The 1,153,433-nt window shown below is 35.2% G+C and overlaps 2 protein-coding genes across 2 annotated transcripts; both read left to right on the top strand.

The window, feature by feature from the left end:
- The first annotated feature begins 209,701 nt into the window (after positions 1–209,701).
- On the top strand, positions 209,702–561,892 carry LOC138712640 (voltage-gated inwardly rectifying potassium channel KCNH6-like). The gene is made up of 10 exons (XM_069844606.1): positions 209,702–209,720; positions 209,847–210,077; positions 470,801–470,947; positions 482,616–482,763; positions 487,617–487,776; positions 495,011–495,185; positions 530,728–530,873; positions 537,077–537,157; positions 556,513–556,629; positions 561,824–561,892. The coding sequence occupies exons 1-10, from the start codon at positions 209,702–209,704 to the stop codon at positions 561,890–561,892; spliced, it is 1,293 nt and encodes a 430-aa protein (XP_069700707.1).
- Positions 561,893–592,923: 31,031 nt separating this feature from the next.
- Positions 592,924–748,844, top strand: LOC138712639 (uncharacterized). Its single transcript, XM_069844605.1, has 3 exons — positions 592,924–593,089; positions 708,835–709,407; positions 748,680–748,844. Exons 2-3 carry the CDS (start codon positions 709,063–709,065, stop codon positions 748,842–748,844), a joined length of 510 nt encoding a protein of 169 aa, XP_069700706.1. The 5' UTR covers positions 592,924–593,089; positions 708,835–709,062.
- Positions 748,845–1,153,433: the final 404,589 nt, after the last annotated feature.

Genomic DNA, 1,153,433 nt, shown 5'->3' with positions numbered 1-1,153,433 from the left:
ACTTTCAGTTAAAACAAAATGAAATAAAATTAGAAATTATAATCGAAGATGTAGAGAAATTGCAAGATTAGTACATTAACTTGTGATTTTATACATAATTTTAGGCAATAGTAATGAGATAATGCACAGAATTGGCTTAGTTACAAATAAATCACCTATTATCTAGTTGGTTTGCGATAGTAAAAAAGAAATAAAAACAAAATTACTTATGGTTACAAACTATATACCTGTCATCAAATACTGAACAATAGTAAAATCTGTAATACAAACATAGTTATTGTTGTTATTACTATTATTATGTCCCAAAGATAGACACCTTGTTTTACATAGTGCATTAGGTTTTTATATCATCATTAATTTACATACAATTAATAGCTACACTCTTGCGTGGATGTGGTGTATAAACTCTGTGAATTGCAAATCAAGATTTCAGGTATAACTCCCTGTAAAGTTGATTTGAATAATTTCGAGGGAAAAATTGTTCCGGAGCCGGGTATCGAACCCGGGACCTTTGGTTTAACGTACCAACGCTCTACCCGGCTCCGGAACAATTTTTCCCTCGAAATTATTCAAATCAACTTTACAGGGAGTTATACCTGAAATATTGATTTGCATAATACACGTCACTGTTCGTTAACAGAAAACCACAATTTAAGTCACACGGAGTTAGTGTGCACTCGAAGTTGGTTGCTTGACGGTTGTCAGCCCACTTTGAGGTCTGTAGATATAGAGGGAAAAAATGGATCGGTGTCGGTTATAGTTCCCGGTTAGCTCAGTGGTAGAGCGTTGGTACGTTAAACCAAAGGTCCCGGGTTCGATACCCGGCTCCGGAACAATTTTTCCCTCGAAATTATTCAACTCTGTGAATTGTTTGTAACAACATTTTTTTGTAAGAAAATGGTAAAGGGGTGCGCAGTAATTTAAATTGCAGTCCGAGATATATCTTAAAAAGTGTCTTTTCCTTTCGAACACTGGACAGTGAAAAATCAAATGTTCAACAGTCTGATTCTCTTTGCATATGCACAGAGATTCTCCTGCACTTTTGATCCTAAATCTTTCAAAGTAGGAACCGAATTTTCCATGGCCGGTAATAAATTGAGTGGGACTCAATTAAAAGAAAGACTAAATCGAGTAATTTTTTAGCATGATAATGCTTCTCCGCATACTGCTTAAATTACAAAACCGGTTATCCAAGATCTTGTTTGGGAGTTTACTCCATATCCACCCTGTTCTCCTGATCTTCCTCCAACAGATTTTCACCTTTTCCCCTATCCATCAATCCCCGGGGGATCTCCTTTACTAACGAAGCTGCTCTTCACAATTGGCTTGACAATTTCTTCAACTCTAAGCCACCTGGCTTCCTCAGGGGTGGAATCGATAAACTGCCAGATCTACCTTGCTAGTCAGGAACGATTAGGTTTGGCAGTTATCGATCCTCAACTTAGAAGCTGAGTGCTACATATACTGTTGATGAGGAGGAGATTTATAATCAAGACAATATAATAATAATAATAATAATAATAATATTTATTTATACTGGCAGAGTTAACGCCGTAGATTACAAATATTAACAGCGATAAATCTATACGGGGTGCCGTCCTTTTCACAGTCGCCATGGACGGTCTATAGCAGTGATGTCAAAGCAAGCGCATTTTTCTGACCTTGACGTCGTGCGCGGGCATTAAGTGCTAGGTATGCTAGGAGGAATAAGCAGTCTGTTCGATTAAGAAAACAGTGGTGCACAAACTTCAAACGGAAAGTGAAATTTTATGTCGTTATTTTATATGCCTTCTTTCTGTTTGATATTATCTACATTGTCTGTAAAACAAAAGTACTAACACCTATTTCTTAGCCTAATATTGCAGTTGTGTTTTAAACGTTAATAACATAATAAAGAGTAAAGAAGGAATATTCACACAAATTCCATAATAACTACAACTATACTGTACTAAGTGAATTAAACACATCATTCCTAAAGAAAGTGTTATCCCAAAGAAAGGCACTGAATATGACATGATAAGTTGAAATTGATATTTATGGTATCTTTAGCCTTATAAAAGTAATCAAAACAATATTATAGTACAAAGCAAAGTTGTCTAGGTATATGTTTTAACTGTAACTAATATTACACAATAAAACTCTTATCGCATTATGCTTTTAAGGTGATATTGGTGCCCAACTTTCTGTTATCAGAATATTAAATTATCTCGAAATCTGCTGAAGCTATAGAGCTGACGTTTTTACAACACATGGGCACATATCTTTGTTTATGATGTAACAAAAGTTCCTTTGTTAAATTCATTCTCTTACAAACATTTTCCATGCGAATAATTTCAAAACTTTCAATACACTATCTTCAGTAATACATATTTACGGTATATTAGATTTACGAAAACATTGGTTCAGTACCTGTAAGGTTACCAAATAATAATATCTGAAAATTTCATTTTTCTGTACTAAGTTGAGAAAATACTTCTTTTGAATAAAAAGGAAACTCGTGAAAAATTACAATAAAAGAGAAACTTAAATTCTTATAGTGCACTTATAAGTCTCAGACAAATCTAAAAATTACCATGGATACAGTTTTAATAAGTTCCCTTCCCTTTATCTATTGAATCAGTGCTGACCATCCCTGAATATAGCTCGACCAAGCGGCATATACTACCTCTTTCGTCTGTCTGTTTCCTTTCCGCTGTAAATCGCTCAGGCTCTCCTAAGCTCTAAAGCGCGCTCTTGCCCATATGGACATCAGTTGACATGAATGCTATAGAGGAATGAATTCTTACGAAACAACATGTAAAGTTGTGTAATATCACAGTCTAGTATATACAGTCACGAAGCTTGAGTTGTGAGGGTGCTAGGAACACTAGACTGTGCCAGCACTATTTCGTATTGTCTGTAATGAGGCGATATTAGCGATCCTAGTGGTCAGCAACTATCTGTGGATGCATATTTACTACATATTGAGCTTCGTGACTGCATATACTAGACTGTGGTGATATTCTGTGTGGTGGACGCCGAACTATTGACAGGTGAATTGAAAGATGTGTGAAAAGGACAGACAGCTAGGCCGAACAACAGATGTTATGAATGCTTTTTGCACATGATCAAAAGCGGCAAAGAAATATCCAACAAAGGCCCAATTTGCATAATGTCTAACAAATTTATGTTTAATTGTCTTCTCGTTGTGACGTGTTTTGCCGTCAATAAACTTCCGCATGGTCGCTCGTAAAGTTTTAACGGCTGCCAGTGCAGTTGATATGCATGTCTGAATAATTCAGTGCAGCAAACCTACGCACAGTAAATCAGCCGCACAGTTGGCAATGACGCCTCGTAAACAGGACGGGTTGTTCTTTCATCAAGTATGACGTATGCATTGCAGCTTTTACCTGCCGTTCTCTCTGTTTCTTTCCGTCTTCTATATTCTCTTTCTCATTTTGCTCTCTCTTTCTTTCTTCTATTGTACTTACAGCCTTCGAATTACTATTTAAGTCCGTACTTCGGATGTTTCGAGAAATAACACGGAGTCCAGTGACTTAGGATTAAAATGGTGTCGGATCTCCACCAAAAACAACACACAACAGCACATTGGCAACGATAATCCCCACACTACAGCTGGCATGTCAATTGATGCCCACAGGAGCAAGCGCGCGCTTTAGAGCCCAGGAGAGCCTGGGTGCTTTACAGCGGAAAGGAAAGAGACAGACGAAAGAGGTAGTATATGCCGCTTTGTTGAGCTATATTCAGGGATGGACGCACTGATTCAATAGATAAAGGGAAGAGAACTTATTAAAACTCTATCCATGTTAATTTTTAGATTTGCCTGAGAAGTATAAGTGCATTATAAGAATGTAAGTTTTAATTTTAACGCTCACTTTTCACAAGTTTTATTTTATTACTAGCCGTACCCGTGCGCTCCGCTGCACCTGTTAGAAATAAATATAAAGTAATTACATAATTAAAATAGGACGTTTGATCCAGGGAACAACTTTTACAACAGCGCAAGATAATCTGCTTCGCTCATTACCCAATTTTTTTTGCATTGCATTTATTGCATATATATTTTATGTATTTTAACACGATTCAATTGAGCATAGTTAAAGTTTGAATTATGAAATAATGGATTGCTAAGCTAACGTACTATTACTCAATACTAAATCAATACAATCTCGTTGTTCGTTAATTCTCTGAGATTAAAATGAGTGTACATAAATATTATTTTAAGAAATACAGAAAACGAATGTACAAAATAGCCTATCAAATTTTCTGTGCATAAGAAGCTATTTTAATCTTATCTGTGCTCGATTTACTCAGACGTTACTGTAATAACATTATAGCATTATGTCCATCTAGAGAAACTACACTTTCCAATGATGAAATAATAATTATTTATACAAATCGGTTAATTTAGCATCTGATATTACTTCATACAAACACAGAAACATTCTCTGTAGGCTATGTTCAATAGCTTTCGATTGTTAATGTCCAAGGCCCCTGTTTCGATTGTTGTTGTCCAAGGCCCCTTATAGACGAAGTCATTTGTTCTTAATTCATTGCACCGTCTTAGATGGCGTTATTTTAATTTTAAAACTCATTTATCTCATTAAATATCAGTCTTATCAAAATTTTGTAAATAATAAAACGTATCGGAAAACATTTTTAAAGAAACATTTGTTATGTAACATTTTTCACAAAAATCAATAATAAGCGAGATATTTCGATTTATTTAATTCAGGCCCCCTTATAACCTCCTTTTAAATAAAGTATTTTGAATGCCATATAGCCTAAAATATAAGTTACAACGAACTTAATTTATATTCCAATTTTCATATAAATCGGTTCAGCCATTATCGCGTGAAAAGGTAACAAACATACAGACAGACAGACAGACATACAAACAAAAATTTCAAAAAAGCGATTTTCGGTTTCAGGGTTGTTAATTATATATGTTAGGACCATTATTTTTGGAAAATCGAAAATTACCAAAAATTTCGGCTACAGATTTATTATTAGTATAGATTCAAAAGAAATATTTTCTCAACTTTTCGTAAATATGTTTTCGTAAATCTAATATACGTAAATCGTATTATTGAAGATATTGTATTGAAAATTTTGAAAATATTAGCATGGAAATTGTTTGTAAGGAAATAAATCAACAAAGCAACTACTGTTACATCATAAGCGAAAGATACGTGCCCATGTGTTGTAAAAATGTCAGCTCTATAGCTTCAGCACATTTCGAGAAAATAATTTAATACTCTGATGATAGGAACTTGCTCACAAATATCACCTTAAAAGTATAATGCGATAAGAGTTTTGTTATGTAATATTAGTTACACTTAAAACAGATACAGTACCTAGGTAACTTAGCTTTGTACAGTAATATTGTTTTGATTAGTTTATTGATTACTTTTGTAAGGCTAAAAATGCCATCAATGTAAATTCCAACTTATCATGTCATACTCACTTTCTTTCTTTGGAATATCACTTTCTTTATGAAGGATGTGTTTCATCCACTTAATACAGTATATTATTATACTACTATGGAATTTAAGTGAATATTCCTTCTTAACTCTCTATTATGTTATTAAGATTTAAAACACACGTGCAATATTAAGAAATCAGTGTTAGTACTTTTGTTTTACAGACAATATAGATGATATTAAACAGAAAGAAGCCATATAAAATAACGACATAAAATTTCACATTCCGTTTGAAGTTTGTGCACGACTGTTTTCTTAATCCAACAGGTTGCTTATTCATATACACAACCCTTCCTCTTTCCATACTTAGCGCTTGCTGCCCGCGCACGACGTCAAGGTCAGAAAAATGCGCTTGCTTTGACATCACTGCACTACAGTGTGGTCCAAATCTCTTGACGTTTGGGGCGTGTCTACATGTACGGCCATAGCCAGTACAGCAACAGAGCTGCGTTGCCGCGTACGGATATTCGTTGACGCCGGTTGTAAAAATCAATTAAGCGACATAAACATTATATAAAAGTAATTATGAAGCGAAAGCCAAAAATAACAGCTCAATTATTTGTTTGCGTTGTGTGCAGACATTCGAAGTGCTTCGTGTCTGCCGGTGAAATCAATAATTCGCTTGTAATAAACATTTTCTGTGTGTTCTTATCAGTTTATTACTTTATCGGTCTTACTAATAAAAACTCTATATACAGACATTTAACTGTCTCATACACAATGAGTAGCTCCTTTATAATTCGAGTGTAAATTCCTTACCAATAATCACTACATACGTCGTGTATAACAGTATAACTGTTACACAGCTACGTCATAGTTTCGTCATTACTTCGTTACGAAAGGGAATAGAATATCCGAGGTTCTCTATTGCATCCGGTAGAGCGCTCTAGCGTGTCGTGTTATGTATCGATAGTACAACTGACTCTGATCGATTACCACACTATATTTTGGTCAAAGAGTACGAGCTACAGCAATATTATTCTGATTATTCTGTGCTCTTTGGTTTGTTTTCTGTGGTTACAAGGCAACCACCATCATAAAATGACAATCGATACGAACAGATGTCAGACGGGCGGCCATTTTTTCTCTATATGCAACACTTAAACAAGGGGTTTCGTGTATATAACTACTGCAAAGCAATTCCCATGTATAGTTACAGACTGTTTATACATCCAGCGTTATACAGGGACATCACTTTATTTTTACCAACATTTTTAACATTAACCTGGCTATGCTCGGAAACACTGTTGCCCCCTTCCATTACAGGAGTTTGATGTTACTAGTGCAATATGTAAACAAATCATTTTACTAGGTATAGGAGGAGAGAAAAGTAGTGTATCCATTTATGTTGTAGGGAAATACGATATTACGATTTTCAGTTTGATCATCACTTTTACGGAATTTATCAAAATACAGTAGAATAGTAACATTTTTTTTTTCAAAAACTCAACTTTTCAGGCGGCTGTGTTCGTTATGTAATGTCTACTTTATTTAGCATATTAATTATTGATGTTATCATACAATATAGAGAGTGCATTTAAATTGAGGGGGTCATAAGTAAAGGGCTGTAAGTGCACTTAAGTTACTTTTGAGAAAATGGGGTTTAAATATTTAAGCTTTCGTAAAATCGGTGAAATTTTGTATTTAAATTTTAATGTGTGATGCGATTAAAATATCCCTTTGCCACTAAAATTTTAGATACTTTTGCTTACACTGGATGCACTTAGCTCACGTTATTACAAATGTCACTAGCATTCCTTTGCTTCTAGCCACCTCAATTCAAAAAAAGCTAATCTGAATTTTTAAACAAGTTGCTGAAAATGGTTGCCGTTCATTACAATGCAGGCTTCAATTCAGTACGCATATTATTAAAAACATTTTGAAGTATATTCTCTGAAATTGAATTTATCGTTTCTTGAATATAATTTTTTAGTACGATATTATTAATATAGGTTCTTTCTTCTATAGAAAACGCAACCATATTTATGAAACACACTATACACTGCAGTGTTTACTTCACTGCTTGAAGACTTGGAATGCAACAGCGGCCGTAAGTTTGTGTGTCTGGCAGGAGCAAGGACATTAGTGAAGGGGTGAGAGTGAAGTACATTCAGAAATGCAGGTACAATAAAAATGCAAGTAAAAATAAAATGATATCCCTGTACATGGTTTATTAGTAACGTTTTCTGTCTCAACTCTACATAAGTCTCGTATAAAAACTATACACGGTTTATTAGTAAGACTGTAATTCTTTATTAGTGATATGAAATTCCATTATGCCATTTAGCAAGGCTAGTACTAGTCAAAGTATTATGTCCAGTGAATACAGTAACAAAGTTCGGAAAATTATATTTAATATCTACAGTTTCTTCAAAAAATATTCGTCCGAAGAAAACAGTATAAATCTTAACTTTTCTAAATGTGAAGAACTGCCGACACGTGTTCAATAAATGTATCAACCGTGTAACGTGTATGCAGAGAAGTGCAAAATGCGGAAACAAAGAGTCTTAAGAAATTGTTCGTCTCGCCTAGGAAACATATTAATACACCGTACCTAAAAGATTGACGAATTTAAATGACTTCGAAAACACAACATTGGCTTTTCCCCTGCAAACATCAATATTTGAAAGTATGATTTCTTAATACGTTATTTATTATTGTGTGAATAAATTATTTTGTACTATTTTTGTTATTGAGAACGGATCCTCTTTCAACACCGGCCTCCCATCTCTCCCTCCAGACTTCGGTGGAGCATGCATCGCACGCTCTGTAGGTTTGACAACGTCGCGCTTGCACGTTATTGGCTCTCGCGAAACATTAGGAAATTTGTACTCAACTGTAGATGGGACTCCATTTCATCCAACACCAATAGTGTTCAAGTGGCGTTACTTCAACCACAGTCTAGTATATACAGTCATGAGTTGTGAGGGTGCTAGAAACAATAGACTGTGCCTGTACTATTTCGCATTGTCTGTAATGAGGCGATATTAGCGACCCTAGTGGTCAGCAACTATCTATGGATGCATATTTACCGACACACTTCACAGGGAGTTATACCTGAAAGCTTGATGTGCATAATACACGTTACTGTTCGTTAACAGAAAACCACAATTTAAGTCACACAGGGTTAGTGTGCACTCAATGCTGATTGCTTGACGGTTGTCAGCCCACTTTGAGGTCTGTGGATATAGAGGGAAGAATTGGATCGGTGTCGGGTAGAGTTCCCGGGTAGCTCAGTTGGGAGAGCGTTGGTACGTTAATCCAAAGGTCCCGAGTTCGATGCCCGGCCCCGGAACAATTTTTCCCTCGAAATGATTCAAATAAACTTTACAGGGAGTTATACCTGAGATCTTGATTTGCATAATACACGTCACTGTTCGTTAACAGAAAACCACAATTTAAGTCACACGGAGTTAGTGTGCACTCGAAGTTGGTTGCTTGACGGTTGTTAGCCCTCTTTGAGGTCTGTGGATATAGAGGGAAGAATTGGATCGGTGTCTGGTAGAGTTCCCGGGTAGCTCAGTTGGGAGAGCGTTGGTACGTTAAACCAAAGGTCCCGGGTTCGATGCCCGGCCCCGGAACAATTTTTCCCTCGAAATTATTCAAATCAACTTTACAGGGAGTTATACTTGAAAGCTTGATTTGCATAACAAACTACTGCCATCTAGCGTAATATTTGTAATTTAGAGATGGTGCAATAATACATTTGAAGACAGTTGTATTTTCGTAAGTCAATTAATATTCTATTGTATTGGAGTATTTTGTTACTTCTAATCTTTATATACTTTCTTCTAATCGTGTAATAGTCAATTAAATCCCACTCGAGTTTTGATTTTCTCTAGATAAATCAAAACCTCTAGTGAGATTACTGTTGATAAACTATTAGAAAAATTTACAAACTAAGGTTTTAATATTAATTTACAAAAAACAGAAAGTGTAAGTCTTAAATGTTTATGGTCAGTTATTACAAATACAGGAACATGTGAAAGAGATATACGAACTAAAATTACTTTGGCAAAGAATTCCACCAGCTGCCTCTATGGAATAATTTGGTATAAAAAGATTACAGAAGAAACCAGAATTAAAGCTTATCAGAGAATTATACAGCATATTATATTGTACGGAAGTGAAATTCGGTCTTTAACTGATCAACATAGAAGTAAAAATAGGACTGTCTAATTTGACTATTTGAGGAGAAGTTTACGAAAGACACGGCAAGATAAAAATTAGAAATTAAATAATTTGGAGAGAAATGAAAATTTATACATCCATTACAAAAAGAATAGAAACTCAAACTCTTGAAAGGTATGTTCATAGGCAAAGAATTGGGAATAGAAGATGACCCAAAAATATTGTCCAGTGGTCACCACCAGGAAAGAATAAACTTGGAAAACCAAGATTGAAATGTGAAATCCATGTCAGATCTATAATGGAAAACGGAGACTTAAAAGAAGGAGACTGAAACGATAGGAGCAGATGGGCACTGAAGACGGTAAATCTATAAAGGGGAAAAAGTCGAAGAAGAAGAAGAAGAAGAAGAAGAAGAAGGAGGAGGAGGAGGAGGAGGAGGAGGAGGAGGAGGAGGAGGAATTTTTAAAATAAAAATTGTACATACAAATTTCCGCCCACTATGTACTAAATAACGAAATGGCATAAAGCATGTAGGCCTACTGAGAGTTACAAAATTAAATGTGCTAATTTTATATTAATCTGACACTGAAAACAAATACCTACCAAAATAGCGCAACCTATAAAAACTGGATTGAATTTCAATTTCAGTAGAATATGTTTGATAGTGTCATAAAATCTTATGAAATAATTTCATTTGCTCAAAGTATATGAGATAAAATGATATAATTAATATAAATGTACAGAGTCACTATCTCTTGTCACTAGATAGTTATTGAAATTTATATTTTCCCCGCCATTCTTAAAATATATTGTTATGATATCTCTTGCACAAACTGAAACTCGATTAATATATTTCAGTATTATTTGTATTTATCCTGGTAATAATGAACAGTTTGACTCGTAGACATTTTGTTTTTGCAGCATTAACTTCCCATGATTGTACGAGAAGACTCGAAGGGAACGGCAGTTACGTAGACTTTCAGCTCCCCACTACTACCATTAATGCACAACACAATGTCAATACGGCGGTTGCTGTCGTCTGCGATACAACGAACTTTTTTTGTTGATTTTCGAGTTCGTCATTTTTTCCCAGTTATTATATGCTAATTTAAGTTGTATTAACTCTCGCTAGTGGTTTTATATTTTATTTTATCCGTCTTAGTATTTATTTTATTATTGTAAATATTTTTTCAATAATAACAATAATATTACTATTATTAATCAATTATTTTGTATTACTATCTTTGTATCATCTCCGTCACGATTATACTATTATTATTATTATTATTATTATTATTACTATTATTTTATATCATCAGCATTATTATTTGATCCCTGTAAAATTTATGTAGACTACTGGACTGTACCCGAGCACGAGCATATGCTCATTTCAGGTATCTATTCATATGTATTCATTTCAAATATAAATTGTAAATAAATTTGAATTTGAATATAAATAATTTTAATTTCTTTTTATTTTACGAGACCATTAATTTCTGTAAAAAAATATATATTTATTAATTAACAATCTGTCTGTCATAACAGATGACCATATAGGCCTAGGTACGGAAAACGTCTGATGTGAGTATTATGTTGTCAGCTCATGGTTTTATTACTTAATTTGATCAGCGACAAAGTCAAATAATATTTAATTCCCTTGAGATAAGTTTGAATTTGCTCCATGTAATATCAATATTTAGATATGATACGGCTGCTCGTTCGACGTTGGCATCCCTGTCTGTGGCTCACAGCTGTGTCGTGTGTTACAGACAGTCTACACAGAAGGGGAGGATACTCATAAAATGATTTCTTTGGAGGTATCAGTAACGTCTCAGAAACAGGCTGTTAACAAAAACTGTGCTCATACAATAATGTCCCTTATACTTTTTTCTTCTTATTATTATTATTATTATTATTCTAAATTAAATGCTTCTTTATACAGAATCTTTTCCATTGAAGTCAGGACTTCTCTTCCCTTCGGATAATACACTCCTCGCTATTATTATTATTATTATTATTATTATTATTATTATTATTATTATTATTATATCTATCCCTCATACGTACGAGTATATCGTTACAGCCTGTAGCATAATAACTGCGAAGGTTTAGGTATTTTTCCAGGGAGCAGGTCAAAGCATAGGTATTAGGCCTATTACTGCTTTTTATGCATTCTCGTGGATGAATATTTCACTATTTTATATTTGATGTTCTCTTCATAGATCAGTGATTTCGAAACTTTTTGAAGGCAGAGCCCACCTTTGGGCAAGATGTTTGCTTGCTTCCCCCCACTTCCGTACCGGTACTTAACCCCATTGGAAAAAAAAAAACAAATTCCTGTGAAATCAGAAATAACAAATAATTCTATTCAAAATCAATGGGTACCGTAGAAGTGAGTAAAGTCAATGAGTGGGTGTAAAATCGATCATTTGCAATTTTTATTGAAAATTACATATTTTCTCAGTTACTTGTTAAAATTTTGTTATGCTGACTTCATTGCCTGACATTGCAAATGTAAGCGAGAGGGACAACAAAAAGCCTACGAATGCCAACATTGGGAACACTGTGTAATTACCGTTGAAGTGAAAACTGTTATTTTCAACTTTTTCTCTTAAATGAAAACAAAGTCTTACAAACTCTAAGTTATAGTCAGCAGGGAAAGGAGACAGGAAGTATACGTAAGTACTTTTCGTTGAGATTGTATCCTGAAATAATAGTTTTGCAGTTCGTAAATGTTAGTATTGAAACTTATTATTTTAAGAAAACTTGTACCTTTGTAGGGTTAAGTCGATCATGCCATCGACCTACTCGAAACAGATAGGACCAGCAGGAAGAATAAATTGTTCACCGAAATACCTCCAACTAACACTTCTAAACAGAAAAGTGTCATAGTATAGCTTATATTGATGGGATAGTGGAGAAAGAGGAAGACGAAATTATGGTGAATTTCTTGCGTAAGAGAAGCACTGCCAAAGGAACGTATTTTGTATATCCCTCTGTACCTGACGATGGGAACAACGTAGTTTCTAAAGTGACATGAGGAGGGGAAGATTTCAAATAACATCTGATATAAACCTAAGCATTGTTGAATTGCATTTTAGATTATAATTGAAGGTGGTATTTCAATGTAAATTTTGAATTCTTAAATCTTTGTTTGTTGGTATGTGAGGTATTAAAATGTGTTTTTATGTTTTATAAGTTGGCAATCATAGTCACGTTGGAGACCTATAGGCCTAATTGTATCGAATAGTATGATCACAGTAACAAAAGATACACTATATAATGCTATAGGCATATATTGAAGATTATTATTGTTTTTACACCCCTTATAACAAATAAAATATATGTAATACACTTAATTTGCTTTTTAAAAAAGTAAACAGTGATCGACTTTACTCCGCAATATTTTAAAATCGATCTTAAACTAAAAATTCAATGGTGATCGACTTTACCCTATTTAAGCAGGTAACTTCGATCACAAGTCAAATAAAAAAAAACAGTTTTTTATAGATTGTAATTCAATTCTTGTAACGTGTCTTCATAAGTGAAGGATATGACGACAAAATGCTATTTTCTGAGGAACTTCACTCCATTGCATAACCTCAATATCATTAAAAAAATCGCAAAAGTTTGATCGACTTTACCCTCTTCTACGGTACCACCCAAAGAATGATAAGATTACAAGGTATATGGTATAACAATGATACGAAATATTAATTAAAACCATTTCTTTATCCAACGGATTTAAAAAGGAAATTTATGGTCGACATCACTTCACAAAAAACACATTTGATCCATTTCAGATTATTAAAGGACTCGTAAATAATTTAGCTATGTATTATAATCCTACGACGAGTATTCAATTCGTTTTTGTGGACACGCAATAAATGAAGTTTACACAATTTTAAACAAGAGCTTTTGAGTGTTTCCTGAAGAAACTCAAAGCAATTACCATTGTCACAGATGGATACTGAATCTGCTTTTATAGGCGGTTCCGTTCAATTGGCTGAAATATAAAAAATATGAGGAAGGAACTCTTTGGAATATGTAGGCCTACCTACTGATGGAATATTGGAGCTAAACGTTTTCTTCTCAAAGCATAGACCAAGTTTTGAATAAAAAAAATTGCAAGAATATCTCGAACTTGCAAATGAATCTCTTAAGATTAAATTTTGGTCCTACAGAATTATCTGTGATGGTTACGATTTGTTCTTAATGGAGAAAAATTCTCTCCGGTAGCGAGGATCGAACCCGGAACCCCCAGTTGTACGCACTGGATCCTCTAACCACTGAGCTACACTATGGAGAAGGATTCAATCCTTTGCGATGAGTTGAACGTCGGCGTAGCTCAGTGGTTACAGCACCCAGTGCATAGAACTGGGGGTCCCGGGTTCGATTCTCGGCACCGAATTTTTCTCCTTTAATGACAAATGGTAATCATCACAGATATTTCTGTAGGACCAAAAATTTAATCTTTATATAGATTATTCGCCTATCAGTGCATATACTGTAGGAGTCCCGACCGCCAAGTCACTGAAATGAGTGCGCTCTTAGTGTGATGACTGTTGACTTAACATAATATAGGATGTAAATATACAGGGTGTTTTTGAGGTGGTTTTACAAACTTTCAGGGATGATGGCGAAGGGCACATGTATCAATTTAAGATCAGGAACCCTGGTCCGGAAATGACGGAGTCGAAAGTTACAAGCAAAAATAGTTGTGTGGAAATAAAATAATTGTATTCCTCTGTACACCTTATTTATGTATATTTAGCTGTACATCTTACACATACTGCATTCATATGACGTTGTTTACGTTGTCTACTTACAGTATTCCATTCAGTGCGCTGTCTGAGGGATGGGGACAGGAAACTACACTAAAGCAATGCAGATAGCGTAATGTGTAACGGACATGGTCTGTCCTGATATGCACGTCTGTAGACAGCAGTGTATGTGTACAAGTTGCAGTATCCAGTCGATCAGTTCTAGTGAAATGGAGGAGTACACGAGAACGGAATAAGCAGACCTGATTTTCGAATATGGATGAGCCAATGGGAACAGTAGACAAGCTCACAGATTGTACGGGGCAAGTACCGACGTAGAAGACATCCGGCCCATACCATTTTTCCACGACTGTTCCAAAGGTTAAGGGAAGGAGGGCACGTGGTGCCAAATTACAATTCCATTTCCACACAACTATTTTTGCTTATAACTTTCGACTCAGTCATTTCCGGACCATGGTTCCTTATCTCAAATTTATACATGTGCCCTTCGCCATCATCCCTGAAAGTTTGTAACACCTCTTCGGAAACACCCTGTATAAGTAGAACATCCAGTAAGGTCACTAAGTAAAAAGACCCTAAGGAGAAAGATTCGACCCGGTGCGGTGGGCTGAACTTCGACGTAGCTCAGTTGTTAGAGTACCCAGTGCGTAGAACTAGGGATCCCGGGTTCGATCCTCGGAGCCGAAGATAATTTTTCTCCATTAATAACAAATCTTAAATGTTTTGTAATATGTCTAACCTTATATTTATACAAAATAAGTTTCTGGTCTATGATTATCATGAAAACAAAAGCGGGAAATCACCGTGAACTTAAAAATATCACTATGTGTGTATCGAATACAGACTCTAAATTTGAAAAACATACACGTTTATCGCATTAATAATTTTTGATAAACACTGAAACATTTTTTTTTATGTTCAGCGTTGTTTATGTGTATATTTCCCATTTCAAAACAAATGTATTTTAATAAGTGTTTTTTTTTAATTTAATAAACTATCCCACGACCCTCCTCATCTCTTTACTCGACGCCCCTGGGGGTCGCTGTCCTCACTTTCTCAACCACTGCCTTAGATAATGGTTCGATGTCGTGCTGATCCCCTCACACTGAAGTTTCACTAAATACTAACGCAACTGCAGGTAGTTTGAAACAGCCATTCTTTTGCAACGGATGCTACAATTAAATCGAGTTTCTACCTTTATATAATTCTTCAAACAAAACTACAATGTGTACAATTTTACATTTACTCGTACAACAGTGATAGTCTATGGAAGTGACGCTTCAGGATTTATTTGTTTCTCTGCCAGTTTTCATTATGAAACATTTTGGTCTATGTTCTCTCCGCTTTCATTTACAAGGGTGTATCGGATGCGAAAGGAATTTCATCTCCCTTTTTGCTTTGATTGACATTTTACGAAAAAAAAAAACATTTTATTTGAACTAAACAAGGTTTCCTTTTGTTTCTTTTTTTTACAAAAAAAAAACATTGAATGTAATAGACTTTATTTATTAGTTTAGTTTGGAATAAAATCAATTTTATGTATAGAAAATTCTCTCTTCTGCAAAGGTAAGTAACGGATGTAATAAGTAACAAATTTAATTTAATATGATTATCAACAGTAATCACACTAGACGTTTTGATTTATCTAGAGAAAATCGAAGCTCGAGTGGGATTTAATTGACTGTTAGGTACACGATTAGAAGAAAGTATATAAAGATTAGAAGAAATAAAGTACCGTAGTTTCCCCTAACTATGATCCACATTTGTCACATTTTTCTTTGTATATTCAATACTATTCATCCAGATTAAGTGAAATTTTGGCTTCGGACTCTTGAAAGTGTATATTAAATAAATATTGACATATGTGTTTGAAATTATTTAATTACAAGTGTTAAAAAAATAATAAGCATTGGTACTCATATATTCATGCTTGAAAGCATGAATGGACTATAGCTGGATCTGTAATTATTCGTAAATCAATATATTGAGTTTCTAATTTAAGGGTAGACACATAATCTAGCACAGAAATATTAAAAATAAATGAAAAGTGCATGGATTCTTTTTATTAATACACATTGCATAAACACACAATAAGCAAGTGAAATCTGAAAGTCATTTTCCTGCAATAATGAACAACTACTATCACCGGAAAAAATAGCGGGCCGCATAAAGTTTCTCAATTTTTTTATGAGGTGAGAATCAGATAACCAATTATGAAATGAAGAAAACATTGCTTCCTAGAAAAAAAAAACTCTTTTTCATTATTACTTGTGCTATTATTTTCAACGCCAAACAATGGATATAATTAAAAGGTGTAAAAACTTACAAATTGTTTCAATTTTCTTCCAAATGTTCAACTGATTTTGTGGCCACCCAGATGTTACTAATAGCGGATATTGCCTCCCCTTGACTGTATGTCTGTTACCATTCGCCGATTCAACCTTTCGATCAGATTCTGGATGTCAGTCTGGTCGATACTATTCCATTCTTTACTTAGAACATTTCGGAGCTGCTGTAAGTTGCTGTGAGGAGTTAATCGACTTCTAAATCGCTTTCCTAGAAGACCCCACACATGTTCAATTGTGTTTATATGAGGACTTCTTGCTGGCCATGCCATCCTATTCAATCCAACGTCGTGAAGGAACTTATCCACGATTCTTGTAGCATGAGGGCGAGCATTGTCATTCATTAACGGGAACTTTTCACCAATAAGTGGGGCATATGGTACCACATGTTAAATTAGACCCTCTTCGATGTATCTTGGAGCAGTCAAAGCACCTCCATTAATGAAAACAAGTTCTGTGTGAGCTTCATACGAAATGCCATCCCATACCATTACTGATCCACCTTGGAAACTCACACGTGAACTGAAGGTACATGAAGAAAAACGTTCTCCTTATCTTCTCCACACTCTTTCACGTCCATCTCTAAACTAAATCTCGATTCATATGTGAAGAACACTCGTCGCCACTCCCCCAGGTTCCAATTAGCATGATTGTGAGCAAAACGTAATCGTTCAACACGATGTTGCTGGAGCAATTCTGGGCCTTTAGCTGTTCTTCTGGAATCAGCCCACATTCATCCAGACGTCTGCTTACAGTTCTCTCACTCACGTTAACTTGTCTTATTGTCTGGAAGGCTCTTCTGGTCCCAAGAACTGCAGCCACATAACGCTGACAATTCCCATCTTCTATCAATGCAACCATTTTGCTGAATCGGTAGGACTTAGTGACATTTGTATACAATGAAGTACTCCAATACTGCCTCAAGAGAGCTTACCAGTCCGTAGACTTCTTCAGCATAGCTTGAAATGAGTCCGAGAAGTTTAGACACAATATTGCAAGAAGAACGAATCTCCTTTTCAGATCATTGTTGGCTGTTACGTATTCAGTATAACATTGTTACAAAATAAATGAATAACTAAATGAACCTCAGCACACCTACAATTATTTAACAAATCCTACAATTTTCAAAAATTTTAAATAAAATATAGTTGACCCAGTTATTTTTTCCGGTGAGTGTATATTAAAGAACAAAAGTACGGTATGAAAATAAACTAACACATTCTTAGCAAAATATTATGCAAAAAAAATTCACTGATAATGTTTATTTACCATACTGAGAACTATATTCAGTAGGCTTATTTCTATCCTTTGAATCTCCACTTCTCTTGTAATTCTGAAATTGAAAATAGATCTCTCTTTTTCGAGACGCATATGGGGTCCTCAATTTCTTTTATTATGTTTTCCTTTCTATAGAATAAAATGTCCTCCATTTCTCGCCAACTCAGTAATTGCCGCTTCTTATTATATATGAAACAACAGCTCCATTGTTCTTCACTTCCAAAACTTTCCCTGGCCACAATTCCTCCTCATAAGTAACTATCATGTAACTATGTGTCTTTAGCATTATTTTAACAGATTTCGTCGTCTTTTCCGCATCTGACTCACTGTCTGTAAATATGGAAAGTAGACCAGAAACATCATAATTTGTATTCAATTCAATTTCATCTCCCTCATAGTCACTTACAAGGACGGTTGTGATCCTTCTACCCTGAAGTTTTCGTTTTACCGGACCATTATTGGTGCTAGTACCATTGATGCTGGAACAGCCTGTTTCTTTATTTACTGGACTATAATGTTAAATGGTGTTTTAGAATATACTGAGATACCGTATTTGCAGAAATAACTAACAAAATTGTTCACATTTCATTAAAACAAATATTTCAAAATGAAATACAACTATGGTTCACGAAAAATTGTGGTACATAGTTGAGGACTGACTTCTAGCCTTGAGGTTAAACATTTTTCACGCAGAGTCCTTAACCTCTGTCAGTCTAATTATTACGTGAAAGTAAACACTATATAGCCAGGTTTAATTGTATAAAGAATCATATATCTATAACTTACCAGTTCTACAGAGGAGAGCTTAATAAAACAGACAATCACAAACTGAATGATTTCGTGTCTTCACACATTCAGTAGAACGATGCACACTGACCTTGTTAAGCATCCATATCATTGCCACGTGTAATGGTAGATAGAAGCATCTATGGGGAAGATAATTCCATCACAGTGGCGCCTTAAATGGCAAACACCGATCTCTTGGAGGACTAAGTACTACATAATGCGTTTTGGACTATAGTTGGGTGCCTGGACCATAGTTATGGGAAATTACGGTACTCTAAAACAATAAACATATTACTTGACTTACTGAAATTCTGTTTCACTAATGTTAGCTTCACCAAAATGTTTGAACGGATCCGCCATTTTCAGTTGCTGTCTATGCTGTAAACAAATGGCTATCGCAAAGCATGTTTCATAGTACCTACCGTAAAGAATTTACAGTTTCAAATGTTAGCAAACAAAGGAACAAATGGTACGGACGTGATAAAAACAGGAGAAAGTATATAAAAATTAGAGGAAATAAAGTAGGCTACTCTAATACAATAAAATAGATATTAATTTACTTACTAAAATTATATTTTACTAATGTTACCTTCACCAAAATGTTTGAACGGAGCCTCCATTTTCAGTCGACTATCTATGCCGGAAACAAATTACAATCGCAAAGCATGTTTTATAGTACTGTAAAAAAATTGCAGTTTGAAATGTTGGAAAACAAATAAATGCTAGGGAAGTTATAAAAAACAAACAAATGTTAAGGAAGCGATAACATTAAACAAATTCTAGGGAAGCGATAAAATTGTGCAGCCATGATTGGTTGTAAGAGGTCTCTTCGTACCGTTTTATTGGTCAAAAGTAATCAAACTGTAGGCCTAAAATCAGCAGTAATCATACTAGAGGTTTTGATTTATCTAGAGAAATTCAAAACTCGAGTGGAATTTAATTGACTATTACACAATTAGAAGAAAGGTTATGTGTATGTATTTATTAACACTACAATTGGGTATACACCCGGTGGCAGTGATATATAATATACAATAATTACAATTACATGAAGTAAAATAAAATAAACCTAAATGAAATGAAGTAAACTAAACCTAAATTTATAAATAGTAGATGCAATAAACCTAGGACTATAATTAAAAACTAGTCTATTCCATAATAACGCCTACGATTAGCAAAAGTAAATCTAACTTATAAGTACTTCTATTTCACCCAACTAATACCAATTTAAATAATTACATATCACCTTAATTAATTACATACCAAACTAATTACATATCTTCTTAATTAATTACATGTCATCTTAATTAATTACATATCAACTTAATTATTTTACATATCAACTTAATTATTACATATCAATTCAATTAAGTACATGACACAACTTAAATAATTACACTGCACCACAAATTACACTTTCAGTCTAATCTTCTCAACCTTTCCTTAAATGTATTGATTTTAAGAGGACCACCCTGAAAGATTGCCGCAGGTAAGCTGTTCCAGTCTACTATTGTGCGGTTAACAAAAGAAAATTTTGCCACGTCAGTTCCTTGTTTTCTACATTTAAACTTCCTAATATAATCAGCCCTTCCTAAGTATGATGGTGTTGCTAATCTAGCATTGATATCGGTCCATGCTTTGTGTCCCATTTGTCTTAAACAATGCGGCGAGTCTGGTTTTTCGTAGCCTTGATTTGAGAAGTTCCCACCCTAAGTCTTTTACTATCTCCTCACCATGTCCCTTCCCCATTTTGACATATTTTTCTGCCTTGCGTTGGACCTTTTCTATTGAATCGATTTGGTTTTGTCCGTACGGATCCCAACCTACTGCTCCATAAAGATTAGAAGAAATGAAATAATCTAATGTAATAAAATATTGACTTCATGAAATTCTATTTCACTAAGGTTATCTTCACCAAAACATTTGAATGGAGCCTCCATTTTCAGTTGACTATCTATGCGGGAAAATAAAGACGATTGCAAAGCATGTTTTATAGTACCGTAAAGAATTTGAGTTTGAAATGTTGGCAAACAAAGAAACAAATGCCAGGGAAGTGAAAAAACAAACAAAAGCTAGGAAAATAATAAAAAAAAACAACTGCTAGGGAAGTGATGAAATTTTAGCGATAAACAGCTATGATTGGTTTAAACACGTCCTTCCGTACCGTTTTATTGGTTGAAAGTAGTATGACAAAGTAAAAGTGTAATAGTCAAAATAAATTTTTGCTTAAATATTGACACAACAGAATAATAGATATGAATGATGAATAAAAACATTACATTTATAAAGAATTCTGAGATGATTATTTGTGATAATGAAGCTATAATTATAATTGTATATTTTGTAAGTTAGTTTTATACGTATATAGACCTATGGGTAAATTATTTTAGTCTGTGAGTTATGAAGTTTATATGACAAATTATTGTTTTCTTTATATTATTCATTTATTATTTTCTTGTTCTAAGGCCGTAGACGATTGGAGCACGTGTTTGGTTACCACACGGCTGTACATATTTGTCGTTCTGATTCACTGACATTGAGAGCTGTGCTACTACTTTTCCTTCGGTATAAATATAGTTCGAGCCAACGACCCAGACTTTAGATTTTACATTTATAATACAAGGAATAAACTTAATTAAAAAACCTTCCACTACGATATTAAATTAAAGTTTTGCTTTCGAAGTTTCTGGAATATTGTCAGCACTTTAAATTCCAAATGAAATAAAGAAAACAACGACCAGTGCAAACAATATTTTGCTAAATATTGTCTCATCTAAGCGGGTTCATTTCATGACGCTGATAGTAGCGTTCACGCACGACTATTGTCAAAGAAAGTTGGCCATAAGTTCCGTTTTTATTTTTGTTAATCGCTACGTCAGCAGAGCGCCAGGATCGCTCTCGAACTGTTTGTGTATTCGAGCAGGGTTGCGACACTCATAATGCGACGGTGTTATGTTTTTGTTTCTCCGACTGTTGCCATGGTAACAGTACAAAGCTGAAGACATAAAACCGAAGGTCTAGGTTAGGGCGGAGTGTTACTGCATGTTGCACACGTCCTGTCGGGCTAATACGTAGCGGTCATGTAGCCTGCATACAGCCAGGTTACTGCTGTGTTGGGCGTCGCTCTGAAAACTACCGCTGCTTATACTTGTATACGACAGTTATACTGCTGTATTCCGCTAGTACTTTGTTATCTACAGTCATTTAGTATTTCACACTCTGCATATAAGGTGTCCGTGTACATATCATTGAAGCGTATATGAAATAGGAAAGGAAATACAAAGAAACAAAAGGTAGATCAACATAATTATAAACAAAACGCACCCAAAGTTACACTACACATTATAAATCGAAAACAAGACATTCACAAACTTCCTAGACATCACAACACAAAAGCAGATAACAAACACACCTTCAAAAGCAACAGAAAACCTACAACAAAAAACCACACATACAGAGTGTCCCATTTATATTGTGCACCTATTGTAACTTTTTTGTTCTATTGTATTGTATTGTATTGTATTTATTAACATTCCATGGTATTCATACATTGCTTACAACTAGAATATGGAACAAGTCAAAAAACTTAATACTATTATAAAGTCTTAATTTATAGTCACAGTCTAGATGAAATATATACAGACGAGATTTACAATATAGTATACTAGTACAACACAAAGTTTTAGTATCAATTTCATGAAGTGTTATTGAATGTCATGAATTCACCTGCAGAATAGAAGGCGTGAGAAATTAGGTACTTCTTTAATTTGGCCCTAAATAATTTTATGTTTTGAGTTTCATTTTTTATATCGATAGGGAGGCTATTAAAAATTTTTACTGCCATATAACGCACTCCTTTTTGATAGCACGATAGACTTGCCGATGGAGTATGAAAGTCATTTTTTTGACGTGTATTTATGCTATGAACTGTTGAATTAGTTACAAAGTTTTTACGATTACATACGAGGAAGATTATTAATGAAAAGATATACTGACAAGCCATGGGCATTATTTGTAGTGTTTTGAAAAAAGTCCTGCACGATTCCCTAGATTTGGCACCTACTATTATTCGAATTACTCTTTTTTGTAATAGAAATATATTGTTATTATCTGTGGAATTTCTCCAGAATATTATTCCAAAACTCATTACCGAGTGGAAGTATGCAAAGTATATTGTTTTTAAGGTATTGATATTTACTATCTTTTGCATAAATCTAATAGCAAAACAAGCTGAATTTAGTTTGGGGGTAATTTCTTTAATATGATTTTTCCAATTTAACACATTATCGAATTTTAAGCCAAGAAATTTGGTTGTTGTTGTTTCTAATAGGGATCTATTATTAATTATTGCTCTAGAAATTTGCGACGTTGCATTTGGACAGGATTTAAATTGAATTATGTTAGTTTTGTTACAATTTAATACCAATCTATTGACTGAGAACCAGTCACATATTTTGAAGAGAATTTCCTCTGTTGAAGATTGGAATGTGTTGGAGTTATTGGCTGTAATTACTATACTTGTGTCATCTGCAAATAATATGGGATGACCTACATCTTTTATTAGGGGGACAAGATCATTTATAAACACTAGAAAAAGTAGGGGACCTAATATGAGTGAAACCATTGGTGTGCAACACCTTTAATTCCATAATAATCTAATTTATCTAGCAGCATTTTATGATTTGATAGCTATTGGAATTTTTGCTTGTGAGAGTTATGTTAGAACGAGAGACTAACATGAATGTAGAGTGTAGAGATTTGGTAGCCTACAAGATTCACGTGACGTCATTAATTTTTCAAATAGCACTACATACTTCAATCATGTTACATTGATTACACACATTAAGACGAGTTCAAAAATGTACAACAATGTCACCTTCCCAATCAACAACAACAACAAAATGCAAAATTATTGCCATCGGAATGTGTCGTTTGTTGTGGTGCCCCATTCATTTTGTGCATTAACTTACACAAAACGAAATACGACTGACGTCCGTACACGTCGTGTGTTGTGTGTTTGCAGTCTTAACATGTAAACAAACCACAACACTGTCCACGTCACAATCCACGCACAGTGGCCTGCACGTTCTCCGGACCTGTCGCCACTCGACTTCTTCCTGTGAGGAACTGTAATGGACAGTGTGTACCAGAACATTCTGACAACACCAGACGACATGCAGCAACGCATTCGACAGGCTTGTGTGTCCATTCAGCCGGGCAGTCATACGGTCTTCCGGGGAACGCCTTCGAATGTGCATTAATGTGAATGGTCACCATTTGGAACATCTTCTGTGACTCTCGAAGCATAACATTATCACATTGGATGTACATTTTTATTTTGTTTTGTTACTGTTATTGATTAGGATGGTGACATTGTGATACATTTTTGAACTCGTCTTAATACGTGTAATCAATGTAACGTGATTAAAGTACAGAGACATCATTTTATTTTTACTTACATTTTTAATATTAACCTGGCTATACCTTTGGATTAACGGTTGAGAACCGGAAAAACCGTTTGGTACCCCCTTCCACGACTGGAGTTCGACGATACTGGCGTAAACTACAAACAATTCACTTTACTAGGTATAGGAGGGAAGAAAAATAGTTCACCCATTTACGTTAAACTAGGAAATATCGAAATTTTTTACTTTGATGATTTTCATTAGGTTTTGTTGAATCAAAATACAGTACAGTGTTAACAGCAAGTGTTTTTACTCACGAACCGAGTTATCCAAGCGAACGTATTCATTATGCAGTGTGTATGATACTGTCTACAGCACATTACCGTACAATATAGAGAATGAAGTTAAAATGAAAAATATTCATAATAATATGGATATTTAAACACATTTTTTAAAATGGTTGCCGTTCATTTCCATACAGGCTTCAATTCTTTTGTGCAGGTTATCGCACTATAGACTATTGCAACTAATTCCAATTACCAGTTTCGTCCTTCATACTAGTAACTCATGTATGAAATAATTCTGTACCTACTCTATAAAAGAGTACCTTACGTACTGTAAATTCAGTCTTCACTTCTGCCCGACCCGTACAGATAAAATTACTCAGACATGCATCTACTGTCCATCCAAGTGGTTATGACGCAGGATCGTAGAAAGGGGGGAAATCACGTGACAGTTAATTACTTAACGAGGCCCTTTTATTTAAGTTATTTTAAACAGTTGTATAATATTACGTAGACGTCCAATTAATTTCTAAGTGAAATTAATGCTTTCAGAAAAGAGCTAAGAAAGCCCACCACTAGCCTTTACAGAGAGGCAAATAGAAGCAGGTGGGGGAAATCGGGATGCGACGTAGGCAAACGGACGACAGTACCTGTGCGAAAATATGATTGAATATTGGAAGTTTTCGTCACTGGAAAACGCAAACGTATTTCTGGAACGTACTATACTCACTAACTCAGTACTGTTTAGTATATGCGGCCTTGGTTCTGTGTGGAAGACAGTTGAAACTTCGTTAGTAGAAGCAGTGGGAGTGAAGTACATTAAAAAATTCAGGTACATTAAATATTGAATTAAAAATAAAATGGTGTCCCTGTATGTAGTGCTATTTGAAAAATTGATGACGTCACTTGTATCTTGTACCATAATGTGGTTAAATGCACCAAATCTCCACACTCATGTTTGCCCCTCGTTCTAACATAACGCTCAAAAACAAAAATTCTAATACCTATCCAAAAAAAAAGTTAAAATAGGTGCACAAGATAAATGGGACACTCCGTATACACAACACATCAAACCACCCAAAACACTGTGACCCATTTTCTACACAGGAAAATAAATATTCACATTCCAGCGGAGAATTCGATTGTGACTATGCTAACCACACCTTAAGCGACTAACAAAAACTGGGTAAGTATTAATGATCTGCTGCCAGGAAGTCATGACAAAGAAAGCTTATAATATGAAAGGGAGTATCTTCTGCAGATCTTTAGATTAATAACTAAGGAAGAGACTAGCGAAGTGTGGCATTGCACGTGACAGAAACGTGGACATTGCGACGTTGTGAAGAGAAACGACTAGAAACACTTGAAATATGAATGTATGTTTAGTCAGCAGTTCGATGACTGTTTGTAACCTCATATGTGACACCAATTAGGTATCACTTATGAGGCAACTAAGCCCGGCGATAATAGGGAAGGGAGACCAGTTCTTTTTCTCCTTCATTGGGTATACATCGCTGACTAGTCTCACGGTACACAAATCAGACTTGAGATGTATGCAACAATTGTTCTACCTCTGATATAATTATATTGTCAAGTGAGATGTGTTGCCTGATAATACAGATATATTTCTGATCTCTGATAACGAATTTGAATGACGTCATGTGCGTCAGGAATCACACCGACAGCTGAATTGCGGCGAGAGGTGACAGACCAGTAGTGAGTGATTTCATAATCAGAGTGCACGGGGTATCACAGTAGCAATGCCCAAGAAATTCGAGCATTTTTGGGAGGGGTACATAACAACTCTTTCCGATGCCAAGTACAGCTACGTGAAAATCATAGGAGCCTGCAAAAAACATGGTTTCGTTATTTTCAATAAAGGCTTCTTATGTGTACCTAATAATACTGGCAAAGCTCGGATGGGATTAATTCCAGAGAGGAAAAAGCAAGCAAATCCACCCCCGTTACAAGTCGCCGCACCCCACGAGATGATACAAATTAATTCGATTCGAGCTTTACCAATCTTATTAAGTACACAGAAGATGCCTTTCTTGGAAATAACGAAACCTCGTTTACTACAGGCTTCTTTTATTTTCACTTAACTGAATTTGGCATTGGAAAAGGTCGTAATGTACCCCTCTCAAAAAGGTTCGATTTTCTTGAGAATTTCTGCTGTGAGTCGCCGTGCACTCTATGTGATCACCCACTACTGGTCTGTCACCTCGCGCCACAGTTCAACTGTCGTGCGATTTCTGACGCATATGATGTCATTCAAATTCGTTATCAGAGATCGGAAACAACCCTGTAGATGGACATATGTCAGAAACTGAATCAGAGATGGAAAAAAAATACGATATGTAGAAGACAACCGTGTAAGATGCGCAGAAAAAATAATAAATTAAGCTATGCTAGAAAGACTGGATGAAGGAAGAATAATGATAAAACTGATCAGGGACAGAATACGAAATTGGATGTGTAACTGCCTAAGAACAAACTGCCTACTGAAAGATGCACCGGAAGGAATGGTAAACGGGAGAATAGTTTGGCACAGAAGGAGATATCAGATTATGCATCCTTTGGTTGAGATTCTGGTGATATGTTTTTGTATTGTATTGTATTTATTAACATTCCATGGTATTCATACATTGCTTCACAGCTAGAATATGGAACAAGTCAAAAAACTTAATACTATTATAAAGTCTTAATTTATAGTCACAGTCTAGGTGAAATATATACAGACGAGATTTACAATATAGTCTACTAGTACAACACAAAGTTTTAGTATCAATTTCATGAAGCGTTGTTGAATGTCATAAATTCACCTACAGAATAGAAGACGTGAGAAATTAGGTACTTCTTTAATTTAGCCCTAAATAATTTTGTTTTGAGTTTCATTTTTGATAGCACGATAGACTTGCCGATGGAGTATGAAAGTCGTGGAGTATGACGTGTATTTATGCTATGAACTGTTGAATTAGTTACAAAGTTTTCGCGATTACATACGAGGAAGATTATTATTAAAAAGATATACTGACAAGCCATGGGCATTATTTGTAGTTATTTTTAAATAGTCGTACACGATTGCTTAGATTTGGTACCTACTATTATTCTGATTACTCTTTTTTGTAATAGAAATATACTGTTACTATCTGTGGAATTTCCCCAGAATATTATTCCAAAACTCATTACTGAGTGGAAGTATGTATCTATTATCAGGCAGTACGTCTCACTTGACGATATGTGTCAGAGGAAGAACAATTGTTTGTATGCATCTGAAGTCTGACTAGTGTAATATGTAGCCAATCGGTGATGTATGCAATGGAGGGAAAAGGAACTGACTACCCTACCCCATTATTTCCTGGCCTAGTTGCCTCATAATTGGTGCCTTCTTGGTATCACTTGTGAGGTTCAAACCTGTCTTCGGACAGTTGACTGAACAACAGATAGCATTAAGATATATGAATCGTCTAGAGGGTGGCGGAGAATAGGAGAAATTGTAGAATGTTGGGTTTACAGTGAAAGTCCTGCCCTTGGGCAGAAAACTATGAATTAATGAATGATTATAACATAACATTACTTGATTACTTATTCTACAGGAACATCATTTTATTTTTACTTCAATTTTTATTGTACCTGAGTTTTTGAATTTAATTCACTCCCACCCCTTCTACTAATGAAGTTCCAACTCCACACAGAACCAAGACCGCAGATAGTAAGCAGTACTGAGTTACTGAGTATAGTACGTTCCAGACATATGTTCGCGTTTTTCAGTGACGAAAGAGCTTTCAATATTGAATCATATTTTCGCACATGTACTGTCCATTTGCCTACGTCGCATCCCGATTTCCCCCACCTGCTTCTGCTCGCCCCTCTGTAAAAGCTGGGCTGTCTTAGCTCTTTTCTGAAAACATTAATTTCTCTTAGGAATTGGAAGTTTACGTAATATTATACAGCTGTTTAATTTAACTTAAATAAAAGGACCTCGTTAAGTAATTAACTGTCACATGATTTCCTCCCTTTCTACAATCCTGCGGCATAACCACTTGGACGGACAGTAGATAGCATGTCTGAGTAATTTTATCTGTGCGGGTAGGGCAGAAGTGAAAATGGAATTTACAGTACGTAAGGTACTCTTTTATAGAGTAGGTACAGAATTATTTCAACATAAGTTCCTAGTACTAAGGACGAAACTGGTAATTGGAATTAGATGCAATAGTCTATAGTGCGATATTATGCACAAAAGAACTGAAGCCTGTATCGAAATGAACGGCTACCATTTTCAAAAATGTGTTTAAATATTCATATTATGATTATTTTTCAATTTAACTTCATTATTCTCTATATTGTACGCTAATGTGCTGTAGACAGTATAATATACACTGCATAATGAATACGTTCGAATGGATAACTCAGTTCGTGAGTAAAAACACTTATTCTTAATACAGTACTGTACTTTGATTAAAGAAAAACCTAATGAAAATTATCAAACTCAAAATCGCGATATTTCCTAGTTTACGTAAATGGATGAACTCCTTTTCTTCCTTCCTATACCTAGTAGAGTGATTTGTGTTTTACGTCAGTATCATCGAACTCCAGTCTTGGAGAGGGGAGCAAGCGGTGTTTCCGGTTCTCTAAAGGTATAGACAGGTTAATATTAAAAATGTTAGTAAAAATAAAATGATGTCCCTGTAGTTGGCATTTTGAGGACCGATTTGTCCAAGCTTATTTAAATTTAAATTGACACAAACTGACCTATATTGATAATAATAATAATAATAATAATAATAATAATAATTATAATAATAATAATAATTATCATTATTATAATTATTATTGAAAATACCCACGAATTGACTCCTGTGCATTACACTACCATTTCATTGTCGTTATTCTATTCTGTCATCTTCTTGTATTTGAATCTTTTGCCGTTGAAATGCATTTCAAAGCAGGGACATGCATACTGATATTCACCATATTTAAAGTATCGTAATTAATTTAGTAATAGGCAATGAATGTCATTGGAATGCACTTGAATTTCGTTCTGCTTTATGCTTTCGCAACTGTGTAAATTCCTTGTTGTAAATTCCTGTCTGAGAATTTGGAGACTTCAGATACTTTGAGAAGCACATGGAGGGCCCCTGTGAGAGGAACCACCATGACGTCAAACATTCACGTAACTACGGCAAAGGGACGTTGCATTTATAACGTGCCACGAACGTGACTTGCCGGAACATTAATTATTAACCTCCATCTTCGCGTGCATTACGACCAGTAAAATCATGTCGGTGGGTTGTGGGAGTGACTGTACGTAAGGACAGGCGGGCGACATGCTGGGAAATTAAGGTTAATCCACGTCTTGGATGATCCGGGATTGCACCAGATTTCCAATTATGTGTCCCGGAGTCTTGGAAAACTTTGTCAGGACTGAACTAGCCTCGGTTTTCGAATGAACAACTTTTACTTTAAAAGTGAATAATTTGATTTAGAAAGAGACCATAAAGTTGGTTAGCTTAATATAATATTTTTGCTTACATATTTTTTTGTATGTTAATAACCGTACGCTCTCCAATATTGATCAAGTACTTGCGATAGGAGTGCGTTGTAGATTTTCAGATTTTCACGCAGGAGGACCGCGTAAGAGTCTCGGGTAAGCCTAGGCATTTTCATTAAAATACATATTGACACTTGTGACCGACAGGGTCGCAGTTTTTCTCTGAGCTCTCACTTTTGCCAATGGTATGCATCATTACCATTCCGTCCTTGCTTCTTCCATTTTACAGTGATAGTTAGACTTCGTTGAATTGCCACACACAGCATGCAATCAGGTTGCCGATGTACGGTAGTACTGAGTGTTCATTTCAAAGTGTGTCATGACGTCACTGTTGTGAGTCAGCGATTTGAAGCGAGTTTCAGAGAAGTTGCCTATTAATCAAGGCATTCAATCTGAACTTAAGAACGTGTACGGTATAACTTGAACGTCGTAGCAACAGATGGCGATCTGTACGGTCTGTGTGCTACCATAACCTCTTTCGAACTGTGTTTTGCGCGGCAAAATCGTACGCAAGGTATTTGTTATCATCGGTTGCGTACGGCAACATTCCACAATACAAATCAAATGCTCCGTGTCCATGTTAACCGTCGAAATTAATGTCAACAAATACGTAAGAAATCGTCTTAACCTCTCCCCATATCCTGACAGTAAGAAAAAAAACCCACCTCAATACATGTTTCTACATGTTCCCAAACAGTTCACATTCCTGCCACTACCGGCTTTACCGTGCATATCAGTAAGTACTCTTCAGAATGAACGCCGTACTTGCTATGCAACTTCTCTAACACATAGGTAATACACCTCTGCGGAAGTGTAGGAAGATTGAATTCTCTAGGCTCATCGACTAGCCATATGACGGCATACAGCGAGCCATGACACATTTTGAACTGAACACCAAGTATAGAGGAGATGAGCGACCGCCCGGTCTCGTAGTATAAGCAGTTCATGTTAAGAGTTGTGACCGGTCCAAATAGATAGAGCAACTACAGCTAATGTATACCTATGTAAGCACTTGTTTTTGCATTGCTGTGGTTGGAATAGTCAAAGCTTAAAATTTGTTCAGTGCAGACAAGAATTCAATCAAACATACTAAAATGAGAGTGTTGCTGTTCCAAACAATTGCCCCTGGAATGCCCTTACCTCCGCAGCCAGTCTTGAAACGTTGGGGAACGTGGTTTGATGCTGTTAATTATTATGCAGAATATTACGGCAAAATAATGGAGGTAATTGATGCATTGGATAGCACAGACAGTTCCGCAGTTGTAGCTGTAAAATCATTGCCTTCTGAACAGCTATTGGAAGATATTCTGTTCATTGAATTTAATTTTAAAATCGTGTCCAAAAGCATCATTCTGTTAGAATCGTCTAACCTACAACTCTCAGAAGCCCTTAATATAGTCTATAAAGTATCATAAACAGTTATTCAAATAAAAATTCACTAATTTCAGAAAAAGTGAAATGTAAGTTGAGAAACATTATTGCTAAAATTCTGCCTATTCACAACTTCGTATTATAAATAATGTACCATCAGGTCACGACAAGACGTCTGAAGTTGGTGTACTAAAAAGTAGTGACTTTCCGTTCTTCAAATATGCACGTATTACGTCGTGTGATGTTGAACGTACATTTTCCCAAAATAAAAAATCTTTAAGTGACCATCGGAGGAGATTACTTTTGCAGTCGCTCAAAATTTACGTAACTCTTCACTGCAATGCACATATTCAAGGATGATGTATTTTACATTAAATTTTCAGAGTTAATATATCTCACTATAAAATAATTGTGTATTTACATGTTGAGACATTTTATACTTCAATGATAATTTATTATATTTCTTGAATGCAGGATACAGGTTTTATTGTAACCGGAGTATACTGCTCAGTGTTTATAACAGAGGCATACTCCATCCTCTGCACACTCCCTTCTCATACAATCTATACCCCGTGCGCAGTAAACCTTACGATTCTCGTGGCAATTCCACGAAGTCCAGTGATAGTACAAAATGTAACGGTAGAACGTAATGTCATCTTGTTTGTTACAAGGAAGAGTCACCAAGTGATAATGGATTTTCGCATTGATTTTTATATGATACGTTCCATTTGAAATGAGAAACGTCCCTATAAATTTCTACCTCTATTTTTCGAGATATGATTTTATTTTTCAAATTATTTAATCCACGGCTTTAACAGCTAATGCAAATAGTGCTATGTTCTAGATATATCAGGGATTAAATCTCATCTAGCTGCATACCGTACTGTCAAACTCTCCTTAAATAATGTAAGTTATGAAAATGACATGCCAGATATATGATCTCATGCTTAACTGGAGGAGGTGTGACTACATAAATTCTTGTAACAAAGACAGCAGAGCTGGTTTAGCGTGGCTAAGATTGGGGGCATGGAAGAGTAATAAAATTGTCAACGAAGAAGGAGAGTGCCTTTGTCCACTGTGCAGAGAAAATGACTCCTATAGGCATATTTTATTACTGTGTGTCGAATTCGAACATGTACGGAGAAAATATCTACCACCCTCGATGCTAAGTCAGAATAGGAGTTCGCTTGCATGTCTTGACCTCATGGGGAATAGAGAATACGAACGAAAGACTGGATTGTTCCTCTTGAAGGCGAGACTGATTAGAACTGCAGCTGTGGAAGTTTGTGATACGAACTGAGGAAGGAATAATGGTATCTACCCAATTATACACTTTTACGTCTGTGTTAGGTTAGGATATATAATATAATGTGTTTTGTTGTGCCATTTTAATTTTAATATGCTTGTTCTTTTAGAGAGTGGTTGGATATAATCATTGTGAGGGTGTTGAAACCTACAAAGTAGAACTTGTTTTAGGTACAAAGCACGTACGGTCAGAAGACCCGTGCACTGGATTTTAGAGACAATTACAATAATATAACATCTATATGTATGATATTACTCAATAAATCCATCTATCTTTCTGTCTACATAATATTCATGAAATTGACTATAGAATAGTCTATGAAGAAATGGTAAAGAAATGTAATCATACCTGAAATTACTCTCTGTACTGATCACAGTAGTGGAAATCGTTGTAAAAATGTTCAAAACACAGTGAAATTTTTCACCGCGAACATTTCAGAAAAATAAGTTTCTCACAGTCGGTTTTAACATCAACGTGAAAACAGAATTCTACAGGAGTGAAGAATTTATCAAATTTTTTGTCAAGGTACTCGGCTTCATGCCAGCCACATTTAAACATATTTATATATCGAGGAGATTAAAAATGATTGTGTGTTAAGGACTGGAATTTTATCACATCTCTATGATGTGATATATAGAGAGAGGAATTTAGACAAAAACCTATTTTTTTCCTTGATACATACAGGCTTGAGATTTAATATTTATATTTTTCATGGAAATATAGGTATATATATATATATATATATATATATATATATATATATATATATATATATATATATAGGCTTAAATCCAATAATTCCTTCATACATGCTACAAGGAAATTATCCGAAGAAATTGCATCCAGTCTCACAGCACTCAATATCACCGAATCAGCAAATATTTTGGACAAGTACGGCACTGTAGATACGCGAAAGGTACGGCAAGTATTAAGAGAAAAAGCGTTTGAGAACTGGAGCCAGAAAAAACATAAAGGCAAAGGCGTGCTCTTATACCAACAATATACCCTTTCCAATAAGTGGATCCGGAATCACAAGGGTCTTTCCTGTAGTGAGTGGAGGGAAGCAATCAAGATGAATGCGAACGTATCAGCTGTGCGTAGTGTACCTGACAGGTCTTCGGGCAGTAACCTCTGTCGACGTTGCGACAGGGAGGTTGAAACCCTTGCCCATGTCCTGGGGGCCTGTCCACACGGTGAACTTCTACGAAATACGCGGCATCATACAGTAAGATCTATAATAGCAACTGCCTTAAGGAACAAAGGTTATTCAGTATATGAAGAAGTACACGGCATAACCAGTGAGGGCAGTAATCGAAGAATCGACATAATTGCATTTAAACCTCCCTCTCTTGAAGGTTACATCATAGACCCTACTGTGAGATTCGAATCGCACGAACACCAGCCAGAAGAAGTACACGAGGAAAAAAGGAATATATATGAACCTTCCATCAGTTTTTATAAGGACAAATACCATCTGGAATCCATCGTCATTACGGGACTAATGATAGGAGCCCATGGGACCATACCCCGGTTCCTAGTCGACTTCTGTAAATCGTTTGGCCTTCATAAAAGTATTTTAAGAGGTCTGACAATTACAGCACTCAAAGGCTCAATAGCTATTTTCAGGCATCATACATATGGACCATGACTAATTCGCATCTCCTTGACGTTACTTCGTTTAATATCATGTGTTTCAATATAATTCAAATTGTTTATTTTTCACTCTAACAACAATTTATCACTAAGCCTCAAGGCTTTTACTCTATTGTATCATGGTACTCTTTGTCGATGGCAACCTGCACTGGTTACAGGAAGAAATTAAATTAAATTAAAATTAAAGACGTTTTATAGTGCCTAAAAATGCCTATTTTGACGTTACTGCTTATTTTTAAGTTTTTTTTCATCATTTTTTGTAGTTGTTTACTGTTTTCTTTAACATTCTGTACCGTTTATATTTCAAGACGGATAACAACAACTCTTTCCTAGCGGTGAACAACACAATAGAGAAGTACCTCCAGGCCACCCCTTCTCATTCTTACTATATTTCAATCCTAAAATTCCAACTTTCAGTCGGCCTGGGTACCGTAGTCGGTATAGCGCTGGCTTTCTATGCTCGAGGTTGCGGGTTCGATCCCGGTCCAGGTCAATGGCATGTAAGTGTGCTTAAATGCGACAGGCTCATGTCAGTAGATTTAATGGCATGTAAAAAACTCCTGCGGTACAAATTATTATTATTATTATTATTATTATTATTATTATTATTATTATTATTATTATTATTATTGTTATATCTTCCTCTGTCTGTCAGCAATTTAACACAAATTCGCTGGGTTGTACCCGAATAAACATTCTCTTACATTCCAAGACAGATAACAACGCCTTCCTTTTTTCTCACCATTTGTAAAGTAGCCACGTTCAATTAGTAGGCTAGCGATGTCAAAGAGGACGGAAGCTTTGTAGTTTCAATAATTTTAATTATGTCGCTGTCCATTGTCGTCAAGTCTTTTGAAGGCCGCTCCAATACTCCACGTGGAGTTGCAAATTTTAGCAGTGTGTCTTGTTCTAGTTCACAGTGAAAATTAATTATATTACAGTTCAGTGTATAATAAAAATGTGGAGGCCGTGGGAAGCGAGTGAAGTGTCGGAACCGATACCCATGAACGTCAATAACGACGATGGTAATAATAATAATAATAATAATAATAATAATATACCAGAGTTAAATAACAATTCAAATTCAAAAGCTAGATCAAAATTATGTAAGCAGTGTCAAACGTTTGTGTGCAATGCCCACACGTATGTTCTGAAAAACAATTTAGGTCAAGGAAAAATTTCGGAGACATCTAAAATTCTTAAATTAAATAGAAATACTGTAAGTAAAATTGTAAAAGAGGGACCTAAGACACCTAAAAAGCGTGGACACAAAGTCACAAAATTTAATAAAGTAGATGGTTTTACGTGTGATTACATTCGCCGTGGAATATATAGTTCTTACAATAAGGGCCAATCCTTAACAATAAAAGAATTATTACAAAAAGTCAAACTTTCCGGTTTTGCTTATGGAGAGACATTTAATTAGTTCAAATAATTAATTTAAAATAAATAATATAAATAATCTTCAAATTAACTCATGCTTTGAGCAATTAAGCCTAGCCCATATCCATGTTATATTAATATATGGCAGCAACAAACAAGACGTGACAACGTCGCATTTTCATTTTATTATCGGTGCATGCAATAAAGACCTACAAATCTTAAAAGGAATGCCGCTGCCTAATGATTACACGAGGCAACTTTAGGTACAGCAGTGAGCGACACGATAGCCACTGATCATATACTGTGACTCTAGCTATGGAAATGTGATTGGTGAATGAGAAATACTAACGTAAAGACAGAATGTCTTCATTTTGTGTATGCATGTATACCCTTGTAAAATATGGAATGTGTGGAAGTTTCTTTTAATCTTAGAATTTTGCATTAAATAAATATTGAATCTTGTATTAGTGACATTCTTTAACAAAAAAGTATTTTTTTATTTTATAGAGCCTAAATAAAGAACTTTAAGAGCCTGTTTTAGGCTCCTAAAATGCCACTTTTTAGGGCCTAAAATTCCGCTCTGTCTGATATAATATTCGTACCAAGTAACAAAACATTATCAGAGACCTCCCAATGAAATTTTTCCAAGGCCTAATGCCATAATCGTCAAGAGGCTGAATAATCGGGGTTACGTGGTTTGGAACTGTTAACACTTTCACCGTCTTATCTTCTGCAGATATTCTTTCTATAGCCTGTCCATCTCGGTAACTGGTCCACGAGTCTACCAAAAGAATGCTGTGATCAATGACAGATGGAAAGTATACTTCTTGAAACCACTTGAAGAGGTGAGTTTTCATAAACTTCCCTGACTTTGAGAGCAATGCATAAACATTTGGAGCCTTAAACTCTTTCTTCTTCATGATGAGAATAGAGATATGAGACTTATATAACTGTCAAGAGATTATTTTTAAAAATTATACCTCGAAGGCTAGGAGTGTTACAACTGGCCATAGTTGAAAGTAATAATAATAATAATAATAATAATAATAATAATAATAATAATAATAATAATAATAATAATAATAATAATAATAATATGTATTTATTCATCTATTTATTTATTTATATATGTATATTATTATTTATTCATTTATATATTTATTTATTTATTCATTTATATATTTATTTATATATATTTATTATTTATTTAGCTATTTATTTGGTTATTTATTTATTTATTTATTTAGTTATTTATTTACTTATTTATTTTTTTATTTACATATTTATGATTTATTTAGCTATTTATTTATTTATATTTATTATTTATTTAGCTATTTATTTAGTTATTTATATAGTTGTTTATTTATTTATATATATATATATTTAGTATTTATTTATTTATATTTATTATTTATTTAGCTATTTATTTACGTTTATTATTTATTTAGCTATTTATTTATTTATTTATTTATATTTATTATTTATTTAGCTATTTATTTAGTTATTTATATAGTTATTTATTTATTTATTTATATCTATTATTTATTTAGCTATTTATTTATTTATTTATTTATTTATTCATACCGGTATTTATTATTTATTTAGCTATTTATTTATTTATTTATTTATTTATATTTATTATTGATTTAGCTATTTATTTAGTTATTTACATAGTTATTTATTTATTTATTTATTTATTTATGTGTTTGTTTTTTGTGGCAAAGTTAAGACCATAGGGCCTTCTCTTACACTCTATTAGGTCACAAAGCATACTAGTAGTGGAAATTTAACAAAAAGTTAAAGAACAGAATACTAACATATTACAATAAAAATTATAATAACATCAAATAATCGACACTAAACAACATGAAAATAATACAATAGAAAAAAGTAAAATACAGATCTAAAAATTGGGATATAATAAAAGCAACTCAGTTACTACAAATAGTTAATAGAGAAAACGTAAAGAGTAATAGAACAAATAAAATGTAATAAAGTAATAATAAAAAAGAAGAACAAATGGGAAAGGAAGAAACATATATATTTTACAAAACTATCGCAGAGAAAAAGGGCTTATAATTGAAAGTAATCTGAATTGAAAAAGTGCAAGTATGCACGCAGCAACAGTTCTCATCACTGTTTAGGATTTCTTCTGCTTTTGTTTCGTCCGATTTCTCCGCCTTATCGGAAAGGGAGACCGACAAACAAGCGATTTCATTTAGTTGTTTGTTTTTTAGCAACATCTGCTACTGCAGTGCAGGGAATCCTAGACTGAACGCCTGGAGCTTCGAGAATGTTCAAAACAAGTTCTTGACGGGAACAAAGCGCGCCGGGTTCATCGCTGCTGCCTGTTTAAATGTTGGAGATGTTTCATCTCCTTGCAAATATTGAAACATTTTGCTATATTCCACTGTCTTAGGATAAAGAAATGAGACACGAGAAAACGTGTGCGGGAATTATAATTGTAGCATTTTACGAGTAATAGATTTTCGTTATGTTTACTACTACTACTGCTACTGTTACTAACTGTTTACATACTTATGGCTTTTAAGGAACCCGGAGGTTCATTGCCGCCCTCACATAAGCCCGCCATCTGTCCCTATCCTGAGCAAGATTAATCCAGTCTTTATCATCATATCCCAACTCCCTCAAATCCATTTTAATATTATCCTCCCATCTACGTCTCGGCCTCCCCAAATGTCTTTTTCCATCCGGCCTCCCAACTAACACTCTATATGCATTTCTGGATTCGCCCATACGTGCTACATGCCCTGCCCGTCCCAAACGTCTGGATGTAATGTTCCTAATTATGTCAGGTGAAGAACACAATGCGTGCAGTTCTGTGTTGTGTAACTTTCTCCATTCTCCTGTAACTTCATCCCTCTTAACCATAAATATTTTCCGAAGAACACTATTCTCAAACACCCTTAATCTCTGTTTCACTCTCAAAGTGAGAGTCGAAGTTTCACAACCATACAGAACAACCGTTAATATAACTGTTTTATAAATTCTAACTTTCAAATTTTTTGATAGCAGATTAGATAATAAAATTTTCTCAACCGAATAATAACACGCATTTCCCATATTTATTCTGCGTTTAATTTCTTTCCGAGTGTCATTTGCTGTTACTGCTACTACTACTACTACTACTACTACTACTACTACTACTACTACTACTACTACTACTACTACTACTACTACTACTACTACTAGTACTACTATTATTACTACTGTCCACACCTCTGGAGTAACGGCTAGCGCGTCTGGCCGCGAAACCAGGTGACCTGGGTTCGATTCCCGGTCGAGGCAAGTTACCTGGTTGAGGTTTTTTCCGGGGGTTTCCCTCAACCCAATAAGAGCAAATGCTGGGTAACTTTCGGTGCTGGACCCCGGACTCATTTCACCGGCATTATCACCTTCATCTCTTATTCAGACGCTAAATAACCTAAGCTGTTGATAAAGCGTCGGAAAATAACTTACTACAATACTACTAGTACTACTACTACTATTTTGTTAAAATTACTATAAACTACTACTCTTATTATTATTATTATTATTATTATTATTATTATTATTATATTTATATTACTACTACTAAAATCATTATTACTTTATTATCAACTGATTTGATATTTTATGCCAATTTGCCATTACCGCTGCTATGCAGGTGAAAGTGAAATAATCTTGAAGACTGAAAGGCATGATAGAGGAAACTTAAATTAATATAACATATATCATTTTTTGTGATTAATGACAAAATTGAGTTAGAAGTTTCAGCAATCTGGCAACACCGCCGCCATCACACTGCGCTTTCTTCTCGTAATACAGATGTAAGAGGCCAAAGAACTCGGGTCTGTCACCGTAGGTGAAATACCTCCCACCTCCCTTTCTGCCTACAATGTTGCAAGCTGGTCGCATCGTTCAGTGGCTTGAAATTAGTGGTTTTAAATTCAATTTTCACGAAAACCATCCACACCACTGAAATACGCCAAAGGGATAAATGATTCTTCATTAGATTTTCTGTCGATATGAACAAAATTCACATCCTACTATCAGTAATAACCGAATAAAACGATGTTAAACAATTGAGAAAAACGTTAATTTTGTAACAGTGTTTAGTAATAGTAACAGTGAGTTGTGTAGCTTTTAGTTATTTTATAAAATAATGGTGGTAGTAGCAAATTACCAAAACGTATTAAGGTGAAAGAAAATAAATCAGTAGTAGTTGTAGTAGCACATTCTCTAATCTTCTATCTTTTTCCGCGTTTCTCATAGTCTCTGCAAAAGATACATGTATCTCAATGTTGCCAGTGATATATCTTCTTCTGCCTGAACTTTTCTCCCGTTCACTATTCCTTCCGGTGTAACTTTTAGCATCAGTTTCTGTCAGATGCGTTTCCAATTCACTATGGGCTAAAGCAAGGAGATGCACTATCACCTTTACTTTTTAACTTTGCTCTAGAGTATGCCATTAGGAAAGTCCAGGATAACAGAGAGGGTTTGGAATTGAACCGGTTACATCAGCTGCTTGTCTATGCGGATGACATGAATATGTTAGGAGAAATCGACAAACGATTAGGGAAAACACGGGAATTTTACTGGAAGCAAGTCAAGAGATAGGTTTGGAAGTAAATTCCGAAAAGACAAAGTATATGATTATGTTTCGTGACGAGAATATTGTACGAAATGGAAATATAAAAACTGGAAATTTATCTTTTGAAGAGGTAGAGAAATTCAAATATCTTGGAGCAACAGTAACAAATATACCTAAATGATACTCGGGAGGAAATTAAACACAGAAAAAATATGGGAAATGCCTGTTATTATTCGGTTGAGGAGCTTTTATTATCCAGTCTGCTGTCAAAAACTCTGAAAGTTAGAATTTATAAAACCGTTATGTTACCGGTTGTTCTTTATGGTTGTGAAACTTGGACTCTCACTTTGAGAGAGGAACATAGGTTAAGGGTGTATGACTTGAGGCTTTCCCGGCGTTTGATGTAGAATAACTCTTCTCGGGTTCTCAGCCAGGTGAGTTGGAGATTAGCTTCCAAGCTTTCGACGGCTAGCTCTGCCATTTTCTTTGTCCCTGAAGAAGATGGCAGAGCTAGCCGTCGAAAGCTTGGAAGCTAATCTCCAACTCACCTGGCTGAGGACCCGAGAAGGGTTATTCTATAGGTTAAGGGTGTTTGAGAATAAGGTGCTTTGGGGCTAAGAGGGATGAAGTTACAGGAGAATGGAGAAAGTTACAGAACACAGAACTGCACGCATTGTATTCTTCACCTGACATAATTAGGAGCATTACATCCATACAGTTTAGATGGGCAGGACATGTAGCATGTATGGGCGATTCCAGAAATGCATATAGAGTGTTAGTTGGGAGGCCGGAGGGAAAAAGACCTTTAGGGAGGCCGAGACGTAGATGGGAAGATAATAATAAAATTGATTTGAGGGAGGTGGGATATGATGATAGAGAATGGATTAATCTTGCTCAGGATAGGGACCGATGGGGGGGCTTATGTGAGGGCGGCAATGAACCTCCGGGTTCCTTAAAAGCCAGTAAGTAAGTAAGTATTCTGAAGCTAAAAATTGCGTTGTGAATTTCACAGTTGCTTCGTACAGATTTTTTTTTTTTTTTTTTTTTTTTTTTTTTTTCCGATTTTGAACTACAAAATTAAGTTTTTCTAAGCATTTATCACAACAATTGTTACAAATCATGCCATTCTTGTAAATCCTTTAAGACTGTACATTAGGATGCATATTTAAATTGTAAAGAATCAATTTCCTGAAGTTGTATTGTTTGGAACAATTTTTGTTACAAGTGCGTAAGAATGATGTCATATTTAGTTAAAATTTGAAAAATATAATCTGTACAAAGCAGTTAACAACAAATTTTCAGCTTCAGAACACTAGCCAATTAAAGAAATGACTCTTGTGAATTGTTCGTTCTCTATTTGTAATATTCTTTTACCCTTAAAAATAAAGAACAAAGGTATTTTACTAACAACTTCAAATTTGTGTAACTTTGAAAATATTGCGATTAGCACAAATGTTCATATGACATTTTTTGCTCAGAAAGTCTTCGGAAATAAGCTCTGTAAGTGGCGGCAAATCCTCGTGAATCACCCTGTATATATATATATATATATATATATATATATATATATATATATATATATATGTGTGTGTGTTTATTGTGTGAAGTCCGACTAGTTCGGAGAAAAACCCTCTGCAGTGATCGTTCTGTCCACCATACATTCAATCACGACCTGGCCTACGATCGAAACCGGGCCTCCTCAATGTAAATACCAGCGCGTTCGCATTTGATTCACATACGCGGTTTATTCTCGCCTTTCCGTGCTCGGAAATAATTTCATAATCTGTTTTGTCATCCTGTCAGTAGTTTTACTTTAATTGTTTCTTTACAAAAATACTGAAGAGTATCTTTGAGAAGCGAATCTCTTCGTCTCGCAGCCCGTGTAGACGCGGCACGGCAGAGCACGGACACGCCCACAGCATGGTGCAGCGAGCACGTCTCACGCCACCCTGCCGATTCCTCTGCAGTTTTTATCCGATCAATGAGGTGCACCGCACGAGTGAGAGGGGTGGCCTATCCTCCCGGCGGCGCGCTTAAATTTCGCAACCGCTGACGAGAAGCTTATTTGCTCCGTCTCTCCGTTACCATGGCAACAGTTATTATGCGTGTTATTCACTCAGGACTTTCCCCCCTACGATATTGAAGGATTGGCGAGAGATAGATTCGAAAATTACATTATATTAATTATATCGGCTAATTAGATTTTTAAGTGCTGTATTCTGGTTTGCACTTTCTGGTATCCTGTGAAGATGTCAGATTTCTTAAGCACGAATTAGGTCTATCAATATAAGCAGAGATATGTGTCAGAATTATGAGAACTGATCTATAGCTCCCCAAGTGCTTTGTATTTTACGATTAGGTTGCCCTGAAAGAAACTAAATAGGAAAAAAAAAAAAATTCAAATATCCACTTTAAGGTTATACATTCAACAAATTTTGTTTTGCATAATTTTGCTCTGTAACATTTTTATACAACTGAGAATGGTACCAGAAAGAGAATAAAGTGAACAGATCCCTTAAAATTATGTCTAAATTGTTTTTAAAAATTATTTTGTTTATAATTTTCACATACAACTTGAAACATTATAGCTCATGCAGTTTTTAAGATAGAGCCACAGTTTCTTCACTGTTTTACAGCTAAAATTATTCTTTAATCCCTAACCTAGTGCTATTTTTTTTTTCATTTACATTAATTAAATATTACCATATATGTAACTTATACTAATATTTTATGTTGCATATATCATGTAAAAAATCCATAGATAATTATCAACTATATTAATGTTCTTTTACTCATTGTCAGGCACTAAGGGCACATTTCAAGCTTCAAAATGACACCAATATCTTCTTGGTATCACCATATTTGACTGAGATATCATGTTTAAATGAATTAAATATTCTAAAATTACTATTTACAGGAAATGAACCACAAACTTTCAGAGCCTAGAAGACTGCATCATCATATGTCACCCCTTAAGCAGCTTCATGTCGGTCCAGTTTCAGCTTCTTTCTGCCTCCCAAATACCTCCTCCTTGTTTTAACTTCAGGTGTTGAATGTTTTTTTGGCATTTTGTCCTATTTTCCATTAATGCAACAAATCCTGCGATGATGCTTGTCCCAGGGTTTATGCTCATCCTCCTCAGAATTTTAATTTCTACTTTTGGGCTCTTATTAAAATGACGTACAACATCACTGACACACAAATTTACAGTTTTATGACTAAAAGTAAAAGATTATAAATTACTTCATTATGTAAAAACGTGTTTTAAATCTAATAATTATGCCTTGATATCTATGCATCTATATTCGGACTAGAAAGAAGTTTATTTTACAAGCAATGCTGGACGAAGGGATTGACTGCTACGAGGATCACTCCAAAAGTAATCCACAATATTTATTTAAAGTTTACATTTTTAGCCTACAGCTTTGCTATTTTCATAGAATGTAGATACATCCTTCAGGAACAATACGTCACTTTTCCACATAATCCCCGCACCTTTCAGCTGCCTTACGCTACCTTGGAATGAGGGCCTGTATACCTGCTCGATAAAAGTCTGAACCAACACGTCTGAGCTACTCTCTGACGCAACTCCCGTGAACGACTTAAATTAAATTTGAATACAAGGGGAAAGGATGTATCTATGACCTCCATAAATTGCAAAGGTTTAGAATAAAAAATAAATTAAAACAAATGTTGTGCATTACTTTTGGAGTGACCGTGGCTGATGACACAGAATTTTGGAAAATGGGACTTATCTGAAAAACCATAAGGCATAAATCGAAAATTCTCTATTAAAATAGTTATATTTTGAAAATTTTAATTTTTCATCATTTTTACGTTTTGTGGGTGTACGTACATATACCTTAATCTACTGTATTATTATTATTATTATTATTATTATTATTATTATTATTATTCATAGTGTTTTGCCCAAGGGCAGGTCTTTCACTGCAAACCTAGCATTCTCCAATCTTTCCTATTTTCTGCCTTCCTCTTTGTCTCCTCATATGATCCAAACATCTTAATGTCGTCTACCATCTGATATCTTCTTCTACCCCGAACTCTTCTCCCGTTCACCATTCTTCCAGTGCATCCTTGATTAGGCAGTTTAGTCTCAACAAGTGACCCAGCCAATTCCTTTTCCTCTTTCTGATCAGTTTCAGCATCATTCTTCTTTCATCCACTGTTTCAAACACAGTTTCGTTTCTTACTCTTTCCATTTCACACGCTCCATCTTTCTCCATATCCACATTTCAAATGCTTCTCTTCACTTCGTCGTAATGTCCACGTTTCTGCCCCATACAATGCTACACTCAACATTAAGCACTTCACTAGGCTCTTCCTCAATTCTTTTTCCAGAGGTCCGCAGAAGATATTCCTTTTTCTAATAAAAGCTTCCTTTGCCATTGCTATTCTCCTTTTGACTTCCTGGCTGCAGCTCATGTTACTGCTTATAGTACACCCCAAGTATTTGAAGCTGTCCACTTGCTCTACTGCCTCATTTATAATTCGTAAGTTTACCTTCTTTACTTTTCTTCCTATGAACACGATCTTCGTCTTGTTGGTATTTATCTTCATTCCACATTTTTCACAGCTGTCATTTAGCTCCAGAAGCATATCTCCTCTTCTGCTAACAACGCTATATCATCACATCTTACACACTTTATTCTCCTTCCTCCTACTATCACTCCTCCCATGTTCTGAAAACAGTTGTTCACTAAATCCTCCAAATAGATGTTGAATAGGGCAGGTGATAAAGTGTTATTATTATCATTATTATTATTATTATTATTATTATTATTATTATTATTATTATCATTACAGAAGTTTGTTTCCGATTTCTGGAAACGAAATTTGAATGACGTCATATGCGTCAGGAGTCACACGACAGCTGAACTGTGGTTCGAGATGACAGACCAGTAGTGAGTGATTTCATAGTCAGAGTGCACGGTGTCTCACAGCAGCAATGTCCAAAAAAAAATCGAGACTTTTTGCGAGGGGTACATTACGATCCTTTCCCATGCCAAGAACAGTTATATGAAAATCATAGGAGCCTAAAAAAAACGTTGTTTCGTTATTTCCAAGAAACGCGTCTTCTGTGTACTTAATAAGACTGACAAAGCTCGGATGGGATTAAGTCCAGATGAGAAAAAGTAAGAAAATGCACCCCTTATCACAAGCCGCACCACCCGAAACGATATAAATTAGTCTCATTTGAGTTTTACCAGTCTTATTAAGTACACAGAAAATGTTTTTCTTAGAAATAACGAAACCACGTTTTTTGCAGGATTCTTTTATTTTCACTGAACTGTACTTGGCATTGGAAAGGGCCGTAATGTACCCCTCCCAAAAGGCTCGATTTTCTTGATCATTGCTGCTGTGAGACACCGTGCACTCTTGACTATGAAATGACTCAGAACTGGTCTGTCACCTCTCGTGTGACTTTTGACGCACATTACGTCATTCAAAAGTCGTTTCCAGAGATCGGAAAGAATTCTTTGTATTATTATTATTATTATTATTATTATTATTATTATTAATAATATTTTTGTATTCGACAGATAATGGAGAAAAAAATGGCAGTGTAAGGGCACAGTGCAACAGTTATTCATAGATTTTAAAAAGGCATATGACTTGGTTAAGAGAGAAGTTTTATATGATATTCTTATTGAATTTGGTATTCCCAAGAAACTAGTTCGATTAATTAAAATGTGCCTCAGTGAAACGTACAGCAGAGTCCGTATAGGTCAGTTTCTGTCAGATGAGTTTCGAATTCACTGTCGGCTAAAGCAAGGAGATGCACTATCACCTTTACTTTTTAACTTCGCTCTAGAATATGCCATTAGGAAAGTCCAGGATAACAGAGAGGGTTTGGAAATGAACGGGTTACATCAGCTGCTTGTCTATGCGGATGACGTGAATATGTTAGGAGAAAATCCACAAACGAATTGGGAAAATACGGGAATTTTACTGCAAGCAAGTAAAGAAATAGGTTTTGAAGCAAATCCCGAAAAGACAAAGTGTATGATTATGTCTCGTGACCAGAATATTGTACGAAATGGAAATATAAAAATTGGAAATTTATCCTTTGAAGAGGTGGAAACATTGAAATACCTGGGAGCAACAGTAACAAATATAAATGATATTCGGGAGGAAATTAAACACATGCCTGTTATTATTCGGTTGAGAAGCTTTTGTCATCCAGTCTGTTGTCAAAAAATTTGAAAGTTAGAATTTATAAAACAGTTATATTACCGGTTGTTATTTATAGTTGTGAAACTTGGACTCTCACTTTGAGAGAGGAACATAGGTTAAGGGTGTTTGAGAATAAGGTGCTTAGGAAAATATTCGGGGCTGAGAGGGATGAAGTTACAGGAGAATGGAGAAAGTTACACAACACAGAACTGCACGCATTGTATTCTTCATCTGACATAATTATTAGGAACATTAAATCCAGACGTTTTGCGATGGGCAGGACATGTAGCACGTATGGGCGAATCCAGAAATGCATATAGAGTGTTATTTGGGAGGCCGGAGGGAAAAAGACCTTTGGGGAGGCCGAGACGTAGATAGGAAGATAATATTAAAATGGATTTGAGGGAGGTGGGGTATGATGATAGAGACTGGATTAATCTTGCCCAGGATAGGGACCGATGGCGGGCTTATGTGAGGGCGGCAATGAACCTCCGGGTTTCTTAAAAGCCAGTAAGTAAGGGAAATGAATAGAATACTACAAATGTTCTCGTAATTGTGGAGTATTTTTTCGCTATTCCGTCAAGTGTTGTGTACAATGGCCTACTGCACTTCGCAGAATTACTTTTTCGCGGGTTTCCTAAACTTAGAGTTCCAGGAAATTTGAGCAATGAATTTAAAATTCCCTTTAACGTACGTACAATACGTCGTTTATGTTGTTAACTTAATAACTTTTATCTTCGCATTCTCCATGCATATGATAGCGTTTACTTTAGTTGCCATGGCAACATCTGCAATGAGGCTGGGTAAAATCCAGCTTCGACATTGGTTTGTTTTAAAATTTACCATTCAGTGACAAAATATGTTCTCTTCTTCGAGTTATCATTTTTCATTCAAAACTACTTCATTTCTTGTCTAGTTTCTCCTTTTCCCTCATTAACCGTGTAACCTTCATAATCCTCTTATTCATTGAATTTTATTTTCTAAGAAATAATAATCAGCCATCCCGGTTGTCATGTATGTTACATTTCTACTATTTTCAAACTATATTGAAAACTAGCCGTACCCGTGCGCTCCGCCGCACCCATTAGAAATAAATATAAAGTAATTACTAGGGAACGGAATTTGGAGTAGTAAAAGCTAGTATTGGCATCTACACAGTCATTTGTTTACAACCCTTTATACCAAGTCCTCCCCTTCATGACCAAAGCTCGGAAGTTGGGGACTTGTGTCTTTGAACGTGGCTAAGCGACCGGACTTCAATGTCAACAAACTCCCGCTTCCAGCACGGAGGTACTGTCAGGTCTGCTATAAAAGTGGTTCCTGGCAGGAACAACATAATGATAATATTATGATAGGTTGAAACATCTAATTTTATAGCATATATATAAATAAACATGCAAAATACATGAAATTTACAGTTCTGCTCTGTACATTTCATTACAGTGTATGACTAGATGCATTCGAAGATTTTCGAACCCATAAATTCTTCGTCTGTTAGTTAAACATGATTTGAAACGAAGGAAACTTATTTCCACGTCACATGAAGTGACGGGAGCAAACTTTAATTTTTTTATTTTATTTATTTTAACTAGCTACCTAGTGAGTACAAATTGCATTTATAAAATAAAAATGTTTCTAGCCACTACCGTAAGAGTCAGGCTCGTGTACGGTGTGGTCTTAGTCAATAATATAACATAAAATTTACAAGGACAGTTTACTAAATACAGTAATTGACTTAATTCAAACCAATAAGTACAACACAAGAGCAAGAATAAAGAAGAAAGGGAAAACGAGAGAAAAATACACATTTAATATAAATTGACAATCCGACAGAAGCCAGTGATATTCAATAAAAATATGAATATAGTCGATAGAGATAAAAGGTAAAAAAAGTACAATTGTTACTATTATATATCATGGATAATTTTACAAAATTCTTTTTTAAAAGTTTCAATTTTAAAAAATTTCAAATTTGGAAAATGGTTTGAAATTTTATTATAAAGTCTTGGGCCTAAATAAAATACTGAATATTTCACTGTCACTGTTTCCTGTTCGATTTTCAGCAGATCTCGTATCTGAGAAAGATAAGTATATCCTAAATGTTTCTCGCAAATAGTTTTCAATTAGTGTATCACTACTAGGGAAGGTCCCTCTACGACTTGATCCATGGCTATGGACAAATTCTCCATCAATTTAAAGGACTGCAATGTCTTTCAATGAATGCCCGTTTCCAGCTCTAGTTTATGTGTGGTACAACTTACAAGATATAAACTCTGCATTAGAAGAAAATAATGTATCTCCTCAGAATTCCTCCACGAAATTCTGTACCTAAAATTTAAGAAATGCATTTTCAAACTTCCATAACACCCATTCGAATAACACGTATTTTCTAATTCCTCGAACAGACCGTTTACCTGTAATTCTCTTAATGTCATTGGCTTCGACGTGACACAGTTTATTCGTTCGTCTTCTTGCCATTCGATGTGACCACTTTCTTAGTACAAACGACTGTCCCTGAGCACTTGCAGCGTGAGCTTTGTGTACGTTATGCCTGTAACCTTACTCAAGCACACGACACACAAGTCCCCAAGATCCGAGCTTTGATCATGACATACTCGCAGATCTCTGCACGTCAACAACAGGTGAACGGGACAGTTGTCGCATAAGAACTTCAACGTGCAGGTTTGCAGTTCAGAGTAGTGAAGTGCAGGTACAATGCCGAAAGTGAAACCAACTAACAATACAGTATTGAAAGACTATATTTGTAAAACCTCCAGATCAAGTATCAAAATTCAGGAAACAATTCCCTAAATTTTCGCTTCCCCCATGTCCAGTTCCTACGAGATGGGGGTCATGGTTAGAAGCTTGCCATTATTACGCACGTCACCTCCAATCTGTGAAGAAAGTGGTCCAGTCTTTCGATCCCGATGACGCGGCTGCGATTCAAATACGCCAGGAACTGCTAAATGATGAAACAATCGAGAAAGAAGTCACGGATATTAAGTCAAATTTTGGATATTTATCGGATGCCATTATTCAATTAGGAAAGTCAGGAGTAGAACTAGTTGAGCAAATAAATATTATGAGGACTATTGTAAATAAACTGAGTGCAGTAGAAGGTGAAATAGGAAAACGTGTTGGTGAAAAAATGAACAGGGTTTGATTAAAAATGATGGATACGATATTCTTAGTCGGATTTCAGATGTACTAACAAAGACGTGTCCCAATGACGTCATTCAACATGTGAATTTAATTGACGTATCTTGTTTCAAGAACTCTCTAATTGTCACTGCAGATGGAGAGCGGAGTTTTTCCATGTTACATAATTTCCTTCCTTGCAACAGAGCAAAGTTGTATTTTGAAAATTGGAAAATAATATTTACAATTTATTATAACAAGGCATAGCATTAATTGAAAATGCCATTTCGTTTAGACCTACATATTCAGAGGCGAGTTCCATACAGAAGACAACTGTCTATCAACATCAATATGTCCACTGACACGCGAAGATGCAAAGGTTCATATTTAATTATGTATATTTGTAATGTTGTTTATTCTTGTCTTGTGCGTTGCGAAGAAAAGCACATGTAGTTCAAAAAGAAATGCAGATTATGTATGTAGGTCACTATATGTCATTAACTATTCCATTTGTTTATTCTGAAATATATTTACAGACGTTGCGTGTAAGTTTGTATGAAGTGGACTGTACTCTTCCATGCGCCGTGACGCAGCTCGCTTGACAGTCACTGAGCTACGAATATCTATACTACGTTTCACCATTCTTTATAATACTCCAAATCCCTTTCCCTGGTAATTACATAATTAGGACATTTGATCCAGGGAACATTCGTGTTTGATAGAAGGATAAATCGTTTAATATGTTACTTAATTTAAATTGTATTTAAAATATTAAAATGCGATCATTTTGATCCAGAGACCACTCATTTGGTGCAATGACAATTCCTTTAATATGTTTCTTAATTGTTATTACCAATTATTTTTGGATAAGCGAAAATTAACAGAAAAATTTTGGCTACAGATTTACATTATATTATATTATATTATATTATATTATATTATATTATATTATATTATATTATATTATATTATATTATATTATATTATATTATATTATGTAAAAAGTGTGTTGATAATGGATGTACTCGAATTAGAAAGTTTTTAATTTGTTGTGGGAGCTCTTGAATCTCAGGAGGAATAGCTTTTACAACAGCGCAACATAATCTGCTTGGCTCATTACCCAATTTTTTGCATTGCATAAATTGCATATATATTTTATGTATTTTAACACGATTCAATTGAGCATAGTTACAATTTGAATTATAAAATAATGGATTGCTAAGCTGACGTACTATTACTGCATACTAAATCAATACACTCTCGTTCGTTAATTCTCTGAGATAAAAATGAATATGTTCATAAAAATTATTTTCAGAAATACAGGAAATGAATATACAGAATAACCTATCAAGTTTTCTGTCCATAAGAAGCTATTTAATCTTACCTGTCCTCAATTCACTCTCAAGTTACTGTAATAACATTACAGCATTATGTCCATCCAGAGAAACTACACTTTCCAATGATGAAATAATAATTAATTATACAAATCGGTTAATTTAGCTTCCGATATTAGTTCATAAAACACAGAAACATTGTCTGTAGGCTATTTTTCATAGCTTTCGATTGTTGTGTCCAAGGCCTCTTATAAACGAAGTCATTTGCTTTTTATTTCAATACACCGCCTTAGATGGCAGTTATTTTAATTTTAAAACTAATTTATCTCATTAAATATCAGTCCTATCAAACTTTTTCAAAGAATAAAACTTATCAGAAATCATTTTTAAAGAAACGTTTGTTATGTAACATTTTTCACAAAAATCAATAATAAGCGAAATATTTCGATTTATTTAATTCAGGCCCCCTTATAACCCCCCTTTTAAATAATGCATTTTTAATGCCATATAGCCTAAAATCTAAGTTACAACGAACTTAATTTATATTCTAATTTTCATCGAAATCCGTTCAGCCATTATCGCGTGAAAAGGTAACAAACATACAGACAGACAGACATACAAACAAAAATTTCAAAAAAGCGATTTTCGGTTTCAGGGTGGTTAATTATATATGTTAGGACCAATTATTTTTGGAAAATCGAAAATGACCAGAAAAATTTCGGCTACAGATTTATTATTAGTATAGATGAAATGGCTTTTGTAAACTTTTATTATTAGAATCAATTTAGAAAATCAGTATCATTTTACAGAAAAAAGTTCGTGAGTGAAATTTATTATAATTGCAGAAAATAAAGAAAAGGTTCAGTAACGGATGTTACAAGATTTGTGAATCCATTTCACACCTTATTAATAAATAGTGTAAAACTCAGGTCTCTGCCTCAAGCAAAAGAGATTCATTCTTGCAGTGTCCACGTCAAAGCTATGCAAATCTCATGGCATCCAATTAGTTCACAAAAACATAATCGGTAAATATCTTATAACTATTTCTTCCTTGTCACGGATGTTACACACATTTTGTCAAGAATGTTAGAGATGAGTTGATGCCTTTCATTTTCCAGTTGCAAAGCAACAGTGACATTGAATAACTCTTCTCGGGTTCTCAACCAGGTCAGTTGAATCATTCCCTGAAGAAGATGGCAGAGTTAGCCGTCGAAAGCTTGGAAGCGAATCTCCAACTCACCTGTCTGAGAACCCGAGAAGAGTTATTCTACATCAAATGCCGGGAAAGCCTCAAGTCATGCAACTGTGACATTTCTAAGTCAAAATATTCACTTGAACTGTAACATTAATTTGTTATTAACTCAAACTACTGAAAATAAATGGCAGGAAGAATATAGTACATGTAAACACAAAGTTTTAACAAATAAGGTTAAGTAATAAAAGTTCAACAGTGTGTTTTATCCACATCGAAACGGATCACTCTGTATATTAAAATCCACATATTTCTGGAAAATTATTCAAAACACAGAAAAGTGGTATTTAACTTTCTTGATGCTCTTTACTAAAGGAATCATCCACCAGAATTATTACCTACATTACTTACAGTTATCTTTGTATATTGCTTACTCTTCATGTGATGAAAAAATAAGTAAAATAGAGGCCTGTTGTAAGATTTGGATGTTTTTTTTTTTTAGTACAGCAGTACACTGAATGTAAAATTCAGTTCCCGACGTACCATATTCACTGCTTGCGCACGCGAAACTACCTATACGTGGTGATTTCAGGGCTCTCCTGCATTAAAGCCTTTTAGCTCCGATCTGGTGAGGCGTAAGAGCCAAGACCGGAGCTTCCTTTGTATGCGGTCTGTGCGTGACGTGGGGCAGAAGTCGGGTATAAACCCGCGAGTGGCTGCAACCGGATCGGAAGGCCTCGCGTGTCCAGACGGCGCCGATGCTTTCAATTCTGCTGCGATCTACTATGTTTGTGTACACTCCACGTGACCGCAGCTTGCGAGCGACGTTCTGAATATTCCGCGTTCCTTTTCAGGCAGAAGAAACAGTTCATTGTAATTTGTATTACGGTTCTGCGACGAATTAAATAAGTAGATAAATTTGTAAGTTTGGAGACCGGAGGGAAAAAGACCTTTGGAGAGGCCGAGACGTAGATGTGAGGATAATATTAAAATGGACTTGAGGGAGGTGGGATATGATGATAGAAAATGGATCAATCTTGCTCAGGATAGGGATCAATGGCGGGCTTATGTGAGGGCGGCAATGAACCTGCGGGTTCTTTAAGTAAGATATACAACAGTTAAGTATTTCTCTCTGATGAATAAGAGTCTATGACAGTGATCGCCAAAAGCTGTGTCGCGACACATGCCCCTGTCTCCACTCAAGCGTAACCATGACATCATATCCCCACCCTCTGTTTACAGCCATCACTTCGATATAAGTAAAGACATTTATCAGCATCGGACGTACGCATGTAATGTTACAAGTGTGTAGGATAATAGGGTAAACTAGGTAGTTATTGACCAGTATACGGTGATTGACCGGTTCCTTTTTTCAAGTATATTGTGAATAAACCACGATCGTGATTTCACTTTTTGCTGCATATACCTCTAGTAGCAACCCTTATTTGTGGTTAGTTGTCGCTGTTCATCCCACTGAGTTAGTGTCTGTTGTCTGAGAGGACTGAAATCGATTGGAAATGCAACTGAACGTAAACAAGTGTAAGTAACTAGAGAAATTGCTAAGAATAATGCACGCAATAATTTATTTATTCTGCAAAGGATACATCAATTCTGGTGCTCGTTTTTACACTCACAGTGTGAGAAAAGGTATAAGGTTTCCGTCCACAGAATATTATTTTGTTAAAGTTTTTATATGACATAAAAATACCCCGTGGTCAATCACTATAAAGTGTATGTCCGCAAACTACAGTGATTGGTCGTTCATAAATTATTTGTTAGAATAATGACCAATTTGCTCCAATTCTATATATGTTATCGGTTAAATGATGGGGATTTTTACAGGACTGATACTATATTATAATGCCTAAGCCAGGTAAAGTGCATTATACAGGGGAAGCTTTACGAAACGCTACAGAACCTGTCCGCAGTGGATTTGATTTAAATGAAGCTGCCAAGAAGTTTGGTGTCCTAAAAGCAACCTTAGCGTCCAGAAGCAAATATCCCGTTGAAGGAAAAGTGTTCTTTGGTCCTCGTCCAGTGCTGGGTGAAGCCATTTGTAATAACATCAGAGAAATGACACACACTTGCTTCTGATAAGGCACAAAAGAGAAAAATGGAAGAAGAGGCAAGAGAAGGAAGGAAGCGAATAAGAAATGAAAAAAAAAGGCAGCGAGAAGAGTTCTTTTCTTATTTTTTTAACTTGGTTATTTAACGACACTGTACCAACTATGAGGTTATTTAGCGTCGATGGGATTGATGGTAGCGAGATGGTATTTGGCGAGATGAGGCCGAGGATTCGTCATAGATTACCTGAAATTTGCCTTACGGTTGGGCAAAACCTCGGAAAAACCCAACCAGGTAATCAGCCCAAGCTGGAATTGAACCCGCGCCCGAACGAAACTTCGGATCGGCAGGCAAACACCTTTGCCGACAGAGCTACGCCGGTGGCGAATAGTTCTTAATGAGAAAGATCAGAAGAAGAGAAACGAAACAGACAAGAAAAAAGTGAAAATTGTGAAAATGTGTTGTTCAATCACTAATAAATGAGTATTCAATAACTGTGTAGTAGACGGTCAATCACTAATAAGCGTGTGGTCAATAACAGTGCAGTAGACGGTCAATAACTGTAAAAGTGGACTTGTTGTGTTTATTTAATTTATCTTTGCATTAAAATTTTATTTTTTCTTTTGTTTATTGATTTTGATTTGTTTCTGAATCTTCACTTGACCCAATGCCTTTAAAATTCTCTCAATAAGTTACCACTGTTTTCCGCTATTTCATTGTTTTATTATTCATTAGCTTAAGTGGTCAATCACTATACAGTTTACCCTATGTTTCGATGTCTCTTCGAAAACAGATAGTAAGTAAAAACTTAATTTTAAGGAGCATGGGAGGAAAAGTATTCATTTTGTGCAGATGGCAAAAATATGAGATACTTAATTTATTGTAAAATTTTAAATGAAGTATAAAAGAACAATGTACGTTGTCATTATTTTTCTTGTTGTGAAGACTACCACGCCCTTACCTGTAACTTGAATAATAAACGAACAATAAAAAGTAACGGCTTATATGTCTTAATCGGGGTAAAATACATCGACGTTTTTTTCGACGTATGTAGTGTAATTTGAATATTTCATTAATAAATAAACAATAAAAAAAATATTGGCTTATTTGTTTTAATCGGTATAAAATACTTTCCACGTTTTTTTCTACGTATGAGTGTAATTTGAATATTTAACTAATAAATAAACAATAAAAAATATCGGCTTCTATGTCTTAATCGGAGTAAAATACTTCAACTTTTTTTTAAGTATGTAGTGTAATTTACAACTTCGTGACCAGTCCGGTACGTTTTTCTAATTTCAAATATCTGCTGATGTAAAGTACACGCTCTTTCTATGGTAAATAATAAAATAAATTTATTTTATTTTATTAATAATACAAAAATAATTAATAGGAGAATAAAAAATTAACATGGAAAAAAGTGTGTTTATAGTTAATAAGTAGAAGAATATTATATTGCTTTCGTTTTTTGGTCACAGTCCGTCTCTGCAGTGTTATTCACTGCATTACCTGAGGAGATACCCACTCCACCCCTCTCCCTACGATAGTGGTGTGCGGGTTGCATTTCTATTACGTCACAATTTCGTGGTGTTTGGCAACCACTGGTCTATAATGTGCATCATAAAGAAAGCCTGTCTGTATTCGTATAGCCTTTTTTGAAGAATAATATCTTTTGATACAGCAAGGGTGTTCTCCCATATTCGAATATCGATATTACACTGTTGGAAAATACACAATATGCGTTTAAGAAAAATGTTTGATGTACAGTACCTGGCCACATTATTATCATCACTCACATTTTTGCTATACATTACACATTACTTCCTCATTTGAACTCTGGTTTCCTTTCTGAAGCAGAATTCACATTACATATTTAATTTTTAAACAATATTAAGTAAAATTACACTTATAACAATGTTAATTCAAGAAATATTGATAAATAACCAACCACACCTCATTTTTATAGAAATTTCAGTACTTCGTACGACCTCCTTTGGCTTTAATTACAGCTTCAATTCTCTTTGGCATGCTTACAATACACTTCTGTATTATTTCCTGGATTCTATCATTGTGATTCCAAACATGTATCAGCCTTTCAATAAGTCGAACTCTGATAGTAATAAATTCTTTTGCCATCTCTCTTTTTACGAGGTCCCAGACGTTCTCATTGGGATTCAAGTCCGGTGAGTTTCCTGGCCATGGCAAAAGTGGAATGGTTTTGGAAGCCAGAAATGTTTTGACTCTCCTAGCAGTGTGACAAGGTGCACCATCTTGCATAAAAATATATTTCTCCCCATTTGAAACCATTCGTTCAGCTGAGGGATAAGCCTGTTTTCCAATACCTGGATATATTGATCTTGTTTCATTGTTCCCTGAACAATGTAGAGTCGTCCTGAACCTTTGCCTGATATCACAGACCATAATCATGACTGATATTGGGTGTTTAACTGTGTTAACCAGGCATCCAGGAGCAAAATTTTCTTCCTTTCGTCGAAGAACAAACATTGCTTCGTCCATCAAACATTGAAAGGTTGATTCATCGGAGAAGCAAACCAGAAAATTGTCAAAGAAACTGATAAAAACTCTAAATTTTGTCTTTAAGTATTAAATAGTTCATTACTGGTTAATATTAAGAAATTGCATACCCTTTTCCAATCCTCCACGGTGAAATGTTTGTGCTGTTTTGCCCAGAGAAAGCTTTTCTTCTTCATAGCGTCGGTCAATAAGAGTTTCAAAGCAGGCCAATGGCACTTGTACCCCATTTCATACAATCTCCGACGCACTGTTCTTTCAGATACAGTATCTGTGATATCAGGCACAGGTTAGGACGACTCTACATTGTTCAAGGAACAATGAAACAAGATCAATATATTCAGGTATTGGAAAACAGGCTTATCCCTCAGCTTAACGAATGGTTTCAAATGGGGAGAAATATATTTTTATGCAAGATGGTACACCTTGTCACACTGCTAGGAGAGTCAAAACATTTCTGGCTTCCAAAAACATTCCACTTTTGCCATGGCCAGGAAACTCACCGGATTTGAATCCCATTGAGAACGTCTGGAACCTCGTAAAAAGAGAGATGGCAAAAGAATTTATTACTATCAGAGTTCGAGTTATTGAAAGGCTGATACATGTTTGGAATCACAATGACAGAAACCAGGAAATAATACAGAAGTGTATTGTAAGCATGCCAAAGAGAATTGAAGCTGTAATTAAAGCCAAAGGAGGTCGTACGAAATACTGAAATTTCTGTAAAAATGAGGTGTGGTTGGTCATTTATCAGTATTTCTTGAATTAACATTGTTATAATTGTAATTTTACTTAATATTGTTTAAAAATTAAATATGTAATGTGAATTCTGCTTCAGAAAGGAAACCAGAGTTCAAATGAGGAAGTAATATGTAAAGTATAGTAAAAATGTGAGTGATTATAATAATGTGGCCAGGTACTGTATAAGTGGTCTTAAATGTTTTTATAGTCAAACGACTCTTCAAAGTTTAACGCATGAATAATTTATATAGGATAGTGTTCCCATGTCAATTTTGTGTCCAATGCAATCCCATATAATTTTCCTTGTCTTTGAGTGTACTCAATTGACAAATATAAATAAGCTAAATATATTTATAACTTCCGAAGATACTATAAGCCTAATAGGTGCCAAAAATTAGGAAAAGAAAAGCGGAAATCTTAGTTTAATTTCCTCAGTGCATTTTAGTTATGTAAGTCCAGGCCTTGATCATCCGATTTTCCTGCAATCCACTCTCTCTCCCACCACGAACACACTAACTAGCTTGAGCTACAGTCACTGATTAGATCGCCCAAGACTGGAAGTTTCCATGGAATCGGAAATGTTTCAGTATAACTTCAGTTTTTTCATAGACGTTACTTCATTAAAGGGAGTTGGTCATTATCGCATGCAAAATAATGTTAAAAATAGCCTATCTTCAAGCAGTTCATAAATATAATACTATTTATCAGAGATCTTTCATTTTTGTTAGCTATGTGTGTATACATATTAAGCTATAAAATGAAAAAGAATGGTTACTCTAGAATAAATCTCTATCCTTAAATTATTTTTTTTTAATTAAGCACGTTTCTTTTTATAAATTCATTACATGTCTGTGATTAGGTACACTCTATTCACTTATTATAGGACATATTGAATTGCAAATTTGACCACTTACTGCTAATAGATATCAAAACATATCCTACTAAAATTATTCATGTGTCTATAATATTATGGGCATAGGGCTTATAGAAATCATCACCGTCGGTAAAATAAATAAAATGACGAAGATTAGTATAAGCCCTATGCCCATAATATTACAGATATTTTAATAATTTTAGTAGGATATGTTTTAGTATCTATTAGCAGTAAGTGGCAAAAAATTTTAATTCAATGTGTGCTATGATAAGTGAATAGAGTGTACCTAATCACAGGTATGTAGTGAGTTATATAAAAAATATGTTTAAATTAAAAAATTAATTTAAGGGTAAGATTTACACTAGATTAACCATCACTCTTTCATTTTAAAGCTTAATGTGTATACATATATCACTAAAAAAATGAAAGAGCTGTGATAAATAGTATTACATTTATGACTGCTTGAAGATAGGCTATTTTTACCATTACTTTGCATGCGATAACGTCCAATTCCCCTTAAATGTTTGATACCGTATATCGTGCTTACGCACTACAAATAAGAAAACTTACAAGTTCAGCAACTTTCTCCATCGTCATTAAAATATCTGTATTGAAATCTTGCGAAAGTACTAAATCAATTAACAATTCAACCCCACACACCACTATAAAGCACATCATTAAGCTCCATTTAACAGGTAAAGGAAATTAATTTAATTTTGAAAATAACCATTTAGCCAGGGTATATACAGTGTGTTTCAAAATGTAATGTGAACTAAGTAGTAGATGAAATAGAAGTTTGGATAGAATAAATAATGCATATTGCTTAGTAAGTACCGGGTCATTATTTTTTTACTAACATTTCTAATATTAACCTGGCTAAACCTGGAGAACCGCAAACAATATGTTACCCCCTTCCACGATCGGAGTTTGCTGATACTAGTGTAAATACAGGGACATAATTTTATTTTTACTAACATTTCTAATATTAACCTGGCTATACCTTTGGATCAACAATTAAGAACACCGTTTGCTATCCCCTTCCATGACTGGAGTTCGATGATACTGGCGTAAAATATAGACAAATCACTTTACTAGGTATAGGAGAGAAGAAAAGTAGTTAATCCATTTACGTAAACTAGGAAATATCGCGCTTCTCAGTTTCATAATTTTCATTATGTTTTTGTTTAATCAAAATACAGTACAGTATTAACAATGAACGTTTTTACTCACGAACTGAGCTGTCCATACGGACGTATTCATTATGCAGTGTATATTATACTGTCTACAGCACATTAGCGTGCAATATAGAGAATGAAGTTAAATTGAACAATAATCATAATATGGATATTTAAACACATTTTTCAAAATAGTGGCCGTTCATTTCGATACAGGCTTCAGTTCTAATGTGCATATTATCGCACTATAGACTATTGTACGTAATTCCAATTACCAGGTTCGTACTTCGTATCAGTAACTCATGTTGAAATAATTCTGTACCTAATCTATAAAAGAGACCTTACGTACTGTAAATTCAATCTTCACTTCTGCCCGATCCGAAAAGATAAAATTACTCAGACATGCTATCTACTGTCCGTCCAAGTGGTTACGTCGCAGCGTCGTAGAAAGGGAGGAAATCACGTGACAGTTAATTACTTAACGAGGCTCTTTTATTTAAGTTATTTTTAAACAGTTGCATAATATTACGTAGACGTCCAATTCCTAACAGAAATTAATGTTCTCAGAAAATAGCTAAGAGTGCCCGGCCACTAGCCTTTACAGAGAGGCGAATAGAAGCAGGTGGGGGAAACCGGGATGCGACGTAGGCAAATGGAAAATGATGCAATATCGAACGTTCTTTCGTCACTGGAAAACGCGATCATATTTTTTGAACGTACTGTTTACTATGACCGTAAGGCTAATATGACTATATGCGGTCTTGGATCTGTGTGGAGGACAGTTGAACTTCATTAATAGAAGGGGTGGGAGTGAAGTACCGTAAACTGGGGTAAAGAGGATCACATGTGGTAAAGTGGATCATATGTGTATTGTTAGATAAGTCAGCGCCACATGGATCACACATGAAAAGAAAACCTTTTTTCTATAAGTGCCACTAAAAATAGTTTTCTTTGCATGTGTCATCCATGTGGCGCTGACTTATCTAACAATACACATATGATCCACTTTACCACATGTGATCCTCTTTACCCCAGTTTACAGTACATTCAAAAACTCGGGTACAATAAAAATTGAAGTAAAAATAAAATGATGTCCCTGTAGAAACAAATCACTTTACTAGGTACAGGACAGAAGAAAAGTAGTGCATCCATTTACGTAAACTAGGAACTATTACGATTTTCAGTTTTATAATTTTCATTAGGTTTTTATTTACTCAAAATACAGTACAGTATTAATAATAAGTGTTTTTACTCGCTGACTGAACTGTCTACAGTACATTAGCATACAAATTGGAACGTGCATTTCAATTGAAAAATAATCAAAATCCGGATATTTAAACAAATTATTGCAACTGATGACCGTTCATTTTTATATGGGCTTCAGTTCTTTTGTGTGAATATTATCGAAAATGTTTTAAGTATTTTTAGTAGGTTATTTTACGACGCTTTATCAAGAGCTTAGGTTATTTAGCGTCTGAATGAGATGAAGGTGGTAATGCCGGTGAAATGAGTCCGGGGTCTAGTACCGAAAGTTACCCAGCATTTGCTCATATTGGGTTGAGGAAAAACCCCGTAAAAAACCTCAACCAGGTAATTTGTCCCAACCGGGAATCGAACCCTGGTCATCTGGTTTCGCCGGCAGACGCGGTAACCGTTACTCCACAGGTGTGGACTGTTTTAAGTATATCTTCTGAAATGGAATATATTGTTTCTGGAATGTAATTCTTTAATTATTTTATTGTTGTAGAATATTTAACAAACACAAAGACAACTGTTTTACAGTAAGTCCAAAAGAAATAATGCAAAGCATCAGTGGACATAATAATAATTCTGTACCTACTGTATAACAGAGTGCTTTACTTACGTATTGTAATTACTTCACTTTTGCCCGATTCGCACAGATAAATTTACTCAAATTTTTATTTATCTGTCCGTGCAAGTAGTTATGTCGCAGGGTCGTAGAAAGGGGAGAAATCACGTGACAGTTATTTAACGACGCCCTTTTATTTACTGTAAATTATTTTAAACAGTTATGTAATATTACTAGACGTCCAATTCCTGACAGCAAATGTTTTCAGAAAACAGCTGACAGCCCAGCCACTAGCCTTTACAGAGGGACCAGCAGAAACGGGTGGAAGAAACCGGGAAGCGATGTAACCAAGCGAACACCGTACGAACACTGAGCGGCAAAAAGAATGGGCCGGCCGACAATTTCTAAGTTCCAGAGACATAACATTGCGCATGCTCGTCACGTCAAAGCCATAGTTCACCAGATAACACATAATTAAACCATTTAAATTTGCTGTATTTGGTTTAAGAGTCTAAAATATGTAATAAAATCGAATGGTGAGTTGATTCTAGTTACATCAGGGCCCTTGAATATTGAAATAATAAAAAAAAATTATAAATACAAAATCAACCGGAGCGAATATGAACAGGAAAACCACGTATTATGCCGAACCGATATTAACAGTCACAGTAGCGTAAATCGTTACGGCATTGGTCTATTGAAGAAGTTGATAGTACAAGCTCAAGGTTCGAATCTCCCTCAATCTTCTTTTTTTATTACAAATTTGCCATCATATGTGTCACGCAAAGCTATAATTATGTGACGATATCTCTTAGAATATAACCAAACTCTAATAAATAATAAACCTCCCTCTCTCTTTCAAGCAATACTGCTATCTGTTAATACAACGTTGTCTCGTCATTACGCTTGAAGATGGCACAGAAACAATAACTCATTCCCCTAGTTCGCATAGGTTATTCTGCGTATGCTACTCTCCGACAGGACTTCGATTCAAGAAATGTCATTTTCTCCGACGAGGTAATTGTCTCCAATAGCAACGATAGTTCTGCCCTAGTTTATTGTATGAACGGCCACTGATACGATGAACGCTTCGTGAGACGAATTATTAACAAGTCGGGTTGCGTGAGGGTCTCGTGTTGGGGGTGGATGTCATACGATGGGGCAGGACTTCTGGAACGCATCCACGGTCTGTTTACGGCAGAAGTCTACGAACACATTTTGGCAAATGTAATGATCCCTTCCGCCCGAAAACGATATCCAGAAGGAACACTTTTCTTCCAGCAGGATAATCATCCGATACACACCGCCAACCGGATTCAAAGATGGTTTACGAGGAGGCGTGATGTCGACCCAGTCGACTGGCCTCCAAATTCACCAGATATGAATCCGTTTCAAAATGTGTGGGCTGCAGTCAAAAGGATCCTAGGCTCTAATTGGGCAGAACCACCACCCGTTCGGACACCTGAGGAATTGTGGGACAGAGTTCTAGATGTGTGGGGGAAGATGGCTAAGAATTTAGACCTGTTCCATAATCTTGTGGACTCCATGCCGCGCAGAATGAGGGCAATTGTTGACGCAGGCGTTTTGTGAACGAGGTACTAGTCCCCACCACAGGCCTTGTTTTGTTAATATATTACAAAATTGTTTTTCTTTTTTGTTAATTTAATTATTTATTTGTGTTCGATATGCGTCAGGTTTTTTAGGATGTGAAACAAGTATTTTTGTTTATATAGGCCAGGTCTCACCTATTAATAGCCCACAGGTGATGGGCAATAATATTTTACAAGGCAGGCATAACGAAGTTTGTTAACAAATGCCATTTCACATTTAAACTAATGAATTAAGTAAAAGTTAAATTAAAAAAATAAAATTTTACCGTACCGGGAACTCACAACCTCTGGTACGGATGTTAGACTTCTTACCACTGGGCCACACACTGCTCGTAAGGTTTACTACATTATAGACGGACGACTTTGAATGAAGAGACACCATAGCAATGCCTTGCAGTGGTTACGTTTACACGAGTGAACCGCGCGATAGAACTTAGCATTTCTATCGACCAAGAGTCGGCCCATTCTTTTTTGCCGCTAATTGTACGTGTGCTCTTAATTCACTGGAAAGTACGACTATATTTATCTGGAACGTACTATACTCACTCACTCAGTACTGTATACTGTGACCGTAAGATTACTTTGCATATGCTGCCTTGGGTGGAAGTTCACTAGTGGAAGGGGTGGGAGTGAAGTACATTCAAAAACTCAGGTACAATAAAAATTGAAGTAAAAATAAAATGATGTCCCTGTACAATCCTTAATAAGTAGCGTATTCATATTTATATACAGTTGACAAATAAGTGCGCAATATAGCTACATAATATTTTTCATGTACTGGAGCAAGTGTTCCAAATTGTCTTCTCTTGCACAATCATAATCATATGTTACAAGTTGTCACACAGCCTGCGATGTTGTGTACTGCTGCAGCTGTTAGAATCTTTTGCACAAGCTAGTCTCTATCCTTTATCATGGATATGCCATTCCTTCATTTTACCCCATAGAAAAAAATGAAATTACGTTAAGCCAGGATACAGTGGATACAGTGCTAGACTTGATATAGGATATCACCTTCTAATCTATCGAGCTGAGAAATGCTGTTACAACCTCTGACATAACCGGATCGGTCTGTAAATGCGTTGGAGCGCCATCTAATTTGTACCACATTCGTTGACGCGTATTATTGGTACGGCCTATAGTCTTGCACAACTACTGTTAATGTGAGAATCTTAATAATGATTATGCTATTTAAATATTTCTGTTTCAATTTTAATTTCCACACACTATAACTTTACTTCAGTCGTGTTCTTCCAGAGCGCTGGATTGAACGTGTTATAGATGCTGATAACCATGTATTGTATTGTATTGTATTGTATTGTATTGTATTGTATTTATTAACATTCTATGGTATTCATACATTGCTTACAGCTAGAATATGGAACAAGTCAAAAAACTTAATACTATTATAAAGTCTTAATTTATAGTCACAGTCTAGATGATGAGATTTACAATATAGTCTACTAGTACAACACAAAGTTTTAGTATCAATTTCATGAAGTGTTTTGAATGTCATGAAATCACCTACAGAATAGAAGGCGTGAGAAATTAGGTACTTCTTTAATTCGGCCCTAAATAATCTTATGTTTTGAGTTTCATTTTTTATATGGATAGGGAGGCCATTAAAAATTCTTACTGCCGTATAACACACTCCTTTTTGATACGACGATAGACTTGCCGATGGAGTATGAAACTCATTTTTTGACGTGTATTTATGCCATGAACTGTTGAATTAGTTACAAAGTTTTCACGATTACATACGAGGAAGATTATTAATGAAAAGATATACTGACAAGCCATGGGCATTGTTTGTAGTTTTTTGAAAATAGTCCTACACGATTCCCTAGATTTGGCACCTACTATTATTTTAATTACTCTTTTTTGTAATAGAAATATATTGTTACTATCTGTGGAATTTCCCCTTAATATTATTCCAAAACTCATTACCGAGTGGAAGTATGCAAAGTATATTGTTTTTAAGGTATTGATATTTACTAGTCTATCTTTTGCATAGATCTAATAGCAAAACAAACTGAATTTAGTGTGGGGGTAATTTCTTTAATATGATTTTTCCAATTTAACACATTATCGATTTTTAAGCCAAGAAATTTGGCTGTTGTTGTTTCTAATAGGGATCTATTGTTAATTATTGCGCTAGAAATTTGCGAGGTTGAATTTGCACAGGATTTAAATTGAATTATGTTAGTTTTGTTACAATTTAATACCAATTTATTGACTGAGAACCAGTCACATATTTTGAAGAGAATTTCCTCTGTTGAAGATTGGAATGTGTTGGAGTAATTACTATACTTGTGTGATCTGCAAGTAATATGGGATGACCTACATCTTTTATTATGGGGGGCAAGATCATTTATAAACACTAGAAAAAGTAGGGGACCTAATATTGATCCTTGAGGAATTCCATTATTATTAGTTCCCCATGTCGATGCAGATTTCGTAGTTGTATTGATTTCAACTTTCTGTTTCCTATCTATGAGATATGAGTGAAACCATTGGTGTGCAACACCTTTAATTCCATAATAATGTAATTTAATGTCTTACAGTGGCCGCCACGGTCCCCGTATCTATCACCGTGTGATTTCTTTTTGTGGGGGTAAGTGAAAGACAGAGTTGGCATACCCCAAATTTCGCGTTCCTTACGGTATCTCCAAGGACAGGTCACTCGTCCTGTGAAGACCATTACACCGGACATGCTCGATCGGGTATGGAAGGAATTTGGCTTCCGCTTAGATGTGTGCGCATATTTGAAGAACTTTCAGTGATGTACACTTGGATAGTTATTCTTCCATTTGAAGCCATTAATTAATTTATAAATTAGAAAATACAGAAAATGCAATGGTTTGAAACCCTAGCATTGTTTTGTGAACACGCTGTATAGTGAAAATATGTGAATGCAAATTATTCGAGAAAACAGAGAAACGGGTAGCGATATCTGTACTGGGTGGAACGCAACTGACGGCTGTGCGAATGAATGCCAAAGAAGTTTACACTGACTGTGCTTTTTCCAGATATAAAAGGGAGGAAATAAACAAACCGGCGTTTGAACACGACAACTAATTCCCAGGCGAGTCGAGTTCCCCACTGAAGGAAGAAAGCAGCGCCCCCATTCTGGAGTTGTTAACGGCTGACCTAATCTTCCCACACAGAGCACCACTCCTCGTAATAACTTCTGTCTTTCATTGCAGCTTCGTGAAGATTGGAACAGAAAAGTTGAACATTCTCCGTGATTATATGGATCACTGAAGAGAGCTGCAATCAAGCCACAAAGTCCAGGGTTGAGGTTTCCAAACAGGGAAGACGTGTGTGACAGATTTTGATGCAGTATACATTTACTATTTACAAATTCTTTCTCGCATATTACAGTCAGATCTTTTTGTTATTTATATGAAATTAATAAGACTATTTTGTTTATATGACGTCATTCCATTTTCGACCAATGAAGTGTAATGATATTTTGAATTCCAACCAATCACAGTCAGACTTTGCGATAATTTTTGCAGATAGATTTATCGCTATCAATTTATCGCATGGTCGTTCTTTTGTTTAGTTGTCGCCAACTGTTTCCCCATAAATTGATGATCATGAATACATCAAGATGCAACTACACTGTTAAACTTTTCTTTCAACTTTAAAGCAATTAATGCAAGATTGATATTTAATATTAATTAATACAAGGACATCATTTTATTTTTACTTCAATTTTTATTGTACCTGCGTTTCTAAATGTACCTACTTGACTCCCACCCCTTTCACTAATGTCCTTGCTAACGTCGCCACACAAACTCAGGCCGCTGTTGCTAGCAGTGAAATAAACAGTACAGAGTACAGTGTGTTTCACAAATATGTTGCATTTTCTATAGAAGAAAAAGCTTATATTATTGAAGTTTATTTTCACACAGGTATGGTGTGTAGCATAACTGAATTTATCTGTGTGGACTGAGCACAAGTGAAGATTAGAGTTACCGAAAGTACGGTACGCTATAATATGGTACGGTACTTAACAGCATTATTTAAACAAGAGTTTTGTTTTACTGTTTGTAGGTATGAAGGACGATGATGAAAACTTGAATATTACAATATAACCGAATGTGAACAACAGTTTTTTTTTCACTATTTCCTGATTATATCATTACGGAATATTTTCGTAGAAATGTCATTAATCTGGTAGATAAATTTAGAGCACCAAAGTGTACAGAAAGGAAGAAAAGTGTAAGATGGCCAACAAAGGTGACAGAAGATGCTAGAGAAAGGATGCAGGTCCTAATAAGTCGGTCAAGAAGTTAGCTGTAGAAATTGGGGTTTCTTACGGAAGTGCTCACAAAATTCTCAGGAATAAATTAGGTTAGTAATATGGTGAATAGAGCAGGCATTACGTAATGAATATAACCGCCTGAAGACTTGAGTTTGTGAAAAAAAATTGTTACTATTCTACTGTTTTTTGATAAAATACTGTAAAGTAATGACTAAACTGAAAATCGTAATACTATATTTCCCTGTAACATAAATGGATACACTACTTTTCTGTCCTCCTATAGCTAGTAAAATGATTTGTTTACATATTGCACTAGCAACTCCAAACTCCTGTAATGGACGGGGAGTAACAGTGTTTCCGAGTATAGCCAGGTTAATGTTAAAAATGTTGGTAAAAATAAAGTGATGTCCCTGTATATTTACGCAGTGAAGACGACGTTCAAAACGGCGCACCATGTAGAAACAAAATCTTCGTGCATCTTAATTGAACGTACCTTTTAAACTTTATTCTTTCAATATTCTTCCCAGATTGCACGCATACGCGATTGGAATATTGAACTGTGTAGATGCAGCTTTAGTTCCGTTACACGCTACAGCGAGAATGCGTTTGTCGAGCTATAAAAATATTTTCGTGTAGCACTGATTGTAACGGTCGAAATAAGACACAGCTGACATTGGTCCTGCTCCCACAGGTAACATAACCTATAAGTAGCCTATAAAAATGTGTATTTTGTGAATGAAATGAAACAATTAATAGAAAGTCAGACGTTCAAATTTATGTAACATATCAAACCCAATGACCTTGCATAGTAATAATAAGGTCTTTTCATCAAACTGCCTTCCGTATGACGTAATAAAATTAGTGTTTTAATTAGGCCTATCTATACAGAGATGGCTTCACTGTGTAGCAACATGTCTCGCTGTGAATACATAAGCATTGGTATATAGCTGTCCCCACTGTTACTGTTAAATTAAATTAGATTTCATCAGATAATGAAAATGTATTTATGTTATAATAATAAGAGAAAAGTGCAGTACATGTAATTAACATTGTTAAACCTGTATTTCGCTTTTCGCAATTGGCATTACTGAATAATAACATCGAATTTCTTTATTACAGTAATCGATATTCATCTACGAGTATTTCAACTTCACAATGTATGAATCGGTTAAGTATTCGTTAATAAAGAATTATTAACATTTTGTGATTGAATTTTAGAGATATATTATTTAAATTTTTATTTTATTCACGAAATAGTCCTATTAAATGTCACTCGAGGTCTGAGATTTATCGGCAAATCTCAGACCACTCGTGACATTACTACAGATAACACGTCTGTGAAATTGGAATATAGTGTAATTGCTTTGAAAAATTGAGAAATATTGATGGGCGTATAAAGTGTCTTTATATATTCCTTCTATCCAATTCAGTACTACTAAGACGCGGAAAAATGAAGTAATATGAACAAATTTAATTGAATCAGATCGTCAATAGTCGCCGAAGATAGAATTGTAGAACATATACTTACTTACTTACTTACTACTTATGGCTTTTAAGTAACCCAGAAGCTTATTGCCGCTCTCACATAAGCCCGCCATCGGTCCCTATCCTGAGCAAGATTAATCCAGTCCCTACCATCATATCCCAACTCCCTAAAATACATTTTAATATTATCCTCTCATCTACGTCTGGGCCTCCCCAAAGGTCTTATTCCTTCCGGTCTCCCAACTAACACTCTATATGCATTTCGCCCATATATGCTACATGCCCTCCCATCTCAAACGTCTGGATTTAATGTTCCTGATTATGTCAGGTGAAGAATACAATTCGTGCAGTTCTGTGTTGTGTAACTTTCTCCATTCTCCTGTAACTTCATCCCTCTTAGCTCCAAATATTTTCCTAAGAACCTTATTCTCAAACACATTTTTATCTCTGTTTCTCTCTCAAAGTCAGAGTCCAAGTTTCACAACCATAAAGAACAACCGGTAATATAACTGTTTTATAAATTCTAACTTTCAGATTTTTTGACAGCAGACTAGATAACAAAAGCTTCTCAACTGAATAATAACAGGCATTTTCCATATTTATTCTGCGTTTAATTTCCTCCCGAGTGTCATTGTGAGAAAAAAAAAACTTATTTTTAATACCGTGCTGTATTTTGAATATATAAAAACTTTACGAAAATTATCAAACTCAAAATCGTAATATTTACTAGTTTACGTAAACGGTTGCACTACGTTTCTTACCTTCTATACCTAGTGAAGAGATTTCTTTGTATTTTACTCTAGTATCATCAAACTCTGGTCGTAGAATGGGGTAACAAACAGTGTTTCCGATTCTCAACCGTTAATCCAAAGGTATACCTTGGTTAATATTAGGAATGTTAGTAAAAATAAAATGATCTCCCGGTATATGAAATATACTGCCAAAATAGGAATGACATACCATGAAAATCTCTTCCTGAAAATTTTTGAAGTTTCAACTCAAAATGGCGCGTTTCTCGTGCCATATCCTTTAATTCTCCAATACCTATATTTTGTGTTGCCCTTCTTGATTTCTCTCTTCCTTTATTTACTTTCTTTATCTTAACCACTTTAGTTTGGAACTCTATTTTTTAACCCTTTATATATTTTCTTCCCTATTAATGTAAACTTCAATATACAACAGATCTTTATGGTTCATATCGCTCTTAACGGATTACTCTGCCCTTCTTATTAGTAGCTCTCTTGTAGCTGAGTGTCCTCGACCATCAAGTGTTCTTTCCGACTCTCGACAAGGCGTGCCGGCGCGTCTCTACGTAGCAGAATAGGAGCTCTCAACTGTTTGGATGCGCCACTAGAAAACGAGCCAATAACGGTCTTCGTGCAGTACCTCATTCCCAGCATCTCCTTCATAACAGTTATCAACGTCGTTTCCACCATCACCAATTGAATCGATTTTTTTTAGAAAATTGAGTTTATTGCTAATTCCTGTTCTATAGGGATAGATGTACCATTTTGTAGAACAGACAAACGGCATTTATATTACGACATGTGCGCTTGAAAATGTATTAGGTTTCGTGGACAAGGCCCATAAGTAAATGACAAGGCTGACATAAGTCGTTAAATAAAACATAATTTAACGTACTTATCGTGTAGGCCTAAGGACCGTTACACACTGCAGCGAGAAATATGTAATATATATCGAGCTATGGAAAATGATTTCCTTTAGCACGGATGAGATTTTTTTGCATTGAAATCTATTTCTACTTATTTTCAACCTCTCTTCTTTTATTCTAAAGTGTACCCCTCCGTCTTTTTGTTTTCAATGGGCTTAATATGTTTTGAGGTTACCTCTGTTTATTTTATAGTAATTGTAATATAACAAATGAACCAACTAGGCCTATATAGGTCAATTCTTACATTAACAATAGATAGATAGATAGATAGATAGATAGATAGATAGATAGATAGATAGATAGATAGATAGATAGATGGATGGATGGATGGATGGATGGATGGATGGATGGATGGATGGATGGATGGATGGATGGATGGATGGATGGATGGATGGATGGATGGATGGGTGGCTGGGTGGGTGGGTGGGTAGGTAGATAGATAGATAGATAGATAGATAGATAGATAGATAGATAGATAGATAGATAGATAGATAGATAGATAGATAGATAGATAGATAGATAGATAGATAGATAGATAGATAGATAGATAGATAGATAGATAGATAGACAGACAGACAGACAGACAGACAGACAGACAGTTAGGTAGGTAGGCAGGCAGGCAGGCAGACAGACAGACAGACAGACAGATAGATTTATTCGTTCCATAATATTCTTACATTTGGTTTATAGCATAGAATAAGGAACATGTCCAATTCTAACGTTTAACAATAAAATGCAATACATATAAAATGCAAATATGAAATATGTACAGAATTAATACCTTAATAACAATAATATTTTATACAATGTAATATGTTTACCATTTAATAGTATTATAATATTTACACAGTACCGTGAAATGTCAAGAATTCATCTACAGAATAGAAAGTGTGAGATATTAAGTGATTTTTTAGTTTTACCTTAAATAATGCAGGGTGGCTAGGATTCTTAATGTCTTCAGGAAGACTATTGAATATTTTTATCGCCATGTGACGTACTCCCCTTTGAAAGCATGATAAATTTGATGATGGCGTATGAAAATTATTCCTTCTGCGGGTATTTATACTGTGTATGGCAGAGTTAGTTGGAAAATTTTCTTTATTACATAAGAGGAAATTTATTGTAGAGTATATGTATTGATTTGTTAAGGTTAGAATCTCTAATTTTTTTTTAAATAATCTACATGATTCTCTAGCCTTTGCTCCAACTATTATTCTAATGGCCCTTTTTTGTAATAAGAATACATTTTTACTATCTACAGAATTTCCCCAAAAATATTATTCCGTAGGACATAATGGAATGAAAATAGGCAAAATATATTGTCTTTAAGTTACTGCTGTTTAGAAATTGTTGTAACGACCTAATTGCGAAGCATGCTGAGCTAAGTTTGGGGATTATTTCTTTGATATGGTTTTTCCAATTTATTGTATTATTAATATGCAAACCAAGAAATTTGGTTGTTGATGTTTCTAGTAGAGGTATATTGTTGATAGTTGTGTCCAACGTTTCAGAGATTAAATTTGAAGTGGCTTTAAATTGAATTATGTTAGTTTTGTTAATGTTTAATGCTAGTTTATTGGTTGTAAACCAGTCATAAATTTTAAGGAGAATTATTTCTGGCCTTCGAAATTATGATTTTACCACAATCTAGTATAGCGATGGGGAAAAAGGGGTGGAACGGACATAATCTGCAACTTACTCACTCCACATCTAAAACAGCAAGGTCAGGCATATTTCGTTTGATTGTTTATGCTCGAACATGCCGAAATGTAGTAATTATACATCTGGTAGCAGACCTTTAATGCATGTCATTAAAGTACACCTACTCATTAAAGGTCAGGTCTTTCAGCCAATGACGACTCAGAGTACAACTGTTCAAGCCAATGACAGGTCAGCTTTCTACCGTTATAAAACCGCAAGTATCTATTATTCTCGGATATGCAATCGAAAGAGAATTAGCGAAAAGTCACGGAGGCTGGAAATCCAATACTGTCGCAGAAGGTTATGTTCTGTTACTATAATAATTAGCGTTAATTGTAAATAATATTCAAATAAATTCAATTTGTCATCTCGTTTTTCAATGTCTAATTTAATTTCAATGTTATCTCTGTAGGTTCTTATGGCCTAGCAAGGTCAATGTGGACGTCTGTTCCTCGAAAAAAATCAATACTTTCGCGTCTGCGCACATCTCAGAACATACGGGACATTGCTAAAAAATTAATAATATCAAGTTAGAAATATGGTCGAGCATAAAAAGTCGTATGAAACTCGCCTATAATGGTAATTAAGAAGCTCTTATGAAAATTATGAAACTCGCTTGCGCTCGTTTCATAAATATCCGTATTCACTTCTTAATTACCTTCATTATAGGCTCGTTGCATAATGTACTATTACAAGGCGAGTCCAAAGCTGTGCAGTGGCTTAACCCAGTCGAAACGCGATGTAATACTTGTGTTGTTATACTCCTGACCTAAACTAATAGGGTGCTGATAAATGTTAATAGGACGAAACAAGCGTTTACATTTTAGTAATTAAACCGTATTTACATAAATAGAACGAAAATAATAATTGTGTTACTTCATTCAGTAAACAGATCGAATTAGTAATGAACAAAGTAAATAGAATGCAAATACTTTTCTTGCAACAGATGAACTTTTTTTAAATTCCATGTAAAATGAAGACCAGATGAATAATTTCGAGGGAAAAATTGTTCCGGGGCCGGGTATCGAACCCGGGACCTTTGGTTAAACGTACCAACGCTCTCCCACTGAGCTATCCGGGAACTCTACCCGACACCGATCCAATTTTTCCCTCTATATCCACAAACCATGTCGGGTAGAGTTCCCGGGTAGCTCAGTGGGAGAGCGTTGGTACGTTTAACCAAAGGTCCCGGGTTCGATACCCGGCCCCGGAACAATTTTTTCCTCGAAATTATTCAAATTAACTCTACAGGGAGTTATTCCTGAAAGCTTAATTTGCATGAAGACGAGATATATATGTGTCAGTACCGGAAACAAAAATTCCAGTATACCTTTCGTTTGGTCTCTGTATTGAGCTGTGAGTAACAGTATGTCTTCCTTGAAATCAGCGGAACCGGGTTGAAATCCTGGTTGAGTTTTTTCTCGGGAGACTTTCGTCAGTCCATTAGGAGCAAATGCTGGATATCTTTCGGCCCTGGATCTGGAACTCATTTCGCTGACATTATCACTTTCATTTCACGCTAGGTAACCATAGAATATGATGAAGTGTCGTAAAATAAATTTTAACCGTCAGCAGATTTTCGGTCGCAATACCGTTATTTCCCATAACTATGGTCCAGGCACCCAAGTATGGTCCAAAAGGCATTATGTACTACTTAGTCCCCCAAGAATTTGGTGTTTGCCATTTGATTCGCCACTCTGATGGAATTATGTTCCCCATAGATGCTTCTATCTACCATTACACGTGGCAATGATATGGACGCTTAACAAGGTCAGTGTGCATCGTTCTATTGAATGTGTGAAGACACGAAATCATTCAGTTTGTGATTGTCTGTTTTATTAAGCTCTCCTATGCAGAACTGGTAAGTTATAGATATATGATTCTTTGTACAATTAAGCCTGGCTATATAGTGTTTACTTTCACGTAATAATTAGACTGGCAGAGATTAAGGACACTGCGTGAAAAATGTTTAACCTCAAGGCTAGAAGTCAGTCCTCAACTATGTACCACAATTTTTCGTGGACCATAGTTGTATTTCATTTTGAAATATTTGTTTTTATAAAATGTGATGAATGTGGTTATTTACTTCTGCAAATACGGTATCTCAGCATATTCTAAAACACAATTTAACATTATAGTCCAGTAAATAAAGAAACAGGCTGTTCCAGCATCAATGGTACTAGCACGAATGATGATCCGGTAAAACGAAAACTTCAGGGTAGAAGGAAAACAACCGTCCCTGTAAGTGACTATGAGAGCGATGAAATTGAATTGGATACAGATTATGATGTTTCCGGTGTTCTCTCCATATTTACAGACAGTGAGTCAGATGTGGAAAAGAAGACGAAATTTGTTAAATTAATGCTAAAGGCACATAGTTATATGGTAGTTACTTATGAGGAGGAATTGTGGCCAGAGAAAGTTTTGGAAGTTAAGAACAATGGAGCTGTTGTTTCATGTATGGTAAGAAGCGGCAATTACTGAGGTGGCGAGAAATGGAAGACATTTTATTATATAGAAAGGAAAACATAATAAAACAAATTGAAGACCCCAAATACGTCTCTAAAATAAGAGATCTATTTTTAATTTCAGAATTACAGGAGAAGTGGAGATTCAAAGGATCGAAATAAGCCTACTGAATGTAGTTCTCAGTATGGTAAATAAACATTATCAATGAAATTATTTGCATAATATTTTGCTAAGAATGAGTTAGTTTATTTTGATACCGTACTTTTGTTCTTTAATATACTGTAGTTGTTCATTATTGCAGGAAAATGACTTTCAGATTCCACTTGTTTATTGTGTGCTTATGCAATGTGTACTAATAAAAAGAATCCATGTACTTTTCATTCATTTTTAATATTTCTTTGCTAGATTATGTTTCTACCCATAAATTAGAAACTCAATGTATTGATTTACGAATAATTACAGCTCCAGCTATAGTCCATTCGTGCTTTCAAGCATGAATATATGAGTGGACCACAGTTGGGCAACTCAGAATACAACTATGTACCAAGGCTTATTATTTTTTTAACAGTTGTAATTAAATAATTTCAAACACACCTGTCAATATTTATTTAATATACACTTACAAGAGTCCGAAGCCAAAATTTAACTTAATCTGGATGAACAGTACTGAATCTACAGGGACATCACTTCATTTTTACCAACATTTTTAACATTAACATGGCTATACTCGGAAACACTGTTTCCCCCTTCCATTACAGGAGTTTTATGTTACTAGTGCAATATGTAAACAAATCATTTTACTAGGTATAGGAGGAGAGAAAAGTAGTGTTTCCATTTATGTTGTAGGGAAATACGATATTACGATTTTCAGTTTGATCATCACTTTTACGGAATTTATCAAAATACAGTAGAGTAGTAACATTTTTTTTTCAAAAACTCAACTTTTCAGGCGGCTATGTTCGTTATGTAATGTCTACTTTATTTAGCATATTAATTATTGGTGTTAACATACAATATAGAGAGTGCATTTAAATTGAGGGGGTCATAAATAAAGGGCTGTAAGTGCACTTAAGTTACTTTTGAGAAAATTGGGTTTAAATATTTAAGCTTTCGTAAAATCGGTGAAATTTTTTATTTAAATTTTAATGTGTGATGCGATTAAAATATCCCTTTGCCACTAAAATTTTAGATACTTTCGCTTACACTGGGTGCACTTAACTCATGTTATTACAAATGTCACTAGCATTCCTTTGCTTCTAGCCACCTCAATTAAAAAAAAAAGCTAATCTTAATTTTTAAACAATTTGCTGAAAATGGTTGCCGTTCATTACAATGCAGGCTTCAATTCAGTACGCATATTATTAAAACATTTTGAAGCATATTCTCTGAAATTGAATTTATCTTTTCTGGAATATAATTTTTAGTACGATATTATTAATATAGGTTCTTTCTTCTATAGAAAACGCAACCATATTTATGAAACACACTATACACTGCAGTGTTTACTTCACTCCTTGAAGACTTCGAATGCAACAGCTGCCGTAAATTTGTGTGTCTGACGGGAGCAAGGACATTAGTGAAGGGGTGAGAGTGAAGTACATTCAGAAATGCAGGTACAATAAAAATGCAAGTGAAAATAAAATGATGTCCCTGTACAAAGAAAAATGTAAAAAATGTGGACCATAGTTAGGGGAAACTACGGTACTGAACGCTGGGTGTATATCAGTTGCAGGTAAGTCATTGAACTCTTTGCTACGCTCTATCCGTAATCCAAGGGACGTGACGACAGTCACTATGTAGGGGCCGAAAATCAGCTGTCTGCTTATGACAAGCACTTGGACAGAAGGGGGACAGAATTCTCTGTCGTGTAAGAACCTCACATTACGCATAATCCAACAGAGCTCTGCTCTACCAGATCGGCAACAAGGCGCTTGGAGTGAGTGACTGTCCGTGACCGTTGCCAAGGTATTTCTGCATTGGTGCGCACAGCCAGGACAGAAATTAAGCGTAGCTTGGAGTCATCGTCCACTTGACGTTGACTGACGTGTAGAGGTCAGCTGAAATAGTTTCTTGAGCGAGAAAACTGTGAGATATTGAAATAACAACAGACAGCTAACCCATCATCTTTCCCGTTCCTCTGTTACAAAATTAGATAATAGACAAAACAAAATATCGGATTAAAGAAGTACTTATCATTAGGCGTAAGTTACGTACGGAATAGAGTCTCCAGTTTGGGATAATTATTTTCTTATTTTCTTTCTATATTTCTTTCTTTCTTTCTTAGTCCGCGTGGGTGGCGTAGTCGGTATAGCGCTGGCCTTCCCTGCTCGAGTTCCGGGTTCGATCCCAGCCCAGATCGATAGTATTTAAATGTGTTTAAATGCGACAGGCTCATGTCAGTAGATTTACTCCTGCGGGACAAATTTCCGATACACCGGCGACGCTGATGCAGGGACATCATTTTATTTTTACTAAGATTTTTAATATTAACCTCTCTATACATTTAGAGAACCGGAAACACCGTTCGCTATCCCTTTCCACGACTGTAGTTCGATGATACTGGCGTAATATACAAACACATTACTTTACTAGGTATAGGAGGAAAGAAAAGTAGTTCGTCCATTTACGTAAACTGGGAAATATTACAATTTTGAGTTCGATAATTTTCATTAGGTTTTTGTTTAATCAAAATGCAGTACTGTATTAAGAATAAGTGTTTTTACTCACGAACTGAGTTATCCATACGAACGCATACATTATGCAGTGTATATTATACTGTCTACAGCACATTAGCGTACATTATAGAGAATGAATTTCAATTGAAAAATAATCATAATATGGATATTCAAACACATTTTTAAAATGGTGGCCGTTCATTTCGATACAGGCTTCAGTTATTTTGTGTATATTATCGCACTATATACTATTGCATCTAATTCCAATTGCCAGTTTCGTCCTTCGTACTAGTAACTCATGTTGAAATAATTCTGTACCTACTCTATAAAAGAGTACCTTACGTACTGTAAATTCAATCTTCACTTCTGCCCGACCCGCACAGATAAAATTACTCAGACATGCTATCTACTGTCCGTCCAAGTGGTTATGCCGCAGGATCGTAGAAAGGGGGGAAATCACGTTCCAGTTAATTACTTAACGAGGCTCTTTTATTTAAATTATTTTAAACAGTTGTATAATATTGCGTAAACGTCCAGTTCCTAACAGAAATTAATATTTTCATAATAGAGCTAAGACAGCCCAGCTTTTACAGAGGGGCGTGCAGAAGCAGGTGGGGGAAATCGGGATGCGACGTAGGCAAACGGACAGTACCTGTGCGAAAATATGATTCAATATTGAAAGCTCTTTCGTCACTGGAAAACGCGAACATATTTCTGGAACGTACTATACTCACTAACTCAGTGTTGTTTACTATATGCAGCCTTGATTCGGTCTGGAGGACAGTTGGAACTTCATTAGTAGAAGGGGTGGGAGTGAAGTACATTCAAAAACTCAGGTACAATAAAAATTGAAGTAAAAATAAAATGATGTCCCTGTATAACCTCGGCAGTTGCGAGCGTTGTTAAATAAAACATAACATTTCTTAGAATATCTGTTACTTTTTTAAGTTCCGGGTAATTCTAAATTAAAAGAATTTAACAAAAAATTATGCAAAAGAACATTTTTGATTTTGTTTCAGGTACCCTTCTTATGCGAAAAAAATTCTCATTTTCACGTAGTCACGAAAAATGTTTCAACAGAACATGACGTCACGCTGGAGGAATGTGCGGTTCGCGAAGCCGATTTCAAGTCCTTTCTATAAAAGTTGTTTATGAAACTACTGCGAAGAAAACGAAGGCTTGCAAGCCAGAGTTATAAATAATATTGCAAATACTGCAAGCAGATATGTCCTAGGGAATATCGAACACCGATGTCGAATAAGATTGCATCACAAATTACCAAAAATCGCCCTCCCATCCCAGCCAGCGCCAATCCTACCTCGCATGTAATCTGCTTCTCCCGAGAGCCTTGTATTTTTCAATATGGAAAAGGCGCGCATCTCTAAAGTAAATACTGACGGGAGAAGCGGAGCGGAAAGCACGATCTGCTCCAAAACGCAGAGGAAAGGAATGCTTCTCCAAAATATGGACATCGACGTCACAGACTGTGGATAAGCCATGAAAGGGGGGATTTATTGAAATAGGAGATTCGAATTTCAACGATTGACTGTGTTGAGTTTAAAATGCCCTGTGGCTCTCTGGGCAAAGCTTTGGTCAAACAGAAGAGAAGACAGACAATATTACAGCTGTTGTCAAAATAACTGTTCAGGGTCTGGGTAGGACACGTTTAAGTCTATATATGAGGCTTTTTTAATCCCTTATCGTATCTATTAACAGCGAATAGAGATTATATAGAAAGGACACCGAGCGAATTTTGCTGTTCTATTTCTCTGTGTTCATGCGCTCCGTCGGCGTTTAGTTCCACTTTCAAGCGCTAGAGGTTAGCGTAATCGAGGACACGCTGAAGTTCCTCGATAATAATCTATATAATTTGAACTGGTAATGGAAATTCCGGGAAAACTGCTGAACGGATTTTAATAAATGACCCCTCATTTTGAAGCTTAGAACCCAAAGTTTTTCAGAAAAATAGTAGTTTTCAGGGAAATATCAGTTTTTCTAAATTTTTTTCTTATTTTCCAAAATCCATCTTTCTTCAGTTTTGAGAACTAATTGCATTTCAGCACGGCCGTGATTTCAGAATAAAACAAAACACGCACTACAATAAACAATAGCTATTACACGAAGGCCATGACCTGTAAGATTGCTGACATATTTAGAGTTCAAATTCAATTGTTTATTAAAAACTTGAAGACTCGCTAATTTACAGGTCTGATTCTGCGGTGTTTAATTTTCTGGGTACAGCTGTGTATTGGATATTAAAATCTACAAAACTTGAGGTGATTTGATGACATTATTACCATTAGCAATGAAATTTCATTATAGTTAATGCCATGATGTGATTATTTTTCATCAATTATACATATTAATGCTATACTGATGATATGAAAGTGAAACGTTTTGGGGTTACATAAGTAGAGAATGTGTTAAATTATAGTCCCGTCGCTCTAATTTCCGGCAGCCAATCGCGCTGCAGATCGCCTACATTTAAACGTGTGCGTCTTGTGATTCGCTGATTTATTTCTTAAGGCTCGATAAATACTTAATATAATCGCCCGCCATTTTAGCTCTTTTTTGGCGTTCGCAGAAAACACACGAAGACGTTATTTGCCGCCCAATTATTTGCTGAATTACATTGCGTTTGATTTATTGTCATAGGAGCTACGACATGATAATGTTTAACGGTGCGGCAAATAGATTTCTCGTATGGTAGCTCGGCAATGTGAGAACAAAAATGGCGAACGATACTACCTACCTAGACTTCATAGAGCCTTTACTTTCTAAGACGTAAGCAAAGGGGCGGAGTCACGCCGGAAATAACAGTGTCGAGATTTTAGATCTTCATTTCTATAATGTACTGAGTGGCGGCTATATAAAACTTACGTAAGATAATAATATTGTTATTAAATCAAATATTTTTATAGTTATTAATCAAGTGGGGTTGGGTCTCTTTCATATACCTAATGGCGGTATGGTGTATATATATGCATCATTCTTTTCAGTATTGGCTCGAGAGAACGCAAAAATTACAGTTCCTAAGGAAAGACAGTATTACTTACAGATAAAATAAGAGACCTACAAAATTTTGTAGTCTCTCGATCATTTCAGCAAGATATCTTAGCAGGATAAAATGACTTTACGTCTACATTTCAATCTCTACATGCAGGAGCTATACCAAAATGCTATGTCTGTTCTTCCTAAGCATAGCAAACCTGACTTTTACAATCCACAATGACCTGAAATAGTTATTGCTTCACTCCCACATGAAATACCCACTGATCGCCGAGACATTGTTACTTGCGTTTTCGCGTTGAAACTCAAGATACAACTCGACTCTCCATCCTTTAAATCTGCTCCAAAAAAGAATTATCAAAATTTGTCTATATAAACCTTTTGATTACCCAACAAAATTAATTTTTCAGGAATTTGGCGTATCAAATCTAGAACAAATTTAGAAACAAAAATTGCTGATTTACTTCCATAAAAACCACAATAAATTTAAATTTGATCCTCATGAATACCAGACGAGACAAAACTACAGTTTCTTTCTAAATACTCCCAAATGCCACACAACTGCTGGATTAAAACACAGCAGAAATTTTGGACCCAAAATATATAATACATTAATTAGAGCTTACCCTGAGCTAAGTACACTTTACACACATAGATTTAAGAAACAAATCAGATTAATTATTTAATTGTTTAAGCTAATTGAGTTAAAAATTGATACTCTAATATTCATGTACTTTTGTATTTTCTATTTGTATATAGACCCTATTATTACATGCTGTATGTATTTTACCATTTATTAATGTGATTGTGCTCAATGAACTCTCGTAATTTTGTGATATATTTTGTATAACTGATCTGAACTGCGCCCGAGCACGAGCTTCTGCTCTTTCGGGCTGCAATGCCTAATGTAGCTCAAGTGTTTAGTATTAATAAATATTATTATTATTATTATTATTATTATTATTATTATTATTATCATTATTATTATTATTATTATTATTATTATTATTATTATTATTATTATTATTATTATTATTATAGGATACATAAGGTCAAGAAAAAGTATTGGACATAAAAACCATTCAGAGGGAGTATGTTTCATTATTATGGAAGCAAATAACTTTCAAAATGTCTGGTATTTTTCATTGAAAATAAATCTGAAAAAAATTTATTTCAACGTCTAATGAACTTAGTTTGCAGCATTTTCTGCACAAGCCACTAGTTTTATATAATAGTTGAAACACAGGATCCAAACATCGCCTACATTGTTGCATAATCCAGGAACGGCTTTGCTTCAAATAAATTCAAGTTAACAGCTTTTCCTTAATTCTCAGTGATAAACTAGCTGTAATCATAATTTTTAAGTTTATATATAATTATGTCTCAAATTCGTTTAATTAAATTAAATTCGACAAGTAGATCGTTGTACGAAATTTTGTTATGGAAGACCGAATAATGTATAGGTCAGTTTCTGTCAGATGCGTTTCAATTCACAGTGGTCTAAAGCAGGGAGATGCACTATCACCTTTATTTTTTAACTTTGGTCTAGAACATGCATTAGGAAAGTCCAGGATAACAGAGAGGGTTTGGAATTGAACGGGTTACATCAGCTGCTTGTCTATGCGGATGACGTGAATATGTTAGGAGAAAATCCACAAACGATTAGGGAAAATACAGGAATTTTACTTGAAGCAAGTAAAGAGATAGGTTTGGAAGTAAATTCCGAAAAGACAAAGTATATGATTATGTCTCGTGACGAGAATATTGTACGAAATGGAAATATAAAAATTGGAAATTTATCTTTTGAAGAAGTGGAGAAGTTCAAATATCTTGGAGCAACAGTAACAAATATAAATGATACTCGGGAAGAAATTAAATACAGAATAAATATGGGAAATGCCTGTTATTATTCGGTTGAGAAGCTGTTATCTTCCAGTCTGCTGTCAAAAAATCTGAAAGTTAGAATTTATAAAAGAATTATATTACCGGTTGTTCTGTATGGTTGTGAAACTTGGACTCTCACTTTGAGAGAGGAACATAGGTTAAGGGTGTTTGAGAATAAGGTGCTTCGGAAAATATTTGGGGCTAAGGGGGATGAAGTTACAGGAGAATGGAGAAAGTTACACAACACAGAACTGCACGCATTGTATTCTTCACCTGACATAATCAGGAACATTAAATCCAGACGTTTGAGATGGGCAGGGCATGTAATCCTGTTGGTTCATTGGTATGTTGAGTAGTCTGTGTACCATTGTTCGGACAGACTACTCAACATACCAATGAACTATAGGATTACAACGAAGAACTAAACACAATCAAATACATAGCACAAGAAAACGGATACAACCCTAACATAATAGACAACATAATACGTAATACAATACAAAACCACAAAAAAACAGAAAAATACAACACAAATAGAAGAACACAAAAAATACATCACACTAACATACGAAAACAAAAACACACATAAAATTACAACCTCATTCAAGAAATTAAATTACAATATCGCATACAGAACAAATAACATTCTACAAAACATCTCAACACACAAACAAACAAATACAACCACACAGGCGTATACAAACTCAAATGTAACACCTGCAACAACTTCTACATAGTTCAGACAGACAGATCATTTCAAACACGTTACAAAATACACATAACAGCCATAACAAAATTACGAAACACTTCCACATATGCAGAACACATCACAAATGCCAACCACACCTACAGAAACATAAACACAGACATGGAAATATTGCACATCCAAGCAAAAAGCCAGAAACTCAACACACTAGAAAAATATGAAATATACAGACACACGAAAACACACCCCAACGATATTCTCAACACACAACTCAATTTCAAAACACATACACTCTTTGACTCTACACTACGAACGCACCCTCACTGGAATTAAGAGACGCCAAGACCAACAACGACCAGTTCAGAAGATGACCTAAAGTAGGTCGAAACATGTTAACAAGGTACGTTAAAATTTAACACAAGAAAGTTCTTATCATACATATTCCGAAGTGATACAGTGTTAAAAGTTGTGTAATCAAGATGTATATAAAATTATTATAATGAATGGATAGAAACACTTTGTTCCGGCTTATACAACAAATCTTGAATTGAAAAAAGCACTTTATTACTCACAAGATCACCAAATACCATTAAAAGAGCACCAGGTTCAGAACGCCTATGTTAAAAAATTGTTGGAAGAAAGACTACCTAAATTAATAATGGAATAGGTACCAGCGGAAATGAAAATAAAAAAAGGCGTCCAAAATACTTTCATGAAAAGAGTTAAAGCAGCAATGAAGTCCAGAAATACAAAAGGAGATCAGTGATTGGAAAGAGAGAATTGATATTTTGGCACCGGAAGACTGCGACAGCTGTTGTGAAACTGCATATAGGTATACATAAAAAGGAATGTTACGAAAAACTCATTTACTACATGTCTGTTATGTTGTATACAACACATCACTTATAATTAACGAAGTAATCAATATATTAATAAATTCAGACTGGCCATTATAGAAGGTACATTTTGGCACTGCTTGAAAGCCATGATTCTGAATTTGGATCCTGTCCAGAACGTGGATGTGTGTCTGTTGTCATTGCGATGTGTTGTGTTCTCTAAACCATCGAGAGCCTATTTTGTGCTGATCCAGAGCCACGGAAATGCGACCTATGCTTGTCACTAATTTTATTGTTTTAAGTTTGTGAGGGTTTAAGTGTCAGAAAAAATTAAACTCTGATATTTTTTAAATTAGAGGATTGGTCCCATTGTGAATTTCGTCGATTTCTTACACTTTGCCTTGATAAGAATGTATGTATGTATGTATGTATTTATTCACACTGCAGTGAGCATATCTCCTGTGGCAGTGGTAACTAATTACACTCAATAATGACAATAATAAAATTATTAATTAAAAATACAATTAATAATAATACTAATAATTAATAATAATAATAATAACAACAACAACAACAGGGAATATACTAAATTAAATGAAACGATCACTGAAAATAACATTTGAAATAAATCTAATTTGTATCTTAAAACTAAGATCGAACTAAAACCCACGAGTATGATATGTTCATATCTGCACAAGTACCTTTCAAATTACACTCATTTCGCAGTCAACTCACTCACTGCAATGGAACTACGACACATTTCACTGATTCTATCCTGATTTCACTAACACTTCAAAAACATTTCACTGTTCAAATACTATGCACTGCCACTATAAACTATAAAGCTTCACTGACAGGAACACGTTTCACTTACACAGCACACTTCACTGACACGACATACTTCTTCACTGATACAACACACTTCACTGACACAACATAATTCTTCACTGATACAACACTTCAATAACAACATATCATTTACACCCTTTAAATACTGTGTACAATTACCGTCTATTAGTAAGGTCCTTAAGCCTATTTTTAAATACATTTTTGGTTGTTGGTAAAGCCTTTAGTAAGTCTGCAGGTAAAGCATTCCAGTCCCTGATAGTACGATTGAGAAAAGAAAACTTTCCAGTGTCCGTCCTCTGCCTTCTTTCCCTCAATGGGGTTGAGGAATGTGCTTTACTGATCCTACTGTAGGTATGATTTTTTAAGACCGAGCAGTCGCGCTTTTCTGAAACTGTGTTGTGGCATGTGTCAATTCAGCCTGAATGCCTTAAGTTTCCGATGAGTCCAACTACAGTGTCATTTCACCCTTCAAAACTTACCGCGACTCCTCAGGCTCATGTTATCTGTATGACGGTCAAGATCATGAGTGAGAAATCACACTCTCGAACCGTGAATACAACCTCAGTCAGGTGTAACAAACTCTGTTCTAGCTGTAGTGTCTGTAGGCGGTTCTCGCAAGACTCAAGTTTGCTCGAGTCTGCAATCAGCGGCGGCTCGTTATGAATTAAACATAGTAAAATCCGATCAGATCGTTTCTCTTTTATTCACGGCTGGGAAAAGTGTACTTTTTTTGTTAAGAAAGAAGGTAAAGCTATGTATTTTATATTATGTTCTACTACACTTTTTAAGCATAAATTTTAATGTCAGAAGACATTTTACAAATAAACATGACGGAAGTTTTAGTAAGGTAATACTGTATGGATCTGCAAGAGACGAAGTTTTAGAAGAGCTAAAAAGAAAAATGGGATATCAACAAGGTGCGACCAATATCACATGTCGTCAGCACGCTATGTGTGAGAGTTACAGAATTTCGCGACATATGATCGACTAACTAAGAATATTTGTAGATATATTTAAAATGTGGCAGTATCAAGCGGAACATAAACAACTTTCCCACTTTCCTTCACTAGAAGCTGTGAAGAGTGATGAAGAAAATGTTATCAAATAGCTATAGTGCTCTTCTTCAAGACGTTACAACAAAATTCACTGGTAGGTTTGGAGAGATACTGACAATGAACAAGGGGTGGAGTATTTCTGCAGTCCTTTTGGCGTGCAGCCGATAGAAGGTCCTGAGGGTTTGGAGCTGGAATTGATAAATCTACAGAACAGCACGCCACTTAAGAGTTTCGGTGAATTCAGGAATTAACTGCTCGCTATGCTGCCTAAGTCAGAATTTCCAAACCTACGCTTATTTGCCTCCTGTTTAGTAACCATATTTGCTTCCACATAATGCTTCCAAATTTGAACCAGATTTTAATGCAAGTGTCAAAACTCTAAACGTACAGAAAGATCTCAGGAACAAGATTATTTTATTTTCCGTGACATGTGAATCCATTACTTCATTCAATTGATGATTGTTTAGGAATATAGGAAAATATCTTCTGAAAATAGAAGCATACATTTAATGTACAAACACTTGGAAGCTATCACATTCTGTCTTTCAAATAAGACAGATATTAAAAAATAGTGTAATAATAAATATTCGTTGTCGCTTGAAAAGATTGTGTTCAGTTTATGTTTTCAGTACTACATAATATCGCATTCTAATTAAGAAAACTTAGCAACAATAGAATTTTAGTATATGTGTTTAGCTAAAGTTTGTATAAAACTACTGTAATTATTGCACCGTGTACCATTCTGATATACAAATCATGGATTAGACCAGGGATGTGGAACAGCGCTCTCAAACTGTGAAACGATTAATACTGTTTTCTACCATAGCAGAGCTCAAACGACAGTCAGTACGGTCAACTTGAGTCGCTGTAGCAGTGTGTTTATCAACTCTGGCGGCTGGTATGGATATGGAACGAAGATTCAATAATAAGTGGATAGATAGATATTTCTTTATCTTAAAGGACGGAAAGATACATTACTTTATATATAGAAAGAAATTTGGATACATAAGCCATCATAATATTAAAAGGCATTTTAATTCAACACATGCTGAACCTTATGGACCAGAAAATTTACCCAGTTCCACTCGTGAAAAGCCTGTAGAGGAATTAAAATCAAGATGAATTCAGAAAACCTTCCATAATCATCATCATAATCATCATCATCATCATCATCATCGGGTGTTAGTAGAACAAGCTTGGTTCGTGCTAGCTATAAAATTTGTGAAATTATTGCAACGTCTTCAAAGGTATTCACTGACGGAGAATTTGTGAAAGACTGTCTCATAGCTGTTGTGAAAGAGATATGTCCGGAACGTGTTAATGATTTTAAACATAGGATAAGTTTGTGTCGTAATATTATTGCAGAGCGCATATCAGAAATGGGAGATAACTTGGAGTGACAACTGATACCAAGAATGAAAAACGAGAGTTAGTGCAGCTCTTGATGAAAGTACCCACCGCAAAGATACGGTGCAGCTATATTCATAAGGATTGTCGATTCAGATTTCAATGTTCATGGAGAACTTGTAGATGTCATTTCACTAAAGTATCGAACTCGAGGCGAAGATATTTTTGAATCTATAACAAAAACTATGAACAAATTTCAAGTCACGCTAAATGTAATTAATTTTATACGTCAAAACAGTTTACGTTTCTGAACTCGAAGTTGCACTGGTACAACACATACACACAAAGTTGATATTTTAAACATGATTTATTAATATTATTATTATTATTATTATTATTATTATTATTATTATTATTTATTTCCGTCACTAACGAACAACATTCATGGAATGACCCAGTAGATAAAACGCCATTATTATTATTATTATTATTATTATTATTATTATTATTATTATTATTATTATTCATCCTCATGTAGGCTACATTCTTTGTTCATCAGAGTTTATCAAGTTTAGTGCAAATCTAAAATGAGTTCCTAATCATTAGTAAAATGTATAAAAGTTATCAAAGTACCAGCCGCCGCAGTTTCGCTTTTGTTTACTCCCGGTCTGCCTGCTATCTGTGTTCAACCGTTGCACGGTAAGGGAGGAGTGAAGGCTCTTCATTTCACAGCTCGAGAGCGCTGTTCGACATCCCTGGATTAGACGTCACGACCACCTGCATGAGCCGTCACAGGACACCGTGTCAGTGAACTGCTTCTTCTTCAGGTTGGAGATAATATTATTGTAGATTCGTATTTTCTGGATTATATATGATTAATCTATTTCTATGTATTCGATGAATGTGTTGTCCAATAATAATTGCAAAGGTACAAGAAATAAGTTAAATAGATGAATGAACGAACAAAGGAACGAACAAACGAAACGAAGGAACGAACGAGAAGATGACTGACCAGAATTGTTAGGAAAATAACTAGAAATTCATTCATTCATTCGTTCATTCATTCATTCATTCATTCATTCATTCATTCATTCATTCATTCATTCATTCATTCTGTCCAATAGCAGATCTTTAACTGCAAACTGGCTTTCGCCAATCTTTCCTAACTTCTGCCTTCCTCTTTGCCTCCTAATATGATCCATATTATATCTTAATGTCGCCTAATCATCTGATATCTCCTTCTGCCCCAAACTCTTCTCCCGTTCACATTCCTTCCATAGCTAGAAAACTATACTTTCTCTTTGGAATGGTATCAGTGATTGACAACGATACAGGCGCTAGACATGGGATGCGGTCGTACATGGAACTGCACTTGCTTCATTGTGTGTTTCATAACCCTTCTCGTTATTTACGATCGTATGGGCCGTGATGTAACGGCAATCGAAGTGCTCGGGACACGCAACTAGCGCTCTTACGTAAGGTGGCGCACTCTCTCGCAATCAAAGACAAAATGTAATAGAGTTAAGTCTGTTCAACTTTATTGTTAATTCCATTATCACGATCACTACTTGATAAAGTATGAGACCTGGGGCCGTTTTGCAGTATTATGAAAATAGTCTAGAATTTGAGAATTTACGAATTACAAGTGAAAGATTACAAATGCTTCTAGACTCTTGTCACACAATACAATCTTATTACTTTGTAAAGCTGGACAAACTTTAAGCTTTACAAAATCAGTTAAAGCCATTACAAACGGGAATATTTATTACGCAATGTCGCCAACGAAAGTTTAAGAAAAATTGCTAAGGAGCTGAGATAAAGTTGTATTTCAACACCTGTCGTTGGATATGCGGCATGGATGGGCAACTCGTGCTCCCAAAGTGCTAAAAAACCTTGAAAGAGAGAAAGACAGACGGAGCCAGCCGCAGCAGTTACAAGTTGTTTGTAGTTTCGCTGCAAAAGCAGTTCACTGCCACGGTGCGCTCTGGCGGCTCATGCAGGTGGTCGTGATATCTACTCCATGATTTGAATTTCAAAATGACGCATGGTACAATAATTATAGTAATTTTAGACAGACTGTACCTGAACACATAATAAAATTACATTATTTTCTAGCTTTGTAAATTAGTTTAGTACTGGAAACACAAACTGAATACAACCTTTTCAAGATACAACAAACATAGCTGCAACACGTATTTATTATTACACTATTTGTTAATATTTCTTATTATATGTCTTATTTAAACATAGAACCCGAGAATTAACAAGTCTTTATACATGTTGGGATCCTTACAGATTAGAACATATTACGACACTGGAAAAGATTCAAAAACGGGCTCTTAAGTGTTGTCGGAAAAATTCACCATTAAAATGGGACACACTCACGGACAGGAGAACGCGAATTCGATTATGCGCACTGTTCAAAACATACAGAGGTGAGCCTGCCTGGAGAGAAATAAAAAATAGGTTGCAGCCGCCAAATTACTCTTCAAGGAACGACCACTCATATAAATTGAGGGAAAGAAGGCAGAGGACGGACACTGGAAAGTTTTCTTTTCTCAATCGTACTATCAGGGACTGGAATGCTTTACCTGCAGACTTACTAAAGGCTTTACCAACAACCAAAAATGTATTTAAAAATAGGCTTAAGGACCTTACTAATAGACGATAATTATACACAGTAATTAAAGGGTGTAAATGATATGTTGTTATTGAAGTGTTGTATCAGTGAAGAATTATGTTGTGTCAGTGAAGTGTGTTGTATCAGTGAAGAAGTATGTCGTGTCAGTGAAGTGTGCTGTGTAAGTGAAACGTGTTCCTGTCAGTGAAGCTTTATAGTTTATAGTGGCAGTGCAAATAATTTGAACAGTGAAATGTTTTTGAAGTGTTAGTGAAATCAGGATAGAATCTGTGAAATGTGTCGTAGTTCCAGTGCAGTGAGTGAGTTGACAGCTAAATGAGTGTAATGTTGAAAGGTACTTGTGCAGATATGAACATATACTCGTGGGTTTTAGTTCGATCTTAGTTTTAAGATACAAATTAGAATATTTCAAATGTTATTTTAAGTGATCGTTTCATTTAATTTAGTATATTCCCTGTTATTATTATTATTATTATTATTATTATTATTATTATTAATAATATTATTATTCGTATTAATTATTAGTATTATTATTAATTGTATTTTTAATTAATAAGTTTATTATTGTCATTATTGAGTGTAATTAGTTACCACTGCCACCGGGTATATACCCATTGCAGTGTGAATGAATACATACATTAAAGAGTATTCCTCTGTTCTCAGAAAGGTAATAATCTGTATTCGCAAATAATAACAAATTCAAGGAAGTATTTTTACATGTCATGGCAGATGAAATAAGCTTGCTTCTGAGCTCTCTCTTTACTTTGAGAGCTTTTACACTGCTTTCTTGTATTAAACTCTGTCTCAAGCACATACAGTATATATGAAAGCAAAGAGTATATTTGGAAATTCTACTTAGGCAATATCACGAACAGTTCGATTCCTGATTTCGCTGGAATCTGAGTGGCTTGATGTTCTGTACATTTATTAATTCAAGCTATAAATTTTCAGGATTTTCTATCGGCGTAAGCCTTTGAAGTATGGTCTTATATTTGATAAGAAGATTTTCTTATCATTCTTCAAGATAGTTTACAGTCAAAGAAAGTGACGTTGTCTATGTTCTACATGATACTAAGATACCACATTTCAAATTTATCCATAAATGTTCTCAGCTAGTCGATTATACTCGTATGTCGTGCAATTCTGTAACTCGTACGCACAATGTGCTAACGATATTTGATATCAGTCTCACCTTGTTGATATCTCAGTTTTACCTTTAGCTGTTCTAAAGCAGATGGTAACAGTATTTCATTACTAAAACCTGTCATGCGTAAGAAAGTGTAATAGAATACAAGCTTTACCTCTCTTCTTAATAAAAAAAATTCTCTTTTTACTCGTAAGTAAAGAGAAATTATCTGGGAATTATATTGTTTTTCACTTAAAACGAGCCGCCACTTACTGCAGACGCGATCGAACTTGTGTCTTGAAAGAACCGCAAACAGGCAGTACAGCTAGTACAAAGTCCGTTCTACCTGCACTGAGATTGTGTTGATACTTTGAGAGCACGAGTTGCCCACCCATGGATATGTGTTTAGTCCTGCGTTTTGGCTTTGAATACAAGTTAGGTGTACTTCGATCATACTAGCTTCACTCTGCGGTCTTCTCCCGCACGATCTAGTACTGTGTTTAATAATAATAATAATAATAATAATAATAATAATAAATAATAATAATAATTCCATTCTATTTACTGACCAAATAATAATAATAATCCGTGGCGCTACAGCCCGTGAAGGGCCTAGACCGACCAGCCGGCTGCTGGCCTCACGCCCACATGCCGAAGCAGAGGTGGGCGATCATCCAACCAGAATGGAGGTATCGTATGGTTAGCACGATGATCCCCTCAGCCGTTATAGCACTGACCAAATAAAGATTCCTACAAATTCTTGAATATGCGGCTGCTAAATATACAGGAACATTATTTTATTTTTACTTTAATTTTTATTGTACCTGAGTTTTTTAATGTACTTCACTCCCACCCCTTCTACTGATGAAGTTCAACCGTCCTCCACCAGATCCAAGACCGCATATACAGTCATAATAGCCCTACGGTCATAATAAACAGTACGTTCCAAAAATATGTTCTCTTTTTCCAGTGACGAAAGAGCTTTCAATATTGAATCACTTTCGCACAGGTACTGTAGTCCATTTGCCTACGTCGTATCCCTGTTTCCTCACCAGCTTTTATTAGCCAGTTAGTGGCTGGGCTGTCTTAGCTCTTTTGTGAGAACATTAATTTCTGTTAGGAATTGGACGTCTACGTAATATTATACAACTGTTTAAAATAACTTAAATAAAAGGGCCTCGTTAAGTAATTAACTGTCACGTGATTTCCTCCCTTTCTACGGCCCTACGACATAACCACTTGGACGGACAGTAGATAGCATGTCTGAGTAATTTTATGTTTTCGGATCGGGCAGAAGTGAAGATTGAATTTCCAGTACGTAAGGTACTCTTTTAAAGAGTAGGTACAGAATTATTTCAACATGAGTTACTAGTACGAAGAACGAAACTGGTAATTGGGATTAGGTACAATAATCTGTAATGCGATAATATGCACAAAATAACTGAAGCCTGTATCGAAGTGAACGGCCACCATTTAAAAAAAATGTGTTTAATTATCCATATTATGTTTATTTTTCAATTTAACTTCATTCTCTATATTGTACGCTAATGTGCTGTAGACAGTATAATATACACTGCATAATGAATACGTCCACATGGATAGCTCAGTTCGTGAGTAAAAACACTCATTGTTAATACTGTACTGTATTTTGATTAAACAAAAACCTAATGGAAATGATCAAACTAAAAAGCGCAATAATTTCTAGTTTACGTAAATGGATGAACTACTTTTCTTCCCTCCTGTACCTAGTAAAGTGATTTGTTTGTATATTACGCCAGTATCATCATTTCTTTCATTCATTCATTCATTCATTTATTTTATTCCATAGATCTTACATGAGCAGTGAAGCTTTAAGATGTGGAACATGTCAACATTTTACAATATTACAATTACAATTTTTACAAATTTTTATAGTTTTACAATTTAGTAATTTTCTACAATTTTTACAATTTTGTACAATTTTTTTACATTTTTTTACATTTTGGCGAGATGTAGTGAGATGAGATGAGGTCCGAGGATTCGCCAAAATATTACCCGGCATTTGCCTTTTCGGTGGGGGAAACCTCGGAAAAACCCAACCAGGTAATCAAATCAAAGGGGGTAATCAAATCAAAGGGGTTGATGCCAAGGACTCGCCATATACCATCCGGCTTCAGTCCCACGGCTGGGGAAAACCTCCGAAGAAACCAAAGTCCAAAGGGGGATCCAACCCAAGCCCGAACGCAGCTCCGGATCAGCAGCCCAGCGACTCTGTCGACTGACCAACATCGATGGCTCTACTAAAAGTATACAATACATAGCCAATCAGATTATTAAATTTACAAACGCAAACGATCATTCATAAGTTGAGCTATATTATAATACAAAACAATTTAATTAAATTTAAGGCATAAACAATTCAACCAGTTGTAATATACAGAAATTGATAATACATATCATGCAAACTACTTCAAATTACAAACACAAACAATTTATCAGTAGAGCTACATAGATTACTATTCAATTTAAGGCATATACAATTCATCGGCCAAATCTATACAAATATATACAATACAAAGTAGCATACTTTCATTAAGCTATACAAATTTGTGCAATTAATATCAATCGAACTCCAGTCCCGGAAAGGGGTAGCAAACGGCGTTGATCCAGAGGTATAGCCAAGTTAATATTGAAAATGTTAGTAAAAATAAAATGATGTCCTGTACAAGTCCAGGAAAATTTTCTCAGTAACCTTTAAAGTACGATATTTTAGAATTTTCAACAGATGAAAGAGTGTATTAAACGGGATGATGGGTGTATTAAGCGGTGAATTTTGCATGCTTTTATGTATGGGTTTTAATGGACCGGACGAAAGAGCATATAATGCGAGATAGCATAACAAACGGGCGTGTATTATCGGGGTTTGACTGTACGCATCCGGAAGTGAGGCAGGAATCCGCCATTTTTAAAACGCGCAAGAACCTATGTTGGCTCAACACATTTTGTGTTATAGGTTATGATAGACAGAGTGAAACATTCTCACAGAATTCCGATGCTTTCCGTTGTTTGGTAGACTTGAAATCTGTATGGATAAATACAGCATGCTTAGCTATGATTCAGTACATCAGCTTTCAGAAATAATAAGTAACTCTCGACATATGCATTACATTACAGATTTAATTTATGAACTTATCTTCAATAACTGTTCGAAAGTCAACAATTCTCTCTAACGTACATTATACATTTTTTAATACTCCTAGACCTCTTGTTATAGTTTCTATTGATAGAACTGAACCCTAGCCACATGGCTGAACTTAGAAAACAATCGTATGTAGAGTTGAGACGAGATGTTATGGCACCAACCTGCGCGAAGTTTTAAATTGCCGGTCAGCAGGGTAGAGGAGTGGGGGTTGTTTGGGTTACGGTTCTCAAGCTCAGAGCGGCAGGCATATCCGTTTCATCTCTTTCTAAAAACATTCGTCTTACCTCAGTATCACCACTTTCCTACTAAAGAGTCCGAAGGTACCTAATGGAATTACGCCCGCTATTCCATCTTTATATTCTTATTCTCCGTCCGAATCAGACGACTGATCTGTGCTGGAATCAGATGTCTCCAAATTTACGGATATGTTCTCCAAAATACTGTCCATCACGTGCCCACTTTCAATGTAATTGGTCTCTACTTTCTTCACATAATCATACACTGATATCCATTTTTGGAAGAAGCGATTACATAGTCGGCCTCGGCTTATACATAGCGTAGAAATTATAGATGAGTCTTCTTAGGACTTCCTCATCAAAACAGCTGCAACAATCTTCTTCTTCGTCTGTGATTTTTCCGGATTGGAGAAAGAATCTGTTGTTCCTGCCTCAATGTTTTTCCCTTCTTTCTTGATTATTGCCAAGGTTCGCTTTGAAATACCAGTGGCAGCCAGTACTCTTGCACACAGGCTTTTAAATGGAATTGGTACTTCATTTACAACCTCTTCTGACATGAATTTCCATACATTGTATGTTATTTCATGTCCTTGACTATGAACTACTCTATGATTTCACACCTTAGACAATGCCATAATGAGGGCGCTCAGAAGGACAATGTTTTCAGTATTAGCAATAGCGGTAGTAGCAGAACGATCTGCACACTCGGAATGCTAGTAACCAACTAACCCAACACCCCTCCAGTTGAGTGTGAGGGCGAGTCCAAGCAAACGAACTAAAATGCGTCCCTCGCGCTGGTGCCATAACTTCTCGTCTGGGCTATAGGACGCACTATGGGGCAATGTGTCCCTAGGTGCATGGATACGCGTGTTCAGCGGCGCATACGGAGGGAATGGAATGTGGATCCTCCTACACGCAAATCCATTTACGAATGGGATAGATCTCAACGAGATAATGGAAGCTGGATTTCAAAGACAGGGTAAAGTTCTAAAAAGATGTACCGGTAGCCGAAATGATTGTGGAACAGATGCGTGAATCATTTGCTAGAAGCGCACGTAAATTATGTACCTTCATATGCTGGAGATCTTTGCTATTACGCAATTTCCGCCAGGTTTAACATTTCAGCAGGATGGTACTCCACCACACTTCCATCGAAATGTTAAAACGTTTTTGGATGTAATCTTCCCAAGAAATTGGATTGGTAGGGGTGGGCCAACTTCCTGGCCGCATAGATCCCCGGATTTAACTCCTTCGGATTTTTTTTTGCGTGGCAATTTATTAAAAATGTTGTGTACAGCAGAAAAGTTTGTAAATTGATTGATTTGAGACAGCGTATCATTGAAGCAGTTGAGCTTATAACACCTGATATGTTGGTGAACACCTGGCGAGAGGTTGAGTATCGTTTTAGTACCTGTCGAGCTATAAATGGTGTTCATGTTGAAGTGTACTAGTGGAAATGAAAACTTTTTTAGTTTCATTATGGAGATGCCGATAAGCTTAATGTTTACCACCTTTGCTTATCTTAAGATAAGTAAAGGTGGAAAATAAAAATTGACATTGTAAAACTTTTTTAGTTACTCTATGCAATGCAGAAGAAATTTATTTAAGGGGAGGGAGAGGTGAAAGTTTCGAACAAAACTGAAGAAAAAATGAAAATTTGGCTTTTTCCATTTTTATTATCTTTATTTTCATATTCCGATGTTAGTTTTTGATTTTGTGCCCTTAAAAGTATGAAATTAAAACAAAGATAACTGTATTACTATATTATTGCCATAATAAACTAATACTTATCATCATTTATATACCTTCTCTGAACATATAAATAAAAAGAAATTTCTTACAATATGGTGCATGGAGCATTTTATATCAAACGATATAAAGTTTTATAAAGTTATTAATATTTACAGAACTATTGTACTTAGAAAGTTGAAACTTGGTATGTCCATTACTAATAACATACTTAGTATCCATGATTAATTTCAAATAAAACGGATACATTTTGTGGATTTTGAAATATTCACCTCTGCCTGCCCTTAATAAACCTTATGCAAGTTACGATATAAGCTGTTATTTATGTATACTTTTAATATGAACACAGTGTACCTGTTGTGGGCTATCTTCAGAATTGGGTAGTCTTGGTTCTCGCACCTTTTGTTTGCGCTTCCTGTGGGGGTGTGTTTCTGTAGTGTAATGTGAAGTGAAAAAGTGTGTGTGTTCTGAAATTGAGTTGTGTGTTGAGGATTTCATGTGTGTCTGTTTTTGAGTGCCTGTATATTTCGTATTGTTCAAGTGTGTTTAGTTTCTGGTTTTCCGGTTGAATATGTAAATAAATTCTACCCTAAATTCAGAGCCTCAGAACAAATTCCATGAACATTGTGCAGCCAACCAAAGGACATGGACAAATCATACATTTCGAATCAACCGAGAGGACTAAATACGAGAACCTATCAGAAAGCAGTACCACCCAGTTCTGAAGATAGCCTACAACAGGCTGGAACTAGTCAACAAGGTACCGTAATCTAGTATTTAACACGCGAAAGCAAGAAACTACATATTCCGAAGTAATATAGTGTTAAAAGTTGGGTAATCAAGATGTATTAATTTGTAGTTTTTTACCCACAAGTCTTTTATTTTGAACTCATATTCAATGCAAATATACAACAAAATTACAGTATCTCTCCTAACACACTACACCAGACGTCTCCAAAAGCGTACTCGCGAGTAAGCTCCTGAACGGAACCGAAGCCAGTACGTAATGAGCGCGCTCCGCCTCACCCATCCCCACCTGTACTGTACTCAGTGTTTATGCGCAAACGAAGAGCAGTGGCGGACTGCCATTATCATTGTGTTGGTCGGAGTGTTCCATCTTTTCACAATGTCTTCTAATCATGGACGTAGTACATTCAAGGATGAATAGGAAGAGACATTTTTGTTAGTGGGGAGAATGTGAAATGCTCAATTCGTTCGAAAATTCTTAAGGGTGTGTTAAAATTCAACATGCGACGACAATACTCGACTCTTCACAAAGAATATCATACAATTACAGGCATGTTGGACATGTGAAAATAATTTATTTTGGGGCTATCTGTATAACTGTTGGTTAAACATAATAATCAGTATATTACAATACGTTTACACTCAGTTCCACATGACAAACATAGAGTTTTTCGTTTAATTTTAGGTGAAATGCGTAAGCCTACAAATATTTTGATAAATATATAACAAGAAAATACAAACACAAATCACACACGTGTCCTCAGTCTTAAACAAACAAAGGTTCTTGCTAGCTATGTTCTAGCTTGAAAGATTGGAAAATCAATGATGCCCTTTACAGAAGCATCATTTGTAAAATCGTGCATACAGGACGTTACTAAAATACTGTTTCCAGAACAAAGTCAAAGTTTAAGAAAATTAAATTGTTTCCAATTACAGTTCAGAGAAGGAATTTCAAGACTGCAAATGTAATTGAATCTGAAGTCGAAACCACAATTAACCAGTTTGTAGCTTACTCGCAATGGACGAAAGCACAGATAGAAATGACAAAGCTCACCTAGCCATTTTCATCCGAGGAGTAAATGAACATTTTATTGTGTCTGAATGTCTTGTAGATGTAATTACAAAATACAACTGGAGAAGATCTTTTCCTGGCACTGAAAGGCACCATAGAACAGAAGAGGTTGAATTTGCAATGGCTTGTGTCAATAGCAACAGACGGGGCTCCAGCTTCATAGCATGTCAAAATAATATACAAACGTATGATATTTCTGATTCTTTTGATGATATTATTTGTAAACATAAGCAGACCGTTGCCGCGATCCCCCACTGATCGTTCCCATCTGTTGAGGTACGAATCTCTCCCCCTTCTGTAGCCTTACAGTACACTGTGTTCGGCGGGCAGCATCGAGAGCACGAATGACTATACGCTTTTTGGAGACCTCTGCACTACACCTAACAGACGTTAGAATATATGTATGTGTGCATAACCAGGAATTACTAAATTCAAGAGGAAGCGAAATTTATATAAATTTGTACTGCTCTTAACTGACCGAAGAAACCAGATGGCTGTGAGTTAGGACCACTAAGTGCAGGAGGGAGAAAATTAATATAACGGAATTTGTTTTCCCGTAAACTAGACTGGATTCCTACACAGCCTGATTGCTTTATCGTGCAATAAAATCGTCGGCTATGGAAGAGAATCTTTTCTTAGCACGCGAGAAATGTGTTACGAGACAGACTTAAAGCTGGAGGTAATAACATAATCTGGGTAAGAGAAGAAAGGAGACGAAATTTTATAGGTATAGATAACGTGTGATATCAGAATAAACATTTAAGGGAAGACTCCACTGAAAATCATGAAAATTTTTCCAAATTTTTTTTAGCTATTTCACTTATTGAGAATTTATATTTTCATATCCCAAATGGATTCAGCTCAATTCTGATTACAAATACTCGTATGTTTACACTTTTTAAATTAAGGCTGGAAGGGGGCGTGGAATTTAAACAGCTGTCAAAATTGTTTTTCATCGAAGAATTCTTTTTTAAACTTTCTGATTACAAATCTAGTAACTTTTTTGTTGGCTCTCTGAAGTTTCTAGATGAATGTAGCGGAGGAGAATATTAATTTACATAAATATTAATTTTATTTTTAAATCTATTTTTCTGTGTTTATTTTTATTGATTCAACACCAACTTTCTTGTGCCAAATATTAATCACTCTGGATGAAATTTTTACTGCAAGTATTTATGAGGTAGCTGCATGTTTCTATGCATTTATTTTGTGAGAAAAATATTAATAAAATAAACTAGCAGCATTAAGAAAAATATTAATAAAATAAACTAGTAGCATTAAGAAAAAATATTAATAAAATAAACTAGGAGCATTTCTCACAAAATAAATGCATAGAAACATGCAGCTACCTCATAAATACTTGCAGTAAAAATTTCATCCAGATTGATTAATATTGGCATAAGAAAGTTGGTGTTTAATCAACAAAAATGAACACAGAAAAATAGATTTGAAAATAAAATGAATATTTATGTAAATTAATATTCTCCTCCGCTACATTCATCTAGTAACTTCGGGGAGCCAACAAAAAATTACTAGATTTGTAATCAGAAATTTTAAAAAAGAATTCTTCGATGAAAAAGAATTTTGACAGGTCTTTAAATTCCACGCCCCCTTCCAGCCTTAATTTAAAAAGTGTAAACACACGAGTATTTGTAATCAGAATTGAGCTGAATCCATTTGGGGTATGATAAATAATATAAATTCTCAATAAGTGAAATAGCTAAAAAAATTTGGAAAAATTTTCATGATTTTCAGTGGAGTCTTCTCTTAATGGCAAATATCAGATAATCACGAGGTGATTCTTCAAGGTCATCTTCCTAAATAGTATCTCGTTATTACCAACAATATAGACATAATAGTTGATACAGCGTCGTTAGATGAGTTAAAATGTTCTTATCCTCTACGTTAAAATGTCAAGCAAAATTGGGTAAAACGTGGTAACGCTAATTTTTAGTGTATTTGTGGTGCATCTCGATAAATTATCCATTAATAACGCAGAAGAGGAGTAGCTACGTACGACGTACACTTCACTAGAATTCGGAGTATTTATTCAGTTTCTCATGAAATGGCTCGTAATATTCATTTTGCTTAGTTTTCTCTCATTGATTTTGCTCTCTGTACAACCTGGCTTGGATTTCATTTCGAGTTTGTAACTTTAATGAAAGTTGAGCAATATTGTGGACGTTACATGGGAAAGTAATTAACACAAAGGAAGGTAAATCTTATCAAAGGCAGCCGCATTGCTGTAGAGAGCTCAGCTTCCGTGAAGGAGCAGCAGGTATGAAGCTGGAGTTCTCCATTTAAAGAGAAAATCCAGATAGTGAGTATTACATGTTTAGAGAATTATCATTTTGAGTTTACATCTACCCCTTTATTTATAAACTTTTTTGTATTTATTGCAATTTCATTACAATCAGAAAACCCCAAAAAATACATATTAAACGTAAAAGAAACAATACCTACATTAAAAAAAAAATTGTGCGAGATCGTGCGTATTTGCTTGGTTTCCGCATAAAACCAATCCGCGGTAAGTCTAAAATTCCACATTCAGTATTCCCAACCTAACACGCATAACAATTCCCCTCTTCTTACCGCTTAAGTGACATATTGATTTTACTGCTTTAGGCTTTTCACATATTATTTTTAGAGACGTTCAATATACTGATAATTAGACTTCGTTGAATTGCCACACGCAGCATGCAATCAGGTTGCAGATGTACGGTAGTATAAAGGAGGTGAGCGACCGCCCGGTCTCGTAGTATAAGCAGTTCATGTTAAGAGTTGTGACCGGTCCAAATAGATAGAGCAACTACAGCTAATGTATACCTATGTAAGCACTTGTTTTTGCATTACTGTGGTTGAAATAGTCAAAGCTTAACATTTGTTCAGTGCAGACAAGAGTTCAATCAAATATACTGCAATGAGAGTGTTGCTGTTCCCAATAATTGCCCCTGGAATACCCTTACCCCCGCAGCCAGTCTTGACCCGTTGGGGAACGTGGTTGGAGGCTGTTAATTATTATGCAGAACAATACGGAAAAATAATGGAGGTAATTGATGCATTGGATAGCACAGACAGTTCCGCTGTTGCAGCTGTAAAATCATTCCCTTCTGAACAGCTGTTGGAAGATATTCTGTTCATTGACTCTAATTTTCAAGTCGTGTCCAAAAGCATCATTCTGTTAGAATAGTATAAACTACAACTCTCAGAAGCCCTTAATATAATGTATAAAGTATCACAAAACGTTATCCAAAATAACAATTCATTAATTTCAGAAAAAGTGAAATGTAAGTTGAGAAACGTTACTGCTAAAAATTCTGCCTATTCACAACTTCGTATTATAAATGATGTACTATCAGGTCACGACAAGACATCTGAAGTTGGTGTACTAAAAAGTAGTGACTTCCCGTTCTTCAAATATGTACGTATTACATCGTGTGATGTTGAACGTTTATGTGACCATCGGAGGAGGTTACTTTGCAGTCGCTCAAAATATACGTAAGTCTTCACTGCAATGCACATATTCAAGGATGATGTGAGTATCTTACATTACATTTTAAGACTTAATATATCTCAGTATAAAATAATTGTGTATTTACATGTTTAGACATTTGCTACTTCAATGAACATTCATTATATTTCTTGAATGCAGGATACAGGTTTTATTGTAACCGCAGTATACTGCTCAGTGTTTACATCAGAGGCATACTCCATCCTTTGCACGCCCCCTTCTCATACAGTCTATACCGCGTGCGCAGTAAACCTTACGATTCTCGTGGCAATTCCACGAAGTCTACTAATTATAAATTGGAAACTTACCACTGCAATTTCACCTAAATTGCACTGTTAATTATTGTTTTTAAATATTTGCAAAAATTAAGTAACCTCTACAACTCCACTAAAGTTACTGCATTCGTGATGTATGTAACATTAAGGAAGCCGTTTGTTTTAAGTTCGCATTTATAGACTGGGGGAAAAAAAGACAGACGTATATCACGGCCTGCTGGAGTATAGTAAACACAGAAAACATTTTAAAGCAACAATGTTGAAGATAGATATTTTTGTTTTGCAAATTTATCGTCATTGAACAGAAACCAAGATGGAGATTTCATTGCAACTAATTAGAAATTCCTCTTTCAGGTATGTAATAAACGATCTTCGCACAAAATAATGTACAATACATGAGCGGTATGTTTGTTTTCATGTTCTCGGAAATTAAAAAAACTCAACTACGTTTCGCTTTTTCAAACTTTTCCTTGAACATGAAAACTTCAACTTACCGCTCTTGTAACGCATATTACTATGATATACATGAAACAAGAATTAAGATGTCAAATATTTAAATAAAATAGAAATATAAATTAAAGAATGTGCCCCCCAGTATGTGCAAACGCTTGTGGTCGGGAGTTCAAAACCGTACTGTAGAAAAGCAAAAAGAAGAAGACAAAATAAACAGTTAATACGGAGTGTCCCAAATTGATGTACACACTCTTTGAAATACTATTTCAGAGCAAAGAAATGAGATAGAAATACGATATTTGCGGTTTAAGATTTGCTGTATCTGTTTCAGTAAATTTTTTCATGAAATTGTGTTTCCTTTCTGTAAACGGTCTCGGCGAAACGTACTTTTTGCACGGCCCTCGTAATTGCGTAATTTATACAGGGACATCATTTTATTTTTACTTCAATTATTATTGTACCTGAGTTTTTGAATGTACTTCACACCCACCCCTTCTACTAGTAAACTTCCAACACAAGCAAGGCCGCGTATATGCAGTCAAGCAGTATTGAGTTAGTGAGTATAGTACGTTCCAGAAATATGTTCGCGTTTTCTAGTGACAGAACAGCTTACAATATTGAATCATATTTTCGCACAGGTGCTGTCGTCCGTTTGCCTACGTCGCATCCCGATTTTCCCCACCTGCTTCTGCTCACGCCGCTGAAAAGGCTAGTGGCTGGATTTGTCTTAGTCTTTTCTGAAAACATTAATTTCTGTTAGGAATTGGACGTCTACGTAATATTATGCAACTATTTAAAATAACTTAAATAAAAGGGCCTCGTTAAATAATTAATTGTCACGTGATTTCCCCCCTTTCTACGATTCTCCGACATAACTACTTGGACGGAAGGTAGATAGCATGTCTGAGTAATTTTATTTTTTGGGATCGGACAGAAGTGAAGATTCAATTTACAGTATGTAAGGTACGTTTTTACAGAGTAGGCACAGAATTATTTCAACATGAGTTATTAGTACGAATGACGAAACTGGTAATTGGAATTAGGTACAATAGTCTATAGTGCGATAATATGCACATAAGGTCTGAAACCTGTATCGAAATGAACGGTCACCATTTTCAAAAATGTGTTTAAATATCCATATTACGATTATTTTACAATTTAACTTCATTCTCTATATAGTGTTCGCTAATGTGCTGTAGACAGTATAATATACACTGCATAATGAATAGGCTGCGTTCGCATGGATAACTCAGTTCGTGAGTAAAAACACTTATTGTTAATACTGTACTGTATTTTGATTACACAAAAACTTATTGAAAAGTATCTAACTCAAAATCGCGATATTTCCTACTTTACGTAAATGGATGAACTACTTTTCTTCCCTCCTATACCTAGTAAAGTGATTTGTTTTTATTTTACGCAGTATCATCGAAGTTAATTGTTATACACATACTGTGGATACACTAAAGATATTTAGAATAAATATGGGAAATGCCTGTTATTATTCGGTTGAGAAGCTTTTGTCATCTAATCTTCTGTCAAAAAGTCTGAAAGTTAGAATTTATAAAACAGTTATATTACCGGTTGTTCTGTGTGGTTGTGAAACTTGGATTCTCACTTTGAGAGAGGAACAGAGGTTAAGGGTGTTGGAGAATAAGGTTCTTAGGAAAATATTTGGGGCTAAGAGGGATGAAGTTACAGGAGAATGGAGAAAGTTACACAACGCAGAGCTGCACGCATTGTATACTTCACCTGACATAATTAGGAACATTAAATCCAGACGTTTGAGATGGGCAGGACATGTAGCACGTATGGGCGAATCCAGAAATGCATATAGAGTGTTAGTTGGGAGGCCGGAGGGAAAAAGACCTTTGGGGAGGCCGAGACGTAGATGGGAAGATAATATTAAAATGGATTTGAGGGAGGTAGGATATGATGGTAGAGACTGGATTGATCTTGCTCAGGATAGGGACCAATGGCGGGCTTATGTGAGAGCGGCAATGAACCTACGGGTTCCTTAAAAGCCAGTAAGTAAGTATCATCGAAGTCCAATTGTGGGAAGGGGTAGCAAAAGGTATAGCCAGGTTAATATTAAAAATGTTAGTAAAAATAAAATGATGTCCCTGTATAAGCACTTGTGTTGACTTTATTAACATAGTGGAAAAAAGAAACAACGTATTGCATCTGTTTTCATGAGATTGTTTGCTTGTTAGTTTTCTTGAGGTCGACCGCTATGTGGATAACGACTTCATCGTTGTGGATGGGAGTGAAGTTGTGGGTTGGAACCTGCTTCCGTAGTCAATGTTATGTTCTTAGTTGTTTTAGGTGGAGTCTTCAAAGGTGGGTACTTGACAAAATGAGACCATTGGCGTATAGAAATTAAAAGAAATATTCGTCTTGTTACAAAAGCTCACTTCTTGTGACTCATACCGGGTTATATTGACCCGCGAGCTTCACGAAACGTTGCAACCGCGATTTCATGGTTGAAACAAGTGTGAGAATGGAAACAAAGTTCTCCGTGAATATTAGACTATGCGTGATTTCATTCGTTAAAGTTGCGTATTATCTAAATGGCGGCAAGCTCCAGAAAAGGTTTGGTGTTACTTATTAAGGGCTATATCTTCAGAACAACTGATCGTACCTCCACGAGTCACTTAAAGTTAGAGGATTCAATCCGACATCGGGATTGAATCCGGTGTGGCTTAGTACAGGGATGTCGAACAGCGCTCTCAAACTGTGAAACGATTAATACTGTTTCCTACCGTAGCTGAGCTGAAACGACAGTCAGTCAGCTCGCTGTAGCAGTGTTCTGTACGCAGTGTGTTTACCAACTCTGGCGGCTGGTATGGATATGGAACGACGATTCAATAGTGAGTGGACAGATAAATATTTATTTATCTTAAAGGACGGAAAGGCAAATTGCTTAATATGTAGAAAGAAACTTGGATACATTGGTCATCATCAAAGCTCGGAAGTTGGGGACTTGTGTCTTTGAACGTGGCTAAGCGACCGGACTTCAATGTCAACAAACTCCCGCTTCCAGCACAGAGGTACTGTCAGGTCTGCTATAAAAGTGGTTCCTGGCTGGAACAACATAATGATAATATTATGATAGGTTGAAACATCAAATTCTATAGCATATATATAAATAAACATGCAAAATACATCAAATTTACAGTTCTGCTCTGTACATTTCATTACAGTGTATGACTACATGCATTCGAAGATTTTCGAACCCATAAATTCTTCGTCTGTTAGTTAAACATGATTTGAAACGAAGGAAACTTATTTCCACGTCACATGAAGTGACGGGAGCAAACTTTAATTTTTTAATTTTATTTATTTTAACTAGCTACCTAGTGAGTACAAATTGCATTTATAAAATAAAAATGTTTCTAGCCACTACCGTAAGAGTCAGGCTCGTGTACGGTGTGGTCTTAGTGAATAATATAACATAAAATTTACAAGGACAGTTTACTAAATACAGTAATTAACTTAATTCAAACCAATAAGTACAACACAAGAGCAAGAATAAAGAAGAAAGGGAAAACGAGAGAAAAATACACATTTAATATAAATTGACAATCCGACAGAAGCCAGTGATATTCAATAAAAACATGAATATAGTCGATAGAAATAAAAGGTAAAAAAAGTACATTTGTTACTATTATATATCATGGATAATTTTACAAAATTCTTTTTTAAAAGTTTCAATTTTAAAAAATTTCAAATTTGGAAAACGGTTTGAAATTTTATTATAAAGTCTTGGGCCTAAATAAAATACTGAATATTTCACTGTCACTGTTTCCTGTTCGATTTTCAGCAGATCTCGTATCTGAGAAAGATAAGTATATCCTAAATTTTTCTCGCAAATAGTTTTCAATTAGTGTATCACTACTAGGGAAGGTACCTCTACGACTTGATCCATGGCTATGGACAAATTCTCCATCAATTTAAAGGACTGCAATGTCTTTCAATGAATGCCCGTTTCCAGCTCTAGTTTATGTGTGGTACAACTTACAAGATATAAACTCTGCATTAGAAGAAAATAATGTATCTCCTCAGAATTCCTCCACGAAATTCTGTACCTAAAATTTAAGAAATGCTTTTTCAAACTTCCATAACACCCATTCGAATAACACGTATTTTCTAATTCCTCAAACAGACCGTTTACCTGTAATTCCCTTAATGTCATTGGCTTCGACGTGACACAGTTTATTCGTTCGTCTTCTTGCCATTCGATGTGACCACTTTCTTAGTACAAACGACTGTCCCTGAGCACTTGCAGCGTGAGCTTTGTGTACGTTATGCCTGTAACCTTACTCAAGCACACGACACACAAGTCCCAAGATCCGAGCTTTGGTCATCATAATATTAAAAGGCATTTTAATTCTACACATGCTGAAGCTTATGGACCACAAAAGTTATCCGGTTCCGCTCGTGAAAAGTCTGTAGAGGAATTAGAATCAAAATTGAATTCAGAAACCTTCCATAATAATAATAATAATAATAATAATAATAATAATAATAATAATAATAATAATAATAATCACCAAAGGACGGATTAGAGTGACTGTTCTTACAAGTTTACTAACCATTTACTGTAGTCTGTTTATTTTGAAGCAGAGACGGTGACTCCAGAAGTACACAACGGGCACGTACCTGCAATGTCCGTACAGTTGTATCAAAAGAATGCGTACACTGTGCTGTACATGACGGCTGTGAATTTGTACTCCGTTATAAAACACTACATTGTATTTACGTGTAAAGTGAACACTACGTAGTCTGTGTATTGCAGTGGACAATAATGTACATGCGGAGATTGTCGAAATTGAACTTTCTGCGTCTCTCACTTAAACAAAAAATATATCGTGAGAAACTCCTTTCGACATCGCAAGACGTAATAGGTGCATACGAGTAATACATACTAGGTTCAAAAAGTTCCCGGAATTTGCTAGTATCATAGAAACAACGTACCTTAAACACTATTCTACAGCATTCCCTTCAAAATAGTTGCCTTCCGCAACAACACACTTTTGCCAACGCGTGTAGAGTTCCTGGAAGCAGGCCTGGAAGCCATTTTGTGAAACCCGTCTTAGTGCTCTCGTCGCGTTTGCGATAACCTCTTCAGCATTGAATCTCCGTCCTTTCAGATGACTTTTCAGACGGGGAAACAGAAAGTAATCAGGTGGTGAGAGATCAGGAGAGTATGGTGGGTGATCCAAAGCAGTTATGTTGTGCCTGGCAAGAAAATTCTTCAAAATAATTGCGAGATGAGCAGGTGCATTGTCATGCATGAGGAACCAGTTGTTTTCTACCCACTTTTCTGGACGTTTCATTCTCACTGCGTCCCGGAGGCGACGGAGGATTTCTACGTACAATTCTTTCGTTACAGTACGACCTTCAGGAATGAACTCATGGTGGATGAGACCCTGAGAGTCGAAGAAAACTTCCAACATAACTTTGCATTTGGAAGTGTCCCTAGGAAATTTTTGCTTCCGAGGAGATGTTTTCGATTTCCACTCAGATGACTGTCATTTAGGGACTGGGACGTACAAGTAGCACCAAGTTTCATCACCAGCAATAATTTTGTTTAAGAAATCACCATCTTCATCAGCCATACTGATTATGTCCCCAGCAAGAGTCATTCTTGTTTCTTTCTGTTCTGCCGACAACATTTTCGGAACTAACTTCTGCGACACGTAATGTATGTTGAGATGCTTGTGAAGAACATTGTGTACGCTTCCGACTGATATTCCGACCTCTGCTGCTATCTCTTTTATGGTTTTACGTCGGTCGTCCCTCACAACATTACGCACACGCTTCATTTGTTGCAGTTGTTGGTCGGCCGCTGCGTACGTATCGCGGCCACCAGAAAAGCGTTTATGCCAGGCATACCCTTGAGTTTTTTTTCATTGCTGCTTCGCCATATGCTTCTTCCAACAATCTTAATGTCTCTGCAGGAGTTTTGTGTAACAAAACACAGAACTTGAAGTTCGTACGTTGCTCTGTGGACATAGTTACAAAATGCGACGAACAAACAAAACACTATGATAAACAATTGCCTACAACTCAAAACCAACAATCGCCATTATCAAAAAACTTTAAGGAAATGACATCATGAATGTTACCAACAAAACAAATTTATAATATACCTTGTTATATATTAATACGAAAAATGGTAATAAAATTCCGGAAACTTTTTGAACCCAGTAGTATACTGTATCAGGAATATCAATATCAATATCTGATATATTTCTTTCACTGTTTGATTTGGAGGATTCTGTTTGTTTTTGCAGCAACACATCTCGCACACCATACATGATTGAAAAACCATTATTTTTTGTTAACACATTTTGAAGAGTCTCGTTCACTTTTTTCGTAACTTCTTCGGATTCTCTTGTATGTATTCCCTGTGATGTCTGCTGTTGTAGTGCCTTTCTAATTGCCATTTTTTTCTTAGCTCTTAACATCACTTTACATCCATTACAAGTAATTATTTCTCCTTCATTGCTGAAGATATTACCTCCAAACTGGTGTACAAGCGTTCACTTTGTACACGTTTTTCCTTAGGCATTCAGACAGTTTATAAATACTGTAACAACACAAATAGCACACGCGTGTTCCTAACTGCTCTGTTTAACTGTAGGTCCACTACTATGCGTAGTTGATCGGTTACCTCGTATTCCCAAATAATAACTTGCATTTGTTTTCACTAGTAGTTGCATACGCCACCTGTTTGCGAAGCGGAACGTAATGTTCCTATTAAAAACTGTATAATTCTTTACCCTCTGTCTGTACCTAGGGAACACGTGCCAAGACATTCTGCTCTCTGCATCAGTAACATGAAGTCACGGAACCTGGTCACTCTGATCCGCCCTCTGATAATCACCATCACCATCGGGTGTTAGTAGAACAAGCTTGGTTCGTGCTAGCTATAAAATTTGTGAAATTATTGCAACGTCTTCAAAGCTATTCACTGACGGAGAATTTGTGAAAGGCTGTCTCATAGCTGTTGTGAAAGAGATATGTCCGGAACATGTTAATGATTTTAAATATGGGACAAGTTTGTCTCGTAATATTATTGCAGAGCGCATATCAGAAATGGGAGATAACTTGGAGTGACAACTGATAGCAAGAATGAAAAATGAGAGTTAGTGCAGCTCTTGATGAAAGTACCCACCGCAAAGATACGGAATAGCTAGCTATATTCATAAGGAGTGTCGATTCAGATTTCAATGTTCATGGAGAACTTGTAGATGTCATTTCACTAAAGTATCGAACTCGAGGCGAAGATATTTTTGAATCTATAACAAAAACTATGAACAAATTTCAAGTCACGCTAAAAGTAATTAATTTTATGCATCAAAACAGTTCACTTTCTGAACTTGAAGTTGCACTGCTACAACACATAGGCCTACACACTAAGTTGATATTTTAAACATGATTTATGATGATGATGATTATTATTATTATTATTATTATTATTATTATTATTATTATTATCATCATTTATTTCAGTCACTGACGAACAACATTCATGGAATGACCCAGTAGATAAAACGCCATTGTTATTATTATTATTATTATTATTATTATTATTATTATTATTATTATTAATATTATTATTATTCAACCTCCTGTAGGCCTACATTCTTTGTTCATCAGAGTTTATCAAGTGCAAATCTAAAATGAGCTCCTAATCAATTAGTAAGATGTATAAAAGTTATCCAAGTACCAGCTGCCGCTTTAGTAGTTTCGCTTTTGTTTACTCCCGGTCTGCCTGTTATCTGTGTTCAACCGTTGCACGGTAAGGGAGGAGTGAAGGCTCTTCATTTCACAGATCGAGAGCGCTGTTCGACATCCCTGACTTAGTAGATAGAGCGGCATGTAGAGCTGAAAACCCGGGTTCAAATCCCGGTGCCAGAGAGAATTTTTCTCTGTTCCACTCATCCTTCATCATAATGAATTTAGTTTTATTGATATATTTTGAATTTTAAGGTCATTTGAAAGGTCAGTTTAATAATATATGAGGTGTACAAACAACACTGTTATATACTGTACTGTATATATTTCAGTAAGTTTGTCTTCTCCGAACTTCCTCCTCTTTGAGCTTTGTGCCATCTCTTGATGGGGTTTTAAATTCCCTCTGTGTGTATTAACACCACAATTGAATTGTAGCAAACAGGATGGTGACCTCATTTGTACTTAGCGTGGCGACTTGACGGCGCCCGAGTCCATGCGACGCGTCTTAGATCCTAAGCTAGACATATCCGTACACACGTCTGACGTATATCATTGCTTGTTGGTACTAATAGTATATTATACAGTCACGAAGCTCAATACTTACTAAATATGCAAACATAGACAGTTGAAATATGCATCCATAGATAGTTGCTAACCACCAGAATCGCTACTATCGACTCTTCACAGACTTTTCCCCCAGCAGACGATAAAATGTATTGTACTTTCGATATCGTATTCATTTGAAAAAATTAATACCTTCCTTCCACTATTGAAATGTGAAATACATAAGGTTTATATATTATTTTCATAAAGTATATATTATATTTTATAAACTCACCTTCCTAGAATTTTCGGAAGAATGATAAATCTGACCTCTTTTTCTTACAATATTTACAGCACCACAAACGTCTCTTTGTCCCATATTATTATTATTCAAATTATTGTATTTTAGCCATTTACAGTTGTTACAACCGATAACGAACATTTCACAGTTTACACAACTTCTCATAACAAAGCGAAATACGGCACAGTCATTGCCTTTTCGATCTAGACCAGGCCGTAATGTATGTTCGGGTTTTCTATTTCAGTTTATGGAGCTCAGTGAAATATTGTATTATAACTTTATTGCGTATCATTGCTAAGTTTTATTTAGTGTAATGTGTCCATAAGTTCCGTTTACTTCTTGTTGCATAATATGTTGCAGAAATAATTACAAAACTGTGTTATTTTAATGCGAAGAGAATTACATAATCTGTTCGCATTCAACATTTTAAGTTTAGATGGAAGCTATTTTGAGGTTCAATAAATACGAATTTATATTGTGATTTTAATTTAGCACATCTACCTTCCTTAATTGTAGACAGAAAATTTACCATACCACTTCTATGAAATTAGTGTACGTACGATTGTGTTACTTCGTCTCTTAGGTAGTAGATAAATACAATAATTCAGTACTCAATTGTAGTATTAAAATACAGACAAATTGACTGTACGGGTATCATACAAGATATTATGCTTAATTATAATGTATAATTGCGAATATAGGAATATAAGTTAAATATAGTAAACATAACCTATACTTTCCAAATTACATAACATACATATGTAGTGGCAGGGCATTGGAGACCACTAAAATTAGACAGAAAGGGGCAACTGGGACAGTAAACATAACCTATAATTTCAACATATCTGAATATTCGTGCGGTGCAACTGAAAATTATTGAATCGTGCATAAATGAATGTACAAGAATTTCGCAATATTTAATCGAAATAAAGGCAGGTATTACACATACGAACAACGTAATTTTCACACCATAAATAATATTACATCTTAACTCGCAAGGAATTATGTTTGAAGTGTCTCATAATCATTGTTTTAAATGTTATTAATGCACCAATACTACATTTTAGAGAAATATATGTTACTGTTTATGCAATCCAATTAATTTATATGGTTGAAACGCCGCCCTTCGTGATCGGGTTGAGGGAGTCACATGGTCTGCCTTACGGCCTGTATTAGATCATGATGGCATTGACACACTCTATTGTTCCTAGTACTCTCAGCGCTCCAAGCGGCTAGCAAGTATCGTGAGAAATGCAAAAAATCACTCCAAGCTTCGTGACTGTATATAGAGGGATATCATTTTATTTTTACTAACATTTTTAATACTAACCTGTCTATACCTTCAGAGAACCGGAAACACCGCTTGCTCCTCCCTCCAAGACTGGAGTTCGATGATACTGGCGTAAAACACAAATCACTCTACTCGGTATAGGAAGGAAGAAAAGTAGTTCATCCATTTACGTAAACTAGGAAATATCGCGATTTTGAGTTTGATAATTTTCATTAGGTTTTTCTTTAATCAAAGTACAGTACTGTATTAAGAATAAGTGTTTTTACTCACGAAGTGAGTTATCCATGCGAACGTATTCATTATGCAGTGTATATTATACTGTCTACAGCACATTAGCGTACAATATAGAGAAAGAAGTTAAATTGAAAAATAATCATAATATGACTATTTAAACACAATTTTGAAAATGGTGGCCGTTCATTTCGATACAGGCTTCAGTTCTTTTGTGCATATTATCGCACTATAGACTATTGCATCTAATTCCAATTGCCAGTTTCGTCCTTCGTACTAGTAACTCATGTTGAAATAATTCTGTACCTACTCTACGTACTGTAAATTCAATCTTCACTTCTGCCCGACCCGAAAATATAAAATTACTCAGACATGCTATCTACTGTCCGTCCATGTGGTTATGCCGCAGGATTGTAGAAAGGGAGGAAATCACGTGACAGTTAATTACTTAACGAGGCCCTTTTATTTAAGTTAAATTAAACAGCTGTATAATATTACGTAAACTTCCAATTCCTAAGAGAAATTAATGTTTTCAGAAAAGAGCTAAGACAGCCCAGCTATTACAGAGGGGCGAGCAGAAGCAGGTGGGGGAAATCGGGATGCGACGTAGGCAAACGGACAGTACCTGTGCGAAAATATGATTCAATATTGAAAGCTCTTTCGTCACTGGAAAACGCGAACATATTTCTGGAATGTATATACTCAGTAACTCAGTACTGCTTACTATCTGCGGTCTTGGTTCTGTGTGGAGTTGGAACTTCCTTAGTAGAAGGGGTGGGAGTGAAGTACATTCAAAAACTCAGGTACAATAAAAATTGAAGTAAAAATAAAATGATGTCCCTGTAGTAGACTGAGGTACTAAGTTGTTGCTATGGTTACGGCGGTGATAAGCTGGTGTGCATTAATTTGTAATTTGTTCGCGTTTTACTGGGTAGTAATTAATAAAGTATGGAACTGCGTTTTTATGTTTTGCAGGCGTATGAATATTTTAGCATGCGGGTATTTTGCAAGCATTGAATAATGTATAAAGTACAGACACCCAGAGGCGTTATTTCCCGGGATGGCCTGTTATGTTCAAGTTGCAACAGATGGTAACGATTTTGAATGTGCTTTCAAGTTAATGTGAATGACGCTAATCTTTTAACTAGGGCTCTGTAAAGACTATAGGTATAATCGTTCGCCACACAGGAGTAAATCTCCAAATATACTGGAAGTTATTGCATTAAGGGGAGAGGATGGTATTTTTGATGAAAAATATGTAAATTAAAAAATATATATATTTAAAATACTCTTTGATATGTGTGGAATGCATTGCATAACATTTTGTGGGTATTTGTGCCCTTATCGGATGTTGAGACGCATTTTTAAACTTCCTGTGCTATGGATTTTTAAATCACACGTCCCCTTTTATTGTTGTTTGCGGTAAATTGAATTAAAAAAAATGTTCTTTAAAATACTCTTTGATACGTATGGAATGCATTGAATAACATTTAGTGGGTACTTGCGCCCTTATCGGATGTTGAGACGTGATTTTTAAACTTCCTCCGCTATGGATTTTTAAATCACACGCCTCTTATAGTTGTTTCATTTGCTTCCTTTTTTTGGTACATTGCCAGACAAAAATGGATATAATTTCTGAACTATAAAAGATACATGCATGAAATTTAGAACACACATTCTTTAGACTATTAGGAAACGTTTCTCTGTAACAGAATTTTGATAATTGATTTCATTTTAAAAATATGTCCGTTTGTTTGCAAAAAAGAAAATAAAAAAATGTTCTTAAATTTTAATTTTTTATTTTCCAAACGTAGGAACTAATATCAAAATTCTGTTACAGACAGATTTTACAGCATGCTTTTGTATGTATTTATTTACACTGCAAGTGGGCAAGCACCCGGTGGCAGTGGTATATACAATATTAACAATACACAGTTAAAATGATAAGCAATACACAATAAAATTTACAATACATAATAAAATTTACAACACATATACAATTTTATACACAATACAATAAGAATACACAATACAATTTAACACAATAATAATAAAACATAAAACAAAACACCTAATTTTACAACACAACCTACATAATTATGTATAGGTCCTACATAATTTTCAATAGTCTTTCACTTTACTCTCATCTCATTCCCTGTAGTGGCACTATGACGCATTTCACTGACACTTTAGCACACATTTCACTGACATTCTGTAACACATTTCACTGACACTATAGAACACATTTCATTGACGCTATAAATTATCACTGATCGGAACTGTTCACTGCACTGTAAAACCATAACTTCACTGACTCACCTCGCTTCACTGATACAACAGTTCAAATAAGTCAAATAATTGCATTCTTATGCATACTTATAAACAGAACTACATTTAAACTAAACATTTCTAGTCTAAGGCCCTCTTACACGCTATTTTTAAATAATTTACAATTCAAACCAAGGAAGTAAACTCGTCAGGCTAGATAAATACATGCCACCTTAAAAAATTAAATGTTGAATGTCACCTTAATTTTAATTTTCACTTTATACACAACTCTTTAAATTATTCTTGAATCTCCTTAAGGAAGGACAGCCCTCAAAGACCGCTGCAGGTAGGTCATTCCAATCATTTATAGTTCTATTTAAAAATGAGAATTTACCTACATCCGTTTTCTGTTTCCTACATTTGATTTTAAAATCATGATCGTTCCTACCATAGTACGTTGGCTTTTCTAACCGAGCCGTTATGTCTACCCATGCTTTCTGACCTAGATGTGCTCTATACAATGATGTTATTCTAGTTTTCCTACGTCTGTTTTCCAAAGTTTCCCATTTAAGTTCTTTTATCGTATCGTTCCCATCTTCTCTTTTACCTTTAACAAATTTAGCTGCCCTATACTGGATTCTTTCTAAGGAATTTATCTGATATATTCTATAGGGATCCCAACACGTAGTTCCGTATTCCATTAACGGTCGCACTAATGTTAGATATGCTATTTCCCTCGATTTGGGGCTAGCCTTTGTCAAGATTCTCATAATAAAGTGAAGTGCCCTCCATGCTTTGCCTGTAACATTATCAACATGCTCTCCCCAAGAAAGTTTGGAGTTTAAATACACTCCTAGGTATTTACAACATTGTTCTTGCGGAATTACAACACCACTGAATTCGTAATTAAGACTAGTTTCCTCTCGGGTTTTACAAAATGTTATAGATTTACTTTTAGAACCATTTATTTTCACCCTATGCTTTAACGCCCAGTTGTAAATGTTATTCAAGTCTGTTTGAATAGCATCTACATCTGAATTATTTCTAATCTTTCTATAGATAATGCAGTCGTCTGCAAATAGCCTCACATTTGATGTAATATCCTGGCATAGGTCATTTACGTATATTATAAAGAGTAATGGACCCAGAACGCTGCCCTGTGGCACCCCTGAACTTATATTTCCAATTTCCGATATTTCATGACCTACTCTAACTTTCTGGGTTCTACCTTTTAAGAATTCTTGGATCCATAGCACCACTCTTTTATCTATTCCTAGCCTACTTAACTTATCTATTAATATGTCATGTGGCACCAAATCAAATGCTTTCGAAAAGTCAATCACAACTGCATCGATTCTTCCGCCTCTATCTACCTCTTCAGCTAGATCCTGAACCAGCGACGTAATTTGACTATCACATGAGAAGCCTTCCCTAAAACCATGCTGGCGGTTGTAAAACCAGTCTTTCGCATTTAGAACATGACGAATATAATCCGATATCAAATGCTCCATGACTTTACATACGACAGATGTAAGGCTAATCGGTCTGTAGTTTCCGACATCTAATTTATTTCCACCTTTATGTATGGGTACCACTATAGCTGATTTCCAGTCACATGGAATAGCTGCATTGTTTATGGAAACATGAAATATACGCATTAAGTATGGAATTATGGCCTCGGAACCTAATTTAAGAATCTCTGTAGCAATACTATCTGGTCCTCGAGACTTCCGATTTTTTAATTTCGTTATTCTCTCTCTAACCCCTTTGGAAGTTATTTTGAAAGTCGAATTTGGTTCACATTCACGGTCTGTGACACAACCACTCCTATCAGCGGGATTATTATTATTATTATTATTATTATTATTATTGAAAACCGAAATGAAATAGGAATTTAATAAGTCGGCCTTTTCTTTGTCATCAGTTATACTTTCTCCGTTCTGATTTCGTAAAAGCACTACTCCTTCATTTTTCCCTTTTCTCCTGCGTACATAATTATAAAACTGTCTCCAATTGTTACTTTCATCTTCTTTTAAAATAGCTTTTAGAAAATTTTCCTGAGCTAACCTTTTTTCACACTCAAGTTTCTTAATTAATTCGACATATTTTTCCCAATGCTCATGGCTCCGTTTACGTTTGCTAAATGCGCGCCTTGTCTTTTTCTTTAAGTAGCGAATATAATTAGTGTAATATTCTGGGTCCGGATTTTTCTTAATTATTTTAGAAGGTACACATTTTACTAATGCCTCGAAAATTATACACTTAAATTTATGCCATACATTTTCCATATTTCCTTCAGTCCTTAGAAAGTCATCATGCTTTTGTCGTAGAAACGTTTGTAATTCATGGACATCGGTTTTGTTAAAATTCCAGACAGACACTGGACTTGACCTCGGATTTACTGTGTTTTCCCATAAGATTTCTAATAAGACGCTATTGTGATCACTTATTTTATGAAGACTTTCAGAGTTGACAAAGAGAGAGACAGGTCTTAGTAGGTAAACATCTAAGAGGGCATTGTCACGCGTCGGACCATTTACTACCTGCGTGAAATCTTTACGCCAGATCAATTCATTAACAAGGGTCTGTGCATCTGAATTTGTACCTGAAATCCCGTTCCAGTTAATTTTCGGGAGGTTTAGATCCCCAGCAATTACTACGTTTCGGTCTTCTGATATTGTATTAAGATATTCATTTAGTTTGTGCAAAGTTAAATTGTTTAATTCACTGGGTGGTCTGTAACATGCTATTACATCTAAGGTTTCCAGCCCATTTCTTATCTGAACATTCAATATTTCAACTTCCTCATGTATCCACAGAAGATTGCTACTTATTTCTATCTTAGTACAAACGAAAACTCCCCCTCCCTTTTCACTTCTATCCTTTCTGAAGACTCTATAATCCGATCTAAAAATTTCCGAGTCATTTATGTCTTCCCTAAGCCATGATTCCGTCCCAATTATTACATCTGGATTATAAACATCGACCAAGTTCCAAAACGGAATAAGTTTATTTCTAATACTTCGGCAATTAACCTGCAGTAGTCTTAGTAGGCCTGTCCTTACTTGAACATTCTGAATCCCCGTGGCACCTCGCCGTCACTGCAGGTCTACGCCGCCCGCGGATAGGTCTTCGACCGCACCCCCGCTGACCGCCGGTAGTCCCACGCCCCCGCCGTCGGCTGATGGTCCTTCGGTGCCGCTGCCAGCTGATGGATCCTCGATCCCGCCGCGCCATGTTGTAGTAACTACCCGCGCGAAGAGGGATCCCATGTCTGCAGCCCCCCTCCGATTTAGGTGGATTCCGTCTCTTCCGAAGCATCTGTCGTCTATCCAGGAATTTGGATCGACGAAACGCGCACCAAGACACTCCGCTACCCACTCGAAAGCTTTATTCACACGACCCACTTTTCTCCAGTTCACATCCCTCCGTCTGACGATTCCACTGATGACAATCCCAGCTGCCGGATATTTCTTCTTCGTTTCCATCACTAAGTCATATACATCTGCCATGATATAATCAACACCTCTTCGCAAATCGTTTGTTCCTACGTGAAGGACGATGTTTTTCGGGTCCCCTCGTTCCTGATTTTCGATCACGCTTTTCATTTCTTTCACTCTAATCCCAGGGTAACACTCTGTCGCCAGCTCCGGTTGTAGATTCCCTACGTGTCGAATGATGGAGTCTCCGATGATAACACTTGCCGCACCATGCTTCTTCTTCTCCTCCCTCTCTTCGCCATTTTCCTTTTCCCGTCGCAACAACTTATTTTCGTCCTCCAGAAACTTGATCCGTTGCTCCGCCGTCTCTAGCTTCTCGCGTAGCTTCTTCACCTCGTTCCGTAGACCGATGAGCTCCCTGTTGCCTGCCTCGTTCCCGCAGTCCTTGCACAGCCACGTTTCTTCTACTATCTGTTCCCTCTTGATCTTCTGGCAAGTCAGATGGAACCACTTCTCGCACTGGTTGCACAGCACGCCTACTCGTAGGTTCTTTCTACAGCTGCCACACTTGACACTGATCACTCCGTTGTCGCTTGCAGGTCCTTGCAAGTACATTGCAAAAAACTGTTTCAATCCATCTTTAAAAATGGTTTAGATATATATCGGTTTTAGTAAAATACTGCATTGGGTATATTTTTTTTAAATCTGGACCCCAAATAATTTTTTCAAAATATTTATATTTCCTTGAGTTGCTGCAGCTATGAGCTCTCTATATACAAAAAATTAATGTCGAACGATACTACGTACCTAGACTTTATAGAGCCTTCACTTCCTAAGACGTAAGCAAAGAGGCGGAGTCACGCCGGAAATAACAGCGTCGAGACTATAGTAATGTGTTTTCTAAGAAAATAAATTAACTCTCTTATTTTTAAGAGTTGGCATACTTACTTACTTACTTACAAACGGCTTTTAAGGAACCCGAAGGTTCATTGCCGCCCTCACATAAGCCCGCCAGCGGTCCCTATCTTGTGCAAGATTAATCCAGTCTCTATCATCATACCCCACCTCCCTCAAATCCATTTTAATATTATCCTCCCATCTACGTCTCGACCTCCGTAAAGGTCTTTTTCCCTCCGGTCTCCCAACTAACACTCTATATGGATTTCTGGATTCGCACATACGTGCTACATGCCCTGCCCATCTCAAACGTCTGGATTTAATGTTCCTAATTATGTCAGGTGAAGAATACAATGCGTGCAGTTCTGTGTTGTGTAACTTTCTCCATTCTCCTGTAACTTCATCCCTCTTAGCCCCAAATATTTTCCTATGAACCTTATTCTCAAACACCCTTAATCTCTGTTCCTCTCTCAAAGTGAGAGTCCAAGTTTCACAGCCATACAGAACAACCGGTAATATAATTGTTTTATAAATTCTAAATTTCAGATTTTTTGACAGAAGACTATATGACAAAAGCTTCTCAACCGAATAATAACATGCATTTCCCATATTTATTCTGTGTTTAATTTCCTCCCGAGTATCATTTATATTTGTTACTGTTGCTCCAAGATATTTGAATTTTTCCACCTCTTCGAAGGATAAATCTCCAATTTTTATATTTCCATTTCGTACAATATTCTGGTCACGAGACATAATCATATACTTTGTCTTTTCGGGATTTACTTCCAAACCGATCGCTCTAGTTGCTTCAAGTAAAATTTCCGTGTTTTCCCTAATCGTTTGTGTATTTTCTCCTAACATATTCACGTCATCTGCATAGACAAGAAGCTGATGTAACCCGTTCAATTCCAAACCCTGCCTGTTATCCTGAACTTTCCTAATGGCATATTCTAGCGCGAAGTTAAAAAGTAAAGGTGATAGTGCATCCCCCTGCAAATATCATTACATAAGGAGAGCTTTTAATGTGTTTTTAAATCAAAAAACTGTGACGGGTGTATTAAAACACCCCACCCTGACCTTTAAGGTTAATGTCTAGTAAGATGTAGGGCTTTCTTTTTGCAGTAGTGTTATTTAGATCTAATGGCAGTCCTATAAGCAATCCATTTGTTGTAGAATTTTATGGTTTCATCATTTGTCATTAGTTTCGTTTTACGACGCTGTATCTAGCTTCTGTGTGAGATGAAGGTGATGATTCTAGCGAAATGAAACCGGTAATGGGTTGAGAAAAAACTATGGAAAAACATCTACCAGGTAAATTGTGCCAATCAGGATTTGAACTCTGGCCCGCTCGTTTCACGGTCAGATATTCTAACCGTTACTCCACAGTGGTGGATTATATTTCTGTTTTGTCCAACTTAAGATTTTGTGTTGCGTACATCTACTCATATTTCGTCCACTTCCCGTTTGCACCGTATGGATCTGGAAGACATGAATTTCCAGCAAGACTGAGTAACCAGTCACACTACGCTGGAAACATGATTTGTTGCAAAAAAAATTCCTACCCTTGTAATCTCACGTTAGCGGCTACCAGATTAAAGCGCTACATATTCCTAAAGTTGTAAAATCCTGTTAAGAACACGCTGTATAATTGCTGAATCGTGAAATGAGTGTTATAGGAAGCAGCGGTTCTCGGAGATATTCTACTCGGCAGTTAAAGAAAACCCCATGGAATTTATTGACTACTAGCCGTACCCGTGCGCTCCGCTGCACCCGTTAGAAAAAAATATAAAGTAATTACATAATTAAAATAGGACGTTTGATCCAGGGAACATTCTTGTTTGATAGAAGGATAAATCGTTTAATATGTTACTTAATTTAAATAGCATCCAAATAATTAAAATGGGATCATTTTGGTCCAGAGACACTCATTTGGTGCAATTACAATTCCTTTAACATGTTTCTTAATTTTATTACATGCAACCATAGTTTAATGAAGATTGACATCATTTAGATTTAAAGTGTATACTTTATTTTACTTGTTATAGGTTTCCATTGAATTATGGTAATAACTTAATTTTAACCCTTGTTTTCTACGTATTCGGTAAATGGCGTTTGGCCCACTATGGTTCTGAACCCTTCAAGTAACTTAAATTATATTATATAATATTACATTACATATATATTATATTATATTGTATTATATTATATTAAATTGTATTATATTATATTATATTATATTATATTATATTATATTATATTATATTATATTATATTATATTATATTATATTATATTATATTATATTATATTATATTATATTATATTATATTATATCAGAAGTTACTGTAATAACATTATAGGATTATGTCCATCTATAGAGACTACACTTTCCAATGGTGAAATAATAATAATTATACAAATCGGTTAATTTAGCTTCCGATATTACTTCATACAAACACAGAGACATTCTCTGTAGGCTATCTTTCATAGCTTTCGATTGTTGCTGTCCAAGGCCCCTTATAGACGAAGTCATTTTTTTCTATTTCATTATACTGCCTTAGATGGCAGTTATTTTAATTTTAAAACTCATTTATTTCATTAAATATCAGTGCTATCAAAATTTTTCAAGGAATAAAACTTATCGCAAATTACTTTTAAAGAAACTTTTGTAATGTAACATTTTTCACAAAAATCAATAATAAGCGAGATATTTCGATTTATTTAATTTAGGCCCCCTTATAACCCACTTTTAAATACAGTATTTTGAATGCCATATAGCCTAAAATCTAAGTTACAACGAACATAATTTATATTCCAATTTTCATCGAAATCCGTTCATCCATTATCGCGTGAAAAGGTAACAAACATACAGATAGACAGACAGACAGACAGACAAACAAAAATGTCAAAAAAGCGATTTTCGGTTTCAGGGTGGTTAATTATATATGTTAGGACCAATTATTTTCGGAAAATAGAAAATTACCAGAAAAATTTCGGCTACAGATTTATTATTAATATAGACACCGTATTGACGTAGTGGGAATGTATAATATCAGAATCGAGTGTTTTAAACTTCCCGCATCTTGGATAAACTTCTTATGTACACTTGGCAACATCCGTTCACGTACAAGCCGTGCTCTTTTCAAGAAGGTTACAGGAATTTCACGCATGCGCGGGAGAAAATTGTCTTTCGCTGGCCGGTTATGACTCGCCAAGAGCACAAAGCGAACAGTGAATCTATCCTACAGATATCAGGTGCATCGATGCCTATCGTTCACGTGCCATATCTCGAGGAGGAAATTAATAGTCTCTATTTTAGCCTGTAATTGTCAGCATCTGACTGTCGGAACGTTTACTTTGTGTGGATGTGTGTACAGTGCTGCTACGAGAGTGTAGTTTGTGAATTACTATACTTCCGTATCAGCATATAGCAGATAGCAGAGCTTGGCTTTCAACACGTGCTGGCTGATTGTGATAGTGGTATGAATTTAAGTATCTATATGATGGTGTATCCTATTTAAGAATAATATTTACTGGCCTGTATTTATAGCAATCAATCTATGCGAATGGGGTTAGTGTATCAGTGTGTTATCACAGTCTAGTATATCTATATGATGGTGTATCCTATTTAAGAATAATATTTACTGGCCTGTATTTATAGCAATCAATCTATGCGAATGGGGTTAGTGTATCAGTGTGTTATCACAGTCTAGTATATACAGTCGCGAAGTTCAATACGTAGCAAATATGCGAACATTAGATAGTTGCTCACCACTAGGATCGCTAATATCGCCTCATTACAGGCAATGCAAAATAGTACCGTCACAGTCTACTGTTTCTAGCACCCTCAAAACACAAGCTTCGTGACTGTATATAGTAGACTGTGATGTTTGAACAAAAATATGTTACTGAACACACTTACTTACTTACTGGCTTTAAAGAAGCCGCAGGTTCATTGCCGCCCTCACATAAGCCCGCCATTGGTCCCTATGCTGAGCAAGCTTAATCCATTCTCTACCATCATATCCCACCTCCCTCAAATCCATTTTAAAATTATCTTCCCATCTACGTCTCGGCCTCCCTAAATGTCTTTTTCCCTCCGGTCCCCCAACTAACACTCTATATGCATTTCTGGTTTCACCCATTCGTGCTACACGCCCTGCCCATCTCAAACGTCTGGATTTAATGTTCCTAATTATGTCAGGTGAAGAACAGGTGTGTCAGGTGTGTTACTGAACACACGCTTTTGTAAATAAGAGCATTGTGATATATATATATATATATATATATATATATATATATATATTAAGAAACGTAAACAATGAACTCTGTTCAAGTAATTTTGAACAGTAAAGAACTGGGTAAACTGGCTTACCAGGAAAAATTGGAAATAAAAAGACTGTGTTTCATGATTATTATTATTATTATTATTATTATTATTATTATTATTATTATTATTATTGTTGTTATTATTACTATTATTATTACTATTATTATTATATGTTGTTTTGAATTTATATACGGTTTTTTTCGTTAGTGAAACATTGGAATCATGACATTTCATATTAGGCTAAACGTACGATTTCAAATTCTCTTCGATTTTGGAACAGAAAATTGTGAACACATAATAATTTATCACGAGCCGCCACTGCTTTGAAGTTAAAAAAAACTCCATAGAATTTATTGACTATTAAACCTCGTTTTTTGTTTTGAGTAAATCGTCAACTAAATGAGCTGGAGGTACAGTTGGGCCATGGATCGCTGCCCGAATCTCTCTTCAGATTCCAGAGGGAACTTTGCGTAAGAGGGAAAAAGTTTCAAAGTCTGATAGGATGGCTTTGAGGCCGCCCGACCGGTCTGTTTACAGATTACTCCGCGCACTCATTGCGTTGCCATAGCAACAGACACGCAAGCTGCGGAAGGTTTTGTTGTGAGCGTCGCTATCTTCTTTCCAGTGCAGATCCGATTCTCTTTGACTTTCTCAAAGCAAAGCAATGTAGCGTGTTACAAACATTCTTTCGTTTGAAAGTTTTTATTTTTTTCTTTCAAGTGCAAATTCCCAGTAAGTTTTGTTTTTGTTTCATCTACACAATTTTATGAAAAGAAAGTTGTACCACAGTTAATGTTACAGATGTGTTTCATATTTAAGAATCTGTACAATGGGAGAAGTATGCAGAATTTTGTGATGTGTCCCAGCGCATAGCTACCTTGTTACACTTTCTCTATTGGTCTTTCATCATCTTGCTGAAACCTTTTAGGAATATTGTCACGCGTTATAAATGTTTCAGAAACAGAATTCTTTATCTGAACGATATATGACGCATAACAAGAAAATAATTTTCAGTAGCGGTAGGCCTATTTCTTACGCTGTACTTACAATTGAAGGGTTCAGAACAGAGTGCAGTGTTGTAGTTAAATCGCTCGCTTGAACTCGATCGAATGTCGCACGCTCGAGTGAGATACGATCGATCGTGATACGGTCGTAATAAATAGACGCACAGTACAAGGTCATCTCACCGACATGTCTTATCTTGTATGGAAGGCGACAGATAAGATACACATATGTTTTGCTCACACGGTAAAAATAAGGCTTTATTTTCTGCGTTTATGACAAACGTTTAATGGAACAGTCAATGGAACGTACCAAAACAGGAACATGAAGTTATAAATAAAATACTATGAAAAACTTCGATATACAGTTATTATTGCTAAATAATAATTATTCTATATTTGATTTACCACATATATAATATGATAGATCCATACATAGTGTTCCGCTTATATACTGCGACAATGTAGAAACGTTTTACAAAATATTATTGATATAGTAGTAGATTAATAACAATATTAGTACATATATAACATTACAGAAAATATAATAAAATGAAAAATCATGCTGCACAACTGTTACAGACGCAAAGATTGATACACTAATTATTAGAGATTATTATTATTATTATTATTATTATTATTATTATTATTATTATTATTACTATTACTAGAAAACTGATACATCTCTTGCATTATCGTGATTGTGTTCTCCGTTTATAATAATTACATTTACATCTAATAACATCTATCAGATGTGGCAAAAACATAATCACTCCTGTGCGTGTGGGGGGGGGAGAAACATTTACCTACAACATTTATATTAGGGTACATTTTAAAGCAAGTTTTGTAGTTGTACTATGGAGAGGTTAGTTAAACACTGCAAAGTTTTGAAATTATAAACATCTATGATGTTACTACACAGTTCATCATTGTAACAAGAACGAATGTCTAACGCTCGGCTTATACCGTTCGAGGATTTATCGTTCGCGACAATTTTACCCTTCATGCGTGTGCGCTACCTATCGGATTATGCTATGAACTACTTGGCACTCGAGCGAAAACTTCCGAAGCAGAACTCTGGTTAAAATGAAGTTATTACCGTAATTCAATGGAAACATATAGCAAGTAATATAAATTATACACATTAAAACTAAATTATATATCAATCTTCATTAAAGTATGGTATTCACTTAGTTGTAAGCCTTGCTTTCTCCGTTTTTAATAAATGGCGCTTGGAACACTATAGCTCTGAACCCTTCAATTGTTAGGTAATACTGGCTACGTAAGAATGACGACACATGAATGCACATTTCATTCTTTAACAAGTGTATTTATTCACAAAAAATAAAATATATATATTTTTTTTACATAATGGTCGTATTCAGTAGATAACCATTGTAATTACTTATGGATGATGGAATGTGATTTTTTTTTCTTGTTAGGAGGGAGGGAGGGAACATCCCTCGCACAACGACCTGAGGTCTATTGTACACCCCCGATATGGGATGAGTTGCGTGCCCACCGATCCTCTGCGCGCACCCATCTAACCACTTGACCTTCTTAACGACCGGTCCCTACAGTCAACACAGTCCATGTACCACTCTTGCTTCGGCAACCCCACCCCCAAGGCTCCCTTAACAGTCTGAAGCGGAAGTCCTCCCCCGAGAAGGTCTGCCCCAGGTTCCGTTGCAGTATCTATCCATCACCACTTGAATACAATCCACGAAGGCCGGTCGAGAGAGCCAGTAGCTTCGGAGGACCGCCTGTAGAGCGATCTGAAAACCACAAGAAGATTATTTTGAACTTCTTTCCTGTGCGGACGTATTAAATTGACTGATTTCCATATTATTATCAAAAGATATACGAATGTGAAGAGTCCACTGCAAGAATGATGGATCTCACTTTCTTGTCGAAAATGAACCAAGACTGTCAATGCATAGCTTAAGACATATAGAATGTACATAGAGAGTTACATGGCATTAACACTGATAGTCATTGTCCAGTAATGATCGGAAAATCACAGTTAAGCTTTGAGCGCTAAGCATTGCAAACTTTCAATTTCTTCTCCTGCAAAATGTATTCCAAATGACATCCATCATTCTTGCAGCGGACTCTTCATGTGTTAATTGACATTCTGTGTTCGTTATGATGATGCTTTAGTTTTCGTAAGACATAAACGTTTTTAAAGGCATTTTTCCCGATTGATGATGAAATGAGGTCGATCAGATTACAAAAGCTCTTTGCTTGAAGAATCTCGGAGATGTTGGCTTTTGGGCTTATGGTTATTTGATTTTCGACTTTTTGTCCAATAACACCAGGCATGGATTACGAAAGGTATTTCAAGGAAGTTTGCAAAATAATCATGGGATCAGTATCTCAGATGTTTTTGGCCCCTGAAATTTTAAATGTTAACACTGCATTTACCAAGGGTGGCATTGATGGCAATCTCGAAATTTCAGAAGTTCGTCTTTGATACTGTAGTTTTTGTTACACCATAAGCGCCATCTTGACCATCAATAGTGTAAAAACAACACTGCAATCTACCAAGGACTGCTGTAATGCCAACATTGAAACTTGAGAAAGTCTTCTGTCATCTGCTTCAAACAGCATTTTTATACATATATTATGCACTGAGTTACAAACTTTTCTTGTTGGTTATTTTTACCCCGGACATGCGGTATTAGATGCCCCTATATCTGTGAGAATTACAAATGTCCAGAAACCTCACACTATGGAAAGAATGTTGTTAATCTCAAGGAAGACGAAGTTGTAATAATCGTAATAAAGGTTGCATCAAATTTGATCCCAGTTATGGATAGAATTCAAGTTTTTTCCATCTATTTTCTGCATGACATGCTTTATCACGACTTAAATCGAGAGCGGAGAAGAATAGAATGGAATTTTCAAGGATGGATGAACTAATGTCTTCTTTGAAAGTAGTGTTCCTAAAAACTCCATGAGCACAGGTTACGTGACAGAAACTTTCAGAAAAATTTCTTTCGGAAGAACTTCCGCTCACCCCTTTAGAAAAATGACTGAGGATTATTGACTATTAGAGTGAACGTTTCTTGAGAGTTAGAAAACTTCTGCCTACTGTAGCAAATGAGTTTTGTATAAAGTTCTAACAGGTGACTATCAATACCTTAGCTCAGACTTGCAGAACTGTAGCTCCTCAGAGCGATGCCTTCGTATCCCTTCTAACCCACCCACCTTTTCTACCAGTGCGGTCATAGCGTTCTAGTTAAGCTCGGCTGCATAAACATTCATTCTCGTGGCGACAGGTATAGGTCTCGCAAGTACGGATTGCCGACGGAAGGAATGCGAATCAAACAGTGCGATAAGGAAGAGCGGGCGAGAGGAAAGGTCACGAGATAACTTGAATGATATTCAAGAGTACAGTCCGAAGAGAGACGACATCGATAGAATCAGTCTTGCGTTGTGGTAGTTACATTACGACTTTAGTTTGTTCCATTGCATGTGAATACGTGTCTTGTATCGCACAATATTGTTATTTCATTCGTAAACATATGTTGCGCGTTTAATTCGCTTCGAATTTTTCTCTTGCTACGTTCTTTATTTTCACAGCGATGTCCTCATTTGTTCATCTTCTTGGAAGAGACAATACTTCCATCGGCTCGCACCTCTCCCCCCTCGGCGTGCCTACATACACACATCAAAACAGACAGAAACGCCACCATCGGTTTTTGGTAATCGTTTCTTGCGCGAGCTATACACAATACGCTATCAGGAATTACAAATAAACAGCTAATAAAATCCTTAGGAACATATCTTTAAAAAGTAAGAGAAAAACGAATGAGAGAAATAAATAAGTTAAGAGACATGTAAAATAATATTAAAACGTATGTGTACATATAATGTAAGAAGGTCTACCTATGTATATATCGTTCTATTACTAGTAAAGCCGGTTAAGTCCACTTTTTGTGTAAAATAAGTTAAGTACAGTCCCCGACTTGTCTTTCCGTGCTCTGTATTCTACTAAAATGAAATAAGTCCGAAATGCTGCTTGCAGGTAACAAACCAATTACTTTATTTGAAGAATTTATTATAATTTTTCCTGTATTAATAAAGTTTTAATTCCTGTTTTTACAAAACTTGCGTTATTGGGCTTACCTGTTTTTACTAGTAATAGGACGATATATAAATTGTACGTTGATAAGTGAGTGATAGCTAAATGATCGGAGGTCAATGCTGTCATTCAACATTGTAATGCATTACAACCAAATAAAGAAGTAGATGGATGAATGAATGAATGAATGAATGAATGAATGAATGAATGAATGAATGAATGAATGAATGAATGAATGAATGAATGAATGAATGAATGAATGAACGAACGAACGAACGAATGAATGAATGAATGAATGAATACGCGTACTTCAATTTGAAGAGAACTGGAACATGGCAAAATCCAAACCAGTGAAGAAAAAAAATTGCTTGTTTACTGTGTCCCATCCAATTTACTTCTACTCGTCATTTCAATATTAAACGACAGTTTAACAAAGCCTAAGTTAAGACTTATGGAATAGACGAACTTTCGGGCCAGTTCATTTTTACAAACTGTATATTGATTATGTACAGGGACATCATTTTATTTTTACTTCAATTTTTATTGTACCTGAGTTTTTGAATGTACTTCACTCCCACCCCTTCTACTAATGAAGTTCAACCGCCCTCCACACAGATCCAAGACCGTATATACAGTCATACTAGCCTTACGATCATAGTAAACAGTACGTTCCAAAAATATGTTCGCGTTTTCCAGTGACGAAAGAGCTTTCAGTATTGCATCATTTTCCATTTGCTTACGTCGCATCCCGGTTTCCCCCACCTGCTTCTATTCGCCTCTCTGTAAAGGCTAGTGGCTGATCTGTTTTAGCTCTTTTCTAGGAACATTAATTTCTGTTAGGAATTGGACATCTACGTAATATTATACCCATAATTTTTTTTTAATAACTTAAATAAAAGGGCCTCGTTAAGTAACCAACTGTGACGTGATTTCCTCCCTTTCTACGACGCTGCGACGTAACCACTTGGACGGACAGTAGATAGCATGTCTGAGTAATTTTATCTTTTCGGATCGGACAGAAGTGAAGATTGAATTTACAATACGTAAGATCTCTTTTATAGAGTAGGTACAGAATTATTTCGACATGAGTTAGGGATACGGAATACGAACCTGGTAATTGAAATTACGTACAATAGTCTATAGTGTGATAATATGCACATTAGAACTGAAGCCAGTATCGAAATGAACGGCCACCATTTTCAAAAATGTGTTTAAATATCCATATTATGATTATTTTTCAATTTAACTTCATTCTCTATAGTGTACGCTAATGTGTTGTAGACAGTATAATATACACTGCATAATGAATACATCCGCATGGAAAGCTCAGTTCATGAACAAAAACACTCATTGTTAATACTGTACTGTATTTTGATTAAACAAAAACGTAATGAAAATTATCAGACTCAAAATTGCGATATTTCCTAGTTTACGTAAATGGATGAACTACTTTTCTTCCATCCTATACCTAGTAATGTGATTTGTTTGTATATTACGCCAGTATCATCGAACTGCAGTCGTGGTAGGAGGTAGCAAACGGTGTTTCTGGTTCATAATCGTTGATGCAAAGATATAGCCAGGCTAATATTAGAAATGTTAGTAAAAATAAAATGATGTCCCTGTATTTATATACTGTTAAATTAAGGAAATCACTCGTTGTGTTCATTTTATATTGAAATATATAGTGACTTCCGAGGCTCATTACTTAAATGCTACAAACGTCGTCATGTCGCTGTACCCTAAGATCTAAAGTGATACACAAATCTTGTAACATCCGTGATAAAACCTTTTCTTTATTTTCTGAAATAATAATAAATGTTATTTCTGTGAAATGATACTGATCTTCTAAATTGATTTCAATAATAAAAGCTGACAAAAGCTATTTCATTTTCAATATATACCGTATAGATTGAAAATAGTAAAAATGTAACATCCATGACCATGGATGGGCAACTCGTGCTCCCAAAGTGCTAAAAAAACCTTGAAAGATAGAAAGACAGACGGAGCCAGCTGCAGCAGTTACAAGTTGTTTGTAGTTTCGCTGCAAAAGCAGTTCACTGCCACGGTGCGCTCTGGCGGCTCATGCAGGTGATCGTGATATCTACTCCATGATTTGAATTTCAGAATGACGCTGGTACAATAATTATAGTAATTTTAGACAGACTGTACCTGAACACATAACAAAATTATATTATTTTCTAGCTTTTTAAATTAGTTTAGTACTGGAAACACAAACTGAATACAACCTTTTCAAGATACAACAAATACAGCTGCAACACTTATTTATTATTACACTATTTGTTAATATTTTTTATTATATGTCTTATTTGAAACGTAGAACGCGAAAATTTACAAGTCTGTACACATTAAAGAGTATTCCTCTGTTCTCAGAAAGGTAATAGTCTGTATTCGCAAACAATAACAAATTCAAGGAAGTATTTTTTACATTTCACGGCAGATGAAATAAGCTTACTTCTGAGCTCTTTCTTTACTTTGAGAGCTTTTACACTTCTTTCTTGTATTAAACTCTGCCTCAAGCACATACAGTATAGATGGAAGCAAAGAGTATAATTGGAAATCCTGACTTAGGCAGAATTACGAACAGTTCGATTCCTGATTTTGCTGGAATCTGAGTGGCGTGCTGTTCTGTAGATTTATTAATTCAAACTATAAATTTTCAGGATTTTCTATCGATGTAAGACATTAAGATTTCAGAAAAATTTCGATTCCTTGCAATTGTCACTGTTTCTCCAAACTTAGCAGTGAATTCTGCAGTAGGTCTTGAAATAAGGTCTTATATTTGATAAGAAGATTTTCTTATCATTCTTCAAGATAGTATATAGTCAAAGAAAGTGAAGTTGTCTATGTTCTACATGATACTGTCACATTTCAAATTTATCCATAAATGTTCTTAGCTAGTCGATTATATGTCGTGCAATTCTGTAACTCACAGTCTCACCTTGTTGTTGATATCCCATTTTTACCTTTAACTGTTCTAAAGCAGATGAAGACAGTATTTCTTTACTAAAACCTTCACTGTTTATTTGTAACATAAAATCTCATGCGTAAGAAAATGCAATAGAATAAATGCTTAACCTCTTCTTAATTAAAAAATTCCCTTTTTACTCGTAACTAAAGGGAAATGATCTGGATGTTTTTCACTTAAAACGAGCCGCCACTTATTGCAGACGCGATCGAACTTGTGTCTTGAAAGAACCGCACACAGACAGTACAGCTAGTACAGAGTCCGTTCTACCTGCACTGAGATTGTGTTGACTCTTTGAGAGCACGAGTTGCTCACCCATGTCCACGACAAATTGAATAGCTGTTCAGGCTTTATAAGTCAGCTGACTAACATGACAGAAAGTGTTGTACATGTAATTTACATTACATTGTGTTTATTCCTTTACACATACAACATTTTAATGCCGTTGTTGGAGAGCGTATTTCCTGGTCCCGGTTTAATTGTGCCAGCATTGTGTAAACGTGCTGTCTGCATGGAATGCTCTGTGTTGGCAGATCAAAAGCGGGCGTCGCTGATTCAGAGTGAAAAATTATGAGTAGATGTTACAAATGCGTAATGGAATAACTGTTGTAAAATGGGCGGCAGGTAATGTGATACAGATATGCATTTGCGATCAATTACTAATAACTGACACAATATTGGGAAATGGCAGCTGTGAGTGAAGGGACGCAGGGTAGAAAATCAGAGAATAAATACCCACCCTTGTGGACATTGGCATTAATGGCTTATAGACGGTCTGAATATTTTCATCAGGTATATAGGCCTCGCACATTATCAAATGAGCCAGCCGGATGTAAGTGAAAGAAATTAAGGTTTTTCAACAAGGGACTACATTTTTATATATAATTTTTGGTCGATCATACTACTGGGTGTTCATTTAAAAGTGTGCCATTCGTCACTGTTGTGAGTCAGAGATTTGAAGCGAGTTTCAGCTTATATGTCAGAGAAATTGCCTATTAATCAAGGCGTTCAATCTGAACTTGAGGACGTGTACGGTATAACTTGAACGTCGTAGCAACAGATGGCGGTCTGTACGGTCTGTGTGCAGAGTCCGTGGATATACCAGAGTAGCGCAATCACCGAGTCGGCCGCCATAGTAATTCCTTTGCAACACGCTAGGGATAGGAATATTTAAAGTAAAACTCAGATATTTTTTAATTTGAAGGGCAAAAACTTCTAAAGGATCTGCTTACATTTTAGTACATTATTGTCAGTCAACATACTAATGTATAAAAACTTTATTTAATAATTATTACATCATAAATATACATTTAAGTGTGCAACACACTCCTTCATAAACGTCACAGTTACAGGTATTACAGCAGCATGAACTTAATAAATTACAAGTAACAAATGAAAACAACAATGTTGCAAATAAAATAACAATAAATGTAAACATTTGCAACTACATTCCTCGTGCAAACTCTCCGGCTTCCGCATATAAGGGGACACTATACTGAAATTTCTCGAAGTTCATTAGTTTTAAGAGTTCACAACAGTGAAATCAATAACTACCATACTTACGAAGTTAGATTCACCAAATTTTGATCACTGGTATATCTGCTTAATAGTGACAAGTGTGCAAAATTGCATTCGCCTATGATACGTAGTTTGCATTTTATTAATCATTTTATTGAAATATTGAACCGCTTTATATAAAAAGTCGCTTGCACTACAATTTACATTATTCTTAAGTGATTTTCTCTTATACGGCTCCTTACATACATGGAATCTAAGCTTACTATAAAGTTTTGCTGTAAAATTAATCAGTAAATTGCTACAATTTTTTGTTATAAGAAATAAAAAAAATAATAGTCATAAAAATTCCTAGTCATTTACCCACTCGCTGTACAGAAAAGTCCAATAGTAATATTTATTCCAATGTATATAAAGAATCATATAAGTGAATATCAATTAAAACTAATGTAAATTGTTACGCAAGGGACTTTTTGCATTAAGCAATACACTATATAATTAAGTTATTAATAAAATGCAAATCACTGATCATAGAGAGAGAAGAAATTTTGTACATGTGTTATTATCAACCAGATATACTAGTGACTATTACACTCTTACTACGTCATACTACTTTTGACCGATAAAACGGTACGAAAGGACGTATTTCAACCAATCATGGCTGCTTATCGCACAATTTTATCGCGTCCCTAGCATTTGTTTAATTTTATCGCGTCCCTAGCATTTGTTTCTTTGTTTGCCAACATTTGAAACTGCGCTGGTCTGGACGTCAAAAAAAAAAAAAAATATATATATATATATATATATATATATATATAATTACAAACCACTCCAGTCGATGCACAGCACTTTCAAATATGACTCGCATTGGCATTCAAGAACAAGAATTAATAAAAATCACTGATCATACCTATGCATCTTTTGAAATCCGATTTACAAATAAATGAAGAGCACCATTCGGAAATCCTGAATAAGTTGAATACACCATGTAGGCCTAAATCAACGAGTTCCACTTCTATTACGCACACGTCCAATATAACATCAATTGAACCACCAACCACATTCAAATTTGAAAATTGTACATTCAATAATTATTCCTTTTAATATTATTCATGTTTATTTTTTATGTCATCGTCGTTAATTAAAACTTTTCTAACACTTGTGTATATTAGTTAGGTTATGTTATAGCTTCTGCTATATGATATTATGGATAGTCACGTATCAGAGATTGTTTAATATTAAGATTTATTGAAAATCATCTGTCAAGTGACGTTGATTACAGGGATTCGGATAATTGAAGTGGAATGTTGCATTTTAATAAAAATGAAACTGAATCAACAAAGCCTTCTTGACTAGTAACATTGACATCGTGTATAATAGATCGAGAATTTCTCGACGAGAAGGTATTGCTCACTACTGCCATCTAGCATGCATCTAGCGTAATATTTGTAATGTTGAGATGGTACAATAATACATTTGAAGACAGTTGTATTTTCGTAAGCCAATTAATATTTTATTGTATTGGAGTACTTCGTTACTTCTAATCTTTATATACTTTCTTCTAATCGTGTAACAGTCAATTAAATCCCACTCAATTTTTTATTTTCTCTAGATAAATCTTCTCGTGTTCCACTCGCAGATTTATCGATAAAATCAAAACGTCTAGTGAGATTACTGTTGATAAACATTTTATGATTTTAGGTTTAAAAATATGGAAGTTAGTAATTTCAGTATAATGTGCCCAAGGATGGGCCTACACTGATGTGACATTTTGTCATTTTTGGTAAAAATATTCGTTTCTTTGTTTTTATCTTTAAAAATTCATTTATGATCTAAAGATGACCTCTGCCAATTTTCATGACCATACGACCGGTCTATCAGCTATTTAGGGTCACATTTTTAAAAGGCAGAGGGCTCTCACTTTTAATTTAAATTGTCCGTCCACGACCTCCACTCTGAATTCTGCGACCATTTTGGAAATTACGCTATATTTCATACATTATTTATTATATTAGATTTCAGATTGAGCCAGTGTAGCTTCTCGACTTCTCGAAATATTTCTTCATAGAATCCAACAGGTGTTAGACCTACTTCAATGGCTGCTTTCCTTTATAAGATATTCAGTTACAAAGGAGAGCACAACTCTTGTCCAAAGGAACATTCCACTTGTTGCTAGTAGCCATAACAAGGTGTTTTCCATGCTTGATTTTTGTTTGTGATACAAGAAATATTTGCAAGTTTCTAACAGTTTTATTGTTAGTGTTATAACAATGTCTACAGTCCATAGTGATTTGTAAATAATATTTATCTATTATAGTGTTTTCATAAGATTACATAATTTTTTTAGTCATCTTTATTTACTAGTGTAGGTTAGGTGTGCACAGCGTGGTAGTGTATATAATACGCTAGTTCTATATGTTTCAAAATGCATAGAAAATAAAAAAGGCAGAGACCTGGTTCATTATTATTAACCCAAATGTTCTCCTCCATGATTTTCTGTAAATTTTGCATAGCTAAAAATGCTACTTTTTCTACAGATTCTGTAATAAATGCATGATTTTTTGTAGAGGTTTTTGAATATGTTCTTAACAAAACTTATTATCAGTATTATAACTAACACTCATTTTTGTTGTTGTTGTTGTTGTTTAGTCAACTATCGAAGAAAGGTTTGAACCTTATAAGTACCACCAATAAGGCATCAATCATGAGACAACTAGGCCAAGAGATAATGGGGTAGGGTGGCCAGTTTCTTTCCCCCTCCAATGCATACTTCCCCGATTAGCTACATATTCCACTAATCAGACTTCAGATGCTTGTCCTTCCTCTAACACATATCGTCAAGTGAGATGTACTGCCTGATTATTATGCATATCAGTCAGAAGAGGTATTTTTTAATATTAATGTTTTTACGCTTGCGTTGAATTTTTTCTGTTTTTATAGCCATACTTTAGTGCATTAAATATTTTTAATTATTTTTTTTTAGTAAAATAAAGAGGAATATTGTATAGAATGTTTCGTTTCTGAGGGTCTGACACGTATGTAGACAAAACTTCTGGCCAAAATATTAGCAATTTTTGAAAACCTAAATTTACACAATTTAAAATTACAAATTAAAAGTACAAAATTTCATAGAACTGCCTAGAATAGTTTAGAACATTGAAATTTCACATCAGTCTAACCTTAATAGAGTTTCTAGTTTCTACAGTCTTTGTATTTTCCAATCGAGCCAAACAATACAATCTTGTCTCAAGAATGAATTCAGAACTTCACAAGTATATTATGTCATTCTTGCAAATACAAAATAGGATTAAATTCAGATATGCTTGATTTGAAAGGAGAAGATGGTAAAAATTTGACACTGATCCTAATTGGTACGTGATTTTCATTTGTTTCATGTAGAAATATCATTGCTGAAACAACTTAAATTCTAGATTAGGTTTATAAAAATATTTTGGGGCCCAAGTTTGAAAAAATAAATATCAAAATACAGTCATTCATTAATCTCACAATGTATGCTCGATTAGGTAGCGGATCGTTCCTTTTTACATTTATAGCCACTTCTTTCCTTTTTCCTTATTTCTTTCTCCTTGTCACAGAGAAAACAAATGTACTCTTTTTTTCAGTTCTCTGTGAACAGTTCTGAACACAGCAGCATTGCATTTTTTCGCATTTAAATTCCATTCTTTCCCTATACAACTGTATACTGCATAGCGCGCGCTGGACTAACAATGGCGGATTTGTCGGCATTTGCCGGCTCAAACGATTGCGGTACTCTGGATATCCACGGACTCTGTCTGTGTGCTACCATAACCTCTTTCGAACTATGTTTTGCGCGGGCAAGTCGTACGCAGGGTATTTGTTATCATCGGTAGCGTACGGCAACATTCCACATCACAAATCAAATGCCCCGTGTCCATGTTGACCGTCGAAGTTAATGTCAACAAATACGTAAGTAATCGTCTTAACCTTCTCCCTACATCCCGACAGTAAGAAAAAAACAAACCTCAGTACGTGTTTCCAAACAGTTCACATTGCTGCCACTACCGGCGTTACCGTACGTATCGGTACATACTCTTCAGAATGAACGCCGTACTTGCTAGGCAACTTCTCTGGCACATACATAATACGCGTTTGCGGAAGTGTAGGAAGATTGAATTGTCTAGGCGCATCGGCTAGCCATATGACGGCATACAGCGAGCCATGATACACTTTGAACTGAACACGCAGTATACTACGCTTATTACATGTGATGTAACTGTATCTGAATGATTTAATTAAAGTACCGCTATTTATTATGTTAGTGCAACTATCGATTTCCAACTAAGCATATAAGATATTGATTAATATCGTACGCACAAAATCTCACAACCCTTGAGAGCACTAATCCAAAATTACAGGCGAGAGTTTTGAAAGTGGCATTGATCGAAAAACTCAAATAAATATTAACCCAACTTCAAACATTCCACTGGGAACCATTCAACAGGAAAGAAATTACTTTATGCAATTAGAATGAGACTTACATTACAATGATATTTCTTTGTAAACAATGTTTTTTGTTTGTACTATATCACCATCTTGGCCTTCTTTATCCCTTGGTTTTATATAGATTTAATTGAGGTTTAATAGTAATATAGGTTACAAGAGCGGTATGTTGACGTTTTCGTGTTCGAGGAAAAGTTTGAAAAAGCGAAACGTAGTTGAGCTTTTTTAATTTCCGAGAATTGAAAGAAAACATACCGCTCGTGTATCGTACATTATTTTGTGCGAAGATCGTTTATTACATACCTGAAAGAGGGATTTCTAATTAGTTGCAATGAAATCTTCATCTTGGTTTCTGTTCAATGACGGCAAATTTGCAGAACAAAAATATCTATCTTCAACACTGTTGCTTTAAAATATTTTCTGTGTTTAATATACTCCAGCAGGCCGTGATATACGTCTGTCTTTTTTTCCCCCCAGTCTATAAATGCGAACTTAAAACAAATGGTAAGCTTATGTAATGATTTATTTTTCATTTTAATATTTTAACAATATTATTTATATAACATATTGCAGTAATAACATCGGCATCTGGAATCTTGTTGATTTTTTCACGGCTTCCTTAATGTTACTTGCATGACGAATGCAATAACTTTAGTGGAGTTGTAGAGTTTACTTAATTTTTGCAAATATTTAAAAACAATAATTAACAGTGCAATTTAGGTAAAATTGCAGTGGTAAGTTTCCAATTTATAATTATTACTATATTGAACGTCTCTAAAAATAATATGTTAAAAGCCTAAAGCAGTAAAATCAATATGTCACTTAAGCGGTAAGAAGAGGGAAATTGTTATCTGTGTTAGGTTGGGAATAATGAATGTGGAATTTCACACTTTCCGCGGATTGGTTTTGTGCGGAAACCAAGCAAATACACACGATCTCGCACAAAAGTACCTTTCAATAAAAAAACGCTTCAGATAAATGTTGTACCTAGTTATTTATATGAAAGTAAGAAACTCTTTTCATTTCACATTGTAATCTTGGTTGTCAACAACAGTTGCTGATTTAATAGCAATGGATGGAGACGTTTGGATCGTCCTGCATCTTACCTGCAAACTGACTATAATACAATTACTTTTACTCATGATACCTATCTTAATGGAAATAACGGAATCGTTTGATTAAAAATTGGTACGATTCCAACTTACTTTTCTGAAATCTACTAGTACCATTTCCGTTAAAATCTGATGGTATAAAATCTCCCGATTCGCTCTGGTAATTAAAAATTCGTACATCTAATTGTTCTTCTGTTAATTGTAGCTGTCCTATTCTAAATGAATCTCAAATTAAGTATCTCTGAATAATCGACCAACATTTACGTTGGGATAAACATGTTCATGTACATGTCCGATTATTAAAGAGTCCTCTGAAGTTAAGTATTTAGGCATTATTTTCGATAATCATTTAAAATGGAACGAACACATTAATTATCTTTGTAATAAATTACGTAAAATAGTATATTATTTTGTTTTATTGAGGAATTACTGGTCAATAAGTTTTTTACGCACTATATATTTAACTTCATTTAAATTGCTAATTATGTATGGAATTATAGGATGAGGTAGCTCATTTAAATCCAATTTTAATCCACTTTATTTATTACAGAAGAATATAATTAAAAATGTCTTCATAAACCTATTGATTTTCCATCTCAAAATTTGTTTTTAGACATTAATGTACTTAACGTAAGACAAATTTATTATATTGTATTAATAAAATTCATACATAAAAAATCGAAATAATTTTGAATTGTATTCTCATAGTTATGAAACAAAAGGTATGAATTCTTTAGATTGTCTGAACCAAAATGCAACACTGTTACAATATTTAATCATAGTAGTAATTTAGGCCCAAGAATATGTAACAAATTTATATTTAAATATCCTAATCTTGTCAATTCTAATAGTTCTAGTATTAAATTTAAAAAGTTATGTATGGATTTTATAAAAATTGAAAAATTGTAAATTTAAATTTATATACTATAATTGCATAGTAGACATAAGACAAATTGTATTGTATAATTTATTAATTTCAATTCAGGAATCCGCCCCTGAGCACGAGTTCTACTCTTTCAGGGGCGAGCTAAAGTTTTTCTGTGTATATTGTAAATTTTTATACAAAACAATAATGTAATTTTATTGTTTCAACAATAGTCACTTCCAATAATTTAGTTTAAACTCTTCCGTCAACAATGGGATTTCCACCCCACACAGTGACACAGTATTCGTTATTGCACTCCACAGACGACAATGACAATTTACTTGAATTATTTAGAAAAACAATGAACTGTTTATCTTAACTGATGTTCACAAAGCACTATTTTCAAAACAGAACTGTCAATTCTCAGTTCACAGTTCGTTGCCTTAGCTAGTTCTTCTAGTTCGGTCACTCAAGTTCACAGTATCTCTAACCCAAGACCTTCAGAGACAGTCCACTGAACTTCGAACTCGGGTCCCCCAACTGCGGTCCACTGCACTCAAACTCAGGACTTCGGACGCTCACACAGCTGCGGACACACTCAAGTCGAACTCCGGTCTCGAAGCTTGCTTCACTGTTACACAAGACTGGCTGGCTTGCTGTCCACCGGCTATAAGACACTGCCAAGTTGACTCGCGTGTCGTAATTTATAACCAAACCATAGCTACGAGAATGTACGATGCTAGAAATTTCCACGGATGTCCAGAGATGGCACTCTCGAATTCTCTGGATTTCTCCCCTCACTGCCGCGGTCGCCAACTCTCCTCTCCTCTCTACGCCACAGCACATGCCCCAGGAAGCAGATGCGCGCGCAAATCCCGCGCCGAACTACGGCCGACATTGCCCTTCTTCTGCCGGTCGTGACATCGAATCTCACGTGGGTGTCACAATATTATATTTTATGTTACAATTATTAGCAAAATAATAAATAAATAAATAAATTTACAATAGATTAAGAAAAATTATTCGCTATTTTGTTATCCAACGAAATTACTTGACTGTCCATACTTTACGATTGTTTTACCTCGAATTAGTACAAGCGTGTATTACAATATGGTATTACAGGATGGGGTGGTCCTTATAGTACCTTCCCCATGCCAATAACTCTGCTACAAAAAAGAATAATAAAAATATGCCTTAATACACCTCTTCATTATCCTCCTGAGCTGTTTTAATCAGAATTTAAAGTATTTAATATCCATCAAATTTATAATAATGTTATTGAATTTCGTACATAAAAACAGTAATATATTTAATTTATTTTCACATACTTATAACACAAAAAGATCAGGCAACATATACTTCACAGTTCCTAAATGTACTTCAACTGTAGCATATAATCAGAGTAGCAACTTCGGTCTAAAGCTCTATAATAAGATGGCAGTTAAATTACCAAACATACAATTTGCTAATGCTCATTATATTAAAATATCAATTGAAAATCATTGTTTAGGGAGGCAATATAAAGTTTCAATTACTATAATGTGTGTTTCTCTTTCTCTTTTTTTATTTTTTAGTTTTGTTAATGAATTAATTACTTGCCTTAAAATTTTATGGAATGCCCCCCGAGGCATAAGATAAGTAATTAGTCCCTACACTTTCTGGTATATATATATATATATATATATATATATATATATATATATAAACAATATGTATTTTTATTCGACCAATAAATTATTATTATTATTATTATTATTATTATTATTATTATTATTATTATTATTATTATTATCTCCCTTGACCAGAACATAGTACGAAGTGGAAATGTAAAAATTGGAAATTTATCCTTTGAAAATGTGGAAAGTTCAAATATCTCGGAGCAACAGTAACAAATATAAATGATACTCGGAAGGAAATTAAACTCAGAAGAAATTTTGGAAATGCCTGTTATTATTCGGTTGAGAAGCTTTTCATCCAGTCTGCTGTCAAAAAATCTGAAAGTTAGAATTTATAAAACAGTTATATTACCGGTTGTTCTGTATGGTTATGAAACTTGGACTATCACTTTGAGAGAGGAACAGAGGCTAAGGGTGTTTGAGAACAGGTTGCTCATGAAACTATTTGGAGCTAAGAGGGATGATGGAGAAAGTTACACAACGTAGAACTGCACGCATTGTATTCTTCACCTGACATAATTAGGAGCATTAAATCCAGACGTTTGAGATGGGCAGGACATGTAGCACGTATGGGGAAATCCTGAAACGCATATAGATTGTTAGTTGAAAGTCCGGAGGTAAAAAGACCTTTAGGGAGGCCGAGACGTAGATGGGAGGATAATATTAAAATTGATTTGAGGGAGGTGGGATATGATGGTGTAGACTGAATTAATCTTGCTCAGGATAGGGACCGATGGCGGGCTTATGTGAGGGCGGCAATGAACCTGCGAGTTCTTTAAAGCTATTTGTAAGCTATTATTATTATTATTATTATTATTATTATTATTATTATTATTATTATTATTATTTAGCTCGCAAGGTTTCAGAAGAGTGGCATGGCATCGAACCTAGGCCATTACGGATATTAGTATCCTACATTATTTCAATATCGCTGTGTGACCATATCACCTAATTATCATTTTAGGCTCTATTATTCAAAATGACCGTCAAATGAAGAATTTAGGTAGGCTACTTTTGCTTTAGAAGTACGCTATCCACCCCAACCACATTTAACGTGGTTTTGCCTGTGAAATATGACTCAATAGACCTTTGACTGCTGTGATGGAACAGGTGACTTCGATTGTTGTTAAATTGCCTATGGAAATAGCTGGCGGCTGAACTATTCAAGCGGAGACGTTGCTGGAATTCTCTGAAAAGCGGTCGGGACGCTGCATAAACAGGGCTTTCCCACACTCGCTGCTGACCGCTTCTCATGAAAGCTGTGTGTGATTCTGTAACAAAGCGTAATGGCAAAGAGGTTCCACATACACGTTGGAAGACTCACGAGACAGAGAATTTTCTCTCAGAGAATCCGTCCGCTATTAAACCATCAATATATTGCAGGCCATTCGCTTATTATAATTTTATGCTCGTGTTTTATAACAGGAGACAGTCATTTCTGTTAGTAGCTTCGTGACACATTATGTACATTGGCGGTTTATGATTACTGAAATGGATTTTTTTTAATTGTACCGTACACCTATCTATCAGTCTGTGTCTGATGTTTTTACCTTGTGTTTGTATTATGCTATCTTTATTTACCATTTTTCTCTGACTTGTTTATTTACTTATTTATTACTGTTCCTTTTTTTCTTTTTTCTTATTTATTTTGTTTATTTTATTGGGTTATTTTACGACGCTGTATCAACATCTAGGTTGTTTAGCGTCTGAATGATATGAAGGTGATAATGCCAGTGAAATGAGTCCGGGGTCCGGCACCGAAAGTTATCCAGGATTTGCTCGTATTGGGTTGAGGGAAAACTCCGGAAAAAACCTCAATCAGGTAACTTGCCCCAAAAGGGATTGGAACCCGGGCCACCTGGTTTCGCGGCCAGACGCGCTGACCGTCTTTTTTCTTTCCTCTTTCTTTCATTTTGTTCTTTCCTTTCTTCTTTCTTGCCTTATTTAATTATTTTCCTATTCCCAATTTTTTCCTTTTTTTCTTTCCTTCCTCGTTCCACGTCGATTCTGTAATTTTTTTCACATTCCTTCCTCCTTCCTTTCCCACTCCCTATCCTTTTTCCTTCTTTCCCTTCGATTCTTTAATTCTTTTCCTACCCCTTCCTCCTTTCTTTCATCCCTTGTTTGTTTCCTTCTTTCCTTTCGTCCCTATTTCCCATTTTGCTTTCTGTCTTCCTTTTCTTCGTTATTTTCTTCCTTATTTCATTTTTTCTCTTCTCGCCTCTCCTTTCCTTCCTTCACTATTTCCTCTTTCCTCCCTTTCATTCTTTAATTTCGTTTCTCTCTCTTTCCTTCCTTCCTTCCTTGTTTCCATTTTTTCTTTCCTTCTTTGTTTTCTTCTTTCCTTTCTCATATCCCTTTTCTTTTCTTTCTTTCCATCATACTTCCTTGTCTTCATTCCTTCGATACCTGTTTCCTATTTTCTTTCTTTTCTTTCTTCGTTCCTCATTTCCTATTTTGTTTCCTCCCTTCTTTCTTTTCTTCCTTCTTACTTCCTTTTTTAATTTTTCCATTCTTTCCTCCATTCTTTGTTTTCTTCCGTCCTTTCTTCCTTTTTTTTCTTTCTTTCCTCCTGTCTTTGTTTTCTTCCTTCCTTTCTTCCTTTTTTATTTTTTCATTCTTTCCTCCCTTCTTTGTTTTCTTCCTTTCTTTCCTTTTTATTTTTTCTTTCTTTCCTTCCTCATTTGTTTTCTTCCTTCCTTTCTTCCTTTTTTACTTTTTCCATTCTTTCCGCCATTCTTTGTTTTCTTCCGTCCTTTCTTCCTTTTTTATTTTTCATTCTTTCCTCCATTCTTTGTTTTCTTCCGTCCTTTCTTTCCTTTTTACTTTTTCTTTCTTTTCTCCCTAATGTGTTTTCTTCCTTCCTTTCTCCCTTTTTAATTTTTTTCTTTCTTTCCTCCCTTATTTGTTTTCTTCCTTCCTTTCTTCCTTTTTTAATTTTTCTTTCTTTCCTCCCTTCTTTATTTTCTTCCTTCCTTTCTTCCTATTTATTTTTTCTTTCTTTCCTCCTTTCTTTGTTTTCTTCCTTCCTTCCTTCCTTTCTTCCTTTTTTTTCTTTCCTCACTTCTTTGTTTTCTTTTCTCTTTCCTTCTTTCTTTTCTTCCTTTCTTACGAAAGGACGTGTTTTAACCAAACATGGCTGTTTATCACTACAATTTTATCACTTCCCTAGCATTTGGGTATTTTATGACTTCTCTAGCATTTGTTTGTTTTATGACTTCCCTAGCATTTGTTTCTTTGTTTGTTTTTCAACATTTCATACTGAAAATTCTTTACGGTACTATAAAACATGCTTTGCGATCGTCATTTGTTGACCCCATAGATAGCTGACTTAAAATGGCGGCTCCGATCAAACGTTTTGGTGAATGTAAGTTTAATGAAATGCAATGTTAGATAGTCAATAAAATTAATATCTATTTTTATTATAATCCTTGACTTTTTAATTCGCACTAGAATATGCCATTAGGAAGGTTCAGGATAACATAGAGGGTTTAGAGTTGAACGGGTTACATCAGCTTCTTGTCTATGCGGATGACGTGAATATGTTAGGAGAAAATCCACAAACGATTAGGGAAAACACGGAAATTCTAATTCAAGCAAGAAAAGCAATAGGTTTGGAATAAATCCCGAAAAGACTAAGTATATGATTATGTCTCCTGACAAGAGTATTGTACGAAATGGAAATATACAAATTGTAGATTTATCCTTCGAAGAGGTTGAAAAATTCAAATATCTTGGAGCAACAGTAACGAATATAAATGACACTCGGGAGGAAATTAAGCACAGAATAAATATGGGAAATGCCTGTTATTATTCGATTGAGAAGCTTTTATCATCCAGTCTGCTGTCAAAAAATCTGAAACTTAGAATTTATAAAACAGTTATATTACCGGTTGTTCTTTATTGATGTGAAACTTAGACTCTCACTTTGAGAGAGGAACAGAGATTAAGGGCGTTTGAGAATAAGGTTCTTAGGAAAATATTTGGGGCCAAGAGGGAAGAAATTATAGGAGAATGGAGAAAGTTACACAACGCAGAACTACACGCATTGTATTCTTCACCTGACATAATTAGGAACATTAAATCCAGACGTTTGAGATGGGCAGGGCATGTGGCACGTATGGGCGAATACAGAAATGCATATAGAGTGTTAGTTGGATGGCCGGAGGGAATAAGATCTTTGGGGAGGACGAGATGTAGATGGGAAGATAATATTAAAGTGGATTTGAGGGAGGTAGGGTATGATGGTAGAGACTGGGTTAATCTTGCTCAGGATAGGGACATATGGTGGGCTTATGTGAGGGCGGCAATGAACCTCCGGGTTTCTTAAAAGCCAGTAAGTAAGTAAGTAAGATACTTTATTATATTACAGTATTACATTTCTTCTAATCTTTACATTCTTTCTTCTGTTTTCATCACCTCTCTACCAATTCTTTCTTTGTTGGCTAACATCTCAAACTGCAAATTCTTCACAGTAGTATAAAACATGTTTCGCGACCGTCATTTGTTTACCGCATAGATAGTCAACTGGAAATGGCTGCTCAGTTCAAACGTATTTGTGAGGCTAACATTAGCGAAATAGAAGTTTAGTAACTCATTTATTATTTATTGTATTAGAGTACTTTATTTCTTCTAAAATTTATATATTTTCTTCTAATCGTGTAATAGTCACTCGATAAATGAAAACTTCTAGTGACATTACTGTTGACTATTACACTTCTACTACGTCACACTACTTTTGACCAATAAAACGGTACGAACGGACGTCTTTCACACAATCATGGCTGCTTATCGCACAATTTTATCGCGTCCCTAGCATTTGTTTATTTTTATCACTACCCTAGCATTTGTTCCTTTGTTTGCCAACATTTCAAACTGCACTGGTCTGGACGTCAAAAAAAAAAAAAAAATTACAAACCACTCCAGTCGATGCACAGCACTTTCAAATATGACTCGCATTGGTATTCAAGGACAAGAATTAATAAAGATCACTGGTCATAGCTATGCATCTTCCCTGAAATCCTATTTACAAATAAATGAAGAGCACCATTCGGAAATCCTGAATAAGTTGAGAGATACACCATGTACATCAACGAGTTCACTTCTTTTGCGCACACGTCCAATATAACATCAACTGAACCACCAACCACTAAAACATTCAAATTTGAAAATTGTACCTTCAATAATTGTTCCTTTTAAAATTATTAATTTTTTTTTTTCATTTCATCATCGTTAATTAAAACGTTAGTTTATTTCATCATCCCTAATTAAAACTTTTCTAGGTTATATTTGTTATAGCTTCTGCTATATGACATTATGGATAGTCACGTATCAGAGATTAATACTAAGATTTATTGAAAATCATCTGTCAAGTGACGTTGATTACTGGGATCCGGATGAATGAAGTGGAATGCAAATGTTTTAATAAAAATTAAACTGAATCAACAAAGCATTCTTGACTAGTAACCGCCCACAGAGTTCAATGAAGATTCCATAGTTGGCACAACTGATAACAAGATAACACACGACTGCCATCTAGCGTAATGTTGAGATGGTACAATAATACATTTGAAGGCAGTTGTCTTTTCGTAAGTCAATTAATATTGTATTGTATTGGAGTACTTCGTTACTTCTAATCTTTATATATTTTCTTCTAATCATGTAATAGTCAATTAAATCCTACTCGAGTTTTGATTTTCTCTAGATAAATCAAAACCTCTAGTGAGATTACTGTTGACTATTACACTCTTACTACGTCATACTACTTTTGACTAAGAAAACGGTACGAAAGGACGTATTTCAACCAATCATGGCTGCTTATCGCACAATTTTATCGCGTCCCTAGCATTTGTTTAATTTTATCGCGTCCTTAGCATTTGTTTAATTTTATCGCGTCCCTAGCATTTGTTTCTTTGTTTGCCAACATTTGAAACCGCTGGTCTGGACGTCAAAAAAAAAAAAATGTGTGTATATATATATATATATATATATATATATATATATATATAATTACAAACCACTCCAGTCGATGCACAGCAGTTTCAAATATGACTCGCATTGGCATTCAAGAACAAGAATTAATAAAAATCACTGATCATAGCTGTGCATCTTCTGAAATCCGATTTACAAATAAATGAAGAGCACCATTCGGATATCCAGAAATAATTTGAATACACCATGTAGGCCTAAATCAACGAGTTCCACTTCTATTATGCATACGTCCAATATAACATCAATTGAACCACCAACCACATTCAAATTTGAAAATTTTACATTGAGTAATTATTCCTTTTAAAATTATTCAAGTTTATTTTTTATGTCATCGTCGTTAATTAAAACTTTTCTAACACTTGTGTATATTAGTTAGGTTATGTTATAGCTTCTGCTATATGATATTATGGATAGTCACGTATCAGAGATTGTTTAATATTAAGATTTATTGAAAATCTTCTGTCAAGTGACGTTGATTACTGGGATTCGGATAATTGAAGTGGAATGTTGCATTTTAATAAAAATGAAACTGAATCAACAAAGCGTTCTTGACTAGTAACCATCCACAGAGTTCAATGAAGATTCCATAGTTGGCACAACTGATAACAAGATAACACACTACTGCCATCTAGCGTAATGTTGAGATGGTACAATAATACATTTGAAGGAAGTTGCATTTTCGTAAGTCAATTAATATTTTATTGCATTGGAGTACTTCGTTACTTCCAACCTTTATATACTTTCTTCTAATCGTGTAATAGTCAATTAAATCCCACTCGAGTTTTGATTTTCTCTAGATAAATCAAAACCTCTAGTGAGATTACTGTTGATAAAATTTAATTGAGTGTATTGTAAATCCTTAAGAAATAATGTGATTGTTAAATGATGATATCGTAATAAAATAATACAAATTTTGTTACACTAGAAGTAATATATTTAAATTAGTTTGGTGGGTAATGTTTGCCCACCTTTGGTAATCTACGCCACAAAAAAATCCTGATCTAAGGTTAATTACAGCGTATAATATACAGTGACATTATTTTATTTTTACTTCAATTTTTATTGTACCTGAGTATTTAATGTACTTCACTCCCACCTCTTGTACTATTCAAGTTCAACCGTCCTCCACACAGATCCAAGACCGCATATACAGTCATAGTAGCCTTACGGTCATAGCAAACAGTACGTTCCAAAAATATATTCGCGGTTTCCAGAGACGAAACAGCTTTCAATATCGAATCATTTTCGTAGAGGTACTGTCGTCCATTTGCCTACGTCGTATCCCGGTTTACCCCACCAACTTTTATTCGCCAGCTAGTGGCTGGGCTGTCTTAGCTCTTTTCTGAGAACATTAATTTCTGTTAGGAATTGGACGTCTACGTAATATTATACAACTGTTTAAAAAACTTAAATGAATGGGCCTCGTTAAGTAATTAACTGTCACGTGATTTCCCCCCTTTCTACGACCCTACGACATAACCACTTGGACGGACAGTAGATAGCATGTCTGAGTAATTTTATCTTTTCGGATCGGGCAGAAGTGAAGTTTGAATTTACAGTACGTAAGGTACTCTTTTGTAGAGTAGGTACAGAATTATTTCAACATGAGTTACTAGTACGAAGAACGAAACTGGTAATTGGGATTAGGTACAATAGTCTATAGTCTATAGTGCGATAATATGAACAAAAGAACTGAAGACTGTGTTTAAATATCCATGTTAAGATTATTTTTTAATTTAACTTCATTCTCTGTATTGTATGCTAATGTGCTGTAGACAGTATAATATACATTGCATAATAAATACGTGAGAATGGACAGCTCAGTTCATGAGTAAAAACACTCTTTGTTAATACTGTACTGTATTTTGATTAAACAAGAACCTAATGAAAATTATCAAACTCAAAATCGCGATATTTCCTAGTTTACGTAAATAAATGAACTACTTTTCTTCCCTCCTATACCTAGTAAAGTGATTAGTTTGTATTCTACGCCAGTATCATCGAACTCCAGTCGTGGAAGGGGGTAGTAAACGGCATTGATCCAGAGGTATAGGCAAGTTGATATTAAAAATGTTAGTAAAAATAAAATGATGTCCCTGTATAACGATAAAATGAGCCATATGCATTACAACATGTATTTAATTCGTTTCACTTTCTTTGTGACGTCATAGACGGGGAAGATGGAATGAAATGTAATTAAATAATTAAACGGCGTAATTCCAACCATGCTAATGCATATTTTCCATTCATTTCCCTTTGTTCTCGCTTTGAGTTGCTGGTACAGCCGGGTTTTAAATCTTAGCTGGTAGTGGAGATTACAGAAGCTGCTTAACATGGGGAACCACTCGAAAGGCGTCGCAGCGTGAACCCGTTTCCATGGCAACTGTGGTCGCAGATGATATTGCACTTACAGCCCAACAGTGTGGAAGCAATGTCAGGCAGCATCTATTCCACTCAGGTCAGAGCGGTTAAAGTGAGGTCCAATGCGCATGTTAGTACGCGGTGTATGTACCCATAGACATGCGCTGATTCGTTGAAGTTGTGACTGAGGATTTCGCATCGTTTTAGAATTCAGTACATTATTATTATTATTACTATTATTATTATTACTATTATTATTATTATTATTATTGTTATTGTTATTATTTTAGTAGGTTATTTTACGACGCTTTATCAACATCTTAGGTTATTTAGCATCTGAATGAGACGAAGATGATAATGCCGGTGAAATGAGCCCGGGGTCATATTGGGTTGACAGAAAACACCGGAAAATAGCTCAACAAGGTAATTTGTCCCATCCGAGAATCGAACCCGCGCCACCTGGTTTCGCAGCCAGACGCGCTAGCCGTTACTCCACAGATGTGGCCCTTATTATTATCACCTTTACTTTTTAACTTTGCTCTAGATATGCCATTAGGAAAGTCCAGGATAACAGAGAGGGTTTGGAATTGAACGGGTTACATCGGCTGCTTGTCTGTGCGGATGACGTGAAATTTTAGGAGAAAATCCACAAACGATTAGGGAAAACATGGGAATTTTACTGGAAGCAAGTAAAGAGATAGGTTTGGAAGTAAATCCCGAGAAGACAAAGTATATGATTATGTCTCGTGACGGGAATATTGTACGAAATGGAAATATAAAAATTGGAAATTTATCTTTTGAAGGGGTGGAGAAGTTCAGATATCTTGGAGCAACAGTAACAAATATAAATGACACTCGGGAGGAAATTAAACACAGAATAAATATGGGACATGCCTGTTATTATTGGGTTGAGAAGCTTTTATCATCCAGTTTTCTGTCAAAAAATCTGAAAGTTAGAATTTATAAAACAGTTATATTACCGTTTGTTCTTTATGATTGTGAAGCTTGGACTCTCACTTTGAGAGAGGAACATAGGGTAAGGGTGTTTGAGAATAAGGTGCTTAGGAAAATATTTGGGGCTACGAGGGATGAAGTTACAGGAGAATGGAGAAAGTTACACAACACAGAACTGCACGCATTGTATTCTTCACCTGACACAATTAGGAACATTAAATCCAGACGTTTGAGATGGGCAGGACATGTAGCACGTGTGGGCGAATCCAGAAATGCATATAGAGTGTTAGTTGGGAGGCCTGAGGAAAAAATACCTTTAAGGAGGCCGAGACGTAGATGGGAAGATAATATTAAGGTGGATTTTAGGGAGGTGGGATATGATGGTGGAGACTGGATTAATCTTTGCTGAGGATAGTTACCAATGGCGGGGTTATGTGAGGACGGCAATGAACCTTCGGGTTCCTTAAAAGCCAGTAAGTAAGTATTATTATTATTATTTTATTATTATTATTATTATTACTATTATTCAGTTTCAAGGATTTGGACCATGTTGGTTCGTTCCAACCCCATTCAAAAGCTGGTCATTCCATTGTCGTCTAGGACGTCCAATTTGTCTACGTTCTTTAGGGCTATAGATTCGTACTACTCTTGCATGCCTGTAGGTCTATTCTGGATTGGTTGTATCTCCACAACTGTGGATCTTCCTAACAGACCCAGCCACTCTAGCTGAATATACAGGGTTTTTCATAAATACTTTGACAATCCTTAGGAGCATGTTCCTCACATCAAAACAAGAAAAAAAAGTTCATATAAATATATGACCGAAAATCCTTAGTTTTTAAGTTATTAATGAAAGAGCATAATGAAACATCTATTAGATATTGTCAGTTTGGCAGCAAGTGTTGCAACTTTAATCAATTCAGAAACTCATATGTATTATGTAACACAGTCTCTCTTAGGAGGTTATTTTCCTTACCGCTTTCTCATTACACTACGCCATTTTTTCCTCTTTAAATTTCCTCTATGGTGTAACAACATTCACTGATGGAAGAAATATCAAATGCACGAAACGTAAAATATTTTCGGTGTATTCATAGCATCTCTGATATATTCTGCACGTCGTAGATAGCAGATAAACGCATGTTCAAATGTGAAAAGAAATTTTATATTATAATTGATATGAAAGAGGCAATTTATTGTGTTTAAAACAAAGGAAAACTATCGCAGAGAAACCTCGTCTTTTTCTTGGAAAATTCGACGAAGACCAGAAGGGACCAAAGCAGGAGTCAAGGAGAATGACATTTCTAGTCTCTGAAGTGAGTTAAAAGAGATAGACAAAGAAACAGCATCATCTTCAGAAACCAAACAAAGAAGATCTGCGCTTAAAGAAATGCCGAATGATAAGCCTAATGATTTTTGTGTGGATCTTGCTCAGGAAATTTCGAGGACGAGAAGCATGGTGAAAGATGGATTTCGTGCGTCAATTGTGATCAATGGTGTCATGATACATATCAATACCTTTCAAAATACAGAAAGAATTTTAATTCTTTAGGTTGTAGGTATAAATCTGACTGAGGAATTTAGAATTTGACTGAATATACCTAAATAATTTGAATTTAAGGACTATCACGAAAATGCCCTTGTAGTGTCACGAAATTATACCAACCCTTGTAGAGTTCTGAATTGTTTTGTTTACTACTGTTGCTTGTTTGTAATTATTATATAAATTTATTTGAGATAAAAGTGATGACATATAACTTCCTGAAACCTAATATCTACGTACATTAAACACACTATTTTTTTTCGATTTGAATTTTATTTTTGCACCAAAACCTTAGTATCACGAAATTAGCCGAGTCCGCTATAAGTAATGCAAACATAATATTTTTAGAAATATTAGTTACGAGTATAATAACCTGAATCTTACAGTGACGTGAACATAGTTTATTTTGCTTATTTGCCATATTAATGAAGCAGTACTCGTACTATGTTATATGACACTTGAAAGCAGTGGCGGCTCGTGGGTATTGAATTAAGGTGGGCTGCATACAAAAATAAACCAAGGAACTTACTTTTTTAAAGATTAGTTCCATGCGCCTTATCTTGTAAATTGTGTTTAAATGAGACAGGCTCATGTCAGTAGATTTACTGGCATTTAAAGGAATCCTGCTGACAAAATTCCGGCACACCGGCGACGCTGATATAACCCCTGCTGTTGCAAGTATCGTTAAATAAACCATAATTTAATTTTTTATACGCAGATTTGAACCTTAGAAATATCTAACTGGCGATGTTGTAGTTGGTTGTATAATATATCTACATGATACATCAATAAATGAAAAAAAAAAAAAAACTGAGCCAGAAATTGAATTCAGGATATTCAAGAATACGCACCGGGGCGCTTGCCTCATTTTTTGGGATGTTAGATGTTTCAGATTCCATTATGGTTTGAAAACATTCTAGCTATGGCTCCTTCTCATGAACAACATTTACTGTTCTTATTTTAAATCCATCTTGTTCCCCCAGCTGATGGAATTGTCTTTGAAACACATTAATCTAATACAGATCGAGAGAAGAAAGCAGGGATACTGGATAAATTAGCAAAAAATATGCGAGGCTTTGTATTTTGTCTAGCGGCTCTTTCCATTGTGAGATTCAACTGATGGGCACTTAATTTCACATTTCTCCTGAATTGTTAAGGTACTGAACTGAATAGACTGTAAATATTGTACAGAATTAAACATTGTTGCACTTGTTATACTCACAACATTAAAGAAAATGTATTTAAAACTGCGCGCTACTGACAAGCTGCTGCAAATTTTGCAGCGCCTGGAAACTCTGGATTCACGACGAGGGGCAGCAGGGGGAGGGGTAAAACTAACGCGCAAAGCATCCGAGACGAGACTGGCAGCTCAAGGGGAGGAAGTGGCTTCACCCTATAGTCCTTGTCTCTGGTTTCGCTCTGGCAGCACCAGGGGAGGAAGTGACTTCACTAACGATTGCGTGCATGTCATTGAGAGCGAAATTTAAAAAAAAATTCGAGCCGCTAAATAGAGACTGTATAATAAATGTTTTTCACAACATAAAACGAGACAAGAACCACAAATGTCTGGGGGTGCTGCAGCTCCGCAGCCCCTCTTCGAAAGCCGCCCCTGCTTGAAAGTATCACCAGTAGGCCTACCTATCCCGAGTTCTTACTTCGATCGGGCTGTCGCTTGGGAATGAAACAATAATTAGTTCTGTTGACATTAAAATTAAAAATATTGGAGAGATCTTATTTTAAAAAGTAACTTGTAGCTGGGTTCCTTATTATTACTACATTTTGGTGTTTAATTCGGCATAAAAGTTTTCTGACGTGTAAAGTTTAGGTAACGTTGCCAGTATGTTAATATACAACCAATTATTTCTCTCTGTGATAGCTGTCGGAAGATATATTTTACACAATGCATGTATCAAGGTATGAAATAAAGAACATTAACTTATTTATACCAAATGTTATAAATATCTACTGAAAAACTAAATATAAACTAACACACCAGCATGACGCGCACCAAAGGAGGGAGGGAGGAGATGGCGTCCACTTGTAGGGATAGCGAAAGACGTCACGAAGGTGACGTAATATCTATAGCATAAGAAAATCTGAGAAATCTCTGCTTACCAGGAAGATATGTTGTTTACATTGACAAAAATAAAATTCTTAACGCTGACAGTCTAATATCTGTAACATTATGTAACTTATAAACGAAATATAACCAATTAAATTAACTTACTTATGGCTTTTAAGAAACTCAGAGGTTCATTGCCGCCCTCACATAAGCCCGCCATCAGTCCCTATCCTGAGCAAGATTAATCCATTCTCTATCATCATAACCCACCTCCCTCAAATCCATTTTAACATTATCTTCCCATCTGGTCTCGGCCTCCTCAAAGTCTTTTTCACCTCCTGCCTCCCAACTGCATTTCTGGATTCGCCCATACGTGCTACATGCCCTGCCCATCTCTGGATTTAATGTTCCTAATTATGTCAGGTGAAGAATACAATGCGTGCAGTTCTGCGTTGTGTAACTTTCTCCATTCTCCTGTAACTTCATCTCTCTTAGCCCCAAATATTTTCCTAAGCACCTTATTCTCAAACACCCTTAACCTCTGTTCTTCCCTCAAAGTGAGTGTTCAAGTTTCACAACCATACAGAACAACCAGTAATATAACTCTTTTATAAGTTCTAACTTTCAAATTTTTTTGAGAGCTGACTGGATGACAATAGCTTCTCAACCGAATAATAACAGGCATTTCCCATATTTATTCTGCGTTTAATTTCCTCCCGAGTGTCATTTATATTTGTTACTGTTGCTCCAAGATATTTGATTTTTTCCACCTCTTCAAAGGATTAATTTGCAATGTTTATATTTCTATTTCGTACAATATTCTGGTCACGAGACATAATCATATACTTCGTATTTTCGGAATTTACTTCCAAATCTATCTCTTTACTTCCTTCCAGTAAAATTCCCGTGTTTTCCCTAATAGTTTGTGGTTTTTCTCCTAACATATTCACGTCATCCACATAGACAAGCAGTTGACGTAACCCGTTCAATTCCAAACCCTTAATTAACTAAAAAAACAATAATTGAATAATAACTCTTTCCACAGAATAGTAAATTATATACATTGCACATATACTTGTTTGCCAGGTTTGCGATTGGAGTTCAGTTGCTGCTGGTAGAAGAGGCCGTCGACGCTTTCATAGGCTCAGAAATCCTGATCGTATGTGATTGCCAGATTTTCAGTATATAGCTTGAAACTAGTATGCTTCCCAGTGCATATGTGCCATCTGAATAAAGACATCAACGTAATTTGGAGGAAGAAGAGAACATTATTGTTGTGTTCCAGCGTTGCCACACCACTAGCACGGGACGATTTTCTGCTAGTCTTTCACCAAAACGTATAAGGAGAACACTTATGACGAAAGACTACATCCATTTCATCTACAGCGTGTTCAAAACCTTTAAAGAGGATATAATGCCAAACGTGTACAATTTTATCACTGGTTGCGTACCAATAATTAATTAATTAATAGGCTTAAGGACTTTACTAATAGACGATAATTATACACAGTATTTAAGGGGTGTAATTGATATTTTGTTATTGAAGTGTTCTATCAGTGAAGAATTATGTTGTGTCAGTGAAGTGTGTTGTGTCAGTGAAGTGTGTTGAGTAAGTGAAACGTGTTCCTGTCAGTGAAGCTTTATAGTTTATAGTGGCAGTGCAAAGTATTTGAACAGCGAAATGTTTTTCAAGTGTTAGTGAAATCAGGATAGAATCAGTGAAATGTGTCGTAGTTCCAGTGCAGTGAGTGAGTTGACAGCGAAATGAGTGTAGTGTTGAAAGGTAGGTACTTGTGCAGATATGAACATATCATACTCGTGGGTTTTAGTTCGAACGTAGGTTTAAGGTACAAATTAGATTTACTTTAAATGTTATTTTAACCGATCGTGCTTTATTTAATTTAGGATGTTCCCTGTTATTATTATTATTATTATTATTACTATTAATTATTAGTATTATTAATTGAATTTTTTATTAATAGTGTTTATTATTGTGTAATTACTTACCACTGCCACCGGGTATATACCCATTGCAGTGTGAATAAATAAATAAATACATACATACATACATACAAGTACCCCTGGAATAAGGGTATATCTCGACAGGGAAACAATATACCTTATATCCTTATTCCAGGAGTAGAAGGAGTGAGACCGAGATAGTCCAATGATTGGTGCAGCAGTACCATTCTCTGTCCGCCAAGATCTCCAGACCTCTACACCTTGGATTTTTGTTTATGGGGTTGGGTGAAGGGTAATTTGTACAATAGAAATGTTAATACATGAGACGAACTACTTCCTCGCTTAATGACAATTATGCCATCGTCAAGAAACGTCACGATGATTTTTGAAGAGCAACACGCCATCTTCTCTCACGAAAAAAACATGTTGTGGTGAACGGGAAATTTTTGGGATATGTCGTAAAATATTTTTCATTTGAAGAAGAAATAATTTTAAATGAAACAAAAATAAAAGCAAGAGAGTCCTTAATTTTCTTAACTTTGATATTCAAAGAGTTAGGGGACAGTCGGGTAGTATCGGTCAGCGGGTAATATCGGACAGTGAGTTTCTTTCATCTACCACACAATGATAGTACCTAATTGACATGGTTACGTTTCTGTGATATCGCATAGAGAAACGTAACCATGTCATTCAGGTACTACCATATGGTGGTAGATGAAAGAAACGCACTGTCCGATATTACTCGATGTCCGATACTACCCGACTCTCCCCTATACCTCGACAACCTTTCGGTATAGACCAGCCGTGGCGAAAATGTAATCGTGCGCCGAGCCACTGTGTAACCTGCAACGTGCATAGCACCTATGGAGGGAGGCGGACACCCGAAGGGGAAGTGAAGCAACTGTCTGACTTATTAACGGATTTTCCTTTTCCTAACGTCAAGCACTTAAATATAATTTTATACAGTACAAGGCTACAAACTAATGTTTAGTACATGTAACGAAGAAAGAAATGAACAGTAAATGAACAATATCACAGCCTAAAATTAACTGTCTTCAGAATGTCTCTGCGACAAAGTTTAAAAATCAGGAATTATGTCACTTACTGCCAGTCGTAGTTGATCACGAAGGTATTTGTCTGTCAGTCGTGATCTAAATTTGGTTTCTGCTATTTTCATTGTTGAAAATAATTTTTCACAAACTTAAGTTGTAGCGAACATGGCTTAAACAGAGCAAGTAAAGAACGGACCTTCGGATATTTATTTTTTGGCAAAGATTTGAAAAGTTCAACATTTGTCAAGTCCTTACATCTAGCTTTCATTTAACATTACATTGTAAATCAGTGAGTTTAAATTGAAGATCCAACCGCATTATTCCTAGGTGTGCTGAAAAAGGATCGACGTACAAAGATAACAATAATAATAATAATAATAATAATAATAATAATAATAATAATAATAATAATACTTAACCTTGAAGGGCCATAATCTTAGACATTCTTAGCGCGGGCTTCCGGTGGATGATCATCGAACTATACGTGGTAAGGTTTATCTTGTCTCAGTAGCAATAAAACCAAGTCCCTTCAAATGAGGGTGGAGATTATAGGAGGGTTGTAAATTCTCAGCATTCCTTTCAAAACCTTGTTATTGTGCAGGCTACCGGAACTCAGTTTCTTGAAAGACAAGCTCAGTGACGGAACTACACAGTACGAAGAGAGATATTTTGTTATTTTATTTTGCGCTACAGAATGTATCAACTGGTCCCTTCCGCCACTGGATGGATGGACGGCAAATCTCCACTCCCCCATTGCCATAACAATATAGACGAAGTAAGACATACCTCCTTTCTCTCTCTTTACAGTGAGACAAGATACATCACACAGACTTTAATGTGAGTAAAATTTTCGCCACGGCTGGTATAGACCAAATATTCGTGTGAATTTTCTCTTCATAGTATCGGTCAATTTGATCAAAATATAGAAGTTTCCTTCTGGCACACTCTGTATACCGTTTCTACAAATTATTAAACTAAATATGATATGTAACACAAATTTTACTTGTAGTGATACTGAAAGGCTCTTTGCTACGATCAATTAAGAAATTCAAACATTTAAATTTAAATTTTACTGGAAAGCATTACATAATATATTCTTTTCCATGCAAATCATTTTCGACTCAGTTCACTAGTTGTTACTGAATATGAGTTAAATCCGGGACGTATTCTTGACAGTTTTGTTGTTGACTTGAATGTTCACATGAAGCATTTCAACATTGCAGGAAGTAAATTGGCTTCTCCACAAGTTAAAGCAATGTGTGTGTTATGACTGTGGGAAACCAAGTCCCTAGTGACTGTATAGAGACATTCATAGCGTCAGTTTCACAAAGACCCACCAACTGCACAGTCATTTAGACGACGGATGAAGCAATTTATAGATACAGGTAATATGTTACATCATATGACAGTAGGAAGACCTGGTGTTTCTGCATTAACTCCTGACAGTATCGACCAAATACTGGGTGTTCAGTTCAAAATGTGTCATTGCTCGCTGTATGCCGTCATGTGGCTAGCCGATGAGCCTAGAGAATTCAATCTTCCTACACTTCCGCAGAGGTGCATAACCTAAGAGGCAGAAAAGTTGCCTAGCAAGTACGGCGTTCATTCTGAAGAGTACATACCGATACGTACGGTAACGCCGGTCGTGGCAGGAATGTGAACTGTTTGGAAATACGTACTGTCGGGATATGGGGAGAGGGTTAAGACGATTACTTACGTATTTGTTGACATTAACTTCGACGGTCAACATGGACACGGAGCATTTGATTTGTGTTGTGGAATGTTACCGTACGCAACCGATGATAACAAATACCCTGCGTACGACTTGCCGGCGCAAAACACAGTTCGAAAGAGCTTATGGTAGCACACAGACCGTACAGACCGCCATCTGTTGCTACGACGTTCAAGTTATACCGTACACGTTCTCAAGTTCAGATTGAAGAACGCCTTAAATAATAGGCAACTTCTCTAACATATAAGCTGAAACTCGCTTCAAATCGGTGACCCAACAACAGTGACGTCATGACACACTTTGAAATGAACATCCAGTATTTGTCAGCAATCTAAAAATATCAATACGAAGCGCAAGGTGTGGAATTGAGTATACCGAGATCGAGAGTGTGGGAGGCAGTGTTGTCAAAGCAAGCGCATTTTTCTGACCTTGACGTCGTGCGCGGGCAGCAAGCGATAAGTATGGAAAGAGGAAGGGTTGTGTATATGAATAAGCAACCTGTTGGATTAAGAAAACAGTGGTGTACAAACTTCAAACGGAACGTGAAAATTTATGTCGTTATTTTTATGTGGCTTCTTTCTGGTTCATATTATCTATATTGTCTGTAAAACAAAAGTACTAACACTGATTACTTAATATTGCACTTGTATTTTAAATCTTAATAACATAATAGAGTGATAAGAAGGAATATTCACTTAAATTCCATAGTAGTATAATATTATACTGTATTAAGTGGATGAAACACATTCATAAAGAAAGTAATATTCCAAAGAAAGAGATTGAGTATGACATGATAAGTTGTAGGTATCTTTAGCCTTACAAAAGTAATCAATAAACTAATCAAAACAATATTACAGTACAAAACAAAGTTACCTAGGTACTGTATCTGTTTTAAGTGTAACTAATATTAAATAATAAAACTCTTATCTCATTATGCTTGTAAGGTGATATTGGTGCGCAACTTCCTATCATCAGAAATTTAAATTATTTTCTCGAAATGTGCTGAACCTATAGAGTTGACATTTTTACAACACATGGGCACGTATCTTTTGCTTATGATGTAACAGTAGTTGCTTTGTTAATTCATTTCCTTACAAACAATTTCCATGCGAATATTTTCAAAATTTTCAATACACTATCTTCAGTAATACGTATATACGGTATATTAGATTTACGAAAAAATTCTGTAAGGCTACTAAATAAATAGGCCTATACCTGTCTGTAGCCGAAATTTTTCTGGTAATTTTCAATTTTCCAAAAATAATTGATCCTAACATATATAATTAACCGCCCTGAAACCGATAATCGCTTTTTTGAAATTTTTGTTTGTATGTCTGTCTGTCTGACTGTCTGTCTGGATGGATGTTTGTTACCTTTTCACGTGATAATGGCTGAAACAATTTATATGAAAATTGGAATATAAATTAAGTTCGTTGTAACTTAGAATTTAAACTATATGGCATTCAAAATATTTTATTTAAAAGGGGGGTTATAAAGCGGCTTGAATTAAATAAATCGAAATATCTCCCTTATTATTAATTTTCAAGAAACATATTACATAGCAAAAGTTTCTTTAAAAATAATTTCCGATAAGTTTTATTCCATACAACATTTTGATAGGATTGATATCTAATGAGATAAATGAGTTTCAATATTACAATAACAATGCCATCTAAGGCGGTGTAATGAAAAAAAAAAAAACAAAACAAATGACTTCGTCTATAAGGGGCTTTGGACAACAAGAATCGAAAGCTATGAAACATAGCCTACAGAGAATGTTTCTGTGTTTGTATGAAGTAATATCGGAAGCTAAATTAACCGATTTGTATAATTAATTAATAATTCACCATTGGAAAGTGTAGTTTCTCTAGATGAACATAATGCTATAATGTTATTACAGTAACTTCTGAGCGAATCGAGGACAGGTAAGATTAAAATAGCTTCTTATGCACAGAAAACTTGATAGGCATTCGTTTCCTGTATTTCCTAAAATAATTTTTATGACTGGATCAAAATGATCGCATTTTAATTTCTTTAATACAATTTAAATTAAGTAACATAATAAACGATTTATCCTTCTATCAAACACGAATGTTCCCTGGATCAAATGTCCTATTTTAATTATGTAATTACTTTATATTTATTTCTAACGGGTGCAGCGGAGCGCACGGGTACGGCTAGTTATGAATAAAATTTTAGAGTGCTAGTAAATAATTCGTGTACCAAATCCAAACTAAAATCATGAATAACTTTTTTGTAAATGTGTGAAATATTTTAAATGTGTGCCTAACTATGATTGATTTTATTTTATTTTTTTGGGTTATTTTACGACGCTGTATCAACATCTAGGTTATTTAGCGTCTGAATGAAATGAAGGTGATAATGCCGGTGAAATGAGTCCGGGGTCCAGCACCGAAAGCTACCCAGCATTTGCTCGTATTGGGTTGAGGGAAAACCCCGGAAAAAACCTCAACCAGATAACTTGCCCCGACCGGGATTCGAACCCGGGTCACCTGGTTTCGCGGCAAGAAGCGCTGACCGTTACTCCACAGGTGTGGACACTACTGGGTGTTCATTTCAAAGTGTGTCATGACGTCACTGTTGTTGGGTCACCGATTTGAAGCGAGTTTCAGTTTATATGTTAGAGAAGTTGCCTATTATTTAAGGCGTTGCGTTCTTCAATCTGAACTTGAGAACGTGTACGGTATAACTTGAACGTCGTAGCAACAGATGGCGGTCTGTACGGTCTGTGTGCTACCATAACCTCTTTCGAACTGTGTTTTGCGCCGGCAAGTCGTACGCAGGGTATTTGTTATCATCGGTTGCGTATGGTAACATTCCACAACACAAATCAAATGCTCCGTGTCCATGTTGACCGTCGAAGTTAGTAATGTCAACAAATACGTAAGTAATCGTCTTAACCCTCTCCCCATATCCCGACAGTACGTATTTCCAAACAGTTCACATTCCTGCCACTACCGGCGTTACCGTACGTATCGGCACGTACTCTTCAGAATGAATGCCGTACTTGCTAGCCAACTTCTCTGCCTCTTAGATTATACACCTGAGCTGCGGAAGTGTAGGAAGATTGAATTCTCTAGGCTCATCAGCTAGCCACATGGCGGCATGCAGCGAGCCAAGACACATTTTGAACTGAACACCCAGTATGAGTGATGACACATAAAGAATGGTGATATGAAGCCATAACAATATATAATATTTTTAGAGCTATGGGCAGTTTTTTTTCATTTCCTGTAAAATTAGATCTGTTGGATTTGGTACCTTTTGGGAAAAAAGCTCCACAGATGTGTTGTACATTAATGTTGTGTAGAAATCTTAGTAATGGGTTTTGCTCTAGCTCAGGGACATCCATCTAAATATTTGTTGCAGTGCGATGTGTTAATTAAGATAGAAGAACGGAATTATGCTGACATTATATTATAGAGTTCCGACAAGCGTTTTCGTAATGTTTAAGTTTTGAATAAGAGTAGCCCTCAAAGAAATAAAATGCCGAAGAATGAAAATAAGTAGGAAATGAACAAAAACGAGGACATGAATGTGACTACCGGAAGCACTGCTCAAGCCTGCATGTTGAATTGTGCATGATTTGTTTCGCATGGAAAGTGGTAGCATTCCTTCTCTTGTGGGAGTGTATACGTAAACAATTAAGTCCCGCTGCAGATCTTCTGTTACTTTATTTAATTACCAGATTGCTCAACATTCATCCTGCGTTCGTCAATACCAAGAACCCACCTACCTCTCACCCACGCCCAGATCAAAGTGAGTTTCTAATTTCGTGTCCATACGAATCGCACTCATTAGAGAAACCTTCGCTAATTTCGTGATATTTTTTTTTTAATTTACTACGGAATTATACCAGCCTGCTGATCCGGGTTGCGCATGGGCATCGGTTCGATTCCCGCTTGGCCTGTTTACCTGGCTAAGATTGTAGCTATTTTAAAAAATAATAACTTAATAACTGTTAGTCCGATTAAATTCAAATTTATTATTATTATTATTATTATTATTATTATTATTATTATTATTACTATTACTGTTAATACTGTTAATTGACAGCAGAAACGGGACATGTAATGAAAACTAAATTTTTCAGTTGACACAAAAAACCGTATTACTGGTGGTAGACCACATCATTGTTTGTTGTACTGGCTTCTTCAGACAGAAGCCTAATAGATGTGTCGTTTTATATCAAATTTATTGAACTCTAATGAATTGTTAATGAAAAAAATCAATAGATATTAGCTTGAAATGTGCTGTTTCTGCAAGGAATCAAAATTGTAGTATAACAATTTGAGTTTAACTAAAGTATATTTGTCAAATTAAGGATATAATATATGCATAGGCTTACTATGTACTTAATATACAGGGACATCATTTTATTTTTACTTCAACTTTTATCGTACCTGAGTTTTTGAATGTACTTCACTCCCACCCCTTCTACTAACGAAGTTCCAACTGTCCACACAAAACCAAGGCCGCAGTACTGAGTTAGTGATTATAGTACGTTTCAGAAGTATGTTCGCGTTTTACAGTGACGAAAACTTCCAATATTGAATCATATTTTCGCACAGGTACTGTCGTCCGTTTGCCTACGTCGCATCCCGATTTCCCCCACCTGCTTCTGCTCGCTCCACTGTAAAGACTAGTGGCTGGGCTTTCTTGGCTCTTTTCTGAAAACATTAATTTCTGTTAGGAATTAATTAGACGTCTACGTAATATTATGCAACTGTTTAAAATAACTTAAATAAAAGGGCCTCGTTAAGTATTTAACTATCACGTGATCCCCCCCCTTTCTACGATCCTGCGACATAACCACTTGGACGGACAGTAGCTAGCATGTCTGAGTAGTTTTATCTGTGCGGGTTGGGCAGAAGTGAAGATTGAATTTACAGTACGTAAGGTACTCTTTTATAGAGTAGGTACAGAATTATTTCAACATGAGTTACTAAGTATGAAGGACGAAACCGGTAATTGGAATTAGATGCAATAATGTATAGTGCGATAATAGGCACAAAAGAACTCAAGCCTGTATCGAAATGAACGGCCACCATTTTAAAAAATGTGTTTAAATATCCATATTATGATTATTTTTCATTTTAACTTAATTCTCTATATTGAACGCTAATGTGCTGTAGACAGTATAATATACACTGCATAATGAATACGTTCGCATGGATAACTCAGTTCGTGAGTAAAAACACTTATTGTTAATACTGTAGGCCTACTGTATTTTGATTAAACAAAAACCTAATGAAAATTATCGAACTCAAAATCCCGATATTTCCTAGTTTACGTAAATGGATGCACTACTTTTCTTCCCTCCTATACCTAGTACAGTGAGGGAAATTATTCAAATCAACTTTACAGGGAGTTATACCTGAAAATCTTGATTTGCATAATACACGTTACTGTTCGTTAACAGAAAACCACAATTTAAGTCACACGGAGTTAGTGTGCACTGGAAGTTGGTTGCTTGACGGTTGTCAGCCCACTTTGAGGTCTGTGGATATAGAGGGAAAAATTGGATCGGTGTCGGTTAGAGTTCCCGAGTAGCTCAGTGGTAGAGCGTTGGTACGTTAAACCAAAGGTCCCGGGTTCGATACCCGGCTCCGGAACAAATATTTCCCTCGAAATTATTCAATGGAGCTGTTGTTTCATGTATAGTAAGAAGCGGCAATTACTGAGGGGAGGCAATATCCGCTATTAGTAACATCTGGGTGGCCACAAAATCAGTTGAACATTTGGAAGAAAATTGAAACAGTTTGTAAGTTTTTACAACTTTTAATTATATCCATTGTTTGGTGTTGAAAATAATAGCGCAAGTGATACTAAAATTTTTTTTTTTCTGGGAAGCAATGTTTTCTTCATTTCATAATGGGTTTTCTGATTCTCACCTCATAAAAAAAGTGAGAAACTTTAGGTGGCCCGGTATTTTTTCCGGTGAGTGTAGTTGTCCATTATTGCAGGAAAATGACTTTCAGATTTCACTTGTTTATTGTGTGTTTATGCAATGTGTACTAATAAAAAGAATCCATGTACTTTTCATTTATTTCTAATATTTCTGTGGTAGATTATGTTTCTACCCTTAAATTAGAAACTCAATTGATTTATTTACGAATAATTACAGCTCCAGCTATAGTCCATTCATACTTTCAAGCATGAATATATGATTGGACCATAGTTGGGCAACTCAGAATACAACTATGTACCAATGCTTATAATTTTTTCAACACTTGTAATTAAATAATTTCAAACACATATGTCAATATTTATTTAATATACACTTACAAGAGTCCGAAGCTAAAATTTCACTTAATCTGGATGAATAGTATTGAATATACAAAGAAAAATGTGACAAATGTGGACCATAGTTAGGGGAAATTATGGTACGTGATTGTAATTACATTGTAATGAAAATATTTTACACGTGTTTTTTTCTGATATTGTTATAATCTTTATGCTCGACCATGCCTAAATGTAGTAATTATACACCTGGTAGCAGACCTTTAATGCATGTCATTAAAGTACACCTACTCATTAAAGGTCAGGTCTTTCAGCCAATGACGACTCAGGTTACAACTGTTCAGCCAATGACAGGTCAGCTTTCTACCGTTATAAAACCGCAAGTATCGATTATTCTCGGATATGCAATCGAAAGAGAATTAGCGAAAAGTCACGGAAGCTGGAAATACAATACTGTCGCAGAAGGTTATGTTCTGTTACTATAATAATTAGCGTTAATTGTAAATAATATTCAAATAAATTCAATTTGTCATCTCGTTTTTCAATGTCTAATTTTATTTCAATGTTATCTCTGTCGGTTCTTATGGCCTAGCAAGGTCAATGTGAACATCTGTTCCTCGGAAAAAATCTGCGTCTGCCAACATCTCACAACATACGGGACATTGGTCAAGGTCAGATACAAAGAAAATTAATAATATCAAGTTAGAAATATGGTCGATCATAAAAAGTCGTATGAATCTCGCCTATAATGGTAATTAAGAAGCTCGTATGAAAATTATGAAACTCGCTTTCGCTCGTTTCATAAATATCCATACTCACTTCTTAATTACCTTCATTATAGGCTCGTTGCATAATGCACTATTATTTTGTGCGAGATCGTGCGTATTTGCTTGTTTTCCGCACAGAACCAATACGCGATAAGTGTGAAATACCACATTCAGTATTCCCAACGTAACACACATAACAATTTCCCTCTTCTTACCGCTTAAGCGAGACATTCATTTTACTGCTTTAGTCTTTTAACATATTATTTTTAGAGACGTTTAACATAGTAATAATTATAAATTGGAAACTTACCACTGCAATTTCACCTAAATTGCAATGTTAATTATTGTTTTTAAATATTTGCAAAAATTAAGTAAAGTCTACTACTCCACGAAACTTATTACATTCCTGATACAAGTAACATTAAGGAAGCCGTGAAAAAACAAACGAGATTCCAGATGCCGATGTTATTACTGCAATGTGTTATATAAATAATATTATTAAAATATTAAAATGAAAAATAAATCATTACATAACCTTACCGTTTGTTTTAAGTTCGCATTTATAGACTGGGGGGGGGGGGGGAAGACGTATATCACGGCCTGCTGGAGTATAGTAAACAGAAAACATTTTACAGCAACAATGTGGAAGAAAGATATTTAGGTGTTCCGAAGTTGGCGTCATTAAACAGAAACCAACATGGAGATTTCATTGCAACTAATTAGAAATTCGTCTTTCAGGTATGTAATAAACGATCTTCGCACAAAATAATGTACGATACACGAGCGGTATGTTTGTTTTCATGTTCGAGGAAAAGATTGAAAAAGCGAAACGTAGTTGAGCTTTTTCAATCTTTTCCTCGAACATGAAAACGTCAACATACTGCTCTTGTAACGTATATTACTATGACACTTTTATGTCGTACCATAACTATGAAATATATTGAAAGAACATCTAGCTCATAATTTTTGTCATATAGCACAGATTCTGTAAAAATCATTATTGAACAAATATACAGTCACTTCCAGTCATTTACACAGGTAATGATAGCGATGCCAATAAAATAATAAACATGTTTAATGGAAATTTACTTGATTCGTGCGTTTGTAGAAAATATTAGTGCAATAGAAAGTTGGACTGCAGTATTTTTCATTTAATGCAGGGTATAATTTCGTGTTTCCACACGGAGCGTTCGTCACATGTCTGCTATGATATAGAATTGGCTCCATGTAAAATACGACGGCTACACATCGATCCGGCACCAATGACATACCGTAGCTCCGTTGCGTGGTTTGTAGGTCAGAAGCATTTCACTAATGCAATTCTTGCCGCGTGCAGTGGAGTGCTTCTAAGAAGCTGGCGGGCGATTCCACTATCCATGCCTGCTACGCCGCAATCCAATGCTATGAGGGGACGAAAATAAACATTACATTGAATTTATTTAAAAAATACTATAGGCATTTCATTTGCATTTCTGTTTATTTTTATTTATTTATAGTTTATTTATTTACTGATTTGTTCATTCAAATCATTTCTTTATTTATTTATTTATTTATTTATTTATTTATTTATTTATTTATTTATTTATTTATTTATTTATTTATTTATTTATTTATTTATTTACCCATGCGCTCCGCTGCACCCGTTAGAAATACATATAAAGTAACTACATAATTAAAATAGGACGTTTGATCCAGGGAACATTCGTGTTTGTTAGAAGGATAATTCGTTTAATATCTTACTTAATTTAAATTGTATTTAAATAATTAAAATGTGATCATTTTGATTCAGAGAGCACTAATTTAGTGCAATGACAATTCCTTTAACTTGTTTCTTAATTGTTATTACATGCAACCATAGTTTAATGAAGATTGACATATCATTTAGTTTTAATGTGTATACTTTATATTACTTGCTATATGTTGCCATTGAATTACGGTAATAACTTAATTTTAACCCTTGTTTTCTACATCTTCAGTAAATGGCGCTTGGCCCACTATGGTTCTGAACCCATCAAATAACTTAAATTGTGATATAGCATATATTATAGTGATATGTAATTATATTTGTTTCTTTCGAAAATGTAAGAATTCACGATCTCTTATGTACCATTGCCATGGAATGAATAAATGTGTTATTTCTTCCTACTCAAAAATTTTATATTTTGCACATAGGAGTTACTGCAGCAACAACAACGCTATAATCTGAGGCGGCGGTGAAAATGTATTGTTATTTTAAAAGTCTTGTAAATCCTTAAATATCAGTCCTATCAAAAGTTTGCGTAGAATAACACTTATCGGAAGTCATTTTTAAAGAAACGTTTATTATATAACATTTTTTCACAAAAAATCAATAATAAGCGAGATATTTCGATTTATTTAATTCAGGCCACTTTATAACTCCCCTTTTAAATAAAGTATTTTGAATGTCATATAGCCTAAAATCTAAGTTACAACGAACTTAATTTATATTCCAATTTTCATCGAAATCCGTTCAGCCATTATCGCGTGAAAAGGTAACAAACGTCCAGACAGGCAGACAGACACACATACAAACAAACATTTCAAAAAAGCGATTTCCGGTTTCAGGATGATAAATTATACATGTTAACACCAATTATTTTTAGAAAAGCGAAAATTACCAGAAAAATTTCGCTTACAGATTTATTATTATTATTATTATTATTATTATTATTATTATTATTATTATTATAGATAATGTATTTGCTCATTTGTTCATTCAAATTAATTTATTTATTTGTTTGTTTATGTTTGTTTGTTTCCTTCTTTTTTCTTTCTTTATTTATTTATTTATTTATTTATTTATTTATTTATTTATTTATTTATTTCACATTTACCACCATTTTCATCACGTTATGAATATATGTTCAATAGAAAAATATTTTCCATCCCGAAAAAAAAATATTAAAAATTTGTATAGGCCTAATTTTTTCATACTTTTCTGGCTGTAAAATTTATAGTAATTTTTGATAACTATGTGAAAATGACAATTTTTTCTTCACTACAATATGAAAGAGGAGTATGCAAAAATTCAAACTCTCAGCCTCAGTAGTTTCTGAGACAAATGTTCCTAAATTACCCATGTTTTGAACTTATATAATTAATATTTTTCAGGTTTACAAATGTTTATAGAATCATATATAATGTAGAAATATAATCTGAAAACCAAAATATACCTGCAAATATTGTATGTATGCTGTAAAAATGGTAAATTCATAGATTCAAAAGTTGAAGAGCAATAGCAAAATCTATTCACTTATTTCACTTATACATAAGTCATACGTTCACAGTCTCCTGAACATTGGCAAGATTAACTAGAATAGGCTCTATCTGTTCCTTGCAGGCGTTGCATATTTTGGTGAATTGTTTTGACACAGGAAGACGTTTATCATTACATGCAATATTTAGCCGCACTCTCTCCTGCACTTCTTTCTTTGTCATGGCAGCCTTCACTGTACACAAATACCATCTCAACACTTCCTTTTTGGAGTGACTAATTTTATCTACAAGCAATCTGAAATTGGCTGTTGGGACTTAAATACTCTGTACAAGAAAATGCTTATGTAATAATAATAATAACAATAATAATAATAATAATAATAATAATAATAGTGATAATAATAATAGTAATAATAATGGCTTTATTTAACCTCGCAGAGTTAAGACCGTAGGGTTTTCTCTTACACTCAACCAGGACTAAAACTTGCTTACATAGTTGAACGAATAACTGAAACGTATTTATGTAATTAATACAACTGATACGATTTACATAATGATGTCAAAAGAGGCAATTAAATACAAATTTACCTAATAAAATAAAAATAAACACAGTGGAATATATATTAATGTTGTTAGAATCAAATGCATGAAAACAGAAGCCGATAATTCATTAAATGTAAAATATATGCAGTTGGAATACATATTGGTAGTAAGTGATAAATGAACACGATTTACATAATAAAGACATTAATAGGCATTTAAATAAAGAATACACAAAAATGAACCCTGCGTTAAACATATGAGCATTAAATTAGAAGAAAATACTATTTACATAATAACATTATTACGCTATCACACAAGAAAATACTAGTGGAAACACTGGTAATGCCCCACTTCGATTATTGTGATTCTCTACTGACTGACCTCAATGTCAACCAGTCGCAAAAATTACATCGTGTTCATAATTCTTGTGTTCGCTTCGTCTGCGATGTCCGTCGCGCTGACCACATTACCACATCCTTCCAAACTCTAAACTGGCTACGGCTTAACGAACGTAGAAATTTTCATTCTCTTGTTCTCCTTTTCCAAGTCCTTCACACCTCTACACCTACCTACCTTGCCTCCCGTTTGTTACCTGTCATCATATCATAATCTCTTCACACGCACGCAAAATAGCCGCATACTAGCCATACCAACACATAAGACATCATCGTATTCATCATCATACACAATCTCGCTCTCGCGCTTGTGGAATACCCTACCCAGTAACATCAGAGACTGTCGGAATTTAGTAGTGTTCAAAAGCAAGCTTATTAAGAATTTTCTTACTGCGTAGAGTAGGTTTAATTAATAAAAAATAATGTTTCTCTCTTCTTAACTTTTACAATAAAGTGTCTAGCATTTATTAATCAGGTAATCTTTTAGTACTTTGATTTTTATTGTATTTGTAAATTTAATATTAATTGTAATTATAATTGTAATTGTATTCTTAATATTGTAGTTGTAATCCCCTGATAGAGGGGAAGAGAAGGCCTGATGGTCTTATCTCTACCGGGTTAAATAAATATATAAAATAAAAAATAAAAATAAATAAATAAAAATAACATTATTGAATCAAGTCTACAAAATAAAATAAGAACCATAATGAAAATAAACACAGTGGAATACATTGCATTAAATATTTGCAACGCATTAGGTCTGGCGATTCATCATAACATATTTTTCTAATTTGTGTTTGAAAGAAATCAAAGTTCGGCAGCCCTTAACTTCAGGCGGCAGAGAATTCCAGTGACGAGAAATAGTAACAGTGAAAGATGAGGAATAAAAAGATGATGTGTGAAATGGAATTTCTAGCGTGTTATAATGTTGTGACAGAGTATTTAAGTTATGATAGCGAGATAGATTGTGGAGTAGAATAAATAAGTAATAGGGGGCAGAGGCGTGCAAAATTCGGTATAAGAGAGAAAGAGAATGTAACTTTATCTTATCGTATAACCTGAGCGACAATAATTATCGCAGGAAGGCGAAATGTTATCGTAGTAGCGGACATTACAAATGAAACGAACACACGCATTATGAACACGTTGCAGTTTATGGGATAAAGCCACTCTGAGATCACTGAATAAAGTGTCACAATAATCGAAATGAGGCATAATAAGAGTCTGTACAAGCGTCTGCTTTAATTTAGTTGGATAGTGGTGTAGTCTTTTTAATGAGTGAAGGGTGGAAAATACTTTCTTGCATGTGTGTTTGATATGCATGTCCGAGATAAGATTAGAATCAAAATAAACTCCCAGGTTTTTTTACAGTTGAACTGAAAGGAATTATGGCTTTATTCAGAGTCACAGGAGGAATGTTCAGCTTATTATTATAGGGAATTAATATTTTATTCGCAAGTAAGATAGTTTGTGATTTATCTGCATTTACGTTAAGTCCGAATTGTTGAGACCAAGATGAAATAGATTCGAGATCTTTATTGAGTCTATTAATACAGTCATTTAGTCTATCGGAGCTGGTAGAAATGTATAATTGAACGTCATCTGCATAGATATGATATCTGCAATGTTTAAATGACTTAGCAATATCGTTAATATAGAAACAGAAAAGCAATGGACCCAATACCGATCCCTGAGGAAATCCTGACTCTATTGTCCGCCAGGAGGAGAACCGATTATTAAAGACAACACGCTGCTGGCGCCCAGTAAGGTATGAGTGCATCCAGGTGATAAAGCTGTCAGAAAAAATTTAATACTCGAAGTGTAGTAGGTCGTGATGGAATTTGAGTGGACATATCAGAAGTTACAGAGATTTTCTTGAAGTACTCTTTTTCGTTGTACCATTGCACCAGTTATCTCCATTTCCAGCTCATTTCATCTATAACCAGCAGTAGTAAAAATGGGTCGGTGTGAAGTCTTGGGGTTGTTCGGGTATTCTGCGGACCTGTGTAATTTGTACCGAAGACCTTTATGCCAAACTCGATCAAATGATTGACTGAAGTCAAGAAATGCGACTGCAGTGTGTTCTTTCTTTTAAAAGCCCTGTGCAGCTTGTTCAGTGATACGAAGCACTTGATGGTAGTAGAATGATTTCGACGAAAGCCAAACTGATATGGAGATAGGATGGATGCTTGAAGTAGAACCTTACCCAAATATTTCAACAGAACCTTTTCAAAAACTTTGGATATAGTTGACGGAAGACTTACGGGACGGTAACTTGTTGGATTTGAAGCAGGTTTTCAATGTTTGTGAATTACAATAATAACTGCATATTACCAAGTATCAGGGAAATATTCCAGACAAAGTAGAGCATTGAATAGTGAAGCTACGTTTGCTAGAGCTCCACGAGTCATATACGTTAGTACAAAGTTTGGGATGAGATCGTATCAAAGAGATTTCTTTGTTGGAAGTTTCTGAATTATTGAGTGAATCTCATTTTGTGAGGTGAAATTTACGGACAATGGTGCTGAAGGATAATTACTTGGAAAATATTCTATATCAGTGGTCATCAGTACTCACTGAAATGGGTAGAATGTATGTATGTATGTATTTATTCACACTGTAATGGGTTATATATCCGGTGGCAGTGGTAACTAATTACACTCAATAAAGACAATAATAAACACATTTAATAAAAATACAATTAATAATAATAATACTAATAATTATACTAACAATAATTAATAATAATAATAATAATAATAATAATAATAATAATAATAACAGCAGGGAACATCCTAAATTAAATGAAGCACGATCGGTTAAAATAACATTTAAAGTAAATCTAATTTGTACCTTAAACCTATGTTCGAACTAAAACCCACGAGCATGATATGTTCATATCTGCACAAGTACCTTTCAACACTACACTCATTTCGCTGTCAACTCACTCACTGCACTGGAACTACGACACATTTCACTGATTCTATCCTGATTTCACTAACACTTCAAAAACATTTCACTGTTCAAATACTTTGCACTGCCACTATAAACTATAAAGCTTCAATGACAGGAACACGTTTCACTTACTCAACACACTTCTTGAGACAACACACTTCACTGACACAACATAATTCTTCACTATTAGAACACTTCAATAACAATATATCAATTACACCCTTTAAATACTGTGTATAATTATCGTCTATTAGTGCAACAAAATATGCTCCGTCGTGCACAAGGGATAGGGAGAGAGCATACCCGCCAGCAGGCACGGGTGGACGTTGGTGCTGTAAGAAACCTGCGGATAAGAGACGCTAGCCCGAGCGTGCAGTATGCTGATGACCGCTGTTCTATTTCTTCGTTGAATTCTTGATTCTTGATCGGGTTTGGTATGAAAGAGGCTCGAAAGGTATCTGCGAAAATTTCACACTTTTCATTGTCACTTGCATATTAACAATCGTCATGTTGTGAAGGTGGGATTATACATGGCTTTCATAAGACTCTCTTTAAGTTATAATTTAAAATCCCTCGACACATTCACATAATCTCAACCAGTGGTTTCCAAACAGGGAAAATTCCCTCATACGATTTTTTTAAGATATTAGAAAGTAATGAAGACCTGAAATACAAATAAATCAAATACATTTCTATGTATTAATAAATAAAAAAAATCATTTTAAACTTTATATTCATATAATATTTTGGTCAATATAGTGAGGAATGTTAGTATAATGAATGGTGAAAGCACGAATTGGACAAAAAAGGTTGAAAAGCACCATGCAAAATAAATATTATTCACAAATACAACTACCATAAATTTTTTCAATTATTTAGTTGAATTTAATGATAGAAATGTAAAATGCAATAACAGAAAATATTACAATTTAAAGTAAATGTGATAATTTTATGGCATTATAAAAGTTTTGTTAGTTTATAATTTAGGAAATATGAAAAAAGTATTGTATGTTTTGCGTTAATTGTAATGGCGTGTAAGACATATTACTTTTTTTTACTTACTTTTGGGTTTTAATTAACCAGGAGGTTCATTGCCGCCGTCACATAAGGCCGCCATCGGTCCCTATCCTGTGCAAGATTTATCCATTCTCTATCATCATATCCCACATTCCTCATATCAATATTTTAATATCCTCCCATCTACGTCTCGACCTCCCCAAAGCTCTTTTTCTCTCCGGCCTCCCAACTAACATTCTATATGCATTTCTGGATTCACCATACGTGCTACATGCCCTGCTCATCTCAAACGTCTGGATTTAATGTTCCTAATTATGTCAGGTGAAGAATACAATGCGTGCAGCTCTGCGTTGTGTAACTTTCTCCATTCTCCTGTAACTTCATCCATCTTACTCCCAAATATTTTCCTAAGAACCTTATTCTCAAAAACCCTCAATCTCTGTTCCTCTCTCAAAGTGAGAGTCCAAGTTTCACAACCACACAGAGCAAACGGTAATATAACTGTTTTATAAATTCTAACTTTCAGATTTTTTTACAGCAGACTAGACAAAAGCTTCTCAGCCGAATAATGACAGGCATTTCCCATATTTATTCTGCGTTTAATTTCCTCCCGAGTGTCATTTATATTTGTTACGTTTGCCCCAAGATATGTGAATTTTCCACGTCTTCAAAGGATAAATTTCAAATTTTTAAACTTCCATTTCGTACAATATCCTGGTCACGAGACGTAATAATATACTTTGTGCTTTCAGGATTTACTTCCAAACTTATTGCTTTACTTGCTTCAAGTAACATAATCGTGTTTTCCTAATCGTTTGTGGATTTTCTTCCAACATATTCCAGGCATCCGCATAGACAAGAAGCTGATGTAACCCGTGCAATTCCAAACCCTTTCTGTTATCCTGTACTTTCCTAATGGCATATTCTAGAGCGAAGTTGAAAAGTAAAAGTGATAGTGCATACCCTTGCTTTAGCCTGCAATGAATTGGAAAAGCATCCGACAAGAACTGGCCTATACGCATATAAGAAGCAAACTTTACTATTTCGATTTTCTTACGGGACACCTGTGGATCATTCACGGCACACCGGTTGAAAATGCCTGGTATAAAATATTGCATAGAATACGGAATTTCTTCCTAGATACAAGGAACTATTTTTTAATATTTAATTGCCACTTATTATTTTATTACTTTACAAAATAGTATGTTATACAGGGACATCATTTAATTTTTACTTCAATTTTTATTGTACCTGAGTTTTTGAATGTACTTCACTCCCACCCCTTCTACTAAGGAAGTTCCAACTCCACACAGAACCAAGACCGCAGATAGTAAGCAGTACTGAGTTACTGAGTATAGTACGTTCCAGAAATATGTTCGCGTTTTCCAGTGACGAAAGAGCTTTCAATATTGAATCATATTCTCACACAGGTACTGTCCGTTTGCCTACGTCGCATCCCGCTTTCCCCCACGTGCTTCTGCTCGCCCCTCTGTAATAGCTGGGCTGTCTTAGCTCTTTTCTGAAAACATTAATTTCTGTTAGGAATTGGACGTTTACGTAATATTATACAGCTGTTTAATTTAAGTTAAATAAAAGGGCCTCGTTAAGTAATTAATTGTCACGTGATTTCATCCCTTTCCACAATCCTGCGGCATAACCACTTGCACGGACGGACAGTAGATAGCATGTCTGAGTAATTTTATATTTTCGGGTCGGGCAGAAGTGAAGATTGAATGTACAGTACTTAGAGTAGCTACAGAATTATTTCAACATGAGTTACTAGTACGAAGGACGAAACTGGCAATTGGAATTAGATGCGATAATATGCACAAAAGAACTGAAGCCTGTATCGAAATGAACGGCCACCATTTTCAAAATTGTGTTTAAATATTCATATTATGATTATTTTTCAATTTAACTTCATTCTCTATAGTGTACGCTAATGTGCTGTAGACAGTATAATATACACTGCATAATGAATACGTTCGTATGGATAACTCACTTCGTGAGTAAAAACACTTATTCTTAATACAGTACTTTACTTTGATTAAAGAAAAACCTAATGAAAATGATCAAACTCAAAATCGCGATATTTCCTAGTTTACGTAAATGGATGAACTACTTTTCTTCCTTCCTATACCTAGTAGAGTGATTTGTGTTTTACGCCAGTATCATCGAACTCCAGTCTTGGAGGGGGGAGCAAGCGGTGTTTCCGGTTCTCTAAAGGTATAGACAGGTTAATATTAAAAATGTTAGTAAAAATAAAATGATGTCCCTGTATTTGCGGAATCTATCCGAAAGATTAGCATAAAACTGCGGGATTATAGTGGGATAGTTTCCAATTTAAATCTTGAACGGTCATGGGATTTTATACTGTTCCAGTTTCCTTCCATCATTCAAAAATATTTCTGTGTAGTTCATAACTGTAATTATTCGAGGATGCGTAAATAATTGAAAAATTATTGAACCGTATCATCTTTTCGCGAGATCAACTTCATGAAATTGCTACGGACTTTGTAGCAGTGGTAAGCGCTTTAGTAGGCTATATGTGTGTACTTACCATGCAAGCGAACAAGTAGAATTATTAAATTGGAAATGTAATAATTTTACAAAGTGACGGGCCTGCTTAATTAAGTCTATGGCACCGTAATGTAGGTTCTCAATCAGGAGCAGCTGCAGAGCAGTGAGTTGGAATAATATATTCTTCTCACCAACCGCTTGAAGCGTTTTCGGGACTAGGGAGAATGCTTCTGTGCGACAACACCCTGATTGTAAAGCTACGATCTCTGTAGAGAAATTTACGCGATAGAATGCAACACAAGTTTTCTTTAATTTGGTTTTGAGTTTAGTATACGGTGTCTATTGCCTTCAGTTTGTCCCTCACTCAAGAGGAGTCCTACATAAAGATGTGAGACGAATTTAGAAGAATATAGATGCACAGAACACTGGCGACATCATTAGACGTCTTCCTGAATCTCACGAAAGAAACTATGATGAGGGATTTTAAAAATGAGATATCCATATCTCCTCAAAAATCGCAATTTACGTTAGTTGCCAATAATTATTTTATGACCGTAGTATCCTGTCATTTAAAAGTAACTACAAATCTTGAAACATTATAAATATTATAATATTTGTAGTATAAGAAACAATGACTTCCCTGTGTTAGAAAAATAATGTTGTTCGGTTTTTCAAAATCCTGGCAACAGAGCATATGTTCGTTAGGAAAATAATGTTGTTCGGGTTTTACAAAACATTGGGAATAGCCTATGTTCGTTAGGAAATTAATGTTGTTAGATTTTTACAAAATATTGGGAGTAGCCTAGGTTCGTTAGGAAATTAATGTTGTTAGATTTTTACAAAATATTGGGAGTAGCCTAGGTTCGTTAGGAAATTAATGTTGTTAGATTTTTACAAAATATTGGGAGTAGCCTATGTTCGTTAGGAAAATAATGTTGCTCGGTTTTTACAAAACATTGGAAATAGCCTATTTTCGTTAGGAAAATAATGTTGTTCGTTTTTTACAAAACATTGGGAATAGCCTATGTCCGTTAGAAAAAAATACTTTTGTTCGGTTTTTACAAAATATTGGGAATAGCCTATGTTCGTTAGGAAATTAATGTTGTTCGGTTTCTACAAAATATTGGGAATAGCCTATGTTCGTTGGGAAAATAATGTTGTTCGTTTTTCACAAAACATTGAGAATAGCCTATGTTACTTAGGATAATCATGTTGTTTGGTTTTTACAAAACATTGGGAATAGTGTATGTTCGTTAGGAAAATAATGTTCTTCGGTTTAAAAATACATTTGAAGTAGCTTATGTTCGTTAGGAAAATCATGTTGTTCGGTTTTTAAAAACACATTTGGAATAGACTATGTTCATAAGGAAAATAATGTTGTTCGGTTTTTACAAAACGTTGAGAATAACTTATGTTCGATAGGAAAACATATTCGATTTTTACGAAACATTCGGAATAGCTTATGTTCGTTGGGAAAATAATGTTGTCTGGTTTTTACAAAACATTGGGAATAGCCTATGTTTCTTAGAAAAATCATGTTGTTCGGTTTTTAGAAAACATTGGGAATAGCCTATGTTCGTAAGGAAATTAATGTTGTTAGATTTTTACAAACCATTGGGAATAGCCTATGATTTTTAGGAAAACAGTGTTGTTAGGTTTTCACAAAACATTTGGAATAGCCTATGTTTATTAGGAAAATAATGTTGTTCGGTGTTTACAAAACATTGGTAATAGCCTAGGTTTATTAGGAAAATAAACACTGGAAATAGCCTATGTTCGTTAGGCAAATAATGTTGTTCGCTTTTTACAAAAAGTTTATTTCCTTCTTTGATTGTTACTTAGCAAATATTTCAATATATTTACGAAATGTATTATTTTATTATTAACCTATTTTTTTTGCATTATTTCAATAAATATTAGACCCCGTATTATATTTTATAGGTGCAAATGATGTAGGCTAAATACTGTATTATGTTAAGAGCAGCAGTCTACCAATGTCAATCTATATGTATGTAACAATTTGTATAGTTGTACATAAACGTAATTATGTAACTAGCTGTGCATTTACTAATGCTCCATAGGTCCTTCATTTCCGGAAACGGGAATATTGCCTTGACGAGTTTGTTTTCCTTTCCACTGTACCTTCCTATTTCTATGAGTAGCTGGTTTGATGAGTTGATGACGTTGCATCTCGGTGGTCGTACCCTGCGTAGGGCGATAGCGAGCGATAGGAGTTCGTAGCTCTGGTAATGGGTCTATTTCAGTATAGTTTTATGTTATGAAGAATGGTTTCCCTAGCAACATGTTTCTGTGTGAGAATTCCAACTTTCAAGGTTTGACAATAGCTGTAAATACTACAAAAAACACGATCGTGCAAAAAATATTTTGTCAAGTTTGAGATGTGCTATTAAGGGGTTAGGTACAGCTTACAGCAGTAAAATTTTTGGAAATGTTCTACATTTTTTCCTCCATAACTGTATCTTGTACATTAATGAAAATTGGTATGTGTGAAACACTGTACTTCTGCTATATGAAAAAATATTTTTACTATTGAAAAATTATTTTTATATATACAGTAGCGTGCAAATTAATCCGAACACGACATATTTTTACATTTTCTGTCATTGTTGGCCTCACAGCTGCTCATGCCGCTTTAATTGACATCTGTAGTACGTGTAATTCCATTGTTGAAGGTCTGTCGTTATTATTTTTTTTATAGTATGTGACATTTTGCCTGTCGTTTTGTACTTATAAGCATTTCAGTTGTGTTGAAGACTTAATACTGCAATCCTGTGTACATTCTGTCGTCTTCACAAATGGATACAACTCCACGAAAACGGTCTAAAATTATAACATTAGCAGAGCATTCTTCTATGACACAGAGGCAAATTGCTGCAGAATGTCACATTGGTTTGGCTACTGTTAATTCGATCATAAAACGATACAGGGAGACTGGATCCATCACACCCCAGAAAAAAAGGAAACTGTGGCCGGAAAAGGAAGACTTCACCTGCAGATGATCGTTTAATTGTCAGGAGAAGTAAATTAAATCCTAGACTAACTGCTGTCGACTTAACCCGCGAGTTAATGGCTACCACTGGGGCGAATATTCACGTCACAACAGTGCGGCGTAGGCTTTTGGAAGCTGGACGAAGGGCTCGTAAGCCTATTAAGAAGCAACTGCTAACACCTGTTATGTGCAAAAAACGCTTAATGTGGGCAAAATTACATCAACACTGGACAGTGAATGACTGGAAGAATGTACGTTTTTCCGATGAGTCTCATTTCGAGGTCCACGGCCACCGTGTTTCTTACATACGGAAAGGATGCGAAAAAGTAACAGCAGCTCATCTCCAACAAGCACCCAAATACCCCCTAAAGTAATGTTTTTGGGTTGTTTTACACATGAAGGGCCTGGAGCATTAATACCTATCAAGGGAGTGATGAATTCTGACAAATATATTCACTTATTGGAAACCAGAATCGTACCCCAGCTGCAAAAATCATTTCCGGATGGCAGAGATGTGTTCCAACAAGACCTGGTACCATGCCATACGTCTCGAAGAACTACAGAATTCTTCAACAAGAAGAATATTCAGGTACTCCCCTGGCCAGGCAAGTCACCCGACATCAACCCCATTGAGAACTTGTGGTCAATTTGCAAAAGAAGAATGCAAAAAAAATGGATTGTTCTACAAAGGAGAAGATGATTTCTGCCCTCATTGGTGTATGGTTTCGCGATGAAGAAATGAAGAATATTTGTGGGAAATTAGTGGAATCCATACCAAATCGTCTCAGAGCTGTTATTAAGAACAAGGGAGGCCACATAGATTACTGAGTTATGTCTTAGATCCTTTTTTTATCCCGTTTGAATGTTTTTGCATAAGTAATTACGCTGTTCGGATTAATTTGCACGCTACTGTATTTTTTTTTTCAAAATTAAAAATGGTGGCAGTTCACTGTGCAGTGATGAAGCGTTTCCCTCATAACTCATAAACTTGTTAACTTTTTCATATTCTCTCTCTTTTATTTTATTGTTGAAACTCATGTTTACAATATCATGCTCTTTCAACTACATTCCTTAATAAATAATAGTTTTTTGTTTAGTGTTAGAAGAAAAAAAATGATATTTGACCATTTTTAAATGAATTTATTTTTATCAGGGAATCTATCAATGGTAGAGAAGTTATCTTGCATCATATTGTAGATATGACATGCATAAATACACACAAAAAGTTTTGTCACAGAATGTTGGATAGTTTTTAGTTATGTCGGAAACGCTTCATCACTTCACAGTAAACTGAATTTTGGAAAAAAAAAAAAAAATGTAAATATATTTTCTAATCGTACAGATATTTTTTTTTCAGATAGCAGAAGGACAGTGTTTTACACGTACTAATTTTCATTATTGTAGAAGATATAGTAGTGGAGGACAAAAATGTTGAATATTTTCAAAATTTTACTGCTGTATTCATTTATTTATTTATTTGTTTGTTTGTTTGTTTACTTGTATACTTATTTACTTAATTATTCATTCATTCATTCATTCATTCATTCATTCATTCATTCATTCATTCATTCATTCATTCATTCATTCATTCATTCATTCATTCATTCAATCATTCATTTATATATATTTATTTATTTACTTTATTTAATTTATTTTATTTATTTATTTATTTATATTATTTATTTTATTTATTTATTTAATTATTTATTTATTTATTCATTCATTCATTCATTCATTCATTCATTTCTTTATTTATTCATTCATTCATTCATTTATATATATATATATATTTATTCATTCATTTATTCATTTATTTATTCATTTATTTATTTATTTGTTCATTTATTCATTTATTCATTCATTCATTCATTTATTTAATTAATTAATTTATTTTATTTTTTATTTTATTTATTTATTTAATTATTTATTTATTCATTCATTTATTTATTTATTCATTCATTTATTTATTCATCCATTCATTCATTCATTTATTTATTTATTTATTCATTCATTTATATATATATATTTATTTATTTATTCATTTATTTATTCATATATTTATTTATTCACTTATTTATTTATTTATTTATATATATATATATATATATATATATATATTTATTTATTTATTCTGGTGTAGTTAGGTGTAAGCTGTACCTAACCCCTTAACGATTCAATATAGGCTGGAAACAGGAGAACTATGTAAAATATGTTAAGTTATTATTCTAGATAACGCCTCAACTATGATTTAAACATGGACCTTCTCGTTAATTAAAAAAAAAACTATTGGCTTGTAGCAGCAAGTGTTGCTTGATAGAGATTGAAAACCACAATAAATTTCCTATACACAAAGTCCCACATTACTGATATTATTCATGACCTTCAAAAAACCTAACACAGCTGTATTAATAACTCAAATGAAGATGAAGTACATTACGTGAACCACGGCCCTCTGTTCAACGCTACGAAATGAACTGCAAGATCTCCTACGGTATACGTTTTTGCTGCGATAGACGCCCATTTTTTTTTTTTTTCAATTTTTACATCGTAATATGTAATACTGTCTTCATGCATAATTTCACTTCTTGAAACGTTGTTACAAACATCGTTTTCTACATAGTCGTTTATGAGTTCTTAATGCAATTACATTTCTTAAAGTTCTACCACATTTTCATGGTCGACCAGCTACACTCATATTAACGATCTAATAAAGAACTAAATTTAACCCAGATATGCCTGAAATATTTTTTTGCAATTTTTGTGTATTTTTCAAATCTCATTTAATGCAGTATATAACTGAAGTATTTGTATGGTGTCGAAACATTCTAGTTATAACTGGTTGAGATAGAAACAGGTGTCCTTTTAAAAGGACAGTAGGCATATGAGCATACATTTTGAGGAATAATTGTATACTATGCTTACATGAAAGGAAACAATGTAATTGTTGTAATTTACAACTATTATTATTATTATTATTAACAAATTATTACGTTATTTTATTATAGTTTCTTTATTATTACTACTAATATTATTCCGAAGAAAGATGCATTGTGGCTAAATTCGTTTTAACTCTGGAATGCTTTCGTCATTGAATAGTACCGTATTGCTATTGATACGTAAAAATAAGTAATAGGTGAAAAGAGTGTTGAAGTTTCGAGAAGGAGGATATATTGGGAGAGAAGTGACGATACATATAATGAAGCAATTGCTGTGGCAATGTCGAAAGACAGGTTTCAGTTCATTTTCTAAAATCTACATTGTTATGACAATGGCAATTTAGATAGAAATAAGACCTCTTCCAAAAATACTAAATGAAACACAATAGAAACTTATGTCCGTTCAATACCTCCCTCCAGAACATCACCAGTCCTCCACTTTTAAACAGTTCTTGCTGTGCAAATCTGGCTTTCAGGTATTCTTCCTGTGAAGCAGACTTGAATAATTGGTGATTTCCTAGAAGACGGGCAAAATCCAGCATGGCTGACGAAAACTACCAAAAACGTTCTGCCAACTATGAAGTCCAAATGTCACCAAACATTGCAAAATCAAAGAAGAAAAATCAAATATAAGTTATATTCATATTTTTAAAGAAGAACAAGCCCTCCAAAAAAAAATTAAAATATATTTAATTTTTCGCCTTTCATTTTTTTTTTTTGGCGTTTCGTGGCATTCGAACTTCATAATTGGTACTACTTTTCTGGCAGTTTTCGTCCGCACTTTACCCCCAAAAATCACTAAAACACAAAACAAAACATAATAATTTATCATCTTATCAAATAAAATTCAATTCTCATGGACGTCTTCAACGACAACCTCTTCACTTCCAGTATAAATGGCACAGGCTTTAAGGCAATCTAAACAAACCATGCAGGCAACAAAGAACTAAACCGACACTTTGTCGTACAGTCAACTTTGCATAAATAAACCACGTGTTTACACTAAATGAAATTCTCTTCGAACACTTATTATACCTTAACTTCTACAGAAAATTCAGTAAATAATTCCTTTAAACCACAGAAAAACAGTTTTCTTCTCAACATTCAACACAGTCCTTATTCACCTGCGAAAGAACTAAACTAAAATCGACACAAAATTTAATAGATAAATTTCAGAAAACGGTTTCCTTCCTTTCCCTCTTAATTCAAAATTCCAACCTTGTGCACACTAAATAAATTATTGGCACTGAAAAGTGCCTTTTCGTAAGCATGATGATGCGCATTCGACAAATGCAGACAAATCTACAATATACCACCACTCACGTCAAACAACCAAGAACAACTGACGTCATTATCCATTCAAAATTAATGAAAATTCTAGAATAAATGACAATTATAACCAATCAAATCGAAAGAAAATCACAAAAATCATAAAATGAGAAACTTTCAATAGCTTTAGCCATCAGACACAACATAACACCACTCACCTCAAATAACCAAGAACAACTGATAACGTCATTATCCATTCAAAATTAACGAAAATTCTAGAACAAATGACAACTATTACCAATAAAATTAAAAGAAAATCACGGCGACACCTAGTAAAAAACCTAGAACTAACATGTAAAAATCACTAAAAGATAACTAACATTTAACTCTGAAATAAAGAAGTTGGTAATACTTACTATATTCAACCAAGTGCCCGTCATCTATGAAATTACCGAATAATTTCAAAGGGAAAATTGTTCCGGACCCGGATATCGATCCCGGGACCTTTGGCTTAGCGCACTAACGCTCTGCCGACTAGCTAACCAGCAACTACACCCGACACTGTCTCAACTTTTCCCTTCATATCCACACACTTCACTGGGCTGACAAGACGCCAGAAACCCAATTTTGAGTGCACGCGAACCCTGTGTGGCATTTGTAGGCTGCATTACAGTGATATGTCTATATTTGTGATGAAATTTCGCCCGTAGCATAATTTTCAAACGTAGATAGCATTTCATGCAGGGAAAATCCACTAAAATTGAAAAAGCGAAACAATTTTAAAATATATGGGGATATGCCTACTGTCCTTTTAAAAGGACACATATGTTTTCGTCATTGTCATGTCGCAATGAATAGATATTTCTAACGCATTGTGGTTTCACGTTATATTTATGTTTATTAGGTGACATTTGATCTACAACAATTTGTAAAATAATTCCGAACTGTAAAAATATTTAATATTTTTATATGATTTGCGTCCCGGTTGGGTAATTTGAAACACTGACAACTGTCCTTTTAGTAGGACAGTAGGCATATCTGGATTAAGTAATGCCAGATAAAAACACACACGTACTATATTGATGCACGAAAAAAGTACGTGACAGTTTAAAGATGAACAAACCATTATTACGGTATCGAGGTCTGGAAAAGCATGATATTGTGACGTCAATATCTCGCATGTATTAATAAGTATTTAATGAATTTCAATCTTAAGGCATATAAACTTGCAAATGTTTATTTGCTATTTAATAACAATATATGAACGTTTTCGCCGTTTAGGGCATCTTCAGATATAACAAAACATATCATCTGGACCTATGATAACATATTATGCAAATAGCAAGGAAAATAGAGAACAATATATATGGTACATGAAATTCATGAGCTTTATGTAGATATAACATGAAACAGGATGAATATTGAGATAATCTTTGAATTTGAACTTCGACTGGACGAATGTTTTATTTTATACATATAGCTCATGTTACAATTAATATGCAATGTTTAAAATTTGTCAATGTTAAAATTTAAAATGATGATAATAAAATATTTAAAGTAATCATGGCTGAAAGTTGTCGTAAGTTACAAGATAGTATGCGTAGTTAATGTTCTTGTGTTTTGTAACTATTTCGCTTAGAGAGGCCGTTGGCATTTCAGTGGATGTTGTTTTACGTTGATGACTACTTTACAGTTGATATACAGTGATTAAATTACCCAAAGTTAAAATTTTATAATGAAGATAATAAAATATTTAGAGTAATCATGGCTGGGAATTGTCGTAAGTTCAAGATAGTTATCATAGGTCCAGATGATATGTTTTGTTATATCTGAAGATGCCCTAAACGGCGAAAACGTTCATATATTGTTATTAAATAGCAAATAAACATTTGCAAGTTTATATGCCTTAAGATTGAAATTCATTAAATACTTATTAATAATTTACCAGGCATATTGATATAGAAAAATGAATTGTAAATTATCTCGCATGTAGCCTACAGAAGATTTCGATAACTACATTTGTGAAAGTTTAAGGAAACACGATGTTTGAAATTTCATTATTTGAAACGTAGCCTTTCCTATACACAAAGCCCCACATTACTGACACTATTCATGACCTTCAAGAAGCTGTATTAATAACTCAAATGAAGATAAAGTACATTACGTGAACCACGGCCTTCTGCACAACACTACGAAACGAACTGCAAGATGTCCTACGATATACGCTTTACAGCGACGGTCAACCGTATTTTTTAAATGTAAAGCATTTTATGAACTTCGCTACAGACCATTTAGATTTTCCCGCAATATTAATATTATCAGCTTTCGATAGAGACGTCACACAACCTCACGGGATGTATATTTTTCATAAAAATTTCCACAGTTCAAATTAAATATATAGACGTTCTAAATTTTCTCAGACATTGAGAAAAACTCCTATTTCTTTCATAGTAACACCACAGTCTAGTATATACAGTCGCGAAGCTTGGGGTGATTTTTTGCATTTCTCGAGATAGTTGCTAGCCGCTTGGAGCGCTGTGTGTACTAGGAACAATAGACTGTGTCACTGCCATCGTGATCTAATACAGGCCGTAAGTCTGACCATCTGACTCGCTTAACCCGATCACGAAGGGCGGCGTTTCAACCATATAAATTAATTGGAATGCATAAAAAGTAACATATATTTCTCTAAAATGTAGTGGAATTGCATTAATAAAATTTAAAACAATGATTAGGAGACACTTCAGACATAATTTCGTGCGAGTTAAGGTGTAATATTATTTTTGGTGTGAAAATTACGTTGTTCGTATGTGTAATAGACCTATCTGCCTTTATTTCGATTAAATATTGCGAAATTATTGTACATTCATTTATGCACGATTCAATAATTTTCAGTTGCACCGCACGATATTTTGAAATTATAGGTTATGTTTACTGTCCCAGTTGCCCCTTTCTGTCTAATTTTAGTGGTCTCCAATGCCCTGCCATTCATATGGAAATATTATAGGTTATGTTTACTATATTTTATATTCCTAAATTCGCAATTATACATTATAATTAAGCATAATGTCATGTATGATACTCCGTACATTCAATTTGTTTGTATTTTAATACTACAATTGAGTACCGGTATTGAATTATTGTATTTATCTACTACCTAAGAGACGAAGTAACAATCGTACGTACACTAATTTCATAAGAGTGGTATGATAAATTTTCTGTCTTTATCAAGGAAGGTAGATGTGCTATATTAAAATCACAATATAAATTCTTTTTTATTAAACCTCAAAATAGCTTCCATTCTAAACTTAAAATGTTGATGCGAAAAGATTATGTTAACATGTAAAATTCTCTTCACATTAAAATAACACAGTTTTTAATTATTTCTGCAACATATTATGCAACAAGAAGTAAAGGGAACTTATGGATACATCGCACTAAATAAAACTTAGCTATGATACGCAATAAAGTTATAATATAATAATTCACTGAGCTCCATACACTGAAATAGAAAACCCGAACATACATTACGGCCTGGTCTAGATCAAAAAGGCATTGACTGTGCCGTATTTCGCATTGTTGTGAAAAGTTGTGTAAACTGTGAAATGTTCGTTATCGGTTGTAATAACTGTAAATGGCTAAAATACAATAATTTGAGTAATAATATGGGACAAGGAGACGTTTGTTGCACTATAAATTCTAAGAAAAAGAGGTGAGAGTTATCCTTCCGAAAGATCCAGGAAGGTGAGTTTATAAAATATAATATATATGTATGTATTTATTTACACTGCAAGTGGGCAAGCACCCGGTGGCAGTGGTATATACAATATTAACAATACACAATAAAATGATAAGCAATACACAATAAAATCTACAATACACAGTACAATTTACAACACATATACAATTTTATACACAATACAATAAGAATACACAAAACAATTTAACACAATAATAATAAAACATAAATAAAATACCTAATTTTACAACACAACCTACATAAGTATGTATAGGTCCTACATAAGTTTCAATAATCTTTCACTTATTCTCATCTCATTCCCTGTAGTGGCACTATGACGCATTTCACTGACACTTTAGCACACATTTCACTGACACTCTGTAACACATTTCACTGACACTATAGAACACATTTCATTGTCGCTATAAATTATCACTGATCGGAACTGTTCACTGCACTGTAAAACCATAACTTCACTGACTCACCTCGCTTCACTGATACAACAGTTCAAATAAGTCAATACAATATACTTTATGAAAATAATATATAAACCTTATGTATTTCGTATTTCAATAGTGGAAGGAAGGTGTTAATTTTTCAAAAGAACACGATATCAAAAGTACAATACATTTTATCGTGTGCTAGGGAAAGAGTCGTGATGATGCGATAGTAGCGATCCTGGTGGCTAGCAACTATCTATGGATGCATATTTCAACTGTCTATGTTTGCATATTTAGTAAGTATTGAGCTTCGCAACTGTATATACTAAACAGTGGTAACACTGTACCCTAATACTTTATGATAGAGCCATGACTTGAGACTTCAAAATTCTTGTAACAGTACTAATAAAATTATTGTTTCAGTCAACATAATGGTATTAACGGAAACGCAAAGTGCAATAAATGAAAAACCACATTACTTACCGAACAGAGTAACGCTTTTGTTTTCTTTTTACCCCAGATATTGAGATATTTATAGTGCTTTAAATTTTGAAGTGACTTCTGAAGGACAACGCATTATAAATGCCGTGCGCGATATTCAAACTCACGACCGTAGTTTCCATAAGGCATTAAAGCTGAGCGTCTTAGTCGTTGCATACACAGCACGCCCTCTGTGTCATTTCAGAAGACACTGCGTCTCAGACACGCCTTTCGGCCTCATTTGAAATGCTGAAATATCCCACATAAGTCATACATACATGAAAATTCTGCTGTGCGGGTGATCGCAAAGCAGGGGCTTGTCTGTACTCAACTGAATAATGTAAGGCGGCGGACGTGTGCCTACTAGCGGTGTCTGGTTGCAGGAGTGTGAAACAGGAGACCGGAGGAGAGATTTATGAAGCCGCCCATTAAATATACAACAACACAGGCGAGATCCCCTTGGGTGTCGTCTTTGCACCTACAGAAACCCTACCCTCGAAGACACCACACCATCGAGAAGGCTCACGGTTGTCGCTTCATGTTTTGCTTCCTTAAATGTTAAGAATGCATTTATTTGTAACTTCAGTACTTATATTTGTAACTAGCCGTACCCGTGCGCTCCGCTGTACCCATTAGAAATAAATATAAAGTAATTACATAATTAAAATAGGACATTTGATCCATAGAACATTCGTGTTTGATAGAAGGATAAATCGTTTAATATGTTACTTAATTTAAGTTGTATTTAAATAATTAAAATGCGATCATTTTGGTCCAGAGACCACTCATTTGGTACAATGACAATTCTTTTAACATGTTTCTTAATTGTTATTACATGCAACCATAGTTTAATGAAGATTGGCATCATTTACAGGACGCGGTAGCTCATTTAAATCCAATTTTAATCCACTTTATTTATTACAGAAGAAAATAATTAAAATATGTCTTCATAAACCTATTGATTTTCCATCTCAAAATTTGTTTCCAGACTTTAATGTACTTTATGCTCGACCATGTCGAAATGCAGTAATTATACACCTGGTAGCAGATCTTTAATGCATGTCATTAAAGTACACCTACTCATTAAAGGTAAGGTCTTTCAGCCAATGACGACTCAGGTTACAACTGTTCAGCCAATGACAGGCCAGCTTTCTACCGTTATAAAACCGCAAGTATCGATTATTCTCAGATATGCAATCGAAAGAGAATTAGCGAAAAGTCACGGAGGCTGGAAATCCAATACTGTCGCAGAAGGTTATGTTCTGTTACTATAATAATTAGCGTTAATTGTAAATAATATTCAAATAAATTCAATTTGTCATCTCGTTTTTTAATGCCTAATTTAATTTGAATGTTACTCTGTAGGCTCTTATGGCCTAGCAAGGTCAATGTGGTCATCTGTTCCTCGGAAAAAAATCAATACTTTCGCGTCTGCGCACATCTCACAACATACGGGACATTGGTCAAGGTCGGATACAAAGAAAATTAATAATATCAAGTTAGAAATATGGTCGAGCATAAAAAGTCGTATGAAACTCGATTATAATGGTAATTAAGAAGCTCGTATGAAAATTATGAAACTCTCTTGCGCTCGTTTCATAAATATCCATACTCGCTTCTTAATTACCTTCATTATAGGCTCGTTGCATAATGTACTATAACGTAAGACAAATTTATTATATTGTATTAATAAAATTCATACATAAAAATCGAAATGATTTTGAATTATATTCTCATAGTTATGAAACAAAAGGTATGAATTCTTTAAGATTGTTTGAACCAAAATGCAACACTGTTAGAGTATTTAATCATAGTAGTAATTTAGGCCCAAGAATGTATAACAAATTTATATTTAAATATCCTGATCTTGTCAATTCCAATAGTTATAGTATTAAATTAAAAAAGTTATGTATGAATTTTATAAAAATTGAAAAATTGTAAATTTAAATTTATATACTATAATTGCATAGTAGACATAAGACAAATTGTATTGTATAATTATTAATTTAAATTCAGGAATCCGCCCCTGAACACGAGTTCTACTCTTTCAGGGGCGAGCTTAAGTTTTTCTGTATATATTTTATTTTATGTTACAATTATTAGCAAATAATAAATAAATAAATAAATAAATTTAGTTTTAATATGTATACTTTATATTACTTGCTATATGTTTCCATTGAATTATGGTAACAGCTTAATTTTAACCATTGTTTTCTACGTCTTCAGTAAATGGCGCTTGGCCCACCATGGTTCTGAACCCTTCACATAACTTAAATAGTGATACAGCATATATAGTGATATGTAATTATATTTCTTTCTTTAGAAAATGTTGTTGTTGTTTTCTAATGCCAGGCGTTTGACAAAGTCATTTGACCTCTTGCGCTCCAATATTTTTCAAAGATATTATCATGGCCAGCCAATGAAGCACAGATTTTGAGGTGTTCCGAATCCTTTTCTTGGTTTGAGTTGCACAATGGGCAGTTAGGGGACTGATATATTCCAATTCTATGCAGGTGTTTGGCCAAACAATCATGACCTGTTGCCAATCTTTCGAAAATGTAAGAATTCACGATCTCCTATGCACCATTGCCTTGGAATGAATAAGTGTGTTTTTTTTTCCTACTCAAAAATTTTATATTTTGCACATAGGAGTTCCTGCAGAAACAACAACGCTATAATCTGAGACGGCGGTGAAAATGTATTGTATTGTTATTTTAAAAGTCTTGTATATCCTTAAATATCAGTCCTATCAAAATTTTGCATAGAATAAAACTTATCGGAAATCATTTCAATGAAACTTTTGTTATGTAACATTTTTCACAAAAATCAATAATAAGCGAGATATTTGGATTTATTTAATTCAGGGCCCTTTAAATAAAGTATTTAGAATGCCATATAGCCTAAAATCAAAGTTACAACGAACTAAATTTATATTTCAATTTTCATCGAAATCCGTTCAGCCTTGGAGATTTATCCTTCGAAGAGGTGGAAAAATTCAAATATCTTGGAGCAACAGTAACAAATATAAATGACACTCGGGAGGAAATTAAACGCAGAATAAATATGGGAAATGCCTGTTATTATTCGGTTGAGAAGCTTTTATCATCTAATCTTCTGTCAAAAAGTCTGAAAGTTAGAATTTATAAAACAGTTATATTACCGGTTGTTCTGTATGGTTGTGAAACTTGGACTCTCACTTTGAGAGAGGAACAGAGATTAAGGGTGTTTGAGAATAAGGTTCTTAGGAAAATATTTGGGGCTAAGAGGGATGAAGTTACAGGAGAATGGAGAAAGTTACACAACGCAGAGCTGCACGCATTGTATACTTCACCTGACATAATTAGGAACATAAAATCCAGACGTTTGAGATGGGCAGGACATGTAGCAGTTATGGGCGAATCAAGAAATGCATATAGAGTGTTAGTTGGGAGGCCGGAGGGAAGAAAACCTTTGGGGAGGCCGAGACGTAGATGGGAAGATAATTTTAAAATGGATTTGAGGGAGGTAGGATATTATGGTAGAGACTGGATTAATCTTGCTCAGGATAGGGACCAATTGCGGGCTTATGTGAGGGTGGCAATGAACCTCCGGGTTCCTTAAAACCAGTAAGTAAGTAAGTAAGTAAGTAAGTAAGTTTGTTTCCGTTCAGCCTATATCGCGTGAAAAGGTAACAAACATCCAGACAGACACACAGACAGACAGACATGCAAACAAAAATGCCAAAAAAGCGATTTTCCGTTCCAGAATGGTTAATTATACATGTTAACACAAATTATTTTTGGAAAATCGAAAATTACCAGAAAAATATTGGCTACAGATTTATTATTAGTATAGATTATATCCGGTTTCATCAACCTCTGTTAAATATGATGTAACAAGAGTTTTAGTGACAAAGATTTAATATTTTAAAAATTGTTTAAATATTGAGCGTTTCATCAACAGTCGTTAGTGTTTTGTTAACAAAACTATTGTTAAATCATATTTTTAGATTTGAGCGTAGTATCTAATAGGCTGTGGCAATATCATGCTGCTATGAACGCAGCCAATATTAAGATTTTAGTTAGTAATTTGTTTTATACGACGTTGATTTGTATTGTTTATATTGTGTAGTCTGCATTATTTGATGTTAAGGGGAGTCGTCAACAGTGTTGCCAATTCAGAGGTTTTCCCGCTAGATCTAGCGTTTTTCGGCGTTAGTTTAGCGGGTAAAATTAATGAAATTTTGTATTGCTTATATAGGGATTTAGCTGGTATTTTTAGCACTCACAGCGGCAAAATAATATAATTTTACATTGACAATATAACAATTTAGCGGTTTCTGCACAGCTTCACAGCGGATTTTTAAGAATGGAGTTGGCAACACTGGACTCGTCAAGCCCTAGCTCACTGTTAACACAGCTATATTAATGACCCATTATCTCAGAACATACTAGGTATAGAAATGTGATATTTTTACAAGATGTTTATGCATTTCTTCTGAGTGCACTGATTCGTTTTGATGTTAAAATATCTAACAGAGAAAAAAGATATGATTTTTGTAATAAATATTAAAATTGAAAAAATACATTAATTTTTACCAATAAACTTTTACAGCAAACTCAATCAAAGGAATTCCACATTATCACAGTGTTATCACATTCTAGTATATACAGTCACGAAGCTTGAGTTGTGAGGGTGCTAGTACTGTGCCGGTATTATTTCGCATTCCATGTAATTAGGCGATATTAGAGATCCTAGTGGTTTGCAACTATCTATGGATGCATATTTACTATGTATTAAGCTTCTTGACTGCATATACTAGACTACACTAGGTTTACAAAAGAATAGGTTGTTAATGGTAAAAAAAATATGATTTTGTACGTACTGGAACCAGGAGAATTCAAAAATGGAGAAATAAGTACATGGTGCTATTTAAAAAAAAAATCAGTCATTGGGACCCCTTTTATAAATGAAAAAGCATTGTTTTGAAAACATGTGCAAAATATTCTTTCTTTTATACCCTACAACTTTTGTGTAAATAGTTTCTTCATAAAATTAGAAATACGAAAGTACAAACATCGTTCCATACTTTTTACTCGACCTGTATATTTGTATTATATCTTTATCAAACTTTCACCAATACCAAGATTCCCAGCCATAAAAGGGGATATAAAAAATTGCATAACATTTCATCATTCAACACTTGTATATTTTATGCTCGACCATGTCGAAATGTAGTAATTATACACCTGGTAGCAGCCCTTTAATGGACCTCATTAAAGTACATCTATTCATTAAAGTTCAGGTGTTCCATCAATCAGAAAACACCATTGTAGCAATATGAAAGCGCAAGTATCGATTATTCTCGAAAGACAACTAGCGAAACGTCACGGAGGCTGGAAATCCAATACTGTCGCAGAAGGTTATGTTCTGTTACTATAATAATTAGCGTTAATTGTAAATAATATTCAAATAAATTCAATTTGTCATCTTGTTTTTCAATGTCTAAATCAATTTCAAGGTTATATCAAGATTAATGTTTATTTTACTCTCTAGATTATATCAAGGTCAATGGCATTTGTTTCTCGGAAAAAAAAAATACTTTCGCGTCTGCGCACATCTCACAATTTACGAGATATTGCACAAGGTCAGTTCCGCTCCCCAGTCAGATAAGAATAACATGAATACTTAATTTCAAGTTAGAAATGTGGTCGAGCATAAAAAGTCGTATGAAACTTGCCTATAATGGTAATTAAGACGCTCGTATGAAAATTATGAAATCGATCAGTAAAAAACTCGCATTTTTTTATACTCTAATTTTTTCTCTATTTATACAAAGTGCTGAGGGGAGTGCATTTGCAAAAATATAGTATCGAAAGTTAAACGGTTTTCGTATTGTTGAGCGACAAATTTAGCGTATTTTAGAAAAACAAGCCTCTTTCTGCGTTCAGAACTCTGGAACCATTTACTGCAGAACATTGAACGAGAGCTCATTTTGAAGCTGACATTTTGTAGGTTATGATAAGAAGTAATACTTATTTTATTGTATACAGAGAGACAGATAATCTGATTTTACTTACTTTTAGGCGTTTTGCCCATTTGTAAAAATGTGAAAAAATATTGAGAAGAAACCTTGCATTATTAAGAGGGATTCGGCATTGTTTGCTTAGTGTCACGGCAATAAGTTTCGGGGGTATTAAATAAATTATATTCACACGCCTAGACTTGAAAGGCGCAACACAGCAAGCACTGGCCGAGAGATGAAGATAAGCGAGCTTTGGGCGTCATTGTACCCCTGTGTTTATGAAAACCTGTGATAAAGCTAGCCCAGCTATGCGCTACTAGACGAAACATCACGTGTTTATGTCTCCTGGCCTTGCTTGCCTAGGCTAGCTCCCGCCTCACAGTCAGCTGGTTAGCTCACGCGCGTACTATTTATTTTCTTTATTTGATTTTTCAATACTTTCTTGTTAACGTTGCACGAGTAAAAAATATGTGTTTATTTGTACTTTCAATGCGGAATCTAACCATATAATTTAAAAATATTTTTTCTTGGGCAAAGGTGTCTTAATTAAGAAAAATGTAAATATCTCCATTTCCATAAAAAGTAAGAAAAACTGTTTACATGTCAATATAAAGTTTAACTTCTCAGCATCAAAATAAACCATGAGTTTGATCATTGGGTGAAAAGGTTTCGGAGCCACAACAGTTTAAAGTTGCTAATTTTATGAAAATACGATAAATTTAAATATTTTTAATTTAAACACTGTGAAGTTCTGATGTCTCAAACTTTGCACAAAGAATTGTATCATAGTTGTCTACTTCATTGTATTTAAAAATTGAAAGGTCAATTTTCTCTATATTTCGGTCGATTTGAGGTGGAATAGCCCATATACTCGCGTCTTAATTACTACCATTATAGGCTCGTTGCATAATGTATTATATTGCTCTCGTTGTTTCCGTATAAATAAGTTCAAATATGCTTGGCATTACGTTCACGTCAATGACAATTTATGCACGTTAAATTAACTGACGTTATGTGTTTTGTTGTTATTCTGTAAATTTGTGTAACGTTTAAATCCGTTCATTTATAAACTATCATCAACTTTATTTCGTTATATTTGCATTAAATTTCGTTTTGTTTTATTTGAACTCAGTTATATGACAACGCCATGAAGCAGAGACCCCTGTACCCACAACACTCGCATTCACGCGGTGGGCTGACATGGCGTCGGAGGACAGCTGTCCGTCTCCGACCGCAAATGGAGTCTGGATTGCATTACGATTTATGCAAAGCTCTTGTCTGTTCCGACTTTATAATGGACTGAAATGTTTTTAAATGTATGGGACAGATATTACTTTCGATTTTGTGTCGAAATGGAATGGAAATTGATGACCAGAACGCTGTATAAATGTGATAATAATTATACCAAGGGAATCTTTCACACAAATTGAACTTTGATGGTAACATTACACCTCAGCGAAATAAAACAAAAGATCCACAGGGGAAATTGTCTCCAGAAGGATGTTTGTACTAGAAAAACTGATATAGTTACGTTCCTGGTGAGTAAACGATTACATTATGCAGATTTGTGGCAAAGAATGATATTATTATGGTGGAAAAAGAAATAAGAAATAGACTATCAAGTGTTTTGTGTGGAGTGTATAGCATTGTATGGGGCAAAAACTTGCACATTACAACGAAGTGAAGAGAAACCACTAAAATAATTCAGATTCAATTCAGTATATATTATTAAATTAATTATTGCTCTGTTAGAATATGTCATTAGGAAAGTCCAGGATAACAGAGAGGGTTTGGAATTGAACGGGTTACATCAGCCGCTTGTCTATGCGGATGACGTGAATATTTTAGCAGAAAATCTACAAACAATTAGGGAAAACAGAGGAATTTTACTTGAAGCCAGTAAAGATATAGATTTAGAAGTAAATCCCGAAAAGACAAAGTATATGATTATGTCTCGTGATGAGAAGCTTTTATCATCCAGTCTGCTGTCAAAAAATCTGAAAGTTACAATTTATAAAACAGTTATATTACCGGTTGTTCTTTATGGTTATGAAACTTGGACTGTCAATTTGAGAGAGGAACATAGGTAAAGGTTGTTTGAGAATAAGGTGCTTAGGAAAATATTTGGGGCTAAGAGGGATGAAGTAACAGGAGAATGGAGAAAGTTACACAACACAACTGCACGCATTGTATTCTTCACCTGACATAACTAGGAACATTAAATCCAGACGTTTGAGATGGGCAGGGCATGTAGCACGTATGGGCGAATCCAGAAATGCATATAGAGTGTTAGTTGGGAGGCCGGATAGAAAAAGACCTTTGGGGAGGCCGAGACGTAGATGGGAGGATAATATTAAAATGGATTTGTGGGAGGTGGGATATGATGATAGAGGCTGATTGATCTTGCTCAGGATAGGGACCTATGGCGGGCTTATGTGAGGGCGGCAATGAACCTCCGGGTTCCTTAAAAGCCAGTAAGTATTATTGTTCTGTGCGTGTTTAATAATTAAATCAGAAATATATTCACTTTATAACCAATTAACAAACAAGTTTGTAATGACTATCGATAGGGCTGTCGATTTAGGTAGTACATTGACAACTATTGCAAGAGATTGTCGCCCATCTCTAATGCAACCATATTGGATTTACATGATGCTGGTTTCATAATGCTTTTTATGTATTCGTATCTTGTTGAAGAGGAATTTGGTTTTTATTTAAAAGTTTATGAGCATATCGCGATAATTAAATGAAACGGTATGTAGTGTATTTTAGTTTTATAGCTAAACAGCAATTCAATATTTACAAGACCAAGTTTAGGTTGCTTGGTATGAAAGATTATGTTTGCCTTGCATCGTAAGTGTTCTTGGTGGGTCAGGTACTTTAAAAATTTAAATTTTGAAGAACAGCACCATCAATTTCCTATATTATATTTATATTTTATATTCTGCATTTTACATTTAGCTCATGTGACATTTATTTTGATTTAATGGTTTTCTTTTTCTGTTTTTATCATCATGCTAATGAATTATGGTTACATTTTGTTTGGTTCATGATTTGAAGATAATGAAATTTCATTACTTTTTTGGTAATATAACTAAAATTTTTCACCTGAAGGTTTTGTAAAACTTAGAATGAAACAGACATAAAAGTAGCTTCTTCTGAATAGAGAAGGCCAATTGTTTTGTTTCCAAATACCCTCAAATCCGTAAATTCCTGTTCCAGGATCCAAATTATTCAGTGTAAAGTTCCAATCAACATATTCAAAATATGCCTTATTATGTTATCTGTAGTAGATATTTATTAGGACTATTTCGTGAATAAAATAAAAATGTAAATAATGATCCCTAAAATTCGATCACAAAATGTAAATAATTGTATATTTACGAATACTTAACCTATTCAGACATTGTAAAGTTGAAATAGATGAATATCGATTACTTCAATAAAGAAATTCGATGTTATTATTCAGAAATGCCAATTGCGAAAAGCGAAATATAGGTTTAACAATGTTAATTACATGTACTACACTTTTCTCTTATCATTATAACATAAATACATTTGCATTATCTGCTGAAATCATAATTTAATTTAAGATTTTATAACATAATTACAGTAACCTGAATAATATATTAATTAAATGAAGAATTGTTGAAAACGCAGTAATCAAATCTGAATGATTTTCAGATAGCCTACAATGGACATGGAATTAGAAGATGAAGATGTAGATGTGGAAGTATAATTTCGCACTTTATTTAGTACTTCATCGTTACATTACACACTACATCGAGAATTAAGAACGTGTGTGGGGACAGCTATATAGCAATGCTTATGTATTCAAAGCGAGACATGTTGCTAGTCAGCGAAGCCATCTCTGTATAGATAATTAAAACACGAATTTTATTACGCCATACGGAAGGCAGTTTGATTAAAGACTTTGTATATATTACTGTACAAGGTCTTTGGGTTTGATATGGGATGATGTTACATAAATTTTAACATCTGACTTTCTATTAATTGTTTAATTTCATTCACAAAATACAAATTTTATAGGCTGCTTATAGGTTATGTTACCTGTGGGAGTAGGATCAATTTCAGCTTTGTCTTATTTAGACCGTTACTCGTGCTACAGGAAAGCATTTTTATAGCTCGACAAACGCATTCTCGCTGTAGTGTGTAACGGAACTAAAGCTGCATCTACACAATTCAATATTCCAATCGCGTATGCGTGCAATCTGGGAAGAATATTGAAAGAATCAAGTTTAAAAGTACGTTCAATTAAGAAGCATGAAGATTTTGTGTCTACTTGGTGCGCCGTTTTGAACGTCGTCTTCACTGTGTAAATATATTAATTAATATTAAACATCAATCTTGCATTCATTGCTTTAAAGTTGAAACAAAAGTTTAACCGTGTAGTTGCATCTTAATGTATTCATTTTTTTGTAGGTTATTTTACTACGCTTTATCAACAGCTTAGGCTATTTAGCGTCTGAATGAGATGAAGGTGATAATGCCGGTGAAATGAGTCCGGGGTCCAACACCGAAAGTTACCCAGCATTTGCTCATGTTGGGTTGAGGGAAAACCCCGGAAAAAACCTCAATCAGGTAACTTTCCCCGACTGGGAATCGAACCCGGGCCACCTGGTTTCGCGGCTGGACGTGCTAACCGTTACTCCACAGGTGTGGATTTAATGTATTCATGATAATCAATATACGGGCAAACAGTTGGCGACAACGACTAAACAAAAGAACGACCATGCGATAAATTGATAGTGATAAATCTAGCTGCAAAAATTATCGCATAGTGTGACTGTGATTGGTTGTAATTTAAAATTTTATTAAACTTCATTGGTCGATAATGGAATGACGTCATATAAACAAAATATTCATACTTAATGTTAGAAATACGAAACCTTGCAGATAGATTTTCTCCTTTTATTGATTTTTAACACATAGGATTAAATAGATTATCAGAAAAGACCTTACGAAATGTTTTTTTCTGATTTATGGAAAACCATGCTGCGTATGGGAATAAGAAGGATTTTAGAACCTGCCGCCTCTCTTTTTGGCCACACTGAATTACATTAAAAACTGTTTTAGAATTTGTTACCGATTCGGTTAGATTTCTTCTCATTCTTACGTGATCGTCTTCAGGGCTTTTCTGTCCCGTCATCTGTAGAGCACTTCGTCTCACTGCAGGCGACTGGAGACAAGATACCAAACAGAGGTTAATTGACAATTGTCATAGCCTCCTCAGGAGCGGATTACAGCCCGGACATTCATTTGTTATTCTCGAGACTGCCTCCTATCGGGCTGTGCTCGCACTACTTCATCTCCGGCTGCAGGAAGTCTGAACGTAAGACAAAGATACGCCACTAGCGCCAATGTTGACTGTGGCTGAATCTGCTACTGAGCGACAATAAAATGTTAGCCGTTGCTACGGTTTATCGATTACAATAATTACATCGTTCAAATGTGGCACCGGTGTTGGGGAAACTACCCCAAATGCTTTTATTTACTGCAAGTACATATACAGTATACCTTTACAGAATCAGAAGAAAATTTTATACAGGGAGAACCGTAAGTAATGTCATTAATTTCAGGGTTTTACTCTTTGAGATCATTCAAACAAAAAAGTTTAATACAGTTTTGCTCGTTTGTGCTTTCTTTCAGAGATAAAAATTGTTTTATATGAAGTATTTCAGAGCTTGTTTTGGGATATCCTTTGATTTAATTCCCAATATGCTTAGTAAATTTAAGAAAGCAGTGTATTATAATAAGTACTTTATTGAAAGAATTTTTGTTTTGTCCTTGAAATGTGGAGATATTTCATCCTAACAAATGCAACTTTTCGTCCTAAAAAGTAATTCTACAATGCTACATTTCTAAGGATCAAATTTCTTCTTGCGATTTACCCTGTATAAGACAAATTGAAATTATAAGGTAGACCAGGGTAATTGTAAACACTTTTCACTGATTTCAAATATATTTCAATATTACACAAACCTCAGTAAGGCCCGTAACACACTTGCAGAATTTTCTCCAGCGAAAAATGTGTTGCGAGAAAGAGGCAAAGAGCCTTCCTCCACACACTTGGCGAGTTCTCGCTATCACAGATCACACCTCGCTATGATCATCTATGCACTGCCTTCATACAGAAAGCATTTTTCTGATTATAGTAATCACTCGTTGGGAGAAATATTATAGGTTATGTATTTACGTATATTGTCGTACTTAAATATATAACCTGTAAGTATATTGTCGTACTTTACAAATTACGTACGAACGCTATGTTGAATCTGAGTATTCAGGTGATGAGGAAATGGAGTTACTTGAACATATTTTGTTAATGAAAAGAAAAAAAGTAGGCCTAAAATTAAAGCCAGAAATATCTGAAAATCACATTGTATCTTACGAAAATAAGGGCGAGTTTTAGAAACTGGTTTCGATTTGAATGATGATACGTTTAGGCGTTATTTCAGGTTCAATGGACCACAGTTTTTTGCCATTCATGATATGATAAAGGATCCTTTGCTATGTTGTGATTAAAATTATGTAAACTGTTATGACCAGGGAAAGGGATTTGGAGTATTATAAAGAATGGTGAAACGTAGTATAGATATTCATAGCTCACTGACTGTCAAGCGAGCTGGGTCACAGAGCATGGACGAGTACAGTCCACTTCATACAAACTTACACGCAAAGTCTGTAAATATATTTCAGAATAAACAAATGGAATAGTTTAATGACATATAGTGACCTACATACATAATCTGCATTGCTTTTTTAACTATATGTGCTTTTCTTGGCAACGCACAAGACAGCAATAAACAACATTACAAATATCAACCTCTGCATCTTCGCCTGTCAGCGGACATATTGATGGCTGATAGACAGTTGTCTTCTGTATGGAACTCGCCTCTGAATATGTGTGTTTTTCTGTCAGGAGCGTGTTAAATTAAAACCTTTATTTACAATGTCATGAAATATAATATATATACACCGTATACTACAGTATTTACAATATTTGCAATATAGTCTAATACAGTATCATTAAATGTTGAACAAAATGTAGAACCAAACGAAATGGCATTTTCAATTAATGCTATGTTTTGTTAATGAAACAATTATTCCTGCAGTGCCTTATTATAATAAATTGTAAATATTATTTTCAAATTTTCAAAATACAACTTTGCTCTGTTGCAAGGAAGGAAATTTTTTAACATGGAAAAACTCCGTTCTACATATAGGAGAGACAATTGGAAAGTACTTGAAACAAGATACGTCAATTAAATTCACATGTTGAATGATGTCATTGGGACACATCCTTGTTAGTACATCTGAAATCCGACTAAGAATACCGTACCCATCAATTTTAATCAAACCTCTGTTCATTTTTTCACCAACACGTTTTCCTATTTCACCTTCTACTGCACTCAGTTTATTTGCAGTAGTCCTCATCATAATTATTTGCTCAACTATTTCCACTCCTGACCTTTCTAATTGAATAATGGCATCCGGTAAATATCCAAAATTTGTCTTAATATTCATGGCTTCTTTCTCGATTTTTCTATCATTTAGCAGTTCCTGGCGTATTTGAATCGCAGCGGCGTCATCGAGATCGAAAGACTGGACCACTTTCTTCACAGATTTGAGGTGATGTAATAATTGCAAGCTTCGTTAGCTCTTAAGAACTGGACATGGGAGAAGCGACAATTTAGGGAATTGTTTCCTGAATTTTGATACTCGATCTGGAGCTTTTACAAATATAGGGTAGTCTTTCAATTTTGTATTGTTAGTTGGTTTCACTTTCGGCATTGTACATGCACTTCACTACTCTGAACTGCAAACCTGCACGTTGAAGTTCTTATGCGACAACTGTCCCGTTCACCTGTTGTTGACGTGCAGAGAGGTGCGAGTATGTCATGGAGGGGAGGACTTGGTATAAAGGGTTGTAAACAAATGACTGTGTAGATGCCAATACTAGCTTTTACTACTCCAAATTCCGTTCCCTAGTTATGACATATAGATACATTATTTCAAATGTTTAATTAATACTATTAAATCTCATCAAAATAAAATATAGACCTATTTATTTTCATATAATCTCCAGATTTCTTCTTTAAGTTTCGTGTTTTTATAGTTTTCATCCCGTGTATCATATAAATAGGCTTACGGGTGACATCGTACAAGTTCGATAAGTTTCTGACTGCAATTATCAGCCATCTTTCCTCATTTCCAAATAAAAACAATACAATTCATCGCCACCTGTGATATCTTTTTCTACATTCAATCGTCTTAAAGAGTATAAATGTCAAACATCTTTGATAAATGTGTCAAGAAAATTCGCTGAGCTACCGATTCCAGCGAGAAACTCGCGCGAGGTTTTTGCCTCGAACGAGAATCTCTTCCAGTGTGTGGACGTCCACTTGAATCCATGTTATCAATTTTTTAATTTTCTCGCAACACATTTCTCGCTGGCGAAAACTCTGCAAGTGTAACGGTAAACATGACAAAGAAACATTGTGTTATTTTTTATTTTTCTTTTCCCTGAAAATGGGTTTAAAACAACGAGATAGAAAGAGACGGCTATAGAGTGGCCATGTTGCCCTGTACAGCACTCTTTGCGGTGCCACCGCGAAACACGGCAGATCTGAGCTAAGCGCCCACCTTTGTAAAAATTCGTCTGCTTACAATGTTGTTTAACGGAGGTAAGGAGTACAAAAAAAACGAAGAAAAAACATGCCTGTTGTGTGTGCTGCATATAACTGTAATGTCAAAAGGAAAAAGACAACTGATATATCATATTTCATTAAATTTTATGAAGTTAAGTCCATAGTTTTGTTAATTAACAGCATTTTTTTTCATGCATAAATGTGTAACAACGCCCGGCATAAACAAAATAAATGGTTCACTGGTAATGTACTTAAACTAAATACGGATAAAACCAATACAATTCCGTTTCAGACCCAGTGAAAAACAAATAGCAATACAATATTAAAACTGTATTTCGTCACCGGCGTCCTTTATTTCTGCTCCTTCTGTCCTTACTGCTTATACAAGAAGACGATGAGCTGTAGCTTATAAGAAGTAGACCTATTTCGAAGACAAACGATTAATCAAATAAATGGTTCACTAGTAATAAAGTTAAACTAAATACGGATAAAACCGCTACAATTCCGTTTCAAACCTAGTAATAGCAATCAAATATTAAAATTGTATTTCGACACTCGCATCCAAAATAACGCAAAACTCTGGGGTAGGTCGTATTGCTGTTAGTATTTTGACTGGAAGGACATGAAAGAACATAATTGAGCACCCACGTGCAATAATGGGGTAAGTATGAATATATTTCGTAACTACTTACCCCATTATTGTACGTGGGTGCTCAATTATACACTAATAATTGTCTGTGGTGCCACAGCCCTTGAAAGGCTCAGACAGACCAGCCGGCTGTTGGCCTCACGTTCACATTTCGATAATAATTATACTTTACTGTAACAAAATAACTGAAAGCGTGTTTTGTCATGTATCACCCACGTTACAAGCTTGGAGGTAAAGGTTGTTTACTACAGATAGGGCCTACTTTCATTCTATATCTTATGGTATAGTAAATAGTTTTGCAACGTGTAGAGACTGGGAAAACAATTTAATAAAATCATCCGAATCATACTCGTTCATTTTATAGGCAATCTTGCAGGTCGCATTTAAAAGAACCTAGGAATATTAACATTTTCTTCAATATATTTGCTAGGACTTCTTGTCATACTACATGACAATTTTGCTTAGGTTATTCTTTTAAGCATTCCTTCTAGGAATAGCTCAAGTGTTTTAAATTTAGCGTACATAAGTTTAGATTAAGTTCCTAGCACGTATTTGACGAAATACTAGGTTTTTCCACTTCAGTTTAACTGATTTATGCAAACGAAATTAAGACAGCTGACGATTCAAATGTCAGTTATCACCACGCCCACTTTGTTTTGGGCGCATAAGTTCATTACCGACAGTCGTTCAATTTTCTTCAAACATGGCGGCGCAATGACCAATCTATATCTTTCTCTTTCTAATTCGTTGGTTTAAAATAATAAGGTTGACTTTTTTCATCTTTTAATTTTCTAGTTTACATTTATCCCTTTGAGAGGGGGTAATTGTAAACACCAATTTTCGCACGGGCTATCAGACACTGAACATATTTTGTTGTTTCAGAAGAAAGAGCTGTACTCTTTCCAATTCCAATTATGTTCACTGGTACATTTCGTCCCTTTAACCTATGATATATGACGGATATAGGAACTCATGCTTCTTCAACACCGATCCTGTACTTAAAAAATGTATCGTGCCACTTCTTAATGCTTTTAGCAGTTGGAGCATCATCATTAAACACTCGCCGATACTCCCTTTGAACTCTAACAATTGATATATTTTAAAATCCGCATAGCACAACACAGTTTGCGCTTTCATGTGCGGTGTCGCCATTTTGACAATCGATACAATCTACGAAAAGAAATCATGTCTGCGCACCATCTACCGACAGGATTCGAAACTTGTTGAGTTTTCGTTTCATATAAACGCTACCGCAAGGTTCTATCTTCAACCGTTTACCATTCACATACAATTGAAATTAGGTACATTCGAGCGGTCCACTCTGTACATTTAAAATTTAGGAAATACGCTGGTACCAATCAAATTTATCGTGCAACAGGGTTTATCATTATGTCGGTTTTCACTGTACGAGGGTTCGACTGTATTAAAGACTTGTAGAAATCACATTTCTACTGTTTCTTTCGATTTTGTTGTTCTTTACTTTCACGTCAATATAGTGACGCTGATAAACGACTTCGTCCTCCTTAAAACCATGACACAATTTCGATTCTAACAATTAATACTGATTTATACTGGAGTTTTCAATCTTATTCTGGCAATCTCTCCTGCGCTGGAAGTATAAAAGGCTACATTATACAGAAGTGTCACTTGAAACAGATAGTCAAGCGATGCCTTCCATAGCGTCGGGATCACATATCGACACAGTTCGCAATATGTCCTAGCCAGGCACACATAAACGGAGGTAGTCGGAGAACCCCACGAGATCCAATCTGCACGAGAACGTATTTCGACATTTCTTTGTTATCTACTTGGACTCATGCCGACTTTCAGGCGTTCACACGATATCTGATTGAAGAATTTCGCTTTGTAGGTTATGTGAATTCACTATGCTAGTACTTCCATTAACTCTATCACGGCCAATTCTTAGATTAGTTGAGAGATGTATCAGTTCGCTACAGTATATTGTTACGTCGTCTTTCTTCCAAGCAATGTTACTCTCTTTGTTCATATTATTGTCACTTCTATTAACGTGTGAATGTTGTAAAGCTGCAGTCCTATCTGAAATTTGACAGTTTTCCTCAACTCTGTATAAATTGTTTTCGAAAATAACACTGAACAACAAGTTTTTACTTTTTGTCTTGCTTCGAAATAAAACAGATGAATATTACTAATATGTGTGCCCTAAATCTGAATTTAAAATCCAAATTGCCCCATCACGTACCATTTTCCGGGAAAAATGAATTGAATTTTTTTTACGACAAAACTTATTTGTTTTTAATTTTCCGCTGCTACTGATAAAATTACAACACACTAGGGATTCAAAATTCCTCATAATACTTGAAAAATGATGTTACATAGTTTAAAACACAACAAAAATAAAAATATTTCATCATATAATGACAAAAATCTCTGAATTTGAAGTTACATTTAATAGTACATTATGCAACGAGCCTATAATGGTAGTAATTAAGACGCGAGGATGTTTATGAAACGAGCGCAAGCGAGTTTCATAATTTTCATACGAGCGTCTTAATTACCATTATAGCCAAGTTTCATAAGACTTTCTATGCGCGACCATATTTCTAACTTGAAATTATTCATAAGTATTCATGTTATTGTTATGGGAGTGAGTGCAATAACCTACATCATAAATTGTGAGATGTGCGCAGACGCGAAAGTATTGATATTTTCCGGGAAGGGAATGTCGACGACCTTCATGTAATCTAGAGAGTGAGATAAAAATTAATCTTGATATAACCTTGAAATTGAATTCGACATTGAAAAACGAGATGACAAATTGAATTTATTTGAATATTATTTACATTTAACGCTAATTATTATAGTAACAGAACATAACCTTCTGCGACAGTATTGGATTTCCAGCTTCCGTGACGTTTCCCTCGTTGTCTTTCGATTGCATATCCGAGAATAACCGAAAACCTGAACTTTAATGAATAGGTGTACTTTAATGACTTGCATTAAAGGACTGCTACCAGGTGTATAATTACTACATTTCGACATGGTCGAGCATAAAATAATTTTCTGGATGACTTCTGTTTATAACTACAGTAGACCCGGGACTGTATTTTACAAGGAACCAACAATAGTCTGCAAGCATGCTGGATGATGATCTTCCTTTATATCGCTTTTCCATTTCAGATATTTCTTGTTGAAATCTTTACCGCTCCAAAGTTAGGAGGAAAAAAATTCAAATGAGAATGTAAAAAATGTATTTTGAGAAACATATTACATTCCATTTTGTCATATGCACTTAACATGATTTCCACAACAAATTCTATGTAGTTCTCTACCCTAGAATTTCCAAGGAAATTTGAGCAAACGTCTTTGAAAGCGCGCCATGCCACATTAAAACTAAAGTATACTTTATATTATTTGCTATATGTTTCCATTGAATTATGGTAATAACTTCATTTTAACCCCTGTTTTTTACGGTTTTAGTAAATGGCGCTTGGCCCACTATGGTTCTGAACCCTTCAATTATCTGTGATTGTGAGAATTCAATCATTCAAGGGCGGGCCTTTTACTGAAAACCTAACATTCTCCAATGTTTTAAATTTTCCGCCTTCCTCTTTATCACCGCATAGGATCAATGTATCTTAATGTTGTCTATCATCTGATATTTTCCGTTGCCCCAAACTGTTCTTTCATTTACTATTCCTTTCAGTGCGTAGGCGCCAAATTAGAGTTTTCCCTAGGGATTTCAAGGAATTCCGTCTCTACAGAAGGAGGTAAAGCATACTACAGTCTGATCCTTATGGGTATGGATAATATTAATTTATTATTATAAAGCTGTTATGATAGTAGGAAAAATTTCTTGCTGGTTATATTATGATTAAAAGATGGGAGTTTCCGTATATGACAATCAAGAACGCATAATCTGAAAGGACAAATAAAAGTCGTAGATGATTAAAATGGCTGTTACAAATCAACAGCGGGCACAATGTGTTTTTTTGTATGCTAAATTTGAGACTGTTAAAAGAGTTCAAAGGGAATTTCGACGTGAGTATGGTGTGCGTAATGTACCTAAATACGATTCCATAATGTTGTGGTATCGAACATTTGTAGAAAGAGGTTGTGTTAAAAAGACATACTGGAGGTCTCAGGCGAAACCCAGTACGAGAAGCAGCTATCTCTTGGCTTGGTCCTCGAACTCCCAAGATGTAGGGTAAACATTAGTAATTTCGTGATCATTTCATGAAAACTAATTTAAAATGCAAATGTGTAAATATATCTTTATTCCGATTTTCCATCTAAAAGACGATAACTTGCTGTACAAATCTGGAGACATAAAAGATTGGATACGTTCTTGAATATGTGCCAAAAACCACTTTTACAACTTAAGCTGAAAGGTTGGTTACTTCGTGATAACCTTGGTAATTTCGTGATATTGCATTGATAATTTCGTGACAGGTAGAAGAATTGTGGAAAAATTCATTAAAGTGAAATGAAATTCTCATTTATTGTTACAAGACTTTAAACATAGTAATTCCGTCTAATATTTACAGCAAGAAAACAAAAGAAATACGTATCAACACATAATAAGAATGAAATCAAAGTAAAAATTGAAATTGAAAAGGGACCTTCTTTGCCCTGAAAGGGTGAACACTTTTATTACGGACTTTACTATAGCCTATATTACTAGGGTAACTCCAAAAGTAATGCATAACGTTTGTTTAAAAATTATATTTTTATCCTACAGCTTTGCTATTTTCACAGAATGTAGATGCATCCTTAAGGAACAAAATGTCACTTTTCCACATAATCCCTGTCCCTTTCAACTGCCTTACGTAACCTAGGAACGAGGGCCTGTAGACCAGCACGGTAAAAGTCTGGACCAACACGTCTGAACCACTCTTTAGCAGCGTGCACAAGGGAGTCATCTTCTAACCTCGTTCCGTGAAGGGATCTTTCAGTTTACCAAAGAGATGGTAATCGCACTGTGCCAGTTCAGAACTGTAAGGCGGCGTTTCAGTGTTGTCTATCCGAATTTTCTATCTGGTCTGTGGTCTTGTGACTGACATATGGCTGTGCGTTGTCGTGCAATAGCAGAACATCCCGCTTCTCCCGATGTCGTCGAACACGACTCAGTCGAACTTGAAGTTTCTTGAGAGTTGCAACATACCCGTCAGAATTAATGGTGGTTCCGTGTGGCATGATGTCCACAAGCAAGAGTCATTCTGAATCGAAAAACACAGTAGCCATAACGTTTCCTGCCGAAGGTGTACTTTTGAATTTCTATTTCTTTGGTGAATTTGCATGATGCCACTCCATTGTCTGCCTCTGTCTCCGGTCCAAAATGGTGGAGCCATGTTCCATCTTCTGTCACAATTCTTGCAAGTCATCTAGCACTTATCATTGACACTTAGCATGATAAAAAATCAAACAGAAGCTACACTGAACGCATTGCGTCTCCGTTTTCTTTTTTGTTATCACATCTTGTCTTCAGATTTCTAAAATTCCTATTGTAATACATTTTATACTATTTTAAAAATTGTAACACTTAATGCTCAACAAAATTTTGCCTCAAACGGCTAAGATTTCTATCAGTAACGCTAAGCCTATATGTCGACTACAGCTGTATCTAAAATTCCAAAAACATTTCCTAAAATTTAATGAAGATACAATAAATCTTTGTACCAAATATCATATGCTTACCTTTAGTAATAAGCCTGTAATGTAATTACAAACATCCACAAAATTTGTATGCCTGAGAAGTCGACGCAAACTTGCTCTCTCCAAACATAAAAGCTCACTGAAGCAACTACAATAGTCACACAAAGCTTAGCTGTGTGTTTCTGGAAACTGGACAACATATGCAATCCCTTGGCGGAAATTTGGATCTCGTAACACCATTGGTTAGTTCACAAAAGAGCAAAGAAAAAGTATCACGAAATAACCACTGCCACGAAATTACCAATGTTTACCCTAACCCCTACTGACTTCTTCGTGTGGGGATTTGTTAAAGAAATTGTCTATTCACAGAAATCCAGGAACATTGATGCTCTGAGAGTAAAAATTACTCAAGCTTTTCAACAAATCACCCCTCTTATGTTACAACGGACATGGGCTGAATTGCATCACCGTTATGAGTTGTGCAGGGTGCGCAATGGGGGTCATGTTGAGCTCTGAGGAATCTCCCGTCTTTCAGTGTTGTATGCACGAAGTTTCAACAAATAAAGTTCAGTAGTAAATGTTTTACGATGTTTTTATTTTATCCATTCCCAAACGGAATTTCTAGTTTCTAGTTTCTACTGCGCTGTCTTTTGCCACCACTAACTTAACTGGAACTTCCCTGAATTCGAACGAGGATCTCCGACGTAACAACGCCAGGCTGTAGACCTTCTAGTAACGATTCTTGTAACAGCTGGTGACTAATATAAACAAAATTATGCATATTTCTGTTGTCGGTTAGTCAGTGTTTTGTTTCTATCTTCCCAGACTGCAATATTCTCAAGATTTATTAGACATGATGTAAGAGTAAACCGCCAGCTGAAGCTGAGCCGTTGCCCTGACTACGTTTGTTGTTGTTGCAGACCGCAGCTTCCTCGTGGCCAACGCGCAACATGGCCTGTGTCACATCATCTACTGCTCCGACGGCTTCTGCCGTCTATCGGGCTACAGCCGGGCCGAAGTCATGCAGCGCCCCGCCGTGTGCGATTTCCTCCACGGCCCCCTCACCTCGCAGCACGCCATCGCCGTCGTCAAGGAGGCGCTGGCCGTCGGCGCGGAGAAGCACTTCGAGATCCTCTACTACAGGAAAGACGGTAAGTCACGCCGCCATGTTTGATTGCTGTATGATGGACACGTGACAATGAAGTGAATACACCGCAGAGCAGATCATATTGTGGTCCAGTAATATACTTCTTATAACATAGGTTCTTAATATGACCTACATTTCTGATAGTGAAAAATCTTTATTTATTTAACAATAGCAAGCGAAGTTGAGAATTAGCCTATAACAACAGTCTATAGTAAAGGCAGAAGAAATAGGCGGTTTTTTGGTCTTGTGCGGAATCTACTCACTCCACACTTTCTCTAGCGGTTTATGACCTGAACAACGAGACCTTCATGTCGCTGCGTTCGAATCCTAGTTGTTGACAAGTGCTCGTCTGTGATACTACTGTGTTATAACTTGTTCGCTAATATATATGTAATAATAATCAGTATCTTATAATAGGCCTACTAATCATCCAAGTAATCGTAATCATGTATCAGTCAAGCCCTGATATCAGAATTCATACTAAAGGCGTTATTTATCAAGTTTTTTGTTTATTGAAAGAACTTAAAGTTTGTGACGACATTAAAAATGTCCTATCATCAACCAGACAGCCACTGCCAAGGCGTGTAGTGTTTTTCTACAATTGGTTATAGATAGATAGATAGATAGATAGATAGATAGATAGATAGATAGATAGATAGATAGATAGATAGATAGATAGATAGATAGATAGATAGATAGATAGATAGATAGATAGATAGATAGATAGATAGATAGATAGATAGATAGATAGATAGATAGATAGATAGATAGATAGATAGATAGATAGATAGATAGATAGATTAGATAGATAGATTAGATAGATAGATTAGATAGATAGATTAGATAGATAGATTAGATAGATAGATTAGATAGATAGATAGATAGATTAGATAGATAGATAGATAGATTAGATAGATAGATAGATAGATTAGATAGATAGATAGATTAGATAGATAGATTAGATAGATAGATAGATAGATAGATAGATAGATAGATAGATAGATAGATAGATAGATAGATAGATAGATAGATAGATAGATAGATAGATAGATAGATAGATAGATAGATAGATAGATAGATAGATAGATAGATAGATAGATAGATAGATAGATAGATAGATAGATAGATAGATAGATAGATAGATAGATAGATAGATAGATAGATAGATAGATAGATAGATAGATAGATAGATAGATAGATAGATAGATAGATAGATAGATAGATTAGATAGATAGATTAGATTAGATAGATAGATTAGATTGATAGATAGATAGATAGATAGATAGATAGATAGATAGATAGATAGATAGATAGATAGATAGATAGATAGATAGATAGATAGATAGATAGATAGATAGATAGATAGATAGATAGATAGATAGATAGATAGATAGATAGATAGATAGATAGATGGATGGATGGATGGATGGATGGATGGATGGATGGATGGATGGATGGATGGATGGATAAATAGATAGATAGATGGATAGATGGATGGATAGATGGATAGATAGATAGATAGATAGATAGATAGATAGATAGATAGATAGATAGATAGATAGATAGATAGATAGATAGATAGATAGATAGATAGATAGATAGATAGATAGATAGATAGATAGATAGATAGATAGATAGATAGATAGATAGATAGATAGATAGATAGATAGATAGATAGATAGATAGATAGATAGATAGATAGATAGATAGATAGATAGATAGATAGATAGATAGATAGATAGATAGATAGATAGATAGATAGATAGATAGATAGATAGATAGATAGATAGATAGATAGATAGATAGATAGATAGATAGATAGATAGATAGATAGATAGATAGATAGATAGATAGATAGATAGATAGATAGATAGATAGATAGATAGATAGATAGATAGATAGATAGATAGATAGATAGATAGATAGATAGATAGATAGATAGATAGATAGATAGATAGATAGATAGATAGATAGATAGATAGATAGATAGATAGATAGATAGATAGATAGATAGATAGATAGATAGATAGATAGATAGATAGATAGATAGATAGATAGATAGATAGATAGATAGATAGATAGATAGATAGATAGATAGATAGATAGATAGATAGATAGATAGATAGATAGATAGATAGATAGATAGATAGATAGATAGATAGATAGATAGATAGATAGATAGATAGATAGATAGATAGATAGATAGATAGATAGATAGATAGATAGATAGATAGATAGATAGATAGATAGATAGATAGATAGATAGATAGATAGATAGATAGATAGATAGATAGATAGATAGATAGATAGATAGATAGATAGATAGATAGATAGATAGATAGATAGATAGATAGATAGATAGATAGATAGATAGATAGATAGATAGATAGATAGATAGATAGATAGATAGATAGATAGATAGATAGATAGATAGATAGATAGATAGATAGATAGATAGATAGATAGATAGATAGATAGATAGATAGATAGATAGATAGATAGATAGATAGATAGATAGATAGATAGATAGATAGATAGATAGATAGATAGATAGATAGATAGATAGATAGATAGATAGATAGATAGATAGATAGATAGATAGATAGATAGATAGATAGATAGATAGATAGATAGATAGATAGATAGATAGATAGATAGATAGATAGATAGATAGATAGATAGATAGATAGATAGATAGATAGATAGATAGATAGATAGATAGATAGATAGATAGATAGATAGATAGATAGATAGATAGATAGATAGATAGATAGATAGATAGATAGATAGATAGATAGATAGATAGATAGATAGATAGATAGATAGATAGATAGATAGATAGATAGATAGATAGATAGATAGATAGATAGATAGATAGATAGATAGATAGATAGATAGATAGATAGATAGATAGATAGATAGATAGATAGATAGATAGATAGATAGATAGATAGATAGATAGATAGATAGATAGATAGATAGATAGATAGATAGATAGATAGATAGATAGATAGATAGATAGATAGATAGATAGATAGATAGATAGATAGATAGATAGATAGATAGATAGATAGATAGATAGATAGATAGATAGATAGATAGATAGATAGATAGATAGATAGATAGATAGATAGATAGATAGATAGATAGATAGATAGATAGATAGATAGATAGATAGATAGATAGATAGATAGATAGATAGATAGATAGATAGATAGATAGATAGATAGATAGATAGATAGATAGATAGATAGATAGATAGATAGATAGATAGATAGATAGATAGATAGATAGATAGATAGATAGATAGATAGATAGATAGATAGATAGATAGATAGATAGATAGATAGATAGATAGATAGATAGATAGATAGATAGATAGATAGATAGATAGATAGATAGATAGATAGATAGATAGATAGATAGATAGATAGATAGATAGATAGATAGATAGATAGATAGATAGATAGATAGATAGATAGATAGATAGATAGATAGATAGATAGATAGATAGATAGATAGATAGATAGATAGATAGATAGATAGATAGATAGAACTTTATTGTCGATGGCATAATGTATGCATAGACATGGTCAAATATATACAATTACAATTTAATGTAAAATAAGTCAAATATAAAAAAAAAAACATTATTCATTTCAACGGCCCATGCGTGCATCCTCAAGACTGTAGGGACACAATTTTATTAATTTCGTTTTTACATAATTCTTAAATTTCAGAGAATTTTTTGTATATTTGATGTCATCAGGCAAACTGTTGTATATTTTAATACCAAAGACCATATATGTTCTACTAGTGTTTGTAAGGTGGTGAACTGGAATAGTTAAACTATTTTTGTTACGAGTGTCAAAGGTATGGAAATCACAATTTTGATGAAAATCAGACAGATTTTTAACCTGTGCAGAATGAGTTACTTAGTCATGCTTATTCTGTCATTTGTTTTGTTACGCTAAGTCATTCTTAAGTGTGCTTTTAATACATAAGTATTTTTTTATTAGGAAACTCGTTCATGTTAAAATAATGTGTACATTTCCTACGCATAGTAAAAATATATTAATTTTTGCACTTTAATTTTTAATTCTCTATTGATTCACAAAGTTGGTAACCGTATAAATATTATTGAGTAGTTACTATTTCAATACAATATTCTGAAAACACATAAAAACAAAATACTAATTGTGTGTGATGCTAAATATTTGATTTCTCGTATTAGGGTTACATTAGGCCTACATGATAATAATTACTACATTTGTGAAATGGCTAACTTGCGAAATATTATAAATGATAATATCATCTAAAGTCTGATTAGTGTAATATGTTACAATTCAGCGATGTACGCAATGGAGGGGAAAAGAGAACTGGTCACCATAACCCAAAATCTCCTGGCTTAGTTACCTCATTGGTGATGCCTTATTTTTGTCACTTATGAGTTTCAGACCTGTGTTCGGACAGTTGACTAAACAAAACAACAATATTCAATAAATCAGGTATTTGTAATTACTAGAAATCACGTTATTATTTTATTTGTTCTTTTAAGTTTTCCTATAATACAAAACGTGTGAATGGAGGAGTAAGTTATTTGGGACAGGACCATACACCAAACAGGTTCTGAGGGGTGTAGGAATCGGGGTAGTGAATGGGGGGTTCGCCATACCTCCTATTTCTTCTGTCCCTAGTATAGTATATACAGTCACGAAGCTCAATACGTAGTAAATATGCATCCATAGATAGTTGCTAACCACTAGGATCGCTAATATCGCCTCATTACAGACAAGGCGAAATAGTACCGGCACAGTCTATTGTTCCTAGCACCCTCACAACTCAAGCTTCGTGACTGTTTATATTAGACTGTGCTATAACTTTGATGCTGGAAAACACTTCTTTATTTAACAAATGAACCGACTACAGATCCCATTAGTAAATTCATTATCACGTAAAACATTTCTTCCCTTACTTGGACATGTGCTTGGACAATGCCCTAAAGGCGAGCTGCTGATCAATGCTAGACATCATCGTGTACGACATGCTTCGGCGACATCGTTAAGATCTTTAAATTTGGAGATTCATGATGAAGTACATTGTGTATCATCAGATGGTTCTTTTAGACGGGCAGACATTATTGCTATTAACGGACGCTTAAAACGGGCTCTTGTTCTTGACCCTACTATCCGTTTCGAAAGAAACCTAAATCAGGCCACCGAAGTTGATATTGAGAAGAAGTCTATATATGAACCTTGTCTGCCGTATCTTTCTGAAAAGTACAACGTCCCTTTTAAGCAATGGTCTGTCATTGGTTTGCTGTTTGGCAGTAGAGGTTCTATTACAAAATTCACATGGAATTATCTTAAGGGGGGAGGATGGTATTTTTTTTTTTTTTAATTTTTCCTATTTGGTGTAAAATATTAGTTTTTTGTATGTAGAGAGCTCATAGCTGTGGCAACTCAACCAAATAAAAATACCTTGAAAAAAATTATTTGGGGGCCCAAATTTGAAAAAAATATACCCAATGCAGGATTGTACTAAAACCGATATATCTAAACCGTTTTTAAAGATAGATTCAAACCGTTTTTTGCAATGTATTTGCAAAAGCATGGTCTACAAACTGTCTGTAACAGAATTTTGATATTAGTCCCTACGTTTGTAAAATAAACAACTAAAATTTAATAACAGTTTTCTGATTTCCTTCCTTGCAAACAAACGGACGTGTTTTTAAAATGAAATCAATTAACAAAATTCTGTTACAGAGAAATGTTTTCTAATAGTCTAAAGAATGTGTTCTAAATTTCATGCATGTATCTTTAATAGTTCAGAGATTATATCCATTTTTGTCTGGCAATGTAGCAAAAAAGAATGAAGTTACTGGAAACCGATAAAAGGGGGCGTGTGATTTAAAAATCCATAGCACAGGAAGTTTAAAAATGACGTCTCAACATCCGATAAGGGCACAAATACCCACAAAAAGTTATGCAATCCATTCCACACATATCAAAGAGTATTTTAAAGAAAAAAAAATTTTTTTTATTTAATTTACCGGAAATAGCAATAAAAGTGGGCGAGTGATTTAAAAATCCATAACGCAGGAAGTTTAAAAATGGCGACTCAACATCCGATAAGGGCACAAATAGCCACAAAATATTATGCTATGCATTCCACACAAATCACAGAGTATTTTAAAGATTTTTTTTTAATTTTCTCATTTTTCTCCAAAAAATACCATCCTCTCCCCTTAATAAACGAGCCGATTACAGATCCCAGTATAAATTCATAATCACGTAAAATATTTTTTCGCTCACAATAGAAGTAAAACTACAAAATATTGTAGATACATTTCTTATAGACGTCTATTTAATCATACTCGTACTAAACGAATTAAATAAGCGATATAATTACACATTTCTGAACTTGAAAGATTCTCATTTGTTTCCTCTGTAATAAGCTAATTAGACGAAAGTCAGGTGAATTTCTTAGGCCCAATTCTATATAAAGCTCTCTGACTAAAGATCAACTTTGATCGAAGATCAGAAAGTGAACCGAGTTCAGACACTTGTTCTATTGTATAAAACTTTTCTGCGATCAAATTACCTAGGCTCAAATGCAGTCTAAGTTCACGTGAAAAGGATTTGGCAACAGCGCATAAACAGGTGAAGTATGTGATGCGCGGGCCATGCTCTACAGGTTTGTTCAGTGTTGCCAATTTAGCGACTTTAACTCTTTTTCAACAACAATTTCTTTTAACTTTTATATTGCTTAAATAGGGATTTAGCGACATTTTTAGCACCCCATAGTGACAAAATTTAATCTTTCTTTGTTGATAATGAGAAATCTAGCGACTTTACAACTACTTTTTGGCGACTTTCCGTACGGTCTGTTGGAGACACTGGTTTGTTTTGTGCAATTTAAATAATGGCGAACACTAAGAAGAAGGTTGACCGTTTTCCAAATTGTTATCATGTTATGGTGTTTGATACTGCTAAACATAATAAAGCTTTATAAAACGACAATTTTCGTTTAGTAATACAGTTCATTGAAAATTTATGAATGTACCTATCATATCCATTAATAATTAATGGTTGTTATAAACATAATATAATTATAGGTTATGTTATTTGATACTGCTGAACACGATAAAGCCTTATAAAATATAGGCCTTAGAATGTTTGTGTATTAAGGCAAGAAATTGAAAAAAAATATATAAATGAACCTGCCATATCTATTAATATTAATAATAATGGTTACTCTTTTTCCACAATCTGCCACTCGTATACTTCAAACAGAAAAGAAATAACTGAACTTGGATCATCTAACTTAATCGGAGAAATTTCTTCAGTCAAAGTTGACTTAAGGTTAAGACAAATTAATCTCAGATTAGACTTTACACAACACAAAATTCCAAGTTCAGCTAGAACGAGGATCAATTTAACCCCTGATCTAAGATTAAATGGTTTATACAATCGGTGCTTATTGTTTCAAATGTTTCACTGTTTGAAAATAAGAGGCATAGAGATCTGGTTAGTAAATTTGTAAAAACGTCAAACATAATAATTATTAACTTAGTAAAAAACAAGCGAATTACAGAACCGGTTACTAATTTTGTCGATGATTTTGTCTTACTTAACATTAAGCGAATTAGGGAAACCGAATAGTAAATTTGCGGAGATGTAAAATATTTATTAGGCCTACTTTTAAATATTCGAACTCCAGAAACGATTGGAAAATTTGTGATTATGCAAAACATTTATTATTTAACAACATCGAAAAATAAAACATTTCTCTATTAATAATAATCGATTCGGAATACTAACTCGAAAATTTGTGGTTATGTAAAACATTTCACATTTAAAAATATTCGAATTAGGGCACCGATTGCTTTTATTTGTGACTATGTAAAACGTTACCTTATTTCACAAAAGATTGAATTAGAGAACAGACTGGTAAAGTTGTGACGATAAAGTATATGTTTTATTGTGATTCAAATTAGAGAACAGACTAGAAAATTTGTGGCAGTGTATTACATTTCTTATTGAACAATAATCGAATCTGAAGAACGATCGGTAAATTTGTAAAGATGTAGAACAACTCTTATTCATCATATATCGAATTAAAGAATCGATTGGTAAATTTGTGACAATGAAAAACAGTTTTTACTTAAAATCGAATTAGAAGACCGATTGCGAAATTTGTGACGATGTAATATCTAATTAGGTAACAGACTGACAAATTTGTTACGTAATACATTTCTTATTTAACAATAATCGAATCAGAAAACCAATTATTGGTAAATTTGTGACGATGTGAAATATTTCTTTAATTATACAACCGATTGGTAGGCTACATTTGTGACAATGTAAAGCATTTCTTATTTAACAAAAATCGAATTAGAGAACCGACTGGTAAATTTGTGACGAAATAAAATTTTTCTCTAAAAAAAAATCGAATTAGAGAAGCGAAAGTTAAATATCCCAAGTGCTTGGAAAAAGTGGCATGAGTCAGTTTCCACAAACCTTTTTTGATAATTTATTGACAACTTACATTGGTTTATGTCGATTTGTTTTTTTTTTCTGTATGAATTATTGTAAAGGGAGAAATACTTATGTATTTTTTCCAAGCGAGCAGATGTTCCGTAAGTTGTCAATAAATTATCAAAAAAGGTTTGTGGAAACTGACTTGTGTCACTTTTCCCGAGCACTGCAGATATATGACGATGTAAACATTACCTTATTTTAAAAAATCGAATTAGAGAACCGATTGTTAATCTGTGATAAAGTAAAACATTTATTATTCAACAAATATCCAATTAGAGAAGCCATTCACAAATTTGTGAAGATATAGTGCATCTCTTATTTGAGGGGGGTTAGAAGCAAAGGGGTACAAATGTGATTTCTAAAAACATGTGTTAAGTGCGTCCAGGGCAAGCTAAAGCATGTATCATTTTAGTGGCAAAGGTATATATATATTTTAACAACATCACACACTAAAATTGAAATTAAAAATTTCACAGAATTTACTAAAGGTTAAGTACTTCCAACCTTATTTTCTCGAAAATATCGTAAGTGCACTAACACCCCTTTGCTTCTGACCCTCTCATTTGACAATAAACGAATAAAGAACCGATTTAATTATTGATGATGTGAAACATTTCTTATTCAACAATGAAGTTTACATCTGGAAGAAACTTCCACTTGTTAACATAACTGAAAACGATTTCGAGCTTAGACTGATGAATTCGTGTTTAGGATCGATTTCACCAAAACTCAGTTAAGTCACACTTAGCTAATTCTTTATTAAATATAAGTCCTCTTTTAAATAGCTCCGCGTTTCACTGTGTCAAATTAAAGAGTTATTTTGCTAATGACAATTTATTATTGCATTATAGCCAATAGAACACATTTTTGAAGAAGAATCAAACAGTCTTCACGTTTTTAAACCATAGATGAACATGCAGAACCGGTGTCGATTTCAGGAGACCACATAGTTATATCGACAATGAATACGTTTAAAATGATTCATAACATTTAACATTTTTTTCCCCCAATCATAAGAAAACTTTATTATACAATTATGTACAATAGAATTGTGCTTAAAATTATAAATCCTGTGCTATAAAAGCACACAAGAAACATGTATGGAGGTTGCAGTCCTATGACTGTCCTGTGGCAATGTGTGAAACAAAACAAAATGTTAATCTTCAAACAACAGATCTGAATATCTTTTTCTTTTTAATCTCCTTATTTGGCGAGGCGGTGGAAGTTGTTCTGGGATGGTATTAAGCAGTTCATTTTGACGGTTAACCTTTGAGTGATGAAGTCGTATGTAGGAGCTGCGCAGGGTGGATTCAACTGTAGACATGTTCAAGTCTTTGTGTAGGTTGCCATTGCGGATGACCAGGGTGCATCCACGATTAGACGAAGGACCCGGCTCTGTATTGTCTGAATTGGATGCAGATCCCCATATGCCACAGCCTTACATCCATATAGGTCTGATCAATGAGAAATATATGACTTTTCAAGTGTAGCGGTAGTGGTGATGAACCCTTCAACAGATGTTTAACTTGATGTAATTTATGTCGGAGTCTTTTCACTAATATTTAACATGATATTTATAATATTTATAATAAACTTTAAAGATCAATTTAATAGATATGAAGGCGTAAAAGGTAGATCCAACCGCATAGTTCTTTACTGCTGTACTATTGTGCTATGTATTACCCTAGTTTTCATTGAGTTCCCTTCTTCACTTTGTCTTTAAGTTTTTACATTTGTTTTCCCCACGCTCCTTGTTTTCCCCTTGTTCTCTTTGTATTCGCCTTGCCCTCCTTGTATTTAACTAATTCTCCCGTCTTCCCCTTGTTCTTCTTTTCTTTTCCGTGCCTAACGATTGTTCTTCTTGTCTTCCACTTGCTCACCTTGTCTTCACCTTTTCTTCTCCCTATTCTCATAGTCTTTTCCTTGTTCTCCTTGTCTTACAATATTCTGATCTTCTCATAGTTTTCCTTTTCTGTACCTTCTTCTCCTGGTCTTTCCTTTGTTCTCCTGATCGTCCTCTTGTTCTCCCTGTTTCCGTGTTGTTGTTCTTATTTTCCCCTTGTTCTCCTTGTCTTTCCCTTGTCCTCCTGTTAATCTCCTTGTCTTACGATCGTTCGCCTTGTCTTCACCTCATTGTTTTATCTTTCGCTTGTCCTTGCCTTCGCCGTGTTGTCCTATATTCCCCTTGTCTTTCTCTCCTCAATGTTCTCATAATATTCCTCTTGTTCTCATTGTTTCTTATTCTCTTTCTCATTCTTTTTCTTATTGTTTACCAAAGTTCTGCTCATTTCCCTTGTTATCCTTGTCTGACCCTTGTCCTTGCCTTATCATTGTTCTCATTCGATTCCCCTTGTTCTCCTTGTTTCCATTATTCTCCCTCTCTTATTCAAGTTCTTATTATCTTACCGAAGTTCTGCTTGTCTTTCCCATATACCCCTTCTTTCATTTTTTTCTTCTTCTATACACATTGTTCTTGTATTTTCTATTCTCTATATACATCCCCCTTTTTCTTCTCTGTTTTGTCTTTCCTCGTTCTCCTTATATTCCCCTTGTTCTCCTTGCATTACACCTGTCGTCTTTGTCTTCCCTTGTTCTCCTTCCATTCCCATTCGTATATTCCTCTTGTTCTCTCTGTATTCATCTTGTTCCTCATGTATTCCGATTCTTCTCCTTCCATTCGCCTTGTTCTCTTTGTTTTTCCCTTTCTCTTTGACTACTTCTTCTTGCATTCCCCTTGCTTCCCTTGTATTGCCTTTGTTTTCCTTGTCTTCCCCTTGTTCTTGTCTTCTCATTGTTCTCATTCTATGTCTCTTATTGTCTTCTCTTATCCTCGTTTTTATTCTCTTACCGAAGTTCTGCTTGTCTTCCTCATATAATCTTTTTCTCTCCTTTTTTCTTCTTACAGTAATCTTTCAGTTGTTACCCTTAACAACACGCTAATCCCTTATTCATCTGTCGTAAAAAATCTTGGCTTTTTTTATAATAATCTAAGTTGGAATTTTCAAGTTAAAGAAACGATAAAAAAAATCTGTTACTCCATTGACTGTGTGAGTCGCTTGAGAAACTTCTTGCCCCAGCAACTAAAACTTACCGTAGTACAAACCCTAGTAATGCCGCACTTCGATTATTGTGACGTTTTGTTAAGTAACCTACAGACGTGGACAAATTATTAACAAAATTGACGATTTTTATGAGTAATTCTATTTACAAAATTTGACTTTTCAATTTAGACTACAGTTGACAATTTTGCATATTTCTATCATTACAGTAGTTAAATTAAAAATATATATATATATATATATATATATATATATATATATAATAAAATCTTCAATTTTGCTAATAATTTGTCAATATTGTGCAAAAGTGTCAACTGCAGTCTAAAGTGAAGAGTAAAATTTTGTAAAAATATATAATAAAAATCTTCAGTTTTGCTAATAATTTGGAAATATCCAAAATGTCACCTGTAGTCCAAATTGAAGAGCCGAATTTTGTAAAGAATATATATATATATATAATCTTCACTTTTGCTAATAATTTGTAAATATGCGAAAATATCAATTATAGTCTAAATTGAAGAGTGAAATTTTGTAAAAATATAAAATAAAAATCTTCGATTTTTCTAATAATTTGGAAATACCCAAAGATGTCAACTGTAGTCTAAATTGAAGAATCATAGTTTGTAAAAATATATAATAAAAATCTCTAATTTTGCTAATAATTTGTCCACGTCTGTAAGTTCTGAACTGTCAGTCAAGTTACAGCGAGCTCAGAATATGTGCGTCAGATACGTGTGCAACATCCGACTTTATGATCACATATCATCGTCCTTTGCAAGTCTCTCGTGGCTCCGACTTAAAGAACGTAGAACTTTACACACTTTGTCTTTACTCTTTCGAATTCTGCACACTTCAACACCAAATTATCTTTCTTCTCGTTTCTCTTATCTATACTCTAACCACGACGTAAATACCATATCACTTATCTGTGGCACTCTGAGTATACCTCTTCATAGAACATCTTGTTATTCATCATCTTTTACAATATCCACCTCGCGTCAATGAACTTCTTGTCACAAATTATTAGGGGCTGCAAGACAACAAACACCTTTAAGAACAGCTTAAAAGATAACCTTATTAGCATTTCACTCCAATCATACTGATTTAAACTATCACTGACTACATTGTTACTTTTTTCTTTAGACATCATCCTGATTGTGCTGTATTTTAATTGTCTCATAATAATCTCTTTCTATTATCTAATATTATTTGAAATATATTAACATCCTATGTATTTTAGTTTAATTCTGCTACACAGTTTATTTCAGTGTTTAATTAATAGTTCATAGTATTTTGTTGTTTAATTCGTAAATAACTCTTGTATACATGTAACTCTCATCTAAATCAAATTGTTGAATTCTTTGTAAGTTCATGCATATGTATATACACTTTTTGCTGGTTGAGTGGAAGAGAAGGCCTTACGCCTTAACTCTGCCAGCTAAAATAAATCATTATTATTATTATTATTATTATTATTATTATTATTATTATTATTATTATTATTATAATTATATTGTTCTTCTTGTATTTTCAATTTTCTACATGCATTCCCATTTTTCTTTTCTTCTTGTCTTTTCTAGTTCTGCTTGTGTTTCCTTTGTTGTCGTAGTATTTATCTTTTTATGCTTGCATTCATCTTGTTCTCTTTGTATTCCCATCTTTCGTGTATTCCTCTTGTTCTCTGTATATTCTTCCTGTTCTTCATGTATTCTCTTCTTCTCCTTGCATTCCCCTTGTTCTCTTTGCATATTCCCCTTTTTCTTGACTTCTTCTTGTTCACACTTTATTTCATTTATTCTCCTTTTTGCCCTTGTTCTGTTATCTTCACTTATTCTCTTTATTTTTCATTGTTCTCGTTGTTCTTCCCTTGTTCTCTCGCGCTGTTTGTCATTAACCCCTTCCACGTCCAGATAAATACGTAGTTTATTTACAATTTATTTATTTATGTCTATAGCAGGGCAAAGCCCCAATTACAAAAGACAGTACAGATTTGTTAAAAAAAACACACACAGAATTGCATATAACATGAAAAAAAGAGATAAAAGACAAACAAATGCAAGATACAAGTATAATTACAAATTAAAAAAAAAATACTACCTAAATAAAAGCCACAGATATAGGCCTAGATATAAATGAAAAATACCAAATAAAAATAAATTAAAGAGAGTTAAGTATAGACATCATAGCCAAAAATGTAAAATGTAACTATAATTATTGGCAAATTACAGAGTAAATATAACACTACGTTAATAAATTCAGTATACAGTATTATATAGTAGGATTAATAGGCTTAATGTATTTATTTAAGAAATTCACCACTACAGAACACGTGTTCCAACCAGCATGATACCTGACTACAACTACAACCAACATGCAACTAGAATCCAACATATCATGAAACCATTGCTGTATATAATTTTTTCTTGTACATATTGTACGATAACGAGAAATCTAAATCCTGTTTATTTGATAGATGATTGTAAGTTCGAAGCATTAATAAAAGTGGAGACATTTTATGAGATTGTGTTTTTGATGTCTGTAAATAAAAGAGAGATCGCTTTCTCAAATTTGATTTACCAATATTGAAACTAATTAGCTGTAGAAGATCAGGGTTGTCTAATCACATCCAGAAGCAGTTCTTCAGTTCTACTTAAAGTAAAGTAAAGTTTTGCGCCTCTCTAATTTCTATAATTAGTTTTGTGTTGCTGTCTGTATTTAGGCCTGTACAAAGCCTTCTTTCCAAAGTTATGCAGCATATTTTCTTAATAATATGTTCTTTGATTAATTTACACGAGAAACATACAAATTATGTGTCATAATGTTTAAAATTATGTATTTATCTTAAAAGAATCTTCTAGAAATCATGTGCATGAAGAAAATGTAAGGTTAAAGGACGACCTTGTTAAGAAGACAGTACAGCACGCCGGCACACTCCTTATATTTACGTCACAAACTTGGAGACAACACTAAGAAATCATACGGGGAAGCCTGCAGACAGCTCCGGCAGTGGAATTCTGTCCCGACTCCCTTGTCATTAACATCAGGAAAGCAATAAACCTCCAAATGCGAGTGTCACGTGAATGTGTGTTAACGACTGCTGCGACATCTCTCGTTAATTGTGACGTCGCATTCTCCTCCAGTTTATGGACTTGGCCGCGAGGAGGCTCGCCTGCCAGTTGTCTCGTTAGCACAGGGAGTTATGAGTCGGCAGGAGGTGGTGATGATGGACTTGTAAACTGTGCTCGATGCCAGCAATTTTCTGCACCTTCCCGCGTGTCCGTTCCAATGATACGCTGTTGCTAGTTGCGAGACTGTGACAGCTAGTCAAGCAACTTTAAAATATAATATGGAGATTAATAAAATAATATTTGCGTACTGGAATTTTATTTCAAAACATCGACACTCTTTACTAGCTTGTGACATCAGTGTCGATCATACCAACTATTCAACTTAAAGTATGAATATACGATATTGGCCAATAACGTTTCAGAACCGCCTTAAAATCAACCAATAAAGTTAGGCGCTCACTTACCGAGAAAATTTCCTTCGGTGTGTACGGATTTCTATTATACAGGGACATCATTTTATTTTTACTTGCATTTTTATTATACCTGCATTTCTGAATGTACTTCACCCCCACCCTTTCACTAATGTCCTTGAGCCCGTCAGACACACAAACTTACGGCCGCTGATGCGTTCGAAGTCTTCAAGCAGTGAAGTAAACACTGCAGTGTATAGTGCGTTTCAGAAATATGGTTGCGTTTTCTATAGAAGAAAGAGCCTATATTAATAATATCGTACTAAAAATTATATTCAAGAAACGATAAATTCAATTTCAGAGGATATGATTAAAAATGTTTTTAATAATATGCGTAAAGAATTGAAGCCTGCATTGTAATGAACGGCAACCATTTTCAGCAACTTGTTTAAAAATTCATATTAGTTTATTTTGAATTGAGGTGGCTACAAGCAAAGGAATGCTAGTGACATTTGTAATAACATGAGTTAAGTGCATCCAGTGTAAGCTAAAGTATCTAAAATTTTAGTGGCAAAGGGATATTTTAATCGCATCACACATTAAAATTTAAATAAAAATTTCACCGATTTTACGAAAGCTTAAATATTTAAACCCCATTTTCTCAAAAGTAACTTAAGTGCACTTACAGCCCTTTACTTATGAGCCCCTCAATTTAAATGCACTCTCTGTATTGTATGTTAACACCAATAATTAATATGCTAAATAAAGTAGACATTATATAACGAACATAGCCGCCTGAAAAGTTGAGTTTTTAGAAAAAAATGTTACTACTTTACTGTATTTTGAAAATTCCGTAAAAGTGATAATGAAACTGAAAATCGTAATATCGTATTTCCCTACAACATAAATGGATATAGATACAGGGACATCACTTTATTTTTACCAACATTTTTAACATTAACCTGCCTATACTGGGAAACACTGTTACCCCCCTTCCATTACAGGAGTTTTGTGTTACTAGTGCAATATGTAAACAAATCATTTTACTAGCTGTAGGAGGAGAGAAAAGTAGTGTATCCACTTATGTTACAGGAAAATACGATATTACGATTTTCGGTTTGTTTATTACTTTTTCGGTATTTTATCAAAATACAGTAGAGTAGATCTAGTAACAGTTTTTTTTTTCACAAACTCAACTCTTAAGGCGGTTGTATTCATTATATAATAGCTACTTTATTCAGCATATTACCGTATTTTCGGTAACTCTAATCTTCACTTCTGCTCAGTCCACACAGATAAAGTTATTCAGTCATGCAGCACACCGTACATGTGCGAAATAAGCAGGGCCGGGTGTTTATGGAGATCGCGAAAATCACGACATAATAGATATACAATAGATTTTTACTGATCTTTACTAATTAAGTGATTCTGATTAATAATATACGGATAAAACAATCACAACAAATCGCGAAATAGAGTTCTAACAGCGAAATACAGTAGCGTGCAAATTAATCCGAACAACGTAATTACTTATGTAAAAACACTCAAACGGGATAAAAAAAAGGATCTAAGATATACTTCAGTAATCTATGTGTCTTCCCTTTGTTCCTAATAACAGCTCTGAGACGATTTGGCATGGATTCCACTAATTTCCCACAAATATTCTTCATTTCTTCATCGCGAAACCATACACGAATGAGGGCAGAAATAATCTTCTCCTTTGTAGAACAATCCATTTTTTTGCATTCTTCTTTTGCAAATTGACCATAAGTTCTCAATGGAGTTGTTGTCGGGTGAGTTGCCTGGCCAGGGGAGTACCTGAATATTCTTCTTGTTGAAGAATTCTGTAGTTTTTCGAGACGTATGGCATGGTGCCAGGTCTTGTTGGAACACACCTCTGCCATCCGGAAATTATTTTTGCAGCTGGGGTACAATTCTGGTTTCCAATAAGTGGATATATTTGTCAGAATTCATCATTCCCTTGATAGGTATTAATGCTCCAGGCCCTTCATGTTTAAAACAACTCCAAAACATTACTTTAGAGGGGTATTTGGGTGCTTGTTGGAGATGAGCTGCTGTTACTTTTTCGGATCCTTTCCGTATGTAAGAAACATGGTGGCCGTGGATCTCGAAATGAGACTCATCGGAAAAAGTACATTCTTCCAGTCATTCACTGTCCAGTGTTGATGTAATTTTGCCCACATTAAGCATTTTTTGCACATAACAGGGGTTAGCAGTTGCTTCTTAATAGGCTTACGAGCCCTTCGTCCAGCTTCCAAAAGCCTACGCCGCACTGTTGTGACGTGAATATTCGCCCCAGTGGTAGCCATTAACTCGCGGGTTAAGTCGACAGCAGTTAGTCTAGGATTTAATTTACTTTTCCTGACAATTAAACGATCATCTGCAGGTGAAGGCTTCCTTTTCGGGCCACAGTTTACTTTTTTCTGGGGTGTGATGGATCCAGTCTCCCTGTATCGTTTTATGATCGAATTAACAGTAGCCAAACCGATGTGACATTCTGCAGCAATTTGCCTCTGTGTCATAGAAGAATGCTCTGCTAATATTATAATTTTATATCGTTTTCGTGAAGTTGTATCCATTTGTGAAGTCGACAGAATGTACACAGGATTGCAGTATTAAGTCTTCAACACAACTGAAATGCTTGTAAGTACAAAACGACAGGCAAAATGTCACATATTATATAAAAAATAATGACAGACCTTCAACAATGGAATTACACGTAGTACAGATGTCAATTAAAGCGGTATGAGCAGCTGTGAGGCCAACAATGACAGAAAATGTAAAAATATGTCGTGTTCGGATTAATTTGCACGCTGCTGTATGAACACATTCGCGAATTATTACTATTGCGTCGTTTTATAGCGAATTTCATATTCTGAGTTCTTTTTTCGGACATTTTTTACATCTGAATTTTTTATACATTCAAGTCGTCTACATTACATGGTATTCCAGGTGTTCTGATTACATTAGTGAACTCAAATGAGGGAGAATTCAACATTTCACTAATAATTTGAAAGTGTTAATATCAGGGCTGCAGTTTTTTTAATAAATGTGTGTTAAATACATCTCAAGCCAACAAATATTGTCTATTGGCCATACCGGACCTTTATCAGAATCCAACGAACCTTTAATGTTAATTATTTGGAAAGTAATATGCATACTGAGTTAATACTCCAATTTCGAAATAATTGTATTTTTAAAAATTTCCATTAATACCCGCCAAGAGTACAAATCAATCTCCGCCGACACCAGTATTAAAAAACACAAATTATAAAATTAATCTCCATAAATGCCTGCCCCTGGAAATGAGCTTCAACGATATAGGCTCTTTCTTCTGTAGAAAACGCACTATTTCTGAAACACACTATATTCTTTACCCTGCTAGCGGACTTAGAATGCAACAGCGGCCGTAAGTTTTTGTGGCTGACGGGAGCAAGGACATTAGTGAAAGGGGTGAGAGTGAAGTACATTCAGAAATGCAGGTACAATAAAAATGCAAGCAAAAATAAAGAGATGTCCCGGTAGATAGGTAGGAATTTTACTTGAAGCAAGTAAAGAGATAGTATTGAAAGTAAATCCCCAAAATACAAAGTATATGATTATGTCTCGTGATGAGAATATTGTACGAAATGGAAATATAAAAATTGGAAATTTATCCTTTGAAGAATTGGAAAAATTCAAATACCTTAGAGCAACAGTATAGTACATTATACAACGAGCCTACAATGGTAGTAATTAAGACGCAAGTATGATTGTTTATGAAACGAGCGCAAGCGAGTTTCATAATTTTCATACGAGCGTCTTAATTACCATTATAGGCAAGTTTCATACGACTTTTTATGCTCGACCATATTTCTAACTTGAAAGTATTGACAATTAGGTCTTTTTATGGTTATGTGCGAACTGACCTGAATTGTGAGATGTGCGCAGACGCGAAAGTATTGATTTTTTCCGAGGCCGAATGTCATTGACCTTGGCACAGAATAAGAATGAACATTAGTCTGATATAACCTGGAAATTGATTTAGAATTGAAAAACGAGATGACAAATTGAATTTATTTGAATATTATTTACAATTAACGCTAATTATTATAGTAACAGAACATAACCTTCTGCGACAGTATTGGATTTCCAGCCTCCGTGACTTTTCGCTAATTGTCTGTCGATTGCATGTCCGAGAATAATCGATATAACGATACAAAGCTGACTTGTGATTGGCTGAAGACCTTTACTTTAATGAGTAGGTGTACTTTAATTACATGCAATAAAGGACTGCTACCAGGGGTGTTTGAGAATAAGGTGCTCAGGAAAATATTTGGGGCTAAGAGGGATGAAGTTACAGGAGAATGGAGAAAGTTACACAACACAGAACTGCACGCATTGTATTCTTCACCTGACATAATTAGGAACATTAAATCTAGATGTTTGAGATGGGCAGGGCATGTAGCACGTATGGGCGAATTCAGAAATGCATATAGAGTGTTAGTTGGGAGGCCGGAGGGAAACATGCCTTTGGAGAGGCCGAGACGTAGATGGGAGGATAATATTAAAATGGATTTGAGGGATGTGGGATATGATGATAGAGACTGGATTAATCTTGCTCAGTATAGGGACCAATGGCGGGCTTATGTGAGGGCGGCAATGAACCTCCGGGTTCCTTAAAAGCCAGTAAGTAAGTAAGTAAGTAAGTAAGTAAGTAAGTAAGTAAGTAAGTAAGTAAGTAAGTAAGATATGTAGGTAGGTAGGTAGATATATCGAGGTGAAAATATTCGTAAATGTTTAATATGTATGTTTTTGCAGATGCCGGCTTTAAATACTAATATGAAATATTAAAAGCTTGGAATTCCAAAAGGTCAACGGTGAGCTAAAAACTATACTACATAATTTGGGGAGTCAGTACAAGAGAGCTTTATATATATAATTTGAACTGGTAATGAAAATTACGGGAGAACGGCTGAACGGATTTTAATAAATGACCCCTCATTTTGAAGCTTGGAGCCCAAAGTTATTCAGAAAAATAGTAGTTTCCAGTGAAATATCAATTTTCCTTTATTATATTCCAATTTTCCAAAATCTATCTTTCTTCAGTTTTGAGAACTAATTGCATTTCAGCACGGCTGTGATTTCAAAATAAAACAAAACACACACTACAATAAACAATAGCTATTACACGAAGGCCATAACCTGCAGGATTGCTGACATATTTAGAGTTCAAATTCAATTGGTTATTAAAAACTTCAAGACTTACTAAAATAATTTACAGGTCTGATTCTGCGGTGTGCAATTTTCTGAGTACAGCTGTGTATTGGATATTAAATTCTACAAAACTTGAGGTGGTTTGATGACATTATTACCATTAGAAATTAAATATTATATTAGTTGATGCCATGATGTGACTATTTTTCATTAATTACACATATTAATGCTATACTGATGATATGAAAGTGAAACGTTTTGGGGTTAGGTAAATAGATGTAGAGAATGTGTTAAATTAAATCTTCATTTCTATAATTTACTGAGTGGCGGCTATTAAATATATAAAACTTTCGTAAGTTAATAATATTGTTATTAAAAATCAAATATTTTTATAGTTATTAATCAAGTGGGGTTGGGTTTTTTTCATATACTTAATGGCGGTGTGGTGTAGATATTTATATGCATCATTCTCTTCAGTATTGGCTTGAGAGAGCGCAAAAATTACAGTTCCTAAGGAAAGACGGTATAACTTACTAATAAAATAAGAGGCCTACAAAATTTTGTAGTCTCCCGATCATTTCAGCAAGATTTCTTAGCAGGATAAAATTATTTTACCCTCTACATTTCAAGCTCTACATGCAGCAGCTATACCAAGATGCTATGCCTATTGTTCGAAAGCATAGCAAACCTGACTTTTACAATCCACAATGATCTGAAATAGCTATTGCTTTACTCCCACATGAAAAACCCACTGATCGCCCAGACATTGTTACTTGCGTTTTCGCGTTGAAACTCAAGAGACATAGGATACATAGGTTCAAGAAAAAGTATTGTACATAAAAACCATTCAGAGAGAGTGTTTCATTATTATGGAAGCAAATAACTTTCAAAATATCAGGTATTTTTCATTGAAAATAAATCTGAAAAATTTTTATTTGAACGTCTAATGAACTTAGTTTGCAGCATTTGTTGCTCAAGCCAGTAGTATGATATACTTACAAACTAAACATATGCGAGCATACAAACTAAACACACTAATTATACGAATACGCAATTGTACACAGTTTATTTATAGATAGAAGCGTATGTTAAATTGTTGTTACATGCCACATTCTTTATAATTTGGCTGTAAATATCTAACAAGCAAATATTCTCATGGGGGCAGATAAAAATGTTATTTCTTTCTTCTACCATGTTAATAATGTCAAAACAAGTGCTTGCAAAAATTGTGACAAGCCCAACTACGAGTGACTACTGATGACACGATAGCCAAACATCTGCGTAATTAATTGTTTTGCAGGGATAAAGATGTGGGGTGGAGCGTCATCTTGCATGAAGATTACGTTTCCTATATCGTGATTCCTCAGTCTAGGGATGACGAAGTTCTGTAACATGCTGTAGTAGCGCTCCCCGTTTACTGTAACAGTCTGTCTTATGCATTATTGTCCACACCTGTGGAGTAACGGTTAGCGCGTCTGGCCGGGAAACCAGGTGGCCCGGGTTCGATTCCCGGTCGATGAAGTTATCTGGTTGAGGTTTTTTCCGGAGTTTTCCCTCAACCCAATATGAGCAAATGCTGGGTAACTTTCGGTGCTGGACCCCGGACTCATTTCACCGGCATTATCACCATCTCATTCAGACGCTAAATAACCTAAGATGTTGATAAAGCGTCGTAAAATAACCTACGAAAGATTAATGGTGGAGTTACCATGTGTAATTGCGTTTCGTTTTCCGACCAAAAGTCACCAGCAAGTCCAACAATGTGGTCTCCACGATCTCCAGATTTCAATCCGGCCGAATTTTGGTTGTGGGGTTACCTTAAAGAACGAGTTTTCCTGATACATCAAACAACCCTACTGCAACTGAAAGAACCCATTACATAAGAAATTGCCAATATTCCAAGATATTATCTGCAAAATGCTGTGCATGGTGTAGCAGACAGAATGCTGTATGTTGAACAAGAGAACAGCGGACATCTTCCCAATGTTTTGTAAACCCCGTTGTTTGCCCAACACTATGATGTTTTTGTTTTTTCCCTATCTCAAATATTATAATATTTATAGCGGTTTAATGTTTGAACTGACTTTTGAAATACCCTATACATTACAAAATCTCGGAATTGAAAAACTCTCTTTGTTCGTTTTTCAAACTATTCCTCCATTGTATAAAAAGCACTTCCCAACCCTGTATCGTAACAGTGAAATTGTAAATAAATTAACATTATAATTTAAAATACAAAAGATTCGGCTGACTTTCATGTTATAATATACATATATAATATATATCCGAGGTGGTGTTACAAACTTTCAGGGATGATGGCGATGGGCACATGCATCAATTTGAGATAAGGAACCCTGGTCCGAAAATGACCGAGTCGTAAGTTACTAGCAAAAATAGTTGTGTGGAAATGGAATTGTAATTTGGCACCACGTGCCCTCCTTCCCTTAACCTTCGGAACAGTCGTGGAAAGATGGTATGAGCCGGATGTCTCCTACGTGGGTACTCGGCCCGATACAATCTGTGAGCTTGTCTACTGTTCCCATTGGCTCATTCGAAAATCAGGTCTGCTTATTCCGCTCTCGTGTACTCCTCCATTTCACTAGGACTGATCGACTGGACACTGCAACTTGTGCTCATACACTGCTGTCTATAGACGTGCATATCAGGATCGACCATGTCCGTTACACATTACGCTATCTGCATTGCTTTAGTGTAGTTTCCTGTCCCCATCCCTCAGACAGCGCACTGAATGGAATACTGTAAGTAGACAACGTAAACAACGTCAGATGAATACAGTATGTGTAAGATGTACAGATAAATACGCCTAAATAAGATGTACAGAGGAATAAAATTATTTCATTTCCATACAACTATTTTTCTAGTAACTTTTGACTCGGTCATTTTTGGGCCAGGTTTCCTGATGTCAAATTGATACATGTGCCCTTCGCCATCATCCCTGAAAGTTTGTAACACCACCTCGGAAACACGCTGTATTTCTTACCTCTTAAGAGGTTAAATGGAATAAAGAGATTCCTGCCAAACTTTGTCATATGGCGGATTTGTATAGTATAATTTACGACGAAATGGATCAATATCCGAGGAATCTCATCGTTCAAATCCATTTAATAATACAGTGGAATCGAGAAATCGTGAAGTGAAGCAAAATAAACTGTCTGGAATGATGACGACACAATGAAGACAACACGCTCGACCTTGGAGAGCGGCCAACTAGAAGGTCTGCAGGCCGCGCAATCAATGATGCGATCAACTTGGCCGACATCAGCTTTCAATTGAATCCGGGTGCCGCGCCGTGGTGTTGCTAGGTTACTGAATTGTGTGCTTGTTTATCGCATCTAGAACAACAGATGAATGGAAGCACGGCTGCCAAGTTAAAATTCTGAAATAAGCTGGAAATCGTGTCCAAGAAAGCTGACAACATATGAAAAATAAGAAGTAAATACGTTGCCATACATAGCCTACAATAATAAATTATTCACCTTTGAAAGCGTGAAATACTCAACAAATACAGCCACATTACTATGAATTACTTTTATTATATTCTTCATAGGCACGTCTGCCTTCATTAACCATTGTAGATTACGTAAAACAATTTACCATTTAATATTTTACGTCTAACATATTTAGCTTTATTTCAATCCATTCTCCAGTATTGAATTTTAGGATAGGGAAATGCTTGTAATTATAATCTCACTCCATTAATATTTATTCTGAAAAGAATAATTAAAATATACCTTAATAAATCAATTGATTACTCATCCGAGCCTTTTTTTCAATGGTTTTAATATTTCGAAAATTAAATCAATTTACAATATTGCCTTATTACTCTTAATACATAAAAATCTCAATAAATTCAACTTGTGTCACCATAAATATGGGACTAAAACATCCGATTTTATACGACTAGAGCAGGAATGAGACGATATTAGCTCCCAATCACGGTAGAAGAGCTCAACCTTGATCACGAGCACATAGCGCATTCACTGTAACGTAGACACAGGGATGTACATGCACATGCAGCGAATAAAGGCAGCAACTATTACAATAACTTGCGTTACTAAATTTCTGGCTATGTAATAGGGCTAATTATTCAATTATTTAATATACATGTACATATATAAACAAATCGCAAAGGAAAGGGTTTTTAGGAACAAAAAGCGAAATAGGAAAAGTTAATTCTATGTAAACTATTTTATTGGTAAAATCAATTATTTATTATGTAAATACTTCACTTCATTGGTTAGGAGAAACTAATAGGGTCTACCTTCTCCACGTGTGTGATCTCCAAGTACTTTCGAGTATTTGTTGAAAAAATAATAATGACAATCGCCGGGTAGCTCAGTTGGTAGAGCAGCTGGCTACGGACTGGAAGGTCCGGGGTTCGATCCCAGGTGGTGACAGGATTTTTTCTCGTTGCCAAACTTTCAGAACGGCCCCGAGGTTCACTCAGCCTCCTATAAAATTGAGTACCGAGTCTTTCCCGGGGGTAAAAGGCGGTCAGAGCGTGGTGCCGACCACACCACCTCATTCTAGTGCCGAGGTCATGGAAAGCATGGGGCTCTACCTCCATGCCCCCCAAATGCCTTCATGGCATGTTACGGGGATACCTTTACCTTTTTTTTTTGATTGAAATAGAGTATATTGATTGTGTGGTTGTGAAAATGTAGTCCTTACTCTCCAGTCGTGATTATGTAATTAGTTTTCTTAGAGTGATTTGTGAGATGCACGTAACACGAAAAAACAAATTGATTAAATTAAGATATTGAGAGCCATCGTAATTTTTTGGGGTCAATCATTTGAGGGGATATGTATGATTTTTAAAACCTCCACAATTTTCGGCCAAAATTTGTGAAATTTAAACTATATAAACTGACCTATAATAATATCATCTATACAAAATTTGATGCAATTAGGTCTAATAGTTTTGAAATTATATTTTAAGTATATTTTAAATTGACGTTACTAAAAAAAGCTCCTTGCATCAAAGTTTTCAAAATGTTCAGTTCATATTTGCTCAAAATCTTGAAAGTAGTTATTGGAATAAAAGTGAATTAGCTGTTTGAGCTTAGTAATAGTATAAGTTAAAGTGCAATCAAAGATAAAATATTATTTCTAAATTAAAGAATCACGTAGTCTAATAAAAGTAAATATCCAGAAACAAGCAACAAATAAAACATCAACAATACATTTAAAATAAAGAAATAAAAGGAATCTAGATACAATCTACTGACCCAAATGTAAATTAATTTATCTTCGATGTCAATTCCGAAATCAATATATTTCTCTCTTCTCCTGAATAATGTCTATATTTTTTTCATGTTGCGTCTCATAATGCCGTTTTATGTTGCTTTTTTTACAAATGATATTTTTTTTTACACAACAAACACTGGACTTCATCACCATTTTCGAAGCATAAATATTGTATCTTCCACTCTTCCTTGAAAGCTTTAAGCTCTTCCGTTCCGTCATGATGCGCTGTGTTCTAAGATCTGTACATCCTTTAGCAATGTTTACAGGTAAAAGAGCTCCGCGCGCGCGCAGCGGGCATAAAATAGCTCTCGCTCGAAAGTACTAGTCACCATCGCAAGACTGGACTAGAGGAACCAAAGTGTTTTACAAGCACAGCTCTTAGCCATGGTATCTACTTTGGTCAAAGTTTATATAAAATAAAGGAATTGAAAAATACTCAAATTTTGGAAAACTGTAGTATCAGAAATTTAAAAAATACCGTTAGGAATTTAATTTTTAAGGAATATATATTTTTTTAATATGTATATGTATTTGTATGAGTTAAAATGTGAAAATAGAAATTGTATTTTTTAAAGTTAATTTATTCCTATAATTTTTTTGTTTCCTTGACCCACTTTGTGTGAAATAATTATCTTTGTTTGTGTTAAGTATATGCTTAGATAACTCCCTGAGCACGAGTTTTTACTCCTTCGGGGAAGAATTAAGAATGTATTTTTGTACATGTTATTTTACTAACAAAAAAAAAAAACAATACTGAATTAAAAAAAAAAAAACGTAAGAAACTGTATCCGACAAACAGCCGGTAAATTTTATGCGTGAATACTCAGCTAATAGAATTGCTGTTCAGATAAAAGTCAGCAGTGGCAATAAGCATTTCTTCTTTCCATTAATACCCTGAACAACACACAGATACCCTGAAAACGCGAAACTACATCGCTGTGCTGAAACTCCTGTAAGTAGCCTACATGTATGCACTGAAAAGAAACATGTCGGTTGCTATAGTAACTGTCACTCTCTATTATTTATTACCAGTTGCTTATAAAGAGTGATTTATATAGAAGTAACACAATTCTTTTTTCTCTCTTTCTTGCTTTATTTCAAAACGAATGATGCTAGCCACAATTTGTTATATCTCAAATGTAGAGTATCTTTTCGAGATTACTAACTTCTATAGCAAATGTTGAAAATTCTTTATTTATTCTTGCTGGAAATTCACTTAATGACCAGTTTTTAACGTCAAATTAAGCAGGAGTTTTGATTCCCTGTCACGAGATGCGCAGATGTTTATTCGTTATTCCTTATGTTTGCTTTTTCACTCACCAGAGCTCCAGTTGTTTGCAATTTGTTTACCAGTCCCAGTATTGTGTTTTTTTGGGGGGATTACGAACACCAAATTCTCTCTGGTATGCCCTTTGAGTAGCTGTAATTGAATTCGTAATCCAGTATTGCTTCACAAGGAAGAGCCGTTGATTTAATGTGTACTGCACTTTCAGTGACTAAAACAAAATGTCGAAAACAACTGCCAACAATAAGAAATGAAGAATAAACATCTGCGCATCTCGTGACAGGGAATCAAAACTCCTGCTTAATTTGACGTTAAAAACTGATCATTCAGTGAATTTACAGCTGGATAAATACAGAATTTTTAACATTTGCTATAGAGGTTAGTAATCTCCCAAAGATACTCTACATTTGAGGTATAACAAATTGTGGCTAGCATCATTTGTTTTGAAATAAAGAAAGAAATGCGTTAGTTCTATAGAAATCACTCTCTATATCTGCTTTCACATGCGCTGCAGTGTGGATTTTCTCTCTTCACTCAAATTCACATGCAATTTTTATCCTATTTTCACTTGGTTACTTAACGACGCTGTTTCAGCTACTGAGTTATTTAGAGTCGATGGAATTGGTGATAGCAGAATGACATTTTGCGAGATGAGGCCGAGAATCTTCCATAGATTACCTGACGTTCTCTTTACGGTTTGAGATATCTCAAGAGAATCCCAACCAGGTAATCAACCCAACCGGAAATCGAACCCATGTCCGAGCGCAGCTCCATATCGGCAGGAAAACGCTCTAACGTCTGATCTATGCAGGTGTTTTTTTTTTAATTTAACTTGTCGACTGCTGATTGAGATCGTAACCTTGTACGTTGCAAATAGTTTGACTCTACTGTGAACATTCTAACGCTTCGCGTAATCGAGTCACACTGCCTCTGCTGCTGCGCGACTCTAGAGTTCATGTCTCAAATTACCGACTCCCGTGTATCACTAGATGCCATCACTCACTGAAACTCAGTCACGCTGGATACATTGATCCTTCGTCTGTCGATAACCTTTTACTTCATTGGAATATTTATTTATTTACTTAATTATTTATTTTTTATTTATTTATGTACTTATTTACTTATTTATTTACTTACCTATTTATTTACATATTTATTTATTTACTTATTTATTTATTTACTTATATATTTACTTACTTATTTATTTATTTACTTATTTATTTACTTATTTATTTATTTACTTATTTATTTACTTACTTATTTATTTATTTACTTATTTATTTACATATTCATTTATTTACTTATTTATTTATTTGCTTATTTATTTACTTATTTATTTATTTATTGACTTATTTACTTATGTATTTATTTATTAGTTTACTTATATATTTATTTATATACTTATTTACTTGTTTATTTATTTACTTATTTATTTATTTACTTATTTATTTACTTACTTATTTATTTACTTATTTATTTATTTACTTATTTATTTATTTACTTATTTATTTATTTATTCACTTATTTATTTATTTACTTATTTATTTGTTTACTTATTTATTTATTTATTCACTTATTTATTTATTTATTTACTTATGTATTTATTTATTTACTTATTTATTTATTTACTTATTTATTTATTTACTTATTTATTTATTTACTTATTTATTTATTTACTTATTTATTTATTTACTTATTTATTTATTTCCTTATTTATTTATTTATTTACTTATTTATTTACTTATTTACTTATTTACTTATTTATTTATTTACTTTATTTATTTATTTACTTATTTACTTACTTATTTATTTATGTATTTATTTATATATGTATTTATTTATTTATTTACTTATTTATTTATTTACTTATTTATTTATTTACTTATTTAGTTATTTACTTATTTATTTATTTACTTATTTATTTATTTACTTATTTATTTACTTATTTATTTATTTATTTATTTATTTACTTACTTACTTATTTATTTATTTATTTATTTATATATGTATTTATTTATTTATTTGCTTATTTATTTATTTACTTATTTATTTGTTTATTTATTTATTTATTTATTTATTTATTTATTTATTTATTTATTTACTTATTTATTTATTTATGTATTTATTTATTTATTTATTTATTTTGCTAAAAATTGCAACATAAAATATAATATAAACTTAAAAAAACTATAGTTCACCCCTGAAAGAGTAGAAAGCGTGCTCAAGGGTGGACTCCTGAATTGAAATTAAGAAGTATGTAATACAATTTGTCTTATGTCTGCTACACAATAAGAATATATAAATTTCAATTTACCATTTTTCATTATTTATAAAATCCATACATAACTTTTTTAATTTAATACTAGAACTATTAGAATTGACAAGATTAGGATATTTAAATATAAACTTTTTATATATTCTTGGGCCTAAATTACTACTGTGATTAAATACTGTAGCATTGTTGAATTTTAGTTCAAACAATCCTAAAGAATTCATACCTTTTGTTTCATAACTATTGAATTAAAAATTATTTACATTTTTATGTATGAATTTTATTAATGCAATATAACAAATTTGTCTTATTTTAAAAACATTAAAGATTAAAAAGAATTTTTGAGGTGGAAAATCAATAGGTTTATGAAGACATATTTTAATTATTTTCATCTGTAGGCTAATATAGTGGATTGAAATTGGTTTTAAATGAGCTACCCCATCCTATAATTCCATACATAATTACCGATTGAAATAAAGTTAGGTATATTGTACGTAATAAACTTATTGACAAGTAATTCTTCAATAAAACAAAATAATATATTATTTTACATAATTTATTACAAAGGTAATTAATGTGTTGGTCCATTTTAAATGATTGTCGAAAATTATGCCCAAATATGTGACGTAGTTTAGAAATCATTGGCGTAATCATTGGAATTCCCCTAAATCCCTGTCAATTTTTTTATGTATCGTAGTCGAAGTTCGAGGGACAAACTTCGTTGATTCGGAAAAGAATCCATTTGGGTAGAAAATCCAGGATTAATAGTCTATCTATCGTACTATCTCATTGTCCACACCTGTGGAGTAACGGTTAGTGTGTCTGGGCGCGAAATCAGGTGGCCCGGGTTCGATTCCCAGTGGGGGCAAGGTACTTGGGTGAGGTTTTTTCCGAAGTCTTCCCTCAACCCAATATGAGTAAATGCTGGGTAACTTTCGGTGCTAGACCCCGGACTCATTTCACCGGCATTATCACCTTCATCTCATTCAGAAGCTAAATAACCTAGATGTTATTAAGCGTCGTAAAATGACCAGGGACGTTTTCTCATTTTATTTGTTTATACACTCCAATTTGACATCGGTAGTGTTCAATGGAGTAGAATATGCTAATTATTTTGTAAAACGTAGTATTGTTATCTTGAATAAGTACCTTTGAGAAACGTCTGCACAAAAATGTTAGAGTATAAATTCCGGGAGTCTATGTCTCTTGTAGAGATATTACTCAATGTTACAGAAGCAATTTCAGAACTCTAGAGTCAATATGAAAGAATATACAGAATCTCCGACACATCTTTATTGAAGGAAAAATTAATCATACCGCCTACACGTTGAAACGCTCACAAGAAATTCCTGTAGATGTCTGTATCGGGAAAAGCGAGTTGACAAATCAGTTCATACCGCTCTAAAGTTATTGAATTTTCTAGAATATTAAACAACTGTGAATTCCTGACATGTTGATGAACCTGTTATTAGAGTGCTATAGGCTATTGTGACGGTATTCAAGGAAATTTCATGGCATTAAGCAATATCCACGATAGATGAGATACGGTCTACTCTAAGTGGGTGTGTTAAGTCAGAATACACTCTCTGGAACGTAAATTGGTACATGGTTCCTTCTGGCTCAAACCGCACAGCCATAATGGTACTTATGCAACAAGTGGATAATCTTGGCATGACTGAATGTTCCAGTGCACATAATAAGATTATCCGCGAGTTGGATACAACACTTTATGGCATCTTAGCATTATGAAAGGAAATAAATTATGAAATAAATCGGCATCCATAGCTGACAGTCTTCATATGTTCGTATCCATTAGTTGCACCTGTCATTACAACTTACTTACTTACTGGCTTTTAAGGAACCCGGAGGTTCATTGCCGCCCTCACGTAAGCCCGCCATTGGTCCCTATACTGAGCAAGATTAATCCAGTCTCTACCATTATATCCCACCTCCCTCAAATCCAATTTAATATTATCCTCCCATCTACGTCTCGGCCTTCCCAAAGGTATTTTTCTCTCTGGTCTCCCAACTAATACTCTACACGCATTTCTGGATTCGCCCATACGTGCTACATGTCCTGCCCATGTCAAACGTCTGGATTTAATGTTCCTAATTATGTCAGGTGCAGAATACAATTCGTGCAGTTCTGCGTTGCGTAACTTTCTCCATTTTCCTGTAACTTCATCCCTCTTAGCCCCAAATATTTTTCTAAGCACCTTATTCTCAAACACCCTTAATCTCTGTTCCTCTCTCAAAGTGAGAGTCCAAGTTGCACAACCATATAAAACAACCGGTAATAGAACTTTTTTATGAATTCTAACTTTCAGACTTTTTTACAGCAGACTGGATGACAAACGCTTCTCAACCGAATAATAACAGGCATTTCCCATATTTATTCTGCGTTTAATTTCCTCCCGAGTGTCATTTATATTTGTTACTGCTGCTCAAAGATATTTGAATTTTTCCACCTCTTCGAAAGATAAATCTGGAATTTTTATGTTTCCATTTCGTACAATATTCTGGTCACGAGACATAATCATGTACTTTGTCTTTTCGGGATTTATTTCCAAACCTATCGCTTTATTTGCTTCAAGTAAAATTTCCGTGTTTTCCCTAATCGTTTGTGGATTTTCTCCTAATATATTCACGTCATCCACATAGACAAGAAGCTGATGTAACCCCTGTCTGTTATCCTAATGTTATATTCTAGAGCAAAGTTAAAAAGTAAAGGTGATAGTGCATCTCCCTGCTTTAGGCCGCAGTGAATTGGAAAAACATCAGATAAAACTGGTCGATACGGACTCTGCTGTACGTTTCATTGAGACACATTTTAATTAATCGAACTAGTTTCTTGGGAATACCAAATTCAATAAGAACGTTATATGAAACTTCTCCCTTAACCGAGTCATATGCCTTTTTTTAAATACGTGAATAACTGATGCACTGTACCCTTATACTCCCATTTTTTCTCCATTATCTGTCGAATACAAAATATGTGATCAATAGTCGATCTATTACGCTTAAAGCCACACTGATGATCCCCAATAATTTCATCTACATATGGAGTTAATCTTCTCAAAAGAATATTGGACAAAATTTTGTACGACGTCAACAAAAGTGATATTCCTGGAAAGTTACTACAGTTAGTCTTGTCCCCCTTCTTAAAAATAGGTACGATTATGGACTCCTTCCATTGTTCGGGTACAATTTCCTTTTCCCAAATAGCAAGTACAAGTTTATAAATTTCGGTACATAATGCGCTTCCACCCTCTTGTATTAATTCTGCTGGAATTTGATCGATACCTAGAGGCTTGTATTTTTTCAGATTTTCTGTCGCAACTTCGACTACAGACAGTGTAGTTTCGGGTACAAATGATTCAACAGTTTGTATTTGAATTTCGTCCCGATCATTTCTATTTGGCCTGTGTACATTTAGTAGTTGCCCAGAATAGTTTTTCCATTTGTGCTGTATTGAATGAGAGTCTGCAAGCAAGTCACCATTCTCATCCTTGATCACATTTACCATTGCGTGATATCCGTTCTAAAATTCCTTTATACCCTTATAAAGGGTGCGTCAGAAAGAACGGATGGATTTCAAACTATCGATACGCAACGAGGAGAGAGATATAGTGAGGGGGACCACGACTGTTGGTTCAGCCATAGAATGCAGTTTCAGTTGAGAACATGGTGTTGGTCTGGTGTACAACGTGCTTTCATCGTAGAGACATTTTTGAAAAATGAAGAGTCTGTGATCGCCACTCAGGACTCATTTCGACATCGGATGTCACGCTAGGATTCCAACTCGGAATACAATTTTGCGGTGGGTGGCTTCATTTCGTATCACAGGTTCAACATTAAAGAAGAAATCACCTGGACGAAATTCTATTGCACTGAGATTGTCCGAGGCTACGGTAAGATCTCGAGCCCTGCGACTTCTTTCTTTGGGACCATTTGAAGGCGTAAGTTTGTAAACATCGATCACATACACTGGACGAACTGAAGACAGCGATTCGTGAAGAAATCGTGGCAATTGCACCAGCTATGACTGTGAAAGTGATGGCGAACATCAGAAAACGCCTCGATGCCTGTATTGAAAGCCAAGGACATCATATGGATAATGTTGTTTTCCATAAATAAACTGCATGTGTTGGTGAATATGTTGATAACAATAAATTTTTGATTTGATGAATCTTTACAATTTTCTTGCCATGTGAAATCCATCCGTTCTTTCTGACGCACCCTGTATAAATCTAGAATGTTTTTATTCTTACTATTTGTTTGGATCTCATTCTGCGCTTGGCATTGGCATTGAATAAAGAACAATGGATAACCTGACAGGTATTAAAACTCTAATTATACCTTTGGTATCAAATTTTATGTTACAAATGTGCCTTTATTTTGTTAATATAGGCTAGTTTCTCTGAACCACAGAACTGTTTTATGTGATATTACAAAAGTGATACAAAATTGTTAAAGATTGGAAATAAATGATACGTTACCTCCTGTCCTGCATTTCATGTCTTGTTACGTGGCGCGTAGAAGCGAATGGCAAGACATTCAGACGAGTTGCATGCATAGGCCTACCCACCGAAGCGTTCCGGTATTACGTCATAGTGAATACTTTATTGCTATTATTGGCACGTACGATATTGGATGTAATAACCTGTTTATAATGCTACGATGGCATAAAATGGTATAATTATGACAGAGTATTTATTACATTCAAATGAGGGGGCGGAGGGAACCATTATATTTATAATACATAGCTATACGTTACCTGGTGTCTAAAGTTATATCTCCAATGTAAAACTGCGAAATGTATATGTTACAGCGAAACCTCACTGTTTGTATTAAGACTCAAACAAGTTACAAGCTGAATAATTTCGAGGGAAAAATTGTTCCGGAGCCGGGTATCGAACCCGGGACCTTTGGTTTAACGTACCAACGCTCTACCACTGAGCTACTCGGGAACTCTAACCGACACCGATCCAATTTTTCTCTCTATATCCACAGACCTCAAAGTGGGCTGACAACCGTCAAGCAGCCAACTTCGAGTGCACACTAACTCCGTGTGACTTAAATTGTGGTTTTCTGTTAACGAACAGTGACGTGTATTATGCAAATCAAGATTTCAGGTATAACTCCCTGTAAAGTTGATTTGAATAATTTCGAGGGAAAAATTGTTCCGGAGCCGGGTATCGAACCCGGGACCTTTGGTTTAACGTACCAACGCTCTACCACTGAGCTACTCGGGAACTCTAACCGACACCGATCCAATTAAACGTTAAACCAAAGGTCCCGGGTTCGATACCCGGCTCCGGAACCATTTTTCCCCTTGAAATTATTCAAATCAACTTTACAGGGAGTTATACCTGAAATCTTGATTTGCAAGTTACAAGCTGGTTAGCTGTATGATGTATGGATTTTTTACAAAGAAATAAAAAACTAATAGTAATTGGACCCGTGTTCATATGACTATTTTTTTGCTCACAATGACTTATAGAACTGATTTATTCCTACAGCATATGTTACACATCGGGAATCATCCTGTATGTGTGTTATAATGGAAGAGCTGGTATGAAATAAGAGGAAAGATAAAACGAAATGGAAAGTGTTACGGAAATGAACGGTTTAAAGTTGAGAGAGTTGGGAGAATCCTGACCTTTTTCACCACAAATATCGCTCAAGTCAACGCTGGGCTGGAACACGATTTCGCGGAATTAGCCAGCCTTCTGGCACTAACCCATCGGAAGGACAACTGCCATCCACTAGTGATGTCATCGGCTCCTGTGGAGGAAGTTTACTGTACTGAAATACCCTACGTACATTGTTCTGGTTAGGGTAATGGGATTGAATCCCTTATCTTAGCTTAGGAACGATTACTAGTCAAAAAGGCTTTGTTTCAATTTTATTAAAACAGTTGCATTCCATTTCAATTATCTGTAGTAATGTCACGAGAGGTCTGAGATTAGTCGTATCTGGGAAATCTCAGACCTCGAGTGACATTTATTAGGACTATTTCGTGAATAAAATAAAAATGTAAATAATATATCCCTAAAATTCGATCACAAAATGTTAATAATTGTATATTAACGAATACGTAACCTATTCAGACATTGTAAAGTTGAAATACTCGTAGATGAATATCGATTACTGCAATAAAGAAATTCGATGTTTTTATTCAGTAATGCCAATTGCGAAAAGCGAAATACAGGTTTAACAATGTTAATTACATGTACTGCACTTTTATCTTATTACTATAACATAAATACATTTTCATTATCTGCTGAAATCATAATTTAATTTAACAGTAACAGTGGGGACAGCTATATACCAATGCTTACGTATTCACAGCGAGACATGTTGCTACACAGTGAAGCCATCTCTGTATAGATAGGCCTAAATTAAAACACGAATTTTATTACACCATACGGAAGGCAGTTTGATCGAAGACATTATTACTATGCAAGGTCTTTGCGTTTGATATGCGATGATGTTACATCAATTTTAACATCTGACTTTCTATTAATTGATTAATTTCATTCACAAAATACAAATTTTTTAGGCTACTTATAGGTTATGTTACCCGTGGGAGCAGGACCAATGTTAGCTGTGTCTTATTTCGACCGTTACAATCAGTGCTACACGAAAACATTTTTTATAGCTCGACAAACGCATTCTCGCTGTAGTGTGTAACGGGACTAAAGCTGCATCTACACAGTTCAATATTCCAATCGCGTATGCGTGCAATCTGGGAAGAATATTGAAAGAATCAAGTTTAAAAGGTACGGTACGTTCAATTAAGATGCATGAAGATTTTGTGTCAACATGGTGCGCCGTTTTGAACGTCGTCTTAACTGCGTAAATATATTAATTAATATTAAATATCAATCTTGCAGTCAATGCTTTAAAGTTGAAAGAAAAGTTCAACCGTGTAGTTGAATCTTAATGTATTCATGATCATCAATTTACGGGGAAATAGTTGGCGACAACGACTGAACAAAAGAACGACCATGCGATAAATTGATAACGATAAATCTACCTGCAAAAATTATGGCAAAGTCTGAGTGTAATTGGTTGGAATTCAAAATTTCATTACACTTCATTGGTCGAAAATAGAATGACGTCATATAAACGAAATAGTCAATGTAATATATTACACAACCTCTGATACGTGACTATCCATAATCTCATACAGCAGAAGTTATAACTAGGCCGTGACATCGGTATATTTGTATTAGTCTTACATGAACATACGACGCCGGACAGAATGTAGTGGACGAGTTTGAAGTACAGGCGGCGGAAGCGAATTTGACACACGCCTAAGCAAGGACGTTCCGTGTTTTGTGTGCGATTATTGCGTGTTATAAAATCAAGACAATACAATCATTGTATATAAGGGTTAATATCGGAAAGATCTAAAATGCTGGTGAGGTTGAGAATAATTGTTGGAAATCATACTTAAATTGTCACAAATGTGGTAAAACATAAGTCTGAAAAGATTATTATTTTTTTTAAATATATTTAGGGTTTTGCATTACAGTTTTAGAATGCCGAAAAAATATATGGCGTACAATTTTGCTTTTCCTATATTTAACTGTTACATTAATTTATTTATCACATCTATTCCGTGCCTTACTTCTCTTGCATGTTGTTCGCCTGGTTTTTGTTCCTGCTGCAATGAACAACAACATTCACTTTCAAATGAAAATGACTCCGAGTGTCGGATAGTATCACCTTGTATGCGGGAAAACTGCTGAAACCAAGGGCGCATATATAAAATGTTTCACATCATCCATTTCTGCATCAAGTTGATAACAATCGCACTTGTCATCTGACAAAACTCTTGCAATTTTACATAATGAATTGAAACCACCGTTTTTTGTGTTACTGTGTTCATTTTCGCACACATCTTTTTGCTTATGTCATCTTGCTGATCATTCACTTTTGAGAAGAGATTATTTACTATAGAAATTTTCTCCAGCAATTTCACATCAGTCTTTTCGAGACATTCGATTGTAAATGGGATAAATCCAAAATTAGATGAAATATATTTACACTGTTTTTTTATATTTGGGTTACAGGAAGAGTTTAGGCTTTACTTATGGAAGCTGTATCGTTTCCGTCAAACATCTGTATGACTCCTTTAACCCTTATATACAATGATTGTATTGTCTTGATTTTATAATACGCAGTAAACGTATACAAAACACGGAAAATGCTTGCTGAGGCGTATGTCAAATTCGCTTCCGCTGCCTGTACTTGAAACACGTACAGCGTCTTGTGTTTACCTTCTATCGACCTGAAACTGATACAAATATACCGATGTCACGGCCCTAGATATAACATAACATAAATAATATAAAGAAGGTAAATGAGAGAAAAGTTTTAATTAAGGATGATGGAATGAATATGAATCATTTTAAAAGGTACAATTATTGAAAGTAGGGGAGTAGTGGTACAGTGAGACACAAAATATTAAGACATATGTATGCAAGTGATAATACAAGTATTTTAAAAATCAAGTGCAATAGAAATATACATTAAAACATGGAGTATAATAATACATAAACAAAAATGTTAATAGATAAAGGACATAATATACAATACGTGTTTGTCAAAGAAATGCAATTGTCTCACTGTTCCCATTCAGGAGGGTACAGTGAGACACCACAGTGTCTATTAACGGACATTGAAATGATTTACATTTATTTCAAAAGAAAACAAAAACTTGCTGTCTCTTTATCTTGGCATGTTCTGTAGGCTTATTTTGAATCATTTTGATGTCTGACTTCGAAACCATTGAAACATCTGGAAATTTGGAAAAGTGAATTTTCCATGACATATCAAACTTTTGCGAAAAAAGTTAAATGAATTTTTGGTGACAACAAAGCTTATAATTATAAGAATTTAATGTAATTCTTTATTATTTTTTAACGTTTTCTTAAATTTTGTGAATAATTTTTTATTTATGAAACCATTAAAACGTAATGTATCCATTATTTTAAGCTACAGTTCCTAAATTGGTTACTAGTATGTTCATTTTTAATGTTAGTTACTGGTAAATGTAATATAGTTACAGTTTGTTTTTGCACATCATTGGTACATGGGAACAGTGAGACGTCTCAGTGTACCCTTCAATGGCATGTCTCACTGTTCCCTTTACGCATAGTTCGTTTAAATATGACGCCATCACTTCAAAATTAAAACAAGAAAAACGAAACTTTGCCAAACACAATCTCAAATACCATAGTATTAGGTATCAAAACATTCATATTTATATCTCATTTGTATATCCAATATAACCTTCATTAAACAAAAGCCAAAATTTTACTTGTAGAGTGAAAAATTACGAATTATTTTTTCATCACTCACCTTTATAACTAGAATCAAATCGAGTATGAAAATACTGTTACTTTACTCATGCAACATATAACTCCACTGTTACCAACATCTCAACATCAAAATTTACCAACTAATAAAATATGTCTCACTGTTCTCCCTGTCTTACTGTAGCCACTTTTTCCCTACAATGTTGTCAAACAAAGAAACAGATGATAGTAAGGTGATAAAAACAAACAATGTTTAGAGAGACAATAAAAATTATGTGAGAAGCAGTTATGATTGGTTGATACACGTAGTTCCGTACAGTTTTATTGGTCAAAAGTAGTATGACGTAGGCTTCGTATTCCAGCTACCAAAAGACTGAAGTTCAAGACACATTATATAGGATCCCGAACACAGGTAATGCGATGAATAAGGATATAAACAAACAGGTCGTCGCTGCGTGTTCGTGGAGTACAGTCAACTGCCGACATCCTGAAGCTATACTAGTAAACACAACCTTCAGCCGTGATGTTCATTTTCGTCGTGATCTTTGCAGTGAATAATAACGTGCATTCGTAAGTTACGGAACTTGAACATATGCGGATGTCACTTGAAATGATTTTATATTGCAAGAAATTCTTTCAGTAGCACATGACGTTCAAAGATATTTGACCTATGATTTTCTGATCGTGTGAGCGAATTTTCCAACCACGGGATAAGTCGGAACCAAAGATAGAAAATATTGACAAACTTTGAAAGAGTTCCGCTAGTTCTCAATAGGTGGCACCATTATTGGGACCATTAAAACGGTGCCACCGAAAATTATTATGAAGATTTAAGCATAAATTATTCCCATAATTGACGATATCAGCAGTTTCTAACTGTTTTACAATGAGTAAAGTGGTATAAAAATTGAATTCTATAATGCTCGTATATTTATGTACGACTATTATCATCGCCATCTATTCATAAAAGTAATGACTAAAGAAGCTACACTTACATCAACAAATTATCGATCACTATCGATTAGTGGGTCAGATATATTTGAATGTCGTGTATATGACGTTATTGGTGCATGATGTAGTACAAGATATTCCAATGTTTGAAATTTTTTGTATTTCATTGGGATATTGCATATGTCTCTCCTCACTGAAAACTCACTAATTTTCTATGTACTATTCTAGAAATTCCCTAAAATGTAGATTATTTAATTTATTATAGGCCTACATCTTGATTACACAATTTAGTAACTGGGATGTTGGCATTGAAGATCGTGGTAGGCTACACAAATCCATGCTAAACGTCGAGTTAATATCTTCTTAATATTCAGATTGTGTTGGTATTGGTTCTTTTAGTTTACGTTTAACACATTTTCTGTGCCTCTTGGTATTGTAGAGTCTTTGAGTGCACTGTTTTTGTTACTTTTACGTTTATTTTCACTTTTATATGTAATGCTGTCTATATTTACATTGAATATTACACTTTTACTACGTCATACAACTTTTGACCACTAAAACGGTACGAAAGGACGTATTTCAACCAATCATGGCTGCTTATCGCACAATTTTATCGCGTCCCTAGCATTTGTTTAATTTTATCGCGTCCCTAGCATTTGTTTAATTTTATCGCGTCCCTAGCATTTGTTTAATTTTATCGCGTCCCTAGCATTTGTTTAATTTTATTGCGTCCCTAGCATTTGTTTAATTTTATCGCGTCCCTAGCATTTGTTTAATTTTATCGCGTCCCTAGCATTTGTTTAATTTTATCGCGTCCCTAGCATTTGTTTAATTTTATCGCGTCCCTAGCATTTGTTTAATTTTATCGCGTCCCTAGCATTTGTTTAATTTTATCGCGTCCCTAGCATTTGTTTAATTTTATCGCGTCCCTAGCATTTGTTTAATTTTATCGCGTCCCTAGCATTTGTTTAATTTTATCGCGTCCCTAGCATTTGTTTAATTTTATCGCGTCCCTAGCATTTGTTTAATTTTATCGCGTCCCTAGCATTTGTTTAATTTTATCGCGTCCCTAGCATTTGTTTAATTTTATCGCGTCCCTAGCATTTGTTTAATTTTATCGCGTCCCTAGCATTTGTTTAATTTTATCGCGTCCCTAGCATTTGTTTAATTTTATCGCGTCCCTAGCATTTGTTTAATTTTATCGCGTCCCTAGCATTTGTTTAATTTTATTGCGTCCCTAGCATTTGTTTAATTTTATCGCGTCCCTAGCATTTGTTTTTTTGTTTGCCAACATTTCAAACTGCGCTGCTCTGGACGTATAAAAAAAAAACAGAAACAGAAAATTACAAACCACTCTAGTCGATGCACAGCAGTTTCAAATATGACTCGCATTGGCATTCAAGAACAAGAATTAATAAAAATCACTGATCATACCTATGCATCTTCTGAAATCCGATTTACAAATAAATGAAGAGCACCATTCGGAAATCCTGAATAAGTTGAGGAATACACCATATACATCAACTAGTTGCACTTATTTTACGCACACGTCTAATATAAAACACTAACACCAACAAGTAAAACATTCAAATTTGAAAATTGTACTTTCAATAATTGTTTCTTTTAAAATTATTCATGTTTATTTTTATGTCATCAACGTTAATTAAAAGTTTTCTTGTTTATTTCATCATCCCTAATTAAAACTTTTAATAAAACACTTGTTTATATTAGTTAGGTTATGTTATAGCTTCTGCTATATGATATTATGGATAGTCACGTATCAGAGATTGTTTAATACTAAGATTTATTGAAAATCATCTGTAAAGTGACTTTGATTACTGGGATCCGGATAATTGAAGTGGAATGCAACTGTTTTAATAAAAATGGAATTGAATCAACAAAGTCTTCTTGATTAGTAACCGTCTACAGAGTTCAATGAAGATTCCATAGTTGGCACGCTTGATAACATCACATAATCATAACACACCACTACCATTTAGCATGCATCTATCGTAATATTTGAAATGTTTAGATGGTACAATAATACATTAATTGAAGACAGTTGTATTTTCGTAAGTCAATTAAAATTTAATTGTATTGGAGTATTTCGTTACTTCTAATCTTTTTATATACTTTCTTCTCATCGTGTAATAGTCAATTAAATCCCACTCGAGTTTTGATTTTCCCTAGATAAATCAAAACCTCTAGTGAGATTACTGTTGAAAATATTAGTTCAAATATCCTCAGCTATGCCCTGCAATATTACACGCTTGAGCGTCTTACCTAAGGCATTTTACCTCTGCAATGAACCTTCAATCAGCCACAAAGATGTAGTTACTTAAATAATACGACTAGTAAGAGCAGTGATCGACAAGACTACTCACTATGACTGCGTCCCGGTTTTGACTTTCTAGAGGAAGAGGGCAAAGGATGCGTAACTACTTTGTGTACGAAAGTACTTGTACCTGCGCTGTGACGTCACATATACTTCGAATCAGGCAACCTGATTCCAATTTACAGGTAGCTGAATTACGAAGCCTAGTAATAGTCATCACAACGCATTGTAGCACGTCTTGTTACTTGAGTTGTCTATGAAAGTTGTTATTAGCGTTGCAAAGTCCGTGTAACTGCGATGTCCTGCTCTTGTGTACAGCGTAATTTCCCTTGTGAATCTCAACACAGCAGACTCTTCGTCGAAGATGAATAACTTGTATGTGTTTCTCTCTCTCTCTTCCCCCCACTCTCTCTTTCTCTTTCTCAGTGTGTGTACTTTTTCTCTCCTTGGATACAATTCACGATAAACTTTCGTTTTATTGCGAACTGCGATCGCTACTGAATTACAACTTTTTCGCTCCGTCCTGACATCGATTCCAGACAAGCTAATGTAATCAAGCCCGTAGCTGGGGCAAGAGCCTGGCTAACAAGAGTTTACAGTAGATTAAAACATTAACGAACTCCAGTACTACTGTTGTCTGGACTACGCTCATTTGTCTTCCTGTCCTTTTTTATAAAGGAAGTACCATTGTGTTCTCGGAATTAACTGATGTGTATTGCGAGATTTTGACATATTGTATGCATATGCATTTGAAGAAACTTTGCGCAGAAAGGCAATTTATAATGTACACCCTATCCATCTGCTTTCAAACTTCAACCTCTTTCCTAAATTACTGGACAGATTTCGCCTTTAGTAAGTGCTTAATTAACAGATCGAGAGAATTCCTTCCTGCCCTCTCGCTATATCGAAAGACACATTAATGCTGGAGCACAATAAACCGAGAACGGAAACGACAACGAGATCGAGAACTGAAATATTGTTAAAATAAATGTATTTAAATGTCAATTCTTTTGTTCACATTTTCTTCTCTGTATATTTATTTGATTCAATATGCTGTATATTGTTAGAGAATTTGACGATGACCTTCGTTTTTCTAGAAAAGTTTTCTTATCATTTTACTGTGAATACTATTCGTAAAACGTCTCGTCACAGTATTTTATAACTAGAGTCCTAAGTTTGGTTACTTTGAGTACAAGTTAGGTGTACATGGATTATTATCGGAGACACCATGTTCCTATCCTTAGAATAGTCACCTAGATTCAACTTACCATCTGTAAAAGGAATTTGTATACTTTATTCTTAAGCCCTTAATACATAATAGTAATAATAATAATAATAATAATAATAATAATAATAATAATAATAATAATATGCTGAAGATAAGAGAGAGGGTTTGGAATTGAACGGGTTACATCAGCTGCTTGTCTATGCGGATGACGTGAATATGTTAGGAGAAAATCCACAAACGATTAGGGAAAACACGGACATTTTACTTCAAGCAAGTAAAGCGATAGGTTTGGAAGTATATCCCGAAAAGACTAAGTATATGATTATGTCTCGTGACCAGAATATTGTACGAAGTGGAAATATAAAAATCGGAAAGATTTATCCTTCGAAGAGGTCGAAAAATTTAAATATCTTGGAGCAACAGTAACAAATATAAATGATACTCTTTAGGAAATTAAACACAGAATAAATATGGGAAATGCCTGTTATTATTCTATTGAGAAGATTTTATCATCCAGTGTACTGTCAAAAAATCTGAAAGTCAAAATTTGTAAAACAGTTATATTACCGGTTGCTTTTTTATGGTTGTGAAACTTGGACTCTCACTTTGAGAGAGGAACATAGGTTAAGGGTCTTTGAGAATAAGTTGCTTAGGAAAATATTTGGGGCTAAGAGGGCTGAAGTTACAGGAGAATGGAGAAAGTTACACAACACAGAATTGCACGCATTGTATTATTCACCTGACATAATTAGGAACATTAAATCCAGACATTTAAGATGGGCAGGGCATGTAGCACTTGTGGGAGAACCTAGAAATGCATATAGATTGTTAGCTGGTAGGTCGGAGGGAAAAGGACCTTTGGGAAGGTCAAGATATAGGTGGGAGGATAATATTAAAATGAATTTGAGGGAGGTGGGGTATGATGATAGAGACTGGATTAATCTTGCTCAGGATAGGGACCAATGGCGGGTTTATGTGAGGGCGGCAATTAACCTCCGGGTTCCTTAAAAGCCAGTAAGTAAGTAAGTAAGTTCTGTCAAACAGCATAATTTACATTGCCATATTATGACCACAAACATGCAGATATTCAATAATATTACCATCATCATTGTCATCATCATATCGGTATGCAGTGTTCTGTAGCCTAACATTCAGGTTCTGGTACTTCATTTTTGTGGTTCTCTGATTCGACGGGACAGCTTTCATAGGTGAGATTTCGTATAAAATATTATTATTCGATCAAAATCGTCTTCATTATCATTGTCATGGTCATCAAAACTATAAAACATCAAAAACTATTCACCACTTGTTGTTATTCGGAATTCTTGCGGTAAAGCAAGAAGATCTGATAGTGACTTTAGGGTTTGAGAGAAATTTCCTGTGACGTCTTTTATTCATGTTCCTTTTTAGTGACTCACGCAAAGAAAGGAACGGGAACACTTCTGATGGTACACTCTCCAGCTCACATTGGATAATATACGCTGGACCCGCAACAGGCTCATTCTCTGCAGCTCTCTTTAGCCTAATACAACCGTTAGGGCTTCCACTTCTTCTAGCGATGGCGGATGGTCGTGATCAACAGCCTTCAAAACCTGCACAACGTTAGCATCCGACGCTGAAGTAATAGCCCGTTTCGTGCAATTGGGTTTACTTCTACAGGGACATCATTTTATTTTTACTTGCATTTTTATTGTACCTGCATTTCTGAATGTACTTCACTTCCACCCCTTCACTAATATCCTTGCTCCCGTCAGACACACAAAGTTACGGCCGCTGATGCATTCGAAGTCTTCAAGCAGTGAAGTAAACACTGCAGTGTATAGTGTGTTTCAGAAATATGGTTGCGTTGTCTATAGAAGAAAGAACCTATATTAATAATATCGTACTAAAAATTATATTCAAGAAACGATAAATTAAATTTCAGAGAATAGGCTTCAAAATGTTTTTTAATAATATGCGTAAAGAATTGAAGCCTGCATTGTAATGAACGGCTACCATTTTCAGCAACTTGTTTAAAAATTCAGATTAGCTTTTTTTGAATTGAGGTGCTAGAAGCAAAGGAATGCTACTGACATTTGTAATAACATGAGTTAAGTGAATCCAGTGTAAGCAAAAGTATCTAAAAATTTTAGTGGCAAAGGGATATTTTAATCGCATCACACATTAAAATTTAAATAAAATATTTCACCGATTTTACGAAAGCTTAAATGTTTAAACCGCATTTTCTCAAAAGTAACTTAAGTGCACTTACAGCCCTTTACTTATGACCCCCTCAATTTAAATGCACTCTCTATATTGCATGTTAACACCAATAATTAATTATGCTAAATAAAGTAGACATTACATAACGAACATATCCGCCTGAAAAGTTGAGTTTTTGAAAAAAAATGTTACTACTCTACTGTATTTTGATAAATTCCGTAAAAGTGATGATCAAACTGAAGATCGTAATATCGTATTTCCCTACAACATAGATGGATACACTACTTTTCTCTCCTCCTATACCTAGTAAAATGATTTGTTTACATATTGCACTAGTAACATGGAACTCCTGTAATGGAAGGGGTAACAGTGTTTCCGAGTATAGCCAGGTTAATGTTAAAAATGTTGGTAAAAATAAAGTGATGTCCCTGTACAAACCCAATACAATTTAGTTCTGTGAGAATTTTCTGAGTGCAAGTTGTATAGATATCCTATGTGGACCACAATCATCTGATTCATTTCACTTTGTATAATATCTCCCTGGTCGCCCATTAGATCATTTCTGAGCACCTGCAAATTTAAAACTGTATACAAAATAGACATATTACCATGGATATTGATATGGGAGTATTTAGTATTTATTTATTTAACCTGGTAGAGATAAAGCCGTCAGGCCTTCTCTGCCCCTCTACCAGGAGATTACAACTATAATATGAAGAATAAAATTACAATTAATATTAAATTTACAATTACAATAAAAATTAAAGTACGACAAGATTACCTGATTAATAAAAGCTGGACATTTTATCATAGAAGTTAAGAACAAAGAATATTTTTGTATTTACTGAATTACAAATTATACCTAGAATAACAAAATTCTACAGTGATGAAATTACCGGATATTGAAATATTTTGTGGTAGATGAAGAGAACTATTTACAAGAAACCATGTCTGAACGAGTCTCAATTACTGACCAAGTGCCTAGTAAGTTTGCGTTTGAATTCAATTTTATTTCGACAGTCCCTGATGTTAGCAGGTAGCGAAATCCAGAGTCTTGGCAGAGCTATTGTGAAAGAGGATGAGTACGAAGAGATGCGATGGGATGGTATTGTTAGTATTGTTTCATGACGAGAGCGTGTGTTCAGATTGTGGTGGGAAGAAAGATAAGTGAAGCGAGACGACAGGTATGAAGGAATAGAAGAGTATTGTTGCGTGAATATTCCTAGGGTGAGGGTAAGTATGGAAAATGTTGGGCGAATTATGTTTGGTTTAATATTCTTGGGTGAATTTTCTTGGGTGAAATATTTTGGGTGAATTATCACTTGTGTGAAATATTCATGTATTAAATGGCCGGACCCCAAAATGTTAGATAGACTCTCTTGACGCTAGTTAGATGTATACTAAGGCCCGATTGTATAAATCATTTAATCTTAGATCAGAGGTTAAATTGATCCTTGTTTCAGCTGAACTTGGAATTTTGTGTTGTATAAAGTCTAATCTGAGATTAATTTGTCTCAAACTAAAGTCAACTTTGACTGAAGAAATTTCTCCGATTAAGTCAGATGATCCAAGTTCAGTTATTTCTTTTCTGTTTGAAATATACGAGTGACAGATTGTGCAAATAAAATATCCATTATTATTAATATTAATAGATATGTTAGGTACATTTATTTATATTTCTTTCAATTTCTTGCCTTAATTCACACACATTCTTATATTTTATAAGCCTCTATCGTGTTCAGCAGTATTAAATAACATAACCTATAATTATATTATGTTTATAACAACCATTAATTATTAATGGATATGATATGTACATTCATAAATGTTCAATTAACTGTATTACTAAACGAAAATTGTCGTTTTATAAAGCTTTATTATGTTTAGCAGTATCAAACACCATAACCATGATAACAACTTGGAGAACAGTCAACCTTCTTCTTATTGTCCGCCATTATTTACATTTCATTAAAAAACCAGTGTCTCCAACAGAATGTAATACGGAAAGTCGCCAAAAAGTAGTTGTGAAGTCGCTAGATTTTTCATTATTAACAAAGAAAGATTAAATTTTGTCACTATGGGGTGCTAAAAAGGTCACTAAATCCCTATTTAAGCAATATAAAAGTAAAAAAAAATTGTTGTTGAAAAAGAATTAAAGTCGCTAGATTGGCAACACTGAACAAACCTGTGTAACATGGTCCGCGCATCACGTATTTCACCTGTTTATGCGATGTTGCCAAATCCTTTTCACGTGAACTTAGATTGCATTTGAAGCAAGGTAATTTGATCGCAGAAAAGTTTTATACAATGGAAGAAGTGTCTGAACTCGGTCAGTTTTCGATCTTCGATCAAAGTTGATCTTTAGTCAGGGAGTTTTATACAATGGGGCCTAAGTTAGTTTCGTAAAACAGCGGCAGTGTAGCGCTCTTCACCGTTGTACAGCACTTTAAATGCATTGCATGTAGGCCCATAACTAGCACACGAATATACTCTTCATTGACGACAGATGATTACTTCATTAGCGTGGTTCTCTAAATAACCACACAGATAGAAGTGAAATGCGCCTAAATTTAATGACCAAGTACATTGAGTTAGTAATTTAGTAGTGTGAAGTATTTGCCAATAGTTAATAATAATGGATAACCGCAATCCTCCGATAAGTGTATGCATTTCGCTAAATGTAGGATAGGAGGACGCTATAAAATGAAATCATGACGAACTTAGCAACATTCCACTTCAGCTAAAGCTTTTCATAAAATCTGCGTTCACAATAAGTGATTTACACATCTGTATATGTTATGGAATATATTGCCAGCAGCGCTCCACATATTATTGGCTGTAAAACATATACAGGGTGATTCGTGAGGCGTGAATTCTGAAGTTATTCTGAGTCAAAAAGTTCATATGAATATAGGTCCGTTTTCGAAAGGTTACGGAGATATGGCTCTTTGATTTCACAAAAACTTCTGAGATTCCATTGTACTAACTCGCATTTAGAGACAGATAACGGACAAATTTAAAGTTTATATTCACATACATACCTAATATTCTAGAAGTCGGGGTCGATGTTTTCGCACATTTTCAAAGGTACCTCCTTCTACTTCAATGCACTGTTGCGCTCGGGCGTGAATCGCGCTCATCGCTCGGGAGAGTTGCACGTGGCTGTCTTTATGCCGCGTCCAAAATACGACTAGCGCCTCTCTCGTTTCCCCGTTCCTTTGCTATACCAAGTCTTTCACCCAACCCCATAGACAGTAAGTACTCTTCGATTTGGTATCCTTCTGTTCGGAAAGCGTCGTTCATATTCAGCGACGGCACGCAAGGAACTTCCATCGCACAAACCATAAACATACACAATATCGGCGTATTTTGTAGTCGAAAATTTATAAGGCGTCTTGAAAAACACAACTTAACACTTGCGATAACTGTACCTGTATAACTACTGTACTGTAGGTAGCTGACTGAACCGCTGTGAACCGATAAGGGATAGTGTATTTGTTGTGACATTCGTAATGCCCCACCACCCGGTTTGTTTCTCTTCTCTTCATTACATCGCTCACAATGCAGATTCCAATGTTACGTCATTCATCGGGACCTTGTCTCACGTCAGCAGCATATGATAACGTCTGATTCACATTGGGGCGAGACATTTTACCAAAAAAAATGTATGTATGTATGTATGTATGTATGTATGTATGTATGTATGTATGTATGTATGTATGTATGTATGTATGTATTTATTCACACTGCAATGGGTATATCCCCGGTGGCAGTGGTAACTAATTACACTCAAATAAAGACAATAATAAACACAATTAATAAAAAATGCAATTAATAATAATACTAATAATTAATACTAACAATAATTAATAATAATAATAATAATAATAATAATAATAATAATAATAATAATAATAACAGGGAACATCCTAAATTAAATGAAGCACGATCGGTTAAAATAGCATTTAAAGTAAATCTAATTTGTACCTTAAACCTATGTTCGAACTAAACCCCACGAATATGATATGTTCATATCTGCACAAGTACCTTTCAACACTACACTCATTTCGCTGTTACTCACTCACTGCACTGGAACTACGACACATTTCACTGATTCTATCCTGATTTCACTAACACTTCAAAAACATTTCACTGTTCAAATACTATGCACTGCCACTATAAACTATAAAGCTTCACTGACAGGAACACGTTTCACTTACTCAACACACTTCACTGACACAAAATAATTCTTCACTGATACAACACTTCAATAACAAAATATCATTTACACCCTTTAAATACTGTGTATAATTATCGTCTGTCAGTAAAGTCCTTAAGCCTATTTTTAAATACATTTTTGGTTGTTGGTAAAGCTTTTAGTAAGTCTGCAGGTAAAGCATTCCAGTACCTGATAGTACGATTGAGAAAATGCATCTAGCTCCGCCATAGTTCGAAAACGGACCTATGTTCATATGAACTTTTTCACTCAAAATGGCCTAAGATATCGTATCCTAAATTTTTTACCTTTCCTCGTGAATCACTCTGTATAGACTGTTTCAGAAGTAAGTACAGAAATGTTAATGGCCCTAGTTTGGGTCTAAGCGATCATGGTGTCTCCGATGCAGTGTTACCATACTACGTGGGATTCCACAAAGTTTGTGGTATTTTGATTGCTGTGGGAATGTTTGGCTGTGTGGATTTCTCACAGCTAGGCATATAAAAATACCGTACGGTTCACTCTAGAGCAGCGGTCATCAGCACAGAGCACCCTGGGGCTAGCGTTGTTATATGTATTTCCTTTTAAATTAAGATTTTATAAATTTGTAATTTATTTTTAATTCTTAATTATTTTCGATGTCACGATTAAGGAGTAACACTTAGATGCAATATAATATCTCTTTGAATATGTCTAATGACATCCAGAACTTGCGTATGGCAAAAAAAAAAAAGCAATGAAATCGGGTAGGAGAAAAAATTGCAATGCGATTCTGCATGGTAGAAATTTAGCCCATGCGGCCAGCAAACTCTCGCTTTCTCCCTAGCGTGGGACGCACACATTATCTGTTTTACGGGACGATGATTTATGTAATGGATCCGAACCTATCTAACTCGATGATAGTCCCGCACTGGTTAACAAACAAAAGAAAACTGCCCCTTTTATAATAAACAACATGTACTATAATTATTGGCTTTCTCATTTACTATTTCTGCCTCAAATAGAGAGATTTTATAAGCCAAGAGTAAATATAATTATACAGTCGTTCCATCTATACCTTGGCCAAAACTACTTTCGACTTGACTGTTTACGGAGAAGGGGGAGCAGTGTTGCCATGTTGCCCATCTTTCGTGTAAGCGAGCGCGCTGCCGATAGAGTTCAGTAATGAACAGCTGACATGAACACATACATTTCTAACCAATTTGTTGAACACTAGGCATTAAAATTTGTGTACATTATTATTTTTATTAGCCTATTATAATTATAAATAATAATAATAATAATATTATTATTATTATTATTATTAGTAGTAGTAGTAGTAGTAGTAGTAGTAGTAGTAGTAGCAGTAGTAGTACCGGTATTCTTCAATGTAATACCGTTAAAAAAAGCGTCGAAAGGACTGTAAACTGTAAAAACAGGTTTAAATTTAATACGAAGACTCTGTAGGAATTATCCTTCGAAGAGGTGGAAAAATTCAAATATCTTGGAGCAACAGTAACAAATATAAATGAGACTCGGGAGGAAATTAAACGCAGAATAAATATGGGAAATGCCTGTTATTATTCGGTCGAGAAGCTCTTATCATCCAGTCTGCTGTCCAAAAATCTGAAAGTTAGAATTTATAAAACAGTTATATTACCGGTTCTTCTATATGGCTGTGAAACTTGGACTCTCACTCTGAGAGAGGAACATAGGTTAAGGGTGTTTGAGAATAAGGTGCTTAGGAAAATATTTGGGGCTAAGCGGGATGAAGTTACAGGAGAATGGAGAAAGTTACACAACACAGAACTGCACGCATTGTATTCTTCACCTGACATAATTAGGAACTTAAAATCCAGACGTTTGAGATGGGCAGGGCATGTAGCACGTATGGGCGGTTCTAGAAATGCATATAGAGTGTTAGTTGGGAGACCGGAGGGAAAAAGACCTTTAGGGAGGCCGAGACGTAGATGGGAGGATAATATTAAAATGGATTTGAGGGAGGTGGGATATGATGATAGAGACTGGCTTAATCTTGCACAGGATAGGGACCGATGGCGGGCTTATGTGAGGGCGACAATGAACCTTCGGGTTCCTTAAAAGCCATTTGTAAGTAAGTAAGTACGAAGACTCTACTTTTATGAGTGTCGGTATTCTTCAAGGTAATATTGTTAGAAAGACATTGAAAAAATTATAAACTATAAAAATATTTATGATTAAAAATCTGCGCGGCCTTTTTCTTTTCCAATATCAATAACAGTGCTCTTATTAATTTTAACACAAACAGAAGTTCTCATTACGACTTGCGCCATAGGTAAAAGAGGCCCGCCATTATCTTTTCCCCTCTCAAAATACTCTCTTACGTAACACACCATCTCTCGCGCTTGACTCTTTAACGGGGCACCTTGTCCAATATTCTTTGTTCTCCGCCTGCCTTTCCTTCCTTCCAACATTGCACAAGTCACCTGTTTAGAAACTCTCGCAGAAACTAGAAAACACACACTAACCACACACTCAACCAATGGCAACGATGATAACACGTGTAAATATAATTTAAACAGAATAATTTTTGATATACTAAAACAATAATACATCTAAATAAAAAAGCGAAACCTTGTACAGGGACATCATTTTATTTTTACTTGCATTTTTATTGTACCTGCATTTCTGAATGTACTTCACTCTCACCCCTTCACTAATGTCCTTGCTCCCGTCAGACACACAAACTTACGGCCGCTGTTGCGTTCGAAGTCTTCAAGCAGTGAAGTAAACACTGCAGTGTATAGTGTGTTTCAGAAATATGGTTGCGTTTTCTATAACCTATATTAATAATGAATGAATGAATGAATAATATCGTACTAAAAATTATACTGAAGAAACGATAAATTCAATTTCAGAGGATATGATTCAAAATGTTTTTAATAATATGCGTAAAGAATTGAAGCCTGCATTGTGATGAACGGCAACCATTTTCAGCAACTTGTTTTAAATTCAGATTAGCTTATTTTGAATTGAGGTGGCTAGAAGCAAAGGAATGCTAGTGACATTTGTAATAACATGAGTTAAGTGCATCCAGTGTAAGCTAAAGTATCTAAAATTTTAGTGGCAAAGGGATATTTTAATCGCATCACACATTAAAAATTTCACCGGTTTTACGAAAGCTTAAATATTTAAACCCCATTTTCTCAAAAGTAACCTAAGTGCACTTACAGCCCTTTACTTATGAGCCCTCAATTTAAATGCACTCTCTATATTGTATGTTAACATCAATAATTAATATGCTAAATAAAGTAGACATTACATAATGAACATAGCCGTCTGAAAAGTTGAGTTTTTAGAAAAAAATGTTACTACTCTACTGTATTTTGATAAATTCCGTAAAAGTGATAATCAAACTGAAAAACGTAATATCGTTTTTCCCTACAACATAAATAGATACACTACTTTTCTCTCCTCCTATACCTAGTAAAATGATTTGTTTATATATTGCACTAGTAACATCAAACTCCTGTAATGGAAGGGGGGCAACAGTGTTTCCGAGTATAGCCAGGTTAATGTTAAAAATGTTGGTAAAAATAAAGTGATATCCCTGTATATTTGCATCATGAAAGTTCAACTTTTCATATGAAGCTCATCTCCGATATTGTGGCTATTTTTGAAATCTGTTTATCTGTAGACATTATTATTTTTAGAATTCTTATTTCCGTTGCTAGAATAATTGTTTTCATTTCAAAGTCTAAAATCTGTGAGCAATGATATATCACTGAGAAGATTGCCATATGATTCTTATAATAACGCTGCCACAAGCGTGTAATTGAAAGATAAAGATAACAGCGTTGCTCGGAATGTTTACACATCCACGACTTTGATGAAAGATGAGAAGGCCCGAACTTCTTACGTAAATGGGAGCGTGTCTTAATAATCTAGCATTTAACGCAGCTGAAGATAGAAGCGTGTAATTACCAAAGCTCGGAACTTGGGGACTTGTGTGTCGTGCTCTTGAATAAGGTTACAGGTACAGCGTACACAAAGCTCAAGCTGCAAGTGCTCAGGGACAGTCGTGTGTACTAAGAAAGTGGTCACATCGAATGGCAAGAAGACGAACGAATAAACTGTGTCACGTCGAAGCCAATGACATTAAGAGAATTACAGGTAAATGGTCTGTCTGAGGAATGAGAAAATACGTGTTATTCGAATAGGTGTTATGGAAGTTTGAAAATGCATTTCTTAAATTTTAGGTACAGAATTTCATGGAGGAATTCTGAGGAGATACATTATGTTCTTCTAATGCAGAGTTTATATTTTGTAAGTTGTGCCACACATAAACTAGAGCTGGAAACGGGCATTCATTGAAAGACATTGCAGTCCTTTAAATTGATGGAAAATTTGTCCATAGCCATGGATCAAGTCGTAGAGGGACCTTCCCTAGTAGTGATACACTAATTGAAAACTATTTGCGAGAAAAATTTAGGATAGACTTATCTTTCTCAGATACGAGATCAGCTGAAAATCGAACAGGAAACAGTGACAGTGAAAATATTCAGTATTTTATTTAGGCCCAAGACTTTATAATAAAATTTCAAACCATTTTCCAAATTTGAAATTTTTTAAAATTGAAACTTTTAAAAAAGAAATTTGTAAACTTATCCATGATATATAATAGTAACAAATGTACTTTTTTTTACCTTTTATTTCTATCGACTATATTCATGTTTTTATTGAATATCACTGGCTTCTGTCGGATTGTCAATTTATATTAAACGTGTATTTTTCTCTCGTTTTCTCTTTCTTCTTTATTCTTGCTCTTGTGTTGTATTTATTGGTTTGAATTAAGTTACTTACTGTATTTAGTAAACTGTCCTTGTAAATTTTATGTTATATTATTCACTAAGACCACACCGTACACGAGCCTGACTCTTACGGTAGTGGCTAGAAACATTTTTATTTTATAAATGCAATTTGTAATCACTAGGTAGCTAGTTAAAATAAATAAAATTAAAGTTTGCTCCCGTCACTTCATGTGACGTGGAAATAAGTTTCCTTCGTTTCAAATCATGTTTAACTAACAGACGAAGAATTTATGGGTTCAAAAATCTTCGAATGCATGTAGTCATATACTGTAATGAAATGCACAGAGCAGAACTGTAAATTTGATGTATTTTGCATGTTTATTTATATATATGCTATAGAATTAGATGTTTCAACCTATCATAATATTATCATTATGTTGTTCCAGCCAGGAACCACTTTTATAGCAGACCTGACAGTACCTCTGTGCTGGAAGCGGGAGTTTGTTGACATTGAAGTCCGGTCGCTTAGCCGCGTGCAAAGACACAAGTCCCCAAGTTCCGAGCTTTGGTAATTACGAATCGCGGTTTCATTCCGTCGTTTTAGACGTTTTACGTTGCTATCCAAGGCTACAATTAGCTCAGCAACTAGTGCATAAATGTACCTTTGGCTTTCATTAAGAGCGCACAACTTCCGAAGTGAAGTCACTACTCCTGCCCTTCTTTAAGACGCTCTGGATGAGTGATTGAGTTTCGTGAACGAGTGAAACTTGATTGACCAAGAAACAACATATTTAATAAACAGAAAGGGGAAAGCTCGAAGCAGATTTTATTGCGTAAAAAAGACACCCCTAGTCCTCTAGATAGTGTTCCTTAATTTCAAAGCTATCAAGTGGGTCATTTTTACTTAAAAGGCCATCATTCTTATACAGGGACATCACTTTATTTTTACTAACATTTTTAACATTAACCTGGCTATATTCGGAAACACTGTTACCCCCCTTCCATTACAGGAGTTTGGAGTTGCTAGTGCAATATGTAAACAAATCATTTTACTAGCTATAGGAAGAGAGAAAAGTAGTGTATCCATTTATGTTACAGTGAAATATAGTATTACGATTTTCAGTTTGGTCATTACTTTACAGTATTTTATAAAAAAACAGTAGAATAGTAACAATTTTTTTTCACAAACTCAAGTCTTCAGGAGGTTATACTGTATATATTATGTGATGTCTACTTTATTCAGCATATTACTTACTAATCTAATTTATTCCTGAGAATTTTGTGAGCACTTCCGTAAGAAACCCCAATTTCTACAACTAACTTCTTGACTGACTTATTAGGACCTCGCGGCATCCTTTCTCTAGCAATAAATTGAGGGAAAGAAGGCAGAGGACGGACACTGGAAAGTTTTCTTTTCTTAATCGTACTATCAGGGACTGGAATGCTTTACCTGCAGACTTACTAAAGGCTTTACCAACAACCAAAAATGTATTTAAAAATAGGCTCAAGGACCTTACTAATAGACGGTAATTATACACAGTACTTAAAGGGTGTAAATGATATGTTGTTATTGAAGTGTTGTATCAGTGAAGAATTATGTTGTGTCAGTGAAGTGTGTTGTATCAGTGAAGAAGTATGTCGTGTCAGTGAAGTGTGCTGTGTAAGTGAAACGTGTTCCTGTCAGTGAAGCTTTATAGTTTATACTGGCAGTGCAAAGAACTGAACAGTGAAATGTTTTTGAAGTGTTAGTGAAATCAGGATAGAATCAGTGAAATGTGTCGTAGTTCCAGTGCAGTGAGTGAGTTGACAGCGAAATGAGTGTAATGTTGAAAGGTACTTGTGCAGATATGAACATATACTCGTGGGTTTTAGTTCGATCTTAGTTTTAAGATACAAATTAGAATATTTCAAATGTTATTTTAAGTGATCGTTTCATTTAATTTAGTATATTCCCTGTTGTTATTATTATTATTATTATTATTATTATTATTATTATTATTATTATTATTGTTATTAGTATTAATTATTAGTATTATCATTAATTGTATTTTTAATTAATAAGTTTATTATTGTCATTATTGAGTGTAATTAGTTACCACTGCCACCGGGTATATACCCATTGCAGTGTGAATAAATACATACATACATACATACATACACATACATCTTCTACAGCATCGTCTGTCACCTTTGTTGGCCATGTTACACTTTTCTTCTTTTCTGTTGCTCTAAATTTATCTACCAGATTAATGACATTTCTACGAAAATATTCCGTAATGATATAATCAGGAAATTGTGAAAAAAGAAACTGTTGTTCACATTCGGTTACATTGTAATTGCAGTTTCCATCATCGTCCTTCATACCTACAAAGAGTAAAACAAAGCTCTTGCTTAAATAATGCTGTTAAGTACCGTACCATATTATAGGGTGCCGTACTTTCGGTAACTCTAATCTTCACTTGTGCTCAGTCCACACAGATAAATTCAGTTATGCTACACACCATACTTGTGTGAAAATAAACTTCAATAATATAAGCTCTTTCTTCTATAGAAAATGCAAGATATTTCTGAAACACACTGTAGTCTGTACTGTTTATTTCACTGCTAGCAACAGCGGCCGTAAGTTTGTGTGACTGACGTTAGCAAGGACATTAGTGAAAGAGGTGGGAGTCAAGTACAGTTAGAAACGCAGGTACAATAAAAATTGAAGTAAAAATAAAATGATGTCCCTGTAGATTTAACTTATTCCATCAACTAAATTTAATTTTTTAATGCGTCATATAGTTATTAATAAATAAATATCATATAATCAATTAGGCTAGTTCATTGCTATACAAATACAGGGCTATTAAAAAAGAAGGAGCACATTTGAAACATTTTATTTCTTCCAAACTACAAAAGATAGAATCACAATTCCAACGTTCCTGGACAGAGAAAGATTCAATGTTGTATGCATTCAATATGAGTAGCATGTGTTACACGACAAATATCAAAACGGTGGCTCATTTCTTGCCACACACGAATCAGCTGGTCTCTACTCTATTTTCAACTAAAGATTGAAGTAGACGTAAACAAAACCGAAATGTATTACTCCGCAATCGCAAGCTAGCTACCAAAGCAACCACCAGGGCGCATTATTTTCAGCAAGTGAGCACTCAGGGCAGCCACCGTCTGATATATTGCAGACATTTCAACACATTCATTGAACTAATCCGTATAATGCTCACAGAGGGTTGATATTTATTATTTCTCTACTGGGAATAGTGGATTTTCATTTTATGTATATTCGTGATTAAATGTTATTCTTTGAAGAGTGGAGAATTTCTTTAATTCTACAGAAATGTATTTGAGGTTGGCAACACTGAATTTAGCACTGTGTTATACCAGCTGTGCTGATGTGCTCTGTGAAGCTGCAAGTCCCTTGGGAGGGATTTAATGCCTATTGCGCATGCGCGTTGCCATAATACACGTTACAATGATTTAACACGCAATGTCTGAAACTACTAATATAAACATGTTGTTTAAATCGTAAGAAAGTGTTCTTATAAGCATGTTTAATTCACTCGTATTCCATGTATATTATACATTTTATTATTTCAGAAGGAACTATTTTAATATGAGGAAGAAGATGACAAGCATGAGTTTGGAGGCGTTGTGCGTCCAATAGCCAATCAGTAACCATTATGCCACTTGCATTTATTTACATTTACTTCAATCTTTAGCAGGAATGAGAGTAGTTATCGAATTCACAGCTTCAACAATTCGATGTCGCAGACTTTCAAGAGTGTCAGGCATAGGGGGGATAAATACACGGTCAATTACGTAACCCCACAGATAAAAGTCACAAGAAGTGAGGTCTGGAGACCTGGGAGGCCACCGATGATGAAGTTGATCTCCACCTCCTCTTCCAATCCAACGTCCTGGAATGGTGTCATTCAGGTAACGTCAGACGTGGTTAGAGAAATGAGGCGGGGCATCATCTTGCATGAAGATGAAGTCATCTGAATCATCTTCAAGTTGAGGAAATAACCAGTTTTGAAGCATGTTTAGACAAATAATTTCGAGGGAAAAATTGTTCCGAGGCCGGGTAACGAACCCGGGACCTTTGGTTAAACGTACCAATGCTCTCCCACTGAGCTACCCGGGAACTCTACCCGACACCGATCCAATTTTTTCCTCTATATCCACAGACCTCAAAGTGGGCTGACAACCGTCAAGCAACCAACATTTGAGTGCACACTAACTCTGTGTGACTTTAAATTGTGGTTTTCTGTTACGTACAGTGACGTGTATTATGCAAATTAAGCTTTCAGGTATAACTCCCTGTAAAGTTAATTTGAATAATTTCGAGGGAAAAATTGTTCCGGGGCCGGGTCTAGATAGATTATTCCTGTCACAATTTTCTCCATGAAGAAGAAAGGTCCATAAACTTTGTTTACGGATATGGCACAGAAGACGTTAATCTTCGGTGAATCTCTTTCATGTCCAGTAACTGACATAGGATTTTCACTTGCCCAAATTCTAACGTTATGGCGATTAACTTTACCGGAAAGATGAAAAGTGGATTCATCGGAAAAGATTAATCGTTCAGCAAAATTGTCTTCTTCCATATCATTTGGCATGTTAATGCAAAATTTGTACCTTTTGTTGTGGTCGTCAGGCTACAATGCTTGCAATAACTGCCACTGGTAAATCTGCTTATGACGAAGCGATTGTTTATTAAACTGACGACGAAAAGCACGTTGAACTTCAATAATGGACTCTAGTTTTGCTAATTGCAGCACATAAATTGATTTTTCCTGGTGTCGCCATTTTACAATCAACAGCACCAATGCGGCCGTGATTGGAACTTCTACCCGGACTGTTCAAAATTTAAACTTTCGTCTGTCCAGGAACGTTGGAATTGTGTTTCTATGTTCTGTACTTTGGAAGAAATAAATATTTGAAATCTGCTCCTTCTTTTTGAATAGCCCTGTATGTAAGAAAAATATTTCAATATACAATTGTGGACAAATCAAATAAAATACTTAATGTATTCCTGCTTTAGCACTAGAAGTAATGAAAAATTTATTAAGGAACTAGCCGTACCCGTGCGCTCCGCTGCACCCGTTAGAAATAAATATAAAGTAATTAAATAATTAAAATAGGACGTTTGATCCAGGGAACATTCGTGTTTGATAGAAGGATAAATCGTTTAATATGTTACTTAATTTAAATTGCATCCAAATAATTAAAATGCGATCATTTTGGTCCAGAGACACTCATTTGGTGCAATGACAATTCCTTTAATGTTTCTCAACTTTTATTACATGCAACCATAGTTCAATGAAGATTGACATCATTTAGATTTAATGTGTATATTTTATTTTACTTGTTATAGGTTTCCATTGAATTATGGTAATAACTTAATTTTAACCCTTGTTTTCTACGTATTCAGTAAATGGCGCTTGGCCCACTATGGTTGTGAACCCTCCAAATAAATTATATTACATAATATTACATATTATATTATATTATATTATATTATATTATATTATATTATATTATATTATATTATATTATATTATATTATATTATATTATATTATGTTATGTTATATTATGTTATAATATATTATATTATATTATATTATATTATATTATATTATATTATATTATATTATATTATATTATATTATATCAGAAGTTACTGTAATAACATTATAGCATTATGAATAATTTCGAGGGAAAAATTGTTCTGGAGCCGGGTATCGAACCCGGGACCTTTGGTTTAACGTACCAGAGTTCCCGAGTAGCTCAGTGGTAGAGCCTTGATACGTTAAACCAAAGGTCCCGGGTTCGATACCCGGCTCCGGAACAATTTTTCCCTCGAAATTATTCAAATCAACTTTACAGGGAGTTATACCTGAAATCTTGATTTGCATTATAGCATTATGTCCATTTAGAGAAACTGCACTTTCCAATGGTGAAATAATAATTAAATATACAAATGGGTTAATTTAGCTTCCGATATTACTTCATACAAACACAGAAACATTCTCTGTAGGCTATCTTTCATAGCTTTCGATTGTTGCTGTCCAAGGCCCCTTATAGACGAAGCCATTTGTTTGTTAATTCATTACACGGCCTTAGATGGCAGTTATTTTAATTTTAAAACTCACTTATCTCATTAAATATCAGTCCTATCAGCATTTTGCAAGGAATAAATCTTATCGCAAATTAGTTTCAAAGAAACTTTTGTTATGTAACATGTTTCACAAAAATCAATAATAAGCGAGATATTTCGATTTATTTAATTCAGGCCCCCTTATAACCCCCCTTTTAAATAATGTATTTTGAATGCCATATAGCCTAAAATCTAAGTTACAACGAACTTAATTTATATTCTAATTTTCATCGAAATCCGTTCTGCCATTATCGCGTGAAAAGATAACAAACATACAGACAGACATACAATCAAAAAAATTTCAAAAAAGCGATTTTCGGTTTCAGGGTGGTTAATTAGATATGTTAGGACCAATTATTTTTGGAAAATCGAAAATTACCAAAAAAATTTCGGCTACAGATTTATTATTAGTATAGATATCCTTACCCAGTAAACTCCTACAGTTTTAAATATTTTAAAAACGTATGGAAGCACTTTGCTATTACTGAATATTATTTTAAGTTGTATTTATTGTAATTTATGTATGAAGATATATTATGTATTTTGTCTACATTTCTTAAGAAAAATAATCATTTTTAAAGGTGGGTCTCCAGTTGTTTTAACCGCTTTAACCGATCGGTTATGATTGCTATCTTTGCACAAATCAGTTGATCGAATGTATCAAAGTACATTTTCTCCACGTGTCACATGGATTGGTTTTAACAGAACGCTTCCTGACTACTGAAGCTTCCCGACGTAAATATTGAATTTCACAGCAAATTCTAAAAAAATATGAAGTGAACGGCGAGTTTGAAAAAAAGATCTCCATTGTAGCAGCGACGAAATGCGCTCTGAGAAAATAATTTTTTCTTAATTTTCTCGATATAAATGACAAGTATGTATGTATATATGTATGTATTTTTTCACACTGCAATGGGTATATACCCGATGGCAGTGGTAACTAATTACACTCAATAATGACAATAATAAACTTATTAATTAAAAATACAGTTAATAATAATACCAATAAGTAATACAAATAATTAATACTAACAATAATTTATAATAATAATAATAATAATAATAATAATAACAATAACAATAATAGGGAATATCCTAAATTAAATGAAGCATGATCATTTAAAATGACATTTAAAATAAATCTAATTTGTATCTTAAATCTAAGTTCGAACTAAAACCCACGAGTATGATATGTTCATATCTGCACAAGTACCTTTCCACATTACACTCATTTCGCTGTCAACTCACTGCACTGGAACTACGACACATTTCACTGATTCTATCCTGATTTCACTAACACTTCAAAAACATTTCACTGTTCAAATACTTTGCACTGCCACTATAAACTATAAAGCTTCCCTGACAGGAACACGTTTCACTGACACAACACACTTCACTGACACAACATAATTCTTCACTGATACAACACTTAAATAACAAAATATCATTTACATCCTTTACATACTGTGTATAATTACCGTCTATTAGTAAAGTCCTTAAGCCTATTTTTAAATACGTTTTTGGTTGTTGGTAAAGCCTTTAGTAAGTCTGCAGGTAAAGCATTCCAGTCCCTGATAGTACGATTGAGAAAAGAAAACTTTCCAGTGTCCGTCCTCTGCCTTCTTTCCCTCAATTTATATGAGTGGTCATTCCTTGAAGAGTAATTTGGCCGTTGCAACTTATTTTTTATTTCTCTCCAGGCAGGCTCACCTCTGTATGTTTTGAACAGTGCGCATAATCGAATTCGCGTTCTCCTGTCCGTGAGTGTGTCCCATTTTAAAGGTGAATTTTTCCGACAACACTTGAGAGCCCGTTTTTTGAATCTTTTCCAGTGTCTTAATATGTTGTAATCTGTAAGGATCCCAACATGCAGCACCATATTCCATTACTGGACGTAATAGTGATTTATATGCAAGTAGAATAAAAGAAATAGGGTTTGACATTAAAAGTCGATTAGAAATTAAAACTAAAACTAAAATTGCATTTGTGGTTCTCCTTTGTATTTGTTTAAACACTGATATTAGCAACACTTCACACTTAACCTATTTATTAGGGGAGTTAATTCTAATTTTTCATCCAATTTGACTTCTCTAGCTTTCACTGACATATTGTGAACCACGCAGATAAGTTGTTGAAAAACAGAAGATGCCATCCAATTTCGTGAGCATGAGTAACATTGACTAATGTTGAATTCATAAATAGGGATAAACAAGTAAGTAACAATGTCCAGTTTCCGTGATCTCGATTTGCTAACTGTAGTTTAAGAGAACAATTTTGTTATTTCTTTTCTTTAGTTTTTATTGAAATGGGTTAAAGTCCTCCATGTTAAAACAACTTAAAAAATAATTTATTTTGTAGTCATCTTTTCTTCCATGAAACTTGGACACAAATCGTGATTCATTAAAGTTATGAGTTCCGCCATTGGTTCAACTACAAGTATGTGGTATGATGTAATTAGTTTTGCTCGTAAGAGAATAAGGAAAAAGAAAATTTACCTCCCTTTCGGCTTATTAGTCCACAAGACTGTACGCCTATGAGTCCTGGCTTCGAGACTTGTCACCCGATGCAATAAGTTTATTGTGTATGTACCATAGGTTGTTGACTCGCTGCAGGTAGCGAAAGGTAGAGATGTGTTGATGTAACAACGTTGCTATTTAGAACTAGCCGTACCCGTGCGCTCCGCTGCACCTGTTAGAAATAAATATAAAGTAATTAGATAATTAAAATAGGACGTTTGATCCAGGGAACATTCGTGTTTGATAGAAGGATAAATCGTTTAATATGTTACTTAATTTAAATTGTATTTAAATAATTAAAATGCGATCATTTTGGTCCAGAAAGCACTCACTTGGTGCAATGACAATTCCTTTAACATGTTTCTTAATTGTTATTACATGCAACCATAGTTTAATGAAGATTGACATCATTTAGATTTAATGTGTATATTTTATTTTACTTGCTATATGTTTCCATTGAATTATGGTAATAACTTAATTTTAACCCTTGTTGTTTTCTACGTATTCAGTAAATGGTGCTTGGCCCACTATGGTTCTGAACCCTTCAAATAACTTAAATTATATTATATTATATAGTATTATATTGTATTATATTGTATTATATTATATTATATTATATTATATTATATTATATTATATTATATTATATTATATTACATTATATTATTATATCAGAAGTTACTGTAATAACATTATAGTATTATGTCCATCTAGAGAAACTACACTTTCCAATGGTGAAATAATAATTAATTATACAAATCGGTTAATTTAGCTTCCGATATTACTTCATACAAACATAGAAATATTCTCTGTCGGCTATCTTTCATAGCTTTCGAGTGTTGTTGTCCAAGGCCCCTTATAGACCAAGTCATTTGTTTTTTATTTCGTTACACTGCCTTAGATGGCAGTTATTTTAATTTTAAAACTCATTTATCTCATTAAATATCAGTCCTATCAAAATTTTTCAGAGAATAAAACTTATCGCAAATGATTTTTAAAGAAACAATTGTTATGCAACATTTTTCACAAAAATTCAATAATATGCGAGATATTTCGATTTATTTAATTCACGTCCCCTTATAACCCCCCTTTTAAATAATGTATTTTGAATGCCATATAGCCTAAAATCTAAGTTACAACGAACTTAATTTATATTCCACTTTTCATCGAAATCCGTTCAGCCATTATCGCGTGAAAAGGTAACAAACATACAGACAGACAGACAGACAGACAGACAGACATACAAACAAAAATTGCAAAAAAGCGATTTTCGGTTTCAGGGTGGTTAATTATATATGTTAGGACCAATTATTTTTGGAAAATCGAAAATGACCAGAAAAATTTCGGCTACAGATTTATTATTAGTATAGATAGAGTACGGTAGTATGGGGAAACACACATATATGGACATTCTGAAATTAAATATACATTACACAATGACAATGTCAAAAGAACGTGAAAAGCATTTATTCTCCTCTCTTTTATAAGCACTTGTGTTTAAATATACACAGTGTTAATGCTGGAAATAAATATGTAGCAATTTTAATTTCTTCATTTATCCTGTTGGTCGTCTTTAAGAAGTGCAGTTACAGTACCGAATTTCAATGTACTACAAGATACATTTTCAGTGTCTCAAACGTAAATCTTTTTCGGTTATCTGCCAAACACAGTTTGTACAGCGCTCTACGTCGCATGACGTGATAGGAGCAAAACGAAAAAACCTAACATCATTGCACTATCTAAGGGCCGTATTCGTAGACATTCTTAGCGCGGGCTTCCGGTGGATGATCAGCGAACTAACGTTTTTCGTATTCATAAACCAGTATTAGCGACATGATATGATATGAATCCTGAACAAGTAATCAATCGATAGCCGGGGCTAGTTTAGCACACCCGTAGCGCGGGCTAGCGAAATGTCTATGCATAGCACCCCTTGAGACAGTCCTTTATTCTCGTGATTCGTTATTTTGACATAAAATTGATTTCCACTTCCGTTTTACACGTTCAGTAACCGGTGTACTTGGTGTCTCATTAATTCTCTACATCATTTCCTCAACTAATTTGAGGGCTTCCGGCATCTCTTGCTCTGACTTTTCTAACGGTGTAATAGTTTCAGACACAGTTTGAAAAGAGGTTTGTATGAAAACCAAATTATTCGTCAGAACCTTCAAATCCAGAGCGTTTTCCTTTGCGTATTTGTTGGCATTCATTCTACAGTACCCCCACCCACTGTACGCTTTACCAATACACTCAGTTCGACGTTATGCGGATTTCCCACTGAACTGCTCTATTGGGTCCGAAGTCTCGACGCCTGCCTATGACAGTGGTGTATTTCGAAAATATAGGAAAGTTATTTTAAGCTAAGTGTATGTTATTACTAAAGGTCAGCGTTTGGTCACCGTGTAAAGAAAACATGTTAGCTGTGCTATAGGGTATAGATGATAGATTACGCACACGGCATGTTCAGTGTAGTCATTGCAGAAAAAAAAAAGAGTACCCGTGGTAACATGGTTAGGTGTAGATTATTAGTCTGATTGAAAATGTTTCATTCTTTTTTACCAAACCGTAAGGAAATTGAAACATAGAACCACATCATAAACACACAAACCACCCTATCTCATCTGGCTCGATTACATGTTAATAAAGGTTAGCATGTTTTGGTGGACGAAGATCATACATCGATGTATCACATAAATACAGTACAACTTCAATTCTGTATAAAATCCTTAAGAGAAAGAGCACACTTCTTTCGGTTCACCAGGCTCTCCTGAGCTCTAAAGCGCGCGCTTGCTCCTATGGGCATCAATTGACATGACTGAACTAGAGGTAAGTATTTTTGTGTGATATTTTATCATCTTATGCCCAGATGAATCTGGAAAACCTAATTTTATGCCATTTACATATTTGAAATGACTATTTCGTTTATATGACGTCATTCCATTTTCGACCAATGAAGTGTAATGAAATTTTGAATTACAACCAATCACACTCACACTTTGCGATAATTTCTGCAGCTAGATTTATCGCTATCAATTTATCGCATGGTCGTTCTTTTGTTTAGTCGTTGTCGCCAAGTGTTTCCCCGTAAATTGATGAACATGAATACATTAAGATGCAACTACACGGTTAAACTTTTCTTTCAACTTTAAAGCAATGAATGTAAGATTGATATTTAATATTAATTAATATATTTACGCAGTGAAGACCACGTTCAAAACGGCGCACCATGTAGACACAAAATCTTCATGCATCTTAATTGAACGTACCTTTTAAACTTGATTCTATTCTTTCCAGATTGCACGCATACGCGATTGGAATATTGAACTGTGTAGATGCAGCTTTAGTTTCGTTACACACTACAGCGAGAATGCGTTTGTCGAGCTATAAAAAATCCTTTCGTGTGGCACTGATTGTAAGTAACGGTCGAAACAAGGCACAGCTGACATTGGTCCTGCTTCCGCAGGTAGGCCTAACGTAACCTATAAAATTGTAGCCTATAACATTTGTATTGAAATTAAACAATTAATAGACGTTCAAATTTATGTAACATCATCGCATATCAAACTCAAATACCTTGCATAGTAATAATGTCTTCGATCAAACTGCCTTTCGTATGGCGTAATAAAATTCGTGTTTTAATTAGGCCTATCTATACAGAGATGGTTTCACAGTGTAGCAACATATCTCGCTGTGAATACATAAGCATTGGTATATAGCTGTCCCCACTGTTACTGTTAAATTAAATTATGATATCAGCAGATAATGAAAATGTATTTGTTATAATAATGAGAAAAAAGTTCAGTACATGTAATTAACAATGTTAAACCTGTATTTCGCTTTTAGCAATTGGCATTACTGAATAATAACATCGAATTTCTTTATTGCAATAATCGATATTCATCTACGAGTATTTCAACTTCACAATGTCTGAATAGGTTAAGTATTCGTTAATAAACAATTATTAACATTTTGTGATCGAATTTTAGGGATATGTTATTTAAATTTTTATTTTATTCACGAAATAGTCCTAATAAATGTCACTCGAGGTCTGAGATTTCCCAGATAAATCCACTCGCTTCGCTCGTGGATTTATCGGCAGATCTCAGACCTCTCGTGACATTACTACAGATAATTTGTTGACCAGTGATAATTGGTCAATTCATTGCGAAGTTATGTGACATTATTCTTCCCTCTTCACTTAAAATTTGCCATTTAGTGAAATATTTCGATATATCTGGGTTAAACCTAATTTAGAACATACACAGAAAGAACTTCTGTTTACAAACAAATACTCTCTGCTAAATCTAGTTCATATGGCGCAACCCTCTTGACTGTACCCTCAGTTACTGCACGTGTTAGATTTTCGCCTTATGAATAGGCTCTAATAGTCTGGGATGTATCCACAAGGATGCTGTCTAAGAAGAGTTGTGGGACAACGGTCCATAACATTAGCTACAACTCTGGTTTTCGTCGTGGAAATGTGATGCACAGATGTCTGGAAAGCCTCCGAGCACTTTATATTCCCGTTCATATCTGTGAATTGTGTTTGTGTAATGGACTGCCGACGCCTCCTTGACCTGAATGCAGAGAGAGAACTCGTGTCGCTCAAGCAGAAGTGCAGCAAATCGTGAAGTCGGCCATTCTTCTTGGATTTCTCAAATAAATATTGCCAACTGAAGAAACACGTTCTTTCCAAATATAAATTTTACTCCGATTCTATATTAAGGTAAAATTTCAAAGAACTTCTTTTTCTTGGCTGTTCTAATTTCAATTGCCTTTGCTTTTCAACTTTGCTCTAGAACAGCCGTGGCGAGAACGTGACTCGCAAGACATTGTGGTTCGTAGTGATAGCTGTGCATTTCGCTTGCTTCTAACCTCCGCCAACCCCCACCCTCTTACTCACTGTAGTCAAACTCCGTTCCATTTGTATTTGTCTCTGACCTGCGAGTGGCATATGTCTCTCTCGAAACCATGTACGAAGGTTCCAAGTAGGATGGGGGGAACGCATTTTTTTTTTTTTTTTTTGCTGTCAATATGATGAGAATATTAAATGTATGATTTGTTCACAAGTATTACGAGGAAAACGGTTGTGTAACATAAAACGGCATTATACTACATGTCACTCATGAAACATTAAAAGGTTAAGTGTTATTGTTGTTATCATCATTATTATCATCATCATCATCATCATCATCATCATCATCATCATCATCATCATCATGTACGAATAATGCGGTTAGCTCTTCAATGTGAACTCACTGATTTACTATGTGATGTCAAATGAAAGCTAGATGTAAGGACTTGACAAATGTTAAACTTTTCAAATCTTTGCCAAAAAATAAATATCCGAAGTTTCGTTCTTTCGCTTGCTCTGTTGAAGCCATGTTTGCTACAACTTACGTTTGTGAAAAATTATTTTCAACAATTAAAATACTAAAAACCAAATTTAGATCACGACTGACAGACAAATACCTTCGTGATCAACTACGAATGGCAGTAAGTGACATAATTCCTGATTTTGAAACTCTGTCGCAGAGACATTCTGAAGACAGTTAATAGGTTGTGATAATGTGTCCTATGTTTTCTTGTTCGTTTCTTTCTTCGTTACACGTACTAAACATTAGTTTGTAACCTTGTACTGTATAAAATTATTTTTAAGTGCTTGACGTAAGGAAAATGAAAATCCGTTAATAAGTCAGACAGTTGCTTAACTTCCCCTTCGGGTGTCCGCTTCCCTCCATAGATGCTACGCACGTTGCAGGTTACACAGTGGCTCGGCGCACGATTACATTTTTGCCACCGCTGCTCTAGTATATGCCATTAGGAATGTCCAGTGTAACAGATAGGATTTAGAATTGAACGAGTTGCATCAGCTTCTTGTGTATGAGGATGACGTGAATATGTTAGGAGAAAATTCACGAACTATATTAGGGAAACTATATTATTGAATCAAAGAAAGAGATAGGTAGAAGTACATCCCGAAAAGATAAAGTATATGATTATGTCTCGTGACCACAACATAGTACGAAGTGGAAATATAAAAATGGAAAATTTATCCTTTGAAAAATTCAACTATCTTGGAGCAACAGTAACAAATGTAAATGACATTCGGGTGGAAATCAAGCACAGAATAAAGATGGGAAATGCCTGTTATTATTCGGTTAAGCTTTTGTTATCCAGTCTACTCTCAAAAAAACTGAAAGTTATAATTTATGAAACAGTTATATTACCGGTTGTTCTGTATGGTTGTGAAACTTACTTTGGAAGAGGAACAGAGGCTAAGGGTGTTTGAGAATAGGGTGTTTAGGGAAATATTTAGGGCTAACAAGATGGGGAAAGATAAAAAAGTTAAATTTATTTTTTCCATCATGTTAATAATGTCAAAAGAAGTGCTTATACAAATGTTTTCCACTCGACAGCAATTACAAGGCCGTCCAGAAAGTAATTTTCCGCTTGGGCCGTTTACAGAAAATAAGCACAATTGCATGAAAATATTTTTATTGAAACATACAGCAATTGTTGCGCTATTTTTGAACATATCCCCCAATGGAATTGAGACATTTGTCACACCAGGGGATCGATTTTTGTATATTTTAGTAGAAGTCATCCGCCTGGGATCGAAACCAGCGTTTGACAGCCGTCTGCACCTCTCTGTCGATCATATGATATGACAAATGTCTTAATTCCGGTGGGGAATGTGTTGAAAGGTAGCTCAGCAATTGCTTTGTCTTTTCCAATAAATTTTTCCAATGAAATTGTGTTTTCTTTCTGTTAACGGCACCTGGCGAATTAATTTTGTTTACGGCCCTTGTAATTGCAGTTGAGTGGCCTAAATTTGTATCAGCACTTCTTTTTGACATTGTAACATGGGGAAAGAAAAAAAATAACTTTTTTATCTGCCCCCATCAGAAGGTTTCCTTGTAAGTGGCATGAACTTACAGTATGTAGAGTGGGGGAACTTGTACAACGCAGAGCTGCACGCATTTTATTCTTCACCTGACATAATTAGGAACATTAAATCCAGACGTTTGAGATGGGCAGGGCATGTAGCACGTATGGGCGAATCCAGAAATTCTTATAGAGTGTTAGGGCCCGAAGGGAAAAAAAAAAAACCTTCAGAGAGGCTAAGATGTAGATAGGAGGATAATATTAAAATGGAATTGAGGGACGGGGGATAAGATGGTAGGGACTGTATTAATCTTGGTCAGGATAGGAACCGATAGCAGGCTTATGTTAGGGTGGCAAAGAACCTCTGGGTTCTTTAAAGAGTCATTTGTTGTAATTAAGTAAATTCAATTAAATGTTATCAAGATCTTAGAATTAGGTAGCTTATTTGTCCAATAGAATAGAATAGAACATCATCAATTTTATACCTGTAAGACAGACCTGTTATATTTCGACAGATCTATCTTACTCTACAATTTTAGTTTCCTATGCAAATTCGTACTTCTTACGTACTACGTCCTGGTGCATCTTATATTGACCTGAATATCGCAGCACTGTAGATACCGTGATTCACCGTGGCGCCATCTGTTCGAGGGAGCTACACAGCTCTGGTAGTTCCCTGATCTGCCATAGGCCGCTATGAAAGTCCCTACGCCACTCGGATCTCTGCTGCCCCAGACAGATGACATATTTTGTAAGTGAATCACGATTCCACGTCTGCTGGATCTCCTGGTCGACCTGAAACTATTGAAGATGATAGATGAATTTAAATTTAATGAAGACGAAATAAGTCCGAGGTCCAATACCGAAAGTTACTCAGCCTTTCTGAGCCCGCTAGTTCCACGGTTGAATACGCTAACCGTTACTCCACAGCGGTGGATTATTTGATTCAGTTTCTATGCTCTTTCCTTCTAGTTCAAATGATATTACCCTATATCAGAAAATGTAACTCTGAAACAAGCTGAATATGCTTAGTTATTTTTTGAATTATTATTATTATGATTATGATGATTATTATTATTATTATTATTATTATTATTAATTTTAATTTAGTGTTTTGCCCAAGGGCAGACCGTTCATTGCAAACCCAGCTTTCTCCAGTCATTCCTATTTTCTGCCTTGCTCTTTGTTTCCTCATATGATCCATATATCTTAATGCCGTCCGTCATCTGATATCTTCTTCTACCCCGAACTCTTTTCCCGTTCACCATTCCTTTCAGTGCATCCTTCACTAGGCACTTTCTTCTCAGCCAGTGATCCAACCAATTCCTTTTCCTCTTTCTGATCAGTTTCAGCATCATTCTTTCTTCACCCATTCTTTCCAACACAGGTTCATTTGTTATTCTCTCTGTCCACTTAACACGTTTCATTCTTTTCCATACCCAAATTTGAAATGATTCTATTTGTTTCTCTTCACTTCGTCGTAATGTCCTTATTTCTTCCTCATACAATGCCACACTCCATACAGAACACTTCACTAGTCTCTCCCTTACTTCTTTTTCCATAGGTCCGCAGAAGATGCTCCTTTTCCTATTAAAAGCTTCATTTGCCATAGCTATCCTCCTTCCTGGCAGCAGCTCATGTTACTGCTTATAGTACACCCTAAGTATTTGAAGCTGTCCACTTGCTCTACTTCCGCATTTAGAATTCACAAGTTTCTCTTTTGTATTTTTCTTCCTCCGACCATGCTCTTCGTCTCATTTGCATTAATCTTCATGCCATACTGTTCACAGCTGTCATTTAGCTCCAGTAGCATAAACTTTAGTATGAGTTCCTCTTCTGCTAACAACAGCAACAAATCTTATGCACTTTATTCTTCTTCCTCCTACTATCATTCCTCCCATGTTCTGAAAACAGTTCTTCACTAAATCCTCCGGTAGATTTTGAACAGGGTAGGTGATAAAGGACATCTTTGACGTACTCCTGTCCCAATTTCACTTTCTTCTGACATTTCTTTTCCTATCCTTACTTTCACTCGTTGTTTCACAATATGAACAGCCTTCTCTTTTTCCAATCCACGCCAATTTTCTTTAGCATCTCCATCAATTTATTCCAATTCATTCTGTCAAATGCCTCTTCTAGGACCACAAATAGTCACTTACACTTACTTACAATAGGCACTACATACACTTATTTACTCTTCTCTAGGTATCTTAAAATTGCACTTTTTGAATTAGATTCCTTTCAGTTATAAGCCCTTTTCTCTGCCATAGTTTTGTAAAAATATAGGCTATATATTTCTTTTTCCTTCCTTTCTCCTTTTTGTTCTCTTCATCAGCCGATGAATTTATTATCATAGCCTTTTTATCGTGAATTTTATTTAATTTTCGTATTTCTTTTCTTTTTTTTATTATTATTTTATTACATTCCATTTTGATATATTCTTCCTTACGTTTCCCATATTAACCATTTGTACTAAATGAGTTGCTTTCACTATATTCCAATGTATTTTACTTTCTTTTTTTATTATGGTATTATTTTCATGTTGTTTAGGTCGATTTTATTATGCTATTAGTATTTTTTTTGTAATATGTTAGTATTCTGTTCTTTAACTTTTTGTTAAATTTTAACTGCTTGTATACTTTGTAACCTGGTAGAGTGTAAGAGAAGGCCCTACGGCCTTAACTCTGCCAGTATAAATAAAGAATTATTATTATTATTATTATTATTATTTATTATTATTATTATTATTATTATTATTATTATTATCTTTCGCCTATTGTTCGTAGCAGTCTCGCACCTTTTCCCTTCCTGAAGCCAAACTGCTCTTCTTCCAACTGCTCTTCCATCTTAGAATACAAATCGATTTAGTAGTCGTAAGAGAATCTTCGCCGAGTGCGATTTTAGACTGATAGTCCTGAACTCCTTACATTTCTTGACATTATTTTCCTTCGTTAAAAAGAAATAATGCCAAAAAAATGTAAGAAGTTCAGGGAATTATTATTATTAATATTATTATTTTTATTATAATCGAAAAATGTATTAATTAACAGAAAAGATTGTATTAGAGACCTCGGTGTATTAATTGACAATAAATTATATTTTCACAGCCACATTAATTATATTTATAACCATGCAATAAGAATGTTAGGAATAATTCGGTCAATTACTTATTCTTTTTCAACACCTGACTCTCTTTTAATACTATAATATATACTATACATTAGTGAGATCGAAACTCGAATATGCATCTGTAGTTTGGAACTCTATTACTAGTACTGATTCGGAAAAACTGGAAAATATTCAAAGGAAAATTATTTCAGTATGTTCGTGCAGATTTCTGCCTAATAACTCCGGGTATAACTATGATCAAAAATGCGAGCACTTTAAATGTCGAAGCCTGTATGCCAGACGTCATGATCTCGATTACTTATTCTTATGTAAGGTCCTTAAAGGTGACATTAATTGTCAATCTTTCTTAAACAGTGTCAGCCTTCGTATTCCTATGAAGGACATGAGACATCACAAATTCTTCTATATTAGAAATTCTAAATCTTCCTCGCCGGTCTCCAGATGTATTAAACATTATTATATTATATAATCCCATTGCCGCTGTAATTTACATTTTAGTCCCTATTTTATTTTACTTATATATTTTTATTATTATTTTATTTTCTATATTTCTCTTATATTAATATTGTATTATATAATTTCTGTAACTGTAATTTTAATTCTATTTCCTATTTCATTTTATTTTATATTCTCTTATAGGCCTATTAATATTATATCTGAACTGCGACCGAACACGAGCGCTGCTCATTCGGTCTCAAAGTTTGTTAATACTGTTGTATCTCCTGTTTTATATTGTTTGTATTATTTTATTTCTATTTGTCTTGTTTGTTTGTAATTATATTCTTTATTCTGTATATTTAAATTTAAATAAATAAAAATAAATAAAAATGCTAACTTACATGTAGGCGATTTCGATCCATTCAATGTATAGAAGTATTAGAAAATGGCAATGTCTTTGCTAATATTATTTGCATAATTATACACAAATTGGTAGTAAGAATCAACACCTTTCCCTAATATTTTGTAGTATTAATTCTTGTAAATTAATCATTGTAATCTATGTTCTTTATTTTGTTGTTAACTCAAGTATTTAATTTGTACCATAGTTGTTCATTTTAATGTATTAATTGTATCACTGTGCTGGACTTTTATTGGCCAATGGCTGTTGTCCAGCATATAAATATCAATAAATAAATAAATAAATAATTATTATTCTTATTATTATTATTATTATTATTATTATTATTATTATTATTATTATTATTAAGAATAAATTGCATCCATCCTTTAATGCATAAACGAAATTAATTTCGACAGTGCTTCTATCATCAAGTTTTATTACCAGTATAGTCTCATCCAGTTCTGCCCCTTCAATGCGAAGTAGCACCTTGAAAATATAGTTCAGTTCTGTAAGGTCTTTAGCAACAATATCTGTTGGTTACAGTAATTGAGACAGGGAAAACAAAAACTCCCTAACTGCACTAAACCAAATTTTACAAGAGAGAAAATACTTATTATTTATCTTACTAACTTTAAATATTATACATCTATCTATTAATATTGTGTAAAATTACATTCTTTATCAATTAAATACTTCAAAACCTAAATTTTAACATTATCTTACGCTATAATTTGAAATAAACACTGCTGGAGTTAGTGGTTTTCTGACTTCCACAGTGTATGAATTAAGAAAAGTCAATAAATATGAGCCATGTGAAGAAAAAAAAAGTATATCATAATTCCCTTATGAAACATTGGAATATACAAGGAAAGGGAAGATTATTATTAAGATTAACATTGCTACATTGTTTTTAAATTTCAAATATAATAAGACAGAAAATCACAAATTATCATAAAGCACATCAAAATACACAAATAAAACCACAAACAATATTAAAATACTAACACAGTCTCATTCATGTTACAGATTCTGTTTTTTTTCTCTCACTCTCATGTTCTTCTTGTGAATCTAGATTCTAGATTATTATTGTCCGCGCAACTTATCTAGGCACTTGGGTGCCCTAGTGCTCTCTCGCTGCCCCTCTCCTTCCCTCTCCTGCAACGCTACCGCTACAAGCAACCTCGCTACACCCCGCTACCCCGCTCTTTTAGCTGCCCAGATAAGTTGCGCGAACAGTACTGTCCGCAAACAGAGTTTGGTAATTCATCCTACTTTCCTCTGAAATAAACTGCATTAAATTTTGCAAGTCCTTTTGCTTTCTTCTTTCAATGGCAATGCTGAATTGTACTTTAGTTGACTGGGGAATGATGCATCTGTATTGGGTTTCTGGAAGTTAATCGACTCGATATTGTGCCATTAATAGTCTTACTTACTGTACATGGATTTCATAGACTTTTGTGACATTCTGAATACCGTATCGTATCACTTTACTCAGCTGGTTGAGCGATAGTGTTGCCATCTACCGGGAAATTAGGCTTGGAATGCAAGAACTCTCTTATTCCGTGAAGTAAGTGGAGTTCTGACTTCCACGAGTTTTAAAACAGCCCCCAGAATGCAGATGCATGTCGATGTTAGTGTATTCTTGCCTTCCACGCATGCGGGACAAACTAAAAAGCATCATCCGGTCCATAACTCAATTTTGTCAAGAATTGGAGTTAGTGGGTATTTGATCTTCCTGTCTCAATTAGTACCTATGTGGTACTCAAGACATTTGAGGTCACCAGAAACCACACCTCAACATAAGAAAACAAATGAAGTTCTGACCTAGACGGGATTAGAATTCATTATCGTGGCTCCAACACAGTTTTGACGCTGCAACTCAACTTCTCCGTGCACAATGTACAATAAAAGAAAGTCATTACTATGGCGTTTCCCGTAGGGAACTGAATATCCATGTTGGAATACGACTTTGGTTATTGTTGAAGTGAATCACTGTGACATTGATACGTGATGCCACTGGGGATGTACTCGGGACTGTGTATTACAGAGAAAGTGATGAGATTCACGTCCCTTGAGTGTAGGCTTCCTGTCGGAACGCTGTTGCGAGGCTAATGTCAAAATATTTGTGTGGAGAAAATGAACAGGCCATCATACGAAGTAGACAAAAAGTCATTATCATTCATTTAATTTGAACGTAATACCGTTTTGACAAGGGATACAGAACTAACAGAGAGAGAGGGGTGAAAGCATGAAGAGAGCGTTAGGGTACGTGCAAGACGGATACCCAGGTGCATCAACGTCGGTTAGTGTCGATTTTATTAACCCCCCTAGAGCTATACTGGAGAATTAGCACGGTCACTTTGAACCGTGCCGTTACGTTTACCACCATATTTAAGTAAATACACAATGTCACCAACATAAGAACATGACGTTGGTGTGTGGCGTAGTTGACGGGAGAAATTTTCTCTCTCTCTGTCTACCTCCTTCGTTCTGAACATTATTGAGAGATAGCACCACTGTTAGCGACAATGTGTATTTGCGTAAATATTGCGAGTAAATTATGACGAGTGCCTTAGATGAGAGGCTCGGGACAGAAACAGTTTTGCTGTAGCGCATGCGCGGACCTCTCATGCAGTGGGAGCGTGATCCTTACTTGAATTTATTTTTGCGTGTACTTGCAGATTAAATGATTGAGATCCCTTCTTGCTCCGGTTACAGGCCTTGTATTTACGAAGGTTATGTTATGTTAGATTAGCTTAGATTAGGTTAGGTTAGATTAGCTTTGGTTAGGTTAGATTAGCTTTGGTTAGGTTAGATTAGTTTTGGTTAGGTTAGCTTAGCTTTGGTTAGGTTAGGTTAGGTTAGCTTTGGTTAGGTTAGGTTAGCTTTGGTTAGGTTAGCTTGATTTGATTCGTCCATGTAGTAGTTAAAATTATATAATATGACAGTTTTTGATTCGTAATATTGTTAAAAAATAATAGGCCTGTAATGAAAGCGGTGAATAATTTCATGGTCCTTAATTTTTTTTTTTCGTAAAAGGCTAGGTATTTTTATATAGGCCAGAAATAAAACAGCAACGCCGTCATAATTACGTACTTTACGCTTTGGCGAACATTAACTGGAAATTTACTTTCCGTCATTTTAATTGTATTCCGTAAAACACACCTTTTTTCCTGTTAATTTCCTTGTGATAACCTAGTTTATTATCTTATTACATCTTCATTTTCTTTTAATGCATTCAAAAAACCGCCGTTGTACTACATAAAACCTTGAACTTGACTAATGAAGTGAATTATTTAAGAATATAGTCGCGAATTTGACTACCACCATTTCGATTATATTTTGTTTGATACGGCTCGGTACGGCCCGTTGACTAGTGGCCAGCGAGTAGAGTCGACTATCGATATTGGTCTGCCGTGCGTATTATCCAGTTGTTCCCTCTAACCGGCCATATTCGAGAGGTTAAAAGAGATAACCAGTGATTAGTAGAGCAAGTAAAGCAAAATGGCGGCCAGAGCCACAGATGTTTATTTCGATGACGATTATTATTGTACAGGACTTGAATTACTTGGATAGAGCGTGAGCGTGAAGTTTCTATAGTGGAAAGAGAGAAACTTTACGAGGAATTTAGGTGATAGAAAATTTCAGGAGGGATTTTGTTTATCAACATATACAAATGGATCACTTTAAGGGGAGATTAAAGACTGAAGGGGTGTAATTTTCACATTTACATTGAAACTTCAATAACTTGGGATACACTTGAGCCACTGTAACGAAATTTTGCAGAGATATTCTAGACATATGACTGTGTAAATATGAAGCAGATTGGATGTGTAGTTTCGGTGATATTGAAATTTTCATTTTGTAATTAAAAATAATTTGTCTTAAAAATATAGTAATTTTTGTGCACCATTTTCTCAGAAAATAACATAGAACACTGATTCAAACTTTGCACACTCCAAAAATGACTTATAAGAAGGCAATTAACGAAGAGGCAAGTATTATGGAACTGTCATACCAATAAAAAAAATTTTTGCAACTTATAAGAATTTAATATTCTTAAATTTCATACTTTTTTCAATGCATAATTAGTCACTGTTATGCAATCAATAGTCCCACATATGTAATTCTTTGTCAATTTCTGTAATATATTAAGGTAAATGTGTGTAAAATGCAAGTAAAAATAAAATGATGTCCCTGTACAAATGAATTACTTGAAATATCACAAGAACAATCATATTTCTCCTACGGATCGGCTGCTTATATTACGATTCTATGTAACTGTTATTTTCTGTATTTTAAGATGGAATACTTGAACATCTCTTTCTCTATGTCACTGGCTGAGCAAAGAGAGGTTATGGATGGATCTTAGGATAATGCACAGTTCCCTGGTGTAAATGGGGTCCTGGATCGTACACACATTCCTACTAATCTTCCGCATCCTTTTCCTTTATGGATATTCCATCTTTTTTATATAATATATTTACATCTAGTAAGTACGGTAAGTCTATAGATACTTTAACCTCACATTGGGATATAATCATTTTTGCATTCAATTTTCTATTTTGTACGATTTTAACCTAACAGTACTGAAAAACAAAGAAATGTAACTCGCGTCCAAAGGCAAACAAATGCAACGCGAAAATGTAGGGCACGTTCATTTTGATGTAGAGCGGAGTGAGAGCAGTCGGTTTTAGACGTTGATCATTATCTTTGCAGTGGTCTGGATGCTTTCCTTTAGTCAGTTTGTAGAAACAGTGTACCATCATAGACTTTACTCTAGTTAAATGATGTCAGCTAACCATGTTTAAGTAATCAGTGATTATGAATGGTGCACAGAAATTACATTTTAACCACGGTTACTGTTTAACAGTCGTTTCGTAATCTATGATTACTGCGTTTTTAACCGCTGTTGATGCACTTCGCCAGGAGCCTGGTTGGTAGCTGGTAGCCTGAATCGTTACCTTGTCTAAAGGAATGCCTGAACGCTACGGAATGGAAGCGTGCAAGACGGGGACTGTTCGGTCGAATGCTACCTAACCTGTTAGCCCGCTCGTAGCTAGTAGAATGAATCCCTTCATTTTTCCAGCTACCGGCGACCTAAATGTCTTTACTGCGCATGCATCCTGCGAGTCCATAGAACTTCCCCACTTGCTTAACGCCAACTCTTCATTTCGACGCCTAAAATAGATTGGGAATTATTAATTTCAAATAATAATAATAATAATAATAATAATAATAATAATAATAATAATGATAATGATGTTTATTGCCAGAAAAATACAAAGAAATTGTAAATTTACAACATCCTAGCTCTCCCCTAAATGAGAGTGTCCTCGTGCCAAGGGGAAGATTCAATACATAATTAATGTAGACGCATAAATTACAACATAATAACGTCTAAAAATTAATCATTACTCATAACAAATTGCTTACATGCATTTTTAAATTTTAAACTGTTGGAGGTAAAAGATGTGCGTATTACTTTATTACTTTGTTATAAATTCTAGGGCAGATATTAGTACTATGGTTGAAAGCAGTGCTCGTTAAACACTTGGGTTCCAACAAACGTATTGTATTCATGCTTTTGGTTTTGTTTCTGAGTATATGATCTGAAAAATGTGTGATTTTTATATATCAGATTTAATAAGGCATTGTTTTAAATTTGATGTATTTTTAATACTTTAAATTCTAAAAACAATTTTTCGGTAGGATAATCAATATTTACAAATTTTGAAATCAGGTTCAACTCGATATATCGATATATTTTCTGCGATATTTATCGTTTATCGAAATTAGGTTTGCAATATATTGCAATATCAATATATCGGTATTTAATTTATTTCCTCCATCACTTGTCTTGAGCATTAGATTAATAATAATATTCCACATGAAGTCGTCAAAGTTTAAACTTTTGTCTGTAGCTAGAATAGCTGACGTTAATAAAGCGCCATTTCTCGAAAGTTCATGATTATAAAATCTGCCATATTCTGTCAGCTGTGTGAGTTTCCGACGTAGGAATCAAGCACAGTATTAGCATCTTTTAATGTTCATACTTTCGTAAAGTGCGCTCTTGCAGTCCAGCGAGGCTGTGAACATTGCGAATAGTTTCCGAACTCCTAACGTTGCAATACATTCCCAAGTTGGCACATACTTACCCTTGCATAGCGCGCTCCCAGTTAAACTCGGGGCCATATCATTGATTTATTCGACTCCTCGAATTTTAAGGCTCACAAATCTATTTCCGAGGCCACCACTTCTGTTCCAATACCGAAAGTTAAATAGTGCGTATATTCAGATTGTAGAATATTACATACATTCTGACGTAAAAAGTTATGTTCCAGCTACAACAAAGAGAAATTTGTACGTTTCGATATAAAAGGTTTACTCTCACATTCACTCATGACACCATGGAATGAATGACATACTAAACGAATGAATGAATCAATGAATCAATCAATCAATGAGTGTGTGTGAATGAGCGTTTTGGGTGAGTGAGAGAATAAATTAATTAAATTATTAGTGAATGAGTAAATGAATTGATGAATCCATTGAATGAATGAATTATTTAATTAGTGAATTAATTAATTAATTGATGTGAGTAAATGAACGAATTAATTAATGAAAGAGGGGGAATGGGAAGAGAAAATTAAAAGGTACGCGTGAACGCGTTCTTACAAGGAATTTTGAGGTTAGAAAAACTCAATATGAAGGGTACACGTGAAAAACGATCAAGGTCCATCAAAAATCGAAACTGAGTTAATAATGCCATCTTATAGTGGAAAGTAACTACTGTCATGTGGTCTAGCTAGTAATAAGAAATCATCGTTCTTGACATTCCACTACGTCAATTTCTATTAAATACACACATAACAAAGTATTAAGTGCTTAAACTTTAAAATTCGTTTTTCTCGAAACTTTCTAAAGTGGACCTTGATCGTTATTCCCGTGTACCCTTCATATGTGAGCTCCAAACCTGTTGGCCACTTGTCTCACTATGAGTTTTGCTGTTTTATTGAACTGGTCGTGTAAACGATCTAAAACACTCGCTTTTGCTGTTCTGAAAATTCACATTGTATACAAGAATTCCCTCTTCATGACAGGAAAGTTGGAGTTATAATAATAATAATAATAATAATAATAATAATAATAATAATAATAATAATAATAATAATAATAATTTATTTTAGCTGGTAGAATTAAGGCCGTAAGGCCTTCTCTTTCTCTCAACCAGCAAAAAAGTATACATACATAGGTATGAACTTACAAGCTAAAAGTTACATGTATACAAGAATTACTTATGAATCAAACCGTAAAATACTGTGAACTATTAATTGAACAGGGAAACACAAACTGTGTAGCAGAATTAAACTAAAATACATAGAATGTTAATATATTTCAAATAATGTATGTAGGAGTAGTAGGGTTTAAGAAGGGCGCGTCAGCTACTATGGCTATTTGCGCCCTTTAATGTATGTATGTATGTATGTATGTATGTATGTATGTATGTATGTATTAACACTACAATTGGGTATACACCCGGTGGCAGTGATATATAACATACAATAATACCATTAAAATTATACATTAATTACAGCAATAAAATAAAAATAAAAAATAAAATAAAATAAACCTAAATTTATTTCTAACTATAAATAAATAGATGCAATAAACCTAGGACTATAAATAAAACTATTCTATAATAACGCCTACAATAAACAAAAGTAAACCTAACTTATAAGTACTTCTATTTCACCCAACTATTACCAATTTAAGTAATTAATTACAAATCATCTTAATTAATTACATATCATCTTAATTAATTACATATGACCTTAATTTATTTACATATCAACTAAATTACATATCATCTTAATTAATTACATATCAACTTAATTAATTACATATCAACTTAATTAATTACATATCAACTTAATTAATTACATGACACAACTTAAATAATTACACTGCACCTACAATTACATTGTCAGTCTAATCTTCTCAACCTTTCCTTAAATGTATTGATTTTGGGAGGACCACCCTGAAAGATTGCCGCAGGTAAGCTGTTCCAGTCTACTATTGTGCGGTTAACAAAGGAAAATTTTGCCACAAATGTTAGATAATAGGAAGAGATTATTGAGAGACAATTTTGAAAATACAACGCTATGAGGATGCATATCTAAAAAAAGAAGTTACAATATACATTTAAGCTATTTTTAAAAGTTTTTATTGTCTTGCAGCCCCTAATACTTTGTGACAAGGAATTCCATTGTCGCGAGGTGGATACTTTAAAAGATGATGAGTAACAAGATGTTCTATGAAGAGGTATAGTTAGCGTGCCACAGATAAGTGATCTGGCGTTTACGTCGTGGTTAGAGTATAGATAAGAGAAACGAGACGAAAGGTAATTTGGTGTTGAGGTGTGCAGAATTCGAAAGAGTAAAGACAAAGAGTGCAAAGTTCTACGTTCTTTAAGTCGGAGCCACGAAAGACTTGCGAAGGACGGTGATATTTGATCATATCGTTGGATGCTGCATACATATCTGGATGCAAGCATTTATGCTTACCATGTCCGGTAGACGCATGCCATAAGACTGGAAGTTCATAAAACAGGTGCTAGATGGTAAAATGTGTCGGATTATCGAAGAAAGTAAAAAAAAATCGATAGAAATGTGGCATGGGGCCTCTTTTCCACTTGGCCCCTCAATTATTGTCAGTTTATCCTTAATTTCGCAGATGGAGCAAACATTTCCTTTTTTGTTTAACTATTTATGTTATTATTTTGCTCCTATTTTTAGCTTATTTTTGTCTTTATTAATTTGGAATACCATTTTTGGCTGGTTTTTATTCAAAGGATTTAATTTTGGAGATAGTTTCTTTAAGATATGTAAATATTTTTGGATTTTTTTATTCTATTTTTCTACTGGTTTAACTGTTTGTTATTCTTTTCGTTTATTTTATTATACTTTATGTGGTGATTTTAATATGAAGAGTTCGCGGGAAAAACGATGAATGTCACAGTTTTTTTTAAGGTTGATGTCATTATCTAATTCAATGGATCACTGCGAAATTTAATGCTGTTCTTATGAAAAATGGTAAAAAGGAGAATTATCACCACGAATACAGTAATCCTGTCCTTTATTTTCGATAGAAACAGCACTACATCTTGCAGTTATAGACTCAATTAGATCATTATCTAAAACTTAACATAAATGTGACATTCATCGTTTTTCCAGCGAAATCTTCATATATTAAGTATACATAATATGGGTGAATATGTATTTAATATAATTAAAGGGATATCAGGCTTGTTAATTATATATTATTTCAATGTACCGAAGTACATATGATATTTCCATGCAGATATTCTGCGTCATCATACGATGAAAGAGTAATGGAACGGAGAAAAATTCTCTCCGGCGCCGGGATTTGAACCCGGGTTTTCAGCTCTACGTGCTGATGCTTTATCCACTAAGCCACACCGGATACAACCCCAGCGTCGGACAGAATTGTCTCTGATTGAGTTCCAACTCTTGGGTTCCCTCTGATTTAAGACGGCGCTTATTCCGTCGGATCCCGGCCAACTAGTCACTCATAACGAGTGCACCTCAGCACATGTGTGGACTTCGGTCCTATGTTCATAGACATCTATGACGTAGTGCAGAGGGCGGCCACTAGAGGGAACCCAAGAGTTGGAACTCAATCAGAGACAATTCTGTCCGACGCTGGGGTTGTATCCGGTGTGGCTTAGTGGATAAAGCATCAGCACGTAGAGCTGAAAACCCGGGTTCAAATCCCGGCGCCGGAGAGAATTTTTCTCCGTTCCATTACTCTTTCATCGTTTGTTAATTATAGCTGTTTCGTAATTCAATAAGATAATTTTGATTTAGAATTGATAGTAGAGATTGAAACATGTACCCTATATGAATCACTATGGATGGGCGACTCTTTCCCTCAATGAGAGATGACGTCACTACTTTCATTCACGCCACACTAGTCCTCTCGGTAGGGGCAGGTAGGACGGCCTTAACTACACCAGAATAAATAACTAAATAAATGAATGAATGAATGAATGAATGAATGAATGAATGAATGAATGAATGAATGAATATATATAAATTAATAAATTAATAAATTAAATAAATAAATAAATTCCTGCTTAACTGCAAATATAGGTTAAAAATATAAACAAAGATACAAAAATATATTGCAAAACTAATGATAGAATCTATTTTGGGGGATATAAGTGAAATATGGGCATTGAATGTCGATTAATAAGGAAATCCATTAGAATAAAATAAATTACGATGAAGTGCAAAAATTGGAACACGTCCCAAATTAAGAAGATCTAATTCGTGGTCGATGACCGGTAATTTTGCGTGTGAATTTGTGTTTGTAAATAAGTGTGTGGGGAAGCGTACAAATAGCCACATAAAGAGGGAGAGTGCAATAATTACATGAGCGACCAGCTGTAATTCGACTTGGGAGATAAATATTTGCATTAAAAAGCAAAGGGTAGCAAACGGATTGCTGGAATTTGAATAAATACTTGAAGCGTGCAACTGTGTGCTGTTAGAAAGATTTACTTAATTTTATGAACACAGAAGCGTGCCATTAACCTAACGACAGAGTAAACTCTGAGACCCATGTTCAAGCACCGGAAAGTTAAAATGGAATTTTTAATGAATAGACACTATGTTTGTTCAGGGTTTAACGATATAGGCTACTGTATTTTACTTTGCTATTATTTCATAACTTTTTTTAGTCACCCTTATCTGTGTAATAGTTGGCAATGTTCTGCTACCACTTTCATATGTCAATTGATCTGAAGAAGACGGAAAACGCAAGAACCACCTACCTGTGAGATATACACATGCTCGCGGGTGAATAGCCTGAATGATTAATAATAATAATAATAATAATAATAATAATAATAATAATAATAATTATTATTATTATTATTATTATTATTATTATTATTATTTATTTAATCTGGCAGAGCTAAGGCCAGTAGGCCTTCTCTTCCGCCCAGCCAGACTCTAATTCTAATTAAATACAATTGCTTACATAGTTATCACATTAATATCTAGATCATAAAACAACATGAAAGTAAATAATGAAAATTAGATAACTAATGTTAGTGTGACAATAATAAACATTGGTAAGAAATAGTTATAATAATAATAATAATAATAATAATAATAATAATAATAATAATAATAATAATGAGATAATTTAGATATTTATATGTGATATATATATATATATATATATATATATATATATATATATATATATATATATATAACAATTAAACATTGAGAAACTTGAAACAGCTATTATTGTTAACAAGAATTGTTAGAAAAATATCTCGTTAGCCTGTTCTTAAATTGGTTTGATGTCTGACAGTCCCTGACATTACTCGGTAGGGAATTCCAAAGTCGAGGAACAGCCACAGTGAAAGAAGATGAATATGAGGATGTTCGGTGGGAGGGAATGGATAATATTGAGGAGTGTTGTGATCGTGTGTCTAGGTTGTGATGGGTGGATAAATTTTGAAAACGAGACGCAAGATAGGGGTGGAGAAATGCAATATGTGAAAGAGAAGGGAAAGACAGTGGATTTTCCTACGATCTTCTAGACGGAGCCAGGACAACATTAAGACGGATGGTGTTACGTGATCAGCCCGGCGAATATTGCAGACGAAACGGACGCACGTATTATGAACACGTTGTAGTCCAGAACAATAAGAATATGAACATATTTTGGCCACTGACAGGTACACTAACAGACAGAATAGTAGATTAATGAAAAGATAATGAAGTTGATTACGTGGTTAAATGAGATACAGTCATTTGGGGTAATTTTGTGCCGGTCGTTATGGCGGTTTTATTTATGGCAATAGTTATTTCATAAAGGACATTCTTTTACTGTAGAACAAAGCTCTAATAGTATTAACAAATTTTTCTTGTAAAGCATCATGTAGACCTCTCTTTATTCTTCCTTTCTTCTTCTTCTCCTTCTCTTCAAGTATTGGGCCATATGGCCTGTTACGATCTCACAGTTGAATTTTCAATCCAGCGCTTCTTTTGACGACCGAGAGATCTCTTCCCATTTGGACGAGAGTGGAGCATGACTTTTGGGATTCTATCTCTACGCATGCAATGCAGTTATTGTTTTACGTGATTAATTACAGGTACAAATTGTAATTCTTCCATTACATCTTCAGTGCGTATGTGATCTCATTTCGTATATCCCGCTGTATGCCTCATAAATCTCATTTCATTAGCTGTTATTCTGCTTTCGTTATGACAATTTTTAACTTTTATACAGAATGACCCATTTATCTTGTGCACTATTAGGCCTACAGCTATTTTGATATGATATATGGTATGATATGATATGATATGATATGATATGATATGATATGATATGATATGATATGATATGATATGATATATGATATTGTGACAGCCACCTCGAGACTCGAACACGCTTCCCGCAAGAGAGCAGGTCGCGCGTGAGTCTACACGGGCTCCACGGTGCACTGGGGGACGGCGCGCGGCTTGGAGAGGCGAGGGGAGGTTGCGCGCGCAACTGCTATGTGCGAAGTGAAGGGGGGACGGACCCTCCCGAATCGTCCAGCAGTTCGTCGAAGTGGAAATCCAGATTATTCGAGAGCGGAATCTTTCGCGAACTCTCGAGAAACTATAGTTTGGCTACATATAAAAGAGAAGACGCAAGTGAACGTCAATGAGTCAGTCAGTAAGCCAGTGTTGTGTAGTAGTGAAGCCAGCTTCGAGACCAGAGCGCGACTTGAGTTGTGTCCGTAACTGTGGAGCCTGAAGCCCGGAGTTCGAGTGCAGTGGACCGCAGTTGGGGGACCTGAGTTCGAAGTTCAGCGGATCGTCTCTGAAGGTCTGGGGTTCGAGATTCTGTGAACGCGAGTGACTGAGCTAGAAGAACTAGCCAAGACAAACGAGCTGTGAACTGAGAACTGACCGTTCTGTGTTGTAAATAGTGCTTTGTGAACATTAGTTAAGATTAACAGTTCATTGTTGTTCGTAATAGTCCAAATAAATTATTGTCAATGTCGCCAGTGGAGTGCACTAACGAATACTGTGTTACTGTGTGGAGAGCAAATCCTATTGTTGAGATAATAAAATTACATTGTTGTTCAGTATAAAAACGTTAAATATGATATGATATGATATGATATGATATGATATGATATGATATGATATGATATGATATGATATGATATGATATGATATATGATATGAATATGATATGAATATATGATGTGATGTGATGTGATATATGATATGATATGAATATGTGATATGATATATATGATATGAATATGTGATATGATATGAATATATGATATGATATGAATATATGATGTGATGTGATGTGGTGTGGTGTGGTATGGTGTGGTGTGATATGTGATATGATATGAATATATGATATGATGTGATGTGATGTGATATATGATATGATATGAATATGTGATATGATATGATATGAATATAGGATATAATAAGATATATATATATATATATATATATATATATATATATATTTGTCGTTAAGCACTTTCGGTGAGATGATACATCACATGGTCTCTGTATAAAAATCAGGGATTTTGATATAAGTATGGGGACAAAAGTGAAACATCTCTTTCGAAGGGATATCCTTAAACATTTGGTAAATACTTTACATAATTATAAAACAAGGAATACCTTTACTTGTAATGTACCGTTGCATAGACGAACTACGACTCATAATAATTATGTATATATGGTTGAAATATTTCGAATATGCACCTGTATATATCAGAAATATGATAGTACCAGTATTCAAGCAAAAAATTAAACAATAGTTACTAGCCATACCCTTTCACTTTCTAAATGAATTTTTTAATTCTAGTTTGATTATTAAATTACTGCTATTTTAATTCACGATACGTATTGATTATTTAATATTTAAGGGTTACTAAATATTATTAACTTATTATTATTATTATTATTATTATTATTATTATTATTATTATTATTATTGTTGTTGTTGTTGTTGTCACAGAAATCCAATATGTGTAGGTGAGGTCATACCATTACAAGTATTACAGCTGGTTTTCAAAACCGGATTTCGCTACCTATAATACTCACCAGATTGATACCATGCTGGGTGGGCATCGGTACCATACATCTAAAATCTTCGACGCCACACATGTAGAAATAAGTCGAGGAAAAAATGTATAAAAATGACTGCACTAAAAATCTACAATGTCATTGTAAAGCCATGTGTTAAGAGAAATTTGAGTAGATGCAACAAACGTGGTTTAATGAAGTTAGAATTGAAGAGTCCACTGCAAGAATGATGGATGTCACTTTCTTGTCGAAAATGAACCAAGACTGTCAATGCATAGCTTAAGACATATAGAATGTACATACAGAGTTATATGGCATTAACACTGATAGTCATTGTCCAGTAATGATCGAAAATCACAGTTAAGCTTTGAGCGCTAAGCATTTCAAACTGTCAATTGCTTCTCCTGCAAAATGTATTCCAAATGACATCCATCATTCTTGCAGTGGACTCTTCAATTAGAAAGGATTAAACTAGTCCAAACCGTGGTTAATATAAGTTGAAGATGAAGATATTTTAACGGAATTTAGAAATGCATTGTCCAGGGTATCAATCATTATAGGGATTAAGCTGTTCTTGTTTAGAATGAAATAAACTTCTCTGTCTACCTTATGTACTTTATATCATTCTTGCAGGGAGTCTCGCAGCACTCGTCTGTGTTAGGAATTATTCACTCTTTTGTTCTTCTTGCTCTGTCAGGTCAGGTCAAGTGGCATTACGTCTACCTATCTACTTGCAACCACGCTCCCTAGAAGCACTTTTTTCAACAAACCACATTTATATTTTAATGTAAAAAGATATCATCTCTGTCACTTAAATTATGCAGTACAGGTTCGAGCCCCTGGAATAGCATTGTTCATGAACTTATTAAACTCTCTAATTAAAACATATGGTTAATATCTTAATGGTAAAATTACAGTGTATTCTTCAATACTTATAAATGCCTTTTAAGGAACCCGCAGGTTCATTGCCGCCCTCACATAAGCCCGCCATCCGTCCCTATCCTGTGCAAGATTAATCCATTAGCAATCATCATATCCTACCTCCCTCAAATCCATTTTAATATTATCCTCCCATCTACGTCTCAGCCTCCCCAAAGGTCTTTTTCCCTCCGGTCTCCCAACTAACACTCTATATGCATTTCTGGATTCGCCCATACGTGCTACATGCCCTGTCATCACAAACGTCTGAATTTAATGTTCCTAATTAAGATGTCAGGTGAAGAATACAAAGCGTGCAGTTCTGTGTTGTGTAGCTTTCTCCATTCTCCTGTAACTTCATCCCTCTTAGCCACAAATATTTTCCTAAGAACCTTATTCTCAAATACCCTTAATCTCTGTTCCTCTCTCAAATTGCGAATTCAAGTTTCACAACCATACAGAACAACTGTTTTATAAATTCTAACTTTAAGATTTTTTGACAGAAGACTAGATGACAAAAGCTTCTCAAACGAATAATATTTTTTTACTTGATTCAACACCAATTTTTTATGCCAAATATATTTGTCAATCTGGATGACATTTTTATTGCAAATATTTATTAAGTAGCTGCATGTTTCTATGCACTTTTTTTTGTAAGAAATGCTGCTACTTTATTTTATCATTTTTTCCATGAATTATAGGAGAAATAACGCTTTCAAAATTTCAAATAAAAAATTGAAAGTCAAGAAATGAGATATTTCATAAAATGAATGCTTTGAAATGCTTCACTATGTCTTGTGAATGTAAAAAAAAAAAAAAAAAAAGGAAGTTTAAAGAATAAGGTCTTCTACTAAAAGCTTGGGTTTAAAAATATTTCGGCCACGTCTTCGTGTAGGGGTCAACATGCTAGTCAGTCTCTTACCTAGAGAGCCCGGGTTCGATTCCCGGTAGGGTTGAATTTTCTGATTGTGGTTTCTCAGGGTTTTCCCTCAACCGTAAGGCAAATGCCAGGAAATTCGGGCCACAACATCCCTGAATATCACCGGCCTTATTCATCATCAAAATCATATTCATAACAAATCAGTAATACATATACAGTCGCCATCTAGTTCCCAACAATAGAACAAGTCTAAACAGTAGTACACGGTCGTTCGGATTTGAACCAAAAGATTAACTCACGATATGACCAAATAGCTGGGTGGTCCTCCAGCTTGGGGGTTGGGCGAAGGGCTAACAATCCCTCACCGTAAAAAACAGTTTGTTACGAACCCTTCAAATAAGAAGCGATAGGGTTGGAAGTAAATCCCGAAAAGATTAAGTATATGATTATGTCTCGTGACCAGAATATTGTACGAAATGGAAATATAAAAATTGGAGGTTTATCCTTCGAAGAGGTGGAAAAATTCAAATATCTTGGAGTAACAGTAACAAATATAAATGACACTCGGGAGGAAATGAAACGCAGAATAAATATGGGGCATGCCCGTTATTATTCGGTTGAGAAGCTTTTGTCATCTAGTCTGCTGTCAAAAAATCTGAAAGTTAGAATTTATAAAACAGTTATATTACCGGTTGTTCTATATGGTTATGAAGCTTGGACTCTCACTTTGAGAGAGGAGCAGAGATTAAGGGTGTTTGAGAATAAGGTTCTTAGGAAAATATTTGGGGCTAAGAGGGGTGAAGTTACAGGAGAAGGGAGAAAGTTACACAACGCAGAGCTGCACGCATTGTATCCTTTACCTGACATAATTAGGAACATAAAATCCAGACGTTTGAGATGGGCAGGGCATGTAGCACGTATAGGAGAATCTAGAAATGCATATAGAGTGTTAGTTGGGAGGCGGGCGGTAAAAAGACCTTTAGGGAGGCTGAGATGTAGATGGGAGGATAATATTAAAATGGATTTGAGGGAGGTGGGATATGATGGTAGAGACTGGATTAATCCTGCTCAGGATAGGGATTAATGGCGGGCTTATGTGAGGGCGGCAATGAACCTCCGGGTTCCTTAAAAGTCAATAGGTAAGTAAGTAAGTAAGTATGACCAAAGATGTTAAAGCTAGTACAGGGACATCATTTTATTTTTACTTCAATTTTTATTGTACCTGAGTTTTTGAATGTACTTCACTCCCACCCCTTCTACTAATGAAGTTCAACCGTCCTCCACACAGATCCAAGATCGCATAGTCATAGTATCCCTACGGTCATAGTAAACAGTACGTTCCAAAAATATGTTCGCGTTTTCCAGTGAAGAAAGAGCTTTCAATATTGCATCATTTTCCATTTGCCTACGTCGCATCCCGGTTTCCTTCACCTGCTTCTATTCGCCTCTTTGTAAATTCTAGTGGCTGGACTGTCTTAGCTCTTTTCTGAGAACATTAATTTCTGTTAGGAATTGGACCCATACAATTGTTTAAAATAACTTAAATAAAAGGGCCTCGTTAAGTAAATAACTGTCACGTGATTTCCTCCCTTTCTACGACGCTGCGACGTAATCACTTGGACGGACAGTAGATATCATGTCTGAGTAATTTTATCTTTTCGGATCGGGCAGAGGTGAAGATTGAATTTACTGTGCGTGAGGTACTCTTTTATAGAGTAGGTACAGAATTATTTCAACATGAGTTACTAGTACGAAGTACGAACCTGGTAATTAGAATTACGATAATATGCACATTAGAACTGAAGCCTGTATCGAAATGAACGGCTACCATTTTCAAAAATGTGTTTAAATATCCATATTATGATTATTTTTCTATTTAACTTCATTCTCTATATTGTACGCTAATGTGTTCTAGACAGTATCATAATGCAGTGCATAATGAATACGTCCACATAGAAAGCTCAGTTCGTGAGTAAAAACACTCATTGTTAATACTGTACTGTATTTTGATTAAACAAAAACCTAATGAAAATGATCAAACTCAAAATCGCGATATTTCCTAGTTTACGTAAATGGATGAACTACTTTTCTTCCCTCCTATACCTAGTAAAGTGATTTGTTTGTATATTACGCTAGTATCATCGAACTCCAGTTGTGGAATGGAGTAGCAAACGGTGCTTCCGGTTCTTAATCGTTGATCCAAAGGTATAGCCTAGCCAGGTTAATATTAGAAATGTTAGTAAAAATAAAATGATGTCTGTATAAACAACAGGGAGAGAAAAAAAAATATTTCTTAAAAATACAAAAAAAAAAATCAAAAGCCAAAAATATTTGGGAGTTCAAAATTTGGATTTTGTTAGTCCTTCACATAGTAAACGTGCTATCAAAATTTGGTTTAAAAAATAGGAAAAAAGTTGTCATTTTTACTGGATTGTACCCTTAATGTAGAATCTCACGATCGAATAAAATGTCGCTCTTTCAGCTCACTGAGATGTAATACAGCGTCATTAAACAACCAATTAAGTCATACATACGATGAGACTGAGGGCATCTCATTCATAACTATAAACATCCATGCCTTAAGCGAGCATCGAACTCGAGATCAAGACTTCCGCACAACCTTGAATTGAGAGTCTTAATAGTTACAACACTATTTACTTCATCTCACATAAAAGAGATGTTGATTAACAGCGATTTCACAAAACTTACAGTGAAGGAAAGTCTGAGGTTTACAGTTAACTGTTTACCTCTATTTCATCGTTACGCAGAACCACTTTGTTGAGGAAGAAGTTACATACTTTTGTAAACACCGTTACGAGTGTAGCAGGCAACTGTTTGAAGAGGAGCGCACTCTGGGATATTTTTACCTCGAGGTTTTGTAGACAATCGCCGTTCGCGTCGCGTCGGCTAAAAGCAGCGTGAGAAAAGGGTGCATTCGTCTTGTTAGCAGCGCAAACAAAACAATTGACAGTTGACTCGTGACAGACAGGTGGCGCTCACACGGCAGTCACTCGAATTAACACTTCTCTGTCAGTAACGGCTAACCATCACGTCGTTTGCACCGTATTTAAATAACCATGAAGAGCTCAACACTAATACAATTGAGTTGTCGTGTCATTTCTCATCTTGGCTTTCGTAAAAGAGTCAAGTCTTGTTGAGTAACAACCGCGTATGTGTTAGGAATGGAAGACAGTTGACTGCGGACGAATAGTAAAATTGTTCCGGGGCCGGGTATCGATCCCGGAACAATTTTTCCCTTGAAATTATTCAAATCTGCTTTACAGGGAGCTTCACCTGAAAGACTAGATTTGAATAATAATAATAATAATAATAATAATAATAATAATAATAATAATAATAATAATAATAATAATAATGATTTATTTAACCTGGCAGAGTTAAGACCATACGGGCTTCTCTAACACTCAACCAGGAGTAAAACTGCGTTAACACTACAAATTTACAAAGTACATTACAATTTTACACACAAAACTGAATAAGATAATAATAATAATAAAATGTAAACAAGTAAGAAGAAGACTGCCTCCGTGGTCTGTTGGTCAGCATGCTGGCTTCCAGATCAGGAGGTCCCGGGCCCGATTCCCGGGCTAGGCTCTCGGTGAATTTTTCTTGAAGAAGAGGAATTCCCTGGGTGTCTAGAGTCTGGAAATTTGTGTGATTGTGAGTGTGCCGGGTTAATATAAATTAACCAATCATCATAATATAAAAATACGTCAGGACTGTCGCTGGCCAGTCACCTGAACACACGTGTCAGCGTCACATTGTTGACAAGTAACTCCATCTGTTAGCACAACCATAAAGCATCTAACATATGAAGCAGTAATTAGGAGAGGGAGAGACCGATTTATTAGCGAAGTGATATCTCCATATTTTTATTACATGTATTCGCGGGGATGTTCTGGCGACTTCGTTAGAATTAGCTTCCTCACACAGGTGTTTCGTCACTTGTCAGCATCGGACAGATTTAGGGCCACCTTGAGCGGGGTTTCGTATAGACTCGATGAAGCATAAAAGCCGGAGTCGGACTAGACCCGTGGGAAAGATACTGCCAAGCTTGGGTTTTCCAAAGAACGGGTATTCTTGTGAGATATACAAACTAATTAGATGTTATGGGAAATCCAAAGTTTAAATTTAGAGATGACATATTTCGCGCCCAATAAGAAGAGATCTTGGTCCAGCTTATGAGGTCACTTTGGACCAATAGGGAATAGATTTTAGGCCAGTTAGTGACGTAGTTTTTAACCAATAGGATAGTTAGTTTTAGCGTAGGATAGGTTTTTATAAATAAGGGTGACGGGGAGCGGAGATGAGGACTACTATTCCGCTTCGGAGCGGAGATCATCAAAAAACTACTTTACATCGTGTCGGCAGCCCTACATACAGGGCAGAATAACTACTTCGTTTGGTGTCGACAGGACTACTATTTCGCTTCGTGTCATAGTGTACTGGACAGAGTATTGAATTTGTAGTATCGGATAGAGCTTATTCAGAGCCGCCATAGAGTCGATACAAAAGGCGACCAACGATTGAATTATATGTCAGCCGGAAATACATATTCTAGGGTTTACCAAGTGGATACTACAATAAACTTATAGTTTTGAAGTTTACGCTGCCTTTTATTTAAGTAGCCGGCTTGGTATTATTCCCGACATCACCCTATACCACAACAGTACCTCGGCTACCCTGAGTGAATCTCACGCCACATCGAGACGCACCCACCCTCAAATGGCGCCCAACGTGTGGTCCCAATAACCACTCACCCTCAAATGGCGTCCGACGGGGAGCGGCAATAACGACACCACCCTCAAATGGCGCTTTCCAACGTGGGGCTCGAAGGAAGACAGCTGTTCCAGTGACCGGCCCCGGGTGCGAACACAGCACCAAACAACGAGGAGGACCGGACGGAGCAGTTCAGCCCTGCATAGCCGAGGAACGACGCTGGAAGGCGGGAACAGAACCAAGCCATCGCGACATCACGACAACACTAGAGAAGACAACACGGGGACCACCAGAGAAGGCGACTCGGAGAGGCTGTGGCAAGTATGAATAGAAGACGTATAAATATGTATATATGTATATGATATTTTGGGGGAATAATTATAAAGCGTATATGTTTCAATTTCTGGTGTGATATTTCGAGTGTATATATATATATGTATTCTTTTTTGTGTGTGATATTTTGGGGGAAAGTGAAATAAGTGTATTGCGTAATTTGTTGGAAGTGAGTAGAGTGCAAATACAGGCCTAGTTAGATTATTATTGGGAAAGCAAGCGTCGGATAGATGACAGAGTAGCGTATAGATGATACTACGTAGCCATAGGAGTAAAGTAGTTAGGAAAATACGAGAAAGACGAGGAAATAGAAACAAGGGAACCATGGAGCAAAGGAAGGACGAGGAAATTATGGAAATTAGGGAGGAGGTCGAGAATAACGCAGGACAAGAAATAGAGGGAGAGCGAACGGTGGAAAAGCAACAGAGTAGAGACCGCGGCAAAGGGGAAATGACGCTAGAGCAGTTGTGGGAGCAGATGAGACACTTCATGGAAAATAATTCAAGGGAAAGTAGAGAACAAATGAAACAAATGGAAACTAAATTAGAGAATAACTCAAGGGAAAGTAGAGAGCAGATTCTGAGGGAAAGTAAAGAACAAATAAAACAAATGGAAACTAAATTAGAGAATAACTCAAGGGAAAGTAGAGAGCAGATTCTGAGGGAAAGTAAAGAACAAATAAAACAAATGGAAACTAAATTAGAAAATGACTCAAGGGAAAGTAGAGAGCAGATTCTGAGGGAAAGTAGAGAACAAATAAAACAAATGGAAAATAGATTGGGGGAAAGTTCGAGAGAGATTAGAGATCATATTGCAAAATTAGCGGAAAGAGGAAACAAGATGGAGGACAAAATAGAGAAGCTAGAGGGGAAATTAACCGAGAATGGGATCGGAATGGAGAACCAATTGAAGATAGCTATGGATAGAATGTCAGAAAGTATGAAGGATTTAGAAGTTAGAGTTAGAGATAGCGCTACCAGAGAGAATAGCGATCTAAAATCAGCTGTGGAGGAAACGATAGTGGAAAAGGTTCGGGAAATTCAGAATTCGGTGGAAGAGAAAATAGGTGAGATGGATCAGGAAGTGGACGGTCTCAAGCGAGCCATAAAGAATAAAGAAAGGGCGGATAACGAATGTTTGGAAGAATTAAGAAGTAAACTAAACTCAATAAACGACGTACTAAATGGGGGTAGTCCCGCAAATTTAAGCGGGCATAGCAGCTCGGACCGTGCAGTTTCTAGACAAGAGGGCACAAGTGAGAGCCCGGCATCAGGTAGCAACATAAATGTAAGACATGTTAACAATAGTGTTGGTGAGGAATGTCAGACCTCACGGGATGATGTGCGTAGTGAGTTGATAAATGTAAACGACAAGGCATATTTAGGCCGTCCCCAGTACCCCACTCACATTTTGAATGAGATTGGTTACCCTATTTTTGATGAGGTTGAATTTTCAAACCCACATAATTACATAAGTGAGCTAGAAACGTACTTTAGAGTAAGAGGGGTGCCGGATGACTTAAAAATGACTGTCGTACGAAAGAGCCTAAAGAGCCGACCACTCAACTGGGCGCTAGTGGCCCTAGGGGATAATGTCACTTATGAGGAATTCAGAGAAAAATTTTCGGAGAGATACTGGGGACAAAGACAACAACAAAGAATTAGGAAGGAAATTAATCAGAGCAGGTTTGACGCGGGAAGAGGCGTCTCTATGATAGATTATTTTCTTGAACTTGTTAAGAAAGGGAAAAGCCTCAATCCGCCAATACCGGATTCAGAGCTGATCCAAACTGTGATTTCGCAGTATCCCGAGAACATAAGATATAATCTGATCGTAGCAGGGCCCCGAGACTTCGGGGAAACAATAGATTTATTGACTGCGCTGGATGGTTCGGACGCCACGCACTATGAATGTAGTGGACAGGCAGATTATGAACATGGCAAAGGAAAGGGTTCAAGCCCCACCGACCAGAAAGCGGGGAAGGGGGCAAGTACGGCCTTTTCATCCCCAAGGACAGGAGCCCAAAATCAGAGTAACTGGGGTGGTGACAGGAGCCCCAACAATGCAAATAGTAGGTACCATAATGGCCATAACGGAGGGAAAAGTCCCAACAGGGAGAGAAGGATTGACCCGCCCTTTGGGGGTCCTTACAATAATAGTAGGAATAACCAGAGTAGTCATAACAGGATGAGGAACGATCGAGGAGGTGTTGGTCCCGTGCGTAGGGTTAACCACATACGATGGTACACGGGAAGACAAGAAAATGGAAATAATAGGCTTAGAACCCAACCACACTGGCTTAGGAACAGAAATTACAGACAGGGATTCTGGCAGCCTAATTTTAGCAGGGGACCGCAAAATCGAGGTGATTGGAGGAGACAGGAGCAGGAGAGAGATAGGCGAGACGTCCTACAAGAAATGGCCTCACAAGGGTGCAATAGGCCACCTACACAGTGTAACGTGGGACAAAGCAGGAATAGAGACATGAACGGACGTCAGCAAAGTCCGGTCAGAATGAATATGGGCCGGGAGCCTATAAATTGTAGAAATAGAGACGAGGTAGCAGTGGAACCGACTGCATCACACTCGGGAAACTGCTAGACAGAAGTCTCAAGGGTTCGGAGATTTCTGTAGCTAAGTGCAATAAGTCACTATCAAAAGAATCCACCAACGCGGTAAGCGTAAAGAGACAGAGCGAGATTACTAACCCAGAGTTAGAAAATAATGGGACTTATGTATTGCCTTATATAGATGCTAAAATATTTGGGATAAAGTGTTGTGTGTTGTTGGACTCGGGCTCCACAAATAATGTATGCAGCTTGGAATTTTTTCAAAAGGTTAGGGATTCAGGAATAAAACTGCAAACGTTACCCATATGTTCACTGTACTGTGCGGGCGCCCTAAGCAAGAGGAAGGAAAAGGTAAAATATCAAGTGTGGTTCGAGTTAGAGTGCGGAGACGTGAAATTAAATGCTATTTTTCTTGTGATACAAAGGTTGACTACCGACATCATTATTGGAGTAGAAAGCTTCTATGAATGGCACGCGCTATTAGATTTCAGGGAAAACAGACTAGGGGTTACGGCAGGTAACGGCAGTGTAGGCCAGGTCCCATTCAGTAGGGATAGCGCTAGACCGGAGTTAGATGAAAGAACCGCGGGAGAGATTGAATTACAGGAAGAGTTATTTTTTGTAGAGCACCTCAAAATTTGTAAGAATGTAATTATAGAGGTTAATCCGTGGGAAGGTAACGAGGTAACTAGGGGAGTGTGTCAAGTAGACTGCGGAGAATGCGAGTGGTGTATCGGCGAATTAGTCCAGGCGAGACAAATAGGACGTAATCTCATTAGCGGTAGGGCCAGATATTGTAATGAGATTTCGCCGGGCGATCTTAGGCAGGTAGTCGCGTCTAACAATAGGAAGACAGATACTTTCGAAATAGTAAGAGATAAAGTTAACCAGGCACACGGCCTGAGTGAGAGTGAAAGAAAACGCTTAATGGATGTTGTAGGTAGCCATTTAAATGTCTTTTCAGACGCGCCGGGTCTGTGTAGAGTGTATACACACAAAATTAAGGTGGTAGGAATGGAGGAATTTCGGCATAAATGTAGACCCATCCCCCTATCTTTAAGGGATCAGGCAGACGAAGTCATAAATGATATGTTAAAAGACGGAGTTATAGAAGTATCGGACTCGCCTTACGTAAATGCATTGTGCTGGGTTAGGAAGCCCAATGGAAGCTTAAGAGTGACGATCGATGCCCGACACGTTAACTCGTTTTCAGATAAAGATAATTTCAGGACGGAGTCAGTGGACACTTTGTTAGGCCGTATCAGTGACTGTTCTATATTCACTAGTTTAGACTTGACCAGTTCGTACTGGCAGATTCCGCTGGACGAGGACTCGAGAAAATTCACAGCGTTCCTACATAACGGGAAAGTTTATCAGTATACCGATGCCCATTCGGCATCGCGAGTTCTGGATCTGCGCTACTAAGGGCACTTGACATAATTTTTGGTGATTCGACGAAAGGTTTTCTGGCACAGTACATTGACGATTTTCTTATATATGGCAATAATGTGGATAGGCATATTAGGGATATTGATTTTGTACTTACTAAATTGAGAGAGGCTGGTATAACAGTCAAGCTGGGGAAAACAGCATTTTTTAAAGTTGAGACAGTTTTCCTGGGTTACGTAATTTCGTCTGACGGAATTAGACCGGACCAAGAGAGAATTCAAAGCATTGCGAGGATCCCGCCGCCGCGAAACCGGAAACAGGTTCGTAGATACCTAGGTATCCTACAATACCAGAATCGGTTTCTCGTCAATTATGCTAAGCATGTAGCCCCACTCAGAGCATTGTTGAAGAAGGATACACCCTTCAGGTGGGGGTCGGCAGAGCAGGAAGCATTCGATCGAACGAAACTGCTTTTTGCCGACTCAATTCTGTTGGAAAGGCCTAACGACAGCCTACCTTTTCAGATTCATACTGATGCGTCTTCATATGGATATGGAGCAATTCTATGTCAGACAGATGAAGATAACAAGCGACATGTGATTGCCACAGCTTCTAGGGGACTGTCGCGTACCGAAAGCAACGCATCAATCACGGAACTAGAGATTTCTGCTGTGTACTTCGCACTACAGAAGTTCCGTCAGTATATCTTTAATAGGCAGATCATCATATTTACTGACCATGTAAGCCTAGCGTTTCTGAGTAGATGCAAATTGACGAACTCTAGAATATCTAGATATGTGCACGAAATTTTGGCTCATGATGTGACGATTAGACATATTCCGGGGGCAGACAATATCTTTGGTGATTGTCTCTCTCGTTCGAATTCCAAATCGGGGCTACCGGAAACTATCACCGCCCCCGCGTATGAAATTGCCGTGATGAAAATTGATTCCACGAGGAATGGAGCTCTGACGGGAAAATTTCGGAAGATTGCAGATTTGCAGCAGGAGGATTCCACGATAAGGGCCTTAATGGACAAAGCTAGAGAAATCTCACAGGTGAAAGACGAAGTGTATGGATTGCGCTCTGGTATCTTGTATAAATTGCATGGTAGGGATATCCAGAAGTGGAAGATATACATACCTGCGAGTATGGAGAATGAACTTATAAACAACTTTCACCTATCTATGTGTCACTCTGGGAGTGATAGGATCATTTTAACTATGTCAGAATCATTTTATATTAAGCAACTGTCAAAGAAGGTTAGAAGGGTAATATCTCGTTGCGAGGTCTGCCAGAGGGCGAAACCTCTAAATGTAAGGTATGACAATGTACCACAAGTCATTATCAGGGGTAAAAAGAATGAACTTGTAGCAGTGGACGAACACGGTCCAATGCCCACATCGTCCTTCGGACACAGGTACATATTTGTTACGTACGATGTCTTCACAAAATTTGTAAAGATTTACCCTTTAAGAAATATCTCTAGTAAATTGTGTGCTGACAAGCTGGTTAGAGATTACATACCGACTTACGGCCCGGTAACAGCGGTGCTCAGTGACAATGTGTCGGTACATAAATCGAAAGTGTTTTGCGAAAGGCTGGAAGATGCGGGCGTGAAGCTGTACAATTGCTCCGCATACTTTCCCAGCGGTAATCCCTGCGAAAGAGCGCTTAGGGATATATCATTGTACCTCCGTATTCTGTGTCACCGAAACCATAAGGACTGGTTTAGGCAATGTGAGGTGATTGAGAGAGTCATGAACCACTCTATCAATCCAACGACCGGAATAGCTCCGATCAAACTTATGTTAGGGATCGATCCCGATCCCATGATAAAGAGTTTGCCGCAGGCAATACAGGAGGGTGAGCCTCCTAGTGATGAACTACTGTGTAAACTAGCTTTCGACCGAATCAGGAAAAAGGCTGAGTATAGACTCGGTAAAGTTAAAAGATATCGCCACAAATGGGAGCCCTCACCCGGCGATTTGGTATTGCTAAGGGACGTGAAGTTATCTTCCGCCCTTAGAGGACGTTACTCACGCATGGAGCTACTGTACAAGGGGCCCTACGAAATTAAGAGTAAATACGGAGACCATACTTTCGAATTGGTAGAAAGGGGAAAAAGTAAACCTGTTGGTAGGTACCACAAGCAACTCTTGCGGCCTTTCAAACAGGAGAGGCTAGGAGGCAGGAATGAGAAAGAGTAGGATGGTTAGTCTCACGCGTACAGCTAGGTGAACCTGTACAGGGCGGCTGGTACAACCAAGCACGCAGAGTGTGTAACTGATCAATGAATAAACAATTGTAAATATGTGAATGCATGGGATTGTACATATGTAAATGTGGATATAAATTGTACATGGTTGTGCTTATTGTGTGAGAGTTGTGTACATAGAAAGGCTTGTGAAGATATATGTAATATTTATTGTAATTGCTTGTAGTGATATTATAATCAGATTGTATTGTAAATAATGTGTTACCGGCTGATAGCGCAGGGGAACTATGAGGCTAGTTATAGGCAGAAAGCGGGGACATCTCATAACATTGGAAACTCTTTCGGGAATTTCCAATGGTTATGTAGATGGGCATTTGAAGCAGTAATTAGGAGAGGGAGAGACCGATTTATTAGCGAAGTGATATCTCCATATTTTTATTACATGTATTCGCGGGGATGTTCTGGCGACTTCGTTAGAATTAGCTTCCTCACACAGGTGTTTCGTCACTTGTCAGCATCGGACAGATTTAGGGCCACCTTGAGCGGGGTTTCGTATAGACTCGATGAAGCATAAAAGCCGGAGTCGGACTAGACCCGTGGGAAAGATACTGCCAAGCTTGGGTTTTCCAAAGAACGGGTATTCTTGTGAGATATACAAACTAATTAGATGTTATGGGAAATCCAAAGTTTAAATTTAGAGATGACATATTTCGCGCCCAATAAGAAGAGATCTTGGTCCAGCTTATGAGGTCACTTTGGACCAATAGGGAATAGATTTTAGGCCAGTTAGTGACGTAGTTTTTAACCAATAGGATAGTTAGTTTTAGCGTAGGATAGGTTTTTATAAATAAGGGTGACGGGGAGCGGAGATGAGGACTACTATTCCGCTTCGGAGCGGAGATCATCAAAAAACTACTTTACATCGTGTCGGCAGCCCTACATACAGGGCAGAATAACTACTTCGTTTGGTGTCGACAGGACTACTATTTCGCTTCGTGTCATAGTGTACTGGACAGAGTATTGAATTTGTAGTATCGGATAGAGCTTATTCAGAGCCGCCATAGAGTCGATACAAAAGGCGACCAACGATTGAATTATATGTCAGCCGGAAATACATATTCTAGGGTTTACCAAGTGGATACTACAATAAACTTATAGTTTTGAAGTTTACGCTGCCTTTTATTTAAGTAGCCGGCTTGGTATTATTCCCGACATCACCCTATACCACAACAGTACCTCGGCTACCCTGAGTGAATCTCACGCCACATCGAGACGCACCCACCCTCAAATGGCGCCCAACGTGTGGTCCCAATAACCACTCACCCTCAAATGGCGTCCGACGGGGAGCGGCAATAACGACACCACCCTCACATACCAACAACGAAAAAAAAAAGTAAGAAGAAATCAGACACAATATGTAACATACAGAATGAAAGAAAAAAGCATAATAAAATGTGAACAGCAGGTCAAAATAAATGATACATACAAAGTAAAAAAAAAATAAGACAATTATTGATCATAATAATAATAATAACAAATAGGAATAATAATAATAATAATATTAATAATAGTAATAATAAAATAGTGCAGTACAAAGCATACAATATTTTTAGACAGTAAGGAAAATTATGATTATATATAGCTCAACTTATCACATTATAGATATACCTTTATCGGAAAATATGAAAACAAAAATATAAAATAAGTTAAATATCACTAGAACATAAAAAATGTGAATACGTGGAAACATGCAATACAACACTTGTCATAATAGTAAGTTAGTTTGGCAACTCGTCGTAAGATAATTTTCTAACTTGGATTTGAAAGATTTCAATGTTCGGCAGCCCTTGACTTCAGGCGGCAGAGAGTTCCAGTGACGAGAGGTAGCAACAGTGACAGATGAGGAATGCAGAGATGATGTGTGAAGTGGAATTTCTAGCGTGTTATCGCGTTGTGATCGAGTATTAATATTATGATAGCGAGAGAGAGTATGAAAACGAGCGAGTAAATAATAGGGGGATGAAGTGTGCATAATTCGACATAAGAGAGAATGTGAGTGCAGATTTCTCCTCTCATGTAACCTAAACCATGACAACTTCTCGAAAGAAGGTGAGATATGATCATAATATCGAACATTACAAATGAAGTGGACGCACGCGTTATGAACACGCTGTAGTTTCTGAGCGGAATCAATCCTGAGATCACTGAACAAAACGTCGCAATAATCGAAGTGAGGTAGAATGAGTGTCTGTACCAGCGTCTGTTTTAATTTAGATGGATAATGATACAATCTTTTTAGTGAATGGAGAATAGAGAATGTCTTCTAACATTTACGGCCTATATTTAATATGCGTATTCAAAAAAAAAAAAAAAAAAATTCTGCAATAATCAATTTTGTCTGAAAGCAGAAGAAGGTAATTGAAGAGTTTTTTGAATAAGAGAAAAACAACCATAGTCCAAAAACATAACATTTCAGGAAAAGGAAAAAACGGGTGTATACTACTGTTGTCACGCCAGGAGAAGGCGGCTGAAGTACTTAGACGGGGCGGAGGGGAAACAGTCGCGCATGCGCACCGCGCTGTTCACTGTAATATTCCTGTTTCACAAACATCTACTACACGTGTCTATGAATCTTTGCGACTTTGTGAAAATAATAGTGGGGTTTTTATTGTAGCGTTTTATTAGGTTCAACAAGACAATTGTTTTCAGTATACCACAAATCTTGTATTGCTTTAGTTATCCTTTCCTTTTCGTGTTAATAGTGTTGATAATAATACGGTTAATAGAATTTATGTTATTGTATACTGTTATTTAGGTTTATAGCAGTTTTTTGTTTATTGTAAATATGTCGACAAAGAGGAAACAAGGATTTACAGTCTATAGCGAAGAAAGGAATATTATTAGAAGTGCAAAATAATTCTGTGATGAAAAAGAACAACAATACCTTTGCATTCCTCTTACGAAACCTACAGCAAAGGTAGAAAAGTACTCTAATCTATCCACAAGAACAATACAGCGTATAAGGAATGAAATGAAAGACTGCACAGAAGAAAGTGCGTTGTCGACACCTGAGGGAGGAAAAAAAACGGAAACGTCCAGACTAGCGAAACGCAAATGGAGATGACTTCGACGGGAGATTGACAAAAAAGATATAATTGAGAATTTTTATTTGAAAAAGAAAGAGGGCCACCGGCGTAGCTCAGGAGGTAGCGCGTATGCCTGCTGATCTGCAGTTGCGTTCGGGAGTGAGTTCGATTTCCGCTTGCGCTGACTACCTGGTTGGGTTTTTTTCGAGGTTTTCCCAAGCGAATGTCAGATAATCTATGGCGAATCCTTGGTTTCATTTCGCCAAATACCATCTCGCCATCATCAATTCAATCGACACTGAAGAAGCTAGTAGCTATTACAGTGTCGTTAAATAACAAGTAAAAAAAATAGTACCAAGCTGCAACAAACGTCTACTCTTTTACAAGAGAAAATTGATTTGAAATGAAAGACAACATTAAGATGAATATTGAAGAAAAAGGATTTCAGGTGGAAGAAGTGTGCAGCAAAAAAAAATAGGAAAACACTGTAAATTAGAATACGTGAAGATATCTACGGCAAATAAGAAAGCTTAGGAAAGTGAAAAAAACCGATTTTGTATCTGGACGAAATGCGGATAGATAGGTCTACCAATTTAACGTTTCCCAAGTGCTGGCACGATAAAAATATTACGGGAGTTTTGACTACCATAAATGTGTCCAGAACCCTCATTGTTGTCCATCAGGATGGGGGCGGTGGGGCTAATGGCTTTGTTGAGAGATTCGAATTAATATACACGGCTGGAACATAAACAGACGATTGTCATGGACAGATCATACTCCAGCAATTTTGAAAAATGTGATGATAGTCATAGCGACAACACCGAAGATACGGAATCTTTCATATCTGACTCCGTTCCCTTGTAGCCAAGTAAGCGGACCGAAGTTTTCAGGTCAGAGTGTAGCGTAAAGTTCCCCCGTCCCGCCTATCTACTCTCCGCGCCAACTCGTAGCGCGAAGACAGTAGTTGGATCCCATCAGATACACATCTCAAATATATAATACTAATTCGGTCCGGGGTTCAAAAAGGTATAGTACCTACAGTAATAATTCGGTCCGAACTATGAATTTTGTGCCTTCTTACTATACTTTTCTTTCTATTTTGACATAATAGTACTTACTGAAACTTGGCTTCGTTATGATATAGGCTTTGACATACCAAATTATAATAAGTTTATTAAACCTTGTGAATATAATAAATGTGTTGGCATTGTAGCATATTTTATAATTAATGATATTGAAGTGTCAGCTTCAGATATTGAAATGTTAAATTCAAATTGCATAGATTTTAAATTAAATTTCAACAATACTATTATTGAGTTAATGGCAATATACAGGGTGTTTCAAAAATACGGGGCATAATTTCAGGTATGTATTTCCCACATGTAGACAATCAAAATAGTTCATTACAACATGTGTCCGGAAATGCTTCATTTCCGAGTTATGGCCTTCACAACATTGAATTTCACCGGAACGTTTTTCTTTCCGCAGGTCGCTGTCATTACAGAAGATGTTCAAAATGTCCACCTCCTGCTTGAATACAGACCTCACATCGATGTCTCATTGACCTACGAACACGATCCCAAACTCCAGGAGTATTGCGTATGTCCTCAGAACATGCCACAATTCGATTCCGAAGGGATTCCAAATCAGGCACCGGAGACGAATAAACCAATGATTTTAAATGGCCCCACAAGTAGAAATCGAGAGGGTTCAGATCAGGTGAGCGTGGTTTATTCGTCTCCGGTGCCTGATTTGGAATCCCTTCGGAATCGAATTGTGGCATGTTCTGAGGACATACTCAATACTCCTGGAGTTTGGGATCGTGTTCGCAGGTCAATGAGACATCGATGTGAGGTCTGTATTCAAGCAGGAGGTGTACATTTTGAACATCTTCTGTAATGACAACGACCTGCGGAAAGAAAAACGTTCCGGTGAATTTCAATGTTGTGAAGGCCATAACTCAGAAATGAAGCATTTCCGGACACATGTTGTAATGAACTATTTTGATTGTCTACATGTGGGAAATACATACCTGAAATTATGCCCCGTATTTTTTAAACACCCTGTATAGATCCCCCAATTTAAACAAAGCTGAATTTATAAATGATGTGGAAAGCTTTCTAATAAACAAGAAAAAAGTTAATAACCACATTATAGCTGGAGATATTAACATTCAAATTCTAGATGACTCTATGGATGACTTAGGGCATAGATATATAAATACATGTATGAATTTGGTTTTTACCAGTTATTAAAATCCGTAACTAGACCACAGTCGAAAAATTGTCTTGATCATATTTTCTTTAAAACCAATAACAAACTACTTGAATTTATACCAACACCAAGTGTATATCATAGCAATATTACTGACCATTACACTACTACTGCTTTAATTACAGTTATTAATAAAGTAGATTTTGAAGACTCTGAGTCTTATAAATATAACAGTAATATCAATTATGATGACCTATTGTTAGATATAAGTAAAGAAACATGGGCTACTGTAATGAATTGTAATGATCCCGATAATGGTATCGAAATTTTTTACCAAATTTTAAATATGAATATTATAAAGCACACAAATAAACTACTCAAAACGTTTCTAGTAAGCTTAAGAAGATTAAAGCATGGATTACAAATGGTATAGTTAAATCAATCCGTACGAGATACAAACTCGCAAGCAAATTAAGAAAAGAACCATTTAATATTATTTTAAAAAACAAATTTAAAAAAATTTAGTAACACATTATCTAATGTAATAATGAGAGCGCAAGCTAATTATTCCTCTATCAAATTAGAAAAATATAGCTATAATACTAAAATGTTTTGGCAAACTGTGCGAGAAGCGGCAAATATTGAAATAAATAAAAAAAATAACATTTTAATGAGATTGTATCTCGGAATGGTTTAATTTTAAGCGATAAAAACATATTGTAACAGAATTTAACTCGTATTTTACAAACATTGGCTTGGATATTGTATCGTCTATAAAAAATAACGATTTTCTTAGCAATGTTTGTAACTTCAGTAAATGTTTGTTATATAATATATTATATTTTATGTTACAATTATTAGCAAAATAAATAAATAAATGACATTTCAGAATAGTTCATTCTCTATTTGTAATATTTTTTTTACCCTTAAAACTAAAGAAAAAAGATATTTTACAAACAACTTCAAATTAGTGTAACTATGAAAATATTGAGATTAGGACAAATGTTTATATGAAATTTTTTGCTCAGAATTTCCTTTCAGACAATTGTAAAAATATTTCCTAATAAGATCGTACATCATAGAAAAATAGAGAATGTGCTATATGATAGAAATAGCCAGGGACAGGACACATTTAAAATAAATCTAGCAGAGTCATATTGTATGATTTCAAAGATTAGAGATGTATTGGCTAATAAAGGTCCGATCTATCGACTTTTGTGGTAAATTTACATTCATCCATCAGGTTATCACTAGGGGAGAGTCGGGTAGTATCGGACATCGGGTAATATCGGACAGTGCGTTTCTTTCATCTACCACCATATGGTAGTACCTGAATGGCATGGTTACGTTTCTCTATGCGACATCACAGAAACGTAACCATGTCAATCAGGTACTGTCATCGTGTGGTAGATGAAAGAAACTAACTGTCCGATATTACTCGCTGTCCGATACTACCCGACTCTCCCCTATATTTCAGTGAGCAGATATAAGACGGGTAAAGGAGACGTTGCGGCCATCTGATGACACTTTGATGAACTACACTAGAAGAAGAATCTCTGTGAAATATCTGAGAACTATCAACAGCAATTGGTTTTTGATAATGCAGAGTTTTATTTCAATTGAAAACCTTCAATTTACAAATAACCTCTTTCTATAAGATCCACACTAAATGGTAAATACAGAAGTCTAACTACGAATTGAGATCTACCATCAGCTATTCGAAAACCCTTCAGATGACCATTTATTTAAACAAACTTCCCCTAAAATATGGGTTGTCCTGAAGGAGAAAGTATACCAAATATACAACCATTAGTAAATGCGTACAATTTTCGTGAGAAATATAATTATCATTGTTGTACTATTAATTTACTTTATATAATACTAGCCGTACCCGTGCGCTCCGCTGCACTTGTTAGAAATAAATATAAAGTAATTACATAATTAAAATAGGACATCTGGCCCAGGGAACATTTGTGTTTGATAGGAGGATAAATCGTTCAATATGTCACGTAATTTAAATTGTATTTAAATAATTAAAATGCGATCATTTTGGCCCAGGACCACCCATTTGGTCCAATGATAATTCCTTTAACATGTTTCTTAATTGTTATTACATGCAAATAATTAGAATATGATCATTTGGTTCAGAGAAAATCCGTTTTTGGTGCAAGGATAATTCGTTTAACATTTTTCTAAATTAATCTTGAATGGGTCCTTTAATAAATCACTCCAAATTAATAGAGTTGATTGTGTACGAAAATAATTTTTTATGTTAACCTTACTGTTCTTTTTGTTAAGTTTATTTTATTCACGCCTTAATATCTGTGGTCATGTCGCGTGTTTAGAAATTAATAAATGTTTTGGTAATTGTTCCTTTAGTAGACACTAATAATCCAATAATTTCAATAGATTGCAACTTACACATATTCAAATAATAATACAATACGACTGATATATTATAAACGTGCTATGAAAGGTGAAAAAAGTTCATTGAAAAATTACAAATGAGTACTCCATAGATAATAACCAGAACTTGAGTCTGAAAATGTCTTAGAAGACAAAATTATATTCTTTATTTGTTGAAATTTGGAAAATGTAGAACTTTACTCGAGACTTATTTCGAATGGTCGAGCCGAATATAACTATTAAGTTGACAATACATACAACGTTTTGCATAATCATATTATTTGTTCTTTACTAACATGACGACATCATTCCAGATCATTCATCACCTTTCGCATTAGCTAAGATTCAATACCAATTGTAAAGCAATTATGTTATCTCGTTTAATGTACAGGGACATCATTTTATGTTTACTAATTTTTTTAATATTAACCTGGCTATACCTTTGAATTAATGATTGAGACCCGGAAACACAGTTTACTACCTCCTTCCACGATTGGAGTTCGATGATACTGGCGTAAAATACAAACAAATCACTTTACTAGGTACAGGAGGGAAGAAAAGTCGTTCGCCCATTTACGTAAAATAGGAAATATCGCGATTTTGAGTGTGATAATTTTCATTAGCGTTTGTTTAATCAAAATACAGTACAGTATTAACAATAATTGTTTTTACTCACGAACTGAGTTATCCATGCGAACGTATTCATTATGCAGCGTATATTATACTGTCTACAGCAAATTAGCGTACAATCCTATAGAAAATGAAGTTAAATTGAAAAATGTTCATAATATGGATATTTAAACACATTTTTTAAATGGTGGCCGTTCATCTCGGCTTCAGATCTTTTGTGCCTATTATCGCACTGTAGACTATTACATCTCATTCCAATTACCAGTTTCGTCCTTCATACTTAGTAACTCATGTTGAAATAATTCTGTACCTACTCTATAAAAGAGTACCTTACGTACTGTAAATTCAGTCTTCATTTCTGCCCGACCGGCACAGATAAAATTACTCAGACATGCTATCTACTGTCTGTCCAAGTGGTTATGTCGCAGGATCATAGAAGGGGGGGATCACGTGATAGTTAATTACTTAACGAGGCCCATTTATTTAAGTTATTTTAAACAGTTGCATAATATTACGTAGACGTCCAATTAATTCCTAACAGAAATTAATGTTTTCAAAAAAGAGCTAAGAAAGCCCAGCCACTAGTCTTTACAGTGGAGCGAGCAGAAGCAGGAGTGGAAAATCGGGATGCGGCGTAGGCAAACGGACGACAGTACCTGTGCGAAAATATTATTTAAAATTGGAAGTTTTCGTCACTGGAAAACGCGAACATATTTCTGAAACGTACTATACTCACTAACTCAGTACTGCGGCCTTGGTTCTGTGTGGAGGACAGTTGGAACTTCGTTAGTAGAAGAGGTGGGGTGAAGTACATTCAAAAACTCAAGTACGATAAAAGTTGAATTAAAAATAAAATGATGTCCCTGTTCAACCTGACATTGCATCTTTCAATTATTGTTTTATACTGTACTCAATGTGGGCGAAACTTCAAAATTTTTGACTGGATTCACACGACATTAAAGGTGTTCTATTTTTTTAAGTCTAAGGAACGGTGTCTTTATATTAAATTTATTTGCTGGAGGAAATACGGATTCGAGAGTAAGGGGCTCTATTTAAAAAAAAAACTGTGTTTGTTGTTACACAATGTATAGTTAAATATTGAACTTTCATTTAAAATCTTTTGTAAATATACAGATGTGAATAGCACAAAATGAACTCTGGTCAAAGCACTCATAAATTATGAAGTACTTGAAATAAAATAACAAAAAGTGGATATAGTTTCCGCCTTTCATGCTAAACCAGGGCAGTTTGCATTAAAATAAGAACATGAGCACTAAAGTGAAGGAAAGGTACAGCTATAAGGAACAGAAAAAAGAAAACAAAATAAGATAAGACCATGCTTAATAAGTAAGCTTAAGACGGAAGAGGAACCAGACCAGTAAGTCCTGAAATATTAATGAGCTTCGAACTAGAATCCAATGTGGAGGAGGAGATAGAAGAGAGAAGTAATGACGTCGCAAACTGTGGAAGTTAAAAAAAAAAAAAAAAAAAAGGGAAATGCGTTTATGAAAATAATCAGGGTGCTGCTGCAGGAAATTGATAAATGTTTTCATTATGCACCCCGGGTTTCAATGTTGTAATGAAGTGAAATACTCTATTATTTCCATAATTACGGAATGTTAATTTTGTATAAAATAGAGAATAATGATTATTGTATAATGATATAAATACCTACTTACTTAAGATAATTATACTGGGTGTTCAGTTCAAAATGTGTCATGGCTCGCTGTATGCCGTCGTGTGGCTAGCCGATGAGCCTAGAGAATTCAATCTTCCTACACTTCCGCAGCTCAGGTGTATAATCGAAGAGGCAGAGAAGTTGCCTAGCAAGTACGGCGTTCATTCTGAAGAGTACGTGCCGATACGTACGGTAACGCCGGTAGTGGCAGGAATGTGAACTGTTTGGAAATACGTACTGTCGGGATATGGGGAGAGGGTTAAGACGATTACTTACGTATTTGTTGACATTAACTTCGACGGTCAACATGGACACGGAGCATTTGATTTGTGTTGTGGAATGTTACTGTACGCAACCGATGATAACAAATACCCTGCATACGACTTGCCGGCGCAAAACACAGTTCGAAAGAGGTTATGGTAGCACACAGACCGTACAGACCGCCATCTGTTGCTACGACGTTCAAGTTATGCCGTACACGTTCTCAAGTTCAGATTGAAGAACGCCTTAAATAATAGGCAACTTCTCTAACATATAAGCTGAAACTCGCTTCAAATCGGTGACCCAACAACAGTGACGTCATGACACAGTTTGAAATGAACACCCAGTATTGCTGAACGTAAAAATTAGAGATGACAAAGACATTTTCGTAGAAAATGTCCAAATTACCCCATATCTAGTAGGTTTATTATGATTTATAATTTAATGGCAACTTCAAGCAACTGCATCACTGCTGAATACTGGGTGTTCATTTCAAAGTGTGTCATGACGTCACTGTTGTTGGGTCACCGATTTGAAGCGAGTTTCAGCTTATATGTTAGAGAAGTTGCCTATTATTTAAGGCGTTCTTCAATCTGAACTTGAGAACGTGTACGGTATAACTTGAACAGATGGCGATGTGTACGGTCTGTGTGCTACCATAACCTCTTTCGAACTGTGTTTTGCGCCGGCAAGTCGTAGGCAGGGTATTTGTTATCATCGGTTGCGTACGGCAGCCGTGGCGAAAAGGCCATGGTGCGCCGAACCACTGTGTAAGCTGCAACGTGCATAGCACCTGTGGAGGGAGGCGGACAACCGAAGGGGAAGTTAATGTTTAGGACGTGTAACGAAGAAAGAAATGAACAAGAAAACATAGGATACATTATCACAACCTAAAATTAACTGTCTTCAGAATGTCTCTGCGACAAAGTTTCAAAATCAGGAATTATGTCACTTACTGCCAATCGTAGTTGATCACGAAGGTATTTGTCTGTCAGTCGTGATCTAAATTTGATTTTTACTATTTTCATTGTTGAAAATAATTTTTTACAAACGTAAGTGACAGCGAACATGGCTTCAACAGAGCAAACGAAAGAACGAAGCTTCAAATATTTATTTTTTTCCAAAGATTTGAAAAGTTCAATATCTGTCAAGTCCTTACATCTAGCTTTCATTTAACGTCACATTGTAAATCTGTGAGTTTAAATTGAAAATCTAACCGCATTATTCGTACATCTGCTGAAAAAGAATCGACGTACAGAGATGATAATGATGATAATAATAATAATAATAGTAATAATAATAATAATAATAATAATAATAATAATAATAATAATACTTAACCTTTTAATGTTTCATCAGTAACGTGTAGTAACTTATAATGCCGTTTTATGTTATACAACCGTTTTCCTAGTAATATTTGTGAACAAAATCATACATTTAATATTTTCATCATATTGTAAGCAAAAGAATGCATCCTCCCATCCTACTTGAAACTTTCGTTTTTTATAGAGGTACATGGTTTCGAGAGAGATATTGCGACGATACGCCACTGGCAGGTTCGAGAAAAATACAAATAGAACGGAGTTTGACTCCAGTGAGTAAGAGGGTGGGGGTTGTAGGTAGGAAGCGAGAGAAAAGCACTGCGAGCCACAATGTGCTCGTGAGTCGCATTTTCGCCGCGGCTGGCGTACGGCAACATTCCACAACACAAATCATATGCTCCGTGTCCATGTTCACCGTCGAAGTTAATTTCAACAAATACGTAAGTAATCGTCTTAACCCTCTCCACGTATCCCGACAGTATGTATTTCCAAACAGTTCACATTCCTGCCACTACCGGCGTTACCGTACGTATCGGTACGTACTCTTCAGAATGAACGCCGTACTTGCTAGGCAACTTCTCTACCTCATAGGTTATACACCTGAGCTGCGGAAGTGTAGGAAGATTGAATTCTCTAGGCTCATCGGCTAGCCACATGACGGCATACAGCGAGCCGTGACACACTTTGAACTGAACACCCAGTAGAATGAAAGCTAAACATAGGCTACTGAGTGTTCAGTTCAAAGTGTGTCATGACTCTCTGTATTCCGTAATATTGCTAGTCGATGAGCCTAGAGAATTCAATCTTCCTACACATCCGCAGAGGCCAGAGAAGTTGCCTAGCAAGTACGGCGTTCATTCTGAAGAGTACTTCCCGATACGTACGGTAACGCCGGTAGTGGCAGGAATGTGAACTGTTTGGAAACACGTACTGAGGTGAGTTTTTTCTTACTGTCGGGATACGGGGAGAGGGTTAAGACGATTACCTACGTATTTGTTGACATTAACTTCGACGGTCAACATGAACACGGAGCATTTGATTTGTGTTGTGGAATGTTGCCGTACGCAACCGATGATAACAAATACCCTGCGTACGACTTGCCCGGGCAAAACACAGTTCGTAAGAGGTTATGGTAGCACGCAAACCGTACAGACTGCCATCTGTTGCTACGACGTTCTCAAGTTCAGATTGAACACCTTGAATAATAGCCAACTTCTCTGACATAAAAGCTGAAACTCGCTTCATATCGCTGACTCACAGCAGTGACGTCATTATAAACTTTGAAATGAACAGCCAGTAGAATCCAGTGTGGAGGAGGAGATAGAAGCAAGAAGTAATGACGTCGCAAACTGTGGAAGTTTAAAGAAAAAAGGGAGATGTGTTTGTGATAATAATCAGGGAGCTGCTGAAGAAAATGCAAAAATGCTTTAATTATGCACCGGGGATTTTAATATTGTAATGAAGTACAATACTCTAATCTTTCCATAATTACGGAATGATAATTTAATATAAAATAGAGAATAGTGATTTTTAATGTATAAAGATATAAATACTTATACAGTTGTAAGGTACGTAACAAAGTTTGGACACCAAAACATTGCCTAGAGGCGTCTACAGGTTTAAGGAACACTGGCTATAGCTTGACGTTAGCTCTTCACTTTACTGATGTATCTTCAGGTGGGTACGGAAAATGAAAGACGTCTCGTGAAGTCATTCTAAATTAAATACCTGCGGGTTTTGTATTGTTTACTGCATTCTAATAGATTGTTTCGACACAACATGCCTGTTTTCTGTTTGAAAAGCAAACATTTCGTAATGAGTTAAGTTGTTATGATCTAGTGAAGGTAGTGTGAAGATGTATTAAAATGCCGCCAACAAAATCTGCAACTTTATCTTAGAAAGCATGATGATAGAGATATTCCGATAGTCAATATCTATATTAATAATAAATCTGTAGCCGAACTTTTTCTGGTAATTTTCGATTTTCAAAAAATAATTGGTCCTAACATATATAATTAACCACCCTGAAACCGAAAATCGCTTTATTGAAATTTTTGTTTGTCTGTCTGTCTGTCTGTCTGTCTGTATGTTTGTTACCTATTCACGCGATAATGGCTGAACCGATTTCGATGAAAATTGGAATATAAATTAAGTTCCTTGTAACTTAGATTTTGGGCTATATGGCATTCAAAATAAATTATTTAAAAGGGGGGTTATAAGGGGGTCTGAATTAAATAAATCGAAATATCTCGCTTATTATTGATTTTTATGAAAAATGTTGCATAACAAAGATTTCTTGAAAAATTATTTCCGATAAGTTTTATTTTTTGAAAAATTTTGATACGACTGATATTTAATGAGATAAATGAGTTTCAAAATTAATAACTGCCATCTAAGGCCGTGTAATGAAATAAACAAATGAATTCGTCTATAAGGGGCCTTGGTCAACAACAATCGAAAGCTATGAATCATAGCCTATAGAGAATGTTTCTGTGTTTGTATGAAGTAATATCGGAAGCTAAATTAACCGATTTGTGTAATTCATTATTATTTCACCATTGGAAAGTGTAGTTTCTCTAGATGGACATAATGCTATAATGTTATTACAGTAACTTTGGACAGGTAAGCTTCTTATGCACAAACAACTTGATAGGCTATTCTGTGTATTCGTTTCCTGTATTTCTTAAAATAACGTTTATCTCAGAGAATTAACGAACAACGAGAGTGTATTGATTTAGTATGCAGTAATAATATATTAGCTTAGCATTCCATTATTTTATAATCCAAATTTTAACTATGCTCAATTGAATCGTGTTAAAATACATAAAATACATATGCATTAAATGCAATGCAAAAAAATTGGGTGATGAGCCAAGCAGATTATGTTGCGCTGTTGTAAAATAAAATTTGTTCCTCCTGAGATTCAAGAGCCCCCATAACAAATTAAAAACTTACTTATCGGTGTACATCCCTTATCAACACATTTTTATATAATATAATATATAATAATATAATATAATATAATATAATATAATATAATATAATATAATATAATATAATATAATATAAGTTATTTAAGTTATTTGAAGGGTTCAGAACCATAGTGGCCCAAGCGCCATGTACTGAATACGTAGAAAACTAGGGTTAAAATTAAGTTATTACCATAATTCAATGGAAACATATAGCAAGTAAAATAAAGTATATACATTAAATCTAAATTATATGTCAGTCTTCATTAAAGTATGGATGCATGTAATAAAAATTAAGAAACATGTTAAAGGAATTGTCATTGCACCAAATGAGTGTCTCTGGACCAAAATGATCGCATTTTAATTATTTAAATACAATTTAAATTAAGTAACATATTAAAAGATTTATCCTTCTATCAAACACGAATCTTCCCTGGATCAAACGTCCTATTTTAATTATGTAATTACTTTATATTTATTTCTAACGGGTGCAGCGGAGCACACGGGTACGGCTAGTAATGTAATATAATCTAATTTTATTTAGAGTTCAGTCTAATTGACATATCATGGTTTAAAATCAATAACACAGATGTAAATGATCATTGTATATTATAACATTGAAATGCAAACATTTTCGCCCTTGGGCATCGTCAGGCATTTGACTCACAATATGGACAGGATGCCTGAAACCACGTTAGCCACAACACATAATAAACCCAGTTCTTCAAATTGTTTTTAATACAAATACAAAAAAGGTCTATACATATAACCTAATGCAGTATATATGAACTTAATTAATCGATTCCACTATTGGATGGATTGCCAAATAAGTGAGGTCAATACTTGCACTAGAAACATTCAGCTAACGGAAGTATATGGGCCTATTGTGAAGTTTAAGAGGGATCATATGATTTCATCATGTCGTTTTAATGATTACAGTTTATAATTAAGAAATATAAGATCAATGTTACATTTTAGTTACAATTTTATTACATACAATTTTAATATCTATATTCATTTAAATTTTCAGATTGTTTCTTACCATAGAGTGAACCATGCAAATAGTTATTTATTAATATACGCAGAATCGTAAACATAAATTACGTAAAAATTGTATCAGATATTGTGAATCAAATGTCTGATGATGCCCAAGTTCGAAAACGTTTGCATTTAAATGTTATAATATGCAATGATCACTTACTTTTGCAAGTGTTATTGATTTTAAACTGTGATATGTCATTTAGACTGACCTCTAAATAAAATTAGATTATATTATATCTGCGAATATTCCGTTTCATAAACTTGAGAATCTCCACTTCATTGAAAAGTACATGTCTAGAAAACTGCCGACTCCAATACTTACGCAATATTTACTCTCGTGTTACGAAATAACTTTAAATTCTATACGATCAGCTGTTGACAGTAATAAAAGGGTTAAACTGAAACTGAAGAATGTTTTAGAAAAGGAATACTACATATTCGAGCGCAACAACATTATGATTAGGACTCCGAAGTTTACGAAAAATATTCCATCTGGTGCCAAGTAGAAAAAGATGTCCTCGCTTAAACCCAAAAAGCGGTTACCAGACATAAAGTCCAGGATTATAATGTCCGTACGTCAAAATGTCCATGAAATAATGTCCACGTTGAAAGTGTCCATGTTAAATTGTCCAGAATTAAAATTTCCATAGTTCTATAATGTTCACTTCACTCTGATGTCCAGAGTCATAATGTCCATAGCTCTATAATGTACACTATATCCATTTTTCAAGGTAGTTATAGTAATCTATGTAAAAATTTTCAAGTACAGAACTAACCAGAACTGAAACTTTTGAAGATGGAACGAAATCCTCGGTTAGTGCCATCACAGAAGGGTAAGCCACTTCTTTCTCTTCGTGGATACCTGTACCAACATCATGACTTTAATAGAGATAGGACAGAAATATATTGGCGATGCAGGGAAAGAAAAATTTGTAATGCTGAAATGATAACTAACAGCAACCTGGATAACATTCGGGGATGGCACAGATAAGCATTTACATAGTGCTGATGAAGCAGATATAGAAGTAAAGTGAATCTTGAACCGTGTTGAGGCAAGAGGAAGAGCGTTGGCTGTACATCATCAATCCAATTGGCTATTTATACAGTGCCTAAAGCGAGAAGGAAATGAAATTTGGAGACAAATATTGCAAGAAAGAGGGAGGCATACACAAATTAAAGAGCCGGTGAATAAAAGGTATTTGACGAATAAAAGACAAATTCTTCAGATTGTGAGAAACTACAACAGGTACAAAGAAAATGGAGAAATTCTCATACAGCTTCCTTAAAAGTATTGGTTACCATCTTAAAAGTGAGGTCCGGTTCCCCTTGATTAATAACTTATTTGTACGAGTTATAGAATAACGAGCCTATAATGATAGTAATTAAGACGCAAGTATGTTTGTTTATGAGAAGAGCGCAAGCGAGTTTCATAATTTTCATACGAGCGCTTTAATTACCATTATAGGCAAGTTTCATACGACATTTTATTCTCGACCATATTTCTAACTTGAAATTATTCAAAATTACCGGTATTCATTTTATTTGCATCTGACAGAAGACCGGAAGTGACCTTGTTCATACCTCTTAAATTGTGAGATGTGCGCAGACGCGAAAGGATTAATTTTTTCCGAGGAACATTAATGTCATTGACCTTAATGTAACATGATCTAATTTTGATATAACCTGGAAATTGATTTAGAATTGAAAAACGAGATGACAAATTGAATTTATTTGAATAGTATTTACAATTAACGCTAATTATTATAGTAACAGAACGTAACCTTCTGCGACAGTATTGGATTTCCAGCCTCCGTGACGTTTCCCTCGTTGTCTTTCGATTGCATATCCGAGAACAATCGAAAACCTGAACTTTAATGAATAGGTGTTCTTTAATGACATGCATTAAAGGACTGCTACCATGTGTATAATTACTACAGGGACATCATTTTATTTTTACTTGCATTTTTATTGTACCTGCATTTCTGAATGTACTTCACTCTCTCCCCTTCACTAATGTCCTTGCTCCCGTCAGACACACAAACTTACGGCCGCTGTTGCATTCGAAGTCTTCAAGCAGTGAAGTAAACACTGCAGCGTATAGTGTGTTTCAGAAATATGATTGCGTTTTCTATAGAAGAAAGAACCTATATTAATAATATCGTACTAAAAAATTGTTTCAAGAAACGATAAATTCAATTTCAGAGAATACGCTTCAGAATGTTTTTAATAATATGCGTACTGAATTGAAGCCTGCATTGTAATGAACGGCAACCATTTTCAGCAACTTGTTTAAAAATTCAGATTAGCTTTTTTTGAATTGATGTGGCTAGAAGCAAAGGAATGCTAGTGACATTTGTAATAACATGGGTTAAGTGCATCCAGTGTAAGCAAAAGTACCTAAAATTTTAGTGGCATAGGGATATTTTAATCGCATCACACATTAAAATTTAAATAAAAAATTTCACCGATTTCACGAAAGCTTAAATATTTAAACCCTATTTTCTCAAAAGTAACTTAAGTGCACTTACAACCCTTTACTTATGACCCCCTCAATTTAAATGCACTCTCTATATTGTATGTTAACACCAATAATTAATATGCTAAATAAAGTAGACATTACATAACGAACATAGGCTCCTGAAAAGTTGAGTTTTTGAAAAAAAATGTTACTACTCTACAGTATTTTGATAAATTCCGTAAAAGTGATAATCAAACTGAAAATCGTAATATCGTATTTCCCTACAACATAAATGGATACACTACTTTTCTCTCCTCCTATACCTAGTAAAATGATTTGTTTACATATTGCACTAGTAACATCAAACTCCTGTAATGGAATGGGGAAACAGTGTTTCCGAGTATAGCCAGGTTAATGTTAAAAATGTTGGTAAAAATAAAGTGATGTCCCTGTACGTTTCGGCATGGTCGAGCATAAAATGTATTATGTTCTATTCAAGCAGAATTTTTCTTTGAACTTGGACATTATGGACATTTGACATCATGGACATTTCACCTTACGAATATTTTATCATATGGGCTTTCTGTCGTATGGACATTTAGTACATGGACATTTTCACCGTATGGACATTTTGACCTTACGGAGGTTTTATCATATGGACGTTCTGTAGTGTGGACTATATACGGTGGAAGCCCAAATAGTGGGTATTATGAAGTATAAATGATGTAGTTGTTGAAGTTACAACTGTTAGTGCGTGTCAAACTGGATGGATGGAACTATCACTCCACGGAGCGGGGCTGCTTTGGTTGCCTGGGGTAATGGGGCACTACTGAGAGGGGGGGCATTCTCGGTGCACTCTAAATCTCAGAATGTGGAGCATCAATCAAGCGCCTGCCTGGAGCGAGGGAGTCTGCAAGACTGCGGCACAGGGTGTCGGCTGTTATAATGCAGCGTTACAACCCCCGCAGACAGTCCGTGTGTCAGCACTTGCTGTACCCCTGCGGTGGCTAAGTGGGCAGACCTTCAGCCTAGCACGCAGACAGCCCGGGTTCGAGTCCCAGTCTGGCCTAGGACATTTTTATTTAAAACTCCATAGTGATACTTGTGGCGGACAAGATCGCAGTTGGGGTTTTTCTCGGGGTTCTCCCGTTTTCCCCCATATTAGGCATTTACATCATTCCGTCACGATTTCTCCGTTTCGTCATCATTCCATAACATTCCCCGATCGCCGGGTTGGGGGACAACTCGCCACAGAAAATTGGCCACAGAGGCAACTCGCCCCATAATGTAAATTCGTATCGAAGACAATTAGCCTCACATTAAAATTCAAGGAAATATTCAAATTCGCAATAATTTAGAATATATTTCTATGGTCACACAAGACAAATCCAGAAGCTGTAAACTAATTCGGAACTATGGCGGAAGAAATTCGCTTCACAAAATCAGAAAGAGGCTCTGACAAATTAATATATAAAGCGTATCCTTCCTTGTATCACGTGCTGGAGCAACTGCAGTTGGAAGTGGAAGATGTGGACAGATACATAGAGAGATTGGAAAATTGGTCATTGTCCCACCAAAAAGAAGCGGAAGTACATTGAGATGGTCGGACTAATATCACGTATAGTTGAAGAATACCCGCGGTACAAGGAGAAGGCACCGTCATCCGGTACTTGAGAGCTGTAGACCACTACCTAGAAGGACATTTTTTAAGCCAAATTTACATGTACATAGCAATACTTAGTGGAATTTACAACCAGTAGCGGCTGGTGGTCAAAATAATGAGTGTGCTACAATCTCTATATCGGCCTACCGTAGAGGCCTACACTTATGTATTTATCTTAATTTGGAGTCTCGTCTAGTGATGAAATATGAAGTCCATACGACGTTCTTTCGTACTGCAGAACTTATTTGGTATTAAACCCCTCCATCTTGGACATCACACTCTTTTCTATTGACAGTATTGCAAGAGCAGTGAGACGATCCTGGGACATAGTGTTCCTTAAAAACTTTTTTATGTGTTTCAAGGAAGAAAAACATATTTCTGGCTCAGCAGTGGTCATTGGTGTTGTAACCAAAATATTTAACAACTTCGATGCTTCACAGAATGGATCCTGTAAATTGTTGGATACTATGTATTGTGACAATTGAACAGCCATCTATATTTCGGAAGTCAGGTCTTCCGTATAGAAATCCAACTTGTATCTGGAACACTCTTTGTTCAGTATAGTATAGCTGTTGACAGCAACTTTAACTGGTAGATGGCAGCAGCAGTCGGACACTTGAATTACCAAATACATTGTACATAGTTCCGAATTCTTCCACAAACAAGCATTCTTTCGTTACGCTTTACTTTTGCAACCCCCAAGCTGTGTTGTGCTGAAGCTGACTACAGCACTTCCCCGCGTAAAAATAGCCAATCAGAGCAGTGATTTCAGCTTCGCACATGCGCATAACTGTCTATATTTTTCATGTGGAGCTTTGAGTAGCACAACGAACCCCCTGAGACACCAAAGAAGGCACGAAGACTAAACACCTTATAACGCGTCATGAACATAACCACGGGAAATTGTCAAATGGCAGATCAAATACTATGGTGGTATTACAAATACATTATTTGAGCCAAAATTATCATTGTGTTGTAGCACTGTAGCACATAAGGACGGGCCGCCCCTGCATGTACATAGCAATACTTAGTGGAATTTACAAATATTAATCTCTGTATCCATTCACACATTATAGAGTTTCTGGAAGTCATGGATTTATCTTCGTACCTCAGTGTGACAAATTGTCTATCTGTGGCAAATTTTCGGTTTGTGGAAAATTGTCTATCTGTGGCGAATTGTCCTTATTGCCAATTTTCTGTGGCCAATTGCCCCAGTTACCAATTTTCTGTGGTCAATTGTCCGGAACCGCCAATCGCCGACTGGAAGGGGCTGGGTTTGTCTCCTCGAAAACTGGGTACGCAGCGAACCTTAGTATAGTCAGCCGGTGTGGGTTTGGGAATGCGTCTACACTCTATACCAGATGACATTGGAGCAGATATAAACAATGGAACGAAATGCAAGAGAGCGCGGTTGACAAGATACTTATTTTAGGTGGTTATTTAACGACGCTGTATCAACTACTAGGTTATTTAGCGTCGATGAGATTGGTGATAGCGAGATGATATTTGGCGAGATGAGGCCGAGGATTCGCCATACGGTTGGGGAAAATCTCGGAAAAAACCCAACCTTGTAATCAGCCCAAGCGGGAATCGAACCCGCGCCCGAACGCAACTTCAAACCGGCAGGCAAGCGCCTTAAAAGACTGAGCCACGTCGGTGGCTCACAAGATACTAAATGTCTGTGTATGAATTAAGTGACCGACTACGTTCATATAACGAAATGTGAAAATGAAAGTAAGTGGCTTGTGCAGCAAATGCTGCAAACTAAGTTCATTAGACGTTCAAATAAACGTTTTTCAGATTTATTTTCAGTGAAGAATATCAGACATTCGGAAAGTTATTTGCTTCCATAATAATGAAAGATACTCTCTCTCGAGCCAATACTGAAGAGAACGACGCATATAAATATCTACAGCACACCGCCATTAAATATATGAAAAAGACCCAACCCCACTTGATTAATAACTATAAAAATATTTTATTTTTAATAATATTATTATCTTACGTAAGTTTTATAGCTTTCAGTAACATATACTATATATACTATATAGCCGCCACTCAGTAAAATATAGAAATCAACATCTAATTTAAAATGTTCTCTACATCTACTTATATAACCCCAAAACGTTTCACTTTCATATCATCAATATAGCATTAATATGTATAATTAATGGAAAATAGTCGCATCATGGCATTAACTACAATAATATTTCATTTCTAATGGTAATAATGTCATCAAACCACCTCAAGTTTTCTAGTTTTTAATATACAGAAAATTACACACCACTGAATCGAACCTGTAAATTATTTTTAGTAAGTTAAGTTTTTAATAATCAATTTAATTTGAGCTCTAAATATGTCAGCATTCTTGCAGATCATGGCCTTCGTGTAATATTGTTTACTGTAGTATGTGTTTTGTTTTATTCTGAAATGCAACACGGCCGACTTGATGCTCGCCTCGCTTCTCCTTTACAAAAAAGCGAAGGGTATATCAAGTCGGCCGTGAGTGCTATTCGCTAGTTGTCAAAACTGACGACAGATGGATTTTGGAAAATAGGAAAATTATGCCACAAAAGGAAACATTGAAGGAGGAGAATTCGATCCCGGGCTGTGGATTGAATTCGGCGTAGCTCAGTGGTCAGAGCGCTTGGTACGTAGAACCAAGGACCCTGGTTCGATCGCCGGCGCCGGAGCGAATTTTTCTCCTCAAATATTAATAGTATGACATAGCATAACATGACATGACTTATAACATAACATAACACGCAACACAACTTGATACGATACGACATAATTAGGTCTAACTGATTGGGTTTTATCCGACATTTTCTCCAACTGTAAGGTGAATGTCGGGTAGTCTGTGGCGAATCCATCTCGCTAAGTATCATCTTGCTATTACCAATTCCATCGATGCTAAAGAACATACTTGTTGATCGCTACCAGAATAAGTAATAGTACATTATGCAACGAGCCTATAATGAAGGTAATTAAGAAGCGAGTATGGATATTTATGAAACGAGCGCAAGCGAGTTTCATAATTTTCATACGAGCTTCTTAATTACCATTATAGGCGAGTTTCATACGAGTTTTTATGCTCGACCATATTTCTAACTTGATATTATTAATTTTATTGTATCTGACCTGGAGCAATGTCCCGTATGTTGTGAGATGTGCGCAGACGCGAAAGTATTGATTTTTTCCCTGGAACAGATGCCCACATTGACCTTGCTAGACCATAAGAACCTACAGAGATAACATTGAAATTAAATTACACATTGAAAAACGCAATGACAAATTGAATTTATTTGAATATTATTTACAATTAACGCTAATTATTATAGTAACAGAACATAACCTTCTGCGACAGTATTGGATTTCCAGCCTCCGTGACTTTTCGCTAATTCTCTTTCGATTGCGTATCCGAGAATAATCGATACTTGCGGTTTTATAACGGTAGAAAGCTGACCTGTCATTTGCTGAACAGTTGTACCCTGAGTCGTCATTGGCTGAAAGACCTGACCTTTAATGAGTAGGTGTACTTTAATGACATGCATTAAAGGTCTGCTGCCAGGTGTATAATTACTACATTTCGGCATGGTCGAGCATAAATAAATAAACAAATAAATAAATAAATGCATTAATAAGCAAAGAAATGAATAAGTAAATGATAAATTAGTGAATAATTAAATAAATAATTTTATTAATTATACACAGATACAAACAAATATAGAAATAAGTAAATAAAGAAGTAAGTAGATAAGTAAATATAAAAATTTATTTGCCTGATCTCTATGGTTCCTCTGATTAGGTTGTGGCTGATATGTACATTTAATATCAGGCAGTACATCTCACTTGAAGGAGGAATAACAATTGTTTGTATGCATCTGAAGTCTGATTAGTGTAATATGTTATGTAGCTACCCAGCGATGTATGCAATGGAGGGGGAAAGGAACTGGCCATCCTACCCCATTATCTCCTGGCCTACCTTCTTGCTAGCACTTGTGAGGCTCAGATCTGTGTTCGGACAGTTGACTGAACAACAACTATCTCTATGGCTGCTCGAACGTTTGTGAAAGATATATGATAAATTATAATAGCCTACCTTGAGTGCCAATTTAGCAGCAGTTAGAGGAGTTCCTGGTCGCTCTTTGGACGGATCCCGGTGCAGACATGGCTGCCCGAAGACTGAAACCCTTGCCCACGTCCAAGGTCAGTGTAACAGAGGTTTACTCCTCCGAAATGCCAGACATCATCGTGTTCGATCCTTAATTGCAGCTGCTTTAAGAAAGAAGTCTTGGATAGTAGAAGAGGAAGTTTTTTGCCTTGCTACTAATGGCTCCTCTAGACGTATTGACATCATAGCGTATTCCCAGACTACCAAGAAAGGATATATAATTGATCCTACCATAAGGATTGAAACGGGGAGTAGCCAGCCGGAGGATGTCAATCAAGAAAAGATCAACATTTATCTGCCAACAGTTGATTACTTCAAAGCAAAATACCAGCTTGAAGACATTGAGGTGATTGGTCTTCTTATTAGAGCTCGTGGTGTGATTCCCAAGTTCTTTGAACGCTTCAGGAAGACTTTTGAACTACCACAGACACTTACTGCTGACATCATAACTTCAGTTTTGAAACGCTCTTGCCAAATTCTGAGTCATCATATTCACTCTGTTTAATTTTTTATTCACTTTATATTCATATATGTTTATTTTAATTTTCTTTCTACAAAATTTATGTAAACATTTAATATTGTAAAATTCATGTAGGAGAGTATACTGAGTCCTTCAGGGCTACCTCCAATGGGAGGCAGTTATTATCTTATCTTATCTGAGGAATGGTGAATTGGATTTCACGAAGGCGATACTACGACTCAGCAATTCAGATTCGGTAGGTTGAGGGAAAACCTCGCAAAAATCCGAAACAGGTTTTGAACCCGAGCCCGCTCGTTTCACAGACATGCTAACGGTTATTCAAAAGCAGTGAACAGAGAAAAAGTGAATCTGTTGTTTATATAATGCCAACGAAAGGTAATGAAATTAAACCTGAAAAAAAACTATCCTCAACATTATATATTAGAATTTCATACGGTCACCGGGTCTTCTGCATATATGCGGACATTGTGATGGTAGTGCAGCGTGTACTGTGTGGATGTAAACAGCGGTATTGTGTTCCACGTGGGTAAACACGGTTACTATTTATAATTTCACCGGTTGGCCTCATGTCGCGACCCACATATCGACCCGGGCGATGCCTACTATCTTGACAAGCGTGAGAAACGCAAATATGTAAGGAAAGCCAAAAGTAAGATTCCAAATTGCGATATGTTTGTTAAAAGGTAGCCACTTTACTGACAGGCTCATTTGGATAATGGTCACGTCTGAGAATTGAACATGATCGTTTGATAACAATAACTACTAGTTTAAATGTGTACTTCCTTCTTTGTACGTAAGCAGCTTTACATTCATCAAATTATATTAAACAATACAGCAGAAGACTGTTTCTCTTTGCGTTTCCTATACTTTGTAAACTTAGATACAGTAAACTGTGGATTCTTTGTACGATATCATTTGATTTACGAGTTTTTGGTTCGTCTCTCCAACCTCTCCAATAAGAACAGTATGTCGTGTGTGAGATACTACAACACCGCCTCCATTCAGTTCATGACAATCCAATTACAGTTTATTTTGTAACTATAGACAAACGGCACAGTCTATAGTAGATCAGTACGAAGTATGGAAAATTGCTTGTAGTTTTATGAAGAAACTCTGCTATAGGAAGTGACAAAAGAATATTTTGAATACGGTTATAAGAATTTTTATTTATTTATTTATTTATTTATTATTATTGTGCTGGTCAACAGCCGTAGGCCAATGACAATAATAATAATAATAATAATAATAATAATAATAATAATAATAATAATAATAATAATCATCATCATCATCATAACGATAATAACAATAACAATAATAATAATAATAATAATAATAATAATAATAATCATCATCATAACGATAATAACAATAACAATAACACTAATAATAATAATAACAATAATAATAATAATAATAATAACAACAATAATAACAGTAACAATAATAACAATAATAATAATAATAACAACAATAATAACAATAATAATAACAATAACAGTAATAACAATAATAATAATAACAATAACAATAATAACAATAATAATAATAATAATAATAACAACAATAATAACAATAATAATAATAACAATAACAGTAATAACAATAATAATAACAATAACAATAACAATAATAATAACAATAATAATAACAATAATAACAATAATAATAACAATAATAATAACAACAATAATAACAGTAACAATATAACAATAATAATAATAATAACAACAATAATAACAATAATAATAATAACAATAACAGTAATAATAATAATAATAACAATAACAATAATAACAATAATAATAATAATAACAACAATAATAACAATAATAATAATAACAATAACAGTAATAACAATAATAATAATAACAATAACAATAATAACAATAATAATAATAACAATAACAGTAATAACAATAATAATAATAACAATAACAACAATAATAATAATAATAACAACAATAATAACAATAATAATAATAACAATAACAGTCATAACAATAATAATAACAATAACAATGACAATAATAATAACAATAATAATAACAATAATAACAATAATAATGACAATAATAACTGTAACAATAATAATAATAACTAACAATAATAATAATAACAATAACAATAATAATAACAATAATAATATTAATAACAATAACAATAATAACAATAATAATAGCAATAACAATAACAACGGTCGGGGCAAGTTACCTGGTTGAGGTTTTTCCCGGGGTTTTCCCTCAACCCAATACGAGCAAATGCTGGGTAACTTTCGGTGCTGGACCCCGGACTCATTTCACCGGCATTATCACCTTCATATCATTCAGACGCTAAATAACCTAGATGTTGATACAGCGTCGTAAAATAACCCAATAAAATAAAAAAATAACAATAACAATAATAATAACAATTACAAAAATAATAATAATAATAACAATAATAACAGTAAAATAATAATAATAACAATAATAATCATAATTATTATTTATTTATTTATTCATTCATTCATTCATTTATTCATTTATTTATTTATTTATTTACGTGAAAAACAACATCACAAGGCCAATTACAGTTTAGCACGATACAAAACTAAACAAAACAGAAGAAATGATGATGAGAATGAATGATAGAAATGGCAGTGAGGTGGAATACAATCAATGTAATAGTCATCAATAATCTTTGACCAAATGCAACAAATAAATAGCAATATCTGACAATAATAACAAGTAAGGATATATCATGACAAACTCAAAAGGTGTAGGCCTATACTACACATTAAATGGATCCAAACTTAATCCATGCAAATTAGCATATTTTATACATCTGCAGATCGGAGAGAGAGATTTTGATTTTCTATTATAAAAAATGTTATGAAATCGTAAACCCTTAGCAGGAATACGAAGACTGATATTGCTTATGAATGATTCACAATCAATATCACCCTTAATGACTTTACAAAAAAATAAATAATCAAGATCTTGACGTCTGCAAATAAACTACAGCAGTAAAAATACTTACAGTTAATCTCATATTTATAATCATAGGAATTAGGTAAAAATCTATAAGAACACAAGGTAATAGATTTTCTTTGAATATTCTCCAATTTAGCCGAGTCAGTGGAAGTAATGGAGTTCCATACAACAGATGCATATTCAAGCTTGGATCTAACCAATGTATAGTATAAATTTAATAGACACATCGGAGTAGAAAAGGAATAAGTTATAGATCTAATTAGACCAAGCATTCTTAATCAATCGGTATAAATATATTGCACATGATCATGGAAATATAATTTTGAATGAAGTATGACACCAAGATCTCTAATACAAGCTTTCTTATAATAATAATAATAATAATAATAATAATAATAATAATAATAATAATAATAATAATAATAATAATAATTTATTGCTAGAACAAAGATAAGTAACATCTTTTTACATATAAAAGTCACTCTAGCACCCCCAAAATTAGTACATATTCTGCTAAGGGGACATTTCATAAAATCATAAGACTTTTATTGTTTGATATAATAATAATATTTAGGTTCTGTCAAGCATATGTTTCTGATATTTGTTTTTTTATTTATGTGAATACAAATTAAATATATTTCGGTTTTTATAAACAGAATTCAATAAATCATTATTATAAATATGATGGAAGTCAAATTACTTTTCAGTTCAGAAAACAAGAGTTCTGAGGGATAATCAAGTGGCTTATTAAGACATATAATTCTTATTCTGCTCTGTAGCATTGTTATTGGCATAAGGGAGGAACTAAAAGCACAACCCCATATAGTTGTACTAATGCGAGTTAAATCAGTCGTAAAGTCTGAATAGTCAAATAATTTCGTAGGATAATAAAATAGTGAATAATTTTTTTTAATATATGCAATGAAAAAGAACATGTTTATCCCAACGTAAGTGTTGGTCGATTATTATTCCGAGATACTTAACTTGAGGAGCTACATTTAGAATAGGACAGTTACAACTATTAGAAGAACAATGCATGTATGAATTTTTAAACACAAGAGCGAATCAGGAGATTTCATATCAACAGATGTTAACGTAAATGGTACAACCGTATTTTGAGTACGATTTAAGACGGGTAGGTTGGAATAAAGCCAATTTTTAATTAATGTAATATCATTATTTGCATTAAGATAGGTATTATTCCAAGTTGTATCTGCATAAATAACAACAGTGTCGTCCGCATACGAAAATATCTCGCCATTGAATTTTTATAAATTAATTGCCAGTAAATTATTAATATAGACCTATATTATAAAAGGGAAGGTTTGCTGTTTGACTTTTATTATGTGAAGGTTGAAATTATAGTCGCGACGCTGTTATTCCCGGCGTGACTCCTCCTCTTTGCTTACGTCTTAGGAAGTGAAGGCTCTATAAAGTCTAGGTAGGTAGTATCGTTCGCCAGTTTTGTTCTTTCGTTGCCGAGCTACCATACGAGAAATCTATTTGCCACACCGTTAAACATTATCATGTCGTAGCTCCTATGATAGGCTTAATAAATCAAACCGACTGTAATTCAGCAAATAATTGAGCGGCAAATAACGTCTTCGTGTGCTTTCTGCGAACTCCAACGAAAGAGCCAAAATGGCAGGCGATTTTATTAAGTATTTATTGAGCCTTAAGAAATGAATAACGTCTTCCTCAGCGAATCACAAGACACACACGTTTAAATGTAGCCGACCTGCAACGCGATTGGCTGCCGGAAATTAGAATGACGGGACTATTGTAAGTTTTATAACGATCAGTATTGCTTTGTTACGAAGCCAGAAAGTAGAGAGTACATGGAATCTTATAGCAAGCTAGAAAGATAAGAATGAAAGTGAAAATGGTGAACCGGTGAAACCAAAACGTGTGTAAAAGTTGGAAAAGAACGTGTGAGTTAGTGTAGACAAAACAAAAAGAACGACAAACAGTTTTACAAGATGTAGTAGCTATAAATAAAGTAATAATACATCTACATAATATATTACAAATTTGTGATTTATAAGCGTGATTAAATTTAAAAATTAAGGTTATAGGCCTAAATAATACTTTAGTCCTTTCAATAAACGTCTTTCTTAATATTAAGTTTTGTTACTTTTGCAGTAGTTTGTGAGGTTTTGGTACAAACAAGACATAAAACCTCTTCCAGTAAAGTTAAACGACACAATAATCCCTTTTGCTTCCTGTGTTAAAAACCTTGGAGTTTACTTTGACACGCATTTAAACTGGAATTATCAAGTAACCCATCTTATCAAAAAAGTGCTTTCCATACTACATTCCTTAAACAGCATTCGAAAATTCCTCCCGCTATCACTCAAGAAAATACTAGTGGAAACACTAGTAATGCCCCACTTCGATTATTGTGATTCTCTACTGACTGACCTCAATGTCAACCAGTCGCAAAGACTACGACGTGTTCATAATTCTTGTGTTCGCTTCGTCTGCGATGTCCGTCGCGCAGACCACATAACCCCATCCTTCCAAACTCTAAACTGGCTACGGCTTAACGAACGTAGAAATTTTCATTCTCTTGTTCTCCTTTTCCAAGTCCTTCACACCTCTACACCTACATACCTTGCCTCCCGTTTCAGTTACCTGTCATCATATCATAATCTCTTCACACGCACGCAAAATAGCCGCATACTAGCCATACCAACACATAAGACATCATCGTATTCATCATCATACACAATGTCGCTCTCGCGCTTGTGGAATACCCTACCCAGTGACATCAGAGACTGTCGGAATTTAGTGGCGTTCAAAAGCAAACTTATTAAGCATTTTCTTACTGCGTAGAGTAGGTTTAATTTTTACTTACAGTGGCTCCCATAAATATTCGGTTCGTGATTGATTTTACAGTATTTTTCTATTGTTGTTTTGTTCTGTGTTCAAGCGAACCTGCATTTCCTTGCAAATACATTATTTAAACAACACTTTGTACATAACGTTAAATAATTTACATCGAAAGTTTAATATTCACGATGTAATAACAAATAATCGGCAAGTACCATCAAAGTTCACTCTCTTTAATATTCGGTTTTGATTTCTTTGCTTTCAATCTAATGCACGTTTTCCGTTGACATCATTGTAGGGTTCAGTAGCGAACGTGCAATCATTCTGTCTACACGTTGTGCACAACCCAGGCGAGGTTGGATTAGTCTACAGGTCGTCAAATCGGTCGCAAAGGAAACAACACAACTTTTGTGATCTATCATGACGAAGAGGGGCTAAAATGCACAAAAATAGCCAAAATATTAATGTGAGTAAGAATACAGTTCGGGATATAGTGGGAAGAGACAGAAACGAAGGCAGAATCGAGACCATACCACAGAAAGGGCAGCAAAAAAATTAACTGAACGAGAAGACCATTCCATCCTGAAGAAAATAAAAGAAAATCTTCGACTAAATGCAACGAAACTTGCAGCATGTGTTCTTGAGGAGTTTAGCAAGCAGGTAGGTGCCGAAATAATTCGAAGAGATTTGAGGAAAGAGTGGTATAATGGGAGATTATGTAGGACAAAACCTTACATAAATGAAATAAATAAAAGGATGCGGCTTCAGTTCGCAAGGGAACATGTCCACAAAGAGGAAAACTGGTGAGACGTTGTGATGTTTGCTGATGAAAGCAAATTTAACGTCTTCGGGTCGGATGGACAACAGTACGTGTGGTATAGAAAAATGAAGATCTCGGAAAAAAAGAATCTGTTGCGAACAATGAAACACGGTGTGGGCAACGTCATGGTATGGAATTGTATGACTGCAGGTGGAGTTGGTGAACTTGTTTTCGTAGAAAAAGAATGGATGAGCATGTGTATTTGGACATTATTAGAAATAATTTAAAATGAAATGGAGAGAGCTAGGGATTAAAGACAGTTTCAAGTACTATCAGGACAATGATCCTAAACACACAGCTGTAAAAGTGCATTTATGGCTTCTATACAACTGTCCGAACCCCAGCACAATCACCGGATTTAAATCCGATTGAGAATCTGTGGAAGAACCTTAATCGCAAGATCAGACAAACTCCTATCACTTCCAAGACAGAACTGAAACGGAGATTAACGGAAGAATGGAGGAAAATTAGTCCCCAATTTACTACGAAGTTATCCAGGAGCATGCCAAGGCGTTGGAGGACTGTTTTGAGGCAAAAGGGGTGTTCAACAAAATACTGAATTGAACAAACCGAATATTAATGAGGCACTATGTTCTATCACAAATAATGTAATAATTTTTATAATTTTTTATTATGCAACAGACAAGATGTTTTTCATTTTGTTGTAATTCTATGTAATTTTACGGAGAGTATAATTTTAAGTTTATTATAGTGCACATTTTTACTTTCACTAATTTTTTTGAAAATAACTAGTGTATTTATTTTAATCTTACATCCCAGTCAAACCGAATATTAATGGGAGCCACTGTAGTTAATAAAAAAGTATTCTCTCTCTTCTTAATTTTTACAATAAACTGTCTAGCTTTTATTAATCAGTTAATCTTTTAGTGCTTTGATTTTTATTGCATTTGTAAATTCAATATTAATTTTAATTATAATTGTAATTGTATTCCTAATATTGTAGTTGTAATCACCTGGTAGAGGGGAAGAGAAGGCCTGATGGCGTTATCTCTACCAGGTTAAATAAATAAATAAAATAAATAAATAAAACCTTGTGATACAAAAGAAAATGATGGATTTTCAAGCAATTCATCGTATTTCTTAAATTTCCTATCACTTTTATTCTGATTCGTAAGTCATAACGAAAGAAAACAGTACCACAAGACAGCATTAACACAGCCCTCAGCCCTCGAATGTTACCAACCCTTACAATATTACCTTTCATCTCAGCTACAGACATTTTTCTTATCGAAAGCGTACTTAGAATACTTTCGTCCGATCGAGACTTATATCGCTTTTTCCCGCAGTGACGTGTTTCTTCCTGTTCTATTTCTGGCCCCCAAAACGTGGCTGCGTCTAAAAATAGCCTGCACGCAGCACACAACTGGAATGACGTCATCACCGCGTTGGTAGTGACGTCATTAAACCCTCCGCAGCAGCCGGGCTTACACGGTCACGATAACGATTTCGTAACGGGGGAGGCGGGGCATGAATTCTTTACAAAGAGGTCATAAAGCGGCGCTTACACGACCGGCGCACGTGTCAGAGTACAGTCGGATCGGGAATCGGCGCCTGGCTTTCATTCATTAATCGTCCATTCGTCACTCATTCATTCTGTCATTCATTCAGCCATTCAATCATTCATTCATTTATTCATTCATATATTCATTACTAGCCGTACCCGTGCGCTCCGCTGCACCCGTTAGAAATAAATATAAAGTAATTACATAATTAAAATAGGACGTTTGATCCAGGGAACATTGCTGTTTGTTAGAAGGATAAATCGTTTAATATATTACTTAATTTAAATTGTATTTAACTAATTAAAATGCGGTCATTTTGGTCCAGAGACCAATCATTTGGTACAATGACAATTCCTTTAACATGTTTCTTAATTGTTATTAAATGCAACCATAGTTTAATGAAGATTGACATATCATTTAGTTTTAATGTGTATACTTTATATTACTTGCTATATGTTCCAGAAGTTACTGTAATAACATTGTAGAATTATGTCCATCTAGAGAAAGTACACTTTCCAATGGTGAAATAATATAATTAAACAATTAATTAGCTTCCGATATTACTTCTTACAAACACAGAAACATTCTCTTAGGCTATGTTTAATAGCTTTGGATTGTTGTTGTCCAAGGCCCCTTATAGACGAAGTTATTTGTTTTTATTTCAGTACAGCGCCTTAGATTGCATTCTTATTGTAATTTTGAAACTCATTTATCTCATTAAATATCAGTCCTATCAAAATTTTTTTATAGAATAAGCCTTATCGGTAATTATTTTTAAAGAAAGTTTTGTTATGTAATATTTTTCATGAAAATCAATAATTAGTGACATATTTCGATTTATTTAATTCAGGCCCCCTTATAAACCCCCTTTTAAATAAAGTGTTTTGAATGCCATATAGCCTAAAATCTAAGTTACAACGAACTTAATTTATATTCCAATTTTCATATATTATCGCGTGAAAAGGTAACAAACATCCAGACAGACAGATAGACATACAAACAAAAATTTCAAAAAGCTATTTTCGGTTTCAGGATGGTTAATTATACTCGTACATGTTAACACCAATTATTTTTGGAAAATCGAAAATTACCAGAAACATTTTGGCTACAGATTTATTATTAGTATAGATTATCAACATCATCATTTCCTCCTCCTCCTCCTCCTCCTCCTTCTTCTTCTTCTTTTTTTTCTTCTTCTTCTTCTTCTTCTTCTTCTTCTTCTTCCTTCACAGGTTAGGTCACCAGACTATTCAGCCCATCGCTTTCTAAGTCTGCCTACAAAACAACTTTCTGTTGGTTTCTTTTGTATTAGATCCTTAGGGTCGTATTCATAGACGAGACTTTGAACCAAAGTTGACTTTGGTAAGTACAAAGTCACCATTTTCTTATTCACAGTCGACACTTTGACGAAAGTAAACTTCAATCGTGACTTTACTTCGAAGTCGCCGAAAATATAGACTTTGACTTCGACTTTCGTTCGTGGACATAAGAAAAATGGCTGATATTTATTTATTTATTTATTTATTTATTTATTTATTTATTTATTTATTTATTTATTTATTTATTTATTTATTTATTTATTTATTTATTTATTATTTTATTTATATATATTTATTTATTATTTTATTTATATATTTATTTATTTATTCTGGTGTAGTTAAGGCCATCAGGCCTTCTCTTCCACAACACCAGGAATACAAATACAATAATAGAAATAAACAGAAAAAAATACACTATATACAAAATAAAGCTACACAAAAAATAAAGAGAGAGAGAAAAAACACTATAAACAAAGTAAAGCCACACAAAAATTTACACAGGTTGCAGACACACAAACTTTAAATGAGTGATTAAGTATCATAATTAACTGTATCCTAACTAATTAACATAAACAAGAAACTTGCAATTTTAATCTAGATTAAAAAAGAAAAAGAAGTAAAAAACACAAATCAATACTTCTAGCAATACCTAAAAACATTAACTAAGACAAAATTTTCCAATTTAATTTTGAATTGTGATAAAGTCCGGCAGTGCCTGACATCATTAGGTAACGAATTCCAGAGGCGAGGTATTTCTACAGTATAGGAAGATGAGTATAAAGACGTTCTATGATGAGGGATAGAAAGAAGTGCTTGATGCCGGTTTCGAAGAGTTGTAAGAAATTGAAAGCGCGATAACAGATAATTCGGAGTAGAAGTATGCATGATTCTAAACAGAAGAGACAGTGAATGTATTGTTCTTCATTCCTTCAGACGCACCCATGAAAGTAACTGGAGGGAAGGTGTTATATGGTCAAATTTACGAGTATTGCAGATGAATCGTATGCACACATTATGAACACGTTGTAGTCTCTCAGCTAAGAGTGAACTTACATTAGTTAGTAAGGAATCGCAATAATCAAAATGGGGCATTGCAAGCGTCTGAATAAGATTCTTTTTTAGACTAAGTGGTAGAAATTCTTTCATATGGAACAAGGAATGAAGTTGAGAAAATATTTTTTTGTAAATGTGTGTTACTTGAGTGTTCCAATTTAGATCGCTATCCATAAAAATGCCAAGATTTTTAACTGTTTCGCTGTGTTTAACAATAATCCCACTCAATATTATATGTGGTATAGTACTACTTTCAAGAGTGCTTCGTGCACGATTATGTCCCATTACGATTGCTTGCGATTTCTCTGGATTTAACCTTAATCCAAATTTGTGTGCCCACAGTGAAATCGAATACAAGTCTTCGCCACTAGTCTAGTCAGGGTGGAAATGCAAATAAATTTGCAAGTCGTCAGCGTAGATATGGTATCTGCAGTGTTTTATCATATTGGTCACGTCATTAATATAGATCATGAAGAGTAAAGGTCTGAGAACTGATCCTTGTTGAATTCCAGATTTCACGACACACCGTTTTGAAGAATAATCGCATGCAATGACACATTGTTGACGTTCGCGAAGGTAGGATCCAAACCAAGTAACAGAGCTTTCAGAAAGATTCAGAAGTCTTAATTTACATAATAGAAGGTCCGTGTCAACTGTATCAAATGCCTTACTGAAGTCAAGTAATGTCAGTAGTGTTAATTTTCGTTCATCCTTGTCTTCACGTATATCCTCATTCACTTTCAGTTGGGAAATTGTTGAATTTTCCGAGAATACTGAGGACATCCAGGAGATTATTAAAACTGTTCATGTTTCTCAGCGTATTATTAGGTACAGATAATAAATTCAAATCAAGGTACAGATTTGATAAACAGATAGTATTAGATATTCTCATTATGTTTCAACTTTCATTGACGAAAAATAATCAAAGAGGTTTACTATTCCACCTATATTTCAATTTCTTATTTAATCGCGATTTTACGCTACAGGTAATTTATTGATGGCTTAATATTGATTTGATTATTTAATTCTATAGAGGATAGATTATACAGTTGGATAAGCAGTTAATTTTTAAGTCTGCGGTCGTCCCAAACGCTCACAGTCTAAGAAAAAGTCTTTAAATTTCTCTAAAACGTAACTTTCGAGGCAATAAAAAACAAATGAAATATTTACAAAACGATTTGAGTTATAGTTTACTGTTTAGACAACTTGAGTTATGTTTTACTGTTTGGATTAAAATATTTCTGAATGAAACTAAAGAAACATGTGGTAATAATATAATTACAATAATTCTTAACTTGATATCCGCTTATATTTTTATTACAGAGTAAGAGTGGCGCGTTTTAGAAGAGGCAGTTCAAATACTGACACCCTTTAACACAATAATCACAATCCTGTCCGGTGAAGAATCTGAATAAATTATGTTGGACAGTAAACTTTATCCCATTGATAGCCCATGTTTCTTTTTCTTCATTCTGGAGCTCCCTTAATATATTTTACGTTAACAAAACCGATTATAATAATAATTGACAAACCCTGTTTGCGATTAAAAGAGAGTTTCTAGGAGAAATGTTTACATTAGCTACTGAAAAGCTTTACTTCTGCGTTAGTTTTGCAGTTAGATTGAATGTTATTAATTTGATCAATGATATAAAACTAATACGGCTTTCCATATATACTGTAAATTTCAAAACTAGAAAAAAAAATCTGCCGAATGCCGAATGAATGAAAGGGGACGAAGAAAGAAAGAATGATGTTTAAAATGGCAGGCAGGGTAAGCATCCCATGCCTCCATTGGTTCCCGACTTGCAATTCACTAACTTTAGCTCGAGGTTCCCAGCTAAAAGCCGTTTGCCCTCTCATCTACCAGTTGTGTATTTTTCCCTGTAAATGGTTATATGAAACATGTACACGCTAACAGTTGAATTGTGAATGAAATGAATGAAGTGAAGTTAGCACCATGCCCCGCAGATGTTAATGAGAGGTGGAGAGTCCGGTGCTCTGGTCAGTTCTGTTCTAGTCACGTTTTTGTAGTGGCGCTAGGGAGGCTCGTAACCTGTTACCAACAAAGTGGTGGGCTACTCGTTTCCGTAGAAGCCGTCTGGCTGCCTGGTTGGCTGTGGCAAGTGTCGTGTGTCGTTTCGTGGGGTTTGTGTCTGTAGTGAGTAAGGAGATAGTGAATGTCACTATTTCGTCCTGTAGTCTGTTTAGTTGCCGGTCAATGTAGGATTCTATTTTCTGCATAGCAGAACGTAGAACCCCCTCGACCAGCTGTTCCGTGGTTGTTTTGTCTGTCTGTGGATCGTCTGTAGTGGTTGTCTTGGTTGTCGTAGTCTTAGCTGCATCCGCATAAGACAATTCGGGTTTGGGAAGTGTTGGTTTGAAGACGGACTGTGATGGTTTGGGTATAGGTGACGGTACTGGTTTGTGAGTGTCTATGGGGACATGCGTGGGATCGGTGGAGGTTATGAGATTAGTCCTTGGATATTTTGGACAGCGAGCTTGGCCCGTATAATGGGTGTCGCTGTTGCACGTGGCGCAATACCTAATCTGGGATAGGCGGTTGTGGTTGCAAAGGTCGGGATTCTTGCCGCACTTAAAGCAAGTCTTGGGCTTGTCACAGTCTGTCTGTGTGTGGCCGTATTGTGCACATTTAAGGCACGGTCGGTGGAAGATTGTCTCGTGTGATGGCTCTACTCTGTAGTATCGTCCTGCGAGTTTTATTCCTGCTAGTAGCTTGTCTGCTGTAGTAATGTCTTTTGTGAATATTCGTACTAAGTTCGTGGGTTTGTCAGTCTGTGCGGAGATAATTCTCTTAATGCGTGTGATACCTGGATGCATTACAGCCAGGATCTGCATTAGTTCGTCCTCAGAGATCAGCGTGTCGACATTTTTCATGACGACACTGATCTCTTTATTTCTGGTCTGTTTCTGTCTTGTTTCACTGGGCGGCGTAATGTTGATTTCTGCGGACGGGCCGAAGTTGAACAGCGGAATTGCCCTAGCGAACTTCTCCGCGTCGTCAATCGTGGGGAATGTAAGTGTTGTTGTCTTGGCAGTGTGTGCCCAGAACTGTCAGCTAACGTAGCACTTTAAGCAGCACAAAAAAAAAAGCCGAAGAAAGAGAGAGAGATCAGCATAAAAGGGAGATTAAACAACAACAAATTAGAACTTATTTTAAAAGATACGCGGATGTCAGCGGACTCGAATCACTACCTGATCCGATTAAAGCAGGCATGCTCATTCTCTGACTCCCGATTACATTCTGTAATCACAACCTTCGAATGAAGAGCGTGCTGTACCTCGTTCGAAGCTCGACGGATGACTGCGGAAGGCAGTTCAAGTACTTAGTAACGTACGAACAGTGCGGGACAATGATACAGTCAAAACCTTCTGTAAGCAAACGATCATTCCGTACAGTGTGGGAGGAAGACTATTTTTGTTGTGAAAACGTAAAGTGTTTACTATATTGTAAGGTATTGTGAGGAATACTACTGAGCAACATAAAACAATATACACTCTGCCATCCAGAACATGACGAAGTGACAGGGAAGCTGTTTTCTGTAATATGTATTCATATATCAACATTATTATTATTATTATTATTATTATTATTATTATTATTATTATTATTATTATTGTTATTGTGGTGATTTTATACCAATAGAAATACATATTATGATAAAATAATTTTTCAGGGGTGCAACGTGCACTACAGTTTCAAGAATTGAAAGCACTTCATGATAGGCCAAACATCCTGCCTAAGGTTTTTCCGTGGTTTTCCTCAAGGCGCTAAGACAAATGTCGGGATGAGCCCTAAAAGAAATGGGCCACGGACCTGCACTCATATCCCCATGAATCTCCCTAATTAACCCTAAATTAATTAACAATTACATCTCTCCCCCCTCTTCGCAATTGAGCCATCATATAGCCAAATGGCTGGTCTCGGAACTGAGACAAATCAACAAGGCTCATGACAACAATCACCTCCTACATAATAGCCAAATTGGCTAGTCTCTTATATGAGACAACTCATCCTGCCTAAGGTATTCCGTGGTTTTCCTCAGGCGTAAGACAAATGTCGGGATGAGCCCTATAAGAAATGGGCCACGGACCTATATGCCCTTCCCCATATATATTCCCCTTATTATAAACGAAGTATGCCCTAGTTCAGAACTTATATAAATTGTCTATTAAATATAGGAGGTCACTCAATTATTCGCAATTGAAAGGACAGGGACCTCTCAAATTGCAGATTTAGATTTCACGGCGCTTCTTCCGACGGCCTTCACATGCTTTGTCATCGAACAACAGATGACAGCGTCTTGCCATCCTAACGGCAAACACCAGCCAGCTCTTCCTCTTCCCGTTCCGTGATCGGTTGATCAAATCTCAGTCCCCCTCGCGTATGTGGTACCTAAGAGGTTACGTCCAATTTCGGCTTCCCCTTCAAAATTTTCCAGAGTTCCTTCAGTGGAGCAGCGTAACCCGGAGTGAGACTAGTGGCCAACAGGCTTGGAGCTCACATATATAGCTTTGTACAGCCCCCAACCCCTTGTAAGGACGCGTTTTGCGTACCTTTTAAAATTTTTCCTCCCCAATTCTTTTTCGATTTTTCGAAAAGAGTCGAACAATTCAGAGTCTATGTTCAGGAGCAAGTAATGTAGTATGTTGGGAATTAGCTAAGGCACTAAAAACCTTCACGGATGGTGAACTTGTAAAGAAATCTATGGTGCCAGAACAAAATACTCGTATAGTTAATTACATCTCTGTACTGAAACAGCTCAAATGTGAATTCATAGAACATAGATTTAATGATTTTAGTCGAATGTAAAATGATATTAATCTTTTTGTTAATACTTTCATAGTAAATTTAGTACAATCTGTGAGAGTGCAGTTCTAGGACGAGTTAATTGATTTACAAAGTCACGTAGAATTGAAAATTAAATGCGGAGAATATGACTTGCCAAGCATAGAAGTATTCAAAAAAGAACAAAACGAAATATCCCAAGATGAGCTTATTCGCTGTCACTCGAAATATGTGTGCAAACAATTATTTTCGAGAATGAAGGTTGCTAAATCCAAAAATTCATACATAGATCCCGATTAACAGATGAGAATCTTTTGTGCATTGCAGTAAATTCGTTGGAAATATATTTCCGATTACTTGCAGAAAAGATGAATGTGGAATACGAAAATATCATTATTTATGATATAATAGTATCATAACTGTATAAAATATAATAAATAATGTAATAACTGAATATTACAGTGTATACTCTTTTCTTTTTCAAATTCAGTTTATTATCCGTATCTGTAAGACAGTGAGTGCGATGCCACGGGTGGTGCTGCAATGTAGTTGCGGAGCCCAGTTCGTACACTGTGTGTGTTATGCAGTGCAGCATCATCCGTGTAATCGGCGCTTTTATAATTTTGAGCATACCTGGATTAAAGGAATGCTCAGCGGAAAGTGTATTTCTGCACCACAGCACATATACAACCTGCGCTGCATCAATCGGAAGTAACCGGAGGTCTCCGATTGAAAGAGCTCAAACAACCGCTCCGGAGAAAACCTACATAAGATGTGATCCAGCAGGCAGTGGTTTGAATATTCACTGAAAATTGAAGTTCGTGCTAACTTCCCATTGTGGCGACACTAACGGCCCGAATATAACGAAATAAACATAAAAACTGTATGGATTTTCTTTATTAAAACACATCACACAACGCAAATAATACACTAATTCTAGGTTCGAATATTCACTGAAAATTGAACTTCGCGCAAACTTCCTATGTGGCAAAACTGACGGCCCACACTGTGGCAATCTGGCAGATTTTAACCTTTTTTTTTTTATTTTGGCCCAGCCAAAAGTGCCTTTGTTTTAGCATTGACGGTTATTTGTGTTCCGATTACGAGGGATTTTACTGTACACTGATCTCTTAAATTGGGAATTCAATCAATGGATTTTCCAAAACGCGTCATGATATCGCTACAAATCATGAAATTGGCCAAAATATGTACTTGAAATTTATTGTATCTCGTAAGAGCTTCGCTACTGTTATTTAGTTATTCGCAGTCATTCCATTGCTCTGAAAGGTCGGTTGCCTACAAACTTATTAATTCACCCATAACTTCTTCCATTCGTCAAATTTCCATCATTTTCTTGCTTGAATTCCTTCTATTTTTTATTCTTTCCTTATGTCATTCATTTATTTTTCATCCGTCCTTTTCGTTTATTTGCTTTTTCTTCCTTTGTTCATATTTCTCACGAACGATAGTAAGTAATATACTTAATAACAAGCTGTGTATCCTGCATATTATTCACACCACTATTATATAAATATATAATCAGCCAACAATCCTCTACGCCTCCCAACTTTACACGAAAATTCCCCCTTCCCTCATGTCAGCCCTCTGTTCCACCGAAAGAAGATTACTACGCAAAGCATTTAACCTTCCCCTCAATACCTCAAACCATACCGTCTACAATGTCACCCAAAATCGAACCAATCACCGATTATATTAGAAGAAAAAATTGCAACTATGTTCACAAAGGACTACAGAAACTATTTATCCAACAAACATTCCTCAACCCTCCTAATACTAATCCTCCCACAACTGTTGATTCATTACTCATTCAATACGCAAATCGCCCGCCGTAGGAGAGAAATCCCTCCGTTGTGTCTCATTGCTGTTAAACTATATATATAAAACAAAAAAAAAAAAAAAAAAACATTAACCTTAACACCTACAATCACATTCCTATAAAAAATTAAACCTAATACCGCGAAACGCAAAGAGCTAAGGATGCGCCAGTGCTGCGAATGTCCTACAGAACGGCCATTGCTTAACTTCGTCCTCGCTGGAACTTCAAACACCTACAAAAAAAGGGACACCCCAACCTGAAGAGGGCATTAAGTCCCTAAAGCAGGTGGCACCCCTGAATAGGGATACCGACACACATCATCATCATCATCATCATCATCATCACATTATTCATTATTTTATGTTATTTAAGCCAAGTTGGAATGATTGCAATTATAGATAGCTTACATAATATAGTTGATACATGTACCAAATACATAATAGTGAAGAAAAACAAAACAAGCAACACAACAAAATAAATAAAGATGCTAAAATATAATACTACAGTTGTTATTAGTGTCTAATGTTAATTGTAGGTAGAGATGGTGGAAATAATTTAAATACCGATATATTGATATTGCAATATACAGGGTGTTTCAATAATACGGGGCATAATTTCAGGTATGTATTTCCCACATGTAGGCAATCAAAATAGTTCATTACGACATGTGTCCGGAAATGCTTTATTTCCGAGTTATGGCCTTCACAACATTGAAATTCACCGGAACGTTTTTTCTTTCCGCAGGTCGTTGCCGCCAAAGGAGACATTAAGAGGGCACTCTGACAGTTCATTCCGAGGCAAAGGTTACATTCAGTACTTGGATCGAAGGTTTCCTGATCGATGGATAGGTAGAGGTGGCCCAATTGCTTGTCCTCCACGCTCACCTAATCTGAACACACTCGATTTCTACTTGTGGGGCCTTTTAAAATCATTGGTTTATTCGTCTCCGGTGCCTGATTTGGAATCCCTTCGGAATCGAATTGTGGCATGTTCTGAGGACATACGCAATACTCCTGGAGTTTGGGATCGTGTTCGCAGGTCAATGAGACATCGATGTGAGATCTGTATTCTAGCAGGAGGTGGACATTTTGAACATGTTCTGTAATGACAACGACCTGCGGAAAAAAAAAACGTTCCGGTGAATTTCAATGTTTTGAAAGCCATAACTGAGAAATGAAGCATTTCCGGACACATGTTGTAATGAATTATTTTGATTGTCTACATTTGGGAAATACATACCTGGGATTATGCCCCGTATTTTCGAAAAACCCTGTATTACAAACCTAATTTCGATAAACGATATATATTGCAGGAAATATATCGCTATATCGAAAGGAGTCGATTTATCGCTATTCCGTTAGCAAATTAATAGATGCTAATGCAATTACATTTGCAGGTGTACATTTATTACAATAAACTTACTTTCATTTTAATAGCCTATTCCTTATTAGCATTGAAATTAACATAACAGACAAAAATTAAATGTAAAATTGGAACGATAAACAATACATTTTGAATACTATAATTATTATGTAGTTCCTACCGTAAATCAAAATGATGTAGGAGGTAAGATGAACTTAAATGATACAATGGAAAAGTGTTAAGTGAACTCTATATGAGTCAGTATTTGATATTAAAACATTCATTCATTTATTCATTCATTCATTAATTCATTCATAGTATTCTGCTGAAGGGCAGATCGTTCACTGCAAATCCAGCATTCTCCAGTCTATCCTACTTTCTGCCTTCATCTTTGTCTCCGCATATGATCCATATATCTTAATGTAGTCTATCATCTGATATCTTCTTCTGCCTCAAACTCTTCTCCCGTTCACAATTCCTTCTAGTTCATCCTTTAGTAGGCAGCTTATTCTCAGCCAGTGACCCAGCCAATTCCTTTTTCGCTTTCTGATCAGTTTCAGCATTATTCTTCCTTCATCCACTCTTTCCAACACAGCTTCGTTTCTTACTCTGTTGTCCATTTCACACGCTCCATCCTTCTCCATATGCACATTCCAAATGCTTCTATTCGCTTCTCTTCACTTCGTAGTAATGTCCATGATTCTGCGCCATAAAATGCTACACTCCACACAAAGCACTTCACTAGTCTCTTCCTTAGATCCTTCTTCAAAGGTCTGCAGAAGAAGAAGAAGAAGAAGAAGAAGATGATGATGATGATAGGGATAGATTTTTTGTACTAAAATATATAAGTAGACTTCGTGGAATTGCCACGAGAATCGCAAGGTTTACTGCGCACGCGGTATAGACTGTATGAGAAGTGGGCGTGCAAAGGATGGAATATGCCTCTAATGTAAACACTGAACAGTATACTGCGGTTACAATAAAACTTGTATCCTGCATTCAAGAAATATAATGAATGATCATTGAAGTAGGAAATGTGTAAACATGTAAATACACAATTATTTTATAGTGAGATATATTAACTCTTAAAATTTAATGTAAGGTACATCATTCTTGAATATGTGCATTGCAGTGAAGAGTTACGTACATTTTGAGCGACTGCAAAGTAACCTCCTCCGATGGTCACTTAAACAGTTTTTATATTGGGAAAATGTACGTTCAACATCACACGATGTAATACATGCATATTTGAAGAACGGAAAGTCACTACTTTTTAGTACACCAACTTCAGACGTCTTGTCGTGACCTGATACCACATCATTTATAATACGAAAGTTGTGAATAGGCAGAATTTTTAGCAATAATGTTTCTCAACTTACATTTCACTTTTTCTGAAATTAGTCAATTGTTATTTTGGATAACGATTTGTGATACTTTATCCACTATATTAAGGGTTTCTGAGAGTTGTAGTTTAGACGATTCTAACAGGGTGATTCTTTTGTCCACGATTTTAAAATTAGAATCAATGAACAGAATATCTTCCAATATTCAGAAGGCAATGATTTTACAGGTGCAACAGCGGAACTGTCTGTGCTATCCAATGCATCAATTACCTCCATTATTTTACTGTAATGTTCTGCATAATTCTTGTCTGCACTGAAAAAATGTTAAGCTTTGACTATTCCAACCACAGTAATGCAAAAACAAGTGCTTACATAGGTATACATTAGCTGTAGCTGCTCTATCTATTTGGACCGGTCACAACTCTTAACATGAACTGCTTATACTACGAGACCGGGCGGTCGCTCACCTCCTCTATACTACCGTACATCGGCAACCTGATAGCATGCTGCGCTGTGGCAATTCAACGAAGTCTAATAACAAGAAAACAATGTCAGTACTAGGTTGTGCATAGAAATCCTAGTCGTAAACGAATCTCAAACCAGTATTATATCCTTGTTTCTCTTTCCATTTTAAAACATAGAAATAAAATTTTTGAAGTCAGACGGTTCCTTTTCAGAGTGGCAGTTGCTGTTGCCATGGAGAACATTAATTCTAAAACAGTAGATAAAGCTCCCGTCTCAATCTCATGTTCGCATACGTTGCATTTTGAATTTGGTAAAGTAAAGTAAAGTAAAGTAATTCCATGGCGCTACAGCCCATGAAGGCCCAAGACCGACCAGCCAGCTGCTGGCCTCACGTCCACATGCCGAAGCACAGGTGGACGATCATCCAAACAGAATGGAAGTATCGTGTGGTTAGCACGATGATCCCCCAGCCAATATAGCTGTTTTGTAAGTATCGTAGCTCCTCAAGTATATCATGATGCGGGTGGGCACCGGTCCCATACACTGGCTGAGAATTTCATGAGAAAATTTCTTCCCACATGAGAATTGGAACCAGCGAGCATTCCGTAACGCGAGTCCTAGGCAATGCCTTAGACCACGACGCCACGGCGCGGGACTTTTGAATTTAGTACTGCATATTAAACAGTTTGGATTCGCATTCCAGACCAGCCAATCAGAGAAAAGCGTTGATTGGATTGGATATTTCAAGGTTGCACAACTATGTAACTGCCCACTTTCATTAACGCCATCTCTCAGGGAATTATCGGAGTTAACTAGTGTGGATTTTGTTCTTCATAATAATAATTCCACAAAAACAAATACAAAAAAAAAAAAAAAAAAAAAAAAAGATAAATTTATGAGAAAACCGATATATTATACGATATATTGAATCAAAATTTCTATATCAATATATCGATATATCGAAACGAAAATATCGGTATTTCGTAAAAACCGATATATCGTTCCCATCTCTAATTGTAGGAGTTTCATTATTAAAAAAAATCAATGGTTCAATGAACTTGTAAAAATTTCTATGGTTAAGTACTCTTTGTCCCTTGTGGCAGCTCAGGAATGGTGAGAAGATTTATAAATTTATAATAAAGAATTATTTTAAAATTAAAGTAAAAACATTATAATACACTTGTCCATAATTTAAATACCTAAGGAAACACAGTTCTTTTTAATATTGCATGACATTTTTTAACTGATAAACCGAAATCTAATTGAGAATCACAGTTTAAAGACAGAGAGTTGTATTATACATAACAAACAATGGAGAGTTCTTGAAGAAAACAGTTCTACAAATTGGAATAACAAAAGGTAGCCTATTACGTAATTCTGTTCTTTTTACATTGAACTGAAGGAATTTAAGAAAATTACAGTTATTCAATATATCGTTAACAATCTGATTGAATAAAATTTGGCTATTTATTCATCGTCTAGATTTTAAAGTTTTATAATTAAATTTAAAAAGTAACTGATTATATGAAATTTGCTTTTCATAAGACGACACGTGATGTTTTTTTTTAATACAAGTAGCGTAAAAATCTTTTCTGCATCCTTTCTATTTGCATCTGATGGGACTGGAACTGAGGTGACCACATTATAAACGCATATTCTAGTTTACTCCTAATTAGAGTTTTATATAGAGTATCAATAGTATTCATATTTTAAAATTCTTTTGTATTTCTGATTATAAATCCTAATTTTCTATATGTATCAATTACCACGTGCTTGAAGTACATTTTAAAATATGTTATGTGCAAAATTAAATACTCAAATCCTTAAATGATTCCACTCTAAGTAATTTCACATCATTAATTTCATACGAATTAATCGAACTAGTTTCTTGGGAATACCAAATTCAATAAGAATAACATATAAAACTTCTCTCTCAACCGAGTCATATGCCTTTTGAAATTTATGAATAACTGATGTACTGTACCCTTGTACTCCCATTTTTTCTCCAATATTTGTCAAATATAAAAAAAATCTGGTCAATAGTCGATCTATTACGCCTAAAACCGCACTGATGATCCCCAATAATTTCGCCCACGTAAGGAATTAATCTTCTCAAAAGGATTTTAGCAAAATATGTTACGAGAAAATTCACAACGATTAGCGAAAAAAAAACGGGATAAAGTATATGATTATGTCTCGTGATCAGAATATTCTACGAAATGAAAACATACAAATTGGGGATTTATCCTTCGAAGAGGTGGAAAAATTCAAATATCTTGGAGCAACAGTAACAAATATAAATGACACTCGGGAGGAAATTAATCGCAGAAGAAATAATGGGAAATGTCTGTTATTATTCAGTTGAGAATCTTTCGTCATTTAGTCTGTCAAAAAATGCGAAAATTAGAATGTATAAAACAGTTATATTACCGGTTGTTCTGTATGGTTGTGAAACTTAGACTCTCACGTTGAGAGAGAAACAGAGATTAAGGGTGTTTGAGAATAAGATTCTTAGGGAAATTTTTGGGACTAACAGGGATGAAGTTACAGGAGAATGGAGAAAGTTACACAACGCAGAGCTGCACGCATTGTATCCTTCACCTGACATAATTAGGAACATTAAATCCAGACGTTTTAGATGGGCAGTGCATGTAGAACGTATGAGCGAATCCAGAGATGCATATAGAGTGTTAGTTGGGAGACCGAAGGGAAAAAGAGCTTTGGAGAGGCCGAGACGTAGATGGGAGGATAATATTAAAATGTATTTGAGACAGGTGGGATATGATGATAGAGAATGGATTAATCTTGCACAGGACAGGGACCGATGGCGGGCTTATGTGAGGGCGGCAATGAACCTGCGAGTTTCTTAAAAGCCATTTGTAAGTAAGTAATTTCATACGAATTTTGAGTAATTATCTTTTTTTTTTCTAAGAATAAGTCATAAAGCAACATTTATTAGGATTTAACAGAAGAAAACTGTCAGTACTTCATCTACATAGTCTGTCCAAGTCATGTTTTGGATCAAAAGTCTCTTGTTGTTTGTCAAGTCAATGACTTTATACAATTTTAACATCAGCATATAATAAACATAAATTGCAGATATAATTGTTTCTTTCTCAAGACTTGAGTGCAGTATTGGATCGTCGTCAAGTTGAACAGTTGAAGCCGTATTTTAACCGATGCCAGAACGGATCTGATGTACATGTTGAGAAGCAGGCATAACCTGGAGCTCCTCGTGTCATATTGCGACGTATTTCGGGCTGCTCCTCTGGTAGCAATCGCCCCGTTCTGACTGTTAGGTGCAGCGAGCGGTAAACGCTTGACTGTCACTAACAAACGTTTCATACATTTTTCACTTCTGTGAGATTCTCCGACATGGAGGCTTCAAGAATATAACCACAATCTGTTGTCCTGTTCAGTTCAAATGAACAGTATCAAATATCTACTAATGGCAGACTGGGTCGTCATGAACAATTGAAGGGTGTTTTTTTTAAAAGGAACCATAGTTCAAAAAATGAAAATTTGAGATATTAAGCATATGGTGAGCGTATACTATAGTAACTTTCGAGGAATATCACTTTTGCTAACGTCGTACAAAATTTTGTCCAATATTCTTTTAAGAAGATTAACTCCATAAGTAGATGTAATTAATGGGGATCATCAGTGTGGTTTTAGGCGTAATAGATCAACTATTGACCAGATATTTTGTATTCGACAGATAATGGAGAAAAAATGGGAGTATAAGGGTACAGTACATCAGTTATTCATAGATTTCAAAAAGGCATAAGACTCGGTTAAGAGAGAAGTTTTATACGATATTCTTATTGAATTTGGTATTCCCAAGAAACTAGTTCGATTAATTAAAATGTGTCTCAGTGAAACTTACAGCAGAGTTCGTATAGGTCAGTTTCTGTCAGATGCGTTTCCAATTCAATATGGGCTAAAGCAGGGAGATGCACTATCACCTTTACTTTTTAACTTCGCTCTAGAGTATGCTATTAGGAAAGTCCAGGATAACAGAGAGGGTTTTTAATTGAACGGGTTACATCAGCTTCTTGTCTATGCGGATGACGTGAATATGTTAGGAGAATATCCACAAACTATTAGGGAAAACACGGAAATTTTACTTGAGGCAAGTAAAGAGGTAGGTTTGGAAGTAAATCCCGAAAAGACAATGTATATTATTATGTGTCGTGACGAGAATATCGTAGGAAATGGAAATATAAAGATTGGAAAATTTATCTTTTGAAGAGGTGGAGAAGTTCAAATATCTTGGAGCAACAGTAACAAATATAAATGATATTCGGGAGGAAATTAAACACAGAATAAATATGGGAAATGGCTGTTATTATTCGGTTGAGAAAATTTTATCATCCAGTCTGATGTCAAAAAATCTGAAAGTTAGAATTTATACAACAGTTATATTACCGGTTGTTCTTTACGGTTGTGAAACTTGGACTCTCACTTTGAGAGAGGAACATAGGTTAAGGGTGTTTGAGAATAAGGTGCTTTGGAAAATATTTGGGGCTAAGAGGGATGAAGTTACAGGAGAATGGAGAAAGTTACACAACACAGAACTGCACGCATTGTTTTCTTCACCTGACATAATTAGGAACATTAAATCCAGACGTTTGAGATGGGCAGGGCATGTAGCACGTATGGGCGAATCCAGAAATGCATATAGAGTGCTAGTTGGGAGGCCGGAGGGAAAAAGACCTTTGGGAAGGCCGAGACGTAGATGGGAGGATAATATTAAAATGGATATGAGGGAGGTAGGATATGATGATAGAGACTGGATTAATCTTGCTCAGGATAGGGACCAATGGCGGGCTTATGTAAGGGCGGCAATGAACCTCCGGGTTCCTTAATATCCAGTAAGTAAGTAAGTATGGTGAGCCTATGTTGCAGGGGTGGAAATTTTCAATCGTTTTCGTAAAACTTATTACTTTAGCGTTTAAATTTCGTTTACATTTCTAATTTATACATTTTAACATAACTAAAACACTACATTTAAGGTATATGTACACCCACAAAACGTAAAAAATGATGAAAAATTAGAATTTTCAAAATATAACTATTTTAAAAGAGAATTTTCTCCTCTTTAATTTGATATAAGAATTTTCTATTTATGCCTTATGGTTTTTCAGATAAGTCCCATTTTCCAAAATGCTGCGTCATCAGCCACGGTCACTAACTTTTGGAGTGATCTTCGTAGCAGTCAATCTCCTCGTCCAGCATTGCTTGTAAAATAAACTTCTTTCTAGTCTCGAAATAGATGCATAGATATCTGGGCATGATTATTAGATTTAAAAAACATTTTTACATAATGAAGTAAGTTATGATCTTTTACTATTAGTCATAAAACTGTAAATTTGTGTGTCAGTGATGTTGTACGTCTTTTTAATAAGAGTCCTAAAGTAGAAGTTACAATTCTAAGGAGGATGGGCATAAACCCTGGGACAAACACCATCGCAGGATTTGTTGCATCAATGGAAATAGGGACAAAATGCCAAAAAAAAAAAAAAAAAAAAAAAAACATTCAACACCTGAAGTTAAAACAAGGCAGAGGTATTTGAGAGGCAGGAAGAAGCTGAAACTGGACCGACATGAAGCTGCTTAAGGGGTGACATATGATGATGGAGTCTTCTAGGCTTTGAAAGTTTGTGGCTCATTTCCTGTAAATAGTAATTTTAGAATATTTAATCCTTTCAAACAGGATATCTCAGCCAAATATGGTGATAGCAAGACTATATTGGTGTCATTTTGAACCTTGAAATGTCCCCCAGTGCCTGAAAATGAGTAAAATAACATTAATATAATTAATAATTATCCATGGATTTTTACATGATTTATGCAACATCAAATATTATTGTAAGTTACATATATGGTAATATTTAATTAATGTAAATAAAAATGAAAAAATAGCTCTATGTCAGGCACTAAAGAATAGTTTTAGCTATCAAACAGTGAAAAAACTATGGCTCTATCTTAAAAACTGCATGAGCTATCATGTTTCAAGTTGCATGTCGAAAATATAAACAAAATAATTTTTAAAAACAATTTAGTCATAATTTACTTCATTCTCTTTCTGGTACCATTCTCAATTGTATAAAAATTATACAGAGCAAAATTATACAAAACAAAATTTTTTGTATGTAAAGGTGTACATATACCTTAACCATAGTCCAAAGACCTTTTTGTGAAAACACTCATTGTCCAGCAGAGACGATGGTAGCATTTACAAATATCCCATTCATATCATCTTGAAACATTTATCCACACAATTTTAAACTGTAGTAGATTGGCACTACTGCTTCTTACGTACGCGGCAAAAGCCACCTCAGAGAAAAATACTTTAGCATGTGAATTGTTGTATGGAGTCATCTTTATTTGCAGAAGTAACCCCATGGAAGAAACGTAAGCAACGAAAGGAGGAGAAGCAGGATGTAATAAAAAAAATTGAAGGAGAGGCAAACTTCATCGCCAACAGAGTACATTTTCTTAAAATCACGATAGCTGTTTCAACTTAATTATGATTCTTTACATATTGCATATAGACTGAATTGAATTACATTAGCTCATAAATTAAGTTATTACTTTTTAGTATAGGCTTTATCTCAATTAAAATAAACATGTACTAGTCGTTAAAATTTTACAGATGAATGTTGTTGGAGAATCTTCAGTGTATTGTAAATATTCATAATTTAAATATGCCTTATGGCCTTAACTCTGCCTATTGTCTACAGTTATCTACAGTTTCTATGAGGAAATCGAAGTTATAAATGTACTTCAGTTGTCCGAAGTTTCAACAAAACCTTAAGAGATGGCATGATGAATTTCACACTTGACGTGTTAACAATTCCCATGCCAAATGCTTCACCTGCAGACTTACTAAAGGCTTTACCAATAACCAAAAATGTATTTAAAAATAGGCTTAAGGACTTTACTAATAGACGGTAGTATATTATACACATTACTTAAAGAGTGTAATTGATATCTTGTTATTTGATGTGTTCTATCAGTGATGAAGTGTGTTGTGTCAGTAAAGTGTGTAGTGTCAGTGAAGTCTATTGTGTAAGTGAAGTGTGTTGGTGTCAGTGAAGTGGCTGTGCAAAGTATTTGAATAGTAAAATGGGTAGAAGTGTTAGTGAAATCAGCTAGAATCAGTGCAGTGAGTGAGTTGACAGCGAAATAAGTGTAGTGTAATAGTAAATTGCTTACAATAAAATAGTCTTTTTTTTTTTCATTTTAACAGTTCATATTTTATTTCTAGTGCATAATTATATCCTAGTTTTTAAGTGGATACGTGAATGCATATTTTGACATGTTTAGTGTAAGTGATTGCTCTCCCTACTGATTATAGTTGTCTCTATTTCATTTCTTGTCTTTCTGTGCATATATTCAGCTTTACCACATGGCCCGTTACTAGCTGGAATCTCTCGCGCTACCGGTCTCTACTATCCATATAAATGAGCCGTTTGGGGGTAAATTGTAACCCGCTTTCGCGATTAAGTGTTCTTAGCTTTAATTTACAGCAGATGCTCGAAATGATTAATTTCTTACTTATATCGTATTTTAAATTCTTCTAAAAACATGAGCAATTATCTCTTGCGCTTCGTGTTTAAAAATTGCCTTACATGAAAATAAAAAAAAAACTTCAAACCAGAGTAAGTCGGAGACAGACACTACGTCACAAAATTATTTCACCAAGTAGGGGAACCCCGGGCAAAGCAGATAAGCTACGAATAAACAGTGCCACAGGAGAGGTCAAATGACTTTATTGTCAAACGCCTGGCATTAGAAAACAACAACAATATATTTTGGTGCTCCCGAAATAAAAACTCCATGACCTTGGTTGTGACACATGTTGTCCACATATCTACAAAACACCAATTCGTTTCTCGTACCTACGGACAGTGATATGATTTGAGAAAGAAAATATAGTTAATTTTCACGTTTCAATTTAATTTCTATTCACTGATAATGAAATTAAATCAACACATAAACACGATGTTAATGAGTCATATGAGACAATAAGAAAACTTATTACAGCCCATTACAGCACGTTAGATTAGAACAAAATACAAATTTGAATAAGTCGATGTTTCACTGGCACTGAAGGCTTGGATTTCTTCTGCTTTTCCTCCTGTCCATAAGCTACTTCTCTTTCAAAGTTTTTAATCGGTGTAGATGTAAGAGCTTCAGAGCGCTGCCATTTTCTTCGTTTAACTCGTATCTTTCGAGCATCCACTTTTGGCAGCGGTTTAAATCAAAAGAACTGACTTGGTTTTCTTCTGCTGACGATGTTGAGGGTTTTGGTGTAACCGGAACTGAAAATTTGAGTGTAATTGATGTATTGAATATTTCTCCAATCTCTGAAGATGCCGACATCACAGAAGTGGTTGATTCTGAGTGATCATTAACTGTTTCTTCAGCCCCTGAGGAAGCTGGCACAGCAGAATTTGTTAAATCTGAGCCAGCTGTCGTTTCGCAGATTTCTGTCTCAAGTGGACGATCTGTAAGTTGATCTGGAGCAAAATCTTTATCAACAAACACATTATGGTTGTATGGCCAGATAGCAGGACCACTGATTGGTAGATTTTATTTCTTCAAGTGCTTTCTTCATGGCTTCTTCAGACCATTTGGCTTGCTCCGTCTTCCTCTTGAAAAACTAAACCATCTGAAAACACATTACGACCTTTATAAGTAAAAATTAAGATCAGTGTTGCTGATAAGTTATCCACTCTTCCCTATTCACTTTGCCCGAAGACGCCATTTCGTTTTTAATTTAAAAGTATACAAACACAAACGTGAATAATCTTCTTCATAATTACTGCCCTATAGTAGTAATAGTATCGCCTATATATTACTATCACATAACAAAGAGTTTCTGCAGTACTGTATGTTGTACATATGTTTCTCTTACCTTCAAATATTTTAAGAAAACAGTATATTTTCTTCAAACACACGCTGACTTCTTCTCTCCCTAGCTAGAATGACGACAAGTCAGTTCCAACAGGAAAATCTGGTTGGGATTCTTCCCCAACATAGCAGAAAGCGCTACCTGTTGGCGTTTCCAAGAAGTGGTCTCTTTGCCCGGGTTATTCGTTTTGCCCGGGTCTCCCCTACGTCATGATTTACTCTCCAGTCATTGGAAAATTGAGCTGTGTGAAGAGGCGTTATTTTTTCAACAGTAATATCACTAGAAGTTATGATTTATCAAGAGAAAATCAAAACTCAAGTGGGATTTAATTGACTATTACACGATTACAAGAAAGTATATAAAGATTGGAACAAATAAAGTACTCTAATACAATAAAATAGATATTAATTGAAATTACATTTCACTAATATTACCTCCACCAAAATGTTTTAACTAAGCCGCCATTTTCAGTCGACTATCTATGCGGGAAACAAATTACGATCGCAAAGCATGCTTTATAGTACCGTAAAGAATTTGCAGTTTGAAATGTTGGCAATCAAAGAAATAAATGCTAGGGTAGTGATAAAAACAAACAAATGCTAGGGAAACGATAAAATTAAACAAATGCTAGAGAAGCGATAAAATTGTGCGATAAGTAGCCATTCGCGAATTCGATTATGCGCAATGTTCAAAACATACAGAGGTGAGCCTGCCTGGAGAGAAATAAAAAATAAGTTGCAGCCGCCAAATTACTCTTCAAGGAACGACCACTCATATAAATTGAGGGAAAGAAGACAGAGGACGGACACTGGAAAGTTTTCTTTTCTCAATCGTACCATCAGGGACTGGAATGCTTTACCTGCAGACTTACTAAAGGCTTCACCAATAACCAAAAATGTATTTAAAAATAGATTTAAGGAATTTTTATGCATAACCGACCGGCACGTATTTTTTTAATGCTTCTTTCTTCGTTTGAATGGCGCAAAAGCTACATACGACGCTCTTGCTGCTCACAGCATGGTGTGTATTTTCGATTAATTCAATCCATCTCGCTGTATGAATAAAACTTCGATCATTGCTGTATTATGTACGACAGCACAGCTGATTGGCTGCCGGCCCGTGACGTAGTTGTAGGTGGCAGCACTGGCCGGGAGGAGGAGCAATGACCCCCTAAAATAACAAAAAGTGGGTCTGGCGTCGCCCGATCAATGGTGCGCTGAACTTGAACCACGTGCCACATTGTTGCGCCCCAGACTGCGAACACCTCCGAAATGCATCCACGCCCCGAGGTCGTGTAGGAATGCGCATGTCCTGCGAACGTTAAGAATCAGAACTGTTCCGCAATGAGTCAATAGGAGAATTGTTCAAATTCCAATCAAAATGCCGTTTTCAAAATATGAAACAGAAGCAAATGCGAGGAGAAAAAATAAACCATACTGATATAATTCATATTAAGGATTCACAAAATTAGACCGTGGAAGAAATCAAGTTATAAGCAGTGCTGTTGATCGATCAAAACATTTATACCCGAACCCACACTTTCTGAAGTCGAAATCGCGATAGAGAACCTGAAAAATTATAAGTCTCCAGGTATCGATCAAATTCCAGCAGAATTAATACAAGAGGGTGGAAGCGCATTATCTAACGAAATTTACAACCTTGTACTTGCTATTTGGGAAAAGGAAATTGTACCAGAACAATGGAAGGAGTCCATAATCGTACCTATTTTTAAGAAGGGGGACAAGACTAACTGTAGTAACTTTCGAGGAATATCACTTTTGTTGACGTCGTTCAAAATTTTGTCCAGCATTCTTTTGAGAAGATTAACTCCATATGTAGATGAAATTATTGGGGATCATCAGTGTAGTTTAGGGCGTAATAGATCAACTATTGACCAGATATTTTGTATTCGACAGATAATGGAGAAAAAATGGGAGTGTAAGGGTACAGTACTTCAGTTATTCATAGATTTCAAAAACGCATATGACTTGTTTAACAGAGAAGTTTTATATGATATTCTTATTGAATTTGTTATTCCCAAGAAACTAGTTCGATTAATTAAAATGTGTCTCAGTGAAACGTACACCAGAGTCCGTATAAGTCAGTTTCTGTCAGATGCGTTTCCAATTCACTGCGGGCTAAAGCAAGGAGATGCACTATAACCATTACTTTTTAACTTTGCTCTAGAGTATGCCATTAGAAAAGTCCAGGATAACAGAGAGGGTTTGGAATTGAACGGGTTACATCAGCTGCTTGTCTATGCGGATGACGTGAATATGGTTCGGAGAAAATCCACAAACGTGGAAGTTTTTCTTGGAAAACTATAAAACTTAATAAAGGTTTCCCATTTTGTCGCAAAATAAACCAGTTAAAACACTAAGGGAAGAAAACGTCGTCATCTCTGGAGTGAAAATAGCTGCTTTTTAAGGAAATCCATGCTGTGATTACCAAATTCTATTGCATTTTTAATTTTATATCGGGTGTAGTTCAAAAGATATTCAAGAGAAATGAAATTATGGAAATTGTAAAATAAAGTGATGTATGGTGAGTGGTTTTGGTCCTACCCATTTAAGACAAATGAGTCTGAGGGATTTATTTATTTATTTATTTATTTATTTATTTATTTATTTATATTTATATTGTAATTTATTTATTTATATTTAATTAGTCATAGATAATGACACTATTAACAGCTTAGCCTTAAAATGCAATTCAGCTTCAAGAGAAGATCCATGTCGTCATTATTCCTTCTGTCCTTAAACTTACCAATATGAACCAGATATTCAGAACTGTTGGACGTGATTGGTCTTGAGGTCAGAAACTAGGCAATATTCATCGATATGTGTGGCGATTTCCATGGTTACTGACATGACATATTCGAGTGCTTGGCGTCAACTTTAAGTACTCTCTGTGATCCAGTGTCGTGTCGGAACCTCCCACTATTTTGATAAGAGACATTGTGGTTGTTGTTGTGGATGATGATGATGGTGATATTATTATTATTATTATTATTATTATTATTATTATTATTATTATTACTACTAGCTAAAAGCACCCGGCTTTGCACGGATTTTCCTTTCTGATTCTGTTTTTAATTAAACTGCTTATTACAATTTCGAAAATCTCGGAAACCTAACTATAGACAACCAAAACGAATTGCCCTTACTAAGCTAAGATTAATCTTTACTTACCGTCACTTACATGAATTGATAAACTCCTTAGCGAAATGCCTGCCAACGTTAATTCAGTTTAAAATAATTGTAAATCAGGCACCGAAAAGAAAACATGTCATCATGTGCCTGACGTTCAAGGTTTTTTTTTTTTAATTTATATATCTATTTGTTTTTATTTATTTATTCTGGTGTAGTTAAGGCCATTAGGCCTTCTCTTCCACACCGCCAGAAATACAAATAAAATAATAGAAAAATCAAACTATGAACAAAGTAAAACCCAACGAAAATATGACTCCTTTTCCTCTCTCTATCAGTTTCAGCATGTTGAATACAAAAGACAATAATAAAGAACGATTGACTATATAAGATATCATTTTAATATTACACATGAATTTTTGATCGTATTTATTTCTATTTTTTATTTTTAATTAATTAAACGTCCATCTGTCCAATTTTAATATAGCCTATGTTCTTCTCCGGGTTATGAAGGTTAAATGTGCAAACTTTGGCAAATTTCGGTCAAAGCGTGTAGATTTGTATTGAGTACATACATACATACGAGTACACACATACATACATAATACATACATACACACATACGAGTACACACATACATACATACATACGAGTACACATACACACATACATACATACATACATACATACATACGAGTACACACATATATACATACATACATACATACATACATACGAGTACACATACACACATACATACATACATACATACATACATACATACGAGTACACACATACATACATACATACGAGTACACACATACATACACACATACGAGTACACACATACATACATACATACATACATACATACATACATACATACATACATACATACATACATACATACATACGAGTATACATACATACATACGAGTACACACATACATACATACATACGAGTACACACATACATACATACACACATACGAGTACACACATACATACATACATACATACATACATACATACGAGTACACATACATACATACGAGTACACATACATACGAGTACACACATACATACATACATACATACATACATACGAGTACATACATACGAGTACACACATACATACATACATACATACGAGTACACATACATACATACGAGTACACATACATACATACGAGTACACACATACATACATACGAGTACACACATACATACATACATACATACATACGAGTACATACATACATACATACGAGTACACATACATACATACGAGTACACACATACATACATACATACATACATACGAGTACACACATACATACATACATACGAGTACATACATACATACGAGTACACATACATACATACGAGTACACATACATACATACGAGTACACACATACATACATACATACATACATACATACATACATACATACATACATACATACATACATACATACATACATACGAGTACACACATACATACATACATACATACACACATACGAGTATACACATACATACATACATACGAGTACATACATACATACATACATACATACATACGAGTACACATACATACATACGAGTACACACATACATACATACATACATACATACATACGAGTACACATACATACATACGAGTACACACACATACATACATACATACATACATACATACATACATACATACATACATACATACATACATACATACATACATACATACATACGAGTACACATACATACATACGAGTACACATACATACATACATACGAGTACACACATACATACATACATACATACATACATACATACATACATACATACACACATACGAGTATACACATACATACATACGAGTACACACATATATACATACATACAACATACATACATACATAGCCACATTGACTTTTGTGTATATGATTATTATTATTATTACTATTATTGTTATTATTATTATTATTATTATTATTATTATTATTATTATAACAAATGGTATAATGATTTGTTTATGTGCATTTATTGGTTGAGTGTTAGAGAAGGCCGTATGGCCTTAACTCTGCCAGGTTAAATAAATCATTACTATTATTATTATTATTATTATTATTATTATTATTATTATTATTATTATTATTATTATTATTATTATTATTATGACATGGTATAATGATTTGTTTATGTACATTTATTGGTTGAGTGTTAGAGAAGGCCGTATGGCCTTAACTCTGCTAGGTTAAATAAATCATTAAGTATTATTATTATTATTATTATTATTATTATTATTATTATTATTATTATTATTATTATTTATTTCTTAATTAAGTAATTCTTTCATTCATTCATTCACTCTGGCGGAGTTAAGGCCTCTTCATTAATATATCGAAATAAACTTGCGTTGACCTAGATCAAACTCCTTCACACAGACCAACACAAAGAAGAAATAGCTGCCATTCGGCTGCCACTTGCCAGTATCAGACTCCACTGAAAACTAATGTATATAGATTATACTAACATATATAATTTTATGAGCAAGGCCTTGAAATCGTTTACATTCTATAAGAAACTTCAAGGTTATTCTTCAAAACTAAGTATTTCACCCGCAAATGAAATATCTAATATTACTAAATTACTGTTTATGTAAAATCAAAACTGCATGTATAGAAATAGGTCAATCAAGTATTATCCATTACTATAAAAAGTAATTTCTGCGATGAAAATTTCCTCGCATATTTACTTGCTACTGAGTTTACAGTTCCTGCGAATTTTTATCAATTTCTGCTGTGATTTTCTTCTTTGACTGTATTTATTTTTTTGCCAGTTCCTCGTAAACATTTTTGTCATTCAAAACATGGGTATAGTTATTAATAAAATACTAGGTAACACTTTCATATATTTTAAAACTATTTTTAATAAAGACATACCACAACTGCAGTCGACATCTATATTACTTACAATTTCCAATAAACTGAATTCCTACGAGAAATGTTATCATTGCATCCGTCTGATGCTTTAACTTTATGCTTTACTACTTCAAAATTTCAAACTCATAACTGCTGCTAGTAAATATCTGCACGAGTCGATAAATTTCACAACATAAACATATCAAGAAAGAGGAAGGACACTTCATTTCATCTGTGTTTAATTCATTGAAGTGGGAAAGAACAATCTGTCTATCACAGATTAGAATCACTTCTTCAGATTGCAGCATTTTCTAGGCTTCTCTAAATTTCCCAAAACTTTCATCCTTCTGTACTACGGATCAGCTTTCTTAATACTTTAAGGCCCGATTGTATAAACCATTCAATCTTAGATCAGAGGTTAAATTGATCCTTGTTTCAGCTGAACTTGGAATTTTGTGTTGTATAAAGTCTAAACTGAGATTAATTTGTCTCAAACTAAGTCAACTTTGACTGAAGAAATTTCTCCGATTAAGTTAGATGATCCAAGTTCAGTTATTTCTTTTCTGTTTGAAATATACGAGTGACAGACTGTGCAAATAAAATATCCATTATTATTAATATTAATAGATATGTTAGGTACATTTATATATATATTTCTTTCAATTTCTTGCCTCAATACACAAACATTCTTATATTTTATAAGGCTCTATCGTGTTCAGCAGTATCAAATAACATAACCTATAATTATATTATGTTTATAACAACCATTAATTATTAATGGATATGATAGGTACATTCATAAATGTTCAATTAACTGTATTACTAAACGAAAATTATTGTTTTATAAAGCTTTAATATGTTTAGCAGTATCAAACACCATAACGTGATAACAACTTGGAGAATAGTCGACCTTCTTCTTATTGTCCGCCATTATTTACATTGCACAAAAAAACCAGTGTCTCCAACAGAGTGTAATACGGAAAGTTGCCAAAAAGTAGTTGTAAAGTCGCTAGATTTCTCATTATCAACAAAGAAAGATTAAATTTTGTCACTATGGGGTGCTAAAAAGGTCACTAAATCCCTATTTAAGCAATATAAAAGTTAAAATAAATTGTTGTTGAAAAAGAGTTAAAGTCGCTAGATTGGCAACACTGAACAAACCTGTATAACATGGTCCGCGCATCACGTATTTCACCTGTTTATGCGATGTTGCCAAATCCTTTTCACGTGAACTTAGATTGCATTTGAACCAAGGTAATTTGATCGCAGAAAAGTTTTATACAATAGAAGAAGTGTCTGAACTCGGTTCAATTTTCGATCTTCGATCAAAGTTGATCTTTAGTTAGGGAGTTTTATACAATTGAGCCTAAGGGTGAAACCTAATCATTTTTCCCCTATTACTAAATATTCTAGTGGATTATAGTGATTTTCTAGAAGTCAAGTTGAATTTTCTTTTACTAACTTTGTTTCGAATTTCGAGTATTGACAAATATAACAACTGGCAGTTATTTTCTAACTGTTATGTTGGCAGCAAGAACTTTGGTTTGCAGTAAAGGAAACTGATGCAATTTAAGTAGCTAGCTTGAGAAATTTGAACGAAATTTATAATAATTAATTAGTGCCACTATTATTAATGTTAATATAAATACATTATTCAGTTGTGAAGCGTTGTGATTCCAATTAAATAATATATTCAGGTAAGTGTAATTAAATAACATATAACTAGGGATAAAACATGTACTTGGGGAATGGAAAAAATATATATTTATTAATATTCAGAATTTTATTAAAATGTCCAAGAGACTAAACAGCATGGTAGCGACTTAGGAATATGTATTTTAAAAAGGTTATACAGAAATATTCACATGAAATTCCGGTCAATGTATGGGACCGGTCCCTACCCAGTATCGTGATGCACTTGGGGAGCTACGATAGGTAGAAAAAATCCGGTTTCGCAAACCAGCCATAACAGCTGGGAGGATCATCGTGCTAACTACACGATACCTCCATTCTTGTTGGATGATCGTCCACCTCTGCTTCGGCATGTGGACGTGAGGCCAGCGGCCATCTGGTCCATCATGGTCCTTCAGGGGCTGTACCGCCATGGATTTTCTTTTACATTACATTTCAAAGTGTTATTCTGTTTTCGGAATTCGTACTAATCATTTCACGTGATCACACAAGATACATTTTTAGGTTAGGTCTCGTGAATCGTAAACTGTTTGTTTAGTCGAAGCACTGAATTCTACGTTGTCAGACAAAATACATTTTAATATTCGATCATACTAACCTATTAATTGTCAACATAATGTGAGAGAGGTCAAGGAGGAAAATATATGCTTTTACAAATTAGTGAACTATTTATAAAATATTGAGATGAGAAGTGGCAAATCAGTAAATAAACAAGACATTGTTTTTCTGAATACTCATTCATTCATTCATTCATTCATTGATTCATTCATTCATTCATTCATTCATTCATTCATTCATTCACAGTGGTCTGCCCAAGGGCAAGTCTTTCACTGCAAACCCAGAATTTTCCACTGTTTCCTATTTTCTGCCTTCCTCTTTGTCACCGTATATGATCCATATATCTTAATGTCGTCTATCATCTGATATCTTCTTCTGCCCGAACTCTTCTCCCGTTCACCATTCCTTCCAGTGCATCCTTAGTAGGTAGTTTCTTCTCAACCAGTGACCCAGCCAATTCCTTTTCCTCTTTCTGATCTGTTTCAGCATCATTCTTTCTTCAAGCACTATTTCCAACACAGCTTCGTTTCTTACTCTGTCTGTTCATTTCACACGCTCCATCCTTCTCCATTTCCACGTTTCAAATGCTTCTATTCGCTTTTCTTCACTTCGTCGTAATGCCCATATTTCTGTCCCATGCAATGCTATACTCCACACAAAGCACTTCTCTTGTCTCTTCCTCAATTATTTTTTCAGAGATGCGCAGAAGATGCTCCTTTTTATATTAAAAGCTTTCTTGGCCATTGCCATTCTCCTTTTGACTTCCTGGCAGCTGCTCATGTTACTGCTTATAGTACACCCCAAGTATTTGAAGCTGTCTACTTGCTCTACTGCCTCATTTAGAATTCACAAGTTTACCTTCTTTACCTTTCTTCCTACGACCATGGTCTTCGTCTTGTTAGCATTTATCTTCATTCCATATTGCTCACGGCTGTCATTTATAGTTGCGACGCTGTTATTCCTGGCGTGGCTCCTCGTATTTGCTTACGTCTTAGGAAGTGAAGACTCTATAAAGTCTAGGTAGGTAGTATCGTTCGCCAGTTTTGTTCTTTCGTTGCCGAGCTACCATACGAAGAATATTTGCCACACCGTTAAACATGATCATCTCGTAGCTCCTATGATAATAAATCAAAGGCACTGTAATTCAGCAAATAATTGAGCGGCAAATAACGTCATCGTGAGCTTTCTGCGAACACCAACGAAAGAGTCAAAATGGCGGGAGATTATATTAAGTATTTATCGAGCCTTAAGAAATGAATAACGTCTTCAACAGCGAATCACAAGACGCACACGTTTAAATGTAGCCGACCTGCAACGCGATTGGTTGCCGGAAATTAGAGCGACGGGACTATAGCTGCAATACCATATCCCTTAGTATCATCTCCTCGTCTCCTAACAACGCCATATTGTGAATACTATAATAATAATAATAATAATAATAATAATAATAATAATGCTACTTCTACTACCAGTACCACCACCACCACTACTACTGCTGCTGCTGCTGCTACATGGATTTGTGATTTTACCCTCTTTAGTGATATCTCGTATTAGTTGGCAACACTGAAGAGACGGCCAAATAAGCCTTTTAGGAACTATTCTTATGAGATCCTCACTATAACCAGCTACGCATACTGTAACTTTCTATGTTGCTAAAGGAGCAGACACAAATGGCTCTTCGTGGAGTGCAAACTGTAATTTGTCTCAACTTTCCTCAACTTTTTCTTGGCTGAACGTAAATGTCAGATCCTTCAGAATAAATTCATCTAACATTGCAAATTTTAGTTTCATCGTGAGTTTATAGGCAAGCATACATTTATGTCACATACATTCACACCTAAATTACTCAACGATTTAAAACTTACTGACACAGATGGGACACCACGTATCCATCATCATCTATTTTAATAAAAATAATGTAAACTTTATTGAAGATAATTATAAATGGATTAACGTTTTTTCCCTTATTTCACTTGTGAAAGTTTCAAAACTTGTTTGTTGACACCATTTATTAAAATTATACAGGGACATCATTTTATTTTTACTTCAAATTTTATTGTACCTGAGTTTTTGAATATGTACTTCACTCCCACCCCCCTACTAGTAAACTTCCAACCGTTCTCCACACAGAACCAAGGCGCGTACATGCAGTCAAGCAGTACTGAGTTATGAATATAGTACGTTCCAGAAATATGTTCGCCTTTTTCAGTGACGGAAGTGCTTTCAATATTGAATCAATTTTCGCACAGGTGCTGTTCATGCTTTTATTTCAGATGTAGTCCTAGGTATTTAATATTTTTTATCTTCAAAAAATTCAGTCAAGTAAAGTTTCACAAGGTAATTTAGCTCTTTTCAGTCACATGATTTTTTAAAGGTTATCGGTTTAACATTTCGTTTATTTTTGTTACGAACTAGATTGGGAGTTGAACCGATATATTGACGTTCAAGTGGCATATAAAGCGTTTTTTTATATAATGTTAAACTATGAAATTTGAGCTGTAAATGTCGTGGTTTTCCTTTTGGCTATAGGAGTTTAATATTATTTATAATTTAAAATTCAGTTAAATAATAATTCCTCACAATGAAAGGGAGACATCTGCCTGACACAACAGGTGACCATTCGGATCCAGCTTACAAACATATATACAGAATTTAATTTAATTAACATGAAAACTGTACTAATCTGGAAACTAGCATTACTGACCATAAAAACTGCTATACATTTTCATACAATCACATTAATATGTAGAATGCAAATGAGTATTAAGCATCATTATATGCAGACTACCCTAACGCAAATTCCTGGATGTCTACAAAATTACCATTATCTTCATCGGAATACATAAATGCACTGAAGATATCCTGCAACCTGACAGCAGTAAGGTTGGTGCCTGGTCGAAATTTCAGCACAACTCGTTGTCGTCAAATCGGCTGCAACAAGGCAGAAACCCTTGGACATGTGCTGGGGTTCTGCCCGAGCACAGAACTGCTGCGAAACAATCGTGAGCGTCTACAGCTCAAATCCTACAACAACGTAGATGGGAAGTGCATGAGGAAATTCATTGTCTTTCTGTAGAATATTCCAATTTGGGAGTTGACATCGTAGCACTTAAAAGGAATGAAAATATAGCATTGGTTGTAGATCCCACCATTCGTTTCGAAAGGAGCACCACCCAGGCGGAGGAAATAAATTTTGAGAAACAGGCTATCTACGAACCGTGCTTGCCATTCCTGTCAGAAAAATATATAATTCAAATTAGTGAATGGATTGTGAGAGGGCTCCAATTTAGAGCAAGAGGTACCGTACCAAAAATCACCGGTGATGTCCTTAAAAGTCTAAAAATTAATTTATATTAAATTCAAGAAATCCTATTAAAATTCTTAGAGATTCTCTCCAAATATTTAATCACCACTTATGTGTTAAGATAAATTAATTCTTAATTAATATTAATTAATATTAAAATGGATTAGAGGGAGGTGGGGTATGATGATAGAGACTGGATTAATCTTGCACAGGATAGGGACCGCTGGCGGGCTTATGTGAGGACGGTAATGAACCTTCGGGTTCCTTAAAAGCCATTTGTAAGTAAGTAAGTAAATTAATTCTTCTTTCACTTGTTAATAAAACTGTATTAATTTTAATCTTAATCTTCAACTTTGTTTGTAAATGTACTATTGTATTCTTGCATTCTGGATCCTTGTGGTCACTTTCAGTAGAGAACAGACGATTTTTTTTTTTTTAATTTTCTACCTCTATAGGGTCCTTAAGAATTTTTTGACAAACAGTTCCTATATCATGCTGCAGTATACCTAGAGATTTCAAATAATTATTAATATATTTAAAACAACTTCCCCGAGCTCCGAAAAGAAGACCCTTTACCTCTCATGCATGTATAGATAATCTACATTATAACTCTCACTGAAGTGAGGGATGCATGGAGGATTAATTGCCTCCTTTTCGTTGCTCAATTTTGTTGCCTGTTGTATATGGTGCTCCATTCTCACGGTGGGATCCAGAATAAGATCTGTTTCTCTCTTCCTGTCGATCGCTACAATATCAGCTCGTCGGTGGCTACCATCGGTAGAAACGCAATGAACTTCTTCGTACACCTCCCATTTAGCTTTCCTTAGGGCTGTAGAAATAGATGAACGCACACGGTTGTGAAGGGTGTTAAGAAGGAGTTCTCCTTCTGGGCAAATCCCTAGTACATGACCAAGGGTTTCGATATCTTTACAGCCAGGCTGGCGATAAAGCGTTGTTTGCTGGTTGCTCTCAGGAACAGAACGAACTGCTGATATATTGCAGGAAATTTTTTAGTGAATTTGTCCACTCGGAAAAAGAGAGATTTTTTCTGTTATTTGTTTTGGAACAGTCTCCGTGTACTTCAATCCCTTTCCCCTTGTGAGGTAATAGGAATTAAATTGCATTTTCTTACGAAGCCAACGACCAGATTTGGACAAGATATCTTCATCACATTTATTATTTAAATGAGATAACGCTTCTTCCTTCTCTTCTTCAAAATTCCTACATAAGTGCAAATGTTCATCTTGTACTGTCATTTTTTATCTATATTAAAATGCTGGGTGTAAACTTCCCATTCAGCTCTAACCAGCCATAACTTCCTATGATTCCTTGGTGTATAGACTATACCATGTCATTTGGGCAGTTATGAGGATAAGCCTATTATTTCTTTTACTGTTGTTCTTAACATCATACCAAGGTACTTTGAATAGAATAGACTAGGCCTGGCCATACAAACTGATTAATTCTGTTTAATTTTTATCTGCTTTGAGTAAGTTGGACAGTGTTAGCAAATTTAAATCCTTCTCTAAATTATTTATAATTTTCTTCATGTCATGTTGTATTTCATCAGAAAGGCTTACACCAAGGTACTTGATGGTATCACCAGACTTAAGGGACAGTCCACTAAAAATGATAACTTTTTCCCTAATCATTTTTCTTCAACCAAATTTTGAGAGCATGTTTACCATGTAAAGGACTAACAAAATCCAAATGTTCAACTCCCAAATATTTTCGACTTTTTAAAATTTGTTTTCTATTAATTTTAGTAATATTTTTAAATCCAACTTTTTAGTATATCTCAATTTTTAAGTTTCGTTTTCTTTTTCTTACATTCACAAAACATGGAGAAACATTTCTATGCATTCATTTTATGAAATATCTCATTTATGCACTTTGAAACATATTTTTGAAATTCTAGAAATGTTATTTTTCTATAATTCATGCAGAAAATTTTTAATAAAATAAACTAGCAGCATTTCTCACAAAATAAATGCAGCTACATAGTAAATGCTTGCAGTAAAAATTCAATCCAGATTTATTAATATTGTGCATAAACTTACGGAAAAATGGATTTGAAAGTAAAATGAATATTTATGTAAATAAGAATTCTCCTCCGCTACATTCATCTAGTAACTTCAGGGAGCCAACTTTAAAACAAATAGTTACTAGAATTGTAATTAGAAATTTGCAAAAAAAATCTTTGATCAAATAATAATTTTACAGCTCTTTAAATGCCACGCCCTCTTACAGTCTTAATAAAAATGCTTGTAATAAGAATTGAACTAAATCTGTTTGGGGTATGAAGAAGTGAAATAGCGAATAAAATTGATTACGAAAATTTTCATATTTTAACCCTTTTGATTACATGCTTTTTTTTTTTAGGGAATCAGTTTAATATTTCGATTATTAATTTTATTACGAACTAGATTGGGAGTTGAACCGATATATTGGCGTTCATTTTTCAGAAGTCATATGTGAAGAGTGACATTTAAAGCACCATAAAAACAGTTGCTCATATTAAAAATGCAGAACAGCCAAAGAAGTCAAAATATTTAGAATCTCTATATTCTTTATACAAATGTTTAATATTACTTGATATTTTAGTGTCTATTTTGGATGCTTTAATGTCTGTTTACTGCCTATTTTTTTGCAAATTAAGCTTTCAGGAATAACTCCCTGTAAAGTTAATTTGAATAATTTCGAGGGAAAAATTGTTACAGGGTGTTATTCCTGAAAGCTTAATTTGCATAATACACGTCACGGTACGTAACAGAAAACCACAATTTAAAGTCACACGGAGTTAGTGTGCTTGACTGTTGTCAGCCCACTTTGAGGTCTGTGGATATAGAGGGAAAAATTGGATCGGTGTCGGGTAGAGTTCCCGGGTAGCTCAGTGGGAGAGCGTTGGTACGTTTAACCAAAGGTCCCGGGTTCGATACCCGGCCCCGGAACAAGTTTTCCCTCGAAATTATGCCTATTTTTTATTTTTAAACTCTTACGTATTCTAGCTTTAGTGAAAATAATAGAGAAGAGGCAGTAACTTGGTGAACCATGTATCAAACACTCTATGTGCCACATTATTTTCAGTTTGAATTACGATTTGAACTTGAATCTCTGGTATTCTTCAATGCGATATAAATGAGACAATTCAATCGTCGATATTTACCGGCATTAAAAATGGAATTTTCCGACTCTGCTGTTAATATCTCAGTCTATGTAGAATCAATAACATAGGGTTTTCTTCAGCATAATTCTCCCCAGATTCTGGGAAAAACCAGGATAGAATTCAAACACCGTCCCTTTTTTCCGATAACTTCGTAGTCATGCCATTAGATGGCACGTAACTTCCCTCGAACTCCACATGCCGGAGAATCCTGGAATTTCCATGAACAGCCACTAGATGTCACGTCTTACAACAATCGAATAGGAAAGTGGTTCTGGAACTATATTCCGCGGATCTCAAAAGGATCCTGAAGAATTCGTCATACCCATAAATTAGTTACGTGATTTGCTATACACGGATAAATCTGTTTCAACGTCATGACCCTTTAAATATCTGCCAATATTTGACATTTAGTTTATAAAAGGTTATCTAGACTGCAAGCTTCAGCAACCTTATCGATATATTTTTTTAAATGTTTTAAGTATCTGATTAAATATTTCGCATATTGCGTTTTGATCAAATGATTTCATTAATATCAAAAATTCCATAATCTTCAATTCCTTTTACTCTTAACTGTTCTTTCGAGTGTCCAAATGTCCCTAGCGTACAGTACAATTAAAAATGCTGAAACCTTATAATATTTTAGCTACACTTTGATTTATTCTTTGGAATGTGATAAAACTGGAATAAAACTCACAAATAATACCTTATTTCAATCGTTATTGTATACTGAAGGTGAATTTCACGTGTGACTTACACGACATTGGAAACCTTATCATATTAAAGAAATTACCCCCTAACTAAATTCAGCTTGTTTTGCTATTAGATCTATGCAAAAGATAGTAAATATCAATACCTTAAAAACAATATACTTTGCATACTTCCACTCGGTAATGAGTTTTGGAATAATATTCTGGGGAAATTCCACAGATAGTAACAGTATATTTCTATTACAAAAAAGAGTAATTAGAATAATAGTAGGTGCCAAATCTAGGGAATCGTGTAGTGTTATTTTCAAAAAACTACAAATAATGCCCATGGCTTGACAGTATATCTTTTCATTAATAATCTTCCTCGTATGTAATCGTGAAAACTTTGTAACTAATTCAACAGTTTATAGCATAAACACGCGTCAAAAAATGACTTTCATACTCCATCGGCAAGTCTATCGTGCTATCAAAAGGAGTGCGTTATATGGCAGTAAAAATTTTTAATAGCCTCCCTATCGATATAAAAAATGAAACTCAAAACATAAGGTTATTTAGGGCCAAATTAAAGAAGTACCTAATTTCTCACGCCTTCAATTCTGTAGGTGAATTCATGACATTCAATAACGCTTCATGAAATTGACACTAAAACTTTGTGTTGTACTAGTAGACTATATTGTAAATCTCTTCTGTATATATTTGATCTAGACTGTGACTATAAATTAAGACTTTATAATAGTATTAAGTTTTTTGACTTGTTCCATATTCTAGCTGTAAAGCAATGTATTAATACCATGGAATGTTAATCAATACAATACAATACAAATACTTAACAGACTGTGTTTGCAAAAAATATGCCAGGAAATGTGTTTGTGCGAGATCGTGCGTATTTGCTTGTTTTCCGCACAGAACCAATACGCGGTAAGTGTGAAATACCACATTCAGTATTCCCAACCTTACACACATAACAATTTCCCTCTTCTTACCGCTTAAGCGCCACATTCATTTTACTGCTTTAGGCTTTTAACATATTATTTTTAGAGACGTTTAACATAGTAATAATAATAAATTGGAAACTTACCATTGCAATTTGACCTAAATTGCAATGTTAATTATTGTTTTTAAATATTTGCAAAAATTAAGTAAAGTCTACTACTCCACGAAACTTATTACATTCCTGATACAAATAACATTAAGGAAGCCGTGAAAAAATCAACAAGATTCTAGATGCCGATATTATTACTGCAATATGGTGTATAAATAATATTGTTAAAATATTAAAATGAAAAATAAATCTTTACATAACCTCACCGTTTGTTTTAAGTTCGCATTTATAGACAGGGAAAAAAAAGACAGACGTATATCACGGCCTGCTGAAGTATAGTAAACACATAAAACATTTTATAGCAACAATGTTGAAGAAAGATATTTTGGTTTTCCGAAGTTGCCGTCATTAAACAGAAACCAACATGGAGATTTCATTGCAACTAATTAGAAATTCGTCTTTCAGGTATGTAATAAACGATCTTCGCACAAAATAATGTGCGATACACGAGCGGTATGTTTGTTTTCATGTTCTCGGAAATTAAAAAAGCTCAACTACGTTTCGCTTTTTCAATCTTTTCCTCGACCATGAAAACGTCAACATACCGCTCTTGTAACGTATATTACTATTAATGGTTCAAAATCTTGTACGAATACAATTATTATACATCAGAGTTGTAGGCCTACATATTGTGTGCTGAAAAATTTACATCACACATGAGGTAATATAATTATAATATTTAGCCATAGTGTGACATACACGAGAACAAAAGACATGGAGTTGCACTCCCTGCTGTATTTTCACAATTTCTGCTCTTTTATTCGCATTACAATTAGGAGAGGTGGGCAGGTTTTTCAGCAATGATGAACTGAATTGGAATGGTAAGGAAATTTAATTTTGAACATTATTTTACTACTTATTCCTCAAAATATGCTGTGACTTACACGATTTGTCAAGATACTTATAAACATAATATTCTCAAACTTCTGTATGTTTCTGTGTCCATATACAAAGAATAAATTGAATGAAGAGACTAAATTTTGTTTGCAATAACATAAGATGATTTACAACTATTATTAACAGAATTCTATTGAAACAAAATTAATTAAAAGTATATATATTTCTTAACAAAAACCAAGACCATAGGATTTAAAAAATAAGTATATTAAAAATATACATTGAAGGAGTGAGCAATCGTGTAACAAGTATCTGAGTTCAATTACCGAGCACAGAAATTTTTTAAAAATCAAAATTAATAAATATAGGCAGTACACCTCACTTGAAACAAGTAAAGAGATAGGTTTGGAAGTAAATCCCGAAAAGACAAAGTATATGATTATGTCTCGTGACGAGAATATTGTACGAAATGGAAATATAAAAATTGGAAATTTATCTTTTGAAGAGGTGGAAAAATTGAAATACCTGGGAGCAACAGTTACAAATATAAATGATACTCGGGGGGAAATTAAACACAGAATAAATATGGGAAATGCCTGTTATTATTCGGTTGAGAAGCTTTTATCATCCAGTCTGCTGTCAAAAAATCTGAAATTTAGAATTTATAAAACAGTTATATTACCGGTTGTTCTTTATGGTTGTGAAACTTGGAGTCTCACTTTGAGAGAGGAACATAGGTTAAGGGTGTTTGAGAATAAGGTGCTTAGGAAAATATACGCGGCTAACAGGGATGAAGTTACAGGAGAATGGAGAAAGTTACACAACACAGAACTGCACACATTGTATTCTTCACCTGACATAATTAGGAACATTAAATCCAGACGTTTGAGATGGGCAATGAATGTAGCACGTATGGGCGAATCCAGAAATGCATATAGGGTGTTAGTTGGGAAGCCGGAGGGAAAAAGACTTTTGGGGAGGCCGAGACGTAGATGGGAGGATAATATTAAAATGGATTTGATTGAGGAGGGATATGAAGATAGAGACTGGATTAATCTTGCTCAGGATAGGGACGAATGGCGGGCTTATGTGAGGGCGGCAATGAACCTCCGGGTTGCTTAAAAGCAAGTAAGTAAGTAAGTACACCTCACTTGACTATATGTGTCAGAGGGAGAATAATTGAATCGGTGAGTTGGAAAAGGGGTCAAGTCCATCATTTTTCAAAATGGCAATAATTGGCGATACCTGACTGCTATGTCTTTACGCATCATTTGGTATAACAAGGAGTCATGTCCCGTCCACAGAAGTGTACGTTAGATTAGTATTGAGTTGGAGAAGGGGTCATGTGCAGAGTTTTTTTGTCTCTCCTGAATAATTTACTTTTCAGGACATGACCCCTTTTCCAACTCAAAGATTCAATTGTTTTCAAGCATCTGAAGTCTGACTAGTGTAATATGTAGCTAATCAGCGATTGTACGTATGGAAGGGGAAAGGAACTGGCCACCCTACCTCTATATCTCCTGGTGTAGTGTTCTCTTTAGTGGTGCCTTCTTAGTATCGCTTGTGAGGTTCAGACCTGTCTTCGGATAGTTGACTAAACAACAACAAAAATCAATAATAATTATACCTATAGTATTGAATAATAAAAAAGAAGAATTTCTGAAAATGCGTAAGTCCAGATTAATACAGAATTACGTTTACATAACATCACTTCAAACATAATACCTTAAATATGGCATTGAAATGTTGGTACTCATCAAATATATGAAAGATAAATAGGAGCTGCATATAGACTATGAAATTTATATGACCATACACTAGACTGGATAGGAAAATAAATGAAAATATTCGGAGATATTGTAATATATAGCTCAAATATAGTATGGTATATCAATCGGTATTAGAAAAACTGGAGCGACTGTGTCCACATATGAACAACGCTCGCCTGTCATATTTATCTTTGACTATTACACTTTTACTACGTCACACTACTTTCGACCAATAAAACGGTACTAAAGGACGTCTCTCAACTAATCATGGCTGCTTATCGCACGATTTTATCGCGTCCCTAGCATTTGTTTAATTTTATCGCTTCCCTAGCATTTGTTTAATTTTATCGCGTCCCTAGCATTTGTTTAATTTTATCGCTTCCCTAGCATTTGTTTAATTTTATCGCGTCCCTAGCATTTGTTTAATTTTATCGCGTCCCAAACATTTGTTTAATATCATCGCGTCCCTAGCATTTGTTTAATTTTACCGCGTCCCTAGCATTTGTTTAATTTTACCGCGTCCCTAGCATTTGTTTAATTTTATCGCGTCCCTATCATTTTTAAAATTTTATCGCGTCCCTAGCATTTGTTTAATTTTACCGCGTCCCTAGCATTTGTTTAATTTTATCGCGTCCCTAGCATTTGTTTAATTTTATCGCGTCCCTAGCATTTGTTTAATTTTACCGCGTCCCTAGCATTTGTTTAATTTTATCGCGTCCCTATCATTTTTTTAATTTTATCGCGTCCCTACCATTTGTTTAATTTTACCGCGTCCCTAGCATTTGTTTAATTTTATCGCGTCCCTAGCATTTGTTTAATTTTATCGCGTCCCTAGCATTTGTTTAATTTATCGCCGTCCGTAGCATTTGTTTAATTTTATCGCGTCCCTAGTATTTGTTTAATTTTATCGCGTCCCTAGCATTTGTTTAATTTTATCGCGTCCCAAACATTTGTTTAATATCATCGCGTCCCTAGCATTTGTTTAATTTTATCGCGTCCCAAACATTTGTTTAATATCATCGCGTCCCTAGCATTTGTTTAATTTTATCGCGTCCCAAACATTTGTTTAATATCATCGCGTCCCTAGCATTTGTTTAATTTTACCGCGTCCCTAGCATTTGTTTAATTTTATCGCGTCCCTAGCATTTGTTTAATTTTATCGCGTCCCTAGCATTTGTTTAATTTATCGCCGTCCGTAGCATTTGTTTAATTTTATCGCGTCCCTAGTATTTGTTTAATTTTATCGCGTCCCTAGCATTTGTTTAATTTTATCGCGTCCCAAACATTTGTTTAATATCATCGCGTCCCTAGCATTTGTTTAATTTTATCGCGTCCCAAACATTTGTTTAATATCATCGCGTCCCTAGCATTTGTTTAATTTTATCGCGTCCCAAACATTTGTTTAATATCATCGCGTCCCTAGCATTTGTTTAATTTTACCGCGTCCCTAGCATTTGTTTAATTTTATCGCGTCCCTATCATTTGTTTAATTTTATCGCGTCCCTAGCATTTGTTTAATTTTATCGCGTCCCAAACATTTGTTTAATATCATCGCGTCCCTAGCATTTGTTTAATTTTACCGCGTCCCTAGCATTTGTTTAATTTTATCGCGTACCTATCATTTTTTTAATTTTATCGCGTCCCTAGCATTTGTTTAATTTTACCGCGTCCCTAGCATTTGTTTAATTTCATCGCGTCCCTAGCATTTGTTTAATTTTATCGCGTCCCTAGCATTTGTTTAATTTTATCGCGTCCCTAGCATTTGTTTAATTTTATCGCGACCCTAGCATTTGTTTAATTTTATCGCGTCCCAAACATTTGTTTAATATCATCGCGTCCCTAGCATTTGTTTAATTTTATCGCGTCCCTAGTATTTGTTTAATTTTACCGCGTCCCTAGCATTTGTTTAATTTTATCGCGTCCCTAGTATTTGTTTAATTTTATCGCGTCCCTAGCATTTGTTTAATTTCATCGCGTCCCAAACATTTGTTTAATATCATCGCGTCCCTAGCATTTGTTTAATTTTATCGCGTCCCAAACATTTGTTTAATATCATCGCGTCCCTAGCATTTGTTTAATTTTATCGCGTCCCAAACATTTGTTTAATATCATCGCGTCCCTAGCATTTGTTTAATTTTATCGCGTCCCTAGCATTTGTTTAATTTTACCGCGTCCCTAGCATTTGTTTAATTTTATCGCGTCCCTAGCATTTGTTTAATTTTATCGCGTCCCCAGCATTTGTTTAATTTTACCGCGTCCCTAGCATTTGTTTAATTTTATCGCGTCCCTATCATTTTTTTAATTTATCGCGTCTCTAGCATTTGTTTAATTTTATCGCCGTCCCTAGCATTTGTTTAATTTTATCGCGTCCCTAGTATTTGTTTAATTTTATCGCGTCCCTAGCATTTGTTTAATTTTATCGCGTCCCTAGGATTTGTTTAATTTTATCGCGTCCCTAGCATTTGTTTAATTTTATCGCGTCCCTAGCATTTGTTTAATTTTATCGCGTCCCTAGCATTTGTTTAATTTTATCGCGTCCCAAACATTTGTTTAATATCATCGCGTCCCTAGCATTTGTTTAATTTTACCGCGTCCCTAGCATTTGTTTAATTTTATCGCGTCCCTATCATTTTTTAAATTTTATCGCGTCCCTAGCATTTGTTTAATTTTACCGCGTCCCTAGCATTTGTTTAATTTTATCGCGTCCCTATCATTTTTTTAATTTTATCGCGTCCCTAGCATTTGTTTAATTTTATCGCGTCCCTAGCATTTGTTTAATTTTATCTCGTCCCAAACATTTGTTTAATATCATCGCGTCCCTAGCATTTGTTTAATTTTATCGCGTCCCTAGCATTTGTTAAATTTTATCGCCTCCCTAGCATTTGTTTAATTTTATCGAGTCCCTAGCATTTGTTTAATTTTATCGCGTCCCTAGCATTTGTTTTTTTGTTTGCCAACATTTCACATTGCACTGGTCTGGACGTCAAAAAAAAAAAAAAAAGAGAGAATTACAAACCTCTCCAGTCGATGCACAGCATTTTCAAATATGACTCGCATTGGCATTCAAGAACAAGAATTAATAAAAATCACTGATCATACCTATGCATCTTCTGAAATCCGATTTACAAATAGATGAAGAGCACCATTCGGAAATCCTGAATAAGTTGAATACACCATGTATGCCTAAATCAACGAGTTCCACTTCTATTACGCACACGTCCAATATAACATCAATTGAACCACCAACCACATTCAAATTTGAAAATTATACATTCAATAATTATTCCTTTTAAAATTATTCATGTTTATATTTTATGTCATCGTCGTTAATTAAAACTTTTCTAACACCTGTGTATATTAGTTAGGTTATGTTATAGCTTCTGCTATATGATATTATGGATAGTCACGTATCAGAGGTTGTTTAATATTAAGATTTATTGAAAATCAACTGCCAAGTGACGTTGATTACTGGGATTCGGATAATTGAAGTGGAATGCAACTGTTTTAATAAAAATGAAACTGAATCAACAAAGCCTTCTTGACTAGTAACACTGCCATCGTGATATAGATCGATAACTGCCATCTAGCATGCATCTAGCGCAATATTTGTAATGTTGAGATGGTACAATAATACATTTGAAGACAGTTGTATTTTCGTAAGTCAATTAATATTTTATTGTATTGGAGTACTTCGTTACTTCTAATCTTCATATACTTTTTATCTAATCGTGTAATAGTCAATTAAATCCCACTCGAGTTTTGATTTTCTCTAAGTCTGAACGTTCATTGTCATAATAAGATGTTATTAATGAAATTTGAATTGCCTTTATTTATCTTCATAAAAATTAAGCAAGATATTGGAGAGCAAAACTTTATACATTTGATATTCTACCATGCCGAAATGTAGTAACTATACACCTGGTAGTAGCCCTTTAATGCACCTCATTAAAGTAGGCTACACCTATTCATTATAGTTCAATTATTCAGCCAATGAGAAATCACCATTGTACCATTATAAAACCGCAAGTATCGATTATTCTCGGATATGCAATCGAAAGACAACAAGCGAAACGTCACGGAGGCTGGAAATCCAATACTGTCGCAGAAGGTTATGTTCTGTTACTATAATAATTAGCGTTAATTATAAATAATATTAACATAAATTCAATTTGTCATCTCGTTTTTCAATTCTAAATCAATTTCCAAGTTATATCAATATTAATGTTCATGTTTTTCTCTAGATTGTATTAAGGTCAATGACATTCGTCCCTCAGAAAAAATCAATACTTTCGCGTCTGCGCACATCTCACAATTTAGAAGGTCAGTTCCGCTCTTCACTTAGATAACCATAACAAGAATACTTATGAATAATTTCAAGTTAGAAATATGGTCGAGCATAAAAAGTCGTATGAAACTTGCCTATAATGGTAAGACGCTCGTATGAAAATTATGAAACGAGCTTGCGCTCGTTTCATAAACAAACATACTCGCGTCTTAATTACTACCATTATAGGCTCGTTGCATAATGTACTATTAAAAGTTAATGTTCAAGATACGGCGAAATTGCTGGTTTATTTTCCAAATGCTATGGCTCGTGTATGGAAACAAATTAGGTCTATTATTTTGTCCGATAAGCCGAGATTGGCGTGTGCACATAATGACCAATAAAAGAAAGCGGGCAGAGAACGGGGCTTGAAAATAGTTTAAAACGAGTGCATAATATAATACTAACAAATGGCTTTTAAGGAACCCGGAGGTTCATTGCCGCCCTCACATAAGCCCGCCATCGGTCCCTATCCTGAGCAAGATTAATCCAGTCCCTAGCATCACATCCTCCTCCTTAAAATCCATTTTAATATTATCCTCCCATCTACGTCTCGGCATCCCCAAAGATCTTTTTCCCTCCGGCCTCCCAACTAACACTCTATAAGCATTTCTGGATTCGCCCATACGTGCTACATGCCCTGCCCATCTCAATATGGATTTAATGTTCCCAATTATGTCAGGTGAAGAATAAAATGCGTGCAGTTCTGTATTGTGTAGCTTTCTCCATTCTCCTGTAACTTCATCCCTCTTAGCCGCGTATATTTTCCTCAGCACCTTATTCTCAAACATCCTTAATGTCTTTTCCTCTCTCAAAGTGATGGTCCAAGTTTCACAATCATACAGAACAACTGGTAATATGACTGTTTTATAAATTATAACTTTCAAATTTTTGAGAGCAGACCAGATGATAAAAGCTTCTCAACTGAATAATAACAGGGATTTCCCATATTTAATAATAATAATAATAATAATAATAATAATAATTTATTTTAACTGGCAGAATTAAGGCCATTAATTAATATAATACAATGACAGTTCTCTTTATCTTCATAACAACAATAAAATAATTATATAATAATAATAATAATAATAATAATAATAATAATAATAATAATAATAATAAATAGTGATACCTAAATTAAATTAAATTATTAAACTCGATCACAATTATAACTACAATTTGACTGCGCCCGTAAGAAATCGTTTAGCCTTTTCTTGAAAGTGCTTATTGTCTGGCAGCCCCTAATCTTCTGAGGTAGAGAATTCCATTCACGGGGGACAGACAGTAAAAGAGGATGAATAGTGGGATGTTCTATGGGCAGGAATTGCTAGGATTTGGCTCTCCTGTGACCCGGTGTTTAGATTGTGATTGGAGTATAAGTAGTTAAACCGGGAGCGAAGATAATTTGGAGTAGAAGTGGGGAGAACTCGAAACAGAAGAGACAGCGAATGAAGTGTTCTACGGTTACTAAGTTGCAGCCAGGATAAAGATTTGAACGAGGTTGTAATGTGGTCAAATTTGTGAGCATTGCTGGTGAATCTGACACACAAATTGTGCACACGCTGCAGCTTGTTCGAAAGGTTAGTTGTCAAGTCTGTAAGTATTACGTCGCAATAGTCAAACAGTGGTAGTATGAGGGTTTGCACTAAAGTCTGTTTTAATTCTGGCGGGAGGTAGTTTCTGAATGGGTTAAGAGAATTTATTCTGCGTTTAATTTCCTTCCGAGTGTAATTTATATTTGTTACTGTTGCTCCAAGTCATTATATAATTCGTAAGGAAATTTCGAAAAAAGGAAAGCTCTCCTTTACTACCGATGAAATTTTCTGATGTTATAGGCTCATAAGCAAGCTTCGAGACTTTGGACCCGATACAATAAGTTTACTGTGCATGCACTATAGGTTGTTGACTCGCTGCAGGTAGATAGAGATGTGTTGAGGTAACAACGTTGCTATTTAGAGCAGAGTACGGTAGTATGGGGAAACACACACATATGTACATTATGAAAGTAAATATACATTACACAATGACAATTTCAAAAGAATGTGAAAAGCATTTATTCTTCTGTCTTTTATAAGCATTTGTGTTTAATTATACACAGAGTGTTAATGGTGGAAATAAGCATGTAGCAATTTTTAATTTTTTCATTTATCTTATTGGTCGTCTTTAGGAAGTGCAGTAACAGTACTGAATTGCAATGTACCTACTACAAGATACATTCTCAGTGTCTCAAACGTAAATCTTTTTCGGTCATCTACCAAAGTTTGTACTGCAGAAAGCTGCGCTCTACGTCGCATGATGTTATAGGAGCAAAACGAAAAAACCAAACATCATGGCAGTCTCTAAGACACAGTCTTTTAATCTCGGGTGACTCTATGTCCACTAATTTACTGTTTATGTTACACAATGTTCTATATCCGTTATTTTTACATAAAATTGATTTCCACTTCTGTTTTACACGTTCAGTAACAGGTGTACTTGGTGTCTCATTAATTCTCTGCATCATTTTCTAAATTAATTTGAGGGCATCCGGAATCTCTTGCTCTGACATTTCTAATCGTGTAATAATTTCAGACACAGTTTGTATGATAATCAAATTATTCGTCAGAACCTTCAAATCCAGAGCGTTTTCCTTTGCGTATTTGTTGGCATTCATTCTACAGTACCCCCACCCACTGTAGGCTTTACCACTATACTCAGTACCCCGTTATGCGGATTTCCTACTGAACTGCTCTATTGGGTCCGAAGTCTCGAAGCCTGCTCATAAATCTCTTACCAAAGTTGCACAAAAAAGGACCAGAAGTAAACAAGAATCTTCGCCTCCTACTATTCAGTCCTGCTGTACCTCGCTTTAAAACGGCAGTAAGATAGTTAAAGCGTCATATTTCATATTGTTTCATGTAATGGACGTTGCCAGCTTGACAACAATGGCCACGTGAAAGTGCTATAAATAATGACGTCACTTCTCCACGCTGCGCCACCAGTCTGACGACCCATAACTCATGTTCCGTTGGCAGTGATTAACGTGTCTCGCAGACGCAACGGGAGATGGCGGTGGTGTTCTTGTCTCGTAGGCGTTTTATTACCATGAGAATGTCGATATTACATATCGATTATTGGCCAAAATCGTGCAAGAATTAGAAGTTACTGGGACCATAATCCTATAGGCCCGATAAGATCGGATGACGTATAGTCACGAGTAAAAAGATATTGCGCTCTAAGAAAAAAATATCTGGTGTAATTAAGGGGCGAAGTGAAAAAGGGGCACATACCACAAAAACTAATTTTTGTAGAAGAAGCATTTTTAAGACGGTGCTTCTCGTATGTATGGGAGGCAGTCAAACGACAACGGGTCACCATATGTGTATCTCAAGTTGGTACCACTGGAATTTGATTGTTGAACTGACATCTTGTGGCGACTCGCGAAAGCACATTTACAATACTGCTTACATACTAGTCGTTGGTTTATTGTGCTGGAAGTGAGTTAGAGATACGTGTGTTAGTCCAACATAACTAATAGAGGCAGGTGAAGAAGAACACAAGATGTAGTGCGAATTTTGACAAAATTTACAAAAATTAAAATACAAACCACTACAGCATGGTGACAGCATGTGAAAGTCTACAGAAAAATTGAGCATCACGGTGCAATGTGGTCAAAGACGATATAACACGAGTATACAGGATTAGTTAAAAGTCCCGCACCACCTAAATAACTTTTGAAGCATGTGGTTCAGTCACATGAAACTTGGTATGTGATGATAACCATATGCTAAGAACTCAATAATGTTAGTACCGAGTTTTATCTACTTCCGGTTTAACCGGAAGTAACTCCAACTCTCTTATTTTAAATGGAACACCCAATATGTTTTTTTTTATTTTTGAATAGTGCTCATTAAGAGCTTTTCAAAAAGTACCCACACTTGATACTTCTGTACAAATTCAGTGTTGCTAAATAAAAATGGAAGTGGTGCAAGATATTCCTAAAGCCTGGTTAGGACTATTTTCAAAAAACTACAAATAATGCCCATGGCTTGTCAGTATATTTTTTCATTAATAGTCTTCCTTGTATGTAATCGTGAAAACATTGTAACTAATTCAACAGTTCATAGCATAAATACACGTCAAAAAATGACTTTCATACTCCATCGGCAAGTCTATCGTGCTATCAAAAAGGAGTGCGTTATATGGCAGTAAAAATTTTTAATAGCCTCCCTATCGATATAAAAAATGAAACTCAAAACATAAAATTATTTAGAGCCAAATTAAAGAAGTACTAATTTCTCACGCCTTCTATTCTGTAGGTGAATTCATGACTTTCAATAACACTTCATGAAATTGATACTAAAACTTTGTGTTATACTAGTAGACTAAATTGTAAATCTCTTCTCTATATATTTCATCTAGACTGTGACTGTAAATTAAGACTTTATAATAGTATTAAGTTTTTTGACTTGTTCCATATTCTAGCTGTAAGCATGTATGAATACCATGGAATGTTAATCAATACAATACAATACAAATCTTTCCTTAAATGGTTTCTATGATCGAGTGACACATTGTAAAGCAGCTGAGGGCTACCAATTTGAACACATAATTTAGAAGGTGAGCTGGCTTTGTTTTGTTTTTGTTAAGGAAGGAGTATTTTATTATTTTAATATTCGATACACTTTTCTGTTTTCTTGACTTAGCAACGCTGAATTTGTACAGAAGTATCGAGTGTGGATACTTTTTGAAAAGCTCTTAATGAGCACTATTCAAAAATAATATATATATATATATATATATATATATATATATATATATATATATATATATATATATATATATTGGGTGTTCCATTTAAAATAAGAGAGTTGGAGTTACTTCCGGTTAAACCGGAAGTAGAAAAAACTCGGTAATACCATTATTGAGCTCTTAATATATGGTTATCCTTACATCCCAAGTTTCATGTCACTTAACCGAATGTTTCAAAAGGTATTTAGGTGGTGCGGGACATTTAACTAACCCTGTATACTAACTTTTAAATGATCAAGAAGGCTGTTGAGATGAATATATTAGCGTTAGGTAGAATGTTTTTATTCTTAAGAAAATGAGTATGTTCTAGTGTTTACGAGTATATACTCACAGAAAGTACTCATACTCATAAATACAAACCTTAACAAAGTACTTTAATTTTATTCTTACTACCCCTTATGTAACTGATAGCGATGATGGCGAATGATGTATGTATATATGACCACAATATGTAACAGCTCCAGACAACTGGAAGTCGGAAGATTTTTAGTAACTTGATGGACAAAATAACTGGCATATAATTTCTTAACGTCTCAGTCAAACGATTAATATCGGCAGCTCTTGAGTATTCAAGCTTATGTCCACACATCGCCGAGTACCCTAGCTATATCCTTCCACGTCCACACCTGTGGAGTAACGGTCAGCGCGTCTGGCCGCGAAATCAGGTGGCCCGGGTTCGAATCCCGGTCGCGGCAAGTTATCTGGTTGAGGTTTTTTCCGGGGTTTTCCCTCAACACATACGAGCAAATGCTGGGTCGGTGCTGGACCCCGGACTCATTTCACCGGCATTATCACCTTTATTCCATTCAGACGCTAAATAACCTAGATGTTGATATAGCGTCGTAAAATAACCCAATACAGAAATATTCTTCCACGAATGATTCAATTAACCATTCCTGAACATTCTTTGGCAAATATACGCGCCCATACACAGCTATAAGACCGTTCACCGCATGTTTGTTACTCGCCGGGATAATCAGTGTTGATATAATACTTATGGCATCAGTATGCCAGTTTCCAGAAGAATAATAAACGCAATTATAAATCTTTCACCTCCAGATGCGAAACATCATTCGAACATGAAAACCACACTGTGGAAAAATCAACATTATCTGTTTTAGCGATTTTTTCGGAGGTGTGACGGTAAAAAGCTATTACACTCCCATATCTACCATGGAATGAGAACACTAAATGAGGCATTGACTTGGGAAAGGTCGTAACTGCCAAAAATTCGAATTTTTAGGTTTTTGATTGTAAAGGTAGTAAATGGCCATGCCAATGGCACAGACAAGGTAGTATGTCCGTATGTAATGAAACGAAGTTGGAAACGTAGTCACTAGATGCTGTAAGTTGTATGTGCACAGCTGTTGGCGCGGAGAAGGTAGTAACTCCTTTTACAACATCAGAGTGTGTCTAGACAAATATGGGCTGATAACTGTGCAGGGCAGAATAAGAATCGGATGATGCTAATGGTCCTGATTTACATTATTGCTAAGAAACATTTTGATTCAGTGGACTTGAAATTCTGGTTTCAGAACATTCCTACGTGCCATGTGTTAGGGAATTTAGCATCATAGAGAAAAGAAAAAAAGGATGCAAGACTATGGTTCCAGAAGAGGTAAGGCCTAATAATGTAATAATGATGAAGGATGAGGATTTCTTCGACTTTTCTGCAGAATGTGACAAGTTTTTGAATACAATTCCTATCAAAATCAGCACCCTCAACTGGGTTAGACTCTCAAGAGCTGATTTTCCTCTAATAAAAACAAGACAGTCATTTAATGACCTTGAAATGTGGACAGAGCACAGGATTTTTAAGAAAGGACAGTCATTAACGTCAATCACTAACTTGCAGTGCTTGCAACGCTTTGAAAGAAGACCAGTCGTCCCTCTTGCCAAAAAGAGAGACTTGTTATCTATGTTAGACTTCCTCGATGAAAAGTATCATGCATTTTACCGAAAAATTTGTGCACAATGTATACAAACCGTTAAATATCAGTTTGGCTAAGAAGTGATTTCAATGTTGTACAGGGACATCATTTTATTTTTACTTCAATTTTTATTGTACCTGAGTTTTTGAATGTACTTCACTTCCACCCCTTCTACTAATGAAGTTCCAACTGTCCTTCATACAGAACCAAGACCGCATATAGTAAACAACACTGAGTTAGTGAGTATAGTACGTTCCAGAAATATGTTCGCGTTTTCCAGTGACGAAAGACCTTTCAATACTGAATCATATTTTCGCACAGGTACAGTCCGTTTGCCTACGTCGCATCCCGATTTCCCCCACCTGCTTCTGCTCGCCCCTCTGTAAGAGTTGGGCTATCTTAGCTCTTTTCTGAAAACATTAATTTCTGTTAGGAATTTGACCTCTACGTAATATTATACATCTGTTTAAAATAACTTAAATAAAAGGGCCTCGTTAAGTAATTAACTGTCATGTGATTTCCCCCCTTTCTACGATCCTCCGGCATAACCACTTGGACGGACAGTAGATAGCATGCCTGAGTAATTTTATCTGTGCGGGTCGGGCAGAAGTGAAGATTGAATTTACAGTACGTAAGGTACTCTTTTATAGAGTAGGTACAGAATTATTTCAACATGAGTTACTAAGAATGAAGGACGAAACTGGTAATTGGAATTAGGTACAATAGTCTATAGTGCGATAATATGCACAAAAGAACGGAAGCCTGTATCGAAATGAACGGCCACCATTCTAAAAAATGTGTTTAAATATCCATATTATGATTATTTTTCAATTTAACTTCATTCTCTATATTGTACGCTAATGTGCTGTAGACAGTATAATATACACTGCATAATGAATACGTTCGCATGGATAACTCAGTTCGTGAGTAAAAACACTTATTGTTAATACTGTACTGTATTTTGATTAATCAAAAACTTAATGAAAATTATCGAACTCAAAATCGCGATATTTCCTAGTTTACGTAAATGGATGAACTATTTTTCTTCCCTTCTATACCTAGTAAAGTGATTTGTTTATTTTTACGCCAGTATCATCGAACTCCAGTTGTGGAAGGGGGTAGCAAACGGTGTTTCCGGTTCTCTAAAGGTATAGCCAGGTTAATATTAAAAATGTTAGTAAAAATATAATGATGTCCCTGTATTTTCATAAAATAGGATTTCACAGATAAATCTGTGCCAGACTTTTCAAATTTCATATGTAACACAAATATGAGTGTATGCCTTTCATTTAAAGCAATTTCTGTAATAATGTAAGTGAGAAAGTGCTCATAAATTTGTTTTTAGCCTCCCCTGAAAAATTTTGTTTCTTGCAGTTACTACCTTTCCCATGTCAGCGCCTGAAATATTCTCAGAAATAATCTTCGCAGCCTTTCCGTCCATCAAATGCATTCGAATTACTAAGCTGGCCATAGCTTCAAGATGCATGGCTTCAAGGTCAGTTGAGGGGACGGATTTTTAAGGTCATTTGTCAGCAGGGGAATGAAAGCCAGTTTCTATTTCTTAGATTTGTCTCCTGTAAATATAATATGACGTGGATTGTTGTAGGACGCTGGCCTTGCGGATAGCTACAACCCAGTTTTCAAGACACCAGATTAAAGTCTCTTAAGAAAGAGACAATCCTTATAGGTGAGACAACACTTAATGCTGTAGTCCCGTCGCTCTAACTTCCGGCAGCCAATCGCGTTGCAGGTCGGCTACATTTAAACGTGTGCGTCTTGTGATTCGCTGATGAAGACGTTATTCATTTCTTAAGGCTCGGTAAATAATATAATCGCCCGCCATTTTCGCTCTTTCGTTGGCGTTCGCAGAAAGCACATGAGGGGCTTAGAACAAAAAGCAGGTAAGTGACGGAAACTTAGTTTCGAGGAAATTACAGTTAAAGTTCTACATGCAATGAAATATTATACACTAGTTTGGTGAAATGATGCCCATATAGCAGCAGTGCACAGTGTGATCACTTACCTGATTTTATCCCAAAGAAACATCCTTTTGGGCTATCACAACACGCACTTACCTCATTTTTTTAACAGTGTCACTTACCTGCTTTTTGTTCTAAGCCTCTCACATGAAAACGTTATTTGCCGCTCAATTATTTGCTGAATTACATTGCGTTTGATTTATTATCATAGGAGCTACGACATGATAATGTTTAACGGTGTGGCAAATAGATTCCTCGTATGGTAGCTCGGCAACGAAAGAACAAAAATGGCGAACGATACTATCTACCTAGACTTTATAGAGCCTTCACTTCCTAAGACGTAAGCAAAGAGGAGGAAGGAATAACAGCGTCACGATTTTAGACAGACTCATTTCCATGAGCCATATCCTCTTCAATCACTTATTATTTACGAAATAGTGCAATATAACTCTTTGTTGACGTAATATTTAGCTCACATTTCTTTAGAGGAATCTTATGTGATGTATAACACCGAAAGACTTGGTATTGCATATAATGACAAGAAAAATATCTAAAAATGTGTGGTAGGCCTAATTGGAATTTAAAGACAATATAACTGATGATACCGATATCAAGGGCCGCAAATAAGCAAGACGTTTCGGACATTTGACTATAGGCCTACAGATTTACCTCAGGGAGAGTGATTGTCCATACACGCTTAAAGTTACCTTCTAGAAGTTTAGTTCGCAAAGAAGTCGTAGGAAGTCGTTGAAGGTTAGGCTTAATGAGTAGTCAGGGTTGTGCAACTCTCATTGGAAGATTTCTTACATGAAATAGACATCTAACGGAGTCTGTCTTCAGTAATTGATCGTTCCTTCAATAATTTCTCAGTAGGTGGCAAGCAAATCCAATTCTGCTCTAAACATGAGCGAACGTATTTTCATTTTGAATTCAAATTTTAACGTTAGAACTCACTCGCTGACCACAGTACCAGTAGAATATATTATTCACGTATTTTGTTACTGTGTGTAATACAGGGACATCATTTTATTTTTACTTCAACTTTTATTGTACCTCAGTTTTTGAATGTAATTCACTCCCACCCCTTCTACTAACGAAGTTCCAACTGTCCACACAGAACCAAGGCCGCAGTACTGAGTTAGTGATTATAGTACGTTTCAGAAATATGTTCGCGTTTTCCAGTGACGAAAACTTCCAATATTGAATCACATTTTCGCACAGGTATTGTCGTCCGTTTGCCTACGTCGCATCCCGATTCCCCCCCCACCTACTTCTGCTCGCTCCACTGTAAAGGCTAGTGGCTGGGCTTACTTAGCGCTTTTCTGAAAACATTAATTTCTGTTAGGAATTAATTGGACGTCAACGTAATATTATGCAACTGTTTAAAATAACTTAAATAAAAGGGCCTCGTTAAGTAATTAACTATCACGTGATCCCCCCCTTTCTATGATCCTGCGACATAACCACTTGAACGGACAGTAGATAGCATGTCTGAGTAATTTTATCTTTTCGGATCGGGCAGAAGTGAAGATTGAATTTACTGTACGTAAGGTACTCTTTTATAGAGTAGGTACAGAATTATTTCAACATGAGTTACTAAGTATGACGGACGAAACTGGTAATTGGAATTATATGCAATAGTCTATAGTGCGATAATATGCACAAAAGAACTGAAGCCTTTATCGAAATGAACGGCCACCATTTTAAAATATGTGTTTAAATATCCATATTATGATTATTTTTCAATTTAACTTCATTCTCTATATTGAACGCTAATGTGCTGTAGACAGTATAATATACACTGCATAATAAATACGTTCGCATGGATAACTCAGTTCGTGAGTAAAAACACTTATTGTTAATACTGTACTGTATTTTGATTAAACAAAACCTAATGAAAATTATCACACTCAAAATCACGATATTTCCTAGTTTACGTAAATGGATGAATTATTTTTCTCTCCCCCTGTATCTAGTAAAATGATTTTTGTTTGTATTTTATGCCAGTATCATCGAACTCCAGTCCTGGAAGGAGGTAGCAAACTGTGTTTCCGGGTCTCAATCATTAATCCAAAGGTATAGCCAGGTTAATATTGAAAATGTTAGTAAAAATAAAATGATGTCCCTGTACATGTTCATTTATTCTATTTACTGTACTTTATCTATACATTGAAGGGAGTATTATCTGCTAAAAAGAAAAGTAAAAATTTGTGTTTTAAAACATCCACTACATACTGTGCTCCAACCACGAGAAAGTCTCTGCCGGATGAAACGGAGCGGGGTAATGCTGTGAATTAATGTTGATGTCATAAGATGTCATATGGTCACACACGTGGGTACTCTTATCTCTGTTGGCTAGCTCTCACAGCACAAACCATAACATTGATACAGACATATTGATACTACCCTAGTTACAAAATTAGATCACAGTTAATCTCCTGGTCTTTTAATCTCTTCATACTGAAAATAACATATGCAGGAGAGCGCATGGTTTTTAAACTGACGTTATAACCAGGCTTCGAGACTTCGGACACGATAGAGCAGTTCAGTGGGAAATCCGCATAACGGCGTACTGAGTAAAGTGGTAAAGCGTAGAGTGGGTGGGGGTACTGTAGAATGAATGCCAAAAAGTACACAAAGGAAAACGCTCTGGATTTGAAGGTTCTGAAGAATAATTTGGTTTTCATACAAACCTATTTTCAAACTGTATCTGAAACTATTACACGGTTAGAAAAGTCAGAGCAAGAGATGCCGGAAGCCCTCAAATTAATTGAGGAAATGACACAGAGAATTAATGAGACACCAAGTACACCGGTTACTGAACGTGTAAAACAGAAGTGGAAATCAATTTTATGTAAAAATAACGGATATGGAACATTGTGTAACATAAACAGCAAATTAGTGGACATAAAGTCACCCGATAATAAAGGACTGTCTCTTAGAGATTGCAATGATGTTAGGTTTTTTCGTGTTGCTCCTATGAAGTCATGCGACGTAGAGCGCAGCTTTTCACAGTACAAACTGTGTTTGGTAGACAACTGAAAAAGATTTAGACCTACGTTTGAGACACTGAATATGTATTTTTGTAGTACTGTAACTGCACTTCCTAAAGACGACCAATAGGATAAATGAAGAAATTAAAATTGCTACACGTTTATTTCCACCATTAACACTGTGTATAATTAAACACAAACGCTTATAAAAGACAGGAGAATAAATGCTTTTCACATGCTTTTGAAATTGTCATTGTGTAATTTATATTTACTTTCAGAATGTACTTACGTGTGTGTTTCCCCATACTACCGTACTCTACTCTAAATAGCAACGTTGTTACCTCAACACATCTCTACCTTTCACTACCTGCAGCGAGTCAACAACCTATAGTACAACCACAGTAAACTTATTGTATCGGGTCCAAAGTCTCGAAGCCTGGTTATAACGGTAATATTATTTATCTACTTCGTTCCAATAGATGACGCAATAGTAAGCACATTACTTTCACAGTTGATCTCCTGGTTGGAGAGCAGTACTGCTTGACTGCATGTACGCGGCCTTGGTTCTGTGTGGAGGACGGTTGGAAGTTTACTAGTAGAGGGGGTGGGAGTGAAGTACATTAAAAAGCTCAGGTACAATAAAAATTGAAGTAAAAATAAAATGATGTCCCTGTATAATAGTAGCAGCCAAGATGATTGAAAGTTATGATTAGACTTCGTTGAATTGCTACACGCAGCATGCAATCAGGTTGCCGATGTACGGTAGTATAGAGCAGGTGAGCGACCGCCCGGTCTCGTAGTATAAGCAGTTCATGTTAAGAGATGTGACCGGTTCAAATAGATAGAGCAGCTACAGCTAATGTATACCTATGTAAGCACTTGTTTTTGCATTACTGTGGTTGAAACAGTCAAAGCTTAACATTTGTTCAATGCAGACAAAAATTCAATCAAACATGCCACAATAAGAGTGTTGCTGTTCCAAATAATATTTTCTCCTGGAATATCCTTATCCCCGCAGCCAGTCTTGACCCGTTGGAAAACGTGGTTGGATGCTGTTAATTATTATGCAGAACATTACGGCAAAATAATGGAGAAAATTGATGCATTGGATAGCGCAGACAGTTCCGGTGTTGCAGCTATAAAATCATTGCCTTCTGAACAGCTATTGGAAGATATTCTGTTCATTGATTCTAGTTTTAAAATCGTGTCCAAAAGCATCATCCTATTAAAATCGTCTAAACTACAACTCTCAGAAGTCCCTTAATATTGTGTATAAAGTATCACAAACCGTTATCTAAAATAACAATTAACTAATTTCAAAAAAAGTGAAATGTAAGTTGAGAAACATTATTGCTAAAACTTGTGCCTATTTACAACTTCGTATTATAAATGATGTACTATCAGGTCACGACAAGACGTCTGAAATTGGTGTACTAAAAAGTAGTGACTTTCCGTTCACCAAATATGCTCCTATTACATCGTGTGATGTTGGCCGTACATTTTCCCAATATAAAAACTGTTTGAGTAACCATCGGAGGAGGTTCACTTTGCAGTCGCTCAAAATGTACGTAACTCTTCACTGCACATGTTCAAGGATGATGTGAGTATATTACATTAAATTTTAAGAGTTAATATATTTCACTACAAAATAATTGTGTATTTACATGTTTAGACATTTCCTACTTCAATGATCATTCATTATATTTCTTGAATGTAGGATACAGGTTTTATTGTAACCGCAGTATACTGCTCAGTGTTTACATCAGAGACATACTCCGTCCGTCGCACGTCCCCTTCTCATACAGTCTATACCGCGTGCGTAGTAAACCTTACGATTCTCGTGGCAGTTCCACGAAGTCTAGTTATGATTATATTTTTCTTAAATTCATTTATACACACTTTAACATCTGTGATCATATCGCGTGTTTAGAATCTATGGCTATACCAGTAGGCCGTAGTTACTATTGTTGAGCCCCTGTTTCTGTTGTGTGTTGTAGATGGCTTGTGTTCATGTAACTGATTTTCGATTTTGATTAATGTACATGATATAATGATTGAGGCGTTAATGAATCATGTTGTGTAAATTTACAATCCGGCATTTGCCTTTGTGAATAGGGAAACCATGAAAGACTCCAACCAGATTGACGAGCTAGGGTTTGAACCCGGGGCCTTCCGATCGCGAGCCTCAAATATTACTGTTTGAGTCAACTCCCTTGGTAAAGAGATGATTCTCACATCTCCGTGGACATAAGCGTTGAAGAGTTACGAAAAACTGGTTGTAATTCATTGGTACTGTTATGTCTTGTAACAGTAGGCCTAATGGTGGTATGGGTAGCAAAAATAGTCTGTTTCTCTAACAACCAATCTTCATATACCAATCTCTTTACGTAACCCCAAAAGAAAAAATCAATGGGTGTTAAATCTGGAGAACTGGCCGACCATTCTACTGGTCCACGTCGACCAATCAAATGTCCAGGGAACTGTTCGTTCAGTCTGCTGCAACATTTCTGTGGCTTAACTTAACAGAATGAAGAATGATATGAATTCTTCTCTATTTCGATAATACCATCACAAAAATGAAGCAATTTTTTTATAGGAAAGCTTCAAATAATCACAACAATGCATTGAAACTGTCACAGGTTAACCAAACAGTAAAGCAGTAAAAGGTAATTACCACAATTGCATAAAAATACCTTTTCCAAAGCCTACTTAGTACTGTATCATGTTACAAAATATCTGTAGCTGCCGTAACTAATGTTTGTGTCATTATGACAGTTATCTTTAAGTAACTTGAAAACGATTACAGCTATCTCAAAACGGGTTGCACCATTGATTTTTTTTCAGAAACTGTCACATAATTCCATTTAAAATTTCACAGTTTCATCCAAAATGATGGCTTTTGAGGTAGTTGAGGGCTAGAATCGAATGTATCACTGGTAGAGCATAATTTATTATGATCTTACAAATACTGGTAACATCTATAGTAATCGAAGCACGTGGAAGATATTTATATGATTCCAGATTTTTTATTCATTCTCTATATTCTCCTTTGAAAATTTAACCCTGCATTACTCAGGTGGGGTGTGGTAAACCCCGGTGCGTATATTTCAACGAAAATCTAAGAGATGGAGGTAGTGTGTACTCTGTGCATCTGTATACTTTTCAATCACATCCAGAAGAGTTCACTTAAGAAATTGTTTAAGTGAACTAATGGCGAAGTGCATCAACATTGATTAAAAACGCAATAATCACAGATTACGAAACGACGGTTAAACAGTAGCCGTGGTTAAAATGTAATTTATGTGCACCTTTCATAATCACCGATTACTAAAACATGGCTAGCTGACACCTCATTTAACCAGAGTAAAGTCTATGATGGTACATCGTTTCTACAGAATGACGAAAGGAAAGCATCCATACCGCTGCAAAGATAATAGTCAACGTCTAAAAACGACTGCGCTCACTATGTTCTACATCGAAATGAACGCATCCTACATTTTCGCGTTGCATTTGTTTGCCTTTGGGCGCTGTTATATTTGTGAGTTCCATTTCTTTGTTTTTCAGTACTGTTAGGTTAAAATCGTACAAAATGGAAAATTGAATCCAAAAATGATTATATCAAAATGTTAGGTTGAAGTATCGATAGACTTAATTACTAGATTTAAATTTATTATATAAAAAAGATGGAATATCCATAAAGGAGAAGGACGCAGAATATTGGTAGGAATGTGTGTACGATCTTGGCCTACACCAGGGAATTGTGCATTATCCTAAGATCCATCCATAACCTCTCTTTGTTCAGCCAGTGACATAGAGAAAGAGATACCGGTATTCGAGTATTCCCTCTTAAAATACAGAAAATAACAGTTACATAGAATCATAATATAAGCAGCTGATCCGTAGGAGAAATAAGATTGTTATTGTGTTATTTCAAGTAATTCATTTGTACAGGGACATCATTTTATTTTTACTTGCATTTTTTATATACCTGCATTTCTGAATGTACTTCATTCTCACCCCTTCACTAATGTCCTTGCTCCCGTCAGACACACAAACTTACGGCCGCTGTTGCATTCGAAGTCTTCAAGCAATGAAGTAAACACTGCAGTGTATAGTGTGTTTCAGAAATATGGTTGCGTTTTCTATAGAAGAAAGAACCTATATTAATAATATCGTACTAAAAAATTATATTCAAGAAACGATAAATTAAATTTCAGAGAATATGCTTCAAAATGTTTTTAATAATATGCGTAAAGAATTGAAGCCTGCATTGTAATGAACGGCAACCATTTTCAGCAACTTGTTTAAAAATTCATATTAGCTTATTTTGAATTGAGGTGGCTATAAGCAAAGGAATGCTAGTGACATTTGTAATAACATGAGTTAAGTGAATCCAGTGTAAGCTAAAGTTTCTACAATTTTAGTGGCAAAGGGATATTTTAATCGCATCACACATTAAAATTTAAATAAAAATTTCACAGATTTTACGAAAGCTTAAATATTTAAACCCCATTTTCTCAAAAGTAACTTAAGTGCACTTACAACCCTTTACATATGAGCCCCTCAATTTAAATGCACTCTCTATATTGTATGATAACATCAATAATTCATATGCTAAATAAAGTAGACATTACATAACGAACATAGCCGCCTAAAAAGTTGAGTTTTTGGAAAAAAAATGTTACTACTCTACTGTATTTTGATTAATTTCGTAAAAGTGATGATCAAACTGAAAATCGTAATATCGTATTTCCCTACAACATAAATGGATACACTACTTTTCTCTCCTCCTATACCTAGTAAAATGATTTGTTTACATATTGCAGTAGTAACATCAAACTCCTGTAATGGAAAGGGGCAACAGTGTTTCCGAGTATAGCCAGGTTAATGTTAAAAATGTTGGTAAAAATAAAGTGATGTCCCTGTAGATTTTGATAAACGAAATCCCTCCTGAAATTTTCTGTCACCTAATTCCTCGTAAGAATTCTCTCTTTCCACTAAAGAACCTTCACGCTCACGCTCTATCCAAGTAATTCAAATACTGCACAATAATAATCGTCTTCGAAATAATCACCTGTGGTTCTGGCCGCCATTTTGCTTTACTTGCTCTACTAATCGCTGGTTATCTCCTTTAACCGCTCATATTTGGTCGGTTAGAGATTACTGTGGTTAACCTCCTATTTAAGTCGTAACCGAGGTCGATCCACCGTAAAAATGTTTAATCAGGGATTAGGTGACAATTTTAACCGATGGTTACACTAACCGACGTTGATGCACGTGGGCATAAGAATAGTATATTTAATTGCGTTTATCTGATTTCTGAAACTTTCGGAAAAATATATTAGTTATTTAAAATGGGGTTTGTGAAACCCCACCTGAGCAATGGTGAGAATATTTATAACATGAGTAACGCAGGGTTAAAACAATATTATTCCAAAGCCTTAGCAAAACTGTATTGTAATGGTAAATAAGTGACAACAAGTGCACTGTAATGGGTCTATTTCAGTACAGTTTTATGTTATGTAAAATGGCTTCCATAGAAACAAGTTTCCGTGTGAGAATTACAACAACTTACTTACTTGCTTACTTACAAATGGCTTTTAAGGAACCCGAAGGTTCATTGCTGCCCTCACATAAGCCCGCCAGCTGTCCCTATCCTGTGCAAGATTAATCCAGTCTCTATCATCATACCCCACCTCCTTCAAATCCATTTTAATATTATTCCCATCTACGCCTCGGCCTCCCTAAAGGTCTTTTTCCCTCCGGTCTCCCAACTAACACTCTATATGCATTTCTGGATTCGCCCATACGTGCTACATGCCCTGCCCATCTCAAACGTCTGGATTCAATGTTCCTAATTATGTCAGGTGAAGAATACAATGCGTGCAGTTCTGTGTTGTGTAACTTTCTCCATTCTCCTGTAACTTCATCCCGCTTAGCCGAATTATAACAACAATAGCTGTAATTATAACAAAAATCATGATAGTGCAAAACAGTTATTTCAGGAGCTTTTTCTCTGCACTGACTCTACATAGCCTACTGTTGCAGTTATGTGATAAATGTCTCACATGTTAACTAAATAATTACCATTATTCATTGGTTAAAAATGATTGCAATTTCTGGTGTGTATTTATGATGGTCAGCGATTTAGACGAAATTGATAGAATCATTTTCAACTCAAAAGGGTTCTTTATTTTACTGATAAATGCCTCCTTTTACATAAGCCAGGTGAATCTACAGAATTATATTAGTAAGAAAAATACGAATAGAAAATGAGGGCGAGCATAATTAGCCATTAAGGTGCAGTGCATCCAGGATTTAATTGAAATATACACAGGTCTACCATATAGGAATAATCATTAAATTTACAACACGAACATCAGTAATGTTACCATCGTTGAGCTTTGAAGTGCGGGAAGATCAAGTTGAATGGGGTCCTTAAGGACCGCGGAACGCAGTTTGATTCGCATTGACGTAAAGTTTTGAAGGCGTTTCCCTTGGCTTTGCAACCCTGGAAGCTATACCTCACACACTCATTGATTGTTGGATTGTAGCCCCAACCTCCTAAATTGGTTCTACATGATCCTCCAGGGTATGGGGGTTTACAATTGAAGTCCTGCAAAGAAAGTATTTAGCTTAATAATAATAATAATAATAATAATAATAATAATAATAATAATAATAATAATAATAATAATAATAATAATTTTAATTTATTTATTTATTTATTTATTTATTTATTTATTTAGAATATTAACGTGCAAAACAACAGCACAAGTCCAATTACAGTTTAGCACGATATAGAACAAAACAAAACAACAAATGATGATGAGAATGAATGATAGAAAATGGCAGTGAGAAGAAATACAAACAATATAATAGTCTACATCAATCATTCATCAAATGCAACACAGTAAAATAGCATAAATAATTATAAAATTAGTACAATGAGATAATTCAAATAATGGAATACTTGCTTACTTACTTACAAATGGCTTTTAAGGAACCCGAAGGTTCATTGCCGCCCTCACATAAGCCCGCCAGCGGTCCCTATCCTGTGCAAGATTAATCCAGTCTCTATCATCATACCCCACCTCCCTCAAATCCATTTTAATATTATCCTCCCATCTATGTCTCGGCCTCCCTAAAGGTCTTTTTCCCTCCGGTCTCCCAACTAACACTCTATATGCATTTCTGGATTCGCCTATACGTGCTACATGCCCTGCCCATCTCAAACGTCTCGATTTTATGTTCCTAATTACGTCAGGTGAAGAATACAATGCGTGCAGTTCTGTGTTGTGTAACTTTCTCCATTCTCCTGTAACTTCATCCCGCTTAGCCCCAAATATTTTCCTAAGCACATTATTCTCAAACACCCTTAACCTATGTTCCTTCTCAGAGTGAGAGTCCAAGTTTCACAACCATACAGAACAACCGGTAATCGTGCCAGAGAATCAGTCTTATTCCGAGGCTTATTATAGGGCTACGTAACAAGCTGTTTTTACGGTGATGGGTTGTTAGCCCTTCGCCCAACCCCCAAGCTGGAGGACCACCCCTTATCGGCTGTCCACGACTGCTTAGTCAATATATTCGCAGCTACCCTCCATATCTGGAGGCCGTCTCCTCTATCCGCAACCTGAGGACGCGCCATGCCGTGGTGATAGGGACCCACAAAATAGTCTACATTAATCAATAGACCAAATGCAACAAAAAAATGGACAAATAATTATTAAAATTAGATCAGTGAGTTAATTAAAAAATGAAGCCTGGAATAATATGAGTAATATTGTAAAGATATGCAATTGACAAGAATAGTATGATACATATCTTAACAAATTGCATTATTAATAATACTGACATAAAAACTCAAAGATATGCTACACATTAAATGGATCCAAGTTGAATCCATGCAAATTAGCATATTTAACGCATCTGCAGATCGGAGAGAGAGATTTAGGATTCCTATTATAAAACAATTTATGAAATCTTAAAACCCTTAGCAGGAATACGAAGACTGATATTGCTTATGAAAGATTCACAATCAATATCACCCTTAATGACTTTACAAAAAAATAAATAATCAAGATCCTGATGTCTGGTGAACAAACTACCGCAATTGAAATATTTGCATTTAATCTCATAGTTATAATCGGAATTTGGTAAAAATCTATAAGAACACAAGGAAATAAATTTTGTTTGAATATTCTCCAATTTAGCCGAGTCAGTGGAAGTAATAATAATAATAATAATAATAATAATAATAATAATAATAATAATAATAATAATAATAAATTATTTGCAAATTCCTAAATACAGGTGAAACGAAAGTAGAGATAAACTGGTTACTGTTATCACTAGAAATGTGAAAGAAATAATTAAAATTACAATTTGTGCATAATGTTTGCGTTCGGTTTGATATATAGGCCTAATGTTCGTCTCTGTGATTATATCTTACGTCTTTCAATGAATAGTCGACTATTACTGGTTGACAGACGCAATTTGATTTCTCTTTCCCTTCTGTATCACATTTTGCATAAGTTACATCAACACCTGATTCCCTAATCTGTCCATACATCATAGCCGATATATCCGGTCACAACATCCTCTTTAAAGCATCCTCTGACTGAAGTTCTGGCTAATATGTATGTATATATATATATATATATATATATATATATATATATATATATATACAGGGTGTTTCCGAGGTGGTATTACAAACTTTCAGGGATGATGGCGAAGGGCACATGTATCAATTTGAGATAAAGAACCATGGTCCGGAAATGACTGAGTCGAAAGTTATAAGCAAAAATAGTTGTGTGGAAATGGAATTGTAATTTCGCACCACGTGCCCTCCTTCCCTTAACCTTTGGAACAGTCGTGGAAAGATGGTATGGGCCGGATGTCTCCTACGTGGGTACTTGTCCCGATACAATCTGTGAGCTTGTCTACTGTTCCCATTGGCTCATCCGTATTCGAAAATTAGGTCTGCTTATTCCGCTCTCGTGTACTCCATTTCACTAGGACTGATCGACTGGACACTGCAACTTGTATACACACGCTGCTGTCTACAGACGTGCATATCAGGACCGACCATGTCCGTTACACATTACGCTATCTGCATTGCTTTAGTGTAGTTTCCTGTCCCCATCCCTCAGACAGCGCACTGAATGGAATACTGTAAGTAGACAACGTAAACAACGTCAGATGAATACAGTATGTGTAAGATGTACAGATAAATACACATAAATAAATTGTACAGAGGAATCAAATTATTTCATTTCCACACAATTATTTTTGCTTGTAACTTTCGATTCGATCATTTCCGGGCCAGAGTTCCTTATCTCAAATTGATACATGTGCCCTTTGCCATCATCCTTGAAAGTTTGTAACACCATCTCGGAAACATCCTGTATATATATATATATGTATATATATATATATTTATTAGTACCTCGTTTATTTTATGACGTTTTATCAACATCTTAGGTTATTTAGCGCCTGAATGAGATGAAGGTGATAATGCCGGTGAAATGAGTCCGGGATGCAGCACCGAAAGTTACCCAGCATTTGCTGATATTGGGTTGGGGGAAAACTCCGGAAAGAACCTAAATCAGGTAACTTTCCCCAACCGGAAATCGAACCCGGGCCACCTGGTTTCGCGGTCAGACGCGCTAACTGTTACTCCACAGGCGTGGTCTACATATATTGTCTGGCAGTACATCTCACTTGACGGTATGTGTCAGAGGAAGAGCAATAATTGTTTGTATAGGCTACATCTGAAGTCTGATTAGTGTAATATTTAACTAATCGGCGATATATGCAACAGAAGGGAAAGCAACTGGCCACCCAACCGCATTATCTCCAGGCCTAGTTGTCTCATAAGTGTTGCCTTCTTGGTATCACTTGTGAGTTCAGACCTATCTTCGCATGGTTGACTAAACAACAGTAAGTCCTTAAGCAATGCATAATTCTTCTTCTTAACTCATTGAATGAATGTAAGTCTATCGAATATTATTATTATTATTATTATTATTATTATTATTATTATTATTATTATTATTGCTTTTAAGGAACCCAGAGGTTCATTGCCGCCCTCACATAAGCCCGCCATCGATCCCTATCCTGAGCAAGATTAATCCAGTGTCTACCATCATATTCCACCTCCATCAAATCCATTTTAATATTATCTTCCCATCTACGTCTCGGCCTCCCCAAAGGTCTTTTTCTCTCCGGCCTCCCAACTAACACTCTATATGCATATCTGTATTCGCCCATACGTGCTACATACCCTGCCCATCTCAAACGTCTGGGTTTAATGTTACTAATTATGTCATGTGAAGAATACAATGCGTGCAGTTCTGCGTTGTGCAACTTTCTCCATTCTCCTGTAACTTCATCCCTCTTAGCCCCAAATATTTTTATAAGCACCTTATTCTCAATCACCCTTAACTTCTGTTCCTCTCTCAAAGTGAGAATCCAAGTTTCACAACCATATTATTATTATTATTATTATTATTATTATTATTATTATTATTATATCTTATGTGAATTAGAGTAGCCTGTATAAAGAGAGACAAGATGTTTCGAAAATACAAGGGTTGGATAAAAAGTTATGGCAACACTGCTGTCACGTGACGATGGTGCGTTCGAGAGCTGCCAGCTGTGTGGACATGAACAAGGACTGTTAGATGAGTTAGTGTAGCCAGCGGCGGCAGTATTCTGTCAATCTACTGCAGTGTGTAGAACGTTGACTTTCATAGGGATAGTGCGAGTGCCCTAAGAGGTGTTTGCAAAACTAGAGCAACGTTCCCGGATCAAAATTGAATTGGCACGAGGTCGTAGTGCACAAGAATGTTTTCAGGGACTCCGTGAAGAATGTGCCGATGCAGTGTTGCCATATCGCACAGTGGCACGATTGGTTAAAACGTTCCGGAAAGGCCTTGTTGGGTCGGTACCAAAGGGAAGATGACGACTTTCTTGGACGAATCGTCGCTATGGACGAAACATGGACTCGCTCGTATGAACCAAACTTGAAACGCCAATCAACTGAATGGAAGCATCCTGGTTCTCCTCGTCCAAAGAAAGTGGCCCTACACAAAGTGCTGTGAAGGTGATGTTCATTGTGGCGTATGACATTGATGGGGTAATACTGCACCACGCTGTACCTCCAAGGCAGACGGAAAACGCGGACTACTACTGCAGGTTCCTGCAGCACCACTTTCGTCCAGCCCTCAGGAGAAAACGACGACACTTGATGGTACAGAACGCCATCATTCTTCATGATAATGCAAGGAGTCACACCGCTGCTGCTGCCAAGGACCTCTTGCGCCGCTGGCAATGGGAGATTCTGGAACATCCTCCGTACTCACCCGATATGATCCATGCGATTACGATCTTTTCACCAAAGTGAAAGAACCACTGCGAGGGACCCGGTACAATACCAGAGATGAACTTATCCGTGCTATAGGGCGGTCAAAATGGAACATCAACAAACATGGACGCGCTGATGGTGTACGACGCCTTCCAAACATTTGGCAAAAGGTGATAAATCAGGCGGGGGGGCGACTATATAGAAGGTAAGTAAATGTTGTAATCCTATGAATAAAGCCATGTCAGAGATATCGAACTGTTGCCATTTTTTTATCCAACCTTTTGTATTGTACGTTAAATTCTAATAATCTTTCCTACAGAATGTAAGTCATACTATCAAATTAAAAGCAAATTAATTTCTAAGAAAAAAACAAATAAAAAAGTGATATTTTGTAATCAGTAGACGAAACAACTGACAATAGCAGCAAATAGTTCAGCAGGATAGACGTAGACATTGTCTGTACTCACGGAGCAGTATGCTGGAATGAATCCGGCAATGAACAACAGGATCGTGGGCAACATGTTTCTCGTCGCATTGCCAATGAACGTAGGTAACAGATCAACGAGCGAGGCAGGGACTGGCCACAGTCGTAAAACCATTTCGCTATATGCTGTTGTTATGACAGCATTTACTGCTAGTTGGCCGAGTCGATTTGAGTTGGTAGTCGGGTGCTTAAAGACATTAATATTTGATAAAATATTAAAATTCACCTCCAATTAAGTACAACTCTGCAAAATTTCTAGAAATGTTACATAGTTATCATAATGAAGGTGAAGTAGTTTTAAGAAAAAACCCACCAGCATCACGTAAAACTGTAATCTTTCAGTCGTTACCCTTAACAACACGCTAATCCCTTATTCATCAGTCGTAAAAAATCTTGGCTTCTTTTTCGATAATAATCTACAGTAAGTTGGAATTTTCAAGTTAAAGAAACGATAAAAAAAACTGTTCCTCCATTCACTGTTTGAGTCGCTGAAGAAACTTCTTGCCCCAGCAACTAAAACTTACCCTAGTACAAACCCTAGTAATGCCGCACTTCGATTATTGTGACGTTCTGTTAAGTGATCTAAGTTCTGAACTGTCAGGCAAGTTACATCGAGCTCAGAATATGTGCGTCAGATACGTGTGCAACATCCGACGATATGATCACATATCACCGTCCTTCGCAAGTGTTTCGTGGCTCCGACTTAAAGAACGCAGAACTTTACACTCTTTGTCTTTACTCTTTCGAATTCTGCACACCTCAACACCAGATTACCTTTCGTCTCGTTTCTCTTATCTATACTCTAACCACGACGTAAATACCAGATCACTTATCTGTGGCACGTTAAGTATACCTCTTCATAGAACATCTTGTTATTCATCATCTTTTACAGTATCCACCTCGCGTCAATGGAATTCCCTATCACAAAGTATTAGGGGCTGCAAGACAATAAACACTTTTAAAAACAGCTTAAAAGATAACCTTCTTAGCATTTCACTCCAATCATACTGATTTAAACTATCACTGACTACATTGTTACTTCTTTCCTTAGACATCATCCTGATAGTGCTGTATTTTCAAAATTGTCTCATAATAATCTCTTTCTATTATCTAATATTATTTGAAATATATTAACATTCTATGTATTTTAGCTTAATTCTGCTACACAGTTTATTTCAGTATTTAAATAGTAGTTCATAGTATTTTGTAGTTTAATTCGTAAATAACTCTTGTATACATGTTGAATTCTTTGTAAGTTTATGCATATGTATATATACTTTTTGCTGGTTGAGTGGAAGAGAAGGCCTTACGGCCTTAACTCTGCCAGCTAAAATAAATCATTAGTATTATTATTATCATTATTATTATTATTATTATTATTATTATTATTATTATTATTATTATTACTATTATTATTATTATTATAAAATATGAGAATTTCCCATTTACACTTTGCATTATGGCACCCACCGGGTGTAGGTATATACTCGTAAAAAAGGTCAACAGAAGTGGCCATTCATTTAATTAAGTTATTGATATAATATTTATGTTATTAAATGGCGCATTATATTTTGCTGCTCTAAACTGGAGTAAAACATATAGTCCATGTCTGTTTCCTTAATACCCTAAGGGTGAAACCTAACCATTTTCCCCCTATTACTACATATGCTAGTGGATTAAGGCTGGTTCACAATAAAACGGGAACGGAAAAGGCAACGAGAACGAGAACGGAAAAATGTTAAAACAAATGTATTTAAATGTGAGCGTTCACAATAGTTAATTGTGAATCCTCGCATTTAAATACATTTATTTTAACAATATTTCCGTTCTCATTCTCGTTGCCGTTTCCGTTCTCGGTTTATTGTGAATCAGCCTTTATAGTGACTATTACACTTTTATTATGTCACACTACTTTTGACCAATAAAACGGTACGGAAGGACGTCTTTCAACCAATCATGGCTGCTTATCGCACAATTTCATCGCGTCCCTAGCATTTGTTTAATTTTATCGCTTCCCTAGCATTTGTTTATTATTATCACTACCCTAGCATTTGTTTCTTTGTTTGCCAACATTTCAAACTGCACTGGTCTGGACGTCAAAAAACAGAAAATTACAAACCACTCCAGTCGATGCACAGCACTTTCAAATATGACTCGCATTGGCATTCAAGAACAAGAATTAATAAAGATCACTGGTCATATATGAAGAGCACCATTCGGAAATCCTGAATAAATTGAGGGATACACCATGTACATCAACGAGTTCACTTCTTTTACGCACACGTCCAATATAACATCAACTGAACCACCAACCACTAAAACATTCAAATTTGAAAATTGTACTTTCAATAATTGTATCTTTTAAAACTATCCATGTTTATTTTTTATTTCACCATCGTTAATTAAAACGTTTCTTGTTTATTTCATAATCCCTAATTAAAACTTTTCTAACACTTGTTTATATTATTTAGGTTTTGTTTGTTATAGCTTCTGCTATATGATATTATGGATATTCACGTATCAGAGATTGTTTAATACTAAGATTAATTGAAAATCATCTGTCAAGTGACGTTGATTATTGGGATCCGGATGATTGAAGTGGAATGCAAATGTTTTAATAAAAATGAAACTGAATCAACAAAGCCTTCTTGACTAGTAACCGTCCTCAGAGTTCAATGAAGATTCCATAGTTGGCACAACTGATAACAAGAAGACATAATCATAAAACACTACTGCCATGTAGCGTAATGTTGAGATGGTACAACAATACATATGAAGACAGTTTTGTTTTCGTAAGTCAATTAATATTTTATTGTATTGGAGTACTTTGTTTCTTCTAATATTTATATAATTTCTTCTAATCATGTAATAGTCAATTAAATCCTACTCGAGTTTTGATTTTCTCTAGATAAATCAAAACCTCTAGTGAGATTACTGTTGATTACCTAGCTCTCAGTTTGAATTTTATTTTGCCAACTTCGTTTCGAATTTTCAATACTGACTTATAGACCTACTACAACTGGCAGTTATTTTCTTACTGTTATGTTGGCATCAATTTTATTTAAGTAGGTTATTTTACGACGCTGTATCAACATCTTCGGTTATTTAGCTTCTGAATGAGATGAAGGTGATAATACCGGTAAAATGAGTCCGGGGTCCAGCACCGAAAGTTACCCAGCATTTGCTCAAATTGTGTTGAGGGAAGACCACGGAAGAAAACCTCAACCAGTTAACTTGTCCCAACCAGGATTCGAAGCCGGGCCACCTGGTTTCACGGCCAGACACGCTAACCGTTACTCCACCTGGACCTGTTATTGGTATCAATAATTTCGATTTGCTGTAAAGTAAACTCACGAAAATGCTTGGGAATTAATAATTAATTAGTAATACGGGTATTAATATTAATATCACTACACCTCCCTCAGATCCATTTTAATATTATTCTCCCATCTACGTCTCGGCTCCCCAAAGGTCTTTTTCCCTCCGGTCTCCCAACTAACACTCTGTATGCCTCTCTGGAATCGCCCATACGTGCTACATGCCCTGCCCAACTCAAACGTTTGGATGTAATGTTCCTAATTATGTCAGGTGAAGAATACAATGCGTGCAGTTCTGCGTTGTGTAACTTTCTCCATTCTCCTGTAGCTTCATCCCTCTTAGCCCCAAATATTTTCCTAAGCACCTTATTCTCAAACGCCCTTGATCTCTGTTCCTCTTTCAAAGTGAAAGTCCAAGTTTCACAGCAATACAAAACAAGCGGTAATATAACTATTTTATAAATTCTAACTTTCAAGTTTTTTGAGAGCAGACTGGATGACAAAAGCTTCTCAACCGAATAATAACAGGAAATTCGCATATTTATTCTGCGTTTAATTTCCTCCCGAGTATCATTTATATTTGTTACTGTTGCTCCAACATATTTGAATTTTTATATATGTTCAATGGATAAAATTCCAATTTTTATATTTCCAAATTTGCTATATCATCTTACTTAACTCAGTGAAGTTGTTCCAGGTAATCCAAGACATTGAGGAAGGGATAAAAATTTTCTCAGATACCTTGCTAGATTCTTACAGCAAAGCTTCCCACTTTTCCGAAGAAGATATCAGTGACACAACTGACAATACAGAACTCATATTCCTCATAAAAGCAAAGCACAGAGCACGAAAAAAATGGCAAGATACTGGTGATCCGCAGTCAAAAAGATGCTACAATAGACTGAACAAAGCCGTCCGAAATAAAACTAAACTTCATAAAATTTCTTAATTTGAATCAGTAGTAAAGGAAATATCTGAAAACCCAAGATAAGATGTGGACCTTACACAAAAGATTGTTAGGAAAAACAACAAGGACATCAAGCCAGATTCATTCATCTAAGTCCGTTGTTGAAGTCACCTTACATCAGACTGTCCTTGAAAACAATCCTTTACACTTCTGTTGTAAGATCTCAAATGACCTATGGCTGCGAAATCTGGAGCAATGCAAAATTCCAAATTATCAGACGTCCTCATGCTATACAGAGAAAAGTATCCCTAACTATCACTGGTGCAGACTATACAACCACCAATAAACAACTACAAGACATGCTTGAAATAGAATCATTCTACGACATTATACAGAAATTTACAGAAAACGTTCATAAGGACTTGCTGTACCACCCCAATCCTCTGATAAGAGCCCTGGCAACAAGAGTATAAAGTAACAACTACCGTCAAGATCGGTCACCTCAATTAAACATATAAATGTTCCTGCTTGTTAACCATCTCTGTTAAAGTAAAAGCCTTTTCAGGCTGACACTTATGTACCATACATGTTCCTGTTAAAAAAAGAAATCTTACTTAAGGGTACACTGATGTGAAAATTTTGACCGAATTTTTTTAACCTTTAAAAAATTGTTTATGGTCTAAAGATGCCCTCTGCCAATTTTTATGGCTATACGACCTGTCTATCAGCTCTTTAGGGCTGCATTTATAAAAGTCTTCGCGCTCTGACTGGTAATTTAAATGCCCCGTCCACGCCGTCAACTCTGAATTCTGCGACCATTTTGGGAATTACGCTGTATTTCATACATTATTTATTATATTAGATTTCCGATTGAGCCAGTGTATCTTCTCAACTTCTCGAAACAGTTCTTCATAGATTTCAACAGATGCAACTTCAAAGGCTGCTTTCCTTTTAAAGATATTCAGTTACAAAGGAGACCACAACTGTTGTCTAAAGGACAATTGATCCATTGTTCAGAACCATAGTGAGCAAAGCGCCATTAATTAAAAATGGGGAAAGCAGGCATGGATGAATATATAATAGGGTGCGGAACTTACTGAGTTTTCCGTAACACATACTAGAGGCGCAGTTGTAGAAATTGATCTTGCTGCCATCTGTTGAGAGGAGGGGCGTATTACATCTAGCAGCGCACCAAGTAGCGAAAAGAGTAACTAATTACTCCATGCATTTAGCAGCGCACCTGGTGACGAAAATGTTAAACCACGCAGAAAGTATTCCCCCCCACCCTTATCGATATTAAAAACTAACCCAATTTAAAATAAAACATTTACATTTTTATTCCTCACAGCAACTTCTACTGAAAATTCTTACCGTAGCCAACAGGAAGATAAAAGAGACGATCTATTTTACACTAGCCAATTAAAATATAACCAGACAGAGACAAAAAATAAAGCAAAAGATTAGATAATTGGGATTGTACTCTTTGGGTATTTATTTTACAGCGCAATGGAAAAGTCTGCAAGAACTACTTACATAGTTCAATTTATTATATTACTATTACTTTACAATACATTCAACAACACTATTTTTACAACGTCCATAAACATCACTGTTTATACACACACGTAGTAACACTTTATGTTCACTTATTAACAAGTTTCTGTCTCCCATCTTGTCTCCTCGAGCAATATCTCGAACGGATAAATAGAGAACTCTGGGTAATGTACCCAACACGTATTTCTAAAGTTCACCACCTACGACGTTGGGCGCTGATCATCTTATTTCAGCCCCCTGCCGCCAGATGGTGCTGACCGCAGTTTCGCATCCTATTATATATTTATCCATGAAGCAAGGGTTAAAGTTAAGTGAATACCATAGTTTAATGGAGATTGACATATTATTTAGTTTTAATGTGTGTAGGCCTACTTTATATTACTTGCTATATGTATCCATTGAATTATAGTAATAACTTCATTTTAACCCTTGTTTTCTACAGTTTTAGTAAATGGCGCTTGGCCCATTATGGTTGTGAACCCTTCAATTGCACGTGTTGCTAGTAGCCATAATAACGTGATTGTTTTATGTTTTGTTCTACAAGAAATATTTGCAAGTTCCTAACAGTTTTATTGTTAGTGTTATAACAGTGTCTACAGTCTACAGTGATTTGTAAATAATAGTTATCTAGTATAGTGTTTCAATAAGATTACATAGTTTTTTTCTGGCATCTTTATTTACTAGTGTAGGTTAGGTGTGCACTGCATGGTAGTCTATATAAGGGTAAGTTCTGCATGTAGTAAGCTAGGCCTGTATATTTAAAAATGCCTAGAAAATCAAAACGATAGAGATCTGGTTCATTATTATCATCCCACAATTTGAAGTCAATTTTCTCCACTTTCATTTTCTATAAATTTTGCATTGCTAAAATTGCTTCTCTTCCTACAAATTTTGTACTAAATGCATGATTTTTTTTGTAATTAAAGTTGTAATCCTCTGGTAGAGGGGCAGACAAGACCTCCTCCAGGTTAAATAAATAAATACCACTTACTACTAAATACTACCTTACTAAAAAGAACAGAAATCATCTACATTTACGGGCTGGAAATACGGAGTGTTCCTGAATGATTACCCTCATTTCAGACTTATTGCTTCCCACCGATGTCACTAATTTTTTATTTTACTTTGTAAGTGGGATGGTGCACCCTTAAAGTTTTGGCAGGACGAATAGAAGGAATAGTGTACGCACTCTTATGTTCTCTCATTGTCGGTGGCTGACCTGAGAACTAGTGGCGCTTCGATCGGTAAAATCCATCGTTTGTCTGAAGTCAGACGCCTCGATAATACAATTCCTCGCGCGTGTAATGGTGAAAGTTGTTAGGGGTTGTTTGTATGCTTTGTTGTTTGGGTTTGTGTAGAAGTCTTCAATTTGTTGTACTTTGAATTAACCAGTGACAAAAGAATATTTTGTGGTGGTTTACAAAATAATTGCAAAAATGCCGTACTGTTTTGTTCCGGGTTGTAAATCGGGATACGGTAGAAATAGTGAGAAAAGACATTATTACGTAACAAGGCAGTTAAGAAGTCTGTATAAACTTGTATAAAAGAAAAAATTGTTCATTGTGAAGAAATGCAGGGTCAAGGCTGGGAAATTGCTGTGCCCGAGTTGGTAAATACCACTCCTGCCCGGTTGATTGACAGATTTTTAATGTATCATGTGACAGGTTATGTCGTAAATCATTCCGCTAATTTTATTTCGTGTACCCTCTATGTCCATTCCCTTTGTCAGAAAAATAATGTGTCTAAACATTGTGCAGCTCTCACCCAAATCAAGGACTACGGATCCGGTAGGAACGTCAATTTTTTAACCCATCCCTCCCAAGCTGTGTACGACGTACTTCTTCAAACAGAAATGAAAATTAAAGAAAAGATTAACTCAGCGAGTGCAATGTGGGGTGATATCTTCTATGACAGCCTTGACACTGTTGACGCTCTTACGATCCAGTCTTCGGGAGCAGGTTGTTGCAAAGAACACATCATGGATATTATTCCTAAATTGGTTTACCACTACTTAAAGTGCCGATTCTTCTTCAGGACAAAGGAAATCCGAAGAGAATTAGAAGCTCGTAAATCCGCCAATTCATCTCGCAAACTCTCGAAGGTAGCAGGCAACTAATCATTCATATGGTGAGTAATTTAATTAATTTATAAGCACGTAAAATATCTTTCAACTCTGGTTTTATTTAACATTTTGCAGAGTTTTCTGTCCCTGAATTCGCAACTTGTTAAATACTGAACTTATCGCTTTCATAGCGTTTCAGATTCCATTGTATTTTCTGTTACGAACGTTCATAACAGTATTAACTGAGAGAAAGCTATTAATTATGAATAGACTTCGTGGAATTGTACGAGAAGCGCAAGTTTTACTACGCACGCGGTATAGACTGTATGACAAGGGAGTGTGCAAAGGATGGAGTATGCCTCTGATGTAAACACTGAGCAGTATACTGCGGTTACAATAAAACCTGTATCCTGCATTCAAGAAATATAATGAATGATCATTGAAGTAGGAAATGTCTGAACATGTAAATACACAATTATTTTACAGTGAGATATATTAACTCTTAAAATGTAATGTAAGATATTCACATTATCCTTGAATATGTGCATTGCAGTAACGAGTTACATAAATTTTTAGCGACTGCAAAGTAATCTCCTACGATGGTCACTTAAACAGTTTTTATATTGGGAAATGTACGTTCAACATCACACGATGTAATACGTGCATATTTGAAGAACGGAAAGTCACTACTTTTTAGTACACCAACTTCAGGTGTCTTGTCGTGACCTGATAGTAAATCATTTATAATACGAAGTTGTGAATAGGCAGAATTTTTAGCAATACTATTTCTCAACTTACATTTCACTTTTTCTGAAATTAGTGAATTGTTGTTTTGGATAACGGTTTGTGATACTTTATCCACTATATTAAGGGCTTCTGAGAGTTGTAGTTTAGACGATTCTAACAGGATGATGCTTTTTGACACGATTTTAAAATTAGAATCAATGAACGGAATATCTTCCAATAGCTGTTCAGAAGGCAATGATTTTACAGCTGCAACATCGGAACTGTCTGCGCTATCCAATGCATCAATTACCTCCATTATTTAGCTGTAATATTCTGCATAATAATTAATAGCATCCAATCACGTTCCCCAACGGGTCAAGACTGGCTGCGGGGGTAAGGGTATTCCAGGGGCAATTGTTTGGAACAGCAACAGTGTCATTGTAGTATGTTTGATTGAATTCTTGTCTGCACTGAACAAATGTTAAGCTTTGACTATTGCAACCAGAGTAATGCAAAAACAAGTGCTTACTTAGATATACATTAGCTGTAGCCGCTCTATGTATTTGGACCGGTCACAACTCTTAACATGAACTGCTTATACTACGAGACCGGGCGGTCGCTCACCTCCTCTATACTACCGTACATCGGCAACCTGATAGCATGCTGCGTGTGGCAATTCAACGAAGTCTAATTATGAATAAGGGACTATGCAGGTGTTCCTAAAGTTACGAATAGACGGGTTAAATGGTAGAAATTTGTTTTTAAAAAGGACTAAGTTTAGCGTAACAAGAACTGTGAACTTCCTCCAAGTCAGTAGCCTAGCGATAGAAGAGCAGCGTTGCGGCGGACCCGTGTAAACTGGCTGAGTGCATACACTATTCCTTCTATTCGTCCTGATAGAACTGAAATAATTGTAACTACTGTTGCTTTGAGACATGCAATAATTTATGTCTTGTGATAGGCCATCCAAATGACCAATCCTATTTGTAAAAATTTTTTCTCACGCCGCCTGCTAGCGAAATTTTATATTTGGAGAGATCATGCAGAAACATTTCTTGAAAAATCCTCTGCTAAGGGAAATCTGACACGTTTTATTGAACATGTAGTGACATTAACGGAGTTTAGTAACTCAGACATACTGTCTGCATTGATTGAAGCTCATTTTGGGGACAGGGATTTTTTATTTGATTCTTCAGCAGGGCAGTGGAAGCTGGTCCCTGTTTTATAGATTTATCTCCTGTAAACGTAATATGACGTGAACTGTTGTGGATCGCTAACCTTGCCGGTAGCTACAACCCAGTCTAAGGCACTGGATTAAACTCTCTTAAGCCCCTTATCCCAATGAGACAAGACTAAGGCAGGTTCACAATAAACCGAAAACGAGAATCGGAACGAATACGAAAACGGTATAATTGTTAAAATGTGTACATTTAAATGTGAGCACTCACAATTAACGAAAAGCTTGCCGGAGCCCGGGATCGGGAGCGGAGAGTTGGCCAATTTTCAACTTTGGCTTTCACGTTTCCGATCACAGCCCACTAGATTCATTCTATTGCCATCTAAAAGCTATTTTGTCGTCGTATATTTTGTAGCAAGAAGACCGTGACATAACCTATGCATTATTTTGTTCTGTGCTGTGCATCATGGAGCAACTTGTGATGAGATTCTAATATTGAGTGTTGAAGAAAATCCTCACGTTTACGATAAGCGGCGCGCCTCGTATAAAGATGAGAAAATGAAGGAGAATACGTGGCTCTCAATAGCTGCATCTTTGAACACCGATCGTAAGTGAATCATATTTTATTACTGTATTGGTTGTATTCCACACTACATATTCATGCTTCAATTCAGTAACTACTGTTGTGTTCATTTTTGTTCTATTACAAATGTTTCTTCTCTAATTATTTTACGTTATGATAGGCTTAAAATAGGTTGTGATAATAAAGATACATGGGCATATTTATAATACCGTACCTAATGAAATGTTTCAGTTGAATTTTCGAAGTTCGTTAACCTGTGTTTATGTTGGCTGCCTTGTACTCATGAGAGAACACCATTGGTCAATTATACACAAATAACATCAGAATGCGTAATATCGACTTTACATATCGTTATTGACATGGATATCGATATGCATAGTCGTCTACGTTCTCGGTTTATTGTGAATCAAAAATTTTCATATTCACGTCCTCTGCTTCTCGTTTTCATTCAGGTTCTCCTTCCCGGTTTATTGTGAACCAGCCTTTAACGCTAGACAGATTCATTTCCATCAGCCACTTCTCTTCAATCACTTATTATCTACGAATGGGTGCAATATAACGTTTTTGTTGACGTAATCTTTAGCTCACATTTCTTTCGAGAAAATTTATGCGATATATAACACCAAAAGATCTAGTTTCAACTTTGGCGTTCACGTTTCCGATCACAGCCCACTATATTCATTCTATTGCCATCTAAAAGCTATTTTGTCGTCGTATATTTTGTAGCAAGAAGACCGTGACATAACCTATGCATTATTTTGTTCTGTGCTGTGCATCATGGAGCAACTTTTATTTGATGAGATTCTAATATTGAGTGTTGAGGAAAATCCTCACGTTTACGATAAGCGGCGCGCCTCGTATAAAGATGAGAAAAGAAGAAGAATACGTGGCTTTCAATAGCTGCTTCTTTGAACACCGATCGTAAGTGAATCATATTTTATTACTGTATTGGTTGTATTCCACACTACATATTCATGCTTCAATTCAATAACTACTGTTGTGTTCATTTTTGTTCTACAACAAATGTTTCTTCTCTAATTATTTTACGTTATGGTAGATTTAAAATAGAATGTGATAATAAATATGCATGGGCATATTTATAGTACCGTACCTAATGAAATGTTTCAGTTGAAATTACGAAGTTGGTTAACCTGTGTTTATGTTGGCTGACTTGTACTCATGAGAGAACGCCATTGGTCAATTATACACAAATAACATCAGAATGAGTAATATCGACTTTACATATCGTTATTGACATACATATCGATATGCATAGTCGTCAACATTCTCGGTTTATTGTGAATCAAACATTTTCATATTCACGTCCTCTGCTTCTCGTTTTCATTCTGGTTCTCGTTCCCGGTTTATTGTGAACCAGCCTTTAGAAGGTGGGGGGTTGGAGAAGGTAGGAAGCAAGAGAAATGCATAGTTATCATTGCGAGCCACAATGTGCTCGCGAGTCACATTTTTGCCACGTCTGTTCTAAAGGAAGATTGTGTTTAACAGAATGAGTTTAATGAGTAGACGTAAAAGATTACTTAAATGCCTTTGATTGAGGAGATGGAAGACGACGAAATACTTCTCCATACGTGTGGGATGAAAAGAGCCGAAAAAACACCGTGTGCTTGAGCTCAATAATGAAGAGAGACTGCATCAAAAATTTAAATAACTTAATTAATAACTTAATTTTCTAACTTTATTGACAAACTCTGCCCATATATTGTCCTTGACCCTTGATCCTTGTAGGACGCATGTGACAGCTGCCATAGTGAGGGATGATTCGCCGCTTCCTTGAGAAGAATTTCATCATCCGCGTCAGAAAACGAAGTAGCCATGATACACGTCTTTCTCACAATAAACGTTAGCGACTGACGATTATATTCAACCTTATCCTGAACGACTATTCAAGACGTACGATCGTCGTTAACGACTCTAGCGGCAGTCGCACGACCATCGTTGAACGATCATCGCAATAGTCGCACCGAGGAAAACGTACCTTTAGGCACTGGATTAAACTCTCTTAAGCCCCTTATCCCAATGAGACAAGATTTAACGCTAGACAGATTCATTTCCGTCAGCCACTTCTCTTCAATCACTTATTATTTACGAATGGGTGCAATATAACGTTTTTGTTGACGCAATCTTTAGCTCACATTTCTTTCGAGAAAATTTATGCGATATATAACACCAAAAGACCTAGTATTGGATCTAATGACAAGAAAAATATCTAAAAATTTGTGATAGGCCTAAGTTCGATTTGAAAGACAGAATATAACTGACGATACTTGCCCCAAAAAAAGCAAGACGTATTGGCTATGCATACTTACCTCAGGGAGGTATGCCTGATTGGATGATTGTCCATACACGCTAATGCATGTGTGCACCATTCTCGATTAAAATTTGACCATAGTTAAGTCGGCACTTGACCATCTTCAACGCCAATTTGCGGAGTATCAATCTCGATCAAAGTTAAACAAGCGAGTTGATGATGATCAAATTTGATCACGGGTGTGGGACCGATTATCTTGAATTGAACATGGTCAAGTCGAGAAAACCAAAATGGCGGCACGATTTGACGTACTTGATGGAATTGAAGATGAAATTATGTATCTTGAACACGCAAATCACTGCAGAAATAATAGAATTGGTGTTATTGTAGAAAGAGTAAGTTTGTAGATGAATAATAAAAATGTTTTTTTTTTCTCAAAACGAACTAATGTTTTATATATGTTTCTGCTTTGGAAGATCGGGACTTTACTTGAGGACAAAATATTATTTAGGCCTAACTGTCCAATTTTGTTAACATAAAAATAAAGTAGTTATTCTATGCCGGTAATAATATAGTAAAACTAAATGACCATTTTGTAGAATGCGAGATTATCACTTATTAGCTATAGATTTGCCGTTTGAAACTATTAGGACTTACACGACGTTTTGGACAATTAGGCTATTTACGCTTGAATTAAGAGAAATTATGTGGATACCTTCCTTTCCCTCTTACTCCAAAATTCCAACCCTGTGCATACAAAATAAATTGGCACTAAAAACTTCCTTTTCGTATGCATGATGATGCGTATTCGACATACACAGACGAATTGTTTTTTTTTTTTAATAATTGGTAGCGAGGTATCCGTATGCTGAAATTTTCCCAAATAAATTACTGGCACTGAAATGTGTCTTTTCGTAAGCAAGATGATGAGTATTCGACAAACACATACAAATCTGCTCTTTTTAGTAGCCTATTTCAAGATAATTGTCAGTTAGGTATCCGTATACTGAAATTTTCCCAATTATTATCAATAATATGAAATAACCACTGTATAAATTACGTTACAAATTATGTGGATTTATGTAAACACGTATAACTCATGTTGAATTGTGAGGTTAAATCTAACCAGGTAGCCTGCTTTTCTCTTATAGATCTTCCGTCAGTACTTTTATTCTCTTATATGGATGTAGAATTGCTGAAGAGTTCTAAAAGAATTCCCACTTTGAACTGTGAGAAGTTCGGTGCTCTTTTCTTTTTTTCTTCCATGATTATTGAACTTGTTATTTGAAAACTGCGAGGATGTTTGAAACAGTACGACAAACAAAAACGAAGCGATAATTGACAGAGTGCGTTCGTTCCCTGTTTTATACGCGATAAACTAGCTCTCAGATGATTCTTCTCAAGCGAGCGTACCGTCAGCTGACGGTACTGAGTTGATCGAGGGAAAATGTCGGTGCACCGCGTCTGTAACTTGATCATTGTCAAGAATTAACCATGTTTCCGTGATTGCTGATAAACGGGCTAGATGATCGAGAATGGTGCACACGGGCATAAGACTTACCTTCTAGACGTAGCTATAGTTCACGAAGAGGTCGTAAGAGGTTGTTGAAATCAATAACTGTCCTCGGAGAAATGCAATCACTCGATAAATATATTTCTTCATGACTTTTTGTTCATAAAGATGCGTGAGAATTATTTCTCACATATTTACTTTCAGAGCTTACCGCCATTTCGCTATATAGAACTGCTTAAAACAAAACAATGACGAAATTTACACCACATGCTCGCAATTTCGTTTGTTTCTATATTTACTTTTTTTTCGCTTAATTTTGAGAGCGCTACAGTCGAAAGAAATTTAAGCAGCTGCAGAACTCTGGAGACTTACCTCAGAGCCAGAAATAGTTTTCGCACAAACTCGAGGAGAATTGCCTGTGGATTTAGGACTTAACTCAGGATATGTCTCTGCGTCTATGGGACCCTTAACACGTGTCTTGTGTGTTGGGTTAGGCCTATACTGGGTGTTCATTTCAAAGTGTCATGACGTCACTGTTGTGAGTCAGCAATTTAAAGCGAGTTTCAGCTTTCATGTCAGAGAAGTTGCCTATTAATCAAGGCGTTCAATCTGAACTTGAGAACGTGTACGGTATAACTTGAACGTCGTAGCAACAGATGGCGGCCTGTACGGTCTGTGTGTTACCATAACCTCTTTCGAACTGTGTTTTGCGCGGGCAAGTCGTACTCAGGGTATTTGTAATCATCGGTTGCGTACCGCAACATTCCACAACACAAATCAAATGCTCCGTGTCCGTGTTGATCATCCAAGTTAATGTCAACAAATACTGTACGTAAGTAATAGTATTAACCCTCTCCCCATATCCCGACAGTAAGAAAAAGACTCACCTCAGTACGTGTTTCCAAACAGTTCACATTCCTGCCACTACCGGCGTTACCGTACGTATCGGAAAGTTCTCTTCTGAATGAACGCCGTACTTGCTAGGCAACTTCTCTAGCACAAAGGTAATACGCCTCGCTGAAGTGTGGGAAGATTGAATTCTCTAGGCTCATCCATTAGACACATGACGGCATACAGCGAGCCATGGCACACTTTGAACTGAACACCCAGTAGTAGACTATATTGTGAAACAAGGGTAGTAAGAGCATTATGGCAGAATAGAGGAAAAGAGACAAAGTCTAGTTTTTACTATTTCCGAGATACTATTACGCACTAAACACTTGTGTCTTACATACTATTTCATGCATCATCATATTTTAGTACATCAAATCTATATTATTTCAACTGGTAATGGAAATTACGGGAAAATGGCTGAACGGATTTTAATGAATGACGTGTCACTTTGAAGCTTGGCATCCAAGGATTTTAAGAAAAATAGTAACTTTCAGTGAAGCGTTAGTTTTCCTATATAATTTTCCTATTTTTATAAATCCATCTTTCGTCAGTTGAGAACTAATTGCATTTCAGAATAAAACAAAACACACACTACAATAAACAATAGGCTATTACACGAAGGCCATGGCCTGCAGTATTGCCGACATATTTAGAGCTCAATTGGTTATTAAAAACTTCAAGACTTACAAAAAATAATTTACAGGTCTGATTCTGCGGTGTATAATTTTCTGATTACAGCTGTGTATTGAATATTAAAATCTACAAAACTTGAGGTGGTTTGATGACATTATTACCACTAGAAATGAAATATTATTATAGTGAAAGCCATAATGTAACTATTTCTCATTAATTATGCATGTTAATGCTATATTGATGATCTGAAAGTGAAACGTTTTGAGGTTATAGCTGTAGAGAATATCTTAAATTAGATCTTCATCTCTATAAGTTACTGAGTGCCGGCTATATATGCCTATAAAACTTGCGTAAGATAATGATATTGTTATTAAAAATCAAATATTTTTATAGTTATTAATCAAGTGGGGTTGGGTCTTTTTCATATACTTAATGGCGGTGTGGTGTAGATACTTATATGCGTCATTCTCTTCAGTATTGGCTCGAGAGAGCGCAAAAATTACAGCTCCTAAGGAAAGACGGTATTACTGATAAAATAAGAGGCCTACAAAATTTTGTAGTCTCCCGACCATTTCAGCAAGATTTCTTAGCAGGAGAAAATATTTTACCCTCTACATTTCAAGCTCTACATGCAGCAGCTATACCAAGATGCTATGTCTATTGCTCGAAAGCATAGCAAACTTGACTTCTTTTAACTTTCACCTACAATCCACAACGACCTGAAATATCTATTACTTTACTCCCACATGAAAAACCCACTGTTCGTCCTAACATTGTTACTTGCGTTTTCGTGTTGAACTCAAAAAACTGAAGGTGGATAGGTTCAAGAAGAAATATTTGGCATAAAAAACCATTCAGAGGGAGTATGTTTCATTATTATGGAAGAAAATAACTTTCAAAATGTCTGGTATTCTTCATTGAAATTAAATCTGAAAAATTATTATTTTAACGTCTAATGAACATAGTTTACAGCATTTGCTGCACAAGCCACTAGTATTGTATAACTTATAGGATATTTTTTCGATTAAAAATAGAATAAATTCATTTTTTTAGGGCTTTGCACATTGTTTCAATATAGGACAATAGGTAACTCAGTAATCCCAACAAAACAGCTTGTTGATGCTCTGTCATTTTATTCAAGTAGGCTTACTTTAGTTTATACATCCAAGAGAGTATTATTTTGCCAAAAAGATTAGTAAAAGTTTGTGTTTTAAAACATCCAATACATAGCAGCTAAGATGATTGAAAGCGATATATTTTTTTTTTCTTTGTTAAATTCATTTATACACGCATTAACATCTGTGATCATATGGCGTGTATAAAATCTATGAGTATACCAGTAGTCCGTGGTTAGTAAGTTCCACTTTCGGTTGTGTGTTATAGATGGCTTGTGTTCATGTAACTGATTTTCGATTTTGGTTAACCCAGATATGCCTACTGTCCTATTAAAAGGACATTTGTCAATATTTCAAATTACCCTCCCTACAGTTAACGCATTTACTTTTTCACAGGTGTCACTATTACTGGTCTTAATTAGAGGCTTGCTAGGTGTGTTAAGACTGGTAATTAGAGTTCTGGTCATCGTTGAGTTTGAGATGTGGACGTGAGAATTGTTCGTTTATTTCAGCTATGGCATCCGAGACGCAAATCAGATAAGAATGTTAAATATTTTTACAGTTCGGAATTATTTTACAAATTGTTGTAGATCAAATGACTCCTAATAAACATAAATATAACGTGAAACCACAATGCGTTCTAAATATCTATTCATTGCGCCATGACAATGACGAAAAGTTATGTGTCCTTTTAAAAGGACAGTAGGCATATCCCCATATATTTTGAAATTGTTTCGCTTTTTCCCTGCATGAAATGCTATCTACGTTTGAAAATTATGCTACGGGCGAAATTTCATCTCAAATACAGACATATCACTATAATGCAGCCTACAAATGCTACTCAGAGTTCGTGTGCACTCAAAATTGGGTTTCTGGCGTCTTGTCAGCCCACTGAGGTGTGTGGATATGAAGGGAAAAGTTGAGACAAGGTCGGGTTTAGTTGCTGGGTAGCTAGTCGGCAGAGGGTTGGTGCGCTAAGCCAAAGGTTCCGGGATCGATACCCGGCTCCGGAACAATTTTTCCTTTGAAATTATTCAAGTCTGCTTCACAGGGAGATATACCTGAAAGCCAGATTTGCACAGCAAGATCTGTTTACAAGTGGAGGACTGGTGACGTTCTGGAGGGAGGTATTGAACGGACAAAAGTTTCTATTGTTTTTCATTTAGTATTTTTGGAAGAGGTCTTATTTTCTATCTAAATTGTCATTGTCATAACAATGTAGATTTTAGAAAATGAACTGAAACCTGTCTTTCGACATTGCCACAGCAATTGGTTCATTATATGTATCGTCACTTCTCTCCCAATATAAGCTCCTCCTCGAAACTTCAACACTCTTTTCGCCTATTACTTATTTATACGTATCAATAGCAATGTGGTACTTTTCAATGATAAAAGCATTCCAGAGTTAAAACGAATTTACCCACAATGCATCATTCTTCAGAATAATATTAGTAGTAATAATAAAGAAACTATAATAAAATAACAACGTAGTAATTTGTTAACAATAATAATAATAATAATAATAATAATAATAATAATAATAATAATAATAATAATAATAGTAATATTAATAATAATAATAATAATAATTTTAAATTACAACAATTACATTGTTTCCTTTCATGTAAGCATAGTATACAATTATTCCTCGAAATGTATGCTCATATGCCTACTGACCTTATAAAAGGTCACCTGTTTCTAGCTCAACGAGTTACAGCTAGAATGTTTCGACACCATAAAAATATTTCAGTTATATACTGCATTAAATTGGATTTGAAAAATACACAACAATTGCAAAAAAAAATATTCAAGCATATCTGGGTTAATGTTTATGATATGGTGATTGAGGCGTTGATGAATCATGGCATGTAAATTTCCAATCCGGCATTTGCTTTTGTGACTAGGGAAACCATGAAAAACTCCAGTCAGATTGACCATCCATGGTTTGAACCCGGGGCCTCCCGATTGCGAGTCTCAAACGCGACCGTCTGAGTCATTTCGCTTGGTAAAGAGATGATTTTCACATATCCGTGGAGATAAATGTTGAATATTTACAAAAAAAAAAACTGGTTGTAATTCATTGGTACGGTACTAATTAATTGAATAACTAGCGGACTTACTGGTGTTAATTATGTAAGATTTGTGCGGCTTACAGCTGTTTCAGTGCTTCACCCACCATCCTCAGTGCCTACTAGATCACGGCGTCATCTCGAACTTCTCTGCCTGTTATGTGGGTGTGTTTGATTGTTGAAAGGTGTTGAAGAGTGGAGTCAAATAGTGTCTGTGTACTGAAATTGATCTGTGTGTTGAGAATTTGATCGGGGTGTGTTTTAGTGTGTTTGTATATTTCGTATTGTTCCAGTGTGTTGAGTTTTTGGTTCTTGGGTTGTATGTGTAGGATTTCCATGTCCGTATTTATGTTATTGTACGTATGGTTAGCATTGGTTATGTGATCGGCGTTAACACATTAAAGCAATAACCAGAGGACACAATACGTCTACATACGCCGATAAATGAGCAAAAGTGGTGTAAGTCAAAATTGGGTAATGAGGTTTAAAGTAAAAATTCTGTAAAATACAGCGCAAAGTAGCAATTAATATGTCCTTCTTGCTATCCATTGACTACTAATAGTTTAAATAAATTGAATATTAATTGCTTCTTTGCGCTGTATTTTACAGGATGTTTACTTTAACCCTCATTACCCATTTTTGACTTACAACACTTCTGCTCTGAACGGTTAAAATGTCTCACATGTTAACTAAATAGTTAGCAATATTCATTCGTTAGTCGACCTGATTGGCGAGTTGGTATAGCGCTGGCCTTCTATACCCAAGGTTGCGGGTTCGATCCCGGGTCAGGTCGATGGCATTTAAGTGTGCGTAAATGCGACAGGCTCATGTCAGTAGATTTACTGGCATGTAAAAGAACTCCTGCGGGACAAAATTCCGGCACATCCGGCGACGCTGATATAACCTCTGCAGTTGCGAGCGTCGTTAAATAAAACATAACATTTAACATTTCATTGGTTAAGAACGATTACAATTTCTGGAGTACAGTGAAACTTCCCTTAACGGACACTTCCCAATAGCGGACTCCTCTCAATAGCGGATATTTTAAAATTCCCCTGCAAAATAACATTGGGCCCTATGATAAAATTCTTCCAAATAGCGGACATTCTCAATAACGGACGCGGACACTTAAATGTATCTCCAACAACAATTAAAACTTCACAATAACGGACAGCGTGAAAGAAAAAAAGAAAAAGACGGTTGTAAATTAAACGGAATCCTTTACAACAATCATTATCGTGCATTTGAAGGTTCTTGTACTTTATTGAAGGTAAGCAGCACAGTTGTTAGTTGTGATACTGTACGTGAGCAGTCCGTACATTCTTAGTTTGTCAAGTTGAGTGTACGGAAGTAAAGTCACATTAAAAATGTCACAAAAACGTAAACGGCTGTCACTAAAAGAGAAAGTGGATATTGTAAAGCATGGTGAGAAGGAGAAATTAAGTGTTCGTGAGCTGGCCACAAAGTTTAATGTGGGAAAAGCTCAGGTTAGTGAAATTTTGAAAAACAAGGATGTTATTTTAAAATCATACACTGAGAATGCAATTCTAGATTTCTTTGTGTGAGGTGAAGTGGTATCGTGACTGATGTGTGTTTCATTTACAAAACATTTACTGGTACGATTTCTCTCTGGGTGAATACTGTAAACAATCTCACTGTCTACTGTACTGCACTGTAATAGTAATATGCGTTACAAGAGCGGTATGTTGACGTTTTCATGTTCGAGGAAAAGATTGAAAAAGCGAAACGTAGTTGAGCTTTTTTAATTTCCGAGAACATGAAAACAAACATACCGCTCGTGTATCGTACATTATTTTGTGCGAAGATAGCTTATTACATACCTGAAAGACTAATTTCTAATTAGATGCAATCAAATCTCCATGTTGCTTTCTGTTTAATGACGGCAACTTCGGAAAACCAAAATATCTTTCTTCAAAATTGTTGCTATAAAATGTTTTCTGTGTTTACTATACTCCAGCAGGCCGTGATATACGTCTGTCTTTTTTTTCCCCAGTCTATAAATGCGAACTTAAAACAAACAGTAAGGTTATGTAATGATTTATTTTTCATTTTAATAGTTTAACAATATTATTTATATAACATATTGCAGTAATAACATCGGCATCTGGAATCTTGTTGATTTTTTCACGCCTTCCTTAATGTTACTTGTATCAGGAATACAATGGCTTTCGTGGAGTAGTAGACTTTACTTAATTTTTGCAAATATTTCAAAACAAAAATTAACATTGCAATGTAGGTGAAATTGCAGTGGTAAGTTTCCAGTTTATAATTATTACTATGTTAAACGTCTATAAAAATAATATGTTAAAAGCCTAAAGCAGTAAAATGAAGCGGTAAGAAGAGGGAAATGGTTATGTGTGTTACGTTGGGAATACTGAATGTGGTATTTCACACTTACCGCGTATTGGTTGTGTGCGGAAAACAATCAAATACGCACGATCTCGCACAAAAAATAGTGTTGAATATGTATGAGAAATTTTAATGTACTGTATACATACTAACGATTTTCTAAATAGCGGACACTTCTCAATAACGGACATTTAATTTTTCTCCGGCGGTGTCCGTTATTGGGAAGTTTCATTGTATATGTCTGATGGTCAGAGATTTAGACGAAATTGATAGGATCATTATCAACTCAAAGGAATTCTTTATTTTACGGATAAATGCCTCCTTTTACATCAGCCACGTGAGTCTGCACAATTATATTACTAAGAAAAATACAAACAGAAAATGAGGGAGAGCATAATTAGCCATTAAGGTGCAGTGCATCCAGGATTTAATTGAAAGATACCCTGTAAGAGGATACAAAAACTGAAATCTAACAGCATGTAGCTACAGGTCTACCATACAGACAATAAACATTAAGTTTACAGCACGAGCTTGAGTACTGTTACCATCGTTGAGCTTTGTAGTGCGGGAAGATAAAGTTGAACGGGGTCCTTAAGTACCGCGGAACGCAGTTTGATTCGCACTGACGAAAAGTGTCGAAGATGTCTCCCGTCACTTGGCAACCCCGGAAGTTATACCAAACACACCCATTCGTTCTTGGACTGTAGCCCCAACCACTTAAATTGTTTCTACATGATCCTCCAGGGTATGGGGGTTGACAATAAAGGAAGTCCTGCAAAGAAAGCGTTTATCTTAATAATAATAATAATAATAATAATAATAATAATAATAATAATAATAATAATAATAATACTTGAACGGGTTACATCAGCTGCTTGTCTATGCGGATGACGTGAATATGTTAGGAGAAAATCCACAAACGATTAGGGAAAACACGAGGATTTTACTGGAAGCAAGTTAAGAAATAGGTTTGGAAGTAAATCCTGAAAAGAGAAAGTATATGATTATGTCTCGTGACGGAAATATTGTGCGAAATGGCAATATAAAAATTACAAATTTATCTTTCGAAGAGGTGGAGAAGTTCAAATATCTTAGAGCAACAGTAACAAATATAAATTATATTCGGGAGAAAATTAAACAGAGAATAAATATGGGAATTGCCTGATATTATTCGGTTGAGAAGCTTTTATCATCCAGTCTGCTGTCAAAAAATCTGAAAGTTAGAATTTATAAAACAGTTATATTACCGGCTGTTCTTTATGGTTGTGAAACTTGGACTCTCACTTTGAGAGAGGAACATAGGTTAAGGGTGTTTGAGAATAAGGTTCTCAGGAAAAAATTTGGAGCTAAGAGGGATGAAGTTACAGGAGAATGGAGAAAGTTACACAACACAGAACTGCACGTATTGTATTCTTCACCTGACATAATTAGGAACATTAAATCCGGACGTTTCAGATGGGCAGGGCATGTAGCACGTATGGGCGAATCCAGAAATGCATATAGAGAGTTGGTTGGGAGGCCGGAGGGAAAAAGACCTCTGGGGAGGCCGAGACGTAGATGGGAAGATAATATAAAAATGGATTTGAGGGAGGTGGGATATGATGATAGAGAATGGATTAATCTTGCTCAGGATAGGGACCGATGGCGAGCTTATGTGAGGGCGGCAATTAACCTCCGAGTTCCTTAAAAGCCAGTAAGTAAGTAAGTAATAATAATAATAATAATGATAATAATAATAATAATAATAATAATAATAATAATAATTTGCAAGTTCCTAAATGCAGATAAAACGAAAGTAGAGATAAATTGGTTACTGTTGCCACTATATTGTGAAATGAATAATTAAAATTACAATTTGTCCATAATGTTTGCGTTCCATTTAGAATGTAGGCCTAATGTTCGTCTCTGTGATTATACGAGGGCTAATCATAAAGTAATTTCCGTTTAATTTTTCACAAACCTGTGAATGACGTTAGAGAATTGGGTTACAATACGTTTGAAAGTATACACTCTAGTTTACTTTTTCCACATAGGTTCCAGTCACATTGAGACACATGTCGTAGCGTATGACGAGCTTTGAAATTCCGCAGTCGTAGAATTCGGCCGCCTGCGACTGAAGCCAACCTACGACGCTGGTTTTCAACTCTTATTCATCGTCAAAGCGCTTCGAGCCAAGCCACGTCTTCATTTGCATGAAGAGATGGTAATCGCTAAGCGCTAAATCTGGGCTATAGGGAGGGTGATCCAATACTTCCCAGTTGAAATCTTGCAGTTTGGTTGCAGTACGACGCGCTGTATGCGGCCGGGCGTTGTCATGCAGGAAAATCACCCCAGGGTTCAACATGCCACGACGTTTGTTTTGAATGGTCCTTTTTCAAATTTGTTAGTATGTTACAGTAACGCTCAACGTTAATTGTGACATTCCTCTCCAAAAACTCCACTGGAAAATTCCTTTTCTGTCACCGCGAGTTTCCTCGTGGAAAGTGTTTGACGACAATAGTGTTTTTTTTTTTTTTTCGGGGAGTGAGTATAGCTCCACTGCATTGAGTAAAGCTTTGTTTCTGTATTCACATACCGCACCCAAGTCTAATCTCCTCTCACAGTCTGATCGATAAAAGCATCACCTTCTCTTTCGTAATGCTCGAAAAAGGACAGTGCTGCTCCCATCCGCTGAGACTTTTGTTCCTCAGAAAGGAGTTTAGGCACTCATCTGGCAGAAAGTTTCCGGTAGCCCAAATCTTCGGTAATAACGTTGTATAAAAGAGTACGACTAATCCGTGGGAAACCCTCACTAACCTCCGACATGGTGAATCTGCGGTTTGTTCTAACTCTTTCGTCAACCAAACGAACCAGATCTGCATTCACGATACTCGGTCGACCACTTCTTTCTTCATCATGGACATTGGTTCGCCCATTTTTGAACATACGACACCATTGTCTTACACCACCTTCACTTATTACGTCTGGCCTATAAACTTCACAAAGTTGGGGATGAATTTCACTAGCTTTACAGTTTTAGGCCACAAGAAATCTTATTACAGAACATACCTCACACCTGGCGGGACTTGCGATTGCAGCACACATTTTGACAGCACGTGACTTACAGAGGAACAAAGACACGACCTTGACTCTACCGCTGCTCAACGCGTACTTCTTCAAGGTACACTCCACCGCAAGAGCGGCGCCACTGTCTCTGTTGTTACGCACGCTATATCAAAACGGAAATTACTTTATGAATAGCCCTCGTTTCTTACGTCCTACAATGAATAATCTTGACTATTACTGGTTGACAGACGCAATTTGCATCCTCTTTCCCTTCTGTATCACATTTTCCATACATCAACCCCTGATTCCATAATCTGTCCATACATCATAGCCGATATATCCGGTCACAACATTGGGTGCTATTCATAGAATTTCGCAGCACGCGCTACGAGCGTACTAAGCTAGCCCCTGCTATTCACTGGTTACTCGTAAAGAATTCAAGTCATATCCTATCGCTAACACTGGTTTATGAATACGAAAAACGCTGATCATCCACCGGAAACCCTCGCTAAAAATGTCTATGAATACGGCCCTATATTAATTCCTACAGTACTTAAAGCATCCTCTGATTGAGGTTCTGGCTAATATCTATAATAATAATAATAAATCTGTAGCCGAAATTTTTCTGGTAATTTTCGATTTCCCAAAAATAATTGGTCCTAACGTATATAATTAACCGCCCTGAAACCGAAAATAGCTTTTTTGAAATTTTTGTTTGTATGTCTTGTCTGCCTGTCTGTCTGTCTGGATGTTTGTTACCTTTCCACACGATAATGGCTGAACCGATTTATATGAAAATTGGAATATAAATTAAGTTCGTTGTAACTTAGAATTCAGGCAATATGTCATTTAAAACATTTTCTTTAAAAGAGGGGTTGTAAGGGGGCTTGAATTAAATAAATCGAAATATCTCCCTTACTATTAATTTTCATGGAAAATATTATATAACATAAGTTTCTTTAAATATAATTTCCGATAAGTTTTATTCTATGAAAAAGTTTGATAGGACTGATATTTAATGAGATAAATGAGTTTCAAAATAACAATAACAACGCCACCTAAGGCGGTGTAATGAAATAAAAAACAAATGACTACGTCTATAAGGGGCCTTGGACAACAACAATCGAAAGCTATGAAACATACGGTAGCCTACGAAGAATGTTTCTGTGTTTGTATGAAGTAATATCGGAAGCTAAATTAACCGATTTGTATAATTAATTATCAATTCACCATTGCAAAGTGTAATTTCTCTAGATGGACATAATACTATAATGTTATTACAGTAACTTCTGAGTGAATCGAGGACAAGTAAGATTAAAATAGCTTCTTATGCATAGAAAACTTGATAGGCATTCGTTTCTGTATTTCTTAAAATAATTTTTATGACCAAATGAGTGGTCTCTGGATCAAAATGATCTCATTTTAATTTTTAATACAATTTAAATTAAGTAACATAATAAACGATTTATCCTTCTATCAATCACAAATGTTCCCTGGATCAAATGTCATATTTTAATTATGTAATTACTTTATATTTATTTCTAACGGGTGCAGCGGAGCGCACGGGTACGGCTAGTATGTGTAATAAATCTGTAGCCGAAATGTTTCTGGTAATTTTCGATTTTCCAAAAATAATTGGTCCTAACATATATAATTAACTACCCTGAAACCGAAAATCGCTCTTTTGACATTTTTGTTTGTATATCTGTCTGTCTGTCTGGATGTTTGTCACATTTTCACGCGATAATGGCTGAACCGATTTAAATGAAAATTGGAATATAAATTAAGTTCGTTGTAACTTAGAATTTAGGCTATATGACATTCAAAATATTTTATTTAAAAGGGGGGTTATAAGGGGGCTTGAATGAAATAAATCGAAATATCAACCTTATTATTAATTTTCATGAAAAATATTACATTACAAAAGTTTCTTTAAAAATAATTTCCGATAAGTTTTTTTCCACGCGAAGTTTGATAGCACTGATATTTAATGAGATAAATTGAGTTTCAAAATTGCAACAACAACGCCATCTAAGGCAGTGTAATGAAATAAAAAACAAATGATTTCGTCTATAAGGGGCCTTGGACAACAACAATCGAAAGCTATGAAACATAGCCTACAGAGAATGTTTCTGTGTTTGTTTGAAGTAATATCGGAAGCTAAATTAACCGATTTGTATAATTAATTATTAATTCACCATTGGAAAGTGTAGTTTCTCTAGATGGACATAATGCTATAATGTTATTACAGTAACTTCTGAGTGAATCTAGGACAGGTAAGATTAAAATAGCTTCTTATGCATAGAAAACTTGATAGGCATTCGTTTCTGTATTTCTTAAAATAATTTTTATGACCAAATGAGTGGTCTCTGGATCAAAATGATCGCATTTAAATTTTTTAATACAATTTAAATTAAGTAACATAATAAACTATTTATCCTTCTTATACACGAATGTTCCCTGGATCAAACGTCCTATTTTAATTATGTAATTACTTTATATTTATTTCTAACGAGTGCAGCGGAGCGCACGGGTACAGCTAGCATATATATATTAGTACCACGGTTATTTTACGACGTTTTATCAACATTTTAGGTTATTTAGCGTCTGAATGAGATGAAGGTAATAATGCCGGTGAAATGAGTCCGGGATGAAGCACCGAAAATTACCCAGCATTTGCTCATATTGGGTTGAGGGAAAACTGCGGAAAAAAACCTCAACCAGGTAACTTGCCCCAACCGGGAATCGAACCCGGGCCACCTGGTTTCGCGGCCAGACGCGCGCTAACCGTTACTCCACAGTTGTGGAATACATACATTATCTAGCAGTACAGCTCACTTGACGATATGTGTCAGAGGAAGAAAGGAACTGGCCGCCCAACAGCATTGTCTCCAGGCCTAGTTGTCTCATAAGTGGTGACTTCTTGGTATCACTTGTGAGTTCAGACCTATCTTCGCATAGTTGACTAAACAACAGTAAGTCCTTCAGCACTGCATATATTCTTCATCTTAACTCATTGAATGAATGTAAGTCTATCGATTACTATTATTATTACTATTATTATTATTATTATTATTATTATTATTATTATTATTATTAATATTATTACTTCTTATGGCTTTTAAGGAACCCGGAGGTTCATTGCCGCCCTGACATAAGCCCGCCATCGATCCCTATATTGTGCAAGATTAATCCAGTCTCTACCATCATATTCCACTTCCCTCAAATCGATTTTAATATTATCCTTCCATCTACGTCTCCGCCTCCCCAAAGGTCTTTTTCCCTTCGGCCTCCCGACTAACACTCTATATGCAATTCTGGATTCGCCCATACGTGCTACATGCCCTGCCCATTTCAAACGTCTGGATTTAATGTTTATAATTATGTCAGGTGAAGAATACAATGCGTGCAGTTCTGTGTTGTGTAACTTCCTCCATTCTCCTGTAACTTTATCCCTCTTAGCTCCAAATATTTTCCTAAGCACCTTATTCTCAAACACCCTTAACCTCTGTTCTTCTCTCAAATTGACAGTCCAAGTTTCACAACAACATTACCACCACCACCACCACCACCACCACCACCACCACCACCACCACCACCACTACTACTACTACTACTACTACTACTACTACTACTACTGCTACTACTTACTGGCTTTCAAGGAACCCGGAGGTTCATTGCCGCCCTCACATATGCCCGCCATTGGTCCCTATCCTGAGCAAGATTAATCCAGTCTCTACCATCATATTCCACTTCCCTCAAATCCATTTTAATACTATCCTCCCATCTACGTCTTAGCCTCCCCAAAGGTCTTTTTCCCTCCGGTCTCCCAACTAACTCTCTATATGCACTTCTGGATTCGCCCATACGTGCTACATTCCGTGCCCATTTCAAAGGTCTGGATTTAATGTTTATAATTATGTCAGGTGAAGAATACAATGCGTGCAGTTCTGCGTTGTGTAACTTTCTCCATTCTTCTGTAACTTTTTCTCTCTTAGCTCCAAATATTTTCCTAAGCACCTTATTCTCAAACACCCTTAACCTCTGTTCTTCTCTCAAATTGAGAGTCCAAGTTTCACAACCACATTATTATTACCACTACTACTACTACTACTATTACTACTACTACTACTATTACTACTACTACTACTACTGCTACTACTACTACTACTACTACTACTACTACTACTACTACTACTTACTCGCTTTTAAGGAACCCGGAGGTTCATTGCCGCCCTGACATAAGTCCGCCATTAGTCTCTATCCTGTGCAAGATTAATCCAGTCTCTATCATCATATCCCACCTCCCTCAAATCCATTTTAATATTATCCTCCCATCTATGTCTCCGCCTCCCCAAAGGTCTTTTTCCCTTCGGCCTCCCAACTAACACTCTATATGCATTTCTAGATTCGCCCATACGTGCTACATGTCGTGCCCATTTCTAACGTCTGGATTTAATGTTTATAATTGTCAGGTAAAGAATACAATACATGCAGTTCTGCGTTGTGTAACTTTCTCCATTCTCCTGTAACTTCATCCCTCTTAGCTCCATATATTTTCCTAAGCGCCTTATTGTGAAACATCCTTAACCTCTGTTCTTCTTTCAAATTGAGAGTCCAAGTTTCACAACAACATTATTATTACCACCACCACTACTACTACTACTACTACTACTACTACTACTACTACTACTGCTACTACTTACTGGCTTTTAAGGAACCCGGAGGTTCATTACCGCCCTGACATAAGCCCGCCATTGGTCCCTATCCTGAGCAAGATTAATCCAGTCTCTACCATCATATTCCACCTCCCTCAAATCCATTTTAATATTATCCTCCCATCTATGTCTCCGCCTCCCCAAAGGTCTTTTTCCCTTCGGTCTCCCAACTAACACTCTATATGCATTTCTAGATTCGCCCATACGTGCTACATGCCCTGCCCATATCTAACGTCTGGATTTAATGTTTATAATTATGTCAGGTGAAGAATACAATGCACGCATTTCTGTGTTGTGTAACTTTCTCCATTCTCCTTGTAACTTTATCACTCTTATAGATTGACAAATCGAACTGAAACCCTTACCTAGTTACTGCGTGAGCGCTGGCTGTCTTGGGGAGGAGCAAGTGAGAAAGCACGGGGGGGAAGGGAGAGAGCACTATGCGCTATGTACTTGCAGGTCCACTCACAGTTTGTCAAACCTGCTAACAAAAGCATTAAAAGGTTGACTAGTTGCCTGCAACGCTAGAATAATGGAACCTTCCTAGCCTACAGTCGAGGCAAAAATGAAGAATCCGTTATTGTTGTAATACTGGAGAGTGGTTCTTCTATTGGTCGCGATGCTCACACACACCCTCTCAGATATTTACGTGGTGATTGGTGACAATGACGAGGAGCGAGGGGGAGAGAAGAAAGAAAGAGAGAGATTCCAGAAGTTGGCGTGTTTTACGGGGTTTCACTTGAAGTTGTCAATCTATAGCTCCAAATATTTTCTTAAGCACCTTATTCTCAAACATCCTTAACCTCTCCTCCTCTCTCAAAGCGAGAATCCAAGTTTCACAATCATATTATTATTATTATTATTATTATTATTATTATTATTATTATTATTATTATTATTATTATTATTTCTTACTTGGATTAGAGTAGCCTGTATAAAGAGAGACAAAATGTTTCGAAAATGTTGCACGTACTTCAAATTCTAATAATTTTTCCTACAGAATTTAAATCATACTATTAAATTAAAAGTAAATTAATTTCTAAGAAAAAACAAAACAAAAAAAAAGTAATATTTTGTAATCAGCAGACGAAAGAAGTAACAATAGCAGCAAAAGGATCAGCAGGATAGGCTTGAACATTCTCTGTACTCACGGAACTGTAAGCTGGAATGATTCCGGCAATGAGCAACAGGATCGTGGGCAACATGTCGCTGGTCGTATTGCTAATGAATTTAGGTAACAGCTCCACGAGCGAGGCAGGGGCTGGCCACAGTCGTAAAACTACTGTCCGCGAAACTTATCTGGGCAGTTAAAAGAGAGGGGCGCGAGGGAGCGAGAGGTAGCTTCTAGCGGCAGCGAGGCAGGAGAGGGGAGGACAGTCTACGAGACAGGTATAGTCCGACCATCGGATCTTGCTTAGTATGATCACAGTCTACTATATACAGTCGCGAAGCTCAATATGTAGTAAGAATGCAAACATGGGTAGTTGCCCACCACTAGGATCGCTACTATCGCCTCATCATCGCAGATCTCTCTCCTAGTAGACGACGAAATATGTTACACTTTCGTTGTGTTCTTTTAGAAAAATTAACACCTTCCTTCCATTATTGAAATATTAAATGCATAAAGTTAATTTATTATTTTAATGAAGTATATTAAATTCCACCATAAACTCGAAGATACCTGCAAGAAATAGGTTAATATTTTTGTTTGTGCAAAACGAATTGAAATTTACTATAATCGCTTCACTCATTCAAGATTATAGCGATAATTAACTATGAAACCAATAGATATTAATTTTCATTTTCCTTTACAACAATAATAATGGAAATATGAATTAATGGAGTAACTTACGTGTACCGGTACTTGTAGTGTAGGCTTACGTAGTTAAAAAAGTGGGATGAGCTTAAGCAATAATAATCACACCAGAATTGGAAATAAAACGTGATCAAAAAATTTTATTGTAACAGACTTTTTCTACGTCTCTAGTAAAGCAACAAATAAAAATAACAACAAAATTAACAGCTATAATTAAAAACATATCCTTTGAAAAAAAAATAGTAGGCCTAAGCAATAATAATCCCATCAGAATTGAAAATAAAACGTGATCAATAAATTTCATTAAAACAAACTTAATTTTTCTACGTCTCTAGTAAAATATTATTATTCCAATTATTGTATTTTAGCCATTAACATTTCCATTGCAACTAATAACGAACATTTCACAAGCATCAATGTGAAATACGCAACGAGCTAGCACTCGATGGAAATACAACACATTCCAAAGTCGACCGTGGACAGTCTATTGTTGCTAACCGCTTGGAGCGCTTTATCACGAGATTTGCAAATAATCACCTCAAGCTTCGCGACTGTATATAGTAGACTGTGGTATGATCGTAGAATTCGTTGTAGGCCTAAGTGATTAATGATTTCGAAAAACTACCTCGCGACTATTTAGGAAGAAGAAGAATAAATTGTATACCATTTGCTGATGATATGGCGTTGTTGGCAGAAGAGAAGACGATACTAAGGGATATGCAACCGGAGCTAAATGACAGCTGTGAGCAGTGTAGAATGAAGATAAATGCCAACAATGTTAACCCAGATATGCCTACTGTCCTATTAAAATGACATTTGTCAATGTTTTAAATTAACCTCCCTACAGTTAACGCATTTGATTTTTCACAGGCGTCAGTATTACTGCTCTTAATTAGAGGCTTGCTAGGTGTGGTAAGACTGGAAATTAGATTTCTGGTGACCGTTGAGTTTGAAATGTGGACGTGAGAATTTTTCGTTTATTTCAGCTATGGCATCCGAGACGCAAATCAGATAATGTTAAATATTTTTTTACAGTTCGGAATTATTTTACAAATTGTTGTAGATCAAATGACTCCCAATAAACATAAATATAACGTGAAACCACAATGCGTTCGAAATATCTATTCATTGCGACATGACAATGACGAAAACTCATGTGTCCTTTTAAAAGGACAGTAGGCATATCCCCATATATTTTGAAATTGTTTCGCTGTTTCAATTTTAGTGGATTTTCCCTGCATGAAATGCTATCTACGTTTGAAAATTATGCTACGGGCGAAATTTCATCTCAAATACAGACATATCACTATAGTGCAGCCTACAAATGCCACACAGAGTTCGTGTGCACTCAAAATTGGGTTTCTGGCGTCTTGTCAGCCCACTGAGTTGTGTGGATATGAAGGGAAAAGTTGAGACAGTGTCGGGTGTAGTTGCTGGGTAGCTAGTTGGCAGAGCGTTGGTGCACTGAGCCAAAGGTCCCGGGATCGATAACCGGCTCCGGAACAAATTTTTCCTTTGAAATTATTGAAATCTGCTTCACAGGGAGATATACCTGAAAGCCAGATTTGCACAGCAAGATCTGTTTACAAGTGGAGGACTGGTGACGTTCTGGAGGGAGGTATTGAACGGACATAAGTTTCTCTTGTTTTTCATTTAGTATTTTTGGAAGAGGTCTTATTTTCTATCTAAATTGTCATTGTCATAACAATGTAGATTTCAGAAAATGAACTGAAAGCTGTGTTTCGACATTGCCACAGCAATTGTTTCATTATATGTATCGTCACTTCTTTCAAAATATAACCCCTTCCTCGAAACTTCAACACTCTTTTCGCCTATTACTTATTTTTACGTATCAATAGCAATGTGGTACTTTTCAATAACAAAAGCATTCCAGAGTTAAAACGAATTTACCCACAATGCATCATTCTTCAGAATAATATTAGTAGTAATAATAAAGGAACTATTGTAAAATAACAACGTACTAATTTGTTAATAATAATAATAATAATAATAATAATAATACTAATAATAATAATAATAATAATAATAATAATAATAATAATAATTGTAAATTACAACAATTACATTGTTTCCTTTCATGTAAGCATAGTATACAATTATTCCTCATAATGTATGCTCATATGCTTACTGTCCTTTTAAAAGGACACCTGTTTCTAGCTCAACCACTTACAAATAGAATGTTTCGACACCATAGAAATATTTCAGTTATATACTGCATTAAATGATATTTAAAAAATACACAAAAATTACAAAAAAAATATTTCAGGCATATCTGGGTTAATGTTAATGTAATGTTTTATTTAACGACGTTCGCAACTGCCGAGGTTGTATCAGCGTCGCCGGTGTGCCGGAAATTTGTCCCGCAGGAGTTCTTTTACATGCCAGTAAATCTAGTGACATGAGCCTGTCGCATTTAAGCACACTTAAATGCCATCGATCTGACCCGGGATCGAAGCCGTAACCTCGGGCATAGAAGGCCAGCACTATACCAACTCCACCAACCAGGCCGACTAAATGCCAACAAGACGAAGATCATGATCATAGGAATAAAAAAAAAAAGTAAACTTGCGAATTTTAAATGAAGCAGTAGAGTATATGGAGAGCTTCAAATGATTGGAGGTGTACTATATGCAGTAACATGAGCTGCTGCGAGGAAATCAAAAGGACAATACCAATGGCAAAGGAAGCTTTAATAGAAAAAGGAGCATCTTCTGCGGAACTATGAAAAAATAACTAAGAAAGAGACTAGGGAAGTGCCTTGTCTGGCTTGTAGCATTGTATGGGGGCAGAAACATAGTCATTACGACGAAGTGAAGGGAAGCGACTAGAAGTATTTGAAATGTGGATATGAATTTTTTATTATTATGATTTATTTAACGACGCTCGCAACTGCAGAGGTTATATCAGCGTCGCCGGTATGCCGGACTTTTCTCCTGCAGGAGTTCTTTTACATGCCAGTAAATCTACTGACATGAGCCTGACGCATTTAAACACACTTAAAAGCCATCGACCTCGGTCGGGATCGAAACCGCAACCTTGAACATAGAAGGCCAGCGCTATACCAACTACGCTACCGAGGGCTACTGTGGATATGAATAAAGTTGGTGTGTGAAGTGGACAGAGTAAAAAACGAAGCTGTGTTGGAAAGAGTGGATGAAGAAAGAATGATGCTGAAACTGATTGGAAAGAGGAAGAATAATTGGCTGCGTCACTGGTTCAGAAGAAACTGTCTTTTGAAGGATGCACTGAAAGGAATGGTGAACGGAAGAATAGTTCGGGACAGAAGAAGGTGAAACAATTTACAAATTTGTAAACCTTCGCCATTACTTGCCTACTCATGTATTACGTTTGGTTTATTTGGCTATAGTTGAATCTGTTATCCAATATGGTATAACTGGATGGGGAGGCATTACAAAAACTGCTCTTCTTCCTCTAATTGTGTTGCAAAAACGTATAATCAAAATTTGTTTGAAAAGGCAACTGGATTATCCAACAAATTTGATCCATTCCGAATTGATTGCTTTCAGAATTGACCACATTTATAAATACTCTTTAATGAAATTCTATCATAAAAATAGAATGAAATTTGTGGCTCAACCACATGATCATAATAAAAGACGAAATTAAATTCTTAAATTAGTTGAACCTAAATGTTTCACATCTGCTGCTTTACTACACAGTACAAATTATGGTCCACGGCTGTATAATTCGATAATAAAATTTCATCCAGAATTGACTACTTTAAGCAATGAAATTTTCAGATCCAGAATTAAAAAAATTATACGACAGACTTCCCTGTATTATATTATGTACCATGTATTGTAAAACAAGTTTATTTCTATCCTAAGTAGGCCTATATCTTTTCTATCTTATTTTGGTTACTATATCAACATGACCTGTACTAATTATATTACTAATAATAAGTTTAATATTAATCCACCAATCTCAACATCGTCTCTTTTTTGACTTAGTTATTACTAGTATTATTATTATCATCTTTATGTCACCTTTTTTCTTAAGTATTTTGTCTACAAAGTATGTATATTTGCTCTTTCGGGGTACTTTAATGTAAAGTTTTTATGTATATGTTATTATTAAATAAATGTAAATCTAATATATATATATATATATATATATATATATATATATATATATATATGGGAGGCAAACAGGAAGGCAGAAAATAGGAAAGACTGGAGAATGGTAAGTTTACAGTGAAAAACCTGCCCTTGGGCAGAAAGCTATCTATGAATGTACACAGACGAAGAAAAATGCATTTGTTTATATTTATCACCTACCATATCCATTGGAATGCACTGAAAATAAATACCGAACGATGTTTTTGTAACTGTACGTGCAACTGCAGCAGCGACGGTCAGGTGGCCAGCAGTCGGTACGAGGCAGCGAGAGAGCACTAGGGGACCCAGCTGCCTAGATAAGTTGCGCGAACAGTATTTCGTCACTTGTTGTTGGTGTGATAGCATTTACTGGTACATAGTAGTGGGCCGAGCGGAACTGAGTTGGTAGTGGGATGCTTGAAGAATATTAATACCTTTTAAAATATTAAAATTAATCTCAAATTAAGTACAATTCTGCAAATTTCTAAAAATTTTACATAGTTATCATAATGAAACGATGATAGAGTAATGGAACGGAGAAAAATTCTCTCCGACGCCAGGATTTGAACCCGGGTTTTCAGCTCTACTTGCTGACGCTTTATCCACTAAGCCACACCAGATTCCACCCCGGCGTCGGAAGAATCGTCTCAATTTTAAGTTCCAACTCTTGGGTTCCGATTCTTCCGACGCCGGGGTGGAATCCGGTGTAGCTTAGTGGATAAAGCGTCAGCACGTAGAGCTGAAAACCCGGGTTCAAATCCCGGCGCCGGAGAGAATTTTTCTCCGTTCCAATACTCTTTCATCGTATGATGACGCAGAATATCTGCATGGAAATATCATATGTACTTCGGTACATTAAAATAATATATATCATAATGAAGGTGAAGTGGTTTTAAGAGAAAACCCACCAGCATGACGTAAAACTTTAAACAGACGTCTCCAAAAGCGTACTCAAGAGTAAGCCCCTGAACGGAACCGAAGCCAGTACGTAATGAGCGCGCTCCGCCTCACCCATCCCCTCCTGTACTGCACTCAATGTTTATGCGCAAACGAAGAGCAGTGGTGGACTATCATTATCATTGTGTTGGTCGGCGTGGTCCACCTTTTCACAATGTCTTCTAATCATGGACGTAGTACATTCAAGGATGAATAGGAAGAGACATTTTTTTTTTTTAGTTAGTGGGAATAATGTGAAATGCTTAATTTGTTCCAAAATTCTTAAGGGTGTATTAAAATTCAACATGCGACGACAATACTCGACTCTTCACAAAGAATATCATACAATTACAGGCATGTAGGACATGTGAAAATAATTTATTTTGGGGCTATCTGTATAACTGTTGGTTATACATAATAATCAGTATATAACAATACGTTTACACTCAGTTCCGCATGACAAACATATAGTTTTTCGTTTAATTTTAGTGAAATTCATAGGCCTACAAATATTTTGATAAATATAAAACAAGAATATACAAACACAATCACACACGTGTCCTCAGTCTTAAACAAAAAAAGCTTTTTGCTAGCTATGTTCTAGCTTGGAATATTCGAAAATCAATGAAGTCCTTTACCGAAGCATCATTTGTAAAATCGTGCATACAGGAAGTTACAAAAATACTGTGTCCAGAACAAAGTCGAAGTTTAAGAAAACGCGGCCGACGTGTAGTCTTGCTTTGTGCACGCACTAATAAGAGCCAATCAGCGCACAGCTCCTGGGCTGACTCCTCCCTCTGGCACTATAAATTAAGGAGCTGGGTACCACTAGATATCTTTTAACCCTGAAGTTGAGGAAGATGAACATCCTCGAAACGTCGGTGGATCACCAACTTATGACCTGGCTGGAAGCCCGAGAAAATTTTGAGTTAAAGCTGGTTCACAATAAACTGGAAACGCAAAACGACAACGAGAACGAGAACGGAAATATTGTTAAAATAAATGTATTTAAATGTGAGCATTCACAATTAACTATTGTGAATGCTCACATTTCAATACATTTATTTTAACATTATTTCCGTTTTCGTTCTCGTTGTCGTTTCAGTTCCCGGGTTATTGTGAACCAGCCTTTAGGCACATTCTGTACTGTACAAATTTCACGAAAGGATCCCTGTGAGGGGAGTATGCTTCTTGCGGGGTAAGAGGAAAGGGCAAGCTAGTAACTCAGCGCTTCTGAAGGAGCAGGTGGATGGAGGTGTTGTCATTGGGCGGCTGGAACAAACAAGGCTTAGTCATTGGCCGCTCGATTCCGTGTCAGGAGTTGGTTGTAAGAGTATTGGAAAAACTCGCATTCCTAACTCGTACATAACTTCTCCTGAAATGCTTACCCTCGGAGGACATTTAGAAAATTAAATTAAAAATGTGTTTTGTAAAATTTCAATATTACTGAAAATAAATTTATTTATTTATTGTATTCATTTATTTTATTTAAATTTAAATATACAGAATAAAGAATATAATTACAAAAGAAACAAGAGAAATAGAAATAAAATAATACAAGCAATATAAAAAGAAGATACAGTAGTATTAACAAAATTTGAGACCGAATGAGCAGCGCTCGTGCTCGGTCGCAGTTCAGATATAATATTAAAATAAAAAATAATAATAATAAAAATAAATAAGTAATATAAAATAGGAACTAAAATATAATTACAGCGGCAATGTGTATATTTGAGAAGTTTGATATCAAAGTTGGACAACTTCACTTTTGATTATTTTTTACAAGAGAGACGAAAAACTAGATCCTTGGAAATCAATGTCACCGTTATATATACATTTTTTAAAAACATTCTCATGGGTCACAAATATTTTTTCAGTCTCAAAATGTGATTAAAATTAATTTTCAGGTCAAAATTTAAGTTCAAAAATTGAAGTTCTTCATCTCAGAAACTAAGTCATGGAGTTGTCTGTTTTTGAAACCAAACGAAACCATATTTAAAGTGAAATTGTCTGTTTTTGAATCTAAGTCATTTCTAACTCGGTTTGAAAGCAAATTTACGTAAAACAGTACTTATTCATAAAAAAACCGATTATGTAAACCATCAGCCATGTTGGATTCGCGATGCTTGATGGGAAAAGATGGTATGAATGTGAGCTTCTCATTGGCTTCTGAAGGAATTGTCCTAATTTGAAACCAAACCACAGTGGAGTTGTCTACATTTTGATTCTAAAGCGCACAATTAAGTGCTATTATCTCTCTGTTCTGTCCGTTTTTGAACCTAAACAGTTCCAGAATCAAATTCAGCACACAAAATTCTATGAGAAACAATCAATATCTCGAAATCGGAAAGAAAAAAAAATGGAGTTGTCGAACTTTGATACTATGTTCCTCATACAATTTTTTGCCTTACTTGTAAATGGATCAACAGAATTCATTTAGCTAATTAGCGTAGATAAATCAGGAAATATCACAACTTAAGGAGTGTCATTTGAAATGAAACCTTTAATTGTAATCAATACGGGTTAAACTTATCCACATGTAGTTCTACCTGCTTTTTAATAGTACATTATGCAACGAGCCTATAATGGTAGTAATTAAGTCGCGAGTATGATAATTTTCATACGAGCGTCTTAATTACCATTATAAGCAAGTTTCATACGACTTTTTATGCTCGACCATATTTCTAACTTGAAATTATTCATAAGTATCCATGTTATGGTTATGTAAGTGAGGAGCGGAACTGACCTAAATTGTGAGATGTGCGCAGACGCGAAAGTATTGATTTTTTCCGAGGAAAGAATGTGTCATTGACCTTGATATAATCTAGAGAATAACATGAACACTAATTTTGATATAACCTGGAAATTGATTTAGAATTGAAAAACGAGATGACAAATTGAATTTATTTGAATATTATTTACAATTAACGTTAATTATTATAGTAACAGAACATAACCTTCTGCGACAGTATTGGATTTCCAGCCTCCGTGACGTTTCCCTAGTTGTCTTTCGATTGCATATCCGAGAATAATCGAAAACCTGAACTTTAATGAATAGTTGTACTTTAATGACATGCATTAAAGGACTGCTACCAGGTGTATAATTACTGCATTTCGGCATGGTCGAGCATAAAATCAAATTTACTCTACTAGATTGTTGTAGGGACTGGCTACTTTTGAAATTAAAGCTGTGTGTGTCGATTCTTGAGGAGGAACATTGCGAACATTCTAGTCAACATTGGAACTGAGTAAAGTAAATTGTAATAATTTACGAATTTAAATGTACTCTGATTTTGGAAATTTCCATTTAAGGTATAACTTTCACGACTTTGTACACTCTTCTTCAATAGAGAATTAATCTTTCGCAATCCTTCTAATAAAGATTTAAAATTCAACCTGGTAGCAAATTTATTGGAGGTTTAAAGTTCTGAAACGTATGTAAAGTTTAATGGCCTCTTTCATGGCTCTGGAACAAACTGTTCATTTTAATTTTACATAATATTGAAGGTTAAGCCTTCCATCACGGAGGCCAGCATTTTACGACAACGCTGTAAAGAAAGCATTACGACAGGAAGAAGTTGAGTGCAAGAAACACGTAAATCTCTGTGTTTTATAGCAATAATTCATGGATAAACTTTCATATCACTTGATTGGTAGGCTTCTCTAAGAGCAAAGGATTCAGCGGCTTTCCACGCTGCAGACCAGACTTCAGTTACAGATGAATGCAAGTAAATAAAAAAATGGTGGTACAGATTTTCTCGAGAACCCCAATAACCTTCCTATAAATCCACATTTCCTTGAAAAAGTCACCATTATCTGTATCAGTGGTCGTCAGCACTCGTTGAAATGGGTAGAGTGCATGGACGGTAAGGAATTCTGCTCCATCGTGCACAAGGGATACAGCAGGCATGTCAAAACCCTGCACATTGTGCAGTCGCGCACGTTGTGCAGTAGCCTCTGTGCGATGTGCACTTTCTATTCCCCTACCTGGAGGGAGTGAATCGCCTTGAAGGGGAACGCGACAGGGCTATACAGACCTGCAAGAGCATATCAGTTTTTGTTTCAGTAACTCAGTTTCAGTACGGGTGCTGGTTTGGCTGTGTCTGTGAATGAGTTATGATAAATAAAGTGAGGAGTTCACAGATAACGGAGAAGAGAAATTACGAATTATATAATATAATTATTGTTATAATGTTTTCCTCAGCCAACAATAATTATTTTAAAATGAAAGGTTTTGATCAGCCCATGTCGAGGTAATAGGTTGTGACAGTTTAGATCAGATTAGTAAAGTTAATCAGTACTCTCACGGCAAAACGAACTTGACAATGGCGTTATTTTAGAGTCTGTACTAACAGCCATAAAAAATTAGACGACTTACGACTTTCATTTCATAAGCTGGTAAGTGATTAGGATATAGTGAGGAATACATTAAGGCTCTTGACGTTGTAAGGAGCGAAGAAAGCAACTATTTGCAAGGCGGAAAAATTTTCTGGAAAAATATATAATGGCAAATTTTCCATCTCACGTCAGTATATTATGCCAATATACTTACATTAATAAATCTTTAAATCTGACATAAATAGAATATCGTCGCTTCACAGCTTGTAAACTATACTTTTAATTTCTTTCAGTAACGCTTCCAACTTGTCGATACTTGCTCTCAACGTTTTCTAAATAAACTATATGCGAGTTTAAATTCTAAGCTTAATTTATATTATTTATTAATATTAATGTTAATTTATATTGACATATAGCAAGGAAGTTATTTCAGTGTAAAAACTTCACAATATCCTACTGCATGTAATTAATTGGGAGTATATTTTCTTTAACATTCGTGTACTAATGGTCCCAATAAATAATAATGCTTGACGAACAATGAAAGAATAGGGTCTATTATTTAAAATAATTTGTACCTACTACGTAAAATGAAATACTGTGTTCGTTTTTTTTTTTTTTTTTGTTATTTTGAAATTACTGCAATATTCTTTTTCTTGGCTTAAACTAGATAAGAAATGAAATTTACATTCACTTCTCCTTCTCTTCGAAATCTTGAACTCTTCTATTCCTTCGTACCTGTCGTCTCGCTTCACTTACCTTTCTTCCCACCACAATCTGAACACACGCTCTCGCCATGAAACAATACTAACAATACCATCCCATCGCACCTCCTCATACTCATCCTCTTTCACAATAGCCCTACCAAGACTCTGGAATTCGTTACCTCTTAGCATCAGGGACTGCCAAAATAAAATTGAATTCAAACGCAAACTTACTAGGCACTTGGTCAGCAATTGAGACTCGTTCAGACATGGTTTCTTGTAAATAGTTCTCTTAATCTATCACAAAATATTTCAATATCCGGTAATTTCATTACTATAGATTTTTGTTATTGTAGGTTTAATTTGTAATTCAGTAAATACAAAAATATTCTTTGTTCTTAACTTCTATGATGAAATGTCTAGCTTTCATTAATCAGGTAATCTTGTCGTACTTTAATTTTTATTGTAATTGTAATTGTAAATTTAATGTTAATTGTAATTTTATTGTTCATATTATAGTTGTAATCCCGTGGTAGAGGGGCAGAGAAGGCCTGACGGCCTTATCTCTACCAGGTTAAATAAATAAATGCTAATACTAATAAGCCTAAAGTTTTTTGTATTGCAATTGTCAAATATAGACACTGATAATAATAACCGTGTTTTTTTCCTTCTGCTAAGTGTGTTTATAATGTCCAAACGCCTATTTAATCCAACCCTAGAAGCGCAGAATAGATTATTGTACACCCCTCCAGCTAAGAACTGGTAAGAGCAACGCTTGATTGATGCAGTCTGCACAGACCGGCGATCCGCGCACATTACTGCACATTCAGAGTCTGTTTTCTGGTATGCCTAGGATAGAGGGACAGCATACACGCCAGCAGTGATAATTGCCAGCAGTGTCTTGTCCGCGGGTAAGGGACGCTAGCCCGAGTGTGCAGTGTTTTGATGACCAGTGTTCTATATCTTCCTTGAAACGCAACGGAAAACCTCAGCACTGTACCATCCTTTCCAGGAAATCAAGTGTGAGACATTCCTAGACCATCGGCCCTTTGAACTAGTACTGATTAAGAATTAAGCGCTGGCGAATATCATATTTTGAGAACTTTACTAATCTGATCTAAACTGTCACAAGACTATTACCTCGACATGGGCTGATGAAAGCCTTTCATTTCAAAACAATTATTATTAGCTGAGGAAAACATTATAACAATTATATTGAATAGTGCATTTCCATAACGTTGTAAGAGCCGAAACCGGGAGAATCTAGTATTTCACATATATCAGTTGTAGGTGCCCTGTTTGACAATATTACGAAAAGTTATGAAGAAAGTGCTGCTTCAAGTAATATAGTAGCGCATTTTCAGGTTGTGCAAGTCACAACGTTGTATGGACTGTATAAAAATATTTTTGCTCCCACTGTAAACTTTACAAATTGGCACTTACAACGTTCTGGAAATGCACGCTTCAATGATTCGTGATTTTTAGACTTCGTGGAATTGCCACGAGAATCGTAAGATTTACTGCGCACGCGGTATAGACTGTATGAGAAGGTGGCGTGCAAAGGATGGAATATGCCTCTGATGTAAACACTGAGCAGTATACTGCGGTTACAATAAAACCTGTATCCTGCATTCAAGAAATATAATGAATGATCATTGAAGTAGGAAATGTCTAAACATGTAAATACACAATCATTTTATAGTGAGATAATATTAACTCTTAAAATTTAATGTAAGATACATCAACCTTGAATATGTGTATTGCAGTGAAGAGTTACGTACATTTTGAACGACTTTAAAGTAACCTCCTCCGATGGTCAATTAAACAATTTTTATTTTGGGAAAATGTACGTTCAACATCACACGATGTAATACTTGAAGAACGGAAAGTCGCTACTTTTTAGTACACCAACTTCAGATGTCTTGTCGTGACCTGATGCTACATCGTTTATAATACGAAATTTTGAATAGGCAGAAGTTTTAGCAATAATTTTTCTCAACTTACATTCCACTTTTTCTGAAATTAGTGAATTGTTATTTTGGATAACGGTTTGTGATACTTTATCCACTATATTAATAGCTTCTGAGAGTTGTAGTTTAGACGATTCTAACAGGATGATGCTTTTGGACACGATTTAAAAATTAGAATCAATGAACAGAATATCTTCCAATAGCTGTTCAGAAGGAAATGATTTTACAGCTGCAACAGCGGAACTGTCTGTGCTATCCAATCCATCAATTACCTCCATTATTTAGCCGTAATGTTCTGCATAATAATTAACAGCATCTAACCACGTTCCCCAACGGGTCAAGACTGGCTGCGGGGGTAAGGGTATTCCAGGGGCAATTGTTTGGAACAGCAACACTCTCATTGTAGTATGTTTCATTGAATTCTTGTCTGCACTGAACAAATGTTAAGCTTTGAATATTCCAACCACAGTAATGCAAAAACAAGTGCTTACATAGGTATATATTAGCTGTAGCTGCACTCTCTACAGTATTTGGACCGGTCACATCTCTTAACATGAACTGCTTATATAGGGACATCATTTTATTTTTACTTCAATTTTTATTGTACCTGCGTTTCTAAATGTACTTGACTCCCACCCCTTTCACTAATGTCCTTTCTAACGTCAGTCACACAAACTTACGGCCGCTGTTGCTAGCAGTGAAATAAACGATACAGAATACAGTTTGTTTCAGAAATGTGTTATATTTTCTATAGAAGAAAAAGCTTATATTATTGAAATTTATTTTCACAGAGGTATGTTGTATAGCATAACTGAATTTATCTGTGTGGACTGAGCACAAGTGAAGATTAGAGTTACCGAAAGTACGGGACCCTATAATATGGTACGGTACTTAACAGCATTATTTAAACAAGAGTTTTGTTTTACTGTTTGTAGGTATGAAGGACGATTATGGAAACTGGAATTACAATATAACCGAATGTGAACAACAGTTTTTTTTTTTTTTTTTCTTCACAATTTCCTGATTATATCATTACGGAATATTTTCGTAGAAATGTCATTAATCTGGCAGATAAATTTAGAGCAACAGAGTGTACAGAAAGGAAGAAAAGTGTACGATGGCCAACAAAGGTGACAGAAGATGCTGTAGAAGATGCTAGAGAAAGGATGCAGCGAGGTCAAGAAGTTAGCTGTAGAAATTGGGGTTTCTTACGGAAGTGCTCACAAAATTCTCAGGAATAAATTAGATTATAATATGCTGAATAATGTAGACATTACGTAATGTATATAACCGCCTGAAGACTTGAGTTTGTGAAAAATAAATGTTACTATTCTACTGTTTTTTGATAAAATACTGTAAAGTAATAACCAAACTGAAAATCTTAATACTGTATTTCCCTGTAACATAAATGGATACACTACTTTTCTCTCCTCCTATAGCTAGTAAAATGACTTGTTTACATATTGCACTAGCAACTCCAAACTCCTGTAATGGAAGGGGGCAACAGTGTTTCCGAGTATAGCCAGGTTAATGTTAAAAATGTTAGTAAAAATAAAGTGATGTCCCTGTACTACGAGACCGGGCGGTCGCTCACCTCCTCTATACTACCGTACATCGGCAACCTGATTGCATGCTGCGTGTGGCAATTCAACGAAGTCTAGTGATTTCTCTTCTTCGTTAGATCTGTGGACTCCTCAATTTATTTTCCCACAGTCACAGCTCAATGAGAACCCGTACTGAACTGTGTTACTGACACAAACGCTGATCTGCTACTGCAGGTACTGTACAGCCCTGTCGCGTTCCCCTCCAATCCGATTCACTTCCTCCAGGTAGGGGAGTAGGAACTGCACATCGCACAGAGACAAGTGCATAATGTGCAGGGTTTTTGGCATGCCTGGTTTAAATAGTTTAGAACATTGACATTTCACATTAGTAGGCCTATATCCTTAAATAACGAACGTAGAATACAAAAATTTATATAAGGAAAAAATGTATTGCCATTGAAAAAGTAAATTTTATTTGCAATATCTGAGACTTTGTAGTTATATTACGTTTACAGATCAAGGAGTTGTGAGCTGATTTCTGTCGTAGTTCACGCAGCACGTGTCCACGCAGGCTTCCTTGCATTCCATTTCGGTTTCGAAGGCGAACATGTCGGAACAACCTCTAACGTGGAAGTATTGACAGGAGTTGGTTTCAGCGTCGTAAGCATAGCCCACGCTCCGTTGTTGACAAGTATCTAACCGGTACCTATGGCAGCGCCTGTCATTTTCCTGCAGAACAATGCACAGTTATAAAGACACCGAAATCTACAGTTGAGTTTTACAATAATATCCCGATGCCGGAACGAATTTTTCTCACATTAATATATGATATCAATATGTTTGTAATTTTTAGAATTTTCTCAGATGTCTTTTGGGTTTGTATCAACGACACTCAAATAAGTTTTCTAAATAATTTAAATTAATGTAGTGACAAGGTATTTTTATGGTATACTATTAATTGATTAACACATTTATTATGTCATTTTCAGTTAGACATTGTTATTTAATAAATATGTTGACCGCTTTCAGTTTTTCATAGTCACAAAAGAAGAAAATTAATATTTACTCCATTAATTACACAAGGGGTCTTAGTGACCACCGTTATGCATTATTGTGTATTCCAACTGTCATGCATCCTAGGATTAAAGAAATCAGTATGGAAATGAATGAGAAATGCATTGATACCGAAAATAAGGTTACAATATTCCTAATCGAACACTGGAACATTAACATGTAAGAAACTGATTAATTGGTGCCAATACAAAAACAAAGATAGCAATTGCAAAATTCTTAAATGTGTGGAACAGGCAAATAAATCCCAATCGATGATGATGATGATGATGATGATGATAGTTTCCGAGTTGTACATATTATGGACATTTTACTCACCGCCTTCTTGCTGAGGTCGGAGATTTGCACGCTCATGAGTAGAATAATGAATAGAAATTGCAAAAACATGACGCACTCTCTTGCTAATTTGTAATGAGAGTTAATATGAGGCTGGTCGACTTTCAAGAACTTGAGATTTACGAACAGTTTCTAACTTGACCAACAAATTGAATCAAGTCTTCTGGCGTTTCCATGGAAATATCATTTGGTGAACATTATTGGTTATAAAAAGTAAAGTTATTATTACATGTACAACATTATTTATCTTGGAGCAACAGTAACAAAGATATATATGACATTTGAGAGAAAATTAAACGCAGAATAAATATGGAAAATGCCTGTTATTATCCAGTCTGCTCTAAAAAAAGGCTGAAAGTTAGAATTTAAATTACCGGTTGTTCTGTATGGTTGTGAAACTTGTACTCTTACTTTGAGAGAGGAACAGAGGCTAAGGGTGTTTGAGAATAAGGCACTTAGGGAAATATATGGTGCTAAGAAGTATGAAGTTACAGGAGAATGGAGAAAGTTACACAACGCAGAACTGCATGCATTTCATTCTTCACCTGACATAATTTGGAACATTAAATCCAGACGTTTGAGATGAGCAGACATGTAGCACGTATGGGCGAATCCAGAAATACATATAAAGTGTTAGTTGGGAGACCTGAGGGAAAAAGACCTTTAGGGAGGCCGAGACGTAGATGGGAGGAGGAGGGAGGTGGAATATGAAGATAGAGACTGGATTAATCTTGCTCAGGATAGGGACCGATGGCGGGCTTATGTAAGAGCGGCAAATAACCTCCGAACTCTCTAAAGCGATAAGTAAGTAAGTAAGTATTTTAAAAATATACTAATTTTGTCCACCTGCTTAACGCCTAATTGACTTTGAATTCGAGTATACCGTGGTCATTCATCTAACGGTGTGGTTTTATAGCACTTTTCCATCAACCTATTTTGACGTACGTAGAACTACATCCCGGTCGGAGAATTAAGACGGCGAATTGGGTGAGCAATACATGCCTCGAAAACTGTGTTTCGAGAGCCATTTTATGCGCATAACCCCATGAAATCTGAACCGATCCGGACGTTTTAGGTGTCGATTGATCGACAGCGAAGAGGTCGATTAAATAATTGCGAAAAAAAGATCAGTGATATACAGCACACATGCTAATAACATCTAACTCTTCCTCAACTTCGTCGGAACTTGCTAATACGGCAAACCTATTTGAAATTTCGACCTGATAATGTTGCAATAATAATAATAATAATAATAATAATAATAATAATAATAATAATAATAATAATAATAATACTTACTTACTTACTGGCTTTTAAGGAACCCGGAGGTTCATTGCCGCCCTCACATAAGCCCGCCATTGGTTCCTATCCTGAGCAAGATTAATCCAGTCTCTACCATCATATCCCACTCCCTCAAATCCACTATAATATTATCTTCCCATCTACGTCTCGGTGTCCCCAAAGGTCTTTTTCCCTCCGGCCTCCCAACTAACACTCTATATGCATTTCTGGATTCGGCCATACGTGCTGCATGCCCTGCCCATCTCAAACGTCTGGATTTAATGTTCCCAATTAAGTCAGGTGAAGAATACAATGCGTGCAGTTCTGTGTTGTGTAACTTTCTCCATTCTCCTGTAACTTCATCCGTCTTAGCCCCAAATATAATAATAATAATAATAATAATAATAATAATAATAATAATAATAATAATAATAATAATAATAATAATAATATGGAGAAACTGATTGGATGTTACGTGCTAGTGTAGTAATGAAACGAGCTATTAAACCCCAAGAACTGAAATCAGCCTTCAATCATCGTCATGAAGAGAAAGATGACATAAATAAAATGTAAGGAAGCCAGCTATCTAGTGGCGAATGAAATAGCTCGTTCTCTTAAGCCTTCCAACGGAGGAGAGTTTTATAAAAGCGTAATGATCAAGGTGACTGAAATAATTTTTTCAAAAAAAAGTTGTTAATTGATTTTGAAAAATTACGTATTTCTCCAGAAGAAATTTCAGGAAATTCCTATTGTGTTCATGAGGAATATTAAAAAAAAAAACAAAAAAATTTATAGGCCTATATATTTTTTATCGGTTCTTGATAACAGTAGTGATATTACTGATACAGCAAAGCTTGCTATTTTTATTCGCGGAATTGATGAAAAACTCAATGTGCACGAACCACCACTGGTTATAGTTTTCATGCCATGTACCTATCCCTCGTCTCCTTACTTCTTAGAGTCTAAGACTTAGACTGTACCTCGCGTGTAATCTCAGTCGTTAGAGTTTTGGTCACCGCTGCCTTAGACTCATATTATCTGTAAGTCAGTCACTGTACATCACGCTGAGAAGTGGGGCGAAGTTTGTAATATCTGGATACAGTAGAACCTCTATTACCCGTGGTAATGACTGAATGTATGTATGTATGTATGTATGTATGTATGTATTTATTTACACTGTAAGTGGGCATGCACCCGGTGGCAGTGGTATACACAATATAAACAATATACAATAAAGAAATGATAAGCAATATTTACAATACACAATACAATTATACATTACACAATAGGCCTACAATTTTATACACAATACAATAAGAATACACAATATAATTTAACACAATAATAATAAAACATAAATAAAATACCTAATTTTACATTACAACCTACATTATTATGTACAGGCCCTACGTAAGTTTCAATAGTCTTTCACTTTATTCTCATCTCACTCACTGTAGTGGCACTATGACGCATTTCACTGACACTTTAGCACACATTTCACTGACACTATAGAACACATTTCATTGACGCTATAAATTATCACTGATCGGAACTATTCACTGCACTGTAAAACCATAACTTCACTGACTCACCTCGCTTCACTGATACAACAGTTCAAATAAGTCAAATAATTACACCCTTATGCATACTGTACTTATAAACAGAACTACATTTAAACTAAACATTTCTAGTCTAAGGCCCTCTTACACGCTGTTTTTAAATAATTTACAATTCAAACCAAGGAAGTAACTCGTCAGGCTAAATAAATACATGTCACCTTAAAAAATTAAATGTTGAATGTCGCCTTAATTTTAATTTGCACTTTATACACAACTTTTTAAATTATTCTTGAATCTCCTTAAGGAAGGACAGCCCTCAAAGACCGCTGCAGGTAGGTCATTCCAATCATTTATAGTTCTATTTAAAAATGAGAATTTACCTACATCCGTTTTCTGTTTCCTACATTTGATTTTAAAATCATGATCGTTCCTACCATAGTACGTTGGCTTTTCTAACCGAGCCGTTATGTCTACCCATGCTTTCTGACCTAGATGTGCTCTATACAATGATGTTATTCTAGTTTTCCTACGTCTGTTTTCCAAAGTTTCTCATTTAAGTTCTTTTATCGTATCGTTTCCGTCTTCTCTTTTACCTTTAACAAATTTAGCTGCCCAATACTGGATTCTTTCTGAGGAGTTTATCTGATATATTCTATAGGGATCCCAACATGTACTTCCGTATTCCATTAACGGCCGCACTAACGTTAGATATGCTATTTACCTCGATTTGGGGCTAGCCTTTCTCAAGATTCTCATAATAAAGTGAAGTGCCCTCCATGCTTTACCCGTAACATTATCAACATGCTCTCCCCAAGAAAGTTTGAAGTTTAAATACACTCCTAGGTATTTACAACATTGTTCTTGCGGAATTACAACACCACTGAATTCGTAATTAAGACTAGTTTCATCTCGGGTTTTACAAAATGTTATAGATTTACTTTTAGAACCATTTACTTACATCCTATGCATTAACGCCCAAAATCCTATGCATTAACGCCGAAGGGGTTGACTGAACGGTTAATGGAAAAAATCGGATAATCCGTACCATAAAATATTTACGTAAAATTAAGTGAATAACACTTGAACTTTGGTCATTTTCTCCTTGGTCTTATGTTTAATATGCTCGGTAGTGAATCAGAAGTTCATAATTTAAGTTCGGTTGTTAACGACGTGTTTTAAGGGGTAAGAAAACTCCTTGTAATGGCTGTCATCGGAAAGATAGGAATAGTAGGGGTTTCATGTTGTAGATTTACATACTGTATACACTTTATCTTTGATTTTTATTAAATCAGTCTCGTATTATGATGCGAGATGACCCACAGTTTCTTTTTCTCCAAACCACTTAATTAGTTGCATTTTGTTTCATACTTAGCACAACACGTTTTCTTTTGACACTCGTGGAATACATTTTATATGGAAGTTGTACAATACGCCAACTCGTAGAGTAGACCAAACTGTGTAAGTGTAAATGCTTGTAAAAACAATCTGTAGACAAAATGCGTATGCTAATATAAGGTCTATGGCGAGTCCTTGGCATCAACACCTTTGATTTGATTACCTGGTTGGGTTTTTCCGAGGTTTTCCCCAACCAAAAGGCAAATGCCGGGTAATATTTTGGCGAATCCTCGGACCTCACCTCATCTCACTACATCTCGCCAAAATATTGTAAAAAAATTGCACAAAATTGTAAAAATTGTAGAAAATTACTAAATTGTAAAACTATAAAAATTTTTAAAAATTGTAATTGTAATATTGTAAAATTTTGACTTGTTCCAAATCTTAAAGCTTCATTGCTCATGTAAGATCAATGGAATAAAATAAATAAATGAAATTTAAAAAAAGTACAATAGTATCAACTTCATACGTTTCTGTAGCAAAAAAAAAAATAAAATAAAGTGAGAGAAAGACAGTCGGATAATCCGCCAATCAGTTAATAGGATGACGGATAATCGGGGTTCTACTGTATCCCCTGTCATGTTTGAACATTGCTTGACACTAATATAGTTACCAGGTTTAATTATTTTCGAAGGTGATATTGATCTCTGAAAGCGGTAGAAATTCCTCAACATGTATTTATTCTGAAGAAAAGCATATTTTGAGTCACCTTTCATATATTTGATTTACAGGAGACGATTCTACCCTGAGCAAACGGCAAGGAAACAAATGTTAAGGCTATTTTTTCCCCCACTTTGAGATTCACTTGTCCTCCATTCCATAGAAGTATTGAATTGCGATATATAAATATTCGCACCCTAGAATTAGAATTGTTCACTCTCCAAGTCTGATGGGTCAGAAAGGTTCACATCTGGAGGCCGTAGGAATTAACCAGAAATAATCTCGCTTTGGACTATGACTACAAGACGTGTAAGTTTATTATTACTGGCAGAGCTCTGCGACAGCGCCCGACACGCAGGCTTCTCGTATACAAGTAACGAATTGTATTCCTGACGAATCATCTGAGTAATTATTTCAAACCTATCGGATCCCGTTTCACTTCTCCTTGAGAGATTCAGTGGTTTATTGTCGTACAAAAGTGAATATGTATTACCTTTCACTTTTTTCTCTACTTTATTAAATAATAGCCTTACACCATGCTAACAACAAGGCCAAAAAGTGTCGTAGTTTATGGATGTTGAAAGATGTAACACCGTACTTAAAGTGAAATATGTTGGTGATCATTAGAAATGATAATACTTACTTACAAATGGCTTTTAGAGAACCCGGAGGTTCATTGCCGCCCTCACATAAGCCCGACATCGGTCTCTATCCTGAGCAAGATTAATCCAATCCCTACCATCATATCCCATCTCTCTTGAATCCATTTTAATATTATCCTCCCTTATACATCTCGGCCAGCCCAAAGTCTTTTCCCCTCAGGTCTTCCAACTAACACACTATATGCATTTTTAAATTCATCCCTACATGCTACATGCCCTGCCCATCTCAAACGTCTGGATTTAATGTTCCTCATTATGTCAGGTGAAGAGTACATTACGTGCAGTTCTGTGTTGTGTAACTTTCTCCATTCTCCTGTAACTTCATCCCTCTTATCCCCAAATATTTTCCTAAGCATCTTATTCTCAAACAATCTTAACTTGTGTTCCTCTCTCAAAGTGAGAGTCCAAGTTTCATAACCACACAGATCTTACATTGAGGTTTCGGAACAACCCCCAAGCTAAAGGTACACCCAGCGAATAGGGATTATAAAGAATGGACACTTCGCGTCGGTACCTTTGATGTAGCCGGACAGATTTCAATGACCTTCAAGCCAGCTAGAGCGTCAAATTCTGCTTTCTCCCTAGAGTTGGCGCTGACATCACACCAGCTAGCAGTCGACACAGCGGAAATATAACACATACAATTAATACATCTAGGTACATTATGTACTCAAATAAAATAAATTGAATCCATAAAATAATAAATCCTTCATTAACTGTAATGTCTAGACTCTAGAGTTCCTTTATAATGAGAGTTCAGACGTTGACCCCAACAACAATTAAAATATGTAATGATTTGATAGCGCTGAAAATGTAAGAACAAACTCTTACCAGAAGTAAAACCATATACCTATATTATATTATATACAAATATTAAACGAATTCGATACTTAATTTTATAATGTATTATATTATTTTATAATATAATTTATGATATCTGAAATATAAAATATTATTATTACAACTAGTTTGTCACTGAGAAATAAGGAAAAGCTGTTTACTTGAATTTATTTGAAGCAAAGCGTTACTGGATTATGCAATAAGGTAGGCGATGTTTGGATCCTGTGCCTTAATTCTATTCTCAATTATTATCTTAGCGTATGCTCGATTACACTACCTCTAGCGCTTGAAAGTGGAACTAGCCGCTGGCGCACAGAGAAACAAAACACAGGAAAATTCGCTCAGTGTCCATTCTTTATAATCCCTATTCGCTGGAACACCCCTTTATCGGCTGTCCGAGACTGCTTATTCAAAGTATTCGCAGCTTACTGATTTTGTTACTTACTTACTGGCTTTTAAGGAACCCGGAGGTTCATTGCCGCCCTCACATAAGCCCGCCATCGATGCCTATCCTGAACAAAATTAATCCAGTCCCTACCATCGTATCCCATCTCTCTTAAATCCATTTTAATATTATTCTCTCTTCTACGCCTTGGCCTTCTCAAAGGTCTTTTCCCTTCAGGTCTTCCAACTAACACTCTATATGCATTTTTAAATTCATCTCCACGTGCCTCATGCCCTACTCATCTCAAACGTCTGAATTTAATGTTCTTCATTGTGTCAGGTCAAGAGTACAATACCTGCAGTTCTGCGTTGTCTAACTTTCTTCATTCTCCTGTAACTTCATCCCTCCTTAGCACCAAATATTTTCCTAAGCACCTTATTCCCAAACACCCTTAACCTATGTTCCTCTCTTTCGTTCCTCTCTGAAAGAGAGAGGCCAAGTATCGTAACCACACAGATCTTATAACAAATAATTTTCGTAATCAGGGAAATCATTTATAGCTACTCACGCTGTATTTCTCACAAAGTAAATTTATTATTCCATGCTTTGAAAACGGTGCAAATATTAAGGACATTGTTGGGGAGTTTAATGTAATATTATTTCATTCTTTCCTCCTTTCTTTACTCTTTCTTTTTTTCTTTTTCCTTTTTCTTTCTTTTTCTATAGCTCTCTTTCTACCTTCCTCCTTTTCGTCCTTCATTTATTTACTTATTTATTATTCATTTATGTAATTATTTACTTTATATATTTACTTTGTTTTATTTATTTACTTTTATTTACTAATCTATTTACTTACCTATTTATCTACATATTTATTTATGTATTTATTTCTTGTTGTATTTTATAAATGCATATATTCTAGGAATTAAAATTAATTTGTATTAACGTTTTGTCGCATTCACTTTTTTTTAAATGAATTAAGAGCTCCTAAATACCCATTACAGCATGATCGATTTTTTGCTGTCTATAATATTTCTGGATTTTTGTGGTTTACTTAACCATGACGCTTGCCGATTGCATAGGACTTACTCCGCGTGTTATATCTAAGGACGTAGACATTGGCTTTCTCCTATATATCAATAATTAAGTATGCCTTAATTTTTTTGGTAAATGGTAGCAATATTGGGAGTGTCTTGATTTAGGATAAGAAAGCCATTAGAATTCTATGTCAATCAAACTATCTTGAACATTGTCGACCTCTTTTCAAACAATCACAGATATTAACTGTCATAAATTTATATATATATATATATATATATATATATATATATATATATATATATATATATATATATACGACCTAGTCCTTTACACTCGACAAAATATAGACAGTTACTCTTTAATAGCCAATAAACATGGTCAGGAAATTAGAAATAGTGAACAAATTAATATTCCATACTGTAGATTACATAAAACTAGTACAATTTTTTCTGTCATGGGGATGAAATTATATAATAAGCTTCCCAGTCAATATTATAAGTTACCAACCAATAGTTTCAAAGCTAGGTTTTATAATTGGCTTTTAATTAATCGTTTCTACTCTGTAGATGAGTTTCTTAAAACAAATTCATACGAAATTATTTTTAATAAATAAAGTTATTTACATTTAGTTACAAATATTAAGTTACATTAAGAGTGAAGTGTTTTCATTAATTTTAGAGTTTCAAAATGTTTTCTGTTTTTATTCTAATTACTGTTTTCAATTATATGTGTATTTTCAAATGTGTGTTTTTTTTGTATGTTTAATGGCTTAATAAATTGAATTGAATTGAATTGAATATATCGACGGAGCAGTGTACAATGATTTAGTTACGTGCAAATATAGTTGTTTGTGTAAAATTTGGACAAGTTACCTGGTTTGGGTTTTTCCGGGGTTTTCCCTCAACCAATTGAAGCAGAATTACTGGGTAACTTTCGGCGTTGGACCTCGGACTCATGTCGCTATCATTAATTCACATATCATCATCATCATCATCATCATCATCATCATCATCATCAATACCATAGTCCGGGTTAAGTTCACGGTGCAGCGTGCCGTACTTGTACAAGAGCACGGACGTTCGGCTATACAATCATTCACAGAATAGGAGTAGTAAGCACAATAAGCCTCAGACTTGAGTGCAAGGCTCCGTACAAGAGAGAAAAAAATTGGCTTTGTTTCATTTGTCAACAATGCTCAAGTTCAGAAAATTTTATTTTCACTTTCGTGACAAAAAAAAATGTAAAAAATTATTTGAAATTTGGAATTTAGAAGCTAACCACTTTTCCTCCTGCCACCGGCGTGGCTCAGTCGGTTAAGACGCTTTCCTGCCAGTCTGAAGCTGCGCTCGGGCGCAGGTTCGATCCCCGCTTGGGCTGATTACCTGGTTGGATTACCTGGTTGGATTACCTGGTGAATGCCAGGTAATCTATGGCGAATCCTCGGCCTCATCTCGCCAAATACCATCTCGCTATCACCAATCTCATCGACGCTAAATAACCTCGTAGTCGATACAGCGTCGTTAAATAACCAATTAATAATAACAATAATAATAATAATAATAATAATAATTTTTCCTCCTCCAATTGTAAAAACTGAAATTCACACAATGATTATCATGTGAAAACTTCCAGAAGCACACAACTGCAATGCATTTTTCTTCTGACATCGCTTTCCACAACTGTTGGTGCTGTTTTTCAGAGTTGGTTTAATTGGTAGTGCCTACATGAACTTTTGCTATCGCGAACACAATACGTACTAAAATCGTAGTATGAGGGCTTTTAATTAGTACGGATTACGAAACTATTCACGAAATTTCGCGTTACGCTATTATGATTGTTTTAAAGTTAATGAGGCAATTGTTTTCAACGTGCGCAATGAAATGAAAGTCTTATATTTCCTTCTCCATGAACTCATGCCTTGCTATCCCAATTAATCTGTAGCCACAGAAATGAAATTGGCCTCTATTAAATAGAGAACATGTTAAGCTACGGTATCCCAGCAATTTATTGTAATCGCAGTTGAATTTCTTGAAAATAATGACAACTTATAACAACACTTCGTGTATTGTGTGTCTCTGAAACTGCGTAAATTTTATGATTTGAATATTTTGTTCCAATTAGTATGAATGCGTGTAACAGTTACTGAACATCCATTGTTCACAAGCGGTACCCGATAAAATTCGTCAGTGAATATGATATTTGACATTAGAGGGTGAAAGTAAAAACGAATGTTAAAAAAAATGGCAATGTCCTTAACAGAAATCAGGCGACAATGATATTTTGAGATATAATAATATTAAACTGCCCCCCATTAAGGGTAGCCCTTACGGACTCAGTATATGTAAACATAGATATTAAATTTTAAAGAAGGGAAACAAAGAAAAGGGCGTGAAAAATTACAATTGCTATTAATGTGGCACCATGTGATTAATTAGGATTTGGCAGGATTTTTTTAACACAATTATCACAATGTCATCCCTCAGAGATGTTGGCAGACCAAACTGCCGTCGAAATTCTTCGAAGAAAAGCTGGTATAGTCCCTCGAGCACCTATGAGCAAACCGAATACCTCAACGTGAATTAAGGCATATTTCAGCTTGAAATAGTTGACTGTAGGCTCATAGATCGACTCCTTCTCAAGGTGGACCTCGGCTGACTGATGACATTCTACTTCAAAACGTATCGTGGAGTCCACAATAATGCCCTGTTTAGTGTCAGCATTGTACGCTAAAATATCTACTCGTCTCATTGACCCATTTTCAGCTAGATAGGAGATTTCTTCTTCTACTATCCAGTCCTTATTTCTTAATGCGGCAGCAATTTTGGATCTTACAAGATGATGTCTAGAGTTCCTCAAGAGCAATCCCTGTTCACAGAATCCCAAGACGTGTGCTAAAGTTTCAATCTCAGGGCAGAAATATTGATGGTAGAGAAAGTTTTGTAAAAAGAATACAAGATAATAATTTTAATTCGTAAAGACTTAGGGCCATATTCATAGACATTCTTAGCGCGGGCTTCCGGTGGATGATCAGCGAACTAACGTTTTTCGTATTCATAAACCAGTGTTAGCGATATGATATGATATGAATCCTGTACTAGCCGGGGCTAGTGTAGTACGCTCGTAGCGCGGGCTAGCGAAATGTCTGTGCATAGCACCCTTATAGACTATCCGACCTGTTTCATCTTAATTTCATTCATTCATTTATTAATTCAGTCGTTAAATTGTTCATATTTGCCAATTATTTCATTTATTAATTCGCTTATTAATACGTTCGTCAATTGGTATATTCATTCATTTGTTCATTTATTAATTCTAAACATTTATTCGAATAAAAGTTTTCGAATACTTTATCATTGGGATATCGCTTTGATTACCAGGCAGGCATTTTCGTTCCCTAACAAGTTAGGGAAGTTATCGGTTTGTACAGGGACATCATTTTATTTTTACTTCAATTTTTATTGTACCTGAGTTTTTGAATGCACTTCACTCCAATCCCCTCTACTAGTAAACTTCCAATCGTCCTCCACACAGAACCAAGGCCGCGTATGCAGTACTGAGTTAGTGAGTATAGTACGTTCCAGAAATATGTTCGCGTTTTCCAGTAACGAAAGAGCTTTCAATATTGAATCATATTTTCGCACAGGTACTGTCGTCCGTTTGTCTACGTCGCATCCGGTTCCCCCACCTGCTTCTGTTCGCCCCTCTGTAAAGTCTAGTAGCTGGGCTGTCTTAGCTCTTTTCTGGAAACAATTTCTGTTAGGAATTGGACGCCTACGTAATATTATACAACTGTTTAAAATAACTTAAATAAAAGGGCCTCGTTAAGTAATTAACTGTCACGTGATCCCCCCCCCCCTTTCTACGACCCTACGACAAAAGAACTTGATCGGACAGTGGATAGCATTTCTGAGTAATTTCATCTTTTCGGGTCCTCTACCCTCTACATTTCAATGTAGTTCAGGAAAAAATACAGCAGCTATACTAAGGTGCTATGTCTGTTGTTCGAAAGCATGGCAAACCTGATATTTCCTTACGTCTCGCCTACAATCCACAATGACCTGAAATAGCTACTACTGCTTTACTCCCACATCAAAAATCCACTGATCGTCCTAACAGTGTTACTTGGGTTTTCGCTTTTAAACTGAAAAACTGAAGATGGATAGGTTAAAAGAAAGTATTTGGCATTAAAAACCATTCAGAGAGAGTACAATATGTTTCATTAGTATGGAAGCAAATAAATTTTAAAATGACTGGTAGGCCTATTCTTCATTGAAAATAAAACTGAAAAAAAAAATTATTTGAACATCTAATGAACTTAGTTTTCAGAATTTGCTGCACAAGCCACTAGTCTATATATATATAATTTGAACTGGTAATGGAATTTACGGGAAAACGGCTGACCTGATTGTAATAAGTGACCCCTCATTTTGAAGCTTGGAAATCAAAGTTTTTCAGAGAAATAGCAGTTTTCAGTGAAATGCCAATTTTTCAACATAATTTTCCTATTTTCCAAAATCCATCTGTCGTCAGATTTGAGAAATACCTAATTGCATTTCAGAATAAAACAAAACACACACTATAGTAAACAATATTACACGAAGGCCAAAATCTACAAGAATGCTGACATATTTGGAGCTCAAATTAAATTGGTTATTAAAAATTTAACTTACTAAAAATAATTTACAGGTTCGATTCTGTGGTGTGTAATTTTCTGGGTACAGCTGTGTATTGGATATTAAAAACTACAAAACGTGAGCTGGTTTGATGACATTATTACCATTAGAATTGAAATATTGTTGTAGTCAATGCCATGATGTGACTATTTTTCATTATATATATATATATATATATATATATATATATATATATATATATATATTAATGCTATGTTGATGATATGAAAGTGAAACGTTTTGGGGTTATATAAGTAGATGTAGAGAATAACTTAAATTAGATTTTGATTTCTATATTTTACTGAGTGGCGGCTATATAGTATATGTTACTGAAAGCTATAAAACTTACGTAAAATAATATTATTAAAAATCAAATATTTTTATAGTTATTAATCAAGTGGGGTTGGGTCTTTTTCATATATTTAATGGCGGTGTGGTGTATATATTTATATGCGTGGTTCTCTTCAGTATTGGCTCGAGAGAGAGAGTATCTTTCATTATTATGGAAGCAAATAACTTTCAAAATATCTGGTATTCTTCATTGAAAATAAATCTGAAAAATGTTTATTTGAACGTCAAATGAACTTAGTTAGCACCATTTTCTGCACAAGCCACTAGTATATAATAGAGGATTAACATAATTATGAATTAAAATTTTCGTATACTCTTGTGTACATATCCTTAAACGGAAAGGTAAAAAATATTGAATGAATCCAATGTATGAATGATGTTATGATGATGTCAAGTACATGTGTATGGCATCTGAGACTCTTCATCGAGATGATGTGGATGTTTCAGGCACCAAGTTCCTGTGCAGTGAGGTGATCGCCCCCATCAAGAGCGAGGTGGATGACATATGCCTCTACATCATCAACTTCGAGGACCTGACGGCTCCCCCCGCGCCCTTGGAGGAGGGTGTGGCGGCGAACCACAAGCTGAGCAAATGTAAGTACAGGGACATAATTTTATTTTTACTAATATTTTTAATATTAACCTGTCTATACCTTTAGAGAACCGGAAACACCGCTTGCTCCCCCCTCCAAGACTGGAGTTCAATGATACTGCCGTAAAACACAAATCACTCTACTAGGTATAGGAAGGAAGAAAAGTAGTTCATCCATTTACGTGAACTAGGAAATATCGCGATTTTGAGTTTGATAATTTTCATTAGGTTTTTCTTTAATCAAAGTACAGTACTGTATTAAGAATAAGTGTTTTTACTCACGAACTGAGTTATCCATGCGAACGTATTCTTTATGCAGTGTATACTGTCTACAGCACATTAGCGTACAATTTAGAGAAATAAGTTAATTTGAAAAATATTCATAATATGAATATTTAAACACAATTTTGAAAATGGTGGCCGTTCATTTCGATACAGGCTTCAGTTCTTTTGTGCATATTATCGCACTATAGAATATTGCATCTAATTCCAATTGCCAGTTTCGTCCTTCGTACTAGTAACTCATGTTGAAATAATTCTGTACCTACTCTACGTACTGTGAATTCAATCTTCACATCTGCCCGACCCGAAAATATAAAATTACTCAGACATGCTATCTACTGTCCGTCCAAGTGGTTATGCCGCAGGATTGTAGAAAGGGAGGAAATCACGTGACAATTAATTACTTAACGAGGCCCTTTTATTTAAGTTAAATTAAACAGCTGTATAATATTACGTAAACGTCCAATTCCTAAAAGAAATTAATGTTTTCAGAAAAGAGCTAAGACAGCCCAGCTTTTACAGAGGGGCGAGCAGAAGCAGGTGGGGGAAATCGGGATGCGAAGTAGGCAAACGGACAGTACCTGTGCGAAAATATGATTCAATATTGAAAGTTCTTTCGTCACTGGAAAGCGCGAACATATTTCTGGAACGTACTATACTCAGTAACTCAGTACTGCTTACTATCTGCGATCTTGGTTCTGTGTGGAGTTTGAACTTCCTTAGTAGAAGGGATGGGAGTGAAGTACATTCAAAAACTCAGGTACAATAAAAATTGAAGTAAAAATAAAATGATGTCCCTGTATAACAAATCACGGATAAAGGGTTTTAACAACATAATAATCATGAGCATGGTTTTCTTTGAAAGGAGAGGTAAATCGGTGTAACGTGTCAAAAATTTAGCCTACTGCTTGTTTAGGAATATCACAATGTTATTAATTTATGGAGAAAGTCGTCATAATTCAAGTGAGGCAAGAAGGATGTACTCTTAGCGGCAAAAAGAATGGGCCGTCTCCTGGTCGATAGAAATGCTAAGTTCTATCGCGCGGTTCACTCGTGTAAACGTAACGCACTGCAAGGCATTGCTGTGGTGCCTCTTCATTGAAAGTCGTCCGTCTATAATGTAATGAACCTTACGAGCAGTGTGTGCCCAGTGGTAAGAAGTCTGACATCCGTACCAGAGGTTGTGAGTTCGTCTCCTGGTACGGTAAAGTTATTTTTTTTTTATTTTAACTTTTACTTAATTTATTAGTTTAAATGTGAAATGGCATTTGTTAACAAACTTCGTTATGCCTGCCTTGTAAAAATATTACTGCTCATCACCTGTGGGCTATTAATAGGTGAGACCTGGTCTGTATAAACAAAAATACTTGTTTCACATGCTAAAAACGGACGCATATCAAACACAAATAAATAATTAAATTAACAAAAACAAACAATTTGTTGATATATGAACAAGGTTGTGTTGGGGACTAGCATCTCGTCCACAAACCACCTGCGTCAACATCTGCCTTCATTTTGCGCGGCATGGAGTCCACAAAATTATGGAACAGGTCAAAATTCTTGGCCATCTTCTCCCTTCATCTAGAACTCTGTCCCACAATTCCACAGGTGTCCGAACGGGTGGTTGTTCTGTCCAATTAGAGCGTAGGATCCTTTTGACTGCAGCCCACAAATTTTGAAACGGATTCATATCTGGTGAATTTGAAGGCCAGTCGACTGGGTCGACATCACGCCTCCTCGTAAACCATCTTTGAATCCGGTTGGCGGTGTGTAGTGTATCGGATGATTATCCTGCTGGAAGAATTTATTTATTTTATTGGGTTATTTTACGATGCTGTATCAACATCTACGCTATTTAGCGTCTGAATGATATGAAGGTGATAATGCCGTGAAATGAGTCCGGGGTCCAGCACCGAAAGTTACCCAGCATTTGCTCGTATTGGGTTGAGGGAAAACCCCGGAAAAAACCTCAACCAGGCAAATTGTCCCGACCGGGATTCGAACCCGGGCCACCTGGTTTCGTAGCCAGACGCGCTGACCGTTACTCCACAGGTATGGACTGCTGGAAGAAAAGTGTTCCTTCTGGATATCGTTTTCGGGCGGAAGGGAGCATTACATTTGCCAAAATGTGTTTGTAGACTTCTGCCGTTAACAGGCAGTGGATGTGTTCCAGAAGTCCTGCCCCATCGTATGACATCCACCCCAACACGCGACCCTCACGCGAAGCGTATCGGTGGTCATTCTTACAATAAACTAGGGCAGTACTATCATTGCTATTGGAGACAGTTACCTCGTCGGAGAAAATGACATTTCTCCAATCGAAGTCCTGTCGGAGAGAGCATACGCAGAATAACCTATGCGAACCAGGGAAAAAAGTTATTGTTTCTGTGTCATCTTCAAGCGTAATGACGAGACAGAACGTTATATTAACAGATAGCAGTATTGCTTGAAAGAGAGAGGGAGGTTTATTATTATTATTAGAGTTTGGGCATATTCTAAGATATATCGCCACATAATTATAGCTTTACGAGACACATATGATGGCAAATTTGTAATAAAAAAAAGGACATTGGGGGAGATTTGAATCTTGAGCTACTACTACTAACTTGTTCAATAGGCCTATGCCGTAACAACTTACTCTACTGCAACTTTTATATCAGTTCGACATAATATATGGTTTTCCTGTTCATATCCGCTCCCGTCGATTTTGTATTTATCAATTTTATTATTATTTCACTCTTCAAGGGCCCTGATGTATCTAGAATCAACCCGCCATTCGATTTTATTACATTTTTTAGCCTCTTAAACAAAATACAGCAAATTTAAATGGATTAATTATGTGTTACATAGTGAACTACGGCGTTGACGAGACGAGCATGCGCAATGTATGTCTCTGCAACTTAGAAATTGTCGGCCGGCCCATTCTTTTTGCCACTAAGTGTACCATCAACGTTTTCCTCAAAGAAGGTTACCTAATCGGCGAACTTTTGTAGCAGTTTTCTGACTTCACACAGTACTCAAATGAAAGAAGGCCGCCTAGCTATAAATTTCTAACGATTTACACATTCATTCAGTTTATAATTTGTTAACAAATGTGTAAGTATCCTATCGGAGACATTCCAAATAATGCCACTATTTCTACTTGAATAGTTAGTATTAGCTAAAAGTTCAGAGGCGGAACAATCCGTACAAAAGAATGTAAAAAAATAAATAAATTATTTTGATAAATGGATTCATATTTAAACCAATGAAAAATTGTTTGAAATTTTACACTGTTCATTCGGTAATGACAGTAAAATATTTTATGCTCGACCATGCCGAAATGTAGTAATTATACACCTGGTAGCAGCCCTTTAATGGGCCTCATTAAAGTATACCTATTCATTAAAGTTCAGGTGTTCCACCAATCAGAAAACACCATTGTAGCAATATGAAAGCGCAAGTATCGATTATTCTCGGATATGCAATCGAAAGACGAGGGAAACGTCACGGAGGCTGGAAATCCAATACTGTCGCAGAAGGTTATGTTCTGTTACTATAATAATTAGCGTTAATTGTAAATAATATTCAAATAAATTCGATTTGTCGTCTCGTTTTTCAATGTCTAAATCAATTTCAAGGTTATATAAAGATTAATGTTCACTTTACTCTCTAGATCATATCAAGGTCAATGACATTTGTTTCTCGGAAAAAATCAATACTTTCGCGTCTGCGCACATCACACAATTTACGAGATATTGCACGTCAGTTCCGCTCCCCAGTCAGATACGAATAACATGAATACTTATGAATAATTTCAAGTTAGAAATATGGTCGAGCATAAAAAGTCGTATGAAACTTGCCTATAATGGTAATTAAGACGCTCGTATGAAAGTTATGAAACTCACTTGCGCTCATTTCATAAATATACTCGCGTCTTAATTACTACCATTATAGGCTCGTTCCATAATGTACTATTATAACAAGCCACCGGAGTGGCTCAGTCGGTTAAGGCGCTTGCTTGCCGGTCTGAAGTTGCGTTCGGGCGCGGGTTCGATCCCCGCTTGGGCTGATTACCTCGTTGGGTTTTTCCGAGGTTTTCCCCAACCGTAATGTGAATACGAGGTAATCTATGGCAAATCCTCGGCCTCATCTCGCCCAATATCATTTCGCTATCATCAATCTAATCGACACTAAATAACCTAGTAGTTGATACAGCGTCGTTAAATAACCTACAAAAAAACTATTATAACAGTTGCTATCGATATATTTTTTCACATATGTAACATAAGCTTATTGCAGGCTTCACCTATTTAATTCCCATTATTTCCTTGTAATAGAGCTGGGATGAAGGCTTACGATCGGGTTTCGTTGCTACTTTCTGCAACCAAGACCCAGATTCATACGCATAAGCACGCCTTACCAGCCCCTACGAGACTACGCGTCTAGTAGCTTACATAAAAAAGATTGAAACTGGAAATGAAGAGTGGTTGAGTCCCAGTGCTCTGCGAGCAGTAGTATTGGTAACATGAATTTGTGGTTGTGCGCGGAATGTATTTGTTTTTCTGTTTACAAGTGTTGTGCTTGCATTAGTTAATACGGCAAGGAAGATGAACCGGTAAGAAGTCTGTTAAAGTAGTTCTAGACAAGGATAACCTTCCAATTGCCTTTGAAATTCAGGTTTGAACAACAACTAAAAGTAAGTGAAAAAGATTTACAAACACTGCAGTTGGTAGGGAAGGAAAATGCCGTTTCTGTGTAAAATCCTTAACAGAAAGAGATCACCTGTTTTCGTTTACAAAGATCACTGATATAAGATACTAGATCACCCATAAACACGATAGTTCCACAAATTAGTACGCAGTGTTATATATATATCTAAACACAATAGTAATATGCGTTACAACAGCGATATGTTGAAGTTTTGATGTTCGAGGAAAAGTTTGAAAAAGCGAAATGTAGTTGAGCTTTTTTAATTTCCGAGAATTGAAAGAAAACATACCGCTCGTGTATCGTACATTATTTTGTGCGAAGTACGTTTATTACATACCTGAAAGAGGAATTTCTAATTAGTTGCAATGAAATCTCCATCTTGATATCTGTTCAATGACGGCAAATTTGGAAAACAAAAATACCTATCTTCAACATTGTTACTTTAAAATGTTTTCTGTCTTTACTATACTCCAGCAGGCCATGATATATGTCTGTCTTTTTTTTCCCCCAGTCTATGATGAGTCTGGAATCTTGTTGATTTTTTCACGGCTTCCTTAATGTTATATGCATCACGAATGCAGTAACTTTAGTGGAGTTGTAGAGTTTATTTAATTTTTGCAAATATTTAAAAACAATAATTAACAGTGCAATTTAGGTGAAATTGCAGTGGTAAGTTTCCAATTTATAATTATTACTATATTGAACGCCTCTAAAAATAATATGTTAAAATCCTAAAGCAGTAAAATCAATATGTCACTTAAGCGGTAAGAAGAGGGAAATTGTTATGTGTGTTAGGTTGGGAATACTGAATGTGGAATTTTAGACATTCCGCGTATTGGTTTTGTGCGGAAACCAAGCAAATACGCACGATCTCGCACAAATTACATTTTCACATATCAACTTACAACTTTTTTATCAGCTGTAATTATTTTTATTTTTGCTATCTGACCTTCCAAGGCGTGCCTATAGACACAGAATAACACACAATTTACAATAATGGTTGTATATCAAAGGGCACATCAAAAAATATATATAGATAAAATTTTGAGAATAAAATACAGATTTTCAATCACAAATATATAATTAAACAATTATGTGGAGTGTTTAACATATACGTGATTTTTTAAGATGGCAACTGAGTATTTAATTATGTTTTAGACAATTTCGTCTTGTACATCTTTCCCTAATATATATTTCCCGTTCCATATCACATTTTGCGTACACCATTGTTTTAATGTAATGTTTAAATTCATCATCATAAACGTCTGTACGCTAAACAGCTGTAATAAGCGTAAAGAAAGAAACTTTTCTTTCCGACAGATGTTCGGTATCGGTACTCAATGAGAAAATTATTTTCAAAGTATACAGTATTGTCATAGACTAGTACAGTGATGTCAAAGCAAGCGCATTTTTCTGACCTTGACGACGTGCTCGGGCATCAAGCGCTAAGTATGGAAAGAGGAAGGGTTGTGTGTATGAATAAGCAGCTGTTGGATTAAGAAAACAGTGGTGCACAAACTTCAAACGGAACGTGGAATTTTATGTCGTTATATTTATATGACTTCTTATTGTTTGATATTATCTATGTTGTCTGTAAAACAAAAGTACTAATACCAATTTCTTAATATTGCAGCTGTGTTTTAAACGTTAATAACATAATAAAGAGTTAAGAAGGAATATTCACATAAATTCCGTAGTAGTATAATATTATACTGTACTAAGTGGATGAAACACATCATTCATAAAGAAAGTGATATACCCCCCAAAAAAGAGACTGAGTATGACATAATAAGTTGGAATTGATATTGGTGGTACCTTTAACATTACAAAAGTAACCAAGAAACTTATCAAAACAATATTACAGTACAAAGCAAAGTTACCTAGGTACTGTATCTGTTTTAAGTGTAACTAATATTCCATAATAAAACCCTTATCGCATTATGCTTTTAAGGTGATATTGGTGAGCAACTTCCTATCATCAGAATATTAAATTCTTTTCTCGAAATGTGCTGAAGCTATAGAGCTGGCATTTTTACAACACATGGGCACGTATCTTTTGCTTATGATGTAACAGTAGTTGCTTTGTTAATTCATTTCCTTACAAACAATTTCCATGCGAATATTTGCAAAATTTTCAGTACACTATCTTCAGTAATACGCATTTACGGTATATCAGATTTACGAAAACATTCTGTAAGGCTACTAAATAAATAGGCGTATACCTGAAAATTTCACTTTTCTATACGAAAAGTTGAGAAAATATTTCTTTTGAATAAAAAAAATCAAACTTGTGAAAAATGAGCATTAAAATTAAAACTTACATTCTTATAATGCACTTATACTTCTCAGGCATATCTAAAAATTACCGTAGATACAGTTTTAATAAGTTCTCTTCCCTTTATCCATTGAATCAGTGCTGGCCATCCCTGAATATAGCTCGACCAAGCGGCATATACTACCTCTTTCATCTGTATCTTTCCTTTCCGCTGTAAAACGTTCAGGCTCTCCTGAGCTCTAACGCGCACGCTTGCTTCTACGGGCACCAATTGACATGACTGGTCTAGTATATACAGTCACGAAGCTTGAGTTGTGAGTGTACTAGGAACAATAGACTGTGCCGGTAGTATTTCGCATTGTCTGTAATGAGGCGCTATTAGCGATCCTAGTGGTTAGCAACTATCTTTGGATGCATATTTACTACGTATTGAGCTCCGTGTATATATATATATATATATATATATATATACACAGGGTGTTTCAAAAATACGGGGCATAATTTCAGGTATGTATTTCCCACATGTAGACAATCAAAACAGTTTTTTACAACATGTGTCCGGAAATGCTTTATTTCCGAGTTATGGCCTTCACAACATTAAAATTCACCGGAACGTTTTCCTTTCCGCAGGTCGTTGTCATTACAGAAGATGTTCAAAATGTCCACCTCCTGCTTGAATACAGACCTCACATCGATGTCTCATTGACCTGCGAACACGATCCCAAAATCCAGGAGTATTGCGTATGTCCTCAGAACATGCCACAATTCGATTCCGAAGGGATTCGAAATCAAGCAACGGAGACGAATAAACCAATGATTTTAAATGCCCCACAAGTAGAAATCGAGAGGGTTCAGATCAGGTGAGCGTGGAGGCCAAGCAATAGGGCCACCTCTACCTATCCATCGATCAGGAAACGTTCGATCCAAGTACCGGCGAGCCGTACGACTGAAGTGTGCAGGAGCGCCATCATGCAAGAAGTGAATGTGTTGACGATTGATGAGTGGAGTGTCTTCTAAAACATGAGGAGGTATGGTGTTTTCCAGGAAGTTTGTGTACGCCTGCCCCGTAAGTATGTTTACAAATACATGGGGTCCAACTAATCGATCACCAATGATACCGGCCTACATGTTGAGGGAGAACCGCACCTGGTGATGAGATGGAACAGTTGCATGTGGGTTTTCATACGCCCATACATGCTGATTGTGGAAATTTGTTATGCCATCTCGTGTGAACTGTGCTTCATCTGTAAATAATACTAAGGCAGGAAAGTTCGGATTTACACCACACTGCTGCAAGAACCACTGACAGAACCTAACTCGTGCAGGGTAATCTGCTGGTGACAGGGCTTGTACACGTTGCAAATCATAAGGATACAATTGATACTCTTTCAACAGTCTCCAGACAGTCGTATGAGGAACATTGACTTGCAACGCTACCCTTCGTGTGCTGATAGAAGGAGTCATGTTCACAGCCTCCAGAATCTCCTCCTGTACTTCTGGAGTTGTAGATCTTGGTCGTCCCCTTCCCAAATCAGTAGAGTTCAATTTTCCATACTCGAACAGACGGTAATGGAGACGTACAAATGTCTTCCGATCTGGACATTGTCGCTGTGGGTACCTCTCCTGGTACAAACGACGAGCCAGCGCAGCATTGCCGTCCGCCTTACCGTACATGAAGTGTATCTCTGCCAGCTCTTGATTTGAATACATGTCGCACAGTCTAACGCCTACACAACACTGAATGTAACCTTCGCCTCGGAATGAACTGTCAGAGTGCCCTCTTAATGTCTCCTTTGACGGCAGCGACCTGCGGAAAGAAAAACGTTCCGGTGAATTTCAATATTGTGAAGGCCATAATTCGGAAATAAAGCATTTCCGGACACATGTTGTAATGGACTATTTTGATTGTCTACATGTGGGAAATACATACCTGAAATTATGCCCCGTATTTTTGAAACACTCTGTGTGTGTGTGTGTATATATATATATATATATATATATATATATATAATATATATACTAGACTGTGGCATTGTCTCTTTCTACAGCCATACTACCAGTGTTGCAATAAGACATCTTATTTCTTCTTTGTTTGTCCCTCCATAATATCACTTCTGTCATTTTCAGCGGTTCTCAACGTATGGCACACTACAGTTGTAATTTAAAACTCCGCTGTACTCTCATAATCTAAACCAATGGTTCCCAAGTAGCGGAGAATTGTCATTAAAAGCATAAAAGTATATATTTTTTTTTCAAATTGGTCCATAGTAATACTTGTGGCCGATAAGTTCGCAGTTGGAGTTTTCTTCTGGTTCTCCCGTTTCGCCATGTTAGGCATCTATCATTCAGTCAACATTCCTCCAATATTAATCATTCCATAGCATTCCCCGAACGCCGGTTGCCGACGCACGAAAGGGGCTGGCCAAGGGACAATTGGGATTACCTGCTACTAATCCAATTACGCAGCGAACTTTGATGTAGTCAGCCGGTGTGGATTTCGGAATATGCCTAGCTCGGGGAAAATGTTAAATGTTATGTTTTATTTAACGACGCTCGCAACTGCCGAGTTTATATCAGCACCGCCGGTGTGCCGGAATTTTGTCCCGCAGGAGTTCTTTTACATGGCACTAAATCTATTGACATGAGCCTGTCGCATTTAAGCACACTTAAATACCATCGACCTGGCACGGGATCGAACCCACAACCCCGGGCATAGAAGGCGCTATAGCAACTGCCCTATACCGTAGCTTGGGGATCAGCGCAATAGATCTAATAAGGTCGCAGTGTTGGGTCGTAGTGTCCTCGTACTAAATTCAATTCAATTCAAGGTTGGTACTTTAATCTAACTTTACAGATCTGGCAACCCTGTCTGCGCGTCAGCGATTCTTTTCTCCCCTGCAGATCGCACACCTAAACTGTGTTTACAGTATGTTTACTCGTTCGCAGAAATTTGACTCTTGTGGACTCAGTCCTTTTTACTACCTTTTCACTTTTATTTTACCAATTTTTGTTACGACAACCTTTACTACTTTCCAGGGGCGGCTCTACAATAAGAGCTGCCATTTAAATGGACCTGAAACAATTAAAAATTTAAAGCGTCTTTTTATTTAATCAAGTTCATTGTTTCATTTATTTTTCCAATTCATTCTCCTTCGATTCGAGATTTTACTGTCTGTAGGAGCCTTGAACTACTCGAGAATTTTAGCTGTAGTGTACTTTTCGGATCTGTGATCGGCAGTTCTTAGAGCTCAACGTAGGGTAGTCGGCAGCAGAAAACTGGTTTTCTTCACCGTCCCATAAGACTGCATTAGAGCTGCAACCGAAGCAGCTCTCTCCGAATATACAAAAGAACCGCCAACACCCTCATCTCTTTATGACTTGAGTTAGAGCACATAGGGTTCTAGTCGACCTGGTTGGCGAGTTGGTATAGCGCTGGCCTTCTATGCCCAAGGTTGCGGGTTCGATCCCGGGCCAGGTAGATGGCATTTAAGTGTGCTTAAATGCGACAGGCTCATGTCAGTAGATTTACTGGCATGTAAAGGAACTCCTGCGGGACAAAATTCCGGCACATCCGGCGACGCTGATATAACCTTTGCAGTTGCGAGCGTCGTTAAAGAAAACATAACATTTAACATAGGCTTCTAGACTACTGTATATCATTAGAGTTTCAGTGTGTTATACATAGTTCTGTGGGTGGTGTGATGTGATTAGTCAGTGTGTCTAAGGAAATATTTTATATTAATAATTAATGAAATGAAAACCTAATCGACCAACCCTTTTCGAAATTAATAGAGAAATAAAATTACATGTTAACTTAAGAAATTAGGACGTCTTACATACAATTTAAATATTGACATTTCTGGAAAAAGTCTAGGAAATCATGTAGCCTACTAGTCATTTTAATACCGAAATGTGTAATGGAAACGATTGTTTTTTGCTGCGCTCATGAAAACGCTTCCTTCCCCACCCGTGTATTCTGTTTAGAGGAGAAAATACATGGATAAACACCGGAGTGAAGGATTTAGTTAATTTGACTTAAAAAACTAGAAAAGCTTGTCGGGCACATCTCCACTACGTGACTAGTTGTTCCAGGTGGGAGAGGTGTAGCGCACGGATGGCTGGAGTACAATTTCGGGTGCACAGTCAACTTCGAGAAGGGGCTGTAATTACACGCGTTATCCGATTTAGATGCAATAAACAGCATGCGTTTGCTAAATACACTATTTTTCATGCAGAACTGCCAACCTTTGTAACCGCGGGCCGCTACTGCTACTTTCATTTTCTCGTGGCACACCAGCGGATCATTCTCTGTATACTCACCGTTTATGACTGGCAAGTCTTATATTGTTGTACGTATTTGTCGTTGATAGATTTTTACATCCATAAATCACAGGGCTTCATTACTTTGCCCGTTTTTCCAGTCGATCGCGCTCGGCAGTCCTTCCGTCAGTCCTTCAAGATGGGATCTCTGAGGGCCAGAAGTCTGCGTTTGACCGGCTATCTCACTCCACCTAGTGACGTCACCACGGAAGAGGCCGACGAGGATGAAGACAAGAAAGTGGAGCAGCGGTAGGTACTATAGATTCATCGGCTGGCATTGTATTATCAGTAGTGAGTTTCCTAACCAATTAACTTCTAGAAATAGCTTCAAGTAAATCCATAAACATTAACTCACTATTACTTCAAATATAAATGTTTTATACGAACAGATGCATTATAGAGGCCAATCTTCTTATTGGTTGAATGATATGAATGTTACTATCGATATGTATTGTTGTTGTAATCGATATAAAACATACAAATCAAGCTTTCAGGTATAACTTCCTGTAAAGTGGATTTGAATAATTTAGAGGGAAAAAATTGTTCCGGGGCCGGGCATCGAACCCGGGACCTTTGGTTAAACGTACCAACGCTCTACCAACTGAGCTACCCGGGAACTCTGCCTGACACCGATCCAATTTTTCCTTCTATATCCACAGAACTCAAAGTGGGCTGACAACAGTCAAGCAACCAACATTGAGTGCACACTAACTCTGTGTGACTTAAATTGTGGTTTTCTGTTAACGAATAGTGACGTGTATTATACAAATCAAGCTTTCGAAATTATTCATATCAACTTTACAGGAAGTTATACCTGAAAGCTTGATTTGCATAATACCCTTCACTATTCGTTAACAGAAAACCACAATTTAAGTCACACAGAGTTAGTGTGCACTCAATGTTGGTTGCTTGACGGTTGTCAGCCCACTTTGAGTTCTGTGGATATAGAGGGAAAAATTGGATCGGTGTCTGGCAGAGTTCCCGGGTAGCTCAGTTGGTAGAGCGTTGGTACGTTGAACCAAAGGTCCCGGGTTCGATGCCCGGCCCCGGAACAATTTTTCCCTCGAAATTATTTGATATAAAATATGCTGCTAAGTTCTAAATTGACTGTCAGTTTTATATTGTTGACTTGTAGCCTACTTCAAAATGGAAATAAAAGCAGCAATAGTAAAACTTATTTTCCCAGGACCAAAAATATAGTACAAAGTCACTAAAGTCACATCAGCAGTAACAAACTGTTTAAATTCTTTTTATTTAATTTTTTAATTTGGTAGCATTTAATACTTATCGAATATCGAATACTACAAACGCTAATCGAACCATTACTTCCGCTTACCGTTTTTTACGTAAAATGTGCGATGGGTGGCCCCTAAAATGCATCTGTTCCCTTCTGTTAATTTATACGTGTTAGAAAATACATCAATTACTTGAGAATTGCTCAGTGAAAGTCGTAGAAAGTCGATTGCGCTAAAATTTCTACAAGGCGTAAGAACTAGAATAAGTCATTCAGGAAGGTCTCCATATCTGACATACAAATTTGTAACTAAACTGCATTAAATTTAAATGCAAGAAGGAATAGCTGCTTCTCGTACAGGGTTTCGCCTGCGACGTCCTGCATATGTTTTTTTAATTAACACAGAACCTGTTTCTACAAAGTATGTTCGATACCACAACTTTATGGTACATTACGCACACCATAGTCACTTCGAAATTTCCTTTGAACTGTTTAAACACTCTCAAATTTAGCAAAGCACAGAACACATTTTTCCCGCTGTTGATTTGTAGTAGCCACACAGTCTAGTATATACGTAGGGAATATGCATCCATAAATAGTTGCTAACCACTAGGATCGCTACTATCGTCTCATCATAGACAGTGCGAAATAGTTCCGGCGCAGTCTATTGTTCCTAGTATCCTCAACAACTCAAGCTTCGTGATTGTATATACTAGACTATGTAACCATTTTAATCATCTACGATTTTCATTTGTTTTTTCGGATTATGCATTGTTGATTGTCATATATGGAAACTCTCATCTTTTTATCGTAATATAACCAGCAAGAAATTTTTCCTACTATTATAAGGGCTTTATAGTAATAAATTAATGTTATTGGTATCCAAACGGATCAGACTGTAGGAGAAATGAGCTTCTAAACGAGGCAAAAAAGTATATATATATTTACCAAAATTTTAAAGAAATCTGACATTTTTATTTTCTAGAGTCGATGAATGTATTTGCATTTCCACCCTGACTAGACTAGTGACGCAGTAAACAAATTAAACGAAGACTTGAATTCGATTTCACTGTGGACACACAAATTTGGATTAAGGTTAAATCCAGAGAAATCGCAAGCAATCGTAATGGGACATAATCGTCGACGAAGCACTCTTGAAAGTAGTACTATACCACATATAACATTGAATGGGATTATTGTTAAATACAGTGAAACAGTTAAAAATCTTGGCATTGTTATGGATAGCGATCGAAATTGGAACATTCAAGTAACACACATTTGCAAAAAAATATTTTCTCAACTTCACTCCTTGTTCCATATGAAAGAATTTCTACCACTTAGTCTAAAAAAGAATCTTATTCAGACGCTTGTAATGCCCCATTTTTGATTATTGCGATTCCTTGCTAACTAATGTAAGTTCACTCTTAGCTGAGAGACTACAACGTGTTCATAATGTGTGCATACGATTCATCTGCAATACTCGTAAATTTGACCATATAACACCTTCCCTCTAGTTACTTTCATGGGTGCGTCTGAAGGAACGAAGAACAATACATTCACTGTCTCTTCCGTTTAGAATCATGCATACTTCTACTCCGAATTATCTGTTATCACGCTTTCAATTTCTTACAACTCTTCGAAACCGACATCAAGCACTTCTTTCTAGCCCTCATCATAGAACGTCTTTATACTCATCTTCCTATACTGTAGAAATACCTCGCCTCTGGAATTCGTTACCTAATGACGTCAGGGACTGCCGGACTTTATCACAATTCAAAATTAAATTGGAAAATTTTGTCTTAGTTAATGGTTTTAGATATTGTTAGAAGTATTGATTTGTGTTTTTTTTTTTCCTTTTTTTAATCTAGATTAAAATTTCAAGTTTCTTGTTTATGTTAATTAGTTAGAATGCAATTAATTATGATACTTAATCACTTAAGTTTGTGTGACTGCAACCTGTGTATACTGTATTTTTGTGTGGCTTTACTTTGTTTATAGTGTTTTTTCCTCTCTCTCTTTATTTCTTGTGTAGCTTTACTTTGTATATAGTGTATTTTTTTCTGTTTATTTCTATTATTGTATTTGTATTTCTGATGTTGTGAAAGAGAAGGCCTGATGGCCTTAACTACACCAGAATAAATAAATAAATAAATAAATAAATAAATAAATAAATAAATAAACAAGCAAACAAACAAACAAACAAACAAAATGAATGAATGAATGAATGAATGAATGAATGAATGAATGAATGACACCTTAACTGTCTTTCAAGATTTAAATTTGTTGATTTAATATTGAATACAACCTCATTGTAATAAGTACAGTATAATGCTTTCGTTCTCCCTATAATTTTCAACTCATCCTCATCTTTTTAATTTGAGTCAAATCTTCTCCCGATTAATTGAATCGGTATTGCTAGAAGTATTGATTTGTGTTTTTTTTTTCTTTTTCTTTTTTAATCTAGATTAAAATTGCAAGTTTCTTGTTTATGTTAGTTAATTAGTTAGGATACAATTAATTGTGATACTTAATCACTTAAGTTTGTGTGACCGAAACCTGTGTATACTGTATTTTTGTGTGGCTTTACTTTGTTTATAGTGTTTTTTTTCTCTCTCTCTCTCTCTTTATTTCTTGTGTAGCTTTACTTTGTATAAGGTGTATTTTTTTCTGTTTATTTCTATTATTGTATTTGTATTTCTGATGTTGTGAAAGAGAAGGCCTGATGGCCTTAACTACACCAGAATAAATAAATAAATAAATAAATAAATAAATAAATAAATGAATGAATGAATGAATGAATGAATGAATGAATGAATGAATGAATGAATGAATGAATGAATGAATGAATGAATGAATGAATGAATGAATGAATGAATGAATGAATGAATGAATGAATAAGTAAGTAAGTAAGTAAATAAGTAAGTAAGTAAATAAGTAAATACGTAAGTAAGTAAATAAGTAAGTAAGTAAATAAATAAGTAAATAAATAAGTAAATAAATAAATAAATAAATAACACCTTAACTGTCTTTCAAGATTTAAATTTGTTGATTTAATATTGAATACAACCTCATTGTAATAAGTGCAATATAATGCTTTCATGCTCCCTGTAAATTTTCAACTCAACCTCATCTCTTTAATTTGAGTCAAATATTCTCCCGATTAATTGAATCGGTATTGCTAGAAGTATTGATTTGTGTTTTTTTTCTTTTTCTTTTTTAATCTAGATTAAAATTGCAAGTTTCTTGTTTATATTAGTTAATTAGTTAGGATACAGTTAATTGTGATACTTAATCACTCATTTAAAGTTTGTGTGACTGCAACCTGTGTATATTTTGTGTGGCTTTACTTTGTTTATAGTGTTTTCTCTCTCTCTCTCTCTCTCTCTTTCTTGTGTAGCTTTATTTTGTATGTAGTGTATTTTTTCTGTTTATTTCTATTATTGATGTTGTGGAAGAGAAGGCCTGATGGCCTTAACTACACCAGAATAAATAAATAAATAAATAAAATGAATGAATGAATGACACCTTAACTTCTTTCAAGATTTAAATTTGTTGATTTAATATTGAATACAACCTCATTGTAATAAGTACAGTATAATGCTTTCGTGCTCCCTATAATTTTCAACTCATCCTCATCTTTTTAATTTGAGTCAAATCTTCTCCCTATTAATTGAATGAAAGCCTTGTTCTAGATCAGTAAAGCACCAATACAGGCATCCTTTTTAGCACTCTCTATGTACTAAAATATAAAAACAAAAGAATGTCGCTTAACATTTATTTCGCTGATTCTACTAGTTAATCCTCACATTCCCATATGCTCGTTTCTCTGAGCCTCTAATTATTCTAAAAAAGATAACTCATGTTACAGACCGCTGACAACGGGGTCAGCGACGCAACCTTCTGCCGAACGCAAGAGGGGCTTCTTCATGAAGACACGGCCACAAACCATACCCACGGAGACTAGAGACGCCGAAAACAACAACCAGGTGTCCACTTCGCCCCCCGCACCCATTGCATCCCCGGAAGTTGTGAGTACTTCATTACAAAGTTCTCTACCACACATTGTCATTCGTAAGTAATTCATCCCTCCAAAAAATTACCAACAGTAATGATTCTTAGGTATGTTATGCGTATATCATTACCAGGGAACGGATTTATATGGACTAAAAATATATGAAATATGTAAATATATATGTAGTTATTTTTACCAAAATATGGAATTAAATATGGATTTTTACCAAAATATGGAATTAAATATGGACTTAAAATTATAAAAAAATGACTATGTACGTTAAATATTGGTACATTTTAATCAAACTAAACAAAAAATATAATGGACGTACCTTATCTTCCAATGTAGTTTCAACAAAACACAATTTTTATTGTCTGTTACCATAACAATAGGTTACAAACATTTCTTTCAAGTGCTGAAAAGTGAATCTTCTTCTATTGTCTCTGAGGATAGATTTATACTGACTAAAAGAGCGTTCGACGTCACAAGAAGTAACTGGTACATAATTCAATTTCACAATGTCTGCTGGGGATAAGTCCAAGTTAATCTTCACTGTTGATTCACCACTCATCACAGCAACAACCTTTTGTAGTTCTTCATATCCAGGGTTTTTTGAAAGTACAGTGTCCACCTTAGCTCTTACTGCATCTGCAACTTTACCTCTACCACGATTCAGTTGTTCCACAGTACTATTTATAATTTCAAAACTTTCAGATAGTGAAAGGTGCCTATTTTGGAGACTTTTGAGCGTTTTTATGATGCATGAAAATGTATGCTGAATGTGAGCTAAGTCATTCTTCACACTTATGTCACAGGTAACTGTTTTCGCAGTATCAATTGAGACTGCATCTTCAGAGTCCAATGCAAGGAGAACATTGTTAATAGAGTCTATATGTTCGGCATAATATTCAACTGCTTCTAGCCATGTACCCCATCTAGTTAAAATTGGCTTTGGTGGCAATGGAATTTCAGGGTACATTTCTTTCAACACGTTAACTCTACTGGGAGCTTTGAGAAATACTTTTTTCACTGATGAAATCAACAAATCTACTTTAGGGAAATTGTCTCTGACCACTTCTGCCACACGATGAAATGCATGCGCCACACAAGTAAAATGAGTCAATTTAGGATATACAACAGATAATGCTTGTCCAGCTTTGACCATATAAGGGGCAGCATCGCTAATAAAGAATAACACATTATCGTACATAATACCCTTTGGCCACAGGATACCCATAGCTTCGTTGAACAGTTTAACTATAGTTTTGTTATTGCACTTTTCTAGAACATCACAATGTAAAAGAATTCGTTCAGAATATTGTTCACTTAACAAACCGATAACTACATTACCAACAAGTCTACCTTCTTTGTCGGGAGTCTCATCAATGGAAACCCAAATTGAACTATCTTTAATTTCATCTCTTATCTTCTGTATTGTCTCATCGTAGATGGATGGAGCATACGTCTTCCTAAGTGTTGACTCATCCGGGATTGTATGTTGAGTATATTTTTCAAGGAATTCCCTGAAGACCTTATTCTTTAGTTTGTAGAGAGGAATATCAGCAGAGATGAGAGAACGGCACAGGTCGATGTTAAACTCAGATCTTACATTCGATGTTGTTGGTTGTGTTAAAAACAATTGTCTCTGCTTGGAATTTAGTTGTTTGTTGGCCTGATGTTTACTAGTTGTAATGTGTTGTTGCACCAGGAACTTTTGTGTAGATGATACTGCACACTGACACAAATTACAAAATAATATTTTATTGTCAGTTGATAAACCATCTTCTTTAAATTCTGAAATGTAACTTGTTAGTTTTGATTTTAAATTGACTGAATGACGTACTTTTGGCATATTTACCGTCTTTATAGTATGATTTACAAAACTGAACCTATGTGTACTCTGACTGGCATTTAACTGTTGAGCTGCACAACTGAAGTCTGTTAAAAATTTTAAATTAAATTAATACAGTTTTGTAACTTACTTTCCCATTGTTGATAGGACTGCTAATTTTCAAATAACTCTGATGTTAAAGGGATTACTGAACATGTGTTTAAATCTCTATTGTTGAAATGTATTTTTAAAAGTTAATGGAATTTTGTTTTGTTTTATTGTTAAACCTAATATAATATGGACTGTTTTATATGAAATATGGAAAATATATGGAAATTAACGAAAATATGTACTAAACTCTAAAATATGGAAAAATATGGAAAATAAAAGTAGGATTTTTCAACCCTACACATTGTGAAACATAAAGATAATGCAAAATATAAATTATATTAGCTTTATAAGTAAATATGTATTTACATATAAATCCTTTCCCTGATCATTACCAATAATGTTTCCTGATGCTGTACAGCCAATTTGGTCACAAATATCGCCATTTCCGCACTCAAAGTGTGGACGCTATTGGTTTACCTGGTGAGTTGCTAGCCTGTACCATCTACACATTGTTGGCGTGAAATAGAGGAACGAAATGCCTCGCAGGTGTAAAACTGTGAAACAAAGAATTCCGCGGCCTCCGCGATCTCCAGACCTAACTCCCTTGGACTTTGTAATTGAGATTTGTTAAGAATCGTGTGTTTGCAACTAAACCCCGAAATATCTCTGAACAGATGGAACGAATCGTGCACATTATGAATTTGGTCACACCTGAGATGCTTTTGAGAGTGCCCAAGGAGATTTTCCGTCTTTGCACTTGTGTATCCTTCAGGATGAAAAAAGTGTTTACAAATCTGGGCTATAGTTACTGTACGTTTACTGTAATAAGAAAATAATTCTTTTATGTTTCTGTGTACGTTTTCATGATAATTACACCAAATTTTGAATTCAGCAAAGATTGTGTCCTTTGTCACTACACGAAAACGTAGCGTCTTTTGGTGGGCAAAGTTTTGACCGAATCGACAGTATTACACTAGAAAAGTTTTCAAATAACACAGATGTATAACACATCCAAAAAATCACCAAAATTTGTCAATTTTCCTGATTATAAGCTACTTGCCAAAGACTTTGTATTGTTATGGTTATTTAAAAAGCAGTGTCCAAGTTGTACGGGGACATCATTTTATATTTACTTCAATTCTTATTGTACCTGAGTTTTTTAATGTACTTCACTCCCACCCCTTCTACTAATGAAGTTCAACCGTCCTCCACACAGATCCAAGACTGCATATACAGTTATAGTAGCGTTACGGTCATAGTAAACAGTACGTTCCAAAAATATGTTCGCGTTTTTCAGTGACGAAAGAGCTTTCAATATTGAATCATTTTCGCACAGCTACTGTCGTCCATTTGGCTACGTCGTATCCCGATTTACTCCACCAGCTTTTATTCGCCAGCTAGTGGCTGGGCTGTCTTAGCTCTTTTCTGAGAACATTAATTTCTGTTAGGAATTGGACGTCTACGTAATATTATACAACTGTTTATAATAACTAAAATAAAAGGGCCTTGTTAAGTAATTACCTGTCACGTGATTTCCCCTCCCCTTTCTACGACCCTACGACATAACCGCTTGGACGGACAGTAGGCAGCATGTCTGAGTAATTTTATCTTTTCGGATCGGGCAGAAGTGAAGATTGAATTTACAGTACGTAAGGTACTCTTTTATAGAGTAGGTACAGAATTATTTCACCATGAGTTACTGGTACGAAAGACGAAACTGGTAATTGGCATTAGGTACAATAGTCTATAGTGCGATAATATGCACAAAAGAACTGAAGCCTGTATCGAAATGAACGGCCACCATTTTAAAAAATGTGTTTAAATATCCATATTATGATTATTTTTCAATTTAACTTCATTCTCTATATTGTACGCTAATGTGCTGTAGACAGTATAATATGCACTGCATAATGAATACGTCCACATGGACAGCTCTCAGTTCGTGAAGAAAAACACTCATTGTTAATAGTGTACTATATTTTGATTAAACAAAAACCTAATGAAAATGATCAAACTCAAAGGCGCAATATTTCCTAGTTTACGTAAATGGATGAACTACTTTTCTTCCCTCCTATACCTAGTAAAGTGATTTGTTTGTATATTACGCCAGTATCATCGAACTCCAGTCGTGGAAGGGTATAGCAAACGGCGTTGATCCAGAGGTATAGGCAAGTTAATATTAAAAATGTTAGTAAAAATAAAATGATGCCCCTGTATTTAATTGCACAATAGAATTTGGGTTTTTACTCCGAAGTTTTCAAGCATTTCAGTAGTTTCCTCAGCAGAGGTTTTGGCTAAAAACTTGAAAAACTGTGTGCTTTGTTGAGTCTCATATGCTTGAGTGTGACCCATTGAACTGTAAGTTTCTTGAAACGTAACAGACTCTTAAAAGAATCCAGTTTGAAGGAAGCCTAAGTAAACAGACACAATAGAGTGAAGACTCCTTGAGTAGCTAGCACAACCGACTCAATAGAGAATAGTTGTTAGAGTAGTTGAGGATAAGGGACCCAAGAGTAGGGTGACCAGATTCACATCGACAAAAAAGAGGACACATAGCTTCAAAAAGGAGGACATTGTTCGAAAAGACTTGCGAAGGACGGTGATAAGTGATCATATGTTGCACACCAGAGGTCTGCATTGGACGTTTTCGCTCGAGCGCCAAGTAGTTCATAGCATAATCCGATAGGTTGCGCACATGTATGATGGGTAAAATTGTCACGAGCGATTAATCGTCGAACGGTATAAGCCGAGCGTTAGACATTCGTTCCTGTTACAGTGATGAACTGTGTAGTAACATCATAGATGTTTATCATTTCAAAACTTTGCAGTGTTTAACTAACCTCTCCATAGTACAACTACAAAACTTGCTTTAAAATGTAATATAAATGTTGTAGGTAATTTTTCCCCCATACAGGAGTAATTTTGTTTTTGCCACATCTGATAGATGTTATTGGATGTAAATGTAATTATTATAAATGGAGAACACAATCACAATACAAGAACTGTATCAAGTTTTCTAGTAATAATAATAATAATAATAATAATAATAATAATAATAATAATAATAATAATAATAATGATAATCTCTAATAATTAGTGTATCAATCTTTGCGTCTGTAACAGTTATGCAGCATGATTATTCGTTTTATTATATTTTCTGTGACGTTATCTCTGTACTAATATTGTTATTAATCTACTGCTATATAATAATATTTTGTAAAACGTTTCTACATTGTCGCAGGATATAGGCGGAACACTATGTATGGAACTATCATATTATATATGTGGTAAATCAAATATTGAATAATTATTAATTAGCAATAATAACTGTATATCGAAGTTTTTCATACTATTTTGTTTATAACTTCATGTTCCTGTTTTGGTACGTTCCATTGATTGTTCCATTAAATGTTTATCATAAACGCAGAAAATAAAGCCTTATTTTTACCGTGTGAGCAAAACAAATGTGTATCTTATCTGTCGCCTTCCATGCAAGATAAGACATGTCGGTGAGATGACCTTGTACTATGCTTCTATTTATTACGAGCGTATCACGACCGATCGTATCTCACTCGAGAGTGCGACACTCGACCGAGTTCAAGCGAGCGATTTAACTCCAATGCAGCACTCTGTTGCACACGTATCTGATGCACATATTCTGAACTCGCTGTAACGTGACTGACAGTTCAGAACTTAGGTCACTTAACAGAAAGTCACAATAATCTAAATGCGGCATTACTAATGTTTGTACTAGGGTAAGTTTTAGTTGCTGGGGCAAGAAGTTTGTTAAGTGACTCAAACAGTGAATGGAGGAATAATGTCTCTTAGTAACCACATGGAAGAATATTTAATTTCACTACTTTCTACAATTTTCTTGAAAATCTTTCTTCATAGTTGTTATGTACAGGGACCGGATTTTTATGTAATTACATATTATATTCCCTTCAACCTAACCGTATATAAATAAGAAATATTAGCGAATCTTGCAATTATCATTAATATATTAAAATTTGATACTACATATTTTTACATATTTACCCCACATTACATATTATAGCTTGATATTACATAAATCTACATATTTAGGGATTTTATTCATTTTTACTTCTCTGAAATAAAAAAAACTTCTGCTGGGGAAGTTACAATTTGAAATACACAGATTTAAAAAGTTTTTTTACCTACCCAAGAAAGGATATATTTCTGGACGAAACATAACGTCCTTAGTTCCAGGAAGTAATAGAGGCACTCACTCCATACCGCCCACTATAAATATGAGTGCACAAAAGGCAACTCTTCTCATACAACTACCTTGTGTTGTAAAAATCACTCAGAAAGCAGCGTTGCCTTCATGCGGTGGAGTGGGACGAGGGCGACATGATTTGTCTCGAACTATAATTGTTCTGCACACGTCTTAACAAGCCGTTCCCATGCAATTTGCAACCTTACCCACCCTCTTCCTAATCCTTCCAGTGAAAACCCGTGTCAAGTCTGACATGAGCTGTAATAAAGTAGCCGACTTTTGAAAAGAAGCTGGAGTAAAGGAACAACTGGAAAGCTGTTGAAAGATTAAAATAAAAAACTTTTCAGGTTATTGCTTGACCTCTTTACTTTAAATTTAGGGATTTTCCGAGCAATTAGAAAGTATGGTTCTCGGCTGAAATAATCCTACTCTTCTGAATGAGACAGGAATGTCACTTTTCAAACAACAGTTTGTAAATGCCTATAGTTTGAGGTTTTAGTAGGTACTTGTTTCTTACAGGGAGCAGCTAAAATGCATCTGTCCCACATCTTCTCTTATTTTCTCCTAATCCAGTAAAGCGAAACAGTGCTTGCAGTTCTGTTGTGTCATTCATTTCACTCAGTTCTCTAGTTTTAGTACTTACAGTATAAAGTGCAGGTGAGTTTATCTGCTGCTTTTAACTAACTAAAATGGCCCCTGAATCTTCAACCCTAAGACAAAAATAAAATCATGGATTTCGATGGACGAAGCTTTCACTACAGATGGAAAAATAGTAATGCGTCAAGTGTGCGGTAAAAAAGTCTGGTGCTCTATGAAATCACAACTGGAGAGTCTTACCTATCCTATACCTGCCAGATATTGATATTAAATATTTTCATGATTTTACATATTTTGGTACATATTTAGCTTATTTTTCTTACATAAATATGTACATATTTCACACCTTGATATTACATAAAAATCCGGTCCCTAGTTATGTATTATATTTTTGTTTGAAATAGGGTACACGCATTTCATTTATAGTTACGAGTTTAACTGTTGTGGTAAGACGCTTCCTCGCTTTTCCAGCTGTCACAACGAAGCAACCTGTGGGAGATGGAGGAGCCGCTGGCTTCCCCCACTCACGCGTCACGTCCCGTGCCGCACGCCACATCACTGGACACCATCACGAGGAGGGCGCGTGTGCCCGAGCCTGGGACCACGGCCCACAAGGTGCCGAGCAGGAGCGCCACTGTCAGTGTCTGTAGGTATCTCACCAGCTCGCAGCCTTCAGGTCCTGCAGGATATCTCGGTTCGTCCTTCTGTCCGTCTGTCGCTACGCAACCATGTCCCGAGTCTAACAGATTGTATCTGCATTTATATTGGTACTAGTGGCTCGTGCAGCAAATGCTGCTGTAAACTAAGTTCGTGAGACGTTCAAATAAAAATTTTTCAGATTTATTTTCAATGAAGAATACCAGACATTTTGAAAGTTATTTGCTCCGTAATAATGAAACATACTCCCTCTGAATGTTTTTTTTATGCCAAATACTTTTTCTTGAACCTATCCACCTTCAGTTTTTGAGTTTCAACGCGAAAACGCAAGAAACAAATCTATTTTTCCCTCTTACAGTGATTCGGTTCAGATCCCTGTTGTGCAGGAGGCTTTAGTTCGATCGGGTGAGGTTTCCAATAACTCTTATTTTATTTTTTTTTATTTATTTAAATTTAAATATAGAGAATAAAGAATATAATTACAAAACAAACAAGAGAAATAAAAATAAAATAATACAAGCAATATAAAAAGAAGATACAGTAGTATTAACAAAATTTGAGACCGAATGAGCAGCGCTCGTGCTCGGTCGCAGTTCAGATATAATATTAAAATAAAAAATAATAACAATAATAAAAATAAATAAGTAAAATAAAATAGGAACTAAAATATAATTACAGCGGCAATGGAATTATATAATATAATATTAATACTAGACAAGAATAATATCGCACGTGAAAAGTAGGACTAATATAATATTTCAAAATTATAGAATACAAGTATAATATAGGTTGATTAATTCATATACATAGGCTATAAATTTATTTAATCAAATTGATTTTTTTCCGAGGCCTAATGTCATTGACCTTGGCACAGAATAAGAATGAACATTAGTCTGATATAACCTGGAAATTGATTTAGAATTGGAAAACGAGATGACAAATTGAATTTATTTGAATATTATTTACAATTAACGCTAATTATTATAGTAATTTTCTTGTTATATGTTAGTGGGTTACATGTTAGAAGTTCTGGGTGTAATTTAGTTAAAGAATTGTACAACCGAGGGCCAAAATTTATGCTATGCTTTAGACCAGCAGATGTGAGACATTTAGGTTCTACTAATGTTGAATTAATATTTCGTCTTGTGTCATAATTGTGTGTCTGTAATACAAACTTATTACGATTTTTATGATAAAATTTTAACAGCGTATACTTATAAATTTGTTCAATATTAAATACATTAAATTCAGAATAAATTAATTTAGTTGGATAATCGAAACGTTTCTTCAAACAAATTTTAATTATTCGTTTTTGTAGTAAATTTAACGGACTAAGATTAATTTTTGTACTTCCACCGCAAACAATTATACCATATTGAATGATAGACTGAATAATGGCCAAATAAACATTTCGTAGAACTCTAATGGGTGAGTAGCATCGAAGATTAACGAATTTATAAATTGTTTTACGAAGCCTCTTACAAAGATATGTAATGTGATCCTCCGTCTTTTCCAGCGGTTCAAAAAAATTGGGATGAAATACTAATCTCTCTTGTTAAGGGGTCCCTTCAATCATCTTTTTCTTCAGATACAGATAGTGCCCGTTTTTTGGCTCTCCAACAAAATGTTTCAGGATCTTGGCTTCATGCAATTCCTTCCCCTAAAATCGGTACCCTTATGGATCCCAGATCCTTTAAAGTTTCCGTGGCTTTACGCCTCGGTTGCAAAATCTGTCACATTCATAAATGTATCTGTGGCAATATTATAGATTCTTACGGCCACCATGCCTTAAGTTGTGTCATGAGTAAGGGGCGTCTCTCTCGTCATTCATCGCTCAATGACATCATTAGAAGAGCATTAACATCCTCAGGGGTTCCATCCATCTTAGAACCTTCCGGGATCAGCCGTTTAGACGGCAAGAGACCGATGGTCTGACTCTAGTCCCGTGGCGTGTAGGCAAATCCTTAATTTGGGATTCCACATGTGTGGATACACTGGCCCCTTCAACCTCTAAGACACCAGGATCTGCAGCAGAAAGTGTCGCTGTCAATAAACACCATAAATATAAACATCTTGCAGATAATTATATGTTTGTCCATTTGCGGTTGAAACGTTTGGATCATGGTGCAGTGAAGCCAAAGCTCTCATCTCCACCATAGGCAGAAGTTTAGTGCAGCTTTCTGGGGACCCTCGAAGCAGTCAATATCTACGTCAGCTCATTGGTATCGCCATTCAGCGCGGTAATGCTGCAAGTATTCTTGCATCCTTCCCCGAGTCCTCTTATTTAGATGAGATTTTCTTCCTTTAATTATTCAATTTATTTGTTTTTTATTATAGTATACATATCAATGTGAATACCATTTCATTAGAATAATAAATTCGGTAGTTATTTTGTATAGGCTAAAAACTAATTTTATACTTTTCTAAATAGACTCCTAAATTTAACTGAATTGTCACTTCATTGTAACAAAATGTTTGATTTTTAGATACAAATTATTTTTATGGAATTTCTCAACTAGTAACAATGTCAGGACGATCAGTGGATTTTTCATGTGGGAGTAAAGCAATAGCTATTTAAGGTCATTGTGCATTGTAAGTGAAAGTTAAAAAAAGTCAAGTTTGCTATGTTTTCGAACAATAGACATAACATTTTGGTATAGCTGCTGCATGTAGAGCTTGAAATGTAGAGGGTAAAATCATTTTATCCTGCTAAGAGATCTTGCTGAAATGATCGGGAGACTACATAATTTTGTAGGCTTCTTATTTTATCAGTAAGTAATACCTTTTGGTCTTTCCTTAGGAACTGTAATTTTTGCGCTCTCTCGAGCCAATACTGAAGAGAATGACGCATATAAATATCTACACCACACCGCCATTAAGTATATGAAAAAGACTCAATCTCACTTGATTAATAACTACAATAATATCTTATTTTTAATAACAATATTATTATCTTACGTCAGTTTTGTAGTTATATAGCCGCCACTCAGTAAATTGTAGAAATGAAGATCTAATTTAAGATATTATCTAGATCTACCTACATAACCCCAAAAGTTTCACTTTCATATCATCAATATAGCATTAATATGTAGCCTATAATTAATGAAAAATTGTCACATAATGGCATTAACTATAATAATATTTCATTTCTAATGGTAATAATGTCATCAAACCACCTCAAGTTTTGTACATTTTAATATCCAATACAGACCTGTACTTAGAAAATTACACACCACAGAGTCAGACATGTAAATTATTTTTAGTAAGCATTGAAGTTTTTAATAACCAAGTGAATTTGAGCTCTAAATATGTCAGCAATCCTGCAGGTCATAGCCTTCGTGTAATAACCTATTTTTATTGTAGTGTGTGTTTTGTTTTATACTGAAATCAAGTCGGCCGTGCTGAAATGCAATTTTTTCTCAAAATTGACGACAGATGGATTTTGGAAAATAGGAAAATGATGTAGGAAAATTGACATTTCACTCAAAACTACTATTTTTCTGAAAAAACTTTGGGTTCCAAGCTTCAAAATGAGGGGTCATTTATTAAAATCCGTTTAGCCGTTTTCCCGTAATTTCCATTACCAGTTCAAATTATATATATATATAGATGATAGTTACATGAAACATGATATCCCATAACAGCTGGCCACAGTATGACGTACGAACTTTGCGTTTTTTTGGTTCACTGACTTGACCGCCGAGGCTATGGTTTCTGGAGCCTATACTGGTGGAAGAAAAAGCTAGGACAGTACTGAGTAAATCAAAACTTATTTCTGTTGCCAATTTGTAACTGCTTCGACATATTACCACGACTTTCAAACTATTTCTATTGTCATTTCATTGTCCATTTCATTAAGTTGGCAAAGCATCTAAGTGCTTGCTTCCAATTCATACCACTTCATCATTTTGTCATGACTTCTAACGTATTTCCGTTGCCAGTTCGTTCCACTTCATCATCTTGCCATGACTTCTAACGTATTTGTTTCCAATTCATAACCACTTGATCATCTTGTCATGACTTCTAACGTATTTCTGTTGCCAGTTCTTTCCACTTCACATCTTGTCATGACTTCTAATCTATTTCTGTTTCCAATTCATAACCACTTCTTCATGTTGTCATGACTTCTAGCGTATTTATGTTGCCAGTTCTTTCCACTTCACATCTTGTCATGACTTCTAATCTATTTCTGTTTCCAATTCATAACCACTTGATCATCTTGTCATGACTTCTAGCGTATTTCTGTTGCCAGTTCATTCCACTTCATATCTTGTCATGACTTCTAATGTATTTTCGTTGCCAATTCATAACCACTTGATCATCTTGTCATTACTTCTAATGTATTTCTGTTGCCAGTTCATTCCACTTCATATCTTGTCATGACTTCTAATGTATTTTCGTTGCCAATTCATAACCACTTGATCATCTTGTCATGACTTCTAACGTATTTCTGTTGCCAGTTCATTCCACTTCATATCTTGTCATGACTTCTAATCTATTTCCGTTGCCAATTCATGACCACTTCACCATCTTGTCATGACTTCTAACGTATTTCTGTTGCCAGTTCATTCCACTTCATATCTTGTCATGACTTCTAATCTATTTCCGTTGCCAATTCATGACCACTTCACCATCTTGTCATGACTTCTAACGTATTTCTGTTGCCAGTTCATTCCACTTCATATCTTGTCATGACTTCTAATCTATTTCCGTTGCCAATTCATGACCACTTCACCATCTTGTCATGACTTCTAACGTATTTCTGTTGCCAGTTCATTCCACTTCATATCTTGTCATGACTTCTAATCTATTTCCGTTGCCAATTCATAACCACTTGATCATCTTGTCATTACTTCTAATGTATTTCTGTTGCCAGTTCATTCCACTTCATATCTTGTCATGACTTCTAATGTATTTTCGTTGCCAATTCATAACCACTTGATCATCTTGTCATGACTTCTAACGTATTTCTGTTGCCAGTTCATTCCACTTCATATCTTGTCATGACTTCTAATCTATTTCCGTTGCCAATTCATGACCACTTCACCATCTTGTCATGACTTCTAACGTATTTCTGTTGCCATTTCATTCCACTTCATATCTTGTCATGACTTCTAATCTATTTCCGTTGCCAATTCATAACCACATCATCATCTTGTCATTACTTTTAGCGTATTTCTGTTGCCAGTTCATTCCACTTCATATCTTGTCATGACTTCTAATGTATTTTCGTTGCCAATTCATAACCACTTGATCATCTTGTCATTACTTCTAACGTATTTCTGTTGCCAGTTCATTCCACTTCATATCTTGTCATGACTTCTAATGTAGTTTCGTTGCCAATTCATAACCACTTCATATCTTGTCATGCCTTCTAACGTATTTTTGTTGCCAGTTCATTCCACTTAATATCTTGTCATGACATCTAATGTATTTTCGTTGCCAATTCATAACCACTTCATCATCTTGTCATGACTTCTAACGTATTTCTGTTGTCAGTTCATTCCACTTCATATCTTGTCATGACTTCTAATCTATTTTCGTTGCCAATTCATAACCACTCCTTCATCTTGTCATGACTTCTAACGTATTTCTGTTGATAGTTCATTCCACTTCATATCTTGTCTTGACTTCTAATCTATTTCCGTTGCCAATTCATAACCACTTCATCATCTTGTCATGACTTCTAACGTATTTCTGTTGCCAGTTCATTCCACTTCATATCTTGTCATGACTTCTAAGTTCTAACGTATTTCTGTTGCCAGTTCATTCCACTTCATATCTTGTCATGACTTCTAATCTATTTCCGTTGCCAATTCATAACCACTTCATCATCTTGTCATGACTTCTAACATATTTCTTTTGCCAATTAATGTCACTTCATCATCTTGTCATGACTTCTAACGTATTTTCGTTGCCAATTCATAACCACTTCATCATCTTGTGATTACTTCTAACGTATTTCTTTTGCCAATTAATGTCACTTCATCATCTTGTCATGACTTCTAACGTATTTTCGTTGCCAATTCATAACCACTTCTTCATCTTGTCATGACTTCTAACGTATTTCTGTTGGCAATTCATACCACTGTACATATTGTTACATATTTTTTCTTTGGTTTAGTGAGACAAAAACAATTCTGATATTAGGAACGAATTTACAATATTGCTGTATATACACATTGTTGACAACTGCAAAGATAAAATTGATAGTAATCTTATGCTTGTAATAATAATTAGTAAAGGCATGTGGACAACAATAAAACTTAATTTGATAAAACCTTAAAATTTCCAATGCATTTTAACTTCTATTCATTTATTAAGTCTAAATAAAAAAGCTAATTTATATTTTTCTATCAACACAAAGACGAAGGAATTAGGCCTTCTAAAGAATGTTGTTGGCTCACGTTTTATGAACTGTCGGAAATCGAAAGTACGATTTGGAGCAATTAGTAATGCTGTAATTTTGTAGCAATTATAAACAGCATACATACACCCTGACATTTTAACACAGCACTAATAATTAATGAAACTATTAACTAGCCAAGCAACAATATACACTGCAGTTGATTACAGCTTGTTGCGCGAGTATCTCCACACCGCCCGCCTAGGTAGCAGCACCACCGTCGTTCGCGCGAAGAATTGCTAGCTGCCCGGTATTATTATACTAAGGTATTTGACTATAGCTTGGATCAGTGCTACCACAGATACTATTAAACCAAAGGAAATAAAATTCCCATTCTTTCTATGGTCAAATTAAATTCAGCCATGCTAATGATACAGAACTTGAGGGACAAAGTTTAATAACTTCACATTGCTCTTTCATTGATGGAAAAATTATTCTTCATGGCAAATATTAATTATTACACCTGTACTGAATTAGAAAACTAGCATGACATTTTGGGAAAATATTTCAATTGATCTTCAGGAGGCCATTTGAGGAATATCCATGGTAATGACAAATTGCATATAATAATGAATATAGAATATAATCTAAATTTAACAGAAGAAATACTGAAATCAGAAGTAAACACTGAAATAATAAAACAAATGTCTTTAGAGACAATTAATATTAGATACCCTCCACAAAACTGGCTTCATTTATACACCGACGGATCCTTGATCTCCAGAGAACAAGGTGCCGGTGCAGGTGTTACGTGCTGTCTCTTCTCACTTTATAGATCTCTTGGGTATGGAACAACAAGTTTTGATGGAGAAATCATTGCAATAAGTGAGTCTCGGGAATCTTCTATGCCACATCAATAAATTTAGGAATGCAGTTATATTGTCAGACTCTAAAGCAGCTATTCTATCAATAGTCTCTAAACACACACCTTCATCTCAAACAGCAGAAATAACTAAAATGCTCTCTCAATTAATATCACTCAATAAAAGAATTGTATTCCAATGGACACCATCCCACTGTGGAATCCTGGGAAACGACAATGCGGATGCTTTAGCAAAGAAGGGCAGCACTGCTACTTACAGACCTGTTACTAAATCTACGTATTACTCTGTGAAGAAATTTATTAAATCTACATACTTAGACTTCAACAAACAAAATTTGATAAGACAATCTCAAGGGAAAAAAAATGGAACTCTCTGCATCATAATCCACAGTTAATTCCCGATTTATCACGAAAACCATCTGTAGCTGCATTTAAATTGGCAACAGGCCATGATTGTTTGGCCAAACACCTGCATAGAATTGGAATATATCAGTCCCCTAACTGCCCATTGTGCAACTCAAACCAAGAAATGGATTCGGAACACCTCAAAATCTGTGCTTCAGTGGCTGGCCATGATAATATCTTTGAAAAATATTGGAGTGCAAGAGGTCAAATGACTTTATTGTCAAACGCCTGGCATTAGAAAACAACAACAACATATAATATTTTTTCCTTCTTATTTTCCAGTAATTTTCCAAAACAACTTAGGGGAAACTGAAGGGGTGTAGCCCTTCTTTATGGAAAATTGTTTCAAATTTTTCTGTCAGCACAGTGAACAGTTTTACAGAGCTGAAACATGAAATTGTCCACTAATTTTAGAATAATGTATTTTTAATTTCTTGTAAATCATCCTCAATAGATATCATGGGAACATAGTCATCGGTTAACAAGATGATATTTAAGGCTCATAACCATCTTTTAGAATTATTTTCAGTCGATTTTGCCATTCTTCTGCTACTTTGCCAATATAAATGTTTTAAAGAATTTTTGATAATAGGCAATCTTGCCCGATATGCTGGATAAGTTTCAGGACCGAGGTTTAAAGTGACATTAGTTTTTCAAATTGAAGTACCAGTATTAATTTTGATTGACTTCACTAATAAATTTCTTATTTTGTTTCTTTCCGACTAAAATAGTAAATGAACTGCACCAAAATCAGCAGATTTGTTGCCCACATAACTTATCTTTGATTCATATATGAATTAATTGCTGTTGAACCTACTTATAACCGAAATATTCTGCTTCATGTTTACATTTAATTGTTAATGATGTGCTCTAATTTCATTGCAGCTGACTCAGGGATCCTTGGACATCGTGGAAATATCGCAAAGCTTTGTTGCATGAATGACCTTCTCCCTCCTTTTATCACATTACACCTTTCAAACAATTCCTTTTCCCATGTTTGAGATATCTTACCATTGTCTTTAGAGACACAAGAGTGATTGAATTTTCATTTTGCTAAATACACAGGATGATTCATGAAAAATGTTAAAATTTTATGGTGAAGTTACATGGCATATTTATATGTAATCCGCAGAAAATAACAGTTATCTATAGTCCCGTCGCTCTAATTTCGGCAGCCAATCGCGTTGCAGCTAGGCTACATTTAAACGTGTGCGGCTTGTGATTCGCTTATGAAGACGTTATTCATTTCTTAAGGCTCGATAAATACTTAATATAATCGCCCGCCATTTTGGCTCTATCGTTGGCATTCGCAGAAAGCACACGAAGACGTTATTTGCCGCTCAATTATTTGCTGAATTTACAGCGACATGATAATGTTTAACGGTGTGGCAAATAGATTCCTCGTATGGTAGCTAGGCAACGAAAGAACAAAAATGGCGAACGATACTACCTACCTAGACTTTAAAGAGCCTTCACTTCCTAAGACGTAAGCAAAGAGGAGGAGTCACGCCGGGAATAACAGCATCGCGATTATAGTAGTGAATATTATGAAACACAATTGAGAAATTATTAGAAAAGAACAATAAAATTAAGCACATGTATTCGTTTAAATGTAGTCATTGAGCTTTCTTTGAACAATTATAACTACAAGGTATATATAGAAATATGAAGTGCATTCTATCATTAGTTAAGAACACATAAATATCAGATTTCTGACAATTCCTCTCTGGTTTTGTACATAGATAGAGGAATCATTTTTCACATGTTATTATTTTTTAAATTTGAGATCGTACAGATATTTGCCTGTTTTACAGATCTACAGAGTGTAACAAAAGTTTCTGGTACAGTTTGTTAAAATTATTCTCTTGTTTAATTCCCATTTTCCCAGGAATGATGACCAAATTGTATGATGCCGGAGTTGGTACTACTTGATTGTGGTGTGATCCAATTCTTTATTAATAATTTGGAGGGAAAGGTCACATTGTTGAAGACAGGTGTTCAATATATTAACAGTGTGAGTTAATTTGTGGTAAAATTAGGCAGTGTAAATTACGAGGTCAAACATTTTTCCTGTCATTTGTGATTTTAATTCTGGTGAGTATTGTTTTATATTCTTTAATCAATAAATTATCGTGTAGTATGATTGAAATTAAGTGTCATCTTCTTTCAATATTAATTATTCGAACAAAAAAATGTAACAAAAGTTTCTGGTACGTACCAGAAATTATTGTTACATCTTTAGTTTTCTATACTTTTCGGATAATAAACCAGTTAAATGTAATTTTTAATGCGTAATTTTAATAAACGACACTGACACTTATTTTTAATCACTCAGATCACCATGGCACCAACAAAACGTGAGCATGCTCGGTCTCAGGTTCAAGCCTTGGTCAAGACTGGAAAATCAGTACGTGATATTTCCAGGTTGTTGAAAATGTCACCAACAACAGTTTTAAAATGGAAGAATCAAACGGATGGTTCTGTTTCTGATGCTAAACGATCAGGCCGACCAAGCAAAGTGTCACCTCAAACAAAAAGAAAAATAAGGGAGTGTGTGAAGGACAAGGTTGGTGTAGGAACTCGGGCTGTGGCTAAAAGGCTGAATTTTTTGGAGTTTTACCGCTCTATAAACAAAAACATTTCACACATGACAATCAGTAGGCATTGTCCTAGTCAGGACTGGGGTCGGAGGTCTTATGTACCAAGAATCAAGCCAATGCTGAGTGAAAGGAACATATCCGATCTAATTAAATTTTGTGAAAGGTTGCTGAAAGAAGGATACACAGAGGATGCACCTGCTGCCAGAATTCTAAGGGCTCATATTCTGTTCACGGATGAGTCACTTGTGGAACTTCACTCTATTCCGAACCGTCAAAATGCCAGAATTCGAACAGCGGATCCATCCTCTATAAAGCCTACGCAGGTACCCAAGTTTGGCGTTAAGATTATGGTGGCCGGAGGAATCTCACGTTATGGAAAGACACAACTTGTTATAGTCAATGAGAAGAAAACTGTGAATGGCGAATATTACTGTACACACATTCTCCCAGCATATTCTAAAGTTCTAAGGGATACCACTAAATTTCCAAAACAACATATTGCGTTCCTCATGCAAGATGGAACCAGAGCCCACACAGCTAAGTGTACACTGGACACAATAAAGAATTCTGGTATCAAAGTCTGGACAGACTGGCCTGGAAATTCTCCAGATTTAAATCCCATAGAGCACCTGTGGAGCAGATTACAAAAAAGTGTGTTTCGAACACCCAGACCAAGAAATCGCAATGAGTTGATTGCCCGAGTGTTGGAAGAGTGGGAGTCCATTAGTCAGGAAGACATTTTCAGACTCACAGATAGTTTTGTAGACGTGTGTTGCAGTGTCTTGAAAAAAAAAAGGATGTAATACCGACTACTGAAGAACAGTAATGAAAGGACTGTTCACTAAGCTATAAAGTGGCGTTCTTTTGTGATATTTACCACAAAAAATTAAGAAATAAAGTAAAATTTTCACTGTACCAGAAACTTTTGTTACACTCTGTATTAGGGATGAAAAGAATAAAATGAAGGGATATGTAAAGTGTTCCATGATGCAACAGATTCGTGTACCTTGGAACATGCCCTTTTCTACCTTGGAACATTGGAATTGGAACACAAGGAATATAGGTGGAAATATAGCTGTAAAAACTCACAGTCATTTAAAAAATGTATTTGCCATATGTAATTTGCAGGCTTCCCTGATTGAGATTTGATTTCCTGGTGGAGCTATAATTATTATGTTTAATCATAGAGTTCTTTCAGGTTTACTTACCTAAATTGTACTATTTACTAACATAGTTCGTAAGTGAAGTCTCATAATTATATCAACTGCATAATTCTTTATTATTGCAAAAAAACTAACAATTTTCTTGAATTATCCTGTGTACTGTATGTTCTTAAGATAGCGATATGTAGCCAGAGCGCAAATCATCACTACCTTTCTTGTAACTGGCAAATTATTATACCTGATGGCCAAATCCCGTAGAATATTTAGTGAAATTTTGTTAAATATACTTATGTTATAAACAGCCTTTGAGAAAATAGTTTTAAGATATGTACGTCTCTTACTTAACCTAATAATTGGTAATGTGATTCTATATCAGTTAAATTTTAGACATTGACAGTGATGTTTGAGCTCTGTCGACATGCATTCTTGTTTTAGTGAAATTTATGTGAATTTCTGACCTTAGTCAAAGGTGAGATGACGTCACCAAGAACTGGAATGACTCGCCTGATATCATGTTTTAATATGGTGATTTTATAAAAACAGCACCAACATCACATGTATAAAACTTGGACAGTTTACCACGATTTATAATTTTGTTGTGTCATTTTGTGAACAAATACAACTGATTTTGAAATGGTTACATGCTATGTAATTGAGTGAGATATAGTTAACGGATTATAATAGAAACATCTAATCTATCATTCTTCAATTACTGAATCTGCTGGTCCTTATCTTCAAACTGTTATGGGAAGCAAAGAGCAACACGAAATATTTCGATAGTAAAAAACTGAAGACAAAAGATATGTACCTTACTTTATTACAGGTAGATAAAACCTCCAGTTCACGATATGAAATTAAACTCCGGATCTTTGTACTTGCAGCTAACATGCTAGTTATAGTGGGAGGCTTAATATAGTTTTATATTCTAAATTCTGGTGACCAGTTAAAAGTTTTGATAAATTTATACTTTAAAGTAAAACCAAATATCATTTAACAAGAAACCTTATTTTTGTTTCCAATGTTTCAACTAAAAGGCATATGACTCGGTTAAGAGATAAGTTATATATGATATTCTTATTGAATTTGGTATTCCCAAGAAACTACTTCGATTAATTAAAATGTGTCTTAGTGAAACATACAGCAGAGTCCGTATAGGTCAGTTTCTATCTGATGCTTTTCCAATTCAATGCGGGCTAAAGCAAGGAGATGCACTATCACCTTTACTTTTTAACTTCGCTCTAGAATATGTCATTAGCAAAGTGCAGGATAACAGAGAGGGTTTGGAATTGAACGGGTTACATCAGCTGCTTGTCTATGCGGATGACGTGAATATGTTAGGAGAAGATCCACAAACGATTAGGGAAAATACGGGAATTTTACTTGAAGCAAGTAAAGAAATAGGTTTGGAAGTAAATCCCGAAAAGACAAAGTATATGATTATGTCTCGTGACGAGAATATTGTACGAAATGGAAATATAAAAATTGGAAATTTATCCTTTCCAGAGGTGAAAAATTCAAATACCTGGGAGTAACAGTAACAAATGATACTCGGGAGGAAATTAAACACAGAATAAATGTGGGAAATGCGTGTTATTATTCAGTTGAGAAGCTTTTATCATCCAGTCTGCTGTCAAAAAATCTGAAAGTTAGAATTTATAAAACAGTTATATTACCGATTGTTCTTTATGGTTGTGAAACTTGGACTCTCACTTTGAGAGAGGAACAGAGATTAAGGGTGTTTGAGAATAAGGTTCTTAGGAACATATTTGGGGCTATGAGGGATGAAGTTACAGGAGAATGGAGGAAGTTACACAACGCAGAACTGCACGCATTGTATTCTTCACCTGACATAATTAGGAACATTAAATCCAGTCGTTTGCGATGGGCAGGGCATGTAGCACGTATGGACGAGTCCAGAAATAGATATAGAGTGTTAGTTGGGAGACTGGAGTTAAAAAGGCCTTTGGGGAGACCGAGACGTAGATGGGAAGATAATATTAAAATGGATTTGAGGGAGGTGGGATATGATGATAGAGACTGGATTAATCTTTCTGAGAATAAGGACCAATGGCGGGCTTATGTGAGGTCGGCAATGAACCTCCGGATTCCTTAAAAGCCAGTAAGTAAGTAAGTTGAGTTTACAAATTACAACAATAAAATAAGAAAAGCACAAAAAGAAAGTTCTGTTTTAGTGATATCCAGCAACTGATACAATACATTAATTATAGAATGTCGGATAACAGATTAACAGAAAATTTTAATGAATTGCTACTCAAAGCATACGAGTGTAAAAAAGTAAGTGATCTCAGAGAAGTTGTACAGATCTCATCTGGACATTAATTGGGATTGGAAAGGATCCGAGTGGAAAAAAAAATCATGTGATTGAAGAAGATAACTGTGAAGATTATGATGTTGGAATTGAGTACCGTATATATATAGGATATTCAGAAAGCCTAACAAAAACAATAAAGTTTATTGAAAGTGATGTTGGTGACTGAGAAATCCTCCAGTGCGGTGACGTCATCTCCTCTGCCACCAATCTCTTGCAGCTGATTGATTGTGTTTCGCCCACAGTATCTGCGTTGAAAGCTCTAGAGGCGAATATCGAAGCCACGACCCTTCGTCCCCATACGGTAGATAACTTTTGCCAAGGTAACTGAACCAAGCAACAGCAGTAGTTCAGCTTTCTAGCGCCAGATGGCACGGTTTGGTTACGGAATGAGTTGTAATGGTGTCATACCCCTTCACTGTGCTATGTTTGTTTGCTGACAACATAGAGTACACCACTGTGTCATGGGATTCATCACATTTATTCGTACTTATAAAATTCTCACTGAAATAAAATAACATTTGCTCAGCTTCTTTTTATATCTAATCGTTTTCGTTGACTTCCCAATAAGTTTAATTCTATAAATTTTTTATTGTTCCATGTTACATACAGGATTAGTTACAAGTCCCGCACAACCTGGATAGCTTTTGAAATATGTGGTTCAGTGACATGAAACTCGATGTGTGGGGATAGCCATAAACTAAGAACTCAATAATGGCATTACTAACTTTTTTCTACTTCCGGTGTAACCGTATGTAACTCCAACTTTCTTATTTCAAATGGAATACCCAATATATTTTCGAATAATGCTCGTTGAAAGCTTTTCAAGAAGTACCCACATTAGATACTTCTGGTCAAATTTTTTGTTGCTAAGAAAACAGAAGAGTGTAGGTCTAACGAATAATACGAGTAAAACGCTTCTTTTGTTTACTGTAAGTTGACTGTCCTTTGTTTATGCCCATTGTATATGAGCACAGTTTACTATATACAGTCACGAAGCTTGGGATTTTTTTTTTTTACAATTCTCGTGATAGTTGCTAGCCGCTTGGAGCGCTGTGAGTACTAGGAACAATAGACTGTTCCACAGCCATCGTGATCTAATACAGGCCGTAAGGCAGACCATGTGACTCACTTAACCCGATCACGAAGGGCGGCGTTTCAACCATATAAATTAGTTGGAATGCATAAACAGTAACATATATTTCTCTAAAATGTAATGTAATTGCATTAATAAAATTTAAAACAATGATTGACAAATCACTTGCGAGTTAAGGTGCAATATTATTTATGGTGTGAAAATTACGTTGTTCGTATGTGTATTACCTGCCTTTATTTCGATTAAATAATGCGAAATTTTTGTACATTCATTTATGCACGATTCAATCATTTTCAATTGCACCACACGGATATTTAGATATGTTGAAAGTATAGGTTATGTTTACTGTACTAGTTGCCGCTTTCTGTCTAAATTTAGTGATCTCCAATGCCTTGCCATTCATATGAAAATTATAGGTTATGTTTGCTATATTTAACTTATATTCCTAAATTTGCATTTATACATTATAATTAAGCATAATGTCATGTATGATACCCCGGACATTCAATTTGTCTGTATTTTAATACTACAATTGAGTAATGGATTATTGTATTTATCTACTACTTAAGAGACGAAGTAACACAATTATTGTACGTACAGTAATTTCATAGGAGTGGTATGGTAAATTTTTTGTCTAAAATTAAGGAAGGCAGATGTGCTAAATTGAAATCACAATATAAATTCTTTTTTATTAAACCTCAAAATAGCTTCCAGTATAAACTTAAAATGTTGACTCGAACAGATTATGTTAACATGTAAAATTCTCTTCACATTAACATAACACAGTTTTGTAATTATTTCTGCAACATATTATGCAACAAGAAGTAAAGGAAACTTATGGACACATTACACTAAATAAAGCTTACCAATGATACGCAATAAAGTTATAATATAATATTTCACTGAGCTCCATACACTGAAATAGAAAACCCGAACATACATTACGGCCTGGTCTAGATCGAAAAAGCATTGACTGTGCCGTATTTCGCATTTTTGTGAAAAGTTGTGTAAACTGTGTAAACTGTGAAATGTTCGAATGGCTAAAACACAATAATTTGAATAATAATACGGGACAAGGAGACGTTTGTAGTACTTTAAATTGTAAGAAAAATAGGTTAGAGTTATCCTTCTTTCGAAAGATGCAGGAAGGTGAGTTTATAGAATATAATATATATTTTATGAAAATAATATATAAACCTTATGCATTTCATATTTCAATAGTGGAAGGAAAGTGTTAATTTTTACAAAAGAACACGATATCGAAAGTACAATACATTTTATCTTCTGCTAGGGAAAGAGTCTGTGATGAGGCGATAGTAGCGATCCTGGTGGTGAGCAACTATCTATGTTTACATATTTAGTAAGTATTGAGCTTCGTGACTGTATATACTAGACTGTGATATGAATAAAGGGCTTCTTTTGTTTACTGTGATTTGACTGTCCTTTGTTTATTTTCATTGAATCATGTTTAGTGATACAGAAAGATCTTACGTAAGGGAGTGAATCTGACATCTAGTGCGATAAATAATTCTATTTGATGTTGAGCTAAAGGGAGAGAATTTTCATAATTTATGGTTGGCGAACTGATCTTGGAAAGTCCTTTACTCTTTCAGTTTAAATAAATGTCCTTATGATCCTTGTCACTGTTGTATGTGGAATTGGATTGTGATCCCGATACATATCATTAAATAAATTCGCCGCCTCTCGATGAGATGATTGCCTGTCTTCATAGCCAACAACAATTAAAATTACAATTCTTTCCTTTTCGCTCAACGTCAGATAGAATTATTTAACGAACCATTAGATGTCAGATTCGATCTCTTAAATAAGATATTTCTGTAAAGTTGGATCGGTGTCGGGTAGAGTTCCCGAGTAGCTCAGTTGGTAGAGCGTTGGTACGTTTAACCAAAGGACCCGGGTTCGATACCTGGCCCCGGAACAATTTTTCCCTCAAAATTATTCAAATCAACTTTACAGGGAGTTATACCTGAAAGCTTGATTTGCATAATACACGTCACTGTTCGTTAACAGAAAACCACAATTTAAGTCACACAGAGTTAGTGTGCACTCAATGTTGGTTGCTTGACGGTTGTCAGCCCACTTTGAGGTTTGTGGATATAGAGGGAAAAGTTGGGTCGGTGTCTGGTAGAGTTCCCGGGTAGCTCAGTTGGTAGAGCGTTGGTACGTTTAACCAAAGGTACCGGGTTCGATACCCGGCCCCGGAACAATTTTTCCCTCAAAATTATTCAAATCAACTTTACAGGGAGTTATACCTGAAAGCTTGATTTGCATAATACACGTCACTGCTCGTTAACAGAAAACCACAATTTAAGTCACACAGAGTTAGTGTGCACTCAATGTTGGTTGCTTGACGGTTGTCAACCCACTTTGAGGTCTGTGGATATAGAGGGAAAAGTTGGATCGGTGTCGGCTAGAGTTCCCAGGTAGCTCAGTTGGTAGAGCGTTGGTACGTTTAACCAAAGGTCCCGGGTTCGATACCCGGCCCCGGAACGATTTTTTTCCTCAAAATTATTCAAGATATTTCTGTATCAATAAATATGATTCCATAGATATAAACAAAGTACAGTCAAATCACATGAAGCAAAAGTAGCATTTCACTCGTATTATTCTTTGGATCTACTCTTTTTTGTTTTCTTAATTTAACAACAATAAATTTATACAGAAGTATCTAGTGTGGGTACTTTTTGAATAGTTCTTAATGAGCATTATTCGAAAATTAAAAAGTATATTGGGTATTCCATTTAAAATAAGAGATTTGAAGTTATTTCCGGTTTAAACCGGAAGTAGAAATAACTCGGCAATACCATTCTTTAGTTCTTAGTATACTGCTATCTCCACAAACCGTCATGTCATTGAATCACATGCTTCAAAAGTTATTTAGGCGGTGCGGAACTTTTAACAATCTAACCCTGTATATTTCTTAAGTAATTAATGTACAATGTTATGTCAGCAATGCGTGACTTACATATACTGAATAAGCAGTAAAAATAATACAGTATGAAGTTTATTAAATATTGCATAGTATAAAGAAGTAGATTCCGCGTCATAGCTGGGTGCAAAAGAAATGCCGAGTCGAAGTCGCTATCGATTTGAAATATTATCGTGTTACGAGAACTTGGCTTAGGAAACGATAGAAATAGAGATATACAGAAGGCATTGCATATAAACTCTATTATTTTCTCTTATTACATCGATCAGCTTGTTCGTGCATGTGTTCAAAAAATTATAAATTTATATTATTTATAATATAGTTGATACATTTTTTGTAATATGAAACGTAACTGGCCATATATATCGATTGTAACAATGCAGCATTTATGGATAATAACGAAGGCTTTGGAATACTATATAAACTGCTAATCTCGTCTAGTAATCTTATTAATGGTATAAAATAAAAGTAAATGCATAATTTAAAATCAATTTATATTAAATAACGTGAACATGTTATAAAAGTTGTATTCACATGTTTTAAAAAAACTAATCGCAGGAAAATAGCTTTTCACTTCGCTATGTTCGCTGAAGTCCTCGAAAAACGATATAATTTCGTATCGGCATTTTTTTTTCAGCTCAGTGTACTAGCAATAGACTACTGAAAGCTCTGGCTCGAATCCTCATTGGGGAAGAAATTTTCTCATGAAATTTAGACCATTCTATGAGACCGGGTGACCCAGCAACGGGTAGCTAAAATGAGTAGCGAAATCCGGTTTCGTAAATAGATCATCATGCTGGCCTCACGTTAATTCCATACTGGATGGATGATCTTTCACCTCTGCTTGGGCATGTAGACGTGAGACCAGCATACTGGTTAATAATAGGATTTAATTAAATTCATTATTAAATAAATAGGGTTGGTTTGTCGGATGTAAGACAGACTTTTGACTGGAAGAGCTCGGTTCAAGTCCGAGAGATGATAAAGCTTTTGTAGTTTCATAATGTTCAGAACGGTTTGAGTGTCCATTCATTGTCCTTGAAAACGTAATATCGGGATAAAGATAGTGGCAGTGTTTTTTCGAGTAACAACACCACCTGCTTTCAGTACCGTGATCCAGGAAACATAGGAGCTCTACCTCCCTGCAATCTTAGACGCCTCAGTGACGTTTACAGGAAAAATTTTATTTAAAATGTTCCGCATAACTAATAAATAAATATGAACTTTTCGAAAATAGTTATAAATGAATGTATGATGATTTTTTAAAGGTTTGGGAATATCATATTGATTCAAATTGAGTGATATTGTATCACTTGAGAAATATTGCAAGAACCATGTAATCTCTTAACAATTACATTTTGGCTATCCCAGACTATAGAGAATAAAGATTTCATCGTAAAACAAAAACAACAGCAACAAAATATAAAACTTAAAAAAAAACTTTAAATTTTAAACGTGTTAAAAATTATTTGGAAAGGTAATACATTTTATGTAATCGGTCTGTACCATTCTGACGCAGATTTTGTTCTTTCGTCAGCGTTTGATGAGCTACTACTACAAACTCTTGTAGCTTCTAGCAGCAGTAATTTACAAAACGCTGACGAAGTTGCAAAATCAGCTCCAAAAAGGTACCGTTTGGTTATGTAAGATACATTACTTTTAAAAATAATTTTAAACTTTTTAAGATTTCTTGAAGTTTTATACAGGGTGATTCACGAGGAATTACCGTCACTTACGGAGCTTATTTCCGAAGTCAGTCTGAGAAAAAATGTCATGTAAACATGTGTCCAATCTCATTATTTTCAGAGTTACATTAATTTGAAGTTGTTTGTAAAATACCTTTATTCTTTAGTTTAAAGGTAAAAGAATATTACAGATAAAGAATGAACTATTCAGGAGTATCATTTATTTAATTAGCTAATATTCTGAAGGTAAAAATGTGTTGTGTGGTCCATAGTTGCTTCGTACAGATTTTTTTTTTAATTATTAACTATAAAATTAAATTTTTCTTACGCATTTATCATATATATCATTGTTATAAAAATGTTGTCTAAAGTGTATCAAGTCATTTTAAGATAAATCAGATGCGAAGAAATGTTTATTTACCTTTTTGCCCTCCATGTCAAGACTTGAACACCAGCAATATTAGGTACATCATCAGAATCAGTATACCTTTAAAGTTCAGGTAGAATTTCTGGTTCATTTCTACGCCTCTTGCTCCCTCTTGGAATCCATTGCACTGGGGTGACATATATTCACTTATTTTTCTTTAATATTATCTAACGTTGTTATGCTGAGCAACGGTCTTCAGAATGTTGAGTTTTAAATGCAATACAAACTGTTCTAACAGTGAAAGAAAACAGTAAACAAAGTATTATTTAATCAGTGAGGCCACCAAGTGAAAAATAAATAAATTTAAAAAATTATTGATCTGACCCAATATTTTGGGTTTGCCCTGCGATACAGAATAGCTTACAATAAAATTTAAAATGAAAAATTACATAAACGGGTTTCAGACAAAAGTGATTAAGACATAAGAAAAAAAAAAGTAGAACCAAATATAATTTAAATTGAATGTACACCATAAAGATGCTGACGAAATATCGCTACAGAAAATTGTATAATGGTGGTGACGATGGCATCTTGAAGATCTCCCGTCAGCTTGTATTTTTCCTTCCACTTTACAAAGGCTTTCGGGATGGTGCCTCTCGCTCCGAAGAAAAGACCGGTAACTGTGATTTTTTTCAATGTTGTATTTTGCTGATAGGTACTGAATCGTGGGCTCGTAGATTTTCTTTTTCTCTTCGTTCACTTCAGATGGTTGATTAGATTAGATTAGATTAGATTAGATTAGATTTATTTATTTAACCTGGTAGAGATAAGGCCGTCAGGCCTTCTCTGCCCCTCTACCAGGGGATTACAACTATAACATGAACAATAAGATTACAATTAATATTAAATTTACAATTACAATTACAATAAAAATTAAAGTGCGACAAGAATACCTGATTAATGAAAGCTAGACATTTTATCATAGAAGTTAAGAACAAAGAATATTTTTGTATTTACTAAATTACAAATTAAACATACAATAACAAAATTCTATAGTGATGAAATTACCGGATATTGAGATATTTTGTGGTAGATTAAAAGAACTATTTACAAGAAACCATGTCTGAACGAGTCTCAATTACTGACCAAGTGCCTAGTAAGTTTGCGTTTGAATTCAATTTTATTTCGACAGTCCCCGATGCTAGCAGGTAACGAATTCCAGAGTCTTGGCAGGGCTATTGTGAAAGAGGATGAGTATGAGGAGGTGCGATGGGATGGTATTGTTAGTATTGTTTCATGGCGAGAGCGTGTGTTCAGTGGCTGGTTGAGTGGCTGAGATTTCAAATCTGATCGTAGGATCAGTTATTTCGGCTGTCTGTTTATTCCTATTTATAGCTATGATATCGATCCTACGATTGCTTCCACCATCAGCAATACAGTGAACTTCCTCGTGAACGTCTAGATTTTTGGATCGAAGTGCATCTGCGATCATAGAACGTATGATGTTGTGACGTTTTATTCTGAGTACTTCTCCCTGTGGGCAACTCCCAAGCACATGTGGTAAAGTTTCATACTCACTGCAGTGCCTACAGTGGGTTGTGCCTGTAGAGCGACCAGGGAGAGAACGTACTGGTGCCACCATCGCAATCATTTTTAGCATATCCCTCCATTCAGAACTTGATAATCCTTCATGCTTGATGATCCACGAGTTGGCTGCAGGTACTTCTTCAAACAATACAACTCCTTTTCCCTTCTGAGGGTATCCACACCAGGTTTTAAATTCACGGTACCGAAGATGTTGCCTTAATTGCTCCACGGATCCTGTAGCCTCATCTCTGCTCACTTGCAATTCCGACAAGCAACAGGTTCTAATAGTGTCGTAGTCTCGTACAGCATTAACATAGCATTTATTTAATGCCAACTCTTGTGGATAACAAGTTTTGTAAAAATTCTCCAACTGTAGAAACTGAGTTTTGAAAAATCTCTTGTACTTCAACATCAATTTACTGATGTATTTACCAACTTCAGCTTAATTCCGATAGCACCATTGGATTCTCTTGATCCAAAAACATAAAGATACGTCAAAAAAATGTAGATATCGAGTTTTGTGAAAACGTCCCTCAATTTGTATCATTTTCATCAGGGTTTTTATTTATTTTTTGTATTTATATATGCTATGTGGCAGGATGTAAGCGAAGGATTTATGGCCTTAATCCTGATAGATTAAATAAATAAGTAAATAAAAAAATATATAACACTCATTACAAATCACGCCACTCTTGTAAATTCTTCAAGACTGCACATTAAAATGATAATTAAACTGTAAAGAATCAAGTTTCTAAAATCGTAGGCTATGTGTTGTAACAAGTTTTGTGATAAGTGCGTAATAATGATGTAAGTTTTAGTTAAAGATTGAAAAACAAAATCTGTACAAAGCAATAAATTTGAAACACATTTTAGCTTCAGAAAACTAGCCAATTTAAAGACATTATACTTCTGAATGGTTCATTCCCTATTTATAATATTCTTTTACCCTTAAAACTGAAGAAAAAAAAGTTATTTTATAAGAACTTCTAATTAAATAATTGATTAAATGGGGATCTTACTCGTGTTAATTGTGTAAGCATGTGCAGCTTACAGCTGTTTCGGTGCTTCATCACACCATCCTCAGAGCCTACTAGATCTAGGCGTCGCGTCATCTCGAACTTCTCTGCCTGTTGTGTGGGTGCGTTCGATTGTTGAAAATTGTTGAAGTGTGGTGTCAAATAGTGTGTGTTCTGAAATTGATCTGTGTGTTGAGAATTTGATCAGGGTTTGTTTTGGTGTGTCTGTATATTTCATATTGTTCTAGTGTGTTGAGTTTTTGGTTTTTGGGTTGTATGTGTAGGATTTCCATGTCTGTATTTATATTATTGTATGCGTGGTTAGCATTAGTTATGTGTTCGGCATATGTAGATGTATTGTGTCCTCTGGTTATTGCTTTAATTGTTCTTTGTATCGAGTTTCTACATTGGACAGACAGGCAGATCATTCCAAACTCGATACAAAGAACACATTAAAGCAATAACCAGAGGACACAATACATCTACATATGCCGAACACATAACTAATGCTAACCACACATACAATAACATAAATACAGACATGGAAATCCTACACATACAACCCAAAAACCAAAAACTCAACACACTAGAACAATATGAAATATATAAATACACTAAAACACATCCTGATCAAATTCTCAACAAACAGATCAATTTCAGAACACACACACTATTTGACACCACACTTAAACACTTTTCAACAATCGAACGCACCCACATAACAGGCAGAGAAGTTCGAGATGACGCCGAGATCTAGAAGGCTCTGAGGATGGTGTGAAGAAGCACCGAAACAGCTGTAAGCCGCACATGCTTACACAATTAACACGAGTAAGATCCCCATGTAATCAATTATTTATATTCAAGTGTTAAAAGTAGTGTACGAAAGATTCAACATGAATTTCTAATTAGTGTAACTATGAAAATATTGAGATTAGGAGACATGTTCATATGACATTTTTTGCTCGGAATGTCTTCAGAAATGAGCTCCGTAAGTGACGGTAAATCCTCGTGAATCACCCTGTATTTTAATAACAAGCGTTGAAAAGAACCTCAGAAATATGTAATCGCCATAAAATGAGTGTGTGTACCATTAAATTATTTCTGAAAAAGCAATGAAAACTCGTAGCAATTGGTAAGGGGTGTGACACAAACAGTTGCTAATTATTTAGTAATATTACCAGTTACAGTGACAAAACTTGGCAGTATTGCTGATTGTATATTTGCTTGTACTATACCTTATACGGCCACTGTATGAAACAACAACACAAACTTTTACAGCACGAGATATAATAAGCACTTGCCGTCACAGTCCAGTAGCCGAATACGGTATATGGTATGTGTTTAACCCTCATTTGAGTTGGGATCACATAGAGCACTTCAAATTGATCTTAATTCTAGCTGCTGCCCACCAGAGGTCTCTCACAAGATATTATGATTAGTAATAAATATTTTTTGCAGCATATTGCTACATTAGACTCAAGTATTTGCTTCTCGCTTTGATAATCCAGCTTACACGCAGGTTTTCGTGTACAAATGTCTTGTTTAAAGCCATCCCCGTGCGGGCATGACTTTAAGGGTCGTGTTCACAGACGAGACTTTGGACCAAAGTTGACTTTGGAAAGTACAAAGTCACCATTTTCCTATTCACAGTCGACACTTTGAGGAAAGTAAACTCCAATCGTGACTTTACTTCGAAGTCGCCGAAAATCTAGACTTTGACTTTGACTTTCGTTCGTGGACAAAAGGAAAATGACTGATATTTGAGAAATTGTTGAATTTGCCGAGAATATTAAAGATATCTAGGAGATTATTAAAGCTGTCCATGTTCCTTAGCCTATTATTATAGACTAGCCGTACCCGTGCGCTCCGCTGCACCTGTTAGAAATAAATACAAAGTAATTACATAATTAAAATAAGACGTTTTGATTCAGGGAACATTCGTGTTTGATAGAAGGATAAATCGTTTAATATGTTACTTAATTTAAATCGTATTTGAATAATTAAAATTCGGTCATTTTGGTCCGGAGAGCAATCATTTGGTACATGACAATTCCTTTAACATGTTTCTTAATTGTTATTACATGTAACCGTAGTTTAATGAAGATTGACACATCATTTAGTTTTAATATGTATACTTTATATTACTTGCTATATGTTTCAGAAGTTACTGTAATAACATTGTAGAATTATGTCCATCTAGAGAAACTACACTTTCCAATGGTGAAATAATAATTAAACAATTAATTAGCTATGTTTAATAACTTTCGATTGTTGTTGTCAAAGGCCCCTTATAGACGAAGTCATTTGTTTTTATTTCAGTACAGCGCCTTAGATGGTGTTGTTATTGTAATTTTAAAACTCATTAATCTCATTAAATATCAGTCCTATCAAAATTTTGTATAGAATAATACTTATTGGAAATCATTTTTAAAGAAACTTTTGTTATGTAATATTTTTCATGAAAGTTAATAATAAGCGAGATATTTCGATTTATTTAATTCAGGCCCCCTTATAACCCCCCTTTTAAATAAAGTATGTTGAATGCCACATAGCCTACAATCTAAGTTACAACGAACTTAATTTATATTCCAATTTTCATATATATCGGTTCAGCCATTACCGCGTGAAAAGATAACAAACATCCAGACAGACATACAAACAAAAATTAAAAAAAAAAAGCGATTGTCGGTTTCAGGTTGGTTTATTATACCTGTTAACACAAATTATTTTTGGAAAATCGAAAATTACCAGAAAAATTTTGGCTACAGATTTATTATTAGTATAGATTATAAATTCAAATCAAGGTACAGATTTGATAGACAGTACCGGTATTAAATATCCTCGTCATGTTTCAAGTTTCATTGATGAATAATAAAAGAGGATTATCTGATCCACCAATAAATAATACAACTTATTTCGTCCCGATTTTAGATATAGGTAAGGATTAATAACTTAATATTGATTCTTACTATTTAATTCTGTAGAGGTTAGGTTATACAGTTGGAAATGCAGTTAATTTATAATCCTTGCGGTCGTCATAATAATGTTTTCTGTATATTGATTTCAGATAATTTTTAAGTAGTTTCTGCAGACATGCAGGGAATGACTCTGCCAACTGTCAGTAGGATAATATGTCTCTTTCATAGTCTGTCATTGGTGGCATCTTATCTTCCATATCTTCATAACAAAATTATTTTAAAATGAAATAATTTCAGGGCTTAATGTGAAACTAACGTAACTACAATAGATGTTTTATTCACAACAAAATTCTTAACAGGCAATACTATTTCAGATAAACTATATCCTATGCTTTATTCTATATGCTTTACCTGCAGACTTACTAAAGGCTTTACCAACAACCAAAAATGTATTTAAAAATAGGCTTAAGGACCTTACTAATAGACGGTATTTATACACAGTATTTGAAGGGTGTAAATGATATGTTGTTATTGAAGTGTTGTATCAGTGAAGAATTATGTTGTGTCAGTGAAGTGTGTTGTATCAGTGAAGAAGTATGTCGTGTCAGTGAAGTGTGCTGTGTAAGTGAAACGTGTTCCTGTCAGTGAAGCTTTATAGTTTATAGTGGCAGTGAATAGTATTTGAACAGTGAAATATTTTTGAAGTGTTAGTGAAATGAGGATAGAATCAGTGAAATGTGTCGTACTTCCATTGCAGTGAGTGAGTTGACAGCGAAATGAGTGTAATTTGAAAGGTACTTCTGCAGATATGAACATATCATACTCGTGGGTTTTAGTTCGATCTTAGTTTTAAGATACAAATTATATTTATTTCAAATGTTGTTTTAAGTGATAGTGCTTCATTTAATTTAGGATATTCCCTGTTATTATTATTATTATTATTATTATTATTATTATTACTATTATTATTATTATTATTATTAATTATTGTTAGTATTAATTATCAGTATTATTATTAATTGTATTTTTAATTAATAAGTTTATTATTGTAATTATTGAGTGTAATTAGTTACCACTGCCACCGGGTATATACCCATTGCAGTGTGAATAAATACATACATACATTATGTTTTGTAGTTATGAATTGTGTTATATACAAGACTGTTCGAACTGAGTTACGATTTTTGTGGCCAGGTAGAAGAACAAATTATTATCGATTGGTGTAAAGAATTAAACATGTTAATGTTTGTACTTACGTTAGTTTCACAATAAGCCTCGAATAATATTATTCTTATGTAAAGCTGAAAGAACGGTTAGCAATTGCTTAACATGTACCAATGTTCAATTGTTTCATCGATTTGTGTCTCAAAAGATGGCTTTGATTGTGGCAATGCCTACTTTATTTCAACTATCTATTAATTTAATTCGTTTAGAAGGCAGTGATATGATTGCCAACATTAGAACAAGATCGTCAAATCTCGACTTACCTAAGTCAAAGTCAAAGTCTTAGAAGTATTGTCTATGAATAGGACTTTTAACAAAGTTAATCTTTACTACGAAAGTCGACCTTGGGAAGTCTTCATTCAAAGTCTCGTTTATGAATACGGCTCTAATACCACATCTGTACTGTCAGAACCTGTCTAGCTTCTTGCACTCAACCTGCACATGAGACTGGTGACCATGGAAACGTGACAGCATGGCTGGCATGGCGAGACACACCACCTTACCACTCTAACAAGCAGCCGTTGGTTTTAAATATATGAGTTTGAACTTAAGTCAAATACAGTTGTTATCGCATTGCTTCTGTATCTTACGATTTACGTATAAGATTCCTTGCTTTTCTTTGTAGATGATTTGTGCCATAGGTTTAAAATAATGGAGTTATGCATTTTTTTATGTAGTTAATAGTAAACATTTTGAATTTTACAGCTTCTTACTTAACACATTTGCGAGATTTTTTACCAGATAATATTCCACTATTTAAAATGAATGCACCATAGTTACAGATTATCATGTTATGTGTTAACTGAAAATAGTTTTTTTTTACGCAAACAGTGCCAATAACTCACAAAGAAATAGTGAAAGGAGAAATGAGTTGTCTAATATCGAAGTCAGCTGCATCCATTTTATAAAATTTTACAGGAGAAACAATAAAACCAATTTTAACAACAGCTTTTCTATAAACAGTTTCGTTACTTTGGCACCATAAAGTTACGATATAGACAAACATATATTGAAAAATTGAATTTGCTATGTTCCTGATTTTTGGCGGGATGTAGCTGACTTTGAACCCACCATTGTGAATTTATCTCTTTGTGCAACGATAGAATAGAACTTGAAACACTTAAAAATGTTTACAGTCATTGATTGTAATGTGTGGACACTCGTAAAACACGCGGTCATTGTTAGTTTCATTTTAAGTTTTTGCTGACATTCATATATTTTTCATTTCTTAATTCCAAACTTTCATTATCGGACATATCTAGATGCATTTTATTTATTGTAAAAATCAAAGGTGGACAAATTGCGGGCATCAGGTAGCCATGGCGACTAAAAGATTCTATGTGGCGCTTAAATTGTTTATTCAGTTCAACACTTTTTAAAACTTTCGATTTCTTTTATGTCACTGCGGTAATGCATAATGTTAACAAAAACGGTTATAGGAGGGAATTCGAATGTGCTTCTTAAGGGGAGAGGATGATGTGTTTGGTGAAAAATGAATAAATTTTCAAAAAAAACATTCTTTAAAATACCCTGTGATATGTGTGGAATGCATAGCATAACATTTTGTGGGTATTCGTGCCCTTATCGGATGTTGAGTCGCCATTTTTAAACTTCCTACGTTATATATCAAATATGAATGAGGTCTCGCCCACCTTATTGAGTATTACACGACTAGTCTTAACTAGTCAGTTGTATTATTACTGATAAATACGAGAAAAATTCGTACCGGCACCGGGAATCGAACCCAGGACCTCTCAGCTTTGCGCGATGAGCGCTCTTTACCAACTGAGCGTTATGTATTTTTAAATCACTCGCCCACTTTTATTGTTGTTTCCGGTAAATTAAATTTGCAAAATTGTTTTTTCTTTAAAATACCCTTTGATATGTGTGAAATGCATTGTATAACATTTTGTGGGTATTTGAGCCCTTATCAGATGTTGAGACGTCATTTTTAAACTTTCTGCGCTATGGCTTTTAAATCACACGCCCGCTTTTATCGGTTTACAGTAACTTCATTTTTTTTTTTTGCTACATTGCCAGACAAAAATGGATATAATTTCTGAACTATTAAAGATACATGCATGGAATTTAGAACACACATTCTTTAGACTATTAGAAAACATTTCTCTGTAATAGAATTTGGTAATTGATTTCATTTTGAAAATACGTCTGTTTGTTTGCAGGAAAGGAAATCAGAAAATTGTTATTACATTTTAATTGTTTATTTTACAAACGTAGGGACTAATATCAAAATTCTGTTACAGACAGTTTATAGAATATGCTTTTGCAAATACATTGCAAAAAGTTGTTTGAATCTATATTTAAAAACGGTTTAGATATATCGGTTTTAGTACAATCCTGCATTGGATATATTTTTTCAAATTTAGGCCCCCAAATATTTTTTTTCATAATATTTTTATTTGGTTGAGTTGCCACAGCTATGAGCTCTCTACATACAAAAAATTAATATTTTAAACCAAATAGGAAAAAAGTTAAAAAAAATACCACCCTCTCCCTTTAAATTAATTTAGTTACATTTGTTGTGCATTTCAAGATATTGTCTTACATAGTAGCTTCAGATCGTCTTTGAGAGCGTATGTTTGTATTGCATATATATTTAATATTGTTTAATATATTTATGTAAATGCATCTTTATCTTAGCATGTGTCGACAAAATGTGCTAGCTCCTGACAATAAAGGGGCTGGTTCCTAATTTATTTTTAGCTTTGTCTATCCCTGGTAAAATTATATTTTGTTACATTTAAACTTTCTTTAAATAAATGATTTGTTATTATTAGTTAAACGAAGTGTCTAGTAGTCTATTTTGTACATGAGTACTATTTCTGTTATTCACTGATATATACAGACAAGTGCTCGAATAAACAGATGTAAATACACAGTACCGGAGCGTGAATTGTTGAATCGCAACTTGCTTACCAAGAAATGATAGTATAATGGATGTACACCTAACTTGTATTCAAAGTATCCAAAGGCAGGACTGTAGTTATTATACAGGGCTTTCATTTAAAAATTCCCAGTCTAAATGACTGATTATTTAAATTGAATTCAATTGAAACAAAAAAACTCGTCAATTTAGATATTGATGGAGAAGTCTGAAACCAGGTTTAAATGCATTTTAGATTTCACCCCCCACTCCAGCCTCCCCCACTCTGAAATTTCAAATGGCACCAATGTAATTTTATACTTAAATTAATGGCTTGTGCATCAAATGCTGCAAACTAAGCTCATTAGACGTTCAAATAAACATTTTTCAGATTTATCTTCAATGAAGAATATCAGACATTCTGAAAGTTATTTGCTTCCATGATTATGAAACATACTCCCTCTGAATGGTTTTTTATGCCAAATACTTTCTCTTGAACCTATACACCTTCAGTTTTTTAGTTCGAACGCGAAAACGCAAGTAACAATGTCAGGACGATCAGTCGGTTTTTCATGTGGGAGTAAAACAATAGCTATTTCAGATCATTGCGGATAGTAGGTGAAAGTTAAAAAAATGTCAGGTTTGCTATGCTTTCGAACAATAGACATAGCATCTTGGTATAGCTACTGCATGTTTCGTAAACTACCTTGAAATGTAGAGGGTAAAATCATTTTATCCTACTAAGAAATCTTGCTGAAATGATCGGGAGACTACAAAATCTTGTAGGCTTCATATTTTATCAGTAAGTAATACCTTTTGGTCTTTCCTTAGGAACTGTAATTTTTGCGCTCTCTCGAGCCAATACTGAGGAGAACCACGCATATAAATATCTACACCACACCGCCATTAAATATATGAAAAAGACCCAACCCCACTTGATTAATAACTACAAAAATATTTGATTTTTAATAATATTATTATCTTACGTCTTCGATTTGGACCATCCGTTTCCGAGGCTAATTTGAGAACTTTTGCAAGAGAAAAAAAAATTTTACGAAGGACGGAGTGCAGGTCCGTCGCTACAACCCTCAACCTGAAGGACCAGGTTATTTTCTGTTGGGGTTTTCTTCCCCTAAACTGGTTGTCTGCCATAACTAAGGAGTCCAGTTCACCCCTGTGTCCATTTCCACCCTGGAAACTATGTTGCCACATTTGCCGAGTCCGCTGTATAGAAGATCTTCTTCAGCACCGTCCCCGCCATTATGGTCTTCGTCCGTAACCCAGGACATGGGTAAAGCGTTATACCCCGCAATACTGGGTCCTTGACAGGACTTAGCCACCGACCAAAGTCGGGCCTACCCCCGCGATCGTAGACGCGCCTGCCAAGAATTATCCAAGTGGATTCAGAGAAGAAGTCTCTGGTTTCCCTTGGGCCGGGTTAATGCCCATGTATAACAACCATGAGCAAAGGCATGAGAGACAGGATGAAGAAGAAATTGTTGGCTTTAGAAATGGATTACTGGCGCCGTAGTTGTCAAATTTCGAGGATGGACCACATTAGGAATCAGGATGTCCGTAATATAATGCAAGTATCAGGAGATATCTTACAATCAGTGGAAACTAGACGCCTGATATGGTATGGGCATCTCCAGGGAATGTCAGCCGACCGCTGGCCTAATAAGGTCTTCAACTGGACTCCCCCGGAAAAAAAGAGAAGAGGAAGGCCAATGAAAAAATAGAGCAAGGAGGTTCAGGAGGATATGGTCTGCAGGGATCTACAAATGGGCGATTGGCAAAACCGGAGTACCTGGAAGTTGAGAAGCGGGACACGGCGACAGCCGTAAAATTACTCGCAATACATACATACATTATCTTACGTAAGTTTAATAGCTTTCAATAACATGTACTACATAGCCGCCACTCAGTAAATTATATAAATCAAGATCTAATTTAAGATATACTCTACATCTGCTTATATAAACCCCAAAACGTTTCACTTTGGCATTAACTATAATAATATTTCATTTCTAGTGGTAATAATGTCATCAAACCACCTCAAGTTTTGTAGATTTTAATATCCAATACACAGCTGTACTCAGAAAATTACACACCAGAGAATCAGACCTGTAAATTAATTTTACAATCTTTAAGTTTTTAATAACCAATTTAATTTGACCTCGAAATATGTCGGCATTCTTGCAGAGCATGACCTTCATGTAATATTGTATACTGTAGTGTGTGTTTTGTTTTATTCTGAAATGCAATTACTCAATGACGACAGATGGATTTTAGAAAATAGGAAAATTATGTTGAAAAATTTACATTTCACTGAAAACTACTATTTTTCTGAAAGACGTTGGGTTCCAAGCTTCAAAATGAGGGGTCATTTATTAAAATCCGTTCAGCCGTTTTCCCGTAATTTCCATTACCAGTTGAAATTTTATATATATATATATATATATATATATATATATATATATATATATGAAAGAGCATTCAATTGCTTATACATTTCATTCATCTGTTTTCACATCTTTTGTTTTCTATCGTCGCCTGGCAACCTGTATTTTTGTTATTATCAGTTGATTGTAGGATAAAAACACAGCTTATTTTATGCAATTTCCTAAGTTTAATCAATAAGGAGATTTCTGTTCTCTCTTGAAAGTTATACGCTATTTTAAAATAACTTAATACACAAACAGAACTATTACATGAAATGCTCAATAAGTCTTTGAAGTTTTATTCTCTTCAGCTCTAATCAACACTAACAAAAATGCAGGTTGCCAGGGGACGGTAGAAAACTAATTAGATGTATAAACAATTTTTTTTTTTTTTTTTTTTTTTGTCCCCTAAATGTTCAGAAATATTTATTTATTTATTTATTTAAATTCAAATATACAGAATAAAGAAATATAATTACAAAAACAAACAAAGAGAAATACAAATAAAATAATACAAGCAATATAAAAAGAAGATACAGTAGTATTAACAAAATTTGAGACCGAATGAGCAGCGCTCGTGCTCGGTCGCAGTTCAGATATATTATTAAAATTAAAAAAAAAAAATAAAATAAAAATAAAAAAATTAAATTAAATAATAATAATACTAATAATATAAATAAATAAGTAAAATAAAATAGGAACTAAAATATAATTACAGCGGCAATGGAATTAAGTATATAATATAATATTAACACTAGAGAAGAATAATATCGCACGTGAAAAGTAGGATTAACACATATTTCAAAATTATAGAATACAACTATAATATAGGTTGATTAATTCATACACATAGGCTATAAATTTATTTAATCAAATTGAAGATATTAACACGTTTCTAATTTTCTTGTTATATGTTAGTGGGTTACATGTTAGAAGTTCTGGGTGTAATTTAGTTAAAGCATTGTACAACCGAGGGCCAAAATTTATGCTATGCTTTAGACCAGCAGATGTGAGACATTTAGGTTCTACTAATGTTGAATTAATATTTCGTCTTGTGTCATAATTGTGTGTCTGTAATACAAACTTATTACGATTTTTATGATAAAATTTTAAGAGCGTATACTTATAAATTTGTTCAATATTAAATACATTAAATTCAGAATAAATTAATTTAGTTGGATAATCGAAACGTTTCTTCAAACAAATTTTAATTATTCGTTTTTGTAGTAAATTTAACGGACTAAGATTAATTTTTGTACTTCCACCCCAAACAATTATACCATATTGAATGATAGACTGAATAATGGCCAAATAAACATTGTAGAACTCTAATAGGTAAGTAGCATCGAAGATTAACGAATTTATAAATTGTTTTACGAAGCCTCTTACAAAGATAAGTAATGTGATGAGGCCATTTTAAATTCTGATCAATAATGATACCCAGATATTTGACATACGTGGCTTCTTTCAAAGGTGGACATTTACAACTTTTGGGATCTAAACAATTTTCACTGTGTATTATTAGTCTATATTTATCGCTAAATTTTAAATTTTGAACACTGGCAGCTGTTAACGAAAAAGGAACTAAAGTTGATTTAGATATATTTAAAGAAAGGAAGTTGGAATTAAGCCATTTTTTAACAATGTTAGCACCTATATTAGCATTTCTATATGCTTCCTGCCAAGAAAAACCACTGAAAATAACTACTGTATCATCCGCATATGAATATATAGATCCATTAAATTTTTCTAAATTTATATTTAGCAGATCATTAACATATATTAGAAATAAAATAGGTCCCAAAATTGTTCCTTGCGGTACACCTATATCAATATATTTGTATTCGCTAAATTGATCTTCAATTTTGGTCATTTGCCTTCTGTTACTAAAATATGATTGGAATAATTTTAAAACTATACCCCTAACTCCAATAGTATGTAGTTTGTCCAAAAGTAAATTATGATTGATAGTGTCAAAAGCTTTCCGTAGATCCAAGAAAATACCCAAACATTTGTTTCCGATATCTAGTTCATTGATAATTTTTCCAGTAACATTAATAAGAGCATCATCAGTAGAAATATTATTGCGGAAACCAAACTGATTTTTAGAGAGGATTTTATGTTTTTCTAAATAATTTATTAATCTATTCTTTAAACATTTTTCAAGCAATTTGGAAAATGTTGGAAGTAAAGATATAGGTCTATAGTTATTTAAATTATTTTTATCTCCAGATTTGTATATTGGAATTACTATGGCACTCTTTCATATTTAAGTATAAAATATAGGGGTGCCATTTGAAATTTCAAATCGGGGAATCGGGGGATGAAATCTAAAATGAAATTAATCCTGGTTTCAGACTTTCCCCTCAATACCTAAAATTGACATGTTTTTTGTTTAAATTGAATTTAATTTAAATAGTTTGTTATTTAGACTGGAAGTTTTGAGATGAAAGCTCTGTATAATTTCTTCAGCGTTCAAGCATTAATAAAAGAAATAATATTGCTTTACGTTTAATTCTTTAGGAATGAAATTATGTTTAACACAGGCATCAAATGATCATTTTCACAACAGAGATATTAGTGAAAAATTATGCCAAGTTTCATCACACTTGCTTTAACTCCTGAGAAATAAAACGAATACTTGTCCTTGAAAACGCAGAAAATTTAGCTTTTGAAATAATTACTTTTAAAGTTTTCGTTACACATAACCCGTACATTAATACAACTTCTACCAATTACATAAAAATATACTTATAATTAATATATTGATATAAAATTTTCATGAAACCGTACATTTTTAGCGCGAGAACAATAAAATGATAAAAATTTATCAAATTTCTACTATTTTCAATAGCGCATCGCTTTAATTTACGAAGATTCAAAGTAAGCGAATGTTGTATTAGTTCCAGATAAGCCAGATAAATTACTTACAACATTTTTAACGTAGAATACAAACCATATAGTTAGTTAAACGACCAGTATCTTACAAGATAGGATTGGCTTTGGAGATAACGTGTTTTGTGGGAGAAGAATAGGTCTGAATAAGGCCATAATCGTAACTGGTGGTCATTGAAGTTATTCAGGGTTCTGAAAGTTACCCAAGTCCGAATTTGTTCACGGTACAGCGTGCTGTGTTCGTACAAGAGCGCGATCATTCGGCGACATATATCATTCACACAACAGAAATAGTAAGCACAATAATCTTCAAACTGCAGTGCAAGCCTTCGGGGCCTTTCTCCGTTAAAAAAACCTGCTAATTTCTATTAATTGTGAAGGAGTTTTTATGTACTTTGAATTCGTTTGCAACGCAGAATATCTACATTGTTTTAACATTCTTGCACCTTGTTAAATTATGCTACCAATTAGCGTTCAAATTCGAGAAAACAGGGCACTGAAAGAGTGTCTAAAATCTCAAAACTGGATATAATTATTAACTGTTTCTTAATTCTTGCGAATAGTCCAATCTCTCGGAATCCTTTTAATGCGTCGTAGCTATATTAATAAATTCCTATGTACGTCATTAACATCCCCTAGAAAGTGTCTCAGCTGTGAATATGAGCTGATGAAGGATTGTGCATTGTTGCAGCGCATTCAGCTGTATACTAAAATGTTTATAATGTTGAGATCATTGTTGCAGCGACGCGGAATCACGTGGCCAAGTCGTTTCCCAACACGTCGTCCGAGTCAGACCTGCAGCGCTACCGAGCGGTGTGGGATAGAAGCAGCAGAGAGCGCAAGTCGCCCTCCCTTAGCAACGTGGCGTCGGACAGCCTCAGACACAAGGTGAGCTCTCATTAATACTGAAAGATCAGATGTCATGAGATATTAAGATCAAAGATGTCGTAAATATCAGTAACACCACAGTCTAGTATATACAGTCACGAAGCTTGGGATGATTTTTTGCATTTCTCGCGATAGCTGCTAGCCGCTTGGAGCGCTGTGAGTATTAGGAACAATAGACTGTGTCACTGCCATCGTGATCTAATTCAGGCCGTAAGACAGACCATGTGACTCGCTTAACCGGATCACGAAGGGAGGCGATTCAACCATATAAATTAGCTGGAATGCATACAGAGTAACATATATTTCTCTAAAATGTAGTGTAATTGCATTAATAGAATTTAAAACAATGATTATGAGACACTTCAGACATAATTCACTTGCGAGTTAAGGTGTAATATTATTTATGGTGTGAAAATTACGTTGTTCGTATGTGTAATGCCTGCCTTTATTTCGATTAAATATTGCTAAATTCTTGTACATTCATTTATGCACGATTCAATAATTTTCAGTTGCACCGCACGAATATTTAGATAGCGGTATGTTGAAATTATAGGTTATGTTTACTGTACCAGTTGCCCCTTTCTGTCTAATTTTAGTGGTCTCCAATGCCCTGCCACTACATATGTGTGTTATTTCATATGGAAATTATAGGTTATGTTTACTATATTTAACTTATATTCCTATATTAGTAATTATACCGTATAATTAAACATAATGTCATGTACGACACACGTCACATGCTATTTGTCTGTATTTTAATACTACAATTGAGTACTGAATTATTGTATTTATCTACAACCTAAGAGACGAAGTAACACAATCGTACTTACACTAATTTCATAGGAGTGGTAAGGTAAATTTTCTGTCTACAATTAAGGAAGGTAGATGTGCTAAATTAAAATCACAATATAAATTCGTTTTTATTGAACCTCAAAATAGCTTCCATTCTAAACTTAAAATGTTGATGCGAACACATTATGTTAACATGTAAAATTCTCTTCACATTAAAATAACACAGTTTCGTAATCATTTCTGCAACATATTATGCAACAAGAAGTAAAGGGAACTTATGGACACATTACACTAAATAAAACGTAGCAATGATACGCAATAAAGTTATAATATAATATTTCACTGAGCTACATACACTGAAATAGAAGGTGAGTTTATAAAATGTAATATATACTCTAGCAGTCTTACTAATAAACCGTGTATAGTTTTTATACGAGACTTATGCAGAGTTGAGACAGAAAACGTTACTAATAAACCGTGAAAAAGCTATGGACGTATAAACAGGCTGTAACTATACAATGGGAATTGCTTTGCAGTAGTTATATACACGAAACCTCTTGTTTAAGCGTTGTATATAGGGAAAGAATGGCCGCTCCTTTAACAGCTGTTCGTATCGACTGTCATTTTATGATGATGTTTACCTTGTAACCACAGAAGAACAAACCAAAGATCATAGAATTATTAGAATAATATGGCTGTAGCTTGTACTCTTTGACCAAAATGTAGTGTGATAATCGATTAGAGTCAGTTGTACTATCGATATTTAACACGCCATACTAGAGCGCTCTACTGGATGCAATAGAGAACCTCTGATATTCTATTACCTTTCGTAACGAAGTAATGACGAAATTATGACGTAGCTGTGTAACAGTTATACTGTTATACACGACGTATGTAGTGATTATTAGTAAGGAATTTACACACGACTTATAAACGAGCTACTCACTGTATAAGTATAAGACAGTTAAACGTCAGTATATAGAGTTTTTATTAGTAAGACCGTATGAAAATAATATATAAACCTTATACATTTCATATTTCAATAGTGGAAGGAAGGTGTTAATTTTTTCAAAAGAATACGATATCGAAAGTACAATACATTTTATCGACTGCTGGGAAAAGGGTCTGTGATGAGGCGATAGTAGCGATCCTGGTGGTTAGCAACTATCTATGGATGCATATTTCAACTGTCTATGTATGCATACTTAGTAAGTATTGAGCTTCGTAACTGTCTATAGTAGACTGTGATGACACTGTAAGAAGGTAACTCTTAAACTCCATTGATAGCTGACTCTCGATCGGCCGCTCTCTCCTAAGTATTGAGCCATCTGCATTTCAAATACTCCTAATCTACGTCTATTAAGGGCCGGTATTACAAACGCCATTTAAACCTTACGTTCAGTTTAAACCGAAGTTTTTCGTTCTGCTTGGTATTATAAATCTTAACTGCCAGTTAATCTTGAGTTAACTTGAGTTTAACTTAATCGGCAGTTCTCTGCCGTTTAAACTGCTGTTCAAGGCTCAACAGTGCAAGATGGCGGTTCCCGCAATACACATGGATATTGCAGATGTTTTCCAAGAACTTATCAGTGACGATATGTTAGTGATTAATATTACACGGCGGCCAAGAATTTTTCGAAATACAGTGCACCACTTTGAAATATACATAAATGAACATAAGTTTTAAAACAGATTCAGGCTTTCCAAACAGGCAGCCCTAACCAGACCTTCAGATTTAGGCTTATAGTCCTAACCTTGCTTCGAAAAATTGAAACTCGGATACAACATGCAACAGAAAAATGAGATAGTGCAAAAATATGTTTTAGGGTTTGAATTTAAAGATCATTTGAAAAGATAAATGATTTCGTTTTTATTTTTGCAAACATATTGTTGAATCCCTGCATCAGTTACTAGTTGCGCTGCACTATTTTTTCTCTGGTTGTAGGCATGCTGAAAACGATGGAAGATTTCGGAGGTGTACATAAATCTACTATAAACCTATTGCGCATTTTACTGTGTGTGGCAGACAGTTTCCTGGTAAAATTTACTATGAGGCCTGATTTATAGACACACTAATAATATTACCTAATTTTACTAGACTCGTAAAAATAATTTTATTGTTTGACTGAATTCTGTTTCATAAATATTCTAGACAACACATAAAATACCCTCACTAATATTATTACTTCATTACTCGGTTGATTCTATAAGGAGTTACGTGGCGGATGGTTATGCAAGGTTTAGTTTGGTTGCATTGTGTTTGGGAGTATAACGTTGGTAGCCAGCGTTAAGAAACTATTTGAGGTTAGGTCTTACAAGCATACTGAAGTACGCGGTATTGGTCCGCTTTAGGATTTTTTTTAATACTCTCTCTCTGATATTGAAGAACAAAGATGTTTCTTAATGAAGATTATCCACGAGTGACACCATGCTCTTTTACATGTCAATAAATCTATTCACATGATGAACCTGTCACATTTTAGCACACTTAAATGTCATCGACCTGGGCCGAGATCGAACCTGCAATCTCGGGCACAGAAGGCCAGCACTCTACAGACTGCGCTACCTAGCCCGACTGTGCTTGGTGGGGCATTATTATCGAGTTAGAACTTCTAGAAGTTTCTGATAACTTCAAAATTGTCATAAAGGAACAGTAGTACAGGGATATTATTTTATTTTTACTAACATTTCTAATATTAACTTGGCTATACCTTTGGATCAACGATTAAGAAGCGGAAACACCGTTTTGCTACCCCCTTCCAAGACTAGAGTTCGATGATACTGGCGTAAAATACAAACAAATCACTTTACTAGATATGGAAGGGAAGAAAAGTAATTCATCCATTTACATAAAATAGGGAATATTGCGATTTTGAGCTTGATAATTTTCATTAGGTATTTTGTTTAATCAAAATACAGTACAGTATTATCAATGAGTGGTTTTACTCACGAACTGAGCTTTCCATTCGGATATATTCATTATAGAGTATATATTATACCTCTGCAGCACATTGGCGTACAATATAGAGAATGAATTTAAATTGAAAAATAATCATAATATGGATATTTAAACACATTTTTGAAAATGATGGCCATTCATTTCGATACAGGCTTCAGTTCTTTTGTGCATATTATTGCACTGTAAACTAGTGTACCTAATTCCAATTACATACCAGTTTCGTTCTTCGTACTAGTAACTCATGTCGAAATAATTCTGTACCTACTCTGTAAAAGAGTACCTTACGTACTGTAAATTCAGTCTTCACTTCTGCTCGATCCGAAAAGATAAAATTACTCAGACATGGTATCTACTGCCCATCCAAGTGGTTTTGTCGCAGGGTCGTAGAAAGGGAGAAAATCACGTGACAGTTAATTACATAACGAGGCCCTTTTATTTAAGTTATTTTAAACAGTTGTGTAATATTACGTAGACATTCAATTTCTAACAGAAATTAATGTTTTCAGAAAAGAGCTAAGACAGCCCAGCCACTAGCCTTTACAGAAGGGCGAGCAGAAACGGGTGGGGGAAACCGGGATGCGACCGCGACGTAGGCAAACGGACGACAGTACCTTTGCGAAAATATGATTCAATATTGAAAGCTCTTTCGTCACTGGAAAACGCGAACATATTTCTGGAACATACTATACTCACTAACTCGGTACTGTTTATTATGACTGTAAGGCGACTTTTGACTGCATACGCGGCCTTGGTTCTGTGTAGAGCACTGATGTTAAAGAAAGCGCATTTTTCTGACCTTGACGTCGTGCGCGGGCATTAAGCGCTAGGTATGCCAGGAGGAATAAGCAGCCTGTTGGATTAAGAAAACAGTGGTGCACAAACTTCAAACGGAACGTGAAAATTTATGTCATTAATTTTATATGGCTTCTTTCTGTTTGTTATTTTCTATGTTGTGTGTAAAACAAAAATACTAACACCTATTTCTTAGCCTAATATTGCAGTTGTGTTTTAAACGTTAATAACATAATAAAGAGTAAAGAAGGAATATTCACACAAATTCCATAATAACTACAACTATACTGTACTAAGTGAATTAAACACATCATTCCTAAAGAGTTATCCCAAAGAAAGACACTGACTATGACATGATAAATTGAAATTGATATTAATGGTATCTTTAGCAATATAAAAGTGATCAAAAGAATATTACAGTACAAAGCAAAGTTGTCTAGGTATATGTTTTAACTGTAACTAATATTACATAATAAAACTCTTATCGCATTATGGTTTTAGGTGATATTGGTGCGCAACTTTCTGTCATCAGAATATTAAATTATCTCGAAATCTGCTGAAGCTATAGAGCTGACGTTTTACCAACACATACGCACATATCTTTTGTTTGTGATGTAACAGTATTTGCTTTGTTAATTAATTTCCTTACAAACATTTTCCATGCGAATATTTTAAAACATTCTAATAGGCTACACTATCTTGATTAATATTTTTAAATTTAAATTTAAATTAATTTTATTTTATTTAAATTTAAATATACAGAATAAAGAATATAATTACAAAACAAACAAGAGAAATAGAAATAAAATAATACAAGCAATATAAAAAGAAGATACAGTAGTATTAACAAAATTTGAGACCGAATGAGCAGCGCTCGTGCTCGGTCGCAGTTCAGGTATAATATTAAAATAATAATAATAATAATAATAATAATAATAATAATAATAATAATAATAATAATAATGAAAATAAATAAGCAAAATAAAATAGGAACTAAAATATAATTACTGCGGCAATGGAATTATATAATATAATATTAACACTAGAGAAGAATAATATCGCACGTGAAAAGTAGGACGTTAGATTTACGAAAACATTGTTTCAGTAGCTGAAAGGCTACTAAACAAACAACTGAAAATTTCACTTTCCTGTAAAAAAGTTGAGATAATATTATTTTTCAATAAAGAAACAAACTTGTGAAAAATGAACATAGAAATTAAAACTTATATTCTTATAATGCACTTATAATTCTCAGACAAATCTAAAAATTAACATGGATACTGATTTAATAAGTTCTCTTCCCTTTAGCTATTGCATCAGTGCTTGCCGTCCCTGAATATAGTTCGACCAAGCGGCATATACCACCTCTTTCGTCTGTCTCTTTCCTTTCCGCTGTAAAGCGCTCAGGCTCTCCTGGGCTCTAAAGCGCGCGCTTGCTCTTATGAGCATCAGTTGACATCACTGGTGTGGAGGACGGTTGCAAGTTTACTAGTAAAGGGGGTTGGAGTGAAGTACATTCAGAAAATGAGGTACAATAAAAGTTGAAGTAAAATAAAATGGTGTCCCTGTATATTAGTAATGTTATTTATTCAAGATAATAACACATTTTATTATTACGAACTGTGTAATTAATGTATTTCTGTCAACTTACGTGTTTCAGTTCTCAATTCAAGACAATGGCTCCGCGAAGTTCTTCCAAGGAGCCCTGCACACACCCAACATGGGAGAGAAGGTGGCACAGGTAGGACACACAATCCTTTATAAAGTAGCGGTAACTAAGAATGAACCTGACATACAAGTGGAGTTTTTACAAAGTGCCGCAAGATCTACTGTCTACATAATAATCTGTTTGGCAGTTCTTCCATCATTCCACTTCTTGACATTGCACTACTATCACAGTCTAGTATATACAGTCACGAAGCTAAATATTTACTAAATATGCATACATAGATAGTTGCTAGCCACCAGGTTCGCTACTATCGCCTCATCACAGACTGTTTCTCTAGCCGACGATAAAATGTATTGTACTTTCGATATCGTATTCTTTTGAAAAAATTAATACCTTCCTTCCACTATTGAAATACGAAATACATAAGGTTTATATATTATTTTCATAAAGTATATATTATATTTTATAAACTCACCTTCCTGGATCTTTCGGAAGAAGGATAACGCTGACCTCTTTTTCTTAGTATTTATAGTGCAACAAACGTTTCCTTGTCCCATATTATTATTCAAATTATTGTATTTTAGCCATTTACAGTTATTACAACTGATAACGAACATTTCACAGTTTACACAACTTTTCACAACAAAGCGAAATACGGCACAGTCAATGCCTTTTCGATCTAGACCAGGCCGTAATGTATGTTCGGGTTTTCTGTGTTCAGTGTATGGAGCTCAGTGAAATATTATATTATAACTTTATTGCGTATCATTGCTAAGTTTTATTTAGTGTAATGTGTCCATAACTTTCGTGTACTTCTTGCTGCATAATACGTTGCAGAAATAATTATAAAACTGCGTTATTTTAATGTGAAGAGAATTTTACATGTTAACGTAATCTGTTCGCATTAACATTTTAAGTTACGAATTGAAGCTATTTTGAGGTTTAATAAAAAATAATTTAAATTCTGATTTTAATTTAGCACATTTACCTTCCTTAATTGTAGACAGAAAATTTACTATATTACTTCTATGAAATTAGTGTACGTACGATTGTGTTACTTCGTCTCTTAGGTTGTAGATAAATACAGTAATTCAGTCTCAAATGTAGTATTAAAATACAGAAAATTTAATGTGAGGGGTATCATACATGACATTATGTTTAATTGTAATGTATACTTGCGAATATAGGAATATAAGTTAAATATAGTAGACATAACCTATAATTTCCATATAACATGTCATACATATGTAGTGGCAGGGCATTAGAGACCATTAAAATTAGACAGAAAGGGCAACTGGGACAGTAAACATAACCTATAATTTCAACATAATATCTAAATATTCGTGCGGTGCAACTGAAAATGATTGAATCGTGCATAAATGAATGTAGAAGAATTTCTCAATATTTAATTGAAATAAATGCAGGTATTACACATACGAACAACGTAATTTTCACACCATAAATAATATTACACCTTAACTCGCAAGTGAATTATGTCTGAAGTGTCTCATAATCATTGCTTTAAATTTAATTAATGCAATTACACTACATTTCAGAGAAACATATGTTACTGTTTATGCATTCCAACTAATTTATATGGTTGAAAAGCCGCCCTTCGTGATCGGGTTAAGGGAGTCACATGATCTGCCTTACGGCCTGTATTAGATCACGATGGCAATGGCACAGTCTATTGTTCCTAGTACTCACAGCGCTCCAAGCGGCTAGCAACTATCGCGAGAAATGCAAAAAATCATTCCAAGCTTCGCGACTGTATATATTAGACTGTGCTACTATCCTTGTCTCTTTCGCAGTACTTCCTGCTTCCTCGAATTTATCGATCTCCCCCTCATCAGATCCTCTTTCTGTTTCTAAATCAATAATTCGACGGACATAAAATGGCGCTCTTATTCTCATATCCTTGTTCGAGGCTTTTTTGCTACGTGTGTGCAAATAACGGATTATATGGCATAGAAAAGTAAGATTCTGTTTCTTGTAACATTCGCACGTGTGAAGTTTTATTCTCTCCATTCTTACGAAAAAAACTCAAGCCACAATAAAGATAAAGAACATGGCAGCCTTGTAATCTTTGAATTATATCCATGGTAAAAGTGTGAGGTTCATTTTTTAGTTACGTAGCATGTGCAATATTGTTTTATACAGGTTCCAGAATTATAGAAGAACTGGTGCTTTTCTCTCCATTGAAAATGAGAGCTCTACAGTGAAATGATATAAAAATCACTGATTACTGGTGGATTTTTTTGAAAAGAGACTTTCGTGTTGGGATAGGTGTTGTCTAGTTATGTCGCTCAGAATTAGATGGTGTCAGTTGGGCTAACATAAACGTTAAACGAAGATTACGTTTAATGCGATTATGTAGGCCTAAATGGAGTTTTCCGTTGTTGACAGGATATTCTACCTCGAATTTTTATTTAAATTGATTTAATTTTTACTACAGCGTTACTGTTAAATGTGAGGTTACATTTGAAAGTTGCTAGACTGAATATGGACAGCTTATGCGCAATAAGTGCCACGTTACGCATTACGGACCAAGTTTATACAATTCTAATTTTGATAATAAATCCTGATCTAGGTTATTTAAATTTAAGTAAATTTAAGAAAAAATTAAGCGAATTATTTAGTATTTATGTCCTTGTTTTTCCTCTTTTTATTTTCATTAATTTCAATACAATATTTATTTAGTTATAAGTAGACTTCGTTGAATTGTCACACGCAGCATGCAATCAGGTTGCCGATGTACGGTAGTATAGAGGAGGTGAGCGACCGCCCGGTCTCGTAGTATAAGCAGTTCATGTTAAGAGATGTGACCAGTTGAAATAGATAGAGCAGCTACAGCTAATGTATACCTATGTAAGCACTTGTTTTTGCATTACTGTGGCTGGAATAGTCAAAGCTTAACATTTGTTCAGTGCAGACAAGAATTCAATCAAACATACTACAATGAGAGTGTTGCTGTTCCAAATAATTGCCCCTGGAATACTCTTACCCCCGCAGCCAGTCTTGACCCGTTGGGGAACGTGGTTGGATGTTGTTAATTATTGTGCAGAACATTACAGCAAAATAATGGAGGTAATTGATGCATTGGATAGCACAGACAGTTCCGCTGTTGCAGCTGTAAAATCATTGCCTTCTGAACAGCTATTGGAAGATATTCTGTTCATTGATTCTAATTTTAAAATCTTGTCCAAAAGCATCACCCTTTTAGAATCGTCTAATATAGTGGATAAAGTATCACAAACCGTTATCCAAAATAACAATTCACTAATTTCAGAAAAAGTAAAATGTATGTTGAGAAACATTATTGCTAAAAATTCTGCCTATTCACTACTTCGTACTGTAAATGATGTACCATGAGGTCACGACAAGATGCCTGAAGTTGGTGTACTAAAAAGTAGTGATTTTCCGTTCTTCAAATATGCACGTATTACATCGTGTGATGTTGAACGTACATTTTCCCAATATAAAAACTGTTTAATTGACCATCGGAGGAGATTACTTTGCAGTCGCTAAAAATGTACGTAACTCTTCACTGCAATGCACATATTCAAGGATGATGTGAGTATCTTACGTTACATTTTAAGAGTTAATATATCTCACTATAAAATAATCGTGTATTTACATGTTTAGACATTTCCTACTGCAATGATCATTCATTATATTTCTTGAATGCAGGATACAGGTTTTATTGTAACCGCAGTATACTGCTCAGTGTTTACATCAGAGGCATACTCCATCCGTTGCACGCCCCCTTCTCATACAGTCTATACCGCGTTCGCAGTAAATCTTGCGATTCTCGTGGCAATTCCACGAAGTCTACTTATAAGTATTCTGTTCTTGACTTGATTCTCTACTTTTATCTTCGTAATTGTATTGGTTTTGTAGTTTTAAGCAATCTTTAATATGTTCCTTTTAGTACAAAATAGTTACTAATATAGGAACCGCCCCCGAAACACGAGCTTGTTCAAAGGGATGTGCGCTGCGTCAACAATATATTTATTTTGTATTGTATGTAGCAATAAATAAATACTAAACACTATAATTATATATATACTGTATACACCAATTATAAAATCAAATCGGTACAACTAACAGTAAAAAAAAAAAAAAAAAAAAAAAAATCATCTTGAATTACAGGCGTTTTACATAACTGTCAACAAGAAAATTTTCATTCCATATATGTTCGTAATCTCTAATATTTGTCAAGAAGGTGATCAAATGTGAAGATAATTTTTATTCATCAACCAAATGAAAATTTTCAAACCAGTCAGAGAGAATTCCGCAACTAGTCACTGGTGAAATTAATTACGCTATTTGTTGTGAATTTGTAGACGCGTTAGAGTGGGGTCATGTAGTTTACCTTTCAATCTATGGGGTGAACTGCGGAACTTTAAGATATTTAAAGAGACATCACCGGCAATGAAGAAAATTGTGAAAATGGTGACATTGAGAGATGCGACACAATAACGATAAACTAAGCAATAATGACGACACGTAAAAGTTTGGCAGCTCTATTATTATAATGACATCGATGGTTAAGAATTCAAAGGTGCTATGTCCAGAAAACACAGTTTGTCGGAAATGACAAAAAAAAAGTATTTGAGAGCAGGCAATCCTGGGGTTTTATCTTGTCATAAATGTTATGGTATTTTGTTCAAGGAAGGACAAGAATGAAAATTACACCAAGACAAGTCAACTGGTATCAAAATTATAGATTTTTATTTTTTGAATATACAACCTTTGTGCTATTAGTCATCGATATACTGTCAATTATTGAGATGTGAACATTTTCGGTTTATATAAAATACCCTCGTGTATGTACCACTTTTTTTTCTGCAGACTACCGAATTTCACTTAATGCAGGTTTGCAACACTAGTAGCAGCAGTTATAATCAATCCTCCTTGTATAAAGTTGTAGGTAATGTACTGACAATGGAAGGGTTTCGGCTCGAACAGGAATTTTTGGTTAAAAATTTGTACAGAGACTTACCTCAAAATGGTGATGAAAACCCTAAAAGCATTCATTTGTGTAACTCTCCGTTTGGTTGGTATTGGTCAATACACTTCTTTAAACATGTACATGAGGATTCTCTATAAAATGCATGAAACAGCATGGAGCAGAGCAATAAGCACAACACGCAGAAGCAACACCTGAACAATCTCCTGAACCACACTCCAGTGCTGAAAAATCAAATGCCACCTGAATTACATTTTTGAAGTCCGAGACTTGTTCAGGATTCACGTAACCAGCAGACTGGCAGGGATATTGAAGCATAGGACGGTACACTGGAGCAGACAACTGGTTATGAATAACAGAGTGCATTTTCATTATAAACACTCGATTTCCCAAGTTAAGTTCTGGATTATCAGCAAGAGTCCTTATGCAATCTGTTATCCTCCGAGCATATATTTTGTATTGTCTAAGGAAAGAGATATCCAGAGGCTGGATATATTTAGTTTTTTAGGTGTAATGATCATACATTCCATGTCCTAGGCTTGGAATGATTCATTTATTAAGATTGCGTCCTTGTGCGTATTCAATGACTCACACAACAGTGAACATTTTTGATTAGCTGCAATATTTTCAGACAGAACGTTGGAGAAAATGTTCTTAAATGGGCTTCAGACATTTTACCACTCGCACTAGTTTCTAGGCTAAGGTAGGGTAAGGTGTCCCGTCCCCTTAACTTGTGCAGTGCTCTCCCCACCCCTCAACTTATACAGTGCTCTAACAGACAAACCACACATTACACAAACGAATGCTTTTGGGAGCTTTAGAGAGATGTAAAGATGGGCCTGTATACAAATTTTGGATACGAAATTCCTGTTCGAACAGAAACTCTTCCCTTGTGAGTATTCGGTTCCGGACAATTGGCCACAGAAAATTGGTAACTGGGATAATTTGCCACAGAAAATTAGTAACTGGGATAATTTGCCACAGAAAATTGGTAATAGGGACAATTCGTCGCAGATAGACAATTTGCCACACCGTCCATTATCCAAAAATGGGACCGTAAGAATTTATTTAAACGTGAATTAGTGGCAAATATGATAAGTTTCACGTTGTCCTCCGGTTCAAAATACAACAACCACCTTTCTCCTTGTACGGTCTTAGTGTATCTGTCGGCTATAACGTTCAGTTCGTCAATATTTCTTGGTTCAGGTGGTAGGAGCAGCTTCCTGGCACGGCGCACAGTTTTTTTAATAGATGGTTTCTTCGGTAGATTCACATTGGCTTCGCTTACAATACGCTGTAACTCATTTTGAATCATGACAGACGTTGGTTCTCGGGAAGTTCCCGCCCTTGCCTTCATGTTCTCTACACATTCCTTTGCCTTAATCCTTCCCCAGTCTGCAGAATGATTCTTGTGTTCAGACGGTTCTTTGACGACATTGCTTCCATCTTCTGATAACGTGACTGTTGCATTACACCCGCCACGCATGTCACAGCGCCAAACAACTCCATTCTTATTTTCTCTAAGTCTCGTGTACATGTAGTCAAGATATATTAATTTGTCAGAGCCTCTTTCTGATTTTGTGAAGCGAATTTCTTCCGCCATAGTTCCTATATTTTAGTTTACAGCTTCTAGATTTGTCTTGTGTTACCATAGAAATATATTACAGGGACATCATTTTATTTTTAATTCAATTTTTATATTCCCTGAGTTTTTGAATGTACTCCACTCCCACCCCTTCAACTAATGAAGTTCAACCGTCCTCCACACAGATCCAAGACCGCATATACAATCATAGTATCCTTACGGTCATAGTAAACAGTACGTTCCAAAAATATGTTCGCGTTTTCCAGTGACGAAAGAGCTTTCAATATTGAATCATTTTCGCACAGGTACTGTCGTCCGTTTGCCTATGTCGCATCCCGGTTTCCCCCACCAGCTTTTATTCGCCAGCTAGTGGCTGGGCTGTCTTAGCTCTTTTCTCAGAACATTAATTTCTGTTGGGAATTGGACGTCTATGTAATATTATAGAACTGTTTAAAATAACTTAAATAAAAGGGCCTCGTTAAGTAATTAACTGCCACGTGATTTCCTCCCTTTCTACGACCCTACGACATAACCACTTGGAGGGATAGTAGATAGTATGTCTGAGTAATTTTATCTTTTCGGGTCGAGCAGAAGTGAAGATTGAATTTACAGTACGTAAGGTACTCTTTTATAGAGTAGGTACAGAATTATTTCAACATGAGTTACTAGTACGAAGGACGAAACTGGTAATTGGGATTAGGTACAATAGTCTATAGTGCGATAATGTGCACATTAGAACTGAAGCCTGTATCGAAATGAACGGCCACAATTTTAAACATTGCGTTTAAATATCCGTATTATGATTATTTTTTTATTTAACTTCATTCTCTATATTGTAGGCTAATGTGCTGTAGACAGTATAATATACACTGCATAATGAATACGTCCGCATGGACAGCTCAGTTCGTGAGTAAAAACACTCATTGTTAATACTGTACTGTATTTTGATTAAACAAAAACCTAATGAAAATGATCAAAATCAAAAGCGCTATATTTCCTAGTTTACGTAAATGGATGAACTACTTTTCTTTCCTCCTATACCTAGTAAAATGATTTGTTTATATATTACGCCAGTATCATCGAACTCCAGTAGTGGAAGGGGGTAGCAAACGGCGTTGATCCAGAGGTATAGCCAAGGTAATTTTAAAAATGTTAGTAAAAATAAAATGATGTCTCTGTATAAAGTATCCTGGTATATGTACCAATTTTTTTTTCTAAAGACTACAGAAGTTTACTTAATGCAGGTTGGGAACACTAGTAGTATCCGTTATAATCAATCCTCTTTGTATAAACTTGTAGGTAATGTACTGAGTATTTACTTCGCAAATGACCAAATTACGTGTTAAGGTTCAGATCGATCAATGCAATATCGACAACAGCATCGAAAATGAATTAGAGATTGCTCACTTTCCTACTATGTTTCCTTCATTGGACAGTCATCCTCTTCTAGGGCGTGTGTAAACCGGTTTTTATCAAAGTCGATGCACACACTATTCCTATAATTACAACTCAAAATCGTAAAGTATTGTAACAATTTGTAAGTCCAATCGCACGAATTTAAATATTGGGCCCAAGATAGACTATTAACTTTACCCTAACTCTTCATATTACATTAACAAAACAAGTGACTATATGAGTTGTGTAATCCACCGTGATACACAAAATACTCGGAAGCCTAATCCTGAAAACTTGTAAAGTTTTCTGTATATTCCTCAATACAGAAAAGAAAGAAGGCACATTTAAATCTGTTCAGGTGATGAAATCACGCGTATATCTAAAGACTATCACATAGTCTAACTTCCATGTTTTGGGATCTACATTATCATCGTTTTCTTTCTAAGAGAGAATGTCACACTGAGAAAAGCAAAGACTTATTTTCCATTTTGAAATTCCACCAACCCACAATTGCAATTAAAATTGATGTGTTTTATTCCTGATCGTTTGTAATAATAATAATAATAATAATAATAATAATAATAATAATAATAATAATAATATTAATCAGTGCTTCTTTCTAACGGAACGGCGATCCTAACATAATTTTTGTTTGAATTCCAATTAGGCCTTGAAAGTCTTAAAATTGGACGAAAAAGAAGGTTATAAACGACAAAATTCCCGTGTACTGGACAGTGATCATCTATCTTCCGCTGTTATATGTTCTACACAGACTTCCGCCACCTTTTTCTCCAGAAAAAAAGCACTAATAATAATAATAATAATAATAATAATAATAGGCTAACAATAATAATAGTAATAATAATAATAATAATAATAATAATAATAATAATAATAATAATAATAGCATTGGCATAATAATTTGAAATAACTCTTGTCTGTCAGCTCATACAAATGAAAATGTACCATGAGAAGAGGCGATCTATATCAGATTCATTGAATTTCTCATTTCTGTTTATTATAGTAATTTATAGTTACATATAGGCCTACTCTTCTAGTGAAATTCACCTCCAGCTTTATTTTTCATGAAATATATGAATCCAGATATTATCATGAGGACATAAATATTTTCACCATTAAAATGACATATTCAGCCATTTTCTTCGAAGTGAAAGCGAAAATCATATGAAGTTAAAAAAAAAAAAAACAGGAAATTCAATCAAAGTAAATATGGAATATGAAGCTTACCAGAGAACGTTTCTTTCTCTTTCTGGGGAAAGGAATCATGTCCTCTGAGTGTAAAACCTCTTCAGGCCGCTGACATACAAGTTATTTTAGTTTACTTAAAAACACATGTCATCTCGAAGCGACCGTCATTAGATTACGTTGATATCGATAAAAGACATCTCTCTGGAACTTTGGAGACATAAACTTTATTGGTGTACTTAAGATGACGTACCATTATACTCAAAAAGAGGATTTGAGTGTAAAATATGATAGAAATATTTTATGGGAATAGGAGGAGATACAAGGTCTAAACTTTCTTCGAGGAACTCCCTAAATTTCTCACTTACGTACGTATACATACATACATACATTGTAATGATAATTGTAATCGAAATAGTTCATTCGTAATCCTAACCCTAATTATAATTCAAAGAGTTTAAAGTAGTTCAAGAATTGTATGTAGTGTTACTATGTAACGGAGCATACAGTAAAAAAATACATACATACATACTGTACATACATACATACTGTACATACATACATACATACTGTACATACATACATACATACTGTACATACATACATACATACATACATACATACATACATACATACATACATACATTACATTACATTAATTACACACATACATTACATTGCATTACATTACATTAATTACACACATACATTACATTGCATTACATTACATGCATACATACATTACATTGCATTACATTACATACTTACATACATTACATTGCATTACATTACATTAATTACACACATACATTACATTGCATTACATTACATACTTACATACATTACATTGCATTACATTACATTACACACATACATTATATTGCATTACATTACATTAATTACACACATACATTACATTGCATTACATTACATACATACATACATTACATTAATTACACACATACATTGCATTACATTACATTACATTACATACATACATACACACATACATACATTACATTAATTACACACATACATTACATTGCATTACATTACATACATACATACATTACATTACATTACATTAATTACACACATACATTGCATTACATTACATTACATACATACATACACACATACATACATTACATTAATTACATACATACATTACATTGCATTACATTACATACATACATTACATTGCATTACATTACATACATACATACATTACATACATACATTAAATTACATAACTTACATACATACATTACATACAAACATTACATACATACATACATACATACATACATACATACATACATACATACATACATACATACATACATACATACATACATACATACATACATACATACATACATACAGTTTAATTGGTTAATTTACGACGCTTTTTCAACTGCTAAAGTTATCTAGCGTGTGAATGAGATGTAGGTGATAATTTGAGCGAAATGAGCCCAGAGTTCAGCGCCGAAAATTACTCAGAATTTGGTCTTGAGGGGCTGAGGGAATAACCCGGAAAAACCTCAACAGGTAACTTGTCCTAACCAGGATTTGAACCTGGGTCCCGCTCATTTCACAGTCAGGCATGCTAACTGTTGCTCCATTGCGGTTGACTACATACATATAGACACATCTCGGAGCCGACTATCCTCTTTGCTATTCCAGGAGATATTAAACTAAAGCCCCTCTGACGAGAATGCACGAACTGAACAGCTATCGCTGATAAAAGAAAGGCGTGCTGTAAAAGTTTGAGTTTCCGTAGACGTCACACATATCGATTGTAGTGCTGCCCCGTCGTCACGCTAGTTCCGGCGTTGTGTACATGGTCCTGCCTTCCGTTTGTGTGCACGGGCAGCGGAGGGAAATTATGCATTTCTCTGGGTTAATCTGTTTTAGCTGAAGAAGTTGTTCACATGTGAATCGTCATTTGTACATCATCAATTTCGAGTACTTTCTTGTGGCAGGCGATGATAATGAGTTGATAATGGAAAATCGTTGAAATTATAGCACGAAAATGGGTGCAAGCCTAGAAAATGTGATGCAACGACGTCTTTGTTCACCATGAATTGCAGAGTGTGATCCCAAATCTCGTTAAATCCATATGGACATTTTTATGACTTGTCAGACAGCGCATTTCTGATCCCAAACGTACAGCGGATCGAGTAGTTTCTTCTGGTACATCTGTTACGTCACGTGGATGCAAAAGCGGGGTAGAATTGCAAGCAGATACGCAAGGAATGGATCAGGACAGCACGTTTGCACATCTCCTTTTTATGTTAGGTTAGGTTCTTTTCAAACTGAAATGACGAGTGAAACGTACAGTTAAAATTACCCTAACCTAACCTAACCTAACCTAACCTAACCTAACCTAACCTAACCTAACCTATCCTAACCCAACTTAACATAAAAAGGTTAGGTTAGAGTAATTTTAACTGTCCTACGCTTCACTCGTCATTTCAGTTTGAAAAGAACCTAACCTAACATAAAAAGGAGATGTGCAAACGTGCTGTCTGATCCACTCCTGATACGCATGAGTTCATTAAATAATAATTATGTAATGCAGTCATGTCAGTTGACGCCCATAGGAGCAAGCGCGCGCTTTAGAGCCCAGGAGAGCCTGAGCGCTTTACAGCGGAAAGGAAAGAGACAGACGAAAGAAGTAGTATATGCCGCTTGGTTCGTGCTATATTCAGGGATGGCCAGCACTGATTCAATAGATAAAGGGAAGAGAACTAATTAAAACTGTATCCATGGTAATTTTTACATCTGTCTGAGAAATTTAAGTGCATTATAAGAATGAAACTTTTAATTTTAATGCTCATTTTTCACAAGTTTAATTTTTTTTATCCAAAAGAAATGTTTTCTCAACTTTTTAAATAGAAAAGTGAAATTTTCAGGTATAGACCTATTTATTTAGTAGCCTTAGGGGAGAGTCGGGTAGTATCGGACGTCGGGTAATATCGGACAGTGCGTGTCTTCCATCTACCACCATGTGGTAGTACCTGAATGACATGTTTACGTTTCTCTATGCGACATCACAGAAACGTAACCATGTCAATCAGGTACTATCATCGTGTGGTAAGATGAAATAAACTCACTGTCCGATATTACCCGACGTCCGATACTACCCGACTCTCCCCTACAGAATTTTTTCGTAAATCTAATAAACCGTAAATACATAATATTTTGAAAATATTCGCATGGAAATTGTTTGTAAGGAAATGAATTAACAAAGCAACTACTGTTACATCATAAGCAAAAGATACATGCCCATGTGTTGTAAAAATGTCAGCTCTATAGCTTCAGCAGATTTCGAGAAAATAATTTAATATTCTGATAAGTTAATATTTGTATACCGGTATGTATTTTTCTGTATGTGATTTGATCCTGGTTGAGTGGAAGAGAAGGCCTGATGGCCTTAACTCTGCCAGGGAAAATAAAACTATTCTGATGATAGGAAGTTGCTCACAAATATCACCTTAAAAGCATAATGCGATAAAAAGGTTTGTTATTGAATATTAGTTACACTTAAAACATACATAGCATCTAGGTAACTTTGCTTTGTACTGTAATATTGTTTTGATTAGTTCATTGATTACTTTTATAAGGCTAAAGGTACCATCAGTATCAATTCCAACTTATTATGTCATACTCAGTCTCTTTTTTGGGATATCACTTTCTTTATGAATGATGTGTTTCATCCATTTAGTACAGCATAGTTGTACTACTATGGAATTTATGTGAATATTCCTTCTTAACTCTTTATTATGTTATTAACATTTAAAACACAACTGCAATATTAAGAAATTGGTATTAGTACTTTTGTCTTACAGACAATATAGATAATATCAAACAGAAAGAAGCCATATAAAAATAACAACATAAAATTTCACGTTCCGTTTGAAGTTTGTGCACCACTGTTTTCTTAATCCAACAGGTTCCTTATTCATATACACAACCCTTCCTCTTTCCATATTTAGCGCTTGATGCTCGCACACGACGTCAAGGTCAGAAAAATGCGCTTGCTTTGACATCACTGATGTAATGTATTATAAATATGCCCCTATAACGTTAAATGATGTAGAAAGAACATTATCTTTGTTTAAACAAATTTTATGTGATGTTCGTAACAGATTTGCATTCCATAGCATCAGAATATATCTTTTCGTTTACTGAAACGGGATAGGTTTTGAAGAAAAATGAATTATTTTTTATATATTGTGTAAAATGTAAATATTGCTAATTTATTTATTGATTTTTGTTATTATGTTGTCCCAGTAACGTCATGTGACGTAGGAAGAACATTTTCTTAGCTTAGACAAATTTTTACTGGCGGTTATAGTAAAAGATATGAATTTCATAATCTCAGAATATATGTTTTTGTTCACTGTAACGGAGTTGATTTCGTTAAATGAATTAATTGCATATATTGAATTTATAGAGAATTTACAGTTTATGTGTATCATATTTACTGTTATGTTCTGTAATATGATTATATTGTATATAGTAGTTGAGTATTATTATCGATTTAATTATAAATAATTGATTAAATGGCGATTTTACTCGTGTTAATTGCGTAAGCATGTGCGGCTTATAGCTGTTTCGGTGCTTCTTCACACCATCCTCAAAGATCGCGGCGTCAACTCGAACTTCGCTGCCTGTTGTGTGGGTGCGTTCGATTGTTGAAAGTGTTGAAATGTGGTGTCAAATAGTGTGTGTGTTCTGAAATTGATCTGTGTATTGTGATTTTGATCAGGGTGTTTTTTAGTGTGTCTGTATATTTCATATTGTTCTAATATTTTAGTATTTAGTATTTATTTATTTAACGTGGTAGAGATAAGGCCGTCAGGCCTTCTCTGCCCCTCTTCCAGGAGATTCCAACTACGTATAATATGAAGAATAAAATTACAATTAGTTTTAGATTTACAATTACAATTATAAATTAAATTACAATTAGTATTAAATTTACAATTACAATTACAATAAAAATCAAAGTACGAAAATATTACCTCACTAATTAAAGCTAGATAATTTATCATAGAAAAACAAAATTGTATAGTGATGAAATTACTGGATATTGAAATATTTTGTGATAGATTAAGAGAACTATTTACAAGAAATCAATTACTGACCAAGTGCCTAGTAGACCCAAGTTTGCGTTTGAATTCAATTTTATTCGACAGTCCCTGATGCTAGCAGGTAGCGAATTCCAGAGTCTTAGCAGAGCTATTGTGAAAGAAGATGAGTATGAGGAGGTGCGATGGGATGGTATTGTTAGTATTGTTTCATGACGAGAGCGTGTGTTCAGATTATGGTGGGAAGAAAGGTAAGTGAAGCGAGACGACAGGTACGAAGGAATAGAAGTGTTCAAAATTTCGAAGAGAAAGAGAAGTGAATGTAAATTTCTTTTCTTATCTAGTTTAAGCCAACCTATTGCTTCCAGGGATGGGGTGATATGATCATATTTACGAACATTGCTTACAAAACGTACACACAAATTATGAGGACGTTGAAGTTTCGTTTTGTTGTCGCTGGAAAGGTCAGTCAGTAAAATGTCAGCATAGTCAAAATAGGGAAATACAAGTGTCTGCACAAGGGTCTTTTTTAAGCAAGAGGGGAGATGAACATTTATCCTTTTTAGCACACGGATAATAGAATATACTTTTCTGCAGGTTTCTGTGATCTGCATGTCCCAGGTGAGATTATTATCCATGTGAATGCGAAGATTTTTTCTGAAGAACTGAAAGGGATATGCACTGTACTTACTTTAACGGGGGAAATGTCAAGGTGTTTTACAACGTCGGTTTGCCGTTTGGGTCCGTCTTTCCAGGATTGATTTTAAGATGGAGTTTCTTTGTCCATGTCACAATCGAGTAAATGTCTTCGTTCAATTTATCTATAGCGTCATTTACTCGGTAGTGTTCTAGTGTGTTGAGTTTTTGGTTTTTGGGTTGTATGTGTAGGATTTCCATGTCTGTAATAATAAATGAATGAATGAATGAATGAATGAATGAATGAATGAATGAATGAATGAATGAATGAATGAATGAATGAATGAATGAATGAATGAATGGTTGAAATTACAATAATACAGTAAATCATAGTAAAAACAAAATTATTTACATTGACTACTTGCTTTACGACTCTCTATACATCACAACGATTTACGTGCAACATGTAAACATAGACACGGCAACACCGTCCCGTTACCATGGTTACGCGTCTCTTGTGATTGGTTGATTTGAATGGTTGCCATGGTAACATGCTAAAGACGTCATTTGTCAAGTCGCAAGTTGTTTTGGACAGACCATAGTTCTACTTGATTTTGAGGGAAATTTAATATTAGATCTGTTTTAAGTTATGCACGAAACTATGCTTGGTTTATTCAATTTATACAATTGTGTTAAATTTCTGTATAATATGAAATAGTAGTTTTTTCCCCTGCATCTTTCTTCACACTATTGCAATGGCTTCTTCTAAACTTCCTGCCAAAATTCTTCTGGAATCTATAGGACGTCCTCTGGTCTTAGATAGACGGATAACAAAAGCACTTAACTGTCCCTATCTTAGAATGGATTTTTTTTTACTTCCTGGACCGCACCCACTGGGTGGAGCCCATGCCATCAGTCGGAAAACATGGATCAACCATTATTTCTTAAGACAAATTGTAGCGTCACCTTGATAAATTATTGTAGATTGAAGATCTGCACATTTCGATATATTAAACAATATAATTATAAAGAGGCAAGAGAATTCGATATTGTGCGCATGTTATCAATTATCAGGAACTAAATTGAATGCGTAATATACGTGACAGCACTATATTGGGTTATCCGTAAATAATGTTGTTAATTTTGGGGGGTTATTCTTTGAGATATTTAAAAAAAAAAGTTTTTTTATGATTTTGATCTTTTTACTTCCTTTTTGAGGAAAAACAATTGTTTTATATGAAACATTAGCGTGTTTTGGGAAAGCCATTGATTGAATTCTCATTATAGGCAACTCAGTCAATTTAAGAGAGCAGTGCATTATGATGATATATGATTGAATGAATTTTAGTTTGTTCTTTAAATGTGCAGAAATTTGATTCGAACAAAGGTAACTTTTAGTTCTGCAAACAATTTTTAAAACATAATGCAAACTGACAACGCTGTAAACGTTATTTCCTGGAGAAAGGCAGTTCGCATATGAGAGGAATATGTGATACAACAGGAAATGTAAACATAACACACACAATTGAGGAGTTCTATGTAATAGGGGCCTATGACAGGGGACCATTTTTTGAGAGAAACAGGAATAAAGAATTAAACTATGCATAACTTTTTATATATTACTTTTTTACTCGTTGCAACATTATACAAAAAATACTCTTTCCTATTATACACCCCAGATAGGTCGGCCTTATAGGCTTTGACGTTAACAACTTTTGTCAGGTTTACTACGCTGCCATCTAGTTGTTACGTAACGAGTCACGTTATAATTCCCATTTGAATTGCATTAGGGACTGTACTGCCATCTCGTGTTCGTTTACGGCGGACGGGTGGCGATCCTGGCGGTTGTTCTCTTCAAAGTGCAAATGATTTTAACATAGCGATGACCTATCTGTTACATATATGATCTAGGGTATAAACTAAGTTTTTTTTTTTCAGTTTTCATATAGGTAATGATGTTCGAAGTGATGCTTATATGGGCTCTTTTTATGGAGAACAGCTGTTCACGATCCCCTTTTATATAGAAGTATTACATTGTTATGTTACACAGTAGGCCTATATTAATACAAAAATACGACTTAGACGTAAACAGAACACAAAAATTAAAATCTTAAACATATTTTAACAAAATGTGAACATAAATCATTTTGTATGAAATTTGGAACATAAGTTATTCTTTTTTTAACAGGAAGTGAAGTTAATCATTAAGATTTAGTTCACCATCAGTAGCTCCTTGTCCATTTTCACTTCTGGTTTGCAGGAAAAATTCTCCGTACCAAGCAACATCATTTGGTTCCAGGAATTTGAATAAACTGCGCATATCTTTTTCTTTTGCTGAGTTCAGTTGCACAGGGTGGCTTCCCAATAACCTAGTGTCTATATTCATGTCAGTCATTTTTACTTGAAGTATTTCTTGCTTAAATCTTCTTGTTTTGTTACTGTAATTTTTTCAAAACATTTATTTTTACAGCATTGTGTAACTCAGACCTGCAGAACTGTAGCTCCTCAGAGCGACTGCCTTCTTACCCCTTCTACCCCACTCCCTTTTCTACCAGTGTGGTCATAGCGTTCTAGTTACGCTCGGTTGCATCAACATTCGTTCTCGCGGCGGCAGGTACACAATACGCTATCAAGCATTACAAATGAACAGATAATAAAATCCTTAGGAATATACCTTTGGAAAGTCGGAGAAAAATGAATGAGGGAAATAAATAAGTTAAAAGACATGTAAAATAAATTTTAAAGTGTATGTGTGCATATATTGTAAGAAGATCTACCTATGTATATATCGTCCTATTAGGCTACTAGTAAAACCGATTAATTCCACTTTTTGTGTGAAATAAGTTAAGTACAGTCCCCGACATGTCTTTCCGTGGTCTGTATTCTACTAAAATGAAATAAGTCCGAAATGTTGTAGGAAACAAACCAATATTTGAAGAATTTATGATGATTTTTCGCGCATTAAATTCCTGTTTTACAAAACTTGCATTACTGGACTTAACTGGTTTTACTACTAATAAAACGATATGTAAATTTAATGTTAATAAGTGAGTGATAGCTATATGACCGGAGGTGAAAGCTGTAATTCAGCATTGTAACGGACTGCAGCCAAATAAATGAATAAGTGGATGACTAAATAACTAAATAAATAAATATATAAACGCACTGCAGTTTGAAAAGAACTGGAACATGGCAAAATCTAAATCCGTGAAGGAATACTACTTCCAAAGGAAATGGGATATGATTATTTTGTTGTTGAAGACGAAAGAATTGCTTGTTTACTGTGTCTCATCCAACTTATAGTTGAGCCGCTTGCACCTACCTTGAGCGGGAGGCGTCAGGTGTTTCAGGCTTGAAGCACGCGGCTGGTTGTTGGTACGCCAGCGCTGTTGACAGATCTAAGTCGGTGCTCCGAGAACAAGTTCATATGGTATTCGGTTTCAGACGACTCCGCAAGTATAATACAGTTAGTTCAGAACAAGGCAGAAGACCGTAAATGCATATTGTGGCTTTTGTGTTCCATATAATATAAATCAAAAATAAAATAGCTCCAACGTCAAACTTCTCAATGCAATGCGTAATAAAACACAAGGCACCCAATATGAGTTTCCGTATCAAAGAAATACTTTAATGGAACTATTACATTCAATGGGGTTTAAATATAAAATTCATGGACCTCAACCAGCAGCAATGGAATCATTACGAATACGGATGTGGCGGTCTTCGTATTTACGGAATATAGAGTATTATCGACAACTGAGTTGTGAAGAAGTATACTTAGACGAAACATGGTACGATACCCATGACAGAGTAAAGTGTCGTTGGTCAGATGGGTCAAGTTATTGTGATGACAATTTTTCTTCAGGTAAAGGACAACGAATAGTATTTTTATATGCGGGGGGGAAGAAATGGTTTCATTCCAGGAGCACTATTCGTTACCCACCAAAGTATGTGTGATGTCCCGGGACTATGAATTCTAAAATATTTGAAGAATGGTTTGAGGAATGTTTGCTAAAACGGCTGGAAGAACCGTCTAACATTATTATGGTTAATGCCCCATACCTTTCCCGTATTGTTAATCCTGTACCTACCACTAGATCAACAATAGATGTCATTAAAACGTGAAAATAACATCCCTTTGCCCTCGCCAGTCCCAACAACAAAGTTACATCTGCTACAAGAGATAAAACGTAGCCATGACAGAAAAAAATATGTATGTAATTGACGAACTATCATCGAAATATGGCCATGTTGTACTGCGACTGCCCCCTACCATTGCCATAGAATTCGTTTAGTTGGAACTGTAGAGAAATGTCCGGTGAGAAAATGCATTGGGAAATAAAAGTGTTCAAGAAGTACGCGATTTAATAGTAACTGTGATTGATGACATTAACAATAAAAGCATTGAGTAAAGTATATCGAACATGTAAAGACAAAAGAGTGTGATTATCGCGGCTTAGAAGCTAGCTTGGAATCTTGTATAATTGATTTAAATAGTGACTCAACAGACTTTGAATAGGAGGTGTTCGTGTTTTAGTTCTGTATTTACAAGACGCACACGAAGGTTCACTTCAGTCTTCAGAAGGAAGAGACGGCAACGCAGCGTTGTTTACAAGGAACCTGCTCGGAGTCGCGTGCCTACTTGCTCCCTGCGGTAAGTGTGTCCAATCGCACGTTCCGAGTGGCTCTCATTTGAGCGGACGTACTTTATTTCTACTCGTCATTTCAATATTAAACCACATTTCAACATAGCTCATATTAAGATTTATGGAATAGACGAATTTTCGGGGAAGTTCATTATTACGAACTGTATATTGATTATTTATTTATATAGGCTACTATTAAATTAAGGACATCACTCGTTCTGTTCATTTTGTATTGAAATGAATAGTGACTGTCAAGGTTCATTACTTAAATACTACAAATTTATGTTTACGTAGGTGATGATAGGAGGAACGTTTTCGAAAATCTAAAGCAGGCTAGGTGCAAAGAAATCTCAAAGAAACTACCGACAGGAAATCTAGCATATTTGAAAACTTTGAAATGAGATAACGCATTATAAATACAATTAATTTATTACAATCCTTTTTGAAAATTACATGCCGCCACTGATGGATCTTGAAATGTAAACAACTCTACGCAGAAGTCGATCATCCCCAACAGAAGTGCAGGCCTGGTGTAACTAGAAGAAACTGTTTGCTAGAAATACCTTCACTAGTAACAGATATTGTATAGCTTTCGCCGGAATTTCTTTTCCTCCAGAGTGTCATTTATATTTGTTGCTGTTGCTCCAAGATATTTTAATTTTTCCACCTCTTCGAAGGATAAATCTCCAATTTTTATATTTCCATTTCGTACAATATTGTGGTCACGAGACATAATCATATACTTTGTCTTTTCGGGACTTACTTCCAAACCTATCGCTTTACTTGCTTCAAGTAAAATTTCCGTGTTTTCCCTAATAGTTTGTGGATTTTCTCGTAACATATTCACGTCATCCGCATAGACAAGAAGATGGTGTAAAAATAATAATAATAATAATAATAATAATAATAATAATAATAATAATAATAATAATATCATCATCATCATCATCATCATCATCATCATCATCATCATCATCATCATCATCATCATCATCATCATGTACTAGTCCCAAAAGAACTTTTACGGCCTGAAATATTAATATACGTTACAAGAGCGGTATGTTGAAGTTTTCATGTTCGAGGAAAAGTTTGAAAAAGCGAAACGTAGATGAGCTTTTTTAATTTCCGAGAATTGAAAGAAAACATACCGCTCGTGTATCGTACATTATTTTGTGCGAAGATCGTCTATTACATACCTGAAAGAGGAATTTCTAATTAGTTGCAATGAAATCTCCATCTTCGTTTCTGTTCAATGACGGCAAATTTGGAAAACAAAAATACCTATCTTCAACATTGTTGCTTTAAGATGTTTTCTGTGTTTACTATACTCCAGCAGGCCGTGTTATACGTCTGTCTTTTTTTCCCTCCAGTCTATAAATGCGAACTTAAAACAAACGGTAAGGTTATGTAATGATTTAGAGTTTACTTAATGTTTGCAAATATTTAAAAACAATAATTAACAGTGCAATTTAGGTGAAATTGCAGTGGTAAGTTTCCAATTTATAATTATTACTATATTGAACGTCTCTAAAAATAATATGTTAAAAGCCTAAAGCAGTAAAATCAATATGTCACTTAAGCGGTAAGAAGAGGGAAATTGTTATTTGTATCAGGTTGGGAATACTGAATGTGGAATTTTAGACTTACCGTGGATTGGTTTTGTGCGGAAACCAATCAAATACGCACGATCTCGCACAAAAGCGATTTTCTTGCCATTTTTTCATAGGTCGACCAAGTGACCGTTTCCCATTTGGACGATACTTCATTATTGCCTTAGGGATCCTGGATGAAACCATTCTTGAGACGTGTTCCTTCCAGTTTAACTGATATCTGGAGAGACAGTCCAGTATTGATGACACATTAAGTTCTTGAAGGATATCTTCATTTTTCTTTCGATCCCATTTAGTGTTCGGCGCATGAATCTCATCTCGCAAGCTGTTAGTCTGCTTTCATCTTTTCTCCTTATAGTCCACGCTTCACTCCCATAACATAAGACTGGTCGAGCTGTTATTTGATAAAGACGAGTACGAGTTGATTTTTGTACTAATGATGGTTTTAAAACTCTATTAATGATGCCCATTGATTTGTTGAATTTTTTTACAATTTTCTCTGACTATTTCGTTTATATGACGTCATTCCATTTTCGGCCAATGAAGTGTAATAAAATTTTGAATTCCAACCAATCACAGTCATACATCGCGATAATTTCTGCAGCTCGATTTATCACTATCAATTTATCGCATTGTCGTTCTTTTGTTTAGTCAGCTGTCGCCAACTGTTTCCACGTAAATCGATGAGCATGAATGCATTGTACTAAATAATGTGCGAAATTCTATTTCGACACCTACACCTTCATCTTCTAATTCCATGTCCATTGTATTCAAAGAAAATGACACTCCTTTATAACAATTGTTCATTTAATTAATTTATTAATCAGGTTATTTGTGTTATACTATAAAAAGTTTAAATTAAATTATGATTTCAGCAGATAATGAAGACGTAGTTCTGTTATAATTGCAAGAGAAAACCGCAGTACATGTAATTAACATTGTTAAACCTGTATTTCGCTTTTCGCAATTGGCATTACTGAATAACATTCAATTTCTTTATTTCAGTAATCGATATTCATCTATTTCGACTTCACAATGTCTGAATAGGTTAAGTATTCGTTACTATACAATTATTAACATTTTGTGATCGAATTTTAGGGATATATTATTTACATTTTTATTTTATTCAATAAATAGTCCTAATAAATGCCACTCGAGGTCTGAGATTTCCCAGATAAATCCACTCGCTTCGCTCATGGATTTATCGGCAAATCTCAGACCTCTTGTGACATTACTATAGATAAATCCAAATTTTCAACAAAAGAAAGTTTATATCCTAAATAATTAAACTCATTAACTCTTTCAAAAATTGTGTTATTTAAACAAATTTTGCTTGGTATTGGGTATTTACCACAAAAGGCCATTATTTTTGTTTTGTTAATAGATACTTCCATTGAATATTTTTGAGCTATTAAATTTAAATTATGTACCGTACTGACCATTGCAAATCACCTTCAGATGTTGCTAGTAAAACAAGATCATCTGCAAATGTTATTACATCTAATTTTAAATTTCTGTTAATAGTGATATTTCCGTGTTTTGTTTCTCTAAAATAATAATAATAATAATAATAATAATAATAATAATAATAATAATAATAATAATAATAATAATAATAATAATAATATAATATTAACAGCAATTTTCAACACAATTTTTTTTCTTCGCCCAAATTTAAAAAATAATAATAATAACATTAGTAATATTGATGATGATAATTACGCAGCGGATTCTTATGTAATTAAATATTCTTTTTGCGTGTGATAAAACTCAATTAACAAAGTTAAAAATTCCGAACATGAAGTTTCTAGTTTAAAACCCGAATTTTATTTCACATAAAAACACATATTTTCACAAAAAATTATGTAAATACATAATTTCAGGAAATCTATTATAAAGACATAAATCTTGGAGTTTTTTTACTTAAATAATTTTTTACAAGGAATTTTAAATATTTTAAAACTAAACCAATTATATCACTCAGAAGTACGTTATCTTTTTTAAGAATTCTTGGTTGCTTCGTGTTTCTAAGCGCTGTGTGGTGTATCCGTGATCCATTTTTGTAATAGTATCGCCTCAAGTTCTGAGAACTGCTAGGCAGCATATCAGTGTTATTATTAGAGAATAAATTAACATGGACACATAATTAGGAATGTTGCTGAAGATGATTTCATTCCACGCTTTATTTGTGAAACACAACAGATAAGAGCTTGGGTATGAACATTATTTAATTTACACAAATCTCTCGCCTCTCGCAAGGCAATAGAGGCCTACAGTATATTATCTTGTTGTGATTCCCTGTTATCGGGCTTCGTCAATCGATATCCTTCAAGAAATACTGAAAGATGGTTATTTAAAAATGATTTGGCTTTCCTATTAGCAAATCTAAGCTTTTTGTGTGACTCCATAAAAAAAAACTCGGAACATCCAAAAACCTGTTGTCTGTGCGTGCCGTGGAAATTAAACTAGACTCGCTACCATGTCCAGAAGTACAAGTACTAAGGGACAAATTCCAGAATGTGTTTGGGAAAAACAGTGGATATAAAAAAAAATGTGTAAAATTGCACAAGTATTGGAGAGTGTGCCTGTAAGTGAAATTGACGGTGTATGTGTTTGTGACATTCCTCTCTTTAAATATGCACGTCTGACGTCCTGTGATGTGGAAAGATCGTTTTCACAGTATAAGTCGTTGGTCAGAGATAATCGGCATGCATTTGTGATGGAGAATTTGGAGGTGACCTTTGGCCAACTACTAGCACTCAAGTGTGGTTGGTGAGTACCTAGTAACATTTTTTTTTTTCCAAGCTAAGTAAGGTATTTTTGTCATATTTAAAAAAAATATTTCTTTATTTTTAGCAAATATTTTCGTACTTCTTAGCACATAAAAAATAAATATATTTAAATTTTTAGCACATAAAAATCCGCTCCCTAATGATAATAAATGCCCATCTGTTCTACAGGTGCTCAACTTAATATTCGGTCAGGCTTTATATTGAATATTTAAAAACTTTAATAAACTATTTGAAGCGAAATAAATACATTAATGCGTATAAAACAAAAATATTTGTGCTTCATACAAAGTAAAGAATATAATAAATTTTTCCAAATTGACCCTGACATTACAAAAATCAAACTATTTATTCTTTTATCAACATAAACAAAAATATCAGAGTCAACTTAATATTCGGTCAAAAGTTAAAAAATAAAAAATACACTTCTTCATAACAACAGCAACAAAAAATTAATCATTTGTTGGGTACCCGTTCCGCTGGATAACATGCTGGGCATACTGGCAACGATCCTGATTGTATATGCTCCATCAATACGATTCCATTCCTCTTCCAGTCGCCTTTTTAACTCTTCTTTTTAAGAAACTGGCACTTTTCTCAGTCTTCTGTTCAGTTCATTTCATAGATGTTCTATGGACTTGGTGTCGGGAGATTGGGGTAACGTATTGAAAACTTGTGGACAGTTACACAGTACCCAATTGCGCACAATATGCGACTTATTTTTGGGATCATTGTCTTGGTAAAATTTGAATGTATTATGTATTCCCAACTTTTCAGCAATCTTGTGTAAATTTTCTTTTCAGAATTTGGAGATACTATTCCTTGTTCATGTTACCGTCAATGAAGACGAGCTCCCCTACTCCAGCAGCTGACATGCAGCCCCAAACCATAACTTTTCCTCCACCATGCTTCACAGTTGGTTGCAAGTTGTCGATTTTCATGTCTTCTTTCAACTTACGCCACACCATCACCCGACCAGCCTGACTAAAAACGCTAAATGGACTTTCGTCTACGAAAATAACGTCATTCCACTATGCTTCATCCTTGTCAATATTGTTGTTTGCAAACTCAAGTCTTTTCTTTGTGTTAACTTCAGATACCAGAGGTTTCATCCTAGTCATTCTTTCATGGTAACCACTCTTCCTTAACATTTTTCTAATTGTTTCATGGTGCACAGTCTTTGAAGATTCTTTTGCTAAGTCTTTTGCTAGTTGTGGAGCACTTATTCGAGGGTTCTTATTAATTTTCCTGATGATCGAACGTACATCTCTGTCCGTTAACTTTCTTGATTGCCCTCTCTACGGCACATATTCAATCCTGTCTTCATTCTCATATTCTCTAATTATGTCCCCGAATGTACTCCTTCTCATATTCAACATTTCGGCGATCTATGTGTACGTCCCTTTACATGGTGGAAAATAACAAGCTGTCGTTTTTCAAAACTAATATTCTTGCCTTTGCGGCCCATTATTACAATGATCTTGCAAAATCGGACTACAGGTCTGCAAGTGTTAACAGTAAGAAGACAACTGAGACATACCACTCCCACCCTTCACCGCGCAGTGCTTGCAGACGACATAGTAAACACAGAGAAAAAGGACCGTACCACACTGACCGAATATTAAAGTGTATGTAATTTTTTGCTTTTTATATTCAAAAGTACAAATTATATGGTATATTTTAATTCTGAATCAATAAGTGTTTGCTCAATATTCTTCTATCGTTTGCTTGAATTTATTAATTATGCTTTTTTAAGTTTTTTGCACTTACTACCTGACTCAAGTTCGAAGATAATGAAATTTAAAGTCTGGCCGAATATTAAGGTGAGTACCTGTATAACGTGCTTGCCCTATGCTATACTGACACATGAGGAACTATGAACATGTCTGATCGTCAGAAAAGCGGGCTTCACTTCAGACAAGACAGCACATCTTATTTACAGAGGACAAATTTCCATACCCTAGGTGGGATTCGAAACAATCCCGCTGAGATCCAGAGAACTTTAAAACTGGGTCTTAAAATAGCTGCAAACGCGAACACAGATGATGTAATAAATATTATACAGTATAAGTCACGGACTTGCATTGTCTGAATACTTTTTCGCGTAGTCAGATACCCGACACTATACCGGAAATTCCAGGAAGCAGATAAAAGAATGCACTGGTCGAGTATGATGGGAAGCCCTTATCGAATTGACACTTGTTTATGGCAAAGCGGAGTAGTGGTGGGTGGTCGGTATGCGATGTGTTGTTAGCATTCGAGTGCTGTGGATAGCTGGTCAACCCTCGAGTCGCCATTCTTCCCCCAGCGAACACAGGTAGAACGAGTTTTTGTTTTTACTATGGCTGGAAGAGGTCGTGAGGGGATTCAGTTGCAGACATTGGCTACAAGAAAGTCCGAGGATAAGGCTGAGAAGACAACGGCTGAGTGCGGAGTTAAAAAACTCAGTGCACCTCGGGAAGAAGTTTACTTTGCGTGTCAGGGCACTGCAAATAGTTCTCTGACAGCGACTGTCTCAAACGAGGTAATGTCTACGAGTGATATTATACAATTTAATTTACCAGGATTGACTTCGAGTAGAGCTGAGGAAGCCAAAGGAATTCCCAAGGCTGTTTCTGAAGATCAGTGCGACAAGACGAAAGAAAAAGACATGGAATCAAGTGCGCTAATAATGACAGAGGCATGTGCTCAACGAGAACATAAGTGCTTTGAAAATAATTCAACAGGAACCGAGGAAAAAGGAGTTGGAAGTGATATTGAGTTCAAAAAGCTTCTCCCAACGACGTCAGATAAATGTGAGAATGGAATTCGTTTGGAAGAGTGTGAATATGAGGTTAGGTATAACGGTTCAGCATTGCTGGAGCCCGCAGAAACTGTTTGTGAAGTTGTGCCGGAAAACACGATGGATGTTGGAGCTTCTGGAGTGATGAGCAATGGATCGGAAGACAGTGAGAGGAGTCTGGACGTGGAAGCCAAGATGAACTCCGTTGATGAAAATGGCGCCGTTACGGTGAGTCAAAGTGCACATAAATTTATTTGTTGCTTGGAGAGATGATAGGATATAATGTTTGCTTTCACTCAGTCAGGTGTAACTAGTTGTACAGGGACATCATTTTATTTTTACTAACATTTTTAATATTAACCTGGTTATACCTTTTGCTACCCCTTCCAACGACTGGAGTTCGATGATACTGCGTAAAATAAAAACAAATCACTTTACTAGGTATAGGAGGGAAGAAAAGTAGTTCATCCATTTACGTAAACTAGGAAATATCGCAATTTCGAGTTTGATAATTTTCATTAAGTTTTTGTTTAATCAAAATATAGTACAGTATTAACAATGAGTGTTTTTACTCACGAACTGAGCTGTTCATGCGGACGTATTCATTATGCAGTGTATATTATACTGTCTAAAACACATTAGCGGACAATATACAGAATGAAGTTCAATTGAAAAATAATCAAAATATGGATATTTAAACACATTTTTGAAAATGGTGACCGTTCATTTCGATACAGGGTTCAGTCCTTTTGTGCATATTATCGCACTATAGACTATTGTACCTAATTCCAATTACCAGTTTCGTACTAATAACTCATGTTGAAATAATTCTGTACCTACTCTGTAAAAACGAACCTTACGTACTGTAAATTCAATCTTCACTTCTGTCCGATCCGAAAAAATAAAATTACTCAGACATGCTATCTACTGTCCGTCCAAGTAGTTATGTCGGAGGATCGTAGAAAGGGGGGAAATCACGTGACAATTAATTATTTAACGAGGCCCTTTTATTTAAGTTATTTAAACAGTTGCATAATATTACGTAGACGTCCAATTCCTAACAGAAATTAATGTTTTCAGAAAAGACTAAGACAGCCCAGCCACTAGCCTTTTCAGCGGCGTGAGCAGAAACAGGTGGGGAAAATCGGGATGCGACGTAGGCAAACGGACGACAGCACCTGTGCGAAAATATGATTCAATATTGAAAGCTGTTTCGTCACTAGAAAACGCGAACATATTTCTGGAACGTACTATACTCAGTACTGCTTGACTGCATGTACGAGGCCTCGGTTGTGTTGGAAGTTTGCTAGTAGAAGGGGTGGGAGTGAAGTACACTCCAAAACTCAGGTACAATAAAAATTGAAGTAAAAATAAAATGATGTCCCTGTATAAACATCTTGCATACCGAATGATCTTATCTGTGTTATTTACAGTTTTTACCTATCTTCTTTACAAAATTGTCTCCTTATAAATGCATGTGGTATTATTAAATTACAAATCTTCGTTGTAAACTCATTCGCAAAAAGTAAATTTCATGTTCAATCTTTCGTACACTACTTTTAACACTTGAATATAAATAATTGATTAAATGGCGATCTTACTCGTGTTAATTATGTAAGCATGTGCGGCTTACAGCTGTTTCGGTGCTACTTCACACCATCCTCAGAGCCTTCTGTTCTCGGCGTCATCTCAACTTCGCTGCCTGTTGTGTGGGTGCGTTCGTGTGAAGAGTTGTGTCAAATAGTGTGTGTTCTGAAATTGATCTGTGTGTTGAGTATTTGATTAGAGTGTGTTTTAGTATGTCTGTATATTTCATATTGTTCTAGTGTGTTGAGTTTTTGGTTTTTGGGTTGTATGTGTAGGATTTCCATGTCTGTATTTATGTTACTGTATGTGTGGTTAGCATTAGTTATGTGTTCGGCATATGTAGATGTATTGTGTCCTCTGGTTATTGCTTTAATATGTCTTTGTGTCGAGTTTGGAATGAACTGCCTGTCTGTCCAATGTAGAAACTGTCGCAAATATTGCATGTGAGTTTGTATACGCCTGTGTGGTTGTATTTATTTGTGTGTGTGTTAAGATGTCTTTGTATTGTGTTTTCTGTTCTGTATGCTATGTTATAGTTCTGTTTTCTGAATGAGGATGCGATCTTGTGTGTGTTTTTGTTTTCGTATGTTAGTGTGATGTATTTCTTGTGTTCTTGTGTTTGTGTTGTGTTTTTGTGTTTGTTGAGTTTTTGTTTTGTCTTCCTTATGATGTTGTCTATTATGTTTGGGTTGTAACCATTTTCTTGTGCTATGTATTTGATTGTGTTCACTTCTTCATTGTAGTGTTGTTGGCTCATGGGTATGTTCAGTAATCTGTGTGCCATTGTCCTGAATGCAGCATGTTTGTGTTGTGTGGGGTGATTAGATGTGCTGTGTATGTGTGTGGTGGTGGTGGTTGGTTTTCTGTATATTTTGAAGGTGTGTTTGTTGTCAGCTTTTGTTATGGTGATGTCTAGGAAATTTATGGAGTTGTTGTTTTCAAGTTCCAGTGTATATTGGAGTTTTGGGTGTATTTTGTTTATGTATTGGTGTAGTTTGTGTATTTGTCGTTTGTTTCTTTTGTATAGTATGAATATGTCGTCTACGTATCTGTGCCAGTATATTATGTTGTCTGCATATTTGTTGTGGTCATTGTTGAGTATGTATGTTGTGTAAAAATATCTCTGCTAGTATGCTAGATATAGGTGTTCCATTGGCACAATAAAACACACCCTAATCAAATACTCAACACACAGATCAATTTCAGAACACACACACTATTTGACACAACTCTTCATCATACGAACGCACCCACACACAACAGGCAGCGAAGTTGAGATGACGCCGAGACACAGAAGGCTCTGAGGATGGTGTGAAGTAGCACCGAAACAGCTGTAAGCCGCACATGCTTACATAATTACCACACGTAAGATCGCCATTTAATCAATTATTTAGTAAATTTCAACTATTTCGATAGTTTACGTTAGTATAGGACAGGGTTTAAGCTAGAAAATAAATAATTGTCGCAAAAATTCACAAATGAAAAATTATATTTGTGCAAATTGCGAAAAGCTTGTGTAATATCCTACAGTAAATAATTTTACAGAAAGATAAAATTAATAAGGTATGCAGAAACAAAGTTATGTAATTTGTTTCTTTTAGTCTTATTACTTTCAACCACACTTTAGATATAGTCTACTTACGTAAGTAAATCATTAGACTTTGGTATCAGCGAATAGGGATGTAAAGAATGGACACTTCGCGTCGGTACCTTTGATGTAGCCGGACTGATTTCAATGACCTTCAAGCCAGCTAGAGCGTGAGATTCTGCTTTCTCCCTAGAGTTGGCGCTGACATCACACCAGCTAGCAGTCGACACAGCGGAAATATAACACATAATTAATACATCTAGGTACATTATGTACTCAAATAAAATAAATGGGATCCATTAGAGTTCCTTTATAATGAGAGTTGAGGCGTTGACCCCAACAACAATTAAAATATGTAATGATTTGATAGCGCTGAGAATGTAAAAAACAAAACTCTTGCGAGAAGTAAAACCATATACCTATATTATATTATTATACAAATATTAAACGAATTCGATACTTAATTTTATAATTTATTATATTATTTTATAATATAATTTATTATATCTGAAATATAAAATATTATTATTACAACTGGTTTGCCACTGAGAAATAAGGAAAAGCTGTTAACTTGAATTTATTTGAAGCAAAGCGTTATTGGATTATGCAATAAGGTAGGCGATGTTTGGATCCTGTGTCTCAATTCTATTCTCAATTATTACCTTAGCGTATGCTCGATTACACTAACCTCTAGCGCTTGAAAGTGGAACTATACGCTGGCACACAGAGAAACAAAACACAGGAAAATTCGCTCAGTGTCCATTCTTTATAATCCCTATTCGCTGGTGGTATGTAGGTTTAAAATCAATTACTGCTGAATTTACATCACATTAAAATAGCCTACTTTATTTAATGGGCACTCTAAACATTGAAATTCCTTACGAAAAGACCATTCAAGATTTATTGTTAGAAGAGTGCTAAGTCTCCTTACTCAAAGGTGGTTTACAATTCCAGTTTTTACAAGATTCATGCACACAATTTACAGTATGCGATGGAATTAAACAGGGTGTGAGGGGTACAAGTGCCATTACTTTAAATGATGATTATTCATGTCATAAGGAAGAAAAAAATCTCCTCACAATTTTTTTCTAATTGCAGTATTTAACTAATTATTAAAGTTTACAATCACAATTTACAGTATGCGATGGAATTATACAGGGTGTAAGGGGTATAAGTGCCATTATTTTAAATGATGATTATTTATGTCATAAGGAAGAAAAAATGTCCTCACAATTTTTTTTCTAATTGCAGTATTTAACTAATTATTAAAGTTTACAATCACAATTTACAGTATGCGATGGAATTATACAGGGTGTAAGGGGTATAAGTGCCATTATTTTAAATGATGATTATTCATGTCATAAGGAAGAAAAAATGTCCTCACAATTTTTTTTCTAATTGCAGTATTTAACTAATTATTAAAGTTTACAATCACAATTTACAGTATGCGATGGAATTATACAGGGTGTAAGGGGTATAAGTGCCATTATTTTAAATGATGATTATTCATGTCATAAGGAAGAAAAAACGTCCTCACAATTTTTTTCTAATTGCAGTATTTAACTAATTATTAAAGTTTACAATAATAGACGTTCGGCAACGTTGCTGCATGGGAAGGAGGAATCTTATAAGTATATAGTACAGCTCAAGCGGGTACAGACATACTGTCACAAAACAGATGCTCTGTTCTAATGCAGTGGCGGACCAGGATAACTGTTGTTTATATAAAACGAGCAGCAAATACGAACTTTCAATTTCATTAATAGAACATAATGGTAATACAGATGCTGTTGAAGTATTTTTCAACATATTCCCCACCACCGGAAATGAGACATTTTGTCATACCGTGGGATCAACTTTTGTATCCTTATGTCGTAGAAGTCTGCCGCCTGGGATCGGAACCGGTGTGTGTTTTAGCCGTCTGCACCTTTCTGTTGATTCCGCGGTATAACATATTTCTTATTTCCGGTGGGGAATATATTGAAACATAGTTCAACAATTGCTGTATCTGTTGTAATAAATCTTTCCATGAAATTGTGTTTTCTTTCTGTAAACGGCCCCAGGGAAACTTACTTTCTGAGCTGCCCTGCAAATGTGCTCGAGTGGCTAAAATTTGTATGAGCACATGTTTTGACATTATTAACATGGTGGAAGGAAACAATAACTTTTTATATACCGCCATGAGAATGTTCGCTTATAAGTGGTGCCAACCTTTTTCTAATCAATTTAGAATTAATGTTAATTAAATTAAAAACCATAAAAAACAAATATTAACCTTGTGCGCCGGAAACCCCAGATTTATCACTAGTCTTCCTTTGAAAGCACTAGAATTTCGACATGTCGCTAAATGACATTTTTGCTACCAAACGGCTTCCAAAAAACACTAGATCTGGTGAAAAAATCACCAAATTGGCAACATTGCAACTGTGATACCTTCACAGTCCTTCTCCACGCTTAGAACTCAGGTGAACGAGCTGTAGATCTGTAAGCTTTTATTTATTTTCACCAGAAAGAAGGTTCTGGATTACAGTTATTTCCTTTGAGTGTCTTTTTTCAAGAGGAGGAATGCTAGAGTCAGTATTTCAATGAAATATGATGACTCGATTACGTCTTCATTACTATCAATAAAATTGGCACTCTGACACATACGTATCATATAGCGAGTTAAACATACCCTAACAATGTATCACGCTGACTTTAATTTCTCAAGAACATAAATACTTGCGAGCGGAGAGTGGAATTCTACATCAACAGGCTTCAGTTCTGGTTCTCGAACATAATGTAAAACATAGATGGGCATCGTGCCTCACTTGAGAAATAATGCCTCACTGACCTTCACAGAGCTTATCGCTCTGAGTGACATCACCTTCACAGTCCCCGTTCCTCCATCACGCAGCTCCTAGGCGTGGGCAGGTTCTATATAAGTTTCATAAGCAATATCAGTGGTGGCATAATGGCATTGTTAAAGCAATGTGTACGCGTTAGAAAACGATTATTCCATGAGAAATGGGAGGAAGAGATTTTTTGCTGTTTAGAAGAGGAGAACATACGATGTACGTTATGGTCGAAAATCCTTACTTACTTACTTACAAATGGCTTTTAAGGAACCCAAAGGTTCATTGCCGCCCTCACATAAGCCCGCCATCGGTCCCTATCCTGTGCAAGATTAATCCAGTCTCTATCATCACACCCCACCTCCCTCAAATCCATTTAATATTATCCTCCCATCTACGTCTCGGCCTCCCTAAAGGTCTTTTTCCCTCCGGTCTCCGAACTAACACTCTATATGCATTTCTGGATTCGCCCATACGTGCTACATACCCTGCCCATCTCAAACGTCTGGATTTTAAGTTCCTAATTATGTCAGGTGAAGAATACAATGCGTGCAGTTCTGTGTTGTGTAACTTTCTCCATCCTCCTGTAACTTCATCCCGCTTAGCCCCAAATATTTTCCTAAGCACCTTATTCTCAAACACCCTTAACCTATGTTCCTCTCTCAGAGTGAGAGTCCAAGTTTCACAACCATACAGAAGAACCGGTAATATAACTGCTTTATAAATTCTAACTTTCAGATTTTTGGACAGCAGACTGGATGATAAGAGCTTCTCAACCGAATAATAACACGCATTTCCCATATTTATTCTGCGTTTAACTTCCTCCCGAGTGTCATTTATATTTGTTACTGTTGCTCCAAGATATTTGAATTTTTCCACCTCTTCGAAGGATAAATCTCCAATTTTTATATTTCCATTTCGTACAATATTCTGGTCACGAGACATAATCATATACTTTGTCTTTTCGGGATTTACTTCCAAACCGATCGCTTTACTTGCTTCAAGTAAAATTTCCGTGTTTTCCCTAATCGTTTGTGTATTTTCTCGAAAATCCTATTAGGCATTAATAAATTTAACATACAACGACTTTTCTCCTTATGTCATAAAGAACATATTGAAATAGAAGGTAAGACAAATTAAATGTTATTTTTTCGTACTATTCCGAAGAAAATTGATGATCTTAACATTTGCATAGTAGACTAAATACGACATTATACTTTAAACACGCTGCATTAAAAGGTAGCCTACGAGGAATTAAATGTTGTTTGTGCGTATTATTTCCAAAAGAAATTTATATAAAAAAAAAATCAGATGTGCGTAGAAAACGAAATATGATTTTCTGAAATTATTTTAGGTCGAGAACGTGCAAATCTATTAAGTAATCTTGATAAACGCCAGAATATTCAAGAAAATAAACGTAGACAACGTGATGGATTATTATTGGCTAGTTACGCAATTTCTCGCCTGTGATTTAAATCAATTCAATGATGGAGAAATAGTAAAGAGGTTAATCATTAAAGCTGCGGAATTAATTTGCCAAACTGAATAAAAGTTTTGTAGTCTCTCACGTTAACCAAGCGCTTTCCTAATAATTCGCCACTGACCGCCTTAGCGATTACGATAAGGTGACGCAGGTCACAGCAGTTTATATTTCTCACCCTACTCTGCAGTCTCCTCTCCTAGTAAACAAACTATTTCAAATCGAGTGCCTCACGTAACCGAAAATTGTGCCCATGTATGATATAAAATGTAAAGCGCAGAAAGGTTAAAAGTTATTTTTATAGGTTTGTTACGTGTATTATATTCATTAAGTTAATTACGCGTCAAGTCCCAACCGTGGACTTGCGTAGTGAGGACGGGCGTTGTCGTGAAGGAAAATATTGCTTCTTTCAAACTCCCTTCGAAAAGATTACTGTAGTATCTTCATCATCATCATCATCATCATCATCGTCATCATCATCATCATCATCATCATCATCATCATCATCATCATCAGCCAAGCGGGCCACAGCCTCCCTCAAAACTGATTTCCAGGCGTCCCTATCTCTGGCGATCTGCCATCAATTTCTGATCCCCAATCATTTCACATCCTCCTCGACCCCATCCACCCATTTCAGTCTCGGTCTCCGAACATTTCTCTATTCTCCACTCTGTTTTCCATTATCCTCATCATCATATCCCCTCTATTCTTCCTCTGAACATGTCCAGCACATCTAATCTAATATTCGTAATAATGTCTGAGAGTTCTCTGTTGTATCTTATTCGCCACTCTCTGGTTTCATTGGTCGCTCCATAAATCTTCCTCAGAATCTTCCTTTCATACTTGCTCACAGAGAATACCCATGTCTCTGCTCCTATGTCAGTACAGGTTTTATTAATGTCTTATAGAGCCTTACCTTCGTTTTTCTTGTGAGTATTTTCGATTTGAAATACTTTAGTAGCGTAAAGTAATTCCATCTCAAATCGACCGATATATAGAGAAAATTGACCTTGCAATTTCTTAATACAATGAAACTTTTTCTGTCCGTAGACAACTGTGATACAATACTTTGTGCAAAGTATGAGGCATCAGAACTTCATATTTTTTAAATTAAAAATATTTAAATTTATCGTATTTTTACATAAAATTAGCAACTTTAAACTGTTGTAGCTCCGAAACCCTTTCACCCAATGATCAAAATCATGGTTTATTTTGATGCTGAGAAATTAAAGTTTATATTGACATATAAACAGATTTTCTTACTTTTTATGGAAATGGAGAAATTTAGATTTTTCCTCATTAAGACGGCTTTGCCACCGAAAAAATATTTTTAAAATATATAGCTAGATTCCGCTTTGAAAGTACAAATAAACACACATTTTTTTACTGATGGTATGTTGATAAGAAAATATTGAAAATATCAAATAAAGAAAATAAATAGTACGCGCGTGAACTAACCAGCTGACTGTGAAACGGGAGCTAGCCGAGACAGGCAAGGCCAGGAGACAAACACATGATGTTTCGTCTAGTAGCGCATAGCTGGGCTAGCTTTATAACAAGTTTTCATAAACACAGGAGTATAATGACGCCCAACGCTCGCTTATCTTCAGCTCTCGGCCAGTGCGTGCGGTACTGCGCCGTTCAATTCCAGGCGTGTGAAAATAATTTATTTAATACCCTCGAAACTTATTTCCGAGCCACTAAGCAAACAATGCCGAATACCTCTTAATAATGCAAGGTTTTGTCTCAATAATTTTTACATGTTTACAAATTGTCAAAAAGTCTAAAAGTAAGTAAAATCAGATTATCTGTCTCTCTGTGTACAATAAAAATAAGGATTACTTCTTAACATAACCTACCAAATGTCAGCTTCAAAATGAGCTCTCGTTCTATATTCTGCAGTAAATGGTTCCAGAGTTCTGGGCGCTGAAAGAGGCTTGTTTTTACAAAATAAGCTAAATTTGTCGCTCAATAGTACGCAAACCGTTTGACATTGGAGTGTATATTTTTTAAAATGCACTCTCCTCAGCACCTTGTATAAATAGGGAAAAATTGGAGTATAAAAAATGCGAGGTTTTTTTACTGATCGATTTCATATGGAATAGCCCAACATCTATTCGCACTCTGTGTTCTTCTATTTATTTCTTCTTTAATATCATTAGTATTATTCATTAAGGATCCTAAGTATAGGAAACTATCTACTTTCTCAAATTTTTTATCGTCTGTTTTTAGCAAAAAACTTCATTTGTGTGTTTCTTTTTGTCATTAACTAATATATATTTCGTTTTTCCTTTATTTATTTCCAATCCCACTATAGTATGTTTAATTCATTATTTGTTGATCCAAGAGAAAATTGTTTAATATTTGCCCTTCCATGTCCTGAGAAATATAACATTACATTTTTTCTCAGATCATTTTACTTTAATGTTTTTAGTAGTGGCTAGCAATCACATTGTCCGAAGTGTATTGATATAACGAGTCTACCAAGAAAATGACACTCCTTCATAACAATTGTTGTTTTAATTAATGTATTAATCAGGTTATTTGTAATTATACTATAAATTGTTTAAATTAAATTATGATTTCAGCAGATAATGAAAACGTATTCCTGTTATAGTATAATATTTTTATTGAAACCTGTATTTCGTTTTTCTCAATTGGAATTACTGAATAACATTCAATTTCTTTATTGCAATAATCGTTATTAATCTATTTCCACTTCACAAAGTCTGAATAGGTTAAGTATTCATAAATAATATATACAATTATTAGCATTTAGTGAGAGAATTTTTGGGGATGTATTTTTACATGTTTATTTTATTTACGAAATAGTCCTAATAAATGTCACTCCAGGTCTGAGATTTCTCAAATAAATACACTTGCTTTGATCGTGAATTTATCGGCAAATCTCATACCTTTTGTGACATTAGTATAGAAAAACTCTATGTTAGAGGAGACATTTGTTGTTACTTCCGTTTCCTCTATCTACATTAAAAAATAGCCTACTTACTCCATTCCTCTATCAAAGTTTTCCATGAGAAAATCCACTTGTACTGTTCTGAGTAGGAGCTGTAACCACTTGAACTGAAGAAAAATAATACATCATTAATACGAGCTTTTAATAATAATAATAATAATAATAATAATAATAATAATAATAATAATAATAATAATAATAATAATTCTTTATTTATACTGGCAGAATTAAGGCCATAGGGCCTTCTCTTACACTCTACCAGGTCACAAAGTATACAAGAAGTTAAAATTTAACAAAAAGTTAAAGACCAAAATACTAAAATATTACAAAAACAAATAATAATAATAATAATAATAATAATAATAATAATAATAATAATAATAATAATAATTCTTTATTTATACTGGCAGAATTAAGGCCATAAGGCCTTCTCTTACACTCTACCAGGTCACAAAGTATACAAGAAGTTAAAATTTAACAAAAAGTTAAAGACCAGAATACTAAAATATTACAAAAACAAATAATAATAATAATAATAATAATAATAATAATAATAATAATAATAATTCTTTATTTATACTGGCAGAATTAAGGCCATAGGACCTTCTCTTACACTCTACCAGGTCACAAAGTATACAAGAAGTTAAAATTTAACAAAAAGTTAAAGACCAGAATACTAAAATATTACAAAAACAAATAATAATAATAATAATAATAATAATAATAGCATAATAAAATCGGTACTAAACAACATGAAAATAATACCATAATACAAAAAAAAGTAAAATACATTGGAATATAATGAAAGCAACTCATTTAGTACAAATGGTTAATATGGGAAAACGTAAGGAAGAATATATCAAAATGGAATGTAATAAAATAATAATTAAAAAGAAAATAAATACGAAAATTAAATAAAATTCACGATAAAAAGGCAATGATACAGTGCTGCTCATCGGAGTGACTACTACCGCGGAGGAATCGGAGATTACGAATAAAGCTCTCCACCGGTGATCTCCGGTACTACCGTAGGTGGAAGAGGGGGCATACGGAGGAATGCGGTGGTTCGGAGCGAAGCGATAGTTAGCTCAAGGACAACCGGCGCGTACGGACTGACGGTAGTTGTGAGTGGAATAAAATGGCACCAAATCGGATATCCGTCGCATGGAAATTCTTTAATTTAGTTGAAGGTAATAATAAAGTAGCACACTGTAAACTTTGTGGGCGAATTTACTCTAAGGGTGGTGGAACTTCGAATTTGTTAGACCATTTGAAGCGATCGCACAATCGCGAACTTGATGAAAACAATTACGCAAAACGTTTGATACGATTTCTTTTTAAATTGTTTTAGTGCTATTGTTCCCAAAGACCCACAGTATAGGAAAAATCTTGAAATTTCTCTAAAACAACTTTCGAGGCAATAAAAAACATATGAAATATTTAAAAGACGACTTGATTTATATTTTACTGTTTAGACAACTTGAGTTATGTTTTACTGTTTGGGTTAAAATATTGAGTTTCTGAATGAAACTAAAGAAACATGTGGTAATAATATAATTACAATTATCCTTAAGTTGATATCCGCTTATATTTTATTACAGAGAAAGAGTGGCGCGTTTTAGAAGAGGCAGTTCAAATACTGACACCCTTTAACACAATAATCACAATCCTGTCCGGTGAAGAACCTGAATAAATTATGTTGGACAGTAAACTTTATCCCATTGATAGCCCATGTTTCTTTTGTTCCATTCTGACGCTTCCTTAATACATTTTACGTTAAACTAAACCGATTAGAATAATAATTGACGAACACTGTTTGCGATTAAACGAGAGTTTCTAGGAGAATTAAAGTATAAATGTTTACATTAGCTACTGAAAAGCTTTACTTCTGCGTTAGTTTTGCAGTTAGATTTAATGTTATTAATTTGATCAATGACATAAAACTAATACGGCTTTCCACATATACTATGAATTTCAAAACTAGAAAAAAAAAATCTGTCAGCTAACGCAGCACTTTAAGCGACACAAAAAAAGAGCCGAAGAAAGAGAGAGAGATTAACATAAAAGAGAGATTAAACAACAACAAATTACAACTTATTTTAAAAGATACGCGGACGTCAGCGGACTCGAATCACTACCTGATCCGATTAAAGGAATGCTCAGCGGAAAGTGTATGTCTGCGCCACAGCACATATACAACCTGCGCGGCATCAATCGGAGGTAACCGGAGGTCTCCGATTGAAAGCGCGCAAACAACTGCTCCGGAGAAAACCTAATTATAAGTAGCACTACTATGATAATAAAGAGAAAAAAAAGGGGAAAGGAAGGAAAAAGATATATATAATTTGAACTGGTAATGGAAATTACGGGAAAACGGCTGAACGGATTTTAATGAGTGACCCCTCATTTTCATGCCTGGCATCCAAAGTTTTTCGGAAAAGTAGTAGTTTTCAGTGAAATGTCAATTTTCCTACATAATTTTCCTATTTTCCAAAATCCATCCGTTGTCAGTTTTGAGAATTATTTTATTCAATCACGGCCGACTTGATTGAATTTCAGAACAAAACACACACTACAATAAACAATAGGTTATTACACGAAGGCCATGACCTGCAGGATTGCAGACATATTTAGAGCTCAATTCAATTTGTTATTAAAAACTGATTCTGCAGTGTATAATTTTCTGAGTACAGCTGTGTATTGGATATTCAAATCTAGGAGGTGGTTTGATGACATTATTACCAGTAGAAATTCAAATATTATTATAGTTAATATCATGATGCATCTATTTTTTCATTAATTGTACATAATATTGATGCCATATTGATGACATGAAAGTGAAACGTTTTGTGGTTATGTAAGTAAATGTAGAGAATATCTTAATTTAGATCTTCATTTCTATTACTGAGTGGCTACTATATATAACTACAAAACTTAAGTAAGATAATAATATTGTTATTAAACATCAAATATGTTTATACTTATCAACCCAGTGGGGTTGGGTCATTTTCATATACTTAATGGCGGTGTAGTGTAGATATTGATATTGGCTCGAGAGAGCGCAAAAATTACAGCTCCTAAGGAAAGATCAAAAGGTATTACTTACTGATAAAATAAGAGGCCTAGAAAATTTTGTAGTCTCCAGATAATTTCAGTAGGATCTCTTAGTAGAATAAAATGATTTTAGGCTCTACATTTCAAGTTCTACATGCAGCAGCTATACGAAAATGCTATTGTTCGAAAGCTTAGCAAACCTGACTTTTTTTTTAACTTTTGCCTAAAATCCACAATGACCTGAAATAGCTACTGCTATCGTCCTGGCATTGATACTTGCGTTTTCGCGTTGAAACTCAAAAACTGAAGTTGGATAGGTTCAAGAAAAAGTATTTGGCCTAAAAAAATCCATTCAGAGGGAGTATGTTTCATTATTATGGAAGCAAATAACTATCAAAAAGACAAGTATTCTTCATTGAAAATAAATCTGAAAAATTTTTATTTGAACGTCTAACGAACTTAGTTTGCAGCAGTATTTGCTGCACAAGCCACTAGTATAGCCTATATATTTACAAAACTATGGCAGAGAAAAGGCCTTATAACTGAAAGGAATCTTTTCTTTCATGTGTGATTCTGATTTTGCGCATCGCAGACAAAACTTCCAAATAATTGTCAGGGAGTATGCAACTGCCCACTCCGTGACCTCTTCGCTTGCTCTTGTGTCGATAGACTTGCATAATGCAGCTATTTGAATAATACATGGCTGCTGCGGTTGTAGTGGGGTAGGCCACGGTACACGGGGACAGAAATCTCGAATCACGGTATCTGGACTCCGGTTTAGCTGAGTGACAGATACTGTAGGGAACTGCGTCTGACAGTGATGCCATTTCTATGGATTCCCAAGCATGGTAACTTCCCTCGTGAGACGTATTCTCAATGCTTGAATAGAGGCACATATTTCAATGCAGTTCGTAACAATCAAACGTAGAAAAGTAGGCGAACAACTGCAACAAACCAATGCACTAGGTCTTAAGGTGTATGTACACCTTTACATACAAAAAATTTTGTTTTGTATAATTTTGCTCTGTAACATTTTTATACAATTTAGAATGGTACCAGAAAGAGGATGAAGTGAACAGATCCCTTGAAATGATGTCTAAATTGTTTTTAAAAATTATTTTGTTTTTAATTTTGACGTGCAACTTGAAACATGATAGCTCATGCAGTTTTTAAGATAGAGCCACTGTTTTTTCACTGTTTTATAGCTAAAACTATTCTTTAGTGCCTGACATAGAGCTATTTTTTTTATTTTTATTTACATTAATGAAATATTACCATATATGTAACTTACAATAATATTTTATGTTGCATAAATCATGTAAAAAATCCATAGATAATTATTAACTACATTAATGTTATTTTACTCATTGCCAGGCACTGGGGGACATTTCAAGCTTCAAAATGATACCAATATCTTCTTGGTACCACCATATTTGACTGAGATATCATGTTTAAAAGAATTAAATATTCTAAAATTACTATTTACAGGAAATGAGTCACAAACTTTCAGAGCCTAGAAGACTGCATCATCATATGTCACCCCTTAAGCAGCTTCATGTCGGTCCTGTTTCAGCTTCTTTCTGCCTTGTTTTAACTTCAGGTGTTTAATGTATTTTTGGCATTTTTGTCCCTGTTTCCATTGATGCAACAAATCCTGCGATGGTGTTTGTCCCAAGGTTTATGCCCATCCTTCTCAAAATTTTAATTTCTACTTTTGGACACTTATTAAAATGACGTACAACATCATTGACACATACATTTGTAGTTTTATGACTAACAGTAAAAGATTATAAATTACTTCATTATGTAAAAAAGTTTTTTCAATCTAATGATCATGCCCAGATATCTGTGCATCTATTTCGGGACTAGAAAGAAGTTTATTTTACAAGCAATGCTGGACGATGGGATTGACTGCTACGAAGATCACTCCAAAAGTAAGTGACCGTGGCTGATGACGCAGCATTTTGGAAAATGGGACTTATCTGAAAAACCATAACGCATAAATCGAAAATTCTCTATTAAAATAGTTATATTTTGAAAATCCTAATTTTTAATCATTTTTTGCGTTTTGTGGGTGTACATATACCTTAAAAGGATATGATTAAGACAAATACGGTCTCAAATAAATTATAAGTAAAAGAAAAGTCTACGTATATTAAAACCAAACTTTTTTTTACAGGCCTACAAGTTTCTCGAATTTACTCACATACATGCATACATACATACATACATACATACATACATACATACATACATACATACATACATACATACATACATACATACATTTCACATCTGTGGAGTAACGGTCAGCGCGTCTGGCCGCGAAACCAGGTGGCCCGCGTTCGATTCCCGGTCGGGGCAAGTTACCTGGTTGAGGTTTTTTCGGGGGTTTTCCCTCAACCCAATATGAGCAAATGCTAGGTAATTTTCGGTGCTGGATCCCGGACTTATTTCACCGGCATTATCTCCTCCATCTCATTCAGACGCTAAATAACCAAAGATGTTGATAAAGCGTCGTAAAATAACATACTAAAATAAAAATAAAATACATACATACATAGATACATACATACATACATACATCTTCGTTCAATTGGCTAATAATATTGATTTTAACAAGTTACAATGAAAGGAATAATTTGTACAGGGACATCATTTTACTTTTACTTCAATTTTTATTGTACCTGAGTTTTTTAATGTACTTCATTTCCACCCCTTCTACTAATGAAGTTCAACCGTCCTCCACACAGATCCAAGACCGCATATAGTGTCATAGTAGCCTTACGGTCATAGTAAACAGTACGTTCCAAAAATATGTTCGCGTTTTTCAGTGACGAAAGAGCTTTCAATATTGAATCATTTTCGCACATTGTCGTCCATTTGCCTACGTCGTATCCCGGTTTCCCCCACCTGCTTTCATTCGCCAACTAGTGGCTGGGCTGTCTTAGCTCTTTTCTGAGAACATTAATTTTTGTTAGGAATAGGACGTCTACGTAATATTATACAAGTGTTTAAAATAACTTAAATAAAAGGACCTCGTTGAGTAATTAACTGCCACGTGATTTCGTCCCTTTCTACGACCCTACGACATAACCACTTGGACGGACAGTAGATAGTATTCTGAGTAATTTTATCTTTTCGGATCTTGCAGAAGTGAAGGTACTCTTTTATAGAGTAGGTACAGAATTATTTCAACATGAATTACTAGTACGAAGGACGAAACTAGTAAATGGAATTAGGTAAAATAGTCTATAGTGCGATAATATGCACATTAGAACTGCAGCCTGTATCGAAATGAACGGCCACCATTTTAAAAAATGTGTTTAAATATCCATATTATGATTATTTTTCATTTTAACTTCATTCTCTAAATTGTACACTAATGTGCTGTAGACAGTATAATATACACTGCATAATGAATACGTCCACATGGATAGCTCAGTTCGTGAATAAAAACGCTCATTGTTAATACTGTACTGTTTTTTGATTAAAGAAAAACCTAATGAAAATGATCAAACTCAAAAGCGCCATATTTCCTAGTTTACGTAAATGGATGAAGTACTTTTCTTCCCTCCTATACCTAGTAAAGGGATTAGTTTATATATTACGCCAGTAACATCGAACTCCAGTCGTAGAAGGGGGTAGTAAACAGCGTTTTTCCCATATTAGGAATCTACATCATTCCGTCGCCATTTCCCAATTTCGTCATCATTCCATAGCATTCCCCGATCGCCGGCTGGCGACGCACGGAGGAGGCTGGCCTAGGGACGAGAGGAATTATCTGCTCGAAACCTGGGTACGCAGCGAACCTTAGTGTAGTCAGCCGGTGTGGTTTTGGGAATATGCCTAGCTTGAGGGTTAGCGCAATAGGTCGTAACAGGACGATAGTGTCCTCTCCCATAAATTCCATTCCATTTCAACGCTCATTTTATTAACGTCTGCATAGAAAGTGTGCACAACCGATATCGGATGGCAGGCTGATAATAATTACTATTTTGCTATGGCAGTTGCTCAAACTTTTGCAGACGGGAGGGAAAAAAACTGTATGTTTTGCCAAGCTGTATTGTATATATTTTTATCAACTCCTAATTAAAGTAAATTTAATTGTGTTATTGAAGAGGAAATTTGTTTTCTCTCCATTAAACGCCGACAGAAGAAGGCCTATATATTTATACGTGCATAAACATACTTTGCATAACAATTCTACCCACGGAAAATGTAAAAAGATCACATCTGTTCAGTGCCTAGGGGGCAATTTCCCGTGGGGCAGCATTCTCTCTCTTTATTCTTTTGTTTTTTTTTTATTTTCATTTTGAAGTGTAATTTGTTCTTAAATAATGCACAAAAGAACTGAAGTCTGTCGAAATTAACGACCACCATTTTCAATAATTTGTTTAGATATCCATATTTTGATTATTTTTTAAATTTAAATGCACTGTAAATATTGTATGCTAATGTATTACTATTAGTATTAGTATTTATTTATTTAACCTGGTAGAGATAAGGCCGTCAGGCCTTCTCTGCCCCTCTACCAGGAGGTTCCAACTACAATATCAACAATAAAATTACAATTAAGTTAGTATTAAATTTACAATTGCAATTACAAATAATATTACAATTAGTATTAAATTTACAATTACAATAAAATCAAAGTACGAAAAGATTACCTGAATAATTAAAGCTAGATAATTTATCATAGAGAAACAAAGAATATTTTATATTTACTGAATTACAAATTAAATCTAGAATAACAAAATTGTATAGTGATAAAATTACTGAATATTGAAATATTTTGTCATAGATTAAAGAAACTATTTACAAGTAATCAATTACTGACCAAGTGCCTAGTAAGTTTGCGTTTGAATTCAATTTTATTTCGACAGTCCCTGATGCTAGCAGGTAGCGAATTCCAGAGTCTTGGCAGGGCTATTGTGAAAGAAGATGAGTATGAGGAGGTGCGATGGGATGGTATTGTTAGTATTGTTTCATGACGAGAGCGTATGTTCAGATTATGGTGGGAAGAAAGGTAAGTGAAGCGAGACGACAGGTACGAAGGAATAGAAGAGTTCAAGATTTCGAAGAGAAAGAGAAGTGAATGTAAATTTCTTTTCTTATCTAGTTTAAGCCAACCTATTGCTTCCAGGGATGGGGTAATATGATCATATTTACGAACATTGCTTACAAAACGTACACACAAATTATGAGCACGTTGAAGTTTCATTTTGTTGTCGCTGGAGAGGTCAGTCAGTAAAATGTCCGCATAGTCGAAATAGGGAAATGCAAGTGTCTGCACAAGGGACTTTTTTAAGCAAGAGGGGAGATGAACATTTATCCTTTTTAGCACATGGATAATAGAATATACTTTTCTGCAGGTTTCTGTGATTTGCATGTCCCAGTTGAGATTATTATCCATGTGAATGCCAAGATTTTTTACTGAAGAACTGAAAGGGATATGCACTGTACTTACTTTAACAGGGGAAATGTCGAGGTGTTTTACAGCGTCGGTTGTACTCTAGAGCTAATGTACTCTAGACAGTAGACTAACCATTGCATAATAAATACGCCCGCTTGGATAGTTCACTTAGTAAGTAAAAGCACTTACTCTTAATACAGAACTCTATTTTGATTAAATAAAAAACTAACGAAGATGATCAAATTCCAAATCGTAATAGTTCCTAGTTTACGTAAATGAATGCTCTACTTTTCTTCCCTCCTATACGTGGTAAAGTGATTTGTATTGTATTTTACACTAGTGTCAACACACTCCGGTCGTGGAGGGGGTAGCAAACACTGTTTCCGGTTCTCAATCGATTATCCAAAGGTATAGTCAGATTACTTACTTACTGGCATTTAAGGAACCCGGAGGTTCATTGCCGCCCTGACATAAGCCCGCCATCGGTCCCTATCCTGTGCAAGATTAATCCATTCTCTATCATCATATCCCACATCCCTCACATCCATTTTAATATTATCCTCCCATCTACGTCTCGGCCTCACCAAAGGTCTTTTTCCCGCCGGCCTCCCAACTAACACTTTATATGCATTTCTGGATTTGTCCATACGTGCTACATGCCCTGCCCATCTCCAACGCCTGGATTTAATGTTCCTAATTATATCAGGTGAAGAATACAATGCGTGCAGCTCTTTGTTGTGTAACTTTCTCCATTCTCCTGTAACTTCATCCCTCTTAGCTCCAAATATTTTCCTAAGAACCTTATTCTCAAACACCCTTAGTCTCTGTTCCTCTCTCAAAGTGAGAGTCCAAGTTTCACAACCATACAGAACAACATATTCTAACTTTCAGATTTTTCGACAGCAGACTGGTTGAGAAAAGCTTCTCAACAGAATAATAACAGGTATTTCCCATTCTGTGTTTAATTTCCTCCCGACTGTCATTTATATTTGTTACTGTTGCTCCAAGATATTTGAATTTTTCCACCTCTTCGAAGGATAAATCTCAAATTTATATATTTCCATTTCGTACAATATTCTGGTCACGAGACATAATCATATACTTAGTCTTTTCGGGATTACTTCCAACCCTATCGATTTACTTGCTTCAAGTAGAATTTCCGTGTTTTCCCTAATCGTTTTTATTATATTATTATTATTAATATTATTATTATTATTATTATTATTATTATTATTTATTTTCTTTTGCAATATGTTAGTATTCTGTTCTTTAACTTTTTGTTAAATTTTAACTGCTTGTATACTTTGTGACCTGGTAGAGTGTAAGAGAAGGCCCTATGGCCTTAACTCTGCCAGTATAAATAAAGAATTATTATTATTATTATTATTATTATTATTATTATTATCATCATCATCATCATCATCATCATCATTATTATCCATTTACTGCCATCTTATGGTTCTGGTTTATCCCGCCCTTCTTTTTGTTTTTCCAAACTTGTAGGCCTACCCTAGTTCTCTGTTTTTGTATTCATATCATGTATGGTAACTTACTCCCCTCTTTCATCTGTAACAAGCAGTAGGCTTTCAACCTGTTGTGACTCCTTTATATTTGATTCTTTGATCTCTTCTCGGATCAGTCTATGCTCCGTTCACCAGAAGGTTTGCATTTTATTACTCTTTTAGAGAGTCTGTTCTTACCCATACCTGTACATAGTCCAGCCGTGGCGAAAAGGCCATGGTGCGCCGAGCCACTGTGTAAGCTGCAACGTGCGTAGCACCTATGGAGGGAGGCGGACAACCGAAGGGGAAGTTAATGTTTAGGACGTGTAAGGAAGATAGAAATGAACAAGAAAACATAAGACACATTATCACAACCTAAAATTAACTGTCTTCAGAATGTCCCTGCGACAGAGTTTCAAAATCAGGAATTATGTCACTTACTGCCAATCGTAGTTGATCACGAAGGTATTTGTCTGTCAGTCGTGATCTAAATTTGATTTTTACTATTTTCATTGTTGAAAATAATTTTTCACAAACGTAAGTTACAGCGAACATGGCTTCAACAGAGCAAGCGAAAGAACGAAGCTTCAAATATTTATTTTTTTCCAAAGATTTGAAAAGTTCAATATCTGTCAAGTCCTTACATCTAGCTTTCATTTAACATCACATTGTAAATCTGTGAGTTTAAATTGAAAATCTAACCGCGTTATTCGTACATCTGCTGTAAAAGAATCGACGTACAGAGATGATAATGATGATAATAATAATAATAATAATAATAATAATAATAATAATAATAATAATAATAATAATAACACTTAACCTTTTAATGTTTCATCAGTAACATGTAGTAACTTATAATGCCGTTTTATGTTATACAACCGTTTTCCTAGTAATATTTGTGAACAAATCATACATTTAATATTTTCATCATATTGTAAGCAAAAGAATGCATCCTCCCATCCTACTTGAAACTTTCGTTTTTATAGAGGTACATGGTTTCGAGAGAGATATTGCGACGATACGCCACTCGCAGGTCCGAGACAAATACAAATAGAACGGAGTTTGACTCCAGTGAGTGAGAGGGTGAGGTTGTAGGTAGGAAGCGAGAGAAAAGCACTGCGAGCCACAATGTGCTCGTGAGTCGCATTTTCGCCGCGGCTGTATAGTCTAATCACTTATTTCTGTAGTCGCATATTTTATTATTTACAATTTCCACATGAAGCTGTTCTCCAATATCTTCATTGTTTACTTTTTCTCCCCTGGGTATTTCTATTATTGACCTAAGAAATCTCATTTCAGCTGCAAGCAAACTTACTTTTACCTTTTTTTCTAGTTAACCTATGACATTTAACCGCTTTGATGTCGCCTACTTTTACAACTCGACCTCTGATTATATCATATATCTAGAGCTAAGATAATCATGAACATTTTCATGCATTACACATGAGTCTACAGTACATATCCTTTTCATGTCGGGGTTTATTGTTCGACCTTTTCTACCTACTGTTTTCATAATTTTAGAAATAATATTGTAACTTTTTTCGTTTCATTGCATTTGACGTGCTATCCACTTCGTTGTGTTTACTTTAATTTTGTAGTTCATATTATACTGTATATTTAAAATTCTTTCCTGGCATTTTTCGTTTCTATTATGGTCAGCATTTATACTCCGCAACTCCTCTTAAAAACTCTATGTTATTGACAGCTTAGGTTTTTTTTTTTTAATTTCTGTTTTCTCCTGTTATTATTATTAGGGAGTGGATTTTTAAGTTCTAAAAAATTTAAATATATTTATTTTTATGTGCTAAAAAGCATGAAAATATTTGCTAAAAATAAATATATATATATATATATATATATATATATTTCTTTTAAATATGACAAAAATACCTTACTTAGCTTGGAAAAAAAATGTTACTAGGTACTCACCAACCACACTTGAGTGCTAGTAGTTGGCCGAGAATTGCAGTGAACAACAAAGGTCATCTCCAAATTCTCCATCACAATTGCATGCCGATTATCTCTGAACAACGACTTACACTGTGAAAACGATATTTCCACATCACAGGATGTCAGACGTGCATATTTAAAGAGAGGAATGTCACAAACACCGTCAATTTCACCTACAGACACACCCTCCGATACTTGAGCAACTTTACACATTTTTTTATATCCACTGTTTTTCCCAAACACATTCTGGAATTTGTCCCTTAGTACTTGTGCTTCTGAACCTGGTAGCGAGTCTAGTTTAATTTCCACGGCACGCACCTCCCTGTTTCAGACAACAGGTTTTTGATGTTTCGAGTTTTTTTATGGTGTCACACAAAAAGCTTAGATTTGCTAATAGGAAAGCCAAATCGTTTTTTAAACAACCATCTTTCAGTATATCTTGAAGAATATCGATTGACGAAGCCCGATAACAGGGAATCACAACAAGATGTATTGCCTTACTTGATAGTCATGAGTGAGAGGCGAGAGATTTGTTTAAATTAAATAATGTTCATACCCGAGCTCTTATCTGTTGTGTTTCACAAACAAAGCGTGGAGTGGAATCATCTTCAGCAACAATAAACATTCCTAATTATGTGTTGCAAGATCTCTCCTCCTTATCCATGTTAATTTATTTTCTAATAATAACACTGATATTCTGCCTAGCAGTTCTCAGAATTTGTGGCGATACTATTACGAAAATGGATCATGGATACACCACACAGCGCTTAGAAACACGAAGCAACCAAGAATTCTTAAAAAGATAACGTACTTCTGAGTGACATAATTGATTTAGTTTTAAAATATTTAAAAATTCTTGTAAAAATTATTTAAGGAAAAAACCTCCAAGATTTATGTGTTTATAATAGATTTCCTGAAAATATGTATTTACATTTTTTTTTGTGAAAATATGTGTTTTTATGTGAAATAAAATTCGAGTTTTAAACTTGAGAAACATCGTGTTCGGAATTTTTAACTTTGTTAAATGTGTTTTATCACACGCAAAAATAATATTTAATTACATAGGAATCCGCTCCTTAATTGTCATATCTAAGACAGCTGGACACTTCATTTGATAGAGCAACTACAGGGTGATCCGTTTGGGTATGGATAAAATAAAAACACCGTAAAACATTTACTACTGAACTTCATTTGTTGAAACTTTGTGCATACAACACTGAAATATGGGAGATTCCTCAGAGTTCAACATGACCCCCATTGCGTACCCTGCACAACTCATAACGGTGATGCAATTTAAGTCCATGGACGTTGTAACATAAGAGGAGTGATTTGTTGAAAAGCTTGAGTAATTTTTACTCTCAGTGCATAAATGTTCCTGGGTTTCTGTGAATAGACAATGTCTTTAACAAAAACCCACACGAAGAAATCAGGAAAGATTAGATCTGGGGAGTTTCGGGACTAAGCCAAGAGATAGGTGCTTCTATTACTGGGTTTCGCCTGCGACCTCCTGGTGTTTTTTTTTTTAAACACAGAACCTGATTCTACAAATTTTCGATACCACAACATTATGGAATCGTATTTAGATAGCATACAATACTCACGTCGAAATTCCCTTTGAACTCTTTAAACACACTCAAATTTAGCATACCAAAGAACACATTGTGCCCGCTGTTGATTTGTATTTTCGCGACGTTGTTATCCCGGCGTGACTCCTCCTCTTTTCTTACGTCTTAGGAAGTGAAGGCTCTATAAAGTCTAGGTAGGTAGTATCGTTCGCCATTTTTGTTCTTTCGTTGCCGAGCTACCATACGAGGAATCTATTTGCCACACCGTTAAACATTATCATGCCGTAGCTCCTATGATAATAAATCAAACCCACTGCAATTCAGCAAATAATTGAGTGGGTCCACTCCTGTGGAGTAACGGTTAGTGAGTCTAGCCGCGAAACCAGGTGGCCCGGGTTCGATTCCCGGCCGGGGAAAGTTACCTGGTTGAGGTTTTTTCCGGGGTTTTCCCTCAATCCATCATGAGCAAATGCTGGGTAACTTTCGGTGTTGGACCCCGGACTCATTTCACCGGCATTATCACCATCTCATTCAGACGCTAAATAACCTAAGCTGTTGATAAAGCGTCGTAAAATAACCTAGTGAAATAAATAAAAAATAATTGAGCGGCAAATAACGTCTTCGTGTGTTTTCTGCGAACGCCAACGAAAGAGCCAAAATGGCGGGCGATTATATTAAGTATTTATCGAGCCTTAAGAAATGAATAACATCTTCATCAGCGAATCACAAGACGCCCTGCAACGCGATTGGCTGCCGGAAATTAGAGCGACGGGACTTTAGTAGCCATTTTAATCATCTACGATTTTTATTTGTCATTTCAGATTATTGTTGATAGTCATATATGTAAACTCCCATTATTAGCCATATAATGTACAGTAATTACATCCTAAATAATCAAATTTGTTTACTTGATTTAAAGTGTGGTATGAGACAAAACAAATGGCCGAGAAGTATAATGGGAGAGGAAGTGAATAATCAAATGTGTAGAAAAAGAGCAAAGTATTTACAGGAAGTGAGAATAGTGAGGAAGGAATTGGTAGTGAGAAAGTGAAAGTGAGCACAAATAGAAAGAGTGAATAATAATAGCGAAATAAATATTAAGAGGATTAAATAATTGACAGCAAGAAAGTAGTAGGGGAGACTGTTGTACCTTTAAACACTTTTCAGATTTAATTTTTTTTAATTTTGGGAAACGATATTTTTAAAATTAAAAAATACTTTAAATAATTATTAAAGATTCCTTTACAACTTCGTGTATATATTTTCCTGATCTACACATCTGTTAAGGACGGAAAAAATAAAATGTAATATGTTCAAAGGTACAACAGGTTCACGTACCTTGGAACATATCCTCTTGTAAGTTGGAACACATGTATTATAGGTAGGAATATAGTTGTAAAAACTGACAAACATATTTAAGCCGTGTCTCAAAGCTACATTTTCAGCTGAAGTGAACTAGATTGTTGACTAAATAGCCGGATGTGACGTCAGAAGTTATGATCCAAAGCTACATCGTGCATAGCAATCAAGTCCGTAGTAGCTAGTAAACGAAAATGCTTGCTTGATTGTTGACTTGTTCACTAAATAAACATGAATACCTCATCAGAAATTGGGGTTATGAAATCTGAAAATGCTTTGGAAGTGAAATAATGTAAATATAATGTAGAATAAGACGTTAACTTTGAACACTGACATTGTTAGTACCTTCTGTACAATGTATTAAACATTATTGTAATATATTAAGCTCATATCTTTTCCACATAAGTCGTAATGAAACTGCATTAGGACACTGCCTTCTTAATTTAGTGCTGCACTGTGATGTCATGGTTTTTTAGAAAAATTGTCTGTGAAGAAGGCCATGATTCAAGCATACATGTCCAAAGCTCCCTAGTGTGTAGTTTACAAGTCAGCTAGTTGCTAGTCACTAGTGTGTAGTATGGACTTGAGCTTTGAGACACGGCCTTAATATGTATTTGCAATCATAAACTATAGCAGGCTTCTCTGATTTAGATTTTATTTCCTGGAGGAGCCATAACTGCTTCAACAGCTTTCTACAAGGCATCCAGATCAATTGGGGGCCTCTTAACTCCAGACTTACTTCGTGACATGATCTTAAAATAAAAGAAAGACAAAAACCAATAGTATGATGTACCTTGGAACATGTTTCATGGTACATGATGTTCTGTGTTCAAAGGTACAAGAGGGTGCACGTTTAAACAAATATGGCTACCAAAACTAGAGATTCGAATAAATAATGGAAATTAAAATATGTTATTACTCACCAGATCATACGGAACACACTGTACTTAGTGGATGGTAACAAATACAATCGGGTTTTATGATAGATAACATATATCAATGAACGAAATGTTTACTTTTGGTACTAAAAAAGATTCTTTCGTCCACAGAACTCACATTTTGCAATACATCAAACCAGATCTACTTAGTGGCTTTCCCTACAATCTACTTTAGTTTGAGTCCTCTAGATAGTAGCAAAAAACAAAAAATGTTCAAAGGTACACTATGCTAAAGGTACAACAGTCTTCCCTACTAACATTTGAACATTAAATGGATCCACGTTCAATCCATGCAAATTAGCATATTTTATACATATGCAGACTGGAGAGAGAGAGATTTATAATATCCATTGTAGAAAATTTTATGAAATCTTAAACCCTTAGCAGGAATACTAAGACTGATGCTGCTTAAAAGGGATTCACAATCAATATCACCCTTGTTAACTTTACAAAAAAAAAAAATACATAATCAAGAGCTTGACGTCTCACAAATAAACTACAGCAATTAAAATATTTGCAGTAAATTTCATATTTATAATCATGGGAACTGGGTAAAAATCTATAAAAACACAAAGAAATAAATTTTCTTTGGATGTTCTCGAATTTAGCCGAGTCAGTGGAAGTAATGGAGTTCCATACAACAGATGCATATTCAAGTTTGAATCTGACCAACGTATAGTATAAAATTGATAAACACATAGGAGTAGAAAAAGAATAAGTTATAGATCTAATTACACCAAGCATTCTTAATGAATGGGTATAAATATAATAATAATAATAATAATAATAATAATATACTCTAGATTATGCCATTAGGAAAGTCCAAGATAACATAGAGGGTTTAGAATTGAACGGGTTACATCAGCTGCTTGTCTATGCGGATGACGTGAATATGTTAGGTGAAAATCCACAAACGACTAGGGAAAACACGGGAATTTTACTGGAAGCAAGTAAAGACATAGGTTTGGAAGTAAATCCCGAAAAGACAAAGTATATAATTATGTCTCGTGACGAGAATATTGTACGAAATGGAAATATAAAAATTGGAAATTTATCTTTTGAAGAGGTGGAGAAGTTCAAATATCTGGGAGCAACAGTAACAAATATAAATGATACTCGGAAGGATATTAAACACAGGATAAATATGAGAAATGCCTGTTTTTATTCGGTTGAGAAACTTTTATCATCCAGTCTGCTGTCAAAAAATCTGAAAGTTAGAATTTATAAAACAGTTATATTACCGGTTGTTCTCTATGGCTGAGAAACTTTGACTCTCACTTTGAGAGAGGAACAGAGATTAAGGGTGTTTGAGAATAAGGTTCTTAGGAAAATATTTGGGGCTAAGAGGGATGAGGTTACAGGAGAATGGAGAAAGTTACACAACACAGAACTGCATACATTGTATTCTTCACCTGACATAATTAGGAACATTAAATCCAGACGTTTGAGGTGGGCAGGGCATGTAGCACGTATGGGCGAATCCAGAAATGCATATAGAGTGTTAGTTGGGAGGCCGGCGGGAAAAAGACCTTTAGGGAGGCCGAGACGTAGATGGGAAGATAATATTAAAATGGATTTGAGGGAGGTGGGATATGATTATAGAGAATGGATTAATGTTATTGAGGTTAGGGACCAATGGTGGGCTTATGTGAGGGCGGCAATGAACCTCCGGGTTCCTTAAAAGCCAGTAAGTATAGGAGTAGAAAAAGAATAAGTTATAGATCTAATTAGACCAAGAATTGTTAATGAATGGGTATAAATAATAATAATAATAATAATAATAATAATAATAATAATAATTTAAGTTATATTTATTTATTTATTTATATTTATTTAATGTGCTGTACAACAACCAGTGGCCAATTACAGTTCAGCACAAATATAACAAAAACATGAAACAAAAATAATTATTACACATAAATACAATCACAATTAATTACAATAATGGCGATGAATGGATAAATAATGTATGACTTTAAAGTACATAACTAAGAATACTATGAGACAATGATGATTGAGTATAATGCCTAAAATAATACATAAATGAAAAAAACGTTGCCAAGAGCAAACTAAGTCTATACATTGAAGGGATCGAATTCGCAGCCATGCATGTTGGCATTTTTAATGCATCTGGAGACTGGTGAAAGATATTTCGAATTTCTAATTTAGAAAAGTTTGTGGGCTCTCATATCTTTTGTTAGAATACGTAAGGTAATATTGTTTAAGAAAGAGTCACAGGATATATCACCTTTGAGGACTTTACGAAAGAACGGATAATCTAGCTTATGGCGTCTAGCATATAGATTTTGACAATTAAAATATTCACTTTTTCTCTCATAACTGTAACCCGGAATTAATGGGCAGAAATCTGAATTAACATAAAGAGTTAAATTATCTTTGTATATTTTCTAATTTAGCCGAGTCCGTAGTTGTAATCGAGTTCCAAACTACAGATGCATATTCGAGTTTCGATCGCACCAATGTATAGTAAAACATTAAAAGAGAATCGGGCGTGAAAAAGAATAAGTTATTGACCGTATTATTATATAATAATAATATAGTCGATGTTATTTTTTATATAATTTTGACTGTAATTCAGTATAAAATGTAAAGTAATTCAAATTTTATAAACGGGATAATATCCTGTATATTCTTGTAGATTTCCTGCTCCTTCACTAAGACATTTCCGCAGAAATTCATAGCAGACAAAGCTCTAGTGTGGATTTTTTTCTTTACATTTATATCTAGGATCTACTTAATACTAGTAAAACGAGAATTTCTACCCATTTCCTAGTCGAAGATGAACGTTTTCGCTTGGAATTGTACACTGATATGAATATCGACTCGAGGAGGGGTAAACATTTTTGTGGGCGGTAGTAGGAATTAGTTGTGGTGGTGCGCGCTGGGGGCAGCACCGTGCGACTCAGCCAGTTTGCCGCAGTCCCACTCTCAGACCCGCAGTGGCAGTCATGTCGTTTGTTGTGTGTGTAGTGAAGTGTCGTGAGTGCATTGTTCGTGCTCGTCACGTGACCAAGTATGTCATCGCGTGTTTTGTGTTGCTGGATAGTGTTGCAGCGTTGCCGAAGCCATTGTGTCTTACGCGAAGATATGATTGCTTGTTTCTGCCAGTTAAATGGTTTGTTTCGTGCGTGATAAGTTTTTTTTTTCGGAGTTATTTCATACTGTCTTATTGTCACTACTTCTTCAACAATAGAAGTAATTCACACGGATGTAATTACAGGTTATGTACACCAATGAGTTTATATGTGGAATCAAATATTGCTATCAGATTATTTTTTTTTAAATGAAAGGTAATTTAGTTTCTGCTGTGACATCTATAATATTACGTTTATTCAGATTTTTATTTGACGATCGTATAGGAGTTCTGGGCTTTGTAGATATGCTGAGGCGCCATTACTCTCGATTTCCCTCCGCCATATAATTCCAATATGGCGGACACGCGCAAAGATATGAAAGAGAATAACATCTAATTTGAAAGTAGAGCGAACAAAAATAATAGAGAGTAATATTGAATTATTTATACGTATGCTACTTAACGCGAGAAATCATATTCACTTCAGTATTCCGAATATAGGAGTTTGTTGTCTCATTCAATCAGTCACTTGTTAGGTTATGTAAGCGTACACACCTGTGACTGTAGACAATTTACTGTACGTTTATTTACCTGATATTAAACACAAAATGTCATAATTGTTTCGTTTATAATCGTGTGTTACGAGGTATTACGAAGGCATGAAATATGTTACACGTTTCATGGTTTTGAATCAAAATATTTACGTGAAAAGAAGTATTGAACGGAATTTTAAGTGTTACTTGCGATCACAAGAAACAAAATGATGCAAACTAACATAATTGTTAGATTTGGACTATTTTTTAGCATGGGCGCCCACAGGAGGTATTTTTTTACGCTTTTTTTATACCTTTCTCTACATATTCGATACAAACCCTTAGTAAACAATTCAACAAAAGCGAGTACTTTAAACTGTGAATGCGTGCACAGGGTAATTTAAATTTCAGAATTGGCTATTTTTTATGTTCAATTTTCTCTCTCTTCGTTAACCCATTTCCCCTAATTTTCTAACCATCTTGCTACCATTGAGATTGGACCCTGCGAACGCCCTTGTTTTGTAGATTAATAGATATTAAAATATATTTGTTTTCTGCCGTAATGTAAGTGACATTGGCAGTAACTAGCAAAGATTGTACTGTACAATTCTGGAATTACATAATAATCATAGTTAAAGAGAATTTTATAACTTTACCTTTACGTAAAACATACTGTATTACGTCATTATAGTAATAATGTTCATCGATTGTACTCTCCGGTCGTTCCCGTCCTCACTTGTGTGAGCACTTTGAACTAACACCACAGTCTAATAGGCTATATACAGTCACGAAGCTCAATACGTAGGGAATATGCGTCCATAGATAGTTGCTAACCACTAGAGTCTATACTACAGTCTCATCACAGACAATGCGAAATAGTACCGACTCAATCTATTGTTCCTAGTACCCTCAACAATTCAAGCTTCGTGACCGTATCTACTAGACTACTAGACTGTGCTAACACTATACTGTCATCGGTTTAGAAGACGACAGAATTCAGATTTAATCACGTGATTTTGTTAGTAGATTGGCGTTGCCAACCATGCGATAAATTATCGAGTTATGCGATATTTTGAACCCTGATCCGATATGCGGTAACACTTACAGCAAAATGCGATAATTTTTATTAATCACTAGCCGTACCCGCGCGCTTCGCTCCTTACTTACTTACTTACAAATGGCTTTTAAGGAACCCGAAGGTTCATTGCCGCCCTCACATAAGCCCGCCACCGGTCCCTATCCTGTGCAAGATTAATCCAGTCTCTATCATCATACCCCACCTCCCTCAAATCCATTTTAATATTATCCTCCCATCTACGTCTCGGCCTCTCTAAAGGTCTTTTTCCCTCCGGTCTCCCAACTAACACTCTATATGCATTTCTGGATTCGCCCATACGTGCTACATGCCCTGCCCATCTCAAAGGTCTGGATTTAATGTTCCTAATTATGTCAGGTGAAGAATACAATGCGTGCAGTTCTGTGTTGTGTAACTTTCTCCATTCTCCTGTAACTTCATCCCGCTTAGCCCCAAATATTTTCCTTAGCACCTTATTCTCAAACACCCTGAACCTATGTTCCTCTCTCAGAGTGAGAGTCCAAGTTTCACAACCATACAGAAGAACCGGTAATATAACTGTTTTATAAATTCTAACTTTCAGATTTTTGGACAGCAGAATGGATGATAAGAGCTTCTCAACCGAATAATAACACGCATTTCCCATATTTAATCTGCGTTTAATTTCCTCCCGAGTATCATTTATATTTGTTACTGTTGCTCCAAGATATTTGAATTTTTCCACCTCTTCGAAGGATAAATCTCCAATTTTTATATTTCCATTTCGTACAATATTCTGGTCACGAGACATAATCATATACTTTGTCTTTTCGGGATTTACTTCCAAACCGATCGCTCTACTTGCTTCAAGTAAAATTTCCGTGTTTTCCCTAATCGTTTGTGTATTTTCTCCTAACATATTCACGTCATCCGCATAGACAAGAAGCTGATATAACCCGTTCAATTCCAAACCCTGCCTGTTATCCTGAACTTTCCTAATGGCATATTCTAGAGCGAAGTTAAAAAGTAAAGGTGATAGCCTAGTGCATCTCCCTGCTTTAGCCCACAGTGAATTGGAAAAGCATCAGATAGAAACTGATCTATACGGACTCTGCTGTATGTTTCACTGAGACACATTTTAATTAATCGAACTAGTTTCTTGGGAATACCAAATTCAATAAGAATGTCATATAATACTTCCCTCTTAACCGAGTCATAATCCTTTTTGAAATCTATGAATAACTGATGTACTGTACCCTTATACTCCCATTTTTTCTCCATTATCTGTGGAATACAAAAAATCTGATCAATAGTCGATCTATTACCCCGAAAACCGCACTGATGATCCCCAATAATTTCATCTACGTACGGAGTTAATCTTCTCAAAAGAATATTGGACAAAATTTTGTACGACGTCAACAAAAGTGATATTCCTCGAAAGTTACCACAGTTGGTTTTGTCCCCCTTTTTAAAAATAGGTACAATTATGGACTCCTTCCATTGTTCTGGTACAATTTCCTTTTCCCAAATAGCAAGTACAAGTTTATAAATTTCGCTATATAATGCACTTCCACCCTCTTGTATTAATTCTACTGGAATTTGATCGATACCTGGAGACTTGTACTTTTTCAGATTTTCTATCGCAATTTCGACTTCTGAAAGCGTGGGTTCGGGTATAAATGGCTCAGCAGTTTGTATTTCAATTTCGTCCCGATCATTTCTATTTTGCCTATGTACATTTGGTAGTTGCGCAACACTTGTTATAAATAAATTTTTCAATTATGTAATTACTTCATAATTTCATTTGTTATTGTATGACGTTATGACTGAAATACTTATGTTGTTAATTGTTTTTATTGTAACATTCGGCAATAACTGGCCGAGCATATAAGATCTCGCGCTCAAAGGAGTAAGTTTTGGGGTTTGAGATGGCCTACAAACTACACGTCATGCTAAAGATGTTGGTCTGTTATTTCTTCAATATGGAGTATTGCGCACTATTTAGAACTGTTACCTCCTATACATTACCATAGCTCACCCAAATACGTAATTAAGCAATATGTACAGTTATGTTACTGAATAATTAATACTTAATATGTTCCGCGTGTATATTTGCAAAATTATTCCACCTCTGACATTCATTCTTTCATAAAAAAAAAAACGCAACGCAAATCAGACATCAAATTTCAGTACGGTACCTCCAAATAGCATTTATGTCGTTATTCCATTATTGAATTATTTATTTTTGGTGCAAGGGACATCTCTTTTTTATGTAGGCATATTTATTTATTTAACTGCCCTTCTACCATCAATAAAAACACATTTTTAATTATTAATTTGCACAGTATTTGTATATAATTCCTTACGTGCTATTCAGAAGTATAATAATAATAATAATAATAATAATAATAATAATAATAATAATAATAATAAAAATAATAATAATAATAATAATAATAATATAATAATAATAATAACAATAATAATAATAAAATAATAATAATATTAATAATAAAAATTTATTTTATTTATTTATTTATTTAGAATATTAATGTGCGAAACAACAGCACAAGGCCAATTACAGTTTAGCACAGGTACAAAACGAAACAAAACAACAAATGATGATGAGAATGAATGATATAAAATGGCAATGAGATGAAAATACAATCAATATAATAGTATACATTACTCAATTGACCAAAATGCAACAAAATAAATAGCACAAATAATATTATTAAAATTAGTTCAGTGAGATAATTAAAATGATGGTAATTAAATAAAATGTATTATAAATGAATTAATGAAACCATATAAATGAAGACAGGAATCATATAATTAATATTGTAAGTTATGCAAATGACGAGAATAGTATGATACATATCTAACAATGGCATAAATAATAAAACTGACATAAAACTCGAAAAGTATATACTACACATTAAATGGATCCAAGTTCAATCCATGCAAATTAGCATATTTAATACATCTGCAGACCGGAGACAGAGATTTAGAATTCCTATTATAAAACAATTTATGAAATCTTAAACCATTAGCAGGATTACGAAGACTGATATTGCTTATGAAAGATTCACAATCAATATCACCCTTAATGACTTTACAAAAAAATAAATAATCAAGATCCTGACGTCTGGTGAACAAACTACCGCAATTGAAATATTCGCAATTAGTCTCATAGTTATAATCGAAATTTGGTGAAAATCTATAAGAACACAGGGAAATAAATTTTCTTTGAATATTCTCCAATTTAGCCGAGTCAGTGGAAGTAATGGACTTCCTTACAACAGATGCATATTCAAGCTTGGGTCTAACCAATGTATAGTATAAAATTAATAAACACATAGGAGTAGAAAAAGAATAAGTTATAGATCTAATTAGACCAAGCATTCTTAATGAATGGGTATAAATATATTGCACATGATCATGGAAATATAATTTTGAATCAAGTAGAACACCAAGATCTCTAATACAATCTCTCTTAGTAATTACGACATTACTAAGAGAATAATTAAATTTTTGGGAAATAGTTTTCCGTGAGAAAGAAACAACAAAAGTTTTGGATTGATTAATTTTCATTCCATTTTCAACAGACCATTGTAAAATTGAATTAATGTCATTTTGAAGAATTTGACAATCAGCCGAACTATTAATTTTACGAAAGATTTTGAGATCATCCGCAAATAAAAGGCAGCTAGAACTTATTCTTTTACTTATATCATTTATAAATAATAAAAATAGGAGAGGTCCCAATGTAGACCCTTGAGGAACTCCACATAAACTATTAAATGGAACCGAGAGAGAATTACCTAGTCGAACACAAGACTGTCTATCTGTTAAATAATTTTCAAACCAATTAACGTAGCTAGTGGAGAGACCAAAATTACTTAATTTATTTAATAACATTTTGTGAGGAACAACATCAAATGCTTTGCTAAAATCAAAATAAATGGAGTCAATTTGACCTTGAGTTTCGACAACAGGCATAATGAGATTGAGATAGGAAACTAAATTAGTAGTAGTAGATTTCCCTCTAGTAAATCCATGTTGAGCCGAATTGATCTCATAATAATAATAATAATAATAATAATAATAATAATAATAATAATAATAATAATAATAAAAAAATAATAGTAAAAAAAATAATGATAATAAAAATAATAATAAAAATAATAATAATAATAATAATAATAATAAAAATAATAATAATAATAAAAATAATAATAATAATAATAAAAATAAAAATAATAATAATAATAATAAGAATAATAATAAAAAGAGATAATAATAAAAATAATAACAATAATAATAATAATAAAATAATAATAATAAAAATAATAATAATAATAATAATAATAATAATAATAATAAAAATAATAATAATAAAAAAAAAATAATAATAATAATAATAATAATAAAAATAATAATAATAATAGCCTAATGTGTCCCTTGAAGGGCAAAGGCCTCCTGCTCGAGGGTAGCTCTGTTTCACTAACGCGGTGAGCTACTCCGCGTCAGGTTGTGTCTAGTGTTTCTTTGTCTGGTTGGAGTTGATTTCGCTGTCACTTTGATTAATTTGATTTCACTAACACTTTTATTATATTGAATGCACTTTCACTGAGTCAACTTGGGATGTTGTTTGTGGCTGGCACTGTCTTCGTTTGTAGTCGACTTCCAATTGTTCTCCATGTTCCCCTGCTTCTCGCTATTCTGGACCATTGCTGGCCTGCTTGTGTTGTGTAGAAGTCTGCCCACCTCTTCCTTGGTCTGCCTCTGTGCCGGTCTCCTGTGCGCGGGTCCCACATGGTGGCTCTGTATGTCCATCTTTCGTCTTTCATCCGCGCGATGTGGCCTCCCCACTTCCACTTCAATTTGTTTGCTCTTTGTGTGACGTTTGTTGTTGATGCCATTTGGGACAGCGAATCATTGGAAATTCTGTCTCTCATAGTTATTCCCAATATCTTTCGTTCCATTTTCCTTTGGCATATTTCTAGCGTATTCATCTGTCTGTTTGTTGTCAACCATGTTTGGCATCCATAAAGTAGTGTTGGGTAGACGCAGGTTTGTAGTACTTCGAATTTGAGTCTTCTGCTGATTGACTTGTCCAGAAGTATGAACTGGAGGGACCAGAAGGATTTCCAAGCTAAGGATATTCTTCTTCTTATTTCTTTTCCAGTCTTGTCTTTAAAGGAAATTAGTTGGCCTAGGTATGTGTATTCCGTTGCATATGGTAGCGTTGTTCCGTCAATTGAGATGGGGATTTCTTGTCTGTTTGTCATCAGCTGTGTTTTTGTCATGTTCATTGATAGACCTGCGGTTTTGCTTCGTATACAGAGTTGTTGGAGCATTGACTGTAGTTCTTCTGGTGTTTTTGCGAACAGGACTACGTCGTCCGCGAATCTTAGGTCTGTTAGGTGTCTTCCGTTTATATTTATTCCCTGTTGCTTGTTCCAGTTCATTTTTCTGAATACATTTTCCAAAACGCTTGTAAAGAGTTTGGGAGAGATTGGGTCACCTTGTCGTACTCCACGTTCTAGACGAAATGATTGACCTTCTTTTTCTGTTCTTACCTTAGCAAAGTTTTGTCTATAAATATTGCTCAATAGACGAATGTATTTGCCTTCCACTCCCTGTGTCTACAAGGCCTGCAGAATGCTTCTGTGTTCGATTGAGTCAAAAGCTTTGCTGTAGTCTACAAAGCCTAGGTACAAAGGTAAGTTAAATTAGCGATTATTAATATTGTATGTTTACAATAATTTTGTGGAATATCCGATAATTTTTAGACTATAATTCCATAATTTTGTATTCGAAGGTTGGCAATACTATTAGTGGATGTGTTTCACTCAGATGCTAAGGTCTAAAGCAACGGTCGTCAGCACAGTGCACCCTCGGCACTATCGTGCATCCATGGCTGTTAGCGGGTGCATATTGCGATATACTCCTTAACCGTTACCCATTTCAGCGAATGCTGACGACCACTGCTCTACAGTAATTGCATTGGTTGGATTAATGCACGTAAAGAATCTGTGTAATATTTATTTGTTCTCTTTATGAATATTGTGTAGTTCCATTTTTTGCGAAAAAAAGGTTAGGCTACTATAGATATGATAATTGATAATATTGAAAGAATATACTCTATAGGGTAAACCGTAGGTAATGTCATTAATTTCAGGGGGTTATTCTTTGAGCTATTCAAACAAAATAAGTTTAATACAGTTTTACTGGTTTTGTGCTTCTTTTTCGAGATAAAATTGTTTGATGTGAAAAATTTCATAGCGTGTTTTTGATTTAATGTCAATATGTTCTTTCAGTTTAACAGAACACTCCATTATAACATTAAGTGATCGAAATAATTTAGTTTTGTCCTTTAAGGAGACCAGGTAGTGATTAGGGGTCAAAAATCCGATTTTTTATTTTGAGTTTTAAAATAAATTACAAAACTGGTCTTTAAAACAATATAAATATTGTGGAGGCCATTTCTGCAGATAAGCCTTTTAAATTACCTCTTTAAATTTGGCGGTGCATGTAATTCATACATTCTTTTTTTTTATACAGTTTTCCATAAGTTGACATTTTCAAACTTAAGTGCATTTTTCTCTGAAATTACTGAATCAATTTACATGAAATTTTTACAGTGTTTTCTGCAGCCTGTGTTCTACATTGTAGACCTAAGGTTTTAAGAATGTCACACACATAACACGAGAAAAAAATGTATATGCATTGAAAAAAATTGTAAAAAATTTTAAACAAAATTCAATATTTTTTTCTGTTTCACTAGGGGTGAAATATTTAACTAAATTTTGCTTTGGAATTTACAATACACAATACTGGATAACTTTAAAAAATACAAGGTATATGAGTGAAGATAGTAGCAAGTAATGTGCACCTGAAGAATGAGGTACACCTAGCAAAGTTGGAAAAAAGAGGTTATCAGTCAGGGCCTTTCTTTTGCACTCAGATACGAAACTAATTAGTTGTCTTTTACACCACTGAATTCAGAATGATTGATTGCATAAGTCTGGAAATTTTTATTCCTTTCTGATCACTAGAAGCCTAGAAATATTCAACTAAACTTTTGTATTGAAATTTTTTAATCGCACAGTATCACTACCCAGTTCCCTTAAATGTGCAGAAATTTGATCTGAACAAATGTAACTTTTCATTCTGAAAAGAAATTTTACAATGTTGCCTTTGTTCGGATCACATTTCTGCACATTTAAAGGAAAAACTAAAATTCTTTCAATCATTTATTATCATAATACACTGCTCTCTTAAATTACTAACTGAGCATATTGAAAATTAAATTGACTCTCCCAAAACGCTATGAAATGTATGTATTTATTTATACTGCAAGTGGGCAAGTACCAGTGGCAGTGGTATACACAATATAAACAATACACAATAAAATGATAAACAATACACAATAAAATCATAAAAAATACACAATAAAATTTACAATACACAATACAATTATATACACAATATAATAAGAATACACAATACAATTTCACACAATAATCACAATTAATAATAAAACATAAAATACCTAATTTTACAATACAACCTATATATATATATATATATATATATATATATATATATATATATATATATATATATAGGCCCTACATAAGTTTCAATAGTCTTTCACTTTACTCTCATCTCACTCACTGTGGTGGCACTATGACGCTTTTCACTGACACTCTATAACACATTTCACTGACACTATAGAACACATTTCATTGACGCTATAAATTATCACTGATCGGAACTGTTCACTGCACTGTAAAACCATAACTTCACTGACTCACCTCGCTTCACTGATACAACAGTTCAAATAAGTCAAATAATTATACCTTATACATACTTATAAACAGAACTATATTTAAGCTAAACATTTCTAGTCTAAGGCCCTCTTACACGCTATTTTTAAATAATTTACAGTTCCAACCAAGGGAGTAACTCGCCAGGCTAAATAAATACATGTCACCTTAAAAAACTAAATGTTAAATGTCACCTTAATTTTAATTTGCACTTTATACACAAGTTTTTAAGTTATTCTTGAATCTCTTTAAGGAAGGACAGCCCTCAAAGACCGCTGCAGGTAGGTCATTCCAATCATTTATAGTTCTATTTAAAAATGAGAATTTACCTACATCCGTTTTCTGTTTCCTACATTTGATTTTAAAATCATGATCGTTCCTACCATAGTACGTTGGCTTTTCTAACCGAGCCGTTATGTCTACCCATGCTTTCTGACCTAGATGTGCTCTATACAATAATGTTATTCTAGTTTTCCTACGTCTGTTTTCCAAAGTTTCCCATTTAAGTTCAAATGCATCATATAAAACAATTGTTATCTCGAAAAGGAAGCGAAGACGACCGAATTGTATTGAAGTTCTTGGTTTGAAATGTCTGAAAAAATAACCCCCTGATATTGACATTACTTAGATTCATTCTGTATAAACCAGTCTGATGAAACTGATATAGTTTTACGTAACGTAAATCTGGTTGGTTCACGAAATCATATGGAAATATATGCGCTGAAGCTGTCCAATTAAAACTTCCTTATATTTGACTTAAGAGATTTCCACAAAAAGTAGGATTCCTTGCTTGTGCTGTCAACATGGTGAATAGTAATGTTTGCCCAAAGTCTTCGTTTATTCTTCATTAGTGACCGAAAGACCAATAGCTTGCAAATTATGGATGAAATGCACGTTGTAAATTGCTTAATCCCTAAATACTAAAAAAAATTTCCAATGCCATCTCTGCCAACATAGTCGCTTTCCCCTATCTATTTACCCCATTTGCCAAACTATCTTTGCCTCTATTTTAAACTGTACAATATTTTAACAGATTGAGAATAGTATCAGTCGCATTAAGTTAAAAAATAGTAAAACGAAGGAAAAGACTGGCCTATATGTCTCTCATTCTGTATCTTTCTATTTTTCTACTTCCCCCCCTCATTCTTTTTCTGTATCGCCTCTTTTCTTTCCTCTCTTTCTCTTTCTCTCTCTTCCTCTTCATTTTCAATCTTCCTTCTCTCATATTCCCTTTCTCTTTCCTTTTCTTTCTTTTTCCCTTTCTTACTCTTTCTTTATCTTTCCCTTTCTTTCTTTTTCCCTTTCTTTCTTTTCCCTTTCATTCTCTTCCCTCCCCTTCTCTTTCGATCTTTCTCTTTCTATATCTTTCTCTTTCCCTCTCTTTTCCTTTCCCTTTCTTTCTTTTTCCCTTTCTTATTCTTTCTTTATCTTTCCCTTTATTCCCTTTTCCCTTTCTTACTCTTTCTTTATCCTTCCCTTTCTTTCTTTTTCCCTTTCTTTCTCGTCCCTCTCTTTCTCTTTCCCTCTTTCTCTTTCTATATCTTTCTCTTTCCCTCTCTTTTCCTTTCCCTTTCTTTTCCTTTCCCTTTCCCTTTCTTACTCTTACTTTATCTTTCCCTTTCTTTCTTTTTCCCTTCCTTTCTCTTTCCCTCTTTCTCTTTCTATATCTTTCTCTTTCCCTCTCTTTTCCTTTCCCTTTCTTTTTTTCCCTTTCGTACTCTTTCTTTATCTTTCCCTTTCTTTCTTTTTCCCTTTCTTACTCTTTCTTTATCTTTCCTTTTCTTTCTCTTCCCTCTCTTTCTCTTTCCCTCCCTTTCTCTTTCCCCCTTTCTCTTTCTATATCTTTCTCTTTCCCTCTCTGTTCCTTCCCCTTTCTTACTCTTTCTTTATCTTTCCCTCTCTTTCTCTTTCTTTCCCTCTCTTTATCTTTCCCTTTCTCTTTCCCTCTCTGTTCCTTCCCCTTTCTTACTCTTTCTTTATCTTTCCCTCTCTTTCTCTTTCTTTCCCTCTCTTTATCTTTCCCTTTCTCTTTCCCTCTCTTTTCCTTTCCCTTTCTTACTCTTTCTTTATATTTCCCTTCCTTTCTTTTTCCCTTTCTTACTCTTTCTTTATCTTTTCCTTTCTTTCTCTTTCCTCCTCTTTCTCTTTCCCTTTTTCCTTTCTTACTCTTTCTTTATCCTTCCCTTTCCTTCTTTCCGTCTCTTTATCTTTCTTTTCCCTCTTTATCTTTCCCTTTGTTCCTCTTTTCCTCCTCTTTCTCTTTCCCTCTCTTTCTCTTTCCGTTTCTTTCTTTTCCCTTTCTTACTCTTTCTTTATCTTTCCCTTTCTCTTTCTTTCCCTGTCTTTATCTTTCCCCTTCTTTCTCTTTCCCTTTCTATCTCTCTCCCCCTCTTTTCCTTTCTTTCTCTTTCCTTCTCTTTCCCTTTCTTTCCCTTTCTTTCTCTTTGACTCTGTCTTCGCATTTGTCTTTCTCCTTCCCTTTCCCTCTTTTCCTCTCGTTCTCTTTCCCTTTCTTTCTCTTTGACTCTTTCTCTTCGCATATGTTTTTCTCTTTCCCTTTCTTTCTCTTACCCTTTATTTCTCTTTGACTCTCTTTCTCTTCGCATTTGTCTTTCTCTTTCCCTTCCCTTGTCTTTTTCCTTCTATTTCTCTTTCCTTTTCTCTTCATTTATCTTTCCCTCTATCCTTCTCTTTCTCTTTCCTTCTCTTCTCATTTGTCTTTTTCCTCCTCTTTCTCTTTCCTTCTCCTTTTCTTTCTGGTCCCATTTGTATTTCTCTTTTCCTTCCCATTTGTCTTACTCTTTCATTCTTTCTCTACTCTTCTAGTTCTCTTCCCTTTTCTTTCTCTTTCCTTCTCTTTTTCTTTCTTTTTCCCTTTCTTTCTGTTATCTTTCTTTTTCTTTATCTTCCCACTTTTCATTCTCTTGTCCTCTTTATATTCTCATATTTCCCCTCTTGTACTTTTTCTCACTTCTTTCCTTGTCTCTTCTCCACGCTCTTAAGTTTTTATCATTATACTAATTTATTGATCTCGAAGTCAGAAGTTGTGAACCTAATACAAGCCTTGAGAAGTTATCTGAAAGATCCCGATGGTACAATGTCAACACAAACTCGGACCTTCACTAGGGCATGGAAATGAAAAATAATATCAATGTCCTACACGGGAGTCAAATACAAGACTTCGGGCTCCATGCAGCGCCGCAGTCGCAATTACCCATTTCGCAGTCCACAATCTGCTTCTTGTTGGATACAAATGCTGAAGGTATGGAATCCTTCTGAGGTCAGTATGAGTGTCGGAACATAATTTGTATCCTGTAGGTTGGAGTAGTTGGTAGACAAACATACAGTATGGGCGAGTATTCCTAGCACTGAACGTTTACTGACCGAATTATTGTGTTCAAAAATCGTTTTTACAGAATAATAAATTCTTCAGAAATGCTAATATGATACAAAACGACTATTTTAATATCGTAAGCATACTTCAATAAATTACGAAAATATAATACAAAATTAAAGAAAAATTATTCACTTCATATTGTACCCGACAGAAATCAGACAATTATTGATTTTCTCAGGGATGTGTACATGTGATTATTATTATTATTATTATTATTATTATTATTATTATTATTATTATTATTATTATTATTATTGGAATACCTGTAGAAGATGATAAAATGCTTTTTACAATCCTCTATGCTGATGATCAGGTGGTAATTGCCCAAGAGGAGGAAGATATAGAATACGTGATGAGAAAATTACACGAGGAATACACAAAATGGAGTTTGACAATAAACTGGGATAAAACTGAATATTTGTGTATAGGGGGGTATACTGTAAGTAAAAATCTGAATTTGAGTAATATAACAATAAAATCATGTAATGAATTCACATATTTAGGAGCAAAATTTGATAATACAGGAAGATATGAAAATATGATAAATTCAAGAATAATTAACGCCAGGAAAGTTACGGGAACACTATATTCTATTCTATGGCAGAAGAACATTAGGACAAAAACAAAAATGATGATATATAAATCCATAGTTAAAAAGCACAATACTCTATGGATGTGAAGTTCGGCAGATACCTGAGCGTATGAAAAATAAGCTTCTATCTACTGAAATGGATTTCCTGAGATCAGCCATGAAGTCAAGACTAGATAGGGTTAAGAACGAGGATATTAGAAGACTTGTGCATAAAGAGAAAACAGTCATCGAAGAAATACAAAGAAGACAGTAAATTTGGTACGGACATGTTCAGCGGATGGGAAACGAAAGACTACCGAAAACTATCTTGTAATGGGTTCCAAATGGGAGAAGAAGAAGAAGAAGAAGAAGAAGAAGAAGAAGAAGAAGAAGAAGAAGAAGAAGAGGGCGACCGCGAGATACATGGATTAAAGGAGTTAAGAATGCTATGCCACAGAGAGAGTTACAAGACGGTGATTGGGAGGACAGAAGAAGATGGCAACTAGGATCCGGAAGGCGACCCTTTTCGCTGTGAAGCCGGACATATATATATATTATTATTATTATTATTATTATTATTATTATTATTATTATTATTATTATTATTATTATTATTATACTAGACATGCCTATGCGCTACTTCCTACAAACAATTTTTTTTTTCAGCATAGTAAATAAATGCTACGAAATCCCATCCACGAGCAATGCGTGACGTCATTAAAGCACTCCGCACGAGCTATTCCATATGAAATTGATCAGTAAAAAACCTCGCATTTTTAATACTCTAATTTTTTCCCTACAGTATTTACACAAGGTGCTGAAGATAGTGCATTTTCAAAAATATACTATCGAAAGTCAAACGGTTTTCGTACTATTGAGCGACAAATTTAGCGTATTTTATAAAAACAAGCTTCTTTCAGCGTTCAGAACTCTGGAACCATTTACTGCAGAACATTGAACGAGAGCGCATTTTGAAGCTGACATTTGGTAGGTTTTATTGTATACAGAGAGACAGATAATCTGATTTTACTTACTTTTAGGCTTTTTGCTCATTTGTAAAAATGTAAAAAATATTGAGGAATAATCTTGCATTATTAAGAGGGATTCGGCATTCTTTGCTTAGTGGCTCGGCAATACGTTTCGAGGATATTAAATTATTTTCACACGCCTAGACTTGAACGCCGCAGTACCGCACGCACTGGCCGAGAGCTGAAGATAAGCGAGCGTTGGGCGTCATTTTACTCCTGTGTTTATGAAAACCTGTGATAAAGCTAGCCCAGCTATGCGCTATTAGACGAAACATCACGTGTTTATGTCTCCTGGCCTTGCTTGCCTCGGCTAGCTCCCGCCTCACAGTCAGCTGGTTAGTTCACGCGCGTACTATTTATTTTCTTTATTTGATATTTTCAATATTTATCAACGGCACACCAGTAAAAAATTATGTGTTCATTTGTACTTTCAATGCGGAATCTAACCATATATTTTAAAAATATTTTTTCGTGGGTAAAGGCGTCTTAATGAAGAAAAATCTAAATTTCTCCATTTCCATAAAAAGTGAGAGAAACTTTTTACATGTCAATATAAACTTTAATTTCTCAGCATCAAAATAAACCATGATTTTGATCATTGGGTGAAAGGTTTTCGGAGCCACAACAGTTTAAAGTTGCTAATTTTTATTAAAATACGATAAATTTAAATATTTTTAATTTAAACACTATCAAGTTCTGATGTCTCAAACTTTGCACAAAGCATTATATCACAGTTCTCTACGTACAAAAAAAGTTTAATTGCATTTAAAAATTGCAAGGTCAATTTTCTCTATATTTCGGTCGATTTGAGATGGAATAGCCCATACAGTAAACTTGTGTTCTCTCAACATGCACCCAATTTGCACTTTTTAGTTATGAAGTATGGTAGTGACATAATTATCTCAACTTCTTTCTTTCCCTGAATTGTCACTGTGTCATTTGGTGAACTATATTATTTTGTGCGAGATCGTGCGTATTTGCTTGGTTTCCGCAGAAAACCAATCCGCGGAAAGTCTAAAATTCCACATTAAGTATTCCCAAGCTATCACACATAACAAGTTCCCTCTTCTTACCGCTTAAGCGCGACATTCGTTTTACTGCTTTAGGCTTTTAACATATTATTTTTTAGAGATAATCAATATAGTAATAATTATAAATTGAAAACTTACCACTGCAATTTCACCTAAATTGCACTGTTAATTATTGTTTTTAAATATTTGCAAAAATTAAGTAAACTCTACAACTCCACTAAAGTTACTGCATTCGTGATGCAAGTAATATTAAGGAATCCGTGAAGATTCCAGACTCATCATAGACTGGGGGAAAAAAAGACAGACGTATATGACGGCCTGCTGGAGTATAGTAAACACAGAAAACATTTTAAACCAACAATGTTGAAGATAGATATTTTTGTTTTGCAAATTTTCCATCATTGAACAGAAACCAAGATGGAGATTTCATTGCAACTAATTAGAAAATCCTATTTCAGGTATGTAATAAACTATCTTCGCACAAAATAATGTACGATACACGAGCGGTATGCTTTCTTTCAATTCTCGGACATTAAAAAAGCTCAACTACGTTTCGCTTTTTCAAACTTTTCCCCGAACATGAAAATTTCAACATACCGCTCTTGTAACGCATATTACTATTTTAGACGGTTTCGCTCTCAAATGTAGGTGTCTGATAAAGTAGATTACCCTTCAAGGATTATTTACTTGCCTACCGAAATATTCAAACAAGGATGTGGATATTATGATGATTGTACATCCTATCTTATCAAGACCGTCAGTTTTATTGCAAACCTTACATAATGACGTGTTTGTCGCAGTTTGCTCATGGTTTTGGAATTATGTGAACTTTGACTACTTTTCTATCGTAAGAGCCTAAATCCGACAAAAGCCACTGCCAACCAAAATGAGCACAAATTCTTGTAGAAACAGTATATTCGCGTTTATAGTGGCGTAATACATTCTGTTGAGAAATATCGGGCGAGCAAGATTGCCTGCTAATGACAAGGATTATCAACACTAGATTAGTCTTGCTTCAAAGAGGGTTTTAATTACATTCACGAAGCGTGTGAGCGATAATGTTGTTATGTAACAGATACGAGGCGTACAATAAAACAGGAAATGTGTATACCTAATACAGAGTGTTCAAAAAGTATGGAACATTATTCATAACTTTAATTTTACTTTCAGGGAAAAAAAGTTTTATACAAACGCTCACAGTTGTCATGCTCCATTATTATTATTATTATTATTATTATTATTATTATTATTATTATTGTTATTATTATTATTATTATAACACTGAGGGTTTGGAATTGAACGGGTTACATCAGCCTCTTGTCTATGCGGATGACGTGAAAATGTTAGGAGAAAATCCACAAACGATTAGGGAAAACACGGAAATTCTACTTGAAGCAAGTAAAGCGATAGGGTTGGAAGTAAGTCCCGAAAAGACTAAGTATATGATTATGTTTCGTGACCAGAATATTGTACGAAATGGAAATATAAAAATTTGAGATTTATCCTTCGAAGAGGTGGAAAAATTCAAATATCTTGGAGCAACAGTAACAAATATAAATGCCACTCGGCAGGAAATTAAACGCTGATTAAATATGGGAAATGCGTGTTATTATTCGGTTGAGAAGCTTTTGTCATCTAGTCTGCTGTCAAAAAATCTGAAAGTTAGAATTTATAAAACAGTTATATTACCGGTTGTTCTATATGGTTGTGAAACTTGGACTTTCACTTTGAGAGAGGAACAGAGATTAAGGGTGTTTGAGAATAAAGTCCTTAGGAAAATATTTGGGGCTAAGAGGAATGAAGTTACAAGAGAATGGAGAAAGTTACACAACGCAGAGTTGCACACATTGTATTCTTCACCTGATATAATTAGGAACATTAAATCCAGACGCTTGAGATGGGCAGGGCATGTAGCACGTATGGGCGAATCCAGAAATGCATATATAGTGTTAGTTGGGAGGCCGGAGGGAAAAATACCTTTAGGGAGGCCGAGACGTAGATGGGAAGATAATATTAAAATGGATTTGAGGGAGGTGGGATATGATGATAGAGACTGGATTAATCTTGCTCAGGATAGGGATCAATGGCGGGCTTATGTGAGGGCGGCAATGAACCTCCGGGTTCCTTAACAGCCAATAAGTAAGTAAGTATTATTATTATTATTTACCGAACTAGGTTTTACCTTTCGTAGCGTCCTCACATAAGCATTTAAGGTAGAGTTTGAATCCTGAAACTCCAGGATATACTAACCGATAACTTTCCTAACTTGTTTGGGAACGAAAATGCTCTGTCTGATTATAACGAGCCCGTCCTTGACGAGTCTGGACTCGGTTCTAACGAAATTAAAATTTTGTCAACAAGGTCAAGGAAAGAAGTAAACTTTTCAATATTGACAATACATTGGGATGTCTCTGGTTGAGGGTATTTGCAATGGTTATGGTGTAGAGGAATAGAATTTGCATCTACTTAGTGACTCAAGTTTGCACACGTCTGCGAACGTAGGATGAGTGAAGCCAGGGTCGCGTGCTGGCAATGCCAACGTCCGCGTCTTCACACTCCATATTTATGTCGTACTCTACACCCACTCGCCGGCTCTGCGTCATAGGCTGTTTAGTTTACCTGCTTCGTATTCGTAAACAATCTTGATAAACATTTTGTCCGCCATAGGTCATAGTCCTAAAAACCCGTTTAGAATGTTGTCAACGTAAATCAAACTTCATTTCAGCCGAAATTTTTTTGTTTCATTTCATGATGTTGTCTATTGCATTGCTAAAATTATTTTGTTCTTAGTTTCTCGAAGAAAGCGTTTAATTATCCTGAACTCTTGTTTTTTTTTTTTTTTTTTCATGGCTGCTTAGAGTTCAACTCTTCTTTTAATTTCGCTTTCTAACATTCTTTAAATATAGTAAACTAATTGATTTCCAATGTCTTAAATTATTTCATGTACACCAGGCCTGCAGAACCCGTAAGTAGGGAAAATATGACGTCAGCCTCACTCCACTTCTATTGGGGACTGTCGCGTAGACAGAGTATCCTCTGTCTATGCAAGGTCCATCAGTGGCGGCACTGTAATTTTCAAAGAGGATTGTAATAAATGCATTGTATTTATAATGCGTTATCTCGTTTCAAGGTTCACAATTATGCTAGATTTCCTGTCGGTAGTTTCTTTGAGATTTTTTTGCACCTAACTGCTTTAGATTTTCGAAAACTTTCCTCCTATCATCACCTACGAAAACATAAATTTATAGCATTTAAGTAGTCAACCTTGAAAGTCACTATTAATTTTAATTCAAAATTGAACACAACGAGTGACGTCCTTAATTTAACAGTATATAAATAAATAATCAATATACAGTGCGTAATAATGAACTTACCCGAAAGTGTGTGCATTCCATAACTCTTAATATGGACTTTGTTGAAATGTGGTTTAATATTGAAATGACGAGTGGAAATAAATTGGATGGGACACAGTAAACAAGCAATTCATTCGTCTTCAACAACAAAATAATCATATTCCCATTTCCTTTGGAAGTAGTATTTCTTCACGGGTTTAGATTTTGCCATGTTCCAGTTCTCTTTAAACTGCAGTACGTGTATTGTGTATTTATTTATGTATTTATTTATTTATATATTTATTTATTTGGTTGTAATGCGTTACAATGTTGAATGACAGCATTGACATCCGGTCATATAGCTATGACTCACGTATCAACGTACAATTTATTTATCGTCCTATTACTAGTAAAACCAGTTAAGACCAGTAATACAAGTTTTGTAAAAACAGGAATTAAAACTTTATTAATGCACGAAAAATCGTAATAAATTATTCAAATAAAGTAATTGGTTTGTTACCTGCAAGCAACATTTCGGAATTATTTCATTTTAGTAGAGTACAGAGCACGGAAAGACAAGTCGGGGACTGTACTTAACTTATTTTACACAAAAAGTGGACTTAATCGGCTTTACTAGTAATAGGACGATTACAACACATTTTTAACTTCATAACACTAGCTAATTAAAGAGATGATACCTCTGAATAGTTCATTCTCTATTTGTAATATTCTTTTACCCTTAAAACTCAAGAATAAACAACTTCAAATTAGTGTAACTCTGAAAATATTGAGAAAGGACAAATGTTTATATGACTTTTTTTTGCTCAGAATGTCTTCGGACATAAGCTTAGTAAAGGCCGGTAATTCCTCTTGAATCAGCCTCTATGTTTTATTTAGCCATCATTTTCCGTAAGTTTTCTTTTTCACACAACAGGGACTTTTTCTTGGCTTGCACATAATTCATAAATGTGTAACTTTTAGGAATTATTCATTTGGTTGTTTTACATGTACTAAAAATGTTTCTGAAATTCTTTAAATTGGAGATGTTGCAATAGCTAATGTACTGAAAATCGATGATAAATATATAGGAATAGGGAGGGAATTATTACACAGTAAGAAATTAAATAAAAATTACAGTTTCAGCATAAAGCAATTTGTACATAAACTGTAAAAAAAATCAACTTTTTAGCTTCAATATTCTTAGAGAAAGTTTTTGATGTAAAATATAATTTATTATTGTGAAGATAGATAATTCCGTATCCCCTTCAAAGTTAAAACTTAATTGCAAATTCTTTATTTTAACAACATCTAGACAAATATCACGTGAGATAAATATCAAGTCCAAAACATTGATTATGAATTTGAATGTACTACGCGACCAAGACGGGACCCGTCGTGGCAGAATGAGGAACTCCGTGCTCGCTGCGTATGTTTACTGCTGGAGTGTCGTCACATCCAATGCCTAGCGTTTCAATCTGGTCGCAATGCCGCATGTAGGAAGACGTGTGTTTCGTAGCCAAGCGCGGAGCATTATTTATAATGCCATAAAGTTTTGTGATGAAGAAAAGACAACTGGTTTATTCCTACCTCTATCGAAGACAACAGAGCGTGCTGCAGCTATTGTAAAGTTAAATAAGGAAACAATTAGTAGGATTAGAAAGGAAGATAAAGAATGTGTAGAAATATCTACACCAAACAAAGTTAGACGACCTCCTGCAAATAAGGTTGAATTAGACGACATGGACAAATGTATCATAAGAAGAGAAGTTCATAAATATTATAGTCTGTATAAAGAGGTTTTGACATTAGGAAAGTTGCATAAATTTTGTAAGAGGAGATAGGTTTCAAAGGGTGCAAGGAAACTTTACGAATACTCACACTATCCATAGGGCTTGCATTCAAAAAATGTAAAGATAAAAGGAAATAGGCTATCTAATAGAACACCCTGATATAGTAGCCCGTTATTTACCTGAACGAAATATGGTTCCATACTCATTACCAGGCTTCGAGACTTCGGACCCAATAGAGCAGTTCAGTGGGAAATCCGCATAACGGCGTACTGAGTATAGTGGTAAAGCGTGGGGGTACTGTAGAATGAACAAATACGCAAAGGAAAACGCTCTGGATTTGAAGGTTCTGACGAATAATTTGGTTTTCAGACAAACTGTGTCTGAAACTATTACACAGTTAGAAAAGTCAGAGCAAGAGATGCCGGAAGCCCTCAAATTAATTTAGAAAATGATGCAGAGAATTAATGAGACATCAAGTACACCGGTTTCTGAACGTGTAAAACAGAAGTGGAAATCAATTTTATGTAAAAATAACGGATATGGAACATTGTGTAACATAAACAGCAAATTAGTGGACATAGAGCCACCCGAGAATAAAGGACTGTCTCTTAGAGACTGCAATGATGTTAGGTTTTTTCGTGTTGCTCCTATCACGTCATGCGACGTAGAGTGCAGCTTTCTACAGTACAAACTTTGGCAGATAACCGAAAAAGATTTACGTTTGAGACACTGAGAATGTATCTTGTAGTAGGTACATTGCAATTCGGTACTGTAACTGCACTTCCTAAAGACGACCAATAGGATAAATGAAAAATTAAAATTGCTACATGCTTATTTCCACCATTAACACTGTGTATAATTAAACAGAAATGCTTATAAAAGACAGGATAATAAATGCTTTTCACATTCTTTTGGCATTATTATTGTTTAATGTATATTTACTTTCAGAATGTACATATGTGTGTGTGTGTCCCCGTACTACCGTACTCTACTCTAAATAGCAACGTTGTTACCTCAACATATCTCTATCTACCTGCAGCGAGTCAACAACCTATAGTGCATGCACAGTAAACTTATTTTATCGGGTCCAAAGTCTCGAAGCCTGCTCATTATAATGTCCACAAATGTTGGCAAGACGTAAACGTGCCAGGAGTTTATACAAATAGCAGTGCAGGTCAACGACTTGTAGTAGCCCATGCTGGTGGTAGTGATGGTTTTATGGTTTTAATGGTTTATGATTTCCTCATATATGATGTCCGGAGTCCGGCCACTTTAAAATGCTAAGGTAAGAAATGCATATCAAATGCAATATTGTATAAAATACAGTACCTACTTTAGTTTACGTTACTTTTGATTCATGTTCCCTCCATTACCAACACCGATGTTGTGGTGTGTTTTCTGAATAGATTCCTAAGTGTATAAATGTGATAAAAACTAAACAATAAAGTTAACTATTTATGCTAACATATAACGTATTAATAATAAGGGAACAATAGCTCAGTTTAGGATGTGCTTCATTTTGCATCTGATGCAGACTTTACAACACGGCCTGTGTTGTGAAGCGAATCGCAGCGCCACCAAACAAAACGGTTCCCGCCTTGGTTGCGTAGTAGTAATACTACAGTTTAGTATATACAGTCACGAAGCTCAATACGTAGTAAATATGCATCCAAAGATAGTTGCTAACCACTAGGGCCACTAATATCGCCTCATTACAGACAATGCGAGATAGTACCGGGACAGTCCATTGTTTGTAGCACCCTCACACCTCAAGCTTCTTGACTGTATATACTAGACTGTGGTAATACGCCACGCGAGTAGGGCCCGTTAATGTCAGGAAGGAAGTGCGCTACTTCCTAAGGGTTAAATAAAGAATACTGTTTGAATTGTAGCTCCTACTCGTCTGACAGCTGAGCAGCAATCACGGACAAGCAGCTTGGGACAACCTTTCCGCCGCCGCGCCGCTATGGGTTTCAGTGTATTGCGCTACAGCGTCACATAGGACCAGGGTTGCCAGATTTTAGATCTACCGAGGAGTAACATTCTTTTTCTATCATAATATAGGGTACAGTACTTACGTTTTGTCTTAAAGAAGGAATGATATGAATATGGGCAGAGTAGAAATTTTTATGACGACAAAAAGAAAATATCCCTAGGTCAAAACAGTAGAAGAAACTAATATGAATCTCAAAATCGAAATTTTAATAAAAGATACATGTTGTAGATACTGTACATGTTTCCAATATAAAACAATATTTATCTGGCTGTAAGTTACATCACGTTTCTCTGGCGTCTTTCTGAAGGGCTTGTGGCAATAATATTATTTGCAGATGACACAAGTGTAGTAATTACAGCCAATAACTCCAACACATTCCAATCTTCAACAGAAGAAATCCTCTTCAAAATATGTGACTGGTTCTCAGTCAATAAATTAGTATTAAATTGTAACAAAACTAACATAATTCAATTTAAATCATGTCCAAATTCAACCTCGCAATTTTCTAGCGCAATAATTAACTATAGATCCCTAATAGAAACAACAACAACCAAATTTCTTGGCTTAAAAATCGATAATGTGTTAAATTGGAAAAATCATATTAAAGAAATTACCCCCAAACTAAATTCAGCTTGTTTTGCTATTAGATCTATGCAAAAGATAGTAAATATCAATACCTTAAAAACAATATACTTTGCATACTTCCACTCGGTAATGAGTTTTGGAATAATATTCTGGGGAAATTCCACAGATAGTAACAATATATTTCTATTACAAAAAAGAGTAATTAGAATAATAGTAGGTGCCAAATCTAGGGAATCTTGTAGGACTATTTTCAAAAAACTACAAATAATCCCCATAGCTTGTCAGTATATCTTTTCATTAATAGTCTTCCTCGTATGTAATCGTGAAAACTTTGTAACTAATTCAACAGTTCATAGCATAAATACAAGTCAAAAAATGACTTTCATACTCCATCGGCAAGTCTATCGTGCTATCAAAAAGGAGTGCGTTATATGGCAGTAAAAATTTTTAATAGCCTCCCTATCGATATAAAAAACGAAACTCAAAACATAAAATTATTTAGGGCCAAATTAAAGAAGTACCTAATTTCTCATGCCTTCTATTCTGTAGGTGAATTCATGACATTCAATAACACTTCATGAACTTTGTGTTGTACTAGTAGACTATATTGTAAATCTCGTCTGTATATATTTCATCTAGACTGTGACTATAAATTAAGATTTTATAATAGTATTAAGTTTTTTGACTTGTTCCATATTCTAGCTGTAACCATGTATGAATACCATGGAATGTTAATAAATACAATACAATACAATACAATACAATACAATACAATGTACGTTATGCAAAATTATTAACTTAATGACTTAGTAGTATTTCTGTCTCAGAGACTTCCCCAGCTGTTTTTATTAATTGTAATGCACAATTTCCAAAAATATGGCACTAGATTTTATTTTATTTTATTTTATTTATTATTTTGCTAATAATTATAACATAAAATATATTATATATAGAAAAAACTTTAGCTCGCCCCTGAAAGGGGAGAACTCGTGCTCAGGGGCGGATTCCTGAATTGAAATTAATAAATATACAATACAATTTGTCTTATGTCTACTATGCAATTATAGTATATAAATTTAAATTTACAGTTTTTCAATTTGTATAAAATCCATACATAACTTTTTAATTGTAATACTAGAACTATTAGAATTGACAAGATTAGGATATTTAAATATAAATTTGTTATATATTTTTGGGCCTAAATTACTACTATGATTAAATACTGTAACAGTGTTGCATTTTGGTTCAAACAATCTTAAAGAATTCATACCTTTTATTTCATAACTATGAGAATACAATTCAAAATTATTTCGATTTTTATGTATGAATTTTATTAATACAATATAATAAATTTGTCTTAGTTGAGTACATTAAAGTCTAAAAACAAATTTTGAGATGGAAAATCAATAGGTTTATGAAGACATATTTTAATTATTTTCTTGTGTAATAATTAAAGTGGATTAAAATTGGATTTAAATGAGCTGTAAATGAGATTTAACAAAATATTTAAATTTCAATGTGTATTAATTGATAACAATGACATAAAATTTACAGATACCTGAATTCGTATTCATTTGGTGCCTTCGCATATTACTGCTCCAAATCAATAATTTAACATACCGTACTGTATTCCTATACATTTTCAGAGCTTCCTACATATTTATTACTGGACTTTAGCATTTTCAACAAGCTTTTTTCCTTTCTCTTTGCCATGCAATTGTGATGAACGTCTCTTTTTAAATGTTTAAAAATATATTCACCACCGAATTAGCTGTTACAACAAAACTTAGTTACCAAAATATTCGTTTTTTTTTAATATGAAAACCTACATTGTTAAGAAAATTAATTCAAATTTGTTGTAATTATTTAGGCCTAGGTCAAAATAGTTACTAGGTAACGATAAAATTATACAAATGACCATGGATGGGCAACTCGTGCTCACAAAGTGCTAAAAAGCTTTGAAAGAGAGAAAGGCAGACGGAGCCAGCCGCAGCAGTTACAAGTTGTTTGTAGTTTCGCTGCAAAAGCAGTTCACTGCCACGGTGCGTTCTGGCGGCTCATGCTGGTGGTCGTGATATCTACTCCATGATTTGAATTTCAGAATGACGCTTGGTACAATAATTACAGTAATTTTAGACAGACTATACCTATCTTTGTAAATTAGTTTAGTACTGGAAACACAAACTGAGTACAAACTTTTCAAGATACAACAAATATAGCTGCAAAACTTAATTATTTATTATTACACTATTTGTTCATATTTCTTATTATAATGTCTTATTTGAAACATAGAACGCGAGAATTTACAAGTCTTTATACATTAAAGCGTATTCCTCTGATCTCAAAAAAGTAATAGTCTATATTCGCAAACAATCACAAATTCAAGGAAGTAATTTGTTACATGTCACGACAAGTGAAATAAACTTACTTCTGAGCTCTTTCTGTACATTGAGAGCTTTTACACTTCTTTCTTGTATTAAACTCTGCCATAAGCACTTAATGTGGAAGCAAAGGGTAGGCCTATATTTGTAAATTCTGACTTAGGCAGCATTACGAACAGTTCGATTCCTGATTTCGCTGGAATCTGAGTGGCGTGCTGTTCTGTAGATTTATCAATTCAGACTATAAACTTTCAGAATTTTCTATCGGCGTAAGCCACAAAGATTTCAGAAAAATCTCAATTCTTTGTCAATTATCACTGTTTCTCCTAACTTACCAGTGAATTCTACTGTAGTCTTGAAGTAGGGTTTTATATTTGATAAGAAGATTTTCTTATCACTCTTCAAGATGGTTTATAGTCAAAGAAAGTGCAGTTGTCTACGTTCTACATGATACTGCCACATTTCAAATTTATCCATAAATGCTCTTAGCTAGTCGATCATATTATGTCGTGCAATTCTGTAACTCGCACGCACAATGTGCTAACGATGTTGATATCAGTCTCACCTTGTTGATATCCCATTTTTACCTTCAGTTGTTTTAAAGCAAATGCAGACAGTATTTTGTTACTGAAACCCTCACTGTTTATTTGCACCATAAAATGCCATGCGTAAGGAAGTGTAATAGAACATAATACAAGCTTTACGTCCCTTCTTAATAAAAGAATTCTCTTTCGACTCATCACTAAAAGCAGGGATGTCGAACAGCGCTCTCGAGCTGTGAACTGCAGAGCCTTCACTCCTGCCTTACCGTGCAACGGTTGAACACAGATAGCAGGCAGTCCGGCCGAATGATCGTAAACAAAAGCGAAACTGCGGCGGCTGGTACGTTGAAAATTTTATACATCTTACCAATTGATTAGGAACTCAGTTTAGATTTGCACCTGATGAACTCTGATAAACAAAAAATGTAGCCTACATGAAGACGAATTATGATGATGGTAATGATAATAATAATAATAATAAAAATAATAATAATAATAATAATAATAATAATAATAATAATAATAATAATAATAATAATAATAATAGCGTTTTATCTGCTGGGTCATTCCATGAATGTTGTTCGTTAGTGACGGAAATAAATCATAATAAAAATACGATGGAAGAGTAATGGAACGGAGAAAAATTCCCTCCGGCGCCGGGATTTGAACCCGGGTTTTCAGCTTAGTGAATAAAGCATCAGCACGTAGAGCTGAAAACCCGGGTTCAAATCCCGGCGCCGGAGGGAATTTTTCTCCGTTCCATTACTCTTTCATCGTATGATGACGCAGAATATCTGCATGGAAATATCATATGTACTTCGGTACATTAAAATAATATATATGATATGCGTAAATCACTTCGTGATTTAAGACTGCGCTTATTCCGTCGGATCCCGGCCAACTAGTCACTCATAACGAGTGCACCTCAGGACATGTGTGGACTTCGATCCTATGTTCATAGACATCTATGACGTAGTGCAGAGGGCGGCCACTAGAGGGAACCCAAGAGTTGGAACTCAATCAGAGACAATTCTGTCCAACGCCGGGGTTGTATCCGGTGTGGCTTAGTGGATAAAGCATCACCACGTAGAGCTGAAAACCCGGGTTCAAATCCCGGCGCCGGAGGGAATTTTTCTCCGTTCCATTACTCTTTCATCGTATGATGACGCAAAATATCTGCATGGAAATATCATATGTACTTCGGTACATTGAAATAATATATAATAATAATGTTGTTAATATCATGTTTAAAATATCAACTTTACGTGTATGTGTTGTAGCAGTGGAACTTCAAGTTCAGAAACATAAACTGTTTTGATATATAAAATTTACTACCTTCAGCGTGACTTGAAATTTGTTCATAGTTTTTGTTACAGATTTAAAAATATCTTCTCCTCGGGTTCGATCCTTCAGTGAAATGACATCAACAAGATCCCCATGAACATTGAAATCTGAATCGACACTCCTTATGAATATATTGTAGCTAGCTGCGCTGTATCTTTCCGGTCGGTACTTTCATCAAGAGCTGTAGTGAGTAATAATGAATGTTTTCATTCTTGCTATCAGTTGTTCCTCCAAATTACCTCCCATTTATGATACGCTCTCTGCAACAATATTACGAGTCAAACATATAGATTTAAAATCATTAACGTATTCCGGACATATCCCTTTTGCAACAGCTATGAGACAGCCTTTCACAAATTCTCCGTCAGTAAATAGCTTTGAAGCCGTTGCAATAATTTCACAAATTTTGTAGCTAGGACGAACCAAGCTTGTTCTACTAACACCCGATGATGATGATGATGATGATGATGATGTTAATGATGGAAGGTTTTCTGAATTCAATCTTGATTTTAATTCTTCTGCAGCCTTTTAATGAGTGAAACCGGATAACTTTTCTGATGCATAAGCTTCAGCATGACGTGTAGAATTAAAATGCCTTTTAATATTATGATGACCAATGTATCCAACTTCTTTTCTACATATTAAGCAATGTGCCTTTCCGTCCTTTAAGATAAATAAATATTTATCTTTCCACTCACTATTGAATCGTCGTTCCATATCCATACCAGCCGCCAGAGTTGATAAACACATTGCATACAGAACACTGCTACAGCGAGCTGACTGACTGTCGTTTCAGCTCAGCTACGGTAGGAAACAGTATTAATCGTTTCACAGTTCGAGAGCGCTGTTCGACATCCCTGACTAAAAGGAAATGATCTGGGAATTATGGTTTTCACTTAAAACGAGCCGCCACTTACTGCAGACGCGAGCGAACTTGTGTCTTGAAAGAACCGCACACAGACACTACAGCTAGTACAGAGTCCGTTCTACCTGCACTGAGGTTGTGTTGACACTTTGAGAGCACGAGTTGCCCACCCTTGCAAATGACAATTTTCTAAAGGAGGGACTTTTTGCGTCCCGCCTCGAATCGAAGCGGGACTCGGGACTTTTATATGAAAATCGGGACGTGTCCCGCTAAATCGGGACATCTGGCAACCCTGCATAGGACGTTTATAACGTGGGAATAATTGGACGGTTTTGTTCTTCTAGAAAGCTAATCTGTGTATAGGGAATTCCCTCCCTCGATTTATAAATTGATCACATGCAGTCGATACGCAGACAGCAATTAGGAGAGGGTCACTACGGAAGGCGGGACGCATGCGCAGTCAGCTCGGAGGCGCGCCCGTTGCCAAGAATGCCTCGCGTGCCGTGATCGATGCCGGTGTTATTGCACGATGGAACAGAAAAACGTTGCTTTGAGAGAGACGTGTATGCACGCCTGGCATTTTGTGGAGATTGCCAACGACTCATTGTAGGCGATACGTGTTTTGATACAGAATGTTTATCTTCATTTTTGTTAAAATATTAGACGAAAATAATGAGTTTGTTTGTATTTAATTAATTACACCATATTTTTAAAACAAGAAAATTACCTCTAGCATTCGCTAGAGCAAACCCTAACCTAAGTAATTATTTTTTTTTTCCATTTCGATTAAAATGTATTTTTTCCCCTTCTCTTATTTCTTCTCTGTTTGTCTCCTTCTGCACCCTTTTCATTTTCCTACTATATACAATATCATATTACTCTCTCCACTTTCATACTGGGTGTCCCATTTATGTTGTGCAGCTACAGTAGCGTGCAAATTAATCCGAACAACATAATTACTTATGCAAACACACTCAAACGGGATAAAAAAAAAAGGATCTAAGACATACCTCAGTAATCTATGTGGCCTCCCTTGTTCCTAATAACAGCTCTGAGACGATTTGGCATGGATTCCACTAATTTCCCACAAATATTCTTCATTTCTTCATCGCGAAATCATACACCAATGATGGCAAAAATCATCTTCTCCTTTGTAGAACATTCCATTTTTTGCATTCTTCTTTTGCAAATTGACCACAAGTTCTCAATGGGGTTGATGTCGAGTGAGTTGCCTGGCCAGGGAAGTACCTGAATATTCTTCTTGTTGAAGAATTCTGTAGTTTTTCGAAACGTATGGCATGGTGCCAGGTCTTGTTGGAACACACCTCTGTCATCCGGAAATGATTTTTGCAGCTGGGATACGATTCTGGTTTCCAATAAGTGAATATATTTGTTAGAATTCATCATTCCCTTGATAGGTATTAATGCTCCAGGCCCTTCATGTGTAAAACAACCCCAAAACATTACTTTGGGGGGGGGGTATTTGGGTGCTTGTTGGAGATGAGCTGCTGTTACTTTTTCGGATCCTTTCCGTACGTAAAAAACACGGTGGCCGTGGACCTCGAAATGAGACTCATCGGAAAAAAAGTACATTCTTCCAGTCATTCACTGTCCAATGTTGATGTAATTTTTCCCACATTAAGAGATTTTTGCACATAACAGGGGTTAGCAGTTGCTTCTTAATAGGTTACGAACCCTTCGTCCAGCTTCCAAAAGCCTACGCTTCACTGTTGTGACGTGAATATTCGCCCCAGTGGTAGCCATTAACTCGCGGGTTAAGTCGACAGCAGCTAGTCTAGGATTTAATTTACTTTTCCTGACAATTAAACGATCATCTGCAGGTGAAGTCTTCCTTTTCCGGCCACAGTTTCCTTTTTTCTGGGGTGTGATGGATCCAGTCTCCCTGTATCGTTTTATGATCGAATTAACAGTGGCCAAACCGATGTGACATTCTGCAGCAATTTGTCTCTGTGTCATAGAAGAATGCTCTGCTAATGTTATAATTTTAGACCGTTTTCGTGGAGTTGTATCCATTTGTGAAGACGACAGAATGTACACAGGATTGCAGTATTAAGTCTTCAACACAACTGAAATGCTTATAAGCACAAAACGACAAGGCAAAATGTGCATATTATAAAAAAATAATGACAGACCTTGAACATTGGAATTACACATACTACAGATGTCAATTAAAGCGGTATGAGCAGCTGTGAGGCCAACAATGACAGAAAATGTAAAAATATGTCGTGTTCGGATTAATTTGCACGCTACTATATTATAACTTTTTTGTTTGGATAGGTATTGGAATTTTTGTTTTTGAGAGTTGTGTTAGAACGAGGGGCTAACATGAGTGTGGAGATCTGGTGCATGTAACTACATTATTATACAAGATACACGTGACATCATCAATTTTTCAAATAGCGCTACATAATTTAATCATGTTACAATGATTAGACACATTAAGACGAGTTCGAAAATGTGCATTCGATAGAGGGAACCCAAGAGTTGGAGCTTAATCTGAGACGATTCTAACCGGCGTCGGTGTTGTATCCGGTGTGGCTTAGTGGATAAAGCATCAGCACGTAGAGCTGAAAACCCGGGTTCAAGTCCTGGCGCCGGAGAGAATTTTTCTCCGTTCCATTACTCTTTCATCGTATGATGACTTAGAATATCTGCATGGAAATATCGTATGTACTTCGGTACTTTAAATTAATATATATGATATGCGTAAATCACTTCGTGATTTAAGACGGCGCTCATTCCGTCGGATCCCGGCCAACTAGTCGCTCATATCGAGTGCACCTCAGCACATGTGTGGACTTCGGTCCTGCGTTCATAGACATCTATGACGTAGTGCAGAGGGCGGCCACTAGAGGGAACCCAAGAGTTGGAGCTTAATCTGAGACGATTCTAACCGGCGTCGGAGTTGTATCCGGTTTGGCTTAGTGGATAAAGCATCAGCACGTAGAGCTGAAAACCCGGGTTCAAGTCCTGACGCCGGAGAGAATTTTTCTCCGTTCCATTACTCTTTCATCGTATGATGACGTAGAATATCTGCATGGAAATATCATATGTACTTCGGTACATTAAAATAATATATATGATATGCGTAAATCACTTCGTGATTTGAGACGGCGCTCATTCCGTCGGATCCCGGCCAACTAATCGCTCATATCGAGTGCACCTCAGCACATGTGTGGACTTCGGTCCTGCGTTCATAGACATCTATGACGTAGTGCAGAGGGCGGCAACTAGAGGGAACCCAAGAGTTGGAGCTTAATCTGAGACGATTCTAACCGGCGTCGGAGTTGTATCCGGTGTGGCTTAGTGGATAAAGCATCAGCACGTAGAGCTGAAAACCCGGGTTCAAGTCCTGGCGCCGGAGAGAATTTTTCTCCGTTCCATTACTCTTTCATCGTAAAATTTATTAGATTCGAAATTTTTTCGCCGTCCCCTTTAACATTATTTGTAGATTGAATAAATTATTGTAACAATTAACATTTTATCTAATATAATTTGCCTTGTTATAACTACATAAATTTCAATTTTCAATAGACAAAATGTACAGTACACACACAACTTTTGAACTAAATTTGTTCAAACTTGATCAAGAATTATTTTAAAAAGTAACAAACGAACGAAACAACATTATTTACTGGTACTGTTCCTGGTTGCAATATAGGCCTATGACCAAATACTTTTCACGATTCTCGACTGAGAATTTTTGTTTATTGTCTCTCAAAATACATTTGAAGGACGAATCGGTTCTTTTGACAACACATGACGTCATAGGTACAAATTTCATCGCTGCTACTGCAGCATGTATCCACGGTAACTCACAATTGGAGAATGGAGCGCACATTTTTCATTTTTTCAAACCTGGGACTCCTCTGCAATATTTTCTTCATTTATAATGTCGCGGCTTCACCCACAGGTCCTGACTAGAGATGGACAACGATCGAGAAAGCGAGACATCATCTTCTTGTCTATGCGGATGACGTGAATGTGTTAGGAGAATATCCACAAACGATTAGGGAAAACACGGAATTTACTTGAAGCAAGTAAAGCGATAGGTTTGGAAGTAAATCCCGAAAAGACACAGAATATGATTATGTCTCGTGACCAGAATATTGTACGAAATGAAAATATAAAAATTGGAATTTACCCTTGGAAAAGGTGGAAAATTTCAAATATCTTGCAGGAACAGTAACAAATATAAATGACACTCGGGAGGAAATTAAACACAGAATAAATATGGGAAATGCCTGTTATTATTCGGTTGAGAAGCTTTTGTCAACTAGTCTGCTGTTAAAAAATCTGAAAGTTAAAATTTATAAAACAGTTATATTACCGGTTGTTCTGTATGATTGTGAAACTTGGACTGTCACTTTGAGAGAGGAACAGAGATTAAGGGTATTTGAAAGTAAGGTTGTTAGGAAAATATTTGGGGCTAAGAGGGATGAAGTTACAGGATAATGGAGAACGTTACACAACGCAGAACTGCACGCATTGTATTCTTCACCTGACATAATTAGGAACATTAATTCTAGACATTTGAGATGGGCAGGGCATGTAGCACGTATGAGCGAATACATAAATGCATAATGGAGTGTTAGTTGGGAGACCGGAAGGAGAAAGACCTTTTGGAAGGCCGAGACGTAGATGGGAGGATAATATTAAAATAGATTTGAGGGAGATGGGATATGATGATACAGAGTGGATTAATCTTGCACAGGTTAGGGACCGATGTGAGGGCGGTATTGAACCTGTGGGTTCCTTAAAAGCTAGTTGTATTATTATGATTATTATTATTATTATTATTATTATTATTATTATTATTAATATTATTATATATGTTTTAAGACTGGCAAATTGTATTCTGTATAATAATGAGTGTTCATAATATATCTAAAATTTTCAGATTGGTAACACTTATAACCGATTTCCTTTCCGTCATTCCCATCGCAACAGTTGGCAACAACCCGGGCCCAATGCAGCAAACTGGCGAACACTATTATAGTCAACATTGCATAGTAAGAATTAGCCCCCTGCCCTGGTACTTGCTGTTGTAACAGAGTTATCAGGCACTATCATTTCCCTTTTTCATTCTACTACTTCACAAATTATCTCGTTATCAGAGCAAACATATCTACTTGACCTTTGAAACTTTTTTTTTTTTCACGAAATATAAGCACCACTCTTACATCTATGGAGTAATCAATACGGATAATAATTTATCTTCATAAATAAAACATTAAACATTCTATTTTCGTTGTTATAAAAACTTTCCAAGGAATTAAATATTTGACAGTGGAACAACTCCTAATTTCCATAAAACTGACTACCCACACAACCCTGGCTCCGATTCTAAAGCCATCACTGTTCTATATGACAGCAATCAGAACTCGATGTGCATCCATGGCAACCGCAGTGACGTCACCATTCTCCAAAAACACTGCAGATAAGATCCACAATTATAAAACAATAAAGGAACGATTAACTGGATGGATTTCGATCCAATTAGTTCCGAATATGGTTGGTTTGTCCTCATTATTGGCTATTATTGTTCTCCATCTCTTATTCAAGTATTGGCCTCATAAATTAGGACAATGTGTAAATATTGCTGTAGGTATTGATCTGGTCCTATATTAGAGTACTGTATGCTGATGACTGTTTCCATTTTGATACAGTTTTTACCTATTTTAGAAAGACGAATTAATTGATTTTAGATAATGTTTTGTTTTTATCTGTGAAATAATTTAAGACCTAACATTTTAAATGTGCTACATTCCAATTTTTCAAATTTCAAATTTCATTTTATTCACTCTAAAGGAGGAACATTAGGAAAGTTCAAGATAACAGAGAGGGTTTGGAGTTGAACGGGTTACATCAGCTGCTTGTCTATGCGGATGACGTGAATATGTTAGGAGAAAATCCACAAACGACTAGGGAAAACACGGTAATTTTACTGGAAGCAAGTAAAGAGATAGGTTTGGCAGTAAATCCCGAAAAGACAAATTATATGATTATGTCTCGTGACGAGAATATTGTACGAAATGGAAGTATAAAAATTGGAAATTTATCTTTTGAAGAGGTGAAGAAGTTCAAATATCTGGGAGCAACAGTAACGAATATAAATGATACTCGGAAGGACATTAAACACAGAATAAATATGGGAAATGACTGTTATTATTCGGTTGAGAAGCTTTTATCATCCAGTCTGCTGTCAAAAAATCTGAAAGTTAGAATTTATAAAACAGTTATATTACCGGTTGTTCTTTATGGTTGTGAAACTTGGACTCTCACTTTGAGAGAAGAACATAGGTTAAGGGTGTTTGAGACTAAGGTGCTTAGGAAAATATTTGGGGCTAAGAGGGATGAAGTTACAGGAGAATGGAGAAAGTTACACAACACAGAACTGCACGCATTATATTCTTCACCTGACATAATTAGGAACATTAAATCCAGACGTTTGAGATGGACAGGGCATGTAGCACGTATGTGCGAATCCAGAAATGCACAGAGTGTTAGTTGGGAGGCCGGAGGAAAAAATACCTTTGGGGAGGCCGAGACGTAGATGGGAAGATAATATTAAAATGGATTTGAGGGAGGTGGTATATAATGGTAGAGACTGGATTTATCTTGCTCATGATAGGGACCAATGGCGGGGTTATGTGAGGGCGGCAATGAATCTCCGGGTTCCTTAAAAGCCAGTAAGTAAGTAAAGGAGGAACTTCCATACGAGAATATCATACTAAATTGTCTTTGTCGTAGCTCAGCTGTAAGTGACTCATTCGTACACCAAAATACGGTGTTGTAGGTATCCCAACATGCATTTCGCAGTGTGTTTTTAATCAATATTTCAGAAAGTTGTCGGCACTTAGCACATTTAGATTGTTAGGCCCTCGATTGTTTTATTGAACTTGAAAGACTTTTGTGAACAGTGGAAGAGTCGATTATATTCAACGACTATTTCGTTCATATGACGTCATTCCATTTTCGACCAATGAAGTGTAATGAAATTTTGAATTCCAACCAATCACAGTCACACTTTGCGATAATTTTTGCAGCTAGATTTATCGCTATCAATTTATCGCATGTTCGTTCTTTTGTTTAGTCGTTGTCGCCAACTACACGGTTTAACGTTTGTTTCAACTTTAAAGCAATGAATGCAAGATTGATATTTAATATTAATTAATATATTTACGCAGTGAAGACGACGTTCAAAACGGCGCACCATGTAGACACAAAATCTTCATGCATCTTAATTTCGCATTGTTCCAACTTTCAATAGGGATATATCGTAATCTCTTTCTGACTGTTTGTGCAAAGATTTGCACTATAGGTGGTACCTGCTACCTGCTTTGCAATTACAAAATAACGGTATTATAGTGTTTGAAGTAAGCAATTTCTGAGAGACGAATATTGTCGGAATTTTTACTCTGAGTTTGCATTAACAAAATAATAATATCAAGTACAACCGATTAATTTTAATCGATTCGATAATTCGATTAAATATTTTGATCTATTAACCTTACAACATAAATTGATCGATTAATCGATTAAATCCCACAACACTAATAATTACACATCTGCAAAATGTTCAGTTTGAAGATCAGTAAGATTTCTTTAAGATGAAGCAGTATCAGTCAATGCGAAGTTATGTTACATTACAGCGTTTCTGAAACTATGGTCCGCGGAACACCTGTGATCCTCGAGGTCTGCCCTTGTGGTCCTTCAAAAAAGGCAGAAAAAAAATAAAATTCAAACGAATTGCGTATCACTCTATAGCTGAAAATCTCAGAGTTTGGAAATGACACATGGCAATCGCCTTTCACTTTTTCTCCCAGTACTGACATTTTATGAAATTTATTACTCTATCTGTCTACTGACTTCCCACTCTACTCTCAACAACAAAGGAGGGATTGAAAGCACTATGAACGTGGTGTTTGTCTCCGTCTTTTCTCTGCACATCTGGTGTCACGCCTGTAACCCAGCCAGGGACCACCCGAATTCGTAACAGAGACCGAACCTTTTCATGTATTTATGACTTTCTTAATAGTTTTGCCGACACCCAGTCTGCACATTGAAATGGTCACGTACTGTACGTCGTACACCAATAATACAACTCTGAGGTCACAATTTGAAACTTATTTTCCAAGTAAATATGACGAATTTTCATGGATCACTTTCATTGCGATATTGAAACTAACAAACTTTCATTGAGTGAAAGAGAACAGTTAATTCTTAAAATGAAATTCCAAGCGGAAGGAATGGTTAATTTCTCGACCTCATCACAAATGAAAAGAGAATATAGTGAACTGTACAATGGTGCTTCAGTTTGCTTCTACGTATCTATGTGAGAAAGGGTTTTCATCACTAACTCTAATCTATACTAATAATAAATCTGTAGCCGAAATTTTTCCGGTAATTTTCGATTTTCCAAAAATTATTGATCCTAACATATATATTTAACCGTCCTGAAACCGAAAATCGTTTTTTTTTTTATTTTTGTCTGTCTGTCTGTCTGGATGTTTGTTACCTTTTCACGTGATAATGGCTGAACCGATTCATATGAAAATTGGAATATAAATTAAGTTCGTTGTAACTTAGAATTTATGCTATATGACATTAAAAATATTTTATTTAAAAGGGGGGGTTATAAGGGGGCTCGAATTAAATAAATCGAAATATCTCCCTTATTATTAATTTTCATGAAAAATATTACATAACAAAAGTTTCTTTAGAAATAATTTCCGATAAGTTTTATTCCGTGCAAAATTTTGATGGGACTGATTTATAATGAAATAAATGAGTTTCAAAATTACAATAACAATGCCATCTAAGGCGGTGTAATGAAATAAAACACAAATGACTTAGTCTATAAGGGGCCTTGGACAACAACAATCGAAAGCTACAGAAAGCTAGAGAATGTTTCTGTGTTTGTATGAAGTAATACCGGAAGCTAAATTAATCTATTTGTACAATTAATTATTAATTCACCATTGGAAAGTGTAGTTTCTCTAGATGGACATAATGCTATAATGTTATTACAGTAACTTGTGAGTGAATTGAGGACAGGTAAGATTAAAATAGCTTCTTATGCGCAGTAAACTTGATAGCCATTCGTTTCCTGTATTTCTTAAAATAATTTTTATGACTGGATCAAAATTATCGCATTTTAATTTTTTAATACAATTTAAATTAAGTAACATAATAAACGATTTATCCGTCTATCAAACACGAATGTTCCCTGGATCAAATGTCCTATTTTAATTATGTAATTACTTTATATATATTTCTAACGGGTGCAGCGGAGCGCACGGGTACGGCTAGTATAAAATAAGTAGGCTACCGAAATCGACTCGATGTATGTGACGATCTCCGATTTAAGCTTACCAGCATACGTCCGAATATAGAATAACTGTGAAAGAATCGGCAGGCTCATACACCTCATTAATGTGAGTAACAACATTTATTTTTTTTTTAGTTAATAAGCTAAAGATTATCCAAATTCTAATACCTTGAATTATTAAAGAAGCAAAAATGAATTTTTTTCTATTAACATTAGCTTAATTAGTTAATACTAATATAAAACTAATTTAATTTAATTAATTTTAATTAATTAATTCTATTTCAAAATATAAGTATACTGGTATTGAAATATGCTACAAAAATTATAAATTTGCTTTCAAGGGGAACAAGATTAGGTGGTCCGCGGAACTGATCTGACTTAAAAAAGTGGTCCCCACTTCAAAAAACTTTGAGAAATGCTGTGTTATAACAGAACTGATAACTCATTACATTATTGGATTTGTATGTTTATACTGTCTATGCTCGACCATGCCGAAATGTAGTAATTATACATCTGGTAGCAGACCTTTAATGCATGTCATTAAAGTACACCTACTCATTAAAGGTCAGGTCTTTCAGCCAATGACGACTCAGGTTACAACTGTTCAGCCAATGACAGGTCAGCTTTCTACCGTTATAAAACCGCAGGTATCGATTATTCTCGGATATGCAATCGAAAGAGAATTAGCGAAAAGTCACGGAGGCTGGAAATCCAATACTGTCGCAGAACGTTATGTTCTGTTACTATAATAATTAGCGTTAATTGTAAATAATATTCAAATAAATTCAATTTGCCATCTCGTTTTTCAATGTCTAATTTAATTTCAATGTTATCTCTGTAGGTTCTTATGGCCTAGCAAGGTCAATGTGGACATCTGTTCCTCGGAAAAAATCAATACTTTCGCGTCTGCGCACATCTCACAACATACGGGATATTGCTCCAGGTCAGATACAATAAAATTAGTAATATCAAGTTAGAAATATGGTCGAGCATAAAAAGTCGTATGAAACTCGCCTATAATGGTAATTAAGAAGCTCGTATGAAAATTATGAAACTCGCTTGCGCTCGTTTCATAAATATCCATACTCACTTCTTAATTACCTTCATTATAGGCTCGTTGCATAATGTACTATTCTATCATTTCGTGTAGGCTTTACCCAGCATTATTATTCCACAATGCTCCGCCGCTCCTATGTCTAATCCACATACACATTAGCCAATGAGCGGACTACTGCGTTATTCTTTTGCATGCCATGCGGCTGGACCGCATTATTGTGATGAGAGAAGAGCATCGTATAAATAGAATAGTTCGGACAGTAGAATCTAGATTGCGCTGGCGACGACAGGAACGTAAGACCCGCCTTTAAGGTCGGACAGTCTCAGTGGCGTACCGGTACGCCAAGTGTAAGGCCTACCAAACGTTACGTCTCCACCGTAAAGCTGGAGCGGAAACGACAACGAGAATGGAAAATTTGTTCAACTAAATTTATTTAGATGTGTGCATTCATAATTAACGAGAAGCTTGCCGGAGCCCGGGAACGGGAACGTGGAAGCTAATTGTGAATGCTCAAATTTAAATATATTTATTTTAACAGTATTTCGTTGTCATTTCATTTCCCGTTCCCGTTCCCGGTTTATTGTGAACCATTGTAACGAATTTTATACCCATTTTTGTTCCGATAAGCTTGTTGATATATCAATGTTTTCCTAAAGTTCGTCAAAAACTTATCTTATATAATAATGTGATATTTTTATTTCATTCTACTTGATGAACGTTTTCGGCTTTTATAAACCATCTTCAGATCACTGTTACCTCTATTGAACTATTATACTGATGTGCAATAGGTTACATTACCATATTGTATTAGAATATAAAATACAGGGTACCATAAAACGTTAATGAATGTACATATTTAAAACGTTAACATATTAAATTAAAATAGTCTAAAATGAAGGTTTTTTTTGCAGCTTACGCAGTCCTTTGAAATATAAACTTTTATTTTCTTATGACCATTTTACATGATAACTATCATGAAGTCCACACCTGTGGAGTAACGGTCAGCGCGTCTGGCTGCGAAACCAGGTGGCCCGGGTTCGATTCCCGGTCGGGGCAAGTTACCTGGTTGAGGTTTTTTTCCGGGGTTTTCCCTCAACCCAATACGAGCAAATGCTGGGTAACTTTCGGTGCTGGACCCCGGACTCATTTCACCGGCATTATCACCTTCATATCATTCAGACGCTAAATAACCTAGATGTTGATAGAGCGTCGTAAAATAACCAAATAAAATAAATAAACTATCATGAAAACTGCATTTACAAATTAATCATTGCATAATTACGAATCGTTGAAATCCAATGGAATGAATATGGAGCATCAAGGGCGCTGCGTAAAATCAAAGCTTAGTTGCTTAGTTCAATTTGTGTTGCTTAGAAAAAATAATTCATTAATAATTATAAGTGTATACGTTACTAGAAAATAGGTGGCGTTAATTGGACAAGCTGTTCCTAATAACGCCAGTGCACAACGTTTTTCTATTTGAATTATAATTCTTCTCCAGTATATAATATCACCATTTTATTGTGCTATTTTCTAAAGACAAGATTAAAGCTTCTTTGTCATAATTTTTGTCTTTGTACGTAACTTATTTCCAGAGCAACAGTGACGTAAGTGTTGAGGCGACGTTATTTGGTACGTGTACTCTAGTAAAACAGACTAGCGAAATGGATAAAATGGTTAAAGACACACACAGGTAACAAACAGAGGGAGGGTGCAGGAATGAAAATTAATTTACACTAACATGTATCTGGTTGTACTATTTTTGTTGCTCTGTTAATTAGTAGCGTGTCGGTTCTGAAAAAAAAATTAAAAGCAATTCCGGAGACCCATACAACATTGAAAACAAAGCTGGAGTATACAATTATGTGAAAGAGAAGCATAAAAACTGCATTATGTGATAAATTACTCTACCTATATAGGACGGGAAACCTACACTGTTGAAAACGCGTTATCGATCCCGAAATAAACCCACATCATATTGACGCGCATAGGATTACAACACTTTCATTTTAGTGACAATAAATGTAGGGTAAACTGTATAGTGATTGACCACTTAAGCTAATGAATAATAAAACAATGAAATAGCGGAAAACGGTGGTAACTTATTGAGAGAATCTTAAAGGCATTGGGTCAAGTGAAGATTCAGAAACAAATCAAAATCAATAAACAAAAGAAAAAAGAAAATTTTAATGCAAAGATAAATTAAATAAACACAACAAGTCCACTTTTACAGTTATTGACCGTCTACTGCACAGTTATTGACCACACGCTTATTAGTGATTGACCGTCTACTGCACAGTTATTGAATACTCATTTATTAGTGATTTAACAACACATTTTCACAATTTTCACTTTTTTCTTGTCTGTTTCGTTTCTCTTCTTCTGATCCTTCTCATTAAGAACTATTCGCCACCGGCGTAGCTCTGTCGGCAAAGGTGTTTGCCTGCCGATCCGAAGTTTCGTTCGGGCGCGGGTTCAATTCCAGCTTGGGCTGATTACCTGGTTGGGTTTTTCCGAGGTTTTGCCCAACCGTAAGGCAAATTTCAGGTAATCTATGACGAATCCTCGGCCTCATCTCGCCAAATACCATCTCGCTATCATCAATCCCATCGACGCTAAATAACCTCGTAGTTGATACAGTGTCGTTAAATAACCAAGTTAAAAAAATAAGAAAAGAACTCTTCTCGCTGCCTTTTCTTTCATTTCATATTCGCTTCCTTTCTTCTCCTGCCTCTTCTTCCATTTTTCTCTTTTGTGCCTTATCAGAAGCAAGTGTGTGTCATTTCTCTGATGTTATTACAAATGGCTTCACCCAGCACTGGACGAGGACCAAAGAACACTTTTCCTTCAACGGGATATTTGTTTTTGGACGCTAAGGTTGCTTTTAGGACACCAAACTTCTTGGCAGCTTCATTTAAACCAAATCCACTGCGGACAGGTTCTGTAGCGTTTCGTAAAGCTTCCCCTGTATAATGCGCTTTACCTGGCTTAGGCATTATAATATAGTATCAGTCATGTAAAAATCCCCATCATTTAACCAATAACATATATAGAATTGGAGCAAATTGGTCATTATTCTAACAAATAATTTATGAACGACCAATCACTGTAGTTTGCGGACATACACTTTATAGTGATTGACCACTGGGCATTTTTATGTCATATAAAAACTTTAACAAAATAATATTCTGTGGACGGAAACCTTATACCTTTTCTCACACTGTGAGTGTAAAAACGAGCACCAGAATTTATGTATTCTTTGCAGAATAAATAAATTATTGCGTGCATTATTCTTAGCAATTTCTCTAGTTACTTACACTTGTTTACGTTCAGTTGCATTTCCAATCGATTTCAGTCCTCTCAGACAACAGACACTAACTCAGTGGGATGAACAGCGACAACTAACCACAAATAAGGGTTGCTACTAGAGGTATATGCAGCAAAAAGTGAAATCACGATCGTGGTTTATTCACAATATACTTGAAAAAAGGAACCGGTCAATCACCGTATACTGGTCAATAACTACCTAGTTTACCCTATAATATCACCAATTTTATTGTGCTATTTTTTTAAGATAATATTAAAGCTTCTTTGTCATAATTTTTGTCTTTGTACGTAACTTATTTCCAGAGCAACAGTGACGTAAGTGTTAAGGCGACGTTATTTGGTACGTGAACCCTACTAAAACAGACTAGCGAAATGGTTAAAATGGTTAAAGAGACACACACAGGTAACAAACAGAGGGAGGGTGCAGGAATGAAAATTAATTTACAGTTACATGTATCTGGTTGTACTATTTTTGTTGCTCTGTTAATTAGTAGCGTGTCGGTTCTGAAAAAAAAATTAAAAGCAATTCCAGAGACTCATACAACATTGAAAACAAAGCTGGAGTATACAATTATGTGAAAGAGAAGCATAAAAACTGCATTATGTGATAAATTACTCTACCTATAAAGGACGGGGAAGCTACACTGTTGAAAACGCGTTATCGATCCCGAAATAAACCCACATCATATTGACGCGCATAGGATTACAACACTTTCATTTTAGTGACAATAAATGTAGGTACTTTATACTATCAACGGACGATAGGAGTATTATTGAACTGCTTGTTTTTCCGACATAATGATACAAATAATACTTACTTACTCCTCGGCGCTACAGCCCATGTAGGGCCTTGGCCTCCCCAACAATTCTAGTCGATTCTTTTCTGTTCTCTGCTCTATTCCTCCGTCTTTTAGGGCAGTATTCATAGACATTTTTAGCGCGGGCTTCCGGTGGATGATCAGCGATTTTCGTATTCATAAACCAGTGTTAGCGATAGGATATGATTTGAATTCTGTACAAGTAACCAGTGGATAGCCGGGGCTAGCTTAGTACGCTCGTAGCGCGTGCTGCGAAATGTCTATGAATAGCATCCTAAATTCTCATTTTCTTGAAATCTTCCTCTATGTCAGGCATGCCAGACACTGAGTGTCATATTACACATTCTTAGCGCGGGCTTCCGGTGGATGATCAGCGAACTAACGTTATTCGTATTCATAAACCAGTGTTAGCGATATGATATGAATCCTGTACAAGTAATCAGTCGATAGCCGGGGCTAGTTTAGCACGCTCGTAGCGCGGGCTAGCGAAATGTCTATGCATAGCACCCTGAAAGTCCAGTTATGTGCGTGGATCGCCGATCTGTGCAGACTGCATCATTCAAGCGTTGCTCTTTCCAGTTCTTAGCTGGAGGGTTGTACAATAATCTATTCTGCGCTTCTAGGGTTGGATTAAGTAGGCATTTGGACATTTTAAATACACTTAGCAGAAGGGAAAAAAAAAACATGGTTATTATCAGTGTCTGTAGCCTACTTGACAATTGTAACACAAGATACTTTAGGCTTACTCAGTTATACTTCACAAAGTAGAGGTTTGTAAAGCATAATTTATTAACATGATTTTAATACAGTATTTGACGAAAAAAAATATTCCAGTAATTTCGAAACAACAAAAAACGAACATGTATTCCATTTTACGTAGTAGGTACTAATTATTTTAACGTAATAGACCCTACGCTTTTATTGTCCGTCAGGCATTATTATTTATTGAGACCACTGGTACACAAATGTTGAACAAAATATTATAGTCCCAATTAATTACATGCAGTAGGACATTGTGAAGTTTTTACACTGAAATCATTGCTATAAATTCCCGTCGCTTGTGAGATAGCACTTCAGTTACAAAATCCTGTTTGTTCCGGGTAAGATTTGCAGCTCTTAATTTTTTAATAGTTATTTATGATACAAGTTCGTAAAGGTTCTCTTTTTTTTTTAACGAGTTTTACAAACATACGAGGGCCAAAAGATAACTTTATGAATGTGTAACATACAGTCTCTTCCACGATAGCACATATTTACATTAAATGAATATATCAAGTTGGAAAGGTTATAAGATCACGACTTCATGGTCGTCTAAATTCAGAACCATTAAGAATTGCGTATCCATGAAATGAATTATGTGTTTTTGTCAAACGGACAGCAATATGACGGGAGAAGGATTAATCTTTCGTCAAACGTTGCCATTTTATTTTCTTTCTTCCAGCGTTCTCCGGCAGCGCTTTACAGCGTTCATTTTTATACGCAGTTCAGATAGTGTTTTTGTTTCTCCGCCGACGTCAGAGCAAATAAAACGCCTGTATTTTGCAAGCTTCTGTGTTCAAATTTCGTTCACTTCTAAAAGGTTTACGATAATCATTGTGAATGCTTACATTAAATAACCTGACCGTAAGCTTTGGTGTTCACGATACGTTTCATTGTGAATGTCCCTTTTTTATGGCCGGTGGAGCTGTGATATGAAGATAATACCCTGAAAGAAAATTGGTATAAAATGGTTCACAGAGAACTAAAAAGTCAGGGAAGGTCAGAGGAATAAATAATTTATCAGGGAAATTCAGAGAAACTGTTTTCAATATGTCGAAAGTCAGGGAAACAGCTAGTTTTCAGAAAAATGTCAGGGAAATTTTCACAGGGATTCTCTTATTGTGGATTTTGCAAAAAGGAGAAAGACACAGAAGTGGATTCATTGGAAGTATTGTTTGTTTTTAATTGTCTTGTGAAATTAGCTGGATTGGAATACTATAGTGGAACACAGACTTCCGAAGTGTTCAAGGTCGTACATAGTCTCGGCCGCTTACCCACCCTCCTCACGAACTTTTCCGTTTGCAAGTTACACTGCAAAAAATAATGCCGTCAGTCTCCTTGTGTTCATCTCGTCCATTCATTCTTGATCGTCTCAGTTCCTTTTAGGCCTATAGGTCGTTTATAATTTACTAGCGAGCGTCTCGTAAATTGTGAAAGAAGTCTTATGAAATAGTGCTGTAGTAACACGAGATAATCAGGAGAAAGTAACTGATAAGACGATCAGGAGTGATTAAATGATTGGGACGAAAGTGACAAGAGATGATAAAAAAAAAGATTCAAGACAATGGGAAGGAAAATAAAAATCCGGAACTATTAGGGTAGAACGACTGACAAGACGGCGTGAAATAACAGATTGCTGAGAACATTTTAATAGGAACATAGCTGAAAGGACAATCAGAACTGAATTAATTTGATCAGAAAAAAATTACTGAAGCAACAACTGTAAGTGAAATGAAGGGAAGAAAAAAAAAGATTGACGAGATTAATAATAGGCCTAGTAAACTGATTGAAGGGACGATCAAGAGGAAATTTAGATGATGGACGAGACTATGAAACGGAAAATGAATCATGAGATGGTTAGGAGAACGGAAAGGTGGGCGTGGATCATTGTGTAGGGACTCAATCGCGTCACTACAAACATTTCTTAAAATGTTTAAACTAACACCAAAAGCTGTTGCCATAACTCTGAGTTTTATTGGAAGAAATAGCTGATGACTCACTGCTAGAAAGATATTAAAAATATTTGTAAACATAAAAAATGATCTATTTAGTCTGGCTACGCATATTTAGACTGTGAAGCATACTCGAACCATAATAGTATTTATTAAACACAAGTTATACAACTTTCAGACTTCTTTTTATTTGTTCTGGACACCTGGCTTAGGATCTCGCAGAGTGACTGTGATTATGGAACATTGGTGGAATGACAATGATGAGGGGAAATGGGAGAACTCCGATAAAAAAACACTCGCGCCCACTTTGTTCACCATCCAGACGGGGATCGAACTCGGGTCGCCACGGTGCAAGGCAGAGAGACTGATCACTCGGCCACAAGTTATTGAATGCTTGAAAAAGTGTCTACACATATGAAATAGAATAACATAGCTTAAGTTTAGACAACTCTCAGCTATACACATAACACAGAAGAGCACAGCACAAGCTTAGGCAGGATACTGAATTTCGGTTTTGTCTTTGCAGTGTAGGAAGTTCAGATTTTTACAGTAGAACCGGTCCCCAGCCCATTAGGGTGGTAGGAGGGTGAGTAAGTTTGCAGTAAGAAGAAGGGAAAGTGTGTGACCTTAGCAACCATAAATGCTTGTGGACGACTATAGTATGTAAGTATATTGTAGCATGGTACTACGAGGCGTGTTCTTAGAGTAATTTCCGTTTTCAATTATAGCCGTCACATCGCTGCAATCGTTATTTTGCGCATGCATATTTTCTTCTTCAATCTTCAGACAAGCTGTGCATGCAGTTTCAGAGCTTCAGTCCGTGTATGGGGTTAGTTGTGATCAGTTGAAATGTTTAAAGTGATCGAGCACCCCGCCGACTGTGAGATCCGCTCTGTTATCCATTTCTTGAATGCGAGAAACATCAAACCAGCTGACATTCATCGTCAACTTTGTGAGGTGTATGGTGATGATGCCATTAGTGATGGAATGGTCAGGAGATGGGTTAGGAAGTTCAAAGAGGGCCGCGCCTCTGTGCATGACGAGCAGCATACCGGTCGGCCATCTTTGGTCAATGACAATTTGGTGCGTGCTGTCGATGAAAAAAATCATGAGGACAGGAACAAATTGACCATCCCTCCTACAGCCCGGATTTGATTCCGAGTGACTTTCATCTCTTCCAGCACCTCAAGAAGTTCCTCGGTGGTCAACGTTTTGATGGCGACGACACCCAAAATCTCATCTCGAAATTTGGCTCGGAACAAATTGACCATCCCCCCTACAACCCCGATTTGGTTCCGAGTGACTTTCATCTCTTCCTGCACCTCAAGAAGTTCCTCGGTGGTCAACGTTTTGATGGCGACGACACCCAAAATTTCATCTCGAAATTTGGCTCGGAAGAAATTGACCATCCCCCCCTACAGCCCGCATTTGGATCCGAGTGACTTTAATCTCTTCCAGCACCTCAAGTAGTTCCTCGGTGGTCAACGTTTTGATGGCGACGAAGTGAAAACAGCAGTGCGGCAGTGGTTCGCATTGCAGGCGGGCGAATTCTACAATGAGGGGATAGAAAGACTTGTGCCACGACTCAATAAATGCCTCAATAATGGTGGAGATTATGTTGAGAAGTAATTGAAGTGTGGGGAACACAATGCAACAAAAATAGTTTGTAAATATCTTCCCGTTTACTTACTACACCCTTTTGGAACTTACTTTAAGAACACGCCTCGTATTATAATATGTATTGATATAATTTTTCTTTCTAGTAAGCTTTTAATGTTTTGTCAAATATAACACAAATGATAAAATAACGAGGAGAGCGTTGGACGGCTATGAGGCTGGTTGAGGCCGATTAGAAAATCAATGGAACAAAATTTAGTAGTATTAATTACTTATTTCCTTTAAACTTAAAACATCATGACCTTCTGATTTCAATAAATTTAATAGTATTTGGAAAACATTTAAAGAACCATATTCCAAAATGTCTATTGTCAGGGAAAATTTCTCAATATAGTCATGGAAAGTCAGAGAAATCAATATATGAAAAATAGTGTGTACCATATATCAGGAAGATAATCGCCATTAACATGAAGAGCAAGGGTATATACTTTGTTCATTTATTTTACCATATTGAAAACATTATAGCTAACTTATAATATTAATCATATCTAGGAACAACAGTAACAAATATAAATGACACTCGGGAGGAAATTAAACGCAGAATAACTATGGGAAATGCCTGTTATTATTCGGTTGAGAAGCTTTTGCATCTAGTCTGCTGTTAAAAAATCCGAAAGTTAGAATTTATAAAATAGTTATAAGTTATTACCGGTCATTCTGTATGGCTGTGAAACTTGGACTCTCACTTTGAGGGAGGAACAGAGATTAAGGGTGTTTGAGAATAAGGTACTTAGGAAAATATTTGGGGCTAAGAGGGATGAAGTTAGAGGAGAATGGAGAAAGTTACACAACGCAGAACAGCATGCATTGTAATCTTCATCTGACATTATTAGGAACATTAAATCCAGACGTTTGAGATGGGCAGGGCATGTAGCACGTAAGGGCGAATCCAGATATGCATATAGAGTGTTAGTTGGGATGCCGGAGGAAAAAAGACCTTTAGGGAGGCCGAGGCGTAGATGGGAAGATAATATTAAAATGGATTTGAGGGAGGTGGGATATGATGACAGAGACTGGATTAATATTACTCAGGATAGGGACCAATGGCGGGCTTATGTGAGGGCGGCAATGAATCTCTGGGTTCCTTAAAAGCCGTAAATAAGTAAAGCTAAATACTAATTAGTAGTGGGCAACCATATGTGTGGAACAATTTTCTCATATTTGCAGTTCTTATATAAGAACATAATATTCGACTACACTTTCACGCGATTCTTCTCTCTGATTGCAGTCATTTGTTTACGGATATGTTAAAGACTCACTTTAGGGACTGATAACAGTAGGTAAAATGCAACATTACGCACTATCATAGAAAAAAACAGTTTTATTCGATATTGTGGAAACAACAGTAGTAATATACGTTACAAGAGCGGTATGTTGGAGTTTTCATGATTGAGGAAAAGTTTATTTCTAATTAGTTGCAATGAAATCTCCATCTTGGTTTCTGTTCAATGACGGCAAATTTGCAGAACAAAAATATCAATCGTCAACATTGTTGCTTTAAAATGTTTTCTGTGTTTACTATACTCCAGCAGCCCGTGATATACGTCTGTCTTTTTTTTTCCCCCAGTCTATGATGAGTCTGGAATCTTCTTGATTTTTTCACGGCTTCCTTAATGTTACTTGCATCACGAATGCAGTAAGTTTAGTGGAATTGTAGAGTTTACTTAATTTTTGCAAATATTTAAAAACAATAATTAACAGTGAAATTTACGTGAAATTGCAGTGGTAAGTTTCCAATTTATAATTATTACTATATTGAACGTCTCTAAAAATAATAAGTTAAAAGCCTAAACCAGTAAAATCAATATGTCACTTAAGCGGTAAGAAGAGGGAAATTGTTATGTGTGTTAGGTTGGGCATACTGAATGTGGAATTTTAGACTTTCCGCGAATTGTTTTTGTGCGGAAACCAAGCAAATACGCACGATCTCGCACAAAACAAATTTTCATTATGTCAAAAGACTATAATCTTTTCGCTGTAAGAAAAATCCTAATGTAAACAATAGCACGTGACTGAAGTGAGGCTTCATTGGCCGCTGTTTGGCGCCATAGATACTCAGTATGTCTTCCCGCTTATTGTTGTACATTCTGTTTCATGTTAAACATTTCCCGTTACTCGTCAAGTAGGCCTAACCTCACTACTATGCATTCATTTGTTTAGGAAACATTTACTTTATAATTACTACAATTAAATTATTTTTAAGTCTTATGTTTTCACAATGGACAGTTGAGGATACTGAAGCCATACTTCAATACTAGCTTACGTGAACAACAAACTACGAGCTCAAGTGACGCCAACTTGTTACAAGAACAGACTACCTGGGTATTAATGTTGGTATTCATCCGCGTTCATAGTACATAATAAAATATAAAAGTAGCTTTTCTTTTACATAGCGTTTTACACGTGAGTGAAGTTAAATGTTTCATCGTATTTAACAACTAGAATTCAAATTTTTTATTTTCAAATAATACAAGATTGTGCTTTCCAAATACGAACTATATTTTCCTGCGTCATGTGAGTGTTTCGACTGGGAGCCAATCACGGGTGTGACAGCAACGTGCTTATGTTTACATTAGGATTTTGCTTACAGCGAAAACAGTATAGTCTGCATGTAATATGGTATGAAATCCCTGCAAGTTAAGTTTTCGCCGAGATGTGCGGCAACTTCTCCGTCACCCGTGCCTTGCGTGCACTTCAACCGCAGTTTTCATAGGCGTAGCCGTTCTGGGACTTGCGCAAAGCGGTTGACATCATATTATGCGGCATGTTGTTCGTTTCTGGAAACAAACGAGGAACGGCGTCACGCTACCCTTATCTGGTATCATACAGTGTATTTCATAATTGTAACTGAGTTTTAACAATATCACTAAAAAGCGTCTACATAAAATTGAGTCGGTTTCCATGGTTATAGCGAGTCGTAATTGAAGTTATTCCCTGAATTATTCGTCCTACTTTAGTAAAGCAGTACACGCCCGGACTCCGTGAATTTGGACCAAAATTAAACCGATTCTCAATCTAAGACAGCGGTTACCAAACTGGGTATCGTGATTACATCGTCTAATCAAAGATATTCACACTGGTAAGGGGAGTTTCCTGTACATTGCTCTGTCTCGCTCACGTACTGAAGGTAAAATGTGTCGGTACCATGTCGCTCTACAAACCCTCTGTCTCTAGCAGGAACAGAAGGTTTCGTACAGAATGGGAAGAGGAATTTATTCGCTGTTGTGTCGAAGAAAATGTAATATGGTGCTTTGCTCATCGGTTCAATTACTTACTTACTTACTTACTTACTGGCTTTTAAGGAACCTGGAGGTTTATTGCCGCCCTCACATAAGCCCGCCGTAGATCCCTATCTTGAGCAAGATTAATCCAGTCTCTACCATCATATCCCACCTCCCTCAAATCTATTTTAATATTATCTTCCCATCTACGTCTCGCCCTCCCCAAAGGTCTTTTTCCCTCCGGCCTCCCAACTAACATTCTATATGCATTTCTGGATTTGCCCATATGTGCTACATGCCCTGCCCATCTCAATCGTCTGGATTTAATGTTCCTAATTATGTCAGGTGAAGAATAAAATGCGTGCAGTTCTGAGTTATGTAACTTTCTCCATTCTCCTGTAACTTCATCCCTTTTAGCCCCAAATATTTTCCTAAGAACTTTATTTTCGAACACCCTCAATCTCTGTTCCTCTCTCAAAGTGAGAGTCCAAGTTTCACAACCATACAGAACAACCGGTAGTATAATCGTTTTATAAATTCTGACTTTCATATTTTTTGACAGCAGACTAGATGACAAATGCTTCTGAATCGAATAATAACATGCATCTCCCATTACTTTGCTCCCACGTATCACTTATATTTGTTACTGTTGCTCCAAGATATTTGAATTTCTCCACCTTTTCGAAGGATAAGTCTCCAATTTTTATATTTCCATTTCGTGCAATATTCTAGTCACGAGACCTAATCATACACTTAGTCTTTTCGAGATTTACTTCCAAACCTATCTCTTTACTAGCTTCAAGTAGAATTTCCGTGTTTTCCCTAATCGTTTGTGGATTTTCTGCTAACATATTCATGTCATCCGCATGGACAAGCAGCTGATATAACCCGTTCAATTCCAAACCCTCTCTGTTATCCTGAACTTTCCTAATGTCATATTCTAGAGCGAAATTAAAAAGTAAAGGTGATAGTGCATCTCCTTGCTTTAGCCCGCAGTGAATTGGAAAAGCATCAGATAGAAACTGGCCTATACGGACTCTGCTGTAAGTTTCACTAAGACACATTTTAATTAATCGAACTAGTTTCTTGGGAATACCAAATTTCAATAAGAATATTCTATAAAACTTCTCTCTTACCCGAGTCATATACCTTTTTGAAATCTAAGAATAACCGATGTACTGTACCCTTATACTCCCATTTTTCTGTCGAATACAAAAAATCTGATCAATAGTCTATATATTACGCCTAAAACTACTCTGATGAACCCCAATAATTTCATCTACGTATGGAGTTAATCTTCTCAAAAGGATATTCGACAGAATTTTGTACGACGTTAAGAAAAGTGATATATTAGTATTATTATCACTATTATTATTTATCAGCAAGTGTTACCATAATATTTACATACGTGCCTGAATATATAGGCTTACATCTTCCCTTGAAGGATAAAATAATTACTAGACTACGCAATATCTTCATTTATTTTTTTTATCTTTTCTTGAGTATTATCAGTTATTTACTAGTTATTGGTTTAATAATAATAATAGTAATAATAATAATAATAATAATAATAATAATAATAATAATAATAATGGAAATACTAATAACAATGCTCATAGGATTACCAGCAGCAGCACAGACAAACTGATTGAATATTACGTTCTAGTGTAGTAATGAAACTAGCTATTAAACTCCTAGAACTGAAATCAGTAAGGAAGCCAGCTATCTAGTGGCGAATGAAATAGTTCGTTCTCTTAAGCCTTCAACGGAGGAGATATTTTAAAAGCGTAATGATCAAGGTGGCTGAAATAATTTGTTCAATGAAAGTTGGTAATTTTGAAAAACTGCGCTTTCTCGACTAAATATCCAGATGAGAATTCAGGAGATTTATGATTGTGTTCATGGGTAATATTTAAAAAAAAAAATGCAAGAAAATGTATATTTTTTATTGGTTCTTGATGACAGTAGCGACATGATTGCTACAGCAAAGCTTGCGATTTATATTACCTGGTTGATGAAGAACTTGGTGTTAGTGCACGAACCACCACTGGTTGTAGTTTTCATGCCATGTACCTCTCCCCCGTCTCCTTACTTCACAGACTGTCTCTCGCGTGTATCACTGCCGTTCGAGTTTTGGTCACCGCTGATCTAAGACAACTGAGGGAATTATGTAGGTTAGGGACAAGTTTCTAGGGCAAGTGAAGGCATTAACGCCATTAATTAAAAAAAAAGTTATAACTGACCAGAAATAAGGACAGTAACAGTGGCGGTGCGTCAATAAGAGCACAAGAGCACGTGAACACCTTGTTTCCATTAATGCACGACTAGTTTTATTACTTGATACCGTATTGACGTAGTGGGGATGTATAATATCAGAATCGAGTATTTTAAACTTCCCACATCTTGCATAAACTTCTTATGTAAACTTGGCAACATCCGTTCACGTAGAAGCCTTGCTCTCTTCGAGTTGGTTACAGGAATTTCACGCATGCGCGGGAGAAAATTGTCTTTAACTGGCCGCTTACGACTCGTCAAGAGCACAAAGCGTTAAGTGAACATGATTAGTATCTATCCTACAGATGTCAGGTCCATCGATGCCTATCGTTCACGTGCTATATCTCGAGGAGGAAATTCAATAGCCTGTAGATGTCAGATCTGACTGTAAGAACGTTTACTTACTCTGATGTGTGTACAGTGCTGCTACGAGAGTGTAGTTTGTGAATTACTATACTTCAGTGTCGGCATAATAGCATAGTTTGGCTTTCAAACACGTGCTGGCTGTGGTGGTGGAATGAATTTAAGTATCTGTATGGCAGTGTATAATATTTAAGAATAATATTTACTGCCATGTATTTATAGTAATCAATCTATGAGAATGGGATTACAGTACTGGTATAGGCTACAGTGTATCAGTGTGTTGTGAACCAAAATATATTACTGAACACACGCGTTTGTAAATAACGGGACTGTGGTATGTATTCATTTTTAACAAACGTCAACAATGAACTCTGTTCAAGCAATTTTGAACAGTAAAGAACTGGGTAAACTGGCTTACCAAGAAAAATTGGAAATAAAAAGACTGAGTTTCATTATTATTATTATTATTTTTATTATTATTATTATTATTATTATTATTATTATTATTATTATATGTTGTTTTGAATTTGTATACTGTCTTTTTTCGATAGTGAAACAATGGAATCATGACATTTCATATTAGACTAAACGTACGATTTCAAATTTTCTTCGATTTTGGAACCACAAAATTGCGAACACACATAATAATTTATCACGAGCCGCCACTGAATAGTAATATTGATTATTTAGAAATTTGATCATTTGTAGCTTCTCCTGTGGAATGTACTTTTCAAAAGTTGTAATTGTGACAAGGTTTTACAACAGCAACTTTACGAATCATAATTTTCGAGTTACGGCACTATTTTACTAGGAGTGCGGTACGCTCGTTTGTGAGAAATATAACAGATATGAGCGAGTCTTCATCGTGACAGGCAGTTGTTCAGCTAGACTCTCGCAAACGTACAGCAGCCAGTCACTTGCTGCTAATTATGTTTGAAGTCAGTAGGTTAGGAGAGTGTTGCTGAGCCCAGGAGTGATTAATGACTTTAGACCTCACATGAAATGTCTCCAAATGTTCTTCCTGGTGGTTAACTGCAGCGGCTGATGTCACATAATTCTATACAACTACAACGCAAATACATTTCTATTATTATTGCTATTAGTATGTTGAGATCAGCCTGTTACATATAGTTCAAATTAGCTTGTCAAGTAGGAAATTTTAGTACTAGTGTGATTACAGTGTAAATGTCGTGACTTGAGATGCATAGGGCAAATATGTGAGAGAGGAAATAAAGTTCTTCTAAAGAAAGAAAGAGAAAAAGATAAATCTCTTTTGATCATCATCATCATCCGTCCTTCTTCTTCTTCTTCTTCTTTTTCTTGGACCTTTACTATTTGCAGTGAATTATACCCACTGAATTGGATCCATCTTCCTGAGGAAACCTTCCTTGCGGCCAAGTTAGCTATTCTAAAAATACATAAATTGTTAACTGCCTCCCATTCGAGGTAGCCCATAAGGACACAGTATACTCTCCTACATGAATTTTAAAATATTGAATGTTTACATAAATTTGTTGACAGAAAATTAAAATAAACATATCTATATATATAATTTGAACTGGTAATGGAAATTACGGGAAAACGGCTGAACGGATTTTAATAAATGGCCCCTCATTTTGAAGCTTGGAACCTAAAGTTTTTCGGAAAAGTAGTAGTTTTCAGTGAAATGTCAATTTTCCTACATAATTTTCCTATTTTCCAAAATCCATCTGTTGTCAGTTTTGAGAAATAATTTTATTCAATAACGGCCGACTTGATTGAATTTCAGAACAAAACACACACTACAATAAACAATAGGCTATTACACGAAGGCCATGATCTGCAGATTGCCGACATATTTAGAGCTCAATTCAATTTCTTATTAAAAACTGATTCTGCAGTGTATAATTTTCTGAGTACAGCTGTGTATTGGATATTCAAATCTACGATATTGAGGTGGTTTGATGACATTATTACCATTAGAAATTAAATAGTATTATAGTTAATATGATGATGCATCTATTTTTTTCATTAATTGTACATAATATTGATGCTACATTGATGACATGAAAGTGAAACGTTTTGTGGTTATCTAAGTAAATGTAGACAATATCTTAATTTAGATCTTCATTTCTATAATTTACAGAGTGGCTGCTATATATAACTACAAAACTTAAGATAATAATATTGTTATTAAAAATCAAATATTTTTATATTTATTAACCCAGTGGGGTTGGGTCTTTTTCATATACTTAATGGCGGTGTAGTGTAGATATTGATATGTGTCATTGTCTTCAATATTGGCTCGAGAGAGCGCAAAAATTACAGTTCCTAATGGCGGTGTAGTGTATTGATATGTGTCATTGTCTTCAGTATTGGCTCGAAAGAGCGCAAAAATTACAGTTCCTAAGGAAAGATTAAAAGGTATTACTTACTCATAAAATAAGGGGCCTAGAAAATTTTGTAGTCTCCAGATCATTTCAGCAAGATCTCTTAGTAGGATAAAATGATTTTACGCTCTACATTTCAAGTTCTACACGAAAATGCTATTGTTCGAAAGCTTAGCAAACCCGACATTTTTTTTAACTTTTGCCTACAATCCACAATGACCTGAAATAGCTACTGCTATCGTCCTGACATTGATACTTGCGTTTTCGCGTTGAAACTAAAAAACTGAAGTTGGATAGGTTCAAGAAAAAGTATTTGGCCTAAAAAAATCCATTCAGAGAGAGTATGTTTCATTATTATGGAAGCAAATAACTATCAAAAAGACAAGTATTCTTCATTGAAAATAAATCTGAAAATTTTTATTTGAACATCTAACGAATTTAGTTTGCAGCAGTATTTGCTGCACAAGCCACTAGTATGAATTATAAAGTGAAGAAAGAGAAATTACACAGAGTGAATATGATGACTCAGAATTTGGCAAGAGCGTTTCAAAACTGAAGTTATGATGTCAGCAGTAAGTGTCTGTGGTAGTTCAAAAGTCTTCCTGAAGCTCTCAAAGAACTTGGGAATCACACCACGAGCTCCAAGAAGAAGACCAATCACCTCAATGTCTTCAAGCTGGTATTTTGCTTTAAAGTAATCAACTGTTGGCAGATAAATGTTGATCTTTTCTTGATTGACATCCTCCGGCTGGCTACTCCCCGTTTCAATCCTTATGGTAGGATCAATTATATATCCTTTCTTGGTAGTCTGGGAATACGCTATAATGTCAATACGTCTAGAGGAGCCATTAGTAGCAAGGCAAAAGACTTCCTCTTCTACTGTCCAAGAAATTTTTTTTCAAAGCAGTTGCAATTAAGAATCGAACATGATGGTGTCTGGCATTTCGGAGGAGTAAACCTCTGTTACACTGACCTTGGACGTGGGCAAGGGTTTCAGTCTCCGGGCAGCCATGTCTGCACCGGGATCCGTCCAAAGAGCGACCAGGTACTCCTCTAACTGCTGCTAAATTGGCATTCATTTTGAGGCAGGTTACCCATTCAGATGTTGATAGTCCAGACTTATTAAAAATCCAGGCGTTGGCTTTAGGTACTTGGCTGTACAATTCTACACCTCTGCCTCTTCCAGGCATTACTTTCCATAATTCGGATTCTGTATGTCTTAATTCCTCTCTTAATTTCCTAGTCACAGATTTACGAAGTTCAACTGGACAAGGGAGACTTAGATGTTGACAGGAAGAATTAAGTTCAGACATCAAAGGTCGCACACTATTTACATAAGAATTTTAATTTAACTGGGTAGAGCTGGTAACAGTATTTTCGCGTATAAATATGAATATATAAATTATTTATTTCTTCTCTTTCTATCAAACAAAGACTAATGTACTTTGGGCAGTGTGATGAATACATGTTGGTGAGTTGTGAGCTGTCCACACAAGAAGTTATCTTTCATTGTTTTAATATAGGTATGGTTAAAATAAAAGTTTATTGAATTTGCGATTGTCAACAGTAGGAACATCTGTTACAGAAAGTTCTAATCTCACACTTATCAACTTTCTCCAATGTCAAAAACATATTATTTGAGAAAACGAGTGAAATAGAAGTCTCCAGGTATCGATCAAATTCCAGCAGAATTAATACAAGAGGGTGGAAGTGCATTATAGAGCGAAATTTATAAACTTGTACTTGCTATTTGGGAAAAGGAAATTGTACCAGAACAATGGAAGGAGTCCATAATTGTACCTATTTTTAAAAAGGGGGACAAAACCAACTGTGGTAACTTTCGAGGAATATCACTTTTGTTGACGTCGTACAAAATTTTGTCCAATATTCTTTTGAGGAGATTAACTCCGTACGTAGATGAAATTATTGGGGATCATCAGTGCGGTTTTCGGCGTAATAGATCGACTATTGATCATATTTTTTGTATTCGGCAGATAATGGAGAAAAAATGGGAGTATAAGGGTACAGTACATCAGTTATTCATAGATTTCAAAAAGGCATATGACTCGGTTAAGAGGGAAGTATTATATGATATTCTTATTGAATTTGGTATTCCCAAGAAACTAGTTCGATTAATTAAAATGTGTCTCAGTGAAACATACAGTAGAGTCCGTATAGGTCAGTTTCTATCTGATCCTTTTCCAATTCACTGCGGGCTAAAGCAGGGAGATGCACTATCACCTTTACTTTTTAACTTCGCTCTAGAATATGCCATTAGGAAAGTTCAGGATAACAGGCAGGGTTTGGAATTGAACGGGTTACATCAGCTTCTTGTCTATGCAGATGACGTGAATATGTTAGGAGAAAATACACAAACTATTAGGGAAAACACGGAAATTTTACTTGAAGCAAGTAAAGCGATCGGTTTGGAAGTAAATCCCGAAAAGACAAAGTATATGATTATGTCTCGTGACCAGAATATTGTACGAAATGGAAATATAAATATTGGAGATTTATCCTTCGAAGAGGTGGAAAAATTCAAATATCTTGGAGCAACAGTAACAAATATAAATGACACTCGGGAGGAAATTAAACGCAGAATAAATATGGGAAATGCCTGTTATTATTCGGTCGAGAAGCTCTTATCATCCAGTCTGCTGTCCAAAAATCTGAAAGTTAGAATTTATAAAACAGTTATATTACCGGTTCTTCTATATGGCTGTGAAACTTGGACTCTCACTCTTAGAGAGGAACATAGGTTAAGGGTATTTGAGAATAAGGTGCTTAGGAAAATATTTGGGGCTAAGCGGGATGAAGTTACAGGAGAATGGAGAAAGTTACACAACACAGAACTGCACGCATTGTATTCTTCACCTGACATAATTAGGAACTTGAAATCCAGACGTTTGAGATGGGCAGGGCATGTAGCACGTATGGGCGGTTCTAGAAATGCATATAGAGTGTTAGTTGGGAGACCGGAGGGAAAAAGACCTTTAGGGAGGCCGAAACGTAGATGGGAGGATAATATTAAAATGGATTTGAGGGAGGTGGGGTATGATGATAGAGACTGGCTTAATCTTGCACAGGATAGGGACCGATGGCGGGCTTATGTGAGGGCGGCAATGAACCTTCGGGTTCCTTAAAAGCAATTGTAAGTAAGTATATATATATATATATATATATATATATATATATATATATATATATATATATATACAGTATATTTTTTTTACGTCCAGACCAGCGCAGTTTCAAATGTTGGTAAACAAAGAAACAAATGCTAGGGACGCGATAAAATTGTGCGATAAGCAGCCATGATTGGTTGAAATACGTCCTTTCGTACCGTTTTATTGGTCAAAAGTAGTATGACGTAGTAAGAGTGTAATAGTCATATAAAAATATGACGTGTATCCACATTTTCACTACCGGTACTTAAAATAAATTGTAGTCCATTTTCAAGAACAATATCGAGTTTAGAATGATCTGCCTGTCTGTCCAATGTAGAAACTGTCACAACTATTGCTTGTGAGTTTGTGTTGATACAAAGAGCACATTAAAGCAATAACCAGAAGACACAATACATCTACATGTGCCGAACACATAACTAATGCTAGCCACACATACAATAACATACATACAGACATGGAAATCCTACACATACAACGCAAAAACCAAAACCTCAACACACTAGAACAATATGAAATATACAGACACAATAAAACACATCCTGATCAAATTCTCAACACACTGATCAATTTCAGAACACACACACACACATACATTTGACACAACTCTTCATCACACGAACGCACCCACACAACAGGCAGCGAAGTTGAGATAGCGCCGAGATCTAGTAGGCTCTGAGGATGGTGTGTAGTAGCACCGAAACAGCTGTAAGCCGCACATGCTTACACAATTAACACGAGTAAGATCGCCATTTAATCAATTATTTATATTCAAGTGTTAAAAGTAGTGTACGAAAGATTCAACATGGATTATTAACTAGTGTTTTAGGCTTAACTGTAATAAACTATTATAATCATATGAGTCGTATACTATAAATGGAGCCAGTTGAATCAGAGTGAATAGTGTGGGTTAGTTTTTGGTTATGAATAATTGGTACCAAAACCTGGAGACAAGACCTTCCTAAAAGTGAAGGAGCATGCACTTAATATAGTACGTGAACTCAACATGGAAACACGCCTTTCGCAGGAGTTGCGCTCATAATCAATTGTCCCAGTTCAGAGAGGTGCCGTGGTATCGACTTCTTCGTCCTACATGACGACAAGCCAACCCTCTCTCCATTCACAAGTATCGATCCTGAGACTCCCGCAATCACAACCAAAATAACAAGCTCTACAGTCCACCACTCAGATCCAGTAGTGATCCTGTATCACTCGGACACAACCAAAACAGCAGAGTCAAAGCTGGTTCACAATAAACCGGGAATGGAAACGAGAACGAGAACGTAAATAATGTTAAAACAAATGTATTTAAGGGGAGAGGATGTTATTTTTTAAAACCTTTTTCCTGTTTGGTGTAAAATATTAATTTTTTGTATGTGGAGAGCTCATAGCTGTGGCAAGTCAAGCAAATAAAAATATAAAAAAAAATATTTGGGGGCCCAAATTTGAAAAAAATATACCCAAAGCAGGATTGTACTAAAACCAAACAGCTTTTTGCAATATATTTGCAAAAGAATGTTTTACAAACTGTCTGTAACAAAATTTTGATATTAGTCCCTACTTTTGTAAAATGAACAATTAAAATTTAATAACAATTTTCTGATTTCCTTTCTTGCAAACAAACGGACGTATTTTTAAAATCAAATTAATTAACAAAATTCTGTTACAGAAAAAAGTTTCCTAATAGTCTAAAGAATGTGCGTTCTAAATTTCATGCATGCATAATTAATAATTCAGAAATTATATCCATTTTTGTCTGGCAATGTAGCACAAAAAAATGAAGTTACTGGAAACCGGTAAAAGCGAGGGTGTGATTTAAAAATCCACAGCGCAGGAAGTTTAAAAATGATGTCTCAACATCCGATAGGGGCACAATTACCCACAAAATGTTATGCAATGCATTCCACACATATCACAGGGTATTTTAAAGAAAAAAAAAATGTTTGGAAATTTAATTTACCGGAAATAACAATAAAAGTGGGCGAGTGATTTAAAAATCCACAACACAGGAAGTTTAAAAATGGCGACTCAACATCTGATAAGGGCACAAATACCCATAAAATGTTATGCTATGCATTCCACATATATCACAGGGTATTTTAAAGAATTTGTTTTGAAAATTTACTTATTTTTCACCAAAAAATACCATCTTCTTCCCTTAAATGTGACCATTGACAATAGTTAATTGTGTGAATGCTCACATTTAAATAAATTTATTTTAACATTATTTCCGTTCTAGTTCTCGTTGTTGTTTCCGTTCCCGGTTTATTTTGAACCAGCCTTCAGATTTTATGTCGTATCTTGTACTGGTAGCGAATGAATCGAATACGGAGGGGCCTACGACCCAATTTTGCAACCTAGAAGATCTATTGCTCTAACTCTCGAACTGGGAGCATTATAAACCCACACTGGCTGTCTACACTAAAGTTCGTTTCGTGTCCAAATTTCGAGCAGATAACCTCACTTGTCCCTAAGCCAGCCGTCTCCGTGCGTCTTCAGTCAGCGTTCGGGAAATGCTTGTAACTGATATTTATCGCCGAAAAGTCGCGCTCTTGTTCGCTGCACCATACAATTATTCCCGGACTATAGTAATGACAACAATTGCATGTAAAGAAATGATGGCGAAATTACCCAGCAATTGATAGGGGAAAACCTCAGAAAAAATACAGTCTGGTAACTAGTCTCATCTAGAATTTGAATTCGGACCTACTAGTTTCAACTACAAAAATATACGTAGCAAGTAAATTAATTAAATTTAAAAACACAACCAATTCAATCAGTTGATATACTCAAAAATACTGGGTGTTCATTTCAGTGTGTCCTGACGTTACTGATGTTGGGTCACCGATTTGAAGCGAGTTTCAGCTTATATGTTAGAGAAGTTGCCTATTATTCAAGGCGTTCAATCTGAACTTGAGAACGTGTACGGTATAACTTGAACGACGTAGCAACAGATGGCGGTCTGTACGGTCTGTGTGCTACCATAACCTCTTTCGAACTGTGTTTTGCGCCGGCAAGTCGTACGCAGGGTATTTGTTATCATCGGTTGCGTACGGTAACATTCCACAACACAAATCAAATGATCCGTGTCCATGTTGACCGTCGAAGTTAATATCAACAAATACGTAAGTAATCGTCTTAACCCTCTCCCCATATCCCGAAAGTACGTATTTCCAAACAGTTCACATTCCTGCCACTACTGGCGTTACCGTACGTATCGGTACGTACTCTTCAGAATGAACGCCGTACTTGCTAGGCAACTTCTCTGCCTCATAGATTATACACCTCTGCGGAAGTGTAGGAAGATTGAATTCTCTAGGCTCATCGGTTAGCCACATGACGGCATACAGCGAGCCATGACTCACTTTGAACTGAACACTCAATAGATAATACTACGCGACCAAGGCGGGAACCGTTTTGTTTGGTGGCGCTGCGATTCGCTTCACAACACAGGCCGTGCTGTAAAGTCCGCATCAGATGCAAAATGAAGCACATGCTGAACTGCGCTCTTGTTTCATTATTATTAACACGCTTTATGTGTTATATGTTCGAATATATAGTTAACTTTATTGTTTAGTTTTATTTTATCATATGCTTACACACACAGGAATCTATACAGAAAACACACGACAATATCGGTGTTCGTAAAGGAGGGAACATGGATAGAAAGTGACGTAAACATCCTTTGGTAGGCAGTTTCTTCTCAACCAGTGACACAGCCAATTCCTTATCCTCTTCCTGATCAGTTTCAGCATCATTCTTTCCTCACCCACTCCTTTCAATACAGTTTCATTTCTTATTCTCTCTGTCCACTTCACACGTTCCATCTTTCTCCATATCCACATTTCAAATGCTTCTATTCGCTTCTCTTCACTTCGTCATAATGTCCATGTTTCTGCCCCATACAATGCCACACTCCACACAAAGCACTTCACTAGTCTCTTCCTTAGTTCTTTCTCCAAAGGTCGGCAAAAAATGCTCCTTTTTCTATTAAAAGCTTCCTTTGCCATTCTCCTTTTGACATCTTGGCAGCAGCTCATGCTTTTTTTTGTTGGTTATTTAACGACACTGTATCAACTACGAGGTTATTTAGCGTCGATGAGATTGGTGATAGCGAGATGGTACTTGGCGAGATGAGGCCGAGGATTCGCCATAGATTACCTGGCATTCACCTTACGGTTGGGGAAAACCTCGGAAAAAACCCAACCAGGTAATCAGCCCAAGCGGGGATCGAACCCGCGCCCTAGAGCAACTTCAGATCGCAGACAGGCACCTTAACCGACTGAGCCACGCCGGTGGCCTAGCAGCTCATGTTACTGCTTATAGTACACCCCAGGTATTTGAAGCTGTCCACTTGCTCTTCTGCCTCATTTAGAATTCGCAAGTTCACCTTCTTTATTTTTCTTTCTATGACTATGGTCTTCGTCTTGCATTTATCTTCAATCCATACTGCTCACACCTGTAATTTATCTCCAGAAGCATATCCCTTAGTATAATTTCTTCTTCTGCTAACAACGCCATATCATCAGCAATTCTTATGCAATTTATTCATCTTGCTCCCACTATCACTCCTCCCATGTTCTGAATACAGTTCTTTACTAAATCCGTGCTCAGATGTAAGTAAGAAATTTAATAGGTTATATTATTTTCTACAATGGAAATATTTTGTTGAAACCTTGGAACTTTGCCCATTTCAAGGGTTATACAATCTATTTAAGAAATAGAAAAATGTATCGCTTTCTCCGTAGTATAATCGAGAACAGATACTATGTACATTCTCGGAAATCATAATTAATATAGCAGAGCAGATTTAATCGAAGTAAAATTAAGTACCTTTACTTCTATCCTCACAAATTGTATTTGATTGGCCAAAGTTCCAAACGGTTTGGTGACAAATCGTCACAAAAAATTTGTCACAGAGTATTTGTCATATAAATAAAATTTGTAACTGTGTACAACTGTTCACATGATAATATTATTCTCTGATATAAACTTTTAGACGCTCAGTTAACAGTGCGTTACTTAACTTGTCTTCAATATCTTTAGAGTTTAGCGATTGAACGTTTCGCCACTCTTGTTTAGAGATTATGACGAAAGATATAATGAGCAATTGAGTTAAAATCGGTTTAGTCACGCGAGTATTGCAAAACTGATTTAAAAATAGAAAATAATGGACGGGCACCTCACGGCGAGAAATTAGTGGCAATGCTGCCAGCTGACGCAAATGTCAAATCAGCTGCTACCTCGCATATCAGAGCCTTGTATGCTATTGTCTGCCGACATCTGCTTTGCTGCAACAATAGCGTTGCTTAGTAGAGGCGACTGAAAGAGAGCCATGACTCGCGTTTTATCGATTTCCCTTATATTCTTATAGCCTAACATATTTGTGGACTGTTTTTGTGTTACAGCTAGACCTACTTAGAAAGGAACGGTTTAATATACTCGTAATGTGCCTGAGTTCAGTGTTAGCAGATTCTGGAATTAATCCCATGGCAGAGCCATATTAACCCTTTGAAGCACGTAAAATACTTCTACCATTTACATTAAAAAAATAATCGTATACAGACACTCATGAAGCTCCATTTCTTTTACTGCGATTCCTTGTTAACAAACTTAAGTACTAACTTAAATGAGAGATTGCAACGTGTTCATAATGTATGTATAAAATTCGTCTGTAATATTCGGAAATTTGACCATGTAACACCGTCTCTTTAGCTCGTCTAAAGGAATGAAGAAACCTACACGCTCTTTCACTTCTACAGGGTGATTCAAAATCTCTGCGAAAAACTCTGAAGGGTGATTGATCTAACAATAAGGAACCCTTTTTGTTAAACAACCTATGTCTTTTGACGCGTCGTTTCGAAGTTACCGTTGAAAATGTTTTTGCGAGGGCGTACGTCAATGTTTGTTTGTTGAGATGTCTGTAAGAGACGAGAAGGTTGTTGTTGTTTGTTTACGTTTAATGTTCAATACCTTTTCCTTTCAGTTCTGTCTAATCATCAATTGAGAATGGATGTCTACACTTTTCCGAGTTAGCCGACATGGTAATGTGTTATGGGGAGGCTCGTGGAAACTGAAGAAGAGCTCTCCACATGTACCAACAACAGTTTCAAAACAGAAATCACCCTCACCATACAATGTTTGCTCGACTTTATCAGCGCCTTCGAGACGATGGGTCTCTTCATCCCCGGCGCATTGGTGGAAGGCCGCGTCGACTACAACTCTTCTCTTACAAACATCTCAACAAACAAACAGGGGTGCACACATTCGCATATATTGACGTACGTCCGCGCAAAAAACATTTTCAACTATAACTTGGAAACGACTCGTCAAAAGACATAGGTTGTTTAACAAAAAGGGTTCCTTATTGTTAGATCTATCACCCCTCAGAGTTTGTCGCAGAGGTTTTGAATCACTCTGTATACAAAATTTTACGTAACTCTACTCCAAATCACTTGTCTTCACGCTTTCTGTTCCTAACTACTTCACGAAATCAGTATCAATCTCCCTACGTTTGGAGAATGTTACATATTAAAATTATTTATTCATCTTGAACCATTCAAAATATATGCCACATTAAATAAACAAAAAATGTTGTTATTTGTATATTTTCGAATAATATAATTATCGAATGGAAATAATAATTTTAGTTTACAACATAGCAACATGTTTAAGCTTTAATTTGGTACCTCAATGAAGTCTTTTGCACAATTGGAAGTCTTTTTGTCCGTCGGAATGATGATAAAAGTCGAAAAATTTGAAATATTGGAAAACAGACATTGAAGATGGCTTGGGACATGCATGTCAATTGATGCCCACAGGAGCAAGCGCGCGCTTTAGAGCCCAGGAGAGACTGACCGCTTTACAGCGGAAAGGAAAGAGACAGACGATAGAGGTGGTATATGCCGCTTGGTCGAGCTATATTCAGGGTTGGCCAGCACTGATTCAATAGATAAAGGGCAGAGAACTTATTAAAACTGTATCCATGTTAATTTTTAGATTTCCCTGAGAAGTATAAGTGCATTATAAGAATGTAAGTTTTAATTTTAATGCCCATTTTTCACAAGTTTGATTCTTTTTATTTAAAATAAATATTTTCTCAACTTTTCGTATAGAAAAGTGAAATTTTCAGGTATAGGCCCATTTATTTAGTAGCCTTACAGAATGTTTTCGTAAATCTAATATACCGTATATACGTATTACTGAAGATAGTGTATTGGAAATCGTGAAAATATTCTCATGGAAATTGTTTGTAAGGAAATGAATTAACAAAGCAACTACTGTTACATCATAAGCAAAAGATACGTGCCCGTGTGTTGTAAAAATGTCGGCTCTATAGCTTCAGCAGATTTCGAGAAAATAATTTAATATTCTGATGATAGGAAGTTGCTCATAAATATCACCTTAAAAGCATTCTGCGGTAAGAGTTTTGTTATGTAATATTAGTTACACTTAAAACAGATACAGTACCTAGGTAACTTTGCTTTGTACTGAATATTGTTTTGATTAGTTTATTGATTACTTTTGTAAGGCTAAAGATACCATCAATATAAATTCCAACTTATTGTTATATTATTATTAAATTATTATTATACTATTATTAAAAATTTCACTTCTCTGCACTTATACTTCTCAGACAAATCTAAAAATTAATATGGATACAGTTTTAATAAGTTCTCTTCCTTTTATCCTTTGTACATAGCTCGACCAACGGCATATATTACATCTTTCGTCTATCTCTTTCCTTTCCGCTGTAAAGCCTATTGGCATCAGTTGACATGACTGGTGTAAATAGTAAAACTAGTGCTTTAAGTAAACATCATCCAGTAAATTTCAGATCTGTTTGTTGAAGCCGTGATGGTGATAAGCAGAGCTACTGTGTTCCAACCACGAGAAATCTCCGCCGGATGAGACGAAGGGGGGTAATGCTGTGAATGAATGTTGATGTCATAAGATATCATAAGGTCACACACGTGGGTACGCTTATCTCTATTGGCTAGCTCTCACAGCACAAACCATAACATTGATACAGACATATTGATACTACCCTAGTTACAAAATTAGATCACAGTTAATCTCCTGGTCTTTTAATCTCTTCACACAGGAAATAACATATGCAGGAGAGCGCATGGTTTTTAAACTGGCGTTATAACGGTAATATTATCTATCTACTTCGTTCCAATAGATGAGGCAATAGTAAGCACATTCCTTTCACGGTTGATCTCCTGGTTGGAGAACAGTAGATGCCAAAACTGTTAAGTTATGTGAGCTTGGACTATATCTTTACCGAATGAATAGCAATAGCGCATTTCTCAATGTCAGTGAACCAGAACGACAAACATGTGCTCCAATCATCCACAGCTTTAGAACAAGAAAATAATAAACAAATAATATAATATTTCGTAATTTCCAAACTAAATTAATTTACCCATACATATAAAAATAATATGCTAAGTATATAATTATGATTCTATTCTCATTATAACAAATAACAATGAACATTTTCATTTTATCAAAAGAAATACTCCTTTTATGTTTAGAAAAAAAAAACAGTCTTTGTACTCTGAAAATATTTGTTCTACGTCACAAGACGTTACTGGAGCAAATCTGAAATATGATACAGTATTTCTTACTGTCATCAGGTGAACAACTACTGTGTGAATCTAATATTGTATCTCGTATGGTGCACATAATATTTAACCTGTAATTGGTTTCAGTAAAATGTTTCGTTTCTATTGTACTGACAGCTAGGAAGTTCGTATCGTAATTCCGATGTTGAACTTGGACTGTAACGCAACCGAATGCATAGCAGCACGAGACTGCAACATTTAACGAAGAATAATCGGGAAAAATAAACTTTTTACACACTCCTGTTTGCACAATTATTTAGTAACTGATGAGTTTATATTCTCGGAATTGTGCATAATATGTAATAATAACAGAATAGCTCACTTTGTTCAGATTCTAAAATATTAATATAAATCAACAATATTCTTGAAACTATTCACGACTGTACACAGCTCCACAGAATGCCACTATGCGTTGTTTATGTGAATTGTGTATCGTCTGTAGCGTGCAGGACCAGGGCGAGGCGCGGGTGACATCTATAGTCCTGGCTGTACTCAACTGAAATCTACTGTTTGGTACGAACTTCCTACCTATGGTAAGAATTTAATAACAAAAACCACTAAAAGAAAGTTGAGCTGAATCTTTTTGAAATGATGTTATTTCTGTCATAATATAATCGATTTTAAACCAATTTTCTATTGTGAGAATAACTATGTTCGTACAAAAATGCAACTGGACGAATAAGTCGTTATTAAATAGCTTTATAAATTAGAGTCTGATCCGTTTGGGTATGAATAATAGTTTATTATTATAAAGATATTATGATAGTGGGAAAAATTTCTTATCGGTTATATTATGAATAAAAGATGGAAGTTTCCATATATGAAAATCAACAATGCATCATTTTAAAGGACAAATGATAATCGTAGATGATTAAAATGGCTACTACAAATCAACTGCGGTCACAATGTGTTCTTTTCTATGCTGAATTTGAGTGTATTAAAAGAGTTCAAAGGGAATTTTGACGTGAGTATGGTGTGCGTAATGTACCTAAATACGATTCCATAATAATGTGGTTTCGAACATTTGTAGAAACAGGTTCTGTGTTAACAAACATGCAGGCGAAACCCAGTACGAGCCTGGTCCCCAAACTCCCCAGATCTAACCCCTCCTGACTTCTTCGTGTAGGGTTTTGTTAAAGACATTGTCTATTCACAGAAACCCAGGAACATTGATGATCTGAGAGTAAAAATTATTCAAGCTTTTCAACAAATCACCCCTCTTATGTTACAACGGACATGGGCTGAATTGCATCACCGTTATGAGTTGTGCAGGGTGCGCAATGGGGGTCATGTTGAGCTCTGAGGAATCTCCCATCTTTCAGTGTTATATGCACAAAGTTTCAACAAATAAAGTTCAGTAGTAAATGTTTTACGGTGTTTTTATTTTATCCATACTCAAACAGATCACCCTGTATATTGCTCAGTGGACATTTAAGGCATACACATTTTTTTCGTATGGACATTAGAATCATAGACATTTTCACATACACTTACGGTAGGTGGCATCGATTACGTTTCATGGACATTCTTGCCTGTGAACATTACATTAATAGACATAATTTCTGGTAATTCGAACTAGCCTACTTTCAACTGTTCCGTTATTTTCACTTACTGTCTGAAGTAATCGGTCTGTTACGCCAGTGATGTCAAAGCAAGCACATTTTTCTGACCTTGACGTCGTGCGCGGGCATTAAGCGCTAAGTATGGAAAGATGAAGGGTTGCGTATATGAATAAGCAGCCTGTTGGATTAAGAAAACAGTGGTGCACAAACTTCAGATGGAACGTGAAATTTTATGTCGTTATTTTTATATGCCTTCTTTCTGTTTGATATTATCTTTATTGTCTGTAAAACAAAAGTAATAACACTGATTTCTTAATATTGAAGTTGTGTTTTAAATCTTAATAACATAATAGAGAGTTAAGAAGGAATATTCACTTAAATTCCATAGCAGTACAACTATACTGTACTAAATGTATGACACTCATCTTTCATAAAGAAAGTGATATCCCAAAAAAAGAGATTGAGTATGAAATGATAAGTTGGAATTGGTATTGATGATACCTTTAGCCTTATAAAAGTAATCAATAAACGAATCAAAACAATATTACAGTACAAAGCAAAGGTACCTTGGTACTGTATATGTTTTAAGTGTAACTAATATTCCATAACAAAATTCTTATCACATTATGCTTTTAAAGTGATATTGGCGAGCAACTTCCTGTCATGAGAATATTAAATTATTTTCTCGAAATCTGCTGAAGCTATAGAGCTGACATTTTTACAACACATGGGCACGTATCTTTTGCTTATGATGTAACAGTAGTTGCTTTATTAATTCATTTCCTTACAAACAATTTCCATGCGAATATCTTCAAAATTTGTAATACACTATCTTCAGTAATACATATTTACGGTATATTAGATGTACGAAAACATTCTGGAAGGCTACTAAATAAATAGGCCTATATGTACCTGAAAATTTCACTTTTCCATTCGAAAAGTTGAGAAAATATATCTTTTGAATAAAAAAATCAAACTTGTGAAAAATGAGCATTAAAATTAAAACTTACATTCTTCTAATGCACTTATACTTCAGACAAATCTAAAAATTAATATGGATACAGTTTTAATAAGTTCTGTTCCCTTTATCCATTGAATCAGTGCTGGCCATCCCTGAATATAACTCGATCAAGCGGCTATACTTCCTCTTTCGTCTGTCTCTTTCCTTTCCACTGTAAAGCGCTCAGGCTCTCCTGAGCTCTAAAGCGCGCGCTTGCTCCTATGGGCATCAATTGACAAGACTGTGTTACGCTAATGAGAGTGTCTGCAGAAAGTGTCTCAGCGTTAGAAAAAAAAAAAAAAAAAGGAAAAATTCGTCTATGTTCTTTTTTTTTACCTCCTGGGCGGCGAAATATGATTTGTGTGCTATTATTAAGTTTATAGAGTAGAAAGAGAGCTGAAGGTAATATAAATTCTCTTGTAACATCTGACCCGCATTTGACTTGGCCTAGCGTGGGATCAAGTGGCACATAATAGAAGTCGTCACATCAGCTGGGACGCTGGACCAGAGCCAAGCATCGAATTAGTAAACTGACCCACAAACGTCTCGCCGACGCCTCCCGTCTACGATAATGTGCCAGACTGTAGTCTATGAGATCTAATATCTTTGTGAGATCATTACCATTTTTCGCAGATCATCCGTAATCAACAGCGTGAATTGAGTTTCAGCTTTGTAACGGTGATCTCAAAAGGAGAGATTTCTTTCGTGCTTCTTTTATTTCCATTTCCTAATATAACCTCTTGCAACATTGGACTCTCAGTTAGGCCAAACTACAGAGGAATAAGCCTATTAAGTGCTGGCTATAAAATTTATGACAAAGTTATTATTTAGGCCTAACAGTTACAAAATATTTCTGAAACCACAATATTAGAAGAATAATCATGTTTTATGGAAAGTGAGGTTCCACCTACCAGATTCCCATGGATAAAAAAGAGGACATTGTTGGAAAAAAGGGGACAGAAAATAATGTACTTCGATTTAGGCTTAGAGCTATATTATGCTTCAAATTACGTCAATATACAGTACAGGTTTAGGCATACTTCATACTTTTTTTTTACTAGGTTATTTTACGACGCTTTATCAACAGCTTAGGTTATTTAGCGTCTGAATGAGATGAAGGTGATGATGCCGGTGAAATGAGTCCGGGGTCCAGCACCGAAAGTTACCCAGCATTTGCTCATATTGGGCTGAGGGAAAACCCCGGAAAAAACCTCAACCAGGTAACTTGCCCCGACCGGGAATCGAACCCGGGCCACCTGGTTTCGCGGCCAGACGTGCTAGCCGTTACCCCACAGGTGTGGACCTACATCATACTTAAAATTATGTTAATATCTATTTCATTTCAAAATAATTATGATGAAACTTAATAGTAATAATAATGATAATAATAATAATAATAATTTGACCTAGTACAAAAATTTGTCTCAAAATTTTTTGAGATGATTAACTCCATATGTAGATGAAATTATTGGGGATCATCACTGTGTTTTTAGGCGTAATAGATCGACTATTGACCAGATATTTTGTATTCGACAGATAATGGCGAAAAAATAGGAGTATAAGAGTACAGTGCATCAGTTATTCATAGATTTCAAAAAGGCATATGACTCGGTTAAGAGAGACGTTTTATATGACATTCTTATTGAGTTTGGTATTCCCAAGAAACTAGTTCGATTAATTAAAATGTGTCTCAGTGAAACGTACAGCAGAGTCCGTATAGGTCAGTTTCTGTCAGATGCGTTTCCAATTCACTGTGGGCTAAAGCAGGGAGATGCACTATCACCTTTACTTTTTAACTTCGCTCTAGAATATGCCATTAGGAAAGTCCAGGATAACAGAGAGGGTTTTTAATTGAACGGGTTACATCAGCTTCTTGTCTATGCGGATGACGTGAATATGTTAGGAGAATATCCACAAACTATTAGGGAAAACACGGAAATTTTACTTGAAGCAAGTAAAGAGGTAGTTCTCCACTAAATCCTCCAAGTAGATGTTGAACAGGAAAGGTGATAATGGACATCCTTGACGTACTTCTCTTCCAATTCACTTCTTTATGACATTTCTTCTGCTATCCTGACTTTGACTCGTTTCATGTAAATATAATTTTACAGTCTTCTCTCATTCCAATCCACAGTAATTTTGTTTAAGATCCCCATCAGTTTATTGCAATATACTCTGTCAAAAGCCTTCTCTAAATCCAAAATTACTACATACACTTCTTTATTCTTCTCTAGGTATTTTTCGCCGATTGTCTCTAGCAGTCCAATTGCATCTCTCGTAACTTCTCCCTTCCTGAAGCCAAACTGCTCTTCTTGGAATTGTTCTTCCCTGCAAAAACTGATAAAGTGAGAAAATAAACAATAAGGAGGAATTTAAATATAATCTCAATGAATGAAAGGATAGAAGAGAGTAAAAGAAAAAGGCGAGACCATATTAATAGGATAACAGAATGTACACCGTGTCCATATACGGTATATATTTCGTGATCATAAACTGCTAAAATTTTGTACGCATTGCGAAATTCATACCTGTGCCATTACAAAGAATGAGTCAAAGAATTTCAGGGAATGTGTAATTGTAATTACGTTTACCTTCCCAATTGTCAAGTTCACAGAATTTCCAGGAGTTTACGTCCGTCATTTTTCTGAAGGAAGTTATGCTAGAGATTTTTCGCCATCATTCTCGGCTAAATTCGAACACAGAATCTACACCGAGGGCAACATGTAAAGACGTGACAAAAATAAAACGCTCCGGATCATAAAGTTTCTGATTTGTATCGTTCGCATCTACCCATCTAGGTAGCTTATTTTCTAAAATTACGTCCTGTGACAATGGCTAATAAAATTTTATCCGCTGACACGTCGTTCCTTGAGTCGGTCCCAGCGGACTGTGGAGGTGTTTGATTTCCTGCACCGCTGTCGGTAAATGTCAGGATATCGCCTCGGATAAACACAATTTTATTGCCTTACTTATTACCCGGATAGTCAGAAGCTAAAGTTTACAGAGACTTCAGCAACGAGCTGACGGCTGGTGTATCACGCCTGCGAGCTACTTCCCAGAGCTTCCACTCTTGCAAATATTGATCCACCGTTTCTGTGGTTTGGATATTTTTCTCTTGTATTAAGTTAATAAGTAGGGGCTGTATTTTGTTCAAGGACGTATAACGTTAACTATTATAGACACTATTAACGTGACGTCATATTTGACTCGTGCTACAGCATCTTATTTGATCTGAAATTGACATTCTATATTCATGATTCAGAAATAGACCTCATAGACTGTTAAAATGCATTATAACAGTGATGTCAACGCAAGCGCATTTTTCTGACCTTGACGTCGTGCGCGGGCATCAAGCGCCAAGTATGGAAAGGGGAAGGGTTGTGTGTACGAATAAGCAACCTGTTGGATTAAGAAAACAGTGGTGCACAAACTTCAAACGGAACGTGAAATTTTATGTCGTTATTTTTATATGCATTCTTTCTGTTTGATATTATCTATATTATCTGTAAAACAAAAGTACTAATATCAATTTCTTAATATTGCAGTTGTGTTTTAAATGTTAATAACATAATAAAGAGTTAAGAAGGAATATTCACATAAATTCCATAGTAGTACAACTATACTGTACTAAATGGATGAAACACATCATTCATAAAGAAAGTGATATTCCAAAGAAAGAGACTGAGTATGACATGATAAGTTGGAATTTATATTGATGGTACCTTCAGCGTTATAAAAGTAATCAATAAACTAATCAAAACAATATTACAGTAGAAAGCAAAGTTACCTAGGTGCTATGTATGTTTTAAGTGTAATTAATATTCCATAACAAAACTCTTATCGCATTATACTTTTAAGGTGATATTGGTGAGCAACTTCCTATCATCAGAATATTAAATTATTTTCTCGAAATATGCTGAAGCTATAGAGCTGACATTTTTACAACACATGGGCACGTATCTTTTGCTTATGATGTAACAGTAGTTGCTTTGTTAATTCATTTCATTACAAACAATTTCCATGCGAATATTTTCAAAATGTTCAATACACTATCTTCAGTAATACGTATTTACAGTATATTAGATTTACGAAAACATTCTGTAAGGCTAATAAATAAATAGGGCTATTTCTGAAAATTTCACTTTACTATTAAAAAAGTTGAAAAAATAATTCTTTTGAATAAAAAAAAAGTCAAACTTGTGAAAAATGAGCATTAAAATTAAAACTTACATTCTTATAATGCACTTATACTTCTCAGGCAAATCTAAAAATTAACAAACACCTGGTGAGAGCGGTAACTTAATTACACAATATGAAATAAGTAATACACAATATATAATTACCATACACAATACAATTACAATACACAATAAATGATAAAATAACCTAATTTGGAACTGATACTCTTCACTCACTGCACTGGCACTATGACACATTTCACTGACACTTTAGAACACTTTTCACTGACACCATAAAACACATTTCATTGACATTATAAATTATCACTGATCGAAACTATTTACTGCCACTGTAAACCATAACTTCACTGATACTTAAAACATTTCAAATAAGACAAAACAATAATTACACTCTTATTATTCCGTAGAATCATACCGTACTTACAAACAGAACTATAGTCATACTAACTACAGTTCCAACAGCAGCAGGTCGTCTCATGTCTATGTAACTACTTCAACATAGGATGTTTTATAGTGATCTATACAGTTGCCACGTTCAAACGACACATAATTCATCATTCATTGGACTCTACTGAACAAGAGTTCCACAGAATATTATGAAGTTTAATTACAACACTACGTGGTTTTTAACATTATTTTAATTTTATGACCTGTAATATTACATTTTAATTATGGAGATGTTTTGTACATCATTAATCTTAAACAGTTTATCTACCACCAATGTAATGACTACACAGTTTGATATTGAGATATTGTATAATTATGCCTGAAGATGCCTGAATGGGCGAAAACGTTTGCAATTTGTAGCTCATGTATATAAAACTTAATGACCATATAATATAAGTCATTATTTTACATTGATTTGTCATTTGACTGAGTAACAAATATTATATTGTGTTTATCTATATTAATTGACAATCTGAATATTTCCATCATGCTTTCTAAGAACTATTTTAAACTGAAGTACATTTCTAGTCTAAGACAAGCTATTTTAAACTAATTTATAATTCAAACCAAGGGAATAAATCATCAGGCTATGTAAATACATGTCACCTTAAGTAATGTAACGTATCTTTTTCTTTAATTTACACTTCATACACTACAGTTACGTTACTTTCTAATCTCCTTAAGGAAGGACAGCCCTTAAAGACCACTGCAGGTAGGTCATTCCAATCAGAAGTGATCTTATTCACAGTTGTAGAAGTGCGCATTCAAATCTCCATGAAAAGGAGTATTTTTTCTTAAAAAAAAGACTTCTTTTTATGTTCTGATAGTGACGTAAGTTATTTACTTCGATTTGTTACTGATTCTGCCCCTCAGTGCTTGTTTACAAACAAACGATGCTCGTTTTTCACGCAGAGGTTCGCCATAAAACTGTGGCTTACTACCAGCGCTACAAGTCGTAAATTCTGGTTAATGGCACACGGTTCACAGACTGCTTACAAACTTAATCTGTCATATTGGTCTAGCACGTGATTATAGTGGTCGTCGAGAATCCGACATGTAAGAGCACCTTCTTCTCATTTAAGCTGTGGTAAACCACATTACTCTGTGTAAGCCGTGGCGAAAATGTCATCGTGCGCCGAGCCACTGTGTAACCTGCAACGTGCATAGCACCTATGGAGGGAGGCGGACACCCGAAGGGGAAGTGAAGCAACTGTCTGACTTATTAACGGATTTTCATTTTCCTTACGTCAAACACTTAAATATAATTTTATACAGGATAAGGTTACAAACTAATGTTTAGTATGTGTTACGAAGAAAGAAATGAATAAGAAAACAGGACACATTATCACAACTGTCTTCAGAATGTCTCTGCAACAGAATTTCAACTGCAACTGCCAGTCGTAGTTGATCACGATGGTATTTGTCTGTCAGTCGTGATCTAAATTTGGTTTTTACTATTTTCATTGCTGAAAATAATTTTTCACAAACGTAAATTGTAGCGAACATGGCTTCAACAGAGCAAGCGAAAGAACGAAGCTTCGGATATTTATTTTTTGGCAAAGATTTGAAAAGTTCAACATTTGTCAAATCCTTACATCTAGCTTTCATTTGACATCACATTGTAAATCTGTGAATTTAAATTGAAGATCTAACCGCATTATTCGTACTTCTGCTGAAAAAGGATCGACGTACAGAGATAATAATAATAATAATAATAATAATAATAATAATAATAATAATAACAATAATAATAATAATGACAACAATAATAATAATAATAATAATACTTAACCTTATAATGTTTCATGAGTGACATGTAGTATAATGCCGTTTTATGTTATACAACCGTTTTCCTCGTAATACTTTTGAACAAATCATACATTTAATATTCTCATCATATTGGCAGCAAAAAAGTGCGTCCTCCCATCTTACTTGAAAGTTTCGTTTTTGTAGAGGTACATGGTTTCGAGAGAGACATTGCGACGATACGCCACTCGCAGGTCAGACAAATACAAATGGAACGGACTTTGACTCCAGTGAGTGAGAGCATAAGGGTTGGAGGAGATGGGTAGCAAGAGAATTGCATAGCTATCATTGCGAGCCACATTTTCGCCACGGATGCTCTGTTTTTATCTTTGCATCTCAATTTTTTTCGACAATTCTCTGATATTCTCTTCTATTAATGTGGTCACATATTGGGTTCTCAGTTCCTGCATTTTGTAACTAAGGTTCGTAATTGTTATTAGAGTGTGGATGTTTAGGGATTTATAACAGCTAAAATAGGCAGTCAAAACAGGAAATAAAACGTAAAAAAGAAAGAGACAATAATCTTTGAAAAAGGCATTATAAATTTTAAAAAGGCATAATATATTTTAACAATAAATTTAAATTACATCAACATAACTCACATATTTACTTCGTAGGTGACACATGTTGACTTATAAAATATTTTTTTCGTGATGAACTGTCTCTTCACAAACCCTACATAACAAAACTGTTGAAAACGCATGGGCACCAAATTCACTAACGTAAGCATGAAATTTACTTTTCAATGGTTTACTGAATTTAGGCATTCTAGCTAACCGATCTTATACCTTCTGTCACCCGACAATAACTGACTGTTCCTGACTCAAATTTCTTTCTCCTACAATAATAAACACGTGTAGCACAAAATGTAACAGTAAGATTTGAAAATATGAAAGCTAGTAATTGGAAATGCTACGTGACAACTTCTATGAGAACGAGCTTAATATTTAAAATTATAAAGCTGATTGTTGGTATTGTGAAGACATGACGATATTATATTTACTGTGGATTGACGATCATTATTCATATTACACCAATAGTATTAAAACACGATTATTAGCAGATTAAGAACCAAAATAAATTACTTCAATTTACGTCCGTTTGTTTGCAAGAAAGGAAATCAGAAAATTGTGATTAAATTTTAATTGTTTATTTTACAAACGTAGGGACTAATATCAAAATTCTGTTACAGACAGTTTGTAGAACATGCTTTTGCAAATACATTGCAAAAATCTGTTTGAATCTATCTTTAAAACGGTTTAGATATATCGGTTTTAGTACAATCCTGCATTGGGTATATTTTTTTCAAATTTGGACCCCCAATTAATTTCTTTTTCAAAATATATTTATTTGGTTGAGTTGCCACAGCTATGAGCTCTTTACATACAAAAAATTAATATTTTACACCAAGTAGGAAAAAAGTTAAAAAAAAAAAACCATCATCTCCCCTTAAAGCGTGTATAAACTTTAATAAAAGTGACTTTTCTACAGATATTTGATATTAAAAATAAAAGTGACCCGAAGTTGTTAAGACACTATGGGTGATATTCACAGACATTTCGCTAGCCCGCGCTACGAGCGTGTTACACTAACCCCCGCTAACGACTAGTTATTTGTACAGGATTCATATGATATGATATATCGTATAATATCATATAAAGTTGCCTCGTTGAATTATTAGGCAGCGGCATTCCTTTTAAGATTTGTAGGTCTTTATTGCATGCACCGATAATAAAATGAAAATGCGACGTTGTCACGTCTGGTTTGTTGCTGCTGTATATTAATATAACATGGATATGGGCTAGGCTTAATTGCTCAAAGCATGAGTTAATTTGAAGATTATTTAGATTATTAATTTTAAATTAATTATTTGAAGTAATTAAATGTTTCTCCATAAGGAAAACAGGAAAGTTTGACTTTTTGTAATAATTCTTTTATTGTTAAGGATTGGCTCTTATTGTAAGAACTATATATTCCACGGCGAATGTAATCACACGTAAAACTATCTACTTTATTAAATTTTGTGACTTTATGTCCACGCTTTTTAGGTGTCTTAGGTCCCTTTTTTACAATTTTACTTACAGTATTTCTATTTAATTTAAGAATTTTAGATGTCTCCGAAATTTTTCCTTGACCTAAATTGTTTTTCAGAACATACGTGTGAGCATTGCACACAAACATTTGACACTGCTTACATAATTTTGGTCTAGCTTTTGAATTTGAATTGTTATTTAACTCTGATATTATATTATTATTATTATTAGTATTATTATTATTATTATTATTATTATTATTATTATTATTATTATTATTATTACCATCGTCGTTATTGACGTTCATGGGTATCGGTTCCAACACTTCATTCGCTTCCCACGGCCTCCACATTCTTATTATACACTGAACTGTAATGTAATTAATTTTCACTGTGAACTAGAACAAGACACACTGCTAAAATTTGCAACTGCGCGTGGAGTATTGGAGCGGCCTTCAAAAGACTTGACGACAATGGACAGCGACATAATTAAAATTATCGAAACTACAAAGCTTCCGTCCTCTTTGACACCGCTAGCCTACTAATTGAACGTGGCTACTTTATCTTATCGCTAACACTGGTTTACGAATAGGAAAAACGCTAGTTCGCTGATCATCCACCCGAAGCCCGTGCTAAGAATGTCTATGAATACGGCCCTAAACTTTTAATAAACACACTGGACACGAATGACCGATGTGTCTCCTGTCTACTGTGATCAGATTCGAAACCTTTTGAGTGTCGACATAAAATATACAAAGTGACTGAGCCAAAGTTATACATAAATAACAGCGTATAATGCGAGAATTGCACATGTTGTTGTTCTTGTTGTTCACATCATTATTTTATAGCCTCCATCATCCAACAAAAACGTTGAGTTATATCTCTGTGGCCGGGAGCAAAAAGGTCTTAAGTAAAAATTTTATACCTTTCAGGAGAGCAATAGAAAGATTGAAATTGATGTCAATTATAGCGTTCTTTTAATTAAAAGTTTTTTCCTGGATATTATTTGTTTATATTTCTTCTAAAATAGGTAATGTTGCTCATTTAACAATTTTCTTGATTATTTCCAAAAATAGCAGCACTTAAGCCCTTTTAAGACTACAATCAAATTGAGAAGAAGGGACTATTTAAACATAAGACCTTTTTCATGTCAAAGTAAATGGGAAATGTAAATTATTAGGAATGAAAAAAAAAAGGTCTTAAACAATATAGGATTGTTTACCTGCAGCTGAAAGTTTTAAAAGGAAAGAGCATCAGTACGTGATAAAATAGCTAAAATACAAGTTAGACCTTTTTAATAGGGAAGCACGGAAAGTAAACATGTGATGTTTATAAGGAATAAAGTATTAAATATTCTTATGTCCTTTATTCTGTGTGTGTTCGATTCAAAAAGTACAGTTTTATATTTCCTGTATTACATTATTCACCCAATAATAACAAAAATTTGAGATAATTTAAATAATTAAAGTTAAAAAGCTTTAAAGAAAAGCTCTATAAATCCAGTCAGGAGTCTTTTTTGACTTTAACCGTTTTTCCAGATTGTAGAGTATTGTTTCCGCTTTCAGAATATATAAAAATCTCATTTTCACAGAAAATTGACTTAAGACCTTTTTCCTCCCGTCCACAGATCTAATAATTCATAAACCTGTAGATACAGTTACTGAAAATGAACATAGTGAAAATATATTTTCATTTCACAATGGGTAATATACGTTTAATCTCTCTAAATACACGTATGTTTCAACAATCACATTAGATTCCATATGAAATGATCCCACTCTCTTTATTTTGTCGACTTTTTCCATGAACTTGACTGTAGAAGATTGGTATAACTGAAATTCAGAGGCACAGAGGTCAGTGAGGCACAAATTCTGAAGTGAGGCACAATGCCCATGTATGCTGTAGACCGTCCCCGACGACTGTGAAAAATACGGCACTTATACTCTGTATATGCCTTTAGCCCGGACATTTTGTTATGAATTAAGACGATTTATAATCCTTTATTTAACGATACTTTATCACCTACGAGTTTCTCTAGCGTCGGTGGAATTGGTATTAAGTTGACAGTATTTGGCGAATTTGGGTCGGAGCATTCGTCATTGGGCCACTTCAAATTCGCCAACGGTTGGGAAACCTCAACGAGGTAATCGTTAGAATCGGGATTTGACACTGCACCGTTGGATCACGACTGGAATTTATCATACCTGGGGTAAACCTAGAGCTAAAACGGTTTTAAGACAGGAGTTCTCGAGTTGTTTTCGTTTTCCCTACTAACATGTCATAAATTAATCTTCAGTTTCCAGCAATCTTTAATACAGGGACATCATTTCATTTTTACTTCTATTTTTATACAGCGTATACAGTCAAAGTCGCCTTACGGTCATAGAAACACAAACCGTACTGAGTTAGTGAGTATAGTATGTTCCAGAAATATGTTCGCGTTTTCCAGTGACGAAAGAGCCTTCAATATTGGATCATGTTCTCGCACAGGTACTGTCGTCCGTTTGCCTACGTAGTATCCAGCTTCTGCTGGCCCCTCTGTAAAGGCTAATGGCTGGGCTGTCTTAGCTCTTTTCTGAAAACATTAATTTCTGTTAGGAATTGGACGTCTACGTAATATTATACAACTGTTTAAAATAACTTAAATAAAAGAGCCTCGTTAATTAATTGTCACGTGATTTACCTCCTTTCTACGACCCTGCGACAAAACCACTTGGACGGACAGTAGATAGCATGTCTGAGTAATTTTATCTTTTCGGATCGGGCAGGAGTGAAGATTGAATTTACAGTACGTAAGGTACTCTTTTATACAGTAGGTACATAATTATTTCAACATGAGTTACTAGTACGAAGGACGAAACTGGTAATTGGAATTAGGTACAATAGTCTATAGTGCGATAATATGCACATTAGAACTGAAGCCTGTATCTAAATGAACGGCCACACATTTTCAAGAATGTGTTTAAATATCCATATTATGATTATTTTTCAATTTAACTTCATTCTGTATAGTGTACGCTAATGTGCTGTAGACAGTATAATATACACTGCATAATGAATATATCCGAATGGATAACTCAGTTCGTGAGTAAAAACACTTATTGTTAATACAATACTGTACATATATATACATATACATACAAATGGCTTTTAAGGAATCCGAAGGTTCATTGCCGCCCTCACATAAGCCCGCCATCGGTCCCTATCCTGTGCAAGATTAATCCAGTCTCTATCATCACACCCCACCTCCCTGAAATCCATTTTAATATCCTCCCATCTACGTCTCGGCCTCCCTAAATGTCTTTTTCCCTCCGGTCTCCCAACTAACACTCTATATGCATTTCTGGATTCGCCCATACGTGCTACATGCCCTGCCCATCTCAAACGTCTGGATTTTAAGTTCCTAATTATGTTAGGTGAAGAATACAATGCGTGCAGTTCTGTGTTGTGTAACTTTCTCCATTCTCCTGTAACTTCATCCCGCTTAGCCCCAAATATTTTCCTAAGCACTTATTCCCAAACACCCTTAACCTATGTTCCTCTCTCAGAAATACTGTATTTTGATTAAAGAAAATCCTAATGAAAATTATCAAACTCAAAACCGCGATATTTCCTAGTTTACGTAAATAGATGAACTACCTTTCTTCCCTTCTATATCTAGTAAAGTAATTTGTTTGTATTTTACGCCAGTGTCATCGAACTTCAGTCGTGGAAGTGGGTAGCAAACGGTGTTTCCGGTTCACAACCGCTAATCCAAAGGTATAGCCAGGTTAATATTAGAAATGTTATTAAAATTAAATGATGTTCCTTTACAATTCATGTAGCAATATGGGAAATTATAACAAGTTTTAACTTCCATGATACCAGTTTAAAGAGATTTTTGTTTCGCGTCGAAATTGTTCGCTGGAATTCAGGAGTTAACACTCACTCAAACATATTCGGATATGACACTCAAAAACAAAGCTAATGTTTGCACAAAACGCGCACCGTTCTGAAATAATTTATTTGACTTCCAAATACTGGAGCTAGTTGCTGCGTGCTTTTGAAGAAAGAGGGCGGAACCTTCCGACTGTTCATAATGTCACGGTGAAATACGAAGTAAAACATTACAGGCAGCTTTTATGTACTCACCATTTCGTGTTCATAATTTAACCTTTTCTTTCTCTGCAGTGAGTGATATGTATTATAATGGACTGAGAATGACAGATACATCTATTATTAATTTAGTCCTCATGTCATTAACGAGGTATATAAAGCTTGTTTACCTTAAAATCTGGGCTACTTCTAACTGCGCTGCTTCATTATTTAAACTCCCGTCAACTTGTTTCTATTTTCGTGGCGATACCATCAGAGTTACGTGTAAGGGGTGGATGGGATACAGAACCTACAATTTATCTTCAAGAAATAAATTTATTGACCATTCCTTTCTTCTCGAATTTTCATAGATTAACTTAATTTAATTCATGCTTGAATTAGATTCCGATTATATCTAACGGGTGTCTGAGTTAGGAGATTTTCTGCCGACGCCATCACGGACTTGTAACTTTTCATTCTGAAAAGGAATTTTAAAATATGACATTCGTTGGGATCAAATTCCTGCTGATCTAAGGGGTTAGGTACAGCTTACAGCAGTAAATTGAGAAAATATTCAACATTTTTTTCCTCCATTACTGTATATTGTACAATGATGAAAATTAGTATGTGTAAAACACTGTCCTTCTGCTATATGAAAAAAACATTTGTATGATTTAAGAAAATTATTTACTTTTTTTTTTTTTTTTTTCCAAATTCAGTACACTGTGCAGTGATGAAGCGTTTCCCATATAATTCTAAAACTGTGATGAATTTTTCTTTGTGTGTATTTATGCATGGCATATCTACAATATGATTCAAGATCACTTCTCTACCTTTGATAGATAGTCTAATAAAAAATACATTCGTTTAAGAAATGGTGAAATATCAGTATTTTCTTCTAACACAAAATAAAAAAAAAATATTTGTTAAGGAATGTACTTGAAAGAGCATGATATTGTAAACATATATATAAGAATAAGAATAAAAATAAAATAAATATTTTTAAATCGTAAAAATATTTTTTCATATAGCAGAAAGACAGCGTTTTACACATATCAGTTTTCATTATTGTAGAAGATACAGTATTGGAGGAAAAAATGTTGAATATTTCCAAACATTTTACTGCTGTAAGCTGTACCTAACCCCTTAAAGCACAAAACTACAATTATTTCAATAATTTATTATCATAACACACTGCTCTCTCAAATTGACTTTGCATATTGGAAATTAAATCAATGGCTTCCGAAAATACGCTATGAAATGTTTAATATAAAACAATTTTTATTTGGAAAAGAAAAGAAAAACGAGCAAAACTGTAATTGAAGTGTTTGTTATAAAATATCTTAAATAATTCATTCATTCATTCATAGTGTTCTGTCCAAGGGCAGGTCTTTCACTGCAAACCCAGCATTTTCCAGTCTTTCCTATTTTCCGCATTCTTCTTTCCCTCCTCATATAACCCATATATCTAAATGTCGTCTGTCATATGATATCTTCTTCTGCCCCGAACTCTTCTCCCGTTCACTATTCCTTCCAGTGCATCCATCAGAACTAGAATATGCCATTAGGAAAGTTCAGGATAACAGGCAGGGTTTGGAATTGAACGGGTTACATCAGCTTCTTGTCTATGCGGATGACGTGAATATGTTAGGAGAAAATGCACAAACGATTGGGGAAAACACGGAAATTTTACTTGAAGCAAGTAGAGCGATCGGTTTGGAAGTAAATCCCGAAAAGACAAAGTATATGATTATGTCTCGTGACCAGAATATTGTACGAAATGGAAATATAAAAATTGGAGATTTATCCTTCGAAGAGGTGGAAAAATTCAAATATCTTGGAGCAACAGTAACAAATATAAATGACACTCGGGAGGAAATTAAACGCAGAATAAATATGGGAAATGCGTGTTATTATTCGGTTGAGAAGCTCTTATCATCCAGTCTGCTGTCCAAAAATCTGAAAGTTAGAATTTATAAAACAGTTATATTACCGGTTATTCTGTATGGTTGTGAAACTTGGACTCTCACTCTGAGAGAGGAACATAGGTTCAGGGTGTTTGAGAATAAGGTGCTAAGGAAAATATTTGGGGCTAAGCGGGATGAAGTTACAGGAGAATGGAGAAAGTTACACAACACAGAACTGCACGCATTGTATTCTTCACCTGACATAATTAGGAACATAAAATCGAGACGTTTGAGATGGGCAGGGCATGTAGCACGTATGGGCGAATCCAGAAATGCATATAGAGTGTTAGTTGGGAGACCGGAGGGAAAAAGACCTTTAGGGAGGCCGAGACGTAGATGGGAGGATAATATTAAAATGGATTTGAGGGAGGTGGGGTATGATGATAGAGACTGGATTAATCTTGCACAGGATAGGGACCGCTGGCGGGCTTATGTGAGGGCGGCAATGAACCTTCGGGTTCCTTAAAAGCCATTTGTAAGTAAGTAAGCATCCTTCAGAAGGCATCTCAAAGAATAACCCCCTTGAAATTAATTATATTACTTACGGCTCATCCGGTGTATAACATTGTAGATGGATTATATTCTGTTTTAACTCCCTGATTGATTTTGAATTATTTTGAAAATTTCCCTTAATTTCAATGACAATCTTTGCGGTATATAGACTCATTACTCGGTAGTGATAAAGGGAATGAAAGACTAACTGCAGCGAAAAGTAAAAGCTTGATAGCATTGCTTTACCGACGCTAAATCGAACTGACGGTGTTAAAAATCCTGAAGTCGTTAGGGAATTGCTCCTAAGTTGCAATCCCTGTTTTGAATTTGTTCTCTGCAGCCCACCACGAAGTGAATTTGGCAAGAAACACTGTTTAACTTCGGAAAACCGATGGTCTGTAATAAATTCGGTTAATGTAGCGAAGGAATTAAACTACGCAACTTTATTTTCCTCAGTTAAATTTTATTGGAATGAAGCAATTGTATGCATACAGAATTTTATAGATCCTTTCTGCTTCATCTGTGAGGAGATTTCGGTAACGTAATGGTCCTATATGGATTACTGGCAACTCGTAGAAAGGGCAACCTCATCTGCAACTTGGTTTGTATGTATAAACTATATTTTACAGTAAACAGTAGATCTTTCAGTTTTTTTGAGAAGCTTATTCTGACATCAGGTGATACAGCTAGCAAGTTTACTGCTATGGCGCCAGTCGCATAAAAGATTGGATTTCAATTGACGATGCCTTCACTAGTGACGGCAAAATCGTACTGTGCAAAGTGTGTGACAAACGCATTTAAAATTTGAGCTTCATGTCCCAAATAAAAAACGTACTCCGTCGAAAAGAACAAGTCGTTCTTATACAAGTGTGCTGGAACCTTCTTCGACTTCTACCAGTGAGTTTAATAAAGATTTGTACATGACATTGGTTTCTGCAAACATACCGTGGTATAAACTTGGAATACCGAAGTTCCAAGCATTCCTATGCAAATACTACAACTTCAGTATTCCGGATGAATCAACACTCCGGCAAAATTATTTGAATTTCAGCTACACTGACACAATGGAAACGATTACAGAGTTTAACTTGGCGATTAATACGAGTCAATCAATGACCGCGGAAAATATGGAAAAATATTTAATCATGAATTGTGCCACCAAACAATAATTAAATGAGGTTGAATCACATGTGCAACTGTAAATTTTATGTGTGCAAAAATACATCTAGTAAAGCCTAGATTTTAAGTTACCTATTTTTTATTTATTACATATTTATCAGTGGCGTAGCGTCAATGTAAGCTAAAAAAGCTCAGCTTCCCCAGTTAATAATAATTTCTTAATAAACCTGCAGTTTATGAAGAAAATTATTTATTAATTTTAATAGAATTTATATTTACGCGTTAAATATTGTGATGCGGCAGCTCAGGATGATTTGTGATGCAGCAGTAAACAAGAAGCCTGCACACACCAGCTTCTAAGCAGACTGGTTTCTTCTGTGTAATCCACCCCGCAGATTTTCCATCCCTTTCTAACTAAGCTACTCTAAGGCTCTCAAGGCTCGCAAGAAGCTAGCTTTAACATTTAAAATAAGTAGTTTCCGAGTTATCCCTTTTCGTCAGTTGTGTTCAATTGAAGTGTTAGTGTGCATTGTGGCTTATATAATAAAAAATGAGCGAAATAACAGTTCCTGACACTAATTTACTTGAATTTTTTTTAGGACAGTTGTATTATCAAGACTGACTTACGAACAAAAGTGTGATTTAAAAAACAAATGACCGACTCCCTTGCTGTCAATGAAGGACACAACCAAAAGACAGACGCATACTTACGTAATGATACTAATATTGTGATTTCTCTAAGTATGACAAGGAGTGAGCCAATGTTATACGTATACGTGTCTATTTGTTAAGAGATATGTGTAAACCGTGAAATCATATTTTACTACGTATCATTTGAGGTCATGCCTTATTGGTGTTACTTACTATGTTCCAACCAACTTCGACTGCTGACTTGAAATTGACTACTATTTATTTTAAGGCTGTATTTTTGTAATACGTTTTCTCATATTGCATGAAAGACAACTTGAATTAGCTTCCCCTGCTCAAAATTTCATGCTACGCCACTGATATTTATCTACATTTTTTCCATTTTTAGCTAGGGTAAGACCGCCTATATTGAACCCCTTAAGAACTTAAGGCCATTGACAGTGAATTGGAAGGAAGATCATCTAGGAAATGGTTATATATAAGAAACACATTTATTACCAATAGAACCATGAACTTAAAATGCAATTTTGAAAATGAGAGAAAACACTATTTAACTTTAACTGAAAGCCTGCAAAGATCCAATTTAGGTGTATATGCTCCTAAATTGGATCACCAGTTTTCGTAAATTGGACCATTAAACCATTATTTTTACATGTACTATATACATTATTTTAAAGACATTCTTTACAATAGAATATCTTCTTTTTCGGCCCCACTTTGGCACAATCTTGATGAGTCCACTTCATGCACTGAATCATGTCCCTAACTTCATCAAATTTGCACAGTTTACAAAACCAACCACAGCTTTTCTTCTTGTTTTTTTTTGTGCCCTCTGGTTGACCAAATCTTGCCTTGAAAGTAGCTGATCCTTGTAGTCAAGACTCTTGCAGCTGCTGTCTTCCTTCTCTTCACTTTCATACAGTGAAATTTCCTGCACCTTTTTTTAGGGTTTTACGGCTTCTGGTGTGGAGACTCTCTGATCTTGAAAAGTAGAAGTGGAGGTTAATTGATCTTCCAAATGACTGCTTATGTTGCATGGCCTTGACATTTACCCCATCAATTCTACGTTTTAACGTTGCTTTTGGAACATTATAAGTGCAAGCTGCACAATTAAGCCCCATGTTCCCGTTTCTGTACGCACATAACGCCCTCTCCATCATTTCTTCATCCCAGGACCCGTATTTTCCCCGCTTTAACATCTGTAGAAAGAGACAGACGACAAAATTGTACTCGATAATAATTAAGCGACAAAGTCACATTCTGAATTTAAATTACGAATGTGATTATCTACATTGACATTCACTTTATTTAATAAAAGCCAATAGTTTTATATCATATACTTAAATTGGACCGCTCCAAGTATGTGGTCCAATATAGGAAAGTACTTCCGGTCCAATATAGGATTACATGCCATTTTTCTGTTCTACAAGGACGCCTTGTTAGCTGCCCATACCACATTGATCTTGTATATCTAAATGTTGTCACAATTAAGTGCCTTTTACATATTACACACAGCACTTACCTCAGATAAGGTGTATTCCGTTCACAAGTATAGATGTACAGAACAAAAATAATATGAAACACACTCCAAACAGACAAACAGAAATCACAACACTCTACAATGTCGTACCGCAACCAAACTCGCTCGAGGAAGTAGTGAGAGCACAAGGTTCGTATTCATACCGCTAGGTTGCAAAGTTTTATACGAACGGTCCAATTTACGCGGTGGTCCAATATAAGCGGTGTTACCCTACATATTTCTGACTTTTAATATTTCATCAAATCCGTGCTCTAGTCATGTCATGATATTGGGCTCAGAAACCCACATAATTCAAGAGGCTCGACAAAAGAGAACGTGTTTTGCGCAGTGAGTAGACAAAGTGAACAGTGCCTCCTTTTTTTTTCCGAACTAACGCGTCCCAAGTTACTTGGCCTCTGAGCTCTGATGTCGCCACTGTCGTATACAAGATAACGTAGGCGATTGCATAGCGTGGGGCATTGAGGGAATCAATCATTCGTGGAGTGGATGATGCACTCTGTTAGTTCGTGGAATCAACAGAGGACAATTTACATTCAACGTATAGTACAACCATTGGCCAGTCCTACCTGAACATAAAAAATTGGTTTAGTGCTTCACCTGAAGGAAGAATTCCCCGACTTAACCTTCCAACAGGTTGGCGCTCCTCCAAATTTCCACCGGGATGTTCGTGAACACTACAATGCCACTGTTCTAGGATGTTGCATTTACCATGCTGGAAATGAGAATTTGTCAATACTCTGGCCTTCAAGATCGCCAGATTTAACTCTCTGTTACTTTATTTTTATGGTAACTCCTGAACGATATTTTGAATTTACTTTATTTCCACGGCTACTTAACAAATTCTTACAGGCTTCATTTATAATATACACTGTAATAAATTAGTATCTGAGGACATGCTGGGATGCGTCTCAACAGAAAGGACTACCGTCAATGGCCCCTGTATCGAACACCTCTAATGTTAATATGAAAAGGTTATAACTTTTAAGGAGAGAGGATGGTTTTAATTTGGTGGAAAACCAGTGGATTAAAACGAATTTTGATCTGTGAAAAATAGATAAAATTTATTGTAAATTTATGTCCTTATTAGGCGCTGCGAGGTTTTTTTTTTTTATAGCTACGGTGCACAGAATTTTCAAGGGGAAAGAATAGTTTAAAATTGAGGAAAAACAGTAAATTTAAAAATATGATTTAGTACTTTAAAATAATCTTTCATAGTGAGAAAATAGTATTTTATATTATTGCCGTGAAGAATTTTCAAATGTCACTGAATTTTGATTGCTAAATTGTCATATATCTTCGGATCTTGTAACGCTGCAAGTATGATATTTTGTACACACATTCTTTATTCTCTTAGGAAACATTTCTGTGTAAATAAATTGTTAAATTTGAAAAATATGTCTCGATATTTCTATAAAAGTACCTTTAACATTCATTCTTAAAATGTTAGCGTTCATCTTAAAATTTTGAAACTCAAAACAAAATATGCTACAGACATTTTAAAGAATGTGCTTTACAGCTATTCCGAGCAAATTGGAAATTTCAATGAAAAAGTCGTTTTCAGAAATATTTGTTTAGTATTATAGCCATAAATAAGTCTCCAAAGTTAAATATTAATATAATGCTTCAATTTGAAAAGAAAAATATTTTAGAAGTTTTATGGGCTTTGAATCTAACTGGTCTTGGCTGAGTAATAGATGCCGTTTTGTTTTCCTAACGTTTGCAGCACTTACTCATAGAGAGATCAGCTGTTACAGTCCGCGTTACCGTTTTTGGCGTGTGAAATAAGTAATGAGAACGTTAAGTGTGTGTGTTTTACATTTGCCGCAGTCAGTCTGAAAACTGTGTTTGGCAAATGGCTGATGTGACGTGTATAGGAAATGGTACCATTCTTAGCTGCACTAGAAAAATGCTCACAAACTGGGGTATATCAGGACACACGCCAAAAACGCTGGCGCCAGCTGTAATGTATGTTTTGCAGGAAGCTATTCTTGAAGAAATATTTTGAGAGCCTGCACTGTTAATTCCACAGCTTCATGTACCATATTCTTTCTGTAATATATTTTCAGTACTTTGGGTTAATAACAATAAAATTAAACTTAAAGTTCAAGTGAATATTTTGACTTGTAATTGTCACAGTTCTTTTGAAACTGGAAAAATGAAGGACATTAAATTAATCTGTAACTCCCAAAATGTCTGTAACATCCGTGATATGGAAGAAACAGCTATAAAATATTTACCGATTATGTTTTTGTAAACTAATTGGATTCCATGTGATTTACATAGCTTTCACATGGACACTATGAGAATGAATCTCTTTTTGCTTGAGGCAGAGACCTGAGTTTTAAACTTCTTGTTAATAAGGAGTGAACTGAGTTCACATATCTTTTAAAAACCGTAACTTAACATTTTCTTTATTTTCTGCAATAATAATACATTTTATTCAACAACTTTTCTTTCTGTTAAATGATACTGATCGTCTAAATTGATTCTAATAATAAAAGTTGACAAAAGTCATTTCATTTTCAATATATATAGAGTTTGAATATAGTAAAAATGTAACATCCATGACAACTGGAATGGCTATCTAATGAGTAAAATATCAAAGAGGTTTTCAATTTATCTTCAGAAATGTCTGAGATATGAACAATTTAGTGAGTTACTATATCCCGGTCTTTTTTTTTATGAATTCGGACCCCGCTTTTTTTTCAATAACTATTATCGAATTTCAGTTACAGCAATAAGAAAAGGGAAATAAAACATTTCCATCAATTAGAAAATAATTTCAGACTATACCGTGCTCTCTCCATAAGAATAACTCTGATTTACTTTTGCATCCTTGTTTTTAAATGACGTTGTACGTGGTATAATGAACAGAAACGGAAGATTTGAGACCTAAGGAAGAGATGGCTGCAAGAATTGGAGAAAGGCCCTATAGAAATTAGAGTAGAAAGAGTAGAGTATAAATTATAGGAACATTCATTCATTCATTCATTCATTCATTCATTCATTCATTCATTCATTCATCATTTATTTATTTTATTCCATAGATCTTACATGAGCAATGAAGCTTTAAGATGTGGAACATGTCAACATTTTACAATATTACAATTACAATTTTTACAAAGTTTTATAGTTTTACAATTTAGTAATTTTCTACAATTTTTACAATTTTGTACAATTTTTTTACATTTTGGCGAGATGTAGTGAGATGAAATGAGGTCCGAGGATTCGCCAAAATATTACCCGGCATTTGCCTTTTCGGTGGGGGAAACCTCGGAAAAACCCAACCAGGTAATCAAATCAAAGGGGGGTAATCATATCAAAGGGGTTGATGCCAAGGACTCGCCATAGACCATCCGGCTTCAGTCCCACGGCTGGGGAAAACCTCGGAAGAAACCAAAGTCCAAAAGGGGATCCAACCCAAGCCCGAACGCAGCTCCGGATCAGCAGCCCAGCGAGTCTGTCGACTGAGCTACATCGATGGCTCTACTAAAAGTATACAATACATAGCCAATCAGATTATTAAATTTACAAACGCAAACGATCATTCATAAGTTGAGCTATATTATAATACAAAACAATTTAATTAAATTTAAGGCATAAACAATTCAACCAGTTGTGATATACAGAAATTGATAATACATATCATGCAAACTACTTCAAATTACAAACACAAACAATATCAGTAGAGCTATATAGATTACTATTCAATTTAAAGCATATACAATTCATCGGCCAAAACTATACAAATATATACAATACAAAGTAGCATACTTTCATTAAGCTATACAAATTTGTGCAATTAATATCAAGTAGATTAATTCAATTTATAATCATAAACAATTCATCAGTTGAGCTATACATATTACCATTCAATTTACAGTAGGTCTATATACAATTCATCAGTAGAGCTACACAGACTAGTAATCATTTTAAGAACATATACAATTCATCAGCCAAACTATACAAACATATACAATCAAATTAGTTCAATTTACAAACTTATTTTCGTTAAGCTATACAATTCATATGAAGTAGATTAATTCAATTTATAAGCTTAAACAATTCATCAGTTGACCTATACAGTATACTATTCAATTTACAAGTACATACAATTCATCAGTTATGCTAAACAAAAAATACAATACATAGTAAACAGATTAAGTCAATATAAAAACATATTTTAGTTGAGCTATATAAAATTGTACATGTCATTTAAGTAGAATAAGTCAATTCACAAGCATAAACAATTCATCAATTGTGTAGAAGGTCTGAGTATGTAGAAATTTGGTTAATTCTTTTCTGAATCTTTTCTCGTTGTTCTTCAAATCTTTAAGATAATTAGGCAGTGCATTGAAGACTGTTATACATGAATAGCGAACTCCTTTTTTAAAACAGCTTAGACTAACAGAGGGTAGATGAAGATCTGATTTATGTCTTGTATTAAAATGATGAATGTCTTGATTAGTACTGAATTTATCTTGGTTCTTAATATACAGCATCATTAGGGAAAGAATGTATTCACAAGGTAAAGTCAAGATTTCTAAGTTTCGGAAAATATTTTTACATGAGGTCCTTTTATGCACACCGGCCATTATTCTTATAGCTTTCTTTTGTAAAACAAAAACGTGTTTAGCTTCAGACGAGTTACCCCAGAATATTAATCCATATTTCATTACAGAGTGAAAATATGCTAAGTATGACATTTTAAGTAAGTTTATATCACCAATAGTAGATAAGGATCTTAATGCATAACATGATTGTGAACGAAGCCAACTCTCACACAGGATAGACAGGCGATGAAAAAAATAAAGAAAATCAGTTATGATTTACAAATAAAAAAAATTACTGAATATCCCTCTTTCACTTAAAAATCTGTCTCACAGCCTCCCTGTCCAATATGAATCGTTCTTTCAGGTGCTTACATTCTAAAATGGAATTTGTTGCACTGTCGTGCGAGTAGAATTGAGGAAAGTTCTTCTTCTTCTTCTTCTTCTTCTTCTTCTTCTTCTTCTTCTTCTTCTTCTTCTTCAGGCATTAGACATTATGTTGCGTCTCTTTGATCCAACCATCTTCTTTTGGGTCTCCCAATATCCATTAAACTTTTTCGGTTTATAATTTAGAATCTTCTTAGGTAGTCTTTCATTGTTCATTCTGTTTACGTGGTCTTTCCAGGTTTGTCTATAATCATCTACTTTGAATAATTTCGAGGAAAAAATTGTCCCGGGACCGGGCATCGAACCCGGGACCTTTGGTTTAACGTACCAACGCTCTACCAACTGAGCTACCCGGGAACTCTACCCGACACAGATCCAATTTTTCCCTCTATATCCACAGACCTCGAAGTGGGCTGACAACCGTAAAGCAACCAACTTCGTATGCACACTAACTCCGTGTGACATAAATTGTGGTTTTCTGTTAACGAATAGTCACGTATATTATGCAAATCAAAATTTCAGGTATAACTCCCTGCAAAGTTGATTTGAATAATTTCCAGGGTAAAGTTGATTTGAATAATTTCGAGAAATTAACTTTACAGGGAGTTATACCTGAAATCTTGATTTGCATAATACACGTCACTGTTCGTTAACAGAAAACCACAATTTAAGTAACACGGAGTTAGTGTGCACACAATGTTGGTTGCTTGACAGTTGTCAGCCCACTTCGAGGTCTGTGGGTATAGAGGGAAAAATTGGATCGGTGTCGGGTAGAGTTCCCGGGTAGCTCAGTTGGTAGAGCGTTGGTACGTTAAACCAAATGTCCCGGGTTCGGTACCCGGCCCCGGAACAATTTTTCCCTCGAAAATATTCAAATCAACTTTACAGGGAGTTATACCTGAAATCTTGATTTGCATCATCTCCTTTATTATTTAATTCGTATATTTCTAGAAGATTTCGGATGTCCTCATTACGTACTGTATCTCTTTTTGTGACTCCTAGGCATTCTCTCAGAAATTCCATCTCAGCTGCTTGTATTTTACTAACTTACGTGTTTTTGTATTAAGGGTCCAAGTTTCACTGCCATATAATCCGCATGGAACTGCTATTGTTTTATAGAATTTCATGTAATGTTTCCTTGCTAACTTTGCCTTTTAGAGTTCTCCTAATAGTTCCATAAATTCGATTAAATTTTTATATCTTCTTTTCTGCATCAATTTCTCCCATATATGATAGATCACACCCCAAAAAATTAAAGGAACTTAAGGTACGGTCACACGTCGCTACTTTTGCTGCGCAACTTTTGTACTGCAGCTGCAAATGTTGCGTGTCGTGTTCACACGTAAGCCAAAAGCAGCCCGCTGCACGCTACTTTTCGTGCTGCGCAACCCGAGTGCTGCAAAAGTTGCAACTGTAGGTTGCGAGTCTGTTCACACGCAAGGCGCTACTTTTGCAGCCGCAGTCATGCTGCAGGTTTCCATCTCCGTGTTGACTTCTCAATATACATTTTGTGGTTATGTTCGCATTATTAAGAAACCCATGCGAAAGCTTACTTATCTATTATTTGCTTTTCTGTCCTAACTAGTATTCAGAAATTGGCATTATTTTTACTATAAAGCTTTTAAAAACGCCTATATACTTAAATGATAACCAACAGTATATTCACGTAATCAATGTTGGCAACCCTCCTGTTTGAAACTACGCTACGGAAAATTAAAAAAAAAAATAATAATAATAATAATAATAATAATAATAATAATAATAATAATAATAATTATATCGTCAGCAAATATGCTCAGACTGTATTGTGCATTTAGTAACTGTTACAAATAATTTATTTTCATCACATCTAACATTAAAATACATCCAAACAATAAAAGTATCATTGGCACATTTGGGTGGCAACAAAAGTTTCAACAAAACCGATATCAAAAATGCTGCGGCTGCAACCCTGAGAACCCTGTTCACACGTCGCTACTTTTAAGCTGCGCGCAGCATGAAAAAGTAGCGAGCAGCAGGTTCGGCAGCCGCTACTTTTCGGGTTGCACCGTTGTTCACACGTCGCAGTACGAGAGTTGCGCAGTTTTTTGTACTGCAGCGCTGCAAAAGTAGCGACGTGTGACCGTACCTTTACTTGTTAAATTCCTTGATTTTATATTAATAATTTACGTCTGAGAGGAAATGAAAATTTTTTTTTAAGTTAAAAAAAAACAACGAAATAAAAAAACATGTTTTATTACTCTTCTGCTTGCGAATATTTTTACTGTTTCTTTCTCTTGACATTGCTAATGTGGTTGATGGCTGTAACTTCGCTGTTGAGTTGATCAGATATAAAGTGCGAGGCCTCAGTTCATGGAAGAAATTTAAATAATGAACTAGAATTTTCGCTTTGATCTGTTGCACGGATGTCGTTATAATATACATATTTATAATACAGTCCTTTGTTAAGATTTGCGGTTCGATATCTGACGTCATTATTCTGAGCGAGCGTGCAATCAAGCAAGCTTGACAAGAGTTCACCATGCCTTTCCGAATAGAACCATATTTCAAATATTTAAATGAGACCTGGCATTGATAAATTAATTGTTATACAATGTTCTGAATCGAAAATTTTATGCACATAAATGGTAAGAGTTTCCTCTGACATCATTCTTCCATTTATGACAAACTTGCCACGCATGCCATGGTGGCAGAAATCAACACGAGACTGCCGATGTCGTGCCATTTTGGCTCCTGCGTATTCCATCACTAGGATACCTTCGGTGATCTCAAAGATAACATTGAACAACAAATTAGGAAAGTCCAGGATAACAGAGAGGGTTTGGAATTGAACGGGTTAAACCAGATGCTTGTCTATGCGGATGACGTGAATATGTTAGGAGAAAATCCACAAACTATTAGGGAAAATATGGGAATTTTACTGGAAGGAAGTAAATAGATAGGTTTGGAAGTAAATTCCGAAAAGACAAAGCATATGATAATGACTCGTGACGAGAATATTGTACGAAATGGAAATATAAAAATTTGGAAATTTATCTTTTGAAGAGGTGGAAAAGTTCAAATATCTTGGAGCAACAGTAAAAAATATAAATGATACTCGGGAGGAAATTAAACACAGAATAAATATGGGAAATGGCTGTTATTATTATTTATTATCCAGTCTGCTGTCAAAAAATCTGAAAGTTACAATTTATAAAACAGTCATGTTACCGGTTGTTTTTTATGGTTGTGAAAGTTGGACTCTCACTTTGAGAAAGGAACATAGATTAAGGGTGTTTGAGAATAAGGTGCTTAGGAAAACATTTGGGGCTAAGAGGGATGAAGTTATAGGAGAATGGAGAAAGTTACGCAACACAGAACTGCACGCATTGTATTCTTCACCTGACATAATAAGGAACATTAAATCCAGACGTTTGAGATGGGCAGGGCATGTAGCAATATGGGGGGAATCCAGAAATGCATATAGAGTGTCAGTTGGGAGGCCGGAGGCAAAAGGACCTTTAGGGAGGCCGAGACGTAGATTGGAAGGTAATATTAAAATGGATTTGAGGGAGGTGGGATATGATGATAGAGAATGGATTAATCTCGCTCAGGATAGGCACCAATGGTGGGCTTATGTGAGGGCGGCAGTGAACCTTCGGGTTCCTTAAAAGCCAGTAAGTTTATATAAAATAAGACGTATTTTGTAATATCTTGGTTGCCTCTCTGAAGTTCGAATATAGCCGAACACAAGTCGATATTAATGTTTTGATAAACCATCGTATGTTCATTACGCTCTTTCAGTAAAAGAATGGTATTTTTCAGTGTCATAATGCAGATATATGCAGGACTTTATACACTGTTCCTATGGGCAATAGAACGCAAGACTACTTGCTATACAAACGGAAGACAGTGTCGTTCTCAAGGAAATAAATTATTTAGAGTTCTCTCACCGGAGACTAAAACCTCTGTTGTAGAATCAGAACTTGACAATCGATGTAAACACACGTTGTCAATTTTGGCAGCCGGATGCGTTCTGTTTGTCACACGTAGTGGCGCACGTTCACTGGCGTTGAAATCTAGGCCAAGGCGTCAGGTACAAAAACAAAGCTGCCTTCTTCTCCTCCTGAATGGAAATCGTGGAAACAGATTTTTTGTATAAAAGTAGTCGCTATAAATAGCACGCAAGACAGGTTGGGGGGGGGGGGTTCTTCATTCAGCGTGTGTGTAGAAATAGTGGCAACAGCGGGGAGGAACTAGTCAGCTGATCTCATCAAAATGAAACGAATCTGACCCGATATTGTTTATCCTTTCCAGTGTGCGCTTTATATAACAGATGCATTACTTTTATGCTAACGTTTCATTCATTCATTCATAGTGTTCAGCCCAAGGGCAGGTCTTTCACTGCAAACCCATGTCTCTCAAATCTTTCCTATTTTCTGCCTTTGTCTCCGCATAGGATTCATATGTTACAGTAAATGTACGAATACCGGTAAATCTTAGAATTTACCGGTATAACCTAACATTTACAGTTACAGTGCGGTAAAAAAAAAAGGTAAAGGTATCCCCGTAACATGCCATGAAGGCACTTGGGGGGGCATGGAGAAAAAGTACCGTTACCACCTGGAATCGAACCCCGGACCTTCCAGTCCGTAGCCAGCATTACAGTGCGGTAAAACCCCGAAATATCTTATTAGATGTATACATTTTGAACTTTTACCAAGAGATGTCGGTAAATTTCATGAGTTACCGATCAGCTGTGGTAAAATCGTATTAAAGAAGAAAAAAGAATCTTACTAAGATTTGCCGTTCTTCGTACTTTTAAACATCAATTTCCAATTCATCTTTTATTGTTGTTTTAGGATCTATTTAAAAACATAAATTAAAATCACCCTAGCAATGACTGAAATAATTTGTATTTATTTTTAATTTAAGTTATTTAAATATTCATACATTCTAATGTGAGTATAATAAACAATATTCTACATTAAAAATAGTGAAAAATATTATAATTTTAACCACTGTCTGTTATAGTACTTAATATAAAAATTAGCAAAGCCTTTACATCTCGTCAAACAGTCTAGGTCCACAAATAAAGTAAAACAAACATTATGAAGCACTTTTTTGTTGAACACTTTTTAAACTTTTACACTTTTTGAACCTTTGTCCTCCAACGAAAGATAATTGACCAACCACTTCCCGTACACCAATTCCTCCTTTTCCTAATTCTTCAATGCTGATAAAATTTTCTTTACACAATATAAATTGGTTCCTGCTTTGGTACCAAGTTGATAAAACTCATCTTAAATATTTATGATCACTGTTATTATTGATTTTGCGTCAATTTTTGCATCCGGTACTTTGATTCTCACATTCTATCAGACTAAAAGTTTTGGAATTTTGTTACAAGTGGCTGCTTTCATTTTCTTCGCTTGCATTTCAAGACCTTCTTCGGCAGCCTCTCGGAACCGCTTCACCCCTGCAAACATGTCTGAATCTGCACAACGAAGGCGAGATTCTTCGTTCTGGATTCTTCGATATAGCTTTTACCAGCTCGCATCGGTAAATCCTGAGATTTACCAACATTTCTTGGTAAAAGTTCAAAATGTATGCATCTAATAAGATATTTTGGGATTTTACCGCACTATAACGGTAAATGCTCGGTTATGCCGATAAATTCTAAGATTTACCGGTCTTCGTACATTTACAGTAACACATATATCTAAAGTCGTCTATCATCTGATATCTTCCTCTGCCCCGAACTCTTCTCCCGTTTACCATTCCTTCCATTGCATCCTTCAGTAGGCAGTTTCTTCTTAGCCAGTGACCCAAGCAATTCCTTTTTCTCTTTCTGATAAGTTTCAGCATCATTTTTCTTTTACCACTCTTTCCAACATAGCTTCCTTTCTTATTATGTTTGTCCATTTCACACGCTCCATTCTTCTACATATCCACATTTCAATCGCTTCTAACCATTTCTTTTCATTTCGTCGTAATGTCCATGTTTCTGCCCCATATAATGCTACATTCCACACAAAGCACTTCACTGGTCTCTTCTTTAATCCCTTTTTCCAGAGGTCCGCACAAGATGCTCCTTTCTCCATTAAAAGCTTCCTTTGCCATTGATATACTCCTTTTGACTTCCTGATTGCAGCTCTCTACAGACGTGGACAAATTATTAGACTAAATTAATTATATGTGTAACAAAGCTGTATTTATCGATAGAAATAATGAACAAAAATGTATTTTGCACATATATAATGAACAGAATTTGAGTCTTGAGGTTACTAATATTTTATGAACATTCCCTTATTCTTTATTAAGACGTTGAATTTGTCATGGATGCTGGAAACCAAAGTTTGATACTTTCTTTGAATATCAGCATCATTTAGCCAGATATGACAGTGCTTAAATGAGCCCATGTATTGTAGTAAGCCTCTTTTTGTTCACTTTCTTCTTCAGTATAGAGCATAGATTTTCAATTTCGTTCATGTCCGGTCTTCTTGCAGGCCATTGTGAGAATATCTTCTGCAGTATATAATTAAAACACCAGTAGTACCAACATAGTCAGAAAAAAAAACTTAACCATTGGAAAAATATACCAGAAGATGTAAACAATCGTATTTACATCGATAGAGACTCTGTGAATTATACTGGTAGTTGATATGACGAATTACATTGTGTTTCCGAGAAAAAGTTTTAGTCTAATAATTTGTCCACGTCTGTATATGTGTACAGTGATTATTTCTGAATTATTAAACCAGTGATTCCAAAACTATTTGAAGTCACTACTCATTTTTTGACGAGAGTTTTGTTTGCGAACCCCACTATCTTACCGGTACTTAAGGGGAGAGGATGGTAATTTTTAAAACTTTTTTCTTATTTGGTGTAAAATATTAATTTTTTGTATGTAGAGAGCTCATGGCTACAGCAACTCAACAAAATATAAATATTTTGAATAAATTATTTGGGAGGCAGATTTGAAAAAAAAAATGTACCCAATGCAGGATTTTATTAAACTCGATATATCTAAGCCATTTTTAAAGATAAATTCAAACACTATGTTACAATTTATTTGTAAAAGCACGCTCTACAAACTGTCTGTAACAGAATTTTGATATTAGTTCCTACATTTGTAAAATAAACAATTAAAATTTAATAACATTTTTCTTATTTTCTTTCTTGCAAACAGAGAGACTTATTTTTAAAATGAAATCAATTAGGGAAATTTCGTTACAGAGAGAAGTTTCCTAGTAGTCTAGAGAATGTGTATTCTAAATTTCATTCATATATCTTTAATAGTTCAAAAATTATATCGATTTTTGTCTGGCTATGTAGCGAAAAAAATAAAGTTCCAGAAACAGCAATCAAAGGGGGTGTGATTTAATAATCCAGAGCGCAGGAACTTGAAAAATGGCGTCTCAACATCCAATAAGGGCATAGATACCCATACAATGTTATACAATGTATTCCACACACATCACAGAGTATTTTAAAGAAAAATTTGGTTTTGAAAAAAAAAATGAAGTTGTGGAAACAACAAACAAAGGGAGGTGTGATTTAAAAATCAGAGCGCAGGAAGTTTAAAAATGGCGTCTCAACAACCGATAAGGGCACAAATACCCACAAAATATTATACAATGTATTCTACACATATCACAGAGTATTTTAAGGAAAAAAATTGTTTTTTGAAAATTTACTCATTTTTCACCAAAAAATACTAACTTCTTCCCTTAATCCTATTCGAAAAAATGTCCTGTCCTGTCTGTGTCTTAGTGGAGGCTGTGCTGACCCAGGCTAGGAGGCGCCCATAAATATGTAGATGTCTTGTATGCGTCCATAAAATCGTTGTTATCTCTACAGAAATTGGTGTGTAAGACCTATAATAGGGGACGTTAAACAAGGAACACATGAGCAAATGAAACAACATTCCGAAATTATTCCGAGCTCACAAAAAATTACCACTTTAGTTCACTCAAAGTGCATCATGCGTGTCTATTGTCTGTAGTAATGTCACGACAGGTCAGAGATTTATCTGGGAAATCTCAGACCTCGAGTGACATTTATTAGGACCATTTCGTGAATAAAATAAAAATGTAAATAATATATCCCTAAAATTCGATCACAAAATGTTAATAATTTCATATTTACGAATACTTAACCTATTCAGACATTGTGAAGTTGAAATACTCATAGATGAATATCGATTACTGCAATAAAGAAATTCGATGTTATTATTCAGTAATGCCAATTGCGAAAAGCGAAATACAGGTTTAACAATGTTAATGACATATACTGCACTTTTCTCTTAATATTATAACATAAATACATTTTCATTATCTGCTGAAATCATAATTTAATTTAACAGTAACAGTGGGGACAGCTATATACCAACGCTTATGTATTCACAGAGAGACATATTGCTACACAGTGAAGCCACAGTCTAGTATATACATTCGCGAAGCTCAATACGTAGTAAATATGCAAACATTAGATAGTTGCTCATCACTAGGATCGCTAATATCGCCTCATTACAGGCAATGCAAAATAGTACCATCACAGTCTACTGTTTCTAGCACCCTCAAAACTCAAGCTTCGTGACTGTATATAGTAGACTGTGGTGAAGCCATCTCTGTATAGATAGGCATAATTAAAACACGAATTTTATTACGCCATACGGAAGGCAGTTTGATCAAAGACCTTATTACTCGTGTTACTATGCAAGGTCTTTGGGTTTGATATGCGATGATGTTACATAAATTTGAACATCTAACGTTCTATTAATTGTTTAATTTCATTCACAAAATACAAATTTTATAGGCTACAAATATAGGTTAAGTTACTCGTACCTGTTGGAGCAGGACCAATGTCAGCTGTGCCTTATTTCGACCGTTACAATCAGTGCTACACGAAAGCATTTTTTATAGCTCGACAAACGCATTCTCGCTGTAGTGTGTAACGGAACTAAAGCTGCATCTACACAGTTCAATATTCCAATCGCGTATGCGTGCAATCTGGGAAGAATATTGAAAGAATCAACTTTAAAAGTACGTTCAATTAAGATTTATGAAGATTTTGTGTCTACATGGTGCGCCGTTTTGAACGTGGTCTTCACTGCGTAAATACATTAATTAATGTTAAATATCAGTCTTGCATTCATTGCTTTAAAGTTGAAAGAAAAGTTTAACCGTGTAGTTGCATCTTAATGTATTCATGATCATCAATTTACGGGGAAACAGTTGGCGACAACGACTAAACAAAAGAACGACCATGCGATAAATAGATAGCGATAAATCTAGCTGCAAAAATTATCGCAAAGTGTGACTGTGATTGGTTGGAATTCAAAATTTCATTACACTTCATTGGTCGAAAATGGAATGACGTCATATAAACGAAATACTCGCATTAATATTACACAACTTGCCATAAAGTAGAGGTCGCACAAGTCTGTAGCTACTCTCGATGCCGAGATATTATTGAGAGAGTGCGCGCTGTACGATTAATTTTTTATACGCAATTTCGGCGCTCTCATTCTTGTGTTCTTTGCAAGGGGAGGTGTCGTCATTAAGCGTGGTTGCACAAGTTACATTGACATCATTCGGTGTCATAGCCCAGTGATGTCAAAACAAGCGCATTTTTCTGACCTTGATGTCGTGCGCGGGCAGCAAGCGCTAAGTATGGAAAGAGGAAGGGTTGTGTATATGAATAAGCAACCTGTTGGATTAAGAAAACAGTGGTGCACAAACTTCAAACGGAATTTGAAATTTTATGTCGTTATTTTTATATGGCTTCTTTCTGTTTAATATTATCTATATTGTCCGTAAAACAAAAGTACTAACACTGATTTCTTAATATTGCACTTGTGTTTTAAATCTTTATAATATAATAGAGAGTTAAGAAAGAATATTCACTTAAATTCCATAGTAGTATAATATTATACTGTATTAAATGGATGAAACACATCATTCATAAAGAAAGTGATATTCCAAAGAAAGAGATTGTGTATGACATAAGTTGGAATTGATATTGATGGTATTTTAGCCTTACAAAAGTAATCAATAAACTAATCAAAACAATATTACAGTACAAAGCAAAGTTACCTAGGTACTGTATCTGTTTTAAGTGTAACTAATATTACATAACAAAACTCTTATCGCATTATGCTTTTAAGGTGATATTTGTGAGCAACTTTCTATCATCAGAATATTAAATTATTTTCTCGAAATCTGCTGAAGCTATAGAGCTGACATTTTTACAGCACATGGGCACGTATCTTTTGCTTATGATGTAACAGTAGTTGCTTTGTTAATTCATTTCCTTACAAACATTTTCCATGTGAATATTTTCAAAATTTTCAATACACTATCTTCAGTAATAAGTATTTACGGTATATTAGATTTACGATAACATTCTGTAAGGCTGCTAAATAAATAGTCCTATACCTGAAAATTTCACTTTTCTATACGAAAAGTTGAGAAAATATTTCTTTTGAATAAAAAAATCAAACTTGTGAAAAATGAGCATTAAAATTAAAACTTACGTTCCTATAATGCACTTATACTTCTCAGGAAAATCTAAAAATTAACATGGATACAGTTTTAATAAGTTCTCTTCCCTTTATCCATTGAATCAGTGCTGGCCATCCCTGAATATAGCTCGGCCAAGCACTGTAAAGCGCTCAGGCTCTCCTGGGCTCTAAAGCGCGCGCTTTCTCCTGTGGGCATCAATTGACATGCCTGGCATAGCCTTTCACGGCGGATCCTGGAACGGCATTTCACTCTACTGCTGAGTTTAAATACATTAACTGTTATTTGCAATTCTTTGTCACTTATTCCGAATAGTTGAAATGTCTTCTATAACCTTCTAAAAGTATAAAGTGCACCACGGGTAATCCAAAGGGGAGTTTATACTTTCCTAAAGCGTATTGAACAAATATGGCAGAAGTATGTAAAAAATGTATACGTGTTTGTGTTGAGGCATTTCTGGGAACCTGGTTCACGGAATCTAGTTACAATATTCACGTTTGCCTTTCATGTCGGTGAACTAAGCACTTGCAATATTCAGGAACTCGTCGCAAGTCTGACAGTGCAAATGGAAAACCAATCGATAGCGACACCAACTCTTACACCGATCAATATAGCATAACTGACGGTGTAAGTCGTGAATGGGGATCAGCTGAATAACACGCTACAGCCTTTTAAGTTGCACAAACAACGCGGATGGGGATAATGGCGACATAAGAATTGCGTAAATATCTGAAATACACTATGCGCCAAAACAAACAGAACTGAAATTATCGCTCGTCTGCTGTCCACGTTTCCCTAGCAACGATGTACAGGGACATCATTTTATTTTTACTTGCATTTTTATTGTACCTGCATTTCTGAATGTACTTCACTCTCACCCCTTCACTAATGTCCTTGCTCCCGTCAGACACACAAACTTACGGCCGCTGTTGCATTCGAAGTCTTCAAGCAGTGAAGTAAACACTGCAGTGTATAGTGTGTTTCAGAAATATGGTTGCGTTTTCTATAGAAGAAAGAACCTATATTAATAATATCGTACTAAAAAATTATATTCAAGAAACGATAAATTCAATTTCGGAGAATATGCTTCAAAGTATTTTTAATAATATGCGTACTGAATTGAAGCCTGCATTGTAATGAACGGCAACCATTTTCAGCAACTTGTTTAAGGGGAGTTGGTCATTATCGCATGCAAAATAATGGTAAAAATAGCCTATCTACTAGCAGTCATAAATATAATAGTCTACTATTTATCAGTGATCTTTCATTTTTGTTAGCTATGTGTGTATACATATTAAGCTTTAAAATGAAAAAGTATGGTGACTCTAGAGTAAATCTGTATCCTTAAATTTTTTTAATTAAGCACAATTTGTTTTTATAAATTCACTACATGTCTGTGATTAGGTTAGCTCTATTCACTTATTATAACACATATTGAATTGAAAATTTGACCACTTACTGGTAATAGATACTAAAACATACCCTACTAAAATTATTCATATATCTGTAATATTATGGGCATAGGGCTTATAGTAATCATCACCGTCAATAAATTTTAAAAAATTGAAGATTAGTATAAGCCCAATGCCCATAATATTACAGATATTTTAATAATTTTAGTAGGGTATGTTTTAGTATCTGTTAGCAGTAAGTGGCCAAAATTTTAATTCAATGTGTGCTATGATAAGTGCATAGAGTGTACCTAATCACAGGTATGTAGTGAATTTATATAAAATATATGTTTAAATTCAACAATTAATTTAAGGGTAAGATTTACACTAGATTGACCATTCTTTTTTCATTTTAAAGTTTAATGTGTATACATATATCACTAAAAAAATGAAATAGCTGTGATAAATAGTATTACATTTATGACTGCTTGAAGATAGGCTATTTTTACCATTACTTTGCATGCGATAACGTCCAATTCCCCTTAAGAATTCAGATTAGCTTTTTTTGAATTGAGGTGGCTAGAAGCAAAGGAATGCTAGTGACATTTGTAAACACATGAGTTAAGTGCATCCAGTGTAAGCAAAAGTATCTAAAATTTTAGTGGCAAAGGGATATTTTATTCTCATCACACATTAAAATTTAAATAAAAAATGTCACCGATTTTACGAAAGCTTAAATATTTGAACCCCATTTTCTCAAAAGTAACTTAAGTGCACTTACAGCCCTTTACTTATGAGCCCCTCAATTTAAATGCACTCTCTATATTGTATGATAACATCAATAATTAATATGCTAAATAAAGTAGACATTACATAACGAACATAGCCGCCTGAAATGTTGAGTTTTTGAAAAAAAATGTTACTACTCTACTGTATTTTGATAAATTCCGTAAAAGTGATGATCAAACAGAAAATCGTAATATCGTATTTCCCTACAACATAAATGGATACACTACTTTTCTCTCCTCCTATACCTAGTGAAATGATTTGTTTACATATTGCACTAGTAACATCAAACTCCTGTAATGGAAGGGGGCAACAGTGTTTCCGAGTATAGCCAGGTTAATGTTAAAAATGTTGGTAAAAATAAAGTGATGTCCCAGTATTTATTTATTGTATACAATAGTTTGACATATTGTGAATTCAATGTTATGTTGATATCTGCAATTATGGTTCTCACAAGAGAGAAGAATATGTTTTTTGTCGAGCATTATTTCCTGTCATACGGAGTACTGAAATTACAAACACACTCTGAAAATCAATATAAACATTATAACATGCAAGGCGACATAAGACTGATCCCATACAACAGGGATGAGACGATATTAGCTCCCAATCATGGTAGAAGAGCTCGACCTTGATCACGAGCGCATAGCGCATCCACTACATAGCGTCGTAACGTAGACACAGGGATGTACATGCACATGCAGCGAATAAAGGCAGCGATTATTACAATAACTTGCGTTATTAAATTTCTGGCTATGTAATAGGGCTAGTTATTCAATTATTTAATATAAAGGATGCGTCAGAAAGAACGGATGGATTTCAAACTATCGATACGCAACGAGGAGAGAGATATAGTGAGGGGGACCACGACTGTTTGGTCAGCCATAGAATGCAGTTTCAGTTGAGAATATGGTGTTGGTCTGGTGTACAACGTGCTTTCATCGTAGAGACATTTTTGAAAAATGAAGAGTCTGTGATCGCCACTCAGGACTCATTTCGACATCGGATGTCACGCTAGGATTCCAACTCGGAATACAATTTTGCGGTGGGTGGCTTCATTTCGTATCACAGGTTCAACATTAAAGAAGAAATCACCTGGACGAAATTCTATTGCACTGAGATTGTCCGAGGCTACGGTAAGATCTCGCGCCCTGCGACTTCTTTCTTTGGGACCATTTGAAGGTGTAAGTTTGTAAACATCGATCACATACACTGGACGAACTGAAGACAGCGATTCGTGAAGAAATCGTGGCAATTGCACCAGCTATGACTGTGAAAGTGATGGCGAACATCAGAAAACGCCTCGATGCCTGTATTGAAAGCCAAGGACATCATATGGATAAAGTTGTTTTCCCTAAATACACTGCATGTATTGGTGAATATGTTGATAACAATAAATTTTTGATTTGATGAATCTTTACAATTTTCTTGCCATGTGAAATCCATCCGTTCTTTCTGACGCACCCTGTACATGTACATATATAAACAGTGTGCGCAATCCCAAACTATTATTATATATAGGTAAACAAGTCGCAAAGGGGAGTTTTTTTTTTTAGAAATAAAAAGAGAAATAGGAAAAGTTAATTATATTGAAACCATTTTCTTGTTAAAAGCAATTATTTATTATGTAAATACTTCATTTGATTGGTTAGGAGACACTAATAGGGTCTACCTGCTCCACGTGTGTGATCTCCAAGTACTTTTGAGTATTTGTTGAAAAAATAATAATGATAATATTGATTGAAACAGAGTATGTTGATTGTGTGATTGTGAAAATGTAGTCCTTACTCTCCAGTCGTGATTATGTAATGAGTTTTCTTAGAGTGATTTGTGAGATGCACGTAACACGAAAAAACAAATTCATTATATTAAGATATTGAGAGCCATCGTAATTTTTGGGGTCAATCATTTAAGGGGATATGAATGACTTTTAAAACTGCCACAATTTTCAGCCAAAATTTGTGAAATTTAAACTATATAAACAGATATATAATAATATCTGTACAAAATTTGGTGCAATTAGGTCTAATAGTTTTGAAATTATATTTTTAAGTATATTTTATATTGACGTTACTAAAAAAGCTCCTTGCATCAAAGTTTTCAAAATTTTTTGTTCATATTTGCTCAAAATCTTGAAAATAGTTATTGGAATAAAAGTGAATTAGCTGTTTGAGCTTAGTAATAGTATAAGTTAAAGTGCAATCAAAGATAAAATATTATTTATAAATTAAAGAAACACGTAGTCTAATAAAAGTAAATATCCAGAAACAAGCAACAAATAAAACATCAACAACACATTTAAAATAAAGAAATAAAAGGAATCCAGATACAATCTACTGACCCAAATGTAAATTAATTTACCTTCGTTGTCAATTTCGAAATGAATTTATCTCTCTCTTCTCCTGAATAAAGCCTATATATATATTTTCATGTTGCGTCTCATAATGCCGTTTTATGTTGCTTTTTTTTTGTGCAAATGATATAATTTTTGCACTACAAACACTGGACTTCATCACCATGTTCGAAGCGCAAATATTGTATCTTCCACTCTTCCTCGAAAGCTTGAAGCGCTTCCGTTCCGTCATGATGCGCTGTGTTCTAAGATCTGTACATCCTTTAGCAATGTTTACAGGTAAAAGAGCTCCTCGCGCGCGCAGCGGGCATAAAACAGCTCTCGCTCGAAGTTACTATGCTCGACAATAAACACCTCCTCTGTTGTGAGAACCATAATTGCAGAAATGAACTCAAAACGAAATTCACAATGTCAGTCAAACTACAGTATTATCTATACTAATACCTAATAAATCTGTAAGCAAAATTTTTCTGGTAATTTTCACTTTTCCGAGATTAATTGGTGTTAATTAATAATTAATCATCCTGAAAAAAGAAAATATTTTTTTATTTTTATTTTTGTTTGTCTTGTCTGTCCCTCTGGATATTTGTTACCTTTTTATGCAATAATGGCTGAACGGATTTGGATGAAAATTGGAATATAAATTAAGTTCGTTGTAACTTAGATTTTAGGCTATATGACACTCTAAATACTTTATTTAAAACGGGGGGTTATAAGGGGACCTGAATTAAATAAATCGAAATATCTCGCTTGTTATTGATTTTTGTGAAACATACTACATAACAAACGTTTCTTTAAAAATTATTTCCGATAAGTGTTATTCCAGGCAAACTTTTGATAGGACTGATATTTTAGGATGTACAAGGGTTTTAAAATAACAATACAATACATTTTCACCGCCACCTCATATTATAGCGTCGGTGTTCCGTAACTCCTATGTTCAAAATATAAAAATTTTCAGTAAGAAGAAGAAACAGATTTATTCATTCTATGGCAGTGGTACATAGGAGATCGTGAATTCTTACATTTTCGATAGAAAGAAGTATAATTACATATAGGAGATTGTATTATTTGCTGTATAACTATTTAAATTATTCAATAGAGCAAAAATCTGAAAATCGATATGTGACATAGGAGTTATTGCAGGAACGACGACGATGGCTATAATGAAGTAAAAACAAATGACTCCGTCTATTTAAGGCGGCCTTGACGTTTGTCTATATTAATATACAGAGAATATTTGTGTGTTGGTATGAAGTAATCTCAGAAGATAATTAGGATAAATCCTTCACTATTTGAAATTTGTAGTTTCTCTAGATGGATGAAATACTACATATTATAAGGGCTGAGGTAAGATTAAAATAGATCTTTACGCACAGAAAACTTGATATTCTGTCGAAATATTGTATAACTTGATTATTGCAACTTTATTTGGTCCACATAAAATACTCTAATTTTATATACTTAAATTTATTTTTGTTCACAGAAGATAATAGTTCAGAGTTTTTTCGTAAAGATGAGTATTTTTACTGGGCCATACAGCCCACAATAATAAGCATTTTACCATAGAGCTCACTGGAGCTGAGTTATTTTAAAAGATGTCACGAAATGGCGTTCCTGCGCTCATAATTTACCAATATCCGTTTCCTGTGTTTCTTAAAATAATATTTATGTAGGGTACCTCATTTTTTTATTTGCATAAACAATGATATACAACCAAGCGAGTTGGCTCAGGCGGTAGCGTTTGAGACACGCATTCCGGAGGTCCCGGGTACGAACCCCGTGGACGGCCAATCTGACTGGGGTTTTTCCATGATTTCCCTTAGTTATAAAGGCAAATGCTGGATTGGAAAGATACATGCCATGACTCATCACCGCCTCAATCCATAATCAGTTACATGAACACAAGCCATCTACGACACACAATAGAAACAGAAACTCAACAAGAGTATAAACGGCCTGCTGATATACCCACACATTCTAAACACGCGACATGACCACAGATGTTAACGAGTGAATAAAATAAACTTAAGAAAAAAAAAAGATGAACAGTAAGGTTAACACAAAAATTATCTTCGTACACAATCCACTCTATTATTATTTATTAAAGGGTGCATTCAAGTCTAATTTAGAAAAATGTTAAACGAATTACCTTGCACCAAAAACGGATGTTCTCTGAACCAAATGATCATATTTTAATTATTTGCATGTAATAACAATTAAGAAACATGTTAAAGGAATTATCATTGGACCAAATGGGTGGTCCTGGGCCAAAATGATCGCATTTTAATTATTTAAATACAATTTAAATTAAATAACATATTAAACTATTTATCCTTCTATGAAACACGGATGTTCCCTGGACCAAATGTCCTATTTTAATTATGTAATTACTTTATATTTATTTCTAACAAGTGCAGCGGAGCGCACGGGTACGGCTAGTATTTAATATATCATTGTTGTCATAGCTACTTCTTGCTATCTCTTTCTTCATAGACCATGGTATTAAGGTACACTTGATTACAAAATTTGATGTTATTTCTATATAAATGTTTTATGCAAAAAATAAGGTATGAAACACGTTTTCATTACACTCGCATCTTAAAATATTGACTCGTACAATACAAATATAAATGATTATATTCGTAATTACACTGTTAGGTTTCTTTTAAGTTTATCGCTACCAACTTCAGAGGTAACTGGCTACTTTCTGGCGCCTTCTTGGTGTATAGTTTGCGACATTGCTCTGGAATCATCTGGTAACCCTGGAATAATGTAAAATTCAAAAGTGTGCGAATAAAATAATCAGAATTAATCGTAGACTACAAACAGACCTAATGCAGAAAATTGATATTTTCAGGCAGGCTTGTAGAGGCCACAGATTTTAAGAAAATTTCGAATGAAGAAATTTATTTATTTATTATTTATTTATTTATTTATTTATTTATTTATTTAATACTTTACACTTGAGCTACATTAGGCATTGCAGCCCGAAAGAGCAGAAGCTCGTGCTCGGGCGCAGTTCAGACCAGTTATACAAAAATATATCTCAAAATTAAGAGAATTCATTGAGCACAATAACATTAATAAATGGTAATATGCATACAGCATATAAGGTACACGTAACAAAAAACGCCACCTTAACACTTCAGTCACTTTTGCTCTGGAAATAAGTTATGTACAAACACGAAAATTAAGAAATAGAAACTGTAATCTTATCTTTACAAAACAGAGCAATGAAAATGGATATATTATATACCGAACAAGAATTAGAACTCAAATAGGAAAACTTTGTAAACTGGCGTTATTAGGAACAGGTTGTCCAATTAACGGCACCTATTTTCTAGTAACCTATACACTTATAATTATTAATGAATTATTTTTTCTAACCAACACAAATTGAACTAAGCGACTAAATTTGAGTTTCTGTTAATAAAAGATACAAAATCACTCAATACTAATGAAAGATTCTTTATCTGAAACTGAAACGCCAGATGGATTAGGAAAATATGTTTTCCCGTGACTCCTTACTTTAAGAAAAGAGACAATGTGACAAAGTAGAAAGTTATTAAACACAAAATCATTTACGTTAGTTTAATATGAATGTTTTCCAATAAGTAAAACAAAAAAAATTAAGTTATGTAAAATAAAAAAATAAGAGTTCGATAAGCAATTGAACCAATATCATCACTGCACATTCTGAACATTTGTAAGTTGAAAACTTAGTGATTTTCCTGATGTTTTCACACTGATGCTGTACTGTCAGCCTTAGTACTAACATAACCTAAAATTTTGTCTGTAGACCTTTAACGCCACATGGCGTTAAAGCGCTACTGAGAACTTGATAATATGACATGCCTGTTTCTCTAACATTTTCAAATTTTATAGATAGCAAATACTTTCTATACCTAGAAGAATGTTCAAGGATCACGAAAATATATAGTTTAATATAGTTATTATTTGCTCAACACACAAAATAAAATATTGCCTTTTAACTTTGATATAAGAACAGCCATTCACTATCAACACACAACAGGAAAATGATGGAATATAATGTCACTCGTAAATGTCAGCGGACAGCTAGTAACTCATTTCATCACTAGATTGCAAGCGAATGCAGACTACAGTAGTGCACTACCGAAAACTTGTGTCGTTAACAAATTTTAATAGGGGTATACATGGCGTTATTTGGCTCAGGGACCTTAATAATAGAGTCAATATACAAATAGAAAATACAAAAGTACGTGAATATTAGATATTAGAGTATCAATTTTTAATTCAATTAGTTTAAACAATTAAATAATTAATGTGATTTGTTTCTTAAATCTGTGTGTGTTAAGTGTACTTAGCTCAGGTTAAGCTCTGTTTGTAAAGTATGTAGGCCTAACATCTGTAAACAACAGAATACAGGTTGACCAACAGCAAAATGCAAGTATCAAAGATGCATATAGGTGAATAATGGCACTTAATGATCATATATGTTTGTATTAAATATTATTAACAATAAAAGTATTACAAATTATGAATGAATGTAAATGGTTATGTTCGTAATTAGCCTACACTGTAACGTTTTTTGTTTTTAAGTTTATTATTCCTTTCACTATCAACTTCATAGGTAACTGGCTACTTTCTGGCGCCTTCTTGGTGTATAGTTGGCGATATTGATCTGGAATCATCTGGCAATCCTACAAAAACATGGATAAATATATAATAGGATGCGAAACTTACTGAGTTTCCCGTAACACGTGCTAGAGGCGCTAGTGTAGAAATTTATCTTTCTGCCACCTGTTGGGCGGAGAAGAACTTATTACATCTAGCAGCGCACCAAGTAGCGAAAATGAAAACAAATTACTCCATGCATTTAGCAGCGCACCTGGTGACGAAAATGTTAAAGTATGCAGAAAGTATTCCCTCCCACCCTCACCGATATTCAAAACTAACACAATTTAAAATAAAACATTTTAATTTTTTTCCTCACGGCATCTTCCACTGAAAATTCTTACCGGAGCCAACAGGAAGATAAGAGATACGATCTATTTTACACTACCCAATTAAAATATAACCTAGACAGAGACAAAAAAGTCGAAAGGTTAGATAATTGGGATTGTATTCTTTGGGTATTTAGTGTACAGCGCAATGGAAAAGTCTAGATAGTTCAATGTATTATATTACTATTACTTTACAATACATTAACAACACTATTTTTACAACGCCCATAAACATCACTGTTTAACATACACTGCTTGTACACACACTTAGTATCACTTTATGTTCACTTATTAGCAAGTTTCTGGCTGCCATCTTGTCTTATCGAGCAACGTCTCGAACGAACGGATGAATAGATAACTCTGGGTAATGTACCCAACACGTAGTTCTAATGTTCACCACCTACGACATCGGGGCATGGATAAATATATAATAGGATGCGAAACTGCGGTGAGCACCATCTGGCGGCAGGGGGCTCAAATAAGATGATCAGCGCCCAACGTCGTAGGTGGTGAACATTAGAACTACGTGTTGGGTACATTACCCAGAATTCTCTATTTATCCGTTCGAGATATTGCTCGAAGAGACAAGATGGCAGACAGAAACTTGCTAATAAGTGAATATAAAGTGATACTCCGTGTGTGTATAAGCAGTGTATGTTAAATAGTGATGTTTATGGACGTTGTAAAAATAGTGTTGTTGAATGTATTGTAAAGTAATAGTAATATAATAAATTGGACTATCTAAGTAGTTCTTGCAGACTTTCCCATTGCGCTGTACCATAAATACCCAAAGAATACAATCCCAATTATCTAACCTTTTGCTTTATTTTTTGTCTTTGTCTGGTTATATTTTAATTGGGTAGTGTAAAATAAAACGTCTCTTTTATCTTCCTTTTGGCTCCAGTAAGAATTTTCAGTAGAAGATGCTGTGAAGAATAAAAATGTAAATGTTTTATTTTAAATTGGGTTAGTTTTGAATTTCGATGGGGTGGGAGGGAATACTTTCTGCACAGTTTAAAATTTTCGTCACCAGGTGCGCTGCTAAATGCATAGAGTAATTAGTTATTCTTTTCGCTACTAGGTGCGCTGCTAGATGTAATAACGCAACTCCTCCCAACAGGTGGCAGCGAGATCAATTTCTACAACAGCGCTTCTAGTATGTGTTACGGGAAACTCAGTAAGTTTCGCATCCTATTATATATTCATCCATGGTCGGGGGCTGATCATCTTATTCGAGCCCCTGCCGCCAGATGGTGCTGACCGCAGTTTCGCATTAAAAATTCCAAATTTTCAGACGTCTTCATGCTATACAGAGAAAAGTTTCCCTAACTTTCACTGGTGCAGGCTATAGAACCACCAATAAACTACTACAAGACATGCTTGAAATAGAATCATTCTACGACATTATACAGAAATTTACAGAAAACTTTCATACGGACTTGCTGTACCACCCCAAACCTCTGATAAGAGCCCTGGCAACAAGAATATAAAGTAACAACTACCGTAAAGATCGGTCACCTCAATTAAAAATATAAATGTTCCTGCTTGTTAGCCATATCTGTTAAAGTAAAAGCCTTTTCAGGCCGACAGTTATGTACCATACATGTTCCTGTTAATAAAAAAAAAAAAATCCGGCAGCCAATCGCGTTGTAGGTCGGCTACATTTAAACGTGTGCGTCTTGTGATTCGCTGAGGAAGGCGATATTCATTTCTTAAGGCTCAGTAAATACTTAATAAAATCGCCCGCCATTTTGGCTTTTTCGTTGGCGTTCGCAGAAAGCACACGAGGACGTTATTTGCCGCTCAATTATTTGCTGAATTACAGTGTGTTTGATTTATTATCATAGGAGCTACGACATGATAATGTTTAACGGTGTGGCAAATAGAATCCTCGTATGGTAGCTCGGCAACGAAAGAACAAAAATGGCGATCGATACTACCTACATAGACTTTATAGAGCTTTCACTTCCAAAGACGTAAGCAAAGAGGAGGAGTCACGCCGGAAATAACAGCGTCGCGACTATACATATTTATCTATGGCAGTAATGTTAAATTCAAAAGTGTGCGACTAAAATAATCAGAAATAATCGTGATCATTCGTTATTGGACAACGTACGTATATATAGTAGGTTATTTGACGACGCTTTATCAACAGCTTAGGTTATTTAGCGTCTGAATGAGATGAAGGTGTTAATGCCGGTGAAATGAGTCCGGCGTCCAACACCGAAAATTACCCAGCATTTGCTCATATTGGGTTGAGGGAAAACCCCGGAAAAAACCTCAACCAGGTAGCTTGCCCCGACCGGGAATCGAACCCGGGCCACCTGGTTTCGCGGCTAACGTGCTAACCGTTACTCCACAGGTGTGGACTCGTACGTATATTTTATATGAAAAGAAATAAGCGCATATGCTCATTTGTGTACATAATATAGGCGTATTCGTTGAGTCACGGATTATTTCATGTAGTACATGGATGTTTTTCGTTGCGTAAAGCCACAATGTATTCGGCAACGTTGCGTTTGGCTTTGGTTTACCACTGATTTAATAGCGCTTTATCTTTTGCAGAAGTAAATGCTTGCACATCCATTAACAATGCAACAGAATTTTAAAGAACGGTCAGTGTGTGTTGTCGCCATTACAAGCAATAATTCGTCCAGACTCGCCTGCACGGGTCGTGTTCACTGAGCGGTCGTTGCGACAGGCAGAATAGCGCTCCGAGTCGTGTGAAGTGTGAAGTGCGAAGCAGCTACAGGCGCGGCGACGAGCGATGTGACGGCTCTCCCGGAGGTTTTAATGTCCTTGAAGCATTGCCCGGAGTCGGGTCGAGGAGCAAGCCCCCCCGGAGCCAGTGCTGGCGTGAGCAAGCCCGCAACAACAACGGCCCCCCACTCTCAGCTGACGGGGGCGGGCGACCCCAGCCCGCCCCCCGGCACAGCCACCCCCCGCTTCATCGACGACAAGGATATCCGCGTGCTCAACAACCTGCTGGACGACCTGAAGAAGCTGGACAATTACCAGGGCGAGGAGCGCGTGGAGCTGGGCGTCACGAGCCGCAGGGGGTCCGCGGCGGGCGAAGATCTGCTGGAGGCCAGCGACGGCGACGTGCTGCTGGAGCCCAAGGGCGGCCGCACCGAGCAGGTAACGGCCACACACCAACTTGACGACAAAATCGAAAAATTTAACGACCTAGTAATCCAGTTATACGATAAACACGCACCCTTGAAAACCAGACGAGTTGGTAGACGCCCTGCGCCTTGGATGTGCGATGCCATAAAATTACTCATGACAGACAGAGACACTGCTTATCGTAAATACAGACGGAGCAAGGACGAATTAGATTTTAATACTTACAAAGTTTTAAGAAATAAATGTAATCAAGCAGTAAGAAATGCTAAATTACGCCATGCACATTCCCTTATTATACCTTCGGTCAGTGCGAAAGAATTGTGGCGTAACCTTAATAACCTGGGTCTAACAAAAGCAAAGCCTCGTGTAGATAACATCAACTTGTCACTCAATAGCCTAAATGAACATTTCGTCACTGCTCCACCTGAACCATTACATAAAAAAGAGACTCTTGAATTTCTCAGATCTTGCCCCCAACCTGTATGGGATAAATTCTTCTTTAAATACATTAACCCGACTGACGTAATGAAGACGCTGCGATGTATGAAATCTAAAGCCCAAGGTATAGACAATATAAATATCACTCTCCTGTATAAAATAATAGATGTGATTCTGCCGACCGTCACCCATATATTCAATGCATCTATTATGACTGGGTCCTACCCCTCTCTCTGGAAAATGGCATTAGTGAAACCTTTATCTAAATCTAACACACCTTCTACAGTAAACCAATACAGACCGATATCAATTCTTCCCACTCTTTCAAAAGCATTAGAACATATTGTACACGGACAACTTACGAACTATCTCGACGAACACAAACTCCTCGATGACTATCAATCGGGTTTTAGGCATGGACACAGCACTACTACAGCCCTACTTAAAGTGACCGAGGACATCCGTGAAGCTATGGATAGGGGTGAAGTAACGGCACTAACTCTTCTCGATTTCAGCAATGCCTTTGGTTCTGTTGATATCGACTTGCTTCTTGCAAAGATGAAAACTTTGCACCTATCAGACAATACCTTGAGCTGGATGGACTCCTACCTACGGGACCGCCAACAGTGTGTTTCACTTGATAATCAATTCTCCCAATGGCGATACACAAAGGCGGGAGTGCCGCAGGGCTCCGTATTAGGACCACTACTTTTCTCTATCTACATTAATGACGTATCAAAGAACTTACAGTATTGCCGATATCACCTCTATGCCGACGACCTACAACTTTACATACATTCCAGACCCAATACGATCAATGAATCGATTGACAAGTTAAATTGTGACCTAGCCACTGTCTCCACTTGGGCGGCCAATTTCGGACTCGCACTTAACCCAAGTAAGACTCAAGCCATAATTATTGGACATAAGCGTGTAGTTAACTCCCTTAATAACAGTAATCTTTCAGTTGTTACCCTTAACAACACGCTAATCCCTTATTCATCTGTCGTAAAAAATCTTGGCTTCTTTTTTGATAATAATCTAAGTTGGAATTTTCAAGTTAAAGAAACGATAAAGAAAATCTGTTCCTCCTTTCACTCTTTGAGTCGCTTGAGAAACTTCTTGCCCCAGCAACTAAAACTTACCCTAGTACAAACCCTAGTAATGCCGCACTTCGATTATTGTGACGTTTTGTTAAGTGATCTAAGTTCTGAACTGTCAGTCAAGTTACAGCGAGCTCAGAATATGTGCATCAGATACGTGTGCAACATCCGACGATATGATCACATATCACCGTCCTTCGCAAGTCTCTCGTGGCTCCGACTTAAAGAACGCAGAACTTTACACTCTTTGTCTTTACTCTTTCGAATTCTGCACACCTCAACACCAAATTACCTTTCGTCTCGTTTCTCTTATCTATACTCTAACCACGACGTAAATACCAGATCACTTATCTGTGGCACGCTAAATATACCTCTTCATAGAACATCTTGTTATTCCTCATCTTTTACAATATCCACCTCGCGTCAATGGAATTCCTTGTCACAAAGTATTAGGGGCTGCAAGACAACAAACACCTTTAAGAACAGCTTAAAAGATAACCTTATTAGCATTTCACTCCAATCATACTGATTTAAAATATTACTGACTACACTGTTGCTTTTTTTCTTTAGACATCATCCTGATTGTGCTGCATTTTCAAAATTGTCTCATAATAATCTCTTTCTATTATCTAATATAATTTGAAATATATTAACATTCTATGTATTTTAGTTTAATTCTGCTACCCAGTTTATTTCAGTGTTTAATTAATAGTTCATAGTATTTTGTTGTTTAATTCGTAAATAACTCTTGTATACATGTAACTCTCATCTAAATCAAATTGTTGAATTCTTTGTAAGTTCATGCATATGTATATACACTTTTTGCTGGTTGTGTGGAAGAGAAGGCCTTACGGCCTTAACTCTGCCAGCTAAAATAAATCATTATTATTATTATTATTATTATTATTATTATTATTATTATTATTAACTTGGCTTCTGGTGTTGAAGAAGCACTTAGGGAGATACTCTATGTGGTGATAGTACCAGGCATTTGAAAATTAAGTAGGGTATTTATTTTTATGCTCGACCATGCCGAAATGTAGTAATTATACACCTGGTAGCAGACCTTTAATGGACCTCATTAAAGTACACCTACTCATTAAAGGTCAGGTCTTTCAGCCAATGACGACTCAGGTTACAACTGTTCAGCCAAAGACAGGTCAGCTTTCTACCGTTATAAAACCGCAAGTATCGATTATTCTCGGATATGCAATCGAAAGAGAATTAGCGAAAAGTCACGGAGGCTGGAAATCCAATACTGTCGCAGAAGGTTATTTCCTGTTACTATAATAATTAGCGTTAATTGTAAATAATATTCAAATAAATTCAATTTGTCGTCTCGTTTTTCAATGTCTAATTTAATTTCACTGTTATCTCTGTAGGTTCTTATGGCCTAGCAAGGTCAATGTGGACATCTGTTCCTCGGAAAAAATCAATACTTTCGCGTCTGCGCACATCTCACAACATACGGGACATTGCTCAAAAATTAATAATATCAAGTTATAAATATGGTCGAGCATAAAAAGTCGTATGAAACTCGCCTACAATGGTAATTAAGAAGCTCGTATGAAAATTATGAAACTCGCTTGCGCTCGTTTCATAAATATCCATACTCACTTCTTAATTACCTTCATTATAGGCTCGGTGCATAATGTACTATATTAAAATTCCATGGTATTCATACATTGCTTACAGCTAGAATATGGAACAAGTCAAAAAACTTAATACTATTATAAAGTCTTAATTTATAGTCACAGTCTAGATGAAATATATATATATATATATATATATATATATATATATATATATATATACAGACGAGATTTAAAATACAGTCTACTAGTACAACACATAGTTTTAGTATCAATTTCATGAAGTGTTATTGAATGTCATGAATTCACCTACAGAATAGAAGGCGTGAGAAATTAGGTACTTCTTTAATTTGGCCCTAAATAATTTTATGTTTTGAGTTTCATTTTTTATATCGATAGGGAGGCTATTAAAAATATTTACTGCCATATAACGCACTCCTGTTTGATAGCACGATAGACTTGCCGATGAATTTGTTAGTTTTGTTACAATTTAATACCAATTTATTGGCTGAGAACCAGTCACATATTTTGAACACGGAGTGGTAAAAGAAATATTATTAAGCAAGTAATAGCATTTTGCATAAGTCAATCAGCGTCATTAGACCTACATAAATTAAATTATGAATAAGTAATAAATAACCTTACATTATTATAAGCAATATTCAAGAGACATGACACTGTTTGACGGAAGTTTGGCAACATCCCTATTCGGCAAGGTTCGTGGCCTGCTGTTTGACGTAATGTGAGAGAAACGGGTGGAATGGGGTGGCTAGAGGCGTTAAATTTTCCAAGAACGACGACAGCGCTGAAGGGGCATAGATCCGATGGTCCGACAATAACACCAGCTGTGCATGAGTGCTAGTGCTGAAGAAGCACTTTAGGGAAATACTCTATGAGGTGATGGTACCTCGCATTGGAAGCATACTTATTTCTTTATGAAAAGCAAACTTAAGGAGAGTGGGTAATGATGCCTGTGCGATTAAAAAATTCAGTACGGTACAAAAGTTTAGTTCAACATTTCTATGCTCTCAGTGCTCAGTGCTCAATTTCCATGCTCATACAATCAATCTTTCTGAATTCAATGGTATAAAAGATGACTATTATTATTAGTTTCGTATCCAAGTGCAAAATAAAGGCCTTAACTGAAAACCTGTTTTTCCCACTTAGCTAAATGTAACCTCATTTTTCAGGTGCACATTACTTGCTACATATTCACTCATATACATTGCATTTTGTTTAAGTTATCTAGAGTCGACGGCAATTCGGAAGGCGGTAGTCTGCTAGCGTTTGCGTCGAGAGAGACAGATAGAGAGAGCAAGGCAGCGTACAACATTGCCACATCGTACTTCACGCGCACGTGCGATACAAATAGCGCAGGAGAGAATTTAAATTATCAAAAGACAATAATGACCTTAGCCGTTGATTACTGAAAGCATGACACCAAACAAACCTTCTTTCCTTCACTAACAATATTCTTTGCACTGTTCTTAATTCCACACAACTTGTTTCTGCAGTCGTTTCTTGCATGTTGCCAACGTTGCAGCCAGCATCAAGATAGCCGGCAGAGTTCTGCTCGTCAACGTTTTTAAAATAATTATATTCCTTAAACACTATTTTCCACGCATGCCTGTGCAATACTTGTCTTTTCACAGTATCTTCTTCCATTTATTTATCTTACACACACGCAGTAAATGTTAGTTTTACTTTTTCAATATTTTGAAACACTCACGCGTGAAAAAAGGAACGCGGGAAGTGCTTGTTATAGACTGATTCCGATTGGTTCTACTGTATAAGCTTGTGACGTCACATACCAGAAATGCTACGGCGCATATAGCAGCTGACCGCGTTCCGAATTGCCGTCGACTCTAGTCCATAAATACAATTATATGTCGGTGTAGGTATCTTGGGTCTAACTATGATTCAGTGGTTGAACGTTACAATTTTCACCGAGCCGCAGGAGGTCTTAAGATTAGCCTATAAATTAAAATGTTTATTTATTCCTTTATTTTCATAATACTTCGGCACATGGTCAATGGAGCTTATATCACTTCTCTCTTACAATTTTTTTAGTTTCTGAAAAAAAATGTTGAAAATAAAAACTTCAGTTGTTATTTGGTGTTACGGACGTGAGTCTGGGTGAAATGAAAGTCATAATACAGGGTGATTCGTTTGGGTATGAATAAAATAAAAACACCGTAAAACATTTACTACTGACCTTTATCTCTTGAAACTTTGTGCTTACAACACTAAAAGCTGGGAGATTCCTCAGTGCTCAACTTGACCCCCATTTCTCATCCTGCACAACTCATAACGGTGATGCAATTCAGCCCATGTCCGTTGTAACATAAGAGGGGTGATTGTTGAAACGCTTGAGTAATTTTTACTCTCAGATCATTAGTGTTCCTGGGTTTCATTGAATAGATATTATCTTTAACAAAACCCCACACGAAGAAGTCAGGAGGGGTTAGATCTTGGGAGTTTGGGGACCAAGCCAAGAGATAGCTGCTTCTCGTACTGGGTTTCGCCTGCGACTTTCTGCATGTTTTTTTTAACACAAAACCTGTTTCTACAAATGTTCGATACCAGAACATTATTGAATTGTATTTAGTTACATTACTCACACCATACTCACGTCGATATTTTCCTTTGAACTCTTTTAACACTCCAAAATTTAGCATAAGAAAGAACATATTGTGCCCGCTGTTGATTTGTAGTAGCCATTTTAATCATCTACGATTTTCATTTGTCCTTTCAGATTATGCATTGTTGATTGCCATGTATTGAAACTCCCATCTTTTAATCTTAATATAACCAGCAAGAAATTTTTTCTACGTTCATAATAGCTTTAAAAACAAATATTATCCATACTCAAACGGATCAGACTGTAAAATAAAGTGATAAATTTGCCTTATATCTTATTTTCTAACATTTTGTCGGTATTAACCATTTATGTCGACATATGCCCTTAGATTCATCATCCATATGATGCGCTGGAGAAAGGAAATAATATCACAGTCTACTATATACAGTCACGAAGCTTGAGTTTTGAGGGTGCTAGAAACAGGAGACTGCGACGGTACTATTTTGCATTTCCTGTAATGAGGCGATATTAGCGATCCTAGTGGTGAGCAACTACCTAATGTTTGCATATTTACTACGTATTGAGCTTCGCGACTGTATATACTAGACTGTGATATTATGCTGACCACTTAAGATGTTTATGTCTCTGTACTTAAATTAACAGGTGCCAACATTGAATTAATAAGGGAGCTTGCAAGATTTATATTTCCATTGTTGTTACTTCGTAGAGTATGAAAAAATAATCTTACAATTCATTTTAATTTTCAGATAAATCATTTCAAGATTATAAATTTATTTAAAGTTTATGATTTGTCATATGATAGAGAAACTTTTAAATAAATTTATAATCTTGAACTCATTCATATGAAAATCAAAATGAATTGTAAGATACTTAATGTCAATCAGACAATAATATACAAACGATATCTAAACTTGAAAATCAAACTACATACTACGAATGCAAACATTTGGTTTAATCAGAAATGTTTAGAGGACAAATTAAGACGAAATTATGCAAACAAATGATAAATGATATTATTGAGAAACTTTAAATAAATTTATAATAATGAAAGAATAAGACTGAGTTACTGAAAATGTTGTTAAGATGTTCTATAGTAGAAAGAAAATGGTTCTTTTTGTACAAAAGCAAGCTCACATCGATGAAAGTAGGTTAAATGTTTTGAATAGGAGTATTTTCTGTAGGTATTTCTATTTTTAATATATAAATAGGTAAATTGACTCGCTCTATAGATTAGAAATTAAAATCATGATTTTAGTGACTAATATTTTATTACATACAACTGGTTCCGTATGGGTTACTTTTTGTCTACCGCAATAAAATATTCTTCAAATTTCACTTTTCTAAAAAATAACACATACATGAAAGATATTGAATGCACAGAATTTGTACAACACTTTCAGTAACTCAGGGACGGGGACCTCGTATTATACTGTATACAGAGCTCTCAGCATTGGTACCTACATACAACATCGACTATTGCAAGGGGAGAAGCTGTGCTCTCTGGAAGAGGCTATTCCCACTCTCTGCTATAGCTTGTAGCACGTTTATTTCTCAAGAACAACATTTCGAAATGACGCATTAAATGTAAAGGTTTTAGTTATTAATTAGTTAAAAATGAGGAAATTGTGCACTTCTAGGAGAAATCGGTCAAACTCATAAAATGAATAAAAAAAATTAAGTAGGCCTACATGTTGGAGAAATCCAGACATTGGTTAGTGCTACTCGATTAAGCTGTATCCACAGGATTGTCTTCGCAGTGTCTTGCCACTCTTCAACAGCATCAGTCACAACTACTGAAACATGAAGGCTAATTTTTAGAGATGGGTTATTGCCCGGTAGTGTTGTCAAGTTGCCACAAGTGTATTATGTTTATTTATATCCTCATGCGTAGCAGACTTTGAGCTAGATGCTTAAAGAAGTTTTCATGTTTGTAATTGTCGTATGTGATTTGAGACGGACTTCGTTCAATTATTGTTTCTTGTTTGATCTCTCTCTGTCCTTTCTTCGCAAAATTAAGGTGATAGCGGTTTTGATTACTTGAGCGTGTTACCGTTCGTTTCCATGAAGAAAGTTGAGGATAACGGAGGGTTTGGAATTGAACGGGTTACATCAGCTGCTTGTCTATGTCTATGACGTGAATATGTTAGGAGAAAATCCACAAACTATTAGAAAAAATACGGGAATTTTACTTGAAGCAAGTAAAGAGATAGCTTTGGAAGTAAATCTCGAAAAGACAAAGTACAGGGTGACCAGTTTGGGTATGGATAAACTAAAAACACCGTAAAACATGTAGGGTAAGGTTGCCTAATTCCGTGACATATTTAATAAAGTCTATATTTATGCCAAAATTGTAATAAAAATTTTCAAACAACACCTAAATGACGTTATTTGGACCTTTAGCTACAGTTTTTACAACATTCAGTTTCAACAGGTTCACAAGTCTGGTATATAATATATGATTCAAAATGTAGGTATGTATTTATTCACACTGCAAATGGGTACATACCTGGTGGCAATGGTAACTAATTACACTCAATAATGACAATGGCTTCTAAATCCGTGATAGGGATCGAAATTCCGTGATAGAGATTTCCTAATTCCGTGATACTAAAATAATCCTCATTAACTGCTCAAAAAACAAGCGTGTATTTGGAAAAACACATTAAAATCATGGTATATTGTTTTAATGTGGATTAAGCAAGACATTACAACATAGAAAAAGGGCCTAAGTAACAAATTTCAAAGAAAATACTCTGTAGCTGCAGGAATACATATTACATATTAATTTACTATAAACAAAATAAACTGAAAGTTAAGTTCAATAGAAAATTAAATTTGAATAAATTGAATTATAACACAATTATTTCTCATTATTTATATTCCTAACAGCAGTAATGAAGTTAAATATATGCCCTATAGTTATATACAATAAAAGTGATTTAATACAGTTATATGAACACTTTTTAATGATTGAATAAAATTAATAAAATCGGTTCCTCCGAAACATGTATGGTTTTTAACCGATTTTATTAATTTTATTCAATCATTAAAAAGTGTTCATATAACTGTATTAAATCACTTTTATTGTATATAACTATCCTATTCATGAACACCGTTGCATCTGACCTAACTTATGTAATTTAAATATGCCCTGTAGTTTTATTATAATTATAATTTATGTTTTTTATAACTTATTTCTATTATTATTTCCACGAACTATTTCTTTCATAGACATTAATTTTTAACAATTTAGCGTTGGCATCACTGGTCGAGTGAGCCACGAAGGAGAAATATGAAAATAAATTCGAAAATGGGAAAGCTCCTCTAGAACTATTATTGTCTCATAATGTTTAAATAATCATACACATTGATTCCGCTGACTTTAATCTACAGTAATATTTCATTTTTATAATGGTATATTAATTCTTACCTCAAATATAAAATGTTTCTTCAGGAGCGGTTTCAAGAGAAAGAAAATCTTACTGGTCAACCACCTTTCACTAAACTAAAGCTTCTGCAGTCGACTACTTCTATTCAAAAGGCGGTACTCAATAGAATTGAAAAGAAGACATCTCCTGGCATCTGTTAGGTATTTAAATAAATTAAAAGTCAGAGACCACAACTCCATGGCAGTCAATTGAAATTTTATCACGGAATTAGGAGTCAGAGACCACAACTCCATGGCAGTCAATTGAAATTTTATCACGGAATTAGGAGTCAGAGACCACAACTCCATGGCAGTCAATTGAAATTTTATCACGGAATTAGGAGTATCACGGTATTAGACCCTTTTACACTACTACTGAACTTTATTTGTTGAAACTTTGTGCATACAACACTGAAAGATGGGAGATTCCTCAGAGCTCAACATGACCCCCATTTTGCGCACCCTACACAACTCATAAGGGTGATGCAATTCAGCCAATGTCCGTTGCAAGATAAGAGGGGTGTTTTGTTAAAAAGCTTGATTAATTTTTACTGTAAGATCATCAATTTTCCTCGGTTTCTATGAATAGACAAACCCCACACGAAGAAGTCAGGAGGGTTTAGATCTGGGGAGTTTGGGGGCCAAGCCAAGTTATAGCTTCTTCTCGTACTGGGTTTCGACTGTGACCTCCTGCATGTTTTTTAAACACAGTACATATTTCTACAAATGTTCGATACTACAACATTGAAATCGTATTTAGGTAGACTACACACACCATACTCACGTCTAAATTCTCTTTGAACTTTTTTAACACTCTAAAATTTATCATAGCAAAGAACTCGTTGTGCCCGCTGTTGATTTATATTAGCTATTTTAATCATCTACGATTTTCATTTGTCGTTTCACATTATGGATTGTTGATTGTCATATATGGAAACTCCTATCTTTTAATCATAATATAACCAGCAAGAAATTTCTCCTATTATCATAATAGCTTTATAATAATAAATTAATATTATCCATACCAAAACTGATCAGACTGTATATAATTATGCGTTGTCGCCAGAATGTTGTACTAAATGGAAGTATAAAAATTGCAAATTTAGCCTTTGAAGAGGTGGAAAAATTCAAATATCTTGGAGCAACAGTAACAAATATAAATGACACTCGGGAGGAAATGAAACGCTGAATAAATATGGGAAATGCCTGTTATTATTCGGTTGAGAAGCTTTTGTCATCCAGTCTGTTCTTAAAAAAATCTGAAAGTTAGAATTCTTATAAAACACTTATATTATCAGTTTTTCTATATGGTTGTGAAACTTAGACTCTGACTTTGAGAGAGGAACAGAGATTAAAGGTGTTTGAGAATAAGGTGCCTAGGAAAATATTTGGGGCTAAAAGGGATGAAGTTACAGGAGAATGGAGAAAGTTACACAACGCAGAACTGCACGCATTGTATTCTTCACCTGACATAATTAGGAACATTGAAAACCTTAAGAAAATTGAGTTTTCCTTTCATTTGGCACTTTTTGTTTATTATATTTTTGAACTTTAACTTTTTACAGACAATTGAAATTAGGTTAATTCCTGGGGAACACCGTGTATTATGGAACACTGGTACTATGCTATTGGTCTAAGACTGTATTTCTGTGAAATTCACACCCAGTTTAGGGGATGTAATGATTAATTGTTCTGCCTGTAATGACGGATTTGAACACGAAGAGTGGAACACTACCGCATTTATTCTCCAGCAGTTTATCGATTCTCGCGCCACAAATGATTGGGTTTGCATACATAATGCATGTGGCGAGCCTTTGCGTGATCGGCTTTTTATATCGCTCACATGCAAGGGAAAATAAATTCCCTAAAACATTAAATACATCAGGTATTATATACAGAAATCGAGGCACGAAAATTTCACACATTTTCTAATTGTATATTTTACACAGTAACAAACAGAAATACGTGTCCGATGAGAATTGTTGTATACGTCGTATATCACGAAAACCTATCATTAGCCTATCAGCTTCTCAATTATGTATTTTTTTTTATTAAAAACATCTTCTTTTGTGTTGATTACATCTTTCTGATTTCAAAAAATGAGGACTGAAATTAAAGTATCAACAATAAAATTCGTTACCATGTGAAGCATAACTATACTACAGGGACATCACTTTATTTCTGCCAACATTTTTAACATTAACCTGGCTATACTCGGAAACATTATTACCCCCCTTCCATTACAGGAGTTTGGTGTTACTAGTGCAATATGTAAACAAATCATTTTACTACCTATAGGAGGAGAGAAAAGTAATGTATCCATTTATGTTATAGGGAAATACAGTATTACGATTTTCAATTTGATCATTACCTTTGTGCGAGATCGTGCGTATTTGCTTGTTTTCCGCACAGAACCAATACGCGGTAAGTGTGAAATGCCACATTCAGTATTCCCAACGTAACACACACAACAATTTCCCTCTTCTTACCGCTTAAGCGCGACATTCATTTTACTGCTTTAGGCTTTTAACATATTATTTTTAGAGACTTTTAACATAGTAATAATTATAAATTGGAAACTTACCACTGCAATTTCATCTAAATTGCAATGTTAATTATTGTTTTTAAATATTTGCAAAAATTAAGTAAAGTCTACTACTCCACGAAACTTATTGCATTCCTGATACAAGTAACGTTAAGGAAGCCGTGAAAAAATCAACAAGATTCCAGATGCCGATGTTATTACTGCAATAAGTTATATAAATAATATTGTTGAAATATTAAAATGAAAAATAAATCATTACATAACCTTACCGTTTGTTTTAAGTTCGCATTTAGAGACTGGGGGGGGGGGGGAAAGACAGACGTATATCACGGCCTGCTGCAGTATAGTAAACACAGAAAACATTTTACAGCAACAGATATTTTGGTGTTCCGAAGTTGGCGTCATTAAACAGAAACCAACATGGAGATTTCATTGCAACTAGTTAGAAATTCGTCTTTCAGGTATGTAATAAACGATCTTAGCACAAAATAATGTACGATACACGAGCGGTATTTTTGTTTTCATGCTCTCGGAAATTAAAAAAGCTCAACTACGTTTCGCTTTTTCAATCTTTTCCTCGAACATGAAAACGTCAACATACCGCTCTTGTAACGCATAATACTATTACGGTATTTTATAAAAAAATAGTGGAGTAGTAGGCCTAACAATTTTTTTTTTCACAAACTCAACTCTTCAGGCGGTTATATTCATTACGTAATGTCTACTTTATTCAGTATATTACTAACCTAATTTATTTCTGAGAATTTTGTAAGCACTTCCGTAAGAAACCCCAATTTCTACAGCCAGCTTCTTGACCGACGTATTACGACTTCGCTGCACCCTTTCTCTGGCATCTTCTACAGCATCTTCTGTCACCTTTGTTGGCTGTCTTACACTTTTCTTTCTTTCTGTACATCCTGTTGCTCTAAATTTATCTATCAGATTAATGACACTTCGATGAAAGTATTCCGTAATAATATATTTTGGAAAGCGTAAAAAAACTGATGTTCGCATTCGGTTATATTGTAATTCCAGTTTCCATCTTTGTCCTTCATACCTACAAACAGTAAAACAAAACTCTTGTTTAAATAACGCTGTTAAGTACCGCACCATATTGTAGGATACCGTACTTTTGGTAACTCTAATCTTCACTTCTGCTCAGTCCACACAGATAAATTCAGTTATGCTACACACTGTACCTGTGTGAAAATAAACTTCAATAATATAAGCTCTTTCTTCTATAGAAAATGCAACATATTTCTGAAACACACTGTACTCTGTACTGTTCACTTCACTGCTAGCAACAGCGGCCGTAAGTTTGTGTGGCGACGTTAGCAAGGACATTAGTGAAAGGGATGGGAGTCAAGTACATTCAGAAACGCAGGTATAATAAAAATGCAAGGATAAATGAAGTGATGTCCCGGTACTTTTCTATAAAACAAAAGAAGTTTTGTATAAAAACATTGCTCTTTTAGATGATATTAAAACACTATAGGGTGTTATTTAAAAATGTTATCGATGACGGTGTAACTCGTGCAAGAAGTCGCAAAAACATTTTGTTTCTATAAGAATATTGAATTGTTAAGTACAGCAAAGTGTAGTGTTTAACGAACTCAACTATAAAGAAGTAAGAATATGGAATTACTTTCTGTTTCCGCATTTTTCCCGTACAATGTAAGTTAATGTTAAAATTTTTCAGTTTAACGAATTTCGTCTTACGAAAATAAATAAATAAACGGTACAACGAAATAAAAATTTTGCTCTCTTGCCGAAAAGTTTACTTTTTTTAACGAAAAATATTTGAAATCAGGGTACAACTCTTTAGCAAACAGGGACATAATTTAATTTAAATTAGAGAGTTATCCTACACTGATTTTTCTTTACGGTGAACTTCAAACGGGTTTAGTTACGATAAAAATATTAATTCACTGATTAACTTTTTAACCCTTATTGTGTTAATATGAGGAAATTACCTGGCACACAAGTTACAAATTTAATCAGTGAATAGTATAAGTGCTAAATTGTATACAGGGTAAACCGTAAGTAATGTCTTAATGTCAAGGAGTTATTCTTTGAGAAATGCCAAAAATAAAAATTTTAATTTAGTTTTTCTCCTTTTTGCTTCCCTTTCGAGATAATTTTTTTTATATCAAACATTTCATAGCGTATATTATTATAATGTACCGAAGTACATATGATATTTCCATACAGATATTCTGCGTCATCATACGATGAAAGAGTAATGGAACGGAGAAAAATTCTCTCCGGCGCCAGGATTTGAACCCGGGTTTTCAGCTCTACGTGCTGACGCTTTAACTACTACGCCACACCGGATTCTACCCCGGAGTCGGAAGAATCGTCTCAGATTAAGCTCCAACTCTTGGGTTCCCTCTGGTGGCCGCCCTCTGCACTACGTCATAGATATCTATGAACCTAGGACCGAAGTCCACACATGTGCTGAGGTGCACTCGTTATGAGTGACTAGTTGGCCGCGATCCGACGGAATAAGCGCCGTCTTAAATCACGAAGTGATTTACGCATATCATATATATTATTTTAATGTACCGAAGTACATATGATATTTCCATGCAGATATTCTGCGTCATCATACGATGAAAGAGTTCGATTGAACTCATGCTTATCATCACGTAAGTTAGTCCTCAGCATTTGGGCGGTTGAAAACCACTCCTTTGACTTCTAAACACAACTATCCGCTAAATAAAAATTTAAAAACATTATTTCCTTTATATTATTTTAATCTACCGAAGTACATATGATATTTCATTGCAGATACTCTTTCATCGTATTATTTTCTTTGTTAAAAAATTTGCACTATTTTAAAGACATGTTTCCTGTCCGTAGAAAATTCCCCTAATAAAACTTTGACAAGTATCAGCCTTTTTATTTCACTATGTTATTATTATTATGAGGGTTTGGAATTGAACGGGTTACATCAGCTGCTTGTCTATGCGGATGACGTGAATATGTTAGGAGAAAATCCACAAACGATTAGGGAAAACACGAGAATTTTACTGGAAGCAAGTAAAGAGATAGGTTTGGAAGTAAATCCGGAAAAGACAAAGTATATGATTATGTCTCGTGACCAGAATATTGTACGAAATAGAAATATAAACATTGGAGATTTATCTTTTGAAGAGGTGGAGAAGTTCAAATATCTGGGAGCAACAGTAAAAAATATAAATGATACTCGGGAGGAAATTGAACACAGAATAAATATGGGAAATGCCTGTTATTATTCGGTTGAGAAACGTTTATCATCCACAGTCTGCTGTCGAAAAATCTGAAAGTTAGAATTTATGAAACAGTTATATTACCGGTTGTTCTGTATGGTTTGAAACTTGGACTCTCACTTTGGGAGAGGAACATAGGTTAAGGGTGTTTGACAATAAGATTCTTAGGAAAATATTTGGGGCTAAGAGGGATGAAGTTACAGGAGAATGGAGAAAGTTACACAACACAGAACTGCACGCGTTGTATTCTTCACGTGATATAATTAGGAACATTAAATCCAGACGTTTGAGATGGGCAGGGCTTGTAGCACGTGTGAGCGTATCCAGAAATGCATATAGAGTGTTAGTTGGGAAGCCGGAGGGAAAAAGATCTTTAGGGAGGCCGAGACGTAGATGGGAAGATAATATTAAAATGGATTTGAGGGAGGTGGGATATGATGATAGAGAATGGATTAATCTTGCTCAGGATAGGGACCAATGGCGGCCTCATGTGAGGGCGTCAATGAACCTCCGAGTTCCTTAAAAGCCAGTAAGTAAGTAAGTATGTAATTATGTTGATGTAAGCTGGCAAACGCGAACATATTTCTGGAACGTACTATACTCACTACCTCAGTCGTGTTTACTATGACCGTAAGGGGAATTTGAATGGATACGCGGCCTTGGTTCTGTGTGGAGGACGATTGGAAGTTTACTAGTAGAGGGGGTGGGAGTGAAGTACATTAAGAAACTCAGGTACAATAAAAATTGAATTAAAAATATAATGATGTTCCTGTATGTATTACTCAGTGTATTTCATTACGTTATTTTACGACGCTTTATCATCATCTTAGTTATTTAGCGTTTAAATAAGATGAAGGTGATACTGCCGGTTAAATGAGTCCGCGGCCCAACACCGAAATTTACTCAGCATTTGCTCATATTGGGTTGAGGGAAAACCCCGGAGAAAACCTCAACCACGTAACTTTTCCCGACAGGGAACCGAACTCGGGACACCTTGTTTCGCGGTAAGACGCGCTAACCGTTACTCCACAGGTGTGGAAAATATATATATATATCGTGGTTTAGTTGGAAAATAAAAGCGCCCGTACTGAAATGACACTTCAATATTTGCATGTTGCGTCTGAAATTGAGAGTCTTTTGTCATTGTCAATAACAATGAGCAAGAATCGAAAAGTACGTAACATGGCAACCATGATTGGACACCAAATTGAAGAGTTGGAATCGTACTTTCTTTTAGTGGTGGTTGCAAAATTCTGTAGTATTCAATTGCAGTTGTTTAATCTATTAAACGACACGAAAATCTTCGAGTACAATTTATTATTCAACGAAGACACAAGAAATTACGATAAACTCATTCAATGAAGACACAAGAAATTACAACAAACTCTAGGGATCAGAGCCATAGAGGTAACATGTTTTTTTATAAAAATCCTTGGGTAGTACAGACGAACTTGGCCAATTCTAAAGTTTTTAATTCGAAATCGTGAATAATTCGAACATTTCGCGAGGTCTCTCGACATTGCTATACAAATTGACGTAAAAATAGTTTGTAATATATATGTTTTTATAATTCAGAGTGAAATTCAATAAAATTCAGTTCCAAAATTGTGAAAATCAATCCGCAATATAACGCAAGCACACTGTGACCTGTCTTCAGATGAATAAGAAGGTCTTTTAAAAATTTAAATACCATAAGAATTTGCATACGACTCTATACCTGTGCATCTCTTGCCCCTTCAGCTCTTTTTCATCTCTTAAACAATCACGCCCATTTTTTATATAATTACTGTTCCCGTATTATAAACACATTTTTGTCAAATACGATGTTTCTGGAACCTTCAAAGATTCAGAAATTAGGCCTACCTCAATGGTTGTATATTAAGGCCCGGTTGCAGAAATGCAAATCAAATAAGTCCCTGATCCCAAATCACTTGATGTCTGATTGTTCATTGCGTTGCACAAACATGAATCTCCAATCAACTTGTTTCGATTTACTAATTGCTGATTTGAGAAAGAAGTGCATTTGACAACAGCGCTATTTAGCAACCACAGCCGATTTGATGCTCTTTAAAAGTCGCGAAACGAATGTATCAAGTGGGCGGTGACTAGGAAAACAAGTAAATGCTCTGCTGTTTTGTTGCTTTTTGTAGAAAGGAAATAGGCGGATTCTATTTGTATATAGACTACAATATAGTGAAAAAAATTAAGCAAACAAAAAACGTGAGGGGGCTTCTGTTGTGGAATTTGCTAGAGGAGTTGACAAGAAATTGGAACAGGCATAGCCTCCATAGCCCAAAAGCATTCCATTTCCCGTTCTGTCTGTTTACAAATTGAGCTCGTAACCTAATCATTAAAAATATTGTGTTGTCATGTGTATAACCCTGCCAACGGGCTACAACATTCCAGAATTTCAGTGATGGTCTACATACTGCCTGTACATTCACAGAAAATAAACGTTTTCTATTTCGATACAGTTCGGCATTATTTCCACCAGGTGATTGGATGGGGATGTGAGCAGTCTAAACAACCAATTCTGATATGGCCGAAAATTCTCTCTGGATTTCAAATCGTTCCCTGTTTGAAGTTTGGGAATTTATGAGACGCTGCCATAACAAAGCAATTTCATACGTAATATTTCTAACTACTCCGCAAATAGTTGATTTGTGAACCCTTGCAAGATAACCCAAGACCGCCTGAAAAATTCCTACAGTATAAAATCTCAGCGTTATTAGAACTATGTTCATAGGAGAAAGTGGAAGGTTTCGATTTGTTTGTCTGCATATTTTTGTTTCAGTTGTTGAAAGTAACAAAACACACGAATCCTTACTTAACCTAAATCTTTGCTCACATTCTCTGTCTTTATACATGAAAACAATTGATGTCTATCACGGAAATTCCTTCTTCTTAATAATATTTCCTTTATTCTAAAATTTCTTCATCAGAAGAATCTATTATGTCGTAAAACAATATTATTACACTCTAACTATTTACTATATAAATTGCAATAACTGCACTATAAAGAGAACAACATAAATACTTGATCAGTGATCAGTCACTTAACCAGCAAAAATCTGTGAATCAAATCTGATGTAAGATTGATCTCCGATCAAATAGTGATTGTTCTTTCTGCAACAGAAATAGAACTGATGGCCAATCAAACCCTCCTTGATCTCCAATCATATTTGATCGGTGTTTCTGCAACCGGGCCTAAGAGTTTCTCTTCGAAAAAGAAATACATTATAGCTTAAATTACACGAATTAATCTTCAATATCATTTAATCAGAAATGCAATACCAACGTTAAAAATTTATACTTCTGTTAAACATTATGCTTTGGATCGTGACAAAAGTGTTTTATTATGCAAGTTTCATGTTTAGAGTGGCTATCAATTTATTTTAAATCTGAGTTATATAATTTGATTTAATGTTCAAATTACCTTCTTCATAATTTTAAATTCATAGCTCGGTTCATTTCCTTACATTTTAAGCAATAACAGTTGCCACTGCATTGTGGTAAATCGATACAGAATATTTGCTTTTGGCTTACTTCTTGTTGGTAGGATTTTGTATCGTACAGTTGCCACACTTCAGACCTACGACGCATTCCGAAAACATTTACTTGATTCATTCATTCATTCATTAATTTTATTCCATAGATCTTACATGAGCAATGAAGCTTTAAGATGTGGAACATGTCAACATTTTACAATATTACAATTACAATTTTTACAAATTTTTATAGTTTTACAATTTAGTAATTTTCTACAATTGTTACAATTTTGTACAATTTTTTTACATTTTGGCGAGATGTAGTGAGATGAGATGAGGTGCGAGGATTCGCCAAAATATTACCCGGCATTTGCCTTTTCGGTGGGGGGAAACCTCGGAAAAACCCAACCAGGTAATCAAATCAAAGGGGTTGATGCCAAGGACTCGCCATAGACCATCCGGCTTCAGTCCCAAGGCTGGGGAAAACCTCCGAAGAAACCAAAGTCCAAAGGGGGATCCAACCCAAGCCCGAACGCAGTTCCGGATCAGCGGCCCGGCGAGTCTGCCAACTGAGCTACATCGATGGCTCTACTAAAAGTATACAATACATAGCCAATCAGATTATTAAATTTACAAACGCAAACGATCATTCATAAGTTGAGCTATATTATAATACAAAACAATTTAATTAAATTTAAGGCATAAACAATTCAACCAGTTGTGATATACAGAAATTGATAATACATATCATGCAAACTACTTCAAATTACAAACACAAACAATATCAGTAGAGCTATATAGATTACTTTTCAATTTAAAGCATATACAATTCATCGGCCAAAACTATACAAATATATACAATACAAAGTAGCATACTTTCATTAAGCTATACAAATTTGTGCAATTAATATCAAGTAGATTAATTCAATTTATAATCATAAACAATTCATCAGTTGAGCTATACATATTACCATTCAATTTACAGTAGGTCTATATACAATTCATCAGTAGAGCTACACAGACTAGTAATCATTTTAAGAACATATACAATTCATCAGCCAAACTATACAAACATATACAATCAAATTAGTTCAATTTACAAACTTATTTTCGTTAAGCTATACAATTGATATGAAGTAGATTAATTCAATTTATAAGCTTAAACAATTCATCAGTTGACCTATACAGTATACTATTCAATTTACAGTACATACAATTCATCAGTTATGCTAAACAAAAAATACAATACATAGTAAACAGATTAAGTCAATATAAAAACATATTTTAGTTGAGCTATATAAAATTGTACATGTCATTTAAGTAGAATAATTCAATTCACAAGCATAAACAATGCATCAATTGTGTAGAAGGTATGAGTATGTAGAAATTTGGTTAATTCTTTTCTGAACCTTTTCTCGTTGTTCTTCAAATCTTTAAGATAATTAGGCAGTGCATTGAAGACTGTTATACATGATCACTGAGGTGCTCCTGTCCACAGAAATCCTGTATTTACACTCACTTAGCTGACAGATCTTTACGAGCGGCAGAATTAAATAGTCTCTTTAATAACCAATTTTTATGCTCAGGACGAGTCGCCCTGGGTGGCACAGTCGGTATAGCGCTGACCTGTGCTCGAGGTTGTGGGTTTGATCCCGGCCCAGGTCGATGGCACTTAAGTGTGCTTAAATGCGACAGGCTCAGTGGCATGTAAAAGATCTCCTGCGAGACAAAATTCCGGCACACCGGCGACGCTGATATAACCTCGGCTATTGCGAGCGTCGTTAAATAAAACGTAATCTGAATTTTCGGAGGACGAGAGTCGAACTCAGGATTTCGTGATTTGTGGTCACGAATACTGATCTTAGACTACGAAGACCTTATCTTATAGGATCTGCTTATTATTTTGTCATTTTAATAGCATTGATAGGTAACATCGCCTGATGTTTATGTTATTAGCAAAGCCTTGGTGTTCGTAAGTTTGCGCTGCATTCTACGAATAGCTACCGGCACACAGTGTGTAAAAATGCTAAACTAGATGGACAAAATTAATAACTTCTCTAGATTTCAACGGATTGTTATGAAACTTTGTACAGTTCTTATAGATAGCACATATATTTTGTGTACAAACTTTGATTACGTTTGAATAAGAGAAACTACCCCTTTATAAGGGATGATTTTAGACAAAATTAATAACTTCTCTAGATTTCAACGGATTGTTATAAAACTTTATACAGATCTTATAGATAGCACATATATTTTGTGTACAAACTTTGATTATGTTTGAATAAGAGAAACTACCCCTTTATAAGGGATGATTTTAGACAAAATTAATAACTTCTCTAGATTTCAACGGATTGTTATAAAACTTTATACAGATCTTATAGATAGCACATATATTTTGTGTACAAACTTTGATTACGTTTGAATAAGAGAAACTACCCCTTTATAAGGGATGATTTTAGACAAAATTAATAACTTCTCTCGATTTCAACGGATTGTTATAAAACTTTATACAGATCTTATAGATAGCACATATATTTTGTGTACAAACTTTGATTACGTTTGAATAAGAGGAACTACCCCTTTATAAGGGATGATTTTAGACAAAATTAATAACTTCTCTAGATTTCAACGGATTGTTATAAAACTTTATACAGATCTTATAGATAGCACATATATTTTGTGTACAAACTTTGATTACATTTGAATAAGAGAAACTACCCCTTTATAAGGGATGATTTTAGACAAAATTAATAACTTCTCTAGATTTCAACGGATTGTTATAAAACTTTATACAGATGTTATAGATAGCACATATATTTTGTGTACAAACTTTGATTACGTTTGAATAAGAGGAACTACCCCTTTATAAGGGATGATTTTAGACAAAATTAATAACTTCTCTAGATTTCAACGGATTGTTATAAAACTTTACACAGATCTTATAGATAGCACATATATTTTGTGTACAAACTTTGATTACGTTTGAATAAGAGGAACTACCCCTTTATAAGGGATGATTTTAGACAAAATTAATAACTTCTCTAGATTTCAACGGATTGTTATAAAACTTTATACAGATCTTATAGATAGCACATATATTTTGTGTACAAACTTAGATTACGTGTGAATAAGAGGAACTACCCCTTTATAAGGGATGATTTTAGACAAAATTAATAACTTCCCTAGATTTCAACGGATTGTTATAAAACTTTATACAGATCTTATAGATAGCACATATATTTTGTGTACAAACTTTGATTACGGTTGAATAAGAGGAACTACCCCTTTATAAGGGATGATTTTAGACAAAATTAATAACTTCTCTAGATTTCAACGGATTGTTATAAAACTTTATACAGATCTTATAGATAGCACATATATTTTGTGTACAAACTTTGATTACGTTTGAATAAGAGAAACTACCCCTTTATAAGGGATGATTTTAGACAAAATTAATAACTTCTCTGGATTTCAACGGATTGTTATGAAACTTTGTACAGATCTTATAGATAGCACATATATTTTGTGTACAAACTTTGATTACGTTTGAATAAGAGAAACTACCCCTTTATAAGGGATGATTTTAGACACAATTAATAACTTCTCTAGATTTCAACGAATTGTTATAAAACTTTATACAGATCTTATAGATAGCACATATTTTGTGTACAAACTTTGATTACGTTTGAATAAGAGAAACTACCCCTTTATAAGGGATGATTTTAGACACAATTAATAACTTCTCTGGATTTCAACGGATTGTTATAAAACTTTATACAGATCTTATAGATAGCACATATATTTTGTGTACAAACTTTGATTACGTTTGATTAAGAGAAACTACCCCTTTATAAGGGATGATTTCAGACAAAATTAATAACTTCTCTAGATTGCAACGGATTGTTATAAAACTTTATACAGATCTTATAGATAGCACATATATTTTGTGTACAAACTTAGATTACGTGTGAATAAGAGGAACTACCCCTTTATAAGGGATGATTTTAGACAAAATTAATAACTTCCCTAGATTTCAACGCATTGTTATAAAACTTTATACAGATCTTATAGATAGCACATATATTTTGTGTACAAACTTTGATTACGGTTGAATAAGAGGAACTACCCCTTTATAAGGGATGATTTTAGACAAAATTAATAACTTCTCTAGATTTCAACGGATTGTTATAAAACTTTATACAGATCTTATAGATAGCACATATATTTTGTGTACAAACTTTGATTACGTTTGAATAAGAGAAACTACCCCTTTATAAGGCATGATTTTAGACAAAATTAATAACTTCTCTGGATTTCAACGGATTGTTATGAAACTTTGTACAGATCTTATAGATAGCACATATATTTTGTGTACAAACTTAGATTACGTGTGAATAAGAGGAACTACCCCTTTATAAGGGATGATTTTAGACAAAATTAATAACTTCCCTAGATTTCAACGGATTGTTATAAAACTTTATACAGATCTTATAGATAGCACATATATATTGTGTACAAACTTTGATTACGGTTGAATAAGAGGAACTACCCCTTTATAAGGGATGATTTTAGACAAAATTAATAACTTCTCTAGATTTCAACGGATTGTTATAAAACTTTATACAGATCTTATAGATAGCACATATATTTTGTGTACAAACTTTGATTACGTTTGAATAAGAGAAACTACAACTTTATAAGGGATGATTTTAGACAAAATTAATAACTTCTCTGGATTTCAACGGATTGTTATGAAACTTTGTACAGATCTTATAGATAGCACATATATTTTGTGTACAAACTTTGATTACGTTTGAATAAGAGAAACTACCCCTTTATAAGGGATGATTTTAGACACAATTAATAACTTCTCTAGATTTCAACGAATTGTTATAAAACTTTATACAGATCTTATAGATAGCACATATTTTGTGTACAAACTTTGATTACGTTTGAATAAGAGAAACTACCCCTTTATAAGGGATGATTTTAGACACAATTAATAACTTCTCTAGATTTCAACGGATTGTTATAAAACTTTATACAGATCTTATAGATAGCACATATATTTTGTGTACAAACTTTGATTACGTTTGATTAAGAGAAACTACCCCTTTATAAGGGATGATTTCAGACAAAATTAATAACTTCTCTAGATTGCAACGGATTGTTATAAAACTTTATACAGATCTTATAGATAGCACATATATTTTGTGTACAAACTTAGATTACGTGTGAATAAGAGGAACTACCCCTTTATAAGGGATGATTTTAGACAAAATTAATAACTTCCCTAGATTTCAACGCATTGTTATAAAACTTTATACAGATCTTATAGATAGCACATATATTTTGTGTACAAACTTTGATTACGGTTGAATAAGAGGAACTACCCCTTTATAAGGGATGATTTTAGACAAAATTAATAACTTCTCTAGATTTCAACGGATTGTTATAAAACTTTATACAGATCTTATAGATAGCACATATATTTTGTGTACAAACTTTGATTACGTTTGAATAAGAGAAACTACCCCTTTATAAGGCATGATTTTAGACAAAATTAATAACTTCTCTGGATTTCAACGGATTGTTATGAAACTTTGTACAGATCTTATAGATAGCACATATATTTTGTGTACAAACTTTGATTACGTTTGAATAAGAGAAACTACCCCTTTATAAGGGATGATTTCAGACAAAATTAATAACTTCTCTAGATTGCAACGGATTGTTATAAAACTTTATACAGATCTTATAGATAGCACATATATTTTGTGTACAAACTTTGATTACGTTGGAATAAGAGAAACTACCCCTTTATAAGGGATGATTTTAGACAAAATTAATAACTTCTCTAGATTTCAACGGATTGTTATAAAACTTTATACAGATCTTATAGATAGCACATATATTTTGTGTACAAACTTTGATTACGTTTGGATAAGAGAAACTACCCCTTTATATGGGATGATTTTAGACAAAATTAATAACTTCTCTAGATTTCAACGGATTGTTATAAAACTTTATACAGATCTTATAGATAGCACATATATTTTATGTACAAACTTTGATTACGTTTGAATAAGAGAAACTACGCCTTTATAAGGGATGATTTTAGACAAAATTAATAACTACTCTCCTAAGTAACAGATTTAATGAAACATTGTACGGAAGTTATAGGTACCAAATATATTCTGTGTACAAACTATATTTACGGTTCCATAAGAGTAACTACTCCTTTATACGATATGCATTTACACAAAATTAACTTCTTTCCTACTTAAAAAAAAATTATGAAACTTTGTACACGATTTACAGGTAGAATATATTTTTTGTATGCAAATTCTTATTACATCTGTATGATACCTGTAGGCCTAATTATTGTATAAAGTTTCATAAAAATATATTATATAAGAGAGAAGCTATTAATGTTGCCTAAATTCACAACTATAGAGGGGCAGTTCCTCTTATAGACACATAATCAGACTTCGTAAACAAAAAATATATGCGACCTCTAACTTCTCTATAATGTTTCATAGAAATGTGTTATATAGGAGAGATGTTATTAATTTTGTCTAAATGCACTCTTATGAAAACGTAATCATAGTTTATGCAAAAAAAAACATGTGTCACCTGTTTGGGATTACTAAGTTTTATAAAAATCTGTTAGAATGCAGAGAAGTTATTAATTTTGTCTAAATGCACTCTTATGCAAACGTAATCATAGTTTATGCAAAAAAAACATGTGTCACCTGTTTGGGATTACTAAGTTTTATAAAAATCCGTTAGAATGCAGAGAAGTTATTAATTTTGTCTAAATGCACTCTTATGCAAACGTAATCATAGTTTATGAAAAAAAAAACATGTGTCACCTGTTTGGGATTACTAAGTTCTATAAAAATCTGTTAGAATGCAGAGAAGTTATTAATTTTGTCTAAATGCACTCTTATGCAAACGTAATCATAGTTTATGCAAAAAAAAACATGTGTCACCTGTTTGGGATTACTAAGTTTTATAAAAATCTGTTAGAATGCAGAGAAGTTATTAATTTTGTCTAAATGCACTCTTATGCAAACGTAATCATAGTTTATGCAAAAAAAAAAACATGTGTCACCTGTTTGGGATTATTAAGTTTTATAAAAATCTGTTAGAATGCAGAGAAGTTATTAATTTTGTCTAAATGCACTCTTATGCAAACGTAATCATAGTTTATGCAAAAAAAAAAAACATGTGTCACCTGTTTGGGATTATTAAGTTTTATAAAAATCTGTTAGAATGCAGAGAAGTTATTAATTTTGTCTAAATGCACTCTTATGCAAACGTAATCATAGTTTATGCAAAAAAAAACATGTGTCACCTGTTTGGGATTAATAAGTTTTATAAAAATCTGTTAGAATGCAGAGAAGTTATTAATTTTGTCTAAATGCACTCTTATGCAAACGTAATCATAGTTTATGCAAAAAATATGTGTCACCTGTTTGGGATTACTAAGTTTTATAAAAATCCGTTAGAATGCAGAGAAGTTATTAATTTTGTCTAAATGCACTCTTATGGAAACGTAATCATAGTTTATGCAAAAAAAAAAAAACATGTGTCACCTGTTTGGGATTACTAAGTTTGATAAAAATCTGTTAGAATGCAGAGAAGTTATTAATTTTGTCTAAATGCACTCTTATGCGAACGTAATCATAGTTTATGCAAAAAAAACATGTGTCACCTGTTTGGGATTACTAAGTTTTATAAAAATCTGTTAGAATGCAGAGAAGTTATTAATTTTGTCTAAATGCACTCTTATGCGAACGTAATCATAGTTTATGCAAAAAAAACATGTGTCACCTGTTTGGGATTACTAAGTTTTATAAAAATCTGTTAGAATGCAGAGAAGTTATTAATTTTGTCTAAATGCACTCTTATGCGAACGTAATCATAGTTTATGCAAAAAAAACGTGTGTCACCTGTTTGGGATTACTAAGTTTTATAAAAATCTGTTAGAATGCAGAGAAGTTATTAATTTTGTCTAAATGCACTCTTATGCGAACGTAATCATAGTTTATGCAAAAAAAACATGTGTCACCTGTTTGGGATTACTAAGTTTTATAAAAATCTGTTAGAATGCAGAGAAGTTATTAATTTTGTCTAAATGCACTCTTATGCGAACGTAATCATAGTTTATTAAAAAAAACATATGTCACCTGTTTGGGATTACTAAGTTTTATAAAAATCTGTTAGAATGCAGAGAAGTTATTAATTTTGTCTAAATGCACTCTTATGCGAACGTAATCATAGTTTATGCAAAAAAAACATGTGTCACCTGTTTGGGATTACTAAGTTTTATAAAAATCTGTTAGAATGCAGAGAAGTTATTAATTTTGTCTAAATGCACTCTTATGCAAACGTAATCATAGTTTATGCAAAAAAAAAACATGTGTCACCTGTTTGGGATTACTAAGTTTTATAAAAATCTGTTAGAATGCAGAGAAGTTATTAATTTTGTCTAAATGCACTCTTATGCAAACGTAATCATAGTTTATGCAAAAAAAAAAAAACATGTGTCACCTGTTTGGGATTACTAAGTTTTATAAAAATCTGTTAGAATGCAGAGAAGTTATTAATTTTGTCTAAATGCACTCTTATGCAAACGTAATCATAGTTTATTAAAAAAAAACATACGTCACCTGTTTGGGATTACTAAGTTTTATAAAAATCTGTTAGAATGCAGAGAAGTTATTAATTTTGTCTAAATGCACTCTTATGCAAACGTAATCATAGTTTATTAAAAAAAAAACATACGTCACCTGTTTGGGATTACTAAGTTTTATAAAAATCTGTTAGAATGCAGAGAAGTTATTAATTTTGTCCAAATGCAATCTTATGCAAACGTAATCATAGTTTATGCAAAAAAAAACATGTGTCACCTGTTTGGGATTACTAAGTTTTATAAAAATCTGTTAGAATGCAGAGAAGTTATTAATTTTGCCTAAATGCACTCTTATGCAAACGTAATCATAGTTTATGCAAAAAAAAACATGTGTCACCTGTTTGGGATTACTAAGTTTTATAAAAATCTGTTAGAATGCAGAAGTTATTAATTTTGTCTAAATGCACTCTTATGCAAACGTAATCATAGTTTATGCAAAAAAAAAACATGTGTCACCTGTTTGGGATTACTAAGTTTTATAAAAATCTGTTAGAATGCAGAAGTTATTAATTTTGTCTAAATGCACTCTTATGCAAACGTAATCATAGTTTATGCAAAAAAAAAAACATGTGTCTCCTGTTTGGGATTACTAAGTTTTATAAAAATCTGTTAGAATGCAGAGAAGTTATTAATTTTGTCTAAATGCACTCTTATGCAAACGTAATCATAGTTTATGCAAAAAAAAAACATGTGTCACCTGTTTGGGATTACTAAGTTTTATAAAAATCTGTTAGAATGCAGAGAAGTTATTAATTTTGTCTAAATGCACTCTTATGCAAACGTAATCATAGTTTATGCAAAAAAAAAAAAAAAACATGTGTCACCTGTTTGGGATTACTAAGTTTTATAAAAATCTGTTAGAATGCAGAGAAGTTATTAATTTTGTCTAAATGCACTCTTATGCAAACGTAATCATAGTTTATGCAAAAAAAAAAAAACATGTGTCACCTGTTTGGGATTACTAAGTTTTATAAAAACCTGTTAGAATGCAGAGAAGTTATTAATTTTGTCTAAATGCACTCTTATGCAAACGTAATCATAGTTTATGCAAAAAAAAAAAAACTTGTGCCACCTGTTTGGGATTACTAAGTTTTATAAGAATCTGTTAGAATGCAGAGAAGTTATTAATTTTGTCCAGCTACTAGATTTGCGTTCTGATCCAAGGTGGGTTTGTTAAGATTATATAAAAATGTGTCTAATGTATATTAAACCTTATGTTCGGTGTCATGTGAATAATTTTGCAGGCCTAAACACTCACACGGTGATTAAAAACGTCCTTATTCAATTACTCTTTTGCGTTGTTATGCCAAACGTGAAACAGTTGCCCCTGCGTTACCATATCCCCCGTTAGTAAAAAAAAATGCACAAAAACACGCAAAATTTAAAACCAGGATTCAACACTCTAAATGATGCTGTATTAAATGGTAAAATAATTGTTCTAACCGGACGTGACCGACTATACTAAAATTGACATTGTATTTGAAGAGCTTTAAAAAATGTATTTATCCATACCATAATGAAAAATATGCCTTTACTAAATACTTCTGTGTTTGTCAAGTAGGCTTTTATTCAACATTACTTTATTCCACTAGTGAGATAAAGACTTTACCTCACAGTTTGAACTTTATCTCACAGTTCATTAGTATTTTCCTAGTACCCGGATACACACGTATACTTTTCCATTGAACTATTACTCAAGAAGTTAATATATTAGTTACTAGATGTTACTACCTCTACTTCTTTATTACCATTTCTTAAATATACATACACTCAATTGTCCTTCTCTTTTCTCTATCTACTACGTCGTTATTTGTGCATTGTATCCATTATCTAATGTGTATTTTTTTTTTAATTTGTAATAATTTACCTTTTGGGAGGCGAGGAGACTTGAACCTGCGGAGTTGGGTTTATAGAATTTTATAACAAGCGTTACTCAACTGAGCTAAACAGACACAATAATTAATTACTTTTTAATATTCCTCTTAAGTTTACAGAAGTAAAATGTGAAATTATTTTAATCACAATAGTCCCGTGAACACTTCTAAATAATCCCTGAAACTTCAAAAAAATGAAAATATACGTTTAGAATGAAAAAATATATATTGAAATTATATAATTAATTATAATTTATTTATCCAACGCCTTAGATACCATTCTTCACTAATCATGACCTCCTACATCATGACCTACCTAGTACAAGTATCGATTCTAAAATCCATGCCGTGATATGTGATTATATGAGGAATTTATTTTCAACATATTTTCTTTTATAAAACATAATTTTTCGTTATGGTCATGGATAAAATTACGTATGGTGCTTGTGAGCGTGATCTTTATTGCGCTCGTGTAATTTAAGTAAATCTTTCCACTCTCGCAATAAAGATGCACTTACCTCACAAGTACCATAACTAACTATTTTCAATTGTAATATTTAAACCGTACTCTAAGAAGAAAAATACTTTGTTAATTTGAAATTGAAGTTACATTAGTAAGAACGTACCTATCTGAACAGATTTAATGTCTCACAACACAATAAATCACTGACAAATTGGCACTTACCCACATAGGAAGCCTCTCTGTCTACAACTGAGCCGGAGAGAGATGCATTAGAAAGAACTCGTTGTTCATACCGTTGTAAATATAGCTTGCCGCTTATAAAACAGTAAAAGCTATCCCTCAAAGAATTCTCCAAATGTTAAAGAACATGAATTCATATTCTTCTGTGCCAACTTAACAAGTCGAAATTTGATTTTTGTCCACCTAGACTGAGAAAATTGCACACTGTGCAGCGTAGGTTAATCAGCAGAGGAGATTCCTTTCTGCTCCGAAGCCACGTTTGGGCGTGGGTTCGATTTCCGATTGGTTCGACCGATTATGTTTACTGTCAACAATGGTATATGTATTTTCATGAGACCATATTCTCACGTTATATCAATGAACATTTGTAGAGACATAAAAATGGCTTCATTAACAACAACTAGTGTTTGTTATTGTCCATAACAATTAGCAAGAATTGATCAGTACGTAACATGGCAACCATTATAGGACAGCAAATTAATGAGTTGTTACCGTTCTTTCTTTCAGCTGTGATTTAAAAATTCTGAAGTGTTAATTGCACTTGTATAGTCGCTTAAACGCCAGGAAGATCTTAGACACATACAGTTTAATATTGTAACAAGATGCAAGAAATTATCTCAAATGCAGCTTATCATACCTGAAAGGATCAGAGACAGCTTAAAAGCTAGAAAAATCTTAAACGATACAGTTTACTGTTGAAACAAGATGCAAGAAATTAACACAAAACCTGCTTATTATATCTGAAAGGATCAGATACATTTCGGAGAGGTAACATGTTTTTCTAATAACACAAGGGCATTATATTCGATCTTGCGTAAAGGATCAAATAAATAATTAGAGAATGATATGAATGTTAACGTTGGGTTGCGTATTCTAGTAAGTTTGCGGTTGCACAGGTGAGCTGTTTCCTTCCAATATAGCTGATTTGTTTCGTCGAACAGCATATCACATATAACAGGTTGATCAACCTAACGATCTTTCAAGACAGATGCTTTTATTACAGTCCGCGTCACCGTTTTTGGCGTGTGAAATAAGTAATGGTAACGTTAAGTGCGAGTGTTTTGTATTTGCCGCAGTCAGTCTGACAACTATGTTTGGCAAGTTGCTGATGTGACGTGTATATGAAGTGGTATCATTCTCAGCTGCACTAGCAACATGCTCACAAACTGGGTACTATATAACTAGGACACGCCAAAAAGGCTGACGCCAGCTATAATTTGACTGTGCTGCCTTCTAGCGACCGCAAACGAAGTCACGTTATATTCCTTATGGAATTGCGTGGACCAATTGTACTTACATCTAGCGGTCGTTACCAAAAAATACCTCTTCGGCGGTGGAGAATATGGTGATAGTTCTCATTTTATGTTGCCAGTTCATAAAATGGGAATGGCCAATCTGATATACAGAATGTCTCATTTATCTTGTGCACATATTATAACTTTGTTGTTTGGATAGATATTGGAATTTTTGTTTTGGAGAACGATGGGCTAACATGAGTGTAGAGATGTGGTGCTTGTAACTACATTATGGTACAAGATACACGTGACGTCATCAATTTTTCAAATAGCACTACATACTTTAATCATATTACATTGATTACAGACGTTAATACTAGTTCAAAAATGTATCACAATATCACCTTCCCAATCAATAACAACAACAAAATGCAAAATGAATGCCATCAGAATGTGTCGTTTGTTGTGGAGCCCCATTCATCTTCTGCATTAACTTACACAAAACGAAAGTCGACTGACGTCCGTACACATCGTGTGTTGTGTGTTTGCTGTCTTAACATGTAAACAAACAACAACTGTCGACGCCACAATCCTCGTACAGTGGCCTGCACGTTCTCCGGACCTGTCGCCAATGACTTCTTCCTGTGGGGAACTGTAAAGGACAGTGTGTACCAGAACATTCTGACAACACCAGACGACATGCAGCAACGCATTCGACAGGCTTGTGTGTTCATTCAGCCGGGCAGTCATACGGTCTTTCGGGGAACGCCTTCGAATGTGCATTAATGTGAATGGTCACCATTTGGAACATCTTCTGTGACTCTCAAAGCATAACATTATCACATTGGAAGTACGTATTTGTTTCGTTTTGTTGTTGTTATTGATTAGGAAGGTGACATTGTGATACATGTTTGAACTTGTCTTAATGTGTATAATCAATGTAACATGATTAAGGTATGTATTGCTATTTGAAAAATTCATGATGTCACATGTATTTGTACCGTAATGTACCTAGTTACATGCACCAAATCTCCACACTCATGTTAGCCCCTCGTTCTAACATAACGCTCAGAAACGAAAGTTCCAATACCTATCCAAACAAAAAAGGTATAATGGTGCACAAGATAAATGGGACACGCTGTATATGTGATCATGGGTCGAAGCCGGTTAAACAAATGTCTGACTGTCAGTGCTATTCAGTCGTATAACCTATTAAATGCTTATTGTGTTGTACATGATGTTTGCGGTCAGTGAATTGATAAACCAAATGAATGCGTTATTTTTATTCAAATTACTTTAAAAATAAAAATAGTTTCAAGTGACAGTTAACGATTTTAGGAACATAGGGTCAATGAAAATGCCATTTTATATGTTATGAATACGCTTCGCATTTCACTATCAAAACACCCTCAACCCTCGACCTACATGTAGATGAGAGTGATTCAGTGTTAGTGAATGCTGAACCAAAGAGTCAGCAGGACCGATTATATTGAAAGAAGTGTATATAACTTATGCAAATTAATCTTTTAGGAATAACTCCCTGTAAAGTCACTTTGAATAATTTCGAGGGAAAAATTGTTCCGGGGCCGGGTATCGAACCCGGGACCTTTGGTTAAACGTACCAACGCTCTCCCACTGAGCTACCCGGGAACTCTACCCGACACCGATCCAATTCTTCCCTCTATATCCACAAACCTCAAAGTGGGCTGACAACCGTCAAGCAACCAACATTTGAGTGCACACGTTGGTACGTTTAACCAAAGGTCCCGGGTTCGATACCCGGCCCCGGAACAATTTTTCCCTCGAAATTATTCAAATTGACTTTACAGGGAGTTATTCCTAAAAGATTAATTTGCATAATACACGTCACTGTACGTAACAGAAAACCACAATTTAAAGTCACACAGAGTTAGTGTGCACTCAAATGTTGGTTGCTTGACGGTTGTCAGCCCACTTTGAGGTTTGTGGATATAGAGGGAAGAATTGGATCGGTGTCGGGTAGAGTTCCCGGGTAGCTCAGTGGGAGAGCGTTGGTACGTTTAACCAAAGGTCCCGGGTTCGATACCCGGCCCCGGAACAATTTTTCCCTCGAAATTATTCAAATTGACTTTACAGGGAGTTATTCCTAAAAGATTAATTTGCATAATACACGTCACTGTACGTAACAGAAAACCACAATTTAAAGTCACACAGAGTTAGTGTGCACTCAAATGTTGGTTGCTTGACGGTTGTCAGCCCACTTTGAGGTTTGTGGATATAGACGGAAGAATTGGATCGGTGTCGGGTAGAGTTCCCGGGTAGCTCAGTCGGAGAGCGTTGGTACGTTTAACCAAAGGTCCCGGGTTCGATACCCGGCCCCGGAACAATTTTTCCCTCGAAATTATTGTATATAACTTATCATATATGGAGTAACGGCAGTGGCATTCCTAATATTCTTTGTTCTTCATATAATGTCCATTATAGGCAGCTATTTGTTAACAAGGTATTGTGAGAGTCTTTAATGCTTATATGGTTTAAATCAAGATAAAAAAGGACCTTAAATAAATTACAGGAGAAATCTGATATGCAACAGAAGGCATGGAAAATAAAGAAGATACGGACGGGAAATAAAAAGACATGTCCACAAAATTAACAAGAGAAGTAAGGAAAATAAGGAAGATTGAAGCAGAATATAAGAAGAGAGGTGTAGAATATTGAAAAGAGAGGAATGGAAAATGAAGAAGATGGGGCAGAAAATAAAATTAGAGGTATACACAATTAACAATTGAGATACGCAAAAGTACAGAAAATATGAGTTGGAAATAACAAGAGAGGTGCAGAATATTGAGAAGAAAGTTATGGAGAATGAAGGAGATAGGGCAGATAATAAAAAGAGATGTCCGCAAAATTAACAAGTGTGGCACGCAAAAGTAAAGAAGATGAGAGTTAGAAATAACAAGAGAGGCACAGAATATTCAGAAGAAAGTTATGGAGAATGAAGGAGATAGGATAAATAATAAAAAGAGATGTCCGCAAAATTAACAAGTGTGGCACGAAAAAGTAAAGAAGATGAGAGTTAGAAATAACAAGAGAGCACAGAATATTCAGAAGAAAGTTATGGAGAATGAAGGAGATAGGACAAATAATAAAAAGACATGTCCGCAAAATTAACAAGTGTGGCACGCAAAAGTAAAGAAGACGAGAGTTAGAAATAAGAAGAGAGGCACAGAATATTCAGAAGAAAGTTATGGAGTATGAAGGAGATAGGGCAGATGATAAAAAGAGATGTCCGCAAAATTAACAAGTGTGGCACGCAAAAGTAAAGAAGATGAGAGTTAGAAATAACAAGAGAGCACAGAATATTCAGAAGAAAGTTATGGAGAATGAAGGAGATAGGACAAATAATAAAAAGACATGTCGCAAAATTTACAAGTGTGGCACGCAAAAGTAAAGAAGATGAGAGTTAGAAATAACAAGAGAGGCACAGAATATTCAGAAGAAAGTTATGGAGAATGAAGGAGATAGGATAAATAATAAAAAGAGATGTCCGCAAAATTAACAAGTGTGGCACGAAAAAGTAAAGAAGATGAGAGTTAGAAATAACAAGAGAGGCACAGAATATTCAGAAGAAAGTTATGGAGAATGAAGGAGATAGGACAAATAATAAAAAGACATGTCCGCAAAATTAACAAGTGTGGCACGCAAAAGTAAAGAAGATGAGAGTTAGAAATAACAAGAGAGGCACAGAATATTCAGAAGAAAGTTATGGAGAATGAAGGAGATAGGGCAGATAATAAAAAGAGATGTCCGCAAAATTAACAAGTGTGGCACGCAAAAGTAAAGAAGATGAGAGTTAGAAATAACAAGAGAGCACAGAATATTCAGAAGAAAGTTATGGAGAATGAAGGAGATAGGACAAATAATAAAAAGACATGTCGCAAAATTAACAAGTGTGGCACGCAAAAGTAAACAAGATGAGAGTTAGAAATAACAAGAGAGGCACAGAATATTCAGAAGAAAGTTATGGAGAATGAAGGAGATAGGATAAATAATAAAAAGAGATGTCCGCAAAATTAACAAGTGTGGCACGCAAAAGTAAAGAAGATGAGAGTTAGAAATAACAAGATTGGCAGAGAATATTCAGAAGAAAGTTATGGAGAATGAAGGAGATAGGGCAGAAAATAAAAAGAGATGTCCGCAAAATTAACAAGTGTGGCACGCAAAAGTAAAGAAGATGAGAGTTAGAAATAACAAGAGAGCACAGAATATTCAGAAGAAAGTTATGGAGAATGAAGGAGATAGGACAAATAATAAAAAGACATGTCGCAAAATTTACAAGTGTGGCACGCAAAAGTAAAGAAGATGAGAGTTAGAAATAACAAGAGAGGCACAGAATATTCAGAAGAAAGTTATGGAGAATGAAGGAGATAGGATAAATAATAAAAAGAGATGTCCGCAAAATTAACAAGTGTGGCACGAAAAAGTAAAGAAGATGAGAGTTAGAAATAACAAGAGAGCACAGAATATTCAGAAGAAAGTTATGGAGAATGAAGGAGATAGGACAAATAATAAAAAGACATGTCCGCAAAATTAACAAGTGTGGCAAGCAAAAGTAAAGAAGATGAGAGTTAGAAATAACAAGAGAGGCACAGAATATTCAGAAGAAAGTTATGGAGAATGAAGGAGATAGGGCAGAAAATAAAAAGAGATGTCCGCAAAATTAACAAGTGTGGCACGCAAAAGTAAAGAAGATGAGAGTTAGAAATAACAAGAGAGCACAGAATATTCAGAAGAAAGTTATGGAGAATGAAGGAGATAGGACAAATAATAAAAAGACATGTCGCAAAATTTACAAGTGTGGCACGCAAAAGTAAAGAAGATGAGAGTTAGAAATAACAAGAGAGCACAGAATATTCAGAAGAAAGTTATGGAGAATGAAGGAGATAGGACAAATAATAAAAAGACATGTCGCAAAATTAACAAGTGTGGCACGCAAAAGCAAAGAAGATGAGAGTTAGAAATAACAAGAGAGGCACAGAATATTCAGAAGAAATTTATGGAGAATGAAGGAGATAGGATAAATAATAAAAAGAGATGTCCGCAAAATTAACAAGTGTGGCACGCAAAAGTAAAGAAGATGAGAGTTAGAAATAACAAGATTGGCAGAGAATATTCAGAAGAAAGTTATGGAGAATGAAGGAGATAGGGCAGATAATAAAAAGAGATGTCCGCAAAATTAACAAGTGTGGCACGCAAAAGTAAAGAAGATGAGAGTTAGAAATAACAAGAGAGCACAGAATATTCAGAAGAAAGTTATGGAGAATGAAGGAGATAGGACAAATAATAAAAAGGGATGTCCGCAAAATTAACAAGTGTGGCACGCAAAAGTAAAGAAGATGAGAGTTAGAAATAACAAGAGAGGCACAGAATATGGAGAAAAAAGTTATGGAAAAAAAGGAGATAGGGAAGATAATAAAATGAGAGGTGCGCACAATTAACAAGTGTGGCACGCAATAGTAAAGAAGATGAGAGTTAGAAATAACAAGAGAGGCACAGAATATTCAGAAGAAAGTTATGGAGAATGAAGGATATAGGACAAATAATAAAAAGACCTGTCCGCAAAATTAACAAGTGTGGCACGCAAAAGTAAAGAAGATGAGAGTTAGAAATAACAAGAGAGGCAGAGAATGTTCAGAAGAAAGTTATGGAGAATGAAGGAGATAGGACAAATAATAAAAAGAGATGTCCGCAAAATTAACAAGTGTGGCACTCAAAAGTAAAGAAGATGAGAGTTAGAAATAACAAGAGAGGCACAGACTATTCAGAAGAAAGTTATGGAGAATGAAGGAGATAGGACAAATAATAAAAAGACATGTCCGCAAAATTAACAAGTGTGGCACGCAAAAGTAAAGAAGATGAAAGTTAGAAATAACAAGAGAGGCACAGAATATTCAGAAGAAAGTTATGGAGAATGAAGGAGATAGGGCAGATAATAAAAAGAGATGTCCGCAAAATTAACAAGTGTGGCACGCAAAAGTAAAGAAGATGAGAGTTAGAAATAACAAGAGAGGCACAGAATATTCAGAAGAAAGTTATGGAGAATGAAGGAGATAGGACAAATAATAAAAAGAGATGTCCGCAAAATTAACAAGTGTTGCACGCAAAAGTAAAGAAGATGAGAGTTAGAAATAACAAGAGAGGCCCAGAATATGGAGAAGAAAGTTATGGAGAATGAAGGAGATAGGACAAATAATAAAAAGAGATGTCCGCAAAATTAACAAGTGTTGCACGCAAAAGTAAAGAAGATGAGAGTTAGAAATAACAATAGAGGCCCAGAATATGGAGAAGAAAGTTATGGAGAATGAAGGAGATAGGACAAATAATAAAAAGAGATGTCCGCAAAATTAACATGTGTGGCACGCAAAAGTAAAGAAGATGAGAGTTAGAAATAACAAGAGAGGCACAGAATATGGAGAAAAAAGTTATGGAAAAAAAGGAGATAGGGAAGATAATAAAATGAGAGGTGCGCACAATTAACAAGTGTGGCACGCAAAAGTAAAGAAGATGAGAGTTAGAAATAACAAGAGAGGGACAGAATATTCAGAAGAAAGTTATGGAGAATGAAGGAGATAGGACAAATAATAAAAAGAGATGTCCGCAAAATTAACAAGTGTGGCACTCAAAAGTAAAGAAGATGAGAGTTAGAAATAACAAGAGAGGCACAGAATATTCAGAAGAAAGTTATGGAGAATGAAGGAGATAGGACAAATAATAAAAAGAGCTGTCCGCAAAATTAACAAGTGTGGCACGCAAAAGTAAAGAAGATGAGAGTTAGAAATAACAAGAGAGGCACAGAATATTCAGAAGAAAGTTATGGAGAATGAAGGAGATAGGACAAATAATAAAAAGAGCTGTCCGCAAAATTAACAAGTGTGGCACGCAAAAGTAAAGAAGATGAGAGTTAGAAATAACAAGAGAGGCAGAGAATATTCAGAAGAAAGTTATGGAGAATGAAGGAGATAGGACAAATAATAAAAAGAGATGTCCGCAAAATTAAAAAGTGTGGCACTCAAAAGGAAAGAAGATGAGAGTTAGAAATAACAAGAGAGGCACAGAATATTCAGAAGAAAGTTATGGAGAATGAAGTAGATAGGGCAGATAATAAAAAGAGATGTCCGCAAAATTAACAAGTGTGGCACGCAAAAGTAAAGAAGATGTGGGTTAGAAATAACAAGAGAGGCACAGAATATTCAGAAGAAAGTTATGGAAAAAAAGGAGATAGGGAAGATAATAAAATGAGAGGTGCGCACAATTAACAAGTGTGGTACCCAAAAGTAAAGGATGTAGGAGTTGGAAATAAGAAAAGGGATGCTGAATATTGAGAAGAAATATATGGAAAGTAAAGTAGATGAGGCAGAAAATAAAATGAGATGTGCACAAAATTAACAAGTTAGTGACGCAAAAGTGGAAAAGTTAAAAGCTAGAAATAGGAAAAGAGGTGCTGAATATTGTGAAGACGGGAATGCAATATGAAGAAAACAGGGGCAGAGAATAGAAAAGTGTTGCAGAGAGAAGAGAAGAGAGGGGCAAGTTATTAAGGACAGAAGGGCAAGAAATGAAGAAGGTAGGGGCAGGAAATATAGAAGCAAGGGCAGAAAACAAAGATTAAAGCGGCAGAAAATGTATGAGCGATGGGCAGGAAACAAGAAGAAAAAAAGGCAGAAAATGAAGATACGATGGGCAGGAAACAAAGAATAAGGCGGCAGAAAATGAAGATCAGATGGGCAGAAAACAAATAATAAGGCGGCAGAAAATGAAGATCAGATGGGCAGAAGACAAAGAATAAGGCGGCAGAAAATGAAGATCAGATGGGCAGAAGACAAAAAATAAGGCGGCAGAAAATGAAGATCAGATGGGCAGAAGACAAAGAATAAGGCTGCAGAAAATGAAGATCAGATGGGTAGAAGACAAAGAATAAGGCGGCAGAAAATGAAGATCAGATGGGCAGAAGACAAAGAATAAGGCGGCAGAAAATGAAGATCAGATGGGCAGTAGACAAAGAATAATGCGGCAGAAAATGAAGATCAGATGGGCAGAAGACAAAGAATAAGGCGGTAGAAAATGAAGATCAGATGGGCAGAAGACAAAGAATAAGGCGGCAGAAAATGAAGATCAGATGGGCAGAAGAAAAAGAATAAGGCGGCAGAAAATGAAGATCAAATGGGTAGGAAACAAAGAATAAATTTGCAGAAAATGAAGATCCAAGGAGCAGGAAATGATGAATAATGCTGCAGAAAATGAAGAATTGACTCACAGTAAATAACCTAGGGGCATGAATTAAAGAAGTTAGGGCAGATAATAACGAAGACGCAGGGCAACACCAACTGTGGCATCAGGGACGGAGCCAGAGGACCTAGCCACATTCCTGCACAACACATTAAACAGTGCCTGACTGATGAGTGGAAGAATGTTGGAGAAAAGAAACGTGAGGCTGACAGTGAAAACTGAAGTAAGAAAGTAAGAAGGGAATATAGTAGATGTATGACGAAAGAACAAGAGACAGGAAGTTTGGAAACAAAGAGTAATGTAAAGATGGATAAGAGTGATAACATTTACTCCATTAGAATGATATTACGTAACTGTTGAGGTGTTTTAAATTTTCTCTTGAAATTGTTTGATTAATATTCTAAAATCATTGCATGTATATTTAAAGTCATTCTTTATATACTTTTATATTATTGTAATATAATATTGTACAATCTTTGTAAATGTAGCTACTTATTGTGTGCTGGAAAATAAATCCGTGTAGAGAAGAAGATAAAAGAAGATGAATAAATGAGAAGTGTACCGTGAAATAAGTAAGGAAGAACGGAGTAGTTATTTCAGTAAATACGTATATATATATATATATATATATATATATATATATATATATATATATATTTATTTATTTATTTATTGTACGTGGTACATTCATTAAGTTCTGAGACTGAGGGCGTAGTGGCGGTGTGGTGCACTAGAACGGATAGGTGGCGCAGTGATATGGTACCTTGTCAGTTAGTCTCTCGTCCCAGCATCATACAGTTACGTGCATATAGTGTAAGCAGAACTGCGGTAATTGTTGTGACGGTGATTTGAATGCGCGCGTCGGAACTAGAGTATGTTGCAGTTTGAGCAACGGGCAAACGTGACGTTCTGTCAGAAATTAGGCGAAACTGCTATAACCGATCATAACTGGAGACGAAACATGGTGTTTCCTTTACGATCCGCAACTGAAGCGACAATCCGCTACCTAGAAAACGCCATTATTTCCACGACAGAAAAATCCGCAACAAGACAGGTCAAAAGGCAAGGTGATGCTTTAACAGTTTTTTTTTATTCAAATGGAATTCTTCACATAGAATTCATCCCCCAAGGTGCAACTGTAGACAAGATCCTCTACAAAGAGATTCTTGGCCGTTTACGCAATTCAATTCGTCTTAAGCGTCCTGAGCTTTGGCATAGGAAGGAATGGCTGTTGCTACACGACAACGCCCCTGCACATCACTCCATCCTTGTCCAAGAGGAACTTGCAAGGCAACAGGTCGCTGTTTTGCCACACCCTCCGTACTCACCTGATCTCGTACCATGCGATTTTTTTTCTCTTTCCCCTCATGAAATCAATCCTACGTGGGCGTAATTTTTATGCGGCCGAAAAGGTCATGACTGCCACAAGAGAAGCCGTACGGCATCTTCCTGCCAACATCTTTCAGCGGTGCTTCCAGCAGCTACACCAACGTTGGCAGACGTGCATAGCGGCCAACGGCGACTTTATTGAGGGAGGATGTCGATCTGTTTAAGTGTACGCCGTATCACGCGGCATCTTCTGAGACATACAGATTCTTGTGGGTGCCTACCCTTCAGGCGTCAGTGTCAGAACTTAATGACTGTACCACGTATATCGATGACGTTCAACAGCAACATCGTATGTCAAAATATTCAATTTCACAGAAGAGCGAAAAAATGTCTTAATAACACCTTAATGAACAGTTTTCTGACATTAGGGGGGTAAGTAACTTCTTGTAAAGTTTGTATCAAAGCTTGACATAAGATGTGTTTGCAGGGGATACGCGAATACATTCCAATAGGGTTCAAATTAAATCTCATTTTATTGTATTTTTTTACATACGAACTTACTGTTCATCACCATTCATATACAGGTTGGAAGTAATACCGGGACATCACTTTTTTTTCTGCATTTTTTATTATATCTGCGTTTCTGAATATACTCAACTCCCACCCCTTTCACTAATGATCTTCCTCCGTCTTTTGAGTTCACTAATGTTATTAGAACACCTGGAATACCATGTAATGTAGCCTACTTTGAATGTGCAATAAATTCTAATGAAAAAATGTCGGAAAAAAATCTCACTATCAGAATATTAAATTCGCTATTAGAACTCTATTTCGCGATTTGTCGCGATTGTTTTATCCGCATATTATTAATCAGAATCACTTAATTCGTGAAGATTAGTAAAAATCTATTGTATATCTATTATGTCGTGATTTTCGCCAACTCCGTAAATACCCGCCCCTGCTAATTTCGCACAGGTACGGTGTGTAGCATGACTGAGTAACAGTATCTGTGTGGACTGAGCAGAAGTGAAGATTAGAGTTACCGAAAGTACGGTAATGTGCTGAATAAAGTAGCCATTATATAATGAATAAAACCGCCTGAAGAGTTGAGTTTGTGAAAACAAATGTTACTACTCTACTGTATTTTGATAAAATACCGTAAAAGTAATGATCAAACTGAATAATATCGTATTTCTCTGTAACATAAATGGATACACCACTTTTCTTTCTTCTTATAGCTAGTAAAATGATTTGTTTACATATTGCACATATTGTAGTAACACCAAACTCCTGTGATGGAAGGGGGTAACAGTGTTTCCGAGTATAGCCAGGTTAATGTTAAAAATGTTGGTAAAAATAAAGTGATGTCCCTGTATAACTGTGTAGGATTTAACAATTTATTCCTTCAACAGAGTAATAATAATAATAATAATAATAATAATAATAATACAATAATAATAATAATATAATAATAATAATAATAATTATACTAAATAGTCGTCAATATCACCGTCATCATCCGCGGTGCTACAGCCATTTAAGGACTCACACCAATCCGCCAGATGCTGTCCCTACGGCCGCATGTCGAAGTAGAGGTGGACGATCATCCAACTAGAATAGAGGTATTATGTAGCCAGCACGGTAATCCACTCAGCAATGATAGGTGACTTTACTAACGGTATTTCGCCACTTATCGTAGCTCCCCAAGTGCATCACGATGCTGGGTGTGGGTACCGGATCAATATACTGCCCGAAATTTGATGAGAAAATAAGGAATCAAACCAACGCGTATTCCATAACGCAAGTCCTAGGCAGGATGCCTTAGTCACAGTGGTATTCAGTCTATGGTACACGTAACCCTAGGAGTAGGGCCTATACTGTTTAATAATAATAATAATAATAATAATAATAATAATAATAATAATAATTGTTATTTTTATTGTTATTGTTATTATTATTGTTATTTACTTATGCCTGTTAAGGAACCTAGAGGTTCATTGCCGCCCTCACATAAGCCCGCTATTTGTCCCTATTCTGTGCAATATTAATCCAGTCTCTAACGTCATATCCCACTTCCCTCAAATCCATATTAATATTATTCTCCCATCTACGTCTCGGTATCCCCAAAAGTCTCTTTCCCTCCGGACTCCAAACTAACACACTATATTCATTTCTCAATTCGCTCATATGTGCTACTTGCCATGTCCATCTGAAATGTCTGCATTTAATGTTCCTAATTATACAAATGCGTACAGTTCTTCGTTGTGGAACTTTCTCCTTTCTTCTGTAACTTCATCCCCCCTTAGCACGCGCTATTATTATTATTATTATTATTATTATTATTATTATTATTATTTAATTATTTTGGTACTTCTGTAATTGTATTCGACAGATAATGGAGAGAAAATGGGAGTATAAGGGTACAGTACATCAGTTATTCATAGATTTCAAAAAGGCATATGACTCGGTTAAGAGGGAAGTATTATATGATATTCTTATTGAATTTGGTATTCCCAAGAAACTAGTTCGATTAATTAAAATGTGTCTCAGTGAAACATACAGCAGGGCCCGTATAGGTCAGTTTCTATCTGATGCTTTTCCAATTCACTGCGGGCTAAAGCAGGGAGATGCACTATCACCTTTACTTTTTAACTTCGCTCTAGAATATGCCATTAGGAAAGTTCAGGATAACAGGCAGGGTTTGGAATTGAACGGGTTACATCAGTTTCTTGTCTATGCGGATGACGTGAATATGTTAGGAGAAAATACACAAACGATTAGGGAAAACACGGAAATTTTACTTGAAGCAAGTAGAGCGATCGGTTTGGAAGTAAATCCCGAAAAGACAAAGTATATGATTATGTCTCGTGACCAGAATATTGTACGAAATGGAAATATAAAAATTGGAGATTTATCCTTCGAAGAGGTGGAAAAATTCAAATATCTTGGAGCAACAGTAACAAATATAAATGACACTCGGGAGGAAATTAAACGCAGAATAAATATGGGAAATGCGTGTTATTATTCGGTTGAGAAGCTCTTATCATCCAGTCTGCTGTCCAAAAATCTGAAAGTTAGAATTTATAAAACAGTTATATTACCGGTTCTTCTGTATGGTTGTGAAACTTGGACTCTCACTCTGAGAGAGGAACATAGGTTCAGGGTGTTTGAGAATAAGCTGCTAAGGAAAATATTTGGGGCTAAGCGGGATGAAGTTACAGGAGAATGGAGAAAGTTACACAACACAGAACTGCACGCATTGTATTCTTCACCTGACATAATTAGGAACATTAAATCCAGACGTTTGAGATGGGCAGGGCATGTAGCACGTATGGGCGAATCCAGAAATGCATATAGAGTGTTAGTTGGGAGACCGGAGGGAAAAAGACCTTTGGGGAGGCCGAGACGTAGATGGGAGGATAATATTAAAATGGATTTGAGGGAAGTGGGGTATTATGATAGAGACTGGATTAATCTTGCACAGGATAGGGACCTCTGGCGGGCTTATGTGAGAGCGGCAATGAACCTTCGGGTTCCTTAAAAGCCATTTGTAAGTAAGTAAGTAAGGTACTTCTGTAATAGTCTTTTTGTTATTTTTTATGTAATACAATGCAGTTTTGTTGTACGAATGAAAAGAAAATTGTATTTTGGGGGCACGCTAGCAGAAAAGATTGAATACCACTCCTTAGAGACTCTATCGAAGATACAGCGCCGTTGCGTTATGGTCTAAGGCCTTCCTATACCTTAAACTAATATAAGAGCTTAGTTTCCTAGACAGTCTACGGTACGAAACCAGAAATACTGGAGAAACTGAGAGTTGAGATTGAACATGCATGTAATGATATTTCATTAGCAACAATCCAGTTGGTATGTCGCTCTATTGTACGTCGATGTTGGGAGTGTAATGTGGCCGAAAAGGGCAATTTTGAACATATATGGGCTTAATGAACAGAAAACCGCAAAAGTCGTATTTCTGTCTCATCTTGTTGCTGAGAGATAGTGTTTCAAACTGCGTGTACATCAATTTGGAACATCCTGTAGATAAGCAAACCTAGACTGTTACCGCGTTAGGTGCGTTTTTATCAGTTACATAGATATTGAATTGAAATATCACTGTGAAGTGTTGTTTCTCAGAATACCTTTAATTTAATCACGTTATAGTATCTTCAAATATAAACTCCAATTATACACTGAAGGGCTGCTGCAGTTTTAAATTCATTTGCAGAAGTTGTACGTTGAAAATAAACAACAAAGTGCCTATAATAATTGCTGCGTAACAAGTTATAAACCTACGCACACAGGCATACGCATTCATAATCCGGCTACGTCACGCACTCTTTACTTTTAAAATGGATGACGATGGCAGCCATAGCTGTGGCAGTGTATGTTGGATTAGCTCCCACCGCACACGGGGTTAATAGGTGATTTTATGTAGCAATTAAGGGTCGCGATGCTGTTTGCAACATAATAAATTACATCTCCCACGTGACAAGTGCTCAGCGTGACAATAAATAAATAGGCTTTACATGGAAACAAGTGACTATGCCTTCCGAAACATGTGACCCAGGTAATCGTTTCAGGTAGGTCTGCATTGCTAACAGGCCTCACTTTCTCTCAAGGAAATCTCAATTAGCCTACGAAACAAGTGGGTGATGCCTTGGAGAGATGGCGCCTACACCATAGTGTCATGGATAAATATATATTTTTTATTTGTTTGATGATGTTAATAAAGACACATGTCACTACAAGTTCCAGGTCACGTGGACCCTTGCCTTAACAAGAATTTTGCTTAGTATAGCATGAGTACGTAAATGAAGTGTGTCCATCTTCTCCATCGGAACGGAGACTGCTAAGCTGGAGATAAATATATTATAGGATGCGAAACTGCGGTCAACACCATCTGGCGGCGGGGGGCTCAAATAAGATGATAAGCGCCCAACGTCGTAGGTAGTGAATGTTAGAACTACGTATTGGGTACATTACCCAGAGTTCTCTATTTATCCGTTCGAGATATTGCTCGAGGAGACAAAAAGACAGACAGAAACTTGCTAATAAGTGAACATAAAGTGATACGTGTGTGTGTATAAGCAGTGTATGTTAAACAGCGATGTTTATGGACGTTGTAAAAATAGTGTTGTTGAATGTATTGTAAAGTAATTGTAATATAATAAATTGAAGTATGTAAGCAGTTCTTGCAGAGTTTTCCATTGCGATGTACAATAAATACCCAAAGAATACAATCACAATTATCTAATCTTTTGCTTTATTTTTTTCTCTGTCTGGTTATATTTTAATTGGGTAGTGTAAAATAGATCGTCTCTTTTATCTTCCTGTTGCCTCCGGTAAGAATTTGCAGTAGAAGATGTTGTGAGGAATAAAAATGTAAATGTTTTATTTCAAATAGGGTTAGTTTTGAATATCGATGAGGGTGGGAGGGAATACTTTCTGCACAGTTTAACATTCTCGTCACCAGGTGCGCTGCTAAATGCATGAAGTAATTAGTTACTCTTTTCGCTACTTGGTGCGCTGCTAGATGTAATAATGCCCCTCCTCCCAACAGGTGGCAGCAAGATCAATTACTACAACAGCAATTCTAGTATGTGTTACGGGAAACTCAGTAAGTTTCGCATCCTATTATATATTCATCCATGATTGTGTAGTTAATACAGTTGAACAACGATCGAGAAGGCAAGACTAAAGCACCCGCAAAGCCGAAAACCCTTACTACCGTATTGCCTGCGTCATTGACTGCTTGTAAGCAAATGTTCAAGACTTCGGGAGTGATCAACTCTCGAACATCAAGCAGCTTGAATCGCCACAGTTATTTGTACCAGACTGAACTTTCATCTATTTTGGCAACTGTTATATATGTACAAACAATCAAGTAACCTACTTGAAACGTCATCTCTAACTTTCAGTGTATAATAATCCGTTCCCCAAACTTTATTTAATTACTGGCCCCTTATTAAAAGACTAGGATTTTTTTTTCGTATTTTTGAAATCAAGTCTACAATCTCAAGCAAAAAACATTAACGCTTTAATTAACGTTATGTTTTATGTTTCTTAGCAATTCAAATTTATTTCAGAGTGATTTTTTCTTTTTATATAACCATAGGTAATATCTGATAATAGAATCAGAACATTTTGATAACTATGATACTATTTTTCTTTGTCTTTCCGTAACTATTAAACATCTTCAATGTTATTTATTTCATTGATATATGTTATTAAAGTTACGAAATCTTTCCGCGCTGACTAAATGCTATTTCGAGAATGATGAGCAAGAATCGAAGCGCACGAGAGTTACGAGACGAGACTCGAATACAGCGAGCGAGAGCGGCAGTCAGTTTTGTTCATCTCTAGTGGTTAAGTTTGCGGACGTCTGTGAAAACAACCAAAGAAACTTTATAAACGACTGTGCAACCTGTGGAAGTGTTCCGACTGTAACCTGCACAAATTTTTCCTGCGCTGCTATATTATATTCTCAAAGAAATTTCATTACTATTATTATTATTATTATTATTATTAATATTATTATTATTATTATTATTATTATTATTATATCTGAGGTTCGAACTGTCAATAAGGAGACGCATGTTGCAATTTTTCGACGTCTTCGTGATTCAGTTCGACGGAAAAGATTCAATTTGTGGCAAGGACAGATTTGGGTACTCCATCATGGCAATGCCCCAGCACATCGGTCGCTCTTGGTGAGAGAATTCTTTGCACAACACAAAATACCTGTCCTTCCACAGCCACCATATTCTCCAGATCTTGCTCCAGCAGATTTCTACCTATTTAAAAAGGTCAAATCCCTACTCAAAGGACAGCGGTTTGCATCAGCCGAAGAGGTTAAAATTCATACGACGTTCGCTCTGCCGGAAATGACCAAAGATGGGCTGCAGGAATGTTTCGAGAAGTGATATGGACTCTGGTAGAAGTGTGTCACTGCCCAGGGGGCGTACTTTGAAGGTGGTGGTGTTGTGTAAATGATTACATGTCATCTGCAGCAAAGTTTTATACACATGTTCGCTTACTTATTGACTCGAGTATTATAACAAAAAGAGACTAAGAATAAGAAGTAAAGATTTAAAGAGAACAGGTGACAGAGAGATGTGTTTTTACTTGGCTGGATGTGCTGTTACAATTCAGACTTGTACGTTGCGACCAATGAGTGTCTAGATGCATAGATTGGTCCCGAGGTAACTCGAAAAGCCGAAATACAAAGAAGAAGATGGAGAATTAGTACAATCACAGTTCAGGAACATAAATCACTACAGACAGCTTTACCCAACGCTGATTTTAACACAAGTTGCACTTGGAATTGCAGAAATATTATATGAACTAGTGGGTTCATTTGCTTGTAAAAGAAGCGGTGAACTTAACTTCACGTCTCCACACCGCGATTTTTCCTCGAATCTCTCCATACACGCCTAACGGTTAGTCTTCTTCTCTGCCTCTCAAGTGATGCATTCAGTATAGATTCCAGGCGTTTCCACGGTTCTAGGTAACTTCTTCATTTCCTATGTTCTGTGTGTTGCCTACGCTCAGGACAGTCCGGAAACTTATTGATGGTCTCTTGTATTTCAGATTTCCAAATTCTGGCGTTAATTTATCTTCGGCAAGTAATGGAGACATGGCTTTGCTGGTCCTTCTTTCGGTCCTCGGTTTGACGACTGGACGGGGGCGGTAGTCACTGTCTATGCCAGACTGCGCGCGACTGGTTTAATTATTCTCCGCCCATTTAACTTACTTGCTAGTTAATGATTTTTTCGGAATTTTTTTCCCTGCAAAATTTATTTAGGTCTCTTAAGTGGGGCGATGTGAACGAAGTGAGACGAGTTGCCTTTAGGCTAAGAGCTCACATAAATGTTAAGATTAGTTCCAAGCAAGGTTTAAGCCAAGTCGCATTTGTCGCATTTTGCTACTCGACTTCTAAATATGCAGCAAACTTTCAATGCAAATGTGCAAAAATGCGACAACCATATTGGACTTGAGAAAACTTGATTATGGAGAAAATGAATTATCAGAGATGTGTATCAACTAATTACTTCTGGAAAATCTGTAGATTTATATTAAATGTTAATGGAACTGACAATCTTCAAGAAATTATTGAGCATAAATCTTATGCACTGTTTATTTATTTAATAATTAACTAACTAACCAGCTATTTATCTAATTAATTATTTACTTATTTATTTATCTATTTATTTAAATATTTATTTATGTATGTAAGTATTTATTCACACTGCAGTGGGTATATACCCGGTGGCAGTGGTAACTAATTACACTCAATAATGACAATAATAAACTTATTAATTAAAAATACAATCAAAAATAATACTAATAATTAATACTAACAATAATTAATAATAATAACAACAACAACAGGGAATAAGTATGAATTAAATTATTTAATTATTTACTCATTTATTTAATTAATTATTTATTAAGTAAATTATTTATTTATTTAATTATTTGTTTATTTAATTATTTATTCATTTATTTAATTATTTATTCATTTATTTAATTATTTATTTATTTAATTATCTAATTATTTAATTACTTAATTATTTATTTATTTAATTATTTACTCATTTATTTAATCAGTACTACCCGTTGTTGCCATCCCGGCTGCAGCGAGACTGAAACACTTGGCCACGTACTGGGGTTCTGTAAGAAGGGAGAGCTACTGCGTAACAACAGACACCATCGTGCACGTACAGCAATTGCCAACCTGCTAAGAAACAGAGGATGGGAAGTACATGAAGAGATTCATTGTGTGTCTGAAGATGATTCTCATAGAAGAGTCGATATAATTGCCATCAATAGAAGAACCCAGAAAGCGATGGTCTTAGACCCTACGATCTGCTTTGATCGAGACACGAATCAAGCACTGCAGATAAATGATGACAAGCGAGCTAAATATGTACCTTGTCTTCTATACCTCATTGAAAAATATGGCATTTCGCTTTACAAGTGGGATGTTACAAGCTTACTATTTGGAGCGAGGGGTTTGTTTACCAAAATTTACATGTAATATCCTTAAATCCTTTCAAATTCCCTTTTATAAGGTTCAGAAGATTGTAATGGAAATTCTGAAGGCCTCTCTTCTAATTCTACACTATCATCTATATGTTAACACGTAAATTTTTGTTTTAACGTACGAATCGAATCCTTATTTTGCTCGTTTCATTTCCCTTTATCTTTTATGTTTGTTAATTCCGGATCCCAGTGGTCAACCTCACTTGAGGACGGATGATTTGAAATAAATCTTAGTAGTGAACATCTGAACCACTATAGACAAAAATGGCTTAACCATGTCAATAGGATGGACCGTTCCAGACTCCCAAGACAAATTCTCCGCTATATACCACATGGAAGACGATCTTTGGGACGCCCCCTGAAAAGATGGACGGAGACCGTAACAGGCCACTAGGCCTAATACCTGCAAAGACGATGATGATGATGATTTTGATGATGATGAGATAGCGTATGTTCATATTCAACGTGGACAAGAAAATAACCGATAATTTTTTCCTAGAACCCTCTAGTATGCCTCCTCAACTTTCCCGACATGACTCTATTAGCTTTACTTCCCTCCCGAAAGAAGCCGTGCAAAAGAGTTTGTCATTTAAAATCCATCGTTCTCCGAATCATTGGAGTTAGCGACTAGCATGGTAACGCATAGATCTAGACAAGACGATCGACGCTGGTTGTCGCTTAAGATGCCAACAATCGCATACAATCGAGTTGGGAGTTGCCAGAGGAGCATCCTCCCTCGTCCCAATTATGCCATGCCCAACCCGCACATACGGGACAGAGACAGATAATGTTGCTGCTGTATCCTTGCCAGAATTCTGTTGGACACTCAACGAGCTTTCTGTTACTGTCAATCGCTTTTGTCGTTTGGTTGTATTCTTGTGAAAGAAATATCATATTAACATTACCTCTTGTCTGAAAAGAAAACTTGCTTTCGATTATTATTCTTTGTTTGGACTTCGACTTAACAAATCTTACGATGAAAGAGTAATGGAACGGAGAAAAACTCTCTCCGGCGCCTGGATTTGAACCCGGGTTTTCTTTCATCGTATGATGACGCAGAATATCTGCATGGAAATATCATATGTACTTCGGTACATTGAAATAATATATTAACAAATCTTGCAAATCGTCGTCATATGTTCTATTTCTTAAACATGTCAACTCTTTTACTTGGCGCTTTCAGTTGTGTTTCTGCAACTCACAACAGAAAGTAGCGGCTGAGTTAGGAAGAGATTTTCTACCGATTTCGTCGCGTGGAGAAAGCTTTCCGCTGTTCCTCTGTTAAGAAACTGCTCTTTTGCACACGCAAAAGTCTGCACTCACTCATCTTAAGTAAAAGTAGTGTCTCGAAATACTGTTCCTCTAGTATAGTGCATGACTCAATGCCTCACGTTATTATAAAAAGTTAGTAACAACGTGGCGATGTTCTTGTTTTGAGATGTTGGTAATTTCTGTAGAAACATTGTCTTTCAGTTCATTTACTGTATGGTACAATAGTGGCAAAAAAAAACCGGATCGACCCTTGCAGCTGATTTCAGAGCCTTCTTCACTTCAGAGCACGATACACTGGTAACTAAGACTTTCGTGGTTGGAATCCTGACTGGGAAGGAATTTTTTTTTTGTTCCTGATTCTAATTTATTCCCAATACTTTTCGATTGCTGGTAAAATTCATGTTCTGAGAATAATAAGTTAATTAAGCAGTAAAATGTCGCTGCAGTCGAAAAGTATTGGGAATAAATTTGAATAAGGAACAAAAAATAAGTTTCCTTCCTAGGCAGGATTCGAACCACGAAAGTCTTGGTTACCAGTCTATCGTGTTCTGGAGTGAACAAAGCTCTGAAATCAGCTACAAGGGTCGTTCCGATTTTTTTTGCCACTACTGTACATTCTACCTTTCAGTGTCCCCAAAGAAATCTTAGATTTGTCTTCAGTAAGAACATATCTACATTTAATTTTCTCTCATAAGAAGTGATCCCGTTACACTAAGATTTTGCATTAATTTGTAAATCATAGACCTATTAATTATCGAGGAATTTTGAAATTTTCTACCAAATTGTATTCTGATCTCTTAAATTTCTCGTTTAGCAGGCGCACTGTAAGTACAGAGTGAGTCAGCCAGGGCTAGATCGGCGTCAGGGGACAGTCGTATGCGTAGTAACTTCTGCGCCATCGCAGTAATCAGACCTCTTGCTCGCGTACGTTTCGTGTTTAGTTAGTAAACACGTTCACACAGTGAGGGTGTAGTTGTATACCGTACATTTAGAGTGCAGTAGTGTGTCCATTATGAAATATAACCTTGAACAAAAGAGAAAAAGGAATTGGTTGGGTCACTGGCTGAGAAGAAACTTCCTACTGAAGGATGCGCTGGAAGGAATGGTGAACGGGAGAAAAGTTCGGGACAGCTGAAGATATCAAATCTGTGGCCGGGAGTAAATTGGTCTTAAGTAAAAAATTTTATATTTTTCAGGAGAGCAGTAGAAAGACTGAAATTGGTCTCAATTATAGAGTTTTTTAATTAAGAGGTTTTTCCTGGATATTACTTACTTACTGGCTTTTAAGGAACCCTGAGGTTCATTGCCGCCCTCACATAAGCCCGCCATTGGTCCCTATCCTGAACAAGATTAATCCAGTCTCTACCATCATATCTCACCTCCCTCAAATCCATTTTAATATTATCTTCCCACCAACGTCTCGGCCTCCCCAAAGGTCTTTTTCCCTCCGGCCTCCCAACTAACACTCTATATGCATTTCTGGAATCGCCCATACGTGCTACATGTCCTGCCCATCTCAAACGTCTGGATTTAATGTTCCTAATTATGTCAGGTGAAGTATACAATGCGTGCAGCTCTGCGTTGTGTAACTTACTCCATTCTCCTGTAACTTCATCCCTCTTAGTCCCAAATATTTTCCTAAGAACCTTATTCTCAAATACCCTTAATCTCTGTTCCTCTCTCAAAGTGAGATTCCAAGTTTCACAACCATACAGAACAACCGGTAATATAACTGTTTTATAAATTCTAACTTTCAGATTTTTTGACAGAAGACTAGATGACAAAAGCTTCTCAACGGAATAATAACAGGCATTTCCCATATTTATTCTGCTTTTAATTTCCTCCCGAGTGTCATTTTTTATTTGTTACTGTTGCTCCAAGTTATTTGATTTTTCCACCTCTTCGAAGGATAAATCTCCAATTTTTATAGTTGCATTTTGTACAATATTCTGGTCACGAAACATAATCATATACTTAGTCTTTTCGGGATTTACTTCCAACCCTATCGCTTTGCTTGCTTCAACTAGAATTTCCGCGTTTTCTCTAATCGTTTGTGGATTTTCTCCTAACATATTCACGTCATCCGCATAGACAAGAAGCTGATGTAACCCGTTCAATTTCAAACCCTCTGTGTTATCCTGAACTTTCCTAATGGCATATTCTAGAGCGAAGTTAAAAAGTAAAGGTAATAGTGCATCTCCCTGCTTTAGCCCGCAGTGAATTGGAAAAGCATCAGATAGAGACTGGCCTATACGGACTCTGCTGTAAGTTTCACTGAGACACATTTTAATTAATCGAACTAGTTTCTTGGGAATACCAAATTCAATAAGAATATTATATAAATCTTCTCTCTTAACCGAGTCGTACGCCTTTTTGAAATCTATGAATAACTGATGTACTGTACCCTTATACTCCCATTTTTTCTCCAATATCTGTCGGATACAAAAAAGCTGATCAATAGTCGATCTATTACGCCTAAAACCACACTGATGATCCCCAATAATTTCATCTACATATGGAGTTAATCTTCTCAAAAGGATATTCGACAATTTTTACTATTTGTTTCTACTTCATTCAGTTTTTCCTTCAAGTAATCTCTCTTATTATTCTCTGGATATTATTTGTTTATATTTCTTCTAAAATAGATAATGTTGCTCATTTAAAACTTTTCTTGATTATTTCCAAAAATAGCCGCACTTAAGCCCTTTCAAGACTACAACCCATACAGAGAGGAAAGGACTGTTCAAACATAACATCTTTTTCATGTCAAAATAAATGGGAAATGTAAATTATTAGGAATGGAAAATGAGTTTTAAACAATATAGTATTGTTTACCTGGTTCTTAGAGTTTTAAAAGGAAAGGGCGTCAGTATATGATAAAGTACCTAAAATACAAATTAGACCTTTTTAATAGGGAAGCATGGAAAGTAAACATGTGCTGTTTGTAAGGAATAAAGTATTAAATATTCTTAAGTCTTTATTCTGTGTGTGCTCGATTCAAAAAGTACTCTGGACATTTGGTAACGCTCTGTAAATTCAGTCAGGAATTTTATTTGACTTTAACCGTTTTACCAGATTGTAGAGAATTGTTTCCGCTCTCTGAACATATAAAAATCTAATTTTCACAAAAAACCGACTTAAGACCTTTTTACTCCTGGCCGCAGAAATAATTGACATCTTTGAGATATATGGAACATATGCAGAGACTAACAAGAGGATGGCAGATAATTGGAAAGACAGAAGAATTCTGGTTTTATGAATGAACAAAAAATTAAATAAAGATATGCTACTAATAAAAATTGCAACTGCTTCATACAAGATCTGTCATCCCAATAGAAGTATTTCATTGCTTCTGTGAGTCTGCATTTAAACCTGGGCATACTAGAAGATTTTCTGTGTTCATAACTCCGGCACTGCAAAAGGGGTATTTGTCTGTTGTGAGTATTCCTATGTTTTTATGTTGTTCAGAGAAGTAGTTGCGTCGTGTTGCTAATCTAAATTTGTCAACTGCTTCCTTTTTGTGTGATGCTGAATGTTTTTCATCAATCTTGAATGTTTTCCCATTCCATTAATTCAGCGTTTCTCAAACTATGGTCCGCGGACCACCTGTGGTCCTCGAGGTCTGCCCTTGTGGTCCTTCAAAAAAGACAGAAGAAAAAATAAAATTCAAACGAATTGCGTATCACACCAATAGCTGAAAATCTCAGAGTTTGGAAATGACACATGACAATCGCCTTTCAGTTTTTCTCTCAATACTGACCTTTAAAGAAATTAAATTATCGGTGTCGGTTAGAGTTCCCGGGTAGCTCAGTGGTAGAGCGTTGGTACGTTAAACCAAAGGTACCGGGTTCGATACCCGGCTCCGGAACAATTTTTCTCTCGAAATTATTCAAATCAACTTTACGGGGAGTTATACCTGAAATCTTGATTTGCATAATACACGTCACTGTTCGTTAACAGAAAACCACAATTTAAGTCACACGGAGTTAGTGTGCACTCGAAGTTGGTTGCTTGACGGTTGTCAGCCCACTTTGAGGTCTGTGGATATAGAGGGAAAAATTGAATCGGTGTCGGTTAGAGTTCCCGGGTAGCTCAGTGGTAGAGCGTTGGTACGTTAAACCAAAGGTACCGGGTTCGATGCCCGGCTCCGGAACAATTTTTCTCTCGAAATTATTCAAAACAACTTTACGGGGAGTTATACCTGAAATCTTGATTTGCATAATACACGTCACTGTTCGTTAACAGAAAACCACAATTTAAGTCACACGGAGTTAGTGTGCACTCGAAGTTGGTTGCTTGACGGTTGTCAGCCCACTTTGAGGTCTGTAGATATAGAGGGAAAAATTGAATCGGTGTCGGTTAGAGTTCCCGGGTAGCTCAGTGGTAGAGCGTTGGTACGTTAAACCAAAGGTCCCGGGTTCGATACCCGGCTCCGGAACAATTTTTCTCTCGAAATTATTCAAATTAACTTTACGGGGAGTTATACCTGAAATCTTGATTTGCATAATACACGTCACTGTTCGTTAACAGAAAACCACAATTTAAGTCACACGGAGTTAGTGTGCACTCGAAGTTGGTTGCTTGACGGTTGTCAGCCCACTTTGAGGTCTGTGGATATAGAGGCAAAAATTGAATCGGTGTCGGTTAGAGTTCCCGGGTAGCTCAGTGGTAGAGCGTTGGTACGTTAAACCAAAGGTCCCGGGTTCGATACCCGGCTCCGGAACAATTTTTCTCTCGAAATTATTCATTACCCTACCTGTCTATCGACTTCCCACTCTACTCTCAACAACAAAAGAAGAATTTGAAGCATTATGAACGTGGTGTTTCTCGTCATCTTTTCCCTGCAAATCTGGCGCCTGTAAACCAGCCAGGGACCACCCGAATCCTTAACAGAGGACCGAACCTTTCCACGTATTTATGACTTTCTTAATAGTTTTGCCGACATCCAGTCTGCACATTGAAATGGTCACGTACTGTACGTCGTACACCAATAATACAACTCTGAGGTCACAATTAGAAACTTATTTTCCAAGTAAATATATGAATTTTCATGGGTTCGTAATCACTTTCATTGCGACATTGAAACTAACAAACTTTCATCGAGTGAAAGAGAACAGTGAATTGAACTCTCGAATGACACCGGACTTAAAATGAAATTTGAAGCGGAAGGTGTGGTTAATTTCTGGACCTCATCACAAGTGAAAAGAGAATATAGTGAACTGTACAATGGTGCTTTACAGATTATAATTCAGTTTGCTTCTACGTATCTGTGTGAGAAAGATTTTCATCAGTAACTCTAATAAAAACAAAGTACCGAAATCGATTTGATGTGTGTGACGATCTCCGACTTAATCTTGCCAGCATACATCCAAGTATAGAACAGCTGTGCAAGAATCTCATTAATGTGACTACCAACATTTATTTATTTTTTTTAGTTAATTAGTTAAAGATTATCTAAGCTCTAATACCTTGAATTATTAAAAAAACGAAAATGAATTTTCTTCTGTTAACATTAATTTAATTAGTTAATACTAATATAAAATTAACTGAATCAAATTAATTTTAATTAAATGATTTTATTTTAAAATATAAGTATACTGGTATTAAAATATGCTACAAAAATGATAAATTTGCTTTCGAAAGGAACAAGAGTAAGGTGGTCGGCTGAACTGTTCTGACTTAAAAAAAGTGGTCCCCACTTCAAAAAAGTTTGAGAAATGCTGCTTTAAGTGATTAAGTCTGTATGTGAACAATCTTTTTCAATGACTCTGGGGAAGTAGGTTTCTTGACAGAGTTGTAACTGTATTCCTTTCTTGGCACAATGTAAAAATCCATAAACTTAAACTAGACCAGAGCTCGACACTATCGTAGTAAGTTCTCAAACCGAGGAGGCGTCTTCTGAGTGAAGTTTTTCCTTCGTATCTTATCTCACCACAAATGTTGATACAGCGCTATATATAATTTTCGCCATCGATTCAACAGTCGGATCTTAACTGATGTTAAAATATTGTAACCGATTTCTTATCGGTATAATACTGAGTGTCTGTAGATAGATGCGAGGCGCATCTAGAATGTAAGTTTCCAGATTTTTTCCCCTTGAAAGTAAACGTAATTAGCCGTGTCAATTGCACATGCGTAACAGATCTATGACGTATCAATCATATACCAGCCGGACAGGTCCCGCCTGGTGCCAGTAGCGTGGCAGCAGTGGTTCGAAATGGAAGCTCTTATTCCTTCTCCCGCCGCCTGTGAGGTTCGGTCGGTGATAAAGTTCTTTAATGAACAAAGCATTGCGCCAATTGAAATTCATCGGCAGCTCTGCCAGGTCTATGGGCCGAACCTACCTCTCTCTTTCTCACTCTCTCTCTCCCCTCTCTCTCCCTCTCCCCTCTCTCTCTCTCCTCAAGAAATTCCTGTCCTCTGGTGAGCGTTTTGGCAACGACGAAGAGCAGAAGACGTCTGTCACACGCTGGTTCCATTCACAGGCGGCAGTGTTCTACGACAGAGGGATACAAAAGTTGATCTCACGATACAAGTGTCTCAATTCTGATGGTGGCTATGTTGAAAAATAGCTGAAACATTGCTGTACCTGTTGCCAATAAATGTTTTCCTGAAAGTGTGTGTTCTTTTTTTTTATTGGGAAACTTACTTTCTGTATGCGCCTCGTAGACAGATTTATTGAGTAATATTATACATACAGATGTTATATTATTGTGATTTTCTCTAAAATCCAGTGCACGGGTCTTCTGACCGTACGTGCTTTGTGCCTAAAACAAGTCCTACTTTGTAGGTTTCACCTCCCTCACCTATGATTATATCCAATCACTCTCTAAAAGAACATGCGTATTAAAATGAAAATGGCACAACAAAACACATTATACAATATATCCTAACCTAAAACAGACATACAAGTATATAATTGGGTAGATACCATTCTCCCTTCCTCAGTTCGTATCACAAACTTCCCCAGCTGCACTTCTAATCAGTCTCGCCTTCAAGAGAAACAATCCAGTCTTTTGTTCGTATTCTCTATTCCCCATGAGGTCAAGACATGCAAGCGAACCCCTATTCTGATTTAGCATCGAGGGTGGTACATATTTTCTCCGTACTTGTTCTAATGCGACACACTGTAATAAAATATGTTTATAGGAGTCCTTTTCTTTGCAAAGCGGACAAAGACACTCCCCTTCTTCGTTGACAATTTTATTACCCTTCCATGCCCCCAAATCTTAGCCACGCTAAACCTGCTCTGCTGCCTTTGTTACAAGAATTTATGTAGTCACACCTCCCCCAGTTAAGCAGGAGATCTGATTGTAAATGTAGTGAGGACTTTTCCCAACATTGGAGCTCAATCTCTTGCCTCTCGATATCAATTAATCGCATCTTCACATTACGCCATATATTCCTCCTGTTATTATCACCTCTATCTCACACTCATCTCATTCCTATGTGATGCAGCAATCTCTGCAGTTAATAAACCCACCCTTTTTCCCAACCCTCTTTTTGTTGAACTTTGTAGCAAATCGACCGTAGAAGCGACTGTCCCCAAATATAATTTTTAACCAGGATTTTATCACCCTAACTTTCATATGAATTACTTCGTTTTGAAGTCCAAACTCCTTTAACGTCCCGCAATTAGCTGTGCTTCTGCCAATTCCAAGTATTCTTTGCAGGAAGTCGGGTGTCTGTAATGAAAAGTTCTTGTGTCTGAAAAAGTGATCAATGAAAACTTTATTGGCGCTAGTCAATCCTTGAGTAAACGAAGTTTTATCATAGAAATCAATAGATTTCTACGTATGTATGGTGTCTGCTTTCTGTAGATACCAACTTCTTGATTGCTGCTGGAAAATGAATTAATATCAAACCGTATCATTCATTTTAGTGGACTGAATCAAGAATACAGTTTACCAAACTTTCGTGTAGAACCTCCAAAACGTGCATGGTAGATTGTGGACTTTTTTATACTGTCAGTGAACTGAAATCGGATGCATACCACCAGAGGAGAATACATGAATGTTACAGATTCGTTTGGTTAAAGCTTAATATGTTTTAGGACTTCGTTTGATAGTATTCGTGTATTCATTGAATACTCCTTAAGACTGCGATGAAATTACGTCCTTGTATTGCGGATACTACACTCAATTTGCATGTTTTAGAAACTAAAAGTTAAAGCATTTCACCTTCAGAAGGGTGACTCGAGTATATATTAAAAAAACGTTTTATGTCGTCGTTAGTTACGTAAACTCTTCAGCGGTGAAATTGCCTTTTAGAATACAGCCATGTTTTAAAATTGCATTTAATGGGCTATTAACATTTTATGATGTGAAATTCATTTAAAGTGTCAGAAAGTCATGCATATATTGTACTGTACATTACGTTAACAAAATACTGTCATATTTTCCTGATACGATTATAGAGTTCATTTCGTGTTCATAAACCTGCGTCTTTAATACAATACTGTAACACTTCGCTGCCGTTCTAGTCATCTTGTTAACATTACACATCAACAACGTACTTTGACACGAAGTACAAAGATGACGTACATACTAACAGGGGAATTACCTTTTTGAACCCCTATTCCGCCTAGCTCGTACTGTAGGCTATTATAACGAAAGGCAGTCCTAATACTGGATTCCTGAATTCAATACCAATTCGTGATTACGGTTCTGTACACAGTCAGCCAAAATATTTTAAGGACTATAATAGCTATTTACAGACGTGGACAAATTATTAGCAAAATTGAAGATTTTTATTATATATTTTTACAAAATAGGATTCTTCAATTTAGACTACAGTTGACATTTTTGTGTATTTTCAAATAATTAGCAAAATTGAAGATTTTTATTATATATTTTTACAAAATAGGATTCTTCAATTTAGACTACAGTTGACATTTTTGCGTATTTCCAAATTATTAGCAAAATTGAAGATTTTTATTATATATTTTTACAAAATAGGATTCTTCAATTTAGACTACAGTTGACATTTTTGCGTATTTCCAAATTATTAGCAAAATTGAAGATTTTTATTATATATTTTTACAAAATATGATTCTTCAATTTAGACTACAGTTGACATTTTTGTGTATTTTCAAATAATTAGCAAAATTGAAGATTTGTATTGCATATTTTTCAAAATTTAACTCTTTAATTTGGACTACATTTGATATTTTTGCATATTTACAAATTATTAGCAAAACTGAAGGTTTTTATTGTATATTTTTACAAAATTCGATTCTTCAATTTGGACTACAGCTGACATTTTGGATATTTCCAAATTATTAGCAAAACTGAAGATTTTTGTTTTATATTTTTATATTTTTACAAAATTTGGCTCGTCAATCCAGTTGACATTTTTGCTAATTTATAAATTATTAGCTAAATTGAAGATTTTTATTATATATTTTTACAAAACTTGACTCTTCAATTTAAACTACAGTTGACATATTTGCATATTTCTGTCTACTGTAATGATGGAAATATGCAAAATTGTCAACTGTAGTCTAAATTGAAAAGTCAAATTTTGTAAACAGGATTATCATAAAAATCGTTAATTTTGTTAATAATTTGTCCACGTCTGTATGTATCAAGTACGCAAAATACGGCTTTAGCGGACGAATTCAGTGTTGAGTCCGATAAAGATTTTGCGTACGTGGTGCATACAATAGTTTTTAGTAAAAGCTCTAAAATTCTATGAAATAAAATAAAGTAAAAGTGAATATGAATACAGTGTTGCTATAAATGAGGCCTGTGGCCTTGAGGTAAATCAGTGCGTACCAGCATTTTGCATCGCTTCATCCGATGGAAATTTGTTCCCATTCAGGCTCTCATAGAATATGGAAATCACATAGAGACATGTCTGAGTGTAAGGGGTGTGTGGTAATGTTTCCCAGAGGAAACTTTGCAACTCGTCCCTTCTTGATCTGGCAGTGAGGTCGAGCATTGTCATGGAATAAAATCACTCTTCTTGTCCAAAGTTTTGGACGTTTATTCTTGATCTTTTGTATAAGATGCGAGAGTTTCTGTATGACGTTGAGCATTGGTCATTCCTCCATGCTCCAGAAATTCCACTAGTAATGAATCTCGATAATCGAAAAAAAAAAACGATAACGTGCGTTTCCTTCCAACTTCAGCTTTCTGGAGTGAGAAGTTCCGGTGTGTTTCCAATCCATGCTAAAATGCCGGGACTGTTTCTAAAAGTGATGACGCTGGTACTTATCACCTTTCATAATGCGACGTAAGGACTGACTGCTTTCTTCCTAATATCGTCTAAATGGCTCTATTGGCAGATTCTTTGGCTCTCTGGTCACCATTTAAAGGGTGTGGCACCCAGTGCGATTCTGCAGGTTTTTTGGGGTAATTATATATGTAGACTACGTCCCTGGCTGATTTTTACTAATAAATTGAGTTCACTTATTGTTATTATTTTGAGCAACAGCATCAACACTTCACTTTACCACTTTACATCATCTTATCTTCATCTTACCCAAGTTCTGTTCTCTTCACTTCACTACAGACGTGGACAAATTATTAACAAAATTGACGATTTTTACGATAATTCTGTTTGCAAAATTTGACTTTTTAATTTAGACTACAGTTGACAAGTTTGCATATTTCTATCATTACAGTAGATAGAAATAGGCCTATACAGATATGTCAAGTGTATTCTAAATTGAAGAGTCAAATTTTGAAAAAATATATAATGAAAATATTGAATGTTGCTAATAATTTGTAAATGTTCAAAAATGTCAACTGTAGTCTAAATTGAAGAGTCAAATTTTGTAAAAATACATAATAAAAACCTTCAATTTTGCTAATAACTTGCAAATATGCAAAACTGAAGTGCAGTCTAAATTGAAGAGTCAGATTTAGTAAAAATATACTAGAAAAATCTTCAGTTTTGCTAATAATATGGAAATATCCGAAATATCAACTGTAGTCCAAATTGAAGCGTCAAATTTTGAAAATATACAATACAAATCTTCATTTTTTTTAATAACGTGTAAATGCCCAAAAATGTCAACTGTATTCTGAATTGAAGAATCATATTTTGTAAAAGTATATAATAAAAACCTTCAATTTTGCTAATAACTTGCAAATATGCAAAACTGAAGTGCAGTCTAAATCGAAGAGTCAGATTTAGTAAAAATATACTAGAAAAATCTTCAGTTTTGCTAATAATATGGAAATATCCGAAATATCAACTGTAGTCCAAATTGAAGCGTCAAATTTTGAAAATATACAATACAAATCTTCATTTTTTTTTAATAACGTGTAAGTGCCCAAAAATGTCAACTGTATTCTGAATTGAAGAATCATATTTTGTAAAAGTATATAATAAAAACCTTCAATTTTGCTAATAACTTGCAAATATGCAAAACTGAAGTGCAGTCTAAATCGAAGAGTCAGATTTAGTAAAAATATACTGGAAAAATCTTCAGTTTTGCTAATAATATGGAAATATCCGAAATATCAACTGTAGTCCAAATTGAAGCGTCAAATTTTGAAAATATACAATACAAATCTTCATTTTTTTTAATAACGTGTAAATGCCCAAAAATGTCAACTGTATTCTGAATTGAAGAATCATATTTTGTAAAAGTATATAATAAAAACCTTCAATTTTGCTAATAACTTGCAAATATGCAAAACTGAAGTGCAGTCTAAATCGAAGAGTCAGATTTAGTAAAAATATACTAGAAAAATCTTCAGTTTTGCTAATAATATGGAAATATCCGAAATATCAACTGTAGTCCAAATTGAAGCGTCAAATTTTGAAAATATACAATACAAATCTTCATTTTTTTAATAACGTGTAAATGCCCAAAAATGTCAACTGTATTCTGAATTGAAGAATCATATTTTGTAAAAGTATATAATAAAAACCTTCAATTTTGCTAATAACTTGCAAATATGCAAAACTGAAGTGCAGTCTAAATTGAAGAGTCAGATTTAGTAAAAATATACTAGAAAAATCTTCAGTTTTGCTAATAATATGGAAATATCCGAAATATCAACTGTAGTCCAAATTGAAGCGTCAAATTTTGAAAATATACAATACAAATCTTCATTTTTTTAAATAACGTGTAAATGCCCAAAAATGTCAACTGTATTCTGAATTGAAGAATCATATTTTGTAAAAGTATATAATAAAAATCTTCAATTTTGCTAATAATTTGTCCACGTCTGTATATTATACCATCTCTTACTTTTTTCCTCTCATTAAGCTACGCTTGGCTTCACTTCATTTCATCACCTTATATCATCTTACCATACTTACCGTCGCTTCACTTCCCTTAGTGTCACTTTACCACCTTACATTATATTACCTTTCTCATACTTCCAAACTTCTCTTCTCTTGCTTCACTTCACTTTACCACCTTACCCTTCTCATTTCACCGAACTTTGCTTCTCTACACTTTAACACTTTATATCATCTTACCTTTGTCATCTTACCAAAATTCTGTTCGCTTCGCTTCTCATCACTTCACGTTAGCATCTTACTTACATCACTTTACTTTTCTCACCTCATAAAACTTCTTTTGTTACTATATTACCACAGTCCACTACTGGGTGTTCATTTCAAAGTGTGTCATGACGTCACTGTTGTTGGGTCACCGATTTGAAGCGAGTTTCAGCTTATATGTTAGAGAAGTTGCCTATTATTTTTCAATCTGAACTTGAGAACGTGTACGGTATAACTTGAACGTCGTAGCAACAGATGGCGGTCTGTACGGTCTGTGTGCTACCATAACCTCTTTCGAACTGTGTTTTGCGCCGGCAAGTCGTACGCAGGGTATTTGTTATAATAATAATAATAATAATAATAATAATAATAATAATAATAATAATAATAATAATAATAATAATAATGTTATCATCGGTTGCGTACGGTAACATTCCACAACACAAATCAAATGCTCCGTGTCCATGTTGACCGTCCAAGTTAATGTCAACAAATACGTAAGTAATCGTCTTAACCCTCTCCCCATATCCCGACAGTACGTATTTCCAAACAGTTCACATTCCTGCCACTACCGGCGTTACCGTACGTATCGGTACGTACTCTTCAGAATGAACGCCGTACTTGCTAGGCAACTTCTCTGCCTCCTAGGTTATACACCTGAGCTGCGGAAGAGTAGGAAGATTGAATTCTCTAGGCTCATCAGCTAGCCACATGACGGCATACAGCGAGCCATGACACATTTTGAACTGAACACCCAGTATATACAGTCACGAAGCTTGGGATGATTTTTTGAAATTCTCGCGATAGTTGCTAGCCGCTTGGAGCGCTGTGAGTACTAGGAACAATAGACTGTGCCCTGTGCCACAGCCATTGTGATCTAATACAGGCCGTAAGGCAGACCATGTAACTCGCTTAACCCGATCACGAAGGGCGGCGTTTCAGCCATATAAATTAGTTGGAATGCATAAACATTAACATATGTTACTCTAAAATGTAGTGTAAGTCCATTAATAAAATTTAAAACAATGATTATGAGACACTTCAGACATAATTCACTTACGAGTTAAGGTGTAATATTATTTATAGTGTGAAAATTACGTTGTTCGTTTGTGTAATACCTGCCTTTATTTCGATTAAATATTGCGAAATTCTTGTACATTTAATTATGCACGATTCAATAATTTTCAATTGCACCGTACGGATATTTAGATATGTGGAAATTATAGGTTATGTTTACTGTAACAGTTGCCCCTTTCTGTCTAAATTTAATGATCTCCAATGCCTTCCCATTCATATGAAAATTATAGGTTATGTTTACTATATTTAACTTATATTCCTAAATTCGCAATCATACATTATAATTAAGCATAATGTCATGTATGATAATCCGGACATTCAATTTGTCTGTATTTTAATACTACAATATCATGGGAGTGGTATGGTAAATGTTTTGTCTGCAATTAAGGAAGGTAGATGTGCTAAATTGAAATCACAATATAAATTCTTTTTTCTTAAACCTCAAAATAGCTTCCATTCCAAACTTAAAATGTTGACGCGAACAGATTATGTTAAGATAATTAAAATAACACAGTTTTGTAATTATTTCTGCAACATATTATGCAACAAGAAGTAAACAGAACTTATGGACACATTACACTAAATAAAGCTTAGCAATGATACGAAATAAAGTTATAATATAATATTTCACTGAGCTCCATACAATGAAATAGAAAACCCGAACAAACATTACGGCCTGGTCTAGATCGAAAAGGCATTGACTGTGCCGTATTTCGCATTTTTGTGTAAAACTATGTAAACTGTGAAATGTTCGTTATCGGTTGTAATAACTGTAAATGGCTAAATACAATAATTTGAATAATAATATGGGAGAAGGAGACGTTTGTATTACTATAAATTGTAAGAAAAATAGGTTAGAGTAATCCTTCTTTCGAAAGATCTTGGAAGGTGAGTTTATAGAATATAATATATATTTAATGAAAATAATATATAAACCTTATGTATTTCATATTTCAATATTGGAAGGAAGGTGTTAATTTTTTCAAAAGAACATGATATCGAAAGTACAATACATTTTAGCGCCTGCTAGGGAAAGAGTGTGTGATGAGGCGATAGTAGCGATCCTGGTAGTGAGCAACTATCTATGTTTGCATATTTAGTAAGTATTGAGCTTCGTGACTGTACATACTAGACTGTGATATCACTATGATGTACCGAAGTACATATATTATGGAGTTTCAGTGTAGTAATTCTGCGTTTCTATAGGGTGAAGAATCGATAGAAGTCAGTCATTCGTAATGCGTGCATATCTGTATAAAAACTTGACATGAGTGTCCCTCAGCTACGATCGTAGATATTATTTTCATTCTTTCCCTTCCCTCTTCCCCTCCTATGCACATTTGTGTTTAAATTTCTTTCTTATGACTCAACACACAGGTGGCTCACTAGCCAAACAAGCAAGGACAGGGGCCATTAACGGTGAATAGACCTGTACTTGTGGTTGGACATTCTGTCTACCGTTACACATACTATAACACAGTACACGGGGGTAGGACAACAAAGGGGAACACAGTAGGTAGAACTTAAAATGAGAGGGATTCAATCCGGCATCGGAACTTAAATTCGGTGTGATTTAGTGGATTAAAGTGCCAGCACATAAAGCTGGAAACCCGGGTTGGAGTCTCGGTGCCGGAGAGGATTTTTCTCCGTTCTACCGACTTTTAACCAAACTTCTCTTGGCTTCACTTCACTTCATCACTTTACATCATCTACCTTCCTCATCTCACCACACCTAGTTTCACTTCTTCAATTCGCTTCACTTCACTTAACTACACTACATTTTCACCTTGGGCAGGGCATAGTTGCGCCCCACAGTTAGGTGAGATGCAGCAGATAAAAAAGGGTTTCTGTTTTGTGGGCATGGTTGCGCCCCGTTCCCATCAGATAGAGAAAAGGGGCATGGCATAGTTGCGCCCCGATGAAATAGGTAGAGAAAAAGACATTACGGGAACTCGAGCCTCTTAATCAACCAATCTTACTGATGTCTTATTCTATATAATATTCATTATCAATACCGTTAAAAAGAACATCATGAAGTTGGCAGTATTTTATTAACTCTTTTCTACTGTTCATGCAGTGATTATCGATAGCCTACCGTTAAAATGAACACTATGAAGATGGCAGTACTTTGTTAACTGTTTTTCTACTGTTTATGCAGTGATTATTGATAGTCTACCGTAAAAATGAACACCATGAAGTTTCCAGTACTTCATTAATTTTTTCTACTGTTTATGCAGTGATTATAGATAGTATACCGTAAAAATGAACACCATGAATTTGGCAGTACTTTATTAATTTTTCTACTGTTTATTCAGTGATTATTGATAGTCTACCGTAAAAATGAACATTAAGGAAGTTGGCAGTACTTTATTAATTTTTCACTGTTTATGCAGTGATTATTGATAGTCTACCTTAAAAATGAACACCATGAATTTGGCAGTACTTTATTAATTTTTTCTACTGTTTATGCAGTGATTATTATTAGTCTACCGTAAAAATGAACACCATGAAGTTGTCAGTACTTTATTTTCTACTGTTTATGCAGTGATTATTTATTGATAGTCTACCGTAAAAATGAACACCATGAATTTGGCAGTACTTTATTAATTTTTTCTACTGCTTATGCAGTGATTATTAATAGTCTACCGTAAAAATGAACACCATGAAGTTGTCAGTACTTTATTTTCTACTGTTTATGCAGTGATTATTTATTGATAGTCTACCGTAAAAATGAACACCATGAATTTGGCAGTACTTTATTAATTTTTTCTACTGTTTATGCAGTGATTATTAATAGTCTACCGTAAAAATGAACACCATGAAGTTGTCAGTACCGGTACTTTATTTTCTACTGTTTATGCAGTGATTATTTATTGATAGTCTACCGTAAAAATGAACACCATGAAGTTGGCAGTACTTCATTAATTTTTCACTGTTTATGCAATAATTATTGATAATCTACCGTAAAAATGAACACCATGAAGTTGGCAGTACGTTATTAATTTTTCACTATTTATGCAGTAATTATTGATAGTCTACCGTAAAAATGAACACCATGAAGTTGGCAGTACTTTATTAATTTTTTCTACTGTATATGCACTGATTATTGATAGTCTACCGTAAAAATGAACACCATGAAGTTGGCAGTACACTATTGACTGTTTTTCTACTGTTTTTGCAGCGATTATTGATAGTCTACCGTAAAAATGTACACCATGAAGTTGGCAGTACTTTATTAATTTTTTCTACTGTTTATACAGTGATTATTGATAGTCTACCGTTAAAATGAACGCCATGAAGTTGGCGGTACTTTATTAATTTTTCTACTGTTTATGCAGTGATTATTGACAGTCTACCGTAAAAATGAACACCATGAATTTGGTAGTAACTTTATTAATTTTTTCTACTGTTTATGCAGTGATTATTGGTAGTCTACCGTAAAAATGAACACCATGAATTTGGCAGTAACTTTATTGATTTTTTCTACTGTTTATGCAGTGATTATTGATAGTCTACCGTAAAAATGGACACCATGAAGTTGGCAGTACTTCATTAACTGACATTCAAATGAGTGAGTCGTTGGAATATGGAACCTCAACAATCTTGACATTTTTATTATTTAGTTCCATACCATCTGTGGCGTTTAGTGAGGTTAGTTTAAAATGAATGTTATCTTTAGTAAAAAGGTCAAGAGTTAATAATTCACAATGGTTTTAAGTTTTTATTTCCGAAACTCTGTACCGTTTTTTATGACAGTCACTTCCGTTTGTACTATGCCTCTGCATTATGCTACCCGATTTCAATGCAGCGACCACTATAATATTTTTAATATTAATATTTGTAAGTAATTTATTAATTTTATGACAATCACTTTCGTGTGTACTATGCCCATCGGGGCGCAACTATGCCATGTTCATTCTGCTACCTGATATCTTCGGGGCGCAAACATGCCATGTTCATTCTGCTACCTGATATCTTCGGGGCGCTAACATGCCATGTTCATTCTGCTACCTGATATCTTCGGGGCGCAAACATGCCATGTTCATTCTGCTACCTGATATCTTCGGGGCGCTAACATGCCATGTTCATTCTGCTACCTGATATCTTCGGGGCGCAAACATGCCATGTTCATTCTGCTACCTGATATCTTCGGGGCGCAAACATGCCATGTTCATTCTGCTACCTGATATCTTCGGGGCGCAACCATGCCATGTTCATTCTGCTATCTGATATCTTCGGGGCGCAACCATGCCATGTTCATTCTGCTACCTGATTTCTTCGGGGCGCAACCATGACATGTTCATTCTGCTACCTGATATCTTCGGGGCGCAACCATGCCATGTCCATTCTGCTACCTGATTTCTTCGGGGCGCAACCATGCCATGTTCATTCTGCTATCTGATTTCTTCGGGGCGCAACCATGCCATGTTCATTCTGCTACCTGATATCTTCGGGGCGCAACTATGCCATGTTCATTCTGCTATCTGATTTCTTCGGGGCGCAACTATGCCATGTTCATTCTGCTACCTGATATCTTCGGGGCGCAACTATGCCATGTTCATTCTGCTATCTGATTTCTTCGGGGCGCAACTATGCCATGTCCATTCTGCTACCTGATTTCTTCGGGGCGCAACTATGCCATGTCCATTCTGCTACCTGATTTCTTCGGGGCGCAACCATGCCATGTTCATTCTGCTATCTGATTTCTTCGGGGCGCAACCATGCCATGTTCATTCTGCTACCTGATATCTTCGGGGCGCAACTATGCCATGTTCATTCTGCTATCTGATTTCTTCGGGGCGCAACTATGCCATGCTCATTCTGCTACCTGATTTCTTCGGGGCGCAACTATGCCATGCTCATTCTGCTACCTGATTTCTCCGGGGCGCAACTATGCCATGCTCATTCTGCTACCTGGCTTCTTCGGGGCGCAACTATGCCATGCTCATTCTGTCACCTGATTTCTTCGGAGCGCAACTATGCCATGCTCATTCTGCTACCTGATTTCTTCGGAGCGCAACTATGCCATGCTCATTCTGTCACCTGATTTCTTCGGAGCGCAACTATGCCATGCTCATTCTGCTACCTGATTTCTCTGGGGCGCAACTATGCCATGCTCATTCTGTCACCTGATTTCTTCGGAGCGCAACTATGCCATGCTCATTCTGCTACCTGATTTCTCTGGGGCGCAACTATGCCATGCTCATTCTTTCACCTGATTTCTTCGGAGCGCAACTATGCCATGCTCATTCTGCTACCTGATTTCTTCGGAGCGCAACTATGCCATGCTCATTCTGTCACCTGATTTCTTCGGAGCGCAACTATGCCATGCTCATTCTGCTACCTGATTTCTCTGGGGCGCAACTATGCCATGCTCATTCTGTCACCTGATTTCTTCGGAGCGCAACTATGCCATGCTCATTCTGATACCTGATTTCTTCGGGGCGTAACTATGCCATGCCTATGCCTCCCAATTCACCGCGGGGCTCAACTATGCCATACCGTTCACCTTACCTTTCTCATCTTACCAAACTTCTCTTCACTTCGCTACCTTAACTCACCTTATCCTTCTCAACTTACCACAATTCGCTTCGTTTGACTTCACTTGATTATAGCACCTTTTGTCATCTCAACTCGCTTCTCTTCGCTTCATCTCAATCCACTTTAATTAAAATTGAGTTAAATGTATTTCCCTATTTACTTTGATTTACTTCCTTTCACATTACAAAGATGCTCGAGGGTATGAGTTTTTGAAAGTATAATTGAGGCTCAGGAAAATGGCATAGACCTAAATCTCAGCAGTCTTAATAGAGTTGCTCTCCAACGAACAGATCGCATCTTATTAAATATGAAACGGAGTTTACGAAATCCACTTGTTCAACTTGTGCACAAAATCATTACACGAAATTCTGAAACCGTCTGGTGGCTTGAAACTTCACTTCGGTTGCTTCTAGTTCAATCAAGTCGGCATCATGTGCGTCAGGATATCGATCCCCTGCCGAGGTCACAGGATTTCCACGAACAACTAGCGACGTTGTGTTTCTTTCAAACGTTCGGACGTGCAGTACAAATTACATAAATGATTTCCTGCATATTTTCTATCAGTGACTTGAATTTGGGATTCATATTTATCCCATTTTTGTGGCTGGAAACGTTTTAAATTTTAGTCCAGTGCAAAAATTTAAAATTATCCATCTACGAGTACATCAATAGGCCTTTCCGGATCCCAGGCAATCTCCTTCCCCAAATTCATAACGAATTACATGATTTTTAATTTTTAGCATGTAATTTAGCCAGTTATCCCCCGCCGTATCTGCATGCTTTAAAGCGTCATGCCTTAGTCTAGCGATATAGAATGAGCATAGAGAAAGAATTTTTTCATGAAACTTGAGGCAGTGTACGGAACCGGTAGCAATCCAGAATCATGACGAAATTGACCACCTACAGTGAGTAGCGTAATCTGGTTTCATAAGGCAGCTCTAACCGCTGGTGTTGATCATCGTACTGATTACACGTACTTGTATTATTTCGTCATGATTAAGATTTTCAGCAACGCATACGTACCAGTAGGTTTCCAGGAACCTAATAACGCCAAGATTAATGTGCAAACTATTTCATCATCATGATAAGCCCCCTATGCTTAGGTAGATTTGATTCTTTCAATAACATTTTGCTAATCGAAGAAGAGATCCTGGAGAAATTTTATCTTGAAACGTTTATTTTCGCAGAACAGTATTGGTATTATGATGTCAATGATTGGGAGGTTCTATACGTGAACACAGTAATTTGCAAGTCCGTCTTTTAATGTACAAGGAATATTTTGTCATTTAAAATCACACATAACATTTTCGGCTGTGAAATAATTGTATTTAATTTATTAAAAATGTGTAAGCAGAAGCGTAAATAGTGTTCTCCCAAGCGCAGGTCTTTCACTGCATATCCAGCCTTTTCCAATCTTTCCTATTTTCTGCCTTCCTCTTTGTCTCCTCATATGATCCATATATCTTAATGTCGTCTATAATCTGGTATCTTCTTCTGCCCCGAACACTTCTCCCGTTCACAATTCCTTTCTTCTCAACCAGTGACCCAGCCAATTCCTTTTCCTCTTCCTGATTAGTTTCAGCATCATTCTTTCTTCATCCACTCTTTTCAACACAGAGTCGTTTATTATATCTATCCATTTCACACGCTCTATCCTTCTCCATATCCACATTTCAAATGCTTCTAGTCGCGTCTCTTCACTTCGTCGTAATGTCCGTGTTTCTGTCCCCATACAATGCTACACTCTACACAAAACACTTCACTAGTTTCTTCCTTTATTCTTTCTGCAGAGGACCACGCAAGATGCTTCTTTTTCTTCTAAAAGCTTCCTTTGCCATTGCTGTCCTCCTTTTGACTTCCTGGCTGCAGCTCATGTTACTGCTTATACAGGGACATCATTATATTTTTACTAATATTTTTAATATTAACCTGTCTATACCTTTAGAGAACCGGAAACACCGCTTGCTCCCCCCTCCAAGACTGGAGTTCGATGATACTGGCGTAAAACACAAATCACTCTACTAGGTATAGGATGGAAGAAAAGTAGTTCATCCATTTACATAAACTAGGAAATATCGCGATTTTGAGTTTGATAATTTTCATTAGGTTTTTCTTTAATTAAAGTAAAGTACTGTATTAAGAACAAGTGTTTTTACTCACGAAGTGAGTTATCCATGCGAACGTATTCATTATGCAGTGTATATTATACTGTCTACAGCACATTAGCGTACAATACAGAGAAAGACGTTAAATTGAAAAATAATCATAATATGAATATTTAAACACAATTTTGAAAATGGTGGCCGTTCATTTCGATACAGGCTTCAGTTCTTTTGTGCATATTATCGCACTATAGACTATTGCATCTAATTCCAATTGCCAGTTTCGTCCTTCGTACTAGTAACTCATGTTGAAATAATTCTGCATCTACTCTACGTACTGTAAATTCAATTTTCACTTCTGCCCGATCCGAAAATATAAAATTACTCAGACATGCTATCTACTGTCCGTCCAAGTGGTTATGCCACAGGATTGTAGAAAGGGAGGAAATCACGTGACAGTTAATTACTTAACGAGGCCCTTTTATTTAAGTTAAATTAAACAGCTGTATAATATTACGTAAACGTCCAATTCCTAAGAGAAATTAATGTTTTCAGAAAAGAGCTAAGACAGCCCAGCTTTTACAGAGGGGCGAGCAGAAGCAGGTGGGAGAAATCGGGATGCGACGTAGGCAAACGGACAGTACCTGTGCGAAAATATGATTCAATATTGAAAGCACTTTCGTCACTGGAAAACGCGAACATATTTCTGGAACGTACTATACTCACTAACTCAGTACTGCATATGCGTTCTTGGATGCGTGTGGAGAGCGGTTGAACTTCCTTAGTAGAAGGGGTGGGAGTGAAGTACATTCAAAAACTCAGGTACAATAAAAATTGGAGTAAAAATAAAATGATGTCCCTGTAGTACACCCCAAGTATTTGAAGCTGTCCACTTGGTCTACTGACTCATTTAGAATTTGCAAGTTTAACTTCTTTACTTTTCTTCCTATGATCATGGTCATCGTCTTGTTTGCATTTATCTTCATTCCATAGTGCTCATAGCTGTCATTTAGCTCGAGTATCATTTCCCTAAGTAGAATACTTCATTAAACAATTTGGAGAGAATTATTGGAAATCCATGCAGTATTGCGCGAATGGATTTTAGTGCTAAGACTTCTACAATAATTTTGTCTTAAAACCAATTTACTGTATTGTAGGGAATAAATAAATTTAAGTTGTTTCTCTATAGATACGAAAAGTGTCCACCTAAAAATTACAATTCGTTTACTTAGTGAGCTTTGAAAAATAACTCTTCAATTGAGACCGCTCCATTAATAATCCAAATCAATGATGAATGACTAGCTATCAGAAATTCTTTTTTGTCTCGATACCATTAGAAGTCCTCCTTACAGTGCTTCAGTTTAAAGGTGTGAGACCGATATTTTGAACATGATATCTGAATAAATATAATTTACACACCTAAAGCTGCTTGCATGCTTATTCATTTTTTTATCTTCCATAATATGAAGCACGTTTTTACCACAAATAAAATGGATGTTCACGGATTACGGCAGACTTCATTTAAATTTTAATGAGGAAGTACAAGTACTACTAAATGTGGCTCTCGAACTGTTGTATAAATTATGTAGGCGGAGTCAGTATAATGACAATTAATAAGGGTGATTTATCAATGACAATTAATTAAAATTCCAAACACGAAGTACAAAAAGCGACCCACTGGAAAGCGACGTTGGCGAGAATGATGTGTTCAGGTATTCCTAACTATTGCAGTGGAATGAATATGTGAATGTTTTCAGTGACTCATGTTATTTATTATTATTATTATTATTATTATTATTATTATTATTATTATTATTATTATTATTATTATTTACGGTAATATGTTCAGACTGTCAGTGTTCATTAGGCCCACTTGACAGGTCATATAATAGGATTAACTCCTCTTCAATGCTAGAGGCCTTTCGGCCCGCCTTGGGGATAAGGAAATAATTTGTCCTGCAGCAGAAAATATTTAAATACAACAGTACCTACGTTGTTGTCTGCTAGAATTAAGTAAAACACGTGAACTCTGTTTGAACTGACCGGTAACGGCTACGGTTAACCGAGTACCTTCGGTGCTCCGCTGCCAAGCACATAAACCGATAGAACCGAGCAACTCAACAGTTCTACTCGCTCCGTCCCCAGCTCTATTACGAATTCTTGTTTTGTAGTAAACTGCTTTTTGTAGTTGACTCCATACAAAATAGTCCATAGGTGGGGTATGCTGTTCTTATAATAGTGGTGTGGGTTTGTTTGTTTATTGTGTATTGTTATATCAAATAGGTAATGTGTGCTGAATTGTTATTGTTTTTAAGTATATATATATATATATATATATATATATATATATATATATATATATATGTTATGAATATGCACAAACACATTATATTTTGATGTAATAATGAAAACATACAAACACGCCCTAACCACCATAAGAACAGCACACCCTTATCACCAAGAAAATCTCAAAGCAAGACCACCTGAAGCCTCAGTAGTTGAAGACACGCTGACGATGAGACGACATCAGTGTTGAAATGGCACCGTCTGTCAATAAGTTAATTACCTTTTGTAATAGTTTTAACATTTTTAAAGATTTAAGTTTATAAGAAGTTTTATATTTTATAACAAGTGTTAAAGTGAACATAAATAAGAAGTGTATATTTTGTTGTTCCTCCCCATCCGATTATACCACACTGCATGACATGTTGCACCATATTATGTACACATAGCGACAATTTCTAAGTGCCAGAGACATACATTGCGCATGCTCGTCTCGTCAAAGCCGTAGTTCACTAGGTAACACATAATTAAACCATTTAAATTTGCTGTATTTTGTTTAAGAGGCTAAAATCTATACTAATAATAAATCTGTAGCCGAAATTTTTCTGGTAATTTTCGATTTTCCGAAAATAATTGGTCCTAACATATATAATTAGCCACCCTGAAACCGAAAATCACTTTGTTGAAATTTTTGTTTGTATGTCTGTCTGTATGTTTGTTACCTTTTCACGCGATAATGGCTGAACGGATTTCGATGAAAATTGGAATATAAATTAAGTTCGTCGTAACTTAGATTATAGGCTATATGGTATTCAAAATACGTTATTTAAAAGGGGGGTTATAAGGGGGCCTGAATTAAATAAATCTAAATATCTCGCTTATTATTGATTTTTGTGAAAAATGTTACATAATAAAAAGTTCTTTAAAATCATTTCCGATAAGTTTTATTCTTTGAAAAATTTTGATAGGACTAATATATTTAATGAGATAAATGAGTTTTAAAATTAAAATAACTGCGATCTAAGGCCGTGTAATGAATTAAAAAACAAATGACTTCGTCTATAAGGGGCCTTGGACAGCAACAATCGAAAGCTATGAAAGATAGCCTACAGATAATGTTTCTGCGTTTCTATGAAGTAATATCAGAAGCTTAATTAACCGATTTGTATAATTAATTATTAATTTACCATTGGAAAGTGTAGTTTCTCTACATGGACATAATGCTATAAAGTTATCACAGTAACTCCTGAGTGAATCGAGGACAGGTAAGATTAAAGTAGATTCTTATGCACAGAAAACTTGATAGGCTATTCTGTATATTCGTTTCCTGTATTTCCTAAACTAATTTTTATGACCAAATGAGTGGTCTCTGGATCAAAATGATCGCATTTTAATTTTTTAATTAAATTTAAATTAAGTAACATAATAAACGATTTATCCTTCTATCAAACACGAATGTTCCCTGGATGAAATGTCCTATTTTAATTATATAATTACTTTATATTTATTTCTAACGGGTGCAGCGGAGCGCACGGGTACGGCTAGTATGTAATAAAGTCGAATGGTGGGTTGATTCTTGATACATCAGGGCCCTTGAAGAGTGAAATAATAATAAAACTGATAAATAAAAAATCAACCAAAGGGAAATTGAACAGGAAAACCACGTATTATGCCAAACTGATATTAACAGTCACAACACGTAAGTCGTTGCGGCATTGGTCTAATTGAACAAGTTGATTGTAGTAGCTCACGATTCGAATCTCCCCCAATCTCCTTTTTTTTATTACAAATTTGCCATCATATGTGTCTCGCAAAGCTATAATTATGTGGCGATATCTCTTAGAATATGCCCAAACTCTGATAAATAATAAGCCTCCCTCTCTCTTTCAAGCAATACTGATTTCTGTTAATATAACGTTTTGTCTCGTCATTACGCTTGAAGATGACACAGAAACAATAACTCTTTGCCCTTGTTCGCATAGGTTATTCTGCAAATGTTACTCTCTGACTTCGATTGGAGACATGTTTGTTTTTGTTAATTTAATTATTTATTTGTGTTTGATATGCGTCCGGTTTTTAGGATGTGAAACAAGTATTTTTGTTTATACAGGCCAGGTCTCGCCTATTAATAACTAGTCACTCATAACGAGTGCACCTCAGCACATGTGTGGACTTCGGTCCTATGTTCATAGACATCTATGACGTAGTGCAGAGGGCGGCCACTAGAGGGAACCCAAAAGTTGGAACTCAATCAGAGACAATTCTGTCCGACGCCGGGGTTGTATCCGGTGTGGCTTAGTGGATAAAGCATCAGCACGTAGAGCTGAAAACCCGGGTTCAAATCCCGGCGCCGGAGAGAATTTTTCTCCGTTCCATTACTCTTTCATCGTATAACTAAGTTTGTTAACAAATGCCATTTCACATTTAAACTAATAAAGTAAGTAAAAATTAAAATAAAAAAAATAGTTTTATCGTACCGGGACGCATACACACAACCTCTGGTACGGATGTCAGACTTCTTACCACTGGGCCACACACTGATCGTAAGGTTTACTACATTATAGACGGACGACTTTCAATGACGAGACTCCACAGCAATGCCTTGCACTGCGTTACGTTTACACGAGTGAACCGCGCGATAGAACTTAGCATTTCTATCGACCAAGAGTCGGCCCATTCTTTTTGCCGCTAAGTGTACATAAGCTAATCGCAGAGTGTAATGAGTGTAAGAGCGAAGTATAACAAACTTCCAAATTGTGTTACGAAGTCTGTTACGTAAACGGCATATGACTCGGTTAAGAGAGAAGGTTTATATAACATTGTTATTGAATTTTGCATTCCCAAGAAACTGTATCGATTAATATATTAAAATGTGTCTCAGTGAAACATACAGCAGAGTCCGTATACGCCAGCTTCTGTCTGATGCTTTTTTAACTTTGCTCTAGAATATGCCATAAAGAAGGCCAGGATAACAGAGAGGGTTTGGAATTGAATGAGTTACATCGGCTTCTTATCTATGCAGATGACGTGAATATGTTAGGAGAAAATCCACAAACGATTAGAGAAAAAACGTTAATTTTACTTGAAGCAAGTAAAGCGATAGGTTTGGAAGTGAACCCCGAAAAGATAAAGTATATGGTTATGTCTCGTGACCAGAATATTGTACGAAATGGAAATATAAAAATTGGAGATTTATCTTTCGAAGAGATGGAAAAATTCAAATATCTTGGAGCAACAGTAACAAATATAAATGACACTCGGGAGGAAATTAAACACGGAATAAATATGAAAAATGCTGTTATTATTTGGTTGAGAAGCTTTTGTCATCTAGTTTACTGTGAAAAAAATCTGGAAGTTAGAATTTATAAAACAGTTATATTATCGGTTATTCTGTATGGTTGTGAAGTTTGGACTCTCACTTTCAGAGACGAACAGAGATTAAGGATGTTTGAGAACAAGGTTCTTAGAAAAAAATTTGGATGAAGTTACAGGAGAATGGAGAAAGTTACACAACGCAGAACTGCACGTATTAGGAACATTAAATGCAGACGTTTGAGATGGGCAGGGCATGTAGCACGTATGGGCGAATCCAGAAATGCATGTAGAGTGTTAGTTGGGAGGCCGGGGGAAAAAAGACCTCTGGGGAGACCGAGACGTAGTTGGGTGAATAATATTAAAATGGATTGGAGGGAGGTGGGATATGATTGTAGAGACTGGATTAACCTTGCACAGGATAGGAACTGCTGGCGGGCTTATGTGAGGGCGGCAATGAACCTGCGGGTTCCTTAAAAGGCATTTGTTAGTAAGTAAGTACTGTATGTTGCATAAAGAAGAAACACGTTTATTCCACCTTAAATGCTAGTCAGTAAAAATGTCCAAGTACTTCACCTGAGTTGATTCTTTCAATGTAAGAGATTTGGAATCGACATAAAGTGAACAACCAGAATTATGAATTATTAGATTTAATTTATCACAAATTTTGCATTGTTATAAACACCTGGATAAAATGTCTTAAAAATTCCAACCGTTAATTCCGTTGCCGTGTGTAGCAGGTGACAGTACACTCTCTTATTGGAATTCCACAATGATCAATATTAGGTTCCTTATTTTTTTCTAGTGTTCATAAATGATCTTGTCCCCCTAATAAAATATGTAGGTCATCCCACATTATTTGCAGATGACAAAAGTATAGTAACTCCAGCCAATATCTCAAACACATTCTAATCTTCAGTAGAGACAATTCTCTGAAAATATTTGATTTGTTATCAGCGAATAAATTAGTATTAAATTGCAACAAAACTAACATAATTAAATTAAAATCCTGCCAAAATTCAATCTCGCAAATTTCTAGCGCAATAATTAAAAATAAGTCTCTAGTAGAAACAACAACAAGAACAACCAAATTTCTTGGCTGACAAATCGATGTGTTAAATCGGAAAAATCATATTAAAGAAATTATCCCCAAACTAAATTCCGCATGTTTTGCTATTATAGTTAATACCAATAACTTGAAAACAAATTTCTTTGCATACTTTCATTCGGTAATGAGTTTTGGAATAATATTCTGGGGAATTCTACAGATCTGATAGTAACAGTATGTTTCTACTACAAAAAAAGAGCAATTAGGATAATAGTACATGCCAAATCTAAGGAATGGTGTAGGATCATTTTCAAAAAACTACAAATAGTGCCCATTGCTTTTCATTAATAAACTTCCTCGTATGTAATCGTGAAAACTTTGTAACTAATTCAACAGTTCATAGCAGAAATACACGTCAAAGAAATGACTTCCATACTCCATCGGCAAGTCTATCGTGCTATCAAAAAAGAGTAAGTAATATGGCAATAAAATTGTAATGGCCTTTCTATGGATATAAAAAATGAAACTCAAAACATAATATTATTTAGGGCCAAGTTAAAGAAGTGCCAAATTTCTCATGCCTTCTATTCTGTAGTTGAATTTTGTGATATTCAGCAACGCTTCATGAATACTTTTGTCTCGTATTAAGCATTGATACTAAAACTTTGTGTTGTAAGTTACTAGTAGACTATATTGTGGAACTATTCTGTATTTGTTTCAACTAGACTATGACTGTAATTAAGACTTTGTAGTACTATTAAGGTTTTTTGACATGTTCCATATTCTATAATATAATTTTATTAGACCGTCTTTTTTTTAAGTATATTATTTGCGACGCTTTATCAACATGTCAGGTTATTTAGCGTCTGAATGAGATGAAGGTGATAATGCCGGTGACATGCGTCCGGGGTCCAGCACCGAAAGTTACCCAGCATTTGCTCAAAATGGGTTGAGGGAAAACCCCGGAAAAAACCTCAACCAGGTAACTTGCCCCGACCAGGGATCGAACCCGGGCCATCTGGTTTCGCGGCCAGACGCGCTAACCGTCAATCCACAGGTGTGGACTGGACCGTCTTAACTGCAGTAATATTTACATTGATATGTTGCCTTCTGACCTCTAATAACATTGCTCAGCAAAATTAAAGATATGTTTTGGTTAATAATAACGCATGAGTAATTCTTAGCCTATAGCATTTTTTGTGTTGATTTCAAATCTGTTTTTTAATTTTTTCTATCACCCAAGGTTTTTGAGTAATTACAGTGGGTGATCAAATTATTAGGTACACTTGGTAAAAGTAGGAATTTCATCTTCAAATTCATATAAAACACAAGTAATTTGGATTTTCTCAACTGGAAAAGCTTTATTACTCCAAATAGTGTTTTATAAACAATATTATTACATATTTAATTGTGTAATAATGAATATTGAACGAAATAAACAAGAAAACTAATATTTTGTCACACATCCCTTTGCAGCAATTACAGCTTTAACTCTATTTGGCATACTAGAAATGCATTGGATACAATTGTTTTTAATTTCTTGGCCGTGATGCCACACATTGATCAGTTTTTCTACTAAAGATGGTTTATTTGTAATCATTTCTTAATGAATTTGTCTCTTCATTAGCTCCCAAATATTTTCAATCGGATTAAGGTCCGGAGAATTACCAGACCAATCCAGAACCTTAATTTTGTTATCAGACAGGAATTTTGTCACCTTATTTGCCTTGTGACAGAGCGCAGAGTCATACATGAATACAAAATCACCATCTGGAAACCATTCATGGAGTTGTGGAAGAAGCCGTTCCTTCAGAATCTTTATGTATTGATATTGTCTCATCACTTCTTGAACAAAATACAGACGACCATGACCACTAATCACAGACCACACCATGGGGCTTAGAAGATGTTTAACAGTCTTCATAATACAGTCATTATTGTACTTTTCACCTTTCGCCTTCTAACGAACACAGATTTGTCGGCAAGTATCTGTATGGTAGATTCATCTGAAAAACACACCTGAAAAAGAAATAAACAGTCGGCCTCATAAAACACATTTGCACAAAGTAAAATTGTGACTAACAAAGAAATCATGTGAATGACAAACAACTCACTTTTTTCCAATCATCCATATAGTCCAAGATTGATGCTGCTTTGCCCAAGAGAGACGCTTCTTCACCAGGTATGGTTTCAGGATTGGTTTCTCGGTTGGAGTGCGACGTGAAAACCCTAACTCTTTGATCCTCATACGGGTTGTCATAGAAGATATGTTGATTCCAGCAACTCTCATTGGCGCCTTTCTATGTAGAAGACTGTTAAACATCCTCTAAGCATCATGGTGAGGTCTGTGATTAATGGTCATGGAACTGGTCGCCTGTATTTTGTTCAAGGAATAATGAGACAATATCAATACATAAAGGTTCTGGAGGAACGGCTTCTTTCACAAGTCCGTGAATGGTTTCCAGATGGTGATTTTGTGTTCATGCATGACTCTGCGCACTGTCACAAGGCAAATAAGGTGACAAAATTCCTGTCTGATTACAAAATTAGGATTCTGGATTGGCCTGGTAATTCTCCGGACCTTAATCCGATTGAAAATATTTGGGAGCTAATGAAGAGGCAAATTCATTAAGAAATTATTACAAATAAACAACATTTAATAGAAAAATTGATCAATATGTGGCATCACAGCCAATAAATTAAAAACAATTGTCTCCAATGCATTTCTAGTATGCCAAATAGAGTTAAAGCTGTAATTGCTGCAAAAGGAATGTGTGACAAAATATTAGTTTTCTTGTTTATTTCATTCCATATTCATTATTACACAATTAAATATGTAATAATATTGTTTATAAAACACTATTTGGAGTAATAAAGCTTTTCCAGCCGTGAAAATCCAAATTACTTGTGTTTTATGTGAATTTGAAGATGAAATTCCTGCTTTTACCAAGTGTACCTAATAATTTGATCACCAACTGTAGATGAAATGTAATTCAGACTTTTCTAGTGTTAATACCTTGTAGCATTTTACCTAAAATCATGTTTACTTATCTAAAACGTGTGTGAAATAGATTTTAGACTATGCTTCGCTTGAGAAACATCTCTTTTGAGCATCCAGCAGTAGTCTGACAGAATATTTGAATTCCATTTTCCCTGGTAGCGCCTTTCCTTTCCAGAAAAATCCTGAAGAAAACGCTCCCCATATTCGTTGCTCACTACCCGAAAGTTTTGAGGAAAGAAAAAAAAGTAGATGAGACTCCAAGAAGTTACATTGAGAGGCATATTAAATCGCATCACGTTATAGTTCTGAATAAGCTCGCTAACATGTTCTTTCTAATCTTCTGATCTGTGGTTCCTAGAAAGTAAGAGTAACAAACAGTCTTTTGAATGATTCTTAGATTCCGTGCATATCATTGGAACTGGATAAGGCATATGACGAGATCCTTTCAGCCAACCCGTTAATGGAAGTATGTGGAGCACAACAGATTTCAGGGGCCAGTTCCTGTCCTCGTCTATTTTGCAATCAAAAGAACACTCTTAAGCTCTTTTAACTAGTGTAGTAAAATTCACCTGTGTGCCTTCAAAGTTAACTAACCACAAACGTAACAAGAATTGTGTATGTGATTTACACAAAATATCGAGCTGTTTCACTTTATAAGATACTTTTACCATAATTAAAATTAGGAGAAAGAAAACACAGGTTATGAAACTTGTTTCATGTAAGCTCCAACTCAACTGAAAATTAATACTAACTTTTACAATATAATGAGGAATAAAATACGTTTTTATGAATTCTTGCTTCACAGGCGACAATAAAATTATCTAATGTTATAGGCAAATTGTTAAAGCAATATTTTTTTATTTAACACCTGCTACATTTACATTCTGTCTACAATAGACAATAAGTAAATATTACAAAAGAATATGACATGTTTGGAGATGAATCAACTTTACAGGGAGTTATACCTGAAATCTTGATTTGCATGTTTGGAGATTTTATCCCATGACAACACTCCAAAAGAAAAATAACAATGTTTCAAATAGCTGTAGTAAAAATGAATGGAAGGTCAAGAGCATTGGTGCTTTTAAGTCTTCTTATTGTTTGACTATTATCCAGCAAATTTAATGCATGATGATTCGGATGTTGATTTAATCGGTGCAGGTATTTTTTACTGAATTTAGAGATTTCTTCTTTCAGTTGAAATGTTTATATTACGATGAATGACATCATTACGGACATACCATGGTGCAGTGACAATAGAACGTAAAGTTTTGGACTGATACCTCTGCAGTATTTCAATATTTGAGTTGCTAGCAGTTCCCCACAGTTGGATGCCGTATGTCCAGATTGGTTTTAGTATGACTTTATAAACAAGAAGTTTATTTTCTAATGACAGTTTTGACTTAGGTCCCAATAACTAATAGATTTTTTATGTTTTAAAATTTAATTCTTTATGTTTAGTTTCAATACGTTTACGACATGTTAATCGGCGATCTTAATGCATACCTAAATATTTAACATCGTCTGCTTCGGGAAGTTCTTCGTTGTAAAGTGTTACAGGAGGACAGTTTTCAATTCTGGTTCCAAAAAGTAACATGAACTGATTTGTTTTCACTCGCTTGTATTCTCCACTTAGTTAGCTAGTCTTCCGTTTCTTTCAATTGATTCTGCAGGTTTTCAGATGCTGTTGTTGGATCTTCATGTGAAGGAAGAATAGCAGTGTCATCAGTGAAAGTAGCTACTAATGCTTCATTAGAAATTGGAACATCAGCTGTACAAATTTTATATAGTATAGGACCTAAGACTGAACCTTGAGGTACACCTGAATTTGTCATAGAATGAGGAGAAAAATGTTTTCCGAACTTTAATTGAACAATTCTCGAAGCTAAGTACGAGTGAAGTAATAGATAATAGAGTTCCGAAAGTATGACTTTCAGTTTGTAAAGTAGACCAAGATGCCAGACAGAAAGCAATAAAATGAAGTATTTTCTTTCCATTAGTATGTTAAGGACTGTATACCGATAGCTTTTAAATTAAATAAATTTTTCTAAAATTGCAAAAAAAAAATGGTGGGTGGTAGAAAAATTCTGACTTCATTTTTGGAATAAGCAGATGACATTACATAAGAAACAGCAGAAATGTTGTGCGAGATCGTGCGTATTTGCTTGTTTTCCGCACAGAACCAATACGCGGTAAGTGTGAAATACCACATTCAGTATTCCCAACGTAACACACATAACAATTTCCCTCTTCTTACCGCTTAAGCGCGACATTCATTTTACTGCTTTAGGCTTTTAACATATTATTTTTAGAGACGTTTAACATAGTAATAATTATAAATTGGAAACTTACCACTGCAGTTTCACCTAAATTGCAATGTTAATTATTGTTTTTAAATATTTGCAAAAATTAAGTAAAGTCTACTACTCCACGAAACTTATTGCATTCCTGATACAAGTAACATTAAGGAAGCCGTGAAAAAATCAACGAGATTCCAGATGCCGAATGTTATTACTGCAATATGTTATATAAATAATATTGTTAAAATATTAAAATGAAAAATAAATCATTACATAACCTTACCGTTTGTTTTAAGTTCGCATTTATAGATTGGGGGAAAAAAAAGACAGACGAATATCATGGTTTGCTGGAGTATAGATATTTTTGTTTTCTAAAGTTGCCGTCATTAAACAGAAACCAAGATGGAGATTTCATTGCAACTAATTAGAAATTCGTCTTTCAGGTACATAATAAACGATCTTCGCACAAAATAATGTACGATACACGAGCGGTATGTTTGTTTTCATGTTCTCGGAAATTAAAAAAGCTCAACTACGTTTCGCTTTTTCAATCTTTTCCTCGAACATGAAAACGTCATCATACCGCTCTTGTAACGTATATTACTATTACATTTAACAAAATCATTGTTGACTAGTGTAATTTTTTCCTTTGCTAATCATTTAGCCTATTTTATTGAAGGGTCAATATGCAGTCCTCAGTGTGTTTTTGTTGTCCGGTTCTGCACGTGTAATGCATTGCTGTGTGATCAATGAGGTAATTTTCTGAAGTGGTGTTTTGTTACACGTCATTACCAAGTCAATAATGGCATCTAGCCAGTTCTTGTTGAGCTGCAAGTGCTTGCTTGAATGTGAAGTGTGGCGTATCCCATCACACGCGCCAAACTTCGTTAAGCCTGAGACTCCCAGGGAAATATAGTGCTCGAGTCCATAAGAGAATATCGACGCTTTAACTTTGCATAAATTAAAAACGAATCATGCTCAGATCGACGTTCAAAACAATGTTTGTTCAGACACGCTATCATATTCAGGTAGTCAAACGGTCGCGAGTAAATTTGATGACTATCTATAACGAGTTGTGGACAATTTAAAATGACATGAAAATTTCTCTTGAAAACCGAACTTATATTTACAGTGCAGCCAAAAATAAATAAACTCTGAACATATACTATTGCAAACATGTTTAATTACCCCATTTTTTTAATCTCTGGTATGCTGGAGAAATAAACACGACTATTACACCTTTACTACGTCATACTACTTTTGACCAATAAAACTGTACGTAAGGACGTTTTTCAACCAATCATGAATGCTTGTCGCACAATTTTATCGCTTTCCTAGCATTTGTTTAATTTTACCGCTTCCCTAGCATTTGTTTGTTTTCATCATTACCCTAGCATTTGTTCCTTTGCCAACATTTCAAACTGAAAATTCTTTACGGTAGTATAAAACATGCTTTGCGATCGTAATTTGTTTCTCGCTTAGATAGTTGACTGAAAATGGCGGCTCCGTTCAAACATTTTGGTGAAGGTAACGTTAATGAAATATAATTTTAGTAAGTTAATATCTATTTTATTGTATTAGAGTACTTTATTTCTTCTAATCTTGATATAATTTCTTCTGTTTTTATCACCTCATTACCATTTGTTTCTTTGTTTCCCAACATTTCAACCTGCAGATTCTTTACGGTACTATAAAACATGCTTTGCGATCGTAATTTGTTTCCCGCATAGATAGTCGATTGTAAATGGCGATCAAACATTTTGGTGAAGGTTACATTAGTAACATCTGTAATTTCGTAAATCATTTAATATCTATTTTATTGTATTAAAGTACTTTATTTTTTCTAATCTTTATATAATTTCTTCTGTTGTTATCACTACCCTAGCATTTACTTCTTTGTTTGCCAGCATTTCAAACTGCAAATTCTTTACGGTACCAGAAAACATGCCTTGCGATCGTAATTTGTTTCCCGCATAGATAGTCGATTGAAAATTGCGTTCAAACATTTTGGCGAAGGTAATATTAGTGAAATAGAATTTTAGTAAATCATTTAATATATATTTTATTTTATTAGATTACTTTATTTCTTCTAATATTCATATTCTTTCTTCTGTTCTTATCACTACCCTAGCATTTGTTTTTTTGTTTGCCAGCATTTCAAACTGCAAATTCATTACGGTACTATAAAACATGCTTTGCGATCGTAATTTGTTTCCCACATAGATAGTCGATTGAAAGTGACGTTCAAACATTTTGGTGAAGGTAACATTAATGAAATAGAATTTTAGTAAATCAATACCCATTTTATTGTATTAGAGTACTTTATTTCTTCTAATCTTAATATACTTTTTTCTTGTTTTGTCACCTCACTACCATTTGTTTCTTTATTTGCCAACATTTCAAACTGCAAATTCTTTACGGTACAATAAAACATGCTTTGCGATCGTAATTTGTTTCCCACACAGATAGTCGATTGTAAATGGCGTTCAGACATTTTGGTGAAGGTTACATTAGTGAAACAGAATTTTAGTAAATCATTTAATATCTGTTTTATTGTATTAGAGTACTTTATTTCTTCTAATCTTTATATACTTTCTTCTGTTTTTATCACCTTTCTATCACTTGTTTCTTTGTTTGCCAGCATTTCAAACTGCAAATTCTTTACGGTACTATAAAACATGCCTCGCGATCGTAATTTGTTTCCCGCATAGATAGTCGATTGAAAATGGCGTTCAAACATTTTAGTGAAGGTTACATTAGTGAAATAGAATTTTAGTAAATCATTTAATATCTGTTTTATTGTATTAGAGTTCTTTGTTTCTTCTAATCTTTATATACCTTTTTCTGTTTTTATCACCTTACTATCATTTTCTTTGTTTGCCAACATTTCAAACTGCAAATTCTTTACAGTACTATAAAACATGCTTTGCGATCATCATTTGTTTACAGCACAGACAGTCAACTGAAAATGGCGGCTCCGCTCAAGCATTTTGGTTAAGCTAACATTAGTGAAATAGAATTTCAATAAGTCAATTAATATTTTATTGTATTAGAGTACTTTATTTCTTCTAATCTTTATATGCTTTCCTCTAATCTGCCACCATTTTCAACACACGTCCTCATACGTTTTGCATGATTTCTTTGAATTGTGACTTAAAAGCAGTACATGTAGCAATAATTCTTTGACGAAGATGTTCTATATCCCGAATGTTTTCTGCATACACCTCAGCTTTCACAATCCCCCAAATGGCAAAATCCCTAGGGTTTAGGTCTGGTGACCTCGGTGCCCATTCCACTGGGCCCCTTCTCCCAAACCAGTGTTCGGGAAACATTTCATCCAGCCAGTGCCGAACAAAACCTGCATAATGAGGTGGGGTCCCATCTTGCATAAAACACACTGGACAACCGATACCATGAAGTTCTGGTACCATTTCATCGCCCAACATCCTGAGATAATGTTCTTCAGTGACTGTTGAGTCTAAGCAGAATGGACCAACAATCTTATCGTCCCATAAACCATACCATACCATCACTTTTGGAGACCCTTTCCTTTTACTGTCGATGTACCAGTTTCGGTGTGCTTGTGAACAATACCTCAAATTTTGTTTGTTCACCTCCCCACATACATAAAAATTTGCCTCGTCTGAGAAAATCACTGTTTCCAGAAAAGATGGATTTAGTACTGAAGAAACAAAAAAAAAATTTCATTCTTATATGATTCCAGACTTTATGGACATTCTATACACTAACCCCCTGAATATGCATTTATATGTGTTACTGTAAATGTACGAAGACCGGTAAATGTTAGAATTTACCGGTATAACCTAACATTTACCGTTATAGTGCTGTAAAACCCCGAAATATCTTATTAGCAGGGAAAGGATTTATATGTAAATACATATTTACTTATAAAGCTAATATAATTTATATTTTGCATTATCTTTATGTTTCACAATGTGTAGGGTTGAAAAATCCTACTTTTATTTTCCATATTTTTCCATATTTTAGAGTTTAGTACATATTTTCGTTAATTTCCATATATTTTCCATATTTCATATAAAACAGTCCATATTATATTAGGTTTAACAATAAAACAAAACAAAATTCCATTAACTTTTAAAAATACATTTCAACAATAGAGATTTAAACACATGTTCAGTAATCCCTTTAACATCAGAGTTATTTGAAAATTAGCAGTCCTATCAACAATGGGAAAGTAAGTTACAAAACTGTATTAATTTAATTTAAAATTTTTAACAGACTTCAGTTGTGCAGCTCAACAGTTAAATGCCAGTCAGAGTACACATAGGTTCAGTTTTGTAAATCATACTATAAAGACGGTAAATATGCCAAAAGTACGTCATTCAGTCAATTTAAAATCAAAACTAACAAGTTACATTTCAGAATTTAAAGAAGATGGTTTATCAACTGACAATAAAATATTATTTTGTAATTTGTGTCAGTGTGCAGTATCATCTACACAAAAGTTCCTGGTGCAACAACACATTACAACTAGTAAACATCAGGCCAACAAACAACTAAATTCCAAGCAGAGACAATTGTTTTTAACACAACCAACAACATCGAATGTAAGATCTGAGTTTAACATCGACCTGTGCCGTTCTCTCATCTCTGCTGATATTCCTCTCTACAAACTAAAGAATAAGGTCTTCAGGGAATTCCTTGAAAAATATACTCAACATACAATCCCGGATGAGTCAACACTTAGGAAGACTATGCTCCATCCATCTACGATGAGACAATACAGAAGATAAGAGATGAAATTAAAGATAGTTCAATTTGGGTTTCCATTGATGAGACTCCCGACAAAGAAGGTAGACTTGTTGGTAATGTAGTTATCGGTTTGTTAAGTGAACAATATTCTGAACGAATTCTTTTACATTGTGATGTTCTAGAAAAGTGCAATAACAAAACTATAGTTAAACTGTTCAACGAAGCTATGGGTATCCTGTGGCCAAAGGGTATTATGTACGATAATGTGTTATTCTTTATTAGCGATGCTGCCCCTTATATGGTCAAAGCTGGACAAGCATTATCTGTTGTATATCCTAAATTGACTCATTTTACTTGTGTGGCGCATGCATTTCATCGTGTGGCAGAAGTGGTCAGAGACAATTTCCCTAAAGTAGATTTGTTGATTTCATCAGTGAAAAAAGTATTTCTCAAAGCTCCCAGTAGAGTTAACGTGTTGAAAGAAATGTACCCTGAAATTCCATTGCCACCAAAGCCAATTTTAACTAGATGGGGTACATGGCTAGAAGCAGTTGAATATTATGCCGAACATATAGACTCTATTAACAATGTTCTCCTTGCATTGGACTCTGAAGATGCAGTCTCAATTGATACTGCGAAAACAGTTACCTGTGACATAAGTGTGAAGAATGACTTAGCTCACATTCAGCATACATTTTCATGCATCATAAAAACGCTCAAAAGTCTCCAAAATAGGCACCTTTCACTATCTGAAAGTTTTGAAATTATAAATAGTACTGTGGAACAACTGAATCGTGGTAGAGGTAAAGTTGCAGATGCAGTAAGAGCTAAGGTGGACACTGTACTTTCAAAAAACCCTGGATATGAAGAACTACAAAAGGTTGTTGCTGTGATGAGTGGTGAATCAACAGTGAAGATTAACTTGGACTTATCCCCAGCAGACATTGTGAAATTGAATTATGTACCAGTTACTTCTTGTGACGTCGAACGCTCTTTTAGTCAGTATAAATCTATCCTCAGAGACAATAGAAGAAGATTCACTTTTCAGCACTTGAAAGAAATGTTTGTAACCTATTGTTATGGTAACAGACAATAAAAATTGTGTTTTGTTGAAACTACATTGGAAGATAAGGTACGTCCATTATATTTTTTGTTTAGTTTGATTAAAATGTACCAATATTTAACGTACATAGTCATTTTTTTATAATTTTAAGTCCATATTTAATTCCATATTTTGGTAAAAATCCATATTTAATTCCATATTTTGGTAAAAATAACTACATATATATTTACATATTTCATATATTTTTAGTCCATATAAATCCGTTCCCTGCTTATTAGATATATATATATATATATATATATATATATATATATATATATATATATAGAACTTTTACCAAGAGATGTTGGTAAATCTCAGGATTTACCGATCAGTTGTGGTAAAATCGTATTAATTTAATAAAAAAAATCTTTACTAAGCTTTGCCGTTCTTCGCATTTCGCACTGTTACATATCTATTTCCGATCCATCTTTTTATTGTTGTTTTAGGATCTATTTAAAGACATAAATAAAAATACCTCAGCAATCACTGAAATAATTTGTATTTATTTTAAATTCAAGTTATATAATTATTTTTATGCTCGACCATGCCGAAATGTACTAATTATACATCTGGTAGCAGTCCTTTAATGCATGTCATTAAAGTATACCTACTCATTAAAGTACAGGTCTTCAGCCAATGATAACTCAGCTTACATGTGTTCAGCCAATGACAAGTCAGCTTTGTACAGTTATAAAACCGCAAGTATCGATTATTCTCGGATATGCAATCGAAAGAGAATTAGCAAAAAGTCACGGAGGCTGGAAATCCAATACTGTCGCAGAAGGTTATGTTCTGTTACTATAATAATTAGCGTTAATGGTAAATAATATTCAAATAAATTCAAGTTGTCATCTCGTTTTTCTATGTCGAATTCAATAATCAAGGTTATAATATTATAATATTATCAAGTTTAACGGGACTACGTCAAGATCAATGACATTATTGTTCCTCGGAAAAAATCAATACTTTCGCGTCTGCGCACATCTCACAATTCACGACCTAGAACAAGGTCACTTCTGATCTTGTCAGTTACAAATAAAATGTATACATCTGAATACCTGTAATTGCAAGTTAGAAATATGGTCGAGCATAAAAAGTCGTATGAAACTCGCCTATAATGGTAATTAAGAAGCTCGTATGAAAATTATGAAACTCGCTTGCGCTCGTTTCATAAATATCCATACTCGATTCTTAATTACTATCATTATAGGCTCGTTGCATAATGTACTATTACATGCCAATGTGATTATAAGAAACAATATTTCATATTAAAAATAATGAAGAATATTGTTGTTTTAACCACTGTCTGTCATAATATTGCATACAAAAATCAAGAAAGCCTTTACATTCCATCAAACAGTCCAGGTCCAAAAATAAAGTAAAACAAACATTATGAATGTTAATTCTTGTTACAACAAGGTTGGCTGTTACATTTAAAATTACACAACATGGAATGTGATTTAGGCCTACACAAACATTTTTGTGCGAGATCGTGCGTATTTGCTTGGTTTCCGCACAAAACCAATCCGCGGAAAGTCTAAAATTCCACATTCAGTATTCCCAACGTAACACACACAACAATTTCCCTCTTCTTACCGCTTAAGTGACATATTGATTTTACTGCTTTAGGCTTTTAACATATTATTTTTAGAGACGTTCAATATAGTAATAATTATGAATTGGAAACTTACCACTGCAATTTCACATTAATTGCACTGTTAATTATTGTTTTTAAATATTTGCAAAAATTAAGTAAACTCTACAACTCCACTAAAGTTACTGCATTAGCTATTTTCAGGCATTATATACATGGACCATGTCTTTAATTCACATCTTCTTGACGTTCCTTCGTATATTATTTTATGTTTCAATCTATTTCAATTTGTTATTTTTCACTGTAACAACAAAAATATGTTTCATAAAGCCTCAAGGCATTTCTCTATATTTATTGTATCATGGTACTCTTCGTCAATGGCAACCTGTAATGGTTATAGGCAAGAAATATATATATATAATAAAATAGCTATTAAACATACTATTTTAGAAGCAATAAATAGCTGTACTAAGAGATGGCTTAAAATTTACGAATTAAATACATTATTTAGTAACAACCATTGGCAATAAGGAGGTATGACAAGAAATGGCTCAAAATTAGAAATAAAATACCGATTTAAAATAAAAATTAAAACCAATAGTACAATATTATAGTATGCGAAATTGAAGACTTACTGAATATTTATGATCACTACTATTATTGATTTCTGGTCAATTTTTCCCCGGTCTACATTCGGTACCGTACTTTGATTCTCAAATTCTGTCCGACTGAAAGTTTGGTAAAAGTTCAAAATGTATGAATCTAATAAGATATTTTGGGGTTTTACCGCACTATAACGGTAAATTTTAGGTTATATAGGTAAAGTCTAACATTTATCGGTCTTCGTACATTTACGGCAGGGATGAGACGATATTAGCTCCCAATCATGGTAGAAGAGCTCGACCTTGATCACGAGCGCATAGCGCATTCACTGTAACGTAGACATCAGGGATGTACATGCACATGCAGCGAATAAAGGCAGCAATTATTACAATAACTTGCGTTACTAAATTTCTGGCTATGTAATAGGGCTAATTATTCAGTTATTTAATATACATGTACATATATAAACAAATCGCAAAGGGAAGGGTTTTTTAGGAACAAAAATAGAAATAGGAAAAGTTAATTGTATGTGAACCATTTTCTTGTTAACAGCAATTATTTATTATGTAAATACTTCACTTCATTGGTTAGAAGAAACTAATAGGGTGTACCTGCTCGACGTGTGTGATCTCTAAGTACTTTTGAGTATTTGTTGAAAAAATAATAATGGCAATATTGATTGAAATGGAGTATATTGATTGTGTGATTGTGAAAATGTAGTCCTTACTCTCCAGTCGTGATTATGTAATGAGTTTTCTTAGAGTGATTTGTGAGATGCACGTAACACACACACAAAAAAAGAAATTGATTAAATTAAGATATTGAGAGCCATCGTAATTTTTGGGGTCAATCATTTAAGGGGATATGTATGACTTTTAAAACTTCCACAATTTTCAGCCAAAAACTTGTGAAATTTAAACTATATAAACAGATCTATAATAATATCATGTGCACAAAATTTGGTGCAATTAGGTATAATAGTTTTGAAATTATAGGCCTATTTTTAAGTATATTTTTATATTGACGTCACTAAAAAAGCTCCTTGCATCAAAGTTTTCAAAATGTTTAGTTCATATTTGCTCAAAATCTTGAAAATAGTTATTGGAATGAAAGTGAATTAGCTTTTTGAGCTTAGTAATAGTATAAGTTAAAAAGCATTAAGCGCTTCCGTTCCGTCATGATGCGCTGTGTTCTAAGATCTGTACATCCTTTAGCAATGTTTACAGGTAAAAGAGCTCCGCGCGCGATCAGCGGGCAGAAAAGAGCTTTCGTTCTAAAGTACTAGCCGCCATCACAAGACTGATTTACGGTATTGTATTGTATTGTATTTATTAACATTCCATTGTATTCATACATGCTTACAGCTAGAATATGGAACAAGTCAAAAAAACTTAATACTATTATAAAATCTTAATTTATAGTCACATTCTAGATGAAATATATGCAGAAGAGATTTACAATATAGTCTACTAGTACAACACAAAGTTTTAGTATCAACTTCATGTAGTGTTACTGAATGTCATGAATTCACCTACAGAATAGAAGGCGTGAGAAATTAGGTACTTCTTCAATTTGGCCCTAAATAATCTTATGTTTGAGTTTCATTTTTTTATATCGATAGGGAGGTTATTAAAAATTTTTACTGCCATATAACGCACTCCTTTTTGATAGCACGATAGACTCGCCGATGGAGTATGAAAGTCATTTTTTGACGTGTATTTATGCTATGAACTGTTGAATTAGTTACAAAGTTTTCACGATTACATACGAGGAAGATTATTAATGAAAAGATATACTGACAAGCCATGGGCATTATTTGTAGTTTTTAAAATAGCACTACACGATTCCCTAGATTTGGCACCGACTATTATTCTAATTACTCTTTTTTGTAATAGAAATATATTGTTACTATCTGTGGAATTTCCCCAGAATATTATTCCAAAACTCATTACCGAGTGAAAGTATGCAAAGTATATTGTTTTTAAGGTATTGATATTTACTAGCTTTTGCATAGATCTAATAGCAAAACAAGCTGAATTTAGTTTGGGGGTAATTTCTTTAATATGATTTTTTCAATTTAACACATCGATTTTTAAGCCAAGAAATTTGGTTGTTGTTGTTTATAATAGGGATCTATTATTCATTATTGTGCTAGAAATTTGCGACGTTGAATTTGGACAGGATTTAAATTGACATGTGTTACTGTAAAACTTCCTCTCATACATGCATATCTCTAAACTTCAAGGAATAAAACATGCAAATATGCCAAAATCCGTCCTCTAGTAATAAATCAAGTCACTGTTGAAGTCCACATCACGCCAAGAGCACGAGGCTGATACTTGGCGTTCAGGAATCGATGAGGTCGCAGAGTGAGAGCTGGTGTCTTGCGTGACCGCGAGAGTCGCTGCAGAGCGGATCGATCAGCTGTTGTGTAACATGCATCGCATAGTCTCTTGCCGGTGCAGAATTCTTTGTTGTCCGACTTGTCATCATTACCACAGCAGAAAATGCGCGAAAACCGCTTCAGTGAAACATATCCTTGCCATTCCGTAATGGTTACGTCTCCCTCAACAAGCATGACTGTTGACAGTCCCTGGAACTGGCGCTAAATCATGCAAGGAGCTCTGAGGTGAAGAGGTCAAAGTGGGGTCACAGTCTAGTACAGGGACATCATTTTATTTTTACTAACATTTTTAATATTAACCTGGCTATAACTTTGGATTAATGATTGAGACCCGGAAACATCGTTTGCTATCTCCTTCCACGACTGGAGTTCGATGACACTGGCGTAAAGTACAAACAAAAATCACTTTACTAGGTGCAGGAGGGAAGAAAAGTAGTTCATCCATTTACGTAAAGTAGGAAATATCATGATTTTGACTTTAATAATTTTCATTAGGTTTTTGTTTAATCAAAATACAGTACTGTATTAACAATAAGTGTTTTTACTCACGAACTGAGCTGTCCATGCGGACGTATTCATTATGCGGTGTATATTATACTGTCTACAGCACATTAGCGTACAATATAGAGAATGAAGTTAAATTGGAAAATAATCATAATATGGATATATAAACACATTTTTGAAAATGCTGACCGTTCATTTCGATACAGGCTTCAGTTCTTTTGTGGCTATTATCTTACTATAGACTATTGCATCTAATTCCAATTACCAGATTCGTCCTTCATACTTAGTAACTCATGTTGAAATAATTCTGTACCTACTCTATAAAAGAGCACCTTACGTACTGTAAATTCAATCTTCACTGCTGCCCGAGCCGCACAGATAAAATTACTCAGACATGCTATCTACTGTCCGTCCAAGTGGTTACGTCGTAGGGTCGTAGAAAGAGGGGGAATCACGTGATAGTTAATTACTCAACGAGGCCCTTTATTAAGTTATTTTAAACAGTTGTATAATATTACGTAAACGTCCAATTCCTAACAGAAATTAAAGCTTTCAGAAAAGAGCTAAGAAAGCGCAGCCAATAGTCTTTACAGTGGAGCGAGCAGAAGCAGGTGGGGGTAATCGGGATGCGACGTAGGCAAACGGACGACAGTACCTGTGCGAAAATATGATTCAATATTGGAAGTTTTCGTCACTGGAAAACGCGAACATATTTCTGAAACGTACTATAATCATTAACTCAGTACTATATGCGGCCTTGGTTCTGTGTGGAGGACAGTTTGAACTTCTTTAGTAGAAGGGGTGGGAGTGAAGTACATATAAAAACTCAGGTACAATAAAAGTTGAAGTAAAAATAAAATTATGTCCCTGTATATACAATCGCGAAGCTTGAGTTTATGAGGGTACCAGGAACGATAGACTATGCAGTTACTATTTCGCATCGTCTGTAATGAGGCGATAGCAGCGATCCTAGTGGTTAGCAACTATCTATGGATGCATATTTATTACGTATTGAGCTTCGAGACTGTATATACTAGGCTATGGTAGGGTTTGAGCTAATAAATAAATGTCGCAAAAATGCACAAAAGGAAAATTATATCGGTGAAAATTGCGAAATGCTTGTGCAATATTATAAATAATTGTACAGAAAGGTAAAATTAATAAAGTTTGCAGAAACAAAAGTTATGTAATTTATTATTTAGAGTTTTATTACTTTCAAATCATCTTATCGCACATAAATAGGCTATACAGGTGTAAATTTATATTGGGTACCGGTACCGATTCTCGTCCCGACATCAGTGAAACGCTTGGTAGCTTGCCAGTTTCAGATAACATCCTGTAAACACGGAAAAACACACAGCTGTAAGGAACTCTTCGATTGGGGGAACGTCGTCTGTATTACTCATCAAGACCGCAAGACTTTCCAGTATTATCTCCAACCGTTAGGCTTCGGACATAGGTATATGAGGTTAAATCGATGTAGGTGAACCCAAAACATATTATTCTGAAATATTTTGCATTCTTCCTGGCACATCCTGTATAAAATAATTAGTGGCATACTATAATCTGTTACGTAATATATTTAAATCGATTTTCTCGTTAAAGCGAATTTTGTAGAGATGTGGTGGGTTGTTATACGATGACACATATATTATTCTATTACGACATTATCGCTAATAATGTGATAATTTTTTTACATGCCATATTTTAAGAAAATCATCTACAGTAATCTCACTAAAGGTTTTGATTTATGTAGAGAGAATCAAAACTCGAATAGAATTTAATTGACTGTTACACGATTAGAAGAAAGTATATAAAGACTAGAATAAATAAAGTACTATAATAAAATAAAATACTAATTGACTTACTGAAATTCTATTTCACTAAAACGTTTGATAACTCGCGATATGACCAAAGATGTTAAAGCGAATATAAATAAGAGCGAGGGGGGGGGGGGAGTTTGAACGGAGCCGCCATTTTCAGTCGACTATCTATGTGGGAAACAAATGACGATCGCAAAGCAAATATTAGAGTAACTTAAATAATTTGCAGTTTGAAATGTTGGCAAAGAAAGAAACAAATGCTAGGGAAGTGATAAAAACAAACAAATGCTAGGGAAGTGATAAAATTGTGCAATAGACAGCCATGGTTGGTTGAAACACATCCTTTTGTACCGTTTCATTGGTCATAAGTAGTAAGACGTAGTAAAAGTGTAATGATCAACAGTAATCTCACTAGAGGTTTTGATTTTTCTAGAGAAAAGCAAAACTCGAGTGGGATTTAATTGACAATTACGTGATTAGAAGAAAATATCTGCAGTGTTTGGGGAAAGTGAATATGTCGGTTTCCACAAAACTTTTTTGATAATTTATTGACAACTTACACTGGTTCATGTCGATTTGATTTTTTTCTGTATTAATTATTGTAATGGGAGGAATGCCTATGTATTTTTTTTTCCAACCGAACAGATGTTCCGTAAGTTGTCAATAAATTATCAAAACATGTTTGTGGAAACCGACTTGTGTCACTTTTCCCGAGTACTACACATATATGAAGTTTATAAGAAATAAAGTACTCTAATACAATAAAATATTAATTGACTTATTGAAATTCTATTTCACTAATGTTAGCTTCATCAGTACGTTTGAACGGAGCCGTCATTTTCAGTTGACTGTCTATGCTGTAAACAAATGACGATCGCAAAGCATATTTTATAGTACGTACCTTCTTTTTATCCTCGAAGACAATACCGTACAGAATTTGCAGTTTGAAATGTTGGCAAACAAAGAAAGAAATGGTAGAAAGGTGATAAAAACAGGATAAAGTATACAGGGTGTTAAAAAAGTATTCAGTATTTTAGGAGGTGCTACTATGCGTCTAAACAAGAAAAAATGTCTAATAAACATGGGTCCTATAACACATAGGCCTACTTTCTGACATCTGGACACTTGTTCATAGGAGGTGCTCAATGTGACGTCCATTCATGGCAATGCATTCCTCTCTCCTTCCGCGTAAGGAATCACGCACTCTTTGAAATTTACTTGGTTGCTCTTGATAACCAAAAGTCTAGGGGATTTAGATTTGAGAAACGAGCAGGCCAAGGTGTGGGGCCTCTCTAATCAATCCAGCGGTCCTGAAGTGTCAGCGTCAGGTTTTCACGCTCATTGACGAAAAAATGCGCTAATGTGCCATCATGCATGAACCACATACTCCAGCATGGTAGGCAGTACGTTAATAAGAAAGTCCTGATAACGATCCCCAATTAATCTCTGTGGCAGGACGTATGGTCCTTAATCTATCGCCAAGAACGCCTGCCCATACGTTGATTGAGAATCGGTGCTGATGTCTTATTCCTTCAACTGCATGGGAATTTTCATCAGCCCACACATGCTGATTACGAAAATTCACAACACCATCTCTGCTGAACCCCGCTCATATCTGCAACCAAACTTTTCTTTTCAGTATTCCTTGCGACGTATCAGTATTCCATACCAGGGATATCCACTACGGTATGATTATCTGGTAGCCTGGTGTATTGTAAGGCAGAAAAATGCATTGCCATATATGGACGTCACATTGAGCACTCCCTATGAACAAGTGTTCAAATCTTAGAAAGTATGTGTTGTAGGACCCATGTTTATTAGACTTTTTTTTTTCTTCTTTTGATGCATACTATCACCTAAAATATTGGATACTTTTTTTAACACTCTCTATATATTGACTGACTAAAATTCTATTTCACTAATGTTACCTTCACCAAAATGTTTGAACGGAGCCGCCATTTTCAGTCGACTATCTGTGCGTGGAAGAAATTAATATCGCAAAGCATGTTTTATAGTATCGTAAAGAATTTCTAGTTTGAAATGTTGGCAAACAAAGAAACAACTGCTAGGGTAGTGATAAAAAGAAACAAATATTAGGGAAACGATAAAATTGTACGATAAGCAGCCATGATTGGTTGAAGGACTTCCTTTCGTATCGTTTTATTGGTCAAAAGTAGTATGGCGTAGTAAAAGTTAATAGTCATCGTAAAAACAAGGCTCTACTTATTGACGTCACTTCTGACCATATCATGACTGTTGACTAAACATACAGTAAAATATTTGTGGGTTACAATATACTCGAAGCACGTGTTTTAAAATCTTGTTTAATTATTTGCATTATGAAATAAACTTTGATAATTATTTTTTAATATGGATCAATCTTTAACAAGTTTTCTTCTAAAGTACTTACTTACTTACTTACTTACTTACTTCCGGCTTTTAAGGAACCTGGAGGTTCATTGCCGCCCTCACATAAGCCCGCCATCGGCCCATATCTTGAGCAAGATTAATCCAGTCTCTATCTAAGATTAATCCAGTCTCTATCATCATATCCCACATCCCTCAAATCCATTTAATATTATCTTCCCATCTACGTCTCGGCCTCCCCAAAGGTCTTATTCCCTCCGGCCTCCCAACTAACACTCTATATGCATTTCTGGATTCGCCCATACGTGCTACATGTCTCGTCCATCTCAAACGTCTGGATTTAATGTTCCTAATTATGTCTTGTGAAGAATACATTGCGTGCAGTTCTGCGATGTGTAACTTTCTCCATTCTCCTGTAACTCCATCCCTCTTAGCCCCAAATATTTACCTAAGCACCTTATTCCCAAACACCCTTAACCTATGTTCCTCTCTCAAAGTGACAGTCCAAGTTTCACAACCATACAGAACAACCGGTAGTATAATTGTTTTATAAATTCTATCTTTCAGATTTTTTGACAGCAGACTAGATGACAAAAGCTTTTCAACCGAATAATATCAGCATTTCCCATATTTATTCTGTGTTTAATTTCCTCCCGAGAGTCATTTATATTTGTTACTGTTGCTCCAAGATATTTGAATTTTTCCACCTCTTCGAAGGATAAATTAAAAGTACTGAATAAAATTGAAAGAAATGATTGATCGTGTAGCCTACAGTAGAAGCTGCTTTAGAGTACATTTTTATCTAGAGGTCCTCGCAATTGAAAGTCACCAACTGCCAATCGTAGGGATTGCTGTTGAAACAATTTTGCATGTAGGAGTGTTGTGTATAAAATATCCGTGCAGGTCAATGCAACCGTAGATAACGCTTTATAAACCTTTAATGAAGTCGCGACGCGAGAGATAATTAAGCCGGGGGTATGGTCGTAACTAGCAGTGAAATGCTCTTATCACACAAAGTGACCGGAAAACGATCCCGCCATTGTATCAGAGAAAGGCCTTTGTTCGCTCCTAGCTGGTAGAGAGTCTGTGGTATGCGTGGGAGAATGGGGTACTAGCTGGAGACAAATCACACTCACGTGTTAAGCACAGAGATTGGAATTAGGAGGGAGAATAGCCACTGTTATTAGTGGAAACGACCTTCGGAGGAAACCTTTCTCGAATGAGCAAGGAAGACATACAAATCCTCTCAGTGCCCAAAATGTCGCTTGATCCGACAGAGATCAATCAGCTGTTTAACTTCACTTCGTATATTATTTTTGAATTGAATCTTCTTTTAAGTAGGTTATGATCAATGGTGTAGCGTCAATGTAAGCTAAAAAGCTAAGCTTCCCCAATTAATAATAATTTCGTAATAAATCTGCAGTTTATGAACAAAATTATTTATTAATTTTAATAAAATTTATATTTAATGCGTTAAATATTGTGATGCAGCATCACAAGATGATTTGTGATGCGGCATCTCAGGATGATTTGTGATGCAGCAGTAAACAAGAAGCCTGCACACACCAGCTTCCAAGCAGACTGGTTTCTTTCACTCCTTCTGTGTAACCCACCCCACAGATTTTCCATCCTTTTCTAACTAAACTACCCTGGTCGCAAGGCTCGCAAGAAGCTAGCTTTTACATTGAAAATAATGTAGTTTCCGAGTTATCCCTTTCGTCAGTTGTGTCCAGTTGAAGTGTTAGTGTGCATTGTGGCTGATATAATAAATAAGGAGTGAAATAACAGTTCCTGACACCAATTTGCTTGAATTTTTAGGACAGTTCTATTATCAAGACTGACTTACGAACAAAAGTGCGATTTAAAAAACAAATGACCGTGTCTATTTGTTAGAGATAGGAAATCATATATTACTACGTACCATTTGAGGTCATGCCTTATTGGTGTTACTTACGAGGTTCCAACCAATCTTCGACTGCTGACTTGACATTGACTACTATTTATTTTAAGACCATATTTTTGTAATACGTTTTCTCATATGTACAAGAAAAACAACTTGAGTTAGCTTCCCGTGCTCAGAATTTCATGCTACGCCACTGGATATTATGCAAACAACAACCACCAAATTTCGTCTATGTATGTATTTATTCACACTGCAAATGGGTATATACCCGGTGCCAATGGTAACTAATTACCAAGCTGCGGTTTTTTAGACACTAAAACAGTTGAAATAGGCAGGCAAAATAGGCATTTAAAAAGGCACTAACAAATTTCTAATTCTCAATGGCTAACACGAGCATAGCGTAGCATTATACACTACTTTCTACAGGAATGCCATTATGGCAGTGAATAACTAGATATTCGTCCAAATGTTGTAATGAGAACTGATGTCTATTGTCTGTAACAATTTTCTTAAATTGGGAGAAACTCCCTTCCACTTCACATGAAGTGATGGGGCAATACTGCAGGGATCCAAACTCAGCTGGGGACCAGACCAGTGGGAACGCAGTAATGTCAATGTATTTTCCAATCAGTGCTTCTGATGACTTTGCTTTGGCATATCTCCACGGTATACTTCACGTATTACAGCAGAAAACTCAACTCCATACTCAATTCACAAACTCACAAAACTACACAGTTTAAAACAACTACCCTAGTCAACTACCACAATGATTCATGCGGCTTTCGAAATACATTTTTTCTTATTGGTTGATTTTAAATTATTCGCTTTCTCCGCGCTCTGCTGGCAGTAAAACGTAACACAGAATTAGCGATAGTTCCCTCTGTTAGATAAAAAAGAAACAAATTACAGATTCAAAAAATATCGATAGAATGATCAGTAAATTCAAGTATAATATATAATACGGATATTTAGGCAACTTTTAGGCATTTATAAGCAAATAGGCATTTACTAGTGAAATAGGCATTTATAGGCACTATAGAATTCGCATATAATACTCAGAATGTCTTAAAATGAATATGCCTTCAGGTTAAGGATTAAAATAGGCGTATAGGCATAAATCCGCAGCTTACTAATTACACCCAAGAATGAAAACAACAACCACCAAACAACCACCACCAAATTTCTTCTATGTATGTATTTATTCACACTGCAAATGGGTATATACCCGGTGGCAATGGTAACTAATTACACTCAATAATGAAAACAACAACCACCAAACAACCACCACCAAATTTCTTCTATGTATGTATTTATTCACACTGCAAATGGGTATATACCCGGTGGCAATGGTAACTAATTACACTCAATAATGAAAACAACAACCACCAAACAACCACCACCAAATTTCTTCTATGTATGTATTTATTCACACTGCAAATGGGTATATACCCGGTGGCAATGGTAACTAATTACACTCAATAATGAAAACAACAACCACCAAACAACCACCACCAAATTTCTTCTATGTATGTATTTATTCACACTGCAAATGGGTATATACCCGGTGGCAATGGTAACTAATTACACTCAATAATGAAAATAATAAACAATTAATACAAAATACAATTAATAATAAATTAATAATAATAATCATCATCATCATCATCATCATCGTCGTCGTTCTTGCAGGTATTAGGTCTTGTGGCCTGTTACGGTCTCCATCCATCTTTTCAGGTGGCGTCCCAAAAATCGTCTTCCATGTGGTATATAGCGGAGAATTTGTCTTAGGAGTCTGGAACGGTCCATCCTATTGACATGGTTAAGCCATTTTTGTCTATAGTGGTTGAGATGTTCATAAATAGGTGTAATTTTCAATTCTTTTGTAATTAGTTGATTTATTTTGTGGTCAAGCAAGCTGTAGCCGGCAGTCCACCCTAGAAATCTCATTTCCGCAGTTGTTAGCGTTGAAAATCTGAGTTTCGGACAGTCCAGGCCTCACTACCATACATGACAGGTCTTGCTAGAACTTTGTATGCTTTTAACCTGGTATGTTTTTGGGTTTTCGTGGTTGTGAAAACCCGGTTGATGGTTCTTAAGGCTCCATTAAAATGTTGAACATTTTCAGATATATCAGTAACAGGTAAATATGGAAAATTATAACCTAAATATTTAAATGAGTTTACCTGTTCAGATCAGAAGATTACAGAGAACTTGTCAGCGAGCTGATTCAGAACTATAATGTGATGGTGTGTCATGTATCTCTCAAAATAACTTCTTGGTTTCTCATCTATTTTTTCATTCCTCAAAACTTTCGGGTAGTGAGTGACGAACATGGGGAGCGTTTTCATCAGGATTTTTCTGAAATGGAAAGGCGCTACCGGGAAAAATGGAGCCCAAATATTCTGGCAGACTACTGCTGAAAATTCAAAAGAGATGTTTCTCAACCGAAGTATAGCCTAAAATCTATTTCACACATATTTTAGGTAAATAAATATGAATTTAGGTAAAATGTTACAAATATCAATACTAGAAAAGTCTGAAGTACGTTTCATATAATTACTAAAAAACAATGGGTGATAGAAAAATTCTGAATATAGATCTGAAATCAGTACGAAAAATGCAACAAGAATCACCCATTCTTTATCGTTTAACAAAATTATGTTTAATATTGTTTACCAGTGTAATGGGTACTGCCATTGTCTTATATAGTTTTGTTATTGAGTCTTTTCTGGTCTTATTTTTTAGTTTCATGTTGAAGATATACCGATAAGCTGTCACAATTTGACTATAATTATATGTATATTTACCGCCTTTGCTTATCATACAAAATGAATGAGTTAGATGAGGCACTTGTGGTGATCTTGTGTAATTTCCAACCAGCAGTGATCACATACTTCACATAGTCAAAGTGATGTAAAAACTAAGTGCTTTTAAATATTTTTAAATCGTTTTAAACAGTTTTTAAACAGTGTCTTACATAGTGTTTTAAACAACGACAGAAACATTGCAATTCAAGTTTGATAAAGTGTGGTACCAAATAGCATATAAGAGTTAAGGTGATCATTTGTGTAATCATGACAACACTTCACCGACACCGCACAGCATACACAAAAACACTGACCATTTCAGTCCAGATACATGCACCCACAGGCTTGGTTTACAATTAAAATAATATACAAACATCTGAAGATGGTACAAGTTACGTACCGAAAACGTTAATGAGGAAAATATGACTAATTAACTCATTCATTTTGTATGATAAGCAAAGGCGGTAAATATACATATAATTATAGTCAAATTATTTTTTAGTGTTCATTTTAATGTACCTGTTATATAGCTAAACTTATTTAATATCTTGTGGTAATGTCTATTTCATTTGTAAATGCTATTTTTTCCGAGGATTTCCCCCGCCATGGGACTGATGCCGGATGGTCTATGGCGAGTCCTCAGCCTCACTTCACCTCACCCCCGTTTGGTCTCATTATCTGGTTAGGTTTTTCCGAGGTTTTCCCCAACCATATCCCGCGCCGTGGCGTCGTGGCTAAGGCACTCTGCCTAGGACTCACGTTACGGAATGCGCTCTAGTTCGAGTCCTCATGAGGGAAGAAATTTTCTCATGAAATTTCGGCCAGTGTATGGGACTGGTGCCCACCCAGCATCATGATGCACTTGCGGAGCTACGACAGGTAGCGAAAATCCGGTTTCGCAAACCATCTATAACGGCTGGGGGGATCATCGTGCTCCACGATACCTCCATTCTAGTTAGATGATCGTTAACCTCTGCTTCGGCATGTGGACGTGAGGCCAGCAGCCGGCTGGTGGTCTTGTCCCTTCATGGTCTGTAGCGCCACGAATTTTTCCTCAACCATAAGACAAATGCCAGGTAATCTGTTGACGAATCTTCGGCCTCACCTCATCTCACTACATTTCGCCAAAATTTGTAAAAATTATAATTGTAATCTTATAAACATTTTAATTGTTCCACATCTTAAAGCTTCATTGTTATTGTAAGATCTATGGAATGCAATAAATGAAATGAATGAAAATTGCCAACAGTTAACTTAATATACGTGGTACATTCATTAAGTTCTGAGACTGAGGGCATAGTGGCGGTCTGGTGCACTAGAACGGATAGGTGGCGCCGTGATATGGTACCTTGTCAGTTAGTCTCTCGTCTCAGCATCATACAGTTACGTGCATATAGTGTAAGCAGAACTACGGTCTTTGTTGTGACGGTGATTTGAATGCGCGCGTCGGAACTCGAGTATGTTGCAGTTTGAGCAACGGGCAAACGTCACGTTCTGTCAGAAATTAGGCGAAACTGCTATAACCGATCATAACTGGAGACGAAACATGGTGTTTCCTTTACGATCCGCAACTGAAGCGACAATCCGCCACCTGGAAAACGCCATTTCCACGACAGAAAAATCCGCAACAAGACAGGTCAAAAGGCAAGGTGATGCTTTAACAGTTTTTTTTTATTCAAATGGAATTCTTCACAAAGAATTCATCCCACAAGGTGCAACTGTAGACAAGATCCTCTACAAAGAGATTCTTGGCCGTTTACGCAATTCAATTCGTCGTAAGCGTCCTGAGCTTTGGCATAGGAAGGAATGGCTGTTGCTACACGACAACGCCCCTGCACATCGCTCAATCCTTGTCCAAGAGGAACTTGCAAGGCAACAGGTCGCTGTTTTGCCACACCCTCCGTACTCACCTGATCTCGCACCATGCGATTTTTTTTCTCTTTCCCCTCATGAAATCAATCCTACGTGGGCGTAATTTTTATGCGGCCGAAAAGGTCATGACTGCCACAAGAGAAGCCATACGGCATCTTCCTGCCAACAACTTTCAGCGGTGCTTCCAGCAGCTACACCAACGTTGCCAGACGTGCATAGCGGCCAACGGCGACTATATTGAGGGAGGATGTCGATCTGTTTAAGTGTACGCCGTATCACGCGGCATCTTCTGAGACATCCAGATTCTTGTGGTTGCCTACCCTTCAGAAGTCAGTGTCAGAACTTAATGACTGTACCACGTATGGAAGGATTGGAGTGAAACCAAGTGTTACGATACATCGTTGTTACGAACGTATAGGTCTACTGTTATTATTTATTTTTATTTATTTATAACTCAAATTTTTTGGGTAGGATAGGTCTCAAACACTCTCTTAAGAGCTTCGCCACTGGTGCTAGTTAATATTTTGTCTCATAAGAGGACGGAACGCACCAAAAGGCCCACACCATGAAATATTATAGCGATTGCTGTACGCATCAATTTATTACTGAAGTTGTTGCTTTCAGATAATGCTTTTTGTTTTACTCTCATTTCAGAAGACGCTATATAATACTTTGTACGTGTGAAATACGCTTATTGCCGTCACATCTACATCGTTGCCAATTGCTGGCACATTGAAGGCGCTGTGTGCTAGTTTTGCACTGAACATCCTTTCTGATCGGCATCTTTATGAATATTAAGTGCCTGCCACTTGGGTGCGTTCAGAGAGGCCTCGTAATTAGCGAGGCTGGTAGGGAGAGAACTAACTGCTCAAATCACTTTCATGTCGTTCAATCAATCACGGTAGAGGTCTGCTCGTGTTAATATGATACTCATCGACATGTAGACTTAACACACTTGGTCATTCATGCCATAAATATGACAGATTTAAAAAAAAAATCATTATACGTTTCTTTCTTTTATTGTTGAGATATAGTAGAATTGTTATAATTAATTGTAATTATAAATTGTTGAAAAACATACAGGTCTGCATTACTAAACTAGGCAACACTGGAATGAGTCTTAGCTCGTATTCAATCTGTCAATATAAGATATTTATGCTCGACCATGCCGAAATGTAGTAATTATACACCTGGTAGCAGACTTATAATGCATGTCATTAAAGTACACCTACTCATTAAAGGTCAGGTCTTTCAGCCAATGACGACTCAGGTTACAATTGTTCAGCCAATGACAGGTCAGCTTTCTACCGTTATAAAACCGCAAGTATCGATTATTCTCGGGTATGCAATCGAAAGAGAATTAGCGAAAAGTCACGGAGGCTGGAAATCCAATACTGTTGCAGAAGGTTATGTTCTGTTACTATAATAATTAGCGTTAATTGTAAATAATATTCAAATAAATTCAATTTGTCATCTCGTTTTTCAATGTCTAATTTAATTTCAATGTTATCTCTGTAGGTTCTTATGGCCTAGCAAGGTCAATGTGAACATCTGTTCCTCGGAAAAAAATCAATACTTTCGCGTCTACGCACATATCACAACATACGGGACATTGGTCAAGGTCAGATACAAAGAAAATGAATAATATCAAGTTAGAAATACGGTCGAGCATAAAAAGTCGTATGAAACTCGTCTATAATGGTAATTAAGAAGCTCGTATGAAAATTATGAAACTCGCTTACGCTCGTTTCATAAATATCCATACTCGCTTCTTAATTAACTTCATTATAGGCTCGTTGCATAATGTACTATTCCAGCACAGATACAGTTGAATGAATCAAAGCGAGAGCATGAGAGCTAGGAAGTTGGTACCGAAACTATTGAGTTGTGTGAGGTTGGACTATATCTGTACCGAATGAACAGAATTAACGCAGCTCTAAACGTCAACAAACCAGCACAACAAAAATGTACAGTCGAGCGGTAACCAAACTATTGTCTTTGTATCAATGGTCCATGGCCAAAGAACAAGAAACACAATAAACAACAAATATAAAAATTCTGATTGTCGATTAGAACCTTCGTAATTTTCAGTTTAAAATAATTTACGTGTAGAAATAAGAACTCAAATACATAGCGATATATTATCTCTAAATAATAGTAAATAATATACATTTCTAGTTTATCGAAAGAAATACTCCTATGCTCAGAAACACTATTTGTATGTAAATGTTCCTTCTACGTCACAAGAAGTGACTGAAGCAAATCTCAAATATTATACAATATTTGATACTAGACTACCTATAATATCATCAAGGGAACAAAAGCTTTGTGAATCTAATAGTGCATCTCGTATGTGACACATAATATTAAAACCCATAATTCTTTTCAAGGATACTTTTTTATATTTCTTTTAATGACTATTGGTATTTATGTGGATTGGTATATATATAGACTACTTGAACAACATTATTCTTCCACTTATTTCACGATTTCAGACATTTGCACATTGAATTGTTATATGGGACTCAATTGTTTCAATGGACATTACACATACCAAAATTATACATATTATATTGAAAATAATTATGCATACTGGACTCAGATTTTGAAAAAGACGATTTCTCTTCATTGCTGTGTTTGCCATGTAAAGAGAGGTATTCCACGTGTTTTTCTATAGCACAGTATTCCTCAACGACTGTTTGTTTTATAGAGTAAATGTCCACGTTACACAATTTCCAGTCAAGTGTTTCTGAATTTGTTACTGTGGTTACCAGCAAATTCTTGAAGTATTGCTTTCAGCTTCTTGTGATTAGGGGATTTAATTTATGTCACGTTGGAAACCACTCATTAAACTGTACAACTAATGTGTGTTGTCATAAGATATCTAGAATTTGGTTCCATCAAGGTAACAGGTTCGGACGAAAGAGTTTCGGAAATCTCCAAGTGGAATTCCACAGTTCACAGTCGAGCGGTAACCAAACTATTGTCTTTCTGTCAATGGTCCATGGCCATAGAACTAGAAACGCAATAAACAACTAATATAAAACACTAATTTTCAATTAGAACCTTCGTAATTTTCAGTCGAAAATAATTTTCAAATGTAAATTATGAATGAATAAATTTGAATTTGAATTCAAAACTGGCCCTTCGCTATGGAAGTGAAACATGGGTGCTAAGACAACAAGATCGAAAAAGAATAGAAGCATCAGAAATGAGGTTCCTAAGACACATCCTGGGAGTCACATTAAGGGATAGAATGAGAAGCGAAGACATACGGAAAGAACTTAAAACAACAAATATGGTCGAATAAATTCATACCTATCAACAACAATGGTATATGCATGCACAACGGATGCTTCCTGATCGTTTCCCACGGCAAGCATGTTTTTATCAACCCCAAGGGAGACGAGATATTGGTCGGCCACAAACAAGATGGACTTCGCAATTCCGTTAGTCTCGGAACGGGATATACCCATCCTTGATAGAAAGAAGAAGAAGAAGAAGAAGAAGAAGAAGAAGAAGAAGAAGAATTCATGGACACATGGTAGTGCGGTAGATTTTCCCAAATATTGCATAACATTTGTTGCTGGCACAGAACAAGTGAGGAAACTACAGCGTCATGTATTCAAAAAACTTTAAAAACATGAAATTTGAGGATAAATATCTGATGACGCGCGATAAGTGCAGAATATTGGTTGGTTTGGTTTCGGTGGGTTGATTGTCTTCTTATGATCAGCTTTTGTTTCGGTATGTTTGATTAGTTTATTTGGTTTAGTTGATATATTTGATTTGGTTGGTTTGTTTGGTTCGTTTGATTTATTTGGTTCGATTATTTGGATGGGTTGGTTTCGTTTGTATAATTTGTTGGTATGGAATAGTTTTTGTTATTTCCTTCGTTGGTCGGTTTGGTTTGTTTCTTTTTAGTAGTTTCCTTGTTTGGTATGGCTTGTTTGTATAGTTGGTTTGGTTTTTTGTATGATTAGTTAGATTTGTTTGGTTGGTTGGTTGGTTTGTTTGTTTAGTTTGGTTTGGTTGAGTTGGGTTGGGTTGGTTTGATTTGGTTTGGTTTGGTTTGGTTTGGTTTGTGTGTTTGGTTTGGTTGAGTTGGGTTGGGTTGGTTTGGTTTGGTTTGTGTGTTTTGGTTGGTTGGTTGGGTTGAGTTGGGTTGGGTTGGTTTGGTGTGGTTTGGTTTGTGTGTTTAGTTGATTTGGTTGGTTTGGTTTGTGTGTTTAGTTGATTTGGTTGGTTTGGTTTGTGTGTTTAGTTGATTTGGTTGGTTTTGTTTGTGTGTTTAGTTGATTTAGTTTAGTTCGGTTTGGTTTGGTTTGGTCGGTTGGTTTGGTTTGGTTCGTTCGTTTGGTAGGTGGTTTTTGGTTTGGTTTGGTTTGGTTTGGTTTGTGTGTTTAGTTGATTTGGTTTGGTTTGATTTGGTTCGTTCGTTTGGTCGGTTGGTTCTTTGGTTTGGTGTGGTTTGGTGTGTGTGTTTAGTTGATTTGGTGTGGTTTGGTTTGTGTGTTTAGTTGATTTGGTTGGTTTGGTTTGTGTGTTTAGATGATTTGGTTGGTTTAGTTTGTGTGTTTAGTTGAGTTGGTTGGCTTGATTTGTGTGTTTAGTTGATTCAGTTTAGTTCGGTTTGGTTTGGTTCGTTCATTTGGTCGGTTGGTTGTTTGGTTTGGTTTGGTTTGGTTTAGTTGGTTGGTTTGGTCGATTGGTTGTTTGGTTTGGTTTGTGTGTTTAGTTGATTTGGTTTGGTTTGGTTGGTGTGTTTAGTTGGTTTGGTTTGATGTGGTTGTTTGGTTTGGTTTTGTGTCTAGTTGGTTTGATTTGATTTGATTGGTTGGTTGGTTTGTTGATTGGTTGGTTGGTCGGTTTGATTTGTGTGTTTGGTTAGTTTGGTTTGATTTGTATGTTTGATTTCTTTGGTTTCTTGGGCTTGATTCGTTGGTTGATTTTTAGTTCATTAATTGATTTATTTGGTGTTTAATTTTGGTTTGGTTGATTGAATGATTTGACTTGGTTAGTTGATTGATTGATTGATTTGGTTCATTTGGTTTTATAGTTTTGTTTGTTCATTTGGTTTCTTACTTTGGTTGAATTCTGAGACCTACCTTATGAAATAAGAGCTTTCTTTATTCTTCTAGTAACTTAGGTTGGTTTTAAAATTTAGTTGTTTGATGTTTGCGAATCTAAAAAGCGGAATTCATTACCCCTGTAATGATAAAATGTAGGATGACGAATAAAAAAGTTATAATTCTACGTAATGCTTCTCTTCTGAAATAATACTAATGTACTGTACCATAATTTTTTTATATTCGTCTCTTGCCGGATTTGAATGTGACATTCTTCGCAATCGACATGGCCAGCAATTGTAATGTCATGGTAACAATTTGACATGTTCTTGAACTACGGAGTGAAATTTATTGTTACCTGATACGAGCCATGGCTGTGAGCATTGTTTTGTCTTTGATAGTCAGGCACGTTATTATTCATTGCTTCTGTAGGTGCTGTAGCACGGCATTACGAACAAAGATTAAATCTTCCCCTTTTATATGCGTCTTTTGCTTAGTCTGGATTAGCGACGTAACTGCGGTGCTACAACAAGGCAGGCGTTAATCTGCGGACCTCTACCACCGACCTGGGGTCTGTTCGCGGTGCATTATCTGATTGCACCACAATGCAATGCTTCACAAAGCCTCCGTGATCGCCAGCATTGTAAGCATCGATTCAACCAGACCGTGTTGCTTTAGCCTACAACTTATTTAAAGTCTTGCTAATAGAGAATGGAACACTCTTAGGCCCGATTGTATAAAACTCCCTGACTAAAGATCAGCTTTGATCGAAGATCGAAAAGTGAACCGAGTTCAGACACTTCTTCTATTGTATAAAACTTTTCTGCGATCAAATTACCTTGGTTCAAATGCAATCTAAGTTCACGTGAAAAGGATTTGGCAACATCGCATAAACAGGTGAAATACGTGATGCGTGGACCATGTTATACAGATTTGTTCAGTGTTGCCAATCTAGCGACTTTAACTCTTTTTCAACAATAATTTTTTTTAACTTTTATATTGCTTAAATAGGGATTTAGTGACCTTTTTAGCACCCCATAGTGACAAAATTTAATCTTTCTTTGTTGATAATGAGAAATCTAGCGACTTTACAACTACTTTTTGGCGACTTTCCGTACACTCTGTTGGAGACACTGTTTTTTTTTTTTGTGCAATGTAAATAATGGCGGACAATGAGAAAAAGGTTTACCGTTCTCCAAGTTGTTATCATGTTATGGTGTTTGATACTGCTAAATATTAATAAAGCTTTATAAAACGACAATTTTCGTTTAGTAATACAGTTAATTGAACATTTATGAATGTACCCATCATATCCATTAATAATTAATGGTTGTTATAATATAATTATAGGTTATGTTATTTGATACTGCTGAACACGATAGAGCCTTATAAAATATAAGAATGTTTGTGTATTAAGGCAAGAAATTTAAAGAAATATATATAAATGTACCTAACATATCTATTAATACTAATAATAATGGATATTTTATTTGCACAATCTGTCACTCATATATTTCAAACAGAAAAGAAATAACTGAATTTGGATCATCTAACTTAATCGGAGAAATTTCTTCAGTCAAAGTTGACTTTAGTTTGAGACAAATTAATCTCAGATTAGACTTTATACAACACAAAATTCCAAGTTCAGCTGAAACAAGGATCAATTTAACCTCTGATCTAAGATTAAGTGGTTTATACAATAGGCCCTTAGTCGAACTGTTGGGCCATCAGTTCTATACATAGGTGAACAGGTTCCAATCCCGTCGAATCCTAGTGGAGTTTATGCTTGACAGAAAAGATATTGCGCTTTATTTACGTGAAGTTATTCAGTTCCCTTCGTTAAACCACGGATTCTATATAAGAAAGTGAGAACTGTACATAAATATGTAGCAAAAATCAGCAAAATGTGTAGGTTATGTAATAAATTTAAATAAAATTTTGATAGCTTAAGGTAACAGGAAAATATAAATCAGCTATATAAAATGAAATAAAATTGCCCACATTTTGCTCTGTATCTCACCACCTTTTGAGTTACCCATTTGAAAATTTTAAGTCCTATTAAGGAACACAACATGTAAACGTGAATATTTTATACATACTATATATTATAATGATTTTAATAAAATGTTAAAAGAATATACACTAATAATAAATCTGTAGCCGATATTTTTCTGGTGATTTTCGATTTTCCAAAAATAATTGGTCCTAACATATATAATTAACCACCCAGAACCCGAAAATCGCTTTTCTGAAATTGTTGTTTCTATGTCTGTCTGTCTGTATGTTTGTTACCTTTTCAAGCAATAATGGCTGAACCGATTTCGATGGAAATTGGAATATAAATTAAGTTCCTTGTAACTTAGGTTTTAAGCTATATGGCATTCAAAATACATTATTTAAAAGGGGGGGGGGGTATAAGGGGATCTGAATTAAATAAATCGAAATATCTCGCTTATTATTGATTTTTGTGAAAAATGTTACATAACAAAAGTTTCTTTAAAAATGATTTCTGATAAGTTGTATTCTTTGAAAAATGTTCATAGGACTGATATTTAATGAGATAAATTAGTTTTAAAGTTAAAATAACTGCCATCTAAGGCGGTGTATTGAAATAAAAAACAAATGACTTCGTCTATATGGTGCCTTGGACACAACAATAGAAAGCTATAAAACATAGCCTACAGACAATGTTTCTGTGTTTGTATGAAGTAATATCGGAAGCTAAGTTAACCGATTTATATAATTAATTATTATTTCATCATTGGAAAGTGTAGTTTCTCTGGATGGACATAATGCTATAATGTTATTACAGTAACTTGTGAGTGAATTGAGGACAGGTAAGATTAAAATAACTTCTTATGCACAGAAAACTTGATAGGTTATTCTGTGTATTCATTTCCTGTATTTCTTATAATAATGTTTATGAACATATTCATTTTTATCTCAGAGAATTAACGAACAACGAGAGTGTATTGATTTAGTATGCAGTAATAGTACGTTAGCTTAGCAATCCATTATTTTATAATTCAAATTTTAACTATGCACAATTGAATCGTGTTAAAATACATAAAATATATATGCAATAAATGCAATGCAAAAAAATTGGGTAATGAGCCAAGCAGATTATGTTGCGCTGTTGTAAAAGCTGTTCCTAATGAGATTCAAGAGCTCCCACAACAAATTAAAAACTTTCTAATTCGACTACATCCGTTATCAACATTTTTTACATAATATAATATAATATAAACATAATAATAAATCTGTAGCCACAATTTTTTTTGTTAATTTTCGCTTTTCCAAAAATAATTGGTAATAACAATTAAGAAACATGTTAAAGGAATTGTCATTGCACCAAATGAGTGGTCGCTGGATCAAAATGATCGCATTTTAATTACTTGGATGCAATTTAAATTAAGTAACATATTAAACGATTTATCCTTCTATCAAACACGAATATTCCCTGGATCAAATGTCCTATTTTAATTATGTAATTACTTTATATTTATTTCTAACGGAGCGGAGCGCACGGGTACGGCTAGTATAAAATAAAATAAAATGGCCCACATTTTGCTCAGTATCTCACCACCTTTTGAAATTACCCATTTGAAAATTTTAAGTCATATTAAGGAACACGACATGTAAACGTGAATATTTTATGCATACTGTATATTATAAGGATTTTAATAACATGTTAAAAGAATCTATACTAATAATAAATCTGTAACCGAAATTTTTCTGGTAATTTTCGATTTTGCAAAAATAATTGGTCCTAACATATATAATTAACCACCCTGAAACCGAAAATAGCTTTTTTGAAATTTTTGTTTGTATGTCTGGATGTTTGTTACCTTTTCACGCGATAATGGCTGAACCGATTTATGTGAAAATTGGAATATAAATTAAGTTCGTTGTAACTTAGATTTTAGGCTATACGGCATTCAAAATACTTTATTTGAAAGGGGGGTTATAAGGGGGCCTGAATTAAATAAATTGAAATATCTCGCTTATTATTGATTTTTGTAAAAAAAATATTACTCAACAAACGTTGTTTACAAATGATTTCCAATAAGTTTTATTCTTTACAAAATTTTGATAGGATTGATATTTAATGCGTTAAATGAGTTTTAAAATTAAAATAATGCCAACTAAGACGGTGCAATGAAATAAGAACAAATGACTTCGTCTATAAGAGGCCTAGGACAACAACAATACAATACATTTTCACCGCCGCCTCAGATTGTAGCGTTGTTGTTAGAGCAGTAATTCCTATGTGCAAAATATAAAATTTTTGAGTAGGGAAAAAAAAAAACATTTATTCATTCCATGGCAATGGTACATAGGAGATCGTGAATTCTTACATTTCCGAAAGAAAGAAATATAATTACATATCACTGTTTATGCTGTATCACTATTTAAGTTATTTGTAGGGTTCAGAACCATAGTGGGCCAAGCGCCATTTACTGAATACGTAGAAAACAAGGGTTAAAATTAAGTTATTACCATAATTCAATGGAAAGCATATAGCAAGTAAAATAAAGTATACACATTAAATCAAAATGATGTCAATGCTCGTTAAACTATGGTTGCATGTAATAAAAATTAAGAAACATGTTAAAGGAATTGCCATTGCACCAAATGAGTGTCTCTGGACCAAAATGATCGCATTTTAATTATTTAAATACAATTTAAATTAAGTAACATATTAAACGATTTATCCTTCTATCAAACACGAATGTTCCCTGGATCAAATGTCCTATTTTAATTATGTAATTACTTTATATTCATTTCTAACGGGTGCAGCGGAGCGCACGGGTACGGCTAGTGTAATAAATATAAATATTGGTAGCTTAAGGTAAAAACAAAATATAAATTTGCTAGCCTATATAAAATAAAATAAAATAAAATAAATTAGCCCACATTTTGCTCTATATCTCACCAACTTTTGAAGTTACCCTTTTGAACATTTTGAGTCATATTAAGGAAGCTCTGGTGAACACAACATGTAAACGTGAATATTTTATACATATATTATAATATTTTTAATAAAACTTTAAAAGAATTGTGAATAAAAAGAAAGAAAATCGAGAATACTGCAACCTAAGTGCCAATTTCTTCTTAAACTATTGGGAGGACTTGAATAAATTTTGTTGTACACATCCACAGATATTTAATTTTGATAACTTGAATCATTTTCTTATGCTAATCTGGGAATCAGATCTTTTTTAAGTAGTATATATTAATATTAAATTAATTTTTCAAATTAAAAGAATATATAAAAAGAATGGAAGATAAGGTAGTACATTAATTGACAGGAGCCTTAGGACTCATTATTAAGAATAAGTTTTGTCAAATAAAAAAAAAAATATAGAACTTACGGATAGTGAGATAATTACAAGTGTTTGGAAAGCGCTGACGGCAATTTCCTTATCTCTACCAGGTTAAATAAATAAATACTAAATACTATCACTCTATATGCATTTTTGGATTCGCCAATAGGTACTATATGCCTGGTATTTTAAAACGTTTGGATTTCATGTTTCTAATTATGTCAGTTGAAGAATACAATGCGTGCAGTTCAGCGTTATGTAACTTTCTCCATTCCCCTGTAACTTCATACCTCATAGCCCCAAATATTTTCCTAACCACCTTATTCTCAAACACCCTTAACCTCTGTTCCTCTCTCAAATAATAATATACGAAGTAACGTCAAGAGATGCGAATTAAAGCCATGGTCCATATGTTGATGCCTGAAAATAACTATTCATCCTTTGAGTGTTGCAATTGTTAGAGCTCTTAAAATATTTTTATGCAGGCCAAAAGATTTAGAGAAATCGACTAGAAACCGGGTTATGGTCCCACGGGCTCCTGTCATTAGTCCCGTAATGACTATGGATTCCATATATGACATTTGCCCTTATAAAAATTGATTGAATGGTTCGTATTATATATTCCTTTTTTCCTCGTGTACTTATTCTGATGTTCATGTGATTCGAATCTCACTGTGGGGTCTATGATGTAGATCTAACCTTCAAGAGAGGGAAGTTTAAGTGTAGTTATGTCGATTCTTCGATTACTGCCCTCACTGGATATGCCGTGTACTTCTTCATATACTGAATAACCTTTGTTCCTCAAGGCAGTTGCTATTATAGACCTTACTGTATGATGCCGCGTATTTCGTAGAAGTTCACCGTGTGGACAGGCCCCCAGGACATGGGCAAGGGTTTCAACCTCCCTGTCGCAACGTCGACAGAGGTTACTGCCCGAAGACCTGCCAGGTACACTACGCACAGCTGATACGTTCGCATTCATCTTGATTGCTTCCCTCCACTCACTACAGGAAAGACCCTTGTGATTCCGGATCCACTTATTGGCCGGGGTATATTGTTGGAATAAGAGCACGCCTTTGCCTTTATGTTTTTTCTGGTTCCAGTTCTCAAAAGCTTTTTCTCTTAATACTTGTCGTACCTTACACGTATCTACAGTGCCGTATTTGCCTAAAATATTTGCTGATTCGGTGATATTGAGTGCTGTTAGACGGATGCAATTTCTTGGGATAATTGCCTTGTAGCATTTAGGAAGGAATTATTGGATTTAAGCAATATCTTACATACATTTATATGTTGTAAGTATAATTCCCATGCTGAACAAAATAAACCTAATCCCTTCAATTTTGTATGTGTATATGTTACCGTTAAAACCCGAAATCCATCAAAACCAGTTTCAACTAGTAAAAACTAGTTTTAAAAATGTAGATAAATAGAAAACTGGTTTCCGTGAGATTTAGAATCAATGACAGGTTAGGTTTTATTTGTTTAGTCTTTTACCAAACAAAAAGATAAACAAACAAACCAAACTTAACCAGTCATTCATTCTAGATCTCACGAAAACTCGCTTTCTATCTACCTACATTTGCTCGAACTTGTTGTTACTAGTTGAAACTGGTTTTGACGGATTTCGGGTTTTAACGGTAACATATACAACATATCTGTAGGAAGGTCATTAGGCTGTTGCAATATTTCTTTCAGCGCACATCTTTATCATAATATCTGCATCCATTATGAATTTATTAGAAATGTTTTTTGGAACCACTGTCTGAAATGGAGTTAGTGGGGTTTAAAAAGGGCGCGTCAGCTACTAAAGCTATTTGCGCCCTTCTGAAATGGATATATTAGACTAGTATATATTATTAGGCCTATATATAGTATATATATGTACTGTATGCAGAATATTATTATTATTTTGTATGTCTTGCTTATTTACCATATCTCATCTTTATGTTGGGAGGTGTTTCCTAAATAGTTAAATAATTTGTGAAAAGTATGTTTTTCTCCTGGACCTCTCACACATTATGTTGATAATTAATAGATTAGTATGATCTAATATTAAAATATATTTTGTCTTACAACATGGAATTCATTGCTTTGACTAAACAGTTTAAGATTTACGAGATCTAACCTAAAAATATATTTTGTTTGGTCACGTGAAATAATTAGTACGAATTCCGAAAACAGAATATCACTTTGAAATGTATACCCCACTTAGAAATTTTAAGTATGTATTTCAAGTTAAAAGACATACTCCTAAGTCGCTACAATCCTATTTTCTCTTTTGGAAATTTTAAAAAATGTCTGTCCGTTAGCCACGTGCATGTTTCATTCTAGTTATGTCTATAAGATATATCTATTTAATCACAATTATCTGAATTTGGTAATGAATTTAAATCATATCGAAACAAAACTGAAATATATATTGATATTAATATTAATACCGGTATTACTAATTACTTATTAATTACGCTCAAATTTTACAAGCTTAGTTGTAGTTCCATTTCACCACTTGCCTTTAATTACTTGCTTACTTATGGCTTTTAAGGAACCCGGAGATTCATTGCCGCCCTCACATAAGCCCGCCATCGGTCCCTATCTTGAGCAAGATTAATCCAATCCCTACCATCATACCCCACCTCCCTCAAATCCATTTTAATATTATCCTCCCATCTACGTCTCGGCCTCCCCAAAGGCCTGTTTCCCTCCGGCCTCACAACAAACACTCTATATGGATTTCTGGATTTGCCCATACGTGCTACATGCATTGTACAACTGAAAAGTCTGGATTCAATGTTCCTTATTATGTCAGGTGAAGAATACAATGCGTGCATTTCTGCGTTGTGTAACGTCCTCAATTCCCCTGTAACTTCATCCCTCTTAGCCCCAAATATTTTCCTAAGAACCTTATTCCCAAACACCCTAAATCTCTGTTCCTCTGAAAGTGAGAATCAAAGTTTCACAACCATATAGAACAACCGGTAATATAGCCTAACTGTTCTATAAATTCTAACTTTCAGCTTTCTCAGAGCAGACTGGATGACAAAAACTTCTCAACAGAATAACAGGCGTCCCATATTTCTGCGTTTAATTTCCTCCCGAGTGTCATTTATACAATAAAGGTCACAAATTTAGGATGTGAATTCTGAAGTCATTTTAAGTCAAAAGTTCATTTGAATATAGGTCCGTTTTCGAACGGTTACGGAGATATGGCTCTTTGATTTCACGAAAGCTTCTGAGATTGCATTTTACTAACTCGCATTTAGAGACAGATAACGGACAAATTTAAAGTTTATATTCATGTATGCATACATACCTAATATTCTAGACGTCGGGGTTGATGTTTTCGCACATTTTCAAAGGTACCTCCTTCTGCTTCAATGCACTGTTGCGCTCGGGCGTGAATCGCGCTCATCGCTCGGGAGAGTTGCACATAACTGTTCCAAAATACGGTCGATTAGCGCCTCTCTCGTTTCTCCTTTCCTTTTCTATAGATAGTAAATACTCTTCGATATGGTATCCTTCCGTTCGGAAAGCGTCGTTCATATTCAGCGACGGCACGCAAGGAACTTCCATCGCACAAACCATAAACATACACAATATCGACGTATTCTGTAGCCGACAATTTATAAGGCATCTTGAAAAACACAACTTAACACTTCCGATAACTGTACCTGTATAACTACTGTACTGTAGGCAGCTGACTGGACTGCTATGAATTGATGATAGTGTAGGCTATTTGTGTTATCTGCGGGTTCTGTGTCATTACATCAGACAAGGCCAGGCGATTGACATTTTAATGCCCCACCACCCGGTTTCTTTCTCTTATCTACATCGTTCACAATGCAGATTCCAATGTTACGTCATTCATTGCGACCTTGACCTTGTCTCACGCCTCGTCTCACGTCAGCAGCATATGGTAACGTCTGATTCACATTGGGGCGAGACGTTTTACAAAAAAAAAGCATCTAGCTGCGCCATCGTTCGAAAAAGCACCTATGCTTATACGAACTTTTTCACTCATAGCCTAAGACAGTCATGTCAATTGATGCCCATAGGAGCAAGCGCGCGCTTTAGATCTCAGGAGAGCCTGAGCGCTTTACAGCGGAAAGGAAAGAGACAGACGAAAGAGGTATTATATGCCGCTTGGTCGAGCTATATTCAGGGATGGCCAGCACTGAATCAGTAGATAAAGGGAAGAAAACTTATTACAACTGTATCCATGTTAATTTTTAAATTTGCCTGAGAAATATAAGTGCATTATAAGAATGTAAGTTTTAATTTTAATACTCATTTTTCACAAGTTTGATTTTTTTTATTCAAAAGAAATATTTTCTCAACTTTTTTTTTATAGAAAAGTGAAATTTTCAGATATAGGCCTATTTATTTACTAGCCTTACACAAAATTTTCGTAAATCTAATATACGTAAATACGTATTACTGAAGATAGTGTATTAACGATTTTGAAAATATTCGCATGGAAATTGTTTGTAAGGAAATGAATTACCAAAGCAACTACTGTTACATCATAAGGAAAAGATACGTGCCCATGTGTTGTAAAAATGTCAGCTCTATAGTTTCAGCAGATATCGAGAAAATAACGATGATAGGAAGTTGCTCACCAATATCACCTTAAAATCATAATGCCATAAGAGTTTTGTTATGGAATATTAGTTACACTTAAAACATATACAGTACCTAGGTAACTTTGCTTTGTACTGTAATATTGTTCTTATTAGTTTATTGATCACTTTTATGAGGCTAAAAGTACCATCAATATCAATTCCAACTTATCATGTCATACTCAATCTCTTTTTTTGAGATATCACTTTCTTTATGAATGATGTGTTTCATCCATTTAGTACGGTATAGTTGTACTACTATGGAATTTAAGTGAATATTTCTTCTTAACACTTTATTATGATATTAACATTTAAAACACAAGTGCAATATTAAGAAATCAGTGTTAGTACTTTTGTTTTACATACAGTATAGATAATATCAAACAGAAAGAAGCCATATAAAAATAACATACATTAAAATTTCACGTTCCGTTTGAAGTTTGTGCACCACTGTTTTCTTAATCCAACAGGTTGCTTATTCATACACACAACCCTTCCTCTTTCCATACTTAGCGCTTAATGCCCGCTCACGACGTCAAGGTCAGAAAAATGCGCTTTCTTTGACATCAGTGGCCTAAGATATCGTATCCTAAATTTTTTACCTTTCCTCATGAATTACCCTGAATACTGTTGCTCCAAGATATTTGAGGTTTTCCACCTCTTCAACAGTTTCCTTTACTTCCAATCACAGTTGTTGCTGCCAACATAACAATTGGAAAATAACTGCCAGTTGTATTTGTCATTACTCGAAATTCTAAATAAAATGTTAAAGAAATTAAACCTGACAACTAGAAAATCACCATAATCTACTAGCATATGTAGTAATAGGGGGAAAATTGTTAAGTTTCACCCTTAGGGTATCAAGTAAGCTGATCCGGACTACCGTTTTATATTTCTAAGTAGCTAACCTCTTCGTCGTAGCCCTCCTTCCCATGAAATCGCAACATCCCGCTCATATGTTTGACGTGCGTTCCTTGCTCACGAAGCAGAACCTGCAGGTATTACATCATCCACAGCCTCGTCACCCGAGCTGTCCGCGGGGCAAGCCAAGTCGCAGTGTCATGTTCAGAACTCGAGTCTGCAGTCGTACGCATGCGCGTAGCCTGACTAAGCGATCGTAATTCATAATCATGAATCCAGATGAAAATAATGGATAAAAGAATACAACGAAACGACCATATTAAATTAAGCCTGTAATACAATCTGCGATTGCGCTGTATGCAATGTATAATGTAGGGCCGTAGTCTGTAGTATTTGTTTGCTTGTATTCATATTTGCAATTCTATTTAGTTTTTATTCTCCGTTACTCTGTAAATAAAAAACTCCATACAGTGATTAGCAAAAAACGAATTGAAGTTTCCGTTGACAGTTAATGTTTATTTTTGCAGTAACACAGTATGGAGTAATCATAATGTAATCATAATGTAATATGTAACAGCCATATTTCCACGAAACGTGATTTGATGTTATACAGGGACATCATTTTATATTTACTTCAATTTATATTGTATCTGAGTTTTTAATGTACTTCACTCCCACACCTTCTCCTAGTAAACTTCCACACAGAACCAAGTCTGCATAGCAGGCATATCTCATAGCTAGGAAACAGAAAGTCGAAATCAATACAACTATGAAATCTGCCTCGGCATGGGGAACTATTAATAATGGAATTCCTCAAGGATCAATATTATGTCCCCTACTTTTTCTAGTGTTCATAAATGATCTTGTCCCCCTAATAAAAGATGTAGATCATCCCATATTATTTGCAGATGACACAAGTATAGTAATTACAGCCAATAACTCCAACACATTCCAATCTTCAACAGAGGAAATTCTCTTCAAAATATGTGATTGGTTCTCAGTCAATAAATTAGTATTAAATTGTAACAAAACTAACATAATTCAATTTAAATCCTGTCCAAATACAACCACGCAAATTTTTAGCGCAATAATTAACAATAGATCCCTATTAGAAACAACAACAACCAAATTTCTTGGCTTAATAATCGATAATGTGTTAAATTGGAAAAATCATATTAAGGAAATTACCCCATAACTAAATTCAGTTTCTTTTGCTATTAAATCTATGCAAAAGATAGTAAATATCAATACCTTAAAAACAATATACTTTGCATATTTTCACTCGGTAATGAGTTTTGGAATAATATTCTGGGGAAATTCCACAGATAGTAACAGTATATTCCTATTACAAAAAGAGTAATTAGAATAATAGTAGGTGCCAAGCCTAGGGAATCCTGTAGGACTATTTTCAAAAAACTACAGGGACATCATTTTATTTTTACTTCAATTTTTATTGCACCTGCGTTTCTGAATGTACTTGACCCCCACCCCTTTCACTAATGTCCTTGCTAACGTCAGTCACACAAACTTACGGCCGCTGTTGCTAGCAGTGAAATAAACAGTAGAGAGTACAGTGTGTTTCAGAAATATGTTGCATTTTCTATACAAGAAATACCTTATATTATTGAAGTTTATTTTCACACAGGTATCGTGTGCAGCATAACTGAATTTATCTGTGTGGACTGAGCAAAAGTGAAGATTAGAGTTATCGAAAGTACGGTACCCTATAATATGGTACGGTACTTAACAGCATTATTTAAACACGAGTTTTGTTTTACTGTTTGTAGGTATGAAGGACGATTATGGAAACTGGAATTGCAATATAACCGAATGTGAACAACAGTTTTTTCCACAATTTCCTGATCATATCATTACGGAATATTTTCGTAGAAATGTCATTAATCTGGTAGATAAATTTAGAGCAACAGAGTGTAAAGAAAGGAAGAAAAGTATCATAAATCAATATATTTAATGGGAATCAATGCAAAAATAAAAGTAAATATTCACGAGAATAACCTAAAGAACAAGTAATATATATATATATATATATATATATATATATATATAACCTTATATTAACAAAAAATCGAGTTACCAACATTTAATAGGACATCCATTATAAAGGTGACAGAAGACGTTGTAGAAGATGCTAGAGAAAGGATGCAGCGAGGTCCTAATAAGTCGGTCAAGAAGTTAGCTGTAGAAATTGGGGTTTCTTATGGAAGTGCTCACAAAATTCTAAGGAATAAATTAGGTTAGTAATATGCTGAATAAAGTAGACATCACATAATGAATATAACCGCCTGAAGAGTTGAGTTTGTGAAAAAAAAATGTTATTATTCTACTGTTTCTTGATAAAATACTGTAAAAGTAATAATCAAACTGAAAATCGTAATACTGTATTTCCCTGTAACATAAATGGATACACTACTTTTCTCTCCTCCTATAGCTAGTAAAATGATTTGTTTACATATTGCACTAGTAACACCAAACTCCTGTAACGGAAAGGGGTAACAGTGTTTTCGAGTATAGCCAGGTTAATGTTAAAAATGTTGGTAAAAATAAAGTGATGTCCCTGTACAAATAATGCCCGTGGCTTGACAGTATATCTTTTCATTAATAAACTTCCTCTTATGTAATCGTGAAAGCTTTGTAACTAATTCAACAGTTCATAGCATAAATACAAGTAAAAAATGACTTTCATACTCCATCGACAAGTCTATCGTGCTATCAAAAAGGAGTGCGTTATATGACAGTAAAAATGTTTAATAGCCTCCCTATCGATATAAAAATGAAACTCAAAACATAAGATTATTTAGGGCCAAATTAAGAAAGTACTTAATTTCTCACGCCTTCTATTCTGTAGGTGAATTCATGACATTCAATAACGCTTCATGAAATTGATACTAAAACTTTGTGTCGTACTAGTAGACTATATTGTAAATCTCGTCTGTATATATTTCATCTAGACTGTGACTATAAATTAAGACTTTATAATAGTACTAAGTTTTTTGACTTGTTCCATATTCTAGCTGTGAAGCAATATATGAATACCATGGAATGTTAATAAATACAATACAATACAATACAATACAATACAATACAAAGTCGCCTTACGGAAAAGTAAACTATACTGAGTTAGTTGGTATAGTACGTTCCAGAAATAAGTTCGCGTTTTCCAGTGACGAAAGGGCTTTCAATATTGAATCATTTTTTCGCACAGGTACTGTCATTAGTTTGCCTACGTCTCATCCCGATTTCCCCCACTCGCCTCTGCGCATCCCTTTGTAAAGATTAGTGGCTGGGCTGTCTTAGCTCTTTTCTGAGAACATTAATTTCTGTTAGGAATTGGATATCTACGTAATACTGAATTATACAACTGTTTAAAGTAACTATAATAAAAGAGCCTCGTTAAGTACGTAATTAACTGTCACGTGATTTCCCTCCTTTCTACGCCCCTGCAACATAACCACTTGGACGGACAGTAGATAGCATGTCTGAGTAATTTTGTCTTTTCAGATCGGGCAGTAGTGAAGATTGAATTTACAGTACGTAAGGTACTCTTTTATAGAGTACGAACAGAATTATTTCAACATGAGTTAGGTACTAGTACGAAGGACGAAACTGGTAATTGGAATTGCGTAGCCTACAATAGTCTATTATGCGATAATATTCACAAAAGAACTGAAGCCTGTATGGAAATGAACGAAATGTGTTTACATATACATAAATATTATGATTATTTTTCAATTTAACTTCATTCTATGTATTGTACGTCCATATGCTGTAGACAGTATAATATATACTGCATAACGAACACGACCACATCAGTTCGTGAGTAAAAACACTCATTGTTAATACTGTACTGTATTTTTATTAAACAAAAACTTAATGAAAATTATTATCAAAGTCAAAATCGCGATATTTCCTAGTTTACATAAATGGATGAACTTGTTTGTACAGGGACATCATTTTATTTTTACTTGCATTTTTATTGTACCTGCATTTCTGAATGTACTTCACTCTCACCCCTTCACTAATGTCCTTGCTCCCGTCAGACACACAAACTTACGGCCGCTGTTGCATTCGAAGTCTTCAAGCAGTGAAGTAAACACTGCAGTGTATAGTGTGTTTCAGAAATATGGTTGCGTTTTCTATAGAAGGAAGAACCTGTATTAATAATATTGTACTAAACAATTATATTCAAGAACGATGAATTCAATTTCAGAGAATATGCTTCAAAATGTTTTTAATAATATGCGTACTGAATTGAAGCTTGCATTGTAATGAACGGCAACCATTTTCAGCAACTTGTTTAAAAATTCATATTAGCTTATTTTGAATCGAGGTGGCTAGAAGCAAAGGAATGCTAGTGACATTTGTAATAACATGAGTTAAGTGCATCCAGTGTATTCTTAAGACAAGTGTCTAAAATTTTAGTGGCAAAGGGATATTTTATTCGCATCACACATTAAAATTTAAATAATTTCACCGATTTTACGAAAGCTTAAATATTTAAAAACCCATTTTCTCAAAAGTAACTTAAGTGCACTTACAGCCCTTTACTTATGACCCCCTCAATTTAAATGCTCTCTCTATATTGTATGTTAACATCAATAATTAATATGCTAAATAAAGTAGACATTACATAACGAACATAGCCGCCTGAAAAGTTGAGTTTTTGAAAAAAAAATGTTACTACTCTACTATATTTTGATAAATTCCGTAAAAGTGATGATCAAACTGAAAATCGTAATATCGTATTTCCCTACAACATAAATGGATACACTACTTTTCTCTCCTCCTATACCTAGTAAAATGATTTGTTTACATATTGCACTGGTAACATCAAACTCCTGTAATGGAAGGGGTAACAGCGTTTCCGAGTATAGCCAGGTTAATGTTAAAAATGTTGGTAAAAATAAAGTGATGTCCCTGTATTTTACGCCAGTATCATCTAACTCCAGTCGTGGAAGGGAGTAGCAAACGGTGTTTCCGGTTCTCAACCCTCAATCCAAAGGTATAGCCAGGTTAATATTAGAAATGTTAGTAAAAATAAAATGATGCCCCTGTAATAACCGTGTTGTGACTAAAGATTGATGAATAGACGTGGTGGGAGTGTTCCTATGCATGTCTGTGTGTTTCTTAGAAACAAATTATAGTTCGAATCTTGTCATCATAATAGCAAAACTGGTCTAAAATTCCATTCTTGTACTTGGTTTTCCATTAAACTCCTTAGATTGGTTTTCCATTAAACTCCTTAGATTTAGCTACTTTCAGATAATCATATGTGAAGTTCTAAAGTTTTTCATTCTTTTTTTTAATCTAATGGCTGTTCGTAAAGCCGCATTTACACGAGGTCAGTCAATGAGACAATAGTTGGAAGACAGTTGACTAGCATAAAATTATTGGCTTGTGTAAAAATTCGGTCTAACTGCCTAATAATCCACACCTGTGGAGTAACGGTTAGCGCGTCTGGCCGCGAAACTAGGTGGCCCGGGTTCGATTCCCGGTTGGGGAAAGTTACCTGGTTGAGGTTTTTCCGGGGTTTTCCCTCAACCCAATATGATCAAATGCTGGGTAACTTTCAGTGCTGTACCCTGGCCTCATTTCACCAGCATTATCATCTTCATCTCATTCAGACGCAAAATAACCTAAGCTGTTGATAAAGCGTCGTAAAATAACCTACTAAAATAAAAAATAAACTAAATACCTAACTGTGGAGACAGTATTTAGTATTTTCTTTTGCCCCTTAAGAATTTAACTTAAGATTTATTATTCTTCATAATATCGTTTCGTTTACTCTCTATATCGTACGCTATTTTTGTGTTTTAATATGTATTCTACACTAGCCGTACCCGTGCGCTCCGCTGCACCCGTTAGAAATATATATATATATATATATATATATATATATATATATATATATATATATATATATATATATATAAAATAATTACATAATTAAAATAGGACATTTGATCGAGGGAACATCCGTGTTTGATAGAAGTATAAATCGTTTAATATGTTATTTAATTTAAATTGTATTTAAAATATTAAAATGCGATCATTTTGATCCAGAGACCACTCATTTGGTGCAATGACAATTCCTTTAACATGTTTCTTAATTGTTATTACCAATTATTTTTGGAAAAGCGAAAATTAACAGATAATTTTTGGCTACAGATTAATTATTATGTTTATATTATATTATATTATATTATATTATATTATATTATATTATATTATATTATATTATATTATATTATGTAAAAAGTGTGTTGATAACAGATGTACTCGAATTAGAAAGTTTTTAATTTGTTGTGGGAGCTCTTGAATCTCGGGAGGAACAGCTTTTACAACAGCGCAACATAATCTGCTTGGCTCATTACCCAATTTTTTTGCATTGCATTTATTGCATATATATTTTATGTATTTTAACACGATTCAATTGAGCATAGTTAAAATTTGAATTATAAAATAATGGATTGCTAAGCTAACGTACTATTACTGCATACTAAATCAATACACTCTCGTTGTTCGTTAATTCTCTGAGATAAAAATGAATATGTTCATAAACATTATTTTAAGAAATAAAATAAATGAATATACAGAATAACATATCAAGTTTTCTGTGCATAAGAAGCTATTTTAATCTTACCTGTCCTCAATTCACTCACAAGTTACTGTAATAACATTATAGCATTATGTCCATCCAGAGAAACTACAGTTTCCAATGATGAAATAGTAATTAACAGGGAAAGGATTTATATGTAAATACATATTTACTTATAAAGCTAATATAATTTATATTTTGCATTATCTTTATGTTTCACAATGTGTAGGGTTGAAAAATCCTACTTTTATTTTCCATATTTTTCCATATTTTAGAGTTTAGTACATATTTTCGTTAATTTCCATATATTTTCCATATTTCATATAAAACAGTCCATATTATATTAGGTTTAACAATAAAACAAAACAAAATTCCATTAACTTTTAAAAATACATTTCAACAATAGAGATTTAAACACATGTTCAGTAATCCCTTTAACATCAGAGTTATTTGAAAATTAGCAGTCCTATCAACAATGGGAAAGTAAGTTACAAAACTGTATTAATTTAATTTAAAATTTTTAACAGACTTCAGTTGTGCAGCTCAACAGTTAAATGCCAGTCAGAGTACACATAGGTTCAGTTTTGTAAATCATACTATAAAGACGGTAAATATGCCAAAAGTACGTCATTCAGTCAATTTAAAATCAAAACTAACAAGTTACATTTCAGAATTTAAAGAAGATGGTTTATCAACTGACAATAAAATATTATTTTGTAATTTGTGTCAGTGTGCAGTATCATCTACACAAAAGTTCCTGGTGCAACAACACATTACAACTAGTAAACATCAGGCCAACAAACAACTAAATTCCAAGCAGAGACAATTGTTTTTAACACAACCAACAACATCGAATGTAAGATCTGAGTTTAACATCGACCTGTGCCGTTCTCTCATCTCTGCTGATATTCCTCTCTACAAACTAAAGAATAAGGTCTTCAGGGAATTCCTTGAAAAATATACTCAACATACAATCCCGGATGAGTCAACACTTAGGAAGACTATGCTCCATCCATCTACGATGAGACAATACAGAAGATAAGAGATGAAATTAAAGATAGTTCAATTTGGGTTTCCATTGATGAGACTCCCGACAAAGAAGGTAGACTTGTTGGTAATGTAGTTATCGGTTTGTTAAGTGAACAATATTCTGAACGAATTCTTTTACATTGTGATGTTCTAGAAAAGTGCAATAACAAAACTATAGTTAAACTGTTCAACGAAGCTATGGGTATCCTGTGGCCAAAGGGTATTATGTACGATAATGTGTTATTCTTTATTAGCGATGCTGCCCCTTATATGGTCAAAGCTGGACAAGCATTATCTGTTGTATATCCTAAATTGACTCATTTTACTTGTGTGGCGCATGCATTTCATCGTGTGGCAGAAGTGGTCAGAGACAATTTCCCTAAAGTAGATTTGTTGATTTCATCAGTGAAAAAAGTATTTCTCAAAGCTCCCAGTAGAGTTAACGTGTTGAAAGAAATGTACCCTGAAATTCCATTGCCACCAAAGCCAATTTTAACTAGATGGGGTACATGGCTAGAAGCAGTTGAATATTATGCCGAACATATAGACTCTATTAACAATGTTCTCCTTGCATTGGACTCTGAAGATGCAGTCTCAATTGATACTGCGAAAACAGTTACCTGTGACATAAGTGTGAAGAATGACTTAGCTCACATTCAGCATACATTTTCATGCATCATAAAAACGCTCAAAAGTCTCCAAAATAGGCACCTTTCACTATCTGAAAGTTTTGAAATTATAAATAGTACTGTGGAACAACTGAATCGTGGTAGAGGTAAAGTTGCAGATGCAGTAAGAGCTAAGGTGGACACTGTACTTTCAAAAAACCCTGGATATGAAGAACTACAAAAGGTTGTTGCTGTGATGAGTGGTGAATCAACAGTGAAGATTAACTTGGACTTATCCCCAGCAGACATTGTGAAATTGAATTATGTACCAGTTACTTCTTGTGACGTCGAACGCTCTTTTAGTCAGTATAAATCTATCCTCAGAGACAATAGAAGAAGATTCACTTTTCAGCACTTGAAAGAAATGCTTGTAACCTATTGTTATGGTAACAGACAATAAAAATTGTGTTTTGTTGAAACTACATTGGAAGATAAGGTACGTCCATTATATTTTTTGTTTAGTTTGATTAAAATGTACCAATATTTAACGTACATAGTCATTTTTTTATAATTTTAAGTCCATATTTAATTCCATATTTTGGTAAAAATCCATATTTAATTCCATATTTTGGTAAAAATAACTACATATATATTTACATATTTCATATATTTTTAGTCCATATAAATCCGTTCCCTGGTAATTAATTATACAAATCGGTTAACTTAGCTTCCGATATTACTTCATACAAACACAGAAACATTGTCTGTAGGCTATGTTTCATAGCTTTCGATTGTTGTGTCCAAGGCCCCTTATAGACGAAGTCATTTGTTTTTTTTTAATTTCAATACACCGCCTTAGATGGCAGTTATTTTAACTTTAAAACTCATTTATCTCATTAAATATCAGTCCTATCAAAATTTTTCAAAGAATAAAACCTATCAGAAATCAGGTTTAAAGAAACGTTTGTAATGTAACATATTTCACAAAAATCAATAATAAGCGAGATATTTCGATTTATTTAATTCAGGCCCCCTTATAACCCCCCCCTTTTAAATAACGTATTTTGAATGCCATATAGCCTAAAATCTAAGTTACAACGAAATTAATTTATATTCCAATTTTCATTGATATCGGATCAGCCATTATCGCGTGAAAAGGTAACAAATATACCGACAGACATACAAACAAAAATTTCAAAATAGCGATTTTCGGTTTCAGGGTGGTTAATTATATATGTTAGGACCAATTATTTTTGGAAAATCGAAAATTAACAGAAAAATATCGGCCACAGATTTATTATTAGTATAGATTACGAGTAGTATATGTTTGCAAAATGTAAACCATGTTATAATATTACTAACATCTTTGGCATGTATCATTAGCTAATCTCATTGAATGTCATCATTTATTATATAATATCTCAGATTGTTTTATGGTGACGTGGAAAAGAAGGCCTGATGGCTTTAACTTCACCCTAATGAATAATTCCATTTCTACTTCCCGTTGCAATGAGTTAATTGTTGTTTTTGTTAAACTCCAACTTTATATTTGCTCGTGTAGGCGTTTACTATTGTTTCAGAACGTCAATACAAACATAATGGATGTGTAACTTTGTGTGTAGTATGCAACATTTTAAAACGGTTCAAACATTAATGTACAATAATGAAATTCTGCAACATCCAAACGTCACACAGAGTAGAGTTTTGTATAATCAGAATAACTCTCGGTCCATTAAGCAGAGATTTATGAGTTGTTTGTGAAATTTAGTGAATAGCATCAAAAGTCTGTGTTTGGCATTAAATAAATCAATGAGCTGCGTAATTGTAAACTTTATAAGTTAGTTAGTGGGCTTTGAAATATTTAATGCTTTAATTTATTCATTCACAAGTGAGGGCGCTTTACACACGTTGCACTGGTCTATTTTCTGCAGCTTTAACACAACGATTTTCTAGTCTCGGCAATGGTCTCGCGATGGCAGCACCGTCGAGCTGTAAATGATTGAATCAGAGCATTTCATATACAGGGTGGGCACAAAGTTTCGTTACTTCACATAAATACTGCAAATATACACACATTTTATGTAATTTTGGTCATAATGCAGACATAGATTCACTTTACACTAACTGTGTGTCCTAAGTGTCCAAAGATTCAGTATGCATTCCATTATTCTCCTCACACAAAATAATGTGCCACCAGGTTCGGTGTGACATTCACCTCAGCATTGCTGGTGTAATCTGTTGTGAAGCGCGTCGCACGGCATCCTTCAATTCATCTATAGCAGTCATGTCAATTGATTCCCATAGGAGCAAGCGCGCGCTTTAGAGCTCAGGAGAGCCTGAGCGCTTTACATCGGAAAGGAAAGAGACACACGAAAGAGGTAGTATATGCCACTTGGTGGAGCTATATTCAGGGACGGCCAGCACTGATTCAATAGATAAAAGGAAGAGAACTTATTAAAACTGTTTCCATGTTAATTTTTAGATTTGTCTGGAAGTATAAGTGCGTTATAAGAATGTAAGTTTTATTTTTCACAAGTTTGATCTTTTTATTCAAAAGAAATATTTTCTCAACTTTTTTATAGAAAAGTGAAATTTTCAGATATAGACCGAGTTATTTAGTAGCCTTACAGAATGTTTTCGTAAATCTAATATACCGTAAATACGTATTACTGAAGATAGTGTATTGAAAATTTTGAAAATATTCGCTTGGAAATTGTTTGTAAGGAAATGAATTAACAAAGCAACTGCTATTCAAATTCAAATTTATTTACAATTTACATTTGAATTGAATACATGTGAAAAGATACCCGAAATGAGCATAATGCTCGTGCTCGGGTACAGTCCAGTAGTCTACATAAATTTTACAGGGTTCAAATGATAATGCTGATGATATAAATAATAATAACAATAATAACAGTAATAATAATAATAATAATAAAATAATCGTGACAGAAATGATACAGAGATTGTAATACAAGATAATTCATTAATAATAATAATAATAATAATAATAATAATAATAATAATAATAATAATAGTGATAAAACAAAAATATTTACAATAATAAAATAAATACTAAGACGGATAAAATAAAATATAAAACCACTAGCGAGAGTTAACACAGCTTAAATAAGCATATAATAACCGGAAAAAATGCCAAACTCGAAAATCAACAGAAAAGTTCGTTGTATCGCAGACGACAGCAACCGCCGTATTGACATTGTGTTGTGCCTTAATGGTAGTAGGGGGGAGCTGAAAGTCTACGTAAATGCCGTTCTCTACGAATCTTCTCGTAAAATCATGGGAAGTTAATGCTGAAAAAACAAAATGTCTACGAGTCAAACTGTTCATTATTACCAGGATAAATACAAATAATACTGTAATATATTAATCGAGTTTCAGTTATAGATCTCTCCTTTTGTGCAAGAGGTATCATACCAAAATATTTTATGAATGGCGGGGAAAATATAAATTTCAATAATTTTCTAGTGACAAGTACAATCAAGTGTATCTGTGGCGATGCTAAGGAATCATTTATTGGAGATATACACTGTTATTAATTAAGAAAATGATCTATTTATATTTATTACAATGTTTTATCTTATAGGGTACATGCATCAGATAAATACAATAAAAATTAGTGCCATATAATGCTAGTAACACTTAAAAATTATAATAAAATTTATCAAACATCATACAAATATTTTCACTTTATTTTTAAACTTAAGAATGTGTAAATTGCTTAGGTCTGGATTATTTTTCAATACTGAATTGTATAGTCTTGGTCCATAATTCCTACTGTGTCTTAATCCAGCTGTAGTGTGGCATTTAGGTTCTGCCAAAAGAGTTGGGACATTTCTTCTGGTGTTATGTATTTGTTTTTCAGTTGTAAAATTCATTCGATTTTTGTGAAAATAAGTTAGTACATCATAAGCAAAAGATACGTGCCCATGTGTTGTAAAAATGTCAGCTCTATAGCTTCAGCATATTTCGAGAAAATAATTTAATATTCTGATAATTGGAAGTTGCTCACCAATATCACCTTAAAAGCATATCCCATTAGAGTTTTATTATGGAATATTAGTTACACTTAAATCATATACAGCATCTAGGCAACTTTGCTTTGTACTGTAATATTGTTGTGATTGGTTTATTTATTACTTTTATGCTCGACCATGCCGAAATGTAGTAATTATACACCTGGTAGCAGACCTTTAATGCATGTCATTAAAATACACCTACTCATTAAAGGTCAGGTCTTTCAGCCAATGACGACTCAGGTTACAACTGTTCAGCCAATGACAGGTCAGGTTTCTACCGTTATAAAACCGCAAATATCGATTATTCTCGGATATGCAATCGAAAGAGAATTAGCGAAAAGTCACGGAGGCTGGAAATCCAATACTGTCGCAGAAGGTTATGTTCTGTTACTATATTAGCGTTAATTGTAAATAATATTCAAATAAATTCAATTTGTCATCTCGTTTTTCAATGTCTAATTTAACTTCAATGTTATCTCTATAGGTTCTTATGGCCTAGCAAGGTCAATGTGGATATCTGTTCCTCGGAAAAAATCAATACTTTCGCGTCTGCGCACATCTCACAACATACGGGACATTGCTCCAGGTCACATAAAATAAAATTATTAATATCAAGTTAGAAATATGGTCGAGCATAAAAAGTCGTATGAAACTCGCCTATAATGTTAATTAAGAAGCTCGTATGAAAATTATGAAACTCGCTTGCGCTCGTTTCATAAATATCCATACTTGCTTCTTAATTACCTTCATTATAGGCTCGTTGCAATGTACTATTATGAGGCTAAAGATATCATCAATATAAATTGCAACTTATCATGTCATACTTAATCTCTCTTTTGGGGGGGGGGATATCACTGTCTTTTTGAATGATGTGTTTCATCCATTTAGTACTGTATAGTTGTACTACTATGGAATTTATGTCAATATTACTTCTTAATTCTTTATTATGTTATTAACATTTTGAAACACAACTGCAATATTAAGAAATTGGTATTAGTACTCTTGTTTTATAGCCAATATAGATAATATCAAACAGAAAGAAGCCATATAAAAATAACGACATAAAATTTCACGTTCCGTTTGAAGTTTGTGCACCACTGTTTTCTTAATCCAACAGGCTACTTATTCATATACGCAACTCTTCCTCTTTCCATACTTAGCGCTTGATACCCGCGCACGTCGTCAAGGTCAGAAAAATGCGCTTGCTTTGACATCACTGATCTATGATGTCGTACCGTTCCTGTGCAACAATGCTCTTAATGAAACCCTAAAGCGCATTGCTACAGGTTTCCACAGAACTGGATTGGCCATGGGTCACCCATCTTACGAGCTCCTCTCGACTGGCCACCTCGGAGCCCCGATCTCACAACTATTAATATACAATGTTTAATACACATTTGAATAAATGTTTATGTAATATTAAATTATCTAGTTATAAAGTAATATATGCAAACATTCCTTACAAAAAGTAATAGATCCGGATTATATTATACTAGTGGCTTGTGCAGCAAATGCTGGAAACTAAGTTCGTTAGACGTTCAAATAAACATTTTTCAGATTTATTTTCAATGAAGAATACTTGTCTTTTTGATAGTCATTTGCTTCCATAACAATGAAACATACTCCCTCTGAATGGATTTTTTTAGGCCAAATACTTTTTCTTGAACCTATCCAACTTCAGTTTTTGAGTTTCAACGCGAAAACGCAAGTATCAATGTCAGGACGATAGAAATAGCTATTTCGGGTCATTGTGGATTGTAGGCAAACGTTAAAAAATGTCAGGTTTGCTAAGCTTTCGAACAATAGCATTTTCGTATAGCTGCTGCATGTAGAACTTGAAATGTAGAGCCTAAACTCATTTTATCCTACTAAGAGATCTTGCTGAAATGATCTGGAGACTACAAAATTTTCTAGGCCTCTTATTTTATCAGTAAGTAATACCTTTTTATCTTTCCTTAGGAACTGTAATTTTTGCGCTCTGTCGAGCCAATACTGAAGACAATGACACATATCAATATCTACACTACACCGCCATTAAGTATATGAAAAAGACCCAACCCCACTGGGTTAATAAGTATAAAAATATTTGATTTCTAATAGCTATATTATTATCTTACTTAAGTTTTGTAGTTATATATAGCAGTTACTCAGTAAATTATAGAAATGAAGATCTAAATTAAGATATTCTCTACATTTACTTACATAACCTCAAAACGTTTCACTTTCATGTCATCAATATAGCATCAATATTATGTACAATTAATGAAAAATAGACGCATCATGATATTAACTATAATAATATTTAATTTCTAATGGTAATAATGTCATCAATCCACCTCAAGATTCGTAGATTTGAATATCCAATACACAGCTGTACTCAGAAAATTATACACTGCAGAATCAGTTTTTAATAACAAATTGAATTGAGCTCTAAATATGTCGGCAATCCCGCAGGTCACGGCCTTCGTGTAATAGCCTATTGTTTATTGTAGTGTGTGATTTGTTCTGAAATTCAATCAAGTCGGCCGTGATTCAATAAAATTAGTTCTCAAACCTGACAACAGATGGATTTTGGAAAATAGGAAAATTATGTAGGAAAATTGACATTTCACTGAAAACTACTACTTTTCCGAAAAACTTTGAATTCCAAGCTTCAAAATGAGGGGCCATTTATTAAAATCCGTTCAGCCGTTTCCCCGTAATTTCCATGACCAGTTCAAATTATATATATAGATTATACGGTAAATCTTAATTTCATTTTATGCATATACAACAGATTTCTGAACGAAAAACAATACATTAGAACAGTAGTTCCCAACCTTTGTTGAGTGACAACACACTTTATTGAACGCCCACGATATCGCGACACACTTATGTGTTTTGTTAATAATAAAATTTTTGTTTTTCTTCTGAGGAAACAGGTTGTGGAACTCTGTGTAGAATATTTTATAGCGAACGGGAAGATAATTACTGTTCACATTTACGGGAATTTTGTCGTCTTTAACCTCCCTTTCGTCCAACTAAGATTTTCAATTTCTAAGCGGAATTCAAAGAAAAATTATATTAAAAACATAGTTATTCACACATATTTCGGTTCCATGATGAAGAATGCAACAAAAAGGTACCGGAACGCCGTTCTAGCGCGATCCTCCAGAAAACAAGCACTGATAACTTCTATGTAGTGTCGGACATCCAGTGTTGTAGACAGGTACAGTCGAAAATTCTAAAAAAGGAAGCAGCAAATTGAGTGGAATTAGAGAAAAACAAAAGTAATGTGTCAAAAATCCCAACCAATCTATGGTGGATGTCGAATGAAAGATTTTTATTATTGTTTTTTAGAACTCACTTATTTGAAATAATGTGAAGTCTGCGCTTTGTGAATTGCACAGAGTTTATATAGACTGTTATACTTTTACTACGTCAAACTACTTTTGACCAATAAAACGGTACGAAAGGACATCTTTCAAGCAATCATGGCTGCTTATCGCACTATTTTATCGCGTCCCTAGCACTTGTTTAATTTTATCGCTTCCCTAGCTTGGTTTATTTTTATCACTACCCTAAATTACAAACCACTCCAGTCGATGCACAGCAGTTCCAAATATGACTCGCATTGGCATTCAAGAACAAGAATAAATGAAGATCGCTGGTCATACCTATGCATCTTCCCTGAAACTCTATTTACAAATAAATGAAGAGCACCATTCGGAAATCCTGAATAAGTTGAGGAATACACCATGTATATCAACGAGTTCCACTTCTTTTACGCACACGTCTAATATAACATCAACTGAACCACCAACCACTAAAATATTCAAATTTGAAAATCGTACTTTCAATAATTGTTTCTTTTAAAATTATTCATGTTTATTTTTTATTTCATCATCGTTAATTAAAACGTTTCTTGTTTATTTCATCATCCCTAATTAAAACTTTTCTAACACTTGTTTATATTATTTAGGTTTTGTTTATTATAGCTTCTGCTATATGATATTTTGGATAGTAACGCATCAGAGATTGTTTAATACTAAGATTTATTGAAAATCATCTGTCAAGTAACGTTGATTACAGGGATCGGGATAATTGAAGTGGAATGCAACTGTTTTAATAAAAATGAAACTGAATCAACAAAGCCTTCTTGACCAGTAACCTAATTTAATTAATTTATATATAAATGGTTCCACACGTCGAAAACTAAAGAAAATCACGTTGAAAAAAATTCCTGTCATTTATTGCATCTTAATAAGGAAACGTGTCACATAATTTTATTCTAGTGTCCTTGGTCTTTGGGAAAAAAAAAATGAAAACTGTAAGATTTAGTCATTTCACCTGTACATTCTCTTAAATGTAACAAAGATTTTTGGAGAACAAATTGTCTTGCGCTATTCTATATTTGAAATTCATAAATAACCTTTAGAATAGCAACTTGCGAACACCCAAAATAGGTCTACCAATTACCGTAGTATTTTTAATTAAGTAATTAAAATTGTGATTCGTATAAATAATGATATGCATGTGCAGTTTACTGTTTGTTATAAGTTATTTCGTAACAAAATGTTTATTTTTTGCAGGTAAGTTGCTGTTACGCTGCTGTATAATTATCCCTAAGCATTGGTGAGTCTTACTTCAATATTATATTAATTAAAATTGTAGCCAATGCTGAATCTTGCGTCGTAGTCAATTTTTTTTCATTTCCTCTACATTTTACGCGTCCTGTTTTTAACAGGATATAGAGTTTCTGCTTATGTCGAGATCACGTTAACAACGTTTTCATTAATTAAAGCGTCAGTAAAGAGTATTACTTTCCCTGGAGGAGTGCATTGTATAGACTTGTGACTTAGAATTTGTTTATTACTAATTATGAATGTAGCAGTCAGAACGATTCAAAGGATATTCCCCATTTATCATCAAGTGAACGAAACTGAGAAGATAAAGGGTGCGTCAGAAAGAACGGATGGATTTCAAACTATCGATACGCAACGAGGAGAGAGATATAGTGAGGGGGACCACGACTGTTGGTTCAGCCATAGAATGCAGTTTCAGTTGAGAATATGGTGTTGGTCTGGTGTACAACGTGCTTTCATCGTAGATACATTTTTGAAAAATGAAGAGTCTGTGATCGCCACTCAGGACTCATTTCGACATCGGATGTCACGCTAGGATTCCAACTCGGAATACAATTTTGCGGTGGGTGGTTTCATTTCGTATCACAGGTTCAACATTGAAGAAGAAATCACCTGGACGAAATTCTATTGCACTGAGATTGTCGGAGGCTACGGTAAGATCTCGCGCCCTGCGACTTCTTTCTTTGGGACCATTTGAAGGCGTAAGTTTGTAAACATCGATCACATACACTGGACGAACTGAAGACAGCGATTCGTGAAGAAATCGTGGCAATTGCACCAGCTATGACTGTGAAAGTGATGGCGAACATCAGAAAACGCCTCGATGCCTGCATTGAAAGCCAAGGACATCATATGGATAATGTTGTTTTCCATAAATAAACTGCATGTATTGGTGAATATGTTGATAACAATAAATTTTTGATTTGATGAATCTTTACAATTTTCTTGCCATGTGAAATCCATCCGTTCTTTCTGACGCACCCTGTATGAAGGGTTTTCTGCTTATTTCGATGTTTTATGGGCTAAATAAACTGAAAGGAGAGGAAATGATAAGCGGAAAGAAGAGTTGTGGATAAGCCATTTCGTAAAATCGGAGGATACAAGAGAACCCTGGGGAAAAACGACACACAATCGAAATTTACATTACAAGCATTACCTACTCTAGCACTGGACTGCCACAGATATAGTAGGTAATAGTACAAGAGCAGTTAGTTCGCATTTTTTAAAGACTTAACTTTATTTATGTTACTAAGACTAATACATATACATGGTGGGGCATAGGAACCAAGTGTTTTTAAAATAATCATAAAACAGTTAGTTTTTGTTTTCATCACATTTTATTCGTAGAACAATGTTTGTGAGAACATACCATTTCAATAATTATGAGCGGAAAATTACATCTGGCATGTGATGTCCCTTCTGTGTTGACGCATTGTTTAAGGCGCTGACGAAAATTCACCTTTATTCTTTCCAGGTGATGTGTTGAGGTACTGTGTCCTTTAATTCATCTAATATTCGGGGATTATCCTCGTAAACACGTGCCTTTAGGTACCCACATAGAAAAAAAAACCACGTGGACAGGTCAGGGGACCGAGGGAGCCATGGAACATCACCAAATATCGAAATGAGACGATTGGAAAACAGGAGGCAAAGAACTGCCATTGACGCTCTGGAGATATGAGCCGTGGCCCCATCTTGCTGAAACCACCCATCTTGTTTGGGTGTAAATGTAAATCGCTATGCAAAATCCGTCTTACCGTACGATTGCTGATTCCAAGAGCAGCTGAATGCCTTCGAGCAGAGCGGCCTGGGCTGCGCAGTATCGCTTATCTGACTGAAAATTTTCTGGAGTACGGACTCTGTGTTGGGGGCCGGGCGATTTATTCTTCAGTATTGCGCCTATTTCTTTTTAAGATTTTTTTTAACCCAACATAAGATTGTGTCACGCACGGGAACAGAATCATTGCGATTAATATTGAATCTGTGGCAAAACTCACGCCATATCGAGGTCACCGACGCGCCATTTCTAACAAAACAATCGTACTCAAACTTGCGTCCACTGCTCCATGATGTCGACTGCAGGCGAAATGCTATGAGCCACGGAATGGAATGTCACATGCCGCACGTCTCTCCCTTTTATAATGACCGAGTACAAGCCATTTAAAAAAACACTTGGTTCCCATGTCCCACCCTGTATTAACAAAACCGGTTGCAGGAAGAAATTTGAATGTACTTTTTAAATTAATATTGCTATATGTTTCGTTACGCATCTCAAAATATAGGCTAAGATTGCCTAATTCCGTGACATATTTAATAAAGTCTACATTTTTGTCAAAATTATAATAAATTTTTTTCAAACAACACTAAATGACGTTATTTGGACCTTTTGGCTACAGCTTTTACAGCATTTTCACAAGTTTGGTAAATAATATATGATTCTTCATTGTTATACAGTGGCTCCTAGATCCGTGACAGGGATCCAAATTCCGTGATAGTGGTTTCCTAATTCCGTGAAGGATACCCTAATTCCGTGTTACTAAAATAATCCTCATTAACTGCTCAGAAAACAAACGTGTATTTGGAAATAGTACATTATGCAACGAGCCTATAATGGTAGTAATTAACAGGCGAGTATGTTTATGAAACGAGCGCAAGCGAGTTTCATAATTTTTATACGAGCGTCTTAATTACCATTATAGGCGAGTTTCATACGACTTTTCATGCTCGACCATATTTCTAACTTGAAATTATTCATAAGTATTCATTTTATTCTTATGTGACTGGGGAGCGGAACTGAACATGTGCAATATCTCGTAAATTGTGAGATGTGTGCAGACGCGAAAGTATTGATATTTCCGAGGAACAAATGACATTGACCCTGATATAATCGAGAGAGTAAAATGAACATTAATCTTGATATAACCTTGAAATTGATTTAGACATTGAAAAACGAGATAACAAATTGAATTTATTTGAATATTATTTACAATTAACGCTAATTATTATAGTAACAACATAACCTTCTGCGACAGTGTTGGATTTGCAGCCTCCGTGACGTTTCGCTTGTTGTCTTTCGATTATATATCCGATAATAATCTATACTTGCGCTTTCATATTGCTACAATGGTGTTTTCTGATTGGTGGAAGACCTCAACTTTAATGAATAGGTGTATAAGTCCATTAAATGGCTGCATGTCGGCATGGTCGAGCATAAAACTCGTTTAAGTCATGGTATATTGTTTTAATATGGATTAAGCAAGAAATTACTACATAGAAAAATGGCCTAAGTGAAAAATTTCATAGAAAATGCTTGTGTAACTACAGGAATACATAAAAAGTAACATCCCCGTATCCCCGTAACATGCCATGAAGGCACTTGGGGGGCATGGAGGTAGAGCCCCATGCTTTCGATGACCTCGGCACTAGAATGAGGTGGTGTGGTCGGCACCACGCTCTGACCGCCGGGAAAGACCCGGTACTCAATTTTATAGGAGGCTGAGTGAACCTCGGGGCCGTTCTGAAAGTTTGGCAACGAGAAAAAATCCTGTCACCACCCCGGACCTTTCAGTCCGTAGCCAGCTGCTCTACCAACTGAGCTACCCGGCCGCCCACAGGAATACATATTACACATTAATATATTATAAACAAAATATACTGAAAGTTAAATTCAATACAGAATTAAATTTGATTAAATTGAATTATAACACAATTATTTCTCATTATTTATATTCCTAAGAGCAGTAATTAAGTTAAATATATGACCTATTATTTTATTGTAATTATAATTGATGTTTTCAATAACTTATTTCTATTATATTTCCACGAACTATTTTCTTTCGTAGATATTAATTTTCACAATTTGGCGTTGGCATCACTGGTCGAGTGAGCCAGGAAAGAGAAATATGAAAATAAATCCGAAAATAGGAAAGCTCCTGTAGCATTGTTATTGTCTCACAATGTTTAAATAATCATACACATTGATTCAGATGTTTATAATCTACAGTAATATATCATTTTTATAACGCTATATTAATTCTTACCTGAAATATAAAATGTTTCTTCAGGAGCGGTCACAAGAGAAAGAAAACTTACTGGTCAACCACCTTTCACTGAACAAAAGCTTCTGCAGTCGACCGCTTCTATTCAAAAGGCGGGTAGTCAATAGAATTGAAAAGAAGACATCTCCTGGCATCTGTTAGGTGTTTCAAAAACTTAAAAGATAGAGACCACAACTCCATGGCAGTCAACAGAAATTTTATCACAGGATTAGGGATATCACGGAATTAGGCACCTTTACTCTAATCACTACATAGCTTCAGAGCTTCTCTGGGAGCGTTTATTTATATTGCATAGATATTTAATATTGTTTAATATATTTCAGAAAATGGTTTTACATTGCATTTGTAGGCAATGCTTCTGAAAAATTTATAGTTTTGTCTATCCCGGGTAAAAATTATAATACTGCATATACGCTGCCTTTAAATAGATACTTTGTTATTGTTGTTATTAAATCGGAGGTGATATTTTGCACATGAGCATTATTCCTGATGTTCATGGACGTATACGCATATGTAGCCTATACGAATAAAAAGATGTAAATACACAATACCGGAGTAGTGTGAACTGTTGACTCGCAACTTCGTCTCCATACCAAGCAAGCTAGTATGATCGATGTGCACGTAACTTTCATTCAAAGGAACAAAACCCAAGACTCGGTGAATTGATGTTAATTTGTGTGTTGTTTTTTTTCGACTGAGTTTAATATTGTCTAATTGTGCGCTAGTTGTCTTTCGATTGCATATCCGAGAATATTCGATTCTTGCGCTTTCATATTGCTACAATGGTATTTTCTGATTGGTGGAACACCTGAATTTCAATGAATAGGTGTACTTTAATGAGGTCCATTAAAGGGCTGCTACCTGGTGTGTAATTACTACATTTCGGCATGGTCGAGCATAAAGTGTTAACGACTGTTATAGTGAAGTGTTGGTTGTTTCAACAAAATTATGTTGAGGAAATGGAAAATACATTAACAAAACGTTAAAAATGAACAGGCTCTTAATTTAAGACTACACTGGTGGCCATAATTCTGGAAACTTTTTGTTTTTTGTACTGAAATGTTATAACATCTATATTTATTCACAGACTTATATAATTTAAAATATTACTCATGACTGTTTCGTCAATTATGGAGTTATAATAAAGATATCATAAAAAATTCTTAATATTTTAACAATAAATAGTCATTATGTGGAGAATTATGTTCTTGTCGTTTAAGATCTAAATATTTATTTCTGATTTCATTATAATTTCCCATTAATAAAAATTGGTCAACTGTTGATTTTAAGACTATTTTTGATCATTAGGAGCATTGCTGAACAGTGTTAGCATAAAATATGGACATTAATAGTGTGTTTCTATCATTAGTCTGACAAGATTTCGTTCGGTTAACACGTGATTGCTTTACCACAATCTTCATTGATAATAATTTTATCACAATGGCTCCACGAAAGGACTGGAAACCTTCTAAACGACGAAGGGCAGTCACACTTCGAGAAGAAGGCTACACATTCAAGGAAATTGTAAGGAGGCTTGGTAATGGTGCTACAGTGTCTGGCGTCCAGAAGGTATGGCAGAGGTACAAATCCACAGAATATTGTAAAACAGCACCTAGGACTGGTAGAAAACCTAAAGTAAGTCCATGAGATGTGAGCCAGATTTGTCGATTAGCATTGAAAGTTCGAAGGAAATCTTCTACAGAGATACAGAAAGTTCTACACAGCAGTGGACGTAATATTTCTGCGAGGACATTTCGAAGGAAGTTATTTGACAATGAACTGAAAGCAAGAGCACTAAAAAAAAAGCCATTCTCAACAAAATACAAAGAGAAAATCGTGTAAATTGTGCAAAAATCATCAATCATGGACCAGTGATGCTTGTGCAAAGTGATATGGAGCGATGAAACAAGGATTTCTATACTTGGAAGTGACGGAATCAAATATGCTTGTCGACGAAATGGAGAATCTTTGGATCCTGAGTGCCTCATCGCTACCATGAAACATCCCGTTGCTGTAATGATCTGGGATGCATGTCCAGAAATGGAGTAGGAAGTATATATTCTGGAAGTGAAACTGATACCATCCCTTGCCTTAGTAAACCCCAATTGTGACGACTCTGTAATTCATCAGGATGGGGTGTTTCATGCCATACTGGCAAGAGTGTTATGCAATGGATTCAACAGAAAAACATGAAGGTGTTAAAGTGGCCTGGGAATAGTCCTGACCTTAATCCAATTGAAAACTTGTGGTCAAGGTTAAAAAATTTGGTGTCTAAAAAAAATTTCAGCAGCAAAACTCAATTCATTGATTCCATTACCCACAGCTAGTTTCGGATCATCAGCAAGGAAGAACTGCAACGTCTAGTGGACTCAGTGCCCCGCAGAATTGATGCTGCCATTAAAAATAAAGGTTGTCCCACAAAATACTGTTTACAGAGTAAATGAGAAAAAACACGGAAATGTTTCTAAGTGTTAATGTACAGGGACATCATTTTATTTTTACTTGCATTTTTATTGTACCTGCATTTCTGAATGTACTTCACTCTCACCCCTTCACTAATGTCCTTGCTCCCGTCAGACACACAAACTTACGGCCGCTGTTGCATTCGAAGTCTTCAAGCAGTGAAGTAAACACTGCAGTGTATAGTGTGTTTCATAAATATGATTGCGTTTTCTATAGAAGAAAGAACCTATATTAATAATATCGTACTAAAAAATTATATTCAAGAAACGATAAATTCAATTTCAGAGAATATGCTTCAAAATGTTTTTAATAATATGCGTACTGAATTGAAGCCTGCATTGTAGTGAACGGCAACCATTTTCAGCAACTTGTTTAAAAATTCGGATTAGCTTTTTTTTGAATTGAGGTGGCTAGAAGCAAAGGAATGCTAGTGACATTTGTAATAACATGAGTTAAGTGCATCCAGTGTAAGCTAAAGTATCTAAAATTTTAGTGGCAAAGGGATACTTTAATCGCATCACACATTAAAATTTAAATAAAAATTTCACCGATTTTACGAAAGCTTAAATATTTAAACCCCATTTTCTCAAAAGTAACTTAAGTGCACTTACAGCCCTTTACTTATGACCCCCTCAATTTAAATGCACTCTCTATATTGTATGCTAACATCAATAATTAATATGCTAAATAAAGTAGACATTACATAACGAACATAGCCGCCTGAAAAGTTGAGTTTTTGAAAAAAAAATGTTACTACTCTACTATATTTTGATAAATTCCGTAAAAGTGATGATCAAACTGAAAATCGTAATATCGTATTTCCCTACAACATAAATGGATACACTACTTTTCTCTCCTCCTATACCTAGTAAAATGATTTGTTTACATATTGCACTAGTAACATCAAACTCCTGTAATGGAAGGGGGCAACAGTGTTTCCGAGTATAGCCAGGTTAATGTTAAAAATGTTGGTAAAAATAAAATGATGTCCCTGTATAAATATATGTTTTCTCATACTCATTACGACATAAAGTCGCGAATTTTCTATAAAAATAGAATAGACAATGTTTGTTTGATGCTTTCAGTCACGAGTAACATTTTAAATTGTATTAATGTGTTAATAAAAACAGATGCTATGACAATTCATTACAAACATAAAAAGTTTCCAGAATTGTGGCCATCAGTATAGTTACGCCAAATCAAACAGTTCTTGGACAAACTGTCCTTTAGTCTGATTCGTACGCTTATAGAATCATCTTGTCATTCATGGAACCTCAGTGTCATGTTTTATAGTCTTCTATTTTAAACGTGTACAATGTGGCGGACGTCCAAGTATTTGAGGTGGATGAAACGATATAAATAATTAACATGTGATGCTCAATTTCTAATTATGACATTAAAATAAATATGATATAACCATAAGATGGCCATATAAACTAAATTAGTAAGATATTAGTGACATGAGACATTCAATTATTTATATCGGCTAATCAATGTTGTTTTATCAACAAAACCGTTGCCTAGCGATGATGTAATTATTGATAGCGAGACAAAGCAGATGATGCACCATGGCATGTTGTAGCGCTGGCTCTCTACATAATTCCTGCTAGCTACCCCTAGATTACAGTAGGTCAAATTTTATAGCAATGGCTTAAGACTACTACTCATCTGAGTTCGGATGTCGGCGATGACAGTTGTATTTGTAATGAACAATGCCAAGATTGTAAAACTTTTCTCGGTGTTTTCCCGTTTTTCCCGTCAATCCATCGTAACATTATTAACAACTCTTTTATTATCATACTAGCCGTACCCGTGCGCTCCGCTGCACCCGTTAGAAATAAATATAAAGTAATTACATAATTAAAATAGGACGTTTGATCCAGGGAACATTCGTGTTTGATAGAAGGATAAATCGTTTAATATGTTACTTAATTTAAATTGTATTTAAATAATTAAAATGCGATCATTTTGGTCCAGAGACCACTCATTTGCTGCAATGACAATTCCTTTAACATGTTTCTTATTTATTATTACATGCAACCATAGTTTAATGAAATTGACATATCATTTAGTTTTAATGTGTACACTTTATTTTACTTGCTATATGTTTCCATTGAATTATGGTAATAACTTAATTTTAACCCTTGTTTTCTACGTCTTCAGTAAATGGCGCTTGGCCCACTATGGTTCTGAAGCCTTCAAATAACTTAAATAGTGATACAGCATAAACAGTGATATGTAATTATATTTTTTCTTTCGAAAATGTAAGAATTCACGATCTCCTATGTACCATTGCCATGGAATGAATAAATGTGTTTTTTCTTCCTACTCAAAAATTTTATATTTTGCACATAGGAATTACTCCAGGAGCAACAACACTACAATCTGAGGCGGCAGTGAAAATGTATTGTATTGTTATTTTAAAAGTCTTGTATATCCTTAAATATCAGTACTATCAAAATTTTGTAAAGAATAAAACTTATCGGAAATCATTTGTAAAGAAACTTTTGTTATGTAACAATTGTTACAGAAGTCAATAATAAGCGAGATATTTCGATTTATTTAATTCAGGCCCCCTTATAACCCCCCTTTTAAATAAAGTATTTTGAATGTCATATAGCCTAAAATCTAAGTTACAACGAACTTAATTTATATTCCAATTTCCATTTAAATCGGTTCAGCCATTATCGCGTGAAAAGGTAACAAACATCCAGACAGACATACAAACAAAAATATAAAAAAAAAAGCGATTTTCGGTTTCAGGGTGGTTAATTATATATGTTAGGACCAATTATTTTTCTAAAATCGAAAATTACCAGAAAAATTTCGGCTACAGATTTATTATTAGTATAGATTCGTCTTCAAAAGTAGGCCACCACTTGTGATTGCTTGTCTCAGAATCGATTATCTACAAAAGATTGGTATATGGCAGTGGTGGTGGATTCTAGAAAATTCATTAATCTTCATAAGAGATGCCAGAGTCCCCTAGGTTGTCGCTTGATTTGGAATATGACGATTCGTGTAGATCTGAGATGTACGATACAATCAACAGAGTTATGATATGCGGATTTGATAGCTGGAGAGGAATGCGAACTATGGAAGATATTAGAGCCGGTATAGCCGGGCCGCATAATCGACTCGTAAACTCATTTCATCACCGGCGCACCAAAATCCTACATTGGCTTTCCCCGCCCGATGACAACTTCTGTACTTCTGTAGCCCTAAACTAATCCGTTAATGAGAAAGTGGAGTATGCACAGAACCCTAACCCTTCAGTTCTCGCGCCATAACTTGTGACACCAATACTCGCGCGGATAAATTTGTAATCCAGCTTTTTTTTTTTTTAATAACCAATTCGTTTTGACGAACGAACATGTAATTTTATAGCATATAGGCTTTCATTTTAAAACTTCCCAGTCTAAATAACTAACTTTATAAATTGAATTCAATTTAAACAAAAAAAGTCCATTTAGATATTGAGTGAGAAGTCTGAAACCAGGCTTAATTGTATTTTAGATTTCACCTCCCACCCCCAGCCACCCCCAGTTTAAAATTTCATATTGCACCCTCTATTTTTATACTTAAACTAGCGGTACCCGTGCGCTCCGCTGCACCCGTTAGAAATAAATATAAAGTAATTACATAATTAAAATAGGACATTTGATCCAGGGAACATTCGTGTTTGATAGAAGGATAAATCGTTTATTATCTTACTTAATTTAAATTGTATTAAAAATTTAAAATGCGATCATTTTGATCCAGAGACCACTCATTTGGTCATAAAAATTATTTTAGGAAATACAGGAAACGAATGCCTGTCAAGTTTTCTGTGCATAAGAAGCTATTTTAATATTACCTGTCTTCAGAAGTTACTGTAATAACATTATAGCATTATGTACATCTAGAGAAACTACACTTTCCAATGGTGAATTAATAATTAATTATGCAAATCGGTTAATTTAGCTTCCGATAATACTTCATACAAACACAGGAACATTCTCTGTAGGCTATCTTTCATAGCTTTCGATTGTTGTTGTCCAAGGCCCCTTATAGATGAAGTCATTTGTTTTTTATTTCATTACACCGCCTTAGATGGCGTTGTTATTGTAATATTGAAACTCATTTATCTCATTAAATATCAATCCTATCAAAATTTTGCATGGAATAGAACTTATCGGAAATTATTTTTGAAGAAACATTTGTTATGTAATATTTTTCATGAAAATTTAAAATAAGGGAGATATTTCGGTTTATTTAATTCAAGACCCCTTATAACCCCCTTTTAAATAAAATATTTTGAATGACATATAGCCTAAATTCTAAGTTACAATGAACTTAATTTATATTCCAATATTCATATAAATCGGTTTAGCCATTATCGTGTGAAAAGGTAACAAACATCTAGACAGACAGTCATACAAAGAAAAATTTCAAAAAAGCAATTTTCGGTTTCAGGGCGATGTTAGGACCAATTATTTTTGGAAAATCGAAAATTACCAGAAAAATTTCGGCTACAGATTTATTATTAGTATAGATATGAAAGAGCGTTCAATTGTTTATACACCTCATTCATTTGTTTTCGCATCTTTTCTTTTCTATCGTCGCCTGGCAACCTGGATTGTTGTTATCGTTGATTAGAGCTGAAGAGAATAAAACTACAAAACTTACTGAGCATTTCATGTAATAGTTGTGTTTGTGTATTAAATTATTTTATGCTCGACCATGCCGAAATGTAGTAATTATACACCTGGTAGTAGCCCTTTAATGTACCACATTAAAGTACACCTATTCATTAAAGTTCAGGTGTTCAGCCAATGACAAGTCACCTTTGTACCGTTATAAAACCGCAAGTATCGATTATTCTCGGATATGCAATCGAAAGACAATTCGCGAAAAGTCACGGAGGCTGGAAATCCAATACTGTCGCAGAAGGTTATGTTCTGTTACTATAATAATTAGCGTTAATTGTAAATAATATTCAAATAAATTCAATTTGTCATCTCGTTTTTCAATTCTAAATCAATTTCCAGATTATATCAGACTAATGTTCATCTTATTGTCTATCAAGGTCAATGACATTCGGCCTCGGATAAAATCAATACTTTTGCGTCTGCGCACATCTCACAATTCAGGTCAGTTCGCACATAACCATAACATGACCTTATTTTGAATAATTTCAAGTTAGAAATATGGTCGAGCATAAAAAGTCGTATGAAACTTTCCTATAATGGTAATTAAGACGCTCGTATGAAAATTATGAAACTCGCTTGCGCTCGTTTCATAAACAAACGTACTTGCGTTTTAATTACTTCCATTATAGGCTCGTTGCATAATGTACTATTATAATGGTGTAGCCTATACCCTTCAAGTGAGAACATAACTCATCCTTATTGATTAAATTTAGGAAATTACACCAAATAAGCTGTGTTTTCATCCTACAATCAACTGATAATAACGCATTGTGTTATGCACTTATCACATGTATTCCATACTACTTTTTTGGCCGATTTAAATAAAAAATAAATTGTTATTAATAATTTTTAATTTACATAAATATTTCAATAATTAAATAATTCCAAGGGTCCATACTGCGATAAAAGATACTTCCGAATGACGCAATTTTTGTTAAAGTAATAAGTATGTAGTTATATTTATTTATGAATGCAATATTTACGTGTAAGTTTCAAGTGCATTTTTCTCAGTTTAGATATCATGTAGGTTGCAAAATGTGACCCAATTGTATTACTCTGATTCTTGTTACAAGCTTTCACAAGGATTTCCTGAAATTCTCCGTCAGGTCTTTTGAAGAACTTCGTACCTCATTATTTCGGCATGTCGAGAATCTTGCTCTGTATGTCGGAGTTAGCACACGTTCCAGGTATATTACACAATTGTTATGCCTTCATTAAGTCGGAAATATCAAATCTGATATGAGTCTTCCTGGAGCGGAGTTTGGAATGTGCTTCTGGGAAGCAGTCGCAGGCAGGGCTGTGAAATTAATTTTAGGCATTGCAACAGTCGAGCGACTATTTTGGAGCGGGCTGTGGTCAGTGCTGCCATCTGTCGAGAGAATGTTTGCTCTTCTTATTACTTTTCCCTTCCGGGGTTTTTGTTTTTTTGTTTATGTTGGCGGCCCTGACATAAGTTCTTCAGCTGTCAGCTGGAATTTTGGCACGGGTACCGGCTAGGCAACGGGTCAAGAATCGCGATCCACCCTCACGGCGTTGCGTGGCCCACGCATTGAGTGACTCACGCGTCCTCTGCCACAACTCGACTATGCGTAGGGCAGTGCTGTCCTCAGATCTTTCTGTTGCACTGCAGAGAGCTGATCGTTGCTAGTCAAGAAAGGAAATTTCCCTTCCCCTAAACATATCTGCTGATCAATAAATGGACTGCAACAGGAACTTTACTGCTTGGACAATTGTAGTCAATGGGGCATGACTGTTAACAGAGACAAGACCAAGACAATTACTTTTAAAAACGGATCTGTATATAGCAGGGATAAGACATGGACTTACGACGGGCACATATTGGAAAATTTGAAACATATGTCTTCTGTATACTGTATATAATTTAAACTGGTAATGGAAATTACTGGATAACGGCTGGACGGATTTTCATAAATGACCCCTCATTTTGAAGCTTGGAACTCAGATTTTTTCGGAAAAATTGTAGTTTTCAATGGAATGCCAATTTTTCAACATAATTTTCCTATTTTCCAAAATCCATCTGTCGTCAGTTTTGAGAACTAGCTAATTGCATTCACGGCCGACTTGATATACCCTTCGCTTTTCTGTAAAGGAGAGGCGAAGCGAGCATCAAGTCGGCCGTGTTGCATTTCAGAATAAAACAAAACACATACTACAATATTACTCGAAGGCCATGATCTGCAAGAATGCTGACATATTTAGAGCTCAAATTCAATTGGTTATTAAAAACTTAACTTACTAAAAATAATTTACAGGTTCGATTCTGTGGTGTGTAATTTTCTGGGTACAGCTGTGTATTGGATATTAAAAACTACAAAACTTGAGGTGGTTTGATGACATTATTACCATTAGAAATGAAATATTATTGTAGTTAATGCCATGCTGTGACTATTTTTCATTAATTATACATATTAATGCTATATTGATGATATGAAAGTGAAACGTTTTGGGGTTATATAAGTAGATGTAGAGAATAACTTAAATTAGATTTTGATTTCTATATTTTACTGAGTGACGGCTATATATTATATATAGTATATGCTACTGAAAGCAATAAAACTTACGTAAGATAATATTATTAAAAATCAAATATATTTATAATTATTAATCAAGAGGGGTTGGGTCTTTTTCATATATTTAATGGCGGTGTGGTGTAGATATTTATATGCGTGGTTCTCTTCAGTATTGGCTCGAGAGAGAGTAACTTTCATTGTTATGGAAGCAAATAATGTTTCGAATATCCGGTATTCTTCATTGTAATAAATCTGGAAAATGTTTATTTGAACGTCTAATGAACTTAGTTTGCAGCATTTGCTGCACAAGACACTAGTATATATGTAATTTGAATTGGTAATGGAAATTACGGGAAAATGGCTGAACGGATTTTAATGAATGACCCGCCATTTTGAAGCTTGGCATCCGGTGATTTTCAGAAAAATAATAACTTTCAGTGAAGCGTTAGTTTTCCTACATAATTTTCCTATTTTCCAAAATCCATCTTTCGTCAGTTTTGAGAACTAATTGCATTTCAGAGTAAAAAAAAAAACACTACAATAAACAGTAAGCTATTATACGAAGGCCATGGCCTGCAGGATTGCTGACATATTTAGAGTTCAAATTGAATTGGTTATTAAAAACTTCAACACTAACTAAAATTAATTTACAGGTCTGATTCTGCGGTGTGCAATTTTCTGAGTATAGCTATGTATTGCATATTAAAATCTACAAAACCTGATGACATTATTACCGTTGGAAATGAATTATTATTATAGTTAATGCTATGATGTGACTATTTTTCATTAATTATACATAATAATGCTATATTGAGGGTATGAAAGTGAAACATTTTGGGGTTATACAAGTAGACGTAGAGAATATATCTTAAATTAAATCTTCATTTTTATGATTTACTGAGTGACTGCTATATATAACTACAAAACTTACGTAAGATAATATTGTTATTAAAAATCAAATATTTTTATAGTTATTATTCAAGTGGGGTTGGGTCTTTTTCATATACTTAATGGCGGTGTGGTGTAGATATTTATATGCGTCATTCTCTTCAGTATTTGCTCGATAGAGCGCAAAAATTACAGTTCCTAAGGAAAGACCAAAAGGTATTACTTACTGATAAAAAGAGGCCTGCAAAATTTTGTAGTCTCCCTATCATTTCAGCAAGATCTCTTAGCAGGATAAAATGATTTTACCCTCTACATTTCAAGCTCTGCATGCAGCAGCTATACCAAGATGCTATGTCTATTGTTCGAAAGCATAGCAAACCTGACTTTTTTAACTTTCACCTACAATCCACAATGACCTGAAATAGCTATTGGTTTAGTCCCACATGAAAAACCCACTGATCGTCCTGACGTTGAAACTCAAAAACTGAAGGATGATATGTTCAAGAAAAAGTATTTGGCATAAAAAACCATTCAGAGGCAGTATTTTTCATTATTATGGAAGCAAATAACTTTCAAAATGTCTGGTATTCTTCACTGAAAATAAATCTGAAAAATTTTTAATTGAACGTCTAATGGACTTAGTTTGCAGCATTTGCTGCACAAGCCACTAGTTTTATATATTTAGGGGGTTACTTTATCAATGAACGGGTGATGGACTAAGCATGTTGACATAACGAAACGCAAGTGCGGGGTAAAGAGTGCTGAGGTATTGAAATTGATCACTAAAGTGCCAGATATTCCTGCAGCATCATTGGAGCTAGTATACGGAGCTGTGATCAGATCATCTATGTTGTATGAGGCGGAAATTTGGGGTTGGGAAAATGCGGAAAAATTAAATAAGGTACAAAGGGACTTCCTGAAACGAATACTTGGAATTGGCAGAAGCACAGCTAACTGCGGGGCGCTAAAGGAGTTTGGACTTCAAAACTAAGTAATTCATATGAAAGTTACGGTGATAAAATACTGGTTAAAAATTATATTTGGGGACCAGTCGCTTCTACGGTCGATTTGCTACAAAGTTCAACAAAGAGAGGGTTGGGAAAAGGGGTGGGTTTATAAACTGCAGAGAGGGCTGCATCATATAGGAATGGGATGGGTGTGGGAGAAAGGAGAGAATAACAGGAGGAATATATGGCGTAATGTGAAGGTGCGTTTAATTGATATCGAGAGGCAAGAGATCGAGCTTTAATGTTCGGAAAAATCCTCACTACATTTACAATCAGATCTCATGCTTAACTGGGGGAGGCGTGACTACATAAACTCTTGTAACAAAGACATCAGAGCAGGTTTAGCGTGGCTAAGGTTGGGGGCATGGAAGGGTAATAAAATTGTCAACGAAGAAGAAGAGCGCCTTTGTCCACTGTGCGGAGAAAAGGACTCCTATAGACATATTTTATTGCAATGTGTCGAATTGGAACATAGCCGGAGGAAATATGTACCACCCTCGATGCTAAGTCAGAATAGGGGTTCGCTTGCATGTCTTGACCTCATGGGGAATAGAGAATGGGAACAAAAGACTGGATTGTTCCTCTTGAAGGCGAGAAAGATTAGAACATTACCTGACAAAGTTTGTGATGCGAACTGACGAAAGGATAATGGTATCTACTCAATTATACACATTTATATCTGTTTTAGGTTAGGATATATATATATATAATTTGAACTGGTAATGGAAATTGCGGGAAAACGGCTGAACGGATTTTAATAAATGACCCCTCATTTTGAAGCTTGGAACTCAAAGTTTTTCAGAAAAATAGTAGTTTTCAGTGAAATGTCAATTTTAAACATAATTTTCCAATTGAGGTGGTTCGAAACCAACGGTGTCAAAAATCTATCTTTCGTCCACTGGGCCGTGCCTCAGTGCGATGAAACAGGACTGAGTTCCTCGTGTACACTCACCTTCAAAGATATCTGATCCAATTAATCGATAGAGTTTTATTTTTATTTATTTTTTTTATTTATTCATTTGTTGATGAACATAAGAGGCAAAGCCCAATTACAATGTTCACGACTAACAAATTAATTGATAAAACATAAACAAGGAAAAGGAAACATACACTTATTAAAAACTGGAACATAATAGAAAAAAGGGAAAGAAAAAAGAGAAATTGAAATAAGGCGTGAAAGTAGCTTCAAATTAACTAACAACAATATTCTGTAAAATATGAAAACTAATAATTCTGTATCTAGAGAAATTCATATTGAAAATATCAACATTCGGATGAGGATGTAATTTATTGTATAACTGTAACATTTGGAAAACTGGGGAATTTTTGTGGAATTCAGTATTTGTCCTTGGTATGTAAAACAAATTTCGAACTTTCGTTTTAAGCTTAGGTGCATATATTGTTATATAATAAAATAAATCAACACAGTCCAACTTATTGTTAATAATTTTATAAAGAAAGTTTAAAGATTGACAATTTCGTCGAATTTGCAAACTAGTAAAATGGAAATGTTGAAGCATTGTAGCATAACTCTCATAGGTAGGATAATCATTATAAAGTCTGTAATATAACCATTTTAGAAATTTATTTTGAATTTTTTCTAGTAACAGAATATATTTGTTAGTAACTGGGTTCCAGATAACAGCAGCATACTCTAATCTAGATCGAACAATGGAATTATACAAAATTATTATAGTTTTGACTTTGAATTTACAAGAATTTCTCATAACAAAACCTAAACTTTTATAGGACAAATTTATAATATTATTAATATGACTATAAATGTAAAATTGCTGCTAAATAATACACCTAAATCTTTATGTTCATTTTCTGCTGGCAAAACTTTTGCCTCTATTTTATATGAAAATTTAATTCTATTTTTCAATCTAGAAAAGGTCATATGTATACACTTATTGTAATTTGCTCGTGTAAATATCATTTCTTTAGTCATTACCAGAGACCAGTACTTCATTTTGAAAGTAAATCTGTACGAATTATACCTTTGTGTACACACTATAACCATGATCGCGATTAGATTGATAATCTCGATTAGTGACGGTAGTGTGTCTCTAATATAAGATTGGCACGATCGAAGAACTTAGGGAAAGATAAATATTATATTGTATGGTGAAATGAACGCTAGAATTCATCTGTTTTCATTGATTTCATGACACACAATTGTCCTATTGTCTGTGCAGAAGAGAAAGGGAACTTATTGATGCTAAACTTTTGATTTATGTAGTGAAACGTGCCTTGCAACAAGGAATCCTTACAGTTCGAGTCGACATCTGAGCATCGTGTATGTAACGAGTCGGTCATAATAGAAATTAAATGAGCAAATTTAAACTTATTGAATGAACTGTGAATATACTAGTGTAAAACACTTCCGAGAACAAGTGATATTAACACAGGAATACGATATTTTGAAGCTTTTGCGTTCGGGGCTACATATATTTTCACATCAGGGAAAGTAAGCAAGGGAAAATCTATCTGTTAGCAGGAGTGATTCTCTAAACTTAATTAATCCAGTTTTCATTTAATTTTACTCTTGTACCAGAAATTTTGTAGGGGAGACTCTGCTAATTCCGCAATATTAAGAAGTAAATCTATCTTATCTTTATCGAAATGTTTATTGAAAAATATTATCAAGGTACGTAGACATGGACAAAACCTTTCATTACCAAATGAGGTAGCGAGACCTATTAAAATGCAAATATATTTAGTTGTATAGTACATGCATTACAGTTGAGAAAGAACTCGGGTAATTCCGCAACAGTGCGGATAAATTCGTAATAGGACTTGACTAGTTCCGCAGTAGTAAATAATTATGAAATACGTTATGCAACTAACACAAAAAGGAAAAATTTATGTTTAAAGTCGTGTCGCTGTTATTTCCGGTGTGACTCCTCCCCTTTCCTTACGTCTTGGGAAGTGAAGGCTCTATAAAGTCTAGGGAGGTAGTATCGGTCGCCATTTTTGTTCTTTCGTTGCCGAGCTACCATATGAGGAATCTATTTGCTTCACCGTTAAACATTATCATGTCGTAGCTCCTATGATAATAAATCAAACGCACTGTAATTCAGCAAATAATTGAGCGGCAAATAACGTCCTCGTGTGATTTCTGCGAACGCCAACGAAAGAGCCAAAATGGCGGGCGATTATATGAAGTATTTATCGAGCCTTAGGAAATTCATTACATCATCAATAGCGAATAACAAGACGCACACGTTTAAATGTAGCCGACCTGCAACGTGATTGGCTGCCGGAAATAAGAGCGACGGGACTATAACAATGCTCACTTTCTTCACAGCTGTGTAGCAAAAAACGAAAAACAGCCAACTTTCGATGTTTCACTGTATTGCCGACAGAGGTGTCGACCAAAATGCTTGATTTTTTCTAGAGCACTGCAGAGGACATGCCTCCTATTGACACCCTCTCAAAATGTACTTTCACGCTATTGTAAAGTCGCAGTAAAATCATATATGCACTACTGCGGAATTACCCGTACTGCAGAATTAGCCGAGTTTCCCCTATATGATAAAAGACTAAAAAAAAATTCTTCTAGATATTAAGAAATTCCAAGTACAGTCGTGCAATAATGTCTCCTTTTTAAGTTGATTATGCAGTTTTTTTACTTATTCAATGTGGTGTTTTCGCAGAAAAAATACCTATTTCATTCAGAACATCACTACTGCTGTTATTAAGATAACCATTTTGTCGACATAAAATTACAGTAGAACTTATTCTATTAACGTCAATCTTATTTTTAACCCTATTCTTAACCGGGTATTCTTCTGCAGTATCTACCTCTGTGTCTTTCTTTGAAGAAAGAATTTTTCTCCTCTTAAAAATTAATCGTCCTGGGTGAATTCATTTTATTTGCAATGGCAGGGCTCTTAAGCTTTAAGGGTCGAGCGTCCATTACAGCGGACAGTTAGTACTATAGCAGTGGTGTGATTATGGTATAAATTGCATATTATTCGTAAAGTAGTTTTATAGGCCTATTATAAAATAACCCTGTAAAAATAATAAAAATAATATTTCTGTCTTATTATTTTGTCTTTGTAGAATTGTTATAATTGTACCTATTTTTAAGTAGGGGGACAATACTAACTGTAGTAACTTTCGAGGAATATCACTTTTGTTGACGTCGTACAATATTTTGTCGAATATCCTTTTGAGAAGATTAACTCCATATGTAGATGAAATTATTGGGGACCATCAGTGTGGTTTTAGGCGTAATAGATCGACTATTGATCAGATTTTTTGTATTCGACAGATATTGGAGAAAAAAATGGGAGTATAAGGGTACAGTGCATCAGTTATTCATAGATTTCAAAAAAGCGTATGACTCGGTTAAGAGAGAAGTTTTATATAATATTCTTATTGAATTTGGTATTCCCAAGAAACTAGTTCGATTAATTAAAATGTGTCTTAGTGAAACTTACAGCAGAGTTCGTATAGGCCATTTTCTATCTGATGCTTTTCCAATTCACTGCGGGCTAAAGCAGGGAGATGCACTATCTCCTTTACTTTTTAACTTCGCTCTAGAATATGCCATTAGAAAAGTTCAGGATAACACAGAGGGTTTGGAATTGAACGGGTTATATCAGCTTCTTGTCTATGCGGATGACGTGAAAATGTTAGGAGAAAATCCACAAACGATTAGGGAAAACGCGGAAATTCTTGTTGAAGCAAGTAGAGTGATAGGGTTGGAAGTAAATCCCGAAAAGACAAAGTATATGATTATGTCTCGTGACCAGAATATTGTACGAAATGGAACTATAAAAATTGGAGATTTATCCTTCGAAGAGGTGGAAAATTCAAATATCTTGGAGCAACAGTAACAAATATAAATGACACTCGGGAGGAAATTAAACGCAGAATAAATATGGAAAATGCCTGTTATTATTCGGTTGAGAAGCTTTTGTCATCTAGTCTGCTGTCAAAAAATCTGAACGAATTTATAAAACAGTTATATTACCGGTTGTTCTGTATGGTTGTGAAACTTGGACTCTCACTTTGAGAGAGGAACAGAGATTAAGGGTGTTTGAGAATAAGGTTCTTAGGAAAATATTTGGGGCTAAGAGGGATGAAGTTACAGGAGAATGGAGAAAGTTACACAACACAGAACTGCACGCATTGTATTCCTCACCTGACATAATTAGGAACATTAAATCCAGACGTTTGAGATGGGCAGGGCATGTAGCACGTATGGGCGAATCCAGAAATGCATATAGAGTGTTAGTTGGGAAACCGGAGGGAAAAAAGACCTTTAGGGAGGCCGAGACGTAGATGGGAGGATAATATTAAAATGGATTTGAGGGAGGTGGGGTATGATGATAGAGACTGGATTAATCTTGCACAGGATAGGGACCGCTGGCGGGCTTATGTGAGGGCAGCAATGAACCTTCGGGTTCCTTAAAAGCCATTTGTAGGTAAGTAAGTAATTGCATGAACTGGAATGTGGTTTTGTAATTTAAATTTCAATTTTGATATTGTCCAACAGTCTCTGACATGGTCAGGGAGAGAGTTCCAGAGGCGTGGAATAGATACGCTGAAAGATGATGAGTAGAAGGATGTTCTGTGCAGAGGAATAGAGAGAAGGTACATGTTCCGGGTTCGAGGTAGTGAAAGGTAAACAAAACGAGATGCTAGGTAAGAGGGTGTGGAGGTGTGGATGATTTTAAATAGTAATAAGAGAGAGTTGAAGAATCTTCTTTCTTTAAGTGGACTCTAAGACAACAATTCTAGTGACGGTGTTACATGATCGAATTTTCTAATGTTACAAACGAAACGAACGCAGATATTGTGAACTCGCTGTAGTCTATGGGCAAGATCAGTATTTAGATTCGTGAATAGAGAATCGCAATAATCGAAGTGGGGCATTACTAAAGTTTGAATCAGGTTCTTTTTAAGGCCGAGAGGTAAAACGTTGGTCAAGTGTCTGAGGGAATGAATTAAGGAAAAAGTTTTCTTATATATGTAGGTCAGTTGACTTTGAAAACTTAAATTTGAATCTAAATATATCGCTAAATTTTTTATTGTCTTACTATATGTAATTGTGGTATTATTTATTTTTGTATTTGATACAGTGGCTAGATCTATTTTGTTTAATGCTCGTTGGTGGCCCATTATTATAGCTTGTGATTTGTCTGGATTTAGTCTGAGTCCAAATTTTTGCGCCCATTGAGCTACAGATGCTAGATCTTCATTAATTCTGATCACAGAGTCATTGATTGTACATGTTGGGGAATGGATGTAAAGTTGTAAGTCGTCAGCGTGTAGGTGGTGTTTAGAATATTTTAAGATCTTTGTTACGTCGTTTATGTAAAGCGTAAAAAGTTGTTTACATACATTTATCTATTTAAAACGTGACTGGATAAGAGCTGATACAAAAGATCAAGTAATGTAACTTTGATGTCACTAACTACATACAGTGGATAACAGTTATATTTGTACAGGCTGAAATTTTGTAAAGAAATAACTTGGTTTGTCTTATAAATTGATTTAAACTTTAAAATATTTTAATATATTATTAAAATCCTTATACTAAACAGGTGCAATGTAACAAAATGATGACAATGTTATTTATAAATAGTGGGAAGTAAATGCATCACAATAAGGCAACATATCATGCAACACTCTTATTTATACACTTTACAAAGATACGTTACATTTACTGTGTGCATAGATGGTTAACTGCGTTTCCGTACCTATTGAGGTGGGGGAGTTGCGATGTTGTCTGTTATGTATTATATCAGTCGTGTCCAACATGAAGAAAGGGAAGCAGCTAAGCATAGAACTTAAACTTACGATAATCAGTCTTGCTTTGAGGGGCTATTCACTCAGAAAAATTGGTAATATTGTGAAAAAACCTCACTCAACAGTAAGTTATATAGTAAATAAGTTCAAATATAATGGTTCCATTAAGAATATTCCGAGAAGTAGAAAATCGTTCCTGAATGAAAAAGAAAAACGTTTCATTGTTAACAAAGTTAAAGTGAACCCACGTGTAACTGCACCAGAAATTGTGCAGATGTTGCAACAGGCATCGGGTAAGAAGGTATCCAGTCTGACCGTTCGACGAGTACTATGGCAGCGTGGGTATCGCGGCAGAATCCCAAGAAAAAGGCCATGTGTAAGTAAAAAGAATCGTGCAGCAAGACTGGCATTTGCTAGAGAGCACCGGGACAAACCTCAAACCTTCTGGAATACTGTGATTTGGTCTGATGAGACTAAAATAAATCTATTTGGATCTGATGGAATACAGACGGTGTGGAGGAAAGCCAATACGGCCGATAATCTGGAGAATACTTTACCAACAGTCAAGCACGGAGGTGGATCAATTAAATTGTGGGGGTGTATATCATCAAAAGGAGTGGGTATGATTCATTTCATTGATGACAACTTGAACAAATGGGGTTATTTGAACATTTTAAAAAATAATGTCAAACAAAGTGTGGAAAAAATGGGACTATCAGCATCTTACATGTTTCAGCAAGATAATGACCCCAAGCATACAGCAGAAATTAACAAACTGTGGCTCATCTGGAATGTTCCTAAACAGCTTAGAACACCTGCCCAATCCGCGGACCTTAATCCTATTGAGCATCTATGCCCAATTCTCAAGAGAAGAGTTCGTAAATGTGAAGTAACATCTAAAGAAGATCTAAAGGAAGTTATTTTGAAGACGTGGGAAGAAATTAAACCTGCCTTAGGCTAGTACAGTCAATGCAAAGAAGGTGCAGAGCTGTATTGAAGGCTAGGGGCTATTCAACAAAGTATAAGAACTTCCCGTCTGTACCATAAATGTAAAAACAAAGAAACATTTATAATTTATTTTTGTAACTGTACAAATAAGAATATTGCAGGGAAAAGGCTGTGTTTTTGTTTAAATAGAGGAAGTTATTATGTTAAAGTATTTGAAAAATTATGTTTATACGTTATTATTGTTAAGTATGTAAATAATTTATAATTCAACATAAAATAGAAGAATACAATATTTATTTCTGCAGAAAAAACGTTGTTTTAAATATTAAATACAGCTGTACAAATATAACTGTTATCCACTGTATATAAAATTCCTTTCGCTTTCAATTTTAGTTATAAAATTTCATCCAGCCTAAAGGAAATTAATGAAACATAACCAACTATGGAATAGGAAACAAACAAAAAATATATCTGAACAAAAATGAAATAAACAATAAGAAGATAAGCTCGTCCACTACAGTAGACAGCGCTGCATCAACGTCACAAGAGAAAGAGAGCTTAACTGGGTTAATGGAAATCCACGTTTGACGTCCATCCCCAACCTCAAACCAGTCCGAGAGGAAAACTGGACAAATCAATATGTTATTCTCCTCCAATTCTCTTTGGGGGGGGGGGAAGTATAGACGTAAACAGACGTCAAAAGAATGTCTGTAATGACCAGACAGTATTGGATAAAAACGAGTTTTTATTAATACCATTATTTATTGCAAACGTATAAAGATGTCACCAAGACAGAATCGATAATGATCAAGGAGTTTCACATAGAAAATGTGAGTAGCTGTTGATATAATTATCGATTACAAAAGAAACTCTCCGGGTTGATTCTTATTGGGGGAGATTTATCTATCTATCTATCTATCTATCTATCTATCTATCTATCTATCTATCTATCTATCTATCTATCTATCTATCTATCTATCTATCTATCTATCTATCTATCTATCTATCTATCTATCTATCTATCTATCTATCTATCTATCTATCTATCTATCTATCTATCTATCTATCTATCTATCTATCTATCTATCTATCTATCTATCTATCTATCTATCTATCTATCTATCTATCTATCTATCTATCTATCTATCTATCTATCTATCTATCTATCTATCTATCTATCTATCTATCTATCTATCTATCTATCTATCTATCTATCTATCTATCTATCTATCTATCTATCTATCTATCTATCTATCTATCTATCTATCTATCTATCTATCTATCTATCTATCTATCTATCTATCTATCTATCTATCTATCTATCTATCTATCTATCTATCTATCTATCTATCTATCTATCTATCTATCTATCTATCTATCTATCTATCTATCTATCTATCTATCTATCTATCTATCTATCTATCTATCTATCTATCTATCTATCTATCTATCTATCTATCTATCTATCTATCTATCTATCTATCTATCTATCTATCTATATCTATCTATCTATCTATCTATCTATCTATCTATCTATCTATCTATCTATCTATCTATCTATCTATCTATCTATCTATCTATCTATCTATCTATCTATCTATCTATCTATCTATCTATCTATCTATCTATCTATCTATCTATCTATCTATCTATCTATCTATCTATCTATCTATCTATCTATCTATCTATCTATCTATCTATCTATCTATCTATCTATCTATCTATCTATCTATCTATCTATCTATCTATCTATCTATCTATCTATCTATCTATCTATCTATCTATCTATCTATCTATCTATCTATCTATCTATCTATCTATCTATCTATCTATCTATCTATCTATCTATCTATCTATCTATCTATCTATCTATCTATCTATCTATCTATCTATCTATCTATCTATCTATCTATCTATCTATCTATCTATCTATCTATCTATCTATCTATCTATCTATCTATCTATCTATCTATCTATCTATCTATCTATCTATCTATCTATCTATCTATCTATCTATCTATCTATCTATCTATCTATCTATCTATCTATCTATCTATCTATCTATCTATCTATCTATCTATCTATCTATCTATCTATCTATCTATCTATCTATCTATCTATCTATCTATCTATCTATCTATCTATCTATCTATCTATCTATCTATCTATCTATCTATCTATCTATCTATCTATCTATCTATCTATCTATCTATCTATCTATCTATCTATCTATCTATCTATCTATCTATCTATCTATCTATCTATCTATCTATCTATCTATCTATCTATCTATCTATCTATCTATCTATCTATCTATCTATCTATCTATCTATCTATCTATCTATCTATCTATCTATCTATCTATCTATCTATCTATCTATCTATCTATCTATCTATCTATCTATCTATCTATCTATCTATCTATCTATCTATCTATCTATCTATCTATCTATCTATCTATCTATCTATCTATCTATCTATCTATCTATCTATCTATCTATCTATCTATCTATCTATCTATCTATCTATCTATCTATCTATCTATCTATCTATCTATCTATCTATCTATCTATCTATCTATCTATCTATCTATCTATCTATCTATCTATCTATCTATCTATCTATCTATCTATCTATCTATCTATCTATCTATCTATCTATCTATCTATCTATCTATCTATCTATCTATCTATCTATCTATCTATCTATCTATCTATCTATCTATCTATCTATCTATCTATCTATCTATCTATCTATCTATCTATCTATCTATCTATCTATCTATCTATCTATCTATCTATCTATCTATCTATCTATCTATCTATCTATCTATCTATCTATCTATCTATCTATCTATCTATCTATCTATCTATCTATCTATCTATCTATCTATCTATCTATCTATCTATCTATCTATCTATCTATCTATCTATCTATCTATCTATCTATCTATCTATCTATCTATCTATCTATCTATCTATCTATCTATCTATCTATCTATCTATCTATCTATCTATCTATCTATCTATCTATCTATCTATCTATCTATCTATCTATCTATCTATCTATCTATCTATCTATCTATCTATCTATCTATCTATCTATCTATCTATCTATCTATCTATCTATCTATCTATCTATCTATCTATCTATCTATCTATCTATCTATCTATCTATCTATCTATCTATCTATCTATCTATCTATCTATCTATCTATCTACCTATCTATCTATCTATTTATCTATTTATTTTATTGCTAGTAAGTTTGAAATGAATACAAGTTAATAAATACAATGAAAGATAAACTAGCCCACTCCTGAATGAGCAAGACTCGTGCTCAGGAGGGGATTCCAATACAGACAAAAATAAAATTAAAATTGAGAGTGAATACAGATTAAATAGTGTTTAATATATTTAACCCAAACTATAAATCCAATACAATTTTTTTTATTTTTTTTATTAATTTGGAGAGGATTCGTGGTTAAAATAATATTGGAATAAAATTTGTTTAATAATCTGGGACCTTGACTCATGCTATGATAAAAAGCTGCATTGGTTTTACATTTTGGTTCAGACAAACGCAGAGAATTCATATTTTTAGTTCTATATTTATGTCTACACCTTTCAAAGTTATTAAAATTAGCACGGCAAAACATTTGTATAAACAAAGAAAATATCCTGACATTAATTCAGTCTTCCCGTATGTAAAACTACATACAAATAGGCTAATAGAAATGTTTTACGTGACGCAGATAAACGAGAAAGGTAGAAAGTTTAAGACGTTACTTGAATTCACAATCTTCGCTACTATCTCGCACCGGAGCTGTAGGCTACTTTATCACTGAGTAGACATAATGGGGCCAGCTGGAAAACACAAATACGAAAGTTATGTGTATTTTATAAATTAAGTAACTTCTTCTTACTAGTCGGTATAGACTGTGTTTTGTTTTTTCTGTCTTCCTGCAAGAACTATGCCGATAAATAATGTTTATTGAAGTAGAAGTATTCATACTTGCTTGTAGACTCTCCATCATTCCTAAACAGATGGAAAAACTATTTTGCGCTACTACTAAATGTACATAGGCCAAATAGAAATGATCAGGTCGAAATTTAAATACAAAATGCTGAGCCATTTATACCCGAACCCACGCTTTCAGAAGTCGAATTTGCGATAGAAAATCTGAAAAAGTACAAGTCTCCAGGTATCGATCAAATTCCAGCAGAATTAATACAAGAGGGTGGAAGTGCATCATACAGCGAAATTTATAAACTTGTAGTTGCTATTTGGGAAAAGGAAACTGTACCAGAACAATGGAAGGAGTCCATAATTGTACCTATTTTTAAGAAGGGGGACAAAACCAACTGTGGTAACTTTCGAGGAATATCACTTTTGTTGACGTCGTACAAAATTTTGTCCAATATTCTTTTGAGAAGATTAGCTCCGTACGTAGATGAAATTATTGGGAATCATCAGTGCGGTTTTAGGCGTAATAGATCGACTATTGATCAGATTTTTTGTATTCTACAGATAATGGAGAAAAAATGGGAGTATAAGGGTACAGTACATAAGTTATTCATAGATTTCAAAAAGGCATATGACTCTGTTAAGAGGGAAGTATTATATGATATTCTTATTGAATTTGGTATTCCCAAGAAACCAGTTCGATTAATTAAAATGTGTCTCGGTGAAACATACAGCAGAGTTCGTATAGGTCAGTTTCTATCTGATGCTTTTCCAATTCACTGCGGGCTAAAGCAGGGAGATGCACATTCACCTTTACTTTTTAACCTCGCTTTAGAATATGCCATTAGGAAAGTTCAGGATAACAGGCAGGGTTTGGAATTGAACGGGTTACATCAGCTTCTTGTCTATGCAGATGACGTGAATATGTTAGGAGAAAATACACAAACGATTAGGGAAAACACGGAAATTTTACTTGAAGCAAGTAAAGCGATCGGTTTGGAAGTAAATCCCGAAAAGACAAAGTATATGATTATGTCTCGTGACCAGAATATTGTACGAAATGGAAATATAAAATTTGGAGATTTATCCTTCGAAGGGGTGGAAAAATTCAAATATCTTGGAGCAACAGTAACAAATCTAAATGACACTCGGGAGGAAATTAAACGCAGAATAAATATGGGAAATGCGTGTTATTATTCGGTTGAGAAGCTCTTATCATCTAGTCTGCTGTCCAAAAATCTGAAAGTTAGAATTTATAAAACAGTTATATTACCGGTTGTTCTGTATGGTTGTGAAACTTGGCCTCTCACTCTGAGAGAGGAACATAGGTTAAGGGTGTTTGAGAATAAGGTGCTTAGGAAAATATTTGGGGCTAAGAGGTATGAAGTTACAGGAGAATGGAGAAAGTTGCACAACACAGAACTGCACGCATTGTATTCTTCACCTGACATAATTAGGAATATTAAATCCAGACGTTTGAGATGGGCAGGGCATGTAGCACGTATGGGCGAATCCAGAAATGCATATAGAGTGTTAGTTGGGAGACCGGAGGGAAAAAGACCTTTGGGGAGGCCGAGATTTAGATGGGAGGGTAATATTAAAATGGATTTGAGGGAGGTGGGATATGATGATAGAGACTGGATTAATCTTGCACAGGATAGGGACCGATGGCGGGCTTATGTTAGGGCGGCAATGAACCTTCGGGTTCCTTAAAAGCCATTTGTAAGTAAGTAAGAAGTATTGATACAAGTAATATAAATAACTCATTGAGAATATCCTCCATTAAAGCACAGTTTCCATTACGTGATTTAAGACTCACTCTGCAGTCACTATGCAACATTCAATGCAACTTCCCCTCATCCCTTCTTTTCATCCCTTGTTTACCATCACTAGAACACAAACGGAATGACCGCAGAAAAGATAATGCCAGTCCTCGAATTGAGCAATGCAGAATGTAATTTCGATTTAGACTTTCTGTCCGATATTTGCGGATATTTAAACCATCTGAATATTTACTTACGTCTTACAAGGTCGTCCATGAGAATATTGTTGATATTTATTGCTTCGTTAATGGTTTTTGTGGGTAAGCTTCAACTATGGATTGAGTACATCCAGAAAGGTTAGTTTCACTACTTTTTTTTTTTTCTTGAACTCTCTCTCATATTTCTGCTTATATGCTCAAAATATATTTTGAAGCTCTGAAAAAATTGACTCTTGAATATCGTCGTTGTTCCTGCAATACGTCCTACGTGACATATTTATCGATTTTCAGATTCTTGCTCTATTGAATGAATGAATGAATGAATGAATGAATGAATGAATGAATGAATGAATGAATGAATGAATGAATGAATGAATGAAATAGCCTTTGGATTTCCGTGAAGGACTATGGCCTCCTAAAAGGGGAGCTCTTTAGAGATCATGCGGTGAGCTAACCCGCATGACGGTAGGTTCTGTTCTATATAAGCTTTGTTCATCGTTCGTGTGTACACTTGCACTCTCACTCGATACTTGCAAACTGTAGCGATCTCCATTCTTCTCGGTTCTTGGCTGTTCTGGACCACAGGGGTCCAGCTAGGCTGTTGAAGAAGTCCGCCCATCTGGACCCAGGTCTTCCTCTGTTTCGCCTCCCGATGCGTGGGTCCCACGTGGTGGAAATATGCGCCCAACTGCAGCCTTGAAGTCTCGACACTTGGCCTCCCCATTTCCATTTCAGGCGTTCCCCTTGGTGTGCCATGTCTCTGGTGTTTGTCATCTACTTGAGTCTGGTGTTGCAAATCTTGTCTCTGAGGGAGAGTCCTCAATTGCTCTATTAAATTAAATATTAAATAACTTAAAATAGTGATACGGCAAATAATAAAAAATCCTATAGGGCCTATGTAATTACATTTTTCTTTGTTTCGAAACTGTATGAATTCACAATCTCCTATGTACGGCTGCCATAGAGTGAATAAATTTGTTTTTTCTTCCTACTGAAGAAAGTTTATATTTTGCACATAGGAGTTATTACAGGAATAACGACGATATGTAAAAAACAGATTTGCAGACTTGAGACGTTTAGAGAATCACATTACGACAAATTTTCTGTAGATGTCAGAAAAGTATGTATAGATATGCAAGTTTAACTAAAGGACTCAGACAGACACAAAAACTAAACAAAAATGTAACAACCTTACAGATATTGTTCTCTAAAAGTCATTGTGTGAGAAGAAATACTATATATAAAGATTCGCTCTTTCTCCAGTTTTGTAGAAGCACTGTTTCGAACTACATATATCTGTGAGCAGTTCTTCTCACGAATGAAAACTGTGCAATCAAATCACAGCTTTGCGACCAGTTACGGTTGGCAGTTTGCAACAGAACTCCTGATTTCATTTAATTTTGCCTCATAAGTGGTGCCTTGTTGGCATCACTTGTGATGTTCATATGTCTTCGAACATTAGACTAAACAACAACATTACTTTAAGGGGAATTGGACGTTATCGCATGCAAAGTAATGGTAAAAATAGCCTATCTTCAAGCAGTCATAAATGTAATACTATTTATTACAGCTATTTCATTTTTTTAGTGATATATGTATACACATTAAACTTTAAATTGAAAAAAGAATGGTTAATGTAGTGTAAATCTTACCCTTAAATTAATTTTTGAATTTAAACATATCTTTTATATAAATTCAATACATACCTGTGATTAGGTACACTCTATTCACTTAACATAGCACACATTGAATTAAAATATTGGCCACTTACTGCTAACAGATACTAAAACATACCCTACTAAAATTATTAAAATATCTGTAATATTATGGGCATAGGGCTTATACTAATCTTCAATTTTTTTTTAATTTATTGACGGTGATGATTACTATAAGCCCTATGCCCATAATATTACAGATATATGAATAATTTTAGTAGGGTATGTTTTGATATCTATTAGCAGTAAGTGATCAAATTTTCAATTCAATATGTGTTATAATAAGTGAATAGAGTGTACCTAATCACAGACATGTAGTGAATTTTAAAAAAAGATTGTGCGTAATTAAAAAAATTAATTTAAGGATACAGATTTACTTTAGAGTCACCATTCTTTTTCATTTTAAAGCTTAATATGTATACACACATAGCTAACAAAAATGAAAGACCACTGATAAATAGTAGACTATTATATTTATGACTGCTAGAAGATAGGCTATTTTTACCATTATTTTGCATGCGATAATGACCAACTCCCCTTAAAAAGGACGTGAAACTCTGGAGAACTAATTTCAGTAGCTCTCGTTTTGTTACAATTCAACTTACAGTCCTGAAAAAAAATGATTTATTTTTAAGGATGATTGTCTATTTAATTTAAATTCATTAGGAACTCTTTATTATTCATAATTACTTATATCTAACGTTTTAGGGTATGTTTAATGATTTGCAATAATTTACATACGTCCAACGCTATAGAGAAGCGATTAGCACGCCTGACCGTGAAACGCCTAACGAACTTTCGGCTCTGGACCCTGGATTTATTTCGCCGGCATTATCACCTTCATCTCTCTGAGAGGCTATATAACCACAGTAGTCGATAAAGCATCTTAAAATAACCAATTCAAGAACGAGAATTTTGATACTACTCAAATATCTGTAATTAACTTTGATTTAGCTAATTAATCAATTTCAATTTTGTACATAATGAATATACAATAATTTCACAATGATGTTCAGGGTATTAATAATCTACCACCGTTCTAATTTCCGCACCTACTGCTACCCTCTTTCAACCCCTCCTCACAAGTCCGCTAGTACCAAGTGGATCGGCGCCATCGTGATTTTTGGCCGTTTATGTATTAAAGCAGCGGTGTCCAAAACTCGAGCTGCAGTGATTACATGCGACAGACAGCCTATGAAGTAAGGAGACGGAGGAAAGGTACTTGGCATGAAAACTACAACCAGTGGTGGTTCCTGTACTAACATCTTGATCAATCCCGCGGATAAAAATCTCAAGCTTTGCTGTATCAGTAATGTCACTGCTGTCATCAAGAGCCAGTGAATAATATACGATTTTTCTTGCGTCTTTTTTTAACTTTCCTATTGAATATAATCAGGAATTTTCTAAATTCTTCTCTCGATACTTGGTCGAGAAATTCGTAGTTTTTCAAAATTAAAAACTTCTTACGGACAAGTTATTTAAGCTATTTTAATCATTACTCTTTGGGAAATTCTGCTCTATTAAAAGGCTTCAGAGTATGAGGTATTTCAAATCCCATTAGGTAGCTGACTTCTTTACATTTATTTATCTCATCTTTCTCTTCCTGGCTATGATTTAAGACATGTCAATTCCTGGCGTTTAACAGTTCGTTGGCACATAATATTGAATCAGTTTTTCTACAATATTATTATTAACTGAATAACTAATAACCCTCATCTAATGATAATAAGATTAAAAAAATTATCCTTCTAGGGAGAAGATCTAAAAGTATCAATATTCATGCACGTACAGAAGAATTATAGAAACATACTTAGTGGTCAGTAATAATAATAATAGTCCACACGTGTGGACTAACTTCGATTCCCGGTAGGGGCAAGTTACCTGGTTGATGTTTTTTCCGGGGTTTTCCCTCAACCCAATATGAGCAAATGCTGGGTAACTTTCGGTGTTGGATCCCGGACTCATTTCACCGGCATTATCTTCTTCAACTCATTCAGACGCTAAATAACCTAAGCTGTTGATAAAGCGTCGTAAAAAAACCTACTATAATAATAATAATAATAATAATAATAATAATAATAATAATAATAATACATTATTTAGAGTGGCGATTAATGTCTCTATATACTGCTAATTGAATCGTTGAGCAAAGTAAACATAGCCTATTACATTTTGTCCGACAGAACAACGGAAAGTCCACACCTGTGGAGTAACGGTCAGCGCGTCTGGCTGCGAAACCAGGTGGCCCGGGTTCGAATCCCGGTCGGGACAAGTTATCTGGTTGAGGTTTCTTCCGGGGTTTTCCCTCAACCCAATGCGAGCAAATGCTGGGTAACTTTCGGTGCTGGACCCCGGGCTCATTTCACCGGCATTATCACCTTCATATCATTCAGACGCTAAATAACCTAGATGTTGATACAGCGTCGTAAAATAACCCAATAAAATAAACAACGGAAAAGTTCTCCTCCTCATTATTTACGAAACCACCTCTTGTTGCTTGTAGAGACAGAGTTTGTAGAGCGACATGATACAGCCACTGTTTGCCTTCAGTACGTGAATTAAATACACAGCAATGTACAGGAAACTCCTCGTACCCGTTTGAATGTCTGAGAATACACGATGTAATCACGACACCCTCTTTGATCACCGCTGCATTAAAGTATGAGTTTGTATTCAGAAATATTACACTGGTACATTGAGTTGGATAGCCCTGAATCGGTGTGTGGGATGGTGTCCGTACTAAATTTCAGCTAAATCAATTAACAACGCATGCGCACTTATGGAGCCCGCCTGTAGTAACCTAACGATGACATCAACCTGTCAGACTAAAATGACTTTCGGTTAATGGTTCAATTTGCTTGCGAACTTAAAACATTATGTCACTGTTAAAGAGGTCGTTAGACGTTCAACTCTGCTGTAAAGTAGCGAGTGACTATTGTAAACAAGTTTAAAGCGGGGAATATCTTTTAAAAGACAGCACAGCAAAGAATAACATTGTCAGTCAAATCTCATCTTAACAGTAAAGAGATGTCAGTGTCGATCAAATAGAATGGCTTACTACGAAGGACAGAAATATCGATTAAATCGCGCGTCAGCGGCACACAAAAGGATGTCATATCTATCAAATCACATCCTCATAGCGCAGCAAAGAACATGCATGTCAATCAAACCATACCATCACGACTTCAAAAACAATACGTCAATAAAATAACGCATTCACAATACAGACTATGAACAGCATTACAAAGGATTTCGGTAAATAGAAGGAACATCATTTTATTTTTACTAACATTTCTAATATTAACCTGGCTATACCTTTGGTTCAACGATTAAGAACCGGAAACACCGTTTGCTATCCCCTTCCACGACTGGAGTTCGATGATACTGGTATAATATACAGGGACATCACTTTATTTTTACCAACATTTTTAACATTAACCTGGCTATACTCGGAAACACTGTTTCCCCCTTCCATTACAGGAGTTTGGTGTTACTAGTGCAATATGTAAACAAATCATTTTACTAGGTATACGAAGAGAGAAAAATAGTGTATCCATTTATGTTGTAGGGAAATACGATATTACGATTTTCAGTTTGATCATCACTTTTACGGAATTTATCAAAATACAGTAGAGTAGTAACATTTTTTTTTTTCAAAAACCCAACTTTTCAGGCGGCTATGTTCGTTATGTAATGTCTACTTTATTTAGCATATTAATTATTGATGTTATCATACAATATAGAGAGTGCATTTAAATTGAGGAGGTCATAAGTAAAGGGCTGTAAGTGCACTTAAGTTACTTTTGAGAAAATGGGGTTTAAATATTTAAGCTTTCGTAAAATCGGTGAAATGTTTTATTTAAATTTTAATGCGTGATGCGATTAAAATATCCCTTTGCTACTAAAATTTTAGATACTTTTTCTTACACTGGATACACTTAACTCACGTTATTACAAATGTCACTAGCATTCCTTTGCTTCTAGCCACCTCAATTCAAAATAAGCTAATCTGAATTTTCAAACAAGTTGCTGAAAATTGTTGCCGTTCATTACAATGCAGGCTTCAATTCAGTACGCATATTATTGAAAAGTTTTTGAAGCATATTCTCTGAAATTGAATTTGTCGTTTCTTGAATATAATTTTTTAGTACGATATTATTAATATAGGTTCTTTCTTCTATAGAAAACGCAATCATATTTATGAAACACACTATACACTGCAGTGTTTACTTCATTGCTTGAAGACTTCGAATGCAACAGCGGCCGTAAGTTTGTGTGTCTGACGGGAGCAAGGACATTAGTGAAGGGGTGAGAGTGAAGTACATTCAGAAATGTAGGTACAATAAAAATGCAAGTAAAAATAAAATGATGTCCCTGTACAAACAAATCACTTTACTAAGTATAGGAGGGAAGAAAAGTAGTTCATCCATTTAGGTAAACTAGGAAATATCACGATTTTGAATTTGATCATTTTCATTAGGTTTTTGTTTAATCAAAATACAGTACAGTATTAACAATGAGTGTTTTTACTCACGAACTGAGCTATCCATGCGGACGTATTCATTATGCAGTGTATATTATACTGTCTACAGCACATTAGCGTACACTATAGAGAATGAAGTTAAATTGAAAAATAAGCATAATATACATATTTAAACACATTTGTCAAAATGGTGGCCGTTCATTTCGATACAGGTTCAGTTCTAATGTGTGTAATTCCAATTAATAGTTTCGTCCTTCGTACTAGTAACTCATGTTGAAATAATTCTGTACCTACTCTGTAAAAGAGTACCTTACGTACTGTAAATTCAGTCTTCACTTCTGCTCGATCCGAAAAGATAAAATTACTCAGACATGCTATCTACTGTCAGTCCAAGTGGTTATGCCGCAGGGTAGTAGAAAGGCGGGGGGGAAATCATGTGACAGTTCATTACTTAACGAGGCCCTTTTATTTAAGTTATTTTAAACAGTTGTATAATATTACGCAGACGTCCAATTACTAACAGAAATTAATGTTTTCAGAAAAGAGCTAAGACAGCCCAGCCACTAGCCTTTACAGGGAGGCGAATAGAAGCAGGTGGGGAAAACCGGAATGCGACGTAGGCAAATGGACGACAGTACCTGTGCGAAAATGATGCAATATTGAAAGTTCTTTCGTCACTGGAAAACGCGAACATATTTTTGGAACGTACTGTGACGGTAAGGCTACTCTGACTGTATATGCAGTCTTGGATCTGTGTGGAGGACGGTTGAACTTCATTAGTAAAGGTGGTGGGAGTGAAGTACATTCAAAAACTCAGGTACAATAAAAATTGAAGTAAAAATAAAATGATGTCCCTGTATACTGTAAATTGATAATTCCGGAGCATATGAAAAGATACTAACTGTTGTTCACCGAATCATTTACAGCAAAGCGAAAAATATCAATACTAATAAAATTGACAGGGTATTTATAGAATGCCTGTAGTGAGGTTGGATCCGCTAACTTTATAAATATAGGTTGCGTGTTACAATGTACTGTTCTCCAACCAGGAGATTAACCGTGAAAGGAATGTGCTTATTATTGCGTCATCTAATGGGTGATAAGAATAAACATGAGTACATAGTATATACTGGATTTTTTTTAGTAAATACTCTTGTTAGTAAGAATAAAAACATTTGAGTACCTACTTATTTTTGATTACATACTCATAACATGGAAGCATAGTAGAAAATACTCAAGCGTCCATCTTGTACAGAATATATAGGCCTACTCATGCTTGATGAGAATAAAATCTAGTATATTCTCATGTTATTCTGAGTATGGTTTGTAGCAGGCTTAATTCTGAGTATTTGTTGATTTGTGTTCAGTTTAAAGTTAAATAAAAAAATGGCATAATTTATGAACGATGTAGTGCCTCATGGTAAAATATAGAAAAAGGCGTGAACTTCAGAAGCCTTTAACGCTTCACAAAAGTGAATGTGAAATTGGTTAAACACGTATTTGTTATTCATAAAAAACATAACATATAAAAATATGAATGGCTATCAAATTATAAGGCTAGATTGTATTGTTAAATATAATTAACAATTACAGTTTATTTTGTAAAATTTGAATTGCAAAATGCAATTACTTGTAACTTTAAAATTATGCTTATATAACTGCTCCATAATAAAAAATACAATTAGCATAACTGGAGTTCTAGAAATGGGTTGTAATCTCTATCCGACATCCCACAATGACGATTTACCAGTACTATTTTCTTGTTTCCTGTTTTATTAACGTCACTTATCTGATTCACTCTCTCTTTCATGTTTATTTATTTATTTATTTATTTACTTACTTATTTATTTATTCATCCATCCATCCATCCATGTATCCATTTATTTATTTATTTATAAAAAGCAAAACACAAACCACTATAGCATGCCGATAGCATGTGAAAGTCTATAAAAAAAACTGAGCATCACGGTGCAATGTGGTCAAAGAGGATAGGTAACACGAGTATATAATAATTTTTAAACGATCAAGAACGCTGTAGAGATGAGTATATATTCGCGTTAGGTAGAATGTATTTATTCTTACGAAAATGAGTATGTTCTAGTGATTACGAGTATATAATCACAGGAAGTGCTCATACTCAAAAGTATAAACCTTGAGAAAGTACTTAAGCTTTATTCTTACTACCTATTGGAGCAACGTAGATGGATAATAGTCTATTACCGTTATAACGTCAGTTAAAAAACATACGCTCTCCTGCATATGTTATTTCCTGTATGGAGGGATTAATATGAACGATTCAACAAGGTTCATGACAACAATCACCTCCTACCTAATAGCCAAATTGGCTAGTCTCTTATATGAGACAACTCATCCTGCCTAAGGTATTCCGTGGTTTTCCTAAGGCGTAAGACAAATGTCGGGATGAGCCCTATAAGAAATGGGCCACGGACCTATATGCCCTTCCCCATATATATTCCCCTTTTCTTGTAAACGACGTATGCCCTAGTTCAGAACCTATAAATCGTCTATTAAATGTACGAGGTCAATCAATTAGTCGCAATTTGAAAGGACAGGGACCTCTCAAATTGCAGATTTAGATTTCATGGCGCTTCTTCCGACGGCCTTCACTTGCCTTGTCATCGAACAACAGATGACAGAGTATTCACGACTCCACTTGCACTGCGAAATGGCTAAGCCCCTCTCAATGTGCAAGATAACACCTGCCATCATAACGGAAAACACCAGCCATCTCCTCCTCGCCCCGTCCCGTGATCCCTTGATCACATTTCCGTCCCCCTCGCGTATGTGGTACCTAAGAGGTTACGTCCATTTTCGGTTATCCCTTTCAAAATTTTCTAGAGCTCCTTCAGTGGAGCAGCGTAACCCGGAGTGAGACTAGTGGCCAACAGGCTTGGAGCTGACATATTTAGTTTCGTACAGCCTCCAACCCCTTGCAAGGACGCGTTATGGGTACCTTTAAATTTTTCCTCCCAGTTATCCCCTTTCGATTTTTCGATTTTTTTTTTCGATTTTTCGACTATTTCCTTATCCAACAACTGCTCTGAAGATGGCCACAACACAGCGGTCGAAACGCAGCCAATAACACCAAGACAACGCGGTAGAAGCCCTGAAGCTTATCCACACACCATGTTCACCAGCCGCGGAAGCCTACGCGAACACTAAACAAAAAGGTATCTTACTAACAACTTCAAATTAATGTAACATTGAAAATATTGAGACTTGAACAAATGTTTATATGACTTTTACTGCTCAGAATGTCTTCGGAAATAAGTTCCGTAAGTGACGGTAAATCCTCGTGAATCACGTACAAATTTTTAAAGTGTACTGCTGAAGAAATAACCATTTTCCTAACATTTTGCAGCACAGTATTAGGAGTTCAAAAATCTCTCAAAGAGTTCTTAGCAAGAGCAGTAGAGTGTTACTACATTCTAGAAATGTATTTCGTCTTATAATTTCCCTCTATTTAATATGTAGGTTTAGTGTGCATGTGATGTATAAAAACAAATGAGAATCGATCCGCCAACATTATTAGTAGACTTCGAGACTTGGGACTCGATACAATAGTTTACTGTGCATGTACTATAGGTTGTTGACTCGCTGCAGGTAGCGAAAGGTAGAGATGTGTTGAGGTGACAACACAGTAAGGTAGTACGGTAGTATTTGAAAGCACACACATATTCTCCCATATTTACATTCTGAAAGTAAATATACATTACACAATGACAATGTGAAAAACATTTATTCTCCTGTCTTTTATAAGCATTTGTGTTTAATTATACACGGTGTTAATGGTGGAAATAAATATGTAACAATTTTAATTTCTTCATTTATCCTATTGGTCGTCTTTAGGAAGTGCAGTTACAGTACCGAATTGCAATGTACTACAAGATACATTTTCAGTGTCTCAAACGTAAATCTTTTTCGGTTATCTGCCAAAGTTTGTACTGTAGAAAGCTGCGCTCTACGTCGCATGACGTGATAGGAGCAAAACGAAAAAACCTAACATCATTGCAGTCTCTAAGAGACAGTCCTTTATTATCGGGTGACTCTATGTCCACTAATTTGCTGTTTATGTTACACAATGTTCCATATCCGTTATTTTTACATAAAATTGATTTCCACTTCTGTTTTACACGTTCAGTAACCGGTGTACTTGGTGTCTCATTAATTCTCTGTGTCATTTCCTCGACTAATTTGAGGGCTTCCGGCATCTCTTGCTATGACTTTTCTAACCGTGTAATAGTTTCAGACACAGTTTGAAAATAGGTTTGTATGAAAACCAAATTATTCATCAGAACCTTCAAATCCATAGCGTTTTCCTTTGCGTATTTGTTGGCATTCATTCTACAGAACCCCCCACCCACTGTACGCTTTACCACTATACTCAGTACGCCGTTATGCGGATTTCCCACTGAACTGCTCTATTGGGTCCGAAGTCTCGAAGCCTAATTATAAGTATAGGTTACTCAATCCATTTGATCAATAATGTGGTTTCAGAAAACGCTGCTTTGCAGATAACCTCTCAAAATATAAAAAGAAATGACGATAAATGGATCCGCCAACATAGTAAATATAGGCTGCCCATTCCATTTGATCAGTGTTACAGTGGAATCGTAACCTGGTCCATAAATGAACAAATTAAGTTCTTTAACTTGCGAAAGTTTTGAAGGCGGAATCGATGTAACTTTCATAAGGGGCAATTTTGTAATTTTATGTTCTGAATTTTCTCGAGTGATACACAGAAAAATATAACACGTTAAAAATATAGTAATTAATAAAATAATGATGATTCTGATGATATGGATAGAACGCGGCAAGTTTTTTTATTCATAGTCTCGTAAGATTCTGGAGTTTTGAGTTCTATTCTTCGTTTTCACGAGTACTTTTAAAAACGAAACACGGTCACAAAATTTCCAGCTAGCTGGAAATCATTTCAGTCGCTGAGAAGTGTGTAATTTTCTGGTCAGTTTCTAGGTGTGAAACATTGGGAAGATTCCAGGTAAATATTTGTTTGCACAATTTATATAATCGAGTCAGAAAGTCAACTGTTCTGTTTACTTTTACAGCATGCAGAACCGCTTAATCAAGTAAAAATTTAACGCAGATCAATTCTGTTTGCACTTCCAATAAGCATGAATGTTTGCAACATTCGTATTTAACCGACACAGTCATCCATTTTACTATGCTGCGATGACGATCCACGATATCTGCAATGGTTAATCAACCGGAAGGAATAGTCATGAAATTTGCTCTGTAAATCTGGAGATGATATAGTTTATGATTATTCAGTGTGTCCGCAAAAATATTCCGGAGTTATAAACTGCTATAGCGTCGCTGTCAGTCACCGGATTTATAAGAAACTAGTATCATTAGAAAGAGAAACTCGACAATTTTTGTACCTACCTCAAAGACACTCGATGTGTGCTCCATTTGTCACGCTGCAGACATCAAGGCGATATTCCCATCATGCCACCACGTTCCAACATATCTCTAGGGATGGACTCGATGGTGGTAGTGATACGAAGTTGGAGCTCTTGCAGATTTTGAGGTAGTGGAGGTATATAGACAACATTCTTTAGGCGACCCCATAGCATTACAGACGGTCAAGTCAGGAGACCTCGGAGGCCAGCTGCAGAAGAGATTATCTTGGTTCCCAGCGCGCCCAATCCATCTACCTGGAAGTTGTTGATTTAGAACATTCCCTACATCATGATGCCAGTGAGACGGTGCTCCATCTTGTTGGAAAAGAAATTCGTTGCCTTCTTCTTCTTCTTTCAGTTTTAGAAACAACCACTCAGTAAGCATATCAAGACTTTTGAGGACTATGTGTTGTATTGTATTTGATTGCCAACATTTACATCCTTGTAATGTGAACCTCACAATTTTTGTATCCGGTGCCACAATTACGTTCATTACAGATATACCTTTTGTAGAAGCTCTTGTCCACGCCTGTGGAGTAACGGTTAGCACGTCTAGCCGCGAAACCAGGTGGCCCGGGTTCGATTCCCGGTCGGGACAAGTTACCTGGTTGAGGTTTTTTCCGGGGTTTTCCCTCAACCCAATATGAGCAAATGCTGGGTAACTTTCGGTGTTGGACCCCGGACTCATTTCACCGGCATTATCACCTTCATCTCATTCAGACGCTAAATAACCAAAGCTGTTGATAAAGCGTCGTAAAATAACCTACTAAAATAAAAAAATAAAAATAAAAAAATAGAAGCTCTTATAATTCGACTTCATACCCCATTTAAATTGATCATTATTCCCACCTTTAAAAACCTAACAACTTCATTTGGATCATTCAAAATTGCCACATTTACAACTTCGTTGTTGATTTTCAATACACTTATAATGAACACACACTGTTTCTAATAATACTTGTTACTAAAACATACTACCCCATTGTCCAAAAAGTTCGTTATTATGTTCTTTTTCAGATCTCACTAGTTCTCTACATATTATGCTTACTGTTCTAGCTGGCCTCTCCACCAGACTCCTCACCTTTTTCAATTATCTGTATCGTTTTACTTAACTTCCTAATACACTTCACTAATTCATTCAGAATTGCACTTTTATCACTCTGTTCTTGATTTTCAGATCACTAGACTATATCGAACACACACTGTTTCTAATAATACTTGATACTAAAACATATTACACCATTGCATTGTCCAATATGCTCGTTATTATGTCTGTTTCATGTGTACCTTTCATTTTACGATCTTACTAATTTTCTACATATTATACTACGCTTCCTAGCTAGCCTCCTCCCCCATACTCCTTACTTATTTTATTCCCTCTATAAAACTGCTCATCATTAGCAGAATGTCGTCTTCTGTAGCCAGATTACTTGATGACTCTTCCCCTGTTCTGGATACTTTGAGGACTATGTACAAACGCCTCCCTCACCTGTTCTACAGTTTCCACATTCACAGACCGTTTCCAAGAATGGCCTTTCCTTTTATCACATACGCATTTATGTTCTACAGAATCTCTATACCACTTCAGAATCGTTTTGACGGTAGATGCCTCATGATGAAAATTCTGTCTCAAAGCACACTGTACTCTTACTACACTCCGAGTACTATGATATTCCAATACACACCAATTACGTTCCTGTGGATTCGCCATAAGCTAAATAGCCCTCTAAGGGCCGATTGTACAGGGACATCATTTTATTTTTACTTCAATTTTTATTGTACCTGAGTTTTTGAATATACTTCACTCCCACCCCTTCTACTAATGAAGTTCAACCGTCTTCCACACAGATCCAAGACCGCATATACAGTCAGAGTAGCCTTACCGTCACAGTACGTTCCAAAAATATGTTCACGTTTTCCAATGACGAAAGAGCTTTCAATATTGCATCATTTTCGCAAAGGTACTGTCGTCCATTTGCCTACGTCGCATTCCGGTTTTCCCCACCAGCTTCTATTCGCCTCTCGGTAAAGGCTAGTGGCTGGGCTGTCTTAGCTCTTTTCTGAGAATATTAATTTCTGTTAGGAATTGGACATATACGTAATATTATACCCATACAACTGTTTAAAATAACTGTCACGTGATTTCCCTCCATTCTACGATCCTGCGACATAATCACTTGGACGGACAGTAGATAAAATGTCTGAGTAATTTTATCTTTTCGGATCGAGCAGAAGTGAAAATTGAATTTACAGTACGTAAGGTACTCTTTTATAGAGTAGGTACAGAATTATTTCAATATCAGTTAGGCCTACTAGTACGAAGGACGAAACTGGTAATTGGAATTACATACATTAATCAAAATGAACCGCCACCATTTTGAAAAATGTGTTTAAATATCCATATTATGATTATTTTTCAATTTAACTTATTTCTCTATAGTGTACGCTAATGTGCTATAGACACTCTAATATACACTGCATAATGAATACGTCCACATGGACAGCTCAGTTCGTGAGTAAAAACACTCATTGTTAATACTGTACTGTATTATTGATTAAACAAAAACCCAATGAAAATTATCAACCTCAAAAGCTTGATATTTCACAGTTTACGTAAATGGATGAAGTACTTTTCTTGCCTCCTATACCTAGTAAAGTGATTTGTTTGTATATTACGCCATCGAACTCCAGTCAGGGAAGGGGTTAGCAACCGTTGATTCAAAGGTATAGGCAGGTTAATATCAGAATTGTTAGTAAAAATAAAATTATGTCCCTGTATAAACCATTTAATCTTAGATCAGAGGTTAAATTGATCCTCGTTCTAGCTGTACTTGGAATTTGATGTTGTATAAAGTCTAATCTGAGATTAATTTGTCTTAAACTAAAATCAACTTTGACTGAAGAAATTTCTCGGATTAAGTTAGATGATCCAAGTTCAGTTATTTCTGTTTGAAATATACGAGTGACAGACTGTGCAAAAAAAATAACCATTATTATTAATATTAATACATATTATGGTGTGTGTGTATATAATATGTTTTCAATTTCTTGCCTTAATACACAAACATTCTTATATTTCATAAGGCTTTATCGTGTTCAGCAGTATCAAATAACATAAGCTATAATTATATTATGTTTATAACATTAATTATTAATGGATATGATGGGTACATTCATAAATTTCTAATTAACTGTATTACTAAACGAAAATTGTCGTTTTATAAAGCTTTATTATGTTTAGCAGTATCAAGGACATAACATGATAGCAATTTAGAAAACGGTCAGTCTTCTTCTTATTGTTCGCCATTATTTACAATGCACAAAACAAACCAGTGTCTCCAACAACAGAGTGTACGGAAAGTCTCCAGAAAGTCGTTGGAAAGTCGCTAGATTTCTCATTATTATTAAGAAAGAAAGATTAAATTTTGTCACTATGTGGTGTTAAAAAGGTCGCTAAATCTCTGTTTAAACAATACAAAAGTTAAAAGGAATTGTCGTTAAAAAAAAAGAGGTAAAGTCGCTAGATTGGCAACACTGCACAAACCTGTATAACATTGCCCGCGCATCACATACTTCACCTGTTTATGCTTTGTTGCCAAATCCTTTTCACGTGAACGATTGCATTTGAACCAAGGTAATTTGATCGCGGAAAAGTTTTATACAATAGAAGTGTCTGATCTCGGTTCACTTTCCGAACTTCGATCAAAGTTGATCTTTAGTCAGGGAGTTTTATACAATTGGGCCTAAATGTTGCAGAATTCACACAGACTTGAAAATTTAACATGTAGTTCATTTAACACAATTTGCTTATATCCAACGAGGCCGGAGGGAAAAATACCTTTAGGGAGGCCGAGACGTAAATGGGAAGATAATATTAAAATGGAATTGAGGGAGGTGGGATATGATGATAGAGACTGGATTAATCTTGCACAGGATAGGGACCGATGGCGGGCTGTTTGAGGGCGGCAAGGAACCTCCGGGTTCCTTAAAAGCCAGTAAGTAAGTAAGTACATATTTTTAATTTTAATGCCTCAAACTTTCTAGAGGAGCGTATGCCTTCACGCCCTTATGATCAACCGCTCCTTTTGATACTACTAGCGCCGGTTATTGATAATGTTGCTAATAATTTTATTAATGCTATTTATATGCTATTGTTGTTGTTAGTGCTGTAACTATCATCCTGTTGTTTTCACTATAGTATTTTTAATATAATACTAATCATCTGAAATTTAAGTCACACATTTCAACGACTTTTCACTTACAAACTACCACTTCTATTTCTTTCAATTGAGTTGTAGGGGAGAAGTGGGTACAGTAAGACAGGGATAACAGTGAGACATTTTTTATTAGATGGTAAATTTTGATGTTGAGATGTTGGTAACAGTGGAGTTGTGTGTTGCATGAGTAAAGTAACAGTATTTTCATACTGGATTTGATTCTAGTTACAAAGGTGAGTGATGAAAAAATAATTCGTAATTTTTCACTCTAGAAGTAAAATTTTGGCTTGTGTTTAATGAAGGTTATATTGGATATACAATTGAGATATAAATGTCAATGTTTTGTTACCTAATACTATGGTATTTGAGATTATGTTTGGCAAGGTTTCGTCTTTCTTGTTTTAATTTTGAAGTGATGGCGTCATTTTAAAATGAACTATGCGTAAAGGGAACAGTGAGACATGCCATTGAAGGGTACACTGAGACGTCTCACTGTTCCCATGTACCAATGATTTGCAAAAACAAACTGTACTTATATTACATTTACCGGTAACTAATATTAAAAATGAACATACTAGTAACAAATTTAGGAACTATAGCTTAAATTAATGGATACATTATATTTTAATGATTTCACAAATAAAAAATTATTCACAAAATTTAAGAAAATTTAAAAAAACAATAAAGAATTACATTAAATTCTTATAATTATAAGCTTTGTTTTCACCAAAAATTCATCTCATTTTTTCGCAAAAGTTTGAAATGTCATGGAAAATTCACTTTTCCAATGTTCCAGATGTTTCAATGGTTTCGAAGTTAGACATCAAAATGATTCTAAATAAGCCTACAGAACATGTCAAGATAAAGAAATAAATGTAAATCATTTCAATGTCCGTTAATAGACACTGTGGTGTCTAACTGTACTCTTCTGAATCGGAACAGTGAGACATTTGCATTTTTTTTACAAACACGTATTATATATTATGTCCTTTATCTATTAACATTTTTGTTTATGTATTATTATACTCCATGTTTTAATGTCTATTTCTATTGCACTTGATTTTTAAAATACTTGAATTATCACTTGCATAAATATGTCTTAATATTTTGTGTCTCACTGCACCCACTACTCCCCTACGTGACTGAAAACTGGAATGAAGTTTGCGAAAACAATATAATACTTTATTCTGTTTACAAGAACATGGAAGTACGTCCATTGCAGTGAAGAATTATTTCCACGACATAAAAACCATTAAAGGAAGAAAAGTGAAAAGTTGTAGACTAAATGGCACAGAAAGAGAAAACCTGAAATTGACATCATTTTATAAGTTGTCTTATTTGAGCGAGTTGTCTTCTTTGGCGAGTCTTCTATTTTCTTTTGAGGGTTGAAAGTTCGAGTAGGAAAACATAATGGTCGGCGTCTGGCAGTTAATAAAATTCAATTCCAATAGGATTTATTTCAATTTTCAATTAAGCTTTTCAAACTTTCCTCCCGTTTGCATTGTAGCGTTTGATAACTCATTAGTTCAGAGGGACAGTAGAGAAAATAATTGCTTCGTAAATGTCTTTAGTGGGAAGTCGCTCTTAATTTGATAATTTTACGAGACATCGTCAGAAATAGTTAAAGGTGATAGCACAAAAAGGCGATGCGATAGAATTGAAGAAAGGGGACGATTTAATGGAGAGACATATTAAGAAGCAATGAACCTAGTTGAAATTAGTATATCATAATAACTGTAGCGTGGTTCAGACTGGGGATTTGGAGATTAAGAAATTATAGAGGTAATATACCTCAAGGCACATGCCCATTATGTGGACATACGGAAGTGACATTCATATTGTTTTTGAATGTCAATATACACAAGAAATACGGATGCAATTAATAAATGAAAAGTTCCTACAAATGAATAAAGAAATAGCTATAAGAGAAGTCATGAATAATAATAACATAAAATTACAAAGACATAAATAGGTCTATATCTTTTTTGGCCAAAAAAAAAATAGAATAGAAAGATTAAATGAAATAGCTAGAATTGAAGGATAAAAAATTTGGATAAGAAAAAATGGTTTAATTTTTTGAATAGCACTATCAATAAATAAAATAAAATACATATTCAAAAGTTTTAAATATACTAGAATAATGGAAGATTTACATATTGTGAATTTTATTAGTAACAACAATGTAATTTATTCGTCACAACAATAATTCTTTTCTACAATTCACCTTAAACGCTCTCGTCAACAATTGGATCTTCACACAACACAGTATTTGTTATAGCACTCCACCGACGACAATGACAATTTACTTGGACTATTACGCACAACAATGAACTGTTAATCTTAACTAATATTTACAAAGCACTATTTACAAATCAGAACTGTCAGTTCTCAGTTCACAGTTCTTCTATCTCAGTCACTCGAGTTCACAGTATCTCGAACCACAGACCTTCAGAGACAGTTCACTGTACTCGAACTCGGGTCCCTCCAACTGCGGTCCACTGCACTCGAACTCAGGTCCCTCCAACTGCGGTCCACTGCACTCGAACTCAGGCCTTCGGCTGCTGACGCAGTTGCGGACGCACACTCGAGTCGAACTCCGGTACACAAGACTGGCTTCCTTGCTCTGGCTTTCTCACTGACTGAATAACTGAAAACTCTCGAGTTCGCTGGCGCTTCTTCTTTTATAGCAAAATCATAGTTGCGAGAAATTTCTACAAGTGTGTAGAGAATTATCTGGATATCTCCACTTCGACGGACTTCTCGAAGAGTCGGGAAGGTCCGTTCCCCATTCACTGCGTACGCAGCAGTTGCGCGCGCACTCTCGCTCCACTCTCTCGCCGCGTTGGCCCTTTCCCCTCTCCGCCGCGCGCCATTCCTCCGTGCTCCGCGCGATCTGCTTTCTTGCGGGACGCTGGTCGTGAGTTCGGATCTCACGTCGCTGTCACAATATGATAGCTGTACATTGCAGATTGAAACGTGAAGTACATCTTAGGCAAGTGAGCAAAGACTAATTGTAACAACATACTAAAATGAGTTGAGCCTTGCACAAAACTAGACGCAAGTACAAGATAAAAAATCTTATATTAAATAGTTAAGTTTAGAAACTATATTAAAAATTGTATATCTATATGTCAATTATAAAGTATGTAATGTAAGGCTTCAATGATTATATGTATGTATATTTTTCTTTTTTTGTCTGTGAACTATAATAAATATGTCTATATCATAATAATTAGTCTTAGAATGGAGAGACACTAAAAATTGAAAAGTACATTGCCTGAAACGTAGTAAAATCCTCATAAAATAGGCTCTCAAATAAGTTCCAACAGTTGAAATAGGTATTAAATAGTGAAGAGCAAACAATAGTTTGTCTCTTAGTGTGTAGTATATGAGCACTGTACATAAATATTAATCATCATTCGTTTATTCTAAACCATGCCACAGACATGGAGACTTCTTCATGGATTTACTTATATTGTCTTTTGTTTTAATGCAAGAAGGAGCGTGTGAGTGTCTAAGGCCGATTTCAGCAAGCTTATTTAATTTTAATTGTTACTTAAAGAATGACGACTTCCTCGCCATGACGAAAATAATTTTCGTTACTGTAGGATTAATTATTTAAATGACCAAATATTGGCCAATTAACTTTAACGTAGATTAATGAGAGCTTAAATCCCAATTTGTGTTGGTGAAATGCACTGTCCCTTTAAGTGTTAATTAAAAAGACTTATTTAAGCTCACCTTACCTCCACCATAATTTTGATTAAGGTTAGGACCTACATTATTGTATTGAAAATGTATTGTTTATTGTTACAATTTTACATATTTATGTTTTTGACTGTTATGATGTTAAGTTCAATGGTAAAAAGGAATATTAAATTTTCAGTACTTTTATTGTAATACAGTAAATGTACACCTACAAATGCAATTTGCTTACCGAATAGCGATATATCGATAATCGCTCGTTATATCGATATATTTTTGGAATAAATATATATATATCGATTATCGAAATTAGGTTTGCAATATATTGCAATATCAATATATCCGTATTTAATTTCTTTCCTCCATCACTATTCAAAACATGCTGCTCACCGTGGTAGGTGTATTATTATTAGTACCTATTACGGACAGGAAATTTTCAATTTTGCAGAATATTTTAATATGACAACTTTTTTTAATGTGATGAAAGTGAACTTATGCTAGATTTCTACATTATGTAACATCGAGATTCTAGATCAGAATCGGTTGTAATTATGCTAGATCTAGCACCTGGATGCTAGATTTGGACACACAGTGACTTTTCAAATCTTGATGCCAACTTCATTATGCAACATGAACCAATTGTTCGCATAAGACTATCGGTTGCTTTGTTTAACGACAATACAGGGAACATTAGCTAATTACTGCAGTTTGTAAAGGAACAAGGTGCTTTGTGGCGGAGACGCCCATGGGATGCAAGTGGCGGGAATTGATACTACGCGAGTCAAACCCAGATTTCAATTACTGGCTCTGTCCCTTAATAGGTCTTCCTGATACAAATGTAGATGCTCACTACATATTAATTATCACTAGGGCCAGGATTTATATGCACAAAAATTCTGATATATGCAAAATCAAACCAGAAATATGCAAAAACATGCAAAATCAGTTTATTTAACATATCAAGTTTCGGTAACAATTGTCAAAAGTTCCAGATACAACACTATGCGCAAGTGCAGTGCATTATGGGAACACCTTATTGCCTACAAACAAGGTGATTCTCGACTAAAAGACGGCCCATATTTTGTTTCTAGAACTGTACAATTGAATAGCTATTTGTTAAAAGGACAACAGTGACATTTTTTTTTTTTTTCGAAAATCACTTTTTCAGCTTATAATGTTCTTTGAGCATAAACACATTGATTTATGTTAAAAGAACCGACAAATATGCATTGTAAGCGGCAACTAGACTGCGTTCAATATCGCGATTTTTGTTAAAAGGACGAAAGTGTAGGACATGTGCCCTTTTAACAAACAACACTATGCACTTGGAAACTTAGATATTGGCTTAACTTCATCAATTAAGTTATTTAAGTTAAAGGTAATAATGAGGCTTGTGGGGTCATTGTTGCAGTACATGTGTTCCAGAACACATAGCTTTATAAGACGTGTATTTAATTACTTACAAATGGCTTTTAAGGAACCCGCACGTTCATTGCCGCCCTCACATAAGCCCGCCATCGGTCCCTATCCTGTGCAAGATTAATCCAGTCTCTATATCATCATTTCCCATCTCCCTCAAATCCATTTTAATATTATCCTCCTATCTGCGTCTCGGCCTTCCCAAAGGTCTTTTTTCCTCCGGCCTCCCAACTAACACTCTGTACGCATTTCTGGATTCGCCCAAACGTGCTACATGCCCTGCCCATCTCAAACGTCTGGATTTAATGTTCCTAATTATGTCAGGTGAAGAATACAATGCGTGCAGTTCTGTGTTGTTGTGTAACTTTCTCCATTCTCCTGTAACTTCATCCCTATTAGCCCCAAATACTTTCCTAAGCACCTTATTCTCTAACACCCTTAATCTCTGTTACTCTCTCAAAGTGAGAGTCCAAGTTTCACAATCATAAAGAACAACCGGTAATATAACTGTTTTATAAATTCTAACTTTCAGATTTTTTGACAGCAGACTGGATGATAAAAACTTCTCAACCGAATAATAACAGGCATTTCCCATATTTATTGTGTGTTTAATTTCCTCCCGAATATCATTTATATTTGTTACTGTTGCTCCAAGATATTTGAACTTCTCCACCTCTTCAAAGGATAAATTTCCAATTTTTATATTTTTCATTTCGTGCAATATTCTGGTCACGAGACATAATCATATACTTTGTCTTTTCGGGATTTATTTCCAAACCTATCTCTTTACTTACTTCCAGTAAAATTCCCGTGTTTTCTCTAATCGTTTGTGTATTTTCTCCTAATATATTCACGTCATGCGCATAGACAAGCAGCTGATGTAACCCGTTCAATTCCAAACCCTCTCTGTCATCCTGGACTTTCCTAATGGCATACTCTAGAGCAAAGTTAAAAAGTAAAGGTGATAGTGCATCTCCTTGCTTTAGCCCACAGTGAATTGGAAACGCATCTGACGGAAACTGACCTATACGAACTCTGCTGTACGTTTCACTGAGACACATTTTAATCAATCGAACTAGTTTATTGTGCTGCCAAACTATGAAAGATATAAATATAGTATTACTTGAAATTCATATTTAGAACATATGAAATAACCTACTACAATATTTTTAACCTTTGAGACATCATAGTTCAAAAAGATACTTTTTTTTTTTTTTTTTGCATGGAATGACCCATCCGAGACAACTGGAATGTTTTCATAGTGTTGACCATAACCAAAGGAGTTAATATTTCTGAATCTATTTTCGATGCTGCATAACTCCTTAATATACAGCGGTACACAAATAGAACCATTTTACGACAGACAGGAAAAGAAACTCTTTCCGACATGTCTGAGTTACGTTATACTGATAATTTCCTGAAATAGTATGAAATGACGATTGATAGTTAGCAATATCATGAGAAAACCTGCCTGTTCCCCCCTTTTTTTATTACTGTACCGCAGATTCCACTCCCATTCGCCTGAAATCGAATCTGCATCTCTAACCTTCACATACAGGTGAACTGTGCAACCTGTAAAATATACTCAACTTGAGTGGCTGTAAAGTAATGTTTGCGTTGAAAAGAATCCACGACGCAAAACTTGCAGGAAGAAAGTCTCTGCATTCAGACACAAGCTTTCAACTAAGCCGTTTGAATGTAACTTGCAGCAATGTTAGAATACAAGTGAATAGCAAACATTGTCCGCTATACGCTGTAGAATGCGCCACTGTCGAGGCTCAGTGCAGGCAACTGCTGTATTGATTGTGTGGGACGACAGGGGGTTTCCAATTGCGCTGTATCAACTGATGAGTATTGTATAAGCACAAATTTGATCCTAGTTTTTAATTCATTTATGTAGCAATGTTGAAGGAAATAATCTAGATATGACAACAGCCAATTTCAATACATATTAAATAGTATCAATATAATACTAATAATACATTATTATTATTATTGTTATTATTATTATTTTATTTATTTATTTAATAATAATTTATTTATTTTATGTGAGAGGATTAAGGTCATAAGGCCTTCTCTTCCATTCTAGCAGATAGAACATATAAATACAAAAAAGAAATACAAACACCGATGAAAATAATACATATTAAATTAAAGCCCTATAGAGGGTCAACAGGGTCAGAAGGACACTATAGAGCTCTCATCGAGCTAATAAAAAAAATTAATAAAAAAACAGATATAGCATTGATGATAGTGATAATAGGGACTTCAACAGTTTAAAAACAGGTTAATGATACACAAAGTATATATTGCTGGTTGTGTTTGTAAAGAAACTTCCTTCGCCTAGTCCCGAAAGACTGCCCATTCGACTTCATACTAGTGGTCGGTTGTCTGATAGTTGATAGCTAGCATTGCAAGAGTACAGGCGGGTACGAATCTACGTGCTCAATTACTATGCCGGAAGTTTCACTGAAAAAAAGAGGATAAATTAAAGAAACTTGTGGAAGTATACGAAAGTAAGTGCTTTTGTACAGATAGCATTAATATCACATGTAACGCGTGCCACACTGTAATAAGGGGCGAGAGTCCCAAATACATAGAACAGCATATCAAAACTCAGAGACATGAAGCTCCTTTACAATTATTCATACGTAACGAGAAGGAAGCAAGCGCGCCTTGTTTCAAATTCTGATAGACACAATGATTTTTTCTGGGATTTGTGTGAAATTATGGTGAGTTCCTACATTCCTTTTAACAAGTTGGAAAACCCCCACTTCAAGAATTTTATATACGGGCAGAATTTCCCCGTCTGAAACAACTTTACGTAAAGGATATTTAATGTCATGTTACTTTGATTGTTTGTAGTAGATAATCCCTCAAAATGAAGATGAAAAAAGTGTGTCGGTGCAACAAAAGTTTAAAAACATTCTCAAGAAAAACATTGGATTTTCCAAACTTTGTGAAATTCGAAATAAAACAACAAATCGAATACACAAAGCTTTAAACAGTATTGACAGTGATTGTGATAGTGTGTGGTGCATGGTTTAAATTTGCCACCACCACATCATGTGATGTTGAAAGAACCTTTTCTCAGTTAAAAAATTGTTTGTCAGAAAATAGAAGAAGCTTTTCATTTGATAATTTAAGAATTTATGTTGTGGTTCATTGCAACAAATCACATGATTCGTGTTTGTAAACAAAATAGTATGAGGAATAACTACTGTAATTCCTAACACATGAATGTGTAAGATTTGTTTTTGCAATTAATGTTATATTTCTGTACTATTTTGCAGTTCACTTTGTCCAACGTAACGTAATCATTTTATTATCACGCTAAAGTTTGGGCGAGAAGTTATTTTTGTCGTAGTCTGTACTGGAACACCCGTGTACGTATCGTATGCTCACTGTGTGTAAAGAGCGTCAGGGTTCAATAAACCTCCTTTCATACTTAACCTGTAAGCATTGTTTACCTGCCGAAGTCCCTGGCTTTGGTGATAACTGATAATAATAATAATAATAATAATAATAATAATAATAATAATAATAATAATAATAATAAATACATTACACATTAATTGTCAATTTTACAACAGCATAGTTACAATATTTACTATATGTCATGGGTTAAGCCGAAGTTGCGCAACCTGACAGGTGTTCAACAAGCAATTCCATGAACTAGAATGTGATTTTTTAATTTAAATTTGAATTTTGATATTGTCCGACAGTCTCTGACATGGTCAGGGAGAGAATTCCAGAGGCGTGGAATAGATATGCTGAAAGATGATGAGTAGAAGGATGTTCTGTGCAGAGGAATAGAGAGAAGGTACATGTTCTGGGTTCGAGGTAGTGAAAGGTAAACAAAACGAGATGCTAGGTAAGAGGGTGTGGAGGTGTGGATGATTTTAAATAGTAATAAGAGAGTTGAAGAATCTTCTTTCTTTAAGTGGAGTCCAAGACAACAATTCTAGTGACGGTGTTACATGATCGAATTTTCTAATGTTACAAACGAAACGAACGCAGATATTGTGAACACGCTGTAGTCTATGGGCAAGATCAGTATTTAGATTCGTGAATAGAAAATCGCAATAATCGAAGTGGGGAATCACTAAAGTTTGAATCAGGTTCTTTTTAAGGCTGAGAGGTAAAACGTTGGTTAAGCGTCTGAGGGAATGACTAATGGAAAATGTTTTCTTACATATGTAGGTCACTTGACTTTGAAACTTTAAATTTGAATCTAAATATACCCCTTAATATTTTACTGTCTTACTATATGTAATTCTAGTATTATTTATTTTTGTATTTGATACAGTGCCTAGATCTATTTTGTTTAATGCTCGTTGGTGGCCCATTATTATAGCTTGTGATTTGTATTATTATTATTATTATTATTATTATTATTATTATTATTATTATTATTATTATTATTATTTAAGTAATAAAATATAACTTGAAAAGACGTTATGCTGCTCACATCTGTAGAAATGTTGCCAAATACAATAAAACTTTACAGTCAGTCAACGTCAAACTTTTACACAGACAGTAAATACTTAGGCCTACTTACAAATGGCTTTTAGAGAACCCGGAGGTTCATTGCCGCTCTTACATAAGCCCGCCATCGATCCCTATCCTGAGCAAGATTAATCCAGTCATATCTCACCTCCCTCAAATAAATTTTCATATTATCCTCCCATCTACGTCTCGACCTCCCCAAAGATTTTTCGTCTGGCCTCCCAACCAACACACTATATGAGCTATTCCATCTCAAATCGACCGAAATATAGAGAAAATTGACCTTACAATTTCTAAATACAATAAAACTTTTTTTGTACTTAGAGAACTGTGATACAACGCTTTGTGCAAAGTTTGAGGCATCAGAACTTCATAGTGTTTCAATTAAAAATATTTAAATTTATCGTATTTTCATAACATTTGCAACTTTAAACTGTTGTAGCTCCGAAACCCTTTCACCCAATGATCAAAATCATGGTTTATTTTGATGCTGAGAAATTAAAGTTTATATTGACATTTAAACAGATTTTCTTACTTTTTATGGAAATAGAGAAATTTAGATTGTTCCTCATTAAGATGCCTTTGCCAAGGAAAAAATATTTTAAAAATATATAGTTAGATTCTGCATTGAAAGTACAAATAAACACATATTTTTTTACTGATGGCACGTTGATAAGAAAGTATTGAAAATATCAAATAAAGAAAATAAATAGTACACCCTTGAACTAACCAGCTGACTGTGAGGCGGGAGCTAGCCGAGGTAAGCAAGGCCAGGAGACATGAACACGTGATGTGTCGTCTAGCAGTCATGGCTGTGCTAGCTTTATCACAGGTTTTCATAAACACAGGAGTAAAATGACGCCCAACGCTCGCTTATCTTCAGCTCTCGGCCAGTGCGTGCGGTACTGCGCTGTTCAAGTATAGGTGTGTGAAAATAGTCTATTTAATAGCTTCGAAACTTATTGCCATACCACTATGCAAACAATGCCAAATCCCTCTTAATAATGCAAGGTTTTTTCTCAATATATATATATTTTTTTACATTTTTACAAATTGGCAAAAAGCCTGAAAGTAAGTAAAATCAGATTATCTGTCTCTCTGTATAAAATAAAAATAAGGATTACTTCTTAACATAACCTACCAAATGTCAGCTTCAAAATGAGCTCTCGTTCAATGTTCTGCAGTAAATGGTTCCAGGGTTCTAAGCGCTGAAAGAGGCTTGTTTTTATAAAATACGCTAAATTTGTCACTCAATAATATGAAAACCGTTTGACTTTCGATAGTATATATTTGAAAATGCACTCTCCTCAGCACCTTGTATAAATAGGGAAAAATTAGAGTATAAAAAATGCGAGGTTTTTTACTGATCGATTTCATATGGAATAGCCCATATGCATTTCTGGATTCGCCCATACGTTCTACATGCCCTGGCCGTATCAAACGTCTGGATTTAATGTTCGTAATTATGTAAGGAGAATAACACAATGCCTGCAGTTCTGCGTTGTGTAACTTTCTCCATTCTTCTCTAACTTCATCCCTCTTAGCCCCAAATATTTTCCCAGTATATCCAATATAAATATACAAAATAATATATTGGCTCTGAATCATAAAATAATCACAGAATTCCTAGTATGCTTCGAATACTTCCGGCAATCATTCTAAGAAAGAGTGAATAAGTTATAAATTCTGTTGGAATATAGACATTGTGAGAACTATAAATCGGATACAATAAAAACAAAGTATTGAAGAGAGCATTCTCGATTGCTATTTGAATATTGTCAAATATTAATAAAATATACACATTGTAATAACGTTGACATATTAATTGAACTGCTCTGAAATTAGCAACGTGACTTCGTAATATCAGTGTCATTATCAAAGCTCGGAACTTGGGGACTTGTGTCTTTGCACGTGACTAAGCGACCGGACTTCAATGTCAGCAAACTCCCGCTTCCAGCACGGAGGTACTGTCAGGTCTGCTACAAAAGTGGTTTCTGGCTGCAACAACATATTGATAATATCATGTTAGGTTGAAACACGTAATTTCATAGCATATATATAATAAAAATAAACATGAGAAATATATCAAATTTACTGTTCTGCTGTGTACATTTTATTACAGTGTATGACTATCTACATTCGAAGATTTTTCGGTAGCAGACTTAAAATACTGAATGTTTTCACTGTTACTGTTTTCTGTTCGATTTTCAGCAGTTGCTAGCTGATCTCGTATCTGAGAAAGATAAGTATGTCCTAAATTTTTCTCGAAAATAGTTTTCATTTTGTGTGTCACTACTAGGGCAAGCCCCTCTACGTTTCGATCCATGGCTATGGACAGATTTTTCTACAATTTGAGGGACTGCAATGCCTTTCAATGAATTTCGTTTCCAGCCTCTAGTTTGTGTGTGTGGCACAACTTACAAAATATAAACTCTCCATTCGAAAAAAAATAATGTATCTCCTCCGAATTCTCCACGAAATTCTCTATCTTAAATTTAAAACAAAATGTATTTTCAAACTTATATAATACCCATTCGAAATAACACGTATTTTCTATTTCCTCAAACAGACCGTTTACCTTTAATTCTCTGAATGTCATTGGGTTCGACATAACAGTTTCTTCGCCCGTCTTCCTGTCATTAGTTGTGACCACTTTCTTAGTACACACGACTGTCCCTGAGCACTTGCAGCGTGAGCTTTGTGTACGTTGTACCTGTAACCTTAGTCACGCACACGACACAAGTCCCCAAGTTCCGAGCTTTGGTCATTATTTCGTCACACAGCAACATTCCCTACGCCCTTCAACGATGTTAAAATCAATGACTCTGCCTTGCTTGGTTTGGCGTTTTCGAAGGCTGGATCCGGGAGAGAATCTTCCACTTAGGCTTGTTTTGGCCAATTCTGCGCCGTATTTATACTACGATTGTTCGAATCCCAGCAAATGATACATTAAATGAGAAGATAGAGAGCGTTACTGGAATGAAAGAGGAAAACGGGAGTACTTAAAAAATCCTCTTCAACGTCTGCTTTTTAGCATAAAAACCACCAAACATAAAAAACCATTACCTACGAGACCACCTAATAACGTAAATATCATAGGGTCAAATTTTTGAACTGCAAAGAAAATTATATAGGACATGTAAACATAATAGCATCAGAGAGAACTCCATTCAGTGTGATAAAGGTTTAATCAAGAGTACAGGAAAAAACTGTACCTATCATACAGCAGTTGGGAAATTTGCAATTTTGGAAAAACATCATATATGTCGGATATTCATACTCCTTTGATCATCTGGCATTAACGAAAGCCTGTGTAATTATTTACTTTGCTGCATTTTAATTAATTGCTATCCACTATACTGATTTGAAATTGCAATTACTTATTTTGCTGTATTTCAGTCAGCCGTAACGCTTTACTCGATATGAAACTATCACATAGGTACATTTTTTTTTCTTCTATTTCCATGTCAGTACTATTGTACAGTTATTTTGTAGATAATTATTGCAATGTGAAGTGATACGTTTACTGGACGGTGCGATTTCTGTATGTGATATCCTATCATATACTAATTAAGCCGAGTCGACGTAAAGTCACGTCATCTGGAAATGTCATCACGAATTTGTTATAAAATATTTCTCACGTACTACAGTTCACGGATATAATGAATATAGTAATATACGTTACAAGAGCGGTATGTTGAAGTTTTCATGTTCGAGGAAAAGATTGAAAAAGCGAAACGTAGTTGAGCTTTTTTAATTTCCGAGAACATGAAAGCAAATATACCGCTCGTGTATCGTACATTATTTTGTGCGAAGATCGTTTATTACATACCTGAAAGACGAATTCCTAATAATTTGCAATGAAATCTCCATTTTGGTTTCTGTTTAATGACGGCAACTTCGGAAAACCAAAATATCTTTCTTCAACATTGTTGCTATAAAATGTTTTCTGTGTTTACTATACTCCAGCAGGCCGTGATATACGTCTGTCTTCCCCCCCCCCCAGTCTATAAATGCGAACTTAAAACAAACGGTAAGGTTATGTAATGATTTATTTTTCATTTGAATATTTTAGCAATATTATTTATATAACATATTGCAGTAATAACATCGGCATCTGGAATCTCGTTGATTTTTTCACGGCTTCCTTAATGTTACTAGTATCAGGAATGCAATATGTTTCGTGGAGTAGTACACTTTACTTAATTTTTGCAAATATTTAAAAACAATAATTAACATTGCAATTTAGGTGAAATTGCAGTGGTAAGTTTCCAATTTATAATTATTACTATGTTAAACGTCTCTAAAAATAATATGTTAAAAGCCTAAAGCAGTAAAATGAATGTCGCGCTTAAGCGGTAAGAAGAGGGAAATTGTTATGTGTGTTACGTTGGGAATACTGAATGTGGTATTTTACACTTACCGCGTATTGGTTGTGTGCGGAAAACAAGCAAATACGCACGATCTCGCACAAAATAATTATTTCAAACTCTAAATGTGAAGTAAAAGACTCATTTTTTATTTCAAATAACACCTGTGTTAAGGCATCAAGTTTCTGGAAGATTATCATCAGTTGTGCATAAAACATAAAATATCGTGATAATTTCAGAATAGGTATAAGTATAGCAATCTATCGTCGTGAGTCCTGAGACATTTTTTGTTTTATTTTTAAAGTTCAGTATAATTCTACACTTCAAAGAAAGTCACCGAAATGAGAAAACATGCTGAGAAAATTCTGCAGGTTAGTTAGGATACAAATGCAAGTATATGACGCTATACTTGGGGTCTCTTCACATACATCTTATATTATATATTTTTTAGTCTTAACATATAACATTTACTGTGTACTTACTTCGAAAGCATGTCCTATAGTGCCTTGGCGTTGAGTTGCTGGTCGCCATTTTCATTTGAAAATAGTTGAAACACGCATTGCAATGATTAACTCGATCTTCTTGTGCTTCCTGTAAGTCCCAAGAGATGTCAGGAGCTTGACAAGCACAGAAAAGAAGTTGTAGGGCTCTGAGTTCTGCATTCATGACTGGCCTACGCCTGTGTTCATTACACAACGGAGTGGGCCATGAAAATTATAGCTCTCCTTGGCAACGGTTTGTTGTTATTGGATTTGTATCTTTCATACTAGAAATAAAACTGTTTCTGAGATTGATTTACTTATTATTATTTATTGTATTCACACTACAAAGTGATCGATAACGATTCCACCTAGTGGCAAATTTGAAACTAAATGCATGTGTGAAGTATAGTATACTATACTCCAGCACTCAGGAGACTATAGGCAACAAAATCACAAATTTTATAACAGTTTCTGGTGGCATTAGTTTTCCTTTTAATCCATAAAACTTACAGAAACATTCAAGATTAAAGTAGTGTATTACATTACCTAAGCAGCTTCATTTCATTGCAGCAAGACCAGGACCGTTTTATATCATACCCCACAGTGGGCTCTGATGTAGGGCGGCAAGTTTGAAGGGTGGGTCTTTGAATTTATGTTTACTTTAATAAAGCGATGGAATAGTTCGCGTCATATGTACAAAAAAGGGGCGCCGATCGCCAAAGACAATATTGTAGCAATAACAAGATCTGTCTTAATTGGTTTCCATTATTGTATCTTGGCTGAGCGAGAGAGAGGAAAGTAGGAAGAATGACGTCACGTATTTGTTAACCCTTAAATTGATAATTACTGTATCCTATAGCATACAACATATTAATAGCTATCTATATTGTAACTTTTATACTGAACAACAATGTAGTTTTATTTCAACAATTACTCTTCACTACAATTTAATTCTACTCCCGTCAACAATGGGATTTGCTCTCCACACAGTAACATAGTATTCGTTATTGCACTCCACAGACGACAATGACAATTTACTTGGATTATTGAGAACAACAATGAACTGTTAATTTTTACTAATGTTCACAAAGCACTATTTACAAATCAGAACTGTCAGTTCCCAGTTCACAGTTCTTCTAGCTCGGTCACTCAAGTTCACAGTATCTCGAACCACAGACCTTCAGAGACAGTCCACTGTACTCGAACTCAGGTCCCTCCAACTGCGGTCCACTGCACCCGAACTCAGGCCTTCGGATGCTCACACAGTTGCGGACACACACTCAAGTCGAACTCCGGTACACAAGACTGGCTGGCTTGCTGTCCACAGACTGTAACAACACTGGCCTACTGACTGACTGTCTGACTGACTGTTCAAGTTCACTCGCGTGCCGTAATTTATACCCACAGAGACGTAAACGAGAAAGTTCCAGTTCTGGATATTTCCATTTCGACGGACATCTGGACGATTCTGTTCGGGAGGGTCCGTCCCCCCCTTCACTCCGCACGTAGCAGTTTGCTTCCTTCCCTTCTCGGCAAGCAGCAGATGCGCGCGCAACCTCCCCTCGCCGCGTCGCCGTAGTACACCGCCCCTCTGCCCTCTCAGCAGGCAGACGCTCCCCTCGCCAACACACCTAAGCGACCAACGTTTCGTCTGCCGGGCGTCCTGTCGGACATGCGTTCGAATCCCGACGCAGATGTCACAATATATATATATATATATATATATATATATATAATTTTTACTGGTAATGGAAATTACGGGAAAACGGCTGAACGGATTTTAATAAATGACCCCTCATTTTGAAGCTTGGAACCCAAAGTTTTTCGGAAAAATAGTAGTTTTCAGTGAAATGTCAATTTTCCTACATAATTTTCCTATTTTCCAAAATCCATCTGTCGTCAGTTTTGAGAACTAGCTAATTGCATTCACGAGAAGCGAAGCGAGCATCAAGTCGGCCGTGTTGCATTTCAGAATAAAACAAAACACACACTACAGTAAACAATATTACACGAAGGTCATGATCTGCAAGAATGCTGACATATATTTAGAGCTCAAATTAAATTGGTTATTAAAAACTTAACTTAATAAAAATAATTTACAGGTTCGATTCTGTGGTGTGTAATTTTCTGGGTACAGTTGTGTATTGGATATTAAAAACTACAAAACTTGAGGAGATTTGATGACGTTATTACTATTAGAAATGAAATATTATTGTAGTTAATGCCGTGATGTGACTATTTTTCATTAATTATACATATTAATGCTATATTGATGATATGAAAGTGAAACGGTTTGGGGTTATATAAGTAGATGTACAGAATAACAAATTATATTTTGATTTCTATATTTTACTGAGTGGCTGCTATATAGTAGGCCTATATATAGTATATGTTACTGAAAGCTATGAAACTTACTTAAGATAATAATATTATTAAAAATCAAATATTTTTATAGTTATAAATCAAGTGGGGTTGGGTCTTTTTCATATATTTAATGGCGGTGTGGTGTAGATATTTATATGCGTGGTTCTCTTTAGTATTGGCTCGAGAGAGAGTATCTTTCATTATTATGGAAGCAAATAACTTTCAGAATGTCTGATATTCTTCATTGAAAATAAATCTTAAAATGTTTATTTGAACGTCTAATGAACTTAGTTTGCAGTATTTGCTGCACAAGCCACTAGTATGCTATAATTTTAATAGAACAACGGAAAAAAATTGGTAGGAAAATTAAAATTTCACAATACTATAATATTGTACGACATATAAAAAATGAACATTGCGATAGTTGTTTTCTTTATGGTCCGACACGGTTTAATAAACAAGTGTGAGAAATGGTTTTGCCAAATTTTTGTTTTAATGTACAAATCTAATCCGTATTTTACCCGTTTCATTTCCCTTTATCTTTTATGTCTGTTAATTCCGGATCCCAGTGGTCAACCTCACTTGAGGACGGATGATTTTAAATCTTAGTAGTATACCTTTAAGTTAAGGATTAAGAATAACACTTTCTTATCCATTTGAATTCCAGTTTGTCATCAACATTATTATTATTATTATTATTATTATTATTATTATTATTATTATTATTATTATTATTATTATTATTATTACTAGTAGCTTGTGCAGCAAATGCTGCAAACTAAGTTCAAATAAACATTTTTCAGATTTATTTTCAATGAAGAATACCAGATATTCTGAAAGTTATTTTCTTCCATAATAATGAAAGGTACTCTCTCTCTCTCTCGAGCCAATACTGAAGAGAACCACGCATATAAATATCTACACCACACCGCCATTAAATATATGAAAAAGACCCAACCCCACTTGATTTATAACTATAAAAATATTTGATTTTTAATAATATTATTATCTTAAGTAAGTTTCATAGCTTTCAGTAACATGTACTATATATACTATATAGCCGCCACTCAGTAAAATATAGAAATCAAAATCTAATTTAAGTTATTCTCTACATCTACTTATATAACCCCAAAACGTTTGACTTTCATATCATTAATATGTATAATTAATGAAAAATAGTCACATGACGGCATTAACTACAATAATATTTCATTTCTAATAGTAATAATGTCATCAAACCACCTCAAGTTTTGTAGTTTTTAATATCCAATACACAGCTGTACCCAGATAATTACACACCACAGAATCGAACCTGTAAATTATTTTTAGTAAGTTAAGTTTTTAATAACCAACTTAATTTGAGCTCTAAATATGTTAGCATTCTTGCAGATCATGGCCTTTGTGTAATATTGTTTACTGTAGTGTGTGTTTTGTTTTATTCTGAAATGCAACACGGCCGACTTGATGCTCGCTTCGCTTCTTCTGAATGCAATTAGCTAGTTCTCAAAACTGACGACAGATGGATTTTGGAAAATAGGAAAATTATGTAGGAAAATTGACATTTCACTGAAAACTACTATTTTTCCGAAAAACTTTGGGTTCCAAGCTTCAAAATGAGGGCCCATTTATTAAAATCCGTTCAGCCGTTTTCCCGTAATTTCTATTACCAGTTCAAATTATATATATAGATTATTATTATTATTATTATTATTATTATTATTATTATTATTATTATTATTATTATTATTATTATTATTAAGGTTGCAAACCTCTTAGTTTTTCTTCAGGCAAAGTAACCAGTAGAGTGATTCAGTACTTGGAGGAATGTGTGTTTAGAACTGTGTATAATAGCGAAATATCCTACGAGAATGATTAATTTGTTATAAGTTACGGTTGAATACTGATTAACTGATTGTTTTTTCAATATCTTATCATATACATGGCTGTACACGTCATTACAATACATTATTATAAATACATTACGGATTAAAGAAAATTTTAACATTAACATATCAAGTGATATTACAATTTACTCCCTCTTACTTATCTGTCCGATTCCACAGTCTTTCTCGGTATCATAACTTAAATACTCGGTCACAATATGATAACACGCTAGAAATACCACTGCACACATCATCTCTTTATACTTCATCTTTCACTGTTGCTACTTCTCGTCACTGGAATTCTCTGCCGCCTGAAGTCAAGGGCTGCCGAACTTTAATTTCCTTTAAATGTAAATTAGAAAAGTATCTTATGATGAGTTGCCAGACCTAACGCGTTGCAAATATTTAATGCAAAGTGTTCCACTGTATTTATTTTTATTTTATTTTTTTTTTGTTTCTTATTTTTATTGTATAATAATATAAATCGTGTTCATTTATCACTTAACGCCAGTATGTATCCCACTGTGTTGTTTTTTATTATTAATCTATTTTTTTTGTTTACATTTAATTCAATTGTCGGTTTCTGGTTTAATTATGTAAATCCTACTTACTTGTAATCTAATACTGATATGTATACTAATGTGTTTATTTTTATTTTTGCTGTATACATTTTTTTATTGAATTATCGGCTTCTGTTTTTATGTGATTCGTATTTGATTCTAACAACATTAATATGTATTCCACTATGTTTATTTTTATTTTATGAGGTAAATTTTATGTAAGTACCTCTTTTGATCTCATTATGTACCTAAATTGTATCAGTGTGTAATTACTTAGTTCCGATCCAGTTTTATGTTCAACTATGTAAGCAAGTTTTAATCCTGATTGAGTGTAAAAGAAGGCCTTACGGCCTTAACTCTGCCAGGTTAAATACTTACTTACTTACTGGCTTTTAGGAAACCCGGAGGTTCATTGCCGCCCTCACATAAGCCCGCCATTGGTCCCTATCCTGAGCAAGATTAATCCAGTCTCTACCATCATATCCTACCTCCCTCAAATCAATTTTAATATTATCTTCCCATCTACGTCTCGGCCTCCCCAAAGGTCTTTTGCCCTCCGGCCTCCCAACAAACACTCTATATGCATTTCTGGATTCGCCCATACGTTCTACATGTCCTGCCCATCTCAAACGTCTGTCTTTTATGGTCCTAATTATGCCAGGTGAAGAATACAATGTGTGCAGGTATGTGTTGTGTAACTTTTTCCATTCTCCTGTAACTTCATCCCTCTTAGCCCGAAATATTTTCCTAAGAACCTTATTCTCAAACACCCTTAATCTATGTTCCTCTCTCAAAGTGAGAGTCCAAGTTTTTACAACCATACAGAACAACCGGTAATATAACTGTTTTATAAATTCTAACTTTCAGATTTTTTGACAGAAGACTAGATGACAAAAGCTTCTCAACCGAATAATAACAGGCATTTCTCATATTTATTCTGCGTTTAATTTCCTCCCGAATGTCATTTATATTTGTTACTGTTGCTCCAAGATATTTGAATTTTTCCACCTCTTCTAAGGATAAATCTCCAATTTTTATAGTTCCATTTCGTACTATATTCTGGTCACGAGACATAATCATATACTTCGTCTTTTCAGGATTTACTTCCAACCCTATCGCTTTACTTGCTTCAACTAGAATTTCCGCGTTTCCCCTAATCGCTTGTGGATGTTCTCCTAACATATTCACGTCATCCGCATAGACAAGCCAGGTTAAATAAAGCCATTATTATTATTATTATTATTATTATTATTATTATTATTATTATTATTATTATTATTTAAGCATTTTTTCACAGAATAATAGCATTGATTAGTTAAATTTTGTTTCACATTCACTTAGAATAATATAATATATACACTTTATATATAATATGAATATATGAATTATTGTTGTATTTATTCTCATTGTATTTAAAAAATATAAAGCATACTTGAATTTAAATGGATGGAAAAACATGTGGTTTATTTAACGACGCTCGCAACTGCAGAGGTTATATCAGCGTCGTCGGTGTGCCGGAATTTTTATCCTACAGGAGTTCTTTTACATGCCAGTAAATCTACTGACAAGAGTCTACTGGGCCGATATCGAACCCGCAATTTCGAGCATAGAAGGCCAGCGCTATACCAACTATGCTACGGAGGCCAACTAAAATGGATGGAAAGAGCCGAGATGTCAGATTGCATGCCTTGAGCCATCTGATCCCAGTGTAGAAGCTCAGATAGTCTTCAAGATGTGGAGAAGTTCTTCCTGGCCGCCGTATCTCGAAGCAACTCTGATATCACAAGCGTATCAGACGACACAAGTAGGGAAAATGAATCTTCTCTAGTCCTTGAACGAACAGAGTGTCCTGTCAAACTACAGTAGTATGAATATTGAGGTGTATCATTGATCCCCGAAAACATATCAGCAGTTATAAGAAGTTAAGTAAGTTATTTCTAAGCACATTTGAAGTACAGGACACTTACATTTTCTATCTCCGACGAATAACTTGTACACTCTTAGACAAAAAAAAAAAAAAAAAGACCGGACTCTTGAAGCGTAAATTTGTCTAAGTTCCGATCGGCTGTGCTCCTGATACACAAGACTAAAATCAGAGCAGCAAGGACGAAATCAGCGAGATCCAAGAACATACTCTTATATCTGCAAACAACGATTTGAACTGTGCGTGTGTCATAGGTCCGTGGTAAAACTCTGACTTCACACGCAGAAAACCCGGGTTCGTATCCGCCTTCGTATAAGTATATATATATTTGTTTCGTTTTATTTTTTCTCTAGCTAGAAACAAATGATACATTTATTAACGTGCACAGGAGTTTAGATTAGTTGAAAAATTAAACAAAAATATTCCGTAATATCGGAGACATCTTCCTAATTACCCTTGAATTAAAATAGATGCTCAGTTCTTTGATCTTCTCCCTTCTCCATAAGGAGTATTGATCAGTTACTATAATTGGTATTAGTAGTAGTAGTAGTAGCTGTAGTAATAATAATAATAATAATAATAATAATAATAATAATATTAATAATAATAATAATGCAACAACCAGAATAATAATAATAATATTCATAGTATTACAAAGACAATAATAATAATAATAATAATAATAATAATAATAATAATAATAGTATTGCAAAAACGAGATGAATAATGTTAAAGACAAAACCAATGCGTTGCAGATATTGGCTACACTCGTAAATAGTGCCGTTACATATCTGCTTTGTAATAGCTCCATGGTAACAGTCTAGCTTCTTGTGTAGGCGATTCAAGGTCGTATACCTCGTAGGATGCAGGCGGTTATGGATGCGGAGGGATTACATACCCGGTATTGAATTTTTTGTCTATTTTGATTTTTGTTTATTGGTCTCCGAGATGTATTTCTTTATTTTGTTTAATACAAAGAAAAGGATGATGTTTGTTTATTCCTGTCCAAGAAGGATTTCTTTTACTTGAGGTTTATTTTTGTTTATTTCTATTCGAGAAGATTTCGTTTAGTCTCTTTAAATACAAGATACAAGGGAAAGGTCTGCTATTATGTATCTCACTTGCCCTTTGTAAATATTAACTTTCTGTTAGATATTTCACAATACTGGTTATTATCAGTATACAAGAAGTAAAAAATGAGAATGAAAAAACAAAGTATAGACTGAGATTCGAACTGGAAACTTTTCGGACACAAAACCACAATGCTACCGACTACGCTATGCGAGAGAGACGATGACTCTTTTCTTTAAGAAACATGTTATATAATCATCATATAATGGTAGCAGTGGAGTGTTGCAAACATTTACGACAGAAGAAATTCGTCCGCGTGTGTATCATGCTCTGACGAATGTACTCGAAGTCTTCCGAATCGGACATAGAATCTGGAGCCCGGTCATTTTTTAGTCTAAGAGTGTACTTTGGAGTAAGAACTTTTTAGTTTTGCATCATGCCATAGATATATCAAAATTTTTCAGAGACCGTAGCAACTCTGTTATCTACGAATTTGTTGGTTCCGTTACCAACTATTTTTGTTATAACTTTCGACTCAGTCATTTCCGGACCATGCTTCCTGACCTCATATTTATACATGTGCCCTTCCCCATCATCCCTGAAAGTTTGTAACACAAACTCGGAAACATTCTGTATATAACTGGAATGGTTCTCAAATTCACGGCAAGATCTGAAATTCTGCCTGCAAATATAACTCAACCATTCGCTTCGCATAGTCTCTAGCTGTACCGACAAGCTACCTGACCTCCATTATGTTAAAACAATTTGAAGGATTTTAAATTCTAGGTTATTTTAAGTTCTCCTCTGATGTTCTGGCATGTTTACTCTTTTCATTTGGCGCAGTCCTATAGGTGGCGTTAAGGGGAGCAAACTCGGCTGAACTCCTTTTTTATTAACATTAGAAAATACTGAATTCAAAAGATTTTTCTTGTTTTTGTTTATTATTAAGCTTCTGTACTTAAATTGACGAATTATTGTCTTCAGACTTTGTACGTAAAGATTATTATTTTTTGGTCCTACAGAAAATATCTGTTATATCAGTTGCAACAGATATATTCTGTACGACCAAAAAATAATAATATTTACGTATACAGTGAAACCTCTCATTTACGGACATCGAAGGGACGTAACAATCTGTCCGCATCTGGGAGGTGTCCTTTATTGGGAGGGAGACTCCTCAATCTAACAGTAAATTTATAATATGCATTATGTATCCCTTCACGCTTTAAATGAAATGTATTACTGTAGTTTAATTCTAAATACAGTCTACTGTTCAACAGTAAATTCTTTGCAACTTTGAACTACGGTAGATAAAACCGAAAAAGGAAAATACAATACTGTGCAAGGCAATTTTATTCTAGGTGTACAGTTATGCTGTACTGTAATTTACAGTTTTCAACTTAACCCTTACGTTCAGTTGCCATGTCTCTCGAAACAGAACAACTGATTGAAGTGAAGAGAATAATCCTACTAACCCTATCATGTGTCGAATACAATTTCACGATAGCGGAAATCTTGGACCCATCAGACAGGTTAAATTTTATGACTGTTTATCCACCCGCTTCCAGCTAACAAGGGGTTGCCGGCTGGGGTAGTGGTAGCCTACGAGACCCTTATTGTCTTCTTTCATGTTAAAGAATTTCTCTACTGTTCTTAAAACTAAATTTTCCATTTTTGTAACACATTAGGTCTTGAAATCCAAGTTCTGTCCGCAGTCAGGAGGTAAAGCAAGCTTTAGGACTGTGAAACAGCTGTCCGTGTCCGTGTCTGAGAGTGTCCGTAAACGAGAGTTAAATTTATCATTATTTCTACATTATGTCAGTTGGGACATAAAAATCTGTCCGTATTTGAGGAGTGTCCGTAAAGAGAGGTTTCACTGTATTGTTCTAGCAACACTGCATATTTCTGTACAGATTAATGTGCATATTACTGTGGAATCTCGGCCACCAAGTTACTTAACTGAGTGCGCTCATTGTATAATGGCAGTTGTCTTAATATAAAAATGGGAACATACATGTCCAACTTGGAGTCAGGCCACAAAGGGAAAAACACTGGAGGAGGGGATTTCGATCCGGTGCTGTGGATTGGACTTCGGCGTAGCTCAATGGTGAGAGCGCTTGGTACGTAGAACCAAGGACCCGGGCTCGATCCCCGGCGCCGGAGCGAATTTTTGTCCACTAATATTAATATTAATTCAGACCATGTGTCTGGACTGTAGTAATATTTATTTAAAATTTCTGAATGTATAAGAATTTCTATACCTCATCTGAGGAATTGAAACACTATAACTTTTTCTGTAACATCCTGTACTGATGTGTTAGAACACTGCAGGTGTTCTAGCAGCTACTTGGAGAAATACGAATAACATACTGCACAACAATGATATGATATATGATATGATATGATATGATATATGAAATGATATGATATATGATATGATATGATATATGATATATAATATGATATGATATATGATATGATATGATATGATATATGGTATGATATGATATGATATATGATATGATATGATATATGATATATGATATATGATATGATATATGGTATGGTATGATATGATATGATATATGATATGATATGATATGATATGATATGATATGATATATGATATGATATATGATATGATATGATATATGATATGGTATGGTATGATATGATATGATACGATATGATATGATATGATATGATATGATATGATATATGATATGATATGATATGATATGATATGATATATGATATGGTATGGTATGGTATGATATGATATGATATGATATGATATGATATGATATGATATGATATATATGATATATGATATGAGTAACATACTGCAGAAAAAGAAAAAAAGAAAAGTGATCCCGGTAAACTTTAAGACGAGATTAAATAAAATAATTAGAATTCAAATTTCATGTGATGTCTTGCTCTTTTAAATAAATAGATAAAGTAAATGTAAAATTGGTCCACCGCTGTGGAGTAATGGTTAGCTTGTCTGACCATGAAACGAACGGTTTGGACAAGTTACTTGGTTGGTTTTTTTCCGGGGTTTTTCCTCAACCATTTGAAGCAGAATTGCTGGGTAATTTTCAATGTTGAACCTCGAACTCATTTCGCAATCATTAATTCACATATTATCATCCATACAATAGCCCGGGTTAAGTTCACGGTGTGGCGTGCTATACTTGTACAAGTGCGAGGCCGTTCTGCTACCCAATCATTCACAGAATAGGAGTAGTAAGCACAATAAGCCTCAGGCTGCAGTGTAAGCCTTCGGGTCCCTCTTCCTTAGAAGAGGAAAGAAAAGTAAAATTGTCTGTATATTTTGTAACAATTTTACTTTATTTTACAATACCTTTATTAAATGAACATATTCTGTCCAAGCTATAATGAGGGGAGAAGATAAATAATGTCCCCCATAATCTCGTTATATCGGGATTCTATGGTTTTACCTTGCCCCCCCCCCTCAAGGAAACCTTTCTCTCTCCGCCTATGCACAGACCTAGCCTCAACTGAGCCTTTCTCCGTCTCCCTTAGGTAAGGGTGGAGCTACAGAAGTTGAGTTTGGCTATTAATGAAAGTTTTGCAATTTATTAGCTGTTTATGACTCGCAGCTGTGCTGTTCCCTGTAGGGATTCCGTTGAATCAATTGTTGAAGGAATTAGTGACCACATTTGTGGTTACTCACAAAGCGCATTATTGGTTCGTTACGTTGTATGCCTGACCTAATAATTTGCCTCTCGATCAGATTGGCTTTTCAAAGCGTTCAGATATTATTTTGCCATATAACACGTAAACTTACTGTAATTATTTTTGCTAAAAGCGTAGGCCTACTATTCGTCTCCTAGAGGCTCTTACGTCATAAGCATAGTCGGCAGCTCAAGTGCTAGTGTGCTTGTCTTCTATCCAGGATGACGACGTTCGATCCCCGACCAGGAGTTTGTGGCGAAAAAACAGTCGTTTCACTGCGTTCTTCTTTTGGTACTCCCGTTTCCCTCTATAATTTCATCTACATTCTAAGTACTGGATGTTCATTTCAAAGTGTGTCATGACGTCACTGTTGTGAGTCAGCGATTTGAAGCGAGTTTCAGCTTTTATGTCAGAGAAGTTGCCTACTAATCAAGGCGTTTAATCTGAACTTGAGAACGTGTACTGTATAACTTGAACGTCGTAGCAACAGATGGCGGTCTGTACGGTCTGTGTACTACCATAACCTCTTTCGAACTGTGTTTTGCGCGGGCAAGTCGTACGCAGAGTATTTGTTATCATCGGTTGCGTATGGCAACATTCCACAGTACAAATCAAACGCTCCGTGTCCATGTTGACCGTCCAAGTTAATGTCAACAAATACGTAAGTAATCGTCTTAACCCTCTCCCCATATCCCGACAGTAAGAAAAAAACTCACCTCAGTACGTGTTTCCAAACAGTTCACAGGCGTTACTGTACGTATGGGTAAGTACTCTTCAGAATGAACGCCCTACTTGCCAGGCAACTTCTCTGGCAAATAGGTAATACGCCTCTGCGGAAGTGTAGGAAGATTGAATTCTCTAGGCTCATCGGCTAGCCTCATGACGTCAGTATTTCCTTCACTTAATATATCGTCTCCGATACTAAAATAGGTTGTGAGTAGTAGGAATAGGATAGGACGTGGCTCTGTCAGGACTCAGGTAGGATGCCTACCTGCCAACATCAGATTCACGAATGCCACTCAGACTGTCTTTGGGCTTGGAAAATCATCGAATATAGAGCGGACATTGGGAAAAACAAGCCTATACTTTGACCAAAACTACTTCCGACTTGACAGCTTACAGAGAAGGTGGAGCAGTGTTGCCATGTTGCCCATCTTTCGTGTAAGCGAGCTAGCTGCCGATAGAGTGCAGTAATGAACGGCTGACATGAACACATGCATTTCTAACCAATTTGTTGAACACTAGGCATTAAAATTTGTGTACATTATTATTTTTATTGGTCTATTATTATTATTATTATTATTATTATTATTATTTTTATTTGAGGGAGGTGGGATATGATGATAGAGACTGGATTAGTCTTGCTCAGGATAGGGACCAATAGCGGGCTTATGTGAGGGCGGCAATGAACCTCCGGGTTCCTTAAAAGCTAGTAATAATTATTATTATTATTATTATTATTAATATTATAATAATTATTATTATAATAATTATTATTTTTATAATAATAATAATCATTATTATTATTATAATTATTATTATTATTATTATTATTATTATTATTATTATTAGTAATTGGCCACTGGCTGTTGTACAGCACATTAAATAGGCCTATAAGTAAATAAATAAATAATTAAATAAAAATATTATTATTGTTATTATTGTTATTGTTGTCGTTATTCTTCTAATTATTATTAATATTATTATTAGTATTATTATTAGTATTCTTCTTCTTATTATTATTAGTATTATTATTATTATTACAATAATAATAATAATAATAATAATAATAATTATTATTATTATTATTATTATTATTTTATTATTATTATTATTATTATTATTATTATTATTATTATTATTATTATTATTATTACTATTGTTATTATTACTACTACTACTGTTATTATTACTACTACTACTACTATTATTATTACTATTATTATTATTACTATTTTTATTATTACTACTATTGTTATTATTGCTATTATTGTTATTATAATTTTTATTACTATTTTTGTTATTACTACCATTGTTGTTATTATTATTATTATTACTATTTTTATTATTACTACTATTATTATTATTATTATTATTATTATTATTTTTATTATTATTATTCAGCTTCAACTATGAATGTCTTTTCAAGGACTATTTAAGAATATAAATTACAATCTACAATATAATGAATATAATTTTATCGAAACACATATGTAAGGAAGAAGATTGTGTCGTCTTTCTCGTAGCCATAATCGTAATATCATCATCCAGTCCAAACCTTTCTTGTTGTGAATTTGTCTCTACGTTGTAGCTTGAAATGGTTAAAATTCTCTTACACACAGTGTCGCTCTAGATCTATTCATGTGCAAATACACGTAGCTGTGCAATGCTTGCGAAATCTAATTTCGCGAAACGCGTTCCAACATGTCGCATCTGTGCAGGGACGTTTCACCATCTCCGGATGTAATAATCGGACTTCATTGTAGATTTCTCATCACCTCCAGCGCTCTGCCTGGATTAAACAAGTCCTGTGTGTCACTTCATACAATATTAGACACTCCTTGTCTCCGATAGTTTCTTTCGTTCAAAATACTATATAATCAGAAATTTGATGCAAAATACATATTGCATATTGTATTACGGAACTTAATATGAATGTAATATTTATTGAATACATACTGTTTGATTCTATATGCATATGTTTGTGCATTAAAAATACTAACGTTTCGTTGAATAGAAAATTGTGAGTACAACCAGGGTTCTGAGAGTCATTTAATGTTAAAATTTGTTTTAAATATATGTTGATTTTTATTGGAGTATTCCTGGAATGTTTCTTACATTCATTGGACCGACTCGTCCTGACCAAACAGTATATCCGATCTAGTGCTTTAAAGTGACTATTTCGTTCATATGACGTCATTCCATTTTCTACCAATGAAGTGTAATGAAATTTTGAATTCCAACCAATCACAGTCACACTTCGCGATAATTTTTGCAGCTAGATTTATCGCTATCAATTTATCGCATGGTCGTTCTTTTGTTTAGTCATTGTCGCCAACTGTTCCCCCGTAAATCGATGATCATGAATACATTAAGCTGCAACTACACGGTTAAACTTTTCTTTCAACTTTAAAGCAATGAATGCAAGATTAATATATTTACGCAGTGAAGACGACGCTCAAAACGGCGCAACATGTAGACACAAAATCTTCAGGCATCTTAATTTAACGTACGTTTTAAACTTTCAATATTCTTCCCAGATTGTATGCATACGCGATTGGAATATTGAACTGTGTAGATGCAGCTTTAGTTCCGTTACACACTACAGCGAGAATGCGTTTGTCGAGCTATAAAAAATGTTTTCCTGCTGCACGTAGTAACGGTCGAAATACGGCACAGCTGACACTAGTCCTACTCACACACAGGTAACCTAACCTATATTATAGCCTATAAAAATACATCTTCATCTTCTAATTCCATGTCCATTGTAGGCTATCTGAAAAAATTACATTCTTCATTCAGATTAGATAACTGAGTTTTCAACAATTCTTCATTTAATTAATGTAATAATCAGGTTACTGTAATTATATTATAAAATTTTAAATTAAATCATGACTTCAGCAGATAATGAAAATGTATTTATGTTATAATAATAAGTCAAAAGTGCAGTACATGTAATTAACATAGTTAAACCTGTATTTCGCTTTTCGCAATTGGCATTACTGAATAGTAACATCGAATTTGTTTATTGCAGTAATCGATATTCATCTAAGAGTATTTCAAATTCACAATGTCTGAATAGGTTAAGTATTCGTAAATATACAATTATTAACATTTTGTGATCGAATTTTAGGGATATATTATTTACATTTTTATTTTATTCACGAAATAGTCCTAATAAATGTCACTCGAGGTCTGAGATTTCCCAGATAAATCCACGGCAGATCTAAGACCTCTCGTGACATTACTACAGATTATTTATGAGTGTTAAGTCTCAGTGACCATGTGAATACCTATATTATACATAATTATTTGACTTGATTTGAAATTTTTAATGCAATGGCATGCAGCATTAGTTTTGTACAGCCCTAGGCGGAAGAGAAGCCTAGTTCATGTAAACACGTCCGAAATGTTGTGGAAGGGATGAACTGGTTCACATTTATCTCCCCTCCTTTATGACTGGCCTATAAACTTAAACAGAGAGACAAAAAAAAATACCGGTATATAGTGTGTAAGGGGTATAAGTCCCGTTCTCTTTACAGTCTTCAGGGACTGTCTACAGGATCAAAAAATGTTCATACAATATAGGGTCAAAACGTTATAGTTTTTCGAGAAAAGAAAATATTTCTTTCCTCATTTTATTTGCGTTATACTGCATATATCGTTAGTAAAATTACGAAAACAATTACATCAGTAGATATATCTAGCAAAGAGTTAATATTAGCTTAAATAAATATTTGTGTGCTCTATTACGTTTTCGTGAAATTAAATAAAAATGAATGCTTAATATTTTTAATATTCTGGCGTGAGAGACGTGGCAACGTGTTCAGCAGGGTTCATGCAGCTGACAGTACTCTGCACAGACGTACAGATCAGCTGAGTTTAAGCTCCCTGTCCATAGGTCTCCTGCCGAGCGGATGACAGTTCAGTACAGGGTATTCAATAAACAACTTACAATGTCATTCATTGGAATATCATATGTTATTAATTTATAGAGAAAGTCTTCGTAATTCAAATGCGGCAAGAAGGATGTACCTCAACGTTTTCCGCAAAGAAGGCTACATAATCGGCGAACTTTTTTAGCAGTTTCTCAACGATTATTAGAAACTGGGAGTCTCTTACCCCGTTTCGAAAATCACACAACCAAAAATTTCTTTTAAAATGATACTGCTTTCCGGAAGCGGTAGAGATTAAAATTTTTCATTAGAAAACAAGTTGGTGTGATTTAGTGCAGTAAACCATTGCTGTTTATTTTTTAGACGTAGGCCTACAATAAAAAATGAAACAATATTGTTAAATAAAATGGAAATTTAACATAATGTTCTATAAATGGAATTGAAAGTTTGTATATGCTGCTCGTATTGTCATGGTCCCTCCTGCATTAGAACAGAGCATCTGTTTTGTACCGGTATGTCTGTACCCGCTTGAGCTGGATCCCCCTTTTCCCCATCCAGCAACGTTGCCAAACGTTTAATATTCTGCACTTTAATAATTAGTTAATAATGCAATTAGAAAAAATTGAGGACATTTTTGCTCCTTATTTATTTATTTATTTATTTATTTATTTATTTATTTATTTATATGTATTTATTTATTTATTTAATTAATTTATTTATTTATTTATTTATTTACTTATTTATTTATTTATTTATTTATTTATTTATTTATTTATTTATTTATTTATTTATTTATTTAACAGGGCAAAGCCCCAATTACAATAGACAGTACAGATATTTGTTCAAAAACCATAGAATTGCATATAACATGAAAAAAAGAGATGAAACAGATACAAATGCAAGATACAAGTGTAATTAAAAATTAAAAATGAAAAAAAAAAAATACAAATAGATACTACCTAAATAAAAGACACAGATATAGATAGAAATGAAAAATACCAGATAAAAATTAATTAAAGAGAGTTAAGTATTAGATATCATAGCCAAAAATGTAAAATGTAGCTGTAATTGGTAAATTACAGAGTAATTATAACACTATGTTAATAAATTCAATATACAGTATTATATAGCAGGCTTAATAGGCTTAATTTATTTATTTAAGAAATTCACTACCGATACTACAGAACATGTGCTCCAATTAGTAGGATATCTGATTACAACTATAACTAACATGCAACTAGAATTTAACATATCATGAAAATTACTGTGTAGATATGAATAATTATCAGTTAAAATAGTGAGTGACACATTAACCCCTTACACCTTATATATAATTTGAACCAAGAAAACTTATTCTGAAAAGGCTAATAAAAAAAGGGAAAATGAAAGAGAAGATGCTTAGCTGTACTCGTGAGCACAAAGGACTGGAAGGTAGAACGTTCACTTGGAGAGCTATTTGTCTGAGCAACGAAGACAGTCGAGAGTGTGGTGTTCAGAGGGAACATTATTTCGATCTGGGTGGAAGCATCTTTTATAATTCCTGTCTGAGAGGCTAATCGATCCAGTTTATTTCAGTAGCTTCCATTTAAAACTCTGGATTGGGTAAAACGGCCCCATTCTTTATCTTGCAGCTATATATTTAATCTGTATGTTGCTATGTCTCTCACGATGAAGTCAACATAAAAGGGACTTTTTTTTTTCTAAATCAAATCGTCTAAAACAGCCGTGGCGAGAATTCAATCGTGCGCCGAGCCACTGTGTAACCTGCAACGCGCATAGCACCTATGGAGAGAGGCGGACACCCGAAAGGGAAGTGAAGCAACTGTCTGACTTATTAACGGATTTTCATTTTCCTTACGTCAAGCACTCAAATATAATTTTATACAGTATAAGGTTACAAACTAATGTTTAGTACGTGTAACGAAGAAAGAAATGAACAAAAAAAAAAACATAGGACACATTATCACAACCTATTAACTGTCTTCAGAATGTCTCTGCGACAGAGTTTCAAAATCAGGAATTATGTCACTTACTGCCGGTCGTAGTTGATCACGAAGGTATTCGTCTGTCAGTCGTGATCTAATTCTTCACAAACGTAAGTTGTAGCGAACATGGCTTCAACAGAGGAAGCGAAAGAACGAAGCTTCGGAATTTATTTTTTGACAAAGATTTGAAAAGTTCAACATTTGTCAAGTCCTTACGTCTAGCTTTCATTTAAGATCACATTGTAAATCTGTGAGCTTAAATTGAAGATCTAACCGCATTATTCGTACATCTGCTGAAAAATGATCGACGTACAGAGATAATATTAATAATAATAATAATAATAATAATAATAATACTTCACCTTTTAATGTTTCATGAGTGACATGTAGTATAATGCTGTTTTATGTTACACAACCGTTTTCCTCGTAATACTTGTGAATAAATCATACATTTAATATTCTCACCATATAGACAGCAAAAAAAAAAAAAAAAAATGCGTCCTCACATCCTAGGGTTGAAACTTTCGTTTTTGTAGAGGTACATGGTTTCGAGAGAGACATTGCGAGGATACGCCACTCGCAGGTCAGAGACAAATAAGCTTACAAAAGGAACGAAGTTTGATTCCAATGATTGAGAAGGTGGGTGTTGGGGAAGGCAGGAAGTACGAGAAATGCACAGCTATCATTGCGAGCCACAATGTGCGTGTGAGTCACATTTTTGACACGGCTGGCCTAAAAGCTAAAGAGATCGAGTATTCACAAAAATGTTAGAGTGATCGAACTTGATTTAATTAATATTTACACATTGCAGATGAGAAAATGGCTGCATGCATAATCACATCGAGGGTACATGAGAAGAGGTGACAGGAAACAAAAGGACTGTATATGAATCTCATATCGCTTTAATGAAACTGTTCACGTTGACGAACTTGTTCCTGCACGCATATTGATTGTAGAAGATCGCTACACCTCACTTTTGCAATATCCTCTCTTCTACGTTTCTTTACTCGAGCTAACTTCCTTTGTCTGCAGTTTTAATTAACTGAACCCTTTTTAATAATACCTTTGTTTGCAGCTCGTAATGTTAACGGAACTACAGTATATAAGAATGTTGTTTGTACACCTCATATATTATTAAATTAAGCTTTGAAATTAACTTGAAAATCCTAAATAATAATAATAATAATAATAATAATAATAATAATAATGATGATTTATTTTAGCTGGCAGAGTTAAGGCCGTAAGGCCTTCTCTTCCACACAACCAGCAAAAAGTATATATACATATGCATGAACTTACAAAGAATTCAACAATTTGATTTAGATGAGAGTTACATGTATACAAGAGTTATTTACGAATTAAACAACAAAATACTATGAACTATTAATTAAACACTGAAATAAACTGTGTAGCAGAATTAAACTAAAATACATAAAATGTTAATATATTTCAAATTATATTAGATAATAGAAAGAGATTATTATGACACAATTTTGAAAATGCAGCACAATCAGGATGATGTCTAAAGAAAAAAAGCAACAGTGTAGTCTGTAATATTTTAAATCAGTATGATTGGAGTGAAATGCTAATAAGGTTATCTTTTAAGCTGTTCTTAAAGGTGTTTGTTGTCTTGCAGCCCCTAATACTTTGTGACAAGGAATTCCATTGACGCGAGGTGGATATTGTAAAAGATGAGGAATAACAAGATGTTCTATGAAGAGGTATATTTAGCGTGCCACAGATAAGTGATCTGGTATTTACGTCGTGGTTAGAGTATAGATAAGAGAAACGAGACGAAAGGTAATTTGGTGTTGAGGTGTGCAGAATTCGAAAGAGTAAAGACAAAGAGTGTAAAGTTCTGCGTTCTTTAAGTCGGAACTAAATTTATTATGTTTGATGAGTTAAACACGAACACAGTGACGTGAATAATATTAATATACGTTACAAGAGCGGTATGTTGAAGTTTTCATGTTCGAGCAAAAGTTTGAAAAAGCGAAACGTAGTTGAGATTTTTAATTTCCGAGAATTGAAAGAAAACATACCGCTCGTGTATCGTACATTATTTTGTGCGAAGATCGTTTATTACATACCTGAAAGAGGAATTTCTAATTAGTTGCAATGAAATCTCCATCTTGGTTTCTGTTCAATGACTGCAAATTTCCAAAACAAAAATATCTATCTTCAACATTGTTGCTTTAAAATGTTTTCTGTGTTTACTATACTCCAACAGGCCGTGATATACGTTTGTCTTCCCCCCCCCCCAGTCTATGATGAGTCTGGAATCTTGTTCATTTTTTCAAGGCTTCCTTAATGTTACCTTCATCACGAATGCAGTAACTTTAGTGGAGTTGTAGAGTTTACTTAATTTTTGCAAATATTTAAAAACAATAATTAACAGTGCAATTTAGGTGAAATTGTAGTGGTAAGTTTCCAATTTATAATTATTACTATATTGAACGTCTCTAAAAATAATATGTTAAAAGCCTAAAGCAGTAAAATCAATATGTCACTTAAGCGGTAAGAAGAGGGAAATTGTTGTGTGTGTTAGGTTGGGAATACTGAATGTGGAATTTTAGACTTACGGCGGATTGGTTTTGTGCGGAAACCAAGCAAATACGCATGATCTCGCACAAAATTAATTTACAGACACGTGTTACATTACTTACATCGAAATGTAAAACTACGTTCCGTGAAATTCATGTAACATTGTTGTCCGTACACTTACCCCACGGACAGAGGGTAGTTACGTTTAGATACATATTAAACAAGCATGCAGTGTGCACAGGGTTGTTTTTCAGTGGCGGGCACTTGCTGTTAGTCTGTCATTCAGAATTATCTACAGTAGGGGCAAAAAAATCGGACCGGCACTTGTAGCTGATTTCAGAGCCTTGTTCACTCCGGAGCACAATAGACTGGTAACTAAGACTTTCGCGGCTCGAATCCTGCCTGGGAAGGAAACTTTTTTTTTTGTCCCTTATTCAAATTTATTCCCAATACTTTTCGATTGCAGCGATATTTTACTACTTAGTTAACTTATTTTTCCCAGAACATGAATTTTACCAGCAATCGAAAAGTATCTTTAATAAATTAGAATTAATCAAAATTCCTTTTGGTTATTAGAGGAGAAAAATCCGTTCTGGCGACGGGGATCGAACCCGGGTTCTTGGTTCTACGTGCCAAGCGCTCTAACCACTGAGCTACACCGAAGTTCAATCCACAGCACCGGATAGAATCCCTCTCCTCTAGTGTTTTACCCTGTTTGGCCTGACTCCATGTTCGACATATATGTTGACATAATTATATTAAGCAACTGCCATTATACAAGGAGCGCACTCAATTGAGTGACTTGGTGGTCGGGATTCTACAGTATATTGTGCACTATTGGGCGAAGAATCTACGTAAAGATTATTAATTTTGGGAGTTGACTTAATGTATGTCAACATATATGTCGAACATGGAATAAGGACACATTTACTTTACAGCATAGAATAAAGATCATGTCCAATTCTTACAAAAACATACAAAATGCAAATATGAAATATGTACAGAATTAATACGTAACAATAATATTTTATACAATGCAATATGTTTACCATTTACTAGTATTAAAATATTTAATGTGGAATGTCAAGAATTCATCTACAGAATAGAAAGTGTGAGATATTAGGATAATTTTTTAGTTTTACCTTAAATAATGCAGGTTTTGGCTATGATTCTTAATGTCTTCAGGAAGACTATTGAACATTTTTATCGCCATGTAACGTACTGCCCTTTCATAGGATGATAAATTTGATGATGGCGTATGAAAATCATTCTTTGTGCGGTTATTTATACTATGTGTGGCTGAGTTAGTTGGAAAATTGTCTTTATTACATAAGAGGAAATTTATTAAAGAGTATATGTGCTGATTTGTTAAGGTCATAAACTCTATTTTTTAAAATAATCTACATGATTCTTTAATCTTTGCTCCAACTGTTATTCTAATGGCTCTTTTTTGTAATAAGGATATATGTTTACTATCAGCAGAATTACCCTTAAATATTATTCCGTAGGACATAACGGAATAAAAATAGGCAAAATATACTGTCTTTAAGATACTGCTGTTTAGAAATTCTTGTAACCTAATTGCGAAGCATGCTGAGCTAAGTTTGGGGGTTATTTCTTTAATATGATTTTTCCAATTTTTGTATTATTAATATGCAAACCAAGAAATTTGGTAGATAGAGAAACTCGGGTGTTCCACAGTTATTAAATTTAATTTAATACTTACCTGTTCGTTATATTATTATCACTCAAACAACAAGCGATTTACTTAATCCGTGTACAATTCAACCAAAAACAGCAACAATCCAGGTGGTATGTCGCGTCGCTCTTTTGTACGTCGTTGTCGGGAGTGTACTGTGGCGGAAGGGGGCCATTTTGAACATGTAGGGGCTTAAGGAATACAAAACCCCGAAAATCATATTTCTGTCTCATCTCGTTGCTGAGAAATAGTGTTTCAAAATGTGTATACATCAATTGGGACACTCTGTATATTAAAGTATTATATATGCTGTATATTACAACCGCCTGGACAGCTTTGTCGGTTTCTTGTTATTCAGATCAAGTTCAAAGAATTCTTTATCTTTTAATTACATTGTTTCTCTTTGTTTTCAAGTTTCTTTGGTAGCTGAAATTGGAATCGACGAACCGGATGCTCCAAATGGATGGTAGGAAAACGCAATTAATTCTATCAAGATGGAGACCCAGTCCTCGCTAGAAATGAGAAATAAATGGAATATCAGAGAAGTAACAAACAAAAACAAGATCCCTTCGTAATATATGATAAGAAAATAAGAGATGCAACTCTATAAAAAATGAAAAGAATGTTTTCATTGTTTTTATTTTAAATCGTTTGTCATTGTGCCTTAAATATAATAAAAGTTATTTCGTCATATAAATTCAGATTTTCAAGCATGTTTTGTTTATTGGCCGTTATTCAGAAATATTTTTCTTAGTCGGTTAAAAACACTGCATCAACTACTAGCTCAATAAACTTCAATACAATGGCGAGATGGTACTTGAAAATATGAGGCCGAGAATTCGCCATGTGACCACCCGGCATTTGCTCCACATTTGAATAAAATGGAATAGAATGTTTTATTTTCGCTGGGAGAGTTAAGGCCATAAGGCCTTCTCTTCCACTCAATATAATATAATAGTGATATACATATTTAAATTATGAGTATTTACAATACCTTAAAGATATTCCAGTAATATTAAATTAAATTTTAACAACTAGTACATGTTTATTTAATTTTAGATAAAGACTACACGAAAAAGTAATGCCTCAATTTGTGAGCTAATGTAATTCAATTCACTCCATATTCAATATGTAAAGAATTATAATTCAGTTGAGATAGCTAATTGGTTAAATGATGAGAATTAGTTTAATATGTTATAGGAAGCAAAATATATATCTAAAATTATTGATATAATGAGAATAGCCTAATATTAATGTAATGGGATTTTCCCATTAGAGGTTTTCTATTCTATTTAGATAAATTAATGGTAATAATAAGAATGGACAGATGTTAGCTCCATTATAAGTAACAAATATTAATCAGTAATTAATCTGTTAAGCAAGAATTTATGTAATTTTGATCTAAATAAAAATTATTGTCCAACAACCCCTTACATCACTCGGAAGCGAGTTCCAATTTCTAGCAACTGAAACTGTATAGGATGAAGAATATAAAGATGTCTTGTAGGTCTTTCACTGCAAACCCAATTTTCTCCAGTCTTTCTTATTTTCTGCCTTCCTCTTCATTTCCTTATATGCTCCATATATCATAATGTCGTCTATCATCTGATATCTTCTTCTGCCCCGAACTCTTCTCCCGTTCACCATTCCCTCCAGTGCATCCTTCAGTAGGCAGTTTCTTCTCAGCCCGTGACCCAAACAATTCCTTTTCCTCTTCCTGATCAGTTTCATAATCATTCTTTCTTCACTCAGTCTTTCCAACACAGCTTTATTTCTTATTCTGTCTGTCCACTTCACACGCTCATTTTTCTCCATATCCACAATTCAAATGCTTCTAGTCGCTTCTCTTCACTTCGTCGTAATGTCCATGTTTCCCCCCCCCCATACAATGCCACTCCATACAAAGCACTTCACTGATCTCTTCCTTAGTTCTTTTTCCAGAGATCCTCACAAGATGCTCCTTTTTCTATTAAAAGCTTCCTTTGCCATTGCTATCCTCCTTTTGATTTCCTGGCAGCAGCTCATGTTACTGCTTATAGTACACCCCAAATATTTGAAGCTGTCCACTTGCTCTACTGCCTCATTTAGAATTCGCGAGTTTATCTTCTTTATTTTTCTTCCTATGAACATGCTCTTCGTCTTACTTGCATTTATCTTCATTCCATACTGCTCACAGCTGTCATTTAGCACTAGTGGCACATCCCTTAGTATCATCTCCTCTTCTGCTAACAACGCCATATCATCAGCAAATCTAGTACAGTTTATTCTTCTTCCTCCTACTATCACTTCTCCCATGGTATGAAAACAGTTCTTTAATAAATTCTTCAAGTAGATGTTGAACAGGGTAGGTGATAAACGGCATCCTTGTCGAACTCCTTCCCTATTTCACTTTCTTCTGACATTTCTTCTCCTATCCCGACTTTGACTCGTTATTTCATATAAAGATTACTGAAAAGCTTCCTCTCTTTGCAATCCACGCCAATTTTTTTCAGGAGCCCCACCTTTATTTCTTCTAATCTTTTATACTTTCTTCTCATCAATAATAGTGATAGTCAATTAAATCCCACTCGAGTTTTTATTTTCTCTAGATAAATCAAAACCTCTAGTGAGATTACTGTTGATAATAATTATGATGATAATTATTGATAATAATTATGATGATAATTATTATAATGACTATTACACTTTTACTACGTCATACTACTTTTGACTAATAAAACGGTACGAAAGGACGTCTTTCAAACAATCATGGCTGCTTATCGCACAATTTTATCGCGTCCCTAGCATTTGTTTAATTTTATCGCTTCCGTAGCATTTGTTTGTTTTTATCACTACCCTAGCATTTGTTTCTTTGTTTGCCAACATTTCAAACTAAACTGGTCTGGACGTCAAAAAAACAGAAAATTACAAACCACTCCAGTCGATGCACAGCAGTTTCAAATATGACTCGCATTGGCATTGAAGAACAAGAATTAATAAAAGTCACTGGTCATAGGTATGCATTTTCCCTAAATTTCTATTTACAAATAAATGAAGAGCACCTTTCGGAAATCCTGAATAAGTTGAGGAATACACCATGTCCATCAACGAGTTCCACTTCTTTTACGCACACGTCCAATATAACATCAACTGAACCACCAACAACAAAAACATTCAAATTTAAAAATTGTACTTTGAATAGTTGTTCCTTTTAAAATTATTCATGTTTATTTCTTATGTCATCTTCCTTAATTAAAACTTTTCTTGTTTATTTCATCATCCCTAATTAAAACTTTTCTAACACTTGTTTATATTATTTAGGTTATGTTTGTTATAGCTTCTTCTATATGATATTATGAATAGTCAGGTATCAGAAATTGTTTAATACTAAGATTTATTGAAAATCTTCTGTCAAGTGACGTTGATTATTGGGATCCGGATAATTGAAGTGGAGTGCAACTGTTTTAATAAAAATGAAAATGAATCAACAAAGCCTTCTTGACTAGTAACCGTCCACAGAGTTCAATGAAGATTCCATAGTTGGCACAACTGATAACAAGAAAGCTGTTAATCATAACACACTACTGCCATCTAGCGTAATATTTGTAATGTTGAGATGGTACAAGAATACATTTGAATACAGTTGTATTTTCGTAAGTTAATTAATATTTTATTGTGTTCGAGTACTTCGTTACATTTAAGCTTTATATACTTTCTTCTAATCGTGTAATAGTCAATTAAATCCCACTCGAGTTTTGATTTTCTCTAGATAAATCAAAACCTCTAGTGAGATTACTTACTTACTTACTTACATACTTACTTACTTATGGCTTTTAAGGAACCCGGAGGTTCATTGCCGCCCTCACATAAGCTCACCATTGATCTCTATCCTGAGCAAGATTAATCCAGTCTCTACCATCATATCCTACCTCCCTTAAATCCATTTTAATATTATCTTCCCATCTACGTCTCGGCCTCCCCAAAGGTCTTTTTCCCGCCGGCCTCCCAACCAACACTCTATATGCATTTCTGGATTCGCCCATACGTGCTACATATCCTGCCCATCTCAAAGGTCTGGATTTAATATTCCTAATTATGTCAGGTGAAGAATACAATGCGTGCAGCTCTGCGTTGTGTAAATTTCTCCATTCTCCTGTAACTTCATCCCTCTTAGCCCCAAATATTTTCCTAAGAACCTTATTCTCAAACACCCTTAATCTCTGTTCCTCTCTCAAATTGAGAATCCAAGTTTCACAACCATACAGAACAACTGGTAATATAACTGGTTTATAAATTCTAACTTTCAGATTTTTTGACAGTAGACTAGATGACAAAAGCTTCTCAATCGAATAATCACAGGCATTTCTCATATTTATTCTGTGTTCAATTTCCTCCCGAGTAATTTTGTTACAGTTGCTCCCAGGTATTTGAATTTTTCCACCTCTTCAAAGGATAATTCTCAATTTTTTACATTTACATTTCGTATAATATTCTCGTCACGAGACATAATCATATACTTAGTATTTTCGGGGTTTACTTCCAAACCTATCTCTTTACTTGCTTCAAGTAAAATTCCCGTATTTTCTCTAATCGTTTGTGGATTTTCTCCTAACATATTCACGTCATCCGCATAGACAAGCAGCAGATGTAACCCGTTCAATTCGAAACCCTCTCTGTTATCCTGAACTTTCCTAATGGCATATTCTAGAGCGAAGTTAAAAAGTAAAGGTGATAGTGCATCTCCTTGCTTTAGCCCGCAGTGAATTGGAAACGCATCTGACAGAAACTGGCCTATACGGACTCTGCTGTAAGTTTCACTGAGACACATTTTAATTAATCGAACTAGTTTTTTGGGAATACCAAATTCAATAAGAATATTATATAAAACTTCTCTCTTAACCGAGTCATACGCCTTTTTGAAATCTATGAATAACTGATTCTAGTGAGATTACTGTTGATAATTATAATAATGATAATAATGATGATAAATGAATAGATACAGTTAAATTGTGAGTTCGCTAATTTAAAATCATTTAGAACACGTCATTCTGTTACTTTTACGATTATAGTTCGTTTTAATATCTGAGTTGTTTCACCCTTAACGCGCCTCTCTCTCATGACCACCTCGACCTATAGCAACAATCGCTATTTATACACAACCTGGAATTTATATACAAGTGCTGCCTCCTCAAGGCTGTAGAGAGCACTACAGTATTGCTGTCACAAAGGAACTGGAAGGGTTCAGAGCTGCATTGCAATCGACAGTTTCGCGTGTCATCTGTCTCGATTGGACGTCATGAATTACGAGTGGAGTAGGCAGTGGACGGCAGTATGCTCTAGTACAGGTTGCTCCAAAAATGTCGTATCTGTGTGCGTATAGCGTCGTGCATTAAAGACTCTATGTTCGGTTGGAGTTTTTCGAGAATGGCGAAGTTCGATAATAGTCGATGTTCACTCTTCAGAAAAAGGCCTGTCGTGTTTGTTCCGTCTGTCTTGTTACAAAAATATTCGCTGTCCTCCACTCCTACTCTTTCATGTTTTAACCTCTTAAGGATTTTATCACAGATCTTTCGATTAGTTTTTCTTATGAAATAAGACGAAGTTTTTAATGTCTTGATTGCTTCTCTCAAGTTCGAACATTGGAGGACACTAGAGTATATGTGTGTGTAACATATGTAGAACATTTAGGCAGGTTGTCTATGAATATAACTTGGCAGGAGATGTGAGTGAGATATATGGTACAAAGCGCTCAAAAATATTTTATATAAAGCATATGTTACAATTACGTAAAGATGAGTATTGAATAAGAAAAATGCCAGTGGATGATTGAAAAGTTTGTATTTCTAATCCATTTAGTACGAAAATACTTTTAGTTTAAACAGAGTTATCTTATAAAAAATAATTGAAAATTCTTCTGGTTGAGAAGTAATTTGTAAGCCCAAGTATGTAATAATAAAACAAAAATATTCTGGACTCTGAGAAGAAAGTCAGTATTTCATTGCATACCCCCGAACTTTGATCACAGCAACACATCTATTTGGCATTGAATCCACAGATTTTGCAATCGCTCGAGTGGAAGTTGTGACCATTCTTCCAATAAGGCAGCAAAGAACTGATCCTTATCTGAGTAACTTCTTCAAACACGTCGATCTAATTCAGCCCAGAGATGTTCAATAGGATTAAGATCCGGACTCTGGTTTGGCCAATGTAAAGGTTTGATTTTTTTATCTACAAAGATTGTTTTTAAATGGCCGAAAGTGTGTGTTGGATTGTTTAAACAATGTACAGTTCCATTTTTAAAATAGTGCAAATATAATTTTTTGGATATAATAGTTTCTGTTGTTTCATTAAAATATAATATGTTCATATAAATACGCCATAGCTATTAAGTTGTTAGCATTTAAAGACGGAATTGTCTTAGTAATACACGAAAACCTGTTCGTTTCATTCCAGTGATTCTCCAATATCGTCATTAAATAACGATAGATTTTAGACAACGTAAAAATTGCGTAATTCAGATAGGCTACATGCTTTCGTTATTCATTTGCCAGTAAATTATAAGATGTAACTATAAAGTAACAATGTGGTAACGGTGCAATAGGGATTTGTGTACAGATTTTCACGAAAATATGTGTTGCTTTAGGCCTACTTTTATACTGCAAAATGGCTGTGCGAATAAGTGATTTCTGGAACTGAACACTCATTCATTTATAGATTTCTGCCAAACAGCAGATCTTTCACTGCAAACACAGCATCCTTCAATCCTCCCATTTATCCGTCTTCCTCTTAGTCTCCGCCTGTGATCCATATACAGGGTGATTCACGAGGATTTACCGCCCTTTACGGAGCTTATTTCCGAAGACATTCTGGGCAAAAAATATCCTACAAACATTGGTCCTATTCTCAATACTTATAGAGTTACGTTTCATTATTGGAACGCATTGCTGTGAACGCGTGATCTTCGTTAGCGTGCAGTTAAGTAGAGCGACGAGTGCCGTTCACAAGCGTGCGGCCAAGTGTACTCAAGCGGACGGCGACATTTTTTAAAATGTGTTGTAAACTCTCCAAGACTGTAAATTAGGATGCAAAATTGAACTGCAAATAATTAAGTCGGTGGAAGTGGTGTGATTTGTACTACTAAGACTTATTACAAATCATCCGTCCTCAAGTGAGGTTGACCACAGGGATACGGAATTAACAAACAGAAAAGATAAAGGGAAATGAAACGAACAAAATAATGATTCGATTTGTACATTAAAACAAAAATTTACGTGTTAACATATAGATGATAGTGTAGAATTTGAAGAGAGGCCTTCAGAATTTCCATTACAATCTTCTGAACATCATAAAAGGGAATTAGAAAGGATTTAAGGATATGAATTATTTCGAGGGAAAAATTGTTCCGGAGCCGGGTATCGAACCCGGGACCTTTGGTTTAACGTACCAACGCTCTACCACTGAGCTACTCGGGAACTCTAACCGACACCGATCCAATTTTTCCCTCTATATCCACAGACCTCAAAGTGGGCTGACAACCGTCAAGCAACCAACTTCGAGTGCACACTAACTCCGTGTGACTTAAATTGTGGTTTTCTGTTAACGAACAGTGACGTGTATTACATGTAAATTTTGGTAAACAACCCCTCGCTCCAAATAGTAAGCCTGCAACATCCCAGTTATTAAGCGAAATGCCATATTTTTCACTGAGGTATGGAAGACAAGGTACATATTTAGCTCGCTTGTCATCATTTATCTGCAGTGCTTGATTCGTGTCTCGTTCAAAGCAAATCGTAGGGTCTAAGACCATCGCTTTCTGGGTTCTTCTATTGATGGCAATTATATCGACTCTTCTATGAGAATCATCTTCAGACACACAATGAGTCTCCTCATGTACTTCCCATCCTCTGTTTCTTAGCAGGTTGGCAACTGCTGTACGGGCACGATGGTGTCTGTTGTTACGCAGTAGCTCTCCCTTCTTACAGAAGGATAAGTGCGTAAGAATTATGTAATTTTGTAGTTAAAAATAGAAAAAGATGTCTGTACGAAGCAACTAAGGAGTTCACAGTACATTTTTAGTTTCATAATACTTGCCAATTAAAGAAATGATACTTCTGAATGGTTCATTCTCTATTTTTATTATTTTTTTTACCTTCAAACTAAAGCAAAAAATGTATTTTACAAACAAAGTTAAATTAGTGTAACTCTGAAAATATTGAGAATAAGAACTATGTTTATATGACATTTTTTGCTCAAAATATCTTCAGAAATAAGGTCCGAAAAGAACGGTAAATCCTCATAAATCACCCTGTATTATCCTAACGTTGTCTGTCATGTGATATTATTATCTCCTGCCCCGTACCTTTCACTAATGGGCGAATGATATTTTGTTCAGTTTTACGGGTCATTCTTCCGAGTATGGTGCACAAGCAATGTAATATTGTTTATTCAACGTTGAATTGTCTTTTTGCAAGACATAAAGTTGTAAATAAAACTGTGTAGACTATACAGGATGATTCATAAAGAGTTGCCGCCAATTATGAAGCTTATTTCCGAAGGAATTCTGAGAAAAACATGTCACATAAACTTGGAGTCCACACCTGTGGAGTAACGGTCAGCGCGTCTGGCTGCGAAACCAGGTGGCCCGGGTTCGAATCCCGGTCGGGTCAAGTTACCCGGTTGAGGTTTTTTCCGGGGTTTTCCCTCAACCCAATACGAGCAAATGCTGGGTAACTTTCGGTGCTGGACCCCGGACTCATTTCACCGGCATTATCACCTTCATATCATTCAGACGCTAAATAACCTAGATGTTGATACAGCGTCGTAAAATAACACAATTAAATAAAAAATAAAAAATAAACATGGATCCTACTCTCAATATTTTCAAGTTACACTAATTTGAAGTTGTTTGTAAAATATCTTGTCCTTTAGTTATAAGGGTAAAAGAATATTACAGACATAGAACGAACTATTAAGAAGTATCATTTCTTTAATTGGCTAGTCTTCTGAAGCTATAAAATTCACCAGTGCAATGGTCGGAGTTTAATAACACGAGCTTGAAATATCAGAGACTTTACTTCTGTAGCTTAGAGACTGATGAGTTCTAGAATCCGAAATTTATTCCTGATATGGCAGACATAATTAATTTAAATTTAATTCAGACAATCTTCTTAATACTAATCATCATGTAATGAATAAAATATCTGATGATAAAACACGTTCGTTTATATTTTGAAGCTCATTATTTATTACTTGTGAAACCGTATAATTTTGCTTTATTTGCCAAGTTGCTCAAATTCATTAAAGAGCAGTAAACTACTTGCAGGAACTAATAAAGTAGTTGGTTTCCCAAAAGACAGCCTTTGATCTTATCTGAAATGTCGCTCCACTTGATGATAACCTACGCTCCCCACGGAACCGCTGCCTTACTTCGACACTACGATATAATAATAATAATAATAATAATAATAATAATAATAATAATAATAATGATTTATTTTAGCTGGCAGAGTTAAGGCCGTAAGGCCTTCTCTTCCACTCAACCAGCAAAAAGTGTATATACATATGCATGAACTTACAAAGAATCCAACAATTTGATTTAGATGAGAGTTACATGTATACAAGAGTTATTTACAAATTAAACAACAAAATACTATGAACTATTAATTAAACACTGAAATAAACTGTGTAGCAGAATTAAACTAAAATACATAGAATGTTAATATATTTCAAATAATATTAGGTAATAGAAAGAGATTATTACGAGACAATTAAAATACAGCACAATCAGGATGATGTCTAAAGAAAAAAGTAACAATGTAGTCAGTGATAGTTTAAATCAGTATGATTGGAGTGAAATGCTAATAAGGTTATCTTTTAAGCTGTTCTTAAAGGTGTTTATTGTCTTGCAGCCCCTAATACTTTGTGACAAGGAATTCCATTGACGCGAGGTGGATATTGTAAAAGATGATGAATAACAAGATGTTCTATGAAGAGGTATACTTAGCGTGCCACAGATAAGTGATCTGGTATTTACGTCGTGGTTAGAGTATAGATAAGAGAAACGAGACGAAAGGTAATTTGGTGTTGAAGTGTGCAGAATTCGAAAGAGTAAAGACAAAGAGTGTAAAGTTCTACGTTCTTTAAGTCGGAGCCACGAGAGACTTGCGAAGGACGGTGATATGTGATCATACCGTCGGATGTTGCACACGTATCTGACGCACATATTCTGAGCTCGCTGTAACTTGACTGACAATTCAGAACTTAGGTCACTTAACAAAACGTCACAATAATCGAAGTGCGGCGTTACTAGGGTTTGCACTAGGGTAAGTTTTAGTTGCTGGGGCAAGAAGTTTCTCAAGCGACTCAAACAGTGAATGGAGGAACAGATTTTTTTTATCGTTTCTTTAACTTGAAAATTCCAACTTAGATTATTATCAAAAAAGAAGCCAAGATTTTTTACGACAGATGAATAAGGGATTAGCGTGTTGTTAAGGGTAATTAATGCTGTGCTTTGTTGCCAAAAGTGAACTTCACCAATCAGACTTTCCTTAATGATATACCGTTTTACTCAAAATTGTAACATACTTGGGATACAAATAGACGAAAGTGGAGAAATATATTATTGTCTCCAGTAAGTATATAGCATATCAAAAGTCCGGTAATGATTTCAATATTTTATTACACAAAAACTACTAATGATAGCACTTTCAAACACACGTCAGTTTAAAGCCAAACTTTCAAAGTTCGTTTTACACCTTACAGAGATTCAATGTGTGAACCACGAGTGACTCGGCAGATGTCCAAACGATAATGAAACTCTTCCCATACCCTTTTCAACATATCCTCTGTGACCGTGGCGGCAGCTTCTCGAATTCTGGGTTTTAGTTCCTCTAAATCACGTGGCAAAGGCGGTACAAACACACGGTCCTTTAGATACCCCCATTGAAAAAATTCACATGCAGTCATATCGGGTGACCTTGGTGGCCATGTCATGAAACATCTGTCCCTTACTCCAGCACGTCCTATCCAACGACCAGACATCTCCGTATTCAGGTAAGCACGAACTGCATTGTGGAAATGTGGCGGAGCCACATCTTGCTGAAAGATGAAATCGTCAGCTACAACAACAGGCAGCAGACGACGATGACTTATTCAGCCGCTTAATTTTCAGCGACGAAGCGACATTCCATACGAGTGGGAAATTAACAAGCACAACTGTCGTGTACACAGAAACCTCACAGAATCATTGAACATGAGCGTGATTCACCAAAGGTGAATGTTTTCTGCACGTTGTCACAACGAAAACTGTACGGAACTTTCTTCTACATTAAGGCTACTGTGACTGGACATTCATATCTGGACATGTTTGAGCAATGGTTGGTGCCTCAACTTACACAAGATCTCGATGACGATTTCATCTTTCAGCAAGATGGGGCTCCGCCACATTTCCACAATGCAGTTCGTGCTTACCTGAATACGGAGACGTCTGATCGTTGGATAGGACGTGCTGGAATAAGGGACAGATGTTTCATGACATGGCCACCAAGGTCACCCGATATGACTGCATATGACTTTTTTCTGTGGGGGTAACTAAAGGACCGTGTGTTTGTACCGCCTTTGTCACGTGATGTAAAGGAACTAAAAACCAGAATTCGAGAAGCTGCCGCCACGGTCACAGAGGATATGTTGAAAAGGGTATGGGAAGAGTTTGATTATCGTTTGGACATCTGCCGAGTCACTCGTGGTTCACAAATTGAATATCTATAAGGTGTAAAACGAACTTTGAGAGTTTGACTTTAAACTGACGTGTGTTTGAAAGTGCTATCATTAGTAATTTTTGTGTAATAAAATATTGAATGTGTTACCGGACTTTTGATATGCCCTGTACTTTGCGCTATTTTTCGCTTTCAACATTATAATGAGATATCAGTAACCAGTATTATTATTATTATTATTATTATTATTATTATTATTATTATTATTATTAATATTAATTTAAATACATAGGATGATCCGTCTTTTGCTATGTATTGTTAAATAATTTGTACATGAAAGGCGAATGGCCTGAACATTTTACGGAGACAGTGTTGATTCCAATATCGCAGCAAAGTAATGCCAAGAAATGTAACAAGTTCAGGACTATCGGCCTAATATTGCACTCGGCGAAGATTCTTCTGCGAATACTGAATCGACGTTTATATTGTAAGATGGAAGAACTGTTGGAAGAAGAGCAGTTTGGCTTCAGGAAAGGAAAATTTACGATAGATACAATTCCACTGCTGCGGACAATCAGCGATAGATACCTAGAGAAGAATAAAGAAGTGTATGTAGTGTTTGTAGAATTAGAAAAGGCTTTTCACAGAGTGGATTTGAATAAACTGATGGGGATCCTAAAGAAAACAGGTGTGGATTGTAAAGAGAGAAGACTGTTCAGTAATCTGTATATCAAAAAACGAGTGAATGTCAGGATAGGAAAAGAAATGTCAGAAGCAGAGGAGGTTCGTCAATACGAGCACAAGAGCACGTGAACACCTTATTTCCATTAATGCACGACTAGTTTTATTATTTAATACCGTATTGACGTAGTGGGGATGTATAATATCAGAATCGAGTATTTTAAACTTCCCGCATCTTGCATAAAATTCTTATGTAAACTTGGCAACATCCGTTCACGTACAAGCCGTGCTCTTTTCAAGGATGTTACAGCAATTACACGCATGCGCGGGAGAAAATTGTCTTTCACTGGTCGCTTATGACTCGTCAAGAGCACAAAGCGTTAAGTGAACAGTGAATCTATCCTACAGATGTCAGGTGCATCGATACCTATCGTTTACGTGCTATATCTCGAGGTGGAAATTTAATTAGTCTGTATTTTAGCCTGAGGTGTCAGCATCTCACTGTCGGAAAGTTTACTTTATGTGGATGTGTGTACAGTGCTGCTACGAGAGTGTAGTTTGTGAATTACTATACTTCAGTGTCGGCATATAGCAAAGTTTGGCTTTCAAAGACGTGCTGGCTGACTGTGATGGTGCTATGAATTTAAATATCTGTATGGTGGTGTATATTATTTAAGAATAATATTTACTGGCATGTATTTATACTAATCAATCTATGCGAATGGGATTACAGGCTATAGTGTATCAGAGTGTTGTGAACCAAAATATATTACTGAACACACGCTTTTGTAAATTGTGATGTGAATTAATGTTTAACAAACGTAAACAATGAACTCTGTGCAAGTAATTTTGAACAGTAAAGAACTGGGTAAACTGGCTTACCAGGACAAATTGTAAATAAAAAGACTAGGTTTCATTATTATTATTATTATTATTATTATTATTATTATTATTATTATTATTATTATATGTTGTTTTGAATTGATATACTGTTTTTTCGACAGTGAAACATTGGAATCATGACATTTCATATTAGGCTAAAAACGTACGATTTCAAATTCTCTTCGATTTTGGAACACAAAATTGTGAACACACATAATACTTTATCACGAGCCGCCACTGGTCAGAAGGAAGGGAAATTGGGAGAGGAGTACGTCAAGAATGTCCTTTATCACATACTCTGTTCAACATCTACTTGGAGGATTTAGTAAAGAACTGTTTTCAGAACGTGGGAGGAGTGATAGTAGGAGAAAGAAGAATAAAGTGCATAAAATTTGCTGATATGGGGTTGTTCTCAGAAGAGGAGATGATACTAAAGGATATGCTACTGCAGCTAAATAACAGCTGTGAACAGTATGAGGTGAGGATAAATGTAAATAAGACGAAGGGCATGGTCATAGGAAGATAAAATATGGATGATAAACTTGCGAATTCTAAATGAGACAGTAGAGCAGCCGTGGCGAAAACGTCATCCTGCGCCGAGCCACTGTGTAACCTGCAACGTGCATAGCACCTATGGAGGGAGGCGGACATCCGAAGGGGAAGTGAAGCAACTGTCTGACTCATTAACGGATTTTCATTTTCCTTACGTCAAGCACTTAAATACAATTTTATAGAGTACAAGGCTACAAACTAATGTTTAGTACGTGTAACGAAGAAAGAAATGAACAAGAAAACATAGGACACATTATCACAACCTAAAATTAACTGTCTTCAGAATGTCTCTGCGACAGAGTTTCAAAATCAGGAATTATGTCACTTACTGCCAGTCGTAGTTGATCACGAAGGTATTTGTCTATCAGTCGTGATCTAAATTTGGTTTTTACTATTTTCATTGTTGAAAATAATTTTTCAAAAACGTAAGTTGTAGCCAACATGGCTTCAAAAGTGAAAGCGAAACAACGAAGCTTCGGATATTTATTTTTAGCAAAGATTTGAAAAGTTCAACATTTGTCAAGTCCTTACATCTAGCTTTCATTTAACATCACATTGTAAATGTGTGAGTTTAAATTGAAGATCTAACCGCATTATTCATACATCTGCTGAAAAAGGATCGATGTACAGAGATAATAATAATAATAATAATAATAATAATAATAATAATAATACTTACTTACTTACTGGCTTTTAAGGAACCCGGAGGTTCATTGCCGCCCTCACATAAGCCCGCCATTGCTCCCTATCCTGTGCAAGATTAATCCAGTCTCTATCATCATATCCCACCTCCCTCAAATCCATTTTAATATTATCTTCCCATCTACGTCTCGGCCTCCCCAAAGGTCTTTTCCCCTCTGGCCTCCCAACTAACTCTCTATAAGCATTTCTGGATTCGCCCATACGTGCCACATGCCCTGCACATCTCAAACGTCTGGATTTAATGTTCTTAATTATGTCAGGTGAAGGATACAATGCGTGCAGCTCTGCGTTGTGTAACTTTCTCCATCTCCTGTAACGTCATCCCTTTTAGCCCCAAATATTTTCCTAAGAACCTTATTCTCAAAACCCTCAATCTCTGTTTCTCTCTCAAAGTGAGAGTCCAAGTTTCACAGCCATACAGAACAACCGATAATATAACTGTTTTATAAATTCTAACTTTCAGATATTTTGACAGCAGACTAGATGACAAAAGCTTCTCAATCGAATAATAACCGGCATTTCCCATATTTATACTGCGTTTAATTTAATAATAATAATAATAATAATAATAATAATAATAATAATAATAATAATAATAATAATAATAATACTTACTTACTGGCTTTTAAGGAACCCGGAGGTTCATTGCCGCCCTCACATAAGCCCGCCATTGCTCCCTATCCTGTGCAACATTAATCCAGTCTCTATCATCATATCCCACCTCCCTCAAATCCATTTTAATATTATCTTCCCATCTACGTCTCGGCCTCCCCAAAGGTCTTTTCCCCTCTGGCCTCCCAACTAACTCTCTATAAGCATTTCTGGATTCGCCCATACGTGCTACATGCCCTGCCCATCTCAAACTTCTGGATTTAATGTTCTTAATTATGTCAGGTGAAGGATACAATGCGTGCAGCTCTGCGTTGTGTAACTTTCTCCATCTCCTGTAACGTCATCCCTTTTAGCCCCAAATATTTTCCTAAGAACCTTATTCTCAAAACCCTCAATCTCTGTTTCTCTCTCAAAGTGAGAGTCCAAGTTTCACAGCCATACAGAACAACCGATAATATAACTGTTTTATAAATTCTAACTTTCAGATATTTTGACAGCAGACTAGATGACAAAAGCTTCTCAATCGAATAATAACCGGCATTTCCCATATTTATTCTGCGTTTAATTTAATAATAATAATAATAATAATAATAATAATAATAATAATAATAATAATAATAACAACACAACCTTTTAATGTTTCATCAGTAACATGTAGTAACTTTATGTTATACCACCGTTTTCTCGTAATACTTGTGAACAAATCATACATTTAATATTCTCATTCATATTGCCAGCAAAAATTGCGTCCTCCCATCCTACTTGAAACTTTCGTTTTTGTAGATGTTCAAGTATTCGAGAGAGACATTGCGACGATACGCCACTCGCAGATCAGAGACAAATACAAATTGAACGGAGTTTGACTCCCGTGAGTGAGAGGTTGGGGGTTGTGGGAGGTAGAAAGCACAGCTATGATTGCGAGCCACAGTGTGCTCGTGAGTCGCATTTTCGCCACCGCTGCAGTAGAGCAAGTGGACAGCTTCAAATACTTGGGGTGTAGTACAAGCAGTAACATGAGCTGCTGCCAGGAAGTCAAAAGGAGGATAGAAATACAAGTGCAACTCTTTAAATTATGCGTTGAAAGGAACATTTTCTGTCTCACATCATTAATCTTCGTATACTGTTGCCATTCTGTGCTCAGACAGACTAAAGCCTCGTGGCAGAGATGCCTATCAGTAAAAAATTATGTCCGAGGTATGTGATGTCTCCACATAGGTGTGTAATCTGAACCATTTTAGAGCTTTTCTCTTCGCGTTTTCCTTCTACCGTCAGTCATCTCACATTTTATCGTTGTTGAACAGCCCTCCAGTTTCAGAAACTACCTGTCAGGAATGTCAACAACTTGTGTACAGTGATAGCTGTTTCTTCTTGTCTAAACTCTTTCCGTTGTTTGTTTACGGTGCTTGTGTTTACTTACATCCATCCCTCCGGGTGAGTAACTCAGCGTTTCTTTGAGAGTAATTGTTTCTATTCTCAGACTCTTCCCTAAAAGAGAGATCAAAGAAGCCACATAGCGTTCGCATATTTTTTACTTAATAATATGGAGTACAAAATAAACTCAGTTAAATTAGAAAAATTTAGTTTTTTCACGAAAACTTACGTTTTCCTCTTCACTGAAACTGAAGCGTGGGTTTTGATAGCCCGTACGTATATGTGTTCATGTGCATTCCTTCTGGATTACTCGGTGGATATTATCCGCTAATTAATTCATCCGCGAAATGTCAAATACATATTTGAAATGTGTTATTTGTGATGCCTTTTGTTGACGTCGTACAAAATGTTGTCCAATATTCTTTTGAGAAGATTAACTCCGTACGTAGATGAAATTATTGGGGATCATAAGTGCGGTTTTCGGCGTAATAGATCGACTATTGATCAGATTTTTTGTATTCGACAGATAATGGAGAAAAAATGGGAGTATAAGGGTACAGTACATCAGTTATTCATAGATTTCAAAAAGGCATATGACTCGGTTAAGAGAGAAGTATTATGTGATATTCTTATTGAATTTGGTATTCCCAAGAAACTAGTTCGATTAATTAAAATGTGTCTCAGTGAAACATACAGCAGAGTCCGTATAGGTCAGTTTCTATCTGATGCTTTTCCAATTCACTGCGGGCTAAAGCAGGGAGATGCACTATCACCTTTACTTTTTAACTTCGCGCTAGAATATGCCATTAGGAAAGTTCAGGATAACAGGCAGGGTTTGGAATTGAACGGGTTACATCAGCTTCTTGTCTATGCGGATGACGTGAATATATTAGGAGAAAATACACAAACGATTAGGGAAAACACGGAAATTTTATTTGAAGCAAGTAGAGCGATCGGTTTGGAAGTAAATCCCGAAAAGACAAAGTATATGATTATGTCTCGTGACCAGAATATTGTACGAAATGGAAATATAAAAATTGGAGATTTATCCTTCGAAGAGGTGGAAAAATTCAAATATCTTGGAGCAACAGTAACAAATATAAATGACACTCGGGAGGAAATTAAACGCAGAATAAATATGGGAAATGCGTGTTATTATTCGGTTGAGAAGCTCTTATCATCCAGTCTGCTGTCCAAAAATCTGAAAGTTACAATTTATAAAACAGTTATATTACCGGTTCTTCTGTATGGCTGTGAAACTTGGACTCTCACTCTGAGAGAGGAACATAGGTTCAGGGTGTTTGAGAATAAGGTGCTTAGGAAAATATTTGGGGCTAAGCGGGATGAAGTTACAGGAGAATGGAGAAAGTTACACAACACAGAACTGCACGCATTGTATTCTTCACCTGACATAATTAGGAACATAAAATCGAGACGTTTGAGATGGGCAGGGCATGTAGCACGTATGGGCGAATCCAGAAATGCATATAGAGTGTTAGTTGGGAGACCGGAGGGAAAAAGACCTTTAGGGAGGCCGAGACGTAGATGGGAGGATAATATTAAAATGGATTTGAGGGAGGTGGGGTATGATGATAGAGACTGGATTAATCTTGCACAGGATAGGGACCGCTGGCGGGCTTATGTGAGGGCGGCAATGAACCTTCGGGTTCCTTAAAAGCCATTTGTAAGTAAGTAAGTTATTTGTGATGCAGACTCTACACAGGTCATGTTAGAAATCAGACTCTGAATGTGCAGTTATGTGCGTGGATCGCCGGTCTGTGCAGACTGCATCATTCAAGCGTTGCTCTTACCCGTTCTTAGCTGGAGGGGTGTACAGTAATCTATTCTGCGCTTCTAGGGTTGGATTAAATAGACATTTGGACATTATAAACATAGTTAACAGAACGAAAAAACACAGTTATTATCAGTGTCTATATTTGACAACTCTAATACAAGAAACTTTAGGCTTACTCAGTTATACTTCACAAAGTAGTGGTTTGTAAAGCATAATTTATTAATACGATTGTTATACAATATTTGAAGAAAAAATTGCGGTAATTTCGAAACAACAAGAAACGAACAAGTATTTCATTTTACATAGTATGTACTAATTATTTTAAAGTAATAGACTCTACTCTTTCATTGTTCGTCAAGCATTATTATTTACTGTGACCATTGGTGCACAAATGTTGAAGAAAATATTATACTCCCAATTAATTACATGCAGTAGGACATTGTGAAGTTTTTACACTGAAATCATTTCTTTGCTGTATGTCAATATAAAGTAATGTTAATAAATATAAATTAAGCTTAGAATTTAAATTCACTTACAGTTTATTTGAAAACGTTGAGAGCAAGTATCGAAAAGTTGGGAGCGTTGCTCAAAGAAATTAAAAGTGTAGTTCACAAGCTGTGAAGCGACGATATTCTCTTTATGTCAGATTTAAAGATATATTAATATAAGTATATTGAATTAATATTGTAATGTGAGATGGAAAATTTGCCATTATATATTTTTCCAGAAAAATTTTCCGCCTTGCAAATAGTTGTTTTCTTCTCTCCTTACAACCTCAAGAGCCTCACATGTATTCCTCACTATGTTCTCATCACTTACCAGTTTATGAAATGAAAGTCGTAAGCCGTCTAACCTTTGATTGCTGTGTTAGTACAGACTCCAAGACAACGTCATTGTCAAGTACATTTGCCGTGAGAGTACTGATTAAGAAATAAGCGCTGGGAATATCATATTTTGATAACTTTACTAATCTGATCTAAATTGTTACCTCACAACACTATTACCTCGACATTTTAAAATAATTATTATTTTTGGCTGAGCAAAACATTATAACAATTATGTTATATGATTCGTAATTTCTCTTCTCCGTTATCTGTGAACTCCTCACTTTATTTATCATAATTCATTCACAGACACAGCCAAATCGGCACTCGTACTGAAACTGTGTTACTGAAACAAAAGCTGCTGCAGGTATTGTACAGCCCTGTCGCGTCCCCTCCAAAGCGATTCACTCCCTCCAGATAGGGGAATAGAGAGTGCACATTGCACAGAGACTACTGCACAATGTGCAGGGTTTTGACATGCCTGATCTACACGGTTAATGATACGATCGGTACTAACAAACACTGACTAATACCGATCGTTTGTGGCCAATAATGAAGGAGATCCGGATTTTCATCAGTATTGTAGAGTGATGGGGATACTGACAGAAAGGTGTGACAAAGCTATTGCTTCTTTAACTGTATTGTTTATTCTATATAGTTGCAGCTATCTTTCGAATTTATTTATTTAATTCAATAATTTATAAAAGTTTAAAGATACACTCCACTAAAAATGGGAACTTTTTCCCTATTAATATTTTTCCACTAAATCTGAGAGGATGTTTACTATACAGGGTGTTTCGGAGGTGGTGTTACAAACTTTCAGGGATGATGGGGAAGGGCACATGTATCAATTTGAGATAAGGAACCATGGTCCAGAAATGACTGAGTCGAAAGTTATAAGCAAAAATAGTTGTGTGGAAATGGAATTGTAATTTGGCACCACGTGCCCTCCTTCCCTTAACTTTTGGAACAGTCGTGGAAAGATAGTATGGGCCGGATGTCTCCCACGTGGGTACTTGCCCGATACAATCTGTGAGCTTGTCTACTGTTCCCATTGGCCCATCCGTATTCGAAAATCAGGTCTGCTTATTCCGCTCTCGTGTACTCCTCCATTTCGCTAGGACTGATCGACTGGACACTGCAACTTGTACACATACACTGCTGTCTACAGACGTGCATATCAGGACCGACCATGTCCGTTACATATTACGCTATCTGCATTGCTTTAGTGTAGTTTCCTGTCCCCATCCCTCAGACAGGGCACTGAATGGAATACTGTAAGTAGACAATGTAAACAACGTCAGATGAATACAGTATGTGTAAGATGTACAGATAAATACACAAATAAAGTGTACAGAGGAATAAAATTATTTCATATCCAGAGAACTATTTTTGCTTGTAACTTTCGACTCGGTCATTTTCGGACCAGGGTTCCTTATCTCAAATTGATACATGTGCCCTATGCCATCATCCCTGAAAGTTTGTAACACCACCTCGGAAACACCCTTTATAAAGGACTAACAAAAATAAAATTTTTAACTCCCAAAGGTTTTGACTTTTAATTTTGTATTTATTTTTCTATTTTGTTTAAGAATGTTTTCAAATCCAAGTTTTTATTAGAAGATCTAAATGTTTTACTTTCCTTTGTTTTTGGTTACATTCATAAGACAGAGAAACATTTCTGTACATTCATTTTATGAAATATCTCATTTATTCACTTTCAATTTTGTTTGTTGAAAATTTGAAAATGTTATTTTTTCTATAACTCATGATACAAATATTAATAAAACAAACTAGCATCATTTGTTACAAAATAAATGCATATAAACATGCAGCTACCTTATAATAATTCTTTCAGTAAAATTTTCATCCAGATTTATTAATATTTGGCATAAAAAATTGGTGTTGAATTAAGAAAAATACACTTACGGAAAAATGGATTGTAAGGTAAAATGATTATTTATGTAACACATATCTGTTAAAATTCTCCTCCGCTACATTCATCTTGTAACTTCAGGGAGCCAACTTTAGAACAAAAATTTACTAGATTTGTAATAAGAAATTTGTAAAAATGAATTCTTTGGTGAAAAATTAATTTTGACAGCTCTTTAAAAACCACGTCCCTTGCAGACTAGAGTTAAAAAATATATTAAACGTATTTGTAATCATAATTGAACTAAATCTATTTGTATTATTTCAATGTACCGAAGTACATATGGTATTTCCATGCAGATATTCTGCGTCATCATACTATGAAAGAGTAATGGAACGGAGAAAAATTCTCAACGGCGCCGGCATTTGAACCCGGGTTTTCAGCTCTACGTGCTGATGCTTTATCCACTAAGCCACACCGGATACAACCCCGGCGTCGGAAAGAATTGTCTCTGATTGAGTTCCTACTCTTGGGTTCCCTCTAGTGGCCGCCCTCTGCACTACGTCATAGATGTCTATGAACATAGGACCGAAGTCCACACATGTGCTGAGGTGCACTCGTTATGAGTGACTAGTAGGCCGGGATCCGACGGAAATCCCGGGTTCAAATCCCGGCGCCGGAGATAATTTTTCTCCGTTACATTACTCTTTCATCGTATAAATCCATTTGGATTATGAAAATATACGTTATAAAGAAGTGAAAGAGGCAATAAAAATATTTTGGAAAATTTTTATTATTTTCAGTGGAATCTTCCCTTAACAATCGTGAATATGTTGCCTGATATGTCTTTACATAAGACGATTATTTAATACATCTTGATTACACAACTTTTAACACTGTATCACTTCGGAATATGTATGATAAGACTTCTTGTGTTAAATTCTAACGTACCTTGTTTACATGTTTCGAACTATTTTTGGGTCATCCTCAGAACTGGTCGTTGTTGGTCTTGGCGCCTCTTGTTTTTTCCTGTGAGGGTGCGTTCGTATGGTATAATGTAGAGTCAAAGAGTGTATGTGTTTTGAAATTGAGTTGTGTGTTGAGAATATCGTTGGGGTGTGTGTTCGTGTGTCTGTATATTTCGTATTGTTCTAGTGTGTTGAGTTTCTGGCTTTTTGGTTGGATGTGCAGTACTTCCATGTCTGTGTTGATGTCTCTGTAGGTGTGGTTGGCATTTGTGATGTGTTCTGCATATGTGGAGGTGTTTTGTAATTTTGTTATGGCTGTGATGTGTTCTTTGTAACGTGTTTGAAATGATCTGCCTGTCTGTCCTATGTAGAAGTTGTTGCAGGTGTTACATTTCAGTTTGTATACGCCTGTGTGGTTGTATTTGTTTGTTTGTGTTGTTCGTGTGTTGAGATGTTTTTGTAGAGTGTTATTTGTTCTGTATGCGATGTTGTAATTTAATTTCTTGAATGAGGCTGCAATTTTATGTGTGTTTTTGTTTACGTATGTTAATGTGATGTATTTTTTGTGTTCTTGTGTTTGTGTTGTATTCTTATGTTTTCTTGTAATTATGTTTTGTCTTATGTATTATGTTGTCAATTATGTTAGGGTTGTATCCGTTTTCTTGTGCTATGTATTTGATTGTGTTTAGCTCTTCGTTGTAATCCTGTTAGTTCATTGGTACAGTATGTTCAGTAGTCTGTGTACCATTGTTCGGAATGCAGCTTGTAAGAATTTGTCCCACACATACTCTTCATACCTTCTTTAGCACTTAACTTATATTCCTTGTTGAGGAGTTTCAACTTCACTACACCTTTTAGCTCGCTCTCCATTTTTGACAGTGTACTTCTTGCCATTGTAACAAGAACGAATGCCTAACGCTCGGCTTATACCGTTCAAGGATTTATCGCTCGCGATAATTTTACCCGTCATGCATGTACGCTACCTATCGGATTATGCTATGAACTACTTGGCGCTCGAGCGAAAACGTCTGATGAAGACCTCTGACCGGAGGGAAAAAAACCCTTTGGGGAGGCTGAGACGTAGAGGCGAGGATAATATTGAAATGGACTTGAGGGAAGTGGGGTGTGATGATAGAGACTGGATTAATCTTGCACAGGATAGGACCGATGGCATGCTTATGTGAGGGTGGCAGTGAACTTACTTGTAAGTAAGTAGGTAAAGGAATTTTAGATAAGGACGCAGATAGACGTAGTTGCTTACGCGTCCTTTTTAATAATACATTCTGCAACGAGCCTATAATGAAGGTAATTAAGAAGCGAGTATGTATATTTATGAAACGAGCGCAAGCGAGTTTCATAATTTTCATACGAGCTTCTTAATTACCGTTATAGGCGAGTTTCATACGACTTTTTATGCTCGACCATATTTCTAACTTGATATTATTAATTTTCTTTGTATCTGACCTTGACCAATGTCCCGTATGTTGTGAGATGTGCGCAGACGCGAAAGTATTGATTTTTTCCGAGGAACAGATGTTCACATTGACCTTGCTAGGCCGTAAGAACCTACAGAGATAACATTGAAATAAAATTAGACATTGAAAAACGAGATGACAAATTGAACTTATTTGAATATTATTTACAATTAACGCTAATTATTATAGTAACAGAACATAACCTTCTGCCACAGTATTGGATTTCCAGCCTCCGTGACTTTTCGCTAATTGTCTTTCGATTGCATATCCAAGAATAATCGATACTTGCGGTTTTATAACGGTAGAAAGCTGACCTGTCATTGGCTGAACAGTTGTAACCTGAGTCGTCATTGGCTGAAAGACCTGACCTTTAATGAGTAAGTGTACTTTAATGACATGCATTAAAGGTCTGCTACCAGGTGTATAATTGTTACATTTCGGCATGGTCGAGCATAAAACCCATTAACAAACTAACAAAGCATTTACTTACTAAACTGCTCTTTCCTCGGAAAGCTTCAAGCTAATCTTGCATGATCCCTTCCGTAATTAGCCAACAGAACATACTAGATTATTCTGAGAACTAATAGGCTAGAGAATTTGCTAGCTCTGTGCGTTTCCTTTCCATAACGAGCTAGTAATTTATTTTGAGTCGCAAACATGACATTTTGCATTAAACTCGAATCTCTGCTCTCGTGCTCATTGCCTTCCAAACATCACAACATTTCACGGACTGATTCAACGCTTGCATAGGTAATCAATTTCCCATATGCAGAGTGACTGCCATGTTTACTTTGCGTGTTACGTGCCATTTATTTAGCTATTCATGTGCACCACTTATACAGTTATTTAAAGGTAATTATTACACAGTCTAATTTGATTGCACTTAGTGAAGTAGGTAATAGTTAAATGAATAAATATATGTATAATAACTTTATATATATATATGATTCCTACCATCATATCCCACCTCCCTCAAATCCATATTAATATTATCCTCCGATCTACGTCTCGGCCTCCCTAAAGGTCTTTTTCCCTCCGGTCTCCCAACTAACACTCTATATTCATTTCTGGATTCGCCCATACGTGCCACATGCCCTGCCCATCTAAAACGTCTTTATTTATTTATTTATTTATTTATTTATTTATTTATTTATTTAAATTCAAATATATATAATAAAGAAATATAATTACAAAACAAACAAAGAGAAATACAAATAAAATAATACAAACAATATAAAAAGAAGATACAGTAGTATTAACAAAATTTGAGACCGAATGAGCAGCGCCCGTGCTCGGTCGCAGTTCAGATATAATATTAAAATAAAAAATAATAAAAATAAATAAGTAAAATAAAATAGGAACTAAAATATAATTACAGCGGCAATGGAATTATATAATATAATATTAACACTAGAGAAGAATAATATCGTACGTGAAAAGTAGCACTAATATATATTTCAAAATTATAAAATACAAATATAATATAGGTTGATTAATTCATACACATAGGCTATAAATTTATTTAATCAAATTGAAGATATTGACACGTTTCTAATTTTCTTGTTATATGTTAGTGGGTTACATGTTAGAAGTTCTGGGTGTGATTTAGTTAAAGCATTGTACAACCGAGGGCCAAAATTTATGCTATGCTTTAGACCAGCAGATGTGAGACATTTAGGTTCTACTAATGTTGAATTAATATTTCGTCTTGTGTCATAATTCTGCCATAATTGGATTTAATATCCCTAATTATGTCAGGTGAAGAATACAATGCGTGCAGCTCTGCTTTGTGTAACTTTCTCCATTCTCCTGTAACTTTATCCCTCTTAGCCCCATATATTTTCTTAAGAACCTTATTCTCAAACACCCTTAATCTCTGTTCCTCTCTCAAAGTGAGAGTCCAAGTTTCACAACCATATACAACAACTGCTAATATAACTGTTTTATAGATTCTAACTTTCAGGTTTCTTGGCAGGAGACTAGAAGACAAAAGTTTCTCAGTCAAATAATAACAGGCATTTCCCATGTTTATTCTGAGTTTAATTTCCTCCCGAGTGTCATTTATATTTGTTACTGTTGCTCCGAGATATTTGAATTTTCATCCTCTTCGAAGGATAAATCTCCAATTTTTATAGTTCCATTTCGTGCAATATTCTGATCACGAGACATAATCATAATAATATTTTCGGAATTTGCTTCCGAACCTATTGCTTTACTTGCTTCAAGTAGAATTTCCGTGTTTTCCCCAATCGTTTGTGGATTTTCTCCTAACATACTCACGTCATCCGCATAGACAAGCAGCTGATATAAACCGTTCAATTCTAAACCCTCTGTGTTATCCTGAATCTTCCTAATGGCATATTCTAGACCAGGAGTGCACAAACAGCGCTGAACGAGAGCGCGCGTTCCTTCGGAGCGGGAAAGCGCTGTTTACCGCTCGCCGAAACGGAGAGGAAGATACGTCAGAATTACGTAGACTTGCATAGGTAGAGGAGAGGGAAACGACCACTCAGCTATCTACTAAACGACATTTCATACAAGTTGAGAGAATGCGAAAGCATTTATTTCACTTTACGCTGTCGCTGACGAACTCAGAGAAAGTAGAAGGGGAAAGAAATGCTTTCAAATCCTCTCAACTTGTATGAAATGGCATTTAGTAGTGAGTGCAGTGTGTAGGCCTATTTACAGTAATTGTTTCACGTTGCTTACCTACTGCTACAGTACAGTATGGAGGAATCTAAAAGACGGGGCATAACATTTAAGGATTTACAGCTCGAACTTATTGATCTTCAATGTGACCTATGGGCTAAAGATCGTTTGAATAATACTACTACTCTGGTTGAGTTTTACAAGACTAAACATTAGCAATAATAACCATAATTACACAGGCTGGCTGTGAAAATGATTGCTATGTTGGCTCAACATTTATATTTGTGAGCAACTATTTTCTATAACCAACTTTAATAAAGGCAGACATCGAACATCTGTAACTAATGTTTCATTATGATCAGTAGGCTACTGTTCCTTTCAGCTGCCAACAGCATAAAACCTCGTTTTGATATACTGATAAATAAAAATATAACAAAATGATATTGTACATTTAAGTAGCTATAGAATTTCTATTACTTCTGTAAAATAAATACTTCTTTATTAATTAATAATAGTCCAAGATAGTTTTGCAAAAACTGAACGGGAATCCATTTCATGAAGACTCTTACTAGTACTTAATTTTGTGTATATTTTGTACGAGATCCACCCCTTCTTCCAGTCCACCCTATACAGAGCGCAGCTAATATCTGCATTCCGCTCATGAGCTGTGAGCCGGCTCGGAGAGCGCAAACATTGTGCAGGCCTGTTCTAGAGCGAAGTTAAAAAGTAAAGGTGATAGTGCATCTCCCTGCTTTAGCCCGCAGGGAATTGGAAAAGCATCAGATAGAAACTGGCCTATACGGACTCTGCTGTAAGTTTCACTAAGACACATTTAAATTAATCGAACTAGTTTCTTCGGAATTCAAATTAAATAAGAATATTATATAAAACAGTTTACGTACGACTATGAATTTTAAATTTTATTACGAACATTGGGCTATCTTGTGCCTCTTCGAAAATCTCCGCATATTGTTTTCATTTTGAAGTACAATCACAGTCTAGTATATACAGTCGCGAAGCTCAATACGTAGTAAACATGCATCCAGTGACAGTTGCACTTTAGTTGCTAGCCACTAGGATCGCTACTATCGCACAGTCTATTTATTCCTAGTACTCTCAGTTGCTAAGCGCTTGGAGCATTGTACCGCGAGAAATACAAAAAATCACTTCAAGCTTCGTGACTTATGGACTAGATTGTGGTACAATGCAGAGTTTATAATTATCAATATTTCCCACAATTCCTTTAATTGTTAAAAGTAATATTTTGTGTTTCCCACATAAAAGTAATCCACTCTTTCCTCTTTTCAATGCTAAATTCTGGATTTACAACATCTGTATTCTTTGCAATTTTCTGTTGTAGATGTATACATTTTAGTGTGGTTTTAGGCGTAATAGATCGACTATTGATAAGATTTTTTGTATTCGACAGATATTGGAGAAAAAATTGGAGTATATGGGTACAGTACATCAGTTATTCATAATTTTCAAAAAGGCGTATGACTCGGTTAAGAGAGATGTTTTATATAATATTGTTATTGAATTTGGTATTCCCAAGAAACTAGTTCGATTAATTAAAATGTGTCTTAGTGAAACTTACAGCAGAGTCCGTATAGGCCAGTTTCTATCTGATGCTTTTCCAATTCACTGTGGGCTAAAGCAGGGAGATGCACTATCATCTTTACTTTTTAACTTCGCTCTAGAATATGCCATTAGGAAAGTGCAGGATAACACAGAGGGTTTGGAATTGAACGAGATACATCAGCTTCTTGTCTATGCTGATGACGTGAATATGTTAGGAGAAAATCCACAAACGATAAGGCAAAACGCGGAAATTCTACTTGAAGCAAGTAAAGCGATAGGGTTGGAAGTAAATCCCGAAAAGACTAAGTATATGATTATGTCGCGTGATCAGAATATTGTACGAAATGGAACTATAAAAATTTGAGATTTATTTTTCGAAGAGGTGGAAAAATTCAAATATCTTGGAGCAACAGTAACAAATATAAATGACACTCGGGAGGAAATTAAACGCAGAATAAATATATGGAAAATGCCTGTTATTATTCGGTTGAGAAGCTTTTGTCATCTAATCTGCTGTCAAAAATCTGAAAGTTATAATTTATAAAACAGTTAAATTACCGGTTGTTATGTATGGTTGTGAAACTCCCACTTTCAGAGAGGAGGATAAGTTAAGGGTGTTTGAGAATAAGGTTCTTAGGAAAATATTTGGGGCTAAGAGGGATGAAGTTACAGGAGAATGGAGAAAGTTAAACAACGCAGAACTGCAAGCATTGTATTCTTCACGTGACATAATTAGGAACATTAAATCCAGAAGTTTGAGATGGGCAGTGCATGTAGCACGTATGGGAGAATCCAGAAATGCATATAGAGTGTTGTTGGGAGGCCAGAGGGGAAAAGTCCTTTGGGGAGGCCGAGACGCAGATGGGAGGATAATATGAAAATGGATTTCAGAAAGGTGGGATGTGATGATAGAGAATGGATTAATCTTGCACAGGATAGGGACTGACGGCGGGCTTATATGAACCTGCTGGTTCCTTAAAAGCCATTCGTAAGTATTTAAGTAAATCATAGTTACAGTTTTCTTTGGTAGAAAATTGTTTCTGTATTCTGTACAGTTTACGACTATGAATTTTAAATTTTATTGCGAACATAGGACTATCCTATGTCTCTCCGTAAATTGTTTTCATTTTGAGGTACAATATAGAGTTTATGATTATCGATATTTCCCCACAATTCCCTTTAATTTTTACATGTAACGTTTTCTGTTCCCCGATTTGTCAGGTACATTTTCCATCAATTTGTTTCCCACATAAAAGTATTCCACTCAGTTACACTCTTTCCTCTTTTCAATGTTAAATTCTGGTTTTAAAAGTGCTGTATTCTTTGCAATTTTCTGTTGTAAATGTATATATTTTAGTTTGATATGTTAAAAAGTACATTTTCTTCCTCCGCGATATGTAACTGCAATATTTCCAGTTTGTTTTTCTGATGGCGTTGCAGTATGTTGTTTACAGAGGTAAGTTTACCTTTATACTGTTTACTTTCCAGTGTAGCATTTTGTTTCGTTAATATCTGTTTTTAACACATAAATGTAAATTACTCGTTTAGAACTAACACTTAAAACAAACATTCATGTTATTTCTAGGGAAGACTCTCATATGAAAGATAAGGTCATAAAAATTTTCATACCAACATTTCGGTGATAATTCTGTTCTGTTTACAATTTCCAAGTAATTACTCATCGCTCTATAAAAATGCATTTTTGCCTAATCTGCAGTGTTATTTCTGTCTTCAATTTAAACCTTTTCATGCCTGTAGCCGCGTTATTTGCAACGTACGAACTGAGGCTGTTTTACAAGGTCAAAAAATGACATAATATGAACAATATACAATTCACAAGTTGCAAATGTATGTAATTCTTCTCTCACAAAGACAAAGCATACAAAACAATACAAGAAGAAATAGATTATGAAAGATAACAGAGTAAGAAAAAAGGTAAACAAGTACACAAACAAGCAAACAATGGCACTTCGCAGAATAAGTAATGTTACAAACAAGTAAAGAAGCAATGAAAGCTAATAAGAGAAAGAAAAATGAGAATGGTGCGTCAGTTTTTCCAGTACACTGAATTAGAATCCATATATTATTACCTTTATTATTATTATTATTATTATTATTATTATTATTATTATTATTATAATTATTATTATTATTATTATTATTATTATTATTATTATTATTACCTTTCGTCTCGTTTCTCTTATCTATACTCTAACCACGACGTAAATACCAGATCACTTATCTGTGGCACGCTAAGTATACCTCTTCATAGAACATCTTGTTATTCATCATCTTTTACAATATCCACCTCGCGTCAATGGAATTCCTTGTCACAAAGTATTAGGGACTGCAAGACAACAAACACCTTTAAGAACAGCTTAAAAGATAACCTTATTAGCATTTCACTCCAATCATACTGATTTAAACTATCACTGACTACATTGTTACTTTTTTCTTTAGACATCATCCTGATTGTGCTGTACTTTAATTGTCTCATAATAATAATCTCTTTCTATTATCTAATATTATTTGAAATATATTAACATCCTATGTATTTTAGTTTAATTCTGCTACACAGTTTATTTCAGTGTTTAATTAATAGTTCATAGTATTTTGTTGTTTAATTTGTAAATAACTCTTGTATACATGTAACTCTCATCTAAATCAAATTGTTGAATTCTTTGTCATATGTATATACACTTTTTGCTGGTTGAGTGGAAGAGAAGGACTTACGGCCTTAACTCTGCCAGCTAAAATAAATCATTATTATTATTATTATTATTATTATTATTATTATTATTATTATTATTATTATTATTATTATTATATATAGGTGGTTCCGTAAACGTTTTACTGACTCTCTAATTATGAGGAGGGCCAGTTCATTCAGAAACGATTTATGCAGTCCTAGGGTCTTACAGAATTGAGAAGAGAAGTTAGGTATCGTTCCTCTTGCTCCAAACATCAGTCCCGTAACACTGATATCGTATTATTAATGGGGGAATGCATTATTTAACAAAAACTTGCAAACAAGTTTTATTGTAACATTATGCAAATTGTTATTTTGATAAAAGTGCATTCAAATCACAATTACATAAAAATAAATCTTTCAGTCTTTGTTTTCTGGAAACATGACTACCGTCTCAATTGTTTGTATGCATCTGAAGTCTGATTAGTGTAATATATAGCTAATCGGTGATGTATGGAATGGAGAGGGAAAGGAATTGGCCATCCCACCCCATTATCTCTTATCCTAGTTGCCTATTTCAAGATAACTGTCTTTGGACAGTTCACGAAACAAGAACAATTATTGTGGATCAGAACACTTGAAAAATAAGCCAAATTTAATTTGTTAATTTTGACTTTCCTTCTTGAGATCAACTTTACAAAGTGAGATTGTCAAATACCAGTTCACAATATTTACAAACAAAATTTACAATTTACAAAAAAGTAAGCATTGTGAAACAGGCCCTGCTGGAATTCTTAGAAAACCTCCACGCTACCACGGTACTAATGGATGTACACAGGTAGATCAGCCCTTGTTCTTCTGTTATGGCATCCACCTGCGTCTAATATAATTTTGAATGCAATCACGTGCGTCCAATATAACAACAAAGCAGACGTGAAAAAACCTCGGGCTGCAGCGGCGAGCCCGGGATTTTGGAGGAGCAGGGAGATGGTTGCCCTGGGAACGGCTGCGAACTCTGTGCAACAAGGACCCACGGGACTGGCGAAGACGAGTTCACAAGGGAGTCCCCGACCAGCTGCTATCTCCCATCTCCCCCACCGGTGTCGGTCTATTGAAAAGGGCCGCAACTCCTCTAAGTCCTCAGTCACTTTCCAGTTATTCTTGCATAGAGGAAATACAGGGACATCATTTTATTTTCACTTAAATTTTTATTGTACCTGAGTTTTTTAATGTACTTCACTCCCACCCCTTCTACTTCCAACTGTTCACGACACAGAGCCGAGGGCGCGTAAGCAGTACTGAGTTAGTGAGTATAGTACGTTCCAGAAATATGTTCGCGTTTTCCAGTGACGAAAGAGCTTTCAATATTGAATCATATTTTCGCACAGGTATTGTCATCTGTTTGCCTACGTCGCATCCCGGTTCCCCCAACCTGCTTCTGTTCGCCCCTCTGCGAAGTCTAGTAGCTGGGCTATCTTAGCTCTTTTCTGAAAACATTAATTTCTGTTAGGAATTGGACGTTTACCAAATATTATACAAGTGTTTAAAACAACTTAAATAAAAGGGCCTCGTTAAGTAATTAACTATCACGTGATCCCCCCCCTTTCTACAACCCTGCGACAAAACCACTTGAACGGACAGTAGATAGCATGTCTGAGTAATTTTATCTCTGCGAGTCGGGCAGAAGTGAAGATTGAATTTACAGTACGTAAGGTACTCTTTTATAGAGTAGGTACAGAATTATCTCAACATGAGTTACTAGTACGAAGGACGAAACTGGTAATTGGAATTAGATGCAATAGTCTATAGTGCGATAATATGCACAAAAGAACTGAAGCCTGTATCGAAATGAACGGCCACCATTTTCAAAATTGTGTTTAAATATCCGTATTATGATTATTTTTCAATTTAACTTCATTCTCTATATTGTATGCTAATGTGCTGTAGACAGTATAATATACACTGCATAATGAATACGTCCGCATGGACAGCTCAATTCGTGAGTAAAAACACTCATTGTTAATACTGTACTGTATCTTGATTAAACAAAAACCTAATGAAAATTATCAAACTCAAAATTGCGATATTTCCTAGTTTACGTAAACGGATGAACTACTTTTCTTCCCTCCTATACCTTGTAAAGTGATTTCTATTTTACGCCAATATCATCGAACTCCAGTCGTGGAAGGGGGTAGCAAACGGTGTTTCTTGTTTCAATCGTTAATAGAAAGTTATAGCCAGATTAATATTAAAAATGTTAGTACAAATAAAGTGATGTCCCTTTATAAACAACGGCAGTGCCCTGCACCTCATTTAATTCCGTGCAAATTTTATGACCTGTTTTCTGACAATTTTTTTTCATCTCATTTCTTCAGGTTATAAGCATAAGAAACTCTTACAATTTTGTTGCTAGGAACATAAAATGTTTACTGCATGTTTTTTATACTGTGATTAGTAAAATAGCGCAAGGGTTTTATGATTAAATTAATTTTTTATAATAAAATATGAAATATTGATAGTGGCAGTGGAATTTTTTTAAGGTATGCAGCTGATATAAATTTTTCCCCCTTTTGTAGTAAAGATATAGGAAACCTAACGCGTAGTGTTTTTCTATATTATGCCACTGGTCTGGCAAAACAAATTTCAGACAATTTTACTGAAAAATTGAGTGATATATTTCATTTTGAAATCTGTAGGGGAGAGTAGCCATCGATGAACTGTTGCTTTCAATGGACCAGTGCCACATTCTTAGTCATAATGACTGCGTTTGCACGTATTGCACCTATTAGGTTGAGGGAAAACCCCGGAAAAAACCTCATCCAGGTAACTTGCCCCGACCGGGATTCGAACCCGGGCCACCTGGTTTCGCGGTCAGACGCGCTGACCGTTACTCCGCATGTGTGGACATTTAATGGATATTATGGTGACGAGAAATAGTTTTCTCTGTTATTACGTTTCAGAAGACGATAAATAAAGTTTTCAATAGTTTTCTATATCTGTATGCTTACTGTCGAGTTTTGATGAGACTTAGCTGATATCTATCATACATCTGAAAGCAGCACAGTCTGGCACAGGTCGGCGGAACCCAATAGTCCTTTCGGGTCACTATTACGACTGTTTGGGAGTCACGTGCAACCACACTGCCTGCCTGCTTGTGAGGAAAGGTTGACGGCAGGGGAGCGATATCGTGCATTAGCCCACTCACGAAGGTAGAGCTGAGATGAGATGTTACGGCACCAACCTGCGCGAAGTTCTAAATTGCCGGCCAGCAGGGTAGAGGAGTGGGGGTTGTTTGGGTTACGGTTCTCAAGCTCAGAGCGGCAGGAATATCCGTTTCATCTCTTTCTAAAAACATTCGTCTTACCTTAGTATCACCACTTTCCTATTCAAGAGTCTGAAGGTACCTAATGGAATTACGCCCGCTATTCCATCTTTATATTCTTATTCTCTGTCCGATTCAGACGACTGATCTGTGATGGAATCAGATATCCGTAAGCTTATGGAAATGTTCTCCAAAATACTGTCCATCACGTGCTCACTTTTAATGTAATTGTTCTCTACTTTCTTCACATGATCATACACTGATATCCATTCTTGGAAGAAGCGATTGCAGAGTCGGCCTCTGCTTATGCGTAGCATAGAAATTATAAATGAGTCTTCTTAGGACTTCCTCATCAAAACTGTCTACAGCTGCAACAATCTTCTTCTTCGGCTGTGATTTTTCCGGACTGGAGAAAGAATCTGCTGTTCCTGCCTCAATATTTTTCCCTTCTTTCTTGCCAAGGTTCGCTTTGAAATACCAGTGGCAGCCAGTACTCTTGCACACACGCTTTTCAATGGCATTGGTATTCCATTTACAACCTCTTCTGACATGAATTTCCATACATTGTATGCTATTTCATGTACTTGACTATGAACTACTCTATGATTTCACACCTTAGACAATGCCATAATGAGGGCGGTCAGAAGGACAACGTTTTCAGTATTAGCAATAGCGGTAGTAACAGAACGATCTGAACACTCGGAATGCTGGTAACCAACTAACCCAACACCCCTCCAGTTGGGTGTAAGGGCGAGTCCAAGCAAACGAACTAAAGTGCGTCCCTCGCGCTGGTGCCATAACTTCTCGTCCGGGCTCTAAACAGTTATGGGCAGGCCTGAATGAGGTGTTACCTGTCTCTGCTAGCCATCACTCCCAATATTCTCATCTGCTGGATAAATGAATCACGTCTGACAGGTGACTGACTCCATATCTTCCACACTATCAAGCTAACAGGGACCGCGCCTAATGGAAAACTCTTAACACATAATGCGGTAAAGCAAAAATAGCGTCATCTTCTTATCCATCACACAATCTTATTGATCTTACAGTTCAGAGGATGATAGAAAATAAAAGAGCAAGTGAACACGACAGCCAAACGGGGGTTGAAAGTCTGAGAGTACTACATACTCCACTTTTATTGCGATTGCGATTGGGCGTGTTCAGAATAATGCTCCGGAAATGGGAAGCAAGAAGCAAGAAGTGAGCGAACTGGTTTGAAGTGTTTCAGAAACCCACTCGAGTTAATTGGCGCATTCCCTGAAATAGGAATTTGAGGTTTATAAAATAGGCTACTTCATATTGCTTCCAGTTTAACCGTAACAGTTTAGAGCGTATCACGATTCGTATCTGTTTACACACCATAGAAACACTCAAACACAACCACGACGCTACTAACGCAACCTCAGGATTCCAGCAAAACCATAACAGTTCGAATATCCTCACAGCACTGCAAGCAAAATGACAATTCAACACCACCACAACACTGCTAAGAGAACCACAAAAGTCCATCTCTACCAGAGTACTGCCAACACAAACACAACAATCCACAACCACCAGAACGCTATTAGAATAACCACAAGAGGCAACACAATTACGAGACTGATATCGCAATTACTTTAATCAGTCCCATCTTCAGCATATCGTCGTCGTCTCTGCAATAACTTCTATGTGACATATGTATCGATTTTAAGATTTTGCTTATTAAGTAACATAAATAGTGATACAGCAAATAATAAAATATCGTATATGTAATTATTAGACTTCGTGGAATTGCCACAAGAATCGCAAGGTTTACTACGCTCGCGGTATAGACTGTATGAGAAAGGGGCGTGGAACGAATCGAGTATGCCTCTGATGTAAACACTGAGCAGTATACTGCGGTTACAATAAAACCTGTATCCTGCATTCAAGAAATATAATGAATGATCGTAATGTTCGTGGGTTACGAAAAAGCCTTTGACAAGGTTTTAAGAAATAAATTATAGAATATACTGTCCAAAGAAGGATATCCAACACACGGTTAAACGGTTAAAAGCTTATACGAGACAAGAATATCAGTAAGAATAGGAAACAAGACGAGTGATACAATGATTGTAAATCAGGGCGTTAAACAAGGCTGCCCTTTATCTCCAACATTATTCAATATATAATAGATAAAGCCACAGAAGAATGGCAGAATAAAATAACAACCGGCATAAATATAGGCACGACATTATTGAAGTCCATGCTTTTTGCTGACGATCAGATCTTGATGGCAGAATCGGAGGATGACTTACAGGTGGCAGCTTATCAACTACAATTAATAATGGAAAAATATAATCTTAAAATTTCTAATCATAAAACAAAAATAATGGCATTTGAAGGAGTTGATCACAGAAGATGTAAAATAGTTTTAAATCATGAAATCATAGAACAGGTATCCTCATTTAACTATTTAGGTTGCAATATATCATACTTAAAAGAACAAGACGTCAAAAATAAAATGAGTAAATTTCAAGAGATGTGTGGAATAACACGAAGGACCTTAAAAAAATAAAACACAACGTTCAACACAACTAAAATTTTATACAACGTTAGCTGTCCTACTATTAACCTATGGTTCAGAAAATTGGTCTATAAACCGAGCAACTAAAAAGAAAATTGAATCCAGCGAAATGAAATTCCTTCGAAGTGTTGCTGGTCTCACTCTTTTAGATCATCAAAAGAACAAAAATATACGACAACAACTAAATATTTTTAATTTGACTGAGTAAATACAACAACAAAAACATAATTGGTACCAACATATAAGAAGAATGAATGACGACCGGTTACCTAAAGTAATACTGAACTATGAACCAAGAGGACACAGAAATGTTGGTAGACCAAGAACAAGATGGATAGACGACATAAACTTTGAAGACGGAACAGGCCAATAGGCCTAATCCCTGTGGTTGATGATGATGATGATGATCATTGAAGTAGGAAATGTCTAAACATGTAAATACACAATTATTTTACAGTGAGATATATCAACTCTTAAAATTTAATGTAAGATACATCATTCTTGAATACGTGCATTGCAGTGAAGAGTTACGTACATTTTGAGCGACTGCAAAGTAACCTTCTCCGATGGTTACTCAAACAGTTTTTATTTTGGGAAAAAGTACGTTCAACATCACACGATGTAATACGTACATATTTGAAGAACGGAAAGTCACTACTTCAGATGTCTTGTCGTGACCCGATAGTACATCATTTATAATACGAAGTTGTGAATAGGCAGAATTTTTAGCAATAATGTTTCTCAACTTCCATTTCATTTTTTCTGAAATTAGTGAATTGTTATTTTGGATAACGGTTTGTGATACTTTATCCACTATATTAAGGGCTTCTGAGAGTTGTAGTTTAGGCGATTCTAACAGGGTGATGCTTTTGGACACGATTTTAAAATTAGAATCAATGAACAGAATAACTTCCAATAGCTGTTCAGAAGCCAATGATTTTACAGCTGCAACAGCGGAACTGTCTGTGCTATCCAATTACCTCCATTATTTTGCCGTAATGTTGTGCATAATAATTAACAGCATCCAACCACGTTCCCCAACGGGTCAAGACTGGTTGCGGGGGTAAGGGTATTCCAGGGGCAATTATTTGGAACAGCAACACTCTCATTGTAGTATGTTTGATTGAATTCTTGTCTGCACTGAACAAATGTTAAGCTTTGACTATTCCAACCACAGTAATGCAAAAACAAGTGCTTAGATAGGTATACATTAGCTGTAGCTGCTCTATCTATTTGGACCGGTCACAACTCTTAACATGAACTGCTTATACTACGAGACCGGGCGGCCGCTCACCTCCTCTATACTACCGTACATCGGCAACCTGATAGCATGCTGCGTGTGGCAATTCAACGAAGTCTACTAATTATATTTCTTTCTTTTGAAAATACAGGAATTCACAATCTTCTATGTACCACTGACATAGAATGAGTGCATATGTTTTTTCTTCCTACTGAAAAATATTATATCTTGCACATAAGAGTTATTGCAGGAACAACGACGATATGAATATGAAGGCTTATAACCACAGCTTCCATGTAGACCAGGGATGTTGAACAGCTCTCTCGAGCTGTGAACTGCAGAGCCTTCATTCCTCCCTTACCGTGCAACGGTTGAACACAGGTAGCAGGCAGTCCGGCCGAATGATAGTAAACAAAAGCGAAACTGCGGCGGCTGGTACTTTGATAACTTTTATACATCTTACCAATTGATTAGGATCTGTTTAGATTTGCACTTGATGAACTCTGATAAACGAAGAATGTAGCCTACATGAGGATGAATTACGGATGATGATGATGATAATAATAATAATAATAATAATAATAATAATAATAATAAAATGTTTTATCTACTGGGTCATTCCATGAATGTTGTTCGTTAGTGACGGAAATAAATCATAATACAGTGAAACCTGCCTTTGCGGTCACTTCATTTAAACGGCCACCTGGCCAAAAGGCCAATTTTCTTTGGAACCAATTGGATTTTCCATAAGATCAATACAAATTCTCTCTCTATTTAGCGGCCACCTCATGCGCCGGCCAGCGGCCGGGGTCTATTTGGATTGGAACCTGACTATAACAGTCACTGTCCAACAAAAAATCTTTTCACGGATACTATCTGACCTATTTTTTCGATGGTTAGAGGACAGGGGACAATAGCTAAGTGTACAACAGTACACCCTCCATATCTTGGTGTTAGTTGGTAACTGTTTATGACTCTTTTGTCACTTTCCACTCCGACCCTGCACAGCTATAAATTCTTACTCGTTTTTAAAGGATTGAAACACGGACTTTTTCTATAGAAAATGTCACGCTATGTTTTAGGTCAGTAGTTAACCATTCGAATTTTTTTATTTTTATTCTTTCCTCCTCTTTCTTTCTTTCTCTATTTGGACCAGCTTTTACGAATGTTTCTTCTTTTCATACAGTTTTTTTTTTCAAAGCCTTCCGTAACAAAACTTTAAGTTTTAAGAAAAAAAGACTGTAAAGGGGGGAAGTTCGCAAAAGACAGAATAACCCTGCTATTTTTTTGTAATGCTGCAGGAGAAAAAAACCACTCTTAATGATAGGGAAATCATTGAAACCGAGATGTTTAAAAAATGCTGACATGGGCTTACTGGAGGTGAAGTGGACTGCCAACAATAAAGCTTGGATGGCATCATCATTGTTTGAGAATTGGCTATGCGATTTCAATTCCAAGATTAAACGACAAAATCGCAATGTGATCCGTGAAATTGGTGTTTCTTCCTACAAATACGACATCACACCTCCAGACCCTTGAACAAGGTACTATTTAGTCATTTAAACTGAGGTACTGCAAGCGAGTTTTGAAAATGCTAGTTGCCAAGAATGGAAGAGGCTGACATTAATATGTACGATTGTTGTACGCGCACAATACCAAAAAGTCAATGAAATTTAGTGTTTTCATGCTGATTCATAAAAACCGCAACCTTAATCAAGTGGCCACCTGATAAAACGGCCATTTTACAAGGTAACTTCAGATGGCCGCTTTAGACAGGTTTCACTGTAATAATATTGTTAATATCAATGTTTAAAATATAACTTTGTGTGTATGTGTTGTAGCAGTGCAACTTCAAGTTCAGAAACGTAAACTGTTTTGATGTATAAAACTAATTAATCATACTATGACTTGAAATTTGTTCATAGTTTTTGTTACAGATTCAAAAATATCTCCTCCTCCTCGAGTTCGATCCTTTAGTGAAATGACATCTACAAGATCTCCATGAACATTGAAAAACAGAATCGACACTCCTTATGAATACACTGTAGATAGCTGCGCCGTATCTTTCCGGTCGGTGCTTTCATCAAGAGTTATACTGGGTATTCAGTTCAAAATGTGTCTTGGCTCGCTGTATGCCGTCATGTGGCTAGCTGATGAGCCTAGAGAATTCAATCTTCCTACACTTCCGCAGCTCAGGTGTATAATCTAAGAGGCAGAGAAGTTGGCTAGCAAGTACGGCGTTCATTCTGAAGAGTACGTACCGATACGTACGGTAACGCCGGTAGTGGCAGGAATGTGAACTGTTTGGAAATACGTACTGTCGGGATATTGGGAGAGGGTTAAGACGATTACTTACGTATTTGTTGACATTAACTTCGACGGTCAACATGGACACGGAGCATTTGATTTGTGTTGTGGAATGTTACTGTACGCAACCGATGATAACAAATACCCTGCGTACGATTTGCCGGCGCAAAACACAGTTCGAAAGAGGTTATGGTAGCACACAGACCGTACAGACCGCCATCTGTTCCTACGACATTCAAGTTATACCGTACACGTTCTCAAGTTCAGATTGAAGAACGCCTTAAATAATAGGCAACTTCTCTAACATATAAACTGAAACTCGCTTCAAATCGGTGACCCAGCAACAGTGACGTCATGACACACTTTGAAATGAACACCCAGTAGTGAGTAATAATGAAAGTTTTCATTCTTGCTATCAGTTGTTCCTCCAAGTTACCTCCCATTTATGATACGCTTTCTGCAACAATATTACGAGACAAACATAACTATAAATTTAAAATCTTTAACGTATTCCGGACATATCCCTTTTGCAACAGCTATGAGACAGCCTTTCACAAATTCTCCGTCAGTAAATAGCTTTGAAGCCTTTGCAATAATTTCATAAATTTTGTAGCTAGCACGAACCAAGCTTATTCTACTAACACCCGATGATGATGGAAGGTTTTCTGAATTCAATCTTGATTTTAATTCTTCTACAGCCTTTTCACGAGTGAAACCGGATAGCTTTCTGGTCCATAAGCTTCAGCATGACGTGTAGAATTAAAATGCCTTTTAATATTATGATGGCTAATGTATCCAAGTTCTTTTCTACATATTAAGCAATGTGCCTTTCCGTCCTTTAAGATAAATAAATATTTATCTGTCCGCTCACTATTGAATCGTCGTTCCATATCCATACCAGCCGCCAGAGTTGATAAACACACTGTGTACAGAACACTGCTACAGCGAGCTGACTGACTGTCGTTTCAGCTCAGCTACGGTAGGAAACAGTATTAATCGTTTCACAGTTCGAGAGCGCTGTTCGACATCCCTGATGTAGATTGTGAATGAATGGATGATTGGGTAATGGGGATGGAATGGAATTTACGGGGGGAGGGTTACTGTGGCCAGTACTGCGAGTTGTTACGATATATTGCGCTAACCCTCAAACCCACACCGGCTGACTACACTAAGGTTCGCTGTGTACCCAGGTTTCGAGCAGGCCACCCTCATCACTAAGCCAGCCCCCTCCGTGCGTCTCCAGCCGGCCAGCTCATAACTCACCAAAATTTATCACACGGTGGAAAGAATACGTTAGTCTATGTTTGATAGAAACAGGGGAAAAAAAATTGGCATATATTCAAATTTATATGCTGAAAATTGTTACCAAGTCTACCCAGTACCCTTAATTTCCACTATGCTCAGTCAATTTAAGAGAGCAGTGTATTATGATAATAAATGATTGAAAGAATTTTAATTTTGTTATTTAAATATGAAGAAATCAGATGCCAGCAAATGTAATATTGTGAAATTTCTTTTCTGAACGAAAAGCTACATTTGTTCGGATCAAAGTTCTGCACATCTAAAGGACTACTGTGCTCCAACCACGAGAAAGTCTCTGCCGGATGAGACGAAGGGGAGTAATGGTGTGAATGAATGTTGATATCATAAGGTCACGCACGTGGGTACTCGTATCTCTATTGGCTCGCTGTCACAGCACAAACAATAACATTGATACACACATGTTTATACTACCCTAGTTACAAAATTAGATCATTGTTAATCTCCTGGTCTTTTAATCTCTCCATACAGGAAATAACAAATGCAGGAGAGCGAATGGTTTTTAAACAGACGTTATAACGATAATATTATATATCTACTTCGCTCCAATAGATGACGCAATAGTAAGCACATTCCTTTCACGGTTGATCTCTTGGTTGGAGAACAGTAGGTAAACTAATTTTTATTCAATCGTTTATAGTCATAATTAGACAGTGAATGCGGGATGTCTTATCGTTGAATGTAGGTGCACATTTACTATATGTTACAATTTTTTCAGTCAGAGCATTGGCTGAACAGGTTTTCAACGTAAACAGACGACGTCAACATGCAACTGTATCTCCGTACAGTCAGAAGGAAAAGAAAAATAACGTACTGTAGTACATACCTTGCAAGGTTCAGTCCTCGTCATCATTGATGCAATTACCAGCGATGCAGTAAACGACGATATATTCTCGTAAGTTGTCGAAGCTGAATCGTCTTCGCCTATCGCTTAAACAATTTTTGTATTGAGAGAATTTATGAAGAAAACCTCTAAAATGGGGATCACTCAATTTCTTTAGAGGAATATTTGTACTGAGCATCATGTTGCACGTGTCGTTTAGACCCGCATAACTAGATGATGATGATGATGATGATGATGATGATGGTTCCTCAAATTTCATTTCAAGACATTTCCTGTGCGATGTACTGTTGCAATGTTTCTCTATAGCCTGAGTTGTTCTGGTTTTTATTTCAATTTTACATACATTACACACGATATTGTCTTCGTTAATACATAAAATGTCACTCTCATACTTCTTAATTGGATTTCGTATCTCTAAGCGAATTTAACGTTTTGACTTCGACATTACGAATGGATCAGCACTACACTATTCAACTCGTACTAAATACTTGAGCAGGATAACACAACTGGACACATTGCGTTGCGGGGTTCCTTCGTTCTGTACGCTGCTGTAATCGCCAGGTACACAAAAGAAGGACGGCGCGGCACGTGCCATATACTCCGATACGAAACAACTTCACTTTTCCTAAGTCATCCCACATACACTGTCTGATCATAATACACTGCTCTCTTAAATTAACTGAACATATTGGGAAATAAATCAGTGGCTTTTCCAAAACACGCTATGAAATATTTCATATAAAACACTTTTTTTTTACCTCAAAAAGGAAGCTAAAACGGGCAAAATTGTATGCAACTTTTTTGTTTGAAATATCTCGGAGAATAACCGCTGAAATTAAGGACATTACTAAAGGTTGACTCTGTATATGTTTTCGGTGTATAATCTTTTTGACGGCCTATCTTATTAAACAGCAATGAACAAACGTGGCGTCAGCTATAATTCAATACTTCTACAGTACGTTTGAGCTGATCCATCGCATTATCGGTCCCTGCGGTATTTCCTAGAAATCTGGGCACGTTGCCGAATACACCTCTCTTGTCTACAGTCGTCAGTTGTTTCTCTGTCTTTTTCTTTGGCTGTCACAATTCATACATAGAACAGACGTGTCCCACTTCTTGTACATTATTTCACTGCAATAATGCCACGAAATTTTTATAAAACTTTATAAATTATTTTCGCAGACGGAATCGAGAGGAATTTACGTCCCAACTTTTTCCCCAATTATAACAGATATTCGTCTCGGTGGAATTTTAAAATAGCTCCTACTAGCAGTTTTCATTGTAAAGGAAATCGAACTTGCGACTGCCAACATACAGGGACGTAGGCTACTTAAACCGTGCAGCTTGTATATGAAGAGCCTCGTTTGAAATCATATTATGTCCAAATAGTACATTATGCAACGAGCCTATAATGATAGTAATTAAGACGCAAGTATGTTTGTTCATGAAACGAGCGCAAGCGAGTTTCATAATTTTCATACGAGCGTCTTAATTACCATTATAGGCAGGTTTCATACGACTTTTTATGTTCGACCATATTTCTAAATTGAAATTATTCAGAAGTAGGCCTGTTCATTTTATTTGCATCTGACAGAAGATCGGAAGTGACCTTGTGCATGCTCGTGAATTGTGAGATGTGCGCAGACGCGAAAGTATTGATTTTTTCTGAGGAACAATAATGTCATTGACCTTGAGGTAATGTAGAGAATAACATGAACTAATTTTGATATAACCTGGAAATTGATTTAGAATTGAAAAACGAGATGACAAATTCAATTTATTTGAATATTATTTACAATTAACGCTAATTGTTATAGTAACAGAACATAACCTTCTACGACAGTATTGGATTTCCAGCCTCCGTGACGTTTCCCTCGTTGTCTTTCGATTGCATATCCGAGAATATTCGAAAACCTGAACTTTAATGAATAAGTGTACTTTAATGACATCCATTAAAGTACTGCTACCAGGTGTATAATTACTATATTTCGGCATGGTCGAGCATAAAAAACAAAATTTTGCAGGAAGAACGAAAACTGATTAGTCCTAAAATGAGTAATTTTTCACAGAGTGAAAAATGTGAAGCTATTAAGCTTGAGGAGCACTTCAAGGAACTTGGAATATGAAATCACTTTTCAATTCTGATCTCCAAATGAAAGGAAAGTGTGTTGGACATAATACGTTTTGATCCAATAGTTGTACAGACGTTCGTAATTAAAAACCCTTAATAAGGCAAATACATAAATTAATAATTATTGTTATTATTAAAAGAAACATTATCTGTTAATACAAAATTACAATTTTTACATTAAACATTTTGATATACAGAGTATTCATAACTTCTTTCTGCTGTCATAATGTCTTTAATGACATAAATGAAGGCATAAAAAACATTATTGTTGTTATTATTAAATAAAACATTATTTTGTTAATACAAAAGGAAATATACACATTAAACACATTTTTATTTAGGCCTACAGGGTGTTTATAATATGCATGCGGCTGTATTCAAGGTGTTTGAATTTTTTAACATTTTTTTCAGTCTTCCTTCTTCTTCTAAGCAGCAACAAGTTGCCATACTACCAACATCCTCGTTGCCAATTACTATAGTAACTGCATCGATGACGTTAGAATAGAAATCTAAAGCTTCACACAATTGAATTAAGCCGCCGTTTTTTTTTACTATTCCTTTGTGTCATAAGTTACTATAGGTAATAGAAAGAAAAGAAACAGTAATTTTACCCTTTATAAACATTCAAGGTTATTTTTCAGCCCATTTCCCTTCTCCGACATCAACCTCCCTCCCCATTAATTTGTAAAGACTCTGATGGGTAAGAAAGAGGTAAAGATCTGAAGATTTTACTGTTAACTTAGCATTGTATTAAATTAAATTACACTGATAAACAAGTGGTAGATATCTGACATGATGTTTAATATTCCTAATGTAGTTTTTCATGCTGGTTTCAAATCTGAAAACCGTTTTGCGCTATCACGTCAGGTTTTGAAATTATCGACGTAATTTTATTTTTACATGGAACGCGGTTCGTCGAATTTTTTTTTGTCGTTTTTCCAGATGATGTAGAATTTCACCAGATGTGTTTTGATACGTGTGAGGCTATGTAATAGGCAAATTCCATCGGAAAACTTTTACACCGTTTCTTAAGAAAACATAATATGAACTATACTTTGATTCGAAAGTGGATAGTGATAAATCGTGGGCACCACAGTTCATCTGTTTGTTCTATGCATGCAACTTGCGAGGTTGGATAAGGAAGGCGAAGAACAACAACCATCTGACATTTGGAAGTGCATATGGCGTGAGTCAAGCATCCAGACCACAGACTATTATTCCTTTTTGTCAAACGTCACCGGATTGTCCTACAAAACTCGTGCATCTCCTACAAAACTCTTGCATCTGTAAAGTATCCAGACGTTCCATCAGTTTCTAAACCAATTTCACATGACCCCGTCACTTGTCGAATACCAACAGCACCTGGAGAATACACAGTTAATGAAGAAACACAAGAAGAAAATCCTCTTTCATCTCCTACCAACGACCCAGACTCTGACTACTACCAGCCTGGAGAAGATATTCATTTAATGATTAATGCTCAACTTTGCGATTCGTACGGGACCTGGCACTAACAAAAGGCCGAGCTGAACTGCTCTGTTCACATCTTAAACAATTTAATTTCCTTGCACCGGTTACAACGACTTAACAGTTTCTGCACAGACATAAAGAACTTGTGAAGTGATACTATTTGATAATGCATGGACATTCAAGATCTTAGTCAAGCTTTGGGGTAGAACACAGCATTGAAGCATGGCGACTGTTCATAGATTCACCTAAGACAAGTTTGAAGGTAGTAAATAATATTATTACACAATGGAAACATATGCGTCAGTACCGGTTGCATATTCTACGCACCTGAAAGATACGTACGAAACCATGTCGCTACTTCTTGAAAAAATACGCTGTCGCGAGTGCAATTGGCGTATCTGTGGTGATTTAAACGTTATCACTATTCTCGTGGGAATGCAGACAGAGTACACCAAGTACTGCTGCTTCATCTGCGAGTGGGACATCAGAGATAGAAAGAACCATCACGTAAAGAACAATTGTCCGTTCAGAAATAGAATGCAGTCTTCGTGTGCCGTGGGTTGAGCATGATAAAGTTATCATGTCTCCGCTTCATATATAGTTGGGGCTCATGAAGACACCGACTCAGATGCTTTTTGGTACCTGTGTAACAAGTTTGCAGAGTTGAGTTACGCGAAAGTGAAAGAAGGTGTGTTCATGAGGAAGACCATTGCTGACAGCCACTTCCAAGACTTACAGGATGGTACTGAAATATTACTACTATAATTATGTGCCATGTGGCACATTTCCACCTTTTTCTTAGCTAAAGCCATGTTCATTAGTACTCCATGTAGCAATAAATGATCTACTGAAACTTCTCTCTGTGAGTTGTTATACATAATGGTTGATGTCGTATATCTCAAGAACGGTGGGTAATAGAAACAAATGGTTTGTATATTTGGAATCGGCATGTTTCAGTTTTCTTAGAACGCCTGTTGGGTACCAAGATATCCACCGAAAGTTTTTTTTGTTATTCAGTGTTATCTATGTATATATATAATTTGAACTAGTAATGAAAATTACGGGAAAACGGCTGAGCGGGTTTTAATAAATGGCCCCTCATTTTGAAGCTTGGAACCCAAAGTTTTTTCGGAAAAATAGTAGTTTTCAGTGAAATGTCAATTTTCCTATTTTCCAAAATCCATCTGTCGTCAGTTTTGAGAACTAGCTAATTGCATCCAGGAGAAGCGAAACGAGCATCAAGTCGGCCGTGTTGCATTTCAGAATAAAACAAAACACACACTACAGTAAACAATATTGCACGATGGCCATGATCTGCAAGAATGCTGACATATTTAGAGCTCAAATTAAATTGGTTATTAAAAACATAACTTACTAAAAATAATTTACAGGTTCGATTCTGTGGTGTGTAATTTTCTGGGTAGGACTACAGCTGTATATTGGATATTAAAAACTACAAAACTTGAGGTGGTTTGATAACATTATTACTATTAGGAATGAAATATTATTGTACTTAACGCCATGATGTGACTATTTTTCATTAATTATACATATTAATGCTATATTGATGATATGAAAGTGAAACGTTTAGGGGTTATATAAGCAGATGTAGAGAATAACTTAAAGTAGATTTTGATTTCTATATTGTACTGAGTGGCGGCTATATCGTATATGTTACCGAAAGCTATAAAACTTACGTAAGATAATATTATTAAAAATCTAATATTTTTATCGTTATTAATCAGCTGGGGTTGGGTCTTTTTCATATATTTAATGGCGGTGTGGTGTAAGTATTTATATGCGTGGTTCTCTTCAGTATTGGCTAGAGATAGAGTATCTTTCATTATTATGGAAGCAAATAACTTTCAGAATGTCTGGTATTCTTAATTGAAAATAAATCTGAAAAATGTTCATTTGAACGTCTAATGAACTTAGTTTGCAGCATTTGCTGCACAAGCCACTAGTAATTATAGAATTGCTAAATTCAATAAAATATTTCCAGGGTGTGATACATGTTTGTAGAGGGTCTCACAATCCTTGAATTATTCATTAAAATCTATTTCTTACGTACCTTGCCTCAGATCTCAGTTTTGCTTCCGGAGTTACTACTGTGATTATAAGCTATAGTTGTAGTACATCTAGTTTCTGTCAATCTTATGTTGTCTGATCTTTTAGCATATATATGTGAATACAAATTAAACATATTTCGGTTTTTATTTACGAAATTCAACAAGACTTTGTTATAAATTTGATGGATATTAAATACTTTAAATTCGTGATAAAGTTCTTGGAGTTTTTGTTTCTCATCTCATTGCGTTATAAGGAGATTGTTTGTAGTTTGTTACTTGTAATTTATAGTGTTTATGAAGTTTTATTTATAATTTCGCACTTTGTTGTCGGGATAAAAGGAAGTTGTCCGGTCTGTAAAGCTGGCATTCTAATCACTTGCCTAATAGTATGCTTACAATTCTCGCATCATCAATAGGAGTTGCTCAGCAGATGGCTCAGTCTGCAATTCTGCAATGAGACTACTTCCCTTGCATCTCACACTACCATAAAGGTATCCGTGTTCCTGCGTACAGGTCACTATGAAACTATAGCAATTAGGTAAATGAAGCGGGACTTGACAGCGACTTTGGAATAACTCCACAGTGTCGCCTGGGGTTGCCGCTGTTAGTGCCCAGGGTGAGTTAATTAATGCGCAGAGAAAGCGTATTCAGACGGCTCACAAAGAGAGTGAGCTCAGGTTTGCTCGTGTTGAGGAATATCTGTGACATTTACCCAACTTCATATTATAACCGTTTATTTTCTCTTCGCCTATCATTGAGAAAATATTGTTGTTAGGCTACGACTGTTTACTTATTTTACGCCTGTAATCTTACACCTTTTGGGAATCTCTGTGTTCAGCATGTTTTGAGAAACGTTTTGCTTCTGTTGAACACCAGTGAGATTTACTCAATCTCATATTCTAACCGTTATTTTCTCCTCGCCTAGCATTGAGTAAATATTGTTGTTAGGCCACGACTGTTTAGTTATTTTACGCCTGTAATCTTACACGCTTTGAGAATCTCTGTGTTCTTCATGTTTTGAGAAATGTTTTGCTTCTGTTGAACCCGTGTGAGATTTATCCAATCTCATATTATAACCCTTTTTTTTCTCTTCGCCTAGCATTGAGTACATATTGTTGTTATGCTACGACTGTTTAGTTATTTTACGCCTGTAATCTTACACGCTTTGAGAATCTCTGTGTACTACATGTTTTGAGAAATGTTTTGCTTCTGTTGAACCCGTGTGAGATTTATCCAATCTCATATTATAACCGTTTATTTTCTCTTCGCCTAGCATTGAGTAAATATTGTTGTCAGGCCACGACTGTTTAGTTATTTTACGCCTGTAATCTTACACGTTTCGAGAATATCTGTGTTCTTCATGTTTTAAGAAATGTTCTGCTTCTGTTGAACCCCTGTGAGATTTATCCAATCTCATATTATAACCGTTTATTTTCTCTTCGCCTAGCATTGAGTAAATATTGTTGTCAGGCCACGACTGTTTAGTTATTTTACGCCTGTAATCTTACACGTTTCGAGAATATCTGTGTTCTTCATGTTTTAAGAAATGTTCTGCTTCTGTTGAACCCCTGTGAGATTTATCCAATCTCATATTATAACCGTTTATTTTCTCTTCGCCTAGCATTGAGAAAATATTGTTGTCAGGCCACGACTGTTTAGTTATTTTACGCCTGTAATCTTACACGTTTCGAGAATATCTGTGTTCTTCATGTTTTAAGAAATGTACTGCTTCTGTTGAACCCCTGTGAGATTTACCCAATCTCATATTATAACCGTTTATTTTCTCTTCGCCTAGCATTGAGTAAATATTGTTGTCAGGCCACGACTGTTTAGTTATTTTACGCCTGTAATCTTACACGTTTCGAGAATATCTGTGTTCTTCATGTTTTGAGAAATATTCTGCTTCTGTTGAACCCCTGTGAGATTTATCCAATCTCATATTATAACCGTTTATTTTCTCTTCGCCTAGCATTGAGTAAATATTGTTGTCAGGCCACGACTGTTTAGTTATTTTACGCCTGTAATCTTACACGTTTCGAGAATATCTGTGTTCTTCATGTTTTAAGAAATGTTCTGCTTCTGTTGAACCCCTGTGAGATTTATCCAATCTCATATTATAACCGTTTATTTTCTCTTCGCCTAGCATTGAGTAAATATTGTTGTCAGGCCACGACTGTTTAGTTATTTTACGCCTGTAATCTTACACGTTTCGAGAATATCTGTGTTCTTCATGTTTTAAGAAATGTTCTGCTTCTGTTGAACCCCTGTGAGATTTATCCAATCTCATATTATAACCGTTTATTTTCTCTTCGCCTAGCATTGAGAAAATATTGTTGTCAGGCCACGACTGTTTAGTTATTTTACGCCTGTAAACTTACACGTTTCGAGAATATCTGTGTTCTTCATGTTTTAAGAAATGTACTGCTTCTGTTGAACCCCTGTGAGATTTACCCAATCTCATATTATAACCGTTTATTTTCTCTTCGCCTAGCATTGAGTAAATATTGTTGTCAGGCCACGACTGTTTAGTTATTTTACGCCTGTAATCTTACACGTTTCGAGAATATCTGTGTTCTTCATGTTTTGAGAAATATTCTGCTTCTGTTGAACCCCTGTGAGATTTATCCAATCTCATATTATAACCGTTTATTTTCTCTTCGCCTAGCATTGAGTAAATATTGTTGTCAGGCCACGACTGTTTAGTTATTTTACTCCTGTAATCTTACACGTTTCGAGAATATCTGTGTTCTTCATGTTTTGAGAAATGTTTTTCTTCTGTTGAACCCCTTTGAGATTTACCCAATCTCATATTATAACCGTTTATTTTCTCTTCGCCTAGCATTGAGTAAATATTGTTGTCAGGCCACGACTGTTTAGTTATTTTACGCCTGTAATCTTACACGATTCGAGAATATCTGTGTTCTTCATGTTTTGAGAAATGTTTTTCTTCTGTTGAACACCTGTGAGATTTATCCAATCTCATATTATAACCGTTTATTTTCTCTTCGCCTAGCATTGAGTAAATATTGTTGTCAGGCCACGACTGTTTAGTTATTTTACGCCTGTAATCTTACACGTTTCGAGAATATCTGTGTTCTTCATGTTTTGAGAAATGTTTTGCTTCTGTTGAACCCCTGTGAGATTTACCCAATCTCATATTATAACCGTTTATTTTCTCCTCGCCTAGCATTGAGTAAATATTGTTGTCAGGCCACGACTGTTTAGTTATTTTACGCCTGTAATCTTACACGTTTCGAGAATATCTGTGTTCTTCATGTTTTGAGAAATGTTTTTGTTCTGTTGAACCCCTGTGAGATTTATCCAATCTCATATTATAACCGTTTATTTTCTCTTCGCCTAGCATTGAGTAAATATTGTTGTCAGGCCACGACTGTTTAGTTATTTTACGCCTGTAATCTTACACGTTTCGAGAATATCTGTGTTCTTCATGTTTTAAGAAATGTTCTGCTTCTGTTGAACCCCTGTGAGATTTATCCAATCTCATATTATAACCGTTTATTTTCTCTTCGCCTAGCATTGAGTAAATATTGTTGTCAGGCCACGACTGTTTAGTTATTTTACGCCTGTAATCTTACACGTTTCGAGAATATCTGTGTTCTTCATGTTTTAAGAAATGTTCTGCTTCTGTTGAACCCCTGTGAGATTTATCCAATCTCATATTATAACCGTTTATTTTCTCTTCGCCTAGCATTGAGTAAATATTGTTGTCAGGCCACGACTGTTTAGTTATTTTACGCCTGTAATCTTACACGTTTCGAGAATATCTGTGTTCTTCATGTATTAAGAAATATTCTGCTTCTGTTGAACCCCTGTGAGATTTATCCAATCACATATTATAACCGTTTATTTTCTCTTCGCCTAGCATTGAGTAAATATTGTTGTCAGGCCACGACTGTTTAGTTATTTTACGCCTGTAATCTTACACGTTTCGGGAATATCTGTGTTCTTCATGTTTTGAGAAATGTTTTTCTTCTGTTGAACCCCTGTGAGATTTACCCAATCTCATATTATAACCGTTTATTTTCTCTTCGCCTAGCATTGAGTAAATATTGTTGTCAGGCCACGACTGTTTAGTTATTTTACGCCTGTAATCTTACACGTTTCGAGAATATCTGTGTTCTTCATGTTTTGAGAAATGTTTTTCTTCTGTTGAACACCTGTGAGATTTATCCAATCTCATATTATAACCGTTTATTTTCTCTTCGCCTAGCATTGAGTAAATATTGTTGTCAGGCCACGACTGTTTAGTTATTTTACGCCTGTAATCTTAAACGTTTCGAGAATATCTGTGTTCTTCATGTTTTGAGAAATGTTTTGAGAAATGTTTTGCTTCTGTTGAACCCCTGTGAGATTTACCCAATCTCATATTATAACCGTTTATTTTCTCTTCGCCTAGCATTGAGTAAATATTGTTGTCAGGCCACGACTGTTTAGTTATTTTACGCCTGTAATCTTACACGTTTCGAGAATATCTGTGTTCTTCATGTTTTGAGAAATGTTTTTCTTCTGTTGAACCCCTTTGAGATTTACCCAATCTCATATTATAACCGTTTATTTTCTCTTCGCCTAGCATTGAGTAAATATTGTTGTCAGGCCACGACAGTTTAGTTATTTTACGCCTGTAATCTTACACGCTTTGAGAATATCTGTGTTCTTCATGTTTGGAGAAATGTTTTGCTTCTGTTGAACACCTGTGAGATTTACCCAATCTCATATTATAACCGTTTATTTTCTCCTCGCCTAGCATTGAGTAAATATTGTTGTTAGGCCACGACTGTTTAGTTATTTTACGCCTGTAATCTTACACGCTTTGAGAATCTCTGTGCACAGCATGTTTTGAGAAATGTTTTGCTTCTGTCGAACACCTGTGAGATTTACTCAATCTCATATTATAACCGTTTATTTTCTCCTCGCCTAGCATTGAGTAAATATTGTTCTTAGGCCACGACTGTTTAGTTATTTTACGCCTGTAATCTTACACGCTTTGAGAATCTCTGTGTACTACATGTTTTGAGAAATGTTTTGCTTCTGTTGAACCCGTGTGAGATTTATCCAATCTCATATTATAACCCTTTTTTTTCTCTTCGCCTAGCATTGAGTACATATTGTTGTTATGCTACGACTGTTTAGTTATTTTACGCCTGTAATCTTACACGCTTTGAGAATCTCTGTGTACTACATGTTTTGAGAAATGTTTTGCTTCTGTTGAACCCGTGTGAGATTTATCCAATCTCATATTATAACCGTTTATTTTCTCTTCGCCTAGCATTGAGTAAATATTGTTGTCAGGCCACGACTGTTTAGTTATTTTACGCCTGTAATCTTACACGTTTCGAGAATATCTGTGTTCTTCATGTTTTAAGAAATGTTCTGCTTCTGTTGAACCCCTGTGAGATTTATCCAATCTCATATTATAACCGTTTATTTTCTCTTCGCCTAGCATTGAGTAAATATTGTTGTCAGGCCACGACTGTTTAGTTATTTTACGCCTGTAATCTTACACGTTTCGAGAATATCTGTGTTCTTCATGTTTTAAGAAATGTTCTGCTTCTGTTGAACCCCTGTGAGATTTATCCAATCTCATATTATAACCGTTTATTTTCTCTTCGCCTAGCATTGAGAAAATATTGTTGTCAGGCCACGACTGTTTAGTTATTTTACGCCTGTAATCTTACACGTTTCGAGAATATCTGTGTTCTTCATGTTTTAAGAAATGTACTGCTTCTGTTGAACCCCTGTGAGATTTACCCAATCTCATATTATAACCGTTTATTTTCTCTTCGCCTAGCATTGAGTAAATATTGTTGTCAGGCCACGACTGTTTAGTTATTTTACGCCTGTAATCTTACACGTTTCGAGAATATCTGTGTTCTTCATGTTTTGAGAAATATTCTGCTTCTGTTGAACCCCTGTGAGATTTATCCAATCTCATATTATAACCGTTTATTTTCTCTTCGCCTAGCATTGAGTAAATATTGTTGTCAGGCCACGACTGTTTAGTTATTTTACTCCTGTAATCTTACACGTTTCGAGAATATCTGTGTTCTTCATGTTTTGAGAAATGTTTTTCTTCTGTTGAACCCCTTTGAGATTTACCCAATCTCATATTATAACCGTTTATTTTCTCTTCGCCTAGCATTGAGTAAATATTGTTGTCAGGCCACGACTGTTTAGTTATTTTACGCCTGTAATCTTACACGATTCGAGAATATCTGTGTTCTTCATGTTTTGAGAAATGTTTTTCTTCTGTTGAACACCTGTGAGATTTATCCAATCTCATATTATAACCGTTTATTTTCTCTTCGCCTAGCATTGAGTAAATATTGTTGTCAGGCCACGACTGTTTAGTTATTTTACGCCTGTAATCTTACACGTTTCGAGAATATCTGTGTTCTTCATGTTTTGAGAAATGTTTTGCTTCTGTTGAACCCCTGTGAGATTTACCCAATCTCATATTATAACCGTTTATTTTCTCCTCGCCTAGCATTGAGTAAATATTGTTGTCAGGCCACGACTGTTTAGTTATTTTACGCCTGTAATCTTACACGTTTCGAGAATATCTGTGTTCTTCATGTTTTGAGAAATGTTTTTGTTCTGTTGAACCCCTGTGAGATTTATCCAATCTCATATTATAACCGTTTATTTTCTCTTCGCCTAGCATTGAGTAAATATTGTTGTCAGGCCACGACTGTTTAGTTATTTTACGCCTGTAATCTTACACGTTTCGAGAATATCTGTGTTCTTCATGTTTTAAGAAATGTTCTGCTTCTGTTGAACCCCTGTGAGATTTATCCAATCTCATATTATAACCGTTTATTTTCTCTTCGCCTAGCATTGAGTAAATATTGTTGTCAGGCCACGACTGTTTAGTTATTTTACGCCTGTAATATTACACGTTTCGAGAATATCTGTGTTCTTCATGTTTTAAGAAATGTTCTGCTTCTGTTGAACCCCTGTGAGATTTATCCAATCTCATATTATAACCGTTTATTTTCTCTTCGCCTAGCATTGAGTAAATATTGTTGTCAGGCCACGACTGTTTAGTTATTTTACGCCTGTAATCTTACACGTTTCGAGAATATCTGTGTTCTTCATGTATTAAGAAATATTCTGCTTCTGTTGAACCCCTGTGAGATTTATCCAATCACATATTATAACCGTTTATTTTCTCTTCGCCTAGCATTGAGTAAATATTGTTGTCAGGCCACGACTGTTTAGTTATTTTACGCCTGTAATCTTACACGTTTCGGGAATATCTGTGTTCTTCATGTTTTGAGAAATGTTTTTCTTCTGTTGAACCCCTGTGAGATTTACCCAATCTCATATTATAACCGTTTATTTTCTCTTCGCCTAGCATTGAGTAAATATTGTTGTCAGGCCACGACTGTTTAGTTATTTTACGCCTGTAATCTTACACGTTTCGAGAATATCTGTGTTCTTCATGTTTTGAGAAATGTTTTTCTTCTGTTGAACACCTGTGAGATTTATCCAATCTCATATTATAACCGTTTATTTTCTCTTCGCCTAGCATTGAGTAAATATTGTTGTCAGGCCACGACTGTTTAGTTATTTTACGCCTGTAATCTTAAACGTTTCGAGAATATCTGTGTTCTTCATGTTTTGAGAAATGTTTTGAGAAATGTTTTGCTTCTGTTGAACCCCTGTGAGATTTACCCAATCTCATATTATAACCGTTTATTTTCTCTTCGCCTAGCATTGAGTAAATATTGTTGTCAGGCCACGACTGTTTAGTTATTTTACGCCTGTAATCTTACACGTTTCGAGAATATCTGTGTTCTTCATGTTTTGAGAAATGTTTTTCTTCTGTTGAACCCCTTTGAGATTTACCCAATCTCATATTATAACCGTTTATTTTCTCTTCGCCTAGCATTGAGTAAATATTGTTGTCAGGCCACGACTGTTTAGTTATTTTACGCCTGTAATCTTACACGATTCGAGAATATCTGTGTTCTTCATGTTTTGAGAAATGTTTTTCTTCTGTTGAACACCTGTGAGATTTATCCAATCTCATATTATAACCGTTTATTTTCTCTTTGCCTAGCATTGAGTAAATATTGTTGTCAGGCCACGACTGTTTAGTTATTTTACGCCTGTAATTTTACACGTTTCGAGAATATCTGTGTTCTTCATGTTTTGAGAAATGTTTTGCTTCTGTTGAACCCCTGTGAGATTTACCCAATCTCATATTATAACCGTTTATTTTCTCTTCGCCTAGCATTGAGTAAATATTGTTGTCAGGCCACGACAGTTTAGTTATTTTACGCCTGTAATCTTACACGTTTCGAGAATATCTGTGTTCTTCATGTTTTGAGAAATGTTTTTCTTCTGTTGAACCCGTGTGAGATTTATCCAATCTCATATTATAACCGTTTATTTTCTCTTCGCCTAGCATTGAGTAAATATTGTTGTCAGGCCACGACTGTTTAGTTATTTTACGCCTGTAATCTTACACGTTTCGAGAATATCTGTGTTCTTCATGTTTTGAGAAATGTTTTTCTTCTGTTGAACCCGTGTGAGATTTATCCAATCTCATATTATAACCGTTTATTTTCTCTTCGCCTAGCATTGAGTAAATATTGTTGTCAGGCCACGACTGTTTAGTTATTTTACGCCTGTAATCTTACACGTTTCGAGAATATCTGTGTTCTTCATGTTTTGAGAAATGTTTTTCTTCTGTTGAACCCGTGTGAGATTTATCCAATCTCATATTATAACCGTTTATTTTCTCTTCGCCTAGCATTGAGTAAATATTGTTGTCAGGCCACGACTGTTTAGTTATTTTACGCCTGTAATCTTACACGTTTCGAGAATATCTGTGTTCTTCATGTTTTGAGAAATGTTTTTCTTCTGTTGAACACCTGTGAGATTTATCCAATCTCATATTATAACCGTTTATTTTCTCTTCGCCAAGCATGGAGTAATGCTACGACTGTTCAGTTATTTTATGCTTACAATCTTACACCTTTTGAGAATCTCTGTGTACTGCATGTTTGGAGAAATGTTTTGCTACTCTAGAACACCTGTGAGATTTACCCTATGTCATATTATAACCGCTTATTTTCTCTTCACCGAGCATAGAGTAAACATTGTAATGTTGCTTACAGTCCAGTTTTTTACGCTTATAGCCTAACACGTTTTCAATGTTTTCATAATCTCTGTTTACAGCATATTTTCAAAACTAAGTAAATTATTTTGTGCTTAATTAACATTTTGAAACCTTTGGTAAAAAATATGAGCTTTAAATACAGTTTGTGTATGAAACGGCTATATTGATTTATATTACTAACTTACCTTAAGTAGAAATAGGTTATTTATTCGGAAATTGCTGGAAAATTTCCTTTGTATTTTTATATGAATATAATAATGGTGTATTTTGAAACATACTGAACCTTTATTTTCTTTCCTTTTTTTTTATTTTCTCATAATTTTCAAGGCCCTTTCTGCTTACTTCCCACTTTTTCTGGGAAGCGAAATCTCAGTTGCTCTCTGGTTTGTAGGTCATGACTTTTAAGTAGCTCTGATAGAATTCATGAACAAGCCATTTGTAAGTACTCTATTTACAAAATTTGTTGGCTATGATATTATTAAATAAAAAACCTTGCATTATAATACATAACACTGTACATAATTGGTATAAATGTTTTATCAATGTAGGCCTACATTCTTTATGATAGTTTAACTAGTAAGCATAGCGTATTGTAGTGCGTATACTTAGGAATGGGTTTCAGACAACCCAAAGGTTCATTGCCGCCATCGCATTAGCCTGTTATAGTTCCCTACCCTGAGCAAGATTAATCCAGTCCCTATCATATCCCACCACCCTAAAATCCATTTTAATATTATCCTCCCATCTAAGCCTTAGCCTCCCCACAGGTCTTACAACTAACACTCTATATGCATTTCTCGATTCACATATACTAGTGAACATATTGTATTTAATTTGAATTATAAATATTAATGTAATTGTTAAAGTGGTCCAAGTTTTCATTTTCGCAACTTGACTGAACAAGAGTGGCGTGAGCAGTCAATCAAGTACTTCGTTTACTAGATGCGCGAGTATCATTCATTTAAAAACTCCAGTAATACTTAACCTTGTAACCTCATGGGACAAAATACGGTTCTTATTAATGACCTTTAACTGTCCGAGACAGATTCTTAATACTGGAGTATATGTGATCGAAAGACGTGCGTATAATCTAACTCTGAACTAACATAGGCTAAATTTCATAATAAGATCATTATTAAAGAAAAATTTTATTCACATTGACATGTAGGCCTATACTATAATAAAATACAAATACATTGAATAATTAAAGGAAGAAAATTTCATCTAAATAAGAGGACTCGGGGAAGGACGCCAGAATACTTGTAGCATTACCACGCTGAATGGCGATACCAATGAGCTGGCATAGATATTGACTGCTTCGAGGGTCCCCAGAAAGCTGCACTAAACTTCTGTCTTTGGTGGAGATGAGAGCTTTGGCTTCACTGCACCATGATCCAAACGTTTCAACCGCAAAAGGGACAAAAATATAATTATCTGCAAGATGTTTATATTTATGGTGTTTACTGACAGTGGCACTTTCTGCTGCAGATCCTGGTGTCTTAGAGGTTGAAGACAGATGAGAAGGGGCCAGTGTGTCCACACATGTGGAATCCCAAATTAAGGATTTGCCTACACGCCACGGGACTAGAGTCAGACCATCGGGTCTCTTGCCGTCTGAACGGCTGATCCCGGAAGGTTCTAAGATGGATGGAACCCCTGAGGATGTTAATGCTCTTTTAATGATGTCATTGAGCGATGAATGACGAGAAAGACGCCCCTTACTCATGACACATTTTAAGGCATGGTAGCCATAAGAATCTATAATATTGCCACAGATACATTTATGAATGTGACATATTTTGCAACCTAGGCGTAAAGCCACGGAAACTTTAAAGGCTCTGGTATCCATAAGGGTACCGATGTTAGGGGAAGGAATTGCATGAAGCCAAGATCCTGAAACATTTTGTTGGAGAGCCAAAAAACGAGCACGATCTGTATCTGAAGAAAAAGATGACTGAAGGGACCCCTTAACAAGAGAGATTAGTATTTCATCCCAATTCTTTTGAACCGTTGGAAAAGACGGAGGATCAGAGTTATTGGAAATCTCACCCCATCGAACTAAAGCCTCCTGCACAAAAGGGATCTGAACCGAATCACTGTAAGATAAGTTCGTAAAATACATGAAACTTAAGGTAAATTTATTTGTGCAGAAGAAAAACTAAATCTGACATTATTTTATATGCATATTTCCTAAACAAGCATCAAAATAGTTTCACGTATACTCCCTTTTTATAAGTATATCCGACTTAATTAGAGACATCTGTTTTTTTATAGATCGCCGCACACAAAGATATACAGAAAGCACACTATGATGTGGTTATAAGGCTTTGTTGCTTTCTACAAAGCCATTGTAATTGAAAGACGTAGCAGGTCCCAGGTTACATGCTGCAGATATTTTGCTCCTGTTCTCTCGTCTGCAGGTCTGAGACAGGATTGCGGTCGCGTTACATTGATAAAGTAAACAGTGCAGTAGATCCTGTGCAAGAGGCGAAGTTAATACTCCCAATCCTCCCGAGAGAGGCGCACGAAAGCCAGCTGAGAGTCTGAGGGTTTCACAGCAGAAAATGAACAGAATACGAGACGAGGAAGAGCTCTAACTTGACGCTTATGCTATGAACGAGCCTTGTACTGGGGAAACTCGAGTACGATGACGACACTTAAGTACAACTTGAGAGAGAGATCAGTGAAACTGATACAGGGGGCTACATCGTACACTGTGTTCGGAGTGAGAGATACGAAGATAGTATGAGCGAAAGTATTTGGTTGGTTTCTGCAACATCTATAGTCCGGATCAGCTCACTTCATACCCTAAGGGTATGACCATTTTTCCCCCATTACTACAATATATGCTAGTGAATTGTGGTGATTTTCTAGTTTGCAGGTTGAATTTTCTTTTGCCAACTTCATTTCGAATTTCGATACTGACAAATACTAGAAATGGTAGTGATTTTGTAACTGGTATGTTGGCACTTGAGACAGACTGGAGTTCCATAAAATAAAAATTGTAAGAAATTTCTGAGCTGGTTACTAGAAGCTAGTGAAATTTGAACGTACGAAATGGAAATATAAAAATTGGAAATTTATCTTTTCAAGAGGTGGAAAAATTCAAATACCTGGGAGCAACAGTAACAAATATAAATGATGCTCAGGAGGAAATTAAACATAGAATAAATATGGGAAATGCCTGTTATTATTCGGTTGAGAAGCTTTTATCATCCAGTCTACTGTCAAAAAATCTGAAAGTTAGAATTTATAAAACAGTTATATTACCGGTTGTTCTTTATGGTTGTGAAACCTGGACTCTTACTTTGAGAGAGGAACATAGGTTAAGGGTGTTTGAGAATAAAGTACTTAGAAAAAATATTTGGGGCTAAGTGGGATGAAGTTACAGGAGAATGGAGAAAGTTACACAACACAGAACTGCACGTATTGTATTCTTCACTTGAAATAATTAGGAAATTTAATCCAGACGATTGAGATGGGCAGGGAATGTAGCACATATGGGCGAATCCAGAAATGCATACAGAGTGTTAGTTGGGAGGCCGGAAGGAAAAAGACCTTTAGGGAGGCCGAGACGTAGATGGGAAGGTAATATTAAAATGGATTTGAGAGAGGTGGGATATGATGATAGAGAATGGATTAATCTTGCTCAGGATAGGAACCAATGGCGGGCTTATGTGAGGGCGGCAATGACCTCCGGGTTCCGTAAAAGCCAGTAAGTAAGTGAAAGAAAAAATGTGAAAAGCATGTGTTACATTTTACATACATCTACCCGGAATAAGTTAACATAAATTTAAAGGAAAATTGATTGAAGTTTGAAAATTAGGACAATTATAGTTCAGTAATTTAAAAAATTACAAAAATTAATTAAATATAAGTAAACTAATTGCATTATCAAAAATTTTCCTCATCATAAGAAAATATATGTTGTAAAAGTTGGAGATTAATTGGTGTAAAAATGTAGAAGTTAGACCATTCACATATCCATAGCCTTAAATTGATTGATTTCATTGGGTTATTTTACGACGCTATCAACATCTAGGTTATTTAGCGTCTGAATGATATGAAGGTGATAATGCCGGTGAAATGATTCCGGGGTCCAGCACCGAAAGTTACCTAGCATTTGCTCGTATTGGGTTGAGGGAAAACCCCGGAAAAAACCTCAACCAGGTAACTTGCCCCGACCGGGATTCGAACCCGGGCCACCTGGTTTCGCAGCCAGACGCGCTGACCGTTACTCCACAGGTGTGGACAAATTGATTGAGCATACTGGGATTTGAATAAATGGCTTTCACAAAACACGCTATGAAATATTTTATATAAAACAGTTTTATCTCGAAAAGAAAGCATAAACGAGCAAAATTGTATTTAACTTTTTTGTTTGAAATGTCTCAATGAATATCCCCTTGAATTTACTGGAATTACTTACTTTTCATCTAGTAGGCCTATATGAAAATTTCTACAAGGTTATGTTATCGTTGAGCCCTTGATTGAAACAAGATTTGTCTGCTAACGGGCATACAAATATTCCGATCATGTGTGTTACGCAATGCCTGCATATTTGGTGTAAGTTATCTATTGGCTTTTCGAGAGCTTGCTTTGATCCATTATACGTCCTATGTATACGATGAATGTCCACATCTGACCAGTGGCTCAGGTGTTATTCGTAAATCCGAGGATAAAAGGTGGCCATCCTGTCTGTCCTGACAGCCAGGTCCCATCTGCAGACGAGTGTCTGATAAACCCCAAGGCCCACAGCACTGAACCCTTTCTATATCACTGGAAACCCGTACTATCCCCAGACTTTTTTTAGTTACACTGGTCAACAAATTTTCATTAAAAGTGTGTAAATGACATCAAATTAGATTTTTCAGATTCATCTGAGCATAAGATGATAAAATATCAGAATCCACACACATCGGAGTCATGAAATAAAACCATCTGTCCTTCAATAAGGGTGACCACAAGAATCCAGAAAACAGATACATATATAAAAGTTTGCAATGAAAATACGCATAACAAATTTGAAAATAAAATGAAAGTGAACCATATTACTTGAAATAGAGATGAAACTGCAAAATTTGAATTGAGTCCTTTAGAACTTCTCTAAGGATTTTCTCAACATTGTAAAATGTGAATCCTTTTGATTTTAAAAGGTTATGGTAATCCAGAAATGGATATAAGGTGTTAGTTGAGAGACCGGAGGGAAAAAGACCTTTGGGGAGGTCGAGACGTATATGGGAGGATAATATTAAAATGGATTTGAGGATGATGCAGAGTGGATTAATCTTGCACAGGATAGGGACCGATAGAGGACTTATGTGGGGCTGTAATGAACTTCCGGGTTTCCAAAAAGCCATTTGTAAATACAGTAAGTATGGTGTATTTGTAGATGGTACCACGAACTCCAAAAAGAAGTCCGTGTACTGACCAACGATTGGCCATAATGTTATGTTATGCTTGATATAATAAGGAATGCAATGTTCATAGATGATTCATCTTGGTCCCAAGTTTTACATCAAAATAACAGTGGTAGGCCTTTCTGATTAATGGAGGTTTATGAAGAAAATGTCACTTCTACACACACATACCAAAAGATGTCAGCGCAGTTCACATAAACTTGTGATATTTTTGTTCACCTTAATAGAAATCACTCGATTCTTCACGTCCTTAGAAATATATCAACAATCACACCTACACATGGTAGTTAGGTGAAAAACGAACTTAAATATGTATTAAAATGACTGAAGTTGAACAGGAGAGAGACAAAAATGTCACTGAAAATTAAGGTAAAAAGATGTTTACTAACAGAATATTTAACTATAAGGAAGATTAGAAACTGACAAAGAAAACATTGTTAAAATCACTTATCGATGATAATTTTTTATCTTAGTATAAAATCCCTCTAAAATTACCCCACTATGTGTGTATGTATTTATTTATTATTTATTTATTTATTTATTTATTTATTTATTTATTTATTTATTTATTTATTTACACTGGAAAGGGGTATATACCCGGTGGCTGTGGTAACTAATTATTCAGTAATGACAATAATAAAAACAATTAATAAAAAAGTATAATTAATAATAATAATAACAATAATAACAATAACAGGTTGCATCCTAAATTAAATGAAGCATGATCACTTAAAATAACTTTTAAAGTAAATCTAATTTGTATCCTAACACTGAGTTCGAACTAAAACCCACGAGTATATGTTCATACCTGCACAAGTACCTTTCAGCATTACACTCATTTCGCTGTCAACTCACTCACTGCACTGGAACTACGACACATTTCACTGATTCTATCCTAATTTCACTAACACTTCAAAAACATTTCACTGTTCAAATACTTTGCACTGCCACTATAAACTATAAAACTTCACTGACAGAAACACACTTCACTTACACAGCACACTTCACTGACACAACAAACTTCACTGATACAACACTTCAATAGCAAATATCAATTACACCCTTTAAATAGTGTGTATAATAATATACTGGGTGTTCATTTCAAAGTGTGTCATGACGTCACTGTTGTTGGGTCACCGATTTGAAGCGAGTTTCAGCTTATATGTTAGAGAAGTTGCCTATTATTTAAGGCGTTCTTCAATCTGAACTTGAGAACGTGTACGGTATAACTTGAACGTCGTAGCAACAGATGGCGGCCTGTACTGTCTGTGTGCTACCGTAACCTCTTTCGAACTGTGTTTTGCGCCGGCAAGTCGTACGCAGGGTATTTGTTATCATCGGTTGCGTACGGTAACATTCCACAATACAAATCATATGCTCCGTGTCCATGTTGACCGTCGAAGTTAATGTCAGCAAATACGTAAGTAATCGTCTTAACCCTCTCCCCATATCCCGACAGTACGTATTTCCAAACAGTTCACATTCCTGCCACTACCGGCGTTACCGTACGTATCGGTACGTACTCTTCAGAATGAACGCCGTACTTGCTAGCCAACTTCTCTGCCTCTTAGGTTATACACCTGAGCTGCGGAAGTGTAGGAAGATTGAATTCTCTAGGCTCATCAGCTAGCCACATGACGGCATACAGCGAGCCATGATACACTTTGAACTGAACACCCAGTATTATATTACCGTCTAATAGTAAAGTCCTTAAGCCTATTTTTAAATACATTTTTAGTTATTTATTAGTAAGTCTGCAGGTAAAGCATTCCAGTCCCTGGTAGTACGATTGAGAAAAGAAAACTTTCCAGTGTCCGTCCTCTGTCTTCTGTCTGAAAAGAAAACTGTGTTAAAATGAAAACAGGAGCTATTTTTTTTCTCTTTTCTCTTTGATATTCATTATCAGCATAACAAATGTGAAGGTTCACCATGACAAAATTAGGAAAATTTGGCTAATTTAATATCATATCTTATTTCTTCTTTTCTTTGTCTGGTTTTATACACATTTATCTTATTTCAAAGATGTACACGTAAATACACCATAGTGAATTTTGTTGCCACGTGTATGGTTATTTTGAGAACGTCAACTTCTTCTTTTAGAAATATATTAATTGTTTTCAGAGTTCTCCAACTCTGCGTGAAATCACTTTCTCTTCGGGCTTTGTTTCTCCTCTCATTCACCCTATATAAACACTTGTACAGTTAGAAGTACATGACTATCTTCTGACGCAGATGGGTGTTGACATCAATAACGCTCGCCTCCATCTGCATAAATCAATACTTTAACACGTAATGCCTCTATATTACGAGGACATAACTCTCTATGTCAGAATCGCCATTGGCAAGAATTTGTATTGTTATAAATGTATGAATGTATATATTTGTCTTCAAGCAACATACCTTTCGGTGAGACGGCACTTCACATTACTAGTGTACAGTACCGTCTCCCCATTTTACACGCCTTTCTTACAAGTCAATTGGGACATTACTTATTTTTAATTTATAATTACAATTCTTCCACTAGTCTTTTCTTGTCTATTATCAATTCTTCCTCTACTTTACTCCTAAACCATCATTATACCAAAAATATTGTAACCCCCCCTTACTCTACATCTCTAATTATTTGCACTTTTCACTACTCCCTTTTCCACATAGCTACTTTCTAGGTCTTAGTTTTCTTCTCTCACGATTTATTTCCCCTCCACTCCATTTCCTTAAGTCATACTGTTTTTTCACCTTGTTTTTCCCTCTTCCTCCATCACTGCTCCCTGAACTATCTCCTACTTGCGTTACTCTAATTCTAGTCAGCCTCGATTTAGATCTTAGTTCCTTCACCCACTTCGGAATTGCTCCCATCCGATGTCCACTATTTCCATTCGCAAGCATTGAGGTCTTGTTCTGCTGAGCTTGCTGAATACCAGTTGGCGTCACTCCAGTTTCTTCTTCAGTTGACGTCACTGTCTGCTTTCCGGAAATTTTCGCTGAGTTTGATACATTTACAATTGACTCGCGTACACTCACCACACTCGTGTCACTAACCTCGCCTTTATATAAAATATTCTTGATTTTTTTCTTTCAAAAATTTTCTATTCCTTTCCTTTTCTTCTGAGTCTACGATCGGTTCCTTTAACGTTACTAAGTACTCCTCTACTCTAAAAACCAAATTGTTTATCTTAATTTTGTCCTTGATGAGTTTCGCGAATTGTCCATTTTTTCATGCTGCTTTAAGAAAAGGCATTAAAACTCTTCTTCTACTTCTCTCTTCGTAGCTCCAGTCGTCATCTATTCTGATCGGTGTGTTCCCTAGCATCCTCCTATTCTTCATAATCCTCTCCTTCGTAACCACACTCTTAAATTTTACTAATATTGGCCTAACTTGTTCTGTATTTTGTATTTGCTTCTTTCCTACTCTAAATGCTTCCTGTACTTGTCCATCGCTCACGCCCATACCAAAACACTCCTAATATCTAATTGTATTGATATAAAAAACCAGAGAAATGTTTTCTAACTCAGAATTTTATGTAGGTCGTAATTAAGATACGTAGATGAACTCTTAACTGGCGGTGGTCGCTATGTAGGCAAATTCAAATGACAATCACATCAAAATGGAAGGGATTGCAATTCTTTCACCTCTCTCTAGCTGTTGTTATAAGTGTTGGCTATTATCTGCTATAAGAATTGAAGACCTCCTTAGAATGAGGGTGTAGCCAACAAATCTATAATACACATTTCAGGAAAAAAAAAAAAAAAGAAAATGATTTCAGAGGCATATTTCGTTGGGCCTGTATTTACTAGCCGAACAATTTCATTAATCAAGAATAAAAGTTTATACAGCTATTGGAAGCAATCACTTATTTTTATACACTAATGCTTCAAAATTACTTTTTCCACCGAAGTAACATATTTCATTAATTTGATGTTGGACCCTTATTTGAGGGAGGACTTTAATTCTCTTGCAACAATACACGGTACTATGTAGAGAAACTATTTGCCAGACTAGTAGCTCAGTTACGAGGGAATAATTGCTGTTATGCTTTGTAAAGTCAATGGATTTCTAGACTAATGCGGTTTTATTATTTCCTTAACAAAATTATCTTTCCCTGACTTCAGATATTTCGCGAGATAACTTAGCCTTATTTCATTGATTTATGTGCATGTCTATGTATGTATGTATATATGTATGTATGTACAGTATGTATGTATGTATGTATGTAATGTATGTATGTATGTACGAGGGGGAACCAGGAAATAACGACCGTTCGCGCATACCCGCCGCGCAGCTGACTCCCCTTCCTTGTTTGAAGGTCAACTGGCTTCCTTAACATGTGTTCTCATAATGTTGTGAGTACTGGTTGCAACAAGTCGCCATTGTGCATTTTGTGTTACTTCAAAATGAACGACGTGATTGATAATCCCGCCGACTGTGAGGTGAGGAGTGTGATTCGATTTTTGAATGCCCGACATTTGAAACCTGCAGAAATTTACCGGCAATTGAAAGAAGTGTATGGTGATACTGTAATGAATGAAAGAAATGTGAGAAAATGGTGCGAAATGTTCAACAATGGGCGAACAAATGTCCACGATGAAACTCGACCCGGACGCCCATCACTCATCACAGAAGTCCTGAAGACTAAAGTGAACGACAGAATCTTGCAAGACAGGCGCACATCACTCGACGAATTGCTGTAAGACTTTCTGGGTGGTACGCGTTTTGGAAGTGATGAAGAGTTGAAGAAGACAGTGAACACCTGGCTTAATGAACTGGCGGCAGAGGAGTATAACACGGGAATTCTAAAGCTAGTAAACAGATACGACAAATGTTTAAATGTAGGTGGTGATTATGTAGAGAAGTAAAGGAAGCTTCAGTTATGTAACAGACTTTGTTTTTTCAAGTAAATATATATTTTTTTTAATTATTACAACAAAACGGTCGTTATTTCCTGGATCCCACTCGTATGTATGTATACTGATGAGGTTAAGGCCATAGAGTCTTCTCTACACTCCATCAGGTCATAAAATACATAAGCAATGGAATTAACCCTTAACCACTCACGTCTAAATGAAGTCACACTTGCACCCAGACATGATCACAGAGACCGCTGAATAAAAATTAGATATAAAAATATCAAAACAGCACAGACTTCTGAAATTTAATCCAGATATATTTTAATATGCTAAAACAAGATTATTACATTGAAATTATTTAAATTAATAATATCAAGATACTATTTTGATAATATTTAAGGCTGTCATAAATGTTGTTAAAATTAAATATATTTTGAAAATGATCAATTCTATTATTTTTTTTCTTCCACTTTTACATATTTTTCGATGTGAAACTTCAGATTAGAGCTTAAATAGCATATAATTGGTTTTTACTTTGAAAGGAACACATTTTTGTTATCATCAACATCCTATCAAGTACAGGCACATCATTTTATTTTTACTAACATTTCTGATATTAACCTGGCTATACCTTTGGATCAACGGCTGTTACCCCCTTCCACGACTGGAGTTCGATGGCGTAATATACAAACAAATCACTTTACTAGGTATAGGAGGGAAGAAAAGTAGTTCATCCATTTACGTAAACTAGGAAATTTCACGCTTTTGAGTTCGATCATTTTCATTAGGCTTTTGTTTAATCAGAATACAGTACAGTATTAACAATGAGTGTTTTTACTCACGAACTGAGCTGTCCATGTGGACGTATTCATTATGCATTGTATATTATACTGTCTACAGCACATTAGCGTACACTATATAGAAAAAAGTGAAATTGAAAAATAATCACAATATGGATATTTAAAAATATTTTTCAAAATGGTGGCGGTTCATTTCGATACAGGCTTCAGTTCTAATGTGTGTAATTCCAATTACCAGTTTCGTCTTTCTTACTAGTAACTCATGTTGAAATAATTCTGTATCTACTCTGCAGAAGAGTACCTTACGAACTGTAAATTCAGTCTTCACTTCTGCTCGATCCGAAAAGATAAAATTACTCAGACATACTATCTACTGTCCGTCCAAGTGGTTATGTAGCAGGGTCGTAGAAAGAAGGGAAATCATGTGGCAGTTAATTACTTAACGAGGCCCTTTTATTGAAGTTATTTTAAACAGTTGTTTGGGTATAATATTACGTAGATGTCCAATTCCTAACAGAAATTAATGTTTTCAGAAAAGAGCTAAGACAGCCCAGCCACTAGCCTTTACAGAGAGGCGAATAGAAGCTGGTGGAGAAAACCGGAATGCGACGTAGGCAAATGGACGACAGTATCTGTGCGAAAATGATGCAAGCTCTTTCGTCATTGTAAAACGCGAACATATTTTTGGAACGTACTGTGACGGTAAGGCTACTATGACTGTATGTGCGGTCTTGGATCTGTGTGGAAGACGGTTAAACTTCATTAGTAGAAGGGGTGGGATTGAAGTACATTCGAAAACTCAGGTACAATACAAATTGAAGTAAAAATAAAATAATGTCCCTCTACTAGTCCCAAAAGAACTGTTACGGCCAGAATGAGCGATTTTCTTGCCATCTTTTCATAGGCCGACCAAGTGACCGTTTCCCATTTGGACGATACTTCATTATTGCCTTAGGGATCCTGGATAAAACCATTCTTGAGACGTGTTCCTTCCAGTTTAACTGATATCTGCAGATATAGTCCAGTATTGATGACACATTAAGTTCTTGAAGTATATCTTCATTTTTCTTTCGATCCCTGTTTGGCGCATGAATCTCATCTCGCAAGCTGTTAGTCTGCTTTCATCTTTTCTCCTTACAGTCCACGCTTCACTCCCATAACATAAGACTGGTAAAGCTATTATTTGATAAAGACGAGTACGAGTTGATTTTTGTACTAATGAAGGTATTAAAACTCTGTTAATGATGCCAATTGATTTGTTGAATTTTACAATTTTCACTGATAAATTCAAATTTTCAACAAAAGAAAGTTTATATCCTAAATAATTAAACTCATTTACTCGTTCCAAAATTGTGTTATTTAAACTAATTTTGCTTGGTATTGGGAATGTACTTTTGTTATAAAACTACAAATTGGAAAAATATAATATATTTTTAGAATATACTGAAACATTGCAAGTTATATAATAATTTAGGATCTTCTTTTTCACTTTCTTTACTTTTTACTTACAGGTTGTGATATACTAATACCTGAGAAATCAAAACAAAATTATGAAGGAGCGTATGTCTGATTTTACTTTCCACAAGGCATATAGGAAAATTTCGTAACAGTATTGTCTTTTCTTTGTTGCTACAGTTACAGGGAATCGTGTGGGAATCGTGTGGGAATTTGAAGTTTCGTGCCATGGCAACATTAACAATAACAAAAAACGCACGATGGTGCAAAAAATTTTACATAAAAGCATTACATCTCAGAGAGAAACTTGATACCGTATGAAAAATTAAACAACACAAACGTGGGCGTAGTTATATTATTGCATCCTATGAGAAAACAGATCTCTATATGAATATATTCACATCCTCTGTACAACCATGAATTATTACATTATTTATAACGAGTTCATTATTTTTGTTCATTGCACAGAGTTTTTATACATTTCTAGTAATAGGGACATGCTTCATGGGAGCCTTTTGTGGTGAAAGCCATTTATTTTTCGAATCACATCGGGAAAATATAAAACTTCCGCTAAGCCAGCATTTTAACTACGTAAATGGGCACTCTGGAATACAACAGCTAAGAAGCGGATAGACTGCAGGAGTCGTCAGCACAGAGCACCCTGGGGCTAGCGTCTCTTACCCGCGGAAAACGCAGATATTTTCAGAATTACACTAATTTGAAGTTGTTTGTAAAATGCCATTATTCTTGAGTTTTAAGGGTGAAAGAATATTACAGATAAAGAATGAACTATTCAGGAGTATTATTTCTTTAATTAGCTAATATTGTGAAACTAAAAATGTGTTGTGAATTCCATAGTTGCTTCTAGAGATGAACAAAACTGACTGCCGCTCTCGCTCGCTGTGTTCGCTGCATTTGTCTTTCGAGTCTCGGCTCGTCATTCTCGTAATAGCATTTGGTCGGCGTGGAAAGATTTCGTAACTTTGAATAACATACATCATTGAAATAAATAACACAAATGTTTAAATGGGACAAAAAGACAAAACAGAACAGTATCTTAGTTATCAAAATGTTCTGGTTCACTTATGGTTATATAAATAGAAAAAAACAATTCTCTAATAAATTTGCATTTCTAAGAAACATAAAACATAACGTTAATATCTTTTTACTTGAGTTTGCACACTTGATATCAAACATATGAAAAGAAAATTCCTAGCCTTTTAATAAGGGCCTAGTAATTAAATAAAGACTGGGGAACGGATTATTATACACTGAAAGGTAGAGATGATGTTTGAGATAGGCTACTTGATTGTTTATACATATATAACAGTTACCAAAGTAGATAAAAGTTCAGTCAGGTACAGGGACATCATTTTATTTTTACTTCAATTTTTATTGTACCTGAGTTTTTGAATGTACTTCACTCCCACCCCTTCTACTGGTAAACTTCCAACCGTTCACGACACAGAGCCAAGGGCGCGTAAGCAGTACTGAGTTATTGAGTATAGTACGTTCCAGAAATATGTTCGCGTTTTCCAGTGACGAAAGAGCTTTCAATATTGAATCATACAGGGACATCATTTTATTTTTACTTGCATTTTACTGTACCTGCATTTCTGAATGTACTTCACTCTCACCCCTTCACTAATGTCCTTGCTCCCATCAGACACACAAACTTACGGCCACTGTTGCATTCGAAGTCTTCAAGCAGTGAAGTAAACACAGCAGTGCATAGTGTGTTTCAGAAATATGGTTGCGTTTTCTATAGAAGAAAGAACCTATATTAATAATATCGTACTTCAAATTATATTAAAGAAACGATAAATTAAATTTCAGAGAATATGCTTCAAAATGTTTTTAATAGTATGCGTACTGAATTGAAGCCTGCATTGTAATGAACGGCAACCATTTTCAGCAACTTGTTTAAAAATTCAGATTAGCTTATTTTGAATTGAGGTGGCTAGAAGCAAAGGAATGCTAGTGACATTTGTAATAACATGAGTTAAGTGCATCCAGTGTAAGCTAAAGTATCTAAAATTTTAGTGGCAAAGGGATATTTTAATCGCATCACACATTAAAATTTAAATAAAATTTTCACCGGTTTTACGAAAGCTTAAATATTTAAACCCCATTTTCTCAAAAGTAACAAGTGCACTTACAGCCCTTTACTTATGAGCCCCTCAATTTAAATGCACTCTCTATATTGTATGTTAACATCAATAATTAATTATGCTAAATAAAGTAGACATTACATAACGAACATAGCCGCCTGAAAAGTTGAGTTTTTGAAAAAAAAAATGTTACTACTCTACTGTATTTTGATAAATTCCGTAAAAGTGATGATCAAACTGAAAATCGTAATATCGTATTTCCCTACAACATAAATGGATACACTACTTTTCTCTCCTCCTATACCTAGTAAACTGATTTGTTTACATATTGCACTAGTAACATCAAACTCCTGTAATGGAAGGGGGCAACAGAGTTTCCGAGTATAGCCAGGTTAATGTTAAAATTGTTGGTAAAAATAAAGTGATGTCCCTGTATAACAGTTGCCAAAGTAGATAAAAGTTCAGTCAGGTATAAAGAACTGCTGACTACGGGAGATGATCAATATCGAGTCTCGGAAGACTCACAAGCAGTCTTTACGTCAAGGACGCGACGTAATACAACATTGTCGTGCGGGTTTTCGGCTTTGCGGGCGCTGTTAATCTCGTTTTCTGGATTGTGTTCATCTCTAGTTTCTACGTACAATTTTTTTTTTTTCAATTTTCTTACGAAATTGTCAAAACAAATGTTACAAATCTCGCCACCTTTTAACTTCTTTAATACTGTATATTAGGATACATAATTAAACTATAAAGTTCTAAGTCATATGATTTTTAACAATTTTTGTGATAACTACGTCAGAATGATGTAATTTTTAGCTAAAAATTGATGATAATAATAATAATAATAATAATAATAATACTAATAATAATAATAATCCGTGGCGCTACAGCCCTTGAGGCCTAGACCGACCAGCCGGCTGCTGGCCTCACGCCCACATGCCGAAGCAGAGGTGGACGATCATCCAACCAGAATGGAGTTATCGTGTGGTTAGCACGATGATCCCTCCAGCCGTTATAGCTGGTATTCGCAACCGGATTTCGCTACCTATCGTACCTCCTCAAGTGCATCACGATTCTGGGTGGCAGCGGTCCCATATACTGGCCGAAATTTCATAAGAAAATTTCTTCCCCCATCAGGACTCGAATCAGCGCGCATTCCGTAATGCGAGTCCTAGGCAGATGCCTTAGACCTCGACGCCACGGCGCGGGACATTTAGTTAAAAATTGAAAAACAAAATCTGTACAAAGCAATTAACAACACATTTTTAGCTTCAGAACACAAGCCAAAAAGAAATGACGCTTTTGAATAGTTCATTCTCTATTTGTAATATTTTTTTACCCTTAAAACTAAAGAAAAAGGTATTTTGCTAACAATTTCAAATTAGTATAATTCTGACAATATTGAGATTAGAGCAAATGTTCATATGACATTTTTTGTTCAGAATGTCTTCTGAAATAAGCTCCGTAAGGGACGGTAAATTCTCGTGAATCACTCTGTAGTCTTAGATCAGTGATATCAAAGCAAGCGCATTTTTCCGACCTTGACGTCGAGCGCGGGTATCAAGCGCTAAGTATGGAAAGAGGAAGGGTTGTTTATTTGAATCAGCAGTCTGTTGGATTAAGAAAACAGTGGTCCACAAACTTCAAGCGGAACGTGAAATTTTATGTCGTTATTTTTATATGGCTTCTTTCTGTTTGATATTATCTATATTGTCTGTAAAACAAAAGTACTAATACAAATTTCTTAATATTGCAGTTGTGTTTTAAACGTTAATAACATAATAAAGAGTTGAGAAGGAATATTCACATAAATTCCATAGTGGTACAACTTTACCGTACTAAATGGATGAAGCACATCATTCATAAAGAAAGTGATATAAAAAAAAAGAGATTGAGTATGACATGATAAGTTGGAATTGATATTGATGGTACCTTTAGCCTTATAAAAGTAATCAATAAACTAATCAAAACAATATTACAGTACAAAGCAAAGTTACCTAGGTGCTGTGTATGTTTTAAGTGTAACTAATATTCCATAACAAAACTCTTATCGCATTATGCTTTTAGAGTGATATTGGTGAACAACTTCCTGTTATCAGAATATTAAATTTTTTTCTCGAAATGTGCTGAAGCTATGCAACATGTATCTTTTTCTTATGATGTAACAGTAGTTGCTTTATTAATTCATTTCCTTACAAACAATTTCCATGCGAATATTTTCAAAATTTTCAATACACTATCTTCTGTAATACGTATTTACGGTATATTAGATTTACGAAAACATTCTGTAAGGCTACTAAATAAATAGGCCTATATCTGAAAATTTCACTTTTCTATAAAACAAGTTGAGAAAATATTTTTTGAATAAAAAAATCAAACTTATGTAAAATGAACATTAAAATTAAAACTTTCATTCTTATAATGCACTTATACTTCTCAGACAAATCTAAAAATTAACATGGATACAATTTTAATAAGTTCTCTTCCCTTTATCTATTGAATCAGTACTGGCCATCCCTGTATATAGCTCGACCAAGCGGCATATACTACCTCTTTCTTCTGTCTCTTTCCTTTCCGCTGTAAAGAGCTCAGGGTCTCCTGAAGCATATAGCGCGCGCTTGCACCTATGGGCATCAATTGACATGACTGTCTTAGATCATGACAATAACTTTAATACAAGTTACATTCTTTTAGCACACAATAACAAGAAATCTAGAAAACATATTTGCAGACTGAAGTAATAACCAAGTAAGCTACTGGAAATCCCGTGTTTCTGAACTCCTGCCCTCTCTCTTAACGTTGCAGCCACGTGTTGTTTCTTGTATTATATTATGTTAACAATTCTCTCATGGTTATTTATCAACTCTTGTAATATCATGATTCTGAATAAGTTCGTTTTCCGCAGCATTCGTTTTGTCCTTTGTTGAATCTGAATGGCCGTATATATTCGGAATTTTCAAAGCATTTATCTCTTTAGGAGCAGGAAGCTGGTCCGTTGCGTTAACCCACAACCTGATGGTTCAGGGATCTTTATTGGATGTCCATTCTAAAACGATTGCTTTCACCAGAGCCGAATAACCTGATTCTTCCTTTCGCCTGTTTTCCTTAAGAAGCTGGTTGAATGGACTCCACCGGAAAATAAAAGAAAGGGGAGGATAGAACATCACTTTGATGCACGGAATAATAGACAAGATGGTAGGGAGAGGCTCATTAGAGGAAGGATTACAAAGTTTAAAAAGACTGATACAGAAAATCAGAGCTCCGACAGCTTTGTAAAGCAGTTCACCGAAACTTATTAATGGAGAAAAATTCGTTCCGACACCGGGAATGGAACCCAGGATCCTCAGCATCTGAGCTATGCCAAAACCCGATCTACAAATGCCGGCCGAACTCTCTTTCTTTCTGTTGTCACTGTCCACTGAAGTAATGCGATCAGTGACGCCAACGTTTTAAAAACTTTGGGTGGGCTCAAACACTTGATCATAATTTCCCAAAAGAATGTCATAATTCCTCCCTTTAATGATATTATTTTTCGTAATATTGATGTGACTACGGATAGCATAGGCTTATACAATATACTGTAGAATGCTAAAAATAACAAAATGGAAACCTAAGAACGATTTTGTGATGTATGTAGTTAGTATAAGGTCCAGGCGGAATGTTCCATTTACTTGCAGGTAGCATTCTTTTGGATTTTACGTGAATACCAATTTGTTCCTTCATACTATTAACTATAGACTATACGAAAAACTCTCACTTTGAGAGAGGAACAGAGATTAAGGGTGTTTGAGAATAATGTACTTAGGAAAATATTTGGGGTTAAGAGGAATGAAGTTACAGGAGAATGGAGAAAGTTACGCAACACAGAACTGCACGCATTGTTTTCTTCACCTGACATAATTAGGAACATTAAATCCAGACGTTTGAGAAGGGCAGGACATGTAGCACGTATGGGTGAATCCACAAATGCATATAGAGTGTTAGTTGGGAGGCCGGAGGGAAAACGACCTTTTGGGAGGCCGAAATGTAGATGGGAGAATAATATTAAAATGGATTTGAGGGGGAGGTATAAGTGGCAGGGAATGGATTAATTTTGCTCAGAATAGGGACCGATTGCGGGTTTATGTGAGAGCGGCAATGAACCTTCAGGTTCCTTAAAAACCATTTATTAGTAATAATATTTGAGGGGTGGTATGTGGTGGTAGAGAATGGATTAATCTTGCTCAGGATTGGGACCGATTGCGGGTTTATGTGAGGGCGGCAATGAACCTTCAGGTTCCTTAAAAGCCATTTATAAGTAATAATATTTGAGGGGGTGGTATATGATGGTAGAGAATGGATTAATCTTGCTCAGGATTGGGATCGATTGCGGGTTTATGTGAGGGCGGCAATGAACCTTCAGGTTCCTTAAAAGCCATTTATAAGTAATAATATTTGAGGGGGTGGTATATGATGGTAGAGAATGGATTAATCTTGCTCAGGATTGGAATCGATTGCGGGTTTATGTGAGAGCGGCAATGAACCTTCAGGTTCCTTAAAAGCCATTTATAAGTAATAATATTTGAGGGGGTGATATATGATGGTAGAGAATGGATTAATCTTGCTCAGGATTGGGACCGATTGCGGGTTTATGTGAGGGCGGCAATGAACCTTCAGGTTCCTTAAAAGCCATTTATAAGTAATAATATTTGAGGGGGTGGTATATGATGGTAGATAATGGATTAATCTTGCTCAGGATTGGGACCGATTGCGGGTTTATGTGAGGGCGGCAATGAACCTTCAGGTTCCTTAAAAGCCATTTATAAGTAATAATATTTGAGGGGGTGGTATATGATGGTAGAGAATGGATTAATCTTGCTCAGGATTGGGACCGATTGCGGGTTTATGTGAGGGCGGCAATGAACCTTCAGGTTCCTTAAAAGCCATTTATAAGTAATAATATTTGAGGGGGTGGTATATGATGGTAGAGAATGGATTAATCTTGCTCAGGATTGGGACCGATTGCGGGTTTATGTGAGGGCGGCAATGAACCTTCAGGTTCCTTAAAAGCCATTTATAAGTAATAATACTTAAAATAATAATACATTAAAGATAATGTCATCTTAAGAAGTAAAGTAAACAGCTGTTTTTGATTCACAGACAATTAACAATTAACTGTATGGAAGTAAATAAAAATATCTCGTATATTTTTGTTATTTTATCCATTTAGATGTAGCCCAATATCGTAAAACGCTCATTAATAGGGGCTAAGTCCGCAAAAGGCGCAGGTTCTACTTGGTGTTCAGTTCAAAGTGTGTTATGGCTCGCTGTATGCCGTCATGTATCTAGCCGATGAGCCTAGAGAATTCAATCTTCCTACACTTCCACACAGGTGTATAACCTAAGAGGCAGAGAAGTTGCCTAGCAAGTACGGCGTTCATTCTGAAAAGTACGTACCGATACGTACTGTAATGCCGGTAGTGGCAGGAATGTGAACTGTTTGGAAATACGTACTGTCGGGATATGGGGAGAGGGTTAAGACGATTACTTACGTATTTGTTGACATTAACTTCGACGGTCAACATGGGCACGGAGCATTTTATTTGTGTTGTGGAATGTTACCGTATGCAACCGATGATAACAAATACCCTGCGTACGACTTGCCGGCGTAAATCACAGTTCGAAAGAGGTTATGGTAGCACACAGACCGTACAGACCGCCATCTGTTGCTACGACGTTCAAGTTATACCGTACACGTTCTCAAGTTCAGATTGAAGAACGCCTTAAATAATAGGCAACTTCTCTAACACATAAGCTGAAACTCGCTTCAAATCAGTGACCCAACAACAGTGACGTCATGACACACTTTGAAATGAACACCCAGTAGTTGTAATACAAGCTAACTTGGGAATTGGATAAAAATCGCATAAAAGATGGACGTAATAATATTATATACATAAATGTCATTGGCAAAAAACTTGAAGCACTGCCTTTTCATGTAGCTTGGTTCGAAATGAACCTAGACCTTCTTATAAATTCAAATAGATAGTAGCATGACATCTATTCCTTTAAGTTTTACACCGTCGCCACGCGCCATTCATTTCACATAGTCCCTTCTTGCACTTCAACTAATGATTGGTATAGCACATGAATAACAAGATTATTGTGATATAACAGAGTTTGAAATGTCAATCGAGACTCGGACCTCCGCACGTTGTTTCGGTAAGGTTGCAGTGGAGGGAGTTGCTGCTTATATACAAGCTAGGAGGAAAGGCGGATTCCTTATCGATATAGTACAGACGTCTCAATAGGGCCTTCTCAGAGCACTTCCTCCTCTTTCTCTTTTTCAATGTAAGAGTGGAACAAGATGCAGGAGAAGTTCGTGTATCTCCGGATGACGTCATTGACCGCTACGATGTAACAGTCAGTCATTGTGTCCATCTCCGAGGAAAGAATGTTCTTATTACCGCAAATGTATGAAGAAATAAAAGCTTTCATAGGGAAAGCGAAATTGTGGGAGACGCAAGTTTCAGTGGGTAACTGTTACCACTTTATTAATCTAAAATTGTTACCTGATTTGAATCAAGACCAGTGTAACAAATATAATGAAATACTGAAGAACTTGAGAAAAGAATTTCAGATCAGATTTAAGATTTGAATAGTTCTAATTTAAAATAATTGCTTGTGAATTTCTAAGGTGTTTTGGTTATTTTTAATTATTGAAAACATTACGAAATATATTATTTAACTATTATTGTAATTAATATTAATATTAGCGTAACGTAACAACACTTACTTTAACAACCAACAAGTTTTTATTGTAATTTTATTATTATTATTATTTAATTGAATTTTATTTTATTAAATATAGTATAAACTTAAAAAAAATAGCGATACCAAAAACCTTTATTAGAAATGAAATATTGTTATTGTTTGGTCAACTGTTCGAAGACAGGTCTGAACCTCACAAGTGATACCAACAAGGCACCACTTATGAGTCAAATAGGCCAGGAGATAATGGAATTATGTGGCCAGTTCCTGGTGCTTAAATAATTACGTAACATGTATGGTTCTTCATGCTTCAGATGTCTTCTTTTTACTCATAGATAGTATATAATTAGAAAATAAATGTATTATTATTATTATTATTATTATTATTATTATTATTATTATTATTATTACTGCAAACTACTTAAGAAATTCCTTCCGAAAACAACCGTCTATTGTGACAGTACAACTCAAAAGTGCAGCTTTGTGGCATTTCTCCCGCGACAGTTACAACTTAGCTCGCTCATGCGTGTGACATTAATCAGCGATCGGCTATCTTCGGGTACTGCGCTTATCTCTTCAGCTGACTATGTTATCTAGACTTGCTCCCTGTGACAACTTTTATGCGTTGGCCTTGAGACGCCTGATATAGTACTCTCTGGTGGAGTACATTGGCTCGCAAAACTTTTGTCCCTTATACTGTACAGTCTTTCTCATTCTTAACGACTTCCCTGATTAACCCGAGTTAACTCGGGTTGCTAACTTGTGTCAAAATTTATTCTTTCATTAACCTTTTCCTCACTGGATGGCTACAGAATTTAGTGATATTGCTATATCTGGTAGTGTTTTTTTGTACTTTTCCTTACGAGTGGAATTCTATACAGCATTCACACACAATAGTGAGTAGATGCTAGTTAGTTTTGGGGGTTTCTGTTTGTGTTTAGTGTTTTTTGTGCTGTTTTGTGTAAAGATGGATCAAGTTAGTGATTCCGAAACTTTTGATCAGGAATATATTCCTGTAGAACAGGCTCCGCCAGGTCGAGTCAAGATCGCGAGAGGGCATACAGGCATGCTTATGGCTTCCACTGAGGACAGTACAGTTGTACACTGCAGTCTATCAGTGTTGGAACCTATCGAGGTCGCTTGGGGGCACCGGTGTACTGCATTTTGCGCCAGGAATATTTATGTGTTAAAAACATGAATCTTAGCAATGTAATGGATGTTGTTGTGCGAACAATTCATTTCATAAGGTCTAAAGGACTTAATCACATGGAGTTCAGGGCACTGCTTGATGGTTTTAACAGTGTGTATGGGGATTTACTCTTCCACACCGAGGTAAGGTGGTTAAGTCGAGGAAAAGTTCTGGAACGTTTTCTTCCACTTAGAAATGAAATTGCGTTATTTACGGATGTACATGGGGAAACTTGTTAGAAGCCTTGAAAGATATATAAGAATAACGCAACAATTGTGCCAAGACTTCGAACGTAGATTTCAGGATATGAGAGAACTTTAACAACAATTTCAATATTTACAACACCTTTTTCAGTGAGTGTCCTGGATATTCCTGCTGAACCACAATTAGAAATACTTGTTTTACAAAGCGATATTGAGCTAAAGGATAAGTATCAAAACAGAAAAAGTATTAACCACTTGTTTTCCACGAGAAAGGTTTCCTAAACTGCAAAATCTTGCTGCAAGAACGTTGAGCATGTTCGGGACAACCTACGTATGCGAAACACTGTTTTCTTTAATGAAGTTTACAAAGTCACGTCACAGAAGCCAACTAAGTGATGAACACTGAAAGCATGTTTGCGATTGGCTGGTACTAAAACAAAAGCTCCGCGAATTGAAAAGCTGCTTACTAACAAAAAACTGCAAAAATCGCCGCGGATCTCCGATATATAAGAAAAAGTACTGTTATTACAGAATTGTATTTGAATAATAACGTTTGTACTGTTGCTTTATTTTGTTAACTGAATTGTATAGCAATGAGAAGAAGACAAACAGTGAACAGTTTTATTTCGTAGTATGTTAATCTGTATAAAAGTGTATATTTTCTTTTGTTTCATTACTGTGCAAACATGCAAAAATTTATTTCGTATATAGTTAACTGTACCAAATTATGTTGTATAGTGTTTTGAGTATAGTGCAATTAACAGTGAAAGTGTACTTCAATTAAAGCTGAAATTAATTTATATTATCACAAATTTGCTTCACATACAGTACAAGTTCTTAGCTCCGCCACTGTGGAAGCAGCTTCCCTTGCCCGCAGCCGTACGTCAGGGCTTGAGGGTTTGTACGTACGCCCGAGAGTGTAGTCACTTGACGCTCCCTGCTGTAGAAGATTAGGAAATGAAACATCGGTATCAGAAGACGAAGTTATAGACAACAAACAAATTCAGATCAGTTGATGTCGCGTCTTTTCGACAGTGGTTTGAATAGAAGACATCTGGCACCATTTCTTCTGCACCTCCGAGGCCCCCATTGTTTCTGATAACGATAATTCTCAATTTTTTAAATTATTCTTTAATAATGACCTCATCAACATTATATTCGAGGAGACGATTCGGCATGCTAATAAGTGTTCACAGAATGCTGAAAATAATTCGTGGCGGCCTACTACAGACTCTGAAATACGTGTACTTTTGGGCATAGTGATACTGCAGAACATTATTCACAAACCTGAAGAACAGATGTACTGGTACAAATATTCAATGACTGCTACACCATTCTTCCGAAAACGCTCTCACATAGGAGAGCAGATACTACTGTCCGGAATGCAATGTGCCACTGTGAGTAATATCCTGCTTTCGAGTCTATCACACGACAAGCAACATGTAACGCCTTGATAACAGCACTGGTATTGTACCTCATAAATTAATCCATAAAAAAACATAAGTTGGTAAATAGTTCAGGAGAAAATCAAAGTAGGACAACTGTCAGAGCTGGAATCAAGGTGCACGAGATAACTCGGGGTAATAATTCAGGTATGAATGTATGTCTATTTTATAGTGATTTTTTAGGTATCTAAGAAAATTAGTGATGTGCAGTGATTCTGCAATATTAAATGATCTCTTTACAAAAAAAAAATATGACACTTTTTTTTCACAAAACTGGTAAAATATATAGTAAGGGAAGAGGTTAAGTTGGTATTTGTACTCTAGGACAGTAGCGTAGGCGACAGGTAGTCTTCCCGCAGGTAACAAACCACCCCTCCTCACAACAGAAGGGTTGAACCAAGCTACTTAGTAAAGTTAAAGAGAATATGTTTACTTAGTGGTCTAGTGATACAGATAAATTTAATAAACACGGAATTTTGTATCTCCTCCTCACGCCACGGTTCTTTACGTTATAATGCACCTGTAGCTTATTTTTCTTTGGCTGTTGTCATAGTAATAACACTACGTTAATAAAATTACATTGATTAAAGGTGGCACCAGCGTATAGATAATTATACAGTATGGACACTTCGCGTCGGTACCTTTGATGTTGCAGGACTGATTTCAATGACCTTCAAACCAGTTTGAGCGTGAGATTCTGCTTTTTCCCAGGAGTTGGCGCTGACATCACACCAGCTAGCAGTCGACACAGCGGAAATATAACACATATAATTAATACATCTAGGTACATTATGTACTCAAATAAAATAAATTGGACCGATGAAATAATAAATAATTAACCGTATTTTCTAGACCATGGGTCATCAGCACAGAGAATGCTGGGGCTAGCCTCTCTTACCTGCGGAAAACGCAGTGCACTATAGTGCTCTCGTAGCTGCTAGCGGGTATGCTCTCTATCTCTCCCTGTTGCACGACAGTGCACACGGGACGGCACCGCGTACCCATTGCACATTTCAGCGAGTGCTGACGACTACTGGTCTAGACTCTAGACTTCCTGTATAATGAGAGTTGAGATGTTGATCTCAACAACAGTTAAAATGTGTAATGATTGATATCGCTGAAAATAGAAAAACAAAACTCCTATGAGAAGTAAAATCATATACCTATATTAAATTGTATACAAATATTAAACGGTTTAGATACATAATTTTATATTGTATTATATTATTTATAGTATAATTTATTATATATAAAATATAAACAATTATTATTACAACTATATCGTGACGCTGTTATTCCCGGCATGACTCCTCCTCTTTGCTTACGTCTTAGGAAGTCAAGGCTCTATAAAGTCTAGATAGGTAGTATCGTTCGCCATTTTTGTTCTTTCGTTGCCGAGTTACCATACGAGGAATCTATTTGCTACACCGTTAAACATCATAATAAATCAAACGCACTGTAATTCAGCAAATAATTGAGCGGCAAATAACGTCTTCGTGTGCTTTCTGCGAACGCCAACGAAAGAGCCAAAATGGCGGGCGATTATATTAAGTATTTATCAACTTTAAGAAATGAATAACGTCTTCACCAGCGAATCACAAGACGCTCACATTTAAATGTAGCCGACCTGCAACGCGATTGGCTGCCGGAAATTAGAGCGACGACGGGACTATAACTTGTCACTGAGAAATAAGGAAAAGCTATTAACTTGAATTTATTTTAAGCAAAGCGTTACTGCATTATTTAATAAGGTAGCGATGTTTGGATCCTGTGTCTCAACTCTATTCTCAATTATTATCTTAACGTGTGCTCGATTACACTAACCTCTAGCGCTTGAAAGTGGAACTAAACGCCGGCGCACAGAGAAACAAAACACAGGAAAATTCGCTCAGTGTCCATTCTTTGTAATTTTTATGTGTATGTGTATAACTTGATTGTCAATTATAACCCGTAGGATACAGCTGTTTAATTTCTATTTTGCACACATTAAAAAGGTTTGCATATTACTCTCATATAGTAATGGAACGAAAATGTGGATGTAACGAACTAAAAAATAAGAAAAGCAGGTTGCAACATGTGTATGGTGGGTAGCATATTTTCAAGGTATGTGGATACATTGCTGGGAAGTCAAATTCTCTTCAATTTTACACAGAGGTCTTCCTCATAGCCTGGAAATCCATTCCCAAACAGCGACAGAAATACGTCCACTGCGTTGTGTTGATGTTACATATTCTGGTTGGAACCTTGTGGACCCGATAGGACGAAATACTGGTGTTTGAGAAAATCTTTTAATCTGAAAATATTACATTTTCCCATGGATATCTACTGTATACTAATAATAATTCAGTAGCCAAAATTTTTCTGGTAATTTTCGATTTTCCAAAAATAATTGGAGTTAACATGTATAATTAATCATCCTGAAACCGAAAATCGCTTTTTCGAAATGTTTGTCTGTCTGTCTGTCTGAATGTTTGTTACCTTTTCACGCGATAATGGCTGAACGGATTTCGATGAAAATTGGAATATAAATTAAGTTCGTTGTAACTTAAATTTTATGCTATATGGCATTCAAAATACTTTATTTGAAAGGGAGGTTATAAGGGGGCCTGAATTAAATAAATCGAAATATCTCGCTTATTATTGATTTTTGTGAAAAATGTTACATAACAAAAGCTTCTTTAAACATTATTTCCGATAAGTTGTATTCTATACAAAATTTTGATAGGACTGATATTTAAGGACATACAAGAGTTTTAAAATAACAATACAATACATTTTCAACGCCGCCTCAGATTATAGTGTCGTTGTTCCGTAATTCCTATGTGCAAAATATAAAATTTTTCCGTAGGAAGAAAAATATTTATTCATTCTATGGCAGTGGTACATAGGAGATCGTGAATTCTTACATTTTCGAAAGAAAGAAATATAATCACATAAGTTACAGGAGATTGTATTATTTGCTGTATAACTATTTAAGTTATTTGATAGAGCAAAAATCTGAAAATCGATATGTCACAAAGAAGTTATTGCAGGAACGACATCGATGGTTATAATGAAATTAAAACAAATGACTCCGTCTATTTAAGGCGGCCTTGACGTTTATCAATATTAATATACAGAGAATATTAAATTTCTCTGTTTGTATGAAGTAATCTCAGAAGCTAATTTGGATAATTCCTTCACTATCTGAAATTTGTAGTTTCTCTAGATGGATGTAATACTACATATAAGGAATGAGGTAAGATGAAAATAGATCTTTACGCACAGAAAAATTATCTTCGTACACAATCCACTCTATTAATTTGGAGTGATTTATTAAAGATGCATTCAAGACTAATTTAGAAAAATGTTAAACAGATTATCGTTTCACCAAAAACGGATGTTCTCTGAACCAATTGATCATATTTTAATTATTTGCATGTAATAACAATTAAGAAACATGTTAAAGGAATTATCATTGCACTAAATGAGTGTCTCTGGAGCAAAATGATCGCATTTTAATTACTTAAATACAATTAAAATTAACTAACATATTAAACTATTTATCCTTCTATCAAACACGAATGTTCCCTGGGGCAGATGTCCTATTTTAATTATGTAATTACCTTATATTTATTTCTAACAAGTGCAGCGGAGCGCACGGGTACGGCTAGTTCATAGTATTCTTGTCAAAACGCGATGTGATCTATTCTATGTTTATGATCGAACATGGTATTTATACGTGCAGGGAAGAAGAAAAATTTTCCTCGAATATTATATAATAGACTACGGTACTCGAGAGAAATCAACATTTTTAAACATTTGGCTGCAAAATAGATTCAATGTTTTATTTCTGTGGGTTACATATATCGTTATTGCTCTAAAAGGTTGTCTTTGGTTCGATTAGCTAGGTATATACCTTCAACTCAGAGTTCAAATATCTCTCTTCCCAGGACGACATGTGGAGTGGGGTATGTAGACATATTGCCAACGTAATATCTCAAAAAGTTCACTTCCACAATATTTCATAGGACAAAGTTATGCTAGCCAGTATACAATAGTCTGAAAAATCATTTTATTGTCTCCGTACAGTTTTTAAAGTTATTGTATCGCCATGAAATATTACCATACTTTGATTTCTGTTTTATATTTTTAAAATTCAGTCAATAAAATGTTATCGTTTCCTTTACTTGTTGTAGATTTATAAAATACATTTTCACATAGATTTATAAAATGCAACTTCACAAACAAATATCATTAAAATCATAGCAACACACACGCCACAGTTTCTGACCTTTAACCAGAACAAGAAAAGAGGTTAACGTAACCCTTTGTCTGTTACAAGGTACGATTTCTCTCTGCCCGCTAGGAGGCGCTAATATAATTATTGAGTTTGATATACAGCGCTGTTACATCCTCTTCATGACCTAACAAGCTTTTCCCGATTTTTGTTAACTGTTGCGTTTTTGCGGATTTTTACCTTTTCGTGGTTTTGCTGATATGAGCTTTACTAATCGATCTATATGTGACTGTCTCTTTCGCATCCATTTCAGAGCACAACTGAATATCATTATTTTTTTAATATACTGTATTATAAACTCTTTCAAGTAGGCTAAGTGTATCGGATTGCTCTTGTGTATAGGAATGGGCTCGATAACACGTTCACATTGTCCATGTTGAATCTTTCCTACACTACTTTAACACTTGAATATAAATAATTCATTAAATGGCGATCTTATTCGAGTTAATTGTGCAAGCATGTGTGGCTTACAGCTGTTTCGGTGTTTCTTCACACCATCCTCAGAGCCTACTAGATCTCGGCGTCATCTCGAACTTCGCTGCCTGTTGTGTGGGTGCGTTCGATTGTTGAAATGTGGTATCAAATAGTGTGTGTGTTCTGAAATTGATCTGTGTGTTGAGAATTTGATCAGGGTGTTTTTTATTGTGTCTGTATATTTCATATTGTTCTAGTGTGTTGAGGTTTTGGTTTTTGGGTTGTATGTGTAGGATTTCCATGTCTGTATTTATGTTATTGTATGTGTGGTTAGCATTAGTTATGTGTTCGGCAATGTAGATGTATTGTGTCCTCTGGTTATTGCTTTAATGTGTCCTTTGTATCAAGTTTGGAATGATCTGCCTGTCTGTCCAATGTAAAAACGGTCGCAACTATTGCATGTGAGTTTGTATACGCCTGTGTGATTGTATTTATTTGTTTGTGTTGTTTGTGTGTTGAGATGTCTTTGTAGTGTGTTTTCTGTTCTGTATGCTATGTTGTATTTCTGTTTTCTGAATGAGGATGCGATCTTGTGTGTGTTTTTGTTTTCGTATGTTAGTGTGATGTATTGGAATCAAAATATATGCACCTTTTTTATTTTAGTAGGATATTTTACGACGCTTTATCAACATCTCAGGTTATTTAGCGTCTGAATGAGGTGAAGGTGATAATGCCGGTGAAATGAGTCCGGGGTCCAACACCGAAAGTTACCCAGCATTTGCCCATATTGGGTTGAGGGAAAGCCCCGGAAAAACCTCAACCAGGTAACTTGCCCCGACTGGGAATCGAACCCGGGCCACCTGGAAGTATAAAGTCTGTAAAATTGTATCAGATTCTTTTATTTCTGGCTAAGTGGAAGAGAAGGCCTGATGACCTTCGCCAGAATAAATAAATATGATGATGATTGTTATTATTATTGTTATTATTGTTATTATTATTATTATTATTATTATTATTATTATTATTATTATTATTATTATTAAGTAAATTGAAAAGTAGACTCCAACTCTTTGCGGAATAAACCGTTCATATGGAATTATATAGTTCATATACTGGAAAGTAATTAAATAGCATTGTTGACGATATGCACCGTGTCCATAAATTATCTTTACAACTTCAGATGTAAATAACTAAATAATGAAACGAGATATGTCAATTCTGTTTTTTTCATGTGAAAGAGTATTTCTCAAAGTTTTGTTTTTACCGCTCAGTGCACTTCTTTGTATGCCACCCTTGTCGCCCTTAGGATATCAAGACGATAATCGATTTCCTGCCATGTCCGCTGTAGTACCTCCACACTAACTGATGTGATGGCGTCTTGAATTCTTTGTCTTAGGACTTGAACATTGAGAACTGGCATCTGATACACAATATCCTTTGTATAACCCCACAAAAAGAAATCCAAGGGGGATATGTCGGGTGATCGTGGTGGGTAAGAAAGTGGATCATCCCTCCCAATCCATCGCCTAGAAAAATGGTTGTATAAGGATGTGCGTACCTCCAGAGCCCATTGAGGTGGTGCACCATCCTGTTGGAAATAGATACCTGATTGGAGATGCTTTAGTTGCGGGAAAATAAATTCCTCTAGCATATCCAGGTAAGTATTGGTATTAACAGTCTCTTCAGCGAAGAAAAAGGGACCAATGAATTTATTGTGCATGAGACCGCACCACACATTAACTTTTGGACTATGGCGATCGATTCCTCGAATCTCGCGAGGCTTTTCAGACCCCTAAATCCGACAGGATGGATTGGAAGGGATGGTCCACTCTCTTGGCCACCACGATCACCCGACATAACGCCCTTGGCTTTATTTTTGTGGGATTATGCAAAGGATATTGTGTACCAGACGCCAGTTCCCAATATTCAAGTCCTACGACAAAGAATTTAAGACGCCATCGGATCAGTTAGTGTGGACATGGCAGGAAATAGATTATCTCCTTGACATCCTAAGGGCTACAAGGGTGACACACATAGAAGTGCATTGAGGCGGTAAAAATAAAACTTTGAGAGATTCTCTTTCATATGAAAAAAACAGAACTGAGATACCTCGTTTTATTATTTAGTTATTTACATCTGAAATTGTGAAGATAGGCCTAGTTCATGGACACGGTGTATTATATTGGAAATATAACTGAGAGTTGTGGTTACTATTCATAGTGATAAGTAATAAACACACATCCCATTTGATTTTCAACAAAGCATTCTTGTTTATACAAGCAGTTAAATATAAGCAGTTTCATAGTATAATAATGTGATATCATACCGGTCAGTGAAAATTCCCAATAGCGGACACCGCCGGGGAAAAATTAAATGTCCGTTATTGAGAAGTGTCCGCTATTTAGAAAATCGTTAGTATGTATACAGTACATGACAATGCAAATATCAGTAAGTTTACTTTTCCAGTCAGATGCAATTTCTGGATGAATAGAAGCAGAATCACCACATACACTTTTGTAGGATATATTGTGTCGTGACCGAAACTTGTCTAGCCAACCACCCGAAGCTTTAAAATTAGAATAGCCCAACTCTTTTTTAATTTCTAAGGCTTTCTCTCTAATCAAGGTCCCAGATAAAGGCATCTTATTTGCTCTAGCACGGCAGAACTATTCATATGTTAAATTGTCAATGGCAAGCCCCTCAGTTTAGGAAAAGCTCTTTTTGTGTTCTCATTTGCATTCTCAGTGTATGATTTTAAAGTAACATCCTTGTTTTTCAAAATATCACTAACCTGAGTTTTACCCACATTAAACTTTGTGGCCAGCTCACGAACACTTAATTTCTCCTTCTCACTATGCTTTACAATACCCACTTTCTCTTTTAGTGACAAACGTTTACGTTTTTGTGACATTTTTAATGTGACTGTACTTCCGAACACTCAACTTGACAAACTAAGAAAGTACGGACTGCTCACGTACAGTATCACAACTAACAACTGTGCTGCTTACCTTCAATAAAGTACAAGAACGTTCAAATACACGATAATGATTGTTGCAAAGAATTCCGTTAGAATTCAGTTTAATTTACAACCGTCTTTTTCTTTTTTTCTTTCACGCTGTCCGTTATTTAGAAGTTTTACAGTCGCGACGCTGTTATTCCCGGCGTGACTCCTCCCCTTTGCTTACGTCTTAGGAAGTGAAGGCTCTGTAAAGTCTAGGTAGGTAGTATCGCTCGCCATTTTTGTTCTTTCGTTGCCGAGCTACCATACGAGGAATCTATTTGCCACACCGTTAAACATTATCATATCGTAGCTTCTATGTTAATAAATCAAACGCACTGTAATTCAGCAAATAATTGAGCGGCAATTAATGTCTTCGTGTGCTTTCTGCGAACGCCAACGTAAGAGCAAAAATGGCGGGCGATTATATTAAGTGTTTATCGAGCCTTAAGAAATGAATAACGTCTTCATCAGCGAATTACAAGACGCACACGTTTAAATGTATTGACCTGCAACGCGATTGGCTGCCGGAAATTAGAGCGACGGAACTATAATTGTTGTTGGGAGATATTTCAGTGTCCGCGTCCGTTATTGAGAATGTCCGCTATTTGGAAGAATGTTATCATAAGGGCCAATGTTATTTTGCAGGGGAATTTTAAAATGTCCGCTATTGAGAGGAGTCCGCTATTGGGAAGTGTCCGTCAAGGGAAGTTTCACTGTATTACAATATAACTATGCAGCTACAACCATTCCTTATAAGGTACGGTCACACGTCGCTACTTTTGCTGCGCAACTTTTGTACTGCAGCTGCAAAAGTTGCGTGTCGTGTTCACACGTAAGCCAAAAGTAGCGCGCTGCACGCTACTTTTCGTGCAGCAAAAGTTGCAACTGGAGGTTGCTAGTCTGTTCACACACAAGGCGCTACTTTTGCAGCCGCAGTCATGCTGCAGGTTTCCATCTCCGTGTTGACTTCTCAATATACATTTTGTGGTTATGTTCGCATTATTAAGAAACTCATGCGAAAGCTTACTTATCTATTATTTGCTTTTCTGTCGTATCTAGTATTCAGAAATTGACATTATTTTTACTATAAAACTTTTAAAAACGCCTATATACTTACGGTCTTGCTAATAAAAACTCTATATACAGACGTTTAACTCTCTTATACTTATACAATGAGTAGCTCGTTTATAAGTCGTGTGTAAATTCCTTACTAATAATCACTACATACGTCGTGCATAACAGTATAACTGTTACACAGCTACGTCATAGTTTCGTCATTACTTCGTTACGAAAGCTAATAGAATATCTGAGGTTCTCTACTGGATCCGGTAGAGCGCTCTAGTGTGGCGTGTTAAATATCGATAGTACAACTGGGTCTAATCGATTACGACACTACATTTTGGTCAAAGAGTACAAGCTACAGCAATATTATTCTAATAATTCTGTGATCGTTGGTTTGTTCTTCTGTGGTTACAAGGTAAACATCATCATAAAATGACAGTCGATATTGATATAGCGCTGGCCTTCTATGCCCAAGGTTGCGGGTTCGATCCCGGGCCAGGTCGATGGCATTTAAATGTGCTTAAATTCGACAGGCTCATGTCAGTAGATTTACTGGCATGTAAAAGAACTCCTGCGGGACAAAATTCCGGCACATCCGGCGACGCTGATATAACCTCTGCAGTTGCGAGCGTCGTTAAATAAAACATAACATGACAGTCGATACGAACAGCTGTTAAAGGGGCGGCCATTTTTTCCCTATATACAACGCTTAAACAAGGGGTTTTGTGTATATAACTAATGCAAAGTAATTCCCATTGTGTAGTTACAGCCTGTTTATACGTCCATAGCTTATTCACGGTTTATTAGTAACGTTTTCTGTCTCAACTCTGCATAAGTCTCGTATAAAAACTATACAAGATTTATTAGTAAGACTGTTAAATGATAACCAACAGTATATTCACGCAATCAATGTTGGCAACCCTCCTGTTTGAAACTACGCTATGGAAAATTAAAAAAAAATTAATTATATCGTCAGCAAATATGCTCAGACTGTGTTGTACATTTAGTAACTGTTACAAATAATTTATTTTCATCACATCTAACATTAAAATATATCCAAACAATAAAAGTATCATTGGCACATATGGGTGGCAACACTAGTCGCAACCGCAGCAAAAGTTTCAACAAAACCGATATCAAAAATGCTGCGGCTGCAACCCTGAGAACCCTGTTCACACGTCGCTACTTTTAAGCTGCGCGCAGCATGGAAAAGTAGCGGGCAGCAGGTTCGGCAGCCGCTACTTTTCTGGTTGCACACGTCGCAGTACAAGAGTTGCGCAGTTTTTTATACTGCATCGCTGCAAAAGTAGCGACGTGTGACCGTACCTTTACTCTCGTCACGACCGCGACAATGCGATAAAAAAAACAATATCCGACTTTCACAAGGTGTTCAAGAACAAACTTCAGAAAAGATTTACCAGCAAGTTTTTTAATAGTACATTATGTAACGAGCCTATAATGATAGTAATTAAGAAGCGAGTACGGATGTTTATGAAACGAGCGCAAGCGACTTTTTATGTTCGACCATATTTCTAACTTGATATTACAGTATTCAGATGTATACATTTTATTTGTATCTGACAAGATCGGAAGTGACCTTGTTCTAGGTCGTGAATTGTGAGATGTGCGCAGACGCGAAAGTATTGATTTTTTCCGAGGATCAATAATGTCATTGACCTTGTGTAATCCCGTTAAACTTGGTATAACTTTAATTATTGAATTCGACATTGAAAAACGAGATGACAAATTGAATTTATTTGAATATTATTTACAATTAACGCTAATTATTATAGTAACAGAACATAACCTTCTGCGACAGTATTGGATTTCCAGCCTCCGTGACTTTTCGCTAATTCTCTTTCGATTGCATATCCGAGAATAATCGATACTTGCGGTTTTATAACGGTACTAAGCTGACTCGTTATTGGCTGAACACCTGTAAGCTGAGTTGTCATTGGCTGAAAACACCTGAACTTTAATGAGTAGGTGTACTTTAATGACATGCATTAAAGGACTGCTACCAGGTGTATAATTACTACATTTCGACATGGTCGAGCATAAAAACAAATTTAGCTGTAAAGAGAGAGAAAGAGAGAGAGATAATGATGCCGCCCCCTGGAAAATGCCTCTCCAGGCAATCCAAGGGTGTAGAAGTTGGTACGGTGCTTCTGCAGCGGAGGCGGGAGAGATACTTGTGTCATTCTTGTGCGTAAGCATAGAATCCCCATCCTGTGCGCCTGCGCACTGATCGGATGTTGGGGCGGGCTGGTGGAGCGCTATCTAGTGAACCGCCAACTACCGTCCCGTGCTGTGACACCATGGTGACGCGGCAGCCTCCGCGACGCGTGCATCCGGCCAGTGACACGCCGTGACTACGACAGTGCATTGTGTAGGGTGAGGCGCTCCTCGCGCCATCGACTGGCATGTTGCTGTAACCAAATAACCTCCAAGCAGTTCCAATAACTTACACGACTTAGAGTGAACATTGGTAAACAAAAATTGTCGGGTCTTTGATTCCCAGTTACGCCCATTCATTACCATTTCTTGTACTGTGTATCCAATATTGAAAATATATTATATTGCCGTGCACTTAAGTATATTTTACTGCAAGTAAATATCTGCAGTGCCTGGGAAAAGTGACGTAAGTCAGTTTCCACTAACCTTTTTTGACTATTTCGTTTATATGACGTCATTCCATTTTCGACCAATGAAGTGTAATGAAATTTTGAATTCCAACCAATCACAGTCACACTTTGCGATAATTTTTGCAGCTAGATTTATCGCTATCAATGGTCGTTCTTTTGTTTAGTCGTTGTCGTCAACTGTTTCCCCGTAAATTGATGATCATGAATACATTAAGATGCAACTATACGATTAAACATTTATTTCAACTTTAAAGTAATCAATGCAAGATTGATATAAATATTAATGTATTTACGCAGTGAAGACTACGTTCAAAACGGCGCTCCATGTAGACATAAAATCTTCATGCATCTTAATTTAACGTACGTTTTAAACTTCTTCATCTTCCAATTCCATGTCCACTGTAGGCTATCTAAAAAAAATTACATTCCTTCATTCAGATTAGATAATTGCGTTTTCAACAATTCTTCATTTCATTAATGTATTAATCAGGTTACTGTAATTATGTTATAAAATTTTAAATTAAATCATGATTTCAGCAGATAATGAAAATGTATTTATATTATAATAATAAGAGAAAAGTGCAGTACATGTAATTAACATTGTTAAAATTGTATTTCGCTTTTCGCAATTGGCATTACTGAATAATAACATCGAATTTCTTTATTGCAGTAATCGATATTCATCTATTTCAACTTCACAATGTCTGAATAGGTAAAGTATTCGTAAATATACAATTATTAATATTTTGTGATAGAATTTTAGGGATATATTATTTACATTTTTATTTTATTCACGAAATAGTCCTAATAAATGTCACTCGAGGTCTGAGATTTCCCAGATAAATCCACTCGCTTCGCTCGTGGATTTATCGGCAGATCTCAGACCTTTCGTGACATTACTACAGATAATTTATTGACAACTTACGGAACATCTGCTCGCTTGGAAAAAAAATACATAAGTATTTCTCCCATTACAATAATTCATACAGAAAAAAATCAAATCGACATAAACCAATGTAAGTTTTCAATAAATTATCAAAAAAGGTTTGTGGAAACTGACTTATGTCACTTTTCCCGAACACTGCAGATATATGTTACAATCAGAACGCGAAATCCGTCAAAATCCGAAGTTTCTAGGAAATTTTAGTACTGACAAAGCTCTTTTAGGAAATTATAGTTTTCACTTATGTAATTCAGTTAGCCAATATCTAGAAATAACTATAGCTCTTCGGAAATTCTAGTTTTCACTAATATAATTAAGTTAGATCAAGAAATAATTGATTTTTATTAGTAAAAACCCTTTGCAACGATTTGAGAACGCGAAATCCGTAAAAAAAAAAAAAAAAACCGAAGAAATTATAGTTTTCACTTACGTAATTCAGTTACATCTAGAAATAACTGATTACTAAAAAGACTTTAGGAAATTGGTACTTGCACAAATAAATTATTAGGGCCTAATTGTTATTGAAACACAATATAGACTAGTTTTGTTACAACAATTATGTTGTGGGTAGATTACACATTACTATTTTCTTTTTTCTTTTTTGTTGAATTACGAATAATTATACATCTTGATTACACAACTTTTAACACTGTATCACTTCGAAATATGTATGGTAAGACTTTCCTGTGTTAAATTTCAACGTACCTCGTTTACATGTTTATGGGTCATCTTCAGAACTGGTCGTTGTTGGTCTTGGCGCCACTTGTTCTGTTTCCTGTGAGGATGTGTTCCTGTGGAATAGTGTAGAGTCAAAGAGTGTGTGTGTTTTGAAGTTGAGTCGTGCGTTGAGAATTTCGTTGGGTTGTGTTTTTGTGTGTCTTTATATTTCATATTGTTCTAGTGTGTTCAGTTTCTGGCTTTTTGGTTGGATGTGTAGTATTTCCATGTCTGTGTTGATGTCTCTGTAGGTGTGGTTAGCATTTGTGATGTGTTCTGCATATGTGGAGGTGTTTTGTAATTTTGTTATGGCTGTGATGTGTTCTTTGTAACGTGTTTGAAACGATCTGCCTGTCTATCCTATTTAGAAGTTGTTGTAGAACATCTTAACACACAAACAAACAAATGCAACCACACAGGCGTATACAAACTCAAATGTAACACCTGCAACAACTTCTACATAGGACAGACAGGCAGATCGTTTCAAACACGTTACACATCACAGCCATAACAAAATTACAAAATACCTCCACATATGCAGGACACATCACAAATGCTAACCACACCCACAGAGACATCAACACAGACATGGAAATACTACACGTCCAACCAAAAAGCCAGAAACTAAACACACTAGAACAATATGAAATATACAGACACACAAAAACACACCCCCAACGAAATTCTCAACACACAACTCAACTTCAAAACACACGCACTCTTTGACTCTACACTATACCACAGGAACACACCCTCACAGGAAACAGAACAAGTGGCGCCAAGACCAACAACGACCAGTTCTGAAGATGACCCATAAACATGTAAACGAGGTACGTTGAAATTTAACACAGGAAAGTCTTACCATACATATTCCGATACGAATAATTATATTACAGAATTCAATATTATTATTTTCTGCCTCATAAGTCACTTGTTGCCACAAGACATGCTATTGTGACATTTAGAGTTGCAGAGCGTTTCCTTTTTCACACACAAGCACCACTTCCAAACACAATTTTTTTTGCAAACACAACGGACGAACCCTTGTGCGCTTCCGATGGCTTCTTTTTTACTGCAGTCCTCAACGAAACTTCTGCTTGTGCACTGTTCTTGTTTCAAGAAAATTTGAGGACATAGGCTACATCAAATTCGGGTCTGAAATAAAGTGTTATGTACCAGGCGTTGAAATTAACTACACTATCAGCTCTTAAATTTCAGTGAACCTACCTGCAATATTAGTTTATTCAAAATTCCACCCTTTGTTCCAATTCTGTACAAGTCGTCGTCATTTTCTCTCAAGCACGAATCGTATGATTTTTCGTAAGTCGGCCTTTCTCTTGTCGATATCTGGAATGCATATTTATTTATTTTTATTTATTTATTTGTTATTGAACATAACAGGTAAAGCCCAATTACAATGTTCAAGATTGACGAAATAATTTATAAAACATATACAAGGAAAAGAAAACATACACTTATTAAAAACTGAAACAAAATAGAAAAAAGAGAAAGAAGAAAAAAGAGAAATTGAAATAAGGTGTGAAAGTAGCTTAAAATTAACAACAATATTCTGTAAAATATGATAACAAATAATTCTGTATCTAGAGAAATTCATATTGAAAATATCAACATTCGGATGAGGATGTAATTTATTGTATAATTGTAACATTTGGAAAACTGGGGAATTTTTGTGGGATTCAGTATTTGTCCTCGGTATGTAGAATAAATTTCGAAATTTTGTATTAAGCTTAGGTGCATCTAATGTTGTATGACAAAATAAACCAATACAGTCCAACTTATTGTTAATAATTTTATAAAGAAAGTTTAAAGATTGACAATTTCGACTAATTTGCAAACTAGTAAAATGGAAATGTTGAAGCATTGTAGCATAACTCTTATAAGTAGGATAATTATTATGAAGTCTGTAATATAACCACTTTAGAAATTAATTTCTAATTTTTTCTAGTAACAGAATATATTTGTCAGTAACTGGGTTCCAGATAACAGCAGCACACTCTAATTTAGATTAGATCGAACAATACAATTATTATACAAAATTATTATAGTTTTGACTTTAAATTTACAAGAATTTCTCATAACAAAACCTAAACTTTTATTGGACAAATTATGATGTTACCTCCTATACCAACTGGAGGATGCGTTGCATCTTAATTGAAATTGTACAACGGGTTTTTACTAATAACAATCAGTTATTTATAGACCTAACTTAATTATATTATTCAAAACTAGAATTTCCTAAAGATCTTTGTCAGAACTAGAATACCTTAGAAACTTCGGGTTTTGACGGATTTCACGTTCTGGCTGTAACATATACAAGAAAATTGCTCAGTCAAGTTTCAGGGATATACAAAACTTTTATATTCTAGGGTCTGTTTGGCGCACAATCAATTTATGTTTAGATTTCTTTAAAATATTTTTTACATGATCACAACAAAACGAGCACATTAACTTTGACATTTTCAATAATTGCATTAGATATTGTATGATGCTAGAAAATCAGGTATTTCAAATAATGTTTGTAATTAATTTCCATTACTATCACGAAACAAATTTTTGTGGTTTTTTAATATTCAATACCTACACCATCTTATAATTTGTCTTCACAATAAAGGATACACGATTGTGTTTTAAAATTTCGCGTTGTAATATTTAGGCCCGGTTGCAGAAACACCGATCAAAATATGATTGGCGATCAAGGAGGGTTTGATTGGCCATCAGTTCTATTTCTGTTGCAGAAAGAACGATCAGTATTTGATCGGAGATCAGTCTTCCATCAGATTTGATCAACAGATTTTTGGTGGTTAAGTGACTGATCATTGATTAAGTATTTATGTTGTTCTCTTTATAGTGCAGTTACTGTAATTTGTATAGTAAATAGTTACAGCGTAATAATATTGTTTTCGACAAAATGGATTCTTCCGATGAAGAAATTTTAGAATGAAAAAAATATGATTAAGAAGAAGGCATTTTCGTTACAGACATGAATTTTTAATGTATAATGGCTGAAAATTTGAGCAAAGATTTATGTTAAGTAAGGATTCGTGTGTTTGGTTACTTTAAAAAATTGAAACAAATATATGCAGACAGACAAATCGAAACCTTCTACTTTCTTCTGTGAACCAAGTTCTAATAACGCTGACATTTTATGCTATTGGAATTTTTCAGGCAGTCTTGAGTTATCTTGTTGGGGTCCACGAATCAATTATTTGCCGAGTAGTTAGAAATGTAACGTATGAAAGTGCTTTGTTATCGCAGGATCTCATAAATCCGCCAACCTCAGACAGGGAACGATTTCAAATCCAGAGGGAATTTTCAGCCATGTCAGGATTTCCAAGAGAAATTTTTTGTATAGACTGCTCACATCCCTATCCAATCACCTGATTGAAATGATGGCGAACTTTATCCAAATAGAAAAGGTTTATTTTCTGTGAATATACAGGCAATATGCAGCCTACACCATCATTGAAATTCTGGAATGTTGTAGCCCGTTGCCAGGGTTCTACACATGACAACACAATATTTTTAATGAGTAGGTTACGAGCTCAATTTGTAAACAGAGAGATGAGAAATGGAATTCTTTTGGGCTATGGAGGCTATGCTTGTTCCAATTTCTTGTCGACTCCCCTAGCAAATCCCACAACAGAAGCCCCCTGACGGTTTTTTTTTTTTTTTTGTTTGCTTCATTTTTTCACTATATTGTAGTCTTAATAGAATCCGCCTGTATCCTTTCTACAAAAAACAACAAAAGAGCATAGCATTCACTTGTTTTCCTAGTCATCGCCCACTTGATGCATTCGTTTCACGACTTTTAAACAGCATCAAGTTGGCTGTGGTTGCTAAATAGCGCTGTTGTCAAATGCATTTCTTTCTCAAATCAGCAATTAGTAAATCGGAACAAGTTGATTGGAGATTCACGCAATGAACAGTCAAATAAATCAGACATCAACTGATTGGCGATCAAGGACTGGTTTGATTTGCGTTTCTGCAACCGGGTCTTATAAGCTTCATGGAATGACGAACACAGTTGTACGTTTAACTTTTATAGACCACAACATTTCTTCATACTATGCTTTTGCTAAAAAGTAGCTCACGTCCAAGTTTGTTGCTGTGCGTACCCCCACATGCTTACCGCAATGTGTGTGTGAATATTTATGTTTCCGTCTTACACGAGAACGTGGGCGTTGGACCTTACGCGGCGTCAGGTGCAGGGGCTATTTGTGACGAAACGCTGCGCTATAACCCAAGTTCATAAAATTGGTTTCTGTGTCACCAGTATTAAGAAGAAGAATATGTTAACCATTAAATTGGAAAAACTTCTTTTCTCACACTAGTTTATTAAACCGTGTCGGACTGTAAAGAAAACAACTATCGCAATGTCCATATTTTATATATGTTGTGCAATATTATAGTAATATGAAATTTTAATTTTCCTATCAATTTTTTTCTATTGTTCTAAAAATTATAGCATATAGCCTATTAACTTGTTGTATCCTATAGGATACATTGCCAATTTGGGTTAAAGGTTAGCAGCTATGAGACAAATTCAGTTGCTGAATTCTTTCGTACGAAATCAAATTTTTAGGATAAAATAATAAATGTATGTATTGGTGATAAAATAATTAAACCAAGAAATATCTATGTAGTAGTCAAGAGTGAATCAATCACAGTAAAAAAGTAAAAAAAAAAAATCCTGCCAAATCCTAATTAATCACATGGTGCCACATTAATAGCAATTGGAATGTTTCACGCCCTTTTCTTTGTTTCCCCCTTTTCTTTTAAACTTAATATCTATGTTTAATATGTATAATAATTTTTTTGAGGATATACTGAGTCCGTAAGGGCTACCCTCAATGGGGGGCAGTTTACTATTATTATTATATATCATACTCATTAAGATAAAAAATAAATCCATAAATGAATGTATGTGTATGGAAACTACGAAAATGAAAGGAAAGTAGAATACTCTTTAATTTTCTTTACAATAATGCATGCTACACAAAATTTTTATTAGGCTACATTAGAGAAGTAATTATTTAGGGGCCATATTCATAGACATTCTTAGCGCGGGCTTCCGGTGGATGATCAGCGAACTAACGTTTTTCGTATTCATAAACCAGTGTTAGCGATATGATATAATATGAATCCTGTACAAATACTGTAATCACTCGATAACCGGGGCTAGTTTAGCACGCTCGTAGCGCGGGCTAGCGAAATGTCTATGCATAGCACCCCTAATGTTTTGAACGATGGAAGTCTAGTATTTAAATTACAATGTTTCAATTCTTTTCATGAAAATATTATATTAATTTAATTTATTAATCTGACTCAATATTTTGGGTTTACCTTACGATACAGAATAGCTGACAGTAAAATTTAAAACGAAAAATTACATAAGCAGGTTACAAACATAAGAGATTAGGACATAATAGAAAAAATAGAACCTAGTACAATTTTAAATTATGAAGATGCTGGCGAAGCATCGCTACAGAATAGTAATATGCGTTACAAGAGCGGTATGTTGACGTTTTCATGTTCGAGGAAAAGATTGAAAAAGCGAAACGTCTTTTTTAATTTCCGAGAACATGAAAAGAAACATACCGCTCGTGTATCATACATTACTTTGTGCGAAGATCGTTTATTCCATACCTGAAAGAGGAATTTCTAACTAGTTACAATGAAATCTCCATCTTGGTTTCTGTTTAATGACGGCAACTTCGGAAAGCCAAAATATCTTTCTTCAACATTGTTGCTATAAAATGATTTCTGTGTTTACTATACTCCAGCAGGTCGTGATATACGTCTGTCTTTTTTTTTCCCCCAGTCTATAAATGCGAACTTAAAACAAACGGTAAGGTTATGTAATGATTTATTTTTTATTTTAATATTTTAACAATATTATTTATATAACATATTGCAGTAATAACATCGGCATCTGGAATCTTGTTGATTTTTTCACGGCTTCCTTAATGTTACTTGCATCAGGAATGCAATAACTTTTGTGCGAGATCGTGCGTATTTGCTTGTTTTCCGCACAGAACCAATAAGCGAAAAGTGTGAAATACCACATTCAATATTCCCAACGTAACACACACAACAATTTCCCTATTCTTACCGCTTAAGCGTCATATTCATTTTACTGCTTTAGGCTTCTAACATATTATTTTAAAGACGTTTAACAAAGTAATAATTATAAATTGGAAACTTACCACTGCAATTTCACCTAAATTGCAATGTTAATTATTGTTTTTAAATATTTGCAAAAATTAAGTGAAGTCTACTACTCCACGAAACTGTGCACGAAGTTGAAGAAAGATATTTTGGTTTTCCGAAGTTGCCATATCACACTCCGGCTGAGGCTCGCCACGTAGGAGATGGCCATGTGTAGATGACGGTGGCCAATCCTCAACCGGGTGATTAAAACCTCCTTGTGTCGTGACACTCTTGTGGACGAATCCCAAACTCGAACAGTATCCTTTATATTTCGTAATTTGTTTCCCTCTTGTGCAGACCATTCTCCTTCCCATTGCCACCATATTTTATATTGCAAGTAGTTTCGAATGTCCTGCCACCTCTCGCGTCAATATACCAGAGAGCCATTCAGTGCGCCACCCCTGGCTGCAGCATCCGCAGCCTCATTTCCTGGAATCCCTACGTGACCAGGAATCCACACTACTCCAATCTCATAATCAGAGCTAAAGAGAGTGTGGAACAGCTCCCGAGTTCTTTACACAAGCGGATCATCACAATTAAAAGTCTGCAAGGACTGAATGGCACTTAAAAGAGTCGGAACAGATAAGGAATCTGCCCCGGGGTTGCCTAATTGAAAACAATAAAGCTCTGTAAAAAGCATAGAGTTCAGCAGTAAAAACACTAGTATATTGGCTCAGTTTGTGTGTAAATATATCTCCAATTGTAACGAAGGAACAACCAACACAATAATTTATCTGGGATCTGTCAGTAAAAACTAATGAATAATTTGGATATCGCGATAAAAGTTCACTAAAATGAAGTCTATAAACAAAAGCTGGTGTAAAATTCTTAAAACATCGGCTCAGACTTACGTCAAACATTGAAACGCATATTCAGGCTGCATTACTTCATAGAGAATGTTTAATTCATTGTTTTCACTGTTAGTCTAATGGTCAAAATGATTGTCTGCAAGTCGGAAGTTCGAGGGTTCGAGTCTCCACGTGCAGATCCAGCTTTTTAGTTGTAATTGCTTTCTACCTTTAAATTAATTAATTTCCAGTGAAACATCAATTGTGATAGTATTTACTATACTTCATAGTCTGTTTACTAATAAATTAATTTCCATCGAAACATTAATGCACATAGGGGCTACTTTACGTTATATTTTTTAATTACTTACTGAATTTTCATCGAAATAATTACCGACATAAGATCTACTTTACTTTATTCTTTTAATGAATTCATTCATTAATTTTCACTTAAATTAATACACATAGGATTTACTTTACTTTATATTTTTAATATTCTTTAAAACTTCAATTCAGTCACATGGATTTACTGTACCATAATATTCACTTGTTTCACAGGAAGACTGTAGTGAACGTTTACTGTCTCCCAACCTTAAACATGCATACATAATCTTGTCATTGTACACATTCTCATGTTGAAATTGTTACGTCGCCTTGGCTGTGGGATTCAAAATGGCGGTTGGTTCTGCTTGTATAATAAAGCGCTCTAATGTATTTATTTATTTATCTATTTATTCATTTATTTATCTATTTATTTATTTATCTATTTATTTATTTATCTATTTATATATTTATTTATTTATATATTTATTTATTTATTTATCTATTTATTTATTTATCTATTTATTTATCTATTTATTTATTTATCTATTTATCTATTTATTTATATACTTATTTATTTATCTATTTATTGATTTATCTATTTATTTATTTATCTATTTATTTATTTATTTATTTATTTATTTATTTATTTATTTATCTATTTATCTATCTATCTATCTGTCTCTCTGTCTATCTATCTATCTATCTATCTATCTATCTATCTATCTATCTATCTATCTATCTATCTATCTATCTATCTATCTATCTATCTATCTATCTATCTATCTATCTATCTCTATATCTGTCTCTATATCTATCTCTATATCTATCTATCTATCTATCTATCTATCTATCTATCTATCTATCTATCTATCTATCTATCTATCTATCTATCTATCTATCTATCTATCTATCTATCTATCTATCTATCTATCTATCTATCTATCTATCTATCTATCTATCTATCTATCTATCTATCTATCTATCTATCTATCTATCTATCTATCTATCTATCTATCTATCTATCTATCTATCTATCTATCTATCTATCTATCTATCTATCTATCTATCTATCTATCTATCTATCTATCTATCTATCTATCTATCTATCTATCTATCTATCTATCTATCTATCTATCTATCTATCTATCTATCTATCTATCTATCTATCTATCTATCTATCTATCTATCTATCTATCTATCTATCTATCTATCTATCTATCTATCTATCTATCTATCTATCTATCTATCTATCTATCTATCTATCTATCTATCTATCTATCTATCTATCTATCTATCTATCTATCTATCTATCTATCTATCTATCTATCTATCTATCTATCTATCTATCTATCTATCTATCTATCTATCTATCTATCTATCTATCTATCTATCCATCCATCCATTCATCCATCTACCTACCTACCTACCTACCTATCTATGTCTATAACAGGGCAAAGCCCCAATTACAATAGACAGTACAGATATTTGTTTAAAAAGAACATAGAATTTCATGTAACATGAAAAAAGAGATAAAACAGATACAAATGCATAATACAGGTGTAATTACAAATTAAAAACTAAAAATGAAAAAAAAAACAAATAGATATTACCTAAATAAAAGACACAGATATAGATATAAATGAAAAATACCAAATAAAATTAAATTTAAAATAGTTAAGTATAGATATCATAGCCAAAAATTTAAAATGTAGCTACAATTGGCAAAATACAGTGTAAATATAACACTATGCTAATACATTCAATATACAGTATTATATAGTAGGCCTAATAGGCTTAATTTATTTATTTATTATATTTAATCTAGTATAATAACGTAAGAGAAACGAAAGCAAGTCGCTAAAATTGTATTTAAGGAGATGGTTGTCGATGCTCACATGTATTCTCACAGTTCCCGGGATTCGAAGCTAGACTGAACTCAGTTTCATCCTTCGCATTTCAGGATTCGAATACAACTTTTATGAACTGAACTCATATATTCTTAACATTGAAATCATGGTGCCAACAATGGAAAAATAACAAATGATTCCATACTCATGCAATAAAGATTCGATTCTATTGACTAGGTATCAGAGATAGCTTTCAGAAAACTCCGCAGAAACACTAGTGACGGACAAAGTCGTCGTTGGAATTTGTTTTCGGGGTTCTTCCGTTTCCCCATACTACGTACCATCATTTCATATAATTATGGTCCTCAAACACAACTATGGTACATTCAAATTTTGTACTCCATAGCGTAGTACCTCGTTTATCTACAGGGATATCATTTTATTTTTACTTGCATTTTTATTGTACCTGCATTTCTGAATGTACTTCACTCCCACCCCTTCACTAATGCCCTTGCTCCCGTCAGACACACAAACTTACGGCCGCTGTTGCATTCGAAGTCTTCAAGCAGTGAAGTAAACACTGCAGTGTATAGAGTGTTTCATAAATATGGTTGCGTTTTCTATAGAAGAAAGAACCTATATTAATAATATCGTACTAAAAATTATATTCAAGAAACGATAAATTCAGTTTCAGAGAATATGCTTCAAAATCTTTTTAATAAAGAATTGAAGCCTGCATTGTAATGAACGGCAACCATTTTCAGCAACTTGTTTAAAAATTCAGATTAGCTTATTTTGAATTGAGGTGGCTAGAAGCAAAGGAATGCTAGTGACATTTGTAATAACATGAGTTAAGTGCATCCATTGTAAGCTAAAGTATCTAAAATTTTAGTGGCAAAGGGATATTTTAATCGCATCACACATTAAAATTTAAATAAAAATTTCACCTGTTTTACGAAAGCTTAAATATGTAAACCCCATTTTCTCAAAAGTAACTTAAGTGCACTTACAGCCCTTTACTTATGAGCCCCTCAATTTAAATGCACTCTCTATATTGTATGATAACATCAATAATTAATATGCTAAATAAAGTAGACATTACATAACGAACATAGCCGCCTGAAAAGTTGAGTTTTTGAAAAAAAAATGTTACTACTCTACTGTATTTTGATAAATTCCGTAAAAGTGATGATCAAACTGAAAATCGTAATATCGTATTTCCCTACAACATAAATTGATACACTACTTTTCTCTCCTCCTATACCTAGTAAAATGATTTGTTTACATATTGCACTAGTAACATCAAACTCCTGTAATGGAAGGGGGCAATAGTGTTTCCGAGTATAGCCAGGTTAATGTTAAAAATGTTGGTAAAAATAAAGTGATGTCCCTGTATATCTTTGCTGTACTGTGGTTTGAAGTCAAGTCACTGCAGCTATATACGAACGGTCTGTGTTACTTGTACAACTTCTTGTGAACCATTGTTGTGTTCCAAGGCCATACGATGCGAACATTAAATTCCGAGACCTGTCTCATATATGTAAATACAGAGGATTTATATAGAACTGACACATTTCTTTCTTTAATTATTCCGTTGGAAATTCATTCAGTGACCCAATTTTAGCACGAAATTAAGCAGAATGTTCTGGAGTTTCGATTCCTTGTCACTAGATCCGCAGATGTTTGTCGCAAGAGACAGGGTACACCTACTCAATGTGTCATAGATCTGCGAAAAGTGCAGGCCTAAAGCCATATAGGGTTACGGTTGTTCATCAGCTACAGGAACCAGATAAGGATAAAAGATTGAATTATTGTCGTTGGTTTCAGACGTCCATTGTGCAAAATCCTGCCATATTGTCCATCACATGGTTCACAGATGAAGCATGGTTCCATTTATCCGGTTATGTGAAGTCACAGAACTCACGTCAATGGGCCATCGAAAATCCACATGTCATCCATGAAGCACCTATGCACCCGGTTAAAATCGGAGTTTGGTGCGCATTATCCTCACAGAGAATAGTGGGGCCAATTTTTTTTAACCATACTGTGAACACTGCAGAATACCGACTGATTTTCAAGGAGTTTGCTGAGCAACTGGACGATGTAGAGCTGAGTCAAGGATATTTTCAGCAAGATGGCGCTACATGCCATACATCAAATGAATCCATGGAACTAATTGCAAGTTTCTTTGACGACCGAATAATTTCCAGGAACCTGTGGCCACCGAGCTCCGTATTTGACAACGCCGGACTTCTTTCTATGGGGTTACTTAAAAGACAGGGTTTATGCCACACGTCCCCAGACATTGGACGATCTGAAGCACAACATCACAGGAGATTCAACAGAGTCCTCCAACGAGTGGCCAGTAACATGGAACGACGTGTTGAGTTGTGCCTTATGCAGGATGGAAGACATTTTCAACATTTGCTATACAGGAAAATAATCTCCCAAAATTCCTCTACATTTTAGGTATAATAAGTTGTAGCTAGCACAATTCGTTTTGAAACAATTAATGAAAGAAATGTGTCAGTTCTATATAAATCACTCTGTAGAATTACCCGATTTAAATTTGGCTGCCATCCCCTTCAAACTAGTCCCCTTGAGCAGCTATACAGGGTGTTTAAAAAATACGGGGCATAATTTCAGGTACGTATTTCCCACATATAGACAATCAAAATAGTTCATTACAAATGTGTCCGGAGATGCTTTATTTCCAAGTTACGGCCTTCACAACATTGAAATTCACCGGAACCATACCTCATGTTTTAGAAGACACTCCACTGATCAATCGTCAACACATTCACTTCTTGCATGATGGCGCTCTTGCACACTTCAGTCGTACGGCTCGCCGGTACTTGGATCGAAGGTTTCCTGATCGATGGATAGGTAGAGGTGGCCCAATTGCTTGGCCTCCACGCTCACCTGATCTGAACCCTCTCGATTTCTACTTGTGGGGCCATTTAAAATCATTGGTTTATTCGTCTCCGGTGCCTGATTTGGAATCCCTTCGGAATCGAAATGTGGCATGTTCTGAGGACATACGCAATACTCCTGGAGTTTGGGATCGTGTTCGCAGGTCAATGAGACATCGATGTGAGGTCTGTATTCAAGCAGGAGGTGGACATTTTGAACATCTTCTGTAATGACAACGACCTGCGGAAAGAAAAACGTTCCGGTGAATTTCAATGTTGTGAAGGCCATAACTCGGAAATGAAGCATTTCCGGACACATGTTGTAATGAACTATTTTGATTGTCTACATGTGGGAAATACACACCTGAAATTATGCCCTGTATTTTTGAAACATCCTCTATAATGATCCTAGCGCCTCTGTCATTTTTGGAATGCCTCCTGGAAATCGCGCACCTATCAATCCTATCAAGTACCTTCTGCGATCTTCTCCACCAAGCCAAAACGGCGACCCTTCAGCTTGAATTTCATCTACGGGAACAAAAAAATCGCAGGGGACCAAATTTGGTCAATACGGGGATGAGGAACTGGCGTATCGCGGGAGCTCTGTGAGCTGACGCATTATCGTCATGGAGCATCCATTTGTTCTCTATCCAGAGTGGTTGTCGTTCATGTTCAAAATGGACGTGAGGATCATTATGCACAATTTATCGAATTTTACGACATTTTCGGCAGTGTTACACGTATGTGGTCAGCCTGACTTCTCGTCGTCCTTAAGCGATCTTCTGCCATTTCTGAAACGCGAATGCCACTCACAACACCTCGCCTGACTCACTGCTTCATTCCCGTAGGCTTGCTTCAACATTCCATGGGTTTTGGTTGCCGATTTCCCAAAGAATTTGATGTTGGCTCTCTGCTCCAGTTTCGAGTCCATCGTGATTTCGCAATTGTGAGGATGCACGAGCTAACAGAACCTTGTGTAACACAGGTCTCATCCGGCGACGCTGATATAACCTCTGCAGTTGCGAGCGTCGTTAAATAAAACATAATAATTAACACAGGCCTCAATGAAGATAGCGCTTTGAAACTTTGTGTCGCGTCTGTTCAAGGTCGTCTAGTGTCCCTGCCGCGTGCGCATGCCAGTCACGTGATCTCTTCGCACACAGCGGACACAGTCTCGAAATTTAATGATCACACCTCGTATTAGTGACGAAGAAAATAAATTAAATACCGATATATTGATATTTCAATATATTGCAAAACTAATTTCAATAAACGATATATATTGCAGAAAATATATCGATATATCGAACGATTATCGATATATCGCTATTACGTAAGAAAATTGCATTTTCAGGCGTACATTTACTGTATTACAATAAAATTATTTAAATTTTAATATTGTTTTTACCATTGAAATTAGTAACATAACTGTCAAAAGCATAAGTGTAAAATTGTAACAATAAACAATACATTTTCAATACCATATAATATAGGTCCTAACCTAAATCAAAATCATGGTGGAGGCAAGGGAGCTTAAATGATATAGTGGGAAAGAGTTAAGTGAACTCTACATTGTTCAGTATTTGATACTGGAACACGATTCAATTATTCTAATTGTATATAGGATTCAATCCAGGACACAGATATAATGCTCCAACGTATTCATTTTTAAATGTAAGTAAACCGTACTTAGAAAGTTACAAGTTTTAACAAACCTCACAGTTGATTTGATACAATCCTTCTATAGTAAGTTCCCATTGCAAGTTATTGTTACACTCCAGCATTCCAAACAACACTGGTGATGATTATAGTGATAGAATTTTTATGCACTAAAAGATATAATAAGAAAACAGAATGTCAGCACTAGGTTTTGAGTAGAAATCATAGACGTAAACAAATGTATTAATTAAATTAAATCCTTATTTCTCTTTCCATTTCAAAATGTATAAATAAAAGTTTTGATATCCGTTTTGAGGTCAGACGGTTCTCTTTCAGGGTAGGAGTTGCTCTCCTGCCTTGGAGAACATTAATAACAATATTAAAACTGTAGTAGATAAACCTCCCGTCTGTCTCACGTTCGCACACGCTACATTTTGAATTTGGTGCTGCATATTAAACAGTTTGAATTCGAATTCCAGTCCAGCCAATTAGAACAAGGTATTGAGTGATGTTCCACAATTATGTAATTGTCCACCTTCAGTAGCGCCATCTCTGGGGAATTATAGGAGTTGTCTAGTGTGGATTTTGTTGTTGTTGATAATGATAATAATTCCACAAAAAAAAAATCGATAAAGTTATGAGAAAAATCATATATTATACGATATATTGAATCAAAATTTCGATATCGATATATCGCTATATCGAAACGAAAATATCGGTATTTCGTAAAAACCGATATATCGTTCGCAATCTCTAGTAGTTATCCACAGTATATTATTCCGTCAACATTTCTCCATTTCGTCATCATTCCGTAGCATTCTCTAAACCAGCCGTGGCGAAAAGGCCATGGTGCGCCGAGCCACTGTGTAAGCTGCAACGTGCATAGCACCTATGGAGGGAGGCGGACACCCGAAGGGGAAGTTAATGTTTAGGACGTGTAACGAAGAAAGAAATGAAAAAGAAAACATAGGACACATTATCACAACCTAAAATTAACTGTCTTCAGAATGTCTCTGCGACAGAGTTTCAAAATCAGGAATTATGTCACTTACTGCCAATCGTAGTTGATCACGAAGGTATTTCTCTGTCAGTCGTGATCTAAATTTGATTTTTACTATTTTCATTGTTGAAAATAATTTTTCACAAACGTAAGTTACAGCGAACATGGCTTCAACAGAGCAAGCGAAAGAACGAAGCTTCAAATATTTATTTTTTCCAAAGATTTGAAAAGTTCAACATTTGTCAAGTCCTTACATCTAGCTTTCATTTAACATCACATTGTAAATCTGTGAGTTTAAATTGAAAATCTAACCGCATTATTCGTACATCTGCTGAAAAAGGATCGACGTACAGAGATGATGATGATGATGATAATAATAATAATAATAATAATAATAATAATAATAATAATAATAACACTTAGCCTTTTAATGTTTCATCAGTAACATGTAGTAACTTATAATGCCGTTTTATGTTATACAACCGTTTTCCTAGTAATATTTGTGAACAAATCATACATTTAATATTTTCATCATATTATAAGCAGTTCACACCTGTGGAGTAACGGTCAGCGCATCTGCCTGTGAAACCAGGTGGCCCGGGTTCGAATCCCGGTCGGGGAAAGTTACCTGGTTGAGGTTTTTTCCGGGGTTTTCCCTCAACCCAATAGGAGCAAATGCTGGGTAACTTTCGGTGCTGGACCCCGGACTCATTTCACCGGCATTATCACCTTCAAATCATTCAGACGCTAAATAACCTAAATGTTGATACAGCGTCGTAAAATAACCCAGTAAAATAAAATAAATATTGTATGCAAAAGAATGCGTCCTCCCATCCTACTTGAAACTTTCGTTTTTTATAGAGGTACATGGTTTCGAGAGAGATATTGCGACGATACGCCACTCGCAGGTCAGAGACAAATACAAATGGAACGGAGTTTGACTCCAGTGAGTGAGAGGGTGGGGATTGTAGATAGGAAGCAAGGGAAATGCACTGCGAGCCACAATGTGCTCGTGAGTCGCATTTTCGCCACGGCTGCTCTAAACGCCGAATGTTGACGCAAGGAGGGGCTGGCCTACAGACTATACTTTTCCCGAGTTAGCCGGCATGGTAATGTGTTATGGGGAGGCTCGCGGAAACGGAAGAAGAGCTCTCCACATGTACCAACAACAGTTTCAAAACAGAAATCACCCTCACCATACAATGTTTGCTCGACTTTATCAGCGTCTTCGAGACGATGGATCTCTTCGTCCCCGCCACATTGGTGGAAGACCGCATAGACATCCATTCTTAATTGATGATTACACTGAACTGAAAGGGAAAGGTATTGAACGTTGAACGTAAACAAACAACAACAACAACCCTTCTCGTCTCTTACAAACATCTCAACAAACAAACCGGGTTGCACACATTTTCATATATTGACGTACGCCAGGGCAAAAAAACATTTTCAATGGTAATTTCGAAACGACGCGTCAAGAGACATATAGGTTGTTTAACAAAATGGGTTTCTTTTTAATCCATTTTGAATCTTGCACTTTTAACACTTGAATATAAGTAATTGATTAACTAGCGGACTTACTCGTGTTAATTATGTATGCGGTTTATAGCTGTTTCGGTGCTTCATCACACCATCCTCAGAGCCTACTAGATCTCGGCGACCCAAACGCACCCGCACAACAGGCAGAGAAGTACGAGATGACGCCGAGATGTAGTAGGCTCTGAGGATGGTGTGATGAAGCACCGAAACAGCTGTAAGCCGCACAGACTTACATAATTAACACGAGTAAGTCCGCTAGTTAATCAAATTACTGGTTTCTTTTTGTTAAATCTATCACCTCTGAGAATTTGTAGCAGAGGTTTTGAATCACCCTGTATATGGCGAATCCTCGGCCTCATTTCGCTATCGCAAATTTCATCAACGCCTAATAACTTAGTACTTGATATATTGCCGTTAAATAACCAACTAAGAAATAAAAGGAACTAGGATGACACAGTTTTGCAATATGTACTTCAAATAGTATTTTGGGATCCATGAGTTTATATCTTCTGTACTTCGCTCCGTAATGTCTGACAGGCAACGTAACCATTGCCGGCAGAGAGAGAAGAATAATTCGTATTAAACCAATGGTAGATGTCTCATTCGATGCTTACCTTGAAATTGGGCCGTCTGAAGCGTTCTACCCCTGCCTAAATCCCTTCAAAGTGTCGATGTTTCCTAAAATAAGACAATTGAACAACAAGCTTGGAGCTCGAAAAGATATTCAACGAGTCATATAAACCATGTAAAGAACGCAAGAATCGTAAGTACCTCTTACACCTTCTGCCTACATTTTCTCCATTTTCTTCACTTCATTTCCTTTACTTCAGCAACGTGATATCGAGAGCTGTCTTGAAACTGGAATGTGATTTAAAACGTCAGAGTGTACGGACAAGTTTTCTCGAGGTGATTTCATTTCCCCAGCCGTAATTTTATCAGCTGTATCTCAGGCAGAAACCTTCCCGTCATTGAATCGCACTTTGATGCTCGGCAGTTTCTGAATATTTAAGGTGAAAAAGGAAAACGAATGAGATGAAGTTTTCTCAGAATATTTCTGTTTTCGTGTTTCTTTCGTTTCATGGTTATTCCATTTTAGCGAAGTAAAATTTGATTGCATACTACTAAGATTTATTTCAAATCATCCGTCCTCAAGTGAGGTTGACAACTGGGATCCGGAATTTACAAACATAAAAGATAAAGCGAAATGAAACGAGGAAAATGATTCGATTTGTACATCAAAGCAAAACTTTACGTGTTAACATATACAGGTAGATGATATTGTAGAGTTTGAAGAGAGGCCTTCAGAATTTCCATTACAATCTTCTGAACCTCATAAAAGGGAATTTGAAATGATTTAAGGATATTACATGTAAATTTTGGTACACAAACCCCTCGGTCCAAATAGTATGCTTGTAACATCCCCGGGGGGAGGGGTACCTACTATAGTTTACTATGGCTGTTAATTTTAAAATTTGCATTAATTTTTTTCCCACTTCTATTCTAATAAGTGTATTGTTTATTACATTGATTTTAAGGAAGGAAGTGTATATTTTTCCGACAGTTCTTTGGTTTCTATAGGCAACGGCAGGTAAGTAAAAACAAATGCCAAGATACATTTGTTCATTCTTCTGTCAACAAATGAAAAAATATGGAAACAACTGCAATTCACATTTACTAACACTGGTTGAAACATTTACATGAATATTATCATTAGAGCCCTGATGTTTGGGCATTTATATCAGGCTGGCAGGCAAAAAAGGCAATAAAACAAAAAGGCACAATAATCTTTGAAAAAAGGCATTATAAATTTTAAAAGGCATAGTATATTTTAGCAATTAATTTATATTATATCAATATAACTCACTATTTCGTAGGTGACACAGTGTTGACTTATAAAATACTGATTTTCGTGATTAACTGCCTTTTCACAAATCTTACATAACAAAACTGTTCCATGGGCACCAAATTCACTAACGTAAACATGAGTTTACTTTTCAATGGTTTACTGAATTTAGGCATTCTAACTAACCGATCTTATACCTTCTGTCACCCGAAAATAATTTACTGTTCCTCACTCTAAATTTCTTTCTCCTACAATAATAAACACGTGTAGCACAAAATTGTAACAGTAAGATTTGAAAATGTGAAAATGCTACGTGACAACTTCTATGAGAACGAGCTTAATATTTAAAATTATAAAGCTGATTGTTGGCATCGTGAAGACATGATAATATTATATTTGTAACTATGGATTGTCGATCATTATTCATATTGCACCAATAGTATTAAAGATTAAGCAGCGAAATAAATTACTTTTATTTACTATTGTTAGTAAAGTTAGTCATTGTTTTAAACATTTAAATTTAATACACATTTCATTACAATTAATATTGCAAAACAGGCAACATATTTGCAACCAACACCTCTTCAAGTGATATCTTTATTGAGTGTTTTTGCTTCAGTAAAGTCTCATTTTATAAACCTATGTATCACCAATTGGCTCTCTTCTGACAAAGGAAAAATCTTACAGTCTGTACAAAAGAAACCAAATGACCTGGAAATGTACAAAAACTTGCCCAGACATGTTCCAACACTTTACACAAGAGCCAGAACAGGTCACATTGTCACTCAATTGTACCTACACCGATTTCACTGTTCTGATAATCCTACTTGTCTGTGGTGTAATAATCATGATGAAGATCTGGAACACATTCTTCTATACTGTCCATCCATAAACCACAAAAGAAGTAAATTAAAATCATCAGTACCAGTTGCTGGAGATACAGCACTGCTGTATATATTGACTACACCCCAACTCTGGTTACTAGCAACAGGCATCTATAATGAACACCGATCAAAATACCCCTCATTTCTCGTGAAAAACAACTAAATAGCGCAGTGGAAAAGATTTCAAACTACTTCGATAGTTCAATTTATTATATTAGCTACTATTACTTTACAATATATTCAACAACACAATTTTTACAACGTCCATAAACATCACTGTTTCACATACACTGCTTATACACACACGTATCACCTTATGTTCACTTATTAGCAAGTTTCTGGCTATCATCTTGTCTTCTCGAACGATCGTATAAACACAGAACTCTGGGTAATGTACCCAACACGTAGTTCTAATGTTCACCACCTACGACGTCGGGCCCCTGCCATCAGATGGTGCTGACCGCAGTTTCGCATCATGGATAAATATATAATAGGATGCCAAACTGCGATCAGCACCATCTGGCGGCGGGGGGCGCCCAACGTCGTAGGAGGTTAACATTAGAACTACGTGTTGGGTACATTACCCAGAGTTCTCTAGCGTTCTATTTATCCGTTCGAGATATTGCTCGAGAGTCGAGGAGACGAGATGGCAGATAGAAACTTGCTGATAAGTGAACATAAAGTGATACGTGTGTGTATAAGCAGTGTATGTTAAACAGTGATGTTTATGGACGTTGTAAAATAGTGTTGTTGAATGTATTGTAAAGTAATAGTAATATAATAAATTGAACTATCTAAGTAGTTCTTGCAGACTTTTCCATTGCGCTGTACAATAAATACCCAAAGAATACAATCCCAATTATCTAACCTTTTTCTTTATTTTTTGTCTCTGTCTGGTTATATTTTAATCGGGTAGTGTAAAATAGATCGTCTCTTTTATCTTCCTGTTGGCTCCGGTAAGAATTTTCAGTAGAGTATGCTGTGAGGAATAAAAATGTAAATGTTTTATTTTAAATTGGGTTAGTTTTGAATATCGATGTGGGTGGGAGGGACTACTTTCTGCACAGTTTAACATTTTCGTCACCAGGTGCGCTGCTAAATGCATGGAGTAATTAGTTTTATTTTCGCCACTTGGTGCGCTGCTAGATGTAATAACGCCCCTCCTCCCAACAGGTGGCAGCAAGATCAATTTCTACAACAGCGCCTCTAGTATGTGTTACGGGAAACTCTGTAAGTTTCGCATCATATTATATATTCATTCATGTTCGCATCCTATTATATATTTATCAATGACTTCAGTTTTCAACCCGCTTAATAATATCTACATAAATATTGGCTTTTAAGGTCCGTCTTCACATTCATGTAACATAAATAATAATTGTTTTATGAACGTTCTTATTGTTTGTAACATAATTGTTTAATATACATACGAGTAGAATTGGATTTATTCAATCTCTCTACATTTCTGATTGTATTTTGAGTACAAGGTTTTTGACCCGTGATAGGGTGATGTCACGAGATTCTATTTGTGTAAGTAACTTGTGCAGCAAAACCTCCTGTGACGTATGTTTCATTGTTAGCCAATTGCCCGAGTTTGACGCGAGAAGCGCTGTGTCGCTTGAATATACCGCAACGATTTATGGGAGTGAAACAGTTGAGCGCGTTATGGGGATTTATGTCGTCCATTTATCAGAACAATGGTCGCGTATTCAGCAGAGAAAACGCGTTAAACGCTACATTTGTTGATGTTTGTACTTCTGTGAATGCGTCCCTTTCTTCTGTAACAATTTCATTACCAGTGTTGCCAAGTCAGCGGTTTTGTAGGTAAATCTGGTGTTTTCAGGACTGTGGTCAACTACAGAATTTTATCGTCAGCGGCTAGCTATTTATTTGGCGTTTTTTTATTATTGTGGCAGAAGGACACGATATTTTTAAGTTTTTTTTTCTATAAAAATATAATTGTTTTTACATATACTTTCGGACAAAAATATTAGTTAATCATAAACCAGAATTTAATATGGTATTAGCACAATTTTTCATTGTGCAAATATAAAATATTAACTTTTATGTTAACTCGATTTGGTACAACCACGTCCATTTCCTGCCTCATCCATTATTGCACAAATAAGGTATGCCACATTTGTTAAACTCAACATAAATATTTCTCTGTAAGTTGTATCGCAACGTAAAGAGAACTATTCGGTCGTGAAGCTTAAGAAATGAAGTACATGAAGCACGCTTTGTTTGTTGATTTTCGATGTTAGTTCACATTTCCACATTTGTTGAAAACATATTTCTCCATGCGCAGAATATTCTAATTGCGTCCCATACTGTTATTGGATTTCTGCTGCATAATTTCCGGTCCCTAAACTGTAAGCCAAATGTACGTCTAGCGACGTATAATTTAATGTCGAGGGAAATCGAGAAACTTCACAACAGTTTGGGAGTTGTGCGGTGAATAATCAAGCAGGACATTGAAGTTTTCCAGTTGAAAGGGATGAGTTTAATCCACAACTACGAAGTCCTGAGAAAATATCTCCGGGTATAAAAACTCAGTTCCTACATATTGAAAATACTCTTTTCTTCTAATACCAAAATATGATTTATGTAAGGTACAATCTTTCCATACGAACTAGTGGATTAACTATCATATTCAACATAGCATGAGTCAATTCAATTACAATTTAAAAATAATAATTTAAGTTACTGACGGAAATATAACTAATATTATACAAAGGAAACAAAAGACAGATCCAAAACCTACATCAACACATTAACAAAATACACCCTAAGCTACACTACACATTAGAAATTGAAAACAACAAATCCATAAGTTTTCTAGACATCACAATAACAAAAGTAGATAACAAACACACATTCAAAGTATACAGAAAACCCACAACAACAACACACATACACAAAACATCCAACCACCCCACACAACACAAACAAGCTGCATTCCGAACAATGGTACACAGACTACTCAACATACGAATGAACCAACAAGATTACAACGAAGAGCTATACACAATCAAATACATAGCACAAGAAAACGGATACAACCCCAACATAATAGACAACGTAATACGTAAGACAAAACATAATCACAAGAAACATAAGAATATAACACAAACACAAGAACACAAAAAATACACCACACTAACATACGAAAACAAAAACACACACAAAATTGCAACCTCATTCAAGAAATTAAATTACAACATGGCATACAGAACAAATAACACTCTACAAAAACATCTCAACACACTAACAAACAAATACAACCACACAGGCGTATACAAACTCAAATGTACCACCTGCAACAACTTCTACATAGGACAGACAGGTAGATCGTTTCACACACGTTACAAAGAACACATCACAGCCGCAACAAACTTACAAAATATCTCCACATATTCAGACAACATCATAAATGCTAACCACACCCACAGAGACATCAACACAGACATGGAAATACTACACATCCAACCAAAAAGCCAGAAACTAAACACACTAGAACAATATGAAATGTACATACACACAAAAACACACCCCAACGAAATTCTCAACACACAATTCAACTTCAAAACACACACACTCTTTGACTCTACACTATACCACACAGGAAAGAGAACAAGTGGCGCCAAGACCAACAACGACCAGTTCTGAAGATAACCCATAAATAGGTCGAAACATGTAAACGATGTACGTTGACATTTAACACAGGAAAATCTTACCATACATATTCCGAAGGAAATATAACTATTCCTCGATATATTTACTAATATGTCCAGAAATTGACGACTTAGCCCCGTATTCACCAACGTCAGTAATATTTGCTATTATCTCAGATTTCTAAAACTCTGGTAATACCATTATCTTGGTTAACGCTCAGTTCTGTATTCACCACATAATTTATTATCCCGGTTTTCAAAACTAAGTTTTCGTTTCAGATTGCATTTGATCGTTAATTTTTTCATAAGAACCACGGAAATTTTAGAGGGAAACAATTGACTAACGCCATGCAAACTATAAATTCATGATAAAAATAAACAAGTTTACGAGTATATATAGGTTAGGCGTGCGGAAAAAAGTTTACCTACCGTAACTTATGACTGTTGTTGACCAGAAACGTAGAAAGAAATAAACTCTGTATGGTTGTGAAACTTAGACTCTAACTTTGAGAGAGGAACAGGGTGTAAGGGTATTTGAGAATAAGGCTCTTAGGAAAATATTTGGGGCTAAGAGGGATGAAGTTACAGGAGAATGGAGAAAGTTACACAACACAGAACTGCACGCATTGTATTCTTCACCTGACATAATCAGGAGCATTAAATCGAGACGTTTGAGATGGGCAGGGCATGTAGCACGCATGGGCGAATCCAGAAATCTATATAGAGTGTTAGTTGGGAGACCGGAGGGAAAACGACCTTTGGGAAAGCCGAGACGTAGATGGGAGGATGATATTAAAATGGATTTGAGGGAGGTGGGATATAATGATAGAGACTGGATTAATCTTGCACAGGATAGGGACCAATGGCGAGCTTATGTGAGGGCGGCAATGAACCTGCGGGTTCTTTAAAAGCCATTTGTAAGTAAGTAATAAAAATAATATTAATAATATTGTTGATTAGCTTTAAATATTGAATAATATAATAGATTTTGTCAAATATTAAATATGATACTTGGAATTAAAACATTCATGTAGAAAATAAAATGATCTATAGCAACTAATAACTGTTTAAATATCTACATTGTTGTCATATTATGTGTTGTAGCCTACTTATGTTTTAGACAGCTGTTCGTTCGAGTTGATACAGAGACAATTTCCTCGAATTCTCCATTACTGTATTCCGCCTCATTGTAACAATGAATCTTTATCATTTTAAAACAACCGGTATTGTAGGTCAGTAATAGGGCTATCGACTGCAGGTCGAGAGATTCCCGGTTGGAACCGGGTGTCTCCTAATTTTAAGTTGCATTTAATTCATATTCTCGTGTAGTTACCAAAAAACAGTTTCTGAAGCAATTTATTTTAATTTGTGTTGTTTGTTATATTTTGAGCCTTCTAGTCAAATCAAAGCAACAGACCTGTTACATTTTGTCAATAAATGTTAACAAAAAAGAAAGTATTTTGTTACCGTTCTTTAATAATTTGTAATGATTCTGTAATTTATTGTGAGAAAACGTTAAAGGAACTATTAAAGCTAAAATAAGAGATCGACATTAATATTGTACCTTCATAATCACTACTGGCTTTTTTGCAGTTTTCTACAGGATGTTTTAAAAGTAGTGGTCAATAATTTACATATGAAAAATACAAACTCAAGGAAGCAAAAAGGCTTCAATAAACATTGGTCCACAAATTAACCGTTCATGCGATATTCTATTATTCAGAGGAAGGCCTGTACTGTGGCCTCCTAGGTCACCGGATCTAAATCGGATTAGATATCTATGTTTAGAGTTATGTAAAATGTCTGGTTTACACTTCTTAAGTTAACAAACTTCAGAAATTGCGGTTTCGAATTGAAGGTGCCTTTCAGCAAAAACTGCCCTAGAAGAATCACAGCTCGCTACACAGGAGAACACAACGTTGCGTTCAGATGCATGGACGCCTTCTCTAGGTAGAATTGAGCTAGAGGATATCTGTACGTCTGCTCTTATTCAGCGAGGAATCTCAACAGAATATGTGTATTATTTCGATAATGGTTAATTTGTGGACCAATGTTTATTGGAGCTTTTTTGCTTGGGTTCGTTTGTACTTTTCATCTGTAAATTATTGACCTTCACTTTTGAAACATCGTGTATATAATTCTTCATTCTATGTACTTGACCTTCTAACTCATACCCTCATTTCACGCACTTGGCTCTACATCATTCCCTGCTCTCATTTTGTATTTCATCAAAAGAGAGCCAGACTAAATCTTGTTTCCTTCCACTCATCTTGTTGCATTGCTTCAGAACCAGATGACTCAAGTGATGTGAAGTAATACAACTGACACTCGATGGATGTTAGTCTAGCAATGGAGAAGTGCCACTTAATAAACTGTTAAAATGTTTAAATAGTCATTGTTGTTCTCGTAATGGAATCGGAAAGTAGTAAAAATAAAAATAATAAAAAGCAAAGCAACAGAGTGAATAATTTCAAGGGAAAAATTGTTCCGGGGCCGGGTATCGAACAAGGGACCTTTAGCTGAGCGCGTCAACACTCTACATACTGATCCAGCAGTTAACAGAAAGCCATATTTGCATAATATACGTCACAGTACGTTAACAGAAAACCACAATTCAAGTCACACAGTGTTTGCGAGCACTCAGTGTTTGATCTTCGGCACCTGTCAACCCGCTCTATGTGTATATGAAGGAGAAAATTGAGGCGGTGTCGGGTATAGTTTCTGGGTAGCTCAGTCGAAGAGCGTTAAGAGCTCTCAGCCAAATGTCCCGGTTTCGATACGAGGTCCCGGAACAATTTTTCACTTGAAATTATTCGAATCAGCTTTACAGGGACCTACACTTGACAGACAGATTAGGAAGAAAGAGAGTGTTTTTTTTAATAATTTCGCATCGGCCTTTTTAATTCAATTGGTATCAGCCAATCGTTGTTTTTTTTAGTAGGTTATTTTACGACGCTTTATCAACATCTTTGTTTATTTAGCGTCTGAATGAAATGAACGTGATAATGCCGGTGAAATGAATCCGGGGTCCAACATCAGAAGTTACCCAACATTTGCTCGTATTGGGTTGAGAGAAAACCCTGGATAAAACCTCAACCAGATAACTTGCTCCGACCTGAAATTAAACCCGGGTCACCTGGATTTGCGGCCAGACGCGCTAGCCGTTACTCTACAGGTGTGGACCTTAATTTATTTACATATAATTAGGGGATGGATGTTGATGAAAAGTCATCATCTTATTTTTCACATTATGACGATGCTTATTAATATCTAAATCCTTTCTATGTTAATATCAACTTAAAAAAGTAATTTTTGCATTTTTTAACTAAGAGGTCATTTTTACAATTTTTCGGCATTTTTTGGTAATTTTTAATACTTTGAAGAACTTTGAGATCATTTGGAATACATTGTACTTTTTTCTTTATCGATAGGCCTGTTAAATCATTTTCTAACCAATTAGGTCAGTAGTAATTACCTACTGAATGAGTGAATAACAGTGAAGCTTCAGTTTTATAGTTTGAAACAAACTCTAAAATTCATCCCTCATTCCAGGCTTCACTTCACACAACGGAAGTATTCTTTTATTTTTATTTTAGTAGGTTATTTTATGACGCTTTATCTTAGGTTATTTAGCGTCTGAATGACATGAAGGTGATAATGCCGGTGAAATGAGTCCGGAGTCCAGCACCGAAAGTTACCCAGCATTTACTCATATTGGGTTAAGGGGAAACCCCGGAAAAAACCTCAACCAGGTAACTTTCCCCAACCGGGAATCGAACCCGGGCCACCTGGTTTCGCGACCAGACGTGCTAACCGTTACTCTACAAGTATGGACCAACGGAAGCTGCATAGTTTAAGTGAGGACTTTGATCGCAACTATTCTTTTGTCGGTACAAGAGTGTCTTCAAATTTATGTTTGGAAGGGGGGATACTTTCACCATATCCTGGACAGGAAATTGTGTCCTCAACATGGTTCGGAAGGGATGTCTACTGTAGTAGACAGTATTTTTAACACAAAGATTGCAAGAATGCACGGTGCGACCACAATTTGTTTTGTCATTCACACTCCCTCATCTGGAAGATCCGGTAACAAAAGTGAAGCGCGGAAGGAGGAGGAGACTGAGAATGAAGGCACTGACATGGAGCACCCCTGATTGAAACACATTGTAAATCCTCAGTAAATCTATATTTTTCCCTTAAAACCTTCATTTTGTTCCATGTTCTTTTCCTTTATCTTAGCCAAATTCCAGGAAGTTAAAACTCTCCGGGATTTACAGGGCAGTCATTGAAACAAGATGGCTAATTTTTAAGAAGTTTTGGTATGAGTACGATTAATAATATTTAAATGTCATTTTCTTTTAATTTAATGTCATTTTTCCATTAGCTCAAGGACATTTTATTGATCATTTTAAGTAGAGTTTTAGGTCATCAACATCCGTCCCCTACATGATATTTGATAGCCGTCCCAACCAGGGTTTAATAATCGGTATCCTAATCAATTCTAAATAAATATTAGATTTAATTTAATGTTTTCTTTAATAGAAACCCTAGTTAGGTAGGCTATCATTGAAAAATTTATTGGATATGTAACAAACAATTTAGGCTACAAGACAAATTACAGTTTATAAAGAATATAAATGATGATTAATTATTATAAATCTATGATTTCAGTGCAGTGGAGGATATCATGTCCAGGGTGCTGTCAGGAACTTTTAATTTTCGGAAGTCTTCTAAGGACTTCCGTGGGATTGTGCCTCTAGCCCCAATCATAATTTCTGTAACGTCCCATGTCTTGATGTTATATTTGGTCCCCAAATCTCTGCAGCATGGCAGATAAATTGCCCGTTTTTCTTTGCAGACTTCTCTAGGTTGTTTCTCGTTGTTCTCAAAACTGACTGTGGGATCGAGAATGAGTCCACAATTTTTTTTTCCTGTCCATAATAATGATATCTGCTCTTCTAGTTGAACCGTCAGCAGAAAGGCACCCAATTTCCTCGTACACCTCATACTTATCAGCCCGGCGAAGTTCATTGGCGATCATGGAGCGAATTTTATTATGGCGGTCAATTATCAGTAATTCTCCCTTCCGGCAAAAACCCAGTACATGGGCTAAGGTTTCTTGCTCATCGCATCTTCTGCAATGGGTAGTATCAAGGCTCATTTTGATAGCTTCAGTATAATCAATTATTTGAATGGACACAGTAATTATTTTGAAGATCAGCATAGTAAAAACTCGCATTGTTGAACATTTTTTTAGAGTATGACACGGTTGGGCGTAATAAAAAGAAAATTATGGAAACAACATGCAAACAGGAATATTAGCAAGATAACAGATTCATTTTTCACTTGTATGGGGTGAAGACGAGCATCAACGTGCGCTGTATTCAGTTGAGAAACACAACTATTCATGCTTGTTATTGTAGTTCCCTCCTCTATGAAAAGATGTAAAATATTCCTTATCTATTTTGTACGAGTACCGGCATCCTCCAGTCCTCAATACAACGCCCCCAGCTCCTCGCTTCCGAAATGCATTTATCATCATTTCGCTTGACATACTTTCTTTGGCTCCCAAGTTTCTATAGTCTTGCCCTTAATGTTTTTCGAGCTGCAACGGCGTTCCGCTTCGACTTGCCTTTTTAGTTACGATGTATAAGACTTTTCAACTTATTAATGTGCACAGGTATTGTGTTACATTTGGACTACGAGATAAAAAAAAGAAGTATGCTCCATCGAGAGCTATAGAAAACATATTTGCTTCCTCTTCATCAACAACGAGGGGACGAAGGCTTTGTTACTAGTTCTGCAGTTACCAGAGCAAAGTTTTCTCAGTCATTCTAGGGTTTATATCAGGTCACAGCGTTGTGTATAACTGTTCCATCGAAAATGGAGGAAATGCCATTTCAACATGATGACCAGGCTTCGAGACTTTGGACCCGATACAATAAGTTTACTGTGCATGCACTATAGGTTGTTGACTCGCTGCAGGTAGATAGAGTTGTGTTGAGGTAACAACGTTGCTATTTAGAGTAGACTACGGTAGTATGGGGAAACATACACATATGTACATTCAGAAAGTAAATATACATTACACAATGACAATGTCAAAAGAATGTGAAAAGCATTTATTCTCCTGTCTTTTATAACCATTTGTGTACAGTGTTAATGGTGGAAATAAACATGTAGCAATTTTAATTTTTTCATTTATCCTATTGGTCTTCTTTAGGAAGTGCAATGTACTGCAAGATACATTCTCAGTGTCTCAAACGTAAATCTTTTTCGCTTATCTGCCAAACACAGTTTGTACTGTGCTCTACGTCGCATGACGTGATAGGAGCAAAACGAAAAAACCAAACATCATTGCAGTCTCTAAGAGACAGTCCTTTATTCTCGGGTGACTCTATGCCCACTAATTTGCTGTTAATGTTACACAATGCTGCATATCCGTTATTTTTACATAAAATTCATTTCCATTTCTGTTTTACACGTTCAGTAACCGGTGTACTTGATGTCTCATTAATTCTCTGCATCATTTTCTAAATTAATTTGAGGGCTTCCGGCATCTCTTGCTCTGACTTTTTTAACCATGTAATAGTTTCAGACACAGTTTGAAAATGGTTTGTATGAAAACCAAATTATTCGTCAGTACCTTCAAATCCAGAGCGTTTTCCTTTGCGTATTTGTTGGCATTCATTCTACAGTACCCCAACCCACTGTACACTTTACCACTATACTCAGTACGCCGTTATGCGGATTTCCCACTGAACTACTCTATTGGGTCCGAAGTTTCGAAGCCTGTTGATGACCTGCCATGGCTAGCGTAAGCGTCGCATATGTGGGGAAGGTACTTATCTACTCTTGGGAGAAAAATTAGCAATTTTATGTCATTTTTTAAAACTATTTTTCCTGATTATTTTACATAAAATTAAGAATTTTCATACCAAATAAATCCCTCAAATTTTTGGAGAGACAGGGGAGGCAATTTTTAAAGCGAAAACTGATTTTTTTTTTTAGTCCTCTGCTAAAATTTTTTATGTTGAACAACATTTCTTTCACTGTCTTACTTCTAAAACAACAGAGTAAGCTGTGAAAACAGCTTTTCACTACCGTTTCCTATTGAGGAAAAGTGTTATTTCAATTTTTGAAAATTTAAAACCTAAAAATAAAAATTTCAGTTCTTGGAGTTTTAAATTATCTCTCTTAAGCAGTAGGACACTGTTTGTAATTTGGCACTTAGCTACGTTAATCAGCTTCGTTTTGGTGCAAGAATGATGAAAATATCTCAATTCTAAGTGCACTTTGTGTTAACATTAGTGGATCGGTGTCGGGTAGAGTTCCCGGGTAGCTCAGTTGGGAGAGCGTTGGTACGTTTAACCAAAGGTCCCGGGTTCGACACACTGCCCCGGAACAATTTTTCCCTTGAAATTATTCAAATTAACTTTACAGGGAGTTATATCTGGAAGCTTGATTAGCATAATACACGTCACTGTACGTATACCTTATTTCATTTCAAGGAGTGCAGTTCGGTGGCTCCTTTGAACACCCATTTACAGATTTATGACTTCCTACACAAACACCTCTGACAATTCCATCCTGTCCCCTAGTCCCAACATTGCACAGTTGTCACAATCCTGATGACCTTCGAAATTATGCAGTGAAACTGGCGGGATTCTTGGAATTCGGAAAAGATGCGGCAACTCTGCCTCCACGTGGATTTGACGGGCACCTGTCAATTCTTCTGAACGAGGGTTGTGATTGGTTACTAACAGGAGAAGACAATATTTCCGTCACAGTAAGGAAGACATTTATTTATGACAATCAATTAGTAGGGGGCAGTAGAAGGTCTGTCGGCAAAGTCCTTTCTATGAAACTGCACTCCATGAAAAAAAATGAAGTATAACAGAAAACCACAGTTTAAGTCACACAGAGTTAGTGTGCACTCAATGTTGGTTGCTTGACAGTTGTCAGCCTACTTTGAGGTCTGTGGATATAGAGGGAAAAATTGGATCGGTGTCGGGTAGAGTTCCCGCGTAGCTCAGTTGGGAGAGCGTTGGTACGCTTAACGAAAGGTCCCGGATTCGATACCCGGCCCCGGAACAATTTTTCCCTCGAAATTATTCAAATTATTCAACATTAGTGTTATAAAATTCTGTAACACTGAGCATAGAGAAAATTGATCTACATCCTGAGATTACGAGAAATTATAAAAGAAACACAAGTCAAACTCTACTGCCAAATTCGAATTGTTATACGAAAAATATATAAAATTGACAGAATGTGACGGATTGACATTGGCAGGACTGCACTTCCGGTTTAAAGAAAGGGTGCTTCCGGTCAAAAACTCGGTTAATTAATTAACCAAACATCATAGACACAAAACTGATATATTTTTTGAAACTAGAAAGCTCACGCTATCATATGACATAAAAAACGAACAAATTTTTTTGAAGAAAAATTAAAAGTTTAGTGTAGATGAGTACCTGAAGAGGGGATATGGTTTTTTTTGTATGATAATCCTTTCAGCTAGGTCATATGGACCCACTAATCAACGGCAGCTTGGGGGGGGGGGCGTGTAAGTGATATAACCACAATAACATAAAAATACGGTGCCTACATTAAGCTGTTATAAATTTTGCTGCATCACTCTCCTATATTGGAGAGCAAGACAGCTGATGGCTTTATTACCAAGATCTCAGCTTTGTTAACAACAACATATCCAGCTTTGCACGGTAGTATTTGCTTATGGGTCGTTATTATGATCTATTGGGTTGACACGTTTCATAGCTGCATTTCTATTGAGGTTAAATTGTCATTTAATAATATTTTCAGCCACCGGGCTAGTTCAGTCGGCTGAGGCTCTTGCCTGTCATCTGGCGCGGGTTCGATTCCCTCTTGGGTTGTTTATCTGGTTGGGTTTTTCCCGAGGTTTTCCCCAATCGTAAGGTAAATGGCAGATAATCAATGGCGAATCCACGGCCTCATCTCTCCAAATATCATCTCGCCATCACCAGTCACATCACCGCTAAATAACCTCGTAGTTGGCAAAGCGTCGTTAAAGTGAATGGGTAGTGATTAGGGGTCACTCGAAACTATAATTTCCCATGGGGTCTGCAGGACATTTGCAACTTCACAAGCTCCGAATCGTTCCAACAAAGATACGAATCGAATCATGACCATCTCCCTCGAGTCACCTCGAAACAAAGTTCCACGACACGATGGATTAAATTTTCCAACTACTGACGAGTTCATCAGTCATCTTGCTAGGGACCTGTACGCTGCATTCGTGCCAACCTCAACCCACTCATATCCGGTTCTCGCTAAAAATTGGTCCAGAAAGCGAAATAGACATCAGCGTATTACGGTACATACGAATATTTTAATTAAGCAGGACAATTCTATTGGTATGGTAATGATTAGGCTTCGTATTCCAGCTACATAATGACTGAAGTTAAAGACACATTGGGTGTATAGTACCACAGTCTACTATATACAGTCGCGAAGCTCAATATGTAGTAAAAATGCAAACATGGGTAGTTGCCCACCACTAGGATCGCTACTATCGCCTCATCATCACAGATCTATCCTAGCAAACGACAAAATATGTTACACTTCCGTTCTCGTGTTCTTTTGGAAAAATTAACACCTTCCTTCCATTATTGAAATATTAAATGGATAAAATTCATTTATTATTTTAGTGAAGTATATTAAATTCTACCATAAACTCGAAGATACCTGCAAGAAATAGGTTAATATTATTTTTGTTTGAGCAAAACGAACTGAAATTTACTATAATCGCTTCACTCATTCAAGATTGTAGCGATAATGAACTATGAAACCAATAAATATTAATTTGCATTTCCCTTTACAACAATAATAATGGAAATATGAATTAATGGGAGTAACTTACGTGTACCAGTACTTGTAGTGTAGGCTTACGTAGTTCACAAAGTGGGATGAGGTTAAGCAAGTCATACTCCATCGGCAAGTCTATCGTGCTATCAAAAAGGAGTGCGTTATATGGCAGTAAAAATTTTTAATAGCCTCCCTATCGATATAAAAAATGAAACTCAAAACATAAGATAATTTAGGGCCAAATTAAAGAAGTACCTAATTTTTCACGCCTTCTATTCTGTAGGTGAATTCATGACACTCAGTAGCACTTCATGAAATTGATACTAAAACTGTGTGTTGTACTAGTAGACTATATTGTAAATCTCGTCTGTATATATTTCATCTAGACTGTGACTATAAATTAAGACTTTATAATAGTATTAAGTTTTTTGACTTGTTCCATATTCTAGCTGTAAAGCAATGTATGAATACCATGGAATGTTAATAAATACAATACAGTACAATACAATACAATAATAATCACACCAGAATTGGAAATAAAACGTGATCAATAAATTTTATTGTAACAGACGTCTCTAGTAAAGTTGCAAATAAAAATAACAACAAAATTAAGAGCTATAATTAAAAACATATCCTTTGAAAACAAAAGTAGGCCTAAGTTGTCTGAAAATGTACAATTATTCAAGCAATCAGCTGATACAGACGTAGAATTAGTGCAAAGCTTTTGTTTCTCAGCTGCAGGTAATAACAGAACAGGTTTATTTGAAACATCAAATAAAGTCGGAACTGTATTCCAGATTAATTTATTTTTGTTTTCATTCATAAATTGTGTGTTTTCGAAATGAAGAGAGCAAAACTTTATATTATTATAAAGATATGCTTCATTCTTTGTCATTAGATCTTCCCTCCTGCTGTTTATGAACCACTTTTTGCATCTAGAAGTAAAATAAGAAATAGATGTTAGGATTTTTCTTCACGAGCATCAATGCGAGATACGCAACGACCTAGCACTCGATGGAAATACGACACAGTCCACTCTAAATCCAAATTCGACCGTGGACAGTCTATTGTTTCTAGTTGCTAACCGCTTGGAGCGCTTTATCGTGAGATTTGCAAAAAATCACCTCAAGCTTCGCGACTGTATATAGTAGACTGTGATAGTACGCTGAACTCAGGTAATACAACGGCTAAGGCTATAAACAAACAGGTCGTCGCTGCGTGTTCGTGGAGTACAGTCAACTGCCGACATTCTGAAGCTATACTGGTAAACACTTGCTTGAGCCGTGATCTTTGCAGTGAATAATAACGTGCATTCGTAAGTTACGGAACTTGAACATATGAGGATGTCACTTGAAATGATTTTATATTGCAAGAGTCCACACCTGTGGAGTAACGGTCAGCGCGTCTGGCCGCGAAACCAGGTGGACCGGGTTCGAATCCCGACCGGGGAAAGTTACCTGGTTGAGGTTTTTTCCGGGGTTTTCCCTCAATCCAATACGAGCAAATGCTGGGTAACTTTCGGTGCTGGACCCCGGACTCATTTCACCGGCATTATCACCTTCATATCATTCAGACGATAAATAACCTAGATGTTGATACAGCGTCGTAAAATAACCCAATAAAATAAAATAAAAAATATATTGCAAGAAATTCTTTCAATAACAGGCGTTCAAAGATATCCGACCTACGATTTTGTAATCGTGTAAGCGAATTTTCCAACCACGGGATAAGTCAGCACCAAAGATAGAAACAACTGACAAACTTAGAAAGAGTTCCGCTAGTTGTCAATAGGTGGCATCATTATTGGGGCCATTAAATATGTGCCAGGGAAAGTTATTATGTAGATTAAGCATAAATTATTATCATAATTGACGATATCAGTAGTTTCCAACTGTTTTACTATGAGTAAAGTGGTATGAAAAATTGAATTCTATAATGCGCCTATATTTATGTACGTTGACAACCTTCATGTAGCAGCCACTCGGAATCTTGCAAACGAAATTGAACATTGCATGAAACAATTACCAATTATCTTGGATTGCTCTGAACGTATTTCTTCTCAAAAACTAAAAAAAGCATTGCGTGAAGATTCTTTTCATCAATGGAGCAAATTGAAAAGTAAAGGTTTGGGAGTTGTTTTCTATTCTCACTGGAAGAAAGGTAATTCGTGGATCTGAACCAAAAAGGGACTTTCGAGTAGTCAGTGGACGCAAGCCATTAAGATGAACTGTAATACAATACCTGTACGTACTCTCCCTGGTAGAACTCTTGACTCAACCCGTTGCAGAAGATGCGACGAGCAAGAAACGCTTCCTCACGTCTTGGGTTTCTGCCATCATGGAGAATTGCTCCGAATCAACAGACATAATAGGTTCGTTCTCTCATCGCAGCTTCAATCCGTCAGAATGCTTCTTATAAGGTATATGAGGAGGTTGGTTGCATCTCTTCTGATGGCTCTACTAGACGTGCTGATATCATCATAATTTATCGGCAGAAGGATAAGGGTGTCATTCTTGATCCCACAATCCGTTTCGAGATGCATGAGCAACAGCCACAAGAGGTGTGTCGTGAAAAACAAGTCATATATGAGCCTTGTTGTCAGCATCTTGGAGCACAATACCACATCACACATTGGACAGTTGTTGGGCTCATGTTCGATGCCCGTGGCACGATCCCACGAGAAACTTTAAATCAACTTAAAATGTCTGATGTAACGATTGATGTCATAGGATCTCATGTGTTAAAATCATCCTCAGCTATAATTAGTATCCATTTGTACCCAAAAAAACTTTTATTGTAAATGATTTCCTATGTTTTCGTATCATTCATCTAGAATGTTTCCTTTTTCCTTTCAAATTGCCTGGTTTTAATGATTATTCTTTATGAATTGATTAGTAGGCCGATCTATCGAACCCTTATTTAGGGCGGCTTTTTTTTTGTAAAAAATTATTTACGTGCCATATAATAATTACAAACAAATTAGACATTTTCTTGTGTAATATTTGAAGTGTGAGTTAATTATCAATTATTTCAAAAACCGAATTTTTATAAACCTGTTTTCCATACTTCAGAATATTAAAAATCGTATAGATTAGAATGTATTATTCAATATGTGATGGGGGGGAACATACTATTTAATTAACTAATTATTTTTCAATAGGCCTAAGCATGTTTAATATTACAGTTTCGAAGTAAACCACTTGTATGAATGTACTTCAATAAGAACATATTCTACACAGAGTTCTGGGTTTTACGTATAGTATCATAAATTTAAGATCTAAAGCAAGAACATTGTAACATTTGTAAGTATCCCGAGGTTGTAGTTCGCAGTAGATTTAGGGGAGAGTTGAGTAGTATCGGACATCGGGTAATATCGGACAGTGAGTTTCTTTCATCTACAACCAGATAATAGTACTTGAATGACTTGGTTACTTTTCTGTGATGTCGCATACAGAAACGTAACCATGTCATTCAGGTACTACCATATGGTGGTAGATGAAAGAAACGCACTTTCCGATATTACCCGATGTCCGATACTACCCAACTCTTCCCTAAAGTCGAGAAATCAGCATATAAAAAACTTTCACAACTCACCCACGCACCGTATATTTGCCCACATTTGATTATATGACTAGATTGTTTAAAAAGATCTAAAAGTAATATAATTACGTCATAAAAATAAAAAAGTGCATTTTCTTAATTTTTCACCACTAATTCACCATAGTGTTCCCTCTAGGGTTAAGACAATAGGGTCCTACGTGTACTGGAGTGAAAGCTGAAATATGTGGAAAGTTTATCTCTCTCTTTTTCTTTTTCCTCCTCCTCTTGTCCTCTTCCATTTTCTCTCTCCTCTCTCCTCGTACACGTACTTACTTTCCGCTCAACTGTGTGCGACTGCCATATAGCGTGAAGATGCTTTCAATTTTATCGAAAGTCTGGTTGCTATGGTAACGCTATAACAACATTCAGCACACATCAGCGTGCGAAGCAATTCTGTCATAACTCAATGATAGATCAATCAAAGCCGGCGACTATCAAACAGAGGAGTTCTGTCCTGACTCACAAGGGAACCTCCCAGGTCGTGTAGCTTGAATTTAATTAAAATGCGTATCTAAGCTAATTTTAGTTTGTTAAGAAGCGTGGTACTAGTAGTTCGTTTGGCATTTTCCTCGTTTACGAAATATATTGACTTGAAAATCGTTGATACTTATGCCGCTTTTTTGCTCGCACTCGGATCCTCATAGCTCCGCCACACCCTGCCACAGTTCTCGCATTAATGCTCCATTCCAGGCCTGCACAAGGTCTGCGCTCTCCGAGTCAATTCAACTTTTATTGTACCCGAGTTTTGGAATGTACTTCACTCCCACACCTTCTACTAATGAAGTTCCAACTGTCCACCACACAGAACCAAGACCGCATATAGTAAACAGTACTGAGCTAGTGAGTATAGTACGTTCCAGAAATATGTTGGCGTTTTCCAGTGATGAAAGAGCTTTCAATATTGAATCATATTTTCGCATAGGTACTGTCGTCCGTTTGCCTACGTCGCACCCCGATTTCCTCCACCCGCTTCTGCTCGCCCCTCTGTAAAGGCTAGTGGCTGGGCTGTTTTAGCTATTTTCTGAAAACATTAATTTCTATTAGAAATTGGACGTCTAAGTAATATTATACAGCTGTTTAAATAACTTAAATAAAAGGGCCTCGTTAAATAATTAACCGTCACGTGATTTTCCCCCTTTCTACGATTCTGCGACATAACCACTTGGACGGACAGTAGATAGCATGTCTGAGTAATTTTATCTGTGCGGGTCAGGGAGAAGTGAAGACTGAATTTACAGTACGTAAGGTATTCTTTGATAGAGTAGGTACAGAATTATATTTCCAAAATGAGTTACTAGTACGAAGAACGAAATTGGTAATTGGAATTAGGTACAATAGTCTATAGTGCGATACTAAGCCTGTATCGTAATGAACGGCCACCATTTTAAAAAACGTGTTTAAATATCCATATTATGATTATTTTTCAATTTAACATCTTTATCTATATCAGCGCCGGGCATGAGAGCGGCTCCATTTAGTCGGCCAGAGCTGCTCTCGCTCCGCAAGGCACTTCAATTCCAAGCCAGAGCAGAACGCTCACGCAGTGGCGGACTCGCATTACAGCTACCTTCCCTGCATTAATGTAACAAGAGCCACGGTTGTTCTAGTCATTCAGTCTGTCAGTACATAATAGTTTATAAGGATATTACATCAATCCATTATACAGTACAGAATTTATAACACTCTTATTAATTTAATGGAATAAACTTCGCTCTATGCACATATACACGCGCACACACACACATACACACAAATCATTAGGCTATATGCACAATGCTTTAACAATTAATTACATAATGGTATTAGTAATATAATACTACATTATGCAACGAGCCTATAATGAAAGTAATTAAGAAGTGAGTACGGATATTTATGAAACGAGCGCAAGCGAGTTTCATAATTTTCATACGAGCTTCTTAATTACCATTATAGGCGAGTTTCATACGACTTTTTATGCTCGACCATATTTCTAACTTGATATTATTAATTTTTTAGCAATGTCCCGTATGTTGTGAGATGTGCGCAGACGCGAAAGTATTGATTTTTTCCGAGGAACAGATGTCCACATTGACCTTGCTAGGCCATAAGAACCTACAGAGATAACATTGAAAGTAAATTAGACATTGAAAAACGAGATGACAATTTGAATTTATTTGAATATTATTTACAATTAACGTTAATTATTATAGTAACAGAACATAACCTTCTGCGACAGTATTGGATTTCCAGCCTCCATGACTTTTCGCTAATTCTCTTTCGATTGCATATCCGAGAATAATCGATACTTGCGGTTTTATAACGGTAGAAAGCTGACCTGTCATTGGCTGAACAGTTGTAACCTGAGTCGTCATTGGCTGAAAGACCTGACCTTTAATGAGTAGGTGTACTTTAATGACATGCATTAAAGGTCTGCTACCAGGTGTATAATTACTACGTTTCGGCATGGTCGAGCATAAACATATGTAATAAAGGATTTAAATCAGAAATTTACTGTCCTTGTCAATTTAACGTTATATTATTGACTAAGACCACACCGTACATGAGCCTGGCTCTTACGATAGTGGCTAGAAACACTTTTGTTGTATAAATTTAATTTGTAAATAACAAAATTAATAATAAACATTCTCTTACATTTTTTGTATGAATAAACTATTGTAAAAAAATCGTACGTCTATCAACCTGAAATCAATCAATATTTGCTATTGAAACAAAACTTTTTCAAACTCAATAACCAAAATAACTATGTGGTTGTTTTCAGAGACTTATGAGATCGTTTCATTTGCAGAAGTCGTTTAATGTTTGGAACAAGTGAATTAGCCATGTTCAAAATATAATTTAGGTTTTCGTCTGACATACAGCTTCTCAGGCGGGTGCATCTTCAAAGTTCGCCTTCCTACTGCATAGTCAACCACTGCAATGACAGTGAGTGACGTACAGTGTGCAAGCGTCACACCCCTCGGGAGAATTGCTCTTTAAAGTATACAGCGCTCATTTTTCAGAATCACGTATGTGCCCAGCCCTGCTCTATATCGTACGCTAATGTGCTGTAGACAGTATAATATACACTGCATAATGAATACGTCCACATGGACAGCTCAGTTCGTGAATAAAAACACTTATTCTTAATACAGTACTGTACTTTGATGAAAGAAAAACCTAATGAAAATTATCAAACTCAAAATCGCGATATTTCCTAGTTTACGTAAATGGATGAACTACTTTTCTTCCTTCCTATACCTAGTAGAGTGATTTGTTTGTATTTTACGCCAATATCATCGAACTCCAGTCGTGGAAGAGGTTAACAAACGGTGTTTCCGATTCTCAACCGTTAATCCAAAGGTATAGCCAGGTTAATAATAATAATAATAATAATAATAATAATAATAATAATAATAATAATAATAATTCTTTATTTATACTGGCAGAGTTAAGGCCATAGGGCCTTCTCTTACACTCTACCAGGTCACAAAGTATTCAAGCAGTTAAAATTAACAAAAAAAGTTACAGAACAGAATACTAACATATTACAAAGAGAAATAATAATAGCATAATAAAATCGACACTAAACAACATGAAAATAATACCATAATAGAAAACAAAAAGAAAGTAAAATACATTGGAATATAGCAAAAGCAACTCATTTAGACAAATGGTTAATATGGAAAACATAAGGAAGTATATAACAAAGGAATATAATAAAATAATAAAAAAGAAAAAAAAGAAAGAAAATTAAATAAAATTCACAATAAAAGGCTATGATAATAAATTCGTCAGCTGATAAAGGGAACAAAAAGGGGAGAGGAAGGAAAAGGAATATATAGCCTATATTTTTACAAAACTATCGCAGGGAAAAGGGCTTATAACTGAACGGAATCTGAGCTGAAAAAGTGCAATTTTAATTTATTTTTGAAACTAGACAATGTCCGACAGCCTCTGACATGTTGTGGTAGAGTGTTCCAGAGATGAGCTGCAGAGACCGTGAAAGATGAAGAGTAGAAGGATGTTCTGTGTTTAGGAATGGAGAGTGTGATATGGTGTTGTGAGCGAGTATCTATTCCGTGATATGAGGACAAATGTTGAAAACGAGAAGCTAAGTAGCTAGGGTTAGAGGTTTGAAGAATATTGAAGAGTAAAGTGAGAGAGTGAATAGTTCTTCGCTCTTTGAGACGGACCCAGGACAGCATATTTAGTGAAGGTGTGATACGGTCAGATCTACGGACGTTGCAAATAAATCGAACACATGCATTATGAACACGCTGTAGTCTGTCAGTCAGTCTCATGTTAAGGTCAGTGTAGAGAGTGTCACAGTAATCAAAATGAGACATCAAGAGCGACTGCACTAAATTCTTCTTGAGAAGCAACGGAAGGAAATTTCGAATTCTTTTTAGTGCGTGAATTTTCATAAAAATTATTTTACATATATGTGTGATTTGAGTATTCCAACTTAAGTTATTGTTCATATAAATTCCTAGATTTTTTACTCTATCACTGTAAGGGATAATAGTTTCATTCATTTTAACAGGAGATAAGTCTCCTATGTTTAATTTACTTAAAAGTCGTTGATGTCCCATTATGATTATAAATGTCAGTAAAAATAAAATTATATCCCTGTATTTCCGAACAATTGTTTTCTGAACGAAAACTTGTAAAATCTAAACAAAGATCGTGATTAACAGATGAAAATTTATGCGTTGTATTAAGAGTGACAAATTGTGACGTATTTTTCTAGATTGTTGTGGCACAGTAAAAATTAAGGTGAAATAAAGTATAATTTATCCATCTATAAATTATTATCGTGTAGTCTACGTCAGATTCTCGTCTTGAAAGACTGCCACTGGGATCTGAACAGAGTGCTATATACTTCTCGATTGATATTACATCTTAATTATTTCGGCTTGCGTCCAATGATGTCATCGTGAGTGCAAATTTGCCGATGGCTAGTAGAATGCATTTGTCTCCACGTAGTGTGTTAGAGCGATAAAAGAGGTCAGCTGTATCCGCTCGCGCTGCTAGGCTATATTGATCCGCAGGGACTCGGTGTAAATATTCATCTAGTCACAGCTTGCAGCTGGTTCTAAGCTTCTTCTTTCACTTCCTCCTTCCCTTGCTTTCCCCTCATTTGCCTTCTCATTTTCCTCTTCTTTGTCTTCCATTTCTTCACTTGCCTTACTATATAATCGCCTTCCCCCATTCTTTTCGCTTTTTTCTCTCATTTTATAATTCTTTCTCTCCTCTCCTCATCATCTGTTCTTTGTATCATTAACCATTCCGTTTTTATTTTGCTGTCTCCTCTTCGGCATAGTATTTTTTTTCGAATGTCTTCCTCATTTTAACAATGAATTTAGTTCATTTCAACTAAATGGAGTTTTTTTCTTTTTTGCAATTCTTACATTAAAACACGACCTTTCGGCGAGTTTACCTCCCACGAGGAAATTTAATTATTTTTTACGATACTAGAAATTACTTCTTAGATTTAAAACATCCACGCATTTTTCTGTCGATAGTAGATTCTCGTATTGGGGAAAATGATACAGGCTACTGGTAATCTAAAAACATACTAGTGGCTTGTGCAGCAATTGCTGCAAACTAAGTCCATAAAAAGTTCAAATAAAAATTGTTCAGATTATTTTCAATGAAGAATACCAGATATTTTGATACTTATTTGCTTCCATAATAGTGAAACGTACTCCCTCTGAATGGATTTTTTTTAGGCCAAATACTTTATCTTGAACCTATCCAACTTCAATTTTTGAGTTTCAACGCGAAAACGCAAGTATCAATGTCAGGACGATAGCAGTAGCTATTTCAGGTCATTGTGGATTGTAGGTAAAAGTTAAAAAAATTTCAGGTTTGCTAAGCTTTCGAACAATAGCATTTTCGTATAGCTGCTGCATGTAGAACTTGAAATGTAGAGCGTAAAATCATTTTATCGTACTAAGAGATCTTGCTGAAATGATCTGGAGACTACAAAATTTTCTAGGCCTCTTATTTTATCAGTAAGTAATACCTTTTGGTCTTTCCTTAGGAACTGTAATTTTTGCGCTCTCTCGAGCCAATACTGAAGACAATGACACATATCAATATCTACACTACACCGCCATTAAGTATATGAAAAAGACCCAACCCCACTGGGTTAATAAGTGTAAAAATGTTTGATTTTTAATAACAATATTATTATCTTACTTAAGTTTTGTAGTTATATATATAGCAGCCACTCAGTAAATTATAGAAATGAAGATCTGAATTAAGATATTCTCTACATTTACTTACATAACCACAAAACGTTTCACTTTCATGTCATCAATATAGCATCAATTAATGAAAAAATAGATGCATCATGATATTAACTATAATAATATTTAATTTCTAATGGTAATAATGTCATCAAACCACCTCAAGTTTCGTAGATTTGAATATCCAATACACAGCTGTACTCAGAAAATTATACACTGCAGAATCAGTTTTTAATAACAAATTGAATTGACCTTTAAATATGTCGGCAATCCTGCAGGTCATGGCCTTCGTGTAATAGCTTATTGTTTATTGTAGTGTGTGCTTTGTTCTGAAATTCAATCAAGTCGGCCGTGATTGAATAAAATTAGTTCTCAAAACTGACAACAGATGGATTTTGAAAATAGGAAAATTATGTAGGAAAATTGACATTTCACTGAAAACTACTACTTTTCCGAAAAACTTTGGATGCCAGGGATGAAAATGAGGGGTCACTCATTAAAATCCGTTCAGCCGTTTTCCCGTAATTTTCATTACCAGTTCAAATTATATATATAGATGTTTGAAAACTAGAAGTTTTTTATATTTATTTTCATGATAATAATATAATATTTATTTAATACTTTACACTTGAGCTACATTAGGCATTGCAGCCCGAAAGAGCAGAAGCTCGTGCTCGGGCGCAGTTCAGATCAGTTATACAAAAATATATCACAAAATTAAGAGAGTTCATTGAGCACAATAACATTAATAAATGGTAAAATAATACAGCATGTAATAACAGGATCTATATACAAATAGAAAATACAAAAGTGCATGAATATTAGAGTATCAATTTTTAACTCAATTAGCTTAAACAATTAAATAATTAATCTGATTTGTTTCTTAAATCTATGTGTGTTAAGTGTACTTAGCTCAGGGTAAGCTCTAATTAATGTATTATATATTTTGGGTCCTAAATTTCTGCTGTGTTTTAAACCAGCAGTTGTGTGGCATTTGGGAGTATTTAGAAAGAAACTGTAGTTTTGTCTCGTATGGTATTCATGAGGATCAAATTTAAATTTATTGTGGTTTTATGGAAGTAAATCAGCAATGTTTGTTTATAAATTTCTTCTAGATTTGATACGCCAAATTCCTGAAAAATTAATTTTGTTGGGTAATTAAAAGGTTTACAGTATATAGACAAATTTTGATAATTCTTTTTTGGAGCAAATTTAAAGGACGGAGAGTCGATTGAAATAATATGAAAATAAAATGAGATGAAATTTTGATGAAGCGTGCATACTTTTTCTACCATATGTCACTTAAAAGTAATTTAAGAATAAGCTTTAATGGTAGCAAGGCGCTTTACAGACACCATGTTATCACTGTGAAAGCAGTAAACCCACTTTATCCTCTTCAAATACCTTGCTTTCTTTTATACTACAACCGATGATTTTGACAGACATTTTCACACACAGTGATGACGTATTCCAGTGCTGCCACAATGATGATGCATTTCTTTCTTCATTATGGTCCCGTGAAAATCTTTGATAATAATCATAGCTATAGAAACGACTCTTTTCTTCGCTATTGTATAGGATAAATCTTCCTTGCTTCACTTTATTCGCTATGGTCCAGGGTAAATCTAAGTATCTACATATTGTGAATTTTATTAGTAACAACAATGTAATTTATTCGTCACAACAATAATTCCTTTCTACAATTCACCTTAAACGCTCTCGTCAACAATTGGATCTTCACTCAACACAGTATTCGTTATAGCACTCCACCGACGACAATGACAATTTACTTGGACTATTACGCACAACAATGAACTGTTAATCTTAACTAATATTTACAAAGCACTATTTACAAATCAGAACTACCAGTTCTCAGTTCACAGTTCTTCTATCTCAGTCACTCGAGTTCACGGTATCTCGAACCACAGACCTTCAGAGACAGTTCACTGTACTCGAACTCGGGTCCCTCCAACTGCGGTCCACTGCACTCGAACTCAGGTCCCTCCAACTGCGGTCCACTGCACTCGAACTCAGGCGTTCGGATGCTGACGCAGATGCGGACGCACACTCGAGTCGAACTTCGGCACACAAGTCTGGCTTGCTTGCTCTCGCTTACTCACTGACTGAATAACTGAAAACTCTGCCCTAGTTCGCTGGCGCTTGCTCTTTTATAGCAAAATCATAGTTGCGAGAAATTTCTACAGGTGTGTAGAGAATTATCTCGATATCTCCACTTCGACGGACTTCTGGAATAGTTGGGAAGGTCGTTCCACATTCACTGCGTTAAGTAGCAGCTGCGAGCGCAGCCTCCCCTCGCGTGTAGGCTCCTTTCCCCTTTCCAGCCGCGCGCCATTCCAAAGTGCTCCGCGCGATCTTCTCTCTTGCGGGACGCTGGTCGTGAGTTCGAATCTCACGTCCCTGTCACAATATATACCAAAAAGCATACATATATGCTAGGTATTCCAAAAGCCTAAAAAACAAATTTAAGTTGTCACTGAATCTCGACCTTATGAAAAGTCACTTATTTATATTTGCAGGTATTGACAGCACTGTGATACACATTTCAAAATATATCTCGCCAATATAGTGAGAACTGTTGGTAATGTAATTGATAATTTTATGGGATTTTTTTTTTCAATGTAATTTTAAAAATGTACGGTCTTACTAATAAACCGTATTTAGTTTTTATACGAGACTTATGCAGAGTTGAGACAGAAAACGTTACTAATAAACCGTGAATAAGCTATGGACGTATAAACAGGCTGTAACTATACATGGGAATTGCTTTGCAGTAGTTATATACACGAAACCCCTTGTTTAAGCGTTGTATATAGCGAAAAAATGGCCGCCCCTCTAACAGCTGTGTCGACCTGGTTGGCAAGTTGGTATAGCGCTGGCCTTCTATGCCCAAGGTTGCGGGTTCGATCCCGGGCCAGGTCGATGGCATTTAAGTGTGCTTAAATGCGACAGGCTCATGTCAGTAGATTTACTGGCATGTAAAAGAACTCCTGCGGGACAAAATTCCGGCACATCCGGCGACGCTGATATAACCTCTGCAGTTGCGAGCGTCGTTAAATAAAAAACATAACAGTTTTAATCTAACAGCTGTTCGTATCGACTGTCATTTTATGATGATGGTTACCTTGTAACCACAGAAGAACAAACCAAAAATCATATAATTATTAGAATAATATTTCTGTAGCTTGTACTCTTTGACTAAAATGTAGTGTGGTAATCGATTAGAGCCAGTTGTACTATCGATATTTAACACGCCACACAAGAGCGCTCTACCGGATGCAATAGAGAACTTCAGATATTCTATTACCTTTCGTAACGAAATAATGATGTAATTATGACGTAGCTGTGTAACAGTTATACTGTTATACACGACGTATGTAGTGATTATTAGTAAGGAATTTACACACGACTTATAAACGAGCTACTCATTGTATAAGTATAAGACAGTTAAACGTCTGTATATAGGGTTTTTATTAGTAAGACCGGTAGTGTATAAAATGTGACATACATGATGTATAGAGTGAAGTAGCTATCAGATGATTCAATTTACAAACTTGAACAATTATTCATCTTATGATGAAGGATGAGTGGAACAGAGAACAATTCTCTCCGGCACCGGGATTTGAACCCGGGTTTTCAGCTCTGTCCACTAAGCCACACTGGATTCCCATCCCGATGTGGGATTGAGTCCTCTCAGTTTAAGTTCCACCTCTTGGATTCCCTTTAGTGGCCTACCCTCATGCACTCATAGATGTATGACAGTGGCACAATGTCCATACATGTGCAGAGGTGCACTCATTATGAGTGACGAAGTGGCCGGGATCCGAAGGAATAAGCACCATCTTAAATCACAAAATGATTATTTTTCGCACATCATATATTATTACGATACATCTATGACGCAGTACATGAGGTAGGCCACTACAGGGAACCCAAGAGGTGGAACTTAAACTGAGAGGATTCAATCCGACATCGGGATGGGAATCCGGTGTGGCTTAGTGGATAGAGCGCCAGCACGTAGAGCTGAAAATCCGGGTTAAAACCCCGGTGCTGGAGAGAATTTTTCTCTGTTCCACTCATCCTTCATTATATGATGACGCAGAATTTCTGCACGGAAATATCATATGTACTTCGGTACATTGTAATAATATATAATTATTCATCAGTTGAGCTATAAAATATAATACGTAGCAAGTAAATTAATTCAATTTAAAAGCATAAACAATTCAATCGGTTCAGATACACAAAAACTGATAATATATATCATGCAAATTACTTCAAATTAGAAGCATAAGCAATTACTTGAGCTATACAGATTACTATTAAATTTAAAGCATATAAAATTCATCAGTTAAGCTATACAAAAATATATATAATACGTAGTAAACAGATTAATTCAATTTGCAAGCATATTTTAGTTGAGTTATACAAAATTGTGCATTTCATATCAAGTACAATAATTCAATTTACAAGCATAAACAATTCAATTCATCAGTTGTGTAGAAGGTATGAGTATGTAGAAATTTGGTTAATTTTGTTTTATACGTTTTTTCTCATGGTCCTTCAAAGCTTTAAGATAATTAGGCAGTGCATTAAAGACTGTAATACATGAACTCCTTTTTTATAACAGCGTTAGACCAGTGACGTGAAAGGAAGCGCATTTTTCTGACCTTGACGTCGTGCGCGGGCATGAAGCGCTCGGTGTGGAAGGAGGAAGGATTATGTATATGAATAAGCAGCCTGTTGGATTAAGAAAACAGTGGTGCACAAACTTCAAACGGAACGTGAAATTTTATGTCGTTATTTTTATGTGGCTTCTTTCTGTTTGATATTTTATTTATTTTCTGTAAAACAAAAGTACTAACACCATTTTCTTAATATTGCACTTGTGTTTTAAATGTTAATAACATAATAAAGAGTTAAGAAGAAATATTCACATAAATTTCACAGTAGTAAAATTATACCATACTAAGTAAATGAAACACATCATTCATGAAGAAAGCGATATTCCAAAGAAAGAGATTGAGTATGACATACTAAGTTGGAATTGATATTGATGGTATCTTTAGCCTTACAAAAGTAATCAATAAACTAATCAAAACAATATTATTGTACAAAGCAAAGTTACCTAGGTACTGTATCTGTTTTAACTGTAACTAATATTACATAACAAAACTCTTATTGCATTATTCTTTTAAGGTGATATTGGTGCGCAACTTCCTGTCATCAGAATATTAAATTATTTTCTCGAAATCTGCTGAAGCTATAGAGCTGACTGACGTTTTTACAACACATGGGCACACATCTTTTGCTTATGATGTAACAGTAGTTGCTTTGTTAATTAATTTCTTTACAAACATTTTCCATCCGAATATTTTCAAAATTTTCAATATACTATCTTCCATATTACGTATTTACGATATATTATATTTACGGAAACATTGTTTCAATAGCTGTAATGCTACTAAACAAACATCTGAAAATTTCACTTTTCTATAAAAATAGTTGAGAAAATATTCATTTTGAATAAAAAAGTAAACTTATGAAAAATGACCACTAAAATTAAAACTCGCATTCTTATAATGCACTTATTCTTCTCAGACAAATATAAAAATTAACATGGATACAGTTTTAATAAGTTCTCTTCCCTTTATCCATTCAATCAGTGCTGGCCATCCCTGTATATAGCTCGACCAAGCGGCATATACTACCTCTTTCGTCTGTCTCTTTCCTTTCTGTTGTAAAGCATTCAGGCTCTCCTGAGCTCTAAAGCGCGCGCTTGTCCATATGGGCATCAGTTGACATGACTGGCTTATACTAACAGACGGTAGATGAAGATATGAATATGTGTAATTCAAATGAAGGTGATGTGTAGTCTCAAACTAATGTATTATTGAAAATGTCATTCCATCTGTCTACCTAATTGGATCTTACAGCGGTGAATAAAATCGACATATCAGCTTATGTGAAATTTAGTTCAATATCTCATTTATGCTCAGCCGGAAATATGGATACTAGAGCTGGGGACGGAGCGAGTAGAACTGTTGAGTTCTCGGTTCTATCGGTTTATGTGCTTGGCAGCGGAGCACCGAAGGTACTCGGTTAACCGTAGCCGTTACCGGTCAGTTCAAACAGAGTTCACGTGTTTTACTTAATTCTAGCAGACAACAACGTAGGTACTGTTGTATTTAAATGTTTTCTGCTGCAGGACAAATTATTTCCTTATCCTCAAGGCGGGCTGAAGGGCGTCTATTATTATTATTATTATTATTATTATTATTATTATTATTATTATTATTATTATCATGATAATATTATTAGAGTGTTTGATTAATATTAGAATATGTTAAAAAAGGAAGTGCATTATATTTTCTTCTATTTGTGTTTATTGGATTTGTGTTACCTCATCAGTCATAATTTTATTTGTATTTATTTCTACGAATTATGTTACCTAATTACTTTAATTTATCAATAATATTACTCTTCACCAAAAAGAACATGGTTTTATTGAAGGCTAGTAATATTATAAAATAAATAAACATTATGTTCTTCAGTTTAAGATTCCACGTTTTATTAATTAGTAAATAATTTTGTGTGTTATTTTTAAATTTTTAGGCAGCGCTTCATGGAGCCCGCTTCTTTCTATATTCTTTTTTACTTAGCTGCACCGTTTAACGTTTACCTCACATGTTAATTTATTAGCTGTTAATATTATAAATTATTGTATCAATTTTATTTCGTCTGTCATATATAACAACACTGAAAGTTAAATAGGCCTTTCATACAAAATAACTCCGCAAATGGTTGTAATCACGCAAATGAAATTTGCAACCGCCATTTTACAATGAAGAGAAGCACTTTTTCTCGTCAATTGGCAAAGCGAAAGCGCTTTACTACAACGCTTTTAAAACACGCTTGGTTTCACTTTCAACGCACGTTCTAAAATCGACTCACTCTATCTAAATTTTTAATCTGCCGCCAAAAATTTGTACTCGGTTCAACCGAGTAATGACGTCATAGTAACTGCTCCGAACCGAACCGCTCCGTCCCCAGCCCTAGTGGATACTTTGTTGTCTATGTTATAAAGAAAAGGTCACGAATCAACCTTACTTCTAGGAGGGCATTGAACTTCCTATTTCTCAGCGAAGAGTATCGCGACAAAAAGGTATGTTGTTTAGTTGTGAGCTACTAACACAGCTGTGCATATATCTGTCTCTCTTTATTACGTAACGCGCCTATTGCCTGTCTAGATAATGAGTCCATAAATTCCGGATACAAGGTCCTAAACTTCAGGTCTGGCGTAAGATTTCGCCGTTATAAATCAGTAATTAGATAGAACCTGCCTCGCTTTACAACCTACCAACTTACGTCTCACACCGTTGCCACACTTTCCTTCAGGATTTGTTATATACACGCGATGACGTCACTGACGTGACAACACTGGAGACTGTACGCTGCGCCATGTTGAAAGTGTTGCAGCAGTTCAAGGAGTGGCAACAGCGCGTGAAAGGTGGAGGGGGAAGCTTCGGTGATAACTCGGATGTGTCTACCCCTCAGAAAACGGAGCTGGACAAGGAGAGAGATGTGTCGGTAGGAATGTGTGTTTTCATTCTTACGTGTCGTGGACCATTTAACTCCAAACAATACAGTGAATTTTTAGTTGAGAGAAATAACAGAGAGGGGAGAATATAGTCAAGTTGTACAGTCTGTGTTGTACTATCATCTGAGATACTTAACTCCAGATCTTACTACAATAGTGGTGAGAAGTAATCATAATAATCACAAATGATAACGGAGTGTATTGGAGTTAGATGGTGCACATTTGTGTCGTGCTACATTTTTGTTGATCAGAGACTGGCATTTCCTCTCCCTATGTGCTAAGTTTATCCTTTTCACTAACCCTTAACACAACACCAGTGTTACCAGGTTGCTGTAACCAAAAATCCCTATTGCCCTTATAAAATATCCCCACTTTACGCAAGAAATCTCTACAAAAATTGTTTTATATAAAACAAGCATTATTATGAACTATGTTACAAATAATAAATAATAATAGCTTATGTTTTACCTCGTGTATTCAAAATCCCCTCTCAGATGCAACTATATCTCGTCAACAAGATCTTTCAAGTGTAAGATCCTCCACAACTTCTGCTACATGGAAGAGTAATCTTATTGATTTGTACCGATATATCTGAACCATTTTTAAAGATAGATTTAAACCGTTTCTTGCAATGTATTTGCAAAAGCATGTTCTACAGACTGTCTGTAACAGAATTTTGATATTAGTCCCTACATCTGTAAAATAAACAATTAAAATTTAATAACAATTTTTTTATTTCCTTTTTCGCAAACAAACGAACATATTTTAAAAATTAAATCAATTAACAAAATTCTGTTACAGAATAAAGTTTCCTAATAGTCTAGAGAATGTGTATTCTAAATTTCATGCATGTATCTTTAATAGTTCAGAAATTATATCCATTTTTGTCTGGCAATGTAGCAAAAAAATGAAGTTGCCGGAAACCACGATAAAGGGGCGTGTGATTTAAAAATCCATAGCGCAGGAAGTTTAAAAATGGCGTCTTAGCATCCGATAAGGGCACAAATACCTTCAAAATGTTATACAATACATTCCACACATATCAAAGAGTATTTTAAAGAAAGTTTTTTTTTTAATTTAATTTACCGAAAACAACAATAAAAGAGGACGTGTGATTTAAAAATCAATAGCGCAGGAAGTTTAAAAATTGCGTCTCAACATCCGCTAAGGACACAAATACCTACAAAATGTTATGCAATACATTCCACACATATCAAAGAGTATTTTAAAGAAAGTTTTTTTTTTAATTTAATTTACCGAAAACAACAATAAAAGGGGACGTGTGATTAAAAAATCCATAGCGCAGGAAGTTTAAAAATTGCGTCTCAACATCCGCTAAGGACACAAATACCTACAAAATGTTATGCAATATATTCCACACATATCAAAGAGTATTTTAAAGAAAATTTTTTTATTTAATTTACCGAAAACAACAATAAAAGGGGACGTGTGATTTAAAAATCAATAACGCAGGAAGTTTAAAAATTGCGTCTCAACATCCGCTAAGGACACAAATACCTACAAAATGTTATGCAATACATTCCACACATATCAAAGAGTATTTTAAAGAAAGTTTTTTTTTAAATTTAATTTACCGAAAACAGCAATAAAAGGGGACGTGTGATTTAAAAATCAATAGCGGAGGAAGTTTAAAAATTACGTCTCAACATCCGCTAAGGGCACAAATACCTTCAAAATGTTATGCAATACATTCCACACATATCACAGAGTATTCTAAAGAAAAGAAAATTGAAAATTTACTCACTTTTCACCAAAAAATATCGTCCTCTCCCCTTAAGTGATTACAGATTAATGAAACTTTTTGAGTTGAAATTTGGAATGCAGAAGAACAGAAATTGCTATCTTCAATACCTCTGGCGTTATTAATGAGTGAAATCCTTCAGGGGCTTTAGGAACACCCACTACTATTAGAATATGGAGCTAAGTCATATGTAATTTAGGATCAGTCAATTAACTTCAGAGCATGGCGCGTATCTCCTGCAGTGGTAACAAACAGAATCCATCGTCACGAAGTGAAATATTAACAGACCATGATGAGAGATCGTGGAGTTAAATGTTAACATCTGCAGTAATGTATATGTTACTCAACACCAGGCTGTAACGAACCCTCGTGCTGCATAGCTCAAACCATTGCCTCCACATTTAAGCTACGGTTTATTTACGGCGATCATCGTCGGACGCACATCGCCAGCGAATCGCCAGAGTTGCTAGCAATTGAAATGAATGGACACGGCTTCTTTACAGCGAAGATCGCCTGCGCAGTTCGTTGGACGCGACGCAGATCGCTGGAGGTTGCTTCTGAAGCAAATTCAGGACGCCCATCGCCGCATTCGTGTGATAGCTGATATTTAGACAAGGTCATGTTGCAATATCGAATATCTCATCTTTACACGTTAACCACGTCTGTACGTTTTGGCTGCAAAACAAATCAAGACTTTTGTAATTTTTCGCGGTCTGAAGACGAAATTATTATTGAATATGTGTCACAACATAATGCTCTTTTAAATATGAGCTTGTGAATTAATAAACAAATTAAACAATAAACCCTTACATTACATTTTTATCACGCCCGAGCCCCAGAGAATTTCGTTTAGTGTTGGGTAAGGGAGAAATTCTCTCTTCTGCAAGTTTTCTGTGACTAGGCTTACCTAAGTACTTACGCGGTATTCTGAAATATAGCGTTTTTTTTTTGTAGAGATGTAGTTGATCGTATATACAAGGCATAATAAAAGCACAAACGAACCAAACCTAGCCTATCACATGTTCGTACATGTAAAGTGTATAAGCGGATTACGAAGGGAACTACCTCAGCGCTAGTTTAGCCAATTTTTTTTTTTTTTTTTTTAATTATTGTTTCTAATACAACATGTAATGTAATACAGTATCATAATAATAATAATAATAATAATAATAATAATAATAATAATTTCATAACCTGAGTTACTGCCAATCTTTTAACTGGAGTTACGAGGGTCTTGACAAAATTTGTAGGTAATTTAACATTGTCCTTTCAATTAAACTCAAAACATAATCAAACTGGTCAGGTGAGAGTCTGAAATATTCTTTAAATTTTGTAACGTTTTTATAAAGATGTCTCATTATCATTGTGTTAAAACAAAATTCTGTAAACCTATTCCTGAATATTTCATTAGTTCGTAGCTTGTTCCTTTCATAATACGCATGCGAGATTTTGATATCGTCATCTCCCTCTTCTAGAATAAATATCAACTTCATTATCTTGGATTTATTCATTATAATTTTTAGGTTATGTCCGTGGCCTACATTAATTTACTTGACCATATGTAGTAGATGAAGGAATAAACAAATGAGAATCTACAGCGATGTGCGTCAATAAAGAAACCACTTCTCGGCGATCATCGCCAGCGTTTATAATCACCGGCGATGTGCGTCCGACGATGATCGCCATAAACAAACCGTACCTTTAAAGTATGGAGTTAAGTAATAGACCTACACTGTGTGTCTTTTTATTATTATTCGTGATAATATTGTCATTTATGGAAACATTTACCAGTCGATATTCTCTTTTCAGTCAGCCATGTTGGGAGAGTTCCTCATAAGCTGTACTCATTGTTGGTTCACAGTTCGATTTCTTAATAGGTTCTAATATTACTACTAATTCAGTCGGTTATTTGTGAAGCTACACATGTCTTCAAATATAAATTTTGGTAAAACTGTAAACAGATCTCTCTGCACCTTATAAATATTGTATGTACGTTCTTATCCTTTTAGGACTATATATATTATTTTAATGGTCCTAAGTACATATGATATTTCCATGCACATATTCTGCGTCATCATACGATGAAAGAGTATATACTATATATATATATATATATATATATATATATATATATATGATATGCTCACTTCGTGATTTAAGACGGCGCTTATTCCGTCGGATCCCGGCCATCTAGTCACTCATAATGAGTGCACCTCAGCACATGTGTGGACTTCAGTCCTACGTTCATAGACATCTATGACGTAGTGCAGAGGGTGGCCACTAGAGGGAACCCAAGAGTTGGAACTTAAACTGAGACGATTCTGTCCGACGCCGGGGTGGGTATCCGGTGTGGCTTAGTGGATAAAGCATCAGCACGTAGAGCTGAAAACCCTTGATTGAAATTCCGGCGCCGGAGAGAATTTTTCTCCGTTCCATTACTCTTTCATCGTATCTTTTAGGACGAGTTTAACGTGTTATTTGCGATATGTTTTTTTCTCAAATATCCGAAATGTTAGCTGTACAAAATGATGATAGTTTATATTTATTTTGTATGTAAGTTAATCACAAAAAAAATACAGGGAATCATTTTATTTCTACTAACATTTCTAATATTAACCAGGCTATATCTTTGGATTGACGATTGAGAACCGGAAACACCGTTTGCTACCCCTTTCCATGACTGGAGTTCGATGATACTGGCATAAAATACATACAAATCACTTTACTAGGTATAGGAGGGAAGAAAAGTAGTTCATCCATTTACCTAAACTAAGAAATATCGCGATTTTGAGTTTGATAATTTTCACTGGGTTTTTGTTTAATCAAAATACAGTACTGTATTAACAATGAGTGTTTTTACTCACGAACTCAGCTATCCATTCGGCCTATTCATTATGCAGTGTATATTACAGAAAATTAGCGTACAATATAGAGAATGAAGTTAAATTGAAAAATAATCATAATGTGGATGTTTAAACACATTTTTGAAAATGGTGGCCGTTCATTTCGATACAGGCTTCAATTCTTTTAAGCATATTATCGCACTATAGATTATTGTACCTAACTCCTAACTCCAATTACCAGTTTCGTCCTTCGTACTAGTGACTCATGTTGAAATAATTCTGTACCTACTCTGTAAAAGAGTACATTACGTACTATAAATTCAATCTTCATTTCTGCCCCATCCGAAAAAGATAAAATTACTCAGACATGCTATCTACTGTCCATCCAAGTGGTTATGTCGCAGGGTCGTAGAAAGCGGGTAAATTACGTGACAGTTAATTACTTAACGAGGCCCTTTATTTAAGTTATTTTAAACAGTTCTATAATATTACATAGACGTCCAATTCCTAACAGAAATTAATGTTTTCAGAAAAGAGCTAAGACAGCCCAGCCATTAGTCTTTACAGAGGAGCGAGTAGAAGCAGGTGGGGGAAATCGGGATGCGACGTAGGCAAACGGACGACAGTACCTATGCGAAAATATGATTCAATATTTAAAGTTATTTCGTCACTGGAAAACGCGAACATATTTCTGGAACGTACTATACTCACTAACTACGTACTCTTTACTATGACCGTAAGGCGACTTTGACTGCATACGCGGCCTTGGTCCTGTGTGGAGGACGTTTGGAAGTTTACTAGTAGAGGGGGTGGGAGTGAATTACATTCAAGAACTCAGGTACAATAAAAATTGAAGTAAAAGTAAAATAATGGTTCTGTGTATTTAAGTACAAATTGACTAAATGAAAGGTAGATATCTATTAATGTATACAAATTAGTTCCGGCACCAGGAATGAACCCAGAACCCTCAGCTGGGAGCGTTGAGTGTTCTTACCATCTGAGCTATGCCGGGATCCGATCTACAGAGCCGGCCAAACTCTCTTCTCCAGCAGTTTTAAGTTACTGTTAACACCGTTTTATATAGTAGTGTTAATATTGATCTAAAATTGTTGATCAAATGGACATAAAGTCTTTAAAATGTGCACTCTTGCATATGACACTATATGACTAAAATGCAGGTAGTAGGTCATTGGCGATTCAAAGAAGGCGACTTCAGCCAGCGTTGTGGATCGTATCCCGGCATAGCTCAGATGGTAAGAGCATTCAACGCGCCAAGCTAACGGTCCTGGGGCCGATTTCCGGTGCTGGAACGAATTTTTCCCCATTGATAACTATCTACGTGATAAATACATAAAATAGTTGATTGTACAATATTCATTAGAGGATGACGAGGTTCTCAGTAAGAATATAAAAATGAAAGGTGTTGGAAGGGGGGGGGGATCAGAGAATGTCACAAAACATCATTATCGAGGAAAGTTCTTCTTCTTCTTCTTCCTTTCAAGGATTGGGTTTTTGTCCCGTTCCGAAACTAAAGGAATATTTGTTCCGTCCATCTCTTCCTTGGACGGCCAACGTCTCGTCTGCCGGTAGGCTTATAAAAATATGCTTGTCTCGGGAGACGTCCAGGGGACATTCTCTTGATATGGTTATACCTTGTATTCTAGTACTTCTGAATCTCTTCGACCATCCTTTCATATTTCATTTGTTTCCTTATATCTTCGCTTTTTAGTTTATCCCTCCGTGTTACACCAAGCATTGATCTCAGGAATCTCATCTCGAAATCTCGATCCGTCTCTTAACTTCCTCCCTCATAACCCAAGTTTCACACCCGTTTTGTAGGGCGGGTTTTGAGATTACATTATACATCCTTAACGTTACTTCTGTTCTCATGTTTTTTCCTAGGTATCTCCTAATACAGCCATTTAGCTTATTATACTTTTCCACATTCTCCTCTAAATTTTTATTCATTTGGTATCTAGATATAACACATCCAAGGTATTTAAAACTATTTACTTGTTCTATTATATTTCCATCTATTTATTTATCTATCAAAGCTTCCTGAAATTAGAGGCTGCCATTAGACAAAGCATACAAAACAATACAAGAACAAATAGAAGATGAGAGCTAAAAGAGTAAGAAAAAAGGCAAACAAATACACAAACAAACAATGGCAGTTTACAGAAGAAAAAAAATTCAAGTAAAGAATCAATGAAAGCTAAGAAGGAAAAAGAAAAGTGATAATGGTGCGTCAATTTTTTCCATACACTGAATTAGAGTCCATATAGGTGGTTCCGTAAAAGATTGACTGACTCTCTAATTATGAGGAGGGCCAGTTCATTCAGAAAAGATTTGTGCAGTCCTAGGGTCTTACAGAATTGAGAAGAGAAGTTGGGTATCGTTCCTCTTGCTCCAAACATCAATCCCGTAACACTGATATCGTGAAGTTGGTATTTATCTTTATAATACGGGATGGTTGGAACGTAGATTGCTCGTTTCTCCTCATGCACGTCTTCGGGCTGTCCTTTGTACGTTTCAAACCTGACGGTGAGGTCGATTATCATACCCTGAGACAGGGATTCGCTAATGGCGATTATGTCAATTCGTCTGTTACTGCCATTGTCGGCAGTTCCGTGGACTTCTTCACAGACGGTGTATTTTAGTTTTCTAAGGGCATCGGCCAATTTAGTTCTAATTGCATGGTGCCTATGTATACGCAATGTTTCGCCATAAGGGCAGGCTCCCAGGACATGTCCAAGAGTTTCTATCTCACAGAGGCATCGCCTGCAGTGGTTGTCCTGAGACCTACCGGGTATGGCTCTTACAGCGCTTACGTTGGCAGTCATCTTGATGGCCTCCTTCCATTCTCCGCTAGTCATTTCATCGAGCTTAGTTATCCATTTGTTAGAGGGAGTGAATTCACTGTACAGAATAACGTCTTTTCCCTTTTGAGGTAAGTTGCCCCATGCGTTGTACTCTCGCTGGCGTAATTCGGTCCTAATTTTTCTGGTGTTTATTACTCCACTCTTAGAAGTTAGGTGTGCAGTTTCATCGATTTGAAGGTTGTTCAAACAATGTTTAACTTCCTCCATTAGACATCTAGTGTTGTTTATGTACACATTATTACACATATTCAGCTTCATGGAAGAGTTGACGTGTTGCAAGTAGGCTTCCCAAGTGCGCAGAAAATGGCTAAGCCTTTAAATTTTTTGTCGGAATGCAACATATTGTCTGGAATATCTCCAGGAAGTTGTAGGATGTCCTTAATTGAGTTTTTAATAAGAAGATCTACATCTCTGAGGAACTTAAAGTAAGTTCAACCCTTAAATTGGCAAAACTTCATTTCTCACACTAGTTTATTAAACCGTGTCGGACCGTAAAGAAAACAACTATCGCAATGTCCATATTTTATAATGTTGTGCAATGTTATAGTATTGTGAAATTTTAATTTTCCTACCATTTTTTTCTATTGTTCTATTAAAATTATAGCATATAGCCTATTAACCAGTTGTATCCTATAGGTTACATTGCCAATTTAAGGGTTAACCCTTAGTTGCCTGACGGTACTTAGAAGTACCGTGATTTATTTTGCATACTGGAAGACTTGAAAGAATAATAAACCGCCAGAAATTACGTGCAACCTGATAAATAAAATCCATCAAGGATACTGACAGTACTGTACATAGAAATACGACCTTTTTTAAAATAAAAAAAGAGAAATAAAAAAAATAAAAAAATTTCTGAAAAAATTACTGTATGAATAATTTCGAGGGAAAAATTGTTCCGGAGCCGGGTATCGAACCCGGGACCTTTGGTTTAACGTACCAACGCTCTACCACTGAGCTACTCGGGAACTCTATTTAAGTCACACGGAGTTAGTGTGCACTCGAAGTTGGTTGCTTGACGGTTGTCAGCCTACTTTGAGGTCTGTGGATATAGAGGGAAAAATTGGATCGGTGTCGGTTAGAGTTCCCGAGTAGCTCAGTGGTAGAGCGTTGGTACGTTAAACCAAAGGTCCCGGGTTCGATACCCGGCTCCGGAACAATTTTTCCCTCGAAATTATTCAAATCAACTTTACAGGGAGTTATACCTGAAAATCTTGATTTGCAAAATTACTGTATGTTTTGAATTCATATTCTAACAACATTCACTAAAGAAAACGGTTTTATTTTAATTTTTTCTTATGTCCGGCAACAATTAATATCAGAACATTCCCAGGTTTCAGTCAGTGTACCAAATATTTAAGATTACCTTTCACAAACATTTCTAACTTAAAATTTTTGTGATTGGGCAGTTCTCTAATCCCAGTTGCTACCTGTAGAGTGTGCTATATACCATAAAATCGCTTAAAAATGGTCATTCCTTTTTTCCTTCTAAACACCCTTCAAATAAGGTATTATTGTCCTTCATAATACAAAATGAAAAATAAATTTTTAGAAAATTTTACAGTGAAAACACAGATATCTTATTGAAGTCCCACACTACGACTCCTCAGGCCAGGAAAATAAATCTTCATAATACTTTTGATTTCATCCTCTTCAGAAAATTGTTTTCATGATATCATCACTCCAAATAAAGCGAACTTGTACACTTCTTTCAAACGTGCAAATACGTGTATTAATGTCAGAAACTATATGAATTAGTTTTTATTCTCTAAAAATATACTTGTGTGGTTTCTCCAATAACCGATCCAATTCTAATCCACGTGATAATGTACTCCAATATATTTAACACATCAAATTGTTTCTTTTTCCAGCAGAGCTGCAACCACAAATCTGATAAACTCAACGAAAGGTTTTAAATATAGAGTAATCCGATTGGGAACACAAAAACGCTGTAACATGAGAACAGTTACTGTTTACCTTTCAGTAATATGTAAATACATTCAGAAGGATGGAGTTTTGACCACATCAAACGTACTCCCATTGTGTGCACAAAACAATTCACATCGTAGGCTAATCCTATCCATGTATCTTTTTTCAATCTGACAGAATTTTATTTATGTTTTAACATCATCTATATCCCTGGGTTGCCGTGCATAGATATTTTCCTCTACAAAACCTCGATCAAAGAAATCTGGTCGTGTCAGATCTGGAGAGTTTGGAAGCCAAGAAACTGGCACATCAACCACACCAATTGATAATAATTAATACAGTGTTACTATATATGATCTTTCCGATTACAAACTTGAATAACTATCGTTAGGAGACACTTACAGTTTCGACCTGATATTTAGATAAATATTTATCCTTATTTTTAACTGAAACCAAAAAGAAGTATATTACTGTTAATAATAAAATTGAATTAAATTATTCCAGTTAAGGAAATGTGTAGAACCAGTCAGTGGGCAGGTCATATTTCATATTAAATGCAAGAAAAGATGTTTTTGATAAACATGCGAGAATGATATTGGTATCAGTGGAAAGAGAAACTCTAATATTTTTGTTATGTTGGTGAACCTGTCGCATATTTATTAATTTCGTTGCTAGGAGACGATATAACAGAAAAATGGCTGCAAACGAAGACAGGAGGGTATTTTGTGTGTTAGATTTTCATATATCCCAGTCTGTTGTCACTGTACAACGCAATTTTAGAAGAAAATTTGGTGTTGATCCACCCAATGGGCCAGTATCCGTAAGTGGTACGCTGGCTTCAAAACGAGAGGCTGCATCTGTAAGCGGAAGTCAACTGGTCGTCCATCAGTAAGTGAGGCAAATGTGGAGCGTGTGAGAGTTTCACACGAAGTCCACAGAAATCCACCGTAAAAGCCAGTAGAGAATTAAACATCCCTCAACAAACTGTGTGGAAGATTTTACGGAAACGTTTGAAGTTCCATCCATACCGTCTGCTCTGAAACCAGACGACAAAGCCAGTCGACAGTCTTTCTGTGAGGAGATGTAACTCAGAATGGAATACACGACTTCCAAGGAGATGGATTGGACGTGCTGGTCGTAAAGATGTAGAGTGTTTGCATTGGCCTCCACGTTTCCCCGACCTCACCCCTTGTGATTTTTTTCTGTGGGGTTTAATAAAACAACAAGTTTATCAGCTACCATTACCACCTAACATTGAGGATCTTCGTGTCCGCATCACAGAGGCCATTGCACTGGTGGATGGTCCAATGCTACAACGTGTATGGCAGGAACTTGACTTCAGACTTGATGTGTGTCGTGTGACACAAGGAGCTCACATTGAGCACATGTGACTTACGGTTGTGAATATGATACAAAACTTCCGAGCTTCAACATTACGTTGTAACAAATTTCAGAATATAAATGGCAAAGAAATCTTCTATTCAGCCTACAAACATAGGGGTTCCGCAAGGGTCCATTTTAAATTATTATCAATAATTATACCTAAGTATTTAACCTCACTAACTTCATTAGTAACAGAACAATTGCAATTTATATCGGAACAATCAGAATTATGCATTTTAATTTGTAGTATAGATGAAATTGGTTTATTGCCTTTATTATTTAAAGAAAATGGGATAGCTATTGTTTTATCTTTATTAATTACAAGTGAATTTGTTAACATTATGTTCGTATATGAACTTTTACATCAATGTGATTCTGAACTATCTAGGTAGATATAAACATAACCTAATTGTTACTGAATATAGATTAGCCAAGGTTTGTAATAGCCATTTTGTTTTCCGTGTGGAAAGTTTTAATAAACTCACTCTTAATATTAGAAATATTAATTATAGTTCAATTTTTAAAACTAAATTAAAAGGCTCTTTAGCAAAAACTTTTACATAGTACAGAGTTATATATCGAATGCAATTTAATTAATTTGTATGCAAGTAGTTTTAACTTTGCATAAGAAGCAACTCCAATAGATTCTATGAGATTTCTCACTAATATTAACAGCATCAAAATGACAATAAAAGAAAAAGCACTGATTCGATATGAAAAACTTATCAGATTACCAGGAAAGAATTGGCATTCATACAGTCCTCTCTGTAGATTGAAAACTCAAAAAAGTTTCATATCCATGGTTAAAACAGAAAATCAATATCCCGAATTTAAAAGAAAACTTACAAATTAAACCAAACACTTTAACTCTATTCAATATAGAATATAATCTACATTTAACAGAAGAAATACTGAAATCAGAACTAAACACTGAAATACTAAAACAATTGTCTTTAGAGACAATTAATATTAGATACCCTCCACAAAACTGGCTTCATTTATACACCGACGGATCCTTGATCTCCAGAGAACAAGGTGCCGGTGCAGGTGTTACATGCTGTCTCTTCTCACTTTATAGATCTCTTGGATACGGAACAACAAGTTTTGATGGAGAAATCGTTGCAATAAGTGAAAGTCTCAGGATTCTTCTATGCCACATCAATAAATTTAAGAATGCAGTTATATTGTCAGTCTCCAAAGCAGCTATTCTATCAATCGTATCTAAACACACACCTTCATCTCAAACAGCAGAAATAACTAAAATGCTCTCTCAATTAATATCACTCAATAAAAGAATTGTATTCCAATGGATACCATCCCATTGTGGAATCCTGGGAAACGAGAATGCGGATGCTTTAGCAGAGAAGGGCAGCACTGCTACTTACAGACCTGTTACTAAATCTACGTATTACTCTGTGAAAAGATTTATTAAATCTACATACTTAGACTTCAACAAACAACATTTGGTAACACAATCACAAGGGAAAAATGGAACGCTCTGCATCAAAATCCACAGTTAATTCCCGATTTACCACGAAAATCGTCTGTAGCTGCATTTAGATTGGCAACAGGCCATGATTGTTTGGCCAAACACCTGCATAGAATTGGAATATATCAGTCCCCTAACTGCCCATTGTGCAACTCAAACCAAGAAATGGATTCGGAACACCTCAAAATCTGTGCTTCAGTGGCTGACCATGATAATATCTTTGAAAAATATTGGAGTGCAGGAGGTCAAATGACTTTATTGTCAACGCCTGGCATTAGAAAACAACACTTAGCATAAGGTTCCTATAATTTTGTATTTGATTGTCTTTTTAAATAAACTAAGTTTAAAAACCTAAACTATAATAATTTGGTTTGATGTTTTCCCAAACCGATGACGCTGTACTTTCGTAAATGAAATTGTCAAATGGTAGCAGAGCTGAGATCTCTAATCTCTCACGTTCTTCCTGGTTGCTACGTGCTCGTATTTTCTTGTACTTTTGCTTAGCAACAGATGTATCCCTCTTGCGTTGAACCTTTTGTTTGATTTCGACATCACCAAAATAATAATATTACTAGCTCCTTCCTTTAGACGTTGGGATACCTCACTTTTTTTACCGCAACTGTTAGCAACTACAAACACAAAGAAAAAACTCATGTTGTTTACGTTCAGCACACATTGCTGCAAGAAAAGGCTATACGCATGCGAGTTCCTAGTAAAACTATCCACACACAGAGCTACAATTCTAAACACAGCTATTTCAACCATCTGTTTTATAATCATGCCCATTGACGAATGTTGTTTTAAAGTTACTTATTATTTCTTGTTCTACAGGGACATAATTTTATTTTTACTAACATTTCTAATATTAACCTGGCTGAACCTTTGGATTAGCGGTTGAGAACCGGAAACACCGTTTGCTATCCCCTTTCACGACTGGAGTTCGATGATACTGGCGTAAAATATAAACAAATCACTTTACTGGGTACAGGAAGGAAGAAAAGTAGTTCATCCATTTACGTAAACTAGGAAATATCGCTCTTTTGAGTTTTATAATTTTCATTAGATTTTTTAAATACAAATTTAGTTCTGTATTAACAGTAAGTGTTTTAGTTATCCATTTGGACGTATTCATTATGCAGTGTATATTATACTGTCTACTGCACATTAGCGTACAATATAGAGAATGAAATTAAATTGAAAAAATAATCATAATATGGATATTTAAACATATTTTTTTAAAATGGTGGCGATTCATTTCGTTACATGCTTCAATTATTTTGTGCATATTATCGCACTATAGACTATTGTAAGTAATTCCAATTAGAAGTTTCGTCCTTCGTACTAGTAACTCATGTTGAAATAATTCTGCACCTACTTTATAAAAGAGTACCTTACGTACTGTAAATTCAATCTTCACATTTACCCGATCCGAAAAGATGAAATTACTCAGACATGCTATCTACTGTCGGTCCAAGTGGTTTTGTCGTAGGATCGTAGGAAGGGTGGAAATCACGTGACAGTTAATTACTTAACGAGGCCCATTTATTTAAGTTATTTTGAACAGTTGTTTAATATTACGTAGACGTCCAATTCATAACAGAAATTAATGTTTTCAAAAAAGAACTAAGACAGTCCACCCACTAGCCTTTACAGAGGGGCGAGTAGAAGTGGGTGGGGGGAACCGGGATGCGACGTAGGCAAACGGACGACAGTACCAGTGCGAAAATATGATTCAATATTGAAAACCCTTTCGTCACTGGAAAACGCGAACATTTTTCTGGAACATAGTATATTTACTGAGTACCGTTTTCTATGGCCGTAAAGGGACTTTGACTGCATACGCGGGCTTGGTTCTGTCTGGAGGAATATTGGAAGTTTACTAGTAGAGAGAATGGGAGTGAAGTACATTCAAAAACTCAGGTACAATAAAAATTGAAGTAAAAATAAAATGATGTCCCTGTATAATGAAACAGTGTAATGAAATAAATTGTAGAGTTATTGATAGAGATTTCGTTCATAACTAAATGCTCCAATATTACGAAACCTTATATATCGATGTTACTTGACTTTTATTATTATTATTATTATTATTATTATTATTATTATTATTAATTCATTCATTCATTCATTCATTCAGTGTTCTTACCAACCGTAAATTATTTTTCCAGTGACAAATTGATCGAAGATCAGATCACAGGTATCTTCTTATTTTTCTTCCTCTTCTTCTTCTTCCTCTTCTTCTTCTTCTTCTTCAGCATCAGCAGTAATAAGGATAGACTAACAATCTGTCCCGCCTCAAAGCCTATCTTCCCGACTTATTTTTTTGTTTTTCAACAGACCATCGTCCATTTTAGACTTTCTCGTTTCAAATTTTTGTAATGTGTCTTCAAATGAAAGACCGAAAATTGAAGTGAGGAAAGTGGCCAACAGCCTTGGATCTCACATAGACACTTCCTCTCAGCCCCATATTCCCTAGCAAAGGAAGTTTTCACGTGCTTATTAATTTTTCCGCTCCAATTTCTCTTCATCCATAAGTAAATAAATAAAAAATAAAAAAATAAACGAAGACTTGAATTCGATTTCACTGTGGGCACACAAATTTGGATTAAGGTTAAATCCAGAGAAATCGCAAGCAATCGTAATGGGACATAATCGTCTACGAAGCACTCTTGATAGCAGTACTATACCACATATAATATTGAATGGGATTATTGTTAAATACAGTGGAACAGTTAAGAATCTTGGCATTTTTATGGATAGCGATCTAAATTGGAACACTCAAGTAACACACATTTGCAAAAAAATATTTTCTCAACTTCACTCCTTTTTTCATATGAAAGAATTTCTACCACTTAGTCTAAAAAAGAATCTTATTCAGACGCTTGTAATGCCCCATTTTGATTATTGCGATTCCTTGTTAACTAATGTAAATTCACTCTTAGCTGAGAGACTACAACGTGTTCATAATGTGTGCATACGATTCATCTGCAATACTCGTAAATTTGACCATATAACACCTTCCCTCCAGTTACTTTCATGGGTGCGTCTGAAGGAACGAAGAACAATACATTCACTGTCTCTTCTGTTTAGAATCATGCAGACTTCTACTTCGAATTATCTGTTATCGCGCTTTCAATTTCTTACAACTCTTCGAAACCGACATCAAGCACTTCTTTCTATCCCTCATCATAGAACGTCTTTATACTCATCTTCCTACACTGTAGAAATACCTCGCCTCTGGAATTCGTTACCTAATGACGTCAGGGACTGCCGGACTTATCACAATTGAAAATTAAATTGGAAAATTTTGTCTTAGTTAATATTTTTTAGGTATTGTTAGAAGTATTGATTTGTGTTTTTTTTTCTTTTTCTTTTTTAATCTAGATTAAAATTGCAAGTTTCTTGTTTATGTTATTTAATTAGTTGGGATATAATTAATTATGATACTTAATCACTCATTTAAAGTTTGTGTGACTGCAACCTGTGTATATTTTTGTGTGGCTTTACTTTGTTTATAGTGTTTTTTCTCCCTCTCTTTATTTCTTGTGTAGCTTTACTTTGTATATAGTGTATTTTTTCTGTTTATTTCTATTATTGTATTTGTATTCCTGGTGTTGTGGAAGAGAAGGCCTGATGGCCCTAACTACATCAGAATAAGTAAATTAATAAATAAATAAATAAATAAATAAATCCATTAAGTCATTAAACATCGTGTGAATTTTAGAGTAACAAACACTTCGCAGCTAGAAATTACACGTTAAGTGCGAATAATAGTATGTTGGAAGTAAACTCTCTCAACATGGCCTGAGAAGACATACAGGCAATAAAGTACTATAAGCCATCTAAAATCTTGTATCTCACAGTCAGTCATAACCTTTCTTTTTAAGGAAAAAACATTTGCATTTGCCTGTACTTAGAATATCGAAAATCGGATTATTGATAGAGTTTTCAAGTGTACTTACTCATATTATGTTTTCCTTCTATTTCAGGTAAGTGGATACCCTTCCTGCTTCAGTGTCCTGTATTGCAAGTTCCAGGAAAAACTTCATCTCTACTGCATGAGGGAAGTACCAAATAATTCCACTTTACTTGACTTAATGCGTATTGTGACTATAATGGATTTAAAAGGCTTGCCTTGCAAGAACTTGAATCATGGCACAACATAATATGTTTCTGTGCTTATTCCGGCATTTTACTCCGCTTTGAAGTTAAAATTTCATAGAGAAAAGGGGGGAGGCAATTGAGTATAGCTTGTGAATCTATTGAAAAATAAAATAAATCGTAAAAGAAGAATACTGTACGTCAGGAAAATTTTTCAAGTGTGTAAGTGTACGGTACTGTACAGCACGGGTGTCGAACTGAGGCTCCCGGCAGAGCCGCTGTAAGGGCTATACTACACGAACGTGAAAAACGTTGCGTTGACAACGTTCTTTTATAGGAACTTGGTTTTTGGTAATATGATCGCTTGTTTAATTACATGACCATACTACACAAGCGTTAAAAATGCTGCGTTTGGTTGCGTTGCTTCGACGTTGGGAAGTTTCAACGTAGAGGTCTGCGTTGGCAACGCCATCTTTTGCAAACGTATTCATAATGCATGTGCGTCACCAACGCAACGTCAACAACAGAGTGGATATTGTCAAGCAAATGCAGTTTTTACTACCTACTCTTGGTGAGAATGAAACCATTTCGAATATACCTCCACGACATACCGGATGGTATTATTTCTCAGACTACTTCGGGTCATGAGAGTAATGTAAACGATACCCAAACAAAATCGGGACAATCTCTTCGCTCGACAGGGACAGGAAGAAAAGAAAAATCGGAAAATATTCTAGTAACTGCAACAAGTATATTATCAGAGAGCGTGGCCATACAAAGACAAGACAGAGAGAATGACAAGGATGGAAACAAAGCTTTCCTATTATCGTTTGTCAAAATCATGGACAATTCACCTCCAGAGCTTGCAATTGAAGCCCGTTTCAAAGTTTCTGAAGTGTTCAGAAACCTACTTGTCGAGCAACGGGCAACATCAAGAATGTCCCAATTGTCAGATATGTCGCTGTTGAGTGTTATTGCCGATGGTTCAAATGATTCTGAATTCATTGTTAATTTCGGTCAGTACTGATTTCTGCAGCTTGTAATGTTCTTAATTTTCAAAATATTATGCATTAAATAAAAATATAATCATTTTCTGCAGCTTCTAATGTTCTTAATTTTCAACATATTATGTATAAAATAAAAATATCATCATTACAAATTACGGCAAATTTTATTATTTGCCTTAATGTTACAACCAGCTGTACGATAGGATGAATTGATTTCCTCATTACAGTATCAGTGTTCCTAATTTTATGAGAAATTAAATTCAAAAGATCATCAAAATTTTTATTGACATTCTGTAATAGAGAAAAAACTTGTCGGAATACTGTCGGTGATTTTCAAATGCAGTACTGTATAAAGCTTTCCTCTCGAAAGTCTCTTAATGTCTGCGGGATGAATTCACCATCTCCTTTTCCTCTTTTTTGAGACAGACATAAATTGAACACATAGCAGAGCTACATATGCAACTTGTATAACATCCATTGCAGTTTTGAAACCAAACACAGCGTTCCTAACGCAACGTGTAGTTTATACATTTTTCACACGTTACCAACGCCTGTTAACGTAACATTTTTAACGTTCGTGTAGTATAGCCCTAATGTTGTAGTAGCCGCGTTGACCGAAGGTATAGTCCGGGTCAGCTTACTTAATACCCTAACAGCGTATTCCGCATCTCACCGGACCGATGGACAGCAATGACGTCACGCTGCAGCGAAATAGGAACAAAACAGCTGGAAGGATAGATGGCTGTCATGGCGACTGTATAAGTTGTTGTCTGTGCTACGCTAGCAGAATTTTGCGAAATTTCCGTACTGCCATCTCGTTCAAAGAAGAGAGAGCATAAACAATTTATTTCTTGAACCGGTAGTAATAACGGGTCCGTTGACACGTTCGCTCATAAGCCATTAACATATTGTTTTTACGTTGTGCTCGTTACAAACAATACAGCAGAACACACCGCCATGACACAACAGTGCACGATGTCATTCGTCTGCTAATCCCCGCCCCTATACAAGAACCAATCAGATTCACTGATGGCGGCTGATGGAGACTGCCACCACCTCTGCAAGTTGATGGCACCGGTGCAACACCGGTGGAGCATCAGTGACGTCATCGGTGAAATTCGGAACACCGTGATGCTATCAGATTGCTCAGCGCTGAGATTCGGAATACGCTCTAAGGGTGAAACCTAACTATTTTTCCCTCAATACTACATATCGACCAATATAACAAAAGCGATGGCATTTATTGGATCTCAACCAGTAAGAGTGAAATTGGCTATAGAGAACAAAATAATAGAACAAATCAACACTTTTACATACTTAGGTTGTTCAATACGAGGATTATCACTTTTGTTGACGTCGTACAAAATTTTGTCCAATATCCTTTTGAGAAGATTAACTCTGTACGTAGATGAAATTATTGGGGATCATCAGTGCGGTTTTCGGAGTAATAGATCGACTATTGATCAGATTTTTTGTATTCGACAGATAATGGAGAAAAAATGGGAGTATAAGGGTACAGTACATCAGTTATTCATAGACTTCAAAAAGGCATATGACTCGGTTAAGAGGGAAGTATTATATGATACTTTTATTGAATTTGGTATTCACAAGATACTAGTTCGATTAATTAAAATATGTCTCAGTGAAACATACAGCAGAGTCCGTATAGGTGAGTTTCTATCAGATGCTTTTCCAATTCACTGTGGGCTAAAGCAGGGAGATGCACTATCACCTTTACTTTTTAACTTCGCTTTAGAATATGCCATTAGGAAAGTTCAGGATAACAGGCAGGGTTTGGAATTGAACGGGTTACATCAGCTTCTTGTCTATGCGGATGACGTGAATATGTTAGGAGAAAATACACAAACTATTAGGGAAAACACGGAAATTTTACTTGAAGCAAGTAAAGCGATCGGTTTGGAAGTAAATCCCGAAAAGACAAAGTGTATGATTACGTCTCGTGACTAGAATATTGTACGAAATGGAAATATAAAAATTGGAGATTTATCGTTCGAAGAGGTGGAAAAATTCAAATATCTTGGAGCAACAGTAACAAATATAAATGACACTCGGGAGGAAATTAAACGCAGAATAATTATGGGAAATGCGTGTTATTATTCGGTTGAGAAGCTCTTATCATCCAGTCTGCTGTCCAAAATCTGAAAGTTAGAATTTATAAAACAGTTATATTACCAGTTGTTCTGTATGGTTGTGAAACTTGGACTCTCACTCTGAGAGAGGAACAGAGATTAAGGGTGTTTGAGAATAAGGTGCTTAGGAAAATATTTGGGGCTAAGCGGGATGAAGTTACAGGAGAATGGAGAAAGTTACACAACACAGAACTGCACGCATTGTATTCTTCACCTGACATAATTAGGAACTTAAAATCGCGACGTTTGAGATGGGCAGGGCATGTAGCACGTATGGGCGAATCCAGAATTGCAAATAGAGTGTTAGTTGGGAGACCGGAGGGAAAAAGACGTTTAGGGAGGCCGAGGCGTAGATGGGAGAATAATATTAACATGGATTTGAGGGATGTGGGGTATGATGATAGAGACTGGATTAATCTTGCACAGGATAGGGACCGCTGGCGGGCTTATGCGAGGGCGGCAATGAACCTTCGGGTTCCTTAAAAGCCATTTGTAAGTAAGTAAGTAACTACATATCGACCAATGAAACAAAAGCAATGCCATTTATTGGATCTCAAATAATAAGAGTGAAATTGGTTATAGAGAACAAAATAATAGAACAAATCAACACCTTTACATATTTAGGTTGTTCAATAACATATGGCAAAAATGTGAAATCGAGGAAAAATTAAATAAATTTAATTATTTCTGTGGAACAATATGTAGAACACTGGGAAAGAAAGTGAGAAAGGAAACATTAATCAAATATTACAAAGTAAGGGCAATTCCGTCCCTTGTATACGGCTGCGAATCTTGAGTTCTAAAGAAAAACGAAGAAAGAAGAATTGAAGCAGGTGAAATGAAATTTCTTACATATGTTGCGGGTTATACACTATTGGACAAAAAAAGAAATGAAGATATCAGGAAAAATTAAAAATAGATATCATAATTTAACTCATTAAAGAATATCAACGTAATTGGAAAGAACATGTAAATAGAATGCCAACAAGTATAACGAGATCAGCCATGAATTACAATTCATCAGGAGGGAGATCATTAGGAAGACCAGTAAAACGGTGGCGAGATCAATTTTAATGGAGGCGGAACAGGCCGAAATGTCTAAACCTTGAAGAAGAAGAAGAAGAAGATGAAGAAGAAGAAGAAGAAGATGACTACATATGCTAGTAGATTGTGGTGATTTTCTAGTTTGCAGGTTGAATTTTCTTTTGTCAACTTCGTTTCGAATTTCGATTCTGACAAATACTACAAATGCTAGTGATTTTGTAACTGTTATGTTGGCAGCTGAAATAAAAGTTGTCGATACTGGAGTTCCATGGAATTAAAATTGTATTAGATATCTGAGCCGGTTACTGGAAATAATAATAATAATAATAATAATAATAATAATAATAATAATAATAATATAAGCCTACTAATAATAACAACAGTACTTTCGAAGAAAATCACTCTTGTTGACGTCGTACAAAATTTTGTCCAGTATTCTATTGAGAAGATTAACTCCATATATGGATGAAATTATTGGGGATAATCAATGTGGTTTTAGCCGTAATAGATCGACTATTGAACAGATATTTTGTGTTCGAATCCCGAAAAGACAAAGTATATGATTATGTCTCGTGACGAGAATATTGTACGAAATTAAAATATAAAAATTGGAAATTTATCCTTTTAAGAGGTGGAGAAGTTCAAATATCTTGGAGCAACAATAACAAATATAAATGATACTCGGGAGGAAATTAAACACAGAATAAATATGGGAAATGCCTGTTATTATTCGGTTGAGAAGCTTTTATCATCCAGTCTGCTGTCAAAAATTCTGAAAGTTAGAATTTATAAAATAGTTATATTACCGGTTGTTCTTTATGGTTGTAAAACTTGGACCCTCACTTTGAGAGAGGAACATAGGTTAAGGGTGTTTGAGAATAAGGTACTTAGGAAAATATGTGGGGCTTAGATGGATGAAGTTACAAGAGAATGGAGAAAGTTACACAACACAGAACTTCACGCATTGTATTCTTCACCTGACATAATTAGGACCATAAAAGCCAGACGTTTGAGCTGGGCAGGGCATGTAGCACGTATGGGCGAATCCAGAAATGCATATAGAGTGTTAGTTGGGAGGCCGGAGGAAAAAAGATCCTTGGGGAGACCGAGACGTAGATGGGACAAAAATATTAAAATGGATTTGAGGGAGGTGGGATATGATGATAGAGACTGGATTAATATTGTTCAGGATAAGGATCGATAGTGGGCTTATGTGAGGGCGGCAATGAACCTGCGTGTTCCTTAAAAGCCATTTGTAAGTAATCTATTCTATTTTTTTCTCGATTCTGCAAGTAGAAACGCTATTATTAGATGGTTTATCAGTTATATCAATATAATATGAACAAGAATAAAATGCAATTATATAAGAACCTTGTTGCTAAATCTTGCGCTACTGTGATGCATTTAACAGTTACCATACCAACACCAGCTAATCAAGTTGTCGTAATAATTATCTATATTATTGTCAAGAGTATCTTGGAAACCGTATTGTATGGCTATAGGAATTTAGTTCGCAGTTCAAACCACAGATGGCAGCTGAGTTGAGAATCTTCAACAGCATTGCCTGAAGCTTCTATGTAGTTCACAACTCACCGAGAGATAGTGCACGCGTTGCAATCAATGCCTTGTCCCGGACGAGCTGTGAGAGCATGGATAATCCGGGAGATGCAACCTGCAGGTGGTACGTCCGGCGTCAGAGTACACACGGATCTTAATTCAGAACATGTTTCGACCCATTCATTTTATTCATTCACTTTCCTGCCTAAAGGCAGGTCTTTCATTGCAAACCCAGCATTCTCAAACCTTCCCACTTTTCTTCCATCCTCACAATCTTCGTATAGCCTACGATCCATATGTTTTAATTTGAAATATTTTCTGTCCCGAACTTTCTTCCTTTCACCATTCCTTCCAGGACATCTTTCAGTAGGCAGTGTCTTCTCAGCCAATGACCCAGTCAATTATTTTTTGTCTTCCTGATCAGTTTCAGCATTATAATTTCTTCACCCACTCTTTCTAGGACAGCTTCAATTCTTATTCTGGCTGTCCATTTCAGTTCCTTCATTCTCCTCAAGCTCCACATTTCACAAGCCTCTAATCGTTTCTCTTCACTTCATCGTAATGTCCATGTTTCTGCTACCATACAGTGCCACAATCCACACAAAGCTCTTCACTAGTCTCTTTGATGTATGCCAGGGTGATTCACGAGGATTTACCGTCCCTTACCTAAAGTATTCTGAGGAAAATATGTCATATAAACATTTGTCCTAATCTCAATATTTTCAGAGTTACACTAATTTGAATTTTTTTTGTAAGATACCATTATTCTTGAGTTTTAAGGGTAAAAGAATATCACAGATAAATGAACTATTCAGGAGTATCATTTCTTTAATTAGCTAATATTCTGAAGTTAGAAATGTGTTGTGAATTCCATAGTTGCTTCGTACAGATTTTTTTTCTCAATTTTTAGCTGCAAAATTACATTTTCTTACGCATTTATCACAACAATTGTTACAAATCACGCCATTCTTGTAAATTCTTCAAGACTGTACATTAAGATGCATAATTAAACTGTAAAGAATCAAATTCCTAAAGTCGTGTGATTTGTAACAATTTTTGTGTTAAGTGCGTAAGAATTAAGTAATTTTTAGTTAAAAATTGAAAAAAAAAACAAAATCTGTACAAAGCAATTAACAACACATTTTTAGCTTCAGAACACTAGCCAATTAAAGAAATGATACTTCTGAATAGTTCATATTCTTTTACCCTTAAAACTAAAGGTCCACACCTGTGGAATAACGGTTAGCGCATCTAGCCTCGAAACCAGGAGGCCCGCGTTCGATTCCCGGTCGGGTCAAGTTACCTGGTTGAGGTTTTTTCCGGGGTTTTTCCTCAACCCAATATGAGCAAATGCTGGGTAACTTTTGGTGTTGTACCCCGTACTCATTTCACCGGAATTATCACTTCATCTCATTCAGACGTAAAATAACCTAAGCTGTTTATAAAGCGTCGTAAAACAACCTACCAAAATAAAAATAAAATTGAAACTAAAGAAAATCGTATTTTACTAATAACTTCAAATTAGTATAATTCTGAAAAGATTGAGATTAGAACACATGTTTATATGACTATTTTTCTCAGAATATCTTCGGAAATAAGCTCCGTATGGGATGGTAAATCCCCGTGAATCACTGTGTATTGTATGAATTTTCATTTCAATCAACATTTTCAGTAGTTTGCTTTGGCGCGTACTGTACAAAATTAACTGAATCGAAAAATGTACGGAGAATGAACAGGGACAGAATTCCACAGTTAATTCTCAAATACGTACAGACCACAGGGCAGAAGAAATCAAGGACGTCCTCTGAAGAGACTTCTGGATGACTGAGGGTGGAACGGGTCATACGACCCAACTGCATGTTAGCTTGATGATGATGATGATTATGACGACGATGGTGATCCTCTATTTTAAAATATTGGGAGACTTTGCAATTACAAAATTCTTAAGCGCTTTAATCACCTTAGAAATGTCATGAAACCATTTATTTTGTGGGGGGGGGGGAGAGTTTATTCGTAACCTATATAGAACAATTTGCACAAACAATTAAAGCGTGGTATCTCTCATACAGTGGATAATTACAAGAGCGTTACAAGAGCGGTATGTTGAAGTTTTCATGTTCGAGGAAAAGTTTGAAAAAGCGAAACGTAGTTGAGCTTTTTTAATTTCCGAGAATTGAAAGAAAACATACCGCTCGTGTATCGTACATTATTTTGTGCGAAGATCGTTTATTACATACCTGAAAGAGGAATTTCTAATTAGCTGCAATGAAATCTCCATCTTGGTTTCTGTTCAATGACGGCAAATTTGCAAAACAAAAATATCTGTCTTCAACATTGTTGCTTTAAAATGTTTTCTGTATTTACTATATTCCAGCAGGCCGTGATATACGTCTGTCTTTTTTTTTCCCCCAGTCTATGGTGAGTCTGGAATCTTGTTGATTTTTTCACGGCTTCCTTAATGTTACTTGCATCACGAATGCAGTAACTTTAGTGGAGTTGAAGAGTTTACTTAAGTTTTGCAAATATTTAAAAACAATAATTAACATTGCAATATAGGTGAAATTGCAGTGGCAAGTTTCCAATTTATAATTATTACTATGTTAAATGTCTCTAAAAATAATATGTTAAAAGCCTAAAGCAGTAAAATCAATATGTCACTTAAGCGGTAAGAAGAGGGAAATTGTTATGTGTGTTACGTTGGGAATACTGAATGTGGAATTTTAGATTTTCGCGGATTGGTTTTGTGCGGAAACCAAGCAAACACGTACGATCTCGCACAAAATTATGTTACACAATTAAGAAAGAGAATTGTACATTTCTATATGGAAGAACTGCACTTCATAACTATGAATGTTACCATAACAAGGCCTTACAAGTACCAAGAAAAGGAGGTAGGCTACATTTTATATTTATACAGGGTGAGTAAAAAATATGGAACAATGCTTGTAACTTTCTTATTATTAATTTTATGAATAAACGTTTAATACAGAAGTTGTAGGCTATCAATGAAGGAATATTTTGAACATGTTATCAAATACTGTACTTTTCATTTGTAAAGGATGTGCCAATGTGTCTGTTTTTTTTTATTGGCACCATGTATTTATTTTCCCATTTTTGGATTCTTCAGGTCTCAGTACGTACAAAATCATATATATTTTTTTCCCATAAAAAATATTGTTTTGTAAAAATTACCTCGTTTGATGACAATGCATGTCAGTGATGTCAAAGCAAGCGCATTTTTCTGACCTTGACGTCGTGCGCGGGCATCAAGCGCTAGGTATGGAAGGAGGAAGGATTGTGTATATAAATAAACAGCCTGTTGGATTAAGAAAACAGTGGTGTACAAACTACAAACAGAACGTGAAATTTTATGTCGTTATTTTATATCGCTATTTGCTATTTTATATTATCTATATTGTCTGTAAAACAAAGTACTAACACCAATTTCTTAATATTGCACTTATGTTTTAAATATTAATAACATAATAAAGAGTTAAGAAGGAATATTCATATAAATTTCATAGTAGTAAAACTATACTATATTAAGTGAATGAAACATCATCCATAAAGAAAGTGATATCCCAAGAAAGAGATTGAATACGACGTAATAAGTTGGAATTTATATTGGTGGTATCTTTAGCCCTATAAAAGTAATCAATAAACTAATCAAAACAATATTATAATACAAAGCAAAGTTACCTAGGTATGTGTTTTAACTGTAACTAATATTACATAACAAAACACTTATCGCATTATGCTTTTAAGGTGATATTGGTGCGCAACTTCCTATTATCAGAATATTAAATTATTTTTTCGAAATCTGCTGAAGCTATAGATATGACGTTTTTACAACACATGGGCACATATCTTTGTTTATGATATAACAGTAGTTGCTTTGTTAATTCATTTTCTTACAAACATTTTCCATGCCAATATTTTCAAAATTTTCAATGCGTATCTTCAGTAATACATATTTACGATAAGATTTACGAAAACATTGTTTCAGTACCTGTAAGGCTACTAAATAAACATACTTATCTGAAAATTTCACTTTTCTGTAAAACGTTGAGAAAATACTGCTTTTGAATAAAAATGAAACTCGTGAAAAATGAGCATTAAAATTGAAACTTAAATTCTTTAAAGCACTTATACTTCTCAGACAAATCTAAAAATTACCATGGATACAGTTTTAATAAGTTCTCGTCCCTTTATTCATTAAATCAGTGCTGACCATCCCTGTATATAGCTCGACCAAGCGGTATATAAGTTACTACCTCGTCTGTCTCTTTCCTTGCCACGTAAAGCGCTCACGCTCTCCTGAGCTCTAAAGCGCGCGCTTGCCCGTATGGGCATCAGTTGACATGCCTGATGTATGTGCACGGAACAAAGGGAAATTTTAATGCTTGAGTACATCAATTTGAGGAGGCTTCGGATTAAACAATTACAGACAAAGCTAAGAGAAACAAGTGAATTGAAAGTGTAGAATTTAAATTGTAGAATTTGTATCTATTAGTTCTACAGGTTTCATTTATTCATTTCTGTTTTTTTTTATTATTTTAATATCCTCAACAGATGCAATATAATGGCCAAATAAATTTAATTTGTTTACTGTTGACCAAGAAAATGAACCGAATAATAATTGCATGCACTCGGAATTGCTCACTGTATCATTAAGATGTAAGGCTATTAATGCCATCTTGTCCTTGCGTTCTTTGGAAGACACTCAATGGTACGTCGAGCCAGAATTCCACTGCAAATAAATCGTAAATTTCCTGTACAAGCTCTACGTTCTCAGACTATAATGCTTGGATTGTTAGCCCGCTGTGTCCTTTTTCTTTTTCTTAATTTATCTGTTCATCTCTGATTAAATTAGCATATGATGCTACGTATCCAACGAATCTGAGTTCGATATTCGAGACGAAACTAAGAAATTTTTCTTCCTTCCTCAGGAACTAGGTGTGTGTAAGATCAGAGGGCATATTAAAAAAAATCTATGCAAATTTGGCTTTTTGTCTCAAATAATTATCTCGAATTTTCTGCATAATTTGATACTCGAATTAGACATGTTTGTTACATTGAATATTATAAAATGCATATAATTATTTATTTACATAAATCAATCAAATTCTTCCAACAAGGAATGTTTTCTTACAGGTTGTTAGGGATTAACGCTAAGCTTTCTATCCCCTTCACCTGCAGCTAAAACAAAATACCTTTATCCCCCTGCGTGTAACCACGGATCACCACCAAATCCTCCCTATAATATGGATTTCTGATGCTGATATAGAATTTAAGAACTGAAAGCTCCTTGCCCTGAGGTTTATGAAGTACTAGCCTGAGGTTGAATTAGGTTCTACGAGGGCTAAGCAACGCCACTTGTCTTGTTGGAACAATCGAAACAAAAATGAGGTTTCTTAAAATCAAATCATATATAAAGCAATTGAATCACCTTATGAGTATTATTATAGTATTATTTCCAAAACATTGATTTTATCACTTTACGAAGGAATATTTTATATCATCAGTCAGTATTCCAGCTCGGATTCATCACATTCAGAAAGTAGTGCAGGGCTAGGCATCGGGAGCGAATCTAAACTCATCCGTCACAGCATCAACGCTACGCGATGTTCGGCGGGGAAGAAAGGGGTTGAAGAGAAGTCAGTATGCTCCCCGTGAGAGAGTAGAATCCGCTCTTGGTGCCCAGCCACGATCTAGTGCTTCCTTCAGTGACGTCTAAACGTCTGCACCGACACTAGAGACCTCTACTGTCAAAGTAACGAAACTGCGACATAGCAATATTATAATCTGTGTATAAACAGTAATACATTTCATAATCGCTGCCTTAGTGATGGAACAGCAAGATACGTGCATTTGTTTTGTATTTCTAATGGTGACGACTATACCGAAGTATGTGTACATACCAAGTGCTGCATTGGAGTTAAATCGCTCGCTTGAACTCGGTCGAGTATCGCACCCTCGAGTGAGATACGATCGGTCGTGATACGCTCGTAATAAATAGAAGCACAGTACGAGGTCATCTCACCGACATGTCTTATCTTGTATGGAAGGCGACAGATAAGATACACATATGTTTTGCTCACACGGTAAAAATAAGGCTTTATTTTCTGCGTTTATGACAAACGTTTAATGGAACAGTCAATGGAACGTACCAAAACAGGAACATGAAGTTATAAATAAAATAGTATGAAAAACTTCGATATACAGTTATTATTGCTAATTAATAATTATTTAATATTTTATTTACCACATATATAATATGATAGGTCCATACATAGTATTCCGCCTATATACTGCGACAATGTAGAAACGTTTTACAAAATATTATTGATATAGCAGTAGATTAATAACAATATTAGTACAGAGATAACGTCACAGAAAATATAATAAAACGAATAATCATGCTGCACAACTGTTACAGACGCAAAAATTGATACACTAATTATTATTATTATTATTATTATTATTATTATTATTATTACTACTACTACTACTACTACTACTACTACTACTACTACTACTACTACTACTACTACTACTACTAGAAAACTTGATACAGTCTTGCATTATCGTGATTGTGTTCTCCGTTTATAATAATTACATTTACATCCAATAATATCTATCAGATGTGGCAAAAACAAAATCACACCTGTGTGGGAGGAGGAAAAAAAAACATTTACCTACAACATTTATATTACATTTGAAAACAAGTTTTGTAGTTGTACTATGGAGAAGTTTGTTAAACACTGCAAAGTTTTGAAATGATAAACATCTATGATGTTACCACAGTCTAGTATATACAGTCGCGAAGCTCAATACGTAGTAAATATGCAAACATTAGGTAGTTGCCCACCACTAGGATCGCTAATATCGCCTCATTACAGGCAATGCAAAATAGTACCGTCACAGTCTATTGTTTCTAGCACCCTCAAAACTCAAGCTTCGTGACTGTATATAGTAGACTGTGATGTTACTACACAGTTCATCACTGTAACAAGAACGAATGTCTAGCGCTCGGCTTATACCGTTCGAGGATTTATCGTTCGTGACAATTTTACCCATCATGCATGTGCGCTACCTATCGGATTACGCTATGAACTACTTGGCGCTCGAGCGAAAACGTCCGATGCAGACCTCTGGTACATAGCTTGTTATTGCAGATCACCCCTCAATCGTTACTTGTAGGGCGTACAATGCAGTAGTCCACTCTGAGTCCAGCTTTCGATAAACCATTCAACCAATCAAGTTCTCGTTGACCATCCACGTTCATCAATGTTGCGTGTACTCCTGCAGTACTGTACATTGAGCCTCGGTAAACACATGCAGGAGCTCACATTTCTCTACGTCTTTGGGTCTGGCTTGCGAAACGTTCTTGAGCCGGTTGTACACACGCGAAGAGCCATCGATCCGCACTTTAATTGAGTTTCCTGGAAGTTATTCACTAGAAGTTAATTTGAGTAGGTAGTTTCCATGACAATACTAAAGGAAGCCAGAGAGAGCTTTAAGTCAATAAATAAAGCAAGCCAATGAATTGCTAACTTACTATACGGAAACTCTAGAGCTCGATTATTATTGAGGTCTACAGGAAATCGAAATGCGGAACTACTGCCTTTCAAATTCATGTCTCGCAGTTATTCATTTGCTACTTGTACTCTATAGCCTTCTATCCTTGTCGTGCTACTTGTGAACTTACTTAATGTTATTCTCTGCTTATATATATATTTCCTCTAATTTCTACACATTAACTTCTAAATAATTTTCTCCTCCAGAAGCTGCTTTAGCTATACACACTTCTCTACTACTACATCTTATACTTGCAACGATACATTCTTTCCCCTTTTCTCATATTTTTCTTGCTTTCATTTCTAATTTAATATAATTCTTTCCCAGATGCTGTACCTTCCAATCTTTCTCTTGCTTACATTTCTATTTTATTATAATTCTTTCCAAGATTCTATTTCTTCTCATCTTTCTCTCGCTATTATTTTCAATTTTATATTATTCTTTTGCAGATTCTATTTCTTCCAATCTGTCTCTTGCTGTCGTTTGTATTCCATTATTATTCTTTCCCAGTTTCAGTTTATTCTCATCTTTCTCTTGCTTGCATTTCTACTTTATTATTATTATTATTATTATTATTATTATTATTGTTATTATTATTATTATTATTATTATTATTATTCTTTTCCAGATTCTATTTCTTGTAATCTTTCTCTGGCTGTCATTTGTACTTCATTATTATTATTCTTTCCCAGATTCTATATCTTTTTATCTTTCTCTTGCTTACATTTCTAGTTTGTTATTATTCTTTCCAAGATTCTATTTCTTCTCATCTTTTTCTCGCTATCATTTCTAATTTATTATTATTCTTTTCAAGATTCTATTTATTCTAATATTTCTCTTGCTGTCATTTGTATTCCATTATTAATCTTTCCCAAATTTATATTTTTTTATCTTTTTTCTTGCTTGCTTTTCTACTTTATTATTATTCTTTCCTAGATTGCAGTTCTTCCCGTATTTCTCTTGCTTGCATTTCTACTTTATTATTCTTTCCCAGATTCTGTATCTTCTCATCTTTCTCTTGCTTGCATTTCTACTTTATTATTCTTTCCCAGATTCTATTTCTTCTCATCTTTCTCTTGCTTGCATTTCTACTTTATTATTATTATTATTATTATTATTATTATAATTATAATTATAATTTTTTTTCCCCTGATTCTATTTCTTCTCATCTTTCTCTTGCTTGCATTTCTACTTTATTATTATTATTATTATTATTATTATTATATTTTTTTTCCCAGATTCTATTTCTTCTCATCTTTCTCTTGCTTGCACTCCTACTTTATTATTGTACTTTCCCAGATTCTGTATCTTCTCATCTTTCTCTTGCTTGCATTTCTACTTTATTATTATTCTTTTCCAGATTCTATTTCTTCTCATCTTTCTCTTGAAACTATTTCTACTTTATTAATATTCTTCCGAAACTACTTGCACTGATAATATGAATGATATAGAAAGGTGGGGAAAGTAATAGTTAGGTGCCGTAGGATAAAGACGTGAACAGAGAAACCTGCCACAACAATACGTATTTCTGCACAAATTCAGAATCATAAGGGGAATATGAATTTAAAACCTGAGTACTAGAGACGTTATAGCTATGCGTAACTATAACAGGCTATAAAATAAAGTTTGTGGCTTGAGAAGTAGCATTGTATACCGTAAATTTGATACGTAAATGTTGATGGACACTTTCTAATATATTTCACTACTTCATGCCATAATTATTAATCCATAAAATATTTCTCTTCCTCTCCAGTGTCACAATCGTTGTCGTCATCACCATCATCATCATCATCATCATCATCATCATCATCATCATCATCATCATAGCATACCGAACTGTTGTTAAATTGTTTCACAGTTTCTGAATTAATCATCTAGGCTACAGTTGGATTTCTGAGTGATATTTTTACTTTGCAGTAGTGCAACCGAATCCGGGATAGATTTTTTTTTTAGCATTTCGCTTTATCTGCCATTGTCCTTCCATCTGTTTTTTACCCTCATATCGTGATGTCCCTTTTGAACTGCTATGTGAAATAAAAGTGTCATTATTTAATTAGTTATAATTATACTTACTCACTGGCTTTTAAGGAACCCGGAGGTTCATTGCCGTCCTCACATAAGCCCGCCATTGGTCCCTATCCTGTGCAAGATTAATCCAGTCTCTATCATCATATCCCACCTCCCTCAAATCCATTTTAATATTATCTTCCCATCTACGTCTCGGCCTCCCCAAGGTTTCTTTCCCTCAGTTCTTCCAACTAACACTCTACATGCATTTCTGGATTCGCCCATACGTGCTACATGCCCTGCCGATCTCAATCGTCTGGATTTAATTTTCCTAATTATGTCAGGTGAAGGATATCAATGCGTGCAGTTCTGTGTTGTGTAAATTTCTCCATTCTCCTGTAACCTCATCCCTCTTAGCCCCAAATATTTTCCTAAGAACCTTATTCTCAAACACCCTTAATCTCTGTTCCTCTCTCAAAGTGAGAGTCCAAGTTTCACAATCATAAAGAACAACCGGTAATATAACTGTTTTTTAAATCCCTTTCAGATTTTTTGACATCAGACTAGATGACAAAAGCTTCTCAACCGAATAATAACAGGCATTTCCCATATTTATTCTGCGTTTAATTTTCTCCCGAGTGTCATTTATATTTGTTACTGTTGCCCCAAGATATTTGAATTTTTAATTATATGATAAAATATTTTTTACAAACGACGGGCACTTGTAGACGATGATGGAAACTTTTTGGGATGCCTAAGCGGAACCGAAGCTCCTGGAAAAATCCTGTGTTACCTGGATCACGGGTTTTCCCAACACGAGTTAAAGATCATGGATACCTCTGGAACCGAACCCGGTTCCACAAGATTATAAGTTCATCCATGACGAATGGATAGGTGCAAGGATGGATGGATGGAGAAATTGTGGGTGGGTGGATTAACGAGGGAAGGGGCGGAAGAACAATGGTTTCGTGAATGAATTTCTGAAATTTTGCTTATCCTATATTACTTGGAAGAAGGTCTTCCCTGCCAGAAGTATGAAATGAGATACCGATAGCTCGCAAGGGATAATGAAATTCAAATGAGAAAGTGAAATGGAATCGATGCTCCAATTATAATCCGCTGAGCGAGGTCACGTGTCCCTCTTGTGCTTTCCCGTTGATAATCTGAAGACAGATCTGAGATCAGATATAGCCTATCACACAAAGCTGTGAACTGTGCTTCAAACAAACAAACAAACAGAACAGACTTCGATCACAAAAGAGGTAATATATTTCTCTACCATTAGGCTGGGCGTGGATCTTTTATCCTGGACTGTAACAGGGTGTTTCAAAGGTTTATGGTAAAAAATGTATGGATGAAAAGTACAAACGAAAAGAAGCAAAAAAGTTACATTAAACAGGGACCACAAATTAACCGCTTACGAGATAACGCCATTTTGTGCTGGTCGGGGCCCGTTGAATACTAAGTACTAATTCCAACAAAAGCATTGACAATTTTATATAGTTCATCAATTACGAATCGGTAGGGGAGACTCGTCTAATTTGGCAATATTTTATATTTCGACACAGTTTGTAGTTACATATTCTGAAATTAAATATTCCTCCATTATGGAATGTGTTTAAACATTAAATCCCAATAAACCTCTGAAAGAAAATTCTACAAATCTAAATTACTTTACCCATAACACACTAATAAATAACAAGTTACATGTTTCCAGATTTGGTACTTCATCAGGATAATTTGGCAATAGTATAAGGGTAATTAGGCAATACGATAAAAAAATAAAATTTTCAAAATAAAGCAGTGGTACAAGGTTTATAAGACTTAATTTACTGGGTCAAGAAATCACTAAATACCATAAACATAAAACAAAAGCAAGAAAAAAAATTGAATGGATTTGTCCGACCACTCTCTTTAATTATATTGAAGGATTGTCTTCTAATTTCTGTTGTCGATAGCCCAAACCCAAGTTCTTTGATTACATATGTCACCAGTTTTTGCTCTTCCTCAACGGTTAGAGCTAGGGGTCTTCCTTTCTTGGGAATGACAACGTCATCGGGTCCTGAGAATGCATACAAAAACCTCTTTAAGTTGTTAAAGGGCACATTGTACGTCTTAGAAGCCCTATAAGTCGACCATCTAACTTTCAAAACACTCCCAACCCCAGCCCGCAAATCATCTTTGAATTTTTTTTTTTTTTTCAGAATAATGTCCTCATTCCCTTCGCATATCTGCAACACACCACACACAGTGCTGCATTAAAATCTATAAAAATCCCTCATACGTCCCTGCTCTTAAATTTTACCATCAAGTACACATTCTTGTTCAAAGAGAGCAGCAATATATCGCTATAAAGGAAAATGGCTAATTTACACTACCCTGGAGAAGACATTTTTTGATAAGAAGAACATAAAACGAACTAAGGCCTGATGAGTTAACAGAAAATATTAATTATATAAATGGCTTACCTTATAATATGGAATCTCAGCTTTTGATATGTAATGCACAAACAAACGTAGGTAATGAACAACACTTTTCTTCCGTCTTTGTATACACACGTCCACACAACCACCACGTCAACAAGAAGTATTCAACAATTCTTTCTATTAGTAACAATATCTGCCACTATAATGCGAGGATTCGAATGAAACGAAAACTAAAATTACGCTCAGATGTTGCACTCTATGATCGTGTCATTGAACTTCTTAAAACTCTGGAGGAAATTTGGCAATAGAAGAAATACAAGAATATTGCCAAATTTCCCATATTGCCAAATTTGCCGAGTTTCCACTATACTCAAAAGAAACGGTAAAGGTTGTAGATAAACAACGTATAGTACAGTATGAACAAGTTAACGGAAGAATTAACTGAAGCAGGTGTTCTAAATGCTGACCATGCACTTGAATGCATCTGTCTAGTCTTCTACGGAAAGACCCAAGAATGTGCTCGAGCAATCCTGGGCATTTCTTCATTTGCTGGAGGCCATCTATAATTCTTCAGGTGTGGTGATATATGTTGTGTAAATTAGGCTTTTTACATAATTCCATATAAAAAAAATCCAAAGGATTTAAATTCGATGATCTAGGTACAGGTCCTCCTCTACCTATCCACCGTTCACGATATCATCTGTTTCTTTCTATCTTTCTCTCTCTTACTTTCTTTCATTCTTTCTTTCCCTTTCTTATTTTGTTCCTTTATTTCTTTCTTTCTCTATCTTTCTTTCTTTCATTCTTTCTTTCTCTCTCTTTCTTCTTTCTTTCTTTATTTCTTCTTTCTTTCTTTATTTCTTCTTTCTTTATTTCTTCTTTCTTTCTTCTTTTTTCTTTCTATATTTCTTTCTTCTTTCTTTCTTTCTTCTTTCTTTCTTCTTTTTTCTTTCTATATTTCTTTCTTCTTTCTTTCTTTCTTTATTTCTTCTTTCTTTCTTTATTTCTTCTTTCTCTATCTTTCTTTCTTTATTTCTTCTTTCTCTATCTTTCTTTCTTTATTTCTGTCTTTCATTCTTTAATTCTTTCGTTGATCTAGGTACAGGTCCTCCTCTACCTATCCACCGTTCATGATATCATCTGTTTCACACAAAGAAGGAAAGGGGATGGGGAGAGTGGGGCATACATACGAAAGGTGAATGTTGTCGCTTTACCGTATTCAGACGCTCGCTCGGTTTACTGGCAACCCCAATCAGCAAAAACAATGGCATTGTCTCGTAAACGGTTAATTTATAGTCCCATGTTTACTGGAACGTTTTTGCGTCTCTTCGTTTATACTTTTCATCCATAAATTTTTTACTATCACTTCTGAAACACTCTGTGCATATATACAGAGTGCTTCACGAGAAATAGTAAATATTTTAGGAGGTAGTAGTATAGAAGAATTCCAATAAAAATTCCATATAAAATGTGTGCAATTTTTATTGGGTACAGAGATACAGCTATTAAAAAATTCCATATAACGTGTGTACAATTTTTGTTGGGTACAGAGATACAGCTATTAAAAAATTCCATATAACGTGTGTACAATTTTTATTGGATACAGAGATACAGCTATTAAAAATTCCATGTAACGTGTGTACAATTTTTATTGGATACAGAGATACAGCTATTGAAAAATTCCATATAACGTGTGTACAATTTTTATTGGGTACAGAGATACAGGTATTAAAAAATTCCATATAACGTGTGTACAATTTTTATTGGGTACAGAGATACAGCTATTAAAAAATTCCATATAACGTGTGTACAATTTTTATTGGATACAGAGATACAGCTATTGAAAAATTCCATATAACGTGTGTACAATTTTTATTGGGTACAGAGATACAGGTATTAAAAAATTCCATATAACGTGTGTACAATTTTTATTGGGTACAGAGATACAGCTATTAAAAAATTCCATATAACGTGTGTACAATTTTTATTGGATACAGAGATACAGCTATTAAAAAATTCCATATAACGTATTGGATACAGAGATACAGCTATTAAAAAATTCCATATAACGTATTGGATACAGAGATACAGCGATTAAAAAATTCCATATAACGTGTGTACAATTTTTATTGGATACAGAGATATAGCTGTTAGAATGTAACCGAAGAAGGTATTAAGCAAAGGTAAATGATTACGTTCAATGTTGATTTTCATTTATTCCACCACCGACTTCAATGCACTTCGACTTCTCTTGGCAACACCACATGTAGCTTTTCTGAAGTCTTCTTGGCGTTCTTTTATGAAGGCAGCATTATTCATAATCCGAACGATTAAATTGGCTCTTGTGTTTATTTTTCTTTGTAGACTTCGCCTTTCACCACCCCCACAGGCAGAAATGTAAAGGGGTAAGGTCCGGGGACCTTGATGGTCAAGAAAGGTTACCATACCTGCCGATCCATCTTCCGGGGAACGTTAGGTTTAGATGATGTATCACTTGACGACTAGAATGTGCAGGGGCTCTGATGTTACTCTTTAGGGAATTCTATAAATTTCCTGTCATTTTCTTAGTTTCAAGTTTTTTTTTTTATCTTTATTTTATTTAATTTTCTCTCCTTTCTTTTGTGTGAACTTTTTATATTTTCTTTCCATTTCGTCACTTTCGTTTTTCTTTCTTCCTCTCTTATTTTTCCTTCTTTTTATTGACTTACTTTTTATGCGTTTTCCTTCTTTTCCTCACTTTCTATTTATTCCTTTCGTGCTTATCTCTCTTCTTGTTCTTGTCCCACGTAATATAATTTCTTTCTCATACTATTTTTCTTTCATTATTCGAACTTATTCCCTTCTTCCACGCGTCCCCTCTCTTCTGTTGTTCTTTTGTGTCGTGTCTGGATTTACCAAAGCCAGTTGTTTTGCGTCCATCCGCTCTATTCCCAGACGTTATTATGGTGCAGTAACAAATACAATACCAGCCTGATTGTGTTCATTCTAGATGATGGAACCAACTACCAGTATCCTTTGAATGGACGCTCCAGATCGTTGTAGCGACGACAGTGGTTGAGAATGACCGCTTGATTCACACTTCAGTTCATAAACTGACAGTAACTTCGAAATATCCTGTAACTTATGAAAGTTACTTAAACACGTGATACGCGCGAAATCTTTTATATAAATTCTTTCTCTCTCTCGTTCTGTCTCTATCTTTTTCTTTCTTTCTTTGTGTATTTGTTTCTTTCTTTCTCTCCCTTACTTTCTTTCTTTAATTTTTATTTTCCTTTCTATCTTTCTTTCTTTCTTTCTTTCTTTCTTTCTTTCTTCATTTCTTTCTTCATTCTTTCTTTCTCTCTCTTACTTTCTTTCATTCTTTCTCTTTCTTTCTTTAATTCTTTTTCCTTCCTCCATTCTTTCATTCTTCCTTTCATTCTTGCTTTGTCTTTCATGCTTTCTTTCTTTATTTCTTTATCTATCTTTCTTTCTTTCATTCTTTCTCTCTCTCTCTTACTTTCTTTCTTTCTTTCTTTCATTGTCTTTCTCTTTCTTTCTCTTTCTTACATTCTTTCTTTCTCTCTTTCTCTATCTATCTTTCTTTCATTCTTTCTTTCTTTCTCTTACTTTCTTTCTATCTTTCATTGTCTTTCTCTTTCATTCTTTCTTTCTCTTTCTTACATTCTTTCTTTATTTCTCTCTTTATCTATCTTTCTTTAATTCTTTCTTTCTTTCTTTCTCCCTTCCTTTCTTCTTTCTTTTTCTCTCCTTTCTTTCATTCTTTCTCTTTCTTACTTTATTTATTTATTTATTTATTTCTCTATCTTCCTTTCTTTATTTCTTTCTTTCTGTCTTTCTTTCTCCCTTACTTTCTTTCTTTCATTCTTTCTCTTTCTTACTTTATTTATTTATTTATTTATTTCTCTATTTTCCTTTCTTTATTTCTTTCTTTCTTTCTCTCTTTCTTTCTCCCTTACTTTCTTTCATTCTTTCTCTTTCTTACTTTATTTATTTACTTATTTCTCTATCTTCCTTTCTTTATTTCTTTCTTTCTTTCTCTCTTTATTTCTCCCTTACTTTCTTTCTTTCATTCTTTCTCTTTCTTACTTTATTTATTTATTTATTTATTTATTTCTTTCTTTATCTTCCTTTCTTTATTTATTTATTTCTTTCTTTCTCTCTTTCTTTCTCCTTTACTTTCTTTCTCTCATTCTTTCTCTTTCTTACTTTATTTATTTATTTATTTATTTCTCTATCTTCCTTTCTTTATTTCTTTCTTTCTTTCTCTCTTCCTTTCTCTCTTACTTTCTTTCTTTCATTCTTTCTCTTTCTTACTTACTTTATTTATTTATTTCTCTGTCTTCCTTTCTTTATTTCTTTCTTTCTTTCTCTCTTTCTTTCTCCCTTACTTTCTTTCTTTCAATCTTTCTCTTTCTTACTTTATTTATTTATTGATTTATTTCTCTATCTTCCTTTCTTTATTTCTTTCTTTCTTTCTTTCTCTCTTTCTTTCTCCCTTACTTTCTTTCTTTCATTCTTTCTCTTTCTTACTTTATTTATTTATTTCTCTATCTTCCTTTCTTCATTCTTTTGATCTTTCTTTCTTTCATTCTTTCTCTTTCTTACTTACTTTCTTTATTTCTCTATCTTTCTTTCTTTATTTCTATATCTTTCTTTCTTTATTTCTCTATCTTTCTTTCTTTCTTTCTCTATCTTTCTTTCTTTATTTCTCTTTCTTTCTTTCATTCTTTATTTTACTTTCTTTCATTCTTTATTTTACTTACTTTCTTTCATTCCATCTTTCTTTTTCTTTCATTCTTTCTTTCTTCCTTCTTTGCTTTCTTTCTATCTTCTTTGTACATCTTAATAAATGTATAGAATACTGCCCTTTATAACTCTCTTAAGTGATTTTAGCAAAACGTGGAATAGAGCCCTTTTAGAAATGACTGACTGATTCAATTGCCAATAACTAAAGGACGCTAACGAAAGAATTATGAAATAATGAAAGCATCTTAGTTCCGATTTGGACCTCCAAGAGCGACTTATGGATCTCTGGATTCTTTACATCGAGTCCTGTGTATAGGCTTGCCAACCGTCCTGTATTTCCCGGGACAGTCCCGATTTCGACCATGGCGTCCCGCGTCGCGAAATAATTTCCACACGCATCAAAATATCTCGATTTCATGGCATAATAGACCTTTACAGCTGATTTTCGTTCCTACCATATTGGTCCTACAATGCTTCCAATATGTGACGAAATACAGAAATGACTCTAGTACGCACGTTCATTGTCCAAGGCAGAAATTTGTTTATCGTTGATGGAATGATCATTAGACTATTAGGGCTCGGAAGTTCATGACTTAAAAATGACCCTAAATTTCTGAAAATATGACATTAAGATTGAAAAAAAAAAGACCAAAATTTTAACAATAATAATAATAATAATAATAATAATAATAATAATACTGCATGTCTTCGAAATCACGCCAAAGCACATTTAAATATTAGCAGGAATTCAAATTCCCAGACATAATTACTTCTTATTTAGCATTGGAGTAAGTAGGGTCTAGGGTTTGATGGATTGCCGGTTGCTTTAATTTCGGCATTTTTATGCCTTCACTTGTGAGATATAATATGCTAACTGCGGGCACTGCAACTGCAGTATTTGTTCTGATGCATTGAATTGAGGGAAGCACGTAATACATGTGATCATGAGTCAAGGCTGATGCAAGCATAAGGAAAATTCCTGTATGATGTAATCGAACTGGGTAAGCAATCTGCAGTAGGTTCTCGAATATAGACTACGACTACGCTTTAAAAAAAAGTCCGTTCAAAAGCAGAAAAGGGCAAAAATGCAACAAAAAATGGAACACTCCCTAAAAAATGACCAATAGATAATAAAAGACCGGAAATAAATAAATAAAAGTAGGCTAATTTGGTTCATATTGAAGTGAAACGAATTTATACTATTGCCTTTTAAGTCTCAGAAAAAAGATGATATTTCATCAACTTACTAGCCCTGATCCTAACACAAAAAGGGCAGGCTTTTTAACAGCGTACAGGTTACTTACTGAATCATCTATCTACTGTACTCATCTTATGCACTTTGACTTTAGTTTGGCGCCATTCAGTATTATGTCCACTTTGTTCCACTTGATGCGTCATTCATTGGTTTCGGCGGAAATATGAAGAGAAAAGAAAATATACGACCACTTTTACGATAGATATCTCAGTATAGCGCTGGTTTTCTGTGCTCGAGGTTGCGGGTTCGATCCCGGCCCAGGTGGATGGCATTTAAGTGTGTTTATAAATGTGACAGGCTCATGTCAGTAGATTTACTGGCACGTAAAAGAACTCCTGCGGGAGAAAATTCCGGCACACCGGCGACGCTGATATAACTTCTGCAGTTGCGAGCGTCGTTAAATAAACCATAATTTAAATTTAGATATCGATGAGGACAACAAAGACTTGTAAAATACCGCAGCCCCTCAAGTGTGATAAGATCTGATAGCTCTGGTGATAAATCACGTAAACGCCTCCGTATTTTCCGAGAAGAATGGCTGAAATCTTTTGTGTAGGCAGATTAGGTTAGTTCGGGTTACGTTAAGTTAGGTTGTTATTGAATATCCAAATTTTTTGAACCCTGTTTTAAAATAAGGTATATTAGGGTTATAATTAAATACATTTCAGGTACAAATAAGTACACAAAATAATGTTATTAACGAATAGATATAACTAATAACAGACAGACAATTATATCATATTCAAATACATATGTAAGTATGTAGAGTATATTACACACAGAAAGATGTGTGTGACAAAAAAGCAGACGTATTACATAAAATTACAGACATATGGCATACAAAAATATATTACATAGAAATTACATACATATTTCTCACAAAACTGATATATTACATGGAAGTTTCATACATACGACATAAAAAAGACATTAGAAACAAATACATAGTAGATATTACATTACAAACATTAATGTATTTGAATTTGAAAGTGAAATATGGGTATTGAGTGCAGATTTTTAAAAGGGAAATGATAGCAGTAGAATTGGATTAATTGCAAAGAAGTGAAATAATTTTCAGATTCGAACATGTGAGAAGCTAAGGTATTAATAGAAAGAAAGATAGCCAGGAAAACAAAATTAGAACTGAAAAGAAACACTTATAATGATCTGTACATACTCTATTTCTAAGAATACCGGAGCAAAGAATACCATTTTACTATGTTTTGAATAGATTTCCAGAAAAAACATGCAGTTTAAAATAGGTTAATTATGAGTCTATATTAGGTTAGTAATTACATCAATAAGATGGGTTCCTAATTTCCAACGAGATTAACATTTCTTTTATATGGAATTTCTACCACAGTCTAGTATATACAGTCACGAAGCTTGAGTTGTGAGGTTGCTAGGAACAATAGACTGTCCCGGTACTATTTCGCATTGTCTGTAATGAGGCGTTATTAGCGATCCTAGTGGTTAGCAACTATGTATGGATGCATATTTTCTACGTATTGAGCTTCGTGACTGTATATATTAGACTGTGTTTCTACTGTTCAACTTTTTTTTGTGGTCACTGTTGAATATAATTAGTGCAATGAAATTGTCCGTAACGTTTGTGTCCCTAATTTGTACTTACGAAAGTTGGCAAGTATGTGTTAAATTGGAAAAATCATATTAAAGAAATTACCCCCAAACCAAATTCAGCATGTTTTGCTATTAGATCTGTGCAAAAGATAGTAAATATCATTACCTTAAAAACAATATACTTTGCATACTTTCACTCGGTAATGAGTTTTGGATTAATATTCTGGGGAAATTCCACAGATAGTAACAGCATATTCCTATTACAGAAAAGAGCAATTAGAATAATAGTAGGTGCCAAATCTAGGGAATCGTGTAGGACTCTTTTCAAAAAAGTACAAATAATGCCCATGACTTGTCAGTATATCTTTTCATAAATAATCTTCCTTGTATGTAATCGTGAAAACTTTGTAACTAATTCAACAGTTCATAGCATAAATACACGTCAAAAAATGACTTTCATACTCCATCGGCAATTCTATCATGCTATCAAAAAGGAGTGCGTTATATGGTAGTAAAAATTTTTAATAGCCTCCCTATCGATATAAATAAATGAAACTCAAAACATTAGATTATTTAGGGCCAAATTAAAGAAGTACCTAATTTCTCACGCCTTCTATTCTGTAGGTCAGCCGTGGCGAAAAAGCCATGGTGCGCCGAGCCACTGTGTAAGCTGCAACGTGCATAGCACCTATGGAGGGAGGCGGACAACCGAAGGGGAAGTTAATGTTTAGAACGTGTAACGAAGAAAGAAATGAACAAGAAAACATAGGACACAATATCACAACCTAAAATTAACTGTCTTCAGAATGTCTCTGCGACAAAGTTTCAAAATCAGGAATTATGTCACTTACTGCCAATCGTAGTTGATCACGAAGGTATTTGTCTGTCAGTCGTGATCTAAATTTGATTTTTACTATTTTCATTGTTGAAAATAATTTTTCACAAACGTAAGTTACAGCGAACATGGCTTCAACAGAGCAAGCGAAAGAACGAAGCTTCAAATATTTATTTTTTTCCAAAGGTTTGAAAAGTTCAATATCTGTCAAGTCCTTACATCTAGCTTTCATTTAACGTCACATTGTAAATCTGTGAGTTTAAATTGAAAGTCTAACCACATTATTCGTACATCTGCTGTAAAAGAATCGACGTACAGAGATGATAATGATAATGATAATAATAATAATAACAATAATAATAATAATAACACTTAACCTTTTAATGTTTCATCAGTAACATGTAGTAACTTATAATGCCGTTTTATGTTATACAACCGTTTTCCTAGTAATATTTGTGAACGAATCATACATTTAATATTCTCATCATATTGTAAGCAAAAGAATGCATCCTCTCATCCTACTTGGAACTTTCGTTTTTTATAGAGGTACATGGTTTCGAGAGAGATATTGCGACGATACGCCACTCGCAGGTCCGAGACAAATACAAATAGAACGGAGTTTGACTCCAGTCAGTGAGAGAGTGGGGGTTGTAGGTAGGAAGCGAGAGGAAAGCACTGCGAGCCACAACACAATGTGCTCGTGAGTCGCATTTTCGCCGCGGCTGCTGTAGGTGATTTCATGACATTCAATAACGCTTCATGAAATTGATACTAAAACTTTGTGTTGTACTAGTAGACTATATTGTAAATCTCGTCTGTATATATTTCATCTAGACTGTGACTATAAATTAAGACTTTATAATAGCATTAAGTTTTTTGACTTGTTCCTTATTCTAGCTGTGAAGCAATGTATGAATACCATGGAATGTTAATAAATACAATACAATGCCATACTACACAATACAAGCCTATGCGGCAGTGTACAACGAGACTCTAAATTCCAAGGTCTGCTGAAATAAGTACTCGACTCCTCCATGTTGTACGACCATAAATCTGTTTGTTGGCGTGTAGGTGGCAGCTCTGGTAGCCTGACAGCTCTTGCTGGTGTCGGGAATACTCGAGGGGGAGATAATGGAAGTGAGTATGCGAGTAGACTCAAGGATTCATGAGAAAGTTTTAATAGACCTGCACGACTAAAAGATTCAGCTCTGCTCTTCGCTCCGTCTTCCAACCTTGTTAAATATTGCAGTGCAGTTTAGGAATCTCTAATTTCATCCAAACTATCGCACATATCTAAGGGTACGTACAAGACGAAGCCTAACTGGTTATCGGGCTCTTCGCTGTTAACCTCAGGGCCGCCCAAACTACGGCCCGCCATGATCGTTTCAGTGGCCCGCAATGAACTGAATATTAATTCGTAATTTTAAACAACTTTATAAAGTTCAATTTTCAGGAGTATAATATGTTTTGAGCATGACTCCAAAGTTTGAAGCCTGTAACAGTTACTTCCTGAAAAATGACTATCGCCTTCTTTTCATTGAAACTTAGAGCGTATTCCGAATCTCAGCGCTGAGCAATCTGATGGCATCACGGTGTTCCGAATTTCACCGATGACGTCACTGATGCTCCACCGGTGTCACACCGGTGCCATCAGCTTGCAGAGGTGGTGGCAGTATCCATCAGCCGCCATCAGTGAATCTGATTGGTTCTTGTATAGGGCGGGAATTAGCAGACGAATGACATCGTGCACTGTTGTGTCATGGCGGTGCGTTCTGCTGTATTGTTTGTAATGAGCACAACGTAAAAACAATATGTTAATGGCTTATGGGCGAACATGTCAACGGACCAGTTATTACTACCGGTTCAAGAAATAAATTGTTTATGCTCTGTTTTCTTTGAACGTGATGGCAGGAAGGAAATTTCGCAAAATTTTGCTAAGAGTAGCACAGAAAAGAACTTATGCAGTCGCCATGACAGCCATCGATCCTGCCAGCATTTTTGTTCCCATTTCGCTGCAGCGTGACGTCATTGTTGTCCACCGGTCCGGTGAGATTGGGAATACGCTGAAAGGCATGGATACAATACGTTTGTTTGAACCCAAGTTTTATCGAGCACTGCTTTTAACCATAGTACTCGTACTAATATCGGCCCTAGAATTTATATCAAATTAACAAAGAAATACGCACATCGATTTACCTCCAACAGTTTCACATTTAAAAATGTACGTAAGCAATTTGTTAAGAGTAATTATTATGAATAATTTCAAGGGAAAAATTGTTCCGGGGCCGCGTATCGGTCCCGGGACCTCTGGTTGAACGTTTGAACGTACCAGCGCTCTTTCCAACTGAGCTACCCGGGAACTCCACCCGACATCGTCTCAACTTTTCCCTTTATATCCACACAACTCGCGTGGGCTGACGAAACGCCAGAGACCCACATCGAATGCACACAGTCTCTGTGTGACTTGGAATTGTGGTTTTCTGTTAACGTACACAGTGACGTATATATTATGCAAATCTAGTCTTTCAGGTAAGGCTCCCTGTAAAGCAGATTTGAATAATTTCAAGGGAAACGGTGTCGGGTGGAGTTCCCGGGTAGCTCAGTTGGAAAGAGCGCTGGTACGTTCAACGAGAGGTCCCGGGATCGATACCCGGCCCCGGAACAATTTTTCCCTTGAAATTATTCAAATCTGCTTTACAGGGAGCCTTACCTGAAAGACTAGATTTGCATAGTAATTATTATGTTTATATGTTATTTTATTGTAATTTATTCATGTGAATTTATTATGTATTTAATTCTCTCCTGAGAACGAGAACACTTTCTTTTAGGGGAGTGCTAGAATTTTGTAAATTTTCAAGTTTGTTATAGCCTATTGTATTTTTTTCCAATACACATTATTATTATTATTATTATTATTATTATTATTATTATTGTTATTATTATCACAATGGTTTATACGCGTCGAAATGAATAGCGTTCAACACGTGAGGAAGTTGTGTGGACTCTCAGGACGCATGCGCAGTAAAGTCGTTTAGGTCTCTGGTAGCTATAAAAAATGAAGGGATTCATTCTTCCAGCGGGCTAATAGGCTAGGTAGCATTCGACCGAACAGACTTCGGCTTGCACGTCTTCATTGCGTAACGATTAGGCATTCCTTCCAGCCAGGCTTCGTCATGTACGCACCCTTCCGAATTCCTTGTCTCTTCTTGGAGCGCCGTTGGTCGAACACTGGACGCCACACCAGAGAGTCACCGTTTATTGCTTTGTATGCGAAACAAAATTCCTAGAATTGTGAATTTCCACGTGTCTTCCTTGTATGCAGTTCAGTGCATATTGAAGAATCTGTAGTATGTAGAATCTCATCAATATTGCGAGGAAGGGCACCCACGTGACTTTTCGTTCTGAAGGAAAGAAAGCGCCAACAGCTTGTCTCAAGTTTGATGGATCTATTTTCTCTCGTCATCTTTAAAAAGAAGTTCAGCATAATGAAAATCTTTTCATGTGCTTTGGCAATATATTTTATAGCAAATACAAAAGTGAAACTATGCCACAAATGTGATCGAATTTAATCATATGAGCAAAAAGTTTCGAGTATATACAATTAGTTCGATCCAGGGTTGCCAGAGTTCTGCTTTTTCCAGGATTGTTCTTGATTTTAATCATATGTCCTGGATTGAGTTATATTTTTTCCAGGAATGTGAAAAATGTGGGCAAAAATACAATTTTCGCGCAGTTTCATAAAATTGTTTTTAAAATTCCTTATTCCTTCGATATTTGTACTAACTTCATTGGCCTATCCTCACACAATGTAACTTAACTTCCCTATAATCAGAAAATAAAAAAATAATAATAAATAATAATAATAATCTGAACAAGAAAGATGTATTTAGTAATAAAATACTTTGTTTATAAAGACAATATCAAATTAATTTGTATATTTCAAGATTTTAAATTTCAATAAGATTACACATAAAATAAACTTTTAATAAACAGTAGAATAGTATTAAACGAAAATGTGAGCATGGAAAAGAATGTTGTAACTGTAATTGATATTGATTTACGTAATTAATATGTCAAGTATGTTTGTGCGAGATCGTGCGTATTTGCTTGTTTTCCGCACAGAACCAATACGCGGTAAGTGTGAAATACCACATTCAGTATTCCCAACGTAACACACATAACAATTTCCCTCTTCTTACCGCTTAAGCGCGACATTCATTTTACTGCTTTAGGCTTTTAACATATTATTTTTAGAGACGTTTAACATAGTAATAATTATAAATTGGAAACTTACCACTGCAATTTCACCTAAATTGCAATGTTAATTATTGTTTCTAAATATTTGCAAAAATTAAGTAAAGTCTACTACTCCACGAAACTTATTGCATTCCTGATACAAGTAACATTAATGAAGCCGTGAAAAAATCAACAAGATTCCACATGCCGATGTTATTACTGCAATATGTTATATAAATAATATTGTTAAAATATTAAAATGAAAAATAAATCAATACATAACCTTACCGTCTAAGTTCGCATTTATAGACGGGGGTGAGGGGAAGACAGACGTATATCACGGCCTGCTGGAGTATAGTAAACACAGAAAACATTTTATAGCAACAATGTTGAAGAAAGATTTTTGGTTTTCCGAAGTTGCCGTCATTAAACAGAAAACAACACGGAGATTTCATTGCAACTAATTAGAAATTCGTCTTTCAGGTATGTAATAAACGATCTTCGCACAAAATAATGTACGATACACGAGCGGTATGTTTGTTTTCATGTTCTCGGAAATTAAAAAAGCTCAACTACGTTTCGCTTTTTCAATCTTTTCCTCGAATATGAAAACGTCAACATACCGCTCTTGTAACGTATATTACTATTACATGTATGATGCAAGATGTATAAATAAGCAAATAACTTGCTGACAAGCGTGTAGCAGGAATTTAGACTGACCTGCTGTACTCACTGAGAAATACCGATTCAGCTATTGCAGTGTGCTGGCTATATGTCAACAACTGCTAACCTGGATGCAATACGATGACATGGAAGAATTAGTTAACGTGCGTAAGTGAACCTATAATTAAACATAAATATGAAAGTTATAGAATAAATTTAGATGTTTAAAGTAAAAAAAAAGAAAGAAAAAAGAAGAAAAATTAAGTTAAAAATGTTCATGGTAGAAGATTCTGAAAAGGAGCAGACAAATAAGTTTTTAAGTTTCAATAGTTATCACAATTGGTTTAAACAGGCACTAAAACTAGACGTAAGTGCAAGTTTGAACAATTAATTACTGAGATTTGCGATAAATTAATTAGTTTAGGAAATTGTATATTTTATTATGTATAACGACTTTTGTATAATAGATCTTTTTTAAATTATTAAGTTTGTACTTTTGTGAAGTAATATCAATAAATCTATCATTATCACTATCTACATACAATGTAATCTGACGTAACATATCATTAAGATTTTTTTGGCGACACCCTACTTCACAAACTGAATATTTATTTTATTGGTACTATGTAGAGCCCGGACGAGAAGTTATGGCACCGGCGCAAGGGACGCATTTTAGTTCGTTTGCTTGGACTCGCCCTCACACTAAACTGGAGGGGTGTTGGGTTAGTTGGTTACTAGCATTCCGAGTGTTCAGATCGTTCTGTTACTACCGCTATTGCTAATACTGAAAACATTGTCCTTCTGACCGCCCTCATTATGGCATTGTCTAAGGTGTGAAATCATAGAGTAGTTCATAGTCAAGGACATGAAATAGCATACAATGTATGGAAATTCATGTCAGAAGAGGCTGTAAACGGAATACCAATTCCATTGAAAAGCGTGTGTGCAAGAGTACTGGCTGCCACTGGTATTTCAAAGCGAACCTTGGCAGGATCACGAAAGAAGGGGAAAATATTGAGGCAGGAACAGCAGATTCTTTCTCCAGTCCGGAAAAATCACAGCCGAAGAAGAAGATTGTTGCGGCTGTAGACAGCTTTGATGAGGAAGTCCTAAGAAGACTCCTCTATAATTTCTACGCTACGCATAAGCAGCGGCCGACTCTGCAATCGCTTCTTCCAAGAATGGATATCAGTGTATGATTATGTGAAGAAAGTAGAGAACAATTACATTGAAAGTGGAGAACATTTCCATGAACTTAGGGACATCTGATTCCAGCACAGATCAGTCGTCTGATTCGGACAGAGAATAAGAATATAAAGATGGAATAGCTGGCGTAATTCCATTAGGTACCTTGGGACTCTAGAGTAGGAAAGAGGTGGTACTAAGGTAAGACGAATGTTTTTAGAAAGAGATGAAACGGATATGCCTGCCGCTCTGAGCTTGAGAACCGTAACCCAAACAACCCCCACTCCTCTACCCTGCTGGCCGGCAATTTAAAACTTCGCGCAGGTTTGTGCCATAACATCTCGTCTCAGCTTTACAGTAGTGGCAAAAAAAACCGGACCGACCCTTGTAGCTAATTTCAGAGCCCTGTTAATTCCAGAGCACGATAGACTGATAACTAAGACTTTCGTGGTTCGAATCCTGCCTGGAAAGGAAACTTTTTGGTTCCTTATTCAAATTTATTTCGAATACTTTTCGATTGCTGATAAAATTCATGTTCTGGGAATAATAATTAAGTTAATTAATTTCATGTTGTATGATTTATCCGATAAGCAGGTTGTAATACAATGTTAAAATTGAAATATACCGTCTATACTTATCTAGTATTATATGATTAATTATAACATAAACGTTTTCGGCACTAATGTGCCACTTTCAAATGTATGAGAATTTGCCTAATTACATGTTCAAATAGATGCATATGAACTGTGTGAATGAAACATATAATGTGTACCCTGGTGATTTCATGTCACATATAAAACAATCTATTTGTAGATAATTAATGATTAAAAATTAAAACACACACTTATTACTAACATTTAAAATTTGCTGCAATTTCATAGCCTGGCCAACGTCGAGCACGCAACATGTCCAGCCATTTGTAAAGGCTTGACTGATAATCGGACGGTGACAACCATGAATATGTAACAATCCAATCACAGCAACAGAAGGAAACAAGAACCAGGTATTAATGTAACTTATATTACGCACCACATTCGATTATGGTAAAGTGCTCCAATATGTGAAAAGTGAACAAACAACAAGGAACCTTGGAGCAATAATAACGAATTAATATAAAGAATTTTAATATTTTAATAGTGAATATCTCAGTGTAAGATCACAACTCTTCAAGTAAATGAATAACTGCATTTGACCACACAATACGTCAAGAAAAAACCCTAGTCTTCCACAAATTGATGGATAATTGCAGCAAATTTTAAATGTTAGTAATAAGTGTGTGTTTTAATTTTTAATCATTAATTATCTACAAACAGATTGTTTTATATGTGACATGAAATCACCAGGGTACACATTATATGTTTCATTCACACAGTTCATGTGCACCTATTTGAACATGTAATTAGGCAAATTCTCATACATTTGAAAATGGCACATTAGTGCCGAAAACGTTTATGTTATAATTAATCATATAATACTAGATAAGTATAGACGGTATATTTCAATTTTAACATTGTAAGTTAATTAAGTATTAAAATATAGCTGCGAAGAGAAGGTGTTGTTCAGAGCAAAGGAACAATTTTATGTGTATTCCCTACTGATATCACATAATTCATGTCTTTTAAAATGCACGTTTTTCTGGAAAACTAATCAAAACGCAGCAAAATGGTATTTGAATTTCTTGCTACTCTTTGCTAAAGGAATCGACCACCAGAATTCTGACATTACTTACCATTCACTCCGTATTAATGGAACTATTCATTATTTCATCGGACATGACGTAAATATTTCCATGGCAACTGAAGTCGAATTTCCGTTCCACAAAACACTTTCATTTTGCTCTACTACGGTTGTTACATGTCAAAAATTAATACAGAATTAAAATTAGTATAATTATGTTTTCTGACACAGCACATACGCTTAATTTCAGCTGAACACATAAATACTATTAGGGTTCTAGTCCAGTGTTGCGATGGTGACTAGTAATTTCGAGCTAGAGCTCTTTTATGCCCGCTGCGCGCGCGCGGAGCTCTTTTACCTGTAAACATTGCTAAAGGATGTACAGATCTTAGAACACAGCGCATCATGACGGAACGGAAGAGCTTAAAGCTTTCAAGGAAGAGTGGAAGATACAATATTTATGCTTCAAACATGGTGATGAAATCCAGTGTTTGTTGTGTAAAAAAAAATATCATTTGTAAAAAAAGCAACATAAAACGACATTATGATACGCAACATGAAAAATATATAGGCATTATTCAGGAGAAGAGAGAAATATATTGATTTCGGAATTCACACCGAAGGTAAAGTAATTTACATTTGGGTCAGTAGATTGTATCTAGATTCCTTTAATGTTTTTATTTCAAATGTACAGTATTGTTTTATTTGTTGCTTGTTTCTGGATATTTACTTTTATTAGACTACGTGTTTCTTTAATTTAGAAATAATATTTTATCTTTGATTGCACTTTAACTTATACTATTACTAAGCTCAAAAAGCTAATTCACTTTTATTCCAGTAACTATTTTCAAGATTTTGAGCAAATATGAACTAAACATTTTGAAAACTTCGATGCAAGGAATACTTAAAAAATATAATTTCAAAACTATTAGACCTAATTGCATCAAATTTTGTACAGGTGATATTATTATAGATCTGTTTATATAGTTTAAATTTCACAAATTTTGGCTGAAAATTGTGGAGTTTTAAAAATCATACATATCCCCTTAAATGATTGACCCCAAAAATTACGATGGCTCTCAATATCTTCATTTAATCAATTTGTTTTTTTGTGTTACGTACATCTCACAAATCACTCTAAGAAAACTCATTACATAATCACGACTGGAGAGTAAGGACTACATTTTCACAATCACACAATCAATATACTCTATTTCAATCAATATTGTCGTTATTATTTTTTCAACAAATACTCAAAAGTACTTAGAGATCACACACGTCGAGCAGGTAGACCCTATTAGTTTCTCCTAACCAATGAAGTGAAGTATTTACATAATAAATTATTGCTATTAACAATAAAATGGTTTACATACAATTAACTTTTCCTATTTCTATTTTTGTTCCTAAAAATCCCTTTACTTTGCGATTTGTTTATATATGTACATGTATTTTAAATAACTGAATAATTAGCCCTATTACATAGCCAGAAATTTAGTAACGTAAGTTATTGTAATAATTGCTGCCTTTATTCGCTGCATGTGCATGTACATCCCTGATGTCCACGTTAAGACGCTATGTAGTGGATGCGCTATGCGCTCGTGATCAAGGTCGAGCTCTTCTACCATGATTGGGAGCTAATATCGTCTCATCCTAGTTCTAGTCCGTTATAGAATGCAATCCAGCCTGTGAAAGCAGATCTGGACTTCTTGATCAACGGGACTTAGCACGTTCCTCCGTGACCCAGTAACCTTTGCTTCCACTCGCACTTCAGTCCCTTATCGCCCTCAACAGACGACGCCCCTGTCAAAGGGGAATCTGCTATAAACCTCGATTGATACCCGGCGTAGTTGCTATGGCGACAAAACGGAATCCTACTTGTTGCGGGCTAGACTAACAGCGGTTGTGTTTATAGTAGTTTCTATTCAACACGAATGTCAGAACGGTGATAGCAAGGGATGAGGCGAAGAAAATGCAAACGCATGTGATTTCAAATCTGTAGTCATTGGGATGCCTCGCAGTTAAGTCTCAGAATGAATGCTTTAAGCATTGTACGAGGCTATCCAAAAAGTAAGTTTCCCTGGGGGCGTTTAGAGAAATAAAACACAATTTCATGGGAAGATTTATTGAAACAGATACAGCAATAATTGTTGAGCTATTTTTAAATATACGTATTCCCCACCGGAATAAAATTGAGATACTTGTCATATCTTGGGATCAACTTTTGTACCCGTATGGCCTAGTTTCACCAAGCTTCGTTAAATAACTAACGTGTTGTTAAAAATTAAACATCCTGTTAATGTAATAGTGTTTCACTAACTATTTGATGTACTTTGATTATGGAACATGATGTTAAAAGTAATGTAACAGGGATCAAAGAAGCATTGATTATATGAAAGTTTACTGAATGTGCCTATAGTTGTGCTATAGTAATTTGTTTTAGCGGAAAATTTTATTTTTTACATTATGCAAGTATTAGAGACTAAGGCCCAGTCTCACCAAACTTCGTTAAAATAACGCTAACAGCATGTTAACTAACGTGTTGTTAAAAATTAAACATCCTGTTAGTTTAATAGTGTTTCACCAACCATTTGAGGTGCTTTGGTTAGGTAACATGACGTTAAGAGTAATGTAACAGGAATTAAAGAAGCAGTGATTGTATGAAAGTTTACTGAATGTGCCTTTAGTTGGTGTAGTCATTTGTTTTAGCGGAGAATTGTATTTTTTACATTATGGAAGTATTGGAGACTAACAAAATTACAACGGAAATCGAGAAAAAGAAATGTAAGGAGCAGTAATTTTACCTCGTATGAGAAATATAATTATTTTAGTAGATCTAGCAATTATATCAATGTAATTGAAGTCAAACGTAGTGATGGAACTTTCATTAGGAAAAAGGAACAAGCATGGGTCTCTTTAACCCAATATTTTCATTCGCCATTTGGATGTGAAAACGCGAACTATGAAACAAATTAATGTTATGAAAATATTAAAAGAAATACTAAGACGGGTCATGCACAAGATACAGTGGAACATTTGAAAACTGACGGTGGTACTTTCACTCTCAAAGTTGATATTTGTACGAAGATTCTTTGAATTATCCAAGATCAAATAGAACCAATAGAAAATGAAGATAATTGTGATACTGAATATTACAATGGTAAGCGTTAACATTATTGTCATAGCTTATATATCTAATATATCTTCACACGTCATTAATCATAATTATATGTGAACTGTTAAATCAGCGAAGTAAACAAATATCGTTTAGGAAATCCGCAATTATATCTGAGTATTAATACGGAATAATAATCACAGAAATGCTTACGTTAATAAGCACGCATCTTCTCTTTACTGCGGACGCAGTGCTAATATTACTATGAGTAATTTTATTATTTATGAACATATCTATTCTAAATAATTAAAATGCTGAAGTAGTGATTGCAGCTAAGTGTCTTCATTCTCGATATAATAATGCGGCATGTAACATTTATATTCTCTGGCAGCCATGATTCACGCTGTAACAGGACGTTAAGTATTTAATTTCGGGAGTATGCAATGTTAATTTAACAGTAGGTTTAACATGAAGTTAGCAGTATCAACAGTTCATGAAACATCTCTTCTGTTAAGTTTAATGTTAAACTGCTTTAACGACGGCTCAGAGAATATATGTTTATTATTTGTTTTAGGCCTATATTTCGTTTTACTATATGCAGAATGTCCTATAATTTCTTGTCTTTTTGTATAAGTTTAAAACATAAAAGCAGCGTTTATGTGCAAATTGTATTATTAGATAACTATTTAACAATCATTAATTTGATTCAAGTTATTATCTGAAACTGTAGGCTATAAGTTAAGGAGAGTCTATGTTTGTTTTATTGTAGCCTACTTCTTCACAATTAATTGTATTTATTAGAGAGAAACAAGCTGCAAAACGTGATTTAATTTCTTGTTGCCTTGAATGAATGTAACATATTATCTGTTGCTTAAAAGCAGTTTAATTCAACTCACAGTGGTATGTCAATAGAGCCCATTTTATTGACCCCTTTTTGTACACCGTTGTTTGCAGAATAGATTCATTGGAACCAGTCAATGCTTGATAGCACGTAGAGTTGTGTACTTGCTTTTGACCTTGGCATCCCTGCCATATCCCATCCGAACACGAGTAGCCTGATGGGCCCCAGGGATCTGGATCTCCAAGCCCTTCTCATGTCGGCATCGGAAACGCGTACTACCCTGCAGAATTCACCACAGCCTATTTTTGCTATTGAAGATGATAGATGAAATGAAGGGAGGTGGAGATTGTTGTTGGAATTATAGAGGGAAACGGGAGTAGGGGAGAAGTGAGTACAATGAGACAGGGAGAACAGTGAGACATTTTTTATTAGATGGTAAATTTTGATGTTGAAATGTTTGTAACAGTGGAGTTGTATGTTGCATGAGTAAAGTAACAGTATTTTCATATTCGATTTGATTCTAGTTATAAAGGTGAGTGATGAAAAAAATAATTCGTAATTTTTCACTCTAGAAGCAAAATTTTGCCTTGTGTTTAATGAAGGTTATATTGGATATACAAATTAAATAGAAATATGAATGTTTTGTTACCTAATACTATAGTATTTGACGTTATGTTTTGCAAAGTTTCGTCTTTCTTGTTTTGATTTTGAAGTGATGGTGCCAATTTTAAACGAACTATGCGTAAAGGGAACAGTGAGACATGCCATTGAAGGGTACACTGAGACGTCTCACTGTTACCATGTACCAATGATTTGCAAAAATAAACTGTAATTATATTATGTAGTACCGGTAACTAACAGTAAAAGTGAACATACTAGTAACCAATTTAGGAACTGTAGGCCTAGCTTAAAATAATGGATACATTACATTTTAGTGGTTTCTTAAATAAAAAAAAAATATTCACAAAATTTAAGAAAATATTTAAAAATAATAACGAATTAAATTAAATTCTTATAATTATAAGCTTTGTTGTCACCAAAAATTCATTTTATTTTTTCGCAAAAGTTTGAAAAGTCATGGAAAATTCACTTTTCCAAATGTTCCAGATGTTTCAATGGTTTCGAAGTCAGACATCAAAATGATTCTTAATAAGTCTACAGAACATGGCAAGATAAAGAGACAGCAAGGTTTCTTTTCTTTTGAAATAAATGTAAATCATTTCAATGACCGTTAATAGACACTGTGGTGTCTCACTGTACCCTCCTGAATGGGAACAGTGAGACATTTGCATTTTTTTTGACAAAGATGCATTGTATATTATGTCCTTTATCTATAAACATTTCTGTTTATGTATTACTGTACTCCATGTTTTAATGTATCTTTCTCTTGCACTTGATTTTAAAAATACTTGAAATTTCACTTACATACATATGTCTTAATATTTTGTGTCTCACTGTACCCACTACTCCCCTACCTGGAGAAAACCTCTCTGCGACGTGTACTTTCTACACCACAAATTCCATCACGACCTCGCCGGGAATCGAACCGGGCTACCTACATGGAAGATCAGCACGCTACCACTTGAGCCACAAACGCGACATCATAGGATATCACATTGATAATGAAAATCCAGTATTTGGGGGGAATTGCACCACCCATCTGGGTTTCTTTAAATGTTAAAGGTGCGCATTTGGGCCGTTGCATAAGGCTCTGTCAGCATTGATATATTATGGAAAGGTGTTCAATTTTCCGTCCTCAGAGGAAAAGCAATATTGCTCTTGAACCCAACTGCCAAGATCTGCTTGTCATTAAACTCACACTTGGCTAGCGTTAAAAATCGTCGGACGCACTTGTTAGCCATCACTTAACGGAACCAGGACGTCAAAAGTGACTATAAATAATATGTTTTGTGCAGTTATATGAAGTGTTTGATGCTGAAGTGTTTGATATTTTTGTCTTTTAAGTGATAGCTTCAGTTAGACGCTGTAATGTGATTTGTATGTTAAAAGTATTGTTTTTTTTATGGAAGATAATTTCTAAGAATACGTAGATTTTATCCCATTAGGAAAGTCCAGGATAACAGAGAGGGTTTGGAATTGAATGGGTTACATCAGCTGCTTGTCTGTGCGGATGACGTGAATGTATTAGGAGAAAATCCACAAACGATTAGGGAAAACACGGGAATTTTACTGGAAGCAAGTAAAGAAATAGGGTTGGAAGTAAATCCCGAAAAGACAAAGTATATGATTTTGTCTCGTGACCAGAATATTGTACGAAATGGAAATATAAAAATTGGAAATTTATCTTTTGAAGAGGTGGAGAAGTTCAAATATCTGGGAGCAACAGTAACAAATATAAATGATACTCGGGAGGAAATTAAACACAGAATAAATATGGGAAATGCCTGTTATTATTCGGTTGAGAAGCTTTTATCATCCAGTCTGCTGTCAAAAACTCTGAAAGTTAGAATAATGTTCTTTATGGTTGTGAAACTTGGACTCTCACTTTGAGAGAGGAACATAGGTTAAGGGTGTTAGAGAATAAGGTGCTTAGAAAATATTTGTGGCTAAAAGGGATGAAATTACAGGAGAATGGAGAAAGTTACACAACACAGATCTGCACGCATTGTATTCTTCACCTGACATAATTAGGAACATTAAATCCAGACATTTGAGGTGGGCAGGGCATGTAGCACGTATGGGCGAATCCAGAAATGCATATACAGAGTGTTTCAAAAATACGGGGCATAATTTCAGGTATGTATTTCCCACATGTAGACAATCAAAATAGTTCATTACAGTATGTGTCCGAAAATGCTTCATTTCCGAGTTATGGCCTTCACAAATTTGAAATTCACCGGAACGTTTTTCTTTCTGCAGATCATTACAGAAGATGTTCAAAATGTCCACCTCCTCCTTGAATACAGACCTCACATCGATGTCTCATTGACCTGCGAACACGATCCCAAACTCCAGGAGTATTGCGTATGTCCTCAGAGCATGCCACAATTCGATTCCGAAGGGATTCCAAATCCGGCACCAGAGACGAATAAACCAATGATTTTAAATGACCCCACAAGTAGAAATCGAGAGGGTTCAGATCAGGTGAGCGTGGAGGCCAAGCAATTGGGCCACCTCTACCTATCCATCATCAGGAAACCTTTGATCCAAGTGCCGGCGAGCCGTACGACTGAAGTGTGCAGGAGCGCCATCATGCAAGAAGTGAATGTGTTGACGATTGATCAGTGGAGTGTCTTCTAAAACATGAGGTATGGTGTTTTCCAGGAAGTTTGTGTACGCCTGCCCCGTAAGTCTGTTTACAAGTACATGGGGTCCAAGTAATCGATCACCAATGATACCGGCCCACATGTTGAGAGAGAACCGCACCTGGTGATGAGATGGAACAGTTGCACGTGGGTTTTCATACGCCCATACATGCTGATTGTGGAAATTTGTTATGCATCTCGTGTGAACTGTGCTTCATCTGTAAATAATACTAAGGCAGGAAAGTTCGGATTTACACCACACTGCTGCAAGAACCACTGACAGAACCTAACTCGTGCAGGGTAATCTGCTGGTGACAGGGCCTGTACACATTGCAAATGATAAGGATACAATTGATACTCTTTCAACAGTCTCCAGACAGTCGTATGAGGAACATTGACTTGCAACGCTAACCTTCGTGTGCTGATAGAAGGAGTCATGTTCACAGCCTCCAGAATCTCCTCCTGTACTTCTGGAGTTGTAGATCTTGGTCCTCCCCTTCCCAAACCAGGAGAGTTAAATTTTCCATACTCGCACAGACGGTAATGGAGACGTACAAATGTCTTCCAATCTGGACATTGTCGCTGTGGGTACCTCTCCTGGTACAAACGACGAGTCAGCGCAGCATTGCCGTCCGCCTTACCGTACATGAAGTGTATCTCTGCCAGCTCTTGATTTGAATACATGTAGCACAATCTAATGCCTACACAACACTGAATGTAGCCTTCGCCTCGGAATGAACTGTCAGAGTGCCCTCTTAATGTCTCCTTTGACGGCAACGACATGTGGAAAGAAAAACGTTCCGGTGAATTTCAATGTTGTGAAGGCCATAACTCGGAAATAAAGCATTTGCGGACACATGTTGTAATGAACTATTTTGATTGTCTACATGTGGGAAATACATACCTGAAATTAAGCCCCGTATTTTTTAAACACCCTGTAGAGTGTTAGTTGGGAGGCCGGAGGGAAAGAGACCTTTAGGGAGGCCGAGACGTGGATGGGAAGATAATATTAAAATGGATTTGAGGGAGGTGGGATAAGATGGAGAATGTATCAATCTTGCTCAGGATAGGGACCAACGGCGGGCTTACGTGAGGGCGGCAATGAACCTCCGTGTTCCTTAAATGCCAGTAAGTAAGAAAGTAAGAAAGTAAGTAAGTAAGGTAGATTTTATCAGGAAGTTTTACAGATTTGTTTTCTTTTATATTTTCATGAATGATAAATCAATCCGTTAGGAGAAAAAATAAGCTTATACATTGTGAATTGCAGCACGTAGAGTAATTAACATCATCAGATATTAACAGTAAAAAAAATATTTTTGGTTTTGAAAATTAAGATACACGAACATATTACGTTATGTTATTTCGTTTTACGTAAATATGTTTATTTTATACTATGTCTCATTTCACTACTTCATGCTCTTACAAAATGGCCGAAGTACGTACATACATACATACATACATACATACATATATACATACATACATACATACCAGTGGCGGCTCCTGCATATCTCTTAAGAGGAGGAAAGAAGTTAACAGCGCGAAATGACACCTTCTTGAATGAAACATGCTACAAATTAGTCTACATGCATACATGTAAGACTAGGTAGTGTTGGGGTTGGCCTTCCCTTCTGTATAGCAATAATCTGTTCTTGTAAACTGAGTTTCCTAAATTGTCCAAAATATATTATGTTTTTACTTCCATTCATTGTTGAATAATTGCGCAAATTAACAATTACAAGGAAATTCATAACCTCGTAGCATTTTTCGAGCACACTACAGCATCACATGTGTTGGAAGAGACTAGCTACTAACTTGTAACCGGAACCATTTTACGGAAATGGAAATGAGAATGGGAAATAATCTGAGGAAAGCGAGAACACTGCACCCACCACGTGGTCTGTGTTGCCACATGTACATTTTACAAGTTCAGTATCACATGCTTTTGAAGAATGTCAGTTCTTGTAAAGTCATACTATCAATATTGTTCAAAGCTGCCGGTGGTCGATTAATTTTTATGTTAAAAATAATGTAGTTTGGAGTACCTACTTTCAATTTCAAATATACTTGTACAAAAATGTTGCTCTGTCTAGTAAACAATGAATAGAAGTGAATATCAGGGGCCAACTACGTAGAACTACTTCCTCTTTGTTTTACATAAACCCGACTTTAACTTTCAAATATCCCCGAAAGTTTCAAACCATGAATAATTGCCTATATAAAGTGCAATGAATAATATTTTTGACTTATAATTAAAAAAAAAAAGTTTACATGGTGTCTTTCATAGCGTTGCGTTAAAACTGTTTTTGTTGTGTCTCCTCCTAGATGTGTCATAGTCCGGTTGAATGCATCATCGTTAGATGGCAGCAGTAGCGAGCTTTCTGCACGACCAGTCGGTTTCTATTTCCCGCCCGTGCGCTGATTCAGAGGAGGATCTCCTCCCTCCCCGTTCATTTACTCGCTTTAAAACTCTGCTTCTTTCTCTGGCCGCTAGTGCGCTGTTGTCTATGTGTGTTAACTGCAGTAGAGGACGAATGGAGTGCCTTTCCTCCACACAGACAATCTCGCATCTTTCTCACAGTTTTCTACAGCACATGAGCGCGCGTCGTTTAAAACTCGATCAACCGAGTTTTTCTTATAGCTGTGAACTTAAAAATTATCGAATCTTCCTCGAATTTCAAGGCACATATTTTATTTGGTATTTACTTTCAAAAGAAGAAAATGTGAGGAGGACGTTCCTCCCTTCCCTCCCCCAAGGAACCGCCACTGATACATACTACATACATACATACATACATACATACATATTCGTACATACATACATATTCGTACATACATTGCACGAAAAGTGGTGCAGTGACAAAATCATTTTTCCCCAGTGTAAAAGAGACGTTACATACATACTTTAATCCTTTCTCTCTTCCATTTTTGTTTGCAAATATTCATATATCCTATTAGTATTGGTTGTGCGGGAATCTTGCAAATACTTAGCCTATCAAGGTTGCAATAGACCTATGCATATGCTTCTAATACAATGACAATACCAATCCATAGTTTCCAGATAAAAAGATGTAGCAAAATTATCATACATACAGTACATAGTGTTCTACCCAAGGACCGGTCTTTCACTGCAAACCCAGCATTCACCAATCTTTCCTATTTTCTGCCTTCATCTTAAGGTAAGCGTTGGTTAGAGGAGTTTAGGTTAGGTCTATTAATTACGTCTGTTAGCGAATAACAATTTGTAATTGCTTCATGCGTCTTAATTGAAGAGGAAGAAACGAAAGAAATATTGGTTACATAATATATATGTAAGAAACGACTTGATTACTGTAATGGGAACGCCTCAAATTATATCATTCTTCGCAATTTTCTACAAGCGAAATAAGTTTCCGTCTGCCATTTTGGCGCGACACTGAACATGGCACAACGTAATAGAAACAGTTGACCAATTAAAATTGACTTATTAAAGAAGGCCATGATCGCACGCATCGGAAAAGTTGTCCATCCGAGAAACGTGGACGGATTTGCCGAGAAGTGATGCGTGCGATACGATGTAGTGAACGCGGTTACATAACAATTACAGCAAAGATAGTCTTTTTCCGATTCGTCCGATGCGTGCGATACGATGTAGTGAACGCTTACCTTTAGTCCCCGCATATGATCCATATATCTTAATGTAGTCTATTATCTGATATCTTTTTCAACCCCGAACTTTTCACCCTTTCACAATTCCTTCCAGTGTATCCTTCAGTACACGATTTGTTCTCATCAATGATCCAATTAATTTCTTTTTCTCTTCCTGATCAGTTCCAGCATCATCCTTTCTTCACCCACTCTTTCCAATACATCTTTATTTCTTATTTTGCCTCTCTATTTCACACGCTCCATCCTTCTCCGCAAAATTATTGTGAGAAAAAATAAGGCTATGATGTGGAAGTGATTTAGTTACAGTTACGCAGCTGCTAATGTAAGGCTGTGAAACTTAATATATTGTGTTACGTAGTCATGCCTCGGGAACACAAGTTTTCATCTCGCCATAACTTCAAAACAGCTATGAGATGCACAGTCTTCTATGAAACTCTAGTATCTTTATCTTCTTGCTAGGCGTGTTAGTTGACCGGAGAGTGGTTCTTTGTACATCACTTCCTCTCAGTGCCTAGACAGAAAGGCTTGGGACCCCGAAACCTCCTCTACCTCGCTTAAAATGGCGTGCACTTAGACGTCTTAAATTTTCTGTAGTAATGAATGTTAGAAACCTTGGTTTATAACTTCTGTTCTTTTGACTGCATACCTTTCTTACCTCCTTCATACAGGTTATAAGTAGAGACAGGCAAAATATGAAATGTCATATTCTAAATTTAAACCATTCCTGCTAGCGGTGTGGAAACAGGGGTTTTCACAATTGAGGATAATTTTTCATAAACTCGATAGATGCAAAATTTTGCGAAAATGAGTTACATATCGCAATCAATATATTATGATGTTTAGCTTCTGTATCACCCTGTGCAGACAGAGTTTGCACACTTGGCTCATACCGATGATTAGAAACGTTCCTTCTCACAACTTCAAATGTATTTCAGATTTGTCAATTGTATTTCAGATGGTATCAAATGTATTTCAGATTTGTCAATTGTATTTCAGATGGTATCAGTTGTATTTCAGATTTGTCAATTGTATTTCAGATGGTATCAGTTGTATTTCAGATTTGTCAATTGTATTTCAGATGGTATCAAATGTATTTCAGATTTGTCAATTGTATTTCAGATGGTATCAGTTGTATTTCAGATTTGTCAATTGTATTTCAGATGGTATCAAATGCATTTCAGATTTGTCAATTGTATTTCAGATGGTATCAATTGTATTTCAGTTTTGTCAATTGTATTTCAGATGATATCAAATGTATTTCAGATTTGTCAATTGTATTTCAGATGGTATCAAATGTATTTCAGATGGTATCAAATGTATTTCAGATGGTATCAAATGTATTTCAGATTTGTCAAATGTATTTCAGATGGTATCAATTGTATTTCAGATTAGTCAATTGTATTTCAGATGGTATCAAATGTATTTCAGATTTGTCAATTGTATTTCAGATGGTATCAAATGTATTTCAGATTTGTCAATTGTATTTCAGATGATATCAAATGTATTTCAGATTTGTCAATTGTATTTCAGATGGTATCAAATGTATTTCAGATTTGTCAATTGTATTTCAGATGGTATCAAATGTATTTCAGATTTGTCAAATGTATTTCAGATGGTATCAATTGTATTTCAGATTAGTCAATTGTATTTCAGATGGTATCAAATGTATTTCAGATTTGTCAATTGTATTTCAGATGGTATCAAATGTATTTCAGATTTGTCAATTGTATTTCAGATGATATCAAATGTATTTCAGATTTGTCAATTGTATTTCAGATGGTATCAAATGTATTTCAGATTTGTCAATTGTATTTCAGATGGTATCAAATGTATTTCAGATTTGTCAATTGTATTTCAGATGGTATCAAATGTATTTCAGATTTGTCAATTGTATTTCAGATGATATCAAATGTATTTCAGAAAATAAGCAATGCATTTAATAAATATAAGGGTTTAGATGATTAGCCTACTTATAGGTGTATGTTCTTTGTGAAATATAATCCTGTAATAAATATCATATTATATTAAGATTACATAGTCACTTTTATTTCACAAAATAACAAATGTAGGCCTACTTGAAATTTTAACATATATTTTAAAAAATGGAGAATGGATTTAAAAATTCCCCAACTTTATTGCACATAAGCAGGGATATTCACCATAGCTACAGCTGCAGCTTATATGAATTGTACTGTGTTGTACTGCAAGAGCACAATCATCACCAACAATATTGTGTGTGTTGCTTCATCAATTTTACTCTATACAGTGGGTAAATTAGCCTACAACACCAGGAGCTATGACGTCAGGAATTCAAAGATGGGTTTTTACGTACGTCTTCACTTTACACCAAATGATCTCGATTGGATTTAACATTGGAGAATAAGGTGCCACCGTAACTTCTGAAATACAAATGACAAATCTGAAATACAATTGATGTTTTCTTAAATACAATTGATACTATCTGAAAATGAATTGATAATCTGAAATACTATTGATGTTTTCTGAAATAAAATTGATACCATCTGAAATTAAATTGACTAATCTGAAATACAAATGACAAATCTGAAGTACAATTGATGTTTTCTGAAGTACAATTGATACTATCTGAAATCAAATTGATTAATCTGAAATACAAATGACAAATCTGAAATACAATTGATGTTTTCTGAAATACAATTGAAGAGTCCACTGCAAGAATGATGGATGTCACTTTCTTGTGGAAAATGAACCAAGACTGTCAATGCATAGCTTAAGACATATAGAATGTGCATAAAGAGTTATATGGCATTAACAGTGATAGTCATTGTCCAGTAATTATCGGAAAATCACAGTTTAGCTTTGAGCGCTAAGAATTTCAAACTTTCAATTGCTTCTCCTGAAAAATGAGTTCCAAATGACATCCATCATTCTTGCAGTGGACTCTTCAATTGATACTATCTGAAATTAAATTGACTAATCTGAAATACAAATGACAAATCTGAAATACAGTTGATGTTTTCTGAAATACAATCGATACTATCTGAAATTCAATTGACTAATCTGAATTACAAATGACAAATCTGAAATACAATTGATGTTTTTTGAAATACAATTGATACTATCTGAAATTAAATTGACTAATCTGAATTACAAATGACAAATCTGAACTACAATTGATGTTTTCTGTAATACAATTGATACTATCTGAAATTAAATTGACTAATCTGAATTACAAATGATAAATCTGAAATACATTTGATGTTTTTTAAATACAATTGATACTATCTGAAGTTAAATTGGCTAATCTGAATTACAAATGACAAACCTGAAATACAATTGATGTTTTCTGAAATACAATTGATACTATCTGAAATTAAATTGACTAATCTGAATTACAAATGAAAAATCTGAACTACAATTGATGTTTTCTGTAATACAATTGATACTATCTGAAATTAAATTGACTAATCTGAATTACAAATGATAAATCTGAAATACATTTGATGTTTTTGAAATACAATTGATACTATCTGAAGTTAAATTGGCTAATCTGAATTACAAATGACAAACCTGAAATACAATTGATGTTTTCTGAAATACAATTGATACTATCTGAAATTAAATTGACTAATCTGAAATACAAATGACAAATCTGAAATACAATTGATGTTTTCTGATACACAATTGTTACTATCTGAAATTAAATTGACTAATCTGAAATACAAATGACAAATCTGAAATACAATTGATGTTTTCTGAAATACAATTGATACTATCTGAAATTAAATTGACTAATCTGAAATACAAATGACAAATCTAAAATACAATTGATGTTTTCTGAAATACAATCGATACTATCTGAAATGAAATTGACTAATCTGAAATACAAATGAGAAATCTGAAATACAATTGATATTTACTGAAATACAATTGTTACTATCTGAAATTAAATTGACCAATCTCAAATAAAAATGACAAATCTGAAATACAATTTATGTTTTCTGAAATACAATTGTTACTATCTGAAATTAAATTGACTAATCTGAAATACAATTGACAAATCTGAAATACAATTGTTACTATCTGAAATTAAATTGACTAATCTGAAATACAAATTACAAACCTGAAATATAATTGAAGTTTTCTGAAATAGAATTGATACTATCTGAAATTAAATTGACTAATCTGAAATACAAATGACAAATCTGAAATATAATTGATGTTTTATGATAGTAACAATTGTTACTATCTGAAATTAAATTGACTAATCTGAAATTAAATTGACTAATCTGAAATTAAATTGACTAATCTGAAATACAATTGATGTTTTCTGAAATACAATTGATACTATCTGAAATTAAATTGACTAATCTGAAATACAAATGACAAATCTGAAATACAATTGATGTTTTCTGAAATACAATTGATACTATATGAAATTAAATTGACTAATCTGAAATACAAATGATAAATCTGAAATACAATTGATGTTTTCTGAAATACGATTGTTACTATCTGAAATTAAATTGACTAATCTGAAATACAAATTGCAAATCTGAAATACAATTGGTATTTTCTGAAATACAGCTTGAAAAGTTGTAGATGTAGCCTCAAATTTATTTTCTTTTCCATCTGCATCCACAGTAATGTTCGATGCACGTAGGCATGCGGTCATGTGCTGGATCACTGACTCGGATTTGGAACTTCGCTCGACCTCACCTTTAAGGATCTCTTGACGCATGCGCGAATTGCAGCGTGATCAATACCATTCGGGGAGGATGGCAGCCCTGGAGTAAGGGGGTGGCCCAGCAGACAGCGAGGTGTCCGCGGTCGAGTTGTGTATAGTAAACAATGTGTCTCCATCATTGTTATGCCATATCGCGTTCCCTTCTGTAACAACACCGGCTACAGCTGAAGTTGAGGTCAATGTCCGCGTCTCAGGGTTTCCTCAGCTTCTCCGGATAATTCTGAGATAACACTCTAAAGTAAACAGCTTTCCAATCCTTTCTATTCTTCAAGCATAATAATAATAATAATAATAATAATAATAATAATAATAATAATAATAATAATAATAATGAACCTATCCACCTTCAGTTTTTGAGTTTCAACGCTAAAACGCAAGTAACAATGTCAGGATGATCAGTGAGTTTTTCATGTGGGAGTAAAGCAATAGCTATTTCAGGTCATTGTGGATTGTAGGTGAAAGTTAAGGAAAGTCAGGTTTGCTATGCTTTCGAGTAATAGCCTAGATCATATATGTAACAGATAACTCCTCGCTGTGTTAAAATCGGCAGCACTTTGAAGAGAACAATCGCCAGGATCGCCACCCGTCCGCCGTAAACGAACACGAGATGGCAGTACAATCGCTAATGCAATTCAAATGGGTATTATGACGTGACTCCTTATGTAACGACTAGATGGTAGCGTAGTAAACCTGACAAAAGTTGTTAACCTCAAAGCCTATAACCTCGACATATCTGTTACATATATGATCTAGGGCAATAGACATAGCATCTTGGTATAGCTGCTGCATGTAGAGCTTGAAATGTAGAGGGTAAAATCATTTTATCCTGCTAAGAGATCTTGCTGAAATGATCGGGATGCTACAAAATTTTCTAGCCCTCTTATTTTATCAGTAAGTAATACCGTCTTTCCTTAGGAACTGTAATTTTTGCGCTCTCTCGAGCCAATATCGAATCTACACCACACTGCCATTAAAAATATGAAAAAGACCCAACTCTCTTGATTAATAACTATAAAATATTTTATTTTTAATAATGATATTATCTTACGCAAGTTTTGTAGTTTATATATTAACATCATGGTATTAACTATAATAATAATTAATTTCTAATGGTAATAATTTCATCAAACCACCTCAAGTTTTGTAGCTTTTAATATCCAACAGCTGTACTCAGAAAATTACACACCGCAGAATCAGATCTGAAAATTATTTTAGTAAGTCTTGAAGTTTTTAATAACCAATTGAATTTGAGCTCTAAATATGTCAGCAATCCTGCAGGTCATGGCCTTCGTGTAATATCGTATTGTTTATTGTAGTGTGTGTTTTGTTTTATACTGAAATCCTAGTTCTCAAAACTGACGAAAGATGGATTTTGGAAAAATGAAAATTATGTAGGAAAGCTAACGCTTCACTGAAAGTTACTATTTTTTTTTCTGAAAAAAAAAAACTTCGGGTTCCCAGCTTCAAAATGAGGGGTCATTTATTAAAATCCGTTCAGCCGTTTTCCTGTAATTTTCATTACCAGTTCACTCAAATATTACACTCAAACCGAAGGCCTACTCATGGGATCACTCATTTCCAGCATACTAGCAGAAATATTCTTACACTACATAGAACAGACATGTATAACAACAAACAAAGATAACGAATACGCAAATATCATCATATATTGGCACAGATACGTAGATGACATACTAATACTATACAAAGGAAACAAAAGACAGATCCAAAACCAGCATCAACACATAAACAAAATACACCCAAAGCTACACTACACATTAGAAATTGAAAACAACAAATCCATAAATTTTCTAGACATCACAATAACAAAAGTAGACAACAAACACATTCAAAGTATACAGAAAACCAACAACAACAACACACATACACAACACATCCAATCACCCCAAACAACACAAACAAGTTGCATTCCGAACAATGGTACACAGACTACTCAAGATAACAATGAGCCAACAAGATTACAATCAAATATATAGCACAAGAAAACAGATACAACCCTAACATAATAGACAAAATAATACGAAAGACAAAACATAAGAATACAACACAAACACAAGAACACAACAAATACATCACACTAACGTACGAAAACAAACACACACAAGATTGAAGCGTCAGTCAAGAAATTGAATTATAACATGGGATGCAGAACAAATAATACTCTACAAAAACATCTTAACACACAAACAACACAAACAAACAAATATAACCTCACAGGCTTATACAAACTCAAATGCAACACCTGCAACAACTTCTACATAGGACAGACAGGCAGATCATTTCAAATACGTTACGAAGAACACATCACAGCCATGACAAAATTACAAAACACTTCCACATATGCAGAACACATCACAGCCATGACAAAATTACAAAACACTTCCACATATGCAGAACACATCATAGCCATGACAAAATTACAAAACACTTCCACATATGCTAAACACATCACAGCCATAACAAAATTACAAAACACTTCCACATATGCAGAACACATCACAGCCATGACAAAATTACAAAACACTTCCACATATGCAGAACACATCACAGCCATGACAAAATTACAAAACACTTCCACATATGCAGAACACATCACAGCCATAACAAAATTACAAAACACTTCCACATATGCAGAACACATCACAGCCATGACAAAATTACAAAACACTTCCACATATGCAGAACACATCACAGCCATGACAAAATTACAAAACACTTCCATATATGCAGAACACATCACAAATGCCAACTACACCTACAGAAACATGAATACAGACATCGAAATTCTACATATTCAACCAAAAAGCCAAAAACTGAACACATTAGAACAATACAAAATATATGGACACACGAAAAACATCCAAATGGAAAAAAACCAACCAGGTAATCAGACCAAACGGGGATGAAGTGAAACGAGGCCGAGGACTCGCCATAGACCACCCGGCATCAGTCCCACGATTGGGGAAAACCTCGGAAGAAACCAATCAATGAGACTAAACGGGGAATCCAACCCAAGACCGAGCGCAGCTCCGGATCAGCAGACCATCGAGTCTGCCGATTGAGCTACATCAGGGCTGGGCACATTACGTGATTCTGAGAAATGAGCGCTGTGTGCTTTAAAGAGCGGGTCTTGCGAGCGCTGTGACGTATGCATACTGTACGTCATTCAGTGTCGGTGCAGTGGTGTCTCTGCAGTATGATGGCGAACTATGAACATGGAGCTTCCGCTTATACATTAAAGCGGCCAGCTATTCCCAATGCTTTTAATGTATCATGGGAAGAGGAGTTCTTTTTGGTAGAGAGCAGTGGATTAGCAAAGTGTTTAATTTGGCATAAAACACTCCAACTGATTAAGAATTTCAATATCCAACGGCATTATTCTTTACAACATGCTACTGAATATGACAAATATGTTGGTAATGAACGTCATAAATTAATACAACTTAAAGAAAATTTTTCTCAGGTACATTATATTGGAGAAATTATTTGATATTTATGTTGCATTACAAGTTATTATACATTTAGTAATATATAATTTTAAATTATACAAGTATTATGATATATCATGGTATAGTATATTACAGTTCATGATATATTGTATCATATATTATATTATATTATATTATAGAGGAGACTCTTCTAATTTGGCAATATTTTATATTTCGACACAGTTTGTAGTTACATATTCTGAAATTAAATATTCCTCTATTATCGAATGTGTTTAAACATTAAATCACAATAAACCTCTGAAACAAAATTCTACAAATCTAAATTACTTTACACATAACACACTAATAAATAACAAGTTACATGTTTCCAGATTTGGTACTTCATCAGGATAATTTGGCAATTGTACAGGGGTAATTTGGCAATACGATTAAAAATAAAATTTTCAAAATAAAACAGTGGTACAAGGTTTATAAGACTAAATTTTCTGGGACAAGAAATCACTAGATACCATAAAAACAAAACAAAAACAAGACAAATATTGAATGGATTTTTCCGACCACTCTTATTAATTATATTGAAGGGTAGTCTTCTAATTTCTGTTGTCGATAGCCCAAACCCAAGTTCTTGCATTTTGATTACATATGTCACCAGTTTTTGCTCTTCCTCAACGGTTAGAGCTAGGTGTCTTCCTTTCTTGGGAATGAAAAGGTATCAACGTATTCGGGTCCCGAGGATGCATACAGAAACCTCTTTAAGTTGTTAAAGGGCACATTGTATTTCTTAGAAGCCCTATAAGTCTACCATCTAACTTTCAAAACACTCCCAACCGCAGCCCGCAAATCATCTTTGGAATATTTTTCAGAATAATGTCTTCGTTCCCTTGGCATATCTGCAACACACCACACACAGTGCTTCATTGAAGTCTGTAAAAATCCCTCATACGTCCCTATTCTTAAATTTTACCATCGAGTACACATTCTTGTTCAAAGAGAGCAGCAATATATCGCTATAAAGGAAAATGGCTAATTCACACTACCCTGGAGAAGATATTTTTTGCTAAGAAGAATATAAAACGAGTTACGGCCTGATGAGTTATTAACAGAAGATATTAAACATAAATGGCTTACCTAATAATATGGAATCTCAGCTTTTGATTTGTAATGCACAAACAAACGTAGGTAATGAACAACACTTTTCTTCCGTCTTTGTATACACACGTCCACACAACCACCACGTCAACAAGAAGTATTCAACAATTCTTTATATTAGTAACAATATCTGCCACTATAATGCGCGGATTCGAATGAAACCATAACTAAAAGTACACTCAGATATCGCACTCTATGATCGCGTCATTGAACTTCTTAAAAATCTGGAGGAAATTTGGCAATAGAAGAAATACAAAATAATTGCCAAATTTCCAATATTGCCAAATTTGCCGAGTTTCCCCTATTATATTTTATTATATTATATTATATTATATATTAACAGGATGATAATAATGCATATAGTGAATCGGCTATGAGAAATAGCTACAAAATTTGCCACGAAATTGCAAAGGAATTGAAAACATTCAACGAAGGTGAATTCATCAAGCGATGTTTAATTATATTGGCAGATGAACTCTGTCCACAGCAAGTAGGGGAAGTGGAAGCCATACGCCTGTCTCGTAGAACCGTGGTGAGGAGGTTGCAGTATGTGTATGGGTTATGTAAATAAGCCTAATGATTTGTGTGTGTGCCTAGAGCGAAGTTTATTTCATTAAATTAATAAGAGTGTTATAAAATCTGTACTGTACAATGGATTGATGTAATATCCTTATAAACTATTATGTACTGACAGACTGAATGACTAGAACAACCGTGGCTCTTGTTATATTAATGCAGGGAAGGTAGCTGTAGTGCGAGTCCGCCACTGCGTGAGCGTTCTGCTCCGGCTTGCCCTGCGGAGCGAGAGCAGCTCTGGCCGACTAAATGGAGCCGCTCTCATGCCCGGCCCTGAGCTATATTAGTGACTCCACAGAGCCAATCATATTATTAAATATCTCTATCTTTTGCATCAATCAGAGGTAGTAAGTGCTTTCAAATTTGCCCGATAACATCTGTATACGTGGAAAGGTCTTAGCACAAATTTGTGTAAAGTGATAAAAAAATGTCATAAACTTACTCCTGAGCATTTGGGGGGGGGGGGAGGAAATCACTGTGTACTGCAAATCAAATTGCAACTACCAGTATGATGTCTAAGGAAGAATGTAAGTACCAAAATATTTAAGCCTAAAATTGAAATTGCTTGTGCATGTTTAGTGCTTATTTTCTAAATTATAAAGCATATTTTAAAGATTTTGCCAGCATAGATGCATGCATATTTTAGATAGCCTATATTTAGTGCATATAAATCCGATGTCTAGTATACACTGATTTATTTTTCAGGTAATGTTTAATTTTGTTTAATACAGGATTAATTCCCTTATTTATATGGGCATTGAAGCGTGAGGATATCTAATGTAGTAGCTCTGATGATTTGTATTTCTAAAATATATTAAGCGTTGCAACGTTGTGTCGTGAAGTCAAGATAAAAGTAAATGGAGCACCCATATTTCACTGTTGCTACATATAAACAACGCAAGTGCATTATAAAGTCGTGTATCATCGTTGCCATGGAGATTTTTTTTTTTTAATATTAACCGTAGACTGGGGCAGGAGTAATAGAGTGAAGAAAAATGGTTCTGTAATTTGACGTTACGAGTAAACGGACTTTGCAGAGGAAGCAGGTGATATGGAAGAGGTGAACTTATTACAGTATAAACCAAGATGTCATAACGTAATTAAATATTCTTTCCATTTCATTTTTACGCGTATAACTTTGTCTAGTTCTGTGGAACATTCTTGTTCATATGATGTCGCGATGGATTGCGTATTCCCATTTTAAAGTAGTGTTAATTCACTGTGGGGTAAAGCAAGGAGATGCACTATCACCTTTATTTTTTAACTTCGCTCTAATATTCTAAAGCCATTAGGAAAGTTCAGGATAACATAGAGGGTTAGAATTGAACGGATTACATCAGCTTCTTGTCTATACGGATGACGTGAATATGTTAGGAGAAAATCCACAAACGATTAGGGAAAACACGAGAATTTTACTTCAAGGAACCAGAGAGATAGGTTTGGAAGTAAACCCCGAAAAGACAAAGTATATGATTATGTCTCGTGACCAGAATATTGTACGAAATGGAAATATAAGATTTGGAGATTTATCCTTTGAAGAGGTGGAAAAATTCAAATATCTCGGAGCAACAGTAACAAATGTAAATGACACTCAGAAGGAAATTAAAATCAGATTAAATATGGGACATGCCTGTTATTATTCGGTTGAGGAACTTTTATCATCCAGTCTGCTGTCGAAAAATCTGAAAGTTAGAATTTATAAAACAGTTATATTACTGGTTGTTCTGTATGGTTGTGAAACTTGGACTCTCACTTTGAGAGAGGAACAGAGATTAAGGGTGTTTGAGAATAAGATGCTTAGGAAAATATTTGGGGCTGAGAGGGATGAAGTTACAGGAGAATAGAGAAAGTTATACAACGCAGAACTGCACGCATTGTATTCTTCACCTGACATAATTAGGAACATTAAATCCAGACGTTTGAGATGGGCAGGGCATGTGGCGCGTATGGGTGAATCCAGAAATGCATATAGAGAGTTAGTTGGGAGGCCGAGGGAAAAGGACCTTTAGGGAGACCGAGACGTAGATGGGAGGATAATATAAAAATAGATTTGAAGGAGGTGGGATATGATGATAGAGACTGGAGTAATCTTGCAGAGGACAGGGATCGATGGCGGGCTTATGTGAGGGCTACAATGAACCTGCGGGTTCTTTAAAAGTCATTTGTAAGTAAGTATTAATTAGAATGTTCTAGAATCATCTGAAATCGAATTTCGAAATGAAAAACTACGAAAGGAAGGACGAAGTATCGAACTGTCTCAGGCAGTCAAAATATTCATACGGACATGTCACGAAGAGCCATGAACTATCCTCGAGAGGTCCGTATATTATAAATATTTGTTTATTTACTCAGACGCATTGTATGAATTAATATATCAATTACTCCACAGAACCTAAGCATATTTGTTACTGTATTTTAGTCGTTACTTGAACTAAAATACAAGCGTTGTGAGTTAGAGAATTTCAACGATGAAAAGTGTCTTAACTCAGTGCGTGATGCTTAAAACAACTTATGAACGGCTTTAATCAAACACTCCATTTATCACGATTCCATAAACTTTGACATACGGTAGTGAAAGTCCAAGCAGTCCCTAAAATAAAAGGAAAGAAGCAAAGAAAGAAAGGAAATAAAATGAAGAAAACGACCCCTTAAATCTAAGAATTATCACCGTTCTGCATGGATTTTGTTGTTTTGAAATAAATGAGCGTCTCTGAACCACAATTTCTCACTTACTGCAAAACTGAAATCCGTTTTCGCCTACCACGTCAGAATTTTTTACAATTCAAAATTTTATATATTCAATATTTTTCGTAATATAGTAATATTACAGTGTGCTTGTCATTGTTAGAAAGGCACGACAACTTCTAATTTAAACTTTATTACTTAAAATGTGACATAATACATTTGATTATGTTTGTATTTGATATCTATTAAAATCTACTAACTATATCCACCCATGAGGGATGTACAAAATTGTATCCTCCCCCTTAAAATGAAATGAGGTTAAGACATACGTTGTTTATTCTTAGAGATTTTTATCTGTCTGCAACCAACGTTATCTATAAACAGGAAGTTGAAATGTTTAGTGTCTCAGGTCATAAAAATTATGAAGAAAATATTTACTCTTAGAGATTGATATTAAAACTACAATGAATTAAAGAAATGGCATAGGGTCCCCGTATATATATATATATATTTATGGAAGTTCAATCCAGCTTATGAGGCTACAGATTTCCTTACTGAGATAATAAACCTATCCCCTTTAAAAGTTGTTTTAAAATTAGAGGTTCAGTTTTGTGTTGTTGGTTGTCGTGTAAAAGTGAACTGTTTGAATTCTCATTTTTCTGCGAGAGTACAACTTAATAGTGTTGTTTCATAGAAATGTCGAAACGTGGTTGTGTAAATGATGATTTGTTTTGCTATATATGTAAACGATTAGGGAAAACGCTAAAATTTTAGTTGAAGCAAGTAAAGCGATAGGGTTGGAAGTAAATCCCGAAAAGACTGAGCATATGATTATGTCTCGTGACCAGAATATTGTACGAAATGGAACTATAACAATTGGAGATTTACCTTTCGAAGAGGTGGAAAAATTCAAATATCTTGGAGCAACAGTAACAAATATAAATGACACTCGGGAGGAAATTAAACGCAGAATAAATATGGGAAATGCGTATTATTATTCGGTTGAGAAACTTTTATCATCCAATCTCCTGTCGAAAAATCTGAAAGTTAGAATTTATAAAACAGTTATATTACCGGTTGTTCTGTATGGTTGTGAAACTTGGACTCTCACTTTGAGAGAGGAACAGAGATTAAGGGTGTTTGAGAATAAGGTTCTTAGGAAAATATTTGGGGCTAAGAGGGATAAAGTTACAGGAGAATGGAGAAAGTTACACAACGCAGAGCTGCACGCATTGTATTCTTCACCTGACATAATTAGGAACATAAAATCCAGACGTTTGAGATGGGCAGGACATGTAGCACATATGGGCGAATCCAGAAATGCATATAGAGTGTTAGTTGGGAGGCCGGAGGGAAAAAGACCTTTGGGGAGGCCGAGACGTAGATGGGAAGATAATATTAAAATGGATTTGAGGGAGGTGGGATATGATGGTAGAGACTGGATTAATCTTGCTCAGGATAGAGACCTATGGTGGGCTTATGTGAGGGCGGCAATGAACCTCCGGGTTCCTTAAATGCAGTAAGTAAGTAAGTAAGTATATATGTACAGTAGGTCATACACGTTGGTAAAACAGAGACAGAATAAAACAGCTTTTGTAAAGAATACTTGCTTTCAATATTTTGGCATTAAGTTAGGAGGCCACGACAAATCCTGGTGTCCCCATAAAGTATGTCGTAGTTGTGTTCAGGAGTTGAGGAGTTGGAAAAATGTAAAAAGGAAATAATTGTCCTTTGGTATCCTATAATTTGGAGGGAACCTACAAATCATGGAGACGATTGTTATTTTTGTACAGTTAAGGTAGCTGGATATACTGCTAAAAACAAGAAAGATATTCTATACCCTAACATTCCCTCTGCCATTCGGCCCATACCTCATGGTCCTGATATTCCCGTTCCGGTACACCCTGAATCAGATACATTGCCATCTGCATCCAGTAGCAATGAAACTGAATCTCCAGTGGATCATACTTATGAACCAGACAATACTGGCGATGATAGATGTTTTATTCAAAATGTTCTTAACGATTTAGTGAGGGATTTAAATTTGCCTAAAGAATCAGCAGAACTATTAGGTTCTAGGTTAAAAGAAAAGAAAGTATTGGCTGAGGATACATATTTTCCATGGTACAGGCATCGTGAGAGGGAACTTGTCCCTTTTTTTGCTGAAGAAGAAAATTTAGTGTATTGCCAAGACATCCTTGCCGTCTTAAAATTTTATAACATAAACTATAATTCCAAAAAGTGGAGGTTCTTCATAGATTCTTCTCACAAAAGTCTCAAAGGTGTTTTGCTTCATAATGGAAACATTGCGGACTATTGCCGGATGTTAAAAAGGGACTGCTCTGCACAACATGCAAGGAGGTCAAGGAGGACGTAATTTGAAGTGCAATATTGAGGTAAGGTTATGAAAGTGCTTATAATTATTAATTAATATTAATTAATGGTTAATTAGTGGCAAACAACAAATTTTGGCGTAGCTTTTCTCACAACATTCTGGTTGAAAATAAATTTATGACGTTTCACTAAGATATTTTATTTCATTTCTGGTTATTCATGAATTGTCTGAAAACCTGACGTGATAGGGGGAAATGGAGATTATTTTCGAATTCAGCACAAAAAATCCGTTTAGAATCGCCTATCAGATTGAAAACGACAGAAAATAAATTCTGAAATGGAGAACGGTGTATCAATAAAGTAACGAGATATTTTCCAACAAGTATTAGATCTTTTTATACAAGGGCATCTTTTTATTTTTACTAATATTTTTAATATTAACCTGGCTATACCTTTGGATTAACGGTTGAAAACAGAAAACACCGTTTGCTACCCCTTCCAAGAACTGAGTTCGATGATACTGACGTAAAATACAAACAAATCACTTTACTAGATATAGGAGGGGAGAAAAATAGTTCGTCCATTTACGTAAACTAGAAAATGTTGCAAGTTTGAGTTTGATAATTTTCATTAGGTTTTTGTTTAATCAAAATACAATACTCTATTAACAATAAGTGTTTTTGCTCACGAACTGAGTTATCCATGCGAACGTATTCTTTATACAGTGTATATTATACCGTCTACAGCACATTAGCGTACAATGTAGGGAATGAAGTAAAATTGAAAAATAATCATAATATGGATATTTAAACACATTTTTGAAAATGGTGGCCGTTCATTTCGATACAGGCTTCAGTTCTAATGTGCATATTATCGCACTATAGACTATTGCATCTAATTCCAATTACCAGTTTCGTCCTTCGTACTAGTAACTCATGCTGAACTAATTCCGTACCTAGTCTATAAAACAGTACCTTACGTACTGTAAATTCAATCTTCACTTCTTCCCGATCCGAAAAGATAAAATTACTCAGACATGCTATCTACTGTCCGTCCAAGTGGTTATGTCGCAGGATCGTAGAAAGAGGGGAAATCACGTGACAGTTAATTACTTAACGAGGCCCTTCTATTTCAGATATTTTAAACAGTTGTATAATATTACAACAGATATTAATGTTTTCAGAAAAGAGCCAAGACAGTCCAGCCACTAGCTTTACAGAGGGGAGAGTAAAAGTAGGTGGGGGAAATCGGGATGCGACTTAGGCAAACGGACGACAGTACCTGTACGAAATTATGATTCAATATTGAAAGCTCTTTCGTCACTGGAAAATGCGAACATATTTCTGAAACGTACTATACTCACTAACTCAGTACTATATGCGACCTTGGTTCTGTGTGGAGGACAGTTGGAACTTCATTAGAAGGGATGGGAGTAAATTACTTACAAAAACTCAGGTACAATAAAAATTGAAGTAAAAATAAAATGATGTCCCTGTATAACCTCGAGAGAAAGGATATTAATGTCCTCTTTCACTGTACGCAGTGTTACACCATTTATCATCTTTAAATTGCAATTGTGAACAGCTCCATTCAGATAATTTGTAGTGAATGAAATCTGAGATGCAACGAGCTGCCAGGCCTGAGTGAAAGAACAAGAGAAAGTTCGTTAGTTGTGTTGTAAGACACGGAATCAAATTAATCGCGCGGAGCAAGAAATTGTGTTAGTGCCCCGACATTTTGTCACATCAAAGCATCCTCCTCTGGCAGAGCACCAAGCCGATCGCTAAAAATACGCACAACAAAACCGAAGTGCAACAGAGACATCTGGCGGTCGAGTAAAAAAGCAATTTGTTTGAGCACGAAGGCTTTGACTAAAGCAGTAAATGTTTGCATTCAAATACGTCCGAGAGACGGAGAGGGGAATGGAGCAAAAATAGTTTGAAGCCAATGCAATGGCGCCTCGCGTAGTATTGAACTGAGAGCAAAAAATTGAGGCACTTGTTACATGCTACCTATATGAAGCCTGTACAGTGTACGCAATTACGTTTCAACGTGAATTATTTCTCGGTCATCTTTCTTACTAACTTAACAGAATAAAATGTAGCGGATAACACAAAAACCCATATGTATATTAATGAGTTATTTTATTAATATATATTATTTTAATGTACCGAAGTACATATGATATTTCCATGCAGATATTCTGCGTCATCATACGATGAAAGAGTAATGGAACGGAGAAAAATTCTCTCCGGCGCCGGGATTTGAACCCGGGTTTTCAGCTCTACGTCCTGAGTTGGAGCTTAATCTGAGACGATTCTAACCGGCGTCGGAGTTGTATCCGGTGTGGCTTAGTAGATAAAGCATCAGCACGTAGAGCTGAAAACCCGGGTTCAAATCCCGGCGCCGGAGAGAATTTTTCTCCGTTCCATTACTCTTTCATCGTATGATGACGCAGAATATCTGCATGGAAATATCATATGTACTTCGGTACATTAAAATAATATATATGATATGCGTAAATCACTTCGTGATTTAAGACGGCGCTTATTCCGTCGGATCCCGGCCAACTAGTCACTCATATCGAGTGCACCTCAGCACATGTGTGGACTTCGGTCCTGCGTTCATAGATATCTATGACGTAGTGCAGAGGGCGGCCACTAGAGAGAACCCAAGAGTTGGAGCTTAATCTGAGACGATTCTAACCGGCGTTGGATTTGTATCCGGTGTGGCTTAGTGGATAAAGCATCAGCACGTAGAGCTGAAAACCCGGGTTCAAATCCCGGCGCCGGAGAGAATTTTTCTCCGTTCCATTACTCTTTCATCATATTTTATTAATGATTTTATTCATTCTCGACTCAATAATCCGAACTGTCTTTCGCTGTTACAGTTTCCTTCAACCCGTCTTCTCTAAAAATAACTCAACTTCTCAGTTGCACGCGTTGCATCATGGGACATTCATCTAAGTCACACCATGATTGTATATGGTGATGTTAATGATTGTGTGTATAGTTGCCTCGTTTAATTATTAGGCAGCGGCATTCCTTTTAAGATTTGTAGGTCTTTATTGCATGCACCGATAATAAAATGAAAATGCGACGTTGTCATGTCTTGTTTGTTGCTGCTATATATTAGTATAACATGGATATGTGCTAGGCTTAATTGCTGAAAGCATGAGTTAATTTGAAGATTATTTATTTTAAATTAATTATTTAAAGAACTGTAATATAATTAATTTTCACTGTGAACTAAAACAAGACACACTGCTAAAATTTGCAACTCTGGTTTATACACTCCGCGTGGAGTATTGGAGCGGCCTTCAAAAGACTTGACGACAATGGACAGCGCGACATAATTGAAATTATTGAAACT

Source organism: Periplaneta americana, chromosome 13, assembly GCF_040183065.1.
Source record: "Periplaneta americana isolate PAMFEO1 chromosome 13, P.americana_PAMFEO1_priV1, whole genome shotgun sequence".
NCBI lineage: Eukaryota > Metazoa > Arthropoda > Insecta > Blattodea > Blattidae > Periplaneta > Periplaneta americana.
This window is presented reverse-complemented; position numbering and strand designations above follow the sequence as displayed.

Excerpts from the sequence above, each read along its gene's own strand:
- LOC138712639 (XM_069844605.1), top strand. The coding sequence starts at position 709,063 with ATGTCCTTGAAGCATTGCCCGGAGTCGGGTCGAGGAGCAAGCCCCCCC. Across the intron at positions 709,408-748,679 it reads AGGGCGGCCGCACCGAGCAG|AAGTTAGGGCAGATAATAAC; the intron begins GTAACGGCCACA and ends CATGAATTAAAG.
- LOC138712640 (XM_069844606.1), top strand. Across the intron at positions 210,078-470,800 it reads CCTCTACTACAGGAAAGACG|GCACCAAGTTCCTGTGCAGT; the intron begins GTAAGTCACGCC and ends TGGATGTTTCAG. Across the intron at positions 537,158-556,512 it reads TGGGAGAGAAGGTGGCACAG|TTCTGTATTTACAAGACGCA; the intron begins GTAGGACACACA and ends TTCGTGTTTTAG.